Source organism: Buteo buteo, chromosome 4, assembly GCF_964188355.1.
Source record: "Buteo buteo chromosome 4, bButBut1.hap1.1, whole genome shotgun sequence".
Classification (NCBI taxonomy): Eukaryota; Metazoa; Chordata; class Aves; order Accipitriformes; family Accipitridae; genus Buteo; species Buteo buteo.
The window spans coordinates 12390233-13523885 of record NC_134174.1 but is presented as its reverse complement, the minus strand read 5'-3'; the positions used below and the strand labels follow the sequence as shown (position 1 = coordinate 13523885).

The 1133653-nt window shown below is 38.8% G+C and overlaps 5 protein-coding genes and 1 long non-coding RNA gene across 19 annotated transcripts; 3 read left to right on the top strand and 3 right to left on the bottom strand.

Annotated features, from left to right (window-relative positions):
* The first annotated feature begins 38438 nt into the window (after nt 1-38438).
* Nucleotides 38439-119953, top strand: PTPN12 (protein tyrosine phosphatase non-receptor type 12). 2 transcript variants are annotated; one of them, XM_075024764.1, is made up of 19 exons: nt 38525-38673; nt 49024-49106; nt 74217-74325; nt 77626-77702; nt 78704-78799; nt 79837-79875; nt 80672-80743; nt 83633-83692; nt 87081-87223; nt 88687-88753; nt 89381-89458; nt 89558-89656; nt 100833-100918; nt 110372-111333; nt 114720-114797; nt 116096-116184; nt 117182-117212; nt 118279-118395; nt 119011-119953. In XM_075024764.1, exons 5-19 carry the CDS (start codon nt 78776-78778, stop codon nt 119070-119072), a joined length of 2007 nt encoding a protein of 668 aa, XP_074880865.1. In that variant the 5' UTR covers nt 38525-38673; nt 49024-49106; nt 74217-74325; nt 77626-77702; nt 78704-78775; the 3' UTR covers nt 119073-119953. The 2 variants fall into 2 exon arrangements, with proteins under 2 accessions (XP_074880866.1, XP_074880865.1); XM_075024765.1 differs by lacking the exon at nt 49024-49106 and having other exon boundaries at nt 38439-38673.
* Nucleotides 113185-143035, bottom strand: LOC142029770 (uncharacterized). 3 transcript variants are annotated; one of them, XR_012650019.1, is made up of 4 exons: nt 124902-125416; nt 124130-124493; nt 118321-118374; nt 113185-113563 (listed from the first exon to the last, which is right to left on the bottom strand). It is a non-coding gene; the product is annotated as an uncharacterized LOC142029770 (long non-coding RNA). The 3 variants fall into 3 exon arrangements; XR_012650021.1 differs by having other exon boundaries at nt 124143-124493; XR_012650020.1 differs by lacking the exons at nt 124130-124493; nt 124902-125416 and adding an exon at nt 142903-143035.
* Nucleotides 141894-199902, top strand: RSBN1L (round spermatid basic protein 1 like). 3 transcript variants are annotated; one of them, XM_075024763.1, is made up of 9 exons: nt 141894-142583; nt 154475-154588; nt 170091-170351; nt 170670-170734; nt 182909-183046; nt 183240-183382; nt 186672-186839; nt 191967-192075; nt 192178-199901. In XM_075024763.1, the coding sequence occupies exons 1-9, from the start codon at nt 141941-141943 to the stop codon at nt 192832-192834; spliced, it is 2298 nt and encodes a 765-aa protein (XP_074880864.1). In that variant the 5' UTR covers nt 141894-141940; the 3' UTR covers nt 192835-199901. The 3 variants fall into 3 exon arrangements, with proteins under 3 accessions (XP_074880864.1, XP_074880862.1, XP_074880863.1); XM_075024761.1 differs by having other exon boundaries at nt 170091-170734; nt 192178-199900; XM_075024762.1 differs by lacking the exon at nt 154475-154588 and having other exon boundaries at nt 170091-170734; nt 192178-199902.
* Nucleotides 199903-202418: 2516 nt separating this feature from the next.
* Nucleotides 202419-207165, bottom strand: TMEM60 (transmembrane protein 60). The gene is made up of 2 exons (XM_075024766.1): nt 206965-207165; nt 202419-203086 (listed from the first exon to the last, which is right to left on the bottom strand). Exon 2 carries the CDS (start codon nt 203042-203044, stop codon nt 202640-202642), a length of 405 nt encoding a protein of 134 aa, XP_074880867.1. The 5' UTR covers nt 203045-203086; nt 206965-207165; the 3' UTR covers nt 202419-202639.
* A 476-nt stretch (nt 207166-207641) lies between these two features.
* PHTF2 (putative homeodomain transcription factor 2) lies at nt 207642-278371 on the top strand. 8 transcript variants are annotated; one of them, XM_075024753.1, is made up of 19 exons: nt 207642-207752; nt 223858-223934; nt 236984-237040; nt 237480-237491; nt 240800-240869; nt 243279-243437; nt 248606-248771; nt 249465-249629; nt 254697-254898; nt 255861-256019; nt 259248-259466; nt 261810-261938; nt 263059-263331; nt 264382-264513; nt 267025-267111; nt 267753-267908; nt 271354-271449; nt 275305-275430; nt 276196-278371. In XM_075024753.1, the coding sequence occupies exons 2-19, from the start codon at nt 223890-223892 to the stop codon at nt 276214-276216; spliced, it is 2274 nt and encodes a 757-aa protein (XP_074880854.1). In that variant the 5' UTR covers nt 207642-207752; nt 223858-223889; the 3' UTR covers nt 276217-278371. The 8 variants fall into 8 exon arrangements, with proteins under 8 accessions (XP_074880854.1, XP_074880855.1, XP_074880857.1 ...); XM_075024754.1 differs by lacking the exon at nt 237480-237491; XM_075024756.1 differs by lacking the exon at nt 249465-249629.
* Nucleotides 278372-305049: 26678 nt separating this feature from the next.
* Nucleotides 305050-1066889, bottom strand: MAGI2 (membrane associated guanylate kinase, WW and PDZ domain containing 2). Of its 2 annotated transcripts, XR_012650015.1 has the most exons (22): nt 1066305-1066889; nt 829897-830013; nt 609127-609246; nt 559782-559997; nt 551533-551746; nt 538511-538590; nt 465595-465652; nt 458467-458588; nt 456823-457005; nt 427368-428003; nt 400030-400061; nt 394380-394569; nt 378739-378830; nt 372762-372954; nt 369404-369652; nt 357180-357365; nt 352957-353131; nt 349836-350076; nt 347976-348119; nt 328817-328955; nt 327544-327626; nt 308043-308081 (listed from the first exon to the last, which is right to left on the bottom strand). XR_012650015.1 is itself a non-coding variant. In XM_075024752.1 (21 exons), the coding sequence occupies exons 1-21, from the start codon at nt 1066603-1066605 to the stop codon at nt 307282-307284; spliced, it is 4488 nt and encodes a 1495-aa protein (XP_074880853.1). In that variant the 5' UTR covers nt 1066606-1066889; the 3' UTR covers nt 305050-307281. The 2 variants fall into 2 exon arrangements, 1 of the variants encoding a protein (XP_074880853.1); XM_075024752.1 differs by lacking the exon at nt 327544-327626 and having other exon boundaries at nt 305050-308081.
* Between the last annotated feature and the right edge of the window lie 66764 nt (nt 1066890-1133653).

Sequence of the window (1133653 nt, the reverse complement as noted above, 5' to 3'; positions counted from 1 at the left end):
AGGTAATGTCTGCAAAGTGCAGACGAAAGGCAAGTTGATAATTGAAATGCAAAGCAGACATATGCTTTCTCTCAAACTCTGTATTGCCAGCTTTTACGATTTTATCATGAGTTTCATAATCAGCACTGTTCTTAAAGCTCCTTGGATCAAGTGGTTGTGCAAAAATTTCAGCTTATATTTTCACTTTTATAAAATAAAGCTTGCAAATGTGACGGGAATATTTATTTCAGAGGCAAAAGTAAAAAACAGGCAAAAGGTCCCAAATGGATGCATTTTTCAAGAGATGAGGTGGGGCTAGTTCATGATTATGAGTATTTGGGAATGACACAACCAGAGAGGCAAGCAAAGGAGGGAAACAAAGCCAATGAAATGACTGATTCTGTAAGTATGTGCAAAATGGGAAATTTTCACATGGAGAAAATCTGTGCCCAGAGCTATAGAGTGCGTTTAAAGCCAGGATGAGGCCAACTGGCTGAATTTTTGCTTCTGCTGTAAAACAAAACATAAAGAAATGTGGACATGGGTAACAAAGATTCTGCCTATAACAGCAGGTACTCCAAATGCAAAAGGACAAGAAAGAAAATTAAATATAGCTGTCTAGTTTGATGGCCTTGCATTAAAAAAAAAAACAAAAACCAAAACAATAACAAAATCCCAAACAACTGTCACTGTTCTTTTGTTTCAAAATCAACCATGTCACTTATTATAGTTCTTGAAAGAGAGCCCACATAACTGATGGATGAATTATTTTCTAATATTTACAGACCAAGAATCATATGACAATGCTGTTCTTCTAGAGTGCCTTACACAATATGAGAAAGGCCTTTCAGACAGTAAGAGCTGCATGGAGTTAACCAGAGCAACTGCTGGGTCCACCATAGAACTTAAGCTGGTCAACATGATTAAAGGAAATTGGAAATGTTCTTAGATGATGTGAGCTGGTGAGTAGCTGTGGAGACAAGTAGGTGTAGAGATCCATTCTCTCGTCGCCTGTGCATAGGATCCATTCTACAGTCCTTATTCGGGAAAGGACTGGAAGGGTTTGTACAGGTTGCTGAAAGAGGTTGTACAAGTAAAGATTTCACTGTCAAGTGTGCAGTAGGAAAAACCTTTCTTGTTAAGGAAATAGTTTACAACAAAATTTCCCCTCAGACTGTGTTTTCACAGCAAGGGACCCTTCATTATTTTTGTATACCCAATAATGTTTGCATTATCTCACTGAAGTTTATAAATATGCTTTCTTGAGACTCTTGGCATAGAGTGGGACCTCACCTCCAGTGCACCATCCCAGGAACTTGGAAGAGCTTCTCTGATGTTAATCCCTGAAACCGAGGCAAGACAAATTGTCTCAGAAGTTTCCCTGTCTTTTCAGTGAGAAGAAGGAAGTGATAGCTTGACAGATGAAGAGATTTGAGAAACAGGAAGGGATGAGGCGATTCATGATGACTGTCAGGGTTTAGAGATACAGAAGTATGAGAAGAGCAACCACATAGAGCTGGGGAAGATGATACCAGCAGGAGCTGAAGGAATTGATAGGAGCAAGGAGCCAGAACGAAGGGAATGAGGAAGAAGGAATCTGGAAAGGCAAGACAAAGGTTTATAACCCATGTAGAACTGAAGTCAGTATTCCCAGAACCGAAGTCAGTATTCTTAAGTTTCTCTGTTGCCCAGCAAATGATTTGAAATCCACTATTTTCTAGTGGCTTATCTGTATAATAAGACAAGATATTACTTCTGCCAGTTTCTTTGGTTCAAGTGGTAAAGGTTTCTTTGTGACTCTTAAAGGTCCAACAGTGCTGATGACCCTTGGGAATGTTATTATGACTCCATGGTGTAATTATCTGTGCTTTCTCAAAAAATCACACACCATTACATGTAAAAATGAAAATAAAACCACTTCTGGTTTAGATAACAGTCTCATTGGTTGTATATTCATTCAATTCTAAAATGTGATCTGTGCTATGAACAAAATCAAAGGGGAGGTTTAAGTAAAATGGACTGTATACTACAAGATGAATGGTATTTCAAAGAGAACTGATTAAGCTTGTATAAACAATGCTTTTTTTGCAATTTCTTATTTTTGAGAGCTTAATTCACAGTCATGATATATATTAGGAATGCATATATCTGCATTCAGTTGCCAAAAATATATCAGAGAAAGCGGATGATTTGCCTGCCTGTTTGTGTGTTTATATAGTACAGAGGAAATACTTCCACACAAATAAATGAGGTTCACAGTAAATGGAGAAAGTGATGCAGTTTCTGAATTGATTAACTTTAGCAGTCAGACTTTTTAAATTATTGCAGGAAACATCATAAAATGCTGACAACTGATGTCAGCATTAACCTTAAAATGAAACTCAGAGTGCCTACTTACTAAAATGTACAAGATACCCCATCTTTCAAGAAACAACAGACAATTGCAGATTTGGGGCTGTACAGTCCTACATTTAAGGAACAAGCAAACGATCTTGCATAAGAATTTGCAAAGCCACGAAGAAAACTTAATCCAGTGCTGCTCTTTCTCCTCAAGATACCACTACCTAAGTGTTTGCTACAGCTGCTGTCACCTGAATAGCACCTAATACTTTGAAGTGGGGTGGGGTTTCTTCTTTCTTTTCTTGTGTTCCCATTGTTATCTGCTGGTTTTATTTTCTCACTTCTACCTGTAATATCTATGTCCTTCACAACTATAAAAAATAATTCACAGATTTAGAGCTTATTATGTAAAACTACTATTCCCTGATCCATCAGCCTGGGTACGCACAGTAAAGGCCATATCTACAGGCCCAGAAATCCAGGTTGAATTCCTAGAAGCACACCACATTCCTCAGAAACCACAAAGATGACTCAGAGTACTTCAAGTAGTAACTCAGCACAGTGTATCACGCCACCTCAACCCTGATACATAAAATTAAAAGCTTGATGCAAAAGCCATAAGCATCTAAAAAAACCCTTACACTGTCTTCAGGCTTTGAATTAAGACAGAGGGTCTGATGTATTCTTGATAACAACTGCCAACTTTGCTAGATGGAGAAAGAAGCTCTTGGTTTAAGAAAAAACAACCCAAATTCTTATCTCTGCCAAGTGAAATTAATGTTATAACCCATTTCTGACTTTTATTTCCTTTTTGCTTGCACCATGAAACCAAATCGTGAATTTCACTTTCTATTTATACTCAGTTTCCTTTTCTGATTATCATGCTCAGTTAGTTTGGGTTTCTAGAGCCAGGCTGAAGCTGCGTGCGGGCACAGGAGCTGATCCCAATGGAGCAACCTCCGGGATAGGGATGTGAAACTAAAGCGCTTAGAAAAAAATGACAGATTAAATTTTTCTATCTTTTTTTTTTTTTAATCAGGAATCTGTTCCCACCTTAGTAATGGGAGGATCTCCCTCAAATTTTTAGCTGGAGTGGGTCTTGACCATAGTCAGGCAAATCATCAGAAGGCAGTAGTGGCCCTACTGGTCATATTGTAACCAGCATCAGCATTTTTTACCTCTGACAACATTTTTTGTGCTAATTGTGTGTGTGCCTATCATCCCTTTTCTAACAGTTCATGTGGCAGGAATTACAAAATCATAGCATGACATAGGTGTGGGGATGATGAGGCATTGCCCCCTGTCCCTGGCATTGACTGGTGTAACATACCTTTTAGCTCTCTCAACAGAATAAAGCTTCGTTCATGGAAAAAAATATATGGAGCCATAAATCATCAATGTGTTCTGCATCAGGAAATTATACTTAAGACTTCTTATGAAGAATGAATATCTGAAATAATTATTTAAACGCATGACAGCCTGGCAAACAGCTCATGACTTCTTCGGGAAGTACTGCTTAGTGAGGGCAACCTCTTTTCCTGCCATTCCAGCAACAGAGGGTTTATTGTCATCATGTCTAGACAGTTGTTTCCTCGAAGAATGTTTTCAGCCAGTCAAACACAAAATACATAAATAAATTGTTTTCCTTAAGGAGGTAGTCAATATGTTTATTAAACCCTCTAGGAAACACAAATAAGATGCAATTAGGAATCAATATTTTGGTAGTAAAAATAAAGGCTGCAATTCAAGGTTGGTTGAATAAAATACCTTTATTTCATTGTGTGAGAATGACATTGTTTTTTACTATCTTTAATCACAGAATATCAGCATAAATCAGAGTAGTTTCACTGAAGTCAGTCAGCATCTGTTACAGATGCCAGTGGTTCATGGATGTGCTTTTCTATGCTTTGTTTAATAATTAATCATAGGAAATAGTCTTTTAACTACTAAGGAAAAAAATTCCATCTTGCTATTCATGCTTATATTGAACAGCACCTTCTTCTTTTAAATAGCTTCATTGAAGTCAATAACATGCTCAAGCCAGTAACACACTTCAAGTCAACAAGGCTTCTGAAACAATTAAGGTATTCCTCAAAGCGAGGGAGGGGAAGAGAATGGGACCTAACGAAGTCCCAGACTGTTGTCCAAGTGGCCTTTTTGTTTCCGCCTGTTCTCCCTCCATGGCCCAGGCTCTGAGGCTCCTTTGTTCTTTACACAGACTCACCCCTGCTAGCTAGACGAAAGCTCTGTGAGCGTGCACTGTCTCAACAGCTGTTGAAGGAGCTCTTTGCTCTGTGTTTATTCTTCCAGCTACAGCCTCATTAGGACTCATCAGTAGTGTTTAGAAACTTGCCCTTTTTTCCCATGTGATCTTTCAGTTTTGACTTCATTTTGCATTGCAAGAGGACAGTGTCGATACTCTGCAGCAGACTTGCACCTCTTTTGGGAACAGATATAATAATGCATTTATCAGCAGATCAGTTCCAGTTTCTTTCACTTTTCAGGTATCTTTTCATTTTCATTGTCATTTTTATTATAAAATGTAAAAGATATATTTAGCAGAAATGCATCCCTTCAAAATGTAAGGACACTACAGAAGGGAACAGCATAGGATGAATGCATCTGTTGAGTTTCGTCTCATTGAACTTCATCTGTTTTGAAACCAGCGTTCTAGTATGAGTTCTTTGTCTGGGCTCCTTCTAGTTAATGAAGAAAGAGAAGAACTCCAGAGGGCAATTGATACAGCCTGGTTTTGGTACTTACTTTATGGTGCATTTTGTCTGAGTCTGGATGCTGGGTCTCCTGTCCTTTCCCATCTCCTGTCATGCCTACCGGGAATGTGCAGCTGGAGGCCTGGAGGAAAGTGGGACTGTCCCTTTCCATGTCTGCCTCCAATTAGATCACATACAGTGGAATATGGAAGGGGGCCCTGAGGGTGTGGTTTGATGAGCAGCTGATCTAACAACTCATGACTTATGAAAGGACGGTCCCAGACTTTCTCTCCTTCTCCTTTTTTTCTCCCTATACGCATTCCCAGGTCATCCAGACTCTTGTTTGCCAGCTCTGCTGCACATCTGACACCTCTGTGATCCAACTCTACTTGATAACCCTCTAAAATCTATTTACTTTTTTTCTAATGGTTTAATTTTCTGCCAGGTTATGAAGGTGTCTCCAGTTACAGAAGGCTTTTATAAGTGCCACAGCCATTGCAAAGGGAAGTGGTGGTAGTGTGCAGGGAGGGCAACAGAAGAATACACCTCCCTGTATTGGTAGCAGTGAAGTGTTAGACCCACAAGGCTCATTCAAGCCTCTGCCAAACACTATCCTCTGACTCTCAAGTTGAAAGAAGCAGTCATTTTTGCCCAGCATCGCTCTGGTCCATTGCCCAGCCACTGCTGGCATAGTTTCCAGACCAGAGTACTTATCCAACTGAAAAATAACCTTGAGGGGAGAAAGAAGGAGGTGGGAGGGGCTGGTTTCAGTAGCATCAGCTACCTATCAAGTTTACCGAACCCTTGCGTCAACAAAAATGAAGATACTCTACAGAACTGGGAACAAACCACTCACGCTGGGCAAAGGGCCTTGGGGAAACCGCTTTTCCTGATGTTGGTGCTCAGTTAGGCCAGTTTAAGTTTGTGCTAAACTACAGCCTTAGGATGGGGTTAATTGTCCGTGGAGGCGCCTGCTTCTCTTGACTTACAGTAAAAAGGAACCTAGGTATCAGCTCTTAGCTGATATAAGTCAGGCGAGTAAATCCCATTCTTAGCATCCTTGGCCTGATTTCCTGTTTCTGTCAGGATCAATGGAAACCACTAGTTTTTAATACCTTATTTGTATGCTGTAACAACCATTCCTTTGATACAGTGCAACACTTTAAATACATTCAAATTATTCTCTCGAAATCTGAATACATTTCCCCGGCACATCCTAAAAATATCTTTTATTTATTATATGTGTTGGTTCCAAACAAATGTCACATTAATAAGCAGAGAGGCTTGGGTAGGTGTACGTCATTAGTCACGCAGTGCTTTCTTTTTCCAAAATACTTCCAGAATTCAATCTGACCTCTTTTAACAATGAACTATTTATAGGATTCATAAGGGCCTTATCGTCCAACCCTGACTCAGCCAAAACTCACCACTGACCTTGACCTCCTGTAGTCTATTCTTATAGCCTTACTCATGTGAGGAGCTTTTATTCACTGACCTGACTTGGGGAGCGTATTCTCATGAGTATGCTTTTGCAGGCTTGGTTCCCAGCTCAGTGGGACTTGGTAAATGTCACAGAATCAAGTCTTAAGATGCATATATTATTTTTATAATGTTATAAATACAAAAACAAGGGAAAAATATGCAGCTAAGTTCTGCTTCCAGTACCGCAACAGTAAACTGAGTGTAATTACATTAGGTTTTTACAGCTACAAATGAAAGCATTGAATTCTCCTTATTTTGGAAGAGAAAGCAGTCAACTAAGTTTCTGAATCATAACAACTATTACTGAATAAAGTAGTTGTTTTTTCTCAACAAGATATAATTATTTTTAGGTGGAATATTGTTGCAGTTTTAGGTGATTACACTAGTGCAGTATGACAATGGCAATTTTTCCTGTATTTTTTGCATCTTCTTCTGTAATGTCTAAAAACCTTTTGTGTTGATGTCCCTAATAATTTTCTATTTTTCATTCTGTTACAGGATGATACTCTTTTAGAAGCTGATATATTGTCATTAGTGGATCTGGGTAACAAGAGGTGTTCTCTGTATTAAAAAAATACTCTTAGCAGTCTACTGTCTTTCAGTTTGTTTGAATGACTTTTCCAATTATAAAGATTATAAATGTGTATACTTGATGTGTCTTCTTTCCAACCTATATTGTGTTACATATCTCTTTCATTTCTTTTCTTATTTTCTCACTTTAAAGCAGAAAAGTCCAACTTTTTAGGTGCTTTTTTAAGTCCCCAGCGCTTTTTTTTGTTCACATCTGAACCACTTCTTTTTATTTCCCTGTATTTTATTATATGTGGTGAAAGTGTATTTATTATATACTTGAATCATCAGTATATTATATAGTGGTCTTTTGTAGCTCCTGTATTTTATTTGTTCTTTTGAATATAAGCATGTAATGAAAAAGTGTCTTCAGTTAGCTGTCTACTACGATGCCTAGGCCTTTTTCTTGAATGGTTACAGTAAAGGTGGAATCCATTATGTTTATGAGTAACTGAAGGAATTCCTTCCAGACAGCACTGTCATGCATTTATCAGCATTTGACTTTATTTGTCTGTATTGCCAGTTAACCTAGTTTCACCAGCCCTTGGAGCTTTTTGTATTCTTTTATAGTTCTAAGTGATCTTTGTAAAAAAATTTGGTAATCTGCAAATGTTGCCAATGTACAACATATTTATTTTTCCTGGTATTCTAAGGTATAGGTAGATACCGCCAAGAAAATGATAGCATTTCATTCTACAGTAGTTGCCTTCCTCTATATACTTAGTGAGATGTACTTGATTATCATGATAGTAGTGCAACTTCTTCGAGGTTTGCTTGGAGATCATGTAGAAGGTGCTTACAGGACATACTCAGTTTAGCATTCTTCTCCTCTTGTTTCTTTTCCTAGCTTCTTCACACCATGAGTGCAATTGCCGCAACTCACTTCTTATAAAAAAAGTCTCAGGCACATACATCTTTCCTTGCTTCTGAAGACCCACAAACTGCAGGGGCACAGGCAGAAAGGGGTTGCCCTTTATCAATCGTGTTGGAAGCTGAGACTCAGCTTTTTTTCTTTCCCAAGACCAGGCCAAGGCCATGCTGGAAAGCAGACCACGTCTGCCCTAACTATCCCATTACTGGCATCAGAGCAGACGGTTCTGTTACTGGACCCCATGACAATTCTTGTCATCTAGGTCAATACTTACAAGCGGTATCTGCAAGGGGACTTGCTTGCTTATTAGTCGTGTGAAGGCTCCACATGGATAAACACTACTCTTAGACCTGTGTTCAGCACTTCTATCCATTCCAGATCCTCCATGTAGTCCTCATGTTTAATGGCCATTGACCCTAATGTCCTACAAGCAGCAGTCTTTGTGCCTTGTCTTTTTTTTTTTTTATCCTAAGGTGTCCAGCCTCCCTCCATTCCCTCCAAAACACAGCTGCCATAGATATCTGTGCCAAGTTACCTACAAGCACATACTGGCCAGCCTCCTCTTCCATCTTTTCCTCTGCGTGCTCCTCTCCTTTAACCTTAGTCAGAAAACACAAGCATTGAAATCATTATATCTGACATGCTTACAGCTGCCAGTCTGCCCTGGTGTCTAGCCAAAAGCCTTCTTTTTTTTCTTTCCTCTTCCTCTTCCTCTCATTTGGGGCTACTGGCTCCTCATTCCACTACAAATGCCACCAGTCCCAAATCGAGGAATGCTGCAACTGGGCTTGATTCTACCACTTCCCACAGCATTACTTAATTGTTCTTGTAATGGCAGGAGTACAGGAATTGAAAATGTGTTTAAAATTGCATATGGATTACATTGTTGTACCTTCAGAAGTGGTCAATTCCAAATGCTTCTGAGAAAGGTACAAGAAGCCCTGCGGTTGTCAACTAAAGATATTATGCACCTGTATTGGACATTAGGTTTCATTCCAATCTCTAATAGTCAGAGACTGATTTATGCCTCAAAGTCTAACATTTAATATTCCAGGGTATTTAGATTAATTAGAACTCCTCATATTCTTGAAATCCATAGAAATCTTTAATTCCTTTTAACTTTTAGGCTTGATGACCTTTTTTATCCACAGTCTAATTACAGGGAGGGTACATGAGAAGTAAGAGAGAAGTAAGAAAGAGAATTATTTAAGAAACTGCCGTCATTTATTTGCTTTGAATTGAATTCAAACTCCTGCTCGATCTTCCCTGTAGCACTTCTTAGTCTTCTGTGCTCTTTCCTAAGTTAATCACAATTATCTTTTAAATTTGTCTTCAGAGAGGATGCTTTCCATGCTCTGGATCATTCTTATAGCCTTTCCTGAATGTCTTCTGAAGAGGGCCTTAGAAAACTTTCTTTAAAAAACAGAAATAAGGTACATGCACTTGTTTTTCCATTTTGTCAGCACACTTAGGTGATAAGAAGTGTGGTTTTCCTTTACATGGGCAGAGCTGTTTGTCCTGTCATGATCATGGTTAGGCCTTTTATAAGTCTGTCATTAGAGACTGTGTGAACCACTTGACCTTGTGAAAAAGACTCTCATCTTAGAATTCCTAGAAATCTTTTTAGTCTTAATTTTGTAGGTATATACACATGCTACAGACTTACAATACTACTAGATAATTATTTAAATGAGAAAGTTTGTATGTTAGCTCATGAACTTTCTCATTCTTACAGTGTGCTTGGATGTATCCTGCCTAGTTTTCATTTTAAATTTATCAGTTTATATTAACATCTATGTTACTTACTCTGTAATCCTTCTGCTGTTGTTGTATTTTTATTACAAGAAAAATATGATTTTAACCAATGTTGTCTGCTGGAAAAAAAGCTAAACAGAGGTGATTATTTGTTTTGCATAAAACTTCAGACTAACTGTGCAGTCAGATCAAAGTCCATCTAACTAGCATCTTGCCTCTGACAATGGCCAGTAATAGAGGCTAAGAGAAAGCATATATAAAAACACAAAAGATTATATGTCCTTCTGTTGTAACTCTTCCAGATTATAAAAATCAGGGCTCAAGACAATCTGGAACCTATTAATTCCTTTGGCACCCAAAAAATTTGTGACAATTAGTTTAATGATTTAATAAATGTGAAAAAGTACATGTGTCTATTTAATTCTCCTGCCTGGTAATTCTGTGTGATGTAGTCTAGTTTTTATATAAAGAAAAATAGTGCATAATCATTCTCTAATCAGGATTTTATATATATTTATCACGTTTTCCTTCCCTATCATCTTTATTCCAAGGTGAGAAGTCTATTTAATGTCTCTGAATGTAAAATCTATCCCCAAGCTCTTGTCATCCTTATTACACTTATTTGAGTTTTTCTGTGACTGCATATTACATTTAAAATGAGATACAGAGGCTTATTCTTTGTAATTGTTGTTTTATTTTCTTGGGAGTCTCATTGATCCATAACTTGTACCTTTAATATTGTAATAAAGTTCCCTGTAATTTGTTTTACATCAATGCCTATTTGCTTGTCAAATTCTTACCTAGGTCTTCTAATTTCCATTTTATACTTTAATTTCCATAACTATCTCTTATGAAGGCATGTAAATGAGTGGTTTGCTTTTCATAGGCACAAAAGCCACCTAATGTTAATTATCAATTGTAGTTCATACATTGCTTTTAACTTTAGCCCTAGGGTAGGTAGCAGCTGTCTAGGACGGCAGACTGGTGGGGGACAGCAAAATTGCTGTAGAAACAGTCTATGCTTGGTGCCATCCACACTGCAGGCTTCAGAATATCAAGATGAACTGAATTCCCCAGCCCCAGTAGTAAGACACCGTAGCGTCATGTGGACCTCATGAAGTTCAACAAGGCCAAGTGCAAGGTCCTGCACATGGGTCGGGCCACCACAGGTACCAACACAGGCTGGGGGATGCGTGGGCTGAGAGCAGCTCTGCGGAGAGGGACTTGGGGGTACTGGTGGATGAAAAGGTGGACATGAGCCGGCAATGTGCACTCACAGCCCAGAAAGCCAATTGCATCCTGGGCCACATCAAAAGAAGCGTGTTCAGCAGGTCGAGGGAGGTGATTCTGCCCCTCTGCTCCGCTCTGGTGAGACCCCACCTGCAGTACTGCGTCCAGCTCTGGAGCCCTCAGCACAGGAAAGACATGGACCTGTCGGAGCGGGTCCAGAGGAGGGCCACAAAAATGATCAGAGGGATGGAACACCTCTCCTATGAGGAAAGGCTGAGAGAACTGGGGTTATTCCGCCTGAAGAGAAGACTCCAGGGAGACCTTATTTGCGGCCTTCCAGTACTTAAAGGGGGCCTACAGGAAAGATGGGGAAAGATTTTTTTTACCGAGGCCTGTGTTGACAGGACAAAGGCCAATGGTTTTAAACTGAAAGGCAGTGGATTTAGATTGGACATAAGGAAGAAATGTTTTATGATGAGGGTGCTGAAGTGCTGGCACAGGTTGCTCAGAGGAGTTGTGGATGCCCCATCCCTGGAATTGTTCAAGGTTGGATGGGGCATTGAGCAACCTGATTTAGTAAAAGATGTCCTGCCCAGGGTAGCAGGGTTGGACCAGCTGATCTTTGAAGGTCCCTTCCAACCCAGACCATGCGGTGATTCTATGATCACTACTTGCCAAACCAGTTTTCTTACCTGCTTCTTGCCCAGCAGGAAGAGAGTAGCTATGCAGCGCCATGCAGCTGCAGTGAGGTTTACATGTTCACACATTCCTGGTGGGGACTGTGGGTACAGAAATGTGCAGGGTGGTGCTGGGCACGCAAGCAGTGGGACTGTGGTTCCTGGTTATGGGAACAAGAAGCTTGCTTAGTTTTCATGCTCTGAACTGTTTAAAGACCTCAAATTAGATACTCTGAACTGCTTTCTGGACTGAGAGCCTAAGGAGGTTAGCTAATGAGTTGTATGTCCCATATTATGCAGAGTGAATGTTTCTACACAATTTTATTTTAAGAACACCACGAATAATAGCCTCGGGCGGTATTCTCAGGCTGGAAAAAACCCATTTACATCAAAAATGTAAATACAGCTTTAAAACCCCAATTTTAATTATTTAGGAGCTAAATGCAGCAAAGGATGCCTTAATTCTAATTGTCTGATTGTTATGTGACTTCCCTCTGAAGTGAGGTTACAGTTGTTTAGGTACCTTAAGGACACATTGCTCTTTTAACTTATTTTATTTCTACTGTATCTAACCTGAACTCTGAATATTCTGGGCTTAAAAAAAAAAATTCTTTTTGTTAATTACCACATTCTTATTCTTTCTTCTACACTTTAATTACTGGTACATACTCTGTATCAATATTAGTCTCCATTTCTCAAAACCCTGAAATAATATTTTTGGCTCTCAATGTAAAGGTCAGCTTCATAGGTCATTGTAAATATCAGTACATCTCAAATTGCCTGAACTAAAGCCAGTGAAGTCAGTGGAAAGTAATACAGCCTACTGCTGATCTGCTTTTTGTCATTTCTGGAAAGGTTTGAAGTTGTTTAATGTATGGAAAGTTTGCAAAAGAGTAACCTTTCTTAAAATCGAGGTGGAGTTAGAAAATTTGCTGTTGTCTCCACAAAAGAACCTGATGAAGTAATCATCAGGTCACTGAGGAGGGCAGGCAGCATCCTGCAGAGCCGCACTTCCAGCTCACTGACCGGGCTCTGTTCATGCAACGAGAAATGTGTTGAGGAGCAGCGTACAAACGCACGACATGCAAATCTAACAAGTTGTTTGGACTTTTTGTAGTTCTCGCATGACTAAGAAGCTAACGATCATGAGTAATGTATTTCAGCCTTTTATCCTATGTCTTTTTATCTGAAGATGAGATCCCCAAGACATCACCTTCCCCAAACCACGGAGAGCACAGAACACTTATTTGTACAGGTCCTCTCAGTGCTTCATTTTTAGATGTGTCTGTAAAGTCTGTAAAGCCACCACAAATGGGCTCACCAGGCGTGCACGGTTTACTTCTCGCTTTCAAACAATCAGTGTACGTGCATCTGTTTCGGTGGACTGCAAACACTGTAAGAGTAGCTCTGCCTGTGTCTGCTAGCTTTTGTTCTGTTCAGGGCTGCAGCCCTACTGTAATGATCGCTCTCTGACCATCCTTTCAATAAGAGTTGTCGCAAACTGGGGAAGCTGAGTGTTTTGAAACATGCTCTTGTTCCTGGAAGACCAGTTTAGTCAGAGCAGGCTGGTCCTTTCAGGTGAAATGCCATTAATCCACTTACGAGTCCTGGATGCACAAAATTTGGAGTATCTATGTGACTACTTCAGAGAGTGAAGTAAGAGTCATCCCTGTGATTGAAGGGGACGAGTGTGAGGTGGAAGGCTTTGTTTTCTCCAGTGGGGGCTACAAAGTTTCAAAACAGCCAAAGGCTAATGAAAACATCCAAGTCCTTGAGAATTACCTAAGAAAGTAAACTTGTGAAACTGTTTAGCCAGTGGAGGAAGAAGGGAAAGAGTTGTTCCCCCCAGGTGCTTTGTAACTATCAATCTGTAAGGCAAAGCCGTGCAAGCAATGTGTAAGAATAATGAACTCAGCTAGCAAAATGATTGCAACCACAAGCTGGGCCTGCTACTGAACTAAATTGGGATTAGTAGTCCGCGAGGGTGAACTGTGTTCATGAAGGTGAGGGAAACATTTTTTTTTCTTACAGGATTGTTGGGATTGGAGTAGATGGGGACATTGCAGAAGCAAAAAAGCACAGGAATTACTGCTGGACCTGAAAGATAAAGCTGCAACCTTTAGTACAACTGTGCACATGTAAGGCCTGTATCGTTTTTGCTTAAAATTGGGTATCTTTGAACAGTAAGAAGTAGATATGTTAGGGTCTGTAAGTACCACAGTAAGCATCTTCTATTTTTATTTGTCCAACAGAGAAGAGAATGTAATTGTAAATTAACTGGCCTATTGGTCTTGGGCTGTCCCAGATGCTAGATTCATATTTCAGCTGCTCTTACCCCACGAATATATAGTTGAAGCTACTAGGAGTTACATGTTACAGCATACTTTCTAAATACTGTAATCCAGTCTCTGGTTAGGTTTCCACCTCTCCCAACCCATCTAGAAGACAGAATAAGTGCAAAGAGAATTAGAGGCAGATATTAAAGTCTTGGAAATATAACTAATAAATATAAAAGCTGGGAAAAAATTCTGTGCAGCAAAAAATATATTAACATGATTAGCATAGCATCTTTAAACTTTCTTTTTTTAATTGAAACAGTTCCAGAATTAAAGTCACTTAAGGCTTGTCTTCAGGCCAGACTGACTGGAAAATGTTTCAGTTTCAATAAACCACTGTTTGGTTTAGTCTAAAACTGGTAGGACGTGAAAAACTTCAACAAAACCTCATTTAAATATAGTAATGCCCAATTTCGGTAATGTAACATGTATAAACAAGATGTCTGTCAGTTTAGTTGGCAATTTTGAAAGATTTCCACTAAATACTCTGCAATCCTCTGAAGCATTTAAGAACCACAAATACTATGCACTTATTTTGTCTGCTATTTAGAGAATAAATGTAGCTTACTTTCTACTGTTATTTTACGCTAGTATTTTTTTATTCCTGCTTCAGTGTGGTTGGTGCAGTAAAGCTTTTGCTCAGAGCTCAGCTAGAGTCTTTTGTTCTGTTGGCTACTGGTTGTGCCTTTGACCTGCGCTGGGGGTTTACTGGTGCAAAATGGGAACATAATTTGGTTTCGGTTTGGACCAGAATTTGATGTGATGTTTGTAACATTTGCATTCCATTTGCATCTTTACAGATTATACTTATGGGCAAAGTATAGGTGCACATTTGAAAATCAGCTTTTAGCCTTCTAGAAACTAGCTAGACAGGTGATTTTGCTGGTGGGAATAAAATCAGGATTTAAGGGGAACATTAGTGAACTTTATCTGCTGCTTTTTTTTGTTTTGTTTCCTCTAATATTAATTAGATTGAATGTATATTTTCAAATGTGTCATCTCAGCTTTCAGTTTCTAATTTTACAGTATTAGATGGTCAAGACTGCATTCAGGTCAGAGTTTGGATTTTTCCAGAGAAATGTAATTTGTATAATGAAAAATACTTGTGAAAACTTAAGTCACAAATTTGCAAAAACTGAAGAAACTGAAAGTCAGGTTTATACACATCAAAGGAGTTACACCAGCACAGAATTTGTTTCAGAGGCCGAGTTCTGGCTACTCAAAAGGATTTGCCCTCTCTAAAGGGGTGATGCAGACAACATGACTGCAATAGGGCATTAGATTTCAATTTGGTTCATTTAAACTATTTCTTTACCAGAAGTGCAGGCAGTTTGCCATAAAAGGGGCCAAACCGGGAATGTATTGATCTGATGTTTATGCAGTGAAAAAACCCAAGCAAAAACCCTTCAGCCATTCTGTCCCACTTTATCAACTCTTCTAAAGTCTTGCAAAGACAGGGTGATATGAAATATATTTCATTTACCATAAAACATTCCCAGAGAAAATTCTGAGGGCACAAGCCACATTTCTGAAAATTGCAATGACTCAAGTGACCTCTTGTTCTGACAACTGCAATTTTAAGCCTCTACTACCCTGATCTGTAATCAAGATAGGGAAAAAGAAACAGTGATGTGGGCAACAGACAGGACTGGATTGCGTCAGAATATGGTATTCGTTTTCTTGGCTGACCCAATATAATACATAACTTTGAGATAAAAAGTAGTAAGAAAACTGTAAGGACATTTCCTTTCTCTTAAATTTATTCAGTTGTACAATTCTTTCAAGTTGGTCATTTCCTTTCAGGATTGTTTGTACTGCAGCAGTCTAAGGGCAGGCCTGCCCTTCTGGAATCGTAGTACTGAAAAGCTGGATGGGATTTCAAGAGATCAGTGGTCCATTCCCCTACACTGAGCTGGTCAGCTGTATCCTAGACCATCCTCAATAAAAGTATGCCTAACTGTTCTTAGAACTTCCAGCTTCCTAAGGCCTTCCTAGACTATGGCCTTCCAAGCTAATCTATTTTGGTGTTTAACAATCCTTCAGGTTGGAAAGCATTTTTCTGATGTCTATGCTAAATCTCCCATGCTACAAATTAAGCCAATTGTTTCTTCATTTTCCTCGTGTGGCCATGAATAAGAATGAACCATCTGCTCTTCATTTACGGAGACATTGTTTCATTTTTTAAAATTATTTAGATATATTTTTAATATGATAAAATGCAATAATACTGGTAGATGAGGATTTGCTGTATTGGACCTAGTTAGCGGTCTGTAGGCTCACTCTCCTTCCTCTGTGCCAGCCTTCAAATGTTCATTTGCAATAAGAGAAACCATCCCTTCTGCTGGATAAATGTTTGCCTGTATCTGCATGCACTGGTGTAGCCATGAGTAAATTCAGTGACATCTTGTCCTGCTCTGAATTTTTACACTTGTAGGGCAGATGTAGCAAGGACCTAGGGTGTTGGCAAATACTTGTGTTTGGCCAATTTGACTCAGGCATAAATTTTATCCCACAAACATAGTAACCCCTTACATAAGCTTAACCTCAAAATAAGTTGATCCTGCCATTGCTTAAAACTATGGAATCCTGTAAGACCACAGCAATGGCTTTGCAGATCAGGACAAAATTTGATTCAATGTTTTAACCTCTTTAAATTATTTGTAAACACTAAAAGCCAAATTATATTATTATATAAAGCTGGAGAAACTCAGTTCCACTGAGCTGATTCTGAGTAACACTCCTGCCCATAAAAACAAGTTTGACCTCAATATGTATGGCAGATAGGATCAATAAATTTTAAATGTTTTCAGTATTTCAGAAACATGAAATGCTGTATAAATGGTAAATATTAATTTATCTACATAGCATGGATTTTAGCTGACAATGGAAAGAAGTATTTACCCCAGTGACTAACATTTGGTCTCAGTGTAAGTTACAAACTGTAGCTCTGCAGAGAGGTTGTGGTCGTCCTGCTCTTACTCCAGGCTGTGTAGGGGGAACTTAGTGCAAGCATAGTAAATGGAGATAGTAAAAAGCATGGGATAGTAAAAGCTTAAGAGCAACCCAGTAGAACAAAACTAACTCTAAGAAATAACAAGTATGTTTCAGCAGGTCCCTTTACGTCTGTTCCCTCTGCATGCTTTGAAACAGGATTATCGCGTATGGACTGCACAATGGATCAGTGTCATTTCAAGGGGCATTTATGGGGCCTACCAACAAATTCAGACTGTCCAGAATTTCAGGAATCATTAACAAAAAGGGATTTTTTTACCTCATAGTTATGGAAAAATCTTAAATGTGACCCATTTTGTCCAGGCTGCAGAACTGATGCCACTGTGTATTATTCAATTTGCAGAGATACCAGAGTGGATATATTTCTGCCTTGAGACAATAACAGCTTTATAATACCTCTGTAGCAGTACCATCTAACTTCTTAAATGCTGGCCAGATTCTACCCTTGATCATTGTACAAATCATCCTCTGGTATTAATTGAGAAGTGACTAGGGCAGGTGTAAAGTCCAGACTTGGAAACTCTGCATTCTCTTAGCCTTTCTGCAGCCCCAAACACCCCTGATGAGATCCAACATCATATTCCTGACTGCAGACTAATGATGATAGCTTCCCCAAAGGCATCCAGCCAACACAGTCTTAGTCATCTTAGTTTCATACAGTTTCATAAAAGTATTCTGTTTAAAATTCAGTGGGATTTTTCCAGAAAATTAAAAATAAGTGGATATTCCCATGTGGGTTAGAAGAACAGAAGCAACACAAAAAATGAAAATAACTCCACATCTTGCACTCAGTACTCTAATGGAAAACCCAAGCACTTGGTTTCCCAGTAAAACTTCTCAGCGCTAATTTTCATGCAAACAAACTAGTGCTTAGAGTGCTAATGTGTCTTTTGCTATGACTTGTGAGACATGTTTCACTGTTTTCTGATATTCTTTTGTAGGTGCAATAGCAATCTACTGCCTACATAAGATTACATTTTCAAAATGCAGTCCTTTTAATGTATGCACCATTGTTCTGGCAATTTGAATTGCATATAAAAATTAGTATGAAATTTTTGCATTGTAAATTGGCTTTTAATGTGCAAATTATAGTGCATGCATGAAACTTTTGAGTCAAAACATTGAGAAAATAGACATAAAATGCATTTTTTTTAAAAGAACTGATAAGGAGTTATGTGGAATATGCAAAAATATGTAAGAAAAGGAGGAAAGGTAGATAAAATGTCAGCCTTGACATTTTTGTCACTGCTCATTTACATTTTTCACAAATGGAATAAAGTTCAATAAAATGCCAGATGAGCTTTTCTTTTCCTTACTTTGCAGCAGCATTTTTAACAGTTTAGGTTAGAGATCTACCATCTGGGGTAGAATTGGTCTTCTGTAGTCCTAGCTTTAAGCTGTTACTTTCAGTAAAAGTTTTCCAGAGTACAGACTTTGAGATTTGTTTCCCCCAAAACGGCACAGAGTTCATGGAAAAATTCCTTCTTCTTGAAATGAGCTTTGCTTCTCAAAACAAAGAAGCAATGAGGTGGTTTAGCTTTACTCTGTGCTCACTGCAGTCAGTAGGAAATCTTCTACAGAACATCAACCTCACAGGGAACATTATAACCAATAATAAGCATTTTTTTGCAGCAAATTTTGATTGCAAATATTTCTTTGCATCAAACACAGTCACCAAACAATCTAAATACAGTAGAGCTCTTTGGAGTTGCAAAAAGACTCAAGTGGGCTTTGAATTAATTCCAAAGGGCCTTCAGACCTATGCCTACAGTTAAACTTGTCTTTGGAGCTCTGCAGATGGATTGTATTAATTTTTTATTAAAGTTCTCTTGACTTGTTGTGCATACAACACAAAGAATGAAAAGAAGTTTTAATGATATAGCTACAGATGTCTGAAGGATAATCAAATACTAATAATCTCTTTGTTTACTTTTGCAATTGATAGATGCTAGTGAAACGAAGCCTTCCAGGTGCTGTTCTAAAACAGAAAGGTCATATGAGGAGAAAGTCCATATAATTAAATTGGTAGAAACTATACAAAATAATACGAAAAAGTAAACACCTTTTTTAGATTGATATGTTGGAGAAAAATCTACAAAACCTCTGTACATGATGTGGTATTTGACAAAGTAATTATAGATGTTAGAGGTCAAATGGGCAAGGGTCACCCATTGTTTATAGTATACTTATGTTTTCACGTTTTTTAAAAGTTTAGGTCCCTCACCAAAGTCTTTGAAAGAAATGGAGGTATCATATAATAAAAGAGAAAGTTCTCTTCAGTGTTCATGGCTTCACAATGAGGGATATTATGAGCAGTCTCTGAAAGTATCTGTACTGAGATGGATACTACTCAATAAACTAGCCACAAACAATCTTGGATAGACAGAGAAGATCCCAGTGATAAGTTTCAAAATGGTGAAGAATTATTCAAGATAGTCAAGTGTATTGTGTTTGCATGGCAAGGTTTTGGTAGTGGGAGGACTACAGGGATGGCTTCTGTGAGAAGCTGCCAGAAGCTTCCCCCATGTCCGACAGAGCCAATGCCAGCCGGCTCCAAGACGGACCCGCCGCTGGCCAAGGCCGAGCCCATTAGTGATGGTGGTAGTGCCTCTGGGAGAAGAGATTTAAGAACAGGAAAAAAGTTGCTGTGGAACAGAAACCGCAGCCTGAGAGAGGAGTGAGAATATGTGAGAGCAACAGCCCCGCAGACCCCCAGGTCAGTGCAGAAGGAGGGGGAGGAGATGCTCCAGGTGCCGGAGCAGAGATTCCCCTGCAGCCCGTGGGGAAGACCATGGTGAGGCAGGCTGTCCCCCTGCAGCACAGGGACGTCCATGCTGGAGCAGATCTCCACCTGCAGCCCGGGGAGGACCCCACGCCGGAGCAGGTGGGTGCCCAAAGGAGGCTGGGACCCCGTGGGAAGCCCGTGCTGGAGCAGGCTCCTGGCAGGACCTGCGGATCTGTGGAGAGAGGAGCCCACGCTGGAGCAGGTTTTCTGGCAGGACTTGTGACCCCGCGGGGGACCCACGCTGGAGCAGTCTGTGCCTGAAGGACTGCAGCCCATGGGAAGGGACCCACGCTGGAGCAGTCTGTGCCTGAAGGACTGCAGCCCATGGGAAGGGACCCATGTTGGAGAAGTTCGTGAAGGACTGTCTCCTGTGGGAGGGACCCCACGCTGGAGCAGTGGAAGAGTGAGGAGTCCTCCCCCTGAGGAGGAAGGAGCAGCAGAGACAACATGTGGCGAACCGACCCCAACCCCCATTCCCCGTCCCCCTGCACTGCTGAGGAGGAGGAGGAAGAGAAACTGGGAGTAAAGTTAAGCCCAGGAAGAAGGGAGGAGGGGGGGAAGTTGTTTTAAGATTTGGTTTTATTTCTCATTATCCTACTCTGGTTTGATTGGCAATAAATTAAGTTAATCTTCCCCAAGTCAAGTCTGTTTTGCCCATGATGGTAATTGGTGAGTGATCTCTCCCTGTCCTTATCTCCCCCCATGAGTATTTAGTTATATTTTCTCTGCCCTGTCTAGCTGAAGGGGGGAGTGATAGAGCGGCTGCGTGGTGCTTAGTTGCTGGATGAGGTTAAACTACAATATCAAGTCTAAAGATGACAGCTGAAAATTGCAAATATTGAGCAGCTAGAATAGCTTCTGTATGAAGAAAGCCAAAATAGATTTGGACTCACCAGCTTACAAAACAAAATTTAAGGAGGGATTTGAGAGAGAACTCTGAACTTGTGAATGCAAAGGAGGCTAGTCATCATTTTCTGTGATATGAGGAATTAGGAGGAATCAAATCCTTTCAGGCAGCAGATTTAAAATGAACAAAGCGATGTAGTTTTTCACATAACTTAAAATTACGTTGTGAAACTCAATACCACAGAATGTTTCCAACATGAAATACATAGTGTCAAGAACAGGAGCTGATAAATTCAGATACTCTTTGCTAACTATAGCACAGGATGGTCAATATACAAACTATTTCAGGATCTCCTTCAGCTGCTACGTGCCAGTGCCTCTGGAGGACCACTTCATGGATGTGCCATCTCTTGCATTTATTCCCTTAGCATCCACTGTTGGCCACTTTAGAGAAAGGTTACAGGGGGACGTGGGCCCAGACAGACTGTGATCTGACCTACCATGACAAAAAAACCTGCTGTAATACTTTCTTTGTTGACATTTTGGAAAGAAACATAATTAAATAAGTTTGCTGAAATTCACTGTTTGACCTCTGTGTACATCAAATACCAGTACAAAAAATTAAGAGGTGTAAAAATAGACAAATTGTTAATGTTAGGGCTTTTTGTGAATATTACTGAGTGACGATTAACTGACCATCACGGTGGGAGACCATTGGCTATAGACTGCCCACCTGTTGAATTCGAGGGGAGAGAGAAATGGGGAAGGATTTTAATGTATGTTGCTAGTAGTTACATGCACATTAGTATGTCAGGTACATTCAACAGACCTATACTTTCTACACTCAATTCCTAATCCTTAGAATTTTACCCTATTTCAGCTGACATTGTTGGAAAAACTCCTCTTCTGTTGAACTATTTCTCCTGATAGCAAAATTGACCTGAAAATGTTCTCTCCACCTGTCTCACAAACAGCTGTTTAAAAATGTAGAAAGTAAGATGTGCTGCCTTTTTAAAGCTTGGGTCATGAATCTTTCTTACTAAGTTTTAGCAGAAATTAAAGCCTTAGTGAGTAGAAATCTACATTTAGTAACCACCCACTATGATACATTGTGAATGATAAACTCAAAAGGTAACAAGAAAATAATAACTGAAAATGTATTATCATAAACATTTCTGAAAGGTAGGTTCTTATGTGAAAAACCACTGAGATCACTGGTAGGTCAAAATGAAGAAGTTTGCATTAGACAAGTGTGTGATGAGCAGTGTGCACAAAAATGACAACAAAAGGAGTAAGAGGATTAAGTATTTGGTATTCATAAGCCATAATAAACATCCAACTAAATTATGAAATAATAATATTAAAAAATAATTACCTGACCTTCAGAAAGCTATTTAAAAACCCCAGGTTTCTCAGACAGATGCTTCACAGTTTTTCATGCAGAAGCTGAAAGTATTTTAAAATGTTAAAGTTTCTATGTGCATTTTCTGCCAAGATGGATTATGATACTTATGAGATTGATTCTGTTTCTGTCTTTGCAGATCATTGCTAATGATGGGATAAAAGTGCACATCAGAATCCCCTAAGACTAATGTTCTTAAGTGTAAGTCTTAACTCTTCATTTCTTGTGGTCACACCACAAAGAAGAGATTCAGAATTCAGCAGCTATTGATATATTCTAAATAAACTACCATCAAAGCCAGTGCCGACTAGACTCCAGCAGAGCTATCAGTAATTCCCTGTACCCTTTTTCCTGTGGTTGACCCGAATGAGTGTTCATGCTGGCTACCTCCATTCCTCCTCACAGAGCATGTGGAACAAGAAGTCTAAGCAGGGCTGAACTCCTCTGGCGGAAATACTGTATAGGACAAAAGGCCACAAACTTCTGCTCCTACATTGTCCCCTGTCCAACTGTTGGCTGCGTAAGAATCTCTTGCAGAAATTGGATTGCAGTTGCTGCTGGGGTGTCTGCAATCAATATGTATTGTCATTTGGGACATTCTTCAGCTTAAAATATGACTCTCTGTAAAATATAAACTAGGCTGTTCATTACTGATTAATTACATTTGCTTAAGCCTTTAGGAGATGAAATGAGAAAAATCGATAATAAATATCTATACCCATGTATAATGCTTCCTTTTAGAAAAGCCAAGCAGTTGAAACCAACGGAGGCTCCAGCTTCTGCTGAGCTGACTGTTGAAAGCAGAGTGTGAGCTGGAAAGCCTGATAATTCCTGAACATGTGCGAAACAAAGGAAAATGCTACAGGTTTATAAGCTGCTTCATAAGCAGCCCTTGGAGCAGCCTTGTGGCAGGAATGGAGCAAATGGAGAACACTGATGCTGAGGTAGCAGTATTATGCTCGAGCAGAAGAAGAATACTTTCACATTGTTACTAGATGTCAGAAAGTTTATCTGTGGTCATTCAGCAACAGTCAAAAGCACCAGCCTCCCCCCAGTAGAAAGTCACATTAGTAACAGTATGAAAACTTCCTGTATTTTGTTGTGAGACACATGAAAATCATAATGTGTCTACAAGAACTTTGAAGTGAGACACAATGATATGGACAGCAAGGACAACAGTCTGGACAAGCTCTGGATTGGTGAACTGTATAAAGAATTCTTAGAAAATATTCTTGAGGAAGGTTTGGTATCTTGGCTGCCAACTTTTCAGTGAGAAAACTTAAAAGATGGAAAAATATAGCTTGTAATTTAATGTAAGCCTGGAGGCTTACACTGCATTTTGACAAACAGGTCTCATTCTATTTCAGAATATGAGAGGATGTAAAAGATATAAGACAAAAGAGAAACAAGAGCACAATGCACTTACCATAATCTACAAATAATCTATCAGACATAGAGAGAAGCAACACTATGCTTTTAGGAAACAAAAAAACTTCTGGATGGCTGGTAGAAAACTTCATCAATTCTTACAGACATCTAAAATAAAAACTGTATTTTGAATTGACTGTAGGAAGTAGACTCGTCCTAAAAGAAAGGGAAACAGTTCTGAGGAAAATGCGTAGATTTGGGGAAAATCCCACAGAACTCATGCTGGTACTGTGCTGACCAAAGAACATGCAAGAATAATATTTAAAAAATCCAACACAAGGCAGAAACAGAATAAATTATTTTTTCACTGTACAGGGAATATTAAGGATAAACTTACAATAAGCCTGTGCTCATTCATGAGGCAGCTAGCAGAGCCTGGAAGCATTTGGTAATGGAATTATTTGAACACAGAGGTGACCAGGACCTGCTCAGAGTTGACTGTTGCACTAGTTTCATTCAAGAAATTCAGCTAAGTAATTCATTAGTCAGCAAGGAAATGAATCACAACAGGACAGTATTAGTTAACAACATCTATGATAAAGTTGTTTCAGAAAACAGAACACATTAAATATCTCAGGAATTTCAAATATTTGAAAGGTATGGAGGTTTCATAGCCACACTTGCAGCCTGTATTATTCAGAGGTCAGTGGACTTTGAAAACTATGTTGAAACAGCAAAGCAAACACTAAGGCAAATGAAGATGATTAAGACCCTATCTTGGTTTACTTCACTACGAAGCCACACCTCTGCATTCGAGAGCCTCATTCACATATGTAATATGGACCAGGAAGATCGGTTTGGCAAAAACGCAAACATTTGAGGGTGTTCTCATGAACTCAACCACCTCTCATTATGAGAGTGCAACTTGTGACGACAAAAATGACGAGAGTAAAGAAAAGTAAGTGTCTAACGAACCTTTTGATCCTACCACCAAGCAGAGACAAAGAGGCAGCTCATTTGCAGAAATGAAAACAAGAACCACCAAATGATACAAACCCTATCTTTCAAGTCAGAGAAGCCACATTCACTCCAGATAAAGAGGATATTCCAAGTAGGACTACCATCCTTCTTTTTCTCATTAATACATCTTTGTCACTTAGAAATCTTGCCTGGCATGGTATAGAGGAATGCTGTATTTATCTAAAGATTTTGAGGTATGCAGCAGCCATTTTCCTGGTAAATCTGATGGTTTTGTGATGACAATGAACATGCATAGTCGTGAGTGGAGGCCTGACATAGTTTTGGAAACCATGGATATTCACAACACATCAGAGATTGGGGCTCCATGTGTACAATAGGTTTGATGTTTCCTCCAAAAGTGCGGCTGTGCATGCACAGTATGATGGCACTGCCCAGAAATTCCAGGATCATTCTGCAGGTCCAACATAGAAGACTTTTACTGTGCGCACTGACTCTACACTGACAGTGCATAACCCCAATTCAAATGTGAATAATAGCAATACAGGTAAGATCAGAGTTTGATCTAGCTCTGCACCTTGTCTCCAATATTGACCACCAGGTCAGTGTCCTGAGAAGATTACAAGGACCTCCTAGAGACCCTCCCCAAAACATTTTTTGAGTATCTAGTGATCAGTTATTCTGGGGCTTCCTAAACTACATGCTGTGGTTTTGTATTGAATAGCCCTTGGTGTCCTTTTCTTCCTTGAATTTATCAAATTCTTTTTTGAATTGAGGTACATTTTTAGCACCCACAATGTCCTGTCATAAGTTCTACTGGTTAATTATGTGATGAGTGAAGACATAGCTCCTTTTGTTCGCCTGGAGACTGTTTTCTTCTGGTTTCATTTGATATCTTCCAGATTGTGGATTGAAAGAAACAGCTATTTCCTATTCACCTTGTCCAGGCCACTCCTGATTTTGTTGATCTCTAGCATATGTCATCTTAGTGCTTTTCACGACAAAAACCTTCATCTATTTTATTGTTCTTCATCCTGTGACCACTCTGTATCTTTAACCATATTTGCTGTACTTATCTGTACCTTTTACAGTACTTCTATATCTGTCTTCAGATGGGTACATAACTATAAACACTACTGAAGATGTGGATGTGTCATGTATTTATACAACAGCAAAAGGATATTTTATGTTCTTGATTCCTTTTGTAGTGATTTCTAGCATTGTTTGCCTTCATTTTACATTTCTCTACAGTGAATTTTTGTTGCCTAGTCATTACGTGGTAGGAGGTTCTTCTGTGAGTCTGCAATCAGCTATAGTCTTTATCACTCTGACTAATTCAGTGTCATCAGCGAACATTTTAATCCCTTTTCAACACTGTTTTCTGATCACTTGTGATCTGTGTTGAGCAATGCAGACTTCAGCACCAAGCTATGTGGGACTCCACGTGTGATCTCTTTCTACTGTGAAAGGCAACTATCAGTTCCTCTCCCTTCTTCCAATCTTCTGAATATTTCTTCATGTCTGGTTAGCTTCCTCAAAAGCCTTGAGGCAGGCAACTTTTTAACTGCCTTCTGGAAATCCAGGCAGATGGTATCAAACAGATCTGTGTTGCCAACATGTTTTATTGACTCTGTCAGAGGACTTTGGTAGATTAGTGAAGCACGACTTCCCTTTACAAAAGCCATGTTGACTCTTTTTGATTGTACCATATTTATCCTGATGTCTAGTAATTCTGCTGTTTATTATCGTTTCTTCTGGTTTAACCAGTACAGGTTATTAGTTCAGAGTATTGAAGATCTGCCCTGGAGTCCTGCTTAAAAACTGGTATCAGGATAACAAGCAATAAGTTTAGCAATGGTTTCTCTGAGCTGGCTTTTATGGGAGATGTATTAAATGGGTACAGGATTAGGCAGCTGGAGCTCTGCACCTTTGAAGCACACACAGGAGACAGCTCCAAGATGCTGTGTCCGTGCTACAGTATGGGTTGAGCAGTGCTGCTGGGATCACCGCGTTTGAGAAGCCTCTTAATAAAAATGCTGCTGAGTGTTCGCTCTCCTGTGTGGCTCTCCATGTCTGTGAGTAATACAGAAGACAACCATTCATGTTTCATTTAGAATGAAGCAAGGCTGAAAAAAAAAAAAAAGGTCAGGCAGCATCTAGATTTGAGCTTAAGCATAGGTCAAGCTTTTCAGGAATGGCAAATTTTGCTGAGTGTATTAAAAGACTTTATTTGGTTCTACTAGTTTTACAATACTGTGACTGTTAAGTTCACCAGATTTGTATAATGGAAGTAAGGCTAAAATTAAAAGCAGATTTAAAACATGAGTACAGCTAACTTCGTGAGCATTCTGCATTAGTAGTTCTGTGTGGACCTGAGTAGTTTAGTTTTCTCCATTTTTGTATTTAGCATTTAAAGCATTCAGCCATGAGATTACCTACTCATTGACTCTGCCAGATAGATTATGGAAAGAAGTGGTTTATTATGTTACAGGCTTGTGGGTTCTTGGTTGTTTAGGAGAAAAGTGTAATCCAAAGAGTTGCTAATGGATTCTGCAGGTACTTCCAATAAGACAGCCTGTATGTATATATATCAGATATGATCTTAAATGATTGTCAATTACATATCTTATTCTGGGAGACTTCCTGGCCACTTCTTCAGCAGGTACATCTTTCCAACACACTGACACCATAGTAATTTGTAAGAAATATCAACAGTCCAGGCAGTGTGCCTATCACAGGGCATGTGCTATAACTTCAAAAAACATTAATGGAACGGATTTGCCTCTTATTTTTTTGTACATTGCCTATGATTATTACTATCATAAATTAGAGGTACTCCAAGTGTGCTCTCCATCATGTACACTTTCAAATTAGCTTTGTTGTTTCTTTGAGATATGACAAGATACTGTCTGTAATGGAAGGCACAACTTTATCTTTGCTGCCCTACCCACATGCTTATGCCATCTTTTTCTTTCTTGATATTAATAATTACCATCCAGTTACATTCTTTGACACATAGTACTTTGAAAATGCTCAGTTTTTGCTATAATACTCAATGATGATTTATATCTTGCTTATTTAGTGTGTGAAATTACATCAATAGAGGAGGGAAAGCCATTCTCAATTTGTAAACACAAAGTCCCCGGACAGTATAAACATCCAGATGGCAGTGAGTTTGAATTTTGCATTTTGATTGAGATGGTTAATACTGATGTGAAAACAACAACCTCCCCCTGCCATGTTTGCAGATAATTGCCTACTTTACTATGTATCTGGCAATGTAGCAGGTACGTCATTCATTCCAAGTGCAGAGAACATGTTGCACTCAGAAAAGATAACCAAGTATAATGGTTTCTGACACTAATCAAGTAGTTTCTTTTGTGATTAATGGAAATCGAGGTGTTCCCTACTTGCAGAAAGTGTAAATTGGTATAACAACCAATAAAGAAAAAGCAGTGAGCTGTTTTAAAGTTAAATAATTACCCAGAAAACATATATACAATCAATATTGCAACCAAGTTATATTAATGCTGAAGTCTTAGCACTTTCAAGAGTGCATGCTCAAAAATTATAGTCAAATACACATGCAAAATAGTTTTATGACTGATTTATTTGAGCAATTACAGCATTTTTATATGTAAGAGCTAAATAAAAGGAAGAAAAGAGATCATGTTAAGACCCTCACGTTACTTTTCTTCAGTGAGTGATGCTGAAATGTAACAGCTGCATTGTATTCTACCCTCATTCTTTGTGCAGTTTTCCTTTTATCACAAGTGAATCATTTTTTTCTTCCTCTTTCTATTTTAGTTCATAAATTTATAGATTTTACCATCCACTTTTTAGTTTGCTATGAAACTACGAAGCCCAAAGTCTGTACTATGAAAATGGAACCATTTTAACTACTGAAAATTGCATGCTAATATTTTTGATTCTCTGGATTCTTTTGTTCCATCAAATTTAGTTCAACAAGTGTCAATATAGGTGCCAGCAGACAGAAATCAGCTTTTTAAAAAGAATATTCTGTCATAATAGTCCAATTAGAGAAGCCAAGACTGTATGCCAACATTTTTTTAAATGATCACATATGTTAGTATCTAACTTCAATGCTGATATTTATTTCTTTACAAAACAAAAACAAAGGAGATAAATCTAACCTTAATGAACAGTCAGGCAATGCTTATCTATGACTAGTTATGGTAAGGAGATGGGGATTAGTTCAGGAATTGTAAGGTAAATATGAAACTGTCCAAAGCAAAGAGTGGGCTGTCCTTGCAAGACGATCTTCTGGTTCACTACTTGCAAGTGGAATTTCTCAAAATTCAGTCTTGGGCACAGTTTCATTCAGTGGTTCTATTCATCACCTTCATTAATGATCAAAAATAAGAATATACTAATGAAATTTTTGGTGGCAGAAGGCTAAAGTATGTCAGGAAGGAAGAAAGGCAGTCCTTGAGGACACAAGGACTAGGAACAGGGTGGAAGTTAGAGTGAACTCCATTGTGCTGGAGGGTAGTTCCTCTACAGGCCTTTGTCACAGAGTCTGCTTTTACATCTTGTAATCATCTCGTCATCTTCCAGATGGTATAAAAATCCTTCCCCTTCAGAGTTTGCACATGAATGAGAACATGCACCACCTCTACTATATTGTGATTCCTCTTTCCCATGGCAGCCACCTAAATTCTGGCCCTGCCATCTAGGATGTCTTTTGTGAGTCTCTAGGTCAGAACTGCAACTCCTGAACCCAGATGTTCCATTTGTGGCCAAGTCTGTCTGGGCTTTTGTCCTTCCACAGCCTCCAGGTTTCTAAGGAAGTCCTACACTCAGGGGGAGAAAATACTGGACACCTTATTTATTTACTTGTCCAGCATTTCCAGTGGGCCTGAGGTGCCAAGACTGAATCATATAGACCATTTTCTGAAGGAAGAGCCCTCCTTGAATGCTGGACCAGTTGACTTACTTGGTTTCTAGGTCCTATGTCAATGTCACAAAGTCTGTGGCAATTCCACAGACTTGATTAGCTGTTAATGGAGTGTGCTGTAAATGCCTATGGTTTATTGATATCTGTGTTGTATTCCTAGTGTAATACATGGTTTATGGTGGGTATAACGATCGCTACCCATTAGAATAATAGAAACATAGAATCACTTAGGTTGGAAAAGACCTTTAAGATCATCAAGTCCAATCATCAACCATGCCCACTAAACCATGTCCTGAAGTGCCTTGTCTACGCGCTTTTTTAATGCCTCCAGGGATGGTGACTCAACCACTTCCCGGGGCAGCCTGTTCCAATGCCTGACAAATTAGGGTACCTTCGGCTATTTTTTGCCGCTGTTCTCAGGCAGCAAGCATAGATCCTATAAGTGACATGCTGGTCTGCTCTTGTTCACCACTAAGCAGCGAAACTCTAACCAAAAGCTTCCTCCTGTGTTTTTGTCTTTTCCCTCAGAAATGCATCTACTCATTGTATCTTTTACCCTTTATCCCTGGCAAGCAGACCCAGAGGTTAGGGAAGTTTTTTAATAATCTGGAACTTAGAACATATCTAATCTTCCTTACCTAGGAGAGATTGATTCAGTTTAAAGAATTAATTTGATTCTTCAGCTATGGAGAAGACCTGTTAGAAATTATTAGAAGTTTATGGCATAAGAGGAGAGCAAAATTGTAGCTTTTCTAATATAGTAAGACAAAGATGCTTGCGATGAAGAGATATTTTTCAGAGGAAAAAATATCCTTGAAAAATTGGGGTTTAAAATAAGAAAAAACTCCCAATATTTCAGCAGTGAGGTTTTGGAACAGTCTTCTCATGAGGTCAGTGGAGGCAAAAAATGGGATTTATTTCGAGATGAAGCTTGGCAGTGTTATTAATCGGATTATGTCCAGGTTTACATGTGATGGCAGGAGCTGAGACTTGGTGACTTTTGCTACTCCTTTCCCATTCTTACTCTATTCCTAAAGTTGGGGGACAGTTGTGCTAGTTTCAGTCCCACAGATTTCAGCTATATGTGAGGCTATTATGCCTTTTTTTCTCTGTCAGTAATTGTTTGTCATGCTCCAAGCCTGTTGTATGGCATCTGGCATACCTGACGGAGATGGTGAAGTAACAAAGGCTAAATGAATTGCCACATTTTTTTCTATGTTTTCATTAAGAACATGATATGCATCAAATCACAACATTTAGAACAGTACCGCAAATAGATGTCTGCAGAAGGGAAACTTCACTAATGGTTTGTGTATGATGTGTGTTTCTCATGTCACCTAAATAATTCTGAAGAATTCCTCCTTTTCTGAAAGACTTTCCTTCTGAGATAGATGTGGTCAGCAGTCAGAGAATTCATAAGGAACTGAGGACTGCAGGGGATCTCCCAGGTGAACTCCACGCCATGGTCTTGAAGGCAATAGCTTTAGATAATTCTCTTACAGAAAAAAACAGCTTCTCCTCCTCACTCTGTAAAGGCTGCTTGAGAACTCCTTGTTGTTCTCAGAATAAGATGTCTAATCATTTCTAGATTTCACAGTCTGTATTTATTTATTCTTATGATGATGTTGTCTTTCAGTTTAAGTAGAACTCCTTTCCCCTTGGTTTTTTTAATCCCTTGATACATTTATAGAGTCATCTCCCTTTTCAACCTTCATCTCCAACCTTATTATTCTCTGGAAAGAGAGAATTTCCATTCTCCTTTTCATGCTAGTAGCCCCTCTGGACGTGACTGCAATCTCATTACAGACGTATTGATAAAGCAACACTAAAACTCATTTTATTTGAATTTTTCTGTCAGGTCTTGAAAAATTCAAGTTGAAAAATGAGTTTACAGAGAGAATTGGCTTTCCTACCTCTATTCAACCTGTTTATTTTTAGCTGAGTATTACTGAATATGGAAGCAGTCCAGTTTACATCCTGGTTTGATTTCCTGTTTACATGAGCCAGTCTGGTGTCACCATCATATTTCTGGACCACTCTGGAAGCCTGTGTGCAGCCTTCCTTCCACCTCTGAGGAGAGCTGCCCTACACAATAGAACTATTGTTGTGCTCTCTGATAACGAAATATGAATATTGTTGAACACAGTATATGTTAGGCTTATGTCACTTTGTTAAATGTGCACAGATATAATAGCAAACCTCTCACTGAAATGTGGGAGAAAACTCACATTAGAGACTAAAGTGAGAACTGTACCAATATTTGTTTGAAGTTAATATAAAAAAAGACCTGGTCACATATAAGGTGGCTCCCTACAGTACAATTTTCATGGGCTTGAGGGGGAGGGGTGTCTTTAGTTTCTTTTTTTTTTTTTTTTTTCCATCTGGTTTTGTTTCCCAAACTACAAAGCTTACTATTTCCCTTAAGAGACTATTAATTATTTTTTTTTAAATCTACAAAACAGTTGAGAATTTGAACTGGCCATTATGACTACTAATGGTCATAACAGCAGGCATTTCGCAGGAGGAACTCTTAGGGAGCTCAGTTTCACCAGCATATCTAGTGCATTAGTAGCAGCAGTCTCAGTCCTTGTTATTATTATTTTAATAGGATTTTCAGAATAAAATGGAATAGTATGTGTGTCCAGAGAATGCTAATCCCAGGTAAAAGAACAGTGTTTAATCATTTTGGCTCAGAAGTTGTCTAATAATTTTTAGTTTTATTTTCAGTAAAGATGCATTTTAGAGAAGTGGAAATATTTAATTTGTATTGATTAATATAATACTAGAGACAAACATTAGCCTGAGGTTTGTTTAAGGATAATACAAATATTGCTACACTAATGGATAAGAATCTTGAAACAGAACTGGTAACAAACAGATTAATTCTTTTGTTCTTGAGGCTGATACACAAAAACTAAACATGATAAATGATGCGAAGCTCGTTCAGTTTTTACACATCTTTCAGATTCATTGATGCAAGATTTCAGTAACAAGATTTTTTTTTTTAAAGGGATACTGCAAACTTCATTTTTGTTCAATTACCTGTTTTCAAAATCAAATTTTGAATTAGTGCCTCCCATTAGAAAACCCAGATTCTTCCCTTGTGTCTTTTAAATGTGCTGGTTTTTTAAAATTATGCTTTTTCTGATACTTGCAGGCAAAAATCTGAAAGCACAAATACCTAATATGCCCTGTGCACAGGCTTACCTTCTGCTGCTGGTATTTCCATTTCAGATGTGCTGCAGCCGTGCCTGGGGAATACCCTTGACGAAAGCTTTGTCACAAGGAGGCAAATGAGGTTCCCCCAGAGCAGCCCACTATAGTGCTGCAGCTGGCTGCTGGCCGGCAGCAAACGAGACCTGTGTCATGTTGTGTCAAATGTATGGCATAGTCACAAGACAGAAACATTCCCACTTCAGAAATCGTATCTCCAATTTTAATAAGGTTGAAAGATACAGATGGAAAATGGCTCCTGATTTTCCTGATCTTATGTGCAATAGTGCAAAGCAGGTATCCTACTGAAATCAGCATTCCTACATTAAAAGTGACATGTATAAATAACAGTCATCAGGCCTCCCAGTGATTTACAATGAAACTATCAAAAAGTAGCTATCAAAAGGACACACTAATTTATTTGGGGCCCATATGCTATTTATTTTACTGCCATTAATATCTTGCAGAAAATATTAATTGTATTCTGAAACCCCCCTTTTTTACATTCACAAAAATAAAACAAAATACCTCAATCAACAGAGTATATCTTTAATTACTTGAAAATTTTTAAAAGTTGAACAGAAAAATTTCAGGTCTGGACAGTATTTCACAGCTGTTTTCTTTCTAGAACTGGTTATGGTAGAGGATTATGTTGATGATCATAATGCACACACTTATTTTCATTTCAGTTGCGTATTAGCGATACCTAAAAACCACTTTAAACCTGAATGCTGCTATGGTAAGTACAGCCGCAAGAACAAAGTTTCTTCTATGTATGGAAACAGTGTGCATTTGGGTGTGTGTGTATGTTACAGTTAGAGAGAAATCCAAATTATGCACTGGTTATGAAACTCAGTAATTATGATCTAAAATATTTATTAGCTGTATAAGAAATGCCATATTTAAAGTGTTTTAGCAATATTGTGCAATGAATCCCAGAAGATGGTAAGAAAATAAATAAAAACTAAGCAAGGCACATAAAATTAAATTGTAGTCGTAGTATTTTCAGTGGTAATTATAGAAGAGGAGTCTGTCATTGCCTAACTGAGAGTAATAGAGGCAAATGTCAAGAAATCCAGCAGTCACATGGCACTTAATTAGTATGAATGGAACATATTATACAGACACTGATCAGGTCTTTATGACTCATTTAAAATGAGATTAGTTTCGGGTTTAAATCAGGAATTCAATTTATTTGTTGTATACAAAGGATACAATGCATCTTCCTCAGATTTATTGTCCACAATGTCCTTTGTGTTCAAACTGAGTATTTGAAGCGTCCATGGGGGATTTCTGTTTGTTAGTTTGTTACTTATAACCTAAGTGGTCAAATTGTAACTGAGATCTGCCAGAAAACCTGATATGATTATTTTTATCCTCTTTGGAAACAAAAGTGACTAAATACCAAAATGCTTTGAGGGCCAGAGTATACAAAAAGTACTTGATGCTGATATTCCTGAATGTTTCATTTAACTATTTTCAACCAGCATGAAACATTTTGACATTTGTGGAAAGACACATTGCATTTCAGTTTGTCAGATCAAAGAAAAATGTTTCATCTGGACTTAGTTTTTATGTGTACCCTTCAGCTGCTCAACAGCTTCCTGGCATTTATACTCCATGCTCCAGTTCTTTCATGTGCTGGGTCCCTATCCCAACTTGTACTGTCTTCAATGGTACAGACATTTCTGCATCTGTAAGTATAACAGTGCATTGTTTTTGTCAGAAAGCAGAAAAACTTTGGCAAAATTGTTTCCTGTGGAAAACTTTTTACAGAAACAGCATTTTCCATTGAAACAACGCATTTTTAGAAAACTTCCAACCAACTGCACTTAAAATACATTTTAAGAGTGCTATTTTAGAACCTATGAATGTTAGCATCTAATTTTTATCTTAAATGATCTTGATTACAAAAATATTTTTCAGACTCTCAGTATATATAAAATTAATTGGGATTTCATGTACAGGACATATGGATCATAATTTGATTATAACTACAGTAATATGTTAATAATTATGCACCACTGTAACTAATAAGTTACTCCAAATAGGTAGTTAAAATCTAAGAGTTTGTAGATTATTGCAAAGGGGAGGAGAAATTGGTGAAGTGAGCTCTCACTGTAATGTAGTCACGCCAAATTACAAGGAATGTACCAAGTCCTGTTTTGCTGGACAAAGGAGGAATCAAACCATAGGAGATGATGCACTTACTCAGAGCTGTAGGGTTCTTTCAGCCTTCCCTCCCACCCCGGTTCTTTGATTTCTTTCTGGAACACAGTTTTGGGTAGATATGCACTGGGTTTTGAACATGGCTCCAAGCCACACAGACATTGCAGCCAAACCGCTTTGAGGTGAGCCTGTGCTCCATCTCAGTCTTCAGGGCAACCTCTGAAGCTTGGTAAACCAGGACGTTTGGTACTTCCACCCATTGACTGGGCATAACCATGGTATGCATGCCGGGAAACAAATTTACCAGTTAACACACGCTTACCTTGTGGGAACCTGAGAAGCCACCTTTGAACAGAAAAAACTGGCTGTCTTCCTTCCCTGCAGCAGCTGGAGTAGTGCACAGTAAGGCAAAATGAGAATAATAGCAGAGAAGCTGCGAGTGATCTACTAGCTTTTCTCCAAGAACCATACTTACATGTATTGTCAAGACACAACCACAATTTTCTTCTACAGATTTTGGTTGCAACTTCCTGTTCTATCTATAGGGTGAGTAATTCGCCCTGTGTCTCTCTCTCTTTTTCCGCCTCTCTCCTACAGCTACACAAATACACACTCATGCACACATGCTACGTTGGTCAGATGTCTGGGTTTAACCCAGACAGTTTGAGTTTCAGATCAAAAGTGTCAGCTAAAGCACTGCTTTTGCTCCTGAAAGTTTAGGCTTCTGTGTTCAGAGCACAGAGACGAGACAGCCTCACGCAACATTTGCAGGGCTGAGGGAGATAAAACTGGTGCTATTGGGTTTGTGCTTAGGACTGTCTGGCAGCTCTCACAGGTACACATGCATATGCAAACAATGCTAAGCAAAGTTCTCCACCCAGCTATTTCTAATTTTCTTTGTTTCGTATATGCCTTTGTTTTGGCTAGTGACACATGCCTGGTTTGGGGGACTTTTTTTTTTTTTCCTTCTGAGATTGTGTATCCTCCTTACCAGTTAACCCAAATGAAGGGTCACTGTTACACTTGCTAGTCTACAACAGTTTATTACAGTGCAGTGAGCAGTGATAGATTATGAACGAGGCCAGGCTGATAACTGGGTCCTTTCAATGTGAGGCAATAATGACGTGAGAGTCAAGTGCAATAAATCATCATCTTTCCTTCTCTCCTAATCAAGTCCTCTGTAACTCTGTTCTGTGAATAAATGAGTGAAGAAAACCATACTACATTCAAGACTTCATCAACTGGTTGCTTAGTCCCAAGTACCACTTTTCTAAAGTTACATGCCACCTGGCACTGGGAGCAGGTTTGCTGGGGCAAGTGCTGAGCAAACTAAGCAACCTTCCTGAAGCAGATGGAAATCAAGCAAGGTGGCATGAAAAGATTATATGACGATCCAAGCCACAGCTATCCTTGGTGATCTCTGTACCCTTTCTGTCTATCTATCTATCTTGTTTCTGTATTTCCCTTTAAAGCTGCTTTTTGGTAGGGGAGAAAGAGGAGGCTTGGAAAAGGAAAAGGAGAAGGAAGAGAGGGATTAACACAAGAAAAGCAGGCATCTTTGTGGCTCTTCAGGGTTGATTGATTAGCTTACTATGGAGGCTGGTGCAAAGGACATGGAGAGGAGACTGAGCTCTGACAGCCGATGTGCTTGTGTGGGGTGCTTAGGCTTCAATAAACCTCAGCACAGGACTGATGCCCTTTCCCAGTTCTTTGATGTGTCCTTATGTCTGCTGTACTTTAGGCTCCATGAACATCAACGTCTAAAAAAATAACCCATTTCTAAGAGGCTGAAGTCTGCAGCAAATCATGTGAGGATGCTAACCCTCTGTTTTCCAACCTGCCCCCCCCCGCCAGAGATGACTGCTTCTGTAGCAGATGCAGATGTGTGTCCATGCACCAGCAGCTACAGTTCAGGGTCCTACATTGTAGCTCGAAACTTTCCTTCACTAGGAAGACGATGAGTTGATGGGCACTGAATTGGGCTGAGGGTGGTAACACGCCATTTTGCTAATTCTGGTGCAGAGGTGGTAATCTTTGGCAGTCATCTAAAACAGTAGTATCTTACACCACCGCAGGAAGACCAAGCTTTTATGTAGGTTTGTTTTGGTAGCAAAGCCAGCTTAATTGAATCATCTGAGAAGAAAAAACACAGCTTTTCTATGGGCTTATATTGCAGCTGAATCAGTTCCCTGAGCAGGTTTGATGTGTTGTCCAACAAGCGGTTGTGCTGGTGTGACTGCAAGTGCAACATACTACAGTGGGTGGGAATGAGTAGAAAATGGGTGATTTGTAGGAGTGCCTTAACTGGGTTATGCTTCTCAGCATTGACCTTTATCATTAGTGTGTGTGACAAAGTTTTATAGGATCAACTACATCAATACGGGCTATGTAGCTCTTCACCAATAAAATTATACTTTAAAAGACTTTACTTAGTATATTTATTATGTTATAAGGCTATACATACACACACCTCTCAAATTATTTTGCTTTGCTGAAGCAGAAGTTATAAATGCAATCAGGACACCAAACATGAAGATGTTTTAAGTTTTTCACATAAAAGAAAGGCAGAAACAGCACTCTCCGTATCTTGCTGGGCGATCCCGTTTTGACATTGCCAAAACGTCCAACATCAGGTAAGAAAGAAATTTCAACGTATTCTCTAGTGGGAAGGCCCGAGGTGCCTGAAGACATCCCCGCCGCCGTACCGAGGGGTGGGGGGGACCCTGTTCCTGTCAGGACGCGTCGAACCAGCCCTGCGCCGGGCTCCCTGCAGTGCTGCAGCAACCAACCCACCGCCCCTTACAGACACCGACGAGCAGCGCTTCCGCCTTTCATCCTCGCGTGCGGACATTTTTATTAAGTGTGTATATATATATATATATATATATACACACTTCCTCACGCGGGGAGCAGTGCCCCGTCAGGAGCCCGCGCCCGGCCTGTCACCTGCCCCGGCCCGCCATCTTCCCGCCGCCCGGTGTTTACCACAGCGGCGCCGCCCGCGGCCCGGCCCCGCGGGGAGCCCTTCGCTCCGCCTCGGTCACGGCCACCGCAGGGACCCCCTCCTCCCCGGGCACTTTCCACGGCTTCGGGCTTCCCACCCGAGGAGGGAACCCCTTCTCCTCCAGGCGTTTCAGTAGGACGCTTGGTGAGGAGGCGACAATCAATCGCCAGCCCCGCAGCCCTCCCCCGCAGCGGGCCGCCGAGCGCGGGGGACGCGGCGCTGGCGCGACTACAGGTCCCGGCATGCCGCAGAGCCGGCCGCTGCCTCCCGGCCCCGGAGCTGTAGGCGCCCACCGCCGCCCCATTGTACTCCAGCCAGAGCAAACCGCACTTCGCTCCGCTCCCCCCCCCCCCCCCCGCCTTCCAAGTGGTCCCTTCCAGAGCTCCATTCGGCGCCCTTCGGAAGGTCCCATCCGCGGGAAACGGGAGGGGCTGGCAGAGCGGGGCGAGGCGAGAGCCCAGCGAAGTTCTCCCTCGAGGCTGGCCTAGCCGGTAATTAGCGTGCGCGGTCACCAATACGACGAGGCGGCCGTCAGAGGAGCCAATGGGCGCGAAGCGGGGGCGGGCCGGTTCCCGAGGAGGGGCGGGCGTAGGAAACGCCGGAGGAGCGGGAGTCGCGCCTGCGCGGGGGGAGGAGGTGGGGACTTCGTCGTGTCCCTGTGTCGGCGGCGGCGTCCAGGGAGGGTCGGGCGGAGGGAGGGGAGGATGGACCGGGCGGCCGAGCGGCCGTGAGCGGGGTGGGGAGCCGCGCCGCGCCGCGCCAGCAGGCCGCGGGGCAGGCCCGGGGGGTGGGAGAGGCGAGGCGAGGCAGGGAAGGGAAGGGAAGGCAGCCGGGTGACGGGCTCGTGCGGCGGAGGGGGCTCGAGGCGGAGAGCGGGCGGGCGGCCGGGGCTGGGGCTCCCGCTCCGCAGGGCGGCCGGCGGGGCAGGATGAGCCAGGAGGAGATCCTGAGGAAATTCATTAAGCGAGTCCAGGCCATGAAGGACACGGACCACAATGGGGAGGACAACTTCGCCAGCGACTTCATGGTGAGGGGCGGCGGCGCGGCGGGGTGGGTGTGGGGGGGCGGGCGGGCGGGCAGGGTTTCTGCCTCCCCTCGGGGCGGGGGAGGGGGGACGAGGTGCCGGGCTGCCCCCGCAGCCCCTTCCCCATCCCCCTGCGAGCAGGGGGGCGTCGGGGGAAGCATCGCTTCCCTGGGAGTGACCTGCTATTGTGTAGCCCCGAAGCTCGGCCGGCTCCCCCGTACCCCCCACCGCCTTTTGATTTCGGCGAGGGGAGGGGGGGGGCAAGTGGCCTCCTTAATTTAGCCGCCTTCTTGCCCCCACCCCCCGGGAAGGTTTGTCACCACAGCCCCCTGTCCCGGCCCTCCTCTGCTCCTGAGGAGATGGTAGGTGATCGGCTGTTGCAAAATTAAACGGGAGCCTCCTCCCCCCACGTTCCCCCCCCCCCCCCCTTCCTTCCCTGAGCAGATAAAGGGGACAGAGGCGTCTCGGGGAGGGCTGTTAGCTCTTCGTCTCCCTTAACAGCCCCTTTTCTCGCAGGGTTGCTATGTATAATGTCATCTGGGGATAGTCGGGCACTCCTTCTCTCCTTTCCCCCTTTATCTGCCCCTGTAGCCGCCTGCTTGCCATTTCTCTTCTTTCCGAGGAGATGTGTTAAATGTATTGAATAGTCCTTGGAGGAATATTCATCTTCCCTTCCCTAACATCTCTCTTTGCTCCCCATCCCCCATCGCAGCCCTGCCTGTATCCCTCGTCTTTCTTCCTTCCAGATCAGTTCACCGTCAGCCTTTGGTTAACATGTGTGTGCTCGGGGGGAGAATTTATTGGCGAATTAGCTCTTTTCCTGGTTTATTTTAGCTGTTTAATCGGGCTGTTAAAATGTTTGAGGAGATTTATGTTTTGAATAGATGGTCTGAGCTGTGAACAATAATTTTGATCAGGCTGATGTCACTGGCACTTTTCAATATTGTTCAAACACTTAATATCAAAATACATTTTGGCCCACAGAAGAGCTGAAGATGAGCAGGTTAGCGACCTCCGTATATGTGTATCTTTGTAGCTTGTTTTATTATCTGGCGCTACTTGGGATTAAAACCACATCATTAGCCCTTTAAGCTGTCAGTCTTTGCTAGTCGTCTGGGAACAAAAAAACCCAAAACCTCAATGTAAATGTAGCATCAGGGATTGTCTGAAATGTGGGGAGGAGGCCGCGGATGTTGCGCAAGGCGGAGGGGCGTTGGGAGTGCTGGCAGGTCCAGGGGTGGAAAAGGAAGTGGAGTGGACTTTGGGAAGTAACGAGTTCATCCAGGGTGGGGTGGGAGCCCGTGGGAAATCGGCCACGCTCTTTGGGCAGGATTTTGCAAATACTGAAAGTATGCTGCCGAAACATCTGAGCGTGTGGGAAAGGAAGAGAGAAATATGTGAAATGAAGAATGGCATTGGAACGATAGGACAATTCTAAATCTGTTAATGCTGAATAAAGGTTAAATACTTTGACAGAACCATTTCATTAAGTGATAGTTTTAGCAATATAATTGCTATTAAACATAAATTGACATCTTGTATGGACGAGTCAGTCTTGTTCATGTAAACTGTATGTACTTTGCAGAAAGGGTGTCCTAGACTAGTGGAAAATGCGGGATTATTTTAATGTCCTTTATGCTAAATACTTTGTACTAGACCTCGTAACTGACTTGTACCATTTCATATCTGATAAATAGCCTAATGTTTTAGCTTTGTTATAGTTGAATAGTATACAATAGTTTTGTCATCCTTTTTTCTAAGTAGTGGCACCCCTGTATGGAAAAATAACTTTTGTTTCAATTTCTGTATTTGACAGCTTGTTGTTTCTGAATAGTCAGTTCAACTGAATAGTCAGTAAGCTTTCCCATTGCTTTCATACAGCAGCAAGCAAAGAGAATGCTACTAAAAAATGGGAAAATAGGATTGAAGGAACTAATTGGCAAGGCATTTCAGGAGAAAGATATATTACCTGAAACAGTGTTAAATGCTTTGGCAAGAACTGTGTTCAAAATTTCTTTTGTCCTCTTAACACTTTCTATTTCAAACTTTTGGACTTGATTTTTGCATAATAAATTATAGGAAACCCAGGAAACTGTGATGCTTATCTTTGGCCTTAATATTCACATTTGTGTCAGTAGTCACCTCTGTGTGGTGACAAGACTCATAATTACTGGGTTTTTTTGTGGCTTTTTTTTTTTTTACTATGAACATGTTGGGATATTTTGTTGCTTTTTTGGGTATGTGTTTTGGTGTGTTGGTGGTGGTTTTTTTTTGACAGAGCCATGCTTAGATGCTCTTTAAAATGATTGAAAAGGGAGAAGAGAGGTGTGAAGGGGGTAAAAAGCTTCAGTATTCTGTTTTCTTTAAGACTTAGTAGAGAGGTTTTGGGGGGGAGGAAGTTGTATTTTCTCATTTAAGTGCAGGATGTACTTTTGCTGCTAAACAGTGGCAAATCTGTGGAGTAGAAATTGCTGTTACTCATCGCTTTGTTTCCAAGTCAAAATGGAATCTAAAATAGGAGTGGAATAATGGGTGAATGCAATTGAAAACATTTCTTTATTTTCACATCTTTATTGCCTTCGGATGTGTTGAGTAATAGGCTTACAGAATTATATTTAGGCCTGAGTGAATGAACTAAAAGTACTTGATAGGCGCCACGGAGTGCTGGAAGAGGGTAGAAAAGCTGGAGTTATGTGCAGGTAGACTGATTGGTCTGGCTGAATGTTACTGAAAGTCCGTAGTGTAGATGACTAAGACTGCTATTTAATGATGCCATTGACATAACTGAAAACATGTTCCACTTGGAAGGTGGAAAGTTGATTATTTCCTCCCCCACCACTTACAAAATAAATTGTATAATCTGGGCACCAAGAGCAAGCTTGTTACTGGAAATCAAATGTATTTAATTTTAATTAGTTTGCACTAGAAAGTAAGCAGGACTTATTAGTAGATTACTTCAGTACTATGGGTGTGCACAATTAGGTTTAAATGAAGTGGATAGTTTGAAAACAGTATAGGCTTGTCTGTGTGTTTTGCCAATAAGCATGTATCTGTGGATATAGGGGCAAGTGGGCTTTTTCCTGAAATAATGTAGGTTAGGATTTTACTGGTATAGTTACAATACATTCAAGAGCATAGTTTTTCCTTGCTTTCTGCTGACATTGCTGTTTGGGCAAAAGGAAGTAAGTATAGATTGCTTCCTCTTGGTGTTTCATGTTGTATGAATACAGCCAGCATGGTCTAGATTCTGATTTTCTGTAATGAACATGTGTTTTACATCAAACAAGGGCTGGAAGTCAAAGCTCCATATGACGGCAAAGAAAACAGTTTTTCTAGATTCTAGACAGACCTCAGTAAATATTTTTGCTGATTTTTTTCATTTAATTTGTCCACAAATAACACATTTTTGTTTTCTTGTGCAATAGTCTCGACAAAAGCATTCTGATACTCTCATTTCTATCGTTTGTCTGATACAGATTGCCATTGTTAGAGGAGAACTGAAATATGAATGGTGTAAAGCTTTACCTTAAAATCAGATGTTTCAAATGTTTTGTGGTATATGACAATCTTGCTTAATCTTTGGGTTATATCTCTCGCTAATCCGTTGCCATGGAACACAGAGGATGAATGAAAGTGTTGGTGGTTTTTGCAGTGGATACTGTGTAGGGGACCCTCAGCTGTTGTCTGGAGGGAGTGATGTCAATATGATCCTCTTAGATCATCAGTCTAAATAATCCTCATTTTTAACAACTTTGCAAGGAGTTACTAGGTACCTACATCTGGTCTCAGATCTTTTTATACCTTTCATTCAAGAGGACACTGGTAACTAACTCAACTGAATGTTGTGTATCTGTGCTCTGGTCATCTAAGCTGAAACTCTTAGGTTTGGAGATAGTAAAGAACTTGATGTGCTGTTTCCTAAAGTATGAACGGGGGTTTGAAGGGGTCATTGATTTGAAACAGGTAAAAAGGTGGTTTCTATGCTTTTAACCTCTTGATGGTTTTATTTTAAAAATTTTTATTTTTAAGTGCTTCTACCTTGTTGTTTTGTGAAAATCCTATTTAAATAAAGGGGAAGTGGAGTGTGCTTGACTTCTAAGGATAAAAGCTAAGCTGATCATAAGCAGTGCTACACCAGCTGTTGTAAAACTTTCCTTCCCTCGTTGTGTTTTTTTGTTGGTTTTTTTTTAGGAAAGTGCGTCTTTTCTAAAATGCTTAAGACTACTAAAAATGAATTAACAATCTAGACTATTCTAAATCACTGATCAAGACTACTAAGATATATAGTGAAAGTCTGTGTACTAATGGCAGTCGTGATGTTGATTTTGTTCTAATTCCTGTACATTCTGAAATAGTATTAAAAATATCACAAATACTATATTCAGCCATAGCACTTGGGAAACACCCTTCTTAAAAGCTCGTCTGTGTATTAATGTGCATTTATGTAAACTTTTCTGATTGAAATACCATTAATGCACCTATTGAATATCTGTGAAGATATTTTTCGAATTTGAGGCAAGCATATTATGTGGAAACTTAGTGAAGAAAGAGTATTATATCTCTCTGTTACTTTTTTTAATTTTTAAAAAAACCAGCTGTATAGATGTTTTTGGAAATGATGTTTTCTAGTATTTATTTAATGAATTTCATGCTTGTAGCACGTAGTTTGAAACATGAACTCTCAACTTATGCTTTAGCATATAAGTTATAAAATACACGCTGTCTTTTCAAGAGAAATAATTTTTATCTGGTAAGGTTAGACTAGGAAAAATGCTTTGGTAGAATCAACTAGATGGTAAAATGTTTCTTGAAACTTAAAAAAAAATTAATTGGTGTAAATATAGGTTTGCATGAAATTCTTGTAAATTAGGGGCTTTTGAATGAACATCAACAGTTCTGAGCACTTCTCTTCCCTTAAGTGTGATAGAGTAATAGCCTTTGAGAAAACGACCCGTAAGTATGTTGTACAGCTGATCTGTAATAAGAAGCTCTGCTCTTAGAGATGTGTTAACAGGTCATAGACAACTGTCACTTCAGGTATGCTTTGAGCCTTTTTGTAATTTCAGGGTAAAAAAATGGGTCTGTTACTACTCATCTTCCGTATTACGCTTTGAGTGTTAATGTATTTTTGAAGTTTTATTTCCATTAACTATTTCAACTGGATCCTGTTAATTTGATGGCAGGGACACACACCAACAGATTACTTCATTGTGAGCAGCGATAGTCATCCAGGCCGTTCATAAAGCTTCATTTACAAACTCTACATCTGGTTGGAGCAATATGACTGAATATTAATTTCAGTAACCCTTAACTTCAGAGGCTTCAGAAGATTTGTGAACTACTGTTCTTTAAATGTTATGCAAAAATACAACTTTCTGTGAACAACCATTCAGTTTAAATATTTAGCTTTTTTTGTCACCCTCTGAGGAAATGAGTGCTGTTCCTGTTGTTTCAAAGATACCATTCTGAATTTTCATGGAGGTAGTTGAATACAACCACAAAGCTGCTATAGTGACCCTGGGGTATAAAAGCTTGCAAACTCTGCCTAAAATTGCAGTAGTTATTTCAGGCAAATGAAACTAAAACAAGTCAGTTAGGCAATGCTCTGGGTTGTGTCAAATAGCTTGCATGGTAGTAAGTTCTGTTTGCTCAGTCTCTAAAGACAGCAGTGTGTAAGTCTACAGTTCTTACTGAGTAAAGGGTTGTGTACTGATTTTGCTGGTTATTATAGAATTGTTCAGGGGCAGCAAATGGTAGTCTTGACCTTGCACCTTATGGCATACTACGTGTGCTTCAAATAATTTAAATAGCACGTCAAATACATACTTTGCTTTTATTCTGATCTCAATCCTACAATGCCTTTTGCTGTATATAGTTAAACATGTATGCAGGTATATATATACACCTACCTAGATACCTATATATACATATGTCTCACATGACCATAGTTCATCAACCATAGACCCTAATCTATAGTTCTCTAGATCTATATACATGCAGAGATACATGCATATACATATATATACATATCTGGATGTATGTCTGTATACTACTCTGCATATATGTGTGATTGCTATAGTATGAATTTCTTGTTTTGGAGTGTACATAATTTACCTTAAAACTGCAATAGCTTCAGGGTATTTTTCCTTGGTGTTGTTATAGCTAAATAGTAGTTATCAACTCTGGAAGCAGGAAAAGGTTAATCTGAATATCTGCTTATCTAATGTATATACGTTTTTTAGTAGTAAGTGCAACTGAAGTCTGAGGCTTTTAAATTCATCTTAAAGCCATTGACTTGTAATAAACGGAAATTCTGTTTGATTTTCTTCAGTTACTATTTAAGATTCAGGGATTTTGTGTTGTGTACTGTAATATGCTTAGGACATTTTGGTATAGGGAAAATAGTAATGCACTTGTTAGTGTTGGGGAAAGGTGAAACTATAGTAGTACCTTGAGCACATGTTTGTAGAACTGAAATCGGAAGCTAGATGATTATTTTTTTTTCTTGGTCTTATAAAACAGACTTAATTGAGGGAGAGACATCAGTGTTAAAGGTCAGATACGGAACTGAGTAAAGCCTAAGTTAATTGGGTAGAGCAGAAGCTCTTTGTGCTGTTAGGAAGTGCGCTGTTTGCATCCTGGTATTTGCATCCTGGTGTTTTCCTCAGGCTGTTGTACTTAACAATTGCTACAGTTATGCTATGCCAGTGCAGGCTCGGATAACTCGGCTGTATATATTTGCCCTAAATGAAGCATGGATATGCATTTCTATTTCTGTTAACTAGCATGTGAATGTTGCAAAGAGATTAAGTTCTTTGTTTTCCTGCTTCATCTGGCAAAAAAACCTTGCCAATATAAATTTAACTCATGAATTATTTGTTCAAATTTGAACAGTCAGAATGTGTTCATGGAAGGAGAACACTCTGGTACGGCTGTGGAGTTTTTGATCCAGAACCAGGAACCCCAGAGAGTGGCTGTATTGTTAGAGTACTGTCTTGAGTCCTTCTACATCTTTGAGAAACAAAATTGTGTTCAGACCCAATACGGCTGAGACGTACAAGTACGAAGCTAGTAGCTTTACTAGGGAAGCTGAGGGTGCAACAGCAAGGTAAGGGAAGAGTTGTAAGAGGAGTAGAGCACAGTGAAGTCTGTCAGACTTTAGGACCATTGTTCTTCTGGATTGGGAACAGTTGTTTTAAAGTATCTTTGAATACTGATGTCAGGATGTTTCAGTCACTGTGAGGTTTGTGTAGGGAAGTTACTGCTTTTATCTCCTAGGGCCTTGTTCTAACTACTCTTTTACCATCAGCTTTAGAAAGAAAAAAAAAAATCTTACATAGCTAAAAAGATAAAGTAGAGAAATATTTCCCAAAAGGTGCCAGAAAAATGGAGGTATAAATGGATGACCTAGTTTGGTTGACCTAATTTTTCCTCCTATCTATCCTCCTACAAACTGATACTTTTAATTTCCTTAAAAGGTAATTTTATTGGTGATAATCAATTTATGGGAAGACGTAAAGGCAATATTGCTCTAATGGAAGTGTCCTCTGAAAGAAAAGCCTAGAAGAATTGAATTATCAGCTGTAAAAAGTAGCAAACTGATGTAGCCAGTTACTTCAATGGGGGAAAATAGCTATCATAAGAGGACTGAAGCTATGAATGAAGTTGCCTCATGGGCTAGATGTGTCATTAGGAGCAAAAGCAAATGAAGATATGTGTTTCATTCCTTCAGATTTCTAGAAGGAAGCATGAGTAATTTTGAAGGAAATCCTACCATGATGCTTCTGACAGTTAATTTTTTAAATTTATTATACTTCTGAGCTCCCTTACTCCAGTAAAAAGAATTGAATTGCCTAGTGTTAGGAATGTGCCAAGGGCAACTACATTACTAGACTGAAAGTTGTAAAGTGCTGTATGGATTGGTTGGCTTGTTCAATTTTTAATTTGCTATGATTTGGAGAAATCCTAGCAAAGTTGTTAAGTGATCATAAATGTATCCATATAATTTAGGTTCCTTTATCTTTGGAGGAGGGGCTGTACTCTAATTTTTTATATGTTGTAGAGCAGGCCTTGATTCTTTTGAAATATATTAGTTTTAATTGTATGATTTTGACTATGAGTTTTGATGTCTAAAGTCATGGGTTGGAAAGCATCAGTCTCTAAGGGGAAGTTAACTTAGTTAAAACCATACTGCCTTAAAGAGCATATGCATAACTTTAATCTCTTTGGTTATAATACTGAACTTGTCAATTTTAAACTATCTTTTTAACATTAACTTCTCACGTTGTCTTGTAAGTTGTAGCTGGTTTTGTTTGTTTTCCTAAGGTCAGAGTACTCTAGAAAAATTTTGCATCTTGATGTGTTTGTCTGTCTTGCTGTCTTGTCATCCACACAAGGCAGTAAGAATGACATCTGCTTTTTGTTTTTCGTCTGAAAACACACAGATGTTTTGTACTCTTTGTGATCACAGGAAGAACAGCTTCTATGTGGATCAGTGAGATTGAGAGCAGTTTGTTCTTTGGTTCTGAAGAGGTAGATGACCATCTTTCAGCTGCACAGCTGGGCTACAGTGGGAACAAGGGGCCAAGACTTTTTCTTCTGGACAGCTAATAAAGGACAATCAATGGGAGGCTGAAAAGAATGTGGTACATGAGTGGCATTGGCTTGTCTTCCTGCTTTTATTGAGATTGGGCAGTTAGCACCTCTGCTATCATTGCTATCTTTCCTATCTGCTATAGGGTCAATATAATGGATGAGAAATCCATTTCTTGTGCTGAGCTAGATGTCTGTAGCTGTTTAGACAAGGTTCTAGTTCATGCAGGTTTTGGCTGGACTTCAGAGAATGATAGGCATGATTCCTGGCTACTGACCGCATTTGAGAGTTTTGGGGGCTGTTGGTCCAGAATTTTCATATTGTTTTCCGTTGTTTGATTTTTATTTTTTTTTAAAAATAGGTGTTGTCTTTCATTTATGTTAGTTTGACGTTATTTTTATTCCTCTGATAGTTCTTGGAGGACACAGCTATCTTTGAAAAACTGGGTTCCTGATTCAAAGGATGCTACATGGGTTTGCTGTCTTTTAAGTGTTCAAGTGACTTGCCAGTGTAGGTTATGCATCATGTTGAAATGACTGATTGCTGTGGGAACTGTACAGCTCTTGAGAAGCCTGAGTGGTGTTCCACTCTGTCCTAAACGTTTCACTTCTTATTTGACCATATCTGACTCTAATGCATAACCTGGCAGTGGAACACTGTCTTTTTTTCCTCAAGGCACTCAGTGTTCTGGTAGCATATATGGTGCTTGGGTATAGCTTCCTACTTAGACAGGTTTTCTTATTGGATTAGCTGTCCAGTATTTGCATGGTTTTACTGTGCAAACTGAGAAATTAACATAAAAAGCAGAACAAACAAAGAAAAATAGTGATATGAATAGTGCATTGCATTTAGACTGTGGATAGGCTGGGTTTGTAAGTTGATGACTAGCTGCTCTGTGAGTAAAATTGATCATGGGGATTCTTCAGTGGTAAGTGTATTATGTTCTGCATTTTTGCAGTGCATAACTTTTTTTTTTACTGCTTTTCCACATGTAGAAAATAAGTCTTCATTCTTCCTTTATTTTCTACTTGAGTCTTTGCCTTCCTGCATAGGAAGTAGGATTACAACTGGAGGCTATGCTTTCATTATTAGTTATTCCCTCATGTATATTCTGATAATTTTAGCAAATAGGTAATTGTTAATTGAAATTAATACAGTTGTCCAGTAGGAGTACTCAAGGGAATCATTTAGCTCAAAATAAAGCTGGAAAATGAAATACTATTCTGGAGGGAAGGGCATATGTAGGTGAGTTTAACTGCTTCAAAAACCTGAGCATTCCCGCAGAACTGAATTAATTATAAATTGCCTATAGGGCAGCGCCCCTATTGCACAAACTGCTAAAGGAAGGAAATAATCTCTTAGATATTGTGAGTCTTCTCAGATAGCTCTAAGTATTTGACAGTTTCTTGTAAGACTTCAATTTTTAGTAGTATAGGTGGTTAGGCAAAGCTGTGTTGATTTTTATTATGACCAAATTAAAATGTAAAACTAATTTTAACTCATTTCCTGTGGCGTTGCAGAAACATAACTGTGTGTAAATATTAATGGACATATAGGGAACTAGATTTAAATTTTAATACAGAAAAATGACTAATTTTAGTCGGGTGGAAGGATCTTGGAAAGTACTTCAGGCACACATTGGAATTTATTTTAGTAAAGAAATGTGTTGTTTTATAGATACTTTATTTTTCTGTTATTCCTACTTAATGAAGAGTAGGCCCAGAAGGGAGAAATGTAACCTACGTTGTTTCCTTTAACAGCCTTTTGCTATAAAACTGGAACAGAGGATCTTTGCACTGAAAGCTTTCGACATGAGTCCCTTTTCCAGACTGAATGTTCTGAAGTAAGTTGTCAGTTAAGCTGGGTGTTAAGCCATATAGTCACTCACAAATCGACTGCAACCTTTTATATTATCCTTCTAAACAGAAGAGCTTTTCCAAAGGCTATTCCACAGAACTGCTGTGGGAATTGCCCTGATATTACGTAGCAACATTGCTCCAGTTGCTTCTTCAATTGGTGCCAGATATTTTCTTAATATTTTGATTATCATGATGAAATTTGAGTTTTCATTTCTTTTCTTTGTTTTGTGTTTGGGGTTTTTTTTTTTGTTACAGTGAAAATGCAGCCTGCAAATTATTTAGGATGTCAACTTCCCATTTTTGTTCTGAAAAGAACAGGTGGAAACTTGTGTATGTGAAACTGTGGCAGAGAGAAGCCTAGTTGTATTTCTTACAGGTTACAGAAATCTGTAGCCTGTTAATGAATGATTTAAGTTGAGAGACCAATAACACTGAAAAAAAATCTGTATCCTAAAGTCAACAAGCTGTTGCCATAAATCCGTATATAAACTGTGATTTCCTAAAGGGAAATAATGTTTGCTTCTAAAATGCTAGCTAAATCCATAACTAATTCTAATATGGAATAGCCTGAATGAGAGCTTACATTAGGTAACTTACACGTTATTAAACACTGTAGCATTTTTTGTGCAAAGCTATAGCAATGTATCTTTCTGGTGCAGCATTTTATAAAGCATTAGCACTGTTTAAATTGGTGATTGTGTGAAAATGAAGCCAGCATCCTGTTTGTACAGTCTTATAGCATACATAATAGGCTTCCCTTCCTGTATTCATAGAAAAAATATTCCGTGTCTGGTAAAGTAAGTGAACAGTGAAGAAAGTATGTGGATATAAAAACCTCAGTGATGATATTTTTAGCTCTTACAGATGAAGATAACTTCCAGACCTATTAAGCGTATATCAGGCCAGGATGTGTTTAGAAGTAAGAAAAGTAGCAATGAAGTAAAAAGGGAATTCAGTGCAGGGATATAATTAAGTTGTGAACTGATCTATTTCTAGAGGGACAGTACCTTTGAACTAAAAATGATTTTAGTCAGGTGAAGGATCTCGTAGGGCATGTCAGGGAGTCACTGGACTTGGCTTTGGTAAATAAATGCAAAAATGAGTTCCTTCTATTCTTGCATTTCAGTGCCATGTCCTTTAGATTTTATGGGGCCAATGTATTACTTTAAAACCTCCAGAACTTGGTTCTGAAGTCTGGAGTTTCCTGAATCATATACTGATGGTGTAGATTTTCAGGTAGCGTTCCTTGCAAACTATTCCAAGATAAGTGATAACAACACAGCAGACAATATTTACTTTTAAGATTTGTATGATTTTTTTTTCTTTCCCCGTTAACAGATTCTTGCTAGTGTGGTATTGGAATTTAGTGTTTATTGGTAACAACTGAAAAAGTGAAATGTTATGTTTGTAGGAATGTAGCTTACAAACTTTGTATGTTTGAACTGAAGATTTGTTTGGATAGAGATCACAACCTTCTTCCTGTGGTAGGTCAGCTTAATGGGTATATATGATTGTCATATTGTGTGGAAAGTTAAATACATGAAACTTTTTAATTTATAAACTGGGCGATTTGAAAACCTCCAGAAGAAAGTTGGGGAACTTTGCTTATGCAATGTGTATTGTGAATTTTAAGGATATCTCAAATGCTATGGAGGAAGGATTTTTGCAGAAGAAAAGATAGAAGAAATGCTCGTGTGGCCTTCCTTTTGCATTCATACTGCTGTCTTTTGATTTGTCTGTAGCTTGTTGGATCTAGCTTCTGGACATTGTATAAACAAGATACCCTTTAGGAATTCTGCATTTATGTCAGCTAGTAGTTGAATCATCCCTGCAAAGTGTGTAGTTTTCCACTGGGCATAGTACTTCTGTCAGATCTTATGCAAATTGCAACATGTATTTTTGATTCAATACATCTCAGCTCTGATCTATCTCTTGTGGGTTTTTTGTTCTTTTTTTCTTTCTTTCTTTTTTCCCTCCCTCCCCTTTACTCCTGTGCTTGTGCTACCTTATGCCTGTACTGCTAGAATGATTTCCTTATTTTTTTAAACTATCCATTGTTACCGTTTTTGGAAGACAGAGGCCATTGCATGATGAAACCATGTGAATAAGTTAAGTATATTCACATTTGTCTTTGCCTTGCTTTTAGACTGGAAGCTCTTCAGAACAAGCATTAACTTTATACAGGTTGTTATGGATGTAATGAACTGAAGACAAATGATTGTCTATAGTGCGTTTTCCCTTTTAAGCAGTGCAAGCACTGATTGATCAATTGTTGGCTTATAATAAGAGAGAAGGTATATGGGTGGATTTTTTTCTGGGTTTTTTGTTTGTTTTGTTTTAATTCAATGGTCAAAGGAGAACTGGCTGGGCTATTTGAGCCTGGTTTTAAATTCAGAACAGAATAGCTTAGCCACACATTTTATTGGCTTTATTATCCTCTTAAAGAGAAAGTTAAGTTTGCGAATGTTATCTAGCTCTGATAACCAACGTTTTTTTAATAAGTAAAAATCTTAGAAGTGTGTTAGCTCTGGACAATGGGGAAAGAAGCCTGGGAAGTAGGACAATGAGGCTTAACCAGACTGGTTAAAAGCAACTGCAGGGATTGAAAGGGTTTATCCAAAGCTGTTTTGAATGTAACAGGCTGTTTTCTCTGATGTCTGAAAGTTGGACTTTTTTGATTCTCTTTGGAAATGGTCTTTGTCAGAATCATCATGCATGCTGTTCCTTATGAATTTTCATGTTACTGTTTGTTCATTTCACCAGGATAAATATTCCAGGGTTTGCACTGGGCCAGGTAATATTGCTTATGAATCCCTTTCCTGAAAAAGAGGAATTGTAGTATTGAACTATTATCTAAGCTTGGTTATTACAGAGGTTCCTGGAGACCAAAGCCTAATCTGAGTCTCTTGAAAGAAATGTTGAGTCCTGACAGCTACAAGGGATGCAGTCGACATTCAGAGAGAATAGCAGTGCAGCTTGCATTGGGGTCATGATGCAATCTTCTAGTAAGTAGTGTACTTGAGTGTTCTCACATAATGTACTATTCACTGTAATGCATCTATAAGAAGCACTTGTGTCCTGATAAGATGTTGTGATACTTCACTGCTCCTGTGAATTAATTCACTTTGTCTGTAGAGTATGTATTTCTGTATTTTGCATTTTAAAGCCAGGGTTTAGCAATCCTGTATGTCTCATCCTATTACTTGTCATGCGGTTACTGTCTCTTTAGAACAAATGTGTATTCCTGTCTGGGCTTATTAGCATTAATAGCTGTTCTGGTTACCCAGTGGAATACTGATGCACAATGCTAGCAACTGGGAATGAGAAGAAGGTAGCCTTTAAGGGAAGGCACAATGCAGGGATTAAAGAGGGCATTGCTTTAGAAAAATGCTGCTGTTCCTTAAAGTCAAACTGCAGCAGACACTGCGGTTGAGGTTAAACTTAGCTGAAGCATTGGAAATAAATTGAGATCTTTTAAAGCTATTGATTTTGTTTGGAAGGCTGCCACTTCCATCAGGAGAAAATAAGATTGAGAAACTTGGTTTGTGTCCTACTTATAGTGTGCTTAAATAGTTCTCCTTTAGTAAGTGTGGGGAGTTCTGGTATTTGGAAAGGGTCATTGTTTTTCCCCAGTCCAAACTGCATGCAATATCTAGCCTATTTCCTAGCTAGAAATCCTGCAATAGCAGTCTTCCGCATCTGTAGGAGTTTACAAGTTTGGTTTTTTTCTGACTTAAGGCATATCTGTTTCCACACTGAAAAGCAAGTCACGTAGTTTTCATGGCTGTAAGCAGCAGTACAACCTGTTCCTTTTAAGTTTTTCAGTGCTATGTAGTCTCACTTTCCCAGTTCTTTTTTTGTCTTGTATAAAAGAAACCCACACTTCGCTTGCTTTTAGTATTTTCTATTTTACTTCGTAAAATTTTAGATTCCATTCTTTCTTATCTAGCCTTTCCCAAGAGTAGCTTTGATAGATCTGAGGAAGTAACTTTGGTAATGCAACTTTCCTCATTTCCTGTATTTCATTTACTTTGTCATTCTGAAGAGCCATGACTAGCGGTTTCACAAACTTACATTTCCATTATCTGAAAGTGTAATTAAGTGTTGATTCTCCAATTTTAGATCTGTAAGTTCAATACTCAGTAAAATGCTATGAAGTGTAATTTTTCTTGAGGGAGGTAAAAAAACCATCTTGATGGAGAAGGAAGCAGTGAAGAGTGTAAGTTAGGAGGAAGCTGTTCAAAAACAGGGGGTTTCTTTGTGGAGATTACATTGCATTTTAGTGAGCTAAAACAGGAAGGTATTCGTAGCTTACTTGTGTGCAGGTTAGCAGTCTGCTGCTCCCTCTGTGAGCAAGGTATGTTGAGCAATATACTGAGTTGAAAGAGACAGTAGAAATGTGGAAGAAGTTTTGCTTGTGCCAGGAACTGTCACCAGTATTTTACAAACAAGGCCTGACTCCAGTCTCTGCTGGCAGTGGGCTTTGTGATGCTAATCCACCCACTGCCTCTCTTCTGATGTGTCCACAGTCAGAGTATCTCACCGAGTCACCTTGTTAATTCTGTGGCTTTGCTGAAATGGTTTCCGGTTTTCCAGAATTAGAATGTGAATTTGACCACAACTGTAGTATTTTCTCAGAATTTTTTAAACTGTATCTGTAAACAGAGAAAAGAGGAATACTTCATTTGGTGTTGAGCAACTTTCCTTTTCCTAGATGGGCAATTGTGGGCTGCAGCCCATGTGTCAGTAGCAAGTTACTATATAGACAGCATTTGCTCTGATATGAAGAAGGAATGGCAATAAAGGGGATTAGTGGCTTAGAAATAAGATTAAAGGAAATGGAGTTGAAGTAAAAGGCTAAGACTGATAAGTGATTGATATGTAAAATCTCAATATATAAATAGCTGTTGTCATTGATGTTAACTATTGCCTCCAGTATGATAAAAACAGTCCAGCTAACCTTTGTCCATAAGGGTGGGTATGAAACTCTGTCCTGGTGGTAGTTGAACAGTCTTGCATTGATGAAGAAGCATGGCTCATACCAAACATAAAAAAAATCCCAAAGCTATAGAAGTAGGAAACCCCTCTATCCACATCTTATAATTATCTTAAACTATATTTTTAGTTCTATTTTTTTAGTGATGTTAAAATTAGAATCTGCCACGCATGGTGTAATAGGTATATCCATAACTGGGGAGGAAGATGAGTAGATGAATCTACAGATCCGTTAAGCCAGTGCTGAGTACACCTGTATTTGACCAACCAATAGTTTCAGCATGGTGGATGAAAATACAGTGTAAGACTTACAGGAAATGTCAGAGTTGGAATTTGGCCAGGATGCTGTGTTTTCCTTATTGCTTTTGTTGCTGTTAAAGGACCACTTGTTCATTAAAATTATCAAAACAATTACCTTGGAAAGAGACAGACCAGCAAGCACAGTATTTCTGTAATGCATATATGCTTGTGGGAAGAAAAACCTACACCTCAAGAGCAGCACAAAAGAATTTCAGCCAGTAAGTCAGCTTCATCGGGGGACCAACTTAAGTGCCTCTATGCAATTACATGTAGCATGAGCAATAAACAAGGACTTAGAGGTGTGAGCACACTTGCAGGGCTATGATCTCATTGGCAAGATGGACATGTGGTAGGTGGCTCCTGTGACTGGAATTTTGGAATGGAAGGGTACAGGCTCCTTAGGAAGGACAGGCAGGGGAGATGGGGGTGTCACCCTTTATGTCAGTGACCAGCTGGAGTGCATGGAGCTCTGCCTGGGGATGGATGAGGAGCTGACCAAGAGCTTATGGGTCAGGATTAAAGGGAGGGTGGGGACAGGTGACATTATAGTGGGGGGTCTGCTACAGGCCACCTGACCAGGAAGACTGAGTGGATGAGGCCCTCTATAGACAGATATAGTAGCAGCCTCATGTTCACAGGTCCTCATGGGGAAGTAAACCACGCTGGTATCTGTTGGAGGGACAGCACAGCAGGGCGTAAGCAATCCAGGAGGTTCTTGGAATGTGTTGATGACAACTTCTTTCTCCAAGTGATGGAGGAGCCAACGAGGAGAGATGCTGTGCTGGACCTTGTTCTCACCAACAAGGAGGGGCTGGTGGGGAATGTGGAGCTCAAGGGCAGCCTTGGCTGCAGTGACCGTGAAATGGTGGAGTTCGAGATCCTTAGGGCAGCGAGGAGGGCACGCAGCAAGCTCTCTACCCTGGACTTCAGGAGAGCAGACTCTGGCCTCTTCAGGGCTCTGCTTGGTAGACTACCATGGGATACAGCCCTGGAGGGGAGAAGGGCCCAAGTAAGCTGGTTAATAGTCAAGGATCACCACCTCCAAGCTCAGGAGTGATGCATCCCAACAGAGAGGAAGTCAGGCAAAAACACCAGGAGGCCTGCGTGGATGAACAAGGAGCTCCTGGACAAACTCTGACACAAAAAGGAAGCTTACAGAAGGTGGAAGCAAAGACAGGTAGCCTGGGAGGAATACAGAGAAATTGTCCAAGCAGCCAGGGATCAGGTTAGGAAAGCCAAAGCCCTGATAAAAATAAATCTGGCCAGGGATGTCAAGGGAAACAAGAAAAGCTTCTATAGGTACATCAGTGATAAAAGGAAGACTAGGGAAAATGTTGGACCTCTCCAGAAGGAAATGGGAGACCTGGTTACTTGGGACATGGAGAAGGCTGAGGTACTCAATGACTTTTTTGCCTCAGTCTTCACCAGCAAGCACTCCAGCCACACTGCCCAAGTCACGGAAGGCAAGGGCAGGGACTGGGAGAATGAAGAACTGCCCACTGTAGGAGAAGATCAAGTTTGAGACCATCTAAGGAACCTGAAGGTGCAGAAGTCCATGGGACCTGATGAGATGCATCCACAGGTCCTGAGGGAACTTGTGGATGAAATGGCTAAGCTCTTATCCATCGTATTTGAGAAGTTGTGGCAGTTTGGTGAAGTTCCCACTGACTGGAAAAGGGGAAACATAACCTCATTTTTAAAAAGGGGAAAAAAGGAAGACCTGGGGAACTACAGGCCAGTCAGTCTCACCTCTGTGCCTGGCAAGATCATGGAGTGGATCCTCCTGGAAACTACGCTAAGGCACATGGAAAATAAGGAGGTGATTGGTGACAGCCAGCGTGACTTTACTAAGGGCAAATCGTGCCTGACAAATTTGGTGGCCTTCTATGATGGGGTTACAACATTGGTGGATAAGGGAATAGCAACGGCCATCATCTAGCTGGACTTGTGCAAAGTGTTTGACACTGTTCTGCACGACATCCTTGTCTCTAAATTGGAGAGACATGCACTTGATGGATGAACCACTTGGTGGATAAGGAATTGGCCAGATGGTCGCACTCAAAGAGTTGCAGTTAATGGCTCCGTGTCCAAGTGGAGACCAGTGATGAGTGGCGTTCCTCAGGGGTTGGTGTTGGGACTGGTGCTGTTTAACATCTTTGTCGGCGACATGGGCAGTGGGATTGAGTGCATGCTCAGCAAGTTTGCCGATGACGCCAAGCTGTGTGGTGTGGTTGACACATTGGAGGGAAGGGATACCATCCAGAGGGACCTGGACAAGCTTGAGAGGTGAGTCTGTGCAAACTCATGAAGTTCAACAAGGCCAAGTGTAAGGTCCTGCACATGGGTCAGGCCAATCCCGAGCACAAATACAGGCTGGGTGGTGAGTAGATTGAGAGCAGCCCTGTGGAGAAGGACTTAGGGGTACTGGTGGATGAAAAACTGAATATGAGCCAGCAATGTGTGCTCGCAGTCCAGAAAGCCAGTCACATTCTGGGCTGCATCAAAAGAAGTGTGGCCAGCAGGTCAAGGGAGGTGATTCTCTCCCTCTACTCCACTCTTGTGAGACCCCACCTGGAGTACTGTGTTCAGCTCTGGGGACCCCAACATAAGACAGACATAGACCTGCTGGAGCAGGTCCAGAGGAGGACCATGAAGATGATCAGAGGGATGGAGCACCTCTCCTGTGAAGACAGGCTGAGAGAGTTGGGGTTGTTCAGCCTGAAGAGGAGAAGGTTCTGGGGAGACCATATAGCAGCCTTCCAGTACCTAAAGGGGGCCTACAGGAAAGATGGGGAGGGACTCTTTAACAGGGAGTGTACTGAAAGGACAAGGGGTAACAGTTTTAAACTGAAAGAGGGTAGATTTAGATTAGATGTAAGGAAGAAGTTCTTCACTGTGAGGGTGGTGAGGCACTGGCAGAGGTTGTCCAGAGAGCTTGTGGATGCCCCATCCCTGGAAGTGTTCAAGGCCAGGTTGGATGGGGCTTTGAGCAACCTGCTCTAGTGGAAGGTGTCCCTGCCCATGGCAGGGGGATTGGAACTAGATGATCTTTAAGGTCCCTTCCAACTCAAACCGTTCTATGATTCTATGATTATTGCCATATTGAGGGCAGTTTTCCTGACATTTCTTTGGTTTTGCAGCATAAGATCAAAGGGATAAAACTGTCTTGAGACTTGCTCAGGCAAACAGGAGCTGGGTAGAAGACAGACAGTCCCTTAAAAATAACTTTGTTATAAAACAATGAACAGTTAAAATGATCATAACTACAGTTGTGGTGTTTGGGACAAAGCAATAACAGGAATGAGATTATTTTTTTATCCTTTCCAGGCAGCGTGATACAATCTGCTCTACATCGTTCAATAGGTATGTTCTTAACTGGGGAAGAAGATAAGTAGATAAGATTTTTAGGATCATATGATACTTTATGGTTTCTTCAGAATATTAAAAAATGCTGTAATGTGTCAAATCAAATGTGTACCTAGTCTAATACTTTATTCTGACTGGTAGATACTGAGAGAAAGAATGTAAGACATGAAATGGAGCCATCCTCCCAGTTTCTCTGTGGCAGATTCTGAGTACAAGCTCCCAAACTGTGTACACAGCAGCAGCAGGTTGATGATCACAGGACACCAGGACCTATTACTGCTGTATTGACAGTCAGGATAGTGACAGGTACTGCTACCTGGCATGTTTAAACAGGCCCTGTGCTGCTTGCAATTGCTCTACTTTTTTAGCTCTCTATAATTTCCTTTCATTCAACTTCCTCATTTTCTTTTTTTTTTTTTTTAATGTTCCTATTTCTAAAGGAAAAAGTTGTGGTGAATTTTTTTTTAGCCTTTTCCTGTCTGGCAAAGATACCAGGTATAAGTATGTAGTATTTGTAAGTCATTCTTCTGAAGCTGTGTCTTTAGCCAGGTCCTGTGCTTGCTCAGTTCTGCTTCAAGGTGTTTTTCTTGCTGGGGGATTGAGTGAGATTCTCCAGAAAATTGATCTGATGTCTTTAAAAAGAAAGCAATCTGTATGTTGTACTCCTCTGAAATGCTTAATTTCTTATTTTTCAGCTTTGTAGCCTTCCCAATCTCCTTGACAAGAACCACCAGGTTTCTTGTGGATGCTACCACTACTGTGATTGCTTTCTTGATAGTATAGATCTTATACAATCCTGGGTGGATTAAAATATATTATAGATATTTAGCTTGACTTTTCTCACCTTCCTTTTGTTTGTGTCTCTGCTTTTGTAATGCATGATGCTGCTTCCCCTCTGGCATGCCCTTGCCTGTCAGCACTCCGTAATTTGTAGGGGTGGCATTAGTTTCTGAGTAAGTGGTCCTGCCATCAAGTCTAAGATTCCTTTTCAGTATTCTCCTTTTAGACTGAAATTTAGATGCCCTTGAAGTGGTCAGGCAGTTTGATTAGATGATTGTTGTAGGTCCCTTCCAACTGAAATATACCATTATAAATTTATAGTTTATCTTAATATCTAGATATCATGGAGGTGAACAGAAACGCCTACCCATTTCTTCCTGCAACAGGCACTTAATGTGCCTGAACTTTGACTTCTCTGTCCTTTATTTAGGGTGTGGTGTTTTCATGCCTATCACAGGGGATTTTATGCTGTGCTATAATAACTTATTCTATTGCTTCTGAGTCTAAGCCTCTTCAGGCCTGATTTAAATTTTGGTAGAAGTAGAGCCCATTCTTGTGTCTAGTATATTTTTTTGTCAAAAAGCATTGTTTTGTGTTTTGGGGTATTTTAGGAAATAGGAAGCAGAAATACCTTTATCTTGCAGCCTTTTTATCACCCATTTTCAGCGTGCCTTAATATCTATTGACCAATGTGCTGTACTTTTAATCAGTAATGTTGCATGAAACAGCTCTTGCTCTTTAGCCTCTTACCTTACTGGCTAACCTTTGTGTCTAGGACTACATTTATGTTCTGTGTCTGGTATCCACAAATGTTGCTGTTGCTGACTGCTTCTGTTGTGGCCCAGGTGATGCCCAGGGATGCTTTATAAGAATTTCCTCGTTTACAGTTGACCTGATAACTAAGGACTATCAGCTGCCTTCTTTTTGTTGGGATGCAAGAAGGTCATCTGCCCAGGGGGACACTGACATCTAGTGGATGGGTTCCACAGACACAGGGCAAGCAAACTGCTCCTTTAAGGCTGTCTTTCTTCTGGATTTTACCTAAATTTTGCTTTCGTTTAGATCCTCAGGGTTGTTTGGAAGAAAAAAACGTAGGAGGGGGGGGTGGGGAGCAAAGCCTAGCCAGTTTTGTGTAACTTCTAGGGTTTAAGGAGTAAAGTTTGTGCACTCAAACTAGTTGATTTTTGTTGGTGATGGGGTTGGGATTTTTTTTTTCCTCAGTCAAGTCACCTGCATGTGAGCCTCAGATGTTTGTAATAAAATTATTTAAGATACTGCATTCCCTAGTTGTCCTCCCAGACTGTGAAGAAGTTAAGTTACCTGTGTAACATAGCAAGAAGAGGCAGATGTCCCATCTTCTTAACTCTAAGATAGTGCCTCTAAGTTGCCTTCAGTTCTGGGCCTATCCTTTCAGTGAAACTTGAAGCCTAATAATGCGTGGTAGTGTTGCTTTGCAGCTCATCTCAGACGTTTGTTAGTTTAACTGGGAATCGAGTGGCAGGAAAAGTTTCAACAAAACCACAATTTTTCCAGGAATATTCCTAAGTAGAGAAAAGCGCCTAGAAATCAAACTTACTGAAAATGTTCATCAAAATGTTAGTATTGCTTTAAAGACAAACCCAGACATTTCAGTTGAAGTAATAAAATCCAGATTTCTTTATCAAAGAAAATAAACACTGCATAAAGCTTGATAGTTTAATAGTTAAGCATGGCATCTTGTGCTGTCAGAGACAGTTGATGTGAACTGAGTAAATCATTGTGCCTGTGAGCAGTTAACACCATTGCTGCAGGTTGTTTGATCTCTGAGGGTTTAAGTCTTTCTGTACTAGTGTTTGTTAAACAGTAACGTAGTGGGTTTGGTTTTTTTGACCATCTAGTACATTTCTAAATGAGGTTAAAACAAGAGACAGTTTCAAGTGACTTAAACTATGGCTTAAAATCAAAAGAAGCCTTTTGGGCCCCATTTAACAGAGGAAGAGTCAGAGAATGTGTGGACCGACAGTGCTTAGAATGAGGTTGTTAGACTTAAATGTTTGGTGACAGTCTTTAAAAAGGAAAATACTGCTTCCTTGTCCAGAGAAAACATTGAATTTTTCACTGAAAGATGCTAAGGTTATTTTACTGCTTGCTGGCATTCTTTGGTTACAGCGAAAGTATCCTCAAGTAAAAACAGACAATCGCAAGCAAAACCATTAACATAAAAATGAATTCATGTTTTATATAAAATACCAGAAAATACAAAGTAAAGACTATAACACTTTTTCTGTGCTAAAGGGCACTTACGCAATGCAAGCAATAGATAAAGTAGAATATGAATGTTTCTGTCCTAGGAGGAAAATTTCAGTAATTTCAAGTTGAATCAGTTTTTTTAATATCAGACCACAAAGAAAAATAAGAACATACAACCCATCAAAAAAGAAAAATCACAGTCTCAACTGACCTCTTATTTACATTAAGAAGAAAAATAACTTTTATCTCCAGTTGCCTATTGAGAATTTATATTGTTTCATCTCTACAAATTTCCCAGCATGCTGGACTTACTACTGAATACAGATTGTTTATCAGCAAATATCCTGTGTCTTTATTTCCTTGGTGACTACTATAAACACTCATGATTGCCACTTAGTTAATTTATGATAATATGTGTGTGTGTTTCCTTCAATGTCAGTTTCCAATATACAACTTTATTTGGCATTTTTTAAGTTTAGTCTTATTTCTTTTACCCTGAAAGTCTGTCTGCTTACTTTGTTATATTCCCATCTTCCCCTCTTGTTGATTGTTTTCTAGCTTTGTCATCAAATGTCTGTTAGTGTGCTCTGCTTTTCATGAGAACTCATGAAGGAAAATGCTGGATTGGCCTGGGAAGTTGTTTGAGAAACTCTGCTTGTGAAATGCCTTCAGTCAGATGATATTTTTTCCAATATTTTTTCTTGTAAAAAGACTAAAGAGACTCTTGGCTCACCTGAATTCTTGTAAAAATTCACATGCTCTTCTTTTGAATTGGCACCATATCAAATACTTATTTGAAGCTCAGGTTAGAACAGCTTCCTTTCCCAAGAAAGGAAGTGGAGTCTTATTACTTTGTCACTTATTCCACATAGATGAGAATTATAGATAAGAATCTTGAGGCTGGATCTGAAGGTATTCCTGTGCATTTCTGTAATATCTGGAAGTAAATCTATCATCTAGAACCCCAGGGGTGTTGAATAAAGTTGTTTGTATTTCAGATAGAAAAAACTTCATGAGGGTTCACTATTGCTTACTAAACAAACTATCAACTTCTACATTCTGGATTGTAAATACTCAGCTTTTTAAAATGATGACAGTTGAGGGTTATTTTAAATTTATCAGCAGCTTGATTGACAAGGCACTTGCCTGAATCAGCTACATTTTACCAGTTTACCAGACTTTAGTACCTTCGTATTTGTTGAAATTTGGCACAGTAGGAGGACTGCATTTCGCAAATTAGCTGTGTAACAAACATAGCCTGCAGGGTACAAACATCAGTGAGAGGCTATTTTAGAAACCTTTATGTGATTGCGTGTATACTTCGTATGAAGTAAACGTTTATCTGCTCCCCCAAATAGAAGAATTTCAGAAGTAATTACATTATATATGTAATAAAGGTATCCTACAAACTGGAAATTAATTTAAAGTTTGACTTGCAACTTTGGTGTACAAAAGGCAATAAAATTTCTATAAAGGCTTTATTTTATAAGTATCAGGAATTTAGGTTCTCAATGCTGGTTTTAAAAGAGCGTGTATACAATATGTTTGTTACTTGACCCTTTAGTTTGATGTGAGCTTTTACAAGTCTTCAGAATTAAAAATTTCCTCTAAAATGTTCCTGATTTAAAAAGGTTAAACTTCAAACTGTTTGATTAAAATGGTATTTTAATTTACTTTTTACTAACTTAAGTGTAGTATTCTTGTCTCTGGGTGTTCTAATGAAATCATGATATATGACTGTGGAAAAGGCAACTATTTCTTTTGCTAGTCACTTTTGGATTTGCATGGCCTTGAAAATACCTGTGATTAAGGTTACCATGGAACTTTATGTTAATGGTATGTCAAATAATATATTTGAAATGGTTATATTCAAGAAAAATCATAGCCTTTACTTTTTGGAAGCACTTTGTTGAACAAAATATGAGGAAATTAAGAAACATTTTCTGTATGAGTGGTAGTATTATAAGGTCATAGAAAATGCTGCATATTTGTCTATGTTACTTTTGTAGAAGGGAACTGCATACGACACAGTATGTGTGCAGAAGGTTTAAGGACTTTTTTTAAATTCAGCAGAAACAAACTAAATGGTAGAGTTGATATTGTTCAGGCATTTAGCAGTATTACTGCTAAGTCTTGAATGTTCAGCCATTAAAACAAAAAAATTAATGGAGAGAAATAATCTAAAATCATGCTTGTGAATAACACTGTCTAGATTTGTTGTTTCTGTACTAGACATTGCTGCTTTGGTTTCATTTGAGTAGTTGCTTTATAGCTCTTTCTGCTGGAATTATGAAAATTTTGTTGGCCATTGCATTCCCTGTTCTATCTCTTTTGAAACCAGAATCGGCATATTCTGGTTGGAAGGTGTGTGCTTTTGAACTGATGGGGACACATTTGTTAGGCAAAAATTACAAATATAAAAAATTATGACACAAAATTCCTTTGCCTATCCATAAATATTGTGCTGGTTATTAGCTAGGGTTATTACAGTTGAAATCTTAGTACAAGTTTGTGTCTTTAATGAGGCTACTTCTTTCTGGCTCTTAAAATGCTATTGAACTCTGTCATAAATGGTCTCTTTATAACTAGCACATTCCTTGGCTTCCAGGCGCAGCCTTAAAGAAGGGGTGAAAATAGTTGTAAGCATGTTTTCTCCAGTTAGTAGAAATGTATTTTCTATTTGATACCTTCTCTTTCCCTTAACATTTCCTTATATATTTCCTGTGTATATGTTACTGCATGGAAGTACTGATTCAGTGCTTGTCAGAAGTTTTCTTTTTTGTATTTATGTCTGGAAAGGTTTTAGACTGTGGCTTTTCGAAGGGGGAATAGTCGTTAAAACCTTGCGGGTGTTCTACTTGCCAATTATGAGCTAAAATAACTATATTAGCAGTATCTTAATCTTGCCTGCTGAATACTGGGGGTTCTAAACTACTGAATGTCTCTACAGATACTGTATTTCTATACAACCCTGCTTCTGAAAAAAAGCTACACTTCTGGGGAAAGATAAAATTGGCATATTTTTATTGGAATTGCTTGCATGTCCAACATCAGTGTATTTAACACTGGACTTACGTCATCACATAGGGATTCAACTGTATGCTAGAGGATGTCATATAGCTGAAAGGAGCAGCACCTTTGACTTCTAGAGATGTTTCAGTAAGGTAATTTGGTCCCAGTTGCAATGTTTCTTGACTGCGCAAACAGCTATGCTTTTTACCCAGAACATTTGTTAGGCTCCAGCTTTTCAGCTTAAAGTCATTCCCAGTGAAAGTCTTACAGGTCAGGAGCTCTGTTTCAGATAAATTGGTAAGACATAGCTGTTAAAAGCCTTGATGCCGTTCTGTAAGGCAGGACATAACAGCTATAGCAGACCCTTTTTGGGGGGGGGGGGGTGTTTATTAAAATGCCTTAAGGCTATTCTCCTGTGCCTTTATTTCTGGCAGCTTTGGTAATGGGGGACCAGCAGGTAGGAAATTCTAGTTTACTTCTATTGGACTGAAAGCTCAGGGTTTCCTGTTTCGGTTGTGGTGCTTTTTTTTCCACCTAGTATAATTGGGCCAAAACCAAACACTGACCTCAAGGAAGTGTGTTCCAAGGCGTGGGAAAAGAGGAAGAGTTTTGCATCTTGTGAAGGAAGAGGGAGAAGAACTTCGGGGTTGGTTTGGTGGAGGATTTTTTTGTTTGTTTGTTTGTTTTTCCTTTTTTAGTGCTGAGCAGACACAAAAGCAAAATATATATATATTCTCCATGGAATTTAATGCCTCATTCCACATACTATGAAGTTACTATGAAGTCACAAGCAAGAAAATGGTAATGACTGTGGGGGGAAGAAAGTTTTGATGGCAATAGATTATGAAATTTCTCAGGGAGAATTGATGTGGTTAAACAAACTAAACATTCTTCAAGGACAGAGGCTTAGCTGATATCTATTTAGATCCTTGTATTGCTTGATTATATGAATTGTACCTGATCTGTATTGGCTATACAGCTTTTCCTTTGAATGCTTGTCACAAGGTGCTTTTGACTGTTTAACGATGTTATGTCTGTTAAGGCATGAGCACTGAAACCGAAGAGTTGTAGAGTCATAACTGACAGTGACTGGGCCAGCCCCTCTCATGTAGCCCTGAAAAAAGCATAGGTTACATTCCTTTTAGCTACCTGATTAAGCTGGAATAAAACCTCTTGCCTTCTGGGTGTTTTTTGTGGAAGAAGTCTCAACTTGCCTTTAGATAATTTCTTCTGTGCTTCCATGGGCTGGTCCTGGGGATGCTATTACTTTGATATCTATTCTTATTAGGTCATAGCTGTTGGGCTTTGACTTCCATGAGAAACTTTCAATCTGGTGTAAGGGAAGTAGGACAAGTATCTTTATTTCAGGTGAAGGGCACACTCTGTAAAAGCCTTCACTTAGTTCAGATGTTGCACTGACAGTGTCAATGTCACATCCAGGATGTCAAAATTTGTTTGACTTCAGAGCTAGTCTGTCTAGATAGAGTGGATGGTAGTGCGCGCTTCTCCTGGATGGTCAAAGGGTGGCTCTTGAGAGAAGGTTTACCTGGACCTATACCAGTTTTTGCTTTTAAAACAAACAAACCAACCCCAGTTCCAGCATCAGAGTGGAAAGTTCATCCCAGCTGTCTCATACTTGCTCTGAGACTTGCTCCTGGCAAGACTTTTCAGCAAGGCTCTGCTATGGCAGGGTTGGTGTTGCGGGTTTACTTCTGCTTGCTTTTGCAAGATGAGAGATGAGGTGGCCACTTAAAACTGTTCTCTCCATCTTTTCATTTAAGGCTAAATCTCTGCTTAATATCAGTGATTCTGCTTCTGGTTACTGTCTTACTGAGCAGCTCAAATCTTTGGGACCATAACAAGATTGAGCAATCTTCCTTTTGGTTTTGGACACTCTGGATTCGAGATGTTTGTGCACACTCCCAACTGACCTGTTATTGTCACATTGCTGAATTCCCCCAGAGATCTGAGGGCTACCATAGTCTAGGGTGAGATACGTAGTTTTGCTCTGCTTACACTGTAAATGCCTGCACTGATTGCACGTATAGATGACATCTCGGTGAACAGCTACAATGCGTAACCTTTCCTGTTGTCCCCTACGTGTGCCTAAACCCTGTTTTGTAGGAAGCTGTTATGTACCCTTGTTATGTGATGGTACAGTAGTTTCCTGCTGCAAAGGAAATACGCATGTAATGAAAACTGGACTGAGTTTGACAATTCTTTTTGCAAGTTATTTATAGCCATTATATGATAAGACTTCAAATTTCTGACTCAAACCTGAATGTAGCTCAACCTAAATGAGGCATAAATATGCATCCCTCAGTTTCTTGAACAAATCAGCAAAACTGATAAAATGCTGGCAGTAAAATTGTACAAGAACTACTAATACAGTTGATATCTACAGTGTTGTGACAAAAAGGTCTGGAGGTGGGGAAAACTGTCTTTTGCTTCCTTATTTCCAGATGTTTTGTATTCAGTAGATTGGTATGCATACTTATTCTGCGAGTTTTAAGACTTTAAACATTTTTAGATATTAGTAAATTTTTTTCACATAAGAAACAATCGTCATTCATTTCCCCCCAAAATGAATGGTGTTAGTTGTCTTAAAAAAATTGCAGAAAATTGTATGAAGGACAACTCAAGCCTTTAGTTACCATCTTGACTTGAAAGTTCAACTACTTGCGAAAAATGAAACAGTGAGGAGACTGGTATAGAAGGCTTAAATAGGAAGATGGCATATTTTATATGCTACAGTTAATTGAGGTTTTTTACTGTATTTAGTAGCTGTTTTCTTCAGTAACGAGCTGCTGGATTTTTTGCAGATATGTTGATTGAATCCATTGAAACATTTCATCAACTAGAATGTTGTAAAAACATTATCTTAAAAATTATTTGCCATAGCTTTCTTTAGGAGCATCTTCACTTTTAATCACATAGCAAGGTGAGATGAGTAAGAGCTGTGTATGTTCAAAGAAAGATTTAAAGGGAAAAATCAAGATTAAATGCGATGTTTTTTAATATACTTGTGCTGTCAGCATGCACAGAACCACCAAAACCTGGGACTGAAGGAATAAGAAGAAAATAGTGAATCCAGTAACTTGGAAATCATGCTTTTAAGCAGGGGGGTTCCATGGTTATGAGTTTTGTTTCTCCCTTTGTTTCTTTAACTGCTTTGCTTCCTTATACTGTTTGTGTTTATATTGTTGGGTCTGAAAATCATCTTGTTGCAAAATATCTGAGGCTTATTTCTGTTTTAGAATATCAAGAATTGTTCCTGAATTGCTTTAACACTGTTAAGAAGCCTATTATTTGTAGTGAGTGATAATTTTAAATGCCTTTTCTGTTTCTGCATCAAGACATGCTTCCTAGCCTTCAACCCAAAGCAGTCAATTTTCTAATCACATGGTTTCAGACTAATAGAAGTTTTTGTTCTTCACTCATAGCTTGTAACTAACTGTCACTGCTGTGTTGTCCTGCACATTTTCACTTGATGTAATGTGTTCATAATGGTCTCTGCAATAAATTGAGTGTGCTAAGGAAACAGTATGGTCAGAGATAGAAAGTTACAAACCCAGTTCTTATATGTGTAATGAGTATGCTGCAGAGCTTTCTAGAATATCTTAGCACATACATTAGTAACTTACTAACTAAAACTTGAGTATGCTTTAGTAATTTAATGTTTTGCTTTGTCTGCTTATATACTTGCTCATCAACAAACCACAGATCTCTTTAGTCCTCCATCCTTGTAAAACTAGCCCATTACTGGCAGTATGTATGTTGCTTAACTATTACTCTGAACATAGATTAACTGCAAATGTAATTGATAATACTGCTAATTTAATGGGATTAACATGCAGATAGTATAAAAATAGTTTCAGAAATGAGAGAGAGAAAAGGAGACTTTTGAAGCAATCAGCCCATATTTTGATATGTCTGTAAAGTTATCTTTAGTTATTAGCAGTGTGGGAGACATGGCTGGTTCTAACATCTTTGTTAGGGAATACACAGGTTTGGAAAGATGGAAAACATTGGTCTTAACTCTGACAGTACCTAATTCTTGAGAGCATGCTGTCATTTTTTTTTTTTACCTGTTCCCAGTTTTAATGTGATACTGAAGAAAGTAGGATGTACTCCTTAACTGGCTCCTTTCAGTATTGTTATTGTCTTCATTGAATGATGCTTCTTTATTGGATATGAATCTCCAATTAATGCCACCGAATGAGTTCCCCTCCTCCCTGAGAAAATACCAAACAGAGTTAAGATATTATAGAATACACCATACCGTCTAGTACTGACATGGTGCTGTTCTCAGTTTCCTGGGTAATTCTGGAGGGATTTTTCTTTTATGTGGTTCACACAAGCCTCCTTGAACACAGTGGGGTTTTTAGACCTGTCATTGTCCTGCTATGAAACACAGAACACAGTGCTCCCAAGGGACTTAGTTACCAGGCTGGTCTATTAATCACTTCAGCAGATGTTCCCTTGGAGCACTTAGAGTTTGAGAGTTAGTAGGTCTCAGTAGAAGAGAATGCTAAGGTAGTGAAAACTTCTTGTATCTATCAATTCTATCAATTCAGCTTGCAATCTCCTTTCAGGGCTTGAAATAGGATAAATCCAGACTGCTAGCCTGTTCCTTGCAGCCAAAGCCATCTGCAAATGTTGAGATATGGTTGAGCTTCTGAATGTTGAGCTTTTCTTTTACAGAACCAGATCATTCTCCTTTCATTATTTATGCTTGGCTAGTGTTTGGGAAGGCTTTTTCCTTCCATCTTGATGGCTAGGAATTCTTAAAAATAATTGTTGTTTGAAAGCTGACAGGAATAACTGGGGAAAGATTGACACATGTCACAAGTGTATGCTGTTTTTCGAATACTCTTAAGGCAAAGTGGTGAGAGGGATACTCTCAAAAATTAGTTTTATATGTATGTACTAAGTATTAGTATCATAACTAATTTTAATTGTCAGCTTAGGCTCTTTGGATGTTATCTTGCATGTAGGTCTCTTCACATTTTCATGCTGTGTTTATTTGTATGAATATAAACCACAGAGATAGTTGGGAGGCTTAAATGCAAGTATGATACCTGAAATTATATTAAACTCTGCATTATTTGTGCTAGTTAACAGGGGAATGGAGGTAACCAGTGATATCCCATGTGGGACAGTTCAGTGTTGATTCAGCTCAACTGGACCTGACTTCCCCAGAAACTTTTGGCTAAGCTGTACTGGGCCCCACTCTCCCCATGCAGCTCTTGTTCTGGCAGAGTGACTAAATAAAACCCAGTTCACTGTGTTCATTTATTCCTTGCTGTTGCAACCCAGAGCTGCAGAGGCACCCCTGATTCAGAATAGTCCATCCTCCAGCTGAGTTTATTAGCATCAGCTTGTCTTGATGTTTCCCAAAGCCCTCAGTGATGAGAAAGTGGTATAGGGAAACTCCAGCTGGCTTTGCATGGACTTTAAGCTAAAATACTTCTGGAACCAAAGCAGTTTTAGAAAGTCAGAGCTCCATTTGAGCAGTAATACATCCATGTCTGCACTTGAGCTGTTGTTTGACAAAGGCGTCTCTGGCATGTCTGTGTTCGTAGTATTGGTATAGAATCTGAAACCTGTGTAATCTGACCGTAGATAGCAAGAAGGTAGTTATTTTTACATTTTTGTGATAGTTTGGTTCACACTGCTGCTTACAGGTACATTTTCCTCACTGTATAAAAGTACTAGGAAATTTATTGTGCCCTAGTAGTGTTTATCTAAATTACTAGGATGACAGCACAGTTGACCATAATTCATGTGTTTTTCTTCCCCTGCTGCTAGTAAGAACAATGCAATGTCAAGCTCATGATGGAAATAGCTATCTTATTTCATTAAATGACTGCATTAATACAACATTTTTTAAGTGTTTCCTAGTATCTTTTATGCTTTGATTTTTAAGGTAACTTTCATGGAAGCTTTTCTTTAATTTTCAGTTCTTTGACTATGTCTTAATGCACTTAAGCAAATTTTGCAAAACAAAATATGTTCTTGTGTGATTGGTGTTATCTCACAACTCTGCCATAGTTGAGCATGTAGAGCTTTCTAAGCCTGTTGCTGTTGGCTGTTGTCACATAGCAAATGAACCATGGGTGCTGTGGAGTATTATAGCAGCTGACGTTTTACGCTATATGTACTGCTCCTCAGGTATTGTCAAAAAGGAGATTCAAGCAAACATCACTGTTTTACTACCTGATGTTTTGACCATTGGAAGTGTCAGATAAGGCTTAGGAGACAATTTGAGGTCTTTAAGCAAGTGAAACCCTGGTGAAATATTTCCTTGAAAAGAAGCCCAGAAAGGAGTTATGAGAACTTTTGTATCATAAGTTCAGGCTTTTAAAGTGAGTTCTTCAAATCTCAATAGGCTGTATAAGTATTTTCTTCAATTCACAAACAACATTTCTATGATATCCAGAAATGTGTCTTTACAGGCTTTCTAAAGTGTTAAATAGATTAAATAGTTTGACTGCAAAAGTCAGAAATCTGTGTTTCCTGAACTGATTGGACTAAGTTCTTCTTAATATGCTAGGATTCCACAAGTTGGGTTTGAAAAGCTGGTTTGTCTTTTTGTAAAAACATTGAAGTAGACTTGTAGTACAGGCTGTCAAACCACTGTGGAAGTTGGAAGTACGTTTCTGAAACTCAAATTGCTTCAAAGTTTTGTCTCCCCACTGTCACATGTGGTAAGTGTTTGTCACCATCCCACAAACCACTTCTGTCACGCAATGAATAAGCAGAATTAAACTCGAGCTTTTCTAATGAGAATGGAACTTAAGGCCTCGTGAATGTAGTTCTTCAAGTATGATGAATCATGAATATACACTTTTTGACCATTTTGTTCTTAAAAGAATAAAGATTTTTGTGGTACCAGAGTAGCAGTTCCAGTGAATATGCAAGTGTCATCGAAGTGTCCACTGTTATCTGCAGAGGCACCAGGCTGGATCTCTAGTGTCCCTGCTGTTGGCATCCGAGTAGCTTCTGGGAAGCGATTTTGCAGTTTACTGCCTTAACCCAAATGAGTGCTGCTTTGTACTGTAGACAGTTGTTAATTATGAATGAGCATGAAACTGGACTGTGGCAGATCTTACTGGCTATCTTGTCCTCAACTTACCATAGTCTGAACAAATACTTCCTTCTTCTGCCCTGTTGTTACCCCCATTCTGCTATTGAGTACATTCTTCTCCTTCTGGTCACTCTAGGCTGTAACCTAGGAAGGAAGCACTGAATCTCTTGCATCCTACAGCAAGCTGTGTGTGCACATTGCAATAGCTTTCTGCAGCAATTTTCTGTTGCATGTAGGGCAGAATCTTCTGCTGTGTCTGGCACTTTTCCATTCCTGTGGTACTTCATTCAAAGCTCAGTTTTTAGAATTCTTTCCTTACTCTTCAGTCAATTCTTTCTCTTCCAAAGTGTGAAGTAGATACTATTCCATGTAGCAGATACTACTACAAATCATAGAGTACTACTTACTCTTTCTGATTGCTCTCAGGACTGTACTCATCTTCTATTACCCATGTCATAGAACAGCTGACAAACATGCATTAAAAGCATGGATCCTAAAGTATTTTAGGAACAGATGTGTGCTAAAATCAACCTGTATTTCAGTTCCAGTCTTGCCTTGGAGCTGGGCTACGCTAATCCTACTTTCCAGTCTGTTTAGCAGATTGTACAGTTATTGAATCATGCAGGGGAGTAGGCTATGCTGAATTCTTCTTATAGCATCAATTTCTAGAAAATGGAAATTGGTACTAGTCACTCTGGCCTTTTTGGCTTACGATGGGTCCAAGTTGTACCTGTGAATGTGCTTTTTATTGCATGCCTTTTAAAATGGGCTAAAGCAAAAAGGATCATCTTCTTGGAGTGCTTTTTGATACCTGACTGTTTTCCTGTATCACTTCCTCAAGTGTATCCTTTCTCATGCAAAATAACTTCTGCTTCTACTCAGGGTTTTCAGAGGTTGTTTTTTCTCCAGACTTCTTTCTGTTACTTTTTCTAAGCAGAGTCATGGCATTTGTCCCATAAAAATGAGCAAGATGGAAAAAAACCCAACAAAACAAACCAAAACCAAACCCCAAATCTCATAACCAGATTGAGATGTGGAACAATATACAAAATCATATTGGTGGCTGTGCTTGGAAAGTATCACTGTTTCTCTTTGCTCCCCACCCCACCCCTGAAGTGGAGGCTTATAGCCTGTTTCAAACTATTTCTCAGTCTTGCTATTCTTATGTGATATAGCTAAATTATGTGTATTTATATTGCTATTTCTAGACTCCTGGTTGTGCCCAGTCTTAGCACAGGCACAATGTTTTATTTTGACATAGGTAAGGGCAGTGTTACATAGGACAGTATGTCTCCCATGTGCAGTGGTATTCTTTGTCTGTACCATGTTACAAACCAGGTTTCCCTGCCTGCTATGCATATAGGTTATGCTGTGAATTTGTTTTTAGTATTGCAAAGATGAAGCTTCCTGTAACTGTTTACATGTCTTTTCAAGAATTCAATCTTCCTATTCTTCACTGTAGCAATGTTTTCAGATAATATATTTAGCACTTCGATCACCATGTGGTCAGAGACTTACTGTTCCATCTCCAAATATTTACTGTTTTTTCTTCATCGATTAACATTGCAAGTTTTTCAAGAGCAATGCATTTTAAGAATAAGACCCCTGCATGCTAGTTATGTTACTCTTTTTAGTGTTCAGTGATTTAATCTGTGATAAAGTCATCGGAGAAGAAAAAAAAATTGTCTGAAAACTGGTATTTCTTGATTTGCTTTTTAAAATTTATTTTACCTTGCCATTGTTTTTGCTCTGTAAATGCTACTTTTATGGATTATTAGATGCATGTTATTCAACTAAATTTATGCAAAGTTTTATCCACATTTGTGTATAAAATTTGCTGTTTTTTCATGATATCCAGGCAAATTTTATGAAAGTGTTTGTCTGTGGGTAACAGAAATGCTAGATTTTGTGTGTTTTTTCTTTTCCTTTTTTTCTAGAAGAATTATTGAGGGACTGGAGTTGCCAATTAATTTTTCCTTCTTTTTTAAAAAATTGAAGTGCGCTGTGAGTCTCCCAAGTGTTTTAGAAGAATTCAAGAAGAAAACTGGCTTTCCAAGCAGATCCTCTTAATTATGATGCCCTTCTGCCTGTATGTTGTTGCATAGTCAGTGATAAACAGGATTTATGTTTTTAAGTAGCAACCAACCTTGCCCATTCTCCCCCTTGCCTAAAAGAAAGCAAGCCATGAACAATTTTGGGTCTTCAAGGATGATAATCAAGCATTAAAGATGGAAGGAGGGGAACATGAGCAACTCTGTCCTTCCTGTGCAGAATACCACTTAATAGAGATAGTAAAGTTCTTTGAAGCTACCTTCTCTGTTTTCCTCTTGATCATCTTGCATACCAGTACCATGTCAGTGTCCACAGAATGGCTGGTGTTACAACCACCTAGCTTTAGCTGGAAGCCAGAGTTAACTTTGAGTTCTTCAGGTTCATTTTTAAATCTGGATGTCTACACAATCTAAAATAATAAGCACTGCTGGCTCCTCTTGAGTTTTTTGGGGTTTTTTTGTGTTGTTTTTTTTTTTTTTTTCCAAAAATGATTTATACCTCTTTTCCCTCCTCAGTTCTAAGGTTGCAAAGGCCTAATTTGAGTGGGATGATAAAAGCTGTATTGCTCTTGTTATTTCCTAGGTTGCTGGAAGGCATGGGCTGGATTTTATTATTAGAGATTTTGACTGTTTCAAATTTCTAGGATTTGAAATAGATGGAGGGGGGAAAAAAGGACATTGTTGTGAATACAGCAGACCTCCTGTCACTCACCTTAATTGCAAATACCTTGTACCTGAGAGGCGGGGACCTTCTTTGTCTGGGTGAGCTTGAAGCTCAACAGGAGTTGGGCATGAGGAGTTAAAAGTGAGATTTTGCTTTCTATTCAGTTGTCAGTGTTGGAAGCCATGTGCTTCAAAGTACTAGCTGCTAACAGCTGTTTCTGAACCAGCCTGCTCCATGCTCATCCTCCAGGTATTCTGAGCATTAAGAGATTTTTCTGTTTCTCACAGGTATTCTTAATGCAGTTGTTACTCCCTAACAGGGTAGTGTATTTCTTAAGTAAATATAGCTGTATTCCATACAGGGGCTGTAGTGGCTTTTGTGAAGTTCCATGTCTCATGATGTATAGAGCTGATTTCAACTTGGCTTTAAACTGCTGATGACCTAAAAGTAGTGGATAATTAGATTTTTAAACTTCATCATAGTGAATATTGTAAAAAGAGAGAAGAGGGTTTGAGTGATCTTCTTATCACAAGGTATTAGCTGAATTGATGAAGTATGTTTCTGTTATCTTGAGACTTGAAAATATAACATAAATGTTTTATTTCAGAGGTTAAGAAGATTATCAACAAAATACAGAACAGAGAAGATCTACCCAACAGCCACTGGAGAAAAAGAAGAAAATGTTAAAAAGAATAGATATAAGGATATATTGCCATGTAAGTCTGATTTATGTGTTAATAGAAGACAAAGGAAAGTGTGCTAGGTCCCAAGCTCTATCAAGCTGACATTTTCATTTTAGCTTGGAATAGCCTAGAACTTTACTAGGTGCTTAACTGTATTTTTTTCTTTAGGAGCATGTTATTCATGGTAGAAAACAAAAAAGATGTCAGCATAAACTTTAGATGAAATTTTAAGGAGCCTTAAGGAACCTGGCTTGGTGGTTTGGAGTAAAATAGATCGTTTTGCTTGTTTGTATCCTGCAAACTGTGTCAAGAGAACTTTCAGTGCTGGATTATCTTTGGTTTGTAGTTTGCTAGAGCCCAAATGAAATTCCTGTTTAACGTACGAACACAGAAAACAAGAGTCAGAGCAGAATTTAAGTTTTGAAACCACCAATGTGTGATATAATGCATCAGTGATCTGTAATGACAAGATTGCCTGTTACGAGTTCACTTTGTGTAGCTTGTGAGGTGTATTTCAGAAGCTCTTACTGTGCTTCTCAATATGAACAGGCAGCAGTGAGATTAAGGATAGTCTTCTGACAAATGCCATTTTTCATATCCTGAAAGATTAGCAACAGATACATTTTTACTCTGCTTAGCTTTCTCAGAAGTGTTAGGAGGTTTATAACGAATAGGAAGTTCAAAATGGTCATAAGCATCATTAGCTTTCGTCTTCAAAATGTGTTCTAGTAATAAACTCCAGCAAATTATTGTGTTTCAGATTGTTGTATACCCATGTGCTCTGTTTTTCTAGTGCTGGAATTTTTACTGTTTATCAGTGTTTGGAGCAACACTTCCATCAGTAAACTTTGCCCTAAAGCCACAGGCCCTAGATTGTTTAGAAAAGGCATATGTGTTCATATTTTGCTAGAGGATTTATGTATAACATATATCAAATGTTGAAGAGTAGTGTGGTACTAAGCTCAGCTGCAGCAAAATAGTTAAATATCATTGGAGTTTTTGTGTTTGTTTTGTGTTTTCAGTTGGGAGGACCAGGATGCAGTGAAAAAGAGAGGGGAACTTGTTATTGTTGTCTTAATAATACGAGTTGTTATACTCTCTTCTTCCATGCTGGCATTTTGGTAATCTTGGTAGCACCTAGGCTGAATTGATGAGACACTTAATAGCTAGTACAGTAGTGAATGGCTGCAACTAGACTGGTAGATGTGCTTTTCTTTCATCTACGTAAAAATAAAAACTGATTCACTGGGAACTGAAAGGGTACACAGATCACAGTGGGGAAAATGAGCAAACCTCAAAGCTGACATTGAAGAAAATTGAAGGTATGTTTTCAGTTGAAACATCAAACATCCAAAGGGTCCAGCAATGAAGTGATGGGAGACCAGCTTGACAGAAATGAAAGCCAGGAGATGTTTTGGAGGACGAAGGGGGATGATACTTTGCCTATCTTTTATAAATCCAGAAAAGACCTTACAAATCTAACTGAATCAGATATTAGTGCTATATTTACCAGAAATTGTTACTGCTACCAGAGAGATCAGTACCTCAATACTAACTCATATGTATATATATATATATCAATATATAGCCTTTAAGGTATATATAAATATTCAGGCACTAAATCTTCTGAAGCTGGAACCTGCAATGGAATTTTTCTTGGAGAATTCTGTTCCAGACCTAAAACTCTGCAAGAGCTGAGCTGTGGTAGGTAGAGGGAGGCTGGAAATGTTGACATTTGGAAACTGCTCTAGAATTTTGGATCTACTGTGCTGGGAAGATAGGAGCCCTCATTAGCCTACCACTATAATTAGTCTGATCCACCATTTAAAAGTAGTTTTTAGTATTAAGTTTGTGACACCATCACTGCATGCTTATAAAGTGTTAATGCTTTTAGATTATATGTATAAGAGTGTAATACAGTGTAGTATGTTTTAAGGATTTCTCTAGGCTTTTATGTGAGAGTGCATTGTCTTTAGTCTGTGACCTAAATGTCTTGTAATCTACACTTGTGCTTTTTTAGGAAGCATTGCATGGTAACACAAACATTTTTTTGCATGTTATCAGGACTCTGGCAGAAAATTTCACCATCTTGGAAGCAAGTATCTTGGAAGCTTTTGGAAGAGCTTTCTGTATAGAAATACCTCTTAGCATGTACTTCTTGTGGGCATGGTTCTTTGTTTTATTACCAGTGATGTTTTGACAAAACCCCCTCTATGAACCATATTTCCTCTGTTTAAATAGACTCATTCTTTGTTTTTTTTCTTGAATTTAGTTCTAATAAAAGTTTTAGCAGCTGCTCTGTAATTGAGGAATTGACCCTGGGAGCAGAAAGTAACAGAAATTGCTCGAGCAGGTGCTGTTTCTGCAGATACTTCTGTTCCCCAGTTCGAAGATAATTTTTTTTTTTAAATCTGAATTTCTGACTAAAACAGCCTCTATTGTAGAGATAGTTTGAAAGAGTTCTATTTGATAGCTAGGAATTGTTGGTATCAACAAGAGCTGGAAGGACTAGCGAACAACCTACCCTCCTTCTTAGTAAGAATCATCAAGTTGTTTTTGTATTAAAGATGCACTTAATTTGTTTTCAATGCCAAAAATAATTCCAAGATGTTTGGTTTATTTTGTCAACAAGTAATAAAGGCTACTTTTAAGACTGCTGAGGATTTTGGTCTCCAAAGATCTGCTGTTTTCATAAGAAGCTTTCTCTGAGACAGTAATGCTTGAGGCAGAAACTTGAAATGTCAAAACCCCCTGAATGAAGGAATCTGCTGCTTTTCGTTTAGAAGTGCCCCAGCAAAGTGTCTAGCCCAGTCTTTGGGGGGATAGAAGTTAGTCTGTGTCTAAGCAATGAACCGCAGTGTATGTTTCATGTTGTAATACTTGGAGTCCTCCTTGGCAGAGACTTTAAGACCTGCCAGCTCCTTTAACTATGCACTGGTGTTTTATTCTTTCTGCAAATGTGCATTTAATTCTGACCATCGTGATCTGTGTTAATATTGTGTAACTACAATTTTGATTAGTTCTGATCAATTGAATTTTGCCTCTTTGTAATGAGTTGGTCTTGGAATTCCAGTAGTTGTTACTCTGTAAACTTGAGCATCAGAAGCACATCGCAGTAGGACCTACTCTGCTTATCCCTACCTGAGTTGATTTACCCACAAATTAAATTGACTGACTTGCTTGTGTGACTTATCTTTGGGAAGCATTCTTTAATGTGTAACTTCTTCTTTACATATAATATGTACTATATGTATATATTATATTTACTGTTACATATTGATTTACATGTGTTGTAATTCTTGTTTAAAAAAAAATAATAAATTCTTCTTTTAGTTGATCATAGCCGGGTTAAACTGACCTTAAAAATTCCCCCACAAGATTCAGACTACATCAATGCAAACTTTATTAAGGTATGTATTACCTTAACAGTTTTTAAGTTCTTTTTAAGCTTTTATTTCATATCAGTGCAATTTTAATATTATTATAGTCTGAGATAATTTAAAACTGTGAGGGAAGATTTTCTTTTATTATGGTTCGAATAAATTTGCAAACATGATGCCATTTATAAAGCAATTTTTTTGAGTTTTAATACGGCTCTAAGTGTAAGTATAATATAAAATACTTCATTTTAAAGTGACAGGCAACCATATTGGAACTTTACACCACAGGGAAATTCAGATATGATTGTTTTAACAATTGGTAGTGTTAAAAATACCAGACTTTGAGAGGGATCGTAAATGAGGCATTTGACAAATTGTGTATGTTAATATGTACTTCTTGCTGTTCATGGCAGAAGTGTGGCAATGGAGTTAGACATAACATTCTTAAAGAGAAGCCAGAATTTGGCTAAAAGCCTGTTACACTTTTGTTTCCAATTGTGAATATCTTAGGATTTCCTTGTAGCCTTATTCTGATGCTGCTTCTACACAGTAATTCTTATTCAGAAACAGGTGTTCTTATAAATCTCGCTTATTGAATGTTTAGCTTGAAAAGCTGAATGTAAATTTCTTCGAACTTTATATAAAGAAATTCTAAAATTTTGGATTTCTGAAATGTATTACTGGGAGGAGGGGATGCTTTTTAGCAGAAAGTTTTTTAAATGTTCATCATTAAATGTTTGAGTAACAAAGAAAATGAGGACTTAAAGGGAATCTTCAGAATCTGATCATACAGAAAATAATATTTTTTGTTACAGTCTCTGGCAGCACAGTAGCTGTTATAATCTTGGGTCCCCTTGAAATCACTAGCAAAATTCCCACTAATGTAAATGGGACTCACATTCACCCTTCCTGTTGTATCAAAAAAAAAAAAAAGATATTCTAATTTTACATGATTATAACCTAAAGCCTTTTTTATTCAGTGCAGATAAATTTTCTTTAGAAACTTTAATGGTTCCTTTGTGCAATCCTAGGGAGTACATGGGCCAAAAGCATATGTTGCTACCCAGGGACCACTAGCAAATACAGTAATAGACTTCTGGAGGATGATATGGGAATACAATGTTGCCGTAAGTACCTACTTAAAAACCAAGACTGGGTATTACCTTATTTTGTGGCACAGTGATTGTGTATCTTTTGCCTGAGCTGGCTATTATCAAAAACATTGGCAGTGATTTAGTCCATTTACTTCTCAAATCCTGTTTTTGTGGTTTAAATAGCATTCTATATATCACTAATATTATTTATTCAATTTAATAATGTAAATTCAAAGTAATAATTTTATTGAATGAATATGAAGTCATGTGTATTTATGAATAGGTTGGTGCTTGTGGTTACATCTGTCCTGTAGGAGACCTTACAACTCTGACTTAATGTGGACTGACAAAATCATATACAGAAGCAGCATGTGAAACAAAAAAAATAAAAGCCTCCCTTTTTATTTATGCTAATTTTGGGTTACTTAGTGGTTTATATATTCTATATCTGTTTAAACATCTATTATCAGGGCTTAACTTTTAAGTACTGTTAAAATTGGATATGTTCAACAAATTATTTCTGAAGATATTTTTTGTTTTATCAGACACTTAAATTGTGGTTATTTATTGTAACAAATAGCTTACCTGTTGGTGCATTTTTATTGTGCTGTTCACATTAGTGTATCTCAAGTAGCTTCAACTAAGAAATCTGATTCCTGTTTTTTAAATAGATTTTTGCACCTATTTTAAGCAGTCTGTATTAATTTAAGCAAATATAGCTATGTTTCTTCCAGTCGGCAAATGGCTCTATATTTTTCTGATTAAGTTTAGACTTTATAGTCAGGCTGAATAAATATGTAAGATATTTGTACAGGATTACAGTGAATTCAAATTAAGTAGCCTTAAAATGTTGTAGTAGTGTTGTAGATTTTGTGCAGGATGGAACTTGGGTACTATTTTAGAATTAAAAGAGCATGTATCTGCTGGTAGGAAATAGTATTAATTAGTCCCTTCAGTAGTAACCAATGAAGGAGTATCAGTATTTGCCCAGATAGAAGCAAGCAGTAAAGTGTTGCTGAATTTACTTGATCTAAACCCAGCTAACTTCAAGTGTCTTTTTTCCTTTTCAGATAATTGTAATGGCCTGTCGAGAATTTGAAATGGGAAGGGTATGTATACTAAATACAAAACTAAATGACCATTGTCCATGCGGGGCAATATGCCAATACTTGTGAAGCTTCATATGCCAAATCCGTAACTGTAAAATAATCTGCCAGATTGAATGAGAATGTCAATCCTTACATTTGTATGCATGAAAAATAATGAATCCGACTGCTTTTCTTTGCTCCATTTATTTACATTATTATGTAGGTGTCATCTCAGTGGAATATATGTGTTTGTATACCAAACCGTACCAATGGTCTGTTTCTGGTCATGTCACTATGGAAAAAAAACCTTGCTCTTTGTGGGATGTAGGCCAACTATCAAAATCCTGAGTCCTTCAGGATTTCCTGTCAATTGATACAGCTGTAAAAACAATCTATCTTTTAAATCTCTCTGCTATAGTCTTATGACCTGAGAAGGAAAAAAAAGTGGTCCAGAATTGTGAACTCCAGACTTTCACAAAAAATAAATTAGCTCTCATAGCTTCCATCTGTATTGATGTGTGTTTGCACATATGCAGGCAGTCATGAAGTTCATGTCCTAATTTACAAAGGGTCTTTTGGCTGTATTTATTGGTCATCTAGGTTTTTGGTTTTGTTTTTCTTTTGGTATCCAAAAGAAAAAAAACATTTTACTGTCTTAAAATAAGTCCAGCAAGGCACCAGTGGGCAGATGTTAAAGAAAAGCACCAAATAAGAGAAAGTAAGGCATTCAGGATTTTCATTTTGACTGCTTTGTTTCTGTTGATCATCATCTTTCAGTACTACACATGAATTAAATTAGGATTCGTTGCTTTAACAGAAAAAATGTGAACGTTACTGGCCTCTGTATGGAGAAGCAGCTGTAACTTTTGGACCATTCCGTGTTTCTTGTGTAAGTATGAAGCTTTATAAATTAATTTTGAATTGTAACTTAAAATAATTGTTCAACAAACAGTTTGTATTACAAAACAAATGCTTCTTTAATCGTTAGGTACCAAATTTTACACAAAGACTCTCGAAAGGAATGCAGTGGAAAACAATGTGTGTATTTAAGCTGTGTGGTTTTTTTGAATCTTCCATGATTTATTTTTATTTTTTTAAATAGGGAACCTGTGTGCCTTGGTCTTTTATCTTTATGTATCATTTCTTTAACTTTACATGATGTCGTTTTGAATGTCCATACCGTACTCAAGAAATCAAATAATATTCATGCAGTTGTTTCTCTCTGTTACCACTTGTGCATTCTGGATATGCATGAGAAATGAAAGTAACACTGGAATAGGTTATTTCCTTTAAGTTATGTAAAGTTAATTAGCATGAATAAAGAAAATGGAAACTAAACTTCTAGGTTTTTTTCACTTGTGTTTGTTGGTAACAGGTACAGGTTTATGTGAAAATAATTTCTTTGCTTCTATTGTTGCTTTTAAAATCAAAACAAAAATGAGTAGCAGATCACCATGAGGTCTGAATCTTTTTCTGGAGAATTCCTGGGGGGGTAACTGTCACATAAGTTATGATTCCAGAAAGATGGAGGAAACCTGAACATTTCCATTGCATGTTGTGTCACGGTTATCAGGGGTTCTGATCTCTGAGCATGACTACTAGAGCCTCTTCCAGTTTTGATACTTGCTCTAGGTGGTAACATAAGGATTTCCGGTAGATAAATAAGCAGGAAGAGGGACTGTGAATATCTCCTATACCAAGCACAGCAGGGAACTGAAAGTAATCATTCTTTTGGCACCTGTCATCTTGGCATCACACAAGAGTATAGTCCAATGGGTTTTTGCAGTCATCTTTCCTTGGTAGAGAAAGCTGGATAGTAAAAGAAGTCATGGTGCAATTACCACTTCACAAAAGGGGACCACTTAAATAGCAGAAGTTCACTTCATTATTTGTGACATTTTCAGGGTATGGGTAGGGATACGGTATGTAGGAGCATAGCCACCAAAATCAATACGATCCGCATTCCTTAGTGTGGGATAGTATCCCGTTGCCTTTGTACACACCTGTTTTTGTATCTTTATTCCTTCCTGCTTTAAACACATTTGTGGCCTGTTTGCTCAGCTTGTAATTCTTGGAGTTGTGATCACATAGCCTTCATTTCTAGGTGATGCCAAGGGCCATCGAGCCTATCACATTGTGCTCAATGACAGGCTAATTACTTAAGGGAAGAAAATAGAAAATAGAAAATAAGCCACGTATAGGATGATCCTCCTCCTTGTACCTGTTGTCAGCTTCTAGGAATGGACTAGCAGGACTTCCTTAATTGGATGTTGCCCCTGGATTATCAGTATATATTTTTATAATGCAGTGGATGATGAATTTGACAAATTTTGGTCACTTACTCTTTCTGACATTCACACCATTGTGTTGTTGGAAGAAAACGCTTCCTTGTGTCTTTATTTTTAATCTTGCTACCTGGGAGTTTAATCAGGTTCTGTTATGTTGTATTAGTTACTCTTAGGATATGAATGAAACGTGACATTAAAGTGTTGAGTATAACTATTGTCAGTATAAAAGATCTTACTGTGAATTTTTTATGCTGGAGTTCATGATTAGCCTTAGCTGTTCACTTATTCTAAAACAGTGGAATTGATCCATTCCAGATTAATCTCAAAACTGTTTTTTTCTTCTCCTTAACTGAAAATTATGTGCTGCAGTTTTCTAGCTGAAGTGCTTTAAGGTGTTCAGAAAGAGCTAGCATGCCAGTTTATTGAGCTATTCTTAATCTTACCCTGAAATAGTTTACTAAGAATTAAGTACATTTCAAGTTTGTCTTGTCAGGAAAGCATATACTTACAAATTTTAGTCTATAAAGAATCTGAATACCCTTAGATGGATTCAAAAATTGGCTTGTGGGTTTGAGTCCTCCCCCCCCCCCCCCCCCCACCTAGTGGGTGATGGTCACATACTTGGCAAGTAGTTGTGGAAAGGGATTGTGTGTACATTGTAACTGACCTCTCAGGTACAGCTGAGAATCTATTACCTTTGGGTACAGTGGTGTATATGGGCTGCTAGTTACGCACTATCTCCTTAAACCTGCAAGGTGTTGCAATTGTTTTCTTGATGGAAAATGGTAAATTCCCAGTAGCAGATAGGAACACTTGGAAGCATATATGCAGTCTCCTAAATTCACTGTGGGAAGCTGTAATGCTAAGCTTTCAAAAGCATGTGCAAATTGAGATATTACTGATATTTTAAGTACAGTAATATTGTTTGGTGTCTAAAGTATGAACCTTCCTTGGTGTTCCAAAGGCAGATTTGAAAATTCTGGGAGCCTAGAAGCTATGCTTTTTGGCCACAAGCAAGACAATTACAATGATCCATTCAGGTGCACCCTTAATTGAAAATAATAGAAGGGGAAAAATGAAAGGAGGTGTCACAGGATAGAGTGGTAAGAGACTGAAGTCTATACAGCAGAAGTGTTATAAGATGGCTGTGGGAGGCAATCTGTAAATTAAATAAATGCATGGAGAAATAAAACAGAAGTACTTTGAAATACTTTTACAAGGTTTATTGATGGTTTCAGGAGCAGGCTAGACACTGGTTTGAAAACTCACATTTTTAAGTAAAAGTGACATCTTTCACATATCTTGTGTAGCAAGCTAAGTTGCTGTTTTAAAATCAATGTTTTGAGTGCCCATCTTTTGGTGAAATCATAGATACAAACCCAGTAAATTGAAAAAGAGACATCTGAATTTAAATTTTGGTTTTTCAGTTATATCCTGTATGCTGCATATTGATTTTTTTTTTCAATTCATTACTGTTTTCTCATGTTTAGGAAGCTGAGCAAGCAAGAACAGATTACTTTATTAGAACATTATTACTTGAATTTCAAAATGTAAGTATATGATTACTTCTGGTCTCAACTTTAATGGTTGCTCAAATGTCTCTAAAATGATACGATGGAAGAAACTCACAAAAATACCTTCACTTTTTTAGGTGCTGACTCTATATGTATGTAAATCATCAAGTTCAGAAGTGATGTTAAAAGCTTAGAGTAGTGAAATTCCTTACTTGTCTTTTATATATGTTCTTGGTTAGCCAAAGGTGTGTGGTGGTCTTCAATAGCATGTGTTAACTAGAAAGCTTCTATCACACTAGGAGAATTTCACTATTTACCCCAACTGAAAATATGATGATAACCTGAATGAAACTTGTCAAAACCCCCTGTTCCCTATAGTTAGCTTTTTCTGGAGTAAAGTATGTGTACTTGTTAAAATTTGCCCTACACTTTCATTTATTGTCAAGAGGGTTTTACAATGTTAAAAGATATTCCTGATGCCCATTCATATATTTGTACTGCCAAGTAAAAATAAAGCAAGAATGGGGGGAAAAAAAATCACGAAGTTGTTGTCAAAGTTTCTCACTCTAGCTTGTAAGAAGTTACTCTTTTGGATTTGAAATAATATATGAAAAATATGGAATGTTCTTGATTAAATTTAGTTGCATTGTCTTTTTGCGTGGAGGAACTGTGTGTAATATATTCAAGGGTCAAGATAGAAATGTTCTTTTAAAAGTGAGCTCAAGACTTCAGATTTCTTGAAGATTTGATATCCTAGTGTTCAAGATGTAGAATTGGCTTACCAGACAAGTATTCTGGTAAACCAGTTAATTTACACTATTTAAGTTGGCAACTGTAAATAATTACAACTAGTCTCTTTATGGAAGAAATTGTATTCATCTTAGTGAAAACTTATGACACAAACTACTGTAAAACATGAGACCTAGTTCCTAAATTGAGTATGTTAATTGTGAAAATTGTCATATTTTCAGTGAAATAAAAGCACTTGCATTCTCATACAAGTGTTAAGAATGAATGATTTAAGCCTTTCTTGCAAACTTATACTTAAGTGTCAGATTTGAGGTGACTGTTTATTTTTCTGAAAAGCAACTGTCAGTAAATAAAAATAAATGTGGAGTTGTTCTGCAAAAACATGAAGGTTGACAGTCAATTTTACAGAATACCTGTCATTTTAATTGGCATCCTGTATTAAGAAACCATTTATTACAGGTTAGTCTCACTTATTGTTATTTTTTCTTTAGCAATGCTTTGTTCTATTTCAACAACCAATATCACAACAGTTATGAAAACTGTTTAATCATGAGGGGGGTAATTTTGGGGGCTAATTTTTGTCTGCAGTAGCTTGCTAGGTGCTTGCAGTGGGATGCATGATCTTAATCAGTTCGCTTCTGTTAGTGTGTCCTGAATGCTAATAACTGATTTATGAAACTTTTTAGATAGCAGAAATTAACTGCATAATAACTGGGGTTTGCAACTTATTTTTGAAATGGTGCACTTAAAAACAGAACTGAAAAGATATCAAAAACTCCAAAGCAGAACCTACATTACTTTTAATACCTGAGTATCATGAAAACTGGTTACTTCAGAAACTGTAGCTAATTTATATTTTGCTTGCCTGTATTATACATGCAAATCATGTTTAGTTACTTGACTTCCATGAGTTCTGTTCCAGTTAATTTTTATAGGATGCTTGTGTACTACATAAAAACTAAGTAGTAACAAAGAAACTACAGTTTGCGGTATGCTTTTGATCTTAGCAAAGATCCCAAAGTTTTATATTCCTTTAAGGAGTAATGTAACTGAAAGGATTAACAAGATATGTTGATATTCAACCTGTGCAGCTAACAAAATTATCTTTCTTCAGACTTACCTAGCAAATTTGCTTCAGGATTTCTGTAAGCATGCATTTTGGTAATGAATTACAGTCATTTCATCTTACTTTGAAGAATTCTTGGTGTAGCATTGAACTGGGGAGGAAAATACATATTTGTGGTATAAAGTAATACCCGTCTAAGTTCACTTTCTGGTTTTCCAGAATAATGACAAGTTTTGTCACTTCCATAAAATTTTCAATAGAGTATCATACAAAATACTATGCAAAAGAATTTAAAATTCATATAAATAAAGTTATTCTAGTTGCTAGGAGGAAAAGCAGTTTGACATTCAAAAATTTTTTTTAAGCTAAAACATCAAGTTCGTTCTTAAGGACTATGGAGGTTCCTTTTCATTCTTAATTTCCATATAAAAAACAAATTTGGATATTATTTTCTTTCTCACGGTTCTACTAATGTGAAAAATCACTGCTTTGTCTCTTTAAATGTAATTAAGTGAAAGCTCTTGGTGGACCTTAATAGGCAGTTGTAACTTTTCTTCCTCCTTACTGATGACATTGGTTTTACATAATCAGTTGGATTTCTACGACTTCTTTTCTTGGCTGTATTTTGTCTTGTTTTACTAGCTACAGTGCTTCCACACGTCTGGCAAAAGTAAAGCATCAAAAATAGTTGGTTCAACTGAAAGACGATATAAATTTCTGTGCTCAAGAGGCCCACTATGTTGCTTCTCAAATAACTAAACAGAAGGTAGCATAGGCCTTACAACTTGTAACCTGTAACATTGATCAAAAAATTCATAAGTGCTTCTAGTACGTTAGTTTGAGGTTATGCTAGAATCCAGAGGTGTGACAACAGCATGGAAAGGTGCAGTAGAACTAGCTATACTGCATATGGTTTGGATGATGATGAGAGAGAGGATTTGGTCTTTCAGGGGATTCGGGTAGCTGAGTAACTAGGCTGTTCTAAAGCCTGCTGCTTCTTTAGTACTATTATAACATGAGCTAATTAGAATACAAGTGTACCTGCTGTTGTTGCAGGTGTGATCCATATTTAGATATGGCCTGAATTATTTATCTTATTTTCTTAATTCTCTTCTGTGTGTGTGCATGCGTGCATGCACACATGAACACTTTATTTTGTAATGTGACAAAACAACACCCCACCCCATCCCTCCCCCCTTTTTATTTTTTTCCAAATGTGAGTTACTGGAGTGTGATTGGAAAAAGAACCTTTCATGGTAGTCTTTCCTTTTCTTTCTCCCTTTCCAATTTTAAGACTGTAAGGACAGAGAATCTTTTAACACAATGGAATGTTGTGGGTCCTTTAACCCATATATTATACCGAGGGGCGTCTGTGAACGGTCCCATAGTGCTTTCTCCTATGCATTAGCAGCACTCAAAATACTACTTCAGAATTTCTCTTTTATTTTTCTAAGTGCTATAAGCTATAGGTTTTTGTTAACACAGTAAATGGCTTTGCTTGTGCACGCTTACTCGTGCAAAAAGTGAAGGTTCATAGAACTGATTATTTCATACAAAATCCTCAAATATGTATTATCAGTAACACCTTTCTCCCTCCCTCTCCCTTAGGAGACTCGTAGTGTTTATCAATTTCATTATGTTAACTGGCCTGACCATGATGTCCCTTCGTCTTTTGATTCTATTCTGGACATGATCAGCTTGATGAGAGAATACCAGGAACATGAAGATGTACCAATCTGCATACACTGCAGGTATCAAATATATTTATTTTTGAAGTTTATACACATTTTAATTTTTTTTTAACTCTAGACTTTTAGTATGAGATGTACTAGTTTGATTCTAATTTAGAATTTATTTATTTATTTTAGTTTTCAAAAAAGGAGCGTTTCCTCATGTCAAAACTTCACTCAAAATCATGCAGTCTTCATTGTCTTAAAACTCATGCCACAGTGAAATTTTGCTTCTATTTCAGTTTAAGATAGAGTATCAATTAGAAAAGAATTAGTCTTTGAAAGCAAAACTGTTTTGTCATTCATAAGACATTTAAATTCTCATTAGGATGAAATAGACTTTGAAGACCATTGCAAATCAGATATGGGAGTGAAGGCTCCATTCTCAATAGGAAAGACTACATAGCAGGTGCATCACTACCTAAGAATTTTCTGTCTGTCTTCTAATACAACAAAAAAGATCTCTAATGAGCAGGCTGTAGTTTCTGGTTGGTAAGTCTTTGCTTGTGAGCAGCAATTTCATCTTTGACCTGAAATTTGGCTAACAGGACTGTTGAAACTAAACTGCCATGAAAATGTTTTGGTGAATTGACAGTTTCTGTCAATTTCTCTGGAAAGTTATTGCCTATGATATTTGATACTTTTTAAAGCAACAAAAGTTAATTTATTACATGTCAGAAAAACTGAATTCAGATTCCTAAGCCAGGAAATGTTCAATTGTTGGTGCTTATTACTCTTTAGAGCTTGGTTATTATCTTAAAGTGTATAAAAATCTACTGTCTTTAGCTGCATTCTTTTTAAACTTGTCACTCTAAGTAATTGAGGTCTAAAACCATAAAAAAAACTTACTTAGCACTGAAATCAATTTCACTTTGTCCTGTTTCTCTTGAATGTCAGTACAGTTGTGAAGGCTGGTTCTTTACAACAGTATAATTATAATGTAATAAAAATGCATACATTATAACTCTTTATTTGTAAAATAGAGAAATTTATACTATTATGAAGAATAAATGTTGATATTTCACTGTCATTTTTATAACTTTCAGATTTAAGTTTTTTAGATAAAAAGCAGAAAATACAGTTATCTATATCAGACAAGTGTGGGAAGTCTTTAAACATATTCTATTCTGCCATTTAACATATCTATCATTAAACTTGGACAAAATCCCTCCTCTTGAAGCAGTGGTAACTAGGAATAGTGTGACAAAAGAGGCAATAAATGTCAGCATTTTTAATCTTTCATGATTGCAGTTCCAATTGGCTATGAAAAACTTGTGTTAAAAAACTTTAATGCTCCATTTTGCACTGCTAACTTTTTAATTTTTATGACACTATGGCGTCAGGTTGAGTGAGATTAAAATGATAGTTGAGGGATTTTGATATAAATTCTTTTTTTCCACGTGGACTCTGGAAATATAAAGCTTATAGACTGTTTTTAACAAACTACAATAATTTCTAACACACCTAACTGTTTATGTTCATAGTGCAGGGTGTGGAAGAACAGGAGCCATCTGTGCCATAGATTATACATGGAATTTGCTTAAAGCTGGGGTAAGGAATCTTAAAAGAAATTTTGTGGCATTCCATCATTTCATAACAGTGATTGATTGAGCTCCCAAATGTTCTAAAACAGTGAAATGTTTAAGATGTTCCAGAACTCTTTTGACAGGTTGGATGTTTAGTTCATTGCATTCATGCTTTAGTATGAACTTGCTTTCCTTTGACAGCAAGTTTTTATCAAAAAAAAAGTTACTGTAAAATTCCAAATATCTTTTAAAATATATTTCAGTATAAAGTGATTTTGAATTCAACTTTTTCCATGTCTCCGCTTAATCTTGCAGCTCCTAAAGGCTGATATTTCAAATATACAGAGGTAACTTCATTCTGGGGTTTTTAGGTTATGAAGCATCATTACTGTTGCAGTGTCCTGTTAATACTTTCATTGGATGTCTCATTCTCAAAATACTTGAAATGCTCTCATCTGGTTTAAATGTTTAAATGTTTAAAACCAGTTCTGAAAAGGAATTGCTTTTTTAAAAAAAAATTGAATAGCTGCAATGTGGAGAGGACAGACTGGCTTTACCTACAAAAGTTAAACATACTTTTGGATCTCTAACAGCTTTTGTATTGCTGTTCTGACAGTTATGTCAATGTAATTGACTTCCTTCTATGTTTCAGAAAATACCTGAAGAATTCAATGTATTTAATTTAATACAGGAAATGAGGACACAAAGGCATTCTGCAGTGCAGACGAAGGTATAGTTTGTTTTAAAATGAATTTTTATCATATGATAATATACCATCATTCTTTGTAAAGATCTCATGCACTAATTTTTATCTGGTAACCTACTATAGGAGCAGTATGAACTTGTCCATCGAGCCATAGCACAACTGTTTGAAAAGCAACTGCAAAAATACGAAAGTTGTGCAGACTGGAAGATTGCAGATGGAGTGGTATGTGTCTTTCCCATATGAGTTTCAATCAGTTGTAGGTGTTAGCTTCTGTTCAAGATTTTCCTGTGAAGTCTAGTTTTTAAAGTTAAGTGTTCAATGGTGTTAAGGCACATACAGAGCTTGTTTGGACTACGAGTGGGTTTTGCTGAATAGGGACAACTAGCTTGTACTCAGGCTTACCTCAACTTAAGCTGAGGACTTGGTTGTAAAAATTGAGTCAGATAATTACAGGGCTATTTACCACATATACCAAATGCAACTGCAGTGGGGGAAGCAATAGAAAGAATTCTAGTATGGGTGAAATACAGGACTCTAACTCAGTATTTAAATTGCAAAATGTGCCTTTACCTTGGTGAGGTGGCAGTACTTGACAACTGATCTGCTTTGATTGGTAGTATTTACGCCAATTCTGATACATTGGCAGCACATAAAATTTTGTCTAAGCCTGACTTTCTGCAAATGGCTTGTTAAACAGTGTGGTAAAGAGCAAGTTAAAAATAAAACACCAGCCTACATATATGTATATTTTATATATAAATAAGAATAAAGAAATACACATGTCTATATAGGTGAATTCAATCTGATCTATGTTTAGGTTAAACTCTTGAAAGGGGAAAACTTCACTGAAGTTTTCTGTTCTTCCTTTGCCCCAATGTGGTGTTGAACCTAATTTTAAGCCAGTAGATAAGCATTGATCTGACTCTTCAGCTGAGACTTGGATATTACATACTGTTGTGTGCTGCCTTGGTCTTGGCCCAACACAGCCTTGATGTGGTTGAGCAGGACTGGCAATGAATGATTGTATTAACTTTTTGTATTGTGTTGAAGTACTCTTTGCACTGGAGCAGATTGGGGTAAAGAAAAATAACTTAAAAATGCCTTTGTCAGGAAGCTTCATACCCTACCCTTTTAACAAAGGAAAAAAAACCCTGGAAAAATAATATTTTTCATTGGTAATCACAGTATTTGAGGATTTTTCTGTCTTTCTGTCCCTCCACTTTAAATTTCATGTCCCCTATGTTTTTTCCCTTTTTTATGTTCAGATATGTTTTCTTGGCTACTACCGGGCACTATGTGAAAAATGGCTTTTTGGATCAATATATTCTTTCTCTCTTCCACAGTCCAGAACTGTGTACTGCGCTTTATCCTTGGACTGTGTTTTGATCATTCAGTAATTTTATCTGTCCCTTCAGTACCTAATTGGTGTATGCTTTATAGCTCTCTAGAGGGAGTATGAGTAGTATTTTCAGGACCCTTTGAAATATCTGGAAGCAATTTTAAGTCTGCCTTTATTAATAAGTATCCCTTTAATTTTATGTGTTTAGCTCTTCTATATTGTACTTTCTAGGAAGTCTAAAATGTTTTTCACTCTAGGAAAAAAAGGCATATACCCTTCTGTTAACTCCTAAGAATTTATATCAGTTCATGCAGTAGTTCTGAGGTCTTTAGTCATGACAAGAAACCTGATGGACTAAATGCAATATGGATAGGGCAGGCTGTTTTAATTTGTTATAGGTTTCATATTCAGTCTAGCTGGTCTGTGAATTTTCATTATATTCCTGAGGAATGAGCATGGTAGGGTTTGGAATGTGCAGATTTATTAGCTTTGTACAGAAGTGATTCCTTATTACTTGAGTTTTGGTCATAAAATAATAGGCAGATGAGTCTGCTGTATCTTCTGGTTATTTGACGGTGATCTGTCCTGTGTCTGCACTGTTACACAGAATCAAAAATGTCTCTTATTATTTACATGTATTCCAGAACATCTGAATAAGGAGGTAACACAGTATGCTTTGTCTGTAACTAAGGCAAGTGCTGTCTGTAGCACATCTTACGAGAGTTGAGTGACTGAGTAATAAAACAAGAGCAAATAGCTTATGGATAGGTAATGTGCATGGGGGTGAGACAGGGAGAAATCTCAACTCTGAATATGCAGTGATGGAGTGTGAGTTTTGAGTTTTGCTTGGATATGATCTTGGTTACAATCAATTAAGTTTTAAAGGAAACTTGAATTTTAGCAGTTATGTGGAAACTAATAAGGGTAGAGAACATAATGTCATTGTGTGGATACCTTGCAACTTGAATACTGTCTGCAGGTCTGGTCTGCTTATCTCAGAAGCATATTACAGAATTAAAGCATTAAAAATTTGGACAAGGATCAAAGATCTCAGAAGGCTCCATCTAAAGAACAACCAGATTGAGCTGGGAAAGAAATTGCTGAAGTTAGCTATGATAGAGGCTAAGTAACAGTGAAAAGCTGATTCCTATTAACCCGTTCCAAAGGGTATCAATAAGACATGGCAGACTTAATATAAAAGGAGATAGTTCTTCGTGCAACATGAAACTGCACAGCTCCTTGCAGCTGAAAGTCTGTAGCTTTGAGGTGAATATCTCATCATCTTGGAATCTTCTTCCGTTAATTTGCCCAACCTCTGACCTATGAAATTCCAGAGTTGCAAACTGTTGGAGAACATCCTAGTAAAGGATCTCTGCATGCCTGCTCTGTCCTTATTCTTCCTTGTAAGTTTCCTTTTGGTCACTGCTAGAAACAGGGCAAAATGAATCTTTCAGTCTGGCTAGGTACAGCCTTTTTTGCATTATGAAATGATGCTTCTTCATATTGTAGCTTGAACATTTCTGCTGGAGGGTTGAGGAGAAATGTCTCGCAGTTAAAGAGTTCCTGTATCTAAAAATCTGGTACTTAAAAACAAATTTGCTACTATTTGTTTGTTAGGAAATTTGCCTTCCGGGAATTACCTGGTGTAGGCTTAGCTTCTGTTTTGGCTTTATAAGGTGGTTTTCTGCCTCACATATCTGGTTAAATATCTGCTTGTAGCTTTAACCTGATTCTCAAAACTTTGAGGCTCACTTGAAACAGTGTTTTTGCTATTCTGAAAAAGCTCCCATTTTCTCTCCAAGGGTATTATGTAGAATCTGTTGTATATAACATCTGGTTTTCCCCAGAAATGTTCTAGTTAGTTTTTTAACTAAGATACATCCCAGAATGTTTGGTTTTTAAAAGGAAACAAGCTCTTAAAAGGAAACAAGCTCTGATGCAGAAAGCTTTCAGATAACTTTATTAAATATAATGTAATATCCTATGGTTCCTTTCCAGATCTTACTCTGCCTGCAGATGCTACAGCAACTGTGGAATTGTGTACATGTGAAGGGTTTTAATTATGTTCAGTGGAAACAATTCCAAATAAAAGGATGTGCCTACTTTAGATATATTACTGTTAGTTATATAGGAGATACCACTGGACTGAAGAGGAAATTTTCTTTCATCTTTCATTTATTTTATTTTGGTAGTACTCTGGAGAGTTGGAGTATTCTTTAGGGTTGGTTTCATGGTTTTGTCCAATTGCTTTTCCCGTTTCAAGTGGAGTTTGAAGTGAATTGAGTTACCTAAGCTTTGTAAGCAGTGTTTGCCAGTAACATCACAGTGAAAAGTTAATCTGATTGGCAACAAGTAGCAGTATTCATAGGAAAGTAGCTTAGACACAATCCTGAACGTGTGTTCCTGTGAACTTGCCAGCTTTACCCTGCTGGAAACAATACTGTAAAAAGTCAACAAAAAAACACATGCAGTGTTTGAAAATAGACTTACAATATGGGTAGGATTTCTATTAGAATTTGATAGGATTCAAAGTCATGTAGAAAATGCACATATGATATAGTATAATGTAGTTAATTGTATACTCTTACCATATAGTTATACATATTGTGATTATATAGAACTATAAATGTGCTTAAAATAATACTAAGTATGTAAATGATATTTTATGAAGAAAAGCTGTCTTCAGATACCAGATAGGGTACTTTCAACAGTCCCCACAGTAGCCAAATTTCAGGGAAAAGAAGAAATTGCTGCTCAGAAGCAATTTTTTTCTGATAAGAAAAGACTCAGATGCTAAATTTGATCATCATAACTATTTCCCCACCCTGTAGTAGGACTCTCTGAAATTATCAAACAATTAAATTGGAACTGAGTCTTGGACTCAGCCTCCTTCCCACTGAAACTCTTGATCCCATTGTCATGTATTTGAAGTATTAACTGTGTGCTTCTCGCCATTATTGGTTTTATTAGTATGGCTGTGAAAATACTACACTTGGTTTTGTGTTTGGAAGCTTTGAAACATATGTGAGCTGATTACTCTTAATCATCTGATAAGATATGTCAGATTTGTATCAGTACAATATTTTGTGAGTTACTTGAGAGGCATCTCCATGATCTAAAATGAAGCATGGTTGTCTTGGAAAGTCTGAATCAGATGGAATTCTGTCAAGTTGGATGCTCTTTATGTAGAAAAAGGAAAACTGATGAAAAGACAAACAACAAAAAGTTTACTTCCTCTTCAAAAATATTTCTTGTTGAATTTTGTCTCTTGACAGTAACAATCATGTTACAGTACTGCAAGTCCTTGTTTTACCCTTATCCACTAATAGAAGCTTGTATTAATAAACACTTTCTCCAAAATGTGGCATTGCCAGTACTCCTAAATACCTCTTGCATTTTTTCCTGTAAAAGTGACAGAATTCTATTGCTGTGGTTGACTGCATTTCTAGAAGCTGTGGAGGAATCGGCTGCTATAAGAATGATGTTGATATTCAAAACGTTAGTGGTTTGGAAACTCTTAAGTGAAAAAACTTTGCTGTTCCAGTTTTCTTTGCTGTTTTGCAGTTTGGAGAGAGATTGTAACATTCTAAAAAATCATGTCGGTCTTCAGAGACATTTCTCTTGTTGCCTGTGCTTGGAAAGTTTTATTTTATCTGAATCATTTAAGTGTATCATTTCAGTCTGAAGTATTTCTCTTTTTATCTACTGATCCTCTGTGGTTCCCATGCTGCTTTATGATAAGGGCAAAAGGAATGCCTCAATTCCTTTTAAGGGAAACCATGAGATTACTTTTGGAAAAGTCTTTGCAGTAAATTTGCTGTACTTTACCAGTACAGAAAGCTTCTGAATGACATTAAATGTTTCCACTGTGAGTTCCAAAAGAAAATTATGCATTGCAATTCCTGGGCAAAAGGTTTTGAATTGTAGGCAATGCCTATGAAATCTCAGTCTAAAATGGTGATCCTCTATTTGCTCTATGTTAGTGACAGCTCTGTTTGGTGATTCAGCCATTAGAGGAAGTAGGTGGGGAAAAGACCCACACTTGGGAGGTGATAGCACAGTTTAATTCACCTTAGCAAGTTGAATTCAGACACAGTATCTGCCTTGAGAATTCCTTGTCCCTCTGCATTACCACAGGACCACAAGTTGCTCTGTATTGTTGTAGACTACATGTAATCTACACTTCATTTGACTTTATGGTCTTTTCGTTTGTTAATGTAGTCTTTCATAGATATACATACATTTCACATATATGTAAATATGTATATGCAATTTAACAGAATACCTAGAAATTCCTATTAGCATTTTCACTTGATATGAGTAGCTGTTCCCTCAAAATTGACAAGGCTATTGGAACTCTTTAACTGTTCAGCAGTATATGGAGGCAAAGATTGGGGAAAGCTCCTATTCTTTTGTGTACTCACATATTGTTAATGCTTCTGTTTTCTTATAGTGAGAAGCCTGCCACGACAGGATAGGTATCTTTTGTAAGAAAGCAGGGCGCTGCACTGAACAGTTATTTAATTGACTGAATTGCACATTCGTTAATCCATTAAAAAAAAAAAAATTCAGTATGACGACCCTTGTGAACTACATATGTTGTCCTGGTTTTTCTAAGCTGATACTTTTTTAAAACTGTATTCTGCCTGAGAATGCAACATATGTCTAGAAAAGCAATAGAGTGTTGGCTGATGCCAATAAGCTGTGATTAGGAAGGCTGGAACGCTTTTTCTTAATACTGCCATCTGCTCTTCTCAACGGATGCGGTCATCCCAGGGAGATACCCTATATTCACTTTTTTACAGTTGAGCTTCCTCTGTTCTGTTCGGTGTTAGTTGTTCTGCATGTTTGCCAATTCACTTACTTTGATACATGACAGAAGGGGAAATCTGTGAGTTGGTGTCACTCAGGGGTGCTCAAAATACTGGTTGTTCGCTATATCTTGTAACACAGAACTGAGAACAAGTAACAGACTTGCTCTGAGAGTTCAGCAAGCGGTATTTCTTCAGTTAAAAACAAAAAAGAGATCAGTATTAATTGAGCACAATTACTTAAAAATGCTGCAGCAGCATACAGTTGATATGAGCACTGTCGTCTTTCCTGCATGGATTAGTGCATTTGGTTACTGCCTTAAACTTCTATCATCTTCAGCCTTTGAAGTAAAAATCCTTCACTTAATGGGGAATGAGTTGTCTAAACGTAAATGAAGCTTTCAAAGAAGCATCAGTCCATTGAGCTAATTAAGCAAAGTAGTGAAGTATCTCTTTGGTGACAATAATTCATGTAATGTTCTTGCTCCTGATTTAATGTGACTAGAACAGAGTGAACTGATCCTGATTTTAACCTAATGCAGAAGTGAAAGCTTTTGAACATGTATCTGCCTGAAGCCTTCCCAGTGTATGAAGCTGGGGTAATCACTAACTTCTCTTCTGGGGTTTAATTTAAAAGTACATTTTGTGTGTGTGCTTTTTGTTGTTTGGGGTTTTTTGAAAATTTTTTTTAAGGAATTGTTTTTGTAAACTCTCCGTGGTTGTGTTTGTGCCTCAGACATTTGAGTTTATACATGTTTTTGCAAGGTATATCCATATGTTTTATTACTAGAAGCAAAAATGGCAGTGCCTCTTTGGCTACTTCTGCCTGTCTCAACTAGAAACAGTTTCTTACTGTATACATACAGTTTTAAAAACTTTGACGTATGTTAGCTTCTTTAATAGGATTTTTTTCCCCCGGGAGAAAAGTGTATCTCAGGAAACATTCTGTTCACAAACACTTTGCTTTACAAACAGAAGGACAGGGATGCAGCTGCTGGTTTGTTTTCTGGACAAGTTAGTCTACACTACGGCCAGCAGGCACACCCTTTCCCTTGCCAGTACCTTTTAGAAAACTGAGTGCATAAATAAGAAATCCGTTCCTCAAAACTTCTGTGCTGGGGGAACTGAACTGGAGTACTTTTCTGATCTGTTGTAGGATGGAGAAGTTGGTGGTAAGGGGGAGGAACTCTTCCTGTGGAGTCATTCTTTCTAACGTCTCTCTACCTTATGAAACTTGGATGTGCTCTGGTAGTGAAACAAGGCGAACAGCCTGCTCTGTTGTCAGGATGCAGTTGCATTAGTTCCTAACTAGTTGCTGGTACTTACGATTAAGGGGGGGGGCCTTTTTAGTACAATATCAATGCGTTTAGTACTATCCACAGCGATGACTACATATGGGAGACATTCAGAATTTGCTTTACACAACTTAGGGAAGTGGGGAGGCACATGACACAACCATTGAGCAGGAAACTGAGTTGCTGCTGTTGGATACTGTGAGCCTCAGTATCTTTGGCACCAACCTTCAGAATGGTACTCTGCCTGAATGAGGGCAATAAAATTCATTTTCATGTATGTTAAGGGTGAAACAGTTTGTATGGTCACCCATTACCTGATGTCAAAAAGCTGTAAATTGCTTTTCTGCATATTTGAGAGGAGGCTGGTAGAGGGGTTGGATATCCATGTCCCATGGCACTGTTTTTTTCCATCAATGACTAGAAAATAAAATACGAGTTGTTTTTTTAAAAAAATTAGCATGTCTGCAATAGTTTGCAGCTAGATTTTAGAAGTTCTTTGAGCCCTTAATGTTTTTCAGTAAGTCATGGAAAACTGACAAAGGACTTGAAAGGGTACCTTTGTTCCTAGGTAAGATTAAGAGGTCCTGCATTCAATTTACAATCAAGCATAGCATTTGTACTTTTTTAAAAATACCTCATTAGCCATTTTTTTCATTCTACATTTTTGGACAGTGACTTTTTGGACACTGTGTCTTGATGACAGCACTTTTTGCTGAGAGTGATTGTTAAGGTAGTGCTGATGCAATAAATCTCTGAAGGTGTTTGACTTGCAACCAATATTGTTTATTAAGAAGCTAGAATGATATAAACCCCAGTATGTTAAATGTATTAAAACCTAGTTCACGGTATACTTTACTCTGAGAGCCAACCAATGGATAATAATCCTAGTTCAGTAAGGTAGAACATGATCAGTTGACCTGATATGGCTGTTAGTTTTTTACGCGTTACCCCAGGAAAGCCAAAAATCATTATTAATAGAAGTAACGGAAACTTAAAAGAAAAAATTTATTGTGAGATAAATAAAAAAAAAACTAAACCCTGGCTATTTGGCAAGTTGAGCAAGAGTGCTTTAATGTTGCAAAATGTAAAGGCTCAGATCTGGAAACAAAAAGGGGCAGAATTTGGTCTGGAATGGAGGCTTCGCATGTGGTCTATGTGTCTAAGCTCCAAATGTAGTCAGTGGGGCCAACTGATCTGTTACCTTCATCCCTGGCTTACTGTCTGGTCACTTACTGGTGGATGAAAAGCTGGACATGATCTGGCAACATGCAGTTGCAGCCCAGAAAGCCAACTGTATCCTGGGCTGCATCTACTACCTGGGCCCTCTACTCTGCTCTGGTGAGACCCCACCGGGAGTACTGTGTCCAGCTCTGGGGCCCCCCAACATAAGAAGGACATGGACCTGTTGGAGCAAGTCCAGAGGACCGTCACAAAAATGATCAGAGGGATGGAACACCTCTCCTGTGAGGACAGGCTGAGAGAGTTGGGACTGTTCAGCCTGGAGAAGAGAAGGCTCCAGGGAGACCTTACTGCGGCCTTTCAATACTTAAAAGGGGGCTTATAAGACAGATGGGGACAAACATTTTAGCACGGCCTGTCGTGATAGGACAAGGGGTAATGGTTTTAAACTAAAAGAGGGTAGATTCAGACTAGATACAAGGAAGACATTTTTTACAATGAGGGTGGTGGAACACTGGAACAGGTTTCCCAGAGAGGTGGTAGATGCCCCATCCCTGGAAAAACATTCAAGGTCAGGTTGGACGGGGCTCTGAGCAACCTGATGTAGTTGAAGATGTCCCTGCTCATTGCAGGGGGGTTGGACTAGATGACCTTTAAAGGTCCTTTTCAACCCAAACTATTCTATGAAAACCAAGCAACCTTGCTTGACTGCAGTGGGAGCTTCAGTTGTGGTCATCTAAATGTAAGTGGCTTTTAACTGCTAATTGAATCTCACTCCAAAAAAAACCCCTTGATAGTTACAGCCGGTGGTCAGCAGGACAATGAACTCCCTGTGCAATTTGTCTAAAAAGGCTTACACAAGCTATTGATATAGGAACAACAGGGTTTTTCTGCTGGAGTACTTCTGGTATGTTGTATTGGACAGCTAGTTAATGAGGGAGGTTAGTGAAGAACAATAATAAATATTAAAGATTTAATTTTTTTCTTCACAGGAAAAGCTTCACTTAGTACACTGAGGAGTAGAATTTGATAATAGACGCATCACATTAGCAGACGGTGATATCATAGCTGTTTTAAGACTCGTAATGGAAATTAAAAACATGTAACTTATGAATCTAAATTTAAGTGAAGGTAGTTAGCTGTTGAGAGAACTTAGTTATGGTTTATCTTCCAAAGCTGAAATTGCTTGCCAAATTCAAATGCAACTATCACATTTGAAGCAGAAATTAACAGGGAATTCCCTCTTGTTTTGTAAGACAGGAGGTCAGTCTCTGTCACCCAGTCTGAACAGATAGGCTGGCAGATAGTAGACCCTGTTACATGAACCTGGTATTTTGCTTTGAAATGTATTACACAGATTCGGGATGTTTGTGGTTATTTAAAATTGCTTTTCAAAAGAAAACTCCTGCAAGAAAAGCCTTTAGATAAAATACATGTTAAACTCAAGATAACACTAAGGTCCTCCTTGGTTTTGTTGGATCTTTGGCTGTGGCATGTGTATGGAAATGGTATATCAGCTTTAGAGTCTTGCATATTCTATTTTTATTTTTATACATAAGCATTTATACATATTTTTACTGAGTCTGGCTGGATTGGAGTTAATATTCTTCATAGCTGATCTTGTGGTGCTGTGTTTTATATTTATGACCAAAACAATGCTGACGACACTCTAATGTTCCAGCTATTCCTGAACAATGTTTGCAGTGTCAATGCTGCCTCTCTTTCTTAGTCTGCCCTCCCAGTGAATAGACTGGGGGGGTACGCAAGAGGTTGGGAGGGGACACAACTAGGCAGATGATGCGAACTAACCAGAGAGCTATGCCATAACACCATATAACATCATGCTCAGCAATAAAGAGGAAAAAGAGGGGGTTTTGTGAGGTTAGCCATCTTTTGCTCAGGAACTGGCTGGGCATAGGTCTACCTATGGGAGGTGGTAAGTGATTGCGTTTGCATCACTTCTTTGTTTTCTTTCTCTTTTATTCCACTTCTTCTTTGCTTACTGAACAATTTTGTCTAGACCCACAAGTTTTCTTGCCTTTTCTCTTCCTTCTCTAGGGGTGGAGGGGAGAAATGAGTGAGTGAGTGACTTTGTGGTGCTTAGCTGCCTACTGGAGTTAACCCATAACAGTATTTTATATCTATATACATATAAATGTGTACGGACACATATATTAATAATTATATACATATATAAAATATATATTTTATATTTGTGGTCCTCCTAAAATGAAATAAAAATCTTCATGCTTTGCTAAGTTAAACTTCATTGTACGCAAATGGGAGATGATTTGAAAGTGGTTTAGAACCATACATTAAATCTTATCCACTTGTCACTTTAGAGTAGCAGAAATTCTGATTTTCTTACTGCACTGTAGGTTAGTCTTATCTTCAGTGTAGTGATTGTACAAGTGAAAATAATTAGACTGACTGGAAGATAAATGCTTTCAATATGAATAATTTGGAGTACATAAGGGAGCTTGCTCACTGCTTACCTGAAAGATTAGACTTTGAGAATTTTCTCTAGTGGGTTGTGCAATTATATGCAAAACAAAATGTTTAGTCAGAAAAATTTGAAGTTGGATACACAAGATATAAAAGAATATCATTAATTTAGAGTAGAATTTTGAAAGTGATCTCTATATGATAGCCAGAAATATGTAATACTGTCATACATCATTTTCAAGTATCATTACGGATCTTTGGACCTTATGGTTTAAATATTGTGTGTATCAGCTTTACAGCCATGAATGAAAACTTTTTCTTTTGATCAGGATGAAAATAATACAGAGAATGCTGTCAGTTCATCAGATGCTGAGAAACAGGATTCTCCTCCACCAAAGCCTCCACGGACTCGCAGGTAGTTAACTATGTTAATATACTATTTTAAGCTGACAGATTGACATGCTTCATAAATTAAAAGTAGAATAAAACTACTGATACTGTGAAGACTTTTAAGATGCATTTTTTTCGATTTATAAATAGAAATATACATAATACAAATAGAAGTCTTGTGATTGGCTCTTGTGGTGGGTTGACCCTGGCTGGATGCCAGGTGCCCACCAAAGCTGCTCTATCACTCCCCCCGCCTCAGCTGGACGGGGGGGAGAAAATATAACAAAAGGCTCGTGGGCCAAGATAAGGATAGTTTAATAAAGTGAAAGCAAAGGTTGCGCACAAAAGCAAAGAAAACCAGATGATGTTATTCTCTACTTCCCATCAGCAGGCGATGTCTAGCCACTTCCTGGGAAGCAGGGCTTCAGTACGTGTAGTGGTTGCTCCAGAAGGCAAAAAAATGTCCCCCTTCCGTCTCCCTTTACTTAGCTTTTATATCTGAGCTGACATCATATGGTATGGAATATCTGTTTGGTTAGTTTAGATCAGCTGTCCTGGCTATGTCCCCTCCCAAGATCTTGCCCTGCCCCAGCCTGCTGTTGGGGCTGGGGGCGGGGGGGGGGGGGGGGTGTGCACAAAAATGTTGGAGAGACAGCCTTGGTGCTGTGCCAGCGCTGCTCAGCAGTAGCCAAAACACTGGTGTGTTATCAACACCTTTCTAGCTACTGATGCAGAGCACAGTGCTACAAGGGCTGCTATGGGAAGAATTAACTCCATCTCAGCCAGACCCAATACACTCTCTAAATACAAGCTTTAATATCTTTGCCAAGTCTGCATTTGAATATACCAATCTTGCAATGACTATGTGTGAGTAGACAAGCATACCCCTTCAGTAGTCAGATATGTTAGATCTACCTGTGCTGTAATTCTGCTAGGTGATAGTAGCAAAACATACTTCAAAAAAGGCTCAAATAATGACTGAACCCTCATTTTTGGAGGCAAAACCATAATGAAACATATCCGTTTATTGAAGAAAATGTTACCTTACAGACAAGTGCTGCTATTTCCTATTGGGAAGAAAAGTTGATCTCACCGATCCTTTCATTCAACAGAAGAAAAAGAAAATTCTCTCTAGCTATTAAAATAAATAGACTTGACTTTAAGGAATCCAAAATAAATCTGAACCAACAGATTCATCTGCCTAAAATGGGTACCTAACCTGAGCGTTAGACAGCTAAAGAAGCAACTCTCCTGAATTAAGTGCCTAAGTTCCCTAGCTAGTTTCTGGAAGGCTTATAGCTTATAATCATAGAATCATAGAGGTTGGAAAAGACCTTCAAGATCATCGAGTCCAACCATCAACCATGCCCACTAAACCATGTCCCGAAGTACCCCGTCCACTTGCTTTTTCAATACCTCCAGGGATGGTGACTCAACCACTTCCCTGGGCAGCCCATTCCAATGTTTGACAACCCTCTCAGTAAAGAAATTTTTCCTAATAACTAACCTAAATCTCCCTTGCCTCAACTTGAGGCCATTTCCTCTCATCCTATCTCCAGCCACCTGACAGAAGAGACCAACACCCACCTCACTACAACCCCCTTTCAGGTAGTTATAGAGAGTGATAAGGTCTCCCCTCAGCCTCCTCTTTTCTAGACTAAACAACCCCAGTTCCCTCAGCTGCTCCTCATAAGACTTGTGCTCCAGGCCCCTCACCAACTTGGTTGCTCTTCTCTGAACATGCTCCAGCAACTCAAAGTCTGTCTTGTAGTAAGGCGCCCAAAACAGAACACAGTACTCGAGGTGCGGCCTCACCAGTGCCCAGTACAGGGGAACAATCACCTCCCTGCTCCTGCTGGCCACACTATTTCTGATACAGGCCAGGATGCCGTTGGCCTTCTTGGCCACCTGGGCACACTGCTGGCTCATATTCAGCCGGCTGTCAACCAGCACCCCAGGTCTTTCTCTGCTGGGCAGCTTTCCAGCCACTCTTCCCCAAGCCTGTAGCACTGCATGGGGTTGCCATGACTGAAGTGCAGGACCTGGCACTTGGCCTTGTTGACCTTCATATGACTGGCCTCAGCCCATCGATCCAGCCTGTCCAGATCTCTCTGTAGAGCCTCCCTACCCTCAAGCAGATCGACCCTGCCTCCCAACTTGGTGTCATCTGCAAACTTGCTGAGGGTGCACTGAATGCCCTCATCCAGATCACTGATAAAGATATTAAACAGAATGGGGCTCAACACCGAGCCCTGAGGAACACCACTTGTGACACGCCGCCAACTGGATTTCACCCCATTCACCACAACCCTCTGGGCTTGTCCATCCAGTCAGTTTTTCACCCAGCGAAGAGTACACTTGTCCAAGCCATGAGACACCAGTTTCTCAAGGAGTATGCCATGAGAGACAGTGCCAAAGGCCTTGCTGAAGTCAAGGAAGATAACATCCACAGCCTTTCCCTCATCCACTAGGCGGGTCACCTGGTCGTAGAAGGAGATCAGGTTGGTCAAGCAGGACCTGCCTTTCGTAAACCCATGCTGACTGGGCCTGATCCCTTTCTTATAGGATGATGACAGAGGAGTCTTGTTAACCTGTGTTCATGATGAGTTCCAAGCTCTTCTTGAAACTTAGTCACTGAACTTAGATTCTGTGCAACACGTAATTTCCTTATTAGTGTTCCTTGAAATAATTTTAGGTGTACCTAGGTTTTTATATTTTTTATATATTTATGTAATCATATATTCATAATTCACGTTTTACCACACTTCCGTTCTTTCTTATCTGCATTGCATTGTTCTTGCTGCATTAAGCTAAAAGCTTTTAATCTCTTACAAAACCTGGTCTTTTTTGGGCCTTCTTCCATAAACTCTTACTTTCCCATCTGCCAGCGCTGGCAGGAAGATCAGTTCCTCAGAGGTGAAAAAATGGAAGCTTTTAGCAAAGCTGTTGTCAATTTCAAATGGAGATTATTTTTTAAAAACAATTAATTAAACCCCTCATGGAAGATGCTTGTGAGGAAAGAGTTTATTTGCTTATTGGTCACATCTCCTCAGAATACCCACTAATGAGCATGGTTTTTTTTGATGTGGGAGGTAATTTTACAAATCTGCAGCCTAATTCAGTCAGGACTTAGAGTCAGGTTTTGCATATTGTGGATGTTCTGGCATAGGTTGACATCCTTTTCCTGGGGAGGATGGGAGAGCAGAATCTGTGAAAGATTCTAATTTAATCCCTGTATAGAGAAGGAAACTGTTAAACATGATAGATCTCCTTATTGCATCTGTAGCTTTTTTTCCCCCGAGCCAAGATAAAAACCGTTGATTGGTGTTCCTTCTTAGTTAGCAGTCTCCGATTTGTATGTCACAATTAAAAAACCCAAAAGCCTCATGTACCTAAATTTTACATGAAAAATTCACCATTGGTTATTTTTATTCATTCCTTATACTTTTATATAAATTATCTGCAGCATAGTTTGACAGCTTCACTGAACTGCAGCTTTTCTTCCATGTGGATGGCAGTGATTTAATGCTTAAGTAAAGGAATGTGGTTGTCTAGCTTCAGCTGGTTTACATTGAATTTAATTTTCCTATTTTAATTATGAGGGAGGATGTAGAGCTTGATATCTATTTTTGGTTGATTGTAGCAGCTGCATTCTGTGACCTTGGCGTCGCTCTCTTTTATTTGCAAATGAAACCCTACAGTATGCTGCATAGAATAACCATGGGTTACTTAAGGTTGTTTTTTTTTTTTTTTTCTTTTGAACACCGGCCAAGTTTAATTTAAATCTGAACCATGGTGCCCTGTTTTAATAATATAGCTCTTTTCCATTAAGGCTAGAACAGCTTAGATTTTAGCACATTCTAAAAATTCAGAATATATTACAGAAAAATCAAAAATAGCGTTGCCATCACTTCATTTTAGCTTTGTTTTTTTTCCAGGTGTACATTTTTGGTGCAAAGTTGTGGGATGGCTTTTTTATTGACAAATTATTGTACTTTTGACAAATTATAATTAATTATTTTTTATCGTGACAAATAATTTAAAAAAGTTTCTTACCTAATGCATGGTTTACCTGACAGCTGAGAAGCCATTACTTTGAGGTCTTTGGCACTAAGGCTCTGCATCAGCTGCTCAGGTTGTGTGGCAATAAAAGTGTATGAAAAAGCTGCCTTGATCACCTAGGGAAATTCCGTATACAGTTATGTATGTTGAAGTGCCAAGGTAGTGGAATTACAAGATAATTAGTAGCAGTTGTATATGAAGAGACACTGTCAAGGCTGAGTTATGAGAAGGCTTTCTATTTTTTATAACACAGTGTGATTTTACAAATGTACTTCAGAAATGCTTGCTTTTGCAATACATAAAAGCAGTGCAGGGTTAACTTAAAGGTCTAATACGGGAAAGCTTACTACTTTTTCTCAAATGGTCTGGTATTCTTTGGTTCACTGATTCTTTTCTGTCTCAGTATGCTCTTTCATGAGCTTTCTATTAGTTTCCTGGTAATTTAAATCAAGCTGTTTTACAAATGACAGGAGACAGTATAGTAAATAATATTAGTAGTTCAGATAATTTTCTGCCTCTGGGGGGAGAAGTGTCTATAGAGCACAGCTGTTAAAGGAAATATGCAAAGAAAGCATTATGCAGCAGCCCAAAATGCCCAAGATTTTCTGGCAAAGAGTTTTAGAAAAAGCTACTGCCAAACAAAGACCTCTTAAATGTATACATATCCTAATGTTTCTGCTTTGTAAAAAGAATCAAAAAGATTATTTGTAATGCAGAGCATGTGAAATAATACTATGATGACAGTAAAATGGAAAAATTGTTATATATTCAGAGAAAACCAGGAAATCCTGAGTGGCATCAGTTTCCTTTTTAAAAAAAATTACATCAGAATGCTATTTGGACATCTCATTTTCTGAGGATGGATATTCAATACTAAAAAGGCAAAGAATGATTTTGATAAAGAATTTCTCATTTGATCACTCTAAGCTCTCACTTAAAAGTGAAGGAATGGACTTTACCTTCAAATATAATGGGGAACATTTTAATAGCTATGTTTTTAGCTGTGTACAAGAAAGATGATTAAACAACTTCTGGATTGCTGATTTGTGCAGTATTTCCTGTATCATCAGTTCTACACATACCTTTAAGGGGGCTGTTTGTATACATGTGGCGTTCTGTTTACTAATGAATCAAATGGGAGAGGGATTTCATTAAACAGTAATCAGTGAAGAACTTCGTGAATTTTGACTGGTATTATGGGTCTATAATCTTGACATATCTAGTTTAATGCTAATTTGCATCTTTAGGTAATTGTAATGCTTAATAGTATGTCTGTACCAGATAAGAAATTAGTTTTGCTGATTGCATGTATAACTCTGGGTCAGGAAAATGAGGTCAATAAGGGGGAAACCTCATTTTCAGTAGGAGGATTTAGTGGAGATTACTGATGAGCATCACTGCTGGTAAAAAGGGCATGTAAACATGTGTGCAAGTGAACTGTCTCCCCTTCCTTTTCCCCCTGTCTCTCTTCCTCCTGGAAGAGAGGAGAGAGATCTAAGAAGAGGGAAATTCTCCCATCTTTCTTAGTGGCTATGAAATTGGAGCAAGGCTTACTCTGCCTCCCCCCACTTGGCTTATCTTTACTAATTCAAACAAACAACTTATTCTCAAGCTTGTTCATTTTTCAAGAATGTCTAGAGGCAAGAGATTTCCCGAATTGCTTTTAAATAAATTGGTTTTATGTGCTTTGTATTCCTCCTATCTTAACGTAATGTAAAATAGCAATATACAAGCACAGGGAGGGGACAAAGAGAAGGAATTTGAGGTCCAACCCTTTGTGACAGGAGTCAGGCACAGAAAGGAAGAGAGCATCTGGGAGAACTGCAAGGGGATCTGGGGTTTTTATATTCAAAGGTACAGTAACTTTTAGGAGATAATTTGGAAGCTGGGGAGCTTGGAGTACTTCAGTGGGTAGGGATTTTCATAAACTGAAAATCTAAACAGTTCTCTTCAGTTTGTAATCCTTGTATAAGGATTTTAGTTCTTCATCCCATACTGCTATAGCATGGTGCTAATAAATCACAAGGATGAAACTCATGCTGTAGTCTGTCCCAAGACAGGTATGCTTTCAGTTCTGTGGAAGATTCAAATGTGAGGCAGTCCCCTTTTTTTTTTTTTAAATTTTTTTTTTTATATAGGTCATGATAGTCTCAAGAATTTGTACTGGCTAAGTCCTTTTTAGGTCTTGTTTGCAAGTAGTGGAGCTAATAGTATTACTCTGATTTTGTGATATGACATGCAGACAAGTAAGGAGAGCCTGTCTGCTGCCTTTCATGAATAGACAGGCAGGAATTCTTGTGCAATTGTGTGGTCTTTAGCCCTATTCCCTATAACTCCTAAAAGTGAGCCCACTGTTGGCTTTATTCCAGCATAGCAGAAACAGCGTGTTTGCTACTTCATGCTTTTTTTGTGTTTCATTTAAATAATGCTCTCAGGGAAGAGGTAGCAATTCAGTTTAGTAGCTGTCGAGGGGTTTTATTTGTCTATGCTCTCCAGTAACCTTTTTGAAAATGTGATGAAGATTTCTGAATCATCCTTGCTTCCTCTCTTACTGTCTGACAAAGAAGATAGGCTGGCATATGTGAGCAGTATGAGAAGAAACCTCACCATGGATTGCTGGATAATAAAATACTGAAGGGGTAGATTATAGCTTGGTACTCTGCTTTTTTCTTATATGCCTTTCTACTTGTTTTTTAATTAATACTTTCTTACTAATGTTGGCTGAGAAGGTGGAAGATTCTTTGGCCCTAGAGCTATGTTACTAGCCCATGTCCTCCAAGTAAAAAGGCTTTTCCAGACTTAGTAGGAGAAACAAAAGGAAGGTTGAGACTTGACTTGGAAAGCCAAATGCCTTAAGAAGTGCAGGACACCAATGCTAGCCTTTGTCAGTCTTCACAGTGAAGTCATTGATTTATCAAATTTCAGTATGTCTATTTTAAAGTATGTTTTATCATTAGAATCATAGAATAGTTTGCGTTGGAAAGGACCTTTAAAGGTCATCTAGTCCAACCCCCCTGCAATGAGCAGGGACATCTTCAACTACATCAGGTTGCTCAGAGCCCCGTCCAACCTGACCTTGAATGTTTTTCCAGGGATGGGGCATCTACCACCTCTCTGGGAAACCTGTTCCGGTGTTCCACCACCCTCATTGTAAAAAATGTCTTCCTTGTATCTAGTCTGAATCTACCCTCTTTTAGTTTAAAACCATTACCCCTTGTCCTATCACGACAGGCCGTGCCAAAATGTTTGTCCCCATCTTTCTTATAAGCCCCCTTTTAAGTATTGAAAGGCTGCAATAAGGTCTCCCTGGAGCCTTCTCTTCTCCAGGCTGAACAGTCCCAACTCTCTCTACATCACAAGAGTACTGTGAACACTCTTCTGAATAGATTCAGTCCTTCAGATCTATCAGTGACTTAATTTTCAAGGGAGGATAATGTCCTGCTCTAACCTTATCTCCAGGGGAAGGTTCCAAGTCTCCTGCTGCAGAGCTGGATTTAGATGATTCATGGTGCCCATGACATAGATTATCCCAGAAAACCAAAGGTGTATGAAGATTTGGCAGACTTCCGCTTGTTCAAGGTTATTCTGGTGTTGGGACCACCTGAATGTGTCAGTAAAGACTCTGTAACCCTGGGAACTATCTGTTTCCCTAACATGGAGGGGTGGGAGCATCTGTCTTCTAAGTATCACTATCTTGGACTTTATGTGCTGGCCTGTATAGAGGGTTTATTACTTCCCCATGAAGGATATGTCTGCCAACAGCAGGAAGTGATCTGAGCTTTGTACATAAAATGAACTGGTTTTTCAGCTCAAGCATGTGGCCAAATTGCACTTCTTTGCAAACCGTAGTCCATTGTGCTTTGATTTATCTGCCTGGATTGAAAGTATCATTTTTTTAAAATATTTAATTGTATTTCTATTCTTGTCAAACACTTGTTTTGTACCTCAGTTATTACTCTGTTACTAGTCTTACATAATGAAACAAAATATTTTTAAAGGCTCTGAATAAAATTGTCTAATTCCTGTTTGTAGACAAGACCTTAATCAGTTGTGCAAAATGTTTGTAGTCAAATATTCTGCATCTAATCTGAAAGTAAATTGACCATATGCTTGAAGAGCTTCTCCTTTTAAGTAGCTTAAGATGAACTGTTGTGCTGGTTTTGGCTGGGGTAGAGTTAATTTTTTTCATAGTAGCTAGCATGGGGCTATGTGTTGGATTTGTGCTGAAAACAGTGTTGATAACGCAGGGGTGTTTTACTTATTGCTGAGCAGTGCTTACAAGAGCCAAGGCCTTTTCTGCCCCTCATAGTGCCCTACCAGCGAGTAGGCTGGGGGTGCATGAGGAGTTGGGAGGGGACACAGCTGACCCCACCTGGCCCAAGGGACATTCCAGACCATATGATATCATGCCCAGCCATAAAACTAAGGGGAAGGTTGGCTGGGGGCCACTGCTCGGGGACTGGCTGGGCATCAGTCAGTTGGTGGTGAGCAATTGTTTTCGTTTGCATCACTTGTCTTTCTTGGGTTTTATTTCTCTTTTTTTTTTTGGTTATTTTCTTTTTTGTTACATTATTATTGTTATTGTTGTTACTGTTATTTCAGTTGTTAAACTGTTCTTATCTCAACCCATGAGTTTTTCTCACTTTTACGCTTGCAGTTCTCGCCCCCCCCCCCCATCCTACTGGCAGGGGAAGAGAGTGAGCAGCAATGCGGTGCTTAGTTGCCGGCTGGGGTTAAACCATGACAACTGTAATAATAAGTGCTGTGGTCTCGCTAATATGCACTGTAATGTGGATCATATATTCTACTGTGAATGGTTTTTATATAGTGTGCACCTCATGTCAGCTAAATTTGGTCTGGATCATCAGCCTTACAACTATGGAGGAACTATTAAATACACAAATATAAAAATAAAATCCTCCTAGGTATGTGCAGAAAAATAAAAATAAAGGAAGATATTTGGTATTAAGCAGGCTGCAAGTTTTTTTTCTGAAAGAAATTTTTCTTTGCTTTATTGAAAATTGAATTCCATGTGTCGTGTTCCTCTGAGCCACTTCTTAAGAATGAAGCAAGCAAAAAAAAGTACTGAAATCCTGCCACAAGAGGGCCTTTTTACAGAGTCTTTGAAAAAATGCTTCTGGGAAAGGCTGTGAGCAATCTTTGAACTATCAATGAGGATTAGTTGTGGCCTGCATTCATGTGTCTGTGATATTTGGAAAGACGTTTTGAGTGTGTTGACTTAATTCTTGCCTACCCCATTAGTCATATTTTATAACTATTGTCTGTATGCAGTGAAAATGCTGCTTGGAGTTCAATATTGGCATGAAAGCATTACTACCGCAGAGAGAGATGGATAGATGTCTTAAATATTGTCAAAATACAGAAAACTTACACACTTATTTTGGGTTTTTCGCAGTTGCCTTGTAGAAGGAGACGCTAAAGAAGAAATCTTGCAGCCTCCAGAGCCTCAGCCAGTACCGCCAATCTTAACACCATCTCCCCCATCAGCTTATCCAACAGTCACTACTGTGTGGCAGGACAATGATAGATACCATCCAAAGCCAGTTTTGCACATGGTTTCGTCAGAGCATTCAACAGACCTCAACGAGAATTATAATAAGTCAACAGAACATTCAGGGAGGAATGAACCCAGTGAATGTGCAGAGAAAAGGCTGGAGCGCAACTTAAGTTTTGAGATCAGGAAGGTACCTCTTCAGGAGGGACCACGAAGCTTTGATGGGAACTCCCTGTTGAACAGGGGACATGCAATTAAAATGAAGCCCCTGTCATCCTGTGTAATTGATAAGAGCTTTAAGCCACAGGAACAGATTTCAGGGGATTCATTTGTAGGTGCTTCTCAAAACTCTTGTATGGATTGCAGCGTGCCACAGTCTAACACAGCCTTAACTTCACCGGAAAGTTTGCAGAGTCAGCAGGTTTCTGATACTCCACCAAGACCAGATCGTCTGCCTCTGACAGAAAAGGGACATGCCACGTGGTCACTGCGTGGGCCTGAAAATGCACTGCGTACGTCAGTATCTGAAGACATGTCTTCAGACATCTTATGTCATGGTGTTAAAACTCTGTCTCTGGTATCAAACACCACAGTTGAACATCCTTCCAGTGATAATGTTGATCATACTACTATTTCTGTTCGAGCACCCCTCTGTTTTACTAATCCTCTTCATTCAGATGATTCTGACACAGATGAGATGAACTTTGATGGAGCCATGAGCAAAAGCGCGTCTAATGTTTCAACCGCAAGTGCCACAGTTTCTGCTGCCACGAATACTGAAAACATTTCTGCCAGAAAAGTATTGCCGATGTCTATTGCTAGGCAAGACTTAACAGCTGTAACATGTTCTGAAGATGGCAAAGGTAGGTTTCATCATGGTTCACAAGTGCTACTCTTTAACCTGATTGCATCTGTAGAGTTGGACAACAAATTTCTTTACAGTGCAATTTTCTAAATGTAAATTTAAACAGTGCAGTATGGCAGCTTCAGAAAGGCTGTAACTCTTTTCCTCCCAGTTTTTGGTTTGCATGTGAGCTATGTCTGTTACAAGGTACTACAGACCTTGATAAGCTGCTTCAAAAGCTTTATTGTGAGGTATGAATGCATTCTTAATTGCAGGTTTCTGTGTTATTGGTTGGCATATTTTCTTCTCCATGTCCAGTTTCATGGAAGTGTCTATAATAATGGCAGTTTTGGGTAGTCAAAGTATTTTAAACAGGCTTGTCCAAACACACATCAAATTCATGCTTACTGGTTGATGGTAAAAATGTAGATGTAACCTCTTTCACTGTATCAGTCTTTGAAGTTGCTCCTGCATTTTAATAGCATTGTAAATATTTAGCCCCGCTTTCCTTTTTTTCTGTACATGGCCGGGGGAGACAAAATAACATTGCTGTTCATGTAAAAATCTAAGTTCTGCTTTACTAGTGCTTTGAAAATTATTTGATCGCTTTTAAACTTTTATTGCTTTTTGGAATTCTTTGAGCAAAGAAAGTTTGTAAGACTGCTTCTGCAAAAAGTTACAACATCATTTATTGAAATCTGAATCTGCACATTTTAGGACCCTTTTGCCTTCAATCAGGCTGGTGCACTTAGATCAGATGGAGGACATAGATGGGAAGAACAAATTAGGCCTTGGTAACTGCCTGTGCAAAGTCCAACAAAACACATAGTAAGGTTGTGGAGCTGCAAGGAGAACATGAGTTTTGTATTTGGGTCAGACTCCTGTGCTAGGAGCTCCTTACAGTGATGGCCTTGCTTCAGGAGCCTCTGCAGACTACATGACTTTCTGAGGTGAAATGGTGCTCAGTGTATGATGCAAGATGCAGAACCAGCTGAACTGAAAATACTTGCTTTATGAACTAAGTTGTCACCAAAAGTCATATATTCAGAAATGTGAACTATTTTGCAGCTTTAAAAACGTTTCTGTAGATTTTGTTGTGTTATATATATGCACAAAACAATACTTGCACATATGTGTGTGTTTTTAACGCTGCAACACTTTAAAAATGGTTTGCATAGCAAAGCCCTTTATGTCATAGTTACTTCAACGTTTATACCAAGCAGTCCTCCTTGGATTTGTTTTTGGTAGATTTGCCTGCTATAGTATTTTTCCAACACTGCCTTTAGCCAGGCTTTTTTCCTTCTTTCCCAGGGCAGTCATTGTTTATCACTGTTTAAAAATCGTTACCTTTCTTCACATCTCTTTTATGTAGCTGCTGTAAGAACATGCAAATAAAATACGTGATATATCATAAATACAATAAAGAAATGGGAGAAATGTCACTCAAGAATTTGTTTCATGTAACTGTATATCAGGAAATCCTGAAATAACAGTACAGCCTTTGTGGTGCTGGTGTGTTGCTGATTTCACAGGAATGGCTTAAAATTTTTATATTAGTTTTTTATAATTTATCTCTTGTTATCGAGGGTGTATGTGGTCTCTTTTGTATGATAGTGAGCACTTCCCATTTTATATTCAGGTTGCAGGTCCTGTAATCTACCTTGAACTCAAGATTATAGGGTTAGATTGCTTTGCACCAGTGATCCTAAACCATGTTTTACAGTGTTTTTTTAATTTTCATACTTGTTCAGGACTCTTCTGTTTGAAGCTGGGGATTTGGGTACAATCATCAATGAATCTTGCCGGTGAATGTACCAGCACCCTAGCTGCTTAACCATAACTTGGGTGTGCATAGTCTTACCGTGTAATTAAATCCTCTTTTTAGTTCAAATGAGGTGAAAAGTAGTTGTGCCCTGAGGCTAGAAAAAAACCCAAACAGCAACAACAACCCCACAACAACAACAACAACAACAAAACAAACCCCAAAACAAAACCCCAAAACTCATTTTCAGTTAGTGCATACTCTATAGTGACTTTATTTGCTGATTTTTGTAGAGACTATTTCAATAAATGAAGGTTTTCTTATGCTGTATAGTAAACTTGAGATGAAGCCGATGTCAGAGAAGTCACTTTGATCATGTTTGGCTTGTAAAATGGGATGGAGTTCCTCTTCCTGCTGCTGGCATGTTGGCAGAGCAAACTTCATGGCTTCAGTAGTTGAAAAATGTGTTTTCATCTTTTTATGAATCCTGTGTAGAATACAGTTGTCAGATGAGACTTCTTATGGCAGCAGCTACTTTGAATTGTTTTAAACCTTTAATTTCTACTCCAAGTTCCTCAGCAGGCTGGAGTGGGGCTTTTGCTGCCAGAACAGCTTGTGTTAGTACACTCCTGAGAGGCGAGAGGGAACAGACTGAGGACAGCATGTGCCACTGGCACCGACCGTATCCATCTCCTCTGGCTCTTATTTACCCTTCTGGCTAGTAAACCTTGTGCTAGACTGTTTTAACTAGTTGATATCAGTGGTGTGCGAGCCAGCCTGGGTGGGCCCTGAGATGGACTTGGGAAGCAAAACTGAGATTTGGGGCTTTAGAGAAGTGGTTAATGTGGAGCTTCCTAGAATTTACTGTCACAATGCAGTCCTGAAAAGCAGTGTTGCTTAATGTCCTTGCACCATGCAATCTAGCTGTGCTGTATTGACTTTGGAAGTATGGTTAGAGCCACTTAAGAAAAGACAAAAATCACTGCTCATCAGCAGTAAATTACTGTCTTCAGCACAGCTGAAGAGCGCATATATATTTGCAACATGCTTCTTACCATAGTTAGGGAGATTCATCAGTGGTGCAGCTAGTAGGCACCAACTGTGTAGTTACTGGTATCTGTAGAAGAGTTCAAGAAGTCAATGTGTTGTAATGAGCTTAACTCACTTGCAGTGGCTGCAAATAGACATGTCATTGAACTGCAATTAAATTACAGTGACTACTATGGTTACAGTTACTGGCAAGTTACTTGTTCAACAAGCAAATGGTACCATTCCAGTGCAGACTGTTAATTCTACTTATCTTTTGTTTCTGAAAGAATGAAGAAAATGTATTCATTGGAGTTGCTGAGGGCTTTTTTCCTCCAAATTATTCAGACTGAAAATGTATTTTACGTTTTTTTTCTCTCATAACATGCAAACTGATCCTACCCCCTTAATGTGAAGGTAGCATTGTTAGCATGAAGTTGCTTCCAAGACGTTAGTATGGTAAACCAAAATGTTTTATATTTAGAGCAAATTTTCCTTTTGCTTTAAATTTAATACCAAGTTTAGGATGATCTCCTATATCAAGAGATCAACTTCTAAAAATGTAGGAGGAAAATTTAAATATGTTTTAACTTATCTAAATGTTGTATTTGATTTAGATGCTGATACTAGTGAAGATTCCTCTCCCCCGCTCCCAGAAAGAACACCAGAATCATTTGTATTAGCAAGTGAACAGAGTGAGTTCTTAATGTTTTGTGATAATTGGGGATAAAATGTGAAACACATTTCAGTATTATATTTGAATGCACCTGCTTTTTGGTTAATCTTAAAGTGTTGGAGCAAATTGTAAAATGGAATGAAATCTAGCATGTGTAATGGCTTATTTTGAGGTTTAACTTTTACAAGCCCTTGAACACAGTCAAATTATTTCTCATTTTCTGACTAAGCATGCTGTTACATGGTATGTAAGTATATTGTTTTCAGTGGAGCTGGTTTTCAATCTGAAGGGTATGCAGATGAGATACAGTGGGGAAATGCAGTACAGTTAGGGGATTCCCCAGCTATTTTTAGTTTCCTGCTGCTCCCAGGTAGGGCCTGGGAGAACACATGAACAGTGCTTATCTGATTCTCCTTTCTTGGGCGAAGAAGATGACATTTCGTACTGCACTGTGTCTAATGAACAAGCCCAGTTTATTTAACAGTTTACTCTTTGCCCATATCAAATAACTGAAAGAGAAAACTGACACTTACAGATGATGTGCCTATATCTTCATATTTCATTCCTCAAGCTAGTAATGGCAGAATACAAAAAAGATTAATTGAAGTGATAAATTAGGTTGATGTTTGGTATCTTCCAAAAAACCTAGTTATTTACTGAGGGTTTAGTGTCACTTTATGAAACTGAAAAATTTTTGGCCAAAGTAGTTAATACAGATATTTTCAGCATAAAAACATTGAAGTTTTGTAAATATGTCCGTTGAGTATCATAAGTGTAGGTAGTTCAGAGTCAAAGTGATCCTTTCTTTGGATACGGTGGACTTGCTGCTTTTCTGCAAGTACACAAGAAACTAAGTTTTTTCTTTAAATAAAAAAATTAAAAACTCTTTGGGGCTGGAATCACTAAAAACACTTCAATTTTGATTGTGTTTTTGCATGGTGTCAGTAAAGGACAAATATGTCTGCCCTAACTTGTGTGGTTTTTTTACTTCGTAAGTCTTTTTCAGATCTACTATTACTGCACAGCTGGGGTAACAAAATTTTTAAAACATCATTGAAAAAGAAGCTAGTTTTCCTATTGATTAGGAATGCCCAAATGAAGGAAAGGAACATCCACAATACAAACACTGCAGTCTTGTGTCTTGAATTATGTTGTGTTTTCCCTTACCTTGAAAGCTCTTCATGTAAAGAGAGGTTCATGTTTTTACAAGCATTTAATTTAAAAAAAGTTCCTTTATAGCACATTTCTAATGCTGTGTTCTAATGCCTCATCATGGAGAGAACTCAAGTATTTTGAGTTTGATTTAATTTTTCCTAGGCACACCCTTGCAGAAGCCAGTTATGATCGCACAGTCTGAGTGGAGCATATTGCGTGATCAGCATCTCCCTGAACAAACAGTCTCTATAGTAAGTATAGGAGACAAGTCTGTACTAATCAGTCATTTCTAGTTCACTTGGAAGCTACAACAAAAACCAAAATACATACTTGTGAAAAGTTACAGCTGTTGATCATCTACAACTGGCCAATTTTTCTTCTCCCTGAGCTGCTGAACTGATGCATTAAGAACATGTTTTCTTTCCCAGAAAACTGTCTGATTTTCTAAGTTCAGCAATACTTGTAAAAGTCATCCTTAATATACCTTAAATTATGGCTTTAAGTGTGTAAATATGCTGCTTTTATGGAGCTTGCTCTCTGCCCTTAATTGATCATAGGCTAATTCAAGCTGGAGGAGAATTGCGGTCTCTTAGTCTAACCTGCTGCATGAAGCAGGGACTCAGACCAGGCTGCTCAGGGCTTTATCCAGTTGGGTCTTGAAAACCTCCAGAGATGGAGACTTCCTATTCTCTGTGGGCAGCCTGTTTAACTGCTTGATAAATTTTTCCTTATATCCATATTTATTTTAAACAAACCCTTTTCTGCCCATCAGATTGCACTTTTCACATCAGTCTACTAGTTGCTTAAAGTCATCCAGCATAAACAGCTGGCAAAACTTCAAAAGCATATAAATCCTCTTTACATTCATGCCTTTTTTTGTGCATCCCCAATATACTTTACAGCCACCTTTACGCAACACTTAAAAATGTGACCAAAAAGATAGATGTGAATTTTCAGGGACTGTAAATTTAGTATGAGGACTAACCTACCTAATTTTGCAAATAATTTGTAATGTGGCTACTTTAACTTTTTATTAAATATTAAGTAAGGTTCTGATAGTAAATTCTTTATTAACTACTGTAACATGTTTTGTCATGTTATAGCAGGTCAGAAATGCAGAAGCAAGTAGATATTTCCACTGATGATGTATATTTTTTTAAGAAGTTTTCGTCATCTTAAATTTTTGGTGTTCTTTTAGTATTTTGGAAGCATTTTATAGAATTATTTTAAATATTTTTTTATTAACAGGGTTTGAAAACAACTTCACCTATACTACCTGGTAAGTGATGGAAATTATTTTTTTAAAAAAAATACATTTTTCCTACCTAACAAAAATTTTCCTGGACTTGGCTTTTGCTCTGAAGATATCTAAGTATGTTGTCAAAACACTGGTATTTCTGGAAGGCCTTCTGTTTTTAAAGCTTCTAAGGTTTTCTGAGGAAGCAAGTTACAAGTCTAATTTAAAAATTTATGTTAAATTTTGGGTGTGCTAAAATAATGAACACCAAAAATACAAAATTTAAATGGATATTATAATGACAACATTTTTTCAGCTTAGTTAGAACCTTCCCATGTTATTGCAATAGAAATTGTAAAAGTTGGTGAATTAATTTCTTTAACTTCATAAAGACAGGAGTAAACATGAAATAAATTCAGCAGTGAAGTGTGTATATGTATGTATGTGTATATATATATATGTATGTATGTATGTTGCATATTTACCAGTGTTTTATTTTTGATCTTTTGAAAAGGCTTCAGTAAGAAGTGTAGGCTATCAGCTGATGTTTAACTTTGCAGCAAGCTGCTTCAGCTGTAAGCTTATGTCTGCCATGTATCTTCTGCTTGTGCTTGAATGGGCTTGTACAGTCCTTTTGGAGCTGCGTGTAGATTTTTTTTAATAAATTATTTTTTCAGAAATATTACAGATTTGCTTATAGGGCAGTTATACAAGTAATGCAACACAGAGTTACCTATCATGTCGTCTTAAGCACCTTTAGTTTAGAAGGAACATGAACAGATGCATTTATATTAATGTATTAAACGGTACTGTGAGCTCTTGCTATAAAAAGGTGCTAGATGGGATTTTAAATATCCATACAAACTTTAAAAAAAAAATCCATATCTGGCAAACAGAAATGTGTCACTGTCATTGAACATCTGCGTCATAAACAATTTTGATGTATGTTTTTTAAAGTATGAGAAATTGGCTTTTAAATCTTTATTTTTTAAAATAATATTTGATGCAAGTTGTGGTCTGGACTGAGCTTTACTTAAAAATAGCATTCACACAGTGCTGACTAAATGAATGTTACAGTAAGGGGGGTGTGTGTGTGTGTGTTTTCCAGATCGCCCTGAAAGAAGCAACAAAACACCAACTGACATTTTACCTCAGATTTCTTTTTCTGGTTCCACTGATACAAGAGGTCAAATTTCAGAATTGCCTGCAGAAGTAACAGATATTGGTAATTACAGTTCATTCAAAACATAATGACTAGGTGATTTAAACAGAAGATTCATTAGCAGTACTAGTTTGGATAGCTGCTACTACTATCTTCCTCCAACTTGCTGAGGTGTGGAACCCAGCCAAATAAGCCTGTCTTGTCTCTTCAGCATTGCTGAAAGAGATTTTTCCCAGAATGAGAGATTCAGTCATTCTTCACTTTGTTTTTTTAGAGTGTATGAAATACGGAATTATTCAAATGGGGTATGATTTCTGTAGAGCTCTGAAAACTTTCAGAAACAATACCCCAGAAAACTGCTTTGGTATGCAGAGAAGGAAAAAAAATCAATAAATGATAACAAAGGCTGTATGTAATACTGTATTTACTGAAAAGTACTTTCCAAGTGAGGTTTAAATAGTGAACTGTAATTAGATACAAACATGAAGAATTTGTATTTTCTGGGGCCATAGTGCTTTTAGAGTTCCTAATACTACAAAGTCATTTTCTAGCCCTGAGAATAAAGCTCTTGCATAAGAGCTGAAGCATATCTTACACTGATCCTTCTGACTGCTGCCAACATTTGTGAGACTGCGTTGTCCGAGTGGACAGAAGTATTAAAAACATTTCTTTCCTTAGGTTTTGGTAACCGCTGTGGAAAGCCCAGAGGACCAAGAGAGCCACCTTCAGAATGGACATGATCCAAGAACCAATGGACATACTATCAATAAATTATACTGGAAAACTCAAGTGCCACTGAGAGCTAGAAAAATAGTATTCCACTTTTCTGGGAGGCAACTAACACAGAGCAGTGTAGATCTAACTACCAAATGGTACACTCTTACAGTACATCCCATGCAAAACTTTAAACATTGTTCACAACAGTGGATTCCAGTATTACAACTTAACTTTTTGCTGGGGCCATCTACCTGCCTTATTACACTTAGGAGAAAGTATTACATATGATTTATTTTGTAACTTCAAGTATTATTGCCTTAATGTCTTTTAACCCTGTTACACGCTGCTTGTAGACATATGTTAATATAGTAATACTTTTGACAGATTGTGTTTATGGACTACTTTTTGCTAACGTTTGATTACCATGTATGCATTATTTTGTATATGTACAGGGCAAGTAAGTATATAATTTGATAAAGTTGCAATCATAAAATATTAACAGAAGATGTAAGAAATCTCTGCATGATCTAAATTTTTGTGTACCTTATTTGTAAATTATTTGCCCTGAAGTTTTAGAAAATAGTTTCTGGGGTTTTTTACAAAAATTGCTGGACACAGACAGCCAGAATTGCAGGTTAGCAGAGATAAAGATTGTAATACATTTTGTAAATTGTAAGCAAAAGGTTATTTTTATATTATATACTGTTTAATTGTCAGACCTAATTTGTTCTGGTTTTCATCTAGTCATGGAGATTCAGTAAGTGCCTTGAAACAGTATTGAATTCTCTTAGCCTGTGTATGTTACTTCAGTGTTTTGAGTTCATCTGGAATTAGATTATAAAAAAATATTTGTATGTTTCTAGTATATTTGACCTGCCAGTAAAAGAGAAACCATTCTACATAATCAACACTCCTTAGTTTTCATTTTAATGTTTCATCAGTTGCAATCTTTAGAAAATTCATCTCTATCAACTTTCTGTATAATAGGATTTTACAGTTTTAATATGGCGTGTTTCTAATTTGGGAAAACCAGAACACACTGGTAAAAGGACTGTTTAAATACCACTGTCTTCTCTTACAAATGGTAAATACCATTTTTGTTGTTCAGCGACTGTGTATGTAAGAAAGCAACTTATATGAAGGTTCACATAGAGCCCTTGCAGCTACACTGTATCTTGGCAATATATTATGTCAAGAGTCAATCCTTATAAGGATTCCTTACTTAAACTTTTCTGTAATACAATCTTTAAATTAAAGAAAGTCAAAATCTCACTATGGGTGTTTTTACTCTTAGGAAAAAATCTGCATTCAGAAGCAAACTAAAATAGAGTGAAGGATGGCAGTCTGGCTTAGCTTATAGATCTCCTACGTGAACAAAATAGTGAACCTCAGGATTTTATTTTTAGAAACTACTTTAAAAGTTTTGGCTAGCAATGATACTGGAGAAGTGAAGAAGAATGTTTAGAGGAAAAAAAATTATTTTAGTGAAACTATTAATCTGATCTTTAGCCATGGAAACATTACATCCAATTTGCTACTTGTACCTTTAGGGCCTCTCTGCTAAAAGAAAGCTAATGCCCAGATAGCAGCCGTATTATAACTTCCAAGAGGTACATAACTTGCAATTACTGTCTTTGACTGTGGATTAATCACGATGTATTTGGTACTCATGACAGACTGCCTAGCTGGGGAGCTCTTTCAAAGAACTGTAGGCACTATAAATACTTATCTTAACTTCCCATGGATATAGTTTTGCAATTATTCATTTAAAAATAAATACTTCAATGATTTATGTCATTTGGGATAACCTATATCAACTAGATTTCTGCTTTGTAAACAGTTCAGGCAGCTGGAACATCTTGCAGTTGGCAGAATAAAGTTGGCCCGAACTTTGTTCCCCTTCCCCTGCATTGGAGATGATTAGCTTGGACTTCCCCATTTATGGATCTCCTGTGGTTTTGTAATGCATGATGGGCTGTCATCACCACTGGACAGTCAAAATCATCGTAACTTTTTGAAACAACTGTTAAACAAGAAAATTTCCAAATATGTTTTGGATGTAGTTCTTAAGGATCATTTCCATATTTCTCTACCAAGAAAATACAGAACTGTGGGGATTGTAGATTTTCTGCTTTCCATGTTTGAATTTCAGTTAGAACAAGGGCTGACAAAAATTTGCGCACTATATACAGGCCATCTGGTAATGTTTAATTAAAGTGCATCTGCATCCAGGTTCATATTTTTTCCCTTAGATTTGCATGGATTTGGATCATATTCCAGACTGAGTTCATCATGGAAAGTTCTCAGCCTTTCTTTGCTTTAGCAACATGAAACTGCGATTGTCCTGTATGGATTTTTGTATCCTTTGACAGACCTGTTTTAAAACTCACTGTTGCCTGCTTACATTCATATGAGATTTATATTTTCACCTAGTTCATTTCAGGTAAACTTACAGATTTAAGTGCAAGGCAAAACCTGCCCAATGTCATTACTTTCTGTATCTACCCTTGTAGGTGGTACAGCGATAAGCACAGGGTTGGGTGCTGTATGCTGGATAGTTTCACATCGTAACTTCGAAATGTTATCCAGTCTTAACAGCTTCTTCAAAAAACAAGACCCTTCTTTGCTGTGGTTTATTTGAAATTGCATTTAAAGGGGTTTATATTATTATATTAGTTTGCAAATTATCACTGAATACAGATCTAGACCAAGTCACTTAATACATGTATTGAAATCAATCACAGAATAATCTTTCCTTTCATTTAGCTCCAGTCTTCCATGTTATTTTTTCCAAAAGCAGTCTTCAACTTCAGTCTCTAAAGCTTTTATCAGGCATACAGTTGACTTGATCACTGTAGCAAAGAACCAGTAACACTACTCAACCCAGCTATTCTTCTTAATAACCACTGCATTGACTTGTTCCTTCAGTATTTTTCTAATATTTTCTAATATTCCATTTATTAAATTTTCTACATGTATTAATATTGAATACATCCTGCAGTAAATTATCACATCAAGAGAAGAATGAGTTTTCCATGTTTTAGAAATGTAAATTGTCAAGTCTCAGAAGAAAGCTGACCTCTACTAATATCATTGCTCATCTCTATTATGCAGCATATTTTAGGTTTTGTATTGATTTGGCAAGTAGCTTTCTACTTCTTAGTAATCAGAGCATTACTTGAGCATTTTTATTTCTTACTTATCTGTTAGGAAAGCCTGCTGCATTTACATGTAGTTTTCCTTAAAGAAGTTTCTAACTTGGGAACTGTGCAGAACAATGAAAAATCTCAAAGAATTACCTCTGGGGTTTTGTATATTGAAATCTCAGATTGGATTTCTTTGGAGACAAATTTCTAAAAGCATGACTGCAGATCAAGTGTGACACAGTGACTGGGCTGCTGGAGTCGTTGCTTGTAGCTGTAGATCATACTGTCTTTAAACAGTTTTTTTACTGACAACTGAACACATATATCTGCATTTGAGGATTAAACTGTGTTTCAGGTTGTAATTCCCACTGTGCCACATAGCACTTGGTATGAAGTGGCCACTTATGCTTTCATATATAGTAAGTACAAATTCCATGTTTTTAATGGAGTAGTGTTACCACTGCTGGTTTATTTCAAGGTCGTTTAGCACAATAATGTATCTCATCTATATCATTGTGCTTTTCACATACTTGATAATACTGTACTGCTGGTGACAAGTGGCTCCTCGTGTTATCTTGTGGATGTGGAAGGAGAGATGTACAGCAATTAAAGCCACTTTCATCAAAGTTGAGCAGAAGCTTTGGGCTCCAAAGAAGGAGCTGGGCAATGACTGTATCTTAGAGCATCTGCTCTTTGGCGTACCTGAGGATTGAGGAGGTGGTGGTAAGGAAGATGGTTGTGAGGCAGAATTGAGATTAGGGAAGCTCTGTGTAACCTGGACACTTCTGAGACTATCTGGCCTTGTGCCAGGCAGACAACCCACAATCCAGCTGTAGCCATGCGTAATTTATTCAACTCTTGATTAACGTATCGGCTTAATGTAAGATGGTTAAGATGTTTTGATGACAATTGGCGAGAACAGTTATGATTGTTGAAGCAAGGGAATAAGCTAGTAAAAAGTGAAGATCATGAAGATCCAGGGAAAAAACAATATAAAAATTGCTTTTTTGTTATTATGATTTGCAGTCTGAAAATATTTCTTCTACTGCTAGATCACAGAAGAAATGAGAGCTAAGCCTTAGACTTCCTGGCTGGAAGGAGGGAATGGATTGTCAGCGTTAAGGAGGTGATAAGCCTTGGACCACACAGAGCACACAGCAAACAAGACCGTGTTTCTCCCAGTCTTATTTGGCAGTTCAGCTGGGTTAAGAAAAGTTTGCAAACACTGGCGAGGATATCCTAAGGTATAATGACCCAGACATAAAGGCTTTTTTGTTATTTTTGTTTATGCTGATTTGTACTAACAGCAGGGGAATAGAAGAATAAAGAAATTTGAAAGTGTAATTTGAGTTTAGTAACTGACTTGCTGGCTTTCAGACCACTGGAGTGAAAGGGTTTATGTGTTGCAAAGGCAGTGGGAGCAGTAGTAAGGGTGGAAAAGGGAGAAGAGTATCTCTGAGATCTAGTCAGAGTAGTTGGATGATGCTTCTGAGTGGGAAGGACAGAAAGCCAAGACTGCTGCCTGTGAGGTGTGTTCAGGAGAGAACACAAGGTGTACTAAAGATCAATTTTAACCTTAAAAAAAAAAAAGTTTGAACAAGTCACAATAAGTAGTTATGAATACAAACTGGTTTTATAATGTAGCAAGTTACTTCAAATTCATGAACTCAAGCTTTAACATAGAATATTTCCATTATGAATATTACCCAGAGGCAAACCAGTATCTTTTGGGCAAAAATACATGCACAGCTATAACCGGATTTTGTTGCAGTCAGGCTGAATTTGTCTAATTGAGTAACTGTCCATTTATGTTGATATATTTAACTGAAAGTATTTTCTTCCTCCTCTCCCATAATAGGAATATTTGCAGGTCAATAGACTGAATTGGTAACTATCATACCTCTTAAGTGTACGGTGCCTGATGGAATACTAACCTGATTTACTGACCTTGTTAACAGGAGCTTATGAAGCAAAGTAGCCCTGTCATCTTGTCCAAGAGATTGGTAACGTGGGCACCTGCCCTGGTGCTGGTTCTTCCATGGATGCTTACAGCTCTTTTCCTCCCACCTTCTCTCTTGACTCAACATTTTCCTCTAATTCATTTCTTTTCCAACTACCATGAGAAGAGTGCCTTTTTTCCAGTAGTTGTCTTGGATTTTAGTTGTTTGGTATTTTGCTGCACCAAATTTTATTTTGACTAAATCTTGCATCTGCATTTGTGTCTTCTCTTCCTTTTAGCCATCTGGTATTGTGTCTCTGTGGCCAGGTTAGTCACTCTTATTTAGGCAGATGTAATACCTGATATGATGGGTGAAAATGGACCAAATTCATAAGTGCAAGTGGTTTCTTCTATTCAAGTCTTACTTTGCAGACTTTACCATAAACAAACAATCCTACATGGGATACTTCCTTCCACTGGCCGCATGGGCTGGATCACTAGGTTATAACTGGTATGGGACCAAGACTCAGACTTCTGGGGGTTTGTTTTGGTCATGGTGAGAATATAGTGTATTTTGTGTGTAATACAACATCAAGTCAACAGAGAAATACTATGACACAATTTAAAGAGAAAATTGACACAGTGTATCCTAACAGTATTTATTTTATTATTTTTTTCCCAACTATTATTTCTCACTCATGCAGCTCAACTGGAGAGAGCAGAGGTAGCTTACTCCTAAACAAAGTTTAAGTACAAAGTGTAAATACCTGAAATGATCATGCAGTGACTTCCTTTTTCTTATCTTCATGTTTTTCCAGGGTATCAAGTTACCTAAAAGTGAATTTCTTTAGCCTTGCAGGAGCTTGTGGGCCAAGAAACTGCATACGAATCCTGGGTAGGAAGGCAGCTGATGGAAAGCTGCATACTTTCCTAAAGCAATTGGTTTTGGTTTGAACACGGTTCTCTTTTGGCTGGTACATAAATGTGGGCTGATGTAACTTTGGTTACGTAGTAGTCTGCTGTTTTTCATCTCCCATGTGACATCAAGTACATCTGTCAAAACAGTTTGTCTTATTTAGCTGTAGTAAATAGCAGTTTCTCTGCCCTTACTAGTAAATCAGTAATGCAGTAGCAGGCAGGAAGGTCAAGTGCAAGCAGGGGAGTACAGCGGAAGAGTGCTGGATCTTTAGAAAGCAGCAGTCTTGCAGCAGGGGAGAGAACTGTAAATTTACTTCAGCAATGACAAGAAAATTATTTGGCATATGGCCAAGGAATAACCTTCAGTCCAGACTTGGCACTTCTGAACTGAGAGTGTGACTCTTCCTCCTGGGGAAGGCACTTTGCCTTGCCCAGCAAAGGGCTTCTGGGCCCATCACTTCAAGGAAAACAGCTTTGACTGCTGCGTTGGTGGCCAGGCTTGCTTTAAATGTCCCTAAATGCCTGCACAAGTCAGTTATTAATTTTCTCAGGCTGAGGTAGCTTTTGTGCTAGTCACTCCTTGGTATGTCTTCTCTTTGTCCCTCAGTTGCATACCTATTATTTATATTTGCCCTTCTCATACAGGACCTAGAAAGTATACAAGGTGCTTGCAGATGGTGCTCATTACAACCTTGGGTTGTGGGACTGCACTAAAGCCTCTGCCAGGCTTCTGACCAGGACCCATTGTGCTAAAGGCTGTACAAAGCAAAAAGGATATGGGTTCCTGCCTGCCCCCCCCCAGTCACGGGCAGGAGTGCAAGGAATCTGTGGTAGCACTCTGTGGTGGAAATAAAAATGACACATGCAATCTAAACAAGATTGTGTTGTGTCTCAGTCAAGGAAAATTCTTAGAGGAGGAATACAAACAGTGAAATGGCTTTAGAAGAATTGAAGGAAACTTGCAAACTTGAGAGGCAGCATGGAAGAAATTGTAAGGTTGGCCTTAAAACTTGGAGAGGACCATGAAGGCTGGCATGACAGGTCAGTCATGCAAAAGTTGATCTCTTAGAACAGCATGAAGGGCAAAAGTAAGGGTGTGGAGGACACTGAAGCTGAAAACAAGTAGTTCTGTTAAGTGTGATGGAAAACAGCAGAGCAAGAGGTAAGATGAGGATAAATGATGCAATTAGCAAAAGTCTGGAGGGCAGCTGTTTTCTCATGGGCATAAGCAAGACATTTTATTTGTGAAGGTGAAATGAGATGGACAAGAATTCTGAGAAGATAAGGTCTTACATGTTCAGCAGGAAAGACCTGCAAGATCTGACTAGCCCAAATCGGAGCACCTGAAATCCAGGTGGAAGGGAATAGGCATCAGTGATGGTTGGGATGGTCGCAGCAAGCACAATGATAAGGAAAGTGGGTAGGAAAGGGAAAACAGGAGAAAAGGTGCGATTAAGCCAAATGGAACTTCAGCTGATGGCTAGGTGTCTTATGAAAAGAGAAAAGAAATTGTGTAACACCTTTGTACAGGAGGAGACAAATCTGGATTGTAAGAGAACACCTATGTGATAGTAGGGTTTGTTAGGGACTACTTGGAGTGCCCATGCTGCTAGAAGGCTTGGGGGAGGACTCTCCTGAAGTACGCTGAAAGTGTTAAAAAGATGGGAAAGAAGTCAGAAAAAGCATGAGCCACAGGAAGAATAATTTTCAGGACAGTGTGAGGAGGAAAAGGATCCTGCATTTGATGTGTCTGAAATCAAAAAGCCTTTGGAAACTGGTTTGAGAGAAGCCAGGTTGGACATAGCCCAAAAAAAATTTCAGGAGATGAACGCAAGAAGTGAGCATGGAGGTGAAAATGAAAATAAATACTAAATGTTGTGGGGAGCAAAACGCTCAAGCATTACATTTGCCCACGTGCACACACCCATAAAGACACTAAAGAGTGTATTGTGAGGGAAAAGAATAGCTTTAAGGGGAAGAGCAAAAGACAACAGCAAGATGGAGATCAAGGTTAGGATGGAACTGAGGGCAAGCAGAAAAACTTCAGGAGAAGAGATAAAAAATGCATGCATTTGATGGAAGAAATATGAGTTGTGAAAGAGGTAAATCAGTGGGAGAAAATGGTGCAGTTAGAGATTCCCTACAGTTAAGGGAGGGCAGAGGTCAAGGAGGATTTGAGGAGCTGAATCAGAGGTATTTCAGCTTCTACAGGGGGACCCCTCACTTGTCATAATTGTTTCTGTGTAAAGCTCACTTCCACATTATCCCTTAAAGCTGTGCATGTGAAGGTTTAAGACACTTATTGAAAGTTTACTTCCCTTTCTTTGAGGATGAACATCTGTGTAGACCTGCAGTGAAAATCCCTCAAACGTAGATAAAGAAAAATTCTCTAGCTCAATGCCTCTTCACTCCCACTCCCAGCTGAACTACAAAACACAGGTGATTTTGACCTCTGAGCCTTGTCTGGAATGTTACCATTAAGATATGTGTATGAAAGCTCTGGTTCACTCTTTCTCAAAGGTTTATCATATTCTTTGCTGTCAACAACATGCAAACAATGTGTAAATACATATTTATGGCAGCTGTTGGCTCTCTTGACACATACAGAACTGGAGAACATTAACCTAGTTGGCTGGGACTGAAATGAAGGGTGATGTGATAGAAATGACATGACACTGATGTTTACAGGCTCAAAGACAAGAAGATTTACTATCTTGAGGGCTTTTTGTAGCAATATAAGTGCAAACCACTTTAAAATTATTTAAATTGATAAAGCATAAGCTGAAACTTTCTAATAAACTGTATAGAAGTAAACTCCCTACATCACAGGGTTCTCCATATGTACAGGCTGGAAATAAGGGCATAGCTTCTTGCGAAGTCAGGTGTTAAGCATCATCAGGGTTTCGCTAATTCAGTCTGAAAGTCTTAAAAACCTGCACTTGACATTGAATATGAGATCAGTACATGTCTGTCCATACCATGAAATGACTAGTGCTCCTGATGGAACTGCAGTTGTTTTTGGAAGTGTACACTTACTTACATGGCTTTCTAACAGACTGCTTCTGCCCTGTCCTGGTTGCCAAACTGCAAAAGTACCCTCACTCAGCTGCAGGTTCTACGGTATGCTGTTTCTTTTGATTCAGAGCCTCTTCTTGCTTTCTGAGTATCTTTTTATTTCCAAGCATGATAAGCAGCACTAAAGAGGCCATGCTCAAACTCTGCTTCTAGGGGTTTTATTGTTGCTGCTGCTGCCATAGGTGTGATTTGGTAGTGAAAGCTCAAATGCAGTTGGATGATACAAATGTAAGCAAGTGTGCTTGGGGTGCAGGCTGAGTCCTGGTAGCCAGCCAGGTTAGTACAGCTTTCGGCACTGTGCAGTCCCAGCTGCTTTCCTACTCAACTGGGATTTGCCCACAGCACTGGGGAGCTCCTAAATATGAAGCTCTTGCCTGCAGCGTAACCCCGGCACACTGCAGCAGACAGAGAAAACTGAGCAAGAGAGGGTTGGACTAGAGAAAGACTAGAAATGAAAATCACCTTGAAATGGGGAGTTTGAGGAGGAACAAGGAGTTAAGGACTTTGGATAATGCCAGCTTCATGTAACTGAGCAAATATGCAAGCATATACAATTGCATGCAACTACAACTTTGAGAGTTTTCTCGATGCTTGAGGGAGAAGTAACACCTCAACACTATGAAAAAGTTGCAATTACAGCAGCTCTTCACCAAAGAAGGGCCTTTCAAGCTCTGAGGAGTTGAAATAGCTTCCACGGAAGGTTATGTTGTGTGGGCTAAAAAGCAGGGCTAAATGCAAAGAACGCATTAAACTAGGACACAGTGTAGCTGGGGCAAGCCACTGCAATGCACCTACTGGCCTGCTGGAACCCTCAGCATATTTTAGGCCTGTTAAGATAGTGAGGAAGACTGCAGAGTGGGTAGTAAGTCCTGGTAGTATTCAGCAATAGCCAGGCTCTTTCTGACATGAATTTTTCTGACCATTTCAATGTGTGTACTTAATCAAAACACAGATTTGTTGAGTGTTGGGCCATCAGCTAGAGCTAGAAAATACTTTTTCTGCTGCAATACTGTGGGATCCCCAATCACCCTCAAGATCTGTACCAAATGCTGAACTTCATCACTTCTAAGACTGTACGTGGCAAAAGCTTAGTATTCCCAGTCTTAAAACAGTGAGTAAATAAAATCTTGTTTGCCTGTGTGCTCAAATCTCACAGTCTGAACTTCTGGAGTAAACGGTCTTTCCTTGAAGAGACTTAGCTGAAAACATCTTCTGTTTTGGTCTATTAAGTCGTTGTTGCAGTAACAGTTGGTTTCTTTAACCACTTGATTCTTGCCCCTGAAAATATAGGGTGTCTGTATGAAAAACTTACTGTGGTGAAGCCAAGGCAAGAAATTAGTTTTGCATTTTGGCTTAAATCGTGCAAACAGTTACATGAGTAACTTATGCATGTAAACAGCCATAGTGAGCTCAATGAGGCCATTCATCTGTGGAGTTAAGCATGCGTGTAAATGTTTGCAGTTCTGGGGCTCTCATAAGGAGAGCGGTTAGCTCTCTCTTTGGCAGCGCGACTGAGCTCCACGAATTTCAGCTAGTGAAGTGGAAGTTGTCTTTCACATCTACAATTCCCATTTTGATCCACAGAGTTACAGTCCTTAGTGTAAAAGATCACAGGCATGTAAGAAAATTCATCTTTTGGGTAGGTAGGGCCAAAATCCCATGGAGAGCTTGACTGTCAAGTCAAATGAAGAGCTAGACTTGGTTCAAAGAGGATCCCATTGTTCAAACATGGAGTATCAAAGGCGGTTGCTGAGCTTTTCTGCTTACTGACTCTGCTCACTCTTCACCAGAAGTTGTCTGGTGTGTGGTTCCATCCCAGTATATTCTCCACCTCCACCTGCTACATCTCTGGTCTAATGTCAGAAGGACAAAAAAAAAAAAAAAAATCAGGTTCATGAATCTGAGTATTTTTAAATCTTTTGCTACATTTGTTCATTTTTTTTATTAGCTCTCTTGCTATTTTCACCTTTTTTAAACGGTGTATTCATTGTCCAAGTGAGCCTGGAGAAGGCGGCAGGAAAAAGACAAATCTTCCGAGGAAACGTGCAAGCTCTCTGGTGTCCATTGGCTGTAGCTGCTCTCCTTTTACTTGCTGCATCTCCAAAATAGTGTCATCATTTGCTGTATATGCTTTATGGTGAATAATTAACTTTGTAATATCACTTACGCATTTTATCACCACTGCCCAGCACACTTCTCTTTTTAGGAGTTCATTCTCGCATGCACTGAACACAATTATTCTGCTGTAAGTGAGGGAAGGTTGGGTCTGGTACAGTCAAATTCCACATGTTACTCCGTTATCTGAACACAGTTGAACCCACCAGTGAAAGGCTGGCAATTTTGTTTAAAAAGTAGTAATGTAGTTTCTAATCTGTATTTCATTAGACACAATTAAAAACTAAAATAGCCATCACCATGAACTCCAGTAAGGAATCTAGGGTTACATTTCCCGTTGATGTGAACAGTCCATTCTATCAGGCTTTTTGGAAAAAGCACTTTTGTGTTGGTTTTTATAAAAGTTAATTAAAAAATGACTCATAACTCAGGTCATGAGATCTGTGGGGAGTAATCTGTGAGCCCTTCAGAAGTGAAACAAGTTGTCTGGATAGAGAAGCTGATCCAAAACATGTTCATAAAATACCATGGTCTCTGCTGGGTGTGTGATAAGAAGTGAGTGTGGCAGAGTCGGGAAGAACAAGGAGCACATAGCTCAGGAGGAGAGAGGTGGGAAGAGCTGAACCATAGCAAGAACAAGGAGGGAACCGTCTTTGCCTGTGGGTAATAAAAGGCTGAAGTCAACTTGTTAAGCAGGTTCCCAGTTTTGTAAGATCCTCAGAAGGGCAGAAGAGGTGTGGTTGGGCAACAGGAATGCAGCACAAGGAAGACGCTTCTTTAAACAAATTGGTGGGGTTTGAGTTTCTAAAAAACGTGCAATTGTGTACCAGCCTTTTTGGTTTTGGCTGATCAGGCCCTGGGAATGATTACTACTCCCCAGAGTGGGAGAAAAATTGGTGGTGGGACCTAAAAAAGGATAAGCTGATCCTTGAAATGTCCTGGGGTGGGTGAGAGAGGTGGGGAAAAGAAGAATGACAAGTTTAGAAAGCAATCTGTTTTCACCTGTAGATTTTGAGACCTCAGAGTGACACCTCAACAGTGGCACTTTATGATACTGTTGCCTTGTAATGAATACATATTTATCTAAATGTCTGTTGATATGTAAACCACTGATAAGGAAGCAATACAAGTTATTATTCTGATAAAGTAAATCAACCTTTATTATACTTTATGACTAGTGGGACACCTAACAGTTCTGCAAAGTGTTGCTGAGCAGCTCTTTCCCCTTCTGTGTTCTCAGACAGCAAACTGATACTAGTTTAGTGATGCTGGAAAGAACATTCAAGTGGATTTTTTTTTGTTGTTTCGTTGTTTGTTTGTTTGTTTTTAATCCTTCCTTTTGGGAAATAAATTTTCAGACCCTACAAAAATACTTCTACAAGTGATTTAGTTCTTTACAGTTTGGATACTGCGTGGCGGTCAAAGTTGTCCTGAATTTACTTCTCCATCATTTCTGCCTTTCACATTTTCAGTTTAGAAAAACTGAAGTCCCACTCAGGCAGCTATTCCACAACAGGGAAGGTGCTCTTGGACTCCTTGATTCATAAGACAGGGGTGTTCTATTCTTATAATTAAAAAAATGAAAGAAGGCAGGTCTCTTCTGGACTTCAGGCACCTGCCAGCCTTCTCTGGGTGATGAAGCCAGAATGGCTCTTATATGTCTTCCAGATCAGTCTACAAGATCTAGCTCAACCCTGCCTCCAGGAGAGGTTTAGCTCCTAGACGTGCAGGTTTTCTCTTGGTCCACAGCCCCAAGATCACATGGAAAGTATTTTGGAAGGGACCAGTATTTGTCACTGAACTGAATGCTTTGTGTTTTGGCAATTCAGGGGTCTTGTCCTCACCGCTTCTGGAGCATGTGACATGCTCTAGGGACTTCCTCATAACTCATAAAATGTACAGGTGCTCTTACAGACCACATCATCTGCCTATCTAAATTTGTCTTTAAAACAATGAAACAAATCCCCGCATTGCTAGACACCAAAATATACGTTACCAGGAAGATTGAGAGAGAGGACACCAGGGTACCTGACTTCTTGTAAACTCACTGCACACTTCAGTTACATGATTCAGAAGGCTCACTGGAGTTAATTTTTATCTCAGTGGTATTATGTAGATGTATCAAGCAAGCACTTTTCAATGTCTTTTCTTTCAGTGATTAAGATCCATTGTATGTGTGAGGTATTTTTCCATCTGTTTTCCTCTCTTCCTCTACTCCCCTCCTCCTTATCCTCCTCCCTCCCCATTATTTCCAAGAGTCAGAAACAACCAGCATGAAGGAGATCACCTGGAGCAGACTCTGGGCCAGAGTCTGTGGTGAGATGATTCTTTCTACACGTTTACTGGAATCTGGGGCTATCCATCACGTACGCTTAGCATTCCTGCCTCTGAGCCAGGGCAAGACTGTACAAGTAACAATGTACGGTATAATTGTGAGTTTACGTAAACAGGCTGGGAGGAGCCAGGTTTTCTCCCATGTTCAAGATGGTGATCCGAGGCTGATAGTGATGTGTTAGATTTACATTAATGTTATTTGTTCCATCCTGAATGGATTCCAAAGCCCCTAACTGCCATCCAGTACGTATATGTAAACATTTTTGGGTGACTTAATGTAAATATGTTCTAATGAGAAGTAAGTATAGTATCTTCCACTTAAACCTAGCTTGCTGTCTCTGTGAGATGCTTTCCTAATCCTATGGTCTAGAAACTTCAGGTACAATTATTTTCCAGTTATGCTGATACATCTGAGAAAATCTAAGGACATTATGGCAAATGTGTTTTCACTTGCAGCAGTTTGTCTTGAATTAACTCTTTCCCAGAACCACTGAGGCCACTGATCTGAGGAGCTGCTGCCTCTAATGTGGAATAAAATATATGAATACACAGAAAGCTCATTATTGTCGATTTTTCCATTTAGATGTTGTTTATATGAGTGAGAAGCTGAGGTGAGCAGTGAAAGATTAGCTGCTACTTCTAAGTAGCTGGTTGGGATTTTTTTATATATACACACACACACTTACAAACTGCTACTCTACAAATAAGTGCCAGTCTCCAAGACACCAGACCTGAATTTCCTAGAATTAAATGTACTCCAGAGAACTGTCTCTGAAACAGCTTAGATTATAAGTGTCTAGGGATAGGGGAACAAAAACCATCAGGAAATCCATTTGTATGTCTGTTTTTAAAAGAAACTACAGCAATCTATTGAGAAATACCTCACCGCTTCCATTGCAAAAAGTGCCAGAAATAGAGGGAAGAAAGTCATGTTTAGACCAATTGTTCAGGGGGTTGCCTTTATTCCCTTCTAGATGCACGTGAATTTTTCTGGCCAGCTGTGCATACTAGTTCCCTACCTGTACACCCCTCGTAAAGGCAGAATGACTCCTAGTGACCATGCACAGGTCCTCTGGTGTCCCTGGGGTTGAGAAGGAAATCCATGGTCTGTGATACAGTCCTTCTCCTTTGCTATTGACTTTAACTCTGGCAACAATAAGGGATATGCATAACTCACAGGAATTCCTTGTTAAGGCATAAGTATTCTTTTAGAGTTTGGTTTGGGAGAGTCTATGACTTTCCTTTCATAGAATCACGGAATGGTTTGGATTGGAAGGGACCTTAAAGACCATCGAGTTCCAACCCCCCTGCCATGGGCAGGGACACCTTCCACTGGACCAGGTTGCTCCAAGCCCCATCCAACCTGGCCTTGAACACTGCCAGGGATGGGGCAGCCACAGCCTCTCTGGGCAACCTCTGCCAGTGCCTCACGACTCTCACAGTGAAGAACTTCTTCCTTACATCTAATCTAAATCTACCCTCTTTCAGTTTAAAGCCATTACCCCTTGTCCTATCACTACATGCCCTTGTAAAAAGTCCCTCCCCATCTTTCCTGTAAGCTCCCTTTAAGTACTGGAAGGCTGCTATAAGGTTTTCCTGGAGCCTTCTCTTCTCCAAACTGAATTGCCCCAACTCTCTCAGCCTGTCTTCACAGGAGAGGTGCTCCAGCCCTCTGATCATTTTCGCAGCCCTCCTCTGGACCTGCTCCAACATGTCCATGTCTGTCTTATGCTGGGGGCCCCAGACCATAATTTTTTTTCCTTTGTATTACCATTAGAGTTGACTCATTTGAAATGGTTATTTTTAAGTTTTTCCCTTCTGCAAGGCAGCATTCCCTCGTGTTGATTGTTGCTTTGGAGATGTAGGCTGTTTTAAAGTTTTCATAAGCAGCAAATCTGCAACTACTACACTTTTTTTTTTTTCTGAAAGGATGTTAAGAAGCAGAGTTGCGGTTGTGATGCCTGTTTAGACACAATTCTACTGTTTTTTCTCTTGGGAAAATATCCTCACACACTTGAGCCCTGGGGGAGTCTTCTGAGCTGGAGAACATCTGGCTTCAAATCAACATCTTCCCTTGGTCCAGCTTGGGCTCCTATTGCATTTCTGTTTGTGTTGGGGATGGGGGAAGAAGGTTAGAGATTCTGAAACTGAAAAGTAATGGAAGTGCTGGGCTTGTAGGTGTCGCATACCTACCCATGCATGGATACCACACTCCAGCTCTAGAAAACAGTGCAGAAAGTTTCCTGCTTGTTTCTTTGTCCCTTGCTGCATTAGCCCTGTTAACATAAATGGGTTTTATTGCTCCTGATCCCACAGATTTGACACTGTCCTATTTGGTTCTCCAACAAATGTTATGCACAGCTCTAAATGTTACCTCAATAGTACTGATAGCTGCCAATTTTTTTCTCAACCTGTAGTTAGAGGGGACTTTGACAGTACTTCACTAGAGTTTTACCTTTTCTCGTTTCCAAAGCCATAGCATCACAGACTAGGGATTACAGATACTCACCAAGGGATTTCTCCCCTGGATTGCATGGGCTGAAGGAATCTTGGATTTAACTTGGATGAAGATAGATCTCTCAGAATATTAATACTCTTGTAGCTCGCTCTGTGGCCTTCAGAGTACAACTGTGAAACTTGCCTTATTGCAGTCATCTCCCTCAGTGCTACCTGTCCTAGATGGCAGCTGTCCTTTCTGTTTGTTCAGCTGGTTCACTCTGAGTTGTCCACAGAACCTGATAATTAATCATCTGTTGTCATCCCCTGAAGTAGTACTTTGTTCAAGTGACTTTAACTTTTCTGAAATATGCAGTGGAAAGCAATGGATATTCTATAATTTAGCTTAGCAACATCCAGAAATCACTGTATAGATTGGACATTGTAAGGGGATTTTTTCTGCTTTTACGCTATGCAACACCCTACTTTTGTCACTTTCAAAGGTCTACATGAGCAAGTTTGTGCTACAGTCTCTATAAGACAAAATATTCAACATGTCTATATAGCATATTTTAGCACACATCTGATGCTGGACCTACTGGGTAGTGCCAACTGAGGAGCAGTTAGAAATAGTAAGAAGGGGCAGGAAAATGCTGTTGGTATTAACGAAACTGATTTTATGAACTTGTAACTTTCTCACCCCAGTTTGTGAAGGGACTGCACTTCAGGAACAAATGAAGAGCTGTTTAGGGTATATGGCAAGAGAGACTGGTAGCTGAAGAACTGTGTCCTATACTGTGCATGAGTTTTACCCTTTACATGCAAAGATTTGAAAATCTACATTCAGAGTTTAAAGAAGAATAAGGAAGGGGTGGTAGGTTATGTAGGCATATGCAACTGACTGAGTAACAGGGACTGTAATTGACTGTAGACTGCTTGGGAAGAGCTTGACTAAAACCTAAGCAATGTTGAACTTTTAAAAAAGATCTTGTGAATGCATCCTAATTTTCAAAAATATCTTGGTATTTTCACTGTGTCAGTAAAACAACAAATGATTAGATTGAAGGACATGATACTATGAGGACATTTGTAAAACTAGGATTTACAGAATTATTCAGCATTGCTGTTAACAGAGGTTATGTTAAAACTTAAACCAAAAAAGCCCTTAGTCAAAACCAAACTAGAACCACAATCAGCTGTGAAGCCCCCAGATTCTCCTGTTGCAAGACTCCTGTAGAATTCCCAAGCTGATATGAAAGAAAGGATGGGGTATGGGGCTATTTTAAGTGCAGGCGGATACAGTTCAGCTTATTTGTTCCTGGAAATGTGGCCACTCTAACTCCGTGTCATAGCAAATAGATACTGATTCCTGTGCCTGCTTAAGCAAAGGAGATGACTTGCAGGTCATTCGGAGTGGCCCACAGGCAGAGCACCAACCAGAGGAAAAGAGGGTGATTTCCAGGTATGGCCCTCCAGAGCGCTGCCTACAGAAAAAGCCCTTCTCCTACGGCCTCCTGTTCACCAAGGACAGGGCCAACTGCAGTCTTGCTCTAGCAGCTCTGGTATATATACTGCAAGGTTTAGGCTCTGCATTGTACTTTTAAAAATGCAGACAGGATATGGTGAATAAATCTTAAGAGTGGTTGGACTCTGAAGGAATTTAAGTGAAGGTAGCTATAATGGTAGTGGATTCTAAGGGAAATGAAAAAAATGACTACTTGTGTAACTATCTGTATAGATCTGTGCAGACCAGAAGAGAAATCAGGTACCTCAAATGGTAGTGAGGAGGGTGTTAATTTGCAAAAACTCCAGTCGCAAACCAGCAGCTTCATTTGAAGAAAATTATTTTCTCAATTTTTACTGAAATACGAAAATGAGCAAGACTTTTATCCACTCCCCCCCCACCTCCATGCAAGGAAATAGAGTTGTGCTTGACTTGCATCCTCTTGTTTCCATATTTTCCCAAGTTTTAGTCATTAATTATGTTCCTTTTGTATTGAAAAATCCTAAGGACCTTTCAAATAGACTAAATATTTTGGATGCTATGAAGACAACAGCAAAGCAAATTATTTTTTCAACTGCAAGAAGATATAATTTGAAATTGTGTATATCAATACTTTCCAAGTTTGCTCCATTGCTGTGACTGTTATTACACTTCAAAAAAGAAATATAGAAGCTAAGGCATTTCACATGTTTAACACATGAGAAAAAAAATGTTATAAAGACTGAAGAGCTGTTCCAACAGTAATATGTAGCTATTTGAAAAAACATTAAACAAGAAACAATCATTGTAGGTCCTCTCTGAAGTGTAAACTCCCTTTTGCGGTTTTTATGGATTCTACAAAGTGTTGGCAGATGAACAGTGTAATAAAAAACATTACTGTTCCCAGTTGTCTGCTCTGCCCCTCTTCCAAGTGTCTAACCCACTACCCCTGAGCAGTCAGAAAAAGAGACATCAGCTGCTTCTGTGAAAAGAAAAAAAAAAAAAAAAAAGGCCTTTTAGTATTAGTATAAGCCTCACTGTCACCTGTTTAACTGAAGACACTAGGCTGCACATTCATGTTGCTTAGGTGTGGGGATACTGTCCCTTGCAAAGGACAACGGTGGGGTGGAAATTCTTACCCCCCTGCAGCAAGGCTTGTTACACTGTCGGCAGCTCCCAGTTATGCACCAAGTTAGTCCCGACTGTGTCATTTAGTTCAACTGTTTGGGTGGTAATTACAGAAGAATTTGGGTATGCCACTGGTTGTTCTGAAAACTTTGACTATGGAAAATGAGGCTTTTCTAAAACAAATCATAGTTTTACATGATGAAACTACCTTTATAAGTACATTCTGTGCACATAAGAAGGCTAGTTTTCACCTGTTTCCAAAGGTGAATAAATTTACTTTTAATGAATTGTAAGAAAAAATGAATAGCATTAAAAATTCCACTTAGCTAATTTTGCAGACAGAAAACAGCGGAAGTGTCTAAGTGTTATCAAATGTTTTCAGTTTACTCTTGGCACAATTATTTCCATGCTTGAATTGGGAACTGAACAGATGCCAAACCAAGGAAGTAAGTGCAGGGAAAGCAAACTGTTGAAACTATAAAGAGATTAAATAATGTTTCTGAAAATTGTATTTCTATTTGGAGACCTGATTAAGGTTCTGGAGCATCACTTTGGTAGGCAGCTAAGAGCATAAAGCCAAAACAGTGTAACTCAATCTGTGTACAGCACTTACACATAGCTTTTTATTTTATAGGGGACATCTGAAATTTGACAGTTTAGGTGAGCATATACTTTAACTTGTTTAGCTTCCTTAGTTGCTGAAACAAGACAGGTATTTAAACAAATGTTTTGATTAATAACCAATTATATCAGCATTTCATAATTATTCTAATTAAAATGACAACGTGTTTGTAATAAGCAAGGCAACACTCAGGTAAGCTTATCCTTAATGCGTGTTCCATACTGGACTGATGTGTGGCTGGCATTTTTACTGTTCTGGTTTTGCCTCTTTTGCGTTTTTGTGGTCTAGAAAATCTTCAGAGATTTCCCCAAGTGCGTATAAAATTATAGAGAAAAGCATATTGGTATCATTTCCACAATGAGCTTGAAGTCTTCTACTAAAACAGATCAGCTTCTCTGCTCTCTGTATTTATGGATTCTGTTCCATGCTGCAGTCGTTCCACCAAGGACCGATCCCCACAAAGGCTCTCTGAGTTCATAAATCTCTGTGCAGTCACTGCAGGGGGACTGGAGTTGTGACACGAGATGCTACTACATTTCTCTATAATAGTATGGTTTTAGTGGCAATGTTTTTGACGGTGTTTCTCGAGATTGCATAATTTTATTATAAGCATATATATTTTGCTGTTTCCAATTAACTTCAGAATAAATTTGTGATTCTAACCTGTATTTTATGCAAGGTATATTGCTTGTATTTACCCCCTTTTTTTCAAAGACATTTTTTTGTTCTGAAGCATTTTTGGTGGTTCTTATTTTGTCTGTGTCTTGCTCACAAGCGTCTGTCTGTGGTGTATGCACTAGTGTCCAGAGGATTAATTAAAGTAAAAAGAAGTAGAAAGGAAGACATACTGAAATTTGGTTTAAGTATTATGGAATGCGTGCTCACCATAGGTACAGCATAGCACTTTAATGCATCTGTGTGATCAGTGACAAGTGACAGGGACAACACCTATTTCTCTAGTGTGCCTGCCAGGCTGGCCACCACACAGCAGCAGCAGGATTGTGGGATCTGAAATACAGGGCTGGCTCCTGAATTTCAAGCGCCCTGTAATTTTCCTTGCTGACAAATGGGTATGAGATAGCAGCAGAAAACCTCCAAACATTAGTCACACTGCTTTCCGACAAGCAACAATTACACTGAATAGGTACTCTGTCATCTTGTTCCAGTTGAGTTTTCTGAAGAACTTGCTAATAAAAACGTGGTTTATGCTTACAAGCATGATATACTACTTCAACAAAGGAAACAATAGCTTGATTGAAGTTTAGTAGCATATTGTCAGCTGTCTGTTAAAGTTTGCTGCACATTTATTAGTTTACGTGTCAGTTTTTACATCTAGTTTTGGGCTATGACTCCCCCTCCACCAGTTTTATCTTTGTGTCTATTTTCACATTTGTATGTTGCATTAAGATTCAATGCATTTTTTTGTAGACATCCAGCATGTCCAGTAAGTTCAGAAATAGGAAGATTTGTCTTCTTAACTACATTAATGTAAGCACACGTTTGAAGATAGTCAGCTATTTATATAGCTATCTAGCCTAATTAGCCTAATAAATCTTGCTAAGCGGGCCACATGGAGAAAAGTGACGTGGTACTCCTAGGCGACTTTGGCATTTCAGAGAGGTTGTGGTCAAGTTTCTTGGACCAAAAACATGCTCTAGCATTTACTTAAGTTAAAGATCAAAGCCCTCAGGAAATGCTGTCCTTCTGTTTTTCAATGCCCCCAAAAGTGAGAGTGTGAAAACATAATGGTGGCTTATCTGAAGTATAAGTTTACTGAATGATCTTAATATACTGTTGATTTGGTATCAATACCAGCACAGAAGTAAGATGAACTGGGTTGTAAAGCCTGTGAGGTTGAGACAGTGCTATGAGGTGCCTACAGCTTCTTTCTAGAGATATTAAAATGCACAGTTTTTTTTCACCTGCTGATAGAAGCAATAAATTTCTGAGGGAGCTGAAGATGACCTCCGTACTCATAGGCCTATTGTAGCTATTCCAGCCTACGTATGTACGGGAAGATCTGTACCTGGATTTCAGTCTAGGATTGGATGTTAGTTGACTACGGCTCAAATACATGCTGTGAAATGTTCTTCCTGTGCTTTGGCGCAGATGCCATTTTCCCCATCATGCCCATAAATACAGTTTAAGGACACAGGCTCACTGAGGATATTCTTCACTGCTGTCGAGATGAAGATTAAACCGAATTCAGCCTGGTTTACAATTTGCGAAAAATGAAATGAGGCAAAGTACTAGGAGCAAGCTTATTCTCAGGCCAATCAGTTGCAGCTCAAATGAAGATGGTTTGCGAAGCAAAAAAAATCTAATCTCAAAACCTTGTTTGCCTGCTAATACATCACATGCAGCACTTCACAGAGCAATTTGATTTGGCAGCAGTTTGTTGGGTAGTTTCAGGTGGTAGCTACTCTGTTCTTTCCACTGCAACAAGGGGACTTGCAGGTACGACTGACCGGAGTAGGAGACTGGCACTCCAAACGCTCCAGGAAACGAGGGCTCACCTTCTGTGTATTTCTGTGACCACTTCCCACTTACACTAGCTCTTGTGAGAATTTCAGTCTGCACCTCGACAGCGGTAGATGCCAAAGGCTTGGCTGGGGGGCTCCTATCTGTGAGGATAAACTCCGCGTTACCGGCCGTGCTGCCTTGTGCTTTGGGGGAAGCAGCAGCGCGACCTCTTCAGCGGAGCGGGCGGGTGTCGGCGATCTCGCCGACGAGACCGACACCGGACCGCTCCGGTGGGACGGCATCTCACACAGCAGCCAACCCCCGCAGCGTCTGCCTTCCTCCCGGCCGTAAGCTGACCTCCTCCGACTGCCCGGCAGAGCGTGGAGAAGCCGGGTGCAGCCGCAAGCGCCGCTGCGACCTCAGCCTTGTGCGCCAAGCGTGGTTCTGAAGGAACCCCGGCAGCTCCGGGACAGCAGGCGGATCCCCCGCGCTGCGGCAGCCTCTGCGCCGCAGACTGGCTACCTCACCTCACGGCTACCGCCAGCGGACCCTCCCGGCAACGGCCGTGTTTCTGAGCAAAAGCTTTTCTCAGGAAAGCAGCCCGCGGGGCTGCAGGGATCCCCTCCGCCGTCCCCTCAGCCAGCGGTACCGGGCGGCAGCGGGGAAGCCCCAAACCCGAGGAGTTAAAGGAAACCAGCTCCCGGCTCGCCAGCGCCTCCAGGACCCGCCGTAACGCGCCACAGCCCGACCACCCGGATCCCCGAGAAGGGGCTCGCCGGGACGCGGCCCCTCAGGCCCGGGCTCTCCCTCCGGCTGCCACGGCGCGGCCCGGCCCCGCCCGCCGTTGCTCGGGGCGGCTGCCCGCCCTGCCCCCCCCCCCCCAGCGGAGGGCGTCCGGCGCGGGGGGTGCTCCCCGCCACACCCGCGGGGTCCCGGCCCTGACCCCGGTCCCGGCCGATCGCCGCCATCCCCGTCCCGCTCCCGTCCCCGAGCAGCTGCGCCCGCCCCCACAGCGGCGCCCCCTCCCCTGCCCCCGCGCTCCGACTGCGCACTCAGCCGAGCCCGCCGGCCCCAATCGCCTGAGAACCCGCCCCCTCCTCGCCCTGCGATTGGCCGATCCCGCTGTCTCTCCGACGCCTCCCCTGCCCATTGGGCGAGGCGGGGGCGCCCCCCGCCCCTCCCGGTTCTGTCGGTTGAGGCGAGCCGAGAGTAAATAGAAGCAGGAGCTCAAAATGGCGGAGCCGCCGAGCCCTGTTCGTGGCGCGGCGTCGCCCGAGCAGGAGCCGTTCGGCGCCAGGCCGGCCCCGGACGCGAAGGTTTCCCGTGGGTCCCAGCCAGCCGCCAAGAAGATGAAGGGAGCCGATGAGAGGAGCCTGAAGGGCGCGAAGCGCGTCAACGGTGAAGGGGGCGGTGGTGGCGGCGGCAACGGTGGGAGCGGCAAGCAGTCGCTGCCGCTGCCAGCGGTCGTGCCGAGCTACAGCAACCCCGCGGCGTGGGGCTTCCCCGCGCTCCCTCCCGGCCCTTCCGGGAGCGCGGGGGGCTTCGCTTTCCCTTCTCAGCTGCCCCGGAAGCTGCTGTCGCCCGCCGTTTTGCTGCCGTCGTCCGCCTCCCCCTCCTGTTCGTACCAGCAGCACCAGCACCGCCACCACCGGCACCGCCTGGCTCTGGCCGTCGAGGCGGGAGGTTGCGGTAGCGGCGGGGCGGCCGGCGCTGGCGGCGGGAGCGCCAAGCCGAAGAGGCCCAAGGAAAAGCGGGACAAGGAGAGGAGGAAGCACGGGGCCCTGCCCGTGGTCGCGGCGGTGGGAAATGGCGGCGGGGGCCTGAGCGCGGCTGGCCGGGAGGAGAACGGAGAGGTGAAGCTGCTGTTGCCGAAAGGTGAGGGGCGGGCGCCGCGGCGGTGCGCGGCCCGCGGCGGAGCGGGGGGGGAGCGCTCGCTGCCCGCAGCCCGAGGGAGGCTGAGGGGCGGGAAGGCAGGGCCGGGAGGAGGGGTGGTGAAGGCTGGAGGAGCTCTGGACGGGGCAGCAAGCCCGGGCTGGGCAGGTGCTGTACGTGAAGGTGCCCGGAGCTGCCGCAGCTGCCGTGAGGGAGCAGGAAATGGTCGTGATGCTCGGATCGAGCCGTTAGAATGGCCGCCTGCCCCCGCCCCGCTTCAGGACGCCGGGGCCGGGGCAGTGCCGCTTCGCGGGGGCCTTACCTGTCCGCCCCCTCCGCCCTGCCCTCTAGAGAGCCGGGGACAGCTAGGCTGGTGGGCTGCGTGCTAGACCCCGGTAGGAGACCGCTGGCGTTGTGTAAGTTTGTGGAGAAGGCAGCGGCGGCTTAGTCTGCCGTCAATCCTGTCAAAAAAGGGGGTGTGGAGTTAGCGATGGCGTCAGCTAGAAGCTGCCAGAGGCCTTAGGTTTTCCTACCTATTAGGGAAGTAAGGGTGCCCAGTAATTTACTAGAGATCTGCGAACAAAACTGAATTTCTGTCGTTGTGAGGGGAAAAACGGGGAAGACCACATGCTACAAAAAAACCCCAGTTTTAAAATTAAATCCTGAATTATGTTCTTTATTCAGTTATTAATTTTTACAGGCTAAGGCATCGAGTACTGGAGAGCATGCAGTTAGATACGTAGGCTTTTGAAATCTCATTTAGTTGCTGCTTCAGGTTTGCTTTATTTCTGAAGATCACTGGGGTAAAATCTTCCAGGAAATGCTCGAGGCCTTCAGGAGAAGGGGAGGAGTGCTGGGTCAGTTTATTAATGGGGCTGGACAAAAACGGCCATACCAGGTAAGACAAGATATTAGGCTAGATTCTTGCTTATGTTCTTAAGGACTGTGATCAACAGCAGATGCTTAGGAAGTAAAAAGCAATACGTGAATATGTGAAGACAGTACAAGCATACATGCTTTTATTTTCAGTGTGTGCTTTCCCAGTCTCCAGTGACCTTAACCCGATGTTGATGCTTTTGCATTTACATTGAAGTATGAAGAACTTGAAACATTCACTCCATTACCTAGTTTAAGCAAACTTCCTTTCTTTCAAAGGAAAGATAAATTGTAGCTGTTATGTAGGCTTAGGTTACTTTGGTTGTGGTACCTGTACTTAAAGGATGAGGCAAGCTTGTAGAGAACAATTGTTAATACCAGTGTGCCTTTTTGTCTATTGATTATGCTGTCTGGCTGCCTTACTGTATTTTCCACTAATTGCCACTAGTATCTTAGTACTCAAAGGTAAATGAATCAGAGACTTTCTTTTTTTAATTACTTGTTCTTTTTGGTCAGTGTGTTGCTTGTATCATTTTGTTCTTGGGATCTTGATTGCTGGTACAGGGGGCTTTAAGTATGTCACTTCAGTGCTTTCAAGTATTTAATTTTAGTTTTTTTTTCTAGTTCTTGTCCAAAAGAGGGCTTGGGAAAAGTCTTAAATGATAGTCAGTACACGTTTGATGTTGGTGAAACCTCCTTGTCTTCAAGGATAGCCGCTAAGAAACTCAACCGAATATCTTTCTAGCAAAGCTATGGAAATAATAAGCATATTCACTCAGATTTTCATAGTTTCCTACCAGTGTTACACATTCATGCTAATAAATCTCTGAAAACAGTATTACAGTAAGAGGATGAAATGGTTTTTTTGCACATTGGTAAAATAAATGATTGCGCTGATGGTGTCAATTGAATAATTGTTAATTGAACCCTCTTGGAAGCAGTGATTCATCTTTAAAGAGGAGATTTTGCACCTTGTTTCTGGAAAGGATATTTTGTCAGAACTTATAGACTGACGGGCACAAGTACTTGCCTTTTAGTTGCTGTTTGCTCAGAACAGATCTTTTTACCTTTCACTTATTTCTTGAAAACCTAAGTACAGGCAACAAATAACATTTTCCAAGGCAAATGATGCCTCTTTGGTATTTGGGTCTCCACATTTCTGTTTAGACGAAGTGGTTCCTATAGCTAAAATTTCGTGGCGTAGTTTCCTATATAAATGAAAAACTTACTGTATATTTCTGCAGAGAAGGCTGTAAGAAGATGAGGGATGCACTGAGTCTTCTGCTGAGAGCAGCCAGCCTTTTCAGAGTGGTTCTGTATTTGACTGTAGATTAAAGAACAGGTTTGTGCTGTTAATCCTGTGAATAATTGACTTTTCAGAGAGGAAAGGAGAAATGCAGTTAAGATGTAGGGAGAAAAGAATGACTGGGGGGGCATGCAGAATCCTAAGTACAGAGGAGAACTAAGAATGATATATTAGGGTGCGAGGTTGGAGTAGGTAGAACCTGTGCTTTGGGATTGCTGGGACTATGGCATAGTCTAGGAGAAGATACCATAGGAGCTCTGGTTGCAGCAGTGAATGAGTGAATTTGAAATATTGACATGAAAGAGGGAGGAAATAGCATGCAGAAACGGTGTAAGAGGTGATTCCGATCCTGTTCTGGGGCAAAGGCATACGTAGTTGCTGTAGAGAGGCAAGGAAGGTTAGAGGAAGGATGGGATAGAGTGAAAAATTTAGGCGGCCTACAGATACAACATCAGGGTGAATTTTTTAGAGGATTTTGTATAATAAAGCAACCTGAGAGGCTTGCGCACACAGAATGTATAGGCGGAAAGTAGGAATGAAATATATGTCTCTTTAGGTGTAATGAAATGAGTTCATAGAAGCTGTTTTATGTGCAGCTGGTAATACTCTCTAAAAATCAACCTAATGCAGACAAGTGCAGTCTCCTGTTCCTGGAGTCTGCAGTTAGACAACCATTTTGCTTTTGTGGTGCTATGGAAAATGAGCAGCAACACGGAATTGACAGTATTGATGGTTTTTCTCTCACAGCATTCAGAACTGATATGTGTATCAGTGTTGCACCTGCCAGAAAGAAAATTGTGCAGATGAGGAGACTAGAGGTGCAGAAGTCTCTAAAAGAGGCAATATTATCGAAAGAAAAGCAGGTGGAATGGGCGAGATTTCCTTGATCGTTTTGAGGCTCTGAAGATGGAAAAACTCCATCCATCTAGCCAAAGTGGAGATGCGTTGCACATGGTATGTGGGATGGAGTGGAATTCTTAATTGAGCTTGGTACTGATAAGGGTGCCAGTGTCTATGAATTGGGAGGAGTCGCATTTCTAATCAGTGAGTTGTGTGTATACTCTGCTACATACAGCAGTTATGATGGTAAGAGTAAGAGCTTTACCTTGGTGGGAGGGAGGGAGGGCCTGCACAGAGCTTAGTACTGGAGAAAACAAGGAATGAAGCTAGGGGGATCAGGGGGAAGCATGGCAAAATTTGTCTCATGGGATTGCTGAGACAGTGTAGACAAGATAATACAGGGAATCGGGGTGCGCAATGATGCGGAATGAATGAATGTGAGATCTGGACTTGGAAAACTGTCGTCATAGGACTTTGAGCAGTACCAGTAGCATTTTCCCATTTCTAGTTTAATTACTGTGATGATGATAAAGGGACAGTGACACCGAGGAGGAAATTGTGAGATTTTTCACCTACCATTCAAAAAAGCTGATTATAGGAGCTGATGTTTGTTCTTCGCTTGCGATAGTGATTACAAGGTAAGAGAGCGTAGTTTTGAGGCACATTTCTTTTCTAAGTGATAGGAAGATGTTAAGCTTGATTATAGCCAAGATGGGTGATGTGTTTAAAGCTCTTTAAAATTTTTCTATTTTTTCCTTGAACAAGTCTTCATTTACAGATTTCTCTGGTCTTCTAATTCATTGGAAAGACCTTTAACTTGCCGAGTCATAACCAGGCCTTACTTACAGCTTGCGTTTCATTAAATGAATGGAGTTGAGTGAACCCTTCTGAGATGATGATCTAGCGTGCAGAGAATCTGGAAGAACATTTTGCCATATGCATGATTTATCCGGCAGATACGAGGTTTAGACTGTTTAAAATAAGCTTATATTTCACTTGTCAAGTACGTTCTGATAGTGGAATTAGAAGTTGTGTAACTATTTTTGTTTTAAAACATGGTGTGAATCAGACGGAAATGATTGCTGTTCCAGTTTATGACTGTACTGCTTCAGTTAGTCATTTAACTGATACTCTGCTCTAGCAGTTCGTAGTTGAAATTGTTTTCTTAACAGTGCAAAGCTCAGCTCAGCCACTCCCCACTTCATCAGATGACACCTGCCCCAAGTTTTTTGGTTTGGTCCATAGACTTGCTGTAAGGTGTGATTCAGATGCATGCACCATCTTTTCTGGGTTTTGTGCCATTTCTGTGTACCTTTTCCCTTTCTCTTAATTTTTTTTCTTCAATGATCTATTTGCTGATAAGAAAGCCTTAGTTTGCAAGCACTTACAAAATGACACTGGTATTTTTAACTTGCAGATGGGGGTTCCCTATATGAGCGGAAAGCTGAACATGGTACTGTAGCTCTTGTTTTTACTTCTAGTGTTCCCCCCCCCTTCTTTCTCTTGCTGTCTTAAAAAGATAGGTTAGATTTCAGGTGGGGATTTACCAGTGGTTCTTCTGATAACTTTGGTTTTTTTGGGTTGCATGACACTTCCAGGTTCTAAGTTTTCAAGAAATTGCACTTTTCAGGCTTATTAAGTTCGGTTTGCATCCGATAGGATGCTCATTTCATATTCTGACTTACCAAAGTAGGCTGGAGAAAGTTTTGGATCTTCTTTTTGCCTCCTTTAGAGCTGGGACCATGCATCGTGCTAGTTAGATTGTCTTTTTTTTCTTCTGCTAAATGTTTCCTCCTTCTGTTTACTTTTATTTCCTTTGCTTTTTTTTTTTGTGCTCTGTGGCTTGACTCACTTCCCCCTCCCCCCTGCCAAACTCCTTAAATTTAGCAGTCATTTTCATGCTTGTGAGGCCTCATGATCACTCTCTTCTGAATTCTTTAATATATTTCTGTTTAGATACCCCACTGTAATTGGCAATGTCTGGAAAGTGTTTAGGGTTTGAAGTGTAGTATACAAGAGGAAGAGGGACCTCTCAGATTTCTTTGGATGTTTGAGATTTTTATGCAGTTTAGTTTTGAGAGCTGATAGTGATATTAACTTAAGTGTCCAACGTTGAGATGAATTTGGAGCAGTGTATCTTTCTCCTGAGGGGCCCTGTCCCCTTTTTGTTTCTATGAAATAACTGTGAAGCTTTGCTAGGCAGAACAAAATCTTTCACTTTCTAAGCTGGCCAAAAAAGCAAGCCCCTCCTGTACCCCAGAATCTAGCTCTGTGTAATTTACACTGCAGAAACTTATTCCGGTTGTAGAATAATAAATAATTTTTTGTAGTTGAAACAAGACCAGTAGGCTGAAACATCAGATCTGAAACTGCTTGCAGAGGCCTTGTTTGTAGCTGTCATGTTCTCCACTACTGATTTCTGATGCAACTCCCCAGTGCTTTGCGCTTAAAGTTGGCTCATTCAGTTCTGCATGTAGAAGGTCTCCTTTAAAGTGCAAAGATTAGAGGAATTGTAAATATTAGATTTAAATTTCTTGGAAGTGTTTTCGTTCTGAAAGGGGTCTGTCTTCCTTCCCATTCACTGGAGGGATTTCTTTAGTCATATCTTGGATTTTAAACTTTAATTACTGAAAGGGATGTCAGCCAAATACTCCTCGTTATTGGAATGAGAAAGCTGTCATGACTTTTGGGGGGGTTGATCTCAGAAATACTGTATGTGTTTTTTCATGTTCATTAAGTCAGAAAGCCTGCTCTCCAGTGTATCTTGTATGACTTAATAAAAGTGCAGGTGTCAAAACCGTTAACATAGTGGTGTTAAACATACTTCATGTATCTGCATAACCAGATAAACATGGCTTCTTGAGGTTTTATTTTTATGGGTATTTGTATAAAGGGAGGAGAGTGGTGATAGAAGGGACGGTAACTGATGTTTATGTACTTCCCTCCTCCTCCCCCTTCCCTTCAGTTACAATACTGTTGGTGTTAACCATATTGATGGTGTCCGTTAGCAGTAGTTTGTAAATATTTTGCCTGATGTGCGGTGACAGCCCTTAAATCAAAGGGAGGAGAGAGAGGCAGAATACTTTGAACATAATCTATGACTGACTACTGATGTGGGTTACCATCTGGAAAACTGATGCAAAGCAGCTGCAGCTTTTGGCATCTGACAAGGTTGTAAAGCTTGCCTCTTTCAGTGCTGAAATGGACTTGCTTGAGCTCCTGCATTGGCTTCAAGGTGTGAATTTCAGAAGGTGACAGTGACCACATTGCACAGTCCACTACAGAGTGTTTCCCACTTGACTCCTTCTCTATGCACTCAATTTACCTTTTTGTAGAAAGCTTGCAGTAGAGGCAAAGATCTGGTTAAATTTCTGAAATCTGAATGGTGGTGTCTCTGAATTTGTGTTCCTTTATTTACTACTTAGGAAATCACTGCAATCGTTATGAGAAGGTATCTGCCGAGTTAGGAAACAGAAAGCTTCTACTATAGCCTTTAGTTGTAAATGGCTGTTTACCTTATAAATACAGTACATATTCCATTTCTTTTATTCATGTACTTAACCCAACATCCAGAAAAAGTAGAAGGTTTTGGATTTGAAGAGGAAGTATGCATATCACTCTTAATTCATTCAGTTAATCATGTGGATTCACTGTAAAGTGAAAACATTCTTCAGATACCATTTAGGAAGGTGAGGTAGAACACTTCTTCATAATGGAATTCTTCCTGTCTGTGTACAGCACTTTTTTTTAATATACTGCTGTTGCTGCATTTCATTCATGGGTATACTGTTTCTGTGACACTAAAACCAAAGAATATGGACTTGTGACACTCATTGTGAACTTGAATGAGACATCTAGAAATGTCTTCATTCCTTGGGTGTTGTATTTCCTCCAAATAGGGATACTTACTCCTACAGAACTCTGTATTTTAAAAAGGATGCACATGGCATTAGCTTATTTAGTACAGTTGCATTGGGTTTGCATGGCAAGGTTTTGGTAGTGGGAGGGCTATGGAGGTGGTTTCACTGAGAAGCTGCTAGAAGCTTCGCCCATGTCTGACAGAGCCAATGCCAGCCGGCTCCAAGACCGACCCGCCGCTGGCCAAGGCTGAGACCATCAGCGATGGTGGTAGCGCCTCTGGGATAATGTATTTAACAAGGTGGGAGGAAAAACTGCGTAACTGCAGCCAGAGAGAGGATTGAGAATATGAGAGAGCAACAGCCCTGCAGACCCCCAGGTCAGTGAAGAAGGAGGGGGAGGAGGTGTTCCAGGCGCTGGAGCAGAGATTCCCCTGCAGCCCATGGGGAAGACCCTGGTGAGGCAGGCTGTCCCCCTGCAGCCCAGGGAGGTCCATGGTGGAGCAGATCTCCACCTGCAGCCCATGGAGGACCAGAGGAGGTGGAGACCCCTGGCAGGCTCCTGGCAGGACCTGTGGCGCTGTGGAGAGAGGAGCCCACGCTGGAGCAGGTTTGCTGGCAGGACTTGTAACCCTGTGTGGGAGCCATGCTGGAGCAGCGTGTGCCTGAAGGACTGCAGCCTGGGGAATGGACCCACGCTGGAGCAGTTCATGAAGAACTGCAGCCAGTGGGAAGGACTCATGTTGGAGAAGTTCTTGGAGGACTGTCTCCTCTGGGAGGGACCTGATGCTGGAGCAGGGGAAGGGTGAGGAGTCCTCCCCCTGAGGAGGAAGAAGCGGCAGAGACAAGGGGTGATGAACTGACCCCAACCCACATTCCCCATCCCCCTGTGTTGCTGTGGGGGAGGAGATAGAGAAGATCGAGAGTAAAGTGAAGCCTGGCAAGAAGGGAGGCGTGGGTGGACAGTCTTTTTAAGATTTAGTTTTTATTTCTCATTACCCTACTCTGATTTTGATTGGTAATAAATTAAACTAATTTTTTTCCCCAAGTCAAGTCTGTTTTGCCAGTGATGGTAATTGGTGAGTGATCTCTCCCTGTCCTTATCTTGACCCATGAGCCATTTGTTTTATTTTCTCTCCCCTGTCCAGCTGAGGAGGGGAGTGATAGAACAGCTTTGGTGGGCACCTGGCATCCAGCCAGGGTTAGACCATCACAAGAGTGAAAAGTAACTCTGTAATAGCAGAGACTTTTTTTCTTCAGGCAGTACAGCTCCAAAGCTAAGGAGTTAGCCTAAATCTTACTGGACCTTCCACGGCTGATTCCTACTATGCTTGGAATTTTTATTTTTTTTTTAAACCCTAGTAGGGAGTATTTACAAACTCTGTTTAGTCCTTGACCAGTTATTTCCTGAGCACCATATTTTTCTGTCAGTAGCATATGAAGCCAATGTGCCTTTTGGTAGGTGGAAAACTTTATGAAAAGATACAGTGTTCCTGAATCTTTACCCTGGGATACAAATTACTTCGAACTTTTGGCTTTTGGTTGTAGTGTAGAGGTAGGTAAAGGAGTAGGAAGTCTGTATGTGTGCAGGAAGAGCATGTGGTACAATGAGCAATGATGTGAGATGACTCTAAGGGTTACTGTGCTACAATAACGTTTATATGTATGAAAAGTTTGTATGTATTAATTACTGTGTTTTAGTCATAATTGTCCCTAACGTAATTGTTAAAAAAACAGTGGAAAATACAGATTAATGTGGAGGGACCTGAATATATGATTTGGTCTTTGGAGGCAGCCCCTAACATTCATCAAATGAACAATAGGATAATGTTTAAGGACCACTGACTTCTTTGGGTGTTGAATGTCACAAGGAAGCAGTTACAGCTGTAGTAAGCATTGGGCTAAGGAGAAATAGCTATCAGCTGTCCCAGTACACTATAGTGAGTAGAAACAGACATCAGTCAATTCAGCTCTGTTCTGGCCAAATTGAGAGCTAGTGCATTGCTTAGGGATGACTTTAAGATTAAGGATTTTGGTACGAGTGATGTGTTGATAAAACAAAGTGCTAATTTAAATCTGTAGTAGAGGAACTGGTATTTTCCCAGAGACACCTGTTTCATTGCAATTTTTTTTGTTGGTGTCTTATATGGCTATTAAGTATTCTTTTTTGTTGCTTCAGATGTGATTCATGGCATCATGATGACTTTCTCCCATTGGAAGAATCAGAATACCAACTTTTGAGATTTGGTATTTTCTCCCTTTTCAAAGTTGAGCAGACATAACAGGGTTTGGTTTTGTTTTTTTGTCTGTTTTGATCAAATAATAAAAAAAATCAACCCCCCCCAGATGAAATGGTAGACAAATCCTCATATTCAGTACCTGATCTTTTGATTATTCCTTATCAGAACAACTTTGTTAAAAGGGAGAGAGCAAATAGCTCAGCTTAAATACAGCTGAAATTTATATTGCTGGAATGCTATTTTTTAATATCTACTAAAATGGAAAAATAGTTATTGAAATGTAAATATGCTTAGGTGGCTTCACATAAAAATACTGTTTAATGATGAATTTTGAAAGGGTTATTATAAACGTTTTTATGATTTCCTGCAGAACATATGCTGTGCCTACTCCTTTTTTTTTTTTCAATTAACCTTTTATTTAGACTAGGACTTTTTTAAAAAATTGTGGTTTGAGTTTTGCCAGCCAGAGTAGAAAATACTTATTTTTAATTATAAACTGAAGGCATTTGAACTGAGACTTAAGATGAAGTGTTAATCCGTGGAGTGACTCTCATTTCTTATCTATTCTGTGGGCTTTGCGGGAGGAAACCTGAGAATTTGTACATTTAAATTGGGATTCTCAACAGTTCTTTACTTGCCTCAGGCTGTACACTGGTTTTGTTACAGTTCTGTGATTTCTAAAAGGGAAATAGTTAAGCTTAATTTATTTCAAACCTTCCTCAGCTGCATTTACATTGTATTTGCAGTCGCTTCAGGTATGATTTGCTTGTGGCTGTTGCTAGAGGAGGTCACAGGACACTTCCATTGTTTCTTTTGTCTGGAACGTTTCACCATTGACTCTGCTAATTGCTTTCTGGATGTGAAAATAAACTAGAGGCTCTTTAAAAGGTTTCAGCTTGTTCTCTGTCCTTATGTGTTGCTTCTGACAAAACTGGAAGATTCATTGGCCTGTGATGCTATTCATGTGCCTACAATAAAGGATTCTTTCAGTCTTTTGCTAGTCCTCTTTGAACAAGGCTCAGCATTTGTATATGCTCTTCAATCTTTCTTTGATTCGTAAGTGATAGCAGAAGTCAAGTGTGCCCCTTAACGGTATGCAAATGTTGAGATAAAATCTAGGTCTTCCTATGATAATTGTAATCCTGGCTGAATTGAACATTCAGTGCAGGTTACAAATCAAGCCTGGTGTATAGCCTGCTTGCTGAGTGAGTGTCATCTTTCAGACTGTTACTTAAAGTCCTGTTGTATAATTTATTTCTGACTTCATACTCTTAAACTGCAGGGGATTTACAATTTGTGGATTTCTTTTGGGGGAGAAGCAGGCTGGAGAGGAAGATTCATGTCTGCTTAACTTATTCCTAGAAAGGACAGGTTTGTGTTGCTTAGGAAAACTTGTTTGGATTCCGTGGTCTACTATACAGATGAATCTGATTTGTCATCCCTTCTCTTTGAACCTTAGAAGGCTGTTCTTGAATGTGATTGTTTCAGTTGCTTAGAACTGAGACTTCCAGACAGTTTTAAGCACAGCTACCTTACTCCTTTTTATTTTTGTGCCAGCATAGTTACTATTCTCTCCCAACTGCTTATCTTGATCTGTGGATAGACAACAGACATATCTCAATTGCCATCTCTTTTGGTTTTTATTTTCTTTCTTAGGCTCTTCCCAAAATACGGTCTTCATCCTAACAACTGCTAGGGTTCAAGTTCTGTAGCCTTACTGGAAGACTCCTGGAAGGAAAGATATGAATGCTGTGGAGTCATTGTTACAGCATTCATTTATGTGGATTACTGACAACCCTTTGTTTAACTATTAACATGCTTCATAAGTCATCAGATTTCCTCTTTCCCTATGGAGGTTAAAAAGCCCAGTAAACTCTTGGAGCAGGTACTTGGCTTCAGGCCAAGAGACTGAGCATGAAATGCTGGCTGCAGTGCATCTAAGCCTAGTAAAATCTGACTTCTCTGAACGGTTGGCCTCAAAAGTAAATTGAAACTCGGCTTGAAAAGATTACTACTTGAAATTATGAATTCCTCTGGGTCTAGTATTTTTCATGTAGAAAGCAGGCCTAAAGTCTCTGCTTTTGTATAACAATGATTTAAAAACCTGGTGGAACGTGACAAGAAAGTGAATGAATAATGAGATTGCTCAGGTAAGCTGTTGCTGATTGTAGGTAAGCAAGGGAAGCACCAGTGCATTGTATCTGCTGTGCAAATACAGCGTGTTTCACGTGTTTCTATTAATTATATCTTACTGCTATTAATGCATTAGTGTAGCTGGCGAACTTAATGTAAAAGATTTTGTAGCTGACAAATTGTCTTCATTCCAAGGTACTTGAAAAAGCCTTTAAGTTTAAACTACGTGAAGATAGTTATGTGAGGTTTCTAGTGTATATGTGCACCCAAGAAAATACAAACCGTACTCTTTTCCCCATTTGTTATCTAATGCGTGTAACTTGAATTTCAAGAAATAAGAGCCAACTGCAGATGCAAAATAAGAGCACAGGGTAGTAGGAGTAAGTGAAAACTGTTAACTGTATACAGTTAACATGCTGAGTTGTTGCATACAGTTTTAACAAACAAAACTGGTCTGAGTTAAATAAGCTTATGTTGGATTATGCAACAGATTAATATTAGGTTTTCATATTATAAATACTGGGATTTCCTTTCAAGTCCTCCTTTTATCCTCTTAATAGAGCTCACGTAAGAGTAATATGAAATGTGCATGCGACAATTAGTTTTCTGTTCCTACTAAATTGTAAAATATTTGCATTTCAGCTCAAATCAAAGACAAAATTAAAGAAAGGGAAAAGAAGCAAAAAGAGAAGAAGAAGCACAAAATAATGAATGAAATCAAGAAAGAAAATGGAGAGGTCAAATTATTGCAGAAAGGTAGGTTCAAACTATGTAGTGGTATTTCATTCTAGTGCTTTAAATCTTCATATTTGGATTGGATACTGAGTTTTAATACTATGTTTTTCATTTAACTTAAATGTCATTTTCCCGGATTAGTTGGTATGAGGATTGCAAACTAAAACTTAACTATAAATGTTAATTTTTTTTCTCAACTGTGTTATATGCTGGAGATTAAAAATATAACTGTCACCACAATGTTGTTTATACAGTAGTGGTAAAGACTAGAGCTTCAAGGAATAATATTGGTGATACCTACATCTTCTCTGCAGTTGCTGAAGAAGGTCATAATTTTATATATTGTAGAGAAGAAAAAATTAGTCTGTATCACATTTTATATCTAACATTAAATGCACAAAACTGAGTAAGGAGTTATAGTTCAGGAATTTTGTCAAATACTAAAAAATTATGTGCAACAGGCAGTCTTAATTTTGGCTAATTTCTTCAACTTAATTTACTGTAATGGAATGTAATTAAGATCATGTTCTCACGCTTGTACAATTCTAAGATTCACTGGATGTACAGTGGCTGAGGTTGCAAGGCATCTAGTCCAATGCTGCTGTTGAAAGTAGGTTCAACTACAGTAGGTTGCCCAGGACTATCAGATTCTGTGTTTCTCCAAAGGTGGAGGCTCCACAATCTCTCTGGACAACCAGTATCAGTATTTGAGCACTCTTGCAGTAAAAAAGTGTTGTCTTATGTTTAAAAGGGATTTCTTTTATTTCAACGTGTACACTTTACCTCTTGTCCGTCACCGGATACCTCTGAGTATCGTCCTGCATCTGTGGAAGAATAACCCCAAGCACTGGTACATACTGGGGGCTGACCAGCTGGAAAGCAGCTTTGCTGAGAAAGACGTCAGGGCTCTGGCAGACAGACAGCTGACTGTGAGCCAGCAGCGCACATTCACGGCAAAAAAAGGCCAACGGTATCCAGGGCCTAGGAAGAACGTTGCCAGCAGGTCAAGGGAGGTCATCCTTCTCCTTTACTTAACACTGCTGAGGCTGCATCTGGAGTACTGTGTCCAGTTCTGAGGTCCCCAGTACAAGAAAGATATGGATTTACTGGAGTGAGTCCTTCACATGGCCAAAGATGGTGAAAGGACTGGAGCATCTAGTAGGGCCTGTCGCAATAGGACAAGGGGTAATAGTTTTAAACTGAAGGAGGGTAGATTTAGACTAGATTATAAGGAAGAGATTTTTTTACAGTGAGAGTGGTGAAACACTGGAACAGGTTGCCCAGATTAGTGGTAGATGCCCCATCCCTGGAAACATTCAAGGTCAGGTTGGACGGGGCTCTGGGCAACCTGATGTAGTTGAAGATGTCCCTGCTCATTGCAGGGGGGTTGGACTAGATGACCTTTAAAGGTCCCTTCCAACCCAACCCATTCTATGATTCTATTCTGTGATCTTTCCTATGAGGAAAGGCTGAGACAGCTGGGACTGGTCAGCTTAAAGAAGAGGAGGCTCAAGGGGCATCTCATCAATGTGTATAAACACCTGATGGAAGGGAATGAAGAAGGTGGAGATGGCCTCTTCTCAGCAGTGGTCTGAGGCAGGAGACAGTGGACACAAAACGCATGAAATTCTGTCTGAATGCAAGAAAAAAAGACACAACTTTTTTACTCTGAGGGTTGTTGAGTACTGGCACAGGTTGCCTACAGAGGTTGTAATACCTGACTGGACACAGTCCTGGGCAGCCTGCTCTGGGTGACTGTGCTTGAGCAGGGGGTTTGGACTAAATGATACCAAGAAGTCCCTTCCCTGAGTCTGGCTACATCTTTATACCCTGTCATCAAGTATTTGTACACACTGATAAAATTCTTCCTCCCCCTGCTTTCTTTTCTCCATGCTGAACAATTCACTGCTCTCAGCCTCTCCTTGTGTGAGTGATGCTCTGTTCCCTTAATCATTTTTGGGGCCCTTTGCTGGACTTGCTCCAGTATGCCCAAGTCTGTCTTGGACTGCTAAGCCCAGAACTGGACACAATACTCCAGATGTGTCTCACCAGTGGTGAGCAGAGGGAAAGAATCACTCCCCTCAACCTTCTGGCAGTACTTTTCCTAATCCTGTCCAGGGGGCTGCTGGCCTGCTTTGCCACAAAGGCACACTGATGGCTTATGGGCAGCCTGTCATCCAGCGGGACCCTCAAGTCCTTCTCTGTTGGGCTGCTGTCCAGGCAGTTGGTCCTCAGCCTGTGCTGGTGCAGGGGGTTATTCCTCCCAGGCTGTGGGGCTTTGCACATCCCTGCGTTAACTTCGTGTGTCCACCGAGTCGGGCCGTTTCTACAGCCTCTTGAGGTCCCTCTCACTGGCAGCGCAACCCTGTGGTGCATCAACCACTTCTTCCAGTTTTCTATCGCTTGCAAACTTGCTGAGGGCGTGCTCTGTCCCATGATGCTGGCCATTAATGAAGATGTTGAACAGTACTGGCGCAAGGTATCAATGACCGGGTTACTCCAGTAGTCACTGTTTTCCAGCTGGACTTTGTGCTGCTGATCACAATCCTTTGAGCATGGCAGTTAAGCCAGTTCTTGATCCACCTTGTTCTTCACTTATCTAGGTTATGCTGCATCAGTGTTTCTGTGAGGATGTTGCTTATTTAAGTAGGCCAAACTTTTTTTTAAATCTGTTATTTTCAGACTCTGCTTTTGAAGTTAGGAACAAATTCCTGATCTATTTTCTGTTATCTTGCCTGCTGTAGGATTTAATTTACAAACAAAAAAAATGAACCTCCCAAACCAAAACATTATCTTCAAAATGTTCATATCAGAGGCACAGAATCCTGTAATTACTATATCACATATTATACTCTAAGCACAGCTCCAAGTAACTGTATTAGCAACTGTAACAGCTTGAAACCTGTGTTGGTCAGATCTCAAGGTATCAGCTTAGACCATGGGGAATGTGTAAGCTGGTAACTTCCTGTGAAAAGAACAGCTGTGGCTTGTCTTTGCTGAGCATGAAAGGAAGCTGGTGGTTGAGATACTGGGCAACACTTAACTGCCTCAACAGTGAAGTTCTTCAGGTTTTGTTTGCGTACCAGCCTTTTTTTGCCCTCTCCTGTTTCTGTTGCCATTCAGCAGATGAGGTGGAAGCTGCAAAGACAGCAAGTCTTGTTACACAGGTCTAATAAATGATATCTAATGGGGATATTGGGCCTCAAACAGTGCTGTATTTTCAAGTTGATATAAAAAAGCCTATGCACAGGGCCTGCTGTTCTGAGGTAGTTGAGTAGCAGGATAGGTTATTCTCACAGAGAACAGTGCTACAAGTGCATTATGTGCCTTATCCCTATTTCATAGATCTGATACGTTATCAGTCAAGTGTCATGTTTTAGGTTTCCTTTAAGGTGTTGGCAAGAAGGGTTTTGTAGAGGCTATGTTTGGTTTGCCAGTACCCTGCAAAATTTACTTTTATTTTAGGGAAAGAAGGGGGTCTGTCAGGAGAGCAGTTATTTAGAGCAGACAGATCTCCACTGAGTTTGCATCCTGTTCAGAATAGCAGCTCTGGATGTCTTCTGTGGGCCTCTAAAGTCTGACTGGATGTGTTCGTATGTGCTGTGAAGTTTGTGTAACGTTTCCTGATTCCTTCTGGTGATCTAGCTTTACATCCTGGAAGCTGAGGGAAACAGAGCAAAGGCAGAAGTGCTTTAAGAATCAGCTTCTTGTATCAGTGGTCAATGCCTCTATGACCTTCTCAAACATTATTAACTCTTCATCTAAGGATATCTTCTTCCTGTGAAACAAAAGTTAAGCTCCAAGCCCTTTTATTCTGAGCTCAGAATTCACTGTGTGGGTTTAGGAACAAAGGTTTGGAACTAGTCTACTTTCCTTTTCTTTGGGTTTTTGGTTTTGTGGTTGGGTTTTTTGTGTGTGTGTGTTAAAAGACTACAGTGCTGGTCTCTAAGCTTACTTCTAGGCATTAGATCTTGTAAAATGTTACTCTGACCATCTGCTGAATGCTTTTATTCTTATGTTATTGTTAGTGTTTTGGGTTTTGTCTTTTTTGTTTTTTCTTTTGTTTGTGACTTAACTTTCATTGAGGGGGTGGAGGTAATAGTCTGCCTGACTTCAGACAGTTAAACTAGCTGTCTCAGATAAAAGGTAACTAGTTACAGAAGAGGTCAGTACTGAGGGACTGATGCCTTTTGAAGGCGAGTTGGTGCATAAGCCTGATTTTGGTGCTTTGAGCTGAATGTGGAAGAGTTTACTTATGTTAGGAAGCTTAGGGATGTAAGCTGTTTATCTGCCTAAACTTGGGTTGCTGTTCTGTTGAAAGCAATGATAAAACTTGCCCACGTTGGAGAAGGGCAACTCTTTAAAAGGGTATTCTTGCAGTTCCTGAGGCTGCTAAAGGAAATGTTTGGCTATCAGAGACCCTGATGGCTTTTCTTATGCATCTAGAATGAAAAGATTTTTTTTTGTAATCCTTTTGCACTTGCAGATATATTCTCTGTAGAATAAGGATATATAATTGCCCCTTTTTCTCTCAATCTGTTATGTAGAAGGAAGAGCTCAAGTTTTTTGTAAAAAAACTTCTTTGCACATGCATATTGTTAAAAATTCAGGAAATTTAAGTGATTTAAATTTGCTTTTCAGAAAATCTTCATAATGAAAAAGTTACCTTTTAGAAATTGAAAGTTTCAAACAAAAAAATTTCACACCAGTGTGACATGGGTGAGGGTTACTGGAGATCCTGCAAAAAGAAAAAGGATTAATAGGTTTATTTTTAAACAGTCCCATTTGTGTTTTCCCTTTAAAAAGAAAAAGTCAGTCCTATTTTTCTTATTATTTGTATTGGAGCATAGCAATTTCTAAAAATGAAGTAGGATAAATTCTTCGTGTGTGTTTCTGCAAGATTAAATGCCTTGGTTTATGGAATGTCAAAATGCAGGGAAGAAGGGAGAATGAACATCTTTATTGTGCTGGTATGAACATCTAAGTACAAATTGTTTTCTGAAGCTTTTTTTTTAGTCTTCTGGGAGAAATTACATTTAATTGTACATTCTTATGAACATTTAAGAATTCTTTTATAGATTTTTTTTTTCACAGAAGTAATTATAAAATTGGTATATTTAAGACGGGACCTACCTCTGAGTCATACTGCATGCTTTTTCCTACCTGCCATCTTTTGTCTTTGTGTGTCTTAAGGGAAAACGTTGAAGGATTTGTATGCAGTGCATTTTAGTTTGAGACATTGAGGGGATGGTGAAGACTGAGGTAAGAGTGCAGGGCACACAGCTCACCACACTGATTTGCCTGTAATACTGATTTTGCTTCATAGTCCTTAGGCACCGAGTTATCGACTTTTACCAATAAAATATATGAGTATAGGGTGAAATAGAGCTGTAGAATACAGGTAGGGTATGTGCGATGAGATCAACTGAGAGCAGAGCTCTTCTAAGTTCTAGTGGGCCTCAAAACATTTTTTTTTTTTTTTTTAGAAAGAATGCATTAAATCATTTGCTTACCTTTTATGTAGCTGATGGATCACTTTTCCAAGTTTTCTGGAGATGTCTTTGTTGCTGCTTGCTCTTGGTGCCTTCTCATCCCTTTACATGACTGATTCATTTCTACCCTCCATTACTCCTGTTCAGCTAGTGCATTTAGTTGACTACACAAATCTTTGAGAACCTAAAAGGAGCCAACAGTGCTGGACTTGATTAGTCTCTACTGTTGTCCAGGCAGCGTGAGACACTGTCAGTGCTTGCTGCTTTAGGATGGAGCAGGTGGAGGGAGAGCTATGCTGTAATAGCTTTGAAGTGTGTCTTATTGAAAGTGGGGGTCTGGAGCTTGAAGCAAAGACTTTTGGTACATCAGTGAAAAGCGGAAGTAAAGTCTTATTCTACCACTGCCTACAAAATCTATGCGGGTTAAAAGGTTTCCATATGATCTTTTTTTATTATTTTTTTTTGTTGTTGAAAGAGATCTGAAATACTGATCTGAAGGCTGTAAGTACAAATTATGACAGGCTGTGTGTAACAAATGCACATGTATTATTTGGAACTTCTTTTTATGTTGAAAACTGTGGAAGTAACTGCATTTTTTTAATTACTTTATTTCAAAGACAAGGAATTCAAAGGTAAGACTTCAGAGAGAATTGCAATGCTGTCATATTTATAGGAACTCTTCCTTTGAGAACAGTGTTTCTACCTTCAGCTAGTAAATGTCTTTGGGTAAGTTGCTAGCCTGGGTGCGCATAAAATATTTTTCTTCACCCGGTGATTTTATTGTTAATGTGAAGTGGGTTTCAGTTTATAATTTCAGTGTCACAGATTAATTAAAATACTGTGATGGTCCATTCAGAAAAGAGGTCTGCTTCTATGTGGGTTACTCTACAGTCTTTCAAGTTCTTCCATAGCAGGTGAAAAATGCTGCTAGAGGAGTGTGTTTGCTGCCTTTGCTGCTTGAAGTGGAAGGCTTCATTGAATTAAGATGATTAAATTGGCACTTTTTCACCTCATAGTGTATTTTAAGATCCAGACATGTGGAACCGCACAAAAAAAAATTTGTCCTGCATGATTCCTCTTAAGGATTCTCATTCTCATATGCAGACCCATAATTTTGAACTGAATTCTTCTGTTACACCTTCCCTCTCCACTAAGTTTCTATCCTTGCTTTCAGTCTAGGTGGCATTTCTGTTACGTTTTTTATTTTGGATGTTGACTTATTTGGAGAATAGAGAGATTTAGAAGTATGGAAGGAATAAATGGTTGCTCCTTTTTAAAGTACTTTAAAAAAGTCCTTAAAATAGTTAATCTGTAATTTTATGTGTATATATTTAATGTGGTAACTCAGGTGACCAGACTCCGTAGACTGTTTGAAGACTCTATATTTTCAGACTGTTGGTTGTAGAAGAATTAACTGAAAATGTTTTAGAGCTTTATATTTTTTATTAATCAATTTATAAATCTCTGCTCATCTTACAACCATTGAAACTTTCATGATAAGTGCAGTTGTTGGAAAGGGTATAGGAGGCAGTGTGTTAGGATCTTCCTGTGTCGCTCTGATGTGTAAGAGACAGTTACCTTAATGAGATAAACATGGTAAAAGTAAATGTCTATCCTCATAGCAACTTTTATCACATCCTGTGTTTGTATGCCTGTAAGTGTCGCTTTCTGAAAATCTTGAGTAGCTGTTCTCAAGGTGGTTGTTACTATTCAACTTCCAGGAGGGCTGAGACAACATAAAATAAGATTATTTGTTGGTTTTTTAGGCTTGACTCTTCTGATGTTTAATAGTCAAGCTTCAAGCCTATAAATAGAACAAGATAGCTGTGAGTTCTCAGTTGTACTCTTGCTGTTTGGTTTGTTTCCTGGGCTGTGTACTGAGACACCTTGAAGTTATGTTTGTTTTCAGCATATGGTCTGTTAGCTTTTCAACCTGTCAGCATTTGATCTTGCTCATCCTCCTTATTTGCGGAGTGACTATGTGCATTTTGTGTCTGTTCAGAATTCCATGTGCATATTTGAACTCTATTAGGAAGTCAGTTGTTCTGATCCTTTTGAACTGTTTTCTAATATGTTTTTCATTAACTCATCAAATTATTATATAAAATTATATTTATTGAAAAATATATAAAAATAAGTTTATAATACATAAAATCCTGTCACTTATTTAATTATGTGGCTGGTACAAACTTGAGGGGGTTTTAGGCTCTAAAAGGCTTCTCATGGTTTTTCTTGTGCTGGGATAGCTGCTTTTTTGCCTTTTTTTTTTTTTTTTTTTTCCCCTACTATAAGTGGCAGTGCCTCCAAGAACACTTGTGTTCTCTGCGACTGCATATTTTATTCATTTACTGGTTGGTGAATGGAGTCTTTGCTGTTCCTGTTCTAAGCTTTTTTTTTTTTGGTTGGTTGTGGTTATGAACTTTAAACTCCTTGGAAGATCTATGGGGACACTTCTGTGGTTTGAACTGGGATTTCTGTGTTGACTATTCAAAGACCCAGCCTGAAGAGCTGTAGCAGAGGTGAGTCATCATAAATTTCTAATATGTCAGTGCTTTAGTCTGAATTGCAGTGAGAATGTTAGAAAATGCTTGAGTCATCTGTCTGGCCATGTGGGACTATGGGAAGAAAGTGAAGATCATTAATTGAAGGTTACTTCTTACCTATCCCCTTACTGGAGAGTACTAGGTAGAACATCTCGTAGTATTGCAGTAGGAGACAGTTGGTACAGGACCAAGCCAAAGACTTAAATGTTTTGTAGCTGATGACAGGAATAGCCAGGCTGATCTCTCACTGCAGAACAAGTAGTATGCCTGCAGCTGGTTGATAATTGCTGTGACTTTTCTTGTGCCATAGAACGAGGAGTAGGATGCTGTGTTCCAGTCCTTCTGTTCACTTGAAAAATCTAGGAAATACGGTCCCTGTTTAGCGTCTTCCGCATTGATGTTCTTTCCTCTGTGCTCCTACCCCTGACCAAGTGCTCCTCAGCTCTGTTAAATTTTTGGTGACTGAGCTCTCCTAATGTGAGGAAGTAAAAACTGACTTTAATTACTGGCTGCAGTTAAAAATGTTTGTCCTTTCCTGGTACTAGCTGTGAGCTAGAAAACTGTGGGAACAGAACAATTTAGTGTTGTTATGAACGTGTTTTTTTGGTGTTTGTTTTTTTTTTTTTTAAGCTTCTGAAGTTCCCACCCTAATAATTTTGGGGGCTGTGATCTCAAAGTTGAGAAACGCTGCTCTAAGTGAGACAACTGAATGAAGTAAAAGCTTTATGTTCTCTGGTTACGTAAAATTTGAGATCAAATGATCTCATGGACAAAACACAACATGAGATAAACTTCAGGTAATTTCTGAGTTTTCTTCTTAAAAAAACTCACACTTGGAAGGAACCTGTAGTTACCAGAGTTCAGGCTGTCTAGCATCAATTTAAATTACAAGTACGTATCATCTAATAATAACAGAGCATTGGCTTATTTGCATAAAATTCAAACAGTTTTAAATCTGAGCCTTTAGTAATAGGTCCTGTGCTGCGAGTAGGTCCTGTGCTGCGAGTGACAGGGATATCGTGGCACCACAAGAAATAAATTTACTGTTACCTTGAAAGATCTGCCTATTATGTAGGTATATGCAGTGGCAGAAGTATTTGTGGTATGTAAGGCCTGACTTGCCTAGAAAATGTTTAAAGGTTGTTTAGAGTTAGTTCTGTTATTGCTGACTGTGCATGCATGAACAGAATGAACATAGATTTCTATTCTAATTTATTTAAAAATACAGTGCAAGTTTTATAACTCCATCCTTGTGCAGATATTTCTAGCTAAACAAAAGCAGAAGCAAAATTAAAATTTTGCTGTTCTTTGGTCTTTTACGCTCCAGTAGAGTGTGAGCTCAGTCTGCTTTTTTAACATCAGATCAAGGGGAAAGTTCCTGTACACATCTGTAGGTGCCGAAGGTTTTTCTCCCCACCCTCCACCCCTGTTATTCATCATTCTTGGAGTCCCAAAGCAGTTCTCTGACTCACTTGTATTAAAAAAGTATTTTAGTTAAAGTGAAAATTCTTACTTCTGTCTTGTGTTTCTGAATCCTGCAGTGGAAAAATTTCTTGTTTTGTTTATAGGTGTTTCGGTAGCTGTGCTTGTCTAAATGCATCTCGGAACACAGAGGCAGATGCCATGCGCTTCAAAATGGCTACTGTCTTGGCTGAAACTAGATTCCAGCAGTTGTATGTATGTGTATGTATGTACACACCTTTATTGTGATTGCTGGTGAAGACTGAAAAACCTGTCTTGAAGGTTTTGGGTTGTGAGTGTGTGCCTCAATAGTAACTACTTGAGAGGTAAACTAAGTTAACTTGCATCAAGCACTACGCTGCTGCTGCCAAGTCTTGCTTAAAACAAAACTAGTTTGGATATCTCAGTCTTACGGTGTTTCGGTTTTTATTTAGTCTTTTGGATTGCTTGGTTATGTTTTCACCACATTCTGTATGTCTGCTGTGAGGCAACTTGATTACTGCCCTAGGGAGACACTGAAGGCAGCTGTTCTTTTTTGGTGTCCATTAGCCAAGTGTCGAAGCAGTGTTATTGGTTTTGGAAGAAGCAGCATGTTTTGCTTTAAAGTATTTTGATATATGCAGCAGAGGAGTGACTGAGTGTTTCTGTTCCTCTCTACAGCTACTGCAAAAGAAGAATAAGATGAAAGTACTTTATTGAGCATTGCTGATAGCAATCCCAGTATTTCAGCAAACTAATTCCTTTTGCTATTGAAGTCTTTGCAACTTCTGAGCAGCTTTAAACACCTACTTCACAGTGGATCTTTGAAATTCAGCAGAGCAGAAGCCTTAAGCTAGAAATGTGCCACCTCTTCCTTCTGTGAAACTATTTAAGCTTTGCTGAGAAACACTACTTCTAGAAATCAATTTTCCATTTTGTGTTTGTATTCCTCAGGAAAACTTCATCTGTATGCTAAAATAATTGAACATGAATATTCTAAAGTTGGGCATATGGGATGTCAAACATCATGATGGGAACAAGCACTGTACAGCACCACCCACACACTAACTCTAATAAAGGACAGGGAAGAAATTGTAGTCTGATCCATATTGCAGTTAAATGTACTAGAATGTTACCTTTAAAAAGGTAAATTATATAACTTTAACATTAAATTTAAAAGTCCAAGGTTTTGGGTTGGGAAGCTTTCTATTAAGGTTTGCTAGGAACTTGGTCTTTTCTCATATATGTGTTAAGGTAGTGTTTTGTGTGGCAGGGGAATTTTTTTTTTATCCTTAAAAGTTCGGACTTGTTCAGTGCTTGGGGTGGAGAGGTGAAGGTGTGGTGGGCAGCGTAGCCAAGCAGATCAAGTGGTCTGCTGCCACTGATGAGGGGTGGGTTCTGCTACTCTTCGTTGCCTGCTATTGGTGGTCTTCATGCTCTAGTTCCTGTCTGACAATGCCGTGAACCAATTCTGTTCACTAATCTAGCAGCAAAGTGAATGGTTTTCTGAGAAGCCATTAAGTTAAGTCAATTTACTGTGCAGTCAGACGAGCATCAGTCAGTACCAGGAATGGTGTAGGACTGCGTGCTAGGAGCAGTGGCAGAGGAGAGTGGGGAGTTGGACTCTACCCATCTGTGGCAATGAGCACTTAGATTGCTCAGCTATATCATGTATCCGCATTTGAAGGCTGAACAAATAATTATTAATTTAAAATTTTTCTAGTTTTTTCATATTCAATTTAGTATTAGAATATAAATATAAAATTAAAATATAAATTTTCTACGAAATATGGTGTCTGAAGTATCTAAAAATAACTTTTCCTAAGTACGTAATTTGCTGCCAGTATGAAACTGGAGTAGAGTTCTTGACAGAATTTGGTTTGTGTATGCAGTAGCATAAACTTGTGTGAATTTGAAAAAGGCTCAAAACAACTAATCAGTTTTTGAAGTCATGCTGTCTTTCAATTTCTGCTTGAATTGCTTTTAGAGAACTAAGTTTTACTCTTGTTGGTATGTAAATTTTTTTTTAAGTCTTTAATTCTAGTAATGTTTTGAAAAGATCCCATTTGGAATCCCCTTTCTTCTGATTTCTGTGTTTTAAGGCTTTTCTCCTCTCTAGTGGCATCAGTAGCTCAGACCCTTGAAGGGATTCATATTTTGTCTCCCAAGGATAGACACTCCCAATCTTGATTTTTCTGTTTTCCCAGTTGCAAGTAGGACTTCAGGGGTCTCTGCTACTTCCCACCGTAGATCTTCTGGTTATTTTTTGTTCTACAGCCTTTTGTTCTTTCAGTGATGGTTGCTCTCTTGATTTCCTGGTGTTTCAGAATTAAAAATGGCCTCAGCTCTATCCTTTTTGTTATATAGAGATCCAAAAAGTTTTGTGGAAGAGAAGAGAGTTGTGTTCAGAGATGAAAGGCTGCTAGCAAATATTCATTTGGTTCGAAATTGTGCGTACCACTTTTGCAACTTCTCATGATTTGGGAAAGTGTGTACTGATGCACTTTAATAGTTGATGCATGTGTAAATAGCATAACACTTTTAGTCTGTCATCAAAGGTAAAAAGAGTCTATGTTGCTAAAATATTTGTATTTAAAGCTGAACAGAAAACTTCTTTTGGCTGGAAGGATGACTGTGTTGGATACCAGAAAAAGAATTATTTTTATCCTGTGGTTAAGAGCTTTTTTCCCTTTCTGAAGGTTTCATGGAGACGGTGTGAAAACAAACACAGAGAAAGATAAATGTTCTTCACTTTTAAAATGTCGTAGTGTGATCCCTCTTAAGAAGGTTTTGAGTACTTACGTAGGTGTATACCAACTTAACTAAAACATATTTTTACAATCAGCTTTGAGTGCAAACCTCTTTTAATATGTTTATGTGAACTTCACATAATTTGACACTGATTTACATTCCATCTATCTGATTTTAATTGTGTATGTTACATTGGGGATTTTTTTGTTGTTTCTGTCTTAAAAACACCACTGCTTTTGAGACCATGGCTTTGCTCTTTTGAGTGCTGTTTACTGATGATTAGAATAGACTAGACTATTTCAGTTGGAAGGGACCAACAACGATCATCTAGTCCAACTGTCTGACCACTTCAGGGCTGACTAAAAGTTAAAGCATGTTGTTAAGGGCATTTTCCAAATGCCTCTTAAAACACTGACAGGCTTGGGGCATTGACCACCTCTCTAGGAAGCCTGTTCTGTAGTTCAGCAGTTTTGTAATCTTAAAACTGGTGGTGTGTGGGGGGGTGGGTGGGTGGGGTGTTTTTTTTGCATAGCTGCATCTGTGAAATACATTAAGTGATGGATTAAAAAAACAACCACCACATATTACAGGAGAGGTTGAATTAAATTGATTGTTAGTAAAACTTTTAGGAAGATATAATCAAAGGCAGGGAATGAGACAGATTGAAAGGAGAAATTGGATAATCTTCCTTCTTGTACTGTAGAAACAGAAGTAAAAAATTTTTGAGGTAGTTTTGCACAGATACAGATTCATACCCTTCTATTATGTAAGTACTTTTACATTTTAACTGGTAATAATGGAATGTAATTTAATAGCTGGATGTTCAGCAAGGACATGTAGATGCTGATCTACAGTTGTCTTAAGGTTTTCTTTGGTGATTATAGAGATGCTGAAGTATGAGAGCAATTTGGTTCTTGCTATAGCAAACAGCTTCTTGCTTTAAACTTAGAAGTTGTTGTATTTGTTGCCATTTATATTATTGCTGATTGTACCCCAATGAATATAAATTTCCATCCTTCCCCTGCCATGGGTGAAGTCCCAGATCTGACTGCCTAGTCCCTACAAAAATCTGAGTTCCATTTGAGAAAAAGTGAGTTGACAGGTAACCCTGCTTCCCCACCTCACCTTGCTGTGGCATTCTGTGCTATAATTCCATATTTTCCATATTCAAACTAATATAATATCTGGAAATGTTTGATCAGTATAGCAACAAGTCTTCATGTTTAGAGTGGAACAATTTTTAATTGTTAAGTTAAAGCATTTTTAAGAGTTTGAAATACTTGTAGGTTCTTGGATGCTTTCTAGTTGTGTATTCCTGCAGGCGGCGGGGGGCGGGTAACGTCTGTTCTATAGTCTGTATTTTGAGGTTTGGATTGAGATTTCTAAGCCTGCTATGTGGAACTTACCACTGTCATAAAACCATTTCTTTGTTTTTATTTCCCCCCTAATGGAACTGGTGCTGTAATGACACTATTACAATACCCCAGAATGTGAGCAGTAGGTGATTTTTGTCAGGTGATGACATTTCACTCTAGTATCCTGGCACCCTCAGTTAACTATTTTCAGGACTTCTCTAAAGTTGAGGTAATTGGCTGTACACATAGTGCTGCTCTTTCTGGTCATTCCCTGCCCACTAGATTTAAAGACTCTTGTGGCAGAATGAAGATGTTAAAGAATTGGTGAGTATTGTGTCTACCAGATGAAGCAGTCCTGTTGCAGAGGCCCATGCTGGTTTTACATTAAACTTAGCCTAATGAAAGGATGGATTTTCATGAGGATATTGTGCCTTTTGGCAGCTGAATTTGGTTAGCTAAAAGTGAAATTGTGGTCATAGAGTACGCTATGCTAAATCTGATTTAGAGTGAAGGGGGTCTTTGTAGCTTTTAACTGTGTGGATTAGGTTAAGAAATCCTAGAGCCCACTTCCTTGTTTGGGCTAAGTAAGAAATGAGTAACCTCAGAGCACTTCTTCCCCCCTACAAGACAAGAAAATAGAAGCTAGAGAGGTAACTAGCTCGCCTGCCTCCACTTCAGAAATCCCCAGCTGCTGTCACAAACCTCAAGAGGCTTAGAGGCAAGTGTCTTAATTGCTTGTTCTCCTTTCCAGTATGTGCACCTTCCATATCCAAACCTCTTAATTATCAGCAAGAATGTGTGATTCCACACACCAACAGTTGTGATCTTTATTTTCATTTTCTTCCTTATTTTTTCTTAAGGACTCTTGTGAATTACTTGGGCTGTGGATTGTGAGCTGAGAATATACCACAGCACAGTAGTAGAGACTGGCTAACTTAACTCTTGTGAATTTGAGATTACTTAGTGTGTATTTCATTGCAGGACTGAACTTCTAAATTTCTGTGACTGAACCTGCTGATCTTGAATTGCTTGTGAATATAATTTTGGCTGTAACATGCCCAGTAACTTGATTTATCAACTCGTGAAGTGATTTCAACTGCTAGATTTGAGGGCAGTGTAGTGACAGGAGTTTTTTTGGCTACTGTGTTTATTACTTGCAAAAAAACCCCAAAAGCACTCAAAGAAAAACACTCTAAAACAAGGGAGAATGTTTGCCTTGGGAATCAGTTGAACATGTTATCCCCAAATGAGTACTTTTTGGCTTTAGGCCATTACAGTTTGTTTTCAGTTCAGCTTGCATATTATATAAACTTGAAGCTAGTTACTGTTTTGTGAGGTCTTGGTTTTTGGTGGTTGTTTGGATTTTTTTTGTTTGCTTTTTGTTTGGTTTGTTTAAATGATTTTTTTTTTTTAAGAAGTGTGGGGTCAGTTTTTAGATGTTTCCACATGTATTTTGACAGGTTATTTAGTTCTGGAAGAATGACCATGTAAAGCCATCTGACAAGGTAGGTTCTGGCAGTGGCATCTTGTGAACAGCTTGCTGATGATGGTTGCTACTCATTGACCATTTGTAAATCCCTTGTTTGGCAATGTTTGTTCACAGCTGTCATATAATGTCTCTGAACTTTCTGGTATAATAATTGCTGATGACCAGTTAAATGCTCTGATTAAGGTTTGTGACTCATCATGAAAGCAGCCTTGGGAAACTTGGTTTTTATCGTGATTTCCTCTATGCCCCACCCCCAGCTTTTGTCAGTCATAATGGGAGCATGGCAGGTGTCTCTTACTACTCATTTTTCAGTAAGATACACATTGTGACCATCGGTATTGGTCTCTGGTCTTTGTGTGCCATGATGAGGGCTTTGGTAACTTTGAATTCTGATCTTTAAGTACATATTTTGTGTATGAAGATACTTAAGAGATGATTTTTTTCTCTCGACAGGTGGGAAGGAGAAACCAAAAACCAATGCAGAAGAGCTACAGATTAAAAAAGTTAAGAAGAAAAAGAAAAAGAAACATAAAGAGAATGAGAAGAGGAAGCGTCCAAAAATGTACAGCAAATCCATTCAGACCATCTGCTCAGGATTGGTTTCCGATATTGAGGATCAGGAAGCCAAAGGCATCATAGATGATCATCTTAAGGATTTCAATGGGAAAAATATGGATCCCAAGAAGGACTGTGAGTCCAAGATACCAGAGAACAGTGAGTTTCCATTTGTCTCGTTAAAGGAGCCACGGGTTCAAAATAAACTCAAAAGGTTGGACACATTGGAGTTCAAACAGCTGATTCATATTGAGCACCAGCCTAATGGAGGTGCATCAGTTATCCATGCCTACAGTAATGAACTCTCCCACTTATCTCCTGTGGAGATGGAGAGATTTGCAGAAGAGTTTGTGGGTCTGGTTTTTAGTGAAAATGAAAACTGTGCAGCTTACTATGTAATGGGTATTGTTCATGGGGCAGCTACTTATTTACCTGACTTTTTAGACTACTTTTCGTTTAATTTTCCCAATTCACCAGTGAAAATGGAGATTTTGGGAAAGAAAGATATAGAGACAACGACTATGTCAAATTTTCATGCTCAGGTAAGAGGTTATACATTTTACTTTCTAAAGTCATATAATGGTTTCAAACAACTGTGAATGGGCTTTTTTTAGAATACAGTTACTGTTAGCTGTGCTGTGTGGATGATGCAGAAGACTAGAAACAAGAGAATTCTTTAAGTAATAAGTTCTGCAGTGTTAAAGATAAGGAGCCTATTAACTAAGACAAAGTTGGATTTTATGGGGGAGGGGAAACGTTTGCATGCATGTGTGTGTGGGTTTCTTTGGATTTGTTTCTGTAGCTAAAGCTTAACCATGAATTTTGGAGGGTTAAGATGATCCAGCTCTGGCTATCTGGGCATCTGAACTGTAGTTAATCTGTATGAAGTTCTTCATAAAACTGAAATGCTTTAATACGTCAGAAGAATGTTGTACATAAAACCTGTGTTAGGGCACAGTTAATTATTTGCATTTGTAGTTTGAAGCTTCTAAATTTATCCTTAAAGGAGTACTTACTGGTGGTTAATGTAGCTACTAATTTCATCTTTACCCCATCATGTTACCCCACAGTTAGTTGTATTCTCTTGAAAGCTCTTAAGCTGTGGCAAAATGGCAGGCAGCTTTTGAATCTTTTTTTTTTTTGTAAATTTTCCAGAAAGAAATGACTGTATACTCTCTTAACAACAGCTACTGATTAAACATCACCTCTGCTATTTATTAACTTGCTGTAGAAGATATATTACTGCTGCATATAAATTATTTATATTTCAGGTTTTTTTAAGTTCAGGGGGTAAAAAAAAGTTTCTAAGTTTCTTAGATTGCCACCTAGGTGATGAGGGTGTTATGTAAAGCCCATACAGATACTCTGAAACAGTTTATGAAGAAATTCAATCCTGTTATATCAACTTTAGCTCATAATTGCCTGTTTGACTCCCTGCTTGTGAATTTAGATGTTTTATGGAACACTTTTAAACTGTTTTAGTCTTCACTTTTTAGTCAGTTATGAAGAGTCCAAGTATAAGTTAAACTGTCATTGTTTTGGTGAAAAACATGCTTCCCCCCACCCCCCCCCTGGCTGTGTAAACATTTGCATGGAACACTTGCATTTATTTACAAATTTCAGGTGTGTGTTATCTACAAGGATATGCAGAAGTAAAATGTTGCTGTAGGAGAACATTTGTGGTGCTGATTAAGAAAACATCCGCTGCCACGGAATATGAATATTCTATGAAATATATTTACTTTTTTTTAGTGTGTAAACTGAATCATTACTTTAATAGTAAAAATCACAGAACATATTATGGGCAGCTACCCAGAGCTGCTCTGTCTTATGTCATTTTATATAAAAAAAGCTGGATCTACCTTTTAAAGTATGTTCTTTTAAGTCCAGCCTGTTGTCTTGGGCAGCATTAATGCAAGCATGGCTGTGTGCTAATATCTGCCCTGAAGAAATAGTTAAGAAAAGCCCAAATTTTATTTTTGTGAATTATAATGAAATTATTTTACTGAAAGGATGGATTAACTTGGTATTGCAATGATATGATCAATATCTGCAGTTAAATCAGTCCTGTGGTCGTTGGGGTTGAGATCATAATTTCCCATTTTTCCTGTAAGTGAAGGAGGAACAGAGAGAGAATGCAGTAGATGAAAGAAGCCAAACTGTATTACAGCAGCGTTCAACTGGTCAACTTCATACTCTGTCTTCTAACCTGTATTTCACTTGGCTGGAGGTTTAGTTCTGTTATCTTCTTTTCCTTTGTTTTCTCTCAGTTTTTCGGTTAGTTTTCGTAGCATTTTATCACTTGTCAGCATTTGGTTGCTTGACAGAATACATTTGGCTCCTTGTATTTTTTGCTAACATAAAGGGTGTAGTGTGTATAAATATTGTATACAGGTGTACACCAGACTTACTCGTATTGTCTTCTGCGCAGCATTGCTGTTTCCTGGAATATTTAAGCCAGTACCTTGGTTGCCTAGCTATTGATTCTATTTTTCCTTATTATTTCATTATTTTTTTGTCTTATTCTTGCTGCTTTTTTTTGTCTTACTCCGGTGATCTGCTACAGTTGAAAGGTTTTGTTAGCTTAGTATTCTCCTTTCTGACTGGGGCCAGTATCAAAGATGTCTAGGAAGGAGTATGAGAGTCTAGTAGTCATAGTGACACTGTCAGAATGCTCATCCTCCAGGGATATGACAGGAGCTTTTTTGGATCAGAGCTGTGAATTTTGTGGTTTTAACCCTCAGCTGTATTTTTCTTTTCTGTGTGTAAATTTCTGATTTATTAGTATCAGTTACCTGTCAGTTTTCTGTTTCTATTTTCCTTTATAAAAGGTACTAAACAATTGCATAACTTACGTTTTGTGCAGATTGATAATATTTTCTTGTCTCACCGAGTTCTTTGTGAATCTTTTAAGGGGTTTCTAATGTGCTGTTGCAGTATATTTCTGTGCAATTTTCTGTTCCTACATTGCAAAAGCTCTGTGCTGCTGTGTTCCCTGTTGTCTTGAGCTGCCTGAGCAATGCCTAGCAATTGTTGTATAAGCGCAGTTGAGATGTGAATCACTTTCTCATGTCTAAGTAGGAACTTAGTTTTATTAAGTCTGCTTTGAGTCTATCTCAACCTTCTTTAGCCTTAAGAAACTTGGGTATTGCTTTGCTAATTTTAACTAAAGCACTGAAATGGGGCTCACTTTAGTACTTGAGGTTCTTTGGTTGTTTTTGGGACCTCATTGTAGCACATGTAATCAGTCTGACAAATGTTAACTATTTAAAAAGATCTAAAAAGTATAAAAAAAAAGGGTGAGCTAAGCCTAAAATGGAGAGTATTATGAAGTATTTTATCAGAATTTTTGTTTAAGTTGATTCTTTCAGTATCTACTCAATCTTCTACCTCCTGTTTTGCAGCAGATGAAGGTGTTTTTTGCTTTAAGTAATGCATATTTTCAAGTCGCTGAGTTCTGTGGTAAGATGCAGATTGTGCAGTATATTCGGTTGGTGAGATCAAAACTGTTGAAGCACTCCTAAGTCTACCTGGAAAGTCTGCATCTCTCAAGAAATTTACTTAGTTTTCACAATTGTGGAGTTGAAAATGAACTCCTCTCAGCTTCCTAATATACCTGTGTCAGACAGAAGTAATATAGTTTCACTTGTTAAACAGCAGGCACAGGAAAGAGGAGTTTGTTGTTGGAACTGGTTCTGTCTCAGCAGAATTAGCTTTTAAATTTTGGGGGGAGAGGAATTAGGGAGTTTTTCACCACCTAGCTTGGTTTAAGTACACCTTAATTCTTCAAATTTTTTAGGTTAGTGGAACAGCTCTATTTCTGTGAACTGTCTGTAAGGCTTAGCCAGACTGTTTCTATGATGGGGCAAAATGGAATTAGTGTGGCTATCCTTGTAGCCAGTAAGTCACTCTTTCTGGTGGTGGAAAACTGTCTGCTTCAGGTACATCCCTGGGCTCCATTGTGTAGATGGCAACAGCTGCATCAGTTACCTGATAGCTATGAATCTTACTTGTCAGGCTTTTACCAGGATTTCAAAGAATGTAAGTAATAAACTTTTGCCACCTATTTGAAGCTTACATCAGTTAAACTATTTAGTGCTGTTGAGGCAAATACCCTTAATGTTTTGAACCCATTACTGTGTCTTCGTGCTGGGCAAGTGTAAATTTTTACTGCCTTGCTGAAACCCCGAAGTGTACACTAGGTGTTTAACCATAACAATGCTTAGCAGATTGTTTTTTACTGTGCTTCAGTCTTGTCCCAGTGGCAGCTTCTTCGTACAGGTGAAAAAAAATGCTGAGCAATACTCAACAATTCCTGTGCTTCAAGACAATATTGACTGTTTTTAAGACATATCTGGCAAATGCTTGTCTGATGTGTTTGCTGGAGATCTCTAGGTGATTCCACGCTTCTCAAATTGTTGAAAAATCTTTTTTTCTTGATCGTCCTCTTAACTTAATCCTCCTGCCAGTGCTTTTATTCTGATCTTTAGTGGACAAGGCAAACAGTTTTTCTGCTTTTCTTTCAGTGTTTTCTGTATTTCAAGATTGCTTAACAGCTCTTCCCCCCCCCCCACGATTAAGTAATTTGAGTTATTTCAGTCCACCATTACATGTTATATCCTTATTGGTCTTGTTGCTCTCCCCTTACGTTCTCTTCAGTCATCCTTATTTCTCTTAAAATACAGTACTGAAAATGGACAATGTCTGCCTTGTGTATTGCTGTCAAGGAGTATGAGAAGATTGCCTTAAGTGTCTTGCAAATTATTGCTCTTTATCTATTCCTGCCTTTTTCAGAGCAGTTTGTGATCTGCTGTAGTAGCAGCTCCTGCTAAGTGAGTCACTCCCGTTTTCATTTTTATGCAGTTAATTATATGTATGGGAGTGTAGTTCTTTGCTTTTATTCAAATTGAATTATATCCTGTGTATTCAGATCTCTTTTCCAGTTTATCAAAGATCTTGCTAGTTTTGATCCTTTCCTGTAGTAGGCTTGCAGCTTTGTGTTACGTGCAGCTTTCATAAGCATACATTGTGTTCAGAGGAAAGATCCTTGCTGCATGCCACAAAATTGGTCCTTTTATATTGGTAGTTATGTGAACACAGACAAATTAAGTGCCCAATGTTTGCTGTTACTAGACCATGTTTCTGTAGCAGTTTTAAGAGCATAATGCAAATATCAAATGTCAAGGTATGTTCTGGTCCTTTGAAGAAGTGTATGCTGTCATAGAAAGAAAGGTTAGTTTGACTTAATTGGGTTTTTTTGATATGTCTGTATTTATTAGCTTTTACCATCTTATTTTCTAGGTGGTTAAGACAGGAGTATCCAGCTAACTCTTTTTTTCTGGAAATTGACACTAGGCTAAATGGTCTCTAAGTCTTCTCTGTTTTGCTTCTCTTGACACCTATTTCTTAGAAGATCCTTATCTTAAGAGTTTATCTTCTTCCAGCTTTGAAGAATCTGTTTTGTGTTTTTGAGTTCTTACTGATTTATTAAAGCTTTGTTTCTTTTTACCCTACAGTAGGAAGGCAGTAAGTTATGTGAGGATACTCATCATTAAGCCTATTTAGTTCAGGAAAAGTCAGTTGTATTTTACGCTGCTCAGAGTGCAGTTAGACAAATTGTCAGACCCTATCTAGTACCTGTTGCTGCTAAAAGAGTGTGTCCTCCTTGCTTCATTCCTCCCAGCTGCATGTTCTTGTGCCAAGCTGTGGTGCTTCTCAAACTGGTGAGCCAGTTTGTTTCATGAATCCACCAGAAAACTTAACCTACTCCTGAGCGATTGGTTTTATTGCTTAGTTAGCAAACTATATTAGTTTACTATACCAGCGGTAGCTCAAGGGTGAGTGTGGGACTACACAATCAACCCCATTCCATAACAGGAGGCAGTTTGCATCTTCAGAGAAATAATTTTTGTTGTTTGTTTTTCCCAGTCTGAAGTAGCTTATTCCATGTTGTCTATGTTAACTGTGATGGACACTGGATATTCAGGTAGTCTAAAGAATAACGTAAGTATTTTGGAGGAAGAAATGCAACAGTAATGATAGTTCATGTTTGTGTTGTGACTTTTCAAACGAATGGTTGTCCTCGTTTCTTAAAATTCTGGACACAGAGCTTTTCATTCCAGTTCTCTTTTAGCCCCTTTTAATATTATCTTCTCTTTGCTGTCCTCCTTGTTTAGCTCTTAAAAGTTTCTTTTGCAGGACGTTTTTGCTGTCTACTCCTTTTCTAATTTGTGAAATCCTGCTGGAAAATATTTGTTCTTCTAGTATTTGAGGGGAATTGTTGAAAATATTTTTCTTTAAAGAAAACCTGAAATAATGGGTTAGTGTTTCTTTTTCTTATCATTAAAGATTTATACAGTGTCTATTTCCATATACTGTGTTATTTTCCTGTGTTCTGGAAAGAGTTCTTTATATTGGAACTATGTGTCTCCTCAGTTGTGTTTCAGTAGCTTTCAGTAGAATTTTGTGTTCAATAGAACTCGCTCCTTCTAAGCTTTTTGAATGTTTGGTTAGTTATTAAAAAGTTTTGATTGTTTTTAGCAACTGCATGCTGTTATCCAAGTTCCCTAAAGTACAGCCTCCTTCCCACCCCTCCCACCTTCTGGATGATGAAAATTTGAATTTTAGCTCTGTTAAAGCATATATATTGCCTTGTTCCTTTTTTATCTAATAATCCATAAGACTTGTGTAAGAGACTTTTTTGATGCATGATGGTAGCCTATTGTCTTCCAAGCAAAGAAGTGTTTACTTATTGAATACCACCGAACAAAGAATCAGTTCATGTGGAATGACATTAGAAATCTGCAACACGTGCTCATTTGCTTTCCACTTAGAAAATAGTTGCCTTTCCAGATTGCTTCTTGACAGTTTCAGCCAATAAATATGAAATGACAGTTGTACGCTGCTCTTTTTGGTCACATAATCTGTATTAACAAAAAACAAACCTAAACAAAACCCTAGAGGTTTGTAGTGGCAGCTTGGACAGGATCTGAGACTGAACCTTGTCATAGATCTTCCTGAGTTACAAGAGTGTAATAGCTACTTTGCTTTCACAAGATCATTTTCCATGACGGTATCTAATTGATGCTATTCTTAAATGATGTTTTTTTAATTCTTTTTTGATTGCTTCACTGTTTTAGTGTTGCTGGAATTCACAATAATAGGTCATTTTGCTTTTAAACACGTCCGTCCATCCATCGTATTATTTCAGGATTTCAGCTGCAAGGTGAAATGTGTAAAGTGATAAACTACAGTAGTAAAAGGACACTGGAGGAGCTATACTGCACTAGAAATCTTGGGATTGTATTTCCAGAAACTTCCAACTGGGAAATGGTATATTTGTTGAAATTAAAGCTTTAAAGATAATGGATCACATTTGAGTAATGCTAGAATTGTCAAGGCATCTTACTCTGATACCAGAATCCTGACATGAAAAAAAAAAAAAAGGTACTACATGTGGTTTAAAAGTAAAGAGTAGCCAAGTAGATTTGCAAGTATTTTTAAACTCAGAGCAATTTTGATGAATATTTGTTCATTGAAATTTTGATGCCTCAGTATTGGTTCCCATTTGGAACTGAAAATATACGTAAGCATTGAAGGATTTGAAAAGAGTTGGCAAGGAACAGAAAACCTTTTCTGCACTTTTTCAAAATGTACCAAATAAGAATGAATGATACATTGCCCCTTCATGACTATAGCATTTGAGACAACACATTTAGAGGAATTACAGTGAATGTGAAGCTGGATGTTTTCAGTTCTAAGATAAAAATGTGTAAGTGCATTGCTTGTGCACTTGTGTAGTGAAATGGAAACCCACTGTTCCCTCTGATCTCCCAGCATATTTTTATGGTGATTTAATGTTTTTGTTGGTCTTTGGTGGGGCTTTCTTTGTGGGTTTCTTGAAATTATTTTGGGTTCAGCGAGTTTGGATTTTTTTTGTTGTTCTATGAGGACTGCTTTTCCAGACTTCCTGGTTTTAAAGCTGAAAAGCTGAAAGAAATTTAAACCTTTAAAATTCTTGCAGGAAAATGTTAGAACTTCAACTGATAAAAAAACCCTTTACTATATTAAAAATAGGAATTCAGTTGTGACTTGCCCCAGTTTACACTTTTTAAATTAATCTCTTGAAATGCTTGGTTTCTCTGGACTGTTCCTTCCAGTTTGTTTCCATTTTCTGTTTGAAAAAGACACATCTATAACATATAGTGTCTAAAATGTTTCCTATTTGTGTGATGATAATGCTCAAATATATTGTTGTCAGTATTTTTTATATATATATTCAGATTTAGTCTTCAGATTCTTTTAGACACCAAGGTGTTTATGCCAAAATATTTGCTTTCTAGAATTCCTTACTTAAAACTGAGCAAGTGGAGTTACACTAAGCCAGTTGATGCCATACTAGTCACAGAAGCAGATAATTCTCAAATTTTACTAATTCTGAATTCAGTTGCTTTTACTGTCATAGTTTTCCATTAACTTGATGCAAGAGAATGACACAGTCTCCTTTTGCGTTTTTAGGTGACATACTTCAAATTTAAGCTACAGAAGAAGGAGGAAGTTAGGCTATGTCGTATTTATTCAGCTATATGTCTCTGTTTTACCTGTCTACTGTATTATACTGTATTTCATTGGTGATATTTTGTGTATGCATATTGATTCTAATCATGTTGACCACCTGCTAGAAAAAGTGTGTATAACTGATTTCTTCTTTTATTCTGGATTTAGATTGTTCCAGCTATTTATTTGAGCAAATTTGTAACATTCTAAAAACATAGTAACACTGTAACCTGTAAAACTACGTTCAGGAATATAAAAGGTGCATAATATTTGATTTCTGGTCAGTGTATAATTTAATATATAGAGTTTGATGAAGAAGTACTGGTTTTAGTACATCAGCATTGTTTTTGTGATTTTTAGAAATATATAGAGGAATCTTCTCCTCTTCGTATGAACAAACCAGCCAAAGGATACTGACAGTAAAAGGAAAGTGTTGCTGTTATCTAAAATGCTATAGATTATATTTCTTTTGTTGTTGTCTTTAAGAGGATTAATTTTTACTTTTGTGATTGGTCAAACATCAATGAAAGGTTTTTGGTGTTGTCTCACTATTATTTAGTACCAGTCTAATTTTGGAGTGAGTGAAAATTTATTTTGTTTGCTAGCTTGTTCCTCCCTCCAAGAATGATCTCACCTTTTCATATTTGTTTTTCTAATTCTTTAGCCTAATCTAAGGTAGTGCCATTTAAATACCAACACCTGACCTGAGACTAGAGTTCAGGGTGCTTTAACCCAGCCCATGAAAGAGATGAAATAGGAGTCACTTTTTTCACTGTCAACAGCTGCCTGCTCTTCCAGTTTCCCTCTTGTTCTTTCTGGCCAGGCATTAGTCTTTATGGCCTATGTCTTTATTTCATTCTTATTTATATAATTTCCTAAAATAAATAAATTAATTCTTCAGGTAACTTGTGGATTAAAATCAGATCAGTTCCCTAAGCTGGCTCCCTGTCTGCCTTTGGAAGACCTAATGCTAGCAAGAAAGAAGGGAAAAAGAGTAGATCTTCCCCTTCTATCACCAGCACAAATTTATTTTCTGTTTATACTGAGTCTGGATGGGTCAGAATTAATTTTCTTCATAGCAGCCTATTATGGGGCTGTGTTTTGGATTTGTGACTAGAGCTGTTGATAACACAGTGGTGTTTTGGCTGTTGCCGAGCAGCACTTGTGTAGTGTCACAACTTTTTTTTTTTTCCTGTTTCATTCTGGAACCCCTGGTGAGTAGGCTGGGGTGGGCAAGAAGTTGGGAGGGGACATGGCTGGGACAGCTGATGCAAATTGACTGCAGGGATATTCCATGTCATATAACATCATGCTCAGCAATAAAAAACTGAGGGGGCCAGGAGTGAGTGTTGGTCTGGGAGGTAGCTATTGCTTGGAGACTAGCTGGTCATCAATCTGCTTGTGGGAGGTAGTGAGTGGTGGTAAAACACCACTTGGTGTTTTTCCTCTTTTCTTCACTTTCTTCTTTTCACTTACTAAATTGTCTTTATCTGGACCCATGCGTTTCCTTGCTTTTCCTGTGCTCTCCCATGTCTCTCACTGTTACAGGGGGGGTGGTGGTATGAGTGAGCAAGGGGCTGTAAGGTACTTAGCTGCTGCCTGGGGTTAACCCACCAGAGAGTTCTTAAATGCTCAAACATTTCATTCTGTATTTGCAATGACATGACTCTGAATATGGTCCCAGAAGAAACCGCTCATCATTTGTGACTTTGACGTTATCTTAGCATTATTTTTGGTATTTCACCTCTCCTGAGCTGGATCTTGAAAAGGAATCTGTTCTACCTGGTGAATGAGGGAAACGTAATTGATCAGGAAAGCTAGGAGTGAATTGGGATGGACAAATAATGCTTAAAGAAGTTGAGCTGATCTTTCAGTTTTAACATTCAGTGATATGGTCTTTTGAGGAATATATAAGAAATTTCTTAATTGATCTATTTTAAGCAAGGATTATGTTGCACTTAAACACTTTGCTGATGTTATGCTTCACTGCCAACACCTAGTGGTACCAAAGCCAGACAGGTGAACTGATCATCTGAAAGCTTCACAGCCTCTCTTCACTTCAGTTAGTAGTTTTTGGGGCAGTTGTGGAACTACTCCAACTGAAAACTCTACAACTAGTTTATCATAGACTATGTGAAGCATAGAATCATTTAGGTTGGAAAAGACCTTTAAGATCATCCATTCCAACCATTAACCTAGCACTGCCAAGTCCACCACTAAACCATGTCCCTAAGCACCACATCTGCATGTCTCTAAAAACCTCCAGGGATGGTGACTCAACCACTTCCCTGAACAGCCTGTTCCAGTGCTTGACAACCGTTTTGGTAAAGAAATTTTTCCTAATATCCAATCTAAACCTCCCCTGGCACAACTTGAGGCCACTTCCTCTTGTCCTATCACTTGTTACTAGGGAGAATGGTAGTGATAGCAGAAGGAAGCAAGGAAAAAGGCAAAAAATGATTTGCTTTAATCGGAGGTGTAGATTAAAACAGCAGCTTGATGTCCTGGCTTGGAATGGTGGCATTTTAAGCCTCACACCAGTGGAAGAAACATCCTTTTGCATGTTAGGTTTATCAGTGAACAATGTGAGTAACAGATTTACAACTAACTGTAGCTTCAGAAACTGTTTTTTAGGGTACTTTGGAATTGGTCTATCCAGTAAGCCGATAATTATGAGTCTCCCTTCCTTGTCCCAGTGCTTTAGTTGTGTGAGCTCCTGGTGCTTTGTGCCAGTGCAGGTAAAGCTGAGGACTGAGCTGATGCTGATTCAGCAGAAATGCATGTTTTCTGATGTTTTATCACAAAATCACCAGCTGTTGGTACAAAAAAAGCTACAGGAATGTATGAATAAGGATTTGGAGAATAGGAGAATACTCTGTTCTAGCAGTACTGCTCTTTTCAGTATGGCTGTGATGGCTTCCCATTACATTAGCTCAGACTTTTTTTTTTTAATCCTACTTCTAGTCAGTCTTCCATTTCCTGGGTGTGTATGATGACTGAGATGATCTTAAGAAGAGTATTTGGTTCTGCATTTCTGAAATGCGTCTGGTTACATCAATCTGGCTTCTCAGAAGGGCACAGTATTTTTCCATGTTGTATGATTTAGTCCTGTTTTCAGGAGCAACTGCTAATTCTCCTCTGCACTGCCGTAATTGCTAGGAATTTTAATGGTCTGTTTGGGTGAGGACCATAGCTAAGCAGTACTTCATTAACTGTTTTCCTTGCACCTTTTTTCTTTTCTTGCTTTGGATGCAGAATGTCTAGAGATGCAGTGCAAGAGCCTTACTTGGTTTGTGCAGTAATCCATCTGCTCTTCCATCTGTTCTAATCTGGTCATATTTCATCCAGTAATACTACTGTGTCTTTCAGCTTGTTAAATAGGAGATCGGAAGCTTAAGGGGGAAGTGATCCTCATCAATCTCATGCCCAAGTATTTTGTTGATGTAACATGACATCAGATTATTGAAAAAAAACCACAAACCCTTATAACAATATGTGATTCTGTTCAATTTCAAAATAAAAGATTTTTCATGAGACGTGACTGTTACAGCCCTTAAAGTTTTAAGGGAGTACAAGATGTGTTAGCACAGCACAGCAAAAATGAAGGAGTAACTGTCATCCTCTCTCTTCCTGTACTAACTCTTTATAAGCCTTGTCTTCCCTGTGATAATTAGCTCCAGTTAATGTGCTCACACAGAGGCCATACTGGAGAGGATGATCAGCAGAGGAAATGTTTGAGTTTAACTAGTTGCAAGTCAGGGTTCTGCCTAACTGTTACAGGAAAAAGGTAAAAATTCAGCTAGATTGGAGTAGTCTGGGTAAGAATTCTTATTTACTAGTTACTGAGTAGAACATACATTAATAGCTTTTCAGTTACTACTTCGGAATGTTATTTTCTTGAAAGGCAATAAATAGTTACTCAATCTTACCTTCAGACTTTAAAATAAATAAAATACCAGTTGTCATGTATCTTTAATAAGAACCTCTGTCTTTTGGTGATGAGTTTATACTAATTGACTTAATAATCTTAAGTATACTGAAGACTGTAGGACTAATATCAATCAGAAAACACAAGCATAGAGATTAAAGGTGTTTATTGAATGTAGACTTTGAGCAGTAGTGGACTCGGTATAACTTTTGCTGTCATATTCTACTTGTAGGTAAAAAGAACATACTCTCATGGTACGTATAGAGCTGGCCCAATGAGACAGATCAGCCTGGTTGGAGCAGTTGATGAGGAAGTGGGGGATTACTTCCCTGAATTCCTTGATATGTTGGAAGAATCACCCTTCTTAAAAGTAAGGACAGAAGGGAGTGGGTTGGGACAAGGGGGAAAATATACTGTCTAGTATTGTTATAATGAAGTGAGAGTATGTGATACTTAGATAATTGAGTGGTCTAATAAGTATTTTCATCGTGACAGATAAAGGCTGTTTTTAAAAAGTTTTTCAAGTAACTCACTTCAAAATTGTGGCTTGTATTTCCCATTAGTGTACACTGCCATGGGGAACACTTTCTAGTTTAAAATTAGAGAGTCGTAAAGACAGTGATGATGGTCCCATTATGTGGGTACGTCCAGGAGAACAGATGATCCCTGTGGCTGACATGCCAAAGTCACCTTTCAAAAGGAAGAGGTATGTTGAATTATTTTGCTTGATAAATGTCTGGTTAGTATTCTTTCTCTACAAATTAATTTTATCTGAAACCTTTTAGTGGTTGATACTGTATCTTATATAAATTTCTGTAAATCTTTATCTCAAAATATACTTTTAAGTTGCTTTCTTTTGTAAGGATGTGGATTTTTTTTTTAAACTTTTACTGTCTGGCCAAGTAAGCTGCTGGTCCTTTTTGGAGCTTTAGTAGGAATTTAAGGTGAAAACTGCAGGGAAATGTGAACAGGCATACAAATACTGAGGTATGCCATGAGACTGGAATTAATACCCCTGTTCTTAAATGTGAGTGGATGTTTAAAGACCTCAGGGATAAGGGCTTTTCTTGTGTCTGAAAGGTAACATCTCTGTGTCTGAAAGGTAACATCAGGTAATACTGAGTATAAGAACCAGCTTAAGAGTAAGGATGTCCTCTGCAGAACTTGAATATTGTTTGTCTTGAGAAATTATGTCTTTGGGGTTCTCTTGTTTAAAATTCAAACATAAAAAGAGAGCACACAAGAGGTGGAAGCAGAGTCAGGTGCCTCAGAAGGAGTATAGAGACACTGCCCAACCATGAAGGGGATGCAGTTAAAGCCAAAGATCACCTGGAGTTGAATTTGGCAAGGGATGTGAAGGGCAGCAAGGACTTCCACAGGAATATAGACAGCAAAAGAAAGACTAGGGAAAATGTAAGGTGTCTACTGAATGGAGCAAAGGGCCTGGAGGCAAAGGACACAGAAAGGGCCAAGATATTCAATGCTTTCTTTGCCCTTGACTTTACTGGTGAGATTTACCTTCAGGAATGCTGGGTCCCAGAGACAGTAGGAATGTCTGGAGCAAGGACTACTTTCCTTCAGTGGAAGAGAATCAGGTTAAGGAACATATTAGACATAGAGATTAGACAGATGCAAGCACATGGGACCTGATGGGTTGTACTCACAAGTGCTGTGGGAGCTGGCCAGTATCATTGCAAGGCCACTCTTGGTTGTCTTTGAAAAGTCATGGCAATTGGCAAAGGTACCTGAGGACTAGAGGAATGCAAATGTCACTCCAGTCCTTTAGAAGGGTAAGAAGCAGGACCTGGGGAACGGCAGGCTGGTCAGACTCACCTTCATCCTGGGAAGGACACCATTTCAAACATGAGGGACAAGATGATCATTGGGAGTAGCTAGTATTAATTTATAAAGGGGAAATCATGCTTTATCTACCTGATAGCATTCTACAACAAAATGACTGGCTCACAGAATGAGAGGAGTGCCAGGGGTGGTGTTTATCTTGAATTTAGCAAGGCTTCCCACGCTGGACACCTGTCTCCCATAACATCCTAATAGACAAATTAATGAAGGACAAACTAGACTGATGGATAGCATGGTGGATCAAGAACTGGCTTAACTGCCATGCTTAAAGGATTGTGATCAGCAGCACAAAGTCCAGCTGGAAAACAGTGACTACTGGAGTAACCCGGTCATTGATACCTTGCGCCAGTACTGTTCAACATCTTCATTAATGGCCAGCATCATGGGACAGAGCACGCCCTCAGCAAGTTTGCAAGCGATAGAAAACTGGAAGAAGTGGTTGATGCACCACAGGGTTGCGCTGCCAGTGAGAGGGACCTCGAGAGGCTGTAGAAACGGCCCGACTCGGTGGACACACGAAGTTAACGCAGGGATGTGCAAAGCCCCACAGCCTGGGAGGAATAACCCCCTGCACCAGCACAGGCTGAGGACCAACTGCCTGGACAGAAGCCCAACAGAGAAGGACTTGAGGGTCCCGCTGGATGACAGGCTGCGCATAAGCCATCAGTGTGCCTTTGTGGCAAAGCAGGCCAGCAGCCCCCTGGACAGGATTAGGAAAAGTACTGCCAGGAGGTTGAGGGGAGTGATTCTTTCCCTCTGCTCACCACTGGTGAGACACATCTGGAGTATTGTGTCCAGTTCTGGGCTTGGCAGTCCAAGACAGACCTGGGCATACTGGAGCAGATCTGGTAACATAAAAGGCAGGCATGGGAAAACTGGGATTTACACTTGAGAAAAGAAGGCTCAGTGGGATTGTACCAATGTGTTTAAGCATCTGATGGGAGGTTGTAAGAAGGACTTTCTTCAGCAGTGCTCAGAGGTAATGGGCACAAACTGAATTACAATAACTTCCATTTAAAACAAGGAGAAAAAAAATAATCACTGTACAGATGGTTGAACACTAGGACAGGTTGCCCAGAGAGCTTTTGGAGTTGCTCAAAACTTGACTGGATGTGGTCCTGAGCAACCTGCTCTAGTTGAGTGAGGGAAGCTGGACTACACAGTCTCCAGATGTCCCTTCCAACCTTGTATATGTTATGATTATGAAGAGCTCTTGGAAAAATGTAACACATGATGTTGGCTCCAGTTGGCCAAGAAAATGGTCTTGTGGCTCTGTTCCTGCTCTGCAGCGTTCCCTTCACTTTCATTAAACCCCCAAGAAATAATCTTTTGCTGCTTCTCGTTCCCAGTTCTACAACATGGAACTAAACACACATACACATTTCCCAGTGGTTTGGTAGAAACATGAATGATGAAGAATGACTTCAGGGACAATTGAAATGTATATCTAATAGTCAGGAAGCAGCAAAGGCCGGCAATTCCCTGTCAGGGGCTGACCGTGGTGGGGCTCAGTCTCACAGTGCCTGAGGAAGGTAGGTAGGGCAGACCTGGTGTTTGGGGACCGGATTCAGCCCAGACTCCAGTGTGTCAGGGAAGTGTGTGGTGATGGAGCAGGTCTGAGGTCAAGCCAGCAAGTCAGTCTGCCAGTGAGGATCAGGTCCAGTGACTTGCCAGGCAGGTCCATCATGACAAAGCCCTCCTGAGGCCAAGCTGGGAAGCAAGTCTGTGGCCCAGCACACCTCTGGCTGAGGTGAAGACCAGTGCTCCTGCAGCATGGCTCAGGCCAGGACTGAAGGCCCAGGCCTGAGCTTAAATACAGCTCCTGGGCTCTTTGTCTGGGTTCGTGGGTGGAGACTGCAGGTGAGGCTGCTCACTCATTAGGGCCTTTTAGTGCACTCAGGGCCCTGATGCTGTGCTGTTGTGTTTTGTTTTTTTTAAACTTTTTTTTTTTATTGCATAGGTATTCTGATTTTTTGCATAGCCCATTACACTTTTAATTTGCCTGAATGTTACTGTTTTTTCTCACTTGACTACATGGTCTTACTGAAGGGAGAAAAACAATCCTATTGGCTATGGTGGAAGTTAGGTAATTAAGAGAAACTTCTGTATCACTAATACTGTTTTTCCTTATACAGAACTACCAATGAAATAAAAAACTTGCAGTACCTACCTCGAACCAGTGAACCCCGTGAAATGCTATTTGAAGACCGAACACGAGCCCATGCAGATCACATAGGACAAGGTTTTGAACGACAGACTACAGCTGCTGTGGGAGTATTGAAGGCTGTGCACTGTGGAGAGTGGTATGTGTCAATTGCCTTACCTAGCTGTTTGAAAAATTATTTGCCTGAATTTCCATTTATAATTGGTAGAAGGAACACAGAATAGGTTAATCTAGTATTAGAGATTTAATGAAGACTTAGTAGATACTGGCCTTCCGCCACCCACCCCCATCTATGTGCACTAGATGTGTTTGTCTGCCCTCTGCTACATTGCATACAGTTGTGCCATGTGGTTGAAATGAGAAAGGTGCCTTGCAATGACACTTTAATCTATAATTGAGTTGCTGTAACTGAGTTAATGTTAGATGTAAAACCACCTCACACTTTGTTTTGCTTTACATAGTGCATATGGACTGATGTGAGTTTCTGCGTCAGGGGTGCACATCAAGACTTTCTGGCAATTCTTTGTGTTGTCTGGAGATGAGCAGAATTTTTATGCTTCTGCTTCAAAGTCATGGCTGCTATAAACCTGATTTATTTATGGTAGATCACCCAGAAAGAACCCTGTCAGAGGCTGTGTGATATTCTTTGGTGTCTGTCTCTGGAATTTCCATATGAGATTCAGGAAATGAATGTATCTCACTTACAGCTGTTTATATTTTAGCCAGATAAAAAGCCTGTCATCATGGGCTTCCTGGCCCAGATCTAAGAAGCATTTTTCAGGATCTTCTGATCCTGGTTTGAAAGAATGACCTTAGTTTTGGAGGTTACCTTTGAATACATAAACCCTAAGAACACCTTCTCCTCTTTGTATCTGTCTAGAAATTAGAAGAGTGAAATCCCTTTGGATGAAATGATGCAAATTTGTGTTAGAGTGCATGAGTTCATTGAGACAGAGAATTGAATACTTGCTGTTGGGGAAGAACTGGATTGTTCAGATGTTAATGTGTTTGTATTATGGGTTCTGAGGTTTTGCAGTTCAGTTCCTCTGCAGGTTGATGATAGCTGAAGCCTTAAACTTCCTGCTTGCTCTGATTGTGGGAAGCTGGAGTGAATTAAGACTGAACAGTGGTAGCAGGGCAAGAGCTGAGATACTGTGTAGATCTAATTATCTTAAATTACACTTCGCACATATACGAGTGAGAGAGAGACTCAAAGCTTTATCAAAGAAAGGAAAAAAACCCACAACCAAACAAACCAAATAAAACCCCACTCCCCAAACTTCTGTGCCTGTGGAAATTAATAAAAATTTATATTTATAGTAATTTAAGTGTCTGTGGGAACTTCCCATTCTCATCCTATACCTTCATAACAAGATTCTCTTCCCTTGGAAATCATTACATGTTCATTTACATTCTAAAAACAAATTTTCTGGCTTTTTAGATCTAAACCATTATCTTCTCTGATACGTTGGAACTTGTGGAAAAGGGTGTCTATGCAACTTCCATTAAAACTCCTTTTAAACTAGGAAAAAAAAAATGAATCAGTAAAAATAAAAATTGCATAGAATAAAAAGTGATCTGAAAATAGGCAAAACTAAGCAAAACTGTCCAACAAACTCAAAAGTAATTCAAGTACTTTTTGAAAGTTTGGGGGGGGGGGGGAGGGAAGTAACTATCAGCACTTTACGTCAGTGTAAGGACTGAAAATTTATCTTTTAATGCGGAATAAAAAATTGGGGACTGATATATGTAGAGGAAGAAAATATGTAACACAATCAACACAATAAAAATTATGTATTTCAAGCTTGATTTGACCTCAGTGATAATTTCTCCTTTCCCTTTCCACTTTTTTTTGCATAATTTTGAAAAGCCACATCACTGTACTTACATGAAGAGAACTAATCAGGGCTTCGGATAATGAAGCATCATTAATTAATGTAAGACATTAAAATAATTTCAGATACTAGCTTCACTGTAATTTGTAAGCTGTGGGTAGATTTATTTTAAGGGAAACAACATGCATGGAAGTTGGAAAAATCTGGTGGGTTTTTTTGTTTGTTTTTTTTGTTTGGTGGTTTTTTTATGTCTGTTTGAGTAGTTGAACAAAACTGAAAGATATTCCAGGGGTGATCAGGGGACTTATGGCAGTAAAAATGCACATGTTTTAATGATGATATACCATATGTAAAATTCATGTGTTCTGTGAGGAGAAAACAAAGCAATTCGTAGACTTGCTGAACCGAGTTGTTAGTTTGTGTTTAGTTAATATAAAAATGAATTGGGTGTGCAAAAATAGCGTTGTTATCAAGAAGTTGCTGTAGACTTCAAAGTGGGATTTATTTAGTAGTTGATAAGCATGAATGCTAATGTTAAGTAGGATAACTAGTGTCTTTCAGAAAAGACAGGAACAGAACTGTTGAAAGGCAAAAAGCAGTTTTGGGGGATAGAGCACAGAACTGGAAACAAAACATACTATTTGGAAGAACAAAACAATAATTTTTGCTTTCCCAGATAGGACAGGCTCTTGATTTGAGATGTTTTGTAAAATTACTGGATTATGATCTTTTTTTGTTTCTGTGAATATTTGCAAATTGTAGAAGAGCTCTGGCTTTTGCTAGCAAACATTTTAAAGACTGCACTGCATTGAAGTCTGATAAATGCTGGGGTTGTGATCATGCCGATTACTTAATGCCATTTTTGTAGGTGTACCAAGCACGCTTTAGAATTTATGAAATGCCAGTGAAATTTTAAATTATGGAAACTTTGAAGATTTGTACGTGGGAAATTTGGGTGGGTTTTTACAGGATCAGCAAAAGGCACTTCATGGCATTGTTGGCAAAATTAAGCCCCTCTATCCTGTGCTTCAGCAAGCAGCTTTTCAAGTTTGTGTTCCAGAGCGTGAAGTTGTTAGTGCTTCTCTATAGGATCATAGGAATTTGTTACATTATACATTAGGTCAGAAATATTCATGGTAAAACCTGTAGTCTTGAATCTGTTTTGAAAAGTTACAGCAAAAAGAGTCCAGCCCTTTCAAAGAATGAGGTTAAGGAAAAAAAAATTACTGCCAAAAATAGTTCTAGCAGTGCTCTAGTAGGGACTTAAATGGATTTTTCTGAAGTCATCTTGCAGTTCTGTTTGGATTTACTGTCTTTTTTGGACATCTGACTGAACTACTTCGCTACTGTTTTGCATGGGGGACGACGTCACCCTCTAAACTTCAGGTTTTACAAAATATAATCTCAAAGTTGTGCTAAATATCAAATCTGCAAATGCACAATTAAAAATTATCTGGCAATAATTTTTCTCTGTGTTTGCAAAAGGAATGTCATGTTTTGTGATAGAGGTGCAGCACAGAGTTGGTAAGGCATACTGTTGTACATATATATAGGGGCTGAAGAAAGGAATGATTTAAAAGAATCGTTAACTGTGTCCTGTATAATGGGTAAAGCAGAGTAGACACTGCTGTGAAAACATTGAAGTTCTTTTAGTATGCAAATATTCTTTGTATTTATTTTAATTCTTAACTTCATTTACAAATATTGTTAACTCCAGGTGCAGATACATATTTAAAAAAAACCCCAACAACATATCTGCATTATAAAAAGTAGATTAATGTAGCTAGTATTTTTTTCTTTATGCCACTGATTAGAGATGTTTCTGTAAGCTTTTTTCTTTCAGTGCTTAAATCCTCTTCAGGAGTGCATAGACCAAAATATAGAGAGACATTTTAATCTTTGTAAAATTGAAAGTAAAATATGTTGTCTGAAAATTTGCCCTAGCGTGCTTTCAGTAGCTGATCTGGGATTCCCCCCCCCCCGAAAATAGCCTTAGACCGGTTATTTTTTGCTCTCTTGAGGTCATGACCTAAATAAAATAAACATGTCTTGTCAGTTTAAAAAGCCCAATGAACTGTACATGATTGCCTGCTGCTTAGAACATTAATAACCCCCTATATATATATATATATATGTTGAAAGGCAAAAAGCAGTTTTTGGGGATAGAGGACAGAACTGGAAATCGCGCGAGAGATGCTCATCTTGCCTTTTTTGAAAGGAGCGCTTGACCATCCATTCCGCTGTGAGCGGTGTCGGGCGGTTTTGCTGCATCAGCCCCTGCCCGGGCCCCGGCAGAGCGGAGCGTGCGGCGCGGCCCCGCTGCGGCCGAGGGGCGGCGGGGCAGGAGCGGGCCGGGGGCGGAGGCTGAGGCCGCCCCGCGGGCGGCAGGGGGACGGGCGGTCGCTCCTGGTTCCTTCGGGCAGCGCCTGTGCCGGCAGCCTGCGCCCTGCTGCCGCTCTCCTGTCAGCCCTGGGAGGGCTCTGCAGAGGATGAAGGAAGAAAGTCATCAGCCAGGCTCCTTGTGGCTGATAAATTTTCCTTGCAAAACCGCTCCTGCGTCAGCTTTATCTTACAGAAATGAAATCTTTGTATCACCGCGTTTTTAAACAAGTTTTCGAAAACTAAACATCCCTCAAAAACAAACACGTGCAGCTTAGTTCTGTATGTTTCCATTGAAGAACCGAGTTTGGCTTTTAGATCGGAAAGTGGTAAGGATTGTGGCTTTAACTGCCTTTTGTTAGCTAATTGTAGATAATGTCTCTATAGGAATTACATAAATGGTGTGCGTTTCTTTGGGGGAGATGTGGGACAAGAGGTAAATTCTCCTAACAGTGTGAATATGGAAACAAACCCGAGTTCAGATTTTGCTCTTCTGTAGCTCTCTAGTGAGTGCAAACAGGAATGTATTTTTAAGGGACGTTTCATGGAGGATGCCAGTATTTGCTGCTTACTAGCATTGTGGCAGCTTAATGTAGATTCAGCTTTACTACTAACTCTGGACAAGGTGTTTGAGGCTAAGATACTAAGCAATGTTTGCCATAATACTAGTCAGACTGCTGCATGCTTTGAGGTACCTGATGGGCGTATCATGTTAGAGTGTTGACAGAGCCCAACGTATCTGGGGCATCTGTCTTCCAGCATCAAAGCAGGCAGAAGTCAAAGATAAAAATTAAAAATAGTGAGTTTTGTTGACCTTTCATGGCTGCTTTTACTGCCACTTGTAAAGAAATTGTGGTTAATTTATTTAACCAGTTTAATGAGGTTATGTTTGAGAATTAGCTGGTTTAGTTAACCTTTTTTCTTCAAAATGTATGTTATGCTACAATTGCTTTTTTTATCATTTGCTTTATCCTTGCTTGCAGATTTTCTTTATTATTCTCTGTAGCATGTTAGTTTCAGCCTCTGAGTGTGCAATTCTTACTCTTCTGTAGGTCTGAGCAGCCTCGTATAACCAAAGATGTAATTTGTTTTCATGCTGAAGACTTCTTAGAGGTAGTTCAGCGAATGCAATTAGATTTGCATGAGCCTCCACTCTCACAGGTAAGCATGCTATGAACTGTTGATCAGGTGTCCTTTTAGGCCTAAATCAGAGTTTTCACCCTTTTTTTCCTTTTTTTTCCCCACTCCCCTTTTTTCCTCCAGTGTGTCCAGTGGGTTGATGATGCAAAACTTAATCAACTGCGAAGGGAAGGCATTCGATATGCCAGAATTCAGTTATTTGATAATGACATTTATTTTATCCCAAGGAATGTTGTGCACCAGTTCAAAACAGTTTCAGCTGTGTGCAGTTTGGCTTGGCACATCCGGCTCAAGCTGTATCATTCAGAGGAAGAACTTTCTCAAAATACAAGTACTGTTGAAGCAGGTACCTCTGCAGACCCCAAGTCTTCGGTTATTGGACTTCAGACTGACAGCAGAATTTGTACAATGAGCAAAAATACCTCCGAAGACACCAAATTTTCAGATGCTCTGCAGATGAAGTATCTGCAGCAGGAATTTATGTCGATAAAACATGAACCTATTGCATCTCACCGAATAAAAGAAGAACCCATGAATGTTGATCTTGCTGAAAAGACAGTGGCACCTAATGACGTCGGGGGCCAGAATGTTCAGACTAGGTTGGATCACGTTGAATTGACGGCATTTAAGTTGGAGATGGATTCTAAATTTGAACCTGGCAACAAGGACTTACAAGGCAAGTTATGCCCTGGAGGTCACATACATCCAGATGATACCAGACAACATAGTTCATCATATCCAAAACTGCATGGACAAACAGAGGATGATTTTTTGTGCTAAATTTGTATATATGGTTTTAAATTCCTTTTTAAACTTAATGATGTAATAATGTAAAGATTCATAAATTCTGTGAGGCAAGTTTGTGACTTGCCTTCGCATCTGTTACAGAAGATAGTTATGTAGCTTTGTAACATTCCTCAGTGCCTGTCCATAACTGTGAAGTATCAAAGCACTTAGGGCCAGATGCACTGTAAACACTGCAGGTTTAACATAAAGAAGTCTTTAAATAATTTTGAGTTGTAGGTTTTAGAGTAGAGCTGACATTTAACATATATATTTTTTGTAAGATGAGCCAGAATTCTTTTTGACAATTCCAGGCTTTTCCATAGAGCTTATTTATACCAATTTTTTCATTTTAAATGTGTCAGCACTGTAGTGTAAATATCTTTTTTAAAAAAATCTTTTTAGTGTGATTTATACTGAAATGTGAGCCGCTTAATAAAGGTTCATAATAACAGATTGGTTTTATTTTTGGGTCTGCAAAAAATAATTCAGTTAAACTGCCTCTCTAAATGGTTATGTTTCTACCTGCACTAATGCATAGGATACCCTTACGCCATTGTGGGGTGAGCAGCTGTAGCAAACTGAGGTAGAGCTGAGGCATTCTTTGTAAATGGAGATTAGTCAGAATGTAAAATCAGTCCTCCCTTCACAGGATTCCTTACAGTTGCTCATTAAAGGCACTCCGCAGACTCCTGCTGTCAGATGTTAATACGGAACAGAGAGGCAAACCCGCCCCTGTTGTGGAGGACGGTCGGACACCCCTTGGGCTCCAGGAGCGCAATCAGTAACTGTGTGCGTCTCTCTAGATGAGCTGGTGCAAGGGAGCAAACTCCCTTCTACCTTTGCCTCTTCCTCTGCTCAAGCCACAGTTAAGGCAGTTCTATTTCATGTTAAAAAAAACCAAACAACCACCCCCCACCCCCCCAAATTAAGTCAGTTAATCTGACTAAAATTAAAACAAAGAATATTTAAATGGTAACTTATCCACCTATAAAGGCCTCAACTTTAGTAGTGACCTGTAGTTGACAGAGACGCATTTGGATTTGAATTGCTCCCTATGCCGATAGCGCCAGGCAATAAAGATGCTTGCCAGTGTGTCTAGTAGGAAGATTCCTCATGAGTCCCAGTTTGGAAGCAAGAGTTATTTAATTAAGAAAATAACAGTGGTGTCCAAGTTAACTGTTCGCCTCTCTCCCCACCTATGGAATGCTTGAATTCTCTTAAGCCATGTTCTGAGGGAAGAGGATTTCAAGGCTAGCTAGCATCTGATGTGGTAATGGCAAAAACTGTCACTGAACCTACTTAATTCTTTGTGTAACATATTACTGTATAGTTCAAACACATCTGAATGATATTTCTTTTTCAGGTAGCTACAAATAGCAGTAAACTGCCCTACAGCCTGTCCTCCAACTAAGTATTTAAAACGTAAGATCCTGGGCCTGTTATTTCCAAAGCCCTCTGTATCTTTTTTTTTCCTTTTTTTTTTCCTATAACTTTCTGAAATTTGTACATCCTTATGTACCTACTTTATAACCTTTGCACTTAGTGATCACTTTGGCTTCATTTGTAGCAACAGAACAATGTGATTTCCAGGTGATGTCTAATTCAACTACCTGAGGCCCTTTTGTTGCAAATGTTTTTTGCTTATAGGTTGTTAAAATTAAAAATGTTACTACGTACTTACTCTGGCACTAAAATCAGCCATTTAACAGATGAGTGCCCTGATTTCCTTAAGTCTAAAATAGGTCTGTCAAAGAATTATTAAATCAATATTTGAATTATTGAATATTACTCCTACATAGCCATAATTACGTATTAGAGAAGCAATAGAAACATGAATCTCTTGGATGTGGCTAATATATCCTTAAGTCTTACTGCTGTTTTCTTTAATGCTGGCTAAGAGATTACTACCAGTTTTGCAGCCTCAGGGATCTTGCTTTCCCCTCATGCCATGAGCAAATGATTCATGTGTGACATGGTAAGTTATTAATCTATCAGATTCTGATTTGAGAAATTAATTGGCTCATGTAAGAGTTTGAGCTTTCCTGATAGTAGAAATGTGGTCTTGGCTCCTGTTGTGTTTTCTGGATTATCTGGAAACTTCCACCCGTAATTCTTTGGCTTTATGAACATCTGTACACAATTATGTAGCCTTCCATTCCTGTTCTCTGTGCCAGCTATTGGAGAACAGTAAAAGAGAAGAGCTGCCGGTTGTAGTTTGCACCAATCGTGCAGCTTTCCACCTGGGTTAGCAGAAGGCTCCAGCTTTATCAATACCATCCTTGCCAGATACTGCTCTTTTAAAACAAACACACACCCCCCACCCCCAACAACAACAACAACAACAACAACAAAAAAACCCAAACCATAAAACAACCCAACTGTTTAGTTTAATTAAAAAAAAGCAACAAACCTTGTTTGTATGCTGGTGAGCCATATGCTGATCATTCATTCTGGTTCCAGTTTGTTTGGGGTTTTTTTTTCTTAAATCTACCAGATTTTACTAAAGTAAACCCTTGACAGCAAGCAACTTCCTGCATCATAGGCCCTGTCCAGACTGAAAAAATAAATGTTTGAAAATGGTTTAGCAAACAGACTTTACACTGAAGAGTAAAGCTTTGTTTCCTTTTGAAGACCTGCTCAGTGGTCTTAGCTGATCATGGCCTCAAACTTCTGCTCAGGTTATGTCTTGGTTCTGAAATTTTTCCTTTGAACTGCCTACATCTTCAACCTATTTTTTTCTGTTTTTTTAATCACTTTCAGAATTTTACAAGATTAAAAAAAGTGGCAGTTTTTCCACTTTTTATACATCCTTTATTTTTGATTTTTTGAGGCAGACTAGATTCTCATTTTTAGACAGAATTCCTTGCAGACAGAATATAAACAATACCGGGATTACCAGTGGCTATCAGAACTCCCTTTGTATTCAAAGGTGTAGACAGTCTGGGTTGACTGGCTATATTAGTGTGTACTTCTTTCTTTGCTTCTTTTTTTAAAAAAAAAAAGTTTTTGTCCTCTACTGTGGTGTATTCATTTTGATGCGGTTGCTCTTTAAGAGGGGAGTACCTTTTCTGAGAATTTCAGCTCCCAAATTGTTCATTAGTCTGACAAAGGTCTTGCTTTGGTTTCATGTGGTCCTATGCTATAACCTTTATTCCTACCGCATACAAATTCATATTCAGACTTTGCTTCAGCAATAAATGGTTCCCGCCTTCTGATGTACTGAAACTAGTCTTTGCTTATTGCTTGTCCCCCTTCCCCGGATTTTAGTTATATAGAAATCTTTCTGTTATTTTGGCTGAAATCTCCAGTTGAGTTTTAGTTGTCTCTCTTGGCCCTTCCGCAGATTTCTGCAAAATCTGCTTAAGGCCTATTGCCTGTACTGCAATGGTATTGACATCTGTGTGTTTGCAGTGGTGTTCCAGTTAATGACATGATGTGCAGAAATTTAGACATGTTCTCCTAGATACTGGTTCCATATTTGTGGGTAGCAAAGAATTGCATTGTTACTGCTGCTACCCAATAGCTTTCAAGATGGTAGCTGCTTTTTTTTTTTAATTACTGGATCTTTTGCATTTCACTGGCAACTGACTTCATGTGTTACATACAAGTGTTACTCAGTGTTGTGTCATCCCCCAGCCCTCCAAATGCCTGCAAATTGACTCTTGAAACAGCATTTTCATTACAGGTACTGCTGGCATGCAGATTTTCCCTTCCTTGTTACTATAGTGAATATTTCAATACTTCTTTAACTGAAATATTAATTCTATCTAGTACTAGAAATAAAGTATTATTTCAGAGGGTGATGATTTAAGTATTCATCTGTGAAATAATTCCTTGGTGATAAATAAAATTGATTTTTAAGCAGATATACATGTGCACAGTAAATAAGTTGGCATTGCAAATGATGTAGAAAATGGAAACATAAAACAGTAGAATGCTGTGAAGCAGATCTGAACATTACAGGTCTGGAAAATTGAGTAAGTCTTCCAAGAAACACAGGACTGGTATTCATTGATCAAAATGACTGTTTTCTAATATCTGCATGTGAATAAGGATGCTGAATCGATTGAAATAAATCCGTGTTTTCTCCATGCTCCTTGGCAAATAAACTGTTGTGAGAGAGTAGGCTACCACCTGACCCTACTAGGATGAAAACTGTACTAATACTGATAAAGAGATGAAAAAAAAACTTTGCAGGCTTCTCAAGTGTAATTTTATTCATTTTTTTTCTAGCGGTCAGATGTGTAGAGAACCTTGTCTTCAGGCAGACCACTGCTTGTTACCTTACTGTGAATGTAAACAAGTTGGAAATGGAAAGGACAAATTTTCACTGACCTATGCTTTGCTGTGAATGACACTGTTGAGAATGTTTTCTTTGATTGTGAGTCACTGTGTTCAGCTGATATTTTATTACTTTCTCCAACGGATGAAATGCACTTTAAAAACTGTATAATAGACGATACTGATGTTTTGTGCAGATCCCACTGAATTTGCAGCATATATGGGAAGATTTGGGAAACTTTGATTCCCATCAGTCACTCATTTCATTTTTCATAGAAATGCAAATTATTTTGTGTTCTGTTCAGAAGCAGCAGCTTCACAATATCTAGGTTGCTATTTCTATTAGAATCATCAGGGATACTGACTTTGCAGATTTAGTGTATTATATTCTAGCCACTGTTTTCCTCTGTGCTATGATGCTAATATTTCCTCTGCTTTGGAGCCGTGCTGTACTTGAGTGCCAGCTAGACATTGATCTTATGTTCTGGTCATGCTGATAGATGAGCCTACTGATGAGGGCATTAGTCCTTTAATATTTGGTGTACAGTTATGATAATCTGATACAAACGTTGATTAAAACAGCAGTTTAAACTTCTATTTTTATCAAGTTTGATTTTTCAATAACTATTTTGATACTATGTTTTCTCTTACCAATTAATTTCCAGTCCACCGGAATGAAAGGGCAATGTTTGGTAGAGCTTAGGCCTGTGTTTTAAGGACTATGCTTTTTATGGCCATTGTTTTATCTGGTTATATTGAGACAAAATAGGGCAATTAGCTGAGAAAGTTATTCCCTAAGTATCTCAAGAAGAAAACCTTGAGAATTAGACCTGTGTGTGTAAGACTAATGTAACATAAGTCAAGACTGCTAAAGCTGTATCCTAGGCATGTAGTAACACTCAGGTACTTGTCTAATCGATGCATTTGAGAGCTTTTGTTAATCTTGGAAATGAAATTTTTAGACTAAACCCCATCTTTTAGCAGTGATTTCTTTATAAACTTCAAAAGGAACACTGTGATAAAACCTAATACCGGTAAACTAAGCTTGGGTTCTCATTTCTTCTGTTCCTTGCTCTTACGCTCTTGTTCGGTGCTGTACAAAGACTTTTCTTACATTTGCCTGCTTGTGAGGTTGGTTTTGTTAGAAAAGGCACACCAAAGGAAATAGCATTACTGCATTGCAGATTTTTTTCTACTCTTTATCCAACTTCAGTACAAGGAGAAAATGTTAATACTGAATAGCACTCTGGTGGTCCAACTGCAGTGGTTCCTTAAATTGCCTTAGTCTACAAACCCTGATGCTTTTCAGCGGCAAGTTGGTACCCAGGCCTGTTCAGGTCTAAAAGGCTCATATGGGAGACAAACTCTGTGCAAACCTTAACACAATAAAGGTACAGTAAAAAGGTACAAACACTCTTTTTCCAACTCAGTGCAGTTATTTTTACCTCAATCTTAATTTAAAGAAAAAAAAAAGTGTGATGTGTTACATGATAGTGCTGTGCTTTCAAAGAACTTCTGAGGATGCAGTTATTCAGGAGCTTTATTACTGAAAAGCAATATTATTTGTTCCCAAAATATAGTGGTGTTGAAATAGGTAACGCCTAATGTTAGAATTCAGAGTTTCTGGGAGTCTCATAGATTTCACTGTCATCAATACCTTTGTGTCACTCAACTTTCAAACTGGGTAAATATGAAAATTTCCATGAGGTTACTTGTAAGATTTTGTTCCTGTACTACTATGCATATAAATCAGAAAACACTGCTTTCATCTCTTAAATTGTTGTGTAACTTAGTCCTGTGCTAGCTTATTTTTTGATATTGTCACCCATGCCTCACATTGCAGTTTGGGGGCATGTACACATGTTCTTAGAGCATTCAGGTTAAAGTTTGTTGAAGGTTGGGATGTTTATGTCATATAGCTGTATTTTTCAAGTATGAGAAGAACAGAAAGCTGGATCCTAGTCTAAAATGGTGACAAATCAAGAAAACCAGTATGAATAGGTGATTGAAAATTTCAGTTTCATGATCTTTCACACATGTCCATGGAGTGTTTTCCTTAATCAGACAACAGTAGATACTCACCTACAATGCATGCTGAAGTGTTCAAGCTTGTATAAATGATATGAAGAGAAATAAACGTAGAATATATATCTCCATATACAATATATATAATCAATATAGATTATGTATATAATACATATATATCATCAATATATGATAAACACTTCAGTTTCATTTCAGAACAGCAAGCTATTGAACTGCATTTTAAAACAAAGCCCATGAAGGCAAAGTTCTCCTCTCCATGCCCTTCATTGGCTGCTGCAGGTAGCTGAGATGAGGTTGTTCCCTAGTGCGCTGGGTACTTTGATCTGCATTTCCTTCCACCCATTTCTTGCACATCAGTATGAGCCATCTCAGCATCAGCTTCCCCTTTTCCCTGCCAACTTCGTCAAATCTGCTCTTTGCTCATTTTGTTCTGTTTGACGAAGATCAGTCAGCCCGTGAATTTAAGTAAAAGTGAGAACTCTCTCTGTTTCAGAGCTGTGGACAGTGCCTTTGAGAACAGGGTGATTGCTAATAGAGATAATTCCTGCAACAGCCTCTGGAAAGGTCTAGGTGTGCTACGGTGTGCTTTGTATCCTAAGTCCTTTTGAATGAAGTTCTGATATCACAAAAACATGAGACTGTGTGTACAGAGGTGTTGGCACAGTTTAGGTCAGTTAAATCTGATAAAAAATACTAAGTCAAAAGGGATATTAATTTCTGTTACCAAAGTATCACTGTATGACTAGGAACTTGCAGACAAAGTTGAGCACTTCCACAGGGCTGTGTCCCGAAGACAGCTTGTGCTAAGGAAATCAGTTTGTGTGACTTCTGTAGGACACCAGAAAGAGATGCCTGCTTCAGCTTTCCAAATCACTGTCATGTATTTCAAGGTTTGTAAATGTTTAAAAAAAAAAAAAAAAAGAAAAAAGCCAAACCCACAACCAAAAGACTGAAATTGTTGATCTTTTTCTATTGAATTAGAGGCAGCAATTAAAAGGAGATTTGGAACAACTGTGTTTGGCATCTCTAATTAACTAGAATCAAACTTTCAGATAATTGTTACATCTGTGGAATAGAAGGGGTTTATTAAGGGGGCAGAGTTGCCATTTGTGGCCCATCTTGCTAATCATATACCAAGCCCTAATGAGGCTAGTTCTTATTCTTCCATCATTTGTTGTGTGAAGCTGTCACGATCTGTTAACATCATCAGCTTGACTGAGAAAAGCTGCTCTGCTCTTGTGAGCAGTATGGGGGTTTTTTTTGGCATTGTGTGAACAAGGCTTTTTTTGCTTTTTCTTCTGTGATAATCATCAGCTGGGGCAGGACTGGGCACTCAGTTTTATGCTTGGTGCTGTAACATACCTTATGGTGATGCATGTGTGTGTATATGTATGTATGTGTCTTAAGTGCTTAAATGCTTGTTATGTATTTGCATCAATGTTGAAGTGGTTCATAAAAGTTTACCTTAACTGGAGGTAGGTCTTTAAATGCTCTTCTCCATGTATCTTTGAAGCATCCAGTAAAAATGCCACATGAGGTCTAGCTTGCCTGCCATGGGCCATACCTGGAATGTTGTATCCTAGGAAGCTCAGTGACCCTAGTTTCCATTTGACAGAACTGAAGAACTGCTGAAGAGACCTAACTTGGATGTGCAAATTAAGCATATTTTCTTTATACCATATGTATACACACATACGTATAGTTACATATAGCATATATCTGTGCGTGCTTGCTCTCGCATTTCCTATATTCAGCAGGCCCAAGAGCACATATCAAGGTGAATACTTTTCCCTCTCCCTGCAGCTAATCCTCATCACAAGTGCCGTTTTAACTTGAAAAATCACAAAGATGGTAAAGGAAGCTAGTTCTTCAAAGGAGCCTCATATGGGTGGGCAAAAAGTCTGTCAAACAGAGAGCAAGGCCCTTCCATGAACTATTTCTCAGAACTAAGTAGGGCATAGATACACCTCCGCAAAGGAACTGTTCCTCATAGGTACTGAAGCAAAAAGAGATTTCTAAATGGTAGTTTTAGCTCCCCATAAATTATCTAATGCTTATGAACTGGGGCCAAGTGCCCCCTGGATTTGCTCAGTAAAAGTCAATGCATTATTTTTACTATAATAAAGGGGTTATAAATATTTGCATTTTTTGTAACAGCTAATGCTTAGAAGGATTTTTTTTGTGTCATTCCTTGGTTTCTCCTTTAGCAAGGTAGGACTGTCAACCATTCTGAAGCAAACATGACAAATTCTTTCTAAAGATCATTTGTTACCTGATGATCTGAATTGAGAGCCCTTGTCTTAGAATGAACAGGTTCTTTTCTTAGATAAGCCCTTTCAGCAGTCTTTAACAATATGCTTCCCATGTATTTATGCCTACATCTGTCTGATTGAACAGCAAGAGTAAACCCAAACACTTCAGATTTTTTTTTTACTGACAAGTACAGTTGATTGTACATCATTAAAATTTTATGTGAGACATTTTGACATAGTCATCTCCTCTGACCTTAAGCTGTTTTTCCAGGGCTGTTTTCATTCACTAGACACTCTTTTGTCCCTAGGAACTGTAAACAGATCAGCATCTTCAGCATGCATGTTAATAATGTCCTAGACAACTTTTACATTTGGACTTGGTTGTATCGTAGCTCCTGGAAGAGCACTTTCAGTCCACAAAATACGCTTACAGTTCCAGCTCTTCCCAGAAGTCCCATTCATTGCATTTGTTACTTGAAAAAGTTCATTTACTAGCATCTCAGTTGGCTGGTACTCAGTAAAGCCAGGGCTTCACCCCTAGAGCTTTAATATACTAGGGCATTAAAAAAAATCTTCCTTGTTAAAGTACCACTTCCTGCAGGTACAGATGTATTGCAGAACTCACCCCATAGCTTCAGTCTTTTACAGCACTGGTCATTTCTTACTTGGAAGGGTAATCACCAGTCTCCCTCTTCTCTGGATCTTGGACTACTGGCACAGTTCAGCTACTAACTTCTTTCCCCCTAGGTCAACATACTGGTTATTGTCTGTTTCAGCAGCTTAAAAAAAAAGTGCTTATTTTTAGTCTTTCCGACTGGAAGTGGATTCTCACTGTCACAAAGTATTAGATAACTTAAGTCGTCTTTCTAAGGATTACCCAATGTGCTGAATACTCTGGGGTAGAACATTTGTGGTTCCTTTCAGAAGATCTTGTACCTGCACATGAAGAGCCTGTATCTTATTTCATGTAACAAATAATAATAATCATATTAGAACAGCTTGCATTGAACAAATACTTTTATTTACAAGAACATATGTGACAGTTTTAAAATAAAAGAGTGGAACAAGTCTACTTTCCGTCTTCAGCCTGCTATAGATAGAGTCTCCAGCTTGATTGATTTCTTATTTGGCATTCTAATTTGGAGAACAAGTTTGTGGCAAAACTATAATAATCCAGTAATTTGGTACCAATCTCAGTGCTGAAAGCCACATATGATAGCTTAGTCTCTTCGTACATAGAAGATATTATATCCCAGTTCAACCATACCCCCAATAAGCAAGGCCCATAAAGGGATAAATACATAGGCTAGTTTCATCGTAGTAAATCGTTGCAGTTTAGCACAGAGGGCAAGGCAGAAGGCTAATTTAAGTAGCATTGCAATGAGATACCAGGCTTTTTTCTTGATGTTTTGGGAGCCATTGCGAGGGTCAAAGCCAGACTTGCAACGTCCAGCCATTTTCACAATTAACATAACTAGAAGGATAGTATCAAATATCCAGACTGGAATAAAAATGAGGAACCAGTTCCACGGTGCTTTCTCATCCAACTTCAGCACCAGCATGATCAGGAAGAGTAATGTAAAAAGCCATGTCAGTAGTACTCTTTGCGCCAGGGACATTCTCATTTAAACAGCTTTGAGAGGAAGTCTTTCACTGTCAGCAACAACCTAACAAAACAAAAGGGGGGGGGAAGGCATCAAAAGATGTCACTACACAACCATTAGGCATATTCCTTAAAGGTGACTAATTTCTTGTTCTTGCTTTCCCACCCCTTCTAACCTCACCTACATACTGCTTCCTTGCATTTCTTTTATAACCACCATTCTCAATGAAGCACTCTGTTTTGGTCCTGCCCACCATTAAATTTAGGTGCCTTAAGTCAGCTGTGTAAACTGCTTTAATCTAAACTTGTTCTGTGAAACAAATTGTGCTTTAATCCTACAGTAGCTGTCAAACTCATTTAGGGATTTTTGTATGTTAGGAATAGGTTTAGATCCATTTTCCTCCAGCACTGAGGCACTTGTAGTTCAACACTTGAAACTGAACCTAACAATTCCCTCCCTATAACAAAATAATCAGTAAAATGTAAACTAACCAACAAGCATGAGTAACAAGCCACCTGAAAGATCCTGTTGCCTGCAGAACTGCAGCTGAAACCAAGCCAGTAAGCCCTACTACCAGTTTCTGTCAAGCAGCATCTTAAAACTACAAAAAGCTACAGATAATATTTGCTTTCTGGCAGGTATCTAAAGTACACAGACACTGGCTGACAGGAACATTATTTAGTTTTATTGGCTTGGTAGTATATTTAAATTTCTATGTAGTCATGGCAAAAGAAAAAACAAGGACAAGTGCATCTGACACTACAGTCATAAAAGTTAGTTTTTATACTCCTAACTGAAAGGCTTTTACCACTGCATCTGCCAGAAGCTTTTCACTGCAAGTATAAAAAGCAGGGGTGAGAAGAACTATGATCTTCCTCAAGATTTCATACTACAAAGATGGATAATTAATGTATACACCAGTGGAAACGGTGCTGAATAGGTTTCTTAATTGTTTTAAAAATTTGAGATTTTTAGAAGTTTGATAATTCCCTTTAGAACACTGATATTCTTTCACTTGAAAGAAGTAACTGAGCTTTGATTTGTTCCAGATTAGAGAAGTATTTAAATTACTGAAGGTGAGATGATGTGTTCTGAAGCACCTAATCCTTGCCACCAGAAGGGAAAGACAAGACCTGCTTCCCCTCTTCCCCCTCAGTCCACCTGGCCACAAGCTGTTACTGCTTGCTCTGTTATTACTGATGCTCACACTATCACCCAATTAAGCCCTCACTGAACAAGCAGAAGTCTATTAGCACCTTTTTAACTGAGTTAGTTTTTTGCTAGATTAGCAAGTTGAACCAACTGTGTGCTCAGATAAGTATTGGAACCAGAAGGAGGGAGGTAAAAGCTGCTGGCTTAACTGGTTAGGAGATGACCAGCTACATTAGAGCTAGTGGATAACAATTTTGTACACACTAAAATTATCCTACAATTTAAATCTGTGTCTGCTGATACACAGTTCAACAGACCTACTTTTTTGTTCAGTCTGGGTTTGAAATTTCACTGCATTTGATTTAGTGGATAGTAGTGGGACTTCTCTTAAGGAAAAGATCCAGTTTAGCCCCAAATAATCTAAATTGGAGTTACTGTCAGTGCATCCCCCTCCCTTGTGTTAGGGCTGACACTTGTGTGACCCAGAGCAGGCCAGTTCCTTGAGCTGAAATAGCAAAAAAATAGTTTAAAATAAGATTTTTGTAGTTTGCTTTTTCCTGTCTCAGTTCTGCTCAGATCACTGAAGAGTCTGGTGAATGCCAGTTACTGGCAGGGTGGGACCGAGAACCCCTCCTTAGGGAAGGGGTGAGGCTTAGCAGTGACACTCAACATAAGAGTTAGTTAATTGCTAAGCAAGTAGACAAAAAATTGGAGGAGGTTTAGATAGCACTCCTCTTTTCTTGTAAACATACCTAAACCAGCTGGCAGGTGCAGAGGATTACAGGACAATTACTATGACCTGCCTGAAGTATTTCCAGTCTTTTGAAAACATTCCCAATATTCTCAAGTGCAAGTCTGTGGCTAAAGTGAAGAGAGTAGTGATCTGAAACAGAGTTTCGACATTCCTTTCATGAGAACCTTTTTGAAAACTAGTTCTAGAAATCAATGCTACAGATACTACAAGAAGGAGAATCTCTCATTAGCAACCCCGAGAAAGTGGAAACCAAAGGAACAGACTGGAAACTTGGGCCTGAAAGGAAAAAAGGAATTCAACACTGTTAGAAGTATCAGGTTATCAGATACTCAGAGAAGGCGCTATCAACTGTCTCTGGAGGAAATAGAAAGCTGCTGAAGGTGTATTAGATGGGGCTACTCAATTTGAAGGTTGCTCACCTGATGAAAAGATTTTTCAGTTTTCCTAAGTGTTCAGAACCCTTTGTAACAATTTAAAAAGCACAGGCAGAAGAGTCAGCATGGGGCGTTATGCTGCCTTTCTTCAATCTAATTAAGAGATGTAACTGCAAGATTGGACAGTACTGCAAGGCTCCATTCAATTTTAAAGGCTTTTTTTGATGAAAACTGAAGAAAATCCAAGCGTACTTTTGAGATCTTATCCTATAGTCCAAGTAAAGGAAGCTACCAAATTTGCAAGACTGACAGCTGGGGATACACAGCTGACATAATGAGGAAGGGTTTGATTACATGGAGCACCTAACCATCTCTCATTAGGAAAAAAAGGAGATGATCAGCAGATGCTTAGCGAGAGGACAGCTATCACAGCAAGATGGTTAACACTGGAAAAAGGATGCAGATATGGTGCAAGTCTGTTTTCACAGAAGAGCTAGTTCACCAGAAGGAATGCCAAATGTGGGGTGTAAAAATAAAAAAGCTCTCGACTCTTTATAGGACTCGTGTAATTAGTAGGAAGTGAAAATTTTCAGTAGTGAGAAACACTATCTCAGTAGCATTGCTGACCTTGGTGGGATGATCTACATAATTAGAATATTATGATAGCTAATTATATCCTGTTTAGATGGAGAAAAATAAAGAGGAGAGAAACTTACACGTTCAGCTAAATATTAGCGATAACATAGGTCTATAAATTTGAACCCTGAACATTGCCTAACAAAGTTCAGAAAATTGTAATACACTGAAACCAAATTAAATAGAACTCCAGCTTGATTAAATGCCATTTTAAAGCCGATTCAGTAGGTATGAGTACTTTAACGCCGAGAAAGAAACGTTGCAGTAGCCCCATTTCAAAACCACACGTGAACTAGTCTGATGGGAACACAGGTTAGGTATTCACAAGTCCTCTTGCGACTGGTGCGTTCTTAGTTGAGGTAGCCTATGTAGATTTAAAAGTGCAAATAACGTCAAACTACAACACCCCCTTGACCGGAGTGCTTGTTTTACTGTTTTTTCAGCGGAACAGGGACTCCCGAGTGCTGAATCTGGCTGACAGCCCCCCCCACCCCCCCTTTAGAAATTATGCAGAGGACCAGAAGGAGGAAACCGGCCGAGGGTGCCGGGCTAAGCCGAGCCTGCGACGGCAGTTCGACAGCCCCTCCCTCGCGGTCCTCCGGAGAAGACCGACTGTTTCCAGCACAGGCCCGACCCAGCCTTGCCCGGGCACGGTCGCTACCCTCCACCGCGGGTCGCCTACCGCTCGCCGCCCCGGGCCGACCCCCGCGGGGCTGCGGCTCCGGCAGCGGCCGGACGAGCAGGGGCAGGGCCAGGCCCGGGGCCCCCCCCGCAGGCGGGGGGACAGGCCGCCCGTCTCCCTCTCCCGCCCTTCCTCAGCCCCCACGGCTGACCCCGGGCCGCCCGGCCTCCCCCGCTCCAGCCTTCCTCGCCGGTCCCCCGCCCTCCCCCGGCCTTCTCCTGAGGCTGCCCGCGAGAGGCCCCCCCCTTCCCCGGCCACGGCGGAGGCCTCCCCCCGTCCGCCTGAGGAAGAACGGGCGCGACGCGGCAACCCGAGCTGGAAGCCCCCTTCTCTCCCCCGCTACCTGACGGGCCCGGGCCGCCCTAGCGCCGCTGCCGCCCTCGCACGGACCCGCCGCCGCTTCCCCGCGCAGGGTCTCGGCGCATCCCCCCTCCTGCCCGGCTACGCGGGGCCAGCGCGCAGGTAAGGGGGGCGGCCGGGCTCTCCTCGCCCGCTGCGCCGCAGAGAAACCCACCGCCTTCCTTACCCGCCGCCCCGGGCCTGGCTGGCTATTGGGCAGCGGGGACGCACGTCCTACCGCGCCGCGCTCTCATTAGGTAGCGGCGGTGTCGCTCAAGTTAATCCCCGCCTTCCCCCCCCCCCACGCAGCTACTCAGTCGTGGAGACGCCCATCAGGGTCAGCCAGCCCCCTCACGGCCGGCAGCCGTTCAGCCTTGAGCCCGCCCCCCACCCTTTCTCTTTGCCGCCAATTCGTGCAGGAGGCTGTCTGTCATACCGGCCCCGCCTCTGCCCGGAGAGCCGTCCGTCAAACACAGCCCCACCTCCCTCCCGCTCTCGTTGGGCAGCGCCGCCGCCAGTCACGCCCCGGCCCCACCCTCGCAAGCGGAGGGGGGGGCGCTGTCGGCTACCGACCTGCGCCTAGCCCCGCCCCCGCCTCGGCAGCGCGCGCCCTCTCGGGTGGCGCGCTGTTGCTGCCGCCGCTCGGGCGCGCGTCTCCTTCTCCTCCTCCCACCCCCCCCAGCTGTTGCCTCGCGCGCGCCCGCCCGCCCGCCGCCTCGCGCTCCCCTCGCTGCTGTTGTCTGCGGCGCGCGCTGGCCCGCTCCGCCGCCTCGCCGCGGCACCGGGCGACCGGTAAGGTCGGGACCCCGCCTCGGTCAGCGGCTGGGGGGGGGGGGAGCGGGAGCCGGCGCGGAGGCATCCCCGCCCCGGCGGGAGGGGGAGAAGCGGGGCGCCAAGTTCCCCGCGCGGCTGGGGAGGGGGCCGACCGGCTCGGCGGGGGCGGCCGGGGCGGGTCTTCGGCTTCGGAGCCGCGGCCGGGGCGAGGCGGGGGCGCCCGCTCGGTGAGGGGCGGCGGGGCGGTTGGCGCATCCCCGGCGGGCGCGCGGCGGAGCCGTCTGCCGCGGCTCCCCTCGCCCCTGCCCGGGCGGCGGGAGCGGGTCCTCTGCCGGCCCGGGGGCCTCCCGCCCCTCCGCCGGGCCGGCCGGGGGAAGGGCGGGAGGCCCGGGGCCTCCGCGGCGCCGAGGTCCCCCTCAGGCGGGAGCGGGCGCGGGTGTCCGCGGCGAGGCGGCCCCCCCCCCCCCCCCCCCCGGGGCCCTTCCTGCCGGGGCGGTGGGGGCCCGGGGGCGGCCGCTGAGCGGGCCCTTCCCGCCCCGCCGCGTACCCGCATCAGGTGCGGGCTGCTCCAGCCGTTGCGGGGGGGGCCGCGCCGCGCCGTCCTGGCGAGCCTGCGGGCTGGTTGGCCTCCCATGGCGAAGTTTGTGGTGGGCGGTGGGCGGTCAGTTGCGCGTTCAAGGCTCGAGCTGCTGGCCGCTTGCGTGCGCGTTACTCCTCCTGCTTGTTAAGTCTGACTTGTGCTGTAATGCACCTTTTCCATGGTAAGTTGCTTTAAGGCATCTTGAGCTGCTGTAGTGCTTGTGACTTTTTTTCTCCTTTCCTTTGAAGGTCCTACGTTTCGGCATCCTCACCTTCATCTCTGACCTCGTCTCCTTCTGTTTTCTTGTATTTTACATGCCTTCCTCTTCTTTTGGCGCTTGCTTTCTTATTCCTCATCCCGTTTTTTTCCCCCTTTCCACCCTAATCCAGTGACAACCAGTCTACAGCGTATGTGTTGTCCTTGGTTTTCAGTTGGGGAATCTAAATGTTAGGCTACTTCCCATGAGTTAAAATTCATCCCGTCATCTTCACTTCCCTGGTGTTCTATTTGCTGTCTTTTCTGTGAGAAACAAAGGAGAGAGCAGTGAGGGAGAATGATTATGCAGCAGTAGAACTATCCAGGTGTTTGCTGCTTTTACTTTTGTTTTTCGTACGTACTCCCCGAGTGCATGTGACTCAGGTGTATCGGATTCATTGATGGTTTAGTCCACATTCTCAAGCTCTGCACTTGGTATTTTGTCTTTTATTGCTTTTACATGTTGTTGGTTACTTGAAAAGCAATACTGCCGAGTCTTGCGTTTTGTTCCAAATTTGCCAGTGTCTTATCCATCCGTTGTATAATTAACTGGAAAAAGTAATTAATTGGAAAACCTGACTTGTTGAAAGTACTTTAATTAACGTTCTGAAAATCTTTGCAATGAAACATTCCTACAGAAAATACAGCTGGTTTTACAATTTTGACACATGAGTTCTCTAATAGGAATGAGACTAAATACAGTGTGTCATCAGTAATTTGCCCGCTTATATCTTCCTGTTGATGCTGTTAAACAGATGGTGGTATCTGTTTTATCAAGGAGAAGTGCATCACTCGAAATAACCTGTTAATCCTAGTAAGTGAATCCAGGTATCTTTAGCTGTACTTAGAGTGGTCACTGAGTGGTAGAAGGATATATTTCTGTTATATACGTTAGTGCTTGGCATGAGAGGTTTTTGTTTTCCTGGGCTTAGAGGCTAAAAGTGTTCTGTGCATAAATCTCTATAATAAATAATCTATAAATAGCTATATGTATTTGGCTATTTCTGTAGCTCTGAAGGTTTTGGTGATCTTCTTTGATTTGCCTCTTTATTTGTGACTCCCTGGAAAGTATAATCCTTTTCTTGGAAGTCTTATTTTTGTTCCAGTAAGGTGTTTATGAACCGATGTATGTACGCACATCCATAATTCCGTCAGTTTTGACTTCTTCGTGCCCCCTGCCCCGCCCAGAGCTCTACTTCACAATATTTGCAAACAATTTTCACTTCTGAAGGTGAAGGTTGAGAGTGGCACTTGGAACGTGGTGCGTTTAAGATCCTGATCCCTGTTTGAAGTGGAATGTTTTGCAGTTGGATTTTCTGTTGCTATGTTTTGCTGCCAATGTATGTTTTTATTCTGGATATAAATATTATAAAGGATAAAACACGAGCCTGAGTCATCTGAAAAAAGAATTTGGAAACCTAGTTAGTTTAATTCAGTGCTTGTAGTAGAATTTTTTCCTCGTGTATTGTGTGGAATGTGACATACAAATAAATTGTCAGTAATTGTTGGGAGCTCCATGGAGCATTTCAAGTATTTTGATTGTACTGGATTTCTCCCAAAGCAGAGTTAGCTCAGCTTGACTCAAAAAGTTGGTCCCAGCTGTATCCATAGCTGCCTAATATTGGTGTGAATTCTGGGACAACTCAAAATCATGTAGGCTTTGAAATAGGAAACAGGGTATTGATGTTGTATTAGAACGGAGGCATAGGTGCGTTAAGAAGACTTCCAGTCAACTTTCTTTGAGGTGGTTAACCAGGCAGCGAAGGGTGGAGCGGCTCTTGGAGTTGAACAATGCTGTTCCTGTCATAGCTGGCAGGGGTCACTGGAAAGCAGTGGACATAATTTCTTTCCCAGTTCTCCAAAGTTACATATACTGTCTTCCCAGGCTTTTTCTAAATATCTTATCTTCTACTTGTTTATAGTAGAAATTTTGTTAAAGAAATAAAAACTTTTTTTTTCCTTTTCTCAGGACTCCTGTGAGTGAGAGTGATGACAGTCACAGGGTTGGTTTGTTTTTTGTTTTTTGTTTTTTTTTTTGTCTGTGAGGAAGTTCTTTTCATAATAAACAGCATGCTCTACGGATTCATCACGAACCGTTTATGTGAATTTTTAGCTAGGCTTACTAGGGACACAAAGCTTGTACAATTACTTTCTTTGTCCATCGTCTTCTGTTTGAGTAACTTCTTTAGTCAGACAGATGACGAAACCAAATTTAATGGCAACTGAAAGACGTTAAGTACCTACACAGTGACAAATTTTTATAAAACTTTTGACGGGTAGTGACCCAAATTAATATTCCTACCTGAAGAAAAGCAGTTATAATTGAGTCCCTTCTTTCTGCAGAAAGAGAGCAACTGCTAGCCAATCTACATGCTAAGCTCTGAGCCATCGTGGTGCGTACTACTGCTGGCCCAGCCAGATAGTTGGGGCAGTTGGTAATATGGGTGGGGGGCAGGAAAAAAGTGTTGGGTAAGGTGGAGAAGGACAATAGGGAGCCATGGTACGCTGATAAAAACAGGTAGACTTAATTGCTCCTGCCCACACAACAAGGTAGGCCTGTTTTTTTCTGTAATGTTTTTTTGTTTTACAAAGGAAACAAAACAAAACTCTTTTAGGATACCTCTGTCAGAGGTACTGCTCCTTCTCACTGTTCAAGGACTGTTGACCACTACTTACCCTAACCTATGTAGTGGTGTGAAAAATAAAAGGCTTTGAAAGCTTTAAATAGCATGTTTTCTCCCTTGAGTTTACTGTGCTGTTATTCATAAAGGTGCTTCTTGCTGGGTACAGAGGAAACAGTTAACTACTTGAAGAAATTATATTCAAATTTGTAAGGTGAATACAAAGAGCTTAATAAATTGCCTATAGGGGGGAAAAAAGAGTTAATAGTAATTAGGGCTGTAACATATTACTGTGTAATGGTTGGGTATGCTCTACATGTAATCGTAGAATAGTTTAGGTTGAAAGGGGTCACTGGAAGTCATCTATCTGGTCCAATAGGTTGAAAGGGGTCACTGGAAGTCATCTATATGGTCCAGCCCCCTCTGAAAGCAGGGCCAGCTTCAAAGCTAGAGCAAACATGTATACATATATAGAGATACTCATTATGTTGTCAAGACATTTGGAAATACAGCTTATGTTTGTGGGTTTTTTTTAGTTGGGGGGAAGATATCAGAGAGTTCATAGAGCTATTTTCTTGTTTCTTAATTTAAATGTGTAAAGGGTATTTTTTTTCCAAATTCACTTCTGCTGGGAATACTCTGTGAAACATGTAGTGTTCAGTATTTAATTCTTTGTTCAGTTGAGGTGGTCTTGGTAGACGTACTCCAGAGAGACTGGATGGCTTCCTGGAATGAGTCCAAGCATTGGACTGAACTTCTGTTTGCAAATACATTTGTGGTTCTTGTTCTTAAAAAATAAAATACAACTGCAAAGTGGGAGAAGAAATGAAAGCAATATAGCATCAAATATGAAGTCATGCAAGCCTTGCATTTTGGAAGTTGGCCAGCGCCAGATGCTTTTGGGGGTTAGGTGGTTGGCAGATGCCAGCCTGGCAGCTAAACGCTCTTCATGTTCAGCTGTCTTAAGGGACAGTTTGTTCTATGCTTGCCATGTTGCTCATACTCCTTCCTTGGTATTTGCTGCTGGCCATTGTGGGTTTGGGTTAGGTAGAGAGTTCGTGTGGCCAACTACAGCCCGGTGATCTCTTTGGACGTTTTATTGCATCCTGGGTCATGAAGCTTGAGATTCACTCAGCTGTGTGTTTATTGTTTTCTTATTATTGTGTGTTTAAATAGCTGCTTTCTTTTTGAATCTGAGTGAACTCTTGGCTTCAGTGACTTCCTATGGTACTGAGTTTAACAGTCTAATTATGTGTTGTAAGATAATATTTCTCTGTTAAAAGTTTGGCTTTGCTGTCCTCTAAGCTTGGTTAATGAATGAAGTTCCCTGTATTACTGGAAGCGGTTGTTTTCTTAACTATATTTTCTCTATATTTCTTAAAGTCTCATATAATTTTTAGTTCTTTATTTTTCTGTTCATACTTGCCTGTCTCAACAGGAGAGTCTTTCAAGTGGTTGATAATTCATAGCCTTTCTCAGAACACCTCCCTCAGTATTTTAATATTCTTCTTCAAATAACATACATGCATTTCAGGTCTGATTGCACAACCTATCAACAGAGCTGTGCTGCAGTGTTTTCCTTGTTATTCCTCTTTTATTCAGGTGTCTCTATGCTCTTCTTACTATAGGATATTGAATGGAAGGGCTCGCTGAGCTCCCAAATTTCCTTTCCAGATTTGAGATACCTGATTTTAAAGCTTTGTGTGGTGTACGTAGTTCACTCCCCCGCCACACCTCTTATAGGTATCATGTGCGTTATTGATACTAAATTCTGTTGATGTTGCCTATTCATTGTTAAAGTTGATCCATCATCTTAAGCTTTGCTATTGTAAGATTAATTGTCATCTGGAAATGTTACTACTTCAGGTTTTCTTTTCTTCTCTGGTGTATAAAAAATAGGCGCTGCTGGACCTATTTACAGAAGCTTGAGGTTTGGAATACTAGGGCAGGGCTCAGTTCACACCATTTAATGACTTAACTTAGGAAGTACTTTGTAAAAACTCTAGGCTACTGGTCTAAATAGTGGGAGGAGGCATGGGGAAACAGTCTTAATTGTCCAGATTAACTCTGTTGATGGTACTTCTGAAGGCTTGCAGATAGAGAGCCAGAGTGTTCAAGTTGCCTTCGGTGAGAGCTGCCTCACTACTGGCAATGGCGTTAGTGCTCATCTTACTCTGCAGTCCATAGGTCTGTGGAGCTAATTCAGGTGAAAACCGCTCATTTACTTAGTAATGGTAGTCAGATCCTTGAAGCTGTCCCCTGTGTGATGGGCTCTAATGCTGGTAAGAAGAGGGATGGAAGCTGGTGACTGAGGAGGAGGTTGGACTGTGGTAAGACTGGTTTAGAGTGGTTAAAACACTTGTGAAGCCTTCCTGGTCCACCCTGACCTTCTCCGTTGGCTTTGTGTGGACCTTATGTATCCTTAGTGAGTGATTTCTTCTGCTCGGAGTTCCCTCTTAAGAGCTCTGGGAATGAGCAGGAATGTGGGGCATCTCTATTTATTTGTAAGCTGATGTTAGCTGTCAGCACCTGATGAAGCAGTGGTGTGATGAGTGTCTGTGTTCATCTTTCTTGTAAAAGTCTAATGGTTAGTGTACTCAGAAAGTTGGAAGTTGTGATTTCTGGGTGCTCTTATCCTGAGTGGCTTTAATGTCAAACCTCCGGAAAGCGCTAGCCACCGGGGCATGTGCATACTGAATAAGATCCTTAACGTCTACCTCTGTCACTACAGGGTGGTCAGGTACGTGAAAGCTAGTGGAACATAAAGAAAGCAGACTAGGAAGATTTAGTTTGAGTTTAGTTTTGGGATTAGGATGCTTCTGCGTGAAGGAGAACAGGGATTTGTGTGCACTTTGCCTTGGACTGACACGGAATGGCAAGAGCTAGCAGACCAGCTGCGTGTGGTCCAAGGAGCTTCTAGGCACCTGAGCAGGCAATAAATAGACTATCTTATTCAGACTGGGTGCTGCTATTAATCTCTATTATCCAATTAGCCTATTGCAATGAAGAATGTTGACCTCAGAATTTTGTTCAATTTTCTGGCTGCTTTTTGATCCATGGCAATGTTTGCTTTTCACAAATAGCAGTCTATTTAGAAGTCTTTGACATCCTTCCAAAGGCTCTTTGAAAGTCCACATATGTTTTATCACTTGCTCTTGTTTATCAGTTAGTTTGACATGTTCAGAAATACTGATAGGCTAAGACATGATCTTCCTTTGCAGAAACTGCTGATTAGACCCTATCAGATAGTCTTTCAGGTATAATGGTGTTCTATTTTTAATGACAGTTTTGAGGAGCTTGCCAGATACACATGTAAGGCTTGTTACCCTACAATTCCTTGCTTGGACCGCTCCAGAGACTTTTTAAAAAATATAAGCTCATCATTTGCTACTGTGTTCCTACAGAACAGTGGCTGTTATAAGAGACTGCAACTCTTTCTGACAGCTCAGCTGCTTCATGCCTCAGCTGCTTCAAAAACTTGCTGGATAACTATTTGTAGAACATGATGCAAACTTGGTCATTTAGGAGTGGTTTTCAACTTCCTGACTGTACTCATCGAGAAGCCACAACTCTGCTGTGCATTGCCTGGTGACAGATAAACATGTCTTCCTAAACACCAAGTTAGTATTTTCAGTGAGCAAGATTTATTGTTCCAGGAAATTATTGTTGTGTTTAGAATCGCAAGGAGGAGAAAAGGAGCATAGCATTTTATTTCAAGGTGGCTGCTATATTTTGGGTTGGTTTTGGGTTTCTTTGAGTGTTTAAGAAGAATGTGTATATAAATGAAAAACATAATATTTATAGAAATTCTGTTCCTTAATAAAGTTGTTACAGTTTTAAGAGCACATGTATACGTGAATTACTTCAGGGATTTCTCATTGTAAGATTGTAAATATGTTTAATGGGATATGTATGTGTGTATTATTCAGTACAAAAAAAAAAAGGAATTAAAAGAGCAGAACTTGAGATTGATCATATACTATGTTTTCTTTTTATTTTTTTAAAAAGGTGCAGCATTTTCAGAAATGGCTTGTAGATCTAGCATGCTGGCAGCAATTACTGTATTTGGATTAATGGGAATTTTGTCACTAATATCTCTTACAGAAGATAAGAAACAAAATTAACTTGATTATAGTCCCCTTTAAGGGCTTGAATTTTTTCCACTTCATTAAACAGTAGAATATGTTTAAATTTAAGGAGTTTTCTGCTAATTAATAAACACTGCAGCAGGCTCAGGAGTAAATTGAGAGGTGTAGAATCCTGGACTTCTCAGTACAGAGTCCTCCCCCCTGTTTTTGCAAGTAAGGTAACTGAAATTGTGTCATGTCACTTCCAATGGAGCCATGAACAGAAACCAGTTATGTAACGAAATTAGGAAATTTGCACAGACCTTAAGGCTGAGGGCATAGATTCCAGAAATGGCTACAGCGGTTGCAACAACTGCACACAATGTTCTTTTCCCAGAACCTGAAATAAATCATAGAAATCCTGACACTCCACATTTTGCTACTATTTCAGACAATTGTGCAATTCACTGGCAAAACAAGTGTTCCTCAGGAGACAGTTATTTTCTGTGGTACTTCCTTGCTCGTTTGTCCTTCAGATATTGGCATTTTTACTGTGGAAGTGAAGATGGTTAAGTCAAGCCTACTTCCCACCAGAATTTGAAAACTGATCTCGCTGCATGCTCTATGCTGCAGCTGCAACTGTGAGAGCTCCCTGCTTGGGATGGTAAGTGATAAAGGGTGTGAGCTTTATAAGGAAGAACAAATATGCAGTGGCAGAAATGGAATCAGATACCGTGGTTTGTGGGCAAAATACAGAGGCCTGAGAAAGTATCTGTTTTTTGCTAACTGATATCTTACTTGGAGACCCAGGCAGGTATGGACATGCTGCCAAATGTCTGTATGTGTCATGATATATCACGTTTGGTACATCTGTGTTCATAATCAACGGGGCGTGATACACAGCAGCCAGCATAGGGTCTGATTCATATTTTGTTGTTGTTGTTGGCCTGATAAACTCCTCAAACAAACAAAAACCCCTCCCCAAACAGGTATCTAGGGATGTTCAATGTTTTTTTTTCACCTGTTGTTTGGGCATGATTGTTCTTTGGTTTTGGGTTTTTTTTTTTTTGAGATAGTGTGAAGAACAAAGTTTGAAAAGTAATTCTCTTTTCATGAACAGTGTCTTAGGAATGCTGGTATCCAAATTTAGCAGAGTTGTTGGTGTTCTTTGGGGAAGGCAAGCATGTTAATTCCTTTTTATTTACAAACTATCATGCTGTTCCTTTGGGAAAGTGAGTAAGTTAATTCCTTTTTATTTACAAATTATCATGACCTTGGATTTCAAGGCAACAACTTGGGGGGGGCCTTGGCTGGCATGGCAGCAAGACTACTTCTCATGCTGGCTGCTGGATATGGTCCTCAGGTTAGCAGTGTCTGATTTTTTAATTTTTTTTTTTCCTTCCTTTTTAAGGCTAGCTGAAAGGAATGTGATAAAACTTCCACTGAAAGGTGTGAACCTGGGAGTGACAAGTTTCTCATTTGCTTGTATACAATTTGCAATTCAGAAATACTGTTTTGAGAAAAGCGATGCATAGATAAAGTACTTAAAACACTGAGTGCATTATATAGTATCTGATGTTCCTTTAGAAAAGGAAGGGTAGGTTTAATGGTTTATTTGTAAGGTACATGAAAAGAATGTGTCTTTTGAAACACTGCTTCAAGGGTTTAATCCTGTTCTTGGTGGCAGTAGCAGAACTCCCATTCACTTGAGTGTAGCAAGGATGATTCCTGGTGAGTTTTAGTGGTGTATCTGCATTACATTGATACCTGTGTTGGCTTGTTTCATCATGGCAGAAGCAGCTTTTCGATCAACAGTAGATGCTTGACTAAGCTGTTTATTTGGCTCATTTTAAATTAACTTAAAGTACCAAATAATGTCAGCCATTTGATGATAAAGTTAACTTCTATTTTACTGTTGAACCTGAAAAATTTTTTTTTCCTCGTTGAAGTTATTTTCTAGCTGTGCATCAGCAGGTATAATATTTTACTTTTGAGTGAGTTTGTGTGATACAAGTGTTGCTACAAAATCAGTAGTTTAAACTGTAGGCTTTACTATTCTGATTCATTATCTCTTATACCAGGAAATCTTAGTGAAGTTATGCCTGTGACTCTGAAACTGTAATATGGAGGATCTAACATAATGGTAAAAGAGTTCTATTGTGGAAAGCAGTTGAAATCAAGTTCTACTATTCTCATGGCTTTATGCAGTAACTTTTTTAAAAATGCCTTTAATTTGCTGCTGAAAGAAGTTGTTCTTCTGAAGGTAATAAAAATTGATCGTATTTTAAAAAACATATTTGAGACAAATGCCACAGCTCTGCAATTTTACTCCTAATGGTGTCTAGTGAACATGCCAACTTCATCATTCCATAATCATAATAAGTTGAGAAGGACGTTCAAGTCTTGACTCAACAGCTGGTTGGTGTCCTGGCCATTCGGGTTACGATTGTTATAAAGGAAACAGGTTCCTTGAAATACTTAGTGATTCACAGTGTTTACAGGCAAGGGAAGCAACTATTTGCCTATGCTTCCTTGCTTGTGTTGTATTTTTAATTATGTCCTTTCACTAGTTGACACTGCTTAGACTTGAATATTCTTCCAAAAGTTGTAATTTTGCTGCCTTTGTCACTATGAGGAGCACAGTTTTATCCTGAACTTCTGTCAGAGTTCAGAATAGATTTTATTTCCTGTAGACTGTTGTTTAGAAATGTATGCGTTTATGTTTGACTTGGTTTGCCAAAACCCTGTGGATATGAGTAAAATTTTTTTTAAATATACTTACTTTGAATTTATTTAAATCTGTAGTGTAGTATCTAATCTTGTGTTACACAATAAGCACTGCACTGCTTGAATGAACATTTAACTACCTGAAGACATCTAAATACCTATTTCTGTGGCTTTTCAAAAACTGCTCATTTGATTGCAAGGTGTAGTGGAAAAGCAATAGCTACGAAACTCCACATCTGAATAGGGATCACCAAAACCAGATAGTCATCTATTTTTAATTTTAAGGAAGTAGCAAAGTTTGGATCAAAAAATGTTGCATGTTAGTAGTAGTATTAACTGTGGGTTTGATGGAAATGCAATGAATGGCTCTGATGAATGTCACAGAGATGTTGTGATCAAGCTTTTATATTTGGATGTTCTGTCTAATCTCTGAAGTTGGGAGTATTTTTTGTGTTACTCTTAAATGTCCAACGAGTTAATTTTGCTGTAGTTACTCTGCATAGGACATTGTACAACTGAGTGCAAAAGCTGGTCCCTGTCCCAGATGCAGGTACTCAACACAGAACATGAAACAAATGGCTAGATCTGGAGAAGATAGGGGGAGAACAAGGCAGAAGAATAGGCAGTGCTCTGTTGTACTTGTGGATGTGTATCAGCTGTTTTTGTTTGTTCACTTGACCCATTTGGTACTACTGATGTGCCTTAGAGCCCAGCTTGTACAGTCTGACTTCAGGATCAATATCAATACAAATTGTCAGCTGAATAACATATTAACTTGTAATGAATATGCAGAGTTCTCAAATTGTTGCAATACTTAGTCTTCTGTCCAGGTGTTCAGTGAGCTGTGGGCAGATGCAGAGTCAGAGCTGGGGCTGCAGCTTAAGTGCCTGGAATTGTTACTATCCAATTCTCATCCAGATAAGTTAGGTTCAGGCCAAGTGTATCAAACTCAGTATACTGTCTCAAAAAAACCCAACCCCCAAACCACAGACAAATCCCAGCCCCTGCGTGCGGAAGCGCTGTCCAGAAATAATTAAACGAACCTTTTCACCTTTCATTTCAGTGCTGTCTCAGAAATTGTTGTATCTCTTTTGAAGAAAGAAGGTGATATTTCCTTGTGGAAGTATTTTTACTTGGCATACCAAACGCTGTTAAAGTCTTTTGAGACATCCATCCCATGATTTTGTTATATTTACTTTTGTAAGCATCATCTTTGCATTTGTATATGCAAATGTGTATGCAAATGTGCTTTAAACACCACCAAAATAGACTACAGAGGATTTAATGTAGAGAGTTTCTTAAAAATACAAACCCCATGGGTAACCTAACAGGTTTGTTGATAGAAATTAAATAAATTAATAATAAAACTACTTAATTATATTTGGTTTTTAGCTTTGTGATATAATTGTTTCTCAAGCCAAAGTGGTTTTGAGTGAGTTGGAGAACTATTGCAAAAAAAGATTGCTGCCTTTAAAATGGCTTGTCCAATTTTAGCCATAGTTGACACAGTTGGAAGTCTTGGATTCATAAGTTAGCATTGGTTTCCTGAAAAATCATTGATCTTGGAGAGAGAGACAGGTCAAGTTAACATAGGTGTTGAGGGAGAGATTTCTGTGTGGGTTCAACAGTTAGTGCTTTACTGCCAATAATGAGTTTCTCATCCTGTAATCCAACCTTTTTCTCATCCTGAAATTATGGTGGTAGGAAGCAGGGTTATATTGCATGTGAGAGGGGATGTTGGTTTAAGGTAAATGAGGAGGAGTTAAAGATCCTCCAAGATGGGCTCACAAAGGAGGGGAAGGAGGAGTGCAAGTGTGACCAAAATCTGTATGGCATCCCTCCTACACTGGCAGCTCCATGAGCAGTGGAGCTGCTTTCACTGTGACTGTACAATGTAGGCCATATTATGTGTGGAGGCTATATATCGCTAAAGGTTTTAAGTCTCTTTGAGCGTAGCGAGTGATTTTAAATTTAAATTTACTTAAACAGGTTTTCAAACAAGAAAGGAAATCCTATTTTAAGCTTTGTATGGGTGAGAAAGAAGGGTAACCAGTCTATGTAATATGCCAAGTTATATCAAAGTCTCTGTTGGGCTCCATGCTTTATGTGATAGAAATATTTTTACATTTATTGTGCCAATGAATTCTTAATAACTGGTAGTTGCTGTTAGAAAAACCGCTGCTATTATCAGAAGCAAATAGGTCAGAAACAATTACAGATGTTGACACAGTCGTGGCTGCCAGCTTTAACTGACTTGATGTGACTTACACGATATTATCAACAGTGGAAAAATTGCAGTGCTCGTTTGCTCAGTTGCACAAAAGTCAGTGTCCTGGTATTTCTGAAATTTGGTAATGACTAAGCTCTCTCTGAGACATTTCTTTCTATTGTGTTGTAATTTTATCTGAGATTGTATAAAGGATATTGGAGTTACACTGTTAGAAATTTTAAATATAGTTCCTTTTAAGTATTTGATTTGTCTTTTTTTGAAAAAGCTTTGTGAAACATGAAAATGTATGGCATTATGTTTCTTAGAAATCCTCAGGAGCTGGTATAAAATCAATTTGTTGAAGGTTTGTACTATGGTGTATATGATACATATCCAAACTTACTAAATACAGTGTCTTTAAAGTAATGCACTGTGTAAAATATGAGTACATCCATACACAAGTCAGGGAAGACTGAATAAACAGGTGTCAGTGCGTAACTGAGTCTTTTAGAGGTCATCTTTTCTTTCTGAGAAATGTCTTGGAAGATGGCAGTGTTGTAGGGCTTTTGTATAGGGAGTATTTGTGATTTTCATACAAACAGCTGTTATGACCAGGTAATCTAATATCTTTTTTTTTTAAAAAAAAAAAACAAACCACCTGAAATTTCTGGTGATGAACAATGTATAATAAAGTGTCATGAGTTATTCTAATGCTTAGGTATTTCATAAAGACACTTTTGTTTTAAGCTATTGCACAGTTTCAGTTTCTATCCCACCTGTTGGACATTGTATTTTTCTTTGTCCTTCTTAACTGTGCAAATGCTATAAACAAAAAACGAAGATCACCTTTAATCTTTCACTATAAAAACTGCCTATGGATTAATAATTCTTGTTTCCTTTTAATGAAGAAATATAAGGTGCAATATTGTTGTTGATATTGACAATGTATGATAAGTGTGATATTTTTATCAGAAATATACCCCTAAATCACGTTTTTTTGCTGATAGAGATCGATCTTGGAAGAATGCTCGATGCATAGTTTGGTGTTTGGGGGCTAAACTACCACTCCTCCTCCTCACCACTGGTGAGGCCATGCCTGGGATGCTGGGTCCAGTTCTGGGCTCCCTGGTACAAGAGAGACAACGGACGTACTGGAGAGAGCCCAACGAAGGGCCATACAGATAATGAAGGGACTGGAGCATCTCTCCTGTGAGGAAAGGCTGAGAGCTGGGACTGTTCAGCCCGGAGAGGAGAAGGCTCGGGGGGGATCTCATCAGTGTCTATAAATACCTGAAGGGAGGGAGCAGAGAGGACAGAGCCAGGCTCTTTCCAGTGGTGCCCAGTGACAGGACCAGAGGCAATGGGCACAAACCGAAACACAGGAGGCTCCCTCTGAACATCAGGAAACACTTCTTCACTGTGAGGGTGACTGAGCGCTGGCACAGGTTGCCCAAAGAGGTTGTGGAGTCTCCATCCTTGGAGATATTGAAAAGTCATCTGGATACGGTCCTGGGCAACTGGTTCTAGATGGCCCTGCTTGAGCAGGGTGATGACCAGGTCACTTCCAACCTCAGCCGTTCTGTGATTCTGTGAAACTGTGTTTGTGAAGTTTTTTTAAGAGATCTTCTTGTGTTTATTTTTACCAATTATGCTTGATCCTGGTATCGTTCAGATAGTATGTTTGGAAAACTTGTTTATTGTTTTGAAGTTACTTATACTAACTTTTTCAAAGCCTTTTGCATAATTTGTTAGGAATTTATAGCTTTACAAAATAAAATAGGAATTCCCTTGCATGTTAAGTACTTGGTACAGTTATATAAAAATAACATTTGTAAACTTTTTGTAAACATAGGAAGGATGCTGAATGTTAGGTGGAGCTGAAAACTTAAGTTTTTACCAGCTATTGTTAAAAGGTCATGTGTAGTATAGTGTACCCCATTGACCTTTTTTTTAACTGGGCTTGAGTATGGCATATTTGTTTGCATAAGAGTATTCAGATTTTTTTTTTTCAAATATTTTAACAGTTTTTAAAATTCTTTCTTCCTTCTTTTCTTCCACTGGCAGCTTCCTGCCTTAATTAACAGTTTGAAATCTAGGTACTTGTCGTGGTTTAACCCCAGCCAGCAACTAAGCACCACACAGTGGGATGGGGGAGAAAATCGGGAAAAGAAGTAAAACTTGTGGGTTGAGATAAGAATGGTTTAATAGAACAGAAAAGAAGAAACTAATAATGATAATACTAATAAAATGACAGCAGTAATAAAAGGGTTGGAATATACAAGTGATGTGCAGTGCAATTGCTCACCAGCCGCCAATCGATGCCCAGTTAGTCCCCGAGCGGTGATCCCCCCACCCCCCAGTTCCTATACTAGATGTGACATCCCATGGTATGGAATACCCCTTTGGCCACTTTGGGTCAGGTGCCCTGGCTGTGTCCCCTCCCAACTTCTTGTGCCCCTCCAGCCTTCTCGCTGGCTGGGCATGAGAAGCTGGAAAATCCTTGACTTTAGACTAAACACTACTTAGCAACAACTGACAACATCAGTGTTATCAACATTCTTCTCATACCTAGCTCAAAAGCATAGCACTGTACCAGCTACTAGGAAGACAATTAACTCTATCCAGCTGAAACCAGGACAGTACTAAGCTCATTTAATTGTTATTCATCTGCTAATATCTGAAGTAATCTATTTGTGAAATATTTGAGTTTGGGTTTAATGATAATACATTCATATCTGAAAGAACTTGCATATTATAATAAAATATCTGGAAGGGATTCTGTAATTCTCACCTAAACTTTCCTTTGATTTTACAGAATGGCCAGAATGAGAGAATATATGCAATTTTGTAGAAAAACAATAATTCTAAATCTGAAGGCTTTTTATGTTTGTTTGTTCTTACTTTTTTTTCCTGAACTCACTCTGGCTGACTGATTACATGAAAGAAAACTTTTAAAATTAATTTTCAAGGTAGGAATGTTTTATGTAGGCTGAAATTTTTGTTTGATTTTTTTTTCTCCACATTGAAACTAATGACAGTGACATCAAAGATTAACTAATACTACTACTTGCTACCATTAAAACAGACATACCACTCTTCCTTGTTTTTCTCCATTTCACTTAGTTTTTGTCTGCTGTTTTCATGGTGTATTCATTTTATAATTAGTGGAGTTCTAGCACTGTTGTTGGGGTTTTCTTTTTCCTCCAAAAATATCTAATAGTCTGTATGAAATTTTCTTGCATTTTATAACAAAGTTATTTCTGGACTTCAGAATACTGTGCTGTGTTAATAACTATAAGTTCCTTAATTTATCAGAGAAAAAAAAGAAAGCTGCATGTAGTATAACTCCTGTAAGGTTCTCGTAAGACAATAACAGATCATCTCTGTGCCACCTGTGTTTCACTGGGAACGATGGACAAAACTGAGGCTTCTGATGTCCTGTAGCAGCAGATTTGTAGTTTTTTGTTTACTTAGAGGGGAAAACCCAAACTCTTACTGTAATGGGCAAGGTATAATGTAATGAGTAATGAGGCAAGTAATGAGGCAAGGTATAAAGTAAATATAGCTGTTCAGTGCTTTGCAGGTAATGGGAGTGTTTCTACATTCCCTGTGTTGGCCTTTGTAGGGAAGGTGGAAGTAAAGCTCTGTCTTTTTCTGTTAACAGCCTAAAATGACTGTGTGAATTCAGTGGAATAAATGGCGTCCAAAGTAACTGATGCTATAGTTTGGTACCAGAAGAAGGTAAGCTTTCTATTTGTTTTTACAGTGGCTTAAAAAAAAAAAAAGTTGGCTAATTCTGTTTTACGTGTAAAGTACAATAAATATAAAATACTGCGTTATTGGTTACCATTGAATGAGAGTGAGTAGCTTGAAACTTACCTTCCAAAAGTAAATAAGTATTTAGTTACTCTAACGAATTGGAATAGCTTTTGGTGTATGTTGAAAACTCCTCACTCCCTTCACTACTTGTGCTATGGAAAAAAAGGAAAGAAAATTTTTGTTCTCAGTAGAATGTTAATTAATGTATAGGAGAATGTTGTTTCTTTAGCACATAAATGAATCCTTGTATTTAAGTAGAAAGTAAGAACCGAAATGTATTTTATGCCAGTACAAGGAACTGTGTAATCCATACCCAAAAGAGATAGGCTAGGGTTTCTTAGGAGTTAATTAGAAAAAAAAAGCGGGGGGTGGGGGTGTGTGTGTGAGAGGGAAAAGGTCTCATTTGGAGATACATAGTTACAGTATCACCTGATACTGTATCTTTTGATTCATGTTTGCACATAGAAATGTTGATGTCTCTCTCTAATTTTTTGACAATTTCAAATCATGCTATCCTCTTGCCATTAGTATGCCAGTTGGCTTATTCAGTTAAATTTCTTTTAAAAAGCTGAAAAATTTGCTAAATTTTGAGATGTGCTGCTTTACCAAGATATAAATAAGGTGTGGTAATTCTCCCCCCCCTTGGCTCTCCATGATTTAGTAAGTTTCTATGAGTTACTGTTTTCCGTGGCCTATGGCTAGTTTTTCAAGAGGATGCATCTTGTCCTTAAAATTATGGCAACAGTCTTCAAAACAGAAATTCTGGTTAACTTCTAGCTAAGCAACAGTTAATTTCTAGAAATAAGACAATACTGGTATGCTTTGCTGAGATCTTTACAACTGTGAATTAAAGGTACAGTTGGAAAAGCAGAAAAATGCATTTTGCTGACTTTATACCAAACATTCAATTACATATTAAAAAATGGAAAATAACTCAGAATTTAATGAGGATTTTTTGTTTTTGTAAAGTATTTTTGTAAAAGTATCGGTGGTGTTACACTGTGGTTTTGAACTGTTCCTTGATTGCAGGTCCAATCCTATTTTTTAAAGATTTGGAGGATGACTTATTATAGATTCAGTGTAACAAAATTCAGTGCAGGAGCTTATGGAAGGGGAAAGTGGTGCTGATTTTACCAGCTTCCATTCATTCTCATAAATTTCATTGTCACACTGTCATAATGATAATACTTACAAGGACCAGATTGTGCACGTATTTGGTCTGGCCAGGACCTCTTTTGTGCAATGCAAGAGATGCTGGCTATCTGATCCTCATCATGTCTCTGAGGTTGTTTCACTGGTGATGATGAACTAGTCTTTGGACAGATCTTCTATGGTATTCAGCTTTATATATAAATGGTCCTTTGACGGAAGAAAGAGTCTGAAGTCTCCATAAATCTTAAATGAAGTTCATGCTTGTTATCTGTTTTTCTTTGTTTTTTTTTTTTTTTTCTTTTTTTAAAATACATGTCTGTTTTCCTGTCGGTCATACAGGAAAAGGAATCCCATATGTGATATGCTCCAACTTTCCATCCTCCTGATGTTAGGAAGGTGGGATCTTCTGCTGATGAGTCGCTGTGCTGTGATCTTACAGAAGGCAGGCCTTCTGGTCTTGATATAAACAACCTATTCCTCAGTTTCACTTTTCCCAGGACACTGCTCCTAACAGGATTACTCATTATCAGTAGAAGTCATTCTTTTAACCCTTGTTCTGTCATTTTTTTTCCAGTGATTTCACACACGTTTCCATTTGTTTCATTCATAGCAACAACAATATTTCTGCTATGAGTGTCTGTAGGCTTTTACAGAGGTCTTCTCGGCCAGGAATTGCATGCTGCCTTTATGGCAAGGAGTTGTGATGAGGTGATTCCTGTTGCTTCATGAAAGACTGGACTATCTTCAGGAGGGATAAGATCTTGCATAAACCAGATGTCAGTGTTTTCCATGGTGTGAACAAAATTTAATTGCAATCCACATGTGGACTGGGGTCTTCCAAACAAGCAGGCTTTGCTTCTTTCAGTATGAGGAAGTGCAGTCTTATTTTGGGACAAATGGCTGCACTGAAGAAATGTTGCATCTCATGCAAATGTTCATGCTAATTAGATTGTTATTTCTTAGGTCCCATTTATTGAAGGTTCTCCTGGATGGATCAGGCTGATGACCCCAAGGGGTTTTTTAACTTTGTAGTGCAGTTTGTGATCCTTTCCTGGGAACATCTAGGCTCTTTCACCCATGTCCTTGATTTTATTTATTTATTTAAATCTCTTACATGGCACAGTATTCCGCCCCCCCCCCCCCCCCCCCCCAAGGATTTGTTGTTTGCACCAAAGATTTCAAATTGGAGAACAGGAAGAGCTATGCTAGTGGTTAGTGGGTACCGGACATTTTTTTGTCCTTGCTGATACATTTCTATTATGTGATTGCTTATGATGGCAAAATACTGAATGCTGTGAACTGGTGGTTGCTTTCAGTTTTAAAATTTTATTTCAGAGTTATCAAAGTTGTCCCACTTACCTTGCTTTTTAGATCCACTGATTCCTCACAACAGTAACTGGAATTGAAAGTGGGGAGGGATCAAAACTTAGCACATTCTGGCAGTGAAACATTGTTTCTGGGGCAAGAGAGAACCAGGGTTGCAGTCAGTATTGATCAAACTGATATGACTTGCCTATATGATAAAATGAGGAAAATAAAGTGTTATTTTGGAGAGGTATTTGCAGATTAATGAATTGGTGTATAAATGCCCTAAAAAAGAACATGAAGAACTTACGATATTTCTAGTCATACATAAAGAAGAAAAATATATAGGCAGGAAATATTGAACAGATAACTTGCTCCTTGTGTTTCTTCTGTTTTCAATTTTAATGTATTTTTGGATGTACTTTTTGATGGGTGTATTTTATGTCTCTCTCTACTGAGTTTCAAAGGTCTGTTGGTTTCTCAAAAGTAAGGCATTTTTGTATTTCTTTAATGGAAAGAGTTAAGCAATTAAGCTTTTCCAACCCTACTTCAGGCAAGTTTTCCCAACACCAAGTTTACTCATATGACTCATACTATTGTCTGAAATTGAGCTCCTCACAGGAGGATGATTTAGTAATGTGCTTAATTGTTTAAAAGGTCAGACCTTTTATTATGTAAACTTGTATTTTGTTGTTGCAATAGATTTACTCTGCTTTTAGTGCATTGGAGGTCTTGATTACTGTCTTGTAAAAATCAATTCTTAGTTATTTTAAGTTGGATTGTAAGATTTCGGATAGTGTATTATACCAGCTTGTTGTTTGAGATATAAGATTGCATGGACATAGCTTTACTATTCCCAGTGATAGCTTGTTGTTTCCCAGCTGGTATGGTATGAATACTTTTGCAAGGCATGAAATCTGAACACATAAATCCTGCTAGGTATAGGTTGGTTCTGTAGAAAGCAAAATAAATTAAACTGCTGCTGTGCTCCTGGATGCACTGGGGAGTGCAATGCTGAGATATTTGTTTGTCATACAGGGTTTGTCTAGCTTGTTGTCAACACTTTCTGCTGCACTGGTTCTTGCAATAAAAGGGTGTGGCAGGGGTGTCTGCATTGCTCTCTGGAATGGTTCATTACTTTGGTCCCAGACAGCTACCAAGCTAATATTCACATATATGTGCTTTGTTAGTTAATATCCTTAGGATTATGTGTATTTACCAGAATACTGAACTTGCTTCAGATTTGTAATTGATGACTTTTATGGAGAAAACCATCATAAAGTTTCATCTGAAAAAATCTGACACCCCCACAATTATTTTTAAAAAATTTCAGTATCTGATGATGTACCTTTCTGATACTGATACTTTATGCATACTTGAAGTATTGCCTTAGTAACAGTAACTGATGTTAAAAGTAATAAAATTGGTAATCTAAAATATTGCTTGTAACTTAAGCTTTTTGCATTAATTTCTTATTATCTGTAAAACTTGAAAGTATTATAATAGATGTGCAATTTTTGGTCTGGTTTCCAGTTTGGAGACTATATGTAGATTTACCTTAATAACTTTCTGAATTTCAATCCTCACAGAAGCCTTGCTGCCAAAATGAGGAACTTCACACAAATTCGTTGATAATATTGGAGGAGAGAATAATGTTGTTCCTTCTCTTGGGGATGGTTATAGGGGAAGGCAGAATGGAACTTAATGAATTGAACCCGAATCCTGCACCTGATTGCTTATCAGTTAACTTCGCCAATGCAGCTTTCTGCTGTTTCAGCTGTCCCTTGGGTATGGCTGTTAAAGGGCACAATAAAACAAATGAGATGTTTTCTCTCTCATGGCTTTAAAGGGCAAAATTAGAGTTCTAATTGCATTGCTTTAAGATCCATAATATTCAGTGTCTTACAGTTCATTAGTCCAAGATTATACTTGCCAAGTTAATAAAGGAGGAAATAAAAATTATGTCATTCCCTGAAACCACCTGATTTCCTTCTTGGCACAGAATTCACATGATGCATTGGTGACCCTGGCACCAAAGCCAGTTTTTGTCAAAGGGTTGGGCTGTATGGCCGTATTACCTACAACTTTGGGTGCCGAAACTACATCCATTCAAAAAGGCCTGCCTTCAAGTGCCAAAACTTGACAAGTATTGGAGCTGTCTATTTGTGAAAGCATGAGGGGGGAGTATATTTAGAAGAGTTTCCTTCTACATAGTGCTGGCATTCGGTACTCAAGTTGTCATCTGACCAAATAGTGGGGATTGCCCTCAGCACCTTGTTTTGGTGAGGCAAAATTCAAGTTTCTGAACCTTGTGCAAAAGATCACTCAAAAACTGGTGCTGGGGCTGAATGAAGCAGGCTTGCATTTTGCCTGTGTGTGGGCTCCCATGCGTGCTTTGCCTTCCCACAGACTTTCATGTACTTATCTGGTGAATTTGGTCAGGGGACTAATGCAGTTAAAACTAAAACTGTGAATCTATAAGGAGATGAACCTAGTGGGGGGTGAGAGGAGAGCAAAGAGCTGAAATCCCTCTGTCTTCAGAGGGATTCTCTGATTCCTGAGTCATTTCATTATGCCTTGTGAAACTATAACCTACCATTTTCTTTTCTCTTCCTGAGTGATCTGATTGATCTTTCAGTCACCCAGATGAATGTGCTGGCAGAAGGAAAGTATGCCATGGGAAGTGAAAATGATCAGGGGCCTAAGGGCAATGCTGTTTTAAAATCCTAGTTGCCATGCTGGTAAAATTGCTGGATTTTCAGTGGTCTTCAGGGAATTACACTGAATAATGAAGCTGTCAGAGTGGCTTTCTTTTCCCAGTTACATCTTGAGGCTCCTTTATTTTGTGCAAATACATAATCATTAAAAAAAAAAAAAGTGTTGCAGAGGTCTTAAATCCTTAACACTTGGAGAGTAAGTGAGCTGTGTTAACAGTTTTGTAGTCAGTGGGTCAAGGGAAGGGATTATTCCCCTCTGTCTGTTCAGCTCACGTGAGACAGCATCTAGGGTGCTGTGTCCAGCTTTGGGCTGTCTGGTACAAGAAAGGCATTGGCATTCTTTGGCAAGCCCAGTGGAGGTCCACCAAGATTGTTATGGGGCTGAAGCATGTGACATACAAAGAGTCTGAGAGATCTTGGTTTGCTTAGTCTTAAGAGAGGGCAAAGGGGAGAGCTTACTGTTTTCACAACTAGTGCTTTGGAGGCCATGGAGAGAGAGGATGGAGCCAGGTTCTTCTCAGGAATGCATGAGAGGCAATAATCGTAAGTTGAAATGTGGGAAATTCTGATTAGATATAAGGATAAAAATGTTTAACGTGATGTTTGCCAACTGTTGAGACAGGATTCCAGAGAGGCTGTGAAATGTTCAGTCTTCAGAGATATTTGGATCTCTACTGGATAAGTCCTTGGGCAGCCTGCTGTAACTGGACCTGCTTTGCACAGGAGATTGGGTTAGACGACCCCCAGACGTTCCAACCTGTGCGATTCTGTGATGACTTTAGTTTGAAATTTGAAGATGAGTCAATGTTATTATAAGGGATTGTGCTTAATTGCAATTAATGACAGAGATGGAATCTCATTCAGTTTGTGCTGCTTTTTAGGTTTTGCTCTATAGTCCACTTAAGCCAAAGAAATGGTACCTGAAGTTACCCCTGGTGTCTAGTTCACATCACTAGGAAATGGCTTAGAGTAGGTGTTAGTTATTCCTGTACTCTCATTTAGTTTAACCTGCAAATTGTTTCTAACTATTCTTACGTATTTAATTTTCCTTTATGTTTAATTGTGTGATGAAAAAAGATGTTTCATGTTTTTAGTAGATATGCTAAAATCTGTAAACTATTATGCAGGGCAATAAGTAGGGCTTACTGATGTTATGAAGAATTAATCTGTAAAGAATGATACAGGAAAACTATTAATACATAGTTGATAAATATTTAATTATCTATTACTGTACTCTGAAAGGGATGGTATCTTTGAAGTATGCTTTGGTGAAATTATTGTTCAGCAAAATGGCTGCAAGTCCAGTGCTGTTGCAGTTATTGCCAGAATTTAAGCAGGTCGTTAGTTGGCAATTCAAACAGTTAATAATAAATAACTCTTAAAGTTTCGAACTGCTTCATTTTACTCTGAATAGTTGGTTTCAGCAGTCCCTCTGGTGCCAAACAGGGAGAAGGGAGGGGAGTCCCAGAATCTTTTAGTAATCAGAGGTAACAATTCAGCAGTCATAAATCCAAAGTTCTGCACTTCAGGATACACAGCTTTAAGCCTTTCATTGTCCTTCTCCATTTGACTAAAAGTTACTAAACTCTTCGCTATTAGCAGATAGTGTACAGCTATTATATAGTGATTTCTATCTGTGGTTTATTAGCCAAGTTTGTCTTAGCTTAGCTTGTTTGGTCCACATACCCACCATAAACAAAATTGAAAAAACTCTGCCACCCTTGAAAATGAAAACCATCCTGAAAAAAATAATCCTGACAATAGAAATCTACTACAACAGAGATAATTATACTGCTGAGCTACTAGATTATTGCCTTTGCTGCAATGGGGATAAGTTCATGTAAGAAATAAAATGAGTTTTAAAATAACTTGTAATAATATTGTTCTGAGTTTTGAGAAAATGAGAAATGATTTTTCTAATATCTGAAACTAATACTTAAACTAAATATGAAGCACTTTAAAGGATATTTTTAAATTAATATTACATGTATAGAAATTATATATTGATATCTTAAAATTAATAAATAAAATAAATTTTTTGAAGAATGTTGGACTGTAAAAGTTAATAAAGTGTATTAGCTAATATTTTAGCACTCAATATTTTAATAAGGTGTTAAACTCTTAATTTCCTTGGTAGACAGTCCAAGGAACCAACTTTGTTTTTTATTTACCAAGCTCTGTATCTTGTATCGTTTGGATTTGTAATACTATTGTGATGTTGCTTGTAGAAGTGTTTAGAGGTTTTAAAGAGCAAAGCTTAGCATGCAGGTTTCATTATTGATAAACATTAAAGTTTTAAGATCCAGCAGGAAATACTATGTATTCTTAGGATTATAATCTTTGCTAGTCTGCTTGGTCATAAATTATAAATGTCTCCTGAAATATTGATCGATTCCATTAGAATCAGAAGGCCTTGTGAGTATTGGGCTACAGGTTGATACCATCACTACATTAGCTTAAAGTGAATATCAGTGTCATTCACAAAGCTCAAATTCAATCTTGATGCACATTTGCCTTGTTATATGAAAGACACTGGGAAGAAATATTACACAGTGCAGAAACCCTTTGCACTGGGCTTTATCTGAAGTAAAATTTAGCTGTGTTTTCAATAGCTTAGTTTTTACTTAGGCTAATTGCTCTTAATGTTATAAAACCAAACTGTACAGGTGCCAAACAAATTTTAGATATATAAAGAAATGTGATCAAATGCTTTCTGAGGTATTTGATTGGGAAGGAATAAGTACAATTATTTTAGGTAATTTCAAGAGGTGCACATATCTCTCAAAACCAGAAAACATTTTAAGGAGTCTGCACTTAAAAAGGATCTTAAACTTATTTAATTTTCCAGTAAAGAGCTAGCTTTGTCAGGTGAGTTTAGTTTTGTCAAACGTGTAATTGTATAGCTTAATATCCCATGCTAAGTCACATACAAGTTAATTTTTTTTTTAGAATTAATTACGCGTGAGGAAACTTCTTTTTTTCTAGAAAGCCTGTTTGAAGTTTATTACACTTAGTTAATTTAGGATGCTAAACCCCCACTTTTCCATTGTGAAAGACAACTGGCAGAGTTTTCAATCTTTGCATGTAATCCCTGATATGCTGAAAATGTTAATAGCTGCTTGCAGAATAGTTGTTAATTCTGCGAATACATAAAGGAACAGAATTCCTTTCATCTTCTTTACTTAGTGTTTTTTGAGGCACGGTGCCTTGAGAACCAAACATTTTAGAGGTAACTGGTTTGGGTAGACTGGATAGAATCTTGGCATCGAGGAAGCCTGGGATGCATAATTTAAACTAAATGTGTATAAAATAACATCTGCTAGTTCTGCTACAGGTAGGTTATACCACAATTTTTTATATTTATAAGATATTACTGACAAGTTTCCTACAACAGGGTTGTGTTGCTGTTGATGCTTGGTGATGAAAGTTGCATTTAAAAATTATAAGATAGGCTCCTTATCTAACTTGGATTAACAAATAATTTTAAAAAGATCAAGAGAGATTTATTTTGTTAATTTATTTTCTGCCAAATCTTAATAAATAAATAAATGCTATAGAATACAAATTTCAGATCCTCTTAGATTAGCTATTTTATAAATTATAATAAATTTCTGTGATAAATCAGATTAGAATTGGGATGTTGTGTTGTATAGTTTGCAAAAAAAGAAAGGTCTATTGCCGGTTGTAGACTGGCCTGGTAGGTTGAAAATATCAGTAACAAGCTATTATACAAACAGTCTCGCACTAAGTCTTGAACAGATTTTAAAAGTATTACTTATTCTTGTATACTTAAAAAATGGACAATATTTGGACCCTTGTATTTTGTACTTAAAACTCTCTTTGAAGGATACTGCAGAACTTGCAGCTGTAATGAATGAGACTCCAGGTAGAGTATGTAGGTAGTTGAGTTGATTGGGGACTTAATGTTGGCCTAACACTTCCAGGCACAGGATGCTTGAACACCTGCAGATGGGCCCTGGGGACAGTTGCATATTGAGGGAAAGCTTGCTTTGATCAAGTTTTTGTGTATATTTAAATTCTTCAGTTGGAAGCATGAATGATCTTATCTCTAGAAAGTTATTCCTTCATTTTATTTGCCTTTAGAGCTTAATTTCTTTGGTATTGCTAGATGCTAGACTTCTTTTCAGTGTCCTGCAGGTATGTTCAATTTTAAAGAACCTCATGAATAGCCAAGAGCTAGAGCCTACATGCAAACATTTGACAACTTAATATTTAGATTTAACATGAAACATAATTTAGATGCAAATACTTGTAAATCAAAACTCTTTGAAGATGGAATTGACTCGTGCTCTCAATAATTTAAAACTGGGAAGGTTTGCTAGTATTAACTTACATTCTTGAATTCATTTAGGAATTATGTAGGAACTTAATTCATACAGGTGTCTAGCATCTGGTAATCATATGTTTTTCATTGACAAGCTAAACTATAACACTTTTCAATGAATTCTGCAAGATATGTTTCGCAAACTGTAAATGTATTTTCCTGACATAAGGTAAAGAAGGAAAAAAATTAATGCTGATGTTTTTTACTTGCCTTGTTTCAGTAACACTAGTTCTACCTATTTTTGTTTAATGTGGGAAATGAAGTGTGCCAGTATGCTACTTTATAACGACGCCTTTGTTTTTCTGTGTTTCCTTCTGATACACTTGCAAGAGAAATATAGAGGGATGCTTATGCAGATGGAGAGAAGGGAAATTGAGTATCAGGTCTAAATTTCATGTGCTGAGTGCATATGCCTGCTCCCTAAAGCGCTTGTAAAACTTTCTTAAAACAGAGAGGTGAAATGAGGTAGATTAAAAAAAATTAAAAAATTGTGAGAGATTGTAATGATATTTGCTGTCTGTAATTATCCCTTTAACTCTTTTCAGTTTGGAATAGCACACCTGTACTTAATAGCCCTGTGCTCAGATTTTAATAATTGAAGTTGATCAGAGGCGATTGGCCAGATGCAGTAGTCTAATAAAATGGTTGTAAAAGACCATCTCCCTTAAAGTTGTTTCAGGTCTCTCATTTTACCTCCTGCTGGAAGAATTGCTTTATGGGGCAATGTTAAAAGAAAAACATGAATGGCAAAATCCCTACTTCTTGTCTTTTTGTGGAGACAGAAGCTGCTACCTAGCCTTGAGGGAGAAGAAATGTTTATAGGAAAATATAACTAAGTCAAATTTTAAATCGTTCAACTTCCTTGCCTCAGATGTCTTCTGGGTTCTGTGTTTCCCAGAATTCCTTTAACAAACAGTCTGTTATTTGTCTAAAAGAAGAACGCTCTTTTAAAGACTCTTTCAACTCTACACCAGTTTCAGCTATGAATGGAATTAGGAATACAGAGTTTGCTTTACAGCTTTATTGGCACAAAGGCTTCCTTCCGCATTTGTTTCTTGCATAATCAAGGAGGAGACAGACTTGCATCCCCTTTTCTGTCTTTGTAGAAAGAAATCTTCTTTGGAAGTGAGGAGGGGAGGACACAATATTATGCAGCACAAAAACCTCACTCAGGGCTCTTCTCAGTAAATTTCATGAAAAACAGGAAGGCCTGAAATTTTATTTAAAATGTATTTAGAGAAAAAGCCAGAACAATGAGATATAAATGTCTGGGTTGAGTGGTTATTCAAGATACTGACCTTTTAATTGCTGGCTGTTATCCAGGTGGAGTTAGTTCTTAAACTTCCTTTGGTTTAATTACTTTAATTGTAGCAAGTGCTTAATTCTGCCCAGTACAGTGCCTGACTCCCTAATTATTTTCCACAGTCTACATTTTTTTTTCCAAATGAGAGGTGCAAAGTATTTATTATTGTCACCAAAAAGCCAGTAGATATATTTTTTCAGAGTTTAAAGGTAACAAACTATAGAAATTGTTTGGGTGCTTACCTTGTGTGAATGGGAAATAATTAAATTTGAGAGGGTAATTCAGTTCACTGTTCTCACTTCCAATTTTAGATATGTTTTGGACTTTGCTGCTATAAATTAGAATTTTTTAAACACCACCCCCCCCCCCTCCCCCCCGATGGGTCAGGTTTAGAGGTACAGAAGATGCTTCCAGATTTTTTGTTTATGGGTATGTTTGCCTATTAGCTTCCTGGATATGTTTTTGCATTTATGTTGGGTCCTTGGTTAAAAGATTCTCTTTAACCAAGAATGACTTCTTTTTTTTAATAATGTTTTCTAATTTAACACTGAAGACTGAAATAGTAAGAGACAAATTAGAACAATGTTTTATGGTTTAAGTTGTATGCACTGGTTCTCAGTCCTTTTATGTCTGTTGCAGTTTGCAGACTGGAATGAGAAGTCATACATACTCTTGCAGTAAGATTGAATTTAAGTAGGTTCGCTCAAATGATGGGGGTTCCTCTTGCCCCTCTGTCAGGTGTCTGGACTAAGCTGCTTGTACCAGCTCTCTGCACAGTCAGCAAAGGGACTTTGAATCTCAGGAAGTGCGTCTGTCTCTCCCTCATGACCTAAAAGTGATCTTGCACTTAACTGCTCAGAGTTTGTGACATGAAGCAAACCCCAGATATCTAGCAGTGTTGTGTGCACATGTGTGTGCACATGCGTGTATATGTCTAGGTAAAACTGCTGGGATGGAAGGGTTGTAAAATTGACACAGTAAAAGAGATCATTATTGAATATTATCTAGAAACACTCTTTGTGCGGAGTTCAAAGCAATCTGATGATCTTTGGTAACTTCTTACAAAACTTGGATATATTGTTTCATATATTGATTTGTTCATGTCACTTTATCTTACATGTGAATTTCCTGAAGTTTAAGGTTGCCCTTCTTCAAAATATCTGGCAATCATAGAGTAGCTTTCTTGTGTAAACAAGTGCACAATAATTTCTCATATTAACTGTAGCTACCCGTATTGATGGTTATTTAAAATGACAGAACTCATCAAAACTGGTCTTAGTGCTAGGATTTTAAGCCGTGTTTGCAGGATCAACCTTTAGTATTTCTATGGTTCTGCTCTTATAAATGCACAGTTTTCTACAATGCTGCAGTGAGGTTAGAGCCTAGGAGAAGACAATTTATTTGTATTCCAAGTTTTTAACTAAAAACTTGTTCACATTTAGACAAAACTAAGATCTTTAGAAGAGTTTCATGCATAAATAGACTAACAGCTTAATGAGAGTGAACAAATTTGGGAGTGGGTCTACTAGGAACATTATTTCATCAGTGCTTCCGTGGGAAAAGTGCGTTTTCCTGGTATGCTTTGAGTTTTCCCTGGCCTGTAACCCGGTTGATTACCAGCCTGACCATATATTTTGTTGCTGTGCAATCTTAAGAGATAAAGCTAAAGACAGTGTAGCTGTAGGAGTGGGTGGAATGGAATGGGAAATACGGAGGGAGATGATTTAAAAAACGATAAAGTAATTGAAGGTATGGGTTCAACTAGATATGCGTGGTCTTTTCTCTAACTGCAAGACTGTGTCAGTGTTGCTGCCGTAGGTCTGCTCTCTGTCAGTACGGAGACTGGAATCCTGACCTGAGGTGGGAGGGAGCATTGTCTTCCTGGTCCTCTGGCTTGCAGAAGTCATGAGATGAGGCTGAGGCTATCTGCTCGCTCACCTCTCCCCTCCATCGCAACTCATTTACAGATCAGCTAGATCCAGTCCAGCCAAGATGGAATGAAGGAGATAAAGATTTCTTTGTAAACAAGTCTCCCCAAGGAAATAACTTGCTGTCTTTGTGCTTGTCTTGTTGAAGACTGATTGATTTTGTTTGGTCAATGTCTTTTAAAACCTAATGTAGATTTTTTTTTTGTGTGTGTTCTTTTTAGATTGGGGCTTATGATCAACAAATATGGGAAAAATCAGTAGAACAAAGAGAAATAAAGGTAATACAATATTATAGCATTTAAAGGTTTTGGGTTTGGTGGTGGGGTTTTTTTTGGCCAGTTATCAGCAGTGCTGTCTGTGGTTGTTTACACTGATGTAATTTACAGTGTATGTGGTGGTATTTAATACTGGTAAAGTAAAACTAGACTTGTGGAGTGTAACCAAATGTAACTGTTGTACTGTGCTCTATTTTATGTAATTAATAACTGCAGCATTTAGTGTGCTGCATCTTTCTGTGTCTCAGTGTGTTTGGTGTTTTGTTTTTTTTCTTTTCAGTTATCTTAAGCCAGGGCTTAGTTGTTTTAGTACCTCTGTCTTTCAGTTTTCTTTGTGATGAATTCTAATGTCAGTTATCTGAGCTCTCTTTACTTTCAGTTAGTTACCTTATACCTGCAGTTTACTTTTCCTCCTTTATGATGCTGTCATTGTTTTGTACAGTTTATTAGACTGGTAAGTACTTCAGGCTTTGTTTCCCTGAACAAGCAGTTTAACAGCGTTCTTTGGATTTTGGTTTAACTAACAGTGCCATCAGTGTCTGCCACGTTGCTAGATTGTTTTGGAGAAAAAGAAATCAATCCTATACGTAACAGATTTATGGATTGTATATTATGTCGTACTCCGTACGTTAATTTAATTAACGTTTTCTTGCAATTAACTTTTTTCTTCAAATACCGCACACAAGAAATACGCTACTGCTGCATGAGTTTCAAGGCATTGCTAATTCTTAACGTTAGCAAAACGTGCCTTGCTTCAGTTTCTCTGCGTGGTTTTTTCCTCTCCCCAGCACGTAAGCAGCGAAGCAGAATGTGCTAGGCGGACGCGTGTGCGTGAGGTGGAAACCGCTGCTGCTGACTTTGAACTGCAGGGCTCCCCGGCTCCCCTACCAAAAAAATCTCCGGACGAACTTGAAAGTGGGGGCTGACGGTGTTTTTCGAAGCGCTTCTCAACCCGAGGCCCGCGTCTTGGCGCAGCCTGCCTGCGGCTCCCGCCGGCGGCACGGCTCCCGCCGGCGGCACGGCTCCGGGCGCCGCGCCAGCTGCAGGCGGGGCGGGCGCCGTGCCTGCAGGCGGGAGCCTGCCGCGGGAGGAGCGGCTCCGGGGCTGCCGTTCGTCTCAAGCGTGCGGAGGGAGAGCTGCCAGAAATCCTCCCGACGGCCAGGACGGCTGATTTCAAACGGGGACCCTAGCGCCTCGCTTGTTTTCAGGGTCCTTTCCACGACCGTGAAAGCCAGCCGCCGTCACGGCGGAAGTTCTTGTAACTGCTGTCGAATGGGACGTAATTTACTGCAGATAATGCCTTGCGCGCACGCAAAATGCATCTCGTTTGGCTCGGGAGTCCAGTGACTAACAAATTAACGAAGGTGCCTGTATGAGCGCGTGTTGACCGAGTTCAGCGTAATAACGGTAACGCTGAAACAGACTGCTGAGGTCAGGTATTGCACATGAGCGCTTTAATTTCAAAGTTACTACGGTGCTGTTTATGAACGAACTCTACTAAAATCTAAAGAATCATTATTTTGTAACAGAAAATCTGTTTCTGATACTATAGATTTATAGTGTAGTTAGAACTATGATAGAATCTATCAAGATTAATGGCCAAAGAATGTTTACAATAATAGCAACTGTTCTTAAGCATTTTTATTTAAAATTTATTTTTGCTGTTAGTTAGCTGAAATGTGTTTGGTGCTGAATAGGAATTATATGAACTAACTGGATGGGCCTGAACACCATGAAAACGCTATGAATATTTTTTTTAAATTAGCCTTAGTTTGAAGTACTGCTGTTTTTCTACATATATATATATATATATATAGCACAGATATTTGTAATGCTTTAAGAGAGTGGGGAAATTGCTTCTGGAATTCTTTCACCACATGTGGCAAAAAGTAGAATGACCAATTCAGTGTAGTCCGTGGACACTGAAAGCATTTGAGATTTGACCAATGGCATTTTTAAAGAATGTGTTACCGCTTCTTTTCCTATGAAAGGTACATCAAGTTATACTATTGACTTATTTTTTGCAGAATTCTTTCATTAAAATGAAAACATAATTTTAGCCACAGTGGTAATTTTTTCCTAGGATTGTGCATGTGTTTCCAGGGGGTTATTTCTTCTAAGAGGCATATACATCTTTATTTAGACTTTCAAGAAAAATCTTGTGGCCCATAAGCAGTAATACATTTGAAAATTATTATATCATTCAGCATTTTATTTTTAAGCTTTAGCTCGTTCTATGAAATAGAATGGCTCACTTATGAAAGATTTCACAAGGATCTGTAGCTGGTTCTAGAGCTATCATAATTTCCATTTCTAATTACAGGCTTGTTTTCTCATTCCATATAAAATTACTGCAGTTTTAAGTGCTGCAAAGAGCTTAACGTGCAAGAATTTTACACAACAGCAGTCTTCAGTCTACAATACAACTGTTTTTCTGTATTTGTCATCCTCAGAGTACATTTTGTCTTATCTGTGTTTCAGTTCTATGTATTAATTTTGTTTTGTTTCAAGCAAGCTCTTATTTTTCTAATAGACACAACAGGTGATGACTATATATCTAGTTCATTGTGAATAGTTTGCTTTTTTTAATTTTTCTTTCAGCATGAAAAATAAATCCAGTTGAATTTAGATGTGAGAAATATTTGGAGCTGCACCTTACCTATTTGAACAATTTGCTCAATATTGTTCTTATGAAGACTATGCTACCAGATTCCACTGATCTTTCTTTCATTGATAATAATTTCGTTTTTATGCTTTCATCTGAATTTAATGTTTACATTTAAGTAATAAATGTTTTTATACCTGTACGAAATATGACAACGGTGGAAATCTACAGTTCACCAATGAATTTAACTGCTTTTTGAATGAAAACAATTAAACCACTTCCATCATAATTCCATTTGTACCCAAAATGTTTTTTGAAATATTATATTTTACTCTGTATTAATTGTTCTCTGTGGAATCATTATTGGCTGAAGTGACCAAGAGCCTAATCTAAAGGGATCAGAATAAACTCACAGCTGTCTCTGAGACTTGAGAGTACAGCATCACATTTTAGCATTAAAACAAACCTGAAAGTTTTGCAAGATAGTTTGGCTCTTCAGTGAAGGAAGATGCTGTTTCTAAAAGACAAAATAAGCTTGCTTTTTTTCCTTGTTGCTTTCCTGTTGTGTGTGGTTTTTTTCTCCTCTTTTTAATAGGCTAATCTATATTCAGTATTAAGAAAAATTCAATACTTTTCTAGCATTTGGATTTCTGACAGTGGAACTTGCTGATTAGTGGCTCTTGCATTACAACATGATTTGCTATCTAGGTTTGGAATTAAAGAGTTGCCAAGTAAGCATTTTGTGAAGTTTAATTAGACATCTAAGGAGAAAAGAGATTCAGGACAGTAATTTTTTGCAAAAGTTCTGAAAACCTAATATACGTGCATTACTAATTCTTGCAAGCGTGTGCATATGTTGTTCTGCATAATCCCAAGCCATGGGAGATGAGTGTTTGGTGCTTAACTATGTTTGAAAAATTACCTAATGGGTCAGTAATTGGTTGGGTTTTGCTTAGATTGTAAAGCGTGTAAAAGGCATTTACTGTGCCTTGTTCCCTGGAATGTTTATTTTATAGTACTTGAAATCTATGAAGTTGACATATTTGTCTGAATTTTCAACAGCAGTATAGGTTAAATACAATTACTGACCACATTGCTATTTTTTCTTTTGCCTGTCATCTGCATGAATGTATTTTAATAATATTTGCCTATTGTAGGGTTTGAGAAACAAACCAAAGAAAACAGGACATGTGAAACCAGACCTCATTGATGTCGATCTTGTCAGAGGTAGGTCCAGAAAGCTGAGCTAGAAAAAGCTGAATTTCTCAATATAAAAATAACTGCCATCCTGTGTCTTGCAACAAGAGTGTAAGTATTAAAAAAAACAAAACCAAAAAACAATCAACCCTATGTAACTCCTCGCTAAAGACCATGGATAGGAAATACTGTTAAAAGATGACCTCTAGATTAAACTGAAGGCTTAAAAACTTGATTTCAATTTTGTTGTCTAGAATTAGATTTTGAAAAAAAGAACTGCATGGATTGTCATGGATCAAAGTTTTGCAGTTATTAGTTCAGAGATCTCCTATTGCCGTGCATTCAGACATCTTCCAAATGTTCTGACGTCTAGAGGAAAGGTTATGTTGAAATTTCTGGAGAGCAAAATTTGTACAGGCCTTGAATATTTCTTGCTTGTTTTAAATAACAAAACAGCAACAGAAGGTCAGATGATACGAGACTTTGAAAAGTCTTTATTTAGTCTTAATTTATTTTTGTCTTTATTTCATTGCCCTCATGCCTCCTGAAGGCTGTAGCTTTTTTTTTCGGTGAGCCCACCCCCTTGCTCCCAGGCCACTTCGCCCCTTCACCAGTCAGTCTGGCTTGATCTTCGCTAGCACTCAGATAGATGCTCAGTCGCACACCAGCGCTTGCTCCGGTTGCTGGCACCACGGACACGTGTGCCCCTGACTCATGCCCTGAAGTTTGACTCCCGGTGCTGGCACTCAGCCCTGTGTGTGCACACGTGCACGTGGAACAGACCACCCCTCGCCCAGGAGAGAGTTAAAGGAATTTAATAAGAAGGTAGTACAGACTGTGCCGATCAGGCGCATGGCACGGCCGGACAAGCAGCGTACTGAGCAGCAGCTATTTATGCCTGACCAGCCCTTTTTATCCTCTTAGCCCTCAATTTCCCCGCACTTGTTCATCCCCGAATTGCTTAAACCCCTCCTTTCTCCTGCTCTTGGTTTCTTCCCTCAACATCCCATAGTAAGTCTTGTGCAATCTGAGCTCCTTTCCCCCGGCATCCCATAATGGGTCCCACACCCCTGGGCAGCAACCCCCTTTGGTCCGAAAGGGGATGTGGAGAGCGGCTCCCAATGGCTGGTGGTGAGGGTTTCGCACTGGGACAATAGGGCTGACGGCTCTGCTGGGACAGCCGGGGGCGCTGGTCAAGGTGTTCCTTCCGTGAGTTGGATTCCCACCTGCCCTTGTGCTCTGCCCTCTGTCCTGCACTGGGCTTCTGGAGACGGGCCTTCGATGGGCTGATGGCTCCAGTGAGGGGTCTAGACGAACCCTGACAGGGTATTATTTGGGTTCCCCCTCCTGCCGTTGTCTCTTTGAGCTCCTCTGCGGGTGTGCAGACCAGGTTTCATCACATCGCCTAACAACAGAACTTTTGAAAGTGGGGATGTGAGAGAAAGAAAGAAAATCAAATAACACTGGAACTTCAAAGAAACAGAACTGAAAACTAAATATTTGTAAGAATTAAGGAACAGCAGTAGACCACTTCAATATAATGGTATACATGAATAACATTGAAATGACTGCTTTGCATGGATGTCGAAGTTGGCATTAAAATAGTTTCAGTACTGGCAGTGTTTTACCTGTGCCAGCACAGAGCTCTCTAATGCCAGTTCTGCTTGTAAAAGAGGTGAAGAAGGCGTAGCAGCATGCAGTAGTTGCCCTTGCCAAGCAGTAACCTTGGCATAATTTAAGTTGCACCCGCATTAAGTAAATGTTACACGGTTTTCTAGCTGCCAGAGAAGTGGGAATTCACAGGAAGAGAAAGAAATGGAGGAATACAAAAGAGAAAGGACATTTGAATGAGTGAGATGGAAAGTGGTGTTGAAGGAGAGAGAAAGATAAATCATTCTTTGGTTGGCTTTCCTGCTCTTGGGGCTAGTACTCAGTTGGACAGATACTTCTCTGTACTTCTCAGCTTTATTCTATTTTCCTGAATGGCATGGCTGGAGCAGTTTACAGATGTTGATGATTTAGATCCCTTTGCTGTGTCAGGAAAGGGCTCTGCTGTGTGGGCATGTGGAGTTTTCATATGACTTCCTGTTGCTTCATATCAAGTTCCTGATACCTCAGTGAAACAGAACAATTTTTAATAATTTATTTTAAAATAATTTTGACATAGTAAGAACAGGCAATGTTTTGTTATTCACACATTCCAAAATCTAGGTATTTGTAGAAGTTGCTGATAATGGCAATCAAGAGGGTACCAACAATTTACGCAGATTTTTGGATTGAGGAGACAGTGAAATGATGGAAGTATGAGATTTATTCAAATAATTATGTTTAATAATTGCTCCTTTAAATAACTATCTTAACTACTCTGCTATTCAACAACTAAAGTTATTATTAGCCATAACAATGAAATATATAAAAATTTCTTTTCTTTCTTTAAAGGATCTGCTTTTGCTAAAGCAAAACCTGAAAGTCCTTGGACATCTCTGACCCGCAAAGGAATCGTGAGAGTTGTTTTCTTTCCGTTCTTCTACAGGTGGTGGCTACAAGTAACATCGAGGGTCATCTTTTTCTGGCTGCTTGTTCTTTACCTTCTTCAAGGTAGGGTTGGATTACAGGACCAGCTTCAACTGAATGCGTTATTTTAACCATATGGAAGCTGCTGTATGTTACTTGGTTCGCTTTATGCTGTTAAGGTTAATTCCAGTATTTTCTGAAATATTGGAGTGACACAGTCCCAAGCATGTGTCTTTTGGTTAACATTTGTTTTGCATATATAAAGGGGGCATACTGAAAATTTAAGGATTTCCTCGCAGGGTTTTTTCAGCACTTAGCACACATTCATTTGTCATCTCTGTATATAATTTAGGTTTCCAGGACTATCTAGTTTAGTTCAGGACTAAGCAATATCAAAGAAATCTTTGGCTTAGGCAGTGTATTTTGTCTTGAGCTTTTGGTCTTTCTGGTACTTGTGCAGATCAAGAGGTCTGCTCAAGAAGCAAGCAAGGCCAAACCTGTGTGCAGCTTGTGCCACCTGGTAGGATGATCTGTTTGACCAGTTTTCAGTTGTCGTTCCATGAATTATTTTGTCGCATCAGAGGCAGTGAATTTCTAACTTATACTTTAGTCAGACCTCAGCCATGCTCCTGAATGACTGGCAAGTGGGGATGCTTATTGTCCTATGTGCTTCTGCTCTTTTTTCCATTGCAATGGGGAGACTATGCATCACACAACAGAGTATCTGCCATTTCATATGTGAACAAGTGTGACTTTTGGGCAACTGTTAACAAACAGAAGGCAATTTGCAGCTTTTGGGATGCTCGATCTTGAGTTCTAGTAATCTGACTTGGTGCTTCTCTTAATTATATGTAATATATAAGAGGAAAATTAGAAAGGAAAGAATGTAATGTAGTGAGTCAGTATCTAACAGTGTGAAAGTCACCAAAAGAATAAGTATATCAGAAGCGTGTATAACAGAAATGGAACAGAAGGTTAATGAAAGTTGGGAGCAATTTAAGTACCCTGAGAAGCTAAATGATAAATTTTTCACTGAAATTCAATTAAAAGACAGTATTACTTTTTCAATTTTGCTATCTGTCCTTGCAGTTGTGAATCACTGTATCATTTGGAAATTGTATTTAAAACAAGAAATAGTTAAAAAAAAAAAAAGGCGGCAGTGCCTCTTGTGTGGTGGTGTTAGCAGCTATAAAATGAATTTCACAATGCCAGTGCCCCAAAACTTGAAATATTGACAAATTTTCATGTGGTCTCCTATAAAAACTTCTCCTTATCCCCATTTCCGAGATAGGTGCTTAGGAAGTATTGTTGCGTACATTAGCATTTGTGTATACTATGGTAAGCGATCCCATAGTGTTAATAATTTTAATCTCATTTGTAGTAATATAGGTAGTGAAATACGTAAATTATAGTTTGTTTGTTACCATGTTCATAGGTGGCTTATTCTAAGAAACACCATTATAGTAATTTTTTATGTTCCCATTCTTAAATTTATTTAAAAAAATATATCCACACTTAATTTTTGGAGCCTTCATGAGACTCTAAAAGTAGCAAAATAGTAAGACAATGCAGATTCTGAGTGCAAGCAAGTTTTTTAGGATATTAATTACAGAGCTATCTTGTAATTAACTTCTTTTTTCCCTCAGATTTCTTGGGATCTATGATTTACTAAAGTTATGGTTGGAATGCATTATTTCCCTAATCCATATATTATTAGTCTGTAATGTGACAAAATATTTCTGGTATTTCTGAGGTTGTAAATTAACAAATCCTGGAAGAGAATTAATAGTATTCCATATTACACTATCCAACTACTTGAAACACCTGTCATTTAAATTGTGCTGAATTAACTGCAGAGTTTTTGATGGTTTTTGAAATAAATTGAAAGACTTACAATGTACACTTAAGTGAAATTAAATTGACAGAATTTTTTAAGGGAAACTATTTAAAACAACCTCCTTCAAGCCTTTCCTTCTAGCACTTATATAGAGGTTTTGCTTATATTTTACTCAGAAGGGTGTGCTCAGTTATTCATTTTGTACCAAATAGGTAAGGCAGCACCACAATGTCAAGAATCTATTATGAAAGCTTAACAACAAAACACTCCAAATTCCAGTGGCCTTATTTCTGCCCTGAATCTGAATTTTGTATTGTAGCTTGGGCTTTCTGTCATCATGACAGGTTCTCACTGACACTGTTGTAAAATGGTCTGACTTTATTTTGTTTATATATATTTATTTATGTTATTTTATTTAGTTATGAAGTATTTTATACATCTTTATGAACTGTGTTACTTGGAATTACTGCTTCGAAATTGATAAGCTTTAGCAGGGTACTTGCTAGCATTTATGTAAGCCTACAGAAAAGAATTCTTTCCTTGGCTGTAGATTTAACTCCAGATTTTATTTGCATTGGTTTTCTGTAGTATAAAGTATGATTAGCAAAATGTGTGATAAGAGAACTACAGAGAAATGTTTTTTGTCCAAGGTCATGGAACAGGCCGGTGAATTAGGGTAGAAGTAAAGCCTTTTTCTTCTGACTTCTTATCCATTTAGTTTATAGCATTACCTCCTTCTTACTTTAAAAATGTTTCTATATTCTAATAGGAAAATGAAGTGTGAAATTATAGTGTGTATCTCCATTGCATATTTCTTAAATATGAAATAAGAAACTTTAATAGTGATAGAATGATTGTTTATTGTGGTGAGATACATATATATGTATGTATGTGTTTTTAAACTTGGTAATACAAATATTCAAAGCTTTAAATGCTGTAAAAATAAATGCTTATTAGTCTTTGAAATGTATGGTTGCTTTCTTTGATACAGCTTTTTGCTCTATGTGATATAATTTCTTTTTTGTCTGTTTCACAAAATAAACCATTGTAATTTAGAAAAGTACAAGTCCAAATACTATAACTAAGTAGACATAATTAAAAGTGGTGTGAGAAATTCTGTTCTAAAACCTTGCTGTTGGTAGGAGCAATTCTAGGATAATCTGAACTACAGTGTGTTGACACACTGTGCAGAAAGAAGTTCTTGGATTTCCCTCCCATCCTACTGAAAAGATCAGGAGATTGGTAACATTTTCTTAAATCTGTGTGAAACTTCCGGTGGGAACCTGCAGTCTACAGATTCGTATCTTCTGGAAGAAGAAGGTTTCTTCTAGATCACTCTGCTTTGCTAAATGTTTTTCAAGTAGCAGGAGAAATCTTGTAGTGAAGTTTGAGATTATTTTGTGGAGGCCTGCTCTTGCAGGTTATTTCATGTGGATCTGTGGAGCTCTGTGTTCTCAGAAGTCTATGTTTACCCGAATTGTATGGTAGGAGTCAAAATTGGCTATTTATTTACACTTTGTAATTTATGAAGCTAATTGTATGTGTGAGAAACCCAGTTAAGGTCATTTAAAAAGAGGTAATGTTATCTGTACCTTTTACTGTCTGTACCTTTTTTGTTTATTTTTTAATAAGTTGGATTTCTGATTGATGCATACTGTCTTTCTGAGAAACCTCATACAGCAAAAACTTAGTCCACATATAGTAATAAAAGACACCCTATGTGTTCTACATAAGACTTCCGTGCTTTACTTTAGGAAAAAGGCTGATGGGATTATTAGAAATAGATCACCACAATCAAAAATAATTCCATTGTTTTGTACATTCATCATGTTTCTAATAATGGTTACCTTGCTAAAGATTATTTCATGAAAAACATGTCTAAATCTCTTTTTAGTGGAAAACATTGCATCTAGGTATTTGCTATGTTGGATGTGGCTTCATGTGATAGATTTTAGGTGTTTGAATGTGACACATAGATTTGCATGTGGCTGCATTTTTTTCAATTAATTTTAGTAGAGAACTGGTGAAAGCTGTTGAACTTGTAGTATATATTTCTTGTGCTAGGAGTAGGTCTAAGTTACGGGGCTTTCACTTCTTAGTGGTACAAGAACAAAACCAAGTTCTCAGGGGATGTGTGGCTGTTAGGCATAGAGAATTATTCCCCATGTTTTGTTTCTGAATTGTTTCTTGGAGTTTCTGGGTTTTTTTCTTAATAGCTTCGCTCAGATGAGTTACAGAACACAGCTCTTCAAGCCATAGAGGCAAGCCACAAGAACATACAACAAGCAGAGAAAAGAGAGGGATTGTCTCTTACATCTGCCCCGTGCCTGCTGAATGTGTTCAGATTGACCTGAAGCCTGTAAAGACCTTTCTGAGTTGTAGAAGTGTGTGGGCTCTGGGTACAGGAGCAAGAAGAGCTGCGTGGGTGTGGGTGTTGGCTTGTGAAAAGCTGGTTATAGGGTTACAAAATTAACAGTTAACTGCGGAATTGGAAGCTGACCCTTTTCCAACCACAAGTGCTAGCTGGAGTCCTGGTCATTTCAGCTGGACTGCCTCATAGTTTACATGGTTTGTCTTTGATCTTTCTTCATTGCTAGAAAATATACACACAAGTATATATGAAATGTATACAGGGTTGCACTTAACGCCTGTCTGTCTATCCACATGGGCAATTTTGTCCTTTGACTGGAATATGGAGTTTAAAATGTGTTCTGCTAGAGAATATAAAGAATTTCTAGTCTCAAGTCTGTTGGTCCTTACAGTGTTGAAATAGATGTATGGTTCCACAGAGCCACAGGCTAGTTGAGGCTGGCAGGGAGCTCTGGAGATTGTCTAGTCTGAACCCCTGCTCAAAGCAGTGTCAGCTAGAACAGGTTGCTCAGGACTGTGTCTAGTCAGGGTTTGAATATCTCCAAGGATGGAGAGACTTCAGCCTCTCAGGACACCCTGGTCCTGGTTTGATGAGTCCTGTGCTCACCTGACTTGTTGGATTGTGCTGCGTTGTTATAGGTGATACATAATTAAATTTATTTGGACTGCTTTAAGGATGACATTTGCTTTTTGTTTTTGTCTCCTACTGAAGTTTTATCTTAATTTAAAGCTATTTCATGGCAGAACTGGCTTTCCAAATGTTTTGGGTTCCCCCCCTTACCTCATTCTGCTGCCTTTTTTTGAGCAGTAGGTATAATATCAGAAGTGTAAAAGAAGAGGTGGATATTAAGACAATAGGCAGCTGTTTAAATCTTTGTTACTGCCTGTTTCATTGCAATTACAATCCCTTCCTCTCAGAATTACATGGGTTGGTTTAAAATGCAGGTAAAGGACTACATCTGACTGTTTCTCTTTTTAACAAAAGCCATGTAACGAGTTGGCCATTTCAAACATTGAACTCAACTTCATTTCCATTCTTTTCCAGTTGCTGCTGTAGTGTTGTTCTATACAGCCCAAAGCCCACATAATATACCTCTGACTGAAGTAATTGGGCCAATATGGCTAATGTTGCTACTTGGAACTGTGCATTGTCAGATTGTTTCAACACGAACTCCTAAGCCACCTCCCAGCACGGGGGGTAAAAGAAGAAGGTATTGTCTATGTTGAAGTACTTACCATTTAGGATTGTTAAACTATTCTAAAGAATGTGCATGAAAAACTGTAGGGGTTTACAGCCTCTGCTTGGCAAGAGATGAGAAATTGGTGTTCTGTTTTTATCTGAAACTTTAAAATGGGTGCTTAATTGGTGCTCTTTAACTTCTACACAATGACTAATTTAAGCATTGTTTTATTTGAATTTTAATGCACTGAATCTGACATTTTGCTTCAAAACAGTTTGCATCTGAATAGTGGTGGAGTCACCGTATTTATGTTACTGCAAATTTAGTTTTAGAACTCTGTGCAATACTCACTAATGATCTTTGTGGGAAACATACATTAGAGATGCTATTGGAAGCTAGAACTTAAGTCTTCCAGCACTTCACTGAGTATGGTTTGCTACAGTGAATTGTCCCATTAAAATGGGAAAACCTGCAGTAGTGAATTTTGCAGGTCTAAGCCTCTGATGATGAGATGAAATGTATTTTGGGTTTAAGTGTTATGATAATGAGTAAATGTTATGCTTAGTTTTATTAAATGGAGTTTATTAAATTGACATGATAAAGTGTCAGCAAAATATTTTGAAACCTTGCTTGTTTTTGCATGCTTAAACTGCTGAACACGTTATAGAACTACTAGATTGCACTTATAAAGCTACCTTCCAATTTTAATCTCTTCTGATGAAGGAAATTAAGGAAAGCAGCACATTTGGAAGTACATAGGGAAGGAGATGGCTCTAGTACCACAGATAACACACAGGAGGGAACAGTGCAGAGCTACGGTACAAGCACCTCTTGCAGTATTGGCGCTGTCTTCAGAGATATCTGGCATGCTGCTTTCTTTTTATCAGGGTTTGTATTTATTCAAGGCTTCGTATGTGTTAGAGATGCACTATCCCTTTTCTAAGTAAACAATGATATAATGATTAAACTTCTGATGATCTGGTTTTTTGTTCGTAATAGTAAACTCATCTCAGTATTTGAACATGTACTAATGTGGTGTTTCTTGACTTTTGTAAATGCTGATGCAATAATTTTGAAAAGATATTGAATTAACTTTTAGTTAAATTATATTTTGATGTAGGAGTACTCTGTGGGCTGTCAGGAATGAACCAACTCAGCTTCTCAATTTTAATCCAATGAAAAAATTCGACTCTTTAATTTTACTTTATTACATTAGCTGCTTATTGCTTTGAGAGAATGCTTATTGAACTCTATCACCGTCATCAAATCACACACTTTTTCTGAAGGAAAAGGCTTCAGGATTCAAATAGGCACAGTGTTTAGTTTATAAATAAACATTGAAGACACATTTTGTAATGATTGGAAGAAACATCTAACCCTGTTACATTACAGAGCTGTTTTGCAAATGATTGATTTGCTAATGCAGTGCTCTGGGCAATTAAAAAGTTTTTAAAAAAAACATTCTGTAGCAGTCTCTGTTCAAGATATGCTATACACACCGCATTGTGAGTGCTATATGTTAGCATTTATTAACGAGAAAATATGCTCATAAAATAGAATGAAATTGAGAAAAGGGATACTGCAAGTTATTACATTGATGTTTTGTCGTGCATGTTGCATCTTAAATATGGCAACACTAACATGTCTGTTGTACTTGTGATACATGCTCTTAACCACTGGTAAAGCTTATCTTCTGTTATGTTACATTCTGGGAATATCTAGTTGAAACTGGAGAAATTTAAAAAATGCTTAAAAATATTGCAAGATGAGAGTTCATTTGACTTTTTCCTTTGTAGATGAAGCTAGCTTTGACAAACTATGAGTCATAGTAATAGACACCACTGCTGTTCTTTCGGTCTATATGCATTACTTTCTGGTATGTTTGGAGTACAATCTTGTAAACTTTTGAATGTTTTCCATTCATTGAAGATACTGATCTGCAATAAGAAGAGGGGTGTTGGTAGATTATTTTTTTTCCTTATCTTCCCTTCTATTGGGCTCTGAGTGTTTTCAGTTGAGAAGGGCTGTGTGGGACTTGCTCTAAGGATCTGTTTATACCATTTAATGAGAAGTATTGTGTATATATATATATATGTTAAGCCTCATTGATGACTACTTAGTATATACAGTATCTTCAAATGATAAAGAGCACAGGGTGACTGAGAATGCTGTAAGTAGGTCTTAGTCATTTGTTACCTCTTCAGTTGCAGAGGCATAGTTGTATGTCTGGTGCCATACAAACCATATCAGGAACTTGTCCAGCTGCAGAATAATCTTTTTTCCTAGGAGATCATGCAGATCAGTTTCTTCATGTAATTTTTTTTCTGGTAATGCAAACAGTTTTATCAGTGCAGGGGGATGGTAAGAGTGGGGCTGGGAATGAGTAAGCAGGAGAGCAGCATGGAGTACATTGACTACTTGGTGGTGTTGCTGAAGAAAATCTTATGAAACTTATGAATCAGTGCAAGGAAGCTGTACAGTGACATCTGTCCTGTTTCTTAAGACATATTTTGAAGCTCTTTAGATGAGCACATTAGAATGTCTCATTAGTGTTTATTTACAGCAATTTTTCACATATATTAAGCTTTGAGATACCATTTTCTGGAGTTTTAAATACAGGTCTTAAACACATAGTTTCAAAATTAATCTCAGAAATTATGTTCTTTGCTTTAGGGCAGGACTCTGTGTACCTAGACCATTTGCCTACACTCAGGTCACTAGTAATCTGGAACTGTGTATTTAATAAATATCCTTTTGAATGGCAGAACTCAGTCTGACTGATAAAATATAATTCTAAACTTTAATCCAGCACAGGGGCAATTTAGAAAATATTAATTATTAGTTTCACTGGAAAGGAGGGCAAGATCCAAATCAGTAATTTATTCATGTTGTGCTGATTTTGGGACTTTGTTCTCTGTGTGTGTCTTTACTCCAATTATGAAAATCTTACAATTGTAACTTCTTTAAAAGTTTTGCGGTGTGAAGAGGGAGGAGAGGGGTTTTTTTGACCAACCCCAATGAAAATATGTGGGAATATTATACTTGATCGTGAAAATCTAGTCTTCCAGAAACCTGATTTAAATCTTCCTTAATATTTTCTCTAATGCATGAATAAGACTGAAAGTCATTCTTGACTTAGCTTTTGCATATGTTCAAGCTTTTCGAGACCTTGAAGGTTTATTCATGGTGGTGTCCTGTCTTGCTCTTAAATTCTTTTTATTTTAGCATGAAATTTAAAAAGTTGATTAATGACATACACATATAAAAATTGTAGGAAACTATAAATTTCTATCAGCTGTGGAAGTATTGTTCATGTTTGTTATTGTTTTTCTTTTAACACAGTATAGTGCATGAAAGCCCAACTTTCAGCCCAAATTTATGCTTTTCTGGCTTGAGGCTTACACTTAAATTCAGGGATTCTTGCAAAAAATAACTTTGGTTTCTACATTAGAAACAAATGAAAGACTTCAGTCAAGTTACCTGTTTTTCAAAATGAGCCTTAGTTGATATCAGACTAGTCATTTGTCTTACAGTTTTAGCGCTTAAACATTGCTTGAGTAGTGCATTTCTATCTGAACAAATTATACATATATACATATGTTCTTTTTTTCTCCTATCTATTCTTACTCAACTGCGTGAGGCTACTTCTTCCTAGTAGCTTTCAAGTTTCACATGACATATAAAAACTTCTCAAATCAAACTTGGAAGAGTTGTCCTGTTACTCTACTCATACAGCTTAGTAACTTGAGGAGTAAGTCTTTCTGGTTGGATGTGTGTATGTATGTGATGAGAACTGCATTCCCTTCTGCACTGTTAAAAAGACATTTTTAAGAAGTGCCAAAAGTGTATTTAATGCATTAAAAATTGGCCTCTCTGGGTTCCTGCTTATTGCAGATAATTTAATATTAGTGGTACTTCCTTAGTGCTCACAATTGAGCTTACTGAAACTTATTCTTTTACAACGAGTTGCCACTGAAAGGCTGATACTGGCTTTATTCCAGAAGTGGAACAGCAAATGTTTCCATTAAATAATAAGCTAAGCTTTCCCTATCTTCAGTTGTCTTATCTTCATTAACTTAGTTAAACAATGACATTATGGAACAGCACAGAAATTAAGTTCTAACATGTTTACTGTTGATAGTTTGACCTTTTTGTCCAAAGCCTCAATAATGTATTAGATGATCTTAATGGACCTAGAAAATTAAAACTCTATGTGGGAGCTAGCACACTGGTAATCTGCAAACAGGAGGCTTACTAACTGCATCTCCACCACAAAACACGCACTAAAGCATCTTGCTCTTTACCTTTGTAAACTTATAATAAAAATTAATCCATGCAAATATATAGTAACTACAGAAAGTGTTTCTGCTGGTTTTGTACTCATTTAGAAATAAAGTTGACTAAGAATTTTGGGAATAGGTCAGGGAATAGTAGGCGAGTTCTATAGCTTCCCACAAGAGAAGTGGAGCAGCCGTTACATTGGTTTTAAAAAAAATAAAAATGCTGTTAGCTTATTTCCAGGAAGCGCTGAGGGGTGGTGAAATGAGATTAAAGATGGGAAAGGAGGATGAAACACCTTAGTAACTTAGTCTCTTCTCTTCATTATTTTGTCTGCATTGCAGCAGATTAATTGTTCCTTTTTGGATTTTTCCATTTTATCCAGGTCTCCCTAGCCGTTTTTTGTGTTCCATCTCCCCTGTATGTGTGGAATACCTTATCTTGGGAGGAATGTGAGGCGACTATCCCAATTCTTCTGATTTGTTTGATGTACATATTAAAGAGGAATTTAATCTTCTGCTGTGTAATCCAAGCTCTCACAGAATGCCTCAGTCCTTAAAGAGAAAGGCAATGCATATTCCCTCATAAAAGTACAAGATCAATTGAACAGATTCTTGATAGTTTTATGACCTATGTCCAGTGTTCTACTTGTAATAAAAATCTGGAAACTTGATTTATAACACTGGGGTTTTTTTCCTCACAAGTGTTCTGGGAATCTTAACAAATAAAATCTAATAAATACAAGATATTAATTGCTTTTCTGATTTTTTTTCCATGTAATTTACTTTGAGAATACAGAAGCTTAAGTGAGGACTTAAAGTAGTCTCTATCGATAAGGTAGCAAACTGCTATTCCTTTTTATTCCTTCATCGACTGCACTTTCTAATTTGGAAGTGTAATCATCCAAACATTTGGTTTGAGAAAGCCTTTTTCTGACCTGAGATATTCTTGCTGCTACATCTGTTGACTAGATAAGTGCCTTGATGTCTAGAGAATGTTTTGGAAGACTGTTCATCAATATTAGTAATCTTAAGAATGATAATACTGAAACATAATTCATAAACTTATCTTGTGATTTGAAAACAAGTTTAATTAGTGTGTTTGTAAGATATATCGAAATATGTTGCCTGGGGTGTAACTGGATAATACGGAAAAGGGTAAATCACCTTCTGTTCAGTAGAGTTGTCAATAAGCAGACTGTATTTAAAACAACAAAACCAAAAAATATCTGTGTACAGAGTACTAAATAGCATGTTTGCAGCTTCAGGAAATGGCATACTTGCTAACACTTAAAGAAACTTTTAGCACACCTCCTTTTTTTGTTAAGATAGAATAGGGAAGTTTCTCATTGATGTTTGAGGCTTGTGGTTCTTCTATTGCCAAAGTTGCTGTGAAGTTTTAGTTTTAAAACTTAGGTTTCCTTTTCTTTCAGTAGCTAATAATATAATTTTCTTTCAGACACTGACAGTTTCTTTTGTAACAATTTTAGGAAAGGATAATGGGTATTATTCAGAAGATGAAATAGTTACAAATATTGCATCAAATGTTAATATTATTAGTTTGCAGTCATCTTAGTAGTAAAACTAAAATATGAGTTGAGAGGGATAAGCAGGATTTAGACTGGGGAAAAAATTGAGAGAATCATTAATTTGATACAAATATTTGTTTCAAATATAGATCAAAGAAAGCAAAAAACTCTATAGATAAATCCACTGAGACTGATAATGGCTACGTGTCCCTTGATGGGAAAAAGACAGGTAAAAGCAGTGAAGAATGTATGCAGGCCCATGAACGTCGATGTGAAGTGATTAAGCCAGAAGAGTCAGGGTGGAGCACCTCAACAGTGAGAGATGCCTTCGACAATCACAGTCATCACAAAGTAAGTGTGCTTCGTTGCTTTCAAAGCAGGATTATTAATTTGTCAAATGATATGTGAGGTGTATTTGTATGAAGCTTTTGATGTATTCTTATCTACTTTATCCTTAAAAATATTTTAAAAATGAAATCAGGCTTAAGGTCCTGGGGTCAAAAATTGTGTTAAGTATTCTTATATTATGTTAAGTTGTCCTATATTCCTAGCCTTTCCTTTTTCTTGTAGCATGATCATTACTGACATCTAAACATTCTTTGCCATTCTGTATTTCTGTGCATGAATTTGTGTGCTGTCTTTTATCTGTGGGTTTTTTCCAGACCAGCTAAACTTTACAGGGTTCTATCTGGTGATCTCATAATAAATGAGAATATACAAGAAAGTTTCTGACAGCTGAATGATCCTTCGCTGCCCTTTTTCTTTCTGTTACTGTAAGGGCTACTTTTAAAATCAGGGAAATGGAAAGTGGAATAAATTAATGATTGGAGTATTCTACATGCAGTCTGTAGCACTTTATTGTTGGAAGGAGAGGTAAATGTTAACTTTGTACTGTATGTGTTGATAACTCACTGTTATAGTGTCTGCCATCACAATTTTGGTGGGGTTTTTTTGTGTGGGTGTTTTGGGGGGGATTGTCGGGCAGGGTTTCAAATCTCCTGGATATATTGCTTCTAAGCCTTTCTTGGTAGATTTGGTTTAGACAAAATCACATTTAAAACAAGAATGTCAGAATTGTTCTTTACTGTAATATGAACTAGCCCTTCATCTGAGAAATGTTTATTTTGATATTAAAATTTCTGTTTTATAATTCCTGCTGCACCACTTAATATTGACAATTGGAAATGCATTAATATCTGATTTAACTGAGCATACCTAATAATGTTGCAGAAAGAAATTTGATTTCAGTAGGTGAGAACAAGACCTAGTATGTATGAGTGTATGTCTTACTAATACTATATTTCTTACACTAGGATACTCACAGGGCTGTGACAAATTTATCAGATGAAGTTTCTAGTGAGGAAGGGCCTGAAACTGGATATTCTATACATCGCAATGTAGAACGCACTTCTAGTGATTGTACACTTCGAAACAGGAAATCTCACCATTATAAGAAACACTATCCTCTAGAGGTATGTTCTTTTCCATTGCTTCTTTTCTGTAAGTTGTTTAAAACTTCTTGGTTTCTTATTGAATAGATATATTTTCCTGAACCCTTTTTCTCCTATATTGGATTTTAGGAGTCTGTTAATTGGAAGTCATACTGGTGGGGGACAGGGATTTTTTTTATTTTTTTTTCATGACTGTTTTGAAATTTAGAGGCTTTTATTTGGTTCGTTTGAGCTGCATCCTATTTTTCAATTTGTTATAAGGAGCCTAAAATATATTCTGTAGATCTTGCAGCAGGTTATGGCCAGCTCTGTTGCTGTCTTTTGACACCAGTTATCTCCTCTGGAAACTTGATTTGTTACAGAAATAGTAGTAATTGGCAACATGCAAATTTTCATCATGCTAATGCTGCTGTTCCTTTCCATTTGGTTAGTATTTTGGATTCACTAACCTTCTTGTGGAGAAGTCTCATTGACTCTACCTCTGAGTTTTCATTCCCTCATGCTTATTGAAACAATCCTTTAAAATATTGTCATGAAATCTCAACAAAATTGTTAATGCATAAAAATACTGGAATTTTAAGAGACTTGATGACATCATAGCTTAGAAGAGGGGAATTCATAGATTCCATATTAACAGAGTCCTTAATCGTAAGGACTCAGACATTGAAAGAGAAAGGGGTATGTTATCTTGTTTTTATTTATTTATAACTTTAAAGAAATTATGCTCTCTTTTGCTAATGGTGTTTAACTTAACAGATGTATGGAACATTATTTTTTTTTAAAGGCTCTATTGCCATTTTTTCAGTGGTACTATGAGAAAAGAGCGTAAAGAGTAATTTCAGCTCTGATAAAAGTCCACTTAGATGGGTTTAATAGGCAGAGCCTCATGAGTAAGCTTTCTACTTGATATGAGAAACATCTCCTTAGAAGGGTTCAGATACTGCTTTCTCTGATAACAATTGCAAAGCCTTGAAGTCGATGCTATGCATAAAAATGTTATTAGATAATCTTCTCTTCTAGTCTTTCATTTATTTCTTACAGACTTTGTTTAAAAAGATCCAGAAGGCTAATTGATTTGAGTGTTTAATGCCTTATGCATGTTTGGTTCAGGATAACTGAATAGGTCGATACTTGGAACTGTTTGTTTTATATTACAGAAGAAGTCTCTTGACTGTGTACTTGTGCAGCTGGTAATGCTCGACAAGAGGAAGCAGAAGGACATGACCACAGTCAATTTTTTTTCAGCTTAAATATATTTTCTCCTGCATAGAGTGCTTCAGAGCTTGGGAAGACTGTGTAGATATCTTCAGAAAGTGAAGAGACTACATTTGCTCTGTGTGTAGCTTTGCCAGTAATATTTTACACTTGTTCCCCATTTACTTATCTGACTGATGCCATGAAAGAGGAAGCCTTTCTTTGTTCTTACGAACTTGCCTCCCCCACACGATTACAAAGGAAATGAAACAATAGTTTTCAAATCTGTGAAAGCTTTCTTTGTATTAAAAAAAAAAATAAATTAGTGAAGTCAGTGGATATACTCTCAACTTTTGTCCTACATTTGCTTTTATCTTCATGTTTACTTGTCAACTTAATTGTTGTTTGAACAAGCTTTTTTAATGTTCTTATTAACTTCAGGACTCAATGGTACCCAGTAGTGACTGCCTTCTATAAATTATATATGTATATATATATTTTTTTTAAGAAAAAAAAAATAGTTCAGACTCCTTCTGCATGGATTTTATCCCTCATTTTGTAAAAGAAAGGGAAAGTTCAGAACAAATTTTTTCTACATATTTCTTTACAAAATTGCTTACGTAAAATACATGAAGCATGATTTGCAGGAAGAACGAAGAACGTTTCTTCAGATAGTAATGTGTTACAAATCATATTAAATTAGTAGATCTGCTGAAACATTGATTATTTTTTTCAGTGTAAAAAATTGTTTATATTCTCAAACTAGTAGAAAGAAATAAATTTTGTGTAAAGAGGGAACGGAAATTGCCAGAGGACAGCGATGAGTAGGATGATACTGCTTTTAAGATTACTTACCTGTCTTGCAGGAAATGGATTCTGTTTACGGTAGAAAGTAGTTTAAAGCTCTGTATTCTTGTTCTGAAGACAACATTAGATTGTTTTGTATGTATGCATGGGGAGATATGAATGTCCCAAACTTAATATTTTGATTTTTTTATCTAAGATACAGGTAAAAGTTGAACATAAGGCATGCTTGTTTCTCAAGTACAGTTTGTTTAAAATAATTAAAATTTTATGTATGACTATGTAGATTACACAGATACCTATCATTAGCTATGTATACTCTTGCTTATTTTTCCTCTATACACCTGATGCATAACTGTTCAAACAAGCTCACTCTGTCTTTGAGAAGATATGTTAGAGTAACAATGGGGGTATGTGATTTGTAGGGGACTTTGAGAGTCAATTCCTCTATTATTACAGGCTCTTACATTTAGAAATGTACTTCTGGAACATATCAAGCCTGCTTCTAAAACTAGTTAAACTGTGTCCACACTGCTTGCTTGAAAGGCTATTTGAGTGCCTCAGGTCTTGGTTGACTAGAAATATCTGTCCCTTCTTCCTCCAGGGCTTTGCCCTTTCTAGAGAAAGAATTCCTTACTGTGTGGGGAAGTTAATAAGTAGCTAAAGTACTTCAGCTCAAACAACTAGAGGCAGAAGATCAAAATGTCAAATTAAATTAAAATACTTTGTGAATGATGCTTTTCTCACTCTCTGGCATTTCTCTATTACAATTTCAGTCCAATGTATATGGCTTTAAGCCTCACCTGTCTTTCACGTTCTCACTAAAATAATGAAGCTGTAAAGTGTTTTAAAAGAGGCTTAATTTATAGCTTATAAAATCAGAAGTTTGAGACATAGTTGGAGTCTGTGGCTTGATAATTGCTGTTAAAGTCTAAATTGATGAGTTCTAAAAATCTGTAAATTAATTATTTCCTTTTAATAGTTAATATGATTTGATTCTTCATTATGTGACCCCCCTCCCCAACAAAGCAGGGACCACGGACTGTTGCTTGTTTGTACAGCATCTAAAAATGTGCAACCTCTTAGACAGTCCTTCAATGAACATGTAATTCTTTCTGATAAGAAAGATGGTGGATTGTAACATAAAAAACAGATAAATGTGGATTCACTAATTTGAACTTTGACTGTTCTGTCAGGAAACAGTGTAGAATAAAAAAGCTGTATTAATTCCAATGCATATTTTAATTTCAGGATACACCTAAATCGGGTACTAGCTGCAGTTCTCGGTGTTCAAGCTCCAGACAAGATTCTGAGAGTGCAAGGCCAGAATCGGAAACCGAAGACGTGCTGTGGGAGGACCTCTTACACTGTGCAGAGTGCCACTCTTCCTGTACGAGTGAGACAGATGTAGAAAGCCCTCAAGTGAATCCGTGTGTGAAGAAAGAATACAGAGATGACCCATTTCATCAGGTTGGTATCCACCAATTTTGATTTTTTTACACTACACACAATTTCAGTGCTATCAGCTTTATCATATGTCAGGAGGCCTGGGAGAAAGAACTCTATATTAGATGGAAGTAACAAAGCCAGCGTGATCTGATAGAATTAAAACAAGGAAAATTCGATTTCTGCTACTCAGTCATTAATTTGTCAAGTGAAGAGGATATGACAATATACTGAAGTAGCCTACAGAATATTTGAGTGTTTGAATCTTAGCTCTAGTTCAGAACAAGTACTGATTGATTTAAGTTTTCTCTGTGGTAGATGGTTTGGGGAGAGGGGTGTGTGTGTTGTGTTTTAGGGGTTGTTTTTGTTTGGTTGGTTTTTTCCTCTAGTGGAATTACTTTTTTTGTGAGCACGTATCAGGCATCTTTCTGTTTGCTTATATATAAATGTATATATGAGAAAGCAAACAAAGATAACATACATAGTATCTAATATTTTCGATATGTATATGTAATGTATATATATGAAGTTACATATGTATTACATGTCTGAATTCTATTTAGATATAATATTTGTAGTTTTACCTTAAAGCTAATAATTTAATTTCCCTTCTTTAATGCTATTCTGTAGCAACATATAGGCAGTCATTTCTGAAAATTTTAGGGTTTGTTGGACAACACTTCAGTTGCAGCCTGCCTTGGGTTCATGTTGGACAGAATCCATTTTTAATACTTGGTCATTAACAATCAAACATTATTCTTCATTTGATAAAATCCATTCAGATGTCACAGTGCCAGTTATATTTGTAATACAAGTCTTATCTTTAAATTGCGTTGCTAATTTGAACCACTTAAGTAAAGAGATGGAGAGAATGTGAAACATTCTTCTGGGTAAACATGTCATGTGTTGGTAGTGCATCATCAGTACTAAGGAATGCCATGCAAGAGGTGGTGTTAATGCTAAGGAAGAGAATTTCAAATGTCAGGCTTTTCACTCATAACCAGAATTGAAAATGATGTATTTGTTGATTTTTAACCCCCTGCCCCCCCTCCAAACCCCAAAAGAGACAGAAATTTATATTTCATTCAGTCTTTGCTTTTTTTGTTTATTTTCAGTTCTTCTTGCTTACATTCCATATAAATACTAAACCGGAAGCCTTACAATAGGGAGTTGAATCGCAGTATATGGATTGACTTTGTTTTTCTGCAGTTGATTGTTTTTCTGTTTGATTGTACATTGTGGATTTTTGAGTTTCAGCTTCTGGTGTTGATGCTCCCTCTAGAGGGAGACCTTGGAAATCTGTGATTAAAGAAGTCTTGCAACTAATATTTGCCTTGTTTTAATAATATAAACCAAACTTTTTCATCCAGTGGAAAAAAAAAAAAAGAGATGATTGAGTACTTAGCAGAATACAAAGATTTCAGATAAATACTGATAAAGCAAGTTATAAAATAAAAAGCTTTACTTCTAATCAATAATAAATTAAACAATAATAAATTAAACTTAAAAAATAATATCACGCCTCTCCCCCTGCCCTCCCTCCAGCACCACCACTTCCAGTAGTTTGATGCACATAGTGCTAGGTAGGTGACCAGGCAGAGTTGAGAGCAATTTTAATCACCCGAATGGGAGAGAAGTGAGACAGGGCTGAGGGAAGTCAAGAAATGGCCACGGCAGAACTTGTTGCCTCAATATTTTTCCAGATTCTTCAGTTCTCGCTTGACTCTCTGTTTAGCATAAAGGTTCCTCAGCCATAAGTGCATTCAGTATGTAAGGCTGGGATTGCTTGGCTCTTGGAGTGGCATGTATTGATTAGAATTCTACCACTTTCTCTGAGTCTTGCCAGATACAGTTAGCATAGGGGGGCCTTTATCCATAACAAGGATTGTAAGTACACAAATATCATTAAAAGCAAATAAAAAAAAAGTTGGCCTTTAGGCTCAACCTGAGAAAAGTACTTTTCAGAATGTTAGGGTAAAAAACAATAATCAGAGAAATAAAATATTCCATTAAACATGTGGCAAAATTAAAGATGGCTTACAAATAGACCTCTGGTTTCATACCTCTCTCTGACATGTTTGAGCAAAATAGAAGCCAATTAATCCTCAACCACAGTAACTCAACACTATTAGAAAATGAAGTATGGGGAAGGAGAGATCTCTGTACTCACAGCTATTTCTTGGAAAAGAAGTGGGTGATACTGAGGAATGTGGTTAACATACAGTAACGTATAGTAGAAGTAAATGTTATATAACAATATTTGTGTCAGTCTGAAGTGTTTTTTTGGCCAGCATATTGCTGACAAAGGCATAGTGACACAACAATAGATTTTTATCTCTGATGGAATATATTCTTTGCCTTCTCCAGAGTCATTTACCTTGGATCCACAGTTTGAATCCAGGACTAGAAAAAATAAGTGCAATTGTATGGGAGGGTAATGACTGCAAGAAAGCAGATATGTCTGTGCTTGAAATCAGTGGTATGATAATGAACAGAGTGAGTATTCTTTTTACTTTATGCAAATACTCTATTTAGAAATCTAAGCACTACCAAAAATAAGCTTGGTTTATGTTGGGTTTTTTCTTTTTCTTTTTTTTTTTTTAAAGTGTCTGTTACTAACAAGTATCTGTTATTGTTCCACAGCTTACATCACTCCGATTTACTTACTACTAACAGATAATAGATACCAAATCTTAAGGGTTGACACAATAAAATGTGTTTGCATTGTTAGGTGCTTGCTTATTTATCTCTTTGATTCTGATGGACAACTAATATGTTGGGTTAGGAATATACAAATCTGGGTATTTGGATACTAAAGTTAGGATTGGAAAAGAAAGCTTTCCTCTTTAGGAAACAAACATCTAAGAGGAGGAGTGGGATGTCTCATTAGTCTTCCCTTCTTTTTCCTAGTACTGCTTTTTAGGAAACAGTGGGAAAAGTATTTAATTGATGTCATACTCTTTTTCAATATAGACAATGTAGCCATTTTGTAGAGTTGAACATAGCTTAGCTTAATAAAACTATCACTGATTCTGACAAGTTGATACTTACCATCTCCAACTTGTTAAAAAGCAGTGTATTCACAAATTAGTTCAGATCTCTGTACCTGACTCAGAGACGATACAGTTTTGGGTGCAATCCACAGCAGAAGTAAACGTAACAAAGCAAAAGCCAGCACAAAAGAACTCCAGTCCTATCTGCACTGTGAACACTCTGATTCCTTTAAAAAACATACAACCTAAAACTAAAACATAAATAAGAGCATCATACAGGATGTAAGCAGTACAGCCTGACTGGTACACTTTGCTAATTCAGTGTTGAATGAATTTTTAATATAAGAATATGCATTGGAGTCTTTTAACTGCAATGTTATGTTGTTGGGTTCTTAAAAGATTTGTCATATTTGGTTCCTGTGCATTAAGGGCTCTTTGAGGGCTTCCTTTTTCTTAACAGTAAACTGTGAAGATGCTTGGTTGAAGTTTTCATATAACTTACCAGGTTATAAAGTGTTCTTTGTGGTAGTAAGGCAGTAACATTAAAAATTTAGTTATGGAAATTCCAAATTCCAAAGTCAATTCCAAAGTTAAAAATATACCTTGTTTTCTTTTGGTTTTAGGTGAACAGCTATATACCAGGAATTGGTTATCAAATTTTTGGAAATGTCATATCTTTAATCTTGGGTTTAATGCCATTCGTCTTTCGACTTTCCCAAGCTAAAGATTTGGAACAACTGGCTGCACATTCTGCTACTGAACTTTGTATGACTGCGTTTGGATCAAATGGAGACATTCTTGTTCTCTCAATGGTTATTATAAGTTTTGTGGTCCGTGTGTCTCTAGTGTGGATTTTCTTTTTTCTGCTATGTGTAGCAGAGAGGACATACAAACAGGTATGAACAGCAATCCAAGAGGCTTCATCAAAAGCAAAACAAGGATTAATGTTTGTGGTTTTTTGACTTTGTGGATATTTTAAACTTGTTTTCTTCAGCGCACTGTGATTCATAGATCAGTGATGACAAATACTTCAGTGGGCTTACAGTTTGGGAGATGACTCAGTTGCAATGGGCTGAAGTCTCTGTAGCTAGACCTTATTTCCTGGAGAACATTTTTGCGGGAAAACCTTTTAATCCTTTATTTCAGATTTCTGGCTCAGTGCATTAATCCAGCTCTTAGTCATGTCCCAGTTTGTCTCAGTTTTCCCCAAGGAGAAGGAGTTTCAATAAAAAAAACTTTATATAATTTCCAGTTTGTTCTACCAGTGTGTTTCATTCAAAACCTTCAGTTTAATTCAAAACAGTTCAGTCCAGACCCTAGTCAAGAGCTCTGCTTGCTTTGCTGGTAGATCAGTCCCACAGCTGGAGACCGTAAGAGCTGCTATCTGAAGTAATACATCTATTAATTTATTTCTTGTTATTGTAATTTAAACTTCTAAGAGAGTATCAATATCCCTTACTAGCTGCAGAGTAGAGATACCTACTGGTCCACAAAAGAAAAATGTTTATACTTTCTTTTCTCAAATTGTAGCCAAAATATGTGATTTAACACAGTAGAACAGAATTAACCTGTTTCTAATAATCGTTTCTCTTGGAAGGAACTTCTGTGATACAGGCACTCTCTAATGCAAATGACTGGCAGGTTTGATTTTTCTCCCAAATTTTAAGAGCATAGCAGATCTGTTGTCTGAAATTTGAAGAAAGGAACTTAAAGTGTAGCTAAATTTTGTTTAGCATTACAATATGAAGACTTTTAAAACTTTTCAGTGTATCTTCTCTTTTTAGTAACATTCTATTCTTATTTCTGCACTATATTAATGTATTTTAATTTACACTGATACATTGTATGTTACTTTGACACATTAATTGAAGCCTCATCTCCATTTTCTTTTTAGAGCTCTTGAAAATCAGTTAACAGTTAAAGTAATTTTTTTTTCTTCTCTGCAGAGGCTGCTTTTTGCCAAACTTTTTGGTCATCTAACATCTGCCAGAAGGGCAAGAAAATCGGAGGTTCCTCACTTCCGATTGAAGAAAGTACAGAATATAAAAATGTGGCTTTCTCTCAGGTCCTATCTAAAGGTAAAATAATGTATATTTTTGCTACCACTGTATATAAAGTATTTCATGCCATTAATGGAAGGTTGGTATTCTAGTCTGAATTTTTCTTCGTAGGCACTTACCCCTATGGGTGCACATGCCCCATACATTTCATTTTAGTAACTTTGGGCCAGCAGTGTCTGCCAGCTGCCAGAGTGTGAGAAAGTAAATGTATAGTCTTTACCTTAGAGTAAAGTGTGAGTGTGTTCAGAGTTGGAGTTTTGTCTTATTAATGCTAGCAGGAAAGTCTCTTGGGTGAATATGTTGGGTAAAAATGACCACTTGTACTATAATCCAGACAATACCTTATCTTAAGGTTCCCACCAACTAGTGTCATTAACACAGAAGGAATTTATGAAGCAAGACAGTTATTTGCATATTTGTGCTGTGAGTGTGTATGTGCCAGGTGAAGCTAGAAATTATGTCCAAGTATTATCTGTAAGACATTCTGATCCCTCTATTTTATGTTCAGCTCGTATTTGAGTAATCTCCTTATATCTCTCTAATGATCTTTTCAAGCCAGAGCATTTTGGTCATTCTTTGTGAAAGGATCCATGTTATCTAACTCAGGGTTGATTGTTTATCATCTCCCGTCTCCCCCAAGTTTTTTTTCCATTTTTCTCTCTGCATTAGGTAATTTAACTCAGATGAAGCTAGGTTTTTCCCTATTTGGTTTCTATAGAACCATTTTTTTGGTGCATGGCAACTGACAAGCTCTTGCTAGTGGTGGTAATCCCGTTATTTGCGCCTATGCTGCTTTCCAACAGTAATTAAGAACATTAGATGAAATCTGGTATCAGTAGTTTTTAGAAGTAGGTAAAGGATTATGAAAATACGGAGAAGTTATGGTGTGGAGATTGCAGAATGTGGAAAGCAGGAACTATAAGCAAGTGAAATTTAATGTAAAGCACAATCTTAAATTTGAAAGGTGCATCATTTTAAGAGGAATTGAGGCGATTCATTTACAACACCCCTTGTGTTACAGAAGTATCTGTTGGGGAGGTTATAAAAAAAGTGGTACCTGTTAAACTTTACATTTGAGAGACTTGTATTTTTTTCTTTGTAGTCTGTAACATGTTGCTGGGTGGGAGGAGCGGAGGATAACATCACTTGGACAATAGAATGTAGTTTTGATGCTTTAAAGACTGTATATGATAGCATTGTTGTGGAGAGAGTGTCTTGCCTTCTTTCCTCAAAACCACATCTATGTATTCCATCTTTTCTTATGCTACCAGAAACATTTGTATAATTATGTGGCTAAGAAAAAAGCAATCAAACAGTGGTCAGTGGTAGGTGCATAGGGAACTGACCCAGCTGAAAAATAACCAGTCAAGAACAGTAATTTTCACCTCCATTGTTGCTTTACTTGGTTCACTGGGCAGCTCTGTAATGCCTGTGCTAGCACAGGGAAAGGAATGGAGACAAGCAGCTAAGGAGCAAGCCTGCCTTCTTGCAGTGGTGCTGCTGGCATATACTGGCATAGTATTTGTTCAAAATACACTTGCATATTACCTGTCTATATATGTGTCCACTTGTGAAGATGTGAGCTGGGGTATACACACATGTTAAGTCTTGCCCAGGCAAAACAGTCTGGCTCAGTATAGAAGTAGTGCATGCATACCTGCAGTAGTAATTTGCACTTATACATTTTTTTACTGAAAGAAAATTCTTTCTTTCTATCTCTTTCTCCAAGTTCCAAGGTTATATCTTGCATATGTACATCTCCCATTCTTCTCATGTTTATACAATTAGCAGCATGTCTGGAGAACAAAATTGAGAAATAAATGTCTGTTATAACTTGTACATGTTTCAATGCAGCACAGGATGTTTAATTCTTTAATTAAAAAAAAACCAAACAAGAAAACACTCGGTGGGTAGAAACATTTCATTGTACCAGTAAGCAAGAAAAAAATGGTTGAAAACAGTCAGTTTGAACCTTTCAAGACAAGTGTGTTTCTTTCCCAGTTTTCTGCCTCGTACTGGGGGAGAGAATTGTGTTATTGCACCTACCTCAATGGCACAGTGATTTACAGCTACAATTTTTGTGTGTCAAAAAGATGCAAGTAATGGAAAGTACCAACCATGTGAAATTATATCTTGATATCCTGTGGTGATCTGATGTCCAAAAATCTTTTTTTAGCACTGGTTTCATTCTTGGGGTTAAAGCTGAGTGCCATATTGAATTTGTTATGTCAGGGAATGTTGCCTAAATGAAAGTTTCTTCACATCATGAAGGAGTTGACTGAAGAAGTGGTGAACATTTTCTTTTCTCATAGTTATCTTTAAATGCTTGCGTCTGATTTAATTTCCCATGCCTTTAGGAGTATTCGAATGTAGTGATATTATTAGAATCTAATATGGTGTTTGGAACTTAGATTGTCAGATTGCAAGCCATGATGAAACATAGGTTCAAGGTGTGAATCTAACTGGATATGCTAAATATCAACACTGATTGGGTAGGTTTTCACATATATGTATACCCTTTATTTTCAGCGTCGAGGTCCTCAACGCTCAGTTGATGTAATAGTTTCATCTGCCTTCCTACTGACTATCTCAGTTGTGTTTATCTGTTGTGCACAGGTGAGGAAATCTTCCTTGTATAGTAACAGCCATGACTTAAATAGTTTTTAAAATAATTTTGAGTGCCTTTTGCATGGTGATTCCTATTAAGTTAAAAGACCACAGTGAAAATTCAGTAACAGCTGTTACAGCTTTTCATAAGATTAAGCTCAATTTTGTATTGTTAATTTTATCTACTTTAGAATATTACTCTCTAAGAGCTAAAGAAACTTATTGATAGCGTAATTCCTAACATGATATTACTATTATTTTTAAAATCTGTGTCCTCTTTCATTTTCCATTGTGGATTTTGGAAGACAGCTGCTCCCCCCCCCCCAACATTTTGCATCAAAACACACTTTTGCAAAGACAGTTGAGATTGACCTTTGTTGATGAAACAAGATTGTTGGCTATATTAGCCTGCCCTCTAGTGGAATATCTTTTACTAAGCAAATTATGTTTAAAGAATTTTTACTGCTTAAGATTTTTCCTTGAGCTTCTGTTTCAGAATACGGGGAAGCTTCTGAATGGCTTCTTTTAACAATCCATATACTTATTACTGGGAAATTTTTATTGGAGTTGGGGAGATTTGTAATTATTTTCTTATGTTGTAATGTAATTACTACTTTGAATTAATTTTTTTTTTTCTCTTTTGTTTTCAGCTGCTTCACATGCATGAGATCTTCCTTGATTGTCACTACAATTGGGAACTTGTAATTTGGTGCATTTCACTAACTCTTTTTCTCTTAAGATTTGTTACTCTTGGATCTGAAACCAGTAAAAAATACAGCAATACCTCAATATTACTTACTGAGCAGGTGAGAATTTGTATAGACTTGTACTTTTATATCTAAACAAGTCGTTCATCTCGTAGGTCTCCAGGTGTGCATTTTAGATGTATTAAAATAGCCTGGATTAGGGAGTTAATTATGATGTAGTGAAACAACACTTTACAACCTGAAGTTCAATTTCTGTGAGAAGTGTGTGATTTAGTGTTCCATATAACTTTTTGACAGAGATGGCCATATCCCAATTTCTCTTTAAGTGAGTGTGCTTAGAGATACCGTATATGTCATTTGATATAATTTGAGACCTAACAGAACACAAACATAAAAAGTAGCTTTTAAATAGGAAAAAGAAACCCAAACTCTCAAAGTGTTGGATGGGAGAGTAAAAGATTTGAAAACAAACTTACCCTCTACAAAGTGGGTCACTGTTTCCAGCCCAATAATTTTGACTGCTGGGTTGTGTGGGTTACATATAGTACCCTCTAGACTCCTTGGAAACTTTTTCTTTCAGTCATCTGTCAAGGTTGGCTTTGGGTCTACGTACTTTTCTTCTCAGGAATGTTCTAGTCGGCATTTGTACTGCAAACTTCCCTCTCTGCTCTGCCTGGCACTGCTGATAGTTTTCTGAGCATATTCAGTTAGTGTTAGGTAAGAACCAACCTCTTTCTGCTTGGAGAGGTTTTACACTGGTGCAAAACACAGCATTCAGGACAAGGCACATAGGCAGTTCAAGGAATCTTCACAGGTTTCCTACAGGAAATGTGTTCAAGTTGGAGAATAAAATCTTCCAAAGTGAGTCTCCCAAAGTCAGGATGTAAAGCTTATGACAGGTGGTATAAATGACTGCTTACATATTTTGCTCAATGAGAATTCATTCTGTCTTTACTAAAGATGATGAGCCTAAACACTGAGAAGACAGACTGCCTATTTATCTTGTACTGAATGCCATGTTTTGCACCAGTGTGAAACCTCTCAGAGTTCCTGAGCCTGGAGAGGTTTGCATTGTTCTGTTGATCCTCGGAGTATGAATAGTCTAATGTCCCAGTGAAATTTATGTCCTCTATTTCTGGAATGAAAACAGAGGGAAATGTTTGGGGTAAGGATTGGAAAAAAAATGCAGAAAGCAGAGCAAGACAGAGACAAAGAATTTCAAGCCTTTGTTTTGCTTTCATGGGCTTCTATGCTATGCTCTTTATGAGAATCAGTGTTTGAACATTTTAAGCCAGCATGGACATTGAAAGAAGCACTCTAAGTCCCCAGAACTTTGGAGGAAAAAAAAATAAAAATCAGAAAGTGTTATGTCATCACTTAGATTTATATTGAATGCAGCTTTATCCTGTTGCAAGTCATTTTCCTCCAAAACGCCTGAGAGCTTTATGAAATGAAAACCAAAATAGAATTCACAATTGTTTCTCAGAAAATAAAAAGGATACACGTCATCCTGAGTAGAACTCATATTGGACTGGTTTCACATACTAGCTAGATACCACAGCATATTTACAGTGTTCTTCACGCAGACTCATGAAAGTCTGACATTCTGGCCTTTCATGAGAGGTCAAGCCCAAACAATTGACTGACACTCACTTGATCTAAAAAAGCACGTCTGAAGTGGTGGCCTTGAAAATTACACACTAGTGTTACTAGGCTTACTAAAAAGAGAATGAAGCTTTAAAATAAACAAAAAACTGCAACAAAAAAACCCGAAAGGACAAACAAGCCTCAACTCCCAAATTAAATGTAAATGCTTCACGGATAAGATGAAATTGCAAATTCTACTTTCTGTCGGCAAAGTTTCAGCCGCTTCTGTGTGCTTTATATTCAACCTATTAATTTCATGATTAGGAGTCATGATGGGAAACTTAAAAGATCAATCATTTTACATCAAGGTATTTTTTGACCGTATGCTGTTTGCCTGTAATTTTTCAAGTCCTTCTGAAAGTGTTTTAATTGGTCTTGTAAATTAAGTGCCTCAGTGGTTCCTTGTTGAGTAAAATATGACATATGGTCTGATCAAAGTTGTCCTCTTGCCAGTTTCAAGTCTCAGAATAGTTATGGTAGATGGCTGTACATATACACATTCAAACTTCCCTCCTGATTAAAAGTTTTGTTATTGAATGTTGATTTTTTTTTCATAAATTAATGAAATCATAGTAACTGTTAAAAGAGATTTGAGCCTTCCTAGGGTTTATTACCTACCATTTTTTCAGAGCTGCTAAACAGAGCCTTTGTTCTTAGTTTGTTCCTGTTTATATTTGAAATCGGTAGTATTATATTTAAAGACTGGAAGCTCTTTGCCTCTAAAAGCATAATCTACTTTAAAATGAAATAGATAGTTCAGGAGCTTAATATGCCTTGGAATATATTAGGCATAGTTTTTGATTTTTAACTTGTATAGGAGACTTACAGTGACCTTTTTAGGGAGCTCTGATAATATTCAGTTACTTTGTTTAGATGTCTGTGGCCCTTATTTCAATAACCACCTTGCAACAAGGGGGTTAAATATATCATAGCATCATATAGCATCACTTCCTTTCTGCAGCTTTGCTTCTGTAGCTTGGTAAGAGTCTCTGTCATCTGAAGGACTACCTCAGCATATTGGTAAATTGTTCATTTTTTATTTTGTTGAAGGTTGTCATCCTAAAATCAAGTTCCCAGCTTTCAAGATCTTTTCCTTTGATTTGCTTTTGTTATGCAATAAAAAAGAAAAACTAACCTTTGCCTGGTCTAGGATATCAAAGATAGGTCATTTGAGAATGAAAGCTGATGTTTCAAAATTGCTAGAAGGCCAAAAGAGAGCTAATTTGTACTCTTAACTAAACTTTCTCAGAAATAATGACCTAAAAAAGTCTGAATCATGGAAGTGTTTAAATGATCAATGTACTGTTCCTCTACAGCAATGAAGAGTTTAATAATTTTTCAAATATTTCAGGGCACTGGAAAGATTGATTTTCTTTTTTTTTTCTGCACTCAAGGTGCTCATGAAGTACTCAGTTATACTAAAATCTTTTAAAAGAAATTACACTTCAGCAGAATTATGTTTTGGCATTTCAGTCTATTCAATAACTTTGGGGGATTTTAAGCATTTTAAGGTCTGCATACTAGTATAAAAACCTGGAAATGGAATTGACAAACCTCAGGCAATTATTGAAGGAGGAAGAAAAAATATGCAAACCTTACATACGTAGTGTTTTTTCTTGCCTAATTTGTAGATTACACTAAACTTTAAAGTTGTTGCTATAATAGTGTCAAATATATTTTGTTATATCATAAACCACTGTATTTTCTTGTGGTCCTGAGCCAGTGTTTGTTCTTAAACATTAAAAAGGAAGCAAAAAAATTTGCTTGCTTGCAGACATGTCATTGCTGTTCTATCATACAGCTGCTGAGTAATTCCTTCATTTTATTATTAAGTATTTCCAAATTAATTCTTTTAAATTCTGAATAAGTTCTGATACTTGTATTTTTTTTAAATCAGATAAACTTGTACTTGAAAATGGAGAAAAAGCCTAATAAGAAGGAGGAACTGACACTAGTGAACAATGTTTTAAAACTTGCTACTAAGTTATTGAAGGTAAGAATTAAAATAGTATTACCGTATTATATATAACTAAGAAGTAGAACAGATTGCTTAATGAGTCACTTGTGCTACTTCTGCAGGCAGTACAGTATGCTCTGGTTTAAATCTGCTGTGTAACTCTTTCACAGCGATGCTACTTGTTCATATACTCCGGTCTGTTATGTTACTATCATTGTGGATTACAAATTACTATTCTGTACAGTGAGTTTTATTCTTTTTAACAGCATATGAGCAATGTGAGAGAAGGTACTTCGGGATAGACAGGATGATGAACCCTTGGGAAATAAATGATGCAATTTTGTTGTCTGTTTTGAGTGTCAATATCTGTTTCTAGTAGTAAGCTGCTGGAGGATTTGTATTCTTCCACAAAAATAATTCCTCTTAAAAACTGTCAGTGGTTAGCATTTCAAATTAAAACTGGATTATACTTGATGTCTTCTTTACTTATTGTCATAGAAGAATCTTTTTGGAAGACAGAGAGCAATTGTTACATAGGCCCATTTATAAGTGAATTAAAGATACGGATTTCATTTAATGTAATTCAAGTATTTGTTAGCTGTGCCCTTGAACTATTTGGCAAATTTTTTTTTGCGTGGAATTTTGCTGATGAGTAGAAAAGTTTTTTGCTTATGCAATATTATCGTGTTTGCCAGCTAACTATATTTGGAGGGTAGAAGAAGTTTCTTCATGGTGAGAGAACATGAATTTTTTTTTCATTACTTCCAGTTTCTAGAATTCTGCAGAGGAAAAGTCATCTTACTTTCAGTCATCTGGAGCTAGAGCATGGACATGCTAAGGGCTTTTTTTTAAACTTGTTACTGTTATTATTAACAAAGCAGTGGTTGAGGTTCTTGGGAAGACACAATTGATTCTAAATTGCATTTGCTGAGGAGTTCTGTTCTTTCAAACTCACAGATCTGTCATAATTTGGGAAACAAGCTGTTTTGTTCTTTCAGTTGTCTGGAAGCTTAATTCTTGCTCCAGAAATGTCTCGTTGTCCTTCAGACTAAACATTTCTCTAATCCAAAATTTACTTAAGGGTTACCTCAATGCTAAATAAGAGTGATAAATTTAACACTTGAAAAACTTTTTTTATTTTAGGTTTGGCTTTTATGAACAAATAAAATTAAATAGATCTAGTATTCCTTATATGGTTTTACACTAAAATTAACAGTATAAAACTTAAAATTGACTAAAGTGGCATATAAAAGAGGAAGCCAGTCTTGACACTACAAAAAACAAATTAATGACTCGCCTCCCCACTTCTCTTGGCATGGTGTTTTAGTGCTTAATCACTTCTGCAGTTGTGTAAACTATTTTAAAATTAAATTTGTCTATCTTCAGCTTTCAGCATTTGGATCTTATTATATATTTTGCTGTTATGGTAAAGTTCTTAGAGATGCTGCCGATTTGCTATTCTTGGGTTCAGAAGTAAGGTAGCAACAGTGTTTTGATCTCTCCTTCAGGGCATCAACTTCTTCATTTAGTCCAAGATAGAGTGGTCATGTAGAACAGTTCCCCAGGAATGACTGGCAAATGTAAAAGTGTTTTCCTCCCCCTCAGATAAATTTCCTTCAATCCACACACCCCTCCCTCCATGTTTGGGTGTAGCACAACTGATACTGATTCCATGCACAGAGATCCCCATCAGTAGAGGGAATTGGCTGGGTTATCATACAGTAAACCTGAACCATATCTTTCAATGCCATTATACCTTTCCTCTGCAGTCAGGAAAATTCAAGCCTATTAAGAGAAACAGTTGAGGTTTCTTGCATATAGTGGTGCTTTAAGACCTTGCTGCCTCATTCTACCACACACTGAATTCTGGTCCCTTACCCGTTGATTCCTGCGTGTCAAGGAGCAGTTCTTAAAATGAAGCTTAAACTCTGTTTAATCTAGCCAGCTAGTAGCTGCGACGGTGGAGTATTTCTTCTAGTCAGCTGAGTAATTCTCCCCACCTGCACACCTTTAACAGTGTATGTGGTCCCCTTATCACAAAAAAAAGTATGCAGCACTTTCCACGGGAGGACTGACTGAGTCAGCAAGGACTCAAAGCTGACAAAGCAACAACTTAAGTTGAGAGTTACAGTACAGCGATACGGAGAGCCTGGCTAAGTCAGTTATTGACTGTATCTCTTGGTATAAGAATAAGGGACCACAGAGCTTTTAGGACCTGGTTTTGGAACAAACGAAAGGAAGTATTCTCTGTTCATCAGGTAGCAGACTTGTGCAACTGTTGGTCAAAGGACACTGGATGCAGAAAGGTTATCTGGATTCAAGTAGAGACTGGACAACTAGACTAGACAAAGCACAAGAGATTCAGAGTATCTCATGAGTTGAAATGTTTGTGTGCTGTGAGAATGTAGGTAGGGTGAGAAGTAGCTGCTGTTGGTGGCAGGATGCTGATCACCCCTTGGATCTGATTCACTTCAGTCTTTTTCATACTTTTCTCAGTGTTTTCAAAAACATGTTCATGTTTTACTCTTTCCAGAAACGTATCAACTGACATGGCCTTTCCAACAGGGGATTTGGCTTTTGTGGCACAAATCCCAGACCCAGGCCATCACTTAGTTACTGTGAGAATGTGCCCAAAAGTGAGATGGGATTTCCAAGCCACCTAGTATAATATGAGCTTTAAATGAGTTCATGGTAGTCAGTGATCAACGCAATTATGTATTTCATGCCCAGTAGCTAAATGGAGTTGGTTCTTTTTAATTTGGTTTTGGATATTTTTGATCCTTAAGCTTTTATTGAAGACTATATTATGTTGAATATTCTTACTATTTTCTTAGTCCCCAAAGTAGTAAGATGAATCCAAAATCTAAAAACTTTTTCCTTAAATAATTTCTCTGCTGCACCTCTCAGAATCAAGTCTTTTTTTATCTTTTGTATTTGCAGCAGATTTTTATACCACATTACATCTAAATGAAAAGGTTGTTCATTCTTATTTCACCTCTTTTGAAAAAGAGTCAGAGCCTTGAACCTCTTTATTAAAAAAGGGTTTAGAAGGCCTTGTTCGAGCCCCAGGATGTAATGCAGGAGAGGAATGAAGATGAATTTTTAAAGCTAGAAGATATAAATGACCAAAGCAGTGATAGTTGTTATACTTTATACAATCCAGTATTATATTTTAAAACTGTTTTTTTCTTCCTTTATTTGACATATTTCTAGGCCACCAAAGTTTGGGTGACTTTATTCACACACCAATAATTGAAAACTGGTGAAATAGCCTCTTTGTTCAAGTTTTGTTGCAGATAAATTTTGGCTAAGTTTTTGATCCTTCCAATAAAAAAGTAAAATATTGGCAGTTAAATGGTTATTGATATTTTTTTCCTTTATCTTCTTTTTCTGGCTATGTTCATCAGTAATTATTCTCAAAATTAATGGAAAAGGAGAGGAATTGCATTAGGAAAGACATTTTTGTTAATTTTTCATAATAGGTAGTCTTCTGTCACTGGAAAATCTTTGTTTTCTTGGTTTTTCTGATTCTGTTGTCTATCAGCTCTTTTAACACTGAAGGTGATTTCTGAAAAATTATGAGGAATTCTAAAATGATGGCACCTTGGTGCCGGGAAAACTAGCTCTCTTCCTGGCTTCATGAGCAAATTGGTAGATGGGTAGCCTCCAGTTTTTTGAAGGGTTATTTAGACACCATCAGTCAACAGTCAGTTAATGTGATAGGTATTTTCTTGCATTTTGTTTTTTATATGCAGAAGAATAGGAGAATGTTTTACTCTACTGTGACTTGAAGACTTCCTAAACTATCTAATATCACTCAATACATATATGAACAAAAACCCGTTTGTGTAATTTTTGCTTTTTAACGATGTTGTTGTTTTGCATTACTAGGAACTAGACAGTCCCTTTAGGTTATATGGGCTTACAATGAATCCACTGCTTTATAATATCACCCAAGTTGTCATCCTGTCAGCTGTATCTGGTGTCATCAGTGACCTGCTTGGATTTAATCTAAAGGTAACTACTTGATAAGCATCCTTTTTTTTCACCGTGGCATTCAGAATGTTATGATAGATGGATCATACATTGTAGCCTAATGAATTCTGAACTGTATTAACTAGAACATATTTTTGTTTGAAAATGGTTAGGAAATTTAAGTTATATGAGAAAAGTAATGATGTATTTGTCCAAGCAGCCCTTTTAACATTTTTATGCCTTTTTGTGGCTTTCTGACTTCATTTGGGACACATAATTATCAAGAATTCTTAGACATAATTAGAGACATTCGTACACATAAGTACAAGACCTTATGTAACTTTTCTTCATATCCCAGATCTGATTTCGCTCTTGAATTCCTCGCTCTTTAAGGGATGCAGAAAGATGCATGCTATCCTTGTCTTGCACCGCAGTAAAGTATTACAGTAGATACAGTATTACCGTGACCAATCTTACACAGTGTCATTTCGTCATGACTGAAGGACTATCTTGTTAGGTCCTACTCTCTGGCCCCCTCTGAACTACAAACTCTGGAAACTATTTCAAGATTCAGGTTATGAGGCATGTTAGTTTCCACAAGCTTGTAGCCCAAAGCCCTTAGTTGGCCATTGAATTTGCTTACATCTACCCATTTTTTTCCTATTAGAAGTAAACAAATGTAAAATTTATTTTGTGTATTATATGCAGCAAATGCAATAAGAAAAAAAAATGTGGTGGTATTGCAGTTCTGGTAAACAGAAAGATGAGATGAGAAATAATGTTGATATACTGCTCTAACTTTTCCAGCTCTGGAAGATCAAATCTTGACAACATATAGAGAAGATGAGATAACACAGTGTTACAGAAAAGCTCATTGATTGACAAAACTGCCTCAAAGCAGCCACTGAATCTGTATTTCAGATGCTACAACCTCTTCAAGGATGTCGTTTGGAAAATTGAAGTGTTTACATCTGTCGTGTGCAATCTTTGTATTTATTTCATCTTCTCACTGTTTTATGTTCATTTTAGTTGACATTTTATATTTTATTTTCAAACTTATTTGTTTAGTTTTGGAAAGGGTCAGATTTGGCAAGGGTCAAAAACTGTCTGAGAACTCCAAGTCCTGGAAATTGATTACACTAAATTACTTTATCTGTTGTTAAAGCTGAAGCCAATGCTGAACATCTTTAGTTACACTAAGGCTATATGGAAGTAATTGGATTTTTGATACTGTGGTAAAATTGCTTGGAATATTTAATTTGCACCAATCATTTATGAGGACAACATAACATCAGTAGATGTTTGGTTGCAATAGAAAAGTGAGACATACAAAACATAAAGTACTGACAATACAGTATGACAGGTAGCAGAATTACTTTATGTTGCTATTAGAAGCAAGTGGGAATTTTGGATATTTTGAGTAATTCCAGGATCTAAACTCATATAGGCTGCAGTTTAAATATCCTGGGATATTAATAAGGTATTATATAACAAGTCAACAAGTGCTCTTTGATAACACTTTTATTAGAGCAATAATTGTAAATGGTTACCATGCTGTATGATATTTTGATAAAATTAAATATTGTATTTATTTGAAATACTGGGCTGTTCTGCGCAGCTCTGACTGTGCATGCTCAATATGTGCACTTTTTATTGTTACTTTTAATGAGAAACTTTATATATATATATACATATAAATGTATATTGATTGGAATATATTATGGTGAACTATGGAGCAGTATATATTATATGTTGAATATTTAAACAAGCGAAAGATTTACTGGTGAAAGGAATGCTATGAATGACTGAGCATAAGGTAGATAGATGCTCTCCTCTTGTACACTATAGTATATGCCATTCATACCACATTGAAGTTTAAGAGCAGTTAAACACAGAAAACAAGTTCCTCTGGTGAGAAGCAGGGCTCATGAAGCCTGGTATTCAGCAGATTTGTGTCTTCAAATAACCTTCTTTCCTCCCATTCCTCCCCAGCAGGGGTCATTCCCTGGGGTTTCCCAGGCTTGGGTTTCTCACCTCTCCCGCTGCCTTCTACCCCTGCCTCCCACATGGACCAGTCGTATTGACTCATGGTTCTTCAGTGTGACAAAAATAGATGTTCACCCGTGCAGGATTAAGTTACCTGGAACAAACTTTCCATCTACAAATTATTTTGGGAGGATTAATATCACCAGACACAAGTATTCTTACATTTTATGTTTCTAAAATAGTGGCTTCATATTGAAAAATGACAAGTAATTAGGTGACGAGTGTCTGGACATTGCACTATGTTTGCTAATCTTTAGACTCTTGAAAGATTTGAAGTAATGTATCTTAAACTTATGTGGTATAAAAATATTTTTATATATAAAGCAACACAAACAAGCATTTTGTATTTTATTTGCCTCTGTACTAACGTTTAATAATGACCAAAGTGCATTCTGGTTTTTGAAAGAATGTATTACTGGAGCTTTAAGAACATACTATATTTAGTTTCTCATGTGAAAACTTCAGCTGCATCTGATCTATTTCTTCTTTCTCTGTTGTTTGATGTTGGGATTGTTTTTAAAAATTAAGTACATTTTATACACAGTTTTTTCCAAATTATGGTACAGACCTACACAGAACTTAATTTTGCACAAAATATATTTTAAGAAAAAAAAAAAGTACAGCAGGAGTTCTATGGGTGATAAAAGATAAGGCTATTGCTTTTTACAGCCTATCACAAAACCATTCTTTACTCTAGAATGGGATTATTTTTAGAAATGTAAAATGGTGAATATATGGCTTTCATTACCTTTAAAACAGGAAAAAAAAGGCGGGAGGGAAAACATTGTGGTTTCGGTTGAAGGTGAAATTAATTTAACCATGTATACCTCAGCAACTAGCACTGTGCTGGATTGTTGCACTAAAAAATGGTGGCTTGGGGAGAGTAAAAGATTTGTGAAATGAAATTAAAAATAATAAAAACCTTTATTTGCTACCATTAGGTATATTCATTATGTTAAAAATGGGAAAGGTTTATTCTCCATCCCTCAATGTGGAAAATCCAGTGTGAGAGGCAAGTAGAAATATGGCAGATCTTGCGTGTTAACTGTTATTTTTTGCCACATGTTTTGTAACTGAAAGTGTGATCAGGCTTGGAATAAAGCTTTCTATGGTTGATGGTAAAAAAGAAAAAAACCAATGCAATAAGCTATATCTTTTAGTAATATCCAGCATATTTCTGAGTCTGCCTGTTTTGATTTAAATCCATATATTCTGTTTAAAGTAAAGCATAGTTGGGAGAGAAATCCTGCACACAGAATGTAAATGATGGTTGTCGAAATTGCATTTTATTGCGAGAACGCAAACTTTCAGACACTTTTAGTTATGCAAAGTAGTTTAATTTTATTAAGACTACCGGACAATGAGCTTCCAAATAACTGTTTTTATTTGAAAAATACTGAAACAGAATTCAGTCCTATTTCACCAGGATTTAAGGAATTAATTTCAGTCACCATTTTGACTGTTTCATTCTGTCACAAGATACTTCCATGTAAAAATCAAAATACAGGCAAACTGAAGTACTTATTGAAATCAAAGTGAAATGTTTCAATAACATGTTATGGAATATTTGGACAGAATTAATGTGGGATAGCTTATGTATTTTATCTATTTGTTTACCGAGTAGTGAAATATTTTCTAACAGAAAACTGTTCTATTAACAGTTCTCAAACACCCATTTTTATTAGCCTAATTTTGGCTTTTCCATAGCTTAGTCTCTGGACTTTAAACATGTTCTGTTAGTGCTGTCCCTGTGACCATTGATGACTGGGCAGTAGGTTACACTCCACCACACTTCTGTTCATTTTCTCACTTTCTGAACTTACTTCAAATGTAGGCTATTTACAATTTAAAATTTTTTTTTGACGGTCATGAAAGACACTTCATACATTGAGAAATTAACATCTTCTGAGAGCCATTATTTTTAACATCTACCTCTTGGTGACACCGTAGTGTGCCAGAATTCTCACATATTGCCAGAAAATGTTACACATAGTGCAAGTTTCCTTAGTCCAGACCCCATCTATGTCTAAGTACCTTCCAAAATAGTTGTGGAGCTGAAGATGATAGCATCTGACCGATGCATTGTTGCTTACTGGCTTGCTTCATATCGTGTCCCATTTTTATCAATCCTGACCTCCTTAAAACTGTCCCATCCAATAGAAAATCCTACATGGAACTTAAGCAGTGTCGTTCAGACACAAATTCAGCATATGCTGAATACGTCTTCTCTCTTACACCGGTTGTTATGATTGGAAAATGCTGGTACCTCCTAAAGAGAGAGTTGTATTTCCGCAGCTCATAGCATGGAGCTAAATTTTGATGTATCCTCCTGAGTGCCACATTTGGAGTCCGAAGGGATGCAAAACCTTTCAGGAAACCATAGAAATGAGTTTTAAGAGGCTTTATCTGTATGCTGCTTGCCTAATATATGATTGCAAACCTGTTTGTAAATGTACTGTCTCTGGTAGGCTCCAGTGAGCCATCCGGTGTGTAGATTATGTAAAACAATTTTACAGCCCTTTTCTTGCAAAGTTATAATGTTACTTCAGCCTGGTATATGCCAGAATAGAAGAGCATAAGTTAAAACGAAATATGGGTGAAATGCAGAAAGAGACTTCAGTAGTTTGATTAGTCCTTCATGTTACTTCTACAGATGGGACTTTTAAAACCCTTTGGGAGATAGCAGATTTAGTAATTTCCAAAAGCTTCTCTGGATTGCGAGCACATTTCATTCCTGGTAACACTTAAGAATATTACTGGTTCAAATTTCAAATATCTGTCTTTGGCATCCAGTAGTATACAGTAGAGAGTTTATTTCTCTGTTTTCTACAGATGATGATAGTGGGCTGGCTGGTGCTGCTGTCTTTAGTGGATACTTCAAACCCAAAGGCATCCAATGTGTCTGTTGGGGGGGGAAAAAGGCTGTTGGTACTGCTGGTGTACCCACTGCTGCCTCCTTAGTAGACTGTTGTTACCAATTTCTCTGTAGTGAACTTGTTGCAACGTAAGAGAGAACTTTGGAGGAAAAGGAATACATGGTTCTTTTTTCTTAGTCCATAGAACAATCTCGTTTTTATTGCATGACTGCACATATATATCTGTATTGGTACAGGAGATGGGGAAGCAGATCTTTTAGTCGTAAATAGCAACTGACAAATTGTATGGGGAAGGCAATCTTCTTTTCTTCCAATGTCATTACTTGCAAGGTAGCAGAGGAAATCATCTTGAGAAGGTACCCATGTTGTTTGTTTTGTTTTGTTTAGAAAAAAAACCCAAACACAACAGTCTTCACTTGTACTGTGGCTTTCCTCTCAAATACTAACTTTTTACCTTGTCAGTCTTAGGAAAACTAATCAATCCTTGCTGGGCTGTTAGGATCCTGCTTTGCCAACACTTTCTTTTCCTGGAAATCGCCATCATCTTGTCATCTGTGATGGATGGAGCCTGGAGGTGTCCTTTGAAGTTCCTGTGTGAGGTGCGTTCAGCCAAGGGGTGATTTAGGCAATTCTGCTGGGCCTTGGGTAGTGTCTGGCCCACGAGTCAAAAAGTGCTGCAAAACATCAGGAAGATACCTGTACTGCCACTGTTCGTGACTTGGCTGATAGAGGTGTTTGCGGTAATACCTGTCAGCTTTGCTCATTTTATCTGCTCATTTTGCCTATTGCCTTGCTGATTGAGCAGGTAGACCCCACTGGTGACAGCAACCAAACAGTTCTCCTGGGAAGGGGGAAATGTCCAAGGCTGCTGTGGGCACTTTGTGATAAGGGTAACTCAGGAAAGGAAGGGGGTGTGATTCCTCCGATATCTGGACCTACTGCACCCTGACCCACTTTTGGTGACAATTCTCCTGTCAGAGTTGGGTATTTGCATTATTAAATATAAACTGTGAGCCTGGCATTGCCTGGGGCTTGGCAGAGAGACATCTTATTGTGTGGAGCAGTCAGTCACTGCTAACCTTGAATCTCGCATGTGATGCGTGTTCTGTAGACATACAGGCAGCCTTGAGAAGGGCCTTCTTGTGAAGCCTTTTCTGTTGGGGACACCAAGATCTTCCCCGTAGTGTACTTCTAGTTCCCTTGATTAGGATTGAGACAGAACTCGCAGTGGCTGGCAATGGACAGTTCAGTGATAATAACAGAAAACTACAGAAGTCACCAAGGAGGCTGCAGCTGTGAGTCTGATCCCTTGTCGTTTGGTCTTGCTATGGGTGCAAGATGGTCATCTTGCAGGCTGAAGGCTGTTGTCGACCTGTGGCTGTAGATACTGTGGCTCACCCAAGTCATCTTGGGGAGGCTAAATCATGTGGAGAGATCAGTTCTAAATGTAGAAGATCCCCACGTCCTGCAACCAGTCTCAGAGCTGGTCAGGTAGTGCCACCGGCTGTTTGTCCTCTTTGTGAGGATCAAAATGACCACTGTACCCCATGGACTTTAATAGGTATGGCCAACTACAGTATTCTTGAGGATGCTGTAGACTATTGCTTAACATTGGATGTATGGTATAGGGGATGTTTGGTATAGGGGATGTTCCACGTGAAGGAAAATTTGTCAACCGTCTTGTGGCTGTATCAGTAGTTGGATCTTCTCCAGCCCGAGGCCAGCCCCTTGCAGAGAGCTCCGCTCGGGGCCGGTGGTGGAGCACACTGCTACCACCACAGCAGCCTGGACACTTTGCTAGCTGTTCTGCACTTCAGCTGATATAATAACAGGTTTAAGGCAGATAGGGCTTTCTGGCAACAAGGGGTTAGAAGGTCTTGCTTTAGTGCTGTCATATCAAAGACTCAACGGATTTTATCTAAGCAGGTGTGTAAGACCATAGATTTTAGTTGTCGCATATTAATGTAAAAGCTCAGGCCAGAATCTAAGTCCCATCTTGGTTTCACGAGGGAAAGTTTGCAGTGCAGCAATAGGAATAAATGGGAAAGGACAAAGAAAAGCGTTTGGTTGATGCCAGGTGCGGTAACCGTCATGTTGCTAGTATGAACTCGTTGAGAACTTCCCACTGTTACCTTTCGTACACGTCCTTAGGGAATGTCTTAATTATGCAAGTGTAAAATATCCGTATAGCGTTAGATTAGGTTAAATGTTGAAGAGTCAATATGTAATCTCACGATGTTAAAAATAACCCTCCCAAAGTGTTATGATATAATATAAAATTAATTTTTTAAATGTATGTTTTTACCTTTTCCTTCCCTATTCTTTTCCACTCTTTAACCATTTTACACTTGAACTGACACTTGCCATCTTTAGACAAATTTTCAGAAATCTGATATTGCTGCAGATTGGGTTTCATGGTAAAAAGTCAATTCTCTGAGCTGTAAACAATGCTATGTCTCCTGCTATCAGTAATGGGATTCTCCGGAGGGAGAAATTAAAGAGACATTTTCTTTTCCTTGCTAGCTCTTGAGAGATCAAGCTACAACCTTCAGTATGGACATAAGCACCTGTGATAACATAAACAGCACTGATTGCTGGTCGGAGTAAATTTTTCTGGTACAAATTTGCCTAAGTTTATTATCTGGAGTAAGAAATAAGGTCATGCTGCAGAAAGATTTGTCCTATTTACTTCTTTTTTTCCTATGTTTGATTAATAAATTCAAGCAAAAGAAAGAAGGCAGTTTAGGGACTAGCTTCCAAAATTATTTCATTTGTTACTCATTTAATTTCATTTAATTTATTACTTCAGTCTTTATGTTTAAAAATGAGAGTACTTTATGTTTAGGCACACTTGCATTGCTCTTACTTACAAACAGCTCCTGCCCCTTGAGAATGGTCTTACTGGTAATGAAATTTATCAGGGATTAGGTGGCTGCCTCCTGACAATATCATGATCCAAGCCTGAGTCTCTAGACGCGTGGTTGTAAATTAAATGAAATCTTTTGCTTTATCTCATGCATGTGAATGGATGGGAGGTGAATTACTTGGCTAATTGAAAAATGCAGTTACACAAATGGAACCTAAGTGGTAGATGGCACTAAAACAGTGAGTTTGGGTGAAACAGTTTTTTGATTTTTCTTTGGCGTATCAAGGAGTGCTCTAATATTTCATTAAACCATCTCTACAATAGTGCTGACTGGGATCAAAGGCAACTCAGACAGCCTAGGGATAAGGGTTTGATCCTGGCGCAAGGTCACTCTCCAACAGCTCTGCACGCCCTGCTCACCGTACCTATGGCTGCGGTCATACACTTTGCATAGGGCTCGTTGACCTGTGGTTCAGATGTCCCAAAGATGCTGAATTGACCCAAGGCTTCCTTTGCAGTCAATAGAAACACACATTTACCTTCAGAGGGGGGTTCATTCAGTTAATCTTTGATACTAATTTTAGTGATCCTCTAGGGTATTTCTCTCTTGAGTGTAAAAGGAAAAGAGTGTGGATAATTTGGAATCAGATGTGAAACTTTTAGCCACCCAAATTAGGGCAGATTAATACTACTTTGCTGTTTTGTTCTGCAGTGAAGCTTTCAGTGTTCGCAGCTGTGCAATTAGTTCAGATGCCACTGGAAGGGAAGACATTTTTTTTTCTTTTCTTTTTTTATTTTATTGGTTTGCTCTTAGAAAAAAAGATTTCCAAATGTGAAGGCTGTAATCCTGCGTCAGCGCTCAGTCTCCCCCTGAGCTGCGGTACTGCAGCTGGTGAGCTGCCCACCTCTGTACCGCTCGCTGCAGCCTGCAGACAGCAGCCTGCTGGCATAGCAACAGCACCGAAAACAGTCACAGCCAGCACCTGAATAACACGCAGGTGTACCTGAAGAGATCCATTTCTTTAGGACTAAAATGAGTAACTCGAAGTCTGGATAGGAACAGCTCGAAACTTGACCCGCTCACAGGGAAACGCTCCTCCTGTTGTTTGCAGGGAATTGTTGGGTTAACGCTGCTTCCATTCTTCACCTGTTACGTTGAAAATCCCTTATGGCAACGCTGCTGCCAGATGTAAAGATGTGATGCCATTGAGCTCTAAAACCCATCCAGAAACGCAGAGCCCTCCCAGCTTGGCAAAGATCCTCTGCGCGGAGCGGACACTGCGATGCGCGTCCTCCCGGCAGCTGGAATCAAGGGTTCCCTGTGCTCAAAAGGAGTAGAGGTGACAGGGACGAGGCTTCCCATATGTCTCCTATGTTATCTTTGGGCTGCAGTTTTGCAGTTGAGGCAAAGATACTCCTAGCAAGCCTTCACTGGCTGGCCAAACGATGTTTGCAGGGCAGATAAAAATAGTACAAAAAAGTCTCCAGCTTGCAGAGGGGGAACCGCTGATGTTTTACCCCTGTCCTCCAGCAAGGCACCCTGGTTCCAGGTTTTGCTAAACCCATGCTATGAAGTTAGACTACTTCTAAGCGTATTTGGCAAGGTAGTTATTCATCTGGCCCATGTGGATGGCAGAAATAACTCTACGATGGCCACCGGAGGCTGACGCTAGAGCCCTGTTTCCCTAACGGGCTGTGGCCCCTGGCCCTTGTGCTGTTACTGTGCGGGAAGAGCGAAGTACGATATTTAACCCGCGTTTCTCACCTCTCCTTTGTTCATCGCCTTTTAAAGTAATAGCTCTTGGTAGCTGATAACCGGCACTGAATATAATGAGGCGAACCTATCCCTAGTCTTACGGATGTGAGTGTTTGTGATGGGTTGACTCTGGCTGGACGCCAGGTGCCCACCAAAGCCGTTCTATCACTCCCCCATCCTCAGCTGGACAGGGGAGAGAAAAATATAACAAAAACTTGCGGGTCGAGATAAGGACAGGAGAGATCATTCACTAATTACCGTCTCGGGCAAAACAGACTCAGCTTAGGGAAAATTAGCTCAATTTATTACAAATCAGCCAGAGTAAGGTAATGAGAAATAAAACGAAATCTCAGAACACCTTCCCACCACCCCTCCCTTCTTCCCGGGCACAACTTCACTCCCGGATTTCTCCACCAAACCCCCCCCAGCGGCACAAGGGGGACAGGGATGGGGTTTACGGTCATCACACGTTATTTTCTGCCGCTTCACCTCCTCAGGGTGAGGGCTGATCACGCTCTTCCCCCGCTCCAGCGTGGGGTCCCACCCACGGGGTCAGTCCTCCACGAACTTCTCCAACGTGGGCCATTCCCACGGGCTGCAGTTCTTCACGAACTGCTCCAGCGTGGGTCCTTTCCACGGTGTGCAGTCCTTCAGGAGCACACTGCTCCAGCGCGGGTCCCCCACGGGGTCACAAGTCCTGCCAGAAAACCTGCTCCACGGGCTCCTCTCTCCGCAGATCCGCAGGTCCTGCCAGGAACCTGCTCCAGCGCGGGGTTCCCACGGGGTCACAGCCTTCTTCGGGAACCCACCTGCTCCGGCGTGGGGTCCTCCACGGGCTGCAGGTGGAGATCTGCTCCACCGTGGACCTCCCTGGACTGCAGGGGGACAGCCTGCCTCACCAGGGTCTTCACCACGGGCTGCAGGGGAATCTTCGCTCCGGCGCCTGGAGCATCTCCTCCCCCTCCTTCTTCACTGACCTTGGTGTCCACAGGCTTGTTTCTCTTACATGTTCTCACTCCTCTCTCCCGCGGCTGTTTCTCACTCTCCCAACTTTTTTCCTTCTTAAAAATGTTATCACAGAGGCGTTACCACTATCACTGATTGGCTCGGCCTTGGCCGGCGGCGGGTCCGTCTTAGAGCCGACTGGTATGGGCTCGCTCTCTCTCGAACACAGGGGAAGCTTCCAGCAGCTTCTTACAGAAGCCACCCCTGTAACCCCCCTCGCTACCAAAACCTTGCCACATAAAACCAATACAGTGTTACCATGGGACAAAGTCTCTGGTCGGTCCTTTGACTTGTGGGCTGTCGAGGGGGCTGGCTGTTTGCAGCTCTTGCTAGTTTGTGCTACGACTTGTTCTCACCGCTCGTGAAGCTGGCTGAAGCACTCCCTTCCTCTCCTGAGTGCAGATGCACGTTCTCGCTGCCATGCTGTTCGCTACTCCAACCCAGGTGTGGTTTTCTTTTACCAGGGTTTATTTCAGTGGTGTTTATACCCTGGACGTTGGTACCGATAGAGCTGCACAAGCATGCGCTGCGGTAAGGGGGTAGAAACTTGAAGCTGGCTTTTTGCCTGCAGAAAGTGTGTTGTGTAGCTACACACAATAGCGATCACTGGCATCAACCTTGGAATAAATAGGAGCTATTGAAGCTATTGAAATGGGATTAATTCCCATTGTGTATAGAGTGGAATTAATACGGTGAATGCAAATAATGTAGACAGCCAACAATTTTGGCTTGAGGTGACATAACACCAGTTAGAGACCACCGTTATTTCCTATTCTTCTTTCGCACGCACGTGGGCACATTGTGATTTCAATTGCACCACAAATCCTGGCTTTTTAGATAAAAATAAAAAATCAGAAATTCAAAGTACACGAAAGAATAATTGTGAAATAATTGTTATAACTTGGAGGAAGCAACAGATGTTTCACTTGTTGCTGGAACTCTCTGAAGGAGAACTAATTTTCCAAGCATATCAAGTATATGCTAATCAGAAACACTTTTCTCTATGCAGCAGCATAATAGTATTCCTCAAAATGTTCTTTGTGTTAGCTTAATAATGCACAGCCAAATGATGCACTACTGGGACTAGCACAGCAGGTTTTGCCACTACCTTTATATTTTGTTTCTTTCAAGTTCTCTTAACTGGGCCAGTCACGTTTCTTGAAATAAAAGGCAAAATAGATTATTAATGCTTGAAAATAACATTAACCTCCCCTCCCCCAACCCATTTGTAAAAAAAAAAAATAATTAAAAATCTAGTTTCACTGAAGATAAGGTTGATGCCTTCTTGAAGTTACTACTGATAATGCAGATTCAACATCTGGAGCTCGCAGGTGGGGAATATACTGGGAACCACAATGCTCTTTTCTCCAGATCTGATCTTTTGAACCATCTCCTTCTAACAACAGCTGTGACTTCTCATCAAGGTACCAGCCCAGCTCTATAAAACTAGTAGCTGTCATTGCAGTACAAGAAAATGATGCAGATTAGATAGCTTGGGTAGTGGTTGTGGTATCGAACATTAAAAAATTTCTATTGACCTTAGATGCAGACAGACCGGAGAGGACCCGAAGGAGGGCCACAAAGATGATCAAACCACTGTCTGAACCTGCCCTATGAGGAAAGACTGAGGGAGTTGGGTCTTTTCTCCCTGGAGAAGAGAAGGCTCAGGAAGATGTCGTCACAGTATTCCAGTAAAGGGCTGCTACAAAGAGGATGGAGGTTCTCTTTTCACAAGGAGCCACATGGAGAAGACAAGAGGCAACGGGTACACATTGCCTATTTCAGCCACAGAATATTTCCTTGCATGCACAGATCTATGTTCTAAAAATGTGAAGACCTTCATTGTATCAGAATACAAAGTAAATCAAGAGATAAAACCCAACAAAGATCAACAAGCAAGACTGCAGGGCTGTTAATTCCCTGTGATGTTTCTTATCAAATACAATTATTATTTGAGAAAACATTTCCAGAGCCTTTGGGATATAGTTGTGAGTATAAGCCCAGACAGCACACTCCTCTGACTGGGCCTGCCGCTGGCTGTGCACAGGGCATCCTGAGGTTGTGCAGACTCTACAGAATCATCACCTGGGAGCACCATTTCTTATTCTTTAGAATTGTCCTGGGCTGTACTAATGCACTTCGTTCAATACCAGTAGCAGGATTATCTGGTTAACATGCCTGTCATACTACTATTTTGAGTTGACACGGCAGAGGGAAAAAAATCTTAGTATTACAATCAGGTTGGAATGTTTATAGAAAATTTTCACTTGAATGTACATTGAAGTCCTGCCTTTTTGGCTTACGATGTCAGTTAGATTTAAGCAGCAGTAAATTACTAAATGTTTGACTACAGACAAACACTGATAGTGTTCCAAAACTTTAGCAGCTATGATTTTGCAAATACTTTTAACCAGCATCAATATAATCAAACTCAAAAGACCAGAGATGCCCTGTGTGCGAGTGTCCACAGCCTAATTTAAACCAGGATGTCCTGAGGTTTGACAAGTCTTCAGGTGAATGCTGCATCAAACGAATGTAACAGTGGTAAGTATACAAGGTTGTACAGGCTATTTAGATGCTTCACTCAATGATATAAGGATTTTTTCAATTTATTTAGAAATGTTGAGATTCCACACCCTGCTTTGAATTAACCATCATCAGCTGACAGTTTCTTTTAAGATTTGCAGGAGATGTTGGTTTTATGATGGAGCAATGTCTTGTTCATGTGTGAATGAACTTGGGAGAAAAAAGAGAGGAATCGTGATGTGGTTGGGAGGACCAGACAGATGGGTCACTGAGACATGGGGAAGGAGAGCAGCATGTGCTGGGTGCATGGTGGGAGAAGAAAGACTTAGGACAAGACCAAGAATTAGCAGTAGGATCCTGAGAACACATTTTCCCTACAGAAAGATGGCATTGACTCATTAGTTCAAGGCCAGGTACATGGCAAATGGATGTTGTGTAGAATAATGATAGAAGCTGGGAGTAAGGTTGCACAAAAGTGGTTTTGCCCATACTGCATGTAACCTCTGCATTGTGTAGGGAGGCAGAAGGATAGGAGAGGCAAGGTATCAAGCTGAATGGAGCAGAGGTGGTTTCCTTTGAGTCCTGGTGCCCAGGATTTCTTGCCATGTTTCACAGGGGGTGGGAGGAGATGGGGACACCTTCCCTGCGTCTTTTCTCCATGCAAGGTTGAGGTGGCTGCGGTGCCCTCCCAGACCTGGATGGTGGGAAATCATAGAATCATAGAATGTCTCGAGTTGGAAGGGACCTATAAGGATCATCGAATCCAACTCTCTGCTCCTCACAGAACAACCTAAAACTGAACCATATGACTAAGAGCATCATCCAGACGCTGCTTGGACTCTTGACAGGCTCGGTGCCGTGACCATTTCCCTGGGGAGCCTGTTCACCCTCTCAGTGAAGAACCTTTTCCTAATGTCCAATCTGAACTTCCCCTGACGCAGCTTCATGCCGTTTCCTCGTGTCCTGTCACTGGTCACCAGAGAGGAGATCAGCACCTCCCCCTCCGCTGCCCCCCGTGAGGAAGCTGCAGACTGCGATGAGCTCACCCCTCAGCCTTCTCTTCTCCAGGCTGAGCAAGCCAAGCGACCTCAGCCGCTCCTCATGAGTCTTGCCTTCGAGGCCTTTCACCATCTTGGTCACCCTCCTCTGAACACACTCGAACAGTTTGATGTCCTTCTTATGCTGAGGCGCCCGAAACCTCACACAGTGCTCGAGGTGGGGCCGCACCCGTGCAGCAGAGTGGGACGATCACCTCCCTCGGCCGTCCAGCTGTGCCGTGCTTGAGGCACCCCAGGACATGGTTGGCCCTTTTGGCTGCCAGGGCACACTGTTGACTCATATTCAACTTGCCGTCAACCCAAACCCCCGTATCTCTTTCTGTGGTCCCAGGGCTCTGGGATTCAGGGAGAGCTCACATGGCTACGAGCGTGAAGAAGGAGAAGGTACCGTGTATTTGGCATTTGTTTTAAAAACAGCCCTGGAAAGCTCTACCTTCTTGTTAGTGTGTCAAAGAGACATAGGCGGCATTTCTTGCTTTTTTCTATTTGCAGCATTAGCAGTAGTGTATCTCTGGGTACTCGTGCCATGTACTAAAACATATGGCAAATTACTTGCCCATATGGGTTCGAAGAGTGATGTGTGTTCGGCAGATTAAACCCCAGAACAATCAGAAGACGAGCTTTGCATTCCAAGCTGGAGAGCATGGCAATCATCTCACATTGTCTAGACTTTCCTTTCTCTGTCATTTTTACATATTTTGCAGCGATTACATTCATTTCCTCTGGCTTCCGTTCTGCCAAGATCCATCTGCAACTTAGAATCGGTTAAGATAGCTTTTCATATTCATGGTATTAGTCACTGTGAGCTTATTTGGAATGAGCACTTCTGCTGCTCCCATCCATTTTCATTATAGTAAATTAATCCCATTCTGGAAGGGTGATGGAAACTGTTTTTTTTTGATTTATCTCTGCAAATATCATAAATGAAATGAAAAAAAATAATTAAGCCAATGTTTTAAAAGAATGATTAATCTCATTTTTCTTAGAAGATATATTATCGGACAGATAGGATAGAGAAAACTCATTACTTTGGCTGTAAAAATGTATTAATTAAAGGACTGTGTCACAACAAAAAATGGAGACAAACTTATTACAGAGTAATTTTCATTAGAAACCATTGAAAGCACAGTTCTTGACTAGCTGGAATTAGGGGTTAATATTCCCCCTTTTCAGTTTGCTGGTGTTGATGGGATTTTAAATGACTTTTGACAAGTTTGAAAAATATTGCATATATTAGCAAGCTGTCCATCAGCAGGCGAAGGAGAGTGCTTAGATGATGGTGAAACCTCCTAACATGAGGAAGCGCTGTAAGGTGGACTTTAATCAAAGCCTCCGGGTTCCTCATGCTTCCTCAGCTAAAGGGAATATTCTCTTACCTGAAAGTACTGATTGAGTTGTATTTTCCTTTCGCCTTGGGCTGAAGCTAAAAACCTTGCTCTCAATCACTGCTTTCCAAAGTAAGGAGCAAGGAAAATTTGCCTTTAAGATTTTACTGCCTTAGGACTTGGGCACCAATTTATCAAGCAAACAAAACTTTTGGTATAGGCAGGAGCTTGGTGGTTATTCATGTTCCAGGGAGCAGTGAGCCACTGTACAGGTGCTATGGGGCTCGCAGCTCAACTGCGTGCGCCCCTCTCCCCAAGTTCTTCATGTGTATAGCTCTTTCCTTCAGCTGGAAATCTCTGAATCAATCTGGTTTTGCTCATGCAATTGATATTACTGTCTGAGTAGGTCATTCGCTTTCTTCTTTCAGCTGTCATGAAATTCCAGTTTGGCATGAGACTTGGGAAGCTGCTGTGGTTTGGGGGGGTGCTTTGGGTCACCGGTGCAAGGTGCCAGCCTGAGCACTCGATGCAGTCCCCCAGTTTCTGCAGGGCTTTGTGCTGCTTCTCTCTGCATCCCTGGTGTTGCCCCAAAGTGTTACACGGTGCCACCCGCCCACCTGCTCTGCCCCATGTGCACAAATGTGATATGCGTCCATGTATAGCTTTTTCCTCCTTAATTTTAAAATTATTACTTTCTGCCATTTTACCAAAATAGGAGTGTATGCATATTGCAAACCTGTACTTGTCCCCCAGCCTGACTCTCTGGCAGAACTGCAGAACAACTGCCCAGTTACAGCCACGTAAGGACACCAGACCCTTAAAGCGTTGGCTGGCAGGTGATTAAGCGATGAATGATAGACAATATTTTATCTGCAGATCACTCCCGTGATTTGTGCAGCGGGGCTGTTCTTTGTCTTCCACTGCAGTGCCATGGCTTTAGCCCAGCTCAGCCCAGTGCCCCCCAGGCCCAGCTCAGCCCAGTGCTCCCCAGCCCAGCTTGGGTGCTGAGCTGCTCTGCTCCATTCTGCCTGCAGATGGGGACTGAAAACTACATTTTGAAGGCACAGATACGCTGAGTGCTGCAGCCCACTTCCAGAAGGCAATTACTCATCCCCTGTAAGCCAAGCTCTGCCTCCTCCTGAGACCTGCATTTCTTGAAGAGGGATGCGCAGTGTTTAAAGAGCAGCAGTCCTTCCCCTTGAGCTGACTTCCCAGGTCCTCTGCTGCAAAACAGAAGGAACCTGAAGGACCAGCAATAGATACAATTTATCAGTGCAGACTGCTGTAAGAAATTGGCTCAAATGTATGTGACTGCATGCAAATACACACACACACACACACACATATATGTGTGTTTAGTATGCTCTGGTTTATATATCAAATAGAAAATGCTGGGTAAACAAAACCATGGCCAAAGTGTCTTTCATGTTGCCTGTGCTGAGGCACAAAGCAGCAGGGAAAGGCAGCCTGGCAAGCCTGCTTTTGATTCTCTGTGAATGGGTTATTTGGACTGCAGATGATCCAGCTTGCATTTGTTATACTGATAATCAGAGATGGCTGCTGTGCATCACGCTTCTTAGCTGAGGTATAGTGCTGTATGACTGTGGTTATGCATATTCCCAGGCCAGCTCAGCTTTAGAGATAACGTGGCAATGCACGACCAAGCCACCTCGGTGGCTCTGCCTGGAGGTGTCTGGGTTTCGCTCAGCACCCCTGCAGCGAGTGTTTTGCTTTGGGTGGAGCAAACCTAGATATTTGCATTCCAGAACGTGCTGAAATCGTCCATGATATGTAAGAATTACTTGCCATTTTGGAGAGAGCCGAAGCAGGGGACTCAGCACCAGGTCTCCGGATTTTAAGTTCCTCGGAAAAGACTTGAGGTGCTCAAGTAGCCCAGTACTCTGCTGGGGGTGCTTCCCCCTGCGCTGTAATAAACTGAGTATAACAGCTGAATTCTTTTCTGGGTGTTATATGAAATCCTGTCCACCCAGAAATGAGAGGTTTATGTTTGATTTCAGTGGAGCCAAGCTTTCATTTTTATTTCATAGGGAGTTTGCTCTGATTTATATGATTAAGAGTTTTATAAAACTTACTCTTCTTGTAAGGATACATTTTTTGCCCCTTTAGAAGCTTCCTAAGTGTGGAGGGACAGGCATACCTACAAATTATGTCTCTAAGATGAAGGTGTTTTTGTGACTGTAAGCAGTAATAGTGATAAACAGGGAGAAAACCGTGACAGCCTTATGCTGCCTTGCACCCCACTAGGAAGAGCCTAGAGCGCAAATGCATGAACGAGAACATGCTCAGAAAAACACGAACACCTCGAATTTAGCAGTCCAGTACAACTTCCATGTGGGGAGGGAGGTGTGTGAAGCGGGTTAATGCCACTCTGAATTTTCTTCTCTGCCTTGAATTGGCCCTTATGCCTTCCTCCTCCCAGATTTTCAGATTGAAGGCTTATAAACACTGCTTGTTTATACGTGCAGATCTTTGGTACATAGGTAATTTTTAAAAAAAAATTCAGATGCATACAAGTCTTTTTTGTGTTCATGTTAAAGAAGACTACAGAATGAGTGATGTTGGACCTTTGCCTCAGCTTCCACAGAGAGCTGCTGCAGGATGGCGGCATTAGGATGCTGATGCTGCAGCTGCCCTCAGGTTCCTTAGCAGGACAGAAACCCCACATTTACCATTGGTTCTCAAAGGTTTGTGAGTCTTGGCTTTACTAGACACCGTATGTGCTTGCATTGCAGGATGCAGGTCTCCGAACTCTGGTGGTGTCAACCATTCTCGTCCCAGACGGGAATGGCGTTACTGAAGAGCCCTGCTGGGGCGCAGGCTGCCACAACTCATCCCACACAGTTGTGCTTGTGAACGTCGATCTTGTGACTCCCCCCAAAGTCTCTTCCTTCCCTTCCTATCTCCTTGGTGTCTCTGAGTTCCCACCTGCATCACCCATGCTGGGCTTTACAAGATTTACGATGTCTTTTGTTAAATATTGAAACCTTTTCATTTCCTTTGTGTTATGTTTTACAGGTTCCTGAGAGACTGAATTTCCAAAGCATTTTTTGTTGAACAGCCCAAACTTTAAGTCCTAGCTGTCTCTCCAACTTGTAGTCTCACTCCGGCAGCAGTTACAGCCTTTGATCATCAAAATTTCTATTATGCTACTTGATTAAAGGTATTCAGAACTCAAGGTGAGAGCAGACAGATTTACACTTGAAGTGATTTATTAACCTGCCATAATTTAAGGTCATGCTAGTTTCAGAATATTGTTAGTCCTTAATTTCTGTCTCTCTTTGTGCTATCCAGTAAAAGACAACTAACGTTAGTTTAATTCAAAGGGTTTTTACTTCCTTGGAGGAAGCATTAGAGGGAAATAAAAATTCTCAAGTTGGTAAAAGGGATTAGGAAAGAAAGTCCTTTAGAATTCCCATTCTTAAAATCCCTAGGCTACAAACACAACTGATTAAGATATCACCTAGGTAAGAAACAAAAATTACCTCCGGTGTGTCCCAACTCATACAGTACCCTTTATGTCACCTACTTAGTAGCAACGGAGTGTCAAACCAAGCTGTGAATGGTGCAGATATATTGTAACTACAGTCATTGCTTGGTAGTGCTACAATCTCCTTTTTCTTATGATGTGAAAAATCCTGGATGGTTTAATTCTAGAATAGACAAACATCTACGGCACTCAGCATTTCATGACAATAATATCCTACTCTTTTACCAATGCCCCGGTATGGTGCAGGGGGGATAACAATTTTAATCACTTTGTCTATTAACCATCCCCTAACCATCCATCAGAAAACTGAGGAAGTTGAAGAGTATCTTGGGATTCAGGCACAGTAAAGACGGTGCTCGCTAAGCACTCTAACTTCATTGTTTTCATATGGGTCGCCTTTTATTTTCATGATAGTAGAATAATCATTTGATATATGTAAATACAAGTACATGATTAGCCTAAGAAAAATAATGTCAAATGCAAAATTCAGGTTTCATGATAGAATGCCAAAATGATCCCAGTACGAGAGAGCTTCAGGCCGGACTATACATAGACTTTACTGGCAAACCCCTGACTGAGCAGGGCTGCTTGTGCAACTGTTGGGATGTGTTTTTGTGATTGCGCATGTGCGTGCTTGTATAGATCCTCTTTGCTGTGCCCTGTTTGGGCAGGAAAGTTCTGCTTCATTTTCTGTTGCTCACCAATCATACCACAGGTGCAATGAGGTAGAAAAAATTTCTGCTTCTGTGTCCCCAAAGGAAGAAGGTAGTACCCAGGTATTGATTTCCTCCATGTTCCGTAAGGACCTGCTCCTATTTCTTTGAGAGACCTGGGCTTAGATTTTTAAAATATCTGGTTATTTAATTCTTTTAAAACAGAAAAAAAAATCATAAGGACAATTTATGGGGGAAAAAAAGCAGAGCAAACAAATCAAATAATCGAGGAGGTCTGCAAAAAGGAAAGGTAAACAAGTCAGAGGTAGTTAGAGTTGGGATGGTGGACTATGTGTCAGGGACAGACATGTTGATGGGTTCCAGGCAGAAGCACCTGAAAGAAAGGACCCGTGATGACCCACTCAGGAATTGCACTCTGAAGGAAACCACGTGAGGGAAACCGCACGGTCTCTTAGAAACACGCATTTGTCTCTAAGAGCTGAACACCACACCCTGAACTGCTGTCTCTAGACACTTGAATGCACATCACGGTGAAAAGCAGCAGAATCTCCTTGGGAAGAGGACATAGGGTCTGCGATGCAAATGTGAACTTTGGAAAGAGACACTTTAAGTTACCAACATGACACCTTTGCAAACACGGTAGTAATTACCTGCTAGTTAGATGCACTGTGAAATGCTCATTCTTATAAACCTGTGACATCCACAGTTTTTCACTTTTGTGTTACTTTCTGAGCATTGCACGTGTGTTCTGGGGTGGCAGCAGCCAGTGGCCAGGCAGGCGGTGCGGGGAGGGCAACAACAGATGCTGGGAGTTTTGGTTTCAGCAGGACTCCCTGGGTAGGAAGGTCCTGATTCTGAGAAGAGCCTGGTCACCTTCCTGCCTCATTAGTGCAGGTGGCAATCCCCTTGGTTGCCCCAGACTGGCACGGCTGCAGCTCAGCAACCTCCTGACTGCCTGCGGGGCTGAGTCCCTGCACCAGCTGCGGGCACCTGAGTGGAGATGTTGCACACAGAGAACATAACTTAACAGCTCCGGCTGAACCCTCGGGGCTTCCCTGCTTATCTCCTTCATACAGCCTGATCCTATAGGTACGCTCAGGACACGTCTGAAATTGAAGGCAGCTGGGAACTTCAGAGTCAGGATTTATCTATCCTGACTTCAGAAATTGAGTCCTCAGACACGACTCGGAGCTAGTAACCCTGCATGCTCTTTCCAGTCAATGGAAAGATTTAGATGCTTCTGCAGGACAATTAATTTAATCCTAAAGGTGTCGGACAAATCTGTTTCTAAAGGTGCCTTTTGGTCTCCTTTGTAAAAAGCCTAGAATGAGTAACAGAAAGGTAGATATCTATACTTGGATGAGATGAATCCTGCTCTGCATTCATATGCCATTAGTCTCTGGAGCAGGGACTGAGCTTGAGACACTAACATTCATCTTCCTATCCATTAGGCTACTGAGTACTCTCAGTCTCACTTGCTCTATATTGTATAAATGTTTACAGGGAGTGAGGACTTGCCTTGAATCCATAATGACTAGTTGTGCATCTGAGCACTGCAGCATCACCGAGTTGTGGAGGAAAGCTGGAGCAGAAAGCACGTGCACACCCACATACTGCTCTCAAAATCCTGATTTCCTTCACCCAGACGCATAGTAAAAGATAACGTTATAGAGACGATGGCTGAGCTGAAGTGGCAGAATGTGGCAAATGGGAAATCCAACGGCAGAGCTCTTTCTCTGCTGATGGAGGAACCACTGCAGATATGCAGCAATGTTGATCATGTGTAGATTCCATAACCAAGGTAGACTGTGATGGAGCAATTCCTTGCTCTCTTCTTCCTTTGATTCTGGTTTTGAAGGGTCCATGGCTGTCTTTTGTACCCCCTTGCTACCTTGTTTGCGCTGTCACCCTATGCAGGATATTTCACATTATGTTTTCTGCCGTGCCCTAAAAATGGGTTTCTCACAGCTTTTGAGGTCACATTCCTTTTGGGCCCACTAATTGGTAATTTGTGCTTTGTATTTGTGACCTTGGGACTCTGGTGTCATCCTGTTCCTGTAATGCATCTTTTAAGGAGTTCCTCTGCTGCCATCCTACATTTGTGCTTTCAGAGCTCCTTGCTATACAGTATAGACTTTTCCATTGATTACCAATTCCCAATATTGATTTAAGGCAGTGTGTCCTTTGAATTCTTGACAGTGACCCCCTACACAATAGTTGTCATGCTAGAATAAATAGGAAAACTCAAAAAAAGTCTATTTCGAGGTGGAAAACAAATTAGAAAGACATTGCATAATGAACACACAGAGAAGAAATTACAGATCTTCCTGGCTGAAAAGTCTTATTCTTGTGAAGCTGACACCAGCTGGTGTTAGGCTGACCGGACACCAGGCAGATACCAGCCTGGGGGAGGATATTTCCTCTGCCAAAGACTCAAAGTTTGACTGTTTGGGGTTTTTTTATAACTTGGGTTTTTTCATACTATTTTTATAAGTTTATGTAGTTGTAGTTTTCTTTACTGTTTATGGATTATATCTGTTAGGTTACTTAGACTGTAGGTCAGTGTATGTAACATTGTTGCTGTCATTTGAGTTCTTATGACTTGGTAGTTTCTTCTGCATCAGTTTTATTCTGTGTTTTCATGCCCCGATTCCATTAGATGTCATAAAATATCTAGTAGTTCCCTCAGGTTACATGTGTGCAAGGTAATTTACAATATTTTTTTAAATGGTGCGATATTAGCTAATTGTAAGAATTCTATGACTATGTATATTATTTATGACTTAAAGGACAAAATTGTTGCTTCTTAAAGTATTATGATTTTTATTATGCTCGTGAATCACTTTTCTACTGAAAGACCTTAGCAGAAAATATGATGTTTGCATTTTCTACTGATGCTTACTGCTAAAGCTCAGAAGATCAACACTGGGTTATGGAGTCTATTTTCTCTTGCCTATAAATACTTCTGTATACAGAGTAGAAGAGCTGTAGCAGAGCCATGCCAACATGGCTGGCATACCCTGCGTGCCAGCGGCACGCTCCCAAGCAGCCCGGCAGCAAGCCTGCTGTGGGCTGGAGCGGCCACAAAGATCACACGTCCAGGTTGTCCTTCCCCAGCGGTGAGGCTGCGAGGAAGGGTCAGCACCAGCGGCAGAGCTGCCTGCGTCTCTCCGCTTCGGACACATGGGTGTATGTGTGCACGTGTGCGCTGTGTTCAGGGGCACAGAGCAACTTCAGTGGCAGCCCACTTTGCCTAACTTTCCCTCCGTCCCCATAGAGCAGCTCCCACCACTGCTGTGTCCTACAAAAGCTGGCTGTGAGCAGCTCTTTGATATACAAAGGCTGTCTCTAACTGCAAGAAAAGGGAGTAAGAGGTGCCATTAAAATGAGCGGGTCAATTCATATTTCACATGCTACAACTGCCTTTTTGCTTTTTTGACTATTACTTCAATACAACCTTTTATAAAAAAGATGTAATAGTTCCTTACTGTCCCTCAGGCTATGCTGGCCGAGGTTGCTGCGCTTGGTAGCTTGATGTGAGAGTAATTGCTACTGTTGTGTAGCGACAGCTCCTACCGCCCCGCTTCGACTTGTGGGGCCCATTTACTCCATCTGAGCCTGCAATGTTTACATGGCCAGTCCTGGATCGGAGGTCCCCGACCACTTTTTTATGTTAGCCAGGTCACCAGGAGGCAATCCAGACCTGGATGGTGAAAATCAGCATCTGATTCTCCAGGGTGGTTTGCCCCAGGCAAGCCTGCTCTCCGGCCGATGGTGCCAGAGCTGTACGCTGCTGTGCACGTTATTTACCGTGTCCTCCTGGTGCGAGGAAAATGCCTGAAATGAATGGGGAAATCAGGGGGGATTTGTCACTAGGTTGGTCCACCATTTAGTCCCTTTGGACTTCAGCAGCGGCATAAGCGATGGGAGTTGACGGGTCCTGCAGAGCAGAGCGTGGACATCTAAGCGGGAAGGTCTGACAGAGAGCCGGGAGCTCTGGTGGCATCCAGGCCAAGGCACTTGGCGCCTTGTCACCTCCAGTCCCATTGCTGGGGTGCTTGCTGGCATTTTCCTGTAGCTAATGAAGCTCAGGGATGCAGTGCTTATAAGTGGGGCTGAATTATGAATAATTTCTATGTAATTTGCAAAACACTTTAACAATCAGTCTTAAAAACACTAGCTATCAAACCTTCTGAATTTATTTCAAAGCCTTTTAGTCTGGAAGGAGCTGCTAATCAAAGAACATAATGGACCTATAAAACTGAAGTAGAGACCTACTTGTTAACCTCAGGGGACCGCAGGTATGGAGGGGATCAATTCAGGCTGCATTTGCATTTGTATGCCAGCATGAAAGATGTTCAGTATAAAGAGAGCAGGATGAGAGAAGGGAGCGGGGACTGGGCAGAGGCTGCTGGAGGAGCCTTCCTGCAGGGAGTGAGGTTGCTGATCCTCCAGAGATGCTTTATGAGCAGAGCCTGGGGGCAGGCTCTTTCAGTTGTGTTAAATGTGAAGCCTATCTTGTACTGGGACATGAAGTCAGGGCAGACGCGTTGCTGAAGCCGCCCTCTCTCCGGAGGAGCGCCTCGCTATAAATCAATATGGCAAATGAATAAGCAGCCAGGTTAAGGGGGCTGTACGACCCAGAAGTCTCAGGATAAACTGCTGCGGTTAGGGAAAGAGCTTTTTCTCCTTGACACAAGGCTAGTTTGGGGGCTCGTGCTGCCGGGTGCTGGCTGTCAGGAGGTGTCACACTGCAGTGCCCGGGGATGCAGAGCTGCTCGTGCAGCCCCACGGCCCGGGGCTGTGACCCCCCTCAGCTGGCTGCCGTGCAGGACAGCTCTGCATGCTCCTGGGTGCAGGGGGGATGCCACGGGGCTGGTGTGCAAGTCGGATGGGAAGGTGCCTCCAAAACCTTTCTGGCCTGCTGCGGCCACGGTGGCACTCGAGGCATGTGTCTGCCAACAGCCACGCTGAAAATCGGCGCAGTACCAGGGATACGGGAGACAGGAGTCATTCAGGAGGAGGCACATGCTTGCATTCACCTTTCCTGGGGTGATACAAAAGAGTACTCAATTGGTATTGTTTGTGATGTTCGAGGTTTGAGAGGTACTCTGAAATATTCTCTACTAATGCATTACAGTGCTCCGTATTGCCTGCTGGGCTTATTTTTAAAAAACTTCTGGAGTGAGTGAAGTGCTAATTGGAATAGGTGTTTTGTACATGGTGAGCTTTGTGGACTACGCAGGGAAAGGTCTGATTTTTCTTCCTGAGCTAAGTCGGTACCTAAATGTAGCTCTTTGTACTTGCTGATTTAGAGACAGGGTGAACAATTTTCTGGTTTATGGACTGCAATTCTTTAAATACTTTAGTTAAAGCTCCTGGCATAGTTTTTAATCACTTTGGAAAGTACAAACACCAAAATTCATTAATTTCATACATATGTATGAATAGAAACTTCAGCATCATGGGCAGCCCTGCTGCCTGGTGATGGCAGGAGAGGGTGTTTTGGACTGGTTTGGGTGCCTGTTGTTTTTCACTACTTTTGAGCAAAGGGCAATCCAGGAGGCAAAACCTCCATTTTTTTTTGTGGAGTGTTAGAAAAGCAGTGTAAAAATTCAGGTGGCTTCAGTGACAGCAATGGCCCCAGTTTACTGGGAGGGGAGGGTAGAAGGATGCCAGTGCCCTGGTCTGACTCCTGCTGGGTCTCCTGCTGTAGCTGTGGCTCTGCAGCTGCTCAGAACCTTTCTTCCACCTTACAGGGGCACTGGGGCTCTCACCGTAGGTCTGGATTTGGCTTTCATGTTTTAGTTACTCCTCCCACTGCTTCCACATCTACAGCGCCTTTGCGTGGGCAACAGGGCTGTCCCGTGGTGGGATGCAGCAATTCTGGGGCACAAAGGTAAAGAGAAGTACCCCAGAGGCTGCATTCTCGACCTTCCTACATTGCAAGGAAGTAATTGCTGCTGCCGGTCTGTCACTGCAGTGCCCGCACGCTGCTGAGGCTGCTCAACGCGGCTGCAACCTCTGGAGAAACTGGGGGATTAGTCTGTGTCGGAAGAGCCCATCAGCACCCCGGAGTTGCCCCCGGAGGGCAGAGGACAGCATGATCTCCTCGCCTCTGGCACCATCCCTCTCCTTGTGTTTAACCAGGCCTTCTACTTAAATAAATTAATTCTTTTTTCAGAAGCGTAATCACTAAATATCCTTTCTTGCTGTCCCCAGAACTTGCAGTGCTTTGTTGCAGCATTTGTCATGTTTGATAGGTCATCTTTCTTCATTTTTAAGCTTAGAGGTTGAAAATAGAGCAGGTCAGCAAGCGGCCACATTGCAGAAAGCCCTGTCACTCCTTCTCTTTCTCCCCACACCCTTTCTGGCTTATTTTTTCAGTTTAAATATCTTCTACCTTAAAAACGCTTACAGCAGTTCATCTGTGGAAAACCGATAGCTTTCTGGATCAGTCTGCATTCTTATGTGGTTTTTTTCCTGAGAGGGACAGCCACCCATCTCAGGCATGGATATTTGGGAAGTTCCTGAGTGGGAGTGGACGGTGGTGCTCCAGGCCGCTGTGTGTGCAAGTGGGAGCGGGTATGTGTGCACTGGTGTTCCCCCAGCTGTTTAAAAGAGATATATTTGTACCTTGTAAGCAAAACTCTCCTCATCGATTAATTGAACTGGCAGAGTGACTTATTGCCATAGAGGCACTAAAGGCAGGAAAGGACAGAACATCATTTTTAGATTGGCTATAATTCAGAGATATTGCTTATGTTACTGTGTCTTGACAATATATTTTTTAAAAATTGCTCTAAGCTTAGGTGCCAGCTATGGAGATAAATGTGTGATCACATCATTGCTGTTAGAAATACCAAGAAAAATATTCTGCGACTCTGAAGGCTGGACTGAGCATGCCTGCACTGGCTCCAGGAGGGTGATGGTCTACACGGAGCCCACGGGTACCTGTTGGGGCGGTGGGGAGAGGCTGCTGCTCCAAGGCAGAGGCCAGTCCTGGTGCTCAGCAGGGGACATGCGGGCTGTCCAGCGAGGGGCTTGGGGCGTGGGGCTCGACGGAGTCCTGTCCCCTCCCGAAGCACAGCTGTTCCTGTCCAGATGGTGCACTGGATTTTCCTTTGGGAGTAATGGCTAATTAAAAAGGCTCACAGTTTCGATGACAGCTGTGAAGGTAAAGGTGATGTTCGGCTTTGACGTGATTGATAGTGAAACAGCCTTGGGAGTCCTTGAGCCTAACGGATGTGGGGGTGGGAGCCCTGCATGACACAGCCGTGGAAATTCTCTCCAAGTCCCCTATTAGTCATGAGAGTAGGCAGCCTGCCTTGCCTGTGTGGCCTTTATAGGAACAATTACAGAAAATATCCTAGGCATCAAGGGGACAAGAGAGGGAAAGGACTCTTTTGGAGACGTACAGAAGTGAACTGTGAAGTGAATCCCTAATGAGATCAGTCATCCCTGGGCAAGTCCAAAGCCTTCTCTAACTTGGAGCTTCATGGAAGTGTACCAAGAAACTTTTCCCTTCACACCAAAGCTTCCCTCCAAGCAAGGAGAAACATGGAGGGTGACATCCTCATTAGGTGAGGTGTGCTCTTCTACTTATGCCCCAGGTTTCTGCTGCAGCAGTGGTATACAAAAAGAACATAGTGACTAGGACAGAAACGTACCTGCGGCTTTGCCTGTCCTTGCCTTTGTAAAATGAATTTGGAGACTTCCAGTAGATATCATAGCATGTTGCAGCCACAAAACCTGGCCTGAATGCTTGGATCACTGTCGGTACAGACATTTAGCTATAATAGCATTGAAGAAAAAACATTACTTATGTTTGCAAAGGGTGTTACTGGCTGCAGGTAGATTTAGTATGTCTAATCAGTAACTGCTGCTGATTTCTGGAGGCTGCAATACAAGGTGTTGGGTATGTCTGTATGTTTATATGACACCCAGGAGTATGTTAACGATTTGTCCAGTGTGAGTAACTGGTCATGACACCTCTCAGCAGAGGTGTCTAATGTGGAGCTGCTGAGACATGTAAGGTAGAGGTTGAGAGTGGCAAATGATGTCAGCTGGTGAGAGAGGGCCAGAAGGAAAGAAGAAAAAAGAGGAAGACAAAGTTCTGAGCGATAGAAGGGGAAAATGGAGAGTGGAAGATTCAATCCACTGAAAGACACCAGTACTTATCTCAGAGGTAAGATTAAGAACAGGAGCAGTGGGGAGCTGTGAAGGAAGAGAAGAGATTCAGGATAGATCTGGTGGTGCTGAGGGCACCTGGGATGTAGAGGAGGCTAAGCATGAGATGTTCATATTCAGCAAAGATGGTGCAAACCAGACTGAAGCTGATCTTCGATGGAGATGAGAAATTCTTGGCAATGGTGGTTGGCTGCACATTCACATGGGAGATGAAAAATATCAGGGAAGAAGTGGGGCTGTGCTTGAACTTCTGCAACAGTTCCTAGCAGACAGCTATCCACACTGGTACCAAATGGTTGGCAGACTTACCACTGAGGCCATGGAACAGGTAGATATATGGGCAACAAATGTCCCTCCTGTTTAGGGGAGGGTAGCGTAGTGCAACCAGTGCAGCCCGTGCTCTGTTGTACCTAAACGAAGAGCGCTGTCAGTCCAGCAACTTTCTGGAAGAAAACATGGCATCTTTGGTGACATGTTGTGGGAGTTGTTAAATTTTCTGGCTTTTTTATTAAACTTGTTTGAAGATCTGCTCTTCCAGCAGGGTCTGCAGTTTGTGCGGACTTCCTAAAGCTACTGAGCAGAGGAATCCTTGGAGAGACAGTGAGCCCCAGAGGCAACATTTGCCACAGATTAAGAAAAGGACTGCACCGACATCTGCCTACAAGGTTTTACCAAAACGCCTCGCCAAATGTGCATTGCTGATCACGTGCAGGCAAGTTTACTTAAGCTGATGCATTGGAGTTTGGAGCAGAGAATCTGCGTCAAAATAAACATCCAGTTTGCTGTGTTATTGCATAGGTATGAACAAGTAGGAAAAAAGGGGTCATAAGAATGGCAATGCAATGCAAATGCTGTACTACTATGTTTAAAAGAGAAAGGACATGTTATTACCAGAAAAAGTTAGACTGGGTGAGGCTATATGGTTTCAGCACGCTTCCCTGTGATACCTGTGGGTATGAATCAGGCCCATACTCAGCTTTCCAACCATGAAAATGGTGGCTATTTAAAGAGCAGCAAATACTTTTTGAGTTTTAAAGATGCTTCAAATTTGTTATGTGTTTATTGTAATGAAAAATGATGTTATTATTTCAGCTGGTTGAAATTTTTTGCGTGGAACATTAATCTTCTGAAAAATGAGGCTCTGCAGAAACTGACTCAGAGTGTATGAAGGTAAATGATTATTTTTTTAAGAAAATTATATTTTAAGGAAAAAGGAAATATTTATTTTTAAAAATGTCATATTTGTTTGAAAAATACCAGTAGTTTTCCAGCCAGCACATCTTACAGTGCCTACAGTCTGTAAACTGGTGATTTATTTTGCCTAACTGAAGGTAAGGAGCATTTTTCTGTTCTCTTCAGTGAGGGATGGATTAGGCCCCAGAAGAGACTGTCTGGTTACCATTATTTTTACACCCTTATAATGTTTCTGAGACGCCGTTTCTGTAAAGTAAACTGGAAATCAAATTATGTCCCATTCACTCAGACTGTAAAAAAACCTTTCTAGGGGTAGAGCTGCCAGATGCGTTTTGTACATCTGGTGTACGCTTAGAAGTTGTCTCTCAGTACTGGGAGTCTGGCCACCCCGGTCCTGTGTCTCCTGGGACTGGAAGGAGAATAAGAGTTCAGGCTTCACCAAGGGAGAGATTTCTCTGCATCTGTGTAGCCTCATACACCTGAACTTGCCTACATGGAATGTGTCTGGTCACCTACATGTATATTCATAAATTGTTAAGAAATCAAAATGGAACATTCCCTTTTTTATTTAATTAATTCTATTCATATGCATGTAAAGGATTGTTTCTTGGTGTAACACTGAAGCCTGTCACTCAAAATTAATGCAGACTATGTACAATTGAAAAAAAAAAGATTTTTGGATATATATTTTATTTGACAGTGGTTTAGAATATCATACAGTAAACAAGATTTCTGTAAAAGTTAATTTATCCATAGTGGTGCGTTTCATAAAAATAGTTGCTCACTTACAGCCTTTCTGTGACTATTAATACATGGAATTATATTTATAGAGATAGAGCTGTACAGGGTAAATTCACAGCTAACACTACACAGAAATATTATTTGGAATGGGGTTTAGATGATGTGCTGTCTTCACAGGTTATCGATTACAGCCGCATAAAGCAATTACTGCACAAGGAGTAGCTGTGAACTGTGCAAATTAGAGTTTATGCAAGCATAATCTCAACTGTTTTTCAGATTTCATTGTTTGCTTTCTTTATACATAAAAATAAGATACTGGGACGTGCATCTACACTACAGAAGCATTGTCCAAAATCAGATTCAATAAATTAATGGCAAATTATATTGGATTCTAGTTCAGGGGATAAAGATTTTTTTTTTTTCATTAAATAAGAGTTTTATAAACAGCTACATGGACTTGTGCTTTTTCAGAAATTATAAATGGATTTCTCTCTCTAAAAAAAATTGTTTGAAAGCTGCAAAATCCTTGACTTGAGGCTTTTCAAATAATTGGACAGGAAGAAACATGCCTATAAATTTCTCAGTCCAGTGCAATGTTTGAGACATACAGTAATGTGCTAATTTCTTGGAACAAAGCCAATCTCAATCTAATTTTTCAGCAGAGCATGTGAGGAACGAAGATTGCTAGAGAACATTAGTTTTTAAATATGAATTTTCGACAGTACTTAGTTTTATGATTTTTTTTTTTTGATTACCAATGTATTATTGCCCAGGATTTTCTTTTAATTTTGACAGACAAATAAGCATATGCGCACTTACATAGACACAAACGCATCTTTTTGAAACAAGATAATGACTGATTGACTGAACTCGGAGTTATTTCCTGTGAAGGCAGACTGGAATGTTTACCTGGCACTTAAGGCTTGAAATTCAAAACAGACAAGCAAGAAAGATAAAACCAAAAAAAGACAAAAAAAAAAAAAAAATGGAGGTAGGGAAGAAATGATAAAATGGAAACCATTTTAAAAATGGAGATATATCGAATTTACTGAATGAGGACACTGACAACTGTATTTCAGAAACCAGTCTAATTACTGTTAACGTGTGCCTTAGAGGCACCTGCTCTGCCAAACTGAGGGGATGAAAGGTGAGAGTGTCCTAACTAAATGTAGATGGGTATGAAACATAGCACTGTTGGTAAGTGAAGCTCTCGTTTTCTGCAGGAGGGAAAGGCCTTTCCTTAAGGAAACTGCAGCTTTTTCTCTGTAGCACTCTTCCTTTCATTGCAAGGGCCTTGCAGGTGTCTGGGTTTTGAGCCTGACCAATTGGTTTGTGTGCTACCTCGCAGGATTTGGGGAACCTGTAATAAATCGCTTTCGAGAATAATTTGCAAATACAACTCCACCCTAACTCCTTTCCAATGTACAGAAACATGGTTTGTTCACAAAAATGGCAGTAGAAATGGTATCACAGAAACTAATCCACTGGATTCCCCACTCCTCCCATAGCGCCCAGTGAACTATGCTACAGGGTATCATGTGGACTATCCCAAAGCATTAACAGTGGAGACGTGTCATGAGTGTACAGTTCCGAACGATGCTTCAAAGAAACCCTTTAACCCCTGTCTAGATATGTCGAGAACAATTTATTTACAACATTTTAGCTCCATGAAAAGATCCTCTCTCGGTTTCAGCTTGCTCCGTGCAGTTTTATTTAAGGCGATGTTCCAGTTTGTGATTGCTCTAACTTGTTCCAGTTTCTTGATATAAAGTTTGAATGAAATCCAAGTCCTTCATGCAGTGGGAAAAAAAATGCTAAAGCTACACTGCACTATCCTTCTCTGATGTACTGTCCTTCATATTGTTTTGGTTTCTTCCATAGCTGCCAAAGTCCCTAAAATGGAATTGGGACTTTAGGGTCGATTTTAAATCTCCGTGTTGACTATATGCTTTTGAACTTATTAGATACTGTGCACATTGTCATGGAATTACACACTAATGTTTTCATTCCTCAATGCTTTGTGTATATGTGTGATAGTTAAAATAAATTAAACAAACCAATGTGAGACAAAAACTAAGAAGAATGTTCTGTGTCAGTTTGAGACAGTTAGAGGGCAACAGTCCCTTGCTTATCTGCTCATGGCAGAAGTACCAGACTTCAGGACGCTAGGTAGCTTATCCGAGCCAGGGATTTTCCACGGCCCTGGGGAGACCGTTGCCTTTCGAACTGTGGTGTTGGTGCTGCGAGTGCTAATGGAGTGGAGATGTCCCTTCCTGGGGAACTCGCCGGGTTTCCCATCAGGGTCCCTCTGGCTGTGGTCCATATCACTTCCAGGCGAGCTGCAGCGGTTGCTACTGTACGTCTTGGCAGCACCTGTATCGAGCTTGACATGGTCGGATGCTGCAGCTGACTTCTTCTCGCTGCTATTCGCGGATTTGTGATCTTCTTTTTTGCTAAGAGATCCTCCTCTCTTGCTTTCCGGCTTCCTCAGCCTCCCAAACTGTTCATCACTGGTTCCAGCACACACGTGCTCTCTCGCGCCAGCCTCGATCATAATGCTGTGTCCCACCGCTTTGCTTTCTGAGGTGGGCCTGCCACCATCAGTGGTCTTATTTTTGCCTTCCGAATATCCTTTCCAAGAAGCCTCTTCATGCTTTGACCTGTCTACCTTTTTAGGACTTGCTGACCTTTCTCTTTGTTCTCCTAACCTTTTCTTTTTGTGACCGTTCACCGAAAGCTCCTTTGGTTTCCTTACATCGTGTTCCCTCTTGATATCCCATGTTGGCTCTGGGCTTATCTGGTGAGAAGGGTCAGAGGGTGGGGCTATGTGTGATGAAGATAATGGTGAGATTATGTCATCGAGGGAAAGAGCTACTTCCGGCAGACCTGGGGAGGTGGCAGAGGGAGCACTCCAGGAGTTTGGTTCGTCTGTTGTAACAACAAAGAAAAGGGAGTTAAGGGCGTATTCAGCAACACAGGGCGTGTATTGCATAGGCATGTGTATTCTGAGCAACGTCAACACCCAAACCACGTACTGGACCAAAACTCCTCTGTCTTAGGTGAGGCAAAACTCCCAGGGGAGTCAATGGGGAGTTAAAAAAAATAATCTTCTCCCCCCACCCCCCACCCCCCCCACCCCCCACCAAATAAGAAGAGTTCAGGAGAAGCAAGAACCACAGGGTTGGTAACTGCAAATGTTGGAAACCTCGGTCTTTTTTCATACAGATTCTTCTTTCCTCTGCCTACGTTAAATTATTCTTAAAATAATAAAGGCACGTGCTCATGAAATCAAATTGCCTCTTTTGTAGCCGTATAATGGATTTCTTAGCTGGGCAATATCAGGGCTGTCTCTGAGAACAAATGAGAAGGACTTTCTGCCATCTATTAAACATGTCCCTACAAGCATATAATAATTGACAAGAATTTGTAGCTCAGATAAGGTCATCATTGAATTCTGTCTCATATTTTTTCTAAACAGATATAATATTGCAGTGTTTATGGCCCCACAATTCTTACAGGGTACTTACAAAGCTCTGCCTTTATATCACAGTGTCAGCCGCTGAGTCTCTTGGCTGTGCATTTTGAATTTCTCCTGGTTACTTAGCCTCAACACAATATTGTTGGACTGTGCAGATCCTGTTTAATTTAGCTAAAGAGACATCTCCTTTGCTGAATCATGATGATTTGCCTAATCCATTGGTACAAAACAGAATATTCTGAGATGTCTTTCTCTTGCATACATGATCCTCATTTCTTTTGATTAACATTCCAGCAGACAACAAATCCATCATGACTAATGACAGCACGACTATTCTTACCCGTCTACACAGAGGTTAGAGAAATCACTGAACTTGGCTAATGTCATTCCCTATTTAGCACCATTGCCTGGCTCTGAATGGTATGAGCAATAATCTGTCAGAGATGAAGGACTACCTCAGGAATCCATGGAAACGAGGTGGAGCTTGTGGCAAGAGCTGCATATTTCATGGGCGAGAAAATGTAACCTTCTAGCTGAAAAACAAGCATGGACTTCTGCAGGTCAGGACTAGTATCTCTCAGTGATATCAACTGTCCTTTAAAAGATACATTTATTTTTCTCAGTGCTATGGCTGCTTTCAAATTATCATGAAGATGCACATCATCTCAAAAAATGGAATGGGTTTTACTGCCCAGCCTGTGATCTGCAGCTTGCTTGACTGAGACGGCACTGTTAAGTTAATAGCTTGATTGAGTGATTGCTGTCTTGCAGATAAAAATAGGAGAGACAATAGTGAGGTGGGTGACGTAAAGGGAGGGAGCAGCGTGGTTAACTGAGGAGCTATTTACTTTCCCAGATGGTGTTTGTCATATGCTTTTGCATAATGAGCATATGTATGGAGAGGATTAGCATTTGAGAGGGGTAGAAAGTACAAGTTCTGTGTAAGACAAATAAACTTTGAGCTGAGAATCTAAATGGGCTGAGGGTCTCAACTGAATTTAAAAAAAAAAATATAAAAAAAAAAATCACACTTTCTTACCCTCCAGTTAAGGCTGAGTAATGTACCATCTGCTCCCTGCTTGGCACTTGAGCATGAAAAAATAAAAAGAAGGCTCATGCATGTAGAGTGATCAGCTCTTAGGAGCTTGCCTACAAAAAGCGTCTCCTTCGATGGGCTTGTTCTTTACTTCTGCTCTTCAGTGCCCCCCCTCTGGTCCAGGACCACAGGCTGTGCCTGACAGGGGAGGCGCAGACCCCACCCCAGCTCTTTTTAGATCAGAAATCCAGGGGATCCCATTTTGGTTAACACTTGAATCAGGGACCATGCATAGGGTACAGGTCACTTTGCCTGTTTCTCTAAAACTATCCCAGGACTCCGCCGAGCAAGATGAAGCTGCCTGCGTGCACCGGCAAGGTACCTGAGCTAGCACTGAACAAGTCACCTCGGGCCTTGGAGAATTTAGTTTGTGCTTTTTATGGCCTTGTCACACCTCACCAGGGCAGAGGTGGTGCCGAGAGTTGGCCTGACCAATGTTTTTCACTTAACTAGAGTCTTCTTTCCCAGTTGTCCACAAGATGGTGTTTTTCACTGAGTGGCAGTGAAGAGCAGTAGGCCATTACCAGATCTTGTGCAAGGCTCTGAGAGTATCTGAATTTACAGAAATAGCTTGTTCCTTTGGGAAGTGTCAGCTGCACACCCGTAAAAACATCAAACGGTCTGGAGCAGCAAGATGCTTTTGGGTAACAAGATTGCCTCTGTGCAAAATGTGCCGCTATACCCAAATCAGATGTTTCTTGTCCAGGAGGACAAGCCAGGTGGCCACCATTCAAAATCAGGGTGGCAAACGCCTCTCGTGGCTCCTCCGAGGCATGAAGGGCAATATTGTACTAGTTATTTGTGGGACACTCGGGGGAGGAGACCTGGGGGTGAGTGGCCTGCTGTTTTATTCCCTAGAGGCAAGAGAACTGATTTATTAATGGACTGTCCCCCTGGACAATTTTCATTTTTTTTCCTGTTTTCTTTTTTGGAGGGGAGGGAAAAAACACCAAATGTTGGAGTGAGAAATTGTAGCTGGTTAGAACCTACCTCAACAAAAGTGAATCAATGTATTTGTTACATGTAACGATATATAAATATAGATATCTATAAACTCGGATGTGCAATATCATATGCATTACTGTATTTCTGCCTCTCCCCTAGAGAAAAAGACAACCTGTCTCTGCCTCCCTCTAAGAAAAAGACAACTTGACCAACTAAACAAGAAGACTTGTAGCCACAGCTTAAAGGGAAATTTTGGCTGTGGGAGAACCCCAGATGGGCCACGGACTGCCATTTGTTTAAAATACTGTGCCTGGCCTTCTTGCTGGGGAGGCACCTATATGGGCTATATTTCCAGTGGCTAGGGGAAAAAGCTGCCATGAAATAAACTATCATTCATATTCTGTGACAATATAGTACTTGCAAGTAAGAACTTGACAAAATGACTTTCTATAGGGTTTAAGTACCATCTGAGACAGTCAAACCCCCATCAATGCTTTTTCTTTCAAATGAAATGAAATTATGTAGAAAGTCATCCTCAGCCTTGGTAGACGTTAATGTCAACAAGCCATTGTTGCAATATGTCACTGGCTGGTGAGGAGAATACTGATGTGAGGGCATTGTAGCTGACTTTCCTCTAATGTTTGAATATTACAGGAAAAATATCTAAATTACTGGAGTGGAGTAAAGTGCAGTAATGTAAGTAATTAGTTGCTCAAAAGAAAAACCTTTTAAAGAGCTGTGTTCAGGCCATAAGGGTTCATTTGGATTTGTTCAACCAGCACTAAAATGATTGCTTTTCCATAATAAATATAAACAGGAGAAAAATGCAAAATCTTATTCTGTAGAGCAACTAAACTAATGATTTCTCTTTATGCTTATTCTGAGATTATAGCTGCATTTTGGAGGCAGTTATTAATATTTCTGAATAAATATTTTTCCTTTAGTTTTTAAGCTTTATGTAAAACCTATGTGTTAATTGTGAACATAACTTACTTTTACTGTCTGTTATTCCAAGATCTCAAAACATTTTGCAAACATACTAAACCAGAGACAGAGCAACGATTTTACTTTTTTTTCCCTTAACCTCTGGGAGGAACAGAAGACAGTATTTGTTTAACAGAGCATGAACTACTAATGCCCAAACAACTTACAACCAGAAGTGAAGGATATCGCATTCAGTTGAAACTGCCGGAGACATTTAGGGACGATGTAGTTTTAAATTTGTTTCTGACTTTGTCACTATGGATATCATCTTTACTGTGGGAGAAATTGTTTTTCAGAGGTATACATCTCACTGAAGGCTAATAGATGCCTTCCTCCCTTCTTTGAAGGGAGAAAATCTCCCTTGACCTACTAATTTAGACAAGATAAATGAGCCAGGAGAAGCACTACAATCTGTCACTGTGATGGCATTTGATTTGTTGGAATTTAGTAGGTGTCTTCTGGGTGGCTTTTAGCTTCCACAAGCTACTGTCATGCAGGTTGGTGGCACTTCTCCATGGGACGTGTAAGAATGACTCACCTATGACCTGTTTCGCATAACTCCCAGGAAAGGAGTAAATTGCTAACCGAGTAAGAGACACCAACAGGCACAAGATCTTGAGTGTGTAGGAGGACAAGTAGGAGATGAACACAGCCATTTTGGAGGAAGAGTGACAAAAGGAAAACATCAGGAGCAGAAGTTTTCTGTCTAAAGGCTTTTCTGTTTGAGGTAGAACTGCCATGTACAAGAACCGTTTGCTTTGCTACGTCAGCTTACGCACGTTCAGTGGAGTGGAAATGAGGGTACTACTCTCATGTGTCTGCTTGCTCCTCTCTTAACTAAAGCCTGGTCTTCTACCTGGATCCAGTGCTTGCTGATGGCTTACATCTGAACCACTAGCAAAAGAAACCTGGCTCTTCGGCTAATGGAGAAGAGAGGTCTGTCTGTATTGCTTTCTGAGCATTGCCTAGGTACTAAGTAAGAGGAAAGAGCTCAGCCTCCTGAGAAGTTTATTCCATTTCCTGCAATACTTATGTTTTCTTTACAGGTTGTCCTCCTAAGATTCTGTCAAGTCTAATCTTGCTGTGCATATCTGCTCTGCCAAGACCTCAGGTCAAGAGAGGTTAGACCTCGGATTTGTGACTAGGTTCTCCTCTTGTATCAAAATATTTTAAGTAATTTCTTGGTAGTATATCAAGAATGTGAGATTTTTAATCAGATAAAATTAACCATAAAGTACTACTATTAATTTAATATTTAATAGTAATGTTAAGACTATTAAGTACAATAAAATCTCAGTGCCTTTTAAATTTCCAAATTATGTGAATAACGAACAATATATTAAAGCTTTGAACACTTTCAGTAGTCTGAATGAGACATTTCCTGAAATGTCTAAGCAGCTGTTTTCGTATCTTCCCAGAATTATTCTCCCAGGGAATCAAAGAGTTTTTGATTAAATAAAAAATATGGTGCCCTATTTTTTTTCCCACTTTCTGTCTGAAATTATGTATTGCCAGAAGGTGGCAAACAGTTCTTACAGATGCTGCTAATAACGAAAATGGGACAAAATTGTCCCCTGGTGAGTATCCAGTAATGTTGGCAGTGTTACACCAGGAATGCATTTGGCTCTTTCTCATTATAGCTTGACATGTCTGTGATGTTCCTGATTGCATTGGTCTCCTGCAGCTTGTCTTTAACACTCTCTAAGGAGGGATATTTCAGAAAATTTAAAGAATCTTTAATCTTTCATCCTGGAGCTTCCACAACACAGGCATACAGCACCCTTTGTATCCTGAAATGAATGATTCTCTGAGGTTTTGATGGTTAGAAAAGCTCTTGGAACCTTCTGTCCAGCTGTCAGCCTCATACAAACGTGACATGATATGCCACCCTTTCCCCCAGCCTCTCCTGGAAAGTGAGTGGCAGTGGGCTCTGCCCCCACCTTACTGGCTCCCTATACTTCTGGCTATAAACTTGCACTTCTTGTTAATTATTCAATAATGCTATGCAAATGTTTTCTCACAAATTACACTTTCCTTAGCTTAAAATGACACTTTGCTTGGTTCCCCTTCCACTGCACTTCGCCACGTTCAGATCCCTCAACACCAATAGCTCTGGAAATAAACATCAATGGATTTAGGTGCCTTCTGCTGTGATATGGTCCTTTGTTTGGTCAGTCACCATGGACACATCCATTAGCATTGCCCTTATGCTTTTTTTTTTTTTTTTAAGCTATGATGACAGTGTGCTATGGGTGCAAAATGTTGATTATATGTTCAGAAATGACATACATGCTATATACAATTACAAAACCAAATCCAGATTATACTTGGTTATTTTGGCATATGAACTACTTTTCCTTTCCTACACATGCAGTGAAGTGATCTGTTTGGTATTGTGAAGTCTTGTTTCTGATGCAATGAAAACCTAATCTAATTTCTTGCTATCTTAATGTAACCACATTCATTATACTGCTTGCCTGGTTGTACTCAGAAATGTCATGGTGACTCTGAATGTTTATAGTAGCTTTGCTTAAGAGTGGATTTTTTCTGCTTTCTAGTGATTTGTTTTTTTGACTTTGCACATTTGTATTTACAAAGGTTGAGGATGGTTGGTGAGGGTAACCACAGTGAGTTAACAAAGTCATGAAAGATTACAGGAAAAGAAACATGCAGCTGAGTGCCTGCATCTTTTACTTCTGAATTTTGTGCTTGGCATTTTCAGAAAAGTAGAATGATTAGTTAAGAAAGACTGATGTTTGGAGTATGAAACAATGCCGGGCCTAGTCTCTGTCACTGAAGTCATTGTGCATTTTTATTTTTGTCACTGGTCTAATATTGGAACAGGGGCGCACTCCTACTACTGGGAGCTATTGGTGGCATGACTTCTGCAAGTGTCCAGAAGAACTGAAGAGATGTGACTGTAAATGTAGAGTAAGTGAGGAATATTTTTATCTCCTCTGTAAACTTCAAATGTTTAATTTTACATCCAGAAAATTCAGAAAATTCAGTCATTGACATATTCCAACACTGGGAAGCGCAGCTCTACTTCCTGTTTTATTCACTTCCCAGTGCCATTGATACACTGATGCCCTACTTCTTTTCATGTTACTAATCATTACTGATGAGCAACATTTTAATTCCTTTGGGTTCATTATATCCATCTTCTATTGTATATGTTACCTAGATATTAAACGGAAGATGCCCCAAATATTTTTACAGCAGAGACGGTGTTCATAGACTCCTAGCAAGGGTCATCTGATGAGACTTTGAATGGTCTCATCTCAAGTAAAATTCACTTTCATCACCATCTCTGTACTCTGCATGGAGGTTTGTTAGAAAAAGTGCTTTCATGTTCAGAGATCTAATTTGAGAATTATTGAAACACACTTCAGAAAGAGCAGATTGTTAGTTACGCTTGGAAGACCAAATCTGCAGAAGCTCAGAAGATGATATTGCTTGTTTTTGGAGCTAAGGGAAGGGAGAGAAAGGGAAAATTTAAACTTGGGGCAGAGAGGGCAAAACTGCATATTGCAAGGAAAAGATTTAAAAAACCCTTTAGAAAAATGCTGAATGTTTTCTTGAAACAAGAAAGTCACACACATTGATTTGTGTTGGCTTTAATCTGTAGAAAGCGCTATGGAAGAAAGCACTTTTCAATTTTTTATGTAACGTATTCTTTAAAGATGGTTAACAAAGAAACACGGAAAGTGATTGTTCTCACTTGGAGAGTTCCTATTCTTATTGTGCACTGTTTCTGATCTTACACTATACCCAGTGCATCCTCAGTAAATCCCTTTCCCCGAGTTAGATGTTTAATTATGGCACTGCTTCACCAGTGTTTTACTGTCCCAATCACTTGAGATAATAATTTAATTGCCGTATAGAGTCAGAGAGAGAAGTGTCTCAGAAGACCTCCGGAAACAGATGTGTGCTCTGCTGTTGAACATGCACACCACCAATGTTGGGGAGCTCCTTCTGGGAAGCCCTTTTGGAGGCTGTGGCTCAAAGCTGAGTGGATGGACACAGAGATCGACACCCATTGCCCCCCGTCAGGCTCTTTTTATCAAGCACAGGTCACTGCAAATAAGTGGCCTGAGACCTTTCAGCCTAATACAGGAGATAACTAATGAATTCAGAAGCACTCAGAGTTTCTGTCCTGGAGAGCAGGTGGACTGGATTGTCTCCAGGACGGGGATGATCTTGGGCTGCTGCTTTAGCCCTCTCCTGGTTACCCTGCCCTTGTTCACCCTTTAAATATAAATCACATCCACAAGCAAATCACTGTAATTTTGTAATAATGCCTAAGCTCTGCATCATTTGGCTCTCTCCAATGACATCGGTCACTCCTTACAACAGGACAGAGATAATTTTAACACTGCCCTTAGAATAATAAGAATAAAAAAGGGTAATTTTTCTATGCAGATAAAACCTACCTAAAGTGCAGAATAGGAGACGGAAAAAATAACCAAGAGCCACACTTACAAACAGGTTATATTTCAGACCTGAAACAACTCAATTAATTTAGTAAATCAGTTTACTAATTTACGGTAATAGTCTTCTGGCTGTGAATCTTAAGGCCAGATGATTATGAGTACACAGTTTATCACTCATTCCAAGACACATTTTAGCTTGTTCAATAGATACGGATCTAGTAAACAGTCCTATCATGATCACTAATATGAGTAAACTTGGTAAATTTGATTTTTGCTGGAATCAATTTAATGTATCTGCATAAATGTTACAGAATTACTCACTAATACTGTGAACAGCTGAAATGAAAACTTGCCTGTACAGTGCTTTTATCCTCCACAGCCAGCTCCTCACTGCTGCATCAGTGTTGTCTACAGACAGGCTAAGTGCTAGTCTTGAGTGATGTTGCTCTAACCACGCATTATCATTCACTAGGTCCTTCAGGCGGTTTGGTACCCTTTTTGAAGTGCTGAGCATCTCACATATCTATCAGATCAGAGCTACTCAGGCAAAAGAACCTCATCCCTTCAGTAAAGAAGGTTTTGGTTTTTTTTTTCTGTGTGGTCAGGCAATAGAGCAGAAGCTGCAGAAACCTCAGCAGTTCTTTTCCAGAGCCATGCTGGAGCTGGCAAATCTACATTGCAAGTTACTGTATAATTAAAAAAGATAATGACTTTAAAATTAGTTTTTATTAATAGAATTAAGCCACATTAAGTCATAAAAGGTGTTCATAAATATGTTAATAGAAAGTGTGGTATTAATGAAAAACATTCTGCAGAGACTGAATAATTTAAGAGTTGGATATTACACACGTAATTAAACTTAAATATTAAAATCATTAATTACCAGAGCTAAAATGGGTGTTAACAGTAGGCATCACATCTTGTCTGGTCAATAAATAGCTGTCGTTATTAAAGGTATGCAGATAATATATAAAATTTATGTAATAAGTGAGGAATTGTGAGCATTTTGACTGTATATGAAATGCCCCTAGAAAGTTGTTTCTGGCAGGCGCTGAGTGTTGGCGGTTCTCACTTAAGTTCTCAGCAGGATCTTAAGCAAAACACATAATTTGGTTTGAACGCATCCATATTTACAAAGTTCATGAATAAGTATTCCCGTCTTGCTTCAGGTAGAAGCTGCAGAATTAGTTTAGTCTCTCTTTAGCAAACTCTTTTCAGACTGGAGGCTGCTGGGCACTGAAGGTGGAGAGCTGACCCTGGGACCACGCTTGCTGTTGGGGCTGTTGTGGTATCTGATACCTGTCGGATGCTGAGACAATTTTCTCTGAAAACTGTATAATGGGATGGAAGTGCACAAATAAATGAATGTCACAATGTATATTCAGCTCATAATGAGTAAACACAAATTACGTGTTGTTAGAAAACCCAGATGTTTAAATTTCTGGGTTGTGTATGTGTTGCTGTAGCTCAACAAAATATAACATGGTCTATGGTCATGTTCATTAAGCTTCGGTTGGAGAGTGACAGTTACCTGATATTGTCAAAGTAAAAAAAATGCATTTCATTTTCTGAGGGTTTTTTCCCAAGCTAGGAGTAACAAGCTATAAGAAAGCTCACAGAGGCCACGAGCTCTGCTAACCTCTCCCCATGGTCAGACCACAAAGCATCAGCTGGGAATTGCACCAGGGGATGGTGGAGTGAGAATGGCAGAGGCAGAACCAACTGCAAGTCCCTCTAAGGACAAAGTTTGCCTTCTCCTCTCCAATGGCTGGAATAACAGTTTTTTATGTCACTCTCTGTGTGACTATTTAGACTCATCAAATTTCCGATGCCAATGACGAGAGTCATAAGAGGTCCTGTTAGTTTAATTTAGTCTTGGGTATCATAGCATCAGGCTGCTGGCAAGGCTTTTCTGATACAGCTTGATTGCCTCTTGTTATACTTTTGTATAGCTTTTTGTACTTTCATGGCTGTGCTTTTGTCCCTAAAAGGGCTGATAGCTGCTTATGGATTCTTTTGAGCAAGCTAAAAAGCTGGACTTTTTACACCTGGGTAACCACAGATCAATTAAAAGATCATGTATATGAGTTCAAAGCCATTGAATCCCAAGTTCAGCTGATATTCTTAGAGGTGGAGTCTTTGTCAGGAGGTACAAAGCTAAAGTGTTCTTGTTCATGTCAAGCCAGAGGAGGACACGCAATAGTTTCCGGGCCCTTCTAAAGAGTATGAAGTTTGATGTCTCCAAATCATTATGTACTTAAAAATGTCGATGAGTGGCTCTGCTTTCCTATGGGGAAATGCATGTCATTGCAGAAAACTGACTGTGCTGAAGAGATTTTCAATCACTGGAACAGGCTGCCCAGGGAAGTGGTTGAGTCACCATCCCTGGAGGTATTTAAAAGACATGTAGATGTGGTGCTTAGGGACATGGTTTAGTGGTGGACTTGGCAGTGTTAGGTTAACAGTTGGACTCAATGATCTTAAGGTCTTTTCCAACCTGAATGATTCTTAGATTCTATGTGGAACCAGTTCTAGATCCCTTGGAGTCTAGCCACTGAAGCGGTTGCTGCACAACCTTTGTGATGAGAATTACTGGGCCAGGCCACAGGAATAACGGTTTGTGCCTTCATACTGTTCTCTTCGAAACGTAGCTCTATATTGCAAGGGTACCATCATAGACGCATAGGGCAGCTAACTCTGATTAAGAACAAGCTGGAACGATGCAGTCTTGCTATTAACTGGGGGCCCGTTGCAAATTTGCAAATGAAAGGGACGGTGAAATGAGCACCAGGAAAGGGACTTTACGGTATATTACACTGCAACAGCAGAAGACTGGACTTAATTCTATTGCAAACTGCAAAGACACAATAAGTGTTACTGAACTCCCATTTTTCCTATTTATTTGGATTACCTGAAGAAAGGAAAAACTGGTGCTGTGGAGACAGAGGGGTGGCTGCGTTCTTTCAGGCCCTGTATTTTGGGTGTTTATCTTCTAATATTGTCAACAGGATGGAAATACAGAAAGCCACAAAAAAAAGTTAGAAAAAGGTTTGTGGGTAGGACTTTTCCCTTCTCTGGCTGGTAAGTCTGCCTGCCAGTTTATGTGAAAAAAACTAGGGATAATGTTTGTTCATCTGTTTTATTCACTGTAATTTAGCTGTAATTATCTACACTTTACACCATATTAGTAAATATACTCCAGAATATTATATTATAATAATTAAACCTTAGTAATAAGAGAACTTGCTCAACAGCCTTATTATTAAATATTTGCTCAGATGTGGGGGGACACTGCCAATTTTGGTGTGGATTATAATGCATGTGGATTAGTGAGGTTCTGCTTTAATAATAATACTGAGTAGTCGACTAGGAATTTTAATCTTTAAAGAGCTTTTCAAGCATTATATAATTAATCCCCATAACACTCCCATGAGATAGGTAAGTAAATATTACTATCCCCATTATACAGATGGGGGAAGTGTGGGTTAGAGAATTCAGCTGGACTGGCCAAAGCCACTGGGAGTGTAATTGCCAAAGCAATGTTTAGGACTATGGAAAGAACTCGGTATTTTTGCATTTAAAAAGTAAGGAAAAGGTATTGCTTCCCTGGAAGCTCAAAAACATTGCCACAAAACTGAAAATGTCTTCCCATGTGTCCCTCTTTCTTTCACAACTGTATTTTCTGTTTCTATATCAAGGGATACCTATGTAAAAGGTCTACATATATTTTAAAATAGAAATTTGCTGTAAGACAGAAATAACTATACGCACTCACATACACATACACTGTTATTTAACAGAAGTATGTTCTACTTTCCTGCCAGCTGCTACATATTTATTAAATACTAAAGACTTGTTTGTAAAGCAAGTTTTAATATTCAATTTTGTCCTTGAATAGTTTTTACCCGTAGCAATAAAATAGCTAGAACCTTTGGGAGCCCATATTCAAATTGCCTGACGGTTTAGACCAATTTTATTAACCAGTATTTTGATTCATTTAGTTAGTCCTTTTTTTTTTTTTTTTTTTTTTTTTTTTTTTACACACCACAGGTTCCCAAAATTAAGTTGGTATTGCTAGAAATAAGAAGGTGGTATTGGAAATGCAGCAGGAATATGAATGAATGTTTGCAGTTCCACCAAAGTGGTCACAGAAGGAAAGGGCACTTTTCCAAAATGACTATTGATTTTTGCACTCACATCAGATGAATGATATATAGGGTAGTTCAAGTTTCAAATAACACCCAACCTCAGCTCTAGAGATTTATAAAATAAGCATTAAAAATAGGATGAATTGGATTATCTGATCAGTACTCTGAACAGGTAGGAGTATCTGGCTTAAATGTACAGGCCGAGATGCTGTAGCCATTTATTAGACATACATAAAAGCTTCAGACATTCTAACAGAGTTAAAGAACTAGAAAAATGCAGTCTGCAGCTCACTGGAGATTTCTGAAGGATTTAACTGTATTCAAACAATAAAACCACAGTATAAGCTCCCAATTTTTCATCTATTTTTGCAAATATAAATGCAGTGGTCACTAGTAAGGGCTACCAAACCCACGGTGCAAGGAAGCACAGGCATGTATCACTTGATCTGGATATACTTTCTAAACCACCTTCTAGCACCTGCATCTCTCCTGTGCTACATCTAACTTCAAGTAAGCCTGCTGATCATCTGCCGTAAGTGATTATTTATACAAAATGTAGCAATTTCTATTGGAGAAATGTGGACTCATAACAGACTGCGCTATGATGTTATGGTAGGGCCCTCTCCTAAGGGATGTTGGAATGGTCAATAATTTGTTTTACATCAGGAAATTTGACTTACACCATTGGTCTAGTGAATGGTAGCACAGCCACAATTTTGGTTGGGAAAAGCCCCACCGCAGAACTGGCTCTTTAGGAAAATCCTTCCCCCCAAAACCCTTTCATTAAAAAGACCTGAAATGGAAACATTTTATAACACACATATTTTCGTTTGACCTGATATTACTTTGTTATCAATCATGTATTTCAGTTTTGGTGTCAACCCAAACTAAATTGCTTTTGATTTTTTGGATGTATTTTACCAAGAAAAAAATTCTGTCCTAACACTTCCTGCCAAATAAATAATCAATCAGAACCATTCACAGCTGAGAGACTGTGCAAAACTAACTTTAGCTGTATTTATAGAGGATTTACATTTCTACTTATTTCAAGAAAAAAGGCTTACTTCATGTGTCTATTATGCTATAGGAGGAAAAATAAAGAAAATGCATAGAAAGTTGGGGTTATAAATATATAACACTTGTGGTGGGACTGCAGTTTACTGAACTTCCTATGCTTGACAACTGAGACTTACAAAATGGCCCTAATGTCAGCCTGGATTTTTAACCTCATCATGTCTCTGAACTACTTTTAGTGAAGAACAAAGCAGAAGTAAGGTGAGAATTACTGCAAGGAAAGGTGCAATTCAGATTTCTACATGATGCAGGAACTTCTTTGTTGCTAGGAGGTCTCCGATGGTGACATACATGATTGAACTATATGGGTACAATTTTCAGATGGCCTCTAGATGTGTCCAGCTCTGCTCTAGCAAAGTATAGTGACACATCTGTGTTCAAAAAATTCTTATTTGTAGACACAAATTGGAAATAAGCTGTAACTGGAAACATATGCAAGCAATCGCTTCAATTACCCGGATTTGCGTGCACAAGACTGGTAACTTAAGCACAGTTTAGTGCCTGGGTGCTGGGGGCAGAAATTCTGTGGGCATCACACTGGAGGAGCTGCTCGAAGCTCAAAGGATAGGTGGATACCTTTGGGTGTAACTCCTTTTCTATTTCCAATCTGTCTACTTCAGCAGTGTGAGACTGGCCTTATAATTTTAGCAAATATACTACATTGTGCAAAGTCAACAGCAGACAGACCGAATGCATCTGAACACTTCTGCATTTTCTGTGAAGACAGCAATCGATAAAAAAAATAGAAAAAAATAAGTATTTCTTTTCCTTTCCTTTCCTTTCCACGTATCATTTCTGGGCCATGACTCTGTATTACAAATTTGATGTATCTGAACAATTTGTGCAGCTGAATCTGATATATGAAGAAAATAGCCTGAAATCAAGTGCAAAGTGCTATGTGTAAATTCAGCATAGCCACTGGGTTTAAAAAACAAGTATTGCCTTACAGCATGTTCCAAAAAGTCTTCAATTTTACATTAGTTATTTCTTCAAGAGGCTGCATATAGATATTGTTTGAGATTAGCACCTAACTTCCACCTTCACATTACTAACATTTTGGAAGCCAAGTATCATAAGGAAGGGGAAAACTATGGCTTTGGTTCTCAAAAGTTTAAGATTTTCTACCTGAAAAGTCATATTCAGAGGATAAATTTCTGTCATGAGAAAAAGCAGATATATAGCAGACCTATGGCAGCATTTCTTGTGCTAGCAGCAGTGTTACATGAAGAGCCAGTTATCTAGGATATTAAAAGACATTTGTAAAATCTATAGCTGCTTTGGTATCTAAGATAATCAGTTATGAAAGAAAAGTCAAATACTGTAGAAACTATTAAGCGAGCTAGTGTGTAAGAAAAAGTTGGAAAAGGCTCTATTAACAGTTGTGAGAAACGAAAGTGTATTAGAGAAAGATAATATACATGCAGAGTTTACAAACCGTGTCTTTAGGGTGGCCCAATAAGTAGAAATATGGGGACCCATGCTTGTCACTTTTCATGCACATGGAGAGACTGGAAGGTACCATTCCTAAAGGAAGGGGAGGAACAGCCTAGGACCAATCATTAGAATTAACAGAACCAGTGACATACAGATATTTTACTATTGTTAGAGCAGAGAATTCTTAGTAAGTTTAGAACAACTGAGTAAAAAGCTTATATGTAACAGGAAAGAAGTATTTCTGTAAAGCTAAGACAAATAAGCATGCTGTAAGTCTAAATATTAGTGGAAGACTGAAACTACTGTGCATATATATATATACAGGATGTAGGTTCACCCAGACCATGGATGTGGAGTACATCTTGAGGTGCTTTCTGAAGGAGTCATAACAAATCAAAAGCAAAGGGTTTAATGCATTTCAGAACTGTGCCAATTTATTTGTATGAAAAATCCTTGTATTGGTATCAACTCTGACATTTTTTGGTTTTGTTGGTGGGGTAGTGATGAAACATGAGCTGAGATTTTGTTTCTCCCAGGCCCTTCAAAATCGACTTACTGCTAAATAACTAGTAGCTTTTATCTGTTAACCTGCAATGATTTTGCATATACTGAAACTTCACTTTTTGCCTACAGAACTTTTCCTCCCTTAAACAGCCAAAACTGAATCTAAACTAGTTCTGTAAAATCACCTGAATGTCATGAACCCATGGGGTGAGTTTTGTACATTATTTAGCATCGTGTGAAGCAACAGAGATTCCAAAAATGCACAGTGCAACCTCAGGACATGTCTTTTAACAAAGTAAGTCAAACAAGGGGTGGGGGAGAGAGAGAAAAAAACCACCGTTGTGTAAATCCATAAAGCATTAACCAGCCCCATGACACAGATTCCTTGTTCACCAAACCTCAACGATTCTGGTTCTTGTGGCTCTGTGTGTGTTAGCACCACACCGTGACCTAGCACACTCAGGGCCAGATCCAGATTTCCAAGACAGGGCGATGGAAAAGTTTTCCAAAATCTCAGTGTGAATGGGCTAGACTCTCTAAAACTTACAACTTTCTGCAGGAGCTCTTAAGCAACTGAAAACTAAGTGAAAAACTACCAAACTTGATAGAAAGTATGATTTTGAAGTCCTGCTGTGAAAGCAGGAAGGGAAATGAATTAGCTTTCTTCTAGATATGCCTCACAGGTGAAATTCAGTGTTTCTGCTCCCTCTGCAGTGCCAGGCAGAAAGCATCTGGGGCAGGAGGTTGTGCCTTACTGGAGGGATAGTGTCCACTGACAAGTGTTAACCATGCCTCAGCCTCTTCCACCTTTATGCCCTGTTTGGAATTATTTGAAAAATAAAATAAAAAAAAAGACAGACTCATTGCTTTTGGATACATCTAGGAACTTAAGCATTTTAATGTAGCTCTGAGTAATGGAAGCTCCAGTCGGGAAAGGCTAGGAGCAGTAAGCCAGAAAACTCAAGCTGCCAGGACTGCTGAGACTGAGAATGAAACATCCCAGGCTTTCCTAGGGACCTTCTTCCACAGATACTTAGAGAAAACAGTGGTTGTTCTCAGACAAAACTGTAGCTTCCTGGGGCTGATCCATCATTAGAATTAACTTGACTCTTGCAGAAATCATTGCTGGATGGAGAAGCTGTGATTTGTTTGTTCTACTTTACCTGTAATGTTACTATTTTGGGATTTTGTGAACAGTTTTCCAATGTTTTGCCTTTAGGGATGCCTCTTCATTCTAATGTTTGGCTGTGCAACGTACATGTCCTTTTCATGGCGTATATACGGCTATGGCTAAGGCCTGAAATATATGAGCATCTATAATGAGGCTCCCACAGTGTGAGCAGACAGATTTTTAGAAGTGCTGCACACCCAGTAGCTCCTGCTGAAGTCAGTAAATAACCTCTTAGGTAGATGCATATGCAGGGAATTAGGCAGCCATTGCAAGACAAATCTTGGTCTATCATTTTATTTGAATTCTATTTAATGCCAGTCTGAGAAGTGCTCAGTGCTACAGTGAAGACTGTGAGTTTTGTGTCCTGTGACATGTATGAAACCTCACACTCCCTCCAGCCAGACTCCCTGGGCATTAAGTACGTTTCAGGATCAGGATTCCCAGCAGTACTTCTAGTCTTTCTTACACAGTAATATGATTTCTCACTATGACTTGGTTCTTTGGAGAACATGGCTGGCAGACTATTTCCTATGAAAGATGATGCTGATGTTCTTTGGGTTCGGATGAACTGTGATAGTTCACCTTCAGTGGAAGCACAGTTCCTCTGTCTATCCTTATCCTCAGCAAACATGTTCTGAGATGCTGCGTGATAAAACATCTGTTTTCTAAGCTTCTTTTGTTGCACCCTGCTGTGAAATCAGCTATCATTTTGGAGCATTAATCATATCCGTGCTCCTTCCCATATATTGTGATGCTACCGTGCACGCTACAAGGGGATTTCTTCCTCTGAAGCGCTCTGGGATCTTTGGCATTTGCTTTCAAGCAAAATCAGCAGCTGGAGTTGAGGTAAATGATGCATTTGCAACACACTTTATTTCTTCCCCTAGGTTGCAATAGTGCTTCATCTCAGCCAGAGTTTTCTGAGATGTACTTGTAGGGACAGATTTCCAGGCAGCATAAACTGACATAACTCATTCAGGAGATTTACATCCTCCCAGGAGCTTGTTCTTTGTTTCTTCACTGAGTCCTTTCTTCTTTTCAATACACATTCTTTTCTTTCACAGATCACTTTCTTACCATTGATGATTTTTCCTTAACACTGCTTTTACTGATGTCAATCACATCATCATTCAAATCCTGATATTTCTTGCACTTAAATACATACTGCCATATTTTGTACTGCCAGAAACATGGCTCTGGAATTTAAAAAGCATTGATTATATTGCACAAGGAAAATAAAAAAGTTGGAGACTGAGAGACAATAATGTGATGGGTTTCGGCTGGTTGGTTTAGGTTGTTCTAGGTAAGCTTCCTTCTTTTTAATGCTGTGAGTGTGAATGCCATGGCTGTTGGAAAGGTCTTTAAACACAGCGTTGCTAGACCTGACTTGGGAAGTCCCTGACCACTTCACCTGTCAGAGACTGAGAGAGAATATCCAGGAGAGGACCCTGGTACACGTGCTCTGTTTTTATATTTCTCCCTAGGCTTCTGCTGCACACCACTGTTGCAATCCAGACAGATACCAGCTCAGTCCTCCAGCCTTGCATTTTTATACTCAACTAAGTCTTATTTCCCACTAATGGTCTCCAGAGCGGGACCCTAATGAGAATAAGAAATATTTCTGACATGTACTTGCTAAAAAAAAAAAAAAAGTCTGATTATTTCAGTAAAAAAAGGTCCAATTAGTCTTGTTACATCTCAAGCGTGCAATTCTGGTGGGAAGAAGAGGGAACTACTAAATATTGACTAGTTTATCTGCTGACCTCAGGTCCACTTTGTCCTCAAGCTTGCTGTCACAATCTTCTCTGTGTTCAGTTTTCCATTATTTGGAAAGGATGTTCTTTCTGGGGATCTCCGTCATTAATACTCTGACAGACGTTATTTTCAGCTCGATGACTTACCCTTGAGATATGGCCTTCCTGAGACATGCCCTCTGGTTTTAATTGCTTCTGTTTGTTAATTTCTGTTTTTTAACTTCCTAAGCAGGCTGCTGTTCGTTTTTATGTGCACCTTCTGTTTGTTCTTAGAGCATTTCTTGTTGCTTTGGGAAATGACCTAGGGAGGACTTTAATATCTCAGTTAATTTCTACAGGCATCTTCATATTTTACTTCCAACCTGTCTGCAGACTGGATACAGCACTAATGTTCCTCTGCCTGAGTAACACACATATTAAGAACTGCAAGACCGGTGGATGTTATCCTGTGCTGCGATGCTTTCTGTAGGTTGTATGTACATTACAAAGTAACTCCTGAACACTTTTACTGCTTTTTCAGTGAGTAGGACAACACGGCTTTCAAGCACAGCTAGTTAGTTCTCCTCCCGTATGGAGCTGTAAGCTGGGAATGCAGCTAGGAAAATGATCCAATTAAACAGTACTTCTTCGTAGCGACTTCTATTTTGCACTAATCTGCATTTTTACACAGCTAATGCTAAGCATTCCAAATGCCCTTCTGAATAGCGAGCATGGCTTTAAACAGTCCTGTGAAGTTGTCTTATTTCTTTCTGTTAGCACTACAAACTGTGCCTGGATTTGTGGTGGTTTATCTGCATTTTCTACTGATGTTCTTCTGGGAAAGGGAAGGCTCACACACATTTACACCTTTTGGGAAATTTGTTTTCTCCAAACAATGCTATTTACACTGAACTTTTTTTACATCTATTTTCATTTTCTTATGATTCTGGAATAAGGTACAGATCTATAAGATTATATAAATGCAGAAATTTATTTTGGATTTCCCATAAACCTAGGTTTAAGTGCCATCCAGAACAGGGATCTTAAGAAAGTCAGATTTGGAATGGGTCTGAACTGTAATTGATTTTCTTCTCATAGCAGCCTCCTGTGACCCCCCTTAGATTAAATTGTTTTCTGAGGAACCAGAGAACTGCTGGTATATGGTTCTGCTATTTGAGAAGGATTACTACCACTATATCAGTTCTGGATGTTTGTTTGTTCTTTCATTAAAATTGATGCACTTCTCCCTACAAAAGAGTTTTGGAGTTGATCTGAATATCTGTTGGAGGTCTCTCTGAAAGGATTATACAGTGGTTAAAACTGATATTTAATATCTTAGTACCGATTTATCATAATCCCTGAAAGCCATTTTGGCTTTGTTCCTACTCACCAAAAGTATAACTCAGTAACTTTATCACCAGATGAGTGGGCCATGGCCCATCCTTGCTGCCCTTATTCAGAAGCTCTTGAAAGCTGGAAAAAATGCAACATACACTATCCTGAGTATTGCCTCAGCCACAGAATTGGCTCTAGTTTAGAGATGAAAATGGTGCAATTACCATGCATACTGACAGCCGGCAAAGCGCTGACTTTCAGTGGAGCTGACTTTAATGTCTCCAACAGAGGTAATGAATTTTTGTTGGTAACAAAGACTGACCTGAACCTACAGTTAAGCCTAAGTATTACTTTGAATTTTCATATGCTACTGCAATTTCTGATTCTAATAGGAAATTATGCTGGAACATCAAAAGTAACATTAAAAAAGTTTTATCGAGTTTTGGACCTCCTAGTGTAAAGAAGTCAAGGAATTTTCATTAAAAAAAACCCTTTTCCTGTGAGATTTCAGGCCCAGCTGTGCACATCATAGAACTTATGTAAATATATGACATTGTCACACCATACTTTAGAGTAAGCCCTGATTTCAATTTTTAAAAAGAGCTTTTTGTCTTTGAAATTACCTTTGGATAATTTATTTGTACTTCTTGTCATTTCAGTAGTGAAATAAGGTTTCTATATTGTCTAAATGACTCACACTTTTTGAAATACTCATAAAAAGTCCCAGAAGTCCCTCTTAAACAAAAAAAAAAATAAGAAGAATGGATCCTGCTTTCTCACCACAATGAGCAGTCTCCTTTTTTATTCAGAGTTGGCTTCTACTTGATCATCTGTGTATATTGTCAGAGATAATATAATGGGTGAGGTTGTCAAAGAAACAAGGACATTCTTGTTAATGCTGTGAGTTTAAACCTGAGCCACTGAATTGCATGGCAACAAGATCATCTGCTGTGATTCAAAATGTGCAGAGAAGTACCAATAGAGGAAGAAAAGGACAGTTTATGAACAAATCATCAACTCCCAGCACACTCAGAGATGTCCCCTAAAGAGTTCAAAGTGCTTCCTCCAATGCACATCTTATAAGCCATTGCCTGTGTCGGGAGGGCAGCAGGTGACAGTGATGTACACACGTATATGGTCTTGAGCCGAGGAAACACTTAAACATGTGAGTGAGTCCACCTCTACTTAGGTAAGCACTTAAGCCCATACTTAATGTGCCCCAGGACATTGCAATATATCAATACCTGCGTTTGCTACTTAACTCAAAAGCAATTTAATTAATTTATATAGGTTCATGCACATAGAAAAATGTAAAGATGAAAACCCACCATATTCCGGGACCTGGCCTGTTCCACGTTTCAACAACAGTCTCACTCTCCTGCCACCACTCTTGATTAGCTCTATTGCTCTGGCATGTGTCATGTCCCTTGTGCTTTCTCCATTGATTTCAATTATTTGATCTCCTACCTGTCAGGTAAGAAGAATATTGAGTCAGACAGAATTGCAGTAAAATGAGCGTTTCAGAAAGAGACATATTCAATGGATCACAGGTTACTTGAATGACAGACAGACACATCAAGGTAAATTTGTTCCTGTCTGTCTGAGGGATATTACTGGCAGATTAAATAACCTCCAAAGTGGATTCTGAATGTGGTATATCAAATGCTGCTCATCTTCTGCCAAAATCGGTGTAATGCATTTGTAACTTGCCTCATGTCTTCTACACGTAAGAGGTTTTTTTGAATTGCTTGATATGTTGGAATCACTGGAAACGTTATCTGTGCTACACCCTAAATTGCAGTGTTGTGTGGGCCCGAGGAGAACTTTGCTACATCTCACTTGCTGCTTTCATAGAGGTTCAAAGCACAAATACAAAGATCCATCATTTGACTATCTAAATCTTGGTAGTAAAGTTTCACACCAAATTAAAAGTTTTTATGAAGCAAGCTATTAAACAAAGAAAGGTTAGTGCTATGGCACAGGACATGCAGATTTGCTGGAGTTCTTACAAGAGCATGCTTTGAACTATTTATCCACAGAAGGTTTTTGCTCAGAATAAGCACAGCCCCTGGCTGAGCCATCTAGTTAGAGCAGCCAAGTCCGGGGCTCTGATTACAGATTTCTGCCACTCATCTTCTGGCTGACCTTCCTGTCAAAGTGAGCTTCGTTATTATTTTTCTGCCTCTATTTCTACAGCTGTCAAATGGGGCACTGATGTCTGTGTCTCCCATCCATCCCAGTATCCCTCCCAGCTTTGCCTCCCACCGGGATGTTTTGGTTTTACTCTTCTCTCCATGAGCATCTCCATGGCTTTTGATGCTGGAAACCTTCTCCATGAATAGGGGAGCGGTTGCTTTCTGCTGGTCCTGGTCAGCACGGCAGACAGCACATGTAGGAAGCAGCAGCTGTACAGCTTGTTTGGTGCTGCGATACCCCAGCTGCCCACTTATTTGGTGAGAGAATTAAATGAGCAACACGGTGAGGTGAGGTGTGAGCCCTGTATTAGCGGCACCACAGCCTTTGGAGGTCACGTTTTGCAGGTGCGTTGCAGCAGCCTCCCAGCCCCACCAGAGGGTGACCAGTTGGAGCAGACCTCCCAGCTGGAGGGCTGATCTCCTGGCGCTGGTAGAGGTGCGGGTCCAGGTGATGGGCAGCCAAGAGGGGTGCGTGAGGGTCTCAGTTGAGGGGGTTCAGCAAACCGCTTATCAGTGCCAGAGGAGCACAGCTGCTTGGCAGGAGCATGGCTGCCTCACCGTGTGTATCCACGACACTAAAATAACAATGCCTATACATCCTAGAGAGGGTTTTAAGGAGGCTATACAGATGTCACGATGATGGGCACTTCCTTTTCCTCTTATAAGCCTGTTGTGACAAAACCAGCTCTTCGCTGGCGTTGGACATTGAAATGTTTTCTGTTCTGTATGGTTTCTTTGCTACTATTGTATTTCTGTCAACTAGAAGTGTAATCCTTCAGAGGCTTTCCTTCCTTCCTGAGTTTGAAATACAGTATTTACCAAATAAATGTGCATAATATCAAATGTCAACAAGACTCCTAGCATCAAAGAAAAGTGGAAGGGATGTCAAGAAGTTATCTAGTCCCTATTTTTGTTCATAGATAGAAAGAATGCTACCAAAAGCACTATGGCAGTGTTTCTCAATAGGAATTCAGACTTTGTCAATAGGAGTTCCAGACTATTTTAAGAACTCTCCCAGGATCCTGTATGCAATCTATTCTAGTACTTTACTTAACTAGAAAGCCATTAATCCAAATAATACTTCTCAGCATTACTATCACACTTTGTAAATGCTGCAGACAGACTGAGAAGTGGGGGGGAAAAAATCAGGTTTATTTTCTGCAAAAAGGCCTTATTTTTGCAGTGCAAATTTCTTCCTTAGCAGATTTTCCCTGTTAGGAAGAATGCATTTGGTTGTACCATGCAGTACGCATTTTTAGACATTTATGATGACCTCCAGGGCACAGTGACACGGAACACAGGTGCTCTCTGGATCACGGAGAGATCTCCCCCAGGTTTGGCCATGCAGGACTGTTTGCATCACCCTCACTTTTGGAGCGGTTGGTAGGATGTAGTTGCTGCACACACTCAGCAAAAAGGGAAAATCTCTCTTACCGCTTCTGTAATGCAGACAGAAGATGGACTTGTAGCATCCCCACAAGGACACTAGTCAGGCCAAATACAGGCAAAATTCAGTCAGTTTGGGAAAACCTGTTTCTAAATGTCATAAAACAATTAAACCCTTGTAGGAATCCTGCAAAAGTAAACTCAGATTTTCCAAAGGCTTAAAGACAGCTCTTTTTTGTGTCATGTTGACTGGATAGACCATGTTTTGCAGAAGGTATTTAAAATTATCTTGTTAGCATGTTTTGAGAGAAGTGGTGCCAGATTAGATCAAATGAAGGAGGTGTTTTTAACACTCCTTGATAAATAGCCTTTAAAATGAGTACTGATGAAAGCTGTGCAGAGCACGTACAGTCCTTCAAATAAAATCCTCTGCACTCTGGAGCAGAAAGACAGAAAGAGACTTTAATACAGTTTAATATGTAAAAAGGTTAAGTTAATGTCACATTTTTCCCTTGCTGTTTGCCTTTGTTCTGTTCTCATTGGTCAATATGCAGGAACTATCTTGTATTAATGTAACCTTTTCTGTATTTCAGTGGATTAAAATATTTTTTTTCTGTAGGCAGCATGTAGCTGATCTGATAGTTCCTTTTCTTATAAAATCTTATGTGCAAATAACCTGGGAAAACTTAAAAAGGCCAGCATCTTGGTTATGTGACCAAAGGAGGAAAGAAAAACAAGTTTGTAAAAATTAGGTGCTCTGAAATTTACATCAGAAAGCGTGAGACCAAAGGTAAAATAAATAGTTGTAGGAACAGCGGGTTAATTGTGTTCCATGCATTTGTGTCTTGTGGCTGACTGATGTATAACTGATTTATACTGCCTTTGCAGCACAAGCCCAGCTCTGATTAGATAAGAAAAACAACAAGAAAGAGAAATGTTGCCAACATTCTTACCCTGAGAAAAGCTTCAATTAGACTTTATACTCATATCTGGGGAATTCATACGAAAGAGAAAACTTTGACTGAGGAGTGGTTCCCCATGTGTCTAATAAGGTAAAAATTCCTATTCATACTTTTTCTGCAGTTAAACATTTATAACCTCCCCTTCCTTCCCCTCGCCAATGTAGATTCTCTTATGTCTGATATGGGAGGAAACCATGCTGTATGCTTTCTCTCTGGCCAGGCATTCAAATGTGCTTGCTCTATTGTCTTTTCTGTTGTGGAATAGATTTTTAGATATTGTGGGGCTATTTCTGTCTTTTTTAAATGCAGAAGCTCTGAGAAGAGCTTAGATATACCCACATATTGAAGATGCACCAAGGTGAGGCCAGAGGTAATGGTAAGCATAGAAACAGGTCCAAAAAGAACCCAGTGCCTGTTATATGGGATCCTCATTACTCTCTCTTCAGGATCAAAAGTTGATTCCTGCAGTTTTTTACCACACGTGACATTTCTCTATACTTCTCTTCTGGATCCTTCCGAGTCTGTCCATGGTCTCCAAAGTGAAGATATTACTAGGGTGGGGGGTATATAATGTTCCCAGAATGAGACCTTTGCCTTTTTGTAACACAGCAGATTTGTGACTCACAGTTAGCTTGGATTCTGAGATTATCCCCAGCAGTATTGTCTAGACAGTTACCCCCCATTTTACACTGTGCATCTGATTTCCCTGCCCTAAACTAAGCACAGTGCACCTCAGTGAATTTTATCAGATCGACTGCTTTACTATGAAATTTTCATTTTGAAATCCAAGTCAGTTCCTCAAAGTCCTTTTAAACCCTCTATGAATAGTGACATCTTGGCATCAGCAAATTTTGTTTTATTATTTACCAATAGGTCTCCAATTACTAATGAAATTATTGAGTCGAGCTGGTTTACTCCTAGAACCCTCAGAACCACACTTGTAATTTCACACATGTAATTAATATTCAGGTGCAAACCATTCAGAAAAGCCTTTGAGAGGGATTATTTTCAGTAACCACATTACAGTGATTCCACCTAGAGTCTATTTCCCCATCCCTTTTCTGTGAATTTCATACAAGGTGGTGTTGAAAGGTGAAAAGAAGATGCCTCATACATTGTTCTTCCCCTTTTTCCACAAAGAAATAAAAATGAAAATAAGAAATAACAAATGAAAATTAGACTGGTGTGACAAGATTTGCTTTCCACAATTTACATGTTGGTGGACTTTTTGATAACTTGTCACATTATTTCTGAGAACGAAAGTTAAAGGAACTTTTCTCTATTATTTAACTTTAAAGATAGGGAACACATTTTCTTTTCTCTAGTCTGCTACTAACTTTCTTGTCCTCCATGAATTCTTGGACATAGTTCTAATAGTCTAGAAATTACTTTCTCTTAGTCATTGAGCATATACAAACATCAGCATGTTCAGCTGACTTGAATCTAAGTATGCTTTAAGCAGTTTTCTCTTTATTCTGATTTATACTCATTTCTCTTTGTTGATGTAAGTTTATGGCCCTTCTGAACATCTCAATGAAGACTGATACAAAGAAAAAATGGAATGTTTCAGCCTTCTCCACATTCTCAGCAAGCAATGGACCTCTTTTTTTCCTGTTCTGCATATTTCTGTTAATATATTTCTCTTTCTTACCTTTTCTACCTTCCTTGCAGACTGCTTGGATATCATTCTGACACATGTAATCTTCCCTCTGCATCTAGTGGGACACCAGCCACCTAACAGGTGTTGCAGCATCAAGGTTTGAGTGTCTAAATCTTTTATTGGGTGTGACCCTGTGGCATTAGCTCCTTTCATGGAAAGCAGCACATTTGAATATCAGACCATTATTTTTAAGAGGCATTTCAGCAAGCTGCCTTCTGTGGAGATATAAAGCTTTTCAGATGAAACACCAGAATATTTTAAAAGATAAACTTCAATGTAGCAACATTATCATTTTGCATGGCATTTAGGTCCTCTGTCATTTTACACTTTATGGATTTAATTTTTGTCAAGAAATTAACAGAAAAAATGATTCCCCAAATCTGGAGAGTTAGCCACCCCTAAAATAATACCTTCAGCTCCCATGCCATTCAGGTACAGTTTTTGCTTGACAGCCTGAGAGGACACATGCATCCTAATCACCAATTTTTAAATGCACAAATAGCAGAGAAAATGTTTGAGAGCACAGCCCTTGAAATCCAATATTTTAATCTCACAAAGCCACAGGCTGCCTTCGGCTCTTTGGAATAAACTTTAATTTGAAGGTGTTGTTACAGGGGGGGTGTGCGCGGAGCTGCAATGAATGCAAGGCTGGCAGCTCTTTGGAGGCCAGTCATGCGAAATGAACGGATGGACCCCTTCCCACTCCCAACAGGCAGGCCCTGCATCACGGAACACCCCCTGAACTGGCATCAGCTCTGATTTGTAACCTTCCTGGCAGTCTTCAGCACCGACTACAAAGCCGGAGTGATCGACCTCCGCACCCTCCAGACATTCCCACCAGCTTAAGGTTGAAGCGCATTGGCAAGCCAGCCTGGGAAGCTTGCATGGCTGCTGCCTGAGCTGTATTTATTCTGAAGAAACACGCTCTTTGCAGCTATGAATCTGGCAATTTTACACACATTGATTTTGCATTGTGTTTCTTTCTTCCTACAGAACGTGGCCCTGGCTGAATTTCCATGCTCTTTGGGATAAATGCCTACCCAAACCCACTGGTTCTCCTCCTGACCCGATGGCATTTCATAAAAGAGAATGTTCCTCTGTTATATTCTTACAATGTGCAAGCACAAAGTAAACACTGAATGCTTCCCCCCTTAATGTTTTTAAATTTGAATATTAATGATTTAAATGTAATTATGAAAGTAGTTTGTGTGTATGGGAAATGTCTCTTAAAAAAATCTGTTTCAGTTCAAGTTAATTCAGACGCTCCATCCATGCGTAAGAACAACTGAGCTATAAAATTGGGCAGCATGTTTTCTGGCAATAATGAGAAGATAATATTCCTAAGGAATGTTTAAGTGACATCACTATTGATAGGTTAATTAGAAAGAAAATTGTAAAGCTTCTCCAAATCATTAGAATAAAGTGCCTCTAGTACTTGTGAGTTTATCTCCGTGGAGTCTTTGTTCTGGCTGTATTTTATAGTAATTATTACCTGTTTTGTTTAAAAAAGCCAACCATACATACAAACAGAATTTCAGAAGCAGGCTAAATCAGAAGGAAATACATACAGCTTTAATGTAGTAAAGAGGTTTTTCCTTACTCAAATGTACTTTTAAACTACTGATGATAGCCTTGTGCATGTTTGCCTCTGTCAGTGCGTAAGGAACGGTCTCTAAGCAGTTGTATAGTTCCCGGTTGCACAAAATGAAATTAATTGTAATGCACATTTTCATTCTATGTCAAATGAGGAAATCTAATGATAAAAGCTGCCTCAAATGATTTGTGCAGAGGGCATTGCTATCTGTCATTTTATTAATGCATTTTATAATTAAACCTCAGGAAAGAGACTAATTACACTTAATTCCTTTTATATGGGCATTCTATTTTTATAACTGAAACATTTTTTGCATATTATTTGTTGCTGTTGTTATTGTTAATGAATCCAAGAGGCTGAGAGATTGTACTTGGAGACCAAATAGCAACTCCAGAATATTTATTTTGGTGAATTTCCAAGTAGTCAAGCCCTAATATCGTTGGCTGGCATTAGGCACAGGCTGGATATCTGCTGTGCAAATTTCCTCACAGCAGAGGATTTTTAATACTGCCTGGAAATCCCAGGTGTAAGGTGTAGCCTGAGCAAAGCTATGGGGTATTTCTAGTCCTGGACTCCCTCCAGTGCATTTTAGGTATGTGAGCTTGGGTGTCTCAGTAAGAGACATGGCATTTCTCTTTGGAGGAATCACACTAATGTGCCCCCCGCCACTTTTGAAGCAACCACCCGTGATGGTTTAGAGTCACAAGCTCTTTTTTTTCTGTGGCCAACCAGCTGTGGCTTCTTACCCCTGGAAATGCCGGGCCCTTTGGCCCCGCAGGAGCTGCTCTTGCCTCCTGCCCAAAGCGGGGGGACGCTGCGGGGAAGAGAGGGGCCGCGGGACACGGACGGAGCTGGTGCAGAGCAAGAAATGGCTTTCGCACCAGTCCCCAGCAGGTGCTCTAGCTTTTTCTTCTTTTCGCTTTTCACCTTTTCCTGAGAGGGGGAGAAACATTAGAAGTGCTATTACAGAGAGAGAGCTTGGAAAGTGGAAAATGTGCATGACTGAGTGTCTGCGGGAAATGGGGAGTGCAGGAGAGAGAAATGGAGTTTGCAGTCGTGGGTGGCTAACAAGATGGCAAAATGGACTTCTGGTACTACAGTATACTTGATGCCTTCTGCAGCATTGCTGCAAAATAATCCATGTATATGTGAATTAAATGTGTCAAAGATAAAAGGAAAATTCATTATCCTACTGGAGTTAATTGATATACCATTACTTTTTTTAAAATAGAACTAGGATGACTCAGTGTAGTGTAATGTAATATTAATAGCATGTACTTCCAACACTACAGTCACGGATGGGAACTAGTAGACACTGTTAAAAAGGAAGAAGAAAATTTTCTCATATCTTCTTGATGGTCTCAGGCAGTTCCCATTAGGCAAAAGCAAAGCAAATTCAAGATTTGGCAAACTGATCTTATAGATCCTACGTAGAAGCCTCGGCATCTAGACTGCTTCATCCAAAGTTGCATTCAAAGAGCAAAACAGAAAAGAACATAAACTCTGAGAAGTTAAACATAAAACCACAGAAACATTCTGAGGAGGAAAAATGCTAAAATAGAAGAGCTAAGAATATACTTTCAAACATACCAGAGGTGTGGAACATGTCAGAGAACCAAGATCTCAAAAGGTAGTTTGGGCGCCAGGTAGAAAAGACTGCAGAAAATAGATGAATTCTTTGCATCAATGTTCACTAAAGAGGAGCGCAGCAAAACTCTTGCAGAGGGGCTGCTCACCATGGGGGTGAGTTTGAGGAACTGACTCCAATGGTAGGGTCAGTGGCAAAGATTTTATAACAAACTGATGAAATGGATAGTAAGAAACCACCAGAAGTAGATGGCTTCCATCCTAAACTCTAAAGGAATATGAATATGAAGCTGCTAAACTAGTAGCTCCAGGATGTAGTCTACTGCCTAAATCAGTACATTGCTGAAGAGCAGAGGAATGGGAAGTGGCAAGTGTGACACCAGTCTTTAAGAACGGTCCTGGAAAGTAACCAAGCGAGTCTCATGTTCAATTGAGCAGACGGAAGAAAGCAATAAGGATGGTGAGGATTACTTGGCACATGGATAATGATGATATAGCGGAGAAGGGTCAGTGTGGCTATTGTAGAGGGAAGCCATTCCTCACAGATCTATTGCAGGTCACTGGAGCTCTCAATGACTTTATAGATAAATGTGATCTGGTTAGCATACTGACATTTTCAGAAAGCTTTTAATAGTAAAGCCTTCAGTAAAGGCTCTGCTGCGGGATGAGAAAGAACAGAGCCTTCTAGGTAAGAGATTAAATTCTAGGAAAAAAAAAAGCCTTGAATAAGTGGTCAATTTTCACAATCAAAAGACCTTACTATAGTGATTATTCTGTTCAGCATATTTGTAAATGACATGGTGAAGAAGTTGAAGATTGGGGTAATAAGATTTGCAGGCAACACAATACCATGCAGAATGGTCAAATCTAAACTTAAAGTTAAAAACTGTAAAAAGATAGCACAATACTGTGTGTTAAAGCAGCAGGTGGAACTCAGTGGTGTTAAGTGCTAAGCGCTAAGTACAGTACATGTGGAAAATTACATACACAATCACTCTAAATTAACCATTACCCCTGAAGAGACAGATCTCATCGTCCTTGTGGTTAGCTTGCTGAAAATGTCAGCCCAGTCAAAAAAGCAAACAGAATATTAACTGCTAGGGAAAGAATAGAGAATAAAAGAGAAGCCATCATTACGTCATTTAGGAGCACCAGTATCTTGAAAACTGCAGATTGTCCTGGTGCTTCCACCTCCAGATGAATGTGATAGATTGAGAAATGGTTCAGAGGAGGCTAGTGAGGCTCATCAAGGGTAAAGAACAGCTCCCTGATGAGGCAAGATGAAATAGACTGGTAAGCTTCAGTGGGAAAAAGGTGGATATGATATAGGCCAACAGAATAAGGAACAATATGGAGAATGAGGAAGCAATCAAAAGTTTATTATGTTGTAGCTACAAACAAAATAAAGGAGCTTTTTTCAAACAATGCAAGCATTTAGCTTTGGAATCCATTGACATAGTATATCAGGAAATGTCAAAAGCATGAGCAAATTCAATTAAATGGTTAAAAAATAGTCCTAGATACAAAATATGAAAATTCTAGCATAAAAAAAAAATCTGTAAACTGTTGATTGCCAGGGGCTTGGATGTTGTTATACCCAGCGAAGAATCATTTTGTACTTGTCCTATATTCCTTTCCTAAGCATCCTCTACTTGTTCTTGTTGGATTGAGGATACTGGGCTGGTTGGGCCATAGGAATGGGTCTAATATCTGTATCCTTTTACCTTCATAGGTGATCTCTCCCAGTTTCTACTTGTTGTGGTTTGGGAAAACAGAAGAGAGGCTACCTGTGTCATTCCAGTTGCTGGAAAAAGTGTTTCAATTATCAGAGCAGCATCATGCGGTGTATTAATTTTTTTCTAACACTCTTGATTCTTAATTTTTTTAAGCTAGGGCTAATTAATTTTTTAGACCTGAAAATCTTATAAATCCTTCATAAAATACAGATTTAAATATAGTGCCTGCCTGCCAACTAAGTATTTTAGTCTGGAAATTCATACTGAATCATTTTTAGCAAGATTATTAACTCATTCTTTTTCACAGCTGGCTTGAAGGATTGTGCTATTAGGCATAGAGTTACAAGGATGCTTTGAATGTGTCAATTTGAGTACATTTTTGCAAGAATGATGTTAACTACACGTGTGAAAGGAATATATTTTCTCCTTACCTTTCTGCAAACAAATTCTAAAAAAACCACACAGCTTTTTGGAGAAATGCTGAATAATAGTTCACCTACAGTTAATACACTCTTGATTTATTAAGCTTTTATACTGTCAAAATATATTCAGGATCCCTGAGGACCTCAGTTTGCATTTCTTTGTTGTGCAGGCACAAGAATGTTGATCAGCTTTATGTCTGCATGTCAATATATTCTTCCTTGAATTCTGCCAATTACACTAACCTGGCATTGAGCTCCTCTTGCCACAGGCTGGCATACAGCTCATATGCTCAAGTATCCCAGTTGAATTCCCAGAGTTCAGATCAATCAAACCCAGACTCACTACAAGTGAGGTTGGATGGTGATGTATGTAGTAGGGAATTGGCGTGTGAATGAGATTACCCCAAAGGGACATGCAATTCGGTGGGAAAGCATAGCTAACATCTTCCTGTGCTGTTCAGATGGATCACAAATCACAGAATAAACGGATGGGACTAAGGATATCTTTGTCTTTGTGCTCCATTGTAATGACAGTGTTGACATTCACTGAATGCTTACTATGAAGGTAAGATTTATATTACCGCATAAAGTAAGCCAGGTATGCTGCAGGTTTTAAGAGTAAGTGCTACTTATGTAGAAAGGATTGGCCACTTAACTGACATGAATCACTCTGTAGGCATTTGTCTTTCAAATGCGTGCACAAGACCTTAGTCAAAGAGACGCTGGTGGAACACTGTATGCTCCTGGAGTACACTTCTGTCTCTTATGTGTGGGCATAATGTCAATATTTTATATCTAAATATTAGTGACTTTTCAGTGGGGTTTCTGACAGCCTTCTCAAGCCCTCACTCATGTCAAGTGCTCAGCAGCTGACTCCCTACTGGTCCCAGAACACCACCTGGAGAAGACCTTTTTGGCTTTTAGGACCTACCACTGCTCCTTCCACCTTTATGTTTGCAGTGACTAGAGTAAACTTGCAAGAGGCTTTCTGACAGCAATATCCACTTTTCTCCAATATTCTGAACATAGGACTTCACTGCCTTTTGAGACCTGGAGATTTGCATGAGTCACTCAGCAGTATATGTCAAAGTCTTCAGCTTTCTTTTTGATCCAAAACAGGAGTCCAAAGGTTGCTATGGCAAAAATTAAGGATTACACTGGTCAATCCTTAGTTTATTTTTGGATACAGTGATTGCCCTCAATGTTTGTACAAAGGTCATGACTGATCAAGCCATTCTTGCCTTCTTCCCATTTCCTTGCTGCAGCTTTCTTGATTGGATAAAGAAATGTCAGTATCTGTCATCTACTATCTCTACTGTGTGACAACTGCTTGCCTGCTATTTTTAATACTTTTTGCTCTAACTACTGTCAAGCTCAACTGAGCTACTTCTTGCTTACTGTGCTTACCGTACTTACTGACTGCAACCTCAGGTGTATTCTGCTGCAGACTGTAGGAAATAACCCTTTAATGTGGGGCTAATCAATGATGGAGCATCCCAAACAGATGCTCCATTCTGCATTAACAAGAAATCTAGGAGAGGCTCTATACCAGCGAGGAGCCAGTGCAAACTGTGGGTTCTGCATGGCAACATGCTCTTAAATATTTCCATTTACTGTAGAGTAAGAAATTGTTCATTCTTCCTTTTAAGCTTTTATTGGATGATCTCTGACAGGAAACAATCAGTCCTGTTGATGATCAGTGTTTTTTCATATTTACCCCCTTCCTTTGGCAATAGAACTACAAAAAGCTGAGATAACCCTGCAAAGACTCTGTTCTGTTCTGGAGGGACTGAAGAAGTATAGCAGTAACACATGAAGAGCGGAATCACAAAGATTTGGAGAAGGTACCTGTGTGTGAAGCTACAGCAACTGCATGTGATTTCTGGTACAAAATTTGGCCGTGGAAAGGGAATCTCACAAAACAGCATATGTGGCAGGCCAGCCATTTCTGCTTGCATTTTGTCTTTGAGATACAAGACAACAGCTACTAAAAATACATTTTAAAAAGAATTATGATACTTTATACATGATGATATGGACTTAAAAGAAGTGTCTGTGGAAGCCATATTATATTTAAGCCTCAGACAGGGAATGATTCCTTAATTGGTGGAAACAGATAACTTTGATCTTTTAAAAACCTAGAAATCAAGGTCTGCTAAAAACAGATACAGTGATAAAGTGACTAGATGAGCACCAAGCTAAATGTGTACAACAACAAGCAATCAAGAAAGCTGAAAAGAAAAAAAAACATGATGAACACAAAAGAGAAAGACTTCTGCTTTGAGTGGTATAAAAGTCTTTCCAACCACTGTAGGCACATAACTAACTACAGCTGCTCTAAACTTTGCTCTGTCTGTCTATCCACTGAACCCAGAATAGCTCAAGTGATTTCTGGGTGCCTGACTTGACATGTTCAGGAGTGTCCTTCTTTGGGACATAGGTTTATATTCCCTTGTTAAACTCCACTGTTATACAGCGTTTAGAGACCCCAGATAGATAGCTGCCTACATACTGTCTAGTCCTCTGAGAAGCCTGAACAGTTAGTCTTGAACCTAATTAATTTCTTCTGGGAGACATAGTTAGCAATAGCCAACTATTACGTGACACTCTACTGTTTAGAAGCCTGACCTCTAGGCTTTTCAAAGGGGACTTAAAATTATGTCTCCTATAGCTCAAGAGAGGGCTTTAATATCAGGTTATGAGTTTCATAGGCATTCTGTCCCTCTTATTGCAAACAGGAATGCAGAAGTCATGTTGTCAGAAGGTGAAAACCAGAAGAAGTTGCCTGACCTTGTATTTAAGACACTTACAAAGAAGGAAATGTCAGTTTTGAAAGCTGCTGAATGCTCATACATGGGTTTTGACAGCAGTTTCAAATGTAATGCTTATGCCTTCCACCATTTGAAACTTCAGTTCTGTTTCCTTCCAAATACTAGACAGACTCCCTCTTGTCTGCCTGCCTTTTTTGACTCTTGGCTCTTGAATACTGAGTTCTCCCTTTTTGCTGGGAATAATTGTTGGTGCAGGTGGATGAAGTTTCCTGAATAACCACAAATAAGGTTGGAGTGAACTCTGTTATCACAGGAAAGGACGAAATACACAAATTCTGCTAGCTTGCAGGATGCTGTGAACCTGTCCACAGCATAGGTTGGTTACCGTTGTGAGTCTCACTGTGCTGCTCACTCGGCAAGGTAGAACAGACCGAGCAAGGCCACACGGGTTCCTATGCAACAACAACATAGAAGCTCGTAACTGACACTGTAGGAGCTTCCTGTCCCTTGTGCCTATTTTATCTCCAACTGTGTACAACTGAAACAAAGAGAGGGGCACAGACTGCAGGAAAAGCAGCAAACAGGAAAAAGGATTGAAGAGTCAAAGGAGGACTGCAAAGCATGAAAGATATAAAATTCTGCAGTGCCTGTATTTCAGATGTCTGTTCTGCAAATATATAAGAAAAATCTACAAAAGAATGAGAAAAATAATGTAGCATTAGGAGATATGAGGAAGCTAGATGTAGGGCTAACTGGGTATGTGGACTGAGAAAAAATGAGTTGACAAGACAATGAAACTAGAAATGTCAGAGATGAGAAGTATGGCTTTCGTGGAAGGTGTGAAAAAAAGGATGTAACTCACAAAGTGACAAAATGACACAGACGCACATTGTGTATAAAAAAGCACATTTCGCCCTCATTCTTCATGAATTTCGCATTGACTAAACCCATTTGTGCAAGACACTGTACCTTTGCAGCTCTTAGCCACAGGCTCTTTGTTTGACGCTGGTTTCAGTAAACATGCTGGCAGGAGGAGATATAATTCAAGGCAATAAGAGATCTGTTGATCATATCTCACACGTCTAGCAAACACTACGACCATCCTTAACAACTCCTGTGAGAGCAGTCAGCAGTTCCCTATCTCTAAGACAGGAAGTGACAGAGATCTGCAGGCAGAGCTCTGCCGATCATTGTCCTCAATGTGAGACAGGAATAAAATATGAGTTATCGTGAGCCTTATCTAAATAGACGTGTAAAATTGTCGCCAGGAGTGTTTGAATCTTCAAAGGCTGTGGGGACTGTGCTTCACATTGGCTGTGTTACGTCCCTCATCTCTGGTGACTGATTCAACTCAATACTACTGTCTCTGATGATAGTGTGTGCACCATATTCTTGCCCTAGTCTGAGACTACGCCTTGCAGCTTTATTCTTCAATATCATGAATCAGTTTCAAATTTTTTTCCCTGATGTTAGGATTGCTTGAGAAATGGAGTCTTGATGTGCTTAGACCTCTGCCACTTCAGGATAAGATATAAAAGGCACTAATAATTCTCCAAACTTTTCTCATGGTTAATACATCCTTGTCTTACGGAGCACAGACATGGTCCTATTCAGTCCTTTTTTGCCATGGTGTGGACAGAGTCTTATATTTCTGGTACTCCCTGATCCCGAAGGAGGGTGGAGATAAATTTTTACAACTTGGAGCTCTCAGTGAGTCTATCTACCATTTAAATTTTTGGATAGTCATGTTTTCTTTTGTAATCTTCTCCTTAGATCCAATGAAACTTTTCTTCATTACTCCTAATTTGTAAGATATCTTGCTCTTCATGAAAATTCACTTAGTTTATTGGAAGTATTTTGAGTCACATGTTTCAAGTTCTGTAAACCTTTGTTGTGGTAGGCTTTTCAGAATTCACCATTGTAGCTTGCTCTCTACTCAGCTGTCAGATTTAAGAGGGATCTGTATTTACTTCCAGTGTAGTGATGAGGTTCCTCCCTACAGAGGTCTTCTGCAAGGAATCTCTGTATAACTTATCTATGAATTGCAGTGAAATCCTGCCAAAGTTAATTGTGGTATATTACTTGACATATGGTTTTATATGAAGTTACACAATTATGGCTGTGGGTCTCCAACACTGGCTGAGAATAGTTTACCAACTATGCAGGCAGAGGACGCATATGAAGAAACACTTCTCCTTGCAGACTTCTGGGTCCTTTGATGGACATTTCCTTCCCATGTCTAGTGACAGATAAATCGTATGCTTGGGCTTTCTGCAGAAGCAAAGTCTATGAGCCCAAATAAAAGTCTCAGTGCATGTAAAAGTGCTACAACTAAGAACAGTGTAATAAGCCTGTGAAAGTTTTAAAACTGTTTTTAAGGCAATAATTTGTCAAACCTTAAGACATGACACAGTGACTATATAGGCTGGCAGAAAGGGATCCTTGAGGAGAAGAGCAGTATGCTGGTGAGACCGATGAACTCTGTACAACATCAACTCAATAGTCTTCAACCTTTCTGGTTCCCAGAACAATTCCACAGAAAATCAAAGTAGAAAGCTCCATCAGTCATGAAGGGCAATTAAAGACTATTTTAGATCTCTTAATCCTAAAATGGAGTGTTGCTCAGTGGATTTGTTTTGAATAAAAACACAAAGTAAGTGCCTAGTATGCCATTCCCAGTGGGAAGGAAGACCAGGATTTCTGATTGGAAATGGTGATGTGATAACAAATGTCATCAAACCTTTTTCCTCTTTCCATCAGTCTTTTCATATCCAGACAGTTCTGGCAGGGCCAGTGGAAGACTCTCATTTCTAGTGCTTGCTCTATGAGTCTGTTCTCTCATCTGCTCCCAAGCTTCACTGGAGTTCATAAAAGCCTGATGATCAAACTGAAAGTGTCATAAGGATGACCCAATCTTGGTGTCACTTTCTTCATGTTGTTTCATCATTGCCTTTTTGTTCAATTTCTCTTTGCTCCTATTATTGGTATATTTTATTCCTTTCATACTTACCTTCCTCAGTAATGGGTCTACTCTATTTTCTTTTACAAGAGACAGTTCCATACAATTTCTTTATTTACATATGATTTCCTGTAATCTTAGCTTTTCTTCTTTAAATTTATACTCTGCATCTGTAATGCATAACACTTTTACATGTATTTAGACCTCAGAATCTTTTGAATGTGTGCTGATAGACTTTCAGATTTTTTAACATGTGTCCAAGTGGAATATAGCTGTTGGGCTCATCCCATCACTATGGTTTTGCAGTGCCCACTAAGAGAGTACAACATGCAGACTTTGACTTGCCTATCTAGAGCTGTCTTCAGTTAGAGATTGCATTACTTCAATTATACAAATTTGTAAACCCATTGGTATAGATGTAGCTCTATTCCTTTAAAAAGTACTTTGTATTCTTCTATTTATTTCTGTAAAGTAGGGAGATTTGTATCAATATGAATGTGCCTTTATCGGGGCTTTTGCTGGCTATAACTAAACTGACAACAAAATGTTATTTGTGGAATACATTTACTTATTATATCTAAATGCTTTACAGGTAACGTTTCATTGTATGATCTACTTTTTTCAACGGCTTAGCTGGTTTAATTTTTCTTTTCTTGGCTTGGTGAATGGGAATAATGGTGGAGTTATATGCACTATTTCTTTCTATAAGCATGACCTGCACCTTGTGTTATCTACTTCATGTTTTTCTGTAAGGCTTCAGTTAAATCAAAGAAGGCTGTTCGAAAGGTGGAGGAAACAGGAAGCAAAACAATAATGGAGATAAAAGTAGATCATGAGAAGAACTATTAGCTGGAAAATGCTCCTGATAAGATCCTACCACATAAGCATGGTTTACTACCCCCAGTGCTGAAAGCCTAGGATCAGAGAATCTGATCTTTAAAGATGATGGTATGTGAAGCAAGAAGCACTGAACAGATTTTTGCATATTTTGCTATAGAGATGCATCTGTGAAACAGAGAGATACAGAACTGCAGTAAGCAGGCTGGTGGTCCCACCCAAGAAATGGGAATGAACCTGCATTATTAACAGCAGATCTAAACTTAGGAAAGGAGATATGGGGAAAGAACTCTGCTTCCTTTGCTCATCTTCCTATATACTCTATTCCTTTCAGCAATTACTATTTTTTGTTTTGTTTTTCTATTTTTGTTTTGAAGAAGCTGTTTCTTGAGCTTCTGGTGTCCATCAGTTACAGGTCACTGGAGATAAAAGTCTTGCAAGTTCCTAACCAACCCATTTGTGATTGTCAGGTTAAAATGTCTGTTAAACAGGAGAATACAACACAAGACTTGGTGACAAGGCTGGAGTGTAATACTGATTCTAAAGAGCGACACCTTTAAAAGGGAGAAAAAAAACAAGTTACAACTATCTGGCCAGAATAACACTTGGCTGTGTGTTGTGGCCACATCAACAAAAAAGCTCTAAAATAAGTTATTTTAGAAAATATATTAACATTTTTCATTATAAGATACAGGACTTTTCCTAGCGAAACTGAAAAAAAGCTGTGTATTTGTGTTACATGCTTTTTATATTTATGCTATTCACAGAGTGGTTAGTCTAACTTTATTCTGTGGTACTAGTTTGTTCAAATGATGCACCGAATTTAATAGGTTAGTTGTCTGCCTAATACAGGTTATTATTTGAAATGAACCCTCTCCAAAGGCATTGTTCTTCTGTTGTTCTGTAGTCTTAGTCATATGTTTCCAAATATGTGATTCCAGAGCTTATCAAAAGCACAGCTTTTCCCCCATCTTTAATCACATGGCTGCTAATGTATACCTTCCTTACGACTTTTCATTAAAGGCAACTGACTATGATAGTGCTACAGTAAAGGAAAGAATGCAAACACTCACCAGAGAATATATTCTTAAGTTAAAGTTCTAGCTGCAGCATGAATTCACCCTTATTTCACACAAAAAATATTGTGGCAGTATTTCCCAGTCACCAGTTGCCTGCCTGCTTGCCCCCCAGCTTCCTCATCACAGGGATTGCTTATGCCATTGCTCCCTTATGCAAGCTCCCAGTGCCATGGTATGGCTGCTGTCTAACTGAATTCTATAATTCTACAAAATGGGCAAGTTAAGAGTGATTTGAAGCATACTAAAACTCCTGAGTTATATACTGAAAGTCTCTGATTCTATATTTAGACCAATGACAATGCTCTTTCAGTATGAAGTCAAACTTGATGAGATTGTTAAGATCGTGAAATAGAATCTGTGTAACGACCATGACATTTGAAAAATCTGCTATTATTACTGTACAGAACACAATTTTCATTGCCCGTCTTTGTATTTAAATATTGGCTCAACAAGGCTGCACTAATTAGATACATAAACAATTTTTTAAATGTTGAATCTTGGTAGTCTCTTTCATCTATGTTTTCTCCTTCTCCTTTTTGTGTACTCACTATTCTGCAAGGTATCAGAAACCTTTGATGAGTTTATACCTCCTCTGTAGCACAACTGCACAGATTAAAACCATCTCTTTTTGATTGGGTTATTTTTCCTACACAGAACATGTGGGTTTTTTTTTATCATGGAATTTCTTAAGTGAATGCTTTTAGATTTAGTATCTGGATGCAGTGTTATTATGATTTCTACTAGTACAGGACTCAAATGCACTAAGACCTATGCAGACTAACAGTGAAAACTGATCCCTGCAAACAAGATTGAATAATATCAATAAACAAACTTAACAAACACTATGAAGGCAACTTATTAAATTAGTAAAATAACACAGACCAGGTCTTAGGTTTCATAGTTATCCAATAAGTGTCACATAGCTATCACTTTGCTCTTGTGATTAGAGACATAACTGTTAATTATGCTGATATTATTATCAAAGAAACACGAAACTTTTTGTCAGAGATTTTTAAGTTGCTTAGACATAAGTGAAAGCATAAGGAGAAGAACGTACAACACAGTAAAAGCTATTATCAACAAGAAGTAATACATTTATTCTGCAAAGAAACTACACAGACTTACTATATGTTTCAACTAATTTCTTGAACTCCTACAGAACAAGTTTGTACTATAAGAGGTATATGGCATTGGTTCTTCAAAACCTGATCAGAGATGGAAGAAATGCTTTCTCTTTGACCCCATCAGCAAAAATATCTGTAAATGTTGAAAAGAATTGTTACAATGCATTTTACTTACCCTCATCCTTCCATTTCTTATTGCTGGTCCATCTTCTGCTAACCTCAACACATACAAATCCATTTTGTACTCCCTTCCTCCTCGAATACTAAACCCAAAACCTTTGGCTCCTTTCTCCAAATCAACAGTGAAATAATCAAAGTCCTGTATAGACAAATGCAAAATGAAAGACAATTAACCATGTGAATGTCATGGTATACATTCAAGAAAACTTTAAAATACATCTCTTCAAAAGTGCAACTATGCAACTGATATGAGCAAAGGGACCTTCAAAGTATGCTTCCGCACTGACAGACTTAGGCCATTTCTGAGAAGAGACTTTAGCAAAATGTAAATGCCTCAGTTTAAACCCCCCTGAAAGGCTATCTTCCAGCAGTTGCCTGGTGCCAAAAACTCTCTAGATGGTTTCCATGTTGTCCCTCAATACTTTCACGGCACCTGAGTGTAAGTGTTTATGTCTCTGCAGAAGTGCTGATTTGGCAAGTGAGGTAGCAGGCAGTTCCTGTATAAGCATCACCACAACTAAAAATTAGTAGAAGAGACGCCTCCTAAATTCCCATCAGAACTTAACATGATCAGCAGGCTGGACTGCATGGAGTCACAAAGTACAGCAACTCTCATCTCTTCTGTTAAAACATGTGCCTTGAGGAGGAGTTGCAAAGAAGATTTGAGTTTCACCCTTTCTGTGTCCTGCAGAGACTGAGATTCATCTTTCCAGTTTTTCCTTGGTGGCCCCTAACTACCAGCCCCATAGAGGGGTCTGGGTGAGAACTTGCTCTGTTGCTTCTGATCCATTGACAGCCAAGAGTGCAAGCACCATGGGAGCAGGAGAAAAACAAGAGCAAGGCTGGGTTGTGTAGACCAGTGGTTAGAGAATTAAACAGGAGATGGTGAGAAAGAGGTAGTCTAAGCACCTCTCCAGAGGCTAAGAAGCATCTTATAGGGTATGCGCATGAGGATAGGGATTCAGAATTTAGATACTGAAATGTGTAAAATTTTCAGAGTGTTCTCTGGATCCCATTTAAGAATTTGGATATTTTCATTGATATTATGTGTCTGGTTTTGAAAAGACGGACATAGAAACCATCTATATATGGTTCCAGCATATAGTGTTCAGAAGTTTACATTCTCTTATTAAATGTTTTTCAGACCTCTGTATTTTTCTGCCTTTATGTAAGGAGAATGGAGGATTTTTTTTGCAAGTCTGAACTTTGGGCTAAATCCTCAAACCTTCACAGCTATCAGTAAATATTTGTCATCAGCAGAGTCTTGTCCAAGGTAATGTAACTCTTCATCTAAGGTTTATTTCTTTGACTTCGTAAGATCATGCCTGATGTCAGAGAAACTAGTTGCACAAGCTAGTTTCTCCTCATCGAGACTATTACCAACAGAAATGTAATTTTATCAGTCAGCATTCACATTTATTTATGTATTTATTTTACTTATTCAGATTAGCTAAAATCTTCATTTTCAACAATGCTGTAGAAATGCAGTCTGACCTAAGTACATCCACTGTTCAATGACTGTATTATGCTCCTAGGAATAAAAAAATTCCTCTGCTGATGCAAAGGCAGCTTATTTTAGAACTTTTATTTTAACTCTCCAGTACCTTAAAAATAGCATCTATTTAACATTATAGTCACACAATTATAAATGTAGTGCTATTTGACAGATCACATAGTTCATTAATATTAATGGTCTTGAAGTAATTAGCTCTACAGAGAAATAGTAACTTAGAGTAAAACCAATACAGGTGCCTTTTTCTTCTATAATGTCATCTTTTTTACCAATTTACATGGTCTCTCCCTACAGACCGTAACGCTTTCTGGTTAGGAGTGCTCTAAGTATTTCCCTTTGTACCTGGGGCTGCCTGTACTCTGACAGAGGGTACTGCCTGGTGTCAGGCGAATGCTGCCTGTAATCTATCAACGGCGGCTGCCTGTAGTCCAGAGGTGGTGGCTGCTGGTAATCCATCACCGGAGGATGCCTGTAGTCCAGTGGAGGCTGTCGGTAGTCCGTTGAGGACTGCCTGTAGTCTGTAAATGGAGGCTGCCGGATATCAGGTTTCACGTCCTGTCTGGCTTTTACTTCTGACCTATAACTGAAAAAGACAAAATGACTTAGTTTCAGAAAGTGGCAACACATTAAGAATATGCATTACATGCAATATTGAGGAGCGAAAGCAAATTGCCTGACTGCAAAATCGCATAAAACAAATTTTCACAGAGAAGCAAAACTTTCAAGTGTAAATAGTCAAGGCATCCAAAAACAGTGAGAGCTTTTGAAACATGGACATAAGCAATTTTCCCTCAGGTCATACTGTGCAATTTTCCAGCTCGTATCAGTGAGATTAGGATCAGGCTCAAAGGGACAGGAACAGGAAAAGCATCTCGATTCCCACTTATCTTGCCTACTTGGAAGACGAAACTGCATGTGAAAACACCCACAATACTCACTACAAAATAATGCAGAAAAAAAGTGCTTTTTTCCAGAATTAAGATTTCTGTAGAGTAAACGAAACATCAGTGCAGACATTTATAACCCCTCTGTTTCATTGACATAAACTATGATTATTGTGAGCTTCTTAAGGTTAAAAAAGGATACATTCTTTGTATTAGCTGTTATCTTGTTAATGAAAGGTATTCTTTATATAACATCTGTTAATATAGTGTGGTTTTTTATTATTACACACTCCCTATAATACTATCAGGCTACAAGCCCGTCGCAGGTCATATCAGTAGTTATGCACAGAAATAACACAGGGTGAAAGGAAAACAAATTTGGTTAATGAGGAAGTAGTAATAAGTAAAATATCGCTTTAATTGGAAACTGGTTACAGGAAGACGAGTCCTAAAATTTCAAAGAAAATGTGACTTTCTGTAGTACAACAACTAGTTAATTAATTTACTCAAATGGGAAAGAGTGGCTCCCTTACCACGTGGAAATCAGTGCATAATGGCATTTCACACTTTATTTTTTTTCCTATACAGGAAATATACATTTCAGACTCTGCTTTAATAATGGTCTGGAAGTTTTCAGTTGACCAAGTGGCCATGTGTGCACACATGCAGACACATGGACACATACAGACTGTGGGGATTTTGAAATGGACTTACTGATTTAAAAAAATTACATTCTGAAAAAATGGGAGCATTGTTTTTGATCATGTTAATTTACGTATGAAAAGATAATGCAAAAAATCTAAACATTTTAAAATGTTTCAGATATGTTTCAAAACTTCATTACTTTATTAGCACAGCTATAGTATCATTATGGTAAATCTTCCTACACACTAGCTTTAATCAGCTGAATGTCTAGCCAGACACAAAAATATCAGAACGATTTCCCTTTGACTTTTATGAGAAGATGAAAATAGCCTGCTGCCACGTGTTCTTTTAAAACTTGTACGTGGCATCTATAGCAAGACCTGCATATATACATGCAATCCTGTTACTTTCTTTACTCAGTATCACGATCCTGTAAAAAGAAGACGGAGAACAAACACGCTTACTGTGATACTGAGCCTTATTAATACTGGAAATAAAAATAGTAGTTAGTATTCCTAAGAGTTTTAAATATCTTACAGTATTTTGATTTTGATACAGAAACAATGACCATGGCTATATAAACAAGCTGCAATCTGACTTATAAAATCTAGTGAAAAATGATTCTGTATGAACTAGCAACAATGGACCTTTTTCTGGAATAAGAATCCTTAGGCAGGTTCCCAACATATGACCACAATTGTATCCCAGAAGATGATGCTTTTATTTACAGCTGGACGCACTGTAATTTTTGCTAAATATGTAAATGGTGACATGACCAATTATAGCTTATGCTTTTCAGTAAAACTATTACAGAATTTCTTTTTGGAACTTCAATTAATATAGTTTAGTGATGCCCTTTGAAAATTCCCAATTCAGCAGACATTTAATACCGACTTATAACTGCACAGAGAGACTTTTGTGAAAACTTTGCATTGGATTTTGTTAGAAACATATGTCTTCTAGGAGGTGATCACTTTTGGAAAAAGTACTGAATGAAATATAAGACAAAGAAATTTGCCAAGTGTGACTAATTGAGAGAAAATAATTTTGGGCAAATGAAAGTGCTACATCTGTTAAGCAAGGAGATTTAGAGGGCATAGTGTCTAAGTCACAACTGAACTCAAGTATCTCCAGAAGCAAGAAGTTACAATCCTGTAACCAGCATCTACTGTTTGGGGAAGAGGGTCTTGATGAGGTATGTTGGTTACTGAAGATTAGCATAAAGACAGTCAGTGTAATCAGCCTCATTTAACATGCCAAAAATTAATCCAAAGACTAAATAGTGTTGATTGGAGATCACAGAAAGTTGTATCATCCCACAGCCTGAGTGTGCCTTTTTATATACAGCTTTTAATACAGCTGGTCACAAAATTTCTATCCCCCTATCATTTAATTTCCATCACAGATAAATTTGTCAATGCATATGCATAAATTACACATGAGAAATCGGCTGGAAAATGGCACCCCATAGACAAAAACTGTTATAAAAATATATCCCTGACTGCAGAAGTCTAATGGACAAAAACCCCACACAAACCACATGTCAGGTAATGAAAAAAAAAAGGCCACCTCATGATCAGATACTGATATACCCGTATTTTCTAAGTTGTAGTGATATCAGATAGTATGTTAGCAATGAAATTATTAGCAAGGAATACTGCAGTGTTTAGTTCCTTGGCAAACATATGATCCTGATGGACGTTTGAGGAAGGTTGGCTAGACCCTTGTTCATAATAACATGTTTCATACCTGAACAAGACTTGCAGACCGTTCTGGCATGCACAACTCATGCTCTGCGAATGCAGTCACGGGGCCGTGGCTTGTCAGAACACCACAAGCGATGGCTCACAGCCACTTAGAAACAGCATGAAGACCCAGCACAAGGGTGTCCCGCGGTCCTCACAGGAGGCAGAGGCTGGAAGAACTGCTCTTACCTGTTTTCGTGCCCCTGGAGCTGGAGGGGCTGGGGAGGCGGTGGCTGGGCAACGGGGCTGTGCTGGGCGACGGGGCTCTGCTGCGCCAGGGGACTCTGCTGGGCCATGGGGCTGTGCTGCTGGGCCATGGGGCTCTGCTTCTCCGAGCTGGGGGCCGAGGCTGGGCTGTTCAGCTCTGCGTAATGGGAAGCTGGAGATTAAAGGCCTGTCGCAGTGTGGCATTTAATAAAGGGCAAAGGTAGACAATAATAATTTTTGGTCACACACTACCTCCGAAAATTTATGCTTTGTCACTTTTACTCTCTGGGGTTATAATTAGATTTTAAGACATCTGAACCTAATGGTATCCTTTTGATAGTCCGTGGGAATCTGAGATCTTGGTCACTTCTACAACTCCAGCTGACACCTCCATTACTTAAAACCCAACTGAATAAGGTGAATTGCTTCAGTGTTTCATGTTATCTTTTAAAGCCTAGAAATACTGATCATAGAATCACAGAATCGTAGAATGGGTTGGGTTGGAAAGGACCTTTAAAGGTCATCTAGTCCAACCCCCCTGCAATGAGCAGGGACATCTTCAACTAGGTCAGGTTGCTCAGAGCCCTGTCCAGCCAGATTGTGAATGTTTCCAGGGCTGGGGCATCTACCACCTCTCTGGGCAACCTGTTGCAGTGTTTCAGCACCCTCATTGTAAAATATTTCTTCCTTGTATCTAGTCTAAATCTACCCTCTTATATCTAGTCTAAATGTACCCTCTTTCAGTTTAAAACCATTACCCCCTGTCCTGTTGCAATAGGCCCTGCTAAAAGATTTGTCCCCATCTTTCTTGTAATCCCCCTTTAAGTACTGCAAGGCCTCAACAAGGTCTCCCCAGAGCCTTCTCTTCTCCAGGCTGAACAACCCCAACTCTCTCAGCCTGTCTTCACAGGAGAGGTGCTCCAGCCCTCTGATCATTTTTGTGGCCCTCCTCTGGACCCACTCCAACAGGTCCATGCCTTTCTTGTGTTGGGGGCCACAGAGCTGGACACAGTACCCCAAGTGGGGTCTCACCAGAGCAGAGTAGAGGGGCAGAATCACCTCCCTCGACCTGCCGGCCCTGATCCTTCTAATGCAGCCCAGGATATAGTTGGTCTTCTGGGCTGTGAGTGCACATTGCTTTTCATCCACCAGTACCCCCAAGTCCTTCTTGGCAGGGTTACTCTCAATCCCGTCATCCCCCACCCTGTATTGATACTGGGGGTTGCCCTGACCCAGGTGCAGGACCTTGCACTTGGCCTTGTCAAACCTCATGAGCTTCACATGGGCCCACTTCTTGACCTCGTCCAAGTCCCTCTGGATGGCATCCTGTCCCTCAGGTGTGTCAACCACACTATTCAGCTTAGTGTTGTCGGCAAACTTGCTGTGGATGCACTCGATCCCACCGTCTATGTCATTGATGAAGATATTAAACAGTACTGGTCCCAGTACAGACCCCTGAGGACACTGATCTCCATCTGGACATTGAGCCATTGACCACTACCCTTTGGATAAGACCATCCAACCATTTTCTCGTCCACTGAACAGTCCATCCATCAAATCCATATCTCTCCAGTTTAGAGAGAAGGATGTTGTGGGGGACCCTGTCAAAGGCCTTACAGAACTCCAGACAGATGACATCCATAGTTCTTCCCTTGTCCACTGACGTAGTCACTCCATCAGAGAAGGTCACTAGGTTGGTCGGGCAGGACTTGCCCTTGGTGAAACCGTGCTGGCTGTCTCGAATCACTTCCCTGTCCTCCATGTGCCTTAGCAAAGCTTCTAGATATTTGAAATACTTTTCATTTTGAGAGAATGAACAATTTTATTGCTTTCACCACTGTTATGGGATGACAGACTGTTGTCACAAAAGCTAAAGCACTGGTGTGCTTGTGTTAGCTCCTGCTGTCTTTGAGATCAAAAAGCATTTCCTATCTTTTTTTAAATCTTTGGGAACTGTGCACAGTAAACCCAATCTCAATAAATTCTGATTAACTAGCTAAGCCCATGTTTTATTTCACTGTATTGTGCCAAATGACCAGAGTTTCACATAATAACACTGCAGAAAACCAGAATCCTTCTTTCCAAACAACATAAAATTCAAAAAGACAAAGAGGCTGGGGTAGGAAATTTGGCCTTGTGACCTTGTTACAATTATAGGATGCCAATCTTCCTTCAGGCTTCCCACTGCACTTGGGGGAAGACACATTTGGCACTGAGCTCACATTGAATATATTTCTCCCGACACACTGGCACAGTTATGCTGCTCATCACTTACCTATTAAGAAGTGTAAATGTCCACCCACAAGAGGAGAGAGCACTGCAGAAGTAATTGCTCATGCACTATCAACAGCAAAGGTACATGTTATATTTTTTTTATTCCTGCTTGCAACAGAATCAGTGAGGCCAGTGTGGGGTGGTGCAAAGTATCCAGAATGGACATGCGTATGGCTAAGCATCCCTAACAGCAATAACTATGCACGATCCAGATCTTGCCTAGTTTTATATTTGAATCTAGTTTGTATTTTGAATGATTTTATTTTTTATTTTTTTAACACTTAAGTTTGTCCCCTATGACTGCACATTTCTAATGGCTCTCTACTTAATTTATGCTCAGAATTATTCTAAAAATTTTGGCTACTTTATTAAAAATCTTTTCAATTTAGACTTAATTGTTAAAAAGCTTGTATATTTGCACTTAAAACACTCCTCATGCAGGCATAAGCAATACTTGTCTGTGTAATTACTGTGCTTAAGGCTTTAATCACCCATTTTGCATCTGTGACTCTCTTTTGTATTGCAAAGTTTCAGACAGGAAGATTGGGAATGTTGCCCCTCATTTCTACATTACTCTTATAACTATGGATGAACTAGTCAAATCATAACCTGCTTCTAAAACTGCTTTGCATTTATATGGTATTTTTCACCTGAAAGTACATTACAGAGGTATTAGATTTTTTTCCTAATTTTGTAAGCCGGGAAGCTAATTCATCAGAAGGCAAATGAAGTGTCCAGTGTCACACAGTCACACAGGGAAGCCATGCCTTGGGCACAAATCATTTCTCACCACTAGCACCTGAGAACATCTTGTAGCACTGCATCTCAGATGCACCTCTGCTTGCTTTCTAATTTAAGGTATCCATCCCTAACACTGAACTATTAGCCATTTGCTTATATGAATTAATCTGGATACCAGGGAGGCCTAAATAAGCTGCACGGACTACACGCAGCATCACACTTGTTTGTAGATGTTTGAAAAACTGACCTCCAGTGATTATACAGCAGCTCTTTGGTCTGAATTCTGAACTTGTGTATGTCTGTGGTTTTTCCTTCACTGCATTCATTTAACAAAGTAGCTGAGTTCCCCCAGCTGCAGTCCATGGCCAGTGTCAGACCATTTCCTTGTCCCATTGCTGGATGCAGCAGCAGAAGGTGAAGGTCATCTAACTGGAGCATGGATAATTAAGCAATTACGTTACTTGCTGTGTGACATTCCTAGCTCTAATGGTATTTGTTGCTGAGATATAAAGCCACAGTCTCATTAATACAGTACAATTCATACACCAGTATGGCACATGCCTAAACTAAAAAAAGCCCTGAAATCAACCCCAAACCCCATGAAACCAACATCAAAAAAGATCTTCACTGATTAGCTGTGGAGTAATGACCAGACTAATGAGTCTGTCCCCTTATCCTCACCCTACAGGTGAGACAATTTAGGGTTCAGTTCTTTCTTGCCTTGTGCATTTATAGTGATACATGTGGAGGAAACTATCAAATCTGAGCTCTTCATACACATCACTTTTTGTCAGAGGTGGCTGAACATGCCTGGTGACAACCATTGCAGTGTCTTGTGAGTCACTTTGCCAAACTTTGGTTTGGTTTACAGCAGGGTATAAGGGAACAAACTCAAAACCCTCTTGTAGGGTGCTTTTCCAAACTCTTCCAAAAGTCATTAACACTGACTCTCTGGTACTCAGCTCTCTCTCAGGTTTCTCCAGATTTTCTTTAAATACCCCTTTCATAACTAGAAACCTCTTCAGGAATTAAGATATTATTTGAGCTGGTTGTAAGGCTGTAATTTTGGTGTGCTGTACGTTATAGCTGAGAAGGCGAAACAAAAGATGTTCTTTCAAGCAGTGACATAATTCAAGCTAATTGCAGGCCACTTAAAATTTTCTTCCTGTTTTTAAGGGCCATTTACTTACCCTCCTGAGGAATGATGCGAAGAGTTACACTGAGCCCTGCGTCTTTAATTAGCTTCACAATATCAGCATGAGGCATGTTAATAATAGACTGGCCATTCACAGCTAAGATCCGGTCTCCAACTTTAAGTTTTGCACAGCGATCCGCAGGACTTCCATCAATTATCCGCCCTATTTTATGGGGCACAGCTAGACAAGGAACAATAGTCACAGTTAACATAGGCTGAAACAAGTGGTGATGTTCACAAGCAAAAGAAGATTAGTTCATTTGGAAGAAAGTTCTATATGAATTAAAAACCAGCTTGTGTACAAACATGTAAGAATATAAATTCTCATACGACGTCATTTGCATTAACACAGTACAGATTTCACTAAAGATTTAGAATCCAGATGTGCGTATATACATGGCATATACATATGAAGTCCAAAATCAATTTATGGTTCAGCTGTTTTGCAAACGTGGCACGTAACAAGGTAATAAACAGATCAAGAGAACAATAAGGCATTAAAACAGTGAAGGGGATAAATTTGCACAATAAGTAGTAGTCATAAATTGCCTCCTACCTCCTAGTTTACAGAATTTCTTTATTCGTATGTTGCAATAGGGGCACTACAAACACGATTTCTTTTATATACAAATAGATGTCATTACTGAAAATGCTCAGGGTTCACTAAATTGTTCTCCTCCTCCATTCAAATATGTTAATTGATAAATAGAAATCATACTAAAGATTTATTGAGATGTGCAACTTTCTAATTAGATACATGCCAGCATGAATTTACAGTTAATTATGAGTGTATAGACACATTTACTACATCAAATAGACACCCACCCCCATTTTCAAAACATTACAGATCAACTCTGCTTCTCCTTTTGTTCTTCTCTGTGGTTCTCCACCTTTCTGTGCACTCCATCCATTCTCTTGTTCTGTCTTTTCCCTCATTTTCCACTGAATTTTCTAAATATTACTCTTGATCTTCCTCCCAGTGTTTCTTCCCTATTCTCTGGTTTTTAACTAAATGCATACACTATAGCTGACTTTTCTTTTGTCTCTATCTAGGCTCCCCAAAGAGCATGCTATTTTTCTTTCTCTCTACTACTCATAAATACACATATCACAATTAAATTTGACTATATACTCTAATAATATGTTAATGGTGTCTGAGTATTCCTCACCAATCCCACACTTCAGTCTTGGCAAACTTAGCACAAAGCTGCTCACCCTCACTATCCACCTGCAACTGGTGTTTAAATCCAGTTGTGGTTTGGTTTTTTTTTTTTTAATATTATATCCTTAAAATTCTAATAGCTAAAGAGAACTTGGAAAAGGTGAAAGAAAAGATTAATCAAACTTTCTTGGGGAAATATCTAGGCTATTAATGCTCATATAAAGCAAAGCTCTAACAGGAGATGTGTTCAGAATACTCCATCACTGCAGAACAAATTTCTCAGCCCTCTGATAAACATTCCCTGAAGGTGATGGTGACAAACACAGATTGCACATTTCATGCAAAGTCACAATACACATACCTCAAAGTGACTTTTGTTTCTAGTATGGATGCAAGTGTTATTACAGTGTTAAAAATTAATTTTCTGAGAACTATAAATATAAGTGGGTACTTTGAAGTGCGAGCCATAATCAGACTGCATGCTTCTTCACCACTACAGTTCAAGGAAGAATATAAATTAAATGATGGCTTTAGTAATATGGACACAACTAGTGTACTTCAGAAATGTCTTGCTGCTTAGAAAATAAGCACCTAATTTATGTTACAATGTCTAAACCTTTATATACTAAATACGAACAGCTACACTTTGTACAAAACTTGCATTTATTTTGTCCTTGATGCAGATGTATAACTGCCATGCATGCATATCAGTAGGTAAACCAGTAAAAGAGTAACTTGACACTGAAACAGTTTACATTCACACAAAGCCTTTTGCATCAAATCAATTCTTAAAGCATCACCAAGAATCATTTAAGCTAAGACTAAAACGTGCCTGTCTCTGGTATATGTAATAAATGATCTGTCTGAAGTTACCATGTCTGTACCACACATCAGTAGATATCTGAAAATGAGACTGTCTTATATGAAAGAGCAAGAAATTTAGTAGGAAGAAAGAAGGGAAAGTATTATGGCCAAGATGCCATAGTTAAAATTCCCATCCTTGCCATTTCTAACCCTAAAGAAGATGTTTTTGCTAGTCTAAATAATTGAGACATCATTTCAGTAGTGAGGGGGGTTTGGGGTGGGAAATCCTATTAATTTGCCAGAACAATTTTTGTTGGATTTCTTGCACCTGACAAGTGAATAGAGCAGGTGTCCGATTCTGCTCCAGATCCTGAGAAAAGGGAAGGGAGGGAGTAAGAGGAGGAACTTTGTATTCATTTTTTCTTCCTCTTAAGCCTAATGGCATTTACCTTCCTGATAAAGGTATCTACTCTAAATGTTTTGGTATCGCTGCACTCCCTTCATGCTGCTGTGCCATGAAATGATCCAAAGTGGGTGACCATCAGAACAAAGCTTGTGTCTGTCAGGGTACCTTTCCTACTGCACTTTGGTTTTTGAGGATTTAATGCTCCTCTTCTGAGGTTGTATTGGTGCAATGTGTTGTCATATGATCCTGCTGCAGAGTGGGGTGTAGAAAGCTTTTGCAGAAGGAACTTGAATCTCTATCAGATTCTGCAAAGGAGACCACCAGTATGCTATAACAGGGTTTTATGGGCAAATCCAGTGAATTGCTACTGAACTCACAGCCATTCAGCAGAAGCTGGTTTCTGTGCATTTCCAGATAGTATGAGAAGTTTGTCTCCTGGCTTCTCCTCTCCCAGTAATATCCCAAGGTGTTTCTCATCTCTGCTTGGTCTCCCCAGTGGAGCTATGCCTGAGTCTCCTCCTAAGCCTCAATATCTTGGCCACCATGGTCCCTGCTGCTGTCCTGGGACGGGAGGATTTATTTAAGGATTTATTTACAAGCATGGGTGCTTCTAAGGGATGTAGGTTATCTGACGTGCAGGTTGTTCATGAAAATATGCACATGTTAGAATATGTTAGAAAACTTTTAAGAGCCTTTGGTCTGAAATACTTACTATGAAGTGATAAGAAGGAGCTACTCTCGTAGGGGTTTAATTACGTAAAAGCTAAGGAACAAAGGTAGACATGAACTGTGAAATTCCAAAATGGCGAATTTTTATCATTCAGAACGGTCACATCTAAAACAGGCATGGAAGAGCTGTGAAACTGTCAGTACTGAGTGGGTTGACTGAAGTGGCAGACAAGATCTCACGAAAAGAAACGCAAGATGGTGCACATGGGAAAAAAATAACCCTGTCTGAGCTTAAGCAGAGATGAGCCCTAAATTAATTATTACCACTCAAGAGATCTTGAAATAAGTGTGCCTACTTCTCTAAAAACTTAAACTGAGTAAAACAGTAAATAGAATTTTAAGAGTTAGAAAAAGAATAGCAAATGAAACAAACTATTGCTAGTTACTACTGTGCACCTAAAGTCTGAATATTGCTGATAGTTTCAGTACCCTCATCTCAAAAATCATAGAACTAAACTAGCAAAGATTCAGACAAAGACAACATGGCAGTGAGAAGCAGAAGACAGCCTCTGCTCAAAGGAGCAGTCAGTCCATGAACTCGCTATTGGCAGCTTGGAGAAGAGAAGGTGGGGCAACCTTCTGGAGGGCCAGAAGAATGGAAGGATTCAAAAAAGGGATTAGACAAATTCACAGGGGTGGAGCCACTGCTGATTAAATCAGAAAGTCCTGGTTGTGAAAGCTGAGGAGATGCCTGGGGAAGGTCCCTGTCTGCTGTACGTGCTGTCCTCTCTGCCACGGGTCATGGCCAGGGACAGCGTGCAGCATCACAGGTCTCTTCTTGGGAAGAAACCTTCCATGTTTGGCATTTAATTAGGGCTTTGTCAACACATCATCTTTTTTCTTAAATTGCATCTTCAGTGCTTTATTTTTATCTAAGCAGAGTATTTATTAATGTAACCTTTTAAAGGAAGTCCCAGATCACTTGACTGGTAGTAAATAATTCCACTCGCCCTTAAAAATTTTTACTAATCTATTCACACCTCTTTTAAAAATTCACCACAAGCTGTTCTCCAAACATGTACATTTTAAACAGTGGCAGCACGTGTCTGGATTAGACTCTGCAGAGAATTTGATCCACTTATTTCAAAACACTGAGTTACCTGAGCAGCATTTAATATTAGCAGGCTATACAGAAACACTTGGATTTGTGGCTTGTTTTTCAAGAATCTCACTATTCACATTAAGAGTGAGCACAGAAAACAAGCTGCCTCTTTGCAGGACAATTCATTTCTTAATTCTCTCAGACTACACAATGGATGAGGCTACAAGGGAAAAATAGTATGGTAAGCAGGGATTTATACAGATTTTTTAAACTGTTCAATATATGGGAAAGTAGTAAGAAACAGTTTATATTTATATAAAACACACAGTCCTTCAAAATAGACATATAAGATTTTTTTTCTCTAATAATAACAAGTCATCCAAAATGTGATACTCAAGAGTGATATATATATGGATATCTACCTTAAGAAAAAATAAATCCTTCCAAGGCAGAAGTCATAATCCTAGATCCAAGAAAAATCTAGCAGAGAACAGCAATGGCACAGAAACATTTCCTAACAACAGATCTTATGATGGGATCCAACTTTTCTGCAGTATGTTTTTTAAAAAAATTTGTGACTTCAGGAAGATTTGAATCCTGAGAGCACCAAAGCTTCTAAGATGTTTGAAGCCATCAATCTCTCCCCCTAAAGCTCCCTCAGATATTTACAGCATTTGTGTCAGGAACAGAAACTGACCCAGTGTTGGCACTTAGCAGCTGATGTTTTCCCAGAAGGGAGTTAACTGTGCAAGGATCAGCTCTAAGCTCATTATCAAAAGAGAATTTAAATTAAAAAATTAAAAGACAACATGATGTAAAAGAAATCTTTGCATTTAGAAAGTGGATAAGGTCTGATTTCAGAAACTTACTGACAACTACAAATTCACAGTTTTCTCTATATTAATATTTTATTTGATAAAATCACCCACTTTTGCTCTCCATGATCCAAAATAACATCCTTCCCATACCTTCATGTCATAGAAAAGAAAGAGTAAATTCTGTGGTGTTACACCTGAGGGTCCTTATGCTTGGGTCAGCTGTACACAACAGCCACGGCTGTTGCTGAATATCTACCTGCAGTATCTACTGCTTCTAACACTGTGTATATCTATCAGCCTCTTGGTTTTTGGAAATAAAAATGATTACTCCTTACTTGGGAGTCCCATGTGCTAGAAATAGCTGATTCTAAGAAGATGTTACCAACAAATAATGCTTTTCTGGTTTACATCAAGATTTTTTTTTTTTTACATCTATTCAGTACTTCTAGATGTAACTGTTGAGACTGTTTTTTTGTAGAAAGCAACTTTCCTGTTTTTTCCCCTATATAGAAGCTAAATGTCAAAAATGATCAGCCAAGGGGAAAAAAATCGAACCTCTACTTTATCTATTAAACCCTCTGGCAGATAAATTCTTGCAATCTTTTCTAATGTTACGGATATAGATAGTAAACCAAGCAAATGAACCTTCCTGAGCCAGCTGTCCTTTTCAATGTTATACAGCTGATCACATGAATACTTATTGTATCCTCAATTCTCAAAAGGTACAAGATTTTTCATTCAACCCGCAGGCTCCAGCATATCAGATTTTAATTGGGAGAATATATTAAATGTAAACATCTGTAATTTCTTTGTTACTGAATAATCTAAAATTTGGGAAGCTTGAGTACAGTGGACTTTCTATCAGGGCTAATATTAGAATCAAGATAAAATATTTTCCTGAAATTGATGGGCTATTTTATGTGATACTCCTTTGGAAAATAGAAATCTGTGGCATGCTGCAGTTGCAGATGACAATAATCCCTTTTGTTTATAAGGTTAATGAACCTATCAATTGAAACATCCCATTGTGTGCTGATATGGAGCATATTTACTTCCATAGCACAGGCATAAGAAGCTAGGTGGGAAGGAGTGCACGTACCTTAGATATCTGAAGATCTAAGAAAAAATTGATGGAACTTAGGTACGTTAATTCAGGCTTCTCTTGAAAGCAAAATGGGCCCTGTAGAATCATTAGAAAAACTTTGATTCCCTACCTAGGTTTGTGCTATGAAAACTCTCTGATTTTGTTCTTTGAGAACACAAAAGCAGCACCACCAGGTCCAAATGATCTACTCAGGAACATGCTGCAGGACAGAAGTCATCTAGAGAGGGGACTGATGTGGTCAAGATCCTCCATGCTTTCTTCAAAAAATATCAAATAGCCAATTGAGTATTTCATGCCTGCAAACTGCAGTAATATGTTTTCAGTGATATTAAAAATCTCTTTCACTTCTTTAAGTTATTTCACTATTATTAATTGCATATATTGATTTGAAAAACTGAATCATGTAACAATTTCATTAAGCTCCAAATTACACTGTCAGTTAAACAAGCTTAGAAAGTGTGTTTTGTAGCTGAAGAAGCAGAATAACAGCTCAAACCTGAATATCAAAGCTAAGTAGAAATGAGAAACCGGATTCTTTGCCCACAAGTTGCAGCTATCTTCCACAGGGGACTCATGCTGCAGGTGGGTTTTCACTGCTCTGTTCCAAAGATCTCCAAGGTGGTGTAGACATCCTAATTTCCAAAGCTCTGTTTTCTTTAGAATTTGCAGATCGGTCACAGAAAATTGTGTCCCCAGGCACCAGGAAGACGCATGGGTGAAATTGCAGCACAAATAACTCTCTCAGAGCACACAGTTATCATAGATCAATAAGCTGTTTTTTATCTCTAAACTGCAAGGAGTTCAAAGAAACTCTGGGGCTGAATGGGACTTATTTCGGAACGCTGTTTTCTGCAGTCAGCAGAGGCTTATCTTGGATTTATGGTTTTTAGTTAAGACTGCATGTTTTGAGAAATGAGAGAAACTTCTTTCATTAGACTTTGTTTTATCATGGTTTGAAAATCCAGCAGTCATTGGCATATGCAGTGTAGGGGCAAAATAAATCTACAACTCCTCTTTTGCTAAACAGGACGAAGATCATAACAAGTATGCACAGTTGTCTGCCTTTAATTTTTAAAAAATTATTTATTGATTATGCCTGTATTTTCAGTTTGTTTACACTTTATAACTGTGCTAATTGACATTACCTGCTACGGTATAATTAATGGAAATATTGTCAATTTTCCAATTTCACTGGGAGTTGCCAGTTAGCGAGATCTATTTACAACACATGGTTTCTTTCTACAGAAATTAGAGTGTTAAGAGAGTTACAGGGTATCAGAAGTTCTTCTCCTAGAGGAAGCTGCATCCCAAACACATGAAGTAAAAGCAGCAGGAAGATATGAAGGAGGCAGGGACAAGTGTACTCCATAAAGCTCTGGGACAAATTCATCCAGAAACCTCCTTTTGGCTATTTCCAGCTGGCTGCAAGTGCTTTTCCATGGGGTGCAGATAGTGAACGTATCTTGATACCCTAAGAAGCTCCATAAAAATGGGGTTTTACCACAGAGGACACAAACAATTGAGTATTATCCTAAATGTAATGCAAGGGGTAGATTAATTAATTCAGTTTCAGTATTTTAGCTGTAATGTGACACAGTACTGTCATGTGAGGCAATGGCACCTCAGGCACAGCTGCACGTCCACAGCCTCATGTGTCGCTGCAGGATGCTGGGGACTCGGGGGGGACAGCCCCAGGAGGAACCCTTCCTCCCCGAACCACATGTGCTGTGAGTATTTTTACTGGGGGAAGCATGAAGGTATTCCTCAGGACAGGACTTCAGAAATAGGCTGTAGTTTGGTCAGTTTAGCCACTTAACTCTGCCACTTAACCAGGGCATCTAAAAGATGTTTGTAATTTGGTGGGCAAAGGCAGTTGCCTGGGAAGACCTCCACAGAGCTGTAAGGTTCAATCAGTCCAGATCCACCCCAAACTAAAAGTGTAAAACTAGAGTTAGCTTTCCAGCATTCAGCTGGGACCGTGACCCTGAGTCCTCTAAAGAAATTCCACTGGAGATGAGAAAATTTTGATAAACTATGTGTAGCCTGCATAGCAAAAGAAAGCACAGAGTAAGGTCAAATTTAGGTGGCCTGTCTGGAGAAGGGACAAGAGCCAAAGCACCTTTAATGTTGGGAGGGGGTCTGGGGGAATCCATGATAATATGTTTTAGGGGCAGTAGAAGTTAATCCTTTCGTTAGGAACAGGTCAGCAGCCTGGCCAAGTGTATTTTTTTTTTAAATCTCTTAGCACTCTAAGATCCTCTGTGCTCTCCACTAGCCAAAATGACTTGCTTCTGGATGTGCCACTCAAACACAGTTCTTTATTTATTCACTTTATCTCCTTTTACTGATATAATTTTGAAGCATGGCTGATCTTGTCTGTGCCCCTGCTTTGCCCTGTGAAGTCTCTTTGTTCAATCCTTGTCATTCGTTTTCCACTCCTGATCTGCCCCACATCAGAACTGTAGTCTGGTGCAAGAAAATCCCCTGTGCTCAATTAGAGAACATCCCAAGCAACGCTTTGACAAAGGGGAGAGAAAATTTCTACCATTATAGCATGCAGGAAAAGACATGTGCCACAAGAATTGGATGTTTAAGCAGGTACCAGTAAGTAAAAATTACATCCAGATCGAAAGGCTGGCTCCAAAATAGTTAACAGTAATTTATTAAAATGACAGCTACTACAGTGCTGCCTATCACAAAATGTGAAAAAATATTCTATTCCCTAATTATGGCTGTAGTCTGCCCTCACTCTGTGCCTGTATGAAGAGTAAAAAAAAATGCACTTAGGATTTTGAAAATTTCTGCAAGGTAAAGGCAGGTCTGTAAATCAACAGTAATAACAAATCCCTTGAAAAGCATATCGAGAAAAAAGTTGACCAAGACTTTAAGCCTCTTGGAACAAGAATGACAGCCTTAATTCTGGGAGCTCCTGACACTTTCGTGGCTCTTTTCCAGGTCAGAGGGACTCGGAGCACTTCTAATAGGCTACATGGGACCAACGCAGCACACATCCCATCAGAGGGTGGGAAAGGGATATGACAGTCAACCGGAGCACTGCTACTCTGACTTCATGGGGTGATCCGACAGCTTCACAGCCAGAGCTAGTTATAACTCGCCTGGCAAGCAGAGGGTGAGCTTTTGTGTAACCCCTTGAGCTTTAGGCCTACTGCAAAGCAGAAAACCCATGAACCTGCAGCTCTGAGCCTAGTAGCAACTCTGTTGGAGTGACTACCTCAATTTTAGGAGTGCTTGAAGCACAAGCACCTAGTGACACAAGGTTCGCGCTCCTGTACTCAGCAAGAGCTGTTGTAATTTGTTGGATTGTAAAACATAGTTTATGAGTGTGATTTCAAGAACAACAAAAATACTTTCAGTGCACGATTAATTGCCTTCTTGAGTAAAAGTGATGATGATACTTACACTTCCAAGTCCTCAAGTCTTTTGCTTTTACAAGAAAGTAGAGAAGGGAATATAGTTATCAAAATAAACATTCTTGAATCAAAGGAACTCTTCTTCACTTTGCCCTGAGGATGCTCCCAGTGAGACGACTTCTTAGGCTATGCTATTCCTAGTAGTGTCTGGCACGACAAGATATTCCCTTTTCTGACCTATTTTGCCCATTTTGATTCTTTCAGAGTTGCTTTGCAATTACAACGTTAACATTTAACTGCGTATGTTTAGGGTATGTCTGCACAGCATCATTCTGTGCTACATGTGGAGACATGAGCTGGCAACAAGCACACTGGCTCCAAAACCAGGAACGCTGGAACTATAGTACAACATTTCACCAAATCAACATACTACTGCTATGAGAAGTGACTACCAAGGTGCTTGACATGGTGCCATGCAGATCCATATTTTGATACTGATGTAAGCTATAGTTTGGACATTACGTCTCCTATATCCGGTTGATACTTTCTTACTGTTAATAGTCTCTCTACCCCTGATTGTGCATTTTAATCAAAGGATTTCAGGTTATTTCAAGCTGGAAGGGACCTCAGGAAGTCTCAGTGGCTGCTGCTGAAGTTCTTCTGTTCTGTCTTCTACCAAAGGGCCCAAAACATGGATGCTGTATTCTAGGCGGGTCCTAGTGAGTACTGAGTAAAAGGGGATAATAAGTTCCCCTCAATCTACTGGCTATGCTCCTGTTAATACAGCTCAAATTACTTCACCCAAATAAATATTAAGTAAAGAAAATGAACCTCCTTTAAACTACAAATAGTCAATGATTTTTAGACTGTTTTTATTACTGATGACAGATTATGTAATTTTCAGTTTATGTTTTCTGCTACAGTTTTGGAACAGAATTCACATATAAAGCCTATTTTCTTCTCTGTTCTGTCACTGTCTGCAGCAAATGTCATTTTTTGGTTCATTGCTGTTCTTCTAAACTTAAGATTTGGGTACTCTTTGGGATCACTGAAATTCAATGCAGTTGTTATTTGAACAAATTCACATTTCACTTCCACAGCAGACTGTCATTTTCCTTTACTATTGGAGATGTTCAGCTGACGTTCAACAGTGGCTACCTGTAGTTGCTTGGGGAGAAAGAAAAGTACCACAAGGACCTGTTGGAGGGTAGGAGGCAAAGCAGAGTCTTGAACCTGGGTCTATTGTCTTCAGCAGAATACTCCAGTCACAGAACCTTTGGTTGCTTGGGCATTTTCTCTTTCTCTTCCTCTCCTCTTTCCCTCTCCATCTCCCCCAACCGCAAACCCTATCTGTGAAATAATTTTATTGAAAAATTCATGACCAACTTAACTGATTAATATGTATGTATCTCAATGATGTCCTCTATGGATTTTTTTTTTCCTGTCTGATCTTCTGCAAAGAACTTCCAGTTGGCTATTATATTCAATAAAGTGAAAACTAGAGTCCCAAGAGGCTAATTATCCACGGTTTTGTTACAATATTAATTCTGGCAATCATGGAATTTTGAAATTCAGCTGAGGTAATATGAAAAGCAACTCTTTTATTAACTGCATAATCATGAAATACTGAAAAGAAGTTTTCTGAAATAATTTGCTATTGTGAGATATGGCTTTCCCAGTACTTTCTTAGTTGCTTTTCTGTTATGAATTTAGAAGTTTGGCCCTAAGAGTTGAAATAGTGATTTTATTTCCTCAGGAACCACTTTTGGGCAAAAGAACAGTTCCTTCAAACCATGTTTTGAATGCAGGGAAAGGACTGCATTAGTCTGCAACTTGCAAAATGATAAATGTTCTCACTTGTCTTGGTTTTTCAGCAGTGATTAGTGTTCACAATTTCAGATGGATTTGGTGGGAGATGTGGATGTCTCTCAACATAAAGCCTTTTATGGTTCCTCCTTCCAATGGGCTCAGCTCTCAGTTGGTTAAATGCCATTTGAAACACCCAAATGTTGGTGTTAGCAGCAGCTGCCACTACCAAAGGGTATGAGTCTTCTGTAGGTCCCATGTCACATTTGCCTAACCGCTCCCTAGATGTACCCAGGACATCTCAAATGGCACCAGATACTTATATAAAGCAATAAAGTTGAGCTCCAGCAAATATTAGTTTTCTGGATAGAAAGTGAGCTATAATTATTAAGGGCAGATCCTGCCACTATATACATCATCTCCGTGTACTGGGTTGTAACTTTTATACTATCTATACTCCAGCCAGTTAAAAAATCAACCTCTCTACACCTGTGTCTAACCAGTTTTCTCATTTTCCAGTTGCTGCTGCAGTGCCCTATCTAGACAGCTGCTGTCATAGGGTTTGCTGTGATCTAAGCTTTTATTTCAACTTCCTGAACTTCATCTTGATCAAAAAAAAAAAAAAAAAAAGTATAATTCAGCTCTGTGTGTGGGAATCACTTATTCACATAACCCTATTGCTTACCTGCAGGGTGTCTCTTTGGGATATAGGAACAGAGAAAATCTACTTTGTGGGTGAATCCTCTGACAGCCAAATGAGTGTGTGAAGCACAGACCCTCAGAGGCCAGAATAACCTTCGGTTTTGTCCAACACACAACAGATAAACAAACGGTGCCCCTGGAAGCAACCTTGACTGTCTCTTCAGTTTTAATCTCTGCAGTGACTAGTTAGCAGATGTCAGGTTTTAATTAATTTATTTTTTTTTATTTGGGGCAAACTTGGAAAAATATAAGCTGAAAAATGTGATGTACTTACTTATTGTGGACCCAGATTCGGGCCTGTTCAGGGAACTGATGATAACAAAGCCAAAGCCTTCATTCTCCTTGCGGTGGATCACCACGTCACTGGTTTGCAGGCTGTGAGAAGTGAAGCCCTCGGGGGGTGTAGCATTGCTACTAGAGACAGCGTGATTACTGTTAGCATAAGTAGTGTAGTCACTTCTTGGAGAACTGTGGTGTGTAGACACGGAGCCTGGGCTTCTGCCATTCTCTGGGCACGGCTCTCCTACAACATAAATCACACCAGTATTACAGTCTGACTTGCTCAGTGGCTCTGTGACTTACAGTACATTTGCTAATGCAACATGAATACAGTTGACCGTCTATAGCCCAGACTACCGCAAATATTAAACTAGGAGCTGTAATAGATGCAGAGAGACAGGAATCTACGCAATTATGCAAAACATTCAAGGGCGATCAGATAAAGCAAGCATGAACACTCACTGCTAAGCTCTCTAGAAGAAAGGAAAGGAAAGTAAGAAACTGTGGTTCTCTGGATTGCAAAAACATTAGCAAGCACTATTCCCTTGTCTGCCAGTTGATCTGTCATCAAGAGGAAAATGTGACTGTCTAATCCAATATAAAATTATTTGCGTTTGGATTAAAAGAATTTAAGCAGGCAGCTAACATAGAGTAATTAGGATTAGCTGAATAATGTTCTTCTTACAAGTTGATTAGCGTGCCTAAAAGATGTTCATGGAACAGAGCAGTTGTACAATGAAAAATAATCACAAATAGTTTTTCTGTGGGTGTCATGAGAGAAGCAGTGGTCGTTTAAAGGTTTTGAAGATGCTCTTGTGTGGCGAGTTCGAAAGGGCAGAAGTGAAAATGGAGTCCCTCCACACTTCAGTATTGCTTTATAGTAACAAGAACAGAGAACAAGTTAAATCTTGCGGGATTACGCACTTTTTTAGTACAAGCGTTTTGGCAATTGAAAACAGCCAAGTTACACTTCCAGATGGGAAAAAAAGATTTATATTCCTCGCACATCTAAGTTGTTTACACAAATCAGCATTTATTGACAGTTTTAATACAGAACTTTCAGATGAATGTAAGTAATAAGTTTTCTGTTCGGAGCAATGAGAGTGGCAGGGTCGTTCTACTGAACATGTGAAGAGCTTACGTATACACACATACATCCTAGGAAGAGAGCTTGCAAATTAGACCTTCAGTGTGTATATATTAATAAAATAAACATCATCCAAGGACAAGCTGTTGTTTTCTCAGTCAGGTGTGTCCTTTAGCAGTCCTTCTGCAACTATGAAATAAAGTGATTAGAGAGAATAAAGAGGAAGAAAAACAAACAATTATTATACTCCTACATTAGAATTGAAAATCTCCAAGAGTTATTGAACCAAATCTGCAACTAAATGCCATAGTCAGTGACAAGAGAGATCTCATTTTCTGGCTGTCATGCTTCAGAAAGCTGAATATTGTTTATGTCAGTATGGCTGCAACAGAAAGGAAATTATCTTACCCTCCAGAATGACCAAGAGCTGGCTTGGCCATAAAAGAATGCAACTGAGTGCCATTAAGTATAGGAAAAGAAAGATAAAGGAGGAAAAGTTTAAATGGCTATTCGATTGTCAGCTGTGCAATAGATATTCATCAGAAAAAATTACATTTTGCTTCTGCCTGTGAAAAAATGGCATTTTAATCTGCATTGTTCTGAATACCACATTTTCCTAATCAAGTTGTTTTCCAGAGCTTGCAAATGGTGATTTTCTGTTCCAGATCTGGGTAAGTATCTGTGCACAATGGCAATTCCAGGTGAGGGCTAAGATACGTACATCAGCTACCAGGCAGGTAAGGAAAGCCCCAGATCCCTCTGTTGTATACATTCACACTAGTGAGAAATTCACAGGAAATCAATCGGCCTGATGTGTTAGTATAGTGTTTTTCAGTCATGCCCAATGTCGCTCGTTTTAAAATTTTTCCACAAAGCTTATGCTGTAACACACCAAATTAAAATCCTGTTCAGCTCCTGAAATGCTTAAACATTAATGAGTTACACGCTATACTCCCCGGTGTGGCACTCTCAAGGCCCAAGAATAACTCCAGGTGTTTTACCAGCTTGCTTCATTTTCTGTGCCAGGAGACCAGAGCGTCTTAATAGACCCTTTTATTTAATATTTAACAAGCAGCAGCGAAGGCTGGCATCCACTCTGCGCTAACCCTCTTGCTAATTTTGCCTGCAGTCTGTACAGCCAGCTGACCCGGCAAAGGTGCTAATCGCAAGCACTCGGCGGATTACCTTGGTTATTGGCCATTTTCCTAGCGGTGGGGGAGCTGCGAGGGGGCGTCGCGCCGGGCGGAGGGGGACCTTTCTGGCTGGAGGAGTCTGAAGTCAGTAACAGAAGAAAGTCAGTCCCGCGAGAGTGCGGCTGGCAGGGAGCTGCGGTGCCGCAGTGGGAGGGGGACTGCGAAGACGAAGGTGAGTGGGAGGGCGGCTTTTTGGCAGGGGAGCGAAGGGGAATGGCGCAGGCAACGACAGCGGATCTGGGGCAGGGGGAGGCAGAAGACAGGACAGGCTGGGAACGTGGGTTTGCTCATTTCTGGTGCCTCTGTGAAGTGTACTCACCACAAAGGTTTTAAAAGTTCTTAAATAAACTTCTTTCCTCGAGTAAGCAAAGGTTGCAATGGAACAGCAGCAAATTCTGCCATTACAGCTTTAATAGACACTGCCACACATTTTTCCAGGTTCCAGTGTTTGTCAATAATTGAAACCGAGCTAGTCTAAAGGTTTCATTTACTTCAAATTCTTCATATTGTTTTAGGTTTATTTTCTGAACGTGTCTGCTTGAAGGGAGGATCTGGCCCTGTTCCTAGGAGCCGCTTGTGCTATACAGAAGGTTTTCAGCCAGCTTGCGTTGCAGTCAAGGGGGGTAAAATTCCATCAATGACATCAGTGAGACCAGAAATGGGCTTTTAACACATACAAGAGTGAAATGAGTTCCTGCCCTAAACAGTTAACAGTCTTTGAGCCTTTCTCTCATTGCTTATTGACACAGTCAGCTTTAACTGAGGTGAGCGTTCTGTCCCAAAGGTGGACAAGAAGCGACAGCACAGACCAAGACAGCATGGAACAAATCCAGAGCACTCATGGTCACCACACCGGGGTTGCCAATATTGTTTCCACTTCTGAAGGAAACAACACTCAGGTGTAGTGTTTTTGTCACAGAAACAAGGGACACTTATTTACAATTATTCTTTCTTCAAAATGACACAAACATTCACTTTGATTTTAATTTTCTCTATTTTTTTAAAACAGCACCTGTTTGGGCTGCCAGCATTGAGATCTGTTTTTCCTTTCATCTTTCCCAGCCTTCACTCACCCGTGGGTAGCACCTTTCTCCTCACAGTAAGATTCACTTGCCCATTTCGGGCAGCGTTATGCATAAGATCAATCACATATCGGTGGGTTTTGCCGGCCACTGGAATCCCATCTACATACACCAGCTCATCACCAGGATGGAGACGACCATCTCGGTCTGCTGAGCCCATGGCAATTACCGCTCCGATGAGAATCTAGGCAGCAAAGAAACAAAATCCCGTCATATACACACTGAGCCTCCAATTTAGTGCCATGAATGTTGCAGTGATTTTCTCTTTCTTTTGAAATTAAGCTAGTCATTTGGTGCAGGTGAAGAGATCTGTGTGTGTCTGAAAGCTGTGCTCCTCCTCTGTGGGTGTGATTGAAGATGCTTCCTTGCCTTTGGTAAGAAAGATGCTTCCTACATGCATAGGAGTGATACACCTGAGAATCCTGATCTAAGGATAATCTACCTGATATCTTCAAATCAAGACAATCTGTCTATAAGGAGTGTTGAGTTTATATAGATGACATTATGCAGAAGATCTAAACAAATTAATTCCACATAAAGGTCCTTTTGACTTTAAATTAGTTAGTCTGCATATTTCTTATTGAAGGTTCCTCACTGCTGTGTGATTTAAGCACCTGGAGTAATACACTTGAGGTCAGTAGTGGAAGTGACCCCACTACACAGAGTTTGCTTTGGGACTCTTTGGGGAAAAGAAGTGTTATATCAAATGTTGTTACTCATAATGAATAATTGCTCAGGTAGTGGTTGATTAACAAAATGGAAAAAGAGGAAAAATGTCAGCTTACTCTGGGCAGATGTTGTTTTCCCAAATCGACATTTAAATGTAATTTGTATGGGACATATAAACTAGTAAAAAATCTGTTCAAAACCTTTTAATGGCTTTCTCCACTTTCTATGCACATAAATTCACATAATTTATTAGAAGGAGACATATATATTTTCCCTGTGGAGTAACTGGTAGAACAGTTGAGATTGATTCAAACAAAACCTGCTTTCTTTGAAAGAATATTAAAGCATTCACAGAGCCTGTTCCAAATTTTCCTTTCTCTTGTTCAGTGCGAGAGTGAGCAGGGAATGATGGATATGACATGCCGTGTGACAATCTGGTTTAAATAATAAAAGATAAAAGCTATCAAGTATTGCTTTTCATGATGAACTGCAAAGGCTAGATGTGGTAGTCACGCAGGTGATCTTGGGGTTTTTTTTGTGGTCTTAGCTGCAGAGTTGCAAGTATCCCAGCAGAGTGTTTAAATGAAACCCCATGTGAAGCCTGGAGAATTTTCCCCAGTTTCTAGCCTCCCTTTGGCTCACTTTTGCTTTTAAAACTTAGCAAAGAGAGAACATGATGCGGCATTTTCCTGCTTCCTGGTGTTCCTGGGATCCTGTTAAGCAGTGCCAAGCGGACTTGCTAGAGACACTCTTTCAGGTTCTCCATTCTGTTCTTCAAATAGTGAAAGAATATACGTCAAAGCTTTGGAAAATACTTTGTGAAAAATCCAACTATGAAATATGTATTTATGCTCCTTTACTGGACAGGAAAAAAGCTGTCCGAAGCTACATTTAGCTAGATCTCCAGAATGTATTCTCAAAACCTTTACATTTGGGCATCTTATATGACTAAGAATTTTTTCCTAGTTATCTTGGGAAGAGACTGGTGATAACCCTCTGCAGCTTGGAAGATTGTAGGGACTGCCTTCCTCCTTTGGTTTTATTGAGCATTTGCAGTTTCTTTATAATTGGCTGCCAAAGTATTGAACAATTTGTACATCTTTAACCTTTGGAGAAACACAAATGCAGCTCAGAGCATGGTAGGTCATCAGTATCTACAGCAAAGTGCAAAAACTCTCTCTAGTTTTGACTAATTAAGTAATTATTGCTGATATTTCACATGTCCACAGTGGAATGTGATTGTGTTACTCATCTCAGTGGTGGAACTGACTCCTCACATAAGCAGCAGAGTCCTACTTTAAACACTTCAGGTAGATGTGTTAAGATGATGGCCACCATATCTGTTACTGGGTACATTTAATAGCAAGAATAACTTAATTTTCTTCTTTTTCATTTTCTGTGTCTGAACTTGTTTCTTATCCAGTATCTGCTCACATTTCATGGCTGAGTAGTTTCCATAATAGTTACAAATTCTACAAGCAAAACACAAATTGGAAAAATATTTATCAGGATTATATTACCTCTGTAGTCCAGTTTCATACTGGCATGAGATTGCTTTGAATGTGTGAGGAAAAGGAAGATGACAGGTAGACAATAAAGAGTGTATTACAGAGAAAAGGGAAAGTTTCACCTATTGCTTGAGATTAAACATGAGAAATGCTGGGATTAGGAAGATTGTGACAGAGCATAATCTGGAATTGAAGCCTGGGTCTATTAACTCATACATGTTAATCTGTTTCGATACTGAGTTTCTTTTTGATTCTTGGTATTTATTTGACTTTGTGTTTCAGTTTCTCTGAATATAACACAATAGCTTCACAGGCACATAGTAAAACTTAAGTAATACACATAAAAGGTGTGATTCTTCTCACCTAATTTTAAGTGCCTGTGATGTCTAAAACCAAGCTAATCATCCAAACTCTGACTAATCACTGCTAAAAATAGGAGTTCCTAAGGTGTGGTCTGCATTATCCTAACGTTTTGCTCTATGGACATCTGTTATGTCTTAGAAATGTCTGTTTCTTGGCACTGATCATAAAAGGAATATAGACATATATCTTGCAGGCATTTTTGAGAAGAATCCCAGTCAATCTGTGTTGAAAAGGTGAAACTCGTAGTGTAATTATGTATATGTTCCTGTCATTTTGAGTTTGAGCTGCACAAATGTATCCAAAATTATTCTCTGCTTTGGGACAGCAATTTGCAACTTCAGTAAAGTTCCAATTTATGTACATTTGCAAGCTTTCAGTGATATTATAACTTGCTGTAACAGAGTCAGATTATTTCTAACTCCTCAAGTTACTGGGAGATGCGATAAATACCTGTGGTGGTATGATCTCATGAGATTTGAGAGGTGATTGGAACTGGCACAACCCACAGTCCTAATATTTGAAATTTCTCATTAAATTTAAGTTTTTCCTCTGGAAAACATCTTTATGCTTACAAATATGGAAAGTGGAGTAGTCCAGCAGCACTTATTCTCTCTAAGGTGCCAGGGAGCTGATATAACTAGAAGGAAACTAAACTACAGTCCCTCTACAGTGTCAGTATTATCCTTCTAAAAAAACTTTGTGTGGATTCTGCTTCTTTGAAAAACTTATTGCCTTATGCTGAAGAATCCATATACCTTCTTAGAAAACAAACCACAAAGACAAAAGGCAATGAAAGCTTCCTTTTGTTCTGTGTTACCTGACTGCATAGCGGGAGAGTTGAAACAAACATTTCAAAGCATCTCAGTTTTTGTTTCATAGGAAATGCAGGGGTTTGGAAGACAGGCAGAAACTGCCTCTCCTTTTCTGGAGGTGAAAGAAATGGGAGGCTGCAGGTGGGCTGTCCATGGGGGAGCACGGAAGCAGTGGAGGAGAGAAAACAGAGTTAAAAAGTCTTGTATTTTGAATACAAAATAGATGGAAACTAAAAAAAAGTGGAGTACATCTGTCATCTTTACTAGTGATGAATTTGAGCAGTGAAAACAAGTAGATGGGCAGCAAAGAGGGAGTGAGAATTGAGAAGTTCAGCACTGCAACACCTCGCTCTAAGGAGATGCCTTTTTGCCTCGTAGGACCCTCAGACTCAAGCTAGAATCTTAATCATTCCTGAGGACTTTGAGACATGGTTTGTGGGGAGACACAAAGCCTGTTAGATTGATACGTCTGGGGAAAAATGCTTTTGTATTTGCAAGCCCTGAAAGAGAGATAGCAACCTTGAGGCTAAGTGCAGGCTGAGAGCAATGGTTCAGCAGGACAGTGAAGCATCTTAGAAGGTGGTTCACAGAAGGCAGCATTTTCGGTCCTGCTCTCTAAAAATAGCATGATAGTTATCTCTGCACTTGGTAGCCAGCTATGGCTCTTCGACTTTGGACAGTAAAGACAGGTCAGTCCTTTGCTGAAAAGAAACTAGAAAGAGCTGTTTCCTTTGTAACAGTTCAGTGCATACTGCGTGTAGCTGGGAGGCAAAAGACTCATTTCCAAATTCCCACTCTACTGCATTGTTGAGCAGAGACACAAATTCAGGTCTCCCACAACTCCGGCACGTATTCCTAACCAGCAGAATTCTAGATATTCTAAACCAGTTTTCTCACAGTCCTTTAGGTTGAAATAATTCCATTTTATATAAATAATCATCTTTTAGATGGGGCATTTGAGCTGCACTTTTCCCCATGAGAATGTCATAAACCTCCAAACTGCAGAGCCAGTCAGACACTCAGCCTGTGACTACTTAATTACCCACTTGTAATGAAAAAAACACTAAAGGAGACACCACAACAGACTTTTCCAGAATACTGAGCAGCCTTGTACCCAGGGACAATTTCCTGGGAGGTCAGAAATGCCACTAGACACTACTGTCCGAAGCAGGTAGAGGGAGATTTCCAAATCTTCCACTAGTGCCAATTCCTTGCAGGATAAAATGATAAAATGGGACATTTCCTCTAGCTCCTAAGAGATTTCCTTTTGGCTTCAACCAGCAGGTGAACTCTGAGAACCCATACTGGCTGGGCCATCCAGAAAGGACAGGAAAAATGCTTAGTTGGAGAATGTGCAGATGATGGCTCAGTGGCCCCATTTTATGTGTGCTGGGACATGCTCCACGGAAGAAAGTTAGATACCAGAGGGGCTTCAGGCACACTGCAAGTGTAGATGATGAAACAGTGTTGTTTTGGAGTCATTCTGTACAGCTACACCTTATTTAGCTTTGAAAATCCATTCCAAAACACTTAGTCTAAAATAGGGTCTCTGCATTTCAATCAGCACTTGAAGGACCTTTTTTAGAATACAGTGCATTTGTTTCTTTTTGCAGGAGGCATCAGTGAACTATTAATATTTATCAGTACTTTGACAGATGTTGACAATTTTAAAATAGAGGAGCTTCTTTGTTTCTCAGAGCCATGTGTTGGTTATTGTTAATGCTTGAGTGACAACTATATTATTCTGTATGAATTTGAATATGGAATATATAAATCTATCAACTAGTTATACTTTATCTCAGAAATGTGGTAACACAGGACTCAGACTAGGCATAAGGTCGTGATAATAAAATGTTATCATTATCAACTTGGGATTAGTCCTTGCTGACAAACCGTAGTTATATCATCAAAGTTATTCTGAAGGAGTACTAATTCTGCCTGCTGTCTCAAAATTATAGTATTTATATATATATCACTAGTTTACCAAAATGTGTAGACATTTCTTTTAAAAATCGTGTATATGTTTTATTTTATATTTTATTTCAACTGCAATGAATCTACGTTGGTTTTGTTACCTGTTATTTGGTTATGGGGATGTCTCCCTCCTAATGGTATAAAGCTACCATTTTTATGCCTGACGCATCACGTGATGTTGTCATCTAACCTGGAACGTGGACTACCGTTTCCTGGTAGGGCCTTCTGTGTTTCTGGAAATTGCATTGTCAAAACTATCTTTTAACCTTATGCATATATATAGTCTGCCTACACTGAGCACAGTTATACATAGTTTTACATAATCTGATTTTTAAAATCTTCTGCTTAAACTCAGTTTTGGAAAGTAAAGATTAAAAGATGCCAGGTCACGCTCTGCAGTAAAGGGTTGAGTGATGCACTGTTTCTAACTTAATTCCTTCTGATGCTAACTTAATTTACTGTGACATCTTTTAGATGCAGACAACCTGAGAGTCCTGTCTTTTTCTATGGATGAACAAAAAAGCCATTTTACTTATAGCCTTCTCGTGGTGTTCATTTGGGTTCAGCTATGTAGTAGTATTTTTCTGACCTTTACACAGATTTGAGAGTTATGAAAAGGAAAGTCAGAAAGAAATAACTCACAGGCTGTCCAGGCTCATCTCCTCCCAGGATCCTGAAGCCAAAGCCAGACTCCATTCTCCGAAGGTGAACATCCAGCTCCTTGTAATCGGGACCTGGTTTAAAGGGAAATCCCACTGAGCAAAGCGATTGGCTTTGTCTTGAGAGTTTGCACCATCTTCCCTCCCACCTTGTGTTCATTGCACATGACTAATGGCATCCTGGTTAGAGCTGGTGGAAACAAATGGGACACAATGTGTTGTACACAGACAAGGAAGAGACTTGAAAATGTAGGTATCTCTTGGAGGATGGGTATGTTCACCAGAATACACTAAACCAAGCTAGAACACATTCACAGGAGAACAGTACTGGAAAAGTCTGTCCAAAATAGAGGTTATAAAGGTGCCTTCTTCCTACAACTGACTGCATAATATACTGCTGTTCATCCACCTCTGATATGTAATTTGTGTTTTCCTTGCAGTTCATTAAAACCTAAAGAGAATAAACTGAAATGGGAGATAGAGATACATAGAAAAATTATCAGTCCAACTTACAGAAGATGAATAATCATCACAGGCCATTTTAGTTCCACATACAGATATAAAGCAGTATGTCTTTTTAGGTAATGCATCTTTTAAGTACTCCACTTTCAGGTAATACCCTCAGTAAAGAGTTTTGATGAAAGCTATCATTACAAGCCTCTGAGTCTTAGGGTTTAAATTGAAAGCTAACAGCATTAACTTCAACTCCTTAATGCTACTCAATTAAAGTCTCAACAGCTTTATGAATCATTAAGATTGTGCTTCCATATGTCTGCATAACTTGCCTGTAAACATATATTCTGCCCTGGAATATATCAGTTCAGGAACATAGTGTTTTTTAAAAGTCAGTTTCTTATAAAAGTGTCTTTGGCTTTATTTGAAAGAGCCCATTGTTTTGGGTCTTCATGCCCTCAAAATACAAAAGAGAAATTTTGAATAATATTTCAAATAGCATAAAGTGAAACTGTAAGTAGTTAGAGGATTAAGAAATTGTCTATTTTGACTATTGCTTTGTCTGCATGTTCAGAGATGCTTTAGGCTCATTACCTAAAGCAGGACGGTGATTAACAGGAATGGTCTTTTGTACAGATTGCAATCTGGTCTATAAATTGTGACAGCTTTTGGCCAGTGTCAGCTTGTTGCCAACCCCAACACACAAAAAGGGATGGAAGATTTATTTCAGCACACTGTTCTAGTTGTGCCTTGTTTCTTTGGGAGGGGAGGGACTACAGATGGCTGAAACACAGTATTTCAGCGACTCTTGTTCACAGATCCCCCCTTGAGCCAGCAGTGGACACCTCAGAAACTGTGGAGCTGGGAAGACCCCAGCTTTAGTCTGGGATTAAAGCCAATTCAGTTTCAGTCAGGTCTTGCAAAGACAGAGATACAGAACTACGTGCAGTAGCTCTATACTCTGACCGTGCAATAAAAATCCTCTCTAGACAGCAGCATAGTGCATTATTTCAGCGCTGTATATTGGTACAAGTGAGACTGAATCACAAATATTTCAATTGGTAAAATAGAAATATTATCTTTCCCTAACAACTTGCTTCTCATATATTTAGAAGACAAACCTAAACAGATCCTAACAGCTTATTATCCTGACTTTTTCCAGTTTATTTGATAAGTGTCTCTAAAGTGAATAAAAGAACAAACGAAGTTTGTGCATGCACAGTATGTTAACTTAATGCAAAGGTTATTTCAAAGTTGTGAGAAGCAGAGGAATTTTAAGATCAAAGTGATACCTTATCTTTACCTGATTTGCTGTGCCTAAGTGTAACAGGGATGCGGCTTAGTACTAGGGAGAGGGCTCTGTAGGTAGACACAGTAGGATCACCATTTATAGCCAAGGTCTAACACTCAAAGGCACTGTTTACAGCAGTCTGTCACAAAATGAGCACTACCTTTATTTCCACACACATGAATGAATATGCACAGTTGGGAATACATTAAGAAAGTAAAAGAATGTCAGGTTGTGAAGAATACATGCTTTGGCACACTGAGATGAAAATGTCCCTCAAACACATACATTGACAAAGCTGATCCAAACCAATGTCGGCACCAGACTCCAAAATAAGAGGTACTATTTTTTTTAAAGAGGCTGTTTTTCTACCCATTTAGAATGGAATAAGAAGCCAGGTTGACCATGAAAAGGTTTAGGCTAAAAATACTGTATATGGGCATACTTTTCTATAAGCTCTAACACCGTTTGGAAGCCTTTGGATTAACTGACTGTGCTATCATGCTTGCTCAGAAGAACCTTCCTTCTCAAATAGCTGGAAGTCTATGGAACCCATTCTCTGCCAACACTTACCAGGCCACTGAAAACTGCTTTTAAAAAATAATGTTCTTTTATGTCCCACCAAGCAAACAAAACTTGGGACTGGAAAGGATCCCTGGGTCATCTAGTCCACCTCCCTGTTACTGCAAGCCTCTGCAAGCAAACAGCACACAGACCTTACCAGTAAAGACATAGGCAAAGACAACACTGGTACCTGAGCTTGTTTGTGGCCTTTGTCACCAGGTCACCTGCCTCATTCAGAGTCTTCACTGATGGATTGCACCCCGTGATTTTACTTACTTTTTCACAGTAATATCATATTATCTCCAGCAACTGACTAGTACACTTAAGAGCACTTCCTCCACTGCTGTTGCTGGCTGTTTCAGCGTTCATGCTTGGTATGATACGACTCCACTGGCTGCACTGACCAGCTCTCCATGGGTCTGGAGACAACTGCACCGTAGATACCTGAAGTTACATGTCTGAGTGTGGACTTGATTTCCACCCCTAGTTTTTGTGCTTAGGTCATTAATGAAAATAACACTGAAGACTTATTGCAAGGCTCTCCACTAATATTACCCTTTCAGTAAGGGGTTCTTTTAGTAGAATTGCTTATCTGCTTTCTAGCCATTCTTCCTCTTTACATTTTGTGCTGAGCACTGTATTCTCCAGGGTAACATGGAAGTGCCTCAATTACAACTGGCATTTTGTAAAACATCTAGTTGAAGTCTAGGTTGATTAAGCATGCATTGCTTATTTGGTGTAGAAAATCAGTTACCAGGTTAGTCTGACACAATCAACTTTTGGTAAACTCCTTTTGCTTATCCTTCCAGTCCACTTAATCCAGCTGAATGTCCCATCTCCTACCAGTTTCATTAAAAGAAGAGTTTCAGCTTCAAGTCAACATTTCTGATTGTATAATGTGGGTATCCTGTGCAAGAGTGACAAAGTTCCCTGTTCTCCCTTGCCTCTCTACACATTTATATTAGAAAAAGAACTTTAGATTTGCCTGATAGTAACTTAATTTTCTTTTTTATAGTTATAGTATTTTGTTTCTTCTTTTTGTGTAAAGGAAAACTTTCTTAACTGATCTTTGGCCTAGAAGAGAAAAAAAAAAAACCAACAAAACACCAATTCACTTTGCTAGGTTATAAAACCAGCTGGCTTCCCCATGAATTTGAGAACGGTATTGGACAAGCTGTGATCTGATCATTGCTGCACAGTGAGGACAGTAAAGAGCATTGGGAAATTCTGCTTTCTGGTTCCTGGACGACGGGGAATTTGCTTTAAATGTAAAGGTACCAGAATAGATTGTTACTGAACAATAGTGAGATCTCATAGGTGAAGATGTGATTATCAGCTCTCGGCTACATTTCTGTACTATATTCACCTAGGTGAATTACACATTGATAACTGTACATGCAATTGTTTCTTAAAAGTATGTAGAGAAAATATATCCCTGAAGATGATTAATTCATTTTCTGTATGAGTCAAGTTGCACAAGTGCTATGTAATTTTTACAGTCATAAACCTGGTGCTTGGGATGATGCTGTAAATGTCGAAATGTTTTTTTTTTTTTTATCAAATCTCTTCTATACTGCAATTAAAACAAAGATGAAGAGCTTTGCTGTAATAATTTTACAGTCTTTCTGGGTGTACTCAACTTTCCTGCTAAAAATAAAAATTAATTTGGACTCCTTTGCTGAAGATGGTGAAGATTTTTGTTCCATATAAATCATTACTGTGAATTGTGATTGACAGAAATCTACAATAACTTTGTATCTGAGTTTCAGATGCTCTTGAAAGATGTGAAAAGCTTGAAAACAGTCATGAGTCTGCTGGTCTCCAACCTGAGTAACTTTTTAAAAAATATACATATTTTCCCTTGATATTTATAGAGAGGAAAAGCTGGTAAATAAAGACTTCAATATAAAAATCAGCAAAGGAAAAAAAAAGAAGAAAAGAATTGGTGTGCTAACAGAGTTATTCAACATATAAACTCTACTGGGGTATGCAAAACAAGCCAAATATCATATTTAATTTAGGATGTCTGTCCAACCTGTGTAGGACTAGAAAAGACTTCAATGGGATTGTCAAAACAGCCTTTTTTTGTATGGGATGCCTGTTTTAACTGTTCACTTAACATTATCACTTCGGGAAATCAAATACTGCTGGTTTTTAAACAAGTCCATTGCCACTTTACAAGACCAATGTTGATTCAAACACTTGAAAAAGCTTCTATTTTTGAAAGTTTTTGCTTTTAGGTTTTTACAGAACAAGATATATGTATTGGAGCAAGGAATGGGTGGGTCTGCATAACAGTTCAGTTCTATTCTTTAGCAAATGAAGATAGAATTAATTTCAGTTCTACACAAAATATTGCTTACGCTTAGATTTGGGCATGAGATATAGAGATACATTTTTATGTTAAAGAGTGAACACTAACATATGAAAGTACACATAAAACATTGTAAAACATACACAAAGACTGGCTGAGGAAAAAGAAATACTTTTCCTTGCTCAAAATGCAAACCTATTAGAAAAAGATTTAGAGTTAGCATTCTATAACCCCACAAAGCTCTTACAAAAATAAAATGGTGACTTGGCAGTCATGACTGGCCATTATCTAGAGAAATGATTAAAGAAAGAATAACTAAAACATAAAATGAAGGACAACTAGTTTACAGAACAATGAAGGCTGAAGAATACTTGCCAGAGGAATCCACTCGAAAACCAGTCCTGGGCAGCACTTGTTCTGAATAGGAAAATGGGGAGTTAAAGATGAAATACATTTCTCAAGTTATTTAAAGATGCAGCATCAATTTCTCTGCCATGTTTTGAATTACTGAAGTGCAATTTCTACTTTCTATTGCATTTTTTTTTCTCCTCCCCTCCTTCCTGACTTCCTAGGTGGTACATGTACGTATTCCTGCTAGAAGTAGACCTCCCTGTGCATTTCTATGCAAAGTGAAACAGATGATAAGATGGTAATGTTCCTTTAACATAACATAGGTTATGATGAAAGATAAAATTGTTAATGTGTTTAAAATTGTGAAAGTTAGTGACAATATTTGTGTTTATTCAAGTACAGCAATAAAAAGGGGAAGTTTAATGGCTGTGTTTAGATGACTTGACCACTGCTTTTATTCAACTTAATTGCAAAATGTCTTTTATCATCAAGAAGAGCAAGATTTTGCTAGAAGGATGTATGTTGCCAATAACAACTGGTTGTACATGAAGGTAAACCCATTTAACCTACTTTTCATGTAGGTAGTTTCAAAGTATTTGCATTTCACTAGATGAAATGCAGGAAATAACTGTTTTGTTTTCATATACAACTACTTCGCTGGCGTTCGTTAGAGGAATCTGGAACAAGTCCATAACTGTCACACTTCCTTTGCTGATTTTGAAATGTTCTGACTAAGAATTGCTGTTTTATTATCTCTGCAGCATTCAGAGTGAATTGCAAACCAACCCAAACCCGAGGTCATTTCCATTGGTCTACCAACAACAAAAAGGTAAATAAAGCACTAACACATTAATGTGACTCTAAACCAGAATATCATACCACGCATATTGCATGGTATAAATAGGGTAAGGTCTGTCCCAGCAGCATCTGTGGGACAGTGATGCAACATATGAGTAGACCTTATCTTACTGGGACAGAAGGAAGACAGGAGTGGATTTAATACTGTAAGTAGGTAGTTCCAGGCAGAAAGAAGCCAGAGAATGCACTGGAGGCCAGCACTTTTGGCTAAGCCTTCTGGAAATTGTGGATGTGGTGAGAGAAATAAGAAGACAGTATTTCCTCTGTGGGCAGCTCCTTACCACTTTAGAAGAGTTTGGACTAAAGTTACCTGCCTTCTGGTGGGCTGCTTCCTAAAGGCAGCATGTACTGTCATGGTAGCAGCTGAGTAATTCATAGTTCACTTGAGTCAATCCTGAACTAATGTTCTAGGGCAAAGACATTTTCCCCAAAATATACATGGAGGCCACTGAATGTCTTATGACTTTTTTGGTAAGAGTATTTACATAACAGCCATGACCTGCTCAAATTCAGGTGACTGCTACCCTGCTTACCTAAAATACAGTCCAGAGATTCCACTGGATGGGAACATCCTTCTGGATTTGGTGTTCCCATTGTATTTGTGTTCACTGTCTGTGTTGAGAGTTGTGTCATGTGGGCTATTGTGCTTTATTTTATAGGTAGTTGCACATCTTTGGTGGTTAAACGAGGTAATGCCTTCACACACTTCAGATTTTGTAAAATGATTTGGGATCCTTCAAGATGAGAGGTACTATCTAAATGTAAATTATTCCACCAGCACAACTCCTGAAAACGAAAACCTTTGAAACTGATGCTGCTCCACTGCAAACTTGGAGAAATGATTTTTTTTACTCACATCCTTTCAAGATTTTAATAGAATTCTTAAAAGAGATGGAATGATTTTAATGTACAGAAAGCAATTTCATCTTGATAGTCTCAATAAGCTTTTAGGTTTAAAAGGACACAAGCCGTTTCTCTTGGTCATCCAGCTAGAATTACTCTTTGGAGCTGATGTAAGATTGGTTCATTCTGTGTTTCCATTTCTGCTTGCAGTCACTCTAATATCCCCCAGAATTGGCCTCAAGCAGCAAAGTGAAAGAGGCACAACCATGCTCAAACTGTGACAAATTAGGGAACAACTTGCTATGTTAAGATAGCCATATATTTTAAGTAAGTTAGGAGTATCTTTTTTTGTAAACTATTGTTTGTGGTCAAGCAAAAGTGCCTGTCAATAAGGTAGTTTCCTTCAAAGCTAATCTCATTAAGTCTGATCTGGCTTTTGTTCCTGCATAGGTGTCTTTTCTTTTCCTTGCAGAACTTCATATAGAGTCTCATGTTATTAATTATCATATTGTAATCAACAATTCCGCATCTAGCATTTGTTTTCATTGTAGTTTAGGAATTCACACACAAGAAACTTGGAACTGTGCTATACTGAATGTGTTGAATCAAGCCTTCAAGTTCTTAAACGTACAATCACCAGAAAGATAAACCCAAGTGCAGACTTGTATTTTTGGTAACTACAGCAAAGCACTGTTCATTTTAGGAAGAATCTGCTGTCAGCAGTCTGTGTCTGCGTGCAGTACAGGATAGTTGTAATTATGTCACTGGCATGTGATAGGAAAAATGTTAGCAACTAGTAGAAAACTTCAAAAGAGAAAGGATCTGTGAAGAACATTTAACAGAAGAAGGGACTTTGTTAGCAATGTCTCCCTATGTAAAATGCAGCTATATAGGTAGTTGTTTTCAAAACTCGCACAGTTCTGAGCTCAGAGACCCTACAGAACAGCAACTTCCAAGTGAAGAGGAAGGACTGCTGGGACTGGTCCTCAGCCAAGCAGAATGCATGTCATTTGTGCACATCCTGGTGCCTTGTACCTGCTAAGAACAAACTGATTGAACTGGTAATTTTACCAAAATACTGAGAGACTAGCAAGCTTTGTTTTATAAAAACCTGTCAATGAGTTTTTATAGGAAACTCACCTTTACACAAGGTGATTTGAAACTTTCCATTTACTTATTGTTAAATTCATGTTGTCATTTCTGAACTTTTACTATGTTAAATCTCCTGCCTCCACCTCTTAGGAAAGGAGGCAGCAGAAGGCATGTTTGGAGAGGTCAGGACAAAGAGACCAGACTACCCAACACTGCCACCAGGAACAGGCATTCAAAGTGAAAAAAGTTTTAAAATGTTGACATAAGATTTCTGTATTCTCCATATGAAGCCTTTTTGGTTGAACTTCTGTGGTTGCGTTGGCATGAGTAGTTGTAGTCTTCTAGGTGAAATAGGAATGAAATAATTACAAAATAGAGCTTAAATGAATAATAAAATACTTGATAAGTTTGCTGCATTAAGTTTCTTAGTTCAGCTAAGCGGTCCTAGAAACAAGAATTGGGAAAGTAAAGCTAAGAAGCCTTCTTCTGGATTGCTACTTGTATATAACTGTAACTGAAGGAAATCTCCACCATGGGGCCTACTCTAAGTGCTCTGGAGAATGAAGATGCAGCTACACATTTTAAAGAGTCTTCCTGTACAACAAGATTCCTTCCATATCAGATGAATGCAAAGCCAAGATTAATTTTGCTATTGGAAGATAGAATAGTAAAAAGCTTGCACATCTAGCTTTATGTTTAATCTAAAATAAATTACACTCATGGTTTTGAAACTGAAAGCTGCAAAATATTTGTGAAAACAGATAAAAAATAACAAGACCTGGGACACCATCCTGACTTAACTGAAACCAACGGTGAAAATACCAGCCTTCTTTGCTGTCAAGGTACAGCCCTAGGGGCACAGTTTACCTACAACATGACACAAGGGTATTCTTATTTGCACCAGTGGAGTCACTGGTATTCTCTGGAGGAAGAATTATGCTAGTGAAAGATAGGGATGATAATATTTATTGTCCATACTGCATTATTTTCTGGATCATACTTTGTGGAATGCTAAATACATGGAACAAAATTAGCACCAGGAAACATTTCTATTTCAGCATCTTAGTCCTAGCCATGCTTTAGGTAAATAGGAGTTTTACAAATGAGCAGAATGAATATGATCATGCTGCAATGTCCTTTCCAAAGCTGGGCAAACAGCAGTGTGAAACAGCACATAGGTAATGCAGTTCCCATTGATCTCATGCACCTGTGATTAATTCCCCAATGCTTACAAGTCAGTTTTCTTAAATTATTACTTTGACTTCTTAAGTACACCCTACCACTTTGCAGATGAAAATCTATTCATGTACCTTTTGGTAAAGTGTAAATTGTTCAAGAGAAAGGAATACTGCATCTTTAATAGTGCCATCAGTTATAAAACTGACACTTCATATTAGCATAGGTCATTTGGGACCTACTTCGCAATCCAGCAATCAAATTCACTTTACATCCACAGTACTGTGATGATGATATTCTTATAATTCCATTTGAAAATGCTTTTGGTTTCACTGTCAGTTCTTATAACCAACAAATCCATTTTGTCATGGCAAGAAACTGTTTCTGCAGTGATGAACAATACAAAATTATTTGATGTCGGTCTGCTAAATTTCCTCTCCTTTTGTTATGTATCATCTCTTATTAAAAAAAAAAGGGGTTACATTCATTTGGTAATATAAGTTCTTAGACCTTCTCTATGCTGTTGCTTGGGGTAGCATAGATGCAAGGAAAACAACAACCTGTACTGTTTGGAAATGACTTTGAGAAATTACCTTCCTATGACTCGATTGCTCATACTATGACTCCATAGGTCAAGGAGTAGTTTGATGATAACACGTAATATTTAGTAAATTCCAATACTCTTATATTTACTAAGTGAAGGCAGGCATGTCATGAAGGGCAGTAGCTGGTGAACAGAAATATTGAAAAATAAGGCAAACTGAGCTCAAGGAAGATTTGAAACTAGAACCTAATTTTCTGAATTTATAGTCTCACAGCCTTTACCCATACAAAAAATCCCTTTATATTTATATAATGCTTCAGAATACTATGTATTTAACACTTTCATAGTGCTATGTGTATATATATATATATATATATACACACACACACATATATAGATATTTTTAAAGCACCACAAACAAAATGTGAATTTTTTTAGACCAAAGGTGAGCAAAAATGGGAAATATTGTTAGGGGCAGAATTTTTGTCAGGAAAATACTGTCTGAAAAAATTGTAGTAACAATTATGTGAAAAATGTCCTTCAATTTTTAAGACTAACTGTGTAGGTCTTCAGCCAACATGCACAGACAAGAAAATTCTGCTTAGCTGCAGACTATGCCATAGACCCCCTCAGGTGATAAAGTGTTCAGTTCTATACATTTAATATTTTTTCTGTGTTCCATGAGTATCAAATTTAGGAAACCCTGATGGCCTTAGTATTTTTCTGCAAGGATGGTATTTTCAAAGTTACACATTATGAGTCAGTATAACGCTGTGTGACAAATCTTTCTTATTGCTGATACTTTAACGCATATCTGTGCTGAATACCTGCAGTGATATTTCAGAGGAAAGGAGCCTGTGAATATGTATTTAAATGCTTCTCTGTGACCCTTAGAGAAAGGTATTCATAAGCCTGCATAAGTAAACACTCTTATTTTATGAAGGCTAATAATGCATTATGCTAATGCATTTGCTATTTACATGTTTCACAGCTGTTGCTGGACTTTACTTTTTGGTTCTTTTCCAATTTGTCTAATTCTCTGGCAGCAAAAAAAATTACAGTGCATAAGACAGCTTGTGGATTTGAAAGGAACTTGGAAAATCCATGATGCTATGATCAGAGGAGGAAAAAAAAATGGAAGATTTTGAAGGAAGGAACCTTTGTCCTTCCAGTAAAAGGTGGAACTCTAATTGTTCAGATTTCACTTTTAATGAGAGCTTATCACTGGCTTATCTCATTCTTCTTACTGGCATTTCTATGTCACATCACCAGTCTTGGACTACCACACTAACTGAAGGAAAATGTAACTTAATTGCTGTAAAAAACTGTTTTATTTTAGTGATTTCTTTAAAGGAATAGAAAACAAAATTTCCATTATACATTTTATAACCAGAGAAATAGTATAGCATTATAATTCCCAACAGCTTTGTGTCTCCTGTTTAACTAATGTCTGCCTACACAGGCCTCTGAACAAAGTTTGTTATAAACTGTGTATTTACAATATAACAGAGTTCAATGTAAAATATAAGGGAGGATAAGGAGAATTTATGAAAGTAAAAATGTTAAATTCAGGAGAATGAGTTCTCCCAAATGACAACTGTGGAGCTCCAGTTACAGCTGTAACAACTGGTGCATATCAAGTCTTGTAATTTTTTTCATTAATAGGAATTCCTGATGGGATGTTCCATTTTCTAGCTTCTGTACCTAAATTACATGGTTATCAGCAGTCATGCTGTCACTCACACTCCAAGAGTTTTCATAAGGAGAAAGGAGTTAAAGGATTTGCCTAAAATTAATAGTTAGATGGGAAAAGGAAAAAGTATCCAGTTATTTGAGCAGGTCTTCTCCTCCATTTCTGAGTTTTGCAGAATAATGTAACAGCAGAATGCTAGGCAGGTTCTTTTCACCAGGGAGAAGAAATAAGGGTGGGGGAGGGAAGAGAGGGGGAAAAAAAAAGGCAGAGAGACGTAGCTGCAGAAAGGAAAGACAAAGAAAGAAGAAAACGATTTCCTTTCTTTTGCTTTTAGGCAGCTGGTTTGGATGATGTGCTAATCTTCATCAGTCTTTGGAAACACTTTATGATCCTTGGTGGCTACTTGGAGCTATTAAGCGCAGATGATAGGTGACAGCAGAGGCAGGTGACATCTAAGAGGTAAGAGCTGACAGGTAACAGCTAACTCGTGACAAACAATTTTCCAAGGAGCTATGACTTACAAAATAGAGTTGCACTCCACTTTTGTACTAAGGCATCATTTGATTTGTCTCCTAGCTGTGTTGGTAGAACTACCTCTATGAAACTGCCTCTAGTGCAGAAGCAGTAGTCTTCTGTAATTCATATGTGATCATTAAAAATTGAAATCTCCCTGTCGCACAGGGTCAGGCAGGTCCTTCGTGTTCCTAAGGTGGAAGAACATTTCTGTAGAATGAAAAAAATCTTTTTTCATGGAGACTTCCTGCTTGAAGCTCCTTTCTTGCTGTCATTAGGTAGGGATGAGCATACCTAGCAGCTAAAGCAAAAGCTTGTGAATCAGGCTCCTTGGGTCTAGTTCTTGCTCTGCTTCGAGTCGTGTCGCTTGTGCTCCTCGCAGAACTATGCTGTGATGCATAACTTGCTCAACTCCCTGATAGGGAAACAGGAGGCTTTGATGAGGTCCTGGTGAGTGCTGACTGCGGTGAGATCCTCTGATAAAAGGATCTGTAGAAATTCAGAGCTATAGCAGTACAAAAATGGACTGTTTAGTAACAGAGTCTCACTGTGAGAGAAACAAAAACCTAGCACTATCTCTTTCTTTTTGAGTTTTCCAGGTCATGATTGTTCGCTTCTTTGCACTATTTTTAGAAGATGAACCTCCTTCTTTTCTGGTCTTGCCGGGAGATAAGGCAAACTTGCTTTGAGATAAGAAGTACTTAAGAAAACCCAAAGTAGCTGAACTTTTCCTGTGCACTTTAAAGGGTACTTCTTTACCAAAGATAACCAATCTGACACAGCCATATGGTAGGAAACTGTGTATGATCTTGAAACTATCCCTCCTATATATACTCAATTTAGATGACAATTTCTTGACACGGTAATGGATTTCCTGCCTGTTGTGTCTCTCTTCAGGAAACACTAGCACTATGTAGATAAAAACAATCGAAGGCTTGACAAGTTGAATTTGCTAAAATGTGTGCTTATGGCATTCATGAAACAAAAATGTCAGGGAGAATAGAGAAGTTTGGAGGCAGTTATCTGTGACCAAGGGATATGAATGAATGCAGAAGAGATCTGGTTGGGAACTGTGGAATCAAGGCTTAGAGAAAATGTTCAAAGGATGCCAGTGTCAGAATAGAACAAATTAAGGCTTTCAGGATTAGCTGGAAGATCAAGACACTGCTGGAAATCTGGGAGGAGTGGTTACTGCAGTCTTGCTTTTCATCCCTCATTTTCTTGTTTTGGGCCTAGCTGCTTCATGATTTTTAATTTTTAGGTAGCTGGCTGAAAAAGGTTTGTATACAGTTTCCAGTTACCTCTTGGACAGACCTCAAACGCAATTAAACCATTTAAACACAGGCTCTAGCATAACTCCAACCTACGAGTTATCAGGTCTTCCCCTGGTGTAGCGTATGCTCCTGAACACAGTAGATTATATCAGTAAAAGATTGGAGTTCATGTTGGTCAAGGAAGTACAGAGAAAACTTGTAGAAGGCACCCATGAATAATAATAGATCACTTCATTCTTTTATTGAGTGGTGTATATATCTTTTGGTGTAACATATAATCTTTTGGGGTTTAAGCCAATCTTTGTAGTTGACATCAGATCTATATTGCCACAGTTTTATGAAGGGCAAATGTGGATTGAGCCTATTTGCTTTCATTAATATTTAGGGCAATTCTGTAAATATAGAACTCTTCATATTGGGGATCAAGACAAAAGAAGGTGCCATATAAATATGTGTCCCATATATACATATGGGATGTGTAACTTTTTCTTAATTGTCTTACAAAGATATTTGTTTCAATGCAGGAAGTCTGTAATCTGTGCTTTTCCACTCTTGGCTTGGTGGCTTTAACCACAGCATACGGTTCTGACTCTGCTGAACAGAAAGTGCAGATTTTTGCTAAAATACTTCACCCCTAGAAACTACTAATATGGGAAGCAAATATTTGCAAAGGGGTTTCTTTTCCTTAAAGCAGTATATGAAGTCAAGAGTGTTTTCAGTAGAGGTGCTGAACTAGATAAAACACTTGCTATCTATGGAATTGTTTCTTTCCCCTTCAGTTTCTCTTTATAGTCCCAGATCCCAGCACTTTGGGGAATAGCATTTCAGCCCTGACAAATTTTTATTTATTTGTCACTCTAGCCCTTAATGCACAAGGGAAAGAGAGAGAGAAAGAGGCGAGATGTCTGAAAATTATTTCCAAACTTTGCTCAGAGCTAGTCCTACTTCTTTCAAAGCTTTTTGGCCCATTCCACACTGTATCCTGATCCATACTTCAAAGAGTTTTAAAATTTCAAAAATTATAGCCTCTGTTTGTACATTGTCTTGAGTACCCTGCCCAATCAAGAATAACATCTGGAGCAGAGGAAGATGCTACATTAGTAAATAATATTTATTTTATTAAAATACCAGCCAGCATGGGCTGCATGGTATTTGTAAATACACTGGAACTCTTAGTTCGTACACCTAACAGTTTATAATTGAAGATCAAATACTTTCTATGCAGGGTCTGAAGTAAGTTGTCAAATCCGTGTTTAGGGAGAATAAGATACCTGGTATTGCTGAAAAAAGCCAGAAATTTATTTAAGTACTTAGATTTAAACTTGGGATCTTAATTTCAGGCACCTATTAAATAAATGAAAAACCCCAAACGAACCCCCCCAGAAAAGGTCTGGACTATGGAAAGCAAGTTTTATGGTGACAATCTCTACTGAAATATGTTCCACTAAATGGTCCAGAGTGGCAGAAGATGGTGGCACTGGCTGCACTGGCAAACAGTTGAGGAATCTGAGATGCAATTTAGAGACTAGATTAGAGTTAACTTAGAGCTGATGTAAAATGAACCCTGGTGTTCCTCCAGCATATCCATCCTGCTAGGGACTGGAAATACCAAATCCAAACAGGAGGTGCTGATGCTGTAACTAAAGTATAAGGGCCAAGGCAAGTAAGAGCGGCACCAACCCAGTGTTTGGGACAGTAACGTATTTCCTTCAGACTGTCCCTTTTCATGCTGGAGAAATTTGTACATTCCAGATCATGGATTATGATAGTTTAGGTTTATCTCTATGTCTCTGGGCCCAGCTAATATTAATGGGCTAATCTGGATCAGCTGGAGTGCAATATTTTATGTGTAATTTATAAAGTAATTTGATCAATAGGCTAAAGTAATTTATAAAATGAATTGAAAGGTGGCATGTGCAAGTAATGACTGCTATGAAAAGCTTTCAGTAAAAAAATAAACTATTTTGAAGATTTGATCTTAATAAGCACAAAAGCTCTGGACAATTTAGAACAATATTTTTAGCTAAAAAGTTCTTTATGATAAGGAGTAAATAAGTTTAACCTCTTTTACCCTTGTTGTGAAAAATATGTGGTATATGCTCCCAAAACATGAGAAATAAAATCAAGATGGGAATCTTGATGGTTCAGTACTGGTTTGTATAGATCTTCAAATAGTACTTAGTGCTATGGGTTTCTTTCTAACTACCAAGGACAATGTGAAAACTTGTCAAAGTAATTTTTATAAAAAAAAATAAATTTGACATTTCTTTAATTAGCTTTACTTTAAAGTGAAAGTAAGCGAAAGAATTTTTATTGATAAAGTCACATCCTCTTATTGGTTAACTATGAAGAAAAATAGCACAGCAAAATGTGGTGGCACATATACTGTTCTTCACTAAGGATTTAACAGTCAAATTGAGGAGAGCAAAAATATAAGGAAAAGAACTATGAAAGTCAAACTTCAGAATCTAGGCAAGATCTAGGAAATATGTAAGTGTAGAATTTTTGAATAATTTATAATGGCCTCTATTAACTGGGATTATAGTTGCTTTCTTTAAATTACAAAAGATAATTATGGAAAATTATGTCAGCAGTGACACATTCATAGGCAAAAGCTTAAAATATTAAATGGTCAGCAGGGTGAACGGGGCTTTCACTTACGCCTACTTTCATAAATAGCTCTTGATTTCTCATACAGCTCATATGGGTCAGGTTTTCGTGGATCAAAGGCCTCTGTTGAATCGGGAAATGAACTCCTGTGAAGAGTGGGTGGATAGGGAATATTCTGTGGCATAGCTGGAGCAGACAGACTTGTTTGAGGGCTGCCTTGATTCTCCCATCGTTCCATCATCTGGAATAAAAACATACAGAGAACAAAGATGAAGTTTTGCAAAAACTGTGACTTCCACAATGAGACCAAAGACAGTAATTTCAGTTGAAGATGTGTTTTGTAAAAATAGCAAATCCGTTTGCTGCCTTTTGAGATGAAAGGTGTGTGTTATGCTGTTTATAGAATGACTTGGTTAAATTTACTTGTTAATATGTTGCTCATGGGAAGACGTGATCTTTCTCAGATAATATGATCCCATGTGGATTAGGGTCCAGCATTACCCCTGAAGCATGTCAAGTGCCTCTCACAGAATGTGCTGAGGTATTGGAATTTATTCTGCTAAAGATGGAATCTGTGGGTCTGTGAAGATACAATTATCAGATTCATGAAATACATAACCAAAAGTAGCAATTAACAAAGAAGTGGCCAGACTGGGTAGCAACTGAATGATCTTAAGACTGTATCTTCTGAGAATGCATCAAAATAGCTAGCTGCCCAGGAAGAAGCAGATTACTGGAGCTGTAAGCAGAATTTACAGCTTCAACTGAAGAAAAAGAAAAAAAAACACAAAGGGAAAATTATTACAGCAGGTATTTGAGCATCTAGTGAGAGTCAAATATTTGATGACAAAATACAGAACATGGTGAGAGAAAAGTGGGCATTAGGCTGATAAGAGTCTTTTTTAATTCTTACTGTTTCTTTCTTATATAAAAAATTACACTGGCATCATCCAACCAAACTCCCAAGCACAGGATAAGCTTTTCAAGTCTTCCAGACCATTTACAGGAGACAAGTGCACAGCAATGTATTGTCTACGCACAAAAGCCACCTCAATCCATCTTTTCTCCAAGACTGCCCTTAGTGGTCTCATAAGTACATCAAGCCAGAAGGGAGATAATATGATAGACTATGAAAAAGAAGATTTGGGGACCTGCATTTTTCTTTTTGAAGGACTTGGCTACTAATTAAAATGCATTAGCAAATATATTTGAAGAGGCCAAGTTAAACAAAACCCAAATGTTTATCCTAGGAAATGAATATTTTCCTGTGACCCCTCCTGAAGCAAAAGGTGGTAAAGCCTCCAGAAGAGCGTGCTCTCGCACATAACCCAACAATCAGTTAATTACACAAAAAATGACTCTTGGAAACAAATTGAACTGTAATTAAATGACACCAACTTCTAGTGTTGTATCAGCAGTGCCTTATCAAAGATGATTGCAGGTTTACAGCAAGCTTGCTCTACAAATTCTGTGATTATCATTTGCCTTTAGTTCCTCAGTTTCAGAAGGTGTTTGGCTCAGCAGGTAGGCTTTGCCCTCTATTCTGATGATTAACAGCATCAGGCTTTTTCCACACCAAGGTTGTGTGGACTACAGATGTTTTAGAGTCCTCCTGGTGAACATGTTGAGTAACTATCTCTCTGCACATCCCAGGTGATCTGACACTTAGCTTCATACTTCAGAATAAACAGAATATGGATGTTGGCTATGAGGACCTCATTCTTTATACAGAGTAGTGTTATAATTCAAGTTGTGTGTCCTGGTTTCAGCTGGGATAGAGTTAACTGTCTTCCTAGTAGCTGGTGCAGTGCTATGTTTTGAGTTCAGTATGTGAAGAATGTTGATAACGCTGATGTTTTCAGTTGTTGCTCAGTAGTGTTTAGACTACAGTCAAGGATTTTTCAGCTTCTCATGCCCAGCCAGGGCACCTGACCCAAACTGGCCAACGGTGTATTCCATACCATGTGACGTCCCATCTAGTTTAGGAACTGGGAAGGGGGGGCAGGGAATTGCCGCACGGGGACTAGCTGGGTGTCGGTCAGTGGGTGGTGAGCAATTGCCCTGCGCATCATTTGTACATTCCAATCCTTTTATTACTACTGTTGTCATTTTATTAGTGTTATCATTATCATTATTAGTTTCTTCTTTTCTGTTCTATTAAACCGTTCTTATCTCAACCCACTAGTTTTACTTCTTTTCCCGATTTTCTCCCCCATCCCACTGGATGGGGGGGAGTGAGTGAGCAGCTGCGTGGTGCTTAGTTACTGGCTGGGGTTAAACCACAACATTGTGCTTCTGTCAGATTTTCAGCAGTAAGTAGGGCTGGTTCATTAGAAACAATGAAGAAAAGAAAGATCTAGGTATCTCAGTCATCTCAGGTATCATAAGATGACTCTCATGCACTAGTATGCATTGGGTATGATATTTAAGTTGAGAAAGGAAAGTGTTAGTGCTATGAAGTGCTAATGATGAAGATATGGAATACTATATTCAATATTCGCTAATGTTGTTCAAGAAAGACACCTTTATTTTGGGTCAGATAGATAAAAAGACGACAACTAGGATGTGGTATAAGAGGGCACTATAGGTATGTAGATCCTGTGCAATACAGTGACGTATGGAGATACCCAAGTTGTCATCGAAATAGCTTAGGTAGAGGAAAGTACCTAGGGTACCTTCAGGTATCCTTTATACCAAGATAGATTTATCCTCTGTGTTGGGTACGTTAGCCTATGTAGCAAGTCACATGAATGTCAGAATAATACTTCTGATGTTAGCTCTTCTGGCTCTAAAGGAATTACCTTGGGTATATATAAACACATATACAGTATATTATTGTATCATGGAAGAGTAAATTCAAAGGTCTCCAGAAACAAACCTGATTATGACCCCTATGTCTAGATAGGAAAGGAGATCTGGGCTAGTTACAAGTTCCTTATGATCAAGGAAAATAATGGAGAATTATGTTTCGGTTTTACCTTCAGTGGGGAATCTAAAAATGAATACAAGTCAGTGAAACCAAAGTATCTATCTTATCACTATGAATCAGAAAGACATGTGGGGCCCTGTCTATCTAGAAGGGAAAGTTTCCTAATTTCTTGGACAGTGCCAGAGAAATAGAACACTTACCTCTTTCAAAATGTGAAACTGAATAAAATCAAAATGTTTAAAGAAGGCTTTAAAAAGAGAAAGGAAAATATAATTATCTTTGATGAGCAAACTTCTCCCTGGAGGAAGGACAAGAAACTGGAGATCAGTTGGCAAAACCCTACTGGGTCCCATATGTCTAATTCTTGCTTGCTGGTTAGCTCTAAATCTTCAAGTGTGAAGTTAAAAACAGAGCAAAACATTCTCACTTGTGGGTAATACTGCTAACATAAACAGTTACATAAACAGATAAACACAAGGGGAATTTTATCTCCCAAACCCATATCAATTAGCTAAAGTCACATAGTGTTTTGCAATGTGAGTTACCATAATGCTAGCTCACAGAAGGCGGCACTCCTGGAAATAAGTAAGCATGGTATTGCATGCAGGGCGTCAAATCTGAGTCAGGGTAATGGTTTGGTGACATTGCTCAAGTTCATTTTGCACTACTCAATTTGTATGACATATGATATATATAATATATGCACTATACACATAGAAACCACAGGAAATTTCTGTCAGCCCAGGTTACTGTGGGAAGTTGAGCACACCGAGATGCAGTGCACGCCATCCCTGAGCCTCTGCCTTGGGGAGAGGAGCTTGTCTCCTCTCCTCCTCCAGCCAATGGCCCGTGGTCCCCTTTTTTGCTTTAAAGAATGGTGGGTGCTTCTCCCCTGAGCAGCCAGAGAGGTGAGGGGGCAGCAGCAGTCACTCAAGCAGAAAAGAAGCCTGGTTTGGGGCCATCTACAGTTTTTCTTTCCTCTTACAGACCCGCAGGGCTGTGCTGTGGTGGTGGGAAGGTTTCTAAACCTCTTGGAGCTGGCCTTATTGCTTCAGACTGTCTGCAGGTGCTCAGTGCTTCAGGTGCACTTGGTTTCAGTCTTATCTCCATGTCTTGGGCACTAGAAATTTATGTCTGGTTATTTCTCTAGTTAAAGTGGTGACAGACAGAGGAATGCACACTACCTTAACCTGGTTAATTATTTGTAAACTCTCTTGCTGAAAGTACCCCAAAATCAATTAGCTGTGAACAGTTAGCCTGCATGTAGTTACAGTATCTGCACACATTGGTGTTGCATTATTCTGTGAGCCCTGGTTTCCTCAGATCATTGCATGAAAAACTGCATCACTCAGGTTGTTTCTCTAGATTCTGATTATTCACAAGTGCTACTTGAGTATGAACTAGCATACAGTTTATATAACAAAACTATGCAGACAATCATCAACAATATGCTGATATTTATAGATTTGAAATGTACATAAAGAGGGTAAGCACTGACAGAGGAAGGTCTTTGATTGTGGCTCTTTAACAAGTAAGTTCTAAAAGTTCTCTATTTCATCACTTTTTACCTGAGATTAAAAGTTGAACATCCCAGTCAGACAAGAATCTTTAACTGGTGAGAACAAGCTAGCCCTTAATAGTCAGATTTATTTTCACAAATGTCCTGCTACTTAGATGAATAAACAAACTTATGCAATACTTATTCCAATGTATTGCATCCATCCTCTAGCCTTTTACATCAAAAACACCACAAGCTGAAGCAGTCTGATGAAGTTGCATCAGCTGATTAATTAATTGCTATTTGTACTTGACAGGCTACAAAAATTATTTTGCTATGCATTAAACATGTCATGACCCAATATGAGAGGATGTGAAGTCGTGTCATCAACCCCCACCCCCCAAATAAGAAAGCTATAAATCCTTTAAAAAAATATTACTATTGTTATTCCTATTGCTCTTAGAAGCCTTCAGGCAGAGTCAGGGCTCTTTTTTCCTTTACACACCTCTGATGAAAGATAAGCAGTACTTTAAGGTCTTTACAATCTAAATGAAAAAGTCAAATTAAAAAAAAAACCAAACAAACCAGACAACCAAAAATAGAAGCCTGTTTTCTTTTTACACTGTGAGTGTTGTCACAACTTCAAGAAATGATATAATGTGGTGTCAACAGAATAAAAGCAGTCATTGCTTACAGTCTTACAGTAGGAAAGGTCTTGATACCTTGGGGTTTAATGTCAAAATAATAGAAACACAGAAATGTTGGTTAGAAGGCACATCAGTAAGCTATCTAGTCCAAGCTCTCACTTGATGTGTGACTATTTCCAGCTCTAGATCTACTAAAGCAAGAAAGAATAACAATCACTTTAAGGATGTTAAGCTCATGCCACTTGTAAACCAGAAAATGTACATGTTGTCCATTTCAAGCTGATCGCCAACTAGAAGGCCAGCTAGACTGGCATCATTGCTGGAGCCTTCTGCTGCCTTCTCCTCCAGACCCCTCATTTTTGAGCCACTGCATTTATGGTTCTTGACACCCATCTTAACACTGAGATGTTCCTTTCTCCAGACCGCTGCTGGCAGACTCCAAGTCAACAGATCTGCAGAGCTTATTAGTGAGGCCACCTCTGATGCTGTCTCACCTAGAGTTGGGGCACTGCTGAAAAGTGTCTCATGAGCTGGGAACAGGAGGGTTAGATGAAAGTCTACAGAAATTTGCTTTGAATGGTAGTCATCTTATGAACTCAATGTGTATAATTTTGAAAGGGAACTTACAGGCTTTGGAGTTTTCCATGGAGAAAAGAAACCTGAAATAAACAAAAAACAACGTTAGCAGATTTTTCTGATGCATAAAAAGTGGAGGCTAAGTGGCATCTATGCTCCTGTTCTCATTCAGGTCTGCAGATAATATTGATATATATGAAAATTCTCTACACACAAGGGGTGAAAACAGAAACCACAGGGGATAATTTCTAAGAAAAAATATATGCAAATATATATATATATATGCATATATATATATATGCAAGTGGAGCTATTGAGATCATTGCCATACTTTACAAACAGCATGGTATTAGGTTGAAATTAAAAGAACTAAACAAAAGGACTTCCAAATGTCTTGGTGGACATTGGATAAGACACCAAATGACCTGGTATTGATGTGTCAAATGCAGTCGCACCTTTAAGAAGAAGCAATTCAGAACATCCCATGAACAAAACCTAATAATACAAGAGATTTTTTTAGAAGAAAAGCCTGTACAAAAAGAAATCTTTCTTTAGTCTAGATAAGGTAGCCAAGTCTTGGGAAGGTTGCTTGTTTTGATACTGTCCTGTTTTTTTGTCATCGTTAGCAAGTGATGAGACATGACTACCTCTTCTACACAACTAGTTATCTCCTTTTCCTTGGTTATTGACTGACTGATAAATTGCTTTAGTGACGTTCATGAATTTCAACTATTGTAGCCTACAAATGTTTGAAACTCCAGATATGTCCTTTTCATAAAAGGAGATAATTTGTTAACACTCATTATAGACACTGTTCTTATCTTATGCAGCACAATGTTAAAAAACTTACAAAATATTTAGTAAAAAAAAGCATTTCAAAGGATATTGGGTCACATTTTTTAAAATACCAGCTTTCAGCATAGCTTTAATTAAAAAACTCATTCTCAGTTTAATAGCAGGTAAAAAAAAAAAAAGTCTGTGGACCTTCCTAAGTAAGATTAAAAGCTAATAACAAAGAGTTCATTTGTTTTGTCAGAAACAGAAATGGGGCTTAAACTGAGACATCTAATAGGAAGACTGCTCTTTCATTCAAAAAATGAATTAAGCTGTAGGAGTAGTACCAACTTCATTATTTCTTTTTCTAGGTGAGTCTAGAAAAAAAATTTAAATCATGAGAATACCAGGGAAAGTATGGGAAAGTATCTTTCTACAGACAAATCACAACAGGAATTATATTTGTACGTAGTATTTAAGATTCCTAGAATTCTATGATAATGAGGTAATTTTTTCTGCCATGATATCTAATCTTGGAGTGAAAAAGCACTTGAGCCATTTGCAGAGAAACACTGGCTGTTTTGTAATGCTGATGTATAAACTGATAGTGCTTTTAAACAAAAAGTATATTGGGAAAAGTAATCGTGGAAAGGTTTATGTTTACTGGCTCTACAGTGTCTAGATAAAAACTGCTATATTAACAAGTAGACAGATTTCTTTCCATCTGCAAATTCAAGCTGAGATAACAGGCATCCTGTATAGAACTGGCTTGTACATCACCTTCAGTGTTAAAGATTCTGTAGTAGAAGCTTACTTAATAACTTCTTGGATGGCTGATGGCTACCTTTTTATTACCTGCTATTGTTCTGTACAGCTAATAAGAGTGAAATTTAAAAAGCATTTTTCCCCTTGGCATTAAAGATAAGACTTGAAACTTGCAAGAAGGTTTGCTGAAAGGTACATCAAATCAGCTTACTACCCTGATTTTGGTGTTCAGAAAATATTGGTAGAAGTAACTCTCCCTCCCAATGGTACTGGTGCACCTCCCATAACTTATTGTCAGCAGAAATTACTCTAGGACAAACTGAAAGGTCATTTTTTCCTATTTATTTACTGTCACCACCTAAAAATATGTTTTGCTGGAGTTAATCAGAAAATGTTCCTATCAATTAAAATATAAGTATTTATAAATCAAATAAATAATGGCATATACATCAAGTGAAGATTTTTTAAAAAAAACCTAAATTAAAATTTCAATTATTCATCCAAAAGAAGAGAACATGGACTTATATTTAGCTTGGAGGCTATGCGTATGGACTGCAACATACAAATGACAACATCTACACTCAAAACAAATAAAAGGCAAAACCTGACGGATATAGGATGCCACAGAAGTAAAAGATCCAAAGCAGGATTTTTAAAAAGTATTGGATATCCATATGTGTACAAAACCACGTTAGAAGTGAAAATCTCTTGAAACTAATATTAAAGGTGAGATGGTGTCTCACCTACATCAAAGACTAGGTGCTAGACTAAATAGGTGAAGGCCTAGTTCTGTAAAGCAAACCCTATCTTATATCTTTCATGTATTTCATGACAATTTTAATGTTGCCTCACATACCATCTGTATGCTCAGTCGAACTAAACATCATTTTTCCCAATCTAAACAAAATTGACCTTTAGACAATGTATGACATTATCAGTTATTCAACATGAGACTGATTACGGATAATTATTGTGAACCAAACATCTCCAGAATTATCACTGATATTTAAATGCATGCAACCATTGCTGCAAATTCAAGAATTCAAGAGTATAATGCATATGTAGTACATTGTAAGTGTAACAGAAACTTCACATGAAAAAGCATATAAACAAAATGCACTTTCCTGTGTATTCTGCATGCTCCCTTCTAATTCTCACCTTTAAATATAGTCCTGCATAAGTACAGGACCAAATCCTCTACATATAGAAAATTGAGGTTTGGAAGCTCACCTGAAGATTATATCTTAATAATATGTATTTAGTGCATACTCAACAGTGTTGGCCTTCTGCAGCCACATCTACAGCTGGCAATGAGAAGCAGCGGACTTTCACTTAGTTTGACGTCACTTCACAACACCACATTTTCCCTTGACTTTCTGGTGCTGGTGCATTACGTGCTGTGAGTATTCCCCACCAGAGACATTGGGGTCCCACTTGAATGACAGCTGCTGGCAGACTGGCATCAATTCAGTACTGACTTGGAGGCAAGACTGAAATTTGTTCTCCAAAGAGTGCAGCTTTCAACTTCTGCTAAGTATTAATACAGTACTGACACTGTTCAACCTTCTAATCAACTCACATCTAACTAGGCACACATATTGGATAAGCTTTTATAACCTCCTCATCCCATTTCCAGATTTCCACTTCTCCCTCCCCAAACTCCCAATCCCCTACTGTCCAACTTGTGATGTCTTCTATAAAAACCTGAGTAGCTGAGAATACTATATACATATACATATAAACACCCCTCAGCCCCATATTCACATACACTTTTAAAATTTGAAATAATAAAAGGCAACTTAGATCCACCCAAAAATACTTCATGCAGCCTGTTCTTCCCAGAAGTGGCTTTGTGCTCACCCACGTGCCTGACAGCCATCCCTTCTTGTAATAGCTTCACCACATAAGCTGTGGCTCACTTTCTGAAGACTCCCATATTTTTCTCTTAGTTTTAAATAAGTCTTTATTAACACTCCTTGTAAAGGCAGCAGTACAGGTCTGAATTAGTTTTGGAAAGGAGAGTGGGGTTACTGAATTGTGTCAAAGAGCAACCACCACTGCTCAGCCAGATGCTAGCGGGACAACACTATGGTCACCACCTAGTGTAACGTAATATAACATGTAAGCATGTGAGAATAAAGTACATAACCTCATATACTTCTCCAAAGTTAGTTTTGAGAATATAATGATTTATTTTTCAATGTTGGCCGTTTAAAATGTAATATGGTACAGCAGCTGGTGGCCAACACCTTTATTGAAATTTTAATTGTTTCATTTTAAATAAATATGCTGAGGTACAGTAACAACCATATGCTTTTTAAAAATCAGAGTTACAGTTTCTCATAAAGCAGTGTTGGAAAAATTATTTTTGACAGTGCTTTTTAAATTATTTTTACCACCTTCCAAAATGAGCTTCCCTGGAAATCAGAGCTGTGATAGTTTCCATGTTGTAACTTTACCAAAAACCACCAGTAACAGAAAACATACTTTAGATTCTAGTGTATTTGGGGGGAAAAAAAAAATTTTTTTCTTTTTTCAGATCAAGGCAAATTCCAGCTTCAGTTTACTGTACTTGTCCTTTTTGATGAAGATATCCTTTAACAAAAGACAAACCACATCACACTCATTGTATCTGTTCCTTCTTCTATACAAATTTAAGTATGCTTTTATCATAAAATATGCTTACAGATTTCACATGCCTTACACTTCAGCCAGTACTCACTGCTGGAAAGTTTAGTTTTCTAAAAGAAGCTTATCAGACAGGACTTAGAGCATTTGCAAGATAGAGTCTTGATCTGTTTGTTTTGGTCCCCCGTTCCCCCCCCCCCCCCCCCAGTAAAAATCCTGATTTTGACATATTCTGTAATGTCAGTAATACAAAACCAGCCTTTGGTTATTAGTCTGCTGCCATGTGGATGCTTTTTGCTATATTTCCATCTCTGTATTGTATTGATTTCTGGAAAACTTCTTAAGACCATGTAAAATCACAGGTAACTAATCCAGGTATTGCTAAACCACAGGACCTTTAATGGTGTTCACCTCTGTGGCAGATGTGTATGTATAATTAAACTGAAGCTCGGGAACAGTTTGATTTTTGCAGTAACAGCATGTGGTAGTGCTGCAGGGAGGAACTCAACAGCATCAAAGATAAAGCCTTTTAATCCAAAGCAATGTTCAGGGCAAGTCAACTTCCCTCCACATCACTTGTCACACTGACGGTACAGCACGTGTTTTGCCCATTAGCTTTCACTGGGCTTCTTGGGGGTTTTTTGTGCTACAAAAGTCTTGTTGCATATGGCTTCCTAAGCAAAGCTGTCCCAAGCACTGCACAGACCTTTCTCACATAGATGCTTGGAAGTCATTGAACAGATGGCTGATGAGCACTTCCAGAGCACTGACTGACTCCATGGGCATCTTGTCAATGTCCACATGACAACACTTCACTTCAGCAAAAGTTTTCCTTTCTAGAAAAGTTACTGTAAAAATTTACTGTAACAGCATTTTTTTTTTTTCTGTGCTTTTTCTTTCTCTTACTGCTATCCCTGAGATGTCTATCAGTTGCCTACACTGGGCCCTCAGTTCTAGAGGTGTCAAATACCCATTAACTTCAAATGGATGTGACAGTGGAGAACTTCTCTGAGAGTTCAGACTCACAGTGCACACCATTAGCAGGATGCAGGGAGCTGTTTCTTACCATTCATGTTACATCTGGCTTCTCCTTCTGTGCGTTTACCTTTTGTTGAGCTATGCTAGGTATGGTTGGATTAGGTGCACAGAACTCAAGCTACAATTGGGCTCACTTGTTAAGATGCAAAATATCCTCCAGCCAAAATTCCTAAAATACTGGTGGGAGAGATAATGTGGGTTTTTTTGTGTACATAGAACAAATATATAGCATTAATTCAATTATTCTTCAAATGTTTTCCCCTTTTCAGGAAAACAAACCTGATCAATGAAAACAAGTAAATTAATTTATATACTGTAGTAAACACAATCTAAAAGGAAACAATGAATTAAAATAGATGGATATAATACTTATGAAAACAAGCAGGTGATAAAAAGTTTGAACTGGTCATGTCATGTAAAATATCAGATGATGTATGGGGAATGGCAATTAGTAGTTCCATTTCTAATAAAATCAGTCATTACCACGTAGTATTTTTTCAAAGGTCCATCCTTTGCAAACAGATTTAAATATTGAGCTCTTACTCTAGCAACAACAAAAAGTTGATTTACCTTGAAATATAGAGTAGGTGTAAGAAGACTGGGAACTTTAGCTCTTCAAGCATAGTTAGCTAGTCCTGTTGTCAGCTGTCCTTCAGAGTGATGGTGCCATGCTGTGGAGGATCCATTTGGTCTTTGGTTGGGATGGCACCTGATGCAATGGGTCAAAAATCAACACATCCCACATCAGAGTGAGATGAATGACCCATCATGTTTGATCAGGCCCACAACATTATATAGGGTTAGACCCAGTGTCTTTTCCCTTGCAGTAGGCTACACACTGGCAACATGGCAAGTAACTGATGTAGCACTGTGCTGCACTGAGATGAAGGCTGCTTACAGTCATCAGTTGTTATAGCAAATGCAGGTTCAGATTAATAAAACTGTGAAACAGGTCTGTCTTCTTCAGAGCTATATACAAATGCCCACGTTATTAAACAGGTTTGCCTGAAAGAGACTTGCAACGGTACAAACTGATCCTCAGCAGTTGCTTGTGGTGGCATTTTCCTTTATGCTCCACTACTCCATTGCTCCTGATCTCAACCCAAGTGAGACTGCTACCGAAGTAGTGCTCCAGGCCAAATCACCACTATTTTTCACTCTCTTTGGCCTACTACACCTGTGAAAAGTGACTCCAAAACCCAAATACATTCCTGCCCACAGATTATCACTCTCTAAAGGTGCAAGGCAAAGAGCAGGCACAGTTCACAGGAAGGTCAGCTGAATCTTTAGACCCTATTGGGGTAGCACCTTCTGTGGCTCATGTCTTCTCCAGGTGACCTGGGGGCATCATGAGTCCCTTCAAACTTTCAGATTTCTTGATGAGTAGCATGAAGTGTGAGACAGAGAGGTTTATCAGAAATGATGTAGAGGTAGAGGAGTACCTTGGGAAATTAAACCTGATCTTATCTTACTGAAGTTTATAGAACTGATACAAAAACTTGATTGACTGTGAGATCAGGTATTAAATCAATATTCAGCTTTCTATACATAGTTGCACTTTCTGTGCAGGTCATGAAGTTTCACTGACCTAGCCTTCCTAAGCAACAATTTTCCAATAATATTCAGATCTTCACAAATAATTAGAAAAAGCATAGCTATTTAAAGTCATGAATGATAGAAGTACTTGCTGTTCAAGCTAGGACCCTCACCGGTCACCTGCATCTATGAGACTTTCCTCTAAAATACACCAGAGAATCTCAAGCTACCATTAAGTTTTCACTTTCATGAATAGCAAAGAGTCTTTGTTAGCAAGAATACAGCCATCAGAAAAGGTCAGAAGCTGGCATAGTAATGAGTTAATTTACATTCTAATGGACATACAGCTATTTATTTTGCTTGGCTGCTACAGCTGTGTGAATTGCTTATCAGTCAGAGATTTAAAATAATTTATGAAACTAGAAAAAAAACCAACAAACTAAATACCATCTCCTTCTGATTAATCTGAATGTGAAGCAGAGAATTTCTGGATCATAGCTAAAATAGTGCAGAGGTAAAAGCAACATTGTCAGTGACAGTTTTTGATGCTTAAATGTACTAGATTTGAGAAAAATAACAAAAATCTCTACAAGAATTTCTGGAAATGATAAATACATTTGTGGAACAAATAGCTTTGTATGTGGTCAACAAGAGTAGATTATTTTCCACAGATGAAGTTTGATAATAAACACCTATAAAATGTCTCAGTGGGTGACACTTTTATATGAACTTTCTTCTCTTTTGTGGCACCTATTACGGGAACAGTGTTACACTGTTACAGATTTCTTTCCTTGTTGACAGCAAACCATATTATCTGAAGGACAGCCATGTCTCAGAATAGAGAAAATGCTGCTACAGTACAATTCAGAACAGATTTTACTGGGACAACTTGACCTGGAGTAGAAAAAGGTATCCTATGGAATGGAGGAAGACTCTCATCTCTTGCCTTTTGTTACAGAAGTTCCTACTAGAAGCTCAAATCCTTAGGTCCATATCCTGGTTTATGATTTGCAACTGCAAGTAGAACTGGATGAACTGTTATTTTCCTCACTGAGGTCTATAATATATGTATTTTATGTAAATACTAACCCAGTTAGCAAAAGTCTATGTACCCAGGTACTAACACATGATGAGTGGAGAAAGAGATCTCAGAAATTTGCTCACAGGTTGTAAACTCTGGCAACACCTTGAAAAGGTCAAGGTTATTTTTCTGTACAGACAAGAAAAAGAACCTTTTTTTGGCAGAAGGAAATTTTTTCTGAAGAATCTTCAGTTTTGCTTATGTATGTTGTCCAACGACTGCTGCTAAAATCAGTGTCACTAGCTCATGTGTCCAGGCTAGGGATTACGCTCTCTACTGTACTGCTCTAATACTGCAAGAGCTAGTAATGCAAGTAATGCACTGTCTTGGGCAAACATATTGTTGCACACAACCCCCCCTGAGCAGAGCAGACACAGCAAGGTGAAAAAATATGGTGTATGTCAAACACACCGAATCAGCAACATGATTTAGAATATAAATTGAGTCTTCGGAGTCCTGACAGCTCATGACTGCTGCTTCTAGAAGGCCCTGCGAGTGTTCCCATACCCATAAAGACTCTGTATGCTTGCTAAGAACATGTCTGACAACTCAGCCTGGCTCCACTGAAAGTTAATTTAAGCTTCAAAACTAACTTCTCAGGAATACTGCATCATATTTTCAGAGCTCTCTGATAGTCAGAAAATCTGCCTAACTATGCCAGTGTCTCTGCTCCTTCATGTGTTTAGAGTCTGCTCCCATTTAAATTTCTACACTTTCTAAGCACATTAGAGAAATCTCAGTTTACCTTATGGCATGTCACTTTGATGAATATCAAGGCGTGTTCCCGATGTTTTCTGTTAAAATGTATATGGTGCATAAGTTGTACATAGTGTCCTAAAGTCTTTTTCATGAAAATACATTCACAAAAAGTCTTCAGCAAGTGCGAGGGAAAAAATATTCAATAATAAATCCATTCCTTTGCTTATATGTAAGCTTCATATTAAGGCATAGATGAAAAGGAGTCACCAGGTATTTACTGTTGGCACCTATACTGCCGGTTCCTTCTCTTCTAAATTCCTTCATTGCATCCATGTTTTCTCTCAGCTACCCCCTTCTTCAGATGCCTGTTCCCAAACTCTCAGACTTCTCCTTGTTCCCAGGATTTCCCTCCCTGTGTACAGATCCTGACTTGAAAACCAGCTAATCTTATCCCTGAAACAGTGATCAGAAAACTCCCTAATAAAAGAATAAAAACAGATAAATGTAGGGAAATGCCCTTGGTGTCCATGACTATTTCTGAATGGGAGACCTTGCAATGCAATGCTCCGCTCTAATGGCAGACAGAAAACCAGCACATCAGAAGTAGTGCTGAACCATGCAACTGAGGTTGAACAGCTGAGAACTGAATCTAGAAAGATTTCAGCTAACCACAGATGGCATCCTCGCAGTGACCTGAAAAACCATCTGAACTCTGTTGTTTGTACTGAGTAGTTTTCCAGATATCAGCTCAGTTGCATCACCATCTAGTGTCTTTTGGGTTGGGCTATATATCCTCATGACATTGCCAGCTGTGACAAAGGACCTGTAGGTGGAAGGTGAGGTGGAATACCCAAGGGCATCTCAATTAGTATAGGATGCCTACATTTACGCAGTTTACTGAAGCCCCCATCAATTATAATGGACGCATAGATAACTGTGCCAAATTTAGATACTGATATTCAGCCAGACAACTAAATTTTGATGTCATAGTCTGTGAATTAGGAACTTAACGCAGATGCACAACCATAGGTATCACCCTAGTATCAAGGGTGCCATACCTTATGTTACTCAGAAATCTGTGCTGGATTGGCAGATAAGACACAGAATCTATGGGAGGCTTCAGAGCTTCAGTTGTCATCCTGAACAATCTTGAGTCTCCCACTGACTCTGCCACTCCAGTGAAGATTTCTTGATACCCTAGTGCATGTCAGATGGTCCTGGATGTCTGTTAGTGAGCTCAGAGCTGAGCTCAGAGTCTCACTCCTCCTGGTTTTTCTGAGGTTTGGGAGCAGTGGACAAAAGTTCAACATAAAGCAACAAATAAGTTAAATTACAGAGACTGAGAGAGCCTGCTGGTTTCACCTGACTGCCTTTCTGTCATTATTAAATTACATTGTAGTAACTTCAGAATTTTGTGTTTAATATGCATTAAGCTGTCAGCATGGTTCTGAATTTTATTGATTTGCCTTTGAAATCTCTTCTGTGACAATGGGAAATGTCAGGAGCTCAGGTGTGTTAACTATAATTGGCTTATTTTCATACCACATGGTGGAATGATAAACACTTGATGGCAATATAATGAAAAGGTAATCATGCCACTTGGCCACAGTGGTGGAAGCTGGAATAAGCAATAGCATACTTATTTGATTCTTTGGATCCAGATGTTATTCAAAGTAACAATTTCTTTCCAATTTCCTGCTCCTTCACACCAGCTTGACAGACCAGTTTATTCTTTGTTGTAGGGATTCAGGTAGAACAGAAAGATTGACAAACAGTGGGAGAATGTGAAAGAAAACACTAACAGGAGAAACAAAACTTATCACAACATTCAAGTTCTACATGGTTGAGTGTTAGCTGTGAAAGTATATTATTTAGTGTAGGAAAGCGGAATATTCAGCAAGGGATGTTACTGGAAGGCCGATGTCTGAGGAGTAACAAAACTGTGAACAGTGAATTTCTAAACTCTCAGTTCCCTGGTTGAACCTCTAGGTAATTCACTTTGCTTTGAGCTGCTGAAGGTTTGATACTGTCCACACTGACATGTACCTAGTAGAGAGAAACCTCTTTGCTTTCATGTTCACCCAGTCAGGAGGTAATTCTCAGTATTCAACTTAGTTATCAAGAAGAACAAAGCTGAATTAGTAAAAGCTTTGCAGCGATCTAAATTATAATGGTTAAAATGTCATGAAATTCAGAAGATTTAGCAGAAGACAATGGGAGCCTGAAAGGAAAAAAATGAGAGAGAAATAATGATTGATGTGCATGATACTATTGCAGTACAGAGCACTAAAGAGTACAAGGCATGATAAATCGATCAAGATGACCTGGCTTGCAAAAAAAAGTTGAGAAATGTCACATTTTTCTGAATTCCTGAAGGTTTGGAGATGAGCAATTAACATAAAGAAGGCCTGTGTCCTTAAGTCTAATGAGAGGAACAGTATTGATGTGAATTTTATGATGTTTAGATTGTGTGCTGGTCACATGTAGTCCTGCGCAGTACTTTAAAAAGTTAATGAACAGAAGACTAAAAAATGATACTGATAAAGGATCCTGACAAGATAGTTGGGGAGTGATAAGTATTAAATGAATGTATTACAAGGAAAAGCAAGAAAAATTGTGAATAGGTAATTTTTTTCCCTGTGACAGTGCTTTGTCTCTCAGAGGAACATAAATTGATTTCAGACTGTTGAGATTTAGACGACATGTCTAACATAATGGAAATAACCCCTCAATACTGAGAAAATTGGAACAGTACATAAACATGACAAGTTAAACAGAGAAGATTATGGTGCTGACAACCGTGAAGCATCTTGCGGACCTCACAGCTGGCCGAAGCTTAAAAATTAGCATTTTTAGAAAGACTTGCCAGGGTACCTAGCATGTATGTCCCTCCTTTTTTTAAAATCAGAACTTACTGCATAAGAAAGGAAACTTGGATGTAGCCTTTGGATCCGTAAAACATCTTCTTCTTCCTCAGTATACCTGTATACCTCAGTACGCCCATATGATCACAGAACAAAACCTATGAATTTATGCTTGAAGGCCATAGCTGGCTGAAGGAATCTGGATGAACAATACAAATAATCAGTGATGGCCATCAAATCAGATGTGATATATACTTTTTCCATAGGGTTTCCCAAAGAATAGGTAAATATAAAGACACTAAAGGGAGATCTGTATGCTCTTTACCCAGTCACCATACAGTTTTGCTGGTGTATAATCCCAATCAGATAGGATAGGAAATAGTTTGTAGGGGAATATGCCCCTGGCTTTAGCTCTTATGAGCTAATTTAAAAAGTATAATTCATGCCACAGGTATCAACAACAAATGGTCTAATTCAGGGGAAGAGGAAGGAAAAGGTTGATACGAATTAGAGCTTGTGAGTGCTCTTCTGACAAAGGGAGTTTTCATTGGTGAATAGTGATTCACTAAAGCCATTTTTGTGAAAGGCAGCTGCGTTTCCCGAATGTATTGAACACTTAACTGGTAAAAAAAATAAATGAAACAGATCTCAGATAAAATTGCTGGTTAAGTTCTAGATGAAATACCTACCCACCATGTAATATTTAGCAGCACCATCTAATATTTAGCGAGCACTAAATATTAGATATTCCTGATAACATGGAGCCTGAAGTAATTTATCCTATTATAAACAGGCCTTTTGTTCTAATACCATAAGCAAGTTTTTGATCTATCAGGCAATTGACAGTTCCAGACTAAGTTGATCTATTTCTCAGTGGATGTTCTCTTTGGTGGATTTTTTTAAAAGGTCTAGAACTCAATCTTGGTAAGAGGCGTTTTAAACTTAATATTTCATAGGCTAGAGGAAACCAATTACAATCCCATTCTAGTTTCAACAAAACTGTATGTCCAGCTACTCAGAATTTAATTATTCAGAAATTATTGCTGCAATTTGAAAATATTAACAAATATACAACAGAAAGCAAACAAATATATCTTCAGATCCTCCACTGAACAGCTATTCCATGAAGAATGTTCTGAAAGTTGTGTGTTCTGCTATGCAAAGAAAGACCTTAAATGGGAGACATGATAAACACCTATAATTCTCCTTAATCTGGTAAAGATTATTTACTGTTAACAAGAATTGAAAAAAACCAGTGTGCAAGTAGCTATCACATATTAATAAATAGAAGTGGGTAACTCTGTGCACAAACACAAGTAATGAATTTTTATTCATCCCTTTCCTAGTATGAATGAATTAGAAATGAAACTGAATTGCAACTTCTACACCAGCACTCTGCAATAGTTGCATTTTGATTTAATGACAAAAATACGTATCTTGTTACACTGCAGTCCTTTATCTCTCATACAGGAGAAAAAAAAAAAAGAAGCTTGTGAATACTTCAGAATTAACACTAAGTCTCTAGAGACTAGGTTTGATCCTCCACCTGCAAAATTTCAGAGGCATTAATTTTTCTTTTCTAAATTTGTTGGGTTTAATTTGCAACATTATTTCCAATACGGAAAACAAATGTTTTCTTACTTATTATATTCCATTCTAAACCACTATTTTCTAATTTTTATTTCTATTATTCTTTGAGATCTGTGTATTTTTCCAAATATAACCTTCATAGTTTTAAATAGCAAAAGGGAAAATGGTAGCAGTATATTTCCATTTGGGGCTCTTATTCTGACCTCATAATTACAATGACACATATTATCTTTGTGTTTTATTACCCCAAATTGTAAAACTGGTGTAATAGGACTTTTGCCTTTTGTAAAAATCTCTGAAGTTCCTAGAACTTCTGTGTAATTTTGTTTCTTCATTACTAAGTCACATTTAAATAGCCACAGAAATGATGTCAGGGTTACAGCTCAGGAGGAGAAGCATCATCAGTCCTTAGTTCCAGCATTCAAGCCTTCGAATCGCTGTATGCAGAATATGCCAACCTGGGATGTCGGTGAAGAAATTACTTTTTATTTTGTGGCAATGTAGCTGGTTTTGATTTGGTGTTTCCTTCCCACCTGAGATGGAATCCAAGGTTAGCCAAAGATTTAAGCTAGATCTGCCTAGACTGCTTCTTATAGACAGCTCAAAAGGCTTAGATAGGTATATATCGTCCTGGTTTTGGCTGGGAGAGAGTTAATTTTCTTTCTAGTAGCTGGTATAGTGTTATGTTTTGGATTTAGTATGAGAAGAATGTTGATAACACAGTGATGTTTTCAGTTGTTGCTAAGTAGTGTTTATAAGTCAAGGATTTTTCACCTTCTCATGCCCAGCCAGCAAGAAGGCTGGAGGGGCACAAGGAGTTGGGAGGGGACACAGCCAGGACAGCTGACCCAAACTTGCCAAAGGGATATTCCATACCATATTATGTCATGCCCAGTATATAAACCAGGGGGAAAGCTGGCCAGCAGCAGATCGCTGCTCAGGAACTAACTGGGCATCGGTCAGCGAGTGGTGAGCAATTGCATTGTGCATCACTTGTTTTGTATATTCTAATTTCATTATTATTATTATTTTTTATTATTATTATTACCATTACTGTTATTTTATTCCTCTTCCGTCCTATTAAACTGTCTTTATCTCAACCCATGTGTTTTACTTCTTTTTTTTCTGATTCTGTCCTCCATCCCACTGCGGGGGAGCGAGGGAGCAGCTACATGGTGCTTAGTTGCCGGCTGGAGTTACACCATGACTATGTAAAATGTTTAGCTGGAGAATATAGAAGCAAAAGGGGTTTCTGAACATCTTGCCCTGCTCACTATGTCCCTACATTACCGGTCCTTGTTTCCAGTGAAAACAATGACTTCTTGAATTGCAACAAGCTCTGTATACTCCGTGCCAGTCCCCAGAAGATTTTCATCCCATTCCCTCTGAGGCCTATGTGTCTGCTGCTTGCCCTTCTCAGCAGGTTCCTGGATTAGGCTGCAGATCTCCAGCTCCCTGCCCTGAGTCCTCTTCCGCTTGCTCAGATCCCACAGCCATTGGGAATGTCTCTCCATGAGGACGACCCCAGGGAGAAGCCATCTGTCTTCACTGCAGGAGGACCTGCCCGACCCAGGTACTTCTCAGAGGAAGGAACGTAGCATACACACTTGGAAGAAACCAAATAGATGCTCTCCATCAGACTATTATCTACTTGACAGAGAGGATGGTTGTGGCTGTTTTGAGTAAATAGATTCTCATGTTAACCATAAATGTCTTTCAAGCAGTTTTATAGCTAGTAGACTTTGGTACCCAGAGTGTTGTAGGTCATGGCCTGTGCTTCCTCTCTGCTGAAAAAAAGGATCATCCTACAACATGACTCCTTAGAGAACTGTTTACATGACCCAAAACATCTTTTCTGCATACCTAATTCTTCACTATCTGGTTTCTATCCTTTCAGCTCTGTTTTAGACAACTTTTCCCAAGCCAGGTCCTTTTCTTCCATTTCTACAAGCTTTTAGTGAACAACTGCTTGCAAGATTCCTCACAGGAAATAAATTCTGAAATTATATGCTTAATTGTCTGTACAGGAAATGAGACATATTATAGGATCTGGGTATTAAGGAAACATCTTTCCATCCACCTTGTACATGGACAATTGAATCAGCCATTACTTTTGCTAATGAAGAACTGATGGAAAATCCTAAAAAATTCCACATTTCAGGTCATTACTAACAATGATAGAAATTTTACTTAAAGATAGGACTCCTGCAAGAGTCTTGATCTTTACATAGTATATGGAAGTGTCATGTAATAACTTTGAAGTAAATGTGAAAAATGGAAAAAAAGATAGAAAAACAAGTATGAACTTAAGAAGCAGGGAAAACCAAACTGCAACAGGATCTCATTGATTTTGTTAACATTCATAATAAATGCAATAAAAGTTTACTCATGACATCTTACTGAGAAAAATATACAAACAATAACTTTTATTTTAAGTAATTGTGCTGAATTTGCCATTTTCATTGTGATGTTACCCTCAGCTGATTATCCATAATGACTCAATAGCACTTTGGCAAGTTTGGGCTGCATTCTTTGCTATGTGTTTCAGGAATTAAGTTACACTGACTGCATAAAAATGATTCCTGTTTGCTGATGCTTAATTTATTAAGTATTCCATATAGCTCTTTATCAATAGCGTGTCATCTGTCCAATGACATGGACCAATCTCTCTGCCATCTGCAGAATTTATCAGTATTGATTTTATGTTTTCTACAGGATCTTCATAAAAAGTGTAATACAGTCAAAAGCCAATAACTTATGCTAGAGGAATCTCATTAAAAATAAACTCCCTCACTCATTTCCTATTTATAATTATGTTAAAAGATCAATCAGTTAACCAATTTTTCAATTCAGTGTAAACCATACTAATTTTACCTGTTTCCATTTTTAAATAAGGAGTGGGGTTGTTGCACATAAAGCCTTACAAAAGTCCATTATATAAAAACAATTAAATTTTATAATCAAACTTGTAATATTAATAAAGATATTAATATATTTAATCTGAAATAATCTGTTCTCTGCAAGCCCACACGTACAACTTCCCTTTCATAAATAAATCCAGATTACTTTCTGTGGTAGCTTAAATGGGATTCCAGATTTAGCTATAGTGCATGAGACAGATTCCAACTTTTGAGATAGTACAAGGTTTTTTTAATACTTTCAATTGCTCTATGCTTGCCTCTGGTGTGTGGGCAGGACTCATCTCATGCAAGCTTGTCTGGCTGGCTGGTCAGCTAAGGTCCTCAGCCAGAGTTCTCTGTAATCAGTGGAGCATGACGGGCAACCTCAGAGAACAAGCTGCTTAAGCAATGACTGAATAAAATAACGTAAGTCATCCTCTTCAGGTGCCTGTTTTCCACCACTGACTGCAGGGGTAACTATTTTGACTAGTGTAGTGTAGAAATCTAACTTTTTTCCAGTTAAGTTGGGATTCATCTGAGCAAATGTGAGTAGTAATTTAAATATGAAACTTCGGTAGGTGAGTTTTTAAAAACTTTAATAAGCAACAGGGAAGAATAGAGTCTTTCAGAATACTATTCATTTCAGCTACTTTAGATATTTACAGTAGCTGAATGGCACCATAGAGGTGCCTGCTTTCCTCATCATGCAGGGATCCCTGCTTGCTGCCCAGCTCAGGTGAGGAAGGATGCCCTGTAGCTGTCTACACAGGATCCCAGATGCCAACAGCTGAGGTGAACGGGGCTGTGTGTGTTGCAAGGCAAGCCTAGGAAGACAGGCTGAAGTATGTAGCATGTAAACTAGTTTCAGCTTCTTTGCCTTTAAGGACCTGTAAAAATATACATTCACAATTAATTAATATGAGATGACTGTTTTAAAAGGGCCATTTTGACTGAAACTGTACATAGCTGGTTCTTCTTTTAGTACAATGCATCCTAATGTGCTTCTATTAGGATACAGAGCTTGATAGAGTTGAAAGTCTGGTATACAGTGAACAAGTTACAAGATAAAACTCTTGCTTAATTAAGATTAACCTTAGTAGAAATAATCATTGCGGTTGATGTCCACGTAGTAAATGTTAGCCAGATCAGACTATCTAGCTGTTCCTATTTTAGAGCCAACCTCACAAGCCATTGAGGTGTCTCAGGAATGCTATATAATAAACACTGCATTATTTTTCAATTATAGTGTGAGAATAATTTGCTGTGTATGCAATATCAGTGAACACATCTGGCAAGCTGAAATAAAAAAGCATGTCTTCATTCTTTCTGCTTCCATTGATTTCTAAAGAACTTTCATATATAAAGAAATATATATTTTATATAAATATTTATATTTAATATGGTGTAATAAGAAGGCAAGATTAAAGAACTTCTCTTTCTCTCTGAGAAGTACTGTGGAAGAAGTTTAAAATTATCCAGATGGTGATTTATTACATTCAGACAGAGACCCTCTCTTTTAGCACTGTGGGCCCCCAAACATGAGAAAGATGGAGAACCAGAGAATAATATAAGTGTTTAGGTTGGAAGGGACAGTTGGAGTTCATCTAGTCCAACCTCCTGCTCAAAGCAAGGCTAAGTTCAAAGTCTGGGCTGACATTCAAGAATGACAGCTTCTCTGAATTGCTCAAATGAAGGAAAAATGGAGCCAGAATGACAAGCAATAAACATACAGACTGAGGAAGGACCTGGATAAAACATGGAAAAAGCTAGTGAAGAAGGGCAGAAATTGGATGGAGATGACTGTCTTTGGCTCTACCACATTTGTTGGCTCTCACTGGCCACAGATCAAAGCCCTGTGGACTTTTCTTTTCCCCATACTTATCTCTGGACTGCTCTAGGACCTCCCATTGATGTAATCATCATTCATTTTGGTTACACAGTTGAATTACTCTGCCAGAATCTTTTCATCTTCTTATTCCTGAGAATATTACATGTTAAATAGCATGAGGCTTAAGAGCTATGCAAAAGAGCAGCTGGGTCTTCTGATGCACTATCCCACTAGGATCATATTTACAAAATAAAAAGGAACAAGTGTCTCCACTGGTCTTTCTTTTTTTTCTTAAGGAACAGATTAAGGTGTCTTCTGCACTGCTTCAGAGATATGATAGTGTTTATACTGCAGTAGAGAGGTACTGCTTGGCCCCAGATGCCTAAAATAATCACATTTATTGAGAACAAGTCGTTTAAAATACAGAAATTATTTCACATGGATAGTAAGAAAAAGATGTTGACTTTGTATTGACAAACGTGTTTAGTTAAGCTATTAACATATATGCAGATAATACTGCGGTATTTCCCATAATCAGCAAAACTTTTCTATGATGCTAACTTATCCCTGAAGTATTACTTAATGATTTTTTTTAATCTTCAAGAAAAACTCTATTATTATTATTATTGCTATCATCATCATTTATCCTTTTAACATATTAGCAAACTTTCTGCTAGGGAAAAAAACAACTCATTGTGGAAATGGAAATTAATTGATAAAATTAATTTAAAGATCATTAAAATATTTTCTCATTCAAAGGTTTGGAGTCTGTGCCTTTATTCATGCATTTTTCTAATTCATTCATCTTTTTCTAATTATCACAGGATCTTTAGAAGTTCTCTATCTAGAACACACAAAATGCAATAAAAAACGCTTACATTAGAGAAAAAAATATTCTAAAAAGTCCATTAAATATAATTTGCACCTAACTGAAATATACACTAAAAATACAGTGACCCTAGGAATATGTGCACAGAAAGCTTGTCTTCTTTTAGCTCTTGGTAATAAAAGGTACAAAATAAATACACGTCAAGATTTTTCTCATTTACCAAACAGGAAAACTGCACAGTATGTTTCTTATACACTGAAAGACTGTTCCAAGTTATGACAAATCTGGCTTTGGGAAGCAATTTATTTCTTTTAGAAATCTGTTTTGACACACTTGGGAGTCAACTTTCAGAGTTTGTGCCTGACAGCTTTGGCTTCCATGTCCTTTTTTGTACTGTAATCTGAAGGTGACACAGCAAAGGTGTATGTATCCTGGTGTTGGTTTCGATTGTGTTTGAATTATGAGTCACCCAAAGTCTTCCTGAGAAGGGCAATGTTGTATTTAATAAATGTATGCTCTTGGTTTATAAAAAAATTAAAAAGTTGAGCATTACTCATAGAGGGCAAATGTAGCCATTGTTAAAGCCCTCCTTCCCTTTTTTAAGAATGTAAAAGAAAATTACTTAAAGAATTGTACAGGGATAAATACCTCATCTAGAGGACTAATTTAGTTTTTGCGTTTTTACTGGATAGGCAAACTGTAGGAGCCAAGAGAGTTTTGTGGCTCTTGTAGGTGGTTTAGGAAGTGCCTGAAAATCACACTTTCCCATCTCTGCAGTGCTGTGTCTCGTGTCTGTAGCACAATAGATAATGTACTCACTTGTTTCATAGTGTATGAGCTTACTTTATTACTATAAAATATTGCACTATATTACAAATCACCACGTCACAATGTCTACACAATGTACTTTGACAACAGATTTGGAAACCCAACAAATGTTTTTAATAGGACATTACATTATACTGAACCAACAGAAACATTGTTCAACACATTTAGACTAAACTTTAGACATGCCTCAGTACACAAGCACAGGTTGTATGGTACTTTTTTAGAGTCCAGCTCTGCAGAACTCCCTCCTTAGGCTGAGATCTCCCAGATCTCCTCTGAGGAAGGCTAGATTCACTCAGAGCCTAGCCTACGGGCAATTAGGAAAAAACTGAGTTTCTTCATGCCCCAGTATTGCAGTAGGTTCTCCCATGTACCATGCTTGGGAGGTATTTGGCTTCAAAAGATGCCATTTTTCACTGAGATATACAGTCCAAGGTAACCTGGTTAGTGTTCTGATAATACTGCTTGCAAGAACACAGGAGAAACTTCTCTGGCCTGGCCAGATTCCAGTGTAGGCTAGCCAAAAAGTCTGTTTTCGCAAAACCCCTGTTCCTTCAATTAGTATTATTTCATTCACTAATATCAGTAAGACTGAAATCAGTCTGCAGTGCTGCCAAGAGAGCTCTTGGGTTCTAGCAGTGACATGGGCTGCAGCTACCAGACACAAACGTGCCCTGCACTCCTCAACAGAGACAAGTAGTTGCCTGTCCTGAAGGCAGAGTTCCTGCAGCTCTGCACAAAACTTAGGCACATGGCAAGTCTCTCTGTAGACCTAATAATGATAACGTCTGACTGCTTACTGTATGTAGCCTCATCTCGGGCTTAAGAATTTAATGGCAAAATAGCCACTGGAGCAATGGTAGTTACCTCTTTGTAACACGCAAAGATGAGAATCTATGTCTACACACTTGTATTTCCTTTTGCTAAAAGGTCTTCTAAAGGGACCTATTTCTTCAGTGTGCAAACTAACTCCTCTTAAAGCCAACAAGAGTTAGGCACACACATCCCTAGGAGAAGTGCCCCCATGAATTTTAATAGAAGCACTGTTCAAATTCAATACAGACCATATAAGCCTACATTACAAAACAGTTTCACCAATAATAAAAGTACTTTTGAAACAAAATGCTTGCTGATAGTCATTAAAAACCTTCTATGCAATATATGTAAGAAAGATTTATCTAATGCTTTTCAAAATTATCCACAAATGTACCGCACAGTGCACAAACATTAATAAGAAAGAAGCAGCAAAACCATAACACTACCACTTTGAAATGCAATGCAATTAATAGTACTTCCATTAATACAGTGTAATAGCTACTAACTATTATTGATGTCTATTTTTTCAAGAATCCATATTCATTAAGGAGGTCTATGGTTTCTTTTTCTTTTATTCAGAAATATGGAAGCAATTGCACACTGTTTCACTGCTACTCAGAGCTATACAAGAAAAGATATGAAAGTCTCATTAGTGTGAATTTTAGGATAACTGGTCTCCTGCCATGACTCCCTCTGTTCAAATTTGTCATTCCCTGTGCTACTGAGAGGTTACCATTTCTCTTACTAACAAGATTTAGATTGAATCCCTTCATAAACTAAGCTATATATGTAACTTATTTTTTAGTTTACCTGCTATAACATGTAAAATATTTATTAAAATAGATTTTATACCAGATGAGTACAACAAGATGCTTAAAAAATATTTCAAGTTAATCCAACATATAAAACAGTCTCAACGTGTAGGACAAAAAGGATGTAAATAATTTGAAGGTTAGTAGAAGAGTACGTATCTCACAGCTAAAAATACGATACTCTGTAAGATGAGACATGCCTTGTAAAAATGAATCTGGAAAGCAGTCCTTCCAGGAGTTATGGTAATATAACAGCAGTATTTCTTGCATGGTAACAGTAGTTTCTAAAAATCTCTCAGAGATTTTATTTCCAGAATTAACATAGGAAAGACAACTGGCCCTCTCACAAGGCTGTTATGAAACGATCTTGCACAAAATACTGATTTCTACATAGGGAAGGTAGGAAGGGACAAGTGGCCAAGGCTGGCGGTGGGGAAAAGGGCAACATGACATCTAACAGCAAAAAGTCAGTGAAGTGGACAATGTAGCATGACTCACAATATTTTTGATCATTAAGTATTTCTGGCATTACTAGCTAAGAACAGCAACAAAAATGAGCAAAGAATTCAAACAGCTCAAAAGCCAGCATGAGAAGAATACATTTACAGACAACTCATGCTGAGGAAACTGTTGAATTTATGATGTCATATAAAAAAAAGCTCATAATTTTGAGATGGAAAAGAAAAAGGTCAGCTACGAATCTTTGTTCTCTATCGGTTTTAAAGCAGACAGACCCAGGAAAAAAAGAGCACTTCATAGAGGGATGGCAAGGCAAAACAGTGTGGTAAATTGGAAAGAGAAAATTGAAAGAGAATGTTTTAGCAGCATGTTGGACAGAAGGAGTTTATGTCATTGACCTCTAGGTATCAAGAGTTCACATGATTTACATTCCCTTTGTGGGATCAAATGTCCCTTAAACTCACAAACACAAGATACACATGCCATTTAAGAATACAGCAGGGCTAAAAATGCACATGTTGCCAAATGGATCAAAGTTCCTCTGAACATTAGAATACTCTCAAGAAATGGAAGAAAAGGAATCAGGAGCAAATGTACAGTTGGACTAACTGTCTGGAGAGGAGAAAGTATAGCAGGAAGCAGGAGAGCTGTCAGACCTTGTATCTCCCAATATCTCTTGTCAGAAACAACAGAAAGAAGCACACCTTCATGAACAAAGTATGCACGAACACACTGCTATTAATTCAGAGTACCCATAAGAAGCAACTAAACCAAGACTGGGTTCGTTCAGGAAGTGATTGGAAGGGAAAAAATCACCAATGACTCAGGGATGTACAAGAGTAGGATGATAAAAAACCTCCATAAGTCCCAAATCAAAACCGTACACCATCCTCCTAACAATTTCATTTCTTCAAACCCTCAGGACAGTTGACTAGAAAGTCCTGAATCGGGGATGAGCAAGCCAGAAGATACAGGGTCTCCAGTTTGCACCAGGTACTCTCTTAATATTTTGAATGAAGAACTGCAGAAGGAGAGTCAAAGCTCTAGAGACCTCAGTGGTGGGCTGAGGTTGTGGAACTGGGAGATCAGAACTGCCTGGGCCAGACTACTGTTAGCAGGGGGATGGTGCTGCCTGCAGCTTTATCTTGTGCAGCTTTCCCAAGGGAGAGCACAACTTGGAGAAAAAAAGAGTATGAGCTTTCCTGTCCAGAGGAACTGAAAGACATCTTATAGCAAGCCTGGACAAAGAAAATTTTCATCTCTGTGGTAGAGAGATAAATCTGAGATCAGTCCATGCAAAGTGGACCGAGCGTGTAATACTTATTCCACTGAAGGAATGAGCCATTCTTGCTCATTTTGAGGGGCTAGGCTTATTCACTAGAATATGCAGAGATTTTTTTTTGTGAAGTTTCTGGCTGTTTTGGAAATGATTCATGTGGTGTACTGGTATCTGTTAGCAGCCTTCAGCAGTTATAAACTTCTACTGGGGTTTATACAAAATCTGAGAAAGATACTCAGCCATCCTTTCATTCTCAGTTTACATCTACATAGTTAAATTCTCCCTCCTCATCTTGACTGTTTCTGCATTGTGTGTGGCCCACACTGTCTCCCATATCGTGTTAGGGTGAAACTGGCTGCTGGCTTATTCCAGTCCCATGCCAGGAGTGGGCTAACAATTAACCAGTATGGACAGTGCATCAGTTCTCTCCATCTCGTACTCGCAGCCTCAGTTTCTCAGAGCCTGTTTGGATTCCACCATTATAAAATAGCCATCTGATGTAGGAACTTTGTCAGGCTCCCACTTTTTGCATTTAGTTTTAATGTTTTACTCACAGCACTTGTTTAGGAGTTGTCATATCTTCATGAATCAGTCCTGGATTGACTTCAGATTTCCTTAACAACGGTATTTAAGACATAGTCTTTATGGATCTACATTTGAATGTGTCCTTTTTTTTTTTTTAGACAGGAACACTTCTGGGGCTGGGCTACTGACTATAGGTTCATATATTTCAAAGATACTTTCCAAAAGAGATGGCATATGTCAGGTACCTGGATAGCTTATTTGGTAGAACATGCCAAAACCAATTTTTGATGTCCTAATTAGTGAATATTTTGCTCTACATAATTTTGGTACATACTGCTTCAACCACTAAGTGCTGTTTTTCAGTAGTTCTGGACTAATGCAGAATTTCTGCTTTATCCAAATTCAGAAAGACTGATTTTTGGGGGTTCCTCCACACTATTTCAGCAGCCTATACTCAATGCAAACTGCTGCAGAAGATGAGGATGAAGTGTGAAGGATGAATCCTTTTTTTTTTTTTAAAGCAACTCTTTTCCACCATCTTTCCCTTTAATTTCTTTTTTTTTTTCAGTATCAGCAATCCTGTCAGCTTATAGTAATCAATGGAAACTATATGGCTGGTCAGCAAAAACAGATGCAAAGAAACCGAACTAAGCAGCGCATCTGTGTTTAGCAAAGAACCTGACTAATAAACAGAACGCAGATTTTAAGATCTCTAGCGATAGAGTATCATAGTTGTCATCTAAACAAGTGCTGCTTATTATTTTCTTAGATATACAATGGTATTATTTCCATGATTTTTGTTTTGCTTTGTTTTGTTTTGTTAAACTAGCAGGTAAATTACTACTTCTGCTTTAGAAATTTTAAAATGAGTACACTACAAATTCAGTGGGACTTCCTCCAGCTGGATTGTAACCCATGACAAGTCTCTGTCTGGTGTTGGTTCAGTTTTCTTTAGTGGCCTTTTTAAAATTGAGTACTGCTATTCCCTCCACCTTTTTGAAACATGCAGACCTTTCCCTCCTCTGCATACTCTGGCTGTTGACATCCTCAGCTTGAGGGACAATGGCTTTTTAAATGCTGTAGCATGCATACTATATGCATATGAGAGAGCATTTTTTCCTGCATAAGATGCTTTTTTCCTATAGTGAGAATATATTTCAGCCAATGTCAATCCATTTCTTGTCTGCAAGGTAGATAAGATTGCTGGATGAGAGAGAGAAATTAAGTCACTTCTTACCTACAAAAATGGATTTGCCACAGTGAACTATGCAGTCAGGCCATATTCATATCAGAGACAGAATACATTACAAGGCAACACACAACCTTATGCAAAACACAGCCTTGCTCTTCCACAGGCAGGAATAGTACTTTGGTCTTAATCTTAAAAATGAGACGCTAAAGACAGGATGCATAGGATAATGATGGAAAAGGATGGTATTATTCAAGTGTCATTATACATTGGAGATAATAAAAATAAAAATTGGATCCACGAGTAAGAAGAAAGTATGCCTTGCTTCACTATTGTCACAGGCTAAATATTTTAGAATCATAGCAGGTTTCTCTAAGTACTAAAACTTTGTTTTGTATTCAGATTATCTCACATGACCACATCTTATAATCTGTTTCTTATTCATAACATGTGGGGTAGACACGTATATCTGAACCAGACATCCTCGATTCCCTTTGTAATTAGTCAAGCAGAATATATACTTTTAGGGTACACCTGACTTGTTTGAAACATATACATTGGAATGACATGAATTGAACCCTAGAGAGGCCTATTTCTGCCCAGGGACTATAAAAGGAGACATGATGACTAGCATAGATATAATTACCTGCATTATAGATGCATATTTGGTCACATGAATTCCCTTTTCCTATGAACTTATGAAAAAAACCTTAAAACAGTCACCTTAAAACAGTTCTCATATTTCTGTTAAGCTATGATTTAGCCATCTCAGGTAGAGTAGGTTTGTCTCATACTCTGTATTTTTTCACTTCTTTTGAATCACTCAAACCATCCTTTTCTTTAGAGTCAAGCAACTTTGCATTAAGGTATATTCCTTATTTCTGACATACAGAAATTTCTGGTAGTAAACTTTCATTGGTTCTGTATTATTCCATTAAGTTTAATCACTCTGTAGTACTTCCAAACAGTTGCTTTAGTCTTAGTCATTGTCTTACCATGAACAAAACACGCTTTCTTTCTCTTCTCTGCATTCCCTAAAACAACCAACCACCCCCTGCCCCAGCAACAGAGGGTTAAGACTCAGGAACATGTTACTGCATTTGGATCCAGTATTTTGTGTCAGCTGAGCAAGGGTAACTATCTGTACCCCAGTGTTTGGCCTGACAAAAGATAAGATGGTCTAAATTTATACTGCTTTTATTGAGGGTTGAGTTCAGTGCAGTATCTCCTAACTGCCACAGCGATGTGTAGAAAATAACCACGGCTCTGTTAATATACCAGAATTTGTTAAACTATCATGTTGATCAACTGGTTTTGACCATGAATTGATGCTCGAAGAAGAAATTCTCTTGAAAGAAAGGAATTATCCTCGTGGGCTTGAGTATGTTGCTGTTTCAGGGGTTTTTTGCTAGTGTCCTGCACTGATTGCTGAAATATCTATTTTGCTGTCTATTATTACTCAGGCTTGTTCAGCATACTGGATTTCACACTCCACTTCTCTCTGAAGATTGGTGTTCTGAATTGTTTTCCTCTAGAGGGGGATTAGCTTACATTTTTCAAAATAAAATCCCATCTTTTGGGGTTACACTAGCCCTTCTAATCCCCTTTATACTCTTCTTTTGCTATGCAATTCTCCCTAATTTGTCAGCATGTTCAGAAAAAAATGTTGCTTACTCCACTGTTCCAGATTCTTAATGGATGTTAAATAAAGCCAGATTTAATACCAACTAATATAGGGCCTCTGCAACAATTAACTTTCTGCAAGTTCATATACCATAGTGACACCAATCGGCCTTTACTTATCACTCTCAATTTGGTTTCATTCCAAAGAAATGTCAGATTCTGTCTCTTATAAATAGTTCTTTTAAATATAGATATGAAAAATACTTTCTTGACTATGTGAATCTACAGATATTTAAATTACCTTATGTTTATTATTCCTGTAATTTCATAAAATGTTACTATATTCTTTGTTCTAAGGATTAGTAGGTTTTCTAATGACAAACATTTGGCATGCGCAAACACTAAAGCTTCACTTCCCAACCTCTACTTTTCAGAAGAAAAGTAATTAGTATTTTTGTATAGACTTCTTTTTTTTTTTTTCTTTTGAACCACAGAGTAACGTACATTCAGTGACATATGAATGCCTTTAGAGGAACAGAGATCTTTAATTAAAGAAATTCAATCATTATTCACTTCAGGTAATAATAAATTGTGATGGATGCTCATCTGAAACCATTGAAGAAAATTTGTTTGGCTAAAATATTAAAAGCTATGAAATTACTTATCACTGTCAAGGTATTAAGACTCTTCTGTTGTTATTGCTTCCTTACAGATAAGTCTTGGCTCTCCCCTTCCAGCAGTGTATATTCAAGCTTACTGTGTCAGGCTGGTCAGCAAATCTAAGTTGCTAGAAGCTATTTTTTTAAAACAGAGAAAAATACACTATGGATCTTTGTTGTCAAGAGAAAAGCAAAACAACTGTTGTACAATACTTTTACAATGAAGGAAAAGGAGGCAAAATGGCTTATCAAAACCAGTAACCTTGTAAAGAGCTCATAGATTGTTCTGATTTTGATCTACCTTAATGAGTCAATATATACAATTATATCTAAAACTTGCAGCACTGCTTTGGGACTATGAGAGTTTGCTGCAGACACCATACAAACTATTATGGGGTGAAAGGTCTGGAACTGCTCTACTTTGACCCTTGTACAGAGGTGGGACCATTGACACTCAAAACACAAAAAGGAATGTAGGACAAACTGTTAGATTTTGCCTAGGATACTTAATTCAAGACACACTTTTCCAGAACCAATGGTGTTACCTTCCACAACATGGAAATTAATTTCCAATCTAGCACACAAGGATGTAGTGAATATATGTATGTCTTATGGTTTAGAACCTTTTACACACATTTTCGTAATTGTACAGACTTTCCAAACTTACCTCCTCTATGGATAATCAAAGAAGTTTCACTTCCAACAGGACATTCTTTAAGTATATCCACTACTTCTGCATGGCTCAGGTTCTGTACATTCTGCTGGTTGATCTCAACAATGAGGTCACCTTCACACAAACCAGGACATCCCTGAATGTCTAGAATTTGCTTCACCCTCTGTCCTGTAGGACTGTCTGCTATAGTGAAGCCAAAGCCCTGGGCCCCTTTCACAATGGTTAAGGTCATGAGTTCAGCTTGGGTGGCCCCAGAAGAAGCCATTGATACATTATCATCATGGGCAGGTGGTGGGAATGTGCTATCAAGCTGACTATCTGCTGGAATGGAGTGCAAGGAGTGTGGTGGTCGATCTGTTACGTCTGGAACAGACTGAGAAGTCCTAGAAATGTATTCCAAATAAGTTTCATAGTTATGTCTTCCATTTACCACTACCGGAGGCCTCTCCATTACTGCAAGGGGTGGCACCATGCTGTTGGCAGGATCTTCAGGATCAAAGGGCAAAGGGTATCCACGACATAGCACCAAGTTGACACTCTGACCAATAGGAACAGACTGGAAGAGTTTGACTACATCTGCGTGGGTATGTCCAAGGACACAAACTTCATTAATATAGACAATGACATCACCTAGAAAGAGAAGAAAAAACAGTGACAACATGAGACAACTTCAGTTACTGGGCATGCAGTGCAAAATTTTTTTTTATGAGATAGAACTCTACTAAAAAATAAAATAAATTAGATCACCATACTAACTCAAATAATGGAGATGAAAAAGTAAAGTTTGTCTGCCAGCAAATGTAATACAAATAGACAATGACAGTACTATTTCTTTTCTGTGGAAGCTCACAGCTGGACAATTAAGCTGGGTCCAGACATACACCTTTTCTTAACCTTTCTTCCCTATTTTTTCAGCTCTTTTCTGTGTAGTCCACAGATTACTTTTTAATAAGATACAACAGAAGTTTATTTGGAGGGTTGGTTATCAGGAAATACCATTGTTTGGTGGAGAGGTAAAAGGAAAAAGAAAGGAAATAGTAAGCACTCCTGGACTAAAAAAATCAATGAATAGGGATGCAAGACTGTGCATAAGGAAATACTTTTTCCATTGATCATGATATTGACAGTTTCCTATTAAATGTCATTACTTGCCATCAGACATCCAGGACTACTACAGTCATTTCCTATTCTAGGCATGAACTAAACCGTATCTTGCATATCACTGAGATGTTTAGTGGCATTTTGTTGTAGCCATGATGGTTCAAGGACAATGACAGGACAAATTTTTTAGGTAGGTATAATAGTTTTTTATTAGAAAAATCTAGGCAAATGTCTGAAAATCAGTTTAATATTTCCAGCTAAACCAGCTGCTCAAATAAAGATACTACCTTTACCTCCAACTCTTTTCTCACATATAGTACAGAGCTACCAGTCAGAGCATATATGAAAGCAGAATACTTTGAGTCAACAGGCTATTTATGGGTCTCCATATTGCTCATGCACCAACCAACTTCTGTTACTAAAAAGTTCAGAAATAAGTTCAAGTTCTTTCTTGTTGTTAGAATGGATCTATATATTTGTAGCCATAAATAATTTTTTTATGGCACTGTTAAGGTGCATATTAAAATAAAAATGAGTAATCAGTATAAACGATATTCAGAATAGTTTGACGAGCCACAGTCAATTTCCACTTTAATAAAACAGTTTGCATCTTTATAACAAAGGAGAAGGATGTTTAGTTAAAGAACTCCACAAGTTAAAGTATTTTTCTAAGTGAATATCATATTATCCTACCATTAATAAGGAGCAAGAAATCATTTATACAGACAGCACTGTGAGGTGTCTACAAGGTATACAGTTCAACAACTGGCCTATCATAATGTAATGTTTTTTAATGGTATTTGAAAATTCAGCAATAAAATGAGAATGATTTAGGGAGGATGAGGTGGTTTGTGTGGAATTGCTTCAAGTGTATTTATGAAATGATGTCTTTCAAGTACTTCAATCAAAAGATCTAATCAAGCAAACTGAGGAAAAAAGAGCATCATCAAGATGCCAGTGCAAGGGCTGTTTCTCTATGACAACAAAAGGCGAAGGCTGTTTCTACGTGAAAGCGAAATGGTCAATTCCCACACGATCAGCCTGTTTAACAGCCTGACGGTAATTAACTGCATATGGACAAATTGTGATTCAGAGAAAGATTTCTTCAGATGATGTCTAGGGAAAAAATGCTAAGAGAGTTTGTTTAAATGTTTGTGATTATTATTCACAGAAACCTTAGGAGCTGGAAATACTGCCTTAAAAGTGCATCATAAATAGATTTCAAACTACAAGCAAAAGCAGTAAGGTCACTTCATAGTCACTGCTGAAAGAACTCCAATGCTTCTGTCTCAAGCAGCTGAGAGTAAAACAGTTTTCAAAACTCAAGATTTAAAAGAGAAAAAGAATGTACTGTACTAAATTATCATGGCAATGGCTGCAATTCATTGTGATTTGCTCATGCCCTGGTATAGAAAGATCTTACCTGCATTCTCATGCCCGGCTTCCGCATTAGCAGTGAGGCTGACATTGCTCATAATAGGACTGATACTGTTCAACTGAGAGCTCTTCAATGCATGTTCCTGTTTCAGTAGCTTTTGCCTTAATAGTACCCTTGTAACTTTTTAATCCATGCAGTCTTTATTTCCCTGAGTGCTGGCAATGCAGATATGTGGTGGGAGGAGACCAATCTGTTCATCCTCTCCTGCAATACTTAAGCAGGGTGCAAAAGGAATAATGCATTTATTGTGTTGGGCAAGTAAATCATTGTCTGTTTTCACCCCTTCACTTGATGCATTTGTACAGGATTAGCTATGATATAAAACTTAAACCAATATGTTTTTCATAAATCAGAAAATCAGATAAACTTGTTGACATTACATAGGTCTCCACTGAAAAGGAATTAGCTTGCACACAAGGAGTGCAGTCAGGAAACACGCAGGCCAAGTAGCGCCTTTCCCTAGTCACTAAACAGGCAAAACAGCATTAGAAGGTCTTGGGTAAGAATATATGGCCCTGCACTATCCCTCACAAGACAGCAGAAAATTCTTCAGCATTTTCTGAAGCAACATTTTTAAAGGTCTTTATAGTTTCTGCGGTATAACATAAATAGAATGTCTAGGGACTCTGAAGTTGTAACTCATTCACAGCTGTACCATTTGGGACCCATAATGCTGTACTGTCATATGGAGAACATACAGCTGAAGGTTGAGGGATGGGGAAAAAGGCATGAGGTACTAATTTAAACTCAAAAAAAATAGCTACGGTGGTGTTAAACTGGGAAGAAAGAGAGTTTCAGATCATGAGACATGAAGGAGGAATAAAAAGGGTTAATTTCAGAAATCCTTCAAATAAATCTCTGGACTGTAGGAGTTTCTCCAAATCTAACTCATTTTCCAGGCTGAGAGTTCCTTACTGCTGACACAGAGAGAAGTACCCAGCATTTGGTAGGAAGAGAGAGATAAGTGAAGAGCATTACAGAGCCAGTGCCATGCTAATGCAAAGTTCAAAACCTCTCTAATTTAGGAAAACTTCCTGAAACATTTCTGTAGCATCTTTTCTGCCTGTTCTCTCCTGCTGCTTCTAATAATAATGGGTGCATATGGACAAGCATAATAGCGAACTCCTTTATAATTTCTGCCTGATTTTCTGAGCAAGCCATAGTCTGCCTCCAGAAATCACAGTTTCACAGTGAGTGGGTATCTTTGAAGTTATGCAGAACATTTATATTAAGCATCAAACTTTGCTTGGCTTTTAGAATTAAACCTACTAAAATGACTGGAGCTTGCTTACAGAACCACAGAATGGTTGAGGTTGGCAGGGACCTCTGAAGTTTATCTGGTCCACCTCCCCTGCTCAAGCAGGGCCACCTATGGCAAGTTGCCCAGGCCCATGTCCAGCTTTTGAGTATCTCCAAGCGTGGAGACTCCACCACTGCTCTGGGCAACCTGTGCCAGTGCTCAGCCACCCTCACAGTGAAAAAGTGTTTCCTGAGGTTCAGAGGGAACCTCCTGTGTTTCAGTTTGTGTCCATTCCCTCTGGTCCTGTCACTGGGCACTACTGGATAGAGCTTGGCTTTGTCCCTTCAGGTATTTATAGACATTGATGAGATCCCCCTGAGACTTCTCTTCTCCAGGCTGAACATCTCTGTACTTCAGCATCCTCACTGTGGAGTGCTCTCCCCAATTTCATCTTCCTCACTAGCCTGTACAAACTCTATGCATGTCCTACTAACCCTATCTTACTTGAGACTGTTCAGGGATGAGGGAGACCAGGAGGGCTGGTCTATGGAAAAGGTATCTAAATGAGACTTTCCAAGTGAAGTGGCAGGTTTGATAGATACCCAGTAGAGTAGACAATAAATATCCTGTCCTACATCTCAAACATCTATACCATCACAAGAACAGATCCTGCTGTCCAGCAGCCAACATCCAAATTCAGCATTGAGTCAAAGAATGTTAGAGAATACTGACAGCAACCAAATTTGTCAAACTGTCTTACAATTACCTCTGCTTTACTTAAGGCTCTTGCATTTAACTGACAAATTTAGGAACATAGGTCTAGAGGGGACTTCCTGGATGGCTGAACTTAGTCCCCTGTTGTCAGATGCAACACAGTATGTTACACTTGATGAAATTTGATGTCTTCTTCACAGAAATATCCATGAAGCCCCAGAATATTTCCCTTCTTTAACTAGCTTGTTTTGCTTATTAAAGTTTGCTGACCATTACTTATTTTGTCATGTAATGTTAATGGACTCAATGCCTGAATGCTTCGTTAAAGGTTATATTTTGTTATCTACATATTTCAAAGTAAAAACAAGTTCTAAACTATCATTATCTTCTGCTGGTTTGGTAACTGGTGAAGAAATTTGTGAGCTTCAACATCCTTTAAAGACAGATTCTTACATTCCTCTCTACAATAGTGTTGCGGAGTTAAATCTGACACCCTGGGGATTTTCCACAAGCATTAATTCTGCAAAAATACTTTTTTCACACTTGAAGTGCTTGATCCAAACAGAATCTGGTTTATTGACATAAGTCATTTCATCACAAATAATCCTAATGTTTCATGTAATGCTACCACCTCTATTTCCCTCCTTTCTGAAGAACCTATATTATTCAGTGACTCCAGTTATTGTTTCTGCTACGTTTTTATTACCCCTAGAATGTCTGTATACACATCTTGCACTAGTAGGTAAAGTTCCTCCCTTTTCTTACCTGTGTTCCCACCATTTCTATACAAACACTTTGCTTATTTCTTGTTATTACTGTTTCTTGCGCATTCGGTTTCCTGGCTGGAATTTTTTATGGTACCTCAGTGAACTGAATTGCCTACTGGACTGCCCTTCTTATTATTTAGAATTCTTTAAACTTTGAAGTCTGAATGCAGAGGAAAAAGTGCAGATTAGATCTTTGTTGTTAATTTACGATCACATTCAAAGTTTAGTAGAAACATCTCCGTTGTTTCTAATGGGTTTTGGATCAAGCTCTTAGTATCTGTGTTCATTTGCTTAAAATATGACAGAATGGTGTGATTTGGTGGGGGGCAGAGACAGCTCTGCTACCCCCCTGCGGCCAGCACAAGCCAATAGCAATGGAGCTAAAACCAGCCCACAGTTTGGCAAGTCAGCACAGGAAGCACCAGCTCTACAAGACTCAGGCTGCATTTTTTTTTTTTGCTGCATTTATAGCCCAGGTAAACTCTGATAACTTCTCCAGATTACTTATTCTCACTTGCATTTCTCAACTGTACACTCTAGATTCTGCATCTGCATACTTTGCATGAGCTTCAGAACTAGCAATACATGATTACTTTACTGTTGAAGCTTTCCCTTCACCTGCCCACCCACACTACCTACTGTCATTACCAGCTATTTCTGTCACTTCTCAGCAGTGACCTTGTCTTCTCTTTCTGCAAAGTGCTGCAAGATTGCTGGCACTGTAGCCTATTAATAATAAATTCAGTGGTGTTAGCATGTTTCCAGTACTGAGATATAAAACGGGGTAATTTTAATAACAATGGCACGTGATCGATGGCCATGAAAGAGGTGAAGATTTGTTAGAAACAAACCATTTTTACATGTGCACATACAGTTACTAGTAGCAGTACAGAGAACTAGTGCATGAGAGATCATTTAGTTAAACAGTAGCAGTCAAATTTCCTTCTGAAACTTTGAATCTTAACTTCCCTCCATTTGCCATAGGTATTAATCCAGTGTGTGAATAAGTAATTTTTGTTAAGAATGGGTGGAGGTATTTCTTTGGATGTAAAAGACTTCAAAAGGTTCTGCATAAACAGAAATTCTCTGTTTTCTTGTACTCTGACCTGCCACAGAACCCTGTAAAACCAATTTGGCTCTAGCTGCTAACATCTGCACAGCAAAACTTTAACAGACAAAAGATAAAACCTAGGATCCTGCAGTTCATGGTAGCCTGATTTATCTTTTTTTGAAAAATTTGGCCCTACTTTTTGTTAACACTCATTACATAATCACCCTTATTTTTAAAATAAAAATTACTGAATTATAATAACTTCTTAAAGGAGATTGCAGTGTAGATGACTATTGCATATTAATACTGAAATACTTAAAACACCTGTCAAGAAAATGCTAACTTATTTCTTTTAAAAAGGAACACTAAATTAACTGCTAAAACATATCAAGAATGTAACCTGGGGAGAAGTACATGCATATAATGACTACAGCTACTGATTGGAAGAGCTAAATTTAAAATTGACCACTTTATTATTAGTTTTATAACAACTTTATCTGATAGGTAATATGGTGGCAGCCACAGTGAGATGAAAAGAGCTGCTGGGAGACATAATGCTCAGCTGCCCCTGCACTCTGAAATAATTTCAGGACCACTTGCTGGTATGTGAGAACACTGAAGAGCCCATTAAAATATCTCTCTTCATATTAGAGTAGGAGAACCCTTTCCCAGTCTTCACCTTGTACAGAATGTTTTACCCATGTGCTGACAAACTCTGCAAAGCTGACAGGTAACCACTATCCACAGATCCTCCTTTCAGTCACTGGACTCTGGGAACTGAGGTTCAGTGGAAAAACTCAGGGTAACAAAAATTATTATTTACTAAAACTGACAAAAAGTGAAATTGAAATGTGTTTCTAGGCATTCAGGCACTCAAATTTGTGTTAGATAGATAGGCCTAAATTTTCCTCTTAATGAAACCTGAGCAACAGATGTAAATGAGCTGCTTGTCACATTTGAAAGTCAGTAATTCTACAAAGTATCATTGTAGAAGTGGTTAACTCAGGCTAAAATCTGTCCCCATCATTGGAAGGATAGAGCACACTGGGTCTGAACTTGGCTTCCTCTACAAGGGCCAACAGAAGGATGTGACACAGACGCGTGCCTGCAACTTTACCCAAGAAGCAGATCTGTTGAGTAAGCAGGTGCCATTTTTATACAATCAATTTTTCAGAAACCTTTTTAATTCTACTGTGACCCAATGCACATGCCTAATTAAAAAGCTGTCTATTCAAAATTTTTGTGCTTAACCAGCATGTATCATGTAATTACACCCAGGCAGATGTGGATTAGTAGAAGAAACTATTTACATTTTATTTGTATTTTGCATATAGTGGTAAAAGCTATTTAAATAGAAGCATTTAACTTTTTTGAGGAGAGGAATAAAATACATTCCAAAAAAATCTAAAGACCTTGATTATTTGCTGATCCAGTAAACATGAAACATTGCAGATTAAAAACGTAAGTAAAGCAATAGCAAAGGAATACTTAAATGAATACTGCTCATAAAGTGCTATAAAGCAGGCAAATTGTCTTCCTAGCTAGACAGTTTTTTAGTTCTTCAAGTATCTGAAAGCATAGCATGGATGTTAAAACTGCCACTTTACAAAAAAGTAATTATTTAAAAGATGATAAGCAACTTGGAGGCAAGACCACAGAAAAAGGTCCTATTTTCAAGGCAGCCTTTTATTTACAAATTATGTAAGCCTGTTCTGTCTAGGTTTTGCTTGCAGGAACTGCTTGTGCATCCTGAAATGCCTGGTGTGAATGAACTGCGTGACAAAACATCAGTGGATCTGAAGAGCAAGATAAAAAAAGTATGCCATGTTTGCATAGCTATTTGGAATCACTTTGAAAGGTGTCACTGTGTGCAGAGGCTCATGTAGAAATGAAACCCTTTTTTTTTCTTCAGAAAAAGGAGGTCAAAATTTACAACACATTTGCTTTTGTATGCACAACATTTTATTTCTGTACGCAGAGCATCACATTTATCTAGGTAATGGCTCCCAGGAGGAAGAAAGTAGCCCAGCCAGCCTCCCAGCAGCCTAAAGGCATCAGGGTATGGCAAAGCATGATGTAAATACCAAGCAGCCCCTGTCCCTGCCTGGGAATCCTGGCAATGTGTCACCTGTCCCCCGTGGACGACATTTTCAGCAGCATTGTTGACTGCACACCATTGCAACTGCTAATTCTTGACATAAACTGCCGGGAAGGAAGGAGGGAGATGAATGAGGTGAGGAACTAGATGGGGCATTTACAAAGAGGCTGCAGCACAAAGACAAATGTCTTTATATGTTGAAATATATATGTAACTGGGAGGTTTTAGTAACAGGCAGTCATGCTTTACTTGTGAACTGAAATGGTTAATAGAGGTTTTTTCTTTCTTTGAGTAATGCCAGCACCATGAGGACAAGCAATAACTAGTCACATACTAAATTAGTATTTAGTGAAAGTAACAGCAGTTAGTTGGACACTTAAAAAACATGCGCAAAGACAGATGAGTAGGATTAGTCTTCATTTTAAATCTATAGAGGTACCACTTGAAAGTTCATTTTGATTTTACAGATATTGTGGTTTCTGAGGACATTCCCTGTAACTGGAGTGGGCATTACTGCCAGAACTGGGCAGTTTTATAACTCTGTTATCTATTTACTAAGACCATGATTTTCATCACTGTTTGATCAATACCCTGTTTTTCTCACTACACTCACAAAGAGTGGTCATCCAGGTGCCTAACTTTAGCAGCTGACTCTCTGAGACTAGTGCAAATCCGATTTCACTATCAGTCAGGTCATTAATTTAAAGCTAAGACTAGAAGTTTTGATTTGTGGATTTTTTTGCGTATTCATTGCTCAGGTTCACATTCTCCTGACCAAGCTCAATGGGAACTGCCAGCCCTCAGCACCTCTGAAAATCAGCATGCTTATTTCAGAGCCAAACCATGGATGTGGAGTCAAATGCCAGGCATGAAATCTGAAGGTGTTGCTATGATGTATTGTTTAGCAAGTTCAATCTATTATAAAAATATGCATCCAAATGCTTCCCATGAGAAATATTTAAAATTACTGTTGCCCCAGATGCTGTTGTTAACACTATAAATTCACTCCCAAACTTTATGCTGAAGAATCTGATTCTGGCTAAAGATCTTGTGTCCTTAATCCTGCCAGTCGTGACGAACTGTGTGCTCATCACTGCTTCATCTTAGTTATTAGAGCTTCTACTGTCTTGCCAAATTTGAAATTCAGAATATCTATATGGGCATTCATATTTGTACATATATATAAATCCTCAAATCTTGCTGTATCTTGAAAGCAGTCAACTAGATTTACAAGGTCAGTACCTTCCAGAGGTAAAGACAAACACTTCAGAAGAAGTCTGGATTACTACAGGTTAATGCTTTTATGCAAAATTAAAGACAGGAAGTGTTGTATTTGTATCAAGCAGAATTTAAATGTATCAAAACAGTGAAATAATTTCCAGTTAAATAAGTGGATTTTTACTAATAGTCTACTACACATAAATACCTCAGCGCATTTAAAATGGAATCACCTTTGATTACCAATTCATGAACAAATATCTTATACAATTGTATGGCTAGTATATGAGTCATTTTCTACTTAAGAGTTTTATAAAGGCCATTCAACCTTTAGGTTGATACATGCTTATCTTATGTATTACCTCTATTTTATCTTTTTTGATAGTAAAATCATCAACATAAAAGTGACCTCTACTTTAGAGACCTTCTCACATCATTACTGTACCAAAAGACATACTTAATAGTTTTTCAGCCATGTATAAACATATTACTTGCTTTAAAATTGTATGGCAAAGAGAAATAGTGGAGGTCCTTTTGGTTCTCTCAGGTTTTACTGTATTTTTCCAGGTTAATAGAGGGTAATGTATTATCAAACTGACCTTCCTTCCAAGCAAATGTTATCTTAATATCTCTAGAGCCTCCTTCACTGCCAAGCACTCATTTTCAAGGACAATATATTTTTATTCTTTGCAAAACAATTTAACACTTTCACCACTGAATAATTTATGCTGTCTTTTCGAGCCCATTCCTGAATACTACACTGAGTCTAAACTACAAAATTCAGCTTGCATAATAATTTCTTGGCGAGATGAAGGATGCAAAATCATTAACACAAGTCCCACCAAGCCCCTTTAAGACTGCTTTGTAACACACAGGAAACTCCAGCCTTATAATGGTTAGGAAAAGGTCACTTTTCACCCTTATGGCTGCATGGCTAAGAATCACATCGTCTTTTTATGAGGATTATCCAATCTCCCACTAGCTATTCTACCTCCTTGTATGTCTCAATCACCTTCTCTATTTTCTGTTTTGGTTTGTAAGCTTTCTGAGAGAGAGACAAGAATTTGCAGTGCTCTTGTACGGTTTATAGCACTGAGGAGTCACAATTTTGCTGTGACTTCATTTCCACTGCAGTAAATGTTTGAACGACGACACCACTGCAGGGTAAATACTCTATCATTTTCCAGTGCAATGTAGGCGTTCAGCTTAATGCTTGGATCTTAACACTTGCAACAAACTAAGCTGCATTATGGATACATTGATTACTGCTCAATAGTCAAATCTCAGATTTTATATATAAAGGGGCATTAATCCTCTGTTGTGTATGAGAACACACTATATCTTCATCTTTAGAAAAAAAATTAATTTTCTGGATTTTTGAATTTACTAATTTGTTAATTAGCTAATGAATACAAGTAAATTAAAACGGGTTATTATGAATGACTGTGATCCTGTATCAGACTATTTGTTCAGACTGAAAAAGCAGTCTCACAGTATGCCTGCCATCTCCTCATGTTCTCACTGTGAATCATCCCACGGGTGGCCTGTAGCTAAAAAGCCCTTCCCAAAATGATCATTGTATCTAATTGTTCCTCAGAAGGCTATGACTTATTGTCATTAGCTTCCATACAACATTTCTATCCTGCTCTTGAGAAAGTGGGTGGTACCGTCTCTCCTGAGAGCGTATCGCTTCTATGTCCATCAAAAATTGAGAGCAAACTGTAGTCTCCCATCCAATTGGAGATAGTAGCCATAGTGACAGAAGGCAATTCATGGAAAATTTCTCAAGCATATTTTATGCACAGCTTACCCTTATTTGGTAAACCTGAGAAAATGGTAGGAAATGGAACAGCCATTTCATAAACTGCCTTCTCAGAACTATCTGCTCCATGAGAAGTGCACAAAAAAGGGTAAAAGTACGTGTGCAGGGATGCAGCACATTAAAGACAGGAGATAACTAAGGATAAGCAATGGGTGAGCATGTGTGCTGGGGGATACAGGAACAGAAGGAGCAGGCAGAATCTGGGATGTGAATGCCAGCAGCAGAGTGCTAGAGAAAGCAGAAAGGAAACTGATGTGCGCTGGGTGCTTTGTTTTTCCCTGTCTTTAAAAATACCTTAACGGGCTGCATGTCCAAGACCCCTATCCGGCTTCAGGCAGGCACAAAAAGCCTACAGTATATTGGTGAATCCTGTTCCAAAAATCAGTGTTTTAAAAATGGATGGCAATTTGTATTACAATTGCTTTTGTTCTTTTTGCTTCTTATGACAGTTCGAGTATGAAATTATTAATTTTTCAGGCTTGTGTGCACACAATGCTCACATACATGCTCTGCCAGAAAGCAATTTCCAGACAAAAAACACAGTAAGGTGTCGACTGTATGTATGAGTGATTTTTAGAAATACAGTGAAATGACACAGTCATAAATTCCAATGGAGATTACAATCAGAAGAAACTCAGCTAAGGTTAAACTAAAAAACCCGAACAACCGTAGTTATAAAAATGAAAGCAGGGCTCCTCATCTATTTTAATTCTTTCCACATTTACTATAATCAAGAAGATACAAGTTCATGAAAAGAAATCCAAAATTGTCTTTATGTATCACTCAAACCAAATCTGGGGCTGCTGACACTAACAAGAGAGACATCACTATAAATAGTATTGTCCTACCAGCAAAGTTAAGCATGGCTGGGTGAATGAATTCTAGCAGGGAGAACGTACCTGTTCATAGGACAATAAACCAATTCATAAAATAGAACAAGCTTTTACAAGAATTGAAAACAAGGTACTATGTTATATTTACGCAATATAATTATAATTTTTTTCTAATTTTATACTGTTAGAAGTTTACATATTATGTTCCTAGTTAATATTAGAAGAACGAATCACAGCACTTTCGAACTGGCAGTCCTTTAGCTTTTCTCAGCAAGGAATCCCCAAATTGTTTAGCCTTGACAGATTTACCTACATCAAGATGAACCAATCAATCAATGTATTTAATGTCTAGTGAATCTGGAGTACTGTAAACTACTACAGAAACATTATCAAGACTGGATCTTCAGGGTTAATAAATAAGTGGAATCATAGTTAAGCACTGTGAAGAAACAAATTTTGAAAACTTCTATCATTTTATTTTCATTGAGAATGAAACTATCCAGTCTTTTTACTATCACTCCAAAAATATGTATATTACTATCCCACATGAGAGAACTATTTTAACAGCACTGCTAGCACTCCCATGGCAAGGAGTATTCGGATTAACGGGGGACAGTGGAGGAGGTTTATGTAATGAAAAGGTCTGATACTATGCTGTAAGTCATGTTAGTACAATTATTAACACTACTTTTATGAATTATTTAATATGCTAGGGATAACTAATGCAAAACACTTCTCAATGTGCTTATATGTTGTTATATGATAAAGACCATAAAAAGAGAGGACACTAACTTTGGTATGTGCAGTGTCCATATTAATTTTCTTTCTCAGACTTCACTGTCCTCCAGGATTTATTGCAATGACCTGCGGACTAAATGCTGAATACCATAAAGCACTCATAGTAGAACTCATCTAAAAGGTACTTCTGGAAAACAGAGGTATGCATATTTTCACACTTATTCATATAGTTTCATCTAGCTTCAAAAAGAGTAGTTATTTAGGAGAATCAGTGGTCCATCTAGTCTAAGACCTGGAGAGTGTGTTTTGGATTCCGAGGCAATCCTGAATTTATATAACTGCAAGCATAGAGGTTTCTCTGGTGCAGTGTTGCTGGTAACCATAGGTGGCACATTTTCCTCCAGCCATGTTCACTTGGGCTTGAAGGCACAGGACAGCCTTTAGTCTGATAGAGCTGAGACCATCTGCCTCTATGTCCAGATTTAGGCTGTTGCTATCAGAAGGAGCTCCATAGCACGAGGGATCGCTTGAGGCCAGCCTAGCACAAGAGGACTGGGAACAGTGGAACTGATAATGTCATTTACGTGACATGGAAATAAAGAAAAAAGCAAATACTAGCAGCAATGGAGGGAGAAACTTTATGACATGGAGAAAGTCCGATATTGGTGGCTACTGTCCCACATGCTGGCCAGAGAAGGTGAAAGGTACTTCTGTATTTGCACAGCCCTTGCCTTAGGATTTGCATAATCTTACAAAGAGCACATTCCCCAAACTTATCAGTGACTGTGTCCTGGCATTCAAAAAATGATACCATCATTAAAATAAGTAATGATGTCAAGATGGGGTTTAGGTCCAGTTGCAGGTCTTCTGCATGCACAGGGAAGAACTGTTTGCATGTACCAGATGTGCTTCTCCTCCACTGGGGTCTAGTCAGGTTCTACTTTGGATTTGAATTAAATGTTTTCCCAACTTGGTTTTTACCCACTCTCTGCATTTCTTCTACTGAAGGATTCTCCCCCTCCCCCCAACTATGAAAAGAAGTAGAAGAAGTGTACTTGTCTGTATGGTTATTTTCGTGTAGTTAAAGGCAATGTGCAAAAGCAAGACTGTTTAAGACGACTGATAATATATTCTTCTTTTTCACTTGCACAAATAGAATCCATTTGGGAAGGATGCTCTCGAGGCATAACAAAGATTTTGAATACCTAAGTAAGACCCAGATGTGCTCAGATACCAACAAGACGTGAAAGAGATTAAAAGCTGTCGCCATTAAAAGAGAAATTAGTTACGTGAGCATTCTGCAATTTCCTCAAATCCCTCACTCTCCCAAATTAAAAAGCAGACGTGCTGCCTAATTCAAACACAAAAATACGAGGTGTGCCTTCATCTAATGGCAAATTAATACTGTTGCATCAAATTGACTGAAATGTAAAGATGTGAAAGAAAAAGGAATAAAAATTACACAAGCTTAATGTGATTTCTCTCTTTTCCAGCTAAATCAGGATTTAAAGGAACATCTAATTCCATCACTGATAGCAATATAATAGTAAGACTACAGTGCATAAGAAATTTAAATTACTCTGAAAGAATAGGTTCGATATATAGCTTGTCCCTAAAAACTGCTATTGCAAGATGCAAACAGAGGTCACAAAGAAGTCACGGTAGCCCATGTAATTTCTAAGATTTGGGAGAAGAACTTGCTGCCACTGCAAGGACTAAAAATCTTGCTGAAGTCTGTTGAAGCAGATGCAATTATACTGTATGAGGTATTATGCACCACTCTGCTTGTCAAGTGGATAGGGCTGCTTTCATGGTATTTATAGGTAGGCTATCAGGCACTGACTAAACACACTGACTTTCCCCTTCCAGTTTTGACTCAGAGGGATTGTTTCAAGTCTCTTTTATGACATCTATTACATACCCAAAAAGAAAACTTTCAGATTTGGAAAATGATGGATTAAAGGTTGTCTACATGCATACGATGTGTTTGCATTGTGCAAACAGATTTTGAAACAGTCTTTACTGAGATAACACTTTATATTTTACCCTTTGCTTTACTGTCTTCGTTCCAGTCCCTCCTTTTTCCTGCACTTGGTCTGGCTCTTCCCCTCAGCTGCATTCCAGTTATGTGTGTGAGAGAGAGAGAAAGGGAGTCTTGATATTGATTTCTCTGGCCACTGCCACTCCTGCACTTTAGTGGTAGAAGACCCAAATCAGGGAAAGCTTGGCTTTTTCTGTCAATCCAAGATAAAGGATCACACAGAAGTCATAGTGAAAGAGAATCAGCTCCTAATTCTAACACACATATGTAAAAATGAGTTAACATCGACATGTGGATGTATTTCTACATGGGAAAGTCAAAATCCATATCCCCGGGACCAGGCTGATCACTGTAAAAGTCACTGCTCCATGGCATGCAGCCCCTCAGCGATATGTCTGTAAGAATATTTGATATGTTGAAATAACATTGTAGTTCTTCCACCTCTCCTAGTTCCTAGAAACCACTGCATTTTTTTTCTGAAATGGACTCAATTTTATGTTTATTTTACATATATAAATGTATATATATTCACACATGCATGTGTATATTTTTACAGAGATACGCTTTCAGCACACCTACCCACAGGCATACATATATAAAAGCACTTCATCACACACATTCAACATTTGTTAGTATTATAAGCAGTTGTATATTACTGTTTAACACTTTTAGATACATCCAGATACCTGTACTACATATAATATGCATACCATTGTTTTATACTGGATTATCTCTAACAGACTGTGATTAGAAAAAGTATGTTATTTGGAAGTGTGACATAGAATTGGATGACTCAGGTGAAACTCTGACTGAGATTATGCCTTTGAAAATGGTTGTACAGGATGTTGCTGTAAAAAGACCTGGGATGCTGAGCGGCCTGGGGGAGCACTGATACCAGTGTCATTGCTGGAGCTCCAGTAACGCTGGACCACTATATCTATACCTATACATACACTACAAACATACACACTGTTTACAAACTTCAAGAAAATTCTTATCATTAGGAGCTTTGTTAAACTGAAAGTTAAGATATAGCTTGTAAAAAGAGGTTATACAAAGAACTATGTGTTTTCTGAGAATTTCTTTCTAGGTTGGGGTTAGCTAGAAGAAATTGCCAGTTTGTGGCAATTTTGCTGGAACAGTTAGTTTAAAAAAAACTCTAAAAATTAGAACCATTATGGTTTTGTTTCTTCACTGAATTTTCTTAAGCTCATATTACTTTCAATTTGAACTTTTAAAAAAAAGTTATTTGCCAACAGTTTTGGAAAAATATTACTTCCATTTGACGTGAAATTACATATATTATGCTTTAGCAAAGCAGAAATCATTATTCTTGTAGCAAATGAAATGTTTAAAATATTACAATCCTGCATTCAGAACTGAACAGACTATCGAAAGTTAGTATTTACAACACTGTACAGTTTAAAATAAAAATCCATCAGCTTGGTACATTGGATGAAGTAGCATTTTTGACATGAATAATTGTTCAAGTGCAAGTCTTATTATTATTCCTATTTCTCAAAACAATTCAGAACTGTTTTTTAAATAAGTAGGAACTGCACTAGAAACACTTGAATCTCTTATATAATAGTCAACTACATTTCCTTTTGATGCAATCAAGTTTGGCCTAAAAAATACACTCTGTCTGATATACAGAAAATAATCAGAATAAGACAGACGAAACAGATTGCTGAAAACAATCTACCAAAAAACCAGAAAGATTTTTTGAACTCTGAGTAATGACGCTGCCATTTTAACCTGTCTGGAAAACAACCAAAGGTAAAATGATAGTATTTTTAACTTCTCTTGTCTATGTTAGAACACCCCCCCCCTAAAATAAAGCAATCTTCTAAAATGATATAAAAAGTATGAACACATGAATGTGGTAAATATTTTGGGACCATGTGTAGCACTGCAGCGTTACATGAATATCATGTGGAATTTTACAAAGGAATCTACCCCCAAACCCACCTATTAATTAAACAAGGTTAAGTACATGGGTGATGTCCGGTGCCAGTGATGAGGTCTGATGGCAGGCAGTGTCTGTGCTGTGGTGGATGCTTTCCTCTCCAGTTGACTAGGGACAACCTGTCTGAGCCCACCAGGCTGCCTTGTGGTGCATGGACTTTTCTAGAGGTTTCAGTGGAAGAAAGTCAGCCAGGCTCCATTGAACAAGGTGGGTACCAAGAGCCCTGGCTGAGGCTCTGGCCAATATCAGGGGAATAATCCTAGTAACATGCTAGTGATGGTGGTATGATGAATGCTGCCCCACACACCTAGTGTGTTTTTCATTCCCATACAATCACAATGATGTTTCTATTAAACTATAACCTGCACCTCTCCCTTACAAGACATGAAAGCACTGTCAGGTTCCCATTACTAGCTCAATTTCCTCTTTTTCCAGTTTCCCACCTCTTTCTGCTGCCTGTTTTCTCTGAATTGCCCCAGCGTGAAACCACCATTTTTCCTGTGCTCTTTCAGTCCTTCACCATGTTACAGGCACCCCCAGCTCAGCCCTGCCAGCTTCTGCAGAGCTGATGGGTTCGCAGGATTCAAAGGTGTGATTTCAGGCCAATAATCATCAACTGCTGATAGCCTTTGCTTATTGAGACTTGTTATTTTGTGTATGTAAAGATGGAATAGAAAAGATAGTGAAGAATAGTGCAGCAGCATAAGCCTGCATGCTTCACGACTCACTACTAGCCTATGAATAAAATCCCAAGGTACAGTCCTATCAAGAAGAGGTGTCCAATATGATCTGACTTTTCCTCAGCACTACCACAGGTGATGCTCAGTATGGCAAAGAAAGTGTCAGTAAGTACTACATACAATGATGCCGATTCTAATGCAGAAGAAATTAGTTGAATACAAAAAACTTTAATTTACTTTCATTAGGAGATGAAGAAGAAAGCAATACATCAAAAGGAGTGAAAGTGCCAGTGTTTAAAAGATCTATACTCACATAGTTGCTCTCAGACCTTTCTCGCAGAGTTCCTTCTCTTCTTTTCTTTAGTACCTTGCCCTCCCCTCTCCCGCCTCCTTCTCCACACACACACATGCATACAAACACCCACTCTCCAGCCATCACTGAGCATAAAATTACTGCCTTTTCTCCCTGCCTCCCCGCAGTAGAGAAACAAATTGTCACATCTCCAGCTCCAGCAAATCCTAGTCCAGTTGGTTTTCTCCCAGTCCCGCACCCAGCCTCTGGAGACGGGACCCTTGTCTCCCTCCACCATCCAGTCACCCTCTGAGGCCGAAAGCTGAGACCTGGCAAAACTCCTGAGCTCCAGTCACCAAGAATTTATCTAGCTCCTGTACACAGTCCTCGCTTATCTGGGCACGACGGAGGAGCGGCGTTTCGGGGAGCCTGGCTCCGCCACCACAGCACCGCTCCCCCGTGCTATCTACTGAAGGAGGAGACGAGCAGAAGAAGCGCGTGCTGCCGCGGCAGCTCCTGCTGCTGCATGCACAGAGCATACGGCAGCAGCATTGCATCTTGAGCTCCACCTCCGTTCGCCGCCTCAGAATCAATATTGCGCTTATGGGACTGCTGGAGGGGAGAAGACTTTTGTGGGGCAGAGAGAGGAAAGGCTGGATGAAATTTTCCATCAGCATTAACTGCATGCCCGCATACTGGTTTGAAAAGTGCTCCTTACTTTATCAAGAAATTTTCATTACAGGTTTTTAAACAAACAAGCCATTTTTCAAAATGTCAGACTCATCAGTTACAAAGAGGCAGTTGCATAAGTGCTGAAATAAACTTTGCTCTTCTCACAAAGGCTATGTGAAGAGCTAAGCAGGGTCACATGAGAGGTACCTCTGTGCTAATATCCTGATTCCGGCAACAGACAGCGAAAGATGCTTTAGGAGTGAACTCATAACAAAATTGCCTGAAATGTCTCTGTAACCCCCATTAGCTAAAGGTTCACGAAGCTCCTGGAATATGATTTATGTGCCTGGAAATGTTTCTTCATCTCTAACACAACTCTGGATATTTTTACTTTATGCCACGCATCAAATAAGAAACTCAGAGTACTGACAAAAAATTGAGCTGCATGCGATTGAGCACAGATTTCTGGTTTAATGTATACCACACAATTGGACATACACAGTATTGGGCCTAAATATCTTAAGCTGAACTCCATTAAGCTTCTCTTCACTAATATTTGTAATAGTTATGACGGGAGTTGCTAACTGCAACAGTTATTGGACTTTACAAAGTTCTAAAAAGACTATTTTGGATGGGGAAATTCTGGTACAGGGATACTAACTAATTTGTTCAACTAAAGTGTTTGCTAACTGCCAGGAAAGATATTTCCCATTCTACATACACAGCAGAAATAGTATCTTAAAAGTCATTATTTAATTTATTCTTAAATTTTCAAAGGGTTTAAAATTTGCTTTAAATTTCAGCTTTAAAATTTGTTCTCAAAGAATAGTTAAAGGAAATGAAAAGCTGAATTTCTGAACTCTCAGATTTTAATATAGATACAGATTGTATTTGGTTGCACAAATGTGAAGGCAGAGGTGATTATGCATTCTTAATCTATTTAATTTTTAATACAGAATGAAAAAAATCTGAAACTCAGCTAAATGTTTAGGTTTTGTTTTGATAATTGAATGGTATAATAAAGCCCTATATGCCAAAACAACACAATTAAAAGAAAATCAAAGGTGGCATGGCTGATGATATTGAAAAGTATAGTTCTATATTATTAATTTTGTTAGTGCAATATGAAGTTCTCACTTTCCCTATCACCTCTTTATATAGAAAGAAGCTCTTTCCCTCCTCCCAGATCATTCTTCTTGTTAAGAAATAAGATGTCATTATTTATTGAATAAAACAGTACATGAGAAGATGCTGACTGTTATTTTCAATGTATATTTTTGTCTGTTCATACAAATAGCCAAATCATGTGAGATAGATGTTAATTACATTTGATAGGAGAAAAGTTATTTCTGCAACTCCAGCATTTTTGGCAGCCACTGAGTTCATTGCACACTGCTTACTCAACTGGCAACTTGCAAAATTTACAAAAATTGTCCTAATAAATGTGAGGATTATGACAATACATTTGTCATCTCCTGACCTATGTTAAACATTCTACTAGCAGAATCTGCAGATTTTGTATGACGGGTTTCAGATTGAAGAATGAATTTATGGGCTTCCGAGACTTGTCACGCACACTTGTTTTGTGTATGACAATATGAACGGTAAAATGGGATAAAAGTGTGTGGCAGTGGAGAGAAAAAGATTATTTAACATTTCTTCTGCCTTTGTATTTTGCATACTGCAATATGTATGGCATAGTTTTAGTATCCTTGTCTATGCTTTTGGCCTTTGTGGCCATGTTTTCCATGGAGTCAGACCTTGAATTAATAGGAAGGTGAGGCTGCACATACTTGAATAGTTCATGTTCCAGACACTCTCTCTGCTTTTTCACGTTCACTCTTTGATATTTTACTTTACCATGTTTCTTAATTTCTGTACGATCTCATTCTCTACTAAAGATATGGCACCTTTGAGCACCAGATCTCCATTTACTCTTGTTACAGAGACCTAGACTGGCAGCTTAGTTTAAACAAAATGCGTATGTCCTGTGTATATGATTTGTGTTGCATTTGTCCATAAGATACAGGAGCATTTATATTATCATAGATCATATCTGCATTATGTCCTCTCTTCCCATCACATTGTTTCACCTTTGGTTTCTGGGTTAAATAAAAACATACCTGCAGTGAAAATCTGGTCAAAGGTGAAACAGTTGGATAAAAAGACAGTAAGTGCTGTACATGTGGAATCTGGCATGGCTGGACACGTTCAGACCTCAGCCATCTCTAATGAAACATGTTCAACTTTTCCATAGTCGGTGCTGGAAGAGTTGCTCTAATGGCTTAGCCATTAGAATTAACTTACTACATATAAGCAGATCTGCTTATATACTCTCCCCTGCAGAAGACTGTGGCACACTTACATAACCCAGAACTTCACCTATTTACACATCCAGTATTTTATTGTTTCAAGTAGCAAGCACATATTATCATTCTTAGGACCGATAAACATACATCAAAACATAGTGTTAACAAATGTGTATTTCTTTCAAAATAAAGTAAGTGCCATAAACCATGCATACTATGAGTTGTCTCCTGTGTATAAATATGGATTTTATCAAAGCAAAATGAAAGATTGCTGTTCTTTTCAGATTCCTACTGCATTTCTGTGTATTATCTGGACTTGAAAATAATTAGTCTTTTGACAAGTCACTATAGGAAAGAAAACAATTTACATATATTATTCAATCCTAATATTGGTATATACTTTATGGGCAGTAATAATATCTGAACCAAAATATTTTAAGTGCTGGAGATGAAAATTAATTTCTAATCACCAGTATACAGCTGAACTCAACCATCAGACTTCTTATAATGTTGTTGTTTGAATAGTTAAATGAGAGAAAATTAAGCCTATTAAGTTTAAAAGGGTTTTTGCCATTTCTTTTAAGTGTTCATAAAACCGCAAGTGTGAGCTTGAATTAGGCTAGGGGAAACAAATATTCTTAAAATTGTCAGAAAACTGTTATTACAGTAATGAATTGATCACTGCTTGCTCTAATAGATGATAACGAAAAACAAAAGAGTCTATTAACACACTCCTCTTAAGGCACTGAAGGAGGAATGGGGTTGTTTAAGTAGGCATCTAATGTACTTCACAACAGCCTTGGGCATTTGAGATGTTCATATGGGACTTGCAGGTACAACACAGGACTTACAAGAGAGTGCTGCCTGGAAGGGCAGGAGGAGGCTGGGTCGGTCCTCTGGCACTTTTAATGGCACTGGATACCTACGTTTACACAACTGAATTACACCCCAAATGTTGGTAGTCTCAGTTGTCCGCTGGAGGCAACCTTTTCCTCCCTATTGACACTGTACTTGGGGATCTAAGTTCCTTAATGTGATGCTTTGAACCACCTCGAATTAAGGTACTAAGCCTAAAGCTTGAGAGAGAAGATTCCTCAAATTTCTAAATTATGGCAAACTTTAGGGCTGAAACCCAACATATGGAGTCAGAGACCACTGAGTCCCATTTGTACTAGTAATGCAAAACCAGAATCATCTCATGAAGTGAGACAGCACGTGAGGTGAAGACAAGAAGTTCCGAAGAATTTTTTTCTAATTATTCCTGTGGCTTAAAGAACATACTGTCCATTTTCAGAAGCATTTTGAAATCCAAGTTAGATGCTGTGCTGGAATTGCTCTTCCAGTTTGTATAAACAATTTTAATTGAAGACTTCAAGGGAATAGCCAAATGACAGGGCTAAAAAGAATCAGTAGCTCTCTTGGTACGTCAAGGAATATTTATGCAAAGTGGAATGGTTTTAATAGGAAAGATTTGTACACAGTGCTTAATGAACGCTCAGTAGCTTGATAGATAGGCAAGATGGACTCAAGCTCTAACTCCCTATCAGGCAGAACAGATAGTGACATATGGATTTTCTGCACCTCGGGGGGAACACAAGGCTATTGAATATCACACCAGCCAACCGAAGAAATCTGACAAGATGCACACAAAGACCTCAGATGTAGACAGTAACAGTGTGTGGTACACAAAATATGGATACATTTTTTTTCAGTCTAGGCTCATCTCTGTCCTGGTTATCATTCAATGAGTACCTAACAATCTAGTGAGTACCAAAAGAATAAAAACATGAAGAAAACACTAAAATAGGAACCTCATGGAGATTAGAAATCAGTAACTTTGTGACAGAAGTGGACACTATTCCCAGGTCTTTGGTTAATGCAAGAAGAAATTTACAGATATTACTGTGACTACTGTAGCAATATGAAAGCAATAGAAACACAAAAAATATAATGCAAAATTAATGTTGGAAAAAATAGCACAAGTACTAAAAATTTCTAGCAACCTAAATGCCATCTTCTGGTCTATCTATTTACATGCAGAGTTCAATGAATTGCCTACTTTAAAATATGAAAGAAAGGGGTATTGAAAAAGAATATCTTTTTGCTACCAAGTTCTTCATTGCATTAATATTCCTAAAATGCAAGTATTATTTTAACTGTCACCATCAAGCATTCAAAACCACAAGTCATATCCCTTCCCCCAGCTAAAGTGACAGTCTCTATATATGATATCAAATAAATAGTAAAACTGCCAGGTTTTTTTATGTGCTTTCTGTTTGAAACCTCTTAAATATAATGTGGTCATACTTCAGAGCTTTCCTCTGCAACTAGGGGAATAGAAACTTTTATCTTGTAAAATTTAGCTAAGATTCACATTTAGTCACCTTTTAAAAAAAATAAATTAAGAGTTGCGCTTTAAAGGATTCTTATTACATAGAGATTCAGGGTAAAATTGTGAGGACTAGCAACACTGCATCAGGCTACCTTGGGAAGATTCTCAAAAGTCAGAGTTAATTTTACCTATAGACCTCTTGAACAGTTTTGGCAGTAGTTATATGACATATGCAAGCTTTCATAGTGAGAAATATAAAGTGGATTGAATGAAGTGGGATGCTGTGTACTGCATAAAGGAAAAAAAATGAATTGCAGCTCCTAGATGTCCCTTCATCTCAGCTATGAACTAGCAGGGCATCTATTAGCTCCATCCTCATGTGGGGTGTAAAGACCACAGCATTCACATTGCAGTTCCTCAGTCTCAGTGCCTTCTCAATCTCCTCTCCTTGAAAAGCCAAATTATATTGTGAAATGAAAGAAGACTGGTTTTGGAAAACCTTTCTCAGCAGTACAATGAGTAGCACAATCTCTCATGTTCCTAATGCCATGCCTTAATTTTGGGAGGCCAGTCTTCCTGGTGCCACTGGATGAGGTAGTGTCAGGCAGGTGAGCTAACTAAATTTCAGCCAGCTTCTGGTATTGTGGAAATGAAGTCCTACATGTATGTTTGACCAGTTCTCCACTGAACTCTTGGTCAGTGAACCTCCTGAGATGACAACTGCGGTAAACAGTTGGCTACCAGCGGGAGGGAATATTGTAAAAGAGAATATTGCCATATGGATCTTGACTGATAGCACGTGAGAGAGACTTGACCTGTTTGAAAAAGAAGATAGGTACAGTGGTGTGTGGTCATGATACACAGAGTCCTTTAGTGAAATTCTGACAGTATTCACATTCCCAGATGACTGCCAACACTTTTTTTTTAAATTTTGGCATATTTGCTTCTTTGAATTGAAGGCATTCCTTGTTCCTTCCATATATAGTTCACCTTTTCTGGTGCTGCTGAAACTGGACAGCTTGCATCTAATCTGATCTGACATTAGGTGAGATAATGGTTTGTTCATCCAAACTGACAATCGACAAACAGGGAACAGAACTAAGGATCTGTTTGAACTTGTAAAAATGCATCATTTTGCAGATGTCCCCAATTCCTTCTGTCTCGAGTACCCTACTTTTTACAGAGGTTGTGAGATATTTTTGCCTTACTGTGCAAAAATATGATGAATAGAGAATTATTCCCTAAGCCTAGTGACATTGTAGGGTCAGCCACCTGATAATTGCTTTAGTGTTGCTCTTAATGTAGTGAATAACAACATTTATGATTTTGTAGATCAACAAGTGTGCAGTCTCTCCAATTTGCTAAATTTTACCCTAAATTTTACATTTAGAGTAACCTCAGCTTCTTGAAAAATTCATCATGTACAGAAGACTGTTATGGCTCTTGATGGTAGGCCCGCAGATAGCAGCAAGGCCACGAGTCACTCCTTCCAGTATTTCTAACAGCTGGCTCATTCCCTCTGGAGATCTCTCAGGCGCAGTAGAAATTCTGAGTGGTAGATGTGGGTCTGGTCTCTAGACTCTAGATCTCTAGTCTCTAGGCTTCATCCTAATACAGTTATCTAGAAGTGGTGGATGTCTACTCATATGGTAGGTGTAGACATCTGTCTTGTAGACTTCTGTACCTCTTAGCTGAACTCTATCTTGCATTTATGAACTTTTACCTCTAGAGTGGATTAACTAATACAGTGAAGCTACCATTCCTGAGAGAATAACATCTAAAAGAGCCCAAGTCTGCATTGTTTACAGATGATTTACCATCTTGGAGCTGGGCAGGTGTATTCTTGGCTGATGAAATGAAAGAACATGTTTCCCATTCCTTGGTTCACACTGTTGAGCTGTGACAATTCATCATGGATGTATGCACATTCCTGGAAGGTTCAACCTGCAATGACCATAGCTATTCATCAGTTAGAAGAGTCATCAACAGACCCAATTAACCCCTTGTGCACTGTGGTTTTGAGCTGTTTCCTGGAAACTTTCACCAAAGGAACTGGAACTTGCTGAAATGCGCAGAGTGAGAATCTTGATTATGTGGGAGTGTTTCAGTTTATCTAGTCCATTGAATAACCTTGAGAACTGTAGGAAAGTTTTTGCCTTTGCAGCTTGAGCTTTCATCTGACTCAGCCACAGGCCTAAATCTTTGTTTGCCTTAGAACAGCAGTCATTCAAAATCACTCACTGTATAAAAATCTTTTCATATAGATGCAGTCTCTTACCAGTGACGTTCACTCAGCATTTTAATGGGATACAGGGGCCTCTTAAATGCAGACAGTTTTCTATCGGCAGCATGAGGCTTCAGACAAGACAAAGCAATGTAACCTCTCAGGAAAGAATGTGGTATCAGCTCCTAGGCTGTCCTGAGGTAGACAGAGATGCTGTGGAGTGTGATGTTCATATCCAGCAGCTTGATTGAGCTCCAAATGCTAAAACATGTCCTAGGAAGGCATTTGCAGTATTATTAACAGCCATTAGCTCACAGATGCCAGATTTACACGAGGGCATAATAACCCTTAGGAATTCTGAAACATCTGGCAAATGGGATCAGGAATGTAATTTTGGCTGTTTTTGACTCATCCACTGAGATGTCGTTCCTCTGAGTCTGCTTATGAGGTTTTTCGTGGGTCTGTGACAATTACAGCTACCTCTTAGTGCCTGGCACTGGGCACTGAGTGGTCGTGTTAGATCACCAGGACCTCAGACATCACTTGTTGCATCTCAGTGCACTCAGTTTGCCTCACTACTTTAATTGTTTCATAGCATCACAGCAATGCCAAGTCACTGTCAGGCAGCTGCTTCCATGTTCCAAGGGATGAAATCCAAAATTGTTTCATTTTGAAACCTGCAGGTGAAATCACTGTGTTGTGATCATGTTAAAGGGTGACAATAACATCTTACATAGATTCACACTTCTCTTTGAATAGCATTTGTATTTGACCCCTAAATTAGATTTTGGGCAGAGAAGTAAACCAAAATTACAATATTAGTTTTTTATGAGCTTGGTTCTTTAACAACTAGGATAAAGTACGGCATTGGTGTCTTCAGCATGTGGCCAACATCAGGTAAGATGAAAAAGATGGTGCCTTTTCTTCCTTTTTTCCCTGTATCTGATGCAGGTCTGAAACACTAGGATTTTGTTTACCACTTGGCCATAAAAAGTATCAGCCTTGCAAGGGAAAGGCTCCAGACTTGTATTACAGCTGGGAGCACCAGCACCTGTGGTTACCACTAACACCCAGGTTGCTTCACAGATCTTAGTGCCATTGTCCTCAGGCTTTCTATTATGATGCTCTACTGCCACAATATGATATTTTGATCATTTATCAAAGCCTCCTATGACGGTGATCATAGCTGGAGTGCACATAAATTGCACAACAATGCACCGTTCATGTCAAAAAGAATAAATAAAATCTACTTTAAAAGCTCTAGTCATCATCCAATGATGCCTATGTAACAAAAAAAGGTACATATGTAATTTCAAACAGTTTTAAAACATAAGATTTGAACAGCTTTATGAACAAAGTGCGATTGATGGAACCTGGGTGGCTTTCATATCTCCAGTTGATTAGATTGTAAAATGGCCGAATAGGGAGAGAAATCCTACTTCAGGAAGTGTGAAAAGTATTGGACATCAGGAGATACAAGCACTTTGCTGAATAGAGCTTTATCAATATTCTGACCTTAAATATCTTTTTTCAGTTTACCATTATCATATTTAGAAATCACTTCAAATATTCATAGAAACCATGTTAGACGCCACAATCATTAGCCTGAGATTCTCCAATTACTTTACATCGGAAGTCTGTCACTCTTCTCAAAAATTAAGACATTTGAAGCCAGAATTTATTCTGAGATGTAATTTTGAACATATCGGGCTCACATAATTATAGTGATTATATATTTGAATGTACATTTCTGTCTTGCATTCTTAATATAGTTGAATTAATTACCTCAGAAAAATAATCAATGTTATTTCTATGCATTTTAAAGCACACTTTCCCTATATATTCTCATCACAATCCATGATTACATCAATAGTATTATGACACCCATATTCCATTTCAACATCAGAATTTAAGTAAGTTGCAAGGATACTCTCTTCTCCAGAGAAAAGAACTCCATATGAACAAGTTCACCAATAACCAGCCCACACTTCAGACAGATTAGCAAGTAACTATATTTGAGTGCTGGATCTGAGAATGCTAAACCATGACAAACAAGGAAAATCTCTCATGCAGTGTATTAGGTAATACGAAAATATTAGGAAAAATTAAGTTCATGTTACTAAAATCTCCTGAACTTCAGAAAGTCTGTTGCATCCTTTGTTCACTTAATCAGCTAATTTAATTTTGCCTTTGGGAACCAAATTGCATTAAGTTAAAACAGCAACAAGAATTGAGAATTAAAAAGCTGTTAGACTAATTTTTTTATAAAACCAATGCCAGCAATCTGTATTATACTACTTTCTTACATTTTACTTCTTTATATAAATTATTTGTTTATCTATTTGGCATCAGAAACGTCATACCAGCTGTAATATAAGACTTGAGGCAAACTGTGGTTTTTTTAAATAATGCTTTTCAAAACCTTCACACTTCCTACTTGCAAAGTCCTGGAGAGTCCTACAGAATAAACTAGAGTTCAGGGTGATTTATTCTGATATACAATAGTCCAGATCATTCCTTTGCTACTATAAAAGAAGGATGAAAGGAAATTTCCAGAAGAATCACTTGGGAGTATTCCACCCACATTATTTGTGCTTGTGTGAGTTTATGTGTCTGCCTCCTGTACTGTAACACACTAAAAGGATCCTGCTCTGCTGCTGTGGCCCATCACAGTGATCTGTCACAGGCTAGGCAATACTCTTTATCTTCACAGTCACTCTGGCCACCATGAACTTAGTTTTCTGCAGAGACAACATAAATCCCAAACTAGCATTTCTTCTATAAAGTCTTGGTAAGAAATGGAAAGAAAAATTATGCACATGTCCTGGTACCAATGTGCAGCCTGACTATTATCTGAGGAACAGGGACTGCTGGGGAGAGACGGTACACAGTGTCAGGGCTGCATGAACACAGGACTACAGTCACTGGTAACCAGTTCCACCAGTGGAAATCCCAGTTGGATCTAAAGAACAAAAATCTTCACCATGAGAGGGAGGGGTTAAGTATTGGGACAGGAGCCCACAGAGGCTGTGGGATCTCTGTCCTATAAAATTTTCTGAAGTCCCATGGATGAAGCCCTAAGCAACCCAATCCAACCACAAAGTTAGCCCTGCTTTGAGCAGGAGGTTAGTGACTAGAGGTCCCTGACAACTGAAATTATTCTATTGTTCTCTGATTGTCTTCTCCTATGGTAGATGATAGCTGGCTTGGAAACTGAGTTCACCTTCCTCCAAAAATGTTTCATCCACATAGATCTGATGTGACCTTGCAAACCTTTAAGACAGTGGCTTGCAATCTTTATCAATCTGCAGACATGAAAATATTTCCAGTGGTGGTTCAGATCTTAAGAGGAGCTTTAAGTCTCTCCAGAGGAAGTTTCTTTTATTTATTTAGTTTTCACAGATTCTTTATTAGTAAGCCACAGATGCCTACGTGTCCATATGCCATACTGAAAACTCTTGTTTTGATGTTTCTAATGAGAACAATGTTGGATCAGACTCGACTTTGATTATTTTGCAAAACCTTCCTTTCTAAAGAAATAAATTTGCACTTAGTAGGCTGTGCTCTCTCTGCCTGTCTCTTTTCCTTTCCATGCACAGACTCCCCTTGAGTAAACAGCCTATAAACCAAAGAATGTAATATCCCATTTTTATGTAGGAGAATGCAGAGATCTTTTCTCCCTTGAAATATTGTGAAATGGGAAAAAATAAGCTACTTGGCATTATTATAAAGAAAAATTACAAGAAAGTTTTATCTGAGAAGCTTATTTTTTCTTATAGAGCAGCAGTTTTACACATTAACAAAGAAAGTCATATGGAAAAATGTATGCATTCATGGAGAGAGCGAGACTCAGAAATCTGTATCTCATTCTACTTCTCATATAAAAGAACAGAGGAACCATGTTAATTACCTGTTTCCATTTTCCCATCTTGTGCTGCAGGCCCATCAGGAATTACACTCTTCACCTGGAGAAACTCGTCTGGCTCATCCCCACCAATGATGGTAAATCCAAAACCCATGTTGCTTTTCTTAAGAGTTGTGCTGAGGAAAGTCCCCTTCAGCTGTGATGCATCACGGGTGAAGAGTGGTTTTTCTACATCAGTCAACACAAACAAGAAAGACAAAAGTTCTGATCTAGTCACAACGCAACCGGGACAGCACATAACAATATTGGCTGACAGCAGGTGACAGTGTATGAAAACCGAGGAAATAAAGAGTGCAGGCATTCCAGGAAAAAATATTTGTGAGTTCTTGCCTTAATACAAAGCTTAAAACGTATTTCTTATCTATGGCAGATCAGCCATAAGTGGAGAGTTATAAATATTCTTTCGTATTAGAAGTACATTTAGAAGTGGATATTGTGTAGCTAAAATAATTACAACAATAAAAGTGATCTGTGAGGTAATTTTAAACCCTCTTTCCTAACCTATAAATTCAGCTTTGTCTACAAAGTAATACATTCTCCATAATTTCCCTCCCAACCGCAGTAAGGAAAACATCCCCCGAATATCTTACTCCATTTGTTAACAAGCAGTGCTACATATTAGGCTAGCTTTTCTCTCCATACAGGTGGGGTTTTGGCATCCAACAAGCGACACACACAGCTGCTGTGCAACCTCCGCGTCCCCTCTCCGCATGCTTCTGTGTGCAGTGTGGGTGGCGGGGGCTCCCCGTGCCTCTCTCCCGTGCTGTGCTTGGTGAGGAAGGGTGGGAGGAAGGTGCAAAGGTTGTGACTTCAACTGCTCTCGCTACGCCCGCAGCGGTGGGGCTGGGCTGGCCGGCAGCGGAGGACATACCGTGCAGCCCGCGCGTCCCGGCGGGGTCGCGCCGGCACTGGGACAGGTCATTCACGCTGCGGGACCTCTTGGGAGCGGGGTGCAGGTGGGCGAATTTGGGTCTAGGTAAAGTTGATGAGGAGCTTTCTACTGTTACAAAGGAGAACAAGCCTCATTCTCTGGCTATAGCCTTACGTTAAAGTTTATTCGTCTCTACCAATACTGTTTGCTGCTCATTCAGCTCATTTTAAGCGCATTAATTTTTACGTTACCAAGAGGCTGTATTCTTGTAAACTTCTATAACACAGCGCTTGAGGCTGTTAACTTAATTGATGCTTGCTAGATGAGCTAGCTTAGAAACATACCAAACATCAATTAACGGTAATTTAGAGAAAGTACAATTAATTATTTCAGTGTTGCCAACCTCTGGTGCTCAAGAGAGAGTCGTACATTCCCAAGAATAGAATTTATGATTTTATTTAGAAAATTACTTTGGGGCTCTTATTGTGCTTTCTGTTTCTCAGCCTTTAGGAAACTCTAGGGTCAACTTTTCTGTTTTTTCTCTGCGCCTCTGAAGGTTAGAGTATTTTAGGTGGCTCATGAGTCCAGCAACTCTGGGAGCTCAGACATTTAGGGCAGAAAAATGCTAGGAGATAGGTGATAACATTGTGAGAATTGGCAACACTACTCTTTCAATCAGACTATGATGAAATCATTGTCACATAAACAGGAGAGCAGGATCTTTCATCTTAACTAAGATAGCTGACACGGTACTGTACCTCGGAAACCTTGGGCCTGCATAGGCTTTGTTCCAAGTTCTGCGTTGGGCATGTTATGCTGCTGTAGCTTCCTTTTTGCTTCTAGGACAGGGTTTTCAAATTGTGTTCTTCTATTTATGTGGCTGGAAAAAATTTGGTTTTGATTAAAAACTGGGTTCAGCTGGGGAGAATGATCATTTTCACAGTAGGATGCTGAATGTGACTTAGGTGTGTGTGGTTAGAGAGCAAAACCATTATGAATCCCCAATGGGCCTGAGCATGTCCCTTATACTCCACACAATTTTGTTGGGGATGAGAAATGCACAATCTAGCGCGCTGCATAATGAACAGCACTGAGAAGTGTCCTATCATTTCAATATGCTGAACTCTGCTACAGACAAATGGTTTTGATCTATGGGACTACATATTACATAGCAGTACTGCTGAAGCATGCTACAATGACAGTTTTTCATGTCTTTAGCACAAGCATTGTTCTGCGCATGATTCAAAGGATCTGAACCAGTTTTGTGCATTATTATTGATTAGCTGTAAGTGAAAGAAATTAATCACTTACAGAAAAGGTAAAGCCTAGAGCACAGAGTGCTTTTATGGTCTCAGCTTAGAAATAAATCTAACATAAGAAGTAAACTGAAGATGATTTCTTTTTAATTCTATGCTATATATCTCCTCAGCTGTACAGAAAAATCGGATGTCACAGAAACTATCAGATGGTAGATTAGAACTACATAGGTAAGTATATGAAATATAAGAAAAGTTAATGTACACTTTTTTTCTCGATGTTTTACATTTCCTATAACAGGTCAGTAAGTACATCTCTGTCATTACACCACTAGTTTTCTGTACGGTGTCTAGAACTACCTTAACTACATAATTTCATCATATCCTTGATTTTAATTCTTTAATTTAAAGCATATATTTTATCAATCAATGAGTAATCCTACAATCCTGTCCTGTGATAGGTCTCACATGTTTTCTGAAGAAGGTAAAACAATTTAGTAGGCTGCACTGAACAACTCTGCAAGATAGGATCACAATAGGATCACAACCGAGAAAAGGGGCTTGTGCTGCAAACGTTGCTCTGGGGAAATAAATACATATGTACAGAAGGGCAGGTATTCAAACATGTCACTCCTTATTTGTTCTCACTGAGCTACTATGTACTGAGTTCTTCTGAAAATCCAATCCCAATCAGGGGCTTTAAGCACCTGGAGAGGTGACCTGGGAACTTTTGAAACTCTGAGATCCTAAAAAGGGTTGAATGCTTTCAATTTATATTGAAATGACCTTTTATGCCACATTAAGCACTTTTCAGGTCCCTTGGGATTCAGATCCTACCACTGCTTCAAAGAAAGTAAGTGGAGTTGCCATTAAGAAGTGAGGTAGAAGAAAGGCAGCAAGTCCTATGGGAGTGCAATATACTTGGAAAATCAGGATTTAGTAGCCAGAGTTAATCCAATGAAAAGATTTCTAGTCACGTAAAAGAATATTTGATTTAATGAAAGGAAGTAAATGTGATAAATCCTGGAGTTGTTACTTTGTTAACATGGCTATAACTTATTCAAGTGGCTGCCAACTTATTCTTGTACTCTAAAATTTTGATTAATAGTTTTCTTGTAATTTTTAATCTATGCTGCAGACAGATAAAGTCCCTTTTGTTTCTTTCCTTCTTCAGACAGGCTGTTTAAGATTGTAGACTTTCCTTTCCTAGACTTTTGCTTTCTAGTTAGACCGTGCTGTAACTGTCAGGGTCTTCAGAACCTTAGTCTATTGCAAACCTAGAAAAGCATGATGGAAGGGAGACAAACTTCACCAGTTAAAAATGGAGAAAGACAAGACTTACATGCATTAAATAGGGTAATTATGAACTACTAACATAAGCATGAAAAGGGTAATTTTCATGCTACCACCTATCATGTGATGCATTTCAATATTTTAAAGGAAATACTACTTTTGCCATTACATAAGGCAGTGATGAAACATCACATGAAATACTACATAAAGTTCTGATCACCCATGACCGGATAAAATGAATCCATAGAAAAGGTTTTACAGGAAGACCAGTGAAAGAGAGAGTCTTCTCTGATAGAAGACCAGAGGAGTTTTAGCTTTTTATCCAAGCAGAATTAATTCTGATATATAATTGCATTCTATGAATACATTTGGAAGTAAATACTAGAATGTATTGAAGATGTCAGGATTTCAGACTTGAAATCTGTAGGCTTCTTACAAGCAGAAGTGTGAAATTATGAAACAGCTTCCAACAGCAGATATGGGGTAAAATATCTAGCTTGTTTTATGTTAGCATTTGATAAGGTTAAAAACAGGGTTGCTACACAGTGGGTTGAGTTAATTGCTTCAACATAGGGATCATGTCTTATTTTAGAGTCTCTAAAGTATCCTGCCCTGGTCTTCAGCTGCTCTTCCAGAAGAGCGTGCGTTCCCCATAGCTTTTGTGCCATATCACGCAGATGTAATGGATATCTAAGATCACACTCACTAGAGATCTGCATTTCAGACCTTGAACTATGTATGGTCGATGTCATGCTATAATTGCAGGGCACATCCCAGTGCCACAGGAAGCCCCTTGCAGACCTAAGTTACAACTTATATGTGGTTCTGTGATATAAAAAATAATGGGATTTTAGCTAATACAGGATGTGTCCATGGCTCAAGGAACATCAGTTCCTCTGGTACTGACATCACAGCTAGACTCCGTTATCCACTGCCTTTCTACAGTTTCTAGGTAAAGTTTATGTTGTGGTTTAGTCCATTTACAAAGAAATGTCTTCAGTAATGGCTATCTTGAAAATGACCTTTTTGTCGTAGCAGTTCAGATAGAAAGACTAGCAGAGGTACTTGAAGCACCTCAAGTTGTTGGTGCAACCTTAATAATTCTTAGCTCCAATTTATTCCCACATTTTGACTGTTTTATGATAGTGTGCAGTCTCAAAAGCACGTGAGAATTCCAACAAATTCAAACAACTGCATTAAATATTGTGTCCAAGAGGAGTCAAAGAAAAGAAAATTATAATCAGTCGTTTTTATCAGTCAGTAACACTGGATTTACACTCCTAGACTGATTAGACATGAAACACCTCCCTCTTATGCAATTTTAAGCGCTATACAGCTTCATGGCTAAATCAGAAAAATTGCTACTGATGAGTTTACCTGAGAAAGAAGTTATTAAGCTAAGTAGTTCCCTTGAAAGGACATTCTAGCCTTTCATCTAGCTACTTCAGCTGCATACAAAATAGGTATTTCTAACCTAGGCGTTAATAAGGCAAGCCAAATGAGAGTTTTAGAAATGGTTACAAATAAGTGGTTTTGTGGTTAAAAATAGATTTTGGATGTGATCCAAAATGTATTGCTCATTGCTCATAGTATCTAATTCAGTGAGCATTTCTATCTTCGCTTTTCTTCCTTTATTTTATACAATGCATATTAAATATAAAAGCCTAATCCAAAGACGAGAATCCAACTAATTTCTCTTAGTGCCATTGTGGCTGTACAAAAGACTCATGCTGCCTTTTGTTTGCTTTCTATTTCTCAGAACCCTGAATTTCCCTCTGTAGAGAAGAAGGGGTAGTCGGTGCTGCTGTCCTCTGTTAGCTCGCCGTATGCTAACTAGGGACAACCCTCTGAGGTAGGATTTGGTTTTGGGCTGCATTTAGCTGTGAAGTTGAAACACTGTCTCGTGCTATGAGTAGGTACTGTCGCCACCGGCCAGCCTATAAGACATAGGCACCATTCTGCCATTTCATCAGTGAGGGTGGCCAGGCTAAGTTGTTTTTGTGATAGAGTTTCATGCTAGATGTGTTCAAGACAACTGAAACACATTCTTAGATTTATGGGCAGTAATGCCTAGTAGGCAGATTTTAGTTGGTGGCCAAGATACTGAGCCTTGCCAAAATGGTAGCACGTCTAAACATGTGCATCAGCAGAAGGAGTTTAACCTATCTCCTTTTCTTAGCTACTTTAATGTATGGGGGGGGTTCGGTAATTTGTGACTTTAACTTTTGAAATTGTTGCCTATAACCCACCAAAGTAATTCTGAGAATCAGGATGTCTAACAGATAGACATTCTGATGCATAACTTGTTAGTGCCTAACTCCTCTTTACATTCATATTCTTCAGTTACTAATACTTTATAATGACAGAAAGACCTGAAATAAGTTTTTCTATTTGAGTAGCAACAGAGTGTTGCCAGAAATTTTAAGTCAAGGTGGTATATTTTTCCAGAATAAATACCTGTATGGCTAATTTAGCTGTTCTATTAAGAAGACCATGTCTGGAAATTGAGCTCTGTGTTGTAGTTAATCATCCTTAAAGGGGGAAATAATCTTTCGGCAATTAGAATGCTGAAAGACCCAGCACACTCTAATAACCGCATTCTCTCCATAGCCCTGCACAGCTAAGTGCTGCTAGTTTTTAGTTTATAAATTAAGAGAAAATTGCATGAAAGTTAACTCACGTATAGCAAACACTTCTCATTTATGTCAAATGTCTACACCTTACAAATGAAGCCTGGACATGCATAACAAGGCAAATGAAAATTTTAATAACGTCTTACACCTACATTCATGCATGATTACGAGAGGCAGTTATACTGGAGACCTTATTTTTTAACAGAATTTGCAAATATGTTGTGATTAGTCTTTATTAACTTTACTAGCAAGACCTTTGAGGTTTTTCTTTGTTTCTTTTTTAGCTTTTCCTCTGGTCTCAGAATACTGGAGCTGAGCATGGCTGGTCCTTGACAGTGAACCTGAGTCTGTCTGCCTCATTGCTTATCCTTACAAACTTCCCATGGGATACAAATATTTCAGTGAGCAGAGAAAAAGCCCTTCTTTCACTGACAGTTTTAAAGGCTTGTGTGTAAAGTTGGACTGGACTTGAATGTGTGAAAGTTCATAACCTAACCCTTCTTGATTTACCCACTTCTATGACATAATTAAGAGAGTTTATTGTAATCTGATTTTATCTCGTTAAAAATGAACTCATCTGTTGAATATTGGTAATAAAAAAGGTGTGACTGCCACTTTTTAGCATGAAAAATGGAAAGCAATCTTTGTTTCAAACTTATTGAGCTCAGACAGCAAATTAAAGTACAGCTACATTTTACTGACTATAAAACTCCTTATGAACTTAGCGTGGCTGCAGTTTTAATGCCATCCTGTGAACATCTATTCCAACCTCTGAGCCTGGAATAGGTTTGATATATCTTTCCACAAATCTTATCTGTGGTAGGATTAATAAATTTGGCACTAACAAACAGCCTTAAAGTATGTAATTGCATAATAACATCTGGGCCTAGTAGCTTGCATCTGTTTACCTGTGTGGATGGACATGAAATGGAGACAAATACTTGTTCCTTTTCTGACTCTGCAGTGAAGTGTGAGCCTCACCGGTGCCAGAATGCCTTGGGCTGCGCTAACTACCAAGCGGGGTCTCAGTAAGAGATCAGCGCACAGAAATTGCACAACACCTGTTACTCACCAAAATACACTAAAAACCACTGGGGCAGAAGACTTACTCACACCCAGCAGCTGCATAATTGCACGTGCCGACATCTTCAGGGGAGGTTAAGTACAAAGAGATACGAGAACTCTAGCCCCTAGCTACTTGGGGACATCATAAAAGAACTCAGGCATAAAGAGAGAGGGTAATTTAATGGCATTATGTAGGGACTTCACAAACTTACGTATCTTTTTGCTTGAATCTGGACTGACTAAGCTGATTTGGGCTAGGCAGCAAAGCAGATGGGGCTGCTGGTTCTTCCACCTGCGGGCAGGGAGCAAGGCCGGAACAAAGCCGCAGAGCAGGTGCTCCTGCATTTGGAGAACGGGGCAGAAGGAGTCAGCAGGGCAGTGGCCAAACGCTGTTTTCATTTGTTTTTTTGCTTTGTAGGAGGGCTAGGGAAGGTGCATGGGCATCCACAAGCTGCTGCTGTTATAGCAGTAAAGAAAAGGGAATCTTAATCTTCTAACCCTCCAGAAATCAGATCTTTTTTTGAGCTCTCTGGCCAGCTCTACCCTGTGCATGTTAATAGTAGCATATCCTGCTGTCTGGAAAAGCTGCAGCCCCAGTATCTGTCCAGAGTGATCCTGCAGCCAAAGCATTGGTATGGATTCAAGAGACGAAGGGAATGATGTGACGCACAAAATAAAATTTACTACTTTGGATGAAACAACTAGAATAAATTTACTGCTTGAGTGCCAGGATTTGAAATTGAGATTTTTAGGCCGGGGTCATCTTCTCTAAAGATCTCTCTTCTTTAATAAAAGGAACTAATGGATAGATCTTTCTCAGTCTTTCAAAGCACTGTCTGCACAGTGACGGGGAGTGGCTTTCTCCCTCCTCTGCCATATACTTCGTGCAGACAGCAGAGTGACAACTGACCACTCTGAACAGGTATCACAACTTTGAATCTAGATTCACTTTGCATAAGTCTCATTCACTGCGTTAAGCTAAAAAGCAGAGAAAATAATTTCTCTGATTTACTTATTTTATGTAGGAACCGGCCAGAACAGGTTCTACCTAGTACTTCAAACAAAAGCTTTCTGTTGCCCTTTGCATAGAGGAGTAAGAATCTTTTTTTCTTGTTTCATAACTAAAATAAAATCTGAAAAAAATGGAAGCAAGGATTGCTCTGTGAAAATAGAAACTTATATTCTCTTATTTTCAGCTGCACTTTTAAGTACAAAAAACCCCCACAACATCCCTAAAGTTTTATATGCAGCGTATAAATAATCCACCTTCTGGTACAGTGTAAACATCTGATTGGCAGCAAGGAAGGACTACCCAGAAAAGGACCTTAACTGAGCTAAAATGATTATGCTTTGCTCTATTTATTGATTAACAAGATCTTTACCTCATTAGATATCCAAGCCTTACATAGAAAATATAATATTTCTTTAATGAACATGATCTTTGTACAAGTATCATCTGGAATGATACCATGAAATCAGACCCTGAGGAAAGACAATGACTGAATGCCTGAGTCACTGATTTAAGACACACTGAATATATTTGGACACAGTAGCTGCATTGATGACTGAGAATTCCTGGTATACCTTCAGTTTAACATGTCAAGTAATCAGCAACTTAATATTGAACATGGGAACTTACTCAACATAATAAGTGCCATATATGGGATCATCAATTTTCTCCCAGCCATATGGAAGCTCTGAAAAACAAAGAGTTATCTCTCTCAGTAAATGCAGTACAGAATGCTAAGATTTCTAGTAATAAAATTGTGGATCTTTGCTGGGCATTAAGGGAAATAACTTGATAGTTAAATTAGATACAGTGACCAAAGCAAATGTCAAATCCTGAACACATACCATGGCAGCCACAACTAGTAGTAAGTTGAAAATTGGCATGCAAACACAGATCTCAGTCTCTAGAACAACACATTTTAGTTGAACTACTTTATTGTTCCAACAGCTGTGCCAGCCATCAGCTGTAGCACATCTTGTATGACATCACTGCCGGAGGAAGTGAGGGCATTCTGTTTTCCCAAATAGGTACACACAAAAAAAAGTACTTCGCTTTTTGAGCTTTTTTCTTTGCTAGGAATCCTGGAAAAGTTGGCCTTGAAGGAGCAAAAAGAGTTTGCCTTCTGCCATGTAAGTACAGTAAATATACCTAAATGTTTCTGAGAAGTTTGTACTATTTGTCTTACTGTGATAGCAATTCCACAGCCTCCAAAGGCATCCTGTTCCAAAGCTCAGTTATATATCAGACATCAGAGTATATAGCAGTACATGGAAGTACAAACCAAAATAAGATATTATAGCATCTTCTGGCCTTAAAAATAATTACATTTTGCAGAAACAGAGAAGACATTTAATTGTTAATACCTAAACCATTCAGGTATTAACTATTAAAATGTTAAATATGTTAATTTAATGATCATAAAAATCAATCTGTGTTCATGTACAAGCAAACTCTCATATATATATATCCACGTACATCCATAAATACTTTTTTTATTGTCACTCACACTGAACACTTAAGAAATGATTGTACTGCCAACAGAACTTCATCTTGTGTTTAAAAGGCATCAGATGAATGTGACAAGTATCTCAGTTGACATGAACAGAATAAAAACCTCAGTGCCAGATGTGATGACATTGATGGAGGAGACTCACAAAAGGATGGGCATCCCCACCACGCACAGGTGTTGATTTCTGTGCACTTGAAGACTATGGCACAATACACAGGGAGTGGTACTGACAGTCTACAAGGAAATCTGATTCTGGAATTCCTTATCTCAGATTTTTTTTCCTTTTCAAACTCATTTGCACTTTTGAAGTAACTTTTTGGAGACAAAATGAGTACCAAACTAGACAGAGAAGTACTGATGTAGCTCATACTGAACACAGAGTCATTAAACTGGTCATAAAGAAGTACTCCTGGATGATTTGATCTTCTTTTTTTCAGTGACAATGTGACTAGACAATTATTGGTGTGCTGTAAAAGGCAAATAGGAAAGTAAAGCCTGGCTGGCAATAGGGAGATTAAAGAGTTAAACAACAATGTTAAGAAACTGCTTCACCTCTGCTTGTTACTTCTCCTTTAAACAGATCTGTGATATCCTTTCTTGAGTGAACCTGCTTAGACTGCTGTAGTCTTCATGACACATTGCCCTCAAAGGATGTTCCTGCTCAGCCCTTTCCAATACTGCAATGAAGGATACAACCCTCTGCCAAAGACTGGCCGACGCAGAACTCCACAAATTTGCAACAAAAAGCTCAAGGACTTCCTTAATGTCGATATTCATTTTTTCCTATTATTCTTAGAATATTGTTAGCTTTGAAATCTTCACAAGTCCGCACTCTGAACTGCTTTTGTCAGGGCTATTTTGTTATTGTCACTTCATAGGAATACATGCGGCATAAGGTATTTAAGCAGGTGACAAAATCACAGAATGGTTGAGGTTTGAAAGGACCTCTGGAGATTGCCTAGCCTAACCCTTCTGCTCAAAGCAGGGTCACCTAGACCAGGTTGCTTAGGACCATCTCCAATTGGCTTTTGAGTATCTCTAAGGGTGGAGACTCCACAACCTCTCTGGGCAACTTCTTCAAGTGTTTGATCACTCACATAGTGAAGAAGTTTCTTCTTTTATTTAAGTAGAATTTCCTGTATTTCAGTTTGTACCCTTTAGTTCCTGTCCCATCACTGGGCACCATTGAAGAGAGCCTGGTTCCATCTTACTTGCGCCTTCCTTCAGGTATTTATTTAGACTGATAAAATCCCCCCGAGCCTTCTCTTCTCCAGGCCAAACAGTCCCAGCTCTCTCAGCCTTTCCTTATAGGAGGGATGCTCCAGTCCCCTCATCACCTCAGTGGCCCTTCACTGGACTGTCTCCTCTATGTCCACGTCTCTCTTGTGCTGGGGAGCCCAGAACTGGACCCAGCACTCCAGCTGTGTCTCACCAGCGCTGAGCAGAGGGGAAGGATCATCTCCCTTGATCTGCCAGCTACAGCCCAGGAGGCTGTTGGCCTGCATTGTAGCAAGGGTATGTCACTGGCTCATCATCAAGTCACCAAGCATTAGAAAGCCCTGGTGTTGCTCTTTCCACACCTGCCCAGAACTTCAGTAAATTCCGCAGGAGACCGACCCTACAATGATTCTCACGAAGTCCTGTATATCCTGAGACATGACTGTGGAATGTAAGTCATAAATATTAAAAAAGAAAGCAGCTGATGCACAAATCCTGTACTGCCCCTGCAGTGAGTTTCATTCCCAATGCATGCATGATAAATAAGGCAATTATTTGCTATGAAAAAATGATGCTTTTACCTAACTCTGTGACACAGAATAAATATAAAGTATTAGTTTAAATACTATAGGTACATTTTATTTTTATGTAACCTTGCAAGGCTTTCTTCCCCTAATTAACTTAATGTTGCTTTCATATCTGGCCATCTAAAATTACACTCCCTTAGAGAAAGGTGAGGCAGGTACTGGTAAAATCTGTATGTACTTAAAAATACACACAAACACACATGCACACACACACACACACACACACACACACAGAGATGTGTGCATAGATCCCTTTCCCAAAGTGTATTAGTAGATGGAGTTTTTTTCAACTATGAAATTAAAAAAAGAAAGTAGATGTTTTGCCCAAATTTAAAAGTAGCTATCCTTCTGTAAATATATACACTTTAAAGTGTATAGATGCAGAAGACATATTTTATTTTACATATTTATGGAAATCTGAAAAAATTTGAGGACTTACTATTAACCTATTGGCCTATTTTTTCCTAAAGTAATGATGTAATGATGCATAACTGTATTTACAAACTGGCACAACTATTGAGAAGGCAAATGGCAAATCCCATCTTCTAATGTAAAAGTCTGTAAAAATTTAATTAATTGGACATATCATGGAGAACCCATTTTTACAATGCGTGGATTGAACCACTGATTATTTAACATCATAAAATAGTCATGGGTTCAGAAGAAAGGAAATAAAAAATTACCTTCGTGTACCATAATAGATATAAACTCCTTGTAAGGCTATGCTCTAATTTCATTTTTCCATTTGAGATGCAGCCTGTAAGCTATGTTTAATTAAAATTCTGTGTTGACCAGTAAAATGGAATTGCTAGAGCACAAACCCTAAGCCCCCTGCACCCTCCCAAAGTATGGCAGATAAGGTTAGTGGAGTGTAGTTTACTACAGAGCTTCTGTTAGGAGGATCTTCTGCTACATTTGCTTTCACTGTGATTATTTTTCAATACATTAAATAGTGGCATCTATTCCATTTTTCACTACTGAAATGAAAGATTACAGGACAGAAATACTTTAGTGCTCCATAAAATAGGAAGCTAAGCATTTGCCAGATTAGTGGTGAGGGCATTACAGTTTCTCTTTTTCATTTCACTGTGCTCAGTGATGATCATTAGGGATGAGAGTGAATAGTAAACATTTATAAAAAAGAACTGTTATAAAACACTTGTGAAGGAGATTACTGTTGGCCACCATGATTTGAATTGGGAAGGGAGCTATAATTATAGCAATCTCTGATATTCATTTGATAGCACTAGCATGCTAGTTCATGTGTAATTTCTGCAACCAATGGTTTTACGGTTACTATGCTATATATGAAGTCTTCATTTTCATGAGCTCAACGCTTCTACCACTCATGTCTTTGAATTCTATTCACTTCAGGAGGATCTCTGTGTATAGAAGTAAAAAAAAAAAATTCCATCCTTTATTTTCAGTCTTCAATATCTAACATTGTTTTCCCACAGATCTCCTCCTATCATCCAGTGGAGGGCCCGTTCAGGAACATTTGTAAAATCACCATTTAAAAATCAGTAATTGTGCAGCATTTGGCAATGCTGTTACGATGAGTGGATGCAAAGGTGCTGGATAATCTGTATAGGACATATATATGCTCCAGTTTTCAGATTTCATGCTTTATCCCCTACCAGAGAAGCAGCATCTAGCTAACACTGCAGCAGTCATCCACAAAAAAAGATCAAAAAGGTACAGCTGATACTAAGACACTTTGCTCAGTATGCATCTGGGTAAGCTTTTAAATGCAGAAGGAGCTGCATTTCTATAAGTAACCAATGGTAACAAAAGCCCTTGTATTTTCAAAGAAAGAAAGAAAGAAGGAAAAAAAGAAGGAAAGAAAGAAGGAAAAAAAAGAAAGGAAAAACTAGTATGAATTCAAGCAGGTCACTTCAATAATCAGTGGTAGTGCCTTCTCATCACAGCCTCCTTATGCTAATGGTCCAGATGCTCTTATTCTGCCTCCTGAAAGCCATTGTGTTTCAGAACGATTTTTTGATGGTGCCACTTAACCTTCTCTGGGGATGGAAGAAGGAGTACATTTTGGATCTCAATGTGCCAAGATGAAAAAACATATTACCAAACCCAAAGATTATTTTTTCTGGAGTTTATGGAGTAGTAACTGTGTTAAAGAGAGTCATAAAAACCTCTCAAGGTTTCAGAACAACAGCCAGCATTGTGTCACTACCCTACTGACAGGCTGGAAAGAAAGATGAGAGCATATTTCTTGAATCAGCTGCAATCAAAATATTTGTATAGTACAAAAGAATATGGAATGAGAGAGAAAAAGAAAATATAATGCCTGCTGTTATTGAAAATGCTGTCAATAAGGATGTGGAAGCTGTGGAACTCAGCATGAGTTTGGTTCACCTGCCTTGTTAACACCCAGGCACAGGTCAAGAACCCTTTTCTAACCTATATATGAGACTTTGCAAAAAAATACTGTATCTTTCCACTCAACAGCCTGTGTTTGTTTTATCTCTTGCTTTCTCTCTTCTCTTTCTTTCTCCCTGTTTAAATTCAGTTTTGCTTTTTCAAGTTGATTACCTACTATAGAGTGTATCAAAAGAGCTGGGTAAAAAGTTCCAAAATACCAGGCAGCTCCACAGTCCAATGCAGTTGCACACTCTTCCAGTTTCTTTAACAGATATAGTCTTTGCAAATATTTATCTGTAAGTCTAAACCAGTGTTCCACACTGCATAGCTTACACAAAAACCTTTGCCTGCAATACCCTAAGGCACAGCACACAGATTACCAGGGAGGGGATGCTGCTCATGGCATGCTGTGCTGCTCCCTCAGGAGCAGAGGGCTGGAGATGTCTGGTTTGAATGCTTTCATTAGTGCACATTGCACAGCTGATTCATGAAACAGATACAGGAGTCGCGCTGCTGCTCCTGCAACCTTCTGTTACAGGTTACCATAAGGAAAGAGAGGATAACATTGCTCACTGAAAATCAGTATTTAACCTACTATCCACATACCTGTGTGAATTCTGCTGGGTCACCTACCTGCATACTATCTGGGAGCTCCAAATAACAACAAAAAAATCAACAGGTGTATGCTATGGTAAAATCCTTTGTACTACCTCAACAGGTTCCTCCACTTAGCCATGTTTCAAAAGTCACTGCCTGAGCTGGAAAAGGTAATTCCTAACATGTACTTCTCGATGCTAGTGTACAAATCAAAAGCTGAGTGAGAAAATAAATTAGATAAAAAAATTGCAAGTTGAATTGTTCACTGTCTTAGTGAAAATAACAACAAAGGCAGGAGGGACAACCCCACCTCCATAGCAAAAAACAAATTCACTCTTTGTATCATGGAAGACCTGGAAAACTTAAGGAAGGTACCAACTCCAAGCCAAGCCATGTAAGCTCAATTTCAATTAAACTCGTGTTCTCCAACTGCCATTATCATACCAGCAAATTTCACACAATCATGACTGTTTATGTTCTGTCTGTAATCACAAACCATTCGTGTGCAGTTTATTCTCATGAATAAAATGACATTATGCATAATTTCTTCTTGCATGGTGGAAACAAATGTCAGAGTAACATTTACATGTGATAAATGCATCTTATTCCTTCTGTGCAGCTTATTGTGACATGATACATCCTTAATTGTGCAGAACATAGATTACTAAATATTACTATCAATTCAATAATATTTTCTCCCAGCATTGTTACCAAGTGAAGTATTGCCAACAGTAGGGATATTTTTAACATTAGGTGTACTTGTTTCCTCCGACATGCAGAACTGTGTAATGTCTAATCAAGATTTGCATTAATACAGTGAAAAAGTACCAGCTGAATTACTGAGTTTTAACTATCAAAGAAGAGTTCATAAAGGGCTTGTTAGCTATTAATTCAAGTAAAAATGAAAGAAAAAAAAAGCAATTAAAAAGAAACTAGGGGAAAAAAATACCTTATATGTTGTGAATTTGCACACAGTTAGGTTAATGTAGGCAGTGCCAGAGATGGTTTCCTTGATAAAGAACTCAGTTCTCAACAGTTTAGTGGGCAATAGCTGAAGCTGGTCAGAGTACTCTACGTGGACCTTTTCAAGAGAAAGCTTAGAGTTTCTGTTAAAAGATTCTAAACAAACTAAAAAATCCTGTTTTCCATGTATTTAGAAATACTAGATTTAAGGAAAGCAGAAATACTTACTGAAAAATAGTTATTATTAAAACTTTAAATTTTTTTCATCAAATCATGTTATCCTTTTGTCTTGTTCTCTGTTCTTACTCCTGTGTTATTTGTGCTGGGTACTTGGTTTGTATTACAGAAAGTTTGGGGAGATAGAAGCTTAAACCAGCTCCTTGTTGATCTCACAATTCCCACTAAAGTGACTAGTGTTTTGCTGGGGAAATAGAGACCACTAGGAAATGCTGAAAAATGTCACTTTTTATCTACAAGTTCTTGCCCAGGAGACCGGATATGAATGCATCCAGGCTTCCATGGAATAATTAAACAGCTATGTGCCTTAGCTTCCAAGAATAGCTTAGGTTAATTTCTGAATTCTGTGTTAATTACACATTATCTCATTTTTAATCGAACAAAAGGTACATCTAAACAGAGTCACTGAAACTCTTATCCTCGCAGCTCCTAGCTTTAAACTAGCTAACATGGGCACTGCTAGGAGTAAAGTCACTTCAGGATGAATCTTGGTGCAGGATGCGAACCTGCCGGAGAAGATCAGCACGTGCCCCAGCAGTTACTCACATGCGTGCCGAGGAGCTGCGACAGCACCGCTGGCTGGTTCAAAGTTCACACATGCACATAAAAGGGACCGTTACCAGCACACTTATTTTATCAGCAGAAAAGGAGCTCCAAGTACATTAACTGAGCACTGCATTATCAATTTGTATTCCTGGAGTTCAGCAGATTTGCTGCATGCCACGTACAGCTCCAACGTGGAAGATTCTGCCTTTGAAACTCATTTTATTAACACAGCTTTTTTTTTGTGCTATATTCTTTAGACTTTGAAGAAAACAGACTGAAAAGAAACATTCTTTTTGATCTTTTGGATGTTCAAATCTTTCAGTGCTTGTACCTCATTACTGACTGTATCAATTCAGCCTTCTACAAACCAGTGTTTTCTACCTAGTAACTGCCTGATGTCATGAAGTTAGGCTTTTCTTCTATTTGCTTTTCAGTCTCTTCATTTATTTATATGACTTCCTTTGCTGTTAAATGTTTAACAACATACCCTGTGAAGTTATGGAGTTATTGAATTTACTGTTATTATATAACTTAAACCCTTCAGTTTGGCTACTGACCTTAAAAGACCCATAAAAGTATGTAGCTACTAATAGTGCAGACTAGACCTTATGGGAGGCAGCTAGGTATTCTGTTACTAGTATCTCAGATTCACGTATAAGCTTCAACGTATTTTAGCTAGCTGTTCACCTCAACCTTTGGTATAATAAAGAAAAAAAGCCTATTACTCTGTAACAAACCAAAATGACACATTTTAATGTTACTTTCAGTGCCAAACTTTACTAAAGGGGAAACAGGATTACCCTCAGCCTTTCCTCACAGGGCAAGTGCCCCTGCCCCTGACCATCTTGGTGGCCCTCTGCTAAACTTTCTCCCATGCATCATTCCAGTTTATCGTGTATTGGGGGGTCCCAAAACTGGATGCAGTATTACAGATGTGGTCTGACGAGTCAGTTCCCAACCTGTACTGTCGCGAGAATTTCTTCCTGCCCAGGTGCAGGAATTTACATTTGTCTGTGTTGAATTTTGCAAGTTTTCTGCTGGCCTGTTCCTCCAGCCTGGCTAGGTCCCTCAAAGGCAGCCTGGCCCATGACCATGTTGACTGGTCTCCCTGGTGTTTCCCCCAAAGTTGACTTTCTTGCCTCCTTCAGACTGTACATAAAGTCGTCAAACAGGACAGACTCCGCTATAAACCCCTGCAGTACTCCTCTTGCATAAGCATTCAGGTGTAGTATGGCCCATTAACCACTACCCTCTGAGCCTCATCACCCAACCAGTTATTTACCTGTACAGTTCTCCATCCATCCGGATTTTTAATGCCCTAAATGTGATACACTAATATTGTGGGAGACCGTGCAAAAAATCTTGCAAAAGTCAAGGTAAATGACATCCACTGCTTTTGCTTCATCCACAGATCCAGTCATTTTAGCATAGCAATCAAGTTGGTCAGGCATGGTTTGCACTGGGTAAGTACACACTGGCTGTTCCCAGTCACCACCTTCTCCTTCAGGTGTCCAGAAATGTGTTCTCAGAGGACTCACTTCATGATTTCATCAGGGACATTATCAGGGCCTGACACCTGCCAGTGTCCTGAGCTCCTCTGCCACAGCATCTTAAACTTCACTATTTAATGGCTGCTATAGCCAAAGCTGCCATTGATTATCACATCTTCCACTAGTTCTTGCTGTTAGTTCATAGCAGGTCCAGCTATGAGGTCACCCCTCATTGGGTCATCTGGTACCTGTATCAAAAAGTTATCCCTGAAAACTGCCAGAAATCTTGTTGCCTGCTTGTCTTCTGCCTTGCTGTCCATCTAGCAGGTGTCAGGGAGGTTCAAGTCCCCCCTGAAAGTCAGAACCTGTGATCAGAGACTTCCTTGAGTTGTTTAAGGAAGGCTTCCTCACCCTGGTCAGGGTGTCTGTAAGAACAACCCACCATGGTCTCCCTTACCGGCCTCTCCTCTGATCCTGACCCACAGACTCTCCACCAGCCATCCATCCATCCCATAGGAGAGCTCTGTACATCCAAGCCGTTCCTCTACACAGAGGATAATCCCTTTTCCTCATCTCCCCTAACTGTCTTTCCTGGTCGAACGGGTTGTTTTACCTTGTTTCTGGCTGATTTTTAAAATAACAGCACTAAACTTCAATTAAAATTTCAATTGACATTAGAAAACATTTGCTTCATGACTTCATTTGTCTCACTGGGCCTTGAGAGTCTCAAGTCAATGTTTCAAAATAAAGCACATAGCATAATGCTTTCTGCTTTTTTTTGGTTTTCTGCCTTGTTATTACACCAAATGGCAATTACTTGACTTTATGTGACAGGCCAGTGAGGCAAATGGATAGACATATTATAAAAAGAGATGGGAAAATGTAGCATCTATACTGATAACAGAAAAAAAACATCCAAGATGTACTTTGTATGCTCACAATGAACTGATTATCTGTGGGTGGTCCACAAATAAAAAACTATCCTGCCCAGACTGCAAAATTTGCACGGGTACATTATTTATTTGTGATGAGCTGCAACTGCCTTAGAAGCTTCAGATACTAGCCTTGGATGGAAATCTCAGAGCAGATTAAACAAACTAGTGCTCTGATCAAGTACAAGTCATCTTACATTTCTATATTTTATTTCCAAGTGGCCAATGAAGTTGTATGCAATCAGATAGAAGAATCCTCCTCAAGGTACTTCCTACATGATCTGTTTCCATGACTACCAAGCTTTTTAACAATATGTTTTCACAGTTCTGAACAGTAGCTGGATATATGTAATGCAGATACATTATTTGCTTAAATAGTATTTGATGAAATAGATAAATCAATACAATTGATGAGGGAGATTACATTGCACTGTGGAGAATTCAGGTTAACACTGCAGCTGCTGAGGCAGCAATTCTTGATTTATACTAGTGAAATAAGACTAGAATCTGGTTTTGTCTCCTCAGTGGCTTCACTGCTGTGTTGAGGGTGAGAACTTTGAAAGTTCTATCTTTCATTACTTTTTGCTTTGTTGCACAATAGATAAAAAGCTTCTTTAGTTGCATGTAACTGCTTTCTGAAACTTCTTGTCATAACTTATTCATCATTATGCATTAGTTATATTTATGAGGACACTCAAACTGAGTAACTCTGTACTTTAAACATTACGTTAAAAAAATCCCTTGGCATTTGAATGACAAGGAAATATGTATGAATTCAGAAGCTTATTTTTCTTTATTTGACTTGTAATGCCATCTGCCAAAACTCTCTCCCAGTATGGTTCTGTGACAGTATCAGAAAGGAACTTTGCATGAGAAACAGGTGTGTGGTCCTTTGTTAATCTACCAGACATATTTTGTTTGCATTCATAAGGGCACTTTGCAAATGTAGTGTCCAATTAATACACTGATTTGTGACAATGACAAAATGATCAGGTTTCTAAGTCATTTCTCATTCAAGAGTTTTAACTGTGTGGGATTGTCCTGGTTTCAGCTGGGATAGAGTTAACTGTCTTCCTAGTAGCTGGTACGGTGCTGTGTTTTGAGTTCAGTATGCAAGAATGTTGATAACCTGATGTTTTCAGTTGTTGCTAAGTAGTGTTTAGTCTAAAGTCAAGGATTTTTCAGCTTCTCATGCCCAGCCAGTGAGAAAGCTGGAGGGGCACAAGAAGTTGTCACAGGACACAGCCAGGGCACCTGACCCAAACTGGCCAACGGGGTATTCCATACTGTGTGATGTCCCATTTAGTATAGGAACTGGGGAGTGGGGGCGGGGAATCACCACTCGGGGACTAGCTGAGTGTTGGTCAGTGGGTGGTGAGCAATTGCACTGCGCATCATTTGTACATTCCAGTCCTTTTATTAGTGTCATTATTATTAGTTTCTTCTTTTCTGTTCTATTAAACCGTTCTTATCTCAACCCACAAGTTTTACTTCTTTTCCGGATTTTCTCCCCCATCCCACTGGGTGGTGGGGGAGTGAGTGAGTGGCTGCGTGGTGCTTAGTTGCTGGCTGGGGTTAAACCACAACAGGGATAATAATAAAACAATTAAGACCTACCCATGTTTTCTTCATGTTTTAATGTTCAGTAATGTTGGTATGTACTAACATGTTATAGGAAGAAAGAAAAAAAGTAGTAGGCAAAGTAGTATGTTCATGTTCGTAGTCACTATTTTTTATTTTTATGTGCTGCAATGTCATGAAAAGTGACAAAACACATATTTTCCACTCCCTTTCCTGCCCCCTCCTCCTTCTCAGTGTAAAACCTTCATAAGGGTGAATAGAGAAGTAACCCAAACACTAGAGAGGGGACTAAGAGGGTACTGCTTTAGAAGAATAGGATGGAAATAGAGATGGGACAGAGAAAAAAAAAAAAGAAAGAAAGAGCAGGCTGTGGTTCTTCATGTGTCTTGTTTATTAGCAAGCATCTCCAAAACCCTTCAGGTTCTTTTCCCAAAAGAAAAGACCCCCTGACTTCTCCCAAGAAAACCCAAATCTCCTTCAAAGACAAGCTGCAGTCTGTTCCTAGTTTTCCCCAAACCTAGTAGTTTTTTACCAAAGAATTTGTTCCTCTCCCTGCCTCCTTCTTGAGACTCCTTCCTTACAGCCCCACCAGTGACACAGCCCCACCAATGAAGCAGCCCCCCTGAATTCTGCTGAGCAAAAGCACCTCCGCTGCCATATGTAAGCCTGTCTTTTCCATTCCCAGAACTTCTGAGGAGAATAAGAATATAAAGAACTAAAAGACTGCTGTGGCTATCTCAGAAGAAGCGTATCTACAACAGTTACTGGAAGAAGAGTGTCTGGTCCCTTTTTTTCATACATGTGCAGCAATAGCCTATTTGCATAAGGGAGGGGACTTTCAGGTTGGTCAGTCATGTCTTTATCATAAGGATCAACCCAGAGAAATGAGGTATCTGACTTTCACGATACTGCTATACATAATTTTGGAATGAGCAACTGATCTACTTGAGTTATTCCAACAAAAAGTAACCTTTTCCTCAGTGTATGCCCTTGCACAGTTATTATATTAATTAATTATTTAAATTAAATTAATTCCTTCTAATTTCATTTGTATTTAATCGTTGAAGGCAGGTCTCCAAATTGAAGCTGTACCAACTCAGCGGTAAAATAAACAGTTCTTCAATTTCAACTCCTCTTTTTCTGTTAGTCTGTTGATTTCTGCTCTTTACGGTTGTCCAGTCTCTTCAGCTCCTTAAATACTAAGGTCACTACAAGTCCTTAAAAAAAAAAGAGACCCTCCAAACTGCTTCCCCTACAACTTATCCCCAAAGATGTATGGTCTACCACAAAGTTAGTACAGAACAGACCCTACAGGGACCCTACAGGAACACCAAACACAAAGATTGAACAGTATCACATCTCTCACTGCAGTATCTCATTTCAGCCCAGCTTTGCCTGAGTCTATTTTATACCTTTCTAATTCCTCTATAAGCCAGTTTAGAAGTAACCAGATATAGGCGTACAAAGGCGTGCTTTTTACAGACTGACCTAGAGATACTTGATTGAAATTTTTTGAGGATTTCTCCTTCTGGCCCATGAGAACAACTCAGACCGAGTGGTTAGACTGGGTCATCTCAACGCCAGCACACCCTGTTCAGAAGGCTCAGTAAGAAGGGCAGCAGCACAACCTTGCTGATTAGAGCCTCAGTTACTTCAAAAAATACACATATGAGGGCCTAAAATAAAATATAAAAACTACTGTTCAACCAAAGCTGTCCCTAAATCACTAGAAAGGAGTCTGAGGATATCAGACAAATAAACTGCAGAAACTGCAAGCAGGAGAAATGGAGAAATGAGGCTGTGGCAACATGTTTTTTAAGATTGATTTTGTTGTCATTCTCTGTAACTACGCGTAGTTGTAATATAACCAGGGAAGAGCAAATAAGCACAGAACAGAACAACTTTTAGTGGCTGGTTATATTTCTTTTCATTCATTTGCAGTCTTCATAAAACTTAATAAACTCTACTGGCCATCTGCAGGCAGAACTCAGAGGATGAGAATTTTATTGGGACTTCTTTACTGGACAGGTGTAGAGACTATAATTATTACCTTAAAGTCAAGCAGAGCTGGAAGGGACTTGATTTTACATCTCTCTTGATAGGCACTCCTGACTTTGTAACTATAATGTTTGCTATGTACTGCTGTAAAATGTAATGTTGGGATTATCACCCATAACTTTCAGCTGCAGTGGAATGGGCTAAATTAAGTTTGTTTGTAATTTATGATACATTCACTGTGTGCACTTACCAATAGCTAGTTATGTTTTTCCTTGGTGAACTCTAATTATTTTGAGGAAAATGTTATATGCCTACAGAATATGTGTGCTCAGTTCTTAAGTTTGCCTTTTGTGCTGAGCTGCAGTCAGGATGTGTGGATTTAAACTAGTGTGTATTTTCTTCTTTGATATGTAATTAGGTGCTTGCATTTCACAGGTTGGTTCACATCTGGTTCACTGGTCTGTTCTCACAGAGAAAGATTATTTCTGTATCATGGGAAAAAATAAGCCTCCAATCTTTTTATAAAAAGTCTTACAAATGCGGAGAATTGAATGCTACATGCATTTTAGGTGCATATTTTTCTCTGCTCCACTGACAAAGTCAGTTGTGCAACTGCCATGTTTGTAAAATGGCTGGCTCTGAGCACTTACAACACCTGTGGCAGAGGCGGCCTCTGCCAACCTTTTAGTACACAGTGAAATGATAAAAATGTATTAGTTTTCCACTTTCCAGTTGCAGTCCTAATTACACAATGCAGCTGGTACTGCAGGAAAACCCGTGCTGTTTAACAGTAAAGGAATTTAAGTGGAAGGCGTGAAGATGGTGTTGCTTTGCAACTGTCTCTTCTTTCTCTTTAATCTCTTTTTTTCTTTCTACCATTTTAAAATGAATAGGTGATGTGAAAGGGCAAAGGGACAAGGAAATTACAAAAGATGGGTGAAAATGAGTGAGAGAAAGCATCAGTGTGACCGTGAGGGGAGGAAGACACGTTGCTACGATTCGCACAATGGCTGGGCAAGTCTTGCTTGGACTGGCCCTGAAATTACTCATTTCCCTCTGTATCTTACTTCTCTCGTCCTTTATTTGTCATTCTCTTCTCTTTTGGCAGTTCTATGTCCTCCATTTTTCCATTTTACAAGAATTTTATTTTTAACTTCCTTTCCCCCTTTTTTGTGAAATTGTTTGAGTCAGTAACAAAATGGGTACCTTTTGCTTTCCTAAAAGTGATGAAAGACAGTGGTATCTCCTGCAAGTTAAAATAGGAGCCAATGCTCATGCAATTTGTACCACACAGCCTAAAGAAGGGAGAATATTTGTGTTTATAACTTCTGAGTTTGCAGAAGCTGAGTCTGGATATCTGTACCAAGTCTAAAAGAGAATGGGGATTGTACAATATGGTTTTAAGATCATGAGCTGGCTGCTCCTTGAAAACACAACCCCCCCTGTGATAAGAACATGTAACTCACTGGTGAGTGCTTAGCATGACGAGGATTTTATAAAATTAAAACTCATTTAGATCTCAGTCTAAGGTTCTCCTGAGAATATTTACCTTTCCTTTTCTTCCTTTAATAAAGATAATTAATGCCACTCAGTTGTTTTAGGACCACAACTGTAAACAGCTATGGGCTGTATCAGCTCTGTCAATTTTACTGTGTCCTAAAGAGTCTGAAGTTTGCAAGACTTAATCATTATTTGCTCATATTTCCAGTATCCTGCTCTCTTATGATAAGTATGACAATATCTGCTTACTTCAAAAAAATGGGGACCTCATGAACAACTGCAACCCTACAATCATCAAGGTCATTCTCATGTACCTTCAGAACAAGGCTGTCAAAAGCAATTGGTGTCAGACAGCATCTCTGAGCTAAACTCTGCCCACTGTTCGATTTGCAGGTCAGACTTCTGCCATTCAGATGTTACCAAGGTTCTGAAATAATTTAATAAAGCAAACCAAGACACTATCTATTCACAGCAATCAATCACCAGCATCCTCATCCACACTTAGTTACAACAGTGACTGGAAAACCATACTGAAATAGCCAATGAAAGTAATGAAGGATACTGTATTAGTATCAAAGTCCCAGTAATCAATTCTCAATCCTGTCTGTTCACACAACAAAATCTGGAGTCTAGAGGCTGTTTTGACCTAAAAATGACAGGGAATGGCACCTTCTTTGCTGTAGCAAAAGTAATTCACTGCAACCAGACAACAATTTACACCATTTCACAGCTCCAACTATTCTTGAATGATGGGAGCTTATATTCAGACCTGCTCATGTTTTTGCTTTGTTCTCTTTAACTATTGTTCTTATGAAAGTTTTGCCATCTTCTTTCAGAATCTTTCTTTTAAACGTTAAAAGCAAGAGGATTATTTATTTTTGTTCCCACAGAAAACATGAAAAAAAATCTTCAAAAGACTGGAAATTTTGCTGTAGCTATATTGATGACTGTGCTATTCTGTGTAATCACACTTGTCCCTTATGAGGAGAAGCTCTCAATAAAGGGCTCGAATTGTGAAGCAGAGCATACAAATTTGGTACAGATATTGTTAGGTTTTCTGCAAGTCAAGGTTACACTGATAAGCCAAAGCCTTGCTTTCATGACACTGCGCAAACCTGAGATAATCTGAGTAATTCTACAGGAATGAAAGAGAAGGAATGTTTAGCATGGCAAAAGGGCCAAGGAAATACAGACACACATCATATGGAAGTGGCCACAGTAGAAACACTTCTGTGCATGGACGTGGGAATTTGCATCTCCCACTTCCAATAGCTTTCTGCCCAGAGTGGTCTTTGCATCTGCATGCTGCCCAGCCCTGGTGGGATTCAGCTCTGCACAGCCAACAGGGCAGCCTCTGCCCTGCAGTGCAGTTGGCTTCTGTCCCAAAGAACCCACACCAGTTTCGCTACTTCAGGAGAAGCAACAGGGTTTAACCCATGGTAACTGTCCATTATCCACTGTCTTACCTTAGAAAATAAGAGCTCTTGACACAGGCATTTTTCTATCTTACTTCAGCTAATCTAACAGTCAGAAGGAGAGAAATCCTTACTATTGTTATTGCCTCATGATTAGGCTTGCCCACTTATCTTTTTAATTTTTGATAAATTGATAAATATTTCTGTTATTAAGGACAACTAAAGACTATGACAATAAAAGGAAAAAATATAATAAAAAACCAAATCAAGGACATCAGCACTCGATCTTGTGATAATAAAATATTGGATTACAGAAAGGGAAAATTCATTCAATTACTGCAATGTGAATAGTCTTGAGATGCCAAATATGAATATGAAATTCAGTTTTTAATCTATCTAAAAGTGTGTGTCTGCAGTCTTTGATTTAGACTCATGTCTAATGCAAATCTTATTAAGTAGAAGAAAACGTTTGGAAGAAAGAAAAGAAGGCAGAATAAAATGTATAACCTTCTCCCTTCTTCCCCCAAATAAGACCTTGGTCTATTAAGGATAGCACACAAAGGCCTGTAATATTTTCCCTAGATAAGTTTTTACCTCCGTATCATTTTTTTTTTTTAATTTTAAATCTTAATGGATATTTATGATAACCTTTGAGTTATCTAGAGGCCAGAAAATGGGAATCTCTGCTGAAAGTTCTACTTCTAGCATTTCATGTTCCCTTTCAAAGAGATATAAGCTAATAAAATGTACAATAGAAATGAAATGAATGTGCATAAACAGACTTTGAAAACAACGAAGAGTAATTTTCAATTAGGATAGTCTCTTCTCTGTTGTCCATTCCAAACCATACAGTAGATTGACAACATCTACAGATTATTTTTCACATTTGCCAAAGAAAATACCTTGTAACTCCATTTGTATGCAGTTGATGCAAGATGAAAATGATCAAAATAACAAAACCAGACAGTGTTGCCATATGTTCCAGTACAGAAGCAAATTACAGTACATTAACACCCCATCACTATCATATAAGGCTGAAAAGATAAATGTTCCCTAAAAAAATAACTACTAAAGAACTAAAAGATGGGTAAGGTATTAGTTTTAAATTAAAAATATAAAATGTTGTTTTTTTCCTTCAAGGTTCCTCTTCTTTTTTCACTCTTTCTTCTCATTATTACTATTGTTACAGATTCTCTCATTAGTTCCTTTTACTGTTGTTGGAGATCTTGATGTTATCTTCCACCAGTAGGTCCAAGTTTATTTTTTCTTACAGTTAAATCTTCCAGGAGCTGTAGTTTGAATAGCTGAAGAATATGTAAGCTTCTTATGTCTGATATATCAGAAAAACCCAGCCCACACATTATTGGTCCTCAGAGCCTCAAATTGTAGTGTTATATATGCTGGTCTGTCAAAATTCCCCTTTTTTTGTCCACATGAAACATGTGACTTGTCTAATATAGTGTTTTAATAAAAGTCTGGATTTTCTCATTTCAACCCCATTTCTTTTTCCCATCAGAATTTACTTCCACTTGAAAGAAATGTGGGATTAAGGTAGGCTGTGCTTTGCTTTTCTATAGTTCTTGATATGTGTGGATATTATTCTGGAATAACAGTATCTTTTACCAGGTTAACCTTCAGCTGAATACTGAACACTTCATGTATACACAAGGAGGGAATGTTAAAAATGAGCTAGAAATATGAAAAACATTAAAAGTCCCTGTATTCAAGGTTCTCCTTCCAAAGTATATAGATCTACTGGATTCTTCAGTTTCCTTTTTATTTTCAAAAGAAGAAGGAATAATTACCTATATGCTAATAATCACATTACAAACTCCAATGGAATTGCAATTTTCAGCAGAAATGAAGAAGGGCTTTGAGCAACCTGATCTAGTGAAAGATGTCCCTGCTCATTGCAGTGGGATTGGACTAGATGATCTTTAAAGGTTCCTTCCAACCCAAACTATTCTATGATTCTACAGATAAATGGTAATGTGAGTGGTTATGGAATGTAGGAATGTGAACAACTTATCTCCAGGAATTCCAGTTTCTCTACAGGTGAGTCATTTTTCTTCTTTTATTGCTCCCCTCAACCACCTGTTTTCACTCTGCACTTTCCAACCAGTGACTGTTAAGAGATGCTTTTTCCAGATCCCCAGTTCCATTCTTATACATCTTCCCACAAATGTATTCCCTCTTCTTTAGATAAAAATTCTTTACATGCTCTCTCTAATAATTTGGGTTGATTCACCCTGAATTAGCATTGGAAATGAATCAGAAACCTCAAGAAGTGTTGTGATTTCCACAAAATTTGTCAAAAGGAGGCTTTTCTCAGGACCACGGGTTCTTTATGGTGGTGTAGGTGGGCTTCTCAGCCCAGCAAGGTGTGATTGTCAGTACTTTTTTGAAGCAGACAGAAGACAAATAGTATAGTGGTTATTTATACGGCATTCTTCCACCAAAGTAATGATGTTACAGTACCCCAAAGGTCTGTGAATTGATCTAGTGTGCAAAACCTGACTGGACTGACAACAGCCAATTTTCTACTCAGGGAAGGAGGGCTCTTTACAGGCTCCTTAGGAAGGACAGGCTGGGAAGACAAGGAGGTAAAGTTGCCCTTTATGTGAAAGAACAGCTGAAATGCACGTAGCTCTGCCTGGGGCTGGATGAAGAGCCCACCTGAGAGCTTATGGGTGAGGATTAAAGAGAAGACAGGTAAGGGTGACATTGCAGTTGGTGTCTGCTATAGGCTGCCTGAGCAGGAAGAACAAGTAGATGAGACCCTTTACAGAAAGAAGGGAGCAACCTCACATTTGCAGGCCCTGGTCCTCATGGGGTACTTCAACCACCCCAAGATCTGCTGGAGGGACAACACAGCAAAGGTTCCTGGAGTGCATCAACAACTGTCTCACCCAAGTAATAGTGGAGCCGAAGAGGAGAGGTCATCTGCTGGACATCATACTCACCAGCAAGGAGGGACAACTTGGTGGGGATGTGAAGGTCAAAGGCAGCCTTGGCTGCAGTGACCATGAAATGGTGAAGTTCAGAGGTCCCTTCCAACATCAACCATTCTGTGATTCTGTTAGGGCAGAAGATACTGGCAGTATCTACAAGGTCTTGAGTAGTCTAGATACTTGGATTATGATTTGCCCAAAAGCATGAAAAAAAATATGCTTAAAGAACTGCACAGAAACAGACATAAGAAAGGCAATGCAAGACTACAAAAAAAGTAAAATGCACCAAAAAAAATACAATGGGTGAAATAAATCTAGCCTCCATATTTATTCCTCCTTTTGTCCATTTCATCTTCAGCCTCTGGTTCCAAGATGTGTTTCAATGCACAGCGTACTCAGGAGACACACACCCTCTGAAAACACTTATGTGTTGTTGACTGCTTGCTTTTACTGTCTAGATCTTTTTAATCTAAATACTTTTCATCAAAATTTTTTGCATATTAAAGAGAAATTTTCTTTTCTGTTTCACAAAAATATTCCCCTAATCCATAATTGTACATGCCTATGCCATCTCATTCCAATCTAAGCTATAGGAGTCTTAATCACACTCACATACCCAGTAGTTCATCTCTAATCATGCAGGTAACACTTTATTGACCTATTTCAGTTCCAGCTCATTAAACACAGCTGTTCTGATGTTTAAGAAAAGAGCAGAACATAAAAAAAACAAATTAAGTGTAAAAATGTAAAATTAAGACAAGCAAAATGAACTATTTAAATTCTCTATCTAAATTCTCTTCTCAGGTCCACCCAAGCCCTCTGTTTTTTCTCACTATGAACTGAGGTGTACGTGCAGAACTTCCATTGAACAAAAGGGACTAAATACTGCTCCCGGTCTGTAGCATGTAAGCCCCAAGAATTGCAGACACATTTACACTGTCAGTGTGAATGAGATAACTTAGGTCCCAGAAACAGTCTAGCCATAGACTTGGCAGCACAAAGCTGCATGCAAACTAAATTTATCCTGCTACTTCTGATGCAGAATAAGACCTTTAAGAGCTAGTCAGGCATCCCCTCAACACGTTTTGAAAGCTGATTTTATTCTGTTCACAGCATTGGAGTTGTCAAGAGATTTTTTAGATTGTAAGTTCTTCTGGGCAGAGATCAGTTAATACTCGTTTGTTTGGTAACTATAAAAAAAGGCTGGTTTTATGCTCTGTGACAGTACAAATTAATAATCATAAAGCTATAGCAGCAACAGGTCAAGTAGTGGCAAAACATACTGTTTGCTAAAACCCCACAGTAATCAAAAATTATTTATTCTGGAAAACTTCTAAGCAAACACAATAAAGAAACACAAGAAGGATGTCGTAAAAGTTTTTATCTGAGATAGATAATGAAAAGAGCTTTAGCTACTATAAACAGCAAACCAGAAAACAATTCTATAATCTTATCAGCAGGTTGGGATGGAAGCAGATGGAGAAAATGATAAAAAATGGGTTGGATGGTATTTTAGCTTCTGAGCCATACTATTGAACATTTTTGCTTTTCTGAGATTTCCAGGACATGCAGATATGTTTCTATTCAATTAAGGTTGATTTTGCCTCTAGTTACAACTCAGCATTTATTGAATAGCAAGGATCCTTATATTCAAGAGTTTATGTGCTGACTTCAGGTAAATCATAGTTGTCTACAGCATCATCCTCACTACTGAGGTATTTTATGTTTGTTCTTTAAATGACTTGCTCAAAGCAATACTTGTTTTTCAAATGTGTAGTTGAATACCTAATTTGCCCAACAGCTTTGCAGAATGTTTTCCATATGAAGTGCTAAATCTGGTTACTGTGCTCAGTTTTCCTTTTCCACATGGCTACTGATATGTGTTTACAGATTACTCCAAAATATCTACAAAACACAATAACATTACGTTAAGAAGTATTTAGATAAGGTAGCCCAAACTGTGCTTTTGATTCATGTTATTAAAACCAATGGATTAACTTATTAAATCTGATAAAATAACTGCACGTGGTTTTGAATGTGGAGCTGTTATTACTGGTGGCATCATTAAAGTTGCTTCAAGATTGGTAGCTACAGCTTGTACTGAATCCCTTGGATCTGGGCCAACTCACATTAAAGTCAATGGAAAGGAGATTTGCTTGCACTGAAATTCATCAGAAATGAACTCATGACATTTAGAGCTGGCAAAATTGTATGTATTGACTACTTAGTTTTCTAAAAGCATAGATGCTTCACCTACAGAAGCAATGATTATTGTAAGAAGTGCTAGAATGTAAAAATAGGGATACTTCCAAAGGCACAAATGGCACTTGTCCTTTGCTCCTATTAAAATTATCTTGAAATATTCCCTTTAATAACATGTTTTGCTCATATAGAGGGGCAGCCATGCTCAACCAAAAAAATGGAAAATTTTCTCATTTTATTTAATGGGAAAAGCAGCAGTTTTATAATGTTTTTTCTTCAGAATACACAAATGTTTTAAAATCTTAAATAAAGTAAACAAATATAATTATGCTTATTTTTGCAGATGAGGATATTGAAGTGCAAAAAGATGGAATTTCTCATAGATACACATTAAATCACTGGCAATGCATGGGATAGAGTCCAGGACTCCTGACTCTCTGTGAACCACAGGACTACACTATCTCTCAGCATGATTTAAAGAGCCACCCTCAATCTCAGAAGACAGCTTTGTAAGATACAAATTTGCAAAAGATTCTCGGCAGGGTTTCAGATACAGTAGTTGTAATTCCATTTTTTTCCATTCATCCTATATCCCAGGTTTTTGACTTAGCAATATGCTTTGGGATTAGCTCTTGAGAACCTTGAGATTCAGCCAAACATGGATTATGGATCAGATAATGCTAATTACAATTAATAATGTGGACAATAGTATTGTAAATTGAGAACTTACCAGGGAATTAATTTTGTCACTGCAAGTTGGAATGATGCTGTAAGAACACAAAATACATAAACAGGGACCGAAACATGAAAAAGATAGGATTTAAGCTTAACAATATTTGTTCTGAATGGAGCTGAATGAAAAGTAAATTTGCCTAAAGATTGTAAATTGGTCACTCCATAACTATTCAGAAATTGAGAATAGGGTTTGGGATAGATTTGGGTGCTGCTATTTTTTCTGGATGAGATTCATAAGGGAGAATATTTGTTTAATTTAAATGCAGACTGCAAGCACTCCCCATCAAGATGTGGCCTTCACATTCTGAGGAGATTTGAAACAAATTTCCCACTTTCCAGAAGCATAGCCTTACCAGTGTGCTCAGTCAAAAAGCAAAGACTTTAATTTGCTTTTGCTCTTTCATTTCTTATGAATATTTACTTAGCAGGGCAGAACCTGAAGTTTACATATTTTCTTATAAGGGGAGCATCCTTCTCACTATGCTAAAAAATTACACATACTCTGTATTTTTACTGGTTGACTGTGTACAAAATGGCTGGGATTAAGCACAGGAGGGATTAAGAAAGCAATGACGTAGAAGGGCCTAGTGTTTAACTTGTAACTGGGTAAACCTCTGCCCACACCAAGACTTTGATGATTATGATGGACATGATTAACAAAATGTCTGTGTTATATTTAGTGTCTAAGAATACAACATTCAGGATTTATTGGAACAGGTGGATATGCAAATATGTGTCATTTCTATGTTCACATCAGCATTTTCTTTGTTTTTCCCACTGTAGGAGTTAGCGGTTAGGAACATCTTGAATGATAAGGTTGAGTTAGAATATATGGAGAAAGGCAATTATGACAATTTAGTGATTGGCTGCACTGTTCCTGAAAGCTATTCTTTCCAATCACAGAGTAGAAATTTTATGTGTAAAATTTTGGAAAATGGGTAAATTTTTATGCTATGTCAAAATTTCAAAATTGCCCTCTGAAATACAATGTTGGAAACAAACTTTCTCACAGAAAGTGTGACTTTCTAAGTGTTGAACCGTAATATTTTAAAAAGTATTTTTTGGCATATTTAATTTCATGAAAAATTATAACCTGCTTACAGCCATTGTGCAAGCAGCAAAACGTACCTTCTGAATTAAGTGTTCAATTATTTTCCCTAGTATCATTAGACATCTGCCGACTATATGGTAATATTTTCTCAGCCCTAGTTACTGTATAATGTTTAAAATGATTACACTGGAATCTGTTTGTCCAAACAAAAATTAAAAGCAAATGATGAAACCAGAAGTGACCACAATGATATTCTTTATAATAGATGCCCCAAACAGCTAGACACATATTGTGCTGATTCTGTCATTAGAATAGCTTAAAACTGTCAATGTTTATGAACAGACACTTCAAAAAGACAAATTCTGATCTGTAGTATTCATTCTCCTAATTTGAAGCAGAAAATGGTAGATAAAATCATTACTGTAGAAGTGTTTCAACCAGGCTTTACTCTTGTTCACATTTCTTTGACTTTCTCTCTTCATCCTTTCCCAGCCTACTATGGCAATTATGTTACATTCTAAAATCCCTGTAAAATATAATATGATTCACTTTTTATCATTTACAGTGAAATACTGACTTGCATATAAATCTTTTATTGATACTATTACATATTTACTGCAGCTATACTAGAGTGCTTGGTGGAAATAAAAAAAAAACATTGCATGTGTGCTGGATATAAAAACTGTAAATTTGAACACGGGTACCCAGCATGTTTAATAAACTCTTGCACATGAATATCTGAAAACACTGAACGATGCAACAGACAGCAATGCCTTTTTTTCGTTCATCTGGAATCCTTAAGTATTGAAATGTTTTATTCCTGGTGCACAGGCATTATCAGCACACAGTATCACAGAATGCTTAAAACTAGCAAACCCTGGTGGATGCTTTGGAAGTATAGTACAAATACGGTATTTCGCTTCTTTTCAGTATCAGACTGACATAATGAAGCACCAGTCAAAAAACAGTGGAGATTTTGGAGAATGGCAGGTGACCCATGAAACTATGACAACAGTGTTATAATGAATTCATCTCTTGAAGGGCTTCTGAAACCGTACAGGCACTTGAATTGTTAGCGTAGCATGTAAAATATGGAAAAAACTATAAACATTTTCAAACCAAAGTTATGGTGTATTAAGCTGGGCTCACTGCCCCAGTGATGCAGTTACACAGCTCCAGGAGCAGAGCTGACTGAAGAGCAGCCAGACTGGAGTCTGAACAGAGCAGGCACCCAAATATATATGCATCCAATTTTGTGGATCTAAAGGCATGCACTGCTTTGCAGATCTCACTCTTGAACCTTTAGACATATTGAGGCCTGATTTCATAATTCAATGGCTCTTTCCACAGTATTGTTTTTTTAACACTGACACATTTTTTTCCCGTTCCTTGCAGAAATACCAAGCTAGCAGAGAACTGCTCTAAAACAAATGGAAAACCAAACCAAAATGATAAAAATAAATCTTAGTAAGGCAGTGACTGAGTCTGTACTATCTTATTGTAGAATATATTAAATATAAAGTCATGACATAGCATTACCATCTTTAAAATCTTAAATAACCTCAGCTAGAAACAGCTCTTCAGTTTTTGCGGTCATTTTTTTATGCAAAGCCATGCTGGAAAACAACTTTATTTAAAGAGTTTTAACTCAGTAGTTTTAAACTTCTTTGATAAAAGAACATAGAATAAGCCAACAAAAGAAATAAAATCCTGCCATGGTATCTGATGCTAACATCTCCATAATACAATTTCTTAGAAGACAGAAATCTACCTGGTTTGTCTCTTTAAACTAAATTCAGAAGGATTTCCTCAAATATATTTAAAGCCTGAAGTATGACTCACTTCAATTTAGGATCTGGAGAGAAAAAAGAAATAATTGGTCTTGCAAAAAAAATGATCAGCGTAGGAAAAAGAAACTGCAATGCAGAAAATCATCAGTAATAAAATGGGAGTTTCAGCCAATGATATCCTGGAGTGGAGGTAGGATAAGTATTACATGGATGAAAGCAGGGATGGTTCCTCCTGCTTACAGCTGGGTCAGGTAGATCTCAACAGATATAACCAATTCCTGTGGCATCGCCCTCTGATCAAGCAACAGAAAAGAGAAACTGTCCAGGAAACTTATCATACAAAGAGATATGTCCATCTTACCAAGGCCATATTCACCCTCAAACAGATGGCAACTGTATTTTAAAGCAACCAGCCCACGATTCTGTGGCAATTGTGATGATTAAAATGTAGACTCAGACCTAGGTGGTTCTTCTGGCAGTGTTGCAGGCAAAGAGGAGAACATTCCTGGGTAGGACATCAGCCTGGAAGACAAGTTGTGCATGGAGCTGCTTTGCAGTGGTTTGGAAGCAGTACCCTTTTGTTGTAGGCAGCACTGGTCACAATTACTGCCTGTCACCAGGCTGCCAGAAAACCCCCATAATAACCTTCCTTCTACTCGCTTGCAACTTCTGATAGAAAATTGAAGTCAAAATGGTCCAGCTATTTCCTAGAATCAGGCCAGAGAAAAGGCTTTGGGACAATGATAAAAAAATCAATATAACTTGACTTTGAAATGCTGTAAGAAAATACTTGCTTAGGAACAGAACTTAAACCTACAAGAGAATTTCTTTATGTCATATAGGGTCTTTCGTAGCCTCAAAAAAAATCACTGAACTTTGCACATGGCTGTTGTCCTGGCCAGGCAAAATTTCTGCAGATTCTGTCTTTTCTGAGCACACACAAATCTGGCATCTGATGCAATAGCAATATGCATCTTCTTATCACAATGTAGCATAACTGTATTGCACACAGACTGTCCCTTGGGCATGGGATAACAGAGGGACAAGTGACAAAATCAGACTTTGCAAGTACTTGTTCTTTCCAAGATGATGGAATCCAAGACACTTAAATTTCATCATTCTTTGGCAGGTGGGAGCACATGTGCACTATAGACTATCCAGCCCCCTACTAACAGAAGACCCTATAGAGTGGCCTACAATCTACAGCCACAACCGATCCACTGTGATATTTGCTCACATGAAAAAAGTCTGTTATTGAAGCTATTCTTTGCAAAGCTGCAGATGAACCTTGTGGATAGAAATATGTCAGTCTCTTTTTTTTCTTTTTCCTCTTTCTTTTTTTTTTTTTTTTGTTTTCAATAAAAGATACGGAAAGTTATATTAAAATTTTATTATTAAAACTGAAAATTTAAGATGGGTTCCAGAGCCCTGAACTCACCACCCAAACAATGAACACTACCAAACTGCAGCGTAAGAATGCAGGACTTCAGAGCTACATTCAGCTAGAGCAAGATAAATCAAGGATCAAACTGCCCCACTTTGCCTTTTCTTCCTGCAATTCCTTGCATCAAGCAAGCACTTTGCAAAAGAAGCAAAAACATCCCACAGCCACAAGTAGGATCTTCTACAGAGCTTCGACTCATGCCAGAGTACACAAAGGCCTGTCCTCTGTACTCAGTGAAATGAGAGTCTAAGTGAAAAGTACTCATACCCATCTGTCATGCTTTAACCCCCCCCCCGGCAACTAAGCCCCACCCAGCCGCTCACTCACTCCCCCCCACCCGGTGGGATGCTGTGCACACAAGCAAAGCAAACCAAGGAATTCATTCCCCACTTCCCATGGGCAGGCAGGTGCTCAGCCATCTCCAGGACAGCAGGGCTCCATCACGCCTAATGGTGACTTGGGAAGACAAACGCCATCACTCCAAACGTCCCCCCTTCCTCCTTCTTCCCCCAGCATTACATGTTGAGCACGATGTCATATGGTCTGGAACGTCCCTTGGGCCAGTTGGGGTCCCAGCTGTGTCCCCTCCCAACTCCTTGTGCCCCCCCAGCCTCCTCGCTGGTGGGGTGGGGTGGGGTGAGGAGCAGAACAGCCCTTGGCTCTGGATAAGCCCTGCTCAGCAGTAACGAACACATCCCTGCGGCATCAACACTGTTTTCAGCACAAATCCAAAACATAGCCCCATCCTAGCTACTGTGAAGAAAATTAATTTTATCCAGCCAAAACCAGCACTCTGTGTAACAGAAAGACAATATCATAGTCTGTATGAACAAAAGACCCAAACTGAAATTGCACAAGAAACCCGAATTTTAATGTGTTAGGATTTTTGGGAGTATGTTTCTGCCATCTTAACAAGATTATTTTAACAGTTTCTTTTTTTGTGTGTTCATGTGTTGAATTATATTATCTAGGCCAAAGTTTTGTTCTGTCTCCAGATGTATAATAAGCTTCAGGAAGACAATTATCACATGGCAATTTCTTCATGTCTGAGATTTCTTTCAATATACATTTCATACTGATAAGCTCACAGAAAAGCCAACCTACTTATAAAAATCCTGTTTTTCCTAAAAGCTCAAATGGAATGCAGAGAGTTAGATTAACATTGTGGTTTCTCTTTTTGATTACTTAATGGCACAAAGATACTACAGTAAACGAGTTAGTTAACATATACAGCAGCATGGAAATAATATTACACTGAGAAGCACACAAGTTTTTAAGGTAACTAGAAGACAGAGCACGCATCTCTGGAGGGACCAGAATACAGGGTCATGAAAGTTGGAAGAGGAAAGAAATAGCTGTATATTTATATGCACAGTGACAGAAATGGAAACTGGACAACTAGATCACTTGTATATATGTATTAAAATTAGCAATTGGGTTTTAAACAGGATTAAACACATTTAAAACACCAGACTACTACAGAGTAGTTGAAACAGGTAAACAAAACTAAAAAGCAGATAGTGGATTATAACTCTAGACATTCCATCTGATAATTAAATCTGACAGCTAAATAATAAGGTTTTACTGATTCTATTACCTGAGATCTGCAGAAGGTGATCTGACCTCTGAATAGAAATACTGTTAATTAACCTCATTCAGCAACATGCTTAGCAGGTAAGTAGCATCAAGCAACCAATAATATAAATATAGTTAGCACATTTATTATATAAGTAGCCCCAGGCATTAATTATTTTAATGTTTAGTACCATTCCAGGTTCTTTTCTGATACTGAAGAAATATGTATAGGCTGGAATAGTGATTTCACAGTACACTTAGGTAATGAAATTGTCTTCTTCATATTGGATATTTACTTCTCAGCTGGTACACAGTTGTTACAGCAGTTTCACTAGCACTAATGAGACAGTTTCCCTTGAGCTGCTGCAATAATATTAATGGTTAATTTGGTTTTAGAACTTTATAGCAATAGTTCTAGCTTATGTTTTTGCAAAGTTTAGGAAAAATCACTACAAAGAAAATCCTATACCAAATGCTTTGGACAACAAAATGTTTTTTCCTGCCATCTTATCTAGGCACATGGAAATGAGCTACCCCCCAGTGCAACAGAACTTGTGGTCACTGGCATATTTACTTGCTTTGGAAGTTGGTCAGAATTTCAGCGAAAGCTTCATAGGATTTTTCTCTAACAAAAATTACTAGGATCTCTGTCTTATGCAAAAGATAATGTTCCCAAACCCACACCAGTTGTACTTACAATGTAGTGTAAGAGCATGCGTGAGGCAAGGTTTGAGATCGAATTCACCAGCTACCCATCTTTCCTGCCTTCAGAAATGCTCTAAATGACTGCTCTGAGGCAGCTCAGGTGTTACTGCTCTAAGTGGGAGCATTACATGCATCTTGGGCTTTTAGTATTGTTGATGTTGTAACTCTTATGAACAAGACTTAAGGACAGGTCCGGGAGGTCTGCAACTGTTCAGTAGCTTCCAACCATGCCACTGGCCTGTGAAGCAATTCTAGCAAATTTGGGTAGGCTAGACTGCATACCATCTATCCTAGGAAGATGCTGGCATCCCCTGTCCAGGGATGCATACACTAAAATCCTCCACCTTTCATTCCATTACTCCTGCCTTTCTTCTGCACATACGGGAGACTGGTAGCCCAGCACCATGTCATCCACTGCCACATTTCATCTGGGAAAAAGCTCTCCTGGGAACCACTCGCTGCTACTGCTCATCAGCTATCGTGGGTGCAGTTACCCTGGAGGAAACATCACTGCTGCAGATGCCTGCTTCCAACCTTTCTCCTATCAGCACCATTGCCTCCTATCTCCTCCTATCAGCTTTGGAAATATTTCTAGAAATATCCTGAGAATCTGGACTGGGAGCCACTCCTGGACTCCTGCTCCTGAAACACCCAAGCCCATCAATGAGGGCTAGATTCACCGCAAAACCCAGCTGGCAGGTACAGGAGAGAAAAAAGCTTTCATAGCTGTCTCTTCCAACTTCTGTGTGCTGAAGGAGATTAAATGGGCAAATACTTCTGCCTACACAATGCAACGGGTGTAGAAATAGCTTGGAAGAGTGCCTGTGGTCCAGGGCTATCTGTAATGCAGGCCAGATGTAGACAAGGCCATTGATCCTCAGCATCACACTGGGGAATTTAATTAGTATTAAATAAAAAGGTAGAGGAAAATTAATTCTATACAAAGTGAGGTTGAAAAGATCGGAACTGTTTTAAATGGGGGTTGTTTTACAAATGGATATACAGAAAATAAATTGAACATGGTTATCTTCCTTCTGCCCATTTAAATAGGAAATTTAAAGGCAGTAAATTTAAAAGTGACAGAAATAAATTCTTTTTATAAGACCTGGGGAACTTACCACCACAGAGTATCATTGAGACTTAACAAGATTTAAAACAGGTTTAGCAATTTATAAGTACAATGAATATTTGTGATAATAACTGAAGGAAAAACGTCCTTCAGATTGAGGTCATATCACAAGCTAATGAAGGTTAAGAGGAAACTTCCTCTAATTCAAATTAATCTTTAATTGCCACTCCTGGCTTTCCTGTGCTTTTCTCTGAAGCATCTGACATTGCTAGTGTTGATCAGCAACAGGAGTGCCTACGCTCACAGCATAACATTCTGCAGAGCAAGACCATTAACTTAACCCCCCCCCCCCAGATTTCTATAAAAATGCTGTAATTTCTATTGTAAGAAATAGCCACTAAGAAACTTTGTGTGTTTGTGTGTGTGTGTGTTTGTTAACTCTGTGATTTGGCAGCATGTTGTAGACTGTCTATGTCAGTGTTTCACTGGTGGACTCTCCCTTCCCCAGGCTGCAAAAAGAATATTCACCAGTAACACTCTACCAGTCACAGCAAAATGTGAAATACAGAAAAGGCAGCAGGCAGGGATGCAGGGCGCAGAGTGAAAAAAAAAAAAGTCAGACAGAATTGTAGGCCTGAGTTTCTTTGATATGCTTTTTTCTGGCTGTCCCAAATGATTGTCTTTAACAGCAACAGGGCAATGGAAAACATCCTTTCATTTTTAGAATAAATTACATACAAACCAGGACATGCAGTTTAAAGGGTTCTATATCCGAGTATTTGTTGCGTATTCAATTTTTAAATAACCATGTTGAAGTTGCTCCCTGACGGCTGTCCTTTGTGAGTTACAGAAATGATATTCCAGAATCTTTTTCTTCAAACAAAATTTATATATAATATTTCAACCAGTGGAGCTTGGCTACTTGTATTCTTAAGACAATGTGAACATGGGTTATTCAGTGAAAATACTACCGTGGTAAAGGGACAACGAACTGTCACCCAGGTTTCTCCTGCCATTTCAGTAGATTAGTAATATTCTTCTCCCATTTTGTTCTAAAATGTTTCTTTATTAACATTATATTTCACTGAAATGTTCTAATGTATCAGTAGGGGAATTTTCCCTTGCAGTATTATCCCAGACTGAAAATCTATTCTATTTTGTTGATCACTGGGAGAATACATAAAACACTCAGGTTCCCAGACAAATGGTATAACAAAACTAATAATAATATTATTAATAACAATCAAATGCTTTGAAAGCCACTTTATAGTTATGACAACTAACAAACTCACAAACCATTTACATTAAGAAAAGAGGTTTGCGTGTCTCCATTTATTTTCTCCTTTACAATGCTTTTCCAAAACCAGAATTTTAAACAGGTTTCTCCTAAGGACAAACTAAGAATTCAAGAAATACCACTGTAAGTGAGTATTTATGTTTTTGAAACAGCTTGCCAGAAGCTTACATTAGTGATTCCAGGAAGTCACAGCTTTTTTTTTGTCTTACTGACAGTTTTTCTTCCTGATAAATAAATAAATTTTATTACTTAAATAAGCGTATTTCAGCGTACTGCAAACCTGACTCTAATCTGAAAGTTAAAAAAGAACATCACATTCTTCAGAAAGAAGGTCTCATGCACCTTAGGATACTTTTAGCCAAACATTTTGCAAGCAAGCCCTCTGAGTTTGATTTATTATGTACTGAACTGCTTTACAGGATTTGACTGGAAACTCCAGATACAGCCACTAATCTATTAGTGTACACATACATCTTCTCCCACAAACTTTTACACAATTAGGCCAGGCTATAAATTTAAATATAAGTGCTCATTATCTTAGCTACACAAATCTTTAGTTAATTTTCATACACTATTATGGAATATGGGTCAACCTCATTATTTCCTGTCTACTGAGGATAATTCCTCCTTCCTGTTCATAAAAGCTGAATGTCATAACCTATGAATTAAAATACTTGCCTTGTATTCTAGCTATTATTATTATTATTATTATTATTATTATTACTATGCAAGTTCCTCTAGAAACAGGACTTTTTATTCTGTGCCTACAAGTTCAAAGCCCAAGGTGAAACTTCACACTAAAAATTATATGTGATTAAACTGGAACCTGGCAGAGACACAAACCCAACACGAAGAGTTCAACTCATTAAAAAAACATCAAGCAAGCAGGTGCTCACCAGTTTTGGTATGACTGAGTCACACAGCAGATGGGGGTGAATACTAAGGGGCAGATCTTAGCCGGCATATATTGTCCGAGCTCTGCTGGCTTCAACAGAGCTGTCACAGTTTACATCAGCAGAGATATGCCCTTGAATACTGAATACAAAAAAGCAGCTAGTCATCTATGTGACTTAGAAGCAACGGTAAGAGGTACAAGACTGCAACATGAAGCACAAAATTCCACCTTAAAATCTTAATATTTCACAAGGGAAATTGCTAACTCAAATTCCAGATTTCCTTTTAATTTCTGCATTTTTATTTTTTGATGTAATTTTTATTAATAACTATCTCTTCTTGTTTGAATGGAAAAAGTAAAGACTTTAGAATATAAATCCTCCACTATTAATGAAGTTTTATTAATAATAATAAGAAGAAAACTGTGGTGTTTTCTAAACAAGGATGAGCAAGACTGCTCCAAGCTCTGTTTTTTTTTAGTGGGATGTACAGTTGTGTACAGGAATTTACAAAATGAGCCTTTTAAACCCCTTACAAAAGGAAGGCCCAAATCTAAAAGATTGTTTTCTGCATTTTTAGGGCCAAATCCTTATTTCAGAGGATGTTGCTCCATTTTCATAGACATCTGTCAGCTATAATGATCCTATATACCCTCTGAGAGGACTATTGATTTTAAGCTTTTGTCATCCTGGTAACAGCACGCATGCTTCAACTTCCCAAAGTCCAAATGTTTGGGATGCCAAGTATCAAATCCTGTGAATTGCCTAGGCTCCTGATAGATAACGGGGCAAATGGCTATACAAGTATTGGTCGTGTATGAGAGGCATGTTGTGTAAAGGGAACAGGATGCAATTATAGCTGGTCACCAAGATGTTGCCCAGGAGGACTCACCGCAGCATAGGGCTGTGTATGACTATGAACTCCTGGCTGCAGTGCATCTCTGCAGCCCTTCCCTGTGCTGGGATCTCGTGTATCCCAGATCTAGCAGCCAGATGGGTTTCCCACGTGAATGTGGTGGGGCTGTGCTGAGAAAGCCTGAGAGAGAAGCTGTGGGGCAATGGGGGGTGGGAGCTAGTAAATGTATTGCAAGAACATGTGAGACTCAGCACGTCTAAACTGGTTCACAGAGGAGAAATTCATGCTCCAGCCCAGGCTGTGCTGTACTAATTGGAGTCGGAGGGTGTCTGACAGCTAGAGCCTCCCGCAGCTCATGGGACTTGTGGCTGAAACATGATGATTCAACTGTAAAATTTCATCACTGTGTATGATCTTGCACCATACCAGTCCAAATGACAAACTCTGGAAAGCGAGTAAAAGTCTTGGAATATGTCAACTTTTCTTCTCAACAGGGTAAATTGGCACTGCTCCTGATCACAGCAAGCCAGAGCACTCTGGTCACTATTATCTAAAAGCTGATACAGCTCACGATCACATAATGAGCCTGTGGCTGCTGTCGGACTGAACTGACCTGCAGCAATTTTTATTTGTGCAATGATCCTGTCCTACAAATTCTTAATATTACAAGGATGAACACAAACCCGGACTAATTGTGAGCATGGTGTTATGCAGGATTGGGCCCACTGTTTGTGCTGACGGAACCTCTTCACACTGACTTACTGTGCTTCTTAATTAACATGACCTTGTAGGTCATCATTTTCATTTAAGTGAAATGCTTAATGAGCACTCTACTTAGTTGTTCAAAAATAATTGGAGCCACTTAAAAGCACAAGAGTCCTTACAGAAGTACCTGCCCTGCCGTGCTGCCACAGGCCTGAGACACTAATACCTTTTCTGCAGGAGCAGGGATTTTTTTTTTCTGTGGAAGGAAAAGGAAGACAATTTGAAGCTTCAGATGTTATCTGAGGGGGCTAATTCCTCCCACTCCCCCTCCAACATTGTTAAGGAAGCATCGCTTAATCAGAGGCTGAGAGATCCAAAGCATCAATGCCCACTCCCCCCACCTTTCCAGTTACTTTTCTAGACTCAGTTTAGGTTATTTTGCTGACAAAGAGCAGAATCATGGCGTCACTGAGTCCGACCTAAGACAGCCTTTGGCATCCTGGCATCCACAGGGAGTGAGATTTATTTCACCTACCGAGCCTCAGAAAAGCCACTCCAGCTGTCTGGGCATGGGGTCTGCAGCGGGGCTGGCCTGACACCTCTGCCGACAACCCGCCGTTTCTGGAACTTCAATGGCAATGTCACTGCTCATGCTCAACTTGATTTTCCCACCCTGACTTATAGACTACCTCAGTAATTCTCAGTCCATATATCTTTAGCCCCATACAGCCTCCAGCTGCACCTGACTATTGCCCTTCCTGGGAACTGTTGGTGGACCTGATGAGAAAAGGCCCAAGCAATTATTAAGAGGGATGCTGTTATGCCTTTCCAATTCATTTAGCCCTCAGTATGAGGAATCTGGAGGCCAGAGGGTGGTCTACCCCCAGTGACTTCTTTCCTGGGACTTCTTCAAGGCAGGGAGCAGGCCACAGTTGTATGCAGCCACATGCAATGCACACTGTGTACACAGTAAGGCCAGGTGTGGGGTACACCCAGTGGGAAAGGCTGGCCAGCATGGTTTTACTCCATGCAATTTCAGTAGCAGTGAGATAAATCTCACCCTTTCATTCATAAGCTCTGCATTTTTGTCCATAATAGGCAATCTCATATAGAAGTTTGTGTCTCGTTTCTCATGTTTAATCTCAGCAAGTGCCTGTGCACACACAAGCATGAACATCCTGCGTCCCTTCATCACAGCTGAGAACTGTGAGAGGAGTCAGGGGAGCCCTGCTCTGACTGGGGTGGTGGTGGTGTAACAAATCATTATTTCACATTTTCCCTTTTTCCTGCCCAAGCAGTTTATTCTGTCACCACATACACTGTATTCTTCATTTAGGTCCCCCACCAAATCCATCCCATGGTTGTTCCCATCTCTGACCCCAGCTTTTCTTTTCCTTCTACTCCTAAATTTCTTGCTGAAGGGGACAGAAAATGCAACAGGGTCACAATCATGGCTTCCTCTGAGAACAGAGACCTTACTTAAAGCTGTGCCTCCCAAGTGAACAAAGGGGAGGAAAGGACTATACTCGTCAGTCAGCAAGGAATTTCCCCCTTCCCAAAAACGTTCCTGTTCAGACAGCTCAACTCAATGGCAAGACATTTAGATTTCCCAGCTTGCAACAGGGAAACGTGTTGGCATCCATCCCCCCGCCATACGCCCGTGTTGATCACTCCTCATCATCTCAGCTACAAGATTCAGACAATGTGTTTTGATCCCTCTTGACTCCAACATCCTACTATGGCTGAGAGATCAAAATGTTACTTTCCATATATAATGCATTCATTCTTCATATCCCCATGAATGAGAGATGATGCCATGCTAATAGCCTTTGTTGCAACTGTAAGATTGAAATCAGACTGCCTGTGGGAGGAAAGGTTGCAGGATCAAGTATATTACTCTCAAATGATTCCAAAATGGCTCCACCAGGTCAATTATTGCAAGCTATTACGGTATGTGTCTCCTGTGTTCATACAGACTAAGTGCAAAGCCTCATTTAAATTATAGATTTGAACTGAACAGTAGTTACAGCCTCTACATAGAATTAATGACATACCACAATGCTTAAGTATAGGAGTTATTTTACATTCATTTTTAAAGAGAAAAGAAGTTATCACCTAAGAATGAAGCTACTTGGTACCCTTGGCAAACAGATACCCCTCGTCTGGTTGTTATATTAGGCTGTACTTGTACCAGTTGAAAAGTGGACAGTATGCACAGTTCAACACTTAGAATTTGTTTGAATCCTTAATGAAAGTATATTGCAGCCAATCTGACAAAATTAAACAAAAATGATAATTACTCCCTGATAGTCTATTAAATGATAAACAGAAGATTGTAAAGGAACTGTCTGGTACAGCATAAACAACAGCTCTGACCAATTAAAAACATATATCACCGAGACACAGACTTTCATGTTATGGAATAACTTTAGTGGGTTTCTATCAAAGGCTGTCTCAATAGAGATCTGATGAGAGACATATATCTGATGAAGCTAGACAGAGCATCCAGTGCCAAGGTAGATATTATTAACATCAAGAACAACAAATATTAATTAGATGTCCATAATGATGTTTCACCATTTCCACAGCCTTATTTATATAGGTTGAACTTCAATACTGTGCATGTCAAACTGCATTTCTTGCATCATCTTCTTTTTCACTTGCACTCTTTTGATGACACCCCTATCCCAATCAAGCACGGTGATTTTTCCCAAACATCCTTTCCAGCTAGTCAGTGAGGAAGACATCAGAACAGAGACAGAGAACTTGGGTGATATATTTTAACGTATATATTTTAAGGTAGCAGCTGACTTTGCTCTGTGGCTCAGCATTTCCCATCTGATGACATCTTTCTCTTAAAAAATATTATGAACTGAAATAATAAAAAAAAGTGGCAAAAGAACTAATCGTGATCTTGCCTTCAGCTTGACCTTGAGTTCAGGGCAAGGTACGCACCTCTCCTGCCACCCCATGCCCTGCAGCCTCACTCCACCGAGCGCCCTGCTCTTGCTGGTGATACCACTTTTCTCTGTGTTCCTGGCAAACAGTCAGACATGATTCTGCTTTCCTTCCTCAATCAGACACGCTCTCAGAAGTGACACGAGCCTCCTGCGGGGTACTGGGTTTCTAGATGGCAGATAATTATTGATGTTTCAGTGAGATCTGGGTGGGGAAGGTTAGTAATGTATTAGAAGAGTGACGTGAGGCTGTCTGAAGGACAAAGAGATGAGATCAAACTTTAATGCTATAAAGGATCATAGACTTTGGAAGATTTTTTCCTTTTGAGGGGTAACAAGAACCATACATTCACTAGCATTACGTTCAAAGAAAACCAGTCCTTTGCTTTTCTTATAAACCAAGGCAAGTCTATATTTTTTTAGATTAATAATGCAACTTGCCCTTAAAATCTAACAGCTCCATGGGAAGGACTATGGACCATAGCTAATCAATACATGTTTTCAAATCTGGAATACAAAATATGTGACAGAGAAACAGCTTCTGGTTACGCTGGATTCACTGGCATGGGTGCAAATATCTTGAACCACAAAGAATATCATGAGCTTGGAAAGCATGGGACAGAGGTTACCCAGGGGCTCGGGGTAGTGGGATAGTGCAGGAGAGGGATGCCCAGGGGAATTTGACGCTCATAAGTCTTTTTTAACTCTTTCTGGATATGTATAGAACAAAAAAAAATGGATTAAGTAAGTTTCTCTGTCCTTTTGAAGTTGCATAAATCTGGGGGGGCTATCTAACCTCAATAGATAAAGGGTTGCATAACTTGCTCTCTTTCTTCTTTTCAGTGTCTGGTGTGTTTTTCATTAGGGCTTCTGATGTGGCTTTGTTAAAGCTGTAAATATGGAGATGGAGTCACTCTTTCTCAAGCTATATTTATGAAATCTCAACTGACACTTTCTCAAAGGATCAAATACAACACTACAGCTGTGGAGACTTGACCCTGCCAGAGCTGGAAGTCAGCAGAGAGACTCACTGGGGGGCTGGGGGAAGTCCCAGGTGCACCCAATTAAAATTCACCCACCTCTCTGAAGGGAAAGCTGACGTGGACTTATCTCTGAAGGGAATTATCCTCTCTTGGGATCCTGCATCCTCAATTCTAGGGCTCAGAAAAATAATTCTGAAGAAACACATGTTGCCTTTCCAATATATCAGAGATTCGCTAAGCATTTTGAAAATGTTACTAATTTTGCCTTATCAAAATCAGTACTTCAGAATATCATGCAAATTGTCCAGCTCACATCAGTCAGACTACCAATGAGTAATGACAGCCTGGAGGAGTAAAACCTGAAGATTAAGGACCTAACGCTGCCTGATGGTTTTTTTTGCTTCTTTTACAGTTTTGAAACTGACATTGACTGCAAAATGAAAAGAAAAAAAATTATTTTGGAATTACATATTTACATAATAAGGTTTTATTTTACTCACTTGCAGAATACCTTCTCACCTAGGATATTTCATTTGCTCCCTTATATTACCATTTCTTCCTATGCAAGTCTGAAAATGGAAGCAAATGGCATATAAAGAGAAGTACTAATAGAAGTACCTCCGTTCTATGACAAAATGCAATAAAGTGGTTTGAAAAACATTGTACCTTCCAATGGCACCAGAAAGAGATGGGACACACAGCACCTGAGAAACTGCATCTCAATTACTAGAACGCCATTTTAGTGAGTGCTTTGAATCTCTGACAGGCTGACTAGAAGTTTAAAGAATTTAATATTATCTTTCAACACAATTGCAGCTGTGAAAGTTTTGTTAAATGCTAAAGAAAAAATACTTTCTTTTGACCATAACTTACTTGTCATTTAAGTCAAACTCTATGATCTTCCTTTCAAAATACCTTGCAATATTTAGTTGCTGCTCTTCATGGTGAGCATTTTTCCTTGTTGTTAAAATGAGTAAAATTTGCTAGCACTTAAGAGAAAATGCTAAAACTGTTAGAAACTTCATTTTCTTTCAAAGAACTTGGACATGGTAAAATACACATATATATAAGGATGTAAAATAGTCTTTGTAGTTTAGTGTCATTTAACATGGTAAATCTCAACTTCAGTGATCAGGTTAAACTAGCACAACTTAAATTTGGAGTAAGACTATGGGTAAAGAAGTGGGATGAACAGATGATAGCACAAAGAAAAGTGCATCTATTGATGGCTTAAGATGGCTGATACATTCATTTTAAACCATCTTTAATTACCTAAAAATTTTGTAAATCTTTAATCATTTAACCTAAAATTTTATGTGCTGAATGTCTGCCATACTAAATGAGACCAGGAATTCTTTTTAATAAAAACATGCAATTAACACATATCTCAATTCACACAGAAAGGATTGGACTAGAGCTGCTAATACAGCCCATGTTTTAGTGTTTCCTTACCTTGGGTTTTTAATGTTCAAAAACCCCCTTTATTATTTTAATGCATTTATCTTGGACACATTTCTAAATTTAAGAGCTGGATAAATTCAGTAAGAGCTTTCTGAGACACATCTTCTGCCTGAATTCTACAACGAAGTGAAACTAATTTTGGGATTGGTGGTGTGCTGAACCTGCACTGAGACTTTACTGCAAAAAGACAGCGCAGGGCCCAGGGTGCAGCCTGGAGAACAAAACAAGGCTTAGGGACGTTTCTAAATTTTGCCAAAGGGTAGAGTCCATTGAATTTAAAGAAAACAGGCTTATGAAAACTGGCTTCCCACCACAGCAGAGCTTCCCAGCTGCCTGGCATGCCTGTGGACTCAGGACAGGGCTGGGAGCACCGGACTCCTCAGCTCCCACTCTGGGACTCCTGGGACTGCTCTCAGCTCCTTAGGAATAAACAAGGTGCTCCCTCAGCGTGTAAATGAAATGGAAACATTTTTCTAGGATCATAATTTTTGAAAAGCTATTCTTTGTAGGTTTTTTGAAGACGTCTGATTTTCTTTAAACTCACCATAAACAATGGAAAAAATACATTTGTAGATTATAGGGAAATACAGCACTGCAAACCCCCCCAAACATCTGATAATTACAAGGCTTTTAAGTGCACAGTGCTGAAACAAGAGCGGAAGGTAAAATATTGAATGTCCAAAAGCCTCAGCTCTTAACTGATCTATCTCCCTTTCTACACCCTGGGCACAAACCATAGGAAACAGTTTTACTGGCCTCAGGGGCCATAGGACAAGGCTCTAAATAGAGTAAGAATAATTTATGGAAATCTTCGCTTCGTTGTAAAAGTACAAATTTTACATTACCCTCTAACACCTATCAAATGTTTTCCTCCTGTTTTTGTGTTTAAAAAAAAAATAAATTAATCGTTATTCATACAAATACAATTGTATAAAAGGAAAGTTCATGTGATAAGGAAGATGTAGTTCATACCACAGGTGAGCTGATGCTAAAATTGTCTCAGCTGCTTCCAAAAATATAAAAAGCTCTTTTTCAAGAGCATAGTACTCCAGAGTGCCTGGAAACTTGTGTTGACCTTCTTCACCTGTGATTCTGTCATTTGGAAGATGGAAATGGATTTTCTTTTTTTAAATGTATGAAGTACTAGTTTGTTCTATAGCTTGTAGATTTACTAGAGCAAAAGAAATGAGAGCTTTAGTCAAATGTGAAGGCAGGCCTCCCTCATGAGATTACAAAATCAATCAGCTCTTGTTTACTGTACATTGACGGAGTCTCCTGCTGTGGCTAAGTTGCAGAGACTGTTAAAACACTAAACAACATTACCAAAACCCTTATCTAGTTGGCTGAGCGAATTCAGTTGTCCCCTGACACACAACTAGCTTTCTTATAGGAATATAGTTGAGCCAACAATATTTCAGTCTAGTGTGAGACATGCATATAGGAGAGGATGGGAAGAGGTCCAGGAAGGCAAATGTGGATCCTTATGGCAGAGTACTGCTTTCCTCAAGTGTTTCAAATTCACTCCTCAGAGTTAGGGGGAATGAGGACCGAACACAGAAAAGGAGCTAGTGACATCCCTCTGTCAGTTATCCCACTCTCTTTGCAGCCAGTCCTGAAGAAATCCAGATTTTCAGTGAGGAACTGGAGTACTGAAGATGTTATAAGGGATGGAGCTCTTTCACGCTTATCGCTTTAATCTGCATGCTGGAACAGATGGGGTTTGAGTACACTGGTGTGCCTTTACTCTTGCCATAAATGCTATTGGACTCTTAAAGGCCAGTCTCATGTCTCTTCGACAGTTTCAGCAGAAAGTATCCCTATTATTAAGCTGGGCAGTTGGGTCAGGAGTGCCTGAAAAACATGTGCCCTCTGACACATCATTTGGACTACTTTCTGCACTGAGGTTAGAAATCCCCAACTGACCTTATTTATACAGCAAGAGCTGAGACCCCAGCCTGGCATGTTGCAGATTCCTAAGGTTGCACAGCCAAACAGCTTTATACCACCTTGATTCAAAGTGCATGTATTTCATAATATATTTATTTTTCTTCGCCCCATTTTTAACTCAGATTTAACCAAAAATGCCACACAGCATTTTTCTTGGTTTAATTTTCACTGTTTCGAATATTAAATCAGTAATATTTCCTCAAAGGTGAGAGGCAGACGGTGCTTCTATGAGCATAGATGTCCACCTGGATTTAAGATTTCTGTGAGAAAAGATGGTTTCTATTGCTGTATTTAGTCACTGTATTAACTAATAATGCAGAAACTTTGGCAAATATGACTCAGTGTAAATTGTCATTTGATCTCTCATCTGTGGCTTATAGTCTCCTAAATGACAAGTTCAGACAACACATTACCGTTACGCTTTGTGGAGTGTATTAATAAGGCTGCAGGACATGATACATCAAGTTCATCAAAGCAGAAAAGCAAGTTGCTTGTAATGCACTTAAATGTTTTTTTTTTTCTCTGTTATTGACAGCATGGCATATCACCTATCGTTAACAATCACAGTGAAGAACTACATAGGATTTGTTTGCCGTTTCCAGTTATTTCTTTCTCAAGGAAGATCACACCTCCGATGCTTTTAACAAATACACAGCTCTCTTAAATACACTGAATTATCATCTCTACTGTGTGTGCTTTAAAATCTATTAATTCAGGCCTATCCAAAGGAAAAGTTCAGATGGAAAACTTTCTGGTTTTGATGTTCACATATAACAGAGCTATTATTAATGCTGGACACAAATGACAAATTAATTCTGTTTTGTGGTGATGGGTAGCTAACATAGAAGCATTGGTTATTAACTACAGGCTATCTGCTTTCTCTGTACTGCTCAGGATGGTAGAACTATAACAATATCTGACAAACTGAATTTCCATAGAGAATTAAATAAGCTCACCCCCCAAAAAATTTATTATGCCACTTCCAGTTAAACATAAAAACGTTAGAACCACTACTTTTCAAACCCTCAGCAAAAGGTAAATGATAATATGTTTTGAATAAAATCAGCATTTTTAATGATAAAATCAGGAAAAAAAATTAACCTGATCAGTGTATTGCCTTCGTTTTGCAAACCTAAAATAACTATTTTTCAACTTTTACAACATCCTGAAAAAAACAGGAAATCTTTTTTCTGCTCTTTTATCCAAACCAAAACCTTTCCTGCACAAATGGACAAACAGGTTTAGCTTTGGTTTGGTATATATAGACGTAAATGATCCGCATCTGTTTCTGTATAAATTTTGAATATTTTTTTCCTTTTAATGTGTTAAAGTTCTTTGCATTGCTGAATTAAAAAAAAACAACAACCAAAACCAACAAACCCAATGCATTAACCCCTCCATCAAATTAGTTGTTGAATTATTAGTAGTTTCTTGTCATTAGATAGATACCTTTTTTTTCTTATAAATCAAACCAATTCTGTAGAAGAAAAGTTAAGATGAATAAGTGTTGCTAAAAGCTGCTAAAAAATCCTGAGCGTTCATTGTTCAGCCACCAATGCTCATAGTCCTTTAATAGTCTGAATCACTACATTCTTGAATGGATCTACAGAAAAGTTATAAAGGTAAAGTGATTTCTCCTACTTTGCAGATTCTGTGCAGATGTAAAATTTCAAAATCTAAAATGAGCACTAGAAGTAGAAAGTCTACTTTAACTTTTTTTGAACTGGAGTAAGTTCTTCAATGATTTTGCTCTAAATTTTCTTTTAGAAAGTATTAAAAGTTAATACAAAGAAGACAAGAGGGCTTTTTAACTAATAAACTGTCCTTTATGCAATTTCTTTCCAACATCTTCCTTAGCACTACTGGATCCTGGCCCTTCCCCTAGGACTCCAGTGACTTGATTAGATTTGGGGTTCTGAGACTGCAGAGGAGAAGGATGTATATCACCTCCAGGCAGCCTATGTAACATGTATTCTAATGTTAACAAAGCTGAATGAGGAAATGCTATCCATAGGTTATGTTTAAAAGCAGCTACAAAGAGGAGTGGATTAATACTTTAGATAGAAGAAACAGAAAGAGCAGTAAACCAGAGAAAACCAATTTTAAGAATAATTCTACTTTCCTTACTTTAAAAGCATTGACAGTTCTAGCATTTAGAAATACTTTTTGTAATTCTTCACCATTGTCTTTTATTACGGACTGCATTTTGTTTCACCTAAGTGAAAGAATATAGAGCAAACTATGAAGAGGTACCTTACACTCATCAAGGCTTCCTTGATGAAGATGAAATCTAAAGAGGGAGTATGAGAAGTTATGTTTCTAAATATTAGAAATCTTTGAAGAAGTCCAGGGATTACAAGTTCTAGAGAGAGAATATGAGACTATGAATACATTATGCATAAGCATAATTTTGTCCTAAAACTAGTAGCAAGAAACTGTATTTACCACATGTAATCATTATGGAGATTGTCTCAATTATCGTTAGTTATAATTTTGGTATGAATTAGTGGCTATATTTTAGGGGTGAATGAGACACAAATCATACTCTTCTAACACCCATGTTCCTATCTGAAAGGAGCTTGTTTTAATGAAGTTTGTGTTTCATACAATGGCAACAGCTAGTAGAAGCAACTTAGAGCCATTCTAAGTGTCAGGTGACTGCAGTATAAAGTATTAGCTGGTCAAGAGGTCATTTAGAACAAGTTGGCATGTATTGACATGATCTTGCTGGATCAAGTGTCTTTGATTAATTCTCAAGGGTCAGAGGAAAAAAGGTACACATGTCCCTTGGAAAGTCACTTTTGAATTGTTCATACCGTTCAGCAGCAGAAGATGGAGGTTAACTCCCTGTAGGGTGCTAGCAGCAGGGTTAGGGGCAAATAGGTGCAGTAAATTTAACAGTTATGATTTTTTGTGAGGTAGACTGCATATGCATATCATACAGCCTCATGACATATTTCATATACAAAGGGAGCATTTGAGTGTATTGGGGCATTGCTTAAAGAGAAGGGAGTTAAAATATGTGGCCATGATTCCTTTTCCCAGGTGTTTGGAGATTTGGGTAAGTGGTACTTTAGCTGAGTTATAAGCTTATTTTTGTCATTAAATTTCCTAGCATTCATCTGCCACTAAATATCCAACATTTTACAAGTCATCATAACAACAACAACAACAAAACATTCCTTGTCACCAGCTCTTTAAAGGAAAATTTCATGCCTCCTTGTTTATAGATGTGGCTATTTCCCAAACCAAGGCCTCAGCTCCCACTACTGCGCTCTGCTTACCTGGATTCCCTTCCTTCCTTTGGACAGGCCCCTCTACTTTTGTTTAGCTATCCCTCCATCCCATTTTCCTTAATAGTAGGGTGAAATTATGGGACAAGTACATGAGGAAATGTATCTTAATTTAGATTTATTCATTATCATCTCTTCATTTCAGCTGTATTACCATCAGGATTCCTTGATCTTTACTGAGGTAAGGGACAAGGAGAGAAACCCACCATATTACTGATCTTAGGACTTCCTTTGCAGTCCACATATAGAAAGCAGACAGGTTCCCTTTAGATTGCCAGAAACTCTGTGGAAGCTATTTCCCACGGAAATGCAACATGTCAGTCCCTGGCAAATTCAGGTTCACACAAGAGAGCAGAGAGATGGGCACATGCACATCCAGTCAGGCTAGGGTGAAGAGTAAGGTTCATAGCTGCTCTCTCTGTTGACAACTTAAAATTGCTTTACCAGAGATGCTGTGGGTGCTGTATAATGGGTGAGGTGAATGCTGAGTGTTTCAGACTATTTGGGGCATACTGAAAGCTTCCAAGGAAAGAACTAATAGACATATTCTTTCTTGGGAAGTATTAAATTTGGTGGCAATAAATCTATGATACTAATTCCACCTTTTCCCACTAAGAAGAATAGAAAAAGTTTAGCATTTAAAGAGAAATGGGTTCTAAATGTAGCTGTAGTGAGGCTCATTTTTGTGGCTCATAGGGAAAAAAATGGATACAAGGTAAAGGAATATTCTGTATTTGTGGTAAGCAAAAAATCTACGCCTGAATACACTGCAGTTGAATTACATGGGACTTCTGATGATGATTTCAGCAGGAGCAGAGCAGCTCTTTCTCTGGAATGCTGCCAGCCCCTAGAAAATATTTGGTGTCTGAAAAAACCCAACAAGGTGAAGGGCGACAGTTTCAGGAGCACAGTAACAGAATCAGAAGTAAGTGGGAACAGTCCCCATCTGTGTCGGTGAAAGAAATAATCACATTTCAACAGAAACTTCCTTGCTAGGCTTTGTTCAAAGAATAAAAGCTGTCAGCATTATGGCATACCAGTAACAAAAAGAAAAAACTGACAGAAAAATCACAAAGCTGACAGAAACGGTATGTCTGTGGTTCCTGCAGACAGCACTTGCCTCTATTTTCAATGAGAAAATTGAAAAGTTTCCTTTTCATTTAAAAAAAGGTCAAAATCATACAAAACGGATGATGAGAAAGTTCTAGTAATCAATGAAACAGGTCTTCCTCCCCAGCATAAGCTTCAGTCTATCTACTCTTGAAGGAGCGTGTAATAGAAACCAACTGAACTGGGCTTTTACATATCTTCCTGGGAATTCCCCCAAGACCCAGCCATCCCTCGTGTAGGTGTGTGCGTAATTAAACTCCTCTCATTTATGCCCCCCTTTAGAGGCTGCAGCTTGTGGGGTATCTCCAGCCTCAGCTGACGGGGAGAGCCTGGCTTTTAGGTTAATAACGTGTCCCCAGATCGCTCATATCTGACCTTTACACAAGTCTGCTTTTATCGGGGATTTGGGAAAGGAGAGTCATGAGACTACCGAGAGCTGTGATACAAAATTACGAATGCATTTATGTATTGCATTCTGATTTCAATTTCTGGTTCTAGATTAAGCGAAATAGCTGGCTTTATCTTGCATGTCACTCACTTTTTACTATCTTAAAAGACCTCTAGAGTCTCACTGATTATTTTCACGTCACTTTTTATAAATTGGAGTAGATCGAATAAGGCAGCATGGCTTCTACTTTCCTGTATTTGAAATGCAGGAGTCCTGCCTGGCTTAGACTAAATCAAGTGAAAGGCCATGGCACACATGTTGATGATTTGGGTTGCCTGTGATTGGCACAGCAAAAACGTGCATCAAGGCAATACTAATTACTATTGAGACATAAAACTTCCATTGCTTTTCTTCATTCTAATCCCAAAGGCAAATTGTTCATAAATAATATTTGAGGTTAATATAACTATGTGAATATCTGTACAAATATTTAATCAATCACCAATTCAACTACCAGATAGTGGTAGTTAAACTTAGGCACTATTGGAGACTTTCCCGTGGAAGTCATATTTTCATTAGACTTTAATACAGAGACATAATTAATGGATAGCTGTCACAGCTGCTCTATTTGGTGATTCACTAAAAGATGTCTGAAAAATAAAATGTATTGCAAAAGTGCCAGCTGCAAGTGGCAAACTGGAAAAATGACATGTTAAATTATTAAATGAAAAATGATTGACTATGCATTGTAATATGCATTCAGATGAACACTGAGTTACTGAATTGGTGTTCATTGTGATAAAGGAGCTGGTACAAAAGGCCTGGTCTTCAAAACTATCCATACTTCCCCATCACAAGTTTTAAGGACAGGTCTATACTGCAAGTCTAGGTCAGAGCAGACAAAACATCCACTGTCTGTCCACTTAATAAAATACTTTGCTTTTGCCAGGATGCCTTTTTCAATTATCTGATGAAGTCCTTTCTCTCGGGAAGGTGAAACGCTGCCCAACTCAGAGAGGGTCTGAGCTGTATTTTCAGATATTCTGTAGAGAATAAAACAGTGGACACTGCTGGTAAGCTAAGCAGAAACTCAAGGTACAGTCAGATGTTTGCTTGTGCACCAGCTTCAGTCATGATTCTGATGGGTGATAGTTTCCCCCATATAAGTGCAAAGTTTACCAAGTTCACTGTCATCATCTTTAGCAGGGAATGGGACTAATTGCACCATCAGGAATAGGTGAATAACAGCTTAGAAAGCTGCTTATCTCTGCCTCTCATCCACTTAAGTAAAATAATGCGGTAGAAACATGCAAAATGGCTGTGCAAGCACTTAAGAGTTGAATTTCAATGCCAAAATACAAAACTAACTTGTTTTTATCTTCAGCTAAATTTGCCATTAGTGTTCTCCTCTCAGCTGAGAGGAGGTTACTAAAAGCTGATCATTCAATGAGTAACTCCAGCCTAAGTGACAGTTACAAAACTGAAATTGTGAATAGTGGTATTTGTAGTACCACAGAGATTTTGGAGCTGCTTTCTACTTCTATGTCACCCCAAAGTCTATGTCTGACAATAGCCACAAGATGTATTTGGCAATTGCAACCACAGAAGAATGCGTGGGCTCAGGCTGTTCCTTGGGCTGCAAGGATGTTCATGTAAGAGGGGTTTAAACTGCTGATACAAATGAGCTCGAGGGACAACTAGATGGTTAGGACTAGCTAGAGGTTAGGACTAGGCAGCAAAATAAACCTGCCCAGTAAAAGATGATGGTGCTTAGGGAATTAAATTGATGCAAAATACAAATTTAAAAACAAAAATATAATATAGACACAACTTTTTAACCTTAGATTACACACCAAACTTTCACAAAGATTACCCTATTCATTATCAACATCATAACAGAAAATGTCTAAATGAACAGCTTAATAGCTTTGGACGTGTCATTACAGAACAGCCAAACAGGTGACTAACTCTCTTATGCCAACTGCTAAGTTCTAAATTTAAACTTATATTAGTTGCCAAGCTATAAATTTAAATTTATATTATTAATTTTATATAAAAATACCTGCTTTGCAGCTGATAGCTTTTATTTTGGCCTTCAGTGCCTGAACAGTAGATTCTAAAATGACGGTGGATTCCTGAACTGGTATTGAAAACTTCTAAACTGATACGTGCCTTTTTTATAGTGACGATTTTGAACAGGCATTTTAAACAAATAAAAGGAGCTGGCAACAACTATCTTCATGTACTAGTGTATTAATATATCTCTTGATAGAACAAGAGCAAAAATAGACTAGGTTTTCTTTTCTTGGAGGGTGATAATACTGAATTAGAGCAGTTAGCTTGATAAAAAATGGTAATGTTTTTGTTAGTTTTAGACAACCTAAAACCAAACAATTGTCTCGAAATGACGGAATTGGAAGTCAGCAGAGCTAAAATCATCCTTCAGCTTTTCCTTTGGTCAACTGAGTGGTAGTCAGCTCTACATGCCCCAGAGCATGCAGCCTCCTCCCCTACAGAAGGGCTTTATAGCTGTCTGTCTGGTGAAGACATCCAGTGTCTGAGGAACTTGATAAGAAAAACAACAGGATGTAGGGAAAAAAGTAATTACTGAGAGAACAGAACAATTTACATACAGACAAAAGTACAAAAGGCAGACTAATGACACCCCCAATACCTTGTACCTCACTGGCTCTGGGCCTGGGCAGAGGCACCTGCCGGCAGAAGCCCAAGGGCAGGCTACAGAATTAGGGGCTTAGAGCTCGGATAAACTCCAAAGAAAGAGTGATGATGGGCAAAAGCCTAACTAAAAGACACAGAGGCAGAAAAGGGGAGTTTAATAAATAACAGAAAAATCAAGAAAGCAAATAGGCCGAAGTTACTAAAAAGAAAAAATACAGGAGAAAATAGATAGGGTTTATGATACACAGTAAAAGAAAACCATGTAAAGGTTAAACTGCTACAAAAAGACGGATTTAGGGCAGAATTTAACAAATTATGCAAAAAAAATTGCACTGTTTCCTTCCTTTCTCATTCTGTCTAGGATTTTTCTAATTAGCTCAGCATTTGAGGCCTTCAGTTTTGCATTTTTAGCAATGCATTTATAGTGGGTTTATTTTGGGTATTATGTGGTACAAATACTAAATAAGCATGATTGTAAGCAGTTAATAGCCCAAATACCAGTAAACCTGGAGCCTCTGACACAATGACATTATGCAGATTAGCATATACCTGTTATCTACTAATTCATCATCAGTGGTCGATCTGCAAATATTTCAGCAGCCACCACTGAGGAAGATAACGAACATGTTGCATAGATTTTCCTTCTCTAAATTGGGGCCTGGGTAAAGCCCATGACAGATAATCTGTGATCTAGGACTGACATTGCTTACTCCTGAATTAACAATGTCTTTAAAGTCTGATAGAGAGAGCCTGTATCTGCAGAGCTATCAGTCTGATGTCTTCAGCATGTGTTAAGATCACTTAAAGGGTGGGGAGGGGAAGAAAGATGGAAAAGCAAATAGGATGAATAGAAACGAGGTAAAGGAAGGTTATAAGGCTGATAAACAGTTTAACAGTTGAAGTAGCCCTCTAGTCAAGAGGAAGGAAAGTTGGGCTTCTTATACATGTTAAATTACCTCAAAAAAGACAGGTTTAAACCCCATTTCTGAAGATATATCTAATAAGACTTAAAGAGAAAAAATATCTTAATAAATCCATGACTAAGAGTATCTGTAGGCACATAAAACTGTTAAAGCTGCAAGATCCTCTTAAAACGGCCCAAACCCAGACGTATTAATAGCATGATGTAGTGCCCTCGTTGTTCCTGTAACCTTATGATTGCAGTGACATTGCCAGACCGTAAGCAAGGGCAGCTGTAAACTTCTCCATGTTGAATAAGTTTTATGTTTTCCTGCAGAGCTCTGCATGGCCGTGCCGGCAGCACGCAAACCTGGCTCCTCAGAGCTGGGCACAGCACCTCCCTTCTGCACTGCAGTGAGTGCCTAAAATGATGGATCACTCCAAGGAAACATGGGTCCCTCCTGAGGCAGGCAGCCCACATCTACAGTCCCAGCAGCTCTGCTCCTCCATCTCCTCAGTACTGGTGTAGTGAAGGTTACTGAAGCTGGAGTCTAGAGTAGATCCTTGTGAAAAGACCCACTGAAGGACAACTGAGAGGCAAGGGAAAAAGGATGGCTGCGATTAATCAGGAGGTACTTCTTGAAAGACAGCCAGGATAGAATGGGAGCTGTCCCCCATACAGCTAAGTGGGAATGGGGACTTACTTTAACGTACAAAAATAGCTGAGCCGTGTCCTTTAGGCTCGGAGAACATCAGCCAGTCTGAAACATGGAAAATGTATTGCTTTTTCCTATTTTAACTACACCTCCTCTTCAGTAGCCAGTATTTCTACCTTGGAAGAGCACCAGCACCTCTATGCCAACTTTCAATCTGGTATATATTAAACCAATGGAGATAGGCATCTCCAGAAAATTGATTTTATAATGAAAGTAGCACAGTGCTAACTGTAGTGGAACTCCAGAATGGCATTCCAATTGATAATAACTAACTCAATTTTCAGCCTGGTGATGATAAAGTATTTAGCACTAATTCCAGTACACAGCAGAGACTAAATTCTTTGTTTTGCCTTGCCTTGCCAGGTGAGGGAGTGGAAATCAGAGAGTACTTCTTGTCCTCAGAATCCAGTATATGGGCAAAAGGAGTGGTACCAGACAATATTTGTGGGATCCAGGAGGAAAACAAAACAGGCAAAGGCTCCTTAAACAGCAACCACTGCAGCGTTTCTCTGCAGAATAAACAGCATTCGCTAACAGAGGTGTTGCAGAACAATTTGCCAATCTCACCTTCTGCAAATGGAAGTTAGAAGAGTGCTTTGTGTTTCTCAGGACAATATGTTTGAAGCTCCTATTAAAGTATTTTCTCAAAAGGCTCTATTGAGCCTTGTCCTTCTATGCTGACCAGTAACTTGAGAAGTGAACTTGAGGATTTCAGTGAAGGTTTTGGTGCCAGAATGTGCTACTCATGGCTAGCAGATGTAAGCTCTCTTAAAGAGTTAAATGGATGAGATTCGCAATGCTAAACGAAAACTCTGTTTTCTCATCACAGATTTAGCAATTTAACTATAATCATTAAAAATATGACATTCTATGAAATCACAATACTGTGGGGCTTGATACAAATATCTGTGTTTCTGTAATGGTCCAAAATCTGTAGGTCAGATTAGATTTTGTAAAAGAGATCAGTTTTGTCCTTTTCAATCTGGCTCAGTTAACCTTTGTGACGCACAAAGCAAAAAGACAGAAAATAATACAATGCTTCACTCAGTGTGTAAATATTGTAAATTGCTTTTATGAATTGAAGTTTTTTATTTTACCTTTCTCCATTAACTTGTAAACAAGCTGACGTACTGATGATGCACACCTCTGTACATATATGTGCAATGGACAGTTTCACATTTAAGGTCAGGGTATTTACTAATATTTATTGCTTTACAAAGATATTACCTAGCTAAATTCAATAGATGATAAGAACATTCCAATACATATTTCGTGTTTATATTACATTCTTAGCAGAGTGAATTTAAATACGATAACAGTAGGTCTTTGAATCTGGATAACTAAGGAGTCCACTTTGTCATTCTTAATGTCTGTCAAAGGGGACTATCAGTTTGAAAAGCATATTTTTATGAAATATCTTTGCATGAAAAGAAACAAAAGCATTGGCTGGATGTACATCATACTTCTCTGGTTATTTTTTAAATTTAAGAATGTCATTGCTTTATGTTAGTATATAATATTAGAGAATTGTTTTGCAGTCCTCCACTTTCAAATCCCTATGTAATAGAATAATGCTGCAATATTCACATTTCATGTACTTTAGTAGAATACTTTCCTTGCTTTCATACACTACAGGAAAGTACCTAAATATGTCAAAGAAATATGTCTGTCGCTCTGAACTGCTATAGACTTGTTTTGCTTTTGGATCATATTTGAATTAGCACACTTCAAATCTGTTATTGAAAATAAAAGCCTTCTGTTTTATTTCCTTCAAACAAGTCTTGGTTTAAGGTCAACATCACAAGATAATGCATCCTTTAGGGAGTTCCCCACTGCAATGCAGAGTTTTGCTAAGATCAGACAGGCTGTGCCCTTGGCCATTCGGGAATCCTCAACTGGTAATTTAGCTTACAAGCCATTCTATTCATGCCTCTAATCAATGGCCTCTTTTTTCCCAGGCTAATGACAACCTTATGAAGCAGTATTTCTCTCATGTCTGTAAGAAAAAAACAATTAGCCATAGCTACAAAAGCCACTGACACAAATATATCATCAAATTGGTTCTGTGGTCTTAAACTGTGGATCCAAAAGGTGTCGTAAATGACTTCATTGTTAAACCATTCAGATTTTAGATTTACTAGGAGACAGGCTAATAAAAGCAGTTACAATGTTTAGAGCAGGACTTGATCCTGAGAGATGCAGACCAGCTGCAGCATCCATTGACTCCGCTGAAAATTCTGCAGGTCTGTCCTTCTCTCTCAGTTCTGCACATCATGGCTCTGTATTCCTAGTCAGCGTCGTGCAGAGTAGGCACAAACAGCACTTTAAATATACATGCCTCATAAAAGCATCAATCTAATACTTAACAGAGCTGTGCATTTTCCCTTAGTGAATGTGTTTTGTCAGCCTCTCCTGGATCTTGTTTTTGAAGCACCCACTTTTATTGAGACTATATAAAGCCTTTTGGGAAACTCAACCCAAAAGCTTCTGTTGGGCATTAAATGAGTTCCTTTTATATTCTGGGCAAATAAATACTCTATTAGTGTTTCATAAAGCTGATATAGAAAAATAAGTATACCTAGTACTCATCTCCTACTTTATATATTTGTATGTCCATATTGTATAAATAGATGTGTGTATGTAGACATGCATTTCTCTTCTAACGCTAGCAAACTTTGTAAATAATGAACTTTCACAGATTTCACACTAATCGAATAACTTCTTGCTAATAGGTATCCATGGAGGCTGCTCCCCAGGTTTTCTAATTTTGCTCATTATGTTCTCTAATTTTTCCAGAGAGACAACTCAAGCAACTATTTGATATACAACGGCTGTACTCAGCTGGCTTTCACTTGAGCAGTTGCTTTGATACAGCATCACATGATGATACTCATTACTTCAGATAAATTATTCAGAAACTCCCAGATGCAGTGTCCTGCAGTTTCCTAAGCTATAGGAGAGTTTTACTAAAGTGTGATGCTTTTATATCACAAACAGATCTGAATTTGTGAGCATTATATACTCCTAATAAGCCAAAAGAAACCAGGTACTGGGTCACCAAGTTGAAATTAAACATCAGCATTATTTTTCAGAAAGCTCCTTTAATACAAAGTTTTCTTTTTTTCCTTTTCTCAGTGCTGTCTAAGTTTACTCAGGAGATATAACACAGTAGCAAAAATTTCTAAAGCTACAAGTTTTATTTCCTGTATGTCTTAAAATTTTTAATCCTGAAGAACAGTTTAACATCTTCAATATTACTACAGTATTTACGCTTCACATTTCAAAACTTATCAGAGGATGAAGTTAACTTAAATTTAGTCCCAAATTTATATCTTTTCATTATAAGTTATTCAAAGTTCTCAGATGAATAGATAAGACCTGGAAAAATTGTTTTAAGAATTAAAAATTATATATATATATTTTACAAAATTTCCCCTTTACCTGCAGTGCTTAAAATCATCAGAGAGTACTGAATCCAAAGCTCTATCCCAGCATAACCGCATTGCCTTTAGGAACAGAACACCCAATAGATTCTAGAAAATATTCTCAAAGCAACAAAGTGAAGCCAGAAGCCTATTCCCTAACAAATTTGCCTGTTGTCCACCTCCTACAGAGTTCTTCAGTAGCACAGCATCGACAGGAGGTTGCAGCGGAGTAGCGATAAAGGACAAGTGTAAAAGGCTTGTCGTGTCTTGTGAAAGAAAAGGAAGGTAATGGCTGTTGTTGCTGCTGCATCAGGCCAATTTTGTGGGAGACCCCACACTAAACCGGTTTCTCTGGCAATCCCCTGCCCTGGTTAGACGCCTCAGAACCTAAAAATGGGAATTGTGTCCCTGGAGCTTGCCAAAACTGAAGTGGTAAGCATCTCACCTACTTCAAAGGCCCCCGTGTCATTCTCACTCAGGGTCAATCCCCACTGACTCCCTTTACAGCTGCCTGGGAGGACAGGGCTAGTCAGAAGGAAAATCCATCTGATTTAGCAGAAAAGCTAAGGGTGAGATGAAACACCCTTTGGAGGTCCCTACAGCTACAAAGAGCCCATGGTGTGCAGCTCTGGATTTCGACATCCTACTTTTCCATTTCTAAGTTGGGCCAGCTGGTTCCATTTTTGTGAAGTAATTAAGTTCAGCTAATTAAACTGAGCTGCTGTTACCATGCATTCCTAAAGCCTCCGTTTCAGAAAGGAGATGACTGTTATCAACTCTCTGGCTTTTTTAGCATGGTTTTAGTCCATTTCACTGGTGGATAAAAGTACGCAAATAGTCATCTTAAAGGATCAAGCAAAATGAAGGTAAATAAAAATTGCCACACATTCTTTCTCAAGATCTTGTGATTCTGTAGTCACCTTCCTGATTCTGAGATATTGATTAAAGACTCTGAAAGCTTATTTCAGATAATCAAATTAAAACTGCCTGTGAGAACCTGAAGAACAGTTTCATAATACTGAGAGATAAAATGGCAGATGAATTTTAATCTCAATAAATGCAGAGAAATGCACAAAGGGAAAAATAACCCTAAATGCATAGACATACATATGTAATGATGGGCTCTAGAGTAGTTATTACCACTCAGGGAAAAGATCTTCAAGACACCAGCTCAAGCCCAGCGGTATTCAAAAAGCAAACAGAATGTTAGCAATGTGAGGGAAGGAATTGAGGCTAAAACAGAAAACACCATTATGCCATCAATAGTGTAGTCACATCCCAATTATTGCCTGTAGTTCTGGTCATTCAACCTGAAAAGAGGTGGACAGCCACTGTCATGAGAGCCTTGGAAGAACTCATTTGCAAATGGGACATTTAGTGGACTAGGTTTCTCTTGCTGGACAGATATCACGTAAAGGCATATGACAATGGTATATGTAATTAGCAATGATATGGATAAAGTGCAAAGAGAATTATTATTTAGCACTTTTCGTAATAAAAAACCCCATGATTACCTAGTGAAAATATCAGCAAGCAGGTACCCAACAAAGAAAAGTTTTTTTGGTTTGGTTTTGGTTTATGTTCCACTCCCCCCACCCTGCCTCCACCTAAGAACACATAACTGAACTATGGATCCCATTGCCCCAGGAGCCTGGGAAAGAGGAAAGTTTAAATGGCTTAAAAAGGAATTAGATGCCTTTATAAAGGACAGTTAAGCACAATGATCCTTAGGCAGCCTCCAGCTCAGAGGTTCTTTAAGATACTGAAAGATAGGAAGTAGGAAGGTATGAGAGGGAGAAGATTATGTCTGCTTTGTTTCTTGTAGTCTTTTCCCAACCATCTGCTCCGAGCAATACTTAGAGACAGGATGCAGGTTAGGCAGAGAGCTATTCTGAGCCAGTAAAGCAGACCTTATGTTCTTACTATGTTTTCCACACTATGTGTAAAGTAGAAATTTATCTTTATTCAGCACAAGATCCAACTTTCTTTCAGCTATGGAATCACAATAAAAAAACTCCAGAATTCTAATTCTAATCCTAATTCTAATTCTAACTCTAACATTCTAATATAAACAAATAACTCTAACTCACTCAGTAATGTATTATTTTTTAAAACAACTTGGGCAGTTGCTAAAATAGAAAGAAAACCATGTTTCATTTGTCTGGGAATAAAAGCAGCTTTCAAACTACAGATATCTCTAGTTTTTCTGGTTAATATCACACATAAGTTTAGACCAAAAAGACTTCTACAGCTTGTCATCCAGATAGGTAATAAAACTTTTTGTAGGACTACACTTTCCCAGTTCTGCCTGTAGTCCATGAAAACTACCAACATGGAATATGCCTTAAAGAACTGCAGTGTACAGACTTGCTTTTATACAACCCTTGTCCATTATTATGGTTCTAAAGGTTTGAGTAAAGTCATTTTTCCTTATCTTCCAAGAAAAAATTATTTATGCCAAAGCACTTTACAAAGAAAAATACAACTTAAACTATGATGAAGGCCATCACACAAGCAACATTCTATAAAATCTAAGCTGAGGTAGGCATTCCGTATTCATTTCAATTCAGTGCTAGCCATACATGATTTTAATTTTAACAGTAGCAAGGAATTTTGCATCTCTCGTCAGGGACCCTCATCACAGCATGACAAAAATCCACATTGTATGAGCTATGCAGCCTAGGAACACCTGATCACAGTTATACTTTTAGTTCAACTCCTTTGATGAGCAATTCCCAAAGGCAATGTTTTAAATTTGTGGAGAAAATATATCTCTGGCATTAAACTCAAAGATTTACAGTGATGAGAATACATTACATAGAAGGAGAAACTCCAAGAAAAAATTCACAATTCTTTCAACCAGTGTAAAGCTTATCTTGCTTTGCTTGGTGTTGCAAAATTCTGTGTGCATGAATATATGCAAAGCTGAACTAGCATTTGGCCACACATAACATTTAAAAAATAAGAGCTGGGACTCAGTTCTCAGAAGGATCAAATCCATGGTGGCACTATTTCAACCTCAAATTCAGCACAAGTCTGTACAAAATCTCAGCTGATGGGCACTGAGTCATATGAAAGGCAATGTACAACAGCAAAAGCTGAAAGGCAATATTCCCAGTTCAAACATCTCTCAGTTGCACATGATAGTAATGAATTTTGATATTCTGCTTTTCTTATATAGCTCCCTACAGCAACATCAGTGGGAGATCTGCATACATAAGAAGAGCAGAATAGCAAAACAGAGAACCAGCGGCTCAGAAGTTATGGTGATTAGAATGGTAGAAATAGCTAGATTAGGTCAATAGGACATGAGATCAGCATGCCCTCACTATTGCCTAAAGTATAAGCATTAAATTGACCACACTCGTAACTGTGAATGCACTCTGAATTATGTGCAAATTCATTATCTCTGTATAACATCGCACACGCAACAGGAACATAAAGCACAATTAACTTTTTAATGTAAGTCTTCTTTTTGGGAACACAGGTATTTGTTTTGCAAAGCAGGACATTATATAAATATCAGCTCCACCTTTCGCCCAGACAAACATTTTAAAAGTTTTCTTATTGATTTGTGAAAGCCTTCTGTATTTGTAATAACAATGCCTAACTTAATTACTATGGCAATAATGGGGCACATTTGCTATCCCAGGAAAGGAATAAGAATCTACCATTATGTGTCTTTCTCAGATTAAGAGCTAAGCAACAAAAAATATCCTGAACACACTAAATATTCTAGCTGGGTTTTCTATCAATCTGGTCATTACTAAAAAATACTCCAAAGGGACAACAAGTTATTACATTTTTGTGACTCTCAAGAACAAATGAAGGAAACATGAGCAGAACAGTGACTCAGAGATGATGGTTGGCACAGAAATGTAGGGGGGGGGCGGTGTGTGATTTTGATTTTTTAAGTGTCCCAGTAATCATGGGAAGAAAGCCAGCACACATGCAATTTGCTCATCAGCCATTAATTGTCAGTGACTGCTGCCACGGTCATTCAAAAACCATTAGATGTGAGAGATGGAAACTCATCACAAAGGCATACACAATCCAGAACAAACACTGTTTGCACACAAATTTTAAATGTGGATTGCACTGCCACCAGAATACACATTGTTCTCTCTGGGAAGAATATTCATGAAGACATAATTACAATATTTGGTGTTGCATAAACAAAATCTCAAAAAAGCACACTCCTCATCTGAACAGGGAACCCTTCAAGTCAATCAATAATGGGAGCCTACACTGAGAAAAAGGCAAAACGTCCTTCCTACAGATGACATACCTTTCCACCTAATCCAATGCTCTTCAGCGGATTTCAACACAAGTCATTCAGTGGGTTTTGAAGAAGTCCCTTGTCACCTTTCACTAATTGAGAGTTTATTTGGGCTTCTTTAAAAAAAAATAAATCTGTAGGGTTCTTTCAACATAAACCTAAAAAAAATTAGCAACGACAGGATTTGCCAGCTGTCTTCTTCTCTTGTACTAGCATCACTTATAATCTTACTGATGCTTAAGTAAGAGATGAAAGCATGTTTATTACCTTCCATTATCCACGACAATTCATTCTAATTCTGCTTTTGCCTACCTAGTGCTACTGCAGATAGAATAAATTCTTCAGTTCTTTACTAATGCAAACGTTCCTTAAAATAGTGACTTTATTTCTTGCAGGATTAAGATTGGGGGAAAAGATTATTTGCTTTTACTCCTTGCTAGACCAAATTCTACTCTTTTTAACCATGTGTTAGATTCCATTTCAGTCAGCAAAACAACAGAGAATTCAAGCTGGGTGTAACAAAATTTTAATGCAATACCATTTACTGAAATAGATAACTAGGACTATACTTTTATAGCCAGCATTACTTGTTTAGTTTATTTATAGAAATATATGTGTTAATAGATACATTCTAGATACAGTCAGGAATTTTTTAAACAGAAAACTGATGTGTGAATTCTAGCAATCAGTGTAGCAATCAACAAGTAGGCAATATTGTTTTACTCACCATGATCATTTCACTAGGCCAACAGAAGTCCCAAACCACAATTTAACTTCTCAAAAATTAACACCCACATTTAATGAATTATCTAAACTACTCAGTAGATGTCAATATGGCACTATGAGACCAGACGTCACAGACAAGCATGAGAACAGAAGAATGGAGAGAAGAAACTGAAGGTGATAAAATCCTTCAAGAATTTGAAAAAAAGACATGAAGGGTTGTCGTGGTTTAACCCCAGCCAGCAACTAAGCACCACGCAGCCGCTCACTCACTCCCCCACCACCCAGTGGGATGGGGGAGAAAATCCGGAAAAGAAGCAAAACCCATGGGTTGAGATAAGATTGGTTTAATAGAACAGAAAAGAAGAAACTAATAATGATAATGATAACACTAATGAAAGGATTGGAATGTACAAATGATGCGCAGTGCAATTGCTCACCACCCACTGACCAACACTCAGCTAGTCCCCGAGCGGCGATTCCCCACCCCCACTCCCCAGTTCCTAAACTAGATGGGACGTCCCATGGTATGGAATACCCCGTTGGCCAGTTTGGGTCAGGTGCCCTGGCTGTGTCCTGTGCCAACTTTTTGTGCCCCTCCAGCTTTCTCGCTGGCTGGGCATGAGAAGCTGAAAAATCCTTGACTTTAGTCTAAACACTACTTAGCAACAACTGAAAACATCAGTGTTATCAACATTCTTCACATACTGAACTCAAAACATAACACTGTACCAGCTACTCCAGTTAACTCTATCCCAGCTGAAACCAGGACAAGGGTATAAAACACAGAAAGTTCAAATAATTTTGAAAGACCCCTATGTCATGAACAGGTATAATACATCATGCCTTTAATAGTTGGGAAGCCATACAATTTAAGGTCTTTCCATACCATTTTTCAGTACTCATCAGAGCAACATTGTATGGTCTTGCATATTAATGTACAGCTTGCAAATACAAGCATATTCTTGAGCTGTGAAGAGTCAAAATAAGTCAAATAATGGTGGGGACAGAATGCCCAAGCAGAAATATCATGGCACAAAGAGTGACCACAAAGAACTGAGGGGTAGAAAACATCTGTCTCTTTGAACAAAGTGGACCACCAGAAAAAACCCACAGTTTTAATGAATACTAATGGAGGCTACAACCTGCAATAGCCTAATGACCCTCATGAAACCTACTGAAAAAACAATGATGAGACTGAAAAGTCTAAATATCACCTGTCCCCCAAACCACCAATGATGGCAGAGCTTTCCCACTTCCACAGCTGAACCAGAAAAGAATGAAATGATTCTTCTAGTCCAATGGAGGAAACTAGGGGATCAATTCCAGCCAGAAACCCTTAAAAGATGAATGTCTGAGTATACAAAATATATCAGTCCCAAAATAGCTAAAGCTGACTTCATTCACCCTGTTTGGAATGGTGAAAATTTCTAAAAAACTGACATTAAGTTGAAGATAAATTGGTGGTCAAGAAAAAGGCATAGTGTGAAAAGCATGAGCTCCATCTTGTGAGAGCAGTGGCAGCCACTTTCAGATTCAGTAGTTGCACATGCCCATGATGGATCTATCAGGGTTTGCTGTAGTATCTCTAAAAGTGTTTAATTATCAAAGTGATATACAATTATTCTGGATGCTTTTTGGACAGAAGAAACAGCACTTTCATGTATGGATAGAATGTTTCTATTTCTGTAATACGAAAATTAGGATCACTGAAATTTTCTTAAAGGAGTAAAAAATGCAGAATTGTGTTCTTCTGTAAGGGAAAACCTTGTTCCCACAAGGAGGTGTTCTATTATAGAGAAGGTAAACTATAATTATAAATTCCACAAGCAAAAATATTTCTTATAAAAATGGAAAACCATGGACTACCTAAGAGAAAATAGAGAAGAGAAATCCAGCTGGGATTGAACAAGGAAAATGTTGTCCTCTAGTTTAAAAAATATAAATCCAACCCTCCCTTACCCCTTTGCTCACTGCCCCCAAAACAGCAAAACTTTTGGACAGAGCAACTCATGTCTTTCATGGTGGTGTCAGAGCTGAAAGAGGAAATAAAAATTTCTAAAATTAAAATAATGCTCACATTTTTCAAGGTCCATTTGAGCAAAAGTACACTGAAACAAAGTCCAATGTTCAGTACATTTAACTACGCAGACAAAAGAAGCTGTAGCTTCTGAGTTACCTTCAGAGTCAATCAGAGCAAACAATGTTATCACTGCAGTGCCAGTACAGGAAAGGTGTAGGTTACCATCAGTGAGATGTTAGCTAGACTAAATAATTTCTCAGACAAAATTGCTGGTTTGCACTATTGTTAATAGTTTTGACAATAAGTTATGACTTTCCCCCCCTCCTTTATACACGAGAAGGAAGAGGATTCAATGGAAGAACTAGGTGTTACTCCTTTGTACAGGGAAGCTCCCTGGGCAGCCTCCCAGTCTCAGGAGTTACCAGAATCTAGCCTGCATGGCTACAGAAATAGGCACATATGTAGATATGTAAGTAATGCTCTTTTGTGTTTGTTTATAGCAAGTGACTACATTTATCTGGAATCCCTCTGCATTTCTATGGCCTTTTCATTTTTACAGTTGCATAGACAACAAAAATCCAACACTTCACCAGAATGTGCAATCAGAAATTATTATTTTGATGAAACATTAGACTATATTCTGTAGAATTTAATTACACATAAAGATTTGATGTTTAAAAGAAACAAATCCTAACTTTTCCCATCTGGATTCCAGAATCCTGCCCGTTGCCTCACTGGTCCTTTCTTCCTATCTTTACTAGGCACAGGGTTTTCTAATATCCAGAGAGATTTTTCCCTCTTTATCTTTCTATGCTGAAATAATTCTAATGTTTTAAGGCATCACAAATCCAAACCTCTTTTTATATAGCCTGCAACATGTTCTCCATGTCTCTCCTTTTTATACTTCCCACCTTTTATAGCCACTTATTCTATTCCAAAGCCTTCTACTATGAATTCTGAAAATGCAGTTCTTCCCTTCCCAACTGTTCTGTGATGGCCACCATCCACATACGAAATTCCTATGCGTTCCTCCCACTTGGGCAGATACACTTCTCAAAAAGCTGGAAATGTTACTGCAATTTTTTTCTTTCTCTCCCACAAACTGCGCTTATCTGCCACTGCGTCCACCAGGGTATTAGTCATGAAAGACAGTGGCTTTTTAAAGTGCTGCATTATCTGTCAAATCTTAAATAGAGGACTCTGGGCTCAGACAGGATTTTCCAGCTCTATTTAACAGGGACTCCAACCCTCACTTTGAGGAGTTTAGGCTAGAATCAAAGCCCAGGAAAATTACTGAGACCTTTTTAAAGTATATTACAAAAATAAAAAGAAAATGGAACCAACAAGTTGTAAGTATAAGAAATTCAGTTAATACTAAGAAGAAACCCTGAGGTAACTGTATTTGTGAAGCCCAGCTGCTGAAGGTACTGAAAAGTTTGGATTCATCTTCACTTGTCTGTAAGTGTATTGCATTATAAGCAAAGAACAATCAAAGAATGTTGAAAAACATGACAAATAATCTGCCTTTAAAAGTATCTGAAAAATAATGAGTGTTACTAGAGATTTTAGCAAGTCATTACATTTCTTATCTGGTAGCAATGTGCTTTGTAATGATTGCCAGGAAATACCCAACAGGTCTGTACAACAAGGCAAAATTCCCATCAAAGAACACCAATTTGTTTTTAACTTAAATTCGATGAAATTGCTGACCTTCTGGATGAAATTTAAAATGAGGTGATTATGAAGATTAATTTTTAAAAAGGAGAAGATTGCCATTCCTTTTTCATTAATGATCTCTGTTAAAAACAAGAGCTTTTGTAAAAAAGCCAGAGGGAGGAGAAATAATAAAAATGAAGGTAGCTGGACATATTGTAATGAATATAATCCCACAAGCTTCTCTTTGTTAAATCTATCATGCTTCATTGCCATTTAGAAGTCAAGGATTGAAGGATTAAGGCTATAGAGAGAATAGGATTAAAAATCATGTACTCTGATTTCTACTTATGATTAAATAATATTTCAGAAGGAATTTCAACCTTTTGTTCTTTATTGGCATCAAGGCCTTGAGTATGATCTTTGCTAAATATGGTGTTGTTAATTCTTTTCTATGTGAAAAGATTTTATTTCAGAATTTCCCACATTGGAGCATTCTTTTCAATGGTCCTTCCAGGAATATTTCAGGCCACCACTATTCTCATACCACACAAGGCTCTCATTTTAGTGGCAAAAATCAACCTTGTGCAGTCAGTGAGAATTTTGCTACTTGCTTCAATGGTGAGTGGGATCCAATTTATAGCTCATTAAAGATGTGAATTGTTAAAACTCTGGCCCTGATTCTCCTGATGAGTTTAAAAAATCTCTCCATTCTTTTCTAAATTTCATTATGCATTTCAGCTGAAAACTACTTAAGCTTAGCCAGTTAACTTGGCAGCAAAATGAAAACAGGTTGCTATCAGAAACTGGACTTGAGGATCTCCAGCAGCACCAGCAGAAACTCAAGCTACCATAGCTGTTTTGTGGTGGTCATGTAGCCTTGGACGATCTTTCAGTTGCAGCATAGTTTAAACTTTACTATCATGTTAGCTCCAGTTTGCTGGCTGTGTTTTGGGGTCCATCACTGGTGAATCTGTTTAGTTAATTCTGAAATTAAATTAAAATTTGAAAAAGTTTTACAAAATAACAGTCAACATTTATTGCGATTTTAAAATGTGTTATTCATTATATCTTACATCACTGATGAACATGCTGCATTCCTTACAGTGGACATTTATTATACATGTTATAATAAAGACTTAAACTGTAAAGGGCTGTACATAAAAAATAATACTTCACATGAACTTTTTCAGCTGAGAATCTCAGAGCATTTTATAAGCAAGTAAGTTTCACAGCCACATGAAAGGTGTGTTTACATGACCCCCTTTCATAAAACACTGAAACTGGAAGTGATTTGTTTTTGTAACATCATGAACTAATTAGAATGTAAGCCTGTGATTTTCCTCATCAAGGACCATGGGACAAGTCAGTAGCTTCCTCAGCCTATATTTATCAACCTTTAAAATCCTCAGGTTGCTGGAAGAATTACTATTGGGCTGACAATACCTGTATAGGCAGGGATCCTTGCAGCGTGTGTGCAGCCACAGGATGCCTCTGAGTCCTGGGCATCTCCCCATTTAAACACACGATCTGGGTGAGCAGTGAGTGCAAGACAGCCAAGTGCTAGCTGAACAATCAAGGAAAATAGACATTTTTTCTATACTGTTATTCATTCTTGTCCTTGCAATTACCAACTCTATTTAAGATTAAGGTTAGTACTCTACAGGGATTTGTATGTCTGAGACTGTGAGAAACTCTAATGGTTCTGAAAGCAAAGTAATACTTAATAGTCCATTACAGCTTAAGGGACTTATCCGTCACACTGATAAGTGTGCTCCAAGCAAATGCTCCCTGCACCCAAGAGTCCCCTCAGAGAGATACCAGCAGATTGCCCAGGGCTGTCCCCAAGGCACAGACAGCCAAGGTATGTACATGGGGACAGCTATTTTGTCCTAAGCCTTATCCAAGGGTGGAGAAGTAATTCTTCTCCTATGAACTGTGTCACTGCAACCAGATTGTGCAGAGAAGTGTCTTCTGAACTCCCAGGAAGAAACACTAATGAGGTGCCCCCTTTCTTATTTTTATTATCATTATTGTGACTTTGGCATTGAAGGTTTTTTTGGTCAGTTAATGCCCAGCTGGTGTTGTCAGCACAAAATGCCCTTCCAAAGGTCATGACAGTTCAAGAGATTTTGTGTTATTGTTTCATTAACCCGAAATTGAAAATGCAAGCTGAAAAAAGCATGTTCAATATATACTTAAATGACAGAAAAAAATAATTGTGATCAATATTATTGCAAGTAATGCCAGCTCCATTACAAAACTGATGGCATTAAATACTACTTAAAAGTGGGGTTAATAACCTGCAAAAGAGAGTTCGAAGTAAAAACCCTGTGGTTTAAAGGTGCAGTAGTCTTATCATCTGGAAACACCTGGATTTAAGTCAAAACTGGAAATGAATTTGGTAGTCTGTCAATCCATTTCCTAATTCCTAGTCATTTGTTCATATCACAAAGCCACCAGGCAGGAGTGTGTGATGGGCAGTCCCTACTCTGAAGTGAGTCAGGCCTGGAACAGGAAGGGTTTTGATGTCTGAATTGAAAAGCGTTTGCAGAGCAGTATCAAAAGTTTGCAGCAAAATTACTCATGTGTGCCTGACACTCTTAGCTGAACTCTGTAAGCATTGCTTACTTGCCCTTGGGAGAAAAAACAACAGTCCTTGGCACAGCAACTCAAACCATCCCAGAGGAGATGGTTTAAAATGTCTAGGGACAATGTCATGCTCTACGTTGCTCGCATATTTTCTCTCTGGATTGATTAATCTGACATTATATTCTGCACCCCACCTGGCAGAGGAGCTTACTGAACATGTTTTTCTCACTTGCAGGATAGTATCTTTTCCAGCCTGTAATAGAGAAAGCTGATGTGTTTTATGATAAAAGAAATAGGTCCCCACGCACTTTTTGAGAAACATGTATAAGCCCCATCCTCAAGAGAGGATGCAGAGGACGCCAGCCTCTGGATCTTAGGTGGATGTGATAACTCAGAGCCTTGAATATTTTACTAAGCTCTGGAGAAGATCAAGATTAGAGATGCAAGCTTGTGATTAACCTTTCCTCTTTTCTGTCTTCAACAATCTATCACCCTCTTCACTGTGCAGCCTTTCTGGCTTGTCATTTTGTACTTGATTCCCTACCCACAAATAAATTCCCAACACAGGGATCTGGATTCCCTTTCAGGCACTGGGTCACCACATATCCGATGCTGCAGCAAGTACTTGGTAGGTGCCCACAGCATCTATGATGGGGAATTCTTTGCTTTTCCCTTCGCAGAGAGAGCACCTCCTTGGCCATCCCCTATCCATCATGATTGTGCACTACGCTTCCTCTCCCATTTGAAATCACTTAACATGTCCATATTGAGACATAACAGTTCTGTATTTTTCATGGAAGATATTAACTAGCATTTAGACTCCAGCCTCCAAATGGCTTCAGTGAAGAAGAGTTAAACCCACTTTAAATATTTCTGAAATTTCATGTGAGATGGACAGGTGGCCACTTCTGTGGCCTTTATTTATTTGTGGCTTAGTCATATCTTATAAATTAACATTAAGCTAAAATTCTCCACACATACGAACTGCTAATAAAATAAGCAAACGTCTCTATATATAGTTATGTCTCATTCTATATAAAAGCATTATTTTATATGAAGACCTATTTAATCTGGCATGCGAAGAAAAGAATTAAGCTATGCTGGTACAAAGTCTAAAAAAGAGACTCTCCTCAACATATTTCCAACAGCAAATATAATTCCCTGGAAACAAGGTTTAAAATAGCAATACTGGTAGACCTTTTACTACAGTGAAACAAATGGTACCATTTAACACACAATGTAACTAGCACTTAGCATCAGATATCAATCATGACTTGTATAATTTTAGGAATTCTTGTTTTGATCAAGAAAAAAAACCACTTTCCTGAAGAGGATATCTCTTTCCACTTTGGTTTCCTGGGGAAATGAACTTTATGGGTTCATACTGTCTGTTCACCATTTCCCTCTGTGAAAGTCTGAATCTATTGTTAGTTTTCAACTAAATTTAGCTGAGACACAGAAATCTCAAAGATAAATACATTGCCCCTGTATCAGATAATGTTATACGCTGAGTCCAGCAGGTACTTGTCTTGCCTGCACAAGCCAATGTGGTTTGCACAGACAACTTAAAAGAAAAGAAAAAAAAAAAAAAAGCCTTTTAGAAGCCACCAAGAGAAAAATTTGTAGGAAGCAATGAGCAGGATACCATGTTGAGAGACACAGTGCTCAGGGTCACACAGCACTAGACAAAACACAAAAGCTAGCCTTCTCTCCCAGTTCATATTGGGATCCATTCATTCAACAGAAAAAGGGGCTTGATCCAGATTTGCAAGATGTCCTGCTAACACTTTTTCCACTCAACAGTGTAGGGCACTTCCTCCTCATCCCACGTCCTCCTCTACCCATGTACAGCACTGCTCCGTCCAAGTTTCACATGTAAATCTCTGATATGGATCCATCCCTATCAGCCAAAAAGTCCCACACCCCTTTGTACCCTAGACTGCTGAAAGATTTGGTTTCAAACTCAAGGCTACTGCTACTTCAAATGAAAAGCTACCTGTAGGTAAGTATCTGCTACAAGTTGCCACTAGTGGGCATTGCCACACATAAATGGTATCCATATAAGGTAAAAGTTTACTACTTGGTTTCCAGCAAAAATGTGTGTAAGGGAATCAAGATATAATGCTTTACCCATAAAACCAGCATGCCTATGCTCAAATGCATCTATGAAACAAAAATATGAAGGGTTGATATGTTTTACTACAGCATAGTGAAGAATCAGGTAAACAATGACAAATTATTTCTTATTATGTTTGTGATTTACTTCAAGTTGCAATGTTGGATAGAGTTATTAAGATGCTTAACTATAGAGCAGCTTGCACTTACTAAAAGGAAGGAGGTGTACACAGACATGTTCTATGGTTTGATCATGACAGAAATGCTCAAAAATTCTGTGTAAATAAAAAAAAAAATGTGGCTAAAAGTACTGAAAAAACTGCCTGTGTCATAAAGCAGTCTGAGTCACATTTATTTTTTAGATAAAAAAATATCGATAGGTATTCAGTATGAATTAAAACAAGAAACCAAGTGCTCCAGTTTTGACACCATTTTTTACTCATTTTATACGTTCAATTGCAAAATCTTTACAAGTGAGAAGAAAAATTATTTATAAATAAAACAGAACAGTTTCAAACACAAACAGATTTTTAAGATGCTCTTCATGAAACAGGAATTATGGAGATTAATGATAATGCCAATTATTTATTCTTTCTTTTCATTATTTATTTTTATTCCATACAAATAATCTTCTCGAAGAAGAAAATTATCAGATAGAAAATACAAAAAAGAACAACAAATTTAAATTCTTGTTTTTTAAAGCAGTGGAGTAGGTTGGGTTTTATGTCTAATAACAGTAGTAGTAGTAGTAGTAATAATAATAATAATACCACCTTCTAAATCTACAGGATCTCTTTATATAGGATTTATTTGCTGGCAGCTGAAGTTAAAATGGATATATGCAATGGTTCATTACGTGGTTTGAACTCTTAACAAGAAATTCAAAGTGTATTAAATGTAAGCAAGATGAGAAAGACAGTCCTAGATTTTATTTCTTTCATGCCAACAGTCAAACAAACTAAAGATATTATGGAAAGTTATTAATTTTAACAAAATCTGGTGAAATTTGAGAAAATACTTGGTTTGGATTCCTGTTTACATTTGCGGAAATATAACAGTAGAGGTGCCCACATAAACTTTCCTCTGTCACTGGAAGTCTGAGTCTAATTTCTATCAGTTAGATGGTTTAGGGAGGAGGAACATCTGCTGGAAACAAGCAAAACAGTCAAGACTGCAGGCTAATTGCTGGGCTTCAGTCATTTCTAGGGTTAGTATAGGGGCATGTAAAAATGGTGAGGCAATAGCTTAGAACAGGAACATGAAGAGGGACTGTATGTTAAATGGCAGGGTTTTGAGAAAGAAGGATTTTTCAGCATTAAAACACCCATAAAATGTTACACAAAATTGTCTGAAAACGTTTTTTCTTAAATCTCAGCACCATTTAAAGAGTTTTCCAAACTGAAAACGCAGTGAATAAAGGTGGTCCTGTGTCTCACGAGACGTGTCCAGCTAAAAATGCACTAAATGTTTCAGAAAAAAGTAAGAAAAAGTGGGCCTATTTACTCAAAGATTATTGGTTTGCTAGGATATTTATACAGATAGCCTAATCAGTGATTGCCGTTATCATTCTGAATTTAACATTTGTCTTCTGTTGGTTTGTGGGTTTTTTTCCTGGCAAGAATCATATTAAATATAAAAATATATGTTTAAAAACTCGGTTCTAGCAATAAATCTACAGCTTTCTTTTTTTTTTTTTTTGAGAAATTCTGGAATGTTTAGAGATGATTGATCAAGATGATGACAGTGTTCTCAAAGAAGGAAAGGGAGATGAATTCCTGAATTTGTGACTGCATGTGCTACGTCACACTGCATGTGTCATGCAAAGCCCTGAGAAGGAACTCTGCTGTCTGGGTGAAAAGGAAAAGGGAGAGGTCCTGTATGCCATGAAGTGGCAGGGCAAGGAAATACGTACTTTCCACTGCTATTAGCAAAGGGCATTTGCTTGGAGGACTCAGGATGGGAGATGTCCAATGGGAGATGTCTTACGTAGCATGAAACAAGGGGCTCAACTGGGAGAGAAAGATGAAGAGGACAAGGGTAGATGTGTGTGTCACTGGCATGAAGAAGAGTGCTGAAGCTGTGCATGGCTCTGAGCTTACCAAAAGGTATCGCCTGTGACTGCAGGAATGGGGAAAAGGATAACCCAACAAAACGTGACAGGAGGGTGGGGTTCCATTCAAGATGAAGACACCTAAATGTAGTATTCTGTCTACATACAGGTGTTTACATGTGAACCAGATAACTGTGCCCTCTAATTGCCAAAATACAGCTGACATTCACAGTCAATGAAGTTTAAAGGCAACTCGGCTCACCTTAAATAAATAACTATATTTTGCAGTCAAGTTGGTGGGTGTAGAGGAGATGGAAAGACAGATGACATATGAATGCTAGGTGAAATCAAAGCTTTATTTATAGTCTTAAGCCTACTTGTATTTGAAAACTAAGAGATAGGAGAAAGGAGGTTGACCTAAAAAGAAACGGAGGGTTAAGAGTGATGGAGGCTACTGGCTGAATGGATTAGTAATGAAATAAGTGAAATTTGACATATCTGATCCCAGGAAATTTCAACAGCTGTTTAATCCCCAAATTGGATAAAGAAGTAAACGTTCACTTTTCTCCAGAATTGAAAGTTCCCTAAAATGAATTAAAGAATTTGAAAAATTTAATTACTATATTTCTTAACCAAAAATGAACTTTCTAAAACCTGAGATATTTCATGTCATTAAGGCTCAACTGCCTTTCAATATTAAACTACATTTTTTACTGCCTTATGGGACTTGTCATTCTTTTCCATATTCTCTCACAAAGAACAGGCTCTGTTATTAGACCACTCACATAATATACCTGTAATCATGCAAATCCTGTGAGTCTGCTATGTAATATGACCCTACAGAAAATGTAGCAACCAGGGAATGAAGCTCACAGAAACAAAGGGGGCAGAACTATAACTTCTGTAGTACTCTATAGTTAAAAATTGGTTAACCAATTTTGATGGGGGGGGGGGGGGGAAGGAATCTTTTAAAAGAAGTATTCTAATTCAGAAAAAGCAAATATTTAGTTCATATTTTTAGGACAGAAAACACAATATTTTTAATAAAGTCAAGATTTTCTGGACAAAATCAGAAATGTGTAAAAAATTCTAGAAGAAATGCCAGCTATTTCTGCTTACTGCTATCATGAAACTCAGGCACCATACAAACATAAAGTAAGAGGCAATTCTTGCTTCAAAGACCTGCCATCTAAGCAGATCTGACAGAGCGAAAGTTGAAGTAATTTGCTGAAACTCACACAGAAGTTCCATGACAGAGACAGAAGTAAAGATCAGCCCTTACAACCTCCTGACCTACAAAGGGGTTTAGAGCAGTGGGTGTCATTAAAGGAAAACAGGAGTCCACAGCACGGAGGCAAAGGAAGCTTGACTTGGTAGAGCTTGTCGATCTCTTGGCAAAGGCATATGAAATTTTTTCCAAGAGGAGGGATGTGCTGGAAGGTTGGTTCAGATTTTGCAAAGAGAAATGAGCAAGCACTGGGATTTGCAGATACAGAAGCCAGAGAAAATGAAGAAATCGTATTTGGCAAAGGAGTATGGAAGAGCTGAAAGTGGAAGAGAGGAAATGCCTGGGGCGGAGGGGGCCCTCAGTATCACTAGCCCAGAACATCAGGACTCAAATACTGTACACTGCTTGGACGTTGTCTGGTGTGGAAACTGCATGTTGGTGGCAGAATGAAGAAGGAGGATTTGGCAGGATTTACACTGAAAGGAGAACACAAAAGTTGGGTTGTTCAGAATGAAAACCTGATAGCAGAATCTGATAGGTGGTAAGGACATCATAACATATCTCAGAGAATCTATACAAGTTTTAGATGTGACAAAATGAATGTCAATGAAAACCACAAGTTATGCAGATAGCAATAAAGAAGCAAGGTAAGTATAATTTTCTATCTAAACAATGATGTCTTTCTAAAATTTTGTATCTCTGAGTAAAATGTGCCAGAATAAATCATAAAGTGTAACAGAAAAGATGTTTGGCACAAAAAAAATCTACCAAGCCACAGCCGAAATGCGTGTGAAATTAATCCTTGATCTGACATTAAATCTAAACAAAAATTCCAAATCCCTGTGTGCTATAACAATGTCCCTGGTGTTGGACCTCAATGGCAAGGTGCAGCCATTCTAAGGCATATTAGTGATTTTTAAAAACCTTTTCTTCTGCAGGTATTGGATTAAAAAAACAAAACCACATTTTTGAACAACCAAAGAACCTTAGGAAAAGAGAGGATGTTGCAAGAACAATCTCTGTAAGAATAGAAAATCTCTCCCTAAAGTCTTTTATGCTTCACTTCAAGTACTTTGCATTAATGAGCTGAGCAACCCTTAAAAGAACAACATGACCCAGCATACTATATTAATTCAATAATCCAGTAGTCAAATAACTACAAAATAATGCTGTTTCTTTAATGCACTGATCTTCATTTTAAAATGTTTCAGATACTTTGGTATATTTTTTAATATTTCAGTGCTTGTTGTGATCTCAGTATACAACAGCTAACAGAAAAAGAAAAAAGGGGGAAAAAAAAAAGCAACACACATTTACTCCAAGTAACTCTGTGATATGTTACTACATAGATATTGGTAAATTTGGTGAATTTTTCTTCTGCTTTTTTTCACTAGTATTCCTTGAGGAGCAGGCAAAGACATAGCTTCATATAAGTAATGTGAGAGATTTAGAATGCAAAACTCTTGTGCCCTTGTTTTGTTTCAGTAACACACTTCTGTTGTATTCACTGTAGAATTTACTCTGGGAGCTAGTGTTGTCAGTGCTAGAATAAGCATCACAAAATCATTCAGACATGTAATTTCTGATGTCAGAAGAGAACGTCAGAATTACTGCTGAAATAAGGAAGGGATTTTTGGAATATAGCAATCTTTCAAAATGAAGCCATTGGCAAAAAAAATCCAGGAACATTCTTTACCAAACCACTGACCCTGCATTTCGTACAGCCAGCTACTCCTCAGTGACCTCTTTATCAGCCCAAAACAGCACTGAGTTTTCTTTCAGTTAATACTATTTACATTAAACAAATGAATGTATTTTGGAAAATTGAAAATAAATCAGATGCAGCACATGAAAATCTATTAATACATTTAAAATATTTTAAAATGCTTTGAATTAATGCACATAGCATGCATGCATTTAATCCTTTGTACCTCACAATAATAAAATAAGTAGCAGTCTTTAGAAATCGTTACTTCTTAACTGGCTAATTGAACTGACACTGAACTATAAAACAATGAAAAAAAACCTCCTCAGAAAAAGATCCATTACAATACATTTTTACTTTGGCTTTATTAAATGATTTTGATTACTGAAACTTTACCGGAGAAAAAATAGAAATTATACTGAATGCATATAAGATAGTTCGATATGATCTGTATTATTTCGTATCTCTGAATCTGTCAATATAGTCATCCCTCCTGCACACGAGCTACAGCTCTTTTAAGCATCCTCAACAGTATTTACGCTTTCAAATTTTAAACCTTTAACAATGCAGTACCCCCCAATCCAGCCTTGAACTCTGACAGACACTGATCTCTTGTCTCCCTCCCACACCCTGTTTTATCAGACACTATTTTGTCTAAATTGGCTACTAAATAGCATAGCACTGTACCTTTAAATACAAATCAAACAATATTCATATTCCCACGGTGCTGCTAGTTTCCCTTATGCATTGAATCGCCTGTAGATTAAAAGCTCAGAATCTGAAAAGGGATTCTGTTCTGCAGACCAAAGTTCTCTGTAGGAGATGAGGGAGAGGGTCAGTCCCGGAGTCACACACACAACAGGCAGAAAACACACTTGTGATCCTCAGCTTTGGATAGCATCAGAAAGGGGAATAAAAAGCAGAAACACATGGCACACTGAGAACTGGTATCACTTATGGCTTCTAACCAAAGCAGCAATTAAACACCTTTCATCATTCCCCCAAATGCCTGATTTTTGTAAGAACTGAGAGAGACACACACACACACAAAGACAAATCCCCTCTGAGCAGCAACGAAAACTTAATAACCTACCATTTTCTTTGCACTCTTCTGGAGGTTTAGCCTTTTTCGCAAGTCGTGGATCCAGCCATGATGTTGTCTTTGTGTTATGGCTGAAAAGAAAAGAGATCACTCTGAGCAGACACATACTGAAAGGAATCAAGTTTATTCCTTAAGAAAAAAGGGTTAGTCCAACAAAATTGCAATCGATACACTTAATTTGCTTACTGGTTCTAAGTAGCCCTGAAGGAGGTGTAAGAGTAATTGTGCAAGGCAGCTGTAAATTTGGCAACCTCAGCTCCCTGTCCTCAAAGCAGCTATTTTTATTAAAATCAACTAGAATGTTGCCAAGTTAACCTCATTGAAAATGCAGAACTCATCCAGAGCAAAAGGAATTTATTACAAATACAGTGTTCTCCCGTTGAACGAGTGCAGGCGACAGGATTCTGTACCATTCTCACAGTTTTCAGATAGAATTATTTTCATCTTAAACCTGTCCTTTTCATAAATACAGGTTTGTTATTGCTCACCAGCAGCACTGGCAAGGCATAGCAAAAGTGATGCAAATTACAGCATGCTCCTACAAAGTCTACATTTCCGGACAGAGTGATTAATGATACTTTGTTTAACAAACCTTTATCTCTCCATATATAATCCTTCTATCGAGATAAAATAGATATGCACAAGCTGAATGAATCATGTGGCTCCTTTCTATATTCAGAATAGATCTTTGAGGAATCAGCCATCAAATAGTGTTGAACTGGCACAAACTGTTTTCTGGGAGAATATTTTGCCAAATGAATTGATACTTAGCACAGCTAATGAGACTTAAAACCAAATCTTTTCAGTGTATAGCTTTCCCATAAGCATTTGAATTTGGAGCCAAATATTTTAAATATATTAAGAAAGGAAGACTATAAAACAGAAGAGGATGTGATCATTACTCCTTTATTTTTTGAGATGCCTTTCCTACAATACCATCATTCAGAGACACTTCTAACCCATGTTTTATTTATCTGATACATCCTAGGAGGATGATTGTTCCATATAGTACTGAATTATTTAGTGTATTATTAATTTGCTGTGTCATTTTAAAGTGTACTTAAGACTTCTCTTATAACATTAGTATAAGATGTACAAAAACGGGGCACCTGGCAAAAAATGGATTAGGATGCATTGGTAGTTGGTGAGTTACTAATTAACTGATGCAGTCCATGTGCTCCAAACACCACTGGTTCCTCTAGGCAAAAATAAATGCATGGAGCCACTTCCTTCTCCCACCATGACTCCCTGTTTAGTCCATGGCAGATAACTTTTCCTCTGCCTCGATTTCTCTCTCTCTCTCTAAACCCAGAGTGATACTACCTACTTCTCAGCATTATTGTCACCATGTTAAGGCTTCCTCCACATTTTGGATGGGAAAAAAGGTAGATGAGAGTTATGTACGGATAAAGTAGCAACTAAAATTAAAATTGAGGCATTTAAATTCCAAATTTAAGCATGCCCTAGTCTAGAACACCATTCACGGCAGGTGAAGAGGATAAACAAAACCTTCCCTTACTTTGAGAGCAGAGATGTATTTGCAGAGTATGAAGAATAAGCCAAAGGTAAAGTAAATTTGCAACGATGCCAGCAGCCCGTGCTTGATTGCAAATGTAACTAAGATGCTTTCTCTGAAGCTCTGGCTGCCTGTGGTCTCCTGTAGGGTGTATTTTTATACCGCAGTCACAGCCTAACTGCAGCTTGTGCAGACATACTTGAGCTAGCTTTAAATTAACTAGGGGAGGTACTGGCAACAATGTCACTGCAGCAGCATGGAGCTCAGCGCGGGCTCCTCACCCCAGCATCTCCTGAGCTACTTGGGGCCAGCCAGCAGCAGCTGCTGAGCTCCACACTAGCATGGGTACCCCGTTAGCAGTGCCAGAGCTCAGAGGGAGCTTGGACATACCTGTGGAAGCTGTAGTCGCATCTCTGGAGTGTGGGCATGTCTGTAGAACAGCCACTCTCTCCCAGCTACTAATTCTGAATGATTTTAGGGACCCCCCACTGGTTGCAGGGACTAAATCGGATTCACATAGTTTCCTATGGCTTTAAAAGGGCAATATATAGGACTACCATCAGTAATGTTTGCTGTAGTATAAAGTGGATCTCAAAGCATTTTACAAAGGAAATAAAAATCATCACTCCTGTTTTAAAGGTGGGAACATGGAGTCACAGAGTTATCAAGTGTCCACAGCCACCAGACAAGCCAGTGGCAGAGCCAGTACTAGAAGCCAACTCTGTTGCAAGTTAGCTGGTTGGTGTTTTCCTCGCAATACCACACAACATCAGAACAGACCAATTCACCAGCTCTGAAAATAGCCCTATGACATTTCTAGAATGAGCCTGAGAAATGAGTTTTCGGGCATCTGTAAGGACAGGTGCCAAGCTGAAAATAAGTCCAATTCAGTATTACTGTTTTAAAAAGTGAAATAGTTGAATTACACCCTCCAAGGCTTCTTTTGAAACTGAGAACAACAACAAGCAGTTATACTTCCCTTCAGCATAAATGTGGCTTTCGTAAACTCAGAAGAACTGATGTCTTCCAGTTTTGTGCACTGTGGCCATTCTAAACAAAACCATAAACAAATAGAAGGTCAACAGCATTTCCAAAAGAAACGTGATCCTTCAGTCTGCAGCAAAATTTCAGAGGATGAAGCTGGTATCTCATCTAGATCAACTCTTACAGCACTCAATCTCCTCTCCTAGCTGTGTCTCTCAAACCCATCCAGCTACTTTGTAAAAGCAAAACTCATCCACAAGAACTTTTGTCAATAACAAGTAACTGAAGGAGCAAAGTACCTTTTGAAAATCATCCCTCTCCTCCTCACCCATCACTACACCTGCTCCCTTGCCCTGCCTCTCCTCTTTAGTATCTATACCAAACACACATACTATGTCTTGTAATGGGACTTTAAATGCTTCTAGGCAGGTGCTCCAGTGGGTAAAAAATCTTCTCCTGCTCTGAAGACAGACCCTATTTGAAAGAAGGCAGAAATAACCCCACCTGTCCTCTAACACCTCTACAGCACCATCAATGTCCTCTTCAGTGCTACATAGTGCTGATTGCCTTGATCATCTTAGCAACCAGGTACACAACACAGAAACACTCCTACAATGAGGACAGACATGACTACTGTTGTGCTGCTCTCCATAAAAGAGCGAAATAAGTAGCCCTAGAATACAGCATAGTGTTTTTTTTATACATGTCTACTTCTGTTCTACACAGGAGGTTTATCTGGCAGGGTACTCTTCCAGCCTCCCTTGTGTCAGCTTTCAAGTTGTGGATTTTGGAGTGATGCTGCTCTTGCCGTAACTGGTGCTGTGCTAGCACTATGCAGTGTTGTTCAGAGTAACCTCCTGTTAACCTGCCTTCCAGCAAGGGCTAGAATTGGGGTTAGCCAACCATAGAAACAAAAGAGAGGTGGCTTCTTCCCCAACAGCTAGGACACATTGGGAATGAGAGGAAGAACAAAAGCACGGTGGTGCTGGCTTGCTGAATGTCTCAGGGCAGGCTGCAGGGACATCTCAGGAAAGATGCCCCCTCCTTCGTGACCCACGGCTCTGCCTATTCCCTCTTCAGGTCTGCAATAGGCTAGAATCTGTCAAAGCTAAAGGGAAACCTTATTTCTCTCCTCAACAGTTTTTAATGTAATTTAAAAGAAGCCTTGATGGGAAAGATTTAACTATGGGAAAGAAGACAGAAGGAACAGTAAGATGGCAAAAGTAACATTAACACATATCTACTGCATGAGCTGTGCACGTTAATGCTTTTTAAGCACTAAAAACCTTGTAAAATGTACAGTGTATAATGTGCCTGCCTTACCACTAGGTCTAATCATGTGTGTCCATTTGGGAAGTCTTATAGACAGACCAGAAGGGAAAGGGGCTGGGGATTTACAGATTAGTTATGAATGAATTGCAGATGAATAGCAGTGGCAGTTGTGGAATAAATGCACAAACAGGCAGTTGGAGCAGTTGTCACTGACTGAATGAGAGTGAAGTGATGCAACAAAAGCATCCTGTGAGAAATACAGCTGTGGCTCCACCAGCATTTTCCACTCACCACTGCTTCATTACTCAGCAATAACCATACCTCATCATTAAAGGGCAGGTTTAGAAAGTCCATCCTTACACAATTTCAATGATCTTGATTACTAGCTAGCAGGATTGAGCTAATAGATAAGTGCTGGCAAATCAGCTATGAGCATCTAAGAATCCATCTTAAAATCAAGAGCAAATTCCTAATTTTGGAAACTTTGAAAGCAGTCAAAGGATCCCTTTGGTTTTGCTTCAAGCAGGTGGAGCATGGGAATAGCATAACATTTTAAAATTCATCCTAATTTGTTACCTGCTATACAAAATAGAAACTGCTTGTAGGCCTGAAGTGTATTGCAAATTTGAAAAATAATTAAAAAACCCCACACCCTCACTCAGTAAAGCACTGGAGCTTAATATTGTAGCCAAAAGTCAATAAAATAATTATTGCTGAGCTAACTTAAATCCTCCCTCTTTCCCAAGTATTTGCACCCAGCAGAAATAGTTCATTATAATCAGAGTCCTCCAGTATCAGTTATAGACAATTTTAAACATATGTGGAAAAAATGTTCTTCAGCTGGTTTAAATAGAGTGAAAGAAAGCTCAGACTACTTCCCAGAAACCCTGACTCAGCCTCCTGTTGTTCTCCAGATTTCCTTTGTAGCTCTGCTTTTAAGACTTCGCAGATAGATATTGTTTATGCCCCAGTTCCCTGTTATCACCACTGGAGCTAGGTACTAGGATCAGAGCTTCTCTGGGAATCTCACTGGATACTCCTCCATACCTTTTGGAAGTCAAAAACATTCAGAGTGTGGCTTTTCTTATTTAACAATGTATTATCTTCTTATTATAATTATTTGTTGGACAGTATATTATTTTACTTCAGATTTGAATATAATGGATTTGTGTTAGTAATCTGTCACTTTAAAGCACTTTGACAGATAAAGTTTCTTGTACTAACAAAGCCCTCAGACAATCTCTTGAAACACTTTTGAAGGGAATTTAGAGAATAGTTACTGACAGTAATAGCCTTAATATCTTTTGAAAACACTGCAAACTTATTCTAAATTGTGACTCCTGCAAGGTATGTAATTTGCACGTTATTATGAAAGGCATTTCAAAATGGGTATTTACTGATGTGCTGCTTCAGTGTATTTGGGGACAGCACATATGAGTTTGTTTGGGTTTTTATTGTGAATACATTACATTCAAGATGGTCCTCAATATAACAGCTTGAGCAAAGGGGACTATATGAGACAGAGAAAAACAAAGTGCACCGTAGGCAACCTAACTTCTAAAATGCTTACTCCTCCCTCCTTTTTGTATGCCTAAGATTTGCAGAACTGCAGAGCTTTTCAGATAGCACAATAATGATTTTCAAGTAATTTGTGTGTAGGGGGACAGTGACAGGAAAACAGAGCATTAAAACGGCAATTTTGCAATTCATCCTTTGTGGGGTGCTACCCAAACTTCTTGCACACATGTAGGGACAGATACAAAAGGGAGTCGTCCTCTAGCTATGGTTTGAATGGCAGCAGCTATGACTGCTAGTTTGTGTTGCCATTTCATGCTGTCAGTCTGTTAGATGTGCTCAGAGTATGAGGTCCTTAAAAGACACAGGTTTGGGAGTGCCGATCCTGTGAATCCCAGATGGCCTCGGGCAGTAGATGAGCACTTATGTACTCAGCCCAAATACAGTGGTGGTGCCTCTAGGCATTCGCAGGAGCAGAATCTTATATAAGATTTTTTGGGGAATATATAAATGCCTAAAGTCTCCTACGGTACTTTCTGCTGCTTAAGTCACTCTCTTTGACTCAGACAGTTAATTTCTGACAAAGAATGGGCATCATCTCATGTGACTTCAGCCATCTAGAAATTACACAGCTAATTGTGTAGGATTCCTCTCTATTCAAGGGAGAGGCACCTATACAGAATAATTTACCTTACTTATCTTCCGGTGGGACTGGGGACCTAACCATATACCCTTAGTGACATACTAGGTGCTATGGCATCTCCCAAATGGCCTGCGGCTGCCACTCCAGAAGGGCGCTGGTTCTGACAGGTTCTGTGTCATATCTGCCACATTCATGGAGATGTCTTGGGCTATTAGTATGCCTCTACAGTAGTGCTTTGGCTCAGATCAGGAGGTCACTTTTCAAGTGAATGTCTCAGTTATCTTCATTTACACACTGAGCATTCTCCCAGCTTGTAAGCTTCTTTCACTTGAATTTAAACCAGATGATACACAGCAAGAGCTCAATTAATGCACTACAAGCCATTTAGAGGCATGCAGCCCATGGCACCTGAAAAGACCTAGTAGCTGTGGATGCTGGGTCATCAGCATCAAGTGTTTCACTCTGCAGTCTACTGATATTGCTAATTTATATATGGATATGGTTTAGATCAGAAGGAATTCAGACTAGTTTTAACTCAAATCTGGTCTCATGGACTGAGTTCAGGGGTTCAGGGTTTGGAGACAATTAAGAGCACTCCTAGAGATCAACCTTCTTTTTAGCTTCATCTGAAAGGAATCCAGTTCATGTACTCTGAAACATGAACCAAATCACAGTGTGTGGAGACAACCAGAAGATTTGCTTCAAAAGTATACTCCTGACACAAATTATGTATTACTGCAGATGTACCCTTGGGTATCCGAGGGCACCTTTACTGGTAGAAGCACCTACATTTAGGCAAATTAATTCTGCTCGTATTGTCGGACAGGGTGAATCAGGCTCTGGAGGCAATTATCTCCCTCCATTGACCACAGAAAGAGTCTTGGCAACTGGTTTATACTAGATACCTAATGGTATATGGCAAGCCTGGTGAGCTGAATCTTCTAGTTCAATAAATACAAAAGAGAAAAATTATAATGCCACTACAAACATCAGAGGAAAGGTGTTGGAAGGGAAATTCTGCAGAGCAGAGCAGCAGAGACCTTTGGTGAAAGACAAGAAATAAGAAAGTGAGAAAAGACAACAGGAGTTGAGCTGGCAGTTTGACCTGGATGTCAGCATAGATAAAAACAACAAGTGAGAGCAAGGGACAATACACCACTAGTACAAACTGAGAATGTCTTTATAACATCAAAAGACAAGAGAATAAAAAAATTCAGCATTCCCCAAATTCTTTCCAGTTCTGCCATCTCCCCATTACTAATTAATTTGTCATGAGGCAAGAAAGTGGTCTCAGGAGAAGGAAACCAAGAGACATCTTTTCTGTTGCCTGTCCCACCATATGTCATGTTGAAGTCCAAAGAGCATTAGAGATCTGATCATTGTTATGCTGACCAAAACTGACCAATTCAATACAACATATAAACAAGGAAAAAGAATTACGGACATCTATGATCGTATTCACAAGAGTCCTGATGATTCAGAATTGTCCACACAATAAAGTCATACTTATACAAGATGGTTTGTTTCCCAAAGAAGAATAATCCCATCAGAAGTGAATATTAAAACAGCATGTGAAAAAAAATCTTCGTCTTAATTGCTGCTTAATTAGAGTGGCAGAAATAACCATACAACCAAAACATGGTGAGTTTCAATATTATGCACTGATACAGTGATGATGTAACATAAAAAGTGCCAAGCTAGTTTATAAGAGAGTGAGTAATTACTGCAGGATATGGAAGTAATCTTGAGCAGGTAGAAGGGTGTACTTCCACCTCAGTACTTTTAGTATCTCCTAGTGCAAAAGATAAAGTTATGAAATGTAATGGTGTAGCTGGACTTAACTAATATATCCTTCTTCAGATGGTGAACTGATGGAGCAAACAGGAACAGCTAAATATATCATGATTCTTCAGGCAAGCAAGATGTTAGGATAAACAAAAAGACTTTCCTGCCTTAAAAACTACTAAGAAGAAATACTGATCCCATTGAAGTCAGTAGCAATATTCTTAGAAACAAACTAGGTCAGGATTTTACTTTTCCAATTTGTAGCTGTACTTCTTTTCAGGTAACACCTGAAATAGCACCAGCTGTATTCAAAAACTTAATGGCTGTTTTTTACTGTGAAGAGAAGAGTCCTTGGCAGAGGCCTATTTTATAGGTGTTTTGTAGTCTTTTATGGTGCTCTCATAAAAAAAAAAGCAGCTTTAACAACTAGGAAAAGATACTGCAACAGGTCCAAAAAGCAGTGGTGACTATGCTGCTCAGAGAAGCGGGTGTTGAAGTAGGAAGAGACCGAATGTCTGACGTGTACTGGAAAGTGGTTTGTTAACCTTATGTGGCCAAATTCTCCTAAAAATCACCACCACAAGTCAAAGAAGATCATCCTTTAAAGATGTATTACAGAGGTTTGAATCTATTCTAGACTTTTCTCCACTAACAAAACAATCATTAATGTAGTATAAGCAAAGGAAACCGTACGTGCTTTTGAACAGTATAGCATTAAATAGTTTTTGTCATGGGCTATGTAATATCCTTGAGACTATTCATCAAGGCTCAGTTGTAGTTCAGCTTAACACACTGCAGCTCTTCCTGGTTTAATGTCTTACTCTCCCCACGCCCCTTCCAGACAGCTCTGCTGCTTATAGGTGGATAGAGGGCTGGAGGGAGAGGAAAAATCAATTCTGCCTTTTATAAACAAGTATCATAATGTGTAACCAACTCTACAGGACAGTCTGTAATGTAATGGTGTATGTGATGGGGTTGGAGAGTTGGGTGAGGGCTGCATTTAAGGCTGACTGCACATGATAGCAGATGCACCAAGAATCTTGGTCCTTTTGTATTCCCCTCAACACTGCACTGGACTAACACAGCAAACATCAATTGCTGGGGAACCAGCACAGTCAAAGTCTGCTGACTTTGTGAGGACAACATGATGCTTGCGTCTCTAGTATGTGGCTTGAGAGTAGTTGGCAAAGTGAGGTCTGAAGGCTATGGGGAACTGCAGCCTTTCCTTAGCCCTGGGAGAGGTAAACACTAAAAATCAGTGATGGCTACAATTTATTTAAGCATGCTGAAATAGGTCACACTCATCAGCCATATTTAAAGTAGGAAAGAAGGAGCAGAACTGGAGGTTTTTTTGGTGGTATTCCAATTTATATACAGTATTTTAATTATTGCATGGTCTCATTAGCATATGTTCTCAGTGAAAGCAAATGTAGGTGATGACTCCCATTTGTGTGGTGTGTGCCTGTATTTGAAAATTGGGATTCATATGTAAGGGAGGCTGGAAACAGCCCAAGAAATGTACTTAAGTAGCTCTTCCTGAAAAACAGTGGTAAGTATTATGCAGTAGGAAGGGATGCTCTTCCTGTTCTGTCTGTGAATGCTAATATAGGTAAAAATAAGGTCATGCACCTATGTCAAAAAAGGGAAAGAAAGGAAGAAATGGAAGAAGCCACGCTCTAGAATACAACCATCTTCTGAATCATCCAGTGAATCTAGTATTATTTTTTTTTCTCTTTAGTCCTTGAGGCAGAGGAAATTCCTTCCAGTGTGCTTTACAAAATGCTAACTGGGCCATTAATGATTAACAAATAAATAATACTGTCTACAGACAGTTATTTTTCTTCTTATGAAGTCAGTCCCTCTCTCACTGTAAATCTGCCACGTTACTTCTGATGGCAGTTTTGATAAATGAGCTCATATAAAAATTTTAGAGGTTAGTTTGAGGTGAATGAATGAAAATGCTGTCATGAAATCTAAGACCTTTGGGTATACCTGTGACAACGTGGAACTTGAGATCACTTACTGCTTGAAGTCCTAAGGGTTTAAAGGCACAATTCACATGCGCCTCAAATAAAGCAATAAAAGATGCTGCCTAGTATGACTTTTTTCAACCCATTGTGATGTACACTTTAAAAAATGTTTGTTTTTCATCTATTATTTAATAATCTAGTACAATCTTTACTACTGTTTGGGGAGATGTTGTTAGACAAATAGGTTTTTGTTGTCTTTTTATCTTTCTGTTTTTTTGCGAAAGCAAATGGAGTCTCTTCATGCCATTAACCAAAGTGACTTGTAAACAAAGAGGCAATTTAACAGCATCCCCACAGCATTACATTCCTGCTTAACCCTGTGAAGACTGTGCAATGTGAAAACTCAAATGATCAAAGAGTTGTTCCTTAGCTAGGATTCTAGTAAATAATCTGATATTTTTACATATGTGTAATTGCACTATTTTTGCAATTACATTATTCAAGAATATAATCCCAAAGGCAAGGAGCCCTTACAACAGTTGTTCTATCCAGTCTGCACCTCTGATTGATTTCTCTGCTTTACATAACATTCATTTAGTGGAAGTGAATGATAAGCATTGTCAGAACTGCAGTGTAAACCAGAGCATTTCCAGGAAAGGAAGTAAGCTGTAACATCAAAGGAATTTGAGGAGTGGAATGGCTGCTCTGTAGAGTGGCAGCGCTATTTGCATTCACTGTATTTGTTACAAAATAAACATTTATTTTCTATTAAATTGCCTGCTGCAGTATTTACCACTGTCACAGTTTGGTGTGCTAGTGACTTACCCATCATCCCATCCTCCACCCCCAAACATATCTCAGGTTTTTGTCACAACAAGTGAAATAAAAGTGCCACATAATTCAGTATGCTTTCTGTCAGAGCATTCAATATGTGCAGAAAAATTAAATTTGGGAGTGAGGTAAGAAGGAAACAAGGGTTTCAGCTAGCCCTGAGGTCATCCTGGTTCTTCTCTGCTTGCTTGGGCAAAGCTACTATAATTATTCTTTTCCTAGATTAAGCACATTTTTGCCCTCTTCAGCAAAGACACGGTTTAATAGTTACTGCTCTTTTCAGCCTTGTGCATGCCAGAAGCTATAGTTGGTCATGCCAGTGTTCATGAAAAATCATGTGCACAAACTTTAATCTTACCATTTATTTACTCTTCATGTGATAGTCATAAAATTTTACATGAAATAAGAGACTTAGAGCAGAACTGACACCACCAAAAGTTATTTTTACCTACTAATAATCAGAATAATGGCTAACACTCCAAATTGTTTGAGGCAGTTCCTTAAAGCAAACATAAATGCTACTGCTACCTCTGTAGTAGTATTCTGCTGATGAAGATGTTGTTTTTTACTTTCTCTTTTTTTTGTGGAACATGATGTTATATGAACTCACTCATTTGCTGTGTTCTTATTCCGGTAATGTGTATTAATGACAGCACTAAGAGAAGAAAGAACTTTCATGTCCATTTGTTCAATGAGTTGGCTAATTAGCAACAGGTATGTATAGCTTACCAACAGGAAAAAGTTTCTACCCATAATTAATTGTCCTTATTGTCGACTCATTTATTTTATTATTTCTGAATACAGCATGGCCTCCTTTTACTCTGTACTAGCTAGTTTTTAGCCCACCTATCTTTCTTTTCTTAAATTGGCAAAAAGCTCAACCTTCTCCACCTCTGTCCACATAAAGAAGAGCACATAAGGAAGTTAAGCCAACATGGCTTCACTAAGGGCAAATCGTGCCTGACATTTGGTGGCCTTTTATAACAGGGTTACAGCATTGGTGGATAAGGGAAGAGCAATGGATGTCATCTACCTGGACTTGTGCAAAGTATTTCACACTGTCCTGCATGGCATCCTTGTCTCTAAATTGTAGAGACATTGGTTTGATGGGTGGACCACTTGGTGGATAAGGAATTGGCTGGATGGTCACACTGAAAGAGTTGCGGTCAAGGGCTTGATGTCAACTGGAGAGCAGTGATGAGTGGCGTTCTGCAGGGGTTGGTATTGGGACCAGCGCTGTTTAACATCTTTGCTGGCAACATGGACAGTGGGATTGAGTGCACCCTCAGCAAGTTTGCTGACAACACCAAGCTGTGTGGTGCGGTCGACGTGCTGGAGGGAATTGATGCCAACCAGACGCAGCTTGACAGGCTTGAGAGGTGGGCCTGTGCGAACCTCATGAAGTTCAACAAGGCCAAGTGCAAGGTCCTGCACATGGGTTGGGGCAATCCCAAGCACAAAGAGAGCCTGGGCAATAAGTGGATTAAGAGCAGCCCTGCAGAGAAGGACTTGGGGCTGCTGATTGATGAGAAGCTCAACATGACCTGGCAATGCGCATTTGCAGCCCAGAAAGCCAACCATATCCTGGACTGCATCAAAAGAAGTGTGACCAGCAAGTCAACGGAGGTGATTCTCCCCCTCTATTCTGCTCTTGTGAGACCCCACCTGGAGAACTGTGTTCAGCTCTGGGGCCCCCAACATAAGAAGGACATGGAGCAGGTCCAGAGGAGGAAAATGAAGATGATCAGAGGGCTGGAGAACTTCTGTGAGGACAGGCTGAGACAGTTGATGTTGTTCTGCTTGGAGAAGAGAAACCTCTGAGGAGACCTTATAGCAGCCTTCCAGTACCTAAAGGGGGCCTACAAGAAAGCTGGAGAGGGTCTTTTTCACAAGGGCATGTAGTGATAGGACAAGGGGTAATGGCTTTAAACTGAAAGAGGGTAGATTTAGATTAGATATAAGGAAGAAGTTCTTCACTGTGAGGGTGGTGAGGCACTGGCACAGGTTGCCCAGAAAGGTTGTAGATGCCCCATCCCTGGAAGTGTTCAAGGCCAGGTTGGATGGAGCTTTGAGCAACCTGGTCTAGTGGAAGGTGTCCCTGCCCATGGCAGGGGGGTTGAAACTAAATGTTCTTTAAGGTCCCTTCCACTCCAAATTGTTCTATGATTCTATGATCCTATGATAAAAACCCAGTGATCGTGCTACTTTCCCATAAGCATCAGAACAGCAGAAAAGCCTTGCTTTCAACACAAGAAACAACAGCTTTAATTGCTGCCATCGAAGTGCTAAGCAGTCCAGTTACCTATCCTAAAAAACAGCATGCTTCAATGTAAGTCAGTAATGTAGGGATTGCCACAGGCTCTCAGGAGCATTGACAGGCAGAATATGCCTGCTGTTTTAATGAGAAGGAGTGCAATGCTCCACTCCACCATACAAACCATTTCCCCACCCAGTTAAAAACGACACAGCTATTAGAAAGAGAAGAAATGAGACTCACTCAATAAAGTAGACTTCCCCCTTTTCTGTATAAGCCATTTCCCAGTTATCAGGCAGTGGGCCCAAGTCATCATTCTCTTCAGGTTTAGTCTGCTTTGTTACATCCATATCCTCCTTTGCTTCTTCAGGCTGAGTATATCCTGGTGCAGGACAAGGTTGGGTGGAAGATGCCTCACCTGAGACACCTGTACTCTTCTCTTCATGTTCACTTGATTCTACAAGAGAGAAAAATTACAGGTTTTGCATATCCAAGTTAAAGGTGGAGAATTTACCAGGTGCAAGTCTCCAAGGAATACTCTATGAACTGCAAGTCTTGAAATAAAGAGAAAAATTCTGTTGGGTTTACACAAGGGTCCCTCTGATGATGCATTTTATATGGAACACAATAAAAGAAAATAAAGCAATAAAACCAAACTAAACCAAGAAACTAATAAAGAGCTAAGAAACAAGCCAAAGAGTTCTGGCTTGTTCTGTCCTGGGAGTCCTTCCAGACCAGCAGTTAGCACTGAGCAGAAGGAAGCTTCATATCCAGCAATGCTACTGTCTTATGTCTTAACTTTTAAAACTATACACGCATAAAGCAACTACCCTGCAGTTTTACTACAGACAACAGATCCTTTTTAGTTAAAAAAGTATATACACTAACTGCTTTACCTATATCCATACATCTAAGAAATCAATATGACATCCATCAACTCATAGCAATATATTAACTGTCTAGAAAGTGGTTGTGATTTCATTACGGATATAATCTGTGGGAGACTTAGTTTCCCAGAGCCAATGACAAATACTTCCTATACCCAATGTGGTTGTGTCTCACTGTGACCAAGAATATATTCAGGAAAGACTCTTCCTTTACTATCTCTTTTTCAGTACTTGATCTTTCACTTTTTATTGATTTTACCTTCCATAAAGTCAGAAATTAAAAAATGTGTCCAGCAGTATCTCTACCACTATCAGTTCCCACAGAGCAGTCCACATACTTTAGCTAAACAAGTGCAGTAAAACTTAGCGATACTTGTTAAAACATCTGCTGAACACAAACATAACACAAAACCACAAATATACCTCAAAAAAAAATAATCAGCTAAATAGGGACCAGGTTTGCAGTATTAGGAGTCTACATGTGCCTTATCCACACTGCTGAACACTTACCTCCACACTGAAGAGTCTACATGTTCACCTGCATGAATGAATATCACATAGCAGGGCTTCCATGCACACAACTTTTAATGACAGTGGAGAAAATGCAATCTTTTCTTGACTACTACTAGCTCAAACAGAGGATGGTTGAGAGAACTGGTCCTACTAAAGAAAGAGATTCCTTCATCCTTGGAGGTGAATAAATTTGGTTGACTGGTCTACTAGGTATGTGTTTGTAAGCTGTGTTTTATCATATGGTCTATCTATCATTGAAAAAATGTGGCAGGAACCTGTTGTCTCAGTGGACAACAGAAGCTCTCATCCTTGGATCCTTTTTTTCTGTTGCACTTAAATGAAGCCTGATCTCATTGAAAAAGTAGTCAGACCCCTACTTTTGGCCAAATGAACTGCAAGTAAAATAAATTCACAATTTTAATGTAGCGACTGAATCTCCACTGACTATGATGGGATCCTAGTCAGATGGCTGAAATGACCCTACGTGTTAAGTTAGGTAAACCAAATTCAGTCCTACTTAGGCTAGTTGCTCAGTTGCTACATAGTTAAAATGAGGGGAGATGAATCTGAGACCTAGTGAGCATGGCTTTACATTAGGTTACGTGAAGACTAATGATATAAGCTCACCAAGAGATATAAATCATAGGCACACAATGAATATCAGAAGAGAACTGAGAACAAACTGTGAAGTTGTACACCAGTATTTAATCAAAATGGGACATATTTGGTGTAATAGAGACTAGACTGAGACTACTATAGCTTGTTCATAAAGATAGGTAAGAAATGAAGTAAGTTTGTATGATTTTGTATCATCAAAAGTGTATATACACTTGCTCTGACTAATGCTGTATGGACTATATCGAAGTCTGTGGATAATTATTAAAAAAAAAAGGAGAAAATATGTTTTTAAAAGAAGTCAACAATGTAGTCTACAATAAAGTTCAAGAAGATGATAATTTCTTAAATGAGCTAACAGTGCATCCAGAGCATGGAACTATGCAGATACTTGTGTGAAGCATGTAGGAGGTGGAAGACCACTTGGGTGAAATCATCTCATTTGTGATGCTTAGGACAACAAGAAAGAAGAACAAGAAAAAAATTAATAACAATGGTTTTAAACCCCCAGGTTTTAATAAACTCACAGAATTAATAAATTCAATGTTATGGCAAGCAATGGTAAGGGAAAAGTTGTTCAGGAGAACTGCTAAAGATTAAATAAACAATACTAAGAATGCAAGCACAAATTGTTCTAATGAATAATAAAAATAGTAAGTATAATCAGAGATAATTTTGATTAAGCCATGACTTTTCAATAGTCTGCTACTTGAGATAGAATTGTACAAAAGGTAGCATCTGTAGCACAGATGTGGTGACATTGCTGTGTCTTGGGATTTTACAATATCTGTAATATGTGTTCTTCCTCAAGATATTATTTTCAACAGGTCTGAAGAGGTCAGATCCTTGATTTTCAATAACTGTATTAACAAATCCCAGACATCATGATGGCAGAAAAAATGTGAAAATTAAGCCTTGAGGATTAGAAGAGATACTTTGAGCTTGTCTAAGACAGAGATTGCTATCAAAATATAGCAGGCAAAAAAGGAACCTGATGCTTATTTAACAACTTAAAAATATAATTCTTTTAAAGCCAATCTCATGAATTATCAATTAATGGACCATTAGCTTTTAATAGCTTACTTTGATAATGGAGAAGGCATCATGATGACTAAAACCCAAGCAATTAAGGTAGAATTGCCTAATGCCATTTAAGAACATTAAGTTTTACACAATGGACATCCTAGTCACACTTATCTGGAACACAGCCCTACGGTGTCATCTCATCTTTTGTTATATGTATCTATCATTCATATACTCCAGGTAAGGTAGATATTCACCTTACTGGTTTTCTTTCTGCTAATATATATTCATATATAATGTTTGATATGATAAAAACAAGGAGCTCTGGTTTAAAACTAGCAGTGTCTTAAATGTACAAATTAAGTTTGAAATACTACAGTAACACACTGTGAGCACAAATACTTATTTTCAGACAATATATGATATAAAAAAAAAATCTTCAAATTGTACCATAATATGAGTCCAGAAGTATTTTTGTCACTATAAAAAAAAAAAAAATCAATTGACTTTACATGAATGAAATAGCCTACTAGAGCTGCTGTCTCACTACAAAACAGATTACATGGTCCAGTTTTCAAAAGCAGTTTAGCACAGTATCTTCAGTGTCTTGGGAAGTGACAGAATAGGCACCAGTAAAGCACCAGCAAGTTATTGCACATGTGGAATACTAAAAAACTTTGAGAACAAGACAATGTGCATGTTAAAAGTACCTACTTATCATTAAATACTCTAAGTTCATCTCTGTAGTACTACAACTCCAAATACCAGCAGTTAAAATATTACTGGTTGATATGACATATTCTCTATACAGTTCTTAGACAATATGGTGACCATTTTTTAAAAATAACTGGTAGTTATGTTGTGATAGTCTCAGAATTTGAGCCTTCATCAACGCTGTTCCTTGCACTTTAAATTGTTTCTATTATTTACAGTCTAACTCTTGAAAATTGCCATCTAATCATGTAAGAGGACCTTGTCACTTTATTCCTTTATCTTAATGCTGCAGATTATTCATGCAGTAAAGTTTAAAAAGTTATTTTTTTCTTCCAAAAGAACCAACTCAGATGACCTAAGCAATATCAGCAGAGAACAAATTAAAGGAAATATTATTAAATAGTTATTTATGGAGTGGTTTTAGCAGCTCTCAACGAAAATATTGCAGCTCTTTATACCCTTATTATATCTAAATGACTAATTTGTTAAATTTTGCATAGGAAACAGTGCATCCATTTTAAATGACTGTTGGATACAAGAGTAGTCTAATTCATGTTTGCTGAGCTATGTGCATCTATTTTCTTGAGAAAACATCACTCTGCAGCCTTGGAGCTGTTCCCTTTCCCACAGAGCTGTAGGCTTATTTGGGTTTTGGTGCTTTGCATGGAGGCACTGTTACCACTGACTACTAACACAACAAGAACTAGGAGCTGATGTGGGGGAAGGAAAACAGGACACATGGAGACTGGCTGAGCATAGGGTATTCTGTAGGTCATAGGTTGCGACCTAGCTGTGGTAAATTGAGTTTAGAGAACACACCTACAACAGAAATATCAATGGATACCAACTTCTGTATTTTTAAAAATCTCATGGCTCTTGGATGCCATGTGTATAATTTTCATGCCCCTGGCTCTCTTTGCTGTGTAATAATAAAAGAGTAAACTCAACCTGTTGCCTGGGACTACTGCACCTTGTGTGGTGATTGATGGCATTGGGACTCTACCTTTTTGCTTCATTATCAACCTAAGGCATGGAATGATAATTCTGAAATTTTATGTCATATCTTATCCCTCAATTAATTTGAGCCTGCCAGAACTTTCATTCTCTGGGTGCAACTTATCATTGCTGAAGTAATGTCAGAATAATGCACATACATAAGCATTCTTTCAATGTTAGAGTGGTTCTTCTGGAGTTTGGATGATAAACAATCAGTCAGAAGTGTGAAGCAAATGTGACATGACCAACACAGTGTCAAATCATGATGCTGGTTGTGAAGGAGACTGACAATTCTCTGCAGACATGAACAGCAACAGCAGTGAAAACTGAATGTCTGACAAACAGGTTGCAATTTGACTAAGACTCTTTTTACCTCTTTTGTCAAAGCATCAGTTTTACAGAAATTGTTCATTTCAATGCAGTGTCCATCAAAAAAGGCTTCTCGCATGGAAGATGTCTCACACAAACCAGTGAATGGCAGAGAGCCAACCTAGAGCAGCCAGAAGTCCAGTAATGTGGGCAATTGCACTAGGTGTGAAAAACCCAGTGCTAACCCTAGACTTGGCCATCTTAACAGCTAATCTATAGATTGGGTCTCTCATACGCTGCTTGGCAAATAGCAGGATTCTTCATTTAAATTTAGCCATCTAGGCCTTTGTGTATCTGTAGGCTGAGTTAAGCATTCTAGATTGTAGAGGTGATCCCCTAAAATGGGTATCTAAAACAGCTATGGTCTCTTACTCTTTGGAATTGCCTTTTTCTCCTTACTTTATATAAAGAGAGCAGAAACAAGTAGCTCAAACAAAAAGTAAGGCATTTAGGCATATAATTTACTAAAGTTGGTTGAAATAAAACCCATCACCCAATTAATACTATTCTGTCCTGAGACAACTTGATCCAGGATGGAAGACTGAGAGTTATCCATTCTAAAATGGCCAAAAGCCCCATTCTGAAGAATTGAGAAGGATTCCTGTTGGGTTCTGGGCTGAGGACAGGTGACAAAAATCAGAAAGAATAAACACATTGTGCAGCACAAATTGACAAGAAGACAATTATGGATCATGGTTGAAGATCTCCAGTCTGTCCATATACAACTGTATGAGGGGAATCTGATGGCCTACGAAGCAAGGTATGTGGAAGTGAATTAATGAAAAATTGATTCCTACTAATAAAGCTCAACAGATGCACAGATTATCTCAACAGACACTGAAAAGTGGTCTGAAAAATCAGACCAAAAGCACAAAGATCTTTGCAACTACAAATGTCACCTATTGATCTGATAAAGATGGGTTTATTTTCTTCAGATTCATCTTAGATCTGTTACAATTTCAACCTAGCAGTCCTAGGTGTTACAGCAGTCCTTTGAGTTGCCAGACTCTGATACCTTTGGCAGTTAAAAAGCCATTAAGTTGCTGAGCATCTATAAAAAATGTGTCAGTGTTTCAGATGTCCCATGAGTCCTATGTTTAATAAAAGACTCCCGTTAGAAGCGAAGCATTTCAAACAGAATACACTTTCTAAAAGAACTGGAAATAACAAATAACCCACCCTCCTTGCTTCTTTATAAAAACTAGATTTCTCCCTCCACCAAGAGTTTAAAAAAAAAAATAATAATTTGACATATTCTGGTTTTCCTGATTGTTCAAAGACACAAACTACAAATGCACACACATTTTAGAGGTAGCTAAGACTCTGTCAGCACACACAGAAATTGACTGCAGTAACAGGGTCCGTGGGAGCTACAGTGCCCAACAAAGGCAACACAGCATGTATGTACAGAGCTGCTTTGCTACAATCCCCAAAGTCCTCAATCAGTGTAACTGAACAACAAAACCCTGCTTATGAAACCATGAGAGCCAACACAGGCACTGCTTGTTCTGCTGGCCACACCTACAGGAATTACTTTGTGGGGGGTGAGGAGGGGGAGGAAAGGGGCTGTCTTACACCAATGCTCCTGTATTTCATTTTGTAACACAGCACATGCTGTTTCTTGGGTGCTGCCTAGTCATCGTTCACATAGAATTTGCCTGGGAGAAGAAAACTATAGGTGTACAATGCAAGGACAAAAAGCAGGTAAACATTGCCTCTTGATCCAGTTCGAGCTGAAACATATTACCCTGGAAATTACACCTCAGCAATTGGTCCATTATGTGGCACATTCTGAACAACTGCAAAGTGATCTTTCTAATGATTTCTACAATACACATCAGAGACCAAATCCTGCCTTTGCCTCTTTTGCTGTGAAAGTATCCTGGCAACAGAGCCAGCGCTGATGTTTTATGTAAGGATTTCTGGGCTTCATCCTTTTCTGCTTAGCTGTGTAGGAAAGGCACTAAGCATCAGAGCATTGTCGGCAGATGCGCTGTTGTGTGCAAGGGATGAGCAAGGCTCATACAGCATGTGGTGGTAACGGCCAGGGAGTAATGCTGCAGCCCTTTGGCGAGCCAAGAGGGGAGAACGAGATCCACTCTCACCCCACCGCTCCCTGCCACCCCCCTTGTACACAGGGATGGATTCTGCAACGGAATTTGCCCTTACATGTAATGTTAGGCAACAACTACAGAAAAGCGTGTGGCAAATACATCCCTCATGGGACGATATTCAATTCGATATACTTTCTAATGCAGTAGGAGAAAAAAAAGTACATATAGAATCTGCAGTACGAAAATCTTTTTTACAGTGCTTAGAAGATTAGGTAATGGATTTTTTGTTTCACATTAACCTATACATATAGAGAACTTGCAATATTCCATTTTATTTTCTCATTCATATGATTGTCACTACAGATTTCCACTGCAATAATTTGTTTCTGCATTTCTAAGTTCACCAAAAAGGATTCACAGAGTTATTTCTCAGAGAGATATAAAAGTCTGAATTCTTTAATTTCCTACTTCAACAACACCACCAACAAAATTTCTTAAATGGTATTTCAGAATGAAAATGATTAAGTACTGTAAAATGATGACTTGCTGAAACGTTGATTACCTGCTTGAGAAAAGGCTGGAGTGCTATCACTCAGGATACTAGTCAGTATCTTGAGCCCCTTTTTTTCTGAAGAACTATGCTCCAAGAGGTAAAACAACAGCTGCCTTTTAGGACTAGACATCTGAACCTTTATCAGCTTTATGCAGGCTCTGGAACATTGCTGAAAAGGGTCCTTCCTGACAGTATTGCCAGCTAAGTTTCATCAGCACTGTCAAAAATTCGTTTATATGATGACAACTTTACTCTTCCACAATATTGCTAAGATTTCATAACAATTTACAGAAGTTCACTTCATAACGTAGCCAACTCTCTTGTGAGTATCAGCATTTGAGAACAAGGAGACCTGAAACACAGAGACTAGATTCATTTGACCAAATTGCAGTTCTCTAGACTCCCTCTATAGTCAATGGAGAGAAATAGGCACTTGTGATTGATTTCCTAACCTAGAAATCTAAAACAGGTCACATGAACTGTATTCAGAAAGTAGGTGTTTTTCTCTTTGGTCTTTAAAGAGGCTTCAAAGGGACTAGTTCAGAGACAGGTATCTTTACGGTAGCTGAGGTAAGTGAGATGACTCCCCAAAACGGAGGTTAAGTAATTTGTTTTAGGCTTCAGAGAAATCCTGTTATTCAGGATTCCTGGCTTTCAGTCTTGCAAGAACATCCTTACCTGAACATGCATATTCTCACTGCAGAAGGAGGTAACTGAGGACTCTGTGAATAACAGAAACGCATTGCAAAGTAAGAAGGAAGAACAGACCTGGTGTTACTGTCACGTCATTTCCATTGACCACAGGTCTTTCTTCCTCTTCTTCCTCTGGTGGTTCAATACCTGTCTTCTCCATATTGCTCACAGACTTATTCCTTTTACGTTTGCCTTCAGCCCCGGGACTGGCACCTGGGAGGATCTGATCTGTTACATTTAACAGCAGTGGAGCTGGTTCTGCTGGAGGCTTCGGAGTGCCGTAATAGTTGTCTGGAAAGAAAAGAAAAGGAATATCACATAAATTTGGAGAAATACATATGCTGCTGCTGCTTCTTTTCCTTAGATTAATGGGATAATGTGAGGTAGGATCTGGTTCATCAGCTAATATAAAGATTAGTTCAAAATGTTAAATATTCACCTTTCATGAAATGCTAATTAATTTTCTTGGTGTAACACTAGTGATCAAATCATGCTCACAAGTATATACCATATTAGGACTTCCTGAAACTTTAACAGGGTAAATTAATATTCCTCTCATGCAAATACCTGACAAATAGGCAGCATACCAGAGCTATTTGCTTATTTCAAACTGTTAGTTAGGACAAATTACTTTTGTAACATTTATGCCACAATACAAGTTTTTGAAGGATCAAAAGGACCATAAAAGTATTGGCTATTCACTATGTTATGTCATTTTCACCCCCCCCAAATCCTCTCATCTGCTTAGAAAGTAAATAATCATTGAATGATTCAGAGATTTGCAGTATTCAGTAATGCTTGCACTATCTCACTTTTCCTATTTGTCAAATTTTTGCTATTCATGAGCTCCAGATTTTAACGGTTAATGCTAATGTATTTTCAAAGAAAGTTGAAACCTTATGCTTTACGGCTTAAAATTATCTCAGAGTACTAAGGAATTCTGAGAAGACTAAAGGTGGCTGACAGATCACCCTCTATTTGTCTTTCATGAAATTACTGGCAACTTCCTCTGAATCACCTACTTTCTGTCAGAAGGATTATTAGATTAGATGGACCATGGTCTCCTCTTATCTATTAATATCTGTATGTTTGCATTTCTAGCACATCTGGTCTGAAAACTGGTTTCTTACTGACACCTCAAATTTGTCTTCAAAAATATGGTTAAAAATAAAATATTAAAATAATTAAATAAAAGAATATTAAAAAAAAAATGAGCGAGTCCTCTCTAAAAAAAACCCATGAAGACTACTATAAGACATAAAGATAAGAACATGCTATTTATGCAGAGTTATCTTTTTTCATCTGCAAGTTGCATTGAAGGGCAGTGAACATGATGCCTTACAAGTAGATTTTCAGCAGTTAGTATGGGAAACTAAAAATACTGTCCAGCTCTGAGAAACGTTTCCAAAGCAAAAAGTACCCATGTAAGGATATTAAGTTGCTGAAGGTATTTGTAGACCGTATGACCATTTTTTATTTCTTATCCCACGACTTAGGGCTTCTGCATGATGAAATAATACTAGCAACTGGCAAAAATTATTTTAACCACATATGAGTGTGACACAGATAAAGAAATATCTTGTATCTGCACAGTAAACCATCATAAGATGCATTTTGCAGGCAAAGTAAAAATTGTTTCTGGTACTAGTATTCTTGTGTGTTTCCAATGAATTACAATGTTCAGCCACATGACCACGTCAATAAAGGTAAGTAATTGAGCAGTCTTGCAACAACTGAATACTCTATGAATTTTTTGCAGTGGTTTAACAAAATGATATTTGACATTTCTGTAATTGTAATACACTAGAAAAATCTACTGTGTTAAATGGCCCTTGTACTCACTCTGGGCTTAGGGATGGCACAATGAAAAACTCACTCACTGAAGATTTTATTTGGATTTTATGAGATGGTAGCAGGTTTAACACAGAGCCCCGAGGCCAGTAGAGCAATGGTTGTGCCTTTGGATGGCTGGCTGTGACCTGCTCTCCCACAGTCTGCAGGAGGGCTCTCTGACTCCCAGGGTTAAAGCAGGAGAGCAGGATTTAGGGTCTAAGGGAGGGAAGGGAAATCTACATCGATCCACTTGCAAAACTGTATGTCCAAAATATGCCAAAATCAGATCTGGTCACATGTCTGAAATACTACATATTTTGAAAAAAGGATTCCTCAATTTAAAAAATTCCTTCTTGACCTAAGCCATTTTACCAGTCTGAAAGTTAATCAGTGACACAGGCGCCATAAGCGTCACAAAACTTGTGAAGTATGCACTGATTTCCACTGATTTCATAAATGCCAGCACACAAATCCCAGGGTTATAGGACCATTGTGATACAAACCGTTAAACTAAAAGTGCAGTACCTTGGCTTTTTTTCCTTTGTTATTAGTTTTGGCATTGTCACACAAAATTGAGTGCAGTAGTAATTAGTAGTAATGCTAATACTCGAATAGAAGATAAGATGTTTTAAATGAAGAACATGCTTTTCTGTTTTTTGAATATTAAACACTTCTTAATTTTGACTGACTCTATGCATTAGTGGGAGAAAGAGACAAAAGTCATAACAAAAAAAAAGTATGAATATGACAGATATAAAAATATAAGAAACAAAAATGCACATTTGAGATTAGGAGCCAAAGAGGATTTCACTCTTCCAGTTTCAAACTGAAAATGCAATATAATTTCCAACTTCTGTCCTCTAACATAATATGTTATATGCTTTATAATCCAGTAATAATTGATTTAAAAGTGAGTTTTGCATATTAGTTGCTATCTATCTATCTATCTACTTATCCTTTATTCAAAAATATGCATAAGCAGTGCAAATAAAAATAAGAAACTGGTCTACAGCTATATAACATTGACATAATCTGTGCATCATAAAAATGATGAAAAGAATTCATACAGTTCCAAAGGAAAAAATATATAGGATGAGAGACCCAGCCATTTCAATGAAGGAGCAATGCTCCACTAAATTAAAATTAGAATCAATGTAAACTGCATCTTCTGTCAAAAAGACTTTCTCAGTGTCTTGAAATTCCTTGCCTGAACCTTAGAAATTAGCATTAGAGCTAATGGGAGACTCTAATAAAGCCTCAGCAATTGTTGTATCTAGGTATAATGCAGACACTAAATGTTGAAACACCGTAACTTTTGTTGCAATGATGTTTGGAAAATCTCTGATAACAGCTCTTTTTCATCTTGCCTGAGCAAAGGACAGGGCTGGTTCAAGATGTTACTGCTGAAACACTAATCATAAGCTACTGAAGTTCAGCTTCTTATAAGTACAAAAAGCACACCAAGTAAATAATTTCAATTGTGTTTAATTTAAAAAAAGGAATTAATAAAAAAAAGAAAGCTTACTAAAAGAAAACATAAATCCCGTGCTCATTGGTAGTCAAAAAAGCTAGCAGTTAGGAGCTTTAAAAAAAGGAATGGAGCCCAAAACAGAAAACACCTTTATAGCACTATACAAAACCACAGAGTACCCTCCCTTTTGTATACTGCCTGCTGTTCTGGTACTTACCTCTCAAAAATTACATGGGGGATCTAAAGAAGCGCAACTAAAGCTTGGAACTGCTTAAATTGATTTGGAGTTTTCAGCTTGGAAAGGGGACAACTGAAGGGGGATATGGCAGATATGTATAAAATCAGGAGAACCCTGGGAAAGTGCCTAGAAAATAAATGAATGGATGCTTGGCTTCTCACTACATGAGAACAAGAGGATGCCCAATGAAATTAGCAGGTTTAAAACAAGCAAAAGAAGTGGCGGTTTTTCACACAGCAAAAAAGAATAGTGGCATTCACTGTCAGATGCTGCCAGTATCATAAATATGGTCAAAAAGCAACTATACAAAGTCATAGAAGAAAAAAACATGAAAGCCTATTAAATGTAAAGGTACAAATTCTGAACCAAGAATTCCATATAATACAGATCGGTGGAGCACAGAATGTATCTCTGCATGCCTTCTCTGTTCTTACATTTTTTGCCTTAACATGTACCAAGGGGCAGTAGTAGAGGCAGAGTAGAGGGCTACAGTTTCCCTTGGTTTGACTCAGTGCAGCTGCTCTCTTACTCAGGTCCATCCTTGTTGTACTTAAAAAATGTGTGCATACTCCTCTGCCACCCCAGCACAAAGTCAAGAGGTCAGTTTAAGCCAGCAGAGCTTAAGCTAAGCTCTTGGCATTGGACCTGACTAAAAGCCTTCACAGACAGGCAGTGCAGAATGAGTATTTAATTGCAGAAAAAACCACCACTGCTTAATCCATCTTGCTGCTGTGCCTGATTGCCTCAGTGCTCACAGCCTGTTTCCGAGTGCAGTTGAACACTGAAGATGGTCTAACGTAACCTGTTTGACTTTGCTGCCGAAATGGCTTGGAAGCCATAGCACAGTTACAATTACCAAGTATTCCTTGGCACCCCTAAGCTGCATGAAAAGGTCTACATGATTCTGCAAAGAGGGAGTCAGATAAAATTACTGGGGAGGTTAGCCCTGATGACAGAGACCAGATCAGGAAGTCAGAAAGTCAGAAGAAGCAGAAGAAGGAGAAACTGAGGAGGACAAAGCAGCCTTTTTTTTTCCTTAACCTGAGCTCACCTATGTCGGGAAGTAGTAAGACTTTTATTTTATCGATAAAGTGTTTGATGATGAAGCAATAGATCCTAACTTGTTTCCTGAAAAAGGGTAAGCCCTTAGCGAAGAAAAAAAAGGCAAAGCATTTGGGTGGTATTAAAGAAGCAGAAGAATCATAATGCTGAAATGGTAACAAGACTCAGATCTACTGATGGTCACTATATCGATGTGCTCAACACCCAGTGATCCCAATTATAAATGTGTCTCCCATGATGTGCTCCACTTTGCAATGTGTTGCAGGGACTGACCTCTGCCTGGCCTTGCCGAGCACCTCCACCACCAGGCCCCCCAGCCCCTCTCCCCTTCTGCAAGGAAAGAACCCAAAATGCAGCATAGAGCGGACATCTCCACCTTCCACCCTTCTGCACACAGAAGGGAGAGGAAGGGCTTTTTGCCAGGTCTGCAACCCTGGCTGTCGAGGTGGACATACTCCCTTATCTCCTGGCACCAGCCAGCCTGTACCATCAGAGTATGGAGGAAGGGGTTATTGCTGGGAGAGTCCTTGGCTCCTGAAGCTCCACTGATCTCATCTAACAAATGAAAAAGTCTAGTTTAAAAATATAAGTATTATGAAAAGTTAAAACTGGTGCTGAGGAATTAGGAAATTACAGTGAGAATGAACAATCAGACAGAAAATGAGAGGTGTGCCAGAGCCAAAGCTTTTAATATGAATACTTCTAACTATGGCGTGACTCAGATTCTGAGCCCAGAATGAGATACACATTTTTTTTCACACTTATTTTTAGAGTGGGATGAAACAATACCCAGCTACAAATACACCCCTGCTTCTGCTTATTCAGCACCCTCATTTAGATTGATCTGTCTGTACTGTTTATACAACTTTGAATTGCTGAAGTATTAGTCAAAATTGTGTGAGTCAGCCACAACTCTAGGAAATGAAAGACAAACCTTATTTTTCAGTTATTAGAACAATAACTGCAAATGTTATGATGAATGTTAAATCTCTACATATTGCTTTTGTGGTCAATCGCTGGTGACAATAAATTAAGGGGAAAGTACTCAGAAGTCTAATTGTTGTTTGGATGTAAGAGTTACATTTGATATTTTAACAGCTTACAAATAAATACACATGGAAAAATAATAGATTGCAATGGTATACAGAGTTTTAGGTAGGCAGACATTAGCTTAATTCTTAATTAAAATAATAATGTGAATAAATGTGAATTATTTTATTCAAAGATGATAGCTGCATTTGTTTATGACTAGAGGCCTATCGCAGACATCAAGAAGCATCTGTTTATAGTCTATGTGTGTTTATAATCAATGTCCAGACGGAGACTGGTGACAAAAGGTGTCCCTCAGGGGTCCGTACTAGGACCAGCACTGTTTAGTACCTTCATCAGTGACATAGACAGTGGGATCGAGTGCACCCACAGCAAGTTTGCCAATGACACCAAGCTGAGTGGTACACCTGACACAACTGAGGGATGGGATGCCACCCAGAGGGACCTGGACAAGCTTGAGAAGTGGGCCCATCTGAACCTCATGAGGTTCAACAAGGCCAAGTGCAAGGTCCTGCACCTGGATGGGGGCAACCCCCGGTATCAATACAGGGTGGGGGATGAAGATATTGAGAGTAACCCTGCCAAGAAGGACTTGGGGGTACTGGTGGATGAAAAGCAATGTGCACTCGCAGCCCAGAGGACCAACTATATCCTGGGCTGTGTCACAAGAAGCGTGGCCAGCAGGTCAAGGGAGGTGATTCTGCCCCTCTACTCCGCTCTGGTGAGACCCCACCTGGAGTACTGCGTCCAGCTCTGTGGCCCCCAACATAAGAAGGACATGGACCTGTTGGAGCGGGTCCAGACGAGGGCCACAAAAATGATCAGAGCGCTAGAACACCTCTGCTATGGAGAAAGGCTGAGAGAGTTGGGGTTGTTCAGCCTGGAGAAAAGAAGGCTTTGGGGTGACCCTATTGCAGCCTTCCAGTACTTAAAGGGGGCTTATAAGAAAGACGGGGACAAACTTTTTAGCAGGGCCTGTTGTGATAGGACAAGAGGTAACAGTTTTAACTGAAAGAAGGTAGATTCAGACTAGATGCAAGGAAGAAATTTTTTACAATGAGGGTGGTGAAACACTGGAACAGGTTGCCCAGAGAGGCTGTGGGTGCTCCATCCCTGGAAACATTCAAGATCAGGCTGGACGGGGCTCTGAGCAACCTGATGTAGTTGAAGATGTCCCTGCTCATTGCAGGGGGGTTGGACTAGATGACCTTTAAAGGTCCCTTCCAACCTAACCCATTCTATGATCCTATTCTGTAACAAAGGTGTCTGAACATCATCTAAATGATATTAAAAAGCTAACAAAATCCAGATTTTGGAAGCAACAATCAAAGGAGATCTAAAACCAATATCTCCATCTGTAGTGGCCCACAGTCTGCAAACCCTGGGACATCAGGCGCAAGTCTGCTGCAGTCTAGAGTCCTCATACTGAGTATTCTTTGGATGCAAATTTAAGTGTAGGTTTCTGGCAACCTCCAGAAGACAGCGGGAAAGAAAGCCTGTGGTTTTGGTATTGCTTAGGGCAGGCCCAACATACTGGTGGTATAACCAGCAGGGTAAGATCATACATGGTTTGTATTCTCTCAAACTTTGCATTAAGTTTTCATGGCCAACATAGCCCAGGTGAATGGGTTGCAGACATCTCTGAAGGATTTGGTATTGTGTGCAATGGATGTTGAAGACAGGAAGGATTCCTAAACACAGGCTCCATGGACCTCCTAAGCTATGTGTAGACCCCCCAGGAGCCAACCATGTGGCATCATCATGCTCTCACTTCATTGTGCTGTCAGATTCACACATCACTTTGCTGTGGAAGTTATGTCCAAACAATTGGTGTCTTCTTATGAAATTATTTTATTCTAACATTTCTGGTCACCCATATGTGTCATTTAAAGCATGCTTTTGTATGTCATGAAACATGTTCTGCAGTATGAATACACAAGTATAGGATATTTTAAAACTGAAAAAGTTCTCGCTCAAAATTCTTAAAACCATCTTATGAAATTCCCAAAGATTAAAACAGTACATAGACATTGTTAAAATATAATTAGTTATGTATTTTAACAAAATTCAAGACAATTTCCACCTCCTTAAGGAAGCCTAGCAAACTTCACCCACTCACCCTGAGTGAGCAATTTATTTTGACGGGTGACTATACTATAATTAGGGCTTTTTTAATCATTGCTGTAAGGTTGGGCGAGTAGATTTTGTTCCTGGGTTCATACATTTTCATGATGGTTTTGCAATGCTGCTTGATGGATCAAAGTTGCAGAACTCTTAGTGTGGTGCCAAAGTGGAATTAAAAAATGGAGCCTTGTAAAGCCTTTGTATTTCAGATTTACATTGGTATTATTTTTACTCGTGATCTTCTGTCATTAAGATGGCAAAGAGGCCAGGAAAGGTCGTAGTTCAGATCTCTCAGGATTTAGGGAAAAAAAGTTGTTAGATGTAGATTTGTGATTATGTTTTTCAACAACAGCTCTGTGCTGGTTTTGGCTGGGGTGGAGTTAATTTTCTTCACAGTAGCTACTATGGGGCTATGTTTTGGATTTGTGCTGAAAACCGTGTTGATAACATGGAGATGTGTTTGTTACTGCTGAGCAGGGCTTACCCAGAGCCAAGGACTTTTCTGCTCCTCACCCCACCCCACCAGCGAGGAGGCTGGGGGGGCACAAGGAGTTGGGAGGGGACACAGCCGGGACAGCTGACCCCACCTGACCCAAGGGATATTCCAGACCATAGGACGTCATGCTCAGCATAAAAAGATGGGGGAGGAAGGAAGGGGGGACGTTCGGAGTGATGGTGTTTGTCTTCCCAGGTCACCGTTAGGCGTGATGGAGCCCTGCTGTCCTGGAGATGGCTGAACACCTGCCTGCCCATGGGAAGTGGGGAATGAATTCCTTGGTTTGCTTTGCTTGTGTGCACGGCTTTTGCTTTCCCTTTTAAACTGTCTTTATCTCAACCTATGAGTTTTTTCACTTTTACTCTTCTGATTCTCTCCCCCAACCCACCACAGGGGGAGTGAGCGAGCAGCTGGGTGGGGCTTAGTTGCCAGCTGGGGTTAAACCATGACAGCTCTTAACTTCTACTGTGTTCTCTGAAATATTTACAATCAAAGTTATACTTTTACTAAGATCCTTGCTGCTACTTTCAGTTTCTGCTTTCAGCCAGACTGAAGATCCCAGAGAAGTTTTTGCCCTTCTCTTTCTAACTAAGCCTTTGAATCCAGATTGCTTAGTTCTCTGAGCCTCACTGTTACATTAATATCTGAATTAAAAATACAAATTAAAATTATTTACTTTGGGAGTTCTGTCAGAATGAGTTACATGTGATATACAGAACTAATTCCATACTTGTTGTATATAGAGATCCCCGGGGCTAGTTATTATAAAGTCTGTTTTTCACCCTTGCTATTTTCTAACGGTATTGGGCTTTAGCTATGGCTAACGCTACTCAAAAGGAATATTTTCCAGAGATCTCAGGGTTCTGCTAGAAGAGGGGGGTCAGAGTTATTGCCTGTGCATTCCCAACAAACGCCTAGGCATTTTCTGGCAGGAGCTGTCCAGCTTTTTCCCAGAGGCTGGGAGATTTTTGATACCTTGTGTTACCGCAACTCTTCCCCAGGCAGATTTCTCATTTGGGTTGGTCTCTGCAGCTTCTGCTAACAGACATTAGGCAGATATGCTAACTTCTCTGTCAACTAATGATATTTTAATAACTGGCTTCAGGATTGTCTATTCATCTACATTAAAATTAAATCACTAATTATAGCTGTGGATTTTTGCCCAAGAGTGTTCTGGCCCCCAGTGAATGCAATAGCAGAGGAAGTTTCTAAATTCACAAATACAGGAATGGAGACAGATGGGCTGTCAAATCTTCCAACATAACAGGCCTGCTCTTCTCTTACTATCGGACCCCAACTGCCCCCAATAAGAATCTCTCTTTTCTAGACAGACTGGAAAAGACTGTAAAAGTAAGGATATATGAGTTTGTTTTAATTTCTTAATTGGTATTTTTCAAGATAAACATCAGTAGAAAATCAGTTTTTCTAACCTTAAGGTACTGATAGTGTACATCAGATCTGCATAGAGGATGACCTAAAACAATTCTGATGTTCAGAAATTTTGAAGACCCCGAAATTAAGGCATACAACAGTTAATTCTCATTTTTAAAAAAATATTTTCCTCGGAGATGACACTTCATGCTTTAATGTATTTTGGAGAGTTCAGACTCCTAAGTTTTCTTCATCTCTGTTTCCATCGTTCCATTTAAATAGCTACTTTTTCTTTTAACTAAAGTATGTTTTTCTTTCTTTTTGTAAGTACTAGAGTGGTTTTATCCTAGAAATATTCTGCGTTCCTTAGATTTTGTTAATTAATCTTTTAACTGTTTGCAGTAGCCCATATACCAATTTAGGCACATATGCAAGACTAATCCCTAAAAATTCTGTGTAAGAGTACAAGAAGCAAGTAGAACAAACAAAAAATTTACAGAATAAGATACTGCCTGAACTGTTTTCATCATCCCTTTAATTCCTACCAAGACCAAACCATGTGAACAGATACAATCCTCTTGAGCAGTTGGGACATAACAGTTCTCCCATCAGACCTGGGAATCCCATGGGTTGAAGGTGTAAATACATTTCAGAAAAAGTAACTATAAAACATCCTGCATTAAGCCCAGGCAGAGGTGGCCATGGAGGGGGAACAGGCTTGCTTTAAGATTCCTCAAAGATTAAGGTCCTGACCTTATTTCTCCCAAATATTCTTTAAGTTTGTATTTCTCTCTGAGAAGCAGAACAAATCAATTTTAGATAATGGCCTAGAAGAAAGATGACTTCTTATCAGAGCCAGCAGCGTGCTGCACACACTGCACATCATCACAGGTCTCCCAGCCACCAGTAAATATGAAGTAACCTTTAACTTCCATGTTTTGATGTTATATTGATCACAGCATACCAGAAGTGAAAAATCTAGATAAAGCTCTTTAAAAGGCTACTCTTATGCATTCAAGGAAAATTGTGGACAAAGGAACAGGAATTAATAATTAATACAAAAGGGCATTTGGACTTCACAAGCAAGAATCATGGAGATATGAATGGAGGATATTGGAAGAAGACTGTGCAATAATACAGCTTGATAAATACATTAGTAACTATTCTATAGTATTTCGCACATTTTAAAACAATTCTGTTGTCTGACCTCATCTTCTGAAAAGGAATGGTACAGTTAATCTGAAACCTCTACTTTCCCATAAAAGAGACATGGTTCAATTCTTGAACAGTACACTCTGCTGCAGTTAAACAGAGATATGGAGATACTTCTTCCCACAGCACATATATCTCGTGTTGTGAGCTGGCTGTTGTTGTCTTGATTCAGCCCTTGAGTAGTCACTTGTCATTGTGTCTGATCCCTAAAAGATAAGAGGGTAGTTTTTTAACTCCTTTCACTTTTGCTGCTTAAAAGTTAGGTGTCTAGTTTAAAGTAACCAGCTGTCTCTACCCACCTGCCCTGCGTAGTGATCTTAGGTGGGATGAACTGACCTCTGGAAGTGTACATGGTTTTGGCTGCTGACCTTAGAAAAAGGTCCATTCACCTTTTAGATGGCTAATGATAGATGACATGATTTGGACCTTTAATAAGGAAGGTCCCAACATACTGAATAATGATATTGCTTTCTGCCATCATTTAAAGATTTAGGCTTAACAAACTATGAGATTGCCTACTTCCCTTGAACTCTGATTTTGTTAAACCATGACAATACATTATTGCTAAGGTTCCTGTAGAAGTCCTTTGCCATATTAGAGAACAGCCTGCAGCCGAGTCCCTCACTTTTGACAGTAGTGCCTACATGGTTTTACACCCTTACAAATGATCTGGAAAGGAAACACAAGAAAAGACTAAGAGCATTTCTAGGAAAAATTTTATCTAGTTTAGTCTGAGCCACAGAAGTGGATGTTTCTGAAGCATCAGATGAACTAAAAAAAATTTAAAAAAAGTGTATGGGAAGGCATCATGTTAGCTGCAATTTATTATTGATAAATGCAAATCAGGGAACCATCAGGTTGTAAAATGACTATCCTTTCTAGAGAGATACTGGCATTACTGCAGACAGCTAGCTGTACAGTAGCAGCTTCTGCTAAATAATAAGCAAAGCTAGAACTGTAAACTGCAAGGCAGCTTGTGGAAGGAATAGAATGATGTGTGATGCAAATGTTCAATAATGTATTTAAGAACTTTATTGCATACAGTGTTGGCCCAGACTTTATTAAGGAAAAAAATTACAGAAATAAAAAATGTTCTGAGAAAAGCAAAGAAAATGATAAACTTCCTATAATAAAAATCAAATGTATTTTGGTTGTACAAATCAAAAGTATTTACGTAATAAGGTGGTAAAAAGGAAGGGATATGATAAAAATAAATAAATACAAAATTTACACAAAATTAAAGATGAGAAATTGAAGGTCAGTGAGATGAAGCACCTGCATTCAAAATGAATTAAACTGTAGAACTTCTGAAGTTTTTCAGATCAAGTTTTGAGTTAAATACGGCAATGAGTTTCAAGAATATACAGCTACTATACCAGAAACTTTTGAGAGATTACCTGCATGTTAAATCAATCCATAGATGCTACAGATTTGTCTGAAAATGCTATGTGCAAGGGAACAGGAACCAGGTGACATTTATTCCAAAATATATATTGTAGAGGTCTTATAGTCCTGAGAATTGCCTGATGGGTCTTTTGCCTGTAACAAGATGCTGGATTAATGCCCCCACCCCCGGTTTGATCAGTACTGTGTTTCCTTCTTTTCATAGGAATTTAAGCTTCTTTTAAAAGCTGCATTTATAGACACCTTATACAATTTCACAGTGGCATTTTCTCTGGGTTGTAGTTGGAAACCTGTCATCTCCAACTTCTTTGACAAGCTCAAGAAGGCACTCTAGACTGTTAATTTCATCTGACATTTTCATCAAACTTGTTTTTTTGAGAAAAAAAGAGATCCCTGTAGTCAATCAGTTTTTGTATTCATTTATTCAAGCTGCTACCAGAGAAAGTTATCTTGCCAATTGAAGAGGTACGTAGGGAATCCTTGTCTTATGTGCCTAAAAAGGCACCTGCTGATTGTCCTGGATAGTCATCTTGCACAACGTGAATAAATCAGATGCTCCCTATTGGTTCTTCCCTTAAGGAGTTGTCAGAATAAATAAAAATACTTCTCAGAGACTCCCAGTAATTCCAGGTAAAGAAAATAAACAAAAAACTTAAAAAAAAACCCCAAACCCAGAGAAAAAACTATATAAATTCTGTTTTCATCAACAGATTATCATTTTGTCACATTAACATAAATAATCAGGGTTTTTTTAATGGTAATTTGGTATTATAAATCCTAAATACTAAGCAATAACTAAACATTTAATGGAGACTCTGTGTTCCCATATGCCCTTAAAGCCAGTATGATTTCTCTTTCTAACGTGGTATTTTTTTTACTCAATTTTCTGTCTGCCACCTTGGTCCCAATATGACAGAGATACAGAGCTTTGCTTTTCTTACAGGAGTTTTGATGCATAACTTTACTACCAATGAGTTCTTGTGCTATAACAAGGAATTTTAGATCCTCCAGAGCTCAGTTACTACATAAAGGTGCATGATGAGTCAATCCCCAGTCCTAAAAGCCTGTCCTGAAAAACCACCACCTACCTGTGTTGTAACACAACTTTCAGCCAGGAGAAAAAAAAAGGTTTAAAAACTGATTATTTTTGAGTCATTCAGAAAAATTTAGATTAGAAAAAAACTAATAGATATTGGGGAATTATGTAATTGACATTTCCTGGGGTGAGTTTATCACATGTCAGTAGAAGAACAGAGTAGAGAAAGAGATGGTTCTGGAGTCTCTAACGAATGAAACTGGCCGCACTTGATGATTCTTCTCGCTCCTAAACTATATAATCAGGCCACTTCTGGCTTGCTCTTCTTCAGGCCCCACAAATTCTGAGCTTCACAGTGTCATTCTTCCAAAAGAAAGAATGGAGGGTCATCTTCATCCAGTAGCTAGGGCACTCTCTGGGAGTGCAAGGTGAGACATTAAATAAAGCCTGACCTTCCACTGCCTCTTTGCTTCACCCATGAAGCTACCAAGAAAGTGGTCATGAGACTATCAAGAAAGTGTCATCACCATGATGAGAGCCTGGGTGTTTTGCCATGCATACAACTTGTATTAAGCATTCTCTGAGCATGGTTAGGACAGCTGTGGAAGTGTGTGGGATGTAGGTGCTTCCCACTCATTTCTCAACTATGACAGAATTTAGGCACAAATAGACATTTTAGTCCCAAGGCCATGGAGGTCTCTGCATGCATGGAACTGGAGAAATGCAGCAGCTGTCAATGATGACTGAATTAAGTGTTATTGGAGCTGATGGTCCAAATTTTGCCCTTAATTTACACTGGAAAGACACAACACAAATGGGATTTACACCAGTGAGAGCTGTAGATCCAGCTGATTAACAGCAGAAGGATTGGTTGTTAAAAGATGAAGAGGGTTTTCACTTTGTCTCTCTAAGATGACATCTAATAATAGCCTGAAGGCAGTTAGACAAATAAATAAAAACAGAGGTAAATTAATTGTTATTCACCACGTTGACTGTTTAAATAATTTTAACTAAAAAAAAAAAATAGCAACAGCTGAAAAATCTGGGCTTTTTTTGTTCTTTGTCAAGGACAGCCAAATCTTTTTGATGTGTGGTCTGCACAGTCATTACAGATTGAAGCCAACATGCACAACTGTCCAAGTGTTTCTTATCTCTCTCTTTCTCATTGACACACTGTGTTGCCCCAGGCTACTTTTTGTTGGCTGTCCTTGTTTTGCCTGCTTGCTTCATTTCTGATCCTAAAATCCTGTTCTGGGGTAAAAGACTTTTCTACTTCGTCATGGATACCTCTTGACTCTGCCCTGTGAGCCAGTGGAAGCAACAAAGGGAATTAAATGCACAAACATTTGCCTCCATGTGACTTTATTTTTTGAGCACTGCACCTGATAAAAATTCCCTGGTAATGCTCTGGCCAGGTCCTAAGGAAAAGCTAGAGGGTTAGTCTCCAGTCAACACTGCTCTATGAAAAAGGAAAAAAAATATCAGTTTGGCATATGTAAATTCTTTACGTAAAATATGCATCTGTGAATGAAGGTATCTACCAATCTGTAATAATACTGTGCTTTAAAGACTGGTACAATTATACATGTTCCTCCTGTGAAATAAAGAAGTCATAATCTCAAATTCTAAGTGTATCAAACAGCCGAATGTTTTAATTATAGCAAACCTTTACAAAAGACCTGTATTTTCCAGGACCTTTATTCCATCATGAAACTACTGTCTCACAGCCACAAAGATCTGATTCTCTGTTCACATAAGCATAAATCAAATGCCTTCAGTGAAGTTAAGAGATTTACTGTGTCATGAAGGAAATGCAAAGTTCAAGCATTTAAAAAGTGCAATTCTGTGAAACAAAGGCGGGTTTTTTTGGTGATCCTTGAGTGATTACTTATGACAGGATTCACCATATTTACTCTTGTAAATGGCAAATAATTTCTCTTTAATTTTCATTCTGGAAAGAAAATGGTTGGAAGGAGTCAAAAAGTAATAACAACCTTGAATACTTATGCAACACTTCACATTTCAAACTGCTTCAGAAATATAAACCAATTAAGCTGTCATTATGATTTATGCTAAGGGAGGCAAGAAATATATAAACAAAGTCAAACAGAGATGCAGGGCTCCAAACTACAGTTCTGTGAATTACAAATCAAAGAAACAGCTTAGGGATGTAGAGCACAGGGGACTGGACTAATCCTGGAAGTTAGAAGATAAAACCATGGAGCAGACTGAGTAACAGCTAATACATTATTACCTAGTTACTCGTGAATGGTCACTTCTTTCCATACACAACACAGAACACTTAAATACACCACTTGGCGAAATAAGCATTATCAGCTGTGCTGTTCATCACTGCAAACATCTATCGCTCATTAGCTCATTAATGACTTCCTTGAGATATCTGATTTACAATGCAATCACCCCTAGTAGATCTGTCTAAATTGATAACCAAAGGGCAATTAAAATCAGCACCCACACCAGAAAATTAGGTGATTTAAGGAGGAATATCTATGCTACTGGTTCCTTTTAAAAGTACATTGTTAACATTAGGAGCATAAATGTTAATTAGAGTAATGACTTCATTCAGCAATTTTTTTTCTACGAGGCCATTTGGATCAGAATCCAGCTCCTCTGTTTGAAAGGGCAAGTTCTTTTTAATTAGGACAGCTACTTCATTGGCACTAGTAATAACTGAGAGAAGAGATAAAGGTCTCACCCTCCAGGATTTTTCTTTTTTTTTTTCTGTGTAGCATTCAGTATTTCAGAAAAAAACAGTTTTATTCAGGGGAAAAAAAAAAGTCCTCATTCTTTTAATGTTAATGTACATCTTTTACAAACATTTATTTGCAGCCCAGATATTCTCATATGGTCATTTTTGAGATAAATTCTCCTCCCTGCATGCTTGAGTGGGCAGAGCAGTAGCTTTAGGTCATTGCTATTCCACTGGATCATCCCCCTAAGGCAGGGGTCTGTGCCAGAGTGAGACTAGTTAAGAAAAAGCTTCAAAGACTATTTAATTTCAAGCCTTCTCTGCTTTTGTGCATCTCTCACCCTTCAATCACGCTCTGACCCTGTCAACACACAAGCATGCAACTGGGAGAGGACGGGCTGCTCTTAGCAACGGTAATGCCCAATGCCTTGCCTAGTGCTGACCTGAGCTTCAAAGCAAAGGGGTTCTGATTTGAACCTGGAGAAATCAGAGCAGGAACATACAGAAGTAGTAAAAAAAGTGTGGGCTGGGGAGAAAGAGCAAGGAACATGAGTGCTCTGGAAAGGCCGGGAACCTCTTTCCTCATCATTCTTGCCTAGACTGGAAAAGCCTTATGAACTTTCAAAAGGCCACTGCCACTTTTTGCTCTTAAAAGCTGGGATACTTTATTGCAGAGGAGGTTGGATTCTTACAAATTGAACTCCTAGCAATATTTCTTAACTCTGTCCTTTTAACTGCTGGGCATCTGTATGCACTGGGCATAGGCAGTTACAGCTATTAGTGCCAAAGGATGGTCTTGAGTCATCACTAAGATAAAGGTGTCAGACAAGCAGTGATGGGACAAGAAAGGATGTTCCCACCAAGGTATAACAGGAGTCGCCTATAAGGGTACTGTTTTTAATTCATACCTATGACTCTGGAGTAAAAGGCAAAGAAAACCTTACATTTCATGACAGAGGGCAGTGATGAGGCTGCAGTTACACAGTTACTTCACATGCCAGAGCAGCAGGGTGCAAAGGCTGATCTTACTACTCTCAGAGGCTCTTAAGTACGATGTTGCTGGAGGTTCTGACACCATGGGTCACACTCCTGTCCCTGCAAGAGTGAAGGCTAAGAAGGACTAGATATGACTGGGACTAGATGTGGGAGTCAGTCTTCGGCTAGTTGATAGGTACAGTTTTCTTCTGGACTCTAGTGCTGGTCTGTGAACTTTTGGGCAAATTATGTGTGCAAAAGCATGATGTATTGTCCTCTACAGAAAGTAGTAACTAGCATACAAGATAAGAATACTCTATGGAGCAACCTATGTCTTCCTCTTAGCATCAGAAAGGATGGCAAGTTATGCAGCCAGATGTGTGCACATGTATATACATAGGTTTACACACACACATATGGTAGCAATGTCATGCTCAGGCAAGATTTCTCATGCACTGATATGACAGAGAATTTTGGAAGCACTTCTTAGCTTGTCCGTAACTTGGTCACCATGAACTGCCAGTGGGAATATGCAGGGGCCCCTAAAGAACAATTGATTTGGGCAATACCAACAATCCCTTCCTAAGATGAAACACAGCAAGGAACTCACTTACTCTGACATAGATCCAAAACAGCACTGCTGAAATCAGTGTCTTTAATGCTATAAATGACAACAAAGCTGAGTTCCTTATTTCTAAAACCAGTATATTCCTTATTCATACTTATGGCCAGTTAACACTTGGTCCAACTTGTTTGTACTAAACACAATTATGGCAGGCCAAAAATTAATCATTTATTATGAAGTGTGCCAAATTCTGCTCAGTTCTAAAGAGCTTTAATGGTATTGTGGTCACTTGTTACAGCTGAACTTGACCCAGTATGTCTGAACAGCAAAGTTTACAGAATTACAGATTTGCCAGGTTGAAGATACTACAAGCATCAGTGTAATGACAAGGTGATGCAGACATTGGCCCTGCTAGGGCACTACACATATTGTAACCAAAATGTACAGTAAATCAAAGGATAAATGTAGTTACTACTATAAAATAAGTCAACAGTGTAAGCCCTGCTATTAATGGTTCACAGTGTCAGAAGATCAAAGGTGACATAAGCCTGGAGAATGCACAAGAATGAGATCCTCAGACAGAAGGGAAGATTACTGAGCAGGCTGCAAGGAAAAACTTACAGAGCTACTGTCAGTTCTGATTTTTAAGCTGATGTCCCACATTAAAAGTGTCATTCAGAATGATTCTAAAAGTTGCTGCTGTGTGCCATTAGTTAAAGTGCTGTGTTAGCATATACTTCATCAGTGCCTCCCTACTACAAAGTTTTTGTGGGTTTCTTGGAAATGCTGAATATCTATGCACATTTTCTGTCCAGAAGAACTAAATTTACTGCTTTTACAGATGTCATTGCCACTACATTCACTAACCTTGCTGAGCAAGACCTATTTTTGTGTAAAGTTCCCAAAATAGCTTTTGGACTGCAGCAGCACTGCAAGTTTGGAACAAAATCCAAGGCTAGCGGAAGTTGTACTTGACCCCCATTCCTCATCATCACCCTGTTACTGGACCATCATCCTTATTGATAGTTCACATGAGTGCTCCTAGCTGATTTTGTCTAAAGCAGACCAGAGGGCTGTCAAGTACAAACTGCTCTGCTGGCAGATAAATGGGAACTACAGGAAAGAGAGGGGTGGGAGAAAGCAACAGTGAGCAGCCAAGGTGGCCGGCTCTCCACCAGGGCAGCTGGTGCTAGGAAGGACTGCTGTCAATGCCCCAACAAAGGAGTGAAATCCAGCTGTCATACTGACATAATTAGTTCAACTCAAACACTGCACAATAAAGGATGCAAATGTATTTTTACCCATTAGTTCTTTTTTGGCTCTAGCATTACCTTAACATCTAACTCTTTTGTGTTCTACCTCTAAACCTCTTAGTTTCTTGCATGCCTGGATTAAATACAGACATTTCATGTCAGTAGTCAAAAAAGCTTTCTAAATGCAGAACTAAATGTCCTTCAGACGACCGTAAAACAAAGAATGTTATACACTGGGTGCCTCAGAGAAATTACTAACTGGAAATCCAGAAACCTGAATAGTAGTAAGTGTATGTAAAGTTGTATTAGGTAGATCTGAAAGCAAAAAAATCGGGACTGCTTGATTCTGCCAGTACCTCCTGTAACTTGGAATGAGGTTTGGGACAGGTAAATTGACTGCTTATATGTCAGTCTGTCTGTTCACTAAACAGTAAGACTATTTATGTGAGAGAAAGCTTTAAAGCAGAATTAACTGGTGAAACAGTGGTTAGAGACCCTTGGACAAAATCCATTCAGAGATTTTATTTGAAGAAAGTGAAGTATGGATTGCCATGAATATGGATGTTTTTCTCACCCAAGTGACACGTTTTATAAATTGTCGTGCTGATTAATCACTTGACTGTATTTTTTAGGAAAAATGAAGATATCTGATTCCTTTTAAAAATACTTTACCTTGCATTTACATTTTTTGCTTAAGAACTTTCTTCATGGAAGCTTTGGAGCTAAATATAACTTATCTGTTACCAACTTAGATGTTACTCACCAACTGAATAGCAGGCTAAACACTAATAGCCATGTTATTTTCCTTTTTCTTACCTCTCCAGACACAACATTTCATTAGATGAAACTGAAAAGTTAACATGCAGAACTATTTTCTATGAGGAAAGCTAGAAGGTATTTGTCATTCAGCTGATTACATTTTAATTTAAGTAAAAATTGTTGAACTGACAACATTTTTTTGAAGGAACAGAAAAATAGTCAAATACTAATTGTTTTAGCAAATCTATCGCTGAGATGTCACATACTTGCATCCTGATATTTTGTCTTTCTAACTTGGATTACAGCTTCTTAGCAAATGTATTATAAAAGAAGACATTTGAGATTAAGAAACATATTTTTAAAGAACCGTTTTACCTATGCATGCTTTCCAACTTACAGTTGTTTCCTACACACACTGTGAATCTTTATTTTTAAAAACACTGGTACTTATATAAGCTGACTGAAAATAAAGCAATTTCCTGGCTAATGAAGCTCTCTACAGAGTGGAATGGGGCAGGAAGGACAGGAGGAAGACCAGAGGGAGCTTTCCACCGGATGAAGAGGTCAGTGCATTGCACAGCTACAGTCTATCAGACGACCCTGGCACTGCTACTGCGTTGGGAAGGTGCTGCACTGACAATGCCAAATACCTCTGGCATTATAAAAGCAGAGAGCGCTCCAATGTTCTTTGGGATGTACTATGCAGATTTTAAATGGACATTTTACATTTATAGACTAAACAGACGGTGTGTCCTTCTGGGACAGCCCTATTATGCAGTTGCTAAGCAGCCAAAATCTTGCATGCACATGGCCCATGTGCGATACCCGAGCAGAGCGCCTGCATTAGACCCAGGTGTAAAAGTACCTGCGCAGGCTCCTGGCACACAGCAGTACCCCAAAAGCTGGCTGAGGCACAGTGGGACATGCCTGCACCTCACACAGTGCCTTCTGGCAATGCCCCTTAACTATACTAGCCCCTAACCATACGCAGGGTAGCTCTTCACATGCAAAACTGCCTGCCCCATAGTGTCACACCGGTGGCAGTACACTGGGAATGCCAAAACTATTAGATAGCCCCATCTGCTGTGAAGGCGGAGGATGCCAGAAATAGATTCACTTGTGATGCTATGCAACAGCACTGCACCAGGCAAGTCACGACTTCTGACCTGCGCTTGGAGAGAACTCCTGCCACAGGATGACTCCAGCTCTGACCTCATCCCAGCTGCTGGTATTTGTCACTGTTGGGGATGTACCAACACAATGAAATATTCCTTGTAGCAGGGTTCTGCAGGAACTAGTGTGATGCAAAACAAGCTGCCTCTTTTCTTCTCTATAGGAATCTTATTAATTGGTAACGGGGGACCATATCCAGTTCTCAGACTGTAAAATAGCATCGTACCTTTGTGGACACATCCTTCTGTGAACTTCCTGGATTAATTGCCATTTGATTTGTTGTCTGCCTTTTAGGAAAAAAATTCAGATCTTAGTTTTAAAACTTTAATACGTGGTAACCCTGGGTATCTTATTAATTGCCTCCATTGCTAAAAATGTGTGCTTTATGTCTAATCTGAACAGGTTCAAGTTACAGCCAGGGGATCGTGTTGTACTTTGGCTGCGAGACTGAAGAGCTATCTATTACCTGGTATCTGTTTCTACAAAAACTGCAATACTTGCAAAGTGTGACAAAGTCACCCCTTCAGCTTTATTTTGCTCAGCCAGACAGATGCAGGTCTGAGTATCCCACATAAATAATGTTTTCCAGTCCTTTAATATTTCTCATGAACTCTTCTCCAACTTGTCATCTTCCTGCTTGATCTGTATCTACCACAACTGGACAGAGACAGCCAGGAGAACTTCAGGCAGTTTCATACACAAAGGTGATGAAACCTCCCAGGTCCTACTGGCCTAGTCCTTCACTCTGCAGTCATATTATCTCTTTGCCCTAACACCAGAGCTCACACCAGAGCTCACACTCAGTTAATGTGGTTTGCTGTGCTCTTACACCTTTTAACTGCCACCAGTTATGAGGAATAAATCATGACCTGTATAAATGTGCCCCAGACTAGTTGTCCCTTCATTAAAAAACTTTATGTTTACATTGGCATTTACTTAGATCATCTAATGCAGGTGTCTCTGAATCAGTCATCTGTCATTTAGCACCCACCGTTCCACTCAATAAAACATCTGTTTACAGATGTTTGGATTTTGGTTTCTAAGACTGTGTAGTGTATGGTTCAGTTAAACACATGTTAAAATCACTGTGAAAGCACTGAAAGTTATGGTCTTTGCCTATGAGAAAAACAATTTTTATAGTGTTTTATACCTACTGATGCATAAGAAAGGTGTCTGTGGGGCTATGTTGCACAGAAGGAGCTGTGAGAATAAAATGAATTAAGCTTAACAGTGACAAGCTAACACAGTCAAACACTTTTTTGGAATACTTTGCTTCCTAGTAAATCATTATCACTGAGATACCCTCAGAGGGTTGGATGTGCAAAAGTTTACACAGCAGAATACCTACGTCAAAACCTTAAAAACCAAAGAAATATATATACATATATATATATAAAAATATATATATATATATAAATAAAAGCATGGATCCCATCCTGTTATTGACAGCAACTGCATGACAAACTACTGGAGCAAAAATGATACATGAGATGCTAATATCTACCTCTACAGTTTTGTAATTGAACAATAAATGATATACAATATATTGAATGCACCACAGACCACTGAAACACTGTAACCTTGACCAAGCAAGCACAAAATCAAATTTCAGCTAATCTGACTTTTAACTGATGTAAATATAATTCTTTACACTCACTTTAATAACCTCTTTTCAAGGGCTCAAGCAAGAGGTATATTCTTATCAGACCTTTTATCAACATTCTACGTTACAGAAACTCCCCAGATATTATGGCTCCCGGTTAGGCTACCTAAATAATTAGCTGTTTATCATCTGTGATTTATTTAAATAAATATTTTAATAAAAATATTAAGATAGTTATAAAAATAGTTATATTTTTATAGAGTATATAATAAATTATATCCAACCAGTTTTCACTCATCTAGTTGTACACCCATCCAGGCCATAACATACTTGGACATTTGGTTATAGCTATAGTATGTGCTGTAGTAGAAGAAAGATTGGAATCAAACATTTAATCCTCTTGACCTGCTGCAAGCTACACTCATGTACAGTTTGTACCTGTTTAATGTGACTTATTAATGAAGACACCTTCAGAAATTATGCTGAGGACACGCTGTGTCAATGACATTAATAAATGTTGCTGGAAAACTAGTTTTCACAAAATGACTGAAAAAGCCTTAGCATGTAAATTTGTCTCAGACTGTAACCTGATTCTGATAGTTGTTAATGAAAAACTGGCTTCCATTTCTCATGTTTGAGTGGGCAATGGAAAGAAGAAATGTAAGGAGATAAAACCAATGTGAAGACAGCAAGCTTTGATGTTAGGAACCTAGTTGGTTTTATTTAGGAATAATTGCAAACCCCACTCACTCTAAAAAGTTTTATGGTTTTTAGTGTTCCAAAGGGTCACTCAAAACTTATTATTTATTTAGTACCATTCATCTTCCAGGTGCTTTAGTGACTAGAACATCACAAATGAGAGAGAGAAAAAACCCATAGTATTATGTAGTTCAGCCCCTACCAATATAGGGTTTTTTTGTTGCACTGCAATTATAGTGCTTTCCTGAGTCTATTATTTTAAATATAATTAAGGTATAAAATCTATCTTAATTTATCCTTCTTTGTATCTAATCCCCTCAAGAGAAAGAAAAGTATACAGTTAAGATAAATTCTGTTGAGAAAGAAGAAATCAGAATCAACAACTATTGTAATTTGAAAAGAGCACTTTACACATTATTTATCCAGCCACTGGCTGAATACTCTGATTCTTCATAATGAGAGGTGGGGGGATGTCGCAACTTGCAAGTATTGCACTGGAAGTGATCAAACCATTCAGGTTGCTTTGCTGCAGTTGTTCTTTGCTGTCAAGGTTTCCCCCCCTTAAAGAATGAAGAAAAAATATTACTTTTAGAATGATTTTACTGATGCTGCTTCAACTTCCTTTCATGTACAGTTTAATTCTCAGGAAGATCTGATCAAAATGAGAATGGCAAATGAGCTTTAAATGACATAAGGCAATCCAGTGGTGAAATCTCTCATGCGTTATACAGACTTCTTTAGACTGGATTTGCATTTGTTCTGGTTTTCATTTCTAAATTCATTGTTTTTGCTCTTCACAAAATACATACAAAGGCTTTCTTGAAATGTGGTTTATAGACGGCTTTAATGGACAGAATCATTGAAGACTGATTAGATTAAGTCACCTTTCCACGCATGCACGGGTACAAGTAAGGTTGTACAAATAGCTGTGAGCAGAGGAGGACAGTTCTGGAGAGAGTGAAATATTCCTTGTCATTCCAGCCAGATATTCTCCATTCTGCTTAAATGGTGATGTACCACAATGACGCATGTACAGAAAAATGACATTATCTAAGATGTGTCTGGAGACATCCACAAGTCTCTCATATCTGTCATTTTTAACATTCCCTTCAAAATTCTAGTCAGATTTAAAGAATAAAAAAACCCTCACAGGTCATTCAGGCTCCTTTTGTTATACAAGAGAAGCATCTTGTATAACACTTTTTCTATTTAAAATGGAAGTTTAGGATTTCATTAATTCTGTTTTTCATCCCTGATACCTTCCTCAGAAGTTGTCTTTCTGCAAGTCAGACTCAAAGTGACACTAGTGTCCCATGCACTGAAATAAAAAGAAAGTGGTTTCCCTAGCAACAATATCGACACAAAAGCTCTCATGATTTTCTCTCTCATTCCTGTGTCTTCTTAATGGCTTGAATAATCCAAATAGCAGAGAAAAGCAACATGCATCTGATCTTAATGAACTGTAATGGCTAGAGACAGCATGAAAGCAAGCAAAGGTATCTGTGCTATTTATAAACAAGTGGATTGGATGACTCAGATGCACCAGCATTTGGAGTTATTCATATTATTTTCAGTGAGACATTTAAGGAGATAGTTTATTGTGTCAGGCTGTGTGCAGAATATTCTTACACTTAATTTTTACCAACAGTTTGATCTGATACTTGTAATATATAGGAGATTAAGAGAAGCATGGGTTATACCGTCAATACCATCAAGAGATGGAGAAAAAAGCACCAGTTAATTAACGGACTGTAGAATGGAGTGGCCATTTGGATCCAATGGTCTGAAGAAAACTCAGACCAGTTTGTGTCTGGTTGGCCTTCAGTTGAATTCTCCACAGACCTGTTACCCAGGCATCAGTTTTGACTATTCTGGGTTTCTCTTAACACTTCAGCTCATCCTACAACAGTCATTCTGTCTGCAGACAGATTTTTTCCATGGCTATGAATGTTGTGGAAAATACAAGGGAAACAAAATGAGAAAAAGAGATTGTAATTGTTTGGATGGAGTTAGTCTGTTTTTGTCATTTAGCATTCACACCATCTTTTCAGCAGTTATAGATTAGTGTCACCTTTTATAAGATGTCTCATCCTATGCATCTTTGATGTAAATATAGGTGATGAGGACTGTTTCTTCCTCATATTACTGTGGGAACACGTACCACACTGGGGGTGCTAACAGTGGATGTGGTCTTCACAGCTACTTTTACACCAACCTATATTTCATCATTGTTTCCAAGAATGTCCATCTAAAGAACAAAATAATACTATAATTTGTGTAAAGGAAACCCTCTCAAACTCCAGCCATGACTAATTACCAAAGCTGACTCCAGCGTCTGGCTACTAGATGCTGGATAAAACAAAGGCCACAAGGTTACCAACTATAGAAAGTGGAAACATTGGTCTACAATAAAGCAGAAAACAGAGCACTCCCAAATCTTCCATAGTTTAATTCCACAGTTGTGAGCTAGAGGCATTTGACACACAGCCAAATACTTGCCTAAGTTTTTATGTGATAAGCAATGTGTAATTAACAAAATTCTTTGCTGGTTCTTCTGGGACTGAGAGAACATCTAACTATCATTAGCATTCACTGGATGCCAAGACCAAATGTATAAATATTACATTACTCAAACATGAATATAAATGAAAAATGAAGTATGTGGAACTAGAGCACAAAGTGAACCTAGAAACAATTGGGAATGTCAGAAATGGGGAAAAAAAGATTCAGCTGCTGCAATAGAAAGTTCATTGTTAACAACAGCAGAGGCTGACACTGAATTTTGTAACTGCAATCTCTTTCACTGGGTGGGACTGGGCAATCAATAACATCTGAACTTAGGTGTCTACCTTTAATGTATAAACTCCCAGGATATACAGTGGAGATCAGAATTACAACCCAGTTGACTAAGTGCAAGTGCCCTCTGCAGCTTTGGACTCAATAAGACACCTGGGACATTCACACAGGACTGGATGATTTGAAACAGGACCTACAGGAGACATGCCCTTCTGGAACAGCAGCTGAAAGTCCAGTGAGATACTCATGGTCTGCATATACCTTAGCATTTTAGTTTGGATCAGGAATGCACAAATGATGCAAGCCCCCATTGCTCCTATTTACCATGCATTGTCATGCATGTGAAGCCATCTCAGAGCACACAAACTGTACTGATGTTTCTGATGAAACTAACACAGAAGATGTCCTTTGGCCACCAAATTGTGTTAAATCTGCAGGACTAGAATGGAGTATAACCTTGTATACGTATGCAGTGCAGGGACTGGGACCACAGCACATGTGTGTTTCTTGTTACAGATCTGCTCTTATATTACTGTACTACCTGCTAGGGCAAAGACAGTCTACGTTTTTCCAAATGATACTGAACACCTCTGCTTAAGCAACTGAAATTCCCTGGCCTGACTGTCTGCAGAGATGAGGGAGTGATTCGGTTCAGCCTGAAGTTGACATCTAGTGGCTGATCAGCTAAATCCCTCTCCAGGCTCCCTTTGGCTAATTAACTGGATCTCATTACTGACAGCCGTGGGACAACAGACTCCTAGACACAAGTGTCTTAGCACTGAACTGACTCCCACCCTTCGTGTCAGCATCACAAAATCTTTTAGGGACAATAGTTTTGTTACCATCCCCTGCAAAGATAACTAGAAACTATAGTCTTCCTAGACACATGCTCTGTTGGCAACGGTTGAAATGGTGTGGGTGATCTTGGATATCTGGTAGGTTAAGCAGAGCCCTTTGATGTTCTTGTCTATACTATCCAATATCCAATATTCTTCAAAAGCTCTACACTAAATATCGAAAGAAAACCTAAACAAAACATCAAGTAGTACTGAAATGTTTAATTAAAAGAGAACAAATTGCAGCTAACATACAAACAAGAGACACAGGGGCAGGTTAGTGCCTATGAAAACCAAATTTCTGTTATTTGTAGCCAGATGTTAGTTTCTGCTGTGATTTTTCATTTTAGCTTAAATTAAGAATTTTAATTCATAACACTAATCAAAAGCTGCTCAAATCTTGTATAAAATGGAAATAAACAACATTTGTTCACCATGTGACACTGAGTCTGTAAAATAAACAAATAAAAATTAGCATTTTTTATCAGAATTACAGATGGAAAAGATTTATTTTGTTCTTAAAGCTGGGTTCTGGAACCACTTAGGATAATAATTCCCCCAAATTATTTTCTCAGTCAGTGCTTTAGTTTACTTTTGATTTCCTAAATGAGAAATTTTCTGCTGCTTTTCAAAAACATTCTACACTCCAAAGGGTTTTGCTGTCAGAAATTAACCCTCTGAGCTAGATAAAATCCTTCCTTTTTAAACTTAATCTGGCTATTCTACCAATACTGCTCACAATATCCTAAATAACCTCTCTTCCTTGCTGACATTTGCACATTTCAAGTACTTGAGAGCGTGTTTTGCAATCACTTTTTCATCCTAGGTATATAGATCATTTAATATTTTCATAATGCTGGTCTCTCCGGACTTGATTAAAAAATAAATTGAATAAATACATAAATACTCTGAGTAATTAGGTGAAATTCCCAATCTACTTTATCCACACTGTTTAGAGCTTACTCCTTTCTCTGGATTTGTTTCCTAAATAATACTGTAAACCTTAACTTGAATGCAAACTTTAAACAGCATTCAACAAAAAATCTTCTAACTCACCTTGGCACTTCTAAGATTTTTGCCACAAGTATTTTCAATCATCTTAAGTGCTGGTCATTTTTAACCTAAAGTAACTGGATTCAAAAGTTAGGATAAATCTTCAGAAATTATATCATTACTTTAGTTAATGCTGAGATAATTGATAACAGAACTGCTTAACACCAGAGACATGACCCCCAATACAGGATCCTGAGTTTTGACAGGCTCCTGTAATAATTAAAAACTCTGAGGATATGAAAGTATATGACAAAATTTATGACCCCCACTAAGTGTTTGCTGGAGACAGTAAAGACTATCTCCTAAGCACTTGTGGAAAGATTTTTTCCCCACTATACTAATATTCCATACTCATGTAAAGTGAAAAAACCCAAACAATATGATTATAAAGATGTGTCCTTTCATTCTACGGTTTCTCAAATTTACTCATTCTTACCACTTGAGCACTTTGTGTGGGTAACTAGTTTGTGAATAAGTTAATTTCAACGATACTAAAATTCTGAGCTATGATCAGTGATTTGATTTGAACAGAGAGGTCACGTGTTCTGGGTTATAACGGGAATAATAATAAGCAAAATCCTAAATGGAGAAAAATCACAAAACAGCATGTTTATGGAAACACTGCAACAAATATTCACATTGATTGTTGATGTATCTGCTGGGATCCAAATACCCAGAACACAGAATAAACCATAGGAGAATCAATAAAATGAGAGTACAAAGAAGTAGCGTACTAGAGTGAAGGGATATTTCAATTCCCAAAGTAATAACATTGAAATAGATGTAATATTTACTGTATTTTCATTTCTTAACACCATTTATTTCAAACCCACAGATTAAATAGCATGCATTAAGATAATTTTTGATAACTATCAAAATTTAATTTTAACTGATAACGGAACACAAATCAGCACCTTCTGATTTAGGCTTTTCCAGGTTCATTAACTGACCTGGATGAGTACATCATAACTTTACATTTGGATAGGATGGTGATTTTTTAAGTGACTTTAAGATGGGAAAATAAAAGCTCTAATATCCAAACCCCAAACATCTAAATCCATCTCATCAGTAATTTTCATGTCTAACTACTTTTTTAGCCTTATGATAGCCATTTCCTTCTGGCAATAAGATGCTTCTAGTCATATATTTTTCACATTATTTCATGCAGACTGCATTCAGGTTTACTTCTCAAAACTGTGAGTTATCTTCTATGCTACAAATTTTATATCTATAGTGTCATTATACATTCAGCAAATCTATACTCCATGATCTGATTTCTAAACACTCAATCTATTCCTTGTTGGAATGAGCATCTTAAGTGTAGGGCACTGTGAAAACCTAAGTATTGATTTTGGAATTAATATTAAGCCCAGCTGACAACAAAGCATCATGAAGCCGCTCTCTCTCTCCTCCCCCTCTCGGTGGGATGAGGAGAAAATATAAAGAAAAGCTTGCGGGTCAACACAAGGACAAGGTGGGATCATGCACGGATTATGGTCACGGGCAAAAGACAGGCTCAACTTGGGGAAGAAACAAAGTCAATTTAATTTACTACCAATCAAATCAAAACAAGGATACTGAGAAGTAAACCCAAACCTTAGAACACCGTCCCCCCACTCCTCCCTCCTTCCCGCCTCACCTCAGCTCCACTCCCGGTTCTCTCCACCTCCTCCCCCCGGCGGTGCAGGGGAACAGGGCATGGGAGTTGGGGCCGGTTCCTCACCCCTTGTCTCTGCCGCTCCTTCCTCCTCAGGGGGAGGACTCCTCACTCCTCCCCTGCTCCACCCTGGGGTCCCTCCTGCGGGAGACAGTCCTCCTCAAACTTCTCCGACATGAGTCCTTCCCACGGGCTGCAGTCCTTCACGAACTGCTCCAGCGTGGGTCCTTCCCGCGGGCTGGAGTCCTTCAGTCCCAGCCTGCCCCAGCGCGGGCTTCCCCAGGGAGCGGCGGCCATCTTGGGGGGCCTCCACCCCCTGCTCCGGCGTGGGCTCCTCTCTCCCCGGGCCGCAGGTGGGCATCTGCTCCCCCGCTGCCCTCCGTGGGCTGGGGGGACACAGCCTGCCGCCTGGTCTCCCCACGGGCTGCGGGGGCAGCCCCTCCTGCCCTCCTTCCTCCCTGCCCTCGGTATCCGCAGAGGGGTTCCTCTCCCATCCCAATCCCCTCCTGGCTGCAGGTTCCCCCTCTGAAATCCGCTCTCCCAGAGGCGATACCGCCGGCGCTGACGGGCTCGGCCTGGGACGGAGCCGGGTCCGGCTCCCAGCCGGGGAAGCTTCCAGCAGCTTCTCACAGCAGCCGGCCCTGCGGCCCCTCCACCGCTACCAAAAACCCCACCACACAAACCCAAAATAATATTTTAAACAGGTATAGAGTAAATTTGAATTATCTCATGATTCTTTTAACATTTTTATTGAAAGTATCAGCCAAATGATTTGTGACAACTTTGCCCCAGTAAAAAAATAACTAGAGAAAGACACTTTCCATTGATGACTGTAACTGCTCCAGTATGAGACACGCTTGGGAAGCCTTATTATACTGGTGATGCAATTCCCCCGTACGACTCACACGTTGAACTATGGATATGAACCTCCTGAATGAGACTCCTGTGAATCTCCTGAGAACCAAATCCCACTTGCCCACTCAGTTGTCCAGTTGTGTTCACTAACACAAATTTTCTTTGCATACTTAAAAAATGCATTGTTTTAAAAAAAAAAGCCTTCAGTTCTTTAACTATGGTATATATAATTAGTTAATTAGCTAGGACTTTAACCAGTTTATTGGATTAAGAAACAGTGACTATGAAATTATGAAAGGCAATACACAAATTTTTCTAGCTTTAGATGTTGTACTCTAGATGATAAAATATTCAAGAACAATTCTTAATTATCCAAAATACAGCAGATGCCTCTATAATCTTCTCAGAACAGGCAGAGGAAGATCACCTAGATTTCTTAGTTTTTTCTTTAATTGTGACGTGACTGTGGACTAATTAGAATTTTTGTCACAGTAACTTGATAGGGAGTGTGAAAAAATATCCCTCACAGCCCCCTCAACTATGATGACTGCATTGGCAAAAGCCCCAGACTGGACATATTTATACTAGCAAACAAGGCCTTTTGTTAGGATACTTTATCTTATTCAAGGAACCAGTGGGAGTTCTGTCCTTATAAAACCTCTCTTGCTAACATAAGCCACTTCTCAAAAATGTTTTGCTGATTTGAATATATCGGCAAATACGTTTTAGTCTAAGAAGTCTTTATTTCAATAAACAATTAATACAATTCAAGCCTTAATGCATTTACTGTATATATTAATTAAAATTAACTTATATCATTATAAGTTATGATTCATGATAGAAAAATATTACCTCATATTCAACCGAAGTTTTAATCAAACTCCTGACAATTTCAAAAGTATTGTACATATCTCAAAATTAAGTGTTTCATGTCCATCAGATACACTATTTTTTATCTTGTCTCTTTCATAAGAAAGTTTTTCTAACATTGAAAGTCCTTTTGGAACGTTCCAGGTTACAAGTAGTCAAAAAAAAAAAAAAAGGCATATCAGGAAAGAATAACATCAGAATACATGCACTGATTCTAGGAATACTTGGAAAGTATTTAGGAATAGTTTAGTAATAGACTGAACAAATTACAAGTCAGAATGCAGGGTGGGAGAAATCAGGGAGGAATATGATCATTATGTCTTTTAGGAGGGTCAAACCCAGATTAAGAAGAGAAATTACTTAAAATGGCCTCAGTGGATACAAATAGGAACAGTGGCTTGATGCTGCACAAAAGGAAATCTCCAGTCGAGTATCAGGAAGCATTTTCTCACTGTTAGGATGTTAGATTACAGGGCTGTCTCCCAAGGGAGGTGGTGCAAGGAGCTTCACTGTATGAGTCATTTAAAATTAGACTGAAACAAAGCACCTGCATATACCGCAGGCAACATAGCTTCGTTGGCAGGCAGACAACCTCAATGACCTGACAAGTCTTAACCAGCTCTCCTTTCTATCATTCCATTTAATTTTAGTCTGTTCATATTAAGGAAAATGAGAACAAATAGCATTCTGTGAAGGACTCGTATTAGTTTCCTCAAGTGACTGATTGCAAATGAAAAATATGTAAATTATCATAAATATTCAGACATCTGATAGGTAAAACTAATGATTAACTGAACTATTCTCTGCTTTGTGTTATTATTTAGGAAGTTGTTTTGAAGCATTCCCCTTTTCCCCCTACCAAAATGACGAAATTTCCTTGCCAGAAGGTAAGCCAGCCAGGGGTAATCAAATACATAAACAAGATTTAGTTATACCTGGAATGATTATGGTTAGAGCATTTATTTTTGGACTCCTACTGCTTGAAATATCTACCTTTGCAGACACTCCTTGAGCAATGCCAAAGCAAAAATGGTAGCAGCAGAAAGGAGGATAATACGGGTAGAAACCATTCATGTCTGAACAGCAAGACATCCTAAATTTGCTCCCCTGAGTTTTTCAGCACGTATTTCAGAGGACTGAATGTCTCATTTGCTTTTCCTTCAATTCCAGCCATCATGGGCTCAACAGAGAAAGATTTAGCATGAAGTTTTGGGGGAGTTTACAGGAAAAGAACACAGGGAACAAGTTGATAACTTTCTTAATCCACTTCTGCTACTGAAGTTCACTCTCCTCTTTAATATTCTTTATAGTTATTTTCAATGATTGAAAAGGAATTAACATATCTGTAATTATATGTTGCAGAATGCAGGGGCAAAAATGTAGAATGGCAAAGAAGAGTTCAGTGTTCTCAAAACAGGGATAACAGGTACCCTCCACTGCAGAAAACCAGTACATGACCTCTTGGACTAGTAATGAGGATATTTAATGCATTTATCAAATTATATGTTTGAAGAATAACAAATAAAATATCAATCTTTAGGAAAGAGGGAATAATATCCAAGAACACACTGGCCCATTATTCTGACCTCAAAACCATGCAGGGCTTTAAAATACACGTTGAAGAAGAGACATGGTAACCTGATCTCTCTTCAGTTTGAGAGTTATACTTTGACCCTTGCATAGGATGACACTAAAATAACATAGTTCCTTCAGCTTAGCAGAACAAGGATGAGGCGGAAGACAAAGATGCTACATTTGTAAGTGGTGATGTAAGAGTGAAATGAAAAATTAATTGGTACTTAAACATAATTTTTAATGCCATTTCAGACATTGTAGGCTATCCTGCCTAGCCTCTAGAAGCTGTTTCAGAAAAGTGCAAATCTTACAGGTCGTGTGTAGTATCTTTCAGTCCCACATGGGAACTATGTTAAATATCATTCATACCCAGGGGTATCTAAAAAATGTAAAGGACAATTAAGTTTAGGCCCTCAACTTGCTACCAAAGCAGAGTCATGTAAAGAAAATCCACTACTGCCATAAAAGTGAATGGTGTGAGTTTATAAGGAACAGAGCCCAGAAATTAGGGATCATTTTCTATGTAGAAAAGGAGTGATGTTCTAGAGCAGTACTTCCATATGTAATAAGGACAAGATATTCTATGATTGTGAGATAAATCTTGATAAGTTTACAACAGCAGAAGGCTAGAATCTGTTTCTTAGTAAGAACCTAATGATGCAGAATGAAGGAGGAGGCTCTTGTGGGCAAAGCATTCAACCAGAGGCATACAATGTGTGCCAACAGGATGGCCAAACTGAGAGCTTTAAACTAGGAATTACAGGTGAGGTAGAGATTCCTCAACAAACAAGTGAGTAAGTTGTGGATGGGATAGGCAAGCTAAGAGCCAGGGGAGATAGGAACAGAAGGGACACAGTGATCAACAAAACAATGCTGAAGTGGAATCACGTTAAGCGGAACAATCTGTGGCGAAAGCTCTTGAGACTGTTCCAGTGAATGAGTGTGCCTGGGTGCCTCTCTGAAATACTTTAACGCTAATGGACACAGCATGGGAAACCAACAGGAGGAATTAGAAGTCTATGTGCAGTTAAAGTCATTGAGCTAACGGAGGCATGATGGGATAACTCACACAACTAGATTTCTGCAATGGTTGGATACAGGCTCTTTTGTAAAAACAGGCTGGGAACGCGAGGAGAGCACGCTGACCTTTTCGAGACTGCAGCTGGAATGCCTGGAGCTCTGCCTGGGGACAATGTACTGGTGCATTGGGTTATTCTTCCCCAGGTGCAAGACTTGCATTTCCTTTTGCTGAACTTCATGATTTTCCTCTCAGACTAATTCTCCAGCCTGTCGAGGTCCATCTGAATGGCAGCACAACCATCTGGTGTATCCGCCACTCCCAGTTTTGTACCTTCTGCGAACTTGCTGAGGGTGCACTGTCCCATTGTCTAGATTATAATGAAGATGTTTGAGGGACAGTATTGGCCCCAGTATCAACCCCTGGGATACACCACTAGTGGCTTGCCTCCAAGTCAACTTTGTACCACTGATCACAACCCTCTGGACCTGGCTGTTCAGCCAGTTTTCAATCCACCATCCTGTTCACTTATCTAATCCATATTTTTTCAGATTATTTATGTGGATCTTGTCAGAAATAGCATCAGAAGTTTTATTAAAGCCCAGGTATAAATTCGCTGCCTTCTCCTCATTCACAAAGCTAGTCACCAGATGATCTGAACATGCCCCTCCCAACCTAAATAATTCTCTGAGTCTGTGATCTTGAGGATGACTGTTTAATAGTCTATGTCAGACAAGAAGAGTAGACAGACTGTGGCAATCTGTCTGTCAGATAGCAGATAGACACTGTAATGTCAAAGTGGGTGGCACTGAGTAGTATCAGGTTTACTGATATGAATAAACCTGGAACCTGACCCCTACCTGTCAGGCTTCTTTTGCAATCCTAGGGAATTTTAGAGCTGACTTCCTCTAAATTTATGTTCATCAGGGCTACCGATGAAAATGGTAGCTCATCTCTGCATCTGTACCCAGTAGACTAAAACACTGATGCATTTCACTGTCCTCAGATCATCAGCCCTGGAGTACAGTCCCTCTTCTGCTAAGGGCCTCTTCTGGGATGTTAAACAGGACTTTAGCTCTATAGGAGCATTCACCTCATCAGCACATGCCCTGTAATTTAGTGCACCCAAAGTTAAGAACTGAAATTCTCAATATAGAGAATGGAGAGAATTGAATGCCTCTAGGGGGTGATTAAGAGCATTAAGCTAAACACTTAATATTACATAGTATGAATAACCTCTCAATCACATCTTGTTTTTCCTGGTGAATTCCTGCTTCATTCACACAACGAAAATGTACAGAATGAGAAAGTTCAGTGAGAAAGATGGGTATTCAATATTTATGTTTATTGAATGCTGTGTGTCTCCGTAACACATATCATGCAAACTTTTGCAGTTGATGAAGTAGAGGTGCTGTGGAGAATTTTTTCATTCCCTAATCAAAAACCACAAATAAAGCATTGAAAGTAGGTAGTTTGTTTTACCTTCTTTTGCCTTTGATGACTTATGTGGAATGGCACTTCTGAAAGTAAATGCTATTGCACAAACCAATGTATTACGGAGCACCCTCAGAATGAGGAGTGGAAAGAATGAGATAAAGCAGCAAAGGAAAGTAATTATTCTGTAAATTGCAGTTCAGCTGCATGAAGACCACTATAAAAATATATCGCTACACTTTGCCCAACCCTTTTTTCATATAAAGATTATACTGACAAGCTGAAAAGTTATGACAGTGCTGAAAACAGTGGAGACTGCAACCTTTAATTAAAACAACAAAACAAAGCACTGCCCCACCCCTCCCTTTTTTATATACACTAACAGCATCCTGTAAGAACAATGCATTTCTAAGGGGAAAAACCTGTCTCAAAAAATTTACTGTCTATATAACGCAGTTTTATTCCTGAGTCTTGCTTATCTAATCAGATTGCCACACTTCAAAAAAAGGGTCTCTTGAGTTCATACTAGCTGTTGCTGTTGGAAGACACTATATAAAAATTAGGCTATGTACAAGCCATGTGCCATTAAGGTAAACACTCTACATAAGATGAGGAGCTGATGAAACATTCAAAAACCAGAATGATTTTTCTAAGACATCGTCCTTTAATCTTACACCTGGAGTGACTTTCTTTTTTTCCCCATGAGACTTTCACTGAGAAAATCACTACTACCAAGAGTCAAAAATAGTTTTGGATGCAGTAAATTACTCATAACTGATAAAAAAGCATACAGAATTTAGGTAGAAACTGCTTAAAGCCCAGAAAGTTACAGAAGCAGGCTCTGCTGCAGCTGATTCAATCTAAGCCTCCATGTAGAAGATAACACCAACTTTTCACCTCACAGCCCCTAAAAAGAATCTTTCTCCTTGCTTCTCTGAGCTTGTACTAAACAGTGAGGTAAGAGGGTTACTGAGCCGTAGTCAGCTTAGCCTCCTCATGACACAAAGCACCTCCTGTTGACTCCGTTCCTGTTAGAGATTTCTACCTTACCCTTAAGCATAATCCCAGTAAGGAGAAGGCAACAACCCCATCCCTCCTATGGATGGCAAAACAATATCTTTATTTTACCTTAATCAACCAAGAGTACTCTCTTCACCTCCAGGTTCCATTAGCTAGAAGAACCCACCCTGACATTGACAGTAACCCCTCAATGTGGGGGTTGCAACAAGGCAGCAAAGGCTGGGGGCTGATACTGCAAAGGCACTGCCAGGTGAGGTTATGAAGGGAATTTGTTAAATAGTGTTATAGGGGAATTCCTTCACTTTGATTTGCTTCCTTTCTCTTCCCAGCTAATTTTCACCACCGAGCACATAATCATGCATGTCTTCATACCATCTATCTCCTTTCATATTTTTTATAGCTGAATCAGTCCGAGTTTTAATTTGAATTTTCATTGATCAAGAGATTTTTATCCTCAGACAGTGAAGTAGAGGTTTTCCAAAGATAATAACCATTTCAGTAGCCTACAGGAGATTTTATTTCTATTTCTTTTAGCTGCAGAGTTTTTATGCCTAGCTGACTAGTATCCAAATACAGCTGGGAAAAACATGACAATGAAATGCATGCTAGGGATTACCAATACAACTACTTGCAACCAAAATCTCCACAGGGAGATTAGACAGATTTTTTTTCAAGGGACTCTCAATTATGAAGTTAGAACAGCCAGTGGCTTTTGGTTAGGTCTAACTCATAAAGCAAACTTCTGTCTGACATACCCCAAGTGTCAGCTTGGTGAGGAGGATACTGCTTCCCTTGGCACACTCTTTGTCTATCTGTAGCAAGTGAAGAGTTCCTCGAAACAGTGCAGGGTCTGCTCCACAGCCTACGTCCTCTGCAGTGGGGTCTCTAACAGGCCTTGCATATACTGGGCAAGGGAGGAGGAAATACTTGCACCTTCCCTCTTGTCTCTGTTATAAAAGTCTTTCAAAACCTTATCATAGAAAACTGTTAATGGGATATTTTGTGATAGTAAGCAGCCTGTGCAGCCTACTGTAATATTAAAAAGGTAAACTAGCTTGCTTTAGAATAATCCTTTTGAGGTTATTGTGAATCAGACTGAATATAATTCTCTTTAAGAGAATGTGCTAAAAATACTGACAATACCATTGTTCCATACCAGAAACTGTGCTTTAAAGTTTTTTAGGTGGGAATTAACTCTCCTAGTGAAGTTTTAAGCTGTGAAATCATTCAGCTTCTCCATTTGTATGTGGTTAAACTAATATAACATATTTCTTGTTAAATGGGGCAAGAAGACAGCTGTGAGCTACACCTTCCCAGATCTTCCCAGTGATGGGACTTTCCACCTCCTTAGAGTCAGAGGACACTGCACTCGCAGTCATAAGAGCCATTCAATCACCACTATATTTGCCTCCCTTTTAAACACTCATTCTGCCACTTTTGGCTAGTTTACCAGCACCCTTTTTTCATCATAGCACCCACCTCTTCTCCCTTCTTCACTTACTTTCTATACTAGCTTCACCTTCCCACCTGCATAACTCCTCACTCAATTCAGCATTTGCTTTCATCTTTCTTGTTCTTGCTAGCACCATCTCTTACAAAATCTCTTTGTATCTGCCTGTTGTTCCTGACATGCCCTCAGGAAGAACTATTTATATCCACACTATGATGTCACCAACTTTATGATTTCATAGAATCACAGAACAGCTGAAGTTGGAAGGGACCTCCAGAGGTCATCTCGTTGAACCTCCCTGCTCAAGCAGGGTCACCTGAAGCGGGTTGCCCAGGGCATGTCCAGACTGCTTTTGAATATCTCTAAAGATGGAGACTCCACAATCTCTCTGGGCAACCTGTGCCAGTGCTTGGTCACTCTCACAGCAAAAAAGTGTTTTCTGATATTCAGATGGAACCTGTGCTTCTGTTTGTGCCCATTGCCTCTTCAATACCTCTCTTCCTTTACCTCTTTCACCTCTCTCTAAGTGTTCCTATGTACAGGCATGACAGCATTCAAATCGCTGGTCCATGGAGACCTACTGCTTGACATTCAGCTGCTTTCACCTATTGTCCTTCACCTCATGCTGTGATCATAAATTCCCAAGGGAAAGGTCTCTCTTTTTTTCTCTACTTCTGCAGCACCCAGCCAATGGTCCCTGGTCTATGCCTGGGGCTCTCTGACACCATGTAAATACAAATAGCAACAAGAAATAACATCAATTTGGTTCTTTCATTTGAAGCTGATATAACCTCTATGCTTATTAGGGGACAGCATTCATATGCACAGAACACAAAGGAAGAACTGTATCATTCACCTACAACCTACCTCAATGTCTGTGGAAGACCCCGCAAACGTGTCTATCCATGGACACAAAGGGTATTTGATTCCCTATCACCAATTTGAAAGTTCATTATTCTTATCAGGCACATCACTATGCAACTCAGAAGGACTTAAAGATTTATTTTTTTTTAATTGTAGACTTTTCTCCTGGAGTCCTGAATTCAGTGATAGAGTATGTAACATAATTTGGGGGTGAACTAAGATCAAAGCAAGATTTTTGTCTTTGCATTCCTCTGATCTTCAGCAGCCTTGAGGATGCTCTAAACTAGGTCAGATATCAACATGCTGTGGTCATGGCTAAGTCACATCCTATCTCTTCCTGGTGATGACTGAGGGAGCTTAGACTTACACTTAAATGAGTCTGGAAAGGTAAATCTAAATCCTGAAAAGCCATTCAGTTTGCAGATGCTGTGGCACCTCTCCTGCACTACTTTCAGTGCTGGTGCACTGAATATATGGCATTTTCCTTAGGCTGGGACAGGTTTCTTCTGCATCAGTAGGATCTTTTAAAGCTTATTCTGTATTCTTGGCTATTTTTTTCTGTATGCGTGCAACATAAAATAACTGTAGATGTAGGTCACCAACTGGGTTATTATATTTCATTGTCTACCAGCATATTTGACCTTGATTTCTGATTGTATCTCCATTACTTTTACTGGAAATACAAGATGAGCCTTCTATTGGCCAAAAAACCTTGTAGATCTATTTATTCTTTCAATTACACAAAGTAAAATGCAGAGTAATTATTTCTGAAAACAATGTAAACCCAATATATGGATTTCCGTACACTTGAAAGGTTTTGTTTGTTTGTTTTTAATATCTTTAGGGTTTTTTGTTTTGTTTTGTTTTTAATCAGAAACTGCCTTGCTTTGAAACACAAACACTTCTTTTAGTGCTTGGGTTTTGTTGGTCTTTTATCTTGTTTTAATTAGCTCACTTGGGAAGTAATGTAACTCTATTGCAGAAAAAGCTGTATCAGTAGCTGAATCCTTCTTTTCAATTAACCATACAAATCCAGACCCTCTTCCCACACTTATACTGCATTATTCCACACTTGGCACAACCTGCTTCTCTCAATGTCCTTCGTTATTTTAAGGTCATCTTGACAGGAAGCAGCCCATTCCCTTGTTTTGTGCCAGCAGGCAGCAAGATGCACACTTTTGTTCACCTGTCTGGACTCCACCAGCCATGGCCAGGGTTCCATGCAGTACCGCAAAGTGTCCCAGAATACCTTGCTATTGAAACAGAGTAATCAAAGTGAGATTTCAAAAAACCACAAGTCCTCCCAAGGCCATAAAAAGGAATTTTTTATGCCTTGCTGCAAATCAATTTCTGCTGAAAGAATAGGAATACAGAAACTACAACCCAAACCTTGCTAGTATACAGACATCAAGGGCAACAGGAAAGGTTTCTACAGCCACAGCAGCAACAAAAGGAAGACTGGGGAGAACGTGGGCCTGCTGCCCAATGTGGCTGGTGACCAAGTGGTGGAGTGCACGGAAAAGGATGACTTGGTGAAGGACTCAATGTCTTCACTTTCTCAGCCTTTACTGGCAAAGTCTGCTGCTCACTTCCAGGCCTTTCAGGTCTTTGCTTAGTAGCAATGTACTACCCACAGTACAGAAGGATCAAATTAGGTACAAATTAGGTCAGCTGGACATATGCAAGTCTATAGGACTGGATAGGATGCATCTGAAGGTGCTGGGAAGCTGGCTTGATGTTATTTTGGGACCATTCTCTTATCATGTTTGAAAAGCTGTGGTGACTAAGGGAGCAAACATGAGAGAAGGCAGTCGTTAAATCTATCTTCAAAAAAGCCAAGAGGGATTTAGGGAGCATACTCAGAAAAAAAAAAATCCTTTGATTCATAGGAAGACGTTAATGGGAAGGTATGGAAGTTTCAGTATACCTTGTCTTTAGAAAATAAAGCTGCTTCAGTATTTTTGGAAAATTCTGAGGTTGACAAAATGGAAAGACTTGTAGCAATGGGGATTTTCTCTATGTGTATTAGGAAGAGCCTCCCAAACACTTTTTGGACTGAATACTGTGGTATTCAGCAGGACACTATTTGCTACAGGAAGGTGATCATTTCTCATCTGAAGCCGAATAATGAGGAATATCACAAATATGAATGTGTAGTACCCAAGAGGATATAAAATCCAGAGGAACTTCATAAACACATAATAACATGATAATTGCATGTCAACTGGAGATGATATAACACACATTGTGTCTTTCCAGTAATGCATGAAAAAAATGAGATCTCTGTAACTGAGCAATATAGCTAAACATTTCTCCAGAGCAATAACGCATCACTTGGATTTGCAATTTGAGATTATAAATTTGTTACCATCTTTTGTAATAACTACAGATAAATGTGCCTTATCGGTGTGATAGCCTGATAGCTCAGGCTGTACAGAGTTTGACAGTGTTTTTCTAATACAATCTGCATTTAAACTAAACCAGCACAATACATACTGCAGTCGAAGTTCAGTTAGAAATGCATCTGAAATGCACACATTAACTGGTTGTGATCTGTTTTATAAAAAACCCCACAGTCAAAACCTAATGTGTCACATAGACAGCATTAATAAACACTATTACTGAAGTAGACCATACTATACTACAGCCTTTAATTAATCCCTCTACTACTGCAGGAATATTTCTACTAATAACTACTTTTAAACTTCCTAAGAGATGAAACTTGGATCTCCACCTCTGGAGGTTATTCTAACTTTTACATCACATCAGTATGAGAAAATTTGTTCCCAATATTAAATCCAAATGTTCACCTTTTCCAGATTCATCACATTAGCCCTGGTTACTTATTTGCTCAACTTTGAGTTATCTTTATTCATCCATTGGGTTCACATATTTTAAATTCTCTGAGCTTCTCAATCATTACTCAACAAAGCTCTATCTGATGAGTTCTCTGAATTTATTCCCTACAGCTCTCCTGGTAATTTGCATTACTTTTGTCTGGACACTTCAGTTTTGACTGCACAGAATTGTAAAGTATAGGGCAGGTCTTGGGCTGAGCTGACACACGGTCAACCCGTCTCAGAAAAAAGCATGAAGGCAAAGGTAGTTTCTTGATTTCTCTGCAGCCAAGATCCTCTTGGTACTCATCTGGTTTAGATACAAAGTAAAGAACATCATTGACAGTGGTTTCAGTGAGCCTGTTTGAGCAGAAAGGGTTTCTGGGGCACACAGACCCATATAACTTGTGCTGTGTGGCACCTGGTCCTGCTCTACATCCTGGGAACACACATGAGCAAAGAAAAGTGTTGTGTGCCTGGGGAACATATGTCCATCTGATTCCCTTATGAAAATTACCAAATGATGTAATTTAAAGCAACCCGGAGCTGACAATAAGTTGCTGCTTGTGGTAGCCACAGGATCTCAACAGAACACAAATTAGATGAATTGAATGTCCATATACATTTCTGCTGAGCTACGTCACACCAGCCAGCAGAATTATGGGTTCTACCAAGCCATATGTGACAGTGGCTAGTCTCTGACCTTGTGCCTGACACAACTGGTTGAAAGAAGCACTGCACGTTAATTCAGGGAGAGCACCAGCCAGCACCCTGGGATGGTCAGAAACACTGCTCTGGCCACCTAGGACCCTCTGCTTAGGCAGCAGAGCTGTCTGACAGGCCAGGCAGGGAGTTCAGTCTAGCAGCTGACTGCATCACAGCTCAATCAGGTGCATCCCAATCACAGCCTACTCAACCGACGCACAGATCAAGTCTATCTACTCAACCCACGCACAGATCAAGTCTATACATGGCCATCCTTGGTACAACCATCTACTGGGCGGGAGATGTGAACAGAAAGATGCTCCTGGAGACAGAGACAATTGCAATGGCTGTTGGTTTTCTTTCAGCTGAACCCTGTTAGAAGCTGTGGGGAGCCAGTGATCTCTTTGATTTCTCTGGAAGTGCACAGGATGAAGAAGCCGTCACATCTTGGCATCAGGATGCTGTCTGTTTAAAGGCAGAATGGCCCCACTCTTCTAATTTCACACATAAAACTACAGTCACATAAGCTTCTATTTCCTGGATGCCTGCAGGAGTGCGTTTGACCTATACTGACACATCTCCCAGGTACCACTTTTTCCTGCTACATTATGATGAACATCTGGATATCATCTTTTCTTATTGCTTGCATCCTTGCAGCAGGCCAAAACTGACCATATCTTCAATATTTCTTAAAGAATAGTATTTGTCTATTAATACGGCAGGCAGCCTCACCTATCTGTAAGCGTTCCCCAGCCAGCAGCTTGGTTGAAGTGTCACCAGTCTGCTATGGAGGATGGTGACCTGCTGTGGGACCCACATGGGGGAGGGAACCCTCTAACCATAAGCCTTGTTGCAGAAAAGGGAGAGGAGCCCAAGCTGCAGGAGTGAGGACCACAGCAGGACTATGGACTACTACCCTCACGTGGCAGCCCCAGCAGCAGGAGGCAAGCAGCACCCCTTGCAAAACAGTTAGTATTTTGATGTCACCAGTGTTACTGTCTCTGGATGCCAGCTAAGTCAGAAGCCTGATTTCCTAATATAGAAGCAACCACACACCAGGAATACCAATTATTAAAATAATGAGCATTTATACAGCCTTCAATTCAGAACAGAGAGGAAGAATACGTTCTGTTACACTAATCCTACATTTCAGAAAGTTTAAAAAGGAACTGCAGACATTAAGAAAGTTGCCCTTTATATTACAGTAGTATAATTTTAAAAAGCAGCCATTTTTCATACAAAAAGGAAATTATTAAATTTTGATTCCTTCTTTATTAGTTCCCTGAGAAAATGACAAAATACTTAAACAAACTCTAAAAAAAGAAGCAAATGTGATGTTTAATGGCTTAAAATGCATTAACAAATGTAGACAGGATTCCTTATACAAGTTGATATATCCACTGACAGTACGTTTTTGAGCTTCTGAGCATTTATATTCTTTGCATTTCACATTTAATGACGAGATTCAACTTCCTCTTCTGCCCCAAGAGTAAGAGAGGAAACACAACAAGGCCCGTAAAATCTTACTAATATAGATCAGGTACAAGAACTCAATCAGATCATGAAGTCACTAACTGTATTTAAGATTTCTTCTCCTATTTTTTGACCTATATGTTGATATATCCACATTTACATGTTCTCTGAATGTGGTGGTGAGAAGTGGACATCATATTGATATGGGATCTACCACCTCGAGAGGCACTTTCAACAGCAATGTGATCTTTACTATTAAGTATCTCATTTCATTCCATTTTTCTATGCCCTTGAAAACACCTTCTGCTGTTAAAAGACATGGCTTTTGAAGGACTGCCTCTATTTTTGTGTATATATATCTACCCTCATGATTCCTTTGTTTTCCATTTTAAATCAGAATATTTCATTAACTCCTGTGTTTAGGTCTTAGGAGGGTAGTGTTTTATTACCCTTATTTTCATTCATTCCTTTGTATCCCTCTGCTGTAGAGTGGTCAGGATGTCCTGCTCATAAGGGAACGCCGCATACAGTAAGTGGGTGGAATTTTGAATTCCTTACAATTTTTTACATGGAAGAATGGAATCAAAACTACTGGAATCAAACACAACCTCTTTATAAAACCATTGTCACCACAATGCAGTAATTAAAAATTCCATTGCCTACACAGAGCAGTCCTTAACTCATATTTTAAATTTACAGATAGTAAAATGAAATGTTAATTCAAAATGCATTAGCTGAACAGAAGGGTTTAGATCATTTAGAAAGTTTTAGCCTAAATTTGGCTTGAGAGATGGAATGAAAGCCTATGTAAAACTTAGTGTCTTCTTGGGTACGAGGACTCTCTCCAGATGGATAGAATCAGAGCACCTCCTGGTGTTGCTTATATGCCATTGCGTGGGAAGAGTCACAGGCAAGACCTCAGCTTCAACCCACATTCGGTTTCCCACGGAAGCTCATCATAATGGTGACTCAACTGAAAACATGTAAGCTGATCCCTTAAAACTGTTCCTAAAACAACTGTAAGTTTTGTGTTGTCAAATAAACAAGTAATACAGAACACTAAAGTTTTAACGATGGGATGTGTTCAACCTTTTTTTTAAAGACTTAATAACTACAGAGTTCTGGAATATTAAGGAAATTCCAGCTAACATTCAACCTTCTGCCAAATAATACTCCGTAAGTAAAAAAATATATGGGTGAAATTCTGTCTCCATTTAAGCTATGTGGAATTTTACCACGGACTTCAGTGGGGCCAAGGGAAGTCGACTCATGATCATGTAAGTGGTTAAATAGCTTCAGTAAGCTTTGAATTTTAACCAGTGAATGAATTTCAGATCATTCCAAATGATCAAACAAATGATAAAAAGTGCATTTTTGACAAAATTAATGGCAGAATAACTAAAATGATTGCTTTTCATGGGATAAAATAAAGACTATTCTTATATTAATAGTAAATAAGATGTCTTTTATAGAACAACTGCTATGGAGCTCTTCTAAGCAAACAAAAATTTGATAGGAAGAAAGAGGGTTCTACTTAGTACATTATTCATAGGTGTACCAGTTGAATTCACTTATTTTCATAATTTTGCCACATCTTTAACAGTTATGAACAAGCTTTTCTATGTCTGCATTTCTTGGAGAGTTCCACATTGCTAAAATCCTTCTTGCTTTTGTGTATTTGAAATGCATTTATGTCCTTATGGATTATCAACAAACACATTTCTTTTTCTTACACTATTTATACACTGAACAATTCTTGTTATGTCTGATACTGCTACTGCATATGTTACTTTTAAAAGGTAATTCTACCCATAGCACACATTACTCTTACACTCTTACATTATTAATTCTTCATAACGATGTCGTACCATAACCTTCAATCATGTGCCTTAACATATCTGGGTTTTGGAAATAACATTGAAGCTGTTACATTTCTGTTTATGAGCATTGGCATTCTTAACCAATATACATTTGAAGTACATTTTCAGTCTACTGATATGCTGCACTGGCTAAGAAATTTTGCTGATCTAATCAGGAGACGGGAACAGCCTTCAAAGTCAGTGATCCATGAAATCTCCATACAAGTTTTGGCATATTAGAGAGATGACAGTATACTGACCTAACCCTCCTATTGGAGAAGTCATAAAAGACAGCACACACATATACACACAGTTTGTCTGTTCATCACAGCTTTGTTATTCTGCATTTTATAGATTTGCAGGTATTGTGCCAATTCAAAGACCATCTATGAACTTCATTCCAGAAACTGGAAAAGAAATGTGTTATTTTGCTGGGGCATGTCCTCCTGTGTGACAAGAGTCTGCATAATAGAGGCAGGTGGCTTTCACTCTGCACAGGAACACTTCCTCCTCAGCTACAGAGCTATGGTTATGTTACCTTACCCCAATATCTGTGTTGAAAACAAGTTTTACCTCCAATGAAGTTATCATTCTAGGCCAAATCAGAATTCCTTTCATCAGTACAGTAAATTGGAATTCTGCTAAAAAGAAACAAAGTGAAACCTTTAGGATCTGGCTGCGCTGTTATACAAAGACCTCCAAATAATGGAGTTTGATGTGCTTCAGGTAAACACTCCCAGCCCCAAACAGCAATGTGTTGGTGGAATTCACTGAAATTTTATTACAAATTCAGAACTCAGTGAAGTTAATGTGACTTGCACTGTTAATCTGAGTGAGAGTGGAAGTGAGCCTTGTATTCTTTCTTTTGTTGTGCATTGAATGGTGTCACCTATATTGGCATGGAACTTTACCACAGGTAAGCTGCAAAACATGCAGCAACTGCTTATGTACGATTAAGTATGTTTAAAAGAATTCATATCTATAAAGATGGCTTGGTCTTTCCAGCAGTTACTCAAAAAGACATAAATAGAAAAGGTCAAAATAGTAATGGATTTGGTCCCACAGAAACTAAATGTTTTCATATTTGCAAAACTGGTAAAAACCCAGATTTGTAGAGTTTTTATCATGAACATACTTGCTTTTCTACAGTCCTTTGGAATACTACAGTCACGCACAGTTTTCGAAAAGTGGTAGACAAAGAAAGGCGTATTCAAAGCGTAAGTAGTAAGGAGGTCACAGAGCATCCTATTTTTAATTCTGAAGCTTTTATAAAATAAAAATCTATTTTAAGACTCAAAAAAAAGTGTGCTTCAAAAAAAAAAAACCTACAGAACTATACTTTTCTAAGAATATATACTGGCTTCACTTTTAGATTATATCCTGTCCAGGTTGGAATCACAACTTTTATTTGCTTACATCAGACCAAAAAGTTTCTGACTGTTTTCACTGGTTTTCTTATTACTATGAGAAAATATCCCCCCTCCCAACAATACTGAACACTATAACGAACAATACAAAGACTCAGTGTCAGGTAAGTCTCCACTTGGCCTCCTTCTCCTCTGGTTTACCTTGGAGATTCTGATTCTTTGGAATTCATACAGTAGAAGGTAAATTGAATGAATCAATGCCTCTAGTCAAGAAGTGGTGAAAAACAACACATGTACACAGAGTTTGTCTTTTTATCTCAACTAAATGAGAAAACCCTTCATTAAAACATTTTTTTTTCTGGTAGAGACAAACTGGTACATAGTGGCTGTGGTTAGACAATCAGCATAGGCCGACTCAGCTGAACTATAGAAACTTAGCTAAATACAGAATGATTTTTTGAAGAAAAAATAGAAAAGGCAATAATAAAGAAAACTGCAAACCAATCTATTAACATGGAGAATTATTAAAAAGAAAGCTGATTTGTTTCAGAGGCCAGTGTTGATGAGGAGAGAAAATTCATCTCCCATACACACACGCTCACGTAAGTTGCTTGACCTATGGAAGGATTAAAAAATCATCTTCTCTTAGTGGGGGGAATTGAAAACTTCTTTGCTCGGGTTGGTATAATTGTCACTGGTAAACTTAATCACTGCAGACTTAATGTGCTCAGGAAAACTTGTGATGGAATGATTAGCAAAATCCTTCCCCGAGGAAGGTACTACAGTCATTAGGAATTAATCAGGAAATGGGGGGGTGTAGCTTTGTAAGGTCATGTCCAAAAGTCTTTATATGGGAACAGGAGAAACAGCATCTGTAAACTAGGTGTATTTTCTAATGTGTTACCTATTATTTGCCATAATACATAGATAGATAATATATTATCTATTATTTGTCAGAATGCACATCTGGTGATTGGGAAACCTGGGAATCAAAGACAGGATTTATGCAGAAATTGTCTTGTTGAGTTTATTTTGTTTTGCATTTAGTTTCTGACTTCTTGGCTTCAGTGAACTTGTCATCTGTGATCAGTAAATGACGTGACAGACATTGCGTAGTCATGACTTTGGACCTCTCTTCAGCTAGGTCTTCAGCCAGTTTAAGGAGTTATGCAGACTTCCCCAACCAATATTTCACCTTACTGTCCACTCAGCTCTGGTAGCTGGTATTAAAAGACACCCCTCTGTTTCCCTCAAGGGACAGAAGAGCACTGTGAATTAATTTAACCTAGCAGTTCAGTCTCTACGAACTTGCTACAAACTAATGAAATTACATGGTCAAGCAATGACAGAGTCGTGCTACACTTAAACTCTTTTAATGTGAGTTTCAAAGACCAAAGGTAACAAAAAGATACTTCAAGAAAGTCTTGTTATTTAATGAACCTCTGATAAACATAAAACTGTGGTGTTGTACTTGTACTGATGTTTAGGTAACTTCTACCATTAGGTGTCAGACAGTGGGGAAAAAAGTAGAACAGGAAAATACATTATATTTTCCTTTCTTTGACCTTCTTTAATGGAAATCTTTGTTACAAGTTCTGTATTGATATAACTCTTTATGAAAATTTATTTACTTTCCCATGGGTACTTTGTGCTGATTAGGTGAGAAAGGATTACCTTCTTTCCTGCTATTTATAACACAGCTAATGATTTTCTTTGGGGTGAATAGCATCTTATTTATCTTCAGATGCTTTCCTTGACAGGGACAAAGTCAGGACAAAAAGATCTTCATTGCCTCTTTTGCTATAAAGTAATAATATGGGGCTGTTTCCTCTAAATGGTTCTACTCACCCAGGTGCTCTTATATGTATGGGTCATATTTTTCATATAAAGGGTGTTCCCTGTCATTTTGAAGATTACAGTAAAAAGACCTAACCATTACTCAGCTATCATAAATACTAGTGTATTTCTAAGAAGCGTTTGAGTTAAAACAGTATAGCATTATTCTGGTTTTATTAAAATGCCCTGGTATGTAACTGCCCTTCCATTTATAGTAGTTTCAGGATAGCTGTGTTTTGGAAAAGGTTTAAAACCAGATGAATCATCAGTTCTCCTGGGAAGCACTGTTCTGCAATAAGCTGCTGGCTCTTTGCCCCATATACAGATATTTTCTAATACAGTCATTAGGACAGTTCCCATCCCTCTGTCATATTACAAAATTAATGACTTCTTTTCAATAACTTTACAAAGCCCATAAGACATGACATAGCAAATCCTTCCTGTTTTACTTAAATAGTGATGCTTCAACCTCTGATATAGATTGGTATTTGCAGGATCACACATGCAAAGGAAAAGTGTCAGCCTTACAACTGACTTCTGTTGTACAGTTTGTTTGTCGTATGTTAGAAAAACAGCTGTTTGCTGAAATTTTGTGGAAATCTCCTCAAGTATTTGGCATAAAGAACTAGTGTTTCTTTCCTGTACATGCAATGTATTATCCTGTTTCTCTTAACCAGTATAATATACTAAAATTACAATGAACCATCTGCATTTAGCTTTTACATATGAAAATATTTTCATAATTGCCATATGGCTCTTCACAAATTTCTGATAACAGTAGCAATGACACATTTGTAATGGGATGTCCCAGTGCAATTCCATCGATTAGAAAAAAGCATAATGGAAACATGAGACAGATTTAGCAGTAAAAGCATGCTTACCTTCATATGTTCCACTTTCTAAGAGAGCACCACTTTTCTCCAATTCCATAAAATCTTCAACAGTGATGAAAATATAGTCCACACCAGGGACTTCCCCCTCCTTATGTGGCCTTGTGGTGCCTATTAATAAGACAAAAGACACACTGTCAAGCACATGACCTAAATGTAGAATGATCTTTTGAAAGTTTTGGAAAATTTATCAAAGTAAACCATTTATGCAGCACATTATATAGCACATACTCCTTGTGAGGATGTCTTTCAATACCATATAGCTACATTTGTTGAAGCTGACAGAGGTATATGAGATGCATGTTTAAGATCATGCCAGATGTTCTTTGGATCTATATTATTTATTCTCACTAATGAAAATGTATCATACTGCTATTCTTTTTATGTTACTAGAAAGACCCTTAGTGACACCAGGCATTCAGAGGTAACACAAATCTTTGATGTGTATTTTCTATGGCTTCAAACAAAGTCTCATCTACAATTAATCTGTTTCATGAACTTTTAAACATTTATTTAGTACACAAAATAATAAATCTCTAAGTAAATCCATATGGGTTGTATTCACATTGTTTGTTTCAGTGTCTCATAAGTGGACTTGATAAATGGTAAGGCTTAAGGGACTGAGTGATTCAAATCACCTGCTAACCATGCTGTCAAACTGCAAAGGTGCTTATATTTAGTTACTGCCTCTAGTGTCATCTCTGGATGACAGAACTCCCTAAATGCCGACAGACAGTATTTCATACATGCTGAGAAGTGACTCGGCTTAGCTAGCAGAAGTTGAGATGTTAGCAGGGAAGCATCTGAATTTGACCTAATTTCTTAATGGTCTAGTTTATTGTGGTCAGGCTATCCCTACTTTGACTGAAACCACTCAGTAAGTCTCAAAACTCCATTTGGAAATGGAAGAGTTTTAGGTCCTCCTCAGTCCCAGTGTTTGAAAAATCATAATCAATCAATTCTTTATCAATACTATAGTGATTACATCACACTCACAGGGTTTGGTTTCAAGGCTGTTGACACTGGGAAGTGGCTAGAAACCAGCTCTTCCACTTTCTGGACAAAAGTTTGGCATTATGATATTGTGCAAAAGACACGGTCTCTTCCTCAGTTATTAATCCACCACCTTAACCACTGTATCGTGACTCTCATACTATGCAGTAGTGATTCAGACATCTCTTCAGATCAGCTAACATAAAATCTATTTAATCTACTTTTGGATGTCTATTATTCAGACATCTGCATTTAAACCTCTTGAAACATTTTGTGTGAGACTCATCATGACATTAAGAAAACTAAATGTAATTGTCTACATTTCTGCCATGTGTATAAACTATTACAGTCAATAGAGATCTCATCAACGGTGGAAGCAAGAGAGCTATTCAGCTGCCTGCCTGCTACGAGCTCAATTCAGTTGGCCATACATAGGTCTCTGTGGGACGCCTTAGATATTCATGTGAAGCTAGCAGATATGCCAAGGACAAAATACCCCTTACACTGCCCCAAATGCACAAAATTATCCTTTGCGCTGCCCAAAATGCAGCTGTCTTAATCTCATACCGAATCCCACTCCATAGCTAGATCTAATGGAGACTTCTGTGCAACGAAGAGCACATTAGAAGTGCAAGGTTCTCTCAGTGACAATGACAGGACTCCCATGCTCTCAGCGATTCCCACTGGCCGGTGCTCAGCTTTGCCAAAGCACTGGATGGCCTTCAGAGTTGTCCAAACTCCTTGCTGTCAGTGGAGACACAGAGACTTAATGGTGCCTTAGTTAGGTTATCGGGACTGCTTGTCATAGACATCTTTCTCTCCTCACAGGCAGCCTGAATGGCTACGGCAAAGACTGAATGAGCCTGAGAAGCTAAAATTTCAGTAGCTAACATCAGGAATATGTTTTGATAAATCTATAAGACAAGTTCCCTCATTTGTCTGATTCCAATTCCCTTTTCATCTCAACATTTAAAACTAAAACTTGTCTTATTTGGCTGTTTATTTCTGGGAATTTCATATTTGCAGAGATGGGTTTGTTAGAATTATTACTATTGTGTTTCAGGGATGGTATGGTTAAAGCACTCAGACATTTAGATTCTCCATAAATATATTGAATTTACTCCCCATGGAATATCTGACCTCTGGGAATGCAGCAGCATCCTCAAAGATCTCCAGCCCTTTGTAAGAACCTTGCAGAAGCACAAGGATTCTGGCAAGACCCCAAGCTCCTGGGAGCTCTGCTAACAGCACAGGCATCAGATGTTTGATCTGCATGCTCTCTCCTGAGGAATTTTTCACTCCCGAAGTCTATTGACAGGAACTGTACATTCCTCATAAAACAATTTGGCAAATCAAGGCTATGTTATTCCCAAACATGGCACAGGGAAGAAGCTGGCATACTAGATGAGTACCTCTAGCTAACTGTTTCTTCAATATTTTCTTATGTAGCCAAACTAAGATTAACAGAAGTTTATCAATCAGACAAAAATAGAGTTATATAAAATGTGGAGGTAAACCCTGCTTTGAGTGGAAAGTTGGACCAGATGATCTACTGAGCTCCCTCTCAATCTAAATTTTCAATGATTCTATGATACTAAGTGTCAATACACTCCAGTTTGTTTTAAACACATGGATATATATTCAGCAGGGATGACTGCAAGGTCTCACCAGAGGTCCAACAACAGACTCAATTATCCCTCTGTTTCTCTACTTCGGTCACAGTCTTTGGTAAACTTGCCTAGAAAAGTGTAATGGGCTAAATTTCAGGTTCTGAATCCCTCTCTTAAATTGGAAGCTAAAGACCTGATCTTTCTGCCCTTATGTGACTTAGTCACATTCTCTCAGATATAGTACATATATGATAATGTTTGCATACACCCTGCACTATGAACTGAACATTCTGTTTAATCTGCTTCCCCTATTTCAAATGAAAAGCACGGTCCAATTATACAGTAATTCTATATCCTTAACACAGCACTTAGCTATAGCCTGTCTGTTCTCTGGTCGAATTGCTCATCACTTATCCCCACATGTAAGGTAGCCATGAGATGCCCTGTACTTAGAGCTGTTGATGTAATCATTACCTTGTTCTATAACACTCCAAGATTTAAAATAGTTCCTATTTTGCTTCAGGATAAAACTAATGGATTTTTGTGGCAAAACCAAAAGACCCAGAACTCCACTTTAGAATTGCCGCTGTGCTACTGTACATAGCAGCTTCTTAATTTAGTCTCCATTAATCCCAGTTTCCCACTGATTTTCCTAGGTGACTAAATAGCTACTGGTAATTCTACAGTATGTTTTCCTTTCTCCATTTCTCTTGCACCCTATGGTTTCACTAGATATTCCAGCATGGAGATGAGGAATCCTTTCTCCTGAAAGTTGAATTGAAATGGGTAAATTACAGAAATGAACATTTTTAAGGAAAAGCAGATTTTCTAGAAAATTTCTTGCCAGTTCTACCTATACCTGCTATGTCTGTCCTACAATGCCAGGTGATAATACTATCACTCAGATAGTAACATGGAAGGTTCCACCCTCTTTTCTTATAATCCTTAGGGAATCTGCTCCAAGAGTTCCACATTGTAATGTATACTGAAGGTTGTACTCCTATAAGATGTCAACTACTTGCTTCCTTCAAAAAACAGAGAAAAAAGCAAACCGTGTTCACTAGTCACACGTGTTAAGGGTGACTCTTACCCCAGGTACAGCAGTTTCCATCCCCACCAGAACTTTATTGCTCTTGATAAAATCTTACTGAGTCCCATTTCCCTCCTGCATCTGTTCTCATTCCCTCAGCCCGGAGGACCTGAGATCTTGCAAATGGTTAAAGCAATTCCCTGGCTAATGGAATAATCAATAGTTATTGCCTCTTTTACTCCTTCACCCTGGAGGAACTGAGTTGCTGCTATTAATACTTCCGCCATCCTTTATACCTTTCTGTAAGCACCATAGGGTTTGCAATGTGCAGGTTTACAGACTTGGAGACAGTTACTGGAGAATCTTAAACACCCATCAAAGTCTGAACATTGAGGTCCATATATAGGAATCTTATAGGTCATAGGCAATTTTTCTTTTTCCTTGCTTTTCCTTGCTTTTAAACTAATACAGAGTTACTGTTCTTAATAGATTTTTTAACTACATTCATATGGACAGACAAGCAGGCCTAAAATCTATAGTGATTCAGAATCTAAACCAAAGGATTAATTCCAAGCCTCATATTTTTACAGGAACACAACACCTCTTGTTATACAGCATCAAGGCTTAATAGGACATACATGCTACTGCTTATAATATTTAGCCTTTATTAATGTAAAATGAAAATAGGAACCCAGTTACCATTTTGTTACCATGGTAACATATGAAAAAATAATCTTTGAATTCCGTAATGAAAGAACATGATACTTTTAGGTCTTGCAGGATCAAGACCAGCAAGGGATATTTCCCCTATGCACATTTATGACAAATGCAATCTATTGTTGCTGTTGAACAAAAGACACAATAGGAACAGCTTGCAAGTCACCACAACCAGTCCATACAAGCCAGTGCTGTCACACAACATGTAGGTACCTTAGAAATTACAGGATCTTGGTCTACAAAATCTGCATGGATACTGATGTTCTTTGTTTTCATAAGCACTGCTTGCATCGTTCATCGATTTGCTCTCAAAAGCAATATTAAGGTCATTTGCTGAGCAACTACTTTGTCTGGATTTATAACTTCAAGATGGATAGTTGGTATGGTTTAGAGATATTTAAGCTATGTGGCAGAAATCTATTTTTATTTTTTTTTAAAGCAGAACCTTTGCCTTTGTAGTTTGTTTCTTCTTCTGTTCTACAGGGAGAAATATGGTGATCCACCATACTTCAGTGCAGGCTTTCCATGCTCAATGTTATGTTATATGATAGTTCTATGTTTCTGGAGAAGAATTAAGTGCTGTTTACACAAATAGCCTTTGAAAGAGCATTTTTCTTTTAAGTGAGTATAAGATACCTAAGGGTATAAATTTAGACACCTAAGAAATCTCTACAATGAATAGGAAAAGGAGTGTGTTAATTTAATAGCAATAAACTATTTTTTAAATACGGCTTATATGAGCTTGGGGAAAAATAAATAACACTTAACATGGAAGTTTTATGTTGACTGCTAGTGCAGATTGGAAAAATGGTCAGTTCATGTATTGTTCAGTCCAGATTCCCATTTTTAGTAAAAAACTATAGAATTATTAACTCTGGAAGAACTCCAGGGTTGGAAAGCTCCACACCAGTTTGTACAGGTAGGAGAACAATTAGGAATTTATATGACTCTTCTTTAATCTCAGCATCCAAGTACATAATTGTAACATATTAGTGCTTATTTGGGAACAAGGTGCTCAGTTTGACTTTGGAAATATTTCTGCTTCTTAGAAGCCCTGCATCTTCACAGTCTCTGTCCAGCTCTGCTAATTTCAAAAGCAGGAAAGGTGCTGCCTCAATATTTCTTTTATTGCTAACTCCATGTATTTATGCATGTTAGGAAAAGAAGCAAATTTATTTATGGGTCAGCGTAGGAATATGAATGTTAGTTAAAAATCCCAAAACTATGACAAGAAAGACTCAGAAAGGTGTTCTGTGCTCAGTACCATAGACACATTTTCAAGGACACTTCATCTTTGCACGTAAATAATGTGTATTTTAGAGTCTTTGGCAGCATTACAAGGATAATATCGCACGAGTAGTGTTCCTGTACAGTCTATATGATGGTCAGGAGAGTAGAAGTAAAGGCCTTAGTCCCTGCATGGTCCAATGCCTACTCACAGACTTTGTGCACAGGTTTCAATGCTCTGAGCTTATAGGCATATTATAAATATTTATATTATTACATTTTTTAATTGCAAGTTAAAGGCAAACATGGCACACCTCTTCGCAATCAAAGCACCTTCACAGTTATTTAGCTGATTTGCTTTTGGATTCACAGATTGGTTCCTATTGCTTGAGGTAAATACAAAAGCAAAGGTGTGTCTTTGCCACAAGGATTTACAATGTAAATGAAAGGCACAGTAATAATCTAGCCCTTTTTGCGTAATGATCTACTCCTAGATCCATTTTCCAAATGTATGGAAGCAAATAGGGCCTTATAGTGCTTATTTGTTCCAAATATAGCAAAACATAAAGAGAAAAAAAAATCTTTAATATATAAAGCCCTATTATTAGACACTCGACTGAAAATTTGTTCTGTAATTCTGCTCTGTACAACAGCTTGTTGTGGAAAGCGGTACGCCAGGCTGTCATACATTACAGTAGCTGGAGGGATCCCTCCTGCAGAAACAGACTGCTAATCTTTAATAAACTTCAGCTGAGCCCTTGGTACGACCTTGTATACACTTTGCCTTCAAAAAATTCAACAATGTGTAATTAGCTCTTTTGTTTGTTTGCCAAATTACTCTGGGACACTATTACTGTGAGGAACTGAAATGTATGGGAAATTATACCTATCTTGTCAAATTACTAACTGCATTAAGCAGAGAAACACCACATTCGTCTTGACCTACTGAATTCCCAGCTGAAGAGAATAATAAACATAATTTTCAAGTAAAGTGACTTTAGATGTACTACAGAGCAGGAAGCTTCAAGTGTTTATGATACTTCTCATAACAACAACATAAAACACAATGGCATAAGCCCCTTCTTGCTGAGGGTCATGAAGGGGAAAAGTTTCTTCCTCTTTTTAAGTGTGCAATACCAGCAATTTCTCTGATGCAACCCTATAAAAATAATTGCAGAAGCAAATGAATGAATTCCAGATTCCTGAAAATATTGGGGGGGGGGGGGGGTAATAGTTTCAAACTGTATTAATAAGCAGATTGTTGGCAAATGTGATCCTGAAGAAGATCTCCAGGTTAATCAATTCAAACTCCACTTGCAAAGGTGCTAAATGCTCTACGGTGAGGAAAAGCCAGGTAGGTATTTAGCAGACAGTATTTGGAAGAAACAGTGTGTTTTTACTATCTCCAGGATTTTCTGACAAGTTTTACTAGAAAGGGAAAAGCACTTAGCCATACCTCATCACAGAACTAATAGTTTCATTTCTGGGTGTTTAATTCATGTGAATTAAAAGGAAGTTTTCCAATCCCTGTGCATCATCAGTATCCACTGATATTAGCAGAAACAACAGGTTAACTACATGGCTCAATCCAGTGTCCACTGAAACTAAGTGGAGAATTTGGGTCATATCAAAAGAAACCCTTAAAAAAAAAAAAAAAAAAAAAAAGCCTAACCCATATTTTTAACAGTTTCTAATACACTTTGGGATTAATGACATTGTTACATTTTGATTTTTCCTGAAGAAGTAAAATATAAGATTGTGAAAAGCAGTCTTACAGGACTGTGTACTAAGCTTTAGTGCCCACACTCTATAATACCCCATAATTCTTAGGACAATATGTTTTACATTTTATAGGGTAAACCAGAGGCAGTGACTTCCTGGATTTGAGACCTACAATGCATATAGTAACAGATAAGCATGTCCTTTATGGAAAGAATATGCATTCAGTCTGTGGTTCTTTAGATTTTCACTTTTTCTAAATTTGAGACATATGCATTAGGTAAGCTAAATAAGCTCCTGCCTGGTGGTTAGCAGGTTTATTACACTCCAGATGCATATACCCTTTCAAATACTTCTTTTTTACATACAATATGCATTCAGTAGCTTCTGTTTAAACACAGCCTGGGTTTTCTATTTGTTCTTTTGGTTTCATGCAATGTGACAGACACTGTACAATGCACATAAAAACAGCCCAAAGATAATTTATGCATTTTAAAAATTAAGTCATATTGGAGCCAAACAGCAAAGTAAAATCAGGGGATGGGAATGACAGTTGCTCTAGATGAGTACTGCTGGTAGGAAGGATATTTATTTGTTTATTTATTTGGTTAATTATGAGAGGACCACTGGAACCAGCAAGACACTCGGAGAAGAAATGCAGCACAAGAGCTGTAGGCTGAGGCAGATAATTGAAGATTTTTCTTTAAAATAAACTGTGACATATCCAGAGCTACCCATTACACCATGTGAGGATTTGATCATTGCACTTTCATGCTGTTATCCTGTGACAGGCACTGATATACTGGGTGTTCCCTCTATAAAGGTACGTGAGTCATCTGGTAATCGTGGCATGAATTGGGTCACTTTCCTGCTGTTGGTGAATTCCTCATTAAGTCTGCAGAGTACCTTCTTTTAAGAACAACTCTGACCCAGCATTAAGCCCAGCTATACAAGTTTCATTGCCAGCACAGCATTTGAGCAAATAAACCATCTTTTTTTTTTGTTATCTTTGCCAAGAGTATCTTTTAAGATGTTAACAATAGACTTCAGAAATAAAAGCTAACAACAGAGAAGTGTGAATACTTTGTGTCAAGTTAGGCATGGAATATTGCAGAAGACATTGTACAAACAATCAGAAAAGCTGCTGCTAATGCAGATATCATAAACACTTAAATTATATTCTACGTAATTCCTGGAACTGGGAAATTATGCATATTCTGGCATTTGGAAGTGTAGACCTTACAGAGGTTAGCTAAGTGCCTAAAGAAATCTGATTTTCAGTGCTCAAGAATTGAAAAGGAGAAAATCCAGTCATGAATCATTCTGGATTCTGCATTATTGCCTCAAAAGCTGAGTGGTTTTTGGGTTTAGGGTTGGGTTTTTTTTAGGCAAGATTAAGTACCAGACACGAAGCTCTAGAAGACACCAGGATTTTCTTCATAAAACATGTTAATTTCCTAGCAAACACTCCTGCAATATATCCCAATATCTTTCATGCTCATTATAAAACTAAAACACTGTATCAGCTTTCCAAACAGATAGGAAAGAAAGCAGTGAACTGCTCTAAAGAAACATTTGAGAATGCACATTTGAAAAATCTGATGATAAATGGATGGGAGGTTGTGGTGGTAGGAAGTTGGGTATTTTATTTTGGTTAATCAGGAACTTGTAGAGCTAATAAATAATTAATAAAGTCCAAGATTATTTTTGTACACAGTTTAGACATTCAGCTTTGCTCTTTCATGAATTTCCACTCTTTCAGGTAAAGATATAAACTAAAACATGATGACAAATCTTTACACCTTTTGGAAGTTTGGACTTTGATTCCCATTGCACAAAGATGTTTACACGCCCATAAACATTTATTCCAGCTATAAACAACAGGCTTTTACATGAAAGTGAATATATGTGCACAAGAGAACTAGCTGAAGAATCAAGACATGCATCAGGGCATTCTGATGAGAGAATCACGTATGCATGAGTGTTTATGTTTCCATACATTCCTTCAGTTTTATAAAAGTCTTCTGGTAATGAGATCTAGACAGAGACTTTTGATGTTACTAATAAAATAAAGGTACACCTAATTACACGCAAAATGCTTTCTACTACTAGAAAAGCTTAATTAGAATATGGTTTCTAAGGTCTTTGGAAGAACAAAGCCTTTTCTGGGAAATGTCTGATTTTTTGCAGCTCTTCAAGAGGATAGATGATGTAGTTAAAGAACTAATTGCATAGTAGTCTGTTGGCATGTGTAAGTCTGCTAAACAGTCAGGTATCACAGCTGAATTTTTGCCCAGTGTTAGCAATTCTATTATACCTACTGACAGTCCAACTGAATGGAGCATCCATGGAAATATTATTAAGTGAGATTTGGGATAGTTTGTTCAACTGTGATGTCACAACATCTATTTATACTGCACATCATTCAAATATACTTTCAGAAATCCTGGAAACACACTACATCTGGAATAAGGGACAACACTTGTGCTATCAACAACAGAACCTGCTTTTATACCAGTTGATTTATTAACATGATGAATAAACTGCTGTGGATGACTTTTGTTAGGCAGCTTGTACATATTACTACAGAGAACTGAAGAACCTGCTTAAATCATACACAGACTACAGTGTACCTTGAAAGATTCTGCAGTGCCTGCAATAATAACTTCTAAACTGAAAAAGTACCAATATTCTTATTCACTCTATATATTTTACGCAAACTTAGGAAGCCAGCCACCCTGCATGTCTATTTAATACGATATTTTAAAAGGATTTGTGGAGTTGTTAGCTGTTGCTACTAAATCTCTGAAAATATTTATAAATGGATTTTCTAAATCTACAGTCTTACTTCAAGAGGCATTAAAAGAGGGAATGTGGAATAGGCTACCATAGAAACCATCCACAGATGTATTCCTAACCAAACTCACTTCAGCTGTTTTGGAAGTTTATGTCAATAATACAGAACAGTTAATGAATGAATCAATCAATAGTAAGAAACAATAACAGGATTTTAAGGGTTATTTACTGATTAGGGCAGATGACACAGAGAAAAATGAAGAGAGTTTATGCTTAAAATACGGAACCTAGTTAATATGTGTGAATGAAAAAAACCCTGTACTTAAAACAGGGCAGTCTTCAGACACAAGTCTGTTCTGTCTCCATAGTCTTCACAGTTGTGTTCTGCTGTACCTCAACAATATCTATCCAACAAGGCATGGGAGCAAGAGCCAATCCAGAGCACATCTCTTCTTCTGAATCAAAACCAACTTTGTTAAACTACAATGGATGGTGTTTGAATGGTAGAAGACAGTTACAAGTTACTTTGTTTTGATGGTTTTATTCCTCACAGCCAAATCTCTGCATTGTTCACCAGACAGCTGGACTAGACCTTGGTTTGGTGACAAAAAATGCTCATATGCTCATATGTAATTGTTGCACTCATGTATAATGAACAGAGTTCAAAGAAATGAATGAGTGGCTGTGCAATGCCATGTGCGACACCTCCAGCAGATTCGCAGCCGAAATCCCTGGTGGCCAGCTGCTATCCAGACAGCAGAGCAAACACTGAACTGAGACACAGGGAATTGTATTCCCTCAGTAGGGATCCCATCAGTGCTAGACAGGATTTCTTACTGTGGGATGCCACCACATGCTGCAGGAAGGCTTTCAGCAGAAGGAAAAGTCATGCTGTGGGACTGCTTCCCACGGCAGTGCTGCTCTGTCCATGTAGAAGCACATTTCTCACGTGAACGCTACAGGCTATTGAATGCTGTACCTCCTGGGCATGTTGGCACAGAAAGCACATGTTTTCTTCTCTGCTTCTAGAGTAAGAGAAAGCATCTTGTTCCCTCTTTCCTCCTCTTACTTTCCACTACAAACAGCAAAAGTAGGAAATACACAATAATGGTGTGGACTCCTTGGAAGAAACTTTTCTGTTGCTCTTCTTCATCCACTGTTTCTCATAGGGAATAAAGTTTTGATTGAACTATGAACTTATGCAGTAAATTCCAAGGAAACACATTTGATTTTTCTGTTCTGAAAAGTCCAGTTTAAAACAGTGGGAGAGAAAATGTGTTCTCCTTCTTTCAGATAAATTAATGCATCATGGAACACTTCTACTATGTTATTGAGAAAAGAAATGTATTATTTTGAAACCATCTTAGTTTTTATATTAAATTATTTTCCCTAAAAACATGACTCCCCATAAAAAAACCCAACTATTTGAAACAGATCTCTTTCCATCTGTTTTTAGGAAAAAAACTATTTTCAGCTTAACTCACATTAATAAAAAAAATCATTCCTCAGTAACAAGTTGAATAAATTATTTATACAGGAGTCATTATTTTATAGCATACTCACAAACTTAAAAGTGCATGCTGCAGATTTAGATATTGTGACTATCTTCAAGTTTTTAAAAGAAATTTAAAAAGCCTTGTTCATTCTTCTTTTGAAGATAGAAAAAAATAAGCTTAGATTTAACTTCAAAGGAGTCAAATACAGTGAAGGTGAGGAAATAAATGTCACATAATTCTGAATGCAGGGAAGCCCACTGCTATTCTTATCTCCTACAAGAATTATTTCTGAGGTGTAACTACAGTACTGGTGAAGGTCATTTCATGAGGCATACACACTCCAACTAATGTACAATTTCCTTATTCCAGAGGAACATAAATGTTATGTGGAAGGTTATGTCTGAATAAAGAAGGGCTTGGAACAACCTGAAAGATTTCAGTCACAGGTGTGACCTTGATATTCTTCTTGTATTCAGCAGTGCTGAAAGAAAAGTTGTTGGTGAATGACAAGTGATACTATGGTTGGCTAATTAAAATTGCCGCTTTTCATGTACAGTGAGGCTTCCTTTTCTGATATGATGAGTTGTAATAATCAACCTTGCAACATTCAATTCAGTAGTCACTAGAGATGAGTTTAATTCCACTTATTTTAGCTCCAAATGGATAGCAAGAACTGGCATCTGTTGCTACTGATGATAACAGAGCAAATTAAAAGTACCTATATCAAATTGAAACATATCTAATTATACCACTTTTAAAAATGGATGTAATTAATTATTTTTTAAGAATTTGTAGCTCTGATAATTAGAAAACTGAATTCCCTGAGAAGGTTGGGTCAATGATTTTAGCTCCCCAGCTATCAGAGAATGTGAATATTCCTTATTTTATAATTATGTCCTTTCTTTCCTTTTAAGCATCTTAGCATTTCTGCTTCTTCAAAGTTCATTTCATGAGCTCTGTATAGCTACATACAGTATCACTATTGCTTTTTCACACAAGTGATCTCTCTGATCCAAATCCTAATGCGATGGGGTTTTTTTCTGGCACCACACACCATTAATACAGTGGTCTCTTCGTCCCAATTTGTAGAAGTGCCACTGCGTTCAACAGCAGTAAAATCTGAGATGAATTTATAACTTCTCAATTTACTGAAAGTGGTGTACATGACATACATACATTGCCTGATAAATAGCTCATTCTGTTAACTCAAATATGTACTTGTTATGAAGTATGGCTCATATTCAGACACTACAGTTCTAGAAATCTTCATGCCAGCCTAGCTTCTCTTTATTTGAGCACTGGTCAATCTCTCTAGCTGAACAGTTCTTCTTGAAAATAAAATACCTTCATGAAACACATACAGCATAATCTTTGTATTTTTACTGTGTGTTCTTACTCCCATTATATCTAGTAGCCCTAGAAGACTTAAATCGCTGTTTTGGGGGCATTATCCTTTTAATCCCATCCCTTTTCTTGTGATCTCTTGAGACAGTTTACAGCTGCTCTGTTTCTCAGGGTAAGGGAATAACAGACAGTTACAACAACTAGTTGTAGGTGTTTATATTCCCCTTTGGTGAAAAAGAGTTTCTGACAACTGTTAAAGGTAGTCCTCAGTGCCTTGGCTAACAAAACCATATGTTCTTATACCCACTCATGAGAGGATTTAAATTCTGGTTATATGATGGAATTGTGGTGTTTTTGTCTAACACCATGTCTTGGACATTCAGGGGATATTGTTATCTACAGTTTGGGAAAAACTCTGTTAAATGAAGGTAGATATGTATGTATGACGCAACTCTACACAATTGAATCAAATTATGCTAGACAAAACACTCTGATTTTCCTCTGTGAATAGTCTAGAACAAAAGACTGGTTTAATTTTCAGTGGTAATGTTTCAGAAGTGCATATAGATTCCACATGTTAGAGTAAAAATCCACATTTAGAAGCACAAAGGGGCTAGCAGACAATCTGGGAGAAGTGCTTATTCCTACATCCTTGTAAACTGATTCTATAGCTGCCACTTAAGCTCATCTGCTTATTTCATTATGTGTACTTTCATTGAAATACTGACAGTAATATTAGGAAAACTTAACTTTATTATTTGCCCTTGAGCTTTTCTAATAATTCTCCCAGCTGCCTTAGACAAGGTGCCCCCCCTTCCTTTTTTTGGAAAAAAAAAAGAGAGGAAAAAAAAAAAAGAGGGGGAAGTTCAATTTTTGGAGATCTGTTGTGTTTTTCTCTACTAACGCAATAATGTTCTGCTGCTCCATCCTAATTTTAAGCTCCTAGAAGAAATGGCCAATATCCACCCATGGTTTCACAGGTATGCTAATACAATTCAATGCAGGCCTGTGCTGTACAACCGAACCTCCAAAGCTTCCTGTGTATTCGGCAGAGGGTGATTTCAGTCAGACTGACACTTCTAGCTTCTCCACTGACTTCAGAAGACATTTAGGATCAGCAGCCCCCTTAGCCTCCAGTATGTGCTTAAAGTTAGGTGAGGTGAACCCAAGCTAAAGCGTTTTTGACTAGGCCTTGGCTAAGGGGCTTTCACTAAGATAAATCCAGCCAAGGACCTTCAGGTCCATGGTGCTTTCTCCCAACAGATAATTAGTAAGTTCACCAAAAAACTTCTCAAATTATCCAAACATCACTTTTCTGGAAAGCACTTATCTGAAATATGGCCCCAGCTACTAAAAGGGGACAGTTAATACTTTTGAGTAATTTAGCTGTTGATGAGTTGGATTCAAATACATCATTATGGCAACTAGTCCACTGGCTTAGGACTGACAACTTCAATCGATTGTGATTGTTTCAAATGATCTCTGGAGTTACAAAAAGTGAGAAAGCTTCCTTACTCTCATCTGAAAACCATACTACTGACAAACCTGACAAATTTCCAGCCAGTGCCCAATCCAACAAGTAGACCTCATTATGAATACACTCAAATGATAATAGCTCACTAGAAATCTTGTCTATGAACAGAAGGTGAATCTGGATCAAAGCATATAAATATAGGTAACCAACAATAAGCCATAAGAATATCAATTAGCTTCTAAAATCTGAAAGTGAATTCTAACCAGGATAAGAATTGACATCATAAATCAAAATGACCTCAGCAGACATCTCTTTTGTGTTTACCCACAAGAAGTGATGCACACTGTATGTTTGGCCTTAGGTAGAACATAGCACTTTTTCTCAGTGATACCCATTGCTTACCTCAAGGGTTCTACATTGATACATGGTCAATGTTATGGAGTGGCTGCTAAATGGGCAATGAGCATCTGAGAAGTGTTAAAAACCAAGAGAACATCAGCTGCATCTGGCAATGTAAATGATCCCACTCCTTTAGCAGAAAGATAAAAATTAGGTTTAAACCAATTCTGAAGGCTAAGTTAATCAGATTAACTGCATACCAAACTGCACTAAAAATGTGGTTATACAAAATCGGGATGTGATTTCAGAAGCTGTTCCCTATTGCCTCTCCTCTGTTGCTTGATTTTTATCCACCAAACTGTGTTTTTGCCTCTAGATAATACAGGAGGTATTAAAGACAATATTTTGCAATTGGTTAGCTGATAACTGATAATTTGGAAGTGACTTCTCTAAAATCAACAAGTGAAATAATAACAGGCCTCTCCTTTCTACTCCCGCAGTCAATAGCAAAACTGCAATTCATTGAAATAAGAGCATGATTGGGCCCAAACATTACTAAATGAGAACTACATCATAATCATCAATACAGAGTGCTGTATCTACCAAATAATAAGCTGTGTCATGAAGAATGTCACATATGTGCATACCATTTATGTAACAACTGAGCATTTCCTCTCTTCAGTGTAACTGAAGCAGAAACCTCATTTCAGCGTTCCTAATGAAAGTAAGACAGTATACCTTAAAGATACATCTCCATCAAAATCCAAGGAATACTGGTCCATTACTTAAAATAATTTACAAGATTTAATTTTGGCTTAATTTTTACTAATATCAGTGAAAATCAAAATTTACTTCAGAGAATTTAGAGAAATTAAATATGTCTCAGATCACTTTTAAGCCCAAAGACTAATAATGTCTGGACATATACAGCACGAATGTAGTAGAAACATTTGTACTCTCAAAAAATAATGACGAAAAACCCGCAGAAAAAAAAAAAGAAATTAAATGTTTTTATCTTGAAGAATGTGTAAAGGAGAGTTGTCTCCTTTGAGACAACTTTTCAACATCGTGATCCTTTCTAGGGAAAGGTGGTGTCCCTACACTTAAAACTGCAGGGTTGACTTGCTATCATTGGTATTGTTGTAATGGAGAACAGGAAGACAGGCACTTTATCTTGGCTCAGGCTCCTTCCTTGTGTTTTTGTGGAACACGACATTTGTCACTAAGCTGTTTAAACATGAATACTGCTGTGCTCACTCAATACTAGTCAGGATATACTGTTGTATGCAGACGTACCAAACCTCAGCTAATACTGCTGTTACAATTATTTCTCCAGGAGAGAACGATGACGAGTTCTGGAAGGATGAGGTATTGCTGCAGTTTTTACCAGAACAGCAACACATCAACACTACAAGCATCAACCCTTGGGCCTCCATGCTCAGCAGAAGGTAGGAGTCATCTACACCTTGGGAAGTGACCTCTCTCCTCAGTTACCAACAAGCTTCAGGTTTGCCACACAGTAGGACTTCTTTTATACAGCTGTTGAACCAGCTCACATGCAGTACCATTCAAATCATGTACCTCCTCTGTCAGGTTACCAGACTGAATTTCAACTTTAACTCCCACTTTGTTGTACCACTTTAGCACAGACAGGCATGGAACTCAAGAAATCCTCCAGACAAAACCACCAACCCATGGACAACATAGGTGTACCACTGGGGGAGCATCTCTGTCAATCATTTGACAAAAATAGCATATCTTCAATGATTAAGTAACTAGATCTCACATGAAGCTGTGACTTTAACATCTAATCTGCATAGTTTAACACCAAGTTCATTGATTTATTAGCTCTGTTTCTTGTTTTTAAGAAGTTTGCTTGGTTTTGTTTGTTTAAAAGAGTGTACTTCAAAGAATTTAATTTGAATTCCAGTATAAAAAGCTCCCTGAATAAAGAAACATTAAATCTAATAACACTTTTTTAGGTTTTGAAAACCTAGTCAAGAATACTAGTTGCTGAATTAGTTGACTTTGAGGAAGAGAAATGACTGGAAACAAGGCCTTTTTTGTTTTAGCTATAGTAAATGGTTTCCTGAAAGTAGAACAAAGCAATGGCAGCAACAACAACTTTGTGTTGGCTGAACTCCACAAGAAGAATGCATGAAGAGGTAGAGCTTTCAGTACATTTGGTTTGCTTGAGGCATAAGCTGTCAAGGGCAGCAAGCATATTTTTATTAAAGTAGTAGATGCATGTGTGTATCTAAATTATACTCGTTGGCTGAATTACATCTAATAAAGATAATAATTATAAATGAAGTAATGCTATAATTACTGCATAAACCCACCTCTTACATATCCATTGAACCTAATTTTTGCAATATGTATTGCTTGTACATCATTCTGTATAAGGAACATTGAATTTTAATGACACTTTAGGAAGATTTAAGGATGTAAGAATTACAAGTGCAAATTGGGCTATTTATTATTTAAGTCACAGTTGTTCTTTTTGCGAATTTGTTTTTATCTGAGTGGAGCAAATTAATTTACCACTGATATGTTCTGTGATTCACAGAATCTTCACAGAAAATGGAACTAATGATGGTGATATATGTCCAGAAATCCTGCATTCAAGTACATCTAATGAAACATTTCAACTTCTGGTTGAGGTATTATTCAAAGTATGTATGCAATAAAGCATATTGCATACCATGTACCACTGGAAGGTAACAGATTGCTTCCAAGTTTTACTAGTCAACAACATTTTGAATAAATTCTTATAATCTTATGAAGATTTTGGAAATGACCTATTCATCACTAGAGGGAGTATGTTATATTCCTTTCTGAAATGATCTATTAACAATCTAAATTCTGTATCACATTCACATTTTTTTCTGTGATTTATTCAAATTTTTAAATAAATATACACCCAGCTCTTACATTTTCAAAGGAGTCCCAAACTGTCACTACATAAGAAGGTAAATGCACAGTATTGCCTGTGGGATTTTTGATCAGCTGCAAGTGAAAAATGACCAAGTTAAATGGTCTCAACTGACGGAAATCTCCCATGGGAATCAGTTTTACAGTTCCTGACATTCTGAAATGTGGCTGTGGGGCTCTTGTCCCGAAATATCCGAAGGAAAGAATACAGTTATAAAGAAATTAAAAATATGTAATCATATCTGCAACTAGCATAAATAAAAGCAATTTTATTGATTTATACCAGCAAGATGTCAACCTGTGGCTTTAAAAATTTTCAAGTAATTGAAATAAAGTTCATAAATCACACAGTACAACTTCCTCATAATTTAGTATTAATTTCAGTCTAAAATTATACAATAAATAATGCTCTCTATCTTACTGCTACTTTATTTATCTTGCAATCCACTAAAGTCAAGGAATTTACTGGAGGTGAATTAGTTCACTAATATTACAAAACACCACTATATTACCTGTTAAACGTTCATGGATTCTTGTGTAGAGTTTGGGGGTGGGGGGAGTTGTCTTTCTCTTTTTTAAAAAATCTGTGAACAGTATGAGATCCATAAATGTGCCCTCTATCTAAAATATATACATGTCCAAATGTTTGGCAGAAGCAGCAGACTTCACAGAGAAAATGTTAGGAAGATACAGCAATTAGTATTGCAAAATGAATTGTTTTTGTGTGGTAAACATCTCAACAAGAAATACATTTTGCTCTTTCCCAAGAGAGAAATAGCTAAAAGAAAATATCCTAAGGTAAAACATAATGGGTCCTAAACTCTTTCAAAAGTATCCTCAGTAGGAAGGAACAAGAATAGAGAACAAATGTACAAGACAACACCAAATTATCTGCCATCACCCTATGCAGCACTACACTAGAAGGCCTTGTTTTATAGCAATGTGGATGCGTCTTCATTCTTTGGTTCTTTGACCTTGGCTGTTGCTGACTATGTAGATGTGTTAATTTTTGATGACAGTCTCACCTGAGTTTATACTGTTAGACATTTTAATACTAATTAATACTGTCCTTCTAACAAAGAAAAACTGAACGGTGCCATAAATGTTCTTTTACTATTGCTCTTTCTTGAAAAACTTGCAAGTCTAAATGTAACAAATGCTGAAACATATGTCAGTCTTACTTACATTCACTAACTCTCTTCATAATGGTAATGACAACACAGGTACAGGAAAACCTGATGCATAGAGTTATATACTAGAAATAAATCTACTAGCCATCAGAAAACAGAAGTAAAAACACAAGAATCATATATACATTCTTTATCCAAATGATCCCAGAGTCCCTAAAGATTTTGTGCTATTACAGAAACATATTTAAACACACGTACAGTAAATGAACTCATAATATGTTGACTCTGCTATAGCAAGTAGTGTATAAATAGATAACAGGAAGATGGGAGACAGAGGAGTAAAGATGCATATGAGTGAAATCAGATGCAGGTCCAGGGTATGTATGTTCTAGGATCTCACAATGGAACGGTTTAATTAATACTTCAAATTTTACATTATGGAAAAGTGACTGATGTCTCCCATTATAAAATATTTTTAAAGCAAACATTCAGTTTAATGAATAATTATGTGCCTCATAAAATGTCTAGTACCATAATCTATCTAGTAGCTAGAAGCTGAGCATTCATGCACTGAGACTAGAAAAAGGTGCAAGTTTTTAATATAGATGCTAATTAACTATTTGAATTATTATCATGTAGTACATTGTCTGTATCTTTAAGTTTTTTTCATAGAAATTGGTCTTAATTGTTAAAAATTGTCAAAGAAATCTATCCTTTGTGTAACACAGGAGGTCAGACAAGGTGAACATAATGATCCCCTTTCAGCATGTAGTCAGTGATGTATTTAGCTACAGATGTATTAGCACATTCATTTTTGCATAGTATACCCCTACTCTTCTTCAAGCTGCCTCTCAGCAAAAGCAGGTAAATGGGTGAGACTGACACAGAAGCAGCAGCTTCCAATCATATGAATACCTTACCTCCATCCATCCAGGAATAAATTATAGTCTATGGAAGACATATAACACTTATCTTGCATATTCATAGTTCAGGGATTTCGAGTCCCAGAGATTAAAACCTTCTCAGTGCTGCTCAAGAATTGGTGACCAGTCTCAAATATTTTATGCAACCAGACTGCTAACTGTCACTCTCTCGTCAGTCTTTTTCTTCACCTAAAAAAAATGTCTACTGCTTCCAACTGAAACTGGATCTGCCAATATAGTGGTTTTGCCAGAGACATCCAAGAATGATAGGGGAACTAATTTCCTCAACCTAAACTCTCCTCTAATCGTGCCATAAATACAGAAGGAAACAGTAGCAAACACTATCAATAAAGATACTAAGAGGAAAAAAAAAGTGACATTAGGAGGAGTCAAACACTGGAACAGGTTGCCCAGAGAGACTGCATATCCTTGTAGATGCTTACAGACAGCTTGACAAAGTCTTGAGCAACATGATCTACCATCCAAAATGGATATAACTTTGAAGTTTTTCCTGCTGTGAGTGGAGTGTTGGACCAAATGATCTCCAGAGGTCCTTTCCAGACTAATTATTTGATGATCCTGTGATAATGAAGTCTATCAATACAAGAAGTGGCCGCTGCTAGTCAGTTACAAATGCCCAGCAGGGTGCTACCTTTCTGCAAGTGAAGTTTAAATGCATCAGCAACACCAGGCTTTGCTTGAGATTTCTTTTATGCTTTTGAATCTAGAATCAAAACTTGCATTTAGGAGGGACCACTCCTATTCCCTTCCTGTTAGATACTCGAGAGTGTCTAACTCAACCCCCCAAACACACAGTAGACTTTTCACTAACTATGCCATGTGCACTTAAGTCCATACTGAATGCTCATTTACAGCTATGCTTTCTTATCCCCAGCTGGCTAGCAAACAGGAAGACATTTAAGAAAATGTTATCTGATGTAAAAATTGAGCCAAGGAATATATTATAATTTGGTTACAGTAAGCCAATCACTAGGAATGAAAAATAGGAAATGAAATTTATTGTATTTTAAAGAATGTTCTGTTACTTTATGAAAAGCAGTGTCTATTTACCTTCTGCTGACAGATATAGTGCTGCAATAAAAAGTGAAATATGTTACATAAAAGTAACCATAGTAATGTTTATTGAACAAAGAAACCTAAGATCTTTAGCACTCCACTTTTCTAAAGCCCCACAGAAGCCCTGCAGGAACTCACCCTTGTTAATTGGTGTTAATGGAAGAGATACTACCAACAGAACAGGTTGTACACAATTGTATAGCTATGTTTTCCGAGGCAGGGTCATGTTACATGATACTCATAATTAGAAACGGGACACAGGTGAACCTAAAATCTCAACCTGTAAAGCCATCTCACTTGTACCGTGACATAATGATTCAGTTTCATTGATCAGGGAGTACAGAACTAACAAGAACAGGTTTATTGGAATACTATTATTTCTTTTTTTGTATAAAATTCCTTTATGCTGTCAAAGAAAACTAATGACTGGATTCGCATTTACCTCACATGGCTCTACAACACATTAGCATGAAAAGGCCCTAGAGGGGATATGTAATTTCTCCATTTTCTTTAAGCTGCACGTTGTAAAGCCATGATGGTACAGATGAGAAGGAGACATACATTTTCCCACTGGCAACACACTTTTTTACCTTTCTTTAATTAACAGGTTTCAAATTAACTTTTCATTCTCCATGGACTTCTTGATTCTGCAGCTTATTTAACAAGATACTTTGATGATGAACTTAAGGTTTGTAAAAGATCATTACTGAGAATTCCACATCTCTGTTAAAAAGGTTTTGAATGAGCTACCCATTATTATGTTGGTTGTAACAAATTTCTAAAAAGCAGCAGTTTTGGTGTAAAATCATATCCAATATATGAACAGGTACTTTTCAAGTGCACAACTTACTTTGCTTTTTTATGAAATGCTTATGAATGGCTATTTTATTTTTGGAAGAGATAATATTTTTGCTGACATTTTGTATTGAGGTAAAATAAATATAATGTGGCTGATCCTGTAAACCTTACTATCATGTCATATTTGTTTATTGAATGATTTCTATAGATTGGCTACTAGCAAGAGTACTATTTCTCTCCTGCTGGGAAATCAGGTCCTACTTGGAAAAAGGAGAATCTCCTTGTAATTTCATCCTTCTTTCCATTTCACTTACTACAGTTTTCAGCTGCATTCCCCAAGGTGCTCTAGAATGATTTTATTTCACATATTGTTTCCTCACACAAACATAAACAGCAGGAAAAACCTGTAATTAATCATAAGATAGATGGATGTTTCACCAAAGCTTAGATTAAGATTCTTAATTATTTCATGTAGGCCCTATTTGTAACTTCTGTGGTTAAATAAAAACAGTAATCGTAGAAAAGAAACAATGCAAAGTACACAGCATAAAACTACAAACAAAACATATCGTAAAAATGACAGAAAGCAAAAAATGGCATAAAGTTGACAAAAGAAGTTCCAGTGCAGACGATAGTTCATATAAAATATGGACAATACAACTAATGAAACTGTGTTCTCAGCAATGCAGTATTTAATGTTAGAATGAAGCTTTTATTTTAAATTTGTTACCTAAAACATTTGAACTCTAGAGCTCAGAGGAAGTTAGTTAAAGTATAGGAAGCTTTTTTAGCCTTGAAAGGTGAACAAGAAAGTATCACCTTATGCCCGAAGTACAAACATTTCCTGTACTGTGTTTAGAGGTACAACTATTACCCAGTGTCCTTCCTTGATATACTGGGCTTTTTCCTATCTAGAGTATTTTACTCCCCTAACATCCATTCCTTCAGAAACATAACCACTATTCATTGTATAAATTTTTTACACTAGTTGCAATATGATCTTCTATATTTGGCTCACAGCATGAAGGGAAATCATTTTATACTCATGCAATAAAATGTACTATTACACCATTTTATGTTGTGTCATCAGGAATATTCCAGACTTCAGACTGGTTAGCAATGTACCAAAAGAGCTAAAAATGGAAACCAGCTTGTTAATCTAGCTTATTTTAAGAAAATTAATGGAAAAATGAAAACTGAAATTTCACGTCAGATACTTTATCTATTTTTAATTTTTCTTATTACTTTTACAATACTTCACTACAATACAAAAATACTGGGCTAGCACAAATGCCTTCAGTTAAGTGTTTATAAAAGTGTTCATAAAAAATCATCCTACAGTGCAGTTTGACATACAAAATCTGGCCTGAAATACATGCAGGGCAGGGAGGGATGCACATACCACACCTGTTATGAAATTACTGTCTAATTTCAGTCTGTTTTCTTATAAAACTCCCTTCTTGTTTAATACCTGATAGGTCTGTTCTGAAAACTTCAGACACAATGCTCTTCTACATGTAAGAGAACAACAAAGCTAAAGTTGCAGAAGAAAAATGTTTTGAGCTTTCTTCTCACATGTGCTATTGAAAGGACCAACTCTTCACATATTGTATGGGGTTTGTGTGGCAAGGTTTGGGTAGCACGGGGGTTACAGGGGTGGCTTCTGTGAGAAGCTGCTAGAAGCTTCTCCTATGTCCGAAAGAGCCAATACCAGCCGGCTCTAAGACAGACCCACCGCCGGCCAAGGCTGAGCCCATCAGCGATAGCAGTAGCGCCTCTGGGATAACATTTTTAAGAAAGAAAAAAAAGTTGCAGGACACACAGAAACAGCAGCCGGAGAGAGGAGTGAGAACATGTGAGAGAAACAGCCCTGCAGACCCCCAGGTCAGTGAAGAAGGAGGGGGAGGAGGTGTTGCAGGCGCTGGAGCAGAGATTCCCCTGCAGCCTGTGGGGAAGACCCTGGTGAGGCAGGCTGTCCCCCTGCAGTCCAGGGAGGTCCACGGTGGAGCAGATCTCCACCTGCAGCCCATGGAGGACCCCACGCCAGAGCAAGTGGGTGCCCGAAAGAGGCTGTGACCCTGTGGGAAGCCCGTGCTGGAGCAGGCTCCTGGCACGACCTGCGGATCTGTGGAGAGAGAAGCCCACGCTGGAGCAGGTTTTCTGGCAGGACTTGTGACCCCGCGGGGGATCCACACTGGAGCAGTGTGCTCCTGAAGGACTGCACCCCATGGAAGGGACCCACGCTGGAGCAGTTCATGAAGAACTGCAGCCCGTGGGAAGGACCCACGTTGGAGCAGTTCGTGGAGGACTGTCTCCCATGGGAGGGACCCCACGCTGGAGCAGGGGAAGAGTGTGATGAGTCCTCCCCCTGAGGAGGATGAAGCAGCAGAGATAATGTGTGATGAACTGACTGTAAACCCCATTCCCCATCCCCCTGCACTGCTGGGAGGGGGTAGGTAGAGAATCCAGGAGTGAAGTTGTGCCTGGGAAGAAGGGAGGGGTGGAGGGAAGGTGTTTTGAGATTTGGTTTTATTTCTCATTACCCTGCTCTGATTGATTGGTAATAAATTGAGTTAATTCTCCCCAAGTTGAGACTGTTTTGCCTGTGATGGTAATTGGCGAGTGATCTCTCCCTGTCCTTATATCAACCCACAAGGCCTTTGTTGTATTTTCTCCCTTGTCCAGCTGAGGCAGGGGGGAATGACAGAACAGCTTTGGTGGGCACCTGGCACCTGACACATATGAAGACCATTCAGTCTTTTCTCATTAACTTGGTCTGTCCCTCCAAATGTGATGTTCTGTGTCCATTCTACAGATACTGGAATGAGCTTGCCCATGTATATCTAATGTATGTTCATGACCACTCTTCCACTCATGAGCCTGAACTGCTGACCTGTAGGCGTCATCCTTTTAAGCCGTTTGCGTTAGTAAAGCAGTTAGAATGTGCCACCTACAGCCACCACTGCAGATTTCAGCTGTGTTTGAGGAACAGGATAAAAAGTCCGAAGCAAAATTCTCAGAAATTCTGATTTTTTTTATTTTGAAGTTTTATTTTGAAGTTTTATTTTGAAAATAAAGTCTTATATGCTACTAGTCCATAACAGTCACCAATTCAAGGACTCAACGCAAATATAGCACAAATACAGCAAAACCTCAAATTTTCTTGGGATCTTGCCCACACTCTCAACACACAAACCTCGGAGTTACGCTTTCAGTTAAGTTTTAGGATATAACCACCCTCATGTCTGCAAAATCCTCTGAAAGTCTCTTCTGTTCTGTTCTATTCTATCCTATCCTATCCTATCCTATCCTATCCTATCCTATCCTAGTTCATCATTATACTATGTTAGTAACAGTGGCAAAATTATTAACTCAGTACTTATTTCCACAGAATGAAAATGCTAGGATGGATGGAAAAATTATTCAAGCTTGTCATGGTTTAACCCCAGCCAGCAACTAAGCACCATGCAGCTGCTCACTCATGCCCCCCCCCCCCCCCCCCATCCAGTGGGATGGGGGAGAAAATCGGGAAAAGAAGTAAAACTCATGGGTTGAGATAAGAATGGTTTAATAGAACAGAAAAGAAGAAACTAATGATGATAATGATAACACTAATAAAATGACAACAGCAGTAATAAAAGGATTGGAATGTGCAAATGATGCGCAGGGCAATTGCTCACCACCCACTGATCGACACCCAGCTAGTCCCCGAGCGGCAATTCCCTGCGCCCACTTCCCAGTTCCTATACTAGATGGGACGTCCCATGGTATGGAATACTCCGTTGGCCAGTTTGGGTCCGGTGCCCTGGCTGTGTCCTGTGCCAACTTCTTGCGTCCCTCCAGCTTTCTCGCTGGCTGGGCATGAGAAGCTGAAAAATCCTTGACTATAGTCTAAACACTACTGAGCAACAACTGAAAACATCAGTGTTATCAACATTCTTCACATACTGAACTCAAAACATAGCACTGTACCAGCTACTAGGAAGACAACTCTATCTCAGCTGAAACCAGGATAAAGCTAAAAATTAGTAATAGAAAAGTGCAGTCCATTCTTGATATCTTCATGTTATCCTGCAGTGTTAGAGAAATAATGGGTGAGAGGTAGTGAATACAGGAGCTGGTGTTTCATTATGAGGAAGATCACTGAAAACACCATTTTAACCCCAGAAGCATTTTTCAGATGATTCTATACACTGTGATGTTCAGCCTGCACCCAACATTTAAGAAATGCATCTTTTTAAGGGTCTATAGTGACTCTGCTCATGTTACATGTGACAGATCAAGCAAGTACCACCTACTGTCTAACTGTGCAAATAAGTTGGGGCTGACACACTTATGTTCAGATTATTTTCACCAAGAATATCTGTTGGGAGAGAAAATGAACTCAGAATCTAGTTAGCCATGAGGTTTGAAAGCAGAGAAAAAGATTTATATTGAAGACAAATGCGATGTCCACAAGACAGGCTAACAATTTCCTAAACAAAGTACCAAGAGGTGGAAAGGGTGCAACTATTCCTGTTGGGCAGACTTTTGCAGAACATCCAAAAGATAGCTCCAGGTCATTTTTAGTAAATCTCATCACTTGGACTACACATCTCATCCCCAAGATATCTCAGCATTGTCTGCTCACTCCGCAGTAGCTTATTAATTTATTATGGATAATTTTAAGTGAAAGTCTGGAAGAACATTGCCACTTCTATCACCTTTTGCAAAAATGTACACAGATTTTTTTCATTCATTATCATCTTGCTAAACACTACAAGGTCTGGTGAAATAGCTATTTTTGCATATTACATATTATTGCTCAGTTTTACGTGACAGATTTGTCTGCAATATACATATGCACTTGTGCACACACACACAAATATATAATAAGTATGTATGTTATAAAAATATGCCTGTAACACATAATAACCTTTCCTTATTCTTGATTTGGTTTAAAACATATATCCTGCTGTCCTTTCCTGAACTTTTTCTACCGTGAACATGATTGTCTGCTTTCATCAGGTTGGATTTTAAATATGGAATCAATTGGAACATACGTGAATCCCCCTGAAGGCAATTCCATTTAAGGACTCTGCATTGGCCATGTAGAAATATTTCTCCTGAGACTTTAAAAGACTTTGACTGCTCTGAAAATAATTTCTGAAAATAATTCCACCTACTCAGGAAGAGAAGGAGGACTAATTTCAGATTCTATGTCTATGGCCAGCTAGAGGAGCTATAAATATGCCTTTTGGTGTGGTTGAATTTATAGGCACGAATAACTCCCACTCCTGAGGATGGAGGTCTTGAGCACAGTGTAAGGAGGAAAAAGTTCTCTCTCCCATAAAGCAATTCTGCAGACATTTACTGTCATTGCTGTCATCTTTAAGGCAGTGCTGCTCCACCCCCTGTCTCTGACCCCCTTCTTCTGAAGGGATCATGTATCTATGTGCTTGTACATTCTCTAGCCCACAGAAATGAGAAATTTAAAACACTGATATTTCATTCTTCTGTTGAAAATGTGCTGAGTCCAAAATCAGAAACATTTCAAGCTACAGATGGTAGATGAGCATGGGATAGTAAAAATAACAATAGCAAGACTGACTATGTGTATTTACAGTGTTCTCATTTTCTGTTATCACTCATATCATTGACTGACTTCTAGCTAGGAAACTGCTCCAAAGCTGCAACTTTGGCAAAACCCTGATTGATACTGCTTTTATCCTGTTTGTTTGCATAAAATAACATTTAAGAGTTTAAGAAGTCTGCAGGTATCCATCGACTATTACAGTTGCCTTGCTTCTAAATATTTGTGTTACCTGTCTAATATACTTATGCAAACCTCACTAAAGAAATGGCAAAATACAAAATTCCTCTCTAAATACCAATGGACAATTAAGTGCCTGCATATCATGTTGTCTGGATTAGACTCCTGTTATGTCTCTGTTTCAGCAACTCTCTGTCTCATTCAAAATCACAACTGCAAATACTCTTCACCACTACTTACCCCATTTCTCCTCAATTGCCCCTACTCCCTCTTCTTTATCATTTAATTCTTATGGCTTTATTATTTTAAAATGTAAAGCAACTGGGGAAATAGTGTGCAAGGAAGATTATCAGCAACTTTGTTTTGTTTTACACCTATATGAGGGCAGTTCTTTTTACAAAAAGTGCACGCTCATTTTGAAACACCCATTCTGTAATTCTAGCAGTACACAAACACTTCATAAACAGTCTTTAAGGGATGAAGAATTACAAAACATTGACAGATTACTGTAGAATAACCACACAGTAAAGGCTAATACGATACTGCTAGGAAAAATACTTAGAACATTTACAACATCAAAATTAATTGAGCAGGCACATATTCAGCTGCATCATTTTCATCATTGTCTCTTCTCCATTGACAGACCCTCTGAGAGGTATAATATCACTCACACTGGTTCAGATTTCTTGGTAAGCATCAGTTACATTGGCAGTCTTAACGTCATTTTTAGAGACTTGCAGAAGCTCAGATGTTTATCTGTTTTCTTGTCTTCTGATGCTACTTCCATTTATTTACTATTGACTCTGAGGAATTTGAAAATCTATTTAACCTATTAACCTATCTGCTAAAAAGAAGAAAATAATGATAATGCCGTTCCCAACAAGAAACCAATAGTCAGACATTTTTCTAGATGTACTGAAGTGCTGCCTCATGTTTTCATACGTTGGCCTTATCCTATATACCAGACACCAGGTTTTTGTTTCCTGGAGAGGCAGGAAATCAAATCGACAGCCTGGCATGGAAGAGACTACACAGTTTATGGGAACTCATTGTTTTGTAAGGAGAATCCAAGAGCTTTGACAGCTTCTAAATGATAATGCATAAAGGGCCAAATCCACTCCTAATGTAAATCCATTGTGTTCAAAACAACAAAACCTATTTAGTCCATGAACCCTGCTTTCCTTAAATATAAATTACATTTCATATTTTTAAACAACTGCAGCAAGTCCTCCTGTGTGTTTGGCTGAGCGCTTTTAAAAGCATTTCCCTTTCACTGAGATTCAGGGCAGGCCTTTTTTTCACAGGTGGAAATGCATGGTTGCAAACACCTGACAACATTATGTTACATTAATTACAGACTGCATTTACAGACCACACAGGGAGACAAGACAAGAACCTTCAAACCCACTTCTTCCCAAAGAGGTGTGTCTGCATCTTCAGGTTATATTTTCAAGGAAGCCCAGGGTTCTGTCCAGAAAACATCATGTATAAACCACTGCAGAATGGGGAGAGGCCAGTACCACAGATCCAGCCACGTACAGGGTGCAAGATGGGTGTTAAAAGAAAGGCAGAAAGCCTTCAGGGAAGGCCTGACTTCTCCTTCTCTCCCACGAACAACTCCTGTCCTAGCCACTGTGGTGACCCAGTCGGGACTCTGTGGTTATACGGTCTCAAAAGGTTTGGAGAACTAATGTCCACAAGCACTTGTCTGTGCAACTTGGTGATGTGTAGGTGTGTGAAACTATCTTTGAAAAGGCTTCTGAAAGAGTAACTACTTCAGTTTGAGCTATGAGGTGGCAGTCAAGGTTGATGTCACTGTGACTTTCTTAACTGGGTACTTTCACCTTCTCCACTGCCTTCATAAGAAATGTATTTTTGGTATTGTTCATTGTCAATCAGCTCCCTGAAGTGCAAGCAGGGAGCATATAAAACAGAAAGCAGGCAGGAGGAGTCCCTTCCAGCACTGAACAAATGCCTCTCTTGGACCTCAGCATATGGAGTTGTGCCCCCAACTCTGGGACTTGCTTACATGCTTGCTTCCATGCAGGAAAAGTTAAGACCCCAGCAGTTAAGGAAATGAATGTAGGTGCCATACACCACATACAGCCACACCTTTATTCCCTGTTCTTCTGTATTTCTTCTCTTTATCATACACACTTAAGACACCTTACCGTGTCTAGGTGTAACAGCTGGAATGCAGGCAGGAAGAAAATACCATCATCCCTCTTGTGCCAAAGGAGAAGATCACCCAGCAGCTGAGTGAGACTGCACTGTGAACGAGGACTCCAGACCCGGGGACTGTGGGCCCAGCCACTACTAGAGTTTATGGGCTCTTCTACAGCTGTTACCCATTGCTAGATGTGTGCTCCTATTCTTGTGATTTTCAAAGCTGGCTGTAGCTGGTCACAATGAAGCTTCTTTTACACATGTATTACAAGTCTTAGCTCTAAATACCTTCTGTACCAGTAATTCTGCAATCTCCATTGGCAGAATATTAATTGTGTAATTGTATTCTATAAAGTTTATTTCTACTGTTTAAGCTTAACTTTGTATAAAGAAGATTAAGCCCATTACTCCTAGTCGTGTGTTTATTAATTAAGAAAAATAATTGGTCACTCTTTTCTTCATGGTCTTTTTTATACATTGGTAGATAATTTTCATGCTTCTCCTCTGAACATGGCTAGATCTATAACCATCCTTGTTAGTTCCTACTTTTCAAATTTATTTTCTTTTATCCAATTATTTTCTAATTTATTCTCTACTTCTTCACCCTCTTCTTTCTCCTTTATCACATATAGACTGAAGCCAATGATAAAGTTCCTGTGATTTCAGCAGTTCAGGATCAAGACATGGTTCTCAATACTCAGCAGAGTAATTTAAAATAAAATTTGCCATTGCGGGTTGCATCATAGGTAACTTGTTTTTAATACATGTCCTTTTCATCAGAGAGCTCAGCAACACAAATGTGCACAGTTTGTGCACACATTTCTCTTTAATTTAAGACATAATTTACCTTTTGTCCAAAAACATGTAACAGCAATTCAAGTTTTGTACATAACTGACTCTCTTTCTAAATCAAACAGTAGGACATTTCTATTACTAAATTTTTATTTTTGGAGGCAAACAATATCATACTATACCACCTGCAAAGCAGACAAAGGAAAAATACAAGCCCTCAGGCAGCAAAGACTTTTATTTTAACTATAATTAAAAAAAAATACTAATACTATTAGTCAGACAAAATAGTACTGAAAACAGTTCTACACAAAGTATTATATTATTTTAAACAGGTTATACCCATTTTTACATTTCATTTCAGTGCTCAGTTTATGGGCATTTTATATGCAGCCTGTAGAATAAATACCTCTCCATGATATTTCATGGGCTTATTTAAATAATTTATTAGAATAGCATTTTCAGAGCTTTCTGCTCCAGACACGGGTATATATTTTTATAAATCCTGCACCAAACAGCACAGCCAGAACTATGTCTAGAGCTCATCAACACCAAAACTGAACTCTCTTCCTAAAATAAGCAAGAAGAAATAGAGATGTGTTGCATGATCATAAAGTAACCTGGCAAAACCAAAGACTTAATTTTTGTTTGGTTTTTAAAGTCCCCAACATAATGGATGTCCCAAGGGAGCAGACAGGACTTCACTATCCATGCAAGTCTACTGATTTCAAACAAAAGGGAAATTTGAACTCAGGATGCACAAAGACAACTCAAATTATCTCATCTGACCAGACAGGATATCAGACCATGGCTCAGTTTAGATTGCTCATAGATTCAGACCAACGTTTGAATGTTATTTATTTATTTGTTTGTTTGTTAATTATTGTTGCATCATTGAAATACAGCGTCACCCCCCACTACTAAGATAACAAGACAATAAAATCCATATACTGTATTAATTGAGGCTGCAACTGGACAATTACCATCAATTGTCTCACCAAAGAGTAAGGGTCTGTTTGCCAAAAAGTTGTTTGCCACCAATAATTTCAAGAGATTAAGAACATGAGTGCACACTTCCACTTCTATGATTAACTCTTCACTATCCACTTGTGGAGAAAATTGCACAGATAATGTAATATAAATCGAAGTTTGTAAAAAGTCTTTACAGACATGCAGAGAGCACCTTGTATTAATAATAATAACAGAACCCTCAAGGACAATCGTACAATTTATCAGCTGGTTTCAGTCTTCACAAGATCTTGCACTTGGTATGAACATTTTCTTAGGATCAGATTTAAATTAATTTCCCCTTATTTTTACCTGTTTATGTTTCAATCCCATTTAGACTTGATCATTATTCATAGTAATGTTAAAATAGACCTCACAATTGTTTTTACTAGTAGATGGAAAAGAGAAACGAATTCAGACCATTCAATTGCAGATTCAAATTCCATTACCATAATCCCCCTTGATATGGTTGGTGTATTGTACAGGCAGGAAGACCTATAATATGGGCATTATTTCTGAGTATCCATAACATTCATTACAAATTATGCTCATACTGCATACCTCATTCAGAAATCTCCAAGATGGGTTAAGAACTATTCCTTCTATTCACAGAACTGCTATATAAAGACACAGACAGATGAAATGAGCTGCCCAGTGTTATTCATTATCTGAGTAGCTAGAAATAGTCTGAAGCCTGTGGCAGAAATAAAAAGAGAATCTGTGCTTCTTGATGAGCAGTCTTTACAGCAGACCTGGAAGGACAGACTTCAACAGAGATTTCTCAAATATGATGAGAAGGAGGGGAAAGGCAGGAGCTAATACGTACTTTGTTGATGGGTTAAGTCTCCAATCTAATTTAGAAAATGTTGCCATTTGTTGCCGTGGAATATTTCTGCAAGATTGCAGTGGACTGGCTGATTTTTTTACAGGAAACATTTCCTACATCAGCAGGAGAAGGCAGGCTCTCATGCATTAGTGAACTCAGCATGACACGTAAGCCAATTAAAATCACATCACATATTCCACTTACTCAAACCATGAGCACACAGACATAATAAATCTAATTACAAAGGTGATGATGTAATAGGCAAAGGCTATTGTTTATATAGGAGGCCAGAGTCTCTCTTTTTCTTCTTTTTTTTTTTCTTTCCTTTTTTTTTTAGTTTTCTCAATTTCACTTAGGCAACTATCAATTTGATAGCTTTGTTAATAAACCAGAATCTGAATATTTCACACTGCGGTCTCTTCTCACACAGTATATCTCTTTTGTGAAAGCAAAAATATAACAGGAATAAAAGAATCTTTTAATTTGTAACATAGTTCATGCATCTTTATAGTATGCTCCCCTATAAACAGATTATTCTTTTAAAAGCCAAATGATGGTCCTTCAAATGAAACTTCCAATGATGTACATCAAATTTCCCACAGAGGACAAAGCCAACACTGGGACACATCACTGGCTGTTAATATTGCAGAAAATAATATTTTAATCTCCTTTGTGAGTTTTTTTTCAAGAACACCAGAAAGTGAAAAGAAAATTAGTATTGTCTCTTGAAGTTTCATTTGGGGAACAAAGAATATAAAATGAGTTAAACCAGTGAAGTAACAAGATTTGGTTTCTTCAGTTTAAACGGTGGTACCGAGTTTCATCTATTTTCAATATTTCTATTTCTCTGCTATCTAAAGAAATATTATTAGACAAGGAACATGGATGAACTGTAAGTCAAGATTTTACAGTTCACAAATTTTGACAGCTACAGCAACCAGCATGTGAATGGCAACTTGTTTTACAGACAGATGATTGAATAAAGTATAAAAAGGATTTAACCTGATGTTTAAAGTTTTCTTTAAAAAAAAGAACCACAAAACAAACTGTCACCAGTTTCACCTTTCTCACATGCTCCCATAATATTTATGGAAGGATGTTGATAAGGTAAGAATAGTTTCTTGGGTTGGGTTGTGTGGTTTGTTTTTTTTTTTTAACTAAAAAACATTAAGAAGTGGTCCTGATTTCATCAGAGTTACTTATCCCAAGTTAGATTTAACAGAGGCAAACCTTTTTGAAAGAACTGAATTCTGTTTTTGCTTTGAAAAGAAACACTTTGAAAGAATAAGCAATTCTCTAGAGTACTTTAACTGGAAAACTAAAAGAATCCTAATTAGTACAGTGGAAGATTCTTCAACTGGAAAGACAGCTTCATTAAAATCAAAGTGCGTTGTCAGAACATGTCAATTTAAAAAATTGTAACAAATGTGTGGAAATGAGGCATTAGGATTTTACTATTTCATCCTTATTATTCCCTTTGACTTATGCATTATAATATTATTTTATGTATTTAATACTGTATGTTTACTATTGAGAAATTCCCAAATACAACCCACAAAACCCATTAACTTTGACTTTTCAGTCCAACTGGAATGAATGAAAATATCAAAATCCTTAGGTTTACATATGAAAACTTCTGTGACTTGCTGTAATAGATCGCACTAACAAATAATTAGCTTTCAATTTTAATGAATAAGTTTTCTTCTCCAACTTATACCTGATTATGTAAAATCATAATCCATTGATTTGTTTCGTTCATTTAAACGAACACCATATCACCTGCAGATTGCTACTACCAGACGGGATGCTGCTTTCTGTATGTTTGATGTCTGCACAGATTTTGTTTCAGGCCACTGCTTTGAGTCCAGCTGGACTTTGAGCCTGCTTAGGCTTCCTAAAGCATTTTCAGTGCATTATCAAAGAACCTGTGAGAAGAGAGCAATAAAATATATGGCAACAAAGTGGAAACACCATGTCCTAGAAGGAAGCTTTCTGTTGTCTGAATATATTAACTACCGCCTCTTTCTTTAAAAATTAATAAGGTGTTGAGCATGGCTCTGGGAGAACTTTTGGCATAGCTTAGGCAGGATTTCTGAAATAAATCTCACTATTTACATACACTTTGCTTGGTAGAACATCTTTACTTCTTTAAAACATTGTTCTCCATGAACAACATTGCATTGTGCCCTTATATCACTTTGTCTGTAGAACACATAACAATTGCTTTATGATAATAAACACTGTCTAATCTTTCTGCATCTTCCTCTCCAGGGCTATTTTTCTACATTGTCATCCATCATCCGATACTTACTTTGATACGTCTAAGATTAATGAGGCATTTATATTCAGTTTAGATGCTATGGAAGTTAACATTGTTTCTTCTGTTACGGAACAAAAATGAGCTAATTAGTGACCTTAAGATTTGGGTTAAAAATGAATTATTTTTTTTTAAATTGGAAACATAACAGAGCACACAGAGCCATCAACAAAAATGTTTAAAGATAAATTGATGTATAACAAACCTGTAGCACGTTTCTCTGGGAGGAAGGAAAGGAAGGATGGGAAGCAGAGAAAGGAAGCACAGAGAGTCAGAACTGTGATTAGAGCTGTGCAAACAATTGACTTTTTATGGATGAATTGAAAAATATATGTAAAAAATCAATTTTTACATTGTGTGGATCAAGTACTTATTGTTAATCAAAGTGAAATATTTCATTTTGCTTTCCAGGCCTATAAAAGGTTTAAAAACCCCCACCCTGATTAAAATCTCATGGGTTTTTTTCCAAATATAAGTGTAATTTTGAAATAGAATCCTTCCAATATTTCAGTTAATATTTTTGAATTATTCTTCCGTTTAGGCTAAAAACTTTCCATGGGATTTCCTAAATGCTTACAGTTTCAAAGTAAAATGAATGTTTCTATCCATAACTAAGCCACAGGACAGTTAAAAACAAACAAACAAACAAAAAACATAGAGAAAGAGAGAAGGAAAGAGAGAAGGAAAGAAAAAGAAGGGATGAAAGAAAAAGAAGAAAAGAGGGAAAAAAGAGGAGAGAAAGGAACACAGGAAGACAAGAAGAAAGGGAAAAAGAGAAAAAGAAAGAAAAATCCATTCCAACCTTTTTTTCCAGAGTTCACTGCACCTTTAATCTCTGTGCTTGCTAGCATGTGAGAACAGCCAAAGTAAGACCTACAAAGTCCAAGGCAGCTTCAGAAGTGATACTAAAGAATGTGTTTCTTCTCTTTTATATGCAGAATTGTCTATGAGTAAATTTGGTGAAGAGCTGCAGATTTAAAAAAGCCAATTATTGTGTGGCTTTCCAGGTTTCTGTGATTATGCTAACAGCATTTCCAAGGGCAGCATTCTCTTCCTTTTAAAGCTATATAATTTTCTTAGCATGTTTAAAAAATCATTTTCCTTTTTCACTATATTTGTTTCTAACCAGTTACTTCAAAAAACATTTTTATGTTTTATAAAGTCCCATTTGAAAGAAGTTTGGAATACAAGTGGATCAAAAGTTACACAGCTCCTATGTGCACTGCAGGGATGAATAATTTCATAATCAACAAGCCAATGCATAAATCATCATCGAGTATTACTGAGACTAATTGGTTTAGCTGAGATACCTATCTTAGCTGTAGCACTATCTTAGCCTGACTCAGGCTGAAAAAGACAGGAATCATAGACTAAATCTTCAAACCACAAGAATCATAGACTGAAAACAGTGAAACTGTTTGCAAAAGGAAAATTACAGAAGACTCAGAACCTCTGCTGCACCTGTTCCCTTCTTACAGTTTTTTTGTTTCACTTTATTTTGTGGGTTGTTGGTTCTTTCATTAGTTTGGTCTGGGTGAGGTTGGGGGGGAGCAGGGCTGAAGGAGGGAAGTAGCCAAATTTTGGGGGGAAAATCTTTTGCTCAACCTGCAGATATGAGTACGTATGTGGTTGGGTGTTACTGCCATCTGAAACAGTGTCACTCCAGCAGTCTCTTCTGTGGTCACTGTGCAGCCTTGGGGACTGCGAGCCAGGCAAGGATGCAGTTCTACTGTGGGGAAAAAAGGTCAAAAGCAAAGCTTGAAAGCTCAACCAAGTGCTAGTAAGAGGCAACTGCCTAGGCAGGACCAGTCCAGCCTGTACAGAACCAGGGTACATGTCCCTCACAATCTGTAGGCTTATGATCTTCAGGGCTTCAACTAATCATTGAGAGCTTCATTCAAAGATTTATCACCTTGACATTGAGTTCAGTACACTTGAATGAAAATTTACAGTCGGGTATTACAGGAAGAGAGTCAGCTGACCTCACCTAAATAATTTCTATCATTTCAATAGGCTCTCAACAGACTTCTTCCTTCAAGGAACAACTCTTCAACATTGCTTCACTAATGGCATTTCAGTGACAAATTTGCTTAGTATATTTATTATCATTGAAATGGGCAAAAATCAGTAAATGTGCAGCATAGGTTTAAATGTACTTCAGGGGTGAGGAGTCAAGAACGCAGGGCAGAGAAAGCAAGTCTTATGTTGGAGGTTTTCCCTCATATGAAGCCTTTAAAATGAAAATAGGGTGTAATATTTATAGAAGCTGTAAGGTTCAAACAAGAACCATTTGTGAAAGTCTGGGGTTTGTATAATGCACTCAATCACAACAGATTACTAAAATGACCACTTCTAGTTTGCAAATCAATGAAGGGTGCGTCTATGAACATTTGTAGCAAATGGACTTGATCACATGAAAAGATCCAACAGAGGATCCAACAAGTATGCATGACACGCTATGCCATTGCTTGCCTGAAATGCCTTAAGTATCAGATATGCCAAATATTTCAGACTATTAAAAAAAACAACAAACAAACCAACAAAACCCCACCCTCACCGTTGTTCTATGCTTTCAAATTGTATTCTTCCTATTCCACGACATTGTTAGGCACTTCTGTTATTTCTATCCATGTTGAGGGAAAAGCAGGAGATAGATCCATTGCAAGTTTCAGCGATTGAGCTACTTTTAGTTTTTTTAAAATTGAGTTGGTGTTACATGCTCACTTCTGTTACTTATTTCCAAAACACAATCATTTCTCCTTGAGTAACAAGGTTACAACATACACTTGTGTGCAATTTATCAGACAGGTTATGCTTTCATGATTTCAAGCAATGGAGTTAGGTCATCTTAAGAAATTAACAGCTTTCAGCTGAAAACTGGCAGGTCTTGGATGACATGCCATAGCTGAACACGTGTATGTTCCCAGCCTGTTGCAATGCTAAGAAAACAGGTTAGCTTAAGCCATCATTGTTCTCAGTGCTGATGAATGACATCTATTTCCTCCTCACAGATGAGACTAGAATTCTCAATCATACTCTTGCACCATGATTAAATTCTAATATTAATGCATTTCATTCCCATGAATATGCTTTAAACTAACTTTAATATCCCAGTTCTCTTAATTATCACAGCAAAGTACAATCTCCTCCCTAGCTAGGACTGAGAATAATTTTCTGCTTAAAGGTCAACAATTCTAAGTAGTCTAAAATCTGCACAATTATTAGACTTCACTGTGGTTTACAGAGGAAGAAAGGGACAGAATTACTGATCCAGATGTGGTATCATTTAGGAAAGTCAAAGTGAATGAATATACTCTAAGAACCATTGTTCTTATGCCCATCTTCAGTCTGACCTTAGACAGTAAAAAGTGAGCTTATATAGGGAAGAAATATCAAAAGTTTTATTAAAAGAAGAGATAGCTTTTCTGATCTGCTGCAGGAAATCCCCTCCCCAGTCCTCCCAAAAGTGTACATATATTTACAGAAAAGCTGATTTCATTTAACCTTTGGGAAACTAGGACCTTAAACATCTGCTACATCCAGTCTCACACAAAGTTTGAACATCAGTCCTGACAGGTATCAGAGAAAGCTCTGTGCATATTGGTACTGTTGACTTCAGTCAAGGGAGACAAGATAATCATGCTTGGAGGTGTGGGAAAAAAAAAAAAAAGACCTACTCTATAGACCTTAACTGAGTTGGTAATTTTGGATGTCAGAATCACCACATAAAATTGGGAGATTGGATATATAAGAGTGAAATTAGATATATATATTTCCATATCTTGTCTTTGTTTAGAAGTTTCTTTTCATATAACCAGTGATTAAAAACCACTATGTGACTAAGCAAGCAAGTAAAAGTATAAAGTATGAATCCTAATAAAATGTTCAGATGAATGCTTTCTCTAAGAGCTAATACAAGTAACCTAAACAATTATATCAATTATCCCAGCTTTATTTTTTAAAGAAAGGAAAAAATAGTTTTGTCTATGTGTGCTGAAAATGGATTCTGAAGGTAAACAGAGAAAGAAATAAAGAAACTGGTTAAGGACAGAATTTAAAACTACATTGTAAGGCTAATCTTCTGCTCTGAACTGCTCACCAGCGGCTCTCAGGGAAGTTCAACTCTGCAAATAAATGATGTGGTCTAAAATATTCACTTATATACTTGATGGCAAATATGAATTCATACTCCCATGTATTCCACACTGAAAGACTCACAAAGGTATAAACGCAAAACTTCCCACTCTATAAGCATTTAAAATGCATTTATGAGTTCTGCACAGTGACTAACTCTCGTGACTTACTCTCAGGCACGGTTCTCTCTCCCAGGAGAATCAATACCCAAATGAGTCTGTAACATGAGGTGTTTGCACAGAGAAGCAAAGAACTTTGCTTACCTGGGGACCTCATGCCATAAGACACTACACTGCCTCTCCTCAGGCTCCACCAATCCCAGCTAACAAAACAGTTCGTAAACTATGAGACTTAAAAGTAAATCCACAGCCCCACAGTCCTTCTACTTGCCTTTTGGAATTGAAATTACAAAATCTTCATTTTCGTTATGTGAGAATTAGCAGTCTTTACTCATAAACTGTAACTACAAATAGTACTGACCAATAGGATTCATTCATGTTTCCCTGACTCAAGGGTCCTAGGATTCTGGGGAAAAGAAGTGTTATTTGGCATATTCTTTGACTTTAAATTTGGAGGAAATATATATTTGAGCATGGGTTTGGTGTGGAAAGATTCATGTGAAATAACAGAGTAAAATCCATTATTCACTGCAGTTCATGAAATTAATGCTGCAGCATTTCTAGAATTATCAACTTGTACAGATTAGTGGTTTTGTCCAGCTCATCCTTTCACAAGAACCAGACTCTATATTGCTTGTAATTGTTTTGCAGCTGATTATACATCATTCCCCATTTTGAAATGAGCCCTTTCTATGTTTAGGACCTGGAACAGGATCCAAAATCACTTGTGGCTTAACAGAAGAATCCAGGATGCGAAACTCAAAAACGGACAAAGTGCTGTTGCTACTCAATGTTCCCTTTTTACCGGATAATAATCTTTTGTTGAAATAAAGTTAGGGTAGTCTTCTAACCCCCATAACCAGAAGAAAACCAACTTCAGAGAGCAGCTAGAATAGAAACATTGCTTCAGGAGATGCTACCCAGGCACGGGCCAGCTTCCAAATTAATATCCTCTAGTGTAAATTTCAAGTGGCCCCATTGACTTCTGCAAACTCCACTGGAGTTCCTGCTGGAGTGAAATCAGGGTGAGGTCAGAATCTGGCAGCTCGTTATTGAATGCTGCCCATGTCACATGCTGACTGCTTTCTAAAAGTAATCCTACTGTAAGAAGGTTAGCTGTGGTTAGTCCAAAATACACACTGTCTGTCTACTGTAAGCTTTGTGATGGAGGGGGTTTGTAACTTCGTACTTAAAATTTGAAGTGAGGCTTAAAGGTGCTTTTGAGCATTTGCCACCCAGAATAGTAATCCCAAATATGCACTGCAACCTTCATTTTGCTCTCCAGTCCCAAAACAATTAAATATGTTGCCAAACCTTTTTTTTTTTTACACTATATGTGACGTCTTATTATTTTTCACTGTGAACCAGCTTTCCACCTTCACCTGCCTATTACTAGAACAGAATCAGATTACAGCAATAGGGCAAGCTCATTCCAAAACATCTATATGCTATCATGATTTACAGACTGACTGAAAACCAAGCTGACCTTAGTGTAAAGCAATGTATTTTAAAGAAAGACTTAAGATCAATTTATTTGAAAGGACTACAGGGATTGTTTTGCTGTTTAGGGACTGCCAGCTGCTCTATTTTGCCTTGTGCCAAACCCCAACAGGAGTCTTCTTTAAAATTGGTAACCAAGGGAAAGAAGTAGCAGAAGGGAAGGAAGCATAAAAAGATTTACACCTGACATTTCTAGCCTACGTGATAGATTCTTTTTTGCTCCAAAAGTGCTATTGAGGGCAATCTCTCAGGCCATGGCTATCCAGTGTGCCTAGGAAACAAAGGGCAAGTGTTACCACATTGCAAGAACTCGGGCCATTTCTAAATGCCCAGTTTTTCAGTAATACTAATAACTGAAAATGAGTGCTAAACAATGTTGTTGCACTGTTAGAAGTCAGTATCTTTTTTTGAAAAAAAACATAATAGAAACGATGTCTGCTTTCTCCCCTGGAGCACTCCATGGAATGACACCATGCACACCACCCAGTGTGTGAATAACACTTTATAGTGTTTATTTCCCATTTCATCTGTTTCTCCGCATTTAAGAGTAGAGATGCATATACCATTTTTTGTTTCTTTTGATACAAAGGGTTAAATTTAAACAAACACCTGGTTGTGTCTTACTGTTACATATGGTCTACATATCATAGAAACTGATTCAGAGGCAATACTTGTTTCTACAGCAGACATCCTAATGCACTTATTCTGTTCTCCAGTAGGCTTTATCAGTCTCCACTGTTTCCACCAAGCATGTTTTCCACAGAAATGACAAATAAAAACCCACTGAGCCTGAATGCATGGTTGGAGGGGAACTGTGAATAATGCTGTAGAACACAAGTCTGAAATCTTACATAACAGACACAACGAGTCTTTGGGGAGAGATAGGCAGGACTTTTTCCAACAGGGAAACATTCTGACAGTTACCCTAAGATACTAATTAAGCAAGACCTGTGGCAGTGATAAAGGGATCTTCAAAGTAGCCAGTTTCTCTAATACTGCAATATTATCTGTATAAAGACAACAGATGGATCTCTAAAGCCAGTATGATGGCTCTTTCTGCACTTCACTGCCCAGATTCTGCCCAGGTCAAATTCAAATCCTTCTGGCATGGTTTCTGCTACCAAAGCTAGATAGAGACCGATAGAGGGAGAATAATGGATACTGACTAAACAAGAAGTCTCCTATTGATCTATAATTACCCAAAAGTTTTTTTAATATTTTATAGATGGACTGTTTAGTGAATATACTTTCATGTGCATATATGTACACAGGTACAAAGCCTCTGAAAAGCTGTAGACATGTTAAATGTTAAATTTTGATTCCACACATCATACAAGGTTTGACATTTTCCACTGAATCTTTGCACAAAAGGTAACAATTCCATACATATTCATTAATTTGGAAGCATCCAAAGTATATCTATTTAGAAATTGTGATTTCAATACAAATACTTCAACAGATTGTATTTTATGTATATATCTTTTTATGACATAAGGAACTACATTCAAATGTGGAAAAACTCTGCTCTGGGTAATTTGCATCCTTATGTCCTATTATAGATTTTCCTATTTGGATTTCCATCTGGTCTTCAATATCCTTCTGAGTTTATTACTTTAATGAGATCATCTTGGGTTTACATACCTATAATTTTATTACTGTTTGGAATTAGCATTACCTGCTTACCTATCCATAAACTCTTTAGTCTTACTTTCTCAGCATAACAATGAACAATGCTTGGGTAATGCTGCTACAGAACAAACAAAAGGACTAGAGGTGAAATAATCTTGTTCTGAAGAACCCCTAATTAGGAAAACAGAATTCATACCAACCTTTTTCTTAACCATTCATACCCTGTTCTGGAAAAAAATAAAATTGTAGTTTAGGGTTTACAGCTGAAGATTGAGATCCGCGTTTGATGGACCTCCAATTTAATCCTTGCCACTGGCTTGTAATATAACCTTGAGCAAGCTAATGTGTTTGTGTCTTTGGGCAACTAAGAACAATATATGCCCACCTGTAGGGATGTCAGAATATCAGATATGTTAACAGAATACTTTGAACACGGTAAGCATTATATAGCGACTATGCATTAATATTGGTAGGGATAATTTAATGTTTCTGCTTTGTGAAGTTCACGGGAATTTGGGATAAAAACCCTGGCAAGGCATACAGTTGACACACAATGTCTATCTGCATTTATGGTTGCATACGTAATGCAAGAGAGATGACTGAAAGAGTTACCAAATCCAGTCCACTCTTCCTGTGGAGACAGGTCCTATTTTCACTTTCATAAGGCTACCAGCTTCATCTAAAACTAAGGTTTTACCCTTACACTTTCCTCTGAAAAACTGGTCTAGCACCTTTGAGTAATAAGGCACATCTTCCAATTTCCAGCCAACATCTGTTCATGGCCAATTTATTCCCATTTACTTTTGTGCCAAGATTGCTCTTTCAGTAAAGTATCTCTTTTACCACCTTTGTGTTTGCACCTTGGAACAAAGCAATCATTTATCAACACGCATTTTTTTTTTTGTATCTAGCTCTTTCTCTTTCCTGTCATAAAATAGTCTCTTAATACAACTGGTAGAATGATATCCTTCTCTGTTCCTAACACAACTCCAATTTGTCTTCTTAAATATTCATTACCACCACTGTGCATAAAATTCCAGACATGGTCACACCAGTTTAATTAGTCCATGCTGTTTTATCTCCATCAACATTTCATGTTGATGAGTCTCCAAATTATAGCAGAAATATTTAGTGCAAAGCTATGTGATTTTTTTATCAGATAATCTTAGGTTTCATCTTATTTGTACCCTTTTATGATATTCCATTCATCCTTTGTACTGAAAATTCATCTATCTTCTGTATTTTACACTAACACCACTAAAGAAATCATTAAATACAATTTGTCCTAATAATGATCCTTGATATTTCTATTAATAAAATCCCTTTCAGACCACTAGTGCCCTTTTAGGAAGGCCTGCTATTGTTAGCTAGATTCCTTTATGGTCCACTACCCCATAATTCTTTTATTAATCCTCATTTTCTAAGGTTTACCTAATAATTTCCTATGTGACACCATAGTAAATGCTTTTCTGAAATCCTGACATATTAAATTTAGCTTTGTTTGTAGAAAGTTATTTGGTTTTTTTTAAAGAAAATCAGTTATCTTATAAAGAGAGAGACAACCTTAGCATGATCAACCTTAGCAAACCCATGATGCATTTCTCATTTAACCACTATATCTCTAATTATTCTTCCTTTCGGAATTTGCTCATAGATTTTGCATGCACTCTAGGTCAGCCTCCTCTACATTCCAAGTCTTGTCTATATTAAAATCCTCTAGCTCTTCATTCCAGTTGACTTCACTAATTAGTTTTCTTAATCTCTCAGTCTTCCCTTTTCAAAATTAAAGTCTTTAACTACAGACCTATTTTTGTTTATTCTTCCATTTAATTTAAACTGAATAAACTCATGAACATTTGGTCTGTTTTCTGTAACAACTTCTATAATATTTTGCTGAAAATAAGTTCAAAAGACAATCACCTCTTCTTGGTCTGTTGACCATCTAGTGACAAAAAGATTATAACTGGAACTTACTGCTATTAGTAAGTTACAGCTGGATGTTTACAATATTCCATCGTGACCAAACTTACCCCGTTATATGGCAGAGCTTCTGCTCTATGTCCCAGTCTAACGAGAAAAGCTTACCGAAGAGTCATATTACAATCCAAACAGGACCTCTTATCCAGCAACAGCTTTTAACAGAATCGTATTCTCTATCCTGGTTTTTATCATTTCTCTGACATATCATCTTTTACGTCTACTGATCTCATCCAGTGTTAGCCATTTCTTACCTTGCCCATTCCCTCATCTTCTGGTATTTCTTAATCCATTAATGCCATTTCTTATATATTACATTAAAATCAGCAGTGAAAATGACATGCTTTTTTTCTTCAAGCTTATTTTCTGGTATAAAGCAACAAATTCTGAGGCCTCTGTTTATTTTCATGTGCTTCTAATGCTTTCAACCTTCTTCCCCAGGAACCAGAGAGATTTAACAGACAGAAAAAAAAAAAAGAAAAAAAAAAAAAGGTTTCCATTGCTGTTTTTCTTATCCCAGCATGGCAAAGTGTTATTTTCTTGTAGCACAATGGCACTGTTATATCATCTATATAGAGGTAAATGAGGTACCGAAGAAAATAGCATGGTAAAACTAAAGTGTATATTTGTTAGAGTCACAAATCCATTTCTTATCTAACAGTCACGGTTTTATCATCAATTTGTAACCTTTTGTATCAAAAGTATTTATTTCTTGCAGAACTACAGATGAGGTTTCTTTAAAATAAGGCATGGTTAGTAGCAGGAACTGAAAAATGTCTGACTTAAGACTTATTCCCTACACACAAAGAAGAATCTTAGTAAACAGGAATTATAGCTTTTGTCTACAATAAATCTTTTCCATCAACAATATAGATAAATACATGGCACAATATGTGGTGTTTACATTATATTATGTCTATTATCCTATACATAAGATGAAGCTAACTTTGTTTTTTCTTGATTTTTGTCTAACTGACTGTGCTCATTTTATCTCCTAAAACTAGGTAGGAATTTTCTCTTCAAATATATGTATATTTCAGGGCAATTACTATCAATATAATAATATTCTGATATGTGTGGGCATCTCTAAACAATACTGACAAAGGACGAAACAGACAATTTCTGAAATAACTATATTTTTCAAAGAATGTTATAAAGAAAGAAATATGAAATCAATGGTACAGACTTTGACTACAAAGTCCTGTGGGCTTCACATGAAACCTGACTTTTTTCTTTCTTTTCTCAAAAAAACTGATTTCTTTTTAAACTATCGTTGAAGTCAGTGAAGGTTGCTGTTTGATAAGGATAACTTATCCTCGCTGATAACTTCATTTCAACTAAAGGAGTAAGCATGTGACACTTAGACTTTGATCTTATTTTTACTGATAGTGTAGTGTCATTTCACTAGATTCTTCTCATACACAATACATTAAAATGTGGACTGTTATAACTGGGCATACCAAATTACTGTTTTGAATCATAGTCTTACTCAACCACTTCACTTTCAATGAAAGTATTTTAGAAAAAATAGATAGTGTCTGCAAATAAACTGCTTTCGTTATGTTCAGCAAGCCTGTGCCCTAAATTTTCAGCAGTCACACTGACCCACATGCATCCCACAGTACATCAGCCTGAAAGGGACCCATCCAGCTAACATAACTCCAAGACGTCCTTGGTTTCAACAAAACGCTATCCTGACTCTCTACTGATGTCCTTCAAAGATATTTTAGAACTTGTCTCTTAACAAAGAAAGATTTCCTGAATTGGATAGGGCTTATTCTATAATATAGTAAAAAACAAACAAGCATGAGATTTTTCTTGTAGTGCTGCTGAACCTTACAACCGCACAGAAACTTAAACTATGTTGAATCTTTGGCAGGTAAATGAGCTGAGAAAGGAGTTTATGGAGGAGGGAAAGGTGCTTGTGTCTGTACTTCCCTCCCAGCTGGGCTGTTTACATAGTCTATCAGCAACAGGTAGTCTTCCCCCAGAATAGCCACGAAATGTTACTTTTCACCTCTGCTCTCTTGAAGGGCCCTTAACATTACCCCATGATGATGGCCTTCTGTAAGGGCATTGGGGTGTGATGTTTCTCCCACACTTCAGCGCAAGCAGCAGCTTGAGGGAGGTACACTGCCAGCTGTGTCCTCCAACTCTGTCTGTGGAGGATCGGGGAACATTTCCTGAAGAAAGGCACTGGTGAACTGCAGCACCTTGGTGCCAAGAATCAGCATGTCTTTTTGAAAAATGCTTCACAAAAGCCCACCCAGGAAGAGGTTCAGTTTCAGGCTTTCTCCTGGGGCAATGTGACAGGGGATCTAGTGCCCTCAGTACTGTAACAGCCCCCAAGGACCTGTCCTCCTGCCCACCACTCCAGAGCCATGGAGAATAATCTATTCCAAAACCTACCCTTGGAAATCCTATGGCTTTACTGATCCACAACACAGAAAAATGAAGGAGAACCTACAAGGAAGGGAAGGGTCCTGGAAAATAATGTGCCTGACAACATTTAGTCTACCACTTCTAAATTTTCTAGGAAGAAGTAACACTCCCATACAGGCTTTTCACTCTAGTCCTCAACCCCATTAGAAAGATCACCAGAGACAAAGCTTCCTGTTCCCATTTTTCCCACTTTCAAAAAAAGGCCCTGTGCAGACTGCAGCAGTGCCTATTACTATATTCAGTACTTCAGCTTTTCCAGAGAGGCTTGGGTACAGTTTCCCGATTCACCATGCAGTGGTTTAATTACTAAATCTAAATAAGTGAAGTACAGAATCTAAATTTTAAGGATGATAAGGAAGTCTGAGCAATGGCAGGTTTACAGGAACATTTCTTGAGGCAGCTAAAGTTTATTTTGGGGGCTTGTCACACAGAAAATATATTCATAATGTCTTGTATTGTTTCAGATAGTGCAAACACAGGGGCATAAAAATGAATCTGTGGGTTCACAGCATTCAACTTTGTAACGTGAATTGCAAATAGTATGTTATTTGTTACCAGGCACAGGACCGATTAACTGTGTGGACTTGGAAAGGATCCAGGTTCATAAAATAGGGATAATATCTACTTTAAACAGACTTCAGAAAGCCTTGCTGGATAACATTTAAGAAACAAATCCAAACATAGCTGAAAAGTACTCCATTAGTATCACTGATTTAAGTGTGTTACAAAGCTGATAACAAATTCTTAGCATGATCTATTAAAATACCTTTGAAAAGTATATTGCTATTATTAAAAACACAAAAGAATTAAAATGAAATATACCTTACAAATAAGAAATAAATTTTTTCTTTTCATCTAAGTATGTAACTTGGAAGTGCCAAATGTGTTTTCAGAAGATGCCTACTTCTGAATACAGCTTGTCTTGGAGCAACTGTTTGGAATATTGGTAAAAAGCAAATCCTCTTGGTAAAGATCTGGATGGTAAGATAAGGGGAAAAGAATATGCAAAATAGAAACAGAAGTAACAGAGTAGTGGATAGCAGAAGTGTGCAGAGTACAGTATGAAAGACATGTATGACTGAGATAAACTTTCATGTATCTACCATAATGCTGTAATGCTGTATTTTATTTAAGATAATTAGATTATTGAAAGTGCAAATTAGTGTTGATAAAGTGGTTAGATACAGAACAAATACCTTGTAAAAAATTTCTGAGAATTTACTAAAAACTTGAAGCATCAAGGTCTGAGATACTACTTACATCAAGTAAACTAAACAATTAGTATTACTTGGCATATGATAATCATATTTGTACTGAATGTTACTCTTGTCTTCAGTGTACTCCTTTGTACTTTGTAAATGTCACCAAGGACACAAGATTATTCTCACGAGGAATGGCTGTACTGGTAATTAATTGATTACCAGTACAACAATTTCATAATTGCTAGGCCATTTATCTAGGCAATCAAAACAGATCAGCAAAAAATATGCTTCCCCAAATAGAGTTATTTTATTTTTCACTAAAAAAAGTTTCCACTCAATTATTACAGCAACTTCGGTTAGTCTGATTTTTTGCTGCTTTGGGGTTTTTTTTTTCCAGAAAAATTAAGAATAATAAATGGTGTCTTGAAAATAATTTATAAACTCTTATTTATGCAAATTAATTTAAGTCTTTTCTTTACTGACTCATCCTTCTCAGTAGAAGAAAAATAGGTCAGGAGTACAGTAGTCCTGCATTTGAAACTTGTTGCTACCATTACTTCTTTATATCAGGAAAAGAAATATTTGCTATAAACAAAAGCCAGAAATAACCCCCAGGTACATTATTGCTATATTTTATTCTAAATAATAATAACCTCCTCTACACTCACCCACCCCTTTCCTCCAAAAGCCAAAACATCCAAACCACCATCAAACAAAAATCCCCTAATTCAACATTTTGGCTGCTTAAAGAAAACAACATTATTCCCTGCAAGACAACTATGTAAGAATAAGAGCCTCAGGGCAGATTTTGATCTTACTAAGACCACTATAAAGGAAGTGTCACTTTCTTGACTTCAGCAGATTTACAGTTAACTGAGATCAGAATAAGACCTAAACCACTTCTGGTTTGGGCTGGGATGACCAGCCAGATGCTGCAGTTCTCCATGCAGACAATGGTCAAGCACTGACCCCGGTTGCCTGGAGAGGTGGGGAGTCTCCATACTTGGAGGTATTCAAAGCCATCTGGACATGGTCTTGGGCAACTTGGGTGGCCCTGCTTGAGCAGGGGGGTTGGACCACATGACCTCCAGAGGTCCCTTCCAAAGTCAACCATTCTGTGATTCTGTAATGACTGCTTATGGATTTTCTGCTCAGTTAGTGCTATCCTGTCATTACAGACCTAAAGAGATTCCACCTCTTAGCTCAAATAGCTATGGAAATGCTACAAAGGGAAAGCCTTATATTGGTTTCCTGTCACTGGGAAAGAAAAGAGACCTCCACCTCTACCATCCCCATCAAGTCTTTCTTGAGTCACTATTCTAGCTGGTGATGTTGATCCACCAGTCAAAATAAGTGCTTTTCAATTCCAAAGGCAGAAAACCCCACAGGCAAATATTCTGTGTCTGTGTCCTTCTGCTGTGGGGCTGCCACCCGTGAATGCAAGGTGTTTAGCCTTGTTTCCTAAGGAAGTGAGGCTTGTGCCATCTGCCTGCTATCCCCTCCTCACGCAACAAATAGCTTTCAAAGCCATTTCTAATTTCAGCAATGTTAAATGGACATAATTAGATATCAAATATAATGTTTGAACACTGGCAGCTGGGCAGACAGACCAAACAGGTAGGGCTAAAGTGAGAGCTCAACATCTGCAATCCCCTTGGCCTGCTTGCTGGTCGATCAGCTCCAGTTACTGACTGGTACACAGCTGCTCCTAAACAGCCTCAGCACCAGGCATTTTTCATCTATGGATCTGAGTGTACTGGGAGTCACGTCCTGGGGGCTGGAAGAACTAATGGCATTGAAAGAGTACATGTGGAATAAGGCGGACAAGGGTGTCTACATCTGGGGTACACCGAGTGGGAATGCAGGACAAACATCCAGAGCAAATCAGACTTTTTATACTCTATTGCTCAATGGAACAACTTGTTTACTTCTTATCTCCCAGGCAGCACAGATAGGTACTGATCCATGCTAATTCCCCATAAGGAGCTAATGTTTTCTGAATGCTGTGCCTTCAAATGAAGGATAGCTCTTAATGACAGTCCCTGTAAGCCAATACTGCAGTACAGACTGCTGTATTGAACCAACTGAAGAAAAAGGGAGGCTTTAGAAATTATTCATTTCCTTAACACTTGCTTCCCCTTGCTTACATCCTGCCATGTAGCCCAGAAGCTCTTTGCTACAGATCAGGTACATTTAAGCATTATGATGAGTTGAGACATTTGGAGTGAAGGGACGAGGTCGAGCAAATCTAGTCCTCTTCTTTTAATATGCAGCTCAAATGTGGCCTTGGTCACTACTGTCCTTGTTAGCATAAGGTATCATGGGATCATTACACAGGATTAAATGTCCAGCTTATTTTGGGGGAGAATGTCAGAAACTAGTGATCTAAACCCTAGGATTTTAGGTGGTTATGGTATGTTCACAGGTGGATAAAGCAAGATAATGCTGATAAATTTAAATCTAAATCCCAGAGAAAAAGACACATGTCAAAAAAAGTTTTTAAAATACTATGTCTCCCATATTGAAAGGCTGGGAAAAGGAGCAATATCTAAACATTAAAGTTCCCAAGACGTATCTCACCCTGCACCACCCTCCCTTCCTTCAGTCCAATTCAAATAGCTGTGTAGAGGAGAAAAGAAGAAAAAAAGAAGGGAGAGAATTAATCAAAGAAACTCAGAAAAGTGAGAACATTCCCATCAGCTTCTGCTTTTAGCCCTGGAGACACCCTCTCACCCATTCACCAATCCAAGTGTTAAAAGAATTTGCTTTAATACTTTGTTATCGCAATCAGCTTTTCCATCATAACTTGGTTTTTTTTCTTTTTTGTTTTCTCAGTGCAAGGCCACAGCAAGGTTTAAGCTTAGTTTACAATTGACCTACCCCCTTTGAACATGCCCAGACAACAGAAAACTGGTTTCTCTGGAAACAGGAGCTACTTGGAATCTTTTAGTACTTGTTTTCATTTAAAGCTATTCACACATATGCAACAATAAAACATCAGACCTTCAGCATGTGATTTAACTTTACCAGGCAAGGTAATGAAGGGGAATACTGCCAGTGACACACCAGGCTGGTAAGATGAATTGGTACAATTTAAATATGAACAAAAGAAAAATCCCAGCATCTAAACCACTTATTCTTTTAGTGGTCATAATAATAAAGAAAGCAGCAGAAACAATCTCGGAGACATTTATACTGTGCATCATGGAAATGTAACGTGACCTTTTTGATGATATGGATGCAGCATGGCCACATATACCGAGAACCCCTTCATGGGGAACAACCTATTAGTCCCTGCTAGTTAAAAATATTCAAGCCAAATTGAAGGCTTCCTAATTTCCCATTAACTCTGTTTCTGACTTTTAAAGAGTGCAGTTGGAGACTGACAGTCTGTCTTGAATACAGCCGACATGGGTGAAGGTGATACTGATACTTGCAGTCCACTTTGTGCTTTCAAGGCAGTTAGTAGTCTCAAAATAGGCATGTCAGAAGTAAAACACATACCAGTTTCTCAGGCACTGCCATTCACAGGGTGTATTAACATAAACCTCTGCTTAAGGTGCTTTAGGACAAAGCATAGGATTGTGAACAGCAGTAGCAGAGGAATCGGCACAGGAATATTGTTCTTTCTTCCATTGCTGTTGGGACAATAACCTTTAACAAAGTTGTGGGCAGAAAGCAAAGACGGCAACATCTTAATTTATGTCTGCTAAATTGAAAAAAAACCCAAACCTGTCAGAGCTCAGTTTCCTCACTTCCTCAGCATTTTTCAGCAGATAGCAAGTTTCCTGGCTTTGCTGACATTTCCCATAGAATTCTACCACATTTGGATGTGCTTAAATTTCACTGTTTCTAAATTGTCTATGATCAAGAATATTTACAGATATTTATGGTGCCTTCACACTTAAATTAAAACAGCAGGACAGTGCATGGCAGGGAAAACAGGTAATGAAGCCATCCTTCCCCATGCTTTCCCACGGAGAGATTCCAGGAGGGCAGGAAAGTTACAGATTTTGAATAGAGTGGGAAGAAATAATCATATTTCAATCAGTGAAGAGAACACCAAAGTATTTAGTGATGAGATATTTTAATTATGATGACAGAACTGGATTTTATGTTTTTAGGAGGAAGCAAAGATTAGTTAGGAATTGGGATAAAAGGGTGGAGGGTGATGACAACTAAGGAGAAAAGAGGAAAACAATCAGAAGTTATGTCCATCATCTGATACAGAGAAACAGAGGAAAACCCTATTATTCAGACACACACACACAATACAGACAAACATACATACACACATTTCATACAGATATTTATATATAAAATGGTAAACAAGCATGTTTCCAAAGTCTCAGGTGAATACTGCTTAAGAAGAAAGATCTTTTTCTAGTAATAATGGCAGTGTTTGTATTTCGGGGGGAAAAACTATTACAACAGTACCATTAAAACTTCAGACAAATAGGACCGACTCAAGGGACACTGAAATGAGAATGCCTGGTAAAAGGAAACAACCACTCATCCCAACTTTTGCAGAATCCATTTGAGAGGACAGAACAGAATCAGTTCCATTTAGCTTCAATTGCCAGCTCCTTTGAGCATATTAACATCTCTTGATGAATTAGGTTGAATTCTGCTGACAGACCTAGAAGTGTGTATATTATTATATTCTAAGAACAAGCATCAGTCTAACTAAAATATATTTGAAAGTTTCTTGGGTTTTGGGGTAAAAGTAAGGCAATTACCTTACTTAAGTAGAAAAGATTAGAAATAGGATAGCTGTTGGCAAGACTACTAGTTTAGAGTGATATTTTCTTGAGCCAAGGCCAGATTATAGACTGTTTTAGCATTGCTAGTAGATTGCCAACACTGAGGGAGGTGTTGACAATCACAGCTGATTGGAGTCTCAGTTACTTTTCACTATTTTTTCACTAAGGCAGCTATGTAATTACTGGCAGTTTCTTCACTGCTTTCAGGGCCTATGTTTGCAAAATGGCCTCAATATAACCAAAGCACAGGTACAAATCTGAAGTGAGGCAGTGGTTTGGGCACTCAAAAAACCCAGGGTCAGTTGTCTTCCCGCCTGTGGGCAAGAAAGCCTGGTGGACTTCCCAGGTATGTCTGCCGAAAAAATGCACTGCTCTACAAAACTACCTGAGCTCTGCTGTTCTTGGAGACAGTTTATTTGTCTATGCAAAAATCCTTTCTTACCAGGACAAATGGCAGTGCATTAAATTCTACAGAAAAATCTCTTTTATATCTATATCTTTTATATCTATTATATCCTCATATTATATCCTCATTTCCTCCACTGTAAAAGACTGAAAATCTTTCTACCTCATTTCCTCCACTATAGAAGACTGAAAATCTTTCTACCTCAAAGGATCATTGTGAAGAGCCAGGAAAGATTTTGAGGTGTCCAAAACCAGTCATGGTCCATGTTTGAGAGAGCGATAAACCACAGTCATTAATGGGGCCTTTTCTTGGTTTGGTGACAGAAATATAACTCCAGGAGGGAAGCAGAATTTTTATATTGAAACATGCCTATAGCCTGAGGCTTTGTGTTGCCAGTGTGACTATGCCTAGGGAGGCTTTCTTAGGCAGCCACAGGCAAAAGGATCCCGAGAGCATTGTTTCACTGGATCTCCCTTGATGCAAGGACTCCAGAGTTTGTTCAAGAGAAAAGAGCCTTCAGGCAGACCAAATCCCACCAGAAGAGAAAGAAGAATAGGAGGATTTGCTTAGGTCCTCAAATCCAGTCGCCTCCTGCTGGAGTTCCCCATGACAAATAACCCTGTACATCAACTGATCAAGCCTTCAGATGGAAGCTAGCAAGTTCTTGACCCTTATATTGGAAGTTCATTTCAGATCCTCATTCTTCGAATAATTACAAAAATCCTTCTAATCCTCTGACTAAATTTTATTCTTTGTAAATGTCTGCTGCAACTCCTGCTCAGTCCTTAGATGAGCCAAGAATTCAAGGAGCCTGATGCCTTTCAACACAATTACCTGAAAGAAAAAAATCTTGATGAGAGCAAAGCTAAAGTATTTCCTCTGCTTTAAGGACATACTCATTAGTTTGGGATAATCTATGCCATAAGTGTTTACAGAATATTTTATATTATGCATCTAACTCCCTAGTCCATTCTCCGCCACTTATAAGACCTGTCATTTCTAACTCACTCAGTCTTCTCCTTTACAGCCTGTTAATCTTATAAACACGATTTTATTAATACACTCCTGTCAATAAACTGGAAAGTTGACCTGTCTTTGAACAATGGTTACTTGACATTAATAACAATATGTACTCTTTTTTTCGTTTGGGTTTTTTTTCAGATCGCATGATAGTTTGCTATCATGGTCCAGGCAATTCTGAAGATGATGCCCTGTACACCTATTACTAACAAACTCTCATTTTTTTTAGAATTTAGGAGCTAAATCCAGGGAGACATTAACCTGAGACAAAGCCAAAGAGGGGCAGGGGAAGAAAAGCTCAGAATTGCCTAGCTGCTTTCATGGGAGAAATATATGCGAAGGTGATCAGGGTCTTGAATTATGGTGGACTGCAATGGATAGAAGATAATTCTCATTGTTTTAGACAAACAATGATAAGACAGCAAAGGGAACTGAAAAGATCTTGATTGAGTTACATTTACAAAGAAATGTAATCTTTCAATTTTCAACCTCTGGGTGACTTTATCCACATTAAATAATAAAAAAAAACCCAAAACAACTCAAAAACTAATGAAGGAGAAGAAATAATTAGTTTTTAATAACACATCCAGTAGTTAAATAGGGTGTGATGTCAATACCTCTTGTGTAAAAGTCTACATCACAGCATGCAGACGTTCTGCTCATCCAAGATATTTTACGAATAAAACTTTAAAAAAAACCCACTGTTAAAATAATAGTGGTCTGAAGAAAGTAGAATATCAAATTTGCTTTATTGATTATTGTTTATATTTTCTGAAATCAAAGTATTCATGCATGTCCAAAGAGATATGGAACTGGATAATTTAATTTCTCTTAAAGCATCATACTTGAATTTGTTCTGTAAGGAGAAACAAACAAGATTTTTTTGTTCTATTCTATGGTAAACTGAACAATCTTTAATTGATCTTGTACATATTATATCCTCCTAGGAGTATATTCTTCTATGTTATATGATTAATTTGCAGAGTACACAAAGTCTTTGAAATTCTTTAGTGGAATGCGCATCATTAAAAAAATGTATCCTTAAAATGTGATCAGGAGGTACATATGGAATATTTTAAAAAGTAATGAAAGATTCTATATCTTTGTATCACATTGCTTCTCATCAAAATTAAGACTGAATTAGTTCTGCAGTGCAAACTATGTCTGATGTTTACAGTCCTATTTGTTCTCAGCTTACTGAGTTTGTAAGATTTTAATGAAGAGGGCCGTTTCTACCGGACACCCCAATAACACCACACAAAAAACAAAAGAACTACAAAATAAGACATTTTTTAAAATTGAAAACCAGAGTGAGATTTGCCATATCCTAGTTTTCATGATAAAATTTTGATGAGAGATGAGAAGTTTGTATTTGTTCTGAGAAATGCAGCTGTGCTTTGGAACAGAAGTCTGCCACTGATGCCTGGAGTGACCATGACAGATAAGAGACAAGCACTGTGGCTATCTTAGAAATAAGACTGAATGTTTTAATGGCCACAGATAATATTTATGGCCCAGTGCATTCAGATGTGCTATGAAGCTCATGTTGGAAGGTGAGAAGTGATCAGTGAAGAAAACCATTATTCCTGTACTCATATTCCAGTCCTGTCAAAACACAGGCAGTATTTATGACACATCTCATCATTTGGCATCTCCCAGGCTTGTCGTGCAGTTGTATGGCCCCTCTCCTCTTATGAGATCCCACCAGCCTGCTGATGAGCTGTGCAGAGATCCGATGCCATGGAAGCAGACAAAGCTAGAGGATGGCACTGCCGGTGGAGGCTGCCCTGCAGCATGCCCTTTTCTCCAAAACAAGCCCCACTGAAAAGCATGCTTTCGCAGAGTATGTACTGCATTTTCTCCTTCATCATGCAACTCAATTTATAGTGTTTTCTCAAGCGGTCAGGTCAAGAAAATGCTAGAGAGTGGCTAAATGTCAAAGGCTCTCACATATTCATTGCATTCTCCCATGCCTCATCGACACAAATTCTTAATTCTGCAGCCCATGCATAGCCTCAGTACTTTAATGGTGTATGCAGAGTAAAGCTCATGGATGGGTCCTTATGGGATTGCAGATTTTTGCGCTATTGATATTTCATCTGAAACATGGGAGATGCTAATTGCCAGCTTTGCAGTTTTCCCCTGGTGGCCATACTAAAAATATGTTGCATATTGAAACTTGCAATGTAGCTATGGCAAAAAATCTTACAGCAAACAATCCTAGCAAAGAATCAAAATTCCAGTCCTGTGCAGCAAACATTTTCCAACAGCTCTATAAATTTTAGTCTATGCAACAGAAAAATCTTCTATTTATTAAATCTATACAAAACAGTAAAACATACTTTCTTTCTTTTCCTCTTCCCCTTATTTGCCAGTATATATCAGAACTCCCTGGAAAGCTTAAAAGCAAACATTGTGGCTTTCTTAACCAAGAGAAATGCTATAAAACAGCCATTCACAGATAGAAATGTAAGTAGAAATTCATCAGATTAAAAAAAAAGATTGTTTTAATAACCACAATCATCAATAATAATAAAATCAGATATTTAAGATTCAGAATCAATTAAAATATAGTGTAAATATGGCATAATACAGAACAGATTCAAATTCTTTCTGCTATTATTTCCTTTTTTATTTATCCACCTCAGCTGGCTTTTGCTCAGCAGCCTGCGTTAGCACCTTGTTGGCACTTCTAGCAGAAGATTCATGAACCCTCCAGTTGAGGTCTGAGCAGGTCACCGGGAGTCATTCAGTTCACCTTTAAAGTTTGAGGCATGTACAGCAAAACCACATGGAGCTCAGAGGGTATCTGGAGGCCAGAAAGCTAAATACCCAAACTGCCAGGCTGATTTCCAGTGAAGAACAGAGCTGGTACCATTTTTGTAATTCTCCTCCTAACCTCGCAGTATGGATGCTGCTGCACAGCGCTACCACCCTGAAGTGAATGAGCACCATTCCTGGTAATTATGCAGCCCTTCAATCCACTTACTCTTAACTTTCCTTTCCACTGTGCTATATTTGACACAAAATGTTTAATCAGGTTCATTTATCATGAATGGAACAGCCTGACTCATTCCCCAGTTATAATTAGTAAGGATTTCATCTAATAAATGCTGAGCGCTCTCAGCTACCAATGTCAGTGAATGAAGAGTTTGCTCAGCACCATGCAAGGCTGAGGGACATAAACCTATTTTACACGGAATTAGAATACCAGATGTCTACATAAAATTTCCAAAATTTAAGGCAGTTAAATGTTACTCAGGTCCTGTGTGTGAGGCCTGCATGTGAGCCTGGAAATATGGAGGCAGCAGGAAATCATTCACCTTTCTGTCTTGGTCACCCACAAAAAACATGGCAGTGAGGGTTTTCTTCCTTTGTTAAGTACATCCAGAGAAGCCTAATTACTCATTTTCTATCTGTAGAATACTAAATAACAAGTTATTTCCTAAGCAGCTAGTATCTTGAACTTGTAAGAATAAAATCACTATCGTAAATTTAATGAAAACTTACCCTACAAAGAATAAGTTAACCTCCCCCGCCATGGTCCAAAGGTCAAAATAAAACAATGAGAGATTTAAATGTTTGAAGATATCAGAGTGGAGACAGAGAAAGCAGCCCTTCTTTATGTCTTCAGTCTGAAGCCACCCTGCAGTTTTTTGTATTTTCTCTTGCAATTATGATACTGTGTTTGCCCTATATAATAACCCTGACCAGTGCAGATTGCTTTAACCCAACTGAGAAAAGGCAGATCATTAACAATTGCCAATTAATTTAAGGACCACATGGTCAACCCTGAAAAAACTATACCATGATTCTCCATTATATGGAGAGCCTTCATCAGCTCCTATCGTAAAATGAAAAAGAACTAGAGGGAAAAAGAAAAGTATAACGCAAGGAACAATGGGTGAATAATAATGAATGAAATGTCACCACTGCTGTATTCTCTCTGCCTGAAGGCCTTTACTGGGGAGGGAAAGAACTTGAATTCCATGTGCTAAATTTTGAACTTGTGTAAATTGGAATTTGGCAGCTGATGATGGCTAAATTAGCTGAATTTCTTCTATGCTGGTAGACATTTAACATAGATGGGGCCATAGCTTTAGCAACAAATCTTATAAAATAGGAAGCATTCTGTAGGAATTCATATAATGAAAACACAAGTTTATACAATATAAATACCTATGAAGACAATAAAATGAAGCACATATGCTGGGAGGGCAAATTCTTCCTGCTAAGGCTTTCATTTCTTGGATACTGTTAAGACATTTAGGCACTTCCTGGAAGATGACTGCTTTGCTAAACACCAATTAATTACCTAAATTCGGCATTTGATCTAACTTAATGCATTGGTTAAATGCTTAAAGCTAGGTAGGATGAATATATGCCATACTATTTCATTTGTAGACTCCAAAGCAGGTTAAGTTAAAAAATAAATGTCTTGTTATGAAAAGACCGTTGATTTTAAGGTATTCTTTGTTAAGTCTGCTATTCAACCTGTTTATTTTAAAAATTAAATGCAGTTTTATATAGTCATTTTCACTGACTGATATTCTGACAAGTCAATTATACCCTGCTCTTAAGTTGTTACAGCTTGTCCCCTTCTTTAACAGACTCTCTGACCATAATAACTTCTTCCCCACCTATGGCTTCTTACAAATTCCTGATCTTCACTTCAAAAGATCAGTGTTTCATTATTGCCTCCACCCAGGACAATTATCCATCCATTTCTGTCTTCATTTCTCCCACTTCATCTTCCCTTTGCTTTCTTCCAACTATTATGCATTGAACACATTTCCTGCCCTCCCTCACTGCTGGCCCCTCGCCTCACCAAAGTCAGACAAAACTCTTTTTCCTAATTCTCAGTACAAATCTTTCATGTCTATTGCATTGACTTCAGGAGGTAAAGAACACAATTAAAACCCAGCAGCTAGACAGGTTAAGGTGTCTGCCAACCATTGTGCTACTTCCCAGCTCAGTGCTGCCCTATGTTTGAGCAGCGATTTCCGTAAGTGTATACCACCCTGAAGAGCCAACTTAATCCAACACATCCCATCCTAGGGAATGCAGTGCTATTCACATGCTCTACAGTGCTGCCCTGCCTCATGCTCACATCCCGGGAGGGTCAGTAATATCGGGGACCATTAAGGTTTCTTTCTGCAATCCCAAATCTTTCACCCAGAGTAAAACACAATGAAAACTTGCCTCTATATACTGCATACACTTGCTGTAAAGCACATTATTCAAAAGAGTATAGAACAGTTATGTAATTTTTTTCATTTTAGTAGAGTAAAAAACCCCATGCAATTCAGAATTAATATAGCAAATATGAATTGTATACTGTAGGTCATTCCAGTTGACAAAGAAGATTTTAAATAATTTAAGACAACAAATCTATGTATAGCCATTAGAATGCACAAATTAGTCCTTCATTTGAATGCATTGCTCAGCCTCATAAAGCTGTACAAAACATTTGTAAAGAAATAGAAATATAAAACCTTGAAGATTTTCCCTTGCAATGAGCACCAAACAAGCAGAGACTTGAATTATAAGTGAGAGCGGTGACATATGCTAATGGATTTGTCATCAGGAGATAATGCAATGCCATTAACTCATCTCATTTCAGATTCTAGCAACTGCATGTCATGGTAGGTAACACAAGATGCATCAAGATCCCAGAAAAAGAATTCAGAAGGAGAACAAGAATTTGCAAGACTATGGCTCATGGGTATATCTCACCTATGGTCAGCAATGTCTATTTTAACTTTGTTGGATTTCATGTTTAATGAGTATCATATTCAAGAATGAGTATCTTGACTCAGTAATCCCTCTTAACTCTACTGAGAATGAATATGATTAGTTGAATCCCATTATTTTTGTATAATACATATGCACGGGGAAGAAAGAAGGCTAATTTCTAAGTGTAGAAACTCCAAATTGTCAGAATTATAGCAAAATTTGAAATTGAAAATTGCTTTTCATACGGCCTACACAAGCTCTCTTTCAGGTTGCATCTAAAACCCAGTTCTGACAAACATTTAAGAAAAAGAATAATTGATTTCATATATATTCTCACTAAAATCAATAGTATTAACACAGGTAAAGAGTTGCTCTTCACACAATAAAACTAAAGATAATTTCCTCTTTAGTATTTGCCTTAATAGCATTATTGTTCATTAAAAGTAAATATTAGGACAGTCTAGACCATAAATACATGCATAATATTGATTAAAACTTAAGCTACTATAAATGTACTCCAAAGGAATTTGTAACAATTTACAGCAGCTAAAGATCTTCCTCACTGATACCTCTACTATATGTTTATCTCTCTCTCTTAAATATGTAATTATGTACTTATCCAATGGACTGGAATGACTTGCAACAATTCTAGTCTATTGGATAAATAGGAGTTCAGTTTAATATAAGATAAACACAGCTTCTATAAATTTCTTTACTTACTGTGTAAATGTGTTTACATCAGCTATCAGAAAATAAAAGTTGGTGGCATTACAAGGAGTGAAAAAAACAGATTACAGTGTCTTTGTCTGGGCTTTCAAACAAAAGTCCCATGTGTATGGTTCTGCTGACTCCCAGATGAGGTTCCTAGTACCAGATCAAAAATGCCATAACCGTAAGACACAAAGTGCTGATGCTGTATTAACACACATCGTCATTTCAAATGTGTCAAAATGGTTTTGATGGGGTAAATTCTAATAGAAGGCTTTTTTTTTCCCAGTTCAGGCATAGGCTGCCTAGGTATCTTTCAGCAAGTCTAACTTGTCTTAAAACCAGCATAAACTTGGTAGTGCTTGCTGTTGCTAGATCAGTAGAAATGCAGTTGTGTACCTGCTTTGGATCAAACATCAGATGCCAGATTATCTGGGAATGCACAAATCTGGCAGGAGGGAGCAAACAGTCCTTCCTTGAAACCCCTCTTGGAGAAGCTTAAACTGTGGGCTTGAGCCTTCCCACTCATCTCCACTGAGCTGCTGACATGAAGCGCCAGCAGGCCCAGGTCTCGCTGCATACACAATGGCCAGCCTTAAAAGAATCCCATAAAGAAAGGTATTTTCCAAGAATTACTTTAAGCCATCAAGTTCAAAAATTGTTACTAATTCTGCATGATTGGCAAAACATGGGAGTTGAAAGCTTGATCAGTTTATAATATATTTGGTCATATTTAAACATAAATCTATGTTTTCAGACACCTCAGCCTGTATGCAGGAATATTAAATTGGGCCCTGATTTCAGGTATGTTTATTACCGCTTGAACTCAGTTTTTCCAATGTCTCAAAATTTTGGTACTAGCGGTTTCAAAGTAATAAAATGAAGTTCATTTGAAGAAAGAAGTCTTAGAGTTTCCATTCCCATTTTAGATTTTACTGATTTCATACCAATACATTAAGGAGAATATTGCTGAAAGTCAATATGAATAATCACATTCATTTTTAATTAATTAATACTTGGTTAAACAGGGATACCTGAAGGCACAAATATAGATCTGTATGTTTGCTGCTAATTATTGAAATTAGTCACTAGCAAAAGCAGATGTGCAGAAACCTTTTCAGCACATTTTTCTACTGCAATTTTCCTAGTTTGCAAATGTCTTTTTTAGATTCAGTATGAAGAAAAGCAACTTGATACCAATGTCCAGCTCCAATAACAGCACGACAAACAGTTATCTCCTTTGTCACTGTTTTCCACATTTAATGCCAATCTTCCAAGAACTTATTTGGGCTACAGAAACTATCTGTCCATCTTTGGAAGTGGTCTATCAGGGCGGTCATACAGAACAATGTATTAAAATCCAGAACCACCTAAAGCCATGGTGTATCTAAAATCTGGATAAGTATATCATTCTTCTTAACTGTGCACATCAACACAGATGGAGAAAGCTTTGGAAGAATTTAGATGGCTGGAATCTGTGTAACACAAGCTCCACAGCTGCCCGTGCCACCAGGACAGTCTACTGTCTACTACTTGATGACCACAGCCACTCCAAGTGTCAAATCTTGGTCTTGCCTAAATAATAACCTGGGTGTTTCCAGATGAAGATTCAAGGTTTGTAATGGATTTAGAGGCAGAGCAGGCTACCTTGGCTTCCACAGTATACTGATACACTCTGCTCCAGCAATATCAGGTATCTGCTCTTTTCATGTATGTCTTGGAGCACACCATTGGGGGAAAGAGGCTGGAAAATTGGTGTGCCCAAACAAAGGAGAAATGGAGGGGGAGATGCTCCTACAGGTCATGATTAGCGCTGCTGAAGAGAAAGCAGCTGTGAGCTAAAAGGAACTAAAGGAGCTAAACTGCCTTTTCAGTCCAACACAGGCAGCTAACACAAAAAAGTCTTACTTTATAGACACCTGAGAAAGGGGACACCGGAGTTTGGAGCATGTGGGAAAGGGTTTCTGCTGGAAAGCTGAAGGGCAATTGGTAAAAGAGCACAGAGAAACTTTATATCACTGGTTGGTTTGAGGTGTCCTGTCTTCTGCACAAACTTATATGAATCTTCCTTTAATTTTAACCCAGGCAAATGACATGAAAAGCATCAGTGTTTTACCAACCCTGCTTGCCTACCCTTTAATCAGATATTTTTAGATAGAAATAGTATTGGTGATAAGTGGAACCTCTTTAATACCCTTTGCCTGAGGCTTTTTAAAGTCACTTAATGTGTTTTTTTAAAAAGTAAACCAAAGATGATCTCCTCCTTAGTGTGTTCAACTCTGAGTGCCACAAATGTATGCAGTTTTAAAATTCCCAGTTTGTTAAAGTGAATACAACAATTAATAAAAGAAGTTCTTAGCGGAATGACCTCGTTCATTTAAGTCCTTGGTTTGTTCATCAAGGCCCTCATTCTGCAGTTACCCACAAATGGACAGGCTTCTGGACCTGTGAGGACTTCTTAAGTCTTTAAATAGGGATCTGATTAGGTGTAGGTGTCCTTTCAAACATTCACCATTTGGAGGACTGGAGCCCAAATGGGAGCAAAACAGGATCACTGAAAATAGCGTGAATGTCACAATGTTGTAACATTAGTCCACCAGAACTTGCATTGCACAAAAATACACTTGAAAAACCAAGACACCATTTTATCACACAGTTCCTTCAATCACAGGCTTATTGAGACTCCTACAGATGATTTTATGCTATAGGCACCTAAGCACTAACAGATAGAACTCACATTAAATATGCAGTAGATATATTGCAGAGAAATAAGCACTGAAATCAGTTGGGATTGATTAGACCTTAAGATTACACAGAGATTGTTCACTCGTCTCACATAAGATACTGAACATCAGTGTGGCACTATTAAATGTGTGACTACATATTATAAATATATAACCACTTTTCATCATTAGCTTCTGCTGGCCTACTTGTCAAATGTTGACCTAAATGACAAATTATTTCTCAGTTTGTCTTCATAAAAGTTATCAGGTTCCTTCACTAAGTAGCATTTTCATTTAAACAATTCTATGTTGTAACAAATAGACTTCCCTTTAAGAACCAACATTGTTGAAAAATAAACTGGAAATTATGAGAATTGGTCAACATATCTGTGGGTATGTTTGGTGCTTCATAATACATTTACACACTTTCTTCAAGGAATTTAACAATAATGATTCTAAATAAAATATAGGACACCATAGGAATATAATAAGCAAGAATTGCATAAAGGGTATCAAACAATTCAGACTTGATAATGACAGCACTGTAGAAGGCTCTAATGGGTCGCACTTAATTATGAATGAGTTCAATAATGAAAGTAGACAATTTAAATAATTGCATAGAAAATGAAGGAAAAACTAGTTTTAAAGCAGACATCATGTACACTGGAGCAAACCAGAAACACTTCACTGAAGAAAAAGTTGAATGAAGTCAAAGAATTTTTAATGGAGTTTTTCCTTTCAGAGCTGAATTGAATGTCTCAACAAATCTTTCAAAAATCCACTCAAATGTTTTTGTCATGAAAAGGAATGATACATCATGAATCTGTTAAACACATCCTTCAGAAAGATAAGGAAGAAAAGTTTTATTTATGACAGCTATGGAGAACATTTTTCTTGAGACGCTGTACCATTAAGAAGCTGTTAGTGTTTCCGTGTTTTCAAAACCATTCTATTTAAAGACAACAATGTCTCTGAGTCATTTTCTCTGTGCATCTGTGCTTCTTGCCTCACCTAATACATTATTGAGGACATTTTTATCTCTAGGAATATTAAGTGAAGACAGGTTTAATTCTGGAGGAGTCTCCTTCCCTCCTGTAACTTACCTGTAGTTCATTAGCCATCCGATAATATTCTCTTTCTGAAGGTAATACTAAACCCTGTTCTACATAATGTGATGGTCTAAACATTGCCATGAAATTAGGTGAGGAGGAAGATTTATTCTCAAAAACGTTATCATTAGAGAGACAAAGAGGTATTTTCCAGTGGTTTTTTTCCCACTACCCAAAAGACAAGGAATATATTTTGTCTGTATTTACAGTTTTGGCCATACAGCTGGGGACCCAGCCCACAAAGAGACACGTTAGCTATTATGATCAGAGACATAATACATGCAGATGCACTCAATACCTCTCTGCCCACTTTTTTCCTCAAAGCGCTATCTATTCTGCTGTTAAGGGCCTCCCATAACTCTCAGGTTCACGTACGACTTTGTTGACATGAGTTCTTTTAATCCAACTTAGTCATCCCTACTCCATGGTCTTTTGTGGTAGACATGGCCTTAAACACAAGGAACAGCAATTCCACCTTTAAAAGACTGCAATCTGATGGAGTACCATTCCCTCTTCACTCTGTCCTATTAACAGTGGATGAGTCAGAAAGGAAGATATAACATGCTATCAAATTGGAACGAAACTATTTTTTAACAAGGCACTTTCCAAGTTTTCCACACGGTGTCAGTGGCTCCTCTCACTTTTTTCAAAATAAGAAGTTAAATTAATACATTTACAAACTCATCTAAGTCACATTTCAGTTGTACATTGAGTCTGTAAACACTAGTACAGATAATACTTTTATCACTGATGCCTTGCACCTTAAAAAATTGTTATGTTTTCCCTTTAAATTAAGAATTTGTTATTAGTCATCCTCTTTAAAAAACGTATTTGAGTAAACACTTCTCTTTAGTGCCTAGCTTCTCCCTCTTAACCACATCTCCTTATTTCTCAAGATAGGCAAACATGCAAAATAAATAATATCCTTCTTTAATATGACTGGCACTGAACAAACCTTACATCCAAAATACAACCCATTGACAAAAGTGCTACCCTTTTCACACACTCAAAAAGTCCAAAATAGATGTTTTACTTTAATTGCACTAAATCAATAGACTGTCCTGCAGAACATTCTTATTGATTTATGACTCATGACATACATTACAGCTGTGGCTATTTTTAGTGTCTCACTAAAAAGGAAGTAGGACTGTGTTCAGAACACAGACAAGTACAATAATCTGTGCATCTCAAAGATTAAGTGTAAATTTTAGATTTACTCATTAAAATAAATTGCAGTAGGTTTCTTTATATTAAAAAAATGGCAAGTTGCCTTTTTAAAAATAGCATTTAATGTGGCTTTCAGTGAATATACGTTGCAATTTTAATACTTGGGCTTTCAAGAACTTGTATGAAGAGAAGGACAAGAGGATTGTAATGTCACTTACTGCTCCACCTGCATATAACACTATTCCGGCAGCACACTAAGCCACCTAAACAGTGTCCTGATGCCACATTTTCCTGCTGGCGATGCCCAAGCACATTTTCTTCTAAGGATAAGCTGTACCTGCATCAAGGGCCTGCCTAGCTATCTGGATGGACAGCACAACCACTCTTAACCATGGTCTTAAGATGCCCTTCAAAAAGCAGCTTAGATACACTGATTGTTACCCACATACTAATAGCCTACCTTTCCCTCTATAATCTTTATATAGTCCTTACTGCTATAAAAAGTAGGAATATTACCATAATACTCTTTATTCCTGCCTTTAGCCATAGACAATAGTGACCTAAGAGCAATGGTCACCGGACAGCAGAGGAGGGAGGACCTCCTCTGCCACAGATATAACCTTACCTTTAACAGCCTCTAGAGAATCCTGTGAAGAAAGATAACAGATATGCTTGTTAATGTTTATATTTCTTGTTTTATTTCACTTTTTTCTGTTCTAAGCTAGCTTCCAGTGAAATCTCTGAAATCAAGTATGTATGGAGACAATTGCTTAGATTTACAAGACAGATGTTTTTCTTAGCCATAAAGCCCTTCCGTTTGGAACGCACTGCCCAGTCAGTCATCACCACCAAAGCAGATAAAATACATCTTTAGATTTCTTTTTGAAGATTGCAGAGCACAGAAAACCTGCCCAATACATGGCAAGATGCAGGAGTCAAGCTGGCGCCCTGCCAGTTGCTTCTCCTAAATCTTGAGGTTGTGCTTCCAAGAATAGTCCCACAGGCCACGAGGGACAGGCATTTGTTCTTATGTGCAATCCTCATTTCATACTGCTTCTGCTCCCTTCAGGCAACCAAATGCTTCCCAAACTGACCATCACATGCATACCAAAATCATGCATATGTACTCCTGTCCTCTAGCATGCTCAATGGTAGCACCTAGCTCAAACAGACACAGTCAGCTCCAGGTGCACCAAAATACTAATAAACTACAGTCTAACACTTTACCATCAGAGGAGCTGTCAGAACAATCAAATTTTTCAGAACTCTCTAGTACCACTAATTTTGATTTTTAAAGGCTAACACATTCTAATTAGAGTCTTCTTGTGTGCATAATAAGTTTAAAATAAAACACGTACCTTTACAATTTCTGTATCTGGAAATTATAACAGGGGAATCATTAGTACTACTTCTAGTGTACAAAAAGTGCTATTATTAAGTATAAATATAATCTATACCTTTAATTCTGTATGCAGTACACCAGTTTTTAATTTTATTTTATTTTTTAAGTAGACTATCAGTCACTTTGCAAGAACTGGGAGACATAGATTTATGAATTGATAACAGATCACAGACTATTTTTCCTCTAGGTTAGTGTCGGAAAATCACTTCTATTCATAGCCTGCGTGAAAGGAATTTAGTGACCTCAATAAGTAACTGAAAAATCCATCCAGTGCTGAAAAGCCACTACTGCATCTATTATTATAATTAGTCTTACCATTACAACTCACTGTCAGGCTGCACATGAAGAGAGATGTAGGGCCTGATCTAAAGCCAGTAAAGGAAATAGAGTGAGAGTGGTATGTTTTCTGCACCATATCTGTGACCAATATTTATACTTGGTGGCCACATTTTTCAGAAGTAAGCACTTAAAGGAAGGCACCTTAGTCTGTTTCTGCATTTTCTAAAATTCTGAGCATATTCCAACTCCAGAATCTAAAGAAACTTAGTACTTATGAAAATCAGGGGTTCATTCAGGAATGACTACCAGTATTTAATTTGAAATATCTATTATTGAATAGTCAGAATGTTTCACTATATTTTACTTCAGAATTTTTTTTTAAAGAAAGGAAATTTCTGAAAAGAAAAATGAGATAACAGTATAAATAGACATCTGCAATAATCCAGAACCATGGAAGGTGAACTGTACCCCACTGCTGTATCCCATAGCAATGTTACCTACTTTGTATATCAATCTGAGGCTTAATTTTGCTCAGTTTCTCTGTGATACAGCTTGGTTTATATTTTCTAACAGAAAACGATTACAAAGAAAAATCCAAAAGTTATAGATATTCCCAAAGGCTCTTGATGAAAGGAATAACTTTGTGAAAACTGAGTTGACATTGTAGTGTTGCAATCTTTAATCCATAACAGAGATCGACTGGTCAAAAGGTGGATACCACAACTATTAGTACAGCTTTCCAATGAAACTGCTACATGCAATGGCATGGAATTATCTTCAGAGAGTAAAATGCAAAATGAGTGTATAAGGGTAAATTAACTGTATAAAGTCTAAAGGTAGTCTCTCATCAACTTTCTACACAGCTATACATATTTGATCATATATATGATGATGATAACATAGAATTGTATCAAAGCATGGATAAGACAAGCAAAGAAGTCACCGCCTTGGAGTACAATCAGTTATGAACCCTGAATGAGTACAGAGTGAGGAAAAGAACAACTTGTAGAGGGAGAAAGTGGAGGCTATTCCTGCTCCGAGGAAGCCACAGGCATTCAACATGAAAGGTGGAAACTCCTGGCACTGGTGTCTGCAGCAAGGGGAAGCAGGGCCATGTCAGTGGCAGGGAGTAAAGGTTGGGAAGGATACATCACACAGCTCAGAGCTCCACGAGAAAGAAAACAAAACTATGTGGTCAAGACTGTTCCCAGTTTGCTCTATGCAGCAAGAATGGAGCAATCTGAGAAGTTTCTGATTCCAGGATTTACATTGTACAATATGCAGATCATCCCCTTTAACCAGAAATTTCCATGTGAAGAAAAAAAAAAAAATCTAAATCTTTTTATAGGCCACTGGAGTATTTCTATATTTTTCTATCTTTTCAGAGGGTGAATGTATGAAAACTGTTTTGAATTAAAATAATACATAATATTTTTTTCAGCTCATAACGTGATCACAACCTAACGTACGCTAGCATAATAACAAAGAAACCTAAGTGATTGTAATTTTATTATTTTTTTTTGTGCAGCTTTGTACACTCACTGTGTACGGCGGGAAAAGCATTACTCTTGAGTGCATCCTAAACCAGCATCAATTTAGAAGAGCACATACATGGGATGTATAATTTTACATTCCTCCGATGTTTGCAAATGGAAGCAAAAGAAACACACCAAAGGAGAAAATGTGCTTCACTAAAACCAGATCCCTGTCTTAAAGAGCTCACAGCTTACACAGTAGATCTTGCAGGCAGCAAAGGCTATAACCTACCTCAGGACCTTTGGAAAGGAATAAAACCAAGGTCTCTGGAAAGAAAGTTTTACATCTTTGGAATGTATTTTCCAACTTTAACAGGCACAGCTCAAATTCACTGCCAAAAATATACGAGGGCAGCAAAAGTTTTCATACACAGTGAAAATACGAGCAAAATAGAAAAACTAGTATCCTAGCTTATTGACATAGTTTGGTCTGCATTAAAAAATAGTTTCTCGGAAGCTGGGGGAAAAAAAAGAGAAGGTATGCTTCAGTTCATTTGTGCTATAAAACTCGGGAGCTAATAATACAATGTACCACTGCAGAACTTACAGTCAGATTATGACTTCCTCTTACGCATGGCTGAGCTGTTTCTCTCACAAGTAGTTCTCCACAAACAAAGATGGATGACTTGGAAAGACACTGGGCTTTGTGTTTACGTCAGATGAGTGTAAATCAGGAAAAACTACAGCGAAGTCAATGGGATTACTGTACTATAAAATGGATGGGTGAGCAGGACGCAGCTTCCTGCACGCAGCGTACAAAGTGGCATTTTAAAGCCACACTTTCAATTCACCAATTTCTTTTGCTAATCTGGAATCATTGAATGATTTTTTTTCTTCCCCTCCCCCAAGCCTGACTGTGTGTCACCTTACTTCCTTACTTTAAATGCCCCAAAGTCTAATTTAGCATCACTGAAGCTTGGTTAGCTCATCATCTGCCACTAAGCAAACCTTTGCATGCGAGGTGCCCCCAGCCTGGCCCCGGGGGCCGCAGGCTCCCGCTGGCACTCCAGATGTGGCCTAACGCAGCATCAGCAGTGCAGAAAAATGGTTCTGTGTCCGGTCCTCTGCACAGCAGCAAGGCCAGAGAGTGGCAGAGGACCCTGTCATTACCTGAATATATTTCCCCTGTTGCTGTGGGTTTACAAGGAGTGTGGCAAGCCGTACAGGAGGAATGACAGAGGGCTTTTAGTGAAGTGCATGGAGTGGCAAGAGGGCTATGACACAGCGGGCATTTCAAGTGCAGTGAACAAAGAAAAATTGCATTTTCATATCAATGACATTTTAGAGAAAGGAAACAGGCAAGAGAGACAAAGAAAAGAGGGCATATTTCTGCCTGGCTTTGAGCTTCCAGAAGAGGCTCGTCCATTTAAAGATGTGGCTCATAAGAGAAAGCACCATCGCATTTTCTGCAAATTATCCTACCGTGTGCACTGCGCTGCTGCCTGCTCGCCTGAAGCAATCTGATGGGCTGGCACCAGGGAGGCAAGCCTGATCTTTAAATCGTCTTTAAATTGAGATGCAAAGTCTTTCATAAAGATATGCACAAATTCTACCAGAGGTTCTTAGGCCTAATAATGTTTGCTAATATAGTAAAGAAAAATAATTCCCTCTGCTTTAGGGATTATCAGGTAAAATTCTGTGCTTAGAGATATGCATAAAGTTGGACTACTTGATCAGAATGGTCCTTCCTAGCTTTAAACATCTATGCAGCTATCTCTCATCTATCTAGAGTATATAAAGCAAATAATGCATTTTCCTAACATGATTAATTGATAAAACTTTTCAAACAGAAACTATTTAGAGTCTTTGAAAAATAATACATGTATTGGAAAGCATCTGGTTTTAAAACCAGTAGGACAATGGATATTGACAAGTGTTTGCTTAAAGTTCTCAAAGAGAAGAAATTTCAGAATACACTGTAGCTATGTAGAACAATATTAGGAGTAAAATATTTAGCTGGCAGTATAAGTTATTTACATGTTAACATACATCAGTGTGTATTCTTCTTATGTCTTCTACAATATGAGACTTAATCTGTTTTGTAGGGACTTGGAGGCACTTCAGGGGAGAGTTATGCCTACCATCACATCCTGCCTACATCTCCTCCACCTTTGCAACCAGAAGTGTACTTACACGGAGGGTGTGCAGGTAGCTTGAACTCACACCCCAGGCTCTGTGCTGGGACAGCCAAATGACTCCTTCACTTCAAATCCCATTTTGGCAGTCATGGCACAGGCTTCCCAAGAGATTTACACCATAACTTTAAGGCAATTGTACCTTCCACAATGTAATGCTTACTGATAGTGAACCGTGCACTAACATATTCAGCCATCCAAAAAGGAAGAACGGCCTTGCAATTAGGATGGGGAAGGACAGGACGGGATAGGATAGGATAGGATAGGATGGGATAGGAATGGAACCAATAAGAGATGCTCCCAATTTGTGCCCATTCCTGTAACATGGTTGCAGAGCACTTGCAGGGGATTAAGCAGTATCCTCATCCCAATTTAAAAATTATAAAGTTTAAGATTGGAACTTATTCGTGGTCAGACAGATCTGGGCAATGCTGAAGACTGAGCCTAGCCCTCCAAGTTCTGCACCCACATCCTTACCATCAACAGGTTCATTTCTAGAAGTACACTGCAGTGGAACAATCTTCTATGCTAAATATAATTTTTAATTTTGCATGAGACTTCAGAAATCACAATGTTTCTGCTGAGGTCTTGTGGTAGCATGGTAGTATGGGCTTTTCTGAAAGGTGTATATATAGAGAGGCTTTGTGGATTCTTTCTGGCCTCATGGGAAAATACATGTGTCTCTTTGCAAATGAATGAACAATAAAATCTCAGCTGTACAGAGCAGTGGAGAGGAACAATACTGCATTTCTCCCTAGGGAAGGACTACATGCTTTTTCTTTCTTTCTTTCTCTAATTTCTATAGGTTTGCAAATGCCTGTAAGCCCCATGAGTTCCTACTACTGCCTTTCTCAGCAACTGGCTTACCACTGAAGGAATCTGTGGCAGAAAGTGTTAGCTGAGTTGTAATGAATCCCCAAAGGCACAAATGACATATGCCACCATTTTCAGCAAGTTTTTTTTACACTGGGGAGAAAACAGTTGTCAAAAGCACTTCTGAAAAGTAATTCTCCTTCTAAGATTCCTGGGTTACAGGTAGCTGGTCAAAATAGTTTCCAGGTAAAAAAAAATTTCTTTGCATGAGACATGCACTCACTGCCTGTTTCCTGAGACTTGTCCACAGTTTACTGAACTCCCTGCACAAAAAGTATTAACAAAACTGTCGTGACATTTCTCTTATTAGTTAATGTAGCAATATATGGTCCCTAAAGCTCAGCACACAGCAGAATTAAAGCCATTATCACCTGTTGGATTATTCCAGACTATAGGTCAGTCTGCCTTCCCCCTTAACCATAACCATAACTTTTTCATACTTCATACGTGAACTGCACCCTGGGACCTCATGACGTATGGATACATGCAGTGGTCACTGCCTTTAATGATCACACGTTCCTGCTTCCCCTTTCCTGTGCTACGGGCCATGGCTCACATGGCATCTTGCCCAGGGAGCTGGACGCATGTGGAGGCTGCCATGCCTGCCAAACCTCAAAACATGTTTGAAAGGAGAGTGGCAGAGCTGGCCAGCATGCTGGGGTCTGTGGGCAGAGGTGGGCACAGCCAAAGGGGAAACAACCACTGGTGTGAGACTGGGCTGTGTTCCTGGGAAGGAGCACATGATAGCCCAGGAGCTGTGTTATAAAATAAGGTTTCTGTTTGTGTTAAGATGAGGACAACATATGGCTTGGTAATTGCCTTAAAATCAACTCTTGACTTGGCAGGGTTTAGCTAAACCAAATCAGTCATTTGGAGGTTAGGCCAAGAGCTGCTTAAATTTCACAGGCCATGTTGCGTTTCATATGATACCTATTTATAAAATCCTAGCTACGTTTGTAAAGTTAGCATAGAAACAAAACTTCTGGAGAACAACCAACTTCACAGGAGCCATCTGTGTCCCTCCCCCCTTTAAACTCAGACCACAATTTCAGCAAGTTACTTAGTGCAGTATGAACCTGAAATAAAACTCCAAAGTTGGAGGCCTCCAAACTTTTGTTGGTGCTGCTTCTCGTCCAGGCTGACATTTGCAGCATTTTGTCTAATGAGAAAAGCCAAATTCTGAAATTTTTATGAACCAGATATAGGATTTCTGAAGTGATGCAATTTCATGTTAGACTACTGGCCTGCAGAGTTTGCTCTATAATTACTTGATTCAAACTTGTTCTTGTGTACCTGGTATAAAAGAGAGAAACACTTATTTATTCATCCATACCCATTCTCATCTACAGGATAGAAATTGTGTGCAGAGATGAATGCTGTTACCAGAGATATCGAGCTGAAGCCATTCTCTCAAAAGATCTGACCAAGCAGTTATGTTTTAGACTGGGGTTTATGTACACATCATGCTTTTCCCAGCCATATTTGTCTGCTCTGTTTTCTTATTATAGTGGTGAGGTGAAATATATAAGCATTCTGCCTTTGTGAGTACTTCACAGAACAAGACAGTAGGATTTTTGCATATCCCACTTAGCTGTCTGCCTGCAGTAACAAAAGCACAGGGCAGTGAGGGAGGAAAACTGCTTATGTGCGTGCACTTGCTGTCATTAAAAAAGTCGACCAATGCTTTCCTGCAGTAACTAGAACTTGGAAAAACAAATAAACCATAAATCTTTTAAAAATCAGCTCTGCAAGCTCATGCTCCTTCTGCAAACTGCTTGTTAGATCCCTGATGAACCCACTGAACAGCCTTGGGATTTTATGTACTGCGGTCCCTCTTCTAGGAAAAGGCAAGTGAGGCAACTCTATAGCTCATCAGATGGCTGCATGACTTTCTGTTAAATAGACACAATGCCCACCCCAGCTTCAGGATATCACCTCTATGATGCCATCAGCATTTGCATTTGATCTTTCTGAAGTCTATATGAGTTTTGTCACTCAAATTCTCTGCTGAAAGGACCAGCTCTCTCAAGAACAAGAGACTAAAAGAGGGAATAGATAATCTTCCTAATTTGCCATCAAAACCAACAGGAAATGATTAGCTTCTGACAGCTTTGAACAGTTCAATAACTAGGCTGATTTGTTATTACTGCTGCTATTCCTCCAAAAAGAGCACTTTGCCTTTTGCGCCTTTTCCCTTTTCTTTTCTTTCTGTAGTTCAGTAAGTAAGCAAATGAGGAAAATAAGCCTCAAGTATGAATGCCTGATCTTCAGTGTCAATAGTACTGGTAGAACATATTTATCTACTGCATTGTGTTGGCATTTATCCATTAGAGAGCATTAAGGAAAAGAACCATGCAAGCCCAGGGAGTACTAACTCTGCAGGCAGCCAGACCTGTTCAGCCACAAGACTGGCAATGGCAATTACAGAGCTGCCTCAGGTGAGGAGCTCTTGTTTAACTGAGCTCCCTGTGCCCCATGTGCTGCTTCGCACGGACCTCCAGACATTTAGCATCTCTTCATCATGTCCGTGCAGCTGGCAGCTGTTAAAACTGGGATGCAATGGCCTTTCTGTGACCTTCTGGGTATCTTGTCCCCCAGCTCCTCTACCCCTTGATTATGTCTGAAACCCAAAGCTAAGCTGTCCATGATATCTCTAAAGCACCTCTTATGTTGTCAGCTGATGTTCAGTGGAAGGACTGCCTCAATATCTCCCAAAGAGGGAATAGATGTGTGCACAATGGAAAGAGTACCAACCAATTTCTGAGGTTTTGCAGCCTCAGGAACGTGCCCCTCACTAAACAGCGTCATATCCTCAGCTGCAGAGCATACATGAACCCTCAACCACACCGGCTAATGCAAATTTCCTCTAGCCCAGTGCCCTTCCTGCCCGATAGATCTCAATGCCTATGAATAGCTAATGTATTCCACAAGAGCAGCCACAGGAAAATAAATTAATTTAAACACTAGCAAGGACTCCAAAGAAAGAAATACAGCCACCAAGGCAGCAATTCAGACCTCACTCTTCTGTTCTCCAGCATTGCATGCTCACCCTGAGTTTACCCCACCATCCCACAGGCACCTCATAAGGCTGGAAGGGACGGGACTTCTTTCAGCTCTTCTTTTATTCTAACTTAGATGAATTGGTTTCACTCTCTCTTTTTTTACTTTTTTTCCTCTTGCTGGAACATTGCTCTAGCATAATTCTGCCATATACAAATCTGTATCTTGCTATTTAAAGTTTTCATTTAGGGAAGAGTGTGTGGAAATATTCACTATTGCTCCACAATCACAACTTTTAAGTCAGTATTTCATTACAGGTTAGGAGAACAGGGTGCCTTTAAAAATAATTTTTCATTTCCAATCTTGCTGACTTGCCGAGTTTTCCAGCCTGAGATCTGATGAATCAATATTACATCATTATTATTACTAGCACCTACAAAAACATAATTAGAGTGCTAAATATTATTTCAATGCTTTGAAAATCTCATATCAGTTTCAATCATATGCCAGCTCATGAGAAGGAGGTGGTGACTTATGGGGAGAGCAGAAAAAGCAGCAAATTTCTCAGAGTAGCTTGGAATGACTCACGGAAGAGTAGTAGTGGGAATTGCAAGGTTCACAAATGATGATCAATAGACAATCTTGAGAGTGAAGTCCTTTGTGCAGCCACAAGATATCTGCATCAGCTGTGGAAGTGCTCTGTGTGTCAGGCCATGAAGCAGAGCCTGAAGATTGGATCATAGGCTGAAAATGGTGCAAAGCCTGTTGGACACATCCTGTGGACAGACTGTACCAGTAAGTAGCAAGGACAGGCTGTGTAGAGCTTGCTGTGTTCAGAAACTAGCTTGGAGCTGCTAGATAGGTAGGCTAGATTTGAGGCATACAAAGACAGCATGCTGATGGCCCAGTGTGCTTTTGCAGCCGTATCTGGCCAGCCTGCAGAATCCGAACTCCCAAAGATTTTAAAAAATATTGCCGAAAGATTTTGCAAGGGCTACAGACCTATTTCCTCTCCCATTTGTCCCTTTTGAATGTTTGAATACCTGTAAAAATGCTATCATTTAGTGCTGATCTGAGACTCACTGCAGTCTGTTGGAGTCACTGCAGCCAATGTGTTGGAGGTAGTGTTTGCTTTGGATATCATCATCTCTGACTTGCTCACATGAAACAGTGTGAGCTGTTTGTGAGTTTAATTTCCCCCACTGTTTCCACATGCCTGCAGATGAGTGGGATGGTGGCCTCCTTTCCACATTGCTGGAAAGGAGATGGTAATCCTTCTTCCCCTGGCTGAATGTAAACTGACACTGCATGAAAAGCCTCCCCTCCAGCATGAAGCATCCCTCAGTGCATTAAATTAAGAGACTGGCCCTAAACAGGCAGTGTTGACCTTTCTATGCTCTCATACTGTCCTCCCTTTAAGAAACATGCCTTTTCCCCTTTCTCTACCTTTTTTTCCTAATCTTTGTAGTTTCTTCCTCCCTAAGCAGCTTTTTACAGGTGCGTTGAGGTGGTGAGCACTACTGTCTACTCCAGATCCAGCCCCTCTGAGTCAGACATAGGAACTTCAGGCAAAGCTTCAGCTTCCTATAAAGAATGTATATTCTAGGAGATGTGTTGCATTAGGAATTGTGGATTTTCTGTTTTTCAAAGTTGATGGTTAATACAGAAATGTTGGGGTTTTTTTTCCAGCTAGCTTTGGAGAGAAAACGCCTAGGAAATTTTCGTTCTGGCTCTGGAGCCTGAATATTCCTAATCCTACAGCACAGGTCCTCAAATACCTTGTCAGGCTTAAATATTAATTATTTCAGATAGCAGCAAACTGTGGCAAGGCCTCATGTGGATCCTTGAGTGTGGGACTATCTGACTTAGCAGCCTTTACAGAGAGGAAAGAGGTACCTTAATCACTGAGACCTGACCAGCACTGTGGATTGGAGCTGCCTTGCAGACAGCTGGCTGCAGGATGGAAATGTTTTCTCGTAATAGTATAGAAATGTTACAGGAAGAGAGCTGGGCCAAAAATTATTGACTATTTGTGAAAATTGAAGGAAATTTCCATACCAGAACACAGGAATAAGCAACTAGAGACCCCAAAGTCAGCTTGGGAGTTTTCGGGAGCATCAGGATGGAAGGTTGAGCACCTGCTTGTCCCTGATGCAGCCCTGTGCAGGGCAGCACGGTGATCAGCAAGAGTTGATCTCACCCCAGCAGCATTGCTCTGCTGATGAGCCATCAAGGGCAGGCTTCACATGCCAGCACACTCGAACTAGGGATTTTTGTGCATGTTTGGTTAGTGGCACCACTGAAGTGATATGCTGACTTACCTCTGCATTATGGATGTATTCTAAATTACTGCCTAACTGGAAGCAGTGTCCCTAGAAATGAAGGGCACTCTGGCTCATGAACAATGCTTTGAGTGATCTCCTGCTTGCTGCAATTTTAAAATGCTTAGTCTTTGAAATGTTGGCTATCACCGTAATATTTTTATATGGGAAAAAATTGTAGGGTTGGCTTGTTTGTTTTTAGGAAAGTTCAGATTTTTGGTCTGTCAGCCTTGCAAGAGTCCCCTTAATAAACTCAAGACATCATTAGCTACACAAGGTTTTTGCACAAGATGGGTGGAAGACAAACAAAACATTTCCAGGGTTTCTCCAGAAGTGCTGTTTCTATAGGCTGTAATTGTTATTTTAATAGGCGTCCTACCAAGACATTCTCTTTTAAAACAGACCTTTTCCTTCTCTTAACAAATAGGCTCCTGTCAAACACTAATCCAGGCACTTTTGAGAATGGAGATGGTGGCTGGTATTAATGACTAGACACTTCTGACTGCATCCTAGTGCTTTGTTCCTCATAGGATCTTTTCCCAAGCTGTAAAATGCAATGCCAGATTTAGTTTCTAAAGCCAGAAGAATAACACTAATAGACAGTAAATGGGTGTGAGTTGTCACATACACCAGCATTACAGAGTCAGTGTTATGTCTCAATTAGCAGCGGGCTTGAAAGTCAGTGGGAGCAGACAGCATTTGTCATGGTTTCTGTTGCAGTTCTTGAGTTGTACAGAAACTAAAAAAAGAGTTTATGTTTACTGGCGAGGACAGAAACCTGGGACTGTAGTGCAGCCATGTCCCTGACCTGCCTGCCCAGTGTTTCAGGATACTTCTGTGCCTCAGCTTATCCCCATGAGCGCAGCTGAACACTAACACTTGGGTACCGCACAGAGGCTAAGCCATGCCTGGTTCCTGATGGGAAAAGCCAATGCAATTCTCTGGATGACAGATGTTAGGTAGTTGCAAAGCACAGCTGCTTATGGGTGTTGCTAAAATTAACTGGTGGTCCAGCTTTTGCTGGTCCTGTTTTGCACGTGCAGGAGTACGTAAGCCCCAACACCACAGAAATCAGCTGGAGTTTTACCAGTGATTTCCGCATGTCCTGGTTTCGGCTGGGATAGAGTTAATATTCTTTCTAGTAGCTGGTATAGTGTTATGCTTTGGATTTAGTATGAGAAGAATGTTCATAACACACTGATGTTTTCAGTTATTGCTAAGTAGTGTTTATACTAAGTCAAGGATTTTTCAGCTTCTCATGTTCAGCCAGCAAGAAGGGAACACAGCCAGGGCAGCTGACCCAAACTGGCCAGTGGGGTATTCCATACCATGTGATGTCATGCTCAGTATATAAACTGGGGGGAGTTGGCTGGAGGGGCGGATCGCTGCTCAGGAACTAACTGGGCATTGCTCAACGAGTGGTGAGCAACTGCATTGTGCATCACTTGTTTTGTATATTCCAATCCTTCTATTAGTATCATCATTTTATTACTGTTATTATTATCATTACTAGTTTCTTCCCTTCCATTCTATTAAACTGTTCTTATCTCAACCCACAAGTTTTACTTTTTTTCCCCGATTCTCTCCCCCATCCCACTGGGTGGGGGGGAAGTGAGCGAGCGGCTGTGTGGTGCTTAGTTGCTGGCTGGGGTTAAACCACACCACCAGGGGGACAGAATTATATTTTCTCAGTTGTGATCTGTTTTTCAAAGTACACAACCTTCTCATTCGCCTGCTGTCTAAGACGATGTAACAGCTGCCAGAAGTTACAGGGAAAGTGAAAGTAAGTCAACAGTTCACCAGTTCACCCTTGTACAGTACATTGGCAAAGACCTTCAGAAGGGGGGGATGCTCTAAGTCATGGAGTGCTGTTCCTTTAAAATACCTGAAACACATTTTCATACAGTTTACACAGGCAAACTGCTATACATAAAGATGACATAACCTGCTCTGTAACTGAATCATCTGATGTCATTTTAATACTGGTACAATACTTGAAGTCAGTAAATTCATCAGGTAGTAAGAAAATACGTACCTCATCTGAGAACAATATTTAAATATGCTTGTATTTAATCAGGGTTCATAGATATTTTTAAAACGTTTCAATATTTAGTTACTTTTAATCACAGCCACTGTACTTCAAAAATGTTATCAGCCGTGTAGCATTTCCATTGACTAAATTCCAATTATATCAGATAGGGAATTAACAGTCATTCTTTATAATACATTTCACAATTTCTACTCTTCCCTTTTATTCTCTGAACTGTTGAGTCAGCCATAGACTAAAACGCATTTCCTTTGAGAAGCACATGTGTGTCACTGGCAAAGCTGATAAAAGGGCCTCTAACAGCTGAAAAGTTCACTCACATCATTCAAGAACAAAAGCTGAAAGGCTGAAGTTAATAGTGGTGCAAATAAAGCTAATCCCTCAGAATATATTTAATTATGTCATATTTAGGTCTGCTTATGTTTGTTTATTTGACCCTTATGTGAGATATTGAGGATGTATTCATCAGAATGTAAAGCAATGCGCTAAATAGGGAATTGCTATGCATTGTCTATACACATGTATCCTCTTTTATGCACTTTTAAATGCATTCATAAGCCCAAAGGTAAGCAGAGTAAGCACTAGTGTATATCTTCCGTACCTGACATCGTAGCAATATGAAGCCAAAATCAAAAGAAGCAGTAATATTAATAGAAATAAGGTTCATGGACTAGTGATCTGTGGTTAAGTGGAACAGTCAATCCAAAGTCTAACAGTCTGGGTTTGTCCTCACTTAACCCAACTCTAATTAAGCACACTAGATATAACTGTTCAAATTATTCTTAAGCTTATCCACTTTACAGCTTTGTGTAAAAACTGATACCAACACCATGTCAAAAAATAGCATATTTTCAGTTTTTCAGTGCTAAATTGAGAGCTGAACAGACCTCACATAAAAAAATACTTTTAGCAGAGAAGGCTTCATCCACAACTCAAAGCGTCAAAGAAAGGCACCCAGAGCCTTTGCTCTATCCTTTGTACACTGCCTTTGAACTACCTGTATTTACAAGACCACTGTAAATATATGGCATACCGGCAGCATCAGCCAAGGCTGAGGAATAACATGACATTTGAGTCTGATGGATATATGTTGCACCTGAGGCTGGGAGTGACGTGCAAAACCATCCACAGTGGCTTTCCACAACTGCTTTCATTTACCAGCTCAGGCACATGAATGCACCAGCCATCTCCCAGTGCAGCACTGAGCTTGACCTATCTGGGAACTGGGCATCAACATATGTCCATTTCAGTGCATAGCTATGAAAAGCCCTACAGGATCCCGCTCTGATGGTGCACCCAGTCACAGGGGTATTACTGCACAGAAATCGTCAAACTCCTGGTCATGCCAAGATGGTGCAGAGGCACTGCACTGGGCCAAGGTGGGGACCTACCAAGCTATTATCCCAGTTATTAGCCAGTGCTGTTCCACAGGACTGGCCCTGGAAGAAGGTTCACTGGATTCATGCTTCACTGTAGCTAAGGTAAATCTCGCTAGGCGTACTTTGGCTCTATAAAGAACTACCTCATGGTCTGTTTTGCTGTTGCACAGCTATCCACAGGGCAGCTAATTCAGCTCTGCCTGAAATTTGACCATAGGTACAAATTTAAAAGCTGGCAGGAAATACCGTTTTCCAGCTATTTTAGCACATCACATATAACTGATCTTTGCTGAACTTCTTCAACAGATATCAATATCATTATGATGTCACTCCAGTTGGTAAATATACAGTCCAGTTAAATGTCCAGCTGGGTCTTATACATACCTCCACCTACCATCCTAAAGACCTCTGCTTTATTGCTGTTTGGAAAAACTAAATTACATTTTAAAAGAAAATAAAATGGTTACATTTTCCCCAATTTTCTTTGTAACTCTCATTGTATTATCGTCTCTTTTTACAACCTATTCGTGTCAGCTTGCACAGCATGAAGAAAGCAAATGAGTACTGCTAATAAAATATGCCAGCTTATCTGGTGTAGTCCTAAATCTCCCTCAACTTTGAGAGAAGTTCTTCTTCCAGCTCCTAAGGAAAAGGGAAAATAATTATTTTCTCATATGAGAGGCCCAAAAGATGTTCTTTCCTTAGAGTGAGAAGTCACAAACTCACTACTATCTCACTGGTTTCTTACTGTTGGTGTCTGTACTCTTAGGCCACTGAAACATGAAATTATACCTTTGGCCTTGATAAGGTGCAGCTACATTAACAACACTCCAATAATCACAGAGAAAACTGAGCATTCATATGCAACATAAAAACTAACATAAAGTTAGAGATTTGGGGTTTAAAGAGATTGGAAAGTTAGTAACAGTAGTACCTCACTTTTCAATCTATAGGTATAAATGCATTTAAAAAAAATAACCCTAAATGAGCATCATTATCCACAGTATTACGGTTATATTAAAAAATGTCCAATGACTTTCCCCAAGGTCACAAAACAAGTTAATTGGAGTCAAGGAAAGAGTGCTAGAGAATTCTGATCCACTAATCCAGCACACAGTTTGAACTCTTTAGACAGTTTGAAAAGCAATCAGTACATTTGAGATACTGGATTTGGGTTTTTTGATTTAAATTTTTGAGGGCAATATCTTGAAAGAAGAAAGATGCTGCAAGGAAATGAACACCTTGGTACAATGCTTTACAGACATATGTTAGGTAATTCGTCGCTTTGAATATGAATTCAGATACATCAATTAGATTTAAGTTCTCTTTTGGGTATTTTCAACACATTGAGTTTAGGCATAATTGGATTTTTTACCCCTGAAACACTTAATCAATGCTAAATCAAAGAAAAAATTCCCTTTCAGAAAAATCCTGTAAAATACAAAGAGAATACTTCTCTATTTGCAAAAGATCTGCCAGCTTTATTAAGTTTCCTTCATTTAGAGACTTACTTGTTTTTTCTTTTATCCAATTAATGCATTAAATCACTTTGATGTGTTGCTTTTTAAATACACAGCATCTGCAATTCCATAAAGTACTAGACACATCAGCACCATTCATTCTCCCAAACTAAGAGAGCACTGTGCACATCTCAACAAGTGAGATGATTTTAAGGTGAGCTGATTATTCTCCCAGTGTTTAAACAAACCTTTCATCAGTTTTAGAGTTACACTGCTAAGTTTTTTCTTCCCTATAGAGTGATGATTTCTGTCATCAAGTTAGCATGAGTCAGAGACCCTGAGTAAAAATGAATGGAGAGCAAGTCTTGTGAGATGAGCATATTTGAGAAGTGTAACCCTTTTCTTCCATTTTACACATCTTTTCCAATAACTTCAAATGCAGAAAAAGCTAACATACATGAAATCTGAGTGCGATCTTGTTATAAGTAAGCTCTCTTCTCCCTACTCTTGCACACCCAAAGGTGGATATTTACAGGACTTGCTATGCACCTGACAGAAGTGGCAGCATTCTCATGAAAACTGTAGACAAAAATAAGATGTGACTAGAATATTCAGCAACAAGCCCTTGAAAATGAGCTAATCAGTATTTATGTAAGATAGCCAACAAATCTTACCTGTGAGAAGCTATATTTCTTATTATTGCTAATAAAATCTGGTCACTTTGGAAAAATGCATATTCACATGTTTCATCTCTAATTTTTAAGCATGTTGCATAGAAGGACTGGCATCATTATCAATGTCTGTATTTCATGGGCAAAATATCAAAGGCATTAGAGACTTAGGTATGATTATAGACTAGATCACTACCAAAAAGAAACCCAAACCAACCCAGAACCCATTTCAATCCCAGTCCAACCTCCTGGCAAAGACAGCCCAACAGAGCACAGCCAAGGCACATCTCTGAGGGAGACAATACAAAGGACTTCTCTCAAAAAAACAACTTTGCCACAAACAATATCTGTATCTGTATTGGTATATTTGAGACCAGTATAATTCCCAGATTTAGGTGGGTGCACTTAAGATAGCATAACCTCTTTGTATGGAAAGCTGTTGAGTTTTGTTGTTATACAGAGCCTACATAAATACATGTTCACTCAGATTTTTACTGGTATAACTACAAAGGACACACACACACACACACAGACTCCACAACCCATCCCTAGCAAATGTGGTTGTAAAAACTCAAAAATTGGATGCACTGCTCAACCTGAGTGTATCACCTATTGGGAGCTGCTGTTCCATCGAGGTGGTACAGCTCAAGAGAAACTGTTGTATGGCATTGCCATGGCAACACGGGATGGAGCTTCCAGGCATGACGCAATCCGATAGCCCAACTGCTCCGTGAACTCCTGTTCTGCCTGGAACTAAAAGCCATGCTGAGAAGGATTAGTACTTTCATTTCTTCAACTGCATGGTTGAAGAAATGAAATGGGAAAAGCTGGGACAGACTTAATACTTCATGAGAGGCTTTAGCCTTAAGTAAAACCTCTAGCGAAGGTTATATGAAAGGTTCGAGCAGGAATATTGGATGTTTCCCAATGAATCTGAAAAAGATGTATCTCTAGAGTCATACAATTTCTGTCACAGGCTATGGGTAAGTTTTTAAGGAAAAAAAAAAAGATTTATATGAAAACCAGCATCTTTTTTAGGCTAATAAGATGTATTTTGAAATCTTTTTCTGCCTGAGATATGCTTCCCTCTTTTGTAATGTCTTTTGTGCATTCTGTACTTGATGTATTTGAAAAATAAACTTGCTTTATGAGTGGCTCTCAGCTTGTGTCAGCACTTTCACAGTGTAAACACAGAAAGCTTTACATTAATGTAGATTACAGTTAAAATAAAAGTGTCTTTCTCAATCTCCCAAGTATGCCTTTTTTCATTAACTATATGAATCTTAATGAGAGCAGAATCACTATGTAAAACAACAATGAGAATGAGCTGAGCCATTCCAGTGACTCCCTTGGCTTCCCACCTTCTTTTTGGATTGAGCTTTGTTTTCAGTTGACACAGTCTCATAGTTGAGCAACCCAAATATACTGCCCCATTAAGGGCTTGGCAATTACACAAAGTTTGCATACTGTAAAGCACTAGCCACTGTATCCTTCCCTTGTAATTTCTAAATTACTGAGTTAATCTTTAGGGATTTTTGTGATTTCAGCTTGTTTAGAAATGCCTGTCAACAGCAGGAGCAGTTCTACTCATTCCTCCAGTTGCTTATTGACCTTTACAGATTTTATTTTTACAATAATATTTTCTTTTCAGATTTGGTTTCTGTACTAACACCATCATCAGGTTAATGCGAAAAAATAATAATATCCTTCCTTTAGCAATTACACAGCTTCCTACTATGTCAATCCCTTTGTTATTTTCTAAACAAATGCACAACATTTTTCTTCATTATTTCTCCATTTACCACAAGCTGTGTCACAGGTCTTAACACTTTTCTTGGAGTCATTTGCTACCTCTTTAATTTCTGTTAATTTTGAATCAGCACTCATAAATGTAGGTGTACAATCCTTAGATGCCTACCTTTTGGTTTCTTGTCATTTCATCACATTTCTTTACTGTGGCTTGTTCTGAACCAAAATTATTAACTAATTCTTCCCTGGGACGTCAATGTTGTGAACATCAACACACAGAGACCCACCTGTGCCAGTATATATATAAGATAGTTCAGCTGAACCCAGAGGGTGCAACATACTCTTGGCAGAAAAACAACTGTGCAGAGCTGGGCACAACTTATTTTACATGATCAGGGCGTAAGTCTCTTTGAGATGTCAAAATGCTGGTCTGCTGGACAGTAAGCTACATTGGATGAAAAGCATGGTACACATCCCTACATCATGTTACATGTGTGAAGAGTATTTAAACTTCTGTTTTAATTTACATCTCTAATGTCAGATATAGAAATCTCCCTGGAATTACTTGTGGGTGTTTACCAAAATGGCAGCTTTTGCAGAGCTTATCAAGATACACTCTGTTTTGAAATTCTTATGTGAAAATCTATTTCTCATTAAGGATTCACTGGTCACTGTGGTACTTCTTATATCCCTCAGTCATCTCTTCATAGGTCATACAACATTTCTCACAGGAAAAAAAAAGTGTTTCAGGAAGCTAAATATCTTCTCCAACCAAATGCGGAGTAAATGGATATTCACTTCGATTGTCTTCAGTGCTGTGGCCATAAAAGCTTGGCAGCAGCTTTTATATATAAATTCTGAATCACTCACCTCTTTCATCAAAAGCTAGAGCACCCAGTAGTCCATACGTGGCCATTTCTTGCTTCTCTTGTACCTGATTTTAGCCCACTCTTCCTTTTGTCACTCTCCCCTTGTTACTTCAAAAGCAGCATCTCAAAGCATTTGGGAATGTGGCTTTTTCTCAAGTGACATCTCAGAGTAGAGAGACACTTGTGAATAAAAAAGTTACCACTTCACTACTGAGTTCAGTCTCTAATTTTTCTGCAGGTGACGTTGTCTGTAAACCAACAAGTGGTTTGAATTCTCGACAGAAGGGCCTAGAGATGGAACAGCCCAGAGTCAAAGCAGCTCTTAATGGCCAAAGGAATGCTATTTTGAAAAAACAGGTAAAACAAATATTCAAGAAACAAAAGCCACCTACATGGCTGTTTTGGGTTTGTGTGGTGGGGTTTTTGGTAGTGAGGGAGGGGCTGCAGGGCTGGCTGCTGTGAGAAGCTGCTGGAAGGTTCCCCGGCTGGGAGCCGGACCCGGCTCCGTCCCAGGCCGAGCCCGTCAGCGCCGGCGGTATCGCCTCTGGGAGAGCGGATTTCAGAGGGGGAACCTGCAGCCAGGAGGGGATTGGGATGGGAGAGGAACCCCTCTGCGGATACCGAGGGCAGGGAGGAAGGAGGGCAGGAGGGGCTGCCCCCGCAGCCCGTGGGGAGACCAGGCGGCAGGCTGTGTCCCCCCAGCCCACGGAGGGCAGCGGGGGAGCAGATGCCCACCTGCGGCCCGGGGAGAGAGGAGCCCACGCCGGAGCAGGGGGTGGATGCCCCCCAAGATGGCCGCCGCTCCCTGGGGAAGCCCGCGCTGGGGCAGGCTGGGACTGAAGGACTCCAGCCCGCGGGAAGGACCCACGCTGGAGCAGTTCGTGAAGGACTGCAGCCCGCGGGAAGGACTCATGTCGGAGAAGTTTGAGGAGGACTGTCTCCCGCAGGAGGGACCCCAGGGTGGAGCAGGGGACGGGTGAGGAGTCCTCCCCCTGAGGAGGAAGGAGCGGCAGAGACAAGGGGTGAGGAACCGACCCCAACCCCCATTCCCCGTGCCCCTGCGCCGCTGAGGGGGAGGAGGGAGAGAGAACTGGGAGTGGAGCTGAGGTGGGAAGGAGGGAGGGGTGGGGGGAAGGTGTTCTAAGGTTTGGGTTTACTTCTCAGTATTCTTGTTTTGATTTGATTTCATTTGTAGTAACTTAAATTGATTTTGTTTCTTCCCCAAGTTAGGCCTGTCTTTTGACTGTGATCCTAAGTGGTGAGTGATCCCTCCCTGTCCTTGCCTCGACCCAAGAGCTTTTCTTTATATTTTCTCCTCATCCCACCAGGGCTGAGGGTTGAGGAGGAGTGAGCGAGCGGCTGCGTGGTGCTTTGTTACTGGCTGGGTTTAAACCACAACAGTGGCGCAGTTTGTTTATGTTACACAATTTGTGCAACAAACTGCAATTTTAAGAACAGGAAATACTTTTTTTTTGCCATAGGACTTTGTTAGCACAGTATCTACACTGCTGTTAGAAATCCAGCTTTTGTTTTTTGCTTGTCTGGTTCTTTAACTGGGCAAGTCCCACATTGATGTAAAACATGCTTTTGCAATTAATCTCTCTGCTTTTTAAAAAAAAAAAAGAAAAAAACCCTGAAAATTACCAATTTGCTTCCTATCTTGTCAGCTCCAGGAGGAGATCAAAGGATGATTGTTAATACGAAGAGTTGGGTGCTCTATAAACAAAAATTCTTTCCTTCACTGCTGTTTTCCAATACTCAAGAGACTATTCTAATTGTCTCATGAAACATTCATTTTAGTTGTCGAGTACGGACTTTTTGAGATCCCTACAACAAAATGGTGTAGAAGGAATGGCCTGTATTAATTTTATAAGAAAATCCTTCAATGAAAGTCTGGGCCAACCATGGTCACAAGAAGATTAATTTAAGACAATGTTGAAATGTGGAAGCACAGAAATGAAAGAATGTAATGTGATCAAAGGGTTGTGACATAACTCCTTTTAAGTTAAAATCATGTGAGACTTAATGAAGAACACCACAAACATAATAGTTAAATGGGCTAAACCTAATGAAATCTCATATATCCAGAACTGAGAGCACAGTAAATACAGCAATCATGTTTATACATGAGGGTTGTTTTACTGATCCATCAGCACCACAGATGATACAACCAAGAGTTCAGAAAAGTATCTGGCATAATGGCAGTCTCACCATCAAGCATTTTTAAGACCTTAATAATCTCTCTTCTGTGGTACATGCCTTGATTCAAGCACCAAAGATGATGCTTGTTTGCATTACCAGATTAGATTTGTTTGATACAAACTGGGTGTGTACTGGGGCAATCAAACCAATCACTATTGTGAAAATAATTGCTAAGTTAAATTTACTTTTTAAACATAAATTAGAAATTATTCTCCACTGTATTGACTGACCCATCTAAAAATTACCCATTACTTAATGTATTATGACTATGACTTTAAAACAACAAACAAAAAGGAAAAGAATTCAGTAGAGAGAAAATATGATCGCGATGCAGCTAGACAGGTGGAAGAGTATAAAGCAGCAAATCTGGCTGCTGGATGAGAGATTATTCTGCAAAGTGTCTGTATTCAGGTCAGTGAAGGTGATACGCCTAGTTAATTGGTGAATAGACCACAGCACTGAAATCAATGAAAAACATTGATAATAGATGAGAACATAGCTGGTGCTCCACACATTTAGTGTAGCAAAACTGGTATCCTTATGCAAAAGAATATATGATACAGTTGCCTGTGACTGTAGGGGGACTGAATTCAATGGCCCAGAGATGTCTTCTAGTTCTACACTTCTGAAAAAAAAAGGTACAGGTATTTTAATTAAAAAGAAGAGATGTGATCTGTGACACAGTGTTAGGACTTTGGTCATTTTGATGGGTGGTCACTACTTTGCTTCGCATTAGCAGGAAATTGTCAAATAATTTAATTTTTTTTCTCTAGTATGCAGGAATTCTTCAGGTTTGGTCCTTACTATGCAAAAAAATAAGCAGAAAACTATAATGTTGTATATGGACCTCTTAGAGTCTCTCTTTCCATTATGGATGGATATGTTCTTTTAAATGCTTTAATATTGCATGGATTATACTTCTAAAAAATAACCCTGAATTCCTGGAACAGTAGAAACCATTTGTACAGCTACAGAACATACCAAGTGTGGAACTGCTTGTTCACAACCCTTTAAAGGCGGACACTGAAATTCTCTTTATAAATGTGTGCAAATGATACTGATCAAGATCTGTAGGACCTACTGCATTATAGATAATAAAAAGTTAATAGTCATCTTCATGAGGGGAAAAAGGAATTGTCTAGGAAGGACTAGTAAAGAGGGAGCAACTTTTATTATAAATAGCACATGATATTACTGTAAAAAAATAAGGATGAACAGAGGATTAGGACTAATGGTCCTAGAAATGAACTCTTGTGATTGTTTCCTGGAATATCCTCTCAGTTTGACACCACCACCTGGGATGAAGAAGCACAGTGTCTAAGCAAATAAAATTATTCACCTCTCGTGCATATTCACTCTTTGTCTCTTGCAAGGCTGCCTGTGTCTCTGAGCCGTGGTCAGGTCGGCACCTCTGCAACATGCTGGCTGAAACAGTATCTGAAAGCTGCACTATCAGCCTTCTGACACACAGGCTCCTTCTCACTTTTCTTGCCCTAAAGTCTTACCTGTTGCTATCCTAAGCATTCACTTTAATATAAACTCCAATACTGACTCCTCATTAATGACCATCTACACCTCTCCTCTGATACACCCAGCAATTTAGTCATTATTCCAAACTGACAAAAAACCTCACATCATTCTGGAAGTTACTGCATCTCTGACTGTGAAAACTGAGAAACATTGGTAGCACAGAGACAACTAGCTCTGCATGTTTTTAATATGCATTTCCATGTTTTGGGAGATGCTCCTGAGCATAGAATTTTAAAGTAAAATAAAAGGGTGAGTTTTATCTAAAGTAAGTTTTCTACAGTGTAACAGAATGTTGAAAACAGAATGATTTGACTTAATTTAGTATAATTGCAAAAGGAAGTCGATGCTTAATTCTAATAATCCAGGTGAAAGTAAGTGCCAGCACTATGTCAGGAGAAGTTTACAGTGCCAACAACGTAGAATGAATTCATCCTGCTGTGCAGCAGGAAGGGGTGAACCTGCTCTCTTCCACTGCTAGGATAATACCCCTGATTTTGAGTGAGTAACAGCAGATTTACACCGCTGTGCCTGAGATCTGAATATGGCTCATAATAAAGCTTCGATGTGTTTCAGGAGTGAAGACACTTCTTCAGGGACTTTAAGATAAAGCACACATTTTAGAGCTTTATTCAGGCAGGTTTCATTCAGGCTGAGTTTCAAAGAACCTGAATGACAAAGTGCTAGAAGGTGACTTTCTATCAAAAAGCACACTGTTATCTCTTACTCTCATATAATAATATGCCACGAAGCAGCAGGATTATAGACTATTTCTCTCACACTGTTTCCTCTCTGCCTTTTCTCATGAGTAGGGATGCCAGGTAGAGGCCAAAAAGATTGGGCCTCCCACCCTCTCCTCCCTCGACAGTCTGTGTTTCACCAGGATGCTGAAAACCTGCAGAAGACCTTTTGCTACAGCAAGCTCCCTGGCATCAACCCGTCCCAAAACAGCCCCGATGGAGAGGAGCCTGGTACAACACACCAGCCCCAGGGTCTCTTCTGGAGAGGGGAGATCACGGTTGTGGGACATGGATGTTTGAGAGTGGGAGGGGAATGGCAGGAGCACCACGAGCAAGGAGCAGTGCCTGGGGTGGAAGGGAAGGACCCCACTGCCCTGAAAGCCCCTCCCACCTGGAAGGAAGCTGTAACACTGGTTTAACTCTCCTTCTGCAGACCAAAGGACACAATCCAGCTCAAAATTATTTTCTTTTCCTTTTAAAGACATTTTCCTCCCTACCTCTCAGCTCCCATAAGGCAAAACTATCCATTTCTGTTAAGGTAGCATGGTGCCATCTGGGTGTCAGCTTTCTGGCATTTAAGTTAAACGGTAACCATAAAGAAGGGCTTGTGTGTGAGAGACACTAACTGTTCTTGATGTCAAGTCTTCCCACAATGGAGAACTGCTTTTAAATCATTTCTCTGAAAAATAAAATAGGATAGTTTCATGATAATTATTTTCTTTCCATGGAGAAGTGAAGGAAAAGCTGTAGGGCTTATATTCTTTACCATGGCAGCTTGAGGATGCGCGTGAGGATTCCTGTTTCTGCTTTAACTCATTTTAATTTTTCTTTCTCAGTTCTCTTAATTTTGTTTTTTTGTTGCCCTTCCTGTTTCTCTATAAATTTTTGGATTTCTTTTCCTTCTCGGAGCTTTACTTTAAGCTCTCTGCTCTGAGCTCCTCTCCATGCTTCATCTTGCTCCGTGCTGCTCACTCACAGCTTCTTAAACACACTCTCCATTGACCTCTCTGGTGCAGTGATAGCTGGTCACAACCCTTTGTAGACAATGGCCAATTCTCTCTTTCAGTGTGAAGGTTCAAGCCAAGACTCAAGGATAGCCATTTTCAGAGTGGGTCAGTAATTCTAAGGGAAAACAGAAGCTGTCTCTTAAGAGACAATTGTACTGCACTCAAAGGCAAAAAAAGCATTTGTTCATCAATGTCTATCTATTTCAATCCAATCTCCCCTCACACCTTTGGGGAGGGGCAGGAGAACCCTAACAAGGATGAGCAAATAGGCAAACCAAAATCATATGCACACTGATAAGATGAACTCGCATTTGAAAGGCGTGCCTGCAAAAATGAATGATAAATGTTCCTGTAACAGAGAAAAAGTGATTTGCAGGAGCACTACTATGATCCCAGCAGAGCAGGCACATTTTATGTCAAACACTTTAATAGATTTTTTTGATAATAACTTCCCCAAAAAGGGTTTCTTCTGATTCTTTTTTTCTTTTCTTTCTTTCTTTTGAATTACAGTACTTTGCCTTTGCTGGGCATGACTCATATGCACAAAAATGTGTTTATCACAAATGAAACACATTTCCAGTTTTATATGCTGAGGTAGCCAAAACTCAAAGCTTTTGACTTTTAAAGTTTTAAAGTATTTCTAATAATGACAGGAAGGTCTGATGTGTTTGAAGATATGAAGCTCACCACCAAGGCGGCAGTAAGCTCAGGTGAAGGCATAACAAACCAATTTTCCTCCCTGACTGGGTCACCCTGTACTGAGGTGCAGAGCTCTGCTTATGTACACACCAGTGAGCATGTATCCATAGGACCAACACTGGAAATGACATTTCTTCTGCATTGTGTGACCACATAAACATCAATTCATGCTTTAAAAGAAGAATGTCATATCACTTGGGAAACAGCATAGTATCTTAGCAACTTCTTTTGGAAACTAGTAGGTATAAAAGGGAAGTATTACCCTATACCACCCTGGTGCTTCTACTTTTCCCAGAGTGTCCCCTACTGGCCAGCTTGAAAAGCAGGATGCTGGGCCAAATATCCTGCTGTTACTCCAGCTGGGGAAGCAAATTTCATATCAAACATTTAAGATATTTTGGCAATAATTCTTGTATTTGCTGTGCAGGTGGAGTCTGGGCTTTCTGATCACTTATTATTATCACACTGGATAATTCAAATATACTAAGCTTTACACACAGAAGTGATTATCAAACACAGAGTACAATAAAAAATGATGTGTGGTAGGAGGGTAAGAATGTGTCCTCCACCTTCAAGAGCTACCACACCTGAGCTGGTGGGTCTGGTGCACCAACATTTCTAGCCATAATCACTCACAGCCTCATTCACTTGATGTGAGCAGAGACAAACTGAGAACCTTGGTACTTCTTCAAAGGCATGGTCAGTCCTGTGAGAGAGCGTGGAGGCATATGGGACTTCCCTATTTGAATGAAAGTGGGACAAGAAAATGTGCAAGACTTGATCACTGTGCACTGTGCAACAGTGGTCTGCACGTTTACCTCCTGGAGGTACATAGCAACAAAAACCTTTTCTTTGTTTTTAGGGCAGCTGCAGGAAACACAGCATCTTATGCTGTGGACTGCTGTGGCTCTTGCCAAGAGTCTTGCCAAAGGAAGCACACTAGTATCAAGTATTGTAATGCTGAACTAGCAGATTATACCAAAGCAGCTAAATTTTCTTGGGCTGTCTCTCCTTTTATTTATTTCTTTCCTGCTTGTTATCACAACTATGCCATAGAGAGTTTTCTCTGGAACATTCTTCTAAACACAATAGACAGCGTACATTCTTTATCCTAATGGAATAGTGCGCAAAGTGCCCACCATATCTCACTTCCTCTGAATAACTTCGGGAGAGAGCAGAGTGAGATAAAACCAGGCTACAATTTTTGAGTCAGAAAGTGGTGAAACCTCACAAAAGGCAATGCTCATGTGGATGAAGCTGCAAAATTAGGAGATGCAGGAGCTAGAAAACCCAGCTTTTGTTTTCTCCTGTGCTACTGAGTCATTGTGGGAACTGGGTCCAGGTACTTAAAGACCAATCTGCATACAAATTCAAGAGTAATGAGCAATTAAGGCACCTTGTTAGGAAGGGCTGTGAGATCCTGACTATCTCTACAGGGATGACTTTAAGTTACCTCTGTCTAAAAATGGTCATGTACTTTCTATGTCTTAGCCTCCCAGTTTATTTTCACACTTATGAATGAGTGAACCCCTATTACGTTTTAGTAAAAGCAAGTACACAAATGTACAATATAATTTGTGGAAGCGAACTGTCAGCACTGGGAATTTGACTTCTTTACATATCAACAAGGTATTTTTTATACAGGTTCCGCCATTTAAGGGGCAGAGAGCATTTACTACTGTAAATTAACACTACCATTATTTTGTTGGTATGAAAGCAGCAGCAAACATGCTTCCTTAGTTTAGTTTTGAATCTCAAGCAGAGTGCATATTTCACACAGTAATAGGCAGTAACTTCCATGAACAGGGAACATAATTACAGTGTCCTAGCTCCCAATGGCTGAAGGTTGTAAAGGATAATATATAGCACCAGCTGAATCTGCAGAACAAAAAAAAAAACACAATAAAGAGCTCCCTATCGGCACACTCCTTTTTCAGAAGGACTTTCCAATAGGTGTACAGGCAGGTGTTTTAGGATGGTTACGTCACTGCAGCTAGTTTGACAGCAGTGTTTGATGGCTGCAATGACAGAATGGGAGGTGATGGGAACAGTTATTCCAGGTTTTAAAATCCAGCAATGCAAAAGCTAGGAAAGTTTTGAGTTACCTCTTACTTTTGTGCAGCACAGTCCTCTTACTGCTATCTAAGGGACAGCTACCACCCACCCCATAAAGATTTCTGGATTTCCGGGGTGCAGGACTATAAAAGCAAATGATGCAAAAATACCCACACTTCCACAAAGTCCTCACTTCTGTTTCCTAGAACCTCTTTCTATTCCATCTTCTGAAGAAGAAACACCAAGAGTGTTGCCTTCTGTCATTCAGGAGCTGCAGAGCTCTGAAGACAGAGGCACATGTGCTTCCAGTTGCCCCAGTCACAGACACTGAACAATTATGAACTGACCAAGCTCCTTTATTCAGCCATCTGCAACCTCCTCAGATGTTCTAGATTCGCAGAGTACTCCAGAAGGCTGGTGTCATATTTAAGCTTTGCTTTTAGATGCACTGGATCCCACCCATGTGGTGGGGAACCTTAATTAGCGAGAAAGGCACTGCTCCTCATTCCTCTTTAGGTTATGTGCTAGATTACAGCATTGTTAAAACACAAAATGCTGGACTGTATCTGACTGCATAGCGTTACAGGGTGAGGCCAAGTTACCTTCCAGAGTTTCTGTCAAGAAGCTGACTCTGAACGTGAAAAATCCTTGGACGAAAGGGAACTCTGCCCTGAAGGTCCTGTCCCTGCAGAAGCTCTGCTCACCAATGTTTCACTATGATCACTGTCACCTTCTGGACTAATCATGGCTTCTGCCATCATGGTTCACAGAGATGAGTACAATCACTGCAACAACTCCGGCCGACCTCATCAGCGTTCCTGAAGATTTAAGCAAGGACCCTGGGAGCGGAGTCAGACGGAGAGCATGTGCAGCACAGGAGTGCCATGCCTCTGTGCTCCCATCAGTGCAGGTTTCTCAGCAGATGACCAAGACAGGAGTGAAGCAAACCATATCCAACTAGTATGGTTGAATCAATCCAGACCCCAAGAGTTCCTAAATCTTTACTAACTTCCAGCAATCTCTACTTTCTATTATATAGGACAGGCTTTTATAACTTATGTCATCTCTGTCATCAGAAAAGCACTCTAGCTGAAATAATTTTTCACACTGTACATCACTGCAATTTATTTATTTGACTGGAAAGGAAAGAATAACTGAGAAAGAGAGCTTTTATTGTGATGTGCTCTCTATTGCAATGCTTCCCACATCCATGCCCATTTGTATTCCATCACCTCTGGGTTATAAGCATTTCTGTCAATGGGGATTGTCATGGCTGTAAAGACTTAACTCCTAATACCTTCAGATTAAAGAATTTTTCCCAGGCACTTTTTTTTTGGTTCACGTTTTTATAAGGCATAACAGTTAGGGGGTTTAGAGGTTCAGTGATCACCCACTGTCAATCCTATTTGCTCGTTTTCTTTGCCAGGAAGACACTAAAATGTATTTAACCTGAGCCCCTCTGCAAGATGAGCTCTCTTTTCTCTACTAAATGTTCTCTTGTTGCACCTCTAGAGTGAAACTTGGCACTGATTTCACCAGAGGCAGAGCTGAGCCCTAATCCGTAACAATCACACTCCCCTTTAAGATCGTTCCTATGATGATACAGGTATTCAGGATACAGATTCAGATGATCAAAGTGTCCTGAGAAAGCCACCAGCTCTCACTGCTTCCTTTGGATGTTTTAACCATGGGAATATTGGCTAAGTTCATTATGGTAGATTTGACTAATGTTGGGATGAAAAATAATTTCCTTTTTGTAGTAGGGAGATTGATGAGATATAGGTAGTATTTCATTCTGTAGGCATCTGGATATGCACCTCTGTAAAACCTACTTCCCCAGCATCAAATTCTGACTTCACCTGGACCAAAGAAAGGCTAGCTGGCAGAAAGTATTTCTCACTGTCCCAGAACATGGAGCTGGGGCAGGAGAGGAAAGTCATAGATGGTTGGCAAGGTCATATCAAAGAAGATTTACATAAATAAAGAAGTTTGTGGAGAGCCAGGAAAGAAATATGAGAGGAGAAAACCAAAGAAATTAGAAGGGTGACAGGGAAGAGATGATAAGGTCAGGTTAGAAATATCTTGCATCTTTCCAGATGAGAGTGATTTTCTTTCTTCACCTGGAAAAGTCAACCTAACTTTCCATGCCCAGAGAAAGAGCAAACCCAGCCAGTACAGTTTTCAGCTAACCCTACCATTGATGTTTCATTTTCTACAAAATAACGCACAATCACTAATACATGGTTATGCTCTGTATATAAACACCAAAGGTCACCACAAGAACCAGCTTCCTCTTCATCCTACAGTATAATATAGTCAGAAAACTGTCGCAACAGTGACAAGAGATAGATTTGTCTCTGAAATTGTTATCTGGTGCTAGAAATGAAGACACATGGGTCTGGAATGTGCTATAAATATGTGAAAGGAATGACAGAGGAATAGCTGGGATGTTCTTCTTTTAAAAAAAAGTGAAGTCTGCTGACCAGACTCTTTTCTTGACAGTATGGGCTACAATCACCACAAATGTGATACCATTTACAACAAACTTGCTTTAAACTGGTTACATTAGGGCAACTGGGAATACTATATGGCCTTTAATGTTCTTAAGCTTCTTTTGCAGTGAGAGCATGATGGTTTCTGTATAGGCATTTGCTGCTGAAATGGGAAATAGGTGGGCTGTTTGCTGAGTCTGTCAGCTGGAACACCGACAATCGCTACTTGGACTGCTTCAGTGTAAATATAATTTTCTCAGACTTCAATACTCTGGATCTGAGTCTTTTTTAATGTTAGTATATAATAATTATTTAATTCTTGTTATCTTTTATTTACATCACAAGAAGAAGACGGTCCTGACCTTTATGTTTAACCATAGGATGCATTTACATGGCTTGTAGAAAGTAATGGTGAGAAATTTTTGAAGCGCCACCATTTTATTTCTATCTTTGTTTTCCCCTCCCCCTTTACAGAGGTCCAATGTGTCAGTGCTGCGCCCTGAGAAAATGTGTATTTGCAAGCAAAGTCCCTGGGCAGTTTTGCTTTTGTATTGAGAATAAATGTCAAAAGTCTTGCTTCATTTCTTAAATCAGATTATCACTGTTAAAGCCCACTTTTATTGATGTTGTACTTAATAATCACATAATCAATAGACAGTGCTAGTAGTTGGATGTGTGTGTTTTGTTTGGGTTAAGTTTGCTCATTACATTCCTTCTAGAAACTTTTCTGCCCATGGTGAATCTTCAATCCACTTTCTCTAAATGTGTCCAGTTAAGTTCTGAAATCTAATTTGTTCCTGTTCAGTATTAGACTCCCGTTCTTTCCGATTACATACATACACATCTGGAAATCAGCCTGATTTGGCTTAGCTTCTAAAACTGCAGCTGCATTCCCTTGTTTTATAACTACGGTCAATGTGAATTAGGCATCTGGAATCTTTCTGTCACTCAAAGCATTTCAACTCTATTTATTTTGAATATCTCTCGTTGACATTTCTGCTTGTCTGATGGTTTGCAAGATGTTTGTTTTCCTTTTTCACATTCCCACAGTGCAATTGTGTCACTTTCCATGAAGCAAACTGTTTACTACTGTCAAATTATCTACCTGTACAAAAGCAGTAATGGGATCTGCATGTGCTGTTAAAGTTCCATTTTTGCTCCTCTCCAGCGGTAGTGGAATTTTATACCATAACTCCAAGCGTTTAGGTCTATGAAAATTAATCTAAAAAGACTATAACAAGTCTGGCAAGTAACGTTTGGGGGTTTTGTAAGTACTCCAGACAACATGCTTTTTAAGCACTGACTAAAATGTAATGCCTCTTGCAGCAGGTAAATGGCATAATATTTATACCGTTTGTTTTCTATGAGGGAAGCTTTTAAAGTTATCCTTTTCTTGCTGAAATTCATATTTGTAATACAGAGAAACTATTACCTTGAATTGGAGAGAAAGTACAGGAGTCCAGTAAATACAGTGATTTTTCAAAAGCCTCCGTAGGCACTATTAAGCAGTCACAAAAATAACACCAGCCGCATTTTCTGGAGAGGATCCATACTACTCACAACTTCTCAGAGCCATCCTTCTGCCTCCTACTTGCCCTACTTTTGTGCTATGGAGCCACCTTATCTCAGGGACCGTTTAAAGCAGCAGTTTCCACCAGAGCAAACTTCCCTGCCTCCCTCAAATCACCTGGCACAGGTCGCTCCGGAGAAACACGGGCCCCTTCCTCGCTCCCCTGTGCTCACCCCACACATGCCCAAACAGAGACTTCTCCCACTCCCGAGCGGCAAGTTCTGCTGAGGAAAAACTTACAGTAGAACTGTGGTGTCAGCCTGAATGGCCATTCGACAGGAGGCTCTTTCCAACAAGCACACTTGTAGTACAATTAAAGGAGTGCCTTCCTCCCTCCTCCTCCCCCCCTCGGTCTTGTAGTATCTGAACGTGAACTTCTCCCTTGGATAAACAAACACTTGTACCGATAGGTACACTTCTGGCCTTTAAGGAATTTCCTCTTGTGCCTTTTTTTAGGATTTTCAGTTTTACCTGTCAGTTGCACTCACTACTGGCTGGCATCTCTTTTTCACCTGTATTGTGGGTGGCACATTATCTAAGACACATGTTTTTCAACCCACTTACCTAATTCTAGCAGTGCAGGCAGAAGCTGCTTTATTAGCAGTATTTATACAACTCATTTGCAACAGACTTTTTTTTTTTTGGTGAGCAGTAGTATTGGCATGAGGTTCTGATTTCAGGTAAAACAACCACTGCTCACTACAGCCCCTCAGCTAGTCAAACAGTCAAAGCAAGCAAAGCAAAACAAGCCAGTCAGACATTATCAGAGAGAATGGTGATTAGAACAAGAATACAGGGGAAAAATGCATGGCTATTCAGAAACCGTCTTTTGGGGACTGAAGAAGAGATATGGAGCCATTTTTCACTAGGTTCACGAGAAAATGTCAGCACACAGATGCTACTGTACTGTCAGATTGCATCTTAATTTGGCCAAAGGGGACCCAGGCAGTCACCCCTCACAGACAAATTTTAAAGGCCCATTACAGATCTGATTTATTGGTTGCTAAAAATCTCCCTGCTATGGTCTGCAGATTTTGCATGACATGGAGCTGAAATCCAGCTACAGATAAATGTATGCTTCTCTGTATGATTTAAATCCATCTGAACTCAATATTTCTTGGGCAACGGTTAAGCCTCCCCCCTGTTTGCCCACCCCCTTTCCTCCTAATACCTTAAGGCAGTTTCCTTCAGAATGAAGCAGAGCATTAACCTGTACAAAATTGCTAATTTGTATATAACTCTCTTGCTGCCATTAAAATAAAGAAAAAAAGCAAACGCCTTTTGTTCAAAAAGGCAGGGAAAAATTTTCAGGAACAAAAGAAATGCCTCTGCCCAGCAAGAGAAATGCGAAATTGCTGGGATTTGTTTTAGATGTTTAGGCATGCTGGTGTTAACAACCACCGTCCAAATAAAAATGTTAATTTGCTTCTGTCTTTCAATCTTCTTCAAAATTCTGTTGGCTTTTTCCTCAATAAATAAATAAATAAATAAAACCACATTCGTTGCCTTCAGTGAAAAGCCAACGATCCTAAGAGTGAAATGCTTTTGGAACCGCTGGAGAAACACCATTCAAACTTGCTCTACTCGAACTGCCCATTGTTACGATTTAAACAATGTACAACAACAATCACAGCTCAACTTCTAACCATGCCCGCATCACAAGAAATTCCAAGTCAACAGCTCTTTTTATTTCCATGAACATGATAGTCAAAGCCTTCGTTTGCAGTTTCCCTGGCAAAATGCTAACAGCCTCAGAACAGTCATCTGACAATTCGTGAAAGAAGCATGCAGTTCGTCTTAAAGCATGGTGTTTCGTACAGGAACTATTCTAAACAAAGACAACATCAAAAGCAACACAAGAATCGCGCAAAGCAAGTCCGACTCAGCCCAAGTTTGGCTTCAACATCTGGCTGAACACAGCAGTGCCTCCAATTCTGGGTTTGTTTTGTGGGATTAAAACCCACCTAGTCCCTTGTACTGACCCCATCTCAGGTCCCAGCGATACTGCTTTACAAATCGAGCCGGGGGGAGGGAGGGGGGGGCAAGAAAGAGAGGCAGAGTCTTATCCCACCTTTCCATGGCTCTCAGCCCGTCCGTCTTCGCATGATCTGCAAACCACCTGTACTGATCCAGCCCATTCTGGGGGCAGAAAATATCTTCCCGGTAGATGTAGTCTCAGCCGCGCTTTGATTTTTCGGCAGGAATGTCTAGAATCTTCTGCTTAAGCCAGACACAGCGACAGAAAACTGCAGCTGAGCTCTTTTGTTTTCCCTCCTCTCCGGGGCTGAGGCAGCGGCACTCCCGGCGCTCCCGCTCCTGTCCCCACCCCCGGCGGCCGCCGGAGAGCTCGGCTCGGCTCGGCTCGGCTCGGCTCGGCTCGGCTCGGCTCGGCTCGGCTCGGCTCGGCTCGGCTCCGCCGCCGCCCCCCCGGCCCCCGGCAGCCTCCACCTTCCCCAGCCGCAGCCAGCGCCTTCCCAGATTTTTCAGGGAAAGGGGCAGCTTCAGGGGGCGGTCAGGTGATCCTCCCGTTAAAACCAGAGGGGAGGCTCGGGGATGGAGCGCCCGGGTCCGCGGCGGGTTTCAGACTGGCCATTTACATCACAAAGCGGGGAGAGAAACGGAGCTCCGAGGAGATGGCTCGGCATTCCTCGGCTCTCCGGTTCTCCTCGAGCAAGCCACAAAAGAGGGCACGGCGGAAGGACACGTAATTAAACTTTTCAGTGGTAATAATCACGCACGGGCTCTATACCTTGACGCTCCTAAATATTTAAAAGTAGGGGCTCATGCCCACATCCACGTAATTATTTTTCAGATTTTCACGGATGCGATGCTGGTTCTCTAAGTCCCGGTACGGCTTCTTCCCAACTGTATTTTTTTTACAATATGATCTTTAAATATTTATGCTGAAGCCATATTTAATATCTCAACAGCAAATGGACCATACTCAACTGAAAACGATTATTAGTTCTTTATTCACGTTATTACACTGTAATTCAAAATACCTTTGACATAAGGGCCGTTACGTGTAGACCTGACTTTCTGAATTGTAGCTTATCCAATGGCCCCGTTCCCTGGGAGTACCCTGATTAAAGCTGCCAAACTGTGCAGGGCTTTGGAGCTTAGACTCTAAAAGACTAAAAGAATGAAACTGTAGCCCCAGAGTCTGTCAGACTCCTAGTTATTGCCAAGTTTTCAGAAATACCCAAATATTTTTGCAAAAGTTAGATTTCCGTGCAAATAATATGATGCAAGCAAATCTTGTAAGAAACAAAGACTCTACGTCCTGATAAAATACTGAATTTTAACCCCAGTTGCCATTGAAAATTTTCTATCAGGTTTAATGAGACCAGAATTTCACTCAACGTTATCTCCTTTGCATTCTTTATAACATGTTAGCAAACAGGAAACGTGCAAAACTAGGCACTAAGGGTAAAGTATGTATACTCCCATTTAATCAGTCTTTCTGAGAAACTTTAAATGTGTAGATGTAATATATCACCTATTCCAGAACAAATCTAAGCCCAGTCTCCTATGACTGTATTCGTAAAGACTCAGGTTAAAGTCATAAACCCTACTCATCCATCCATCACCCAGCACAGGCACTTCTAATGCTTCCCAATGTTTCCAAGAATATCATAAATAACCATTTACCCATCTCATACTCACTGCAGGTCTGTCCACAGACCACACTTCAGTCCGTCTGGCACTACACACAGAACGCAAATTTCCACTTTTTGCTTTCCATGCTATCACTTTTATGATGTAAGGTAATTCTCTGGATAAGCACACAAAGGAGTGACCTGAATTTGTTTTAGGATACTGAGGAAAAAGACGTATATGAGATATCGTGGATTATCGGCACCCTATTTTGAGGTGATCTCTACGAGATCTGTAATATCAACTCTATCTTGCTCTGATTTGCAGACACTTAAGGTTTTTAACTCTGACACAACTTTGTTAGTGATGCTGTAGTAGAAGTGCATCACATCGTTCCTATCATAGCTAAAGTTTCTGCCATAGTCCCTGAGCTTTCAGCAGAAGCCAATACTGACTCCAACGGGCTGGTGAAATTCCCATAACTATAATATATGAAGTTCTTCCAAACCAGTCTTCCTAGAGGGGAAAAAAAAAAGGAAAAAAAAGAAGAAAAAAACATCACTGGAGTTTTGCTTGTGCTAGATTTCATTTAATTAGATGTTGATAAAAGTTCAGAAGCAGGACTCTTGTCATGCCAAGGTAAGCATATCCTTGTAGAAAAATACTTAATGCCTTGCACACTTAACACTTGAACACCTTTAAGATGATCCCAACAATGAAGGCCAGAGGAGCCAACAGAAGCCAGAAGAACCAGACAATTCCACCTCGATCATCAAAGTTTCTGAATGTAAGTCGAATTCTGCAGTTTTTTGGGACATTGTACATGCAAATGTAGTTACTCTGTTAATAGTTTTTCCTTTCATCCTCCTGAAGCAACAATAGTGAAAGAAGGGTAATGACATTTATTGGCTAGAACACGTCAAATAGAAGAGAATCAGCTGAGAAAATAATCTGAAGAGGCTAGCAGGGACAGCCAAACAATATTTCTTACTCTAACTACTTCAGAACTCGTACCACAGAATTGCATATATATTGGTGTTTTCTAACTTGGACATCAGCAACCGTCTTTTATTGCTATGAAGTCAACATAAAACTTGTTTTCAGTAAAGAAATAGGCCTAAGCTATCATTGCTGAAAAGGCAAATAGATACCATTATCCTGCCAGCCACTTACAGTAGTTACAATACTGTGTAAATCATGGGGCTACTCAATAAAACTTCCAACCTAAAGTCAACTACTAGCATGCAGTTGTGTCACTCTGTGCACAGGACTCCCATTGAATGTGATGAGTTTCTTGATGAGCAAGAGGATCACATCTTGTGCATACTTACTACAGTCGCCAAAAATGTTAAGTTTAGCAAAGCAGAGCACGCTACAGATTCTCAATAATCAAATGCTGTGGTCACCCATCTAGTGCTAAATATGGTTTATGACTCTCAAAAGACAGTCATTTAATTTCTAAGAAATAAAGCAGTGATTTTAGACTTCCCATAAAGCCTCTTAAAATGCCTGGGCTGCCATACAAATTGACAGGAACAAGACATTCTGAATTAACGTCTTGATGCAGTAATAAGTACAGGCCTAATCCACTGGAAGAACCTAGACAATTATCTTCTATCTAAAGGCTATATGTATACATACATATAGATGTATAGATTGTATATAGACATGTATACACAATGAACCAAACCCATGTAATAAATATGGATGAAAACCTGTCTCAACCATGCAATAACAATTATGTTTTGGAAACTGCATGCAGTAATACTTATTAAAATAAACATCTGCACAAACTGATACTTTACTCAAGAAGTAAATACAGTATTTTTTAATCATTAAGTTTACCACCTGTAATCCTTTGAGAGGATTTTGAAAGTTTCCCAGCAGAATCACTACTTTTAAATTATACTCTTTTAAAAATTAGAGCTTTAATTTGAACAACACATACATAATCAAATTATTGAGGCATGACGAAAATAAATTAATGGTCTACTTTGTTATAGAAATTGTCTCAATATTTGCAATGTTAATTTCAAAACAGTAAAAACATGCATATATCAACATAATATAACAATAAAACCCCCTTTTTTATTTATAACACTTATCAGCCTTAAGGCTGGATTTATTCCTACAAGAAGCCATAGAACTAGGTTGCATTTTTTTTTATAGTTCATTTATATGCAGGTCAAAAAGTTATATGCTTAAAAATGAAACTATGTCCAATCAGTAGGAAAACAGGTATGTCATGTAAGTGTATTTATGAAGTCTTTTTGAATTTGTGCAGCAAACAGGGCTGAATACTTTCCTTTTCCATTACTCTTCAGATGTAGAATTTGCAAGTCTGTGTTTCAAAAGTAATGCTAAAGGAGGTAAACCACTATTAACTTCAGATCCTTTTACATCAGTATTACTGATGAGTGAAAATATCCAAGTACATACAAGTTGCACACATAATTTACAGAATGGAGAAAACCACTACAAAATTAGCACTGACAGTATTTTAAGTATCTTGCACCTTCAGAAATACTGTAAGTTATAACCACTAAGGTTAACAATTTTGGGATAGGTTTGGGTTGGTTTTTGGATGTACATACAGTCCTTAGTGCTCAGAGGAGAAAGATTGCCAAGAGGAAAGAGAAAGAAGGAAAGCTGAGGTAGAGATGTAGTCCTATTCCAGTGACATTACAAATAAGGCATTTGACATGTGTGGGCTGTGACCCGTGCTAGAGATAGCTAGCATTTAATGCAGGCCTCTCTGTGGAATGAATTAGTCATTATCTTTGACTTTAAAACAGACATAAAGAACCGAGAGGTGATGAGCAAGGTTAATACAAATATCCTTTGGCGCTCCTGGCATTTTCTTGTCAAATTATGGGAAGCCACAGGAAGAGATTATGGAAACTTTCCCTTCTTCAAAAAACAGATGAAAGATAAAAATAGAAGAAACAAAATTCCTTTGAGAGTGAGGAAGAAATTCACCATCCAGCCTGCTAGAATGTCTATGCCGTTTTTTTCCTTCTGGGAGCGATACAGGAGTGACATCAGCTCTTGGACACTACTAAAGAAACTGCTTGAGCAAAATGGAAATGGAATGGATAGATACCATTCAACACTGATGTCAGCAGCAGACCCTTATCTGCTACTTCAGAAGACTGTGCTACAGGAAACCTCTTAACAATATAAAAATGAGGGTTTGGACTGCGTGTAGCCACTGAATTATCTCATACCTCTTATTGTGAAGCAGGAATTCAATACCAATATCCCGCCTAGAATCTAGAGCCAGGATAAATGTTTTGCCGACCCAGCCTGAACAGGGAAAGATTTTATTCTTTGCCATATATACACGTGTACACATGTGTATATGCATGTTCATGATCATTGCTTTGGGCAATTCCTATCAGTCTCAAAAAAGAAAACTAGGACGTATCCCTCAGAGTAACACAACAGAGTAAAAAAAAGATACATAAATAACTGACTTTTGTATCTAAGCTGTTTTCAGTGCTGCTGTTAATCTCTATACACGGATCACATTCCATCCATGAAATGGCAAAGCCATTCTCTTGTACAAAATTTGTAGGGGGTTCAATTCAATTCAATTCAATTCAATTCAATTCAATTCAATTCAATACCATTCAATACCATTCAATTTGTAGAGGGTTTAGGGGATGGAATGTGTAACTTTCAGTCAAACTTTAAAAAAATTCTTGCCAGCCATTTGCCAACCAATTCTGAGGTGTGTGTTTCAGAGAAGACCGAATGTCTTCATCTAACTGCTAAGCACAGTAGTCTTAATAACTTTGGCAGAAACAAGTGGGTAGTGATGGAAAAAAAAAGCCCAAACATAAAAATGTCTGGTTATTTTTTGGAGGATATTAATTTAAATTTCTTGGGACAGTTCAACTCTTTCTCCCTGAGATTGTACTAATGCCTGTACAGGGCCATGATGAGAAGATAATTATAGTCCTCTCCAGACAGTGTGTTCATTAAGTGTGCTATTTTGGATAAGTAAGTTTTTAATTGGTTTCCAGTGCCTGTAAGTAGGATGGCCTATGGTAGTATGGCAGTGAGGATCCATGCCCCTACCGCTTTCCCCTGTTGGAATTCAATAAAGTTTAATTGGATTACAATGGGGGTAGCCACAAGATGTCAATTACTGGTATGTTCACAGTGTGGACCTCTTCTTCCAATGGCACTTGATTGAGTCACTCTGCACACTTCTCTTATTACAGGACTTCTTCCCCTTCTTCCCAGAGAATAAGCATTGTACAAAGATGTCATACTTTTTAATAAACAGCAGCATAATCACACAACTCTTGTGGCACTGCCTGCAAAAATTAAAGCTCTACCTGGCCTGAGTTTACAGCAAATGACCTACTTTATTTAAAGCGAGTTCTGGAATGTCCTTCTGCATCTGTGGCTTTACCCATGTGTTGATAGTTCTCCCTCCCTGGAACTGGGAAAAGATACCATTTTATGAATTATGAAAAACTATCCTTTATTCAAGGGGAAAAAAAAATATTTTTGTTTGTTCATATGAGAAAATAGATACACTAGTTTGGAAAGAATCTCCCTAGATTTCAACTGTTTAAGGTATGTGAAACAATTAAATAAAAAGAATCCCTTAACCTATCTTTCTGACTGCTTCCTAGTCCTCTTTCATCTAATTTAAGATCTGAAACGATAAATACACCAAATGCTTTTGTTAAAAGCACTTACTATGTTGCAAAACAAATGAACTAAATCCATTAAAACTGGCCAAAGAATTTGCCAATTGTCCTTTTACATAAATGATATTTTGATGAAATACAATTTTAAATAAAAATTAATATTTTTGTATGTTTGTTCTTCCCTCTGTTAAATAGTCAAGCATAACAACATTTGATTTGTAAAGATTTTTCATGGAAAAAAATAATTTCCTGATCTGTAAAGAATAACTAAGGTCTAAATTTAAAAAATCACTGTGGTTTTATCAACATTCATAATGACATGACTGTGTTTTCTCTCCAATATTATTTCACCCTGATGTAAGAAGAGCTAAATTACATGTTAGCAAACATTCCTTAATCCTGTGTGCAATACTGATCCTACCACTAGTAGGAATGAAGCAGCAAGAATAAGAAAATCTAAATTTGCAGGAGGGATAGATGTAGTATTATAAAATATCAAGGCTCTTGACTGAGCCTTCTTACACTAGTATTACTGCACTGTGCTTCCAAGTTATTACATCTTTGCTCATCTGCATGTTTGCTCAGCACTCACTAGTCCCTATATATGATACAAACCCCATTTAAAACAGTTCTCAAAATTTTAATTACAAATTTTGTATTAATATCATGCTAACAACAAAACAGAAAATCAAAATTGTTAAGCATGAAGCCTATACATTTATTATATTTCCAGTCATCATTATTATAAAAAATGCTATTTATTTATGTATTTAATGTCATAATAGAATAAAGGAACTTACAAAAGAATGCAAACCCATTTCGGTCTTTTATTTGTATATGCTTTATTAATGTACCTTGTTAAAAATGAATAAAGTTTATATGGAGATTTGCAAAAGAAAATGGAAGTCCTATACTATTTGCACAAATAGGGCAACTCCACAGTTTGCTAATTACAGAATGGTAGCACATTCACTATTATAACTCTTATGGTTACTTACCAAAGACTATAATTGTCCACTGAAGCAAACAAACATTTTACTGAGAAGTGGCTGATTTTAAATTTCAAATGCGATTGTTCTGGAGAGACTCAGCAATTGGAAATTATTACACATTCTTTTTTTTTTTTCTTTTTTTTTTGCCCATGTCATATGGGAAGGGGAGGTAAGCATCTTCCATAGTATTGCTCTTCCACTCTCAAACTCCCAATGTGGGGAGCTCAATGGGACCTCTACAGGCTAGGAGTTTAAACTGAAATTCTGGATTTTCTGTTTGACTCAGTAGCTCCTACTAACAAAAAGCCATAATGAAATGACTCAAAATGTTAAAAAAAAAAAAAGTATCTATTTGTAAGTATGGGGTATGATAGACACTTGATGGATTAGATACTATTTTAATTATTTTACTTCATCTTTCTTGTTGTATTGTCAGCATTTTAGCTATGTGTGGTAACATTTTACAGTTAATAAAAATGTGCTATTATTATTATTAATAATATCCATCTTTGTTTTCATAAGAGACATCTCTTTGCATATTATGTACATTTTGAAACAGTCTGAAGAATTAGATAACTTATTTCCTATATGCACACATAAGACTGATAATTTAATTTTGTATTTAAATCAATTCTCGGATAGTTGTGTAAGAGACTGTCAGACTTTTCTGGTACCATTTTGATTTTTTCTTTCTAGAAGAGTTTGCCTAAAAAAAGGCTTCGTATTCATAGCGCACATAGTAATATTCCATCTAGTTATTAATAGTCAAACACACACAATGGCACATCTGACATAGGCAGCTGAGTTGGGAATTGAAACCATAATAATTAACAATAGATTTCCTGATCTCACCATGACAAGTAAATGAAACACTCTGTGGTGTGCTTGCCCACTGGAAGAGGGAATTAACTTGGTATGAAAAGCAGAATGGAAGCATATCACTGATTAGATCTAATGCACGAGGAATGCAACAATAGGAAGCTTGTGTCAGCAGAACACATCAAACTCTTTTCCGAATATTGTGCGTGAGCATGCAAAAACACACACATACGAATTCCCTGTAAGAACCACAGCAAAATAGCGCAAGAGGTACGAAACTCAATCCCAGGTCCAACAAACAAATAAATAAATAAAATTACTGTACGTTCTTATTTCCCGTAAGCAGTTCAATCTAATATTTCCCTTTCCTCGGTAATTTTGGCCTCATTCACTCCAGGTTCCCCCCCGAACGGCCGCCCCCCCAGCCCGCCGTCCTTCTCCCTCCAGCACCCTGGAGAGCAACAGCGCCCGGCGCCGCCACCGCTCCGGGGCCCGCGGCCCCCGGCCGGCAGAAGGACGCGGCACTCGGCGCTCTCGTCTTACAGAAATCATCGTCCTCTCTGCTCCTGGGTCTCTCTCACGACTGCTCCGTCTTTCCTCCCCTAGTCCTCAAACTGCCTTTTTCTTTTATAGTGACACTGACTGGTGCAGCAACTTCCCCATTTGTCTGAAACAAAACGTTCTCCCGTTCGTTCTTCAAACTCCCTGCTTTTTATTTTTTTTAAAATTGTTTTTTGGTAAGGCTGCCTTATATTTAATGCTGACAGTATCATCATGGGACATGCAATAGAAGCATTGTATCAAGCATTACAGTTTTGTTGTTTTAATACATATCTGGTCAGATATACTCCATTCTTTTACACTGTGTACTATTGCAAAACTTACTTTATAATAACCTGAATCAGAAATTATTGTGAATGTAGTCATATAAATTAATTATTGTGATTGTAGTCATATAAATTAATTCACTACAGCCATAACAATACAGTAGTAGTTACTAATCTTTCATGTACTAAACACATTTGAATGATCCAGATTCTCTTCAATGCTTGAAAGACCAGTTAAAGTTTGAAATTATAACTAAAAAAACCTGATTCTGCAAGAACTTACAAGGGTGACTAATCCCAGTCAGTTCACTGGAACTGCTCATCTCTACAAAGCCACATGCTATGTCCTTGCAGGGTCTGTACCTAAATGATCTCATTAAGGCTCAGAGTTTAATTAACTCTCAGACAGATATAGATCAAGAATGATTCCCAAAAGTCAGTACAGATTCATTGGTGTAACTCAGTGAAATTTTTTATGTTGGTTTCTTAAGGAAAATGAGGTTTCTGTCATGGCATTATGAGAGGAAAGCAAGAACGGAGGAAAGGAGGATGGGAGTATGATATGTACATGTATATGCATTTGTCTGTGCATCCTTCAGTCTCCCCAACTAAGCTTGAGCACAATAGCCAATTTCAAATTATTTTTATAGTGCAATTGATATCTTCAAGCTATTAAGCTTTTACAAGTTTTGTGAAGAAACAAAGGCGCAGGGGAAATAAGGAAAGGCTGAATAAGGAGCTCATTCTGGAGCTCAACCACAAGATTCATAAGAGACCAGTTTTGTGGATTTGGCAGCATGGAAGCATTCTTTCTTTTTAAAAGCTGGGAGAGTTCTGAAGATATATTTCACATCTCTCTTTTAATACTGTGGCTTTGGTAGGTTTACTCTGTTACATGGAATTCAGAGTGCATCCTCAGCGATGATCTCCCCATCAGAATGAGAATCAGAATTAGACTCTTTTTCTTCACAACAAACAAAACACCCATGCAATGTGCTTTAGGAGATTCAGACACAAAAAACATCCTCAAATGAAAACAGTCAAACCGTTGAAATGTTTTGAAGAACTACTTATATTGAAAAGCTGTGAAGAACTGCTTATATTGGCGCCAAGGCACCTTCTACCAGAAATCCACTTCCAGTCATAGCACTTCTTAGTAAGAAAATCAGGCATTATGCAGTGGGAGGTCTGAAAGGTAAAGCCCACATATTTTCAAAAAAAAAGGGACATGTATCCTTTAGACAAGGAGGAAGTCAGTCACATGTAAATGCAGTCACATTCAAACACCATCAACAAATTATAGCCTTAATCTGGATCCCTCAGAACTCAATTTGGACTAACATATAGGTCGCTACATAACCTGGCAACTGTGGATGAAGAACAGTCCATCTAGCTCCAGTCAGTCCCTGAAGACAAACTTTGTAAGTCTGGGGTGAATGTTAGACTTTACAAAGCACATTGCACTGAAGAAGCAGCTCTTTCTTGGGGACATCTCGCAATGGCACAAAATCATAGGTCCTACTTCCATATGCAGTGAAAGAGGAAGGCAAGCCATCCCCATTACAAGGCCAGTAGCTCTTCATTGTGCCATTGATATTACTGAGATCCCATGCTTTCAAATTCAAAAGCAGACCAAATAATGTCACTCACTCTATAGGCACTGAGAGTGAATGTCACATGGAAACCAAATCCGATACAGTATGCTACTAATAAATAACATTTCAGCTCTAATGGCTCTTGGTTTTTCCTAGCACAAATAAAAATGCTTTCTCTATAAGCATTTCTGAAGACTTGACTATGATGGAGATCACAACTTATCCGTAACCCACCAGAAGTGAATTTTCTATAAGGATTCTAGAATTAAGCAGCCCCACATTTGGCAGAAGAAACTTGACAAGTAAAGATTTTAAAGGAAATCTGTGAATTCAAATGTGATCACATTTAGCTGCGATGCAAGATACAAAGATCTTCTGCAAATAACACCCACTACCTTTTCTTTTCATATTACAAAAAATAATAATAATTATTTATCTGTTTTTCTGCTAATCTGAGCTAAAACCTCACATGTAGTGAATGGTATTAATAATAAGACCTTGTGTAGAACTACAGAGAATTAAGGTTTCCTAAGTCTTATATCCTATGCAATGGGAACATTAGAAACAGTCAAAATACAGATGGAACAGTTGCAGCTGCTATATGTAGAACTCAGAAATAATACTAAGAGCTTGATCTTTAACGACACTTTAGGTGGAAATTTTATTATTTACAATTATGAGTTGGCATCTCAAGCACAGCTTAAGTCTCCTCAGAACGTAGGTAGCTGCAGCTACTGATTTTCCAGTGTCAGGCCTTTATCCAGTTGTCAGACTCAACACCAAGAGCCTAATCTTGCTTTTTCTTCTACTGTATTTTTCTTTATTCTATGGAACACCATCGCACATGAAGAGAAGCCCGTTTTTGACATACATGTCAAGATTTCGAATATCACAGTTAACACCACTGCACCTGTTCTCCACTGACAAGAAAAATTCTTGCGAACAAAGGTTACATATATCAAAATTCAGTGCATATTCATTCAACCCTTCCAGTATTGAATGCTAGCTTACTTTCTGATATGAAATTTGAAAAAATAATTTCTGAGCACTAACTTTTGAGTATTGTTTCTAAAAACTCTTTATAGCTTAGCAAGCACAAAATACAAACAGAATATTGTATTGCAAATTTTTCTGGCTTGCTACTCCACTAAAATATGATACATAAGGACTTTTCATTGTAACAAAAGACTAGGACAAGTCTAACTTATCTATGGCTACCACTAAATGAAAGCTGAAACCTTGGCTAGATTATAGAACTTGACTGCTGGTCTCCCTAAAGGATTCATAAGGAGAGTTGTGGATTTTTTCCTTGCAAATAAGTCTCATCTGATTCCAGCAATGGTCCTGGCAGCAGTTTTCATATGAAGAAAATTAAGAGTACTTTTAACTGTGAACAAAGAACAATAGTTATTCATCAGTACTGGGATGTACTGCAGATGCTACATTGAGCTTTTGGCATTCTTTTTCTGCTAGTCACCTTTTTCATGTCATAGCAAAATATTCTATTTTACAGGTAGTCTTAGATAAGGAAGAGTTGCTTAATCAATACAATGATCTTATTGCCAGTAGAGTAGCCTATTGAATACTATCGGCATTTCATCACAACAGGAAAAACAGATGATTGAAATGTGGAGAACTCATTTCTTTCAAACAAGGCTACAGACAGATAAAGTGTATTCTGAATTGAAAACTAGATAATGAATGGCTGGATTGCTTCTGTCCTCTCTTTCAGAAGGTCAAGCAGGATATATTGGGAGGAACTTCTTTCCTATTTAGGGCATGGTTAAAACTGTCATCTATGCAGCTCATTTCATGAGATACGTATCCCAGAGGGAAGGAAGACAACCGTCAGAGATGAGTGATGAGCTGGACCATTGCTTCGAGGAGTAGTGACTGAAAGTAGCGCAGTGACTTCTCTTTGAAAACTATGGATCTGTGTATAGAAGATATGCACCTGTCTCATCATCCTGTGGGTATAACTTTCAAAGAATACCTATATCCCACTGAATTGCAATGGAAAATCCATGAGACAAATCATAAGAAAAAAGCTCTTCAAGTATCTACTAAGAGTATAAAATTATGTTATATAATTCTTGCTCACATTCTGGATGGGGTCTTTTCACTTATTTTCTTCAGAACCCTATTTTCATTCAAATTTGATCACCATGCATACTGCTATTGTAAAATGTATTGATATTAATAATTCAGTCATAGCCGAGCTGCACAAGGTCATTTGCATTTGGGGGGCAGAGGTTGTTTTACTAGATTTAAAAGTGAAAGAATAAAAGAAGCATGACATGACTCAGTAAAAAGGCCTTGCTACTTTAGGACCTATGCATTCTAATCAAGATCACTGTGGAATCATTCTTCCCTGAGGGAAAAAAAAAAAAAAAAAAATAATAAAAATATATATATATTAAATGGGCACAATCATTCCTTAGGCTCTGTCACAATTTCCACACACAATTCATTTGGCATAATTGCTCTTTCTTGTTTTCATTCCCTGACCCTAAAATCCAACCTTCTCTCTTTCTGGAGTATTACCAATGGATTAACAATTTTGAAAGCCAGCCAAGCTAACACTGGTGGTGGTGACAGTAGATTTTGGTCTTTCCTTGGAACACTGAGTTGTGCAGTTCGTTAAACTAATTTGAGAGGTCATGAGATAATCTAATGATCTGCAATCTAGTATAGTTTCTCATATCAATACCCGCTCTGGAAAGCGAAGAGAAATAAAAACTTATTCCTGTCAGAAATACAGGAAGTTCCTGTCTCAGGAAATATTTAAAAATCTGTGCATACAAAAAAATACAAATCTATCAAGTAAGATGACTGTAACTTTAGATACCCACATCTCAAAGCGGAACACTTAAGCCTCAACAGTCCAATAGCTGAAGTACTGATAGCATAAAAAAGAGGAACATTCTCCCACAAAAAATAAATTCAGATGCGGGGATTAAAATCGCTATCCCAAAATTAAACAAATATAAAATAAAATAGACATTTGGACCTTGGTTAAGAATTGCATAGCAGAACAGACAACAGAATTAAGCTTGCCTGGAAGTAACATAACTGACACAATTCCAGGGAAAAAAAACCCCCAAAGAAATAAAAAACATTCATGTACCATGAAACTTGTGCTTCAGCAAATATGAGATCGATGGATTATATGGCTTTCGAAGGCTTTCATTTACAGTTAAATCCAAACTGAAACACCAGAGCATTAAAGTCAGAAAAATCTGAAGGTTAGCATTTTTTTCAATGAACAAAGTATTAAAAGTACTCCCTAAGTGAGCACTTCTTTTGTTATATAAATCCCTGTTCACTGAACCGATTTCCTGTTAGTAGACTGAACCGTGGATTAGGTACATTTGATTTGAAGAATGTCACTAATGAAACAAATCATCAGGAAAGGAAAGAGAATTTTAAAGTGTGCTTAGTGCACTGCAGGGTCATAGTGACGAGGTTTTGTAGAGCAGGGTAGAAACTCAATGGAAAAAAATAAGGGAAAAATGTGAGTGTATAAAAAGGGATTTATGATGTGGCTTTGGAAAGTTGAACCCTCTGAAAGAGGCACTTGGAACTGAGGTAGCTGATGAAATAGAAATGTCAACAACCATTATAGCTTAATGCAAGCGAAACATTTATAATACAAAGTTATAAAGAAGCGTGGCTGTAGTTGAAGTCAAGTCTGGGTTAATGGAGGTCATATGTTCTTACGATTTGGATGAAACAATTGGTAGTCAGAGCCCCCGGCATCCACCGCTAATGTAGTCATTAAATTGGTGTAATTTTAAGAAAGTCATGACTGCAATGCCTCAGTTTACCCGTTTATGAAACTGGAATGCCATTTAACTGCGCTGCAGGGCTTAATTATGCTCATAAAGTACATGGGATCATTGTAGGAAACATTATATGCATGTGAATTTTTATGAGCATAACATCTGTATCAACAGTTCTTTGAATAATAAAAGACATGAAATCTGCAGGATTGCAGGTGTAAAGAAGGTGGCATTTTTTTCCCATCATTGTATAGTAAATTACACATAATTAGAAAAAACAAAACTGAGATAAAATAGGACAACTTTGTAATTGTGCTGAGAATCCAACACTCATCATCCCAAATGTAATAATCTGTAGCCTTAGGACATTTTTCTGATATTTGTCTGGAAGATAGTCAAGGTTATGCACCGAAATCTAAAAGTCCATTGTTCATACTGTTACAAATTACATTGCTTATCACTGTGTGGCACAGTCACAAACCACGATTGGCTCCTTGTTTCTATGCCAAATTATAGCTTTAATTATGACATTTGCATTATCATCAGGACAAAGTAGTTCAGCGAATTATTTTACCATTTAACATGAAACCTTTTATATATTTCAAAACACTTGTATATATGCTTCTCTAGAGATAGTCACACTGAAGACGTAGGTGCATCCTCAGCACCTTTCTAAAGTGTCCTTCTTGCTGCCTTCACACAGTGAGATATTTGTATGAATGGTGCCTTTGACTCACCCAACAGTCCCAATTCAGTTATAGTCTATTTCTTTTTTCTGTTTTGTTTTGTTTTAGTTTGGATTATTTTGTGGGATTTTTTTTTTTCTGTTGGGTTTTTCTTTGCTCTTTTGTTGTTGTTGCTGTTGGGGGAACATTCTGTGTTTAGTTAGGTTTTCAATCTTACAGACAATATCCCTTCATGGCAGAAATCAGATATAAACCTATATCCTCCTACATTAAGAAATCACATTCTCTGACAAAAAACCTTTGTTAATGCACATTTAAGACTCTCACTAGTATCTCTTACAGAGAATCACTTCAGAAAAATTAAACCTTCTGAAAAGCAGAAAATAAAAAATTACAGGACATGACAGCTCAGTCTAACTCACTCCAATTCTACCTCTGCAAAAGCCACTGGGAGTATCTGTGACAGCCCATCTCCAAAAGGAGTGCATGACAGGGCAGAGTGGTAAAAAGATATAGTGAGTAAAGCGGGGGGGAACAAATAAACAGTGTTTCTGCGGAGTAAGTGAAGTGCTTTTTCCATGATCCTTTTATATTATCTGCAAAAACAGAATACAAAATATATGTGGCAGGCCACTGATAAGCAAGGGCAGAGCTAAGGTTAATTTTATATCTCCTCATTCCTCACAGTTTGAAGTTGACAGGTCAAGAAGCTGGTGGTTAGCTTGTGAAACAGGCTACAGAGGGAAATTTATAGATCTGTAGGTAACTTGTATATATTTCAATTCATTTGTTGGACTACTTTCCATAAACTGTAATTTCATTTTTGTAAGGTTTTGTGGGTGCTGAAATGTAAGAACAAAAACATTTTTATACAAGACTTGAAGTTGATTTAGGTCGCTATAGCTATTGCAAAAGTTGAAAGCTGAGATGCTGCTGCAATCTCAAAGGGAAGTGGTTTTTTCCACTCCTGACCACATTACTACACTGGAAGGGTAACAATCATTCCCATCATTACCATCACTGGATGCCGGAGTTACTAAGAAAGATGGATTATTAGTTTTTCTCAAATCTAAATAGTGTTAGTCTCTGTGGGTTACACTACTTCTAAGTACAAAAAAGGCGGCAGATGTTTTACAGATCTCTATTTTTGGAAGAATATGTACAGGGCTAATGTTTCCCGACTGCAGGCTCCTTGCAGGGGTTTCTTAATGATCAACAGAGAGCCTGGCTGGTGAAGGAGTGTGCCGAGTTGCTGGTTCTTTGTGAAGGAATGTGCTCAGTCCCTGAACATGGAAGAGTGAAACGCTTATTAGTTAAGTTGTAATCTGACCTGGATGTTACGGAGCAGTGTAATATATAAATGCTACTTGATTTTCCCTGCCCTGTTTTTATGACTGAACTGCTTGGCTTCTTTCTATCTGATTTTACACGGTCACCCCTGGCCACCCATAAATCATCACAGTTACCTTTATAATTGTAGCTTAAAAAAAAGGGGAAAAAAAAATCATCAGGCATACTATAGGCAAAGGTTGGGTGAGAAAGTTCTGGTGGAAATTAAAAATAAATCAGCAAAATGTATAGAATTTAAGTAGCAGACAATTCCTATTTTTATAAAAGCTCTCTAAAAATGCTTCATCCTGTAAGTTTTTCCTAAAGACAGATAGTACAGAAGTACTGTAGTCTTGAAAGGAGAGATAATAACTACAGAAAAATGTGTTGGGGGAACAGAGCAAAAGATACATTCTCACTATTGTTGCTTTCTGCTGTCAGATGAAAGAACATGTGGCAGACTCAGGAGGAGATAGTTTTTCTAAGAAAAAAGGCAGACAATTTTGAAAATTGGTTTTGTCATAATAACAACTTGCCAGGTGTTAGTCTTTTAGAAAGTCAGCTCCAAGTTCATTTTTCCTGACTTCTGCTGGATTTGGGGGAAAGATTATTTAGAACAAATAACATCCTGCAAATTGAAACACACTATCTGGGCTTTAAACCACATTCGACTTAATATGAAGAACTGCAAATCATTGTGGGTTTCCTGAATTATAGACAAATTTAGATAAGTCTATACATACTCAAGAGATATGCATACTGTTAGAAGAAGTACCTAGTCTACAGGAATTTTAGAAGAAGAAATTAAAGTATTTGAGTTTATCTAAAGAGGTCTTCAAGCACAGTATTTGGGTTACTATATTCAGAAAACAACGAGTTGATTTGGAATGGAAATATATATCTTTAGAGTAAAAGGAATGTGCAGATGGTCTTGGATGACTGAGAAACAAAACAAGCACTAGTACAAAATGAGCACAAACTGTTCATTTTATGAGTTGTCATGGAAAGAATTATGAATGGAGAATATTCTTACACATTAACAAAGGCATGAGAGCCCTGAAAGCTGCATTAATTATACTGTAACTGCATTACTCCAGTATGGACAACTTGTTGTACAGTATTTCTTATTTCAAGTGCTGACAAACTATCTTGTAAAATTTGATGCAAACACATCAGTTTCCTGAAGGGCAAAACAAAACATTTAGATTGGAAGGAGGAAACTAGCTATTTGAAAAAAGTTTGCTCATTCATAGAAAATTACTTCAGCAAAAGTGAACATGCCAAACCTGAGAAAAGGTCAGAAAGGACAGGAGTGCTGCATTTCATTTTCATTCCAAGGCAGGAGACTAAAGCAGAAGCAGAAATCACTGTGTTTCTTTCGGTAAACCCAGAGCTGGATAGGTGATGCAGAGCATGTTAACAAATACAAGTACTGGTAAGAATGACCAACTTATCGTAGTTTGGGAGGTAAGGTGAACCAGCAGTTCAGGTATGATATTAGTATGATATTACTGACTCGTGAGAATTCAGTGACTGAATATGTTGCTGAAGTTACCATAAAGTAAATTTCTTCATTTAATAGTTTATCTGATAGAAAGGAAGATTGTGAAAGCAATATGATGTGTCACATTTCCAAATACATCATTAGAGGACTTGCAGTGCCCATGAAGAGGGAAAATCCAATGCCTTCAACATCGGGAACAGGATTTTCAAAAGTACCTCTGTAACTGGGAAGGAAAATGCCACAGGAAGCCAACCTTTGAGGTGCTCTGTAACCCACCCACTGCAACAAATAATGAACAATCAATTACTTATTTAAGTACTTAAGTACATGAGGTACCATTTTAAATTGGGCACCTTCAGGATCCATTACAATCAGTAGGAAATGATGATGTAAAAATTGAATGTAGCAGCTTATGTTTGAGAAGATGCTAAAATTAAGAAAAATAATAAAAAAACCCCATTGCATTCCAGTCACCAGCTGAGAGTACCAAAACTGCACTTTTGATGGTCATGTAAATTTGATGATGTCCTTCACCTCCTGTCACTGTGCTGGCAGGACGGTAGAAGCAGAGGCAAAAAAAGCCTGATTCTCACTTGATGGCTAAAATACACCGGTTGGGAAGCAGTGTAATGTGGCTTCCAGAGGCAGCTCCCCCATGTAAAGTGGTTTTACAGATTTTGAGATCAACTCAATTTAAGGCAAATTCCCTTCAGACTGCCACAGCCTATAGTCATAATTTGTTGAGCACTTTGATGGATACGCAAAGAAAAACCCAGCATCTATTTTAATTAACGATGAACTGATAATGCTATCAATACTGGTGTGAAAACAGATGTGTATACCAGGGACATGCACTTTTTCTTTAATAGAATCAATTCACTGAAAGGTTTGGTGCTTCAAGACTAGTGTAATATGTAATATAGTGATTTCTGAATAAGGAGAAATGCTTGCTTTTCTTACTCTTGAAGCATCTCCAGAGATGGTTTATTTCTCTAGCTAAACTCCACCAAAGTCATATATATAATAAAATTAATATTCATGCCCAGTACTCGCCTCTCTCTGCATCATTTTCTTCAGCTATTTTATTCAGTCTGAAGATTCAGTATTTGCTTTCTTTCTCACCCTGTGTATAAAAGGTTTGTTATTTTCAGTGTCTGCATCAAGAGAGGTTAGACATGTTAGATGCATACATGTGGTACACAGACAATACAGCATGAATTTAGTCTCAATATTTGTATAACATGTCTTGTTCACAAAAGAAAACTTTTTTTTTTCTTTTGGCAGCCCCTAGTTTTCATGGCAAGTAGCCAGCCAGCAACAAGTAGTGGGTGTTACTGGATAAACCCATCAGGGCCAGCTGCTTTATTTGTGTTTATATTTGCAATAAGTCCCTGTTCTGTAATATGAACAAATGAAAATTCCTTTTCTTCTGTTTTTAGTTAATGTAAGAAGTTTAAAATAATTATATACTCAAATGCAGAAATGTAAATATTAGTGAGATAACTAAGCTATTGATTTTTTAAGGTCCCCTTTATTTGTGTAAGTTTTTTACACTTATTCTTTGTAGGTATTTACATATAATTTCCAGTATTTTCTTACAAAGTGCTTTAGAACTTGTCTGCTTACATTTAAATCCCAGTCTGTATATGTCACCTTGGATTTGTGATTTGTTGGGGGAAGGAGGCAGGTGTTTTGGTTTTAGGGTTGTTTTTTTGGTTTTTTTTGTTTTTGTTTTTTTTGTTTTTTTTAAATCAGGATGTCTACTAATAAGGCACTCTCACCTACTATCTGAGCAAGGTCTCTTTAGCTGGTTTTTGAAGTATTGACCTGTGACACTTTCCACTGACCTTAGCTGGAACTTTGGATGCTCAATTTGGTTTGAAAACATAGACTTACTCTTTTGCAAAAACAAAACTAAGCACTCACTGCTTTTTTTGGTTTTGCAAATGTGCCTAATAGTTCATACCACCTCAAAATAAGTAAAACCCAATAGATTTGCATGTTTCCTCACAAAGTTCCCCCAGACTGGCTTCTATTTTGTAGCAGATGAGTAAGCAGAAGGGCACCTCAGCTTCCATGTCAATTCTATGAAGTTCGCACTCTCCTCATATTAGCAATCCACATGGGTGACAATGACTGTGAATTATCTTGCATGATTTTATTTTAAGAGTAATAACTGAGTTTAAGGAATTAAGACTTAATTTTTGCTCTGTGATAACTACTGTAGGAATTGCCCTATTAAGCAACATTTACTAAAAAAATAAATGGACATGGTTTACAAACATTAACATTCTTTAAAGAAAAAGCATTACAGTAATAATAATAATACATTAAAATATGATGACTCTATTCATGTTAGGCTTCCAATTTTTTAAGAGACCTACGCTTTTTTGAAATAATTCCAGCCACATAACTCAAAGAAAGACCAGTTTCCAGAATACAAATGAATAGATAACAACACTATCCAGCTACTTAAAATAGGGAGGAATATTTCAAGTAGAAATGACTGTGCTCCAACCTTAGCTTTCATGCAGAATGTACTACATGGCAATGGCAAAGGCACGTAAATGCTGGAAGTGTGTTTCTGCATTAGAATGAATAATGCTTATTTTTGATGATAATTAATCCAGTTTTATGTTCCTTTTCATCCATATAATATTCCCATCATGCCTGAGGTCCCCTCCAAAACAAAATACTTTTTCTCCAGTATATTTAACCACTTAAAAATCTCACTTTTATACAAAAGTTTCTAAGTGTCATACATTGGAATAAAAAAGCTGCAATATTTAGTTTCAAAAAAGTTGAAAGGAGATATTTTCCTTCCCTCTCCATAATTCATCTAAGAGGTTAAAGCAAAGTTCTCATGGAGTTTGACACCTAAACTGTATTTTTCAGGAAACATACCATTCCTCACAAAAAAGTCACCAATAGCTAAGCCTATTACTACCATTGTCTTAACACTACCTTGTGCAAGGTAGGCACACATTTAAGTGGAAAAGAAAAAAAAAAAGATTTTGTGCTGTTACAGTTTTATTCCTATACTTAAACATTTGTTTATTTTTCTAAAAAAATACACAAATTTAAAAATACATATTTTTAACACACATCTACAAAATTAAAAAAATACATATTTAAAACCTTGAAACTTCTAAATTATAATATTTGAAAAACTGTAAGCAAAACTAATACCTAACTGCTCTGAATTGCTCTCCTCCATCAAAGATTTGTTCCATTTTGTTCACAAAACCCATTGTTTCTGAGAAGTGTTCTAATTAACAGCTTAGCTACAGTTATAAAATATTTTCCATGCGACTTACTTTTCTCTGGTACAAGACAGATAAGGAAATAAATAGATTTGCTCTCCCAGAATTGCAGTTAACTCTTTTAAGTCAGCTGATTCATTCCAAAGCAATTTCCCTTAATATACTTAGTATTTTATCCAACAAAAGAAAAACAAACCAACTTCACTTGAACATTAATAAAGGTTTTCCTTCTAGCTACCATTCTAATTAATCACACAATCAATAATGAAATATTTCTAACCTCATTTGTAACACAATATAGATCTAGTTACCCTACTTCAAAGAGAATATTTCTCATCTCAGTAAAATTTACAACAGATGTGCATAAAGTCAATCTAATGGGAACATTTCAAAGCAGTCCTGTTTCCACGTGAGAAGTATGACTTTGCCTAAACTGCTATTCCTTTCAATGTTATTGTAGGGTGTCAAGTGATTTATACAGTGAAAGGTAATCACTCTATAAATAAATGAAAGGCAATTGAGAATATATTTGCAGCAGGAAAAAATCTTATAATTTGCAGCTGTATATTTGTGCCCGCGTACTGGGCTTGTTTCTGAAATCTTGTTCTTTGATTTATGCCTACAGTCTCACATTGAGAGAGATACAGCACTTTATGTCAATGCAGAGCAAATTTGTCATGGCTTCATCCTCTCTCTTCCTCCATTAATTATGCTAGTTCAAGTTGCTGATCTGGCCCACAGATGACCAAGGTACTTTTACAGGAATAATTCCGGGCCAGATCCGCTGCCCACACTTGCTCACAAGTCACACACAATCCCCATACCAGCACAAAGGTGTAGGTGCTCCTCAAGATATGGCTGCCCTAAACTTAAACGTAAACTAAACATTGCTTAACCTACCTGAAAAATAAGTCTATTCTCTATTGCACCAGCATTTCTATACAAGTGTGGGTTAAATTTTGCAGCATCCTGCTAAGTAAGATGCTTTTGTTGCTTCATTGTTACCCTGTACATTACAGATTTAACTCAAAGGCTGGACTTTGAGCAGCTTATCACAACCCTTTGAGACAGCAGTTCAACCACTTTTCAATCCATCTCACAGTCCATTTATCTACCCCATACTTCAACAGTTAGTCCGTGAGTATATTATGGAAGACAGTGTTGAAAGCCCTGCTAAAGTCAAGATAAACCTCTTCTCCTGCTCTCCTCTCACCCACCAAGCTAGTTATTTCATTGTACAAAGGCATGATTAGGCATGATTTCTGCTTCATAAATCCATGCTGACTATTCCCAATGACCTTCTTGTCCTTAATACATTTGATTATTCACTCCACCACCTTCTCAAGGATGGAGGTTGCCTGACCAGCTTGCAGTTCCCTGGATCCTCCTCCTTGCCCTTCTTAGAAATAGGAGGAACATTTGCTTTCTTCCAGCCCTCAGGAACCTTTCCTGACAGCTGTGACCTTTCAAATATAACCAGGAGTGGCCTCACAGTGACTGGCCACCTTCCTCAGCACTTGTGGGTGCATCCCATCAGGTCCCATGGACTTCTGTATGTCCCATCTTGTCCTATCTGTTTAAATGTTCCCTTACCTGATCCTCCTTCACTAAGGGTAAGTATTCCTTACTCCAGATTTTCCTACTGGTTTCAGGAACCTGGAATTGCTGAAGGCCAGTCTTACCAGTAAAGACCAAGGCAAAGAAGGCACCGAGTACCTCATCCTCTTCCACAACCTTCATCACCAGGTACTCTGCACCATTCAGCAGTGGGAATACGTTTTCCCTAGTTTTGTTTTTGCTACTGACATACCTATAGAACCCTTCTTGTTGCCCTTCATGTCCCTCATCAGATTCAACTCCAGGTGGGCTTTGACATTTCTACCCATTTCTGCATGTTTGGACCGTATCTCTGTATTTCTGCCAGGTCACACATCCCTGCTTTCACCAGTAAATACTACGCTTTCAATGCATATTAAGCTTACTTGCAGAGTTACAGTTATGTTTTGTGTGTATGTATACGTTAATTCTCTTTAGTAATTTGAAGTTTAGTACAACTTTTTCTGATGTTGAAAACACTGTTTTTTTTGAAATCCACTCTCTTGGACAGTTATATATTTCTAAAAAATAATAATTGCAAAATTCATAACTTGTTATAATTACCAAGTTAATTCTAACTACAAAGTAAAATGCCTCATTGCCAAATCATGGTTTTCCTTCATCCAATATAATCATTTGATTAGACATTCTGTTCCGTACTTCACTAATGATTTTAATATTTTCCTCTGGAGATTGAATTTTTAGTCTTGTTTTTCAGATGAATGTCGTAGCTCATAGAGAATCAACTTACTTCTAGCTTGTTCATGGATACTGATAATAAAATGGGGGAAACATCAAGGATGATTTATTATACCACATCAAGCAGTGAAGGAAAAAAACCCAACCTTGTAAGTTGTGCTCACTTCTTTTTATTTAAATGAATGGGAAAATATCCTCCTTCTCCATCTTTTCCAAAGTAATGTTTATTTGCAGCTGATTTCTCAACAATACTGCATCATAGAAAGGAATGAAAGGGCATTTCTAAATGCAGAGTTGATACACTGAATATGCACTGGTGTTTGCAGCTTGTTTAACTGGTCTTAAAGCACCTGCATGCTATATTTCTAGATACCATTGACAGTCCTCTTTAAGCGCCTTTCAAAATGTGATGTACTCTATTAGGAGAAGGGAAGTTGTTGGGGACTGACAGGCAGTAATGGTACGTGTCAGCAGGAGAGATGCAACTCTGCAGGGAGCAGTGCACCACAGCACAGCTCCCTCTGTCCGCTGCGTTGCTTTGGGCACCAACCTCTACTGTGATTCTCCATGGTTTTCACAGCAGATGTGCTCAGGATTTCCACTGTGGGCAGCGACTGCACCCACACTTTTTCCCACGTGTGTGCAATCCTTTGCTGGACTGACCAAGGCTTCACTGGCTCATGGTCTAGTTATTGCACAAAAAGGGAATAGGATCCAGCTCCCCTTCTCATATCTGCAATGTCCTGTAGGTCTTGGGGTAGTTTTTAGAAAAGCCAAAACAACCCTCCAAAATTGTTTTCCTTACTAATTTCAGCCAATGTGAATTAGCAGTAGTTATAAAAATACTTTCATAATAGATTTACACTTCAAGAACAGAATGCATTATTTTCTGTTCTTGCGCATTATAGTAAAAAATAAATAAAATATTGGGTAAATAACTTTTTATCTTTATTTTTTCCAGAAAAGTAGATATACAGTGACATATGGGACCCATTTCTATTTTCGATGGTTTGCAAGATACTACAGTGACCTCTAAGACCAAAGCAAAACCACTGCCTGTTTAGCAGAAACCTTGTCTTTCAGAATGTGAAGTGGCCCTTCCTGTCCTGTCACCCAGAAATAATCAGTCTTGGAAGGAAACTGGTTGTTTTAACCCTTGGAAATTCCTGATAATGAGCAAAAGATTAATGGTCCAGGGGAGAAAAGGGGACATCTGAGAATGTCATCGCTCTGTCCCTTAAAGTGTGGCCAGTGTGGCGGCGCCAGATCTGCTGCCATGCGCCATGGTGGTGGCTCTCAATGCTGCTCACATTTCTAGATGAGCCACATCCCTCCTTTCTCATGCTTCTAACAGACTTCTGGAGAGTGAATAGGAAGAAGGAGAGGAGACTGTAGCCTTTGCCAGGCTTGGAACCTCTCTTTGCCTGAATTGTCAGTGGCATAATAGGACATCAAGAGCCTAGAATGAAGACGACAGACTATTGTCTGGTTTTAGAGACAAAGTGGCAGAAACTGTGAAGACTGAGTCCCTTGTGTGCCTGTGTGCATAAGGTGAGAAAAAAGAGAGCCTGGAAGAAAAGCTGTATTTAGAAGCAGTATGTATGCTGCTTGCAGGCTTATTGCTGCTGGGATCTTTTGTACTGAGAGATTTTAAAAGGAAAGTTAATACCTTTTTTTTTTTTAAATAATTTTCTTCAACATTCTCAAGCCTGACAGTAGTTTATGAAAGGAGACCATGAACAGCACACTTCCCAGTAGAGGGCACGTAGCTTTGTTGTGGATTAGGGGAACAACACAAACCCCTCACAAACAATATAACTGATTAATTAGATACAGGACTGAATTCTTTCTAGCAGAATTTCAGAATAAATTTACAGAGGAGATGATAGATAAATTTCAATCTTTAGCATTCCTTAAGTAGTACATTGCAAAGATTTTTCAGCTTAACTTTCACACAGAACTGGCACTGTTTATCTATCAATGACAAAGATAAATTCTTCAGAGACTCTGAGATGCGTTGAATATGATATTAGACTGGTCAAGGCAAATAGTTCTCAATTAATGAAACTTCCACTGCAAACAATGGGAAATCAGTAGGGAAAATGCTTGCAAGATCAAGATCAATCTCTAGGATCTAAATCAGATTAAAGAAGATTTGAAGTTGCTTTACGCTCTGAAAAGATAAGGATTCAGAACCTATACTTAAGTACTCATTTTTGAATACTGGCCCTCGTTTTTTAAGTTTTAAATATGAGGACAAAACTATATTGATGAATTTTGTATGAAAAAGAACAGACAATTTAAAGGAATATTAAGGGGTAGATTTTGCCTGTTTTACATTGAGGAACACTTTACTTCACATGGAATCCAACAGAAATTGATATGTCAATTTGCAGAATAGATGAGGGATTCATTTTGTCTAACTTTAGTGACAGAAATGCTAGATGTCAAATCTAAGCTAATCACCTAGACTGCCTTAGAAAAAGAGGCAGGAATATCTACAGGGCAATGCATTCCACTTACCTTTAACACTCAGGGTAGATGAATTAGCCTCTGGCAGCACCTATCTCTTTCTGCTGACCATCAGGAAAGCCTAGACAACTACCTCAGATTTATAGGCTTAGTTGATTATTGCACCTTATTTGTGAAGTATTTTTAATGCACCTCAGATGTCTCCAGATAGTTGACTGAGAAATCTGAAGCTTTATTTATTTATTTATTTTAATTTCTTTGTCCATATGCTTATTTGCAAGGAATCAGAGAGGAATCTGGTACTCAGAGCTTCAGTGTGTCCTCAAAATGAGCACACCACTGAGACGGGAAGGGCATGTTTGATGCTTATACTTACAAAAGCATAACAATGTTCTCTCATGCTACTTCCAAATTATACATGTGCTTGCAAAGATACACAGAGACATACATGCTTTTGAAAATGCTTAGCCACTTAACACTCAGAGTTTTCAGACATGAAGCCCTGTTAGGTGTTTACATTTTACTGGGTGCTCAAATACCACCATCACAATTGCTTTTAAAGATGTTTGAAAATCTGGACTGTTCAAAAGTCATGGATTGCACAGCCATCTAAATCTATTGTGTGTGTTTATATATCCTCTAGCACTAAAGTAATTGAATGATTCATGAAAGTCAACAGTAAGTTCTGACATCACTGGAACTAATAAAACATGATTTCTTATAGAAGTACGTTGTGACTGATTGACCTTGATGTCCAACCAAAACATTTATAAATCTGTGGAAATCTAATTATTTAATTTGAATCCTCTATTTCTGTCACATACAGTTAAAATACACCAAGTTCAAAAGTTTTTAGGGGGAACACAAAGACACAGACGTGCACAGGCAGTGGGGATCTCTGATCCTTGCCTCCCATGCAAATGATGTTACAAAGAAAAAGCTCTGCTATGCTTGAAGAAACTTTGAGCCACTCAACCTAAAGCTCTAATTGATCATCACAATTAAAACAATAACCATGCAGTAAATATATCTGATACAGGTCTTTTACCTTCCTTTGCACTCTACAGGTAAAGGTTATAAGAGAAAAAGAGTTGAGCTCCAGGCAAATGTCAGGGGATACAAATGGAAATTTGCAAAAGCAAAAATAAGACCACAGCTGCAGAAGTGGTCTGCTCTGGGACTCCTACAAATAATGGCATTATTTACCCGTCTGTAGCAGTTATGTCAACTTAACCAATATTAAAAGAAGAAATTCACCAGAAGGCAAAGAAATGTAAACACATGGGTCAAAAAAAAAAAAAATTATCCTATTGGGGAAAAATATTTTTCAGTCTTTTCACACACAAAGTCAAAAAAGACTCTTCCAGGTATAAAGACAGTTTAAATGACAAATTTCTTATTTGCCCTCTTACATCTGCAGAATAACTGCGCTTGCCCATATAAACCAAAGAAAGGTGATGTCAAGTTCAAATGAAAATGGCTGATACAAGGGGTGTCTAAAGCCTCTGTCAGAACCACTCTTGTGGGAGCAACTCTAAAGAGGGCTTCATGGCAGCTTATGGGCAACTGAGCACATGAGAAGTGTCTTCACTCAGCTTCCCTGAATTGGGCATTTTCAGGTACTAAGGCTATTTCTGAGGTACACAGCATTGTAACCCCACAGCCTACTCTTCTGCTCATTTAAGACGATGGCAAATCTTCCACCAGCAGGTCTTAAATGAACAAACCTTTTCTTAGCACTTCTCAGGTTGAGCACTAAAACCAGTCACTAGTGATCCATGGGGTATCGTTCTGTGTCTTTTTCAAACAGACATAACAGGTAATGTCTGGCCAGAAAAATCCCCAAAGTAGAATTGTGTGAGAGTAACTGATCTGAAAGTGATGGACAGTCGCCAAGCTGTATGGGAAAGCTTCTCAGTATCCACTGTGTCTGTATCTTATTGTTGTAACCAGGGCCTATAGATCTATCTCAATTGCAATCTCAGCTGTGGCAAGTTCATAAAGTGATATGCTAATGGGTAAGATGGAATTGTGATAGAAAGGGCACAAGAAGGCAACAAACCTCCGTGTGAACACAGGCATAAAGGACAGATGATGAAATCCAAGGACTGTTAGGATCTTCACCAACAAACCAGAATAAACAATATCAGAAATCTGTGCACTGGAAGAAGGATATCAGAAATGAGGCTTATGGATGAATAAAATAAATTCCAGTCTCTCCCTCCTTCCCCCCTGTCTCCCTGCCCCCCTATTTTTTTTCATTTCAAATGAAAGACTTCAGGATTCCTAGGGTAATCCTTTGGCAAAGGCCAATAAGTCTCTGTTGTGGTCTAGAAACTCTGCCCTTTGCTAGTGAGCCCTGATCACTAGGACATCTAGAGAAGCGCAACCACAAGGATTTCTGATTTGTACCAGGGCACCAAGAAAATCCTATCCGACACGCATGAGATTTCGCTCCTTTCTCCCTTCTGTCCTCCTGACTACCTTCTTATTTTTCCTCTCTTTACCCATCTCTCTCTCAATTTCACAGTGACCCTGAGCCTCACTACACTTCACAGCACTGGCAAAACAGGCTGCGGCAGCTCCTGCAGAGAAGGAAAGCAACTTGCCTGATGGTGTCTCAAGCCGTGAAATAATCGAAAATAGAGAAGTGGTTGCGGAGGACAGATTGCAGTAGTTGCTGACTGCAACTGTGGGTACCACATTAGAGTGCCTGTTTGTGACTGTCATAGCCATTTATACTGAGAAAACATTCTGCTCTTTCTACTATGGTTTGTTTTTACAAATTTGGAAAACCAGCTATTATTCACACTTGTCCACTCAAAATTCAGTGACAGGACTATTCTGTTCTGACTTACATTTGTGCGTGGGTAAAAAAGCAATTCTTACCAATGTCTTTAGCCTGAAAAAGATATTCAATATTTTTTGCATGAATTTGTTTTGCTTATGCATTCTGATTTCAATTTCTAATATTTTTTTTTCTTTTCATCCTGTATAGCTTTGGCATGGGACTAAATTGACTAAGCTTTCTCTACTCAAACTCGGAAGCTTTCTAAATGTTGAATTCTTTGTGTAGTAGGGTCAAACACTTTGTTGGCATATTTCTGTTATCTTGGGTAGAGTTATATTACACATATGGTAAATTCGTTCTAAATGAAATACATTATTATCATATTGTCTTGCTTCTGTATTCAAATAAATTCAATCACCAGCTAGGAAACTGGTCAGCATTATACACATAAAAATATGCCCCCTCAACTTTCAGGAGTTATTCAGTGCAATGCTCTTTAAATGTAAAATACAGTATGTATTTATGTAGCTCCAGTATATCCCTCAATCATCAGACAAGTTTTATTTTTTACTAATGTTCATGCAATGACTGGTGACTGTCACATTGGATTGTGGGGTGTAAATGATAGCAAAGTAGGGTAAGAAGAGTTCAGAAAAGTGCAGAAAGTAAAGGATCAAGTTATCTGGTAGCAAATTCCTACTTGGCTCCATGGACTTTACTGCCAGACAGCTTTGCTGCATACACAGTTTGAAATATAACCCTGGAGGAAATGGGTTCAGCATAAAATCAAATTACAGATAGATGCAGATGGATACCTCTCCTATAATCAGGTAACATCAAAATGGGCTATTATGCAAAAAATATACAACACCACAAATACATGCCCATGAACATATTTCAGAACATTTTGTTTCTCTTCCTTTTATGATTCCAGATGGACAATGCAGAATAAATAGAAACTGGATGAAAAAAAGATGGCCTCACTGTTTAAATACAAGAGTTAATTAATTGACAGTGACTACTGATCATTCAAATCTCCAGCTGAAAAGTCTGCACAACTATTTGCAGAAAAGACAATCTAAATACAAGATTACTGCCATACCTTCTGTTATCTCAAAGCTTTAGGAAGGTTTTTACACTTTTTTTTAAATCATATGACAGCAAGCATGCTTTTGAATAAAAGTTACTGTAGTTCAGGATAATACCTATTCAACAAGATGTCTGTTCACTACCCCGAAAGAAACCCAGGTTTAAAAGAGAGATTGAAAACAGCTGGTTTTCCCTATTTATAAAAAGCACAAGTAGATATTAACTTTGGTAAGTGCTCACTGCAAGATTTGTTTTGGCTGTTTAAGTAAATTAGATTTAAAATATCATTCAGTTTTTCATTTAAAACTCGGGAATGCTAACTAAACTACTAACCACTTTTTAGAGATATTTAATTGTACTCCAAATGGTCAAATAATTAAGGACTTAATGTTGTAATACAGTTTATTCTCAACTTAAACCATGAACCTATTATCTGTTCACTCAGAAAGAAAATAGAACAGGCAAAAGCACTCCACCAGCTCTGCTATACATTAGAAACTGCAGTGCTTACATTAGTTTTGTATCTTAATTAGCAAAGATATCATTAGCTTTGTAGACTGGGACACTTCTCTTTTATTGCTGCTGTAATTTTATTTGTCAGGCACTGGCGTTCATTGCAGGATAAATTGCTGTGTATTTTAAAATTTTGCCTTTAGTAATTTGCTTCATTGAATCTCTTTTTCCTACTTATAAAATCGAAAGAAGTTAGAGCTCACATGAATGCGTGACGAGACTTTGTGGAGGTCAGTCACGGCTGTGGCACAGGAGAACGGGGGACAGAAGCAGACACAGAGTGGTGGGTTTTAGCAAGACTGAGACATTTCCCTCAGGCCCATTTTTAGGATACCACCTATGGAGCTTATAAAGAAATATTAGGTAAAGTGCTCCTTTCTGTCTCTGTCTGGGAGAAAACCATAGGGCCAATTATACTGGTATGCTAATTGCTCACAGGGAATTAAATTGTTCAAATTATATCCTCCTCTATAATCTAGGAACATAGAAAGAGAGAAAAGATGGCAAAACACTAGAGGAGAGTAGTAGGGACTATGGAAACTCTGCAAAAGATGCCAGTTCACCATAACAGCCATCTCCAAAGACAGTCTCTGAAGTAGAGTCCCAGGACAGAGACCCTTTTCAGTCAGTTTGTCATTTTCTGTAGCCAGATGATACATGTGGACAAACCTTGCTAACATGATTTCCTCCATGTTTCAGACAGGGACACTTCAAAATCAGAAGCCAAATCAACCTTGCCTTTATATTCATCATATGGGAGAAGGCTGCCTACAATGAATAAATCCCAACCATCCACATAAAAAAGGTACTTTCTTCCAGATGAGATTTATTCATCTAATTTTTTTAAGCCCATGAAAAGATTAGCTCCTGAACTTACAGCTCCACAATTGTGCCTCAACCTTGATTGCGTGATAATGACAGCCTTAGCATTCAGTATGTTCATGTTTAATATAAGCAGAGAAAACTGCAGGCAGTTTACCAACTTATCCTACTGGCTTCAATCTCCTTAAATATATATCTAGATGTATAAATCTAAATTCATATATGTGAATACTCAAAGAAAGGAAAAGAGTTATGAAACAAACAATTCTCAACTCTATCTATTACATTATGGACATGGACAAAGTTCAGACCCTAAAAACAACTCAATACAGATGGGATACAAGTAATATTTCAAAGCTTACAGAGACTGAGGAAAATAAAGAGGAGAAGAATAATGCTGACTGAGCATCCTCTACTCAAGCCTCTTTTTTCATACTGGGTAACTGGTGCAGCTGTAATGACATCCCCTTCGACTCCTTCGCACCACCTCCCAGACTGAGTTTCAGTCATGGATCAACTAATCCATTTACCACTTGCTCAGCCTTGTCATCAGTCTGCTTTGTTTCTTTTTCTATGTCTCACTGGATGCATTTGGTCTCCTTCAGAATCATTCATCTTCTCCATATCTTTCTGCTCAGTATGTTGTCAGGCCATGATCTATCAGTGTCCATTACTTCTTTACTACTTCCAACCTCATTTTTGCCCATTTTCTCCTTCAGCAACTTGGGTTTCTTTGTCCACCTATCACAAAACAACTTTTACTCCATTATCCTCCACTACGACCCTTCTTCCACATTCAAATTGCCTCTCTTGATCTTTCTAAAATTAGAACACTTCTAAAACTCTTGTAATCTTATGAAACAAGACCACAAACAAAACAAAAAATAACATTTCAGGCTGTTTTAATTGCAGGTGATCGAAGAATGATGTTTGAATGCTATGCATGCACATACTGTAGGTAAGTCTAAAAACTCAGATTATGGAGAGATATATTGGAAGTAGGTATACTCTCCAGCCTCCTTATCCAGTCTATGCAGTTGTTGTCCGACTGAGGCATTTAATAATTGAGAAGGATTTTCTCTTTTAGAGAATGTCTAATAAAGCGAGAAGACAAAACAGCATAGCCTGAAGGCTGTATTACTGGTAAGCCTGTGCTTGTCCAGGATTACTCATTCCTGTCTGCCACATGGAAATCTTTCCTTCGTGTTTTGGTCCATAGTGTAAAGCATCATATTTGTGCAATGTGAATCAGTCAGCCTTAATATCAGCATTTGTAACCAAGGATAGTTGTACCTTTTCCTAAAAAGGCAAGAAATATGTGTTCTCTTAAGTTGAACAAAGGGGCTATTAACCACATTGACACAAATGCCTTTTTTTTTTCTTTTCCAATCATATTAACATCTGCAAGATTAAACACAGTTCATTTGTTTAGGATAAATCTAAATTTTGTCACATTAAGACTTTATTATCTCAGTGCATTCTGGAGCAGCACCCTGTCACATGTCAAATAATTTCTATTTGCAAATACCAGATTTTTACCATTTACATATGGATGTGAACTTGCATGACTCAGACTCAAAATGTATGTATATACCTATATGAAAAATGGGTATGTAATTCAGTCTATGCATGGAATGTAATCTTGAGTTCCCCAGTGGGTCTTATCTGACGTTTGCACCATCTTTGCACTAGGACATGTAGAGGAGTGTGTGGAACTACCACATCTGACATATTCATTCGTGTGAAAAGTAGAGGCTCATCTGGTTGCTGTATGGGGCAGGCCATGATACTAACCTGTGGACACAGTATGTTCTCTCAAGTAGTGCACCTTTGCATTGCAATTTTCTCTTCCGTGAATACGTGCCAGGCACAGTTGGTCACCCACACAAGACCAGCCAACCCGCTGCTTCTCACACCTGGGATCACAAAATGAGAAAAAGGCTACAGTGCTGAACTATAAATGCATGAGAAAGGACTTAATTATGGAACTGTGGAAATCAGTTGTTCACTCAGTGCTTGACATTTGAACATGCCACTTTCAACTGCATGAGCTGAGCAGCCTCCCATACCATTGCAGTCCCTGATCACAGCTTCCCAGAAAAATCCAGGCACTACGTGGAAGAATATGGGCAAGGATTTGTTTCTACCACTAGGCCTCTGATGTCAGATAATACTAAAAATAAAGGCATTGACAAATGAGTGCATTAAGCAATCCCATGATAAGTCTAAAAAGATCATCTTGATTCCTGCCTAAAGCACTGTCCTTTCCCCTCCAAAATACCTGCATGTAGGGTGCTACTGCTATATTCCATATATATCAGTACATATATTTCTCCTTGGAACTGGCTGTGTTTTAGGTACGGGAAAGTAATTCCAGAGAGGCTACATCTTAAGCCAGGCAAAGCAGAACGCTACCATCTTCTTGCATAGTGGACTGATTACCATTTTATGCTTTGTAGCTATACTATCTAGCTAAAGATATAACACAACAACAACTAACCAAAGTACTATGATAACAAAAAATAACAGACATTACATAAAAAGATGAAAGCCCAATGCATGAAATGTACTCCATCACTCCTGCATACCATGTACTGTTCTCAGACTTAGGCTATTCATCCAGTACAAGAGAATTCATCTAATGTGTTTCTGATTTCACTGGTCACCCAGTAAGACTGTTACTGGTCACCTGACCAATGAAGAGCTGATTCAGTGGACCCTGTCTGACAGCCTGGAAGACTTGTATGGCCTAGATGAGGTTTAGCGATGCCTCAGGTGCCCCCATGGCCCAAAGAAGCGTAGGGTTGTAAGGGCCATTGTACAGCTATCTATAGAAATGCACACAAGAAATTTATGACTTGCTCAAGATCTCACTACGTGTCTGGCATTAGAGATTAGGAGCTAAGTGCTGCTCTAAATGCTACTGCTGTAAATCCAGGGTGGTCAAGACCATTTGACCTCATATTTCTACACTCTCACTCCTCTCCTTTTGCTGCTTGACAAGCAGTCCATCAAGAAAATGTTGTTTTTCTGGGTTTTTTTTTTTGTTGTTATTGTTGGGGTTTTTTTGTTTTGTTTTGTTGTCTTTTTTTTTTCCCCTAGCAGGCTTTTACTAACTGAATTTTACTGGGATTTTTAGAAGTGGTCTAAAGTAGGAAATCAACTCCTATTAAAAGCTAACACTAGAGGAGTGTAGAACTCAGTGTTGCTGGATCCACACAATATTAGTCACTACAGAAAATATAAGAGATATATTCTTCTGAGAATAATGAATCTTGGCATTTTCCTTTTTTTATCCATATATTCTTTTTCCTCCCAGAAACATTGTCTCTTTTCCTGTCTCGAAGCTTCCCTTCATCTTATGATCAGCATTTTGTCCTTCCAGTGATCACAGCTGTCCAAAACAGTGCAAAAACAGACACAAAAAAGCAACAGAACATTGATGAAAAACAGAATGTTCTCTGTGTCCTGATATACTTGTTAAACAGTAGACATTGCACAGAAGAAAGGTTTATTGTTGCATTCGTTAAATATAACCCAGGGCTGTTCGTGCATACTCTCCTTGAAAGCCAAAAGCAAGCCAAGAAGGAAGGAAAGGACTCTTCTTTCTTTCAAGCACCCTTCTGAATAAAAAAGAACCGCTCCTGCTATTTCTTTAATGAACTGATGACTTCATTGTACAGATCCGGTAACCATGTAGATGTTGAAAGGTAGCTACATCTATTTTTATCTTCTTTGTCAATCTAATGGACCAAAAAAGCTTAAAATGTGTATAACCAGTCTAAGTGGCTGACACACTCACTACTGGATGTTTGTTCCACAAGGATAAGTACATACAGCAGAATATGGTATCACACACATATGTTTAACTGGTCAAACATAAACTGGCTCAGATATCACAATGAACACCACCGTACCTACTGGTGCATTTTGCCTGGGTGAATGAGGCTTGCAGCATAGCAGAGTGTATTAGTACAGGCAAAAGGTCATGCTCATACAGCTTTAGACCTTTTCCAGCACTTAAATTAGCACAGCTATTTCTACAATGAATTGCATTTTGGCAAAATCTCCAGAAATCCTCACTTCAGGATTATTTAGGTGTAGCAGAAATGCTTGCAAGAATTAGCCTCCCCCTAAAAAATACACCACATTAGAGAGTTGCTTTCATCTTTAGCAAAACGAGCTTGATTTTCATCCCCTTTATTTTGATTTTATACAGAATTATTTCAGCTGTCATAAGGAATCAGATCAATTATCCATCTAATCCACTAGCACATCTTTGACAGAGGCCACCATCCCACACTTCAAGTGAAGGTGAAAGGAACTCTTCAGTTGACAATTATGAAACAATCAACCCATAGGCAAAAAAATGCCATTAGTTAATGGTTTTCCCTAAACTCAAAAATCTATGGGTTTGTATCCCTTCTAAAAAGAACATGCTTTATCTGATATGACTATGAGTATTCTTCATAGTCGCATGTATCTCTTGGTGATTTTTCTGAATACTTTCAACTCTGAATCTCAATTTATTCACAGACAAATTCAACATTATTCAAAGGACAATAGAAGATAATTAAGCACGTTGTCATTCAATATTAGTGACTATTTTCAATTTTAGTGACTATTCCTTTTGTTTGGTATAAAGATAAAAGATACAATAGGGGCCATGATTATGTTACCAGTACTTCTAATGTGTTACATCTTAGTATTACATCTTACTTGTCTTGTATGCAGGTTAGCTTCAGACTTCTCAAGCTCTCTTCATGGCTTTCAAAGTCTCTTCTGCTCCTATTTATTTTGCTCTCCAAATTATTTCAGTTTTTCTTATATGAGATGATTAAAATTTAGCACATGAAATTTAAACTGATAAGGTGATACTGAATAATCTCCATATTATTTTCTACTTGGTCTTTGATCTCTTTAATATCATTGTCTACTTGAAAGCTCCTGTGCTCTGAACAGAGTTATTAAAAAAACCTCCCTGAAATGGTACCTTGGTCCTCAGTAGGAACAATTCCAGTATCTTTAGGTCCAGTGAGGTATATGGATAATTCATGTACATATTTTCATATTCTTTATTTTGCATCTGCCATCTTCAAATTTTTTCTGCTATCATTCTAACTATGTAATGAAGGTTCATTAAGTCTCTCAGAAGCTAAATATGCCTATCCTTTAACTATTGTGATTTAATTTGCAAACCCCTCTACTCTGCTGCTCTTCACTTTTCCTGGAGAGTTTTTGAAAAATTCTGCTCAAAGAGCATGACAGACTTTGTCAAATCAAACAAAATCACTGTTTCTATAACCTCCTGATCCAGAAGCTGTGTGGTTTTGAAATAGGTATATAACTGCAGGCTCAGCACTGTATCACAGCTCCTTGCCACCTGGATCACAGCTGACTGGTGGTCAGCATCACGGGCACAGTGAACAGATGATTGATTGTGTCTACTCACGCAAAGATACCCAAATCAGTGTGATTTTAGTGGAAGTTTTCCTGATTTACAGTATACCAATGTAAGTATCAGGGTAAGCGCCTAGTAGAATTTAAGCATCTGATTGTAGAGCTTGTATTTTTGATTAAAATATATATATATATTTGTGTCAATCAGATTTCTGTCACAGAATGTCAATGAACTTCTTTTGCTTGAAAGCCCTCATAGAAAGGAGAAACTCAATGCTCATGAAAATTGCAGGTTAAATGAAAGCAGTAACACACTTCTGGATACACATTGGGATTTCAGGAGCATGGGCCTGATCCAAAATTCACTGGTGTTGTGAACAGTCTTCCTTTGACTCCTATGAGTTTTGCACCAACTTCCAGGCATGTATCTTTCCAGGCATATTAGATTTCTCTTCTTTTGTCATATCTTTTCAACATTGAAGATATATTACTATCTGTAGTTATTTAAAGACAGGTATGTTTACATTTGCTCAGCAGAATATAAGGGTTCAGATACATTCTACCACCCAATAAGACAGATAACCTTCAATAACAACCTTTCAATATTAGAAATTCACATTAAGACTACCTAAAGTTACAATTGCAAAAAAGGAGAAACAAACCAGGGAAAAATATCACCTTTGAGCTGTCAGCTCCAGCGTGACTTAGGGTTTGCAAAACAGTCTCTGATATCACTCCTAGGCAATAAGGTCTATTGAAATCTAAAGGCAGAGAACTTCTAGGAGAAAGGTAAAGCTTTCTTTCACTTGAAAAGACAGCTGGCACAGAAATTCAGAGAGCAGTTAGGAAATACTGAACAAACATTACTTTCTTATAATGGCCAAAATATATTTTCATTTCCACTTCATTCTGTGTGTTTAATACAGTATGATTTTTAATCTACTGTTCATGCGTTCTAATCATGTCAGATGTGTGGGCGTCCTGTAATTCTTTATGAATAATAAGGAATGCAAATAGTGCTGTCTTCACACTCACAGTTGACTGCACTCTGTTGGCTCCCCATCAGCCCCTAATTTATCAGCTACTAATTTTCAGAGAGATGTTTAATGCTAGAGGAATATCTTTGTGCACATAACTTTACATTGCTGAGGGAGAATGTTAAAAGCATCTGATCAACTACATGTGCTCCAAGACAGTCTTATTTGGTGGAGTTAATTTTCTAAATTTCACTCACCTTATTTATTAAGACTATTTATTGTTATGGTCAACTGGAACTAATAATGATTTTTGCAATCTCAAAAAAATATTCAGTTATCTCTCAGTTAATACAGAAATCATTGAAGCAATTATATACTGAAGTGTGAATGGCAACAGACCACTGTAAATGGACTACAAAAATAAATCCTAAATATAATCTGAAATTATTATAAACCTATGCATAAATCTCATATCAAAACAATTCATAAAACTACTGGTAGCATCATCAAGCAATGTTAGATGACTGAGATGTATTGCATGTGTCACTATTTCTGTTTCCTTCCTTCCCTACATCACATAGATATTTCTGCAGAGTTAAATTGGAATCTAAGTTTACCTTCGTTGAGAAAATTGATTTAAAACTTTTGGTGCAGTAAACAAATGCTTATGTTTGCAGTTTTTTAGATTTTAGAATGGATGAAGAGTAATATAATTAAATCTAAGTTTCATATTGCCAATAAGCTTCCACCTTTTTTCATAAGGATTTTGCCATCCAACTTGTTTCATATATAAATAGCACTTCATAGCAGAAAATAAATTTTGAAATAATTTAGGGGGTTACACAAGCTAATCATTCAGATTGCATTAGCAAGTTTCCATGTTCATAGATGTAGGCCCTGGAGGAAATTTGATACACAATTCAGCTCTACATTTATTTGCTTGGATGTCATATTCTAAGTCACTGCTCTCATTGTATGTCTTGCTAACAATAGCTTTTCAGGTTAGGAATTTTCTATGCTTGGATAGAAACCAGCAAAAGAGATCTTTAAATCTTACTGGAACTCTGAAATAACTATCACTCTTCAAATCTCCAGTTATTAATACTTCTGCTACTACTAGCTGCACTATCAAAAATAAACCCTAAAATTTGTCAGTCCATGAACCATAGCAAGCCTTGTCTAATATTTAGACTCTTTTAAGCTGCTGGTAGAGGCATATGCAAACTATTTTAACCTTGACCTTATAAGATCTAAGCCTTTCAGTGATGTGGCAAAAATCTTCATTTCTCATAGAAAAAGCACAAAACTTCTGGGAAGTCATAAATTGCATTGAAACTGTTTTCCCATATACACAGGAAATCTTTTCTGTCACAAGCATTGGGGCAAATCCTACATTTAATAAATTTAAAATAAATTTGGGGAGGCAAGGGGTTTTAAAGAACGAGCAAAACACCTGGTCTATTCCTCAGTCTTCCACTAGCTTTCTGTGACCTCAGGAAATTTATGTGACTTATTACATTATTAGGTTCACAACTCCACAAAGACATCCTGATTTACATCTTTTCACAATATTTTGGTATCTGCAGAAGAAAATATTCTATAAATATTAAAAAAATGTTATTTAACTCGTATCTGTAGAGATGAAGAAATTCTTGGGTAAAAGCGAAAACTTTCTGGTACTAAGAATGGCTACCAATTTTTGCTATTTTTGTTCCCATAGCAGTTTTATGGTTGGTTTGTTTGTTTGTTTTCCCAATAGAACAGTAGTTTTTAGGGAACTGAAACATACTGGAAGAAAATAGAACCTAAGAAATAATTATCAATATGTACAGCATATTATCTGAAGATTCAATCTAGCCTTTTTATGAATAGATTTCAAAAGAAAAATGAGTTAAACAGTATTCAGGGAAAACATACAATAGTATTCTGCGATGTGATTTATCTTTTCCACTATCGGAAAACATTGCAGCGGTGCTTTGCACTCTAGCAAAAATAGTTGGCTACTAGTTTTGTTTTGACATAAGAATCTTTTATCAAACCCAGCTTGTTCATCATGGCATCCTTTCTATTATGTTCAAAAAGAGGATGATATTCCCATATCCTCTTTGATGTCAGTACTCAATTATGCACTTGTCTAAACTCTGCCTGGATGCTGCAAATCCATGGACTGTGAGTTGAGGTTTTTGCAAGAATCACATACTATACGAGGGCCATCCGTCAGGTAACTTATCTGCAGAGAAATTATGCAATACCTGTAGTACCTTTTTTTTTTAAGCTTTTCCTGAGTAAAACGTGCCATTTCTGTCTAGTCTGTAATGGTTTTGTTATACAAACCAAGTCACTGAAAAACTTGATGTCAAATTCTATTCACTGGGGATTGTTTATAGCCAAAAGATCAGAATGACTTTCAACCAGTTTTGTCAGGAATGCGTGTCTGGCCTCCCTTACAGAGTTGTGCTAGGTTCACTACCACTTTTTCATGTTATTATTCCAAAAGATTTACTGTTGAGCTTTCTTTCCAAAAAGTATGAACAGCACTGGCATTTTAATTTAATTCTTTGTACTACAAACATAAACAGATACTTTAATATGGGAACACTAGAAACAAATTTATGTTGTTCCATATCTCAGTTGATTTCAAATGATACACTTGCAAGTATTTTTAATTCTGTACCTCGTCATGATAGAAAGCCAGGAAATTGGGGAGGGGTTCTGACTAACTTCAAGTTTATAGTACTGAAGTGATGTTGCATCAATTTACATCGTTTCCTGTTAATTTGTAACAGCCTCTTATGCCAAGGAATACATTATAGAATAATTAAATTATAAGAGAGACTAACGAGAGAGGTTTTGGGGGGTATTTTCTGTCTGCATACCTTGTCTGTGGAACACACTAATTAAACAGATCAAACTACTGGGCAGAATGTCATTAATCTTTGAAAAAAAGCTATTGTTTACTCCCCACTGGGAAATACAGATATAATAAAATGCAAAGAGTAAAAACTCTGCTGTTACAATTTAATGATGTGCACAGATATTTTTAAAACATCATTGTCCTGGCTTTTCAGCTCCACTTCTTTGTTTACCTGGTTTTGCTTCAGTGGAAGACAGTGAATGGATTATTCAAGTATTAGAGACACAAATTCACCACTTCAGGGATGAATAGAAATTGTGAATTTCAATGGATCAACTTGGACTTTTTTTAAAGTGCAATTTTTTAGGTATTTTTAAATGTGTACTCAAGCTTCAGCAACTAAAAAGTCTTTTTCCTTATAACTCTGGGAAAAAAAAGATTTTGATTTTATAAAACAGATCTTGGACTATTTTAAGGTCCATTTGTTTCTTCTCACAGGTATGTTTTTAGAGTGCCATTTTAGTCCGAAAGCCACTTTAAAAGTTGTGCCTCTTTCTATACCAAGTGATGGAACCCATGCATACCGGGGAATATACCTGATTTTCTAGGTGACTGACATATATTTGGTCATTGTGTTTCTATTAACCATGAACAGCTGATTTAGTATAAGAAGATACAGATGAATGGTGCTTGACCAGTGGAATTTTCACCTAAGCAAAAACCAGTTGCATGAGGCTGTAAGCATACAGAGTGGATAATTATGACCAAAAAAAAAAAAGGTATAAATTTAGCTCTGATCTTTAAGTTATATATAAGGCATCTCGAATTGCCATCTTTATAATCACCTTAAAAATGGATATGCTAGTCTCATTTCTTAGATTGCTAGAAGGTATGAAATTTCCTTATAAAGAAAGATAAATTAATGACAGTTTAGACAGAAGTGGAATAGTTAGGAGGTCTGTAGCGGATCCACTTCAGAAGAGATTTTGAGTGAGCAGGTATCAGCCACTTTCATCTTGCTATCATTTCACATGGGCATGGCCCCACAGAGCAAACTCTTGCAGGCAGACACCTTTGGACACTAACACAGGGATAGACACTGGTGTTTGGCCAGTGGTTTTGCTCTCCTCCAGTTTGTTTTGTTACTCAGTATGCCATAGCTAGGGGTCAGAATTTACACTGATTTCAGAGACATCTCCAAAACCCACGACTAACACTTTCATCCAGTTCTGATGTTACATTAATGAGTGGAAGAGGTATTTCACCCAGCTGGCTTTTTAGGGAGCACATGCATGCATCTGCACATGCAAATATAAATTTAAGTAAATATCTGCACAAACAGCCTGATGGAGTCTAGTCCTTCAAGGAAAGTTGTGAATTTTGAATACAGTTATTCTTACATATAATACCGTTTTGCAAGACTTACAGGAGTAGAAGTTATACTTCACATGGACTTTTCTGGTCTTTATTGAAAGAAAGACTGAGTTATGAATATGCAAGTCTAATGGAATGTACTCATCCATTTTAAAGTGTTTTAAAAATTTTATTCTAAAACGTTGGAATACCCAATGAAATACTTATGGAAATAGATGGTTCCTTCCTGTTAGGTTCCATATTAGACTCCACACTTCTTCACAACCTAATTAATTAGTAATGAAAATGAGAAATTACATTTCTTATTGACTCCCAATTCAGTTACTAAATTTTCTTCAGCAGCAATTTTCTGCTTGGAAAATTTACTGCTTTCTGTGTACTTTGGCTAGCAAAAGACCTTGAATTTTAGCAAAGAACAGAGTTCATATCCTTCATTAATACTGAGAAATATGGAAATATATAACCTTATAGGATATAAGTGGGAAATCTATTTTCATTTCTATTCATATTGCAACTAATTTCATTCTGGGAGATAAAAATTGTAAGTTTTCATACTTTCCTACACTTAGAAATGCGTAAGTCAGAAAACAGAAAACACTTTCAGGCGATGCCCTTGTGTATCCTAACAATGGAGAGTAATTCCTTTAGCACAACTATCTATGGCTGACTCAAAACCTGCGGAAATTCAAGGGACAGGCTTCTGATGACTTCAAAAGGTTTCAAAGGTTTTTGAACAGGCCCCCTAGTGTCTCATCCACTCTAATTTTCAACCCCAAGCAATGAAACTCCCTCTAGTCTTCTTTAATTAGCTCACACAGTAATTTTGTGAATTCTTTTAAATACAGAATCTATTTTACATCCTTGCTGATTTCACAGTCACTTGTACAGAGCTCTCTTATTAGTGCATTCTCAGAGAATTTCATCTCTTTTGAATCAATTCAGAATGCCTTTTCTTCCAGATGTAATCTCAATTTCCACAATCACAAGAATAGCTCTTTTATAACTCGGGAAATCCTTTGATGCATGTTTGTGTAGCTGTGTTATACCAGCAGATATCTAGACGATTAATATTTCATTTGACTTGGATATATTGTACTTTAAAGCATCTGGAAATATTTTTTTCCCCTCTTTTTCCAGCAAAGCTAATGGTTTGCAGTAGATGTTTCTAGTGCTTCTATTTGAAACAAAACAAAAAAAACCAAAACAGAATAAACCCCACCTCATTTGTCAAAACACAGTTTGCTGGAGTTTTGACTACTTTTGATATACCGTTGACATATCAGTGCTACTTCCCTGCATGGAGTATTGTAATATATTGACAATATATTTTCATTGACATTCCAGCAATAAGAGACATCACCCAAAACTTATATTTGGCCATTTGGTCTCCCTATAGTGTAATTTGCATTATCTTTGAATTCATATTCAGAGCTACTGATTAAAACAGTATATTGCCAACATCTTAACCCCCTAGCGCTTTGCACTTTTGGCAATGGTATCCTACCTTTTATATTGAGTCCTATAAATATGTCAAATTGTTCAAAAATAATTTCTCAGTACAAAATCAGATATGAGAAATACATTTAATTCTTTTCCTAGGTGCAATACTAAGTAGGTTAATCAAAACACTGCAAAAGCATTTTATCATCTTAGACGGATAGGAAGGATAACTCTTTTATGGCCATTCAATGACAATGTCTTTACTACAGTCAATCACAAATTCAGCACCAACTAAACTGAACTGACAATCTGTGCTTTAAAGATGACTAGATTCTTCCTGACTATGAATGACAAATCTTCTTACACAAGTAAGCAGTATTTCTTTAACATCCATGTTCAAAGCTATTGTTCGGGGTGATGGAGAAGAAAATGCTAGAGGAGTTCTGCCTCCCGTAGTCTCGCACCCTTAGTGGACCAATATAAAGGGTAGCTCACAAAGGCACATATTTTCATGTTTGGTTTATTTAATACTTCACTCATTTCATGATTTGCATTAAGATTTTAGACAAATGACACCCATCACATGTAATATCATGCCAAGATTTAGTAAGGCTTCTGTGGTGTAGCTGTTGGTGTTCCAGGAGTCATAATTTTCTTATTGTAATATCTGACTTTCAGAGCCACATTTGATTTGCCTAAAAAGCATGGGTATGACTTAAAATCTTCAATGGTGTCTATTCAAGAATAAAATTATAATTTCATTACACAAAATAAGTTAGAAATCACAGGATATTTTTTTCTAGATGTCCTTAAGAAAAAAATAAATTGTGGTTTGAAAATACAGGGAAAAATACTATTATCCTATTTGTTTCTTATTTTTTAAAACAATCATTTATTTCTTAAGAACATTAAAAATACCACAAAAAGTTAATATGCTGTCTCAAATTGTTATTTGATTTGAACTGATCTAAATGGGAAATGCTTTCATGGCCTTATTGGAATCTTCTTCTCAGACAGACAGATGTATTTCTGAAAAACAATCCTCAACCCTCTTCTCCTTCTTATACGACTGAGATATGATTGAGATAGCTCCTCCATCTTCCAATAGCTCTGGTAATATTTATACATCTATATCATGCAATATATATAAGAATACTTTACCCTGAATTGGAGATTTTTCTATTGACCCTCCTTTCCTCACTCACTTAAAAAAGTCTCTCAGGTTATTTAAACTCCCATCGAGTCTGGAAGAAGCTTGTGGTGATTCAAAGAAGATCCCTTCACTTCATGAGCAAAAATATCATCTTTTCATTTCTCTTCATTAAAATACCATCGAAATACCGGCTATAAACTCAGTGCTTAGAAAGAAAGAAATCACAGTTCCTTTCACTGTTGAATATAGAAGCTAGAAGATACATTACATATAATTGATGGTGGTTTACAGAAAAAGATCGACTTTTTAGCCATCAAAACTTCTCAAGAAACTTCCTGACTGCCACCTTTTTGACACTACTGACTTTTCACATAAAGTCCTATGAGAGGCTGAGAAGATACACTCTTAATCAGTGCTCTTAATGACTGCAGAAAACTGAAGTTGCTTATGTGTCCTTTATTAACAGATCTCTTATGTGAGATGCTCCATTTACATATCTATTTTAAATACAAGTCAGGTTCAGCTTCAGAAGAAAATATCACCTGAAATCATCCTTAAAACAATAAAGTTAAAAACATGAGTTCAAAACAGCTGTAATATCAGATGTTCTACACAAACTATGACTGCCTTCAGAGTAAAATGGTCAATATACTGTTGTATTGTTCTTTGATCAGTAACTGTGAATTCTTATTAATAGGGTGTTTTTTGGGGGGTGTAGCTTTTTCTTTTTTTTTCCTTTTTTTCTTACTGTCATGACAGAGAAGTAGCTGTTCCTCATCTCCTACCCTCATCTAAAACAGAAATGGGGAATCTGGCTTGGACAAATTCACAGGCATATACCACCCTTCGAAAACAGCCTCTTGATCTTTGATATGCACTGCTTTCACTGCGCCAACCTGTCACTTAGGTTGTGCCAATACACACACTGAAACTCCCTGCCTCCACACCAGCCACTCATGATGCCTCAGTTACCTTTGGAGATTCTAGTTTATATGGCACAGCATTTTTACCTACCTGTCCGGTCCTCAACACATCTCATTAAAATCCAGTGCTCGGCTTGCAGTGGGTGTGGTACAAGAGGCCAGGGAGTCCCAGGATACTTGAACTTTGTGAACGCTTCTCCAAGAAGATGGCTAATCTCATGGCCTAGCCTACTTTGAGAAAGTTTAACCTACTTTGGAAAAGGTAAGAGTCTTACTTTGGTGGTGGTGCTTTAATAAGGAAGAGATTGGAGTCTGGGGACCCAAAAGAAACACGGTTACTTACCTCAAAGGAAACCTTTTGAGAAGCTATGTTCTGCAAAAAACAACACTTGTGAGGATACAGTTAAACATTACGTGACCGCCAATCCACTATATGGTCTTTTACTGAAAGCCACATAGCTAACGAGTTACCTCTACTGACACTTGGCTTGCAAACCACAATCTCAAAACTACAGCACAGTCACTTGTACTCAGTCAAAATGTTATGATGCTATTTTGTGTCCTTGACAGCTTAACATCACAATGATACACTACAGTAGCCCTGCTAAGAGTGGCTCCTATTTTTAAAGCCCTTATAGGAAGCAGTAAGATAAAATCCTGAAGAGAAGAATAAAAAAGCAAACAGTCTACTTAGCAGGAATCTGTAATTTCAAAATGGTACAAAATGAGATTAATATCATAAGACAAACTGATGACATCTACATGACAAAAGCAGGTCTTCAGTTTCTGCAGTGAAGTATGCAGTCGTAAGTATTCGAACCACAACGGTATATGCTCCACACTGCATCTTACTGGCAGTCTGTAACAAGGCCATTTGCCACACAGGAAGAGATTTGCTCAGATGGAGCCCCAAATATTTACTCAAAACAACTGGGCTGATGACAATAAGCATTTCACAACAGCAAGCTCCAAACATTCAAAGGAAAATAGATCATCGTGTATATTTTATGGAAATATCATATTTTGATCCATGTACAAGAACTCTCCCACATAACATTGGGAAAACGTCCAGAAGATGAGCATAGCATCACCTATAGTGTGGTACTGTGAGAAGTACACAACTCGGATACAGATACAAAAGCTCAGGACAGCTTTTGGGGAACTGCTGCTGACATACTCAAAACTAGTCATCGGCTGAAAGCAAAGAATAAGCAATCTTTAGTCATCTATCAAAATAAGCTGCATTCCTATGTATTGTTCTACATTTGAATTTTTTTTGTTCTATTTTTATACAATTTTCAAAAACATCTAAAGACTTTTTGTTTGTTAAAAAATTCATACCGGAAGATATTTTTAACTTTACTATGCTATTCAGTGGAGCATATAAAATATGGAAATATGAAGCCTCCACAAAAAATTCCTGTACTTTAAAAATAATACATCATATTAAGACTCTTTATAAACTTCTCCCTATTAGCCTTTGAAACATAGACCAGCAAGAGCTGTAGATAACAGTGAGAAAACAAAAGCAGAACGAAGCAGCTGATTCTTGGAATTACTCCATGTTTGAATTACTAACAGGCAACAACTCGTGTTTTCTGAAAAAAATGAAAACACTACTTGTTGGCAGAACAGTGTTTTACACTTTGACCCTCCCTCATGTAACAAAGGATGCAACTGATTTGTCATAATTTAGGGGTCTAAAAGTTAAATCTATTACTCTGAGCCAGTCACCGTAGGTTGTCTTCATTGTTGTCAAAGAGAAACAAGCACCTCCTAAAGATAATATGTTTCATCCTAAAATAGCTTCTAAAGTAGGCCAGATTATTTATCTTTCAGCTATGCCTATTTATTCCATTTACTGGAAAGGAAGCCTCTGTGACTAGCATGAAATTAGACAACTCCCTTTAAGAGGACTGAAGTTACATAAAATTAAACCTGTTCAAATGATCTGTCTTTCATTTTAGGATTGGCATGGGAATACATGCGTTTAATAATGTATTTGTTTTTATATCTGTAAGGATTTTTAGACAGTAGTTAAACATTAATGTGATGCCTTACTGCACTCTATACAGTAATGCAGAGATTCCTTACCTGGGTTAAATACATTGATCAAGTTAACGTTGAGCCTGCACACAAGGTTTATTAAAAAACTTTTAATTGGATAAAAGTCCATTACTTTCAGTTAAACATCCATTTGCCATCATGTTGGTTATGCACCTAGCTTAAGTTTTTCCTCATGTCTCAGCAAGGAAAATGTTGAAGTCTCTCCACTAAAAGCTTTAAGAGTGCTCTATAGCCTTTATTGCTCAAGGGCCCATGGGAAGAGAGATCGCACTCCATCTAAAAAAAAAAATCTACAGCACACTAACTGAGTCTGGGCTACCGGGTGAATATTGTCTTCATAGCATGGCTCTGCAAAAGTGGTCATAAAACCCAAACACATTGACAGATGTCAGGTATTGTGGTTTTCTGTGCTACGTCAAACGATTTATTTGATATTTTTTTTAAGCTAACATTTCTATATTGATTTTCTGCAAAACCCAAACTCTCTTCATTATTTTTCTCCATCTATCTTCTCCTTCTTTCTGTAATTTCTCTATATTTTTTTTTTCTTTCTCTTGCATTTAATCATATTTTTTTCTGGAATTGTCTTCCAGCTTTCTGCTTGCTCTCTTTGCCCAGTCTTTTCTAAGAGTGGGTCATTCCCATAATTCTTAACACAGTATATAACCCATTCACCATCCAAGCCAATAGCACCAGGCAGAAACTGGTCTTATGTTAAAAGCCACAGGTTTTCATGTCCTGGAGGTTACCTACAATGCCCTCCCACCTCTCCTTCTCGCCTCTTTTTGCAGTTAAGCCCCTATCATATATTAATAGACTAACTATCCTGTATCTGGGAGTTTTCCACACCATAACTGTATTTAGTGACTACTTAAGCTGTATTTCAAAAGCCTATTCAGGCACCCATCATCTTCAGTACAACCCAACGGCAGGGTGTAATTTCCGAAGATTTATTCTGGTGGTATTTTCTGCAGCAGCTAGCAGTGTTGTAGGAGCAGAGAAACAGGCCTGGGAAGCATTTATAAGGCTTGACAGTTTCCAAAGGACAACCGAATACGCATCTAAAGCAGCTTCCAACCCTATGAGCTTGGCCAGTCATACAGGATTTTCATCTCTCTCCATTTCCACCCACGATTAAGTTTTCTATGGATAGAATAATTTCTACACTGAATGGATGTATTTAACTGATTTTCATCTGATGTTCCTGTCTTCCAGCCTGATAGGGTCTCCTGCCTCTCATGTAAAAAATGTAAACCCACTTAGGGTGGAAGAAAATGGCACAGGCAGTTGGATTTCAGTTGTTCCAACTGTACAATGCACTCTGGGTATTCGTGGAGGCAAAACACTTTCCGACGCTCAAAATTATTTTCATTTATGGTCAAATAAAGAAAACTGCCTTAGGCAAGAAGTGATTTCATTCAACCTGGCTTTGAAAAGGGCAAAAAATCTTAGTTTTCTAAGTTTCTCTGCAGGAGAAAAGAAGCTGCTTTTTTAAGATTCTGTTGTGCAACATTTCAAGGGGAGATGATGTTTATTGTATTAGTATTAATCATTTAAGGCTAATTGTACCTTTAAAATGTACAGCACAAGGCTAGATTGACATCTAAATGAAAACATAGATCACTGGTCTTGCAGCAAGACAATTCCTCTGGTGAATGGGTTAAACTGTCGCTGTCAGTTTGAATACAATTAGTACAACTGATATGCAAAGAATTGCTCTGTCAGGAAATGTCACTGTCATTGAGCAGTGTTCCCAGGCTGCCTTCAATTTTCTTTCTGGCTCAGAAAATTTTAATAACAGGTCAGAATTCAAATGCAAAAATTTAACCAAAGTGCATAGCTCCTCCCCACCTTCTATTTCAATTTTCATTTTCTGCTTTGTGCTTCACGTAATTCTTTGGTTACCAGGAAACTATTCTTAACTGCCCATTTTCTGGTTTCCTTAATTCTTCCTCTCTTGTTCTCATTAACTGAAACGAACAGTTTTTGTTGACACTTCTTATACAACTTGGTCTTTTGATTATTTTTTAAAATAATCCACTAAAAAACCCCACAGACAACAGAAGACAAGTACAGAGGCAGAAATAATTAGTGTTTGTAGAACACCACTGAATATCTGTTCACTGTAGCGCCCACCCACACCCTGCGATCATGTCTTTTCCCACCCTTTCCTTACTGCAGTTCCACGAAGGTTGCTCTTGGTGCTAATCCTTTTTTCCCTCTACATTTTCCTGCTCGGTGCATGATGCATTTTAGGATCTTGTACCTCTGTGCTAACTCCTCCAGATCCTCCTTCCTATTTCAAAGGAAACTTTCACCTTTTCAATGCCTTCCTGATATTTTCCCAACAGGTCCCAGATTCCTGCTGGCCCTGTGCATGATGCTCTGTGCAAAACCTGTGAGTGAGTTTGCACACTTGCAAAGAATTTGCAACTAAGCAAATGCTTCAGATTAGCTCTGCAAGGCTGGTGGTCGGGGAATAATACTCCGGGGAGCAAAAGTGCTTTCAGGCAGCTGGGGTGGGGATGGGTCAAAGAGAAGGTGGGAAGTGCCTGTTCCTAGAGTCAGGCTCTTTTATGACCCAGTGAAGGCGGCAGGGAGAAAGGCTGTTTTTACAGTAGGTGAATAACTATTGGGATAAGGAAATGAGTGATCAACACGGCCTCTCAGCTTGACCTATCTGGGAACTGCCTGCTGGCTGGAGTGCCATTGAGTGACTCGTGGATGGCACTGCCAGAGGACAAGCCATGAGCTTCTGCGAGTCCCCTTCTCCACTAGCCTGCCCTTGCTAAAAACCATCTGTTTCTATATACGGTACTGTCCCTCATCACCCAGATCCCCCAGGAGGCTCACAAAGGGGCTGACTTGCAGCTTCTTCAGGGTTTGCCACCCAGCTGCCCTTGCAGATGGGAAGAGCGATGGCCACCTTCCCTGCCAGTCCCATGGGGAACCCATGCTGCCCTACCTGGGCTGAGAGTGCAGCTGAGCTGCCTGTCAGCCAGGGTGCTGGCCCCGGCAGCCTTCTCTCTCCTCCTGCCTCGACGCTGCCTGATATAAACAGTGAGAAACCCGAACTTGTCCCTTCCCATCTCCTCCCTCTTCCTACCACTGTGAGCAAAGACATTTCCTCCTGTGTGACTCAAGCACACAAGTTTACCAGTGTCTTTAAATCCATGTTATCGCCAGTTGGTTGCTAAATTACAGACTCTGACCCTTCAGCCCAAATCCTGCTTCAGGTATGGACTAAATTCCCTCTCTTCAGGGAGTAACGTCACAGTGCCATGACTAACCCCACTTTAACTCACCTCCTGGTATGCTGAGGCAAGTCTGTGTGCAAGCACTTTTAGCTGAAGATAAATTACCTTTCTTACATTCAACATAAATCATTCTTGTAATTATCAATGGAAGTTTTTAATACTGAATTCTACCAAAAAATGCGATAACAACTAACTTTATTTGAGCACATACCTCTGCATACAACAGTCCTGAAGACCATCCCTTTTCTGTGTCCACTTGTCAAAACTCCTCTCGTCATTCTCATCTGCTCAAATCTCTCCAATCTTTCTTTACTCAGGAAGTTTAAAGTTCACTTAATGTCCACTGTGACCATTATCTGCTTTTTGTTTGGGAGCCCCTTATGTTCAGTAAAGCACGCAGTGAGCTGAGGGAGCAGTTATTGTAGTGTCATTGCCATCTAATTAAAAAATACGCTGCAAAGCGCGGCCTAAAATCTCAACTTATTTTGCTAAAATCTGTATCTCCAGATCTTTTGGCTGTGAAGGTAGCACTAAACATGTCAACACAATGTCCTCCTAAAAGTACCAGCTTCTTCAAACAAGATGACTCAGAGGCAAGCAAACTGTCCTAATCATTTAAGTGAAAACGCAGCTCAAAACTGATATTTTTACTTCCACTATTGCTAACTTTAGCACTTACATCATTTTAGTGGAACAATACAATTGATCCCTTGTAAGTGGATGTAATGGCAGATAATGGGGCATGACCTAGGAAAACTAGCTGCCATCAAAATCCTCAGAAGTTGGGGAATGAGATAATCCTTCTCCCCAGAATAAAGAAAATTGTTTCCCCTTTCTCAAGATGGGGTAGAAAATTCATCCTTTCCTCAATATCAAATGCTTCAGTAACCTCTAGATGTGTGAAATACACATCCTTCATGCCAAAAGTCCCAGCTGTCCACTAATAACTTGCCAATATCCCTTTTTTAAATACGCTGCCATACTCATATGGAAAGTGCTAAAAAGTACAGTATAATATGATATATACGTAATATATATAATTATGTGCTGTAGGCTAATCTTAATGAAACAATTAAGTTCTTACCACTCTTCTTTCTTTTCTTTCTCTCTATTACCCTTTTTTCTACATTTCACCAGATCAGTGAAATTTGAGCTAAATCAGATAACTATGTTAAATGCTAAGTAAGTATAAGCCAGTCTTTCCTATATAATATTTAATCTAAATATTTTTATTCATGAACCATTGTGAAATTTGACTGCAAGAAGAGGGTGAAATTTTCAAATTCAGTTTTCCGGTTCAGATAAAGGACTCCAAAGTAGTTGCCAACAGAGAAAGAAGCACCACAATTATTTTTTTAAAAAGTATGTATTTTTCCTCAGCTTTGAGTGTACTGTTTGATAGGGAAACCTTCTAGTTTTACCCTACTTATCAGTCAGTGTCAAGTAAGTAAATTAAGAGCAAAGTCATACCCATAAACTGATTTTCTCAATAAAATTGTAAGTCTTGATGCCTTTTCAGCATGTGAGTCCTTGGAGTAAGTAAAAAGTGTTAATTTTATTGCATGAATCAGTTTTGAAACACTTATTCTTACAAATATTAAAGATTAGATACTAAAAGGTAAGTGAGTTTATGGAAGCCATATCTCCAGTTTTCAAATAACTTCACTAATTAACATAATTAATTCTGCATGTTCTGAATGTCGTCTTATTTTTTTGTATAATCCATTTTTATATAGTAAGGTGCCCAGGGGCTTTTCCTAGTGGATTGCTATGAATCAAACCATCTTATTAACAATGTTCTTATTTTCAGGACAATCACCTAAGATCATAAACAAATTTTTCTTTCTTTTAAAGAAGAATATAATTATTCCATAAATGAATTCTCAATCTTTTTGATAGACTTAGATTTTGTATGCTGATTTTCTTGTAGATAATTCAAAACCTGCAGATCGATTTGTTTAAGTGTAACAACCATTCCAGCCTAGGACAAAGAAAATATGATTGCTTTAAATCTCATATATGCAGCTTCCCATGGGAGTGGAATACAGATGAGCTGCAAATGAAACACTCTCATCACCACACTGCCCAAAGCAATTTTCCAGTATGCCCCTCCCCTCAGGACATATTTTACTCCACCTTTACTATGTTTATAACATGATTTACATGCTAATGAGAAGTGACAGGGACTAAGTAATTAGGAAGCAAGACTGTAGCTTGTCATGCATTTTAAATACTGTACACTGCAATTCTGGAACGAGTATTCAGCCTCTTTCCTCATTTTCTTCTTAATTAGAAAACACAATCAATTTAGTCTTTATAACTCCAATATACCTTCCATAGGTAACTAACAGAAACGAAATGCATTGTTACAATACGCATGTTCGATCAGCCCTAGTTCTCTTATATTTGGTCATTCTTCTTATTATATTCTGTTTATTAAGCTTGGACAATACAGTGAGAGCAACAGGAAACCTAGAAGAGAATCAGCCCTTTCACCGAGGCTGTGACCATGACTATGTAAAGCAACAATGGTTTGCACTGGATGGATTTGCTGCATGCACATGCAGCTGTGTGCCTTACTTGGATAATTTTTTGGGTAAGAACTTTGTGTTATGACTGGGGAGAACATCTCAACCATGGGGCTATCAAGGCCCTACGATAAGGTCTGAAGGCATCTGCCTTTGGACAGAATGGCGTTCTGATGACGTTTAGGAAGAAAAGCGAAGAGATGCAGGGCTGCCAACAACCCCTGTGTACAAAATGCAGGGAGCGGGAACTGCCTAAGAGCACAGCCATTTCCAATGGTAGGGATGTAAGTGGTGCCAAGCAACCACAGTCTCTTTCACCTCCTCCATCTCCTTCCACACCCCTCCTCTGCATGCAGTGAGTTTTCTCCTTCCAAGTTTTTCTCACATGGTTCTTTTTGTAAGATCAGGACCTTGGTAAATAATGCTTACCATTTCAATACTAATTGTCTATGGTGCTGAGTGAATTAAGTTTCAGAATACACTTCTGAAGTATGAACACATTACCATTCTAATTATTCAGGTCAGGAAAAAAACTCAGAGCAAAAAAGTAACTTGCTTCAAAGTATTCTAATTGGAAAAAAAAAAAAAAATTCTCCTTGCAGAACTTCACAGTTCATTGTGCCAAATATATAACAAAGTTTAAAGACCTCTGAAGCTGTATCTGTTGGGTTTACATTACCATTCTATGCATTTTGCTTTTAAATATTAAATGTTTGCAGTATGTCATAGCTATGTGGTGCTTTTTCAGTAAGATATGCTGAAGTAAACAGGATGCATATTTACTAAGCCTTATTTCATTCCTGAAAATAATTGTAATAGGCGCACACATAATGGAGATTTCTTGGTAAAGGAGTGACCAAAATGGAGCCACTAACTATTAGATATGTGGTGATAGGTAAAGTACCCCATCTTTGAACAAGAAATACTTTCTATCAGTCCCTTTTACAGTCCATGACTGCCTGGTAAACTCTGTTCATCCCCAAGGACTTTTAGATTTTCAGATGCTTACATAGTACTAAGAAATCTAAGAAATCTCTAGGGGCGCTTTATGCTATAATTGCTATACATGCGAGGTCGTTACAACCATTACCATGAAAAGGATTTTGTTGATACAGGATTTGAGAACTAATCATGCATATACTATAAAGATTAAAGTGTAAGTAGATTTTACCCAAGCTGGAGTGCTAAGAGACTACAATGATATATGCAAAATAAAAAAACTAGTGTAAAAAGTTTACTTATACCTATCCTTCCAAAGAAATATGTTCAGATCTTTTCTCTCAGTAAAACAACTTATACTCTAGTTATCATCATACATTTGAATGGCCAACCATAAAAATATTTAAAGATGAACATTAATGTCAATCTGAGAGCTACACAAAGGTAAACAACATGGCAGTGGTTGGTTTTTTGTTAGCAATTTTCATAGGAATACAATCTAAATATCTCAGCTTGAGATACTTGTCTCCCTTGTTTATAAAATATGTAAAATAATTAATTAAAAAGGGACAGACAAGCTTTTTCCAGTTCCATATTGCACATACCAAATATATATGGAAATAGAGCCAGAACCTAACAGTGAAAGGTAACTGGCTAGTACAGATTTTTCTTGTAATTCCCTCTGAACTCAGCTAGCCAGATAAGCATAAATTTCAGTCTGTCTAGCCATTGAATAAGGGAAGATAAAAGATGGATTATTCCTTTGAACTCATCTTTGACAGGTGAAGTGCTGGCAGTATTGTGAGACAGACTTTCTCATCTCATTAATAAAAAAAAAAAAAAAAGCCAACTTGACCATCTTTTTACGTATTGTATTGCTGCTACTGTATCTGAAGGAGTGTAAACACATGATAGAAAAATGCCCCTCAGAATAATCTGTTTAGTAAATTAGATTTTAAAAATGCAGAAAGAAGAGTTTGAAATGCAGACCTTGTAATGGGGCAAAATAAGATAGTTCTGGAAGCTGAAGCAAGTATACTCAACAAAGAAAGGTGGATTTACTCAGCATTGGTGAAGGAGCATTTCTATAAATTAACCCAAGGCCTATGTCTCATAATTCACTTGACAGTTTATCAGCCCCGAAAATGAATTCAGGCAATTTAGATGAAGGATGGAGGCAGTGGCTTCAAAGCACTACTGCAGCTCAGAAATATTCCTTGAGCTTAAGCTTTTTGTGTTCTAAAGGTTAATGGTCCCCAATCATGCCTTCCACTGGGTTTTATTAGTGTAAAAACCAGCCTGCAAGATACTCTGGGTGCAGCATGAGAAAGGTAAATAGCATGAAAGATAGTTGTTTTCAAATCAAATTATCTTATTATGTTTGGCTAAGGGAGGGTGGGTTTATAAGTCTTCAAAGCCACCCTGAGGAACAACCAGGACTATGGGAAAAATCACACCTTGTAGATGAGCTTTTACTACTGTCTGCTAGGTTCTATCAGTATCTAAACAAGATTATATTTGGAACAAGACTTTTCAAACATCCAGTAGATATGAATGTGTCTTCTAACCACTCCCTAAGACTAATGAAATCTGGCATATGGTCATTTAAAATTAGTTAAAAGTATTTTCACATATTATGCTTAGGCCTGATCCTCTCTGCAGACGTGCAGTTTTGGAGTCAGAGACCATGAACTTGAGTTCAAGGTCAAACTCATGAATTGAGCAGCTACATGCACAAAGAACTCTTTTGTTGGCAGTGTAGTTTTTCATATACACAAAAACTCAAAAAGAGGATTCTTTAGTTCATATCTTCCCAGAGTTAAAGGGACAGATCTCACTTTCGTGAAGCTGACAGAATGTTTCCGTTATCTTTTTTTCTTTAGTTCCCATCAGGCTATGAGAAAGACTGTCTCAAACAGGAAACACAGACCAAATAGCTTGATAAACATGAGAAGGATAGTAAGCAATGTGATTTTTGTTGGTGCATAAAATTCTTAAATATTTATCGTAATGACCTGGATTTTCCTCTCCTATTTTTTTTTTTATTTCTGGCTATCATGAAGTGGTGGTCTTTTTGCCTAAGTTTCTAATCTACAGCAAATTTCCATCTAGAATTTTGCATGGTTAGGGTAGTCTTTATTCCTGCTCCAAATGGCTTTATAGTATTGCTATGCCCCATTAAACTGCCTTATGCCATGCCGAAAGTGTGCATGAAATGATTCCTGGATGTGCTGTGGGTTAAAAGATGTAATACTGTAACCATATTGCATCGTGTCACTGCATGGTTCTGTCATAAGAGTCATAAAAGTTACTGCATTTAATCTGTTTAATCCTGGCCTAGTAGTTCTGTCAAACTTTGGGGAAAAGTTCCCTGTCTTCATTGCTGTGCAGAAAACTGTACTGGAGGGGGCTGTTGCAAGCATCAAAGACGATCACTTGTTGCCTTGGTCTTCCAGCTCCAGTGAGTTCATTAGGAAGAAACTCAGTTTGAGAGTCAAGTCGGACTGAGACCCCCGAAAGGAAAGATTTACCTGTCCTTTGGCTTGCAAGAACGTGTACTGAAGGACTGGTGGGGGAAGAGCAAACCTAAAGAAATCTCAACAAATCAGAATTATGCCTAGACTCACCACTACTCTTTTTTACTGCAGTAAAATGATTTACAGGGTCCTAAATATCTTTTACCTTTCTTCAGAAGGGTAGTAGTAGTACTGCCGATATCATTATAAGCTCGTAGCTTTCAGTTCAGCTTTACATGGTATCTTTTGTATAAAACACAAAGAATGCCAAGGAAATGGCAGGTTTTCCATGTATTTTAGATAGCTGAAAAAGTTTATGTACCTTAGCCTTTTAAAAATGTAACTAGACTTAGCACCGCTGTAATAGGGGGAGGTGTTGAATTCTTTGATTTTAATCACGGTATCTATTTTAAACCAACACTCCTAGAAGCTTCCTGGTAACAAAATGGACCAATAAAACAAACAGTGTGAAGTAGCAGTTAAAATATATATATCCACCTTCCTTCTTGTAAAGTTAAACTCCTGGCCTAGGTCCTTGAGCATGCACATCTAATCAGAGAGAATGTTGAATACTTCTTCAGCTAAGTAATAGGCCTGCCACTTCTAAATTTTTAATCCAGTTAAATTTTCATCATCCTCTGATAATCTCCATAATGTCTTGTGGTAAGAATTTTGACTATATTTTTCAGACTTCATACCCTAAATAAATACTAGTAATTTCACAGTAGACAACAGAGGTTATTGCTTGAGGATGTCTTTCTTCCTGCTGTAAAAACATGTTATGTAAATGATTAGAGAGCATTACAATGGTTCTACTTTCTTTACAAATGAGAATGAACATATTGAAGTAACACAAAACTGATGAAATGATTCACTTACTCTCCTAGAATAGGATAAACAAAATTCAAAGAGATTAATAAATATGATATGTCATAAGTGAAAAGAGATCTGCAATTTCTCTAACTTTATTAGAAATAAAAACCCCATGCAATACTTTTCCAGTACTAAAATAGTCCTTATCTTTTCCCTTCTTCACAGAAACTGCTACTAGTTATTTAGTCATAGATTTTTGTATGGCCCAAGGGAAACATTGTGATCAGCTAGTCTGACCTCCGCTATAATCTTTTCAACAAATTTTCCATCCTAGGAAATGTGTGTACAGAATTGCACAGAACAGAATATAATTCTTTTTTTTTTTTTTTTTAAGTTCCTTTCATACCCAAGGTATTTCTAAGCACTTTACATAGTAATAAATCAAAAGCTGATCAAGCAAGCAGTTTGCAGAAAAAATCCACTACTGCTCCAACAGATTGCCAACCTTTAGTGCTCCATTGGAAACGATTACAAATCTCAGAGATAGAGATGATTCAGAACTTTAAAAAGAGGAGAGGTGAACTTCTTAACCAACTGTAAAATTTAGCATTCATTTACCCTCTGACATATTTTAAAGCCTTGCAGAAAACACATTTAATACATACTTTCCCCTAATCTGACTTTCTTGAATAATCCATACTTTTTACAGAACACTATGAGTTTTATTTTAGTGACTGAAAGGGAAGAAATTTTAATTTTTTTACTGCAACAAAGAATGTAAGTGCACACTGGGATGACCAAACAGGAGAAAAAAAGAGCAAAAATTTTGAAATTTCTTCAAATCAGCTAGAAGAAAATAATATTGTGTTTAATCCAGAGATAGTGAAAATGGCATAGCACCTCATTAACATGAAAGAATATGCAGCATTATTTCTAAAGTACTATGGAATGTTTAGATAAGTAATTCTGTGATTACTTGGCATATTGAAATCAACCAATGCATTGCATTTTTCACATAGAACTTTAACATTTGTATAGTGCAAAAATATATAAATACAGTGGTTTCTTTATTATTTTTTTCTATTACTTTTTTAAGCTTTTAAAAGAAGGATGTTTTTCTAGTTAAAACAGTAGATATGAATTATGAGATATACATTTTTTTGCCAAAGTCTCTTACAAACTCTTCACTTGTCTCAATTCAGAAGTATCCTAGATGCCAACCTCTAACATGGAAGCAATCTTGAAGACTTCTAATTGGCTTACAGACTCTGTTATCGTGTTTGACTTGGCTCCCATCATCCAGGAATGTAAATGGGAATGTAAAAGCCTATGGCTTTTAAAACATCTCACTTGATGCATCCGCACTCAGGAGCTCCAGTTAGTCCCAAAAGTTACCCTGTGCATTCTCAGTCCTGTGGAGAACGCACAAGCACACCTGCCTCCATGCTTACTTGGAGACATCTGAATCAAGTGCAAGGCTCAGTACTTATCTACAGGATAAGCCATGATTTTCCTTTCTTTAACATGAGTGCAAAAATGTGTGGTTGCTAGCGAAAATACCCAGGCATACACAGAACAACCTGAAAGCTCAGCTGATATATTGGACAAAGCGTCTAGAAAATCCTTTATTACTTCTACTACTGAGGTAGGCACAGCTACCGATTAATAAAAGCTCCAGGCTGTAAGAAACGACATGCCTTCCACAGGACTATATGATAGATTAATCTGACTTTTTCAATAGCATGGCCCATACAGGATTTCATACAGTAAATCCTGTATCAATCGTATGTCTCCTTGACCTAGAGAATATTCCTTAGAAAAACATGAAGGGAAAGATTTGCTTTGAGATTAAGAAACCTGAACACAGGTGTCTATACTTAAGCTAGGTATTTTAACTACCATTACATTCAACAGAAATTGATTCAACACAGTAAACTCTAGAAAGAGTCTGAACAATCAACTGAACAATCCACTGCCCCTCTTCTTCAGAGTGAGCTGGAGAGCTAACTGCTCTCCTTCATTTTCCTTTGCATCTGTCTACATCCAGTCCCCAGATATAGCTTTTGTTATGTCTTTGTCTTTTAAACTAAAAAGTTTCTGCTCTCAGAAACTACTTTTTCCATAAGTACCTCTTCCTTAAGTACTTACTTGCATGATCAAGTCAGCTCTTCATTTCTCTTTTGTTATACTATATATGTTCAGATTATCTGGGTTTCATGGCAGGTTTTCTACAATTAGAATCAGTCTTACTGTTATTTTCTGGATACTTTCCAAATATGCAGTTTTTGCTGAACTGAATATATCTTTTACTTCTTCTGTCATGAAACTTCTTTTCTTAGACCAGCGAAAACTCAAAATTATGCTTTCCAAGTAACCCCAGCTGACAACTATCATAGGCTTTAAAAAATGCAGTGGCATAAAGAAGCACAGGTAAGTCCTCTATTTTGTTTCAGTAGCTTACAAACCTCATCAAACTGTTTTTCCTTTTCATATTAAAGGCACAGACTGAGAAAGCAAAAGTACATGTATTTGTTTAACTTCACACCTATAGTTAATTTCAATGATTTCAAAAGGGCCACTCATGCCCTAACCTCAGCAGGTACACAAACCTAGGGTCAGGATATAGTTTTGAACCACTACAGCAAAATTGAATCAAAACTCAATTGCATTGTCAGTATTTCGTATTTCACTGCTTACCTATATATTTAGGAACATTGAGTCTACCCTAAAACCTTCTGGCACTGGAAATTTAGGCTAGAAAATTTCAATTAGCCCCTTCCATAAAAGACAGGAGCGTTAAAATCCCCAAATAATCGCCAGTCAATTACAAACAGGATGGACTATTGCTCAGATTGAGTGAAGTAGGTCAGATGGGCAATTGCTCTGCTGGCAGGTTTCTCACTGCTACTGAATTTTCATGAAGAAACAAGGCAGGATAAAGAGAAAGAGAAAGAAAGAAGGAAGAGAAAGAAACAGCGAAAGAAAGAAAAAGAAGGAAAGAAAAAGAAAGAAGGAAGGAAAGAAGGAAGGAAAGAAGGAAGGAAAGAAGGAAAGAAAGAAGGAAAGAAAGAAGGAAGGAAAGAAAGAAGGAAGGAAAGAAAGAAGGAAGGAAAGAAAGGAAGATAGAAGAGATATTTTCATTGATAGAGCTTAAGCTGTAAATTCTAGAAAGTTTCACTGCTTTGAGGTGAAGAATGAGAAAAACCTCTCAGTTATCTAATGGAATTATTTAGTTAGTATGGAAAAGAAATAATTCATGCAATCTGTTCATTTGGCTCGAACACAAAAACATGAAAGGTAATAAATTATAATAGTTGAAGAGGTTACCAAGAGAAACCCATGAAACAATATTAAATCAAGTTAGGTCAAAATAGCACAAATCTTATAAATCATGCTTTTTGTAAATGTGGCTAATATTTCAAGGAAAGCTCTTTTAAGTTCTTGTTGATTAATTTTTTTGTTAGAAGAAGAAATGTAAAATTCAAGATTGGAAATAAAGTTCATGCTCAAATGCTGTAATACATATTGGTTGCATTTCTGTTTTCTTGCAATTTTCAGTCCAAGACTTTGCAACTGAAAGCTAAAAGGCACAAAGTTATAAATGACATGTAAATACGTATTTCCTTCAGAGCAAAGCATCAACTAGTGAAATAAATATCTATGCTATTTCTGCTTAGGATATGGTGAAGCGTTCTGCCATGAATTTTATCACTTTGTAAGTGAAGTCATCAAAAGTAATAGTGTAGCAGCAGTACAGAAGAGTATATGCTATGCATATTCTCTTTGGCTTAGTAGTAACACATCTGTTTAATAGCCACGTGCTTCTCATAAACTACACATGAACATAGATTTTATTTGGTGACACTCTTATGATACAAAATAGGTCAGCCAAAACAGAGATAAACAATTTGTGAAATATTTGCTTACTTAATGGAAACAAAGATATTTTCTATTAGTGCACCAATAAGGACATGCTATGCAGATGCTGAAAAAAAATCCCCTCTAAAACTGATAAAGTCAAAAACTAGAAAGCTGAGAAAAACTGAACATTCACATGAATGTCTGCTGGCTCTCAAGAAATGAAAAATGTTGCTGTGGGCATTTTCATCTCCTCATCTGTCGAATTCACCAAGTATGTCTAATCAGATCTCTCTGCTTTCTGATGGTAGAGTGGCTATATAATGTTTGACTAAATATATGTCATTGAGATGTCCTGACTACTGACTAGTGTTTTTGTCTAAGTTGAACTGAGGCATTATACTCATGGGACTTCTATCATCTGGCCACATGAAGCATTGCTATTGTATTACCCTATCAGATCAGCAGGCACAGGTAATTTGACAGCTCTAATGAGTTACATACACACAGTCCTGAAAATTCAGTACAATTTCTATTCTAATTCATTCAAAGAAAAGGTCAGTTTACATATTCTGTCACATTGTTGTATAAGACGTACATCGCACATAATGACTAAAGGCCAGTTCCTTCAGTCATTAACATACAGCACTTGTGGTGTTGTAAATTCCACAGTTAAAAATGTATTTATGGACAGTTTTCTAGGTATCTATTTCCTAAGAACCACCTTGTCAATGGAAACATCAAACAAATTCTTATAATTTTCCTCTAAGAACTTATTATTTAAAGTTAATAGGCCTTGCTTTGATAGAAACAGATTTTGTGTTCACTAGGGCACCGGCATAATTCCTGGACAGTTGAAGGCATGGAGTTCTCAGGGACAGAGAATATACTGATATCCAGACAAAAATATATATCCCAATATATCTTCTTATTCTATAAATCTATACTTTTGGAAAGTACAATATATCTTCTTTAGTATTTACAGAACTTCTTTGAAGAACTGTAATTTACATGATAAAATAAGTCAGAGATAAAGCACTGGAATTTTCATATTTTGAAAACATGAAGAAAAGGTTGGTGACATATTCTCATTCATAAATGGACCTTTATGCTCCAAACAGTAAATTACTCTATGCCATCATTGACAGAAGCTCTGACTGTGTTAGAAACTATTGATGCATGTTACTGGACAATTTCTAATTAATTTGGTGTATTTCAAACCATTACAGAACAGAGAGACGGATGGAATTGACCCAGTGGTAGGATGGGAAAAAAAATGTTTGCACATACAGCCCCAGCACGGCTGATCAGGAGCAAATTCTGCGCAACGACACAGGTACGTGGGGAGGCTTTTGCAGGAGTTATTTCAGTGTATTTGGATCTAAATCAGTAATATTAATACCCTAGCCCTATGTTTTCTAAATTTTCTATTCTTGTATCAAAAAAAACCCAAGCTGTAAAATATTTTTGTAGTTAACACTGAGCAAAGAAGACATTCAGAACTGAGTTATATGAAAGGAACTTTCTAGTAAATGGTTAGAGCAGCAGTTTGAAAACAAAAACAAGACTGAAAAAAAACAAGTGTTCTAAAACACAGTGAGAAAAGCCTTGTTTTTAAATCCACAGTGGCTTATCATGTAAACCTGTATTCAGTGTCCTCTCCACAGGTTTTTGAAAAGTGAAAATGTCACTATAAACTGACCTTTTCCTGAAGCATTTGCTAAAACTTTACAAATGTCAAAACAGCAGTTCAAAATGAAGACAGCATCATCAGGAAGGAAAACTCCAAGGGTAGTTGTGCATGTAATTTAATAAAGTAACTGAAGGCATAAAGTCTGTTTTCACTTCTACTTGTAAGATCCCCTTCAAACTAATAGTTTTTTAGCTATATATGAGAGTAGAATCATAGAATCATTTAGGTTGGAAAAGACCTTTAAGATCATCGGGTCCAACCGTGAGTGAAATGTGGCCAATATATTTTTCCAACTTCCAATGTTCAACAGCTTTCCTGGCATTAAATGCTGTTCAAAAAAATAATGAGAAAAGCAAACTAATAAGATTTAATTGCCACTAAACAATATGCAGCACCAAATAACATGATGAAATTTCAGGGCAATCAGACAATAGTACACATTGTCCAGGTTTTTTTTCTCCTTTTTCATCTTTTATTGTAAAACCTTTTTGCCTTTTGTATCACAGTCAGTATTAATACATTTCTCTGTCACCACAGTAAATGAATCCTCATTTTGTTTTTGAATGGGTATTCACCAAACATCAGGAAGACCTGTCAGTTGAAGTGGAAGGCTGAGAGAAAGAAAAATGTGTAGAAGCACTACCTAATTTTTTATCCAATCTTGTTTTCTCAAAATTGCATGACCCTAGGATGATGACTAAGATTATAGGTTTCTTCTATTTAACTATCAAAATGTCAGAGAGCTAGAATGGAGAGCAATATAACTGTATTTGAACCTAACAAAGACGCCATTGCCTTTGGGATTACTGGGTAACTTTGAAAAAGAACTGTCATGAAAGATTCTTACAAATGTCTTTGATTGTGAATCAAACAAAAAAACCTCAGTGTTAATCCTAACCTCATTCTTTTGGATACTCGTCCACCTCCTGCCTCTCACATTCACTATCACATGCATGATCCTCACCAGACTTTACAACCATGTGTTCTTCCAAGTTGTTGCAGAAAATAAACCATCCCACCTCATTCATGAAAGCCTCCAAAATCACTGAAGTTTATCAATTCACTTAAGATGCAGGAATAAACAATATGAATGAAAGGCAAGCAACCAGAACACCACAGTGACTGAAGCTTGCAGGGCAGCAGATAGCACAGTAGTCTCAGAATTACTAACTCTAATATTAGTAAGTAGAAGCACACATATGCAAATGTTTTTGTGCAATGAGTTTGAGGAAGATACTGTTTAAGAGCATTTATCGCAGTATCATTCCAAAATATTCATTTAACTAGTAAAGTAAAATAACAAATACCTAGAATTATGATGACCCTTATGGGTTCCTTACAACTGAGATTTTCTACAATATTCTACTTTATCAGTACAGATTTTTCAGTACCTTTGGAGGTAAAATTAGGTATACATGGGATATCAGCAAAGATTGTGTGACAAGTGGATGCACAGGTTTGCTGAACTTTTTCCTAATGATTCTAAGAAAGAAAATACTTTCTACAAAACCGTTATACACCCCACAATTTTCATCATGCAGCCTTTTACTTGGGCCCAACACTTTACACCAAATGGCTGACCTGCAGCCAAACTTCCTGAAGTTGCTGGGTTGAAAAAATGTTGGAGAAAGCCAAATATGACCTCCAAGTTAACGGAGATCATGAAATAAAATCATTTCTTGTTATGGAAATTTAGAGGGTAGGTTGATAAAATACAGACTGATGGGGACTGATAAATCCTCACAGTACAACATAAAGATATCCAAGCTGGTAAATGAATGCATTCTATTAGAAATATATCTTATACAAAAGTGTGAGGCACTGGAAATCTGTAGAGACTCAGATTGAGTTGGATAATCAAGAAACACACTAGATGTTATATCCTGTTTGAAGAATTATGCCTGCTCCACAGCTTTACGGCTGTCTAGAAGCCATTAAAGTGCATTTAGCTGGAAGTGAAACAATATTTTTCAGTGTTCAAATGTGGCAGTTTTGAGTGTGAGACAGAAGACAATTTAGGAACCTCTGAAACACTCGTTGGCATAATAGCAGCGATCCATCGTCCCTAAAGCAGCAGCTGATGTTTTAGTTTTCTCCTCCATTTAACTAGCAAAGTGCTCAGATGAGCTTCTGTTAAGCCCTGGTTTTGCAACGGCTCTGTTTGCAGGTCTTGACTCCTGGGATTTTTTTGAGGCTCACCTATTCTGTGCAATGCTTTGTCCCCTTAATTCATGCATGTCGTGGTTTAAGCCCAGCCAGCAAATGAGTCCCACCCAGCCGCTCGCTCACTCTCCCTCTGGTGAGATGGGGGAGAGAATCGGAAGAGTGAAAGTGAGAAAACTCATGAGTCGAGATAAAGACAGTTTAATAAGTAAAGGAAAAGCCACGCACGCAAGCAAAGCAAACCAAGGAATTCATTCCCCACTTCCCATGGGCAGGCAGGTGTTCAGCCATCTCCAGGACAGCAGGGCTCCATCACACCTAACGGTGACTTGGGAAGACAAACACCATCACTCCTGTCCCCCCTTCCTCCTTCTTCCCCCAGCATTATATGCTGAGCACAATGTCATATGGTCTGGAACGTCCCTTGGGCCAGTTGGGGTCCCAGCTGTGTCCCCTCCCAACTCCTTGTGCCCCCCCAGCCTCCTCGCTGGTGGGGTGGGGTGGGCTGAGGAGCACAAAAGCCCTTGGCTCTGGGTAAGCCCTGCTCAGCAGGAACGAACACATCCCTGTGTTATCAACACTGTTTTCAGCACAAATCCAAAACATAGCCCCATACTAGCTACTGTGAAGAAAATTAACTCTACCCCAGCCAAAACCAGTACAAGGCATTATAAGGCATTTTCTTTGCCTCTAAACAAAGTGAGAGTCTGTTTCCATAGAAACAACAAAAAACCTGGAGCTGTTCCTGTTTCCACTAGTGCGAGGCCCCAGTTTGCTTCCTTAGGAAAAGCGTAAGGATCCCACATTGTGCCCTCCATGGAGGGGATGCAAGACCAGTACTTTCCCAGACGAAGCCTAATTACCTTAACTTTTATTTAAATCATAAACTGCTCTTGCTACTCCTATGTTTATCAGGATGTAAGCCACAAATTTTATATTTCATAATTACACTGTTACTACCTCATCACCGTAACACAGCTTTTGGCTCCAACTAATGTTTTAGTATCATTGCATTTTATTCAGAACTGGACCCTTTCACATTTTTTCTTTGGCCAAGTATTAAAATTATTCAATAATGCCAAAATTCAGCACAAAAGAAAGTGTCAAAACAATCAGGTTACCATATGATATAGAAGGTGACCTAAATAGAAGGAACAGTCATTTTCATGTCATGGTTTACTTTTCATTTTCTTTCCCCTTTCTCTGCCCATACTATACATATGAAATATTAATTTCTGTTTGCTGCAGCTTCACTAATATTGCAATACAGCAAACTCTGAATACTTTAACTCCTTTGAATCCTCAACACTCAGCACTTGTTTCACACAGTGATTTCCTAAGACTACAGGACTGACTCAAGTTCCTAATTCAAGTCTCTGATATGTATAATATTTAGCAACTAGTAAAACTTTTTTTTTTTTTTAAATGACCATATATTTGCACTATTGACTCCTCGTTTCAGAGATTTTACCTATGACCGGACTATGCTCCGGATTCTGCCCTGCCCTATCCCATACGCACTCAAAATGTTTGCATCTTGTTTCATAACACAGACATAAAATTATTTCTGCAAATGTACAATAATCTGACAGTTGTATTCATTAAAAATACAGGTACTCTGTGTCTTCACCAGCAAGTGACATGTGAAAAAGTACAAAGAAAAGAAATAAGGGACATCCTTAAGGCTTTGAATATGGAATATTACAGTACAGTTTGCAAATTCCATATTTTTCTTTGATTTTCATAAAATAGCTATTTTGATAATAAGCATTACGCTTATTCTCAAAACATGCTAATGAAGCATCATTCCCAATCACATACCTTTCCACGTTAATTCTTCTGTTGTTTCTAATATCATTCTCCCTTTAGTTTTTAATGTGTTTTCCTTGCAATCAATACTCATTCATTTCTACTCACTGGTATTGTAACTTATCTGAATTCATTATGATGTCTGTCTTGTTGAGATCTGTTTTTCTGAAAGTTTAGACTATGACTCAGCTGAGTGGTTTCATTGACTTCAGAGGGCAAAGAGAGTACTGGTGATTAATAAGTACTCAATACAAACCCCAGGTGCAGAAAATCACTCCACTTATCACCATTTTCTGCCTTGTCCCCCTTTCACACTTTTAAAAAATTTCCTGAACTTTTATGAGCTTTGTTATGCTCTTTACATGGGGGAGGGGGGGGGGGGGGCAGGGCAGGTTAGTCTGAAATAAAAAAGCAGCTCACACCTACACAATTCTAAGCCTCAGAACTTGAACTGAGACTCAGGGATAGAAATGGGATGCAGAGAAAGAATTCTGCTCTTTTTAGGGCTCAAATGAATGAAAAGGATACTTGAATCAAAATCTCTTAGTTGATTCACATGTTCTTTGAGTCACTGTACAAGACTAGCCTTGCCCAAGTTGTAAATCTCAGCAAACCAGAGGCTTCTCAGAGATATTCCTGGTCACACGATTCATCACCTTGGTTGACTTAAGGGCCCTCATGAAATACAACAAAATCTCCTGTCTCAAGACTTCACATATCATCTACAGAACCACAAAAAAAAAGCTGGCATCACCTTCAGCAGATTCCCTAACTAGACAGGAGCTCAAAAAATATAAAATCTACCTGCCTATCAGGGTTACATAGCTTTTACTTTCAAACAACACAGCACAAAATAAAACAAAAACTTCTACTCCAGAAAGTAGACAATAGTCTGTGTGCTACAGATTCTACTCTTACTGGATAAGCTAGGATAATCTTGTCAAGAGCATACAAAGCTTTACTTCTTTCAAAATTACATCAGGAATATAGGTCCCATTGTCAATTACATCATCACAGGGTTTCAACTACAGATAAAGAATTGAGCTTGTGACATCTAAGAAATTTGTAATAAAGAGAATGTAGTTTGAAAGTGTATCATGATGTGTATAACATCCATGCACAAATGCTTCCTTATAGCAACTACTGTTCTCAGGAATAAAGAACGCGATCAAATCACAAACAGCAGCATCACCAATAATACTGAAAAAAAATCATGGCAAGAGTTTCCTGTTTAATTTTTTCTGTATCTTGGAAATGTCGAATAGTGAGGTTTTTTTTCAAAGATCTGGTTTCTCAGTTGCATTCATTCTGTCTTAAATGAACTCCTCATGGTTACAAAAGCTCACACTATTTGTCAATGAGACCATGTCAACATTCGCTTTTGAGATAATCCTCTAATCTCCACTGATAGTCAATGGAATATATCTCTACAATACATTTTTTAATAAGCAGAGCCTAGAGTGACTAGTGCTTGTGTTGGTGGCCACATCATAGGTGTTGGAAGTTCAGTGGGATGAATTTCACTCCATAATTTATGGCTGTACTGTGACAGGTATTGAGATCAAGAGGTAAGAATGTAATCTAGGTCATGGATGGACAGGGTGTTTTAGTGTTTAGGACACAGACCTAGGAATGGGGAGATACTACTTCAACTTCCCAAGCAAAACTTGCTCTTTTGCAGTCTTGGCCAAGTTATCTAATTGCTTTGAGTGAGATTTGGCTTAATTAACCATCTTCTATGTAGATATCTCAGCTAGTTATCCAGACTCCCTGTGTGGTTAATAGGACAAGATGACTCATGCCCTCAACACCCATTTCTCTCTGAGGGCTACAACAGGAGTCTAGCAACTAGTTCAAATGTAAAATTTGCATTATAAATGTACAAAAATAGGTGAGAGGAATCTTGTTCTGTGTTACAGATCTGGCTAGACACATTGGATATAAAAGAGTTTCTGTTTTATCTGAATTTAAAAGCAAAACTTAAAAATCACTCCAAAACACACCAGAAAACCAAAAAAAACCCTTTGAAACACACTAGACCCACTATTACTTCCTTAACCATCTCCTAATGGTGTGCCTAAGTTCCTAATTGAATAATGGGCCCAACTACATTTTCCTGCTTGCAAAGGTGCTGTAAATTTACATGCGGTGGGTTGACCCTGGCTGGACACCAGGTGCCACCAAAGCTGCTCTATCACTCCCCTCCTCAGCTGGGCAGGGGAGAGAAAATATAACTAAAACCTCATGGGTCAAGATAAGGACAGGGAAAGATCACTCACCAATTACCATCACAGGCAAAACAGACTCGACTTGGGGAAATCAGTTTAATTTATTACCAGTCAAATCAGAGTAGGGTAACGAGAAATAAAACTAAATCTTAAAACACCTTCCTTCTTCCCAGGCTTAACTATACTCCCAGTTTTGTCTCCCTCCTCCCCTGCAGCAGCACAGGGGGACAGGGAATGGGAGTTGGGGTCAGTTCATCACACACTGTCTCTGCTGCTCCTTCCTCCTCAGGGGGAGGACTTCTCACTCTTTCCCTGCTCCACCATGGGGTCCCTCCCATGGGAAACAGTTCTCCACGAACTTCTCCAATGTTGGTCTTTCCCATGGGCTGCAGACCTTCACAAACTGCTCCAGCATGGGTCCCTTCCCCGGGCTGCAGTCCTTCAGGCACAGACTGCTCCAGCATGGGTCCCACGCAGGGTTACAAGTCCTGCCAGCAAACCTGCTCCAGAGTGGGCTCCTCTCTCCATGGGGCCACAGGTCCTGCCAGGAGCCTGCTCCAGCATGGGCTTCCTGCGGGGTCACAGCCTCCTTCGGGCATCCCCCTGCTCCATCCAGCATGGGGTCCTCCCTGGGCTGCAGGTGGAGATCTGCTCCCCCATGGACCTCCCTGGGCTGCAGGGGGACAGCCTGCCTCACCATGGTCTTCCCCACGGGCTGCAGGGGAATCTCTGCTCCGGTGCCTGGAGCACCTCCTCCCCCTCCTTCTGCACTGACCTGGGGTCTGCAGGGTTGTTTTTCTCGCATATTCTCACTCCTTTCTCCGGCTGCTGCTGCACAGTTTTTCTACCTTCTTAAATCTGTTCTCCCAGAGGTGCTACCACCGTCGCTGATGGGCTCGCCCTTGGCCAGCGGCAGGTCCGTCTTGGAGCCGGCTGGCATTGGCTCTGTCGGACATGGAGCAATCTTCTAGCAGCTTCTCACAGAAGCCACCCCTGCATTCCCCCCACTACCAAAACCTTGCCACACAAACCCAATACATCACACAGTAAAAAATGTGATGTACCCAGATAACATGATAATGGGATCATGTAAGTACCTGGGAGAGATGTTGTATAAAGCACTACCTGTACATGCTCTTGTAAAGGTGCTGAATGGCCTCAAAATTGAATGAAATAAATCCCCTGTACTATATCATTATGCCGAGGCTGAACATAATAAAAATTTAAGGTCAGAAATAAAGATTTTAAATCTTTTATATTCATATTTTTCCTTTCTGCCAAGGTATGAGTGTGCCCTATGTAGTTTGCATATACATGTCTAGAAAATTCACTGTGTATTTATCATTTTTCACCAAGCAAACATTTGTGAACAAGCAGACTGGCAAGCAGACAAAGTGAATAGAATAATAGCTATTTTTACAAATGCCCTTTTGACCTGCATGATTCATTGATCAAATGCTGATTTTCTTCTTCCTGTTTTATATATAGGAAATGTATATACCTCTTTATGCTGCTTTGTTGAAGCAGTTAGCAGAGGTTAAGGATTACTGAATTCTTTCTCACCTGTTATTCAAAAGAATAATCCCATTTCACGTGGAAGAAAAAAGTATTACGCTAATGGTTAAAGTCATATACTTAACATCAGTTAGAGCTTCTGGAACATCATGCTAATACACTCCCCATCAGTGGTACTTGCAAGAGTCCTAGACCCACTGATCCATGGGGCTATGGTGACTCTATCAATTTTATTTATGTAAGGGTTTGTAGGGAGCAGATATGCATTCCAGATTTTCTACTCAAGCAGGTACATTGCTTAAGGCATCATAAGCACTACAAAATTATTTTGCAGTTTTAGTACATCTTGCTGGCTCAAATTGTGTAGAGGAGTATTCACAGAAGGAAGTGAAGATTAAGCATGGCTGGGAATGGATGCCAAACGCCAGGAGCTGCTTCTGAGCTACTGGTTGGAACATCCAGTCTAAACTCCCTAAGTGAGGTCAGCAAACCACAGGCCAAACTGTTACTTAATCAGGAAATGAGCTCAGTCACTTTTATGTACCACAATCGCAAAGGTTTATATGCCATGCCAGACAAGCGCTTGGTTTCTGTCTCATTTTGCACTTCAGAAAGACAAGAATTGTGAACCTCCTATTTGTTCAGCATGTCAGTTATCTTCTGATGCAGAACAACCAATGAATAATATGTTACAAATATAAGTGTAGAAAACAAAACCCCTTCAAGCTAGTAATCATATATTTAATACAAAACTATAATGTTGATTAATACCATTGGATTTAGTCTCGGCTTCAGTGACAAATCAAATCACTTGCTAAGAGTAGCAGCTTTAAAAAAGTCTATTGCATATTTTCCAGTAAATCAGATTCAGCCATCCCGCTGTCCGTATCATTGGCATAAACTGTGTTATTAAGTATAGTATAATCTATTAATTAGTAACATTCCAAACAACTCGAGATAGTAATAATTTTCAAAACACCTTAATGTTTTCTTCAAATATAGTATATTGACATACTGACAAAATTCATTAAGGAAATCTATCATTCCTGAGATCCAATGCTAGCACTGTGTATCACAGAAGTAATAACCATAAAAAAGAAATCTATTATTTCAGTGTCTGTCCTTTTACATCTGTCCTGTCGCACATGCCTGCACTGGAAACATAAACACCAACTCTCAATTCAACACGCAGAATATAAAATGCTCCATATACAAGAGAGACCCTGCAAGCTTGCTGAATTGTAAGCAACCGTGTGAAATCTTTAATACAAATCCATAAATCAATGTACAAAGCTTCACCTGGTTGCTTATCATTAGTTTCTACTTAAATGGAAATGTGCTCTAAATAATTTAACAGAGATCAAATTACCTTCCTGTCTTGTACATGTGGCCCTCTACACATTTCCTTTAATATTGTATGATGTGCCCTGCATTTACTTTAGGAAATTATTATCCATTCCATCACTTAGAGTAACAGTAGCAATCCAAATCAATTTCTAACATGCTAAATGAGAAATATTTTAGATGCCAGCAGTAGCACGAAAACTAGAACATAAACTGGCAATCTATTTGCATAGACTCACCTTGCACTGTATATACAGAAAAGTGTTTACCAAAAAAATGTAAAAGCTTCCTATGCCATTGGTAGAAACGCCGACAAAAGGGAAACGTTCTCTAGAAAATGCAAGGGCCACACAAGCAATCTTGCATCATTACAGCACTCCTCCCACAAAGAACAATCCATTTATGAACAATTCATGAAAATAAGTCCTTATACTTTTTTTGGTCTGGTTTTTTTGCCTGTTGTCCTGCTCACTATATACTGCCTTCTTATCTCTGTCAATACCAATTAGAACTGACAGTGCGTAGCATCTTGGAGGAGGCACTGAATGCAATACTAGAAGAAGTCCTTTTCTTGCTGAACAAACCTGCTTATTTGATCAAAAAGATGCTATGGGAATGTTCGGTGCTTGTTAATTGCCTCTAGACATAGATCAGAAAACAAAGAGGAAAAAAAAATCAGCAAAAATTATCCTGAAGCAAACAACAAAAGTAAATACACACAAGACATGGTGTGTCAAGGCTCTACAACTATTATCATTTAGCATATGTATTTCAGCAGCTAGAGATATCTGTCAAGACTGATGCTTTCAAATTGTTTAGGTGGATAAATATGCATTTACAGTTTTCTATTTTTGAAACTGTTTGTCTAAACAAAGCAAGCTATCCTGCTTTGCCATCCTGGATGACCAGAGAATAGAAAACCCAGCCTGAGAGTAACATATCATGGCACAAGTTTTCTGAAGAAGAGTCATGTTCTGACTGTCCACTTTATGCCTAATTTAGACATCTAATACATAAAATGAAATATATGGCATTAGTGTAATCATTCAGGGAGCCTAAGTGATATTCTTGAGTCTGACACGACTGCAGAACTCTGATGAAGGACTCCAACCTCACTGAGGCATCTATTTGTCCACCTTGACTGTAGGCATAGTTAAAGGCGGATTTTATGCATTTAACGCATTTAATGGAGGATACATTGAATAGGAGGATACTCTATAGGAAGCTAATACAAAACACTAAGCACTGGGAATTTATGAACAGGCACACAGTCTGGAGCCTCAGAGATATCTTTTTCTGGTTACAATTCAGAATAGCAGGGTACTTAACAGGAATGATTAACAACGTGGTTATCACTACCATAGCTGCAAATCTCACCTACTTCTGTACCTGGAAATCAACCCATACTCTGAGTGCCCATGAAGTAAAAGGTAAACATGAAGTTCATTCTTCCTTATTTTTTGGCAGGTTTAGCTATGGCATCCTCAGGACATCCTGAACTGACTTCTGGAATGCATGGCTTCATTTTCTCCTAGGTTCTGTGCTACATCTCAGAATTAGCATTTTATACTACTGCCTAGGGAAGCAGGATCTGCTTCATCCAAACTCAGTAAAAGATCTGAGTAAAGAGAAAGACTACATTTCACTCTATACTTCATTTGGTTCAAATGTTCTTCAAAAGTTATACTCCACTGCAATTACAAAATATTACTGGTAAAAATGATATGAATACCTGCACCTTTTTGCCTCTTCGTTCTGCGGATGCTAAAGAAGAGCTTTGCATTGACTTTTAATGGCATTAAAGATCAGGCTTTACAAACATATGTAACCAAAGTAAACCCAGTTCCCTGAAACTTCTTTTACTAACAATCATTTGTAGATGACCCATAATCATTTCCTTTCAACAAAAGTTACTACCTAATTATAAAGGAAAGCTCAGCGGAGCTTCATCTGAAAAAGACAGTACTGTATGGCACTTCATGAAAAAGGAGGATTAGCTAGCTGATAGGCCAAGCCTTCTGCAACTTTAATTCTAGACATGCATGCAAGCAGAGCAGAGGCAACAGCATTGTGCTTCAGTAGGCATGGCCGAGGCACTTGCCAAGTCCAGAGCAGATGCTGGGTTAGACTTTTGCTCTGTTTAACAGCTATGCATGGACTCCGAAATGCTGCCACTGGAAATACTAACACATCATATGTGCAGGGATGTTTGTCCTTCCTGTGAGAATAAATATTCCTTAAAACCATATTATTCAATCCATTTTCATGCGAGATCTTCATACTGAATATCCTAACCTATGCACATATATTTTGAAAAAGCTTTAAAAAATCTTCAGTGATGTCAGCAGGTTTTTCATTTTTTAAATGTTTCTTTATCTTTTATAGAAGCCCACAGAATACCTCAATGTGCAGAAATAACAAAATGTCTCAATGTAGCGTAGGAGCAGAACTGAGGCTATTTGATGAAGACAGACCTGGGAAGGATCTTAAGTTCAAGCTGCAACAGAGAAATGTTACATCTATTTCATGCACTTGCTGACTTTTAACAGTTCAGAAGAAACAAGAAACAATTTCTCTAAGAAAGCTATTTAGTGATCAACCTACATGGTGACATTTTATCCCTAAGGACAACAAAAAAAAGAAAGCAGCAAATGACAGAATGATGACTGAGTGAACGCATCAAGCCTTAAAAACATTGAAACAGCGATACACCAACTGAAAGTATATTCAGGTGACTAAAGATCAAAAAAAAAAAAGAGGAAGAAAAAAAGAAAGTGAGTTCCTTTTCAGGAAAGGCAGCTTCATACAACATTGTTTTTTTTGGTGACTACTGCATCTTAGGGTTGTAAACTGTTCTTCTCTCCTCCAAAGGACATGTTCCAGTCATTCTAAGAGAGACTACTATCTGCCATTATGTTACATATTGTGACATCTTACAAATTTCACAAAAAAATTACAAAATTCTAATTTTTTATTCTGGCCAAATTTCAATTAAATAGCCAATGGTACATGATCTGTAATACTTATGAACTATTACAACTGTGACATCATCATTGGCAATCCATCGCTTAAATTTGGCAGATGTTGTATGTGAACTGTTACCACAGGATATAAGGAAAAGGAAAGGAAAGGAAATAAGCCAACAGGTATAAACTCACTAAATAATAAATGGGGTCTATGAGGTAGATACTTTGCTTTACACATGATATATGGCATAAATACATTTTACACTTTGTCTTGTATTTGTAATGCTACACTAGTCTGCAATCTCAGGTTACCTGCCATGTACTGTATTAGAGTTCCCTCTACTGGCTGAGTTACTGAAGCTGTTCCTTAAGAATTTGTTAAGTAAAGTAAACTTTGACTTTACTTTTACTCACTCTGTTTACTTACTTGAAGTTCTTACACTGAAAAATGAAAGACTTCTTTTGGTGACATACTGAACCAGAAGACCAACCCACATATACGAGCAATAGATTTCCCTGGTCAATTGTCTTAGAAGGAAAATACTGTTCAGTTCACTAATAATGTAGTGTTCAATACAAGAAGTATTGACCAGGGAATGTATTTATTCCACAATAGAAGCTTAGGAATGTTCCATAATCTGAAAGTCTCAGAGAAATGTGAGGATTTGAAATGGAAATAGTATTTTAATGTCAACTATATATAGGTTGCATATACACAGATAATTGCTTTATATTGGTTTTAGTCATTACACAAGAATCCATTGAGGTGAAGGAGGATTTGAAATCTGACTTCCTTAAAGAACTCTGCAAGTTTAATTAGGACTAGTCAAGACCTTTACTGCATTCTAGTAAGAAGACTAATTTCTTGGCCGTGGTACTTTGCAGCTGCTGTTTAATGTTTCAGATCCTCTGCTACCACTCATCCCTTTCATCTTTAGTAGCAACACACTTTCAGAACATATTGTCACAATTGTTTTTCTGGAACTCAAAATAAAGAGTGAGCCAGATGCCACTTGCAAGCTTTGGAGGATTCATCACTTCCTGAATCACAGTTGATTATGCCTGAAGATGGTGGATGAGTTACTAAAATTCTTGGAATTTCACCTGGTACCTGAATGTTCAAAGCACAGAAATATAGGAGTATGCCTATATTTTCAAAGTCCTGCCACACTAGCAGGAAGAATCTATTTACTAAACTGTGACAAAGGAAATATTCTGCTTTGAATATTAACTATTGGAAAATTGTAAAATGCCAAGCAGTCATAAGGTCCTTTCTAATTTCATTCTGATGCTAACTTACCATACAGCACTGAAATCCACAATGAAGTCTAAACTAGGCTTAACTTCCATTTCATATACTAGTTGAGATCTACTGCCTAGTCTTCAGGAGTTTGAATATCATTGCTTAATTTTAGGGCTTTATGTACTTTCATGTCCAAATCCTCCATAGGAGGACATTCACACAGTTTGAATGTCAAGTATCTATGTGGAGGAGCAGAGGTGAGAAAGAACTGCATACGAATTACAGAACAGCTGGGAGACAGTTGCACAGCATCAATGAGGCTGCGTATTTCCTACAGTCTTAACGAAGAAAGGATGGATCACTAGAGTTGCACATATTCAGATTTTGCCCCAGATTGAATTTGCTTTTAAAAGAAACACCTGATCTTTAAAGTTTTAGCAAAGATAAAGTATTAACTGAATTTTATAGGGTTAAATTACATGTTGCAACAGATTCCCAAATCCATTTGAGTTGCATGTTCAAACAATGCCAATGTAAAACACTACTCTGGTACCTGCAACTGAGTCATTCTTCCCTGACTAGTTATGTCACAGGTGAGGGTCCATATCTTAAGAATATTTAATGAAGATATTATGTAGGGCTCTGCATTTTTAAGATCTTAAATTCAGTCCTTGTTAATAGCATGGTGGCTGTATACCTTACACACAACCAGATATTTTTTACAAGCTAACTCTATTAAGACTTTATTCTTGATAAACATTTAAGAATATTCTCCATGCACCTGTATGTGGTTTCATTAATGTCAATAGGACAACTCACAGATTTAAGCTGAATCTCCATTCAACTGCTTCTGCTACATCAGAGCCTTAACTGTTCTTTTTAAGGATATTTACTTCGGTGATGTCAATTCAGTAAACTTGCACAAGATTAAATTATACTTAAAAGTAACCAGTCAGTTTTATGCATTATCTGTTTTTAAATAGGTGCAAAGACAAACGGACTATTCAGTGTCATCACATGCATTAAAATAAGGCTGACTGGCCTGTGTTATGAGTATGGAGTCCTTCATGAGCTGAAGTGACAGAACATAGTGATAGCTGGAGGTTTTGAAACATATTATGGAATAGAGTAAGAAAGGGTAAAGAAAAAAAAAAGGGGGGGGGGGGGTTAGAAGGATAGGAGCCAGGCCAGGGCCCAGTTTAGCAAACCCATCTATAAAGCACTCTTTCTGTATACAAGCAATCTACTACTGAGATGATGACACCAAATGATCCAGTTGATCTGTAAAGAAAATGAATAGCCCAGAACAATGGAATAACATATGTGTTGGTTAAACTTTTTGTTTTCATCTCAAAAATTGAAGTAATTGAGATTTTTCTAAAAATTTTTAAAAAAAAAAGGTATGGAATAACCTTGCCTGCCCCTCTTAAACTCACTTCTATTTCAGAAAGTCCCTGGAACAGGTTTAAATGTAAAAGAACATTTTTGTCTATTAGGAGGTCAGTGTACCTTCTTGCACAATAGAATTCTGCACCCTTGGATTCCTGCTCCTTGTCAATCGTAAATGTAAAAAATGCAAGGTTTTAGCTAAGCAAGCAGAAAAGTGAAAAGCCAGAGGACAGCATCACACAACTGCCTTTGCTGTGAAACTGCTGACCTGGCCTCCAATAACACGACAGTGGTAACAACAAAAAGGTGCTATATACTTTTTATATTAAGAATAATGGTAGGAAGTTCTGCATACCAAAGCATGCAGAATGAAGGGCAGAAAAGGTTTTACAGTAGTACTGACAAAATAAGAGAAATCTGGTTTTGGTTGACCTTGTACCCTCAGCAAGTCTGCAGATGACACCAAGCTGTGTGGTGTGGTTGACACACTGGAGGGAAGGGATGCCATCCAGAGGGACCTGCACAGGCCTGAGAGGTGGGCCTGGGCGAACCTCATGAAGTTCAAGAAGGCCAAGCGCAAGGTCCTGCACATGGGTCAGGCCAATCCCAAGCACAAATACAGGCTGGCTGATGAGTGGATTGAGAGCAGCCCTGCAGAGAAGGACTTGGGGGTATTAGTGGATGAAAAACTGAATATGAGCCAGCAATGTGTGCTTGCAACCCAGAAAGCCAATTGCATCCTTGGGCCACATCAAAAGAAGCGTGTTCAGCAGGTCGAGGGAGGTGATTCTGCCCCTCTGCTCCGCTCTGGTAAGACCCCACCTGCAGTACTGCGTCCAGCTCTGGAGCCCTCAGCACAGGAAAGACATGGACCTGTCGGAGCGCGTCCAGAGGAGGGCCACAAAAATGATCAGAGGGATGGAACACCTCTCCTATGAGGAAAGGCTGAGAGAACTGGGGTTATTCCGCCTGAAGAGAAGACTCCGGGGAGACCTTATTGCGGCCTTCCAGTACTTAAAGGGGGCTTACAGGAAAGATGGGAAGGGACTCTTTATCAGGGAGTGCAGAGATAGGACAAGGGGTAACAGTTTTAAACTGAAGGAGGGTAGATTAAGATTAGATATTAGGAAAAAATTCTTGACTGTGAGGGTGGTGAGGCACTAGAACAGGTTGCCCAGAGAAGCTGCAGATGCCTGTGAAAGACTGAAAGAGTTAATGTCTCAAACATTGTGGTGGGGCAAGTTCTGCTTAAAGACTAACTCTGCATAACAAGGAACTCTGCCTAGCAAGGAACCCCAGGCGAAAAGAAGCCGATCAGGGCCCGCAGGCCGGAGGGTGCCCAGCTCCCTGTTCTGATGTGCCGAACAGGACGGCTCACCATGCAGGGAAGGGGAAGTTACTCCCCAAATGACCCCCAAGCCCAAAGGCTCACAAACCGCTCATGACACCTAATTAGCCTAATGCCCACCTGAAGGAGGGGCAGGGATGATAGAAGGACACAAACTGAAGCCCCAGGTGCCCAAGCCCACCGGAACTGAACCCCTCGGCTGACTGAACCAACGCTGGACCCAGGACCAGTGAAATCTTTCTGTTCTCTCTCTCTCTTTGTCTTTTTTTTCCCGTAATCCCTACACCTCAACCCTTTAGACATAAACCGTTGACCAAGACTGGGACGAGGAGTGGCTCCAGCCACTCCCAGGCTCCTCTCTGAGAAGGAGTCTAGAAAGCAAGGGGGTCTGCTCTGAACCTCCTGACTCAATGGGAGGGCTCGCCTTATGGTCTTCCCTGAACTGATTCCCAAATAAGCAAGGCCTGTAGTATATGTTTGGTGATGTAGGGTTAGCACATGTTATGCAGTTTACTGACACAGTTTCATGCCAATTTTTGTTGTGAGCATACCAGTTTCTGTGGTGAGCGAATAAAAGTTGGGGTTTGTGACTTAAAGGATCCCTGGTGTCGTTTCACCTTAATCCTGACCTGGGAATCAGCAAACCTGAGTCACTGCCCTGACAAATTGGGACATGACAATGCCCCATCCCTGGAAGCGTTCAAGGCCAGGTTGGATGCGGCTTTGAGCAATCTGGTCTAGTGGAAGGTGTCCCTGCCCATGGCAGGGGGGGGTTGGAACTAGATGATATTTAAAGTCCCTTCCAACCCAAACCATTCTATGATTCTATGATTCTATGATTCTTAACATTACTATAGCATGATATGAATTAAACAACCCAATGTTAATCTTATTTGCTGAATCAATTTTGTTCAGATATGCCTATCCTTCCAGGTGGATTTAAATACACACAGTCCTCTAAGGAAACACTCATTTTACTGTTAAAACTAAAATGCTTTAAGCCTAATTCATCTGGATGCTTAGGTTTCTCAAATGAAAATATTGCTTAAAGCTAATGTTTACTATATGTCATAATGGCAAAAAAAGGACCAGAGAAAAAGCAGAGGCACATGTAAGTTGAGTTGTCATACATATGGGTTCATGTAGGGGTCGGCGTTCGGAAGATCTCGCGTTGTCACGGAAAGTTAGAGGGTTAGTCGCAGCCTTGTGATGTACCTGTAACCCCACCTCCCCTTGTTAGTATAAAAGGAATTAACTGCGCAATAAAAGCCGGAAGTTGGCGCTCACACTGTGTGTGTTATCTGTCTCTTTCCCTGGTCCGGGCCGACCAGTGATCTAAGCGTGGCACCTTGATATGTAGCGAATGCTACAGGTTCAGATATGTTAGAGATGTTAGGCTAAACATTTCAGTAGTGGAACATCTGAAAAAAAAATGAAACTGAATGGCAGCACAAAACACCCAACTTCATTGCAGTTGCTCCTGACCCGCAGCAGAGACAGCCCCAAAACTTTTGGCATCCCGTACATGCATTGCCTTTGATGCCAATGGCTGTGGGAGAAGGGATTACAGATGCTTTGAAATCCCTCTCTCTCCTGCCAAGTCTGTGTCGAACTTAACCACAAAGAGTAAAAATAATTAAATGGAATTTTTAGTGTTGTACGAAACATGAATATTTTTGAGAACCATTCAAAAGTGGTGAAGATATAGGGCTTTCTGCAGTATCAGCATGAATTTCCACCTCCTAAATTAAATACAATACTTCACAGTCCTCAAAAAGCTATTCTTTTTCAGTATGCATTTCTGGAGAACCATTATGATGCATGATATACTGGGTTTCAATTAGATAGAGATGTGCTAATGAAGTACTGTATTATCACTTCATAGAACAACCAGGTTTTGCTAATTTGTTTCACACCAAACTTCCTAGCTTTAATTAGTAAGAGGAAAATACCCATTCAATCTGATTAAAGATCCCCAGGTACACTCATGTCCGTCTGAGGAGGTTCTTGTGAAGATTATGATAATGACTAATTACCTTAGGCTAAAAGCTGTTTTTATTCCATTGTCTGGAATAAAGAACTTGAACCGATTCCTCTCAGGAAAGAAAAAAGGATGAAATATTAAATTATATTCAGATTCTGGTTGAATAGTTAAATTTACCTCTGTATTTTCTCTCTACAGATTTAAAAAAAAAAACTTTTTTCCCATGACATATGCTCATACCCTGTATATGGTGGATGGCAGAACCTCTCTCCTGCTTAAGGCTGACAGCAATGGTCTCCCTGGAAGTTTTCACACACTCTGTAGTGTGGTTTTCTTTCCTTTTTTTTTTTTTCTTTTCTTTTACAGGCTGCACCTCTTTGATAGGTACTGACATTTTTGACCTAGATCTAAAAGGAAAGAAATTACAACTGCACTCTTAACCGCTTAGGAAACATGAATACATTTCTCAGATGTTAATTTTAGTGGCACTGAGCTCTCATGCCAAGTCAGATGCTTGATTTAAGGTTTCATACAACTGAGAAGTACAGTCATAAAAAGGCATTTTCAGCTGACCTTATTTTTTTCTCAAAGACTTTTAATCCCTCATTACTAAGAAAGAGAAGATGAAAAAGCCCTCACAGAAGCGAGGGTACACTGGAATCAGGCTTGCCATCTAATGCATCCCACGGAGAAAAGGACAGCCTGGGCAGCACACAGATTGCCTGCACACAGGCTGAAAGACAGATGCACACCAGGGTCAGCCCCGGTGCCTCACCTATCCAGACTGGAGATCAACAGTTCCGTTCCAGGTTATGCTCTTGGGCCTTCTTCCCACAAAAAAAAAACCCAAAACAAGTTGAGGGAGGGATGTGTGCTTGCCTGGGCCTTACCCTTTTGTGGTATTTTGACAAGACTAGGTTCCTACCGAGATTTAGGAATGCCAAAATTGACACTGGTCCACTGGTCTAGACAAAATCTGAGTGCCCCTCAAAATCCTATTTTTGCTTTTTAAAAGGAATAATGTCCTTCATCTTCTTGGTAGTGGTGGCCAGGACACTGGAATGAGTGTGAGAGTGTGTGTGTGTGTCTGTGTTTGTGTGTAACCAGAGAGAAGAAGCAGACAAAAGGTATTATCCACATTGCCCGTCTCATAGACACTCACTCTGATGGGATGAAGAGTTACTCCCTAGCTCTTGTACGCTTTATTTGGAGTAATCTCACAACTGGTTCCATGATTTCTTGTTACCATAGAAAAATGGATCAGGATTCACCCTTAAGGAAAATATCTAACAAGTGCTCTAAGTAAAAACTAGATCTGTGGACAACATTGCCCTATTTATTTTTAATGATTTTTGCATATAACACCAATTGAAATTATGCTTGGATGCACAGCATGTGTTTGTTAGGATAGCAGTGGGGAAAGAGTTGGATGAGAGGAAGTGGGGAGAGAGTTGGTTCTTTAAACTGCTTGCTTCCTGCCACTGCAACTGTTTGAAACTGTAAAATATATCTAAAGTGGTTAAGGAGTCATTAAAGACATATAACCTCCATCACAGTGTGCAAGCACTACTACATTAGCATATTTTTCAAGCAATCTGTTATCCATGGGACAGATGGAAACAAATTTCCTATGGACAGATCCACCTTCTCTTTGTATTGCTTCTGAATTTACTTCTGCTTTGAAGGGCAAGCTTGTATTTCAATGTTATCAGGTCATTATCAATATCACCTAGCTTTGCATCAAGATAAAAAAATGTTCGTTACTGAAACTGCTGTTTCTCCAAATGAAAATACCCCCCTGTAGAGATATCCTGCTGTGTCTAGTTTTCTTGAGAGCAGAGAGGTTGCTGAAAAGGCTGCTCTATCTACAAGGGCACTTTCTGCGCATCAACAGCCAAACTCTCGTTTATGGTGCTGAGTTGTTTGATCACAAGTAAGTGCCCAGGACAACCTTGCTGCAGGGTTCAGGATGGCTGTGAGACTCAATAACAAAATCCTTCCGTGGAAGGGCGTTTTTAATGAGTTGTTATTACTACAGGATTTTAATTTTCCTGAGGTGGAATGCTGGTGTATCAGCTTCGATGAAGCTGACATCTGTGGTTATTCTGATTCATTTGGAGTAGACTCATGTCGGTGTTTGCCAAAATCCACAGCTGTTTTACCCAAAGTAAAACCTCCTGTGGAAGACTGGCATTTGCAGGTCCAGTTATTCAGTCAAGTGGAGATAGGCCTTTTCAGAGTCTTTCAGGCAGATCCCTATAATCACAGAAAACCAAAAAGCTATGCTGTCACTGACACAGTGAAAGAGAACTTACTGCACAACAAACGTATCCACGCTTTCTACCCCCAAATATCTTGTGCTGATTGGTTTTCTTCTGATGTACAGCCCTCCCATTGTGTGTTGCTATCTCTTATCAATCAGACATTCTGTCCAAATAAAAATAATCCAGTGCAAGTTCTGGACACTCAGATAAAACCATTTCTTTGAAAGAAACAAAGTTTTCCCACCTAGTGTGGTGAAGAAGAGGGAAGAGAAAAGATGTGAGTAAAAACATTATATGAAAGGCATTACATCCAAAGAACTATGCAAGAAGCCCCACTTTGTTCTCTGAAGTGACCTTCACTGCTTGCTGGTACTGGACTGTAACAAAGCAGCATCTCACTCCGGAAAATGAATTGGTGATTGCCATGGCAATAAACTCCTTGCAATCAAGCTGTGAGGAACTACAAGACATCCTGGCTTCCAGGAAGGGCTCCTCTCCAGCAGGAGGAGGGATTTCTATCTGCTGAATTTTAAGGCTTTTTTAAGGAACTTTATCTCTAAAAGCCTTAACTTCATTGAGTTAAAAGTGGTTCCCTGGTCAGAGTATGGTGGTAGTTTTGGCAAGTCTCTTCCCTTCAACTCACTGGAGGTAATTAGAAATCTGTTGAGAGGAACTGGGTACCTGCCATGCAGGATGGATTGGGAACCTTGTTAAAAAACTCCTTGTAAAATAAGCAGCCTAATTATAGCCATTGAATATAGACAATAGGAAAAAAAAAAGCTTCAGGTAATTGCCCAGAGACTTCTTATAATCTCTTTGCATCTGTGGTTTTGTAGCTCTTTCGATTAGGGATTTTTACTGTACAGACTATGCACATGTACAGAAAAAAAACAACTTAAACAACAGCTCCGGTTGTTGTACTATTGTATCAATACCTTGACTGAAATGTAGCTTTAGCAAAGGGGTTTTGGTTTGTTTTGATTTGGTTTTTTTTGGGGGGTGGGTTTTTCTGTTTGTTTGGGGCTTTTTTTTTTGTTAGAATTGGGGCTTTTCTCACTTTTTTACAGGAATACTGAACTATTCCTTAGGTCTTAGCAATTTTCTAAAAGGCCAGTATGCAAAGTTGTTCTGGATGCAAGCGAAGAGATGGAGAAGAGAAGAAAGCCTTAGCTACCCCAAATAGACCATTAGTGGTTATTAGATGGCATGTTAAGCAAGTTCATGTCCTCCATAAAATTCATGGGTCAGTTAGGAAATTGGCTTTGAGTGCAGATTGGGCTATGCAGGTCACTTTGAACTAAAATTTCAATAGTCTCAGCTGGCCTCTCAAATGGCCAATGTATTACCCTGTATAGGAAAACATGTAGACATCACTGAGAAATTTTATGATATTTCATTCAATACACACACAGTGAAAAATGAAAGGAAAGAAATGATGAATGTAATAAGTACTCTGAAGACACAGCATCACACATAATTATTTTTTCACCAAATAGCTTTTTTTAACCATACTAAAAATAACATTGTTCTTTACTCTTTTGCATTAATAAAGATCAAATTACAAGCAAACTTTGTGAATGAATTACCAGAAGGTACTGCGGTAGTCATGAAGCAATGTGTTCTGCAGGAAATGAACAGTTTTAAGGATGTCCGGAAACAGCAGACCAATTCGGTATGCAAAAAAACTTAATTAAAATTAGCAATAAAGCCTTCGGCCATTTCCTCTTAAGTAAATATTCTGCATCTTTCAAGTTCCTACATGATCTACTCTGACAGTTTTGGACGGGTTGCTCTTTTTAACAGATTGCAGTCCAACCCCAAAATAAACATTTAATAAAAGAACATTTTTAATGGAACAGTTCATTTCATCTTCTAGTGGAGCCTATTAAAAACACATTCAGTTTAAAAACAAATAAAAGAAACATTATTGAAGGCTTCAGTTTAGGAATTAAGATTTTCCATTAATTTTTCTTTCAAAAAGCTCTGTAGTTATTCCATTGGCTTTAATGAAGCCATTGTTGGTACAAACCTGATTTTTTTTCCCAATTGCTTATAAGTTTTATTCTTCTCTTTACCACTTGCTTTTTCTGTATTATTTTATGCACAGTGATTATGGTAGTATTGGATTTGGTATTTTCTTAAAGATGGTAGGACCAGCCTGCATAACTTATTTTACTATTTGGATACAAAAAGATGGAGATGTGCAAACTGTCTGCTGACATCAGTATTCTGTCATGTTTCATCTAGAAAAAGGGCTAGGCACTGCTATTCACTTTAACCATGGTGGAACCGTTCATCTCACATCTCTCTAGCTATGTCTGACCAGGGTAATCAAGGGAGCACTTTTGCAGTTGAAACACTTTAACTTAAAAGAGAATTAAAAAGGAAAAATATAAAAAGCGTTACATTCTACAACTCTGTACTCCAGAAATTTCTAGAAAACAGTGGCTTTAAACACAATTTTCATAAAAATAATGTTGGAACAAATGCTGTTTGTATGCAGCGCTTTTAGGTTTTGCTCTGTGGGTTGTTTAAGAATTACTGAGAAGAGACAGTTGCCACACATGTAATTGCACCTCTGAATAGGGCTTTCTCAGAGATAGCTGAAAGCAGAATTCAAGCTGTTAAAAGCTTTCTAGAAATGTCATAGGCACACAAAAAAATAAAAAAGGAAAAGTATTCTCTGAGGGGTACCATGCCTTTCTGTGGGGAAGAAGCATCTAAAATTGCATGAGTACATCTGGAAAGGACACAGACACTGCAACCTCCCTTCATGGTAGCACTGAGGGCAGGTCAAAGAGTGGGTCCACGTATTTTTGGAAAGAATCCCTACCCAGAACACCACAGAGTGCCCATATCCACTGCTCCTGATTATCTTCTCCCCTGATAACATCACTGCTTCTGTGACCCCATTTCCCTTAATGAAGCTTCACACTATTTTTGATGAAGGGGAAGATTTGCTTTACTTACTAGTATATATCTTGGTAATTCTTTACAGTTGAGGAGGACAAAAAGGACCAGGAAGCCTTGAAAATGTGATTAAATGCCATGCCTCACTACTGGAAACATGAGAAATTACAAATAAAAGACTTCAGCATAACTTTTTGTTCAAGTAAGCTATAACTTTGCAGAAATGCAAGAACAAAAAATTACATCAACATGTCAGACAACAAGACATTTTAACATCTCAAAATTGTCAACCATTTTGCTCAACATTTTTCTAAGGACAGCAACTCAAAATGATAAATGACTCAGTATAGCTATTCTTAGAGCTTATTTAAGTTCTCTTAAATTAAGAGAAAGTAAATAGTGCCCCCACCCAAAACACTGTCTTCCTTTCCAAAAGGGTGTGTTTCTGTTCTTGCCTTCCTGACCATTTGTTTAGGAGCTTGCTCACTTGTGACACTTCTATCACTATGATTAACTGAACTCTAAGTTGAGTTCTCATTTCTAGCATCATTTTTAATTCTTCCCCCATTTCCTTGACATCCCTAATTTTAAAAATGAGGTGACAGAAAGGAAATTTTCCTCGTGATTCATCATAAAGAGAAGTTAATTATTTTATGGATACTGTTCCTCACACTCGCTTATTTAATGGGCCAAGGCCTGCATTTTTATTAGGATTAAGCCAATACTAATTTTTCTTCTGATGTACTCTAGAAATCAGGTGTTCTAAGTCACTTAAGGCATGACAGAATTGCTTTTTTACCTTGGGACTGCTCTGACACAGAACTGAAACTGTTCATGATTAAGTCAATCACCTCTTTGCTATCCTGCAACTTCACACCCTTGATATCCTTCCTCTGATGAGCAAACAACCGGGGTACTAGGGAACATGTATCCTTCTGATCTGGGATTTTTATACACACAGGCACAGCTACATAGGCATCCGAACTAAGAAATTTTATTTCTTTACATCAAAGAGCCTCTTAGCTTAGCACTGCTCTTTTACAATTTAATCTATTCCTGCTGTTCACTTTGTAGTCAAAGGTTATGTCACACATGTAGGTTGCTCACTACACCCGTTGCAGAAATGCTCATTTCATCATGACCTTCCAGTGCATCCATTTTAGCTCACCTCCTTTGTTTCAAGTCTAGGTAACACACTAATGGAAAGCCAAGAAATGATGTACCATTCATTGTGTCACAAGGACTGGGACAACTGTTTGACATGCAGTTATCTCCAATAATGCCCTAATCACACTTCTAAGTTGCTTTCTCTCTCAAGTAGATTAACTGAATGTTGCATGCTTGCCTTTTTTTTCTTCAGCATTCACCTAACCTCTCATTGCTTTTCCTGAATATGTATCCAATTTCAAACTGTCCTGCTGTCCATTCAGTTCATATTTATTTTTCACTTTCCTGATGACAGGATTATCTTTCTCACACATCTAGTAGACAATTTTCTCTGACCTGAAAGAGCCATAGCTGCTGTCAAAATCTAGCTCCTCATTCAAATAAGCCCCACAACCTTGCCAATTTCCTCTGCCAGGAGCTCTGTTCCAATTCAGCTAAGGCTCAGAGCAGAAAGTAGAATACTATTTTTCTTGCAATTACTTTTGAGGTCAGTAATGGGGTCATCAGTAATTAACATCTAGAACATTTCTGACCATTTCTGTTTTGATTAAAACAGGGAAAACTGACATCCTTCTGCTTTGGAGTGGATTACATGTTCTTACATATTAAAAATCAGGAGACAAACACCCATTACTTCTAAACTAGGTGGAAATCATCAACTTTTGCTTTTAGAATGAGAGCTGCTGCTTACTGCCCTTTCACCCTTCCAGTGTCCTGAAAAGAAAATGACAGGGTAGCACAACTTTCATTTCTGCCTGATGGATAAATTTCAATTGAAATTAAAAAAACATGAGTCAACTATAATAGGAGTATTTATTTATTTTGTGAGGACTAATTCAAATAATAAAAAAATGCAACCTACTTTAATTTTTTGCTATAAACACTTTATTTATAGCAATAAACCAATTAATAGATAACCACCACTTAAACCATGGCAATACCTAACCATTTGGTCATTATTGCTCTGCTCTGAACTTCATGACATGAAATGATAAACTAAATTTACAGATTTGGTTAGCTGGTAATATCTACTTCACCTATTTTTTTTTTTAACATGAATGAAAAATAAAACAGAATAGTACTAAAATGTAGTTATATTTCTGAAACTCAAGCCAGTCTTGCTAATTCACATTAGGCATCTCACATTTTTGGCACTTCTTAATATTAGGTCAAAACAATTAATCTCATTGTATTGACAAAACTATACAATGTAGTCCCAGCAAATAATTTAATTTAAAGAAAAAATAATTATTCTTTTATATAATCTAATAAAAAGATTATAAATCCTTTATATAATCTTATAAAAAGATATATATACTCTATATAATCTTATAAAAAGATTAAAAATCTTTCCAGTTTCTGTGGATGGCTAGTTCAACATGGAGAAGTACAGAGGAACAACCCCCCACACCAATATATGCTGGGGGACACCCAGCCAGAAAGCAGCTTGGCAGAAAAGGACCTGGAGGTCCTGGTGCACACCAAGTTGAACACGTGGAATTTGCCCTTGCAGCAAAGAAGGGGAATGGTATCGTGGGCTTCATTAGACAACATATTGCCAGCAGGCAGAAGGAGGTGATCCTTCCCCACTATTCAGCACTGGTGAGGACACACCTGGAGTACTGTGTCCAGTTCTGGGCTCCCCCGTACAAGACAGATATGGACTTACTGGAGAGAGTCCACTGAAGGGCCATGAAGATGATGAAAGGACTGGAGCATCTCTCCTGTGAGGAAAGGCTGAGAGAGCTGGGACTGTTCAGCCCGGAGAGGAGAAGGCTCGGGGGGGATCTCATCAGTGTCTATAAATACCTGAAGGGAGGGAGCAGAGAGGACAGAGCCAGGCTCTTTCCAGTGGTGCCCAGTGACAGGACCAGAGGCAATGGGCACAAACCGAAACACAGGAGGCTCCCTCTGAACATCAGGAAACACTTTTTCACTGTGAGGGTGACTGAGCGCTGGCACAGGTTGCCCAAAGAGGTTGTGGAGTCTCCATCCTCGGAGATATTGAAAAGTCATCTGGATACGGTCCTGGGCAACTGGTTCTAGATGGCCCTGCTTGAGCAGGGGAGTTGGACCAGATGACCTCCACAGGTCACTTCCAACCTCAGCTATTCCGTGATTCTGTGATTATTGATTGCGAGTAAAGATGAATTTCTCATTTTCTCTGATCAGCTGTTCTAAGAGCAAATTTTCAGTGGCAAACTGCCCTCATTGTTAGGAGGTAGCGTTATATTTCCAATCTGAATATTTTAAATTTCTATTTCCAGCAGTTGGATCTTGAATGATTTTTTTCCACAGATGCAAAGATGGGTTACTCGGGTTTCTCTCCAGGAGAAGAGAAAACTAATTAGTGTTATTACTGATTCTGAAATGCTCATATAATAAATCTGTTCCCTAACTGTGTTCACTGGCACACAGATGCCAGCCACCACACTGAACAGATGAATGACCAATCATCTTTTTATTTTCTTCCTTGGAAACAGCAAAAATTACCGAGAAAAGTGAATGTTGTTAAGTTTTTTCCAAAGAGATTATTTTGAAATTACTCCTAAATTGAAATCATAAGCAGAAGTAATTTGAGATTGCTTCAGTTGTGCTATAAAAGATTCCAAACAGGGGTAATTTTACATCTTTCAGGTTCAGGGATCTAAAGAATGGGCCTCCCGGTGTGGTGACATTTTCCACATACTATATGAGGGCTGGGGGTAACAATGGAGTGATTCCTTCCTCACTGTTATTACACTGCAACTTGTCGAGCAATTATCTCTGACAGATGCACAAAGCAGAAAGATCACACCCTTCCATAATCCTAGTACTGAGGTTATGATGAAAAACAAAATCTAAAATACACAGAGACAAGACAGAGACAATATGACACCAGGTTGCAATTCACTCATGAACATTTTTTAGCTGGCTCTAACTCACATTTTTTAAGGCCCACTGAAATATTGTTGAATTAAAAGCATTCTCAATAGATTCCTTTGCCATGACAACAGCTTGGAGGAGGTTTCAGAACAATTTTATGATACAATTTTTGTGCTGTGCCATATTATTTTCATGCAATTGTGGAGCGTGCGGCAAGAAAAATATTAAAGTGCCTGCACCTTTACAGTATATAGTGTGTGGCAATAACAATCACCTCTTTTTGTGTTGGTCTCTGCTGCATTCTAGAAGTGACCTTGATTCGGCTCTATAGCCTTTGATTTCAGATGTGTAACTTGCATCATGGCCAGTTAGCCAACAATAAAAAGTTCATAACAGACCCAATTGCCTAAATGCCCTCAAAACCAAATGGGTTCTTTTATAGAAAACAAAGCTGTATTTAACTGAAAGTTGACAAAAAGTCCCAAAAGCATGGAACTTCTTACCTATGAAAAGTATGAACAATTTTCATAGGTGGCAACATAGAAGCAATTGGACCACCGTGTTTTCTGTATTTCAAAGGACAAATGTTATATAAATTTGTCCTATGCCTCTACAACAATGCATCTTTAGCAAGTTCTTGAAGAAATCACATAGAGTTACTCGCAGCAAACTCTGTGGGCATGCTGCCTCATACTCATGCAAGAGAAAGGGGTGTTCCACACACATCAGGAGGTGATCTATAACTCAGTGACCTAATCTTTGGGTGTTTTGTGTGTTTAGTAATTACATGAATCAGTTCATACCAGGCTGCCATTTTGATCATTCAAAATATTAGGAAGAGTAAGCAGAGTTTGCTGTTGTTGTTTAAACAAATAAGCACCTTGAGCTAAAGCTGTGTTTTCTTTTTTCTGTGCTCTGAAGTCTTCTTCTGCACCTGCACATTTGATAAATGGATGACATATCAGATAATTTACTCCTTAGCCCAAGAGAAGTTTTACATACTGCCCAAACTTTTTTTTACTACTGACTCTGCCCAGTGATATAGATTAATGGGATATCACCATGTTTGACAGTCAGGGAAAAATGACGTTCTAGGATTTTTTATTATGAGCATATTTCATCAATATTTTATTTGTGGCTCACAGCAAACTAATTCTAAGTTACAGTATGTGCTCTTTTAAAATTATCAGAAATACTATGAAGCTGTCAAGTTTCAGCTGCTTGATTTGAGGGAAGTGTTAAGTTATTATTTTAACTGTAGTGTCAGTATAGAGCTCTTCCTGTTGTATGGGACAAAAAAAGAAAAAAAGAAAAACTTAATCAGCCTGCAAGAGTCCATAAAACTAAGACATCAATACCTTAGAACTGCATGTTTAGAAATAGCAGCACCCTCTGTGACTTACATAATTTTTAAGAGTTCCTATGAAAAATGTGCAAATTATACATACATTTCTGGCTTGCATCCAAAATCAAAAAGATGAACCACATATATCAAATCCAAAGGGTTGGAAAACCATATAGAAATCAGCTCTGGTCCTGTTCAAAATTACAGTCCAAATATTGAAATGTCAAAGGTTCTCCTGTCCACCAAGGCTCAGTTTCCACATTTGTTCAGACCACTTAGGATTTCACCCATTCCCTACATGGCACCTGGCTCCAGTTAATACAGGAGAACAAGGGAGCATCTGTGGGTGGCTTGCATGGCCAACCCCTGGCAATATGGCCTGGGTACCCAGAGCTGTTAAGATCATCTGAGCGGGTGTTTTCCAAAAGTTGCGTTAAACAGGAAGATGATCATTAGCTGGATTAAACAGTAATGGGGAGTTATAAGGAGACTTGCAAAACAAAGAAGGCATCAGCTTTAAAGAAGTGTAAAAGAACCATGGAAATTCATAACACTGGGAAACACCTGGGAGTGGGGACAGCAGCAGCCAAAGCCAGGTTTGTCACTGCCAGCAGTTGCCCCGCAGCATCATGAACTGCCTCCCCAAGGTGCACAGTGGCAAACGCGCACCCCGCTACAGAAGTGACAGTGTGGGGCACAGTGACTGGGGACCCACACCAAGGTGTGCCTGGGACCTCGTGGGGTGGTCACTGATTGATCCTGTACAGTTCACTGATTGCCAGAAAACTGCATGCTGCAAATAGATTAATAAAGTGCTTTGATCCTGACTTGGGTTGAACGGCACGAACTGACCAAGTGTTCCCTGTGACACGCATGTACGGGATCCCATCTGCCCATCTTAGCCATCTCGGCTTGGCCTAAATTTTAAGTACTTAGTAAACCAGTTTTTCTGAGCTGTCCAGTGAACAGAAAGAGGCCTTTAAAGGTCTTCCTGTCTAAATTAGGTGCAGGTATCCCAGTGGATATGACCTTCCTCTGAGGCTCTTCAAAGACATGTATAACTTATCTTTACCTCTGTGAGATACCTTTGCCTTACGTCTTGACTCAGTGCCCACGTGACTGAGATTCAAGTTAGGTACGTATGAAACGGGACTGGGTTTTCACCTGCAATTTGGTGAGATGAAGGAAGGTCTCAATGTAGAGAACTATAACATCTAAACCAACTCTAATCCTACAATTTTATCCAGCTGGAAGTTTCCCAATGTCTTCAACAGCTACTGATTTCGGTGCAATAGATGGCTTGAAATTTAAATGAAAGCTTTATTTTTGAGGCATTTGCTTCCCATGAGCAACTGAGAAGACATCATAAAAGGCATCGACAAGTACAAAATCTGTATGTATAGTTGGCTGACGAACACCTTCATAGACAAAGACAAGTGTGTTACAGTTGATGCAGTACCTGCTGTCACCTCTTACATTTCAGTCTGTATATCAGAATTTTACAAGGATGTTGTTAAGTCCCAAGACACTGGAGATCTTTTTCAGAAAATCTGACAGGCCGTTAATTATACATGTCCTGGAGGACACTGGTACAATACCAATTTTGTTTCCTTGGTTACTAACTCATGTAATCATAATGTATATATTCTACCACAGCATTATGATGACATGCCAAAGAAAGCATGTCATTATTCAGGCTGGCAAACACTTAATAAAAAACAGCTGTACATGACTTTAGTTTATTCAAATTATATCAAGCATTCTCCTTTCATTTCACTTAAAGAAAATGGCAGCAGTAAGTCAGAGAATGCACATGAACTAAATTAAGATTATATTCATTATATTCTTCAGAAGTGTTACCATTATAATCAGCTGTATACAGTGGTATTTCAGAAGCACTGAGAAGTGTCAATGTCTTGTTATGAGTACTGTATGAACACAAAAAAGATCCAGTTGGCCAGAAGTAGCTTGATAGATCCTTGAACTCATCTCTAGGAAAGGAAGAAATGTCTCAGAGTCGTAACAAAAGTACTTCTGATCTCAGGCTTTCATTAGCATACAATAAAGCACTTCATGTACCTCAGCTTTTTCCCTGGTTCACTTCTACCTCATGGTAAAAGGATGACAACTGTTTTTTACTTGCATATGACAAATAGATTTTGTCAATGTCTGTTTAGCTATAGGGTGTTTTCTGAGATCCAAAATGAATGTCTGCAAACAGCACACCTCAGAAAAGCCAGACTTAAAGGGAAAGTTTACCTTGGGTTTTATAGCTTGGTAACTTTATCACATTTTGGGGGTTATGAAGAAGTGTAAAATAAGTTAAGGGGATAAGTACAATCCACGGAGTTTGAACAAATGTGTGTCAGAGCAGACAAACTCCATTAATTCCTACTGCAGGCAGAGTTTCACTTTCCATGGAATAAGAGTCAATGGAAACCAGCACTACTAATGACAGCATTTTCCAGTTTTTTATGCCTCATTTGGGGTGGGGGGAGCGGTGGTGAGTTGTTCACCTGCTGAGGAGTCAGCCACAAAATAGCTCCGTCTGCTCTCTGGCTGCATTTAGCAGTGCTGAATGCTGTTCAGTACTTGTTCATTTTTTAAAATGAGTTCTGTTCATTTTCCAAAGGTTTTCCTTTAGCCCCCTTTGGAATTAACTTAGAACCAGTTGAAGATCACTTACATAATATATACAAAAGATTTGCAATAAAATGTTGGATGCAAAAATGACTACAGGTGAGGCACCGCTGGGTTCTCATTGCTGCAGGGTTTCTTTTGCCTGTCCAAGCTCACCTTAGAGAAAAAAGTCCTGAAGAAGAATCAATTGTAATGCAGTTTCCTTCATACATACTTCAAAGTGAATTAAGTTTTCTTGATAATTTGGTGGATAAAAGATTTTAACTTTTTAAAAAACTATCTCTGTCAACGGGCTTTTTGACAGTCAAAGAATTTAAAATACCTGCTGAAGGAAAAGATGAAAAATTTACCAAGCAAAAGTGAAATGAGCATCAGGAATGCAAGGGGTGAATTAACAGAATAGTGACACTAGGGGGGAATTCAGCCACTCCAACTCTATGTACCTAGAGGTCTGTGTCTCAGATGCTTACTTAGGCTATGTGTATAGTTGGTGAAAAGAAATGATCACTTTTTTCCAAGGTAGGTACCAGAATAGATCAAATGCATTGTTTGGAATACACTCAGAAATAAAACAAAACAGAAACAGCACTGTACAGTGGTGCAGCCTTGCAGCCTTGTTGCCTAAAAGTGAGACCAAAGCAACATTAGTGTTCCCATCACTACTTAATGGGATGTGACCAAAGAAATATTTTGGTACTGAAGGAAGCAGTGTTCACTGATAGATTTGGAATCCCCAAATTATGCTTTTGGGGAAAGGATTATGGCAGTAGTAAGCAAAATATAAAGAAAAATGTCCTAGCAGTTTCTGATATTTAAAGCTAATGACACTAAGAGGACACGCTGTGAAAATTGTATTCATTCCAAGTTCAAAGCTGGTAATAAATAAATTCCTCATACATTAACATTTACATAGAAGAGAGATTCTTGTAAGGAAATCTGCTCATTAGATGTTTGCATCGTCTTGGTGTTGTGATCTGGAACAAAATTTTTATTACCTAAAAAGACTAGTTCCTCAGGTGAGGTGTAGCAATCAGATCAATGTGGCATGCTTGTACCAGGTGGAAAATACAACAGCTTTTAGCTCTGCCTGTATCAAGATGATTACACTATGGCTTAGACTAGATGGTCCTTAAAGGGATGAAGGGATGACTCTGGGCTACTGCAGGAATGAGGGAAGGTCTGTGAGGGGGAGGGAGAAGAGCATAAGGGAAATAAGAACATAATAGTATGTAGGTTCCAGCTTGGAAAGTGAGAAGGGAAATTACACTTCTTTTTCTGTGCATAAATGTAGATCTGCAACGATAGCAGCTGTCACTGCCATTGATGGGTGGTAATGGAGCCAACTAGTCTGGAAATTCCTGCCTAACTCATTGAGTAGCTTTCTGAATCTATATGAAAGACACACACAGTTTAAAGCCCTTAAAAGACTCCCTGGATAGCTTTTGAAGTATTTTTGAATGTTTTCCTTTGAAAGACTTTCATAAACCAAGACATTATTTTTATTATTGAGAATGTTCTGTAATCATTGAGCAATTCTCAAGTCTTAAGTCAGACAAACACAGAAAAAGCCAGTCAATAAGAAAGTTAAAATGAGGATAAAAGCATAAATAGATGAAGCACTGCTGATTTTCTAGACTGATTTTCTTAGTAAAAATCCATGATGCAACAATACTTTAAAAACTTACTATTCAAAGATACAGAAATTTAGCAGAATGGTTTAATGTCCACAATTGAAATTCACAAGCGAAGCTGCCACTCTCTCCTAAGAGAGAATGTAAAATTTTCTGTGAATAGATGCTGCAATCAAGCCCCTTTCTTGATGGGTCTGCTTTTCTGCACTTAGGGAAGAGGTTAGCAACCGCTTTGTGCCAATGTAAAATCTTCCCAAAAGCACTAATGACAAATTAGTGTTTTTGATGGGAGAAGCATATATAAATATGGTCAAAACTGCAACTAATCTAGAAATTATTTTTTTACAAATAAGCAAGGCTTTTAATTTTCAATAACCAGAAACAGAGTTATAGAGATGGAAATGAACAAGTTTTACTAGCGACCATTCCCTATAGTCAAGAAAAGTAATTATGTTGGATTATATACACACCATGGATGATCGCTGCTCAATGACCTAAATGGCCTTAAAATACTATGTCACCCTATCAGTAACTCCTGAAGAGAATCACTGCTTTAAATTCTGTATTAAGACTTTTGCATCTGAAACTCTAGGAGTAAATATCTAACTCAAGATCACCAGTGAAATATTCTTCATTTTTCTTGAGTTCTGGGTAAAAAGGTTTCTATTCAAAACAACAAAAGCTTTATGCTATTAACTATCAAGGCACTTATCTCCTTCTGTATCATTACATTAATATATTTTTCTTTTTTGGCAATGACAATCTTTATGCAAACAACTTTTTGGAGGCCTTAGCATATTTATGCAATTTATTCGATGACTGCAGCCACATTCCTTTTACTGTACATGATTAGTTTTAACAGAATCTGTGTTAGAAGCTACTTCTATTTTGCAAAATGCCTCTTACCTCCAGGAGACTTGGTGCATTGCGTGGATGATCACCTGCACTTCTGTACTGATGAGATAACATTAAATAGTGGAAGTGTTATGTTTTATCTGCTTTGTAGAGCTTATTTCTCATAAAACCAGTTATTTAATTAACAACTAACTTGTACAGTTATATTCTAAATTAGTTTACACACACACACTAGAGGGAGTGGGAGGGGAATAGGATGAACAAAAATCTCCTCTGGTATCAGGGAAGGTTTAATTTACCACTCATTTTTTTCTTTGTACCAAACTGTGCTATACAAACTACCCTTCAGTTTTGGTTTGCCACATTTTTATCTTCATGTCTAAAGGCCCTTCTTCACTAGAAGCAGTTGACGTGGGAAAGAAAAGCTGTTTGTGCTTATGAATACTCCCTCATTCTGCAACGTGCCCTCCACTCCATTCACTAGATTTGTTATATTTTTATTTTACTTAAAATACTTTTAAACCAAGAACTGTCTTTAAATAACTGCTTGCATGGCACTTTGTACATGGAGATCCTTTACACTATGATTAAATAAACAAACTAATAAAAATCTAATAGATAGAAAAATAAAAAAGTCACCATGCTCTGAAATGAATTAAAAAGTGGAATGAAAGAAATAAATTAACTGCCATTATAACATTTTTAACTTTAAAAAGTTGCCTCACCTGCAAGATGTTCATTATCATCACATTTTTTCTAGTTTTCCTCTAGCTTCAGTGAACAATCACATTTTTCCTTTTACTTCTTACTAATGAGTATCCCACTGATTATCCTAGCCTGAAGAGGTACCTGTTTTTAATAGAAGCTGCCAAACCATAGAAGTACATACATCTGTCTATTGCTTCCTCTATTTCTCACTTAAGTCATACACACACACAAAAAATTACAGCAGTGACTACATTTAGAATAAATGACCATAATCCTCGACACATACCATCTCAGCATATAAACAGACAACTCGGAGAGCAACTTACGCTTCTGATGTAATAATGGCTTTATATCATGGATTAACATCAGCACTGCTTTGTTGTCTGGTATGAACTGATGACAATCACAAAACTGTGAATTAGATTCGAGGAAAATCTTTTTTCGAGAACTCGAGAAAAGTTTTTTTAAGAGCTGAGATATCCTCCACTGTCCCTCAGAGTTTGTATAGTTAAAGTTCTATCTTTATAGGGTCAAAATATCAATGAAATTACCTATACCCAGTCTTAAACAAAACAATGACATAGTTCCTTTTTTAAAGTATTCCTTAGGCAAAGATGTATGTTTTAGTAATTAAATTCGATAACCCATGACTTCACTGGGACTTAAGCATATACTGAAATGTTTTGCTAATCTGGACTAAAACTTAAACTCCTATCAAGAAGAATCCCAGTCCTGTCAAATGGGGCTATGGCATACAAACACATAATTGAAGATGAATGGCTGTATCACATATGGTATAGGAACGAATAGCTAGAAAGAAATTCCTTCTGTCATCAAGTTCAGTCTACAGTCAGAGGGAAAATACAAAGTAGCCTCTTTCATAAATTTCAAACGAGTTTTTGTTCCCTTAAAATCAAAACCCATCAGATTTTAAAAAGTGCCATTAATTTCCAGCTTTAATGGATTCATATTCATTTTTTACCCATTTCTTTAACCTCTTTTATCTTAAATATTTTTTTTTTCCACTTTGGTATTCATTCCTGAATCCATCTATAGAGGATGAATGAAAACCCCTCTTATGTATCGATCTTTACTTTGCTAAAGTAATTAAGCTAAGTTATTTCAGTAAGACAGGTACTTTGCTCTGCTGAGCAGCTTTATATGTCTTCTTAGCGCTTCTTCCAATTTACATCTTTCTTGAACACGAGCATGCAAAATAGTACAAGGAATTTCAGATGAGGTCTCACCAATCTATATAGCAGCTTTACTCGTTCCCATCTCTCCATACCAAATGTGACAATGAATTACAAATTAATTCTACAGTGCACTTCCTCAGCTGATAAAATCAGTAATTCCATCAAAGAACTATCAGACTATTCTGACATTTTTAACCCTTTACAAAAGTCTTGTTGTATTTTATCTGATGTTCCATTCATCTCTACGACTTTGCTTTGTCAAGACTTCAAAATTATTTTAAAGTTTTGCTTTCTATAGAGTTGAACAAATAAATACATAGTTTCCTAAAAGGTGTTTTTCTCCTAAAATGAGCTATATTTGCTATTCGTAGTATTACTTGTGAAGTTATAAATGTACTAAACATCCTGGATGTCAAACTTGCAATTTTATATTTAAATTCTTCAGATATTCTGATATGGAGGTAAGCTACTCCCCTACATCTCAAGTCAAGTTCTTGGTTTTACTTCTATCTTGGATGCAATAAATTGCTTTAAAAAAACCCCAAAACCCACAAACCCCAAAACCAACCCCCCCCCCCCCAAAAAAAAAAAACCAACCTCAAACCCCCATAAATTTACACACTTTCTCATTAGTCATTCTTCCTCCACATCTAGGTTCTTAATGATCCTTACTGAACACTTTTTTAGTCTGGAGTATAGCTAATCCTTATTTCCCCCTCCTAATGAAACCCCTGTCTTCTTTCCTTATTTCATTTCTATTTATATGGTCAAAGAATTTACTGTTTTATTTAGTTCTCTGGAAGATCTAGTTCATCTTTATTTTTCCCAACCTTACTTTCCAACCTCTAGAACAGAGCTTACTTTCTTGGCTGATAAATGCCTTCTCTGTTCCTTGTAGACTCTTCACTTACTCCTAATATTTTTATAGGGTAGTTAAAGATTAAATCTTTCTCTGATCTTTTTTTTGCTTTTGCCTGGAAGAAAATTTTGGATGGTTTTACATATTCATCTTACAGAAGCTCCAAGCCCCTGGCTATGAAATTTTCCAAATTGACTGACTTAGTATAGCTCCTTACTTTTCCAGAAAGAACATCTTTGAATAAAATCTGTAAATAATAAAAGTATACACTGTAATATGTGAACATACATGTACTTGTTCTCATGCTTATTTGTCAAAGCACCCTTCAACCTGATTTTGCTTTCTTCATGTTCAACTGAGTCATACACTCTTACCTTTTATCATCAAAGGAGAAAATAAACCGGAAAAAATGAAAGGCAAACTTTCTTTGTGGAAGTGAATGACATTTTTCTTACCCCAATGATCAAAACACTGAGTGTTTACTCAGTGCTTACTGAGTGGAAAGCTATGAGACATTACCTGACAATGGAAGTTTGGAGCTTAATTCACATATACGTGGTACACCACTGAAATGATACTTCACATTTTTCTTAGCTGTTACTTTCTCCTATAAAAATGTCTGTGGTATAAATGTGTAATTGAGGGCCTTGATATCTGAGTCACTAACTGTGTTAGCTATAATGCTTTTTGTGCCATAGCCCAACTGGAGATGTTTTTATCTACAGAACAAGCATTACTTTTCAACACGGATTACCAAAAAGAAACAGGACTGTTTCTTGTCCACAGCAGTTGTGCTTGAATGTGCAAGTGACAATAACCGCATACTTAACAAAACAGTTCTCAGGGTGATGAACACAGTAGGCTGTAACACTTCTAACAGTTTTATCAACCTCTGTGTACATATTTGAAATTATAAATAAGAAATTTAATGAATAATAATCAGAGTTACTCTCAGCTGCAGTAGAAATGTGCTAAGGCCTATAATAAACTTACAATCAACAAATTTAATTGCAAATCTTTAACTCAGAATTGAGTAACAGATAAGAACTGGATTTCTACCTCAGTCAAATGTATTGCAGAATTTCCATTTAACTGAACTTCTATTAGGTGAAACTAATATTGAGCTATAGATTATTCATGGATCTAGATCTGTATTTAAAGTCCCATATTTGGAGAACCAGTCTAAAATTTTGATATATTTTTCTTTTTAACTTTTTTCACCATCCTTACATGAAAAATAATCAAAATCAATTAACTTGTACAGGTCTAAAATACCTTCTCCTCCAAGACTAAGTCTTCAGGACATAAGGGTACCATGAAGTTAAAGAGATTACATATATAAGGAATGTTTAGCATTTTTCTCAATAAATGTTCTCCCTCTTGAAAGGTATGAAATAATTTCTTTATTAACCATAACAATGAAAATACAAACCACCTTCATAGATCAAAAAGAATAAAAATCCCAGTCCTCCCACAATATTATGAAGTCTTACAAATTTAGGGTTTAACAAAAACACCCTGCTCAAGGATTCCAGTGCAATGTATTCTGACTTCTACTAAAACACAGAGTGAGGAATTATTACAGAGAGAGGGTGGAAACAAAACCAAAAAGGACTGCGTGTAGTAATATGTCATTATTCAAGATCTACCTGGGGATTTTGTTCTTCTGGTCTGAGTCTTTTTTTATAGTTTGATTTTGACAATACTAGCTAAATATATTTAACTTGATAGCATGTTCCACTTCACAATACACTTGGTGATATGAAATCATGTTATGAATCTTCATTAATCTGCCTTCACAAGAAACCTTCAAAGGCTATTATTTCTCTTGTTTTGTATATGAATAAAATGAATTTGCGGCATAAGTTTAGTGACGTTATTAAGGTCACACAGGAAGCAAGAGACATCCTAAAATGAAGCAAATACTTTTTTCACCCTAAATAACTTTCACCTCTAACCACAGGTTGGCCTTAATTTCTTACAGCACATACGGCCAGATCCAGCATAAAATCCTGTGAAGCTTGGTCAAGTTCAAATTTAATTTTGGACATTTGAGATCAGCATATCTCCATCTGCTCCTATTTTACCTTTCTTTCTTGCAATTAAACTGATGTTTGTATCTTGCCAATAACAGAAACCATCAGATTCATGATCACTTATTCAAACATGTTTAAATAAAATAAAATAAAATAAGTTTAAATCATTTCACTATCCATTAATGTGCATACCCTTGGTACCACAGCGTTGTTCTGTTACTAAAAGGCACACAAAAATACCTTTCCAAAAACATTCTTCTATTGGGCCTTCTGACATGTCACTAACAGGAAGCTGTTCCAGCTCCTGGCTATCACTTGTGAAGGTCAGATTAAAAATTACTTACTGAAAAAAAAATTCTCAGTAATTAACCATTCACTATTCACATGTACACTCTTCTACTTTACTCAAATGCTAATATAATGAGGCAAGAAAAATAGACACACATAATAGAACCAAAGGAGAATGCTGAGTAATAAATAAGATTCAACACTGATTTTATTGTAAATATTCAGCTAATCTAGAAAGCTTTAACTCTCTAAAGATAAACTAAATATAGACTTTTTCTCTGTAGCAGCAGTGTGTAAGTTTCTCCTTTACTGTAAAAGTTTGGTCAAAACTATCTCATCTCTCACAAGGAACATCTCCTTATTTCTCACTCCATTCCCTCCTGCAGACTTTGGAGTCATTCCTGATTCCTCACAAGAGGTGTATGGAACCAGGACATGTCTGAGCACCTCTGACTGTAAGACAGTCCACAGACATTTCTTGGTAAGGAACACAGAACAGCACCGCTGTGTGGAGAATACTCCTTGAAAGCGCAGTCCCCATTATCATTTAGACAAAAACATTTCTTATTTTGAAGAGCATATCACTGTAACGTATTCTTGAGCTCCCCCAGCACCCACAATGCATTTCAAGTGCTTCTGATTTTACCAGATACTCTGGATAAATGTTTGAGATTAAAGAGCATCATTTACATTAACTGACAGCAGAAAATAATCATTATTGTTCTTTACCATAGCTCCACTCTATTTTTTTAAAGAATGCTACTGGCTTCCCCAGCTGGTACATAAATGCCTGCTTGGCACAAAGATCATGAACTAGTTCTCTCACATTTTATTATTTCATGGCTCACGTAAGCTTTACACAGCTACTGTAAATAAACAACATAATCTCAGTTTTATGAACACTGGGGTAGACATGGTCTAAGCAAGCTTCTACTTTTTCAGAGTCTTTCCTTATCTTTGTGTTCTGTATCACTCCAGACTGTTACCTGCAACTGCCAACACATATTTTATTATTGTTCTTTCCTTCAGCAATGTCAGAATGATTGCATAGAACTAATAAGAGGTTTGAAAAAATTATAAATCTCTGTGCAGAAAGTCTCCCTGATGAAGCCAACTAAAATTTTTCTTTTAATATTTAAAGTGATACTGGGTTTTCTACAAAGAAATTGTTTCAGTGTTCACATTTACTGAGAGCTGTAGTTACTTCACTTTCAAATGAGCTTGAAAACTCTTTTTTCCAGAGTACTGTGAACAGTCCTAGTCCATGGTCTAACTGCTCTGCCTCTTTAACACAGAGGTGCATGTGCGCTAAAATAGCCCAAATCAAAATCATATTTCTGAAAATGAAACAACAGAGAATTGCAGTTTTTCACCCTCACTTTAATTGGGATTGGTGCACCTGGGTTTAGCAGTGAAGCCTGCACCAATTTTGTAAAAGGAATAGTAGGTAGATCCTCAATGACAGCTGCATTCAGGCATGCTATTGCTTATAATAGTGTTTAAGCTACAACATGTCATTTATTTTCAGGGGTAAAAATTAAAAAAAATAAATGTGGGGAAGTGACAAAAATGACCCTGGCAAAAGTGTCCCTTCCCAGGCAGCAACTATGACAATTGGCACTTCACTGTGCTGCAAAATTAGCCTGCAAAATTGAGTTCTTTCAAAAACATAAAAATAAATGAAATCAGTTTTCTTAATTTGATCTTGAGGTTGAGGGGTTTTTTTGTTTGTTTGTTTGTTGTCTTCTTTTTTAACTTTGGAATTGACAATAACAACATATTATTTAAAGAAAACAATAAAGCTCCTGCTTTTCACATTTGCAACATTTACAGTTCTATGATTAAACTTTTACCTAATTTCTTTTGTAATTGTGGAGAACAAAGCAATTTACAAGTCTCTGTAGAAAAATGCTTCAAAAGTACCAATTTAATTATTTTGATATTTCAGGAACATATCTAGCTCAGCAATGATCAGAGCTATTTCTGCCAATCTATATCAGTAAAATCAAGAGAGCTGTTAGCATTCAGTAATCATTTGGAAATGGAACTTGATGTTTCTTGGCTATCATAACAAGGTTAAAGCCTGAGACAGTGTTAATCTCCAAAATTCCCCAACAGTAATGAAGTTATACCAATTGACATCAGCGGAGAATTGGTTGCTGGTATATATTCAGAATAATGGAAACTCTTAAGAGTACTAACTTAAACTTCATTGTACAGAATACATTCCAAAAGAGGATGAGAAGAATTCTAGCTGCAGGCCTAATTCAGCTATTAAATCAGTAAGATACAGCTTCTGACATGCTCCAAGTCCCCTGTTCCACCAAAGTCCTTGTGGGTGCTACAGTTTAGACCTTGATCTCACAGGACGCTGTGTGTGGCTCACCAAGGATGTATTATTGATCCCTTCACATCTATAATCCATGTAGGCATTGCATTCTCTCTACATGTATGAATACAGTAACTGCAGGCAGTATGAGTAGGCAACAACATATATCATAATTAAAGTAACATCTACATAGATTCAAACACCAGTGGATAAATAGAAAATTCAGCCTTTTAAGAAAGAAACAGAACTGTGATGCATGCTTTAGTTGTCATGCACTGAACTGTAATTTGAATAATACAATAAAGGAGAAAAAAAACCGCAACGGATAAAAATGAAAAGAAAATTAAGAGGTTAAGAAGTTGTTTATTTAGTTGCCAAATCCGTTTCTTTGCATTTATGTAAAATAGGCTGTTTCCTCAAATCACCAAAGAACTCTAATAATAATTATTTTTACTTTTATAGTATTGCTCATCTGAAATATCTTGCAGAATCCTGACCCATTGTTGAAGGGTTCTGTATGAACAATACACAATAGCAGCATTATATCCAATCAACAGCATTATTGCAGCACTGCTGTATTCATGGATGGAGTGAAATACAGAGAACCAAATCATTGCCTCTGTGGATGGCAAAAAAGCCCAAATTCTTAGCAGACTGATACTGGTGCTCGTGCTGCCTGCAGAGAATGAACAGACAAGTCACGCTCATGTATTTCTGGCCCTGATGAGTGAACCCATGTAGTAAGAGCAGGCTCTGATTGTCTATACTCACGTCTTCCCTATGCTATCGCAGAACTCATTTGTGGAGCTGGAGAGTGACGGGAAGGTGAGGTTGAACTCTCTACTGCTAGTCTCTCCCACACTGTAGGACTGTGGCTGTTTTCCTCTGCTCAAGCTTTTTAGTGACACAGAAAGAGGAGCAGTATATGCCCAGATTGAACAAAGCAGCTGGCCAGAATCATGAATCTAACCAAGGACAATGAGAACATAACCCAAACTCTGACTTCCAGTCTTTTAAATAATCCTACGCAGAACAAGAAAAACACCAAAAAACCCTTCATGTGTGCTACAGGACATATTTTAAAAGCTCTACGGTTGCTTTGATATAATAGCTGCAGAATAATATCTGCCAAGATGATGTGATATTCTTCAGCTCCCAGAAGTGAAAATTGTGCTATATCATTCACAATCAGTTTTCTCATCTCAAACTTGGCAGCACGTGTCATTGGAAAATAAGCTTGGAAGTACACTTCTGTGAGAGATTCATGGAGCAGTGGAGACAAAGCTAATGGAACATTTAACTATGTCATATGTTTTTATAAGTGGAGATGAAGGGAAAGAAATCCCTTCCCATCAGTCTACAGGGTCACTATCTTCTATTCATCTCTATGTGTTTTTCCTAGCATAGACACAGCCATCACCTTTAAAAGGGTAGGACTGTGTGTTGTTGCCACTGGCCACCCTATATTGGCCAAGGAAATTGCTATTTAAGCATTCCTACATCTTCTGTGGTCTCTCTCTGGGGTATAAAAGGAGAATTGGGGTATGAAGAGAGACTACAGCACCGTATGGAGTACCGTGTGGAGACACGCATTTCTCTGCCTGCCACGTGGTGCAGTTCTGCACAATACTGTGCAAACAGGGACAGCACACAACTCATGGGGAACTCTGCACAGTGATGTACCTACACGGTATGAATGAAAATACAGACTAACTCATTTTAAATGTTCCTCTCTCTCTCTAGCAAATCCCCCTTCTCTCCTCCTTCTGTGTTGTTACAGCATTAAATTAGAAGCAGTTTCTATAAGCACATATTTAACACCTGTGATGGAGTACCCAGCAGGAAGAAAAGACATTTTCAGCCTTGTGCCATGATCATTCACCACAACAGAAGCGGACTGGAAGAACACAGCACCAGAGCACTGCAGAGGTTCCTGTGCCTGACTTCTGGAATAATCAGGTTGAGTCTAGTTTCCATAATTACTCATGGTTTTCTTATTTCTATATAGCTCTTACACCTTTATTAATCCTTCTGGCCAACAGCGTGAAGTGCTTTGTGATTTGAGTTTAATGGACCTAATGACATTGATCTGTTCAAGCTTTAACTTTGAAGGATTGTTAGTGTTGTGCCGATCACATCTTTATAGGTGCTACATGGAATCACATAATGAAAGAAAATTAAGCTGCTATAAACATCACTGTATCGTCTGGGGAAGTGGTGCATTTTACAAGATGCAGAAAGTTAAGGCCTGTAGTAATTTAACAAAATTCTACCAGGGACATAGAGAACTAAAGTAAATCTCACTTCAACTCAATGAAAGTTCTTGATGATATTTCACTCGAGCAGTAAAAACTGCGCTCCAAGTTATGACTGTGCCTCTGTATATTTCCTTTGTAACTTTGCTTATGTTCTTACCTAGTAGGTTAAAATCATCCCTCAAGCGACTTATGGGTTTTTTTTCAATGCCTAAACCAGGCTAAGGTGGCAGTGTTCTTCCTCCTTTTAAGGTAATTCACAGCAGAAATGGGGAAATAACTAGCAATCACTTCAGAAAAGGCTTCAAGAAATGAAACACAAAGTGTTCTGCCTTTTTTTTAACTGCATGTATTTTTTTTAACTGGATTTAACATGATCTTCAGTGTAAAAAATGGTCTGATTTCAGATTGAGTATTAAAAAAATCAGGAAACTGTAGAAAATTTTCAATGCATCACACAATCCTTTAGAAATTTATCTTCAGAAGTGACCCACGTGTTCCCTCCACCACCCAAATAGATTCACAGGCAACTGCCACATGGTCTAATCCTGTGTTGCGTACCCTGAGACATGGGAGGTCACTCGAGTCACTTGATGGGAGAAAAAGAGGTGCACCAGAGCTTACTGTCTCTCCAAAACCATAATTACCCTTTTAAAATTCAGCTTTTGTCTAGTCTTTGCTGTTTATGAGCACAGACATTGCCAAAGCAGAGTAAAAGACCAATTACTGCACTTTACACTGCAGTCCATGCCATAACATGTCCTTAATGATGACAGCAATGCTGTGAGCCTCAGGAAGCTCTTGCCCAAGTCAGGAAGACTTCTACCTTTCTTCGAGAGCACGATCTGGCCTCTGGCCACAATGCATTTAAACACAAGCCCTCAGCAACCCCTCCATGTTTCCAAACTCGGTGAAAATTCCCATTAGAAGGTTGCAGTGACTAATGAGCTGTAAGCAATTTATAAGGGGAGTTTTGCTTTTTAAAAATGAAAGTGATATATGTGGTCCATAAAAGTTTACCGTCTTTTTACTGAGCTTTACCCATGACCTTGAAAGGCAACTCTATAGGGGCTGTTCCTTCAGTAAAAAACATGGCAACCTTATTTCTACAATTTCAGTTAGAATCTTTACAGTTTGAAGTCATTATTAGATTCACTTGACCTAAAGTTACCAAAAGAAGATATATCATTGCCACAATGTTATGGAAATGTTAGTATATGCGCGCACTGCTCGCTGCATGAAAACCTTACTGAAAAATGACAACATCACTTCCAAGGTCTGTACTGAGCTAAAGGACAAAGCTGCACTTCAGTTTCCCCCATGATGTGTCTGCATTTCAGGCCACTCCACTGTCTGATGGACAAAAAATAACAGGCACAAGAAGCAAAGACATTTGTTTTTATAACAAACCCTTCTACTTTATCTTTTCCATTTGCCTTTATGCTCATCTTCTTTTAAGGCTCCTTCTTTTGTAGAAGAGAGAACTTAAATCTGTAACCTTTTTTTAAAAAACAAACCTTTAATCTTTATTCAGAATTCTCTTTTATGATGCTAATGGAGGATTATACAAGAACTAACATTTTCTTATGTTTATTATTGTTGCTCAAGTCTTCCACATTTAATAAAAGAGGGACAAAGAAAGACAGTATAATTGCATCTTGCAGAAGCCTTCTCTTTTCTTTTAGACTTTACTGCTTTTTCAGAACTTTTAAAAGAATTTCAATAAAATAGGAACTACTTAACAGAAATAAATTATTTAAAGTATAGAGCTTGGATATTTTCCTCAACTTACTACGCAAAAAATGCTCTTAGAAACACAGTGACTCATGGAATTCAAATATTCTTTGGAAAAAATGGAAGCTAGTGGAAGCATGGTCACCACTGAATGCCTCAGATATCCTGGCCTTTCTTCTACTTTTCTTCTCCAGTTCAGAATGAACTGCTCTGAGCCAGGCCAGAAATAATCTTGCATCTTGCTCAGAAGAGTCTGAAAAGTAAAAATCTCTACAAAAGCCCACCAGACATACCAGATTTGGGAGATGAAAATTGAGGATAATGACAGGAAAGAACAGGAGTAATTAAATGCTCTCTTTTTGTGAAGATGATGAAAGGAAGGATTTTCTCCAAAATTCTTCGTTCTCTTCCAGGACATGGCATTATAAAGTACAAAACCAGAATGACAACTATTCTCTGACAGCTTTAAAATCCAGATTACTAAATTGTTTCTGGCTCCAATTGCCATGTTTCTGAGTCAGTACAATTTTAACTGTGTATTTAAATAGTAGTGAGTTGGTGCCCAAATCTTGATACAAGTACAGATGCATCTGCATTGTAGATAAAAGTGACTGATGATCTCATGGCAAGTTTTGATGTACTATAGGAAATTATCATTATTTTTGAAGCCCACAAAGATAAACTAAAGATTAGATAATATACATTATCGCTAACTTCATTCTGCATGACGCACAGGGAAAAAACCCCTGCCCCATAGCCTTTGGTAATCAATGGAGATTCTACATTATTTCACATATTCCTTGAATGAAATCCTGAATAGTAGAAAGACTCACTACTCAGCTGTACATTTCACCATCTCCTCACAGGACTTAGAAGAAAAGAAGAGAAAGAGAGAAATATGAAACCAGCCTGATTTTTATCCTATCCTTGAGACGGTAGCTAAATTATCTACACGACAAACCTTGAGGTATATTTGGGAAAGAGCCTTGCTTATTGTATGGGCTAGACTTACAAAGTTCCATCACCTAAGCATTAACTTTGGTGTAAGCCACCTTCTCCAACCTGTGTAAAACCTACAGCATCAAGTCATAAGCTTCCTTTCCCTGCCCAGTTGCTGAAGGCTTGGGCACCAAACCACCAGCTTGCAGAGTGGAAAGTCAGCCAGGGTTTAGTAATATGGAGTCAACATCATGGGGTGCTTCCCTCTTCTCTCCACCAGCCATGTTTTCAAACAAAAGCAATGACTTCTACTGTGCTTTGTATGGTACCTGATTTATTTTATGTGAACATCTAGAAAATATACTCCTTGGAGGACCCAAATATTTGCCTTAATAGAATCAGTCCTGACATTAGCTAGGACATTCACGTGACTGCCCAGACCAATGTTACAGGTGCTTAAATAATTGTACTGATGAAAACTTAAGCAACTAAGAATTTTCTCTCTCTGCAAAGTTAGATGGCAAAAGAACATGGATGCTGATGAACACAGACCTAGACAAGAACGAAAAGTCTACTTAAACCTACCTATGTCTCTCTGTGGTTCTAACCCTTAGGTCCTTTACATTGCTATGCAAATATAAAGTAAGTGGAGTATGAATAAGAATGATGGCTTTAGGCACCCGTGGCTGTTTTTGTCATACAAGCAACTACCTTCTATTTCATTCTGTTCAGACACATGAAAACTTGGCACTGTAAGCTGTATCTACTATCAAGATGTTGATTTAGCTGCAACAATACTAGCTTCTTCACAGCAGTATTCTGATAGTGTTGGCCACTAAGCAAATGTGATGTGCCAACTAAGACACCATTGCAGAATTTGAATGCTTTTAACTTATTTTTAGTTTAGTCTGGCACCTCCAAAATTTCAGTAGTGTATTAGCATCATCTTCTTTAATTAAAGATTCTCTTTGTTGCCTCTAGTTCAAAAATTATTTTTTTTTATTTTCATCTGGAAAATGTAATGGAGAGCCATATTCTAAGTTATTCTGATTGGATAACACTATAAGATGAAATTAACTTACAAAGTCTAATCTTCTGCTTTACACTTCTTAAATCATACAAAGCTATTCATAACAAGAAAATAAGAATTATTAGGTACTGATGTTGCAATATATAGGTACATGGTTTTAATGAGGAATGATAAAATGTGCACTCTGCAGACCTGGTATAACCAAGCATTCCCATTAGTGCAAGATTAATTCTCTGCAAAAAGATGTAAAATAACTGGAAGAACCTCAGTCTGCCCATAATGCTTTAGATTACCTGCACTCATACACATGGAATGGTTTTACCATCTTTTGCAAATAAATTGTTTCTATTCAGACATGAAAAACAGAAAAAAAAGTATGTAGCCAGCTGGGCCTCATCAGCTGCAACTGAGTAAAGCATGGGGCAACCACGAGAAGCTGCACCATGATGGCAGACTGAGGGGCTTTGCACCAAGTTGTGCTGACTTGTGTGTATTACAACTATTAACCGAGAACGTCCGTACAGGGATGCGTTCCTGATATCCCCTTTTTCCCAGCCGCTCCCTCTGGCAGGGCAAAAAAGGGAAAGCCTTTTTATTATATGAGACTGCACAGAACAGAACAGCTGCACAGAGATTTATGGAGAGTTTCCACAGATAGAATGAAAAGGCAGTAGCCCAGCTCTTCACTGCATGTGGTATCCAAAACAGTGAAGGGAAGAGAGCTGCTACACCAGCAACGCAAGCCCAATCAGCAAATGTAGGTAGTGCTGATAATCTTCCACAAGCAAACAGAACTTGCAGAGGCTCAGAATCGCTCAACATTTTAGTGGGAGAGAATGGAGAACATCTCTAAAGGAACAAGAGGGTTTTTTACAGACGCTGCTACTACTACCAGGAAATAATTTGAAAAAACAGCTTCTGAAAGGAAATCTTGCCAAATTGCTACTTTGAATGCCACCGTAGTTTACATTTTCCAATGAATTAAAGGTCATTAAATGGCAGGCTATTCTCTGGATTCTATGAGCAATTCAAGAACAAGTGCAGCACAATGTGCATTTGCCAATTAAACGAGGTCTCCTGTGAAACAAGTGATCATAGCAGGACAGAGCTTTACTGCACGATTCCTGACACACCTGCAATCAGACTTTCCAGGAAGCGCTCCACAACTTCTTCTGCAGAGGAAAAAAACCACAAATGGATTCTATTTTTCCAAGAAGGGGTAGGCTGGTTTTGATTTAATGCTTGGGAAAAAAAGACAGACAGACATTTCTGTGTTTCTCTGAGATTAACAAATGCCAAATGACAGGTCAAGCATCCAGTTAAGTCAGTACCAATATGAGTTGAAGAACTCATATCAATACCAATATGGGTTAGAAAAGAACGCTTATCAGCCAAACAAAGAAAAAAATAGGGAATCAGAAAATACAGATGACTTGAAATGAGTGGTGGTGTGAATTTGTCATTAGCTAAAGGCCACTAGAAAGCAGGTAGAGAGTGCACCATCAGTAGCCTAGAGTGAATTCTTTCCTACATATAAAATGATCCACTATTTTTGTGAACAATGTGAAAATATCTTAGCAACTTATCACATGTATTACTGATTATTTTCAACAAAAATACAAAGCAAATACAATGATAAAATAATGGCACATGTAATTTATTATTATGAAATTTAATACTAAAAATATCTAATCTCTTAACTGGAAAGCATACTGTTTTCTAGACCCTTTTATAAATGTCCATACCAACCTTTTAAAATTCAAAGACAAGAATTTTAAAGCAGAAATTACAACACTGTTCTGTATTTAAATCCAGATCACTGCTTTCATTCGAAATACAATCTCGAACCTCTGCATTATTATAATTATTTTTTTAAACCAAAATATATTTCTGCCATCTCCACAGTGAGAACATTTCCCTATTCAGAATCCTTGAAAAAAATCTGACAGAATGATTTGAATAATCCATATTAGATTGATAGCTAGTCAAGAGGTTGATGTGTTAATAACAGTAATACATTGGAAAAAGAAAAGTGCATTGGGTAGAATCAAAACCTGGAGATACAAGAGAAATACAAAGTTGTGACAAACTGTCATGGGACAAAAACAGGACAGTGGTACCCTCAGGATAAAGAGAAATAAAAAGGAAAGGACTTGCAGAAAAGAGTTTTCCTCATAACAGTTTTCCACCTGTAAATTATAAATTAATCTCACCCCTACTGGTGAAACCAAAGCTTTATTCACTCTTAAAAAAGCACTTCTTTTATCTTCATTCTCTATTTTTTTTTCCTCAGAAGGATTTATTCTAGCCAGGCTACTTTTGAATCTAAACCATGGTACCATTAGAGGCACTAGTCCATCGACCTGGGCTCACCACTCACAGAAGGTTTGTAATTCTTTCTTTTTTTCATAGGACACAGAAAATGTGATAAGTACCTCTTTCTTTAAAGGTGGGGCATGACAAAATCTCAAAGCCTGAAAAAAAGCTTTAAAGTAGTCTCAGTTGTATAATCTCACTAATGCAATGTAGTTGTGACCTTTTTAAAGGAAGGGAGCAGTGGCACAGAGCACGGTGTCCAAACAAATCAGCAAGGACCTGGGCTCCAGTTGGTGTGAGGAGGCTACTGAACTGCAGGTGCACTTCAGACATATAGATGTGAGCAAGACGGTTATTTGGTGAACCCAAACTTGGCCAACTGCTTCACATAAATTGCTCAATATGCATCAGACGATCTATTCACAAAGAAGTCCATCCTCACTACCACTGATTTTCTTTTGTTGTGATTGTAGATGAAAGCCCCAGAAGAGAAAATCAAAAGAGGCACATCCTGCCAAAATTTATATTGGACCTTTTTATTCAATGATGCAAATATGGATTTACTAGCTTAGTTTGGTCATCCAATTCAGAATATCGATTCTTTTACACAGCTCTTTTTCTTTTGTTGCTATTGTTCTGAATTTCTAAGAGCAGCTGTTGGTGCTCCATGTTCACTGTTCAGTTGTTCTTCAGCTGAAAATCACCAAGTAAAGGAAAGATTATCCATTGTCTCTGACCATTTATCTTCTACAGACTGAGAGAAGACAGAGAGGATTGAAAAAAAAAAAAAAAGGCTTTAAATGATATTAAGAAAGACAGGAAATCCAAAGGTTATCCAAAGACATGAAAAGTTCCAAAATGAAGAAGCTTTCTGAGGCAACTTCATTCTAAGCAGTTCTAATGTTCCCATGTGAATTGCATTACCCACGCTTTTATCACAAAACTTGTACAATCTGGCATGTGCTTCTACCTTTATGTAAAGTACTTCAGCTTCCCTCAAGAAAAAAAATAATCAATTTTTTTACCTATTTGACAGTAGATGTAGACTAAATTTATCTAGAGGATATATTTTAAAATCTTTTAATATCAGGAAGGCAATTCAGAAAGATTATGTAGTAAATAAAAAATTGTTTAGAAATCATAGGAATGCTTGCGTTCAATAATGCTGTGACTTTTGTTAATCATATTTGTAATTCTCATAATTTCAAAGATAATTTTGTTATTTCAGGGAAAAGGTCAACACTACATCTAAGACCTTCGGGCTGGAAAAGGCTACTGTCATAGGGAGATAATAGTCTCTACTCAAACTTCAAGTTGCTTCAGGTGAGTCAAAAGCTATGACGTCTACTTGTAAAATAAGTTAATTGTGGCCTCCTCTATTATTTGCTGTTCTCTTTCTGCAGAGACAAGGTACTTCATCAGATTTATGCTATTGCCCCTCTAGTTTCTTGCTAGTTCTCAAGTAATGAATAAGATTAGTGCTATCATCAAAATTCATTTAAAACTGCCACTATCCTTTATTCTTTTGGTATCATGTGATTTAGAGAACTCATTCTGCAACACTAGAAAGCCTTCCCAAAGTTTAAAGAAAAATGGATCTATTCTTGGGGGCAATCAGCCAAATATTGTAACTAAACTTCTCATCTGGCATTATGCATGTGTTATATCACATATAAATAATTACAGACAGATATGATTAGCAACCCAAGCTGCTTGCCAGAGACATTAGTCTTTAAATCACATGCCAGTTAATATCACTTAAGGAAGAGATGCGATATTATTCTGTAGGAAAACTGCTTAAAAAAAGATCGGGTTTCTAATTTCAGAACTTCTTCCTGCTTTTTTTTTCACCGCAAAAACTTCTAGTGACTTTAGTGGTATTATATCAACAGTGCATCAGATTGCATGTTACACAAATAATTGGTATTGGCACTGCAGTATAAAAAAAATTTACTGATTTTGGATGATTTGATTTTGAAAATGGGAGAGAATAGCACAGTGTTTAAGGGAGCAGAAAGGAAGGAATGAAGGAGTGGAAAGAATGGGAGTAGGGGACAGAATAAGAAGTCTCAGTTTCTTACAGATGTGATTTGGTTGCAAGGCTCTCAGAGAAACACAAGTTGTTGTAACCATACAGCCAATGAAAATATCCTAATGTCTTCATACAATCTTTCATGGGACATTCAAGCTGTAATATCATAAGTGGTATACAACTACTGCTCTTTTATTTGTTACATCTGTTCTCACTTCATACTACAGTTATACCACATCAGACACATTCCATTTCCCATTTGTCTTGAACAGCATTTATTTTCTTTGGATACCTGTTATTTTAAGGTAAGTATTTAAAACAGATGTCTTAGTCACTGAAAGCTGAGAGTTGATGTCCTCAGTACATAGACCTGAGAAATTTCTGAGAAAAGGTGACAGAAATTATGTGTGTGTTCTCTCTCATGACTAACAAACAGTACAGTATTTTCTATCAGCATAGCTATTTGTAGACATAGTTTGGGCATCTGTTTACCCTAGATCGTAATTAAGATAAAATCATAATTCACTTTGATAAATAAAAAAACCAAAATTGTTTTTTGCTTGGTTTTCTTTTCATGCACTGCTTCCCACCGATGGGGATGCAGTGCCTGCAGCCCTAACGCGTTCTGAGCCCGAGCAACGCTTTGTGCCTGCTGACTGAGAGACAGCACAGGGCCGACTGTAACCTTTACCACCCTGCTCTGAAACAGACAAAAAAAACCCATAAAATCACACAGAAAAGTCAATACAAAGATGCATAAGCCAATCTCTTTTAACCAGACATTCCCAGCGTCTTCAGAGAAACAGGTCAGTGTACCATGTGCATTTCCAGGAGGTAATTAGGAATAATAAATGTAGCAGTGGAAAAGAAAGCAAGGTCCACGGGCACCAGTTTAACCACCACTCCACCTCATGCAAGTCAACTCAGGCACTGTCTGTGCTGTGGGTTTATTTGTGAACTGTTCTTTGCCTCTTCTATTTAGGCTGTCAGCTGTTTGAAGCAGTGACCTCCTCCTCATCTTCTGGTACATATGGCTGTGCTGCATATAGCACAGCTGGGCCCCCATCTCACGTTATTACCTGATTTGGTTTAATTTTGCTTGAGATACAAAAAAGGCTGAATACGCTTGCCAATGATTCCACTTTAAATACACCTTGGAGGTGTGCTCCATTAGATACACAACAACATTTCCCTAGAGCTCTGCATTGCTCTATTCTGAGCCATCAAAGTCAAGTCTAAGCAATAACTAACACTTGTCTGAAAGAATAAAGTAGTCATTAAAGTTAGGTACTGTTATTTCCAGTGATGCGGACATTTCTTGGCGGTAGTGTGCTAAGCACAGGTTATTTTATCCTAAGAATAGTTCCATATGACATCAAACTGGCAGATCTTTTAACTGACAATATCTGGACTAATTTGTTTCTTTTAAGAACAAAGCTGTGCACTGAATTTCCACTCTTGAAAGACACTTTTGATGCTGAACAAACTTATAAGAAAAATATATGAAACCACTGGCAAGTCTTTTTCACACATTCCCCTTTGAATGCTTTTGGCTATTTACTTTTTAAAAGAGGAATAAAATATTTTACAAATGAAATTTGAAAGGCCTTATATTTGTCCAATTATAGATTAGTCAAACAATCTCACATCCTTATTCAGAGCAGCAGAATTACACACACAGAACTTCTGCGTGGGATGTACCCTCACCCAATATATATTTATTGCCCACTTGACTTCTGCCACTCTTTCCACACCTTTAAATTCAGAAACTTCAGATGAAAACCTGGGTATGTAATTGGTATTTCCTTCAGTATTTATTCGATATTGTCACTCCGTTGTTATGGTGACTAATATAAAAGGTATTAGAATTAATACAAACTACTGTTCTGTGATAACACCTATTAGCTCCAACCCCAGAGAGGAGGGGCAGGAGAGAAAAGCCTCATCATAACTCAGTATATACACACCCAGAGGTGCCTTACTTCTTCTGACTGGTACCCATGAAAAAGACTATGAATGACTATGGTGTCCTAACATAACACACCTCCCTGCCAGAAGGAAAGACCCTGATTGTTTTTGAGAGGGAGATTTCTCCAGGGCTGAAAGGGTGGAGTGAATTCCCCTGAGGGCTGAGTGTCTTCACCACCCTGCAGCTACTTCTGCTTCAAGTAGAAAACATTTTATTGACTTCAGTATCTAACAAAAAAAAAAAAAAAAAAAAAAAGCTAATGGCTTTTTTTTACCATATATACCTTTGTTTACCATATATACCTTTGCCATATATGGTAAACAAAAGCAAGTCCAGAAAAAAAAAATAAAAAAAAATCACTGCATACACTTTCTCTTCTGCAAAGAGGACTAGGCAATAAACAGAAGCACTTTGTAATATATAAGGCTTCAACAGTACACAGACAATACTGCAGCATGTAGGTTAAATATATTTATACATAGACCAGATTATACCAGAATAGAACAAACACATGTTTAAAAACGAGGCTTTTCTTTAAAGTCAATGACCCAAGAATCTAATTATTCACAGAAAACAGATAAAAATAAGAAATCACAGCAGAAAGGGAGGCTATTATTTCATAGCCTCCCTTCATAGGTTTCATATTTGTAGTTCCGTGTGTTATGTATATTCGCCTAACAGAGCAACTGTAACGCCAGTAGGCAAACTAAGCAAAAGAAGGAATTATTATCACAATTTCATATGTGGGGAACTATAGCACATAGTAACTGCATTTCTTGCCTGTGGTCACTCACATGCAGCAGGTGGCCAAGTCACAAATCGAACCTTTTTTCCTATGTTGCTGACAAATGTCTTAAATAAAACATCCTTCCTCCAAGTCTATGGTAATAGTAGTATTGCATTATCCAGTGTAATAAGTCTGACCACACACCCAGTCCTCTCCATTCTTTCACCATTGTTGTTTTCCTAAATGCAAACATTAGGAAAGAAACTTCCTCATCCCCATAACTCCCCCCCCCCCTTTTTTTTTAATGATTTCACATTATCAATGTGAACTTCTGCGACGTGGCCAGTGAAGGATGCACTCCTGGGCTGCATCCTTCAGCGGTGTAAATCAGTGCAGTGGGACAGAGTAATTTACCTGAGCTACTGTTGATCTGAGGTTATATCCCAGAGGATATCAATGGCAACCTCTTCAAATTAATAGATGACTTTTTACTTCTATGAATCAGCTTGTCATTGTTTGACTTTTTCCAGTGCTGTTTAATCAGAATGTCTTCCACTATCATTTCATATTCCCTGTCTGGGAAGGAAGCATACAGACTCTATTTTCCACCACAGCTCCGCTATTTTGCCAGCTCTTAAAGAAATGGAATTTGCAACTGCTTGGAAGGACATATCAAAGGAGACAGGTCTGATCATGACTGTCACTACCAAAAGTTTTTTCCTGTCACATACTCTCCCCAAAGCTTTATTCTTGCAATGACAAGAAGTTAGAGCAATCACTTCTCACATTAGTGAAGACTGGAAAGCTGCTTGCCCACATGGCAACTGCAGTTTGCTGAGAGCACTACCAAGCACGAGGTGCAGCATGACTAATTTGTTGTCTGCCTATAGCATCCCCAGTCCTAGATGTGTTTTGTGGCCTTTCTCCAGATCCCTGGACTTGGACAGAAAGGAAGAGTGTCAGATACTGCTTACCTGTGTTTAATAACTACCATTTCTTACCATGACTATTTTTCTGTATTGTAGGACAACCTCAACGGTTAGTGCTCCTAAATAACTTCAGGAATAAGTGTAGGATATGAAAACTATGCTAAGAACCCACACAACAGAAAAAGGGGAAGAAAATATGAGACAAACTTCAGTCATGTCTTCTGAACTTGGAAAATTGTGAACCTTTCTTTTCCCCAGAACTGTCTTTTGTCATTTTTTATTTTCCTCTGAGATGCTCAGCATATTTCTCATCTGTATTACTTTTGGTTTCCCTTGACCTGAAGTCCAGTCCTTCTGCTTGCATTAAAACAAGAGCTGTGCCCAGTTTTCCTTCTCAAGAGCGCACATTTTCTTTTATATTATTTGCAATACTGTATCTTTAAAAAAAGTTTCAGTTTCTTGACCTTGTCTGTTGAAAACTTTATTGCTTTTCTAACTCAGCTTCAAATTAACATAACTTTTTCTTAATTTTCTTGTTTATGTATCAGTTTCATTACTGCTGTCACACAGCTCTGGGGACAGAGCTAGTTAACGGCTGCATCTCGACTGCTGCAAATACAATCGCATGTTCTGCCCTGGGATATATGCGTGTAATTCCTGTTGACAATGCAGGGAAAATCAATTTCATATGGCACTGAGAACTGCAACCACTTATGGAAGGCAGCATTTGACTCTTAGGGTTACACGGTCATTTCTAATTTGGTAGAAAGTGGCACTACATTATAAAAATAGAGAAATATAAGGATCACAAACCCAACCAATTCATTCCATCCACAGGGGCCACAATTTCCAAGGGCAGAATTGAGCCATTATCCTCATGTCATGCATTTCTGGCCCATCCATCCTTTGATGCATACAGGGATATACACTTACATAATGTACAATTCAAATTCTTATCCAGCAAATACTGGCTTACCTGTTCTAACTACATTTGGCTTATCCTAATTTAAAACCAGTATGGATTTAGTTCTCCACTTCCTAGTTTCACAGTGAATGCTCACTCATTTACTGTAAGTGAAAGATGTCTTAGTCTGACCTGGAAGGCTGAGAAACCAGTGGTCATGCCCACTGCACTGCTAGGGCCAGTGCTGTCAGTCTGAACAAAGCGCAAAGAACAGTAAAAACTCAAGGTCAAGGACGCTCTTATAAAGGTTCTCCTGGTTTTACTGGCAGTTATACCTCTATAACTGAGGAAAGATTGCAGGTGCATTTTTAAAGGGAAAAGGTTGCCATCTATTTTTCAGATTTTTTTTTCTCTTTATGTTACAACCTTGTCATTGGAAATAAAGGCTACATTGCCTGCAGTTGGCTTTCTCTCTCTATTTTTCTGCACAAGAATTTGACCAAATTGAGTGCTGCTTTTGCTGTGTTGGCATCTGTTGCAAGATTTATAATAAGTACATGGTTAGTCTGTACTCATTAAGTGAACTTATAGGCAATGGTATACTTGTTTAAATATTACTGATGCACACTAAAGAAATCTCCCTACCAGTTGTAAAGTACAGTGTCTCGATGGCTAACCACTACTTTTAGCCTATGTATGGAACTTAAAAAAAAAAAAAAAAAAAAAGAAAAGAAAACAAGACTGCCAAAAGCAGAAAATTTTGAATACCAGCACCCTTGAAAAGTAAGTTCATGATTAAAGAATTAGTTCAGTTATATGAAAAAAAGAGAACAGTTGAGAACATTTTCCCACCTAAACATGAATGCTGGAGGTAGAATAAGATTGCATTAAAAAAGATTCACCGCAATTATGATGAGGGGAAACCTGGGTTGCAATCTATCCAATGGTGTCCTTTTCATTCACCAGATTATGAAAACTTCTTTAGCTAACCACATATCACCCTGTCTGCATTTGTTAATTTATTTATTTTAAAATACCTACATTTCAGAAGGGCTACTTTCATATGATTTTCAAAAAAATTTCAAAGAAAATATGTCACTCAGGCACTATTTTACTTCTATTTTTTCTACCACCATTACTGAAAAGACTCTCCCACTCTATCCAAGAACATTCCTGCTCACCTAGCAATTCAGCAGCTGTCATGCACAACTTTATACTATTTTTTAAAATCTGGTTCTTACTCAGTTAGAGATGCTTAATATGTAATACTATAATGACCTAAGAACATAACCATATAAAATGACACAGAAGATGGTTAAGTCACAGCAGAAGAGAAAGGTAATATTAAGTGCTTATAGGTTCCAAATTGTGGTCTTCATGTTTGTCATGCTACTTTTTGAATGATAAATTTGCTTCTGCAAGTATTGTATTTCACTTGACAAATGAGAATGCTTTATTATTGCCTTGATTAAAAACAAAACAAACCCCAAAACTACTCATCATGCCCATACTGCTGACAGACAGTATGTGTTACATGTGTGTAGTTGTTGCAATATTGTTGGGTTTTCCTTCTTTTAAATCTGGATCTCCATCTTTAACATGCATGTGCTGGGGCTATAATAAGTATATTCCTATGTTAATGACCCTCCCAGACATCCTAAGAAGTGGGATTTAATCTCAAAACATATTTGTACTTGCATGTGCACTTCAGCTGTGATGTTTCTCAGCACCTTCAGACAAACCTAATTCATCTTAAATCTCACATAAATGTAATGGGGTTTTTTTTCTGCATACAGGTAATAATTTTTTAATGCTTTTCTCCACCTGCCTTTCTAATCAGGGATGAATAGAACTCCTGAAATTAGGACTTTATATTTATTCATCTTCAGCTTCCAAAAGAAAAGGGAAACGCTTGAGCACCTTTTTTTGGTGGAGCTTTTCAAAGCTCCATTCTTTAATGTAACGAAAGAAAAAACATACAGTAGCATTCACAACACCACAGCTTTCAAAGAGCATCCATTCACTACCATATAAATAGCACAGTCAATTACTCAGTTTACCTTCCTCTCCCTAACATTCTGATGTCAAGCCTGCAAATTCAAAGGTGCACCCTTTTTCTGCCCAAAACAGAAGCTCCATTTTTTGTGCACCAAGAAATTATTTTATAAGGGAAGAATAATGCAACTTCAGTCAATTTTAAATGATACATTGTCTGTCAGCCAAGTAGATCTGTTCTGAAAGGAATGGCCCTGACAGTTGGACATGGCTTATGTTACTCTGTTTAATTTCATGTCTACTGCAGAAATAGGTGAATAATGTCAATAGCTACAAAAATGATTTTAGAGGTTTCAGAATACTTCAGATATATATACCATTGACTTAGGCAACAACAAAAGAACATGCGTGCAAGACAATATGAACTTTCAGTGCCATGCTTGCTGCACCTAAACAACAAAATTTCCTAGTTTATATGTTTCCTCTGTTGCCCTATTGCATTCTAAACCCCATGGTATCATTATATAAAGTATAATACTGTGAAATATGAGGCAGATCAACATCTCTCTGTTGGACATCAACTTAACCAGCCCAGAAAACTGTTTTTTTCTTTAAATCTGTGTTTTTTAAAACTGCAGAAGAAAAAAATTAATATCTAGAGCCACAGTATGAGAACTACAACTTTCAAAACACCATGCAATTTCAGAAATTAATTCAGCATTAGGCAGTTCGGTTTCTCAGCAATAACGTGGAAGACATGAACCAAGCCACAAATCTATTTACAGGAGGACTGCTTCATCTAGAGTCCTCCTCTTCACACCTTACAAATGCCCTCAGCACCATTAATTCAGATAGTCTGTTGCCACTAAGAAAACAGATTTGTTCATCTCCACCCTACTCACATGGCACTGTGCGGAGGTAGAGATTGTCTCTTATGATCTGCTGGAGCTCATGGTCTACTGAACCTTTCTGGAACCGTAAATTGAGGTAGTGACGAAGGTCCTTATCAACAACGCCTCCTGCCAAGGAAAAGACAAATGAAAGCATGATTTAAAAATATATTGCTTTGACGAAAGCAATGAATCACTTGTAAAGTCTCAGTGGCTCATTTTCCTTCGTGTTTCTGCCACGATGGATGACAGTAGCACAAAGAGCTTTCTGGTTAATGCATGCAGTTGGTATAATATTATTTAGTATTGACAATTGTAAAGGTTAAAACCAGTTAGTGACAACTAACTGGCTAAATCTGTACAGTTCAGAATATACATATAGGATTATAGACAGAGGTGTCAAATTTTTTATGCACAAAACTGGAACATATTGTTATTATATAAGTACCTACTTTTATATATATATCTAAATAATACATTAGTAGGTATTATGTTCCCCATGACCTTGTACAAATTTCCCACCTGCTTATTAAAAAAAAAAAAAAATCTTAGTTCAAAATGTCTCTGTAATGTTTGGTGTTTTCAGTCCAAGTGTAACTAGAATAAAATGCAGCTGTCCTTACTGATCATATAAACATGATATAATCTTTTGTGTTATTTATTCCTAATAGCACTCGCATCTGAAAAAATACTATAGCAAACGAGGGTACATATTTTATTTCCACCACTGAAAAGAATCATTAGGAATACAACATCTCAGCATAAAACTGTAAATGTGGAAAAAAAATTAAATTAAAAACCCCGTATTTGCCACTTTTACTATAACTCTAGGACAAAACAACTTAAAGCATTTTTAAACCACTAACTGGTGTATCATGTTCCACTATTAAAGGCACACCTATAATTCTAATCCAACATGATTAATAAACATTTCCCAATATAGTTACTCTGCATTTCTTTTAACCTGGAGTATGGATCACCTTTATAATTATGGGAAAAAGTCCATAAATAACTGCATTTCTTCCTCCTCTGAAATTCTGACATGAGAAAAACATAGAAAATCATTACTACATTGAGTTCTGGCATATATTCCCGAGATGAAAAATTGCAAGTAGATAGATCCGTAACTTGTTGCTTCATACATTCAACCTTAAAACATTTTTTCAAATGGCATTTGCTATAGAACCTTCTGCCAAAAATCTTATTGACTTGGACTATGTAAAGATTTTCCTGTAAAAAGGAACAAACAGCATTCCTACCTAATTATTTGAAAGTCACTGCAGAGCACAAATAGCTATAAATTAAAATATATTTCTCCTTACAGCTATTCCTATTTATCTGCCAATTACAAATCCATAATCTTGTTATTGCCGCTTTTTGTCAAAAACTTCAAAATCTTTTGTTCCAGGTTTATAAAAAGCTTATAAATAATTTCTCTCATCTTTAGCTGAAGGCAAAAACCCAGCAGACTTTAATAACCAAAAGAAGAAAAAAAAAAAAAAAGCCCCAGCTCATAATAGACACAAAGAAATACCTGTGTGCCTGGTTCCCAGAAGCTGAGAACTTCCATACAGATCTCTGTTCTTCCAGCATCCCAACTGAGCCACTTAATCTAATCTACTACTTTGGCACCACTAACCCTGTTTCTAGCAACGGGTTCTGTTTGCAGAACAGACCATCCTTACTCCTGCTAATTTCTTATGAGATTTCAGAGGAGGAGAGGGCTAGAGGATGCTGCAGAGAGACTCCCTGCTCCTGATCACAATCTGCTGTCCTTTCTGATCGGCTGCAGAGACTAAAGGTCCTGCAGCTCTTGCTCTTCTCGCTCTAATATACAGAACATGCCCAGTGATGCAGATGCTTTCTGGCAGCCTGCGAAAATGCCAGCTCGAGAACAACAGCTGTAGCCTGCCCACTGACATAAACCTGAATCATTCAACTTATGACATAAGTAAGTTTAGGAACCTACACAGATTTCTGACCCTCAAAAGTGCATTTTTTATTTACAGCCTTTTGCTTCAAACACAGCCATTTACTTCACCATGTGTTAACGAATGCACTAAAACCTCTTAAGCACTTCATAAAAAGAGTCACCTGATATTTTTGGCAAATTGCGTATTCCAAACTGGAGTATAAAAATGTATATTTACAAGAGGACACACCTACAGCCTTGTATTTGTTACAAACAGATTCAAAAGCAAAAGTTTGTAACAGAGATAAAACCTGCACATGTTGCAGAGGAAAAAAACTTACCAGCTTCCAAGCACAAGCGAAACATATGATTTTTTTCTTAATATCTGAGTATATACTGTAACATTAGCAAAGTCTATTTTAAAGAGCAGTCAGATGAACTACAGACAGCACATGTACAATTGACAAATTTTCTTCTTCGAAAGCCATTCTGTTTTCTGAGCTAAGTGATGTTTTTAAATTCTTTGGGTATAAGCTACCTTTCTTTTTAATCTGGTATAATAATGAATTTTACATCCTGGAAAGTGTAAAAAATAAAATAGTTTGAGAGTCCTGAAGAGCAGATGCAATATTTTTAATTCAGCCTTCTACCTGTCATGCTTTTCTCCCCTAAAAAGCTTTGTTGTTTTACCTGATGCTTGTCAAAAGCATACTTGACTCCACATGTGCTTTCCAGGTATTTATAAGAGCTGAGTTTTGAGCAGCTGACTGTTTTAAAGTACAAGCAGAACAAAATCTTGAGTGTGCTAGTATAGGGCCATAAGACTTTTTGCAAGAAACTATAGTGATTCGCAAGTATGTAAACCAGCCTTGATTTAGCAGCAGTGAATTAGATCTTGCGTTACAGACCATATAAATCAAGAATAACATGAGTAATAGTAATAGGACTCCAAAAGGCTGAAATAAGAGACAGAAAGTATTATCAACTGGTTTACTTTGGAGGGAAAAAAGAAACTTAGTGATATTGTCAATAAGTTCATAGAAAAAGAAGCAGTAACAATACTCCACTATTTGGTGGTCCCATCCAACCAAGTTAGACAAGTGACTGACTTGGTTTCTGTAAAATTCAACTTTATTTTCTCTTTTTGCAGAACACTGAAAACCATTGAGATGCTGAAAAATTCCTGACATGAACCTAACGCCCTGGTTTTCTATTATTGCAGCCAGCCCACAGTGGAGGACCTTGGACCGACGCTGAGGGACCGCCGGTGCCTGCTGCACCGTAGCACTAAGCCCACTGCAGCTGCACAGCGGCTCACGAGGAGCAGCTCAGAGAGAAGGAGCTCACGAAGGCCACATCCTGCTCACCCTGCATGGCAGCAAAGGAAGAGCCCTCGAGCCTCAGAGGTATTATACAGCGCAAACTTTAGAAACGCAACGCAGAGACCATAATTTGAAATGTTCTCTGGCCACTGCCACCGGAGGAGGCTGACAACTGCGCGACGGAGCATGCACTGGCTTGCAGTCAAGCGGGGCTTTTTTTTTTTTTCTTTTTTCTGGCTTGAGGCCTATACTCTGTTTCAGTTTCATTTCACTCCAATGAATCCCATTGCTTTGCTAGCCGGGAAATACAGGACGTGAATTAAATACTTCCAGTAATGACCTCTTGCATAATGGATGACTGGTTTAGGTACAGCTACCAATCATGATGGCAAACTCGTAACCATGACTGAATTTGATTCCAGAGATTATAAAATTAGATACACTTGGATGAACTAAAAAATGCTCTGTTTGCATGTTATACTTCTGAATTTAATGAGCAAAGTGTATCTTTTTACAGTGTTTTAATGTATTTCTGTCAAGTTTCCTTCCCTTTATAATATCTAGTAGCAAAGTCCAATCAGAAAAGAAATACAATAAAGAACACACATACAAAAGGGTATTGAATAGTTTGTAGTTCATTAAAAGATTCAAAACTGAAGACAATAATTGCCATTTCTAAGAAAATGACAGGGATAAAGGTTTATAATTTTCTCTAGCCCTAAATATTGTTAACTGGTTTTTTGTAACTTCCTATTTGGTAACCCACTGATGCTGCAGCTGGAAAACTCTTGTATTTTATTTTTCAGTGAAGGACTACTTGTAAACATGAACATCCCTCTTCTTGTTCCCACAGTGTTAGCTCTAAATAATTTATTCCTTACCCTTAACACAATTTTTATGGTTATAACTTCTCAACAAACTTTTTTGAGTATACACCCATTAGTATTTTCTCATCTTGTGTCATAATCTTTCAGTGAATTGACTTCCCCAAAACTGGTGCAGCAAATTACTTGGTTTTTTACAGTATAATCAATTGCATCTCAGCTAAGAATAATTTGCCTTAGATATTTTATTTGCTGGGATTAAAATTTAAATTATTTCAGTTTCTCTGGGTTCTATAAATACTCTTGCTTAGAAATATCTATGAGCAAGAAAGACTCTTACATCTAGATTTGCATCTGTACATGACCTGTGTCTGAGGAAAATAAAGGAAATATCTTAGGATCTGTACCCTGTGAAAGCAGACAAGCTCATAAACTTTTAGCATAAACTACCTCCCCTCTTTTACTGCCCTACTTGCATCAATCTGTGTCTCCTCTTATTTTGAATAAGCTCCCACTTCTGACTGCCAAATGCCTTGGCTGAACAGGCTTTCACCAGCTTCAGTAGGACTATTCTACTGGAGAGTCTCACCCCAAAACAATTGAAAAGTTGTTAAACATAAAAGAATATTAACTGCCACATCCCCTCTTCTCTCAAAGTTTCTCTCCCCAAATGGTCCTCTCAGGAGAAGAGCACCACACTTTTTTTTCCACAAGTCCAGTGATATTTTATTGTAATAAATTTCAAAAAAAATCTTTAAGAAAGCATTCATTAAAAAGGAATTGATGATTACCATTACTCATATGAATTGCTAGTGTTTGTAGTACAAACAATATTTTTAAAACAAATTAAGTATGTCTTATCTTAGTATGTGATTAGATAGATGTCATGCATTTAACATTTCTGAACCAGTATGAGATGATTTGCTTTAATAGTTTCTTTAACTGGCAAAGGTAACCAAAAAAAATCACTTTTAAGAGAGAATATGAAAATTCCAAGTAATACCAAAACTCTCAGTTGGATTTTATAAGGATTTGTTATTAAAATATAGCCTGCAGCTAAACCTATTATTTAAGGGAAGTTATTCTCAACAAACCTATCTGATACTCAGAGGAGTATAAAGATGAATGTTGGCATTTCACTAATCATATATTGGACATACTCAACCCTGGAAGTTCCTTCAGGTTTCCTTGTAAAATACATAATCACTGTAACAGTAGTCTGAAAACAGTACAACAAAACTTTAGTAAATTATAAGAAGCATGCATTACATTCCAGTCATCAGCTGAAGATGACCCATTTTATTTTTAAAGCCTTTCTATCCCTAGATTAAACTCTGTGGGTCGTCTTTGAACTTCTGCCTGCCTTCAACCACTACCCTCAGCCAAGTCTGCCATCAGACTTATCTGCAAAGTCTCAACCCATCAGGGTTGAGCTATCAGCACTGTGGATCATGTGGTAAGATAAAGTGTGACGGAGAACCGACAGGGAATTATGCAAGAAAATTAGACTCCTCGGGAAGAAAATTAATTTCTTTCATACTTGGGACTACTCCAATAAATTCTATTTCATGATCCTTTACTGGAGATCTAAACAAATTTCAAGAGTAAAGGCTTTGGAAAAATGTACATCTTGGAGTTCTTATATGTGCCCTCTATGATGAGAAACATCCCAAGATTTAGTTTATTGATGGGGAAATGGCCTTCTCTTTTATAGCCTACTATTCTGTAGTCTTTCTTTTCTCTTTGTGTGTGGATTATATCACTAACCTTTTTTCTTATTCATCTTTTGTATTATATATCACATACATGTATATTGTACTATCACACACTGACACTTCCATCCTTAGATATATCCTTTGATTTCTCCCTCCTAGCATTTTAAATTCAAAGTTTTAAAATACAGGAGTGTAGGGCTTACAAGATAAATTGCATAGGGATAGGACTATATACAAACTATATACTGTATTAAAACCCAACAAAATCTAGCTGCACAATGAATAACTTTCTCCACGATGAGCACTCATATTTGGATGTATGTCTGCGCACAAATATGTAATTCCCCAATCTCTGTGGGTGATATGTTTCACCTGCTCTCCTCAGACAGGAGACAGGCTGAGGTTTGCACACTCTGATCTTCACAATGGAGAAGGTTTCCACTTTCTCTGTTGCTGGGAATGGAGGAATCCTCACTGCCTAAGGACAGCCTGGGTTCAATTCACCACTGTGTTACACCTGCCCCTGTGGTACCTTCTACTGGGGCAGTGTGAGGAAGGACTAGATCAACAGGACACCCTGCAGCAGCAACAAGATGAGACCAGCAACACCGGAGGTAAACTGATCCTTGGAATACTGTGAAAGCATACCATGCCCTAGATTCACTTCCTTAGTTTTGTGGCTAACCTTAAGCCTCTCTTTGAAATATGAGACCCAAGTGTGCACTGTGCCTGCCGCAAGTAAAAATGTGGTTTGTAATGATACAGGGAGACTGTGTCAGCAGGAGAGTCAGCCGAGCCAAACACATCTGCATTTTGTACCTTATCTCAGATTACTGAATTTCAGCTCTTATAACTCTAGCAGATCTCCAGTCCTCGTGGCTACAGAAACAGCCTTCCGTTGTGTAGCTAAGTTGCAGCATCTTCCAGAGCCTGCTGCAGCATGCAGCATTGACTTTGAGATAGGCACTCCCAATTTAACCTCAAAACCCTGCCATTTAACTAGTACACCCATTTTGTAGCTTTGCTATTTAGAGGTACTTTGTTTTGCTCTCTTCGGTTAATTGACCACCCAGCACAGTTCTTGACTGGAATGGTGAAATACCATGATTTAACTGGTTGGTAAAAAAAAAGTCAAGCTGTACTTCATGTAACAGAGGGGAACAGTTTGGGGCACTTTGCTTTCGGAATACTTACGTTTTATTCAGTGTTCTAGTTAGTAGGTGCATAAACGAAGTAAAAATGATGCTTGAATATTGCTGCTGCTTCTCTGCAAAGCCTGTCTGGAAATGAACTGCCTTTTACTCTAGTTTTGAAATTCACTACAGCTAATTATGAAACAGCTGTTTGTAGGTGCCTCCAGTATATCATTGATTTGACTGATAACTTACACATAAACATTAATGATTGCTACTGAGATATTTAAAAGACTGTGATTGTTCCTACAAGACTTACTACATGGGAAATAATTACCTTTACAGATGTTTCTGACAAACACTGAATTGTAAGGGATTATACATTTACTTACAAAGTGAGGATGTCAAAAATGACACTCAGCCTGCGCAGTCATATAGAGCCCAGCATTATCTGCAAGGATAGGCTTCTCCTCTACAAATCTGAACATATTTACAGAAGTCTTACTTCAAATACTACCTGGCATTCAGATGCTCCTACTCAGAAATCTCCTTTTATTTGGTCAAAGGGTACCACAACAGAGCTTAAAACTTGTTAAGGCCAATGTTTGTTATGTGACCTAACTCCCAGATACAGCTTCCAAAGAAGATGATAGAAAGGTCCCAACTGACTTCAACAAGAACAGCTGGAAAAGGGAAATAAAACACCTTATTGGTATTCTTCTAAAGACAAAACCTCTTTGAAAATTGATGGCTTATAAAGATGAAAACTCATAGAATAAGTTTAACCTGAGATTGACTGTAGCATACTAAAAACATTTGAACAGAACTAATAAGGCTGGGTTTAGCTTCAGAAAAACATTTATATTGTTATTAGGGCTGGATATATTGCCAGGAAACTGTTTTGAATTCTAGGAAAATCCACATTAGCCACGAATGTCCAATAGAGAAGTTAAAAAAGGGGGGGGTGGTGGTGGTGGTGGTGGTGATAAAGATGTAAGAATTTTATTTATTAATCAAACTACAGCAGAATATTTTTTTATGTATACACTTGGGAAAAAAAACCATGCTTCCTTCTGTGTGCTGCTTACTGACACGGTCATTAGAAAAAAACACACCTACAAATTGACTTCTCTCAAAAAGCTCGAATGCAGCGTTAAGCTCTGATACATAATAATGGTAATAATGTGGGGCTCATTCATTCTGGCTGGGTACAAATTATGCCTCACTGCATCAGTTTAATTCTCTGTGCTGTAAGGGTGAGTCACCTAACACTGAAAACCTGCAACCTCTCTTGGGGTCATCTGATGGAGCAGCAACTTCAACACCCAGAACACCTGCAAGAAGGGCATGTTCAGACAGTATTCCTCAGGAACCAACCACACACATCTTACTTGTACCCAGAGCCACTCCTGCTCTCCACATCCAGAGCCTCTACAGTCCTCTCTGTGCTCCCCTCCGGCCTGCCTGCTCCTAAAAGCCTGTGCTGAGAGCTACATAAATAGATTGCTGGTCTTCAGGAAGAATCTGTTACAAGTATTATTATTCATGCAAAAGAAGAACTTACAAGAATATGTTCAAAATTGTCTTACTGTGGACAAATATTCTCCTGTCCTTGCTTTGCAATGGGTAAAGCCAACTCCTCTTAAAAGTAGACTGCAATCACTCCTCACCTTTAATGGAAAAGTTACTGTTCTGTTTAATACTCTTTTTCTATGAATAGGGCAATATGACTGTTCATCTACTAGGGACACAAATGTTCTTTTTCTCTAATACTCTTTTATCTTCTTTGTGGAAGACAATTGTGGTGGAAGTTCGAGGTTTGACATGTATTTGAATAAAATATGAGAGACTGGATTGGAATAGTGGCATAGTTTTACCAGACTTGATTTGAAAGGTATTTTACTTAAATCATAGCTGCACTTTTTTAATTGCTTGAGATAGAGACTTATTTTCCTTATTTCTGGAAATAATATTGCCATATTAATAGGCTGTGAATTGTGTGCTGACATTTTGTAAAAAGAGAAAGATTAATCTGGGTAAAAAAATCCCACTACACACAATTTATGAGGGAAGCAAGCTCACAGAGGCTACCATTGTATGACTTCTAATAATAGTTACAAAATATGATTTAGGGTGGTATCTGTATCATGGGAGCCAAGTTTTTTAAAGTCTTTGCAGTATCTCAGTCTGAACCCATAATGTACCGTGAAAAATCACTACCATAATAAATTACTTCCTGGCTTTCTAATAGCTTGTTGCATAAATAGCAGAACACATTTTGCAGACTTTATACTTGTGAAACTTATCAGGTGCAAGCTCAACTTGCAATAGATAAACTCAACTTAGAAAGCACAGTTCACAACTTTACGGCTAATCTCCAAGATTGAATTGCATACATACTATCAAATGCATATCTTTCACCCAAAAAACTATTTTTCTGAATCAAGTGTCATGGCATTTCTATCAAGTCAAAGCAAGAGTAAGACACTGAGACAAAATAAAATGGGAGGTGCTTTACAGCTAGTTTTCAGTAATGGGGAATTAAGACAACACAAAACATGCAAATAAGCCTAAGGTCAAGAAGGTGTCCTCCATCCTTATACACCACCCAATACTCAGCACCATTAAGTGACATGGTCCTCTCTGTTTCATTTCTGTGTGATGTTCCTTTCAGCTTGAAGTCCATAGTGACACCATCTTGCAGCTATCACACAAGTTAACCAGGGTTGTGCCCAGTCAGTAACTGAACAGCAAATTTCTCAGCACATGAAACCAAAATGAAAGCCGTGCTGGAAACTGAGCAAGTGACACTTCTTTCTAAGCCAAGTGCGGGCGAGTGCCTTAGCATGTTGAGGCCACAGGACCAGTGGATGCACTATTTAGTCCTTGTAGGATAGTGTTGAAGTGGTGATACATGATAAATGCCAAGAATCCTGTATTTCAGTCAAGAGAGAAGAGCTGATGAAATCTGTGGAGTGTGTGGGATTCTCTGGAATGAAAGCTGCAGTACTAATTAAACAGGTCGTTATTAGGCTTAAAACAAATCAGTCAAGAATTAACTAGACTAGCAGTGGACATAATATTTAGAGCTTTACAAGAAGACTGCACTGTTAATCCCATTGAAAGTGAAGCAGACATATTTCTAAGGCTACATATTATTCAGGTTTTCATTTTGCGCTGGCTTGGAATTAGGGCCTTTAACCAAAATGTTTTCTTTCCCTGCCTGGGAGGGTCCATTCTCCCTAAGGCATCCAAGACGGTTAAATATTATATAGATGACTGTCACTAAAAAAAATTCTGATAAAATGTATGTAAAATGTTGGAAATAGTACACAATTTCACTATAAAACTGATTTTTAAAAAAGCTAGACATAGCTAGAAAAATCTATAGCAAAATAAGCATTTACTGTTTAAAATGACTGCATAACAAGGCATAAGTAATCCTATTTTATTTCCTGAAGACATCTAAAACTTCATCATTCTTTTTTTGTGCAGTCTTATAAAACAATTAATAATCTTACAAGAATAATTAATAATTAATACTAAGAATTAAAAGACCGGCATAAAGAATAAATTTTAGTTTGGGAAAGAAAAGTGAAGGTACAAATAAGCCAAGGGGTTTGCTTGGTTTTGACATAAGGTTGAAAAAAGTACTAATTTGTCAGTGAGGCATCTTTTATTGTGACAAACTTATTAGCTATTGTAGCACAACAGCATGACAGATAGTATCTGTTACCTTAATATAAAACCCATTCAAAGTATTTTCTCGCACCATCCATCACTCTAGGTAAGCTTTGAAGATGTACAGTAAAAGTACAATCAAAGCAGTGTAAATTTTGGTAAAAGATTGGGTCATACTTCAATATGAAAAATTAAAATGAAGTCGTTGAGGCCTCAATAGCCCTTTTGCGTCCTCATGCATCAGGTTTGCTACAGAACGTCTCTAGAACAACTTTGACATTTTGCCCTATGTATGCATTAATTAAATCCAGCAATATTTGTCATAAAATCACTCAGCTACAGGTACCAGGACATTTCAGATCAGAGGAACTATTGCTCCGTGTCAAGCTCTGGGCCGCTATGCTTAGTAGTCTGTCTCTGGCACGCATTTTGCCAAGGCAAAGGAAGAACCAAAGTGCCCATCAGAGCCTGGGTGCTCTGGCTGCTGCAATGTGGCAGGGCAGGCATCCTCTCTAAATCTGCCTCTGAATCACTCTCACTGAGGATACAATTCCTACAGTCCCTCTTTTTTCGACATATAAAAAGGAAAATCTTCCTACATATTTCAGAAAGAAGCTAGCAGGATAAAATTCAAACAAACAAATAATTCAACACCAAATACAACAGAGAGATTTGTAGATAACCAAGCAAATTATTTCCATGTACTTACTGCTGACAGTGTTTTCTATGCAGTGACAATACCGTTCTCCACTTCTAGGCAGGGACACAGACTGCATGAACTCATGTCTCTCTATCAGTCAACAATAGCAGATCCCCAGCACGCAAAGACAAGGTAGTTTCAAATTAGCTTGTTCTCAAAAAGCTACAAAAATAGGTTTGATTTTTTAAATCAAAAAATGAAAGTCTTTGTAATGTCACTCAATAAGCACTTTCAAATAAATTACTGTATGTTGCTAAGCCCGGCCAATAAAGCAATGTCTTTAGGCAATCAAAGGTACCTTTTGTGTAGTATGGTACTTTAGCATGAAAGACAGCACTTGGTCTTGGAGCACTGAAACAGCTGCTCAGTGCACGAATAAGCTGTTATATTCTGGGACAGTCTCAGTTGGTTAGCTGAGTCCCCTTGTGTTGATTTAATTAGCACTGCTGGAAAATGTAAATGACCGAAAGAGACACTGTGCATTGTGCAAAATTACATTGTGCAAAATATGTGTGCTTACATAATGTGTTTCAACACAGAAATAAAATGCTCCTGTTCCCAGGAGCTCTAGGCAGGCAGATGGTGGGTACTCCAGCAAGATCATGCACTTCGCCTGCAGAGAAGCGATGCCCTCAACCTCTGGGGAAGCGACTGCTGCTGCACTTCTGTAATACCCCAGTTTGCTGATCCACAGAACAAAACACAGGATTACAGCTGGACTAAAATTGCTCACTCTGCATCCCCAGAAGCAGGAAGGTGTCACAACAGGGGACAAAAATGAGATGACAGAGTTCTAGGCTTACTTTGTTACCCTTCAGGCACATTGTCCCCATGGCTATGATCTACTGGACTGAAATCAATACAGTCTGGAGTTCAGAAGTATGCTTAGTTGTTTCATACAGAATTTATTACATTTTCACAGTTGTTACTTAATTAAAGGAGAAAACTAGTGGGCTAAAATCATGGGACAATAAAGAATTTGGCAAGCCACTGAGGTGTGGATTAATAGCTACACATTTCCAGCTTTATCTGTGCATGTTAAGGTCAGTATCAGTGTGCATATGGTACAAAGCCATTAAAAGAAGTGTCTCAGATATGAATATTGTCAAGGAGGATGTGCCTGTAAATTCACCTGCCTTTCTCTGTTGAGATTTTGATGCACACGTCATAAAATATTAGATCTGTACTTCCCCAGTGCCATTTCCTTCTTCTAGTGCTACAGACCCAATATACTATAAGTAAGCTTTACACGACGTAAGAAATGCCATCAAAGTATTTGCCTGTTTGTTTGCTTGTTGTTTTTTTTCTTTACAGCTTGACAGTATTAAACTAGCATACAGAGATAATGGACAAATTTATGGTTTTAAATCAGGAAGCTAGTAAAAATTTTCTGTTTCTGTAAGACTGCAATAAAAAATAGGAAATTAAAACAATAAAGGGCCAAATTCTTGGATCCTTATGCAGCTATAATGAAGAAGAACTTCTGTTCATCTCATGGATTATCTTCTACACATATAAAGACTGAAAGGAAACAGAAGAACTTCAGCAGTTGGCTTTAATTATTTTACCTATACCCATTTTGAAACACTACACTGAGGCCTTCCGGGATACGTACTGGTAGACTTGGGCCTCATATGTAGAAAAATGCTAGTGTGTGAGTCAGGTCATGTCACTCATCCTATACTAATAAGCTCAAATAATGCTTATGCCAGCATAGGTCTGCATCCAGATTTTGGGGTATAAGATGTCAGAGCAGAGAAAATAAAGATGTACCCAGAGGGTTATATTTAGGGACTCTGCAAGTCTCTCTGTTGCTTTAGGATAGATGAAGAAGGATGATAACACAGGAAGAAACAAGGACTTTTCTATGCATATTTCATGCAATAAATAAAACATATCATTCACTGCACTTTAGGAAGGAGCTTTTTTGTTTCACGAGTCCCTCCAGGCTAAAATGTGCTAAGCATTCTATTTGAATGTTGAGGTTGCTTTCTGAAGGCTCCTTGAGCAGCCGGGTGATCCCCCAAAATCATAACTTAGTTTACATGACAGAAGAACTGAAAGACTGCATGAGACTTACTCTATTTGAAGTTCTTGGAAACTGCATGGATATCTGAAAAGATGATGTGGCTTGGAGATCAATATTAATAGACAGCATGTCCTACCTATTGACCTTTCATATATTAGCAGTTCTGATAAGAAGTTAGTTATGCTTTGGCCTGAAACATGTTGGACATGAAGAATCCTGCACAAAAATTTGCATTGACACTAGTATTAATTAGCTTGGTGAGCTAGCTTGAGTAATTTAAATCTTTGAGACTTCAGTTCACAAAAATCCAATCCACTGCTAAAGGGCATGAAATGTATAAAGAGACCCTGTCTAAAACTGCTTTCTTTTTCTTCTTTTTGCTCTTTAACCTTTCTCTACTTCTCAGTATCTTTCCTTTTACCATGAATGCCAGTTTCCTTCTAGCATTCCCTTCTACCCCTTTTCTTCCCCTGTTACACTCTCATCTTGCCTTTCCCATCTCTCCTCTCTTTTTTTGATGCACTTGATACCTGTTCACTTTCTAGCGCGATAACTGAAATGTGCCATAAGGTGGTGAGTGCTGGAGTAAGCACCAGGCATACCAGTCACACTGAGTCCACCCCAGAGGAAGAGATATCTGAAGGGCCAAAGCTCTTGATGTCCCAAACAAGGAAGCATATACAAGTATTAGATGGGTTTGTATGTATCTGCATGAATCTAACACACCTACATCGTTATACTTATTTCATGCAATAATTGTCAGAGACAAGGAAATACCTTACAAAACAGGAGAGATCTATATACGTCTGTATCAGTATAGTACAGGCAGACAAGCCTAAAGACTTCCAGACTATAATATTGAAGGAGAAAAAATGCTTTTGCTTGCAATTAAAGTAGATAATATACAAAACAGCATTTAGAGCCCCCGTTAATAATCAAATATTTTTGCAGAAAAATCTAAAGCAAGTTGCAATAGTGTTGGCGTGTCAGTTTAACTCAAAAGCCAGATTCAGTACTAGCTTTCTATATCAAAACAGTGAACTCCTGAGAGGGAATATTTAGAGCTGAGGAACTCTCTTGTTTTAACTGAGAAGGTGAGGGGAGTGCAAATCATGTTTGCCCCAGCAAAAAAACTCCAAAACATTTCAGGTTTCTAAACGTGTAATGTTGGTTGAAGCTTGGAGCAAATCATCAGAAAGACTGGCTGGCTGTTTCAAGACAGACTTCAGCTGAAGCTGTGATCTTATTCATGAGGTGAATTCAGAGGTATTCCCCAAAGGCCTCTGGGTTTTGGTGTTTTAATTAAACAAATGGAGGAGAGGCATTTCAAAGAAAATTGAGCAGAGTAGTGTCTCCTGTACTGCAGTCTACAGGCATCTTTCTAATCAGCAAAACACCAAAGACACCAGGAAAAAAGGATCTGGGTTTTGTTCTTAAGGAACACATAAAAGATGTACTAATTCACCAGTTGTCAGGGAAGAGCTGGCAGATGCCCTAATTCAGAAAGTGAATAGTCAGTGTATGGAGTTAACAGCTTTTTTGGTTGGAGATATTTCAATGATAAAGAGAATGCCGTACATCAAGGAAAACCAAGAGGAAAGCTAACATCTGAGGATACTGCCAGCATTGTAGTATCTCCTAAAAAATATTGACTAACTCTGCATGCTTTGGTGAATGGTTAAAGGAGGATCTGTCTATATTAGCAAATAATGTGGTTCAATGGCAGCAGACTGGTAGAGCGACGGGCTGAGGACCCAACATCCAGACTGTACGTGCCTTATGGGTGTTACTTAGTACTTGTTCCAGTCTAATCCCATGGACTCAGTGACCACTCATAGCTGGTCACCTCCTGGTATGTCCTCATCTCAGATGAACACAGTCCGCGTCCTGTGAGACTGCTCTGCAGGATGAACTAAAATATGACACAGTAGGGACCATCAGGACATTTACTTCAGAAGAACATTCCAGATCTGAATTGAAATGCTAAAGCATGTGCACCTACATTTGCTTTCTTGCTGATTGCCATCAGTATGCTGAACTCTGAAGAAAAAACTTTGAAATGACCATAGATTTCATCTCTTCATCCAACAGCTGTGGAGATGTAATGTATGACATGCGTATACATATTTCACTGAGTGTTTTGATGAAAGCAGTGACTAAAGCAGGTTTTGATTGTAACTTTCAGAGGAATTCAGATTACGATCACTATATAAATTTGATTAATTTGTGCTGGAAATAAATTAATATCCATTAATAAATTAGAATTGTTCTGGTAATAATATAAAATTAATTTCTTATGGCAAATAGGTGTCTCCTGTTTTCATAAATTCTTTCTTTTCATGCTATACTAACATAGGCTATGCCTCTTGCTTTTGCTTCTGTTCTACAGGCAACACATAGAAGTTATCTGTTGCCCTAACAAGTACCTAAAGAGATACTCAATACTACTGCTACTTTCAGGGTTATTATTATTATTATTATTCATCCATGTATTAATTTGTGCCCAAAATAGAATAACCACAAGGGGAAAAGGGATGTATTTTGGGACAGCAGCCAACTACTACACCAGAAACAAGAAAAAACATTACTGAAAAATACTGGATACTATAAATAATTTATTCAGTTTCAGATTCAAAGTAGCCAGGCTGCCAAAGGCTATTGAAACAATTATTTGAGTTAGAAAAATGTCACTGAGCAATTTGTATGTCTGTAAACATGGAACTGAGCATGAGACAGACTTGGTATTACTTTTTTTTTAATTTTTTGTTTTAAGGCAAATTACATTTTCTGAATTTCTGTGTCACAAATGTGGGGAATTTAAAAGCATTGCACAGAGAAGTCAGATCTATCATTTGATGGTTGCAGATTTGGAAAGATCAAAAGATGCTCCAAAGATAGGTAAAGGCACACAGTTATATTTTAAGATTACACATATCAATGCTTGATGTTGAAGGTCAGAAAAAACCATTAGATCATTTAGTCCGACCTCCCACATGCTGCAGGACATGCTATTTCAGCCAGTGACCCCTGTATTAAGCCTATTAATTTGTTTGCTATAGCACTTTCCAGAAAGGTCTATAGGCTTGAAGATGAGAAAAAATGGAAAGCCCCCTCTTTCTTTGGTAGTTTAGTTGGCCTCAGTCTTAAAAATTTATGCCTTAATTTTAATTGGAATGTCTCTGACTTCAGTTTCCAGTCCTTGGCTAGAGTATCTGTCTTTCCCCGCAACAATGAAATACATGAAATAGCTCCATGAAAAAAATGTGTACATTGTAAATGAAACCACTTTCCCTTCTTTCTTTTTTTCTTTTTTGCCCTGTTATTGTTGAGCTGAACAAACCAAGGGACTGAATTTCTGTGGGTTTATGTCTCTTGGATGTTTTTCCCTGCAGATGATTTCTAATTTGTCTACATCACGTCTAAAGAAAAGAGAGTGGAGCTGCACACAGACTCCCCACTGACTCCCCAAGACCCACAGCACGCCCATGACTGCACCACAACTGAAATCGCCTCTTTACAGGAGCTAACTGAAACCAACACTTAGCTCTTCTGAAAAGCCCCATATTTTTTTCACAGTGCCTATAGAACACTGTATATTTAAGCATATTTCAGTATCAGAACAAAAAAGCTTTCAGTGGTAACACTCTTCCAACTGGCACTCACTGTATGCAGAAAAAGAGAGGATACAAGACAACTATTTAGGGAAAGGAAAATGTTGAACAATTACAAAACAAGGTAGGAAATAATTTAGTAACAGCATCAATCACATTATTCAATGCCACAGGTGACCTGTACAAAATACACTCTACATAGCTATTTGAAAAGACTAAGGTATTTACTGTGATTTCAGAGTCAGGCACTAAAATAGGAGGCGGATGTCTATATATTTTTGCTGATCTGGGTCTAGGAAACTTCAGCATTGCAAGATAAAAACGAATGAGAAAAGCTGAAGTAAGATAAACAGAAAAATGTTTGCAAGAAGTAAGAATAAAGTCATAAATATTATTTCCTCTATGAAAACTGTCTTGCACCTTTCTGTACAATTACCTCTAAAATATCTAGTTTCCATTAAGTCATATATTTCCATAATTATCGTTTACTTGCCTAAAGTTTATAGGCAGTGATATCCCTAAATGGTGAGTTGTTTGTGATGCAGAACAAACTCTGTATTTTACAGCACAAAGATACTACAATGGAATCACATTTCTTGTTATTACTGAAATGCATGTTCTTAAATATTTTAAAACTAGGTGTGGTGGTTTTGGCTGGGGTAGAGTTAATTTTCTTCACAGTAGCTAGTATGGGGCTATGTTTTGGATTTGTTCTGAAAACAGTGTTGATAACAAAGGGATGTGTTCGTTACTGCTGAGCAGGGCTTACCCAGAGCCAAGGGCTTTTGTGCTCCTCAGCCCACCCCACCAGCGAGGAGGCTGGGGGGGCACAAGGAGTTGGGAGGGGACACAGCCGGGACAGCTGACCCCAACCAACCCAAGGGATATTCCAGATATGGTGGATATGGATATGATGTCATATTCAGCAATAAAACTAGGAGGAAGGTTGGCTGGGGGCCGCTGCTCGGGAACTGGCTGGGCATCGGTTGGTCGGTGGTGAGCAATTGTTTTAATTTGCATCACTTGTCTTTCTTGGGTTTTATTTCTCTCTCTTTGTTATTTTTCTTTTCATTACATCATCATCATTATTATTATCATCATCATCATCAATTATTAAATTGTTCTTATCCCAACCCATGAGTTTTCTCACCTTTACCCTTCCAATTCTCTTTCCCCCATCCTGCTGCGGGGGGGAGTGAGCGAGTGGCTCTGTGGTGCCTAGCTGCCAGCTGGGGTTAAACCACAACACTAGGAAAATACAAAACTGCAACTGAATGGGAATATAGGTGTTTTGGGAGGTACTAATCATTGAGATTCTCCACCCCTCAGTTTTGTTTCTAGTAGATATTTACACAAATTCAAAATTAGTATAAAACAATGATCCTGGTCTAAACACATTTAAAATCATACTCACTTTAAATTGTACAGATAAGGGGAAGGCCAACAGAACAGCAGTCGCTTTTAATTTTCAACAGTTCTGCTATTATGAGCTCTACGTCATAATAGAGACAGATCTAAAGCCACAGAAGACAAATATGTGACACTATACAATACTAAGTGATAAACTGTAAGCAATCATATCATTAAGGAATATCAGAATATATATATGCACAAGGGACAGAGTTAATGCTATTCATTCAACCTTAAGTGGCATTTCACCACTTCTGAAGGCTTAATTGTCTAACATTAACATTCTTCTTACACTCTAGGGATGTACTTTATACCGCTCTTTTTGCTTAGGCAAATGTAATTGTAGCTAGGTGGTGTGTCCGTCCCCCACCAAGCACTCTGTAGACAGTTCAATAGCTGCTATGCTAATAGAGGAAAATATGTATTGCTGATGAGTAGAACAAAATAACGAGAAATTCATTCTAACAGAAGATACTTCTTGAAATTTCCAAACTCTTTTTTGGCACACCACAGAAGACAGAAGACTACTCTGCATGATTATATTAGACATTATACTTATCATGTGATTCTTTTAAATAATTTAATGTTCATCTCTGATTTTCTGCAGATCTAAGTCCCTCAAAAAAGGAAGATATAGCAGTCAGTGCCCACAGAAAGATATCATTGATTATCCAGCATGATAATTCTTATTTTTTAACCAATTTATCTCAGCCTACATTAACAATAAGGTTTCTCTGCTATCCTAGACCACCCGCTAAATTATGGCACATGCTTATAACGATGAGTATGGTACATAACTCACACCTTTTATATAACCAAGACATCTCTTTCAGGAATAATGGGAACTCTGGTTTCTTCCCACATCTGAAAGACTGCTGACCTGGTCAACTAAAGTGCCACTTTTCCGAATTGCTCCTATGGCATAACAGGACATGTAAAATTAATGATACTCTAGCCTTGGCAGATTTTTCCTACAGTATGGTTTTTTTGTCTTGTTTGTAAGCACTGCACTTAAAAGTTTTCATCACTCAAGGTCTTAAGAGACCTTCCTTCAGCATCCAGAAGTCCCACTGCTTTCAGAATGAATTAATTTTGCCTTGGCCTCCATAAACAGGTACAATCTTTTCTGGCTGGTATGTGTAAGTTTTACATTCAAAAGCAGATGCTACACAAAATGCTCTTTGCTGTAAAGGATTTTCTGCATTTTAAAGAAAGGCATTCGGGCTGGTCCTTTCTCCAAGAAATATGAACTATCATTCCCCTAGAAGAAGCTTATAAGAGAGAGGCTTTTTGACTTTTTGAGCCTGTTTCTTGACTAGGAAATTTTGGTTGCTTGTTTCCAGTGCTGCTATGGTTAGGAAAGGAAGTACTAAGTTTCATTTCCAGCTGTTTTATTTAAAAATCTCAATAAAGAAAGCAGTAAATATGGCTTGCTTGCTTTAATTATTTAAAAAATTTACAGGCTTTATTTTAAAAGCAAGTTTCATTTTAAAATCTAAGTTTGGATTGTAAATGGCATCATTATTTAACAACAGACTTCCATTTACTACAACATCATATATTCCTTCAAAAATTACTTTGGAAGATGCTTTTCTTGAAACAAAACATTCTTTTACAACATATTTTCATTAAAATACATAGGACATCAGTGAAACGTGTAACTGGTTTCTTAAAAATAGGATTTCACATACTGTCATGCTGTAGCTGGTGTTGGGCTTTGAAAACAATTATTTAAACAGGGATTCCTGGAACGGAGCCAGATTTGTTACAGGCACTGTGTCCACTGCTGGTGAGTGCATTAGAGGCAGAAGAGACATGCTGAAAATCAATGGAACTTCCCTTCCCTCACAGTAGTACGAATGACTTTTCTCTGCAAGAATGAACAGCTAACAAGTGATAAAAGCCTACAAAAACACCAATATAGCTCTTTATTCGATATTAAGGCTACCTTAAAAATGTTAGATGCACCAGAAAGCTGAATTACCCAGTAAAGTATTTAGGCTTTTAAAATAAAACCTTGTTCTCCTTCCATTGTATAGTAGGTGGTCAAAAAACTACTTGCATTTTATGTGCTGAAGGTCAATTAGAATAATGCTGTCCTCCCGTCCATAGAATGAAATCAGTGCAAGTACGCACCTCCTGGGCTGTCTAATAAGTTCCTGTTGAGGTGCTATCTGAGAAGATCATTCACCAGCCTCTGCATTTGAAACCATCATTTAAAAGCAATTTGTAAAACCAGCATGTTTATAAAGTTGCATTCTGGACCATGCAACTGCTAAATTCACTGTGTTTGGAAATTCTAATTCTACACATATCTACAGAAAACGGGTAAGATCAAATTTCACAGATAATCTGCTGCTCTGCTTCATAACCTGTGATTTGCACATGAACATCTTTGCAGCAAATTATCTCAATGGTAATACCACATCGGTAGGTTTCAGCCGCAGCATGCTACACTGTAACAAAAAGAAAATTGTTGCATTGTTACAGGAAGACTTTTTAAAATGTTTTGATGAGTCTCAGACAAGTCTTGGGGATTCCTTCCAACAGGATTTTTACCATACGTACAGAAATACAATCTTTGGTGTTCTTTAAGGCAATCACTTTATAATCTCATAGATTCAATTGTATAAAAGTAGAGGTATTAGGCTGTTAGCACTTATTCTCATCAATCGGTTTGTTCCTCCCCATACACTTTTCTCCCAACATAAGACAGCATTGTAACTCTTACACTGCATAATCCTGAATAAAAATACCACATTTATAAAACAGGGGAATGACAGTTACAGAGAAAAGGTATTATGCCACTAAAGAGAATTATTTTTATTCTACTTGTTATCCATTTGTTTTTGTCCCCACTTCCTATACTTCTAATCTTTCACTTCTGTATTAATAGTAAAAAACCACAACTCTCTGTGGCTCTATTACCTGCGAGGGTATAAATTTCAGATTCCCCTCAAAATCCCTTTAGGACAGTTACAAAACTGAAGGCACAAATTTTTTGATGCAAAAGAAGATACGCGTGTCTAATCTTCTGAAGTTACAAACTTCAAATGGGCCACAGAGGCAAGAGAGATGGCTGATGCCCGGCTGCTCTCTGCGGCCGTGGGGCACCACCTGGGCTATTTGCAATTCTTACTGAGGTCTTTATCCCCCTTCCTTTGCTCACTGTTGTACACTACTTGCTTTCATTCTCTTTCGGCTTCTAATTTCTGAAAGGCCTCCCTGATGTTGTTTTGAATTGTCAGAGAATTAATGCTACAGATATTGGAAAAGGAAAATTAAACTTAAAAACAACCCAAACCACTGAAGCTGAGGGATTCATGACTCTCACAGCCCCATTCAGCTTCCATTCTTTACTTACTGGGGATAAATTAAATGGTAACATAGAACAAATATGATTCATCTTTAGCTATCTAAGAGTCAGACATTCAGTCTGAACTAGTCATTTGGTCTCCCTCTGCAGTTAATACAGCAAGATGGGTATCATGATCCAATGCTGAAATAGATGCTTGAGACGGGAGAATAACTGGTTTGGAGAGCCTGTTTCTTTCCAATGCCAACAAAGGGGCTGAACTTTATATGCCTAACTATTACACGCTTAAACTGAGAGGAGACGTCCTGCCCAGCACCTCTGCAGGGCACAGCGGAGCACAAGGAGACCAAAGCTTGATGCAGCTGCAGCAGCACAAAACCGCGCTCACGTTGCAAGTCCTGCTTCCCAGCAAGGCTGATTTGCTGGAGCCCAGCACAGTGCTGTGACAGTGGTGTCTTACTTCCACCGCCTGGGCTAGGCTAACTGCAGCTATGCAGGGTGAGGTGCAAGGCCTGGCTGTAGATGTGTCTTCAGACAGGGTAAAAGAGAAGTGGGATCAGTAAGGAGAAAGAGAAAAAAAGATTTGATCCTAGGCTAATGCAGGAAAACACAACACTAGCATTCAGAAACCAAAGTGTCTCATAAGACTGCCCACAGTGAAATTTTTGTTCTCTCCACTTCCAAACTTTCTACCAACAGCCTCACCACTCCTTCCAACACACTTCCCCCTGCTGACCCAACATTTTGGCATAATTCCTGGTTAGATTTCATGATTGGACAGTTAGTTTCCTAGTCAAACTATCAACCAAAAATTTGCCAAAATATCCATCAATCTTCTTTTTAAATTTCTTTTTAGAATACCATATGGGAAGTGAATAAGCTGTTAAAGTTTTTCTTGTGTTGTACTGAGAATATTACTTTGATTCCTTGCGTGACTTAAGACACAACAGTGATAAAGTGACATTGAAACTGGGATCTTTTAATTAATTCTTTTCAGGCATCTATTGGAATGTTAAATCTGCATACTCCACAATATATAGCAGTGTGACCAATATCAAGAGTTTGATCCTAAATCTGTATGGATTAGTTGTCTAAAAGGTTTAACTGAAGAAACTGAAAGTAAAAAAGTATTGCTGTCAACAGAAGTGCTATTTTCCAGAGAGCATTAGGAACATTCAATAAAGCAGACATATGGATGCACTTTATCCTATCAAAAAATAATGTTAAAAATTTTCTCTAGAGTAAAAACCCAAGGGTCACTTGAGAATCCATTAGAAGCTGTTTTGGAGGGGTGGAAAGTGAGGTATTAAAAGAAATAAAATATGGATGAGTTCTAGTAAGTCATCTTTCCAGTTCCTTAATTTCTAACCTCTTCTGCAAACCTTAAACCCTGTTGTTTTTCTGCAGAAGTTTCTGGCAGAAAGAATGACTTTCAAATCAAGGTGTTCTGCACTGCAACCATTAGCTGGTAACATTTTTTTAAAATGTTTCTGTAGTGACCCATGTATGACTCAACCATCGCTCTTTGTCTTTTACTGCAAAACTATTTTTGCAGCGTGCTTCTGGCAGGAGTATGGTGGTTTAGATGACACAGTACAAGCTAATATTATAAACTTCAGTTCACGGTCTGTTGCACCAGGAAGACCTATTAAAATTACTGTACATACCAGCACAGAGAAAACTTGTTGAAGGCATACTAAAATCCTTGGCTAATTTGTTGCTTTCTACTTTCTGAATAGTCAAACACTCACAACAGCCATATCCTTGGATTTGAACCATTTATGGCCACATAACATGGCCTGTCCAGTGCTTTAACTACAGTATAATCCTTTCGTTCAGCAAGTGCTTACCATGCGAAACATCTTACACTGAAAGCCTTATAAAAAAAATCTTAATTTCTAAAGCACAAGCACAAAACACTGATAAATGGAAGACCTTCCTTAAATTGCCAAAAAAGGAGTGACTACTTGCAAAGAATTTCCAAGTCAGACAGAAATATGTGAGACTATGCATTAACGTATAAAATGCAGGCACCTGTGAATGAAGCTAAAACATATTAATTCCACATCTGACTGATTCACACTAACATCACTTGAACTTTCTCTCCTGGTGTCCCTTTTTCTAATTGGTGCTACCAGAAGGAGAACATATGTATCTCACACTATATCTCACGCTATCAAAGAACTACAGTAAACTGTGTACAGGTCTTTATTCACTTTGTAACTGCATATTATGTGCTTTGAGCATGATCCAAAAAAAAGATTTAACATACTTCAATGTGTTGCACTTTAGGTACAAAAATACCCCCACTGAGATTCCCAAAGCAAAGCAGCACCCACAGACCAGAAGCATTTGCTTCACAGTTTGAAAATTTCTCAGGCACATACATTCTTTTCATGGCTAAGTAGAAGGAGCCTGAGTTCCTAAACGAACTACACCTGGATCTACAAATTAGATGAGAATAAAAATCCCTTGCTCAGGTGTACCTAACACACTCCTTAATCTTTCACATTTTAGAGATTAAAATAATGAGTGCTTGAAGTAGTACTCCCTCCTTATACTTCACAGAGACAATTTGGTTGCTCAACTCAGTCTTCAGATTCCCCTCTTGGGATTAGGGGCCTAAGATGTGAAGACTACTGTTCTTAACCTTGAAGTACTTAAATCATTTAATGAATCTGATTCTAAACAAGTCTCATCAAACTTGCTCTTGCAAAAGGAAGACAGACCTACCGAGATTTTTCAGTAATCTCATGTTGCATCTAAGTTCTTCTGCTTCAACCACCTGTTTATGAACAACTCCCCTTCCTCCCGTTATCCCCAATACATTACCAACACGCTAATTTTATTCCAATGTTCCATTTCCACAAGTAATTGCCTCCCAACACAAAGCAACAGACATTCCTCCTCATCATCGTAACATTAAGAAGCAGCAGCAAGGTTTCTAGTTCTGTTGCTTGCTCAAATTTCTACCAATCATTTTTCTTGGAAAGAATCTCCACTTGATAGGATTCCTCACTCCTCCCAGAAGATATTCTGCTGACAATATTTTATTTTCAAAAGTTCATGCAGAGCTGCAAAGGTCTCATTTGAATTCCAGCACAAAGAGCTATGGACTCACACAATCGGCTGTTTGCATCCAGGACAGCCACTTTGTCCAGTCTTTATCAAAAAATAATTCCACTGAAGTCAACTGAACTACACAGACGCTGCATACGTAGGTAATAAGAATTGGCAAACATGGGTAATGCCTAAGGGTCTGTACCTTTCAAAGAGAAAAACTCACATAGGTATTGTGGCCTACTCCCGAACTGGTAACATAACTGGGCAAGACAGCATGAAGCCCTCAAGAGGAGGAACTTTTCCCAGACATTTTCACAAGAAATTGAGTCAAGACTGACTCTAGCAATTTTTTTAAGATTTAAGAAACTTCCTGTGAATTTTCTTGGTAGCAGTAAGCTGTGCAGAAGCAGGTAACTTTCAAGTTGAGATTTTTAATCATGATTTTTAATCACTAGATGAGCTGCCATCTAAAAGTAGGAATTTGTAATTTTTTTCTTCTGACAATGCTGAAACACGTAGGAAAGACTGACCTAGGCATTTTTTATCATTTAAAATAAATTTTGTAACTAAAAAGCAAACAAAATGACCTACTTGCAAAAATGTTAGAATAAAAATATTAATTCATCTTGTGCATGAATAAAAGTGTATTAGAGCGAGCATGTAGAATTAAAAACCAGGTGGTATTAAAATGCAATTAAGAAACCATAATTATACATTAAAGAGAGACACAAAGACAAGGGATAGCTTAGTATCTCAGCTGTGGAATAGCCACTGCGGTTAAATGAACTGAATTTAGACTCCCCCTTACAACACATTGAAGCCAACGTCTTTTGTAGAGGTATGTAATTACTGAAGATCTAAGCAGCTGCTCAGAAAAGCTAAAAAGCTGATACTGGCTAAGCAGTTTATTCACAGTTCTGGATGGCAGTCCTTCAGCTTTTCTCAAGAGATGGTTTCAGTTTTATCTGTATATCTAAGTCAAAAGATTTCTGAGGTGGGTATAAGAGCCAGTTCTAAAGACTGTTTATTAGCGCTAATAAACTGGAATCAGTTTGGATGTTGCAAAGACCAACTTATTTCCCCCTTCTTCACCAGCCACCACCAAGGCCCACGCCGCTCACCATAGGGCACTGACTGCCCCATGCACCCTGCATGGGCACAAAGCCTACGACAGAAAACGAAAATCTGAGCAAGAAGGGGGTTGACCCACAGGAACAGCTCTTTGCTGTCTTCCTAGAAACAAACTGGATTTGCATCTGGATCTATACTGGGAACAACCACAGTTAAATGGTGAAGTAATAGCTATTCCTCGTGGCACCAATTGCAGTTGTTCCAGTGCAAAATGGTGTGTTCAGTCTTTTTTAGTAATTCTCTGTTTGTTGTTGGGTTTTGTTATTGTTTTATTTTATTTTTAATTTATCGGCTTGGTTTCAGGAACCATAAGAACAGCAAAATCTTGAATGAACATATCTGAGCTATTTTGATGTTCCAAGACACACTTTAGAGAGGCACACTTCCCCCTGGAAAAAGAATATACTCACTTTGAAATGTTTGAACACCAGTACAGATATATTTCTGCTAGCAATGGGTCCACCCAAATTGAGAGATGTTTGTGTATTTATGTACATGAATAAACTCTCATGATTCCTGATAAGAATATTTATAGATTCCACATTATGCATATTCTTAAGCTACTTGCTTGCCCAAGTATCTGGTAATTCCTTCTTTACTCACAGATTGATTCAGAAAACAGTGGTGTCTCTTACCAAGACAGAAGTTCAGGTAAGACCAAAACACTACTGTGGGAACTAATGTTATAATAAAATAGAATGGCAGCTTATTATTTCTCTGCTTTGTAAATAAAGTTTTGACCTAATTCTCTGAAGTCCAATGTGAAATAATTATTTCTACTTTAACAAGTCTGCTAACACAAATGATAAATTCGTTTTGACAACTGGATATTCTCGTGGCATGTTGTTGACTCATGTGTCCTCTAATCTGAGTCACAGGCCAACATTTTGTCATTGTTCTTTAGACAGAAAAAAATGAATAGTTGCACATAGCAAATGTTCAGGTCTTAACTATACATACTTTATTTAGAGTTTAGTTTAATCAGCTTCATATTTTCTAAATTTCCACTGGAATAAAATATGTTTAGTGTGAAAAAGAGGAATTTTTCCTCAGTGCAGAAAAGGGAGTCTTACAAAGTACTTTTCCAGAAGGCAATAAAGCTTAACGAAGTTCAAACCCACTGGACAGCCAATGGTGTCTTTCAGTATGGCTCAGTAAGTTATATGGGCTGTGTTATGAATACTAAAATGTTTGCCCTAATAGGTCCCAAAGCAGTAAGAAAAATTGCCTTTTTTCTGTACAGCTTCATAACACTTGCTAGCAAAATATGATGGTTCAGTGATGGCTTGTTGTAAACTATGGTTCCAAGGATCTGTGCAGCCTGAAATTAGTGTCACCTAATGAAGACCTATTTTTCCATGTTCTGTCATGCAAAGTGAGATGCTTGATCTACAGGAGGATAAAGCCCTGCATGTGCTGTGTGCTGAGGTTGTGTGTCAAGGTCAGGAAGTCTCATGCTGAAGGCAGAAAAGCCCTTGCAGACCCACCAGCGCAAACAGTGGTGGGCATGCAGCTTTCCCACATAAGCAGCTTGAAGAGTTGAGACACCATTCAGCTCCTCCGCTGAGAGCTACCTATGGGGCTGGCTTGGCCCTCGGCCATTTAACAGGACACGGGCAAAGATGCTCTCTTGGGATGAACCGCATCTTATGAGCAATTTAAGAATTAAAGAAGTTTATATATTCAGATGTTACAAATGATTACATAATTATATTTATTTTGAGAAAAACAGAAAAATGATCACAAATTACAAATTACATGAACTCATCAGTTCTTTACAGAGCACATATGGATTGTTCAAAATGAAAAGTTCTATATAATTGTAAGGTCTTACTATCAAGCATATTCTAGACTGAATCCAGTAAAACTGCGCTATTAATTGGTCAAGGTGTCTTGGAAGTGCCTGGCTTTATTTTTGTTCGGGTTTTGTTTTAAGATATAGCACCAGCATTATGCTGTAGAATATAGCATCCTCTCTCATTTACTTTGAGGGTAGACTGTATCCCTGGGAGATGAACCAGATCTCACACAGGTAGCATACTAAGTAATGAAAAGAATATAAGGAAGAGGCAGATGCTGAGTTGTCTTTGGCTCCTTGAAAAAGTAATTCGCACACATGTATATTCTATTTCCATTTATTTTAATAATCTTCAGACTTTCAGCTGAGATTGAAATGCTTCCCTGAGCTGACAGAAGGTATGTCCTCTGTGGTTCAAGAAGTCTCATCATACAGGAATAGGGCTGAAACCGTTCAGCACTAAAGGAATGAAGGGACACCCAGATTCTTCCCTTTTCCCACTTAGAATCCATGGTACTGAGTGAGGCTGATGGTATGGACAATGCTGAGAAGAGTTGGATACCACAAAAAAAAAAAGGATTTGCAACAGATATGCTGCATGTGAAATGACACAAGGTAAGGAATAGGAACCCCCCAAACTCAAACTCCAACCTGTTCTCTGCAACGTACATGAACCTCGTCCAGGCACAAAGGCAACTGCTCCAAACTTTGCAGTTATGTGGATGAGTGCCGTCTTTCAGAAGCCATGCAGAAATGAACACTGTCCTTCAAAACATGGCTGAAGGAAATGGCGATTGTTGTTCCAGTGGTATTTCTCTGCCTTTCAGCTTTTAAGAAATGTACTCATAAATGTGTTAAGAGACCTGTGTTCAAAACCCTCTTCTGCAGAAGGTAATTCAAATACATCCAGGTTCAGCCCAACTAACACAGTATGCCAAGCACAAGCCCATAGGGTATTCCGGGGAGGGGGGGTGCAGGCAACTTTAAATTGTTCCTGCTTTCCACTTTGCATAAAGATTTACTGGGTAAAAGACAGTTTCAGCACAAGGCTTAGTTTTAGAGCATTTATGTGATGGTAGCTCTGGCTTCCAATCCATGTTCTACCTTTTCATTCAGCATTTCCTGAAACCAGAACTCATGTGTTCCTCAGTGGTACGGCTAATCAACTATGACAACCACATTCTTCTTTTTTATGTTAACATTCATTAATGTTCTTTCTTTTTAGCTAGTGGATCTTAATTGTTTAGGCCAAGCGGAGCAGCCCTTGTGAAAGGAATTTAGAATAAATCCCTCAATACAGAATTGCTGATAGCCTAATTATTCTCCTACACAGAAAACTGAGACATTTACTTATGAGGTAGTTATACAGACTTCCCTTACAGTAGATGGGAAGAAGTGAGCATTTTTAGACATGATTCATCTCATTCCAAATCAGCTGCTTAGTATATGCCACACAAACCACACTCTACAAATGTCTGCAGATATCTAAAATTAGGTGAACCTAATCACACCATAATTACTGTAAACTGCCTCTACAGTCAACAAAAGAAATAGGCAACTTCATCAGGCAAATCAGTAAGACCTGAATTTCCATCTAGAATTGCCCCCCTCTGATTCCACTGCCATAGTGGGGAGCTAATGCACTTCAGGCACAACTGCCGGTAGGTGCAATCAAACGAGCTATATGCCTCCAAGGGTAGGAAGTCTCAAAAGTCAGTTTTCTGTCCAGGCTTGTCAAGTAGACAATAGATGGACCTTAACTGTTTACCTCCTTTGCCAATGTAGTCCCCAGCATATGAGCAAGGGTAAAATGGCAACTTCAAAAGGCAAAAAGTTAGGAGTTCAATTTTTCTTTTTTTCTTTCTAGAGAACACCACCACACTAATATTATTTCCTACTATAATACAAAGCACATAAGGCATTTTACAATGCAAGTTAAAAACAGAATACCCACTGATCTCACTGCTGAAGAACTTAACATCAAGAGTAATAAAGTCTTCAAAATACTCATGGCTGTTGCTACATTTCAAGGGCATTGTATTGAGCTACTAAACAAAAAAATTCAGCTCATTTCTAACAGGTTCCTTTGGAAGGCTCTGGGACAGCATGATTAATTCCTTGAACATGAATTAAGATGACTGAAACTAAAATTATCCAACTGAACAGATTTATTTTTACGAACAGAGGCTGCAAAACTGTAGGTACTGAAAACTGCTCACAGATTGATAGTTTTGGTTTGGACACAGCAGTGAGGCACTGATTGATCTGAACTTATCAAAACTAGAAGGAAACTCAAGGCTGTTTCTACACAGATTTCTAGTTGGCTCTGTATCTTGTTCCTAACAGTAACAGATGTTCCAGAAAAAGGTGCAAGAATCCCATATCATACATACATGCAGAAACATAATCCCCATTTTTAAAAGGGAAAAAAGGAAGACCTGGGGAACTACAGACTCATCAGTCTCACCTCTGAGCCCAGCAAGATCATGGAGCACATCCTCCTGGGAACTATGCTAGGGCACATGGAAAATAAGGACATGACTGGTGACAGCCAGCATGCCTTCGCTAATGGCAAATCATGCCTGACAAATTTGGTGGCCTTCTATGATGGGGTTACAGCACTTGTCGATAAGGGAAGAGCAATGGACATCATCTACCTGGACTTGTGCAAAGTGTTTGACACTGTCCCACACAACATCCTTGTCTCTAAATTGGAGAGACATGGATTTGACGGATGGACCACTCGGTGGATAAGGAATTGGCTGGATGGTCGCACTCAAAAAGTTGCGGTCATGGGCTCGATGCAAGTGGAGAGCAGTGACGAGTGGCATTCCTCAGGTGTTGGTACTGGGACCAGTGCTGTTTAACATCTTTGTCAGAGACATGGACAGCGGGATCAAGTGCACCCTCAGCAAGTCTGCCGATGACAGCAAGCTGAGTGGTGCGGTTGACACGCTGGAGGGAAGGGACGCCATCCAGAGGGACCTGGGCAGGCTTGAGAGATGGGCCCGTGTGAACCTCATGAAGTTCAACAAGGCCAAGTGCAAGGTCCTGCACCTGGGTCAGGGCAATCCCAAGCACAAATGCAGCCTGGGCAATGAGTGGATTGAAAGCAGCCCTGCAGAGAAAGACTTGGGGCTGTTGGTTGACAAGAAGCTCAACATGACCCAGCAATGTGTGTTTGCAGCCCAGAAAGCTAATTATATCCTGGGCTGCATAAAAGAAGTGTGACCAGCAGGTCAAGGGAGGTGATCCTCCCCCTCTACTCTGCTCTCGTGAGATCCTGCCTGGAGTACTGCATTCGGCTTTTGGGTCCCCAATGTAAAAGGACATGGACCTGTTGGAGCAAGTCCAGAGGATGACCACGAAGATGATCAGGGGGCTGGAGCATCTCTCCTATGAAGACAGGCTGAGACTTGGGATTGTTCCGCCTGGAGAAAAGAAACCTCTGAGAAGACCTTATAGCAGCCTTCCAGTACCTAAAGGGGGCCTACAAGAAAGCTGGAGAGGGTCTTTTTACAAGGGCATGTAGTGATAGGACAAGGGGTAATGGCTTTAAACTGAAAGAGGGTAGATTTCGATTAGATGTAAGGAAGAAGTTCTTCACTGTGAGGGTGGTGAGGCGCTGGAACAGGTTTCCCAGAGAGGCTGTGGCTGCCCCATCCCTGGAAGTATTCAAGGCCAGGTTGGATGGGGCTTTGAGCAACCTGCTCTAGTGGAAGGTGGAACTAGATGATCTTTACAGTCCCTTCTGACCTAAACCATTCTATGATTCTATGAATCTACTCTCTACATTTTATCAATATCTATTTCTAACAGTAGAGTTTAGTATAAGCCTTCAGGTGTACATCTTCACAGCCTTTTAAAAATGTTTGAATTAATTATTATTAAATATTCTGAAGATTAAAACATAATTTTTCACATTATTAGGTCTTCAATTCCAACATCAATCTATCATTCATTCCCTTTTTAAAAAATCTCAGCCTTTCTCATGCTTCTTTAGGATGAGAATTTCTTCCTCTAAGTTCCTGATCATTTATATTGCTTTTCTGTGAAACCCCTCTTGTTTAGTTACATTCTTTTTGAGAGGAGATGATCAGTACTGAGTCAATTTTCTTCAGAGTGTTAACCATTCTCTTCCTTATTTGATCTAATTTTGTTTGGTTTGCCATCAGTTGCAGGTGATGCAAAGGTCTTCCCTTGTCTATGAAGAATTCCATTTTGTGGTGGATTTGGGGTAGCTGATTTTAAACCATGTAAAGTGTATTAAGTGCACAAATATTTCCAAAGTGGACCTAGTAAAAGATACTATAACTCACTCTTTGATTAAAAAAATAAGAAAGAAAACAAGAAAATGGTATTATTTTTAGTTTGTATTTTTCTGTTGCATTTCTAAGTATAACTTTTTAATACATTTACTATTACCAACTCTTTTTGCCTTTGCAAAGAGGCACAATAATTGCTTTATTACCAAATTACGTATTCCAAACATATTTCTGATACTGTGATTGTGGCAACTTAACTATCAGTTTGTTTAACAATTTGTTTTCCTTTTAAAGAAACAGTTAATTTTTTTTTCATAACAAAGTATTTCTGAGGGGTAAAGAAAGTGGATTGTGTTGCTGTCATTTACTTCCATATTTTTTCTATTAAAAAATTAATTATCTTATCCTCATTACTACAGAAAAATAAGTGAAATATTTCCTTGCTTCATTCCTTAATTAGCAAGGACGTGAAATATAGCTTATCGTAGTTACAGTGTTCTGTCTTGCTCAATAAATTTTTTCATCAGTCATATTCAGTATACATCGTCTGAGCATGACCATAAAAACTTTTGATAACACAGTTTGGAGGACTTGAACCGCTTTATTATTTGAACTGCTGTGACCGCAGAAATAAAGGACTTTAACAGAGGACTTTGGCTCTTCCTGTAGCTTAGTTCACTTCCATTATATTTGATATTTTATATTGTCCACATATGTTTAAACTGGGGTTTATGTATGTACTCAGAAACACAGCTGCGAAAAAGCAAAGCTGACATATCTGATGTTAAAGAATACTGCAAAATCTATAAAGAAGTCACTGTACAACAAACGACCTGGATATCATACGATGAAATTTTCGTCCATAGAGTAACTGGCTTTAGCCTGAGGTTTGCTGGACTGGATCTGCTTTGTCAGGATAATTGTAGGTGTATTTTGCCCTTTCTTAGTGCTTTGGCAATTTGGTCAGTAACAACCTGCACATCCTCTTGAGCTGGTGCTGATAACAAGGGTTATCAGGTAACATCTGTAAACAAAGGGGATCTATAAACCCACGGATATCCTTGCTGACCTTTGTTAAAGCCTGCCACCTATTCAAGCTGAAAAGCTTTCCAGTTGTGTAGCAGTCTAACCAGCCCTTGCTGCTTTTGTCCAAAGGCTCTTACTGCACTGTCCAAGCAGCATTACAATGAAAAGCAGCAGAATTATACATCTGTTTTCAAATTGAAAGAGGTCAAGATTCAAACAGCAAAACTGTTGCGTTTATTGTTCAGACTCCACAATTCCCCATGTACCCCAGCATATCCACACCTGAACAAGGGATTGCACACCCTGACCTACCTACTCTGGGTGGGAGCAGTCCTGAGAAAGTATTGTATTTTGAATTAGATATAGTGCCTTGCAGTAGCAAGAATATCAAGTCTTTTAAGATTTTATATGCATAATTAATGAGATAGAGCAAGACCTCAGCAAACAGTTTTCCTTCCTATTTATGTCTCTGCACTGGGATTAAGATTTAGATGATTTTTCTCTCAAAATAGTCTTAAATCTTTCTTTTTCATTATCCCACAGTAGCTCTGGTTTAACAATTTTTTCTTTTTGTATCACCTCTCTCCCAGACTTACTATTTCACAGGTGTCTGTGCTGCACAACTTTCCATGGATATCAACACAGGTCTTTGAAAAAGCTAAAGGTTTTTTCTGTTTGATTGCATTGTTTATGTTTTTCAGAAGTGACTGCCTAACTTTGCTGTGGAACAAGAAACAAACTCTCTTTTAGACAGAAAATGAAAAAAAGATGCATAACAGTTGTAAGGACTGCAAGTGTCATAGTGAGTAACATGACCAAAAAGAAAATTAAATGTGATTTTGAAAAACAAGGAGCTGTAAGTGGCAATATTTTGCTCATGGATTTTTATTTCTTCAGCATGAACACAAAATCTTTAAAGTATATTTATTAATATAAAACAAATTAAAAGAGAAACTCCTTTATCATTTTGAAGGGGTGTTTCTTGGTTTTGTCCTGGCTGGCCTTTTGGTAAGTGACTGGTGACTTACAACCAAGTTATAATAGAGCAAAATCTTTCCTATTTTTCCCTCTAATAAAATATAGTTGGATTTTCCAAATTCCATTAAGGCACTCTTACATCCTTCCTGCTGCTGGCATATCTCCTATATTAAAGATATCAACCTACTTGTCAAACATCCATCAGTTTTTACACCTTTGGAGCCCTTTGCACACAAGAGCAAGGTTAGACTCCAAGAAGCACTAACAACATGTAGCAGGTATGTTTTGAAGGACAAACAATATTACACAGGGGAAAGAGTCTGAAAGATCTATTATGTGAAGGGTTTTCTTTCATAGTATATGTTCAGCATATTACACAAAACACTGGCAGCACTTGTCTAGGTGTGAAGGCAGAAGGCACCACGTCCTGCAAGTACGCTGCCAGGGCCTGTTAGCGGCATTCAGGGAGCAATCAAAGTGACACCGGGCTAACCGCATCCTCAGATGACATTGCCAGAAAGGAACATACTTCCCAGGCTCAGCTAGGATGACTGTGAAATCCTGGCATGCCAAACTCAACAGAGATTTTAACACCAGCTGGATGGATCTGAGATTTTTACCTTACAGTTTTTGGTTATTCTTATTTATATTTAAAGAAAAATATTATTTATGATATAATATATGAGGAATATATGTGAATATATGATTTTAGTCTTAAATTTTGGCTTAAACATACTAGTGCTGTATTATATATATTGAAAAAATATAAGTAAAACAGTATGCCTAAGAAACTGCTTTTATTTTTATCCATTTAAACAGTACCTTCAGTCATCTACAGTGAAAGCTACAGCCTACCTAATAAAAATTATTGGCATCTTTGTAAAGTTGGTATATCGTTTCTAAACAGGAATCCAGCTGCTAACTGTTGCAATACTGCTACAGATGATCATATAGATAAAAGAAATTCTGAATACCAAAAGACAGTCCTCCAAGAATAGAAACCCGGACACCTGCTTTTTCATAAAGCTTCTATAAAGCATGCTACGGAACCAGGAAAGCAATTTTATTATAAATCTAGTACCTGAGGTCTCTGAATATATTTCCTACTGGATGTCACCTGCTAAACTATTGAGAATTGAAGGATATATCGTGTGCAATTTGAAAGTAATTTCTTACAAATATATAATAAAGTCTAGAATTTGACCTAAAACCTCAATGCAATGCTCATTTAGGCATTCACGGGATACCTGTTTCCCAGACCGATACCTTGGCCGATACTTACCTAAGGAAATAAATGCAATGAAAATATAAAAAAAAATCATTCTAAGTCAACTCCAAAAAATGCATAAAATTTAAATGATATAGAAATACAGCTAATGCATTATAGATGAATGCAGATAAACACAAACCAAGCAATATTTTATTCAGACTTCAGTATTCTATTGACTAAGGAAAAACATTCTGCTGTGGTTCAAAGGTGAAGCCATGACTCTGTTATCATGTTTTTTCCTACTAGAATATTTTAGCAGTCTCTATAGCTGAAGACCACAGAAGCATGGAACATGTTTGCATACAGGGCACTACCAAACAGCAGCTACAACTGATCTATTCAAACAGTTTGCTGTCCAAAATATACTGATGCATAAATAAGTATGAAACTGAAGAAACACCCTATCTCCCATACTAGGTAGCAGTTACTTGAAGGTAATTTTTGCAGTACTACAGGAATGCTTATTCATTTTTGGAATCTTGCTGGATGAACTGAACATCAAATGCACCTAATAGTCAGACATTGCTGCTTTCTGAAATAACAACAACAACAACAACAATAATAATAATTCAGAGATGTTCAGGTTTTGCTTGTGACTACTGTCTCAGAAGAGCTCAAAGTTCACTTGCGTATAAACCAGAATCCCCTTGTCATTTTTTATAGATTTTACTGACAACAGGAAAGTTCAAATGGCTAAGAGCAAGGCAAGAAACAGATTCCGTAAGACAGCTTTAAATGTTAGTCAAGTATAAGAGATTGCTTATGTACTTTAAGAACTGATTGCTGCCCCTTCCATGAAAACAGCTTTTCACCAAACCACAGCATAACCAGAGAAATAAGAATTTTAGCTGTATAGTTATTCTTCTAAGGTGATTAAAGCCTTATTTATATAAATGTGCAGGTTTTTAAATCAGTTGTGCTGGTTGATCAGAAAGAAAACAACCTGTTAGACTGGTTTCACATTTTACAGAGCTGTTTGACAAGTTGCAGAGGAATAGACTTTGTTTCATTATGCTGTACTCGGCACATCAAGTAGGGAAATATTGCCCTGCTGTTTTGTACCACGAACAGAGATTGTTACAGTAATGACAAACAGGGTCTTAATCACTCTTTTGGTTAGAATACTTCACATTTCAGTAAATGAACTTTCACATTTTCCCATTTACTATCACTTCTAAGTTCTACATAATTGCCATGGTATTTATCAGTGCCAAGCAATTTCATTTGTTTTATAGGTGACTTCTCTCAAAGTGTTTTTCCTATAAAAGTGCTAGGTGGAGCTTGATAGCACTGTCCCTCCCGCCAGCGGTCTTGTCTCTGCTAGCAAGCTTTTACTCTTGACAATAATGAAAGTTATGCAAGAGAAGAGTCAAACATTATTTCTGTGGCAACTAATATATCAGATGCGCTGAACACCAACTGTGAGAACATGAATAAAATTGTTCCACGGAAAGACTGGTCCATAGCAGTTAACAAGAAAGAATCCTATCCTGGATTTTCTACACAGAAAATACTAAGGATTCCTCCCCGCAGAGCAGGATCCTCAGGGCAAAAGACTGTTAAATTAATATAGCTCCAAGCCTAAAGTGTTTAAGACCTCTTCAGTAGTTCGAAAGAGAGAAATCATGGGCAAAGCTCTGGAAGAGCTTAAATAGGGGAGGGCATAGCTGTTTCTGCACTACATGTGACTTTCCCACGGGAAGCAATTCCCACCCCACTTTGACACTGGTGAGGCTACAGCTGGAGGCCTGGAGTACATCCTGGCTTGGGCTCCCCAGCATGAGACAGATATCCGCATACTGGAGCAAGTCCAGCAAGGGACACCAAGGTGATCTAAGAGCTGGAGCACACCATGGGTGCATCAAGAACTGTGACAAAGCACAGCACATTTTACATTTTTCTTCTCCCCTCCTGACACCATATAACAGATGTTATTAGCTACTCAGAAGGTGCATTGCCCTGAAAAACATATGATTTCAATGCTATTTTTAATAGCATTTGCTTTTAAAATATGACTAATAATGTATCTTTCCTTTGACATACTACTTTCTCTTTGTGGATTATCCACCAGACGTTTTGTTTTCCAGCACCCTGTGAGATACCTAAGTATTCATTATTATCCACAATTCTCAAATAAAGTTAAATGTTGAAGTTAAACAGTGAAGAAGCTTTTAGACAGTGAGGGGCAGAATACAAATCTTGTTATTTTAACCCATAGCCAATTTTCTAGTATCAAAAATAGTCCTGTTACACTGAACCAAGACCTCACATTAACAGGCCAATGATTATTTTTTTTTAAATAATAATGTACTGTTGTGCTCGTAGCAAGAACCAACCAATTCACAACAAAGAACAGAGAGACTATTAAACCCACCCACCAAAAAGAACATAAGCATAGAGAAAACTGTTTGTTTTTAATAACTTTCCAGGAAGATTACGTAGGGCATCAGAGTTGACCTCCCTTGGTGGCAAAGAATAACACAGGAAAGATGCTGAAAGAAATGGGTCTGGTCTGTTTGATCTCCTTGGAGCATTTACTCCAAAGTTTCAGAGCACACATACCTAGATTATCCATTACTTAGAATATAAAGATTAATTCATAGAATCATAGAATGGTTTAGGTCAGAAGGGACCTTAAAGACCATCTAGTTCCACCCCCCCTGCCATGGGCAGGGACACCTTCCACCAGACCAGGTTGCTCAAAGCCCCATCCAACCTGGCCTTGAACACTGCCAGGGATGGGGCATCCACAACCTCTCTGGGAAACCTGTTCCAGCGCCTCACCACCCTCACAGTGAAGAACTTCTTCCTTACACACTTCTCCCCTCACACAGGCCCACCTCTCAAGCCTGCCCAGGTCCCTCTGGATGGCGTCCCTTCCCTCCAGCGTGTCGACCGCACCACTCAGCTTGCTGTCATCGGCAGACTTGCTGAGGGTGCACTTGATCCCGCTGTCCATGTCTCTGACAAAGATGTTAAACAGCACTGGTCCCAGTACCAACGCCTGAGGAATGCCACTCATCACTGCTCTCCACTTGCATCGAGCCCATGACCGCAACTTTTTGAGTGCGACCATCCAGCCAATTCCTTATCCACCGAGTGGTCCATCTGTCAAATCCATGTCTCTCCAATTTAGAGACAAGGATGTTGTGTGGGACAGTGTCAAACACTTTGCACAAGTCCAGGTAGGTGACGTCCATCATTTTTTTTCCACAGAAAAATCAAACTTTGCCCAATGCTTGAAGGATATGTACCCACAACCTTTCTGCATAGATGTAAAAATACAACAAAACAAAATAAAACTGTCTTCAAAAAATAAATTTGAGCATTCCAATCCAAAGGATAAGGCACTGGATTGTTACCTGTAGCAGGACATGAAGGATTGAAACTCCTGAAGTGGGCTACCTAGACCATAATCCCTCTCTTCCAAAAGGCAATATTCTTGTGTTTTTCTGCTGCTGATGTCATATCAGGCCAATTATTATATTTATCAAATTGTGCTATTTGTACAATACCGTATATGTCAGCATAAGATACAGAGAAAAATGGGGGTTCTGCTCTACTAGAATAAGAATAAAATCAGTGCTGGAAATTACTAAAACTTGATTTTGGTGATCCTCCTAACTCATCTGAATAAAGGTAACAGGAAGAACAGAAAGAGATAGAAAAAAGCTATTGTAGTTGCTTCAGTGTAATGTTGTTCCTCTTACTTGAAACAATTTTCAGATCGTTTCCTTTCTGTGATAACCAGTAAGAGCAATAAGTGGTGAAGACACTCACTTTGCCCAAGGGATCCATTAAGAAATGCTATAACATTATACCAAGTGACTGAAGATACTCACTATATTGCAATCCTTCATTTTCAAGATACCTTTCTTTTTTTATTCCCAGAGTTATTGACTGATGCTTTCACAGTGCTGTGCTACAGAAGGATGAGACTTCAAGCAAACACCTTTGAAAACCAACACAGTAGATGTAATATTCTCTGATGTTTTTTAATTCCATCCTGACTTTTTATCTTCTTATAAGCCTCATTAAATACAGTAAAAGACAGGGGACTTCCATGGAAGATAAGAGGGTTTAAGATAGTGGAAAGAGGACTAGAAACATCAAGATTCAAATATCAAAGATTGCACAAACCACTCCAATCTGTACGTGATTGAGTATGTAGCCAAATGATTGAAAAAGGTCAAGTCACAGTGGTGAATAAAGTCACCTCAGAGCAGCCATGGAAGTATCACCAGTTGCAAGGACTCTCCTGCTTTTCCAGCAAAGGATGATGAAGCAAATTAATATAACCTCATGACTGAACAGGCTAAAAATACGTGCATTGTTCTGCAGCTGCTCAGCATTAATTTGTTATACAGCTCTAACTCATTTGCTTTCAGACATCAATCCTCATCTTTTAGTTGCCACCACCAACCTTTTCTTGCCTTATCTATCCAGACTGCAAGGTCTTCTGGGAAGAACTGTCTCCTACCATGCACTTTTGCAATGCATGGGAAAATGTAGTATCTGGTTACTTTGTGGAATTCTAGCTGCTGGTGAAATAAAAAATAAACTAAAGAAAAAAAGAAGTAGAATACTGCTTCATATTTACTAATATTTTTCCTGCCTGCATTTTTCACACATATTCTGTTGTGTTTTCATAGCATGGCAAAAAAACCTTTATCTCAAAGACAGCTTTCCTGTTTGCAAATATTACTCTTGGATTCACATTTTCTGGTTAGTCCATAAAAGCAAACATCTATTTGCACAGGACTCATCCCTATCCATCATTTGTATAGGTGCAAGTGACAGCACTCAGACACAAAAAATAACTCTAATGGATTTGTATCTGTAGCTCTGGTGAGTTCTGCATTCATGGCACATCTCTACTATAGTTCATTGCTTACTAAAACACTTCAAGCTATAGCACATGAAAAGCACTAAATAATCTGTAACAGAATACAAACTGAACAATCTTATATGTAAAAGATTAATGTTTCTTCCAGCTGAATAACTGTCTTACAGAACTATCTGTGTTCCCGTGCAGTGGATGTGTTTAGACTGTGTGAATTAAAAATAGGGAGAATAGGTTAATATGGCAATATTTTGCTTTGTAACTATTTACCTGCACTCTACACGTGCTCAATGGGGAAATAATGCATGGATTTTAAAAGTCTTTAATTTCACTGATCCTCTGCTAGAACTAGTTTCAATTTCGATGCTGTTCTTTCTCCAAGTGCTTAACATTTCTTTAGCTTTTTTATTACAATATTTTTATACTAGATTTCTCACTCCTTATCTCAAAAGAGGCCCTGTAGGTTTGCTTACACAGCGAAAGAAACTGCAAGGTTAAAAGCAACTCTGGGACAGGGTAGCCTGGGAGAGACAGAGGTGAGGAGCACATTCACTTCTTTCATCCCTATGAGCAGCTCAGGCAGTTTAATGAAAATTTGTAACTACGTAAATGACAATTGCTGAAAGAAACACTGACCCAAACCTCCCACTGAAATTGCACAAATATCAGATGTAGGAAGGAAATTATTCTACCACTTTTGCCACCAAAGCATCAATAGAAGTGAAACCACCTCCTTTGCTGTTTTACTCTTCAATATCAAAGAAACATTAAATCCAAACTAACAATAACCCTGTAAATTGTTACACCCCACAATCTGCAGTCCTTGTGCACTGACATACAAGGTTGATGGCAGAGAGGGTTAACAACTTCTGGGTTTTGAAATGGGGAAGTCCAAAACGTTCTCCACCCACTACAAACTTGAAATAAGTGCTAACATCATCAAGCCTCTCAGGAAACCCCCAACTCTTCCCACGTTCATTGCTGACAGCAGGAAGAACACATTCTGAGGTTAAAGCAAGGAGATGCACAATGAGATGCATTCTACAGACCAGCTCCTGTTCAAGGGCCACATCTATTTCCTTGAAGTCTTTTATATTATATGAAAGTCCACAAATGTGCAAAAAGATTGCTATTCTAATCACACACACACAAGCTGGCACCCAGGAGTATTAAGAACAATTTAATAAACATTGCTCAGCAGCCTGAAATTATCAATGGAATCACAGAGGCAAAATGCAAGCAAACATACACCATACAGTTCCTAATATCAGCAGTTTTTTCAGGCTTTGTTGTTAAATTAAATTAAGAATGAGTATTGTCTTTCCAATTTCCAAATAACAAAATATTTTGATTTTTCTATTAAGTTCCGAATGCACTGAATAGGCAGATGCAACCTACGCTATTATTCTCTACTACTGCAGTACCAGCAATTGTGGCAAGTGAGAAGAGCACAGCATTATGCTATGCAGTGTAGGATGCCTGCATCAGAAAAAGGCTCAGCTCTGAAAAGCTTAAAACCTTCACAAAACTGCAAGAAGGACAGCAAAAAGGTGCAATGAGCAATACAGAACCTTGGGATTAAAAGAAATATCCAGCCAAAGATGTGACCATGGATGGGACAGTAATACTTCTGAGATTTATAAGCAGTGCACTGATTAATCAGCCAGGTCTTCTTTTCTAATATTATTCAATAGCATAGTTCATTATTGAATGTCCATTAACAATTGCTTTCACTTTTAGTCATAAGGAATTTTTCACTGACAATGACCTATAAGGATGCAGAAAATTCATTCCCATTCAGACCTTTATTCTGCTGCTGCTCTAAATACGTATGAATGATTTTAATGTATGTGTGCTAAAGGAATTTAAAGCAAGGCATTTACCAAGATCTGCATTTGTCCTATACACATTGCACTACAAGTGGAAATGATCTATGGTAGCGTTCAGACTCAGAGCCCCGTGGCTTAACATTTTTATGTTACTGAGAACTTTGCCTTTGGCTGTCCGAGCTTAAAAATCAATTCATGACTTTAAACTTTATGCTGCTGATGTCATTTTTTATTGTTGAACTCAACAAACGGAAAACTTCGGAGAACAAGCTAGTGAAAAATTGCTTCCCATTTACAACAATTTAAAGCAAAAGGTGACCAGAGTTTTCAAGTCTTCCATTTATCTTTGCACCCGTACAGTCTAATTTCTTGTGAGGATCTTGTCACTGCAGGATCTCAACTTCATGATGAGTAGAACCACATTTGAATCTCCAGATAAAGGGTTTGGCTCTCACATGCTCTGTTCATATCCTTTTCCACTTTAACAAACTCCTAATATCTCTCTCTATTTCAGTTTTACGACTGACTTTTATAGATCAATTTCTGCTCTCAGCTATGCTTACTACTGAAGTTAGTGGTTTATAGCGATGTAGTCAAGATCAGATTTTACTTCAATGCCTATGAAGCCGTTTCTCTAAACAAAAAAAATTGTACTTCTGCATCTATGGTTCCTAAGTAATTTTTGGCAGCATCTTGATACTGGATCTGATTTTCTTGCTGTCTCACTTTCCTTTGCATCTCAGAACCAAGATACAGATTGCATATACCTGCCTGAAATGTTAAACATGTAATGAAAAATCATTCATCTCTACCTGGGATCCACAGCCTCCTTTTCCTCATTCCTTCAACGGAGGGGATGACTTAGCTGCATCACCCAGTGAGGTAAATAAGCAGGAAAATGAAGTTTTTCCCTCCTTTTACAGACCCCAGGATCATGCTGTTCCCCTCAGAGCCTCTCAGACATCACCACCTCTCCATAGCCACTCAGCCAAGCCATGGCTACAGCTCCGCTCATGAGCCCCTCCAAGCCATACACAGGGGTTTCTTATTTGCATAGCCTTTTCCAGTCGGTAGGACTGCCTTCTTTCTTGCAAATGCTGCCAGGCAATCAAAGGGCACATTATCACTGTTTTGGTGCGAGAGGACAGAGAAGGAGTTTTGCTAATTGACAGTGTTTTCACCATTTGTTGACAATCACCAGACTAGATCTGGCCTGAAGCCCTTGATGCTGAAAAGGCCTGGCTTATACTTTTCATTCCTCATGGTGCTAAACTGAAATGACTGCGCATTATAAACAGATATTTGGTGAGAACCTCTCCATTACTCTCTTTTTATTTAAGTTTTCTTCTATAGGCAGGCTTTTTATTTAAGTTTCCTTCCATTAGCAAACTTATCTCTTTTTTTCCCCCTGTACCTTTATTGATGCAATAGACTATTTTGTGTTTATCTAAATGTTTCCAGTCATTCTAAATTGACTGCGTCGATGACTGTGTCATTTGTTGTCTGAAATTAAAGCTCTGAAAATGTCAGTGTGTAAACTGCAATGTCTTAGCTTTACTTATATCTGCCCATAGAGTCTCTCCTCAGATTTTTGTTTTCTTAAATGTGTTTGAATGGAACTATAAAACAAGCCTCCTGCAAGAACCGGTAGGTCAGTGAATGGTTACTGCTTCAGCGGGAGCAATCACACAGTATCACAGAATCTGTCAGATGGACAATGTTAATTCTTTGGTGTTTGGCTGGTAATTACAGAGCATGGGAAAATGCCTCTTAACCTAGAGGCAGAAATGGAAAGGGCAGTAACTACAATCGTTGACACACTATAATAGCAACTCACTGGTACGCTGAACAAGTCTGCGGTGAGCTTAGTGTTCCCAAAGTCAATACTTGCCAGCAGTTATTGAAGCACGTGTTGTGAGATCCTGTGGAAAGTTAGAAGAAGGAGTAGCTGCATTCGTTCAGCTACTGCAGCTCTATATATCGAATTGCAACTCCTCCTTCTGTTCCGGGAGGCAGAAAACCCTCTTCCCCTCTGTGTAGGCTCTGCAGCAGGAACGGTTCTGCAACATTGATCTTGAAGGACCCATTTGAGAACTCCTAACTGTGGTTTTGCACTCAAGAACAGAACTTTTTGACTGACAAATTCTTCTGTTTCTACCACAGTTCCTAAGCTGGTGGCAGAAGCAACCACCCTTCTGCAGATGGGGAAATGCTTCACCCGTTTGGTAATAGGTTATTTCCAGGAGACATTTTCCGGTCCTCTCAACCAAGTTCTCTTCCCCTTTCAAGTGTAAGGCTTAGAAAGATGAGCATCAGTTCTGTCTATCCAATTATTTTACCTTACAATAGCAGGAGACACACCCGTGGGACTGGGATCAGCAATGCCAGTGCCTGGGCTGATGGGAGAGCTTTGGGGCAGCCAAAGGCAAGAGCTGGGTGGGTTGTGGTTGGGACCACAACACACACACACATACACACACAGAGCAAATTCAATGGCCACTTCTATTCTCAGTGTAAAGCCATTATGTATATTGGAAAAACACAAGCTTTTTTTCTTATTTTTCTAAGTAATAACCCTTTTCCTCCCCACTCCCAGCAACTACATCACCAGGAAGTTTATTCATGTCCTGAACAGCTTCAAGGACAGTGTTATTTGACAAGCTGCATTTAAAGGCACATTTTGCATTAAAGCAAAATGAGAAGCTACTAGAAATCTGTCAGGTAATTGCAGTGTCACATACAATTACTTGTTTCAATCATAATGCTACTGCTTTTGTGATAGTGCTGGAAAGTTTATTTTAAACCAGTATGACAGAAAATGTTTCTCGCATTATTACCAGTTGTTACGGAAACTTTTGAACTGTGCTTAAAATAAAACTGTAAATTAAATATTCTTGTTTTCCCTTCTGACTTATTGCTTAAATTTGTGAAACAGTAAAAGAAATGGATGGTTGATAGTGTGATTAAGAACTGGAGAAACCCAGCAAGATGGACAGGAAAGAAGGAATGTCACTTTCTGACTAGCCTTGGATAGTAGGTAAGAATTCTTAGGTAACAATTCTCAGCACATATTAGAGTCAGATTTTTTAAAATCCTCCATTTTTGACATTTACATAGTAAGATTTTTTTAGATAAATTCAGCAGTATGGATGCTTGATCTTCAGCCTCCCGATAGAAACAGCTGGCCTAACAAAGGCATAAGAAGCTTTACATCTCTAAGCCCCTGACCGAGTTAGGCAATGATCACAGACTTACCATATGGCTGCTGATAAAAGGAAATATTGAGTAGTTACTGGTTCAGTGATCACCACTTATCCCATGCTCTGACTGAGACAAAAACTTTGTGCGAAAAACAAAGGTTTGGAGGGCATTGAGGAAGAAAGGAGGAGGTAGCAAACTGTAAGCAATTTTCTGTACTTAAAAAAAAGTCCAAGCTCAAAATAAAAATTCTTATGGTGCTATTCTGGGACATGACCCAGACTAAGATAGTTTGCTCGTGCAGAAAGAGTAGCAGCTGGCAATAAGAGAACATTCTTTCTATGTGAACTTGCCACCCAGGGAGGAACATAGGGCCGACTTCAGACAGAGGCCAAATAAGTAGATGTCCACAGTGGCAGACTGTCCTAGTAAGAGGTGATGATGCTGCCAGCTATCCCCAATAGCGTGGTCCTGAGTCAATGGCCTTGCTGGTATTACTGCCACCAGCAGCGGCTTGGGTGCACGGGAGAGGACAGTGGAAACAGACGGAGGTGTTCCCACTCTTGCCCCACACCGCAGCAGCCTGAGCGTGCTAATTTTTTTTCTTTTATTTAGGGCAAAAATACTCAGTTTTGTCTAAACTGCCAAGCAGCATTGAGCTGGTTCTGATGATGAACATTTTTCATTACAAAGTAATGCTGAGAAATAACAGATCCAGGCTTTGGGGCTGGTAGCAAGCCTGCCCTGTCAGCAGCGCACAATTTTGCCATATCATCCCTGGCTTTTCCTTGTCCCCTACATCCCTCACCCCAGGTTTGTGAGTCTTCCAGCCTTACTCCAATTTCACTTCTTCAGCACTTACTCTGTTTTGGCTCCTGCTTTTCTTTTCCACCTCTGCTGAACCTTTCCTTTCATCTTATCTTACAGAAATTCTTCCATTGGGTCTTCTGCCACGTCTTCTCCTGCCTTCACTGCAGTATGCCGAATCCCAACCACTTTTTCCCCACAGACTCAGAGCTCCCAAATGGTTCGAGTCTGAAAACATTATAAAAGTTCAGCAACTAAAAGCAGTTCTGTAATAGGTAGTACTAGGCCAAACTTGACCAATGTGCACCTGAACCCAAAGCACAGACAATATTTTGCTGCTTCTTAATTTCTAATGTAATTCAAAAATATACATTGTCTAAACTTTAGTAGCCTGTAGCCCCTTCTTCCTTTATGTCAAATAATCCCTTTACTCCCCCCAGAGCCTGTTGAATAAGTATCTTTCAAGCTTATTTGAGCCTCTAGACATATAACTTCCGAACTTTCACCAATAATTGCAGGATCCTGTAACAAATGACATATCAATGACTTACAGCTTTTTGAGAATACTTTCTTAAAATACACTGTGGAAGGGAGAATATCACTAGGTTTCCATTCTTGCAAAATAGGCATACTTGTGGCTGCTGCTTTAAATTTTCTTGTTAATTTTAATCACTTATCGTTTAATTTACAAGTCTGGGAGTTTTTTATATATAAGCAATATGTCAAAAGCTGCAGCTCAAATCATGAATGTGGCAGACATCATGTTCTTTTCTGTGTGCCAAAACTATCTGACTCTCAGAGATATCCTGTGAACAAATGTAATATGTAGGTTTTTTTCTAGTGGACAAAGGTCAGATTTTATTACCAAAAAAAAAAATTGTTGTTCAAACTAATAGCTACCTTTTCTCTGTACTGCTAACTCATAAATTCTATTAATGATAATGAGTTGCATGCATTTATTAAAGAGGGAATATATCTACCTCTATAAATAGATTTACATAATCGACTATGCTTTGGCTTTAAGCACTTTGCTGGAATGGAGCCAAAGCCATAAATCCCATCACCTTCTCTAGCACAATATAAAATTCCAGCTTGTCATTCTCACCTTGAAGACCTCACTGACCGCTACAACTCCTTACATATTTGTTCCCAGTGTTACCTTCTTATGTCATTGATTTATAAGTAGAAAACCAGATCATGCCCAACAATAGTTCCTGCCCCAAGCTTATTTGGTTTAACTATTTGGGGACCTTGTACAGTAGAAAGCACTCAGAGATGACTAGGGTATTCATAAGAAAATATTAGATGCAGTTCATGGTGACATTTAGAAAAAACATGCACAGCTCTGATCTTTAAATAGCAGGGTAACATCTTGGGAACGAAGTGGATTACAAAGTAAACCAGAATGAAAATTTAACTGAAAATTCTCACAGGGAATTGTATAAACCGTTCTTAAAGCTGCCTGCAAACATAATACTTTGGAAGGTGTAGATGTCTGACTTGAAAATCTTCTGAAGCCCCAAAATAAGGATTTAATTTATGAAAAACATATCTAAAGTGAAGAGATTTTTCAGTGGATAAAGCGTAAGTTTATCCAGCTGTACAGCTACCGCCACTGTCTCTGACTGGAAAAGACTATAGCAACAGGGATGTGAGCCAGACCATGCCACCTGCTCCAGGGGCCAGAGGACAGCCTTAACTTCATGTTATTATCTAGAATAGAAATAGTCTTTGAGCTTCACTCTCTGAATGTCATGTAGGACTTCTTTAACTTGTAATCAATTAATCAATTGGAATTACTTCTATTCTGCTGAGAAGAACATGGTTCAATGCTATTAGGAAAGTGGCTTTACCAAAGAACTTGATTAACAGCAGAGAAGGTTTCCACAGCTTTAGTCTTGTATTTTATTATTGTGGATACCATCCCAATGTGCCCCACAAACTCAGTAATTTACTCTTAAATTACGAAGTATGTAGATGTCCCATGCATTGTATTTAATACTAGCTTTTTCCTTCTGTGATCATCACAGCTGGGTAGTATCAGATTTTTTTTATAAAGCTGTAGAAGTATTGAAAAGATGTAATCTCAGTACAATCGAATCACCTGATGTTTTCAGTTCTTTTACTTCAGTCTCAAGTTGGCAGTAAGCTGTTCTGACACTGCGCTGAGTTGCTTTTTCAAGAAGATTTTGCACAGTACAAAATACACAACACATAAAAAGACACAGTAAAGAAACATCAAAATATGATGCTATCTGATCTAACAAAAAATACAAATAGTTAATGTTAAGTTCCTGATTTTATTAGATAATGAGATACCTTCTAGCAATAGGAAAGATGACAGATCCCAAGGAGCTCTGTGGAGTGCACGTATCAACAGTATCACTTACATCTTTAAAATGGATTAGAGTGGATTACAGAACTCATAAAAGAAAAGAAGCTGGTGGCTTATTCACTTCTGTAAGTTATTCAGTACTGGAACAGCTTGTAAGTCCTAACGGGAGAGATGAAATTGTGGTGGGTACTTCTGTTGTGCTACATAACTACAGTGAAATACAATCTCTGATTACAAATGGGTTTTACGTGATTCATCTTTTCTGCTTCCGAAGTTTAAAATGAAATGACCAAGAGGCAACAAGGCTACCAATTCCAGAACATCCTTTCTCACTGCCAATGGCACTCCAAGCCCATTAAAATCTAATGGACTCTCACCACTCACTTCAGTGGCAGTGGATCACACCCTTGACAGAATGAAAACAGGTTTTTTTCTGGATTAACAGAGACACGGAATAGACAATAACATGTAATTACAGGTTTGAAAGATGTGTATTTTGTATTTCTCTCAAAGCATTTAGATTATATCTTCAAAAAACCAAAAAAAATCCTTTTCAAATATAGTTTTGGTTTTGTCACACAAATGCAACTGTCACGTCGCACTGTGACTGAATTCAGCATACCCATAGAAAAGTCCTGTAACAGAAGGCAAAGGTTAGCTCCTAAAGAGGGAAAGAACATGCTGTGCATTTGTATTTACAGGAAATATGGTTGGTTTTTTTTTTCTTTTTCCAAAGGCAGCAATTTCAGGCATTTGAAAGCATTACAAAAATATGTCACATACTATTCCAAACAGTGGCACCTTTATCCTGAAAACTAATCCATCAGGAACAATCTTGATGTGCATAAATCTTTGCCGAGCACATCAACGTGTCGATTTTCCCAAAAATAATGTATTCATCCAATAAAAAACATTAAGGGGTTCTAGTCTAGCCTAATACTGCTATATTTTTCTACTTAAAAATGGAAAAAAAAATTGTAAAATAGATATGCTTTTTCTTTAAGTTTGCTACTTAATGCTTTGATGCATTTTTCCCAAAATTTTCCTCCAAACATACTATCTCTATCTCTGCCTTCACAAGCCCCATGTTGCAGCTCTAGAAAAAGTAAGGTGAAACAAACTATCAATCTTGACCAGTGCATCCCAATTCTGCTCCTTTAGTCATTCATCTTGCAGACATTTTTTTACTTGCATTCAATCTCTGAATTTGTTCATTCGGCACCCACAGTGTCTAAACCTCCTAATATTTTTAACTCTTTATTGCCATTCTTGTTTAAAGAAAAATATGAAATATATATTACATATAACAGTTGCCTAATCCAATCTGCTCTCCTGGAGACTTGGAACAACAGGAAGGAAGGAATTATTTTTATGAGAAAGGATTATCTTATCTTCCACCATTTGTGCTGTCCCTATTTACAGAAAATCTCCAAGGCAATGGGGGCAAAAGAAAATTGTAAGTAAGTGGAGTGGTAGATTCATAGTAAAAAACTCTTCCTCAATTAGGCAATCTTTTTTTATTATTTCATGAAGTTAACTTGAACAAATAGTCAGACTGAAGTTAACATCCCAGTTGAGGAATTCCAACTATTAGGTCTACTAGAGGTGTACAGAAACTGGTTTAGTGGAAAAGATGTCACACATAGTTTTACAATTAAAACCTATTTCCTCCCAGAATGTTCAGAAGCATTTCCTAGCCACCAACTATCCACGTGATTCCCCTCCCGGCCCCCGCCGTGAATATTTGAGTACTTATGCGCACAGATCACATCGTCTTTGTCCTTCAGGCTTCCAGGTAGCAATAACAAATCTGACCAAAGTATTGCCAGTTTCCCTCTTTTGTTGATTGGGCAGGTTTTCTACAGTAGAAGTGCTGAACCCTCAGGAAGTCAGAGAGGCATCAATTCATGTTTGGAAGATTATCTTTATAGCAATAAATATGTAGCAATTTATTTCTGAAGCTTCAAATCACTCAGGACAATCTTTACACTTGAAAGTGCAAACAACCCATAAGCCCCAGCAATCTGAATAGGGCATAAAACCCCCTGAATAAGGATATTCTGCAAGCTTCAATAAACAAATTAATCTGAAGACCTTTTAAATTCAAGGATTTAATTTAATGGATTTCAACAGGGGGGTTTTGTCTATTTCTGACAGAAGCAAAATGGCAAAAAAAAAAAAAGGCATTTCATCTTAAGGCTAATAGTGTTTTATTATGGAAAGATCTTTGCCCTCCAAAGGCAGAATAACATTCCCACAGCTGCTATCAATTCTAGGAAAGGATACCTTGCCTGACCGCGAAGGCAGTGGTGACGCTTGGTGCCACTGGCATGGGGCTGAGGATCAGCATTCAGCTGGATCACTGCAGCATTGGAGCCAACAGCTCTTGGGCATTTGCCTCTGCTACACAGCTCCTTTATACCAGTGTCAAAGCTCTCCCCATTTCCACAGCAAGGCTTTTATGGAAAAATCAATTAATTAACTACTGGCCAAAGAAGTTTTTGATTTTACTACATTAATTCAGTCATGCCTGGGTGTATTGGTTTTATGTGGCAAGGTTTTGGTAGCGGGGGGGGTTACAGGGGTGGCTTCTGTAAGAAGCTGCTGGAAGCTTCCCCTGTGTTCGAGAGAGAGCGAGCCCATACCAGTCGGCTCTGAGACGGACCCGCCGCCGGCCAAGGCCGAGCCAATCAGTGATAGTGGTAACGCCTCTGTGATAACATTTTTAAGAAGGAAAAAAAAGTTGGGAGAGTGAGAAACAGCCGCGGGAGAGAGGAGTGAGAACATGTAAGAGAAACAACCCTGCGGACACCAAGGTCAGTGAAGAAGGAGGGGGAGGAGATGCTCCAGGCGCCGGAGCGAAGATTCCCCTGCAGCCCGTGGTGAAGACCCTGGTGAGGCAGGCTGTCCCCCTGCAGTCCAGGGAGGTCCACGGTGGAGCAGATCTCCACCTGCAGCCCGTGGAGGACCCCACGCCGGAGCAGGTGGGTTCCCGAAGGAGGCTGTGACCCCGTGGGAACCCCGCGCTGGAGCAGGTTCCTGGCAGGACCTGCGGATCTGCGGAGAGAGGAGCCCGTGGAGCAGGTTTTCTGGCAGGACTTGTGACCCCGTGGGGGACCCGCGCTGGAGCAGCTCTCCTGAAGGACTGCACACCGTGGAAAGGACCCATGCTGGAGCAGTTCGTGAAGAACTGCAGCCCGTGGGAATGGCCCACGTTGGAGAAGTTCGTGGAGAACTGACCCCGTGGGTGGGACCCCACGCTGGAGCGGGGGAAGAGTGTGATCAGCCCTCACCCTGAGGAGGTGAAGCGGCAGAAAATAACGTGTGATGACCGTAAACCCCATCCCTGTCCCCCTTGTGCCGCTGGGGGGGTTTGGTGGAGAAATCCGGGAGTGAAGTTGTGCCCGGGAAGAAGGGAGGGGTGGTGGGAAGGTGTTCTGAGATTTCGTTTTATTTCTCATTACCTTACTCTGGCTGATTTGTAATAAATTGAGCTAATTTTCCCTAAGCTGAGTCTGTTTTGCCCGTGACGGTAATTAGTGAATGATCTCTCCTGTCCTTATCTCGACCCGCAAGTTTTTGTTATATTTTTCTCTCCCCTGTCCAGCTGAGGATGGGGGAGTGATAGAACGGCTCTGGTGGGCACCTGGCGTTTAGCCAGGGTCAACCCATCACACTGGGTCATTTTCAAACTGGAATCGCCCCACTTAACTCTGTGTTCGAACCAAGCTCAAAAGAAGGAGCCTACACCACTGAGGGCTCTGAAAGAGCTTGTGTGTGTGTGTGCATGTGGTCCAAACAGAATCTCCCAGTAACAGGAAGCCGGACAAGCAGGTGATACTATGTAGGACATCTAGGTATTAAAACAAGCCCTCAGCATTTTTTACAGAAGTCTGACAGACCTGAGGAGAACTTAGATATTAAAATAATAATTCAGCAAACCTTAAGATGGGCAGATAATCTTAAAAGAAATTTCTCTTTTCCTCTCTGATGCAGGTGCATGCTGTCTGTCACAAAGCACTAATAAGCATTTTCTATTTCACCTGCAGGTTGGCAGGTGGCTGCAACAAATACCTGCAGGTATGCAATTCTGTGTTTCAACCTGCAAAGCTCTCTGGGATGTGTTACAATTAAGGGTACTATAAGATATCTTTATTACTATAGAAAGATACTAAAACTCTTTCTACTCTGGACATTCGCAAAATACTGGTTTTGTCTTACAGATCTTTAAACAAACTGCTATAATCCCCACTCCAGGCAAATGCTGTCGAATGCCAAGAAACACCCTCTTTCTCTAACGAAAATGAAAAATATTAATATAGCACCTCTGCCATTAAAAACCTGCACTAAAACCCACACACTTGTTTCTAGAACAACTTGCAGTCTGCCCTGAGCTGCTGTTTGGACAAATCTCTGTCACTGTGATTTTATTTCAGCACATAAATGAAATCAGTTACGCTTCACTGAGTTCCTTTTTTCTCCCTCTTCTTTTTTTTAGATAATGGAACTGTCTCAAATTAATAGGCTGGTTTCAATAGCTTATGAATTCTGTCTACCCTTTAAATACAGAAGCACATTCTTTGCAGTTTAAATTTGTTTGCTCCTAGTATATACGTGCTTCCAAAAACTCATATACAAATAGAAATAGTACACTTCTATTCCAAATAGCACTTAAAGTTAATGGTCTTTTGCTACTGCACCCATTTACAATGTCAAATATAATACTCCCAATCTGATTAACAAGCTGTGCTTCCAGGACTCCACTTGGATGTTCAATATAACTTTTATTCTTATTAAACCTAGCAGCATTTGCTTTTCATTCCAGTTCATTCATAGTCAATGCAAATGAAAGAAAAAGTTAAATTTTAATTAAGAAGACGTGATTTAGGTTTGCTTAAGAATGACAAGAGATGGTCACAGTCCATTTGTTTTGTACATTCTTGATGGCTACAGACGTAAACGTGCATGAGTCAATATTATATGTAAAAGCATCTTTGTTTGATTTAACAACATGATAACGAAGCTTTATCAAAAATTATATAGAAAACGTGTCCATGAGATTGTTCCAAGCATAAAATCATACAAAGAAAGTTAAATATATAAGGTAAATATAACATATAAAAAATATATATAAAAATATAAATTAAAGTAAAACAAATTTATCTGGGTGGTAAAGCCAAGTGCAATGGAATTGTATCATATATGAGCACTGAATCCTGAATTGTGCTGTAGGCAAGAAATATTCTTCATTTATGCTACAGGGATGTACGCAGAGATGTGCTAAGCACAAGTACTAACCTAGACCATGTCTAAAGCATTGAGCAGGCACACACACTAACCAGAGGTACTAAGGCATGATGCAACAGACCTTTTCAGGTTGCAAACCCTGGCAGTAAACTGGCAATAGCTCCAAATGTAAATGGGCATGTAGAGATTTGGCTATAAAAGAACCAGAGCTACCTTTGAGCAAAAAGAACTCGGCACCTTCATTCTCCTTTAAAAAGAAACTCTTCTTCAGGGTACAACTCAAGCAAGCAAGCAAGCATGGACTCGTAAGAACATTTGTGGACATTAGCTGCTCTCTCTAGGTACATCCATAGATTTCATACATACAAGCATGACTAAGGATGAGCAGAATACAAAATTACATTGTAATTAATGCAAAACCGCTATCACACTTAGATATAAGGCACCGTGACAATACAAGCCAGAATTACAGCCTCCCTCATGAAATGGAAAGAACAAGAGAGCAGAAAAAATCAGCAGGGTCCTACACATCACACACAATGGTTACACAAGGAGCTGTCAGGTGATTGCTTGTAGCATATCTTGTAAAATTACCTACATAAAGGTAAATATATGTGTAAAAAAATTCCCTGGTTATTGGAGCATTACAAGAAGCATTAAATTGCTTTAATGGCTCCTCCAAGTGCCTAGCACACTTTTGGGGGCCGTAAAAATAATTAATAATAATATTGGCAAGAGCAGGTGAGATATTGCTCATTTCTCACTGCCACTAACTTCCCCACTAAACACATCTGTGTTTACAAGACAGAAATACTTCATCTAATGACAGAATGACCTACTGTGTCACCACTGGATCAAATGAAGGAGAAAAAGATTCATGCATGCCTCGAGTCAGAAAATTATTTGCTGTATGAACTGCATTGCCAAAGGTCATAATGTGCTACAAATCTACACTTCATAGACATTGCCCTTCCTTACAGAAACACAAATTTTATGTTTCACCAGAAACATATAACCTGCATGTTAGAACTGTACAGGGCCTAAATCATTTCAATCATGTCCCACATATAGTAGGATGTCTATTTCACACAACCAGGAATATCTTTTTCATATGCCTATCAATCTCCATCAGTTCCCATGAATCAGGAACCCAAAGGATCCTATTCCTTCAAATGCAGCAGCTTATGAAATCCCATTTACCTTGCACAGCTTCTCTTTCATATATAGCAGCCTCACCTACCTAACAGTTGCTTCCACAGGTGAAGCACAAAACAGAAAAAAATCCTATTTTGCTAGGAGTCAGATGTCAACCTCTGTGGAAAATAAGCATGATCATTTTTGTTGTTTGAGTTTTTTTCTCCTTTAAAAAAAAAAAATTAGCTACTCAAAAAAAAGTATAAACTGTGTAATTTTCAGGTTTTGAAGTCCTGCAAACCATAGCAACTCTAGTGGAATATGGCTTAGAAAAGGAACATTTCATGTCATTTGCTGAAATGTCAGCAACGGATGCCTATGTCATTTGCCGAAAAGTGAAAACATTACCTCGCTTCAATTACTAGTGGTAAAAGTAGGAAACGAGTAAATGGCTGTGTTTACACTTTCTTTAACTGAATGTGAAAATCTTGTGGATAGGCACCAAAGTCATACACCAGCTATGAATGCCCATCCACATATTGGCAACTGAGAAAAAAGGGATATAATTTAGTCTCAAATATGGGTCCCATAGCATGAGCTTGACTGTTGCATCAGCTCCCAAGACCTTATAAAGATGCTACAGGAACAAGGCCTGCTGAGAAATCTCTGAGCTGTCTTACTCATGCATGTTGAAGCACTGACTTGACACCACACTCAGTTTATTTGAACACTAAAATCTCCAGAACTTTTTCTTGAGATTTCTGTTACTAATGTAGTAATGAAAGATCTTCTGTGCCTCATTTCTGTGAAGCAGTAATTATCTAGTAATAAAAGCATAATGTCTTGTGTGGGCTACCTTTGCAAGTGATCAGTAGATCTGCTGCCTCTAAAGCTGACCATAGGATTGGCACAACATTCAACTGAAGCAAGAAGAGATCCCTGGTGTATCAGAATGTAGATGTTCAACTCTTGTATTGCTCCATAACGTATGCATTTGTATGCGCCCTACATTAATATGTCTATGTGAAAGCAGCCTGAAGTAACATAACAGTTCCCTAGACAGAGGTATGATTTGATTTTTAAGGATTAAACCACATGAAGTATAAAGGTATGCATCAGCATTTTTTGAGATAAACACACAATCATAGGGGACTCTGTTGACTGAAAATGCAATTATGGGTTCAAATAATCTCAGATAGACATTGTCTATGACTAATCTTTAATAGCTGTAAGCCATTTGCTTAGTTACCACTTAGAAAAGACATTCAAATTTGTAATGAATAATACTGGAAGTGATCTGACCTCAGGAAAAACACAGCAGAATGTGCAATTATGTGCACTGCAGCTCAAGACACTGTAAGTGTAACAGAACATATATAATTCCTTAAGCACGTGCCTATGAAGACAGTCTGACAGACTGGGTTTTTTTAGCCCCGAGAACATAAGGCTTCAGAGGTAACTGCTGCAGGATGCCGGTATCTAACAAAAGGGTCACCAAGAAGACAGACCCAGGCTCTCTACTGAAGTGCAGAAGAAAGAGATATGATGGGCATAACTTGAAACAGAGGGATCCTACTGGGTATAAGAAAAAACCAGAATCACTGTGAGAATAATCAAGCACTGGAAGAGGATTCCCAGAGGCTAAAGGATCTCCATCCTTGGAGGTTTCCAAGGCCCATTTGGGCAAAGCCCTGAGCAACCTGCTTTGAATTCAGTGTTGCTTCTGCTTTGAGCAGATGGTCTCCTGAGATCCTTCCCACCTGGGTGAATATATGCTGCTATAATTACCCGATGAAGTTAAAGTTTCCAGTTAAGAACTGTATACCTGTTCAAGGTCTGACCAAAAGAATACACTTACATGAGAAAAGTGCAGGTATGGTTTTTCTCTCATGCCTTTAACAAAAGCAAAATAAAATAACATGTATGTTATTTTATATTTAAAAAAAAAGAAGTCGTATAGAGACTTTATCCCCCAGAGACACTTAAAATTCTTTAAAGAAACAAGGCAAGGATTTAGACAAATGGCTGAAAGAAGAGACATGCAGCAAACTGTAATTCAGAATAAAGATTGGCATTCAGTCCCTGGGATTTTTTGTTCATCAGGATCACATTACAGAAAGATAGCTGTCATGAACAATGGTGTCCCTATCATCACATAATGCGTTACAGACATATATACAAGATCTAGTGTAAATAACTGTTTTCCAGTGTTATTTATAATAAATATATTTCAAATTCAATGAACAGTTACAGCAAAAGCTATGGTACCAACAAGAAACAGTTTCTTGTAGACAACTCCATCTAAACAATACAAGACCCAAAGCAAGACTGGTTAAATTGAGCTTTTTGAGTTTGCTTTTCTAGTCACAGGATGTTTTTGTATTGGACTCAGGTCTGCTTCCATTTAAGTCACTGACAACAGTTTCGTTGACTTAATGGGAACAGATTGGGCCCTCATGACTGAACCATTTTTCATGAATCTTAAAATAAGTGGAAGAGAGACACATCTGTTAATCTAGATGTATGATTCAGGAGCTGTAGCCCTGGAGATCTCCAAGCATCTCAGGCAATGCAGAACCCATGAAGAAGCAGCTCTACTCAGCACATTGTTTGTTGACTCATCTTTAGGTCTTGAATTCAGGGACACATATGCTGGACAGTAGTTGCTGGAGGTTTGGCTCTGATTACAAGGTCTGAGATCACGACATAGTTGGCTAAATGTGACACAAAATCAGTCCTCCAGGTGCTACCAGTACATGCCTACAGTTTTAAACTCCTAGTACTCCAGTGTTGACCCAAGTCCTTTTCTGGATAAAATAATGCCAATGATTGAAATGGTCTGGGACACAGAAAGTGTGCTCATCTTTCAGTTCATGCACTTAGGTGCTGATGTATTTGCCTTCCCAGCCCTGAAGAGCTGGTTCAAAAGTAAGGATATGATTTTCAGGTCATTACTTGGGAAGATTTATTTCATATGCTTTGAGCACTTTTGATAATTTTCAACACAATTATGGATTGTTTTGTGTCATACAACTATTCTTATATCTTTCACTGGGTCAGAGAGAGGGAGAAAATGAATCACTTCAGATATTTAGGGTAAAGCACACTGCTTCGTGACATTCAATTTTTGGCATAATCCACCACGATTTTTTCCTGGAAGCCCAACACTATGCAACAGGAATGACCACCTGGTCACCAGGGTCCTGGTTATAGCACCAACACAAGAAGCCTCTGTTCACTTCAGTCCCAGCCTGGTCAAGTTTGGTATCCATTCCCTGGGAAAAGCAGCTGCAACCTTACTTCTGCTGTGGGTTTGAACCAGGCATGGATACATTCAGTTGCTGCAGGACTTTTGTCTGCTTAACTACAGGCAGTCAGAAAGTCCTCAGTCCTGTTCTTTACACAGTTCCTTCCCTTCCAAACCTCCTGTAGAGATAAAAGACATTTGGCAGGAAGAGAGAGATGTCTTAGGAGGCCAGAGCTTATAAAGAGAAATTAACAGGCTAGCTTCCAAGCCCGACATAATTTGGAACTAGCACTGATTTAAGAAAATTGTGCAAAACTACTCTTGCTGCAAAACCCACTGGTCTTCCTTCTCAATGCTTCTTCTGAGAAATGAGAAGCCCAATTCAGATCTATACCAGCTCAGAATTTAAGTGTCATCACATCCATTCCTTTAAAATTTTACAGATTATGTTAACAGTGTTCGGTTACATATCATGGATCTGGATTTCTTCAAAAATGCAAAGGTTATAGACTAACAGTATTAGTTCACATCTACCCTTTAATGAAAATATTATGCTTTCTGTTCTTCCTCCTGCCTCAAAAATTTAAAGATTCTTATTCCCATGATGTTCTCCTTTTATCTTTCCATAATGGTAATAACATACTTACTGCTTGAGATGGCTTTTGTAACTCCAGCTGCACTTCAGCATTTAATCAACTATAAAAGCCATTTATTGCTTCATAGACTCAATCTCCAGGAACATTATCACTTAACTATATGGTTGCCCAAAGCAACAAAAGGAAAGCTGTCTATACAGTACGTATACACCCCATTCATCTTTTTGTGTAGTTCTAGTATCCAAGAGTAAATTATGGCTATTTTATATCACTAGTAATGTACCTTTACAAAATCAGTGAAAGGAAATGCACATACTATGCTCACACGAAAACTATTTTTGGGGAGAACCACCAGCTGGTAACTTCAGCTCCCAAATTATTAAAAAAGAAAAGAAAAGAAGAAAGCATCCCGGATGTTTTATAAGCCATAGAAACCAGAAGGATGCTATTCCAGTGCTCACTGCTGAGCCAGAAGTAGGGAATGTTTCTCTCTCATTTGCATCACTTTGCATTTTTCAATACTGAACATCCTGTCCTCTGCCATTGGATTTCTGAGTTATTCACGGTAGCTCTTCAAGTTAGCCTTTGTCTTTGTTATACAGAATAATTTACTATCATCAGCAAGTTTTACCATCATTTTCCAGATGATTCATGGCCAGGTTGAAAAACACAAGTTCTTTTAAAACTCTACGAATGAATACCCTCTAATATGAAAATCATTATTCCTATCCTGTTTCCTGACTGTTTTTAACCAGTGCAAGCATGTTCTCTCTTATCTTATTCTTTTCTTATCTCATTCTTCTATAACCTTACCTACTGCCACCTCGACTTGAGGGAGATCCTCTGCTTCTGTAAAGAACAGTTCCAGCATAACAACATCCCTAGGCTCCCTCCAAGTGAAGGTAGCTACAAATAAATAAATAAATAAATAGAATCAGTTTATTACCCCATTAGTCTTATCATCCTTGAACACTCCTTTAACTCCTACAGAATAAGGCCTCTAGAATACAAAGGCTGTATCCTGTACCCTTTCCCCATTCACATCTTCTCCAAGGACCTTGGAATATTCCAAATACCATATGCTTGTGCATGAGACAAGCATAGCCTTTGCTCCTCTTCCCTGTGTACTTTTCTTCCTCATGTATAGTTTGAGTCATAAGCCTTTTTATACTAATGATATAACCTGACTCTTACTAAATCACTAACTATATGATCCTTTTGGGACCCCTAAGTCTCAATGGAAAATTTCAGTTCTCTTGAATGTTAAAAAAAGGAGAGTTTCTCTCTAAAGAATTCAGAAGGAAGTCCTATAGCACTCTAACTCAGTTTTGGTTTACCTAAATCTGATCACAGTCCTGCTGGTAACTTTTCAGAAGCTGTTGGGTAAAACGTTCACTAATCACCCACTGATTCTCAGTTATCCAAAAAAAAGCTGTTCAGCTTTTGACAAAAGAGTGAAGGAGGTCTAAACCATCCACTTCACACGTGACACCTTCATGTCACGTTTGGTCATTTCTTGACAAAATTCTCCTTTTCTTTCTAAAGCTGATTAAATGCAATGCAGTCTTGGCCCTTTGTGAAAAACTGTGAATAGTCTTATAAATCCAATTACTTACTTTTATCATTTAAAACTCCATAAAAATTAGGATTTATAATAATATTTTTCAGAATAATCACCCCTTAGATCAAAACAGTCAAAAGAAGAAATACAAACTAAACATATTTCACATATTGTTACACACAACAGTAGTGTGGTTTGGTTGGTTGGGTTTGGGTTTTTTGTTTGTTTGTTTTATTTTTGCAGTATTTATACAGTATTTCAGTCCTGCTCCTTCCTGCACTAAAACTGCACTAACTGCATTAAAAATGATATATAAACTGAAGGGGATCACTCTGCCTATTGCTGAAATTCACTGTGATAAAAGGCAACAGATGTTGAGTAACACAAATCGGCAGCTGTGGAGAGGACAAAAAGAAAAAGGAAGCAAAATTCATTTACAAAGGCATCCCAGGACTCGGGATATTTGTATGTCTACATCAGACATACATCAGTGGCCCCGCTTGCTGGGGTCACTCCACATAAGCGTGTAACTATAGTGTGTTGTACATAACAAAGAATATTACTCCTTGTACAGTGAGATTTTTAGACTACTTAACGCATTAAGCTCAGAAGATATATGTTCTTTTAGTGTCCCTATGAACTTTCACAGTCTACAGCCAGTTAATGAAGGCAACAATAAAAATGGATGTGATCCAACTCCTACTTTAAAGATAATGGGAATTTTTCATAGGTTTTATGGACCCAAGTTTGAAATGGGATTTCTTGCAGCAAACTTTACAGTCAGTCTTTCTTCAGCTTCCTGCAATGACTTACAGCATATTAGTTTGATCGCTGAGTAGGAAGTGACAAAAAAGGATTTTCACATTGATACTAATAGATATTCACTAGTCATTCGAACTTGCCTGATCATACTACACCAAAGTGGGGCAGAAACAGTTGTAGCAGAGAAAAAGCAATCAGAAGAGATAAACATCTGACATACACGTAGGGCTAGGCAACTGAAAGACATACGCATCATCAAAGCAAGTGGGAGACTGGAGCATGAGCAAGGTTAGGGTGTATTCTGGATCTAGGATAAGGAGATTTGAGAGGGAATAGATAAGGGGATGTGGAGAGATAAAAACATGTGCATGAAAGCAGGAAAGATTATGAAGAACACAAAGCTGACTGGACACAGGAAAAAAAGGTAGAACTGCGACGTGAAAATCATGACTGTGAAATGTTTCAGGGGATTACAGAGCCAAGGGAGGTACAATACAATGATAAAAATAATGACAGGGAAAGTGACTTTGGGCACTTAATTTGTGCATGTAATTAATTTGGAATTAATTTCAAGGTAAGCAGCCAAGAATTTTGCTGTTTTCTGCAGCCCTTCTCCACAGCCAGAAGCACTGATATCTGACTATTTTATGAGGAATAACAAAGATTTGTTTTAAATTTACAAAATATATCAGCTGAATTACTTGATATTTAAAGATATCAGATTAACCATGTCAACAACCAATCAGCTCCACTACTACGTTTGCAAAATCTTAAAGAATGTTGCTAAACACTCAATAAGCAGCAAAATCTTCACTAGGAGCTAGAGAAGACAATATTCTTATTACCCATCTTGTTGCACCTATACAAGCTATGCCAAATACGGATTTTTTCTATGATTTCCATGTCCCTTAAAATTTAAATGCAAACAAGAGTAAGTGTGGAGGTCCCTGTTTAAGTTAGGTGTTGGGAACATGCTTCTAACTTGATGAATCATGGGCTGCTCCTGGTATGTAACTCAGTGCAGGTTAGCTAGTGAGGTTCACATCTTCTGTGTTAGATTAGTAATGGGATGAGTAATGTGAGTCTAGGCTAGGTCATTTTCTCTGAGAATTAATAATTTTAAAGATCAGAACTTGAGTGAAGGCACACCTCCACGTTTAACTTTAGCACTAGAACATTTATATGGTATTATCACAATAGAGGCATGGCTGAGGTCAAATTACATGCTCTGCTTTCATTTGAGCAAATTTCTGTGAATATTTTCTTCGCATTTTTCCCAGCACTTTTATGAATAGAAGGAAACTTGTAGATAGCTGTAGATAAGAATCTGTGGATAGATGCCAGCTTTCTATTATTACAACTGCAGTCAGTAATAAAATAAAATAAAAAAAAAATGCTGGCTACTGCAAATGCTTAATACTACTTTCTCATCCAAATAAAAGTCATGAAATGGTAGACTTTTAAAAAGATGCTTGACTAAACTACTGAATAAAGTAAGTCTAAGGGGAAAAAAGGATAAAATTGTCAGCATTAAGGCACACATATCCTTTTCACATGAAACTGTCTTTATATTTCTAACCTGTTGTTCAAAAAATGTCTCAAAAAAATTAAGGTTTTCAAAAGCTATGACAAACCTCTACAATTTCTGGGAAGAAAGACTGTGACAATGTCTTCACAGAAAATACAATTCCACCACAGGAACAAACTCCAGAACATATGGCCTAATTTAATCTCACAGATGAGAAAATATTTACTTGTATAATTCCCAGTTCTCAATACTTGAGCAGCATCAGGTAGCTCATAGAAATAGATTTAACCATCTTACATATGAGACTAAAAGAGAAGGAAATTTAAGGGATAATAAAAACGGACTTTCAGACCACATTATTAGTTTTATTAGAGAATGTACTTTGATTTCCATTACATTTCTCTGAGTTTACTGCAAGACCTTTGAGTTCTAGACTTCATCAAAAACACATCCTGGCATTTCCATTCCTAATGTTGAAAACTGAAACCTTTACTGAAGCTTTTAGTGATTTTTCAGATTCTGAAGACTACAGGAGATCTTTGGCAGATAGAGACTTTGGATGGGAACCAGGGGTTGCACTTTAGGCTCTCCCACAGGTGTCCTCAGCTTCCGATACAGAAAAGGGGGACGGCAGCCCTACTTATCTCTCTGGGCTGAAAGCCCACCTTCTAGTTACTGAGATTAACCAAGCTATTGTCTGTCAGCTCAAGCCACTGCATGTGTGTTTACAGCCAACCACGAACAGGAGGGTTCACTAAGGTTTATACTAACATACTGTATCTTCCTTTAGCCATGAAAGCAAGATTAGCTAATGCACCTTGCTACTTATTTCCAGATGACAAGAAGAGTACATGCAGTAACTGGTTCTCAGATGAGGGAGAAGCTACCTTGATCATTTGTCATTTTACAAACATACCCTTATTATATGTATACAGAGCCTCAAATAACAGATTCTTCTCACCCAATCCTCTGAACAATAATATTTTAGCCTTCCTGCTGTTCTGTTCCTTTATAAAATGAGAACTGCCTTCTCTCAAGGGGAGAGCTGACACTCACTAAAACGGCTGCAATGATGAGTTGAATAGTTCTGCCTAGGAATAATGAAAAATAAGTTGTACATGACATTTTCAACCTTCTTTGAACTACCTGCAATTAAATACATTAACGTTCTAAATTCTAGAATTTTAACAACTGCATAGGGATCTCCTTCGCACTGTGAGACTATCCTGGCACTCTGCAAGGAGTGAGTGCCAATATTTGCTATGTTCCCAACCAGAATCCCCAGGACGTTCCCCAGGTACAGTTAAAATAATTCTGCATATCTGTCTCCTCTGGGTTTGCAACCTTTCCCCATCCACTCAAAATGATTCTGCCACCCAGATATTACACACTATTTGTGGGCACCAGACTAGTCACAAGCATTTCCATGACTTCTTTCTAGTGCAAAAGGCAGAAAACTGTGCAGTGTGGTTTCATGACCTTAATTCCTCATCTAGACCCTGAGAATAAGTTCTGGAATTTTTTTTTTGGTTGTTGTTGATCCAAAACATTTGAAATGTATATACTTAAGCCTGGTTGAGAAGAAGATTTCATCTGACAGATTTGAATGAAGTACGGCGTAGCTCCTTTAGACACTAAATACAGCTTATGCCACAGTAATCCTCTGAATTCAATGAGCTGGAGATGAGTTTGGCTCTCCCAATATCTTGGCACCCCCAGCTGCTGCAGTGCACTGCTACATTCAATGTGCTGAACTTGCCTGCATAAAGCAGCAGGAAGGGTGTGGGCACGAGATTCAAGATGCGGGTTTAAGAGTCCATACTTAGGCTCCTAAAACTTATTATAACCTACATATAAACACATACGTAAAAGTAGGCTAAATTTCACGTGTTCTGAAAGTATTCCCTTCCAAATGGCTTCCAGAGGGTCAGTACTTCTGTGTGGAAAAAAACCCCACCAAACAAACAAGCAAACAAAGCCCACCCAAAAAGGGGCAGTATGATGCAGGGAGAATGAGATGAAATAAAGACAGCAAAGCATCCAAGATTCCCCTTCTCACTGCAAGACTGTTGTGCTAACTTAGAGTGCAGGGGCAGTTTTTATTTGCGTACCAAAAAGAAGACATCTGGGGCTATTTTAGATGGTTTTTGGACACTTGGCCACCAAGCTACCCATACAGAACAGCACAAGTCTCCATTAGCTCCTGTGCCATATCAATGTTCCCTTTGCAGATGACTCAGATATCCCAGGACACCTAAAATGGCATTAGGTGTCCATATTCACGCAATAGAGTCCTGCTCCAGATGTCACATCCTGGCTATTTACTGATCTCTTAGTTTGCAGAATTATTCAGGTTGTTTTAACTCCTCTCCCCAGATACCAATCTGTCTCAACATAAGCTACTCCTGTGTGTCATTGTTTCCTTCAAACGAATAGAATAAACTCCTTTTATAATTGCAGCAATCTGTCTCAACTCTGCAAGAGAAAAAATAACCAGCATCTTAGTGCACATCTACTTCTGAAAAGCAGCAAGACTGAGTCAGACTGAAGAGTGGGTTTATAAAACAGAACAGAACTATTGTAGTAGAGGGTAAGAAAAGACAATGTATTGTATGCAAGACAATACAATAAGATATGCTTTGTGTAAGTTATTTATTCCCACTCAGCTTATTCCAATTCCATCTTAACAGTATTTCCATATGTGTAAACCCCCTGAAAACCTAAATGAACAAAATATGAACAAATCTCTACAGGAACAAATCCTAAGATTTTATTGGGTCCAATGCTGCTTTGAATATGAGAAGACAATTCTCAGAAGAAAACAAAGTCTGATTTAAGAAAAATATTAAGTGAAGGAGGGAAGAGACAAATGAGAGCACCACCTTTGATAGAGCAGTAGTATGACTTCCTAACTGCTCAAACCTATCTCAGAACAGTAAAATGGAAGACAACGCTTAATTTGAGAAATGCATAGTCGAGATACTACTCCACAGGGATCTGTCCTAGTATTAAATTCTATTGCAGCTCTAGATTACACTTCTGCTGCTTGAGAACAAGAAAGGCAGAATAAACTCAGACAATACTTTATGCGCATTGCAACTCACTCCAAGTCAAGCCCTTTGTTATGCTCAAGTAAGTAATGGACAGGCTATCACTGCTCTCTGGCAGCACTTCCCCAGGCTAGTCTAATAATTAAAAATAAATCTAACTGTACCATGACAGTATTTACGCAACCTTAGTCACTGGGAAAGCTTTGGTGACCATCTTCTTTCCTTTTAATATTACATCTTAAAATGCATGCTTGTGACTTCTGTGGAATCCCGTCAAGAAGGGAAAAAAACGTAATCAAGACATTGCAGGAAACACCTCCCTGCAGAACCATCCAGAATACAGTGCTGGCAAACCAGTGGTACTAGAGATATATCTGAAGGCCAAGAAAACATAGCTGGCTCCAAACTTTTAGGTACTAAAATTAGACAGGGACTAGCTTTTTCTTGTTGTGTCCTCAGGACACATTCATTTTCACGAGTCCTTGACTACCTACCAATGCCTGAGATCCATCACCTACAGAGTAGGACTCCTAAAGCCTAGAGGGAGATTTAATGGTACTTTATGCAGCATAAAACAAGTCGGTTAAAAAAAAAAAGTTTCATCTGAGATTGAAGCAATGCTTATTTCATTAATGTCTGTTTCTCTGTGGTTCCTTAGCTGTTTCTTGGTCATACTCTTTTCCTCCTGCTCAAGGGTCAAAACAATTTTTTGAGGGTATCTAGAGGTCACATGAAAAATAGCATTCATTCAAAACACAGGGCATACGAAGTTATCTTTCTCTAAGGCTTTCGAGTTTCTTCTGGGACGCTTGATCTTCAATGCATTTTTATTCTGCATGGTAAGAGTAACCACACAGGTAGGTTTGGGTTGGTTTTCCTAATACAGTGTTTCACTCCATAATGATTTCCTTTAGGCATATTTCAGGTGTTCTAATTCATTAAAATTGAGCTATTTTCAAACAAACTAAAACAAACAGGGAACTGTGAATAGCTAAAATTAAAACATCACTTTCAACACAAACAAAACCGCTGATATTAGAGAACCTAACCCACTCATTTCTTGACTTGTCTTCTGCTCTCAAATTAACAACATAAGAATGCATAGCTTGAATTTTGCTCCCAGGCTGGTGTTTGAAGAAGGTTTCCTTTTAAGGTTTATTATCCTCCACCTACTTTTCTCTCTCTACTATTTAATTTCTTTACTTTTCTGTCTCAGGACCGGAGCTAATGAGATCAGGCTGACCTGGCTGCCCAGGGAGGCAGCAGATTTGCCCCCTCTCTTATACCCTTCCCCTGTAGAAATCTGACACACCATTGCAGGCACTCCAGAGGCTCCCTCACTGGCAGTTCTCTCCTGCCTTCTCCTAGCAAGCAACAAGAATGTAGGCACTTCTGTGGCTCTACAGATCAAGAAGACACATGTAAAAACTTTCATATCATATAATGGTGGATCTACCCACCATCTTTCAAATTAGATATTTCCAATTCCATTAATAGATTTTAACATAAAAGGCTGATAGTGATACTATTCAGATATTTAAGACAGAAATACGGATGAAGAAGGACAACTACACAGATAGCAGATGGTTCCCATCACTATATGCTTTCCATACATAGAAAATTATGGATAGGTGTATATTCTTCATTCAACATTACTCCTCTTCCTTATCTAAAAATAGCAATTGTCAGAAGCAGCAAGAACCTGGGTAACAGAACAGAGAGTAAATTTTCAGAAGGGCACCAAGCTGGGAGGAACCACTGGTAACCTGAAGAGTATAATTAAATCTTGATAAATTGGAAATATGCTTTAAAATAAATAAAAAAAAAAATGCTGTTGCTACTCAAGTTGATCACAGCAGATGGGGACAGGGGACTCTAAGCAGGAAAATGAACTGTAATGAGGAACAGAGTTCCTTACATATTTTCTTAAGGATGAGAAACAACTGGCTCAATAGTACAAAAGGACCCATGGATTTCAACGGTTCCACCATCCACCGGTCAAATATGTCAACCATCTCAGGCTGTTGTAGAAAGGGCAAACATCCTACTAGGAGGAGAGCATCAGCCATATTTCCTTTCAGTCCATTCAGTCCAGGTAAACTGTCACAATTGGACTGCTGTGATCAGCATTAGTCAGTATCTGATACAGTACATTAACTCTTTAGGGACTTTCTCCCTACCAAATAAACACATGCACCTCAAGGGCCAGGCTCTGATTTCCAGCTTAAAGACTCGAAAAGCTTCAAAGTTAAGAAGGGTCAGATAGGGAGCAGCCCTTAGGAAAGCCCTGTTTAGAAAAATTTGCATCTATTTCAAAACTGCAGTCCTAAATTGTTGTAGTAGTCTCTGCTGGCTGGCAGAAAGTATTACTCATATATGTCCATACATCAAGAGAGATGTTAACCACTGGACAGATTCCACATGGCAGCAGTAAGAATAAACAGGATGGGGGGGAACCCCAAACCAACAATCAATCAGGACAGTTTAGTGTAAAAATAAGATGACTAATGAAGGGACTGAACATGAAAAGTCTTCAATTACTCAAAAGACTGCTGCCAAGAGTAAGAAAGTAATGTTTGCTAGAGATTATTAGCAAATGATAGACCCAACATCTAAGAATGGTTAATATGAGATGAGATTAGTAAAGAGCTCACTTGAAAATTTTCTCTGACGCAAGCCAAACAGCATGGTATAGCTGTTTCTGAATTGGTTTAGTTCCTCTCTGCCAGACACTCTTGGAATGTTCAACACAGCTTCAGGGTTTTTTGTTTGGTTTTGTTTTTTTTTTTTTAATTATTATTTTTTATATTGCTTCATGACTAGGAAAGCTCTCACACAACAGCATTGAGGCTGTAAGAGCAATGTTAAGAACTTCATGTGTTGACTTTCAGGAAGGGACAGTTAAGACTACCAAAAATTCAGTGATTACTTTTCCACAGTTCAGTAAAAGCTGTATTTTATTTCTTAGTCGAAATGTCACAACATTTATAAAACAAAGAAAGTAAGAAAAAGCATGCCCATTTTCTGTACATCTTTGACAGATTTCTGCCATGATTCACTTTTTATTTGTGCTCGGGACTTTGAAATGACATTTGAAGTCGAAAAAATTTATGATGGGAGGAAGATTATCAAATGGAATATTTAAAGGGAATTCATACACTATTGCAGACATTAGAAAAAAATCTTCTTTATGCAAATCAGACAGCAGGATAAGGAAATCATCTTTTAAACAGATGCTGTACTACATTTTTATTAAATACTGTATTAATTTGTTGAGACTATTAGGGAAAAGAATCAAATTAATTTAAAACAAGTGCTAATTTTTATATTTAACTAAACATTTCATGCAGTTCTTACTGGATTTGCATAACCGCTGATTGCTTTCAGCAGGTTGTGATAAGAAGATCTGGGTGGGGAATCACAGAATGGTTGAGGCTGGCAGGGATGTCCAGATATCCTCCCAGTCAAGCCCCCTGCTCAAAGCAGGGTCACCTACAGCAGGTTGCTCTGGGTCGTGTCCAGATTTTGGGTGTCTCCAAAAGTGGTGATTCCACAAGCTCTCTGAGCTACCCACGTCAAGCGTTCATCCCCCAACAGTTTAAACAACAACAACAGAAGTTGGTTCTTCTGTATGTATGGATTTTCCTACATTTTAGTTTGTGCCTGTTGCCTCTTGCACTGTCACTGAGCAGAGTCTGACTCTACCTTCTTTATCCCCCCATCAGATATTTATACACATAAATAATATCCCACTGATCCCCCTCTCTCAGTGAATTTCCACTGAGAAGAGGATATAAATCTCTGCTTTCAAGAGGGGTGTTATGGAAATCAGTTCTAGTCAATGCATGAGGTCAGGGCCAGCAACTAACCCGTTCCATCTATACTAAAGAATCAAAGTACATGAGTGGCACACTACAGTAAAAATAAAACCCTTTTTAGGTCCCAGAATATGAGCAATATACAACTGGTACATACCTCTGGTTCGTTCAGGCTAGCAGGCATAGTTACACATCACAAGATGTGCAAGCTGGTGATCAGAGGTGGCTGTGAACATGATACATTGCAACAGTGTTATAGATCAGCACACAGGAACACAGGAAATTCAGTAAGGACACTTCTGCTAATCTCAGATGCTACTCTTAGTGGCAAAATTCCCACTAACATCACTTGGGATGAAAATTTGGATTTAAGCCAGGCAGCTGGGAATAATGAACAGCATGAGGGAGAGTTCAGATGTTCTAAGAGTTTGGACTTCAGACTAATGTCCTACTTTTCTTACAATTCTGCTCCAAAGGAGTCAGCTCTGCTAAATCGACTGGAAAGGGGACTGGTACCAACCTTCTTTCTCATCGTTCTTTAATGTCTGGATGTTTATGGATTTGCCCTCCAAATATCCCATAGCCCACCTTTCTTCCTTCACTTTGCAAAAGACTCCTCACCTATGCCGCAGTATATCAGCCTCCTGCAACATCTGTGTATGGGGGAGCAGGATTTCCTTTTGAAGAGTAATGAAAGCAGTGAATTTCAGTTTAATGTCTGCTAAGTCTGTCTGGGGTACACATCCAGCCTGCTCTTTCAGGGCAATGGACTTAATGATGAATAGGTTTCCAGAGGTTTAATAAAAATCCTGTTTCTAATATCCTAAATTACCTGGAGGCACTGAGACTGATAAACTGAGTTTAGGTTGTGATTATGAGACTTTGTCTTGATTTGCTAAAACCCTTTGCCTGTGGTCAGCTTGTTAATTCTGACCATCCTCTCTCATAACTTAAAGCTACCCTCAAAAAACCTGTCATTGTACTTGGAGTCAGAAAACGGAGGAGAGCTCTGAAAATACTTTCATGATGTTATTTTAAAGCTGTTACCAAAGCCAAACCAGATATTGCAGATTACCTGCTGCAGTGGGTTTGAACTGAAGCTCTTTGCTGCCCTCTGTAGATGCAAGCAAAAACTGAAAATTTGGGACACAGAATTGCATTTCCTTTCTAACTTTTGCACCCTGACTTCTTCACTAACGGGCATGCAATATTACATTGTTTTCAGTACATTAAATAATCTGAAGCACTAGATTTCACTCCCCCCTCCCCAAAAGACACATTTACCTAGGTCTGGTCTTCTAATCTAAGATTGACACTGAGGTCAGACAGAAGAGCATCAAATCTCTGTATGCAATAAGCTGTAGAAGGTGAGAAGTCCATGAACAAACCCAAACTTGTAATCTTCTCTCTTAGTTTTGTTCTAGTGTGCTCAGCATTTCAGTATTAAAATGTGTATTTTGGAAATGGCAAAGGAAAAAGAGGAGTTTGCATGAAATAAAGGAAGGATGGTTATAAAGTTTTCCTGAAAATATTCCTCTCCATACATATCCTTTTCCTTTTTACTTTAATCCTAGTGCTGACAGCAACTCCCTTCATTGCCTTGGGCAAATATAATACTTACTGTATCACTGGAGTGTTGTGGAATTATCACTTGTAAGGCACTTTGAAGCTGGAAAGTGCTAAGTATTATTATTATTATTATTATTATTATTATTATTATAATAGATGAAAGGCCTGTTGAAGCAACTACGCACAACTACTCTTATCTTAAAACTTAACATAAAAGTCTGAAATCCTGTAGGAATAAGCACTTTATAGACAGCCCTTCATTGCAACTGTTCTAGTTTTTGTAAAAACTGCCAAGGAAACAGCCACTTTTCCAGAATTCAAACTAGATGCAAATAACTACTGAAGGAATCAAATGGTGACTTAAAGCACTTTTTCCTTCCTTTCCTTTCCACACACAGTTCCTGGACAGAAAAAAAACAACAACTCCCATACTTCTAAGTACAGCTGCCATAGCAAGTACTGTCATAGTAAGTATTAGTGCATATTTCACTGCATCACAGAGAATTTACTGACATGTAGAAATACCACCTAAGTGGACATAGAAGGAATATGGCAGCTTTCTGTTGGACTGTTTGCTAGACCAAATGCTCTGTGTGGTGAGAACCGGTATTTTATGAGGGACAGCAGGTAATCCCATTTCTGTTCCCAACTCAGGCGCAATCATCCTTAGCAGCCTTGACCGTGTTACCTCAGGATCTGTAATTCTGCCTCCCACTGCTAATGTGAGACAGTGACAGCAGAATATTTCTAGAGATGCTACACAGTGTACAACAGAAGAGGTGCACCTCTTTACATCAGCTGATAGAGCTGGGGGTGAAGACAACCCCCAACAGGCACAAAAGCACTACTTTGCTGTGCTTAAAACTAAAGTACTGGTTTTAGTTGTAGATTCTGTGATTTAATTCATAGCTTATTTTCTTCTTTAGCTGAATGGTTGCTCATTTTTGGATAATTTGCAAACAGCTTTAGCTGGTTACACTGTAGATGAGAATAACACTTTCCTCAATGGTCAGTTTTGACTTAATGCATGGGAGCATTTCTACAATGCAAACACAAATATCCTGTAGCACTACTAGAGTTTCCCAAGTGAGAAATCCCAGAAATACTGAAAGTCTGCTATCTGCACACAAAGTCCTCAAATAAATATTTTCTTGATGTTTGTAAGGCAAAAAGAGAAGTTTTAACATTTCTATGAATAGTTTCTTCAGTGCTCCTTTCAGTTCACCTGAAGCTTAAGCAGGGTAGCACCTGAAACTTGAACACTGCAGCCTGGTGTTATAGCTAAGAACTTAAATGGGAAAAGTGATCAAGAACTCGGTATACTATTGAACTTCTCAAGTTTTGCTTTTTTGTGATTCTACTGCAGTTATAAGAAAAATGAGGTACAGCACCAAGACACACAAAGCTCTTTTATCTTTAAGGAAGGAATTAAGGAAAATAAGCACCTATATAGAAAAAAGCTACCTATTGCAACAGAGAGAATTTCCTATTTATGTAAGATGTATTAATTGTTAACAGGCAGCAACTGTCACAATAAAATCCTAAAATTTCATTCCTATTGTGGAAAAATCAGCCTTGCTCCCACTTCTGCTGCGATTCAACAGGGACACAAAGATAGTCATTTCTTCACCCTTGTCTACACAGCTGGCTACATTTCCTGGTCTGGCAAGCCAAATAAAATCCCCAAACAAGGGATTATTTTGGCAATGATTGGTAAAAAGTTTCATCCTTTTTTTGTATCTCAGACATTAAAACCTTCCTGCTCATTCTGCTTGATTCCACATACATGAAGAACGTAAAGAATCCAGAGGTCAATGGACATAAGCAAGCATTCTTAGGCAGTCTAATGCACGTGACATTGAAACCGCCTGTGGCTCTAATGTCTCTTATTTAAGACTCCAAATATTGCTACTATAGTAAAGTTTCAGTCATCGGAAACTTTAAGCTTTTCTAATATAGAGCAGACCATTGGGTTAAATATTATCAATCAACTATTTCACTTGCACAAATTCAGTCTGGTGGCACTGACAAATAAAACAAACAGAATTTGGACATGCTCTTACCCAGCCAGCTGGATGTTCTTCTGACAACAGTGCTTTTAATGATAATTAACTGCTTTTTCTATGTGTCACCCACTGTTCCCCAGTCATCACTTAATAACCCATGACCAGATGTAGAAGAAAGAAGGGAGAACTGTCTGAATGTAGGGCATGTGCACTTCGGAGGTGGTAAGAACAAATAGCTATTAAATCTATTTCTGGAACAATAGTGCTTTTTCAAGAAAACATCAGACTCTTGCAACCTTCTGCATAGCACCAGGAAAACAGCCCCTATAGCCACAAAGTGCAAATGCACAGAGGACTGAAACTTTTCATAGAGCACATGTACCCTCAGTGTGATGGGCAACACTGGCAGGAAACCTCTTTGATTACAAGTCCATCTGAAGGAGAAAATGTGGAGTTACACGTCTTGCCACATAGTTGTTAGAATTGTTTAGTGCTTCACTGAACGATGGGGATGATCTTGGGAAAGGGTGACTTTTCTTACTTGATGCTTGGATTTTTCTTTGGTTTCTGAGGGACACAATTTCTAAATTCTTAGCCTCATGCAAGTCTATTGCTATATTATGTGCTCTTAAAACTTAATCCAATGCACGAGACTGAATCCTGCAGAATTCAGCGAACTTTTCCTCAGACTGCCTTTACTTTGAACCACGTTGCTCCTGGCAGTTGTACAGGAAAACACAAAGAGCTTTCTGCCCCCTCTCCCCAGTGGGCTAATTACTCACTGCACATACCACAGGGCTCGGTCCTCTTTACAAACCTATCTCAAATAGAGTAGTTACACAATCCCTCTATTATAAATATTTTAAGAGGATAAATTTACACATTAAATGCACAAAAGATACCTTATAAAAGACATTTTTCTTAAGAAGCATTCTTGCTACCACAGAGGCAGGGTAGCCGTAGTGCTAATTAATACAGTTCACTCACTGCTGTCTACAAGATTAAAATATCAAACACTCCTGCCAAAGACTTAACAGAGACTCAATGCACAATAGTTCTTCTAAACTTCTGGAACACCACTGAACAAGAATATAAGCTTGAAGGAAAACTACAACTAGAGCTTTCTAAAACTGTATCTTAACAACATTGTACTGTTGTATGATGCCTCATGCTCATTGCCTTTCCACAAAAAAAACCTTATAAGAAATGGGTAGAGCCTTTTAAAAAAGATTTCTCCCCACCTGCAAACTGAGCTGTACCAGCCTATCAGATGCTTTCCAGTACCGGGTTTGATCTTATTTTGAAACTAGCACAGGAGTACTTATATCATCATTATGAAACTATACTTGCAGAGACACACGGAAAAAACTAATTCGTAAAATTCTTGTGGGAATCAGATAAACCAGTCTGAGTTGAAAATACGATCTTTCAGACTTTCATTTTCTATTAATTTCAAGCTTTTCAAGGCTGATTACTCAAACAAGAGAAGGAAATGGAAGAGTGCTTTTTTCTTGCTTTAATTTTCTAATGTTTCCGGGGGAAAATACTCAATTTCTCCTGCATTTTTTAAACACTTTTTTTAGAAAATATTAAATAATATGAAGCTCTCTCTGAAAAAAAATCCTCAGAAAAGACGGTGGTTAGATCCTTAGCATATGCCTAGCACAGCCATGGAATACATTGTGAGGTAAGATTAACAAGAAACTTCAAAACTCCTTATCACAATGATAAAATATGGTTAGTTGCATCCATAGTGACTTGGTGAATAGAGATTACTAGCCATTAATGCAAAGTTTAATAGACCACTTGAAATACCTGGAAATTTCAATCATCAGATACCAGTTAGTCAAGGATGCAGCCCATTAAAAAAGAAGGCCAGGTTTCCCTCTCCGGCAGAACTTCTCCCTTCACTCTAATGTAGCCACACCAGGCTGTGCTCGCGGAGGCTGTTACACCACAATCTCCCCTGACCTGGAGTCATTCTTATTCCAAACTTATTTCCAGAAAGCTCCAGAAAGGCAGATGCTACACAGGGCCCACAGTGATTGCTGGAAATGTAGGTACCACCCTTCACCCGGGGGGGGGAGGTTTTCCAAAGCAGAGGCAGCCAGCCCAGCACAGAGTCGGTACTGCTCAATTTTTACTCCTGATCCTCATGTCGATCTGGATGTAAGTTCTGGGTCTCTTTCAGCATTGTTCTCTGCCTCGTTCAAAGCTGTTCTACTCTTCCTGCCTGACTCCATTTGCTGCATGGATGTTTTGTTTGCCTGACCCTTGGTTCTACCTCAACTCACCTGCAGCAAAACTTTCCGATCCGTTACCTCATTATCCTGGGTACGTGCCCAGAACCTAAACCTTAGGTTTGACTGTAAATAGCCCAATGTACTGGTTTCGGCTGGGGTAGAGTTACATTTTCTTCACAGTAGCTGATATAGTGTTGTGTTTTGGATTTAGTATGAGAAGAATGTTGATAACACAGGGATGTTTTCGTTACTGCTAAGCAGTGCTTACCCAGAGCCAAGGGCTTTTCTGCTCCTCACCCCACCCCACCAGCGAGGAGGCTGGGGGGGCACAAGGAGTTGGGAGGGGACACAGCCGGGACAGCTGACCCCAACTGGCCCAAGGGACATTCCAGATCATAGGACGTCATGCTCAGCATATAAAGCTGGGGGAAGAAGGAGGAAGGGAAGATGTTCAGAGTGATGGCGTTTGTCTTCCCAATCGTTACACAGCGTGATGGAGCCCTGCTTTTCTGGAGATGGCTGAGCACCTGCCTGCCCATGGGAAGTGGGGAATTAATTCCTTGTTTTGCTTTGCTTGCGTGCACAGCTTTTGCTTTCCCTATTAAACTGTTTCCATCTCAGCTCTTGAGTTTTCTCACTTTTACTCTTCTGATCCTCTCCCCCATCCCACCAGGGGGTGTGGGTGAGTGGCTGGGTGGGGCTTAGCTGCTGGCTGGGGTTAAACCACAAGACCCAGGCATTAGAGTTTCACTGGCTAGAAGTACTTGGCCGGAAAAATCTTCAGTATATAGCAAGAGCACTAATAATCACAGTCTATAAAGAATTTTGATACAGTTAAATCCAGCTTGATGCAATAGGATATTTTTCAACTTAGTAAGCACTAGCGAAGTTATGATTGCTAGGAGAGCTGAGAACTATGAAACATTTCTCTAGAAACACTTTGTAAGGAACTGACCTTTGATATGTTCCTTCCCAACAGAAGTTTCAGTAGGGAAGAGCCAGAATAGCAGTTTCCTCTCTATTTTTCAAAAAGATGGTCTGGCTTGGTTTAGGACTACATGAGAATGGGGTAGTTTTAGATCTGAAGGAATCCCAATGGCTTAGAAACTTCCTGGTCTTTCTCTGGCAGCTCTAAGACAGAATAAGAAAAATGATCTCTTTTTTGTGAATGTGTTGTATAATTCACCCAGAGGGATGTAGCATTCCCTTAGTGTTTCCTAAGCCTTATTATTTTTCCTCTCAGTGTTATTTCCTATGTTTCCCTGGAGAGAATTAAAGAAGAAAATCCCAAACTATTTTGGACCTGATTCTCTGAAATTTTGAGCTTAATGTATCCATTGAAGCCTGCTTCTTACATCTGCTCCCACTGGCATGAGTGATTATAGAAGGTTCACATGGAGAATCATCATGATCTTACAGGCTTGCCCCTATAACCCATATGCATGCTGCCATGATGTAAACCTTATTTCTTAGACATTTATTTCCTTGAACTGTCTACTCGAGCCAGTGAAGTCATTAAGATCTGAAATTCCAGTGCAGTACTTTAACCAGCAAAATCCTACAGATGCTTTTAAAAATTAATTTTTAAAGCAACTATTCCTTTTAAAAATAACCCCAAACCAAAGCTTCATCTAAAAAGTGCACACTGACCATCACTTTACCTATTGCATGCACTCCATAGGGCTGTGTTAATTGTTACAGAGCTAACCATAGGTCCTCTCTCTGATAAAGAAACTTGGAAAATAAATCTCCATTACAGTCTCCACGTCTCAAAGACCAAAAAGCATCAGCAGAGTGCCCTTACAAAAATCATGGTCTGGGGGGTCAGTATGAGCTAGAACCCCTTAATACTTGCATTTGCCAGTGCAGGTGACTTTATGCTAAGAATTGTTCTAAGACATTAGTGTTATTACAAATGCAAATAAAATTATGCACCTGTGTACAAATATCAGAAAGATGGTGTAAGGTATTAGGAATGGACTTAAAAATTGATTAGAGCAAATGCTCAGAAAAGAACATTACAGAATTGACTTCTGTGAGGGAATCAATAGAATATTTTGCAGTTAAATATCTTCTCCAATTTAAATTTTATGTTGCGGCTTCAAAACCAATTAGGCTATGTTACAGTCTGATGATTTGCCAAATTATCCTTTCTAAAACAAAAGTAGTTTTTGACTAACAGAGGCAAAGGAAAACTGCAACTACAGCATTTATTTTCATTTTTATAGTGTGGTATATTTAGGGCCGCACCACAGTAAAACCATTTAAGCATATTTGTAAATTCATAGACATGAGAATCCCCTACCAAATCACTATTTCAACATACTGGCTTTTCCATTGACTTACCTGAGACTGGAAAGTAACTTAGTCGGTGTACTCTTGCATGACAAGTAACTCATAGGCTCAAGTTTTTGTCACCCTGCTACAAAACTCCCTAAGTTAAAACAAACATATAATTCCCAGGGGAAGAAAACAGCAGTGCCAGAACATCAGCGTATAGTGGAAATAAGCCAATAGAGGTCAGCAGTACATAACAGAAAGATCTTTTTAACAGCAGCATCTAAAGTACACTTACCTATAGTCATAAAAAAATCTTAACTGATATTTGGTGGAAATTTTTTTGCCAGAAAATGAAGCATTTTTTCATAATGAGAAGTATTTTCCTATTTTGAAAACCATCAAGTATTTCATCACTTACAATACACAAATCACAGCCTCAAAGTTTTGCTAAGTCTACTTTGCTAAGCTTTTATACTGTTTCATTCCTTGGATGTTGGCCATGTAAGGGTTAAACTTCTAGTTACATAGCTAAGAATTTCATTGCAAGAGGGCTTAGACTGGAATAAATAGATAGTAACACAGACACTGCAGACTTTCACCTCCTTTAGTAAGTAATGTTTCATGACCAGAGAAATTTGGTTTTTACTTCTTTGGTAAAGGTATGTATTTATCTATATTTCTAATTATACCAGTATCATAAATTATATGATTTTTTTTTTTAATTCAAATTCAATACATCTTTATTCTTCATCTTGATTTCCATCAGGTGTGACTGCTTCTTGTGGATAAGGTCTTGGATACACACCTGAGCTCTGACTTACACAGGTTTAGAGATTTTTTTGAATTTTTAAATATCTTTGAGGAAATATATAATTTTAAAATATTTGGAGATTGTTATTAACACAAGCATTCTCCTTTAATTCAACTGTAATGTCTATTTATGTCCTATAAAGAACAAAATTTGGATAGACAAATCCCTTTTAATGGATTTCTACTTGAGTAATACTATATTCTAGTTGTCCAAACAAGTGGCTGCCTGCAGTCTGGCAATCATGGATTACAGTTAACTAAAGGAGTATTAATTTTGGAAAGTAACAAAGGCAGTATGAAAAGCAACAGCTTAAAAAAAAACCTTTAAAAAAGGCACAGAACTAATTACTTTTTTCAGCGGGCAAGATTGTTAAAAACTAATTTGCCACCTGCTGTCATAGAAAAAGTCTTGATCATCTTAGTAATGAAGTAGTCAGGTATTTTTTGACTGTACAAGTTAAAGCATATTTTAACTTGATGAGGGCTGACTACACAATGAAGTAACTGCAGAAGGAAAGCTTACTGCTTCCTAATTTATTAAATACACGTTCCTTGTACCTGTTAATGTTCTGGAAATAAAGCAGGGCATGTTTATTTAAAAAGCAGGATCCAAGAGGTACTGTAACACTTTTTTACATCGTTTTTATCCTTTTAAAACAATGAATTTTATTAGTCTTTCCTCTGCGTATCAGCTTATATGTAACTTTAGAATAATGAAATCCTATAGGTTTCAGCAGATGCCCTTAAATGCATTACACCCACTGGTCTCCTGAATGAACACCAGCTTCCACAGAAATGATGGCAGATGTTTCCAAAGCATCCCAGGGAATTAATGGAATTTCTTCCACTAATTTTTGGTCCACATGCTCTAGGAGGCTTTGAAATTCAAACATTTCTCTCTTTAACTTTCAGAGTACAAAGACATAGTGGGAAAGATTATCATCATGCTGTGTGTGCATTCCTCTCATCTCCAAAGATTTAATGGACTAATAAAACAGCTCTGCAGATTGCGGCCTAAGGTAAACTACAGACCTGACAGTGGACTAGGAATCAAGATCAAAGTGACATTAGGCCTTGATCATTAATGCTTTCCTTCCATTTTACATAAAATGTATCACCACAACTGAGTCATGAGAAGGATCATTTCTAGGTTGATTCTCCCCAGGTCAGAGATGGTAGGACAGGCTTTACTCCCATTTTTTATGGACCTGTAACTTCATTGACCTCATGCCTAATTTACCCTATCTTCAGATTAGAATCAGAGCCACGGAGTACAGCCTTTCCATAATGGAGCTATAATGACAGTCATTTTGGAATACATTAATAATTATGAACTCAAACCTGCAGCCCTTATCCAGATGAAAACTTGCACTAATTTTGGTGATCGATTTCACTAACAGTTTTAGCTAATCAAAGATTGCAAGTTTGGGTGTTACAGTACAAAACTTTTCATTTTAAAATTGTATATAGGCAAAAGAATTCAGTTGTACATAAAAACATCCAAGTTCTTCATAAACAAACATTCTTTGCTTATTAGTAGGACTCCTGGTTCTCTGTGCTTACAGTGGTAAGTACCATAGCCATTTAATCTCGGCCATATTAATTCAAATAGGTGCTAAAAATAATTACATTGTTATAACACTGCATTTGAACTAGACAGCTATTGTTTAGCTCTAGCATTTAAAGTATATTACTCCTCATTTCTTTCAGAGTTGGACAATAACTTCTTTTGCTGGGGAGGGGAAAAAAAAAAAAAGGCAAAAAAGCTTATAACTTTCCCTGGTAGCCAGCAAAGTAAAGTTTTAGGGGTTTTATTGATTGGTTGGTTGGTTTGTTTTTTTCCCAGAAAAACTTTCACTATCTGCTGTTAAATTTTGTCAGCCTATCAGTAGGGAAGTAACATTTAAAATTTTAATTTTTTCAGAGCACTTAATTTATCTAAATGCTTTATTCAATATGAAAATATTATTGAGGTGCTGGCTGCTTGTTGGTGAGGTACTGTCTCCTCTCAAAAACTTTGTTACCTGTCTAAATTGTTTATAGATGAAAGTAATTTCTGACAACTCTAAAATGGAAGTTCTTGTGGGAGAAAAACAACTGTTTAAAGCAGCTACACTGTTGAAGCAGACTGCATGACTAGTAAAAGAATCTGTATTAGTATTTATATAAAAGATGCAGCAATATGTACTGGATTTTGACTAAGGCATTTCTGTTCAGCTTCCCAGATGATTTTGCATCATGAAGGTGTATCTACTGACCCAAACATTTGAAAAGCAGAAATACAATATATTTTGGTTGTGTAAGAGTTCAGACCCAAGTCTTATGTTTCCTCAAATAAATACACTTTCAGTGATATTACAGTGCTTCAGTACAATATTTCTCCATGTGGAGTCTATATCCAAACAGCTCATAGAGGCACAGACCCAGCATCAACTGGCTTTCTTCAAAATAACCCTTATAAAGAAGTGTCCTTTGAAAATATTCTCATAGCCAGTTAGAACATACATAGCCAGTTAGTTACCAACAAACCAACAAGTTTTACATCACATTGTTAGTACAATTGGAACTCTATTTTTGTAATGAACTGCAAACATCTTACTTCATAATAAAAAGAAGGAACAGAACACCCCAAGTCATTATTTGGTTACAAATTATATCATGTACACTTTGCTTCTCATTGTCTGCATTTTCTCCCCTGTAATATAGTCACAGGAAGTGATTCAATATGGAGAAGGAAAAAAATTAGTATATTTGGGATCAGGATTTTTTTTGAAGTTCAATATAAGGGAGAGGCAAATTTTATGATTTGACAAAAGCTGTTGGGAAGTTAAACAGACAGCTTGGTTTTGTTTGCAATTAATTTTCCGTAGCTGTCCTTAAAGCTTGCATCAAAAGCATTTTTAAAATTCGAACCTAAACCTTAATGTTTCACAGTCAAAACATAACATAAATATCATAGTGTATGCTCCTGACCTGACAAGTCTTCACTACAATAATTTTTACTAGAAGTCACTGTCAAATAATCATGTAAAATGTATATGTATATATAACTATCTCCACACATCATCGTGTCTTTGTAATAAATTCTCATATTCACTGACGAATCACAGGAAAGAAACTCTGATTTGGTTCTGCCAAAACATATTTCTTAGGCATACTGTGACCTACTTCAAAAGTGCTTTAAAAGTTTATTTTGGAAGTTTCATGGAAGAAATCTCTTACAATCTACACAGGTCTCCTTCCATTTCAACACATTCAATGAAAGCCAGTGTTTTCCAAAAGAAAGAAAAAGGCAGGCTTTTCAATATGAACAGCTACCCGAACTGTCCAAATAAGTGACTTAGTTTTCCAAATTGCCATGACCTCATGCTTTCCAACAAAATTAAAAAAAACCAAAAACTTACTACACAATCAGAAAGCATGAGGGGGAAAAAAAAAAAAAAAGGTTCAAATGAGAAAACAACCTTAGGAAGACCCAGTAAGAACAGCTTCATTACAAACTTTCTCAGCCTATACAAGTTTGTCTTGTCCTGTGCTAAATTTTACGTCCAAACGCATTCAAATAACACTTTCAGCCTTGTTTCTGCCTCGTTCTATGATCACAAGCTGCAAGCTGTAGTTACAAAATACTCTCATTTCATCCATGTAGGTCAGCCACATCCTTTCAGTTATCCCTTATTTCTCCCTCAAATATCCATCTCCACTTACCCACCTGGTCCCCTGACAGGCTCAGCTAAGTTAGAAGCTCATCAGCAGGATGCCAGAGAACTAAGGTCTACATCACAAACTAACCTGAATGTACTCTCAGTCTCGGTCTAAGGAAGAACCAGGTGGAACTCTACGCAAACACCCTATCAAGGCATAACAAGATGATGTGGTCAGAAAATGTAGAACAGTATGCTCTGTTTGATGCTGCTGAAGACAGAGTTCAAGGGATTGCCTGGACTTGGCAAAAGGAAGATTGTATCCAACCGTTTTCTAGTAGAACAGCTGGTGTCATCTGGTGGAAGAGACTGCTGCTGGAAGGGTAGTGGTATCTGCACAAGTGTGCCCCCGACAGCTTGGTTTTCCCGTCTGGAATTCCCAAAGGAAAATGAGCTCTTTCAAGGCAACAGTTTGAATGTCCTTCCTGCAGAAAGATTCAGCTTTGTCTCATGAATAACCCAAAATGAAAACAGAACAGATATCCCACTAATTGGGTACTTTGACCTCTTCTGATCTGCTGCTTATTTTCACTTCCTCATATATACTCTTTTATCCTACAAAATCAAAGGTGTATTAAATCTGCTGGTACTGCCCAAGGATTTCTGTGGCCTTAACTGCAACCAGCACAGAACATAAAATGGAAAGACCACAGAATGAAGAGTCTGAAACAACACTAAAGACATCCTTAAAATTACTTCTCATAACCCACCACATAAAGATTTAGATTTATCTACTTCAGAGATTTATTTTTTTTAGGATTCATTTCACAAATACACACATGCAACAAAGGCAGTCAGAAGATGTAGATAAAAACACCTCTATGGGTCAGCATCTTTTAATCGACAGTGGCAATTAAGAACAGGGTGAGTATAAAGTAATAGCGTCATGGTGTACCCTCCAGAGTCTGGCAACCCACTGCTTAGGGACTTTGTAAACTGGAAATTGCATTTGAGAGATGGTAATAGGTCTATTTTTGTTTCTTTTAATGAACCTATCCAATCACATCACAGCTCATTTCTACTCGACATGTAAGACGTCCCATGGCAGTAAGTTCTACAATTTAATTCTACAGAACTTAACTTTGAAGTTCTACGTGAAGTACTGCATGAAGTACTTTGTTTGTTTTCTTTTACTAAATACCTGATAATTTTAAACTGTGACTCTGTACCAATTTTTGAGGCAGTCGATTTCCTTTCTATCCATTCACTCTTTTGTAAACCTCTACTATACCTTACCTTAATCATCTCTTTGCTAAACGGAAGGCAAAAAACTCCTCCACACATCAAGAGATACAACAGCAGTATGGCTCTCAAAGATCTCTGTGTTCTGCCTGAGAATCTTTTTTGCTCAGGTTCCTTCAAGAAAAGCCTCTGTCATCACTGACTGCCCTTTCTCTTCAGTTTAGACCACAGAATTAGTGGACAATTTCAGACTATTCAGGAAGCATTCTCCAAAGAAGTATCAGAGCCTGATACAGAGGACTGTATCACTGCTCTGGAAAACCTATTCTAGAATGCACATTTTGTTTTATTTGCATTACCTACAATATATGAACTTTTTTCCTATCTCCCAAAGACAGTTTTGGTTAATGCTTAATTTCACTTCCAAATAAAAATGAAAAATGTAGTTTGCACTCTGTCTTCATTTACACTGACACTTAGGAGTGCCCTCTTCACACTAATTCTTTTCTCCAGGTTAAAAGGAAGGCATAAACAGGAGGCTCTAAAAGCCTCTGTACATAATAATAATAATAAAAGCTTTTTCATATGCTTTATTGTAAAATTACAGGCTCCTGGCTACTACCCACTCAAAAAATGTCAAATTTATGTCAAGAAGTAAGAATTGAACAATTTCTGTCTTAAAACTTCAGATTTCCCTTTCCCAAGCTTCCATTCCGTTTTGAGAAGAAAGAGGTACTCCTGATGCCTTGGTTTACTACAATAAGGTGCTCTTTGAGATCTCTGTGGTTTCTCGCTGTAAGTGCAGGCATCCATCTACAGCACAGGGATGCAGCTGTCAGCACAGTGACAAGCAGAGGAGATGGAGAAAAATGCGGAATAGAAAACAGGCTGAAAACACTAAAGGCAAATAGGTGAAATTAGGTTTTTTTTGAGGAAGAACGTTTATAGAGGACCAAAGAGCCAGAAGGTCTTTGTACACATAAATATGCAGATACAGTGAAATAATCATACTGTTGTATTAAATGTAGTATCTTGAGACCACCTTGACTACAAGACCCAGGTTTTCAGGGAGAGGTAATATCTGCTCCTAGACACAATTGGAAAAATTGCGTGCCCAAAACCACATATATTGCTTACCTTTATGTAAGCTGGTCTTGATTCACAAAGTGCTCCCAGATGAACACAAAACCCCTATGCTGGGAAGTCCCTCCTACATGTTCAGAGCCACAGGGACGTTGCGGCAGTGGCTTGTACTCCCTTCTCACACTCACACTCCAGGCTCTTCCCAGCCATGGCTGTTCATACCTCCAGTTCTTCTAACCTGATGCCACTCGTCCACAAACCCTTTTCTTTCCCAACAGCAAGCAGTAAGCCTTTGATATATTTTCTCCATTTACTTGGTTTCCTCAGAAGGGTGTTCTTACTGGGGATCCCCTGCACCTAACAGCCCTTCTCATGGCATTGCACGCTGACCAGTAAAGAACAAGTAGGAAAACCAATCTGGAAACACAAGCCAAGCAAAGTTTAGCAGGAATGTAAAAAAAATGTTCCAAAACAGATTTTCCTGGAGATGTGATATTTTTGTCTCCAGTCACAATTCTGACAGAGCTTTGTTTACTTTTATGGCTCACTGTAGGGGTCGGCGTTTGGAAGATCTCGCGTTGTCACGGAAAGTTAGAGGGTTACTCGCAGCCTTGTGATGTACCTGTAACCCCACCTCCCCTTGTTAGTATAAAAGGAATTAACTGCGCAATAAAAGGCGGAAGTTGGCGCTCACACTGTGTGTGTTATCTGTCTCTTTCCCTGGTCCGGGCCGACCAGTGATCTAAGCGTGGCACCTTGATATGTAGCGAATGCTACAGCTCACCCTTAAACAAGGAGTCCTAGTCTTTAACTATCAGACCTTTTTGATGTGAAAACTTGATAAAGGCAGTAAGGTTTGCATATAATAAACGGCAGAGACTCTAACATTCAACGTCAGGTTGGACGGGGCTCTGAGCAAGCTGATCTAGTTAAAGATGTCCCTGCTTATTGCAGGGGGGGTGGACTAGATGATCTTTAAAGGTCCCTTGCAACCCAAACTATTCTATGATTCTATAAATACTGTTCACAAAACACAGAGTTACAAATTTGCTAAGTTCAGGCTTTCTGCCCACTTTTCTGTGTGGTTGCTAATATTTAGCTGCTATTTGCAACTAAGCAGTTAACTGCATAGTTAACTTAGCAATTTGGAAGACAGAGCTTCCTTATTAACATCCATTAATATCAGCTAAAATCCCAGATGTATTAAACCAAGGCCATTTATAATGCAGTCCACAGCACACAGGGCTTTTTTCAACTTAACAGCTATGGAATAATCGTTATTAGTTTGCTACAAACACCTCTATGGAAGCATAAAGACTTAAAGACATCAAATATGCCACAAAATAATACTTAGAAGCATCAAATATGTCATAAATTCTGGAAGAAATGCATGGTAGTGGAGAGATGAGACTCGGATGAGTAAGGTTTAGGGGGAACTGAACTCCAGCTGTCATACTGGTGGCCACTGCCAAGAGCCTTCAGGCCAGAGCTACAAAAACTAGAGACTCTAAACCCGTTTATGCACCTGAACCTTTTGCAATTCAGCACAATCCACAATCTGAAGAGGATTATACCCCCTTTCCAGCCCTGGCCGAGAGGACCTCTCTTTTTGCAGAGAAGCCCTGCAACATGAGCCGAGGTCATGAGCTGGGCCACAGAGCGTTACTGGACCCAAGAATCCACCTTACAGAGCTGAGCACTGGATTTGAATTGCTAAGAGCATATGTGTTTATATGGCTTGGGTCTCCGCAAAACACATGCTCACAGAGCATAGTAAATACAAGGCCTGAGAAACAGCATTTATCTCCTCTTCCTCCCCCTCTACAAATAAATTACAAGTAATAAAAATCAATATTATTTTCCTCAGATTTCTTCCTCTCCCCCTGCACTGCCACAGCATTGTTTTTCAGACACCTACAGGAGGGTATATCCACATTCGGATTTTAGGAAATCCCATAAACTCAAAGGTGAATGAATCCTAATGCAGTAGAAAGATCTACATAATCTTTGCTTGCAGAGCAGCATCATTTATAACAAAGAAAATTTCTATTGTAATTTCCTTCTTGATATGTTATAGTCTAACTTCAGATTTCTTGAATTCACAGAGGGCTTTTGTTTTGTTTTTACCATAACGACTTATTTTAACTTTGGCTATTTTTTTCCTTAACATTTACTCCTGTATGTGATGCTCTGTTTGAGAGGAGTAATTGATTCATTCCTTTAGGGGAAAAGCAAAACACAAGCAAATACAATATTTGCACATAACTTGCACACATATTTTTGTTTTAAAGCAAAAATAAATAGTCTTTACATCCTCTAAATATTAAAACCACAAAGTCTTTGCCCTGGTGAATATACTGTTAATTGTTTTAGATTTATGGCATTATTATGCCATAGTTTAATACTGTTTCTTACCAACTGAGGGAGAAAGCTTAGCTACACTAAGTAAATAACATTAACTACTGCAAGGGAAGAAAATGCTGTTCTGGTTAAGAAGGTGTACTAAGATTAATAAGGTCTTAAATTCCAGATTCTGTCACATTCTTCCTATGCGACATTGGAAAAGATATATCTTCATGCCCTGCCTTTAACTCCATTCTATAAAACAGAAAAGAACTATAAAATTATTTGGCAGAACAACATTCTGGTTTTGTGCTGAATCACTGCCTAGTATAATGGGGCCATAATTTTGGTTAGGGCTTATCTGCCATACTATAATAATTAATAAATAATGGTAATCTATGCCTTCATGAATAAAAATATCTGGACGAAAACCAAAGGGCTCCACTGCAACATTTAAGAAACTGAGTTAAAAGAGCGTCACGTTAATACCAAGAAAATGCAAGAAGCATGAGTCCCAGCCCAAGGATGAGGGAAGGTAGTGCCGAGAACTACCTACCACAAATGCAGAGAATTTCAGTCACGTCACTAAGACGTCTGTATCCCTTCCCACTATCGTTGCCGGCTGAGAGGCAGGGTTTCACCATGCAATGAAGGAGTGATTGCACTGCCAAGGAGCATGTGCACACAGGCACGCTCGCAGGTAACCATCACCCTGACCCCATCAAACCCTGCGGCCCCACCAACACCTCTGGGGCAGCAGCACCAGCAATTCAGTTTGGCACTTCTGCATGGGCTGGTGGCCAGCCTTGAAGTGCGATCCACACCATTGCTTAGTGTTTCCTCCACTTCCTGCACCATTTCTAAGTGGTTTCTACTAAAGCTGATACCCTCATTCCTCAGAGGTGTACTTAAAAGTACCGATCACTTGTAGGTGTAGTCTATAGGCACTGTGTAGAATCAGTGTGTGGTGCGGTTGGTTTTGGGTTTGATTTTACTGTAAAGGGGAAAAAAACCTAGTCAAATAAAATTAGTCTTGGGCATGCTTTGCACCTGTATACTCTCCATAAAATGGCAGATAAATCACTGTACATGTTTTCAATATTAATGTTTGCTTATTGTTTTAAATTTCCAGGTAAAATTGTACCTAACTGCTGCCACATATAAGATACCACATGTGCTGTGGAGAAAAAAAGACTGACAGCCATTTTATTTTCTTTCCTATGTGATTTATTAGTCTCTCACAATCTGGGGGCAGAAAAGACTGTAATGGATTTGAGTACCACAGATTATATTTGTTAAGTAATTTTTCAAAAGTGCTTAAATACTCACAAGAGTTCATGAAAGCTTCAGAAAAGATAATAACACTCCTAAGTATTAAAAGGAGCAAGAGAGCTAGCAGTGGAATGTATACAGAGCAATTAATTAATTTCTCTGCCCCCTTTTTTTTTTTTGCTGTTCCTTCTCCAACAGTAGCAAGGATGAGTACAGTAATTAATGTTTTTTATCATTCGAGATCAGCATGATTACTGGGCACACCTTTTAAGTGGAAATCTAGTCTGACATCCTGCTCTTAATTATTCACAGTCATGATTAAAGTTTATGATAAAACCAGAAATAAAGAATACTTGCGCAACACATATTTGCAAAATTCTACTCAGTTAAGGGACAAAACCCAAAGACCAACAGCAAGACTTTAGTCACAACATCCTCTGTGTAAAGTCAGCCAAAAGCAGGAAGGAACTAAAAGTTAGATCTGAAAGTATCCAAGGCACTACTGAAGAAACAAGACTCATCAGATGTTGCTTCTAGCCACGCGGAAAGTAGCAAACGTGTCTTTTATGCATTGCAGAAACTGAGACACTAAAATGAAAACATTTGGGAATGAAGTTCACCAAGATACATTTGACATAACTCTACATTTTAATGAGTCATTTTTAAAGTCAGGTGGTTTGACAGGCCATCATGTAATTGCATGAGTGAATCACAAGTAAATTACTTTTTCGAATCACTCACTGAAAAACATAGTCAAACTCTAATTTACTACTTGTGTCATTTATTTGGATGATTGCATCATTCATTTTGACAATTGTAAATTAATCTGCAAAATGAACATAAAGAAAGCTATCATACAGAATGCTTGAAGGCGTATTTTCTAAGATGAGCATAGTTGTGTCATGGCAGTCTTGGCTATGACATTTTTGCCAACACTTAAAGGAGTGGAGCTCAATGAAATTTCAAACTACTTCAATTTAAAACCAGTAACTTGTGAAAAGCCATTTGCTATTCAACAACTGTTAAATACCTCCCACAGTCTAAGTTTTCTTCTATGAATACAAACACTATTTTATGCTGAATAAGAAGTAAGCAAGCCAGGTTTATGCAAAACAACTGAAATACAAGCAGCTTAATACCACCCTAAGAGGTTACTTGTCACAGTATACATCTTAGACTTTAAAGTGAAACAGAAAACTTGATTCTGCAACTGATCATGTGGTTTCAACAGAATGAGTTGCAAGAATCAGCATGTGGAAAAAATTTCCATGCCTGGGTAAGCTCCCTTGGTAAATACTCAACTTTATGATGATACATAGAGGTTGGTCAATGGCAAAACTGTACATGTGTTTATCAAATTTATTTCTTACCAGAAACTGATAGTCAGATGATATAAGTTTCAATAAATTCACTTTTAAATTATGACTGTCTTAGTAATACGGGTCTGAATTTGAATGCAGCACTGACTGCCCACCTTGTACTGACAGTTCCTCACTCTTGAACTGCTGTGCTCATTTCTATCATTTAATTAAAAAAAATAAAAAATAAATTTAAAAAAATCCTATCATGTCCCAACTCTTACAGAGTTCTCCACAATTCCCCAAGGAAACTTAAAAAAAAAAAAAAAAAAAAAAAAAGGGCAAATCCAGACACAAACCACTACCTCACTTCCCTTAAAATGTGGTAACAATTAATGAACACTACAGTTCATGCATACCAAGCCAAAATTAGAACTTACTATTCTGACCAAGAAGTAACACAAAATTAGTTTTCCAGACAAGCTCAGATGATTTGTACAATACTCGACAGAGAAAGTAAGATCAGAAAAATAGGCTGGTTTTGTTAAAAGCCATGAATACAAAATTGTACATTTGGCTTCTCATAATGCCAGCTTTTGAGTAAGTATTAATAATAACAATACCAGACACTATACCATACAAGTCTTAGCAAAAAGATTTTTGAATGTAGGTGAAGCTAAGGGTAAAGAATGGATTTTTATAGCTATTAGGAAACATTTTCAGGAAATGATTCTTAACAGTCCTATTAAGGGGTGTTCTGGTATGGTACAGTGATACACTTTCCCACTCATCTAGAATATGTATGGAAGCATTTGTACTTCAGCAGTACAAAGATGTCCTACTTAGAATTGAAAACCCACTGCGATAGGTAATAAGGATACAAAGTGAAAGATGTTAGGCTGGTAAAATGTGCATTTTGTTCCAAATCAGCTCTTTAACACCATATTAAAAGACAAGACAGAGGGAAAAGCAGAGGAAAACAACAAATTATGTTATAGTTCTGCAGTTAACTCTTCTACAGTGCACTGTAGTTATTCCAAATACATGATGATTTGAAACAAAACAGGGCACCATGATCCTATACTTTAATTTAGAAGGCATGAATGTGTCAGCAAAGGAACTGGTAGCAGATAGGTTGATAGAGTAAAGAAATAAACGTAGCAAGCCCACTTGAAGAACGAGAACATACATGAGAGTACGAAAACACTTCTTGTTGACTGTCTGTTGGTTCTATGATAGAATAAGTACTAGGACAACTCTACCTTCTCTTTCTGAAATTATCAGCCATTCTCCCTTGCTCTCTGATGGCCACTTCGCCTGTAGTTGATGGTCCTTGGTTTAATTCAAACTGCTGGCTTCACAGAATCAGTAGAATAAATCAGAGAGCACATTCATCCATCTATGAACACAGTTCACTCTGTTCTGTCTGCCTGGAACACTTTTTAGACAACTGTATAAGGAAACTAAGTGAATTGTTTATGGTGACACTGGGAGCGTGCAGCCAATGCTGGTTTGTAACAGGGTTAGATCTAATAAGCTGAGGCTGTGACAGACATGTCTCCCCAGCATACTTGAGAGAGTTGCTGCTGCTCTTTCCAGTTGCTTAAGCAGTTGCTGTAAGTACACCATTCATTGAGAAGGTGAGTGTCTTTTACATTTTCTGGTGAAATAACAGAAAAAAGAAAGTTGCAAATGAAGTACTGCATTTAAGCTGCATTTAGGTTAAATCCTTTTAAATTTAATCATCATTTTGAAAAATTCTCATATCTATTCATATAGATATATGAATTTCCTCATTTTAAAAGTTGTCATTTTTCCAAACTATTTTATCTTAATTATTTCTTGAGCTTAGGTTAAACTCACAGATGACTGCTATTTCCACAAAAATCAATTTAGGAAAAAATTCCCATTTTCCAATCAAGATGAAAAAAAAAATCACGCACTTTCAAATGGCATCTCCTCGTCTCTCAAAACCGTGTTAGTAGTCACTGTGGAAGTTTATCCGTTATGCCTTATGAAAATCTTACAAAACCAAGATGCCAGATTGGTTTACACGTGCCATTCTTAAATTTGCCTTTCTTTTGAATGATAACTGATTTCTAAGCTTGACTCCTTATTACCAGAACCTAAGGCAACGTTTTCTGTTTTCACTACAGACGTATCAAACACTTGGTACGAAACATAAAAGCCTAAATCTGCCAATACAGATTTCAGTGAAAACCCAGACTGAGTATTCAGGCCTGAATTTGTGCTATACATTCTTTTATCCATCTGTTATAAAAATTGAGAGGCCAGGAGTTTCTTTGAGACTTTATCAGGCATTTGTGCACTTCAGTGAACCAACTACTATAGCTGCATTTCTGCAGATTTGGTAACACTTTAACATAAATTTGTTTCCTGAAAGAAAAAGACATGAACCTATTATTTTATTGAATATTATGTGAAATCAATTATTTATTTTTCTACTTAGGGCAGTTTATGTTTTGAGCATGGAGAAGCAGTTCAGCATCAGGGTGTTTCCTCCTGCCTGCTAGCACGTGGCCTGGGAAGAAGCTGCAGAGACCAGCCAGCCACAAAAGCCATTCTACCGCAGGCCTTCAGATACCCCCAAAATTGTCCTCAGTCTTCCCAAGACTTTCTCTACAGCAAACTACTGCTCTATCTTTCCCTTTGTCTGTTCCCTCAGTGGCTTCATCTGCTTCTCCTCGCCTGGATTGTCCTGTTCCCCAGGCACGACGTGGGGAAGGGACAATTGCTGAGCACTGTCATCTCCAGCCACAGCAAACCCCATCCCTGCCAAAAGCACATTCAATATTTCCACTTGGTTTTGGGCCTGAGAATCGAGCCAACTAGTTCTATCTGTGCCATCAAAGGATTTCACCAAAGTGAAGAAGTGGAAAAAGGAGGTGAGGATTTGGACAAGTGGGTTCTGGGAGGAAAAAGGGGAGGACAAAGTAGAGAGGCCAGGAAGGATTGTTAAATTAGTGTTTCAGCTTTTTAAGGGTACTGTTTTCATGCAATAATCAGGCAAATGAGAGGTTATTTTATCTATGTAGCCAAACACGATCATACAAGGTTATAAACATGTCTGGGCTAAGAAATTCACCTGATTAGTCAATGTAATAAAAAGGAGAAAGACTAATCTATGCAAATTAAAACACGCAGCGGAGCCTTTGTAATAACCAAAGCTGCTTAGTCAGGCTTCAGAAAGACAACACATGTTTTATGATTGACACACAAAGCAGCACAGTCGGGAATTGGATGTTAGGAGCTAAATGCTACCTGCAGGATTTGGTACCTTTGCTGCATATCACCTGGTGCAAAGTCTCCACGGCATATTCCGGTAATACACTTGGCCACTGCCAGCAGTCCCAGCAAAGACAAGTTAAGAGTCTTTGTTAGGAAACTGGGTATTTGCCCTCTTCTGGTTTTAGAAGACATAGCTGCAACCAGGGCAGGATTTTGGCCCTGTTAAACTGAACATTGTTTTAAATGGTTATTTTACTTCAGTAGAAATAATCTTCCTGCTGGTCCTTTAGAAAACTAAACTACACAAATAATATCTGGGCTAGAAGTGTTCAGTTGCTCTTTGTGCATGGGAAACAGGTGTATGAAAATTTACAATTCCAGTGAAATGGATCATTTCTTTTTTGAAACTGTTCTGCCCAGTACACAATGTCCATTTGGTGAGCAAGCTGTAACCAGCAGAGCTCCTTACAATATTGCTTTGAAAAGCACGTTTGTGGCCATTTCATTAATAGAGAAAACAAACTCTGTAAGGCATGAGCACTAATTTAATAACAGGGAGATACATCTTGAATGACAAAATATTTAGGAGTTTAGGTATTGCCACAGGTGTGTTTAATGAGCTGTACCTAGAGTCTGAAAGTGGGGGAAAAAGAGCAAAATTCATGACATAAAATGTTGTTAAGTGAATGCATTGGTCTTATCTTTCAAGTGGTTTTAAAAGATCAAATTTAAGCTGTTTACTACACCCATAATTACTCTAAAAACATCAGGGACTGGGCAACAAATTTACAGACACTAATCTATAAACTCTCAGTTTATCTGAAGTAACTTGTTAGAAACACTTGATATTTCTTATAACATTATAACATAACTATTGCTATCATAGATTAGCAGAAAAAGCCACGGCATCTGCAGCATGTAAGCTCCTAAAACAAAACCTTGCAAAGACATTGTAAAAACTGATATTGCTGTCGGCTCAGTGAAATGTGGAGGAAAAACCACGTCTGGCCGATCTGCTGTTATCCTGGCTGCCATTTCCCCATTCCTCTCTGCCGCTGCTGGTATGTTAGTGGCATCTGCCTCTTTGGTGCTTTCTGATGTTAATACCTCTCCTGCCAATTGCCTTTGCAGTATCTCCTTTTGTCTTTACTGTGCCTTGTTTAGGTAGATAATTTCTCTTTGGTGGGCAGGTGGAATAGCCTGTCAGTGATAGGAGAAAGTAAAGCTGGTATCTCTAGAGCTGTCAAGGTTTAGCCACAAGCTTGAGTCAAATTTGCATGAGGCTTTAGGAAGCTTGTTCAAGACTGAGAGATCTCAATTTTATTCTCTTGCATATTTACATCTGGACCAGCAAAAAAGAAATGGAAAAGAAATCAGAAAGGGTGCAAGTTCTATCTGGATGAAGGAATGAACAATGCAGTAACATTGGTGGTGGAGTATATAAACTATTCCACGGAGTAAAGACAAAGACCAACTCGATATGTTGTAGAAGGATGTCAAGACACTGAGTGGTAAGAACGACAAAACCAAATATAAACAAAAGTGCAGGGATACATGGAGTGGGGGGGGAAGTATGCTGTGCTTAGCTCTGAAATAGTTATCACTACTGAGGAATGAGATCTCAAGGTTAGGATTTCAGTGAAAGAAACCCAACAAACACATCAACTATTAATAAGTACTGGGGGAATGAATGCAAAGCCCATTAGGTACAGTAACTCAAACTGAAATAAAGCAAACTGGGGAATACTACAGAAAAGGACACAGACTGTATACACTGGGACTCTTGAAGCTGGAAAAGATAAAACTGGAGTGGGACAGGAAGGAAATCTAAGAAATCTGGAATGATGAATGAATAGGTAATGCTTGTTCACCGCTCCTCCTATACAACTATTAAGGGGCATCAAAAGATGGTATCACATGGCAGGTTTGAAGAGAAGATATTTCTCCATGCACCTTGCTGTTAAGCTATGTTATTCCTTCCCAAAGGACATGCAACATTTACCTCAGTTTACAAAATGACTGGACAAGTTTATGGAAGAAAAAATCCACTGACAGCTATCGAATATCAAGTCTTCTCCTACAATTTATGAAATCTGTGAGTTGTGATGTGCTGGAAGCTGTCAAAGTATTCTGGAGAAGTATCACAACCTGACTATCCCATCCTCAAATGCCTTAAACATGGGTGGCAGCCACCATCAAGGAAGGACAGGGATGGATCTTAGGTGTGGGCTTAGTACAGCCAACATTAGGTTACTCAAGTAGGAGTGACCTACTAGTGTTCCTTGTTCAATGGATGTGGTAATTTAGTCTCTTTTTAGACCACAGCAAGACTGGAGCTGAACTTGCACTGAAAAGAACAAGGAGCATTTCTGCAACTGGAATACTGAAGAACTGGAACTGGAATCAGGGGAAACTTGCATGGTCATACAATTCAAATCTGAAATCACCACCGGAAGCCATGCAACACTATCCAGTACAGGACTCTTGACAAGATACAAAAATCCTACTGAACAAAATTAATTGTAAGCCTGCAGTAACTAAAGTTTAGTTAGTGCACTGTTCTCTCAGTAGAATATTTGACAGCTGACCACAAATGAGGTTTGCTGTCCAACAATCCCCATTTATTTATGGTGAATTGCTTCAACTACCTGCCAACTTCTTTTCCATGGATAAGGATTGCAGCACCTTACTTGGATACACATGCTGGACATGCCTGTAATTAAACAATAACAGTTCAGCATAGCAAACTGCATGTAGCTTGGGGCATGGAGGGGATCTCAGACCTTTAACTGTATGGGCTGCAGTCCATTAAAAATTTTTTTTTAAATACTCATTCACCTAATTAAGCTCTTGATCTGTCCTTGCCTCCTGCCTCATTCCTCCCTCTTTAGGCCCACCCTGCCCATATGCTCTACCCTGGAAGCAGAGGGCTGAGGAGCTGCCAGATAGTGGGGGATCAGGGCTGTGGGGGATCAGGGCTCTGGGACCCACACGTCCTCTCTCCCACTGTGGTCTGCCAGGGCCTGGTGCACAGCCAGCCCCGGGGCTTGCCGACAACACTGCCTGAGCATATTCCATGTGCAAATGTTTAAAGCATCCACTGGCAGGCTGCAACCCAACCGTTGCTCACATCCAAGCTAGCGGAAGCACTGGAGCAGCACAAGGCTTGCTACGAAAGCCCGCCAGCTTGTCCATCTGGCTGCAGGCACTGGAGACCTACATGAACAAATCTGGGGGCTGTGTCCTTCTCCATTTCAGTGCTGCCATAAAGGAGCGTCCAAGCATGTATTGGGGGGGGGGGGGGGGATGCTTCCATTGTGCCAGAGACTTAAAAAAAGAAAAAAAAAAGTAAAGAAAACAAAACCCCCAAAACACCGCAAACCAAAAAAAGCCCCAGATCAGACCACACCTTGATTACCTGTGCTTAATTCTGATCTTCTGATTAAATATCACAAGTCAGAGACAACTCAGATGAAGATGTGACGGTAATTGTTTCTATTGCGGTAACACACCACGACATCCACATAAAATCAAGCCTCTCAGTTTTGCATAGCGTAAAGGAAAGAAGGAAAAACTGCAGAGAGGCTGGAAAAGAACCATAGGAGAGCCACAAGATGACCTCAGAAGTGAAAGAAATAACTAAAAAAGATAGTTTTAAATACATATGCAACTCAGCTAAACAAGAACTCAGGAAGGGACTTGGGAACAGTTTTGCAAGGGACAAAAGCTAATAGTGAAAGAGTTGCCTTACATTAGCCCATGGATGTGCAATTAACTGAGTAAGACAAAGACTGAAGCTGAGCTCAGAAATTATCTTCACAGCTTTCTTAAATTGTGAAATAATTGCTCGAGAGAAGTTGTGGGAACTCTACCAGTCCTGGGATATTTAAAAAACTACAGGGGATGTAATCCTAGAAACAGCAGCTTAAGAGGAATTTTTACCAGCAAGTACTTAACAGAGTATTTCCATTAATTGTTTTTAGCCTTTTATTAAAACTCAAAATTGCTAGGGTTGTTCAGGAGTTACTTTCATGGTGCCTTCTCTGAAAGCAACAGTTTTTACAAGGTTAAGTGCTATTAGTGCCACCAGATTAACACTGTATTTGAGAAAACTTACATACAATGTTTGACATTTCTTAAGCATCAACCGCCAAAGATACCAGTTTACCCCAGCTGTGGATTTTATTTTCTTATTGATTTAATTCCCCATTTAGCCTCTTAAAGCTCAATCTTGTTTTATTTCAAATCTTAAATTGTTTTTTTTCTTCATCTTTCTGTTGCTCTTTCATTCCAGTTTTTCTGTTGTTCCCTTAATCTCTATTACTTTCTCTTTTCTTATCCTCTCTTGCACACACTGCTCCATTTTATATTTTTTCATCATTGTTGTCACACATGCCCCACAAGAATCCACCTTTTACATTCTCTGCTGTTTTTTTCCCCATCTGCCCTTTCTTTTTTTCAGTTATTCTCTAGTCTTCGTGGGTCCCTTCAGCATATTTCTTTAAATCCAATATTTGCATTTGGTTATGCAACACAAAGCAATATCATAGCTCAAACAATTTTACACAAACACACTTCTCCTTATGGCTGTCCTTTCTTGTAGCTTCCGTTCAGATAATATACACATTTTGTTCAATTTTGTTTAAATGCCACAAGGACAGGACAAGGAATACCTTTGTCATTTTAAGACTCCAGAAAGCAAACAGAAAGGGAATAAAATGTTTCAGTAGGAAATAAGATAGCTTTTTAACTGTCACCTGTCAGAAAATAAAAATGAATAGAGTCTAAAAATAGGTTTAGAGGTCAGCTACCAAGGATGTTTTTTTTAAGGAATGGTTATCTTTTCACTTGTAGCAGATAAATTATGAACAGAAGACATTTCCCCTCACCCATTCCATCTTTCCACCACACACATTTTGTATTTTTATCTAGATTTGAGATGTATTGATAGAAAAACCCATGCTTCTTCAAAAAGCAGTTTCTTTCTCTAAACATTTTGGTCATTGAGAATTCAGAGGTATCACACATTTTTCTCCCCTACTCAGATCTTCAACATTTGTCTTTAACCCACCAGATCTTTTATTGTCTCGCAGTCATTGGGGGTACCTGAGAATTTAATACAGATGACAAGCAAAAAACATTGTCCACCTTTTTTGAGTTTGTTGCTTTTGCTGTTCCCCCTTGCCACCACCTGAATGGGATCAACACGTTTCTGGCTCCTTTTGAGCACCAAGAAAATATTAAAAATGCTTGCAACAGCGGTATGTTAGAACATCAACAGAATACAAAATAATTTAATCTCTCCCTGGCACATAGAGCAACTGTTCCTATTTAAACGGCTTTAGTTGTATCTGCACAAAGAGATGCTGGGAGAAGCTCGAGTGGCCCTGGCTGGATGCAAGGGGCAGCTGGGAGTTGGACTGAGTGTGCCACAGCACTGTCCTTCGGCTGCTGCACCCTTCGCTCCTGTTACGTTTGCACACTTAAGCACTACTGCAGCCTTTTCATTTAATTTCCCTGATCAGGATAAATATGATGAGAAGAGAGGCTGCTCTTTCCTCTTCCTTTCAAATACTCAACAGGATTACTCAACAGCCCATCTTTGATCAGCCAGAATAGCATAAACAGTGCAACTTTAAAAATCATAGCACATTACAAATGCTTGACACTTTGAATGCATTCAGGGATAGCTAAAATAATAGCATCCTAAAAGGAGAAGAGAAATAATAAAAGGCGGAAAGAACAAAGACTAGTTAGTTCCTCTTCAAAAGAAAACAGAGGAAAACAAGAATCCCATATTAACACTGATTTTCAGTCTCATCTCTATGCCATTCTCTGATTAGTAACAGAGACAGGCATAATATTTCAAACACACCCAGGTACATTTACTTAGCTGCTATGCTTTAGAGGGCTCTTCATTTAAATAAGAAACTAGCCTCAGGGAAGTGCCTCACAAGAAATACTTTCTAATAGATGCTCAGCCCTATATCTTGGCTCGTAAAATTAAGTAGCTGTCGAAACAGATTAACCAACTGTCATGCTGAAAAGAAATACACACACAGTAGCACTGTGAAGACAAATTACTAAACAAATGTGATGCCTAGGTAACTCTCCATTTTTAATTCGACTATATATTCAGTTCAGTGCCTTTGTTTAAATGGCAAATACCAGGTTTTACTTTCCTAACGCTAGCTACAAATAAGAAATGAAAAACATTTTGCGTAAAACCCATCTTCTCCAGCAAAGCCAAAGGTAGAAGATACGGTAAGGGTATGTTGCAAAGAAAAACACCACAAAGGTTTATAGTGTCTGGAACAAAAATAGACAACTACTATTACAGATTACTTAAAAGCATCTTTGTACAAGATCCAAGCACTTACAACAGACCTGAATTTTTACTGTTGTCCTTGCCCGTTGTATCTAACAAGCAGCAGCAATTATAGTATGGCAGAGATAGCAAAACATTTTCCTGATATAACCCCAGGAGCTAAATAGTCCTGAGCTGTGACACAAGTGTTGGTACAGCTATGTGTATGACAAGGGAATTTTTCATTCACTACTTTCTGTATGCTACAGTATTGTGTGATAATCACATCTTGCACCATTCTTGATGGATTTGTAGGCAGGCCACAGCTGAATTAGATCTGTTTGCTTGAATTGGAACAGTGGAAGAAAGGATGTCTGTCATTCATGTTCAGTGAAGCTAAGGACTTAGTATGTAACATTTTTGCAGACATAACTACACAAAAGATGGGTAAAATTAAGAACTAAAGCCTTTAAATAGAGCTTCTAAGGCTCTAAAAGTCCTGTTAATGGTTTACTTAGTTTTTTAAAACAAGCTCTTCAAAAAATACAAAGTGTTCAGCAAAATCTGAAGATAGAACATGTTTTTTAAAAGTAATAGAATTCTTTTGAATTATTATTTATTTTCAAACCCAGACTAAGATGACCTATGTCATAAGGCAACATACTTCTGGGATAATAAGACAGCTACCACCACCACCCCCACATCTTTATGAAATTTTGATCCTTTCTTCCAAATCTGTGCCCCAAATAATGCATTTCTCTCTTTTATGCAAGGAGGAGTCACCAGTTCATCTTACGTCCCATGTGTTTTATGACCTTTTCTTCTAAATTTCTTGTAAATTTGAAGTAGCCAGATGATGCTGGAACTGGAAGTATCATTGATTCTATCCTGAAAAATGCACTCAAAGTGAAACAGAAGCTGGTAGAGACTACTGCTTTGTGCATGGACTTAACCAGCCTTGTATGTTAACAAAGAAATATATGCTGCAAAAGTTCCCTTGTTTAATATCTTTCATATGATTAGCAGGAGTATTGTGATGGATTCTGAAAGTACGTTCCAGGTTGAGATCAACAGCAGTCCCTGAAGTACATAATTTTTTAGTTGCCCAGTGTAAAACTCAGTCTAATGAAACAGGAATCAATATTGAAATCCAATAAAATTACTCTAGGTAGCAATATATGACTGGCTGGCTCTGTGCATATTTGCCTATATATTTGAGCTGTTTCTACAGTTAAAGAATAGAGACAGAACTGGTAAAGGCTTTTTTCTTTTGTGTTCTGCTGAACTAGTGAAATCACTCAAGGTTAATACAATTAGATGATGGATAAAGTTCTTGATGGATGGGACTGCAGTGACACTGAAAAATGTGGTGTTCATTCTATTAAGAGATATTTCTGCATCCAATGCAATTAAGGGAGGTACAGATGTGAATATGGTAGTAGCTGCAAGAAGAGTAAGAGATGGCTTCATACATTTGTAAGCCATTACAAAAGACATTTGAATTGAGACAAATACTGGTAGAGAGATCATCTTTCTTCTTATGATGAAGGTCAACTCAAGGGACAGCATTTATAAAATATGTCAGAGCTGCGAAATCCAACAATGTTCCTGGGGTGGGATTTGCCTGTGAATTTCTTCCCTGTTGAAAGGAACCGAGAGGCATGGAGGAAGGGGCAGTGGGGACCATGGGGACCAGTGCCTAATGTGGAATGAACCTGCTTGCAGGCTGGAACAAGACTCCCAATATGCTGTGGGCACACCTTTATAAGAACTTTTAAGGACAATATGAAGGTAAAAGGTGCCTTTTGGCTTGAATTTATTACACCAGCTATACGTCAAATAAGTATTTTTTAAAATAAGCTTTTTTTTCCCTCAAAAAACCCCTACAAACAATTGGAGTAATATTTACAAACATCAGGAGCAATGTTAGAAATAGTTATGTTCCAAAAGAAACTACACAGAACGCTATGCCGCTTACAGCTCCACTGCTGGCTCCCTGTGCAAGTGGCAATTTTCCTAGAATCAGATCAGACACAGAAACAAAACAGGACTCGATGAGGTTGTTTTGATCTGTATTTGCTAACATTTTATTTTCAAACAACAGAACAAGAAAAGTACTGGTAGATGTACCAATCCAGCATGGGGCATTTACACCAGCTCTTTCCCATGCGAATTCTCCAATGTCTTCTGTGTTCAAACTGACGCTTTGTATTTGACTCTCCGTTTTCCAAAGCCTGTAGTATCACATTCACTGGAAATTCATCTTTTTGTCAAACCAGGCTAAGTTGGACAACTGATTTTGAAGTTATCACCTGCATCCCACTACCTGCATTCAGAGATGGTATGACTGCAAAAGTCTCATTTCCCCAGGGGAGATGAATGGAAATGAGCTGCTAATGCTCATTAACATTTTAGCACAAAAAATGTCGAATTTTCAGAAAACCTCTGAAGCCCTGAGGGAAAAACACAGGGTTGTTTTCTCATGCAAATAGTGTTGGCAAATCCACAGTACTACACACTTTCTGCTTGGAAGTCTTTTGTCAGCAGTTGTAGCTTCACAAAATAAGACTAAGACTTCTACCCTACCACAACAGTAAAGTACATGTATTTTTTACTGTTTTTTTTTTTCTCTATTCCCTTTAATAATGTGTGCAGATCCATTAAAATGGATGGCAGCTTTCCATCGTAACAATAATTGCCACATTCTTCTGCTAATATCAAGCACCCCTGGAAATTAATCTGCTGATACAACTTTTATAACCATAACTCCACTCTGCCTTCCTAAATTACAAAGGAGTTACGCCTACTTGGTGTTTTTTCCTTAGAGTCTCTTATCACAGATCACAGGCATGACAGATCTCCAATTTAATACAATGACAACTTCTGATAGAAAATTACATTTACAAACCTGGAAATATTCTCTATGTTGACCAAGCAAACATATCTTGCTAGATCAAAGAGAAAAAAAAGGATAACTTCAAGTAAACAGAGTTTGCCTATTCTTTACTGTAATGATATAAGGAGAATTATCAAGAGGATTTTTGTGGCATCATCAACTGCAGTACATGAAACGTAATTATTCTTGAAATATGGACACCTCAGAATTAAGAATTATGTGTTCTTATTTACTTCTGGCCATTGAAAAGGACACCTGCTCAAATTTGTCACCAAGTGACCATCATAAATAATTTGGCAAATGCACATATTAATGTTTTCAGTACACCATAGCATTTTAACAAGCAGATATCATTACAGAACATATGATTTCCCCACTTTCATTTTGTAAGAGTATTGATGATCTTAATGTTTATGCCTGAAAGGAAAAATAAATATTTATCACATTTACTGAGGCAATTTGTGTTTAAGAGTATTAGGATGACTTTTCCAAAGTACAAGTATCATTATGGGTCTCATCCAAGAAGGCTTCCAGTTCAACAAATGATCACAATAATCAATGTTTTATTTTAGGACCAAGCAGAATAAATGCATCACCTATAAATCCACATAGGTAATGCTGCCAGAAGGATTTCCAACAGGATACAGTAACCTTTTAAGCAGATTCTCTTCCCTTAATAGGCTAAACATAGGCCTATTTAAAGGGACCATTTTAATCAACATAAGTAAAAAAATGCATTTAATGCAGCAATAAGACCAAGACATCCAAGTACTAAGATACTAGACACCATATATTCACATTATTGCTTTGACTCCAACAGGAGAATAAGCCAGGTTTGTTAGCTTTGCTATGAAGTTCATGGAAGCCACCACCATTTCATGCAGGTATCTATTTCGAGTTGCTATGAACCGAGAGCTGCATTTGATAACTTAAAACTCCCTAATGAAGAAAGAACTATGTTGAAAATCCTGCTCTCGTGCTAATCAGCACTGCGAGCCAGAGCCTTCTTGGCAAAAAGGCATGAATATTACTGCAACTGCTTCTTTCCCGTATTTTATCTGGCTCTGGAGAGCTATGCGAAGATATATAGCAGCAACCTTTCCAATCTGTAAGACACCATTTATCACCCATTCAGATGAGTTCTGACACTTGAAGAGACCACAGGGTGTTTTATAACTGGTACCAGGTACAAAAAAAAAAAAAAAAAGGACATCAGGTTGACTTACAATGCGCAAGGATATTCTGGGGGCAGGTTTTCCTCTACGCTATTGGCCCTGTAAGCCCTGGTGCAAGTTTTCTCCTTGGTACTGCTACCTAGTCCAAGAAAGATGCTGATTTTTTTTCAGCTGCAATGGGCTATAATATATCTTCCAATTTCTTCACGCAAAGGCTGCACAGCACACTGGCTACCATAGCAGGAACAAAGCAGTTATTCATGAGAGATGACAACAGTCTTTTGAGATTCAGGGGATATTACACCTTCTCTATTAGATACCCAGTTCCCAAATTATTTCATTTCACTATTCCTGATAACACATGGTTAAGGATCATTTTTCAGCTAAACAGGTGAATCCCTTAAAAACGGATGAAACTTTTGATCTTGACTTTTGTCAGTAGGGTAATATGATGCAGTATGGAGGAATTACTGGAGAGGATTAACATGAACACCAATTCACCAAAGCATACTTGCAAATGAAATTACGATTCCCAGATGGTTTACCTAAGAGCTATAGTTTTGTTTCTGACACAGGCATGTTTTTAATGACTATTTTCAGTTAACGTCCTTCCAAGATCAGCTTCTATTAAAACAGGCTGCCTATTCCATCCAGGCTTCCTAGTGTAGTACTCAGTACACAAGGTCTGTTTGTTACCACAAATCATGATATTGCATAAAAGAGCATATAGTTATTTTTCTGTCTCTGGAGGGAATGATTAGCAGCAGAACATGTTTCCATCTTCTATTTTTTTTAAACACTGATTTTAATATTTCTATAACCTGAAGACACTTTTGCCTATTTAGAAATACTTTTTTTAGATCAAATGAAAGTTATTTAAATTGGGCAAAGAAAAGCTAATGCCCTAAATTAATAAAATGACCTGTGTACTGCAGGAGTTGTGGAAAGTGAGTGGGAATTTCACAACAGCACCTCCTCTGAAGGTATTTATAGATGGAATCCTGGTTTGTTTTTCATGGATTTATTCAAAGACACTCAAAAATCCTACATGGTTATGATTCAACATCCATGTTGCATGGCTTCTACTCCACTGGCACCTTTGTAGCAAGATTCTTGTACAGCTCCACAAGTTTCCCTCTCTGGACAATGTCTATTTCCCTCCTTTTGTCTGAAACTATAGCCAACTGTCTGTTCCCAGACTGAAAGTTCCTGGCTAACTGCAAGGACCAGCTCCAGGAAGGGTGGGTTAGCAGCCATACAACTTGCTCTAAGGTCTGGAGTTATTCCAGAAACCGCTTGCAAAGTGATACTCCCTCTTGGTTTGCTTTGGGGACTGCCTCAGACTTGCCACTCAACACATATTCCCTTCTGTGGATTCTGACAGAAAGAAAAAAAACCCAAAAGGCTCACTAACAACTATGATTCTGGTTAGCCTCAAGCCTTCTGCAGAATTTTCTGCTCTGGCACTAAGAGCTGGGATTTACCAGAGCACCTAAGTTCAGTGCCTATACATCACTTTCAAAGATAAACCCCTGCAATGGAAGAGGGGACATGGAAGACTGTGCACAACATACCAACACAGCTGTATCTCACTCCTACTGAAGTGGTTTGTTTTTTTATTTAAAAAGAGTACAAATCATAAATTGAGCACCAGTGTTAGATCACTTGTGAAAGCAAGGGCACAATGTTACATGACATTTCAGGGTTTTATCTTCATTGGCTGATGCCAAAAGTTTGGTTTTGAGGGTTTTTTTTTAATGTACAGACATGGAAACTGATGTTACATCTTTGATTTGCAGTCTGGGAACGGTTAACATGAAAAAGAACAAACACCTCCAAGTTAAAGACAAGGAAGAAACCCTTTTAGACAGTCATGTATATCATGAGTACAGATACTAGGACTGATAAATTTTGTAGCCTCACAAAACATAGGGGAGACTGTATGTGTCTGGGAAATGGAGCAGACAGGAGGGTAGGCTAGTAAATACATTGTAAGCAAAAGGCCACTTCTTTTTCTGTATCTGGTCTTCTCCCTTTAGTCATGAGAAGAGAGGAGCCCGAGTAAATAAAACTGTAATCTGCAGCAGCAGCACTACTGATACAGACATAAAGGCACAGAAACTCACAGTTTTACTGGAACTTTGTGGAAACAGACAGATACTATTTTAGTTTTTCATGAGTGGAAAGAAAGCCTTTTTCCCTCAGTTCCAGCTTCCCAAGCAACATGAAAACCAGAAGCAGCTATACCTTTTCTGGGGCAGCTATACTCTCAGTCCTCTTAAGTATACATTCACAGTACTTGAAATTCCACCTGGAGGAATAACTACTCATACATCAATGTTGTTATTTAATCTCTCAATTCAGATAGGTGGCTTTTCTCCCTGAAGGGGGGGGGGGGGGGGAACGGACGGACGGACAAAAAACCCAAAACCACAACCCCCAAACCCAAAAAACATCTTCAAGTACACACCTCTTGGGAAATCAGCTTAGATCTGTGCCTTGTTCTTTCTTCTTTAGTCTCCATCATTCATTGGGAGGGCAGGAGGGGAACTGAAGGCCAAAAGATTATCCCTCCCTACTGAATTGCAAAAGTAAGAAAGAAAGGTGCCAAGAGATTATCTTTTAGACCACATGCCCTCTTTATATACTTTAGGGAATCTGTCCCAATGATTTTCTTGTGGAAAGATGAGCAAAACTGAACTCAGACATTTCTAGGTGTCTACACATATCTCAGCTTTCCAACAAGCAGGACTTCATTTTCCTCTGAACAACCTTTGATGCACCTGAAGGTCAGGAAATGGTTCAAAACCAAGGCCCAAACCCTCTGATCGGCATTGCCCCTGAAGGACTGAGATATCAGTGCAGATCTCTTGAGAAGCCTGGCACGGAGAAGGAAGGCAGCCCTAAACTCTGTGACTGCATGCTCAAGCTTGAGTCGAGAAAATCAGGACACAGATGTCTCTTCACTGCCTCACTGGCAGTAATCTGTTTAGGGAAAGGAAGCAGGGAACCTTTCATACCTGGGCCAGCAGCTACAATATCGTGTGCTTCCTCTCCTGGCCAAAGCAACTCTGTGTAGTATATGAAAAGCTACTCAGCAACACAAGTAAGAATGACTGAAGTAGGCATCTTTGCTTTTTCTTCTGGCTTTCTCCTCCATTTGAAACCAGTGCTGCCAGCATCAAGTGAGAAAGATTTGGCAAAAAGCAAGAGCCAGATTGGGATGACTAATCTAAATTATTAGTCAAAAGTGTTAAATGAGAAGCTTTTGGGGCTGATCCGCTGGGTGTTTACAAAGCACAGAGAGATCCTTTATCAACACTTTCCTAATGGTAGTGATTAACTTCTTTCTCTTTGATGTCACTGCTCACACTGTATCACTCCAACTATGAAGTACATCAAATTGTTCCTTTTAAACAGACTGTAAACCTTCATGCACCAAAGAATAGCATATGTTACTTAAGATTACAGGTTTTATACAAATATGAAGCAAGATACACACTATATGCATCAAGCTGTGCTGAAAGGAACCAATGCAGTTCAATTACAGTAATTACCTCTCCAATGGGTCTGAGGCCAAAAGGTCCCCTGCTTTTATATTACTTAAACACTCTAAGCTTCCACCAAAGCTATACTATTCACCTTTAATGAATTCAAATGTCATAGAAAAGAATGCCCGCTTCACTGTGAGATGATATTATAGAAAACTTTGTTAATTTATTCAGAACTGGGAATATCATTTTGCTTATCGTATACCTCTATCCTGAATATCGTAAGAACATAACATAAAAAGTGCTCTGGTTCAGTACAGGCATGCTTACAAAGATCCACCTAACCCGAGATCCTGTCTCCAACAGGTGCCAAAAATGGATACAGAAATAATGATGTGAAAATAGTGTAACACTGTACTTGTCTAGCATACTCTATATTTCAAAACAGTTCGCAGCTGAGGGAATTGCTGACCCACAGCTCTTATCCCTTTTAATCCTTGTAAATTAATACCCACATCCTCTGATAAGACTGCTATCTCTTAGCAAATATGCACTATGAACAGCAACTTAAAAAACCGCAAACCAAAAACTAAGTCTGCCACCAGCTAATATGCGGAGTCAATGCACAGAACACTTACATCAGGCTTTTTGGAGCACCATAAATGCTTTGTCATTGTGTTCCTCAGTGGTCCTCACCTTTAGCAGGTAAAAGATAGGAACAGCACATTATTACCTAGCACAATTATTGTACATGTTACATTTCCAGAGCCAAAACAAAAATAGGTAAGACGAGTGATGCAATTTTATCTACCAACCCATAGAAAGAAAATTAGAACAACAAATTATATTACCCAAGCTTGGAACAAATAACTTACCTCTTTCCCAAGAACTGCCACGTGTTACAACAACGAAGGCTGACAAACTACAGTGAGGAAAAACCAGAAGAGAGCTGTGTGCACAAATTAGGATCCATCTACTGTCACGCTGGAAATGCTCATCCTAGTATCAGCACTAAAGACTGGACATGTAAGAGTCGATCATCTTGCTCATAATACACACTGCTCTGGAAGAAACACTGGCCACGGCTCCCACACTGGCCACGTTATGCAGCTTTCGCATAGGTCTGCTCTAGGCAATAAAGCAGATCGTGGTCTCAGTGCAGCAAAACATCCCTGTCCTGAGGGGTGGCAGGGACTCTGCAGGGGCAAAAAGCCCTTGAAGAAGCAGCAGGCTAGGCAGAGCAGGCAGAGTAATGTTAAACTTCCCCCCATTCCACCACCTAATCTCTTCATGGGTTTTTATAATCTGACATGGCTTCCATTGAGAACAGGGAAATTAACTGAATGATCTGAACAAACATGAGGCCACAGGAATTCACAGCCAGCAGGACAGCCCCCTGTCAGAGCTACCAATGCAAAAGGACTGCACAAAGCCAAATCTCTGATCAATGACCGTTCTGTAATTAGAATATTTTAGCCAAACAATGCAGTTCTTGAACTCTGTTCCCAGTGGGATTCAAAAGGAAATTGTGACCATCAGTTCAGTGTGCCAGCAAGGAGGCAATGAGGAATAAATCAACAGTCAATCTTTCCTATCACACGCAGTTTAGGGCCATGATACAGTGAGTGAGATGTGATAAAGGAATAAACAGATGAAAAAGGACACATTGTAGAGTGATACCTAGAATAATCTGGAGAACACTGAATGAAGATGCAGATCTCTCCAGTGATGAGAAGGATTTCAATAAAAGAGTAACAATAAGAAAGTTATTCTCTTTGCAACTCAAACTAGTGACAAAGTGTATTTGGAATACACTTAGAACTGGAAAGGTCAGTTTTGATATCTTTTTAAACCAGCTGGTGACATTATTCTTAGAACTATTAGATTACATAATTTATTATTTTTTTAATCTAGTCAATTTATTTTCACTACTCTTGTTTTGCATTTTGCATAACAATGTAATTTATGGCGTGGTTTTTTTGTCAGACAACCTGAGAGACATAAAGCAGACCTCCATTAAGTGCACTGGGATGCCCCTGTTCTTCAGAGCAGAGATTTTCATCTCTCAGATCAAATTCCCCCCAGCCAGGTTCTGTCTTGTGAGGACAGTCAACTCTTTCTTAAACCAGGATTTCAGACACTGTTGGTTTGTTTTCCTGTTGCTCTGGAAGAAGCATAGAGTGTGTCTGATGTCCTGTTCTGTGCAATAAACACCAGAAAAGATACCATTCCACATAAGCACAGCAATATTAAGGAAGAGACTAACCAAGGCTTTAGATAATACGAGCTCTTTGAGTCTATGAGATGAATCACAGAGTTAATAAAGTGAGACAGAATGCTTCCAATAATTCCACTTCTTAGGTTTTAGGAGACACTATGGAGCTCATAGTAGGAACAGGTACCAATTTAAAATGGCTAGATTAAGGGATTTCCACCCCCCTTCCCCCCGTTGTTTTAGTCAGTATTTCTATGTTTAGAAATTAGTGATGTATACAGACTAGAATGATGCTATTAAGACAAATACACAGTTTAAGGAGATAGCAGAAACTATCTAAAGGTTACAATTAAACCTTTTCAGGTATGAATGTTTATTTGTAAAAGGCACCGTAACGCATTCTTCAACTTGATATATAAATTGAAGCGAATAGTTTTAGCACTCAGGTCTTCTGAGAGAGCAAAAGCACATAAACCGCTTCCATCCAAACTCAGCACAGCTGGAATCCAGCTGCGCGCTCTGTTACTCTAGAAGCAAAAAGAAAATCTCCAGTCCACCTACAGTACAGTCATTGCCAGAGCTACCGAAGGGACTACAGCCACATATCTACACGAGACGGCTCATTTAGATATCTTCTAAAGCCTGCTCTTCTCCGAAATGTTACTGTACAACGTTATAAGAGTCCATAATTGCCACAGAGAAAGAGACAGTTACAAGACTGTGCTTATTTGTAAGCCAGCAGGCATGTTTACTGTCAATAATTTCCATAACGGGTAAAATGATGTTGTACAGAGTTGGCCTCTGTTCCTAAAACTTATCTTAAGCTTTTGTCGTGCACGGTTTGCAAGCGTTGGGGCAGCTCTGTTTTTTCCAGGGTTAATACTGCCTGTTAGGTTACATTTCTGTTAGCACACAGGCAGAAATTAAGATGTCAGTTTGTAAATGTAGCACCCGAGTGTACTCATGGACCCTAATGCCCCCACCTGCTCCCGGGGCACCCCACCCTGCCCAGGGGCCCGTTCCAGCCCCTGGGGCCATCGGTGCCTGCCCCAGCGAGTCCATAGGACAACCTCTCCAGCCCTGCCCGACCACGAGCCCCACCAAGCCAGGCCCCCCTGTCCCGACCCACCCCTGTCCCCACAACCCTGCCCACCCACCCCGGGCTGGGTGTGACCCCAGCTCCCCTCACCGGGCCTGATCCTGACCCCCACCCACAGCTCCTGGACCCCTGACCCCAGGGAACCCCCTGACAGTAAATGCTGCAGTTTTTCTATATACTACAATTTCAAAGCACGTAAGTAATCCACACGTGAAGAATGTCACGTTTGAACATGGGAGCCCAGAACTACAAGCACACATCTAAAACTAAGACCGCGTGATTTCTCTTTTCTTCGGTTCCCCTGTGGGTGAAAAAGAAATGCCAACAGCTTGCTACTAGCCAAAAAGAGCATGAGGCAATGACCTGATCTGCTTCCAAACACTTTTGTTTGCCAACGAGAGAGAATGCTCCAAACCAACTGCTAAATTTAAGTTATATATCGTAGGACACTGTGATTGATTATTTGACCTTTTCTTCTGGTCACCTCACCAATAAGCAACCCCCATGTTGTCTATTATTTACTGTTTTAGTGTAGTATTCTACTTTGTAAAAAAAATAAATTAATAATAAAAAATACATTCAGTAGCTGATTATTTTTTCATCAATATTTTTAATAAAATAAATCTTGCAACAGGTACATGAAAGCTCACCAGCAAGGCAGAAACTGCCCAGACTCTTTACCAAGATGACTGCAGAAACAGCTACTCATAAAAGAAAGTGTTTAAGTGAAGAAGGTAGTTAATATAAAATAACAAGTCATACTCAGTTCTTTAATCCTAAAAGTATTTTAATTATATTTGAATAAAACATTTTCCAGACCAAAACAATTACTTGCAATATCGCCTCTTTCTTTTACACACAATGCAGACAGTTATGGTGGGAACAGCTCCACTATTCTGACGGAGAAGAGTGAGGAAATCTTGAATCTAAGAAACGATTAACATGCTTAATTTCAGTCTTTGCACTTAAAGTAATATTTTTAAAATGAAGCACCCAAAAGATCTCTCTTTTATCTTCTTTCTTCATTTTCATTTTCCCTTTTAAAAACGCAGCATTAAGCTCCCAAAGAGGGGAAAAAAAAAAAAAAAATCACTAACCTGAGCACTATCACAGAGAGGGAAGGATCTGAACATGAGTCCTCAAATACTGCTCAAGAAATATCCCTGCACTGGCAAGGTCATTCATTGCCTTTTTGTAGCCAGGACTCTGTTGACTGGACATTGCTAAAACCACCCAGTAGCAGGCTGGTCTTCTGAGGAAAACAAACACTTAAAAAATACTAGGTCCACTGAGCACATTTTCTTTTTTGATATGTTTGGGATTTTAGCTCAAGTTCTCGTAAATGAAGTGTAATGCAGTCTCTTCTGCTTTCTCTATCCCCCCAGATTTTTTTCCAGTGAAAATCAATGCTCATGAAAGCTTCAGGATGAAAACTTGAGATTAAAGGCCTCTAATGATCTAGAAAAGCACAAAAATCTCTCCTCCCCATTCAACCCCAGGAACTCCTCAACCCCTCTTTGCAAGGATCACCTCGTTAGGAAAGGAAAAAAGAAATCAGTTCAAGGAAACAGTTTGACCTTGAGCTTTCTACTAAGCCTCTCCCAGTGATGCTAATTATTGCCAAACCTGACAAATCTTCTCAGGGTAGTGACACCTTGCTGTTTGAAAATTTACTAAGAGCCAAGTCACAGGAAAGTGGTCATTGCAACAAACAGCTCATTCACCAGGGGGCTGGGTACAATACAGTTTAAAACTCACTTTGCTCTGAACTAAAAACAACAAAATATTTTGAAGCTTAGATTGATCTTTTCGTCCCCCACCCCACCCACACAAATGATTCTATTGATTGAGAAAGAAAAACTGCTTAACAAAAAGCAATGAAGCATTCTACAATAAAAAGACTCCCCAAACCGTAAGTCCAGAAATGTTATCAAGTTTTATCCTCTGGTGGGATCTGAAACTCAAATGCAGAGCCTTAAAAATACATACTGAATATACCAAAATGAAACACCAAACCTAGACATTTTGATTTTAAGTTATTTCACTCAAGTTAGACTGGAATAGAAATCATTTGAGAAAGCTACACTGAAAAAAACACATGCATTGACTTTGGCTGCTGCTAACTCAATTACAATGTTTTAAATATGCATATCTACTATAATAACTTAAAATTGACCATTTCCAGGAATTTTTTACACTTCAGACAAATGCCTGCTATTTAAACGTGTAGCCAGACGCAGTCACCAGGACTGCTAAGAAACTTTCTCAGGATAGGGGGAGAAGGGAGGTAAATTTACAGTATTGATATTTAGATGAGCTGAACCTTGAATAGATTTCTACAAGCGATATAATATAATAAAGCTGTAATTTAGATACGCAAACTGATGCAAACTCATACATTACTGTGACATACTTGGTTAGTGTACCTGTTGGTAAAGTACCTTCAACATAATTAGGGTAAAATGACTTAAGTTTCCAATTTTATCCATCTGGTTTACACGTCATTATGAAAACAAAGCACAGAAGTTTGTATAGAAACATACTAAAAGGAAAGTCTGATAATATGGCACGTATTAGGCTTTTCATTATTAATAAAGGAGTGGTTAAAACCTAAACCACTAAACAATTCAAAATGTTAAAAAACAAAACAAAACAAAACCATGAACCTGAACTTTGCTCAGAGGCAAAGCAGTGCTATTAGATTAGCAGCTGACATCACTGAAGACTTTAACCTGGATTCATGCCCAAGTTTTAACCTTCACAGAAACTTTTCCTCCCCCTGACCCATCCAGGTTTAGAGATGCTATCAAATCACTGAGTCATACGTTAGAAATCACTTCTCACTTCAATCAAGGCTGGGAGCCATCTACTTTGGAGGGAAGATACTGGCACAAATCATGAGCATTCAGTCTTACAATACCCTTCCTAAAACTTCTCTCATCTCCCCAAGGACAAACAAGTACTTCTGCAGCAGACAATAGATTGACTAATCCTAAAGCATTAACACACACCAAAAAAGGAAAAACAAAACAAAACAAAACACAACAAAAAAAACCCACCCCAAAACACACCTACCACAAAAGTATCCAAAGCACCCTTCCCTACACACACACAGATCAGTGCTGCGCCTTTACACCACCACAGCTTTAAAAGTGTTGCTGTATTAACTTCATACTCACAAAAATTGAACAACAGCTAATGCTAACAACATTACGAACAACCATACACAGAAAAGCTTTTGTTGCAATGTATACTAAAAAAAAAAAAAAAAAGCATACACCAGAGAAAGAGAAATCCAGTAGTTTTATCTGCATTACCAAAGTCCTAAATGGGAGTTGATCAGTCTGTGAAAAACCTTGAAAAGTAGCAGGAAGATAACACAATGCTGTTATTCAGATTTTACACACAGGTGAAAATATATTTAATACTCGGTATTTTAAGCAGTGTAGACCTTGGATGGGCTGACCAATTTCACAGTTGAGAGCCATCTACACAGTGATTTGTACTCCTGGCACAGACTCAAACTATCTCTGATCATCAATTACCGGGGTAAGGAAAATATATTTAGAGTAAGAATTTTATTGTTTTTTCTAGGTTTGCCTTGAGACATTTTAAGGCACAATTTCACAGTCTATATACATTGATATGTACTGATTCACTCTTGAATCATCAGTTTAACAGAGAACAATGTTTGGAACAGAGCTGCAACATAGAACATACACAAATTAAATCGGTATGGGGCTGTAAGAGCAAGATGACAGAATACCTTAAAAAAACCACCATAGTAGCTTACAGCAACTTCAGCTATATCTTAATGCACATTCAAAAACTTACAGAATGTCATTATTACGCGACAGCCTTCCATGTGTATGCCATATGATGTCATTCTTAACTGTACAACCATATATAAACTCTTCTGCAAGACCTTTGCCCATTTTAATGTAAAAGATGGATGGTGACACTCATTCAATGAACAGATACTTAAAATCTGGCTTTCTCCTCAGCGTTCAGCGTGTGACCATATGCTTTAGTTTAGCGCGCACCCTTCAAACATGCGCTGCAAACAGAATGATTAATTTGCTTGTGGAATTTTTCTAGTGTTCCTCGATATAGTATCTAACAACATCATAAATACTAGTTTATTTTCACAAGACTCCTTATAGGAAGGGAATCATATTATCTGCACTTTTCAGATGAAGAAATGTAAGACAGAAAGAGCTTAAAATAGCCCATATGTAGTGATTCAGCGCCCAGTTAGCGAAGAAAACAAATCTGATACGTCCTAGAATTCTTTGCATTACTTGGGCTTTACATATCCAAAGCATTCAACTTCTCTGTCAGTTTTGAATGCTCAGCACACCTGTAACTAAGATCCCAGCTTCTCCTTTCTGTGAAAAATCCGATTTAAACAAGTTGATTAACACAATATAGGAGTTCTGTGGCACAGGTATTGTTATAATCCAGCCCTTCAGAGCAGCACTGAATTGCTTCAAACACAAGACAATCCCTCCTCTTCCTACCCTCCTGCTTGATTCACCCAATACCTTCCAATTTCTACGTTAAATGAAGCAGGGTTATAAAAATAACTCACAGGAACCATCAGTCTCATTGTCTTCTATGCAGAAAAAGTTTTTCCAGTGATTTTGGACTTCCCTGGCAGTCCCTCAATTTCCTACTCTCCCTATATGCAGGAACCCTTCTGCCTAAATCCCCTCCGTTCTGTCCAGTGATGCATCTAGTGACATCACAGCAAAGCAGGAAGGGGGTAAAGCCATTTGCTTGGCATTTCAGGCAGAAGGTGATTAACTCTGTACTGTGTACATTAGAAGTAAGATGATCATACGGGTTTTGTTGCAAGCGTACCAACATCTACACATACCCAGGCTTCTGCTGGCAGCAACCACAGCTTGCTGTGTCACCACCACCTTGACACTGGGCTACTCTGCAGCCAGAAAAGCCAGATTTACTCCCCACAAGACAACACAAGAGCACCTGGACTTGTCTTGGTGGCCAGCAGCACTGCGGAGGGCTTTGCTCCTTGCTCCGAAGCAGTGGTAGGGTTGGTAATCAACTGGCTATATAACATGAAATGCATAAGCAGTCTGGGGACTTCAGGACAGGCATCCCCTTCCCCACCAGAATGCCCCGACCTCACACCCTGAGCTGCATAGCAGCCAGCTTCAGACAGCTGGAGGAATAGGAGAGTGACGCTCCTCACCCTGACAAGGTAACCCACAGCTTTGCAGTCTGAAATACCAGTTTGAATCCCTTTAAGTGAGAAGTTTTGATCAGTCAGCTGTTATGAACAGTGAAGGACACTGGCACCTCATACTCATCTGTGCCATTTCTAAACACATTCATTGTGCTGGCCTTGAGGAGGCAATTCGGAGCTCTACAGCCCACATTGATCTCCTGCTGTCTCTTTTGAAGACGGGCAGGGATTCCAAACACTCCCTCAAGCCTGGGAGCCAGTGAACAGGAAACACCAAGCGGTTCCTTAGCTCCGGACACAGCTTTCCAGCTCAGCAACCAGAGCTGCTTCATTCTCCACCAGGATTACCAAGGGAGCCCGGGAAACAGCCCACATTTGGGATTCTGCTTTGTTAGGGAGCTGTCCTAAGTTTAAGTCATATATGAATTATGGGACCCCAAGTTTTAGTTTTGATTTTTGCTTTCCTTCCCACTGAAATCAAGTGAAGTCTTTAAAGTCCTAAAAGAAACCTGATGCATTACCTGTGTGTTTCTGTACGGTACATTTATTTCACCACTGATGTTTAAAGTTCTGTTGAGTTTTATAGGCAAGCTCCCAGCAGCATGAAGAAACAAAATTGGACCTTTGAATTTATATTTCAATCTGGCTGCTCACAGAGCGGTCACCTCCTTGACCTTGAAATTTAAATTAAGTCACATTAACAAAGTTACCTAAAAGGTTACAAAAGTATACTGGAAGGGAACCACAGCCTGTGCTCCAGGGCGTGGTATCTGCCCAGGAGACGGACCTGGAAGCAAGTTTAATATTTCAGGGTAACCTGTGGGTGAAACCCCACATTGGCTGAAGTAACCAAGATCTTTGACATTGATTTCAATGAAACCAGGGTATAGCCTTAAAAGGACAAACCCCCACCCAACCCAGATCATAATGAGAGAGATTAAATCTCCAGCAGGAGAGCCCTCAAAGTTCTCTGCGTGCAAACAGAGAGAAACATCTTGTGCTTGCCTCCATCACTGCTTCAAGCTCACTTGAACAACACAAGCAGTTGAATTTCTTAAATTCCTAACATGTTTTCTTATGTTGAGAGATTTTGTTCTTTATTGTTTTTTTTCTTAAAAACTTGAATTATTTTTATTGCAATCATCCTTTTGATCTCTCTGTTATTGTTGCTGATGCTGTTCAAATTATTACAACATTTTTCTGCTTTCTTAGAAGTCAAAGAAGGAAATTTGTTCTTGCCAAGTAAGAAAAAAACCACCACCACCACCAACAACAACAAAAAAAATAAACAAAAAAACCAACCAAACCCCTGAGCATTCCTCAGAGTCGTGTTTTAGTATGGGATTTCAACGCTAACATTAATTGAACAACACCTGTTTGTACGAGCTGAAGAACTGATCCCATCAGATTTAAAAGCTAAAGAAAAAACACGATAAAGTTATCAAGACAAACTCCAATCCTAAAATAGCCAAATTACACATATCTGGTCCTTGCTTTCCTCTCTGAACAACCACAGTGTTTGAGGGATTAAAAACAAAAAAAGCTTAAACAGTTTCCAAATACTGTCTCTATTATTTCCAATATTTTTCATTGGTAAGAACTCAGAAACATGATAAAATAATCTGATCTTCCATAGCATTTTTTCTTCAGTTTGATATTAAGGAATGGAATAATTCAACTTCCCATTTCTAATGCTCGTTTCCACCACTCGGCTTGGATCTTTCTGTCATCTCTATTTTCCCAACAGTAGATGGCACCAGTAATTTCTATATTCATTATAATATCAAGAGGTTTTGTTGTTGTTTTTAATATCCATGGTTATATTTTCCTGACTATATTCTATGGGTTTCTTTAATAAGTCTCCATTACAAAATTCTGCCTGTGAAAGTCACTTAATTTATTGGCATGTGCTTCATTTAACTATCCGCTAATTATTCAAGTGTTTGGCATAATACTCCCTAGAACTATAGCTTGATACAATGCCAAAACAGTAATTTTCTGCTTTAACTTTAATTACTTCACTGAAATTGCATTAATTCAATAATTGCAACTTGGATTTTTAATTACTTTCCTGAAATTGCATTAATTCAATAACTTCAACTTGGATTTCTGCTAGCAATAATCTTGTTTTCAAAGAAGAAATTATTTTTACCACATAACTCACCTTAAAATGTTTCACAACCATTTTCACTCAGGATAGACACTTAAAATGCAGAAACCATTTATCTATGGCAGCAGCTCTGCTGGTGTTTAGGCCTATGCCGTATTTTACCCTTATACTCATCTACAGGTTCACACTTTTTTTTTGTGCTATTCAGGCCTAAGCTTAATTATACAAACACAGTTGCATCAGATATTTTAATATACATAAATATAGATGCATGCAAATACGTACATACACACACACACTTTTACGCAAGAAAATAATTACACCAAGAATTCAGCTCTGATTGCCAGATGAAGGATACATTCTTTGTTTCTTAAGCTCAACACCACCACCCCCCAAAAAATACCCCATAACAAACCAACCTTAAAATCTCCATTGTGGATACATGTATTTAGCTGATCACTACAAGTTCCTTTCATATTCTGTGGGGATATGCAAACACTATTAGGACATATTCTAGTTGACTACATTTGGTCAGATGAATCCCACCTTTAATTTCATACTATTAAAAAGAAACTTATGTTTAATTTAGCAAATGTATTATTAGTTTTGCAAATATTTTCATTTTACTGGAAACAAAATTATAATTTGGGTTACTACATCCATCCATATATATATTCCAACATAAACTGCAAGTGACCCTAAGAGAATGATCACAAACAGAAAAGGTTGAAAGGACACGATTCTTTGGAATCACAATTTTGAAATTCATCATGATAAAACACTCCTATTCATTGGGTAAACATGACACTAATCTAAAAAGAAAGACCGTTACTCATGACCTACACTCTGCATGGATTGCTGACCTATTGAGTTTAGAGATCAATTTGCTTCCTGTGTCTCAAGAACATGTACAGCAGGCACTTACAGCGCTCAGATCAATGGGTTTCCTTTCTCTATGAGCCACAACATCCGATACGTGTACAAAGTTAATGTTCAACCCCCCTCCCACCCTAAACTAATGATCGCCAAGCTCCTGTTGGTGTGAAAATGACCCAAGTCCAGGTCTTCATGTGAAGAATCTGCCACCCCCACAGAGAAAAGAAAAATATGTTTGCGAACAGTCATGGCCATTGAGATATCACAAAAAAAAGTATGACAGAGAAATGGATAAAAGGAAGCTGAATGCCACAGCTGTGAAGCTCATGAGGTTTTCAAAGCTTGCATAGACCAGAAGTTATAGTAGATGTTTTCTGTTTGTAATTGGCCTATGTCTTCTGAGGAAAGGAAACAGAAGACAAAAAATATTCATGTTTTATTTTAAAACATTAAGGATGAGGAGAGCACAGGGAACGTGTGTAACAAGTTATTGGATCTTACTGATGAGTGTCTCTGAACTTGTATTGCAGCCCACTCCAACATGCTGACCCTAATGTCAGGAAAACGCATTGAAGTCGCTTGTGGCTCTTGGAACTAAGGTCACAGAAATCCATCTTACATCCAGAAAAAGACTGCTTTAAACACGAGTGATTCGCAGTGAATCTAAAAAAATAATCAGAGGTATTAATGTATAGCCTATATCCAACCGGTATTTCAGAAGTTGGCTGGGTAAGAGGGATGGCTTTGGTTGCTAGCGATCTGCTGCAGCCGGGCTGTAGGGACAGGCTGAGCTCGTCCTTCACTGCACCCTGGGGGGTGCCATGGGCAGCCTCCCTCCCCCTCAGCCCCTCTTTTCTGTTCAGATCATGGCTGCCCCTAGCCCTGCATTTGGCAGATCACAAATGCGTTGGCATTTTTACATTTCCCATTTGGAATAGGCTAGGGGTTTTTTTCGTTGTTGTTTTAGTTTGGGTTTGTTTTTAATATAAATGGACTTTCGAGCTAATCAAGTCTCCATTGTTAAAACCCCTCCTGGGATACTCCACAAAACAGTATCATTGTAGATCTTTCTGCTTCCATCTTATACTCTACTTGTAGTTCCTCATTTCAATAATACAAATTTTTAGGGTCATTCTGCTTTTATTCCCAGACGAAAACAAAAAGAAAACAAAACCAATCAAGATGCCAAGCACAAATGCAAATTTGATGCATTCAATATAATTCAGTACATCTAACTTCAAACTGCAATTTCCTCTGAATTTAAAAAAAGGGAACATGACATTTTCTGGCTTTTAGAATTGCAACATTACAAAAAGAAATGAAATCAAGATCAGTAAAAGCTGGAAAAGCCTGCCCAATAATTGCAATTCTTTACAAATGAATTGTAATGTTTGCTGCCATCTTTTAACTGAATCCCCTTCAACCTCTTAAATGGGTTCCTTATAATTCTACATGTAAACAAAAAAATCCTCCTGTATCTCACATTGTTTCTATAACAAAATCACCCAATTTAATACAAATTTGAACATCACAGTCTCTGCTTTGTCTCAGTGAAACTTGCAACAAAAATATGATATGTACTTGGGAGTAGTACAGAAATGCCTTGTTATTAAAACAGTACCATCACAAGCTTCACGTGGTTAAAAGCTCTTAATATTCTATGCATTTCTATTCTTCCCATTCTGGCTTGACAATCATCGGTGACATCAGAAGCATGTGCTAGAATAAGCAGCTACAATTAAGAACTATAATTAAAGTCCTCCAAAACAATCTCACTGTAAGTGTAGATATATTCCCTACACTAAGGTTTCTAGATTTTAGTATAATCCTGGGTTAAATGTTAAGTGAAGAATGAATAGTGTTTATCCAACAGAAGACTTGCATGGATCTCTTGAAATTAATACATGGAAGTTGCTGCTACAAATAAAAGAATCTCTTCTCCCCTTCTACAAAATGACCTTGAACTGCAGTACTGCAGATTCAGGTAGGAGGGCTGGGAAAAAACACTTCTGGTATAAGAGAGGCACCAGAACGGACTGCCTGGCTACAAAGACTATGGAATTTCCATTACTGAAAATCTTTAAGAAAGAGCCGGATAAACATCTGTCAGGAAGTACGTAGGTATAGTTGATCCTGCCTCCAGATAAGAAAGGAACTAGATGAACTCTCAAGTTCCCAGGCAACCCTCTCCTTATTTTATTTCTAAGTAAAAGAGATACCATTTTTATATTTTTATTAAATACTGTAGTGATAATGTAACTCTATTTCTCATTTCTAAATTATTTTAGCAGAAATTTCTGGTATGCTCTCACTGAAGAATTCAAAAGTCACCAAATTTTCTTTTGCTCCCCCTCCAAAGAAAAAAAAACTCAAAACCCCAATAAACTCTCATAATGACTTTTTCCACAATAATTTTTGCCAGTTAACATTTTAAGTCATAAATACTATTTTTAGAAGATAACTACTATGCTACAAGCCAAAATTAAGTAGATAAGATAAAATGTGACTGATTTGATCTCTGATGTTAACATAACAGTCTTCTTTAATGGCAAAAAGCTAGCAAGAGATCTCATTTTACAGTTAATTTTACCTAACAGACCAGAACTTTGTAGCTTGAATGATCTAATATTCATCAAAATAAAGAACGATTTTTCCTATTTCTTTGCTAAACAACATATACACATGCACATGCACTCATACAACTACATGGTTTAGACTATATCTCCTAACAGGTGCTGCTATTTACTAAATATTGGTCCTTGCACTGAATTTTGTGGGGGTATGCACATGTCTGGTTTCTCCCTAGTGGTCTTTACCTTATCACCAATTTAAGTGGAAATAGAGCATCTGCCTTTTAACATTACAGCACGTTAGTAAGTTTAAGCATGTGAAAAGTCCCATTAAGTAAACACTACTTGTGTTTATGTAAGTTAGGTATACACACAAGAGGCCTGGTGGATCACAACCTCCATGAACTATATTTGAGACTGTATCAGTATCTTCTTACTTTTGTCTATAGCAAAAATATAAGCCTAAGGAGTGAAAACCTCCAATTATTTACACATTTAAACTATTTCTCTTTGGTCACCTGGCACTATCCTAGACCTTTATCATCCTCTCTCTGCAGGAGCGAGCCATATCACTTTATTTACACATTTACTTTTTATCATGCAGCTGTTATCTGCATTTATGTGGAAAAATCTGCCATTTCTACTCCCAATATATAATTTAGAGCATCATCAAAAACATCACCCAAGAACAAAAGACTTTTGCTGATGTGGAACGTTTGTGGATTTGGACTCTTCCCAACATTCCTTTTCTCCCCCCCCCGCTTCTCATTTCACTGATTTCAAGCAGACTTTTTTTTTTCTTTAAAGCAAATATTTACACCCTTTATTTCCCAAACCATACATTCTTGATAACATTAAAATCTTTATTCCCCTTCCCCTCCTCCAAAAAGGGGAAAGCAAGCCACAGCTGTGTCAAATTTCATAAGAATTTGTAGATTTCTTAAAATTTAATTTCACAGAAATTTGCTTAAATTCCTCTGTCCAAGCCAGATGTAGATTGGAGCCAATCACCAGAATTGTTTAGATGCAGTCAGACTTCCATTCCACAGTCAAAATCTTTTATTTAATTAGGGGGGGGGGAATAAGTCTTATCACCAGTTAATCCTTTAATTTCCCTTTTACTTCAGGGGACCTGGTTACTTGTTTCAGTTTAACATGACACATGACAGCAAGTTTGTGAAGTGCACTCTTAAAAATTGAATTTAGCATAAGAGAGTTGTAGCAGCAAGTTACCCTAGAGCTGGAGAAGGCACTCTTGCTTCCAGCTTCCTCCTCTCCAAGACCTGAGACCTTCTAAGGATCGTTCTTCTAGACCTGGCCCTTTCAGCAAAGGTTTTACTGTGACTGCCTGACCCCCAACTAACTCTTCCCTGCTCTCAGCCACAACTGAATTCATACAGCCAGGCTGAAGCTTTTTCTGCCTTACACAAATCACCTAGAGAAAGTGCCTGAAACTATGAGGGCAACAATAGCAGCAGTGGTTCTTCTCATCCTCTTCTTGGAGGATGTTAAAACACATTAAATGCAGCATTAGTCCTGACACTGAATTAATTCTTCAGGGAAATTACTAAATCTTAAAGCTCATAGAAATTAAAATAACAACAGCCATTATGCATCCTATCGATTACCACAGCTCCAAAAATCAAGATTCTCAAATTACTTTATTTACAACACCACCTTTGCTCACAAGATAAGAGTGTACCTTAGTCAAAGCTACTCTGATTGAGGAATCAATTTCAGGCCCTTGCTGTGTAACTACATTTAAAAGAAATTTGAGTGATCATCAAAATGACAAGCTCATGCTCTTGTTTAAGCAAGTAGTTATGAACACTTAAAAGGATTTACACAAGAATTTTAACTAGGCTCTGGTGTTTTTGTTATCACAGCATGGTGAATGCAACCCTGAAATATCCTAAATATATTGTCATATTTTTGCCAAATTTCGGGGAAACCTACCCAGTGAGAAACTGGATCAATGTTTGACATCAGTGAAGACGTTCATTTGATAGTTCTCAGCAATTCCCATTGAATTCAACAGCCTTTCATTCATTTATTGCATTTCTGCAGGCTTGTGGAGAGGAATAAGCCAGGATACGTACTTTCTGCTTGCATACAAGTCGCTTTTTAATTTTCAGATCAAGACGTGAGATATCTCAGTTGCGACTTTGCATTCAAGAGTATTACACGTTTTGACTGACCTGTGTCTGCCATCTCAGCCAGACGAACCTCCCACTGCGTAACAGGTTCAGAGCACACTGCCGCTCGGGCAGCGCACAGTCAGGACCCGTGCTCACGACAGTCTACTGCTGCGTCTTCCCACAAGCCACATCAAATGCTTGGCATGCCAGATAGACTTTGCTGGCTCCAGCCTGGCTTCCTTGGGATGAGGCAAGCCAAAAGAAAATGATAAAGGAAAATAAGGAATGTCTGTGTGAAGAATTTGGTAAATACGGAGAAAAAACTAAAAAAGCTCAAACTCAGTTTTCATGGAGTTTACTCTGCCCCACTCACGGGGATTTTTGTGCAGCTACAAAGGAAGTAAAACTGGAGCCAAAACTTGAAGAGCTGCTGCTTAGCTGAGAGATTGATAATGTTTTTCTAAGTAGTTCTGACACGAAAGCTGCTAATACTGCTTTTGCTTCCCTGAAACACTGATTCAGTTAGTTCGGTCCTACAACTCTTACTCAGGAACCATTTTCCATTGAGTCAGTGGCAGCCATGTCCGATTTGGACTCCAGGATTTTAACTTAAGAATACATTTGTATTCAGTGTGCAAAGGGAATCTGGAGTCAATTAAATCTATAAAACAAAAATGGACCAACACTGAGGAAGATCCAACAGCTCAGTCATGCCTGGCAGTCTCCCCCTCCAGAAGCATGTGACCTAATTACAATTCTAATAAAATGAAGCATGAATATTTCATTATGAAGTAGTTAAAAAAATAATAAAAAAGACCAAAAAGCAGACATATTCTTGCTGAAAGCAGTTGCGCTCCTTCAGCCTGCCTTGTTTTACATTTCTTGCCTCCCAACCCAACTTCCTTGAGAAAGGGCAAGATCAGAACCACAGAGACCACTGTAATGCTATCAGACTGACAACTTCATTTCACTAAAGCTTGTGCACATTTTATTTTTGGAAAGCAGTTTGGGCCTTTTAAAACTTATTATAAGCAAATATACATTATTCACAATCAAAATTTTGAAGAAAGTAAACACTTGGAATGAAAACCATTTTGTGAAGTACTGGGCAGATAATGAACTATTTTGCTAACTTAAAAGAGCATTAGCATGAAATAGGAAAAAAAACCATGAACTTGCTTCTTTATGCTTTTGTTGGTGAGCAAAATACAAGCTGTTAACTAACATCATGACTGTTTACAGTTATCCCCTTAGAACTGCTTCATTCTTCATAATTTCTTGTTAGATGTGGCAAATATAAAGAAAACCCTCATTCAAAATAAAGTGCTTTCAAATTTTCCATTAAAAAGTATTTTTAAAAGAAATTTATGCTACATTTATATACTGGGTTCTTCAAAACAACTTAGGATTATATCTTTGTAGACCTTAACTCATTGGAAGAGAAGAGCTCAGCAGCACCATTGCAGCTTTTGGTTAATCAGAAACAGATTGAGAGGAGGAACAAGCCTGCTGAATGTTAATGCCTCAGTCCCGGAGAAATGTGCAGCCCCTCCCCAGAAGGCTTTGCTACGCGGGGCCAAGCTTGCTGCCTCGGCGGAGTCCAGGGGCTGCAGAAAATTAAGGACTGGAACAATAATATCAAAGATGTTCAGCACTTCACGTGTGCCCAAAACAACTTGTACGTGTGTTTCACTGGAAACAGCTGAGCATACATCCACCAGATTAGGGCCAGCACTAGCAATCAGCAAGCAGACAAGCGTGGGAAGCAAAAGAAACAGTGGCTCTCTTTGCCTGACTAGGGCACCTGGAAATGTCAGATGGAGACCTCTGTCAACACATCGTACTCCTGTGCCTGCACCAGCCAAGAGGAGGATGACACAAGGGCAAAGCAGTACAATTCAGACAGACCTGACAAAACAGACCAGCAGGTATCCTGATACACATGCCCCGATGCGCTCAGACAGCATGGAGCTGGGGAAACCACCCTGCAAAGCCAATACAAAGGCCAGAGAACGATCAATAGCTCCACTCACAAGTGGAAACTACATTTTTGAAAAGCCGTAAGTGCAGGCTTGATCCAGCGTGGCACACAAGAGACTACGGTACAGAGCAATAGACTGTAGGAGTTTGGTGCTATTTGTTATTCATTCAGTAAGATGTTACCCAAAACAGAGGAAGGAAAAAAAAATGCCTGAAGAGCAACATTTTGGTTTAGAGCTATGCAAGCGTGGGGGACTTTTCCTCTTATATTACAGCATTCAGAAATACACCAGAAGTCCTATAAATATATTTCCCTAGCTAGATTTTATTAAAAGCAAAGAAATAAAATTGTGGTGAAGTATTAAAAAGCTTTTGCCACTCTCCTTTCTGCTTGTCTAATGTGCGAGTCTGTAAAAGCTTCAGTAACAACTATTCCAATCCTGTTACAGAATGGTACAGAAATAGGCGTAGGAATAAATCCAGCCTTTACAGATCAGAATGCACCAAAATGACAGTTTCTTACAAATCTGACATTTTCCCATTGTTACTGCGGTAGTCAGCTTACAGCCACCATCAATGGATAGACGTTACAGTGATTCTAATGTCCTCTACCATGATGTATTAGTCAGGAAGCAAATAAAAATAATAATAAAAAATTAATAATTTGCTTTTCCTTTTGGAAAACAGTAAAAGCAAGACAGATATTAATCAACTAAGTTGCACTTGCAAGAATTACAGAGTTTAAAAATCAAAACCATTACCTTCAGCACCACTCCAGAAAGCATTAATACCATAGAGTTGGGTTGGGTTTTTTTTTAATCTCCTCTCTTCTGCTATGCATTTCATGTCTTAATGTTCCCTGCATTTGTCTTGTCAAATGGGACATCTTTAAACTAAGTACACTAGAATTGTATCCATATGGCATAGATGTGCATATATGTGTATGGACACATACGTGTGCCAAAAATAAGGCTTTTTCTATATGACATCACATGCCCTAAAAAAGGACCTATTCCAGACACTTCAGCAGGACAGCGTACCTTGAGAGCTACAGTCCAAGTTCTGCAGCACTGAAGATGGCAGAGTTGGCATGGAGACCCAAACGTTGCACACATTTGCAAAAGTCTGCCTCAAACACGTAATTCAGTGACTTCTGCTTGTTCTTTCTGTGTCCTGAAACCTGTCTGCATGAATATGGTATCATCTGTTTACAAGTTTGGAAGCAAGTTGGCTTTTTCTTAAAAAATAAACACACACGTTACTCTCAGTTAATGATTTACATGCTAGTGAGCTCAAAATTTGTTCTGTGGACAAGTCTTAATGTCTTCATCCTGGCAATGCCCATCTTAGTAAGAGTGAAAATTGCAAGAGAGGACATGTGAGGCACACTTTTCCCTTCCTCATTTTTTTCTCCTAGATTTTTTTCTCCTACATTAAAAATCTGCAGTATTTTTACAGACTCCTATAGGGTACATACAAACCTCAGTCACTAAGGAGTACTATCCAGTTATAAATTTTGCGTAGCAGGCTCAGTAGATGCACTCAAAAATAACCTTGATTATTATCCTTGTGGTAAATAACACCATTTGTAGCATCTCTGTTGTGCATCATGCAGCCAAAAGAAATTGCAGATGACTTATTTCTGTTTCTGCAGTAGTTCACTGAAATCCTAGTCCTGTTTGAGAGTTGTTTTTAAACTAATTTCACTCATCACCTGCTATTATAAGAGTGCTCCAAATCCATAGAGTTTCATCACACTCCACTGCAGCTTAGGAAGGGAAAGATGCTATCCGATCTCTTGGTCTAATGTTACCCCTAGTTTAAAGTGTCTTCAAACAGCTCATTGGAATCGAGCAGACATTGCCATTAGCAATCAGCATATAGCAAAGCCCAGAAAAGCCCTTAAGAATCTGGGCTCTATCTGATACACTTCTTTTTTTAATCCACTCTTTGGTAACAAGAGGATGGTAAAACACCTCCAAGTCTCCAGTTATCTACATCATTAAGAAAATAGTAGTGAGAACGTATTTTGCATCTTCAACTTGGTGACTTGTCCTCTCCTCACTGATCTCAGCGGGTGTCCTAGTCAAGTTACTGTATGCAGACATAGGATTCCTCTCCTCCGCCTGCCCTCTCCTTTTTTTTTTTGTCTCTTGCATTTTCCTCTCTTCAACTTGAATGGTCTACTAGTGGTAATAGAAGGCATCGCCACTCTCTCTATTATAGTATTACTCTAAATGGCCTTAAAATGCTGGCCTCTAAACTTCTTGCATCAGAAGAGCTGGAGATTTGTAGCTTTTTTTGTCCCTGGTACAAATGCTCAAGGAATACTCACCATAGAGTAACATTTCCACAAAGCAGCCTCTACACATTGCTACCTACATATAGACAAAATCAACTCTCATAGTCCAAAATTTAAGTCTCTGGAAAGGACACCCCAGAGGCAATGAATAATAAACACTGTTTAAAAAAAAAAAAAAAGTGGGGAGCCCAAAAGGTCTATCAGGGAGTCTTACTTAAAAATGAAATACCAAAACACTAAAATTGGATACTTGGCCAAAATATTCTAATTCAAACTACCTAGGGTTTGCTGAGAAGAAACTAAAAAATCTCACTGACCCTTTGAAGGGTAAAAGCCCGCCTTTGTTTACATTTGCTGCACATCCCTTTTATATCATTATGTTGTTCCTTCTTTTATGAGACACAAAAAGAACCCCAAACAAACAAAGGAGAAAAAAAAAAAAAGGGCAGGGGGCTCTTAATCCATTCTTTTAAGTGCATCACATGTAAACTTCAAATAATGTACTTAATATGCACTAAACAGTGCTTACCTTAAAGCACTGCTTACCTTAAATTAGTGAACTATCATTACTCCCTGGAGAAGAAGAGTGGGTCAAGTGTTCCACTACTTACTCTCTCATGGATGATTTATACATTTTTGAAGTGAGAGTAAAATGATATCACAATGATCTGGTCTCATTTCATGGATGTAAATGACTGCACAAGGTTCAAGGTAGCAAAGCACCAGATACTTTTACTTAGGGATCAAGAGATTCACAAACTCAGATATTATAAGGTCATCCACAAAGTTTTTCTCTCCTACATGATTTTACTTGAATGACAGCAGACTCAATCAGGGTAAATGCCTCCAAAATAAAGGCAATCTAAAAGCACTAAATCCACAAGTAATTCACAAATGCCAAATTTCTCCTTTCACTTCAGTCTTATGAGGCTGTAAAATTGGGTAATAAGGGAATGATTTTATATGTTGTCTTCTTTTCTCCCTCCTTTGCCATTTTTGATAACTAGATTGTGACGTAAGACTTCACAGGAATAGGACAGGAATAGGAAAACTGGTGGAAATTACTCATTTTTCTATTTGTCTGTGTGTGTTTATTACCTGGGATTAACAGCCATGTTTTTCTGCTTGAATTTACTATTGAGAAAGTAGGTAAAGTCTAAGATGAAAGGGAGTGGTAGGAGAAGAGACTCACTTGGAATGTCTTAATTATGGAAAAATAGAGTATATTAGTTATTAATTGGGCTCAACACTGGACATGACACCTTTCATAGTCCTTCCCAGACACCTCTACCAGAAAAACAGAAGCCAAAGTTTGTAACACATTCCGTGCATTGAGTTCCTTCTCACCTAGTAGGCTGGCCTCACCAGTCACTGAGCAAGAGTTTTAATGAGGAAAACCACTACTGACAGCAGCACGCATTCTCAGGATTCCCTGTTATTCTTCAGAACCTACCCAGAGCCATTGCCTAAAACAGTACAAGTGATGGCAGTGTCTTAGGAGAGTGGCTGCTGCACAACCTTCACCATCTCCCCAAACCTGTGACTGGTCCAGGCACATATGGAACCCCAGGGACTTGTAATGATATGACCTTCCCGGGACTATGACACTTCCATCCATTCTACTATCAGATGAACAATGCTCTCTTCACTGAGCTCAGTGCTGGCATATGTAGAGGACACAATGAAGTTAAAGACCTATAAACTGAACTGTTTCTTTTAATAATGTTGTGACTTGAACTGGGACTGGAAAGACCACCCTGACCTCTGTAAGGGTTTCCCACAAAAAGGGTTTCAGCAACATGGAAAAGACGATTGATTTGTAAAGACTTGTTGGCGACCCTCATCCTGTTTTGACCATCCTGCCAAATCCATAACCATACAAGTCACCACCAATCACATTCAGCATCTTTCCTCTGGTCATGTCCTTTGTTTTACTAAGGATTTCAAGAGAAAAATGCACATTAATTGTTTCTTTTGCATCTTTTTCTCTCAATTACTATTTCTGCCTATGCCTTTTGCATCTTTCTATACCTGGAATTGTCCTTTTCCTCACGTACTCTACTTTCTCCTGCCTTTCTCTCTTCCCACTCTCTTGCAGTAAAATCCCTTCTGAAGCTAAGGTCTTTCACAGAGTTGAGAAAAGGCACTCTTTCATAATTGCTTCTAATCCTCCTCTTCCCCTTATCTCTACATCACCTCAATCTTGCATCATGTCTAGACACGGGAGCTCTCCATGATAACTTCTGACCAAGCACTATGCTTGTTTAAGAGGCTACCCTCCATCCTACCCCTTGCTTCCACCCCCGCAGCCATTTGCGTTTACCACAGAATCTTAAAGAATGCAACAGTAGGTTTTTAGAAGAACATGCAACCTATCTGTTGACAATTAGAATATGATCAGTAAAATCCCTCCACTCCTCCTATACAGGCAGTCAGTAGCCAACACCATGGAACATAAGGGCCTGAATTCATATTAAAAAATAAAATTAAAAAAGAAAAAAAATATTTCAAACTAGTTTTCATAACTGTTTATTTTGGCTGAGGTCTCAACAGTATGAAAAATATCCCATTCACATTGTAATATTCAGATGACAGCCTGGGCAGCCACATCATTATCATTTTGTGGAATGGAGTAGAGTTGATAAATAGTTCAGGGGAGGGGGAAAAAAAAAAATAATCATGTCAGCCTTGCATGTAATTCAGCTTATTTTCCCAGACAGATTTACATAGGCATTACCCACAGTGGTAAAATAAAAATCCACATCCCAGAGGAGTTTCATAAAAATGTCAGCAGTGAACTACTGTAATTGAACTTTCATGGCAGGTTTCAGGATTACACTGATTGTAGAAGAATAGGAGTGAACATAAGTTTTGCCCTTAAGAGGTCATGTAAACAACACTGAAGACCTGTTACAGTGTACCAGCTGTAAATAAATTTAAACCACAAATTCCTGGACAGCTGATCTTTCTTTCATAAATGAGTGAAAGACCTTGCCATGCAATGCTCTGAATTCCCAATTGCTTTAAAGTGAATTTTAACATTTACCATTCTGGAAGAACAGAACAAAATTCACTCTTTAGCTGAAGATCATTTTAGCTGCTATGTCAAAAATAGACCAAAAAAATAATCTGCAACTAAAAGTTTAAAAAAAGGCCAAAACAAAAAAATAAACAAAAACAAATGAACAACAACAAAAAACCCTTCAAAAAAATCTGCAGAACCATCTGAATTCACACAGAGACTGGCCCATCATGCTTAAAACATAAGACATTTGCTGGAGTTTGGCAGGCAAACAAAACAAACTCAAGTCTGGCAGAAGTAGCCCACTTGGGAGAATAAGGAATAAAATATGATTGCTCATTCTGGTAGAGGTGGGGAGAGGAAGGGTTACAGCATGTGCATTTTGGAACTGACCCACGGAGTTGGGTAAAAATGAAAACATTTGGAGACATGAAATGAAACACATTAAAATAAATAAGAGAAAGATATGCTCAAGTCAAACTGGATTCTGTTAAATGAGAAAGCTACTCCCATCTGGCCCAATGATGGAAAGATGCCTATGTATCTATTTAAAATTCATAGTTCAAAATAATCAAGAAAGAGTCAAGTGACTGACGTATGCATCACTAAAGTCCCTTTCCTCAATTTAATCTATTTGAAAGGTAATGTAAGAAAACATCTACCCACTAGTGTACATAGCACAAATCTATATATATTTTGAAACCTGAGAAAGGTCAAAATTAAACCTAAAATTTTAAAATAACTGAACTTGCTAAAGATCAATATTATTAGATTCTTCAAAATTCTATGCTGGATATCCCATAAATACTGCCTCCATCACATTGTTTCAAGAAAAAATACATAGAGAATAAAAAAAAAAAATTCCAATTCAGCAAGGTGTTTGAGCACATCGCTAAGCAAAAGTCACATCTTCTCTTTTGGTCGAAGCATAGGCAGAAAACACAATTAACGTAACCTAGATATATCCAAACCCCTCAGATTTTCCCCTGTAGTTTCCTCTTGGCCTAATCAGTGTTTATTTCTCCCCACTATCAGCACCTGAATAGATGACTGTGGGTAGCACGAGCTACAAAACTTCTGTTCTTGAACTTTCTATACCACCAATCTATTTGTAAAATTATTATGGGTCCCATTTCTAGAAAGACTGAAGAATGTCCTGTATTCTCAATGTTCAATTGAATTTATGAAGATGCTATTGATCACTGTCTTATATAGGAGCCTAAAGGCAAAAGGGTGCTTAATGTGGAAAACTCCCCACTTGCGTACTAATGTAATAATGGGAAGGGGTTACGGGAATGTCTACAAAATTTAATACAGGTGCCTTTACAGACATGAGCTATACTAGACAATATAGCACATACTAGACCTTTAATCTGCACTAGAAAGCACTTGCTCACCAACTTACATTTTTCACTTAAAATTTTTTAATTTTTTTAATAAATGAAAGTCATCATCCAAATTTAAAATGAGCTGTAAAAGGATAATTATTATTTTTGAGCAACTAGGGATGACAATAATTTTGGTAAGTAAAAAATTATTTAAATCACAATTTTCCTTAAGAACAGCCCTCCATCTGACCATATTTCTAATGAAAAGAGAATTTAAGTAAATTTCTTTCCAAGCAAGAATTCTAATTGCTCAGTTTATATAAGGTTTTGGATACCACCACCCAAAAGATTTATACCTTTACTAAGTAAATATTCTCAACTTTAAACTACGCTGGCTAATTTATTCTGTTTATGCCTCTTCTTTGAATTCAGGCTACTGAAAATGAAACAATATGTAACAAAAGAAAACTTCCCATGTGTTGCTTTGAAATCCAGCCCTGAAGGAAAAAATATTAAAAAGACTGAGAATTTTTTAATGCTACATGGAACAGAGTAGCAAGTGAAATATTTCAGCAGTGGAAAAGGGGTATTTTTAATTGAAACAAAATTAGCAACCAATGAGCAAGTCACAAAGCAGCATCAGAAAAGACAATCAAAGGAGGTGCATTAAAGGTGACTGAGCAAAGCATTACAAAGCCATGCAGTGTTGTTGTGTGGCCAAACAAATAATCCTGAATATTTGGCATACATAACCACAAAAAGTGCCAACCTGGACAGATGAAGTTAATAACATGACAAAAGAAAAGGCTGATTATCTCCCCCTCATCTCCTTGTTCTGTCACAGAAGTGGCAGGGGTATTACAATGAATATTGGTTCAGTTACTATGTTTAAAAACAAAACAAAAAACAACTAACAAACAAAATAAAAAATCCCACTGTTCTTTCTACACCACCAGGGCCTGGGAGAAAACAGGTCTCCAGATACTTGAAGGAAAAAATAAGCCCTAAGAAAAGCCTCTTTCTTATAAATCTTCAGCTCTTACTAACACCCCAATCACTAGCTTATTTCAGGAAAAAGACAAGTATGCATGTGTGTCCCCCTGCCTTTTTTTTTTTTTTTTTTAAAATTACTCCATGCCCATAGCAGTTAGTAAAAATACTACTACTAGGATTATTTGCTGTTATTAGGATGATATGTGATTGTGCTAATCTAATGTTGCTTTCTACAGAGAGTTTTCTTTTTTTGTAGTTAATGGAAACATCAATGCTAAACTATTTTATCCCCTTTTATACTATATACTGCAGCAAAGTCACTGCACATGAACATTTGTTCTCCTCTCTGGAAACATTAGATACAAACCCTTGCAAGGGAAACAAAGGTAGAAATTCAGTCTAGACTCTGATCTATGTTTATCTGGAAGCTAGAGTAATGTACATATTGGCTTGAAAATATAAACTGATTGGGAAGGAAACATTAGAATAGCTGGTGTTAAGGAGGTTCATTGGCACTGGTCTGTAATGAAACTCATACTCTGCATAAACATAAGGGTGGTTTTAGCTAATGTACATTGCCAGACTGAGAAAATGAAATCAGAAATTACACATCTCTGAAGTAAAGTTTGGAGTTAAACAACCCTCAAGTGACTAATTCATAAATATCTATATATAGAAGTATTTAAGCCTTTGCAAACTGCAATGAAAATTAGAGACACAAAACATTCGGTCGCAGGGCCAAGAAATGCTCTCTTTCACCCTGCTACAGGATGCACCTGTAAATGCTCAACACAAAAAAGGCAACAGCAGCCGTCTCCTCTTGTGACCAATGCCCTGGTAGATCCTGTACTGGTTTGGACTGATGCTAAACTAGCAATTTTGCAATCTGTATCTCATATCCTTCCATGCCCAACCTCGAAGTTCTTTGTGGGGTATCAAACAAGATCCTTGTGTGGCACCAACTGAGATGTGGACAGAGCTGATTGAGCTCCAACAGCGTAAGACTTTGATACATGGAGAAGAGTAGCAATAGAGCTGGGAATGGTCACAACAAAAAACAGCCAAGTCACAAGCATTGCTGAAACACTAAGAGGAAAGCAGTTATCATGCTATAACACAGCTCACCTCCATCTCCTTATTTATACATTATCCTCCTTTCAGAAATTTGCTTTAGGTCAGCTATAGGCTGACAGGTCAACTCCTTTGAAGAAAAGTCAGTATATGCAAACTGCATTCTTCAAGAAACCTGGCTGTACGGTGATATTATCACAGGTACCCAATAGAAAAAAACATTTCTTTTGCTCTAAGAAAGTATATGAGCATCGTGTAATACAATGAGTAGATTTTTGTAATTTTTTGGTGTAATTTTTAATTTTTTTTCATCACTAGCTCCTTAATTTGTTGGTCTAGATTAAAGTACATAAATTTAGGCATTTAAACCCTTTCATGTTACAGGTTTTCTCTGGGTTTTATATCTACATTTATATTTGACAACATAAAAGAGCATTCAAGTAAGCAAGCTACTGTGTGACCCAGCAAAGGCCGCAGAGAGGAAAGGAAGGTTTCCTGTGAAGAGATTCCTTCCCAGCACTTTTGATTTGATGATAAATTCATTTAAGTGCTAAAGTCTAAAAAACAAAAAGAAAACCCAACAAAACCCCTGCCCTTCCCACCAGTCCATCCCAGATCCATCATACTGCAATGAATTACAAGTCGCATGATTAGGAACAAAGTTAATCACCACTTCCAAAAATCAAACCAGAAATGATTGCATAAACTCTGAAACAAGCTCAAGCAGGGATTACCAGATATCAGAGGAAGACCATATTTGAGCCACAGGTAATATTGCCTAAGTTAATGTAAAACTAAAGGCTCATTTTCCTCATGAGAAGGTGACCCATCACTGGTAGCAGCCACGACAGGCCACCTATCAGCACAGTGCAAACAAGAAGGTAAGAGAGCACTACTAGACCTCCGTTCTCCTATGTACACTTCACCCAGCAGCTCTTATGGAGCAGGTCAGTAACTGCTCAGTCTTGGTATTTGTTGTGGTTTAAGCCCCGCCAGTAACAAAGCACCACGCAGCCGCTCACTCACTCCCCCCCCCCGCCTTAGCCACGGCCGGATGAGGAAAAAATATAAAGAAAAGCTCGTGGGTTGAGACAAGGACAGGGAGGGATCACTCACCACTTATGGTCATGGGCAAAAGACAGGCTCAACTTGGGGAAAGAAACAAAATCAGTTTAATTTACTACCAATCAAATAACTCAAAACAAGGATACTGAGAAGTAAACCCAAACCTTAGAACACCTTCCCCCTACCCCTCCCTCCTTCCCGCCTCACCTCAGCTCCACTCCCGGGTCTCTCCACCTCCTCCCCCCGGCGGTGCGGGGGAACAGGGGACGGGGGTTGGGGCCGGTTCCTCACCCCTTGTTTCTGCTGCTCCTTCCTCCTCAGGGGGAGGACTCCTCACCCGTCCCCTGCTCCAGCGTGGGGTCCCTCCCATGGGAGACAGTCCTTCACGAACTTCTCCAGCGTGAGTCCTTCGCACGGGCTGCAGTTCCTCACAAACTTCCCTGGCGTGGATCCTTCCTGCAGGCCGACCTTCAGTCCCAGCCTGCCCCAGCGCGGGCTTCCCCAGGGAGCGGCGGCCATCTTGGGGGGCCTCCACCCCCTGCTCCGGCGTGGGCTCCTCTCTCCCCGGGCCGCAGGTGGGCATCTGCTCCCCCGCTGCCCTCCGTGGGCTGGGGGGACACAGCCTGCCGCCTGGTCTCCCCACGGGCTGCGGGGGCAGCCCCTCCTGCCCTCCTTCCTCCCTGCCCTCGGTATCCGCAGAGGGGTTCCTCTCCCATCCCAATCCCCTCCTGGCTGCAGGTTCCCCCTCTGAAATCCGCTCTCCCAGAGGCGATACCGCCGGCGCTGACGGGCTCGGCCTGGGACGGAGCCGGGTCCGGCTCCCAGCCGGGGAAGCTTCCAGCAGCTTCTCACAGGAGCCACCTCTGTAGCCCACTACCAAAACCCTGCCACACAAACTCAATACTCCAACTACATGCTACAAAACATCAAGACTTTTCACATGGAATGTAGGGTAACTATGCTGTTATTCCTGTCAGGCCACAGAAAATCTGCCCTTTGTCATCTGAGAATCCACGATTGTTTCCTGAAACCACACATGAGCAGGCACCCAAGAAGCGAAGTCCTTACAGCACTCCTTTCTGGGTACACAGGATAGCCAACACACGGCCAGTTTCCTAGGGCATCCGCAGACACCATTTGCTTCCTCCAGTAGAAGAAAAGTTTTTCTGATCCCAAGCAACCAAAACCAATTCTGACACAGTAGTTCTTGTTCTGAAGCTTTTTAGAGTTAGTATTCCAATACTCTCCTTCAAACATTTAGGAGGAGATTTAAACCTCAGCGGCAAAACTAAGGTTTTAGAAGTACTTTGCCTCATGGCTAGTTAACGGCACAGTCTGCAAACAATGACACTCTATTATGTTTTCATTTGAAAAGCACTTTTTAGGTACATTTATGGGAGCATATTTAAAACAAATGTCTCTGTGAAATTATCTCTTTTCTTAAACATTTAGAAGATGACACTTAGACAAGCTTAAGAAACTCATGTTCTGTCTCACTTCAGGGCCACCTCATGTCAGCAGTAAAATTTGCATTTCTTTTCCAATTTCAAGTTGTATCATTTAAGCACTTCACAATCCTATGCTTGTATATTCTAAAATATGAGTGAAGTGACAGAAAAAGTAAGTTTTAAGTAGATTTTAGATTTGTTTTGTTAAAAAAAAGTAGTCTTTTTTTATTTTCTAATCAATGCTGTATTTCCATTGCTATGCACATAGCAATGAAATTGTCAGACTGCCATCTAGATACGGTTTACCTAACTGTTTAATGTGTTTGCTCATTGATTTCAGTACAGAAATGCAAAATACAGCCTTTAAAAGAACAGTAATGCAGAAATATACCAATCATCAAGTAGCCAAAAACCAAGTAAGCTTCAGAAAGGTGTTACCTAGAATTTGCAATACAGCATCATCCAGATACATACAATCTGGTTCCAAACAAGCCAGCTCTAGATTTGAAAGATAAAAGCCACACAGGTGAGAGCTAGACCCTACATACATCTATACTGGGGAATGTGGGAATACACATCTGGAGCTGGAAACTTTTCCAAATTTATTCTAACATGTCGAGAGGAAAGTTGGGCTTGCAGAGTCTGCCAAGGTCCTCTTTTTTTCTCCCTGGGGGGGATGGAGGGGCAAACCAAAAAGCTAACCACCCCTCCCCCCAATATTTTGTAGGCAACATGTTTGCTGTGGCATTAGATGTCCTGCAAAGCAAACCAAGTCCAGAGCTTAGACAGGGCCACAAGCACAAATTAGTTCTGCCACAGCCCAGCATTGACAACGACTTGTCTCCAGCTTTGGAGCTACTCTCTCCGCTAAACACTACAGACGGTGCATCATTCACAGGAAAAGCAAGGAGACAGCTCCACATTTCTCCTACTAGGATGAAAAGAAGTTTTGCTCCACTTCCTCCAGACAATGCTTGATATCAAGGTTTCATAACTACCTTCTTGGGACCTTTTGTAGCACCTCAGCTCCAACTGCAAGTGAAACAGCTATTTCATGACATGTTTTCCATACCTACGTATATTTCCCTTTACACCCCCCCCCCACCCCCCCCCCCCGCCTTTTCTGGAACACAGCAGAATGCATCTCCTCTTTGAACTTTTGTGTTTCTACCTCTTCATCCACAAAAAAATTCAAGTGGGCAATAAACTTTTCTCCCTTCATGCCATTACTCATAATGGTAATCTGTTCAAGAAATTGTCTGCTGCTGCTGAAATCGCAATAACCGGCTCATTTGCAGCAAGGCAGTCAGTCATATTCAAACACAAAATGCAGCAGAATGCAACCTCTTGAGGCAGCACTATATTAAAGTTACTAATAAAGGCCTCAACTCTTTCTCCATTAGAAGTACAGTAACTCTTTCCACTCAATACAATTCAATTTGGATTGGGCCTAAGCTAGTCCTTTTAAACATGAGGTCAAACTTTCATCATGTGCCCTGGGAGAAGCCTAGTAATTCTACCCTGGGTCTCCTTTCCATTGGGCATTACACTGATTCTACATTCTATTCATCTCAAAAGAATTCAGCTGTATGGTTATAAGAAACCACTTTTCTTAAGAAAAATAAAGAACACATTATAATCAGAAAAAAGTAAGCAACTATAGAAAGCTCTATAGCTTTGAATCTTTACTTGATTTACTTGTCTTGGCCAGGATAAAATAAATCCAAGCCTGTACACAAGTTCAGCAATTTATGGCTCTTTCTTTCCCCTTTGCTTTGAAGCAAACAAAAGAATGCTATTCGAAAAGGAAAAAAAATACAATTCAATATCAAAATTTTTGCTAAAGTGCTGCAATGTCACCCTATTTTTCTTTAGAAAATTTCTGTCAAAGCCAAGAAGTCATCACTTAGTGCAGAAATCGGGCATTGCTATACTTTGGCTATTCTGCCTTCCAGAATGGTATTGTTCAATTGACATTCAGAAGGAAGATAATGAGTCAAAAAACAGACATTCTTGCTTCAGACCTTGAACTCCTACGCAAGGTGTAGATGAACCTGCACAGAACAGCAGGGAAAGGAAGATAACTTCTGCCTTGACTTAGAGAAGCTACTTATGACTGGTGACCTACTCAACTGCGCATGGGCCTAAAGTACAATGATGTTGATGCATAAAGGGAAAAGCATACTTCCTAAAGTCACAAAATGGCCTTCTTCCCTAAGCTAACAGGTGAGTCACAAAGGAGCTATTTGTTAAATCCTCACTTTGCTTCCCCATGTTTTCACTTCAAACAATCATACTGAGCTGTGCCAAGCAGCTTCAACCCAGTGGGTCAGGGCGCAGAATTTATTTCAGCAGGTTCAGGTTCTGCTGACACACCATCTGATTTTCACTTTTGCCAGACAATTGTTTTTTCTTTATGCAAAGAATATTTGCAAGAAGGGAGAGCATAAAAAGGCCAAATTATCATCTTTCTGGGTTGTATAGAAAGAGAAAAAAAGTCATGAACTTATCAAGGTCTATGAAGGTGCTTCTACATTACAGAAAACTGGTTTTTACATACAAGAAGACATGTAAAGTATGAATATGAAGATGTAGGGTAGTAATGACAAAGCATTTGGTGGGAGTGGGGGAGAAATCACAAGAACAACCTATGTATTTCCAGAGAGACAAAAAGGAAAGGAAAAAAAAGAAAAGGACATGACAATTTGTTCTTGCTGGGTGACTACAGAAAGACTGCGAGTGTATGTGAAAGTAATTCTTGTCTTATAAACGATACCAATAGGTCAAGAAAACACTGAGTAACCGCAGCAGTGTTCCAAATAAAACTGGAGATACCAGAGGTTCCCATACCTTGGACTTCAGGCAAAAGAATGAAGGCAAACACATAGTATCCGCTTACAGTAGACATAATGCAGGACCCCCTAGGAGAACTAAATCAGTAGATACACAACTTCTCCTCTCTTCTCTTTTTAAACACTGGAAACTCATAAATTCTGCTGCAAAAAGCTCCAAGTTTCTCCACTGGAACCTAGGACAACCTGCTGGCTCCTCTCTAATTGCAGCTGGTAAGTATAGTTAGAAGTTACAGAAAAACAAATTTCAGGAAAGTGTTTTAATAGATCTTTGTCTAATCAATGCAAGGATTTTCCACAATGCAAAACAAAAGGGAAGGTGGTCTAGCCAAAAACACAGGGGAGAAAGTTAACACAAGAATCTTGGCTTTAATGAGCAGCCAATATAACTGAATGATAGAGAAGCTCTGCATCACCACGTGCAAGTATTGTTGGGCGACACCGGATGCACCTATATTAGCAATTTAATGCACTGAAGGCATTCCTTTTATAGCAAAAAGTTTGCCTTGCATCTATGCTCGGTGCCATGTGGTTTGTACTCAAGCATACCTCTAGCACACCTGAAGTACTTTATTTAGTGGTAGAATTCAGGTTGAAGTCACATAGGACATTGCATCCAGAACACTCAGGCTGTCTTTCTTCTTTACCATATCAGGGCCTTCCCACCCAGTCTCTCCACCCCCTCATGTTTTTCTCCAGCTGCAGTATACTCTCTTCATGCAATCCAGCTCCTCACTGGATCTCACTTCTTTGTCATGCCCTTCCTTCAAGGCCACCAGTTCAGCCCCTGTCCTTTGCCCAGCCAGAACTCACTTCTATGATCCTCATCTTATCTCAGTCCTGCTCCCACTCTTGGTTAGCCATGCAGACAAACACAACTTAGTTACCACTTAACTAACAACCACTCTCACCCACCTGCCCAATTCCTATCACTTCTGAAGTTTAATCCTGAATTTTAACTCATTTTGATGTGTTAACTGATCTTAAAAGGATGCTCACTAGCAAACATGACAGGCAAATTCCTTGATCTCAGTTCTTCTGGTTGTACTAGTTTGACCTGGCCAACTTAGAGCAGCAATTTCAAGGAAAGTCCTATCTTGAGGGAGGCAAAAATCCAATACATATGTAATCTTCTGGAAATGTAGCTGCTAAAGATTCTAATAAGACTTGACCAAGAATGTGTGAAATGCAATTTTTCAAATGTTTATAACTTTGCCAAATGTGGGTGGATTTTTATAGGTGTAGTAAAAAAGCACATCCATGCTATAAACTTCAAATCCCTCCACTGCACAGAGAAAACCTAGATGTTCAGAAAGAAAATGTACCCAGACTTTTAATGTCAGCAGATCAAACTAATATTGCAAAAACGTTCACTGAAAGTTTGCCAGTACCATCCAAAAAGTAAACGGACTACCTAAGAGTTTCAAGTATTAATACAAAAATAAGCCCCAACCCCACAGAATAAGAAACTTTCACAATCCTTAGCCATAAACTTGAAAATTCTCTGTTCAAGGTATAGCAAAAGGCTCTGAAATTTTTTTTTTTACCCCTGAAGAAGCAAAATTACAATACATTTTGATGCCAAAACACAAATCTCACCAGCTCCACCACACCATCTGGTACCCTGAAAACTATATGGCTGGCTTTAAGAAAGGCCTGGGATTTTATCTTCTCCTTTTCACCTATCGGTGTACATTATTGTCACATTACTAAGTTTTTTCCCCACCATCATGGGGACCAGCATCTTACCACTTTTACATTATACCTGAAGTTTTCCCAGTAAATATTTTCTTCATAGAGCTGGGGCTTTAATTAAGCAATAAATATTCGTAACAACTGAAACAAAATATAAAGGTGGTTGGCTTCATACTATCTTATGAAGATGCTCTGGTAGACCAAAAAGTATAACTTGAAGGCACTTAGTTACCCCCAAGTAATGAATGCTAAAATTTGGAGAATGAATGAAAATTGTAGGGCAAATGAAGTTCAAGAGGGAAGGCGATCACATCATAATAAAGCCTTCAGGATAGACTACAACAGTTTAATGTTTTAGAATGCCTTGCTAGACATTGAAGAAAAGTGTTTAAAGTTACCTGTGCCATAGATCACGTGGGGAATGTTAGTTCAGAGGAACAAAGGAAATTTAAGACCCAGTACAGCCACAGTGTGGCATGGATACTGTGGCATCAAATAACTTTGCAAAAATATACAAAATGTAATACAAAACTAAAGAAGAAATGAAAGAAGAGCCATGGACATTTGATGAGACAGGCAATATAGCCACACTGAGGTATAACTTCAGCATTTCATACTTAAAAGCAGCTGCAAATCCTACAGTGAGAGCACAAATGGGTTTTCTACAAGTGTTCTGAGCTCTCCTTTGGACAACAGTAGCCACAAAGGCTGTGTGCCCTCCTTGGCTGGATAACCCCACATACAACTACCATGCTAATATTTCTGTAAGTTATCTTTCTTCTAAAAGCTATTCCTTCTTACTAATGAATCCTACTGGAGGTCATCATCTGGAGAGGAAACAGACTCTAGAAGAGGAGTGGAATTCTTTAAAGCATCGAGACTCGATGTACAAGTGACAAATCAACAAAGTCTTTGCTGCTTAGCAGCCCCATTAATAAAAGAAATGTCTACCAATGTCTACCAAGAAATGTCTCCTCCTTACATGCAGTCCATCTCTCTAGCGTAAGTGGTGCTGTGTAGCATAATCCCTGGATCAAAAGAACAAGCCCAAACATGCTAACAGAACGAGTTGCCATTTGAACAATATTGCAGACAAACTGACTATATTAAAGGTCAAACAGGCCCACTGTGTAAATAAGAATGTCATGTTGATTTTGTGTTTTCTAATTAGATAATCCAAATTATTTATACCTTCCTATTAATTTCAACGTATTTTTTTACTAAGCAAACTGCTTGCAGAGATGCTAACCAAGCCTGTAACTTTGCAAGCAATAGGTATCCTTCCTGAGCATCACCCCTCATTGAAGCTGCTCCCTCCTATAGGCAGAGCAGCCAAAACCCAAATCACTCCATTTCTCATGTATGCAGTTCCTACAACTGCTAGCCAAGCCCACAGGCCATTTAACTGCAAATTTTTTCTAGCTATTGAGAGCATAAACTCTACCTTGGGCATTATTGTACTTCCAAAGGCCCCTCTGGGTTGAATTCTCTTTTTTCTTAAAAAAAGGTAGAGTTCATTTCAAGCTTATGGAATATATTTATCTGATGTTCAGTACTGGCCAGGTAAAAGCAAGAGATGTTAAAAATGTTTCTGAAAAAAAAAGACATGCAAGATTTATGGAAATAATCTGGACCAGCTCAGATCTCTGCAGACTAACATCAAGTTAAAGATATGCCAAACTTAGGAGACAGACCAGTGAGAGTAATTGTTAGTAAACCACTGAAAAGGTTCAGTTGAGCTTTGATGGCAAAAGATTTATTACAATCAATTATAGTGAAAACTGGAGGCATTTACGCCAAGGTTTATAACTATAACAGCAGCAGCTAGCTAAGGAGCAATTAGTTATGTAGGGGTAAAACCAGGGCAAATGCTCTCTCTAGTGCTGTCTTTTTTACAGTGTTGTACAATAACAATTTTAATGCACAAATCCGACTTCTCTGTTTATGAATTAGAGTCCTGTCTTTGCCAGCCTTTCACTCCATGTGCTGCTAATCTTATATTCACCGCTACTGAGCACAGCCTGCATCTGAGGGTATCTGGCTGCATTCCTAGTACATTGTACCAATAAATATTAACTCCTCTACTCCTCTAACTCCCACAAAATAACTCTGCATGAATTGTTTATATGTTAATATGTTCATGACCAGTATTTGAAAAATTAGGGTTTATTCTACAAAGTCCTGATATCAGACTAGAAAAATTAAGATGAAGTAGCATTCTGCCAGTTAAAGCAACAAGTTAATTTCATTTAAAGTGAACTCTTGGCATTTTTTTTTTTTTTGGTCAAAGGCTACAAGATTACTGTGATGAGCAGGTATATTTTCTGGCATTAACTGTTTTGACGTGTATTTTATTATCTCTAGCTACAGAACTATGCTGTTAGATAACAAAATAGGCAAACCTTAACCTTCATCTGTCTACAAGACAACATTCCCTCTCTTTAACATTTTTTTTTTTAAGTAGGCTAGATTTCCCTTAGAGCACTTCTACATAAGTTGTGATTTGAAGTAAATCCTTTACCTGCCCTGGTATAAGAAAAAACCATTTTAAACAATAATAATAATAATAATAATAAAAAAAATCACCAGTTAGTATTGAAGTTGAAATCATAGTATCTTATTAAGAATGAAGTGCCATTTGATCAGCTGATAGACAGGCTCAAACAAGTGACTAGGTCACTGTGAAGAGGGAATGTATTTTCCTAGTCACTTGCTGCTTGCTTGCCAAAGGAACAAAGGTTATATCTTCAAAATAAACCTACTCTTTAAAACTGTAGCTTTTAGGACAACTGGTGGTCAAGCAACCCCTTTCAGCAAGGGGATAAAGCATGTGAGATTTTGCAGAGGCTGGGCACAGCTCACACAGGGTAAAAGGCAGCCCAAGTTTGTGATTCTGTGTATCGATTTGTCATTCTCAAGGCCAATGGTGAAAGCCAAGTAATAAAATAACATGATTAATTTATAACTAAATATTCAGTTTGCCATGGTTTAACCCCAGCCAGTAACTAAGCACCACACAGCTGCTCACTCCCTCCCTCCCACCCAGTGGGATGGGGGAGAGAATTGAGAAAAAAAAAAGTAAAACTCATGGGTGCAGATACAAACAGTTTAATAGAACAGAAAGGAAGAAAATAATAATGATAATAACCATAATAAAATTACAACAATAATAAAAAGGATTGGAATATACAAAACAAGTGGCGCACAATGCAATTGCTTACCACTTGCCGACCAACACCCAGTTAGTTCCCGAGCAGCGATCCCCCCCAGGCCAACTCCCCCCAGTTTATATACTAGGGTCAGTTTGGGTCACCTGTCCTGGCTGTGTCCCCTCCCAACTTCTTGTGCCCCTCCAGCCTTCTTGCTGGCTGGGCATGAGAAGATGAAAAATCCTTGACTTGGTAAAAACATTACCTAGCAACAACTGAAAACATCAGTTGGTGAAGGGTCGGGAGCACAAGTCCTATGAGGAGCAGCTGAGGGAACTGGGGTTGTTTAGCCTGGAGAAAAGGAGGCTGAGGGGAGACCTTATCGCTCTCTACAACTACCTGAAAGGAGGTTGCAGCGAGGTGGGGGTCGGTCTCTTCTCCCAAATAACAAGCGATAGGATGAGAGGAAATGGCGTGAAGTTGTGCCAGGAGAGGTTTAGATTGGATATTAGGAAAAATTTCTTTACCGAAAGGGTTATCAAGCTTTGGAACAGTCTGCCCAGGGAAGTGGTTGAGTCACCATCCCTGGAGGTATTTAAAAGATGTGTAGATGTGGCACTTAGGGACATGGTTTAGTGGTGGACTTGGCAGTGCTAGGTTAACGGTTGGACTCAATGATCTCAAGGGTCTTTCCCTACCTAAATGATTCTATGATTTTTGCCTCACACAACCCCTCCTTTTAACTACAATTAGTCTACCCCAGTGCTACAAAGCAGAACCTGCTCCTTTCTGCAACTCAGTTACTATGAATCCTTGATAATTGACCCATGAAATACATCCCCCCCCCCAAAAAAAAGTCTTCATTACACCAATTACCAACAATGAACAGATTCTTACCTTACAGTTTGGTGTCCTAAAACTCTCAGAGCATTACAATGATGGTCTCAACTGGGCAAAGCAGAAAGTTTCATCTGATAAATCAAATGCCAGTCAAGCCTACAAGAGCAGCAACTGTTACTTTGTAAGCAAAGACAATGGGATCATAAATCCAGGGGAATTTTATTGATCAAACCCCTCCAAGAAAACCACTTGTCTCTATTAGCTATATAATACAGGGTCATCTGTCAGAGACTGTTTGGCCAATTCCTTATCCCTATTCTCTAGTTATACTACTTAGACTAAGATGTAGAATAGCTATTCAGATCAGGTGATAATAAACAGCAAGCTATTAAAAAACAAACAAACAAAAAAAAATCAACAAAAAAATATGTGGCCTAAAGTGTATTCAGAATTATGATATTTAACAGTACCATTAGACAGCAGCTGATAATTCTGGTCAGCTGTGCCCTGGAAAAGCAAAAGTTAATAGTACAATTAATTTTCTTTAAACTAGTATAATGAAAGGTTCACACAAGACCTTGAAAAGGGTAAAAATACTATGAATTGTATTAGCAAGTAAAAAAGAAAAGGCCATTCACTTACTGTGAACATTTAAGCAACTTAGCTTCCTTTCAGCAGCAAAAGGTGAGATTAATCTTTTTCAACTCTAGAAAGCTAAAATTCAGGTATCTAAATCAAAGCTGGTCACTGAGTTCATCTACTCATTGGTGCAGAGAATCAGCCACTTCTAAAGGGTTATCTATCAGATCTGCCTTAACATCTTACATTAGCATGTTCAGGGGCTGAGGTGGAAAAAAGACAGAAGGTTGAACAGGGAGGCAGGTAAATCATTTAGTACAAATAAGCAGAGGATAGAGGTGCATCTTCAATATTCTTCAGACAGTCTTAGGCATTCTCTTCTATACTCACGTTTAGTACATCAGCACCTGCTCTAAAACCAGACACTCAATGGTCTCCTTTCAAGAAAGTCCAGGAATCATCATTTTGTTTTAAGTTATAGCAGCCTTCCAATACTTAAAGGGGGCCTACAGGAAAGATGAGGAGGGAATCCTTTATCAGGGAGTGTAGTGATAGGATGAGGGGTAGTGGTTTTAAACTGAAAGAAGGTAGATTTAGATTACATGTAAGGAAGAAGTTCTTCACTGTGAGGGTGATGAGGCACTGGCACAGGTTGCCCAGAGAGGTTGTGGATGCCCCATCCCTGGCAGTGTTCAAGGCCAGGTTGGATGGGGCTTTGAGCAACCTGGTCTAGTGGAAGGTGTCCCTGCCCATGGCAGGGGGGTTGGAACTAGGTGATCTTTACAGTCCCTTCTGACCTAAACCATTCCATGATTCTACAACTAGTTGCCCCTGTTTTATCCAACAGTTTCTCACAGCATTATGTGGGCAAGTACTACAGCTAGCTTCAAATGTGTAATAATTTCCTCATTTTGAGGGACCCAAATCCATCTTTTACCGACATCCCCTAAACGTGGTGCTATAGAGAAGTCTGGTCCAGGAACTTCCTCAGTTGCAAGTGCTCCTCCAGAACAGGCATATTTTGTGAAGTGCTGGACCAAGAAGGAAGCAGCAAGCTCAGCCTTGAGTGTGTGGCCATCTGCATAGGACACTTGGGTGAAAATGGGAAGGTTGTGTTTGCAGTCTCCTCAAGGGCTGTTTCATGCACCAATAACTAAAAATCAGAAGTAGGAAATATAACTGGACTCTAAGATCCCCCAGTCACATGTGAACAACCTATCTGCTATCTTAATTGCTTTTCCTGATTCACTTTGATTTTTCCACAAGTCTATGACAAATGAATCCCATCGAACAAGATGCAGTAGGAGTGTCCCTCCACCTTTCCCTCTTCTTAACCCACTCTCTACAAACAGTCAAGTAGGTATTTGAACTTATTCCACCTGAAACATGAGTATTGAAGAAGTGTTCCAATCCCTGAATTACTATGTGAAAAGGAGAGATAAGAGGACCACCTACTCATTCAGCTCTGTTTTAAAAAAAGCAGTTGTCTCCACATACCTTTCAGTGGAAGACAATCTGCTGGAGATCTCCAAGAGCCTATATTGAACAAAGGCTGTCAGACAATGAGTTGCTCAGGTCTCATGACCAGTCCTAACGGAAAGTTGAGACATCTCTCCTGTGAATAGCAATGGAAGAAGCCTGGACAATGAGATTACATTTCTGAGTTACATTTCTGTAACTGTCACATTCCTATATAGATATCTTTACACATTATTCATGTAGCCGTTTTGTTCCCTTGATCTGAAATGGCTTTATCTGTAGAGGTTCATCAACTGTTGGTTACATCCTTACATAAAATCTGACAGTTTGGTATGTATAGCTTGCATTTCAGTTTTAAAGAGAAACCATTTCAGCTACTATCTGGAGTAGAACTTCAGATGCATCTGGACTGGCTTTTTAATATGATATTCTGCTGTTAAAAAGAAGACAGCAAAACAAAATATTTCCTGCTTAAATAAAGTCAAATGTATATTGCTGTAGATTAACAGGTATGGCAAACTAAGGTTATATAATAATCAGTCAGGTTATTAAGTAACCCTTCTTGCAATAACCATAAGGATACTTACAATCTAAAACTGAACTCTAGTTAGCACTGTTCCACAACATTTCTGCGAAACAATAAAATTTCGTTGTAGTTTTTTATCTTCTTCAGAAAAAGGCTTATATTCACTGAAGATAACTGTAGACTATTCTTCACTGACTCAGATCCCAACAGACAAGGAACAGTCTTGCAAAATTTGTGTCAGAGAATAAAGTTCAGGACATTAGTTGTGAAGACACCAAGATCAGAGGTACATCAGTACTTCCCAGCACTTCAGATATCAAACACCTTGTGAGCACAGGGCTTCAAGGTTACATTGAAATTTTGGGTGCAGAGCCAGTCAACTCCAGAAATCTTTACTGACCCAGGACTAGAAAAATGTTCCTCTTTCTTTTCCTTAGTTCACAGATTTTAATAGTGATCCATCTACAGAGAGATTTCACACGAAGAAGCCTACCAGGGACACTGCACAGAAGTTTTCCAACTCGATTTAGAACTCGAAGCAAATTAACACTCAGCTGAGGAGTTCCTACTCTCCCCTCTATTGCCTGGTGTACTCTGCTTCAGAGTACCAGCAGTTCACACCAATGTCTAGGACTTACCACGTGAGTATCGTGCCATTTTCAAAAAGAGGAAATAACGTGACCTGTGACCTAACTTACGTTTTCATGCATGTGTAGCTTTCAGTACCTCTTAGGTTAGCCAACAAATACAAAAATCAGAGTTTTTCTAGCACTATTTTTTTTGGAATTAACAAATGTCACAGGTGCACAGCCTGCCACAAGCCTTTGAGAAGGCCTGCACTATGACTGACTAAGGCCAAGGGACACAAAACTGAACATCAGGTCTCTGGAATATTATGAAAATAAATTTTAAAACAACAAAGCAAACCAAATACTTATCTAAAAAGAGGAAAATAATTTCAATTAACAGGTTTACATCTTTTCCTGTTTCCTTCCATCATAACAATTACATTTCAAGGTTTTTGAAGGCTCAGCAACAGCCCCAGCTTTAGTACCATGTCAGTCTAGGACTTGGTCCAAAGGCAGCTTTGAGGAGAATCCTTTCAAAGTGCATTGGAAGTGTTTGTCTTGGTGAAACAGATTTTCTTTTCCACAGCCTCCCAAAGAGTCACATTTTTGATCCTGAAAATTCTCTTCATAACAAAAGTACCATGATACTTGTAAAATGAAAAACATATACATCCCAGTCCTCCATGAAATGCAAACTGACTACAAATCCTCCCAGACTTTCCAGACCTTCACAGTAACAGGAATTCTGACTCACAGATTCCAGTTTTGTGCATTACCATTGGGTAGCTAAAAAAGCAAGAAGTGAAAGCAACAGCAGAAATCGAGGGTAATACTACTCCAAAAGAAAAAGAAAAAAAAAAAAAACACACTCCCCAGAACAGTGGCTCAAAAAATCTGTTCAACCAGCACGAGCAGAGACAACCTCGGAGAGCTGACAGGTTACAAAGCAGATTGCCAGCACTGTGTTCTGACATGACAGAGGATAGGAACGACAATTATGACACAACAGTCTCCCTGCAAATATTGCAAGCAAGGGTAAGTGACTTTAAAACAAACTTTAGCAAGTCTCAGGGTGTAGTCAAGTCAGGCAGCAAGGCAGGAGTATGTTCAATATATTTTCAAGTCTCAATCCTCTAAAAATAATTTTATTTTAAAAGGCATAAAGGAAGCTTTCCCCAGACACTCACAAAGGTGGGCTCTCTATAAGAAGATGGTTGTCTACATGTCAGTCTGGTGGAGTAGTAATTTATTTGAAAGTTTCAGCTGTAAAGAACGTCATTTCATCCTCTCTATTCCATTTCATGATTTCCCTCTAATTACCAAAAGTGCACATTTAAAATTAGAAAAAAAATCACCTGACATTTTAGCCAATCATGACAACAAAATAAAGCAGCTGGAATTAAACTGTTGAAGTATGCACCCATCATCTTAATAACATGCTCTTAACATGTTAGGACCTCATTTAAATGCTGTGTTAATGAACAAAAGTAAAAAATTTATTGCGTCCACTTAATCAACCCATATATGTAATGCAGCCGTAACAGGGTACAGGCTGTCATGTTATTTTGAATCGGGCAAGTATGATGGTTTCAAAAGCATGTTCATTCATCAAAGTACATACATGGTAAATACACGGAATGGGAAGAGGACTGGGGCACCCCATACTTCCTAATGAAGCTTTATGACAGTGCAAACTACAATGCCTTCACGATGCATAGGCTTTCTTACCACAGTGACTCTGAAGCCATAGTCTGTGCTCCTAAGTCTGCTCCAAGTTTGGTCTTCAAGCCCCAAGTGCTGGTCTTCGCCCTGCTCAGACAACTACTTTAATTGCAGCAGAACTACCCAGCCTCACAGCCGAAGTAACGCATCTTCTTCACCTTGAAGAGGTTTCCCTCCATCCCAATTCAGTCTAGCATTCACATATTCAGATATAAATTAACCTTTTTAACGAGGATTTATTCCACATATGCCAAAAGCATCAAGTAAAAGCTGGTATAAGTCACCTCATTGTAGGGTTTAAGTATTTCTACAGCGAACTCAGGATTGTTTCCAGGATGAAATGAAAGACAAATTTGTTACTATCCTAAAGTATTTTGAATTTCTACATGGAGAATAAAGCCAAATTTAAAAAGAAAGGGGAAAAAAAAGAAATCCAGTGGATAGAAAGTAACAATCACATAAGCAAACTGACATTAATGAAAATTCCCACAAGTCCTTAAATTCATACACAGTGTGTGGCAATAATATATTTTATTATGCTAGGTTATGCACATAAATTTATGCACTCCTTATCACCTTAATCTGAAATATTTACATCCAAGTTAAAGTTGCAGGACCACAGAAGAATCAAATGCCATTTTACAATATTCCCCCCCCAGGTAAACCAACTAATTGAAGTTCAGTGAACACATTCTTGAAGCCTCTCAAATAAATAAATAAAAAAATAATAAATAAAAGCGGATCTTCTACAACATACACAAAAGGCAACATGGAGAGCAAATTAAGATATGATACAACTACAGAGATATAATAAAAGGAACAACAGATAATGCTCTCTCTACCAATTGCCAAAGATGATAAAGCAGAAGTTAGGTGGGAATCCTTTGCCAGACCCAAATATTAAGGCCCTTAAAAGGAATAGTAATGCCTCAGGAGTAAAACTATGATAATACATATATATTTCAGAAAAAAAAACCCAAGCCAAACACAAAACCCCAAGCAAAACAAAATGAGCCCAGAAAACAAGAAGCGTACCCAGTAACAATCAGATTGCCTCTCAATGGACACAGCGTACTAATACTAGTAGAAGTATCACAGCTGGTATCATGAAAGCACTGACAAGGGAACACAGCCCCAAATTTTTATTGTAGAAAACATCTACTTGAGCATTGTGAATATACAATATGCTCATGACCCTCACGACCTCAGAAGGAAGTCTGTGACCAGCTTAAGAAGAGGGGAAAAAAAAAAAGTTGTTTTCCTTTTCTCAACCTGTCTGGCAAGGTAAATAATGGCGAAGACTGCATTAAAATCGGAAGAACACTTGAAAGGACAGCTTTGCAAGAGAAATATTAAGGAGGGAGACTGTCATGGGGTACAGCACTGAATTAACAGCCCAAGAGCAGCAATGACAGCACTGAGGAAGGCACTGCTTAGCCATGCTACACAGAGAATATTTCTTTAGATATAAAGAAAAGTTCTGGGACATGGAAGAGAACCAACTGGCTTCACAACAGGCTTTTAAGGAACCCACACCAGAAAGAAGTTTTTCAATAATCCATTCAAAAAGTGCAAATTTTTTTTTTTAGCCAATAATGCATAAAAAGTACTATAGAGAGCTAAATATCACTTAAATTATAAAAGAGTATACCTATGGAGAACAGCTGAACCATTTTACATGGGATAGGGCAGCTCCACACATGAAAACAAGTCCAACCAATAAAAGTAACAATTTAAGACTAAAGACAGCATACGGCAAATCTAAATCTCCATGTCTAGATTATTTTGAGTAAAAATATAGTATCGGTATTTATCTGACAATACAATCTGTGCATGTTTTCTATGCTATCTATTAGGGTCTATCACTGATCAATTTTAGAGATTTCCTTTGAGTGTGCATTACTGATCTGATAAGTCCATCTGGTTTCTTCAGAGGGTTAATCTGTCACCTACATAGATAATGAAGGGATTTTAAATGGGAATTTTATTGACCTAATTACTAATAAAAGTCTTAGTGCTGCAAATGTATAAGGCACTTTATAAACAACATAAGATGTGTTCCAGTCTAATGGTACTGAAAGAGATAAATACATTTAGAAGACTTTTAAAAAAGCTATTTGTTAGGTATGTAGCAATGTTTGTGCAAAAGATTCAGTCAATCTTTCCTAGTTATTAGATCATTGCTTCAGTACAAAGATTGCAAAGTCTCTAGCAGCCATTTTCTGTTGCATACATGCAGTCTATTTTCTTAACGTTTTTATGAAGTTTCTGTTGTGGGGAAAAAATAGTTTTAAAGAATTTATTTGAACTGATTTGTAAGCAGAATAACCTAATTACTTTCATAGCATAAATTCCATTCCTATTTCATGTATTGTTTGCATTTCTCTTTTTGAGTTCTTTATTTAAAGGATCCTGAACAAGTCTGTTATTCCTAAAGGACTAGAGTAAATTCAGTTTGACATATTCCACAGAAGCCTTTTATTTATCCTTAAAATTTTATTTGCTGTAGCGTTATGAGCACTACACAATAGTGTTGTTTGTCATCTGGCACAACTTAAAACAGAATAATAAGATGTTATATTGCTGCTAAGGAACACCATTATTTACCTTTCTGTAATTACAATAATCTATGATACACATATTCAGAGAATGCACCCCCCCATCCCCAACCAACAAGATGAATTACAGTGAGATAAAAGAAATGTAACTAAAAATTGTAACCCTTTACCAGCATGTTCTCTGTGAAAGTAAAAATAAATTTAAAACAGCCAGTTTGACCTGGTTACCAAAGTTCTCAGATTCATAAGAAAGTTCTGCAGTTATCCCTAAAACAAACAATGAAACAAAGTTCACGAGATTATTCCAGTTCATTAAAAGAACTTTACTTGTGTCTCTAGGGGAAATACATTTCTAGTGTAGAACAGTTTCTTTTTAAATCAATATTTCAGAGTCAACAACCAGACCATGTTATACACTCATACATAAAGACTGAGATTTAAGGAAGTTTCGCACTTCCTTGAAAATTTTAAATTGGTACTTTCTGGCTTATAAACTATTCACAATAGAAGTATCCCAGCTGAATGCTTAGTGATCAAACATTCAATTTCTGTATGTCAGCTGTATATGCTACTTCATTTTATATACAGCAGCAATTCCTGGGAGTGATTTAATTCCTGGGAGTGGATAGTTTTGGCTTAGAAAGAGGACTTTATCAAGTATTATTTGATTCAAGGACTGCAGAGACAGCACAGGAAGGAGATGGGTTCACAGAAGACTGGGAACTAGTTAATCTTTGCCTACTTCTTTCACTATTCTGTTGGCTGATGGAGTATAAACATGGCAGCTTTCAAAGGAAGTCTCCTCAGATGCCATATTATGGGATGCGCAGTATGCAACAGCTCGATCCCAGAACATTCCTGCCACCTACCGAAAACTTCTAAATAAGTGCTTTGTGTACAATAAGTATGTGCTACCTATCAGAAGGTGATCAAATAAATAATCAATAATGGCCTTTCTGGTAATGGGGACATCGATTCCAGGATATTGGTAGCACCAGGACACATATGCAGAAATCTGACTGCTGATTCTTAATCCAATTCTACTGGGTAAACACTGGATAAATAGAACATACAGCTTTACATCATTGCAATTGGAAGGTAAAATAACTACTTGCAGATAACTGTACAAATTCGTGCTTTACGTAGATATAATCCACAACTTAAAGTCTCAAAGCCAGACCTACCATACTGCCTCCACAGCAGCAGTCTGGTGTTGGCGAGAAAGCTAGTAAGAGTACTGAGGAATCCTGCCATTCAATTTAATTTCAGACCCTAGCCACGTTCTTCACTTTGACTAGTGCTGAAAAAAAACCCCAACATTCTTCTCTCTAAAATTTCAAGATTATACTACTGGACACATGTTCCTGGAGCTCTATTCAAAAGAAACAGAATGACCTGCATTGGACAACCATCTTAAATGTACACAAGTAACACCAATTTTTTTCTGAAAGATGGTAAAAGAGCTATGAAAGAAATTTTGTAGTCAACAGAAGCACTCCAAACTATTGTTAACAGTTCACCTTCAGGCTTTGAAAAAGCCTCTATTTAGCACACGTTTAAAGGATACTTGTGCATGATGCAGACAGTCAGAAATACTATTGCTTTATTAATATTTAACAAGTTCTATCTTTTCATATGCACACTTATTCAATAAAAACTTTAATTAACAAATCTCAATTTCAATTTTTCAGTAGGCTTCTCCAAGTGCAGTTGAATTTTATCTTGTTTATATTCTCAAGTTACTGAATGTATGTATTGCTTTATATTGAAAGATAATCATCAATAAAGAGTCAAAGTTAAAAATAATCTGCTTATAAAATATTTTGGTAATTTTCACCATTTTTAAATATCTGTTTAAGTAGTTTATATCATTGATTCTCAACTCTGCCATTTAAAGACTTTATCAAGTGTTGCATATCAAAAGATGAAGAATGTAGAAGCAGCAAAGCAGTAGCAAGAGATGCAGCTGTGGCTTGAGAAACACTAAAGTCCCCAACTGTGGCAAAACAAAGTTTCAAACATTAGAATTTTTTTTAATCATGTTGTGTTCTGTGTAAACTGTACTGCAGTAAGCAAATGCAGTGGATTAAACTGCCACATGATATTTAGGGATGTTGAAGATTATGCTGCTCTTCAAGTGCTGATGTATTGTAGGAAGAAAATAAACAGTATTTCATACTGTAAGTTTCTCAGCCAAGGAGTATTATACATTCAAAAAGGACAGCAATAATTTACAAGATGTACCCAAAAACACACTCCATTCTTTATGAGATGTCACACAACAACAGATTTAAGAGTGAACAGGTACTTTACTGAACAGGTTTTGCAGGAAGACCAAGGCAATTAAGATTTTTTTTTTCCCCCCCATTTATTACATAGTAATGTCCTTAGGTCTCAGGAAGATCAGGAAACTTTCAGTACAAGACCTTCTTACAAGGCAAGAACTGTTTCCTGCTCTGAAGAACTTTAGTCCAACTGAACAAAGATGGATAAGAACATATGAGGACAGCGAATAAAGGAAAAATTTCTCCATTCCTTAAGCGCGACAAATTTGTTAGCACACATTACACAAAAACGCCATGAAAAGGAAATGGATGTCTTCAAGTCTGTTATGTACCACAATAACACAACTGTCTTTCCCATCTGTAACCAAAATTAAAAATACATATAATGTATATAATTAAAAATACAACACCTTGAAGAAAGAAAAAGGGGAAAAAAAAATAAAAGCAAATTCATAGATACTAACACTAGGTCTCAACAAAAAGGGAATTACTACAACCTAGAATCATTCTGGGAGCCTGATGCCCCTGGCATTGACTTCAGCAAGACGAATCCCTTTCCATTCAGAGCTATAGTACGGAGAGATGGGTGTATGCATGCGAAGGAGTCTGTGTAGAGTAAATCAATCTGTCAGGCAGTATCAAAGTACGTATTTAAGAATTCATGGGCTTTTCATGATCGGCGTTATATAACACAGACTACACTTCAACTCCTCAAGCAGCTCGAATGTGACTTGAGTTTTAACTAGCTGTTGTAGCTCATCCTTCAACACACAAAAGTAATGATTTAAAGTCTTTTCACCAATCAAATGTTTACACATTTAAAAGTCTATTAAAAAAAAAAGAAGGGAGAAACAGCAACCTAAAAAAAAAAAAGTGTAAGAAGATATCATGCTTAGTTCTTTGAAATGCTTTTAATTATATTCCAGTTCTTAAAGTACAGGCTGAACACAGGAAAAAAAATTTGAACTAATGACAGCTATCTAATCCTTTCCTTGGAAACCAAGTTATGCAAGGGTTTGAATATTACAGATTCATAATCATATTTGTCTCTTAAGTCGATGGTAGCATTGCCAAGTGAGGTACCAAAAGGTACTTATGACTTCTGCTGCTTCCCCACCACAGATCAGATCAGACAAAGTCCTCTTTGAATGTTCTTGTGACACCAAGAGCACCTCCAAAATGTGCAGACTCTGATTAAGAATCAAATTTACTTATTGGAAGAGTGGCAGAGACCTGTCTGCTTCTCTTCCATGTCCCATGACAGCTACTGCAACTCACCAGAGAGAGCACATTTCCCTGGCTGTGATACATCAAGGGAATCACAAGGGGAAATCAGGACCACTCCTGCAGAGTTATCTAGTGAAGAAGAGTCCAAACAGTTATAAGCTGATCAGATGTGTATTATGATCTCAGGTAAATAATTAAAAAGCAGCTTGTAGCAGGTAGAGATAGAAGTAGAAAACCCTCAGAACAGAATTTTTCTTAAGTATACCATTCCTGAATGAGATCTAATTAAAATCCACATAACTTATAAATCAAAGTTATCATCCTTCAACTACAATCAGACCTTTACTTACTTCTGTGACTAGGCTCTATAAACATAGTTTCCAGAATGAGATACTGAATGGAGAATTTGATGTACTGCCTCTCTACACAAGGCTGAACTTCAGTTGAGCCTGTAATATTAATACACACATCTACAGATCAAACCTTCCCATTACTTTTACCATTAGGGGACAAATTTTCTGCCTCTATTAAAAAAAAAAAAAAAAAAAGAGAGAGAGAAGTAATGATTACAGCACTTATGCCTCAGTATTGATTTTGTACACTTTGCTAAAAACAGAAGTTGAATTTACTTGCAAACATGTCCTTAAAATAATTAAACTTACATGTATTCATAATCCAATTTGGAATAACTGATTTATGAACTATTTAAGACTTAATTTCTTCTTCATGTAGATTGCACACATCTCCAAAACATCAAGTCTCTTGACTACCATGGAAGCAAGAACAAAACTTTCTCTTCATGAAAGAAAGACAGTAACATAGAAGAGGATATTCCCTTTTTGGCTATGCTTCAAGATGTTTCAGGGTTTTTTTTGTTTCAGTATTTATACTACTTTTAACTCAGCAGCAAAGACAACTTTTATTACCTTACCCATTCCAATTAATACCCCTTAACAGAGCAAGGCACAGACAATCTTGGCAAACTTTTACATGTGTCATCAAATATATATGGGTAGCTACTTGAGCATTTGATTCTACCCCAGGAGCAATATGAACATAATTGCACTGTAGTAAGTGCCAGCAACCTCATCTGCCAGTAGACTACGACAAAAATTAAGGTTTTTCAATTTGCATGAAACCACATACCTTTCTAAAACATTGTGCCTCCTAGCACAAGTTTTGAATCTCATCTCTCCCTCCACCCAAAAATACAAGTTAATCGATTCCACACCTTCCAGCCCTAAGTTCTTCCTAGAGCTCCACTGCTCACAAATTAACTCCACCATTACCAACCCCACAAGAACCCACTCTGCAGCCTCTGCTCTTTCACAGACATACACACACATCTCTTCCCCCATCTGCTCTAGGATGCTCCCTCTTTACTGGGAAAGTTTCAAGAGTCCTTTACATACCTCAGCTTCAACACAAGGCAGGAGAGAAGGAAAGTCAGAAGGACTAGACAGTGATAAAACCGACAAAGGAATCAGCTGTTTAGCTAACTCCACTAACATGGCCTTGAGTAATTAATTAGCTACCTACACCTTTGTGCATACTGATTGAGGAAATCACCTCTGAACAGCAGCTGGCATCCTGATCAGCCTCCCAGCCAGGAAGTATGATAATCAAAAAGCCAACCATCAGCCAGAGTGTTTGCTTTGCACCCCAGTTAAGATGTTAACGAAGGTAGGTAGGCAGGCTGCAAACTCTATCAATGTATTACCCCAAGTTTTCTTCCAACTATCTTCTGACCTTCCTATATGCCAAGTTCAGAAGGCCAGCTTAAAACTTACACTGCCATTTGCAAAAATCTATTTCTATTAAAGGGAAAACCAAGGGGAGGTTTCTATCTGAGCAGGGAGGTGAGCCTATAAAGTCCACTTGAATTTCTAGGTAGCGATCCACTGTCTGCTTTCCAGAAAAATCTGAATTCATTAGGTACTTCCCCAGTTAGTCTGAAAACTCCTTGCATGCTTAAATTTAATCACCCAAGTATGCGATGATTTGATGATACTAGCATTCCTGTATTTGCGGATTGGTACGGCATTTTATGCTGCCAGATATTCCCTGAACAGCCACTCCTGGGCCAGCCTGAGCACACCGTGAAGCAGAGCAGCCAGAGGTGAGGGAGGCAGCCCTAAGGGAAAGCGCGCAGGAGGATGTCTGGCTTCAGTCTATTACTTTGGCCATGTAGCATAGGTGAAAAGGGGGAGATCTAGGCTTTGCTTCTTGGACCAGCTTGAGGTTTTTATACAACAATAACGTAATGTAAAACACACAAAAGTTCCAGGGAGCGATGATTATAACCTTAATTCATACAGAAGTGCAGGGCTCTGCATAGTGATTTTAAGATTACTGACAGCTGTCTTTTCCTTGTTCATTTTCATGGGTTTCTTAGAAGTCCGTAAACCCCTATGGTTTGGAAAGCATCCTTCTTAAAGTGTATAAGGTAGTTGCTGGCACACTACTGCCCATTGCCGAAAAGGGTTAGGCAGACTGGATGCCCAATGCATTTCTCTAACATTTGCTTCCCCCCCCCCCGAATTTCAGTGACAGTGGTTGGCACTTAATCTGATTGAATAAGTCTCTCAAGGTGCTGAAAATCCCTGTGCAGTCAAAGGAGAGTAATGAGTACTTAAATGAGGCAGACTGGATCCTGTAGATCTTCAGAAGTGCCTCTGTTGAATGCATAGGGGAAAAAAACAAAATTATGGTAGGTAGAGTGAACCACTTACTGTGGAACCGGGCATTTACGCTCCTTTTGAAGCAGCTGGTTTTTTAAAATAGCAGACTGGATTCTGAATTGCATTAGGGAATTAACAGGTTCACCAGTGACTCATTTAAAAGAAGGAAACTTCAAAATGGAAATAAAGTATAATTATTTTGAGTTATCTCTTAAGGTAAGCAAGTATCAAAATGTAAAAAATCTGAATACAAAGGGATTTACTGTAATAAAAAAATAGCATTCACGTCAGATCTGTCAGGCTCTTTTGGCAAGTGAGATATCTAAGATGAAATCATTATACAGGAAAATCAAATCATTGTATCTGCTAACTGATGATAATCATTCAAACATTGCATAAATTAATCATTACTTCAGTGCTGAAGGCAGCTTTTTTTTTAATGCATCACAGGAACAAGGTTTTACTGATTAATTGTCAGAGGAGACAGAAAACATTTCCTGCCTGAGATGATCTGGAAAAAACTGGAAGTCATTTTATCAAGACCTTTATATTAATGAAACAGGAAAAGGTATGCATGTGACAAACAAAAATATCCTTCTGACCTAGGGAAAGGACAAGTTAGATGCTATGATACCTGGGTTTAAAAAGAAATTTCTCCTCTAAGGCTTGTAGTTGTATAACTTGCATACTGAGGGAGAGTAACATGTTTTTGAAAGCATTTGGAAGTGGTTGTTGCAAGATGTTTAAGGAGATGAATGGTTGAGCTGATGCACTGTGGCAGGGGTTGTCAATATTGGAGTTGTGAATGAGTGTCAGGCAGTTTCAGCCCCTGTCCACCTCCAAAATACTAGATAAGAGGGAGCTCTGGCTACTGAAAGGTTATGTGTACCTGTGTGTGAAGAGAGAGGAGAGGATGAAGACGAGGATTCTGATAGGTAACCAGTGGAAAGCCATTATACTAATGATAAAGAAATCAGATGATTTTATCAGCTACCCAGATTCTGCCCAGCTGCCTGGATGGTTTGCCATTACTGATGGCCTCATTTACTTCAGGCATCCTAGGACAGACCCAGCTGAGAAGGGAGCAGAACAGGGAAGGATGGTTTAGTGGCTCTGCAGGGGAGCGCATGCCATGGGCTTGTCTGAGAATGGGTAATGGGTACAAGGTAGAGAAAGCAAAGTGCTCTTTAAGTCTGACCTCACTGGCAGCATGGACCAGGTGGGTGGATGAGTCAGACTGACAGGGAGCTTTGTGCAAGCTGAACATAGTGGCTTTCCATCTGCTGGTAGTGCTTTCACATTCACAAATTTTCTAGGTACCTCGTGGAAGATGATTCGCTCAGGAGTCTGTGCTATAAATGAATTTTATAAGCACAAAAAAAGCGCTATCAGTTTATTTATGAGTATTTCTGTTCTTCCTCTCCCCTTAATTTAAGGCTTTGTGCATATTTTGGCCCTCTGGGCAGTTGTTTGGTTTCCCTCTGTAGTCAGTTCCTTCGGTTGCTCACTGGGCTCTCCAAGGGCACACGTGCATCAAACCAGCCTGCCACGAGTTTTGCTCTGCCACGGAGAGACCGAGCTAGCTGATTTAAAGATAATGCCAAAACCTCTACCGAGAGCAGTCTCTGCAGTGCTGATACATGAATGCAGATGTATGGGGGGTGGCCCCACAGCAGCTCCAGGCAGTCCATCATGCCACACAGTTATAGCTCTGCAAGTCCCCGCAGCACGCCACAGCGAGCCTTGCAGCCACCTTTAGAGCTTTAGTGGCTGCACCTGGCGAAGTCGATGGCAATGCTGCCTTTCACAGCCACGAGGGAGCGATCAAACCCTGGCACAGCGAGAGAGAAGAGGAGGAAAAACATCTTAAAAAGAAACAGGAAAACTGGCAGGGGGGGGTATTAGCAGGTGTAATTTATTCTTCTTCTAACTGTTTTTAAAATGGATTAGATTTCCAACTGGTGATGTTCCTTTAACCCAAATTGGCAAAACAGACCACCAGCTGTGGGAAAAGAACTTACAAGTAGAAAACACCTGTAGTATTTCTAATGATATTTTTGTATTTAAGGACCAACAAAATAATATGAGTAAAATGTAAACAGTACCTGAATCCATTAACATAAAACATTCAGCTTTTGCCGCATGCTGTATTGAAATAAGGGTAGTATATGTTTTTCTGTCTAATATTTATAGAATACCATTTCCCTATCATTTAGTGGTATGAATTTACATACAGAAGCTACTAAATAATGATAGTCTTTTATTCAAGCATGGGTCAGACCCAGAAAGGGCTGAAGACAAGAGCTGCGATCCAGGCTGGTTCTCACAGTTCCCAGCAGCAGCTGCTCCTTCTGCAAGTCCCTGCTGGGCTGCACCCTGCCTGTGCCCAGAGCTGCCCAGTTCACCAGGCAGATGCTCTTCCCCCTGCACTGCACCTGGGTCCTGAGCTGAACAGGCATGCGGAAATTCTCTCTAAGACCTGTGCAGGAACGCTCTTCAGTGTTGGATTCAGGCAATATGAGGAATTTCCCAAATCACAGAGCATCATAATCTCCGTTAGGGGTCATGAATCTGGAAATGTGCATGGAAATTATTTCATCAGCTGAGAAAAAAACCTCTTAGCCTCTGATCTACGCAAGAGAACCCCTTCCTGGGATAAAGATCACTTTGGGCTGAACTCCCTCCTTAGCCTGAGGTGAACGAAAGTCACGTTTTCTAAGAGAGTGTGCAAACTGGCAGGCTGAAGGCCAGCCTACATGGAGAAATATCCTTGTGCTGTTGAGACAGGGGCATTGCGTGGGCAGGAAACCAAGCGTTGTGGGGACACAGGAAGCTAAAGCATGGAGGAATAGGCTCTACTTGAGTCATGAGGGAAATCACCTAGAAGGGGTCGTCTTGCTCCATGGCGCCTGGTCTCAGGATAGTTTCTGTATTTTAACCAGTGACTATTTCATGTGAAAAGCCAATGTCTGCACAGCTCGCCAATGGCTGCAGGGTCATGCTCTGTTTTGCTCCCTCGGTTCAGTCCAGTTCCTGAGGTAATGTTTGTTGGGCTGAGCAGAGCGTTCACGGGAGTGGGCACCCACCTGCACCAGCCTGGCATGTGGTGGTTGAAATTCTCACCTGGGAGACGTGTAAGTGAGTGGAGGCTGCAAAAGGCAGCTCTCCTACTTCCCAGGAGGCGTTCACCCACTTACGGTAGCCTATAAAAGGCAGGTACTGTCATGCTACTCCTATTTGCTTACAATGACAGCAGTAGGTCCTGCTCAATTGTCCCACAAAAAAAAATATGGAAGTGGTTAGACTCCAAACTCTGCTCTCTCCATGGATGGAGGCATCCCACTGCTGGAACAAAGGACAGAGGTTAGCTCTTGTCATGGGGTAGGAGTTCAGTACCCATCTTGTACGCTCTCTAACAGCTACTTTGTGGTGACTTCTCAGTCAGCCTCAGGTTTTCAAGGTGCCTCTTTGAGCCTCCAGTTTTCCCCATTCAGTTTGCTGGAGCTTAGGCACCCAGTTCTCACTGCAGCATTTTCAGTGGCTCATTATGTCTATAGCAACCACTGACATACCAGCTTGTAGATGTGTCTTTTGTATGCCCTAGCCCTAACTCTACTCAGTAACAACTTTCTGAAATATATAATTGTCCTGGTTTGGGCTGGGATAGAGTTAATTTTCTTTCTAGTAGCTGGTACAGTGTTATGTTTTGGATTTAGTATGAGAATAATATTGATAACACACTGATGTTGTCAGTTGTTGCCAAGTAGTGTTTATGCTAAGTCCAGGATTTTTCCGCTTCTCATGCCCAGCCAGCAAGAAGGCTGGAGGGGCATAAGAAGTTGGGAGGGGACACAGCCAGGGCAGCTCACCCAAACTGGCCAAAGGGGTATTCCATACCATGTGATGTCATGCCCGGTATATAAACTGGGGGGAGTTGGCCTGGGGGGATCGCTGCTTGGGAACTAACTGGGCATTGGTCGGTGAGTGGTGAGCAACTGCATTGCACATCACTTGTTTTGTATATTCCAATTCTTTTATTATTACTATTATTATTATTGTTATTATTTTCTTCCTTTCTGTCCTATTAAGCTGTTTTTATCTCCACCCACAAGTTTTACTTTTTTTTTTTGCCAATTCTCTCCCCCATCCCACTGGTTCGGGGGGAAGTGAGTGAGCAGCTGCATGGTGCTTAGTTGCTGGCTGGGGTTAAGCCACGACAATAGTGTTTTCATTGAACTGTTTTAATGTGGTTATGCCCTTCATGTAAATAAAATACTTTTTTGTTCCTTTCCTCTATGGAACAAATAAGATTTTTTATCATCTCATTACAACATCTGTTCAACAGAGTCAAGTCCAATACAGTTCTGAGGTCAGTTACTGCAGCCTGAGAAAACAGAAAATGTTATTATCCTAATTTAGCAGTGATAAAGTGCTGAGGCCAGCAGTTCACATTCAGAATTCCCTGACATGCTCAAAATTCTTTGATTTTCGATAGTTCCAGAGCCAAGGAACAATGTCATTCTGTAGAGGAGAATTCAAACAGGGCGGAAATAATTTGTGTTTGGAGGACTCATGCTAACATGAAGGCAACTGAGGGGGTTAGTGCAGGATCAGTTTCATCTGCAACTTTAAGACATCATTTAGGCTCTTACCTTGCAAATAATTGTGTATGTGCTGAACTTTAATTATGCAACTGTTAAAAGAGCCATATAAATAATATGCTGGAAGCCTGGTAACATTCAATACCAAAAAATCGTTAATGATGTGAAAACGAAGCTATACATTCATGAGCACCATCTACTGGCATATTCCCTATTAGCTCATAATTTGCTTATAAGCAAGCATCACACAGAATCACAGATGGGCTGAGGCTGGCAGGGACCTCTGGAGGTCATCTTGCACAACCCCCCTGCTCAGGCACGGTCACCTAAAGCAGATTACCCAGGACTATGTCTAGATGGCTTTTGAATATCTCCAAGGATGAGAGATATCTCAAAAGATATTTTGAGAGGATCTCTCAAAAGATCATGTGTATACCAAGACCAAGGCACCACATGAGATTATTCATTTGTTTACAGTTAAATATAAAGCTATATATACATGCACACATTTCAAGTAGGGTATATGGTTAGAAGACAGTATTGTGTCCTTTTGCTCAGCTCCTCTATGCTAACTGAATAAAGGCACGAAGTAGAGACTCAGATCCAGAGTAAGCATCTAGACTTTGGTATCTACATATAACCTGGGCCCTGAAGTTTAACTGCCTAAAAGGTTTCCAGCAACACTTGCTGTGTTTTTGGATATCCTTCCTGTGCTCCCAAGAGTGCAGGAGCTCCATCACCCCATGTTCTAGCATCCTCCTCTCCTGGATGTGCTGTGCCACAGACTACACTGCATCTTGCATGGCGCTGGGGGTACATGTGTAGGCAAATTTTTGAGTGGTCGATATGATAGAATTTCAATACATGAAGAAGAATTTCTCTTTAATAAGATAGGAAACTGCAGAAGCACTGATTTTAACTTTCAAAAACATCTCCATAGGCCGGAACGTTCCTGCCTCAGAAAAAAAAATTGGTAATAAACAATACCAAAAAAAAGTTTCCAAGGTGAAAACAATGTACAGCAAAAAATTGGATCCATTAGAGCCAACGGCAAAATTTTCTTTAAGTTAAACAATGCTAGGGTTTTTTTTGTCAAAGTGTTTAAAGTCCCACATTATAGGCATGCATTGAGATTTTATGCCATATTGAGGTGTATGCCCTGTGAAACTGGCCTAAGTCTACCCAGAAGACATCATTTTGAAGTCCTAAGGCTCTGAAAATAATGCAGTTCTTTGTGTTTGAATGTTGAAGGGCATTACCGCATACAATTATAATTTTGACTGTTCAGCAGTATGCTCAGGCAAGCAGCTGTGCTTTAGACCAGTGCTACCTTTGCTTACTACAGGAAGAATAACTCCAATGACCCCACAGAAGCTACACTGAAACAATTATAGGCACTTTTTGGCATATATGGTTATCTAAAACGTTTTCTTTCTTGTGTTTATAAGAGCTAATACATTGACAAAATCATAAACAGCGCTACACACTGTTTATAATAGTGAACTAACATATATTAATAATTTCTTGCCTTTCTGCATGTAATTTTAAGATGTTATGATTCCTACAACTTGTATGATTTTGCCAAACTACAGCATGGGTGTGTCTCAAGTATTCAGAGATATGTATGTTTATTGTGTACCCAAATACCTGCCAATTTCAACTAGAATACGAGTATGTACTCACTAAATTTCATACTGCTTTACATGGAACCTCATTACTTTATTAAAACAGTCTAGTTAATTCATCCATGTTTTTATAAATCCTTTAATCAAATAAATTAATACTGCATAATAAGTAATACATTGCAATCTGATTTCTGGTCAAAATTCTCTACAATGTGCAAATCAAATATGGCCACAGTGGTTACAAGTTATGAGCAGCTTGTGGAAAGACATTTATCCATCTCTCAAGTCCTCAGTTTTGTACAATTTTTTCATGAATTGTATTTTCAGTGCCTTGTGTTCTACTGTAACAAACGACAAAGTAAGTTGAGGACAATCTAAAAATGAATACAAACTTTCTTCTGTATTTGAAAACTCTTTATGGAAAGGCAAATTATCCTTTCCTGGAAATCTGCTATTAGTTTGCCCAAAAGCAAAATGTTAATTTAAAATACTACCCTGCCAAGAAGAAAACACATCTCAGAAAAAATAGATTTGCAAGTTTAATTAATACACAATTATACTGGCTTCTTAAAAATCAAGATTAAGCATATATCTGTGGCTTTTGTGCAATTAGAATTTAGAAACTTATCAAATTTTTTTATACATATGCATGCTGCCTTCGACAAAGATTTTGCTTTATTTTTTCACTGTGGAAAACCATGAGGGGTTTGAGGTTTTTTTGTTTGTTTGTTTTAAATCTGCAGCAGCAGCTATATTATTTCCAAGTGCATCCCCTAATAACTGGACAAGGCATTGTTCTTCCCATAAGACCATAAGCACCAAAATGGATGTGATACTGCATGAGTAAGTGTGGAAAAGCCTGATGGCTCTTCTTATCTGAAAGTCAAGAAAATGAACAAAGATTAAGTTTCCAAAGAGAAGAGCCATTCATCATTTTAAGCCAACTTCAAGCTTTGATTCCTATATTTATACAGTTCATTACTTTTTCACAAGAAGCAAAATGTTCTTGTTCCATAGCTGAATCAAGCTTTTGAGAATTTAGCAGCACATGTATTAATCATTGCATTCTCTTCATTTTTTAAAAGAGAATATGTAATACAAAGGAAGACAACAAGTTTTATTCTCCAAGAAAAAGCAACAGCTCAGCTTCACAACATTAACTTTGACAAATATTCATGAAACCATAACTTACCAAGGTCCAAAAAAGGAAATAGCTCATATGTAAATGAATTCATTTTCACAACTATTCTCATTAATCTCGTCTCATGTAGGCTCATATTTTAAACATAAAAGAATTCCTTGCTTCCATTTCCTATGCTATTGTAGCTTCATGCTTTCTCAGAACAGCTGTGCCCAACTTCGTATTTATGCAAACATTTTCTTCACACTATTTTCCAGCTATTTTTCTGTTAGTTTACAGAAATGTGCATTGTTAGACATAGAAAGGGCACTTTTTGAAAGCACTAGTGAGAGTCTGGATCTTGGTTTTCACTGAATTTCAATTGCAGATGTGATTTCACCTTCTTAGGTCCCTTCAAAATCAGTTGTTTTACAGAACAAGAGCAAACCTGTTCTCTACAATGTCACTTAACCTGCACGCTATTAATTTCAACTTCTGAGGGATCTAATATAATCATCAGAGTTTCCTTGTTACAAAACTTACTGTATAACACAATGTAATTTGCAATTAGTGCAATAGAATCTTTTGTCAGAGTCTAGAAATTAGACCTCCTAGATAGGTTTCTATTTCTGTGTATGCCACTGCTTTGCTGCACTGTTTCCTTATATTCTCTGTAGCTTAATTTACTCAATTATAAAATAAATATAAAAAATGTAATTATAAAAAAATACTTTCTTCAAAGTTTTGGATATATTTGCACAAAATTTTGAGCACCTGGACAGAATAATGCAGGCTATCATTCTGCAGATGGTTAACCTGTACTAATGTTACACAGTCTATCAAGAACACCTCTCTTTTTAAAATGAACTCTTGGTGTTTTCCTCCCTTTGAAAAGTATTTTCTTCTTTGCGAATATTTTATGGTCCTTCAGAACCACTTAGCCTAGGGAAAAACAAGGACATTTTTTCTTTGCACAAAATCTATGGATCTGACCATGAAAAAGGTGTTTCTCCTAGCTGTATATGCAAATCTGAAAAATCTATAAAATTAATCTTGCCTTGCAGAAGTTGGAGAAAATCTGAGCTCCTAGAAAACATATTATGACGATAAGAAAACTGTCCAATGTGACAGAATTGCACAACCAGGGCATGGATGAGGTTGGCACGCACCTCTGGAGACCACCTCATCAAGCCGCCCACTCAGAGAAGAGTGAGCCAGAGCAGGTTGCTCAGGGCTGTGTCCGGGCGGGTTTTGCATATCTCCAGGGATGGATACTCCACAACCTCCCTGGGCAACCTGTCCTGGTGCTTGTCCATCCTAACAGTAAAAGTGTTTTTTTCTGATGTTTAAATGGTATTTCCTGTGTTTCAGTCTGTGCCCATTGCATCTTGTCCTGTCACTGGGCAGGACACCGCTGGGAAGAGTCTGGCTCCGTCTTCTCTACACCCTCCCTTCATGCACTGCCAAGATCCCCCTGAGCCTTCTCTTCTCCAGGCTGAACAGTGCCAGCTCCCCCAGCCTCTCCTCACAGAGGAGGTTCTCCAAGCCCTCTGTGTTTCAGTGGCCCTTCCCTGGACTTGCTGCGGCCAGTCCGTGCCCTTCTCTTACTGGGCAGCCCAGCTCTGGACACAGCATGTGTCACTACAATGTACTTGTTCCCAAAAAGCAGATCTTCTTAAGTGGTTTGAAATAGTATGATTATACCTTCATTTATCCTCTTCAAATGAATTTTCATTAAAAGCTTTATCTTTTACCACCCTTTTACAGATGAAACACCTTGGAAAAATCAATGACTGTTAAAGGTGTGGATCAATGGTATAATATGGCATTTAGTCTTTATGTGAGAACAAACTGGTTTAATTGGCTGCTCATTTAGTCTTAGGATCTCTTCCTGGCAGGCTTGGTTCATGCAGATTCTCTGTCCTTCATATTTGTACATTATATTCTTTGCCTTTTTGAACAGTTGTTTCTCTGCTGCCTCCTCAGCTTTGCTCATTGCATCTAATTCAACGGCACTTCAAGGCAATAATGAAAAATATTATTGTGGATTTAATATTTAACACCTCATCTTAAAATTGTTCTATAGAAAGAAATCAGATGGAGTCAATGGGTATTGTGGGATGACACTGACAGCAGACTACTTAACCTTGTGGTAAGGAAAATGTTGCTAGGAAAAGATTTAGAAAAGAAACAAACTGCAAGCTAAAAAATATTTAACTCAAAATGTAAAAAAGAACACACAATAATGACAAAAGACCCTCTAAAAATCCCTAACCACATTTTCAACAATGATGGTTAACCCAGTAGAGAAAGGACCACAAGTTTCAATCAGTTCAGACTAAACATTTCTTAGATTAACTTTCATTGTGCTCGGTGCTCCTCATATATAATACCACGCTGGTTCCACAGACAATTAACTGGTAAATATTTTTTTGCATGCAAATATTCTTATTTTTAAATAAAGCACCATTTCTCTACCAATTTAGTGGTGAAAATGCCAATATTAAGAATAGTTTACATTTCTTTGAAGAATCTTAGGAAAATCATACACATTTAAAAAAAATACTTCCAAACGACTGCTAACTGAAAATCAAAGGCCGGATTGTTTTATTTCTGACTGGTACAGAAAGGATAATGAGGTCATAAAACTAGCAGAAGATGCTAAATAAAACTAGAGAGACAGCAAGTCCCAGCTCCACATGTCCGTGGGAATTCTTCAGGCAGCCGATGATCTGTGTGTCCTCTCAAGGTAGAGAAAAATCGTGTTTACTTGCAAGGAGGCTGCTCTCTTATCTAAAGTATATCTCCTGCATAGCCCGAGGGGATGGATAGGTAAATACTTCCTGTGAATGAAATCAGCAGCTATCCGATAGAACTGATTAAATCCTCTTGCAGCAAGCTGGAAATTTATTAAAAGTTATTTATGTCAATTATGGATGCACCTATACACATTAAGTACTGTGGACTCATATAGGAAAAAAGATTAAAACCAATGATTTTACAATCATATTAACTATATGATAGGAAATAATTAATGGAAACCACAAATACTTATGAAAATAGTATAGCAGGAGAAAGTTATGATTAGCTTCATAAGCAGCTAATAGACGCTAGCAGCTGCTTAACTCTGTGAATGCGCGGTAGCATGCTGGGAAATCCTGAGGAAGGATTTGAATGAGGACAACATAGCAGCCAGGCAGACATTTGTCAATGAAATGGTGCTTTCAGTAAAAGTTATGCAGTTTATTTCTTTTCTTCCCTCAAGCAGTGGAGTTTTGGGTGTGAAGCAAAGGGATCCTTAATAGGTCTCTGATTGAATCAGCAACATTTTCCTTAACTAAGAACAGGTGCCACATGTTACCTTCTGTGAAGTGTGCCAGAGTATTGGACAAACACTGGGCATATGTTTCATAAATAAGCAATAGGCATATAGCAAATATATTTGCAATATGCTGTAGTCACCAGGTACTGAGAATGTCATGAGATTTCATGATAAAAGTGTTTTGACAGGGCAGGAAAATAAAAGCATTAAAATTTTAAGCTTGAAAATGAAAAGAAATCAGATATGACATAACAGAAAATTTTATATGGCTTGGGAATTGATGTAGCACGCAGTAGGAATTTCTGTAAAAAAGACCCCTCCGAATCTCGAGATACCAAATGATGCAGGTATAAACAATAGCAAGTTTGTTTGTATTTGGGCTTCAAATGCTACCAGACACCCAGCACCACTATCAAGGCAGAAAATTCAAAATAATTATGAGCATCCTAGAGTTGGGCTGTTTAAATTTGTTTACTTTAAAAGTTTTCCTGTTATTATCAATATCTATTTACAGAAAGACAGCTACAGCAGGCAATGAAATGGTTGGATAGATTCTTCTTCAGCTCAGTGCTCAACACCAAGCATCTTTTTTGAAAGCATGTGTAGGCAACACTGAAAAGATTTACCTCAATTCTCCAGAAAACATAGAAGTGTACAAAGATGAACTATGAAAAATACTTTTTTTTTGGTAACCTTTCCAGTTTCTATTACTGGAAATCAGTCTAGCTGGAGATTGCAGTAAAAAGAGATAAGAAATAATACAATATTTGGAAGTCTACTTTTTCAACTAGGATTAAGACAAGAAAAGCTGGAAAAAATACAATTGGCTTGTGATGTACAGCAGGTCACACAACATGATCAAATGGTCCACATTAGCTCTAAACCTCTTATGACTGTCAGTATAAATGTCATTCCTGACTTGTCTCAAGCATTTTTCCTAAGATGTAAAGCATCCATGTGGCAGTGTGTCTTCTCTTAAATCTCCTAGTGAAGTTGTCTATGCCTTCTTAAGCAAAATCTGATCCTGTCCACACTTTTCGTCCTGTAACCAGCAAGGTGGATAAGCTAGAGAACCAAGACTGCCTCCTACAATGGACACTGCTGTAGACCCAGACAGAGATGAGACGACATGTCGGTAGTCGGAGAATGACAAGCGAAGCAGGAAACTGTTTACAGCAAGAGATATGCATCTATATGCAACCACCAAGTAAGTAGAGAGTGAGCGGCAAAGTCAACAGTGTGAACTTCAATGGGACACGGACATAAAAAGTGTTCCAGGTGTTGAATGGTCCTGGAGCAGGAACGGAAAATAACCAAACTGGATGATCAGCAGGCAACCAGACTGTGCAATCAGATAGAGTCAAAGGATCAGGAATAAGTAAGATAAGCTGAATCAATCAGCAGGTCTGACCCAGGAGAGTCAGGAGAGTGTGTAAGAACAGCACATCAGTGGGTGTCCACTCAACCACATGAAAGATGTGTTGGGCAGAAGCAAAAAGCAACATGCACTGAAAGTAGGAGAAACCACAAAGGACTATTAGGCCACCATCCTGAAATGGGAGATGAAGACCTCATTCCTACAGCAGAGTATTTACTATGGTCACACAGAATCAGCTTATTTTCACACATAGCACAATAACTGAAATGATTGCTAGCAGGGAAGAAGTAGTAACCTCTGTGAAAACTGACAGAGGAAACTCAGGCTAAGAAATCAGAAGAGCTATGAAAAGGCACTACAAAGTCCCAGTCTCTCACCAAATGAAAATGTTGTTAGCGCGAACTGCAGCTTCTCTGTAAGTAGCATCACTTAACTAAACACAGTTTATCCCTGCAGACACATAAAGTGCCCATGTTGCCACCCAGCATGCTCACAGAGAACAACTTACATAGCCAAATAACAACTTCCTTGGGTTTAAAAACAACACAGACCAACAAAACTCCATCAATAGCAACTTTTTTTCCACATGATAAATGGTGTACAGGAAGGCAAACTCAATAGTAACATTGATGTCAAAGGAAACACTGTACTTCCCGATTATACCCTTATTTGTGAGTTTAGGTTGAAATAATACTTCTAATTAAAATGACTAAAACATCAAATCAGGGTTGTGGTGTTGCATAAATTATCATCATGATTACAGTTATTGGAGAGTTGCCAATATTTAAAAGTATCAGAAGTGTGACGATCTATTTTTTTTCCTTGAGAATGTCTACTACACTGCACACAGCTAAAATCCAAAGCAGAGTAACACATCCTTAAAAAATGTTACAACAGACCTCAATATTTAAATTATCACTTGCAGTATTCAGCAATTAAACTGCCATGTATTTCTATTTCAGCTGCCTGTGAGTCAAAAGAGCACCATCACGTGGCATACTGCGTTTGCCAAAATGAATGCAGATCTTTATTCATGCTGGGTATGTCTCCACTAGACGTCAACGGAGGAGGATTTCCTCACCTATACCCTTCTGTGCTCCTTGAGTCTTTTGAGTATTCTTCAGATACTTTCTTATTATCCAATACCTTTCTGTTACCCAACACAGAGTTATCAACACCACTGCAGTCTCACTGCAGTTCTCTTCAATATATTGGTACAGACAGATATTAGCTTTGCACCTGGCTCACAGGGGAATTGATGAGATCCTGGCACCGATGTAGTTTATAGAAGAAGTCCAACTGACTCAGCCGAAGGCAGGATTTTAGCTAAGGTGTCGAAATGGCTCCCAATGTATGAAGTTCTTATAGTTAAGAAAATCATCTGGATGAAGCGTATCATATAACCTTAAATAAGTCACTGAGAACAATCCTGTTTACTATTTACAAAGGAACCATTAAGAGCTGCAATAGCTGCTCAAGAGCTGCACAAACTAATTAATATTCCCAATGCCTTTATGAGGGAGATCGTTACCCCCATTCATTTCAGCACTGAAAAACTGATATATAGCTAAGTGACAACTAGTAATGGTGAATAATGATTCAAAGAAGACTTTGTGGACAGGCAGGTGTAGAAGACTAGATTTACAAACCGTTCCTTATTTTTTATATTTTAGAGACAGTAACAAGGTCAGGAAAAAAAATTCCTTTTGGACATAATTTTCCAATGGTAGCTCAGATGTACAAATACTAAATCAAAGTGTCACTGAAATGTATTATTGTCCTCTGAAGAACCACACCGGTGGTTATAAAACTGCATATGAAGAGAGTTTACACACATCGGACGGGGACTCCGTTCTCTTATTTGCATCTACAGCTTCATGCAAACACTTGATAGAACATCAAAACCTTCTCCGTGAAGTGGTTAAGTTTTATAGTATTCTTGTGATCTCAAATACTATTCAAACCAGAGAAATTCAGAAGGTCAAATGAAAAACTTGGTATTTGTTACCAAAATATACGGGGATAGTCTGCACACTTCTGGGGAAAAAAATCTTCAGCATAATGTTCAGAGGAAATGTTTGATAAAGTTTTGTATACCATATGAGGAAAAATAAGTTGTAGTTATGCTATGGAGGTGGGGCATTCAGCTTCTCAGTCTGTTGCTGTTTGCGGCAAGGCAGTTTATGCAGACTTTCTCACCTGTGATAGGGACACCCTTTCATTCACTGAACAGAAGACACTCATCCTGGATGAAGAAGAGCAGGTATAACTATTCTTAGTCATAGTTACTGTTAGAGAAAATATTTCTAGCAGCACAACGAACATGAGTCACAGTTATTCAATTACCTTTTAAGGAAAAATGCAAGACAAAATAAATGGTATTTAAAAAACGGTTCTCTGTTTCAGTGAGATGCACCATAGGGACTGAATTCAGCTCACAGATCAACACATCCAGATTTAGACATCTACATGTGAACTAAGGCCATGGTTTACATGTAGGCATCTGGTGTCACTTACACGTGCTACATTGAGTCCACCTGGCCTTCAGCTACCACTCTGGAAGGCATGGGTCGTATCCGTGAGCCCACACAAGTATCTCAGATGTCTCGGATATCCCAAGGCAACTCCATGGCTCTAGCTACCTATGTGTGGTGAACTGAATCAAGTTCTATGTGTTTACAGTCCTGCTATAGTCAAGTGATCTAATCAAAATAGTCAACGGAGAGCTAGATGGACTCTTCCTAGGGAGCTGAATAGTCCATAGGCTTCACCAGATGGGACTTGGTTGCTTAAGCTTTAGTTCTGAATGCTCTTAAAGACATCCTGTCTGGCAGATAGGACTGAGGGACTACAGGGTACTTGTGTGCTTCTGGATAGCAACTGGAAGCCATACGCTATATTCTATGTCATTTCCAACTGCCTTGTGCACTTACATGTAGGAACCTGAATCAAGCCTTACTGACCAGACCTCCAATTGCTATAATGGGAGGCTATGCATATAGTTCATATGACAACTACAGGCAGCTGTTTTAACCTCCAGACAGAACCCCACCACAAGGTAAACACAGGTATCATGTCATCTTCCTGGACAGTCTTCCTACCTCCAGCTTTCATCTGAAAAAGACTCATGAAGGTCTTGGGTGATATCAGCCCTGAGAAACTGTTGTGGATACGCCAGAGTGTCTCTAATAACATTAGACCCTTCTGGCTAGGTATATGGAACATTCACTGTGTTTCTAACACTGGAGAAATGAAGACATAGATTTTATTTAATGACTCCAATATTCGAGTTCCAATTCTAAGACCTGAGTGAAAAAAAAAATCCTTAATGATGTTATCAGACAAGTTAGTATCAGAAGCGTATTTTGCCAACTTTGGTAATGCACCAACTTGCTATGAAATAACTTATTTGTCTGTAAGAAATCAGATGTTGCACTGGAGGCTTGCTAAATATGTTCCATGTTATGATTAAAGTCTTGTTCCACAGGTTGTTTTCCATAAACCGAATGCAGGATTTCTGGATCTGAACTGTTGCCTGAGGTAAAGAATGCTTTGATTAGCACAACGATGGCGGAAGGCTCCTAAGAGTGTACATTCTGAACTCTGATTTCTAAACTGTGTTCTCCCAACCACCAACAGCCTTCAATTCTGTGATAACCAGACTGTGACTGAGCCGTGCAACTGTATTTCCTGTGTAATGCTAAGAGTACAGATTGAGAAATTAAGAGGGTTGGCAACAGTCTTGCAAGTCTCAAAATCTGGAGAGTCATTGATCATGCCAGTAAGTTCCACAGAACGAGTCTGCATTAAGGCTATCACTGGTTTAAGTTAGATGGCATTATTTTGCTTATTGGTCATTTCTGCAATATCCAAAATGGCAGGAGTAACAACAGGATAAGTTCTCTGCTTGTTGTATAATTCCATTAAAATAGTGGCAATAGAGTATTTGGCCCTAAATATTACTTTAGGATTTATCATAACTGTTTCTCAGATCTAGTGAAATAGTTTTTTCATTTCATGCCAACTTCTGAAAAATCAGGAGTGTGTAACAGAAGGTAGAAAAATCCTGATATTAGTAAATGAAAATATGTGATTTTAATATATAAGCCATCTTTGTGGACTTACAATAAATCTGCCACAGTGGAAAAGAAATGGAGCTCTGAAAACCATGCATCTAAGGTACCAAAGTGCCATCAAACAAATGAAATAAGCTACAGACATGTCTTCCTCAGAGATGACTCCTTTTTTGCCTCTGCAGCTTATGCTCTGTGCTTCATGAAGTATTGTTACTGTAAAAGAAATTTAGAGGGGGGTTGTGTGTTTGTTTTAGCATGATTTTTTAAAATTACTCCCAACACCTCAGTTAGTTACAGAATATCATTCAGTCAGGGGATTGTTCTCTTCCATCTAGGCTCTGGTTCAACTCTGACAAGACAAACACCCAAGCTTTAAAATTTATTAATTTTATTTTGTATTGCTTTGAAGAAAGAAAAAGTGAAGAATGGAAGAAGACAAAAAATAACAGCACAGTGTATGATGCAACACAGTAACTAAACAGTGTTAAATGTCATTAGCATTCTGGAAATATTTGTGGCCTTTCATACTCATAAAAAAATAAATCTACATAAGCAATATTTCCTCTCGAGAACAATACCAACAGTCTTTGATTTAGCAGGGAATGGTCACAAATGTGACATTAAAGTGGAATTAACTTTTTTTTGATCAAGATTCATGTCCAAAACTTTAGTTCAATACCACAAGCATATTCCTCCCTTAAAACAACAAATAATACAATTTTCTGATGATTCCAGTGAAAACTGTTGATCAACCAGAATGTTTACCCCACAATTTCAAAGCATGTCTGAAGGTCAACAGTTGTTCACTGCCATAGATTTAAACAAATCAGCTCAAATATCATTAACAGAAAGCCAGGCACAGAGTCAGAGCAACAGATGCACTACAAATTCTTGGAAAACAAATACAAAAGGAATGTACAATAAAAAGGAAAGGTAAAGAGCAGGATTACCTGGGGGACAAGAGGAATCTAATAAACGAAGGAATAAATCGTGTTTATTGCCAAAGGTGTAAGCCTGAAAATCTTAAACAAAAAGTGATTATTCAGAAACAACTGAGAAAAAAGGAGATGGTGTAAATCTTTCATGAATAGGGGAGTTTATTTTGTGGCAGGAGATAACATGTAAAAACAGAATGAGATAAGAAGCGTTTGGTACAGTCAGAGGAGCTAAGAAACGAGCTGAAAGAGAGCATATGATAAGGGAATGGTGAGGGTCCTAAGTGGTGCAGTTGGCATGAGGAGAGATGGGAAAGAAATTAGTGGAAATAGAAGCAAGAGAAGCACATCAATATTTTAATAAAACTCAGAAAGTTTATTAGAAATTTTTTACCCAGCAAATCTTCTCCCAGAATATAATGTAGTGATAGGACAAGGGGTAATGGCTTTAAACTGAAAGAGGGTAGATTTAGGTTAGATATAAGGAAGAAGTTCTTCACTGTGAGGGTGGTGAGGCGCTGGAACAGGTTTCCCAGAGAGGTTGTGGATGCCCCATCCCTGGCAGTGTTCAAGGCCAGGTTGGATGGGGCTTTGAGCAACCTGGTCTGGTGGAAGGTGTCCCTGCCCATGGCAGGGGGGGTGGAACTAGATGATCTTTAAGGTCCCTTCCAACCCAAACCATTCTATGATTCTCTGATTCGAATGTTTTCTTTTAATTAGATTTTTCAATGAAAAATACTGACTTTTTGTCACAGAAAACAGACCCTTCCCTTCAACAGCTTTTCCCCACAGTTTTCTGATGATCCTTATGGAAAACTGTTGCCAGCCTCATGATCCATCTATTCTACTATCTTGCTAACAAAGATGCACACATATAAACTTTAAGTCAGCTTACGTACCAGTAACAGCTGTGGGACTGTGTGATTCAGTGCAGACTATCATCAAACCCATCTGAAATACTGTGTGTCATAATGGCTCCACGCATCAAGGTCTGCATTGCCAGAAATAGCCATACTAATTTAGGTTTACTTCTGTAGGACAGGTCAGGCTTTACACTGTGACTACATTTCGGTTTGAAGTTTGACTTGAGTGATTTGCTCCAGATTTCTAAAAGCTTGAAAAGCTGCACCATTTCTCTGCATCCTGGTGACTGACCTAAACTCCTTCATAGCAGGCTCTGTCAGGAGGACTTGAGCCATTAGGACCAGCAGGACAACAGAGTAAGAGGCGCGAGTAAAACAAGAAAGTTTGAGCTATGAGGTTTTGCAGATACGAAGAAAGCAAAAGGACAAACGAGTAGATGAGAGTCCATTGGAGCAAAGTCAAGGACCAGGAGGACCTAAGGCTGGGACAGTGGCTTTAGGGAAACAAAACTACAGAGCAGGGATGGAGGGAATGGAAGGCTCTTTCCAGGTCTTGCAAATATTGCCTTTAATGAAGATGTTCCTAGAGAAATCCTTTACAAAAGGATAAAAAATATTCAGATCAACTAGGGATTCATCAAAAATATTAAACTCATTTTACTCAAAACATAAAATAATCAGTAGATTGGAATGGTTTTCTGCCAAGCTCCTCTACTGGAACAGCTAATGAATAACCTACTGTGTTGCAAATCTCTCATCCTCCACAATGTTTTACATCAGGAATCACTGCTAATAAAGTGGGAAGAAATAACATGTATTTTCAGAGAAGCTATTATCAGAGTAGAATTACTCAGTATAATTCAAATGTTGAAACAAAAAAAACCAGAAAAGGACTTTAAAATACAGGAATCTGAGCCAAATGTCCCCAAACTGAGACAACTATTAATCTCAAGAGAGTATGTACCATCAGTCTCTTGAATTCTTCCCCAGTCTGCTTTTAATCTGCACAGAGTAGCGTAAAAAGAAGGAAATTGAAACCTCTGCTTTCTGGGATTAATAGATCTGGACAAAATACAGTGCCTCCTAAAGCGTTAAGTAACTTCAACATTCAATAAGCACATCAGTGAAATAATACAAATGAAAGAGCCCAACCAATTACTCAGTAGGAAGAAGACTAAGTCTTCATGCTTGGCTCTGGCAGCTTTTAGTTGACACAGTGATATAAAGTAAATACAAAACTCCCCTAATAATCCCATGATGATCCTCCAGATCCCACAAATTATTAGCAATTTCTATTATTATTATTATTTGCTTGGTATTTTGGTTTCCATGTGGGAAGGTGGAGCCTTCACAGTCTCCATGTAGAGACTATGCAATGATACTTCAACACTAAGAAACCTAGCAACCTGCTAATTAACCTTAGCAACCTGCTAATTTGAAACAGTCATTAATTTCAGTACCTTGCTAGGATAGGATCAAGAGCATGGAGAATGGAGGATCAAGCCCAGAACTGAGGATCGAGCCCCCAAAAGTCAAGTACTGCTATTGTGATTTTTCTGCATCCAAAGAAATTCCCATAATGAGCCTGTGTAATATTGACTACACCTCTAGTTACTAAATCTGGAGAACATTTTCAGATATTAGCCATACTGCCCGAGGTCATTCATATGATCTAGAGGACTCCTTTGGAATTAGAAATCTAGCAGCCAGGCTTGTTTAGCAATTCAAACAGTGTGAAATAGCCAGAAGGTGTGATTTCTTTAGATTAATAAAAAATAACCCAAAGGACTCTGAAGTCAAAGCACAACTAAAGAAGCAGTCAAAGCTTCAGCATTTCATGTCATCACACTTTTGACAGTATGTCCTGAGAGAGACTATTTTATCTTCAAAGTGACACAGACTCTTAAGTTTTGTTCACTGAACCAGGAATCTGGTGTGGAACCACCTTCAGTCACATTACCAATATTGAAAACCATTTTAAATACTGACAGGATTATACTGACCCTCAAAGGGAACAGTATCTTTCAAGTTTGGGGTTTTTTTTTGCTTTCCATCAGAGGAGACATTTCTGACTAACTAAACCTCTATGTGCCAAAGCTCTGTTGTAACTCCCCTGACTTAAATAAGCTCTGACCAGTTACAGACCTGACCCTAGTGAGTTACTTCCCTCCCATACACAATTTATTTACAATTACAGGTAAAACAACGTCCAGGGAGTTTTTTGCCTAAAAAAAACCAAACAGAAAATCATGTCACATCCCAGTTCTACAACTGTCTTTTCCCCTCCTATCAGTCTATGAATGCTTTCTCCCTCATTTTATAGCCTATACCTCCCTTTCTCAACACTGTGGTTGTGGGATAGCCCTGTGTCCTAGTGATGGTGGAGAATGCTGCCACAGAAAAATGCCCCAAATCTTCATTTCCTCCTTGGCTGGTACATAGTGGAACCATTGCAAAGCAAAGCATATTCCACTTCTGGTACAGAGGCTTTTATCCTGTACTTGTCAGTAAATAAAGGATTAACAATGGGTAGTGACTGATGCCATAATAAGTGATTTACAAATTTTAATTGAATGTTATAGCATCCCTGAGAACTCAATTCAAGACTTTTTTTTAACAACTCTGGCCTTAAGTCAGTAATGTAATTAAAGAAATTAAAGCTTTAAAGATTAAAAGTTTAAGCTAAAATCAATAAGAGTATCCACACACATAAAACTATGCGTAAGTAACTTGTTGAACGACAGTCATTGCAAGTGAGAAATAAGGGCCTTTGCTAAAAGTCACAGATGCCCTATACCTCAGAAAAAGAGATGTGTATTATTCAAAATACAACATTCAGCAGCATCATTCACTACTTATAGAGCACAAGCCTTAAATGTTTCTATGAAAATGATGCATTTATCACTCTCAACTTGGGTATATGATTAATCAAAAATATCTTACTTTCTTAAATTTTGGACAGTGAATAAAATGCTGACTCCCATCACTCATTACATTGGTTTGTCTGAGAGATGCTTAGTATGAGAGAAGGAATGTTCTTCTTTAGCTATTTTCTAAAAAGTCTATTATACCAATAGTCAAGTACAAAACAGACAGATCAGAATAACATCAATAATTATAGAAAATATATTTTAATCTCTTTCACTTTATCATCATATCACCTTTAATAATTTTTATTAATATTTTTTCACTACTCATTCTTTTCACATCACAATAATCATCATCACGATAAATAATCCCGCTTATTTTATTAGGAGATTTGTCCAAAAGGCATGTCCTCTGTGCTTGCCAATTCAGAGTCACCTGGGTTTCTTCCCCTGGGGAAGCCAGCACAACCTTCTGGGGCTCTGCCTTCCATCCAAGAGCAATGAGAAATGCCATTCCAGGACCACCTCTGGCTATTGCCTTGGCGCTGAGGTGGAGCAAGTAGCAGTAAGTAAGCATCTGCATGCTGGGGACATGGCTTCTGGCTTATGTTCTGTCACTTCAGCTCATTCTACACTAACTTCTCATTGTAAAACAAGGCCTTTCATTTTTTTAAGTCATATTCTTGCCTTTTGTTTTAGACAAGCTGCCCTTCTATCCCAGAAAATTCAGTCTCTGTTTCTAATCAGCAAAAAAAGAGACCAAGGGATGAGGAATGAAGCAGCACATCATACTAGACTACCCTAAAACCACTGTATAGATTGTCTCCTTTAATGAATAATGAATCACAAGCACAAGTCTATTTGGAAATTCACCAGCAGGTCATTCCCATACCCTCAATGACAATACTACTGGGATAAGAAGTTACAGCCAACAATGTCATGGAGATCAAAACAGCCTTAAATAATGTTGACTTCTGTATTTTCAGCTCAGGCATCAGCTTCTGGGTACAATGAATTGGCACTAAGCAAGAAAGAGACCTGCTTCAGGATATCGCATCTTTTGTGGGCAAACAACTTCTTCAATAAAAAAAACCTCAAGTAACACCACTTTAGCCAAATTCTGCATGAAATACCTAAAAAACATGAGACTAACAAAAATCATAGCCCTATAAATGAACAGTCCTTGTTCTTATCATCTTTGAAATAGCAATGAATGTACCTCATGCAAGAGATTTCATACGGGACAACCAAACAAATCTGAGAAGTTAGCAACAATTTTAGGGAAATATTAAAATTTATGTAATCATGCCAAGTGTTATCCTGAGATGTGGCTGACCTGACTATTTGAACACTTGTATAATTCTTTCATGAGCATCTTCAAAAAAAATTGCACCTCTTCTAAGCTTCAGTTAATAACACCCCCCTGCAATCCTCTTTCTCCTCACCTGGTACCCAAAGAGTTTCTTGTCCTGTGTCAACTGACTTGAACCATCAGTATACATTTTTCTGAAACAACTTAAGCAGTTGAGATGTACCTAATGTGGTTAAGACTATCAGTATATCACTTTGGTAATGAGAAGTTGGGAACACTTTGAGAAACAGGATTTCCAGTCTATCAAACACAAGGTGTTTTGTACAATGTCCATTCAGACCCTCTCCACCACATTGCCCAGTGTGTGCTGGGAGGTCTGAGCTCTCAAGGTCTGCAGGATGACTACTGGGGTTGCAGCCCTAGGAATGATGGATAAAGATTGAATCACTGATCCTTTGGTGTTACTGTGACATCCACTGAACAGTTACTTGGACTGCTTTTTTTAAAAAGTGGATTTGTCACCTTTTTCTATTTAGATATCTGTCTTTGACTTGCTGGTGTTTCTGACACACTTATTAGTCTACTGTGAACCAAGGAAGACAGGAATTTATATGAAGTAGGCTGAAGATGTTGCTGGCAAAATAGTAACAGTTGGTAGGAATTTAAATTACAAAGTTGTTCCCTTTATATATCATCTCAATATCCCATGACCAATGGAAGATTTCTCAGCTTTAAATTAATGGTTTTAAGTATCTTCCTTTAACATAAAAAACCTTTAAAGTCTGTGGGTTTTTCTCTCTTCACTTTCAGAGATTAGATAATAAGTAGAGATCTAAATAAGGCCATCTCTGTCTTGTAGCCAGATAATGCCTTTTAAAGCTTGCGTGGCATAAAGAACACTGGCAATGGAGCTGCATTATATTAAATCATCCATTGACAACATACAGAATACATTCGAAGATAATGAATCCTATCTTATGATCCTACAGAGTAGCCGTGCTTTCACATCCTTTTCTATTTAGACAGTATCGTTCCATGCCATCAAAATAAATAAATTTACTCACACACATGAATTATGTATTAAACTTCTTAGACTGATTTGCACATAAAGAAAGAAAATTATGGTTGAAGCCAACGGTATAAATTGCCTTTTTTGAGCTTTTATGCTAAGCTCTAGAGATTTATCACTTGAAAAGTGGCTCTTTTGGTCATATTTATTGACCCTATACTAGAAAAAATAACTTTCTTTTAAAGAGTTTTTGCCTCTTAGTAATTTGAGCAGCACATAAACTGGCAAAGTTCCTTCTCTTTGTCCTCATTTTGTGTAATACTAGCTATCTTTGTCTTGTGCTGCAGTGAGGTAAGGAAATATTTATTTGTTCTGATTATCCATTGTTGAATACAAGTTCAAATCTGGTGCTAGAAATTTACCAGCGTGCTTATCGATGATCCGCATATTTTACAATCTATACAGCTGATATAAACATGCTTAGAAGGGAGAAGGAATGATTTCCATCTGTGTATAAAGGATTCTCCATGTACAGTGTCACTTCACAGAGAAAAGGCAGTAGTTTGTGTGGTTCTGTGCTGTCTTCCCAGTTCACCTAGAGAGACAACACCAAGGCCACAGAAAAGTGTAAGAAAATGGAAACATGGACTTGAAGATAATTTTTTTCTTGTGTAAAACTTCCTGAAAACTACCATCAAAAATTTGCAAACAGTTATATGTGCAAATCTTTTTGCAGTCTTGGAGTCACAGCTCCTATATTTTAAATGGCATGAGTATGGAAATAAACTGAAGCCCAATGATGACCGTGTGGCACAAGCAGCTGTGGTGCACGATGTCGTGGTTTAACCCCAGCGGGCAACTAAGCTCCATGCAGCCGCTCACTCATCTCCCTCACATTGGGATGGGGAAGAGAATCAGAAGGGTGAAAGTGAGAAAACTCATAGGCTGAGATAAAGACAGTTTAATAGGGAAAGCAAAAGCTGTGCACACAAGCAAAGCAAACCAAGGAATCCATTCCCCACTTCCCATGGGCAGGCAGGTGCTCAGCCATCTCCAGAAAAGCAGGGCTCCATCACGCCTAACGGTGACTTGAGAAGACAAACGCCATCACTCCGAACGTCCCCCCTTCCTTCTTCTTCCCCCAGCTTTATATGCTGAGCACGATGTCCTATGGTCTGGAATGTCCCTTGGGTCAGTTGGGGTCAGCTGTCCCGGCTGTGTCCCCTCCCAACTCCTTGTGCCCCCCCAGCGTCCTCGCTGGTGGGGTGGGCTGAGGAGCAGAAAAGCCCTTGGCACTGGATAAGCCCTGCTCAGCAGTAACGAACACATTCCTGTGTTATCAACACTGTTTTCAGCACAAATCCAAAACATAGCCCCATACTAGCTCCTATGAAGAAAATTAACTCTACCCCAGCCAAAACCAGCACAATGATACATGGTGAAATACCTCTGGATCTTGAATAATTTTCCCATCTGCAGAAGCAAGAGCCATCCAATCTTCTAGGAACAATTTCAAGAAAACCTCCTGACAACAACCTCTCCTTCCTCTCCTTTGCTCCATCACCATTTCCATTCTTTCTCATCTTTCTTGTCTCTCCACTGATATTTAATCACACAAAGCCAACTGAGGCTACATTGGACTAAGACGTCAGTATTTTATTTAAATTCTCAACAGTATGCTTTCTGGTGCTATCAGCTGACATTGCATTGTTCATCTTTTATACGTCATTATTCTTTGTCAGTTTATTGCCTGTACATTACGCTACGCAGTCACACAAGGTGGTGATTGCTCTGGGAGGACCAAACCAAAGCTGAAGTCCATGTTCACTTTCAGAATCCAGTCAATCTTAACAAGTCTTGGGCTGAATTTGTGTAAAATCTAGTGTTTCACAATTTCTCCCAGTCATTGGGTAAACTCTTGGGTTACAGTTTTTGAGTTTCGGTAAAAAAGGACAATTTCTTCACAATGTGCTCATAAAACAGGAAGCTCTGCTTTCCATTGAGTTACCCTTATTAAGATGCAGTTCTTGGGAACAATTTATTGACTTCTTTTTGGATACTGGCCTAGGTCTCCGGCAGTTTCTGCACGACTTTACGCAGACTCTGTTGCAAAGATGTAACTCAGCCATATGAACATTTAATTCTTTCCATCTATGTGGTACATTATTTTTACAAATACTGGACAGTTGCAATTCATGAACTTTGGAGTTTTTCTGGAGTCACTATGGATTCACAAAGGTAATTAAGAGAGACTGCAAGGTTCTAGATATTTAAATCCAATATAAAGAATAGAAAAGCTTATTCCAAAAAATTTCTACCCTTCAAGGCTGAATATTAAGCATTAGCTTTTCAAAACACAGACACACTAATAAATTACACAGGTTTCTCACTGTTAGTATTTCTGTCCTGTTTGTTCTTACTTTAATACTATAACAAGAGGAGTGTGAAAATTCTTTACTTTGAATAGAGGTCACAGAGCTGAAAAGGTTGAGACATAGAGTACAAGATGAGACAGACACAATCTAGTTGGACAGATTTCATTGCTACATTCTGATGATGCTGTATTTCTTCACATAGACCTAAATGATGTGTAAAATTTCTAATGGCAACAATTTCATAAGGTTCAATCCAAAATTCAAATTACAAATCGATCAATTACAATTGATTACAAATCAAAATACCTATTATCAAATTAGAAAATAATGTACATATTGAAGCAGCCTTTAAAAATCCTTTTTAGTACTGCAAATAGTTTTCATTCTTGAGTTTCATAAAATAAAAGATGAAAGCAAACATAACTTACAGGTTTTTAACCATAAACAATTTCTATCTTTTTCACAAACAGGCCATGCTACTTTGCTTTCAAATTTCATTTTCCAAATAAACTATTATAAATTGCTCAAGATGCAAAATGGAACTGGTTTTAATTTTATATGTCATATCATGTATGTAACAAGATACTACATCAGGTCAGATTAAATCCAATAATGTAAGGTAAGCATCAAAAATAAAAAAGAATGATGTCACCTATGGCTTTTTGCAATTATATTCTGTACCAGGTGCTCTATTTTCTAAGTGTTCCCAATAGTCCTTCCCAGCGAAATTTAAGAGTAAATTTATATTTCCTCTGCAAAAATCCCCCAAAATCAAGGCAGGAGCTTACCACTTCATTTCTTAAGTACATCAAGCATGGCTAGCAAAGTATGAACAGTGAAAACTCCTCAAATTCAGAACACTCTAGTGGTTTTTCAGTGTTACAGTAGGAAGGTGTCAGAACTGCAGTCAGACTTTTCATGGGGCTTTGAATCTGAGAGATCAAAGTGTCAAAAATAACTATTACAATGATTTTATATACCTGAAGTACACAGGACCAGATTTCCCTTAATGTAAACTCATACCACCAGTTTAGGAACTAAGAATCTCATATAACTTAATAACAAGAATAGTAAATTCTAGATTGCTGAAGAAAACCATTGTTAAAGCAAAATTAAACAAGAAGTCAATGTGGGGATAAATTTTGTCATAAATGAGGGCAAATCTGGAAGAGGCACATTTGGAATTAATTTTTTTTACATGGGAGCAAATTGAAAGCAGGATATTAAATGGCAAAAAGACCATAAAGCACACCTCCTATCTATATGTTTTTTTGGATTGTAGGAAATTTCTGTGCATTGTGTATTCTTCCCACTGCTGTGCACTGTGTTGTAATATGACCATTAATTTTTTTTTTATCCTAGTGAGGCCTATGCTTCTAAAGCTCTGTGGCTTGTGAAGTGCTCTGAGCTGAAATGTATTATATTAATGCAGTCATCATTCCTATAATGATGGACATTTCCAAAGTACTTCCTTTTATCTAGATGAATACATTATGACAGCCAAATTGAGTTCAGTAATTATAGATATTTTGTAATTTTTTGCATTTGTTAGCCATCACCTGATGCCAATGTGCAATACTGAACTAAAGGGGGCTTTGACAAAACTTTCACACTTCCTCTTGAACTAGAGCCCCATGCACCTTGGAGGACTCCTTCAACACTTCCTTTGGGAACCCTGCACAAGCCCCTGGATTTGGGACATGTAGAGCATAGAAAGCTGCAGGCTTTCAACATACTGATTGCATTAGTAAGAGAACTTCTTTCTGCTCTTTCCTGCTCTGGGTTTTTTGACAAAACAGTAAACATAAATGGAAGCTCCCTCTCCTTTCCATAAAGTCTCAAAAGCAGGAGAACCACAAGCCTGTGGACCTGAGCCTTTCACTACTATCAAGTTCCATGGACTGGTGGGGTGAAGTAGTGGAACTGGTTTATCCCCATCCATTGTAAAACCGGCTCCATCAGCTTCCATTTCCTGCTGTGCTTGTGTCCAAGGAGCAAGGATGACCAAGAAACGTCATAGTGCTCAAACTCTTCATTAAAAATTGAAAATGCACATTTTCCAAATTTAGAGTAGATTCTACTGAGCACTGCAAGAACGAACTCTATACTCTGTCATATATCTGACTAATGAAATGAAGTCTAAGCAGCCATGTTGCTTGCCCAACTATCCATCAAGCCTTTTCAACTACCTTTCAGCCTACCAGTTAATTTTAATCAAATTCAAAGGCAGAGGAAGGTCTTTGAGATACTGTATTTCTGAAAAGCTTGGTCACACAGGATAGAAAACATAATCCATATTCATGCCAAGTTTGAAAGGCTACTCAACTACTTTCTCTGACAACAAAAATACATAGGAGAAAGCCATTATGAACACCTGAACTACCAAAACAAAAAAAAAGTTATAATTAAACCTTCCACTTTATTAAACATGCAATAATGGAAATACAAGAGAAAACTGCATGGCACACCAGGCAGAGTTCTCCCACTCTTTTAAAGACTGTTCTTGTGTTTTTTCCTGCCCTCGTTCAGATAAACCTGAACTCTCCTATCAAATGAGTATTTAGAAGAACAAGGAAGGTGATGAAAAGAGAAGAAGAATTTCCACATATTGAGTGAGTTCAACCTCTGTAAATGTTTACCTATGGTCACTGACTAAGGGAGGGAGCAATAGGTCACCAGCCTCCCTCACTCAGCAACTGTTAGATAAAGTTAGGCAAGAAGGACAAGGATCTTAGGATCTGGGAGTGTACCGAGGCTACAAAAGAAAAGATGATGTATTTATGATACCAACCTGAGTCCAGATCTGGCTTACAACCCACCTGCTGAACCATTCTGTTCTTGTAAACTGTGGATGAGATTCAATCAATAACTAAAAGGAAAATTAAGATAGGAGAGAAACTGTGCTACGGGTGGGGAAAACAGAAATACATATATAAGCTTATATGAAAATTATGCTATTAATTTGAAATTAATAATTTTCAGACTGATTGTATAAAACTGAGGTGCTTTATTTACATACAAGCAGAAAACCTCCATACAGATGTGTGACAATATTTGCCTATGTACACTTCATACTCTGAGAACTTAAGGCTGAAACATGACTAGATATTGGTGGTAGCTTTCTGTTAAAAAAAAAAAAAAAGTTAAAAAAAGCGCCTCTCAGTCTTAAAAAATAAAATTAAAAAGACAAGCCAAGAAAAATCCTTGAAACAAAACCTGATGTGTGAAGCTGTAAAACCAATTCCAGACCGTCAGTTCCTAATCCCAAAACTGGAGGAGCTCTGTACGTGCTGGCAAACTAACTCAAGTGCTGTTGTTGTTGAACTGTACAAGACAGGGAACAATTCCTGCAGGCTACTTGTGAAGAACGGAGCACCCGGATACCTGGAGGGCTTTTGTCAGAGCTTAATGAATTGTAAAAGTAGGAAAAAAAGCAAAAAAGTTAATTCCTTTCTTTTTGTCCTATCATTTTCACCGTTAAACTTACAATCTCATTTTCTTGAGGAATTTAACCATGTTTTCTATCTTATTTTCTTTATGTCTTCAGTTTCTTCTGGCATTTACAGAAAGGGTCTGCTGAGGCCCAGGTCCAAAGGAGAGTATCACTCCATGTGCCTTCTTATCCTGATCCAGGCTGGTTGTCGTCACCCATTATTCCCTTGGGTATGTACTATGCCAGAAAAAAATGTGAAAATGGGGAAAAGAACAGAGTTCTGAGACAGCTTCCTTTATTAGTATCCAAGAACTAATATTAAGTTTTATCTATCTTATCTCATCTCAGATCTGCGATCTGTTTTCAGATCTCACAAGTGGGGTAGATTTTCACTGGCAACAGCTGAACTTCATAAAGACAGTGAGGATGTGGAGTGTACTTTGCGTATGTGTGTTCACTGTGGGTTCTGCTGTCTCCTTTTTAATTTTCCAGATGAATTTCCCAAGACGAAAGAAAAATGCAACTAAACCCTGCCTTTTTTGGTACTATTTTTCACTGTCTCTGTGTCTCTCTGTTGAGCCTAGGAAGAAGGGCTGATGAATGAAGAATCAGAGCTGAGGCTAGACACGTAACACCACAGCTGAGTTCTGCAAATGATGGTGGGAATGGGATAAGACACTGTTCAGGCACTGCACGTGCTGCTTTGGAGATAAGCCATCGATGACAGATGACTGCACTGGGAAGATCCACAGCATCTTTGTGTCTGTGTGGTACCTTTGTTCAGCACTGCTGCTGCAGTGACACCGTGACTACTGCAGCAACTGCTGTGCCAACAGTGGATGACAGAAAGGCTACCCCTGGTCAGGAGAAAAGTCATGAAACTAATTCTGGAATTTTTGTAGCTACTGGGTTTGTAATAATGGGTTTGTATTAAAAGGCGCATTGTGAACTGACAATGGCATAGTGGTGATAGCAAAATTCTGTCTTGTAGACAAGGCTTCAGAAGCAAGAAGCCAGGTTCATGATCACCATACAGACCAGACCCTAGAAAAGCAGTAAAGAGTCCCTGCCGGTCTGAGGAGTTCTGGGGAAAGGTGTAAAAGGTGAGGAGACCCAACCTTCAGAGTCTTGAGGGCACAACAGACTTCTGGAGTTTCATGTTCCCTGAGAGAATTTTGATGAAGATAAAGCACAGTCTTCAGAGCAGCAGCCTGAACTGTGAGCTGCTATTGCAAGGACTTTGCTTCCAATCCCTGTAATAAAACAAACTGAAAAGTTTCCCATAGTCTTAAAGGAAGAGAAACTGATTGCTCAGTCAAGGCTGGTTGTTCTTTGTTGTTGTGGTTCCTTGATTTTTTCTTTTCCCTTTGCCACTGCAGAACTCCCAAAGGCATACAAACTCCCAAGAGACTCAGCTGCAGGATTAGGTTAATTTTTAATACCTGGTGAAGGCATGTCTGGTGCAGATGACAAGAAACGTCAAGAACTTCTGCTGCTTGTGATGCAAAGAGCTAAGTCCATGTCGCCAATTTTTTTATAGCTAGCATGACTTCTGCCAGAGGCTCTCTAACAACAAAACCAGAAAGCACATGAGGAAACACTACCCGTAGTTTCTGCTCTCTTTTCTAGTATGTGAAAAGGCATTAGACTCAATATTAGTCTCAGAAGTGGCATTTCTCAGTATGCGAAATGCAGTCTCCTTTCTAGTCCTGCCAACTTTAGAAGCAATGGGTGCAATGCATCTCCTCTTGCCGTATTTTATGATGAATAAATTCAAATGAATTATGGAAGTGACCATAATCAGATAATTTTCCTGTTCACTCACAGAAACACTTGTCTCATGGGGGAATGAATGGACTAAATACATAAACCACCCTATATCCTCTTGGTTTTTTTTAAAAATGCATTGCTTTTTTAACTGAGTTTTACACTCCAGTTTCTACACGCTTTCATTAACTTATAGAACTTACTAGTTGTAGGTATCCTCTTAAAATATTGCTTCACTGAGCTTCTGATAAGTTAAATGGTATAATTTATCACTGTTGAGCATGCAGAATTTCGGACATACTATCTCCAATGTAATCTCCATTTTTACATGATTCTTCTTTTAATAAGAATTTATAATCTCTTTGCTCATAAAAACACAGCTGAACAAAAATGTCAGAGATTATTCCGCTATGTGGCTCAGCAAAGCTTCTGAAGAGACAAATTGCCTTGCCTGTTGCAGGTACGGTTCTAACTCCTTAGGAACTGATGAAAAAAATTCAGGGAACCAATCCAAAACCCAAGCATTTCCTTTTAAAGTCCCTGACCATGCCTATACAGCTGCAAATGAGCAGTCAGGAAGAGTGTCCTGGATGTCTTGGGACCACTAGCGATTTTATGCTCCGAGCACATCTAGCCACATGCTCTGTATCTACCTGGCAGGTTGGTCAGCTGGAAGGAAGTCCTGGGCAGACCCAGAGCCACAGAAACTGCTTCAAGAGCTGCTCCCTAAACCCAACAACACACAAGAGTTGCAGGAATATGGGGGGAGCATGCATGAGTCTGAGATACTCTGACTCACAAAGCCTGTACAGGCTTCTACATATGTCTGTGGTTACGCCTAAGTGAAAACCTTTTATCATCCAAACGCTAACCTGCATTTTCAGTGATGAAGCAGGTACATAAATGATGAACAAAATTATAAAGCAATATGACTTCCACCAGAGGAAAAAAAAAATTTTTCTATTCCTTTGGGCTGTACATTAGCATGCATATGTACTGTCAAACACACATAGGAGTATAATTCTGTTAAAAATGTGTATCCTGTTCCTAAATTCAGATGGGCTTTGTGACCTCTTCTGGGATGGAGCTCCAAAGCCCAAGATCTATTGCAGAAGATATCCCAGCCCTCCTCCTACCTCGTCTGGACTGATTCAACCCCACTGTAACACAGTTTCTCTCCAAGTGCCTGCGGCACATTGATAAAGTGGGTTTGAGCTACAATGGCAGTTTTTTACTGGCGTAACTGAAGGTGTGGGCATATGTAATTTGTCTGACATTTCTATTATAGGGCTGATCGTACCTTAAAGTGCAGCAGCTATTTGCTACATAATCATGAGTCAGCTCTTGTTGACTCAATGAGTACAGATCATCATTTTCTCAGAAGGAAATCATCTTCTTTCAACAGCTGCAGAATTCTCACAGCAGCTTCTGACCTAAAAAGGTGTATTTGTCCCCATCTTCCTATACTAGAGTGCATATGGCAATGATGAACAGGATATATATTTCTTTCCAGCAGACTTTTCAAACTACCGTAATTAGTATCCATAAAAAGGACTAAAGTAGCAATTAGCTAAATAATGCATGTTGCTCATCAAAAAAATATAAGTTTTCTAAAAGCGACTCAAATTAAAGCCTTTTCCCCCACTTATTTCATCATCCTGCAGGTTACTCATCCATCAAGCAAGAAATCATCATGTACTACCTCAGATACGTAACTTTCCTGTTGAGAATACTATCTTATACAGTGATATTTGACCACTCAAATGCAGCTCAGTTTTACTCTGCTAAATGGCTTATGAGTTGTCTTGATTAATTCATGCCAGGTCAATCTAGTTAATTCAGTGCTTTCAATTTCATTAAAGTTCCTGGAAGCTAAGGGTGCTCAGCACCTTAAGAACATTTCTCAGCTCAATCAAACCTTTCTAATTTTCTACTAAAGTTAACAGTAATGGTCTAGGTCCCTGCTGGTTTTGTTAACATTACATACATGTGCCACCAGACTCAAAGCTGGAGTCACTGAGTTTTATTAAGAACATTTGGAAGCAGACTGATGAAAGCAAGCTATTCTTCTCCATTTCTTGTAGGAGAGATGTATCTGACAAAACTTCTTATGTTAAATATAAACTAAAAGGTTTCATGTTGCTAATTTATAGATGGGATATTTTGAATTAATACAGGCACTACAGATGAAGCACAACTCCTGGTATCGGATTGCTGAGGCACCATAGCCTATTTCCATCACTTCAGGAACTGGTTCAATGCTTATAGTCATGCCAACAATTGAATACTCATTCTGCAGGAGATGAAGTACTAGAAAACCACAAAATTCAGCTGAATTATGAGGGGATTGTGGTATGTTGTACCCAGGGATTAATCATCAATAACAATACTAGCAAAAGATGTTAGGTATAGAGCTCTTTTTGAAGCGTTATCACACGATGACTCCTATGGGCAAAGGCTGTGGTGCATCATGGGTTGAGAGCTACAGGGAATACAGTATTGAGTTCACTGGTTTGTTCACACTCTGATTTCGCAGATTCAAAAGGATACTGCTGAATAACAGGAGAAAGGCAGAAATGGCTCTGATTCACATTGCTCCCACTCCCAACAGGACAATTTAAACCCAAAGGATCAACACTCATGCCTGAATGTTCATCCTGACTCTGGCAACACTGTCTGCCCTCATTTCACATCTGGTGAAACCTCCTCCATGAACAGCAGCATGGAGAGTGAGGGATTTCCTTCGTGGCTACTATCCCTCCACCAAGAGCCATATTTAGGGACATACTAGAAGAAACGCTGATCTATTGTGGCATGAGCCTTGATACAGCCCTCACCCTTACGTGTCGCAGGAGCTGAGTGTTTTGGGTGTTGTTTCGAGAGCATGGAAAGCTGGACAGGCATTCAGCCTGAAACAGCCATTCAAATTCTTGACTGTCTGAGGCTTCTCGAGTGACTCGGCTGAGGTATAAATGATTCCCTCCTTAAATCCAATTGCAAATACAGTCTAGGCAGGAGGTAAATGCTTATCTCCTCATAACAGGAATCCAGAAGCTTTCAGGCTAGGAAAGGAGATGCTTAGTAGGTTGTGCAGTCCTGGAAAGTAAATTTGCTGGCTCGCTGTCTGGGTTGGTGGGTTTTTAGCCTCTAAGGATTTTAGTGCACTGGATTTTACTTTGGGCTCCAGCATCTGAACCCCTGCCAGTTCTTTAAGGTTGAGGAAATCAAATCCCCTGACAGAGGGAAGGGGTGAACTCAATCAAATTAAGATTCAGTAAACCTGAGATGAGTTTTTCAATTTAACCCTACAGTTCAGACAACTCCATTTATGTTTGTTAATTCTAATTTAATTTCTAGACCAGAAAAGGTCTAGCTAATCACACCCAGCGCACACACACAAAAGTATTTCTGATAGTATTATTCTGTTTCATATTCTGCAGTTCTTATACTATACCAATCTGTAGTTCTATATTATTATTCTAAGGACAGAAATAGGCCTTCTAGCAAATCTTTCCAATTTCATATAGCAATCTGTTCTCAGGTTAGAAAATAATTATATTTACAACTTCTCCCCTGGACAAGAAAAGTTCCAGCATTATAAATTCATCAAGTTCCATTGCTCAGATTAAAAAAAAAAAAAATCTGTGCAGGGAGTTTTACACAACTGTAAGTTAAAGAACAGTGCCCTTTATATATTAAGCTTAATTCTGCTCCTTTATAAAAAAGAAAAAGAATAAAGAAACATATACCAGAAGGTAAGAAATTTCATAACTGAAAAGAAATCAAACATCATGTGCACAAGGCACTGCCTCCATATGGAAAGGCATGAAGACTTCCTGAAAGGCTATATTTTCCATTTAATTCTGAAAGGCCATGAAATACATGCACTAATGCAAGTAACGTTCTTGTTTGAGTTCAAAGCACATGAAAACATTGCATATAGATGTCCACACTTAACCAATAAAACTACTGTCATGCTAGTTACAGGCCAGATGTACTTCTTGTTTCCAGTAACAGAATTTGTAATGGGAAAAAACCCCAAACCACCTCAAAATTTAAAAAAGAATACATTTAGTGCTGGCTCTATGATTATGGAAAAGCACAGGTATACTCAGCAAAGAAATACCAAAGGGGAAAAAAGTCTACCATTTATCTTTTTCAGTGTTCAGGTACACTCTCCCTGGAGAAAAGTCTCAGAAGTTGCCTCGTATTTGTTTAGAGTCACTGAATCAGCAATAGGAATTGTCATACTTACTAATCAGCCTTTCGAAGAGGAAAATAGACGAGAACAGAAATCTTGAGCAGATTAGCATGGAGAACTTTGCCTCAATACAGTAACCAACGCCTCTAGTCCCTTTTTGGGGCATCGGTACCCTGGGCAAGCTGCGGAGCGGGCGGCCGGGGGGGGACGAGGCCGGTGGGGCTCTCCCAGCCAGGGCTGGGAGCCACTGGCGCTGTGCAGCAGCACGTGAGGCTCCGGGGGAATGGGGGCACTGAAGGGAGCCAGGGGAGCACAACACTTGGGGTGACCGGGGGCTATGAATTCTCTTCTTTGAGAGGGGAAGAGATGGGGGGAGGAGTCTCCGATCCCCAAGAGATAACTAACACCAGTGACTCAGCTGCAAGCTAGAAAATGTTATGCACAGAGAGAAACAGAAAGCCATAATTATTACTATGGTACCTCAAAAGGAAACACCAGAGAAGCTGTAAAGCTTTTCCTACCCTGTAAGCAAAGCAAAAGCTCCTCCAGCCTCCATCATGAGTATTTCCAGGACACTTGCAGTGTCAGTCTTTTGGCACCAACGCAAGCATCCATCCCATTGCACATGTAGTGACAGCATGAGTGTGCAAATACCGAAGACCAAAGGCCTGATCTTGAGAGGTGTAAGTCTTTTCTCACTGATAGCAAAGGAACTTGAAGGTACTCAGCACCTGATAGCATCAGGGTCACTGAGCAGCGAGATGGAAGTTTTGTCTCTGAGCGTACCCTAGGTAAGATCTCCCACAGAGCTTTAACTTTGGACAGCTTTTCCTTTTTAGCACAAATGAAGGATCTTCTATAGTGCTCTTTATGGATGTGTTTTAAAAGTAAATATAACTCAGTACCTGAGGCAGCCCCCATTTCATGCCGTGCCTTGAGGCTGCCTAAGGTGGGTTTAGTTGGGGCATCTAAAAGAAGGGAAAATCTCTCTCACTTTTAAGCATTGTGATTTATAGAGTCTGATTAAGATTCTACCATAGTTCATACACTTCTTATGAACTAGAGGTATAAACTCCTTACTCCCTAATTCCTCATGGCTGCAGCTAACCTACCTTGTATGGAAATTTCCAGACACAGAATATTTACCCAGCAGATTACCAGAACCGTTGCAGTAAATTATACGAACCATATTTAGGTACTTTCCAAAGGTCACTTACAAATCCAGGGAAAGATAGTAGAGCCAGACTATTGTATTACTGAATACAATGAGACTGTAGGAATTTTAACCTACAAGTTAGTTTTTGGTTTGCATGTACTAGTGTCCAGGACTGGGTTTTGTCTCTTTTTTCCCTTTCTGAGTCTAGATTTTGATTAGTGAAATTAGCTGTAAAGAACAGTCATTAGCTCTGTAAAATATCACTATCCCTAGATTTAGGCCCAAGATTTTTTGCTGTTTTCATGGTAATTATCTTGTACAAATTTGGCCCGAATTTTTTCCTTCTCTTCTGAAAAAAACTATTGGTCTGATACTACAGCCACACTACACAAAGATCTCAGTGTTGGCCCCCCACCAATGTTTTCTGCAAGTACATTTTTATAATCTTCTATAAAAACCAAGTAAGTATTTGGACACTCTTACATTTAAGAAGACTTTAATAAGGAAAGCTCTACATAAACACTCACCAGTTATTAATAGTCTGTCCTCAAAACTCCCTTTGTGAAGTACAGGAGTCCTACTACCCACTCTCTACAGACAGGCAAGGTAATAAATCCAAGTGAACAAGCCACAGAAACCCTATTTAACTGCACAGCCTCCTGAGACCTCACAAGCATCTTACTTTACACCAGGAAACCAAAACAGCATCTAGAGGTCTCTAGACTGCACACATCTAAAGTCACCACCATGCTGCCTCAGCAGAACTAGCCAGTGCCTATGCTGGCAATAATTTAGACTCATATGCTTACAACCCCATAGGTGTATAATTGTTAGCTTCCTCTAAGGTTACCTACTATGCCCCAAAGGCACCATATTCAGTCCAGATGAAAAGACAGAGCCACTTTCTTTCAAAGCAAGAAAAGACTTGGCCACTACCCATCCTTAATACATAGGCAAGTATTAAATACTTAACATAAAGTAATGTTTAAGGCATTCAGCCAGAAACTGGAAGAGTTGGGTCTAACTGAACACCTTGAGAACCTTAGGCCGACATCACCCCTCGCATCCCAGCTAAAGCTCTTTAGGCTCCATTTTGGCCCTATGCACCTCATGATTAGTCTCAAAACTTAAGACTCATGACTGTAAACTGTCACTTTGCCTTAAGAAATCTGACACAGAAAAGGTAGTGAAACAAAGGAGAGGAGATGGCCTCAAGTTGCGCCAGGGGAGGTTTAGATTGGATATTAGAAAAAATTTCTTTACTGAAAGGGTTGTCAGGCATTGGAACAGACTGCCCAGGGAAGTGGTGGTGTCACCATCCCTGGAGGTGTTCAAAAAACGCATAGATGAGGCACTTCAGGACATGGTTTAGTGGGCATGCTGGTGTTGGGTTGACGGTTGGACTCGATGATCTTAAAGGTCTTTTCCAACCTAAACGATTCTATGAAACCTACCATCTACCTCATTCTCTAAAATGTCTACCACCCTTACTAAACCTGAATTATTAAAGAGTCCGAAAAAACACCAGGGGTGAACTGCCTGGACCTGCACTGCACTGGTAGGTACAACCTCCTAGGGACCTCAGGGAAGAGCTGCAGGTTACAATTGCCCACTTGTGTCTACATTACTGACCTTCTGATCTGCATCTCAGTACTACATCAAAGAGGGGAGACTTTCAGGATCCCCAGATATTCCATGATTCAGCATGCTCCACCCAGCTCTCTTAGCATCTACCTGTTTCACAGGTCGTCACATTATACTCCAAGAGGGGTTCAGTTTTTCGGTGCCTTCACACTGATCTTGCTGCATTACTGTGCTATGACAGGTGAATACTTGCAAGGTTCAGTAAAAGCAGGAGGGAGCTAAAGGCTCCAAGGAGGGCCAGGCAAATGGAAAAGTGCAATCATCAGTGTTGCAGGACAGGCACTGGGTTTATTTTAAGGGCTCCTAGACTCTTACATTGTCAGCAGATCTGTCAGGCTTGCAAGGCTATTGCTGTACTGATTGTAATTCCTCACTGAAGATGTGCAAAGCCAAGAGATGCAGTAATGAGCAAGGGTCCAAATGTGATATATTTTCCTCTTCAACGCTACTGGAGGAAATACATGATCATTATGATGATAAGGGATATAAACCCATCATGCCCTCAGGCTTCAGAAGTCTCCATGGTGATGTATGAACTCCACTGGTAAAACCATGTACTTCTCACACACATTCAGAGCTCCAGCATGTAGTTCCTGGGACACACTGGGACCTTGCTCCTGCCACAGAACAGAAACTCCTACTACATGAGAGTGGAAGTACTTGCCTTTGTCACTGGCAAAGCTATCTATTCTTTAATGCCACAAGCAGCATGTATGATCCTTTCCAGTGATCACAGTGTCCAGGAGTTTCAGTCATCAGCTTCTGCTGAATGGCATTGCCTGTGAGATGGTCTTGATGCAAATATGTGCAAAGACAATGGGGAGTCCTTACAAATCCTGCTGTGGCTGTCTGAGGATGACGGTACTCCAGTCCTTGCCCAGCCGCAACCCTGGACACAGCCCTAGTAACACAGCACCTGCAAACAAGGGTGATCTGCAAAGCCTCCCATCCACCAAGATGCCCCTATGTCAGAATGGTGCATCAGCTTTATTTTGCAAGTTCAGGCTCACCTGTTTTTCCAATCCTTTCGAACTCCTGTTTTTGTCTTTTAAACAGTTCTTCCCCTGTTTTTTCACATTTGCCTTTCTGATACAGCCAGATACAGACTGTCACTGTTTGGACAAGACTCGGAGACAACAGACTGTTCTTCTGTCTGCCATAAAAATGGACAGCAGCTTTGTTAAGAGTTAACCAATGCCAAAGTTCCCTATGTCTGCTCATCCAAAGCATTTTTTAAATGTAGGAAAATTCTTGTTTGAACTCTGTAGCTACAACTTAGGGAAGCTTGATCCATCCCAAGGGTTGTGGGGAACTACAGAATTGCTCAGCACTCAACATAAGGAGCAGCAGCAAATGTCCCAGATGCCTGCCAAGTCCACAGGTTGGCCCAGAAAATACGAGTCATGCATTTGCCAACATTTGCCTCTTTCCTCAGTACAGCAGCTTTGCCGTGGAGTCAGGTCGCTCCAGTCCATGCCAAATTCCCCATTTGTCTCTGTAAGAAACTAACAGTTCATCCCAAAACTGTCTCCCAACTCTGGGACAAGTGGTATTTAAACTCCATAGGACAGCTGAGGCAGTCATAAAGCTAAGAGTCTTCCCAAAGGACACCGAGTACAGAGAAGTGGCACATACTGTACAGCGCAAAAAACCCTTTATTTGTTATCACATTTGTTTTCCAGTTTGACAAGTGCAAGGCAACTGTATTAACCTTATATAGAAAAGCCACTGGCAAGGAATAGACCTGAAAGTCAACCAATATTTAACTCCGTGGATTACCTACCACAACGGGACACTGATAAGCAAAAAGAGAAGACATTTCAAAATGGGACAGCTGTTCTTGTTGCAGCTAGCACACTTGGAGTCCAGAAGTAGAATTGCCCCATACATAAATTTTCATACAGGCTACCCTTGTTCACTAGGACCAGATGAGATCAGACACAGTCCTGCCACACAAGACTGGGAAACCGGCCATCCTTAGTGAGCGAGGCCTTAAGTTCAGACAAATTACACGCACCAAGGGGCTCTCTTTGGGCTTTATCCCTCTGGCTGATGACAGAGAGAAAGAGAACAAAAATATTCCATGTTCTTAAGAGCAACCTGATTAAAAAATATACCTATAGCACCAGCATATGTCTGTTAAAATGCACTAAAAATATGAAGATTTCTAGCCTTCTCTGCCCTATAATAATGGTCTGTGAGCCTGTCCACTTCCTCATTAGATTAGAATATCTCCAACTTTAATTAGAATTACCAGTCTGTGACAGGGCATCTCCTCCAAATGCCAAAGTCAAACGCAACAACAACAACCACAACAAACATTAAAAAAGAGAGAACACTATGACCTTCAGTCCCACCAAAGACTATGAACATTCCACTAACAATATTGATGAGTCTGTAGGTGCCCCTTCCAAAGCTGCATCACCTATTGACTCAGCTGTTTGAGTGGAATCCCTAGACTCAAGAATACAAAAGCTCACAAGTGAGCCAGGAGACCAGGCATCGTAAACACTTTCTCTGCTTGGAAGTGGTGTGGGATGCCTGGCTATCTCCACACAATAGGTGGTTATGGAGTTTCCTAGGAAACTGGCAGTCAAGCTCTCATGTCTGGATGAGAAGTGCCAGGAACTCCTCATGCCCCACCAGGTTCTTCTACCTTGGGGGCTGCCCGCTGCACCAAACCTCCACTCTACATAGTCCTGCTACAGCTATGCTTCCTGCTCATCCACCCCCTTGGTAAGCTCTGTTATGGCCTGGTGGCAATCGTACAGGTCTACTGGAGCCAGGAGATCTGGGATGTTACACAGGTCGCGTGCCCTCTGCAGCCTGGACTTCTGCTGGAGAAGTAGTGGGACACAGGAAAGTCCGTCGCACTGAGCCACTCTGCCTGATGACTCTGTGAAGAAAGCAAGGGACAAGGCTGTCACTCCAAACCGGCTGTTCTGACCAGAGATGGGTCAGACTCTCACACAGGCGGTAGTTCAGCAGATACATTTTCTTCTAGACAGTCTGAACAACCTGCTCTTCCTCTGAGCAAAAAAACCTGTAAGGGGCTATGACCAGATCATGCAAAAGACCCAGTTCTCTGAGCCCACCTCGTCCTTGTCCCTGCCTTGCTCTATGTGACTACAGCCTCAGAGCTGTTCCCTTTCAAATTACCTAAAGGTACCTCAACTTATCCTCCCTCTCCCAAGCACATGAGTCCCAAAACCAGACTCACCGATGTCCGAGCTCTCCAGTAGGAGGAAGGGAAGAACTTTCTTCTGCAGGATCTGGGCTGTGTGCCTGGAACAAGCCCTCCTCCACATCAGCTGGCAGATGTGTACGATTCAGTCAGAGGGCTGACAGCCAACTGTCAAGTGGTGACGGCCTGAAGATGAATAGTTGAGTCCTGCCTGTGAGCTGGGGCCTACTGGCAGAAGGAGGAAGAGGAGGGCTGGCTGTCCCAATGCAAAGACTACAGGCTGGAGTGTTTCAGGCGTAAGTGGTGCCTGTTTCACGATGACGATCATGCCAAGAAAGATCTGACTGTTTCTGGAGAGAGGTTGGTCCCTCACACTGGTGGCACAATCTTGACTAGTGCATGTCTCAGTGTACTGCGAGCTTACCAACGGTGAGAGAAGGCCTGAACCTATGTGGGCATACCAGATGTTTCACTGCTGTCCTCTCCAGCGAGCTGAGCTGTTCTTCTCCACCTCACAGACAGCCTGACACGAAAGCATGAAATGAATGTCAGAACCAGGGAGTTCTGTATAACCTTATACCCAGTGTAGAAGCAGGTACCATCCATGAGCAAGGGCAGCTGTACTGAACCACGCTGTAACCTCCTCCAGCTTTTCTGCCTTAATGTAGCACTGGTGACCAATCTGCTGGAATATTCCCAGGCAATGAGTTCATTATACAAGTGAGGCTTTGGCAAAGTTGTGGTGCCGGCTGTACTCTTCCCATGTGAAGAACAGACACAGGTGTCTTCTGGGACCAGCTGACACTGGGTCACCTGCGCCAAGCGAGGTCTTGAAGAAGACCAACAAGAGAATGTAAAGACACAGGGTGGGGAGGGTGATGGCATCAGTCTTTCAGCCTCATAGAAATTAGGCTATTTTAGGCAATTTTGGTCATTCAAACCTCCTACTTGGTCCTCAGGGATCACTCATGGCACTCCGGCTGGTACTTCTAATGGCTCAGAGTTTGGATAATCAGAGGTTTTGGGTCTTAAAGGCAGCTCCCCAGCTTTTTTGCAGAACAGGGTAGACAGAGCCATTCCTCTATGTTCTGTACAAACCCACACCAGAGGCATGTCCCATCCCTTCAGCGCTTGTACACCTTTTGAATTCCTGTATACAGGTGACAGAATCTGAGACCATTTTCGTGAACTTCTGCTTCTATTTATTTCTAAATTTTTAAAATGGCTAATTGCAGCTGTCTTTGCTGCTGAATGAACATTTACCGCCTCATTGTAGCCTTTAGAAATAGATTTATCATACAAATGCTGGTAGAATATTAAGTATAGCTGAAATAATGGGTAGTACTGTAATAGCCTTCCCTAAGAGGAATTGTGCCATAGTTGGTCACAACAGTCCAAAACCAGAATGATTGTTCTCAGTAGCACACCCAATACGCGTTGCTCATCTCTCGTCACAAGGGACACTTCTGTTTTGTACAGCTGGACTCTTTCTTCTCTAGATTTGACTGGTCACACGCTACATTAAGTTAGTGTATTTTCTGGAATTTTTTTTGTTTGTTTATTTCTATCATTAATATTGTCATACTTTTCCCACTATTTATATTTACCTAAGGGTAAAACACTTATCATACCAAATTATATCAATTGCCTGTATCACCTGGAATCCTGCTTTCGGTAGTGACCGAAGGGGATTTTTAGAGGAAAGCAATTAAAAAACATATGTCTAGGTACTACTGCAATGCAGGTGCAGAGGGAGCAGTGGGAATTCTCTCCAGACACCATCCATGTAGTCAGCTTACACAGCAATTAATTGGCTGCTCTTTCTTTACCTTGAATTGCTAAATATTTTCTTCATATTTTACAGAATATAAACCCCTGTCTCTTGAAGCGCAAACACAATGCCTCTTTCGATGACTTCATACTGCAATGAGTTTCACTATATGGGATTAAAAGCTGCCAAGCCTTATATAGCTCTAAGAAACCAAGAACTCTCAGGACCCTCTGGCATGTGAATCTTAGAGAGGAAGGGGTGGGCATTCTTCTTCACACGCTGGCTTGTGTTCCTTTTAGTGAGTATGAGGTTCTCATTTTGCAAGGTAAAAAAAAGAAGAAACTGAAAAGTTCAATATATACAGTCAGACTTCACATTTTTGCTTTCCATGCTAAAAAAATAAAAATATACAAAAAGAAACCAGACCTGAGGAAGAATCTGTGTGCCCAAAGCATGGCTAACACTTTTTTTTTTTTAGTTGGTATAATAATTGTCTTACAATCTCTCCCTAAAAATCCTGCCTCTTATATAACTTTGGATAATCACAAACTACAATTCTACTACTACAAAATACTTTTTCTTTCCTTTCACAGAAAAGTGTATGCCAGTTCTTTCACCATTAGCACCTCCTTTCCCTCAGTGGCACCAGTATAATGGTGCAGGTGCTGTCCATTAATTTTTTGGTAATTTGAATACTTTCTGGACATATCAAATTTATCCATTAGGTATAACAGTGTATTTCAATTTTTTAACCTGACAGATGAAAATACATAACTAATTCTCAAAAGAATTAAAAAATGTGGGGGCTTTTTGTGATTACTGTTTCTGAATTTTGTTTGCTACTCTCCAAAATAAAAAAGTATGAGGAACTAAAAGCTATGAACAGCCAAACACACTCTGCCTGAAGTTAAGTGACTCCTCTTCACTTTGATGGGAGCAGGAAAGGTCCCTACAGATAAAAAAACTGAGAACAAGTTTTTAACTCTACCAAATTTCCGATGTGCTGCCCCAAAACTAGATACAACTTGCCAGTGATCCAGGGGTGAGATACCTGCTGTAGAGCAGAACATTAACAGAACTTTTTACTCCATATAGGTGCTGAACTATGCAGCTGTGATTACTTAAACAAAGATTACACAATGTAAGACTTATCGATTGAAGGAGAAACCTCAGAGGGTGCCTAAGTAGAAATAAATTAATTATTTTCAATACATTAGAGTAAGATAAAGATTGTACATGAATAAACTGCCATGTGTTAAAACACAAACCACATCAGCTGACTTTCACAGAAATGCAGTCTATCCAAGAACGAAACTTTGGATATAAAACCTTCTAATTAAGGACCAGTTCTCAAATATTATATGTACCCTTAGCTCCCATGACTTTCCTAAAGTGCTGGGTGTTCAGATTAGGAGTATGTTCTTTTGATTCACTGACACACCAAATTTAAATGATAGGCATTTTTGGCTGGAGACAGCCTTCATGCGCAGATTTATTTTTTCTTTCAAGAAGAATGCTTTGAAGTGCTGATAATAAATTAGCCATTTAGAAAACTGCATTTTAGAAATAGCGTAGATAATTAGTCATCCCTTTTAGCATCCTGCCACTGTTATCATCTATGTAATTTCTGATATATAGTCAAGAATAAACTACTGAATTACAAACTGTAATTAAACAGTTATATTAACTTTCCAAAATGAATATATGTTATGAAATAAAGATTCAGTCACAGGGAAAAAAGCCTAAATCCACCAAGGCTAAACCAACCAGGTGCATTTCAGTTGAAAAGAAAATAAATCGGGACACTCCACACGCACACAGGGCAGTGTCTGAGCTCATTTTTAAACACTTCCCAGTTCTATATATAGAAGACTTCCAGCAAAAAGTATTTTATGGTGTCACGGAAGGAAGGAGTTTTACTAAGTAGTCCTGCTATTCAGATATCATTATGGACTGCACCACACTGCTTGCACAACCCCCCCCCTGAGATCAAGGCCCCATAATGGTAGCTGCTGTGTGAAGAAAAAGCCTGTATTTTAAGGAGCTTATCGTCTAAGTAGACAGACTATAATCAGTAGAGAGTGAACTCAGCCTGCACAGCATTTAAGCTATTTCTTTTTTTTTTTTTTAAAGCTACGTTACCCACAAGAAAGATGTGGGCGTGCAACTGGACGTGAATCTCAGCATCCAGTCAATTATTCATGTGCTGTCTTTCAGTTTCCAGTACACAGTATAAAACACTACGTTGTCCTGTAAGCCTCAATTTTCCTGAAATTGTAAGTTCCTTCTATGCTGCTTATTTCCCACAGTGAAGACACTATATTCCAAAATCTGACCTAATATAAGCTTGTGCACTAAGCAGTACAGGGCAGACTTTAAAAGAACTCAGTATTGCTGAAAATGAAGACAATTCAGAACTGCTCATATCCATAATTCTTTGTGCCACAGGGGAATAATTTGGTGCTTAAACAGTAATTACAACTTTGGAGTAAGAACTTAATTACTTGCTATAACCTTATTACTTATTTACATAAACATGGCATGCCTGGTAAACTGTGCAACTGTATGTTGAAATACAGCAGTGATTTCTCCACCCCAAAAGCTCACCAAGCAGCCACGGCAGTGGCTGTTCCCCTATGGAGAGTGGCTTTTGTGCCACTTCTAGAGCTTTGTTTACATAGAAACCCAACTATGGCAAACGTACAGTATGCTCAAAGCGCTTACTTTAAGCCTTAATCCAGGTACAGAAAGCTAATAGGAGTCATGTGCTGGCCCCAGGCTGATTATTTACCAAACTCAGGAGATATCAGCCATAGGTCAAGAGTAATTCACCACTCTGGCCAGTTCCCCAGCATTCCTACCAGACCTCATCAAGTGTCAACAGATTATGATTCATCATAGCTTCATTCAGTAACGACTCTTCATGTAAGACCAGAGGAATGTGAAAGATTACTAACACATTTGGCCACTGGTGGCCAAGGTTCTGCGTAACTCTTCATCTGACCTTAAAATCAGAGAGCAAGTCACCACAGTGAATGGTGGCATGACCTCAGTTCACACAGTCACAGAACGAGAGGAATGGAGCAGACTAATTCTGACATTTCTCAAAGGAAAAAGGATTGTTGAATGTTTTAACTTCAATTCCATACAGCAAAAAATATTGACTAATCAGAATTAAATTTTGCAATCCTTGCTAACACTAAAAAAGGCTTAATCTCAAACATACTACAGCAAGATATTTCATTGGTGATATGCTAAAAATAACAATAAAAATAATAAAAAAAAAAGACAAGAACCACAGGTGTAGGTTTCCCATAGATATTGTGTTGATTCTGTCTGTGTAATCCATGACAAAATAGGTTCAGCAAATTCTGCCCTATCCCCAAATCTCAAAAGAGCAACCACCTACCATGCACAATTTAGTAAAACACTCTTTTTATGTTGATTTATATATAGAACAGTGGGTTGGGTGGTCTTAAACATTTAAGTTTAGGCTTTTGATAAGTTCATATACCAAACAAATTATTTAACTGCCTGAAAAAAATGATTCAGAATTAAAAGGTCTCAGCTGGCATGACGCCCCCACTGTATGTGATAAACAACAGCAGAAGACAATTTTAACTCCAAAGACTTCACTCTTTAAAGGCAAAATTAAAGGAAGGTATACAATGAGAAAGCAGACCAGCCAGTATTCAGTTCTTCACAGTCACACAATTTCAAAAGTACTACATAGAGTGTTTTCTCACCATGTAAGTGAGCCTGGCAGCTGGGGTGACGGTGTCTATCTAGAAGGTAGCAAATGAGGGTTTAGATCTCATCAGGGAGAAGAGAATTTGCAACTTGGGCCTCCCACTTCCTGGGCAAGGGATTTCGTTATTTGGCTATTACATATAAATAATACAGGCTAGTGTGTGTGTGTATATATATACATACACACACACACAAAGACATACACATATATGTAAATGCCACCCTTCTTTAGGTATCTTTTAAAAGGCAGAGCATACCACCTGTATCCCAAACATCTGTGCAAAGAGGTGGCTCCTGCCTCTTGGCTGTCTACTTGCATCACACGTTCAGGAGAGGGGCACGTTTCAGCAGCAGGAGGACGTGCCGAGGATAGCAGAGGCATCTCCCACCCTACACCACACAGGGTGTTGTGGAGTCTTCTCTGACGTTCCTAAGTCTCCCTTAACAATGCAGATGGTAAATTTAGGGCTGTAAACTTAATTCTCAAGGACCAGTAGACCTAAGACAGTAAAACAGAGTACTGCCAAATTCCTTTCAGAAGGAGAAAGCAGGGAAATAAGAACAGCAGCCACTTTCTAGCAGGGCTCTGCTGAGGCAATTTTGCATCTTATCTGAAAAGTCAGGGGAACCCTGACCTATCCGAAGCCCTAGTTATTTATAGTTTATGTTTACTCTTTACTCAGTAGAATGAATGTGCAGATTGCTTATTACTGTGGCAAGACATAAAACCGTTACTTGTTATATTGACATGTGCTCTAGTAAAAACTTTACAAATGGAAATAATGCTGCTAAATTTCTCTTATGTTTCTAAGCCACTGTATTCCTATCTGTTGTACGATTCTTCATGCCCTAAGCACCTTCTTGATAGTCTGCTTCTTAAATTGCTTTTTATAGATTAAATAACTTTTCCCAGCAAATCACATCCTTTGGGTATGTAATCCATGCAAATGAAGCCAAAGGGGAGTAATGTGCCGACCAGATCAAGGAGCAGGTCATTAGCGATTCCGGGGTAGCAAGACTGAGGTTCACACTCCCATCTCCTGCCACTACACCCTGTATCTGACCCACCCCCTTCCCACCTCTCCCTCTGGGATACCTCTCTGTCCACATACCCTCTGCCCTCTGCAAATCCCCACTATTCTTCACATCTCTCTCTCCACTACCACCTGTTCCCCCCTATAGTCTTCCAAGTACTACTCTCATTTGACCACATTTTCTCTTCTTCATCTTTTCAGTCCTACCTTAATGCCTCTCACCTGCCCATTCTTACTGCCCATGAGTGGCAGACCCACTTACTTGTTGCCTGAACTATTACCCTCCCTCATGTCCCCTTCTATATTATTCGATCTTAATATGCTTGGCCATGGGAAGGTAATCTAGACCTACTCATTGCGTGGTTGACCACCAAGCTGGCCAGCCTGTCCTGGTTTCAGCTGGGATAGTTAACTGTCTTCCTAGCCAGAAGGTATATCTACGTGAGCTATCAGATTAGGCCACACACTATCTCCCAGGATAGCTAAAGACCTGCCATATGCTTGTATGTTGTGCAAAGCTGCCCTAGATGATTGGACACAAGCTATTGATTTGTCTTAGGGAACAGGGCAGCTCAAAGCATCCTACGTTATCCAGCTAAGACCAAGCTTGGCCTGCTGAGGCTGAAGTCCAAGACATCACCAGAGTAATCCAAGAATTACAGTATGAATTTCCTAAGTGGTCTGACAGCCATATTCCCTTCACTTGGATGAGTGGTTATGGCCAGACCAACCTTGTCCTTTTGGGAAGAAGATGGACTTTGCCTTTTTTTGCTCTCTACCAGCTGTGGCATTTGAGTGGAATATGGCAAACTAACTGTTTCACTACCCTCTCAAAATTGTGACAGGGAAACTGTGATTAGGAGCCCTACCTAAGCTTGTTGACTCATTAATTATTTAATCTCCTAACATAATTTTGCCTTCCTTTCCTACCATACCTGACAAAATTGCCTATGCCTGAGTGGCTTAAGTCACTGCTAATGATGGGGTTACTAATAAAGGGCATCACTTAGTAATGACAGAATTCTGTTTTCTAAGTTTTGGGATGGGGATAGATGCCTGTTAATATGGGATTATTTTTTTCACTGCAAAGAAATTTTAGATATTTGACCTCTGCCTTTTTTCCCCACTGCAATTGTCAGAATCGTTACTTTTACATGTCACACAACTGTAAAAGTAACTGTGCATGATACACACATATATTCCGGCGCATGCAAGTAAGGAGACAAGGTCTAGTTTCACAATTCATAGCTCTGTTTACACAGATTTATTGCCTAATTGGGCATAAATCCTATCGTTCTCTGTGTCTTAGAATAAGAAGCTATATAGTTATGCTAAGTGGTGGGTAAGAAACGGTGATCTGGTGTGAAGATGATTGCTGCATGGATAACAAGGTGAATATTCAAACAGTGCTCAGAATCGTTATTAGCATCGCATTCTGGCTTTATAAGATCATTAGTGGAATACTGGGCTGGACTGGTGTCTGTATTTTGAGCAGATGTCAATAAATTAGAAAGAGTTCAAAAGGAGCTACAGAAACAACTGGAAAATGGATATTATGGAATAAAGTTCAGGTGTGTAATTTGCACATAGAAGGTTAAGAAGCAATTCAGTCTTCCTCTCCAGATATGGGGGTATTTTTGATACTAGAGAGTTCATTAATTTTCGTTCAAATGTCTAACAAAGTTCAACAACTGGAAGCTGAAGCTAGAAACGTATACTAGAAATAAAGACTTTTTTTAAGCATTTGAATAATTAACTGTGGAACATTTCATTCATCATGAATTTCTCATCCCTTAAGGACCTTAAATCAACATGGTGCATATTTCTAAAAGATAAGCTCAAGCTAAAAAAAAGCAACCCCAAAACACAAAAACCCCCAAACTTACGGCCCTCATGAAAACACCCTATCTATTAAAATTACATGGTGAGTATGAGGTGGAGTCAATTGTGTGATGGCAATAGTCTTGCCTAGTCTAAAAAAATTATGAATCCTAAAATGAGACATGCTACAAGATGTAATCCAAGAAAGGCCAGACTCAGCTGAACTTACACTGATAAATCCACACATCCAGAATCAATGCCTCTGCGACTCCAGGCGTGATATTGCACAATCACCTAACGTGTTACTGAGTAAAAGTAACCTTCACAAAAATCAGTATTGTTACAGTACATCCTCTACAGTCCTGGAAAGGCAAAGAAAATGAGAAAGTGATTTAAATGTAGCTCTAAAATCATGTAATTGGTCAGAAAAACAAAAGCTGCTTCTGTTAAACGTGGACCACACATTTTCTGTACAATTTTTAAAGGGGTGGGTGGAAGAATCGCCCACTCCAGTAGCTTCTTCATCCCAGACTCAAGCAACCATTTTCATGTCTTCCAAGCCAATGAAGACTAGTAGGCTAGAACTGAACAAGCAGGTTTTGCAGCCAGATGCCTTAAGAGCATGGGAAGTCACTTGCAATGATCTCTCTCTCTGCCAGTTAATGCTACTTTGCAGCCCTAGGCTCCTACCAAACTGGTCACTGTAGCAGAGACGTCCAGGCAACTCTGATCGCGAGAATATTTGTCTCAATCTACTGCCTGACATAATGCCATACGTCGTTCTGTGCAGTATGCAGAAGGTCATGATTATCTCCCTTTACTTGACTAGGCATTCCCGTAAAACATACCGCCCCCACAGTGAAGGCTTGTACTTCAGTACAGTGCTCAGGATGTCTGACCGTATCTGCAGACTGTATCTGCCTGTCACTTCTGAGGGGAGAGGGTTTATCCAAGAGATAAAGTCTCGCAGAAGCTGGAAGTAGATCACAAACACAAATCAGGATGATTGCTGACTTTACCACATGCTGAACCAAAGGCAAAACCAAGTCCTTTGTTTTAGCCTTCCCACAATAACCTCTTAGCACGCCTCAGACAACCCCACAAAAATATCAGCAGGTTTTGAAAGTAGAAAGCAAGTGGCTGAGTATTGCCACCCTTTCCCGTATTTATGGGGGAGACATTCAGATAATAACTCAAAAACTTCACCTCCTTCTCCTCCAAGTACAAAGGATTCTCTTCTAAGCCCTCCTGCTCTAACATAAACTTACAGCAACATGTATATAGGTTAAAAAAAACCCCAGACCAACAACAAAAGTCTTACAAAAATACAGCACTGCAGGCATGACTCTTCCCTGGGGAGAGGATGAAAGAGCAACATGTGACAGATGTTTGTCATGTCATTTTATATAGTATTTAAATGCACTCAGAAACAACAGTGATGAGAATGGTATAAAAACCTAAACAGACCAGACTGAAACAAAGTGTTACAAAAATAACACTTGAATAAGAACAAAAGGAATTAAATATAGAAAGTCCGAGAAAGCGTTTTCAGGAAGCTTTGTTGATTTTTTTATATAAATTTTTAGAAAAAGAATAGTCTTTTTTAAGGACTGTCTCAAATCCCAAATTTGTCTCCATTATCTGCTGACTCAGAGACTTCACACGACACTCTGGCTGGGAAACTGCAGGGGTTGCTTCCGACATAATATAGTATTGATGTACCTCTGAAGGATGTAACGACACCATGAAACAGAGAATCCTCTTAGCCTGCAGGGTTTCTAGCTATTCTCTTATGTTCCATATTTCTTCCCTGCAGCCAAAACCTCGTTTCCCCTTATTTAAAACTCCTTTCTATACTAGTTTTATAAACAAGCAGATAAAAAGAATAAATAAATTATCCTCTGGAAAAGTGGCTGAGCAGTGAAATGTCAGTGTGTATTGGATACCTGATCATATAGGCATAAATTTCAACTATGAAGTGTAAAGAGAAGCAAGACACTCTAATAATTCCTTCACTCATATAAATATGTATGAAGGCAACTTAAAAAATTGTTCACCCAGTTTGAGCAGTATGTATTTTAGCATGCGAACTACTGCACAGTGGTTGCACATGCTTCTGTGGGGAAGATGGCACAGATGCTTTGATTTTTCAGGCTGCTGCTATTCACTAAAAGACAGTGAAAGCATCATTCTTCAGTCTGAACTGGTTATTGGTATTCCATTCTGGACCTGAGATGCTGAAATCATTCTTCAAACATAAGCTGTTAAGCAGTCTAAGCAAAGAAAAATCCTGTATAGCTTTTTAAATTTCTCTTCAGATATTTGGATTCTGCAATAATTAGATTAGGAGGTATCTCCAAACAGTTCCAGATACTCCTACCGCAAATGATAAGAAAACAAAATTAAAATGCAGTTTACTTGCAGGTGCTAGAAAAAACCCCCAACTATCTGCCACCATAAAGTTTCCCTCCTCAGAGAGACTCAACATCCATGAAACTCTACTCTCTTCAGTAGCCTGTGCGTTTGACCTCAGCGTAAGAACTATTTTCCACAACCTTTTACCAAGTTTAAGAATGTACTTCCACCAATTTCCCCATTTCTGCAAATGTAACAAAAATTTTACAGCACAAGTAAAAGTCTTATATACAGCATTAAAGAGATGTCCCTTCCTAAGGTGGTGGGACACAGCACAGGGAAGAATAGGACAGAAAAAACATGTAGCTAGCTAAAGAACTGAGGTGGATTCATGGTCTGACCAACATGTGCAGAGGCAGAGAAACTAGCAAGTCCAAACCCACCCCCTAATGCACCTGTCCTGTTGTTCAAAGGGGTTTGGAGGGAGGAAGGCACTGTGGAGGGCCACTACATTTCTGGGGTTGGTGAATCCTGAACATCACAGCTACTACAAACTCTGCTACAACAATTCTGCAGAACAGAAAATAGGCATTCTCTGTTTAGTGAGAGATTCCCAGATAGGGAAACAAAAATACAAACAAAAAAACCCCTCATCAGTCATCATTAGGGGGTGGTGCTGTTCCAACCAACTCATCAAAAAGCTGGAAGCCAGATGGGTAACAACTTTTTCCTCTCTCCTGCATCCATACATCCTCAGCAAACAAGTTGAAGAAAGGAGAAGACACCTGGTCAAACCACTGAAGAAGAGATCCCCTCTGCTTTTCAAAGAGGAGCTCCACTCCACTTTTCTTTAATACATTTAGGAATTAGAACTGGTTGATCCACATTCTTACATTTAATCATGAACATATTTAGGTTAGAATAAAATAAAGGCTTCCCATTCGTAATCCCATATTAACATTCTGGGGAATGTCCAGAAAAGTCTGCAGGCATATAAAGATGCAGCTGGCATGTAAAGTTGTCCTAAGTGCCTAAACCACCTGAAAATCCCACTAGCTGCTTTTACACCTTTCAGCACCAATCTTTAAAAATAGGGCTGATGGTCCTTGGTCAAGTAACCAAGTAATCAAGGACTGCAAGATCATACCCTGATTTTGGAGCACTTCCTTAAGCTCCAAGGGGATTATCTGTTCCAGTTACTACCCAAAGTGATTAAGTCGCATGATTCTGAGTACATCCCAAATAAGAGACCAAATCTGCTTTTCTTCTGTACAAAACATTTTCACAACATGTGAATCAATACAACACGGAAATGAGGTAAATTTTATCCTCAGTGGTCAAACAGGAGTACATAGAAAGGGAGATTAATTTATTCTTTTAGCATCCAGTAAAAAACATCAAAACCAAGACATAAATTCAGTCTCTGCTTCCATGTTCTTGTTAGTGAAACTCACTGCAAGTGTACTTTCTAAAAAGTGCCCTTTAAAATTGATTTGGATTCTTTAAGCTCAAGTAATTTTAAGATTGTCAACGTTAAAGAGAATTCTTCTGGGCAACAATTCTACAGATGAAGTTTTAATTTCTTGCAAAATTCCACCATGGAGTTATAAATGTAAATAATAATTTGGACCCTGACAGGCCTTGGGCAATGCTTCCCTATTTTATTCTTATGCATTAAAATCTAGCTATTTATTTATCGAAGTTAACAGGGCAATTTTACTTTCCTCCTTCACTGCTTTTACATTGTTTGAGTGAATACTAATGCATATAGAGCTTATGAAGAGTCATATATGACCAAACAAGAGAAAGAATCTTACAGCCTGGATCAGACCAATAAAATAAAATAAAATAGTATTCAACTACATGGAGACAACGATTTATTGGGTCATCTTATTATGTTACTGAAGGATCTAAATTTTGGTGTGTCCCCCCCCCCCCCAAATACCTCTTATCAAAACCAGATTTAGCTAATTTAAATTAATCTCATTTTTTCCCCCTAGAAAAGGATGCAGACACTGAAACACAAAACTACTCTTTGGGTTGTGATGACAACTTCTACATATTTCATTGTCACAGACTATTCCTGGTCATTCCAGAAATACAATATAGATCTTTTCATTTCTTTAAAAAAAATCACTTTGTGTATCAGGTGGTCAAATGCAGCCTAGAGTGGTATTGAGTACAAATTACTGGAAACTGCAGTAAATTTACATAACAGCTGCCATTGATACCTCTCAACCCTATCATATTTACCAGTAATCTGCTCTTTTACAAGGGATCCACAAAGGTTTTGAATTCTTACGGTAACTGGGACATGCAGAAATTTTCCATTAATGGCTGCAGGAGATAGAACAACCTTACTGCACATGTGTTACAAAAAACTACAAAGCGTTACTGTAGGGTACACCAGATACACCTCAGCGACACCATTCTCTCCATGCGTACTCAGCACATGCAGCCCAGGACTCCCCAGACCTGCCACCCTGGGCACCGTCCATATCTGACATACCTACCTCTAGGTACCGACCTACGTGAAAAGTATTTTTTCTGTTTCATTCCAAATGCTCGCAGAGCAGCATCCACACCACGAAAGCCACCAGATGACCTTCCCAGCTGGAGGTGAGCTGCTCTGTTCATGGTATGAAGAAATTCACACTGCTGCTCTGTAAATGTAGCACCACAGATACCTTCCAATTTACCACTTCTCAAGTGTATCTGCCCTAGGAAAATCAATGGTTTTTACCAAGAGCAAAAAGACTTGAATACATCATCGTCACGCAATTATTTATGGGGAATGTATGACACTCCTATTAAAAAAAACCCAAAACATAAATTCTCACTTCCTCTTCACATTATCCAGTTATTTATCTCTTTCACAAAGATAAAAAAAAATGTTGGCATCTTCAAGAGGTATGGCCTTCCTTTTCCCTTTCTGTAAACACTGATTCTTATTTTATATGTGTATACAATGAAGAAATAAGATTAAATGTTTCCTCCCCTTGAATAAGGTATGCTGCAGAAGTGAAGAGCTGTATATTACTGAGTAGAATTAGACAGCATCAAATGCAATGAACTGGTAAAATGGTCAAAAGAGTGAACTAAATCATGCATTACAGGACAGTAGAAAACAGAATCACTAATAAACCTTCCAGTTTTAGTTCATACGCTGGAACCCCAGAGAACAAGACAGTTGTGATGTTGACTGAGGCCAGGTCGCATTTATTGTCAATACATGACAAGCTTTGGCCTCAATCCCCAGTGATCACCAGCGCTTGACAGTCCCAGAGCTCTCTCAGGGTGCCCCAGATCATAAAAGCATTTGAGGAAACCAACACTGTGCTAAACAAGTATTGAAACCTTATTCTCTTAAAGGACGTTTCAAAAGGACCTTTGTATTTCAGTGATTTCCTGCTCCCTTATGTCCTTTTGAAATCCCAGTCATGGCATGCTTTTCTCTAGGTCTACACACTGTAGTATCCCAATAGTAAATATTCTACCTCAAAACTTACACTTTTTCAATGTTCTATGGTCTGGGCTGCCCAAAATTGTAATATGTTTTTCAAAAAAAATTAGATGTCTGAATTTCCTAGTGAGATTAATGATGATTCAGAGAAGCTATGAAAACCATCTCCACTTCACCTCAAATTTGGTACTCCACTTTAACAAATGGATTTAGGTCTTTGATACCAAGCTTACTATTCAAAAAATGTCAAGCACCCATAAATCCAGCCTCAATAAAAGCTAGAATTGCTCAACATTTAATAAAAACAAATGATTAAAACAATTTAAAAACAAATCCAAGATACTCCTGATTTCTCAGGTGAATCTCAGGTAGGATTGTCAAAAAAATATTTTCAGTTTCAAGTGGCCTTTGATAAATTTGATTAGGTAACAGTTTTAATTATCACATACTTTGCTCTTTCATTTATTATACATAGAAAAATTATTTGTCTTTCATCCTAGGTAAACCTGATACTAATTTTAACTACCCTATGAATTAATCTGTAGTAGAGCTTCTTATTACTGCTAAACTTAAGGGTTTATATTAGAACATACTAGAAAGATCTCATCCGAGAAATCTAGAATTAAATTATATAAATGCTCTCAAGGCTTATACAGCTGCTTGGCAAAATCTATCTATTTACCTGCATCACAGCTGATATGGATTTTTAAAACCCAAATCTGACAAGAGTTTGAATTTTGCTCAGAATGCTTTGTTCTGCTTTGTTACTGCTTTGTTCCCAGATAATGTAATCATGATATGAACCTTAAGCAAATGCTTCACCTACAGATTGCTTTTCCAGCCACTGTGATGCAGCCACCTAGCTTTGAGTTTCTTTTCCAGTTCTTCAGTCAGCTGTGGTGCAGTACTGATCCCTTCTGAATACAGGTTTGCCACAGTGATTTACCATACCGTGTTTAAAAAAATACATTTCTATAATTTATGTACTGGCTAAGAACTTGAGCTGATGAAGTGCAGCTGGACTTCATAGCATCACCCATCTCAGTTGCTTTGTGGGCAGCGGATTACACAAAACTAAAGATGACAAAAACTTAGAATACTGGTACTTGGTTTATATGTGAATGACATGAATATTTGATAGCTTAAGATATTTGTAGCTGTGTAGAAAGACGGAATCAAAGATCACTTCAAGCCAGAGTTCAGCTTTTCATGCTCCAGAAGAATGAACAACAAATCCTTCCCCCACAACTCCTCATACTGGTCATGATGATAAATAAATAAAACAGAAATATAAAGCAGAAATATGGAGTGCCTGGAAGTTAATGTTCTGGTGGATAAAAGTTTGCTATGTGTCAAAGCCAAACATTTTCATCCTTTTTACTCAATATAGGGAATTCAACCTAACTTATGGAGGATAAATAAAAATTAAAAAATATATATTAGAAAACACCTATCTTCATTAAACTCAGATATTGCCCCTGTAAATGGAATAATGAGAGCCTCTGGTACCTTAAAATACAAAGAGCAAAGTGGAGCATATTTTGTTTTCAGTTTTGTCCGTGAATCCAGAGCAATTCCACAGCAGATTTAATCAGGGTTTACAATGTCTTAACTGACAGCAGATTTTGTCCCCAAACTGTAGGTAAAAATCACCAAATAGAAATAATCTATTTCAGCCTGTTTATTTATATCTTATATTTGTTAAGGCAGGTGAATTCTTTTCCTTTAAAAGAATTGTTCTTTCAAGACTACCCAAATAAACTAACCATAGTTTTGTAAAATCACTTTGAGGCACCACCCCCCCCCGACAATATTGCATCTTATCTGACATCTGAGAACAATAAACAACCCTAGTCCTAGAATCTAGAATACCTAACAAGCTACCTAACAAATCCCAAACAGTTTTGAAAGTGCATAAAAGTATCAGTATCTTCAGAAAAAATGCTGAAATTCAATCTTTTTAATATAAAACAGAAAGATCAAAGGAGTAACTTATACTTTTTTTTCTTTTCAAAACCACCTTCATTTGGAATCAAGTTTAAAACTTGGTTGTGAAGTGAGGCCTTTTATTTTTCTTGCCTTATCCTGTATGCACCTAGTGCTCCCAAATTTTACTGAAATACTGCAACCAGCCTGTAGGATTTGTGCAATTAAAATCCAGCAAATGCAGATCAAGAGTTAAATCTAGTTACCTTTAGTATTGACTCTGAGACCAGGATTTTTATAACTCTTTTAACTTTCAGTGCTGCCTCTACAACAAACAGAAGAATGCCCGCAAGTATGAATTGGGATGAAAATGGAAGTGCAAAAGCTCAGAAAAGCAAAGAAATATAATGTAGAAAGTAGATTCCGTATAAAAAGAAACAAAATAGACAAATCACAGAATGATAAAACTGTAGAAGAAGAATAACAAAGCAACACAGAGATGTATTTTTGGCCAGATACCCTCCAAAGTGTTCACATACCCTCAGGAGAAAAATCTAGTGCAAAGATAATAATCACAAACAACATTAACTTCTACTACTACAGTTCTGTTGGAAAGTAAAGAATTAAATTGTCTGGAACTGCCTCAGAGTCGAAACATTTGGCCATAGGTATTAAATAAATGCTTAAATAAAACCTTCGGCACACGTGCTACTCTGGTGAAAGGAGAAGGGTAATGCATTCAGTGAGCATCCTCCTCATGTCTCCCAGCTAGCAAAGAGAAACTATCCCTCTGGAAAAGTAATAATAGCAGAAAAGACACTTCTCAGCTAAGGGAAAGCCCATATTTGCCATGCAGCTAAAAAAACAGAAGAAAGACACAGTAAAAAACATCACTGACTTGATTAGAGTATTGTCTCAAAACTGATATGGGAAACATCTTGAGACCAGTGCATTGTATGTAGAGAAAATGAACAAAGACAAATACACCCTTGAACTAAAAGAAACATTATAATTCATCTTTTACTTACACAAGATCCAGTTCAGCTTTCAGAGTTTAGTTTTCAAGGATCAGGTCAATATTGAATAATTAGCAATTACATGTCTCTAAGTCATATTAGTATGCTACCCTTACTACTATTGCAGACAAATGCACCACAATTATTAATTGAGTTACCCTTAGAACATCTTTCTGAGGAACAAACCTATTATTAGTTTAATACTTTATATGATTTTATTATCATTGGGGAACTAAAGCAGAGAGACTAAGAAATATATTTAAGGTTTCTAGAGAACCAGACAGAGCCCAAATCTCCTGACTGCTTGCCCATTGCCTGATCTACCTAAAATCTACATCACCATACATTTCAAACACCTCATTGAAAATACTGTAACTGACTGTAGATTTGTCAATTTAAAACATGTAACAAACACAATACTGACATTATCATATCTCAGTGCTCTTTCAAATGAGATATATCATAAACCGCTGTTATTTTGTCATGACTATAATATACAGACCCCTTTACATATACCGCTACATATAAATAACTAGAGAAGTGAGCTTTCAAAAAATGATGTACTGGTCTGTCTTAGTATGGCAAGGAGTGGTTATGCAGCCTACCTTTAACCCTTCCTCCATCCACTCAGGTATCACTGCCAAAGCCCCCAGACGGCACTGGCACTGTTCTCCCTTCCCAGCAGCAGCCAGCCCTGCTAAACCCACGCTGACCCCCCGAGCAGAAGCATCCTGGTTCCTTTCACCTGGCCGTGTGGCTGATGAGCTGTGGCAGAGGAGTCCCCAGTCTCCCCCAGCTGCAAGCTAAACACTGCTGTCAAGTTTTTAAAGTGTCACATCACCTGTAATGGATTAATATTTGCTTTACATTACAGAGTCTACCAATCTTCTGAGTGCTATAAATTTTTATTTTAACTTCCCTTCTGTTTGTTCTTTTTTCCCTTAGGGTTTTTTGTTTTGGTGGGGGGCTTTTTGGGGGGTGGTGGTGGTTTATATCCTTACTCCTTGAGACAGTATCTTTATCAATACTGAGCTCTTCAGGAGCTACATCCATTAGACACCAAGGATAGCAACAACATAATACTTCATATATTAAGTATTCTTGCATTTGAGCTATAGAATAAAGCACATATTTAAAACACAGGGTAGAAGTGTGAGAAGAGCTAAGAGCTCCAACATCTTTGAAACACAGTGAGATTATGCATGTAAATCCTTTCAAATCACAGGGCCGAAGACTGTGATACAGAAGAGTGTTTATCTGATGGATGCTGAACATACTCCAATGTACCAGTAAGGACCCAGACATGTGGGATCAGTGAGTTGCTCTCAATCTCTTTTGACATAGTACAGAAAAACTGAACCTTTTCTGCTAATAAAATTAAAAAAAGCATGCCCTGAATCAGAAAAGTCACAAAAAGAGAACATTTTACATACATAACATATTTAACAAAGCTTGGATGAAAAGACAGATTTTGTTTTTATTTGAAAATCCTTGATTCTGTTGGTTTAATAACACTAATTCTTAGTGTTATTTTAACTTAACCACTTATGCATTAAACATACAGTTTTCCCAAAGGTTTTTGTTATACAGATTAATAAAAATTGGAGGAACATAAAATTTTTTTAGAACAAGTACATTTATTTCCTCTGCTGAGCTGGATTATATTGTACGATGAAGGACAACAAACAGCTTTAACAAGCTGTTAAGACAAGACCTTTCAAGTAATATCAGCATGTCGATTCTGGCTCGCAAGGCACCACGGAGAAGCCTGCCAAGAGCACTGGCCCCTGCCCCGCTCCCAAAGCCCGTGGGACATGCAGCCTAGCAGGGGGGAAAAGGCACAGCAAAGAGCTCATCAGCGGGCAAGACCTTTGGCTCAGCAGGGCGGCAGACTCAATGCAAAGCCAAAGGCTCAGCAATGGGCTCCAGCAGCAGGTGGGTACATGCGACAGAGCCAGGTCAGGGCAGCATTTCTTTGCAACACTCAGCATTAAGCCCTTGGTGGATTCTCTCTCTTTAGGTGCCAATCCGACTGGAAGGGATGTTGGAGGAAAGGGGAGAGGGGAGGGAAGCAAAGTTCCTCTTTGGAGATGGGCAGCAAGAATGGTGGGGAGGCAGTTGTCCCAGGGCTAAGAGCACAACTCCCCTCCATCTCCCATGATTTCCACAAGCACAAGGGGCTGGAATCGTCTCCCCGGGGAAAGCAACCTCCCTCCTTTCTCCTCTCCTGTAGTCAGGGTTAGGGCACCAGTTCCAGGCCTCTTCCATTTCCTAAGTTGGGCTGTGGCAAAGCCCTTCGCACGCATCAGAGCCAGGGCTCCGAAGGCAGGACCATCTCCAGTTCCCAGTGAAACTTCGCAGCTCTTACACTAGATGATGTCCTTAAAAAACAACTGAAGAGTCCTATGCTAGGATATGTAATCTGAAAAGATGGAAATTCTCATGCAGTAGCACCAGCAATGCAGACTGACAAATCTTTGTAGCCTGTTAAGCAACTGGATGGAATTACTCAGCACTGTCTTCCATTCCTACCTCTTTTTTATCTCTTTCCTCACTTTGCTGGCCAGATTATTCTTTGTATTCATAATAAGCAATTCCAGAAATACTTCGCAAACCTTTCTGAAAAACAGACAATCCAAAATTTCCTTGTTTCATAAACAGTTCTAAGACAGAAACAAATTACAGGCATTGCTTGCAGACAGCTTTAGTAAGCAAAACTCAATTATAAACCTTTAAAACACAGCTCTAACACATGGCAATGCAAGACCTACAGTCGATTGGCAATTCCACAAGAGAAACACAAAATATTCCACACTGTACTGTGAACTTGATAATACCGATATGAAATTGCCCTGAGTAGTTGATATTGGCACATGAAAATAAAGCAAAGCTCAGCAAGACACATGAAATTCATGCATTTCCAATGTAATTCCAACCAGTATAGCATAAATCAGCATGGGCATGTAATTCTTGGCTGTCTTGTTTGACCTAAGCGAAGCAGAAATTATGTGCTGTTGCAGGTGCTTTGCAAGCAAACATGATGCCCAGCTGATTGTTAACAGATGAACTTTTTTCAAAGGAAAATGAGCTGAAGGAAGATCTCCAAGCTGACTAATAAAAAACCCAGGTGGAAGTAGTTATGACCATCCCTGGGCTGGAGCAGTCAGAAGCTATTGAGTTATGTTAGGATGGCAGTGGAAACAGGCTCTCCTAGGGGAACTAGGCGCAGGCTCCAGCAGGCTCGTGAAGCATTTCTGGGGATGACGGCCACTTCCAGCCGGGTCAGTCGATGGGCTGCTCAGCATGGGCAGCTCTGTTTGGCTCAGACATTGTAAGAAATGTCTATCTCACCCTGAAAACTACAGAACACCTGCAATTTATACTGAGAAACCTGCAGTTTCTAGCCTCTCAAAGCCAAATTCTAAAGTTATATAACCTATAATATTGTTAATCAAATTGATTATTTCATTTTCCAAAGGTAGGGAGTTCTTTGTTTCTTATACAAAGCCCCAAATGTGTAAAATACCTTTAGGACTTAAAGATGGAGCCTCTCTGCTATGGGTCCCTTTTCCTTTTGAAGATACATTTTGCATAAAATTCAAAGCGTTCAGAGCAGTCAAACAGCCCTTGCAGTGTGCAGATTAAAGCAGCAAGGGGGAAAGAAAGGGTCAGGAAAAAATCTGATATTTGTAAAGTCATTTATACTTTATAATAAAATTTAACCATTTGATTTAGAAAATAATTACTGCAAATTCAACAGATATGCTCTTCCTAACAGAAAAATGTAAAAAAATCAATCTAAAATATAAAGAGGGATCCTTGAGTTGCAGAGCTGGGTGAATCGCCTTGGCTGGGGTTTTTTTCCCCCTCTCTTTTCTGCTGCCCCTCTGAAAAACTCCTGTGTAAATCATGCACTGCTGGTCTACCCTCCCTAACTGCAGGCTGTTTTCAGAAGACAGCAGTGTCAGTAGCTGCCAGCCCAAGGGGAAAAAAAAAATTTAAAAAGGCTATAGAGACACAGAGGCTAGGCTGCTCCTGGATTTGATCAGAAATTGCCTCTCAGCAGTGACACACAACACTGTTTTCAGGCAAAACACAAATAAACGTGCATAAACTTTTGACTCGGAGCAATGCTACACTAGTTCTGTGATCCACCAGGTCTTAGAAGACAAACATGATAGGATGTGGTTGACTCTTGCTAGGAAGGCTTCCGAACAGGAACTTAAAAGCTGCAACTAGTTGGTGATTGAGTAGATGGCACTCTCGTTGTGCATAACCCATGTCCAAGCAACGTGGCAGAGAGCACTTGCTCTTGAGTTAGACAGATAGAACTGACAAAGACTGGTCAGAAAACAAGGATCCTGCTCTAAAAAAAGATTGAAGTGTTGGCATTTGGTTTCATTTTTTGCTTTTAAAAAATCAAACGGAAGAGAGAGAAGGAAATCTTGCAAGTATGAGTTGAGGAATTCCTACACTAGTGTAGTCCTGCACCAAGGGTCACTGGAGATTACTGTACAGACCCGCACCACAGGATGGTCTCCGAGTCAGTTTAGGAGCCCATTCAGGTTACCTGCTTGCAAGCGTGTCTTCAGGGACAGCTTTATGGTGCCCCATACGACATTCCCAGAGTGAAAGCTCAGGTCCCCTAACACCCAGATATCCACTCACTACTTTTATCTCTGTTGGGATGTGACTGGGCCCAGCCCTCTGTGCAGCTTCAGCTACGCCACCTTTCCGATGACAGGAGGAGACACACACACACACAAGAAAAAACTCAGTATTCTCCAGTGCAGGATGACCCCAGCACCCTTCAAACACAGGTACTTTCATCTCCTGCTACAAGGACACCCAGCATGCCTGAACGGCCCGATCACTGGCTGAATTCAGGACAGCCAACAGCTCGTGATGGCCCTGGGAGGGGAATGATCCCAGCGCTATTCCGTCAAGTACAGCTTGGACCTTTTCTTTACAGGAGTATGGATTCTTAACTGGTGCCTGAGCCAAAGCCCAGCTCATCTCACCTACTCCCTAGTGATATTGGCTCCACAGATCATTACACATTTTCTACACCAAATTGTTGCATAGCATCACCATGCTCTGTGAACCAGCTGCCCTTTTTCAGGCTGGAGACATCAGGTTTTCAAAGTTTCTGGTTTGGGTTTGTGTGGCGGGGTTTTTGGTAGTGAGGGAGGGGCCGTGGGGCCGGCTGCTGTGAGAAGCTGCTGGAAGGTTCCCCGGCTGGGAGCCGGACCCGGCTCCGTCCCAGGCCGAGCCCGTCAGCGCCGGCGGTATCGCCTCTGGGAGAGCGGATTTCAGAGGGGGAACCTGCAGCCAGGAGGGGATTGGGATGGGAGAGGAACCCCTCTGCGGATACCGAGGGCAGGGAGGAAGGAGGGCAGGAGGGGCTGCCCCCGCAGCCCGTGGGGAGACCAGGCGGCAGGCTGTGTCCCCCCAGCCCATGGAGGGCAGCGGGGGAGCAGATGCCCACCTGCGGCCCGGGGAGAGAGGAGCCCACGCCGGAGCAGGGGGTGGATGCCCCCCAAGATGGCCGCCGCTCCCTGGGGAAGCCCGCGCTGGGGCAGGCTGGGACTGAAGGTCGGCCCGCGGGAAGGACCCACGCCGGGGAAGTTTGTGAGGAACTGCAGCCCGTGGGAAGGACTCACGCTGGAGAAGTTCATGAAGGACTGTCTCCCATGGGAGGGACCCCATGCTGGAGCAGGGGACGGGTGAGGAGTCCTCCCCCTGAGGAGGAAGGAGCGGCAGAGACAAGGGGTGAGGAACCGACCCCAACCCACATTCCCCGTCCCCCTGTGCTGCTGGGGAAGGAGGAGGTGGAGAGAACTGGGAGTGGAGTTGAGCCGGGAAGGAGGGAGGGGTGGGGAGAAGGTGTTCTAAGGTTTGGGTTTACTTCTCCAGTATCCTTGTTTTGATTTGATTGGTAGTAAATTAAAATGACTTTGTTTCTTTCCCCAAGTTGAGTCTTTTTTTTTGCCCGTGACCATAACTGGTGAGCGAACCCTCCCTGTCCTTGTGTTGACCCACGAGCTTTTCATTATATTTTCTCTTCTCACCCCACCGTGGGGCGGAGCGAGTGAGCAGCCTCATGGTGTAGTCATACGTTTGAGTTACAGCCTAACTGTGGTGATAATGCTCAATTTAGGGTTAAACACAATGCATTGTCCATTAAGGAGGAAGGAGGACCATTACTCAATATTTTCACTATGTAGGCCTGGCTACTTTGTATAAACGATGCAGGCTTTGCCCATGGCTATACCCTTGAAGAAGGAACTGAAGACTGGTAAGAAGGAAACGTCCTGCTCCAGGAGGCACTGAAGGCCGGATGATTGCCAAAGAAGCATGAGCTATGGGAAAGGTAAAGGTGGCAGGGGGAGATCACAACCACTGACTCAATTCAAGACCTAAAAGACTTACCCCCAACACACTCCTTGAGCATGTGCTGTAGAATAAAAGAACACTGTGCTTTTAATTCAAAGTGGAGAAAACCTTAGCCCAATAGAAATGGTGGCAGATAAGCGACTACCAATAATGATTTTGGAGAAGGACTTAGGAAACTAAGTGGGTGAATCTAACACTGCATAAATTGCTTGCTTGTTTAACTGCAGGGTGTGCTAGCTTTGTGGAATTACCACCTAGCACCCATCTTTGCGCAAATATGAAATAAATAATGTCTCTCCCGAGTGTGTGATTATTGGCTCGTTGCACACCGGGTGATGAATCCACTTTTCAGACAACAGTGGTGCTTTGTTGGCAGCTGGGCTTAAACCATGACAGTTTCCTTTGTCCTTAGCGCTACAAATGACTGCACCTGTAAAAAGCCCTGATGAATTAATAATGCAAATGCAGGGCAACAGTGCACTCATGATCAACTTCAGGACCAACATCTATCAGACTAACTACATAACAAAGGGTGCTGTACAGTGAACAGTACTATGTGGTTGTCAAAAGGAAACATGAGTTTTTTCATCAGTTCAAGTGTCCATAATGTGCTGCACTGGCTTGTGCCAGTTTTATTTAAAGGACCTAAAAGTATTGTGGTACATAAAAGGGGATTAAAAAAAGGATGGCAGAACCTCAGCTGGATGCCATCCTTAATATTATGCAACACCTTTCTCCTGAAAAAGGAGGGTGAATTCATCAAGACCTAGGTCTCATTGCTTGTACAAGGCAAAATTCTACTCTGATAACTCACTGATCACCTCTGACTCTGCACAGGCCCCAGGCACTGAAAGAGGACATAGAGACCTTCCAGAGCGAAATGTACTCCAACAGCTCAGGCAGACGTTCACATGGGATAAGTGCTAGGGAGTCACTCCACCTTTTCCTTCGTGCTAGTCTCTCCAAGAGGAGTGGGAGGGAAGGATGCCAAAGAGATGGAGGTGATAGCACAAAGAGGGACCAAAAGCTCTCCACAGAGGGACAAAAGCAGAGAGCCACAAAGTATAACCTTTGGTGTAACTGCAACTGAAATGGCCTTAACGAAGCCCTGCCTAGGATTACCAGATGTCCCCATAACATCAGGATAGTCTCACTTCTCCGCGATTCCTTAGTAATTTGGAGGGATGTCATCTGACAACTCTGAATCCTAGCCCTGACTTTATGCAAGTTGGGCTAAATCTAAGATTCTGCCAATAGCCCCACCCAGTTTGGGTCAAAAGATGGCAACACCAGGGCTCTGAAAGAAGCCACCATCCAGCAAAGCCAGTCTGAAGTCCCCCAGCATTGTGAAAAATGAGAGGTTCCCACTGGGTTTTTAATTAGTATTTTGTACGTGTCACTTGGCAGACCAAACTTTGCCTGGGGTAACATTTTTTTAGGACTTCTCATATTTCCAAAACAAATCAGGAGTTTCTTAAAAAACAAAAAGAAAAGGGAAAACAAAAAAATAAACACTCCCGAAAACCCAACACAAATTATTTATAATTTGCTACTCGTCAGCAGCTTTAACAGGCCAGAAGAATTTTAATAAAAGTCTCTCTCATAAAGTGTAGTTGATGTACCTACATGTCCAATTAGCACTGCAAACAAACATAAATATCTCATTAAAATATATACATGTATATTACTTTGGCTTCCTATACTTTAACACTTCCAATATATTTCTAAAATGCGTTTTATTTGAGGAGACAACACTCCATCAAACTCTCACCTCTGTACACACCTTTGCATGCTTGTGCTTCTTTGTAACTGACAAAGCTGCTGCTTTACATGGGATTTTTCATGGAATTTAAAATAAATACCTAAAAAATATTTTAGTCAAGCAATCAGTAGAAATCCTCATGGAACAGGAGAGGGTTTTGTTTGCAGTTTGTGTGCCTTTCCTTGGACGCAGTACTGTTTGCATAGACTTTTAAATTACATTGCAGGTTCTTCACTCTGTTATTGATTGATCTTAGATTTTTGGCAAGTCATTTCACCCCCGTGCGGTTCTGTCTCTTCCTACCTATCCGCTGTGTCTAATTAGCCTTTATAAACCCATTGGGGCAGCAACTGTTTCTCACTGCCAGCTTGTAGTACCTGTCTCCATGGGACTGATTTCAGTTGTCGTCATAGCCTGATAGTATCAGTCATGTTTTAAGAGATTTTTTTTTTTTAAAGAATAAAAAGAAAAAGCTAAGCAATTGCATTGGAGAAATACAGTGCCACTTCTATTGATAAACCATAAATATTTAGATAGATCCTTTCTTTCTAACAGCTAGACAGGCTTTAAATAACATTTAAAAAAACCCCAAAACATAAAGACAGCATACATGATGAAAATATAATCACTATGATTGTGAAACTCGGCAATTTCCCAAGAGTTTTTAAGAACAATAACTCATAGCATACATCGGGAGACCAAAGATAGGAGGAAGTTTTATGCAGTCCCAGCTTCCCTCCCCACACTGAAATTCACGGAGGTTGGCGAGGACACCAAGGGTAACTCCCTGTTGGGGGAGTCTGAATAAGCAATTTTTGTAAAGGATTTTTACAATCTGGAAGCTATTCAGATAGTTTAATAACAAAAGTAATATTTGTGTCTAGAGGGATACATGTGGAGACTTCTGTTTTAATGTCTCGGCTGCAAATCTCTTTCCCAGCAGCATCCTCCTCACTAGCTGGCCAACAACATGCAGATATGGAGGGAGGAATTCTGCAGCTCACTGCAAGCAGTTCCTACAGCAACTGGTGAGAAAGTTGTTTACTACTTGAAATCTACTTAATATTGACCCAAAAGAACACTATTGGATCCCAATTGGATCTGCTACATTTCCTAGGAGAAATTGATACTGCTCTGGTCATACGAAGGAGGAGGTGCTTTCCCAGGTATGCAAAAAAAAAATCTTTGGTTCCTCCAACTTTTACATTCAGAAACATTAATTTTATTACCTTTAAAACATACACATGGACATGAATCCCTATCAGGCAAAGCAGCTGTTATACTTCTGCAAGTCAGATTAATTGTACACAAACCCCTCCAATATTTCACACATATTTAAAGGAGACATTTTTAAATTTTATGGGTTCATCTGTTCTGAAGAGTATTTCAGTACATAAGTACCACAGGCATAACATAAAAACTCAACATAAATATGAATCCAGAAGACCTTTTAATTAATATTTCAATTACTGACTTTTAATTTTAATTAAGAAAACCCAACATCTTGATTTCACTTTATTTTCGCAACAAAACCTCCAGTGCTGTGATGCATTCTTTTCCTGAAATCTTTTATGCTATTTTTACTGGAAAATGACCAAATAGAGTGAGTGTTGAAAAAGCTCTTTTTATTGGCCTATCAGAAATTCCAGTAATTCTTCTAGAAGTTTACAGAGGGGAAATGTTCTTCCACAAGTAAATGGAGCAGATAATAAAAAGAAAAACTGAATTCTTTGGGAAATTTATTCTCTGTATACAGTATAGCTACGGCTTTTTGAACAGGCTTCACTAGCCGTAGCTGTAATGGAAGGACTATGAGACAACAGACCAGTGCTACCAATAACAGAAGCTCCACATTAGTCATAACCAGGCATTTTCTTTTAAATTATATTGCTGAACTTTTGTCCACTTCACAGCTTCTATCACCAAGACTGAAATATTGTCAATTTTAGTTACAGATCCTACGTTAAAATTATACAGAATATTTCCAGTAAGTATCACCAAGGAAGTCATTATGGCTAACTGTATTTAATGTGAATACTTCCTTACATTGCCATAGAAACTAGAGACTCCCAACTTGAAATTGTCATGCTAGTTGCTATAACAAAAAGGTAGTTCCTCTCACCAAAAGGTTTCAGACTTTGTGCATGAGACAACAGGCAGATACAACAAACCCACACGGAAAGAGAAATCAGAAATACCAGCAAAAACAATCACTGTCAATATAATGAACAGGACTCACAGCACACCACCTAATATTGTCAAGCGCAGAGTAGGCATCTCAGCAGAACTGACCTTCAAGGAGAGTTTTGCAAAAGAATAGTGTAGTGGCTGTGCAGGAAAATTGGAGGGGAATTACACTTTACCTAACCAAAACAAGCAATAGTTTAAACTGAAAAAGTGTTCACCTCCTGCCCCAATCTGCTACAAGAGTTTAGCAGCTGCTGCCTTTCCCACTCCATAAGGATTGCACTTCAATGATGGAGCACCTAGGTGCTCCATAAGCTTATTAAGTTTGCAACAGGACTCTGCAACACTTTGAAATACAAAATGCTGTTCTTATAAAAATACAAGGACAGAGAATTAAAATATAATGGGATTAATCCTTGTTTATACTAACATACTATTTTGGAAGTGTAAGAGAGGCTTATGTGACATTTATTAATGCAGATTTAGCACAAAGAAGGGCTTAGCAAGGAAATAACAGAAACTAACACAGCCATTTCATTTCATTTCATTTCATACTAGTTAAAGAACCAGCCATGTGAATGCAACACATTAGAAACTATTCAGTATAACTCATATGGGGTACAAACAGGACCATTCCTCAGTTTTCAATCTGAGTTTAAAATCAAACAAACAAAAAATATGTGTGTTATAAGAATTTGCATGTGAAATGGATGTACTGGAATGAGACTGATGCCCTAATTTTGTTTCCTTTCAGCTTCCATAGCAGAGTTAGGTGTGGCTTTATGAAATGGATATATTTTATCAGAAATATGCAGATTAATTCATGATTGCCATGAAGGAAACAAAGCTGGAAGATTTTTTTATTTAAAAAAAACCACCATAAAATGTGCAATTTAACAAATCATATTCCACATTTCATTTTGACAAATGCAAGGACAACATGAGATATGAAGATACCAAGTTTAAATAAGTAAGTAATAAAAGATGACTTGTACCTGTTTCCAGAAAGGATTTCCACTCTGGGATACTAATGTTCCATTAACACAGCTATACAATTTACTTGCTAGTATACAGTGTAGAAAATTTTGCTCATTACATTCCTACTATTATTTTCTAGTTGTTCTGCTATTCATAGCAAATCTATCAGCACTACTCATAACTCTAAAATCTATTTCTAGCTTTTTTCTTTTCTTTTTATTTTGCATACTGAGGAAACAATATTTCTTCTATTCTGAGTTTTTAAAAACAAACAAACAAACTTGCTATGACTCTGTAGATAGCGAGTGATCTCAATTTTGTCCTCAGTGTCTAACCTAACAGACTTCCAAAAGAAAACCCTGGCCCCCAGTGTGATAATCTGGGGACTCTGTGAACAATTTAATTCTGGATAATTCAGTGAAATGACTGCCATCACTAGCTATAGAGGCTACCATATGTTGTCAAGGCTGTGTCACGTATCTCCCAGACCAGGGACAATGGGAGATTGTTACACCAGGCTTGCTCCCATCAGAACAGGAATGATCTGGAATCATGGAATGCCAAAATTCTGGGTCAGAACAAGTTCCTGCATGCTTTCTGAAGTAAATTTGAGCATAGAGGGTAGAAATATCTTACTGGCAGAATAAACTAGTTGGTGCTAGTGCCAGCCCTGAAAGACACACTACTTGAAAGGGTCAAGGTGAATTCCAGCGACACAGGAAGCCCTAAACAAAGATGCTTCAGTAGCAGAAAAGCTGTGGAGCAGGCAAGATAGAAGGACATTGGTGGCAAGTAGGGCTCCATGGTTTGTAAGAAAGAAAAGGTATATGGGGGAACTCCTTTAAGTACACTGATCTGAACCAAGGATGATTGATTCAAGAGAGTCAGAAAAATGTGATATAGAAATATAAGGAGGCATTATTTCACCTATAGATTATTCTCTGGTAGTGGACATAGCCACTCCATTTTGTCTGCAAACCATAAAACACATGCATGCTTGGTTTTTTCTTCATTTTCACATGGTCTTGAACACCTGACCTGTAACCCTTGCTTCCTAAGGTCAGATGTCTGAAAAGAAAGGCGTAGAAGTTACTTTGTGTTTGTGGGCCAGCATTACTTCTGAAGGTCAATGACACCACAAGCATTTTGGTACCAGAGAAGGGGGATGCAGAAAGTGAGCCAGGGAGGTCAAGGTGCCGCATCAGCAGCAAGGGACCCAGCATGCAGTTCTGGCATGACAGTAACTAAACACTACTTGGTAAATCTCCATTTTTGTAAGACTGTCACACACGTACAAAAGTCATCCTACACAAATATGTGTCATCCAACACAAATATGTGTTTCTCCCCCATTTCTCAGGGGGCACCATTGTTTCACCCTGCTTTGGTGGGAACTTGGGACAGAAACATAGATGCATTAAGAACAACTTGTGATTTCAGCCAAAGAAGAAGGAATACCATTTTTTCATTGGAATGAGTCAATTGTGGGTATTTTAGAGAGCCAGCTTTACCTCAGCATTCTCCTAGAGAAAGTGGCTGCTCATGGCTCGGACAGGTATACTTTTTGCTGGGTAAAAAACTGGCTGGATGGCTGGGCCCGAAGAGTTGTGGTGAATGGAGTTAAATCCAGTTGGCAGCCAATCACAAGCGGTGTTGCCCAGGGCTCAGTACTGGGGCCAGTTCTGTTTAATATCTTTATCTATATTGAGTGCACCTTCAGTAAATTTGCAGATGACACCGAGTTGGGCAGGAGTGTTGATCTCCTTGATGGTAGAAAGGCCCTACAGAGGGATCTGGACAGGCTGGAAGAAGCCTTAGTCTCCAAAGAGAGCAACAAAGCTGGTGAAGGGTCTAGAGCACAAGTCCTATGAGGAGAGGCTGAAGCTGGGGTTGTTTAGCCTGGAGAAAAGGAGGCTGAGGGGACACCTTATCACTCTCTACAACTACCTGAAAGGAGGTTGTAGTGAGGTGGGTGTTGGTCTCTTTTCCCAAATAACAAGCGATAGGATGAGAGGAAATGACGTGAAGTTGTGCCAGGAGAGGTTTAGATTGGATATTGGGAAAAATTTCTTCACCAAAAGGGTTATCAAGCATTGGAACAGGCTGCTCAGGGAAGTGGTTGGGTCACCATCCCTGGAGGTATTTAAAAGACATGTAGATGTGGCACTTAGGGACATGGCTTAGTGGTGGACTTGGCAGTCCTAAGTTAATGGTTGGACTTGACGATCATAAAGGTCTTTTCCTACTTAAATGATTCTGTGATTCCAACATATTTTGAGGAACTAAGACAGACCTAGGAAATGCATGTTGCCTGTGCTGGAGAATCTCCCCAGGGCTGTACAGTTTCTCTTGAATATGACAGAACATGTGATTTCTAAAACCAGTAATATTTTAGTTTAAGAATCTCAGATTTTTTTTCCTGGGACTTTCTCTCCCACATTTTACTTTCTCCATTTTGTTCCTTGTCTTACTTTCCTTCGTCTTGAGTTCATGCATTGTAGAAATAATCAACGACATCCAGGAGAAACGTCTGAAGCTGATAAGCAGAGTGAAACAGCATTATTCATGTATTACTAATCATAACCTATATATGAAATAGAAGACACCTGGAAGTGCTGTGTTGACAGCAACATACTTTTTGATTAAGCTGTCTGGATCCTAGCAATCTGCATGTGCTGACTAAGAGTTCAGAAATAATGCATTTGTGGTTCATTTATACACTATAAAAAGGGTAAATACATGGCAGATATACACAAACAACAGCCTTCTGTCAACTCAGCTTCTAGTGAAGAGTCCAAATTATGGATAGGAGGTTTGAATAAATGAGACTTTTTAGGCCAATGTTAAAAGAACATTCAAACCATAAGAACTGTTTTAGAGATTATCAATTACCAATGAGGATTTTTGTACAGTTTAGGAACTCTAGATAAAGTTCATTTTTGTTAAAGCCCTTCACTCTCTTCCTTTTCTCTTGCTTCTGTCTGCCATTCCTCTTTCCATAGTGGTAGCTTCAGCCTACAGTGAGAAAGCTATACAAATGGCCAGAAAAACTGTTACACCACCTTACTGGATAGATTTCCATGAGGTTGAAAGCAAGCTGATTTGTAACAGATTAGGTGTGCTGAAGAGATACTGTTGGGATCACAGCCCCTGTGATTTTAGAAAATTCAGTTAAGGCCAGCATTGCAATGACATTCAGCAACAAAACCCAAAGACAGGCACTTTGCTATAGAAATCAATACCTTCAAACTCTGCGCTATAGACTGCACCTGCATGGGTAAGCATCTAGTCAATCTTATTCTAAAGTTTATGATCCATTTTATTTCCTACTGCAGAATACTGTGCCATACTGCACATTGCTTGGCCACCAGAGTGAATGGGTTCACTGTAACTATCATATATATATATATATATATATATATATATCAAAACTTGTATGCAAAACATTCTAGATTAGTACTGTAGCCCATAAATATCATTATACATTATATTACTGTGTAGCAATACTACACAAAGTCTTACACACTCCCAACCTACAGATAAAAAGTCCTACCCATAGCTCTCAAAAAAAAAAAAAAATTTCAGATGTGTATGTATACTCATATATTTATAAACACATATTATATGTATGGAAGAAAAAGAAGTACTTCCAGAATGTTAACACAGTCAAGGAATAGCACTGTGTTCTTTGACCCTTGCCTTGATACTCTCCAGCAAAAAAAGTTTCCTTTTTTTTTTTAATTTGTTTATACCGTTGTGAGGAAGAGAAGAACAAGAAACATCTGCTTCTACAACTACTGCAGCACTTTCCTTCCATCACCCTTTCTAAATCACAGTTATGACCACCTCCTCACATTAATCCCTTCTGAAGGAGCACTTTCTCCATGTATACACCACTTCTTGTATACAAAAAATGTAGATGAATAATTTATCAACTCTTTCATGTCATGAAAGGAGCTCCTCATCTATAAAGAGCAAGAAGATCACACCGAAAGCAAAAGCTCTGAATCCATATCTTTCATGAAATGCTGAATTAATGCAGGTGAGGTTATAGGATGCGTAAAATAAGTCAGACACAATTTTACCCCCTCATACCAGTACTTTCCTGTGATGTCAACATTATCAACAGATGGACAAGTGTTAGCGTGAGGTTAACTTTACCATATGGGACACAACAGAACTAAGCAGAGCACTCTCAATTATTTCATTTCTTCAAGGAAATGATGCACTAACAAAGTCATGGCCCCATCCTTTAATGGCACATTTGTAACTCTCAGAGAAGGAAAAAGACTGATGAATATAATTCTACTGCCAGTGAACACATAGAGTTTCTGACATGAAACATCACAATCTCTCTGGAGGAGCTGAAGAATAAATCACCAGGTACATGAGTCAGAAGTCAGCTTCAATAGTCTTTAAATTAAGATGGACAAGCATAACAATGACATAAAGTAATGGTAAAAAGAGAACTCTGAATTTAATTTCTAGAGTTGGTAAAATCCTAAGGAGCACAAGTTAGGAAAAAAGAGTAGGTCTGAAGTACAGTTTATTTTCAAAGACTATCTTTGCATTATATACCAGAAGTGCAACCATGCAGGTTTTCATAGTTCCTTGGGTTTGTTTTTTGCAAGACTCTTGTGATTATTTTTTTTTCAGGAAAATCATGCAGCTTTCTATTGTAAAATATTGTTCCTTATATTAGTGAAGAAAATTTTATCCAACATTCACATCTTGGAAGATAGTATATATTGATACCCAGGAAGAAAAAACACAAAAAGACAATCTGTATGCACAGAATATTTTAATGAATGTAGAAGAGAATTATTGATGAACTTAAATAACCAAAGAAATTTCTTAAAAACATAACTATACACAGGAATATGTGTATGAAGAAGTCTGTACAAAAATAGTAACATTTTAACTAGCCAACATGGTATTTACATGTGCAGGGAAAATCTTTGGAAAACCAAAATATTCCTGTACTTCTCTTTCTAAAGGCTTGCCACAAACTTTTAAAGAAAAAAAACACTTAACTGCAAGCCAAGTTTTAATTGCAAAACTCATGGATGAACTCATTAAGAAAAAAACAAAAACAGAAGACAAAACAACTACAAGGCTACTAAATTCCTGAGCCACGAATCACTGGGTGCTGGGATAGTACTGTCCTGTCCTTTCACTCTTTGCTGGGAAACCACTGTGGCCACTACCGGGAATAGGACACAGAGAATGCAGACCTGCGGTCTGCCCAAACACAGCCACTCTTGTCACCATCCTAATGAGGGTCCAAATCTCCTGACTGGGAAAGCACTTGCAATTATGCCCAAGTCCATCTATAGTCAGCAAAACATTTTAGTGTATGCTTACTGTTAAGTAAATGACTAGACTGAGAAAGTAAAACTGGTTTTAAGTCCCTCCTTATATTACGTGTATTAAATGCCTTTTTGCACAAGGAGCTAAAGCATTATGGGTTGAAGCTTAAAGTCTGATGATTTAGAGTCAAATCAGAGACATTAGAAACCATCAATATGACATATCAAAGTTATTCGTATTTCATATGGTTATACCACTAAATACTTCTAAAAGTAAATTAAATTGCTCAGTTAGTCAGATCACCTGGTTACTTAGTATGTCCAAACCATTTTCCTTGAGGAAGAGATGTGTCAGGCAGCAGCTCCAGGACAAAATGTGCTGCAATGCTCCTGAGGTCTGAAATCCATGGTTTTGGATCATTCATTGGGATTCTGCTGAGGGCATCTGTGGAAGTTTATAACTCTATGCAAATAATAAAGACCCTGGTTTATGCAGTACAATTGAGTGGGCTGTTCCTGCAACCCTTCAAACTAAAACCAAAGCTGTGTTGGAGTCTGTGCACATCATGGACCTGTGTCGCCTACTGCTGGGAATTACTGGAGAAAGATATTGTGGATCTGAGACAGCAGCGATGAACAGAGTGGAACTGGAGACAACATTGCTCCTCACATGACTCTTCCCCATGTGATTACTTATCCAAATTAGGATGCCTTTCCTTAACACATTGCTACTTTTACAACTACGCATCTGTGCATCTGTAGGAAGAAGATAGTACTTAATCTAAACTGTTCTGCATGTAACAATCATCACATACGAAACTCAGAAGTATGTATTTCAAAAACAGTAAGGGTCTCCTCTTCACCAGAGAGAGCAGAAGGTCAGAATGCACAACATTTGCAAATATGCCTGACTAATTTGACTGCTGTACAAAATTCTCCTATTGAAAGGGTATATATTCAAAAAAGCAAAGGTCTTTACATGTGTTTTAAGAGAATCTCTGTGATTCTGCCAACAGTAGCACAATAAGTGGCTCACAAAAAACCTAACAAAAAAACCCAAACAGGAAATAGTCTCCAAGGAATAGTTCTCTGTGAGCTCTTACAATGAAGATTAAATAATAATAATAATGGTTCTTACAATCTTTTCTCCCCATGCAAAACCAGGCAATAATTTCCTGCATTAAAACCTTATTTATTGGGTGTCAGGAGAGTTCTATGTCGGCTCATATCGTGGAACTGCTAATTAGTTTCTCATGATGTTTACTCCTCCTCATGATATACAGCAACTCCTACATTATATGATTGTTTTTTCTAAGTTAATAATTTTAGCTCAAGATGTTCAGCTCACATAAAACAGCAATATTCCATTGGTGTTTTTTTAAAGAAGCATTGCACCTCGTGATGTGATAAAGATGAAGTATTTCATTATTTCCAAGAGGGGGGTGTTTAATCAAACACAACGTAATGAAAAATCATGAAAGCACCTTTATTTTCCATACTTCAAAACAACTAAGCTAATTCCTGCAAACTGAATTAGCCATTCCCTGATTTCATCTACAAGTGAATTTTCACTGCTGAATTATCAAAACTTTCAAATGAGAAATACTCACAGTCTCTTAAGCATCACATTATAAATAGTCATGTCCTACCTCCACATTTCTCTCTCTGACTTCATTCCTAGGCAGCACTGAAGAAGCAGCTACAGTCACATGGTGCATTCAAGGTCATGCTATTCTAATTTACAGAGATATCATTGATAAATTGTGTGGAAACTATGATAATGGAGTCATTAACCTTGTTCCAGCACACTAAAGGTGTTTTATAATTAAAAGGAGAACAAAAGTTACAAAAACATATAAAGATTTTAGTGGCCAGTTTTTTCTCTCCTCCACACTGCTGCAAAGTACTGTTAGGCAATAGTAATTTGTTACTGTAACGTAGATGCCTGCTGTCTGTGCTTTGTAACCAAGGGGTGCACAGATTAGACAATTACACTGAAGGAGGAGTCAGGTGGTAAAATACACAAACCATTGACCTTTTTTTTAAAAAATAGGAAGTTGGATCCAGAAGGCCTCTCCCTTTGGCGAAGTAAAGGATGCTGGAGCACAAGAAAGATCATTCCAGCCAGGAAGTCTCTCAGTCCAAGAATCTATGCCGAACTGTCACTTCCAAACACGCAGTCATCTGGCCAGTGCTTTGACGACTTGCATCAAAAGTGTAGTGTGTTAACATACTGAAGTAAAACTCCTCAGAGAGAGAGATATATATAAACTAGGCGGAATTTAGAATTCATCCTCTATGTCTCTTTCAAGAAACCTGCAGTAATCCACGGACGAAAAGCCTGACTAATGTCCCTAATGCATGTATGACAGATATCTTTATTAAGGGTGCACACATTAATGAATCACTGGTGATTGCTTTGACTTAAAGAGAAATATTAGAAAAACAGTGAAGAGGTGGGACAGAGACTGTTTCATGTAGTAAATGAACGTAACCTTAAATTGGCATTACTGTAAAGCATCTATAGGATTTCTGGAAAAAAAAAAAAAAGAATTCAAATAACTTAACAATGTACCCTTCCTGACACTTCCACTGCTGCTTCTTTTTGAATCCCACCACAGTAAGACCACTCACACTAAAATTATTAATAAAAAGAAGAAACTACAGAGCAGGTTTCCTGGAGTTCAGGTGCCCAGAGATGACACTGTACTGCAAGACAGAATCCATTATACTCTTTCCTAATCTTCACTTATCAAATAAACTATTGTGTCTCCCTGCATTGCCTGACTAGCAAGACATAATCTACAACATATTGCACAACCTACCCAAAAGGACAAATAGAAAAATCCCTGATCATATCTGTATTTAGAGGTTTGACCTTACGTAGATAACTGAATGTGTCATGAAGTACATTCTGAAGGCCTGAGTGAAAGTCAAATTATTTCTACTGATTCTGTCAGTTGGGGATAAACTAGTGATCGGCACATCCTTCAAGCATTCAGAAGTATCACAAATGACACTTTAGACAATACACCACCAATTACAATGAGGAAGTTAAATTACAAAATGATACCAAACGTCAGAGGAACTCTCCTGTATGTCCTCTGAGCAAAGGCTGCTGGCTATAGTAACAGAGCACAAGCGTCTCCGATGCACGGCATCGAAAATCTTCCCACCGCAGAAATCCCCCAAGTTTTCAAAGGCTGAGCTTAGCGCCCGGCTGAGACGCGTACTTGAGCACTACGCGGACAGCCGCTGCACCCTCCACGTCCAAGGAGCACCCACAGACTCGGTTCCCAGAGCAGCTCACAGCTCCTGCGCTTCAGAAACGCTGCCGGGGTAGCAGAAACCTCCTCAGGAGCGTTCAGCTGCAGACAGCCCAACTCGGCACAGTTTAAAGAGGACGGAGACAAACACGTAAACAGCATCTGTGGCGTCTTTTCTCGACTAGTGACTTTCCTGGAAATGCATTAACCTATTACAGTCCTTCAAAAATAAATCAGAGAAACGGAGGAGAGGCGAAAGTAGACCGTTCTCTCCCAAGTTTCTTTCTGCCTCTCCCTCCCACTTCTGCCGAGCTCCCCGCGCCCTAGGATTAGGCGATCGTTTTCACCGGGGATCAAATGAATGACTTTTCCGCTAATGACACTTAAGAGATGCTAAAGCCGCCCTTAACGCCGCCGGGGACCCGGCGCGCCGCGGCCAGCCCCTGCCCCCACGGCCCAGGCGCCCGGAGCGCAGCAAAGCCGAGAGCGAGCCCCGCTCCTCCGGCCCCACTGCCGGCAGCGGCACCCGCAGGGGCGGACGGTGCCGGCGGGGCGCGGCGGGCGGCGCCCCGGCCCCGCACGGGGGATACCGGGGGGGTGGCTGCCCGGCGGCGCTGCCGCCGTCCCCCCGTCCCCTCCCGCGGCATGGCGAAGCGCTGTCACTGACGCACATTTAATTCGCCCGGCTGCGGGCACCGCGCAGCGCCGCTCGCATCCTTCCCCCCCCCCCCCGCCTCCGCCGGCGGGGAGGGGGCGGCTCCGGCGGGGAGGGGGAAAGTCAAACTGCAGCAACAAAGTTGGTCCCCACCGCTCCCCCCCCAGACCTGCCCCGGCCCCCCGGGGGGCAAAGGTTGGGGGGGGGGGGTCCGTCCCCGCCTTACCTTGCTTGACGCACTTGAGCCGGATGGGGTCCTTGCAGTGCTTGATCACGGCCAGCACATCCCTGATGGTGAGCCCGGCCACGGGGGTCTCGTTCACCTCCAGCAGGAGCTCCTCCGGCACTAACTTGCTGCCGCCCTCATAGGCCACCTTGCCGGGCTTCACCTCCCCCAGGTAGGGGAACTGCCCGTTCTCGGCGCCCCCCTTCAGCTCGAAGCCCAGCTGCCCCTCCGGGTTCCTCACGATCACGATCTCGTGGACTCGGCTCGTCCAGTGGCTTTTCTTCTTCAAGCCCTTGGACATTGCCGTGGGGATGCTCTGCCCGACTCCCTCCCGGTATTCCGTGCTTCTTCCCTCCCTCCCTCCCTGCCTCTCTTCCCCCCACCCCGTCCCCGGGGCAGCCGGGCTCCTCCGGGGCAGGCTCGGGGCGGGCGGGGAGCGGCCGCCGCTGCTGCCGGCCGGCGGGAGGGAGGGCGCGGCGGCCCCGCGGGGCTCGGGAGCTGGGTCGGGGAGCGCCGCGCTGCCCTCTCCGTCCGGCTTTAGCTGATATCCATGGCAGCCGCGGCGGCCGGGACCCTGCCTGTGCGTGGATGTACTAGTTGTAGAGAAACTGGCAGCGGGGAGGGAGGGAGGGAGAGAGGGAGGGGAGGAGGGAGGGGAGGGCCGCGGCGGCGGGAGGAGGAGGAGGAGGAGGAGAAGGAGGAGGAGGAGGAGGGGGGGGGGGGTGGTGGCGGCGGCGGCGGCGGTGCCGGAGCGAGGCGGGCGCTGCCTCGCCGCTCCCGCCTCGCCTGACCCGGTAGTGAAGGCCGAGAGAGAGGCTGCCTGGCACGGCCGGCAGAAGGCGGAGGGAGAGCGGCCCGGGCGGGGGGGGGGGGTGGTGGTGAAGGCAGCCGGCGACAGCGGCGACCCCCGGCCCGGTCCCGTCCCCCCCCCAATCCCCCTCAGCCGAGAGGGGGCGCGCGGGGGCAAGATGGCGCGGGGAGCCCCGGCCGCCCCTCGCCGCCTGCCCGGCCGCCTCGGGGGCTTCCCGGCCGGGCTCCCCCCCCCGCTCCTGCGGGGCAGGCCGAGCCCCCAGCCGTACCGCGGCGCCCCGAGCATACGTATGCCGGGCGGCCCCCGCGTCGGTGGTCTGCCGGAGCGCGGGAAGCCTGCCCGAGGGGGAGCGGGAGGGGGCCGCTGCGGTCCGGGAGTTCTGCTCCCGGCGGGGAAGGACCCAGCGGCTGGCGGGCTTCGAGCGGTGGCCGGAACGAACAAGTGGCGGCCGGTCCCCTCGAGGATCTCGGCGTCGCGAACGTTCGCAGAGCGGTTTCCCTCCCTTCGGGGGTCTCACGCTTCGGTTTATTAAGTTGTACGTGGGCATAATTTCCGTGGCCGCGGGAGACGGGGGCTGATAGCCCAGACGGGTGATGCACCCGAAAAGGGTATAGCGTGGAGAAGGGTGACGGTTTTTTCTGTAAAATCTACTTACCGTCACCCGCCAGATGTTCACCACCCTCACTCAGGTTGCCATCTGCTCCTTGCCCTTAAACCCCAAGTGACCTTAGCGGCCAAAGACCGACGTTTGCAACCCCCATAGCTTCGCTCTGCCCCAGGACTCGGGTGCATTTTGTGCAGCAGGTGATGCTGTAACCCGCTCCTCCTGTGGGCTCTCCCTTTATTTAGTTCTGTCATATGCCTAACACGTGTGCGAGCAGCGGAGTGTAGCAGTTGGCATGTCTTTCTGAGAAGCTTGCCTTGCCTGAAAAAATAGTTTCCATCCGAAGGGGAGATTGACAAAATACAGGCAGAGCAACCTCCTGACTTTTAAGCACAGTTTTTGTGCCTGCGGGACATAGGAGAGCAGGATACGTGAAGGCAGGGGTCCGCAGACAGGGTACTGAATGGGGGAAGGCGGGAGAAATGTAGCGTGTGTTACAGCACGTGATTTAAAGCTGGTCAGATATTTTTAAAATTCCAATTAAAGTGACTCGGCAATGAAATTTTTCACAAATTGTATTGCTGTTTTCCCTCTAGGTTCCTATGGAAACAGGCCTTTATGCGATCATGCTTGGCTATGTCTCCTTTACTCCTCCAATAACTTTTGAAGCTGTTGGGCAGTTTCACCCACATCTATCTCAAATATAATTAAGATATTTCATGAAAATAGGCAGCTGGGTAGGGCTGAGAGATCCTGTAAATGTCCCAAAGGCTGTAACATGAACTTGCCTCTTATTAAACAGTGATTCACATGGTTGAGAGACCATATAAATGTCTTCGTAATGAGAAAAGTTTCAATTACAGCTCATTATCAGCCTCAGTATAAGTCTGTGGGAAACCAGGGTTCTTCAGTTCATGTTCTCCCAGAATTACTTTTTTAACATCCTCCTGCACTCAGAGGTGGAATAGGCACATGCAAAGGGGAAGAAAGCAATGAGAAGTTACTAAAGTCTGTATCCTGCGAGTCATTTCACCTGCTCCGCTGTGTGGTCCTGGCCAGTGGTGCAAAGCTGTGTATGGGAGGGGCTTCACAAAAGTGGGATTAAAGAATTAAAAAAACCCAAACCAGGACCCCACAAAACTGCAAATAAGGGATCCATAAGCACAGACAGCTGAAGATGGGAGGGGAACTGGAAAGGTACTTTGACTGGAAGGTACTAAGAGGATTACAGTAATGGTCTCCTTTTCCAAAGACCATCAGGTGTGTCCTGCTGCCACTAGGAGCAGGGTCTCTGGTCTGGACAGAAATGGGCTAAGGCACTTGGAAAGAGAGTAAGAGTCAGTAGGTTTGTTTCTGTCTGTAGCCCTGCCCTTGCGTTTTGCCTTGCTTTTTAGTTCAAAAGTGGGGTAGGAAGCGAATGACTAAAAAAGAGGACTTAAGAGACATAACAGCTTGTTATCCTTCAGTTTCCCAAATGTTTCCACAGTCACTTCTTTGCAGAGTCCTCTGCCCTACTAAAGCCCAGTGTACTAAAGTGGTCTCCATTTCTTCATTTAAAGTTTATAATCATTCTGTTAGTATAGTACTGCAGTGGTTGATTTGTCTGATAATTAAAAGTAAATTTCTAACTAACTCCATGTTCACCACAATATATGTACAACACTAGGACATCTGCCAAAAACGCAGCTTTTAAAAAATGTGTCAGGAAATATTTGAAGTAGTCATAGGAGATGGGGGAAGGGAATCCTGTGGGTGTTTTTTTCCAATTTCTTAGGGGTCTCTGATAATTTATTGGTCAGAATTTTTGACATGCTCATTAGCATTTTAAGTCAGATGACATTAATACTAGGTAATAGGTAGATGCCTTGCTAAATAAGTGGTGGCACAAACTCCCGTTTTAAAGGGCCTACAAGTCAGAGCATTTCTGATTTAGCACGTGTTGTGGACAAATCAAGCTGAATGAACTCTTCATTTCTAACTGGTTTAGATAGTTGTATTCATCTGAAATAATACCTTGTAGAGCTGCCAGAAGCGATGGTCCAGTTGCGTTAACTTTGCCTTCTGAAGGTGGGCAGCAATGTGATCCAGACCCCAGCACAGGCATCCGCAGTTTGGCAGAGCAGTGGAGGTACATGGAAGGAGCCTTAGCAGTTTTCCCAAAAGAGAGCTGCATGTTAGTTGATCTTCATATTGGGAAAGGATGGCAGTTTTCAGGTTCAGACATGAACAAAAGTTGATGGGTGAAATGGCAGGTCATACCTGTCAAGAGCAGGATAGAGTGAAGGATACTGTAATTAAAGGATGACAGAGGGATGCCGTATTTCTCTGCAGCATTCTCTTATAGCAGGCATAATTTTTTAGAGTTTGGGGTTGACTATGTATGGATAAAGTCTTGCCATCATATCATCACTGGTTTATGTTCTTGGGGTCTAGGGCAGTAATGACACTAATGGAAATGCATGTTTTTTTTTTGGTCTCCTACTTGAAAATATGTTCTGAGGAAATTAAACCTCCTATCAGGTCCTTTTACAGCAGCTACACTCTTTCAGACAACTTTGTTTCATTTTTACAGTGATAGAGGCATAGCTGTAAAACAAGATTATCCTTGTCACTGACAGAGCAAGTGTCCCAACATGTGGCTGAGGGGGCGGGTTTGCAGATTTTCTGCCTGGCCCCTGAAGAGCCTGAAAAGGACTTTGTGGTTTGCCAAGACCTTTCTGTTAGTCCTTTCTGTTGGGTTTCATCCCAGGAGGGCATGAACTGGTCCCAAGTGTTAATGGAAGGGTATCTAACACAAGGGATTTCCTATGGGTAAAAGTAACAACAGCACACAATGAAACACATTCACCAAATACAACACAAATGCCTTTTATTATTCCTTTAAATCTGAGCCTGTAAACAGAGGAACCAGTAACTCTCTGTACTTCTGGGAGTCAAGTTGAGCACATGAGTAAGCTGAAGTGTGAGACTTCAGTAAATAAATGTATTTTGTTGCTGGAAAGTAATCCTTCCTACTGTAACACTACAGATTCAGGAAAAAAGAAACTGAATTCTGTCTGTATTTTCAGTATGCCACATTTCTGGATAAGTGAATTCCTCTAATAGAAAATAATGTATTAAATGTGCCTATTATTTGTGCAGGAATTGAGTTCTCTACCTTGTAATTGTTGTTGTAACATTGGACTTGAACTCAGAAGATGTTAAATTTCCTTCTTCGGCACCTAGCATCCTGTGTGACTGAATGCTAACTACATGACATTGCCAGCTCTTTTTTTTTTTCCATTTTAGTATGGCCATAATTCCTCTTTTCTCTCACAGTTTTCTATTTAGCAGGTCAGCTACCCAACAGCCTTATTCGTACATGAGGCTTCTCAACACTACAGCCTAACTCCACCACAGGACATTTATCCGTCTAGGACTTGGGCAGAATTCAGATGTTTAAATCCAAATTCACAAAAATTTTGCCTATGCCCTTGGTTGCCTGGAAAGGTTGTAATAACTAATCTTGCCACCAGTGGAGCTCCAGAGTGTCTTAGCTGATTTCACTGTCTTCTGCTTGGAATTTTAAATGTTCTCCTTGGGATTCTGAGAAGATTCTAAGAAGTCCTTTCTTTCTTTGGATAAAAACTGCAAATTCCTAGCCTTTGCAGTTGCAAATTTCATCAAAAGTCACTAAAAGTTTGTTACGATATTTACTACTGCCACTCATGTCTTCTATGAGCCTAGTTTTACTAGTATGAGCCTAGTATTCTTACTATTATAATCTTTTCCAATTTTCTGGCTTCAGATTTTGAGAACTTTTGCTTCAGAAAGGCTAAAACCTCAGGTTGTTTATCTAAAACCTCTTTTCCCAAGTCCTCCGAATTCTGAAAGCTTTTATAAAAAATACATGTTTTATTGTACTACAGAGCCATAGAATATTTTTTTTTTTTCTTAGACCAAAACCTTCCATAGTTTTGGGCATCAGTGCTTCAAAATAATCTAGTATTTAATTGTAGACTTCAAAACTTTGTAAAACGTATATCTGGTTAGAATGGAAAGTAATGGGAAATACTCAGCTTTATCAACCCGTTAAAGGATTTCTCTTGTGGCAATAGCTCTTGCAGAGGGCAAATCTGATCACTTCTGATATGGAGAAAATAGTCTCCATGCTTGTACTGAAAAAGAAATGCAGCCTTTGGGGGTCAAGGAAAAATTAAAGAGAGGACTTCATCTAAATAGTATAGTTCACAATGAGTTTGTAAGATTGCAGGAGACATTTTGTTCTCTCCTGATCATCTCTGTATTGGTGTTTGTTTTAAATGTGATCTTTTCTAGTTTCCTTTCTCTTTTTTCTTATCAAACCTCAGTATTATATACTTCCTGTGCTGCTCTTGCTAGCTGCTCACGAGTTGATTAAGGTGAGATATAGAAAACTTGTTGGAGGTCAAAAACTTCCTCAGGGACAAAGTTCTGGGAGACAGGCTGTCAAAATAAATTTGGTAAAAGCCATTAAAATAAACAAATGATGGCCTCTTTCCACAGAAATGCAAGTTTAAATTGCATCCCAGTAAATACCCACACTAGGAGACAGCATAAGACAGGAACAAAACTGCACAGAATACCCTAGCAGAAAATAATCCTTTACATTTGGCCTGACACTAGAAAGATAGCAAACCTACAAATATCTGTTACTGCAAATGGAAAGAGAAGTGAGAGGCTCGCACAGTGAATTACTGCTGCTGAGATCCTCGCAGCACACAGGGCCGTGGTGGCTGGGATTCTGAAAAATACCAAATGAAGTGGCTGGGTAGCTGCCTGGGTTTGGAATGGCGACTCCTCCACCGCCATGGCACCAGTTTGTGCGCTCGCTAGCTTACATTATCCTGTACCCGCTGGTAAGCCTCCTTGGATAGCACTAGGCTATTACTGCGTTGAATAATGTGGATTAGCCTGTATCTTTCGCTGAGTTTGAATTTCTAGTATCTTCATTTCCCATTATAATGTTTAGCATTCAGTGATTTATCTCACCATTAAAATAGCTATAAAGATTTAGTTACTGCTCTTATGTGATGATATCTTAGATTAACAAACTACAAAAGGCCTATTCTCTGAATTCTTTTTTCCTTGTTTCGTTTTCATTTCCCTTGGATTAGACCAAAATGAGACTTTCCTCTTTCATGTCTATAATCAGTTTCATTTTACGTTTCGTATGAACTAACAGTGCTGCTGAGATTGATCTCACAGCGTAGTTGGGAAAGAAGATGAATATTTTATGAACTTATAAAAGATAAAGTGTAAGCATATTAATCTAGGGATGTATTGTTCATGTTCCACATAAAATTGTGACAGCATGTCCATTCAGAACCTTATTTGCACACCACTCTCATCTCTTTGAGAGGAATCACCTTTCCGTGTCAAAATTCTTGTGCTTAATGTGATTGCAAAGACTTTTTGTCATGAAAATTAACAAATATTTCTGAAGTTAGAAGTAGCGTATTTTCACGCAGACATCACCATGGAAATTTATAAAAGGTTACATGTTTTGTAGATACATTTCCATAACTTTTAAAGCATGGTGCAGTGAGGAGTTTAGAGAAAACAGCTCTAAAATAATACCTGCACAAACTCACCCACTGCTTGTCACTGCTCAGAGGCCGAGCATGAGCAAAACTGTAGGAAAGACTTACACCTCAGTCAATTTAGCACTTCAGTGCAAGTCATGCCGAAGCACTGAACTGGCCAAATTCTCAACTTTTTTCCCTTAGTAAGCCTGAAGCTTTAGAGAACTTAGTCGGGTGAGGATGATGTCTTATTTCCATTGCTCTACCAAGCTTTTAAATTCAAGAGAGTTGCTGACTTGTGCTTCCCCATGACAGCTGGAGGGACAGGGCATCCCCTGCCCAGTCAGAGGGTGCTGAGGACCAGGATCCAGCTAGTCTTGACTCCCTGTTGTGGATGCTTTTCACAACTGCAAAAACATTCAGATTGCTTCCAAAAGCTGGTTGTACTGAAAGATTATCTGGTGATGGATGCATGTTTAGATAAAAGTATCATCACACTGAGGTTAGTGGTAAAAATGTTTTTGAATTACCACACTGAGGTTAGTGGTAAAAATGTTTTTGAATTACCAGGGCTTCATTCCAAAGTGATATATAAATACTCCAAAAACTTGAATAGTAGGGTGAACTTAGAGGCTGATGATAACTCCTTCTCTCTGCCCTACACCCAGAGTGTGTGTGCTCCAGATGATGTGACATAAAGGCATTTGCGCCACCATGCATATGCATAGTGTCCTCATAAAAACTCATCACCAATGTTTAATTCACTTTTGTTATATAGTTCTGGAGCTGGTGCACGCATGCTTAAAAGCACGTGATGAGCTTTGCTTTGGAATTGGGATGATAAACAAAAGTGCATTCAAGGAGGCTGAATTACGTTATTGTGCAGTTTTGGCGTTATTCTCAGAACATGGCTGCATGCACAGTCATGCTAATGGTTGTACATTAGACTCAATAAGAACATTTCTGCACAGGTGCTTCCATCAATAGTAGCTCACAGAATAGGACTGCACTGTATTGCCAGGTCTCTGATGCTGAAGGTCTGTTCTCGGATGACTTTTTCAGAAAAAAAGAAGCTTCAGCTGATATAATGACCTAAATCTAATGACTTGAAGGCAAAAGATTCAATCAAGATTTCAGTTCAAAATTTTTGCTCCTGTAAGTTGTAGGTCAAGTCCACAGTCTCCAGGAATCTTTGAGGGTCAACCACAGAACCCCAGCTTATCCCAGGGAAAACTCTCAGATAGGCACTTGCACTGAATTTAAAGAAAGAAGTATGCCCCACCCTCATGAAGCAAGACAGGCACAATTTAGTTCTTACTGCATTCAGTTGAGAGATTTGTGTTGAACACATAGAATATAAACATAGATAAAAAAAGTTTCAAAGTCAAATTATTCTGATTTTGTCTTTGGAAATGTATTTTCTTGTGCTGGGAGGAAAAGATACTGTACTTTATCATTGCCTTGTTATGTGATAGCTGGAAATGAAAGAAATACTGTCTTTGCTAGACTGGCATAGGTGTTGAATTTTTTATCACTATTCAAAGGGAAAAAGGTTCTTACTAACTGACTGTGTAGTTAGAAACACACATGAAAAAGAAACACTGCATAAGCAATTAGATTATGTTGGAAATTTCCTGCAGATTATTTAATTAATCTGAGATCATTCAAGAACAAGCGTGTTGGTTTTCTTCTGCATAAATAATGGTGGAGCTCTCATAACCTTCATCCCATGATGGTATTTTGTTCTCATAAGGATTCGTTATTTGCAAGTCTTCTTTCTTGTCATAGCCAGGGTCTGGGTTGCTGTATCTGAAGACAGTAACACTTACTCTTTTGTCCCTTTCAACTAATGATGTATGAATTGGTGCCTCCAGTCCACAGTTCTGCTGCTGCAACATGATTTCCTTCACTCCATTGTTTTTCACCCCAAAGTTAATAATGAGGTAGTGGAATAAGCATGAACCATCAGGTAAAGAGACTAAAGCCATGTGTTGAGATTCTAAAATGAGCTTTTTAATAGGGTGGAAATGAAGAGGGAAAGAAGTACTGTCATCAGAAAGAACTTCAAAAAGAATCAAATTACTTCCCCAAGACATTGTGATATATATTGATTTGGGATGTGTCTTTTTTCACTTTAGCCTTCAAATTGAATGATTTTCTAGGCAGATACTCTTATTTGCATTTCTTGTAGGACTCCTACTATTGCCATGAGCTTTGTGCTATGCAATTACATCATACAAGATGGGTTTTGCTCTGAACAGTTTATAATCCAGATGTCATGGGTAATATGGGTAAAAGCAGGCAGTGCCACATAGCTCCAAGATCACTTTCTGAGCATGTAACAGAAGTTGAGGGTGTTTGTACACTAGAGCAGGTTGCTCAGAGAGGCTGTGGAGTCTCCATCTTTGCAGGCACTTAAACCCCAACGAGACTCAGCCCTCAGCAACTTGCTCTACTTGACCCTGCTCTGAGCATGGAGTTGGATCTCCAAAGGTCCTGTCCTACCTCAACAATTCAGCGATTCTGTGTGATTGTGTTAGGAGCAGAGTCAACTGGACCTAAGACTCTGGAGTCTTACAATGTAACTGTTCATTGAACCACATCATATTTGTCATAAAGTTGTACAAACCCAATATTGTTATGGACGGAGACAGTTCTGCAATTATTAGATTGAGTAGTACTTCATACCAATTGTCCCATTGACTTATATAATAAACTGACTTCTGAGCACCTCTTGAACTGAAGGTTAAGGTGTTAATATGCAATTCAATTTAAAAATTAATTGGCACTATTAAGACACTTCTTCCAAACCCAGATTAATATCCCTCTTAACTTCCAGACTTAGGAGCCCTGAATGAATTAATAATATATTAACTGGGTTAATATATTGGCATTCCTAGAGTAGTAAAAGGGTGCAACTGGTATTAGTTCAGCTGGTCACGGATTGGAACTGATCTCTCTCAGTGAAGAGAGAAAATGGCAAATTATTCATTTGACAGGATTTTGTCTCCCGTGGGATACACTTTAGAAAGGAGTGCTGCAAATAGACTAAAATGTTGCATCATCCTATGCAGATAAACTAATAATGAATTATTTTTTTACTTCTTTACAGGAGGTCTCAGTAAGTGAATCCAAATTTTCAGTTGGCCCCACATACTGCTGCATATAATGTCTGACTTAAATGTTGTGCATGCATTTTTATATGTCAATGGAAAAAATCTTCTGCCCTTGCTGCTTGCACTTAAAAAATGAGTGCTGCATTGGCAGCTGTTTCCCTGCAATAGTGATATGAGAAAAAGTGTGCTCTACTCAATTAACAATACTATTTTCTCAAGTACTTCAGCGTTTTCCTGATATTGCTCCTTCGGTTTTGGTATTATTTAGTAACCTCAGGATGCTCTTCTCTCAAAAAATATGCAGGTTTCCACGGGGAGATTTTGTGTAAGCACCGATCTTTCTAAAGACCTGAACACTGTTATGTTGAACTCCTTGGCTCCTACTAAAGTCCATCAGTCTTAGTGTTGTTTTCAAAAGAAATAAAGTTAGTCATGCTTTTTTAAAATCCTTTTTGTATATGAAAAAATACTGAAAGTTATTGCTTTTGGATTGTACTGTTGCAAAATCTAAAAGACATTCATATTTAAACTAATGATTTCTGAAGGTAGCCAGTTTATTTTTAAAAAATTAAATCCACAGCAAACAAAGAATTAGACTAGATTTTTCATGGTGTTTTTATTACAGAAAGACTTTCTGATGAACACATTTTCAGTCATTGCAAAAGAGTAAGAGGTCACCTTGTTTCTTAGACAGCAGTAACCAAACTGATAAGAAATAGGTCAAAGCTGAACCTTCTCAAGGTTGGTTTGGGTTTTATATATTTAAGGAAAATAAGTATATTTTGTGATTTAGAAATAGTGAGTCGATTGCAGCCAAAAAGAGCAAGTCGAGTCATTTACACTCCTTCTTCTTGGTGTAAATATGATAGTATTTAACGCCAGTGAATTGCTTTGTGTAGCATGCATGTTATAATTAATTATCAAAACAAAGTCTGTGTTAATATTAACAGACACACTTTAATCCTAGTGTGAAAAAGTTAAAAATTAAACTTGAATTTCTGTTCTTAATGATTTATTTTGAACTTCAGTTTTCTACTATATGTGTATATATCCCTCAGTTTACCTTTAGTTTGACATTTATGGGTTATCTTTGAGTAGCTGTAAGATTAGTTATCATTTGAAAAGTGGATGATTTTCTAGGATAATTGCTGGAGATGTAGAAAGCAACATAAATTTTTTACTTTCATCTGACAAAGAATGTAACTGCTTACATTTTTTTATTCTGCATCACAGACCTTTTTTTGTAAGATTCTAGAAATGATTCAAGCAGCGATTTTAACTGTTGTGAGTGCTTACTCTTTATGGGCTCACTCCTTTTTGCAAAACCATGGCACTTGACAGTATTTGTTACTACTAACACTTGGCTTTCTGCAGTGATCAGAGGACGGTAGTAGGCAGGTGTTACGCTGTGACTACTACTTACCAGGAAAAACTTGCTCCTTAACCTAGTCCTTATTCTTCCATCTGCTTACTTCACTCACTGTTGTGTTTGGCTCTGATCCAGATTTGTAAACTCTTTTGGGGACTTGGATTTTTTTATATTCCATGCTTCTAGACGACTTAACACAGAAAGTGCAGTAATTATCTATGCTTGTAAGACTGAAGGGCAAATATTTTACTCTGCAGTCTTGCCTCCTGACCCTCAAAACGTAACAAATTATAGGACCGCATTGTGGCTCCATCCCTGATGATGCAGCTCACTTTTCTTGTAATAGGAATAAACTTCCCTAAGTGTCCTTATTTGGGTTAACAAAAATTTTAAAAAGGGATTGGTGTATCTCATACACCAGACTAAAATAATAAAGAAATTTAGCCATTTATCATCACAGTATTTTGGTGTTGGTGAATTGAACTTAATCGACCCTTATTAGTTAAGCTAAGAGTGTTGCAACTATTAACTGTTAACTTAAACTTCTCTTCTGAATTAATCAATGAGCTAATCTTTGGGTAAAATAAAAAACATAGTTGATACTTTTTAAAATAACCTGCATTTTTTCAGGTTTCGTTCATTGTTTCACACTTGGCTTTTTGGATGTTTTTTTCCCAGAAGTATTAACAATTACTGTAGCCTGTTGTAAAACTGATTTATGGCAAAGTAAAACAACACGAATGGATTTAGATTCTGAATACTCAAATTTTTAAATGTGCATTGAACTGTAAACAAATAAGTGGTTTCTTTACTTTAGGGGGATAACATGTTAAAGGAGTACAAAATTCCTGCAGGTGTTTTTAAGATCAGTGCCCTAAATACTTATGTTGACATAGAAAATGACGTTGATAAGACCTTTAAGAAGCAAAGGGGGAAAGAATTTGAAATTATGTTTGAGGTGTACAAAATGAATTAAAAGATACTTTATCTACAGTGTTCACAAACTTTTCTCAGGCTCTCCCTCATTTTCTTCAGATGAGCTCTAAAATAATTCTGTACTTCCATTTCCTAATGTAAGTGTTATTCTTAGGTTCACCTTACCTCACAAAAATTTTACAAGTACAGATGAAGTTTCAACTAGTACAATGAATTATGAATCCATTATTCCATTTTATTAGCACAGTAATGAAAGTCTGTTGCTCAAGTGTTTAAACTTAAACAAATGAAATATTTCTGAATCTATGGGCCACGCACTTGGGAAAGAATCAGTGGGACAGAATGCTGTACCCATGCACTGCCCTTTGCAGAATACCATTCTCTATTATGTTGCTGTTTATTCATTATCATTTTAATGCATTATTGCACTCAAACAAGATGTGCTTTTATAACAGGACAGAAAAATAATCTGTGGGGTAGTAGATGGAAGTTAAAACACACTGCTCTATATGTTAGACAATATTTAGTTGGAAACCTAAGAAAAAAGTAATGGAAAATGTAATTTTCCCTATTTTTTCCTTGTCCTAATCTTTTCTGTTTCTTCTCTGTGCATGGTATATTTAATCAGATCCATCAGCCTGAAGATTCTTGCATCTTTAGATATCCCTTGTTGGAAGAAATTAATGTAAATCTAGCCAAGCCCTGATTTGAGCAGGGAATTATCTTAACACTGGCTTTGTGACAGTCATGTTTGACTTTTTTCTTACTTAGAAATATTAATATACCTGTCATACTAAAAAGCTTTTGATAGTGAATTAGAAATCATCCTGTTTCTCAAGCGGGACGCTTTAATTACCTATATATACACAAAAGTGAGAAAAAAATAACAATTATTATTTAGAGAAAATGATTACTATTGTGTCCAAATACAAGTTAGTATAATACTTCAATCATTTATGATTATTTCCAAGATCTGTTAACAAATGTGTACATGCAAACATGATCAAGTCTGTACTATGACATATGATGCAATGTTTTTAATGGAACCTGATAATTACATGACTGAAAGAGATGCAGATTGGTACTTGATAATATTATTAGGAAGTGGATTTGCTTTCCTTACTGCATACCTCCTGTCTTCTCTGAAGTGTTGGATATAAGATTCAGGACCATTTCTGTAAGGTGCTGGTGTTCATTCTTCCCGCTCAAATGCATAGGTGTTAAATTTAGTTTTGGTGTCTGAAACTTTCTTTGACAACCCGCTAAAAAACTGGGTCTACCCCACAAAGTCCACCCTATCCAGACTCCTCTCAAGCACCTTTGGCAGGGCTCAGAGAAATAACCGAGCTGTCAACAGACAAGAGGTGGGTGGAATCACTTGGCTGTGGGGTTTTAAGTCCCTTCTGCACATTTGGTGTTACGTCGAGAGGTGAGCTCTTCCCCTGCTCAGTAGATCTCAAACAGGAGGGTCCTACCAGCACCCTCAATCACACAGCGTACCAAGGCTGCCTCAGGAGCACCAGGGGGAAGCAGAAACTCTCCCGTCTGCAGGAGCTGCGTGGAGACCGGCAGTGGGAAAAGGGCGTCCGCTCGGGGAACAGCCCCGGCGCTGCAAGAGATCCCAGGAGCAATACGGGAAGAGCAGTGGTGAGGCAGGGCTCAGTCAGGTTTCATTAACAGTTGTAAAGTGCTTTGAAAATTAAACTCACTAGATATTATTCCTTTATTATTGTGCTATACTCCTGCATAGATAGATATATGCAGGTGAAGTAGGGATATGTATTTGTCTCTTTGTGTGGGAACTCTGAACCTTAACATTAATGTGTATAACAGGTTATGTTCAGAGAAATTGACATTAGTAGCTGCAAGAAGCATATACGTAATTCTTTATAAATATAAATTCTACTTTTCTTAATACCCATAAAACTCTGCTGTACTGTGGGCAAGATTCCAAATGCTGTATTTCTGTAGAGCAGCTACCAAAATCGGCTATTATTCATTTGAAGTATCATTTGGAAACCAGGTTTTCATGGAAATATGAAAACTTAATTGGAAAAAAAAATTTAAATCTATATACTTTGTAAAATATTGTAATGAATCCAGATCCTGCATATAGCAGATAACACGGCTGTGGTGAAACTTTTCAAACAGGACTAAACAGGTGGGGTCCAAAGTCCCCAGTCAGGATTATAAATAATCACCCTGACTTCTAAAAACTCCTGCAGAAGAGAATAATTGACTGATTGGTGCTAGACCTGGGTAAGCATCTTTCAAAGATACATTACACTTATTTCAGATGTAGGACTCCAGAAGGATTTGGGTCTTGCAGCATTAAAGTGTTGCAAGAGTCAACTTTGAGCAGTCAGGGGAAGCTCGAAGCTATATGCCTGGATATGTATAAATTATACAGTGATAATTAGATGTCTCTCTGGTATATAGGAAGAATTAGGTGCCCAAGAAAGAGATCCACTACTGTCTTCAACATGAGCATGAAAATTGTAATGACATTTTTATGCCCTATGTCCTGTTAAAATTGTAAGAAAGGACATTTATCTGCACAAGGCATGTTTTGTATCTAGTTTTTCCAACACCTAATGGTTAGTCTTCTTTCAATAAATGAAAAACCTGGGATCAACTCCCTTTGACAGCCTGATGACATGGTCCACACGTTTCTCGGTTTCTCATGATGCAGCTCTTTTATTTTACAAAGAGCAAATAACTATTTGTGCTCAAGGGAGAGGAAGCATGATATTTTGACCCCCCAGTTAGAGCGCTAGCCTTGGGTAGAGAGCACACATTAAGTATTGTACTGCCTGTATTAAATAGTACTTGGGGCAAGGGCTGAAATTTATGTAACTTCCCAGCAGGAATTGATCACCTTTATATTTGTAATGTATATATCATATCACACATAATCTCTGTCTTTGGTTTCGTCAAGTGGCTATTTCTATATGTCATGCACAGTGGAACAGTTTGAAGGACTGAGAAGTTCCAACAGCCTTGTGTTTAAAAGCATTAACACGGAAAACGTGGCAGGTTCAAAGCTCTGTGAACAGAAAAAAAGACTTTTTTCTTGTTCATCACACAAACACTGTGCTAGCTGCTACGTAACAGGGAGGTGTTTTTATAAGCTCTTAATTCTGGGGACCGAAAGGTGGGTATGCTTTGGTATTAGAGCTGTTTGTAGGAAAAAGGTGATGGAAGACCTAGTATATGACTTTCAACAAAGGCTAGACATGGAGCTGGAAAGGCGACCACAAGAAGGAATGAGTGTACCCTGCCTGAACTTGTTCATAGTTGGACTAGCAGTTGAGATCTAATCAAGTTTCGTAGTAGCTGCAGATCCTTTCCGGCTAGTTTGGTATGGCACGTACACGGACAGATCAGGGCACTGTTCGAAGGAAGACCTGGAGGAGGGCTAAAGGCATAGGAATGAAAAAAAGAAATCCTCACTGAACAAAACGTGTGTGGGTGGGTGTGAGAGGGAGGGGAAATTATGTTCATTTTTCAACCTTGTTTTGCAACTAGACAGAAAACTCCATTTTATTTTTTTTTTTTAGGAAAGTCAGTCTAATTTTTACTCATGATAGGAGGACATGCATGAAATTATTTTAATGAGCAGTTGCTTAAAGGAAACATAATCAGGGAGATTAGGGTTTTCTGTACTTTCTCAGCTTTTTATGTCTGTATCTACATGTGCGAGAATTTTCAAGAATTAATCATATAGATTCAAAAATGCTTTGGGCTTTTCAAGTAATACGTTTTTAAGTATTGATGTAGCCACATATTTTTCCATTAATGGTTCAGAAATAGGATTTGCTTCCCTGTTTTTTATCTGTCAAAGTCAGTAGAAATCATAAGGTATTTATGACATAGTAACCAACTTACTGCTCTGCAAAACACAGTGTTGAAACTGTGGGTGTAAAATGTTCAGCTGTTTCATGACTTCCTAGAGCTCTCTGCATGGAACACATCCATGTAGTATTTTGAGAGCTTTAGCTCTATATCTCTATTTACATCAATATAGAAATATTTAAGCGAAAGTTATTAAAATTACTGAACTGATATTTCTAAGTCTAATGATGGTTTAGGCCATTGTTATAGTGACTGACTGAGCTGAAAAGAAAATAAAGGACCATTCTGAAAGATCTGAACACCAACCAAGAACATCCTAATCAGAAAAGAAATACTGCGGAAGAGCAGGGGTTTATTCTTAAAATAATGAAATTAATATTTGGAGTATGCCAGAATTTTTCCCGTTTTTGTTATTGCCATCAATAGTTTCAGCCTAGGCAAATCAGTCATTCCTAATAAAGAACAAAGGCACATAGTAAATTCCTGACCACGAGCACAACCATCTGCTTCTCGATTGCAAGTACAGTAGGCTTACATGAAGGACAAAATGCTGGAAATAGGGAATAAGGGTCCAGAGCCTGCCATTGTGAACAAAGATAATTAAAAGACCATAGGAAACCATGGTGGACAAGAGGATATGCTGGAAATTAAGAATAAAGCCTAGTGCAAAATACTTAATAAAATTAAATTTTTCTTTTCAGTCTTCCCCAGGAAGTGTCAAACAGTTATTTTATCTATGTTTTGCTCTTTCTGCTTTTATCCTCCTCTCCTTTTATCGCAAAAAAAAAAAATTCTTTAAAAAGTACTGATAGAAGCAGAGAAGTCAAAGTTCGTGCTTAGAAATAAGGGCATGTGGAGGAGTGTCCGCTTTTCACTGCTGCAAAGGGTTTTCAGAAGATGTCGCCCATGCGTGTGCTTGTTTATGCTGTGCAAATGGTAAGGCATTTCTCAGAGGAATGCGGCAAGCAGCGTTTCTGAAAGCAATCGGGAAATTCTTGCTGATGTGGGAGTCACCAACACTCTCCCAAGCTAATGAAAAACCCGAGATCGGGATTAAATGCGAAAGCGAAGCGTCTGCTAATTGATTTTCGTTACGTATGGAATAGGAAGGGTTAGAGGTCAGAGGTAGAGCTGTGGCTCCCTCCTGGAAGGCCGGACTCTGCTGGTGCTCGGGCTGCCCGAGCGTTCTCATCATCTCCCAGCTCCAGGGAACCATCTCCACTCTTCCCTGCAGTAATTGCTGTTCTGGTGCGTCCCGCGCTCACGCTTTGCTGCTTATTCTCCTCGCTCGCTCCTTGGTTTTCTTTTCGGTTTCTGCTCGGGCGGCTTGCTGTAGCTTTGCACACCCCGTCGTGGTCACTTGCTGTAGCTTTGCACACCCCGCCGTGGTCACTTGCTGTAGCTTTGCACACCCCGCCGTGGTCACTTGCTGTAGCTTTGCACACCCCTTCGTAGTTACTTGCTGTAGCTTTGCACACCCCGTCGTGGTCACTTGCTGTAGCTTTGCACACCCCGTCGTGGTCACTTGCTGTAGCTTTGCACACCCCTTCGTAGTTACTTGCTGTAGCTTTGCACACCCCGTCGTGGTCACTTGCTGTAGCTTTGCACACCCCTTCGTAGTTACTTGCTGTAGCTTTGCACACCCCGTCGTGGTCACTTGCTGTAGCTTTGCACACCCCGCCGTGGTTACTTGCTGTAGCTTTGCACACCGCGCCGTGGTCACTTGCTGTAGCTTTGCACACCCCTTCGTAGTTACTTGCTGTAGCTTTGCACACCCCGCCGTGGTCACTTGCTGTAGCTTTGCACACCCCGCCGTGGTCACTTGCTGTAGCTTTGCACACCGTGCCGTGGTCACTTGCTGTAGCTTTGCACACCCCGCCGTGGTTACTTGCTGTAGCTTTGCACACCCCGCCGTGGTTACTTGCTGTAGCTTTGCACACCCCGCCGTGGTCACTTGCCGTAGCTTTGCACACCCCGCCGTGGTTACTCTGGCGCGTAAAACGCAGCGGAGCGGAGCAGGGCTGCGGCCCGCGGTGCTGCTGCCCGAGTGCGGAGCGCCGCGGGGCGCGGCCTTTCTGCGCTGCGGCCGTAACTGGGAGCAAGCGGTGCTTGCGGAGGGGCTGTCATTGCTCACATCCCACAGCCGTTTCTGCCCGGGAGTATTTGTGCGATGTAGTTTGGAGCCCTGACCGCTGGTTCCCTGGGAGGGAGGGGAGGGAGGGAAGGGAGGGAGGTGCCTTTGGCGCCCAGCAGCAGGAGCTGGGATGGTGCTGAGTATTCTGGAGTGCCATCTGCTGGCACTCCGTGCTCTTGCTGTTTACGTGAGGGATGATGCCCCTGTGGCGAGAGATGCGCAGGGTGGTGAGTACCAGCAAGGGTGAACTGTCAGGACGCTGTAAACTGCTCAGCCCAAGGGCAGGGACTGAGCTGTCACGATAACCAACGACCCATAACTGCCTCCCAGTCCCCCTCCTTCCCACCGCAGCAAGAGCGAGCAAGGCAGACTGGAGACAGCGGGGCCTGCGTTTTGCCTAACTTTCTATTATAAACATCAGTTACATTAGCATTATAAGCATTGCAAGTCTGTACTTTTACCAGACGTTTCTGTTTGACATGACATGTTTACAAACAGTTTGGTTTCTTCTGCCTCGTTCAGAGCTCTGATTTGAAGGCATTGACTCTATATTTCCTTTCCATTTCTATGGAAACAGCTAACCATCTTCTAATATAGCTGTTTTGTAGCTGCTGGGCCTGATTTCCTTCTCATGTGGGCTGTTTTTAAGCCAGTATTGGACTGTTGATCCCACCTGAGTTACTTGAAGCTGACAATTATAATTGAGAGCATTCAGATCTGCACACTGCAATGAAAGGGACTTACATGCAAAATGTAAGCAGGTTTGGAGCAGATACTGTAAAACATCTCTTACCATCCATCATTTTATTTTGATAGCCCTAGTTCTAACTCCAGAGCTAGAACACAAATTTCCGTTGTATGGCTCACACCAACCTGCCAACTGTGAAGAATCAGCTTTTTTGTATTCATTAGGAATATGGAGTTAGATTTGGGTTTCCTCCAAAAGCTTCAGAATACAGGATGAGAATTGTGTTTGGGTTTGGGTTTTTTTTCCCATTTGTGTTAAAACACATAATATTATGTGTTTCAAAATTAAAAGGTGTTCATGATTGTTTATCCTCTTATGTGCTGGCCTGGAACAGAAGCAGGAGAGGTCATTGGTATGTACACTTGACTGTGGGAGAATTTGTTCTTTGGTTTAATACTTTGTGCCTTTCTCGGAAAAACACAGTAGTTTCTCTTGGGGCTTACCGTCTTTATTACATCTGATGCTGAAATGAGGCTGATGTCAAATGAGTTTGATCCTCATATCAGGCGGTTGTGGCCCTCAGAGAAATCATGAATGATGTATGAAGAGCTGGCTGTTCATATTATGATAACACCTTTCATGTTTCTTATGAGTGAAACCACATGAAAAGTAAGGCAAAAGGTGAGCACTTCCCTAAAATGGATTTTCTGTATTATTTGGTCATTCGGAGATTGTGTAGAAAGATATCTCACGCAGCTGTGCAATAGTCAGAGCGGGAGTTGACCACTACCTCCGTAGGCTTCTTGCAGTTCATGCTCATCATCCCCTGCTGTCCCTGGTTCAGAGGACTTGTGCTCACTTCTCCTGAGCTGGTGACAGCAGCCAGCGAGGCGGCACACATTTAGCTCTTGGGAACACTCCTCTTCCTCTTGCTGTGGCTGCGAAAAGAGCTAAAAAGTGTACACATGAGGCAGACTTTGTGTTTCACTGTGGCTGGCACCATGGGGCAAATTATTTATATATTATTTGTATATTTATATATTATATCTTAGATTGGGTATTATGAAAAATTTTCTCACTAAAAGGGCTGTCAAGCACTGGAACAGGCTGCCCAGGCAAGTGGTTGAGTCGCCATCCCTGGAGGTATTTAAAAGACGTGTAGATGTGGTGCTTAGGGACATGGTTTAGTGGTGGACTTGGCAGTGCTAGGTTAAGGGTTGGACTTGATCTTATAGGTCTTTCCAGCCTAAACGAGTCTATGATATTTGAGTCATATTTGCATGGTTCCCTGATGGGTTAGGTAGACACTTTAGTTCTTGTTGATTCTTGCTCTCCTGAATTGAATCAACTCATTGACCAGTTCTTCTCTGTGCTACTTTAATTTTATGGTAGTAAATATATTTGCTGATTTACCAGTCACAGTAGCTTAAAAACAGAGCAATATTATGGAAAATCTGTGACCTGTAGCTTGTAATATTTTGTCTGAAGAGCTAAAATATACATAACACTAAAAAGAGACTGTTTATATGCTAAATAAACCAAAGGGAAAAATAAGAACAAAATAGTTAAACATCTATTGAAGCATACGAAATATATATTATTTCACATTTTCAGCTAAATTATACCATGGAGATACTGAGAAATCCATTTCTAGAGGGTAAGAGTTGGGGTTGTGGTAATACGACCAAAGAAGAAAATATGGTAGGTGGCAATATACACCTTATCCAGGTTGGGGAAGGGGGCGTTTGGTTTTGTTGTTGTTTTGGGGGTTGTTTTGTTTATTTATTTACTTTTTTGTTACTTATTTCTTATTTATTTATTTATTTATTTATTATATTGTCCCTAGAGTACTGTCATATTTGTTTCCTCTTTGTGGATGTATTCGCAGAGAGATCCGACAAGGTTGATGTTTGCATTGGGCAGCTTTGAAGCTCTCAGCATAAAACCACTTATTAATGAACCAAATGTGCTGGGTGTTATGCTCTCTGTTGTTATTCACATGGAGGTTTTGGGTCTGAATGAGCTCATCTTCCTAGCTAGCGGGGTTCTCTCTAAACAGGCATTTGCCTGTGAAAATACACAGAGGCGCATTCAGACCATCTGCTTTCCTGATTAAAGCGACATGGGAGATGCATGCCGTGGGCCAGGTAGCAGGGGCACAGTTTACGTATTGCGGTGTATGCGGCTCCTCTGAGGCGGCAGGAGGAGGAAGAGAGTTGCTGTGCATGGACCCTAGAAGGTTGCATTCAGGAGGACTTTGCACGCAGGGCCGTGGTCAGGGTGTCTCAGTCCCAGGTACTGCAGAGGGATGCAGACTGTCCTGCTGTACCTCTTTGTGCTTAATTAGTACGGCATAAATGTCAGGTGCTGGCCTGGTGGGAGGCTTGTGGTGCCCGTGTCAGGCATGCGTCATGGTGATGTCCTGTGAGGGAGAGTATGGAAATTATCAGGTGTAAATTAGGTTATTCTTTAAGTTAATCTCATCACTGCTTCAACATCACAGGGGTATGTCCTAGTACCGCTGCAGTTTTGGACTCAGGAAAGTGGGCAACCTTCTCCTTGGTGGGGGAAAAAAATCCAGGCGCTTGTGTGACACCGAGTTTCTCTTGGAAAGCCTGGGTCAAACACACACATCAGGCTTGAATCCACAACTGTATATATCCCAAGTGCACTTGTGTTGGTGCTACAGTGATAAAATAGAAAAGCAGCACAAGACAGCTTCCAATAAAAGGTTATCACTGCAATTCAGAAAAATTGTGTTTAGAGATTTAGAAATCCATTTCTAAGGTCTATAAGTCTTTCTGCCTTGAGCCTATCTTTTCCATTTTATCTCAGTCTCTTAATTGTAGTTCAGGTTTAGTGCTAAGGTGTTAACAGTATGTGGAGGGACCAATAAAATCTCTCACAGTACTGACCATGTATTGTTTTTAAACTGTATAAGTCTGCCTGTATTATTTAAATGCCTGTCTTTGGGTTTTACTTTGCAGACATGAGGAAGAACTCTTTTCGCTTTAGGGTAGCATAAATATAGGTCATATGAGTTTTAGTGCCAGCAGTTTTTTGGCCATTGCAAGGGCCCACCCCATAGGTGAGAGTCTGAATTTCTCCTGTCATCACAGATGATAATTTTTTTAGGTTTTTGATTCCTTAAAGTGAAAGGTCTTAAGTGAAATACAGTGGGTTTAGTGTATAGTGGTACAGAGGATAGAGGGGATGTCCTTGTGCACCCTTCTGGCCTTAGTGACAGCAACACGCTTGCCTGAGATTATGCAGGACTTGACTCAGTGACCCATGTTGTCTCTTCCAGTGTTAGTTAAGCTGCCATATAATTTCAGGAACTGAAATGTAATTTAGTACAGTGATTCCCACACTGTGAGGTGTGAACGACTTGCATCTGCAAGGCAAAGAAAATGCTGGTTGATGTGGAGAGTTGTGACTGTGGACATGGTCCTTAGCTTCGGGTGGTCTGGGAGTCTGTGGACGATTGACAGGGAACCTCAGATAAACACAAAAGCTGCATGTAATTCTTTAGGCCACATCCCGAGATCTCATAAACTGCCAGCATCCTCAGGATGTGACCCTTTGTAATCTGTATAAATAATGTGTAAATATATGGAAGATATATCCATAGTTGGTCTAAATTTGCCTACATCTTAAATAATCTAGTAATTGCCTAGTGTTCATGTATCACACAGCTTCAGAAATCAAACAATCAGCAGCCAGCAGACAGAGTTAAGCTTGAAAACACAATTGCCTGTGTTCTTCCTATAGAGCCTTTCTGTGTAGCATTATAAATAATTGCTTACTATCAGTTAATATCTAATTTAATGCAAAATGGAACTTCTTATGCACGCTAGCATAGAACAATGCTCAGTGTGCCTCTGTGATTTCACTGGTTTGTAGGAGTAAATGCATGACTTCAGCTTGTTTAGATAACAAAAGGTGATATAGCTCGGTTATAATGGTAAAACACCATAGCTGAGGGGAGGCTGCACCCTCTAAGCACCGGAGCCTGGATCTGCAGTAAGGAGTTGGTTTGATGCATGACATTTCAAGGAGGTCTAGAGCTCATCTGAAAATATCAGACGTTGAGAGAGATCTCTCCAAGTGATTTCCTCCTTTTCTTCCAAATATGTCCAGACTTTGGTGAATTCCCAGACTAGGGTCTTCACTGTGTCACAGTGGATCCATGTTAGGAATGTGTTTCTTATGTCTGCTTTCTTCCTTTCATACATTGCCAATTTTTTTTTTTTTCTCTTCATAATTTGAACAAGAAAGACCATTATGCAAAAGCTTACTTGGAAAAATAAAATGCCTTGAACTAGTACAGCTGCTTTGCTATAAATAAAGTTAAATATACTGGGGTTTTAACCTAACTGTTTCATTAGGTTAGATTTGGAATAACCTCACTAGATACAAGCCCAGTGCATAATATCCCTGAAGAACTTGTGGTTTATGTGTATTTCAGTTCTTGTGAGCAGAAGGATGCAGGAACAATTTGTTATGAACTGTTATTTATAAATTACAACTTCAGGCACCCAGAAGATAGGCACTGTGTTGTATATAAGCAGTGCAAACACTGAGAAAAACAGAGATGGACCTGCAGCAGTACGTTACAGCTGAATATCCCAGAGATCTGAGAGACTGTGATCTGCTTCAATCTAAAACCTGGAAGGACTGTGTGATATGAAACAATAACTACTTTTCACTTTTTAGCCATTTTTCAATAATAAATGTTTTTGATGCATGATTTTTTTTCTTCTTTGTCCAGAACATATGAAATAATTTTGCATAAATAATAAACAGGCATAACTGAGATGTCTGGCATTTTGAAATGGATTTCAATTCGTGCCAAAGCAGGAAATCATGAGTAAAACAATTAATAAATGCCATTCCTCACTTTCTAGCACAATAAAAGGAAAACAAATTAAGACCAACTATAAGCTTTTAAATGTGTATATCTGTGTGGCAAAATGTAGTGTAAAGATCATATCTGTTCTGTCTGCAGTGTTTTAACTAAATGAAGAGCGTCAACTTTTCTTTGGAAAAATAAGTACAGATTGCACAAAAATAAGATGAAAATAGATGGCTTCATCTGTAGAGTTTCTTGCTTCCTGATTTAAAGAGTGATGATAAGAGGTAATGAAAGCTTGTTGGAGATTTTCACTTAAGCTGGGACACTCTGAGATTGACTCATAGTTTGAAGCTTGTCCAGCACATGTAGCTCACCCACTCCTCTCTGATGCATGAGGTGAAATTCAAAGGTTCCAACATTTTGGGACTGGGGAACTTGGAGGGGTGTGAGAAGGTTGAGATCTAGAGCAGAGCTGTTGAGCTTTATTGCACATGCAGTCAGAACTATTCCTCAAAATTCAAGAGAGCAGATGTTGCCCATGGGATTATGACCTTTACCCTGATGTTCAGGTTTTCTCTGTTTACACCGGGGATAAGCTAAAATAAATATATTTACTTCAGATTGCCTGGGGCCCAAATGGCCTAAAAATATTGAGACTCACTGCAGCATCTCAGCAGTGAGTTTATTTGAACAGAATCAGCATTATTTTTGTAGAACACAAAAATATTTTACATACTTATGAGTAACGGAGTTTGTTATTAAAAAGCCGTCCTCAGCTTTCCTCCAAACTATGTAGCCTCATGCATGGAGAAACAATTATCATCAACTAAAACCTTAAAACAGTTTCTTTCCAGCTTTTAAAACACGCTTTGAAAAGCTCTGAGGAATGACAAAAAAATAAAAATCCAGTTACTAGCCAAGCATGGAGCAAAAAATTTAGTGCGAGTACCAGTGACGTACCCTGTCAGTAGTCCCTGAGCTCTCATAATCACGTATCTGGTACAGCAGAGACATGCCCGCTCAACACTACATAATACTTCAAGTATTTTCCTTCTAGACCTGACCAAGCCCTTAAGAAAGTACGAGACCTTGAATGCTCTCAGCACCTTTGCCTCTTGGACTCCAGGCACAGGGCATCAATTCCTGGAAAAGTCAGCCTTTTGTTAGCAGGAGGCTGACAGGGTGCTGCTTGCTTGTCCAATTTTATTATTCATTCTCCAGAATACATCCAATCTCCTTGTTATTTTTCCTTCATTGCTTGTTCCTCCTGAAGCCTAAAGGCATGACATTCAGAGCGCACTTTTTTTTGATACCCCTGCTTACAGTCTCAAAGGCCGCCTTCTCTACCTGCTGGTGAGGGCCTGGTATGGCTTTTCAGAACATAGTGTGTTTCAGCAGTGTGCTTTTCTTTGTTTTCCTTACTCATTTCAGACTGGTACAGATGGAAGAAGAAAAAGACCTATAAGAAAGGAAAAAAAGTATTGTGTTGAAGCATAGGGAATCGGGTTATTAGGATGGTCAATGCAGGAGGGTCCTTAGGCAAATTTCTGATGCTATGAATGACCTTCAAGTTCACATACTCATTTTGGAGGTCTTTGACTTGAGACATCTTGGACATGGTGTCCAAGGAGGCCAAATGCTGTTGTCTTTAGCTGAAAGCGATGGAAGATTCAGTTGCATAGCATTTTTCAATCAAGTAACAGGTAAATGAAATTGATTGCCCAAGTTTTATTACATTCAGATTAAAGGGACAATTTTGACTTGACCTCTCTGTACCTGAGTTTTCCAATCAAAAAGGGAGAGATAATAATCTTTCTCTATCCTGCACAAATGATCTAAGGCTGAATGTGCTCATTTGTGTGAAATGAGGCTCAGCTGCACAGAGTTTGAAGCACCATGGAAAGACCTGTGCCTACGGACAGTAAATGCATTTCTAAGCAGCTGCTAGTCAGGGACAGCATTTTTACTTCCCTGTGCCAACCGTTTAATAGCTTTGTAAATACGAAAAGAGGGTTGTGGTCTACTTGTGTGGTATTGTTATGCATTTTGTTCGTGTTGCATTTCAAGCAACATTGAACATAAACATTTTTTACATATTTTTGTCAGTGATTTTTCCTTGTGGTAAATTCTTAGACTCTGACATATTTTCAGCTTGCCTTCAGCAATCTGTGCATATGTTTCTTATTAGGATCTCCCTTGTTACGTCATTTATTATAACGCCGTTGTGCCAAATGTTTGAATTAGGAAAGGCATGCCATTTTGACATTTTTCAGGAATTCTTGCAGGGAAGTAAGGTAAGATACGGATGATACTCTGTTTTGAGCCCATAAGCACAGACGCTTCTGATTAGGGTTTTCAGCAGCTTATAAAACCAAATGGGATTTGATAGAAGCTAGCTATAAGGGAAGTTTTGCAAAACTTCTTAGAAAGATTTGAATCCTTAATTTGTGTGTATTCCCAGCTGAAGTTTCATTGTGTAGGGAAATAAATATGGGGAGCTGTTGCATAACCAGCAAGCTCCAATTCTGATTTCAGAGAAACATAATAAAGTGAAAATAAATTACATGGTAATAATTGTTTTGGACTGCAGGGCTAGCACAACTTCCACGGAGAAAAACAAAAGCTCTGATTCACCATGGTATTACTCCATTTTTATACTGATCTATGTGTATTGCATTCAAGGAAAAACACTGGCAAAAAATTAGAATAAGGGCAAAGATGACTCAGGTTCCCGCAGTGGCGGTTTATTTCTTATTATAACAAAGCGCATACAAGGAACCTATAAAAAAGGGAGTGCATCTCATTCACTTGACATTTTCCAGTGATAAAGTCACCATCCATCTGAACATATTTTTTTTTTAATACATGGTAGATTGTTCAATTGTACCCATCAGCACAATATCTGGATAACAGTGTCCCACAGTGAGGCAGGAAAATATTATTACTCCATTACAGACTGAGGCAGAGAAAGACTTAGAGACTTGCTCAAATTCAGGGAGGAGTAAGGCAGAGATAGGAATGAAAACCACATCTACTATTTCTATATCTAGTGCCTTAACACAGGGTTTGCCTGGTTTCTTAAAGATGGCCTTCCCCCATACTTACAGGACCAATGGACCACTGCTTCTCCCTGTTCATTCAAGCACATTGCAGTTATTAATTCATTTTAATGTATATGTCTTCTGTAAGCCGTGTGCTAGTTCTTTGTGGTGCCCACCGTGAAAAACTAGCCGCGTTAAGTCTAACCTTAATTTCAGGGCTGCTTATTCTGTGCCTATGCTATAAGGAACAGTCAGAACAGGTGAATAAAGATGAAGGGGATTGATAAGACTTCTCCGTTTGCTTGCTTTGTGCATTACCAGGGTTTTCTCTGCCATTATCCCTCCTGTCCTGCTAGTCAGACTCAGTGACTTCTCAAGGACTGGGAGCAGAGTGGGTTCCCTCACTCTGGAAGCTGTAGTGCTTGAAGCCTCTTTTTGTAAGCATCTAAAACTATTATTTTGTTAATCATGTCACTATTCGTTGAACGTTTAGCACAGACAAGTTTTTATTACTGTTTCTATGTTTCAGCTTCCACATGCTTTATTTCCCTTTCCAACAAGAGGTATTCAGCCCCATCTAGCTCTGCATGCCCACTACATCCTTTCCAATGGCAGTTGCTAACTGCCAGTCACATACAGGTGGTACCCACCCAATAAAGCAAATCCAGCTCTCCTAGCCCAAGGCAGACCTCTCAGCTGGCCCCGTTTCCATCCCTCTCTCTGCAGGTTTCCAGAAAAGTCTGCTAAGGGCAGTATCCCAGTACAGCAGCAGGGACACCGAGCAATGTGCTTAATCAGCTCTGGGGAACTGTACCCAGAACAACCCCTGATGAGATCCTCAAAAGGAGAATATTTTAGAGGAAAGGCAGTGTGAAACATCAGATGAGGGAAGAAATGCATAAGTGGATCACTGGAAGAAATGACTTCGATCTCTCTCTCATGGCTCATCTTTCTAATTAAAGATGTTGTCCTGTTGTGCCTTCTCTTTATGGAGAGTCTGATACTGGTATTGAAGATTAAACCAGTGCTGATTTTGGAAAGGGTCAGATTTTCAATCTGCTCACCCAACACTAATATTTATTTGCTCTGATAAGAGGGAATATTGAAAAGACATACCTCTATTTTCAGACCCGTGTACAGATGATGTCCCCAAAACTTTGATGTATTATCAGATTCCAGAACATACTTTGCTCACCCTATGAGCAACCACTACCTGAACTTTCTTAGTGAGTCATATAGCAGCCAGTCCTTGACTGGGTGCTGCACTCTGCCGGTCCCATATGAAATTGTTTATTGGAATAGCCCACAACTTGTTGCTTCTTATTTTTTGTGGAAGCTTTTGGGAAGAGGAACCTAACTCTTACTTGGATGCCCTTACTTGGCTTTCTGCGGATGTCTTCAAACAATGCTGTATTGTATTTGCGTGTCTACAGTTGGAGCCTGCACTTTCTCTTCAGTGCAGCTCAGGAAGCTGTATATTGTGTAACTAGTAATAAGTCATTTCCTAGACGAAATTGTAAGTCAGGCTCTGTTAGGTGGATCCCAGAATTCTATAGCTCTTTATTTATCTGGAAAGCTAAACATGAAATGTATTGTTGTACGTTCCAGAACTTTCTATAAACCTATTAATGCAATGGTGTACTTGCATTTCCCATATTCCAAAAAATAAACTCCTTCAGTGCTGAACTTGGCTCATATACCTAAATAAGAATCTTCGTGGAAGCAGCCTAATCCTTTTACAATCCAGCCTCAAGGGAAAAGCTCAGCTGAAGTCAATGGGAAAGACTCAGCCTGTTGGCATCAGTTGGAGGTATGTGGATCCATCTCAGGGATATGAGATGAATTCTAATTCAAACCAGGCACATAAGATTATCAGACTAAGCTGTTGGTTAAAGAAATGTGGGCATTTTCAGCTGTAGCACTGAAAGGTGAAATTTAGTTTAATAAATATAATTTGTATTTTATATCTGAAGGTTTGCTTCATTACTTGGCCATTTTAGTTTTGGACTTGATGCTAGAGACCATAATAGTGTGGACAATGAAAGGAATAAAATCCTTAAACTTCTTTTGAAAATGTATCATACTTCCAGTTGTTTTTGATATCCTTTCCAAAAAAACCCGTTACTTGTGAAATTCATCCCTTGAAAATTACAGTACACTTGAGCATTTCTTTGCTGAAATGTTAATATACTTTAGCATCTAGGCAACTGGCATATCTTGGATCTCTCCAAGTAGGAATTTGTTTACTTTTTTAGCAAGTAATGTAGTCATTAACAACAATCTTGGATATGCAATCAGCAGGAACTTGTGCCTTCTGCTACCTTATTAATGCACATCATTATTCACAGCCTCCTGCAGATCTAAAATACTACTGGCTTCTGAAAACTTAAAAACTACAGGGGAAATGTTAATGCACAGACTAAGAAATGAACGTTGAGGTCTGAGGACCTAAGATTCTGCATTGTCCTGTATTTTGCATCAGTGTCATCTTATACAGTAGATGTGTAACACTAATGTTGAGATTCAGCAACATTTCACAAGTATTCTGAATTTAGTTTTTAGAAACCTTCCTGGTAAACCCAAGCGCAAGTAGGAATCAGACCCTTGAAACTTTTGTTATAGAACCAAAGGGCAAGTTACACACCCAAGTTACACACCCAGTGAGAAAATACAATTCATTAGATCTGTATGGATGTGATTAATATTAAAATGGAATTAGTTTAGCAGCTACTTTAAAATAATAGATACTTAATAATATGTGGTTTTAAATCTGTTGATAAAAATCTGTATCTGCACAGATGACTGGCAAAACATATGTTTTGCCATTCAAGACTTCTCTCACCTAGAAGGAGAAAATGAACTTTCATTTTCTGCTTTCATAGGTGAGTGATTTGTCTATTAGACAAATAAATGGGGTTGAGGAGAAAGGTAAAAAGATATTGGCAACTTTGCTGCATTTTTCTTTTTCTTTTGAAGAGGACAGCCTGCTGTTGTGTGTTGATGTGGCCTGAGAAGATTGTTGTATTCAAGTTTCCCAGGGAATAAAACAAAGCAGCTCCTTTCTCTCGATCGCAGTGTGAGACACACTGGAAGCCAGGTGCTGAGGTGCTTGGCAGACTGGTGGTAGTTGAAGACAGGCCCAAAGTAAACCAGCACCTGGAGAAATGTAAGGTCAAATAACGAGGCAAGCCTGAAGTGTAGGTGCCTCCTGGACTGCATGCAGCTCTTCTGTTGCTTTCAAATTTACATTGTTTTGCATTCAATACCTGTGTTTTGCCTTTGCCATGCTGAGGTTGCCAAGCCCTTCACAGGCTCTGCACCTTGGTTCCTCTTCCCTCCTAATAGCACGTGGTGACCCCCCAGTAACAAAAGTGCCTGTAGTTCAACTGATTTTTATGTGCCTCATTCTAGTTGGCTGCAAATCTTTTGTTGTGCACAGCAACCCACTCAACCTGGTTAAGAGTCATCTAGTCAACTCCAGAAACTTAAAAATTAGCCGTTTGTTCTAAACTATCTGTGGAAAGTGGTAGGTGCCTTGAAGGGCTAATTCATTCCTCTCAGATGAATAATGGAGGATGACCTGAGTGCTGACCTCTCTCCACCTACAAAGTGAATCTAGATGACCGGATTAGGCTGGATACCTAACTTTGGATGGCTAAACATAACATAAATATCACCTCTCTTTGGGAATCTTATCCCTTAAAGACAATATTTCTAATGGCTTGAGTCACTTATCTTCAAACTTAAGAGAAAAAGGTACTTCTTCAAGATTAACCATTTTTCCTAGATGCTTTTACTTTTCTCTAAAGGTAGCTCTAGCTTAAGGTTTTAGCTACACACTGACATAAAGCTCAAAGTCTGCAAATTATAATATTATTTGGATTCTTTAAAGCTTTAGTCAAAGCAGTGGATTTATGTGGCTTGTTATTCTGGTTTTCAGGTGCTTTCCAGAATTCCTCTGAAAAAAAAGATCTTACCAGATTTTGGCTGATTCTTTTATCATCCAGGTGTGAGCATGTTATAATGACCCTAAATCCTACATTATAATTGGAAGTATCAGCAAATGAAAAACCTTTCTCTTCATTATCCTGGGTACCTATAGCATTTAATATTTAGAAAACGTAGCTGACTATAGGAAGTGAAATAATTTGTTATTTTTTGGTTTCAGAAGTCTTTAGATACCGTTGTGAGCCATTTTCAATTTACTAAGAGGCTGAAGCTACGTTCTCCAGCAAACAATTGGTAACAACTGCAACAGTGATACTGGATTTTCTGCCTCTTTCTTCTCCCATCTGTCTCCCTCTACCCCCCTAATGAACCAGCCAGTCATTAAAATTTGAAGCCAAGTACAGAAGGAGTAAAATACTGCCCCTTGCTAAGGGAAAGGCAAATATACCTGCAAGTTGGTTGATCAGCATGCATGGCTGTCAATCAGTGTGTCCCAAACTCAGAAGCAGACAATGCATGTGCTACCACCTACCCTGAAAAGTCGCTAAGGATGCTGAGTGGGAACTTGGAATACAATGTACTTGTTCTGAGAAAAAGGGGCATGTGAGATACTTATCTACAAGAACTAGCCCTCTACTGCTCACATTGTTTCTCTCTTGCTAGTGAAAATGAGGGATGAGTAATAGAGCAGCCAGAAAGAAATAACAGAACTGTTGGTTCTTGTGTGCTTGAAGTTGTGATGGAGAGTGTATGTGAGCACATAATGTCATACACCTGAGGACCAGGAATCAGAGGTGAAAATATATATTACATACTAAAAGGCAATCTGTCGTATTAAGTAGAGAAGTGAGGTGAGAATTTTTATTTAAGAAGTCTCTGTTCTGTTTATCTGTACCATTTTGAAGGAAATCAGAATGTAGAACTAAATTGCTATGGCAGCAGTGTATAAATAAAAGCAGATAACATTATGCTACAGGCACAATCAAGAGCTCAGCTGCAGAAAGCAGAGAAGACTGGCTTGTCTCTGCCATGTATTTTAGTTTTATAGCAAGACAGGTTAGGATATCTTAAACCTCATGTTCGATTGGTTATCCGTTCTGTGTCAAAATAACCTCATCGCTGAGAGCCATGACATCTTATTTGCTCCAGCTTCAGATATGGGGCAGATTTTGTATTCCTGGAGAGGATAAGAGTATACATAGTTATTCAACAATAAGTCAAAATGGTATGCACAATCATATGTACAGTTCCTATTCTGGACAGTAGTCAGGTTAGCTAAAATATTTAATCTGGTTCTACTCTGGAGCCATAGACATTGATGGGAAACTCTCAGGAGTTACTATGGTCTTCAGGATTTCACAGGATCTCTGGCACAGATAACATGCCGAAAATACCTGTACACTATGCTTTGTTATGCTTTGCCATCTTCTTTCTAGAACAAAAGCTTTCAAGTTTCTCAAGGTCAGTCACTTGTTCTTTTAAGTCCCTGTCTGCTGAAGTGGCTGCAGACTTGGAAGGTGGGGGAATCTTCAGAGGTTCCTCTCTGAAGAGTTGGTCTTATAACTAGAATACAGATTTGGGAAAGAAACTAGAAGAAGAGGCTGTTTGAACTAAAATCATTCTAGCATCTGTGACCTTAACATTTCTAGAGACTAAATTTATGGCTGTTGGCCTCAGTCTGGCTAACTACTCATTTTTTCATTGTCCTAGAGTTGAACGTCCTCTTCTACCAATGGAAAATACTGCTATACTCCTTCACCTCAAGGGCCCCAAACTTAGAGGAAGACTACAATTTCAGTATTTTTTTCCACAAGTCATAATATCACAAAACACATTCTTCTATCAACTCTGTATGTTAGTGCTTATAAGGTTGATAGTGTCCATGGCAATAAAGATAAAAGTGCAAGGAAAATTGGACTTCATTGACAACGTAATTTCCATAGTGATCATGCCCTGACAAGATCTATAGAGATAAATATCAGAGACTCCATTGTTTTGTTTACTGTATGTTTTGTTAGATGAAGCCCAGAGGGAATGAAGGCAAGAAATAGAGACTTGAAAACTTAAATACAAATAATCAGTTATTATCAATATATATTCTGAATAACAAATGCTTTCACGGAATGACCGATAAGTCTGCAAAACTGTCTTCCAAATGTTAATCTGTCAAACTGATTCTGTGAGTGCAAATCTGGAACACTTGTGTGGTGTGTTTTCTTTTTGTCTTTGTCTACTGTGAATCACAGATACTAAAGGTGAACAAAAACAATTACAATAATCTACTTCATCTCAAGTCACATCAGGATTGTTTCTTGCAATGTTTTATGTCATATTTTTTCCAGTGTGCTTATATCTGTCCCTGGAGATGGGGTTTCTATTATTTCCCTTTAAAGACTATTCCACAGTCCAATAGCCCTTATCATTATTAAGCCCCCCTTTTTTTTTCTCATATTCAGCCTCAACTATTCTGTGTGTATCTTCTTGTTGTTACCTTGTGACACATCTCCCTCCTTGATATTTATGCACCTCAGCTGTTTAGAGATAGTTATTGTGTCTTCTCTTCTTGGTTTTCATTTAATACACATACGAATGTGATATATATTAAGTGCAAAAAATGTAAAAGAACAGATTTTATACTGAGGAGGAATCACCTTAACTCAGCTAGAGCTAAAACACCTTTGGTACTTGTAGCGGGAGATAATTTAGCTCTTTAAAGTAATTAATGTGATGTTATTAGTGCTTTTAGCCAATGCAGCTACATTATTATGGTGTGGTATACACATAAATAACATTTAGTCTTATTATTTCTCTTGCATAGCTCTTTCTCGTGGAAGGAACAGCTTTGCTCAAAGGATTTGGTCTGAAGATTTATACACTTACAAACATTTTAGACGTAATACTCAAAGGGTGTTTGCTGTAATTGTTTTTTATGATAAATGTTTCAGCATTTATGCACTGTTCTTTTTCAGACATCTTTGTACAATTTATTTATCTTAATATATTAAGCCTGAAAGCATTTTTCTGTGTAAGAATTTTAAAATTATTAGATTGAAGCTTCCACTGATAGAAAAGGGAAGCTGAGGCACAGGGGAGGAAATTATTTCCTCATAGGCACACATTGAGTGTGTGCTATTTGGCAAACTGAGCAAGACAAATTTGGGACTGGAGCATAAAATGCTTAGATTAATGTTCACATATATGTTCACATATATGAGAGAGAAGTTAACGATGGAATCTCTGTCTCTAATTTTCAAAACTACTTCTGAAGTCATTGTTCCTCATTCTTTTTAACACGAACCGTGGAAGCTTTATATGTATTTACCTGAGGTCTTTGCATAGTGAAAAAATGGTCTTCCTGGCACACTTCCAGAGTCCCAAACTTCTGAATTTTAATCCCACATTCACCTATGATGCTCATTCGTGTAATTTCTCTCTTTGGGCCAGAGTAAAACTACTGGATGTCGGGTGCCCCAGGTGACAGCTGCGCTGTCTGGCCAGGACAAAGCTGAGCAGATAGTCAAGCCAGAATTTGCCCATCACCCAACCTTCCTCTGGGTGAGACCTGCAGGCTCAGTGAGAAGGGACCCTCCAGCAAAGCAGAGGGGCATGTGCAAATTAGCACTTCGCCTTCGCAAGCAGTGTGGACACAACTAGTTTCAGTCACATGGCAAAGAAATGTTGGGAACACAGCTGGGTTTGGCTGGCAAAGACTAGATAAAGTCTACTGTGGTTAGATGCTCCTGTAAATCCCAATGAGTAGGTACTTCTCACCATCTTAAGGTGCTCAATTACCTCTGTAAATCCATCCCTTTGTGCAGCTCTTCCCTTAGGATAGTGTAAAAAAATAGCTTATTGTCAGTGGGCACTATCTGAAGATAGCCTATGGAAATGATAAACATCAGCAGGGCACAAGACTACCTTAGAGCATCAAAATGGTACTGATTCTAAACTGGGTAAGCAGTTCCCACTGTGAGAAACCTCCACAGATATGTTACAATTTCTAAATCATATTCTGACCACGACCTACTATGTACAGTGGAGAGCTAATTAACTTGCTAATATTAACAATAATAATTATTATGGAAGCGTAGTGTTAAGCAAGAATCTGTTTGCTTTGTTGTCAGAAAGGTTATGCCCCTGGCATTTTTAATGCAGAGCCTTTTCATCTTATTATTTGCCTTTCATTTCCTGCTCACAGTACGACATGCTGAGCTCAGTGTTTCTAATGTGCTAGGAGCACTCTGAGAATATTCAAAGTCCTTTGGCCTCTTGTTTTGCCCCTCAGTCCTAGCCCCAGAGGTATATATTCCCCCATGAGGTATAGCCAGGAGTGTGTCACCACTCAATTTTACTATAAAGCACAATGTTAAATCATATTCTAAATAATTCTGAAGAATAACTGTTATTGACAGACTCAGGTTAAGTAGTTTGTGTGTTATGTTTGTGCCAGATGGGATATAAAAACCTGTTGGGTGACAGCATTTCATTAAGTAGGAGAGAAAAGATGCCGTGTATGTAAACAGGATTGGTGCCTGAAGGCATTGTGAGGCTTCACAGAATGTATGTAGGTGGGATTTTGATCAGGGATACAATGATGTCAGGTGAAAGATAGTCAAAGAGAATCTTTCCTAATGATAATGACAGAAAGAACAGATAAATTTAGCTAAGTACACTCAGTCACTGCAAGAACGGGAAGGGGGAAAGAGAGACTGTCCAGAAAATTAAAAACCTGTGGATTAAAGAGGAATTAGGTTTCACCTGGCGTCAGTCCTGTGACTTTTGTGATGGACTTCCAGGATTTGAATGCGTGGGTTAGACATCAGTTCCAGGAGTTTGGCCTCTGTTTGATCTGATTACATTACCATCCATTTCTGTTATGAATTCATGCCCTACGTTCTCTACCTCAGCTCAGCTGGGGGACGGTGGAGCAGGTGGTTCTGGGGGATATGGAACAAGTTTTTCTTTTCCTTCAGGCTTCAAAACTGCACCAGTACTTCTCTATGGTGTGGGCATTTCCTCCTATACTCTCCTCCTTGTTTCCCAGACTCGGGTAAGTACTAGCACAATTCTGCATGTATAGATTGGCTGGCTACCACCAACATACAGTCACTCCTTGTTAATGCTAGTGCATCTGGAAGGGATGAAAGAAAAAGATTTTTGCTGGCACTGCATAGTGCATGGCTTCTTTACTTCAAGCTATTCCTCACATCACAGAGAGTTCAAGTCAGAAATTTTAATATGGCCATTTTGGTTGCTTTGTAGGTTGAATGGGAAAGAGCTCTGTCAGATTTTAATTCTCGTTCCACTAAGAAGCCTTAGAAAACAGCACTTAAAACTTTGTGACAATACTGATATGAAAATTGAAGTAAAAGGCTTGTGAAGAAAAACAAAATAAAGAATCCCATCTGCTTTCTTGGTACTAGTCACTGCTTTGATTATACAACATTACACATCGGGCTCGCTTGTCTTGTAATCCACAAGCTGGAGGTAATGGAAAAATGGCACGCAGACAAATGTGCCAAAAGGAGCAAGTACAAATAATGTTACAATAATACCAAAACCCTCTCAAGGACCAGGGCCCTATTTTATTGTCCCTGTGCAAACTGAAGTCTGCTGAGGGTGTGAGACTGCATGTCGGGAGCTAACTTTACACACCTCGCGCAGGAGCCTCCATGAGACACACAGTTGTTGTAGCATCTTTCTTCAGCCAGAGGAGAAGGATGGGCACCTCCGGTGAGGACAAAGCCCATCCAAGCCATGAATGGCTCCTGGGAGTTGCTTGTCTTTCTCCAGTGATTTTACAGGAACCGAGGACAAGTACTCTCACTTATATTAGGTGTCTAAAAATAGGTGAGATGAATCTGAGCTGAAAAGTCCAATGGGCAACTCAGACAAATAATCTGGAAGGATGAGGTAGAAAAATGATCAGAACTAGCAGAAGTACATACTAGTGTCTCCTTGCAGCCTGAGATGATCTGTAGGCTTTTTGAAAGGTTTGGTGAAGAGTGCTGGACAGTATCTGGGACAGTGGATGTGCTCAGGGAGTCTGTGGACTCCAATGAATAGGAGTAACGTGAGTTCAAGGACAGAATGCATGTTCTGTATTTAGGAAGTGATTTTTCTGTGGCAAAGATTTGAACCAAACAAGCACAAAATAATTACAACAGCATGAAACCATGAATTCTTCTCTGCTGTTAACCCATTCTCTTTTTGTGTCACTGTATCAATGGTCTCACAAGTGCTGAACTGGAAATATTTTTTGTTTTCTTCTAACTACTCTACATCTAAGGCCTGAGAACCAGGTGACTCTATCATTTGCACGAAATAAAAAACAGTTCAGGGAGAACTGTGGCATGATGGAAGTTCACAGAAAATGAAACTTAGTTTGGAGCTGTCTTCAGAAATACACCACCACATTCCTGAGTTGCTAACACAACTGGAGTCAATGGACTTGCTGAATTCACCCAAATTAATTCTGATGTGTTTTGGTATGAGATCAAACCTGGGTCTCATGGGTCTCACAGATTTAAAATGTTTCCAGTTAGCTCAGTATCATTTTGAATCATTAACTCTGAGATGTAATAAAGACCTAATGATACCACTCTTAACTATTTCATTTTGGATTGTTTTAAAGTGAAAATAGCTACTGTTCTTGGGTGGACTGTCAAGCAACGGGTGAGTATCAGATGTGGTTAGAATAAAGATGACTGCTAAAGTAATAATGCTTGAAGTTCCACTTAAAAGTATTTCAAGACATAGCTGCCCAAAGGGGTGAAAAGATTCCTTTCACAGTTATAAATTTCTCATTCTTTCTTCCCTGGAGTATCATAGGAGTGATGGAGAACATAATATAGCAATTAGGTTCTGCAGCTGAATTCCTCAGCAGAGATGTGTATTGTAGCAGGCAAAAAAATATGTGTTTTTCTATAGTTGTAAAAAAAATATAGAAAACTACTGACAAAACCTTGTATAGACTGTGGATGATCCCTGTGAGGTTTTATACAAGAAACAGTGGAAGAAATGCATATAAAGCCAACCAGAATCACCTGCCAATTTCTGCTTACCTGGAACATCCTTCAGTATTTTACCTCAGGTCAGTAGATCTTGACCTGTGTTAGTCTGGAGACACACCACGTCAGGGTAATATATTTTTAAAGCTTTTTAAAAATTATTGTCAGTTGTTTGTCATGTTATGCAGGTGTCAAGAAGAATTGCATTTAATTATGTAAATCAAATATTGCAGTTTGGTTGATAAGAGAAGTATCTGATACAGCAACTGCTTTGAGAGTCTTGCCTAATTGTTGTGTCAATCTGACTTGTTTGTTGAGGCAGCCGACTTCATCCCACTAAGACATTCTGTATCTGTTTTCAATTGCCAATTTCTTAGCTGTATCTCATGGGGAAAAAAAGTCCTTTTTAAAACATGAACCACATTCTGTATGTGAGTTGATTAATGCAGATGAATGGCATTATGGAAAGCTAAGAAAAAATGAGCTCTGACTGACAAAACTTAATAAGATTACCACTTCAACGTACTAGTAGTCTTCATTTCTTTCTGATTTCTATTTTCTTTTAGAAGAAGACTAGAAGAAAAAATGAAAAATATCAAAGGCAAGTAAACCCAGATTTGTCACAGTGGATTATTTTGCTTTTATTTGGGACTTTAAAAATTGCAGTTTTAATAACATAAGTTTCTGGCTTTCCTTTCACCTGACCATTTCATTTCAAGGTTACAGTGTAACATTTTCTGAATATCATTAAATAATAGCCAAGATTCTGTGAAGCAGTTAACCCAAAGTAAAGTGAGAGAGGCATTGAAACAATGAAGCCTTCATTTTGAAATAGCTGGTTTGCGAACATTCTTGACAGGAATTAGTTAAGATATAGTAAAAATGTCCCTGGGTGTCTGGGCTTCTAGTTAAAGTTGAAAGCCTAACAAAGTCAGAATTTGATCACTCCTTCTTGTGTTCGTTAAATCCTGTATTTCCTATGTAGGCATTGCTTCCCCAACAGAATTTGCTCTTAGAAATGAGCTGCTGTTATGTCCTCTATTCTTAAACTGTTGGCAGGTTCCTGTAAAGTACAGTGGCCATAAAATGTGTGCTCTGCTGCTACGGGAATACAGCATCACTCTGACATAATGGTAAGAGTACTGGTAACTTTGTCTAGTATTGATCCCAATGAAGAGGTCTGATCCCAATAAGCTCTCCGGTAGTATTTCTTCAGACTATCACTACACTTCATCTTTTCATTCATAGAAAGAATAGAGGTTGCTAAATATTCAAGTCATCCTCCTCTTTGGAGATCTCAAAAAGCATTATTGCCATAAAAAAAAAGGACATGATAGGTTAATACCTTTATGCTTGCCATGTATTAAAATGCTGTAAAAACATTTGTCTTTAGAGCAATATGCTGTATTTTTTTTCTTTCTAAATGAAGTTATGCTCTTAAGCCAATTTTCAGAAGGGAGGCACTAATCTTCCTTGCTTTTTGACCAAACTGACTCGTACATTTGGGTTCTTAGAAATGGCTCTTTTGTAATAGACAGTCACTGAACCCTAATAGTCTTGAGACTACCAGCTAAATTGGTGGTGCATGACCAGGAAAGGGTGCTGCAGAGAAAAAAAAATGAAAAGAAGACGACATCTGAAAGTTGCATATTTCAGTTCAATAGTTCACTTTTATTAGCATTGTATTTTAATATGTACTTGACTATCCAGGCATTTATTTTCTTACTGAAAGCTCACGTAAGGACAGAAATGGGTGAAAGATTAGAGCTGATCTTCAAAGAAACTGGCACAATATTAACATATGAATGAAAATCTAATCCATATTTTAGATCACTGAAGAAAACAAGTAAATGTGAAGTGCTTGAATGATAATGGGCTCCAAAAAATGCATTCATGTGGCCCAAGAAGAAACTGGAAATGGACAGCAAATGTTTAGGATTTAAAGATGGTTGAAAAACAAAAAGCGATATTTTAATTCCCAGAAGCATGGAAGGTATATATTCAAATTTCCATCTATTCCTAGGGAATCACACTTAGGAAAAGTCCAAACTGAAATCTTGATTCTTCTTGTTCTGTTTTAGACATAGGAAGAACATCACGAGAGCAAAATTTTACTGGTTTCGGATGGCAGAGATCTTACAAGGTAAGCCTGCAGAATTTGGCCATCATCAAACCCAAACCTATGTAAGTCAGCTCTAAAGTTTGAAGCCTCATCTGAAACTTAAACCTGATCTGAACACAATCACTGCCCATCTATCTATAATAAATATAATGAAAACAGACGGGAAACCTTTCTCCCACACAGACTGTCCATACAGTTCAACAGTGACCTATTATCATTGCAGCGCAACAGAAATATCTGATAGGATTAAAGTCAACATCATTGGCGCTGAAAAAAGGTCATCTAGAACCTGAACATGGCCGATAAGCACTCTGACCCGTCCATTTATGTGTTTTGTACTGTTGCCAATTGCTACAACATCTGAACAAATTCCTGGGAAAATAGATTGGCACTAAAACAAAATCTATGGTGGAGGTGTTAAGTTTCTGGCTTTTTGCCTGCTCCACGTTATTAAATTTTTTTCATGCAGTTGGATTTGGGGCAATTTAGGAAAGGGAAGGTTATAACTTCCTTTTAAGTATTTTTCTGGGGAAAAGAAATTATGGTAAAAATTTTATGAAACATTGTCTTTTGATTGTCAGATTCTGGTTTTATCCAAGCCAGCTGAGGACTTCTTTCCTAGCTAAAGAATGCTCCAGAATGCTTCATAAGCCATTTTTCCTCAGAGAAACAGTGAAACAATCATTTGTCTGCTACCCAGCTCTTCCTTATGTAAAGAACAAATTAGCAATTGGGCAATGACTGGAAAATATTAGATTTTGGGTTGTTTGGTATTTAATATTTCAAAGCATACTTGTTTAACCAAGAGCAAAACTAAGGTCTAAAGTATAACTTTATTCTGTGAAAAAGGAATTAACTGGCAATTCTTCCAGTGTGACTGAAAGAACTCTTTTTTTCTGAGTTACTTCATTTGCAAGTCAGATGGATACAGTGTTACAGGAGTCAGTGAAGATACCCTGGTTTTAAAAGAGCAACAAATGGAGAAAAACCTGGCCCCAGAGGACCAGGTATATATCAACATTTCCAGACTACAAAGGAACCTCCAGGTCTTACTACTGCTGTAAGAGGCAGAATTAAGGTCTAAGAACCACAGACTGTTCCTACACTGTTTTTCCCAGGCTGAACCAAGCCAAGCTGTGTGCAGAAGGGGCATCCCTGTGTCCCAGGGAAGTGCTCAGCGAAGACAGGCTGCTCCCCGTGGGGAGAAGGGGACATCTCCCTTAGCTCTCTAGTTAATCCTAGTACTGAGTTATTAATCCCTACACAAGGATGAAGTGGTAATACACTCTCAAATTTCCTTTTTCACATTTAAATAAAATGTCGTATTTGTTAGAAGAACCAGGCTGGAATGTTTATCCCCAAACCTATAGGAGAAAGAAGCTGGTGGAAGGATTTTAAATAGCATTTGAGGATTTATCCTGGCCATAGGGAGAAATGTTGGCCTTACAAAGACTAACCCCATACAAGCCGATGATACAAAAAAAACCTAGTTCAGAGTCCAGAGGTCACCGCTCTGCTTAGCTGCAAGGATTTCAGTGGCTTTACGTGCAATAAGACTGGAGTAGCAGTGGAGAATGAAGCTCTGCAGAGGGGACTTGCAGCATTACAATGAAGGGAATACGTGCTTAGAAAGGTATTGCAGTTTAAGGAATGGTAAATATCAAAAGAAAGGAAACAGCGTAAAATATGATTGGAAGAAGTGAGGGGCACTCGACCCTGGAACTTGACTGGCCCCCAAAGGGGCAGTGCCGGTGCAGAGCTGCAGCAGCTTCTGCTGGGGCTGGGGGAGCTGGAAGGAAGCTCAGGACAAGGCTGAGGCCTGGGGCAAAACACAAACGCACGTGCATCATTTTAAGCATACAGATAGCCCTATTAAAGAAACAAGTAAAACCCTTGTAGGTTTGATTCAATGGCAGTGATTATATATTGAAGCTACTCATGTTCCCCGTACTGAGGTCTGAACCTCAGGTCATGAGGGAGTGAAATCCCTTACTGTCTCTTGACACTTTGGTGAACCATGAGAACAAAGCCTAACAGGGTCAGAGAAGTTTACAGTGGACAGGTACCCTTCTCAGAAAGTTCCCAACATATTTAGCCACCTTCACAGAATTACAGAAGAGTTGAGGTTGGAAGGGACCTCTGGATGTCACCTGGGCCAACCATCCTGCTCAAGCAGGGCCACCTTACGGAAAGCTACATCACACTATCCAAAACCTGAGCAGGAAGGTCTGTTAGGGAAGTTCCCTTAGGTCACAGCAGAAAGGCATTTATGGGTCTGTGCACGAAAAGCTGCTTTACGGCTGTTTTCATTTTTCTGGGTGTAGAAAAAGTTTGCTGATTTAGCATTTTCCCCAAACACTAATTCAATTAAAAGAATAAAAGCAGCAACAAATTATTAAAAGCCAGTATTTATTCCCTAAATTTGTGTTGTCTGTAATAAGAGGAATCATCCTATTACTTTTCTCTACAGTTTTCTCAACTTTTTATAAAGCAATCTGGGCATACTTGTAAGAATCTATCATCAGGCTCATTCCCTTGTGCATGTTATTGCTACTTTATTTTCCATCTTGCAAATGTTCAGAAATGTCGGTTTTCAATAAAATCTTAGCTGGAAATTGGAATTCAGTTAAGGCAATACACTCCTAAGTCAAAAAGTGAACCAAACAATTTTCACTGCACTATCTCTCTGCTCAGTCACAGTCTTACAATTCTGGATTTTAGCACAAAAAAATAAAAAAGAGCTGTGAATAAGAAACCTTTGCCTGCTGTTCATCTTTTAAATTATCTGAAATATTTAACTACAAAATTGCTTTTGTCCTCTTCCCCTAGTACAATATTATTTGAGATTCAGTCACCCGAATACCTGATATGTCCATATTTTCTGTTTGACATTTTTCTCTGTGAATACTGGATAGGATTTTCTTATTATAAAGGTTTGAACTTTAGAGAAACAGTGATATATAAACAAATCTTCTGATTATTTTTCACAATTTGCAGCAGCATGTGAATTGAAATGTAAATTAGTGGCTCTCCCAGCTGAAAGAAGAGAACATTTACCACTGTGCCTCTTAGAACAGACCTGTGGGAACTTCCCTGTAGGAATTAAAAAAGACAGTTCACATATATTAAAGCAGAACAATTGAGAGAGACAAGAAAGACAAGGTTCTGGGAGATAAGAATAACAACCCTGCTAACTATAGTTGATTTGCATTTAAATATCAGAAGCTAGAGTAAGCAAATAAGAAAAAAATTCCTCACTTTTTTCCTCATGGTTAGTGTCAAACAGTGTAAAAATAAATTATGAGATGGAATCTTAACATCGTACATACACAGGAGAAAATGCGGCAGTACAAATAAGTATTTGAAAATTCCTTTCACTGATAATGGATCATGCACTTTGACATATAGGTTGTAAACTCCCCTCCGGTCAAAAAGTCTGTTTATCTAAATTTATTCCATAGCCCTTATTCCAAAGAAATTGTATGGAGAAATAATGGATTAATGAACACACACACACGAAAAAAACTTGTTAATGCAAGGTTGAATCCTACAATGTATTGTGTAAGCTATGTGTGTGTGAAAAATTAGTAGAATTTGCACTGTGTCTTGTTGTGCCTATATAAAAGCTCATAAAATTACCAGATAAGGTGTGTACACACAGCTTTTTTAATGTACATTTCCAATTCTTGGAATGGGATTCTGATCTGCTGAGTGACTATGTGAGTCACTCAGGCCCTAAATTGCATCTCTTGTTTCTGATTTGAATGTTGTTTTGCCACACAGTAAATCCTATTGAGTCTGAAAGAGCTGCAGTGGGGGAATAATAAACCCCTACGGGGACTACCTATGCAGATAATTCAGATGATTGAAATATAAATGCTAGTATCTAACTTAGGTCAACTTCAGCATTTTCTGACTATCTGCAAAGCAAATGCAATAATGGAACAGGTTTGAAAATTGCATTTCTATTGGTTAGTGAATTCCTTGAAACTGTTACTTGTTTGGAGGTTTTTATTTGAAAAGAAGTGGGAGATCTTTGCATCAGGAATTTGCTCTTATCTAATTCCATTTTCAACTATTCTCATATATGTTCATATAATCTCATAAATGTTCATAATAGGAAATTTCCAATATTTCAGGTGATCCCCAAATGAGGCTGAGATGGGTTACCCAGCTCACTGATGTGAGAGAGAAATCTAATTCTCTCTGTGGCTTCACCTAAATTTGGATGAAGACTCATAGGCAGAGCATATGAATCTGGAAGAGTAACCTCTGCAGCTGAGGCAAGGACCCAACTGTTATCTTCATGTTGTGCTGGTCACAGATTGAAAACTTTCCTGGCATATTTCAGAACAACAGACAGTTTGCTTTAAAGAACATCATGGAAAATGGGCTCTGCGCTGGCTGACTGTACCTTTCCCTCTTTATTCTCACCTATAACAAAGAATTCCCTCTGTCATGAACATCCTTTATTTGCCTAGCAGAGAGATTGGGGATCTGGGCAACAAATTTCAGTACACATGGTATTAGGTGCATCTTTTTTATTGTGAAGAACATCAGGATTTATTGTTACTCTAGGAGAATATTGACCTTGGCATCTCTTCAGTTAATATTTAACTCTTGAGTCAATAGATCTGGATATTCACTTATTCAGAAGTCAGTATCAACTTAATTGTTATTGGCAGGACATACCATAAAAATATTTGGAGGCTGAAAATTGAGTATTTGTTACGGAATGCTATGAAGAATATAATAGTAAAGACCTGATACAGTGATGACAAAAATAATCTCATGGTCATAAAATTTTTGTATATGGAGCCACTAGTTTTGTTTGAGCAGAAAAAATGCTTAAAAATGGACATCAATCAGCAATACATGTTTGGGGTTTGGTTCTTTTCTTTTGTGTATTTGTTTAGATCAGTAGTAGAAATTATTTCAGTGAATTAGGAACAAAACCAAATTTCTAATTCCCATTAAAAATGATTACATGCTAATTAAATGAGCACATAACCAATATTTCAAGGGAAGACAAGTACTTCCTTTGTCTGTCTGCCTAGAAATCTGTTAAGCATAAGCACATTCTGAAAGTGTTTTGTTTCTGTTTTTAATCTTTGTGTATTCATCACATACCAAGCACACTAAGAGCATTGATCCACATGTGTAGATAACACAGTAAGGCATCTGCTAATAACAATATCCTCTTCTCCTTCTGGTGTAGCATGATGCCATGGTCCTAGCCACAGGGAAAGAAGTGGAATCTGAGCTGCCAGCTTTCACTATTCTCATACTCATAACCAGGAACTATGATCTCCTTGCTGATGAAGCACACTTCAACTATGCTGAATTTATATGAGATAGCTATAGCACATCACCTACCCAGCTACCTTCAGCAGTGGAGGAGCACTGGACTGTGATACAGAGATAATTCTTCACACCCAGTGTTTAATTTTCTCCTCCAGACCCAATATCTCATTTTCTTCCTCTTTGACACTGAGGCTTTCCATGGGAATGACATAGACACCTTTGTGACTAATGACTTGAATAAAAGGGATGTATTATATACTTTACAATTTCTGCCCATCAGCAGAAATTCATTTAAAGTTCTGCTTCTTGGAAATGTCTTTCAGTTAAGCTGCTTTTAATATGCCATAAACATAACCATGCCCACTATGAGGTTGGTGGAGGTTTGGGTACATCACTGTGACCAGCAAAACCCCAGTAAGGTCTGCTTGGTTCTTCTGGAGGGCCACTGTGCAGCAGTGACAGATTCATCTCTAATGAACAACAGAACCCAGCACTCCCACTGGAAGTAACAGAAATATCGTTTGCCTTGCACAGAAACAGAGAAGGATGGCAACAATTGCATCTGTTTTCATTTGGTCACTCCTGTGTGTCCTGCTGTTTGGCACTTTCTTTTAACTTCTTGTGTAGTCCTATGATCGATAGGAAATAAAAATGGAGAAAGAAGAACCTTTCAGGGGCTAGAATCACTGCCTGTGTGATGGTCAGATACCTGATCTATTACCATATATTAGTAACTCCTACACAGTAGAAAGCCATCAGTCCTTTTATAGCTTTTGCACCAGCTTCATGAGTTTGGAGCACTCAGGATGAAGATACAAACAGTTAAACAGGTGGCGACAGGTTGATTCAAGAAGAAATGAAGATGAAGTTATATATAGATAAGCTAATATATATATTAGCGCACATAAACTTTGCTTTTATAAATAGAAATCAATTAGTCTTCTGAGATGCCTAGCTTTGTTAATTAGTATGATGGACATATGAGTATGCATGCATAGAATTCAGACTGTGTTGATGCCAAACATATAACGATACTGGCCAAGTTAGGCTCTGACAGCACTGTGACCCTAATGATGTGGTTTGTGGTGATGTAAATAACAAATAAATTAGGGTATTTCAAGGATCATGCCAAAATACACAGGTAGAGTTCACAAGTGAAAATGTACATAACATGGCTGTGGAGATAAAGGAGCATGACTGAGAGACAGGTTTTCCTGCAGTTCTTTTTTTCAAAGATAAATTCTCTGCTACCTGTTGTTCTAATCCAGACAATAAGGCTTTGAGTATAAAGGAAATAATCTTTATAATGGGTTTTTCTCCTTTAAGCCTTAGTTTTAATGAAATTTAGTCTACTTAAATCTTGCCTAAATTTAGATTAAGGACATGTAAAATCCCTCAAAGAGTGAACAGCAACCTAGACTGTCTATTCTCCAAGAATATTGCCCCCATAGGTGCTTATAATTGTAACATGCCCTTCTGTTTAGCCTAAATGTTCCCTGGATATCTAAGTGTAGTTGTTCAGTTGCATGGAGCAGTAGGAGTGAGATGAGCTCCCATATCGTGTCTGAGGGTGCTTTGTAGCCAGATGGGCACCCATCTCTGGCAAAATTCCCAGAGAAAGTGCCAACGTTAAAATGGGCAGCACTGCAACTAGTAATGGTGCTCCCCCTTTCCCCCCTCGTCTTTTTACTTTTTTGTGAAAAAATTTAATAATTAAGAGTTGTCCACCAAGAACTTGGGTTCTGTGCCCATGCTTCAGGGTGCCTTGAACTTACCTTACAGGATATTTCATACTTCCTTTCTGTTATTCAAAAATACAGTATTCTTATAATAACGCTGACAGCTTTCTGTGACTTTGCTGGGGTGAACTTAATTACAGGATGGGTGTTTACCTGGCTTATCGTTAATAGTCAACAGAAGTAAAAGGCTTATGCAGCATGATAAAGAAAAAGAAAGGTGGCTGCTTTGAAGAATACAGAGGACAAATTTCCTTCATCAACCTCTAAATAGTTCAACAAATGTAGTATGTGAGGACCCAGCAGACATTTTAAGATGAGGTAGAACAATAAGCAATAGCTAAAAAAAAAAAGAATGGCACTGAATGTGTTACAGTTACTAGATGTGGTGGCACTTAATGAAATTGTCCTTGCCCATCTGAAGCCATGTTTCCAGTGCCTGATGCATAACACCTAGGATCACAATGCTCCTGCTCTTCTCCCTCTCATTACATGTGCTGGTTTTGACTGGGGTAGCGTTAATTGTCTTCAAAGTAGCTAGTATGGGGCTATGTTTTGGATTTGTGCTGAAAACAGTGTTGATAACACAGGGGTGTGTTCGTTCCTGCTGAGCAGGGCTTACCCAGAGCCAAGGGCTTTTCTGCTCCTCACCCCATCCCACCAGCGAGGAGGCTGGGGGGGCACAAGGAGTTGGGAGGGGACACAGCCGGGACAGCTGACCCCACCTGACCCAAGGGATATTCCAGACCATAGGACGTCATGCTCAGCATACAAAGATGGGGGAGGAAGGAAGGGGGGACGTTCGGAGTGATGGCGTTTGTCTTCTCAAGTCACCGTTAGACATGATGGAGCCCTGCTGTCCTGGAGATGGCTGAGCACCTGCCTGCCCATGGGAAGTGGGGAATTAATTCCTTGGTTTGCTTTGCTTGCGTGCATGGCTTTTGCTTTACCTATTGAACTGTCTTTATCTCAACCTATGAGTTTTCTCACTTTTGCGCTTCTGATTCTCTCCCCCATCCCACCAGGGGGGAGTGAGTGAGCAGCTGTGTGGGGCTTAGTTGCTGTCGGGGGTTAAACCATGACATATACTCACCTGCTCAGTAATGGTGGTGGGCAGAAAACTTTCCATACCTGGCTGGCACAGTATTCTTGCAGGTGGATGTAATTACATCTGCTCATTTTGGACAGGATTCCTAACAATGCTATGACTATATTTGTTTAAATCTGACATTTTAATTTTATGAGAGGCAAATGTTCTTGCACTCCAGCCAGCAGCATGGTGTGTCCAGGGCATTTCTTCAGCTGGCTGATGTGGGAACGGCATGTTCCGCCAGCACTGACACCGGAGCAAGTCTGTCTGCAGCACAGGGGAAGCTCACAGTTACTTGTGAGCTGAGCAACTCACACTGCATTAGATCTGCCACAGAGTTGTCATTTATGATACAAGACTTTCATTATACTTATGGGGCTGAATTCAGATTTTGTAATATAAACAGAATTCCTGTTTTCAGCAAATCTATTGAAACAGGAAAAGCAGGTACCCAGTTGCCTGGTCTCCTTCTAGACATTTAGGTCCTGCTTTCTTGACTGGCAGTGGTTTGGCTTTAACAGGAGGGGCAACAAAGAAAGCTGATGCAAGAGACTACCTATTCTCCTGGGATAGTAATCAGTGCTGTGGATTCAGGACTCTCACTTCTTGGGTCACTGCTTTAATTACTGGACTAAAATGCAAAAGACAGAGCAGTAGTCCTGGTCCATTAGGTTCTTGTCCTTAGAAGAGGGCTGAATAGTCTGGATGACAAGTGAATGAACAACCTTGATATTTCTTACTGATTTCTTGTACTCTGCATGGGCACTTCACTTTAGGCCGAGTGACTTTCCCTCTGCAGTTTTCAGCAGCACTAGTGAGAGCACAGAAATTTGAGGCAGATATTTTAGGCATCATGGGCTGCCCCCAGAGTCAAGTGTTTACCATTTCGGTGAGATAATAGTTATGTTAGGAACTTCTGTGGGCGAGCAGGATTCTGCTTGGAAGGGATGTGACCAGCAAGCTCATATGTATGTGCACATCCCAGGAAGCAAAGCCCTAACCAGATTTTAAGGAGGACATCCCCTTACAAGACCCTGATGATGAGACAGTCATGCAGCCACCAAGTTGGATCTCTGTATTTCTCTCCTGACAGCACAGAAAGCAGATAGGACTTGGGAAATGGTATCTCCCAATCCTCAAAATCACCCTCTCTGCTGAAGCCTGCTGGGAGCACTCATGCAGGTGTGGTTGGATACTGCTGGGATGTTTCTGTTTAAAACAACAGTGTCAATATTCTCCTCTGGTTTGCATACAGCTCTCACCACTGTGCTGCTAAAGCCTTTTGAAAGTACTGTAGGCAACATGATTATCTACCATCATGTGCAGTTCTTTTCTTTCCCCAAGGACAAACTTTGCACATGTCTTTGAAGATTATTTAATAAGTAATATACATACTGTGCAATCTGTGATTGGAAACAACACTGAAGGTGTGTTTAGAAGGAAAAAAAAAAAGAGTGAGGTTTCTGATAGAGGTTGTGCTGTGGTCTGAGCTTGCCCCTGGAGGTCCTGCCTTCCCAAGCTGTGAGCGTGTACTGGGCAGCTCCAGTCAGTGTCCCCAGCAGCAGGGCTATATGGTGCAGTCCCTCCCAAAGCTTGGGACGTGCTAGGACTAGGGAGCTCTTTGAATGCAAGGCTAATTTTGCTGTGTTGAGTACATTAGGAATAGCTTCAATGGGAACAAAAACTTTGAAGCCATTCCTAAACAAGATTCTCTCTCTAGTTTTAGGTATGGAAGATGCCTGCATTCTGGAAACAGCCTTTCACAGGGTGGTCTGTCAGGAATAATAGTGCCTGGTGAAAGCTGAACTTCCCAAATAGCAAAATGTTGAAATGGCAGGTTTAAAAACAGAGGAAGTGTTGAAATAACAGTGTTTCAACACCTTTTCTGTCACCATCCCAAGTACCTGGCATGTGAAGGTAACAGCTGTTTCTGAGACATTTGTGAAGCTCTTTGGTTGTAGTCTTTCCTTATGGAGGAGTGAAGCGTGTGATAGTGGCAGTTTTTAAATTTGTAGTGAAATCTGTTCTTATGAAAAGCACCTGATCAGCAGAACAGGAGATGCATGTCTCTTTTAGGAAGATGTTAGGGTTTTGTTGCTGGGGCAACAGTGGTACATGGGAAACGTAGATTCAACTTTTGACTCCAGCACAGATTTTCTGTGTATCCTTAGGATCAGTTAGGCATTGACTCAGTAAAGCAACTTGATTTTCTGATGGTGTGATTGATAGTATGTGTTTAAAGACATGGTGAAACAAAGACCTTTCTTCTGTCCACGTACTTTGTCTATGTTATTTGTAAGCCATAAGCTCCTCAGGACCAGAACTGTCTCTCACTGTGTGTTTGTGCAAATGCCTAAAACAAAACAGGTCTGTGGTCAGGTCCTGGGGTGCTATCATCACACACAAATTAGCAGTAGTGGTAAAAAACACATAAAGCTCACACAAGTTAGTGGAAAAACGGCTTTGTCCTTTAATGTGTTTTTTTTTTTTCCCTTTGAAAAGCCAAATTCTATGATGAAAAATCCACTGAATATAAGTTTGAACAAAATTTGATGCCTAGATTGTCAGCAGATCCATTGGATCAGGCCCTCCTGCTGCCAGAGCTTCTCCTGTCATGGCTTGGAGCAGTCATGTGCTTGAGGGGGTTGGAAGTTGTGTTTCCATGGTTATGTAGCTCCCGACTTTCTTTTAATAACCCAGACAAGAGATTTGTTAATGTTCACTACTGATAATGGGAAGTTATAGAAAAAAATAACTCTCATGGGCTTTGAATTTTGTTCTGCACTGTGCAAAGAAGAAACATCAAGTAAAAAATAGCAACAACCCATCCACACAAGCTAGGAGCTACTCAAAAACAGCAAAGTGTGACTCTTATGCCATTGCTTGTGAACAGCTCAAAAGTAAAACCACAATGCATGTGCTACTGTTGTAAATGTACCCTTCCCAGTCTAGAGTATGTACCTTTCGTGGCAAATTTGTGAAGAGCATCATGATATAGAAAGTGTTACTATTGCATTCAATGGTCCATTCTTTGTCTGTGATTGCATCACATTCCAGGGATCCTAATAAAATTAGACTCTATACCTATGAATAATAATATGTTGAGAGAGGCTTTTATTCATCTTCTGCATGAGGGGGTGTCAAGATCCTTATTTTCTGTGGTCGATTGAACAGTAATTGACGTTAATGATCAGAACATGAAGTTACCAATATGGCTCTTGGCTTTTCAAAGTAGTGCTGCAGGGTGAGTAATTCAATGTTAATATCAATTATCTTTTCTATGTTAAAAGGGCAGTTACAAAAGAAATAAATCAGCTTTGTGCATACACTGAGGTTTGCAGTTTGTTGAGGAAAGATGTATTCTCAAGATCTTAAAATCTGTTTTAAAATAAGGGGTAAAAACAAATTCATACAAACAAGTTAGGAATTTTTGTGATTCCAGATGAGAAATATTATTGGATGAGAAGCCTTAAAAAGCATGTAAATACATTCTGAAAAACTAACATTGAAAAAATGAATGCAGTACTTGTCAATGTTCATGATAGCTGATGGCAAAAATGGAATTGGGATGATTTGGTACTATCAATGCCATTACATTCCCTGGTGATCTTCAGGATGTCACTTACGTACAAGTGTTCACTCTTTTCACCTTGATTTTTCAGAGGAATTGAAAAAAGTATAACTTCAGCTAGGCTTGTTCAGCAACTTTGAGAATCAAACCTCACCTTTACATTGAGTTGGAAATCATATTTGAGAATTATACTTCATGCATCTGATTTTAGACAGAGACATTTGATCCTATTACCTATATGACTGCAGTTTCTCCAATAATGATGAGTAATGATGGGCAATAACGGGTTATTTTCAAGTGTAAGGTTTTTCTGCAGTGCACTGCAGTATTTGTGTACAAGGAGTTACAGAAGTGCAAAATGGTATTTGGTATCATAATTGTTTCAAATTACTTTATCATAACATTAAAGGAATTCAGGAAATGCAGATCCAGCTGCTTTTTTAGGATTCAATTTGATTAGACACTTGAGGAAGAGCCTAATTTATAGCCTATAAACTGTATCATTAAAATTAATGGTTTTAATGATAGCCTTAAGTATTAGTGACCATCCATAGCAATTACAGAAGTGATGCAAAGACTTGAATGCAGGTTTTGGCTTGTGAAGAACGTACGATATTAAACCCATATTTTAGTAGTGATATAAAATGACCATTAACAGAGCCTGTTTTAAAAGTTGCTGAAACTGTTTTCAGTAGAAACAGAAGTGTTTTCATTATGTTGAGCAGATTAAGGGAGGTAGATCTTCAAATGCTAATTCATAGATAGCTACTCATGGCTTATAATCTTGTCTTAAAACTTTTAAAAGTAAGATTATCCTTTCACTGAAAGACAAACTACAGTTACCAGTGTTCATGTGTGGTCATTGAAAACATCTAGGAACTTTCTTAGAATGATTATAATTTATTCATCTTCAGCACAAAAAGGAAATCAGTATTCTTATTCATGTGGTACTGAGACATTACACATCATGTGTAAATATCTCATTTTTCATTTGAAAACCTGCTACTTCCAGACCTATATGCCATCTGACTCTGTACAGAATTTAAATACAATGTCTCAGGGTAGGACCTGTACTACTTTTCTATGATCCAGGGATACCAGATCAATAATTGTGTATTTAAACCAGTCACATTTTAATCAATCTCAGCTGTGCAGTTGTGAATCCTTAAATATACTACAATATTATTTCCCCAAATGATAAAATTCTGCTTGAAGGGAATTTTGAATTTGTAAAGTTTCTGTTTCTGATTGTGTTTGCTGGTTTTAAGAGTGCTAAAACGATCATCTAAAATGAAGAAATGGTTACATGACAAGGATGCTACCAAATGTCACATCTGATGATAGGATGAGTCAAGAGTTAAGGAAAGGAATAAGGGCATCTCTAGGCTGCAGTTTCAGATAGATAAATAGATACATGCAGGAAAGTAATTACATTTGAGTCCAACCACTAATGTCCATTCCTTCGAGAAGACAGAAATTATGTCTGGGGCAGATGCATAGACAGATTATACATATGGAGATTTAAGATTTATTCCAGTCTCACACCCTGAAAGAAGGATTACCCTAAAAAGTGAAGGTGGAGTTGAAGACAAACAGGCACGTGGGAGCTGCAGAGAAGGGTACTGCAGAGGAGATGCTTGAGCTGCATATGGGTCCCCCATCAAGCCTTACTAATGTGCTCCTGCTGAATGGAATTCATTGATGTGATAGATTTGGTCCCAGGAGAAATCTTCCCTTTCCTTGTCTCTGAAAGTCAAGTTAGAGGTGGTAAATCTCACAGATTAAAAGACAATCATCTGTTACAGTTTCAACAGATAGAGCAGAATTTGTTCCCCACCTCAGACTATTTGCAGTCTTGAATTCTGGCTGTTCTCGTAAGAAACAGAGCTTGCAGATGTGAGTCTTCTCATGGTGTGGGTGGAATTGGACCTGGCTCTTATCAAGTCATAACACCACATAACTGAGAAATAATCTTTATTTTTCCTGGGTTATCACCTAGTTGCAGGGCTCAGTGCACACACATGAATGTTTTCCCAGGGACAGGGTTGCAGAAGGGACACGTGGCTGTGGTGGGGGAAGAGTGGGACTGCCCTGTTCAGAAGGGCAAAGCGTGTGAAGCCATTTCCACCCTTTGTGCTTTAAGAGAAGGTAGGGATGGCTGTACCAGCTCAGATCTAAGTGCCACATGGCCCAGTGAAGTATTTGCAGTGGCAGACATTTCTTAATTTCTTGGACATGCATCAGAGCTAGGACAGCAGATGCTTTCTCAAGCCTGGTGATTTTTGATTCAGGTACTCCATACTGAAGGGGGACTGCTGGCACATGTCTGTTAGCACCACGTAGACAGTAGCTCTGGTTGGAGCTGAGCTAGCTATCCAAGTAAGGTGCTTGTAAGGTGCTGTGGGGTCAGATGGAATTTATGAGATACCCCCATCTCCTCTGGGTGCTATTATGTCTAGGTGGCTCTTTGCTGACACAATTATTATTGGCACCACTTTGAATTTCTCTGAGGATAAGGAGCCAAAGAATATAAACATTAGGACATTACAGTGCTCAGTGCTACAGTGACTATTTTATTTTATTTTTCCTTGGAACAAGCTGTACCCCTAATGAAACATCTTAAACCTGATAATAAATATCCTGCTTCATGACATAGGCATTAATTACTTCTTCAAATGAGCACGTTTTGAAGTCCAAGTACTGAGATCTAGTTCTGAATCAAAAGGTAACATTCACCTCTTCAAAGGGGACCAGAAGTAGATTAATGAGTGATGAGGACATAATTTTCTAAGAGAGAAGTATTGTGTGAGCTACTCTGAGAGGGAAGAAACATTCTCTAAGGCCAAATTCACCCAAGCTTTTAAGTACCGATCAACACTGAAGAATTGTGTTCAATGAGACATTTCACATGCTTAAACTCAGATTTTTTTAATTACCTAGTTGAGCTGGAGTCAAGAATACTTTGCAATCAATAGCATAATGAAAAGTTTAAGGGAAGCATAAGAAATATTTTCTACTAGTCAAGGAGGATTTTGAATGACAGATGCAGAAGCCAATGTAAAGTCCTGAAATCCAAAGAGAAGATGGTGCAAATTACAGTCTGGAAGGAATTATATGAACTTGACAAAGAAATTTATTTATTTTTAATTGAGATAAATTTATGGATATTTCAGAACCAATAAGCATCAATTTGTAAAATAATGATTTACTCATCTCAGTCACAATAGACTTAATCAAGCTGTTCAGAGAGCTCATATGGTTCATAAAGCTCTGTTCTTTCTCTCCTGAAAAAGCTGATTCTGGGATGTTTACCAAAGAGAAGGTATTAAAAAATGTCAAGAATATTTCATGTAGAAATACAATAAAAATTTATGATGCACATTTTCACAGTTTTTAAATCTTAAAAAATACAAAAGCAATTTCTCTAAATAATGGAAAAAATCTAGTTCAGCAAAAAATAAGGAAAAATCTCTAATTTTGTTAGTCTTTATTTTGTAAAAATATGGAAATCTGAAGTTCATTAAAACCCAGAATTTTTTTCTGGTGCTGTTTTCCTGTTGAAAATGCTTCTCCTATAACAAGAGGTTATTCAAGATGAAAGCAATTTAAGCATCTTCTCACTCCCAAATATGTAAAACCATTAATGACCCTTATATCTCTGCATCATGTCCCTACCTCAGCTATGCAACATGATTTCTCTCATGGCACAGTGATCTCCCCTCATTCTGAGAGACCACAAATATCCATGGCCCCTTTGCTGTTTCATAGGTAACACTGTCAAACTGAGAGCTGTCTCTGATACAAAACAAATTTGGATAGAAATTTTAAATTAGTCATTGTTAGCTATTTGATTGCTTAATATATGCATGTTGATTTGAAAGTTGATTATGTAGGTTCATAGATGTCTCCAATATTTGTGCCTCCAGGTTTGATCTTAACAGTGTAATTCAAGTATCATTATTGCTCTGGATCTATTTGTTACATTAGAAAAAGAGTAATAATGCAGTTAGAGTACTTCTATACAGAAAAAGTCTCAGTAATAATACAGTCAAAATGTTAACACGCAGTTATTAGTTTTCTATGCTTTGCTTGGGGAATGCTCACCCTTGCATTTCTCCTCTGAACTTAGAGTCAGCAGCTTCGTGCTGCTGGAGAGGATAAGACCATAAGCCATCAGCCTCCAGATGCCTTTGCTGGGAAGAATCCAATGTTGATGTTGCTGGTTTCTTCCTCCTTACTCAACCCATTTTTTATAGATTTACCAACACACATTTGCACCTTTCCCTTTGTTCATTGCTCTGCAGCTCCATGTTACATCCAAATTTATTATCCATGGTGCTCTTTATGTTAGATACTACTGTTTTCTTCTCTTTGTTACCGTTAAAACCAGCCTTGTCCAGCTCCAGGCCTCCATTGCTTTGCCTGCTGGTGAGTGGTTTATAGCCGTGGGCACGCCTGTGCCCCATCTCTTATCATCCCAGACTTGCACTCTTCTATGCTGCATCCTGCCTCTCCATTTCTCAAGGTCTCTGCTATTGTAGCAGGCTTGTATTTCTCTACACAACATCATTGTATTGAAGTTGTAAATATTTCATTCTACGCAGAATAACTGCTCATTACAGCTATCTGTATAAAACCACAGTTGTACCACACACAGATAAGCAAGAGTGGAACAAATTAGCCATAGACACCTGAAAGCTACAGGCAGGTCAAGAAAAGTTCAGGCAGAACAGACCTGGCAAGCCTCAGTCCTTACGGCGTCTAACTTAGCAATGGCAATACTGTGTTGCGGGGCTACGGTGTTACAGTGCTGAGGAGGGAGTGAACAGAGAAGCTACTGGGTTAGGGGCTGTTGGAGCCAGCTCTGTGCAAGAGAAAATTTCCACTGCAGTTTGGTTTTAAATCTAAGACTATCATTTGTTACAAAGCAGCTTGATTTTAAATCTATCTGTTATAAAACCTAGTAGATGCTCTGTAATAATGTAGGTGTTGTTAGTAATTCTGCATCTGCTCAGACTGAACAAATCCTAATTTCTTAGTGGAAAAGCATTTAGTACACATGGAAAAGGTGTGAATTCATTGGCCAGGCAGCTTAAACAGCTTCATTCAAAGCTCTCTCCTTCCGAGATGCATATTCCCACTTTCTCCTGTGACAACACCAGCAGTCCCCCAGCCAATAAAAGCAAAGACCTAATCCAGCTGATCCCTCCAAGGTGAGGGACTCCACCAAATCAAGTCCCTGACCTTGCTTCCAGCTCAGTTACAAAAGCTTGGGTGATCTCAGATGAGGTAGTTGGAGTCATTCACCAGGGTCAGAAGCAGTGACGGGACTGCTTGTTCTGGCAGGTTCTTAAACTGCTCTGACACTCCACCTAAAACTTAACAAGAAGCTATTGAGGATGGCTTTTTGGCTGCCACACTACCTACCTGGAAGCTTACGGACATTTTTAGCTGAGTTTCTTTACCCTGTATGTGTTGTGCAGATATAAATACAGAGCTATGTGTCCTTTCCACTGTTTCTCTCCTCTTTTTCAGGACATGACATGTTAAAGCTGCCTTGAGGCCTGTTAGCAGCAGATCAAAATATAGTAGCTAGATGAGGGAATAACTAATCTTATCTAAAATTAGCATGTCTGTTCAAAAATGTTTTAAAAAAAAAAGTTGGACGAACTTTGCATTAACTAGGGCTTCTCCATAGCACAAATCAAAGAAGACAAATGCAATATGAAATGTGGGCATTTAAAAATGCTCTGGGCTGTGTGCTAAAAATAAGTTATCTTTTTAAGATATAACTGTATGAGGATGCTATTTTGAACCACAACGTAAGTGCTATGGGAACATTACACAAAACTCATGCTACCATGTAGAGAATCAAATATTTTTTGAATGGCTCTAGTGGTCTAAGCAAAGGACTGATGTGTGAGGAAGGCACATCTCCAAGCAAGGTGATTCTGAGTCAGCAGCTCTCTGAGTCTTAAACACTAAGAAAAACACAGTCCTGCTCTCCCTCCGTGATGACTGCTGGGTGTAATGTACAGTGTGTGGCAGAGTCTGAACTTCAAAAGGAAGAATTCCATTAAGACTGTCTATTATTTCCTTTAGAGACTCAAAATGTGAAGTATAGCTATTAGCAAATGTAATGTGGGGTTGTGGTTTGCATCAAAACTGTTCTGTGGTAAAAGTACTTCAGTTCTCACTCTTTCATTAACAAACACAAGGAGCACATTTCAAATATACTGCATTAAAAGACTCTACTGTCCTAACAGCCCTGGCAATGAAGAGTCAATGTACCAGTATTGCCCCCTTCTGTCCAATGTCCTGCTTTAGGACATAGTTACACGAGATGTAGTTTTTGGTGGTGAAGCTGGCTTTGAAAGTTACTGTTCCCCTCTGTCAAAGCCAGATGTGACTATTTATCATGCTGTCCTGGCACGATCATCTGTGTTTTCAGTTGTGCCAGTTTAACTATTTGTGGTTGTGCACTGTAGACAGGTGCATGGAAATTTGACTTAAAAAAAACCCCAACAACCCTTTTATTCTAGGAGTGCTGTCTTTGACCAGATCCCTTTCATGAGCTTGGGCCACGGGCAGTTGCCCTGGCACAGTTGTGCTACACTGCTCTGTAAATGGAGCAACCAATGGCAGGATTTCCATCATATTCAGCAATGGTTCCTCCTTTCCTTTTAATTATTTCAGAAATCACATATTTCTCTTCAGCTATGGTTTGTGTATGCCTATTTTACCTGTAAATTTGGTGTGGTGAAAGAATTTTTAATATAATCAAAAGCAACAATGAAATCAAACCAATGGCAATATACCTGTGGATTAAATAAAGTCGGGCTTCCACTCAAAATAGATGTTAGCTCTGTATTATTATTATCATCATCACCATCATCTATTCTAAACTCTTGACTAATACATGCCATAAGGCTTTCCTGAATAAATTTTCTTGAATTAAGTATTCCTTTTATAAAAGAAAGAAAAAAAAACAACCCCCTCCTCCCCTCTCCCACAACCTAACAATATACCTGACAATAATCTTGTTAGGTTATCTTAGTGGTTAATTATCCCTCTTCTTAAAATTCTCACCTTCTTTTATTTCTGAATCTGAACTTCCCTTGCTTCAATTTGCAGTCTCTGGATCTTCTTTTATCTACAAGGTTGATGAGCCAGCTACAATCAGATTGTTACCCAAATTAGAATTTACAGCCCATAATCAAATCACCTTTTTTTGGTTTAAACTAAATGGATTCAGACCTTTGAAGATTTCATTGCAGGCAGTGTTTTCTAATCCTTCAATCATCCTGAATCCTCTCCATTCTTTAGTTCTTCTTCAATCCTATATGGCAGGAATAGACATAGTATTCTAGTAACAGCAGTACTGCTGCAAACCCACTGATATAATCTCTCTATACAAATCCAGTATTTTCTCCTTAGATATCAGAGAATCACATTAGTCATTTCACCCAATGCACCCTTGAAGGTGATCAGATTTTCTGCCCCTGCAACTTGCTTTCTGCCTTCTCTGAAAGCACAACAGCATCCCATGAACCAGATCCAAACTGGAGAATTCCTGAAGAGCCATCCTGCACTATACAAGTGCTATTATGGCCAAAACTTTATTTCAAAGTCTGATAACTTGAAGAAGAGAAAAAAGGGGAGACAAGTTAGAGAAAAGAGGAGAGAAGGAAGAAAGAATTCAAGGCAGTTAACAAGAGTTATGTATGTGCCACTTCATAAACCCACACAGAGAGATTATATACCCTCCCTGTACCTTCCCTTTGATTCCTTTATACATTGCAGACTGCAGGTTGCCTAATATATTCCAGGCAACACTAAGCATGTCTATCTCTAGACTTCATTTCTACACTTCTTTTGACTATTTGAAAAACCAGAGATGAACATAAATCTTCATCTTCTCAAACTCTTCTCAAATGTCTCACATAGAGTAGCAACAGGAGTTATTACTTGCTTATGTTCCCTTCTACTCTTCCAGTCCAATGTGGAATAAATAGACCTCAACACTCAAATGCAGAGTAGGAGTAACATATTTTGTAATCATCTGAAATCCATTAGCATTTCCATTTTCTAGGCCTAAAACTGCTGTATTGAAATCCTGGCAGATTGTTTTGGTATGCCCTTCTGCTTTGGGAATGAGTCAGTTTTTAATGCCATGGCATATGACTATCCAGCTCCTTGGAGTAGCCTGCTTCAGCCGCTGGGATCAGGTACTAGCTGTTTCAGTCTGGTGCCTTCCACTGCTAATGAGCTTGGCCTTGGGTTTGAAATAAAAGTGACAGATATGACTGAAGAGGCTATGGAAGGCTTGCATTTGAAGACAGTTTTTCTTCTTCATTTGGCTAGTGGTGTTGTATTACGTATTATTTAGTGCAAACATTCTGGGTTTCCCAATATGAGTTATTCCAGGCCTGATCTAGGCTCTACTTCTTGGATTGTTCATATACGTGACATCATTCACTGGATTAACATTTAGAGGAGGTCTGTGGAATGGATTCATAGTTTTCCACCTTTCCAGGTGAAAGCCCTAGCTACCAACCTGTCCTCTAGATTTATTCCTGACTGTACAACATCCTTGTTTTGACAGAACACAGTATATCCTGACTTAGTGTAAGCAGCCTGGTAAGGCAAATAGAGCCTTAAAATTAAGTAAAATTTTATTTCACCTACTAGAATAATTTTTTAATGCTTATGTTAGCCCAGGTGACTTGGTCAGGTTTTGGTGGTTTGCACAAAATATGACCGAACCATGCCCTGTTTCAGCAGTTTTTTGACTTGGAGTTCAATTATTTCTTTCTGCCAAAATAAAGTCCAACATAGGATTGTTCTATACAGGGGTGTAACAAGCTCTGAATTAGGAAATGGCTGTCTATAATAGATTCCAAGGGTGTGCACCTGTCAATTGAGATGCATTGTGCTGTGATAACCTGGCCTAACCTGTCTGTGTGTTCTTAGAGAAAGTCATCTTCTCCTTTTTAGTATGGGGGTTGCAAGCAGAGACCAGTAAGTATTACCAATCTTGTGCTCCATCTGGTGTATTGGCATATACTGGGCAGCAAAAAGGTCAAATTAGTCAAGAAAGGTGTCATCCTGGAAACGAGCAGTGGCAGAACTTCATCTGCTTGGGAACTTAAAAATTAAAACCTGAGGCATTATGGAGCTTTGGCAATTGCAGAGTTAGGCAGCATTTAAGTGCAGAATTCTCAAAATCATGGATTTGAAGCTGTGCTCTTAAATCCTGTGTAAATCCATGTTCAGCACCTACATCCATTGTGGGGCCAAGACCTTGGCTGTTAAAGCCTCACAGAAAATTACTGGGTCTCTCTGGTATAAATCAAACGAGATTTTGGTCCCCAGCCCTAGAAGCATAGATCATCTTTGAAAACAGGATCTATTCTTTTCTTTGACTGCTGCTTTGAAAACAAACAATAAAATAATTATTGGACCTGTATGTATAAAGCAATATTATTTCAACTTTTCAATAAATTCCTGTTAAAAATATGCAAAGGGATTAAAAATCCGTCTAGCTCTGACAACAATGAAAAATATATGCTATCAGTACTGTAGAATTACATGCAAAAATTACTAGTGATATGCTGTATTACAATTAGGCATTAGAATTAGTACAATCCATGATCTAGTGTGCATGGAGAGGAAAGTAATAGTAAATCAGGCACATCAGTAACTGGGAAAATTTCAACTTGCTTTATTCAACAGAATAAAATTTGTGCATGATTAACCAAGAAGCTGGGAATTACAGAAAAAGTTAATTCTAGGATTGCAGGGCTCAAGCAGCAGAGAAAAGAAAGTCTTGCATAATCAGCATGATTTTTCTTGAAGAAAACTTCTTCCAAGACGTTAACAGAGGTTTTAGAAGGAAGAATACTCTCAATATTATATATGAACCATGTTTTGGCAGGAAAACTTCGATAAGTTATATTTTAAGTGAGGGAAGTCAAAATATTTTGGAAGTGTTAAAAGAGATGAGTGCAGTAATGTATATTACAAATGAAGATGATGCAGAGAGAAGAAAGAACAAAGAGGAGTGAATGAAAAAACCCACAGGTTGTGCTATCCATGAGTGCTGATCAGACGAGCACTACCTAGAGTAGGTGCTAACTGGGTACATTTTGGCTTGTAGACTAACTGAAGAAGGACGATGGGTACAAATGAAACCCAGAATTGTGGAACAGATGAAGAAAGAAAAAAATAGAAATGAAGAATTTTCATGAATGAAGGAGAGATGGGGATCAGACAGAGTGGAAGACAGGAAGAAAGGGAGTAGTCCTATAAGAAAGGAAAAAAGGACAACAGAAAACAAAAATGAAAGCACTGTTCTTGAGTGCTGTGAGGAATATGAGCAGTAAAAGATTGTTTAACTACCAGGCTGAACACATACAGAGAAAAGACACTGACACACACTAATGCAATGCAACAAAACAAAGCATTACTGGTGGACAAAGTGAAATAGGATATTACAGGGGTGTAAGAAATATGGCAGAAAAGAAGTTGACTAAGACACAGGGTAAGATCTATTCAGGAAAGGTAGGGATAAAGATACACATGATAGGTAGTTTTGCATATTAGTCATACAACAAACTGGAGGGATAAGTGATAACACAGGTAAAACAGGATTTCTCTGGTTCAGATTGCTTTGGGGATGGCAATACTAAGAGTCTGCAATAGGCCTCCAGGATAGGATCCATTAAGATAAAATTTCTGTAGAAGAGAAAAATACCAGGTGTAGGTTTGGCTCTAACTACCTGTAAGTGACTGCCAGTGTAGTAACTTATGGCAACCTGTAAGACAGAGAAGGATCATTTCTGATAAAGAGACCAGATATGGGAAACTGGACTGAAATGGATAGTAATGAGAGGCCTGATTAATCAAAGCAATCAATGGGTTAACAATCTGAGCATACTCATAGATGCTTAGTTGTAAGTGGAGCTGGCAGCCACAGTCTCCAGCTGAACTTCCACTTTCTGGAGAGCTGCATGTCAGTGGTTGTTCAGCCTGCAAGAAGCCATTAATGTGGTTCTTGACAAACTGCTTGGATAAAAGGAAAGCTGCTTACTGCTCGGTGTGGGCTGAGTTCATGTCTGGAGAAATTAGAGAACAGGCTGGTAGGAGAAGCATGGCCTCGAAGGGAGGTTGGCACCAGCATCCGTCATCTCCCCTGTAGTTTTTAGAAAACGAGTGATGAATGTGCCTGTCCATTTTAGGTAGAAGCAAAGTTCCTATGCTCAGTCTGGAGGGAAGGAATAATGTGCATTGCATAATCCTGGAAAGAACTAGCACATAAAGTTTCAAAGTTGGCAGCAAGAAATTTTATTGAATCTGTCAAACTGGGGATGGTACGGCAGCGAGAACAGCATTACAGTAATGATATCTGAAAGAAGGAAAATTGTGATCTTGGAAACTAGAGATCTGCCAGTTTGACCTAAGTATAATTAAAAGCTTTTGAACAAATTTGGAAGAGAAGAATAATTAAGACATGGAGATAAATGGAAAATGGGATTAAATGCAATATTGTTTTATGAAATCAGATCAGTCCAAACTAATTTGACATATTTCATCTAAGAGGTGCCTAATTTTCTAGAAAGAGAAAATATATTGAATCTCATCTGCTGGGATTTCAGTAGAATGTCTGAGATTTCTAGGCCAGCTAAGAAGCACATTACATGCCCAGCCTCCTATTTAAATACATATTTCTGAGTAGAATGAAACCCAGATCAGTCTTGTTTAGGACTGTGCATAATATTTTAAGAGTTGACCACAGGTAAAATCCAATTTGAAATCCAATTTTTAACCAATTATTCACTCATCTTGGAGTTATTGCTTCTTATTCTTATTTCATTACATTAAGGAACATCATGCTAGATAACATCAGAAACCTTATTAAAATCAAGGTATATCACATATTTTTCTTTTGTTCTTATTTAATAAGCTATTTAATGAAACTAGAGTGGTTTCATATTCATTTTCTTGACAAAATCATGTTGGTCGTTGTTTATCATCTAGTTATGTTTTGGACACTCACAAATCAAACCTTTCATAAATTTCCTGGTGTATTTCAAGATTTGAAACTAGGCTGATTAGATCTGTATTTCAGTGAGTCCTCTTTTCTCCCCGTTAGTTTGGAGATAGAGAATTTGGTAGTCCTTTTCCAGTCCTCAAAATATTATCTGTGTGTCATGACTTCTTAAAGATAGTAATCAGAGCTTATTTTGTCTATTTATTTCCTTAATCATCCAAGGATGAATTACATCTGGCCATGCCTACTGGAATACGTCTATGTCAGCTAAATATTCTGTAAACTGTTTTTCTTAGTCTGACTTGTATTCTGATTTCCTTGAAAAAATATTTTAGTTATGTTTGTTAAAAATTAGCTTTTTTTTTGGTAAGTGCCAGAGCAGAGAAAGAATGGAAATTTTACTCTTCTTTGAATCATCTGCATTCTTCCAATTTAATGTGTAATTGCAATGTAATGTGCAATTTTGTATATAATTTTCCATATATATCTTTCATGATCTAGCTTTAAAAGCAACTGTTATGCTTTCCTGTGGTTCTCAAAATGTTTCAGTAGTTACAACAAACCATGTCCTCTGAAAATCTAACCTTATATATGACTATTGTTTTTTATATCCTCAAATTAGTCAGTTTGTTCTACAGTTATGCTACCTGCCAAGTATTATGTGGGTGTCTGCATTTGAATTTAAGAAGTATTTATTTCAGAAAAAAATACTTTCCCTGTGACAGATATGAAAAGGCGGGGGGAAATTATTTGGCTTGTGTTTCTTGCTTTGTCACTGGCATATTTTCTTTGGATTTGCATGGCAGGTAGTGCAGCATTTTTGATTGCTGCATTAGTCTCCCTCACTCTAGCATCCTCTGATGTAGCGTGAACTGGCTGCTTACTCCATACAAATTTGCATTTCATTGTTGTAGTCAGCTCTACAAGTACTGATTACTGAGGCTAAGGTAAATTAGACCAAAAGAGCTTTTCTAAATACAATTCTTTTAATAAATCAATGCCAACTCCATTTTTTCTGGGGTTTATATTGTGAGCTTTCCTGCTTTATTTTGTGAATTTTCAAGTGCACTATTTCTGTGCGTAATGCCTTTTAGAAATTAACCTTGGCTTTCTCCCATGTGTTAAAATTCAGCATCATAGATCTTGATTTATCCTAGGTGACAATCATGAAGAGTTTGGAGGCACTGCACAATCATGTAAAGTGTTAAGTTTCTGCAGCGGAGTGTTGTAGTTCAGTAGTTCATCATTTTCCACCATGTTACATCCCATAGCTGTACTATGAAACTTCTATTTTCACATTATTTGCACATCACACTGTCATTTGCAAATGTTCAAAAATGCAGATGTACTCAGTCCTGTGTGTCTCTCCTATCTAGATGCCTTAGCCACATCTATGACAACTGTGGAAATGCTATTTGTACTCTGATTTCTTAACAAAGATCTTTCACCAGCAGATTAAACAGGCAATGCTTGTAATTTATGTTAATTTAGAACAGACATCTCCAAAACACAGATGATAGAATAATGTCAGACTTGCAAATGTAAGTCTTCAACAGCTAACAAAGGAACAGGAGTTGATTTCAACCTTTTCCAAATGACATGTCGTTTCCTCCATATAAAAACAGAGTGTATATGCAATACATGCACCAAGATGGGTGATTTAGATCATAGTATTTTAAGTATCATTTAAATCAACAAGCATTAATTTAAATAATGTTTATCCTTTTTCCTAAGATATTCTGCAAAATAATGTCTGTTCTAATTAGCTGATATAATTTAATAAATTTAATGAAGCTATTTGCTCAGTGAAAGATGCATGTCTGCTACATATTTGTCTAAGCTGTTATAAAAACTACATGCATTTATTGTGCTTCTTAGTACTTATTTTATCATACTGGAAATCAATGAATAGTAAATTCATTATTTAGTGGATAATTTATCCTTTTAATTATTATTTGTGTGAAGTTGCATTTGAATGGAAAATCAGTTTAATTGACACTCACTTAAAAATGAACCGAACCAGTATTTTGATGTTGTTTATTGGGGAAATAAAACCAGAAATTGCAAAATAACATTCCTCAAAACAAGCTTTAATGCAAAATTAATTAATGTATTAAATGAAGAAAGTATTAACCATCACTAATCAATTGATTATTTTACTTATCATGTTCTTCAAGTTGTTAAAATGGGTAAGTCTCATCATTTCACACCTCATCATTACTTACAAACTGAAACTGGAAAATGAGCTTTCGTCCCTTTTCGACATGCTCTGGATCGCACAGCTTTGCTTCAGCTCAGCATTAAACTAAATTAGTCAAATAAACTGAGATGAAAAATACTCTTGTGCACCTTCATGAAACACAACTGTTGTCAAAAGTTAGCTTAGCAACTTCTATAGAATATGGTTTTACTTTTTTAACCAATAAATCCTAGCTCTTCATGCTCTGATTTTGTTTAAACTATGATGGAAAACTTGCACTCTTAATTGAATGTAAATGATGTTAAGGGGTGATTGAAGAGTCAGAATGTAAATTATATTTTCTTTTAAAGGAAAAAATATTTCATTTGCACTTGTGAATATGCATCTTATAAAATGGCTCTTTATCTGTAGTGATCTAATATATAAACACAGGTATGTACTGTGCATGTATGTACCTGTGTAAATAATCACTGGCTATTTATGCTTTTATGGTAAATTTAAATGTTATTCTATTCAATAGCTACTACATTCCTTGAAAAGCAGCCTCTTCACTGGATTTGCATAATCGGCTGACAATATTTTAGGAATTTTGCCAGAATGCCAGATGATCAAAGAAAACCTGTGATGTTCACTTTACATTATATAGCCTACCTTATCCCACAGAAGCCATTGGAAAGGAAATGTGGGACCTTGCTGTAAAGAAGATCTAAAGTGACTGACAAGACATGAAGGCACAGGAGTAGCACCTAATCTAGGCATGGAAAGCAAGGGACGAGATCCGGTGTAGTAAAAGGGGAGGGCAAGACAGCTACTTATTTGTGGAAGAGTGGAAAGTCACAAGGGATAGAACTGTAGTTAGGAACAGAAATTGAAATGCACAACCAAAGGGATGGGCTAGAAGAATGAAAGGAGATCCTGCAGTAGACAGTGGGCTTCATCTGTGGAATCAGTCAGGTATGTGACAGTCTTGCAAAATTATAGGTATGTTCAGGTAAGAAAAATAGTTCTCCTATTCAACACATGGGCATCTGCAGTAGGAGACATCTCACCTAAATTTGAGATGACTACAGTGTAGCTTTCTGTATCTGAGATAATTATCTAGACTCCTTTTATGGTCACTGGAAGCAACCAGGCATTTTGGTTACAATCCCTCTTGTACATGCCTAAATTGATCATCTGGGTAGCATGTTGAAAATATTTTTCTGTTGACTGCAGAAGAAGTCCAGACAACTAACTCAGGTATAGACACACTGTAAGCATCTAAAGTTAAACAAAATGGATCTCATATCCTGGCAAGAAGACTTCCAGCTGGGCAGGGATTAATTCCAAAATCTATTCGGCCAAAGTATCCATTCCCTTTTATC

Bases quoted from the DNA above. Each gene is read 5' to 3' on its own strand.
- PHTF2 (XM_075024753.1), top strand. From the start codon at position 223,890: ATGGCGTCCAAAGTAACTGATGCTATAGTTTGGTACCAGAAGAAG. The intron at 240,870-243,278 runs GTAGGTCCAGAA...CTTTCTTTAAAG, and splicing joins TGATGTCGATCTTGTCAGAG to GATCTGCTTTTGCTAAAGCA. The intron at 264,514-267,024 runs GTAAAATAATGT...CTTTATTTTCAG, and splicing joins CTCTCAGGTCCTATCTAAAG to CGTCGAGGTCCTCAACGCTC.
- PTPN12 (XM_075024765.1), top strand. From the start codon at position 38,575: ATGAGCCAGGAGGAGATCCTGAGGAAATTCATTAAGCGAGTCCAGGCC. The intron at 87,224-88,686 runs GTATCAAATATA...TTATGTTCATAG, and splicing joins CCAATCTGCATACACTGCAG to TGCAGGGTGTGGAAGAACAG. The intron at 89,459-89,557 runs GTATAGTTTGTT...AACCTACTATAG, and splicing joins ATTCTGCAGTGCAGACGAAG to GAGCAGTATGAACTTGTCCA.
- TMEM60 (XM_075024766.1), bottom strand. From the start codon at position 203,044: ATGAGAATGTCCCTGGCGCAAAGAGTACTACTGACATGGCTTTTTACA.
- RSBN1L (XM_075024761.1), top strand. From the start codon at position 141,941: ATGGCGGAGCCGCCGAGCCCTGTTCGTGGCGCGGCGTCGCCCGAGCAG. The intron at 154,589-170,090 runs GTAGGTTCAAAC...TTCTCTCGACAG, and splicing joins GGTCAAATTATTGCAGAAAG to GTGGGAAGGAGAAACCAAAA. The intron at 183,383-186,671 runs GTATGTTGAATT...TTCCTTATACAG, and splicing joins TCACCTTTCAAAAGGAAGAG to AACTACCAATGAAATAAAAA.
- MAGI2 (XM_075024752.1), bottom strand. From the start codon at position 1,066,605: ATGTCCAAGGGCTTGAAGAAGAAAAGCCACTGGACGAGCCGAGTCCAC. The intron at 538,591-551,532 runs GTGAGTCTCATT...TTTTCTTTTCAG, and splicing joins GGGGAAGTCTACTTTATTGA to CCATAACACAAAGACAACAT. The intron at 457,006-458,466 runs GTACAGTACCGT...TGACTGATGTAG, and splicing joins GCAGGCCCAAGGTTTCCGAG to AAAAACCACTCTTCACCCGT.